The sequence below is a fragment of the Ictidomys tridecemlineatus genome, chromosome 10 (assembly GCF_052094955.1).
Source record: "Ictidomys tridecemlineatus isolate mIctTri1 chromosome 10, mIctTri1.hap1, whole genome shotgun sequence".
Classification (NCBI taxonomy): domain Eukaryota; kingdom Metazoa; phylum Chordata; class Mammalia; order Rodentia; family Sciuridae; genus Ictidomys; species Ictidomys tridecemlineatus.
Window position 1 is genome coordinate 54017472 of NC_135486.1, and position 869587 is coordinate 54887058.

The 869587-nt window shown below is 39.7% G+C and overlaps 7 protein-coding genes, 2 non-coding genes and 2 pseudogenes across 18 annotated transcripts; 4 read left to right on the forward strand and 7 right to left on the reverse strand.

The window, feature by feature from the left end:
- Nucleotides 1–3926: 3926 nt before the first annotated feature.
- Kif26b (kinesin family member 26B) lies at nt 3927–487399 on the reverse strand. Of its 2 annotated transcripts, XM_040278703.2 has the most exons (15): nt 487269–487399; nt 486012–486413; nt 313479–314012; nt 268066–268232; nt 157743–157926; nt 101252–101458; nt 96445–96538; nt 94957–95219; nt 92264–92447; nt 76374–76533; nt 34626–34788; nt 30244–33649; nt 15163–15365; nt 14506–14656; nt 3927–11229 (listed from the first exon to the last, which is right to left on the reverse strand). In XM_040278703.2, the coding sequence occupies exons 1-15, from the start codon at nt 487329–487331 to the stop codon at nt 11081–11083; spliced, it is 6330 nt and encodes a 2109-aa protein (XP_040134637.2). In that variant the 5' UTR covers nt 487332–487399; the 3' UTR covers nt 3927–11080. The 2 variants fall into 2 exon arrangements, with proteins under 2 accessions (XP_040134637.2, XP_077879076.1); XM_078022950.1 differs by lacking the exons at nt 268066–268232; nt 313479–314012; nt 486012–486413; nt 487269–487399 and adding an exon at nt 189401–189833.
- An 814-nt stretch (nt 487400–488213) lies between these two features.
- LOC120887681 (uncharacterized) lies at nt 488214–492067 on the forward strand. The gene is made up of 4 exons (XM_078022951.1): nt 488214–488563; nt 488821–488913; nt 489447–491475; nt 491881–492067. The coding sequence occupies exons 1-3, from the start codon at nt 488371–488373 to the stop codon at nt 489533–489535; spliced, it is 375 nt and encodes a 124-aa protein (XP_077879077.1). The 5' UTR covers nt 488214–488370; the 3' UTR covers nt 489536–491475; nt 491881–492067.
- A 52803-nt stretch (nt 492068–544870) lies between these two features.
- Drc8 (dynein regulatory complex subunit 8) lies at nt 544871–668641 on the reverse strand. 6 transcript variants are annotated; one of them, XR_013426590.1, is made up of 8 exons: nt 668478–668641; nt 626731–626815; nt 581948–582024; nt 554623–554698; nt 553959–554001; nt 553802–553868; nt 551756–551930; nt 544871–548630 (listed from the first exon to the last, which is right to left on the reverse strand). XR_013426590.1 is itself a non-coding variant. In XM_078022954.1 (8 exons), the coding sequence occupies exons 3-8, from the start codon at nt 626756–626758 to the stop codon at nt 548515–548517; spliced, it is 402 nt and encodes a 133-aa protein (XP_077879080.1). In that variant the 5' UTR covers nt 626759–626815; nt 646648–646744; nt 668478–668600; the 3' UTR covers nt 544871–548514. The 6 variants fall into 6 exon arrangements, 3 of the variants coding, with proteins under 3 accessions (XP_077879080.1, XP_077879078.1, XP_077879079.1); XM_078022954.1 differs by lacking the exon at nt 551756–551930 and adding an exon at nt 646648–646744 and having other exon boundaries at nt 626736–626815; nt 668478–668600; XR_013426589.1 differs by lacking the exon at nt 551756–551930 and adding an exon at nt 549642–549792 and having other exon boundaries at nt 548507–548630.
- On the forward strand, nt 569235–569341 carry LOC120887737 (small nucleolar RNA SNORA40; annotated as a pseudogene).
- LOC120887793 (U6 spliceosomal RNA) lies at nt 599139–599242 on the reverse strand. Its single transcript, XR_005731116.2, has one exon. It is a non-coding gene; the product is annotated as a U6 spliceosomal RNA (small nuclear RNA).
- LOC144367269 (transcription initiation factor TFIID subunit 13) lies at nt 657431–658769 on the reverse strand. Its single transcript, XM_078022955.1, has one exon. The coding sequence runs from the start codon at nt 658730–658732 to the stop codon at nt 658358–658360; it is 375 nt and encodes a 124-aa protein (XP_077879081.1). The 5' UTR covers nt 658733–658769; the 3' UTR covers nt 657431–658357.
- Nucleotides 668642–679582: 10941 nt separating the features above from the next.
- On the reverse strand, nt 679583–679697 carry LOC144367676 (small nucleolar RNA U13; annotated as a pseudogene).
- Nucleotides 679698–690911: 11214 nt separating this feature from the next.
- LOC144367674 (U6 spliceosomal RNA) lies at nt 690912–691021 on the reverse strand. The gene has a single exon (XR_013427211.1). It is a non-coding gene; the product is annotated as a U6 spliceosomal RNA (small nuclear RNA).
- A 72530-nt stretch (nt 691022–763551) lies between these two features.
- Nucleotides 763552–773160, forward strand: Hnrnpu (heterogeneous nuclear ribonucleoprotein U). Of its 2 annotated transcripts, none has more exons than XM_078022956.1 (14): nt 763552–764467; nt 765335–765446; nt 765534–765607; nt 767503–767642; nt 767951–768050; nt 768413–768525; nt 768934–769197; nt 769407–769526; nt 770054–770182; nt 770284–770452; nt 770736–770990; nt 771269–771453; nt 771817–771888; nt 772310–773160. In XM_078022956.1, the coding sequence occupies exons 1-14, from the start codon at nt 763786–763788 to the stop codon at nt 772361–772363; spliced, it is 2469 nt and encodes an 822-aa protein (XP_077879082.1). In that variant the 5' UTR covers nt 763552–763785; the 3' UTR covers nt 772364–773160. The 2 variants fall into 2 exon arrangements, with proteins under 2 accessions (XP_077879082.1, XP_077879083.1); XM_078022957.1 differs by having other exon boundaries at nt 763552–764410.
- Nucleotides 773161–773316: 156 nt separating this feature from the next.
- On the forward strand, nt 773317–855091 carry C10H1orf202 (chromosome 10 C1orf202 homolog). Of its 3 annotated transcripts, XM_078022958.1 has the most exons (5): nt 773317–779565; nt 780084–780179; nt 835795–835833; nt 837506–837559; nt 842705–855091. In XM_078022958.1, the coding sequence occupies exon 5, from the start codon at nt 847642–847644 to the stop codon at nt 848038–848040; it is 399 nt and encodes a 132-aa protein (XP_077879084.1). In that variant the 5' UTR covers nt 773317–779565; nt 780084–780179; nt 835795–835833; nt 837506–837559; nt 842705–847641; the 3' UTR covers nt 848041–855091. The 3 variants fall into 3 exon arrangements, with proteins under 3 accessions (XP_077879084.1, XP_077879086.1, XP_077879085.1); XM_078022960.1 differs by lacking the exons at nt 773317–779565; nt 780084–780179 and adding an exon at nt 823580–825907; XM_078022959.1 differs by lacking the exons at nt 773317–779565; nt 780084–780179; nt 835795–835833 and adding an exon at nt 823580–825907.
- Nucleotides 781337–785513, reverse strand: Cox20 (cytochrome c oxidase assembly factor COX20). Its single transcript, XM_078022961.1, has 4 exons — nt 785360–785513; nt 782197–782311; nt 782012–782075; nt 781337–781587 (listed from the first exon to the last, which is right to left on the reverse strand). Exons 1-4 carry the CDS (start codon nt 785399–785401, stop codon nt 781446–781448), a joined length of 363 nt encoding a protein of 120 aa, XP_077879087.1. The 5' UTR covers nt 785402–785513; the 3' UTR covers nt 781337–781445.
- Nucleotides 855092–869587: the final 14496 nt, after the last annotated feature.

An 869587-nucleotide genomic window follows, 5' to 3' on the forward strand; every position in this document is an offset into this window, starting at 1 on the left:
CTTTCTGCCTTCCACCATGCAATAATTCTCCCCACATATTAATGCCATGCTGTTGGACTTCCAGCCTCCAAGACCATGAGCCAAATATACTGCTACTGTTTATAAATTACCCACCTGGTGGTATTCTGTTATAGAAGCCCCAAACAGACAGAAGCACTGACCTCTTACATCTGTTGAGTATTTACCAGGTTATGACACACTTCCTCATATGGGCTTCTTTCATCCTTAGAAGCAGCCCAAGGGAAACTAAGTGAGGCAGTCTGGGCTTTGCTTTTCTTACACAAGGGAGGGATTGGAGCCCAGAGATGCTCAGAGACCCTCAAAGCTAACTGAAGTTCCAGTTCTCAAAGCAGTACCCAGGCATCAGGAGTCTTCCACCATGAGTTCTCAGAAAGAGTTGAGATGTGAGTCTGAATCCCCATAGAGTATTTCTAAGATACATACTTATTCTGTATATAACATTCCTCTTCTTTTTTAAAAAAATATTTTTAAGTTGTCAATGGACCTTTATTTATTTATTTATTTATATGTGGTTCTGAGAATCAAACCCAGTGTCTCACACGTGCTAGCCAAGTGCTCTACCAGTGAGCCACAATCCCAGCCCAATATTTCCCCTCTTTTGACAGCTTTTCATAAACATTCTATATTTTAACCCAATTGTATGCCCAGTATTGAGCTACCCATGGAGAGCCAGAGACCCTAACCCTAACCTCTGGCCTCCAGAAACCTAATATTTAGAGATAGAGATATATATACAAAGAACTTGATGCACCTTATTACAGGAGCACTGTCCGATGTGGGAGCTCCTTGATGTGCACTTGTGAACAAATATATAGTGAATCAGTGGAAACAGAAGTTGAGAGAGGAAGAGATGACTCTATCTAGGGCCATCAGGGAAGGCTTCTCATCATAGTTCGGGTTGGACGATTTACAGTGTGATCACTCAATGTGTGTGAAATGCCTTATAATGTTTTACTCCTCCTGTTACAGCTATTTCACATCTAGGAATTTATCCTTGGGGATATGTCAGAGGGAAAAAAAGAGAGAGAGAGAGAGAGATTTATGTTCCACATGTTTATTACAGGGTAATTGAGAATAGTGAAAAAGTAGAAGCAATCTTAAGGTCCAGTAGCAGGGAACAGCAGCACATAAATGGCATTCAGTCTACGTGACAGAATAGTCTGCAGGCACTGAAGTCATGTTGTCACAGCACGTGTTCTGACTGGAAAAATAATGTACATGGTGGGAATATTAAGAGAAAATTGAATCCAAAAGGGTCATATTTAAGATCATCAAAAATTTGTAAAAATATATGCACATGTGTGGGGGTGTCTACAAAGCAGTAACAGTGCTGCTCTCTGGTGTGAGATTTAAGGGAATTTTTACTCGCTATTTGCATTTTTTCTTTTCTTTCTTTTTTCTTTTTGGTACTGGGGATTGAACCCAGGGCCTTGTGCATGCAAGGCAAGCTCTCTACCAACTGAGCTATACTCCCAGCCTGTATTTGCATTTTTTCAAAGCTCAATTTATGAGGAAAAAAGATTTCTCTCACTGGGTTGTCAGGAAACTTATGGGTCTGTGGGACTCTGTTTCTGGTGTGAAGTCTTTTAAACTTGTCTTCTGAGCATGCTCAAGGTGTGTCATGTCCATATCTTGACCCTGAGACCCACTGAGAAGGGAAAGAGCATAAAGGATGGAACAAGCAAGGGCGATTTTAATATTTTTTAAATGAAGAACAAGCGACACACTGTTACCCTGCATGCAGATGGACGGGGCACACCACAGCAGCTTCCTCAGGTGGCAGCATGGTGGCTTCTAGGTCACCTCTCCTAGTCAGGTGACCAACTCTCATTCTCTCCCTCTTCCTTACCCTCCCAACCCCATGACTTAGAAGACTCTTCAGGAGGCGATGCCTAGCCAAAGGCCCAAATTGGAGGGCGAAGGGTGCGTGTTGGGATTGGCAGAAGAGGCTGTCGGCCTGCATTGTAGTGGGGGGCACGTTTGCCTGTTGGAGTTGGTTGCTGTATGCAGGCTGGGCAGAGCTCTTGAAGCCCAGGATTTGTTTATTCATCAGCCACTGGAAGTGTGTGGGGCGGAGTAAGTGGTGCTCAGTAAAGATTTGTTAAACAATTGCTTTATAAATGTGGGTAGAATTCAAGTGCACAAATACTATGCCTTTTCATCTTTTGAAGAGGAATATGCTTTAGGAGACCTGAAGGCCAAGGCTGGTCACTAACTTGGGAGGCCAAAGAGCCTGGGATTTGGCCCTGGTTGGGGTCCCTCTTCATTCCACCTGGGGATAGGCAAATGCAGACTCTGACCAGGTTTCTCTATTGCCTCCTCTTCCAAACTTGATTTCTTTATTTCATTTACTCACTCAGCTAATACCAGTTGAGCTGCTCCAGGCTCAGTTTTAGATGCTGGGATGTAGAAGAACAAGAGACATCTATGGTGCTAGGAGATACTAGCCACCATCAGGTCCATGTGCCAACACTCCAAGTGCTCTGCATAATTATAAGGTAGAAATACCCTTCAACTAGAAAAGCCATTTTATACTGCAATAGGCCCAAATTGAGACACAGAGGCATTTTGTCTGTCTGGGTGCTGGAATAGCCTGACCAGCACCTAGATGAAGGTGTTGCTTTGTTTTTTATGTCCTCCCAATCCTAGGTAGACAGAATGACCATAGAGAGACTGATTGATGTCCCCTGAGACAAAAGGATAGGATCAAAATGACTGAGAAAAATAAAAAAATACTATCAGTACAGTATGAGAATGTTAATAATTTGAGAGAAAAATACAACTAAGACTATACATTTGGAGAATTTTCTTCCCCAATAATAAGATACTTCTTTCTGATGGCCACATGTATCCTCCTTCCAGTCCCCTCAGAGGCTCTGATGGGAGTTGAGGATGGGGTGGTATTATAGGCCTTGCCAGACCGGGGTGAACTGAAGGATGCAGGCTTTAGTGGGGAGGAGCAAGGGGATTGGAAACAATTCCAAATGGGGCCCTGATGTTCTCTTCTCCGAGGAACTGATCTAGTAGGCAGCACCTCCATTAGCTCTTCCACTGGAAGGTGTGTTTTCCCCCGAGGAAATCACAGCTTTTTAACTCAAGGTTTCTTTTCCTGTGATGTCAAGAAAGCCCAGGAAGGTCTTGTCAAGGATTCAGGGAGTAGACGGCAGGAAGCCTGGGTGATGTGCATGCCAACGAGCTTCACAGAGCAGGAGACAAGGAGGGATTCAGAACAGGGCCCTTGCTAGGAAGCAAGAGGGTGTATTTGCTTTGGTGGGCACCTGGCCCTGTCTTTGGGACTGTGGTGCATTCAGCTGATTAGATGCATGTGGTACCAACATTGAGGAAGAAGCCTCAATACTGCTGAAGGAATAAGTCTACAGTGGAGGGGAAGAGGTGGTCCTTAGGGGCAGGGGGTGCCTAGGGGACATTTGTCCAGTCCCAGTCTGGTTTGGCTTTCTTGCTTGAGTGTGCTTAGTTGCATCTGAGACAAGTATCCATGTGAAAAGGGGCCCGTGTGTCCGGGACCAAACTCTCTGCAATGACTGCAAATGCCCTGATTTTGTGTGAATCCTAGAGACACTGGGTTAAGGACACAGGCCACTAAAAAAATGAATAAACACATAAAACGTACAACATCAACACTAAGCTTCTCAACATTTTCATGTGTGTTCAGCCCATGGCTGACTCTCTGGGAAGGACAATTCCAGGAGCTCTGTGACTTAGCCACATCTCCACCCACTCATGGCTGGTTTCCAAATATGTTAGAGGCCAGCCCCAAAGAACTCACCCCAGGAAGTGCTGAGGGACCTGGGAGGCAGACCCAGGCCCAGGTGTTGTTATAATGAGAACACCCCACCCTGTGTACAGAAGGATAAACTGGAGAGAGAAGAATTCGTGACTCTGGGTAGAATAAGAGTGAACATTTAATGCCACCATAGTTTGATTCTTTTAAACACCAGATTCTTTTTTGACAACATTTTACACCTCATATGCCACAAAAAGTCAGAGATCGTAGCCAGCAAACAATGTCTTCACACAGGAATGGCACACAGCTCAATGGATTCATGTCACCAGTTTGTGAGAACTATGTAACACTCTGTTCCAGACTGTTCTCCAGGTAGCCTGTTCATAGTTATCATGACCAAGCCAACAGCTAATTTTTATAGAGCTATATAAAGGCCCATACACAAAATCCAGCCTGCAAATAGGCTGCTGGGACCCGCCCAAGTACTGAAGAGTTAATTTTCTGACCTTAACAAATGAGCTTTATTTAAAAAAAAAAAAATTTAACAGCAAACACTTATGAGCTAAGAACTTAATTTTAAAAACAGCACCAATCTTCTATCCAAACAGTGAATTTCAAACAATGACATTCAATACCACCGTTGACTTCAAATAAGAATTTTTTGAATATGTTTGTGAATTCACTGTTTCTGACACAATAAATGCACTTGGGCAGGCCTTGTCTCCAATCTTCAAATGGGTCCATTTCTACAGATAAGCATATTTATATATACATACATACATTACTAATCATGGAATCATAGAACCAGGGCTTGAAGGAACCACAAAGATCATGTAGCACAATGTCCTCATTTTACAAATTAGAAAACAGTTCCAGAGATGTTGACAAGGTGTACATAGATGGGACTATTGTGGAAACTGGAATCTGAACTCAGGTTTTCTGTCCTGTGCTCTTCTGCCATGCCACATACCTTCTGCACACACGCATCTACATATGTACACACACAGCAGTACAGAGGACTGATGTGTGTTCCTGTCCACACACCTGGTGCAGCACCATCTAACAGGAAGTCCTGGACTCAAGTCCGGTTCTGCTATAAAACTGTTCTGTGTACTTGGGCCAATTGATGACCATTGACATCAGTTTCTTTATCTAGAAATGATTCTCCCCAGCTCCTAAAGAGAGCTTTAATTTCTTCAAAGCCCATCCCCCATCAGTTTTGCCACTGTTTTCCCTCTTTACACGATCCTAGAAGGACAGCTATGATGACCCCAACCTTTCACAGCAAAATGAAGCAACTCACCCAAGTTGCATAGCTAGTGATGAACCAGGCGTGGCCCCTGGTCACCTCCTCCTGGGGCTCCAGGCTTTCCTCCTAGTTTTAGTTGCCTCTCAAATGAAACTACTGGCCCCAGCCCTTCCCTGCCACTCAGGGATCCAGCAAGGGACAAGATGCCTTAAGTATTACGGGTTGTAAGACTCACTAAAGTGCTTTGGTTGCTCCAGAAAAAAACTGCTCTGATATATCCAAGGTGAGGACCTGTCGTTGCTTTCCCAACCCCTGTCAGTAGTACCTATGCAGGTGGAATGAGAGTCTTGAGGAAATGTGGGAACTTAATGCTGTCAGCACTTTTCTCAGGAATTTGATGTTGAACCAGTAAAAGAAGCTGAATCCTCTTCCACCCAGGCCCGTGGAAGCTGATTTCTAAGCTCATTATCATCCAAGTCAAAAGGAAGGATCCTTTCCCCTTTGGTTACTTACTATAGAAACAGCTGAGATTTTGAATTAAGCCCTGTACTCTGAGGACTGGACCCTAATCCCTGTTCTCCTGATTTATTTATCTCCCCCAACCTCTGCTCATGTCTCTGCTGACAGATTTTGCCAGGGAGAGAAAAGCAGAAAAACAGAAAAATGAAAACAAAAGCACACACACACAAAAACTCACATAGTCACAGACATATCCACCAGGCTTACACTTCAATGCATAGCAAGGGAGACCATTTCCAACCATGATGTATAAAGAAATTCTAAAACACAAGCAGGGTTATAAAACAACATCCTGAGTTTAAAAATAAATCATAAGTCTTCATAAATTAGGTATGACAATGTGGGATGTTAGAGATGAAGACTCTGCTAGTTTTCTTTTTTAAATAGTTTTTTAGTTGTAGGTGGTCGTTTATTTTATTTATATATGGTGTTAAGAATCAAACCCAGTGCCTCATACATGCTAGGCAAGTGCTCTACCACAGAGCTACAATCCCAGCCTGACTCTGCCAGTTTTGAAGGTAACTTCTGTGTGATACATAAAATAGATGTGTGAGTACCAGTATCTGAGTCACCAATGCACACGGGAAACAACTGTATTCAGAGAATATAAATAAGATGCAATGTTGATGTGATACTGCCTCAAGCACTAGTTTATGTCCAATGTCAAGACCATACCTCAGGTTCTGAGTAGGGCCACCCAAAAGCAGAATATGCTTGTTTAGGGATGGGTGAATTCGCTCTTGGGACTTAAAATTAAAAAAACAAAAACAAAACCCCACAAAAATCAAAATACTTTTTTGAGATGAGAAGCTTAAGTTTTAATAGCTTCTCCTGGATTGGAGTTCTGCTTTTATTACTGCAGAAATAAGAAACAGTTTGTGTTTTAGAAATATGTCATTTTGTCAGAAAGATTGCTAAGTGACACAATTTATGAGATTTAACCCACAAATTGTGACACATTTTGGAGGATAAGAAAGATATACTAAGATCCAAAGAATGCCACATGGCCAAACCAATTTTAGACTGGCAGTTCCAGTGAAGCTGAATGCCTGGCTTCGTCACCTAGAGTAAAGCAGCCTGAACTGTTCTTTTTCTCCCTGCTTGGAAGTCTCATATGTGGTGGCCCTATAGAGTGTCCTTTGCATTGTGGAAAGCAATGTCCAGGCAGAGGCAGTGAGCCCAGGAACAAGGGCACGGGTGGTTTAGAGAGCATCAACTAATAGCACACGGGACTTCCAGCCTGTTTCTGACTGGCCTGGTTGCAGGGTTTAAGATAGATGTTGCCTTGAAAAGTGAGGAGATATTTTTGCATATGCTCAAAAAGTGGGCTAATGATGTTCCAGCAGGGAAGAATGACTAAATTCATGAATCATATTCGATTTCGGAATGAATTAATCTCTAGTAATTTTTATAGCTGAAATTCTTGTTGGAGTAAAGAACCTAAAAACAGTCATCACATCATTATTTTGGAAGGCTTGAGTATAGATCAGCAGTTGCTAGTGACATCAGCAACTGTGTTTGCTTTGAACAAATTATGGGCCCTTGCCAGACCTGCCTTCTATCCCAAGAAGTCAAGGTCGGGTGGATGATTTCAAATAGACACATCTGTGATGAAGGCTTGTGGATGAACCCAAATTAATGATGAGTATTAGAATTTGAAGCCTAAAGAAGGTGGCTAGTTTATAAGGACATGAGATACATACCCAAGTGGGCACAAATTCCCTTCTCCTTCAACTCCAATCATGGAATGAAAATCTTTGGAGCAAGCACAAGACTTGGATGTGTGTATAAAAAGACTTTTTTTTTTTTTGGAACCACCACTGTGGATGGAATAAGTGTCTGTGATCAGACATCCCGCTTTAGGATACTTCACGACAAACTGGGCCAAATTCCTGCCTGCCAAACGCACCCCCCCCCCTTTTTTTTTTGGTGGGAGCTAATGGGTCTTCTGTGTCCTGTTCTGATGAGTTACAAGTCAGGTTCTCTGATGCTCATAAGACTTCAGTTCCTGTTTAGAACCTAGCTGAGCCCCTTTGGCTGTGTGTGTGTGTGTGTGTGTGTGTGTGTGTGTGTGTGTGATACTTTTTAAAAAAAATCTCAGTTGGAATCCCTTCCCTGCTTGGGATCCTTGTTTGAGTTCACAGGACTCTCTGCATTTGCATCTGAAGTTTCCCCCATGTTCAGAATAGCAATTGCAGATAAAACAACAGAGAGGTGTGCTGATTCAGATCTGGAAGAGATGAGACAGTTTCTCATGATGTCAAGAGGAATTCAAGGACAAGAAGATCAAAGCTTCCAGCTCTCAGGTCGGGATTTGAAAGCCCAGGAAGAAGCAAACTATGGCTACCTTGCAGCATAAAACACCATGGTGAAATGCAATGTGGATCTACTCCAGGGGAAATGGTCTCTAGTTCCCTTTCTTGAATCTCAGTTTTGTTCTGCTGGCAATGTTTCTACTTCACACTAAACTATTTGGAGCAGGAGTTGGTGGGATAAGTTTCAGACAAGGAATTGAGTAAGGTTTATGCCTCTAAGTGTGAATTTCAAAGAGACATTTCATTTGTGTGTAATGAAACAGAAATCAGTTCTCGGGTGTTCCCTTAGCCTTCTTGGGCTCTGTGTCACTAAAACCAAAAGGAGACCTGGAACCAACTCCCATCTGGACCCTAAATGACATCCTTTGGTTACTGGGGCTGCTTTGGTTATAGTACCTTCTTTCTTATGCTCAAAGATCATCATCTGTATCGTCAATTCATAGAGCCAGGAACAAGCTCATCATAATGTCAAATGCATGACTTCTTCACATGGTTTATCAACTCTTGGTAAATGAAAATGTTTTCAGTTAAGTAAGTAAAATATGATGAGAAATAAAGAAAAAGAAAAAAAAAAAAAGAAAGAGAATGGACAACAATTCCCAGGCAGTTGTTCTCCTATACCATGGCCTACGGGATCCTGGGGATGTTCCATGATGGGATCTCTTGGGAAGTCAATCTGACTTGGTAAGATCACTGTGGGTAATATCAACCTTTTGTTATATCATGAAGTTGTTAAAAATGTATATAAACACATTTAGGCAGGAAGCAAGCTGAAGGCCACTCCCTAGGAGATAATTCACTGTTCTGCTTGGTCTCACTCCAGCAAAGGCACCAGGCTCTGTCAGTGACCTTCTAAAGGAAGTCACCGCAGCATGAGGACCTCAGGGCTAAGGGAGAATGTGGCAGTGGCAAAAGCCAAGCTCACTGATGACTTATCAAAATGTATTTGTTCACAACAGAAAAACAAGGCATACTCACCTTTGAAAATTTCTCAAAGAAAGGCTTTTCATGAAGTGGTATATTTCAAACTAGCAATCCAAAGGTATACCAAAGGACAAACAAACCAACTCAAAGCAATGGCATCCTCTGGGGTCCATGTTTCCAAGAATGTTGTTAAGCAAGCCAATGCATGCAAGTACTGCGAGGCCAGAGGTGGGCTCAGAGTCCCAGAACTCTGCAGAATGGGTTTGGGTTGAGGAGTTAGGGGAGTCTCTACTTCTAAGGTAACACACTTGTTTAACTTGTAGGATGCACAAAGAGGAAAATGACCCCTTTCACCATATTTTAGCCCATTCAACTAGCATATTCAGGCAGATCTTGTGTGGGTACATTTGCATAGAAGCAGACTCTTACAGAGTGTGCAAAGCTGGACTCGTGACCCATGGAGTTGGTCCATGGGGCTGACTTCCAAAGCAAGAGAGCTAATGGGTCTCCTGTGCCCTGTTATGATGAGTTACAAGTCCGGTGCTCTGATGCTCCTAAGAATTCAGTTCCTGTTTAGAACCTAGCTGAGCCCCGCTGGCTGGTGAGACAGCTATATTGGGCTACCAACACAGAGGCACAACCAACAAATGCAAAGGCTAATTTTCCATGGTGGGGAGTTTGGGCTGAGAAATTGGTTAGTGGGGACAACTAGCCTGGAAAGAGGCTCACGAAGCTCAGCTGCATTTGAAGGCAAAGATGAACAGTTCTCAGGACCTCAATGCCCTTGGTGGATCTGTGCCTCAAGTTTTTGTCCCTAACACAGGTATAATAATCCTGAAGGGAACTTTTGCAATTTGAGAATGAGGTTTTGGGATCCAAGATCTGGATATTCATATTCATTCAACTCTACTCTGCCTGCCCATAGTTGTGGGATTTAGGGAGGAGGAACGTCTCTCTGCCTTTGGGTGCCAAGCTTTAGGAAACAAGCCTAGTCCCTAGGTGGTATGCAGGCTTCGGGACAGGGAAGAACTGAACTTCTTGCTCTCGGCAGGACTCTGGATAACAGAAAAGCTGTGTACTCCCTAGCCTCCTTCTCCTTCTACAGCAACGTGATTGGAGTCTATAAGCACGTACCAGCAGAAGAAGCCTCTCAACTCAAAGTCACCACCCTGCTCCCCGGCCCCCACTGCCACTTCATTAAATCCATAAAACTCACAAACAAACAAATATGGCTCTGCTGAATTGATTCAAGCTTTCGATCCAGAGTCTTTGGAATAGAAATGAGCATGAACTTGTTTTGAGGAACATTAAAAACCCTGGATGGGTGGGGCAAGGATGAGGATGGGGGGCTGGATATGGAACAAACGCCTACCTACATGGAGAAGTCTGGCCCAGGTCACAAAGGACAACTTCTCCCTTAGAGATGCAAGCCCTGTCTCCTCTCCTGATGGCTCAAGTTCACTCACGCTGCTCCACGATCAGCCGCCCTCTGGGTCTGCTGGCCGACCTGCTGCTCGTGGGAGGAGGCACTGAGCACCACCTGCCTTCCCAAAACCTTTTTTTTTTTTTTTTTGAAACACACATTTGCTTGTGTGGATGAAAGTCTCTCTGTTCTGTCCGAGTGGCCTTACCAGAATCGTCATTTAAGACAGTTAACATTTATTCGTATGCAATACTGGTTAGGAAATAGCTCTACAAACACAACTTACTTACAAACAGCAAGTCAGAAATAGGATAAAACACCAAGAGAAAAACGAGCCATGAGTACATTTCAAAAACGCGTGGGATTTTTCTCTTCTGTGGGTTTTGTTGTTTGCGTCTTGACTAGCACCATCTGTACACGAGAAGAGTATGAACACAAATGTTTGGGTAATCATAAAGATTTGCAAGGCACTTAATCCGTCATCCTGGGTCATCTTGTCGTGGGTGTTTTGTTTTCGCTTTCCACAGCAATCCTCCATCCACCCTCCCCCTCACGAAAGCACGACAAGAGAGAGGTCTCTTTGCCAGCAGTTCTTATGTACAAACAAGTTAAGTTCCTCAAAGTGCTTTTATTTCAGTCTCACGGGGCTCTGACGTCCCTTGGGCTTCCCATCATTCTCTCCTTCCACGTGTTCGGGGTTTGCACCTTCCCTACTTCAGAAAACAAAAGAAAACTCGCCTTCCGCTCAACGCTCCCTCCAGACTTGCCACCAACCTTCATCCTCATTCTATAGTCTTTGGGGTGCCGCCAGCACAGAGGGCCTGGGGGAGGGTGACGTCCCTCTGGGGAGTAAGGGGACTGGTGGACCGGGGATCTGCCGCTCCTTATCGGCGCCTGGAGGTGATGTCAAAGCAGGTGATCATCATGAGATGGGCCTTGCAGAAGTTGACGCGGCTCTCCAGGCGCTCGGTGACGCACTCCAGGGCCTCCAGGTACTCCAGGGAATCCAGCTCCAGCACCTGCTCCAAGTCGACTGCAAAAGAGGAAGGGCCTGGAGACTCCGGCAGGAAGAAGAGCCATCCCATCTGCTCAGCCCAGACCACAGGGCTGCCCGAATCTGCCCCTCTGTCCCCAGATCTGATCTCTTCACCTGTCTCCAGCGACTTGGTGTCCCTCCTACCTAATCCTTGGCCTCTCAGCCAGTGGACTGAAACACTGGTTACCAGTTTTTAGATCTTTAACATTTTGTTGAGATTGTTCTGAGAAATAAGGCAAAAATCTAGCTGCCCCCACCTCTGGCCATCTCCAACCACAGCATCTGTGAAAGATGACGCCATTATTCTCCACTAACCATGAAGAATGCAGATCTTGAAGCTGGTGTGGGGCAAATCCTTCCCTTGTGATCTAACGTGGCAAATCCCTCTGCCTCCTTGGATAGGGGCTGTTTCTCCCTCATATTCCTTCATGAGCAATTTGTAACCTCTGGGGCTGAGAAACCTGACCTGTCTCTGGTCTTCCTAGGCAGTCTCATGTACTCGATGATCATTCAGGAAATATGATAAATAGATCTAAATTGATAAGTGAGCTTCCTTAAGCTCAGAAGCCAAGCTGACACTTAGGAGCAGGATGCCGACACTCAGGCCTACAGGGGGGTGAAAAGTTTGAGTCCTTCAGTTTCTGAAGAGCAGGTGTCTGCGGTCAACCCCACCTGGACTCAGTTTTCCTACTATGTCCACGGTGGCTGGGCAGAGGGGTGGGCTGCCTGGTACTAGCTCCAGAGGTGCTGCAAGGAGTCCCCATATGGGGAGGACAGCAGGGACGACCACCAAGGCTGGTGGAGTGGCCGTGGAATCCAAAGCAGGAGACTTGCGTTTGATTCCCAGCTGCTCCACACTAGCTCTGTGACCTTAACTTCTGCAGGTGTCATGTCCTTAAAAGTAACATGAGCATATTATAATTCCTACCCTGCCGATCCTATCTACCTCGAGTTGTTGAGAAGAATAAAATCAAAAAGGAGATAACGAATGTGAACATGGTCTGAAAACATTTGAAAACCATGTCATGCTACAGAACCATCAGGGACTGTAACGGAAGCAGACTGCTTTATACAGAGGGCATCCCTGAGAGCGAGGCTGTGAGGACACTCACTCAGTTAATAAGGACCACAGCTGGAGGGAGACCCAGTCTAACAGGCTGAATGCCTGTCTAATACTGAAGAGACAACACCTCACTACACCATAACCCCCTCAGACCTCATCACTGGACCAGCTCAAAAGCGGCATCAGATGTAAAAATTAAAAATAAAAATGGACCCAGCACATGTATTTCTGTGCCAATACCCTGCCGGCCACCAACAGGAAGAGTCAGCATGCAGCCTCCATAGTTTTTAATTTTTTTCCCCCATTCTTATTTTCCACTCATCTTAGAAAAACAATCTGTGCTTCTCCTTTCATGTGGCCTTCTGTTCATTCTCTTTCTTAGCATCAAAAATACCTGATTCTTGACATATACCAAGGCAAGAAGGAATGTCTTCAGATGTTTCCTGGAAGCATCTGAAACACAAGTGTACTGCTCCCTTCCTGGGAGAAAATGTGCTTTGTAAGACGAGGATCATTTTCAAGCCTGCCTCGGGCATAAACAGCTCTTGAAAAATAAAATGTTAATGAAAATGTTAAAAATGAAGGGATTGTGGGCTGGGGTTGTGGCTCAGGGGTGGAGCGCTCATCTAGCACGTGCGAGGCCCTGGGTTCGATCCTCAGCACCACATAAAAATAAATAAAGGCATTGTGTCCAACTTCAACTAAAAAAATATTTTTTAAAAAATGAAGGAACTGGGCTGGGGATGTGGCTCAAGCGGTAGCGCGCTTGCCTGGCATGCGTGCGGCTCGGGTTGGATACTCAGCACCACATACCAACAAAGATGTTGTGTCCGCTGAGAACTAGAAAATAAATATTAAAAATTCTCTCTCTCTCTCTCCTCTCTCACTCTCTCTTAAAAAAAAAAAAAAATGAAGGAACTGTCTGAAGGGATGCCCCGGGATCTCAAAGTGTCCAGAGATTCATGGAAAAAAAAAAAGAAAAGGCAGCCACAGGTGGGAGAGAAATAAGCACTAGGCTCCATGTTTGTGCCCTGGTCAGACATTAGCTAATGTCCTGTCTTGTCTGCCCCATACTACCTTTGATAAAAATACCTTTGAAGGAAGAAAATTTCTAATAGAGGACTTCATTTCCCGTATCGTGCCTGCGGGCACAGGCTGTGTTTGTGGGACTGTGGGCCTAGCCACAGATGCTGCATCCCCGAAGCAAAGGATGCTCTCTGTATTGGATATGGTCACGAGAACACACTGAGGTACTCGGGGGACATGGTACTACTCCATTTATATGGAAAAGAAACCTGTCACAAGCGGCAGGCGCTGGGAAGAGCCGGGCATCTGACAAACCCTGGCACTTCTTTTTCACCCAGAATCATTTTACCCCATATTTAAAAAAACCAGCTTCTCTGGCACACAAATCTAAGCCTCAAACCTCACTCGTGGGCTCTCCTCACGGCCATGGAACACTGGGAGAGGGGGACATGCAGGGGAGGGGTGTGTTGAGAGGGGACAGAGGCAGCTGAGGGCTGGAGAAAAGAGCCAGATGGGAAACAGGGAGAGAATTTTAATGACAGTAGCATATTTTATCCCCCAGATTGTGGGATTGCTTCCCACATCAATGTAGTAGTTGGGACCAGATTTAAGTTTTATTTCGCACTAAATGGAATGGTTAGGAACAAATAAATAAGAGACAATTGAATCCGCCTCTCAAAGAGAACAAAATTGCTCTGAATCATTATTAGATGGTTACTGTCATCTGGGGCTTTCTATTAAATGGAAATAACACCAGGCTGCTCCTCTTGCTTTCTGGGTCCTCCGTGAGGCTTTACCACGGTCGTACATTCTACCCTATCAAGAGCTCTATAAATTCATGTCTATTTCAGGCTAGATAAGCAGTGTGATTTTGTGGCCTAGGAGATTTGTAATACAGCCTTCATGTCTGGGTGATCTGCCACATGCAGGGGGGAAAAAATCTCATTTTCAAGTGCTTTGGACTGAAACACATAAGAAATAATCTCGCAAGAGCAATATTCGCCACTCCTTTGCTGTTCCCAGCCCCTCCCACCTGCCCCAGGAGAGTAGGATTGTTCACTCAGAGCAACCGTCTCCCTCTGCCCCTAGATGAAGTGTGCCCAGGTCACCCTGGGTTAGGTGCCAGGCCTCTGTCACTGGGAAACCTGTTAGCCACAGTGATAGAAATGAACCATGGGCCTTACATTCACGGAGCCACTTGTTGGGGTCCAGCATCAGGTACTGTTTGGTCATCTCCAGCTCCTTCATCAGCCACTCGTACTTGGCTCTGACCTCTGCGATCCTCTGCTGGCGATGCTCCAGAATTTTCAGTTTTGCGTTAAAGCACATGACCTCCTGCACAGCGACGGAGAAGGAGAGTGGCAGTGTAGAGAAAAGAAAAAGAGATCCTTCTGCTCCTGTCCAGTCCACATGACCTCTTCTAGAGAGGAACACTTCTAAGGACCGTCCATGAGAAAGGAGCTGGTCCCTGGGAAGTCTGGGAGGGACTTCAGAGACCTCAGTGGGATTTCTGCCTTGGTACACCAGACAGCCCAGCCACGGGGGAGACTGTCTGTCGCAGGCTGTTCTTAAATGGAGAAAGCAGATGGTGTTCCAACTGGGCAAATGCTGGTCTGCATGAGTATGAAACCTCAAGACAAGGAGCCAGAAAAGCCCCCCAGACCACTGTGACCCCCAGCATGTGAGGCTTTAAGGCATTTCAGGAGAGGACACAGAGTTCCCTCCAAAGTGTCTATCCCACTTGATGGGCCCACGGTCACCCACCTGCCCACAACAGAAGCAGGTCCCTTCTCAGGGCAGGACCCATGGGGAACCGCCCCCACTCCAGGAAATGGACTCACCTTGCTGGCGCCACCGCGTCGCCGCTGCAGGCGCTCCACATCGTCGATTTCATAGACCTTGATCTCAAAGGGTTCCCCGAGGCCCCTCTGGGTGCTCCGCAAGGGGCCATCCACCCAGCGGACCCCTGTGCTGGTGGTGGGTTTTCTCACAGGGGAGGAGGTATCAAGGGACAATGCTGGGATGAGCCTCCGTCTCTGAGAACCTAGGGAGAGGAATAAGCCACGTTTGATCCTTTTGCACTTCAAACTTTGATATCTTTCTTTGATGCAAGGAATGGGGTCATGGCAGGGACCCTGTGGTCACCTGCAGAACTGCACTGAAATTCTCTGACCTCCCATCCCTGACCCCAGCACTCACTCCTGGGGCTTCACCTGGAGAAGCCCAGCAAAATCCCTGCTCTGCTCTTAGAACCCCCAACGTGCAGCCTAGAACTGTGAACCGCCCTGTTGTGTGCTCGGCACGGGGACATGTGCCACAAACAAATGAAAGATACATCCATGTTAGGGAAAAAAGGTTCCAGTGTTTGATAGTGTGGTTATAGGATTTCCAGAAAATACTGTGTATTTGTTTATAACAACAGCACTACAGTAAGCACAGACTGCATGCCAGACACTAGTCACCATGCTTGATGCACTATGCCAAACTACTAGCTGATCCCTAATATCTGTTCTATTTTGTGTGTGTGTGGTTCTGGGGATTGAACCCAGGGCATTGCATATGCTACGCAACTCTCCACCACTGAGCTATCTTCCTTTTCTTTCTCAGCAAGAGACACCCTGATTTCAGCAGGGCACATGGCCAAATCCAGTGGATAACATACCCTGGCATGGTTTTGACCAATAGGACATAAGTAGAAGTGGTATATATAGCTGCTAGAAAGAATCAGCAGAAAGAAGAAAAGCAAGACAGGTATCCTAGTCTCCCAGCACCCTGGAGACTACCATATGACACTAGATCTCTATATTGTTGCAGGGGGTTTTCTGTTCTAGACAAACCTAGTCCTAATCAATATATACACAGTATCTCATTTACTTCTCACAGAAGAGGAGTCTAAGATATAAAGACCATTAGTAGCTTACCTAAGATCTCGGAGTTTCTTTGTTAAAAAAAAAAATCCATTGCTTACATTTTATTTCTCTCTCTCTCTCTCTCTCTCTCTCTCTCTCTCTCTCTCTCTCTCTCACACACACACACACACACACACACACACACACACACAAACAAACAAAATCAGGTAACAAATGATTTCTCCAAATGATGTATGGTTTGGATCATAAATGCACCCCAAAGGCCATGAGTGGTAGGTTTGGTCCTCAGCAGGTTATGCTATTGGACATGGTAGAACTTTTAGGAGGTGGGACCTAGTGGGAGAAAGTTAGGTCATTGGGCATGTGCATTTAAAGGGGATGTTGGAACCTCGGTCCCTTTGCCCTCTCCCTCTCTTTGCTTCCTGGCCTACATGAGGTGATAGCTTTGATCCACCACTGGCTCCCACCAGGCTGTGGTGCCTTGCCACAGGCCCAAAGCAACAGGGTCAAACTCTGAAGCCATGAGCCAAAATACATCTTTCCTCCTTTTTTACATTATTTATTTCAGGTATTTTATCATAGCAATGTAAAGCTGATTGACAAGATGTGTTGGGACTAAATACCACAGGATTTGGTACATATGAGCCAAAATGAGCATTTGAGAGGAGATGCTCATTGACGATAAATATCCTTTTGATTGCCTGTCTTCAGATCACTCCTGTCAATTTGCGGAGATGGAAAACACACAAGAAGTGACTTGGGAATGGTGTACAGAGATGATCAGCTCCTTTGTGACCTTAGGGGCAGGTCTCTAAAGAGAAATAACAAGCACTTGGACAGCAGGGCCCAGAGTCCCCTCTGACCCAAGCATCATCTTCCTTATGACCAAAGTCATAAGTGAGTGAGCTGTGGCCTCCTGGCCTTCTGAGTACAGGGCCTGATATTTTCACCCATGTATGAAAGGGAACTTGCCTCTTGCTTTGAGAAGTAGAGGGTTTGATCTATTCCCCTGGTTTCTCTGCCTGTAGGCGGTTTTGGTGTCTCTGGACCTGACTCCCCAGAAAGGAAGCTGAATCTGTTAAAGGCTGGGCTGTGACCCTGAGTACTCCTTCAGAAGGGGACAGGCACATCAGTGGCTCTCTCCTGGGCAGGAGGGTGTTGGGAAAACTGACATAATCCCAATAGGTTCATCCTGAGACTGAAGGGGGCCTGATCCACTGAGGCTCTGAATTTCTGATTCCCCTGGCCCCAGGATGACTAAAGAAGGTGAAGTTTGCCTGAAGCCTTTGTAGCTGCTCCTAAGGATAGAATGGATACAGAGCCCCATACAAAGTCAAATCTGAGAAAAAATGAGCATGAGAGGGCGTGAAGAGCTAGCAATCTGAAGGCTGTGGGGCCTGGCGGTTTTCCTGGAGGACCTGGAGATGCCCATATGTGTCAGTGAACTGGTGTAGCTGGAGGCCGGCATGTGAGGTCACAGCAACCAGGCACTTGACCTTGGACTTGCCAGTCTCCAGAAGGGCTGGAAGTGGATTTCTATTGTTAATAAATTACCCAGTCTAAGAAGCTTTGTTATAGCTGCAGGAAGGGACCCAGCCATGGTGGGAATGCCTCCTTTTCTCCCCACTGCCCTGCTCTTCTCTGGGACAGCAGAGATGGTTCTGAATAAATTTCTATTCTCACAAATTGTATGATAAAATTGATATTCCAAAGATTAATAATAAATAAATAAAAGAGGTCATGTTTAAAACAAGATGGAGAGAAAAAAACAAAAACAACACCAAAGAGGGAGGCCTCTGGGGATGGGCAAGACCTCATTCCAAGGCCTGAGTCACTGTGCCTCCCTTTCCGGTTCAGGGTCGATACTCGTGCACCTTGAGCCAGTTTAGATGGGGACTCACTTGCCTAGAGCCAATGCAGGTGAGGACTGGCTCTCCTTGACCATGTGTAGGCAGAGATTCTCCCTTTGAGCCTCTGTAGGCTGGATTCCATTTGGGCAGATTGCTTTGGACAGAAATCTGGTCTTTAAGCCCCTCCCTGAGGTGTGTGGAAAGGGTGGGTGGCAGCTGTTGGAGAAAACACCTTTGGAAAGGCATTGGAGATTCCAGAGTGTTCTGTGGCATCATCCCCATGTTCAGGGAAGCGAGAGGGGAGCCTAGTATCCAGGGGTGGGCCTGCCTGCAGCAGTGGCTGGGTGCTTCACCATATGCCATGCAGCCTCTGCACCCAGAATCTCCTCTTGGTTCCTGCTAGAGGTCCTAGGGAGAGAGCACATGGGCTTCAGGAACTGGAAGTGTTAAACCTTCTCAGGGTTGCTACTGACATCATAGCCAAGTGCACCCATGTGGAATTGCTCTTTTCTTTGGGCTCTAGGGACACTGAAGTTTGTAAAGTGAAGTGAGCCCAAATAAAGAGTTAGAAACCCTCAGGTCAGTTGTAGGGAGAGTGGGATGGATGTTTGGGTCAGTGCGACTCCACAACTCAGAGGAGTTTATGAGTAGCATTCCAGAAAGCCAAAAGTGACAAACATCTTCACAGACTCTGAACAGATGCAGGTTTCAGTGATTGGTGAGAGCAAGATGGCAGCCCTGAGGGCCACCATGCATAGGGTGCTGGGAAGCCCATGGAAGTGAACCTCAAGATGGATCAACAGAATTTGCTCCAAGCAAACAATGGAGAGAAGAAAAGTTTGTTGCTGCTGCTGCACTTGTTATTTTTTAATGAATAGAGCTTCAGGAACTAGGAGATGGTCTAGGGTTAATGTCATCAGGGATCCAAAATGAGAGGATACAGTATGCCACAGAAAGAAATTAGGACTTGATTTTCCAAATGTGGTGAAATACGTGAATCTACAGACTTAACCAGCTTAGCAAACCTCGGTAGGAGAACCCCAAAGTCCATGCCCAGACACATGGATCACTTATAAACCAGGGATTAAGGAAAACACTTGAAGTCAACCAGAAGAAAACAATACCATTTTGGCAAACATGGAACCATTTAAACGACTGTGGAATTCTTATCAGAAATTAGGTAAGACAGAAGGCAGCGAAGCAACATTTTTTAACAAAGGAAAAAATAGGGAAACCAAAGTCTCATATATCAAAAATGTTCTTCAGAAAGGAAGGAAAAATAATTACATCTTCATATAAAACAAAGCTAAGAGCCAGCTGACTTGTTAACAAAAATAATTGGTGGTTCTTCAGACAGACAGAAAATGATGCTGGAAGGAACTTGGGCATCAGGGATAAAGAGAAAAATAAAAAACAAATAACAAATATGTGGGTAAATAGAAGATGTTATTTTTCTCCTTTTGAGCTCTTTAAGATATGTTTTGACCATTGAAAGGAAAAACTGAGAACATATCTGGAACTGAACAAAAATTAAAATACATCATATCAAAGTTTGTGCATGCAATGAAAACATTGCTTAGAGATTCATAGCATCAAATGCTTATGTTAACAAGTAGAAAGTTCTCAAATCCATAATCTAAACTTCTACTTTCAGAAACAGAAAATGATGATCAAAATAAACCCAAAACCAGCACAAGGAGAAAAAAAATAAACATGAAGACTAATATCAGTGACACTCTACAAACCTGTTCAATGTGAATGAAATGGACGATTTCTGGAGGAGCAGGAGTTACCATAAGAACATGGACATTTAGATGGCTGGGTGGCCATCAGGGAAATTAAGTTCCTCACAGGAAGAGCTCCAAAAAGATCTTCAAGTGTAGATGAGATCACTGGAGAATTCTACCACTTTGGAAGAAGCATTAATACCAACTGTATACAAAGATTTCCAGGAAGTAGAAGAACAGGGAACAATTCACAATGCATTTCATGAAGCAGGTTTTATGGGGCCATGAAACTAGAAAAGTTGGTGCCAGAATAAACCCATGAAAGAAACCCAAAACCGACAGACCCAAGTCCATTGTGAATATAGAGACAAATATTTCTACATCAGGCACTTTATGGACAGGCCAAGAAAGACAATATGATGGTATGGATTGATGTAGAATAATTATACAACCAAAGTCAACACCTATCGCTACAAACTCTCAGATAGGTAGGACCAGGGAGTGTTATGGGTTGAATCATATCCCTCAGAGACATGTGTAAGTTCAAAACTCCATACCTAAGGATCAGGTCTTTTTTGCAGAAGTGGCATTATTATGATGAAATTACCTATGATGGGGTCATAAGGGGCTAGGGTGAGCTCCTGGTTCAGCCTGGCTTGTGTCCTTATAAGGACAGCAGGGCAAGTTTTGATTCAGTGTGACTTATGCCGTTCTACGACTATCTTCTCACCTGTTTAGTTGATATTTGTGGTGAAACATCTTCACTCTTGTACCTCTGAGTGTGGATATGTCCTCAAGTTACGTCTTTGTGGTTCCCATTGGGGGGTTCCATTTAACACGAGAAAGGGATACCACCCTAGTGCGAATCTGCAGCAGGGGAACTTCAATAGTGTAGCGAATGCTGCTGCTGTGCCTCTCCATCCCCACCTCCTCAGCTGCTGATGTCACAATCTTACATGCAGACACACTGTGTGTTCAATACCATAGAATACAGTTGGGGTTTTCTGCTACATTGTTCTCTTACAACTTGTAGAAAACAAAAATGGCACTAGCTTTTACAATTGTCACGAATATGCTTTACCAGAGACCTTTCTGCCTTCATGGAGATCTGAGTTCCTAATCCAGTGTCTCTCAGGTCAAGCTGAGGGACTCCCCTCCCACAGGGCACATCTAGTGGGGGCCAACTCCCTGGGCTCTTGTTTATCGGGTGCTGTGGTTGGAATGTATGTGTCTCTCACAAATCCCTGTTGATGCTTCAGCCTCAACATAACAGCACTGAAAGGTGGGACTTCAGGGGGCAATTAGGGCATGAGGCTCCAACCCTAGGGATAGGATATACCTTAAGAGTGTTTCTCCACCATGCACAAGGACCTGGTTTACTTCCCCTACACACAAACACACACACACACACACACACACACACGTACGTTTGTCAAACTGGGTGCAGTGGTGTACGGCAGTGTTGTAGTCAGACACAATCCCTTTATTTTATTTTTACTTATTTTTATGTGGTGCTGAGGTTTGAACCCAGCGCCTTGCACATGCTAGGCGAGCGCTCTACCGCTGAGCCACCATCCCAGCCCCGATGACAGTGTTTTAATGAGCTTTTCCATTACTACAGCCAAGACACCTGAAAAGAACAATGTAGAGGAGAAAAAGTTTACCTGGGGGTTCAGGGGTTCAGAGGTCTCAGACCACAGATGGCTGACTCAATTGCTCTAGCCCAAGGTGAGGCAGCCCATGATGGGGGAGCCCAGCAGAGGAAAGCTGCTCACCAAAGGGCAGCAAAGAGGCAGAGGCAGAGACAGAGAAAGAAGGTGGGGCAAGGTCACAGGGATGAAGCACCCTCCTAGGTCATACCCCAGTGACCCACCTCCTCCAGCCGCGCCCCACCTGCCTACAGTAGTCAGTCGTCAGTCCACTCAAGGAAGGATGGACTGATAAGGTCACAGCTCTCCCAGTCCCACTGCTCCACTTCTGAATATTCCTGCTGTAGCACAGGAGCCTGGGTGGGGGACACCTCACACACGAACCAGAAAAGGCTGTATCCTCTCTTCGTGGGACACCGAAGCAGGATGATCACACATTAAAGCCCAACTTGACAGCAAGTGTCTGTCAGGTGATGAGGAATACCCAGTCCAGAGTTAATTTTCTCCACAAAACATCTTTTGCACCCTACGCTCCCTAAATTTCACATCAGATGTAGCTTTTAAAAGCCTGGGTCTTTACTCTGTGTACACCCACACACTTGCACACCATTCCCACATTCACTTTTCAACAAAATGCAGGCACTGATTTATGAGAAACATCAACCCCTTGGGCAAAGTAAATGTCTGTCTCTGTAGTGTCCAAGATTTTTACAATGGGAATGAACAAGATGATGCTTTAAAAAAAAAAAAAAAAAGTCTGATCAACGGAGAGGGTAATGCTTTCCTCCTTACCTATCCTGAGAATGTAGAAATACCCATTCCAAAACTGAAGCTGTTTGTGTGTGTGTGTGTGTGTGTGTGTGTGTGTGTGTGTGTGAGAGAGAGAGAGAGAGAGAGAGAGAGAGAGAGAGAGATGGAGCAGGGGTCACAGTGTTTGGGCAGCACTGGGTAGCTCAGGCATTTCTAGGATGACCCTGCTAAGGATCTGTTTGTATGAAGAACCAAGGAGAGTTATAGGATGGGACAGTGTATTAATTATCCACTGCAGCTTAACAAACGATTGGGGAATCCTAGTCCCGGAAACTCTTAGCTCACACACTCCTCTGGATCAGGAGTCTAGGAGCAGCTTAGCAGAGTGATTCTAGCCTAGGTTTTCTAAGCTATCAAATGAGACTACAAATCATCTGAAGGCTTGATGGGGGCTGGGACACCCACTTCTAGGTTCACTCATGTGACCTTTGGAAGAAACTTCAGTTCATTGCTGTGTGGGCATTTATGACATGGCAAATGGCTTTTTAGAGATAGTGATCCAAGAGAGTGAGTGAGGGCAGCTAAGACAGAAGCCACAGTGTCTTCTGTAACCTAATCTGCCTTATCCTATCAGTCACAGAGACCAACCTTGTTATGTTGTGGAAGGGGCCTACACAAGGGTGTGAATACCAGGAGGAAGGGACTGGTGGGGGCCATCTTGGAGTCTGGCTACCACTGATGACATGTGGTCAGATGGAGAACTATCTGAACAAGGACCACCCTGTGTGTCCCACCAACACTCACACAAGAGCATCACATGAGATGGGAGTGGAGATCACTCTGATGGACAGAGAGAAAAGTAAACAAGCCTGAATGGAGAGTGGCATTTCACTGGGTGATATCGATTAACAGAAATATCTTGAAAGCCAACTAATTCCCATTGCCTTCCTTGTGTTCAATCTTTGGAACTTCCATCACTAGCTCACTCCTTCCCATTGGGAAGTTTACCTAATACTGAGTTTATTGTGCTTTGGGACCTATGAATAGCTTCTTCTGAATGCTAATGAACAGGAAACTTAGTTGTTCACGAAGTTTTGAATTTGGTTGCCCTTCCATCAATTCCATAAATAAACTGACATCCAATTATTATACCTGCAATTGAGGATCCCTTCAAAGGTACACTATCATGGTTTAGATATGAGGTGTCCTTCAAAAACCCATATGTGAGACAAGAACATTCAGAGTTGAAATGATTAGGCGACAAGAGATTTAACCAAATCAGTGCATTAACCCAGTGATATAAATTAACTGGGTGGTTAACTGTAGGCAGATTGGATGTGGCTGATTGGATGTGGGATTTATATTTTGTTTCTGGTGAGCAGAGCCCTCTCTGCTTCCTGGCCGTCATATCCTGAGCTGCTTTCCACCACCATGCCCTCACTTTGGGCCCAGAAGTATGGAGTTGGCAGACCAGGGACTGAACCTCAGAAAACATGAGTCAAAATAAACTTTTCCTCTCTATGTTGTTCTTGTGAGGTCTTTTGGTCATAGTGATGAAAAAGCCACTAAAACACCCACAATGAGCCTGATGTTGGTGATGACAGAGAAAATCAAGGACAGGGGCAGAGGGGATGTAGTCAGGGTAGAGAAATGGAGTTTAATGATGTGGAGGATGTTTCATAGGTAGAGATGGTGTCCTTCCTTTCCTCTAAAGGACCCAGGGAGCAATGACATTGGCATGGTATGACATCATGGGGAGAAGACTGGCCCCAGGGTCTGGTCTGGTCCCCATGTAAAGTGCTTGGACTTTCTGCAAGGTCTACTATATCGACCTTGTAAGCAGATGTTTCCAAGTTTTGCTGGGCACAGTCTACCACTGTCCATTCTTACCAGATTGCTGGTGGGGTCTGGGCAGGAACCATGGCCAGTGGGGCACCCCAGCCAGACAGGAGTCTTGCAGTATCCACTACACACTGCCTGCTGGGTCTGTGATGGCACACTGGAAATCAGCCTCCTTCTAATGCTAGAGGATCAGGATGTCTCTCTTCTCAACCACTTTATGCCCTAACAGCCCAGCACTTGAGAAATTCAGAATGTAAAGAAATACTCAGGCTGAAAACTGCCGACATAACTTTGCTGCATGAAATGTCCCAGGTTTGGCCTGAGTAAGTCACCGCTGTTATTTTCACAAAACTTTCAACCAGACTATTCCCATTAAATGGAGGCCGAACCCTCTGGGTCCTCCCCTTCTGGGTTTGGCCACCAGCAATATTCATGACCCATCAAACTGAAAATGTTACTGCCTAGAAAACATGGGCATTTGGAGCACGGAGGCCTCACAACACCCTCCAGGCATGTACTTCTGTCTATTTCCAAACGCCTGTCTCTAGGATAGGAATCTTCCAGCATGAGCTTTCCCCTTCATCACCCACCGCATTCTGAGTCAAGGAGCAGGCACTAGGAGAGCAGTGAATTGGAAAGCATGAAACACTTATGTAGAAAGGAAACCACAGACATGGAGGAGAGCGAGAGAGTGAGAGAAAGGGAAAGAGGGAACATGACTCTATATATGTTCTTACTGATTTGCAAGAAGCCAGCTCCCTGGAATACTAGATGATGAGTCAAATGAGAAAGATAGATGAGAAGGAGGCAGGTACCCCAGGGCCTCCCAGGTCCCCTCTAAGCAGAACCTGAGTTTCCTTGCACACTCTCTTTGACTCTCAGCCCTGTACCTGGGACCACATCATGCCCTCTGCCCCCATCCAGGGTCTTATTCTTAAAGAGCTTCCTTGGTGCCTTAGGGAGTCGATTAATCCCCCCCTACCCCATAACATATTTAAAAAGGTTCTCTCCTCTCTCTCTAGGTTCAGCCTCTTAGAAACAGTTCTGAAATCTTAAATCTGCCAGGAAGTGGCTCTCCTTCCTCCAGTTTTCATTAAGCCCACGGCCACTGTGTTTCTGGAATCCATTAGAACAAAACCAGGACATGCACGTGAGAACCAAATGAGAAGCAGAGCAAACCGCGGTGCTCTCAGGTGCTGGCAAGAGGCGATTAGTCACAGATACGTGTGTAGCGCTCTGTGAACTGAACCTGGTATCCCTGGAGCTCAATTCACTACAGGTGGCAAATCACAACCCACAAGATGGGCCCATCAGTCAGTAATGTTTATCCGACACCAAGAGAAGGGAAGACACGTGATTGGTGCTTTTTTGACAAAGGAAATAGGAGACTAGACTCAACATTTCAAGCACTTATCACTAACAGAACAAGATAAGAAAAATACATAGAAAATAAATATGAGCTGAATTTTAGGGTTATGCTGCCAACCAACCAACTGATGCATCAGTCAGTGGTATTCAATGGTAACCTGAACCTGCTCAGTGCTGAGTTTCAGGCAGGCTGAGGCAGGGGCAAACTGGACGTGTAGAAGCTCATGTCCCATCAGGTCAAGGCCTCCGTGTGTCTCAGAATGAGCAGGCTTTCCTGGGGTTGCTTCTCTGTGGGCAGACCCTCCCTCACCCTGGAGCTTTCTGGATGCTGGATTGAAGCAGGCCTAGGCTCCCTGCAGTAGGTATGAGATTCATTCAGGCCAAGATGCTCCTCTAATTCTTGGCCTTCCCTCTCCAGTTCAGGGAAAGAAGCCAAGAGGGCAGGGTGGAATGAAGGACCATGGGAAGAAGATAAAGAGGCTCTGGGAGAGTTCACATGATGACTGAGGTGAGACTCAGAGGGAGGCGGTAGTGTTAGGATAGGGGGCTTGACGGTTGCTACCTTAGCATCTGTCACACGCCACCCACTGATAGACTGATAGACCCTCAGAAAATTACATGCCTTCTGTCTGGGACAGACATGGGATCCCCTCTTGGGCTGGCTGACATAGCTCTAATTCATAGCCCTAGGCTATATACAATTTCACGTCACTGACCACAGAGGGGCCGGCTAGGAACTGTGGAAGGATGAATGAAAAATCCATCCATTAAATAACTTAAGTTTCTCTCATGGCTTCCTTGGTCAAGAACCTGTAATGACTCCCCACTGCCAACTACAATAATATATATTCTTATTTTACTTTTAGAGACTGATACAGAGTATAAGATAGTGGGCACTTTTATTCAGTTCCTGGATGGTCAATGAGTAACTTAATCTGGGATTGCATTTTGTAGACTCTCAGTAAGGATAGGCCCCTCTTGATCCTGGTCTTGCAGTTCGGAGCTTGGGTTCCCATTACTCCCTCAGTCCCCAGTGCCTTCCACCCCTTCTGCCTGTGAAAATATCAGGATCTTTCAATACCAGGATTGAAGGATACCCTGGCCTGGTATTTCCCTGCAGCCTTCTACCATTGCTCCAACTCACAGAGTCCTGCCTTTACCTAAAATATCTGATCCGCTCATGTCTGTACTCTCCAATCACACAGGGCAGCACTCAGTCCCCGCCCCGCCGCCGTTCTCTATTTCATGCTTTTCTTCTTTTCTCTCTAATTAAATTACAGACTAGTTATAGTCACCTTGTAATTTATGTTGCTGACACTCCTCCCTCACTGGAACCTTCTTTATCACTAAGCTCTAGGAGTGCATGCCTGATGAATGCCTAACAAGTGCTGTGGTGTAATTTTGGGTATAACCCCAAAGCCTATGTTATGGGCTTGGTCCCCAGCCCGTGACATGACTGGGAGGTGGGAACCTTCAGGAGGAGGGGCCTAGTAGGAGGTCTTGGGTCACCGAGATATGCCCTTGAAGGGGATAATGAGAATCCAGTCTCTCTCTCTCTCTCTCTCTCTCTCTCTCTCTCTCTCTCTTTGCTTCTTGGCCACCATGAGGTAAGTGACTTTGCTTCACCACACACTCCTCACTATGCTGTGTTGCCCAAAGCAACAGGCCTGTTTGATTAGGGACCAGAATCTCTGAAACCACAATAAAAAGTATACCTTTGCTCTCTTTAAGTTGATTGCCTTGGGTATTTTGTTACAGTAATGGGAAACTATTAGATATAACAACCAAAAATAAAACTCACTGACAATGGGTTGCCTTATGAAAAGGATGTCATATTGCCATCAATATTCTTTGTATTAATTGACATAGTCTCTTATGATGTGGGCAGCAGGCAGACCATGGCTATTATCTACCAAATCCCTTACTTAACTTGTACATGAGAAAACTGAAGCCCAGAGTGGCTAATTATTTCTGAGAGATCACACAACTCAAGATCCCATGCCTTCTACTTTCTGGATTAATCTTCTCACTGCACTATTCCACACAAAGACCACAAGAATAAGCCTGATTATGTTCACTCTTCACTAATAACACGGGTCTCTAGGAATGAGGCTGGAATAATGAACTGTGGTGATATTTGATGGTTTCTATTGTTATATGCATCACAAGGAAATCAGAGTGCTCACCATTATTTACCCAATGATAAAATTCTAGTTCCTTTTTGTTAAGTGAATAACCAAAGCATTACAATTTTCCAAACTCAAAAGCCATCTCAAATAAAAGACAACTGCCTGTCTCATCTCTAGGAATTCTAACATTAGCCATCTACTTAGGATTTTCCTTTGAGGGGTTTTATGTTTTCTCCTAAAGAAGTGGTTTTTGATGGATGCTTATCACACCTCACAGCCAGCATTTCTCTTAATAATAATCATAAACAAGTGAGACAAGGTCACCTAACCTGAAATAAGCACTACTTCACCACCAAATGCATCATGGAGCCCCGGATCTGTGGCAGCAGATTACAAAGGTCTGATGCTCTGGGCACTCCACATGAAATCCTATCTATAGCACCTACCATCACATTTTAATTTCATATTATTTCCTCCAAAGGCCTTACCTAAAGAGAGACCCTCAAAGGACAGCACCTGTGAAAGGACTCAGCCCTGAGCAAGGTCATGTGCAGAACCTGTGGCCACTCTCCAAGGAACTATTGTACACATTTGTTTCTTTCACATCTTTTTCCTCCTCTTTGTTCCACTATAACAGGCAAACCAATAAATTAAAGTCTTGAAAGAGAATAAAAAGCAGTGAAAGAACAATTAATTCAAGGCACTTAATTAGAGAGAACTAATGAAAGCACTCTCTAACACTAAAACACAGATGACCACATAGCAAATGTCACACAATCGTCTGGATTTGAAGATCAACACTGGGTAGGTTGAAATAACAGGGTTTGTTAGTCAAGTACTGGGGAGGCCAGCAGATATTTCTTCCCCACAAAGATAATGGCGTAGGGCTGGGGTTGTGGCTCAGCGGTAGAGCGCTCGCCTAGCACGTGCGAGGCCCTGGGTTCGATCTCAGCAGCACATAAAAATAAATAAGTAAAATAAAGGTATTGTATCCAAATACAATTGAAAAATAAATATTAAAAAAAAGATAGTGGCGTAGATAAACTTTGTTATGTTTAGTGACTAATACCAACACATTGTAATGCCCTTGGCCCTGATGATAGGACACAGCAGCTGTTTTGTTTTACTGAGTAGCTTGTCACTTCCAACTTGTCTTATAAGGGGTTCTGCTCCAAAGTCTGCTGCTGAGACTGAGGTGGGTGAAGCAGAGCACAGACCAAGTGCATCAGATGCTGAAACACACACCACTGGGAAATAAAGACATCAAGGTGCTGACAGCCATGAAGTTTTCCAAACATGCTTAGAATGTAACATCCTCACAGCCATGTTCTGTGAGTTGTGATGGGGTGAGGTGGGCTAGTGGGGCATCTGGGGATGTAAAACTGCATGAATTCATGATTCCTTAAGGCCATTTCTTTGATTTGAGGAAGACAGAGGGTTATGATGTGCTCTGATCAGAGTCCTTATATCTGGATTGGAACATTCCAGAGCTGGAACTCACTGGTGGTGGAATAGGGAAAAGCAATGTCATGACTGATAGAAAAAGTCTGTGGAGCAGGTGCTGCAGATGGAGCTGGCACAGTAGAAAAAGAACCCTTTCTGAACATCACCCCATCTTTTAATCCCAAATAGGCTGTTGACACCCATATTCTGCAAAGCAGTGGCTTCTGAAGAGCCTAGAATTCCACAGAAGGGTAGCACAGGACAGGCCCCTTGCCACCTGTACTTCAACCAAGGCACAGAATTGCATTGCATTTGGGGCTTGGCATTATTCTTTTTGTATTTGAATGCTGAGGCTAAAGAATGAATGAGGACGATTTCTTTAGAAGTCATTGAAGAATAAAAATGATTCCAGGCAAAATTCTCAAGTATCTCGTTATTCCTGGTAACTTTTGCTTCTGTCTCCCTGCTTCCTTCTCTCCTTCCCGTCTTTCACCTCACCTACCCTGTGAGTACTCCAGTTCTCTTCTCCTTACCCACCAGAACTAACTGTTACATGTCACACTAAACTCTGACAAACATGTCAGTGGTTTTCCTGAGTTCTGGAGTATTGCCTTTTGACAACAGATACCTGGAGATGGCAAAGACTCCCTCCCACCACAGTGGTGGTAGTGCATGAGTGGGTCAATACGGTGTGGCACTGTGTGTGTGAACAGAAGTGCAACCCCTTCGGCTGGAGTCCATACATGACTGTCTATGACTGTCTTTGGGGTGGGAGTGGAGGAAGGCTTCTCCTACTGCACCTTCAATGAATCAAAGTATGCTCCATCCCTGAGAGAGGCTGCCAAGGTCTTGGAGACTATCAGTCCCACATACAGGTTTCTGTAGTCCTGAGGTCAGGGAACCTGATCTGATCCCTCAGAGACCTCTAAAAAGTAGTACAGTGCTTGAGCAAATAAAGCCACGGCTCAGGGACCAGGTAAGGAGATGCTATGGAGGAAGAGCCAGTGATTCATGGATGCTCCTGGGCATCCAGCACCTTGGCCTTTCCCCCTGCTGAGAGTGAGGGCCCGTGGTGTCCTCAAGGTCTAATGATGCACATAACAACAAGTTTTTACAATGAAGCCTTCTGCGGTTCTATCCCTAGCCAAGACCTACAAGTGACAGGATATCAGAAAGGAGAGATGAGACCTCAATCCCCAGGACCTGGAGGTTCCCTCATCAGAGGACAGGGGAGCAGTGGACCCCACACACACCTGCCCTTTACCTCCCTGGGACCCTGTCCCCAAGCGCCTACCTGAATTGGACCGTTTCTTTGGGGTTTTCAGGCTCCGGCACCTGCCGCCCACAGAGCTGCTGTTCTCGCTCATGGAGTCCTGGGCCGAGGACGCGCTGCCGGTGGCCTCGCTGTCCCTCATCATGCTCTCGTAGCCGCTGCTGCCACCACTATGGTAGAAGAGGGCAGTCTTCCCCATGGCCGGCGGGAGCTCCCCGCTCAGCACGCTGCTGTTGTCGCTGCCGTGCCCGCTGCTGCACCGGTGTGGCTTCCGCGGTGGGGTGATCTTGCTGTAGGGCGAGGGCAGCAGGTGCGCTGCTGCAGGCTTGTCCTCCACGGGGGCCCCACTGCGCTCCTCCGCATCGGGTCCAGCCCGGATCTGCAAACCCCGAGCGCCTCCATTCCCCTGCAGCAGCTCGGAGATGCGCCCATTGACTGCTCTCAGCGGCAGTTTGGAAGCCAATCCAGAGCTTCGGTTCCTGCTGAGAGACTGGGTGGACCAGGACATGTGCTTCCCGCTGGGGGGCACATTGGAGCTCTGGCCCACTGACTGAGGCAGCGACTTGGTGGAGAAGCTGAGGGTTTTGGTGGTGGGGGTGGACAGGCTGCGGGTTTTGGGGCTGGCCAGGAGGAGCTTGCTCACAGCTGAAATCTTGGACTGGCTGGCCTTGGGCGACGCCCCTGCTGACTGGGTGGCGCTGCAGCTGGGTGGTGAGGCCCCTGCACTGCTGCGGCCCAGGCTCCTGCCAGCACGGGGCATGGTGCTGTCTTTGCCAGCGTGCAGTCGCGAGCTCATGGAAGACAGGCTCTCGGCCCTCTCCAGCGACAAGCATTCGTAGTGGCTGACTGTTGTTCTGCCAAGAGAGTTGGTCCTGCTGGCCAGCTGCTCCAGCTTGGCGCTGAAGAGCTTGCTGCTGCTACTGGCGTCCTTCATCTTGCTGCTGGGCTCATCAGGGAAGCTGGCCAAGAAGGTGGCTGGCTGGTTCAAGGGGCTGCTGGTGCTGCTGCTGCTGGCACTGTGCTGGGGGCTGGCCCGGTTCTTCTGGTCCAAGCTGGACTTGCGGACAGGAGGCAGAGGGGGAGTCCCTTTAGGCCGGGCAAGAACACAATGCTTGGGTGAAGCCACCTTGCGCTCCAGGGTTGCCTTAGAGGCCTGGGTGCCTGATGCTGTCCCCAGACCATTGGTGTCGGCACTGCAGTGGTAGAAGAGGCTGTCCAGCTCCTCGTGTCTGCTGGCTTTCTGAAATGCTCTAGGAAGGCTGCTGGATTTCAGGCTTTTGCTGGAATGCATTGGGCTCTGGGCCACCAAACCAGGCAGAGCCATCTCACAGCCATCCACAACCCTCTTGAAGTTGTCAGTCACTGGGGAGGCAGATACCTCTCCACTGCTGCTGCTGAGCCTGTCGCCCGGGCTGGGCTTCCTATCCTGTTCTTGCTCTGGCCTGGTCTCAGGCTTAGTGGGGCCTGTGGCAGTCTCATATCTAATCCCTTCTTCACTGGGAAAAGCATTCTCTTTTTTCACTTCCTCTTCTCGTTTCAGCCAGGGGTCCTCAAATTTCATCTCTTTCTTTGCACTGGTTTCTTTACTCTCCTGGGACGGGGCTGCTCTGGCAGCTGTTTTGGAGATGGCAGTAGAAGCCTCAGGCTCTTGCACGTTCCGAGGGCTCATGGCGATGCAGGGGTAAACTGTGATGTTGGTCTTCATGGGGATGTACCCTTCGCAATTGCTCAGGTTGGCTGTATTGGAGATGGTGACCATGGCCTTGCCCAGTGTGGATATTTTGCAGCTTTTGATGGGGGTGGCTTTGTTGAAAGAGTCTTCCCCGACCTCAGACAAGATGAGCAGGTTGTCAGGGCCTGCCTTGGGCTTCTCTCTGCACACCACAGCAGTGTTCTGGATGCTGTTAACAAACTCCGAGGCTGGAGGTTCTGCCATGGCCTCCCCATGCCCAAAACATGTCTGGGCTATGAAACTGTGACATGATTGCTCGCCATCACTGCCGGTGCTCATCTCGCTTAGCCAGGAGCTGATGGAGGAACGCCTGCTGCCTGTTTCCCGGGCCTTCCCATCCAGGCTCAGCTTCGGAAGGGGCAAGAACTGTGTGATGCTCACCTCAGAGACGGGAGCCATGCTGGAGTAGCCCTCCAGGTCCTCGCTGATGCTGCTGATGATGCTGACAGGCCGGGAGCCTGAGGCTAAGGCCTGCACAGAGCAGTCACTATTGAAGCTGATGATGCTGGTGGGGCGGCCACTGTCCAGGACCCCACTGATGGTCAGCTCCTCCACCAGCGTGAACACCAGCTCGTCCTCCCCGTTCAGCTCCAATGGCTGCTGCACGGTCACCATTGTGGTGCTCAGGATCTCCTTCTTGGAGTCTGGGGGAGATGCTGCCTGATGCTCATCCTCAACAGGGGTTTCTGGGAACCCCTCACTTCCAGCAGACATAGATTTCTTCAAAACCTGGGGGCTCATTCCAACTGGAGGGGTACGTACCTCAGGCTGCAGCAAGGACTCGCTAGAGACCATGCCAGAATCCTTGCTCAGGGGTGGCAGTGGGGCAGAGGTTGGCAGGACCCCTTTCTGGGTATAGACTTTGCATCTCTGGGAAGGAGAGCTAGGGGGTTTGTACTCAGAGGTCTTGGACAGGCTGGCAATGCCCAGCCGGGGGGAGCCCATGGGCCTGGGCTTGCCCTCCATGAAGCCACAGGAGTTCAGGCTCTCCCGGCTGCTCTGGAGGCTGGGGCTCTGCACCATCTGGCTGCTGCTGCCTGGGATGCTTCGGGGTGAGGCTGGGGTGGGGCTGCTGCTGCGTGCTGTGGCAGGCACAGGGGAGTGATTCCTTTGCATCTTACAGGCCAGGTTGTCTGTGCCTTCCCGATCAGTCAGAGGGCCATCTGACCCGTTGTCTTCCTTATCCGACTCAGAAAGTGAGTTTGCCCCAGCCACTTGGCTTAATGAGGGGCATTTGCTCGCCTGCTCTGCCCCAAACTGTACAGGCAGCTCTTCGAAAGGAAACTTACTGGGCTCCTCGCTGCCATCAATGCAGTCTAGTCTCTCTTGCAGCTCAGCAAATGTGTTACACTTCAAGCAGTCCCTTTCTGATTTGCTAGCTGCAGCCTCTCCTGCCTCTGTGGGCCGGCTGTCACCTCTGGTCTTCTGCAGGGCAGGCACAATGGGAACAAAGTCTGGGGGGCCCTCATTGTCGGTGAGCTCCTTGTCGGAGAGGGCTGTGCCATTAGGCCCGATGTAGATGACAGTGTCACAAGACTGCTCGCTGCTGGAGGAGTAGTCAGGATCACTGGACAGGTGCGCAATGGGGAAGTCGGGGTCCACCGTGGCTCTGGTATGGAAGGGTCTCAGCTGGGTGGGCCTGCGCATTCTGCCTTCCTCACAGGAGCTTTCTCCACCAGAGGAGCTCGACGTGTACTATGAATGAGAGAACAGTTAACATGTGGCGCCTCTGAGACAGCCCTCCCAGGGAGCCTGACAATTATGTGGTAGATGGTATAAGCCACTGACTCAACAGGAGCTACTGAAGGTCCCCCTGGTTGACCTCCTGCATTGAAGAGCGGAACCATGACTCCAGTGGGCCAGGCCAGAGTGCCCAGTGTCCCACATCTTGGCTGTATGTGCTTAAGATAATCCCTATATGGCACACTGAGGAATCAGAGGCTGCTCAGGAGAGGAGATCCAGTCCCCTTCCTACCTCTTAAGGGCTATTCCTGAATACAACCAACAGAACCTTGGTTGTGAAACCCTGTTTTATACTCCATCCCCCCATTAAAAAATACATAAAGGAGAAGGAAAGAAAAGCCCTCCCACATGTTAATCGCTGGCCCCACCCCGGATCTGAGTGGCCACAATCACCATGGTCCTCTCAGGCATTCTTGCCAAGCTGCCAGAGGAAAGGAGCCCAGTGGCATCTAGCAGACTCGGTATCAAGCCAGAAAACATTGAATTAACACGACAATTCCAGCAGCCAGGAAATCACTCCTGAACATACGGGTGGGCCATAGGGTCACATGAACAAGAAGTTAATAACCCTCTTTAGAGAGTTGACTCATTGAAGGACAGAGTCTTCATCTACATAGAAACCAGTCGGGCAAGAGAAAAACTGAATGATTTCCATCTCTCCAACATTTTTCATCTTAAAATCTATCTAAAGCATGCCAAGCACTACCTGTCAGGGGTCAGGCTGGATGTCCAGGGCCAGCAGAAGACCTGCCTCTCTCCTGTCAATGGGAAGGTTTCCCCTGCTCTGAGGTGGAGACCACAACAGTGATGCTTTCACATGCATCCCTGTGTTTGGGGATCAGCAATATTGATTTGGCTCTCTCTGACTCAGTTCTGGGGCAAGGCTCCAAAGCTCCATTACCCACTGCACCCACTGTGAACTGCTTACCTTCGTCTTTTTCTTCTTCATCCTCAAGACCCTTGAAGCGATCTGGATGGTAGACAGGGTTTCTGCATAGTTCCCAGCTGCGGCAGAGATGTGAGCGATCATGGTGGTGCGACAGTTCATGTTCCCCAGAGACTCCCGAAGCAGCATGGTGAGCTTGCTCTCTCTGCCAAACAAAGTGAATTACGGCTGCATTAGTGGGCCATGCTTCACATGGACTGTCAGGGTAGGACTTTAGGTCTGTATATGGTTATTTTGTTGTGGTTGGTATTTTTTTCTTCCTTTTTTTTTTTTTTTTTAATGGCACACCAATTAGCATCATTTCCCAGCATGGGAGCATGGGGCTATTTGTGGTTGGCAGCTGAGCAAGTGCTTCTTACTCCAAAGATGAAATTCATGCAAACACCTCCCTGGGCACTTCTGTCCTGGCTGTGATGGGATGTTCCTGTGTGTCTGTGTGCATATGACATTGCACATAATGAGGCCTGGGAATAGAAATGGGAAGAAGGGATCAGGAGAAAATGACTTTGTGACCAGTGACTCAGCGTGCTATCTGCATACACTGCCTTTCTCTGCAAGTTTGTGCACACAGGCAATCCCTGTAACAAAAAGCAGTTCCCTGCTGAGAACTTGTATTGAAGATCTATGTGTTTATAATGCATGCAAAATGTCTTACAAGGAGTTGGAACCACTTTATCCTCACTGTCTCTTAATTCTCATATTTGCATCTAGTAGCACGGAAGGAAAAAAGTATTTGTATTCCTGATAAGTGGAGAAACAGACACAAGCCCAAATACTCACTTGCTCAGCAATTGAAAGAACTTTCTAGAAAGGCCTCCTCTGGGAACTTTTCAGTTGCTGTGTGGGGCCAGAGTGTCCAGAGTGATGATAATGAGGCCCACGGGTTTACCGATTGTGTTTCTGGACACTTTAAGAATTGTGCTAAAGGAATGTCTCAAAAAAATTTTTTTCCATTCCTATACTTGTTCTACCATTTTTTTCTGTCTTGCTTTTAAAAGCCTCTGCTTACTTCATCAGCAACATTTGCCAAGTGTCATTTCATCTCTGGAGCATCCCCTCCCCTGAAGGCTGAGGCCGCCTCTGTGTTTCCCAGGCCCTATGTTCATATCTCTGCGATGTGTTTGTAATTCCAGATGAGAGGAGTTCATCTGCACGTCTGAGCCCCCTGGGGAGAGACTGCCCAGTTCAGCAGACTGTGGGAGATGCAGGCCACTGTCAACAGACAAGGGGCCATTTCACACGTGACCTGAATCCAGCTTCAGGGAGGAGAGACTGTGGTGTGATAGTTTTTGCTTCCCATCTGAGACCAATTAAGGTGTCTGTTCAGGGATGCTGAGCTCACAACGGCTCAGTACCAGGACAGTTTATAAATATACCAGGGCTTCCCTTTTGCAAAATGACCAGTGACAGAAGTGGTGAAAGGAGCAATAAGGGAGGTGTGTGTGTGTGGGGAGGGGGCACCAGGGACCAGCTGCATACATTTAAATCCCTTCACGTCCAGGAAGGACGTGTCGTGGACATAGCCATTCAGTGGGGCGGTTGAGTCTTATCATGGCAAAGACAGTGCACCTGGGCCTTGTCTTCAATATGGGAGGCAGAAGATGGGTTCCATTTGGGATAGTTGTGATCATATAGGTTCTATAAAATACCTGTGAATGCTGAATTAGTGAATAATTGTCCATGACTTTTGAGGGAAATGCATGGTTTAGTGAGCCTCTGGTGAGGATCCCGTCACAACAGTTTCATCAACTGGTCATTACACAACCTTATTTTATTTGTATTTCTGTTGAAAGATAACTTATTTAATACCTATTCCTTATAAGTACTAAAACATATGCAGTATTGCTTTATAATAAACACTAACCAAGAAGGGTTCAATCATTTCCTGAACCAGAGCAATATGACCATAAATTTCTTTGGCTTTTGGCCTCACAACAATACTCTGGAATACAGATTTTTTTCCCTTAACTGTTCATCATCTCATGAATCTACAAATTCAGTTACTTTTTAAAATCATTTCTATAGCTTCATTATGTACCACAGATATTAGCTTAGTACTTTCTGGAGTGCCCTTACATATAGATCAGGGAATTTCCTCTTCCTTTTTCTGAATGTACTGTTGTATTGATTCATTAATATTGAACTTGAAGTCGACAGCACTGTAACTCGGGCCTGAGTGAAGCTTATTTAACATGTGTGTTTTCTCCACAAGGCACATCACAGCCTTCGTGCCCTTTGTTACATTAGACAACATGTTAGCACCAAGCACGGGATCATTTAAAACAGTGAAATCACCAACAAAAACACAAAAATGCAAAACAAAACAAAAACCACATAGCAGTACATCAACTTGAAAGCACACTTGTTTATAAATAGAAGAGCAGACACAAGAAGGCAGAGTAGCACCTTGTGCCATTTCAATGGGGAACATATGGGTTGGAGACTCAAAGTTTCCACCACTCTGTAAGTCCTGAAATGATTCTGAAGTGCATTGAGTATCGTTCAGGGATTACTGTTATGGTTTGGAGATCAGGTGTCCCCCAAAAGCTCACGTGTGAGACAATGTAAGAAGGTTCAGAGGAGAAATGGTTGGGTTATAAGGATCTTAACCAAATAAGTGAATTAATCCCCTGATAGGGATTAACTGAGTGGTAACTGAAGTGGTAGGGTGTGGCTGGAGGAGGCAGGAATTGGGACTATGGCTTTGGGGTATATATTTGTATCTGGCAAGTGGAGACCCCCTCTCTCTGCTTTCTGATCATCATGTGAGCTGCTTTCCTCTGCCACACTTTTCTGCCATGATGGTCAGCCTCACCTGGAGCTCCGAGAAATGGTGCTGGGCTTCTATGGACTGAGACCTCTGAAACTGTGAGCCCTCAAATAAATCTTTCCTCTACAATTGTTCTGGTTGGCCCTTTTAGTCACAGCAGTAAAAAAGCTAACTAAAAAAATTAGAAAGAAATTTTATCAAGTAGAAAGTTTGCAACTATGGAATCTACAAATGGTGGTGACTGACTATACTATGGCGTTCTTCATGATATGTCTGTCCATCAGTTGCACAGAACTGAAGGCCTGCTCCTCTGTCTCTCCAGGTGAGTCTCCAGGGAAAGACACCAAAGTTGGAATGAAAAGATATTATGTTGTTGTATCAACCTGCTGGCCCTGCCTGTCCCACAGGATCCCCGCTCATGATATGATGATATAGACAAATGTTTCTTGCTATTTTTTTGAACCTCACGTTGTCGGAAGAAGTCATGGCATATGTGTTGCTTGGCAACCAGCATTTTCACTCTCCTTGTTGAAAGAAAGCCAGTAAAACTGCCAGCCAGACTTTTTTGCATGGACCAATCTAGACTCAAAGACATGTCCTTAGGGGAGTAAAATATGGTGGAGAGATAACCTTGGCTTTTTCAACCTCATGATAACCCTTTAACTTGAAACGAAGATTAGCAAGTGAGTGAGAAGGGCAGGTGAAGGAAGGGGCAGGGTACCAAAGGCTGCCAGCCGTAAGCCAAACTCAGTATTTTGGAGAGGGAACTAAAGAGGTTCCAGAGAGTTTGTATGGTCAGCATGAACTCAGTTCACAGCTTTGTATCAAGGCTGAAATGATAGAAGAGAGGGGGAGAGCTGTGGCTAGTCTTGCCCCAGTGTCATGCTGGCTACAGGGAGGCAGAGTCTTGGGGTCATATGAGAGGGGCCATCGCTGTGGAGGACATGAGCGAGAAGGGACTGGTTATGAAGCTGAACTGATTGGGGTCTGGGGAAGGACATGGCATTCTGTTAAGTAGTCATGTTTAATGGATATACACTTTAGCTCCTCCTGCCCAACCTGACCGCATGTGCCTTTAAAAGTAATTTTTTAAAATCTTGCTATTCAAAATAAGTCAACCCTTTCATTGGCTACCATAAAAGCAATGAAAAAGAACAGGATAATGAACATATTTTGTTTTATTTTATTTTTGTGTGCTGGGGATCAAACCCCAGAGTCTCACACTTGCTAGGCATGTTCCCTTCCTCTGACATATCTTCACAAAATGAGCACCTTTTAATTAATAATAATTTTAAAAGAACATGAGAGATCATGTAGCACTCTACAACAGGGGCCAACAAACTAGGGCCATAGGAGCCAAACTGACCCACTGCTTATTTTTATAAATTAAGTTTTATTGGAACACAATGCACCTGTTTGTTTACATATTGTCCGAGGCTGCTTTGGTATTACAAGGGTAAATTGGTTGTAACGGAGCCCACAAAGTAAAAGATCTTTACTATCTGGTCCTTTATAGAAAAAGTTTGCTGACCTCTGCTCTAGAGTAATGGCAACTGTGATGTGGTTGCAGATACAGAATCATCCAGAGAATGAAGGTGTGTCTTACTTTCTTTAGTACTCAATAATGTATTCAATAGTTGTGCTGTCCCTCTTTTAGTTCAGATGTTTCATGGAGCAAGAGCAAAAGCCAATTCCACAGAAACAGGCAAAGAGAAACCAATGCTTGGCTTTTGAAATCACTGGAGCACCAGGCCACAGTCATTGATGGTGGCTCAAATCACTTACTACTGCCTGCAGAAGCAGTCTGTCCTTCCAAAGGGGATGTCAGGGCGCTCATGTTCACTCAATTAATTAGCTCATTACTGTATGCAACTCCTCATTCTAGAATCATTTGTTAAGCACCAACTCAGGTAAGAGAGCCTGTACTGTACTAAGGAGTACAGTGAGAGAAATGGATGTGTGAAATCTCATCACAATATCCTCTGATAAAAGCTAAAGTTAAATGGCATCAGCAAGATGACTGACTAGAAGCTCCTTCTGCTTGTGCCCCCACCCACCCAAAGGACAGCCAAACCCACAAACGAAGAAATACATTTTGATGAAAATAACGGAAGAATGCTGGAATATATCAAATGAGTAGCAGAAACCCTGTAGAGTGCAGAAAACCAGGATGGCCTCTTAGAGGAAGAAAATACCTCACCTCTGGCACCACCCCCCCTCAGTCAGGATCAATCAGGAATCAGGAAGGACTTCTCCTTGTAGGGAAAAAGTAGGCAAGAGGAAGTGTCCACATTACCACCATGACCAACTAAGTGCCTGCCACTGGGGAATCCAGTGCTCACAGGCACTAAGCCTTGCTCAGGGAGCTGCCTGGAGTCCACACAGCTGCATTCTCCCCAGATAAAGAAGCCAACACTGCACCCCATCCTCCGTAACCAGTGCAGCTAATGGACTGCACCACTGTGGAATGAGAACATTGTCCTGGTCTGGGGGCGAGTACCCACTGCACTTCTCTATCCCCTGAGACTGCTCATCTACCACCCCCCACCTGATAACCTGCCATCTTGGAGCCCGACTGCTGCTTCAGTCTATCTTGGGGGACCAACAGCATGGATCCACTCTACCATGCTGCCTAGTCACAGTTGTGCCCTGCTGCTCAGGATCTGAGCTGACTTGGAGCCCTGCCTTCCAGGGAAATGATACACTGACTACCCACAGCACTCATGGCCCCCAGAACCAAAGGTGAAGCAGTGCCCTGCCCCTCAGGGAATCCCTGCTTTGACCTCCCAGGGAAGTAATGCTCTGCCTGAAGCCTGAGCTGAAATGGCATGGCACTCTATTCCCAAGGAACCAGTGCAGTGGCTGAGCCAAGTAGCAGGCATGGGATCCCACTCCCCCTTGAAATAGAGTATTGGGTGAGCTGTGCGATCTGTCCTCCAGGACAGAGAGCTGTATCCAGGCCAAATAGCTGTAGCATTCTGCTTCCCTGGAACTGGACGAGAACCTGAAGTCTGAGCTGTGGAGCCTTGCCGGGGAGTAGTCTTCACTACATTAATCCTTGTACCCCAGGGTCCAAGCCACAGCTACGCTTTATTATTTCTGGATCTTTGCTGTCACTGGAAATCTGCCATGTCCCACAATTCCAAGGGTCCATGTTATCTTACTGGGGACCTTATCTCCTGGGATCAGAGTCTAATGTCCCTATTGGCTCTGGTTCCCAAATCATAACTAAGCCTTGTTTCCTAGTGTCTAAACCCCCAGAGTACCCCATCTTCCCTGAAGGTAGGCCAGTGTTGGACCCTGACTCCAAGATCAGAATCACAAGTAAAACCCAGTTCCCTTGATCCAAGTTGCTGTGGTGTGCTTCAGAATCAGCCGTGCAGGCAATCTGCTTCCCAAAGTGTCTTGAAAAGTGAACCTAGGACCCAAATCTCAGGTGTCCCTGTAGGTTTGTGAGACCCTGAGCCCAGAACCATGGCTCTATAGCTGTTCTGAGAACCTGTACCCTGGAGCCCAGTGCCACTGCTACTACTTGTGGGCCATGTCAGACCCAATGCCAAAACTCATCATTGTAGGGAAATGAGAACAGGAAGATCCCTCCCCCCAAACTTTTGTTTCTCAGCATTCTTTTAACAGCATTCACTGTCACAAACTCCTACAGCCTATGCCATTGAAACATCCACAGACATCACTGACATTGACCATAGTTAAGAACCTGCTATGGAAGCTATACCACTGCGTCCACACAGAACCATAGTCATGTACTCTTCCCAGCCACACCCTAAGACCTATCTGCAGGTGAAAGTCTTTCCCTACATAAGTCACTTTGTAAAGTTTGGAAGAGATGACCATTCTATTACATGTACAGACATCAGTGCAGGGACACAAGAAACATAAAAAAGCAGGAAAACATGATACTATCAAAGGAACCAAATGATTCTACAGTAACTGATGCTAAAGAAAAGGAATTTTTTTTAAAGGAATTCAAGATAATGACTTTAAGGAAACTCTGCAGGATATAAGAGAGTACAGAGAAACAACTTAGTGAAACCAGAAAAATGATTCATAATTTAAATGAAAAACTTAGCAAAGAGATATTATTAAAAGAATCTATCAGGTATCTTGGTGCCAACACCCACAACAGACTAGATCAAGCAAAAGAACAATTTAAAAACTTGAAGATAGGTCTTTTGAAGTTACTTAGGGGAAAAAAGAATGAAAAAAAGTAAAAACAGTCTACAAGACTTATGGGATACCATTAAGTGAACAAACATTCTCATTATAGGAATTTCAGAAGAATACAGAGAAATGGACAAAAGACTTATTTAACCAAATAATTGCTGAAAAATTCCTAAGTCCTGGGAGAGAAAATGCATATTCAGATTCATTAGCTCAAAGATTCAACCCAAAGAAGTCCTCTGCAAGACTAAGAGAGAATTTAAGAAGCAGCAAAAATATCAAGTCACGCATAAAGGGATCTCTTATATCAGTGGATGTAGGTTTTCAATGGATTTGTTGGCAGAAACCTTGCAGGATAGGAGAGAATGGGAATGCCTTATTTAAAATGCTGAAAAAAAAAAATCCTGCCAGCCCAAACTGACCTTCAGAAATGAAGAAGTACCTTCTCAGACATAAAAAAGCTGAGTGGGGTCTACTGTTAGACCTACCTTACAAGAAATATTTATAGAAGTTCTTCAATAAGAAAAGGTAATTACTAACGTAAAAGCATATGAAAGTATAAAATTTACTGGTAAGGTAAATATGTAATCAGATTCAGAATAATCTAACATTATAATGGTAGTCTGTAAGTCCATTCATATCTCTAGTTTGAATGCTATAGTTCAAAACAGTTAAAAACTGTAACTATAATATGTTGTTAAATATTTACTATAAGGGGCTGGGGTTGTGCTCAGTGGCAGAGCACTTGCCTCGCACATGTGAGGCACTGGGTTCAATTCTCAGCACCACATAAAAATAAATAAAAAAATGAAGCTATTAAAAAATATATATATACAGTATAAGAATGTGTAAATTACAATATCAAACATACAACGGAGGGAAAAAAAGATCTAGAATTTTTAGATCTTTTATAATAGTTTATTATAACTATAAGATATTTTATATAGACCTCATGGTGACTCAAAAGCAAAAAACTACAGCAGATACATGATAAAGAGAAAGGAACAGAGCTGGGAGTGGCTCTGTGTTAGAGTACTTGTCTAGCATGTTCAAGATGCTAGATTTGACTCCTGGCATCCCAGAAAAAAAAGGAAAGAATTAAACAACCAGAAAACAATGAACAAATGGAAGTTATCCTTTTCTATCAGTAATTACTTTGAATGAAAATGAACAAAATTATGCAATAAAAAGACAGAGTGACTGAATGGATTCAAAGGAAACATGATCCAACAGTATGCTGTCTACAAGAAACCTGCTTTAGTTTTATGGCATGGACTTTTAAAGGTGAAGACATGGAATAAGATATTCCATGCAAATAGCAACCCAAATAGAGCAGAGGTAACTATATTTATGTCAGATAAATTAGACTTCAAGTCAAAACTGTCACAGAGGTGATGAAGGTAATTATTTCATGATAAAGGGCTTAATTCTTCAAAAGGACATATCAATTGTAAATCTACACTTAATCAACATCAGAGCACCTGAATATATAAAGTAAGTATGAAAAGGACATGAAAGAAGAAATAGCAATATAAAAATAGCAATACTCCACTTCCAACAGTGGAAGAAAATTGATAAGGAGATACTGGAAATAGAATTGCACTTTAAACAAAGTGGACCTAAGAGCATCCAATAATAGCAGAATGTACATTATTCTCTAATATACCTGGGACATCTTCAGGATAGATCATATGGCAGGCCACAAACAAGTCTTAACAAACTTAAGAAATCTGAAATCATATCAAGTATCTTCTGACCAAAATGGTATGAAACTATAAAACAGAAACAGTAGAAATTTTGGAAAATTTGCAGATACATAGGCCAACAAAATTGATGACCTAAAGGAAAGAAAATGTACCAATGTTAGAGCAGGAAGAAATAGAAGGTCTGAAGAGATCAATAACAAAAGTGATTGAGGTAATTACCTCAGTCATCTTGATACTTAAAACAGACAAAGACACCATAAGAAGGAAAAGCTATAGGCCAATATACCTGATGAACATTGATGCAAAAATCTTCAATAAAGTATTAGCAAATCAAATTTGATAATATATCACAAATTGTATACTATGATCAACAGGGACTTATCTTTAAAATGCAAGATTGGTTTAATATATACAAATTAATCATTGTGATACTTTACATTAATAGAAAGATAGAACACACATTGGTATCTCAATTGACACAGAAAAAGCATTTGACAAAGTTCTACATCTTTTTTTTTTAAATAAAAACTATCAATAGTTTAGGGTAGAAAGAAAGTTTCTCAATACAATAAAGGCCATTTATGAAAAAAACACTACTAAATGTCATAATCAATAAGGAAAAACTGAAAGCTTTTCCTCTAAGACGTTGTACAAGGGAAGGATACCTACTTTTATCACTTCTATTAAACACAGTTCTGGTAGTACTAGCAAAAGCAATCAGACAAGGAAAAAATAAAAGAAAGAAAAGAAAAAAGAAAAGGGATCCAAATCTGAAAGGAAGAATAGTCTTTCTATTTGCAGATGACATAATCTCATGTAGAAAACAAGAAAGATTACACCAAAAAACAAAACAAAACAAAAAACTCTTGGAACTACTAAATGAATTCCATAAAGCTTCAGAATATAAAATCAACATACAAACTCTGTGGCATTTATGTACCCAAATAATGACCTCCCCTCAAATGAAATAAAAAATAATAACCAAGGAGGTAAAAATACTCTATACTCAAAACTATAAAACACTAATAAAAGAAACTAAAGAGAAGACTACTAAATGGAAAGATATAGCATAGAATACATTCATGGATCCAAAGAATACAGCTAAATCCATATGCAACAAAATGAAACTGAATCCCTTTCTCTCGCCATGCACAAAAGTTAACTCAAAATGGATCAAGGAGCTTGATATCAAATCAGAGACTCTGCATCTGATAGAAGAAAAAGTTGGCTCCGATCTACATATTGTGGGGTCGGGCTCCAAATTCCTTAATAGGACACCCGTAGCACAAGAGTTAATAACAAGAATCAACAAATGGGACTTACTCAAACTGAAAAGTTTTTTCTCAGCAAAAGAAACAATAAGAGAGGTAAATAGGGAGCCTACATCCTAGGAACAAATTTTCACTCTTCACACTTCAGATAGAGCCCTAATATCCAGAATATACAAAGAACTCAAAAAATTAAACAATAAGATAACAAATAACCCAATCAACAAATGGGCCAAAGACCTGAACAGACACTTCTCAGAGGAGGATATACAATCAATCAACAAGTACATGAAAAAATGCTCACCATCTCTAGCAGTCAGAGAAATGCAAATCAAAACCACCCTAAGATACCATCTCACTCCAGTAAGATTGGCAGTCACTATGAAGTCAAACAACAACAAGTGCTGGAGAGGATATGGAGAAAAGGGTACACTTGTACATTGCTGGTGGGACTGCAAATTGGTACGGCCAATTTGGAAAGCAGTATGGAGATTCCTGGGAAAGCTGGGAATGGAACCACCATTTGACCCTGCTATTGCCCTTCTCGAAATATTCCCTGAAGACCTTAAAAGAGCATGCTACAGGGATACTGCCACATCAATGTTCATAGCAGCACAATTCACAATAGCTAGGCTGTGGAACCAACCTAGATGCCCTTCAATAGATGAATGGATAAAAAAAAAAATGTGGCATTTATACACCATGGAATATTACGCAGCACTAAAAAATGACAAAATCATGGAATTTGCAGGTAAATGGATGGCACTAGAACAGATTATGCTTAGTGAAGCTAGCCAATCCCTAAAAAACAAATACCAAATGTCTTCTTTGGTATAATGAGAGCAACTATGAACAGAGCAGGGAGGAAGAGCAAGAAGAAAAGATTAACATTAAACAGAGACATGAGATGGGAGGGAAAGGGAGAGAAAAGGGAAATTGCATGGAAATGAAGGGAGACTCTCATTGCTATACAAAATTACATATAAAAGGTTGTGAGGGGAATGGGAAAATAAACAAGGAGAGAAATGAATTACAGTAGATGGGGTAGAGAGAGAAGATGTGAGGGAAGGGAGGGGGGATAGTAGGGGATAGGAAAGGTAGCAGAATACAACAGTTACTAATAGGGAATTATGTAAAATTGTGGATGTGTACTGACGTGATTCTGCAATCTGCATTTGGGGTAAAATTGGGAGTTCATAACCCACTTCAATCTAATGTATGAAATATGATATGTCAAGAGCTTTGTAATGTTGTGAACAACCAATTTAAAAAAATAAATAAAAAAACAAAGAATACAGCTAAAATGCTCATCAATATACAGATTCGATTTGATCTCTATCAATATTCCAATGTTATTCTTGACTGAAGTAGAAAAAAACCAATACTATGATTTTTATGGGATCACAAAAGACTTTGGATAGTCAAAGCAATTCTGAGAAAGAAAAACAAATTTGGAGGTATTTCACTTCCTGGTTTAAAATTCTATAGACAATAAGCCATAGTAATCAAAATGCTATGGTACTGGCATAAGAACAGACACACAGACTTCAGAACAGAATAGAGAGCCCAGAAATAAATCCAAACATATATGGTCAACTAATTAATTTTTGAAAAGACATCAAGAGAACACAATGAGGGGAAGAGAAAAATGTCTTCAATAAATAGACCTGGGGCTGGGGTTGTGGCTTAGTGGTAGAGCACTTGCCTAGCATGTGTGAGGCACCGGGTTCCATTACCAGCACCACATAACACTAAATAAACAAAATAAAGCTATAAAAAATGGTGCTGAAAAACCTGGATTTCCACATTTAAAAGTACGAAACTGGGCACTAATACCATACATAAAATCGAAAAGGATGAAGACCTAAATGTAGCACCTGAAATCATAAAATTTACAGAAAGAAATAGGGGAAAATCTCTTTGAAATTAGCCTTGGAAGTGATTTTTTAAAAAATATATCACACCAAAAGTTTAGGTTGCAAAAACAAAAATTAATTAATGGGACTACATCAAACTAAAAAGCTTCTGCACACCAAGGAAACAATCAGCAAAATGAAAAGCAACATATAGATTAGGAAAATCATTTACAAACCAAATATCTGATAAAGAGTTAATACCCCAAATTTATAAAGAACTCATACAACTCAGTAGCAAGAAAACATATATCCCAATTAAAAAATGGGTAAAGGATTGGGGTACAGTGGTATACACCTGCAATCCCAGTGTCTCAGGAGGCTGAGGCTGGAGGGTCCCAAGTTCAAAGTCAGCCTCAGCCATTTAGTGAGACCCTGTCTCAAAATAAAACATAAAAAGAACTAGGGATATGGTTGGTGGTTAAGCATCCCTGGGTTTAATCCCTGGTACCAAAAAAAAAAAAAAAAAAAAAAGGCAAAGGACCTGAATAGACATTTCTCCAAAGATGACATACAAATGGCTAACAGGCTACTGTGTTACCATCTCACACCTGTCTGATAGCTGTTAGCAAAGGGAAGAGGTAACAAGTGTTTGTAAGACTATGGAGAAAAGGGAATCCTCCCACACTGTTTGTAGGAATATAGACTATGCAAACATTATGGAAAACAGTATGGGGTTCCTGAAAAAAAAAATCAAAATAATTACCATATGACTCAGGAACTCTTTTTTTTTTTTTTGAGTATATACCAGGAAATTAAATTACTACCTGTAAAGATATCCTCATGCCCATGTCTGTTGCAACATTATTTGCAGTACTCAGGATGTGGGAACAACTTAGGTATCTTGTCAACAAAATAATAAAAAAAACTGTGGTACTTTTATACAATGTAATATTACTCAGCCTTTAAAAAAAGGAGGCAATCCTACCATTTGCTACAACATGGGTGGAACAGAGGACATCATGCTAAGGGAAATAAGCCAGACACAGAAATAAAAATATTGCTTATATATGGGAATCTAAAAAGAAAAAGTCAAAGGTATACAGAAAGAACAGTGATTACTAGCAGAGTGAGATGAGTGGGTGAGAGAAGGACATAAAGTAGCAGATATGTAGGATGAACAGGTCTAAAGATTTAGTAAACAATGTGAGGACCACAGTTAAACATGGTATGCTACATTCAGGAGTTTTGCTAAATGAGTAGATTATAGTTGCTCCTGCCATGGGGGGTTGGGGTGGGGAGAATGGGTAACTGTGAGATGATGGATGTTCATTTGTTTCACTGTAATAACCATTGATATCTTTATTTATTTACTATTAATTTCATAACACCACTGTGTATACCTAAAGTAGGCACAATAACATTTATTTTTAAAATAATAAAGAATTTTAAAGCTAATAAAGGAGGAACAAATGAAAAACAAGACATGATAAAGACAGGACACCTTGAGGCTAAGCAGAATCCCCACTCATCACAGTATCTGGCCACCCCTCATCTGCTAGAGAATGCTCAGAGCGCCATTGCTGTAGCCCAGCTTTGTCTCCTCAGCAGGGATTCTCCTACACAGAAGGCACCTGGCACGCACTCTTCCTCTCTCTTTTCTTTAGTTCCCCCAAACAGCCCCAGCACAACTGTAAAAAGTTCAGCCCCTCTCTGAAAGGGCAGTCTGGAATCAGCACACCATTTTCTGATCCTCAGGGGAGGTGCACCTGGCTGCCCAGGAGCAAGATGTTTGCATCCCATGCAAGACTGGCCAGGTAATTTCATAAGAAAATGCATCTCCTTCAGTACAAACACAACGTCACAGAAGAAAGCAAGATGTCTGTGCCTCTTCACATTTACCACTTCTTAGAATGTTGAGAAAAAGGAGCCTAATTAATCCAGAAAACCAATTATGCTCCAGAATAAATTGTAAAAGAGAGATTCCCACAGGCAGCAAGAAAGAGCTATACAAATCACATATGTGAACCTAGCATCTCTCTCTCTCTCTCTCTCTCTCTCTCTCTCTTTTTAAAAAAGGGGACAGTGGGTTTTGTTGTTAGAAAAAGATTTTAAGCAATATGCCATCAATATTCAAGAATGGAAACTACACACACAAAATTCTTTTCTAAATTTTTTATGCTTTCCATAAATTTCATTTTATTTTTTATATTTATTTTTTAAAATTCGTTCTACTTAGTTGTATGTGACAGCAGAATGCATTTCAATTCATCATACACAAATGGAGTACAACATTTCAATTCTCTGATTGTACGCGGTGTAGAGGCACACCATTCATGCAATCATATATGTACTTAGGGTAATGATGTCCATCTCATTCCTACCCTCATAACAAAAAATTCTTATGTATGCTTGGTATTTAGTCAAGATAACAACTAATGTTTAAATGCCAAGAAAATACTTGTGTCCCTCATTCTCTTTAGAACTCTGTAGGAATACTATATTCCAGTAACAATTCCAGTTGTACCTACTTCACCTGTAAACCACAGGACCTGTTTTAGAGCTTCAGACAGCGAGTGTGAGACCCTGGGACAGAGCTGGTAGGTGTCATTCAGCTCCAAGAGTTCTATCTCACAAGTCACTGGATCTACCTGCTAACAACCAGGAGGAGACCAAGAGAAGAGAGAATGAAAAGAAAAAGAAGGTAGAAAGGGGGGATAAAAATAATGACCTTGAAGTGTATTTGGCTACTCAATGGTACCCCACACACTCTTCCCCCCTGACAACTGCCTCCTTCCTGCTTACATCTTATTGGTCTGTAAAAATCCTTTTTTATTTGTCTCCTGAAAGGTCAGCAATGACCCTCTGAGGCCAACCCAAAATGCCAGGGACCAGAATCCCAAGATGTTAAGCCTCCATGGCCCAACACTCCTGGCCGAGGTGGGCAGCACTTCTGTGGTTCTTTACCACTTATAAGAGACTGTTTTCCAAGGAGAGTCACCAGCTCCACTGAGTGAGGGCAATTCTGACTACAACTTCTAGGTCCCAAGATTTCTTTGTGAGAGTGTTGAGTTGTGACAGACTGAAACACACGCAGACACAGGGAAATAATCACTCCCTTGAGTTCACCTGTAAGGGACTTGATGATCCTCATATTCATGGACATTCGTACCTTTGGAGGAAGACACATGCCTTCACTCTGGGAAGACGCGTGCTCTGCAGAAGCAGTTTTGTCTCAGCAATGTTTCCCTCAGGATGCCACTGCCAATATTTCAGGACACAAACGATCTGGTTTGGGGTACTAGAAAAGTGCCAGAAGCTTGATACAGGCTGACCTGTCCTAATGGCATTTTTGAAATATTAAAGAAGTCAAAATTCTTGATGCTCAGTTTCAGATACAAATGGCATAGCAGGTCTCTTCTTCAAGATGCTGGAAGGGAGATTGCATGACACTGACATCTTGGATAGAGAAGTACAGTCTTGAGGCGTTCCACCGACAGGGACTCTGGCTTGTATAATGAAGTACCATCAAAATAGCTCCCTGAATCCAGTATGTATGTTAGAGGTGTCTGTGAAGCACTGGCTTTCAAGTGGGAGATGCTGAGTTGCTTTATCTGAGGGAGTTTTGGAGAGGACCCGTAGAGAACCACCCACTCAGGCTGGAGGACCAACCTTTGGGTCCAATTAATACACCACCTGTTATGAGTTCTTATCTTGCTTATCCTAAGACCAACCAATTTTAACACTAAGAGAGGGGGAAGTTAATCTAACCTTTCATTGTGTTCTTTTATTAAACACCAGAATTTGGGTTTTTGGTTGTTTCTTTGGGTATTTTTTTTTGGAGGGGGGGTACTGGGGATTGAACCCAGTGACACTCTACCATGAAGCTACATTCCTAATCCCTTTAAATCTTTTGAGAGACGGTTGCATTAAATTGCTCAGGCTGGCCTCAAAACTTGTGATCCTTCTGCCTCAGCCTCCTGAGTAGTTGGGGTTAGAGGTGTGTCTCACCACACCCAGCTAACTACCATAGAAAGTGAGGTATAAGCACCATTTTGGGATGCCTGTGATATAGGATAATATATGGGAGAAATGAAGTCTTCCTCATTCCATCCTGGTTATCTAGGGCAGACACTAGGAGGGCTCTAGAGCGTTGGTGGCAGTGTCCAATGAAGAGCAGGAAAGAAGCAATGATGTCCAACAAGGCCTGCTACTCTTGGTGAAGCAGTAACTATTCCCAGCAGAACTAGGAACATATTAAGTACCATAATTTGGATATTTAAAAACAAAATTTTTTAAAATTGTTGATGGCCTTTAATTAATCAGTTAATTTATTTATTTATATGCAGTGCTGAGAATCGAACCCAATGCCTCATGCATGCTAGGCAAGCACTTTACCACTGAGCCACAACTCCAGCCCACCATAATTTGGATCTTCAATGTCTCCCAAAAGTCTATGTGTTAAAGACTCGGTGCCCAGGGTGGCACTATTAGGAGGCGGTTAGGACTTAGTGGGAAGTCCTTAGGTTATTGGAGGTGTTAAAGGGACTTTTGGACTCTTCCTTTCTTTGCTCCCTGGCTCATGAAGTTAGCAGTTTTTCTCTGTCCTGTGCTCCTGCCATGATACACTGCCTTACCATAGACCCAAAGCAACAAGCCACTCAATCATGTTCTGGAAACTACAGACCTATGAACCAAAATAAACCTTTTATTTTTATAAGTTGGCTATTCCAGGTATTTTGTTATAGCAAGGGAAAGTGAGCCTTGATGAGCATTCATGACAACTCTCTGAGGGACTTCAGAGAATATCAGGATGGACAGAGTTTATATAAGCTGGAAGTTTTATATTCCAGGTTTAAGTTGAAGCCAATGAAATTCAGAGTTAAACTTAAATAGGTTTACCACTATACTCACAGTGTGATAAAGTCTGCATAGAATTTGGTCCTTGGGAACCCATTTGATGCTAGGATCAGCATCCCATTTATCTGAATAAGATAAAATTCACAATAATTCAGCCTACTTGAGAAAGGCCAGCTGTTAACAGTAAATAGTCTCAATAAGAAAAGTATATGATGTAACTTGAATTTATAACTAACAGAAGGCTTCATGTTAAAATCCTAACCAATCTGCTTTGATCTCATTTAATAAGACTCACTTGTGATGACTAACATGGTTATGAAACATAGTTCACTTACATCAATTACATATGTTCCATGAAAACATTTAACATTATTCACTTATTTAACAACTCATTCCTTCTTATCTAGAGCCAGGAAAAACATCATCTCAGTGATGACCCTGCAGGATTAGTAGAATCTGATTTACTCCAAATATTGTAAATCTAAGTTCTGCTCAGGAAATGTACAGTCATTCCAAGGTCATGGCACTCAGGTATGACATCAGAAAATTTAAAGGTAATTCACATAATCAGAATTATGATATAAATAGCCTACTAATTCTAGGATACAATTCTGCGTCAAGATTGAAAAATATTTTTAGAACCATAGAGCATTAGAGTTGAGAAACTTTCTTGGGAGGGGGGTCACTGCATTTCCTAATAAAAACAGGTGATCTTCTTTCTGCTGGAATAGTTTAACTTGGGGGGGTACTTTTCCCAGCCCTTATTTTATTTTGAAACAGGGTTTCACTAAGTTGCTCAGAGCCTCACCATTTGCTGGAGCTGGCTTTGAACTGTGATCCTCCTGCCTCATCTGCTGGGACTACAGGCATGTTCCACTGCACCCAGCATCTTAGGGTCTTGTTAAAAATAGCTACCCAGAATCAGCCATACCTCAACAATGGAGTTCAGTATAAGGAAGAGCTTTCTAAAAATTAAGGCTATTCCAAAATATTATACAGGCTACTCTGGGAGGTGGTAAGTATTAAAAAAATCCTAAGAATTTCAATGATAGGAGATATGCTTTTATTTTGACCTTTCCTTATGGTAACTCAGTCAATATTTATGACTTATCAGCCCTAGGACAGAAGGGAAATTATTCTAGATTTATTTTTATCCAATTTAGCATAATCAGAAACTAGGAATGTCATCACTTTGAAGGAAAGCACCCCTCTAAACCACAAAAAAAGAGAGAACTAAGAAAGCAAATTAGTAGACCCTACAGAAAATAATAGGTCCATATATTTCCCTGGAACCAACAGGTTGCCAGAAATTGCATAAGCTAATGAAATTCAAGATGATATAAAGGTGTGCTTAGTGATTCAATAACAAGACCCTCTGCACTTACTGAATGTGTAAACCTGCTCTGTAATAGATGCAAGTGTGTTGTTTAATCCACCTGTAAGACCAGATTAGGAGTAAGAAAATGTTTATATCATTATTGCAATGTAGAGTGTAAATACTACTCTAACATTAGCCGAAGTTTCACTTCCTTTTTAAAGTCTATTCGACACAAGCCATTATCTTTAATGATCAATGTTTTACAACAGACATTTCTATACTCTTGTCACTCACACTGCACAGGGCTTTGGCAGTGGTTTATGACAGCCTTTCTGGGAGAGGAATAAGGAAATATCTCAATCATGTTTCATTATGACCATTACACATCTTTCAAGTAAAGACGAGATTACTGTACTATTTAGAAACTTCGCTTTCCTGCAATTTTATATCATCCTCAGGTTCAGGAGCATATGCTCATCCTACAGTGAGAGATCTCTGCAGTAATCCAAAAAGGAGTTAGGTACTGATCAGGGATAGAGATGGAGACCAGAGTCATGTTGTCACGGCAACACAGTCTCTCTCTGATTCTGCTCACCTGTCCCTCCCTGTGAATTTTTACAGAGTTCTCAAGAAGAAAGAAAATGAAGGCTGCAAATGGAATTCTTGATAGAATTCCAGATGAAATCTGCTTCTTGCCTGGTGCCATTTCTCGAATCCTTCCCACTACTTTGCCGCTACCCCATCCTCCAACCTCCTGTGTCTCCTTAGTGACAAACTTTCATTTTCAGAACATTCCTATGCTTTTCAATGACTTTCAATGTTTGTTTCAGATTAAAAAGAAAAAAAAAACATAGATGAAGTTTAGGTTTGATTTGACATTTTGATGGTGCCTCTTTCCATACCTCCATCTGTGATCTTCCTTCAGGGTAGACAGTAGAACTGTATAGAAAGTGGATTTTGAAAATCTGCAAGTGTATTTAGAGTTCTTTCAGAAAAAAATGTTTACCCAAAAAGGCAGGGGAATATCGGGAGGGTCTCATCTATTTTTTTTTTCATCAACTCTCTAAGCAAAACCTGAAGATGACAGAGCATCCTGGGTGTTGGGGTAAATTGTGGTTCTTTTTATTTTCCAGATCTGAAAACCCAGGTGAGTGGCTCTCCTGTCATATTCCCTGGAAAAGGCTAAGAAGGGTTAAATAGAATTAGGAAAAGGGTCTAGGCTTGATGATTACATTGGGTTGTAATTATGGCTTTTTCAGTCTCCAGAGTTGATTTAGCTAATTCCATGCTTTCTTTCTATCAAAATAAATAGAGACTATGCAAATATGAGCCCCGAGCTGACGTTTCATTTGCATTCACTTGGCTGGGTTCTGATCTTGTGCGTATGAAAGGCAGCGAGGTGTCTGTCATCTCTCTGCTCAATCAGGCTGCATGTCCACGGGCACTGCCAGTGCTGTAGGATGACCTTCCAAGAGACATGACATACACTGGCTCATTACACAAGCAAGGATAGTGGCACAGTAATATCACCCTGCCGGGAAGGATTCAGCGTGGTTTGGGAGGATGGATGAGATGATGGAATGTGTTCCTGCCTCTGACCTCATGCTCATATCTTTCTCCCTATGCAATGGCTATTAAGGGAGTAGCATGGAGCTTATGGCAGGATTCTGATAGTTAAGGTCAAGATGATCCCTGTCCTGCCACGTCTACCTCCTGTTTCTGACCAATAGCCTTTCCAATGCTCAGTTGGGGATACTGAAAATGGTTCCAAGAGATGACCAATGAAACACTGCTGCCACAAAGACCAGTATTCACTGAGATAGGGTCCCTGAGTGCTTGCCCAGTGGGGTTGCAGACCTGGCATGACTTTGGATGTAATGCATTTGTTACTTCATTGACTGACAATCAGCCCCCCTTGTAGTATAAAGAATGGCAGTAAAGATGATATGGCAGCTTTGGACCTGGGGCTGGAACTGGATTGCCCAATGAGGAGGAGGAAGATGCCTCCCTGTGCATCCCTCCCTTTCCTGCAAACTCTGGATGGCTCTACTCATGATTCCTTAAACAGGCTCTGAACTCTGATGTCTCTTCTGCCACCATGTTCATCCCAGCTTATAAGCCTGGAATGCTGTTTCCTTTCATTTCTATCAATGGAAATTAGTATGGTTTGGACGTAAGGTGTTCTCCAAAAGCTCACGTGTGAGGCAAAGCAAGAAGATTCAGAGAAGAAATGATCCTGCTATGAAAGCCTTAACTCAACAGTGGATGAACCTCCTGATGGGATTAACTGAGTGGAGACTGAAGGCAGGTAGGGTGTGGCTGAAGGAGGTGGGGCATTGGGGTGTGGCTTTGGGATATATATTTTGTATCTGGGGAGTGGAGTCTCTCTCTGCTTGCTGATCATCATGTGAGCTGCTTCCCTGTCACTCGCTTCGGCCACCCCTTCATGCCTCACCTTTAGCTCTGAGGAGAAGAGCCGGCCTTCTATGGACTGAAACTTCTGAAACCGTGAGCCCTCAAATAAACTTTTCCTCCTTTACAATTGTTCTGGTTGGGTCCTTTAGTCACAGCAGCAAAACAGCTGACTAAAACAGGAATTGTTCAATGTTCAGCTCAAATTTATGAAAACCTACTAATTATTCAAGGAAAAAGCAGTTGGGGGGAGTCTGACAGTACTAGTAACTCCCAAGGACTTCTGTCCTTGGAAATCACCTGCCTTTTCATTAATTTTTTTTGGTAAATAAACATTACAAAAAATTTACTTTTTTTTTTTTTTTTTTTTTTTGTGTGTGTGTGTATGTATGTGTATTACTAAAGATTGACTCCAGGGGCACTCTGCCATTGAGTTACATCCCAGCCCTTTTTTATTTTTTATTTTTATTACCTTATATTTTGATATAAGGTCTCGCTGAGTTGCCCAAGCTGGTGGGTGAGCTTGCCACCCTCCCACTTTAGGTTCTGGAATAGCTGGGATTATAGACATGTACCTCCATGCCTGGCTGTTTTAATGATTTTTTAAATGTACAATGTGTGCTATGGAATCAACCTAGGTGCCCTAAAACAGATGAATGGACAAAGAAAATGTGGTGTATGTACACACGATGCACTATTACTCAGCCATAAAGAAGAATGAAATTATGGCATTTTCTGGTAAATGGATGGAACTGAAGACTATCTTACTAAGTGAATAAGCCAGTCCCCGAAAACCAAAGGCCGAATGTTCTCTCTGGTATGTGGTTGCTAACACACAATAAGGGGGGAGGGGGCAGGGAAGAATACAAGCTCATTGGATTAGACAAATGAAGGGAAGGGAGGGAAGGGAGGGAGCATGTTCGTATATGAAAGACAATAGAATGATTCAAACATAACTTTCCTACATTTGTATATGAATACACGACCAGTGTAACTCCACATCATGTACAACACAAGAATGGGATCCTAATTAGAACCAGTTATACTCCATGTATGTATGTATTATTATTGCTCCATGTATGTATATATAATATATAATGCCAGAATACATTCTACTGTCATATATATCTAAAAAAATTTTTTTAAGTGTATAATGTGTGGCATTAAGTACATTCATTGTTGTGCAACCATCACCTCTACCCATCACCGTAACTTCTTCATCTTCCCAAACTGAAATTCTACCCATGAAACAATCACTCCACATCCCCCTCTTCCCCTCCCCATGATAACCACTATTCTATTTTCTGTCTCTATGAATTTACCTTCTCATGGGTAGCCTGTTTAAAGGGAATTATATAATATTTGTCCTTTTGCATCTGGTTTATTTCACATAACGTGTTTTCAAGGTTCATACATTTTGTGGCATAGATCAGAATTTTGCTCCTTTTTGCTGAAAAATATTCCATTGTATAGATACACCACATTAACATTTGTTTATTTCATATTTTTATTTTTTATAAAATCATTTTCATTGGTGCCTTACAATTTGCATAACAAACCAGGCTTCATTGTGGATATTCCATATATTGTTTTCTATTCATCTGTTGATGGACACTTGGGTTGTTTCCACCTCTTGACTATGATGAATAATGCTACTCTGAACATTAATGTACAGGTATCCGTTTGTGCCCTGAATTTTAGTTTTTGGGGGGTTTATATCTAGGAGTGGAGTGGAGGGATCATGTGACAATTCTGTTTAACTTTTGAGGAACTGCCAAACTTTCCCACACTGGCTACACCATTTTTACATTCCCACCAGTGGTTCCAATTTTTCCAAATCCTTGCCAAAACTTACTTTTTGTTGTTTTGAGAACAGACATCTTAATCGATGTGAAGTGTCATCTTATTGTCATTTAGTTTGCACTTCACTAATGACAACCATGTTAAGCATCTTTTCATGTGCTTATTGGTCATCTGTATAACTTCTTTAGAGAAACATCTATTCAAGTCCTTTGTCCATGTTTGAATTGGATTTGCTCTTGTTCTATCTTAGAAGTACTTTACAGATTCTGAATATTAATCCTAGAGTAGATAGGTAATTTGCAAATATGTTCATTCTGTGGATTGTTTCCAGTTTCTAGATAATGTCCTTTGATGTGTAAGTGCTTTTTCATTTTTAGATAACACTGTGCCAGTCTTAGATTTTAACTAATAATTTTTTGGCATCTGTGGTTCAAAATCTTTCCAATATTTGATTTTCTTGTGATAAGCCTGCCAAGAAGTGTGACTAAACATTGTCTATTTTGTATTAAATATACTTATCCAATATGGTCTTTATTACCTGCAGGCCACTCCCCAGTTAGCAGCTGGGAAGCCCTGAACACTGTTGTTAAGCATGTGGGCCATGGTGTTCCCAGGGAAAAATTCCTTTTGAAATCAGAACGACTTATTTTTAAGAGGGACATGGGGGCAACTCTGTTAGAATATATTCGAGTGTCATGAATGGTTTAAAGAAACATGACCCCACAGTCCTCACAAAATGTACCAACTGGATTGGTGCTTGGTACAAAGAACAGGTCTCAGTAATGGGCAGGATTAAAAAGAGAGTGAGACTAAGAATGGTTTCCATAACTGATGCAAGTCTGAGGAAAGATGTTGCACAAAGGCCACGATCATGATTTTATTTTTATGTTTCAGTAGTAATTGGACACAATATCTTTATTGCATTTATTTTCTTTTTATGTGGTGCTGAGGATCAAACCCAGGGCCTCGCACATGCTAGACAAGCGATCTACTGCTGAGCCACAATCCCAGCCCCACGATTCATATGTTTAATAACTTAAGGAAAAGTCTATGGAATATTAATGGGGAATGACATTAAGGAATGATAGGTTTCTTTTTTAAAAAAATTAAGAAATATTAGTTTTCTAGTGTTATTTGTTTTGTTTGGAAATGAGAGAGGTTGTTGTTGCATTATTTTTATGTCTTTTAATTTCAATAACAAATCCATTTCTGGGCTGAGGATGCAATTCAGTGGTAGAGTATTTGCCTAGCATCTGTGAGGTCTTGGGTTCATTCCCCCTCCCTGCCAACTAAAGTTATTCATTTCTTATAATAAATGTGGTTTGATTTCAAGGTCTAATCAATTACACCTTTAAAAATTTTATTTATTTATTTTTTGCAGTGCTAGAGATCAAATGAGGGTTTCATACCTGCTAGATAGCCAAGTATTCTACCTCTGAGTCACATCTTCAGTACCCTTGCAAGATATGGGCAGAGGTCATTTCTTTGTGTATACCCAGAACCTAGCAAAGTGTTTTTCATAGTTGCCTTCCCATATCTAATAAATAGTTGGTTAAAGCTCCCCATCAAAGAAGTCTCCCCTAGCTTCTTAACTCCACATCTTCTAAGACTTTACCTTTTCTTTGTCTTCATGGGAGCCTTTGTTAGAAAAACACCAAAGCAGATGCCACTGCTTTGGGTTCCAACAAGGATAGTACAAGCTCACAGTCTCCCCTATGTAATGACAAACAGATTATTTCAGCCTCCCAGAGCATTCTAGACGATAAGTCATGGCCTACTTGAGTATGCAGAGCTCATAGTCTTCAAGAGCAGCTCCCAAGAGAGATTTACACAAAGACTACCATCATTCCCCTCTTGAGAAGTGTGTACAACATTGTTCCTCAAAAAGGAACCACCAGCACCATTCATGTCAACAATTTGAGGCCAAGACTGGCCAAGTCAAGTCAGGCCCATCTGTCAGTTGGGTCACTATCATGATCCCTGGGCTCTCTTTATATTGATACTACACAGGTAATGTCAAAGTACTCAGAGCAATATCGTTTGGTCCTAAAAGTGTGTTTGGCTTAAAAGGACTAATAAAGCCAGTCGGTACAGCCAAATACTTTTGGCATGTAGACTAGATGTTCTAGAATGAGCACTAAGCATCATTTCTGCTTGCAGTTAAGACTAAGCAGGGAAAGCAGCCACCTGTGTGTTGGGATTTTGGAGGGTCTTGTTACAGAGCCCAACACTGCTCCATTCTCAATCCTTTACAGTAACACACAGAGAGGCTTTTGCAGACATGCTATTGGGAGCTATTTGTTCAACATACATGTATGAAGAACATAGGATACAGGTAGGCCCGTGCTTGCCCTGAAATTACAAACATAATTACAAACACACATGAAATATGACCTTCACACCAGGGCTTTAATTAGGCTGACTCTATGTCCTAATTTGCACAGAAGCCCCAGTTTATGCCTATTATCCCGTAGTCCATTTGACTTATATTGTCCTGAATTTCTCCTCACTCTCTTTTTTACTTTTTTTTTTTTTTAATTGAACCCTGGGCCTTGCGTATGCTAGGCAAGCACTCTACTATTGAGCCACATCTCAGTTATGGATTTCTCATTTAAAAAAAGAAAAAGTACCATTATTAAAACTTTTATTAAAATGAGATGGGAAGGCTGGGGTTGTGGCTCAGTGGTAGAGCACTTGCCTCCAATGTGTGAGGCCCTGGGTTCGATCCTCAGCATCACATTAAAAAAATAAATAAATAAAAATAAAGATATTTAAAAAAATTAGATGGGAAAAGTTGGCTAGAACTTCACTTTATACTTCCATGGTCTTGACTAGAAATATGTGAGGCGTATGCAGTGAACATAGTTCACATGTTAAGACATAATGTTTCTACTAAATTGAGAAACTTCTTATGCTGAAATGCACTTTATAATTGACATATACATATAATTTGTAACTGTGCTCAAATGTAGTTCTATTTCTACCCAGAGAAATACAAGCTGTGGTGGTCAATTTACATAACTTGAGTTTGAATATAACTGAACTACAAAAATCTTCTGATGAAGCTGAGGTTGAACTTTAAAATCTACCACTTCATTTGGGGAGTGTGCATTTATCTCTCTATGCTGGATTCAGTTGTATTAGAGATTTTAAAGGATGAGCTTTCATGACGAGAAATTGATAAGCTTAGATAGCATTTAACTACAAAACACATTTTGTAAATTAATCTAAACGTTGTACAAAAAAGTGTTGGGGTTTTGGAAACAAGTCATCTAAATTTTGATTGAATTCCATTCAAAATAACTTGTGATCCACAACCAAGTGTTGGACAAATGAAATAGAAAGCCATTAGGCTTTGAAGCTGGTCATGAATTGCAACTATTAAAAACAAAGCTAGCATACAGGAGGAATCAGATATAGATGACAAGAGCTCAAACACTTAAAGGACTAAAATGTGAAATTCTGTAATTTTGTTTTAGAAATTGATATGTGGGATGATCCTTCAAAACTTTAGCCTATAATATTCTTACTAACTTGAGAAACTTACCCCACTTAAATGAACTTGTAATGAGTTGGAGGGCACATTTATTAATTTATATGCCCTGTGATAATCTAACAAGAGAAATGGAAGCTGCAGTTACCAAAATGTACAGGGTTTTTTTTTACATTAATACATATACATTAATATAAAGGAAGACAGCTAGAGTGCATGCAAAAGAAAAATGCTGTGGCTTTAATACTAGAAATCAAAAAGTTTTAAGAAAAATACCACTGACAAGGTATTTAAAGATTTCTATCACTGAAACAAAATACATGAGGTAATCAACTTAAAGGGAGAAAAGGTTTATTTGGGCTTGTGATTTCAGAGGTTCCAGTTCATGATCAGTTGGTTGTGTTACTTTGGGGCCTATGGCAAGGCAGAACATCATGGCAAGAGGACATGGTAGAGGAAACCTACTTACCTCAGAAGCACAGAGAGAGAAATTGACTTGACTGCCGTCCCTCAATCCCCTTGAGGGGTATGTGCCAATGACCTAACTTCCTTCCTCTAGGCCCCACCTACTAAAGGTTCTACTGCCTCTCAACAGCAACACAGGCTGAGCACCAAGCCTTTACCACATGAGCCTTTGGGGAACATTTAAGATTCAAACTGTAAAAGTGTTAGAACCAGATATGATGAAGACAACAATTAAAATACATAAAAATGATCAGTTTATTAAAATGTTCAGATTAACAATATAAGAAAGTTTTAACTTTATTCTTTAATGTGCACAGATTTTTTGGAAGAAAGTGTTTTATGTTTGAAAGTAATTTTTAAAAATATTTATTTTCTGTAGTTGTATTGGACACAATAACTTTATTTTATTTATTTATTTTTATGTGATGCTGAGGATTGAACCCAGGGCCTTGCATGTGCCAGGCAAGCACTCTACTGCTGATCCATCATAACTCCAGCCTCTTGAAAATAATTTTTAATAGAATATTTTGTTGGTTCACCACTCTTTTTTAAAAAAATAATCTTTTTTTTAACTTATTTTTTAGCTGTTAATGGACTTTATTTTATTTATTTATATGCAGTGCTGAGAATTGAACTCAGTGCCACACACATGTGAGGCAAATGCTCTACCACTGAGTCACAACCCCAGCTCAGTTCACCACTCTTAATGGATTTGTGAGAAAATATTTCAAGATATTAGATAATATTAAATGTCCTTTTCACTCTCAAAAGAGCACTGGTTTAGATAATAAGTTACACAGTTCCTTTACTTTTCATTTAGAAGAAATGTATAGCAGAAAAAGAAAAATAGAAAACTAATAATAAAAATAGACTAGATAACTAGAAAGTACAATTAACATTGTACCTCCTTGCCAATACAATTAAACATCGTGGGTAAGATATTTGTTGAAATCCTAATAAATTCATTGTTGAGCTTGTGAAAAAGCAAAGAATTCTTAGTCCCAAAATGGCAAATAAAACTTGGAACTCAAAAAGTAAAATAGTAAAGTTTGCTATTCTCAAAGATATCTGCTAAACCAAGTAACTTACTCAGCTTGATAGCCCAAAGCCTATCCAACTTGGGGGTTTTTATAGAAAAATTCTCCTCTCCAACAATTTTGCCCCGCACATGCTGAAGATATGAAGGTATTGAAAAACAGTGCTGAGAAGGGGAAGAAAGTTCTAGAATCTGGAATCTCTGTCTAAATCACAGGCAGGTTTGCTGTGTTACTTCTCAATACCCGGGTGGTCCAACATTTTCCAAGCTGAGGGTATAATTTAGAGTCTACTCAATGGGTACCTATTAGAACTAAATATGAATGCTCTGTAAGTAAATCATCCTTATCCCAGGTCTCACAGATAAAATGCCAATGCAAATGAGCAGCCCCCAGGAAAAATATAAACACACAAAGAAACCAGACACCTGGATAAAGACATCAGAAACAACAGCTAGCAGGAAGAGACACAGAAACACAATGACAAACAACAATGGGTTAATCAACATGTTTAAGAAAATTAATAGGCTTCAAGAAATAAACAACAACAATATGACCAGGAATGGCTGATTCTGCTTCAGTATTTTAAAAACAGGAACTGGCTTTACCCTCCAACCTTAAACAACCAGAAAACCAAAGTATAAGAAAAAATGAATACTGGGTAACCAGTAACAGGCAATAGAGGAAAGTAACCTTTGAAGGAAGAGAAGCCAATGAGTAGAGCCCTGTTAAGTGGTCCAACTCACTGCTCAGAGAGTTTCCAGGCCTCCAGAAAAGGAAAAGGAACCCAAAGAGAGACAGGTGTCCTCTGAGAAGAGAGGACAATGGTCAGAATTTGGGGATGCCAAAGCAGCTAAGCTTGAAACAGCAGAAAGGAGAGAGCTGCAAAGCAAGAGTGAAAGTAAGCACTCTGGAGCTCTTTGGTGGAGCACTGATCTGCATATGTGAGACAATCACCCAGGCATCCAAAGGAAAGGAGAGTCAGACAATCCTTGGATGTAGCAAGAACTGGGGATAATTTGTGTTCAAGCAGAAAGAGTGAGAAGACTTGCTAATACATGGGGCATCTAGGAAGATATTGAGGCCTTAGAAAGATATTGCCTTAATAGTGGGGTCAATTAACCCTAGGCTGCCCTGTACCTGCCTCTGTTAGTCAGCTTTCTATTGCTATAACAGATACCTGAGATAAATCAACTTATAAAGGTTCATTTTGTTGATGCTTGGTGAATTTGTCAAAATAACCTGACAGAGTGAATATATCAGGTTCAGAAAGTAGGATTATAGTTCAATGCCTCTCCATATCCTACATAGCTGATTTAACCACAAAAATATGTAGTTTATACTAGTATAGAATGGAGCTCTGAGTGCCACCAAGCAAGTCTAGTGGCACAAAAGTGTCCTCCTGGAAGTAGGGTAGGTTCCCAAAATGTTGAAGGCAGTTTTCTGACTCATTTGTTACAAAAGATGTAGAGTTCAGAGCAAATAGGCTCAATTCAAATTCATGAAAAGGAATAAGAAACCCAAAGAAAAAGACTTTACCATTATCATGATGTTCTTATATTTATTTGTTTATATAACTGTAACCCTATCATATAAGTTCCTGTAACAAAATACTTATAGAATGTCATAGCTGTTAGAGGATAGAAACTATTTTTCTGGAGCCACAAATTGAGAGGGAGGAAGAATATCAGAGAAGGCTTTGTGGAGGAGATATATTTAAGATAAGCCTAAAGAATAAGCATAAAGGAATGCAAGGTTGTTTAGTATTAGAAAATTAATTTAATGATTAATAATAGTCTACCATATTAAACGATAAAAGGAGGAAAACCACATGATCATCTCATTAAGTGCAGAAATGGGTTGGATAAAATTCACCAACTGGTTTTAAAGAATCTCTTAGAAATTCATAAATAAAATAACAAAATATTTGTGATATCCCCTGAATGGGAAAATCATATGATCATGAGAATTAATGACCTATAACCAAGCACATCAAAATGAAATGCTGTATAAAAAGGCCAACAAGAGAGTACAATTCCATTTACACAAAGTTCAAAAGCAAACAAAACTAAATCTATTTTTAGGGACACATATTTAAGTGATAAAAGGGTAAGCACGGGGATTACAACCACAAAATTCAGCATAGTGGTAATCTTTGGGACAGGCAGGAGAGGGAGAGAATCACCGAAGAGTACCTGAGAGCCTTATAGGGCATTGAAATGTCCTATTTCTTAATCTAAGTGGTAGTCACACAGATATTTGTTATTCTGTAGACTGGTCATATGTACATAGGATATATTTCATAATTAAAACCTGAAAGAAATAAACAAAAACTCACTCATGGAGAAAGAATATACTGTGTGTGTGTGTGTGTGTGTGTGTGTGTGTGTGTGTGTGTGTTGCAGGGCCTACTCACACATCCAAGGCAAATGCTCTATCATATCCCAGCCCTTTATATGCTTTTGTATAATTATTTATTGACCTCTTGATGAATAAGTGAATGAATGAATGAGTCAATGAACAAAGTCACTGAAAGTAGAAGAAATAATATCATCAAAGCACAGGGGGATGAGCGGGTGAAGGGTGTACAGTAATCTCTCCATGGTTTCTATGACCAGAAAGGTGAGTGTGACCCAAATTAGAAAGCATATCATAGGTCAGAGAAGGTTTTAACAGGAATCGGTTCAGGTTTAAGAGAGGAGGCACACTGGATACATTCTGGGGCATTCTGGCAGCTGTGTGGAAAACAGATGAATTTAAAATCACTGCCTTTACGGAAAAGAATCCTCAGGAGCTGCAGAGCAATGCAGCCAAGGGTGCAGTGCCACTAGCATCTCACTACCAGCTCCCCATGGCCCTGTGCCCAGGGGGCTGGCGTCCGACCATAGAAAGTGCAGGTCTGCTGTGGGGGCAGTGTTGCGCCCCTGCACCTGGCAGAGAGAATCTGGAGGAGCAGGAGACCACAAGGATAGGCCCTAGAAAACCAAGAAATGGAGCACCCAGGCAGAATGGAGAAAGACCACCTTTTCGGAGGAGGTGAAGGACACCAGCCTGTTGACTTGCCCCTAATTTTCGATGGCCATACCCAATAGGCAGATCGATGATGGAATGGGTGGAGATGGAGATGATATGGAAATGTTCATGGAGGAGATGAGAGAAATCAAGAGAAAACTTAGGTAGCTGCAGTTGAGAAATTGTCCCCGAATTTTATGGGGCAACTCTCTAATCACTAAGATCATCAAGATAAATTGTGCCTTATGCCTTGACTTCTGCCATTTTCCATGTGCTTAATACTGTGATTCCCACTGTTTTCCTTTTCCTTGTAGTTTCCTGATGTGTCTTTACTGATCCATTTGCTGTGAACCTTATGTTATTTCTATGTGTCGAGTTGGGTCTTGTGTTTCCAGCTTCTGATTCAAGATTGCCTTTGCCCCATCTAAGTCTCTGTCAGCAGTAGAGTTTTACTCATTTGCATGGAAATATGTAAAATTAATAAAGCAGTTAAAAAGCAATCTAAAAAAAAATAACCAAAAACAAAAACCAGAATCCTCAAAAGGAAACTGGATGTAGCATGTGTCATTATGAAAAGGAACAGTGAATTTTGTTCAGGAAACAACATGAGAATACCCTATAGTGCAAATGACAATTGCAATTAGTCCCTAACATGGGATGTTGGTGTTGGGCTCAGGTACGGCAAGGTCTACTGGGAGAAATAAACTTGATAAATGGTTTGAATGAAAATGCTGACTTGGTTTTTAAAGGGCTGACACATTAACCCTTAGAAAAACTGGCATGTCAGGACACAAAGCTAGGAAACGTATGCTTATAAATGGGAGGCCCCAAACCTGGACACGGATTCACTTGATCTCACTGGTAAGGACTAGGAGAGGCAAGGATGTGAAAGACAAGCAAAAATGTAACTATGGTCATTGCCCTTAAAGGGTGAATATTTGCAAGTCTCTTAAAGTCTAGTATTCCTTGATCTAGTAACAAATTTACTATAACGATCTTTATTTCCCTGGATGTCTCTTTATTATATTGAAATGAAATCCAGCTCTATTTTAGTTAGAGTTCCTAGGTACATTAGACAATTTGGTACAACTTAACTGCTCCTCAAGTATAACTATCTGAAAAGTGTTCAATTACACACAGAATGAATTATCACCTCATTTGCATGGACCAAAAAAAATCTATTAATGCTCAATTGAGCCTGAACCAGTGGTAAAACAGGTGAGAATTTATGGTTGGATAATCTGATTGAAGCTCTATTAATGTTCAAGACAGTTTCTAAATGAATTAAGCCCTAACTCATTTGTATGCTCCATCCCTTCAAATGCCTAATTGTGCCTAAATCAAGCTATCCTTGAGTAATTACGCAGCACTCGGGGTGCCCAAGGGCATCTTGGGCTTTCTGTGCACTGGCCCAAACTAACTCAAAGCCCTCCTCCTTTGGCTGTTTTCTTTCTGGTAACAAAGTGACTTGTGATATGATGATTAGTTATCATTAAAGATAACAATTAGCTTTGGATTCAGAGTCTTGCATTTGGCTCAGTAGTTTATCATGATTTGTGTCAGGCAATCTCTACATCAACACAGTGAATGGCAGAGCGTTGTGAATGGCTCAGACCTTGAAAGGATGGAGTATGGGGAAAGAGGGAAAGGGATGAGTACGGGTGAGTGGGTGAGTACAGTAAACAGAGAACGGGAGTCACCCACTCTGTCCAGGAAGACTTTACTACAGTCCTTGAGGGTCCTTCCTCTCCAGGCCCCTTCTTTCCCTTCCTTCTTTGGCTGGTATGCCCATGTGACCAGGCATTGCACTTGAGTGTTTAATATCTGTATCGCTGTTATATTGTAAGTTGCCATGAGTGGAAATCATTTGCTGTGGTCCCAGTGCCTTGTATACTGTAGGGTCCTGATAAATATTTTCAAATGAACAAGTGCGTGACATGAGTAAATGGACACAATAACTTTTATTTCTGCTCTATATTTCTCAAATGGAATTTCTGTGTATGTCTTGTAGCCTTGGTTGGACTTGATGGAATCAGTTCCTTAAATTCCTCAACTAGTTCCTTTGGTCCAGAATGCTCCTTGCTAATCAGAGCAGCATTGAGCTCCGTGAATCATGGAGTTACATTTAATGAACCACGAGGGATATAAAGTGAAAGGTAAAATCTGTATCACCCGAGTTATCCCTGAAAATGTCACTGGAAGAAACTTGTCTCTTATTACATCCAACACAGGTAAGATTTTACTTTACTTTCATTACATATTAACAGATCTGGCAAGGCACCTGAGAAGTACTTGGCTTAAATTTAAAGGCCATAGTCTATGAAAAAAAAAATGTGTCATTAAAAATATTTGAATCATGCCCCAGTCAGTGGGATATACAAACACAACTGGAAGTTCAGCAGCATCTGACCCCTAATCCCTGGCACATTTTCACACCCAAAGGACTCATGCAGGGTGGAGTAACAGGCCTCTTTAAATTGTTATTTCAGTCTTATACAGGAATAAGATTGAAAATATATGAATCAGGGGGTTGGGGTTGTGGCTCAGTGGTAGAGCACTTGCCTCGCATGCGTGAGGCACTGGGATCGATCCTCAGCATCACATAAAAAAATAAATAAAATAAAGATATTTTATTCATCTATAACTAAAAAAAGATTATATAAATACATGAGGATTACATTTTTAAAAAAAATTAGATATATTTTTAGTTGTTGATGGATCTTTATTTTATTCATCTATTTATATGTGGTGCTGAGAATTGAATCCAGTGTCTCACACATACTAGGCAAGCACTCTACCATTGAGCCATAACCCCACTCATGAGTGTTCTATTTTAATAAAAGAAAATTATAATATACTTGGCTAAAAGAGATACACACTTCTTAAGTCAATGAATGCATGAAAAATATGAGACTGCCAGATTAATCTGGCTTATAACATTTCAGAACACATTGAAACAATTATCTCTTTGTCTTTGAAGTCAAAGGCAAAAAGCAAATGTTAAAACGATTATCCTTTTGCCTCTTCTTTAAAGAGGCTCACAGACATTGTCTCAGTGGGACCTATGATGTGTTTCGGAGGTGGATAAGTAAGAATGAGGACTCTGATTTTGCTGGTGGAGACATGAAAAGCTCAGGGAGAGTCTTGGAGTATACAGAGGTCAGCAATGGCGCCCTTGCTAGAATCCCCATGCCCTGGCCTCAGCTCAACGGCGGCTCCCCTGACCCAGGTCGCAATCCAGCTCTTTTAGAAACCACAGCTATTCAACTCCACCTACTTCTTTGGGAGCTCAGTCTGAAGAACGTTCACAAATTCCTATTGGGAGATTGACTATGTTAATCTGCTGACTGTGGACATTCCCAAAGCTTCTATTATTAGCCAAATGTTTGCGGAAGCTCACTATCTCACACTCTGACAGCCCTGCCGTCATTCTCACCTCTCCCTTATCCCTTCCCTACCTTGCCTGTACTCAGCAAAGCTTCAGACACAGCCTGGGTGATAACCTCTCCAACTGACAGCTGTCTGTTCACTGAGGAACACCTCGACACCCCTAATGGACACCGCCACCCGTGGAGGGGAGAGATGGAAACTGTCTTATCAGCCGGCTGTGCCCAGTGCCCACTTCTCCAGTGTGGGAAATGGTCATTTTTTCTTTTTTTTTTCCTGCTGGAGCCACTGGCCAGGTAAAGCAGGAGGGCTTTGTGGGTGGGGGTCCTGTAATTATAGAATAATTCAGTTTTTCCAATAATGGGGGATGTAAAAAGACTCCATAAGCTTTTAGGCTCTTAAATGAGAAAGATTAATTTAAAAAAAAATAGATTAGAGAAAATAGCTGAGATTTATTGAGTTCCTCTGTTGGGGTTCCCAGTATATGATACTCAGAATACTAGGTTCCATTGATGGCCACTTGATGAGGTTGACTGGAGCCCCACTTTCTAACCTTCTCTCTTGAAACCGAGCACAAGCTCTAGGTCAGAAGAGTCTCCTTGATTCCAACATGCTTATTTAATATTTCTGATTCAGTCCAGGTAAGTGATTGGGCCCTGAGTGGGAGATTTCCTTTTCCTCTTTTATCGTCTTTATTTCATGTTCCTCACTTTCATAAGTACCTGGCAGTCGGTCCCAGCTTGGCACTCACAGAAACAGGCAAGACCAGGAGACTGACCTGAATCATCTCCTCAAACCGGCCACCATTGCTTCCACCTGGTGGATCTATGCTTTCACTTACAATCAAGGTCACATTTAAATTTTGGTCATGCCTCATTTGTTATTTAGACAAGTATCGATTAAGTACCAACAACATTCTAGACACTGTATTGAGTAGCAATGATATTGGGAGGCAGGAGGTAGCTCTGTTCTAGCTGTATAAACTTGGACAAGTAACTCCATTTCTCTGTGTCTCAGTTTCCCCATCTGGAATATGAGAATGACCATCATGGTACCTGTGTCCTGGATAGTTGTCAGAATTCAATATCCATAAAACCTTTTGAATAGCTTCTGGTACACTGTAAGAGAACAATGACTATGGACTGTTATCATTTTGGTCACATCAAGAAGTAACCCTTCCGTGGAGCTCAATTTTCTAAGTTAAGAAAAAACAGAAAATAAATACTGGATACAGTTACCTCCTTCTCCTTATGATTCAGCAAGTCTTTAAGTTAGGAACCTCTATTCTGTTGGAAAGATCAAGAAAAAATTTCCCCTTTTCTTGATGCCTTTTTAGTTATCTCTTCTCACAGAAAAAAAAAAAAAATCTTACTGCTGAGGGTGGTAAATACAACCCCGAGCATGTACAGCCAAACTCAACTGTCTGTCTCTTTCCGCCTACACCTCAACCTCCCTTGAGGTTTGGGTGTGGCTATTCTGCCAACCTAATTTTTCCCTTTCCCAAGTTCCTGGATCTGTACATGGAGGGGCAGAAAGAAGTCTCTTACTCTGATAGGATTAAGAGAACATGGGGTTTTATTCCAGACACACTCTTATATCTATTGGATAGCTGGTTTAGAATCTAGAAAGAAAAGACGTTGATTAGTAACCTCATAAATGGCACTAAAGAAAAATAAACACGAAAAGCCAAAAGGGAAATGAAGATGTCTCCTGATCCAGTCCTCAGACTGTCATGTCACATTATCGAATAGGGACCAGCTGTGGTAGACAGAGAAAAAGACAAGCCATGGTGACTTGCTGCCCAGAGGTTCTGTTTGAGTTGGGGGCCTATTATTCTGCTCCCAATTCAGTGAAAGAATAGTGCTCCTGAGAACAAAAAGGATGACCTGTGTAGTTCGCCTGTCAAACCAGGGGTTCAACAACCCACGCCTGAACCCACTGGTGGTCATGTGACCCCAGTGGATTCCCAAATGGTGCCATTGCTCCAGGACTGACTTGCAGAGAATGAGCCAGGCAGTTAATTTACTGACAATTACTGCTTGGATTGTTATGAAAGTAATAACAATCTTTGGAAATTTCCATAATTAAATATGAAAATACCACTGGCCAGGGAAGCAAACAGCTATGAGGTGACAATAAAAGAAAGTGAGAATGCTAAAAATTTCATTAAAAATGGGACTTCTGTGTCCCAGTGACATTCTGAGCTCATTCTCTCTTCATCCTGTCATTAAAATATACAAAAATGAGTGTTTTTGGAGCAGCAATGCTAAGAATTATCGTTGCTGCAGTTGCCTGGCAACCTGAGGCTTTGGTTATTTTATTTCTAAACAGGGAATTCTATAAACTGATATCTAGAGTTTGTGCAAATAGTTCTAAATTGATGTTCTCTCTGTAAATCAAAAAGAGATAATCTAACATTAATGTACATTTAAAGGAGGCTAAATAGGCACGTGTGTGTGTCTGCCTCATACATGAAGATTCTTGCACAGAGTTTCTGCCCACCTCATGCTATCTTAAGTAGGTTTGGAGAACGAGTATTTGTATTTTTCTGGTAAATATCAATTTAATTTCATGGTACATGTAAATAATCAAGTCCAGAGGGACAGGTCTTTGGAGCCAAGGGAACTGAAGGTTGTAGCTAATAGTAGCCTTGAGCCACTTTTCTCCAGTCTTTAGACCTGAGTAGGTTTCCAGTTCTGAAGGTGCACAGCTGATCCCAAAAGCTAAATGGATACTAGGAGGAGGTGTTTCTCCATGGCAAGGCAGAGGACCACCTGCATGCTTCAGAGAGGAGCATCCTGAAAAGCATCCTGGGAATTTAGGCTTGCTGCTGCAGGTGTATACCATCTCGTGCTGAAGAGCTGTTAACATTTTGAAAAAGCTGCCTTTGTGATAAAATGTCATTTCCTTGGAGTAACTGACCTGAATCTACAGTTTCTAGTGCTACCTGCTGGTTTGAGTGAATTGCTGCGCTATGGAAGCTGCTGTGTTCTTACATACGACCTGGTTCCTGACCCCTCACTAAAGCCTTTGGAGGAAAAGTGTTCCCATTACAGAGCTGGGCAAGGACATCCTTATTGCTCTGGCGGGATGGAGGTTTCTGCTGCGGGTAGTGTTTGCTTACAGTCTGAAGCTCATGACAATAGACTGCCTTAGGCTCTGCGTGCTTTCTCGAAGTTACTGGACCACGGAGAGAAGGAGGTGAAGTCAGCACAGCTGCCTGGGCCCAAAGCACGTCTGTGACTGATCTAAACAAACAAAGATTAGGACTCTGGTCTGCACCACAGACCAAACCCATAAAAGAGGGGAACTGAGCATCACTTACATCACGGGATGGTTATGCAGTACCATTTTGTAAGTTGCCTGGGAAGAGCATGTCCCACAGACACAACATGAGAGGGTCACAGAGTCATTTTCCATGATGTCTTATTAAATGGGAGCCAAATATTATCAAATATCTGTTATTTAGAAACAAGAGTGTGAGCATCCTGTTGGCAAATAAGCAAACAGATTTGAAATCAGTTAAGGCTTAGACACACCCAGACATAAATTCCTTAAGTAACAAAGTCCTTATGTTGTCTTTTGGGAAAAGCTCTCAGAATTCACTCAAGGACTGTTTGAAATAGGCTTTTCAAGAACAGACATGAAAAGAAGCAGCCAGCTCATAGGGTCAATGGCCTCTAGATATCACAAGTGCAAAGACCCCTCAATAGAGCATAACTCCCCTGAGACCTGTGACAGGGCACAATGACCATCCACCCTATGCAAAACAAAATAAAACCTAAAACTGGGCTGCAGGTCTGTCTCAGTAGCTCAGTGATAGAGCACTTGCATAGCTTCTATGAGGCTCTGGGGTCATCACCAGCACTGCAGTGAAAAAAGAAAAAACACCTAAAACTTCTCCCTCTCATCATTCAACCAACAAGCAGCTTCTCCCCTCTTCCTTCCCATGAACTCCCCTGCTACCAACCATCAACAGATGAGAAAAGCTTTCTTTTTTTTAAATTTCCTGTCCACTTGACAGTTAAACTTCAATAAAAAGTTTTTTCTTTTTTTTTAAAAACCAGGTGCCAGAGAATTGGCTTCTGTGTGAGCTGGGCAGCAGCTCCCTGCTCAGTATCAGATTATGAGACCTACTAAAGCAATTGTTTTTCCAAATGGAGTAAATAGGGCCTGAAGTGTCACGATGTGAAGGATATGCTTCCTAAGGGTTTACACCCTTCATAAAACAACATCTAAAAAGGACCAGAAATTCTATTTTGAGAGAATTAAGTTGTGGTTAGCCTTCAGAAGAACTGGGACATAGTAGTATTTTTTTATATACCTTTATTTTATTTGTTTTTATTTTTATGTGGTATCAGGGATAGAACCCCGTGCCTCACGAATACTAGGCAATCGCTGCATCAATGAGCCACAACCCCAGCCCCACAGCAGCATTTTTGATAAAGCTAAGCTCACCCTGATACTTTCTTGCAGTGGCCCTTCTGGGGATCAAACCTAATGGTGTGGACCTAGGACACTGGTCTATGGCATAAGAATTCATGTCAATGCCCCTGTTTATTTTAATTTATTTTTTTAATTCGTCAAATGGGAAGACTCCTAGCACCTTGTTGCCCAAGAAGTGGTAAGGAATAGCAAACAACCGTAATGAATGAGCCTGAAGGAAATTTGCAAATGTGCTGTCAAAATGCTCAGGACAAGGACAGATTTTCCTGGTCATGAGGTTTCCCCAAAGTTAGAGAGTAATTTGTGCAGCCTGTCAGTGCAGAACTGACTAGGGGGTTGGAGTCTTTGGTGGTCTCCCTGACTTCCCTGCATGCCTTTCTGAATAGTGTCACCATTTAGGATTGATTTATGGCTTTGGGATTGGCCAGCAAGCCCGTGCTGTGTAATGACTGAGGTTGGGAGCCTGTTCCACGCCTGCATCTGTCATTTGCAAAGGCAATATCATTTGCAAAGTCAGAACCATTCAGGGCACATCCAGGGTGCCTGTGGGAGCACTGGGATGGGTAATGAATCCAAACTCACTTTCCGGCTTGCTCACATGACAAATCGTCTGGTACAGTGATGAAGAGAAATGAAGACAGGCTATATCCCCTCTGTGCACATTCCAGTTAATTTCCCAGAAGCAAGCGCTAGTAATGCAGGTTCCAAGTACAGAGTTGTCTAGGGTGACAAATGAAGAAGCAGTGGGATTTTTGTGTTTTGGTTGGGTGGGGGAGGGTAAAAGATATGAGTTTGATTTTCTGGGTTTTTTTTCCCCTCCAGAACAAGAAGAAACTATATGGGTAAGAAACTTCCCCTTTCGAAGGAACCAATGCAAAGACTAAGTTTGACACCCTGAAAGGTGTTTAGTATGCTAACAAAATGCTGCATAATGTGGCTTCAGAGCACTGATGGAATTGATAAAAGAAATCTGGGCCATCCTGCTGTGCCGGATACCCCTGCTGTGCAGAGCAAGGCAGCTAATATATTATAGAGCTTGATGAAAAGGGGGAGCAGGTCAGCCACGTGGGCTCAGAGCTGCCAAGGTCTCTGAAACTGTGAAAAGTGATGCAGTTTGATCCTGCCACCAACTGGCTAGGTGATTTGAGTAAATCTTTGTCTTATCTTTCTGTGCCCTGAAAGAGGATAGTTTCTAGTTGATTAATCACTTTGCAAATACAATGTGCAGACACCAAATATTGAATAAATGCTATGGCTGAGAATCTGAGAAAATGTTATGGCAAAGATCTTTCAAAGCTTATAAATAACAATGGACTGTAAGGACCTAGGGAGGGTATTAAGGACCAAGGGAGGGTAGTAAGGACGGAGGAATGAAAGAACAAATGTACTAGCTAATAGGTGTTTTGGGAAAGACATTGCTGGCTGGCTTGTGAGGCTGCCATGCTACCATAACTCATCAATGGGCTGCTCAACAAGCTCTTGGTGATGTAAGTTAGGTAGAGAAAGGACAGCTGATAGAAGTGTGTGCCTGGCTGCTCAACAAGCTCTTAGTGATGTAAGTTAGGTAGAGAAAGGACAGCTGATAGAAGTGTGTGCCTGGAGACCAAGGATTCCACCAGTTATCCTGATGCCAGGAGATAACTCCATCACTGTGTCTCCTGCAGACACAGCATTTATGTTAAGTCTATGCTTCACATACCCATAGAAACACTATGATCATTACTCTGGATGCAGAACAGAAGGAAGGGAACTCCTGGAATTGAGCTGACAGATGCCTGCAGGGAGTGGGGAGTGGGGTGGTTTCATACTCCTCCTTCTAAGAGGGCAGGTGGCTGGTTGTTAAGGCTAGCTGATGTTAAAAATATGTTTAATTTAACAAGAGACTTTAAACTAGTAATAAAATAAATCTTAATGTTTCCCTATTTGTTTACAGTAAAACCTAACTGTAACCATAAGGAAGTTACTTTATCTAAATTAAAAATAATTTCATTTGTGTATATTCATTCATCCTTCCCACCATCAATTCAACAAGTATTTATTGAAATCATAAAGACATGTCTCTCTTTAAAAACTATGTGAGCAATATAAAATACATAACAGTGACCTCATAAGGTGGTATCTTGAATTTCATCTCCATCATGATCTATTGTTATTATATTTGCGGACATGATTCTCATTTTATAGAAACCAACAAGGACCTCCTTAATTACCTTCTAAGTTCTCTAGACTTGACATCCCTCTCCAGATCTTCCTTCCTTCCTTCCTTTTTTTTTTTTTTGAACTCACAAATCGAGTTTGTTTAACAGCAGAAATGACAGAAATGAAACTTTATAAAACTTAACTTGAATTTTTTTTAATGACTTGGGAAAACCAAGCCTTACAATGTCTTGGGAAAACTATTTCTGGGTTCATTAAGTAGGATTCCAAATTTTAAGAATTGTGATAGACCAGAATATAATTACTATTTAAGCTTCTATAAGATCTATTTAGTAATGGTCCTCCTAGTAGAGAATAAAATCACAGTGTTTTTAGTGGGTCTTATATCCACTTAGGACAGAGGGAAGGAGAACTCAAGGACTCAGCCTGAATCTCAGTTACTACAGAACAAGCTGCTTGATTTATCTTTTTTCCTCCTATACAATAACTTGAATTTTGTAGAATTTTTATAGATTAAAAATTGATTCCATATATTTTTATTTATGGCAACTCTCTAAAGTAGGTAATATTTCCATTTAAATAGATAAGGATAGCCTTATTATTATTATTATTATTATTGGTTATTTACTATAGTGTTCTAAATTCTACCAAAAAACTTTCATATACTAATCTTATATCATTCTGAGTCTTATATTCCTGTGATATAGACAAGATATACAACTATAACCCTCATTTAATCATTACAAAAGGTTCTTATAACAAGTAAGAGGCACAAATGGGCATTGTCAGAGGCCTGGATAGCCAGTGGAGCATCTATCACCCCACCACATTGTCCAGTGGCAAAGGTGAGCTAGGTGATGGTGGTGAGGGGTGGTTGAGCTGGGTCATTTATGAGCATAGATGATATGGAAAGTCCATGGCTATGCCAGACATAGGAGTGGCTCTAATTTCATCATCTTGGAGCAATAGCAGAAAGAGAGGAAGAAAATGATATGTGGAACAAACATTCGCAAGGAATAGTGCTGGGTAAATCCCCAAACCTTACAAAGTCTGCTAAGTAGGGATGCCAGATAATACATAAAATTCCTATAGTATCCATACAATAATGGTGGGGGAGGCATACTTATACAAAAAAATTATTTGTTTATCTGGAATCCAAATGTAACTGGGTATCTGTATTTTTATTGGTTTAATCTGTTAGTCTTAACGAAAAGACAAGCCAATCTTCAGCCAGTTGCTCACATCACTATTAAATATACACATCAACACAATGGTGACAACAATCCACAAATAGTCATTGTAACTGGAGGCCTCCACTGAGATAATGTCCTATTTTCTCTGAGTAACCTAAAGTTAGTTTTAAGTATTTCTAAAACTCTCCAATTTGGAAGATGATACATTATACAATGGTTAGCTAATGCTGATCCATGGCTCTGAACTAGTAATTTAGTACAGACTGTCCCTCTGTACCACACTTCTCCCTAGATAGCAATTGGACTAAGTGTCCCACACCCAGCTCTGGTTCCATGTTTACCACACTTATTATTCAAATAGAATAATCACTTACTTGTATGGGATGTGTTTGCTGCCATTGACCAGAGCGAGGATGACATTGCCCAGTGCAGACAATGAGAGGCACAGCCCTGAACCTCCTTCTCGATTTTTGCTAAGAGCTTTCACACAGCTGCCAAGATCAATGAGATGCAGGCGACTGCGACCTCCAGACACTATGGTGGGAGAGAAGCAAAAAGAAGGGAGAATAAGTGAGTTACAGCAAACACTTCTTCATGCAGTTCTTTGGGAAATCTGAGAAGAAAAGGGGAAAGAAAAGGTTGACATTCATGATCTAGTGGAAATCCTAACAAAATTATACTGGATTACAAATAGCACTGGTCCTCTTAAATTCTGTCTATTTCAATCACTGACCTTCCAAAACCTGATATTCATACTATAAACAAATGAATAATTCTAGCAGGTTGGATTGGATGAGGTTTTAGGAAAAGAAAATGTCTAATTAAAAGAGAAAAAAGGTTTATACCTCAATGTCCTCTGGATAGCAGAATTCTGAAACCCATCACGTTAAAATCTTATTGGCCCACAAGTGATTGTCTACTTTAGTTGATCATTGAACCCAAAGTTCAGCCATGAATCACGTTGATAACCCAAGTAAAATCCAGAAGAAGTAAGAATTAGGTATAGAGAGAGTGAAGACCCAAATATTTGCTGAGCATCTGCCAATTGCCAGGTACTTCACAAACCACAGTCTCATTCAGTTTTCATGGTAAAATTATAAATAAAATACTATTATCCTTTTCTATAGATGACAACATAAAACTCAGAAAAATTGGAAAATTTGCCCATGAGTATTTCTGCTTCTGGCTTAGAAGAAATAACAAGGACCAGATTGGTTCTCTTATTTGAAACAACCAAAAAATGAACAACATGTATAAAAGAACTGTTTGTAAGACATTAGACATCAAGCAGCAAAGAACAATGGTCCCTGAGAAATGGGGAGCTGAGCAAGGCAAATACTACCTATATCTCAGCATATTGCTTTGAGAGAGTTTCCAGGTATGGCTCAGGGAGAGGGGACTCAGGTGGAACCTAGTGGACTCCCTGAGTTGAGGACAGAGGGGAGGCCAAGGCAATAGTTTACTGGACAGTTGGAAAGGAGAGAACTCTAGAGACTTAGAGAAGGTCCCTTGTGTATTCAACTGAGTACTGATCAGCAAATGCATATGAGGAAAGTACCCACAGCCAGGGAACTGACCATCTGAAGAGAATAGAGGTTATAGTGCACAAGGCTGCAAAAACTGTTTTTCTCCCACCAGCCAGCCTGGGAAACCTCAATATTCAAAGGATATTAGGTAGAGTACTTAGAAGGGTCTTGCTTCAGTAATGAGGGACATTTAGTGCTAGATTGAGCACAGACCTGATTCCATCTAACAAATATTAAAAGCAAAACCATTAAGGATCAAACCATTTCCAAGTAATCAACTACATCCTCAAACAGAGCTTAAGAATTTTACAAGGTTCAAAAATATCTAGCCGCCAACAAGGTAAATCCAAATGTCTGACACCTAATAAAAAATAAAAACTAGGCATACAAGGAAGCAGGGAAATGAGATTTATAATGAAGGGATAATTGAAACCAACCCAGAATGAGCATAGGTGTTAGAATTGACAGAGAGAGCTATTAAAACAGTCATTAAAACTTATTTCAAATGTTCAAAAAGTTAAGCAGAGACATAGGGTATGTATTTTTAAAAAGACAAAATGAACCCCTAGAGATGAACACTGTAATGTGTGAGATGAAAAACATACGGGATAGAGTAGCAGATTAGATATTGCAAAAGGAAAGATGAGTAAATTTGAAGATTTAGCAATATAAATTCTTCAAAAGGAAATACACAGAGAGAATTTAAAGGTTAAAAACAAACAAAAAACAGGTAGACAAGAAAAAGAGTATTTCAAGTATCCAAATATATGTAACTGGAATTCCTGAGGGAGACAGAGTGTGTTACAGATGAAATACTTAAAGAAATAATGGCTAAAACTTCCATAAATTTGATTAAAATCATAAACCCACAGATCTGAGAATCTCAATCAGCTCCAAGCACAAGAAACATGAAGAAAACTACAGCAAGGCACATCATAATCACATTGCTCAAAACCAATGATCAAGAGAAAAACTGTAAAAACAGCCTGAGGAACAAAAACATATTATATACAAAGGAACAATGATAAGTATGATGGCACATTTCTCACTGAAAATAATACAAGTGAGAGGATGGTGCAGCAATATTTTTAAAGTACTACAAATTGTCAAACTCAAAGTATATACCCATAAAAAGGATCACTTCAAAACAAAAGGAAAATAAAGACATTTCCAGACTTTAAAAAGCTAATAGAATTCACCAAAGGCATACCCACAAAAGACAAAAAGATTTGGGAATAAGCACATGGTTAAATACATATTTTTTATTATTATTAAATCTCTTTACAAGGTAATTATTGGGCTGGGGATATAGCTCAGTTGGTAGAGTGCTTGCCTCCCATGCTCAAGGCCCTGGGTTCAATCCCCAGCACCACAAAAAAATAAATAAATAAACAGTGTTAAAAATCATAAAGGATATTAGGTAGAGTACTCAGAAGGGTCTTGCTTCAGTAATGGGAGACACTTAGTAGTACTGGATTGAGCACAGACCTGGTTCCATTTAACAAACATTAAAAGCAAGACCATTAAGGATCAAACTATTTCCAAATAATCAATTTCTTCAAACAGAGCTTAAGGATATTTACAAGGTTCAAAAATATCTAGCAGCCACCAAGATAAATCCAAATGTTTTACAGATGAGGTGTGTCCCCCAAAAATTCATGTGTGAGACAATGCAAGATCCGGTAAATTGATTGGATTATGAGAGGCCCAACCTAATCTGTGATGAATACGTAGAGATGAGTTAACTGAGCAGTAATTATAGACTGGTAGGATAAGGTTGGAGGAAGTATGGGGGTGTTCCTTTGGGGCTTATATTTTGTCCTTAGTGAGCAGGGCTCTCTCTTCTTCCTGGCTGTCACGTCCTAAGCTGCTTTTCTCCTCCATGCCCTTCTGCCATGAAGTTCTGCCTCACTTTGGGCCCTGAGCTATGGAGTTGATTCACCATGGACTGAACCTCTGACACCATGAGCCAAAATAAACTTCTCCTCCTCTATACTGTTCTTACAAGATCTTTGGGTCACAGCAATGAAAAAACTGACTAAAACAATATATGTAAAGTTAAAAAATTTTGACAACAATAGAACAAAGATCTGGGTGGAGAAATGGAAGTATACTAATGTAAGGTTCTTATTCTATACACCAAGTGGTGTAACATCACTGGAGAAGAGATGGCAGCAACTTAACAATAACACTACAAACCCTAAATAGCACTAAAAACAAAGAGTTACAGCTAATAAACCAAAAAGAGACATACAGCAAAATCACTAAAAGTGTTTAATAAATCCAAGAGGTGACAGATGAAAAGAAAAGAACAAAGAACAAATGAGACAAATGGAAAACATAGAAAAGCAGTACTTTGCATAAAACCTTATCAATAATCACATTAAGTATAAATAGTCTGCATACTCTTATTAAAAGGGAGAAATTGTCAGACAAATAAAAATGTGTGATTTTATTATACGCTTCCTATAAAGAAATGCACTTCAAATATAAATAAGCAGTAGATTAAATGCATAAGTAAAGGAAAAGCAAACATTAACCATAAGAGAGTGGAGTGGATACACCAGTATCAGACAAAGGAGACTGAAGACAAAAAAAAAAAATGTTCTGTGAGGCAAAGAGGAACCTTTCATAATGACAAGGAGGGCAAGCAAGAGGCCAGGACACAAACTGTTTATGTACCTAAGAGCAGATGTTCAAATATATGAATGTCTTCCTGATAGAACCACAGGAAGAAATAGATAATTATAGTTGGAGAATTCAAATACCATTTCTCAATAACTGATATAACTAGTAGACTGAAAACTAGTCAAGATTAGATTTGAACAACTTGTCCTTTATGTAACACTCAACAGCAGAATACACATTCTTTTAAAGGGTACATAAAACATTTCCCAATATCTACCATATTCTGGTCCATAAAACAGATCTAAATAAATTTTAAAGGATTCACATTACTCAGTGTGTTCTGTGACACAATGGGACGACATGAGCAGTGACTGTAGAAAGGTAACTGGAAAATCCCCCAATATTTTGAAACTCAACAACTCAGCCAAATAACTGATGGCCAAAGAAGACAACAAAATGGAACTTAAAAACTGTTTTTAAGTGAATAAAATGAAGATGCAACATGTCTAAATTTGTTAGCTTTCCCTAAAGATGGACTTGGGGAAAAATTTATAGCATTTTATGCCTATATGAAATATAACAGGAGGTCTCAAAATCAATGATTTCAACTTCCACCTCAAGAAATTAGAAAAAGATGAGCAAATTAAAGAAAAAATAAATAGCAGAAAGGACATAATTAACAAAAAGCCAGAAATCAATGAAATAGAAAACCATAAATTAATGGAGAAAAATCACTGAAACCGAAAGCTGGTTCTTTGAGAACAATGAAATTGATGAATCTCTACCTAGCACAACTGATGTGGAAAGAAGACCTGAACTGTCAGCGCAGGAATGAGGGAGAGGGGCTCATCTATAGTTTCTAAGGGTTTCAGAAGGATAAGAAAGAAATAGTACTCACTCAATTAGACAACGTGGAAGAATGGGCAAATTTCTTGAAAGATACAAAATACCAAAGAATATTAGAAAATATAAATAAATAGCCCTGTATCCATTAATGAAATAGAATCTACAGTTAACACCAGTCCACAAATGGAAACTTTCAGGATCAGATGGACAAACTGGTGAATTCTACCAACATTTAAAGAAGAAATAATACCAATTCTATTCAAACTCTTCCTGAAAATGAAATAGGAGGGAATACTTCCAAAGGTATACTATGAGACGAAGATTCTCCTGACACCAAAAACCTACACATACATACACACACACACACACACACACACACACACACACACACACACACACACACAAAACTGTAGACCAAGATCTAGAGAAGTTTCTAGAGAATCATATTTTAAAAGTTGTATTTAGCAACATATAAAAAAGATTTTACACTATGAGAAACTGGGGTTTATACCACAAATGTAAGGTTGGTTACTAAGTAAAATTAACCTATCATTATAACTTACCATATTAACAAACTAGAGGGGAAAAATATGTGATTCTCTCATTACATTAAAAAAAAGCATTTACTAAAATCCAATGTCCATTCGTGAGAAAATTTCTTAGCAATATATAAATAGAAGACAACATCTTCAGTCTGATAAAAACCCTACAGCTAACATCATGCTTAATGGTAAAAGACTAAATGTTTTCCCTTTAATCAGGAGCAAGACAAGGATATCTATTTGTACCATTATTATTCAGCATTATACTGGAAGCCCTAGCTGATATAACAAGCCAAGAAAAAGATCTAGACTTGAAGAAGCCTAATGTCTGTATTGGCGGAAAAAGATACTAGATCTAATACATAAATTTAATAAGGTTGCAGGATAGAAGATGAAGAGACAGAAGTCCGTTATAAATTTATGTAATAATAATGAACAGCTAGAAATTGTAATTTAAAAATACCATTTGCAATAGCCTTAAATATGAAATAGAAACAAATCTGATAAAAAATAAGACCTGTACATTAAAACATTCTCAAGAGAAATTATCAAAGACCTAAAAAGCTAAAGAGAGATATTGTGCTCACAGGTCAGAAGACTCAATATTATTTAGAAATCAATTTCTCCAAACTGATCTAGAGAGTCAGCACAATCCTAATCAGAATCCCAGCAGGCTTTTGGGTTAGAAAATGCTTTTATAAAATCTATTTATATAAAAATTTACATGGACATTCAAGAAACCTAGAATAGCCAAAATAACTTTAGAAAATACCAAGTTGAGAAACTAGCACTACTTTCAGACTTATTATAAACCTACCTACCATAGTTAAAATTAGTGTGGTATTGATGTAAGATAGACAAATAGGTAAATGAAACATAACAGAAGTCCAGAGAGACACAAAAATGTGGAGAAATAATTCTTTTAAAAAATACTTATTTTTTAGTTATACATGGACACAATATCTTTTTTTATATTTATGTGGCGCTGAGGATAAAACCCAGTGCCTCATGCATGCAAGGCAAGTGTTCTACCTGAGCCACACCACAGCCCTGAGAAATAATTTTTGACAAAGGTAATGTAGTAAAGAAAAGATAGTTTTTAAGGCCAATGGTACTAGAGTAATTACATATTCAAATGCAAAAGTATGCACAAAAACCAAAAAAAAAGATGAAAGCAACTTAAGTCCATATGTTGTGCAATATACAAAAATTAAAAATGGATCAAAGACTTAATATAAAACCTAAAATTTATTCTAGAAGATAGCATGATAGGAAATCTTTTTGATTAGGTTAGGCAAAGATTTCTTAGCTATATCACCAAAAAACAGTTCATAAAAGAGCATACACGTACATTGGACTTCATCAAAAATGAGTATTTTGGCTCTTGGAAAGATGCTGTGAGTGAGACTGGAAGAAAATATTTGTAAAACTTATATCTGATAAAGGACATGTATTCAGAATTTATAAGAAAAACAATTAAATTTAAGGAAGGGTGAAAGATGTGAATACACTTTACCAGAAGAGATGTAGGGATACCAAACGGGCACATGGAAAGATGTTCAGCATTGTTGGTCATTAATCATATGCAACTTAAAATCACAAGGAGATACTTTCATGTAAAAAGGCAAAAATTGTAAAGACTGGCCATACCACACATTGGTAAGAATGTGGAGGAACTGGAACTCTCATGTGGGGATATAAAATAGTTCAACCACTTTGGGAACTATTCAGCAATTTCTTAAAAAGTTATGCATACATTTATTATATGATTCAGCCTTTCCAGTTCTAGATATTTACTCCTTCTCCCCCAAAGAAATGTATATACAGACTATATGTGAATGCTCACAGTTCTTTCATTTGTCCCAAGCTGAAAACAATACAAATGCCCATCAACAGGTGAATGAGCAGGCAAACTATGGTGCATCTAGACTATGGACCACTCTTCAGAAATACAAATAAGTACACTATTGGTAGGGGCAATAAAATGACTGAATCTCAAAAATAATTGCACTAAGTGAAAGAAGCCACACAAAAGAATACAGAGTTTCAATATGATTATATTTATATACAATTCAAGAAAATGAAAACTAATGTATAAAAACAAAGCAGATCAGCAGTTGCCTGGGGATGGGGAAGAGGAGGAAGAGTTGAGGGAAGGATTACAGGGTGTTGCAGAAATGTTTGGGGCGATAGGTATGTTCATTATCTTCATATGGCAATGGTTTCATGGGCATACACATACGATTATCAAATTGTACAAGTTAAATATCTGCAGTTTATTATACCTCAAGTATATCTGATTAATGCTTAATGGGCATGCTCATGCAGCCAGTGGTAGAGCTGCTTTCAAACAAGGTTCTACCTGTGCTCTTTATTCTAACCCTGCATATGACCCAGCTCCTTGGCCATTTCCTTTCCTCCCGCTTGCTCCCAGGCCCCTGGATGCCTACCTTTCCAGGTGGCCCAGCTCACATCATCTTATCTGTTGCTTCTGTACAGAAGGTACAAGTGGAAACTTCCAAAGCTGTTGTGGAGGCCAGGTAATTAGGGGCAAGAGGGAGGAAAGGAAATGGCCAAAGAGCTGGGTTATGAAAGATGCTGGAAGAGAAGCTCAGGCAGGAGTGGGACATGGGTGCGTCTGGGTCTTGGTGGCTACATCTACAGGACACGTGGGCAGCACCTCTGCAGTGTCTGGGTGCCTGCACATCTGCAAGAAGAACTCAAATGACAGCACTGATGCAGGAGAGCATGGCACTGCTCATGCTGCAGAACAAGAACACTGGGGAACCAGGTCTAACCCTAACCTCCTCCATCCCACCTCTCCCTCACCTTCCACATTAGTACTGGGATAAAAGGTGATGAATGTGTGTGGAGGGCATAGCTTTGCCACTCAGGCTCTACAGCCACTCTGGTACATCTATGGCAAAGAATTTTTTACAATAGAGAAGTTAATTTTGTTCATCTTCAACTATACCCAGGGCAACCCCTTAAAAGGAAAGATTTGTTACTTCTCTTTTATCCTATTTCATATCATGCAAGATTGGGTCATGGCATTGTGCTGGGGAAATAGTTTTCTTTTAAAAGCAAAATGCCATCTGTTTTGCAGCCTAATTATATAGACAGGAGAAGCTCAGATATTCCACACATGCCTCAGATTAAAGGGCAAAGACAGAGACCAATTTGGTCTTTCAGACTCTAATAGTCCATTTGATGTAATGGAATGAAACGCATAATGTGCATGTAGTAAAATAGAACACAGAGAACAAAAGGCACAGTTTAGAAGGTGCTGAAGAATATTATAAAATACCTATAATTATACCTGCATGACTCAAAACAAAAGTCACACTAACACAATGGAAAATCTACCCGCTGGAGTTCTGGTAGTCACAGCATTCCAAATTTCACACATGGAGCTTGACCTGGACTGGGGAAAGGTGAGTGACACAGGCCATTTGCTGTCATCAAGAATTTATATCACTGCAAGTGGCTGGGGAAAAAGTAGTTCTACACAAGTGAATGAAATAGGTGATAATTAATAGCAGGTGAGAAGCAGGTTCCTCATCCAGATTTGTGGTCAAGGTCTTAGGGTTAAAGGAACAAAACTCGGTCTGCCTTGAATAATCTGTTATTTATATTTAAGCCTAGATTTAGACCAAACCAGATGACCCACATGCTTTATTTTTTTCCACAGGAAGCAATATACTAATTTTACCCACTCCTGAGAAGTGCTTTATGGAGGGCTGGTGGGTCCCAGGAAATGCTACATTCTCCTAGTATCACTTAATCTCTACAATAACCTTGTAATGCAGGAATTAGCCCCATGATATAGATGAGAAAACTGAGGTTCACAGATGTTAAATAAATCACCCTGAGATCCCACTAAAAACTAGTGCTGAGGCTAAGATGAAAATACAAAACTAACTACATAGCATGTAGAGCTGGTTTTTTTGGTTTTTTTTTTTTTAATTCTTTTTCCTTTCCTCCCTTCTTTCCTTTCTTAATCTTTTCTTTTTCCTCCATACTGGGGATTGAACCCAGGGGCACTTTACCACTGAGCCACATCCTCAGTCCTTGGTATTTTTTATTTTGAGACATGGTCTCATTAAGTTGCTGAGGCTGGCCTCAGAACTTATGACCCTCCTGTCTTGGCCTCCCAAGTCACTGCAATTACAGGTGCCATTACTGTCATGCCTGGCTGGAAAACTCTCTTAAACTCACCTTCCCTTAACAGAGTGATTTCAAATTTTGTAGCACAGTGGAAGAAATATTAATGGCTGGCTCCCCCTCCTAGGCTTTCTAATTTAATTGGACTGGAGAGCAGCACTGGCATTGGGGTTCCTTACAAAGTTCTCCAGGTGGTCATAATGTACCAGAGTTTGAGAACCACTGCCTTACCAGGCTGTCTGAGCTCTTCAATCACCTTGTAGGACACACTGCCTGACTTCTGAGGCATGCTGAAAGCTTGGAGCTAGCAGGGATCGTTTGTCCAGCTTGTCTAAAAACTTGCTCCAAAAAAAATAAGCTGTCTACTTATCAGTAGGTCAACTACATTTCCTCCTAAACCTACTTTTGCCACTTGTATTTATTATAAATAAAAATATAATAAAATACTATGTAAATCAAAAAATGGATCTGTAAATAGTCAATGTTTCTATAGAAGCTAAATTCAGTGCTTTGGAAAGATGTGATAAAAATGATTTTTTAACAAAATAGATGGTGAATTAGGTATGAGTGAGAAATTGTAGAGAGGAAAAGTTCTAAGAATCTAGACAATGGTCTACATCCAGTTCATTGCACAAATGTCTTTAAAGTTCTTAAATCTCTTTGAAGACATTTAAAGCCCAAACTAGAGTGCTCATAGGATTATGGTTCATGAAAGTCAGAGCTTAATGTTGAACATTCATCTCAAAGAGAAAGTCATGGCCCTATGTCATTTGTGGATGGAAAAATACACATTGAAGTTCCGATGTTTCTTACATGAGTCATTTTGTGTGTTTTCCCTCCAACTTTCACAATGAACTGACCAACTCCCTATTTTGTGGCATAAGAGGCTTCTTACACCATCTGTTTACATGAAAGGTAATTAATAATCCTCTTTCCCTTTCTGAAGCAAGCTACACTAGACCACAGAGACACTCGGGTTTTAAAATTCAGCTCTCACCCCTCTGCACTCAACACCTGAGCAGGGCGCACTGAGGTGCCAACACGAGACCGGCATTGTGGGGACCAAAGATGAAGAACAGGGGCCTCTGTTCTCAGGGAGCACGGAGCCTAATGGGGCTCAGCCCAGGACACGATTGATGAAGATGTAAGGTAAGTCAGCAAAAGCATAACGCCCCCCAAACGGCTATGGAATTCAAAGGAGGAAGAGACTACACAGTGAGGAGGATCTGGAGACTTCATGAAGGAGACGGCTCAAGGAGGAAGTAGGGTAGAGACAAGTTTTATGGGTTTTTGTTGTTGTTGTTTCTTTCCTTTTCTTTCCTCGCTCCCTTCTTTGATGGTAGGAGAAATTTAAAATATGAGCATGAAAAGACAATTGCGAAGGTCCCAGTTGGGAAAGTCCCAGAAGAGGCCACAGGGATGGGAGAAAGGCCCCCAGGAGATGGGTGACACACAGTGGGAAAGGAGTAGGAGAGGAACTGAGGCACAGGGACCAGGAGATTTTGAAGCTGAAAGGAGAAGAGTTGAGAGAATATGCCAGGTTAACTCTATCCTCTCAGGGAGTAGGACATTGCTTATCTACTGAAAATGATTGGCAGGAACAGGGGGCTTAGAAGATTCAGAACTGCTGGGTGATGGGAAGGCCACGAGAGGGTACCATGATTCCAGGCCGTGTGGTTCAGAACATTGTCTCCTAGTGAAAGTTTTATAAAATTCTATTACGCAAATCTTAACATACAGAACTATCACCTCACTATTGACCAGGAGGGAGATGGCAGCCCTGCAGTGGAGGGATGGCCTTGTTGCCCAGGGCTATGCTGCTAGGGACAGCAGACGCCCAGCTCCGACCCTGTTGGAAGCCAGATTCTTTCCTAGACTCCTTTTCCCCATCTGAAGACCAAATAATGTCTTTAAAGTCATATCAAACACACAGCCCTGGAGAGGGCATGCTGATTCAAACCATTCCATGACACATAAAGAAAGAGAGGCTCGTTGTCAAAAGAAAACTGAGATGAAAGAAATGGTGTGATCAGACTTATAAATGGATAAGTGGAGATACAGACACACCCAAATTCACTTACACTCCTTTCTGTGTGCACATTCAGCCAGCCCAGCCCACATTGGCCTCCTCAGAGCAATAGAATATAAAAATACATCAGATACCTAATGTCATTCTGGATGCTGGGCAGGAGTTGCTTGCAAGCTTAGCTTACTCATTAAAGTGATGCTTTTAAAGACCATCTTTATCAGCACAATAGGCAAATTTGTGTTTCACTGACATATTACTCTGAAGCATTATAGTACTATCTTGCTTTAGATGCCTAACACCCATTACTAACAGGAGAGCTGTCTGATCATTAGGGGATCTCTTCCCCAATACTTGAATTCTGTTATGGTTTGGGTATGAGGTGTCCCCCCAAAGCTCCGGTGTCCATGCAGGAATATTCAGAGATGAAATGATCAGATTATGAGAGTTGTAACCTACTCAGTTCATCCTAGTGTGAATGGACTGACTGGGTGGTAACTAAGGTAGGTGGGACATGGCTGGAGGAGGTGGGTCACTGAGAAGGAGAGTCACCTGGAAGGGTTCATCTTCCTTGTGAATCCTCCCCCTTTCTCTTGCTCTGCTTCCTGAGCCTGCCATGAACTGACAGCTTTCCTCCTCTGGGCCCTTCCCCATGATATGCTATCTCACCCTGGGCCCAAAGCAATGGAGTTTGCCATCTATGAACTGAGACCTCTGAAACCATGAGCCTCAAACACATTTTCCCTCTTCTAAGTTGTTCTTGTCAGGTATTTTGTTCACAGCATTGAAAAGCTGACCAAAGCAAATTTCCAAGGAGGCTTTCAAACCATTACAGATTTAGAAGGGCGAGACCTCTATGATGGGTAAAGAATCAGCCTTTAGGCTGGGGATGTGGCTCAAGTGGTAGCGCGCTCACCTGGCATGTGTGCGGTCCGGGTTCGATCCTCAGCACCACATACCAACAAAGATGTTGTGTCCGCCGAAAACTAAAAAATAAATATTAAAAAATTCTCTCTCTCTCTCTCTAAAAAAAAAAGAATCAGCTTCACCAATGATCCCCAAACCTTGTAAACCAGGCAGCTGTTTTGAGTCTAGCAGAATGCTATCTGCAAAACAGTGATACATCAACAAAGAATGTTCATTTGATCTTGACTGGAAATGTGTAAAACATTTGTCTCTCTACTTATATGTGTATAAGATTCAGGTACATATAATCACAGGGTGTCTTCTCTTCTTGCAGCACAGGTCTCTGATATTCTAACGGCCTGGTTAATAGCAGAAGCGAGCGAGCTCTGCTTCCTGCTTCCCTGCAGGGTGACTAATTAATAAACTTTCTCTTAATTGAGTTTTGCCTGCCAAGTCCACAGGGATTATTGCTTATATATAAGTAAACAAAATTTCCATTTTAAACAACACTTCAAATCTTTTCATTATATTTTAAACGTGCATATTTAATAAAGTTAAGCGAGCTGTGGGCTGAGAGGCTGTGGGTTTTGTGGCCCAGATCCCTTCCCTCTGGAGGAGCTGGATGCTCTGGCAGGTAGGAGGTGAACCCCAGATTCTTCTGAGGCATAACCCCCAGCAGCCTGGACTCTTGCCCCTTCTCGATTCTCCTCTATTGCAACTTTAGAAAGTACCTAAAAGAGGTTTTTGGAAGCCATTAATGGTATTTGCCTTTTCCTTTAACCTGAATTTATTATTTAAAAGCAATTCTTCTCACAATTTAAAATTAGGAAGAAGATGAATTTCATGTTAAATATTTAATAAATGCCTAGGTTTGCTAGGTACCAATTTGGAGAGGCACTTTCGATTTAGGAAACTTCTTCCACCAAAGCTTTGTGGAAACTGAATTTCAGGACCTTACACTTGAGATATTTTAACTGTTTCATTGTTTCACAATATTTTCCCCTACTCTCAGATTCCAAATTGAAAGCAGAACAAAAAAATTAAAAAGTGAAAAACTGAAAACAGAGCCATCCCCCCACCCCCAGTTTGGTGTGTAACATAGAAGAGTGGGGGTTGTCCCTCCCTCTAGGATTTTCTGCTCGGTGCATTTGGGAGCTATTGGCTCCCAAAGAGATTCAGATATTCTTTGCTGAAAACACAAGAACCCACAGCAGGCTATTATTATTTTTATTATTTTTGACAGCTACTTTGAAGAAATAAACATTTTTCAGACTCTCACATTCACTCTGCTAAGACATTAACCAGAAATAACAGTGAAGGCAGGATGTAAAGCCAGTTCCCAGATTGTTAGGAGAAACGTGCATTCAATTTTGTGGTGGATTTCCAAGGTCTAGATCTTCTTACCCTTCTCCTAATCCCTTGTTTCCTTCCTTACAAATGTTAAGTGCTCTGAAACTGAACTCATCTTTCCTGAAAGAGTCCCCCTCGGCATATTCTGCTCTGTCCCAGTCAAATCCTTCTCATCTTTCTGAGCTGTCAAGAGAAGTCTGGTCTTCTGCTAACAGCCCACCTTCCTGGGGTGCCCAATGCACTGCAAATCAGAGCCAATATCTCTGGACCCCTTGGGCAGCAATAGCTCAAGGTTGATTTTCAGAGCTATAAAGGGTAACCTTGGTTAGTGGAACTCCAGCCCTGGGTGAGGGTAGTTTCATTTATTCCTGGGGATGGGTACAGAGGACAAATCTCTAAACCAGTTAAAGAAGCAGACAGCAAGGAAGATAAGTGATCACCTGATTCATGCAGCAACACAGATGTATCTCAGGCACAAAAGGCCACGTTATGGGTCACATGATTCCATTCATATGCTATTATTGATAAAAACCAAACTACAAACATGAAAGTCCAAGTCAGTGGTTGCCAGGAGACTGAGACAGGGGCAAGGAGCTGACTACAAAGAGAAAGCGGGAACTTGACGTGGCATTCTTTTGTATTTTGGTACTGGTTGTGGTTACATATTTGCCAAAACTCAACTCAAGACACATAAAAAGGGTAAGTTTCACTATATATAAATTATACCTCAGTAAACCTTAATTTTAAAAATAAGAGCCAAGGAGTAGGGATAGTGGCAGAACACGGACGGGTCAGTGGAGACACTGAGATGCGGGGAGAGGGGGCAATAGTGGCTCCAGGACTACTGGTTTTCATATCTTTCAGGCAACAAGAAGACCTGGGGAGAAATCAAGGACCCTCTCCACAGATCCCTGTTGGATACCTTAATTCCAAGTTTCATCTAGAATAGATGTGTTGATTGCCTCTGTTTTAGTCAATTTTATTTATAATTTCCAGGCTAGGATTATTTTCTGAATTTAAGAGGTTTCTTTTGTTTGTTTGCTTTTCTGGCATCCAGTGTCCTTGGGACAATCAATCAGGGAACACTAAGAGCCAGTTGGTAGTGTTTCCTTATCAATGGTAGACTGATAAGGAAACCGCTGTCTGGCTGGGCCAAGCCTCGTGGCCCATAATTTGTTTTTGTTTGTTTGTTTTGGGGGGGAGGGTACTGAAGATTTAACCCAGGAGTGCTTTTCCATTGAGCTACATCTCCAGTTCTTTTTATTTTTCAATTTTGAGACAGGGTCTCAATAAGTTTCTTAAGGCCCTGCTAAATGGCTGAGGCTAGCTTTGAACTTGTGATCCTCTTGCCTCAGACTCCTCAGTCACTGGGATTACAAGAGTGTACCACCATGCCCAACTCACAACTTGTTTTAGGAAACCCAGTGAGGTCAAGGGACCACTTTGCCTGTGGTCCAAGATCTCCCACCTTCTTCCACTATGACACTCATTTGAACCCTGGCACTCAAATCTGGTGAACTTCAAGTAGATGCCACTGAAGGGCAAGGACGGAGAAATACACCAAAACCAAGTGCCAGCTTTGACAAAGTAGCCATGAAGGGACTGGGAACCACAGCATTGGGGTCCTAGCAGAATAGCTGTGTTTTTACAATGAAACGTTACTGATGGGATCCTGCCTGAGGGAGGCAACCACTGTCTGGTTAGTTATTCCAAAGTCTGATTTACAGACTATTTAAATCCATGGAGTAGACTCAAGTTAACAATGAATGGCATATTGCCAGGGTGTGCTGGTGGCCAAATGTTGGCCTTTTGTGATGAGCACCTTCAGTTTTATAAACAGAAAGATACTATTCAGCAAGCAGTTGTTGTGCTTAAGTTTCTTCTTTTACATGCCCATGGCAATCACATTGGTAAATTATCTTTAGCAAAGCAAACCTTTTTGCCCCTGGACAATTCAAAAGTGAACTTCAGCCCAGACTCTACAATTATCCTGAATTACAAATCACTCCATGTTGGTGTCATTCTATTAAGAAAAGGTCATGGGGGCTGGGGTTGTGGCTCAGTGGTAGAGTGCTTGCCTAGCACAGTGAGGCATTGGGTTTGATCCTCAGTACCATATATAAAAATAAATAAATAGAATAAAGGTACTGTGTCCATCTACAACTAAAAAATTTTTTTTAATTAAAAAAAAAAGAAAAGGTCATGATGGCCCTGGAGGAAGGTGTCTGCTGGTGTGAGAGCTGATGAGGAGGGGCGGGAGGGAGACAGGCACTTACTTCCGCCTTTCCCGCTCTTCTCCATCCGGTACTGGTAGATGTGCAGGGTGAAGAGCATGTGGGAGTTGCGGTGGTCATCTTCATCGCAGTCCTGCTGATTGCTCCGACGGGAAGCAATGGCAGCATCCAGGAAGAAAGCCGCCTTCTCTGCAGTGGGGGCCCTCAGCTCACTCTGGTTCTGCAGCTAGAAGACACAAAGCCAAGAGCTGGGGCTGCAAGCTGATGGAGGGCTTGCCTGTCCCTCATGCCTGGGTGTTAACTGCTCCATTCAGTTGCTGTCCACTGTACCTAGTAAAGCCACATCCCTCTCGAAGGTCAAAAGTCATTCCGGAACTAGGCCCGGTATTCTTGTGCAATTCTCAGTTTAATTAATTTATTTCTGCAAATTAATATTGAGCACACTTAGTGGATGCAACTTGTTTTTACCTATTTTACACCCTAAGTAGTATCTGTAAGTCGCAGGTGTGAAAAGCAAAGGATGTATCTGAGTCATCAATGGGAGCAGATGACCCATCCTTATCGCTGCAGAGGACAGCAAACCAATAACCCAGGGCTATCCATTTACCTAAGAAAACAGGAGGGATGTGACTGCATGTTGATCTCAGAGATTAGATTGTTTGGAGACAGGGAGTTTGCAAAATGTGATTTTAGGTCTGACAAGCACTGGTGTCCCAAGGAAGTATAAAACTTAGTTAGCTTTCAGTTGATGCCTATTTTTTTCAGTTATTTAATGAAAGCTAATTTTAGGCCACACTTACCAGTATAGTTATGAATAAGAAGTACTTATCAAAGGCATGCTGAAACACCCAAGATACTTGAAGGTCTCATCTGTATTCAAGAGCTATCTAATTTCACCTTTAGTTACTGAACTCATGTTTGTGGCATAATCAGTAATCGATTAGAGAAAGCATAGTGTGCAACATGTCTAAATCCTATGAGAACTCATGGCAATTATAGTAAGCCTGAATCAGAACAATCCTATTATCAGATTTTGATCAGCATTCCTCTTTTTTTGTGGGAGAAAAAGAAACTCCTATTTCTGATTTGTTCAAAGAACTAATTTGCAGTATATCTTAAGGTTAGAAGAAATACTGACAATTTCCTACTCTGAGTCTATACCTATAGTTTTGAAGTGTGAAAGCCAATATTTGGAACTTAAGGTCAGCAAAATCCTTGAACTTCAAAGAGAGTTTGTATTCTATTTGTGGTTTTGTACTTGTCATAGAAAAGTAAACGGAAGTATTAAAAACATGTTTTCCACAAGGGGAATGTATTTAAAATAAGGGAGGATATTGGCCTTGTTTGCCTTCAGTTAATCAGATCTTTCACTTAAGTGGCCTTCATCAATGGACTCATAAAAGTGAACAGAGCCAGATGGGGTGGCACACACCTATTATCTCAGCTACTCAGGAAGACAAGGCAGGAGGATGGCAAGGTTGAGGCCAGCCTGAGCAACTTGGTGAGACCCTATCTCAAAGTAAAAGAGAAAAATGCTGGAGATGTAACTTTGTGATAGAGCACCCCTGGGTTTCATCCCCTGTACTGCAACAAAACAAACAAAATAAAACAAAAAAAACATGGATGGCAATCAAGACACATTTGTGTGACTTGTATGGGGACCAGCAAGTACCTGAGCATGTTTTATGCTTCAGAATAGTTGTTCTCAAAGTGTGGTGTCTGGACAGGCAGCAGCAACATCACAGATAAATTTGTTAGAGATGTGCTTTCAGGTGGTTCTACCTCAGACCCACAGAGTCAGTAACTCTGGGGTGGAGCTGAGCAACTATGTTTCAAAAAGTCCTCCAGGTGACTGATGTAGGCTTGAGAGGATTCAAAAAGGAAATGGAAGATCTAGGATATTTTAAGCAGAGATTGAGCATGGACAAGTTTGGGTATAAGGGTGTAACAGAGGCACAGGCACCTTCACCTGTGCAAACAGTCCCAGCTGGGATGAATCAGGTACTTATTAAAAGGAACACCTCAGCTAATTAAAAAAAAAAAAATAGTGAGAGAGGGGGCAGGGAGAAAGAAAGAGAGAGACATCTGGTAAACCTTGAAAACAAAGCCTACTGCAGGAGGCCAAAGTGATTGTTCTGGATATGAACCAGGGAGCTCCTGAGTCATTCCTACATCTATTGTCAAAGAGCAAGGAGAGAGATCCTTATAACAAGGCGTGACATCCTGAAAAGGCAAACTGGATCTTCTCTTGGCTTCCTTCATTCTAGCAATTATATCATGGTTCTAATTAGAAAGTGGTTATTAGTTTTTCCTACAGCACTGCTAATCCGGCTGTAAACCAGTGCCAGAAACACAGTTTATAGGGCCATAAACAGCCCCAGTAATGGCTGCAGCTATTTGTGCAGAGCAGTAAATATTTCGGTTTGTTGTTAAACAAAAGAAAGATTGTACTTTTCTTTTTTGGAAAGGAACATAAAGAAAGTGAATTCAATTTTCCCTCAAATGCTACGACAATTGTGGTTCCTGCTCATTGTCAATTAGATTCAAGGTACAAATATTTAGGTTGGGTAAGCAGATGGCCCCACAGCTGCAGGCCATAAAGTTCCAGTCCACTTTAAAGTAAACACTTGTAAGCTTCCTAGTTTACATGGTGAGTGATTCACGGCTCAACTGCCCCAGCCTCTGAGGTAGGGATGAGCCACCTCAGGGCAAGCCAAACTTCCAGAAGCAATCACCTGTGTGCCACAGATGGGGTCTTCGCAGAGGTATACGCCCGGGGACTGGCCATCCTGCAGGCTGCCAGTGGCCACCTCAGATAGAAGGTCCCGCAGGTTCTCTTCTTTCCCCCACACCTCTACGGCTGAGATCCGAACAGAGAAACGGGCTCCCGTCTTTTCTTTCCGTTCATTGATGAGCTTAAAGAGCCAAGAGATGGCACAGGGAATGATGCCAAGGTTCTGCATGGAATCGTCCTTCCCAATCATGGTATAGGATTTTCCTGTGGGAGCAAGGAAAGGGAGAAGAGCAGGCTGATTGTTGGCATCATGCTACAGAATCTCAAAAACAGATGCTAAGGATACAGAAGGCAGGCATGGGGGAGTGAGTGGAAGGGAAGGAAGGGAATTAGAAGGTAAGAAAAATAGTGTGCATTTGATGACAAATAAAAAAAAAAAAAGCAGTTCCTAGTACTAGCAATGAAATGGCTATAATACAGAATGTGAGAGCCCAAACAAATGACAAGATGAAATCACAGTGCACCTTGAAGAGGATCACACTTATCACAGACTATCCAGTTTCTGCATTGTTTTACATATAGTGGGAAGGGAGGGACATTTCATCACTATTATGGTTCACTTTACATCTACCCCACAGATCAAATCCACGTATACTTTACATCCTTTCTCAAGTTAAATGCTGTGTATATTTTTACAGCATGAGCAAATTCCATTAAAACCTGGAGTCCTGCTTTGATCCAAGATCAAATGAGAGGAAGGTCCAGGGAAGACAGAAGTGGCAGAGATGCGATAGGCTTTCTGTCCTGGCCAAGAACTGAGTTTCAAGCCTTCTGCAAGGTCTCTGATGCAATCTCTGCCTAGGGACACTTTTTTGGGACTCCCCAAATTACTAATTTATCAGGCATGTAATGCAAGGTCTAGAGAGCAGATAGAGGGCCACGGGTTAGTATTAAGAAGGGACAGTGGAAGGATTCAATAAAACCCTTGGGGGTATGTCTCACTGCATCCTTTTCCAAATGCTTCAGCACAAGAGGATTCCTGATAGTGTCTGGTTGCTGGGAAACAAGGATGGCTTTGTCTGATGTTCCCAGACAGATCCTAACATGACACTTGACTTTGCTTAGAGGTTGTTAATCTGGCTGTTCCATTGGTTCCATCTACCAACACCAATCATCTTGGCAGGGGAGCAGGGGGTCCATCTGCTTCCCAAGGAGCCTCCTCTCAGGAAATGTACATTTTTGTGCTTGCTTTCTTAGCTTGACCCTGACCTGGACCACTGCTATTCCCTTGTTTCTTTCCTGAGCTTGACAGCTGCCCTACAGGAATGGGTGTCCACTTACAAGTACCTACATTTCAAAGGCAGAAGTAATTGTTCTCTCAGCACCTTAGAGAAATTTGACCTTTCCTTTCATCTGGGACTATGGGACTAATACACAAGCATAGACTGAGGTACCCAATGAGCAGCATAAAGTAAAAGCTCTCACTAACCCAACTTGGCATGGCCGAAACAGAACACGCAGCCATCCGCCCCGTTGACCACAGACTGGATCACCTCTGCCACGGTTCCAGCACACACTTCAGCCTGTCAGACACGAGAGGAGATATGAGCCATTATTGAACCATACAGTAGAGGCACCATTAACAATGTAAAAGTGAGCCCACCTTCCTGGAGCTTACGGTCCCAGCTCTGCCTGGGGTTCCCCCAGATGGATCAGCCTCTGCCAGGGAGCTCGAGAGGGTCTCAGAACTTTGGGTACCCTCTTTGTATCTTGCAAGCCTGAACATTATGTGAGCTAATTGCAAGCCTGCCTGTTGCTCCTTGGTGGTGCCCTTCAGCAGGATCCCAGGACCAGGTAGGTGCAGGTGGCCTTGTTCCCTGCATTCGTCTACCATTCTGACCTCTGGGAAAAGGCATTTTAACTCTCCACTGGCCCTTGGATAATTAGAACCTTCCTTCACAGAGAGCACACACACTTATGAAATGGGCTAGGTTATTAGAAAGAAAAAGATGACATACTATTTCAGGACAAAGAACTTGAGAAAATTTATAGTTCGAATCCAATCAAGAGGTTTATGATCTAGGCCTGCCCTCTCTCCTGATCTCTTTCCTCTTTTTCAATCTACATTCTCCCCTTTTCAAAACCAGTCTTGTCTTTCTTTCTCTATGCGTGTATTCATTGTGTACAACATCAACTGCCACTTGTCAGTGGGTTAGACGGGTGTTCTTTAGCCTATGCCTGCCTCATCTCCAATTTGATTATTAAATCTTTAGACAGGAACTTGATACTTGATGATTTTATATTTTCCCATTAACACCCAATAATACAGCACTCGACGCATGACAGGAATTCAGTAAAGTTTCTGGACCAACTTGGGGATCTGGGAAATCTCTTTCTGGTTAGCATCTAAAGTTTCTGCAGCAGCAGGAGGACAAAATCATTCTCTGTGTCCCTTATTTCTATCTTGGGACTGGAGTCGGAGCTCATGGAAGCATTGAGAGTCAAGCAAACACTGGGGCTCTGAGGTCATCAGGGCAATGTACCTCCCAGTAGGAACCTGAAAACCAGCAATCTCAGCTATGAATGTCGTTATTCAGCTCCAGGTCTCAGCAACACAATGAACCTAAGTATTTGGAAATCAATTTTCTCTCCCAAACTGAAATTGAAAAACCACACTCCCAACAATTGTCAATTGTTCTGGGGTGGTCGCCTCAGCAATTCTGCCTGGGGTTCCCCCTGGGCTGAGGAGGCGGTGTGACAGGGCTGCCGAGGGGACCACAGGATGATTCACAACCCCCAGGACTGAAGCAATGAGAGCCTGGCGGTAGACCCTGAGAAAGAGGCAGCAGAATGTTGATGGAATTTGCCAGAGGCGCCTCTGTAGAGCAGGGGGACATTACTGCCCAGTGGCCATTGGCATTTTGGACATGAAGCGAGGTGGGGGCTGGGAGCAGTACATAAAATAAGCTATTAGATTCTTAAGTCACTGGGGAGAATGCTGATTGTGTGTGGACCAAATTGTCATATGCACAGAGGCCAGGGGACAAAAAAGATGCAAGAATAGCCTAATAAGACACAGAATGTGGTAGACAGTCTCTTACAGATTCCCTCCTGGCTGTCCATCCAGACTGGTCAGTAATTTGTTCACCTCATGATTGTCGCCCCTGGAAGCCCTTTGCTGCCTTCCTTCATGGACTCAGAGATACAGGCAGCCCTCCCAAGCATATATCTCTTGAGCAGGGCCCGGTCTGCCAGAGCCTCTAATTCATCCACTAGTGTGAAACCTCCCTACCACACTTCCCTAAGCTATACCCAGCAGAATGTGTCCCAACAGAGTGCAGCTAGTGACTGCCAAAGCCATTTAAGGGTAATAAGGATGGTTCTCAAAAGCAAAGAGGAGCAGGCAATGCTATAGTCACTGCTTAACTTCAGGAGCTGATACCCTTTGAAACTGGGAGAAAGCAATCAATAGTTTATAATGGTCTGGGGTCACCAGGGTTGTTGCTGCTTCCCAGGCAAGAAGCTGAGCAAGATCTGCACTGCATATTTGCCTGTTTTGAGTTTTGGAGTGCTCACTTTGAGGGGCTGAGCTGGCCATGACCAAGCAGCATACTAACATTAACAATGATGATATAATAGTAAAAATAGCTATCATTAATTGAACACTTGTTATGTTCCTAGCTCTGTGTATCAACTCCATGAATCACAATAGCCTGATGATCTCATCTGATGATCACATTTTATCTGTGTCCTCATTTGACAAATGAGTGCATTGAGGCCTAGAGAGACATAGTGTCTTGTCCAAGGACATGCTGCTAGAAAATGGTGGATAAAATGGGTGGACAAGGCACACCATACTGGCAGAGTATGGAAAGGTTAATGGGGAGAATCCAGGAAGGATAGCTGCTCAGGAGAGGGTCCATCAAAAAGTGACCTACTCTCTGGATCTCAGTTTCCGTGTCTATAATGTGAAAACAGTTAAAGCCTCCATTTCCTACCCCACAGAGTTCAAGGGAGAGTCAGTGACTAATGTATATGAGACTTCTTGAAAACTGCAAATTTCCATAGAAACGTAATAATATTAAACATTTGAACAAATTGAAATACTCTTACAAAATGAATGAAACTGCATTATTGAGCATATTGAGCTTGGAAAACAAGTGCAAAATGTGTTAAACTAAGACTAGTGATAAAAATGACTCCTTTTTTTCTGGAATAAATTTAAAATCAGTAATAGTCCATGCACAATTTAGGGTTTCCTTTGGAATTTTACAACTTACCAAGATCTGTTTCTGAAAAGTTTTAGCTATTGTTAATTAAATTATTTGTAGATCATTTATTAGATCCAATGTCAGGTTCAAATTACTGAGCCCACTGGATGGTACAACACAGAACTTAAACAGAGAAACCATAGAACTCATTCATAAAGTACTTTGTCTTATGGTAACATTCTTTGGGAAAACCACATGCTCAGCTTCTCTCTCTCTCTCTCTCTCTCTCTCTCTCTCTCTATATATATATATATATATATATATATATATATATTTTTTTTTTTAAATTGTATTTGGACACGATACCTTTATTTAATTTTTTTTTAATGTGGTGCTGAGGATTGAACCCAGGGCCTTGCACCTGCTAGGCTAGCACTCTACCACTGAATCACAATCCCATCCCCATGCTCAGCTTCTTAACGGATAAAGCCCATAATGTGCCCTATGTGCTTATGGTGTAATACAGGAACATGTGTGAACATCATTACTTCCTATACTCAGATTATAGAGGAAATTAACAGGCTGTAATTGTAACTACTGGTGTTGTTCTCCAGTTCAGCAGTAGGCTATTACCATACTATGCAGAGTTGTGTAAATCTTGGAAAGTACTAAATATTTATCAGAAAGATACACGGGTCTTGATGCCACAGTGTAAGCAAGTAGGCCACCATACACTTAATAACCTGGTTGATGTAGGTATGTATGTGTGTATACTTATTTTTGGCACTGGGAGTTGAACCCAGGGCCTTGTACGTGCTAGTCCCCAGCTAAGCTATATCCCAGTCCTGGGTTATTTATTGATTTCTGCAAGTGGTCAGTCCCACACTCATGTCACCTTTCCAATCCAGTCCCTCAAAGTGTCACTCTTGGGTGCAACTTAGAGGTCCACATTCACATTCCAGGAGATAATCCCAGTAAGAACAGATGTTGACTAGAAGCTTCATTTGCACCATCTGATAGGGTCTGCAATTCCTTGGTTGCCTATGGTCCAAAAATCTTAGCTTTATGACCCCCCCACCCCAACCACCAAATTTTTGTGATTGCAAAAACTGGCCCCAGTTCTCCATCTCAACCTGTGTGCAGGCTCTTTGAAATGTGACTTTGCAGCTCATCCAGTAAAGAGAAGTCTCATCCCCATCCCACTAATTTGGACCAATAGGAGGCTACAGAAATGATGTTGCATCAACTGTGGACACAGGCCTTAAAGAGGCCTGCATAGTTGAGACCTGGACACTGCCATGAGAACAAGTCCAAGCTAGCCTGCTGGACAATGAAAGACAACATGGAAGAGAGACCTGTTAACCCTGCCAGGGCTACTGTAGACCAGCCGAAATGCCAGCCAACCCCAAACATGTGATAGCATCCAGCCAAGATCCTCAGAGCTGCCTATCCAACCCACAGCTTATCACAAGTGAGTCAAGCTAGCTGCGGAATTGCCCAAATGGTCCTGAACAACATAATAAATGTTTGTTGTTTTAGCACTGAATAGTGGGTTGAAATGCAGCATCAGTGAATTGACATAGCCGCTATCGCTGAGCCTCTTTCATTACCCACTACTCCACGGATCCAGGTGGCAGGATGCATGTTAGCCTCAGTTTCCCTGTCTAGCACTCTAGTTCCTTATTAGGACTACAGACCTGCCTTCAATATCAATGGATATTTTGATATTGTAGGGTCCTAGGACACTACCTGATTTTAACCCAGCTCCCTTGAACACTTTCTCCCTTCTTACATGCCCATACCTAGAAGCCCAGGCAGAATTAGAGTCCTACTGGACCAGTTACCAGCTCCTTGGGGTGTTTGTTCCTATAACTTCTAATTCCTGCTGTTCTCTTCTTGCATCTGTATGTCAAACATTGATACCCAATAACTCAGAAGGAATGAACTCTTCAAGGGATCTCAGAATGATTTCTAGGAGTCACTAAGTGGATGGAGGAAATGGTCTATCAAGTATTCTGGATGACACCTTCTCAGCTTACAGGTTCTGGTAAATAAGTGTCCATCCCCAGAGGGGTTTATACTCACTTGTGAAGCATCTTGTGGAAAAACTGCATCAAAGGCAAACATCTTAGGAGGGACCTGGTTGCTTCTCTTTTGGAAGGCATTTTGACCTCCACAAGTCAAGGGATCATACAAGGTGACCTGCTTCTTCCGAGGGTCCACCTTTAAGAAAGAGCTGGATTCTGAGGTATCACGAGCCAACGTGGAGCAAATGCGAAGCATGACTTTCACCTATTAAGAAAGGAAGTTGGGAAGCAACATGAATTAAGATAGCTGGATCCTTATATACCCATGCGATATAAATATTCATGACAGCATTGAACTTTTTCATGATACATTATGATGAACTGCACAATGAATTAGCAACTTAATCCTCACTGGGTCATGGGAAAGCTGATTTATTTATAATTACCAGGTAGAATATTTTGATATGTCCATTACTTTAATACAGAGATGGCACATCCTGTTCTTTGTCTTCCTATTAATTTAAATTAAAAATTAACTGTGCCCTAGTGGCCCAATTACATAGATGAAAAGCTAATCTGGACTGTCAAGCTATAGGGGCTGGTGTAGTTCCCTTGAAGCTCACAGATCAATAAACCATGCACATAAAAGTTAGCTCTATAATTTACTCCCCAGCTTGGCTCATCAGGACTCTGGGAGACAAAAATCCACAGTTATTAGTGTCATCATTAAAGGCCTGGGAAATGGCCTGTTTTTAATGGCCAGCATTTGAAATGTGTTCCAAGGGGGCAACAGTGATAAAAGATTGGTTTGCAACATGTTATTTGGGAATCCCATTAAGTGAGTACAGAGAAGTTGTCATTTCAGGGAATGAAAGCGCATCTCTGTAGGAAACAGGAAGTGGTGCCCTTTAACCCATGTTCCAAGTCATTGAACATGAGCATCTCTAGTGCTCCTGACCAACCCAGCCCCATCTCATGGCTGAGTGTGGTGCTCATGGAAATGCAGAAATGAAGCTGAAGTCACAAGCAGATCTGGAGGTGACATGCCTGGGAAATGGAATTTGCTCCCTTAACAGCTGTTTGTTACTGAGTTTCTATTTCAGTCCATTTTCTTTGAGTAACTACTATGTGCCAGGCACTGTGCCACTCATGAGGGATGCAAAGACAGGTAATGCCTAGAGTAACAGATGTAGACAGATGATCTCAGTATTATAATTTGGAACATTGTGAAGGTATGAACAAGGATTGTTTCTAAACTCTTTCCTTCATATATAATCAGTTTCTAGGTGTGATGAATTCTCCATCACACAATTTTTGGGGAGGGGGTTTGTACATTTTTAAATAAAATACCTAAAACATATAGAAATGTTCAGAGAATAATATATATTGTGCACATGGAGTGAGGTCCATCTCAGCTCATCTGCTGAAGCATGGGGACTAATTTGCAGTGTACAAGGCTGAAACATAAAGAATTTCAAGAGCACTGGGCCATTACAGGTCTAGCACTATGCCCCAGCTAAATTTGTCTTTATAAATTAATTGTTGTCTTTCAGTGTGGCTCTGGAAGTCAGGCATTACAGTGGAAGAAGCCCAAATTGGGGAAGATGCTGACCTCTTAGGGTTCACATCTAGTTTCTGCAAGATTGTAGAAGAATACCTGCCATTTTCTGAGGGTCAATTGTGTGCCAGGACTGTGCTATTATCAACATTATCTCATTGAATCCTCCCAGTAATCCAGTGCATAGATCCAGACTTGTCAGGATTTTACAGAGTAGAAAACAGATGTTACATGGTTTGTCCCAGATCACTGAACATGGTGGGTGATAGGTGGGGCTCTGATCCATCTCCAAAGCCCATACTTCTTTCCATCATGTCAAGTTCTCAAAGCCTCAGTTTTCTCAACTATATGACAGGAATAACAACGTCTGTTTTGTGGGACAGGTGTGAGAATTCAATGGATTGATGGGAGGTGCTGAACATAGTCGTAGTTGTGAGCACATGGTAGTTGAACTCTTGTTCCTCCTTCCTCCACCTTCATTGCCTCTCTCTGGATCATGACATCTCATGGTTTCCCAATAATGGTATTCATGATAATATCTGAAAACAAACTCCTCGCCCTGGATGTTGGGTACCATGAGTCACACATAGGACACCATGGAGGATCACTGCAGCCAGGACTCATTATTAGGCACCGAGACTGATATGGCTATTCCTAGGAAAGCACCCTTGAATCCCACCACCATTACATATTGGATAATAACCACAGCATTTATCTGAATTCCATTCTGGTAATTTCCTTATTTTCCAGGAGTCATTATAGTCTGATTTCAGTTCCTTTCTGTAGATTTGCCGCAGTTACACAGCAGGTGTGCTATGAGCATCTTTTCTCACTGCAACTTTTGGTAGGTAACTGGGGCCTCCGTAGGCAACTCCTCTTGCCCAGCTCTGAACAGCAGAGGTCATGGATGTTGCGAAACCAGGCAGAACTGATGGAGCCACATGGCCCACTGCTTTTCTATTTCACAATTTTGCATGCCATATCTAGGTAACCAGAGGTGCTGAATGTAAAATACGAGCAAAGCCAGGCAGGAGCCCAGGAGGAGAAGCAGGAGAGAAGGGGCTGAATTAGTGAGCCATTTGTCCAAGAGGAGCGCTCCTGCATCTTAATGAAGCTCCAAGCCTGTAGTTCATTTTCTACAGATGGGCAGAAGGTTTTGGCCTCGGGTCTGGGCAGAGATACACAGTTCTTTAAAACTCCACTGAACTTGGGGCTAGGAGACATGCCCTACTCTATTATTTTCTTTGCAATTCATTTAAATAAATGGAGATTTTTTTTTCCTCTCTTAAATGAAGAAAATTGGGTTTTTCTGCTTCACCTCTTCTGTATCATTATTTCTTTAGTCCAGCACTCTACTTCCTGCTTAATCCTCTGTAATTAAAGTGCTTAGGAGATACCACTTAGGATCAAGAATGGCCCTCGGATTTCTTGCCAGGAGTCCTTGCTTTTGTTACAAACATTATTAAGTTTTTGGCAACATCAATTTCTACCCAGCCCCTCCTGCTGTTCTACATAGAAGGTTCAGGCAGCTATTCACAGGCACAGCCAGCACCCCCAGCTTTCAGGGTAAAGGGGACAGTCACTATGTCACTCCCAAGAGGCATACCTGAAGGAATGGGACACAGAAAGCTAAAGGAACAGTCCAAGTGGAAGCAAGTACGGCCTGACACCTTGATTCAAATGAGAGGAGACTGGCACTTTCTGCACCCAAGTCCCCACCCATTGAGATCCCATGTTGCCTCACTTGTCTAATTATTCAGTGGCTGGTGCGACACAGCTGTTGCTTTGGGCCACAGTTGTCTTTATGCCTTGCTCATTAATCACTTCAGCACCTCCTCCTGGACGGCATCATGAGATCCAGAGAGAAAGGAATCATGAGACGCTAGTTGAGAGAGGCAGAGCCTGGCTCCTGAGCTGCACAAACACTCCATCAACACCGAGGCGATCACCGGCTGCCACCCAGCCTTAGTGAAGGCTAATGAGAAGTGGGGCCCGTAGTTACTCACAGCACCTGCCTCACATGATCATAACAGACACATTCCTGTTTGTCCCTTGTTTCAGAGCGCAGACCCATGGTGCACACCTAGTGATGCTCTTCTGGCCTTTTTCTCTACCCAGATGCTGTCGAGCAGGAGACTTTTATTCAACTTTAACATTTGGGAGAGTTTGGGGCAACTTACTATTAGTAGGATCTCTCATCTATCAGGAAAAAAAACTATGCATGATGATGTGGGAGAAAGAGAGAACTCTTCCAATCATTCTCATGCCTGTGCTTTGTTTAAACTCCTGTGTGGATGTCTAGAATGAAGGTCCTCTCCAGAAATTCATAATATATAGTTTTTTTCTCCTCTACAAGGTTATAGGTTAGAAAGTTAAATTAACTACTAAAATCTTTCAGTACCTTTACTTTATACTGATTTTAGAGAATCATCTCAGTAGAAACCAGTCAAATTGCAGATGGATCAACCTAACTAGAAATACCATTTCATGTCATTTTTGTCTGAATCCCAGCAGTATTCAAATTTTTTTTTGGAGGGGGTGGTATTGGGGATTGAATCCAGGAATGCTTTTGCCACTGAGCCACATTGCCAGCTCACCTCTTTTTATATTTTATTTTGAAACAGGGTCTCACTAAATTGCTTAGGACCTCACTAAGTCGCTGAGGCTGACCTTGATCCTCCTGCCTCAACCTCTGAGTAACTGGGAAATAAGGCTGAGGCCATCATGTCCAGCTAGGATTTTCTTTAAGCCTTCCAGATCTATTCTGAAGTTCCAAGAACCTGTCTAGAAACTGTTCTCTAAGGTACATCAGAGGCAAATAAGAGAGGTTGGTCAAAACCCACCCACAGGAAGAATGGTGTGTAAAGGGGAACTGTTAGGGAAACTGTACACGGTTTTCAGGTGAGATTCTAAAACCAAAGATAAGACAGTCAATCTGTAGAGCCCATTAGCAACTAACTCCAGCCCAGGATTCTGGTTCTTTCCTACTGAGGCAAATGGTAGTGACAAGGACACTGGGATTCATTCCTCTTGGGAGGGTAAGCTGCAGGAATCTCATCATGCTTGCCTCACATGGGGGGAGAGCCAAGTGTGGGTGAAATGGCTGAATTAAGGGTGCCCCAACTGCCTAAGGAGAGCTGCGGGTGGAGGAGAAAAGCAGGGCCACGTCCTTGGGACAGATCAGGAAGCCTCTCCTGGTTTCCACATATTTGGGGATGGGGTTCAACTGCTGAAAGAAAAACTCAGAGGGACAACAAGAGTTCACTCTTTCTAAATGGTTGAGCTCCCTCCTTACAGGAACAGGGTGTGATGGGCACCGCAGTGAACCACTTGCTTTGATTAGGATCTAACCCAAATGTCACTACTACTGAGGTGCCGTCTTGTGTCCGCATCTCTAAGATGGGCCTGCTGTGCCACCTCCCTTGAAGGACAGATGTGAAGAACAAAGAGATAAAAATAGATTGTAAAGAATACATATTTAGGGCTGTGGCTGGGGCTCAGTGGCAGAGCGTTTACCTAGCATGTGTGAGGCACTGGGTTCCAGTCTCAGTACCACATATAAATGAATGAATAAAATAAAGGTCCATAAACATCTAAAAAATATTTTTTTAAAAAAGAATACATATGTAGGGCTGGGGTTGTGGCTTAGTGGTACAGCACTTGCCTCACATGCATGGGACACTGGGTTGGATTCCTCAGCACCACATAAATAAATAAAATAAAGGTATTATGTCCATCTACAACTAAAAAAAATATTTTTAAAGATTAAAAAAAGAATACATACGTAAAGTAGTGCAGTTGCCCTCTCTACCTGGCTCTGCTCCACAGACTCAGGCAATTATGGATAAATATATTAGGAAAAAAACTGAATCTGTACTGAACACATACACACTTCTTTCTTGTCATTACTCCCTAAACAATGCAGTCTAACAACTATTTACACAGCATTTACATGGTTTTAAGCATTAGAAATAATCTAGAGACAATTTAAAGTAAATGGGAGGATTACATAAATTGCATGAAGTACTATGCCATTTTATATAAGGACCTTAAGCATCTGTTAATTTTTTGTATATATGGGGGATCCTAGAACCAACCCCCCCTGAATACCAAGGGACAACTGTATTATCCTAGGGAAGCAAGAAAGGAAAGAAGTATTCATTTTTCTCGAATCAATTAGTATAACAAACATTCTACATCAAATAACACTGCCAGAAGTCTTCTCCTAAGTTGTATGCATGTACATGGTTTTTGTTTTGTTTTGCTTTTGTGGTACTGGGGATTGAACCAGGGGTGCTCTATCACAGAGCTGTATTCCCAAACCCTTTTATTTTTTATATTTTGAGACAGGGCCTCACTAAGTTGCTGTGGCTGGCCTCCACTTCATGATCCTCCTGCCTCAGCCTCCTGAGTTGCTGGGATTATAGTTGTTGCCACCACACCTTGCTACCATAGTTTAATTGTAAAAATTAAAGCATGCCTGGCATGGTGGTGCATGCCTGTAATCTAATAACTCTCCGGAAGCTGAAGCAGGAAGATCATAAGTTTGAGGCCAGCCTCAGCAACTTAGTGAGACTCTAGTTTCAAAATAAAAAATAAAAAGGAGATATAGTTCAATGGTAAAGCTCCCTGGGTTAAATCCTCAGTACCCCCCAAAAATAATAATAAAAAATAAAAGCAAAATTAAACATACATATACACAAAAATAAGAGACAAAAAGCAAATTATTTTCCTTGTTCCTTTCACCAAAATTAAAAGAATATATAGTTATTACATTTTCTGTAAAGGTGAGTAATTCACGCAAAATTTGATCTGAGCATCGTCGTATTTCTTATATGTTTTTTCTTTTCTTTTCTCTCTAATTCAGGCAACATGCTGGATGTGCTCACTGTCTGCTCATGGTACATGAGTCACTTCAGGAAAATTCCAGGCCATTCTAAGTAAGCCAACTGGAGAGATGGGAAACCTAAACAGAATACATTTCTCATATGCATTCTTCTTAGCACTCTCAATTTTCTGATCTGCCAAGAAATCCAAGAAGTTCAGTTTCTATACTATGGTATTCTGACAAACAGAAGAGATTTTGATGAAATGCCAGTTTTTTAAAACTCACTGCAAGGGATTAAGAGTACCATTTTCCACAGCCATTATAGTGTAAGATTGTATTGGTAACCCAGCATAACCCAGTGGGAGCACATTGGACCCCACAGATATGATTCTCTCTCCCCTTCTTATTTACCCAAAGGGCTGGCTTAACCCAACAAAAGAGGTGGGCAACAATGCTCAAGTAAATTAAAATTGGATTTTATAAAGGGAGAAAATTTAAATACCTTTCTGGTAAAACTTGTATAAATAATCTGAAATTACTTTTCCTGAAGGAAGATCTTATGATTTCATGCAACTGAAAGTTTCCAGAAGTTAGTTTTAGAAGATCTCAGGAATCATATTCCAAATAGTACTGACCTTGGAGGTCTCAAATAACTCCAATAGTCGGAAATACAGGGGAGAATCCAGAAGACTGTATAATTCCTAAATTTAGAGGGAGCTTTAGAATCTGTCTTATAAAGTCGTTCCCACAAACCATACTTCCCATTAGAATCCAGATACACATCTGCAGAAACCCCAGAGATTCAAAGCACGGTTTTGGTGTTAGTTACAGAACAAAACTAAATCAAATTGGATTTCTTTGTATAAAAACACAACAATAATCGTACATGACATACTCAAAAATCATGGAGCAATTGTTTGCCTGGAGAAAGTCCAGACATGTGAAGGGTGGGAGGCAAACTCCTGGGTGCTGAGGTGTACCCCAGGCCTGTTTGGGGGCAATATCTGTACTGACATTATCAATCAGTTAGCCATCAGCACCACTTTTGTAACTTCTTGACAACTTTTACAAATCTTAGAATTTACAAAGGACCTTCTCCTATTTAATTTCCCTTTGGTTCCACCGTTAGCAGCTCTGTTAAAGAAATATTATGATTACCATCATCCCTATTTTGAGGCAGAGGAGATGAAGGGTTGAGGTACTCAAGTGACTTGCCCAAAGCTAAGTGCCTGGTGGTGTCTTTGACCTTCTCCTCCCCTCCAGGGTCACAGGAAGAGCTGAAGCAGCCTTGGGGAGACTGGGTGGGGGGTGGGCCTGCCCCTGTGCTGTGGGGATGTTGGGCAGAAGGCCGGTTTCTCAGAGGTGCCAGTAGGTGAGCTCATGTGGCGCCAGACAGCAAATAATGAGCAGCAATGCCATCAGAGAGGGAAGATTTGCATTATTAAGAGCGGGGCTGGGAAAGGTGACAAGAGGTGGTACAATAAGGCTAAGTGCGAGGGAGCATGTGCAAGACCAGGAAATGGAGCCCAGTAATAAGATGCACTCAATAAAGAAGTGCTTCGGGGAGTAAAGGGGGTTAGGAAATTCCCTAAAGCTCTTCATCAGTGTGCATCTGTCAACAAGCCCAGCAAGGACTGCAGTGCTGGAGGGAGGGAGTATGAAACCCAGGAAAAGAGTCTTCCCCTGTGAGGCACTATTAATGGCTGGGCAGCCTTTGGGAGCCAGGTCCCTCATACCAATTAGCAGGCTTGAGGATTAGCCAAGCTGTGAGGACGCAGACAGACACATTTCTGGAGCTGGTCTGTCAGAAAGGACTGGAACTCTGACAGTGGTATATTTAGAAGACACCCTGTCTCTTAGCTTGCTCTGTTAGGGAACTTATTTAAATGGATAAGCTGGTGTAAAGATCCACCTAAGGTAAAGCACCTTCAGATCTGATATGGAATTCTGAGGTGCCCTGAAGATGCCCTCCAATGTCAATGACACTCACTTAAAGAGCTTCCTATCTATGACTTTCATGGAGTCCAGTCTAGTGCTGGGGGGCACAGGCTCTGAAGATAGTCTCCTGACTTTGAATTCTGGCTGAACCATTTACTGATGTGTGTCAATGGACAAGTGATCCTTTGTGCCACATCTATAAACTGGACACAATAAGAGTACAAGCCTAGCAGGGTGACCATGATCATTAACACAGCAAATGACTGCCACATTTCTTTCTTCAGGGCCAACTACACAGTGAGTGCCCAACAATATTATTATTATTATTATTATTATTATTATTATTATTATTATTATTATGGCACTGGGGATTGAACCCAGGTGCATTCTGACACTGAGCTACACCCACAGCCCTTTTTAAAAATTTTATTTTCAGCCAGGGTTTCCCCAAGTTGTACAGCCTGGCTTCCAATTTATAATCCTCCTGCCTTGGCCTCCAGAATTGCTGGGATTCCAGGGGTGCACCATCCCACCTGGCTACTTTATTATTTTTAGGAAGCTATTGAGTCTACTGAAAAGATCATGAACTTTGAAATCAGACAGACCCTGGCTCTTAGCAGCTGTGTGACCATGAACATATTATTTTAACATAATTTCTTCATCTGTGAAATAGAGATAATCACCCCCTTTGGAAACAGGCTAACTCTGACATAAATTCCTCAAATAACAAAGTGCTTAAGTTGTCTTTTCAGGAAAAGTCTCCAATATCCACTGTAGGACTCTCTTGGACTGGTTTTTAGATAGATATGCAAAATGTCAGCTTATTCAGTCAAGGGTCTTTTGACATCTCCAGCTCAAAATCCTCCTACATATAATAACTACTCCCCAGGGCAGGGGGAGGGAACATGCAACCTAGGAGTGGCATGATGACCACCTAAGCCTACATAAAAGATCCCTAAAACTCCTCCTTCTCACCGTCCAATCAACAAGCATTTTCTTTCCTCTCCCTTCCTACAAAGCCCCTACTACCAACTGACTTTGGAGGCAGAGTTTATGACCTTGCCTATGAACTGCATCATAAAGTTCTTTGTTTTTGTGAAAGCCAGTGCCAGAGTATTGGCTTCTCTAGGCATTGGGCAGTGAGCCTGTGCTTGGTATCACTTCCTTGAAGGCATCACATGATTATTAAGCAAATAATCATGTTAAGCACTTGGCATGAATTAGGTGCTCCATACATAATAGCTACCATCCCATTGAACCCCCATTCACAAAAGTACCCATTTCCTCAGGAATAGTTGTTCACTTCTTTCCTCTCTCCCTTTAACCACCTTGACCTGGAAGTTCAGGAGACCTCATCATTAGATTCTAAAACATCTTATGCCCATAGAGCCCAGTTTTCCTAACTGCAAAGGTTAAGCTTAGATTCCAGTTTCCATTCATTTCCTATTTTGCTGATTTTTGTTAAATAATGGGTTAGTAACAACTGGAGATTTTTCTTAGTACTTGATACAAAAAGTTAGAAATGAAAAATACCCATTCAAAAGATTAAAAAATATAGGAAGAATATTTTAGAGAAACAGCAATAGGTATCCCTTAAGTTAGAATTTTTTCAGACTACTCAGTTTGGGGTATTTATTGTTAATAAAGGGCCATTTCTCACTAAAGCTCACTCATGTGTTGCAACTGAAGAGCTAAATAACAGACCTGTTGTCAGAGAGCAAACACTGAAAAATATCACATGGCTGATGCAGACTCTGTGTCACCAAAGAGTTGCTGTTTGGCTTGGGAAAAAATAGGACCAAGGGAAAGTATTTTTTCCTATAGTTCACTTTATGATAAATGGGAAAACTTTAGCTTGCTAACATGACACTTGATTTATTGTCTTCTGTACCTTATTGCCAAGGCTTTTCTGGCCCTAGGAATTTCAATACTCTAGATTCTGGCCTTTGACCTAGATAAATAAAATGTAGAACTCTGAAAATAAGTCAAGTAACCCAGGTAGGTATCTGTCTAGAAATACCAGCTACCAGATCTACCATCAAATTTGGCAAAACACCATAATAAACAACCTCATTATCTAAAATAAAGAAAGGGCAACAAACACAATTACTTACTAATTAGGTATATGTCTTTCTGGAATACACCCCCTCAGCCCATCTTCTTTATAAACCTGTCTTAGAGGAGCGCTCTCTGTAAAGGTAAAATTTCTAAGCTGTTTCTAAGCCGTAAAGCCTGAGTTAAAGTGTAGAAGATCGGACATTGTAAAGTTTCTAAACTGCAAGGCCTGGGTTAAAAAGTAAAAGACTAGGTATTGTTAAAATTCCTCTGCTACCCCCAGAACCTGTAATCCCTGTAGCTGTTAGGACAATACTGGAACTGCCCAGTAAATATTTCCACTGTTTCCACTGGTTGTCTAATAACCTGGGATTCTGTATAGTATGTCACGTAGTCCTTTAGGCCCTAAAACCAATCAGTTTGAATGTGTACCCCGCTTAGAAGTGACCAATCACCCCTGCCCAGACTGTTCCCGCCAATGAATGTACTAATCATGTCTCAGAGTTGTTGTTCAATTTTCCCACACCTCATGATGATTTGTTCTGATGTATGCAAAGCCCCCCACCCTCCCCAAAAAGTGTACTTAAGCTCTGCTTGACCTCTGCTCTGGGCTCTGGGCTGCTCTATCTTCCTGAGTGAGCCTGGAACCTCAGCATGCTGAATCAATAAATCCCTTTTGCCAATTGCATGAAGCCAGTCTCTTGTGTGGTCTCTTCCTCCGACGCTTTGCCGGACCCTTACATCTCCATGCTGGCTCCCAGCTTCTATTAAATGTGTGCATCTCCCCTATGTCATGTATGGATGAGACCTGCATAGAACCTGAGGATGACAGCCTGGCTTTTCAGAGCTGCCTGGGGGCAGATGACAAATGAGACTGTACAGAACCCATTCAGTTTTTCATTAGGGTCTCTCCAGCCTAAGACTGCAGCCTGGGAGTGGGAGAGCATCATCTCAGGATCTGTTGAAATTGGCCTCCAAAGGGTTGAGGAGTCCTTTCCTAGAAAAGCCAGGGGCATGTACATTTCTACAGTGGGCTCCTTCTCCAGTCTGGACCTCTGCAGTCTTAGTACCAGGGAAGAGGAGAAGGAAGAACATAAGAAACCAAGGGAATCATCCTAGTAAGAAAAAGCACTGGAGAGATATTTGGGTCAAGAAGTTGAAACCTGAAATAGTATTATACAAGATTTAGAATGCTCATTTAACTTTCTAGTTTTGAAATATTGTTTTCATTGTCAATGGATCTTTAATTTATTTATTTATTTATTTATTTATTTATGGTGCTGAGTCACACATGCTTTTGGCAAGCGCTTTACCACTGAGCTACAACCCTAGCCCCTAAATTTAACTTTCATCAAAGTCTGCCATGGATCATGACACCAAACTGTACATTTTCATGTTCTCCCCGACGGGAGAAGAAGAAAGGAGTATCTTGGTCCTGAATCCCTTGTCCCTTGGCATATCTTACAGAATTTCATTCACATCCAACAATAAATAAAGAGTAGGAAAGTTTAACAATAAGTTGTAATTACCCTAATTCTTTTGCCATCAGTTCCTTCAAAAGGCTCCCATGCTCAGGAGTGCACCTGCTCAATCACTAAGCATATGTGGAACATATGCTGTGCACAGTGCCTTACATCAGGGAGGCAGGGGAGAGGGACAGGAAGGAGGCCTAGAGGACAGAGAAACAGTTGAGTCTATGCATAAAACAGAAGGGAGATGGTAGCATCTCCATTTAAGCACCCCTCTATTTTTAAGATTTAGACTTGGAACTAAAGCAACTTTAATTCTCAGCTTAGCTCCACTGAACCCTAAGCTTACTGCTGCCATCTTGTCCGAAGGATAGGAGGTCATCTGATTGGAAGGGGACAGCCTGGAGGGAGGGGGAGGACATGCTGGTAAGAGGGGCCGAGTGAGGCCCAGCTGGAGGGAAGGAGTGAATGATAATGAGAGGCTCCTGCCACCTCTCCCAGAGGCAAGCTCCTGACTGCTCCTGTAATTTCCTTCACCACCCTCTGCCCTGGCACAAAAGCCCTTGCTGGCAGCAGGAGACAAGTTCAAAGCCGAATGATAAAGTCTAATACAGGGGATTATTAGGAAGATGTATTTTCTCTTTATTTTCTTCTTAAAATGTGTATATGATGGGGGTAGGATAGTTAACTAATCACAGTCTTCCCTAGTGTGCATTTGATAAGAACTAAAAAGAACAACATCAAATTAAGGTACATACCTGTGTTCCCACAATGATAATCCTCTTTGCCTGAAAGGCTAGGACCATGGAGGTGGCCTGAGAGGGGAGTGTTCCCATTGTGGCTGAGAGACTTTGGAAACCTTTAATGAAAGGCACCTGATCAATAAGGGAGACTCTTGCATTTGAGAATTTAAAAGGCTTCCCAGCACACTGTGTCTGAAAGAAATGTCAGAAGCATTTGTCATGTGCTGGGGTGGATGGTTGGCAGCTGCAGCTTGCCAGACTTCAGAAGCTAACTTTATTTAGGCCCTGCAGATAGCCTCGGCAGATCCTCTTGCCTACAATGGGATCAGCTTTCCTCAGAGTGCAGATGAAGGCTTTATCATGGTGCTGTAGAAGGAGTTGTTGTCACCACTGGGTGTTACTACTACAAGATGCCCCAACCATGGACTTTGTGAGCTCTGGCTTACATAGGGCTGCTTTATCTTTTTTTTTTTTTTTTTCTAGGTGAATCCACAAACTGCCCTTTTGGATTTCCAATGTCTTTTATTGAAGCATTGTACAACATAGTTCATAGTCTCTGGACTTTATTTATTTAGGTATGGGGGATTGAGCCCAGAAGTACTTTATCATTTGGGCTATATCTCCAATCCTTTTATTTTTATTTTGCCACAAGGCCTTGCTAAATTGCTGAGACTGGCCTTGAATGTGCAATCCCCCCCGCCTTAGCCTCTTGAGTTGCTGGGATTCCAGGGATGTACCATTGCACCCAGCTTTGTCTGGACTTTCAAACTTCAGTCTAGGAGAGACAAAGCAATGATTCTCCCACACAACTAATGACCACCTTCGCCAAACTAGACTAGTGGATAAACAGGTCAAAAGTCTACTCCTTCCTTCATTAAGTATCTCTTAATATGGACCGAATACTATGTAAGGGTCTGGGGTTATCGAGAGCTTGAAAACCAGATGCCATTTTCAAGGGTCTTACAGTTTATTAGGTGAGACCTCCCAAAAAGTACAACAGAGAAGGACAAAAGAGTTCTGTATTGGAGTACAATGGGGACCCAAGTGTGGGTGGGCATTTCCATTTGGGGAGCAGAGGTCAAGAGAAGTTTCATGAAGATGATGATGAATGGGACTTGGAAGAGGAGTTGATGCTCAGTAGGCTCTGAGGGTAGGACCTGGGGCAAAGTGTGCAGGATGGGCAGAGGGATGGAGGAGTGGGACTGACTGGTGTCTTGGAATCTGCAAGTAGCTCTGCCACCTTGAGACAAGTTACTTACACTCTCTGTGCCTCAGTTTCCTCATCTGTACAGTGGAGGTGGTAACAGTGTCTCCATACCATGTAAGTTATTTAGGAAGATTAAATGAGCCTGGTACTTGACAAAGAGCCTGGTACTTGGTGAGGGTTCAGTGAGTATTGTTGTATGCTTTATTCTAAGGTAGGATGGGCAAGGCAGAGGAAAGGTAGGAAATTCAGCTGGAAAAATAGGGTAGTGTCAGACTGCAGAGAAACTTCTTTTCCAAACTAAAAAGATTCTATGGGGAGCCACTGGAGGGATAGAGAAGCAGAGTACCCAGGTAATTCCCATTGCTTTGTGATAAAAGACAACTCCTGGTGTCAGGGTTTCTCCATCAGTAAAACAATGTGAACAGCTCTTCCAGCTCTCTTCCAATTGGGGAAGTTGTGAAGATAAGGATGAAACTGTAGAAACTCAAATTTTTATGGCATGGCATTTTTTTAACATGTAGACAACTTTATCAGGGAGCCTTTCACAGGGACGTGGAGCTAACACACAAGTGTGGGAGTTAAGAGTCTGCTGCATGCATATGCATGGATGCTGGTAGCAGCCATGTAACTTGACGTGAAGGATAATGAATTAGTCAACCAACAGATAAATATTTATTAAATGCTGATGAGCAATGTGCTCCCCTTTACCTAGGCAAGCTAAATATGACAAAATATTTAGATTTGAGGAAAGAACCAAAGACAGATCTGCTTCAGAATGTACAAGAAGAGAGCTTGTCTTACAGTAGTATGCATAATCCACAGGATGTAGATTGCTATGTTCTAGCCACAGAACAGAATCTATTGGCAGGAACCAGAAAGCTGCCTGATAGGGAAATATCTCTTTTTCCCCAGTGGACGAGGAAGAGGAACACTGGCTCCTCCATCCTGGATCACTGCTGGGTACTGCTCCATCCTGATTCTGATTCCTATCCTAAGCAGTGACTAGGTTTCCATCATGAAAGGGCCACAGCACAGACTATTTACTCTGTAAACTAGTATAAGAAAATTAACCTCCTAATCTGGATTTTCTAGATACACTTTTGGTAAGTAACTTAGAAGAAATTATTTTCATAGATGCCCTTAAGGAAAAATTCCCATTTTCTTACTTAAATGGTCCTAAGGCTTAGACTATATGTTGAAAATTAGACTGCATGATGGCTCGGCCCTCCTTCCAGGGTTTCTGACTTAGTAGATCTGAGATGGGGCCTCAGAATGGGTGTTTCTCATAAGTTCCCAGTGATGTGCACTATGCTGTTCTAAGAATCACAGTTAGAAACTACTGTCCAGGGACAAAGTTGGCCTCCTCTTCATTGAGTTTTTCCCTAACACTCCATAAAATGATAGTCTTGTTTGTTTGTATGTGTGTGTGTGTGTGTGTATGTGTGTGCACAAGTGTGTGCATGAATGTGCATGTGCTGTGGATTGGACTGAACCCAGGGCCTCACACATGCTAAGCAAGTACTCAATGACTGAGCTACATGCCCAGTCCCAAAATGATAATCTTATCAATGGCAAAGATTCTGATCACTAAGGAAAGAAGATTTCTTGACATCAAAGTGGAAGTTACAGAACCATATATGAATTAATACAGGAGCTGTGCTTCTCTTTGAAGAAAAGTTGTCTAACCTATTGATCCTTCCTAAGGTTAATGCCCAATTTCACATTAGAACTCTATCACCTAGTTCTACTTGAGATTGATTTCTAATATGGAATAGGTCATTAACCTTAGGAAGGAAATCAACATTAAAGGAAACTAGAAATTTTTCTGAGACAATTTTTCATGCCAGAGAACACTGTCCCAGCAATGAAGTGATGTGTGCATGAGTCCATGTGCATGTGTGAGTGCACTGTTGTGTGCACATGAATGTGTGTGTACACAATACACATGCGCATAACAGTATGTGCACGTGTGTGTGTGTGTGTGTGTGTGTGTGTGTGAGAAAGTGAGTTCATTTGAGGATAATGATTAACAATTTCATTTAACAATTTCGAGAAACAAATATGTATGGTCAGGTAGAATGGTCAATATTTCATGTGGAAGGTGGCATTTTTTAAAATTATTTTTTTGTTGTAGTTGGACATAATATCTTTATTTACTTATTTTTATGTGGTGCTGAGGATTGAACCCAGCACCTCGCACATGCTAGGCGAGTGCTCTCCTGCTGAGTCCCAGCCCCAGCCCCAGCCCCAGGAAGATAGTTTTTTTAAAGCAGGAGACTTAGGATAATTTTACCAAGTCATAGTCACAGTTCATGCAGAACCTGTTTGAATTTGATTGAAGTATTCCAGGACAAACCAGTCACTAAAAACATAATATTGAGTGATGCAGAGGGGATGCAAAATTCTGCTCTATTGGGTGGGTAAACACAGGTGACTTCCAGCTTGGATTTTTTTTTTTCTTCTTCCACTTTTGACACACAAAAGGGGTCAGAAGGAGGATGTAAACCAGCTCCATCTTGAGGCCCCAATTCATATGCCAATGACTTAAAAATTTTTTTTTGGTAGTGGGGATTGAAGCCAGGAATGCTTTACCACTGAGCTACATCCTCATCCCCTTTTTATTATATATTCTTAATTTTGAGACCGGTCTCGTTAAGATGCTAAGGTTCTAACTAAGTTGTCCAGGTTGGACTTGAAGTTTTGATACTCCTGCCTCAGCCTCCTGAGTCACTGGAATTACAGGTGTGTGTCACCATACCCATAAGATATGATAGTCTCATATCTTATTAGGAGACTATCCACCTATATATAGCAGAGTCCAGATGGCAAAGAGCCCTCAGGTAGCACTGGAAAGGGCTCTAGTGACCTCCACTCAGAATGACCCAACTTAATAAACTCTGATTCATGATAAGAAACACTCATTTGTAAGTGTGGGTCAATGAGTCTATAATGAATTTCCCCCAGAAAGACAAGTTTAGAATGAGATGTCTGGGTGAGTCTCGATGGTGACAGGTAACTTGTGCTGAGAGAGAAGCTCTCTATCAAAGCTGGTATTTAGATTTTGTAGGCAGGCAGGCAGGCTGCAGGAAAAAATCTCATTTATAAATTTGTAAGCCTGTGCATACCTTGAAGGAGAACCTGTATTTTATTTATCTTTATAGTCCCAATACCACCAATGTGACTTTCACACATTTGAATGCAATTCTATAAGACCAGCAAGTTTTTTAAGCTGGGAGTTAGAAAGCAGAGATGGAAGAATTCAGAAACAGGAACTTGCCTGGGAAGATTCTGGAAGTGAAAGGAGATATAAAGGAAGAGGAACAGTGCTCTGTAAATAATAATGATAAATTAAATCAAGATTGAAATGTTTTAAAAGCAACCTGCTCAGATTCTAAATTCTTTCATCTTATATCTTTAGCAGGTGATAGACTAGAATGTGGTACTTAGGCTCACCGGGAGGGTGGGGAGGTGGTGAATTGACAAAAGAGATGGAGAGAGGTAAGATTGTCTTCTCTGAGGGAAGAGTTGGGGGGCGCTTTTCTAAGAAGGGGGCAAAGTAAGGTGCGGTGACTCTCAGGCTCAGGCTTAGCTCTCACATGTAGTTCAAGGTCAACATGCAGCTGTTGATGGCTTACTTCCACTTTGCTCTGTGTTAACCCTCACAGCTACCCCATATAGTAGACAGATTATGTAACATACAGGTCATGTAAGAGATAGGTTCAAAGAAACAGAATAGCTCCCTTAAGCTTCCATAGAATCTAGGTACATAGGAAGCAGGATTCCAACCCAATTCTGGCTCCACATCTTGTACATTTTTCTCTCTAATCACAGATGCCTACCTAGAAAGAGAAGGCAAGAGGACAAAATAAATCTTTTAGATGAAATCCAACCTATTGCATATAAATTGTGCAGAAAACAGACCTCATGATGAATATATTTATGGCCGCCTTGGCAAGTTTTAATGCAACTCTCTAAAGTCATTTTTTTCCTTGTGCTGCTATGTTTTAGCATGCCGAAACATATTTTAGCACTTAAAAAAAGCACATGCTATGATTAAGTATATTATAAGGGACTTTTAAAATTTATATTAATGGTCTGATAAGTTGTAAAACAACTCAAAATTGTGTAAATTTGTATTCAGGGACTTTCTAAAATTGTAAATTGTTGACTTGATAGATTGTAACAAGTCCTTTGAAACTATTCTGTGCTATGATTCAAATCTTTACTGTGTAGTTTATTGACAGGTTGACAAATACAATGACCCCCTTGGTGGGCACATGGTAAATTCACAGCTTGTGTAGCCCTCTGCAAACAGGACCTGCTAATCACTCAGCAAACAGGAGGAGGGCTGGTGCTGTGGTTGCATGAAATTTAGCCTTCTGTTTTCCTTGTGTGTTTGATAGATGTGACTTCCAAGGGCCATAAAGGTCCTTGTTCAAGTCTTTGTAGTTGCCTGAATATGATTATTACACCTAGTATTTTAGTACTAGTCAAATGGCTAAGTTATTCCACGTTCACCTAGAGACTAACTGCTATTTCATGCTTATTGTAGGTACAGATAAGGTACTTGAGGCCCAAAGATTAGAGTACAAGTTCAACTAGTAGATGTGGTGAAGCCAGTTTATACCACATCTGCTGTCTCACATGTTTTTCTATGGGGAGCAAGTGAATGAGGCTGTGGTTGTGGTTTCTTACAGGAAGTGAAGAGGCTTAGGACTGAGAGCCCAGCTAGCCATCTTACAGACAGAAACTATTCATGAATATTGGTCAAGGCAAGGGATAGATGCTTCCAAGCAAACAGATCCCATTATTTAAATAGGCACACAAACTTCTATATCATCTATTTTGTATCTATCAATTGTCTATGTTTGTATGTATCTATTTACCATCATCTATCTACTTTCAAAAATAAAATGCTCAAGAATATATTTGCAACAAAACCCAATGCTTTTCTGATCAAGGGCAAAAACCACCAAAAGCTCTTGATTTGAACTTGGGGGAAAAAACAGAGAGGGCTACTCGTTATGGTTTGGATCTGGAATGTCCCCCAAAGGGCTCATGTGTAAGAAGACTTGGTCCTCGATGCAGCAGGGTTCAGAAGTGGGGTTCTTGGGAAGTGATTGGATCATGAGGACTCTGACCTCATGAGTGGTATAATTCATTGATGGCTTCATAGATGATGATATTATTGTGAATTGGTAGAAATTTTAGGAGGTGGGACTGAGATAGAGGAAATAGGTCACTGGGATCATACCCTGGAAGGATGTCTCTTATCCTCAGCCTCTTCTCCCCCTCCCCCTCCCTTTCCCGACTGCCATAAGGTGGGAAGCTCTGCTCCACTATGCACTCCCCACTACAATGTTCATCCTCACTACAAATTCACAGTGAGGGGCTGAACAACACTGGACTGCGACCTCTGAAACTGTAAGCCAAAATAAATCTTTTCTCCTTTAAGTTGTTTTTCTCAGGTATTTTGTCACAGTGATGAAAAGTTGACCAATACAGGTAGGGTCGGTAGCAAGCCTGATGAATACTTTTCCAGGTAGAATCAACTCTTGTAGTCCACGTGGATGTTGGCAGAGTGTTTGAAAGAAGCAGGCATCTAAATGATACCCGAAAGTTGATATCAAAGGGTGTGTAGTTTGGTTCTTTACTCACACATGAATCTGCATTTAATGAACTAGCTGCCTGATGTGTGGGCCAAAGTTATCACTATACCATTGTGTTCACACATAGCCAGAATTGTCAGGCAGGGGCTGCTGAGAAAGATCATACAGAGGGAAATGGATGCAATGAATTTGAGGTAAAAAAAAAAAAAAATCTCATCTTGGGTCTGTGTTGCTCTAAAGGCAGAACAAACCTCAGGCTGTCCGCAGCAAGAGAGAATCTGAAATAGACATTAGCTTTTCTGTCCAATATAACAGCACTAGCAGAACAAGTAGGGCAAGTAACAGGATAGAAAATGATAGGCAATTGGGAGGGGGCAGTGTACACTGTATGCCTCCAAAGACAGAGAGAGGTGGCAGGGGCTGCAGGCAAGGATGCCCGTCAGTCCTGGGGAATGAGGAGGGCTACCTTAAGAATCTATTTTGATCTGTGCTGACCAATTTTCTTCTGTGCCCTGCAGACTCTCTCTGTGTTCTTTTCATTGGTGCCCAGGGAAGTGGGGATCCTGGTGCATTGCTCTTACTAGCCCTGGGCTCCTGTTTTAGCCCTTTCAGTTTTCTATATCCTGGCCATACTTTTGTAAATAGTCCCTTTATTAAATTCTCCCAGTTTCAGTGTGATGTCTTTTTCCTGTCAGGACCCTGACTGATGCACCAGTTTTCACAAGTAGTATCTTTTTTCTCTTGGGTTTCTCTCAGTTTGCAGGCAATGGCTACTCTTGGAGGAGAGGAAGGAGGCTCTCATGTTGCTATAGCCAAGCGTTATGGTTTAGATACTAGATGTCCCTCAAAAGATTATGTGTGAGACAACATGAGAAGGTTTAGAGGAAAAATGATTGGGTTATGAGAGCCTTAACCCAATCAGTGAATTGATCCTGTGATGGGATTAACTGAGTAGGAACTAAAGGTGGGTAGGGTATGGCTGGGGGGGGGGTGAGTCATTGGGGCGTGGCTTTGAGATTTATATTTTGCATATGGTGGGTGGACTCTCTCTCTCTCTCTCTCTCTCTCTCTCTCTCTCTGCTTCCAGATCGTCATATGAGCTGCTTCCCTCTGGCCATACTCTTCTGCCATAATGTTCTGCCTCCTCTGGAACCTCGAGTAATGGAGCCTGCTGTCTGTGGACAGAAACCACTGAAACTGTGGGTCCTCAAACTTTTCCTCCTCTATAATTGTTCTTGTTAGGTCTTTTAGTCACAGTAGCGAAAAAGCTAATTAAAACACTTAGTGATAAAGTCAAGGACCTAGTAGTGGAGCCGGGAAGAGGCCAGTGAATATTAAATACTGGGTGGCATGTTGAGGCTTTGTCCTGTTACAATAGGGCGTTGCTCTGTAAAAGTCAAAGCTCTTTCCCAACTGTGAAGTGCTCCTGCTTGGAGCATTACTGCAGTGATGGCTGACACAGCTGTTATCCTCACTGCACAGCTGGAGAAACATGGCAGAGGGGAGTGAGTGGATAAATATGAAGGGCAGGCCAGAGAGGAAACCTGTTTCTCGCCAAATGCTTGTGGTCCCTTCCCTCAGTTATACAGTTCATATTGCTAACAGGGAAAAACACATCACAACTCTCCTCAAAGCGGGAAATATTAAAAAACACAGACTGGGTATTAGCGAATATTAGATGTCCCCCCAAAGGCTCTTTTTTTCCCCCTTCCCACTTGATTTGCTGCTATGCTTTGTTTTCCAAGAAAATTTCAACTGTCAAGAAAAACATTGGTTTTTCTTTGTGCAGCTTCTAGAAAATTCTTCCTTGATCAGGTGGAAAATGGAGCACACTGTGATCTGTGTGCTGATGGAATGAAATATCACTCACAGAAGTGATCTAATTTGTTTCTCCCTTTGGACTAGGACCAAGCGGCTAGGAAAGAAATAACTTAGGAACACAGAGAGTACTCTACTGTTTGTTCAAAGAATAAAAATGAAACAAGACAGGAAAAGTTTAGAAAGAACTTTCTCTAAGGCAATGATTTATTAGAATAAAACCATAGTTTCTAGTAGCATAATCAGAGAATATTTTCCCTTCAGTTCATTAACTTTGCTCTTAGGGCTTATTGTACCTACCCAAAAGTATTATCAAAAGTAATACCATGTAAAAGTTTCAGTTTCTGGCATCATTGGGACAAAGGATTCGGAAAGGTGAATGAAATTTTGTTTTGCATGTTGGCTTAGCTTATAAATGAAATCCTGTGTTTAGAGAAAAGGGAACTCAGGCTAGCCCTATAAGGCTTATACAGAGTTCAGTAAACAAATCTCCATCAGAGCCCTAGCTGCAGAATTTTCTTACTTTTATCCAAAGGAAACACAAGTTCATACCTGACTCCAGAATCAGGCTTAACATGAAAACTTCTGAGCTCTCAGCTATGAAATCCCTGACAATTATATTTGTCTTTGTCCATCAGAAAGTGGCAATACCCTGGGGGCGTTCATGACTTGCCCAACTCCGTATATTTAGAGCTGTACAAGTTGTCTAAGTGCCTAGGAGAGAAGAGTGAGCAGAATAAAGGAAAAGAGTGAAGCTCTGCACAAATTAGATATTTGTCACAGCTCAGGAAAAAATGCCAAAGAAACTGTGAATCAGGACTTCCACGAGAGGATGGAGTTCAGAGCCAGGCTGACATCTACCTGCCTGGCTGGGGATGACTCACACTCCCTGCACGAGGCTGTCGAAGTGTTGACAGTGGGGTTTAGTCTCAGGCTCCAGAATGTGGTGAGCATGCATGGAGAAACACACCCTTTGTCTTGTATTTTTCCCCAAATCTGTTCATTTAGGACACATTTCTTAGGAATTTAAAAGCATATTATCTGGCCAAAAGTCATCCACAGAAGCTGAGGCAAGGAGTCAATAGGATAGGTTCTATTGGCTAGATGGGGAAAATGGGTATAGGGAATGCAGCTGCCCTGGTCCTCAGAGCTCTTCCTTGAGCTGGCTCCTTCTCCTCCTAAGTCGTCTTATCTCCCCAGAGCTGTGGGAATGCCCTTGACCATCACTTTGAGTTTTGCATAGTTGAGAGCTTAATTCTGTTGACCAACTTGGAAAGGGCAGATCTGGGAGTCAGGATACCTGGGTCATGATCTAGCTATGTGATCTTTACCTCTAGGTCCATGATCTTCAACCAGCGGACATTAACAAAGTCTGGGAACATTTTTGTCACCACTTGGAGAATCCTACTGTATCTAATGGCTGAAGCTAAATGAACTGCTAAATACCTTACAATGCACCAGGCACACGCCCCCACCATGGGATTATCTGACTCAAAATGTCAATAATACCTCTGTTGGGAAGCCATGCTCTATATTTCTGTTTTTTCATCTGTAAAATGAGAGGTTTAAATTACATCATTTAAAAAAATTATTTCAGAGACAAAATACTGAAAGGTAGATGAAATATTTGGAAAAGTATATAACTTCACATTAAATTTGGAAATATTACATGAAGCTGAGAAGCAAAAATGAATCCCCCAAAGTATAATAAGTGGCATTATGGTAGCTCATATCAATAATAATAAGAGAATGTGCCGGTGTGGCTCAGACAGTCCCTTATGCTATAAAGATGTGAGAAATTACACTGTGTCAACAAGGTATCCAACAAGGTATTCATTTAGAGTGCAGAAAAAAAATCTCAAGTTCCAAATCCCAGGTTTCCATTTAGGAGAGTCTGGTGGGAGGTGATACACACAAACTCCTCTTTGTCTAAACCATGTGCCAAACAGAAAGAGGCCAAAGGTGATTCATGTGGAAATAGGTTTTTGGAGGAACTGCAATAAAGGACCTCTTTTCCCAAGTACAGCACAAATGCTGGCAATATAATCCGGGTAACAAGGCAGAGCAGGCCTGGGAAGTACAAGGACAATTTCTTGGCTGGCCAGACACATAAATGCAGGTTCAGAGGCAGCCTGCAGTTGCTCTGGTCAGAACACATGACGGTCAGCTGCTGCGATGTGGCTAGGGGCACTTCCCTCACTAAGCTGTCACATGGATAAAGACTGACATTACAGGGCTTCCTGGAGGGTTCAAAAAGGTCACCAAATCTCCAAAGAGGCAACTGATGGCAAATATGATTATGGGAGAATTAAAGAAAAAGTTTTCTTATGAAAGCGGGGGACCCCAAACCTAGCAACAATATGGATAGATGGATGGTAGACTAGAAAAGCCATGGTACTAGGGATTGAACCCAGTGGCACTCAACCACTGAGCCACATCCTCAGCCCTTTTTATTTTGTATTTGGAGACAGGGTCTCACTAAGTTGCTTAGGGCCTAAGTTGCTGGGGCTGGCTTTGAACTGTGATCTTCCTGCCTCAGCCTCCCTAGCCATTGAGATTACAGGAGTGCGTCACCTCACCTGGCACCCTGCTGACTCTAGAACTGATTTTTTAGGAAGGGTCCAGAGGACTTAGAAATGCCAATCTGGCCTGACAAATGATAACCTTATGCTCATGGGACTTTGAGGCATCATTTTTATATTTCACTTGCTCATTTTTCAGGTTGACGGGAACACAGGGCACAGGAGAGCTGGCTGGACTTTTCAGACGTTGAGGTCTGAGATGATGGCCCCTCAGAAGATGCTGGTGATCCTGCCTGCAAATCTGAACAGGTGGCAGGAAGTGCAAGGATGTGCCCCTCAGGGCCATGCCTGATGTTTTGCTCCCTGGGTGCTGTCATTCATGGGGCTGGGGGGGGGGGATGTTGGGGTATAATCTCCACTGACAGAGCTCATCTCCCTGCATGAATGGCCCAGGCAAGCATAATGAAGTGGCATAAATAAGTGCTAGGAAGGGGAGGAGGCAAAGGAGAAAGTTCAGGCAGGCCATAGACTCTCCACTGACAGCTGCCTCGTTTTAGTAATTCCACCAAAGTCATTCAGGGAGAGTGCTACACACAAAAAAGAAAACTAATAGAAAAAGTGATCCCTGCAAGGTCTGGTTTCTTCCTAGGAATACTTTTTAAATTATTGTATTGGGAGTACAAATAATGTTATCAAGGTTAAATTTTACTTCCTCAACACCATCACCCATATAACCAAGCCATTTGGGAAAGCCATTTTCCAAGGAGACAGTGAGTGAGTGCAGAAATTGGTGAGGTCACCAGCAACAGGATGAATCTGGGAGTTGGAATGTAAAGCGGGAATCTAAAAACACATTAAATTCCTGTCTAGCCATGCATACACAATTATTTTTATTTTTTGACCTTTTTCTTTGAAGAAGATTAAAGAAAGTTAATCTTCCCCAAACATCCCAATTCCTGATTTCATCCGTTTTTGAAAAGGAAGGTGGCAATGTGTTCTGACCTAAGAAAGGCATGTTTGGGAGCAACAGAGAAGCCACCCTGACTCCTCATCAGACTCATGATGCTAGCAGCAGACTGTACCTCACTTGGCCTTTGCAGCCACTGGGGTAAGGCAAGAGCAGTCACAGGCCCTGCCAAGAGGGACAAAAGGTGAAGCCCAACGCAGCCTGAACTCTGGATCCTTCCTGGGGAAATACCAGCTCTGAAAGAAGATGGGTGAGCAGCTGAGCATGTCTGGCCACAGGCTCCTTCTCAGGCTGCTGTGGGATCATCTCTTCTGCCTCAGCTTCTTACTGTTTCTGTCTTTATTTGAATGAAATGTTCTCTACAAACTATGGAGGTCTACTCTAAAAGTAGCCAAACCAAGACTTGTCAATCTTTATTCTCACAAAGGACTTACATGAGCAAGTGCTCTGTTTTTGTTTTTTTTTTTTTTTCCTTTAGCCAATTTTCAATAAGCCAAAACAAACCTCTGCATGCAGAGGGCAGTGAGATATCAAATAAGTTACAAAGAAACAATAAGCAATGAGATGAGACAGAAGAAATTCATTTCAGGGGAAAAAATGAATCTCTGTTTATTAATTCAAAAAGTATTGTGAGTGACCTAGGCAAACTTTGGAGCTTTAATGTAAAAAAAATCATAATTTTAATTTAGATCCAATTTGTGCCTAGGAGTCCCACGTGTTATCACCTCAGAGACAATGGCAGGCATAACCTTTTGTCTCTCACTGGTGTTCTTGGGATTTCTTCTTTGCTTTTTATTTTGTATGTGCGCCAGTTGGTTTAGAAAGGTATTATTCCTCCTCAGGTCTGGGAGAAATACCAAGAATTCTATTGATATGTATATTTATAAAGAATTTTACATGACAGAATCAAAGTGTTCAGAGCAGGTCACAGGGGACAAGATGGGGTTGTATTTCTCCATTTCTTATTAAGACAGCTGCCCTTACTAACAGAGGAGACCCAGGTATTTTCCCTCAGCAAACACATCTGTGCCACAAAAGAGCCTTATGACTTGATTAGCTTTGGGTCCGAAGAATATTTCATAGAGTAATATTAAATAAAAACAAATATACAATATATGGTAGGTCTTACATCTTCAAATAAACATAGGCAATAAAATGGAGTGGATATGAGAGGGTAGGAATAGTATTGGGGGGATGATTCCTTCTAAGAGATGAGATTGAATATTGAGTTTTTAAATTTTTATTTTTAATTTTCTGAGGAAAAATTCACTGAACATGAAGCTTCCCACTTTAATCATTATAGCAAGCATAAAGCAGAGAGCTTGCTTTTATATTTATAATATTGTACAACCATCACCACTAATTCCAGAATACTTGTATCACCCCAAAATGAAACCCCATGCCTGTTAGGAGTGATTCACAATTCCCTCTCCCCACACCCTTGGAAACCACTAATCCACTTTCAGTCTCCACGGGTATGTCTGAGCATGAATATTTAAGGGACTTCCAAACAGCTGCCATAGCAACATTCCCATGTGTCCTGGGACTGGAGACGGGCATAGCGAGGCAGAGTGGGGGGCTGCCCTATGGAGGCTCCTCCCAGGTCAGTGATAGCTGCAGTGACAGCAGTGCTTGAGAACAGTCTGCAAGTGTGCCCAGGCTCCTTTCCAGGGCCACCCCCACAAAACAGCCATGCCAGGTGTAGCAGTAACTCCGTCCCTATGAAGAGTGGGCACTAAGTGGTGAATCCCTCAGAACCTCAACACCCTCAGTGTCTGAAACGTAAAAACAATATCTATCTCCTTCTCTTTCCAAAAGTGATTGCTGCCACCATCAGGCGTGAAAGGGTGATATGGAACATTCTAGGCCAAATGATAAGAGGTCAATAAATTCTGTGCTGGGGCAAACCACGCCCATTGGATGGAGTGAGAGGAAGCCCCGCCTCCATAGGAGCAGGTCCACAGCTCTGGGTCTTAGAATCTTTGCAGAGGCAGGCCATGAGATGCCAGCTTTGTATGCATTTGCCACACTTGTCATGCTTAGCAGATAAAAGCTATTCCCTGAGGATACTGTTGTAACAGAATTCTCCATTGCTCAGGCCAGCGGCATGCTCCTCTCGTCTCAATCAAGGCGGTGTAAAGAGGGAAGCCAGCCAGCCATGCGTGTCCGTCATTTGGCCGATCAGCCCCTCTGCTGGTAGATGCCTCTTTCCAAAGCCTGGCTCTTACAAGTGCCGGATTTCTCACCAGAAATAATTTTCCTACATCTGTCAAGGGCAGAGAAGGGTGAATGGCCTTGCAGGGCATGAACTACAGGCTCACAAAGGAATCTGTGTGAATATACTGAAGATACTCAGGCAACCTATGACCAAGCACAGGACCAAGTCTTGGAGGGACAAGAGGACGCCATATAGTCTTTTCTGCACACAGAGAGCCTGTCAGGATGACCCCTCTCCTGAGCTACTATGTAGTTTTCTAAAAATCAAGAAAATGGCGCAACTTATTCTTAAATGAAGTGTTTACAGAGGCTAACCCAAACAAAGCTCAGGACACGTGCTGCTCATGAAAAGCCAACCAGTAGGCAACTGCACAAGGGTTTACACCCACTGTCTCCAACACTTCCTCCTGAGGAAGGGAGAGCAGACCTGGAATGACAAAAGCAGCTGGCTCTGTCTAGAAATCTGACTTATCTGCTCCTCAATCCAGGGCTCGCAGTACTTCTCTCACCTGGGCAGATCTGTCTTCATCAATGCCATTTATTTGGGAATAGTGTGGGGTTGGGGTAAAATTGCAGGTGAAGCCTGGGAACAGGAAACCTCCCCCCCATTAGTCTCCACACCTGGGTACATCGCTAATGTCAAGCAACACAACTCCTACAGGATGGGGGACGTGGAGGGCTTTCCACACCATGGGCACTCACTAGATGATTTCCTGGAGAACTGAACAGGTGAACAAATGCAATTTACCAGATTCTTTGCTGTTGAGTTTCTCACAATCTAACTGGAGAAAAGGGGCCTGGCAGAAATGAGATGTGTTGTGATGTAGCTTTATCATTTCTTAGAATGAAAATGTGGCTCAACAAGCAAGCAGTGTTAGCATTCCAGTGGATGTATTTTTAACTTATTGTGACAGTATTCAAAATTTTAGATATGACTCAGAAAGGCTAAAAATTACTTGTAATGAGATTTGGTGACATCTTGAAGGCAGTGTGAGCATAGACTTGTAAACATGAATATGTGGCCTCAAGACTCAGTGTGCAACTAGACAAGTGAATTCTCATTATAGGGGGTGGGAAAAAAACTAACACAAACACAAAATGAAAAACCTCAACAGTTTCAGTTTGAGCTTCAACTAACTTTTGTGACCTGGCATTTAATGATTGAATAACAATCCTTTATTGAATTACACAATAAAGGAGATAAATAGACTCATACCATTGTCCAATCGTCTAACACAGAGGTCCACAGCTCAAAGGCAAAGCATCAACAGCTAGTGTGAGTTGGAATTGAGGTGTAGGGGCCACAGGTACTTTTCCTCAGTCTCTACAAAGTCTTTCTTGTCCCAAGCATCCCAGCACCTCCTCACCTCTGTGCTCATACACCATGGGAGTACCTAAATAGCACAGATGTGAATTCCTGTCCCCTCGATTTGGAATACACAGAAAAGACATTGAGGATGCAGCAAGACCCATGTGTGGAAGGCAATGCTGGAATCCAATAGAGTGGTCCAGGTGTGAGGTGCCAAAGTCACAACTTGTGACAGTGGATGTGGACAGAAAAAGACAGAGGCAGGTAAGACTACAGAGAAGAGGGGACAGAATTTGGGGATAAACCAAATGTTAGTCATGCAGAAGAAACACAAAAATGATTAAGCTTTAAACTTGAGTGATATCATCATTGGACATTCCTGATTTGAGTTCTCTCATCTGTAAGGCAAAAATTGAAAAAAAAAATCTATCCCTATTTAATGCATAGGTTTTGCCTCTGTAGAAAGATAAATGACATATAAAAGTGCTCAGAAAAAGACCAAAAGGACTCTATTGTATTAAGAGGAGTCAAGAAACCTCTAGGTGGATTCTTCAGTTCCGTTATCTTTAAGGGTAACAGCAGGAAGATAGTCAATATTACAATATGGTAAAACTTGCCTGATCCTCTGACTCCAAAATCCCCACCCCAAGATGGGCTCTGATTCTCCCCTAATGGCCTTTATTTATTCACTGATGACAAGGAATATTTTCTTCATATCCGACCATACTCTCTTGATGCCCCTTAAACCTATTTCTCATTTGAGCCTCTCAAGCATGGAGCTAAACCAACACCATCATCTTAAGCCAGCAATGATGGGAACTTCCTCATGTTCAGAATAGGGAAATCACAGAATTTGACCTCTAGTTTTAAAATTATTTGTGCTGTCTTCCTCTTTTTGCTGTGCTGGTTCCACTCAATTCAAAAGCACAGCTTAGTTGAAGGCTTCAAGACTCTCAGAGATTATGAAAGTCTTGGTATTGCTTATTATTCCCCACATCCTTGACTCTTGCAGTGACACTAAGCAAAGAGGCAGAACATGCAACATACAAAATAAATGGATTCTCCATGGCCTTAGTTTCTTTTAAGAATTCCCTCAAGGTGAAACAGAGTCCTGTTGAAATTAGAGACTCCTATGGCTCTCAAGGTCCTCATGCTGAGAACAGAAACTAAAAATCTACTCCCTGGCTCAGCAGGAGCCAAGGAAACTGAAACTGACAGGTTCTGTGGCTAGCACAGCCTGGCTACATCTATACATGTGCATTCCCTGGCTCCCAACCTGATCCCTGCTTTTGTTTCTATAAATTGCAATGGCTTCTGTAGGATTTGCAGAGAGGCAATCCAGCTGTTCCTCCCCAATGTGATCAAAATACATTAAATCTGATTTTCCTTTTTATACCTTTTCCTTATTTCCAAATCTAGCCAGCCAGGATCCAGGCAACTTCCCAGGCAGGTTCCCTGGCTTGGCTGCCAGTAGCAAGGTACCCTCATCCCCAGGAGATTCTGGTCCAGTTCCTGGTGGGGATCAGCGATAAAGCCCCTCTAGATCTCAGTTCCTTTTTATACATTTCAATGAAGCAAAGGAAATGCTTCCAAGGGACTCACATGCCTTTGACCTTTGAGAGCATTCTCACCACCACGCACCCCTGCCTTGGAATCCAAACCCAAGACTATTAATTTAGATTAAAACTTGTAAAGAGATAATGATGACAAAGAGGAGAAAGAGAGGAGAGAGAGACTATGAGGAGAAAGAGATTGTTAGTCCATTTTCCATCACTCTAACAAAATATCTGAGATAATTAAAAATTTAAAAGCTTTATATTTTTCTCATAGTTTGGACTGAAGTCCATGTTCAAGTGGACGCATGGCTTTCAGGATTCTAGTGGGGGCATCAGATGTCAATGGCAGGAGAACCTGGTAGAGCAAAATTGGTCCTTCATGGCCAAGAAGCAGAGGGAGGGCTGGTGTTGTGCAAGGGTAGAGCACTTGCCTAATACGTGTGAGGCACCAGGTTCAATCCTCAGCACCACATAAAAAAAATAAAATAAAATAAAGTTGGGGATGGGGGTAACAACAGAGGGAAAGAGGGAGAGGTTAGGTTCCCACAGTCCCTTTCAAGGGCACATCCCCAAAGACCTAAGACCTTCCAGTAGGCCCCACCTCTCAAAGGTTCCACCACCTCCCACCTCCCTTGGGGACCAAGCCTGTAACACACAGTCCTTTGGGAGACATTCAAGATCCAAACTATAGCAGAGACAATGATGTGTTCCCCTGCAACCCTACCCTACCTGCACTGTTAGTGTTTAAAGGAAAAAGAGTTTTGTGCTAAAGATGTTAGTGTTTCAGGGAAAAGAAGTTATGGTCTCTCCAACTAAATAGCACTCTAAAATTTTGCAGAGGTCAATTAATGAGAGTTACTCAGCAACTCAGTCAGTTTTTCAGAGTTTTTCATGATGGCACACTGAAATTAGCAGTATGATTTCGTTTGGAGTGTGGGAAAGCCCTCCCAGGCAGAACCTCTGTGTAAGGCCCATATTCTTGCCGCTGGCCATCTCTTGCAATGGTTTTGATAAGTCTCCCCCAAAGGCCCCTGTGTTAAAGGACTGGGAGGTGGTGGAACCTTTATGGGTGGGGCCTAGTTTGAAATCACTTTGGGGAATGCCCCTGAGGGGAACACTGGGAACCTCTTTGCTTTCTGATCGCCACTAGGAGAACAGTTCACTCTACCACATGCTCTCTCCATAATGTGCTTTCTTGCTACAGGCTCAAAAGCAACCAGGTCAACTAGCCATAGACTGAAATCTCTGAAACCATGAACCCAATTGACTTTTCCTATTTTTAAATTAATTATTTCAGATATTTTGTTACGGTAGCAGAAATTTAACTGGGCCATTGTAGGCACAGTACAATGTAAGTAAGTGTTGGGTTGGGGTGGGACAGGTTACTTCAAACCATCATTTCTCTCTCTCATGAAACCTACCCAGCATCTACTAAGGAAAGGGGTAAAGGGGGGTTCAGGAATCAGGGTGGCTGTAGAAGGCAAGTCTCTCACCATTTTGGAAGGTAAGACTCTAAGGCTTAGCTCTGTCCACTATGAGACACTCAATGAATATCCAAATTAGAAGCTTAGAATCAGCTCCAGAAAAACAAACAAAAGAAGTCACTTCTGTGGAAACTCCCCATGGCAGGGAAGCTCCTGCACTGTGAAATAAATCAGGAGCAGGAAGAGGGCTGCCATGTCACAGTCTACCGCAACATCTGGAATCGCTCCAGGGAAATATTAATTGCTAGCCTTTGAGGGTCTGCTTATTTCTACAGTCTGGCCTGCAGAGACAAAATCCACTGACTGTGTCCTAAGACAGGAGCCACCTGATTAATCACCAGTTGCTGCTTCTGACCTGGAGCCCTGGCTGGGGGCAGAGCTCCCCTCTTTGGGAACCCAGCATATGAGTGCTCACATCACAACCTTTGGTTCACATGTGGCTCAAGAAAGAAGTTTTAGAAATTAGTGTGTTGCACTGGCCAGCTGTGTCTTTGGAGGCAGAGAAGTAATATTATATTTACCATTAATTTCCTTTTGCCCTCTTTTTTTTTCCCTAAAATAATCTCCAGTATGAGTAACTGTACTTATTCATTTGGTATTCATTCACTGTTCTTCATGTATTTGTTCATATTTTACATTATTTTCAGAAAAATATTTTATACAGTGAGCACAATTATTCTCTAAATTGCCATTAACATGGGGAACCCTGAGGAATGGGAAATTGGGAAAGAGCCTGTGGCTTTGGGGGTGGGAGGCAGCACCTGGAAGGGATAAAGGCTGAACTGCAAAGAAAAGGGCACTAGAATCAGAATTAACTCATTTCACAAGTCTCCCGGGCCCGGCTGTGACCGTGAAAAGGGCTCACTGACATCCTGTGGGAAGTGCAAAAATATTCTGGCATGAACCAACTAGGAATATCTTCACAGTGTGGCCATACTGGAAAATCGAAATATTTCCTTTGTCCCTGTAGTTCTAAGTCAGAGTCGTGTTTGGCAGTGCCAATGCTGTGCCCTTCATTTCTGACCTGAACAAGGATGTATAAAAGCAGGACTGGCAAGAAACCGTCAGAGTCCCAGAATTCATTATGCTCTGGGAGCCCACCCACAGTTGGGGTATTCATGACAGCAATATCTGAATCACTCTCAGATTTCAGCCTGGTAAACTCAAAAAAAAAAAAAAAAAAAAAAAGAAAAGAAATGAAACCTGTGTGATTTCAAATTTTGTTCTTTCTAATGTTATGGAAAGGAGACTATCACTAGAGTCTGAGGTTTGCCACCACAGGAGGGGACGTGAATGTACATCTTGAGTTTAGGGTTTGATGGAAAAGCTTTGTTGAGGCTTTATCTGAAGATACTCAGTATAAAATCGACCCTTAACCTTTGAAGTTACTGCAGACAGCATTTAATCCCAAGGGTTCAAATAACTGATGCTGACCCCTCCCTACCAGCTGGCAACATTTAAAAGAGGGAGAGGAAGCAAGGTATGTAGCTGTTTAACATAATGTAGGTCAAATGATCACATTGGGTTTTTAGAAATATAACTCTGGCTGTTTGGTGGACACAGTGAAGGGGCAGCAGAAACAGGGAGAGGAAATAGGAATCTGTGGCAAAGACCCCGTGAAGGAACCTGTCGCTCTGACTGGAGGAAGGGAGCAAGTGAACTCAGAGGGTGTCTTCAGGAAGAGATGTTAATAGGCATTTGATGCAAAGAATCTGAATATTGTTGATTTCTGCCTTTAACAGACCGACTCATTTCAAAATCATTCACTAATGACCCCGCAACAAACATGTACTGTTTCAGTCAGCTTTTTCACTGCTGTGACTTAAAGATCTGACACAAAATATATACTCCATAGCCACGTCCCCAGTGGACCACTTTCTCCAGCCACACCCCACCTGCCTCAATTACCACTCAGTTAATCCCACCAGGGATTAAGCCACTGATTAGGTTAAGGCTGCAATCCAATCATTTCTCCTCCAAGCCTTCTTGCATTGTCTCACATGTGGGCTTTTGGGGGACACGTCACATCCAAACCATAACATGTACTAAGTGCCAGCTCTTGTGCTGAGTACGGGGCAGAGTGTGGTTAGCAGGATGCAAAGACTAGAAAGTGCTGATTTTTCAAATTCTTATGAGGAATTTGCTGTTTAAGTGGAGCTGTTGGACAAGTAACGCCAACACAATTTGATGGGTGCACATCAAGGACTATCAGAGCACAGACAAGGGTGACTCACTATATGAGAACGTTTAAGGAATTCTCCAAGATCCAGGGACTGGGCAGGCAAAGGAGAGCACAGGTAAGGGTACAGGGCATTGGCCACATGCAAACAGGTAGATTCAGAAATTGCATGTACAGATGGGAAGGTAACAGTGGGAAAACTGGCATGCATGGAAATTGCAAACAGTCCCAGTCCTAGCCCTGACCCTCTCAAGGTGAAGTTATGCCAGCGCACCAGAGCCAACCATGAGATCTTCGGTAAATTGTTCTCTGAAGACCTCGTTTCAGCAATGTGAGTGAAGTTCCTCCAATTTTAAGGGTTGCTTGGGAATTGCCATTTTTTGGTCATTAAGTTGTTATTTTTTAAAGAGTCTGCCTGTCTGTCTCTCTCTCTCTCTCTCTTTGTACCAGGGGTTAAATCCAGGAGTGCTGAACCACTGAGCCATATCTCAGCCCTTTTTTATATTTTATTTAGACAGAGTCTCACTGAGTTGCTTAGGATCTCACTAAGTTGCTAAGGCTGGCTTTGAACTCATGATCCTCCTGCCTCAGCCTCCCGAGCTGCTGGGATTATAGGCATGCACCACTTTGCCTGGCGAGTCTGCCTGTCTTTATTAAGTAGAAAAGGTTACTTAATAAGACAGGCAGAAGATTGCTTAGAAGATTCCTGACTTCCCCTATCCTTCCAAGTCTCTCTCTGCCTCTGAATATGCTGGCTACAGGTCGTTTCACAAACTTTCTGGGCTTTGTTCTTGGAGATGACCATTAGTACAGCTGAGAAGTATTTTACACCTGACCCTGGCCAAATTCTGTGAAGAGACACAGGGGCCTGGAGGATGAGTCTCCTTCTGGAGCATCCAAGCACAAAAGATAATATGCAGCAGCTCTGGGGGACAGAGCTGGAGGTGCCGTAAAGCATCTACAGCAGGAGAGTGAGCTGCAGAGGGGATGTGAAGGACTCTGGAATAAGACTGAAATGGCCTGGGAGCCAGCCCTGACGTCTACCTAGGAACACTGTGAGGACCAGGCTGACTGGTGAAATCACTATAAACCAGAGGCACACTGCACACATAATAATTGTTAAGATGTGCAGGGACATGCTGTTGACCCCAGTCAGCCCGTCAGAGGCAACATGGACAGCAATGCAGAGTGGTCGGGAGCTGACCTATCTGATCTCAGGCACACAACTCCAGTTCTGTTTCCTCATCATTAAAGGGGAGGATTTAAATGCAAACTTTGGCTGTATAAATAAGTTGATGTATGTAAATGCATTATGTACATAAATGAATTAGTGTGACTGTATTATATATGTAAATGATTTGGTGCATAATAGATGTACATAGTATGTAGATGAGTTTATGTATATAAATGTATAACACATGTAAATGAGTTAGTATATGTAAACATATGCATGTAAACGAGCTATTATATGTAAGAATAATGTGAATGATTGGGTGTAAAGGTATTATGTATGCAAATGAGTTGGTGCACATAAATATGTATGTAAATATGTTGATATATGTAAATGTACTATGTGTGCAAATGTGTACACACCATGTTGGTAAAGTATTATATAGGTAAATGATTGGTGTATGTACATGTATTATGCATGTAAATTAGTTAATGTATGCAAAGCACCTTGAACCTTACTGAGTACCTAGCACTAGGGAAGTTTTAGCTATTGTCCTCACTACTCCAGGAATAAGAATGCTATTTCCTCTTCAGCTGGGATTCAAATATCAATGCTAAATCACATTTGCAGATAATAGTTCAAGTGGTTCTCTTCACCAAGAGTGAACCTATTGGCACCTTAGTTAGGAAAACAGTTCACAGCCTGGCTTCTATGTGCCCACCCTTCTCATTTCAGGTTGCTCTTCTCCCTGGAGAGGAGCATTACACACACCAAATGGCTTCCCTCTGCACCTGCAGCTGCCCAGACTGTTTCCCAAATGTCCAACTCTCCTCTTCCGCCCACCTACTTACTGTCAATTTGTGCCTGCACTATTGCTATTTCATTATGAATAAGCCAAGATGGAGTTGGAAATGGCTTTGCGCTGTCGGGTTTCAGTGCTGCCTCCTGTCTGCCTAATGCCTCTCTTGATAAACAGCCACCCATGGGCTAAAAAGATTCCCAGCTTCCCAGGGCACCCAGGGACTAGCCTCCAGGGACAGTACTCCCCCTTTCCAAGATGCTTTGGTTTCCTCAAATGGGCTGGTGGCCACCCTATTGGTTGCAGATGCACTGATTGCTGTCAACCAGGGTCTGGTGGGACTCGAAGGGGTCTGGCCTTAGCGCAGCTCTCCTTAGGACCTGTGATTTTGAAGGTGAGAACAAAAGTTCAGAATCGATTATCTCCCAAGCACAAGGGTATCTGGGATGCTGTCTGGATGGAAGCTGTCCCTTATGCTAGTCATCACAGTCTGAGGAAAACCCTACGGGGACAGGGGACAGGGAGTGAGGGGTGGTAATGAGCGTGAGCCAGAACTAGACAGAAGGCCATCTTCAGGGGAGACAGTTCAGCTGACAGCAGGTGTAACAACTTGACATCTACATATCAGACTTCCTGGGAGGGTGGAGACTGACAGGTTGACAGGTTCACATTTCCTACTTTTCTAGAAACTTATGGGGTCCCCAAGAACCTCAAGAAGTGAAGGGAGATGTTTACATACAAAAATCCAAATTCCCTCTTTGCTCTTCTTCTAATAGCATTAGGAACAGAGTATCCTGAGAAGATTAGCATTCAGTGATCTCTGAATTTTAAAGCAAAGTCCACAAATATAAAGGCAATATTAAAATAAAGTAATAACCATAAGCTACATTCTTATTTCACAGGAAAGAAATGAAATAGCAGGTTGTCAGGAGCAGCGTTCCTGGCAGAGCTCAATAAGTCTCTCTTCTCTCAGAATGAAAACTTCTTAATGACAGGACCTACATATGTCTTGGGGATATCTGGGTTTCCTTACGAGGGGGAGAAATTCCCTGGCAAAAAGCAGGTGCTCAATAAATTGAATTAAATGAGAATGTGTGTATTCTATGAGAAAATACAAAAAGAGGTGAATGAATAGATACAGTCACTTTCCTATACAGCACATGATCTGGGTTACAGGGACACACACACACACACACACACACACACACACACACACACACACACACATGCACACACATAAGATGTGGAGGAAGCACAAGGTCGAGGGGTGGTTGCAGGGGGAGGTGACACAGGAGCTGGGCCCTGAGAGATGAGCTGCATTCTTCCAGGTCAAGAAACAGGGAGATAGTTGAGCATCGCTGGCAGAGACAAGGGCAGATGAACAGACAGGGATGCACAAAAGGGCCTGTACGTTAGCAGCATATGATGTGGCACTAAAACCTCCTGTCTGAGCCAAAACACTGAAAATACTGATTGAAGGAAAACAGACCAAGTCAAGAGCAAATAAAAAAACCTTGTTACTCACAGTAATAAAAGCAGAATTTGATAATCAGAATAGAATTCCTTAAATTTCAATGTAAGTACCATAAGCCTGCATACACAAAGAAGGAGAAAACACATAATGACTTTCAGTGTACGTCGTATTATGATGGGTTGTTTTTCTTATATAATCTGACAGGAACTCTGTCTTGACTCCTGTCATGGATTTGGGAGCCTCCTCTGTAATATGAAATTGCTTAGACAGAAAATGCATTAACTAACCCTGGCCCCTTACCACCACTTCCCAAGCCCCAGGAGGTATGTGAGACACCGGGACTGACAGTCTCTGAGTGACAATGCCATGCATTTTGCCTTGCAAATAAATGTGTCTTTCTCCAGCAGCATGTTGTTATTCAAGTCAACAGTGGCTGCATGGACTCAAACGGAATGCTCAGAGAGGACAGGCAGGATAATGACGACACCGCGGGCTCCCTGCCCCTCCACCACATGAGCTCTGATCATGAGGGAGCAAACATTGATCTGGAACCTTCCAGAAGGCAGGAGAGACCCAGGGATGCAGCATGGTCCTGTATCTAGATTCCATGCTGATCCAGCTCTGATTCCAGGACCTCAATTTTCTAAGAAGCATCCTTCTAGGATGGATTTCTGGCCCTGGTACCCAATGTTGTCAGTAACCAGCCTCCCTCCTGGGATTAACTGCTGTTAGCCCTCAGCGTCTAACCCTTGCCTGCTTGATCTTGGAGGGCCTTGACAAAATGACTCACTTCTAGTCCGAAAGACATTCTCTGAGACTGCCCTGTATCTCCCCTATGCTCCTTACCTCATGGGATTAAATCTGTGTTTGAGACCTAAACGTGAATTCACATCGCCCAATATCTTCTAAGAATCTTACTCCACACCTTCTTGCTCTGTAACATACCACCAACCCCTGAGTTCCCCAAGGCTGGCGGAAGGTGCTTCCCACAGCCCTAAGCTGGCCTCCTACCTTGCTTTCTCCATTACGTTTGCTGCTTGGAGTCTTGCAATTACCCTGTAAGGAAATATGATCTGTTTTCCCCGTTTTGCGGTAAAGAACTTGGAAGAAACTAAATATCTTCCCTAGGGTCACATAGCAACTGAAAGAGGAGACTTGCTGGAGGTGAAGATGACAGAGATGGGAAAGACAGGAGGGCTCCCTTTGGCCATTCTTCTGCAAAATGATCTGGATTCTCTCTCAAACTTCTAGTCCACTTAGTTAAAATCTATGAACCCATTCATATTTTCTGCTACTTGGAGATAGATGGATAGATAGAGTAATGTCGCCAATGTTTGATATTATCCAAGTTACTTGGAAAATTCTAGAAATCTAAATTTTAAAAAATAGCATTTGTTTTTGCTTCCATTTTATAGCAGGCATCTCATATGCTCCACTTGGCACTTCTGAGTGGGCACTTGAGATTGTGAATTGCATGAGTGTTCTTGGGGAATACAGGGAATAAGTAAATGGCCTAGACTGAGACAGATGCCTCTTTCTGCCTTGTTCCAAGTGTGTGCTTCACAATGTGACTCTCAGGTGGGGTAAATTTGGGAGATTGGACCCTTCTGGCTGCAAACTTTACACTGCTGTGCTCAGCCATGGTGGAAGTGGGGGAAAGGGGAAAACACTTTCACAAAGATTAATGTGCTAATATCTGGGCATTTTTGTACAACTCCTGTTTCACAGAGGAAGCAGGTTCAAGGCACCTTTGACAGAGAGAGGTAAGACTATCCAACTGGAGCTGGTGTCCCAGTCAGCTGGAGCTCTAACCTGGGGGGGGGGGAGGGCTGCTTCGCTGCCTCTTCAAGAGCAGACCATGCCACCCACTGCAGGGATACTGAGGAGGAGCCTTGAATTTTCTTCATAATGCATTTCTCTCCACTTCATTCCCTGGGCAAATCTCTACTCCATCCCCATTCTCTAAGCTCTGTTGAATATGCATGTCACTTCTCTCCCCAGAAACTGCTAAATGTTTATGAAATAAGTGGTCCACAAGATGAACTCCCCACCAAATCCTCATTTCAAGGACACAGAGAAAATGCTCAGTAAATACCAATTGGGCCAGTGACTCCTCTTTGCTCTGGCACTGGCTAATTCTGTCTGAATTTGAGATCTGTCACCCTCTGCCTACCTTTTATTTTAGTCATTCCTTCTAAATGCTCACTAATGCCTCCTATAAGCCCCATAACTACACAGGGGATGCAGTGTGTCTGCCCAGCTTTCTTGTAGGATGCCATCTTCTACTTAGGCCTGCAGCTTCTTCATCCAACCCCTTTCATTCAATGGGCCACAGCCATTCCCTTTCAATCTGGGCCAATATGAGTTCTCTTTCCCGGACTTTTTGAGTTTAGGCCCAGAGAAGATACCAGTCTATTTGGTCTGCTGGCGGATACAGTAAAACATGGCACTATAGACCTGTCAGCAGTTGTGAGGGGGACAGCTGGTCTGAAATGAAGAAGAATGAGGTAAAAATGTGGTTAAAAGCACAAATAAGAGAAAAAGAGTTCTGGAGCACTCCTCTAGTCCTAGTTCCATATATTCCTGACCTTCCCATGGCCTGGTTCCAGGAGAGACAAGTATCCCACCAATTATTTGCACTGACAGTTTGAGTTTTTGTTGTTTAAAATTTAAATACTTCTAATTAATACAAAACCCCTTCTTTCTCTTTTACTCCTCTTCTCCCATCCCCCTTCCAGACTATTCAACCTTCCAAGACACACACACACTATTAAACATAACTAGCACCTTGCCCAGCCTTTGGGCCACTCTCATACCTTACTTGGCATTTTCAAAGGAGAGCAGGAAACACTGGAATTTTTAAAGGTATGAAGTTTCTCCTTCGGTGGTAAAAGCAGAATGGAGAATGGTGTTACGTGAGATGGGAGACTGTGACCTAGATAATAGACAGTTTTCATTTGACCTTGAACAAAGCCCCTCACTTCACCCCATCACAGAGAGAAAAAGCACAACCTCCTTATCACATACTTCAGGGGAATTCTATCCATAAGAAAAGGACATGTGAGTTCTTTTGAAAAAGAGTCTCTAGGAACACAAATGTTTTGCACACCATGACTCATTTGTATGAGCTAATTGCAGGGCAACTGCACACAGCACATCAAAGTGTTAAAGATGAAATAAAGGTCCAGCCTTTCCTAACTGTCACACTCACTATCAGTTGTCATCAAAATATGAAATGAATACTGTAGGAATATTATAGTGTATTCAGTATAAGGAATACAGGAGAAAGCTCACCAGGAAGCCAATTATCTTGCACAAATTTCAGCCTTATCTGCCATGATAAGCCAGAGTGATGATAATAATAACAGGTAATTTTAGTTTGAGTTATCTACCTAAAGAATGATTTTAACTCTTTCAAATAGCAATTTCTATGATCCTTAAGGGCAGAGACCATTTTTAACTCATCTGAGTATCCCCCCCAAACTAACACATACAAGATACATAATACAGGTGAATGGATAGATGGCTGATGGATAAATGAATAGGCAAAAGCAGGGGCAACAACTATACATTGGTTCTGTTATACTCTATATTTTAATGTACTTCAATTCAGGGAGTTCTATCTACCTGTCTTAGTCTACTTCCTGCTGCTGTAACAAAATTTCTGAGGCTGGGTACTTTATAAAGAAATTTTATTCAGCTCACAGTTTGGAAATCCAGGAGCATAGTGCTAGCATCTGCTTAGCTCTTCTAGCTACATCACAACATAGAGCACAGCATCATGGTGGCAGCATGTGCAGGAGGAAGAGATTACACAGTGAAACAGGAAGCCAGAGAGTCAAGGTCCATGTTCAATTTTTAAAATAATAACTCACTCTTAAGGGAACTATGAGAAGTTCCAAGAGAGCTATTATTAATCTCCTCCTAAAACGGTGCTCCCAATAACCTAATCACCTCCCCCTAGGCCCCGCCTCTTAAAGGATCACCACCTCTCAATGTTACCACAACGAAGATGAATCTTCCAGCATATGAACCTCCCCACAACTAATACTAGCACCACTTAACAAATGGCTAACCACTTGGGGGGATACGAAAATAGTATGAACCAAGACCCCCATATTAAACCAGCCTAAATACTCAGCACAGGAGTTAAACTATAGCCATAGAGCAAAAATAGCAATATAAAACAGTAAATGGTTAAAGAGAAAAATCTGCTAGGGAAGTACATGTTACAAAACATGAGAAAAGAGAGAGCCAAGTTGGGAAAAGACGTGGATATTGTAGAAAGTGGGCACTTACCATATCTAGAAGAAAAGAAAGGAGTGGTCCAGGATGGGGAAAATGTAAGAGCTTAGGCCAGACAGGTGGGGACAGAAGTGATGGGTTCTGGAAACCCCATCTCTCCCAGCAGTGTCTCCATAGACCATGCTCAATCAATACACACTACATATTTCTTTAAGCAAAAGTTGAAAAACCAAACTTTTCTTTGATCACTGATGTGGTATTCTTGACACCGAATTCTTAGTGAACCTAAATCATCTAGATGTGCCAACACAGTCTAGGGTAGGATTTAATGTCCAATCAGCTCCAGGGGTCCTGCTCCCCTGAATTTTGGCTCTGAGTTTTCACTATTAAAAGGGGGTTAAAGTACGATGGCCTTTTTCTCCCATGGAATTTAGGACATTTTGTTTTGTTTTGACCATTTAAAATCATTATGGATATTAGCTTACTTTCACTGGTGTGTTTCATATACAGGAACCTAAGTCACAAGACAACTCATATTTAAAACTTGGAAGCAAATAACACAGCGACAATCACAAAGCTCCCGAGACGATTAGAAAGCCACTGGATGGAGGTGGACCTCCAGCCTCAGTCCTGTGTCCACTACCCTGCAAAGGCAGCTGCAGCACACTGGCCAGAAACATATGCTTATTATGTTCCTTCTGAAACTTCTAACAAACCAGCCTTTCATTTAACACAGTTTTGCTGATTTGCTAAGATCATCAAGTACTGTTGGAGGTATCAAGATTTAGAGTTGTCTCAGTGGCTCAGGAGGCTGAGGCAGGAGGATCACAAGTTCAAAGCCAGCCCCAGTAACTTAGCAAGGCCCTAAGCAACTTAGTGAGACCCTATTACTAAATAAAATATTAAAAAGTACTGGGATGTGGTTCAGTGGTTCCATGTCCCTGGATTCAATCCCCAGTACCAAAAACAAAAACAAAAACAAAACAAATGAAAGAAAGAAAGATTGATTGATTTAGAAGTGAAGAGATGGAGTCTCTGTCCCCATAGAGTTTATAAGTATTCTTTCTACCCAGCATAGTCTTTAAAATGTGCATAGTTTGATTTTTTTTTGGCCCATGGACTCCATTATTAAATTAACTTTATTAAAGTTGTACTGATAAATATAATAAAATGATTTGCTTTGACTAATTGTGATTTATTCCAATTCAATACTATGAGAGACAAAAATATATTATGATTATCTCTATATTAGTTTTTCTATCTCATAACTGGTGTTTGGAAAAGCCCCTCTCTCCCGCCATAGATCTAAAGGATGCTATACTTATTTTCATCATGCAAGGTTTATTTTCTTTGTAACAAAAGAGATCTGTGTGTAGCAAAATTATCATTTCTATGGGACACATTTCTGGTGTCAAAGTTTATTAAACACCATTGAATGTTATATACATTAAGACAGGGTGGGCACCAGAAAATCCAAAACGATAACCTGAGATTGTAGAAACACAGTATCATGTATCAGTAAAGAAAAACAGTTCCCAGAAGTGGAGTTCAGAGCTCAGGTTCATCGAAGACTAGGTATGTGAGCCGGCACATGCTCCTTATATCTGTTACAGTCTCCTCCAATGTATATGGGGGTGGTTATAACAGAATCTTCCCAAACCTGTAATGAGGAAGTTTAATGGGTAAATACATGTGGAACCCTCAGATCAGTGCCCAACACACAGCAAATGGCCAATACATGTTGCAAGATTAGTAAAAATTCACTGGAAACAAAGATGTAGGATCTCCCCATCCATTAAAAGCTGGGTCACCTCTGAAAATTCTCTTCCCCTCTGAAGCTCCATGTCCCTATCTATCAGCTGAACGTAATCCCCCAAACCACAAATCCACAGTGCACCTCTGGGCTATATTAAGAATTAAGGGAAATGACAAAAGTGCCTTATACAAATTGAAGAAACTTCACAGCAGAAGGGAGACTAAGGTCCTAATTTGTTCCATGCATCAGCTATCAGATGGATAATCCATCCATCCATTCATTCACTTAGTATGATGGTTAATGTGTCAACCTGGCTGGGCCATTGTGCCTAGATATATAGTCAAACATTCCTCTAGATATTTCTGTTAAGTTACTTTTTTAGATGAAATTAATAGTTAAATCAGTAGGCTTTGAGTAAAGCAGATGGACTCTCTATAATGTGGATGAGTCTCATCTAATCAGTTGAAGTCCTGACTAGAACAAAAGCTGACCTTTCCTGAACAACAGGGAATTCTGTCAGCAGATGGCATTTGGACTTGCACCACAACTCTTCCCTGGATCTTCAGCAAACCAATTTCTTAAATTCAATCAATCAACTCCTCTATACACACACACACACACACCACACACACACACACACACCACACACACACACACACACCCATGGAGTTGAGTCTGCTTTTGGGGGGAACCCTGACTAAGACACCTAGCATTTACTGAGCACTATGGTAGCAGGGCGTTGAGTGGTGCTCTGTATTTAAAGGGGGATGAGAACTACAGGCCTGCCCTCACTGAACTTACAGTCAATAAAGAGGCTTATTAAACATGTAATCATGTAAGTCATCCAAAAGGTGCTGAATGCAAAGGAGAGAAACTTAGGGTATTATGAAAGCATGTGTAAAGGGGCTCCCCATACACACCTGGACAGCAGAGAAAGCTTCTTGAGGAATGGCATTTCAGCAGTTATCCAGGACAGTCAGGACTCAGCTGAGTGAAAGTTGGGGAGACTCAGCATCTCTAAGATTCCTGAGTCCATTCTTGTCCACACCCTCACCACCTGCACTTGTGACAGGCACACACAGCCTGCTTTAGTGCCATTAACATGGGAACATCAATGGCATTTTATTAGTCCTCCAGAACCTTTGCACCCCCTGTAGAGTGCTGCTTTTTTCACTTTTTATAGAATGGGGGATGATAAACCCTGCTTTCTGTTCCTCTTTCCTGTGCTGAAATTTCCACTGACGGAGTGGAAACAACACACTTGGAGTCGCTTACTGATTGGGTTTTTAAAACTGTAAACTTCACTTGAAAACCTTCTGGGGCAAACATGATGCAATACTTTCTTAAAATATTGAATACGGAGAAGATCAAGTGTACAGTGACAGAGGATAACACTGACTGTCCCTTAGCTCATGCATGAGCTAAGGCATCCCCAAAGACCTTTTGTCCTCCTTTCCCTGAGGGAATGGTGACAAATGGCTATTCCTCACCATAGAGGAAATAGCCCTTGGAGGGAAAAATGTCTCCTTTTCCCTGTAAAACCCAGAAAAGTTCCATAGATGTTATGTCTTCTGGGCTTCCTATTTTGAAGCTCAGAGACAAATAACGTATAAGCAACTTACTGATGACAAGTTTATGTGGCAGGAGTTTACAAATTGGTTGCATTTCCTGATCCCATTCTTCCTTCATGCCCCAGAACATATATGTCTGGACCCAAGCAGCTTCTCTACCAATTACCAGGTCCTCCACCAAATATCAGCTCCTTCACCAATTATCAGCTCCTCTACCAGTACCAGCTCTTCCACCAATCACTAGCTTTTCCATCAATTGTCAGCTCTTTCACCAGGAACAGCTCCTTCACCAGTACCAGCCCAAACCAAACACGCTAATGGTCTCAGTCCGTTGCCTTTTGTCCCAAGCTGGCCTGGCTGCACTACCCTAAGAGTGGTGCCTGTGGGCTTGTGAAATACAGAAAGGATCCTAAAGGCACTAGGGGTGGTGCTGATTCGGGAATGGGACAATACCTGAGCATGTATTGCAAGACATTGGTGGCAAGTCAGGATGATCTGGGAGCTTCTGGGATGGAACAGGCAAGAGCACTGTTTTGCATGACGGACTGTGTATCTCACACTCCAGAAGAAAAGAACTGCACATGTAAACCCAAGAAGCCAGCACTGGGAAACAAGAGACCATTTTGCCCTTGCAGTTTTGGCAAGAAAAGAAAAAAAAAAAAAAAAACCTCTGATTAGTGACAGCTGGTCCAGTGCACTGCTCACAAATCCGACTCACATTCACTGCTTTTGGTAGAGATCTCAACTGAGCCACTTGGGCACATAATTTCTATCTGAATATTCAGTTGTGACATGGAACAGAGGCAAACCAAGGGAACAGGAAAGAGACTCAGAAGGAAATTTGTTCCTAGCACTCACTAAATGCTACTGCAATCATTCTGTTTATGGTTGTTTTTATCTGGAAAGTCAAACAATTAAATTTCAGTGCTGGTATTTGGAAGTCATCATTACAGACTAGAGAATAGAGCTAAGATGGACGTATCTAAAGCAATATGAAAGAAGATAGTTAATGGGCTGGCTCTGAATAGCTAAAGGATTTTTATCTCAGAAACTATTTAACAATCTTAAGAAAAATATGTTTTGCTTTTATGAATGTATCAGAATGATTTTGCCCCTCCCTAATACTACATTTCAGTTCAATGAAGCTTTAGAAAGAAATTCAAATATTTTCTATGTGATGCAAATCATTTGGTAGGCAAGTACAGTATTTTCTACTCTTGTGAGGTACAAAGAAAAAAACTTCCCAATGAACTCTGCAGTTTGGATTCACCATTTTTTAATAAAACCTTGTTATCAATCCCATTTTAATGGGATAATTATAGCAAATCACGATTACCTTTCCTTTCAGCCATTAGTAAGAGAGAGACAGAGGAAGATAAGATGCTAGAAATGTTAGCTTAAAAATATACCTACCATTCTCTTGATATCAGTAATTGTCTAATTGTGCTGAGTTTGACTAAAATGTGAGTTTGGGACAAAGGATGAGCAAAAACCCTATTCTGGCATTATAATCCATCTTATTGCCCTTTGGCTAATTGAGACACTGGCATTTATTCCAGGGAGAATTCCTTCATTTTGTCTCATATTTTCATTCCATAAGTCAAGATGCTAATTAGGAATTACAGGTTTTCCAAGAGGCCCCAAGACTATACTCCAATTATGGGAAAGGTTGCTAGTTTTTAGAAAGTCTTCTTACAAAAATCCTCTTCCTCTGCCTCTTTGTGTGTGTGCACACACAGGGATACACACACACACACACACACACACACACACACACACACCCATTTCATTTTCATTTACCTAAAAAATATAGACCTAATAGAACTGAGGCCAAATGTCACAAAATGGGGAAAACAGATTGACTCTCTTTTTAAAAATTATTTATTAATTCTAATTTGTTACATATGATGATAGAATGCAATTCATTTCATATCACACATATAGAGTACAATTTTTCAAGTCACTGGTTGTGCACAAAGTATTTTCACACCATTCGTGTCTTCATACAGTACTTAGGGTAATGATGTCCACCTCATTCCACCATCTTTCTTACCCCCATGTCCCCTCCCTTCCCCTCCCTCCCCTTTGCCCTCCATTCCTCCTCCATTCCTCCCATGTCCCCCCACCATCGCCATTATGGGTCAGCATCCTCTTATCAAAGAAAACATTTGGCCTTTGGGTTTTGGGATTGGCTTACTTCACTTAGCATTATATTCTCCAACTCCATCCATTTACCAGCAAATGCCATGATTTTATTCTCTTTTAATGCTGAGTAATATCCCATTATGTACTGATACCAAAGTTTGTCTATCCATTTATCTACTGAAGGAAATCTGGGTTGGTTCCACAGTTTAGCTATTGTGAATTGTGCTGCTGTAAACATTGATGTGGCTGTGTCCCTGTAGTATGCTGTTTTTAAGTCCTTTGGGTATAAACCAAGGAGTGGGATAGCTGGGTCAAATGGTGGTTCCATTCCAAGTTTTCCAAGAAATCTCCATACTATTTTCCATGTTGGCTGTACCAATTTACAGTCCCACCAGCAATGTATGAGTGTGCTTTTTTCCCCACACCCTAGCCAACACTTATTGATGTTTGTATTCTTGATAGCTGCCATTCTAACTGGAGTGGTTAGAGTAGTTTTGATTTGCATTTCTCTAATTGCTAGAGATGCTGAACATTTTTTCATATATTTGTTGATTGATTGTATATCCTCTTCTGAGAAGTGTCTGTACAGTTCCTTGGCCCATTCATTGATTGGATTATTTGGGTGTTTTTTTTTTTTTTTTTTGGTGTTAAGGTTTTTGGGTGCTTTATAGATTAGTGCTGTATCTGATGTGCTTGTGGTAAATATTTGCTCCCATTCTGTAGGCTCTCTATTCACCTCACTGATTGTTTCTTTTGCTGAAAAGAAGATTTTTAGTTGGAATCCATCCCATTTATTTATTCTTGGTTTTAATTCTTTTGCTATAGGAGTCTTGTTAAGGAAGTTGGTGCCTAATCTAACATGATAGAGATTTGGGCCTACTTTTTCTTCTATTAGGTGCAGGGTCTCTGGTTTAATTCTTACGTCCTTGATCCACTTGGAATTTTGTGCATGGTGAGAGACAGAGGCTTAATTTCAGTTTGTTACACATGAATTTCCAGTTTTCCCAACATCATTTGTTGAATAGGCTATCTTTCCTCCAATATATGTTTTTGGTGCCTTTGTCTAAAATGAGATAACTGTAATTTTGTAGGTTTGTCTCTGTGTCCTCTATTCTATACCATTGGTATACAGGTCTATTTTGGTGCCAACACCATGATGTTTTTGTTACTATTGCTCTGTAGTATAGTTTAAGGTCTCAGGTTCCATGACAAATCATCTTTTATGTTCAAAAGTTTAAACTTTTCTCCCACCTATATGGGTGGTCAAAGTTACTTCCTCTTGTTGAACCTCAATTGTCTCATATGCAAACTTGGACAAGGTCAGCAAATAATTCCCTAGGTGAACAATAATTATTACTTGCCAGCATGACAGAATGAGACATCATCTTCTCCCTGATACACCTCCTCCAGGGCAACTCACGTCCTGGGAAGGGGTGTGGGTGGGCAGGGAGCACTGGGGGCTCACTCTGTTCTTGGTGGATCTGCATCATTCTCACAGCTCTCTGTTTCAGGATGAACCCTACACAGTGCTCAGTGCCCAATCAGGATAATTATGTACAACTATTAAACATTTATTGCATGTCCTTTCTGCATTTAAGCTGTCACTGAAGGTGAAACGTACATGGTTTCTTCTCCTTAATTCCTTTCCTACCAAGGGAAATTGCAAAAGACATTTCACCTAGAAACATAAAGACAGGAATTCTAGCTTGCCCTCAGGGATTTCCTGGGGAGGATGCCCATAGATATGTATCTGAAGGGCTTTGCATCCTTGAATTTTTTCAGAAGATCCCAGCTTCTCATCTGAAACAAGGCAGAGTAATTTCAGAGAACTCGAAAATACAGAATATCCGTGAGAAAATAGATGTGAAAAATTATCTTCCAATTCTTGCACCCTTGAAAGGTACATAATAGACCTGGGATATAATGTAGGAAACTTCACTAAGGGACCAAACTACTCTCGGGTGCCACCAAGAGACAGTAGTTGTGCCTCTACACAGTTTGCTCAGTAGATATCACAGGCCAGAAAATGAGTACTTTATAGATAGTAATGTGCCATCTTATCAGAAATCTGATCAAATTAAATGGAAATGTGGTGTTTAGTCCTCTCTTCTAGTTCACCATCTAATAATGGAGACAACAGAAAATGATATTGATGCAACTTGGTTGGCAAAATTAAAGGCAGTTGTATTAATAATGAAGAACGAAAATGTCTCCACTTTCTTTTACACACATCTTCATGACTCTTCTCTGCAGTGACTTGAATGGAGAACATCCTCTGAATAACTTCCCTTTCGAATATAAGAATGAGCATTGTGTAGGGTCCATCTTGAAGCTAAATTCAAGAGTAGCAGTGAGAGGTATAGAAAAAAGTGTTCATGACTTAGGGCTTCTTGGGGTTCTTCTACAACTTCTGCGGTCCTTCTTGCAGTGCCACCTGCATTTCCTGAGGTCTGGATTTCAGAGATGGCACATCACCATATTACGCATGTGTTTAAGACAGAGGCTGGTGCACCCAAGAACTAGGTGGAAATCTACATCTATGGGAGGAAAATGAAACCACGAAGATTAAAGAGGAAAGGAAGAAGGAAAAAGGAATGGAAATGAAAGAAAGGAAAAGAAAGAGAAAATAAAAAAAAAAATAAAATAAAAAACAACCAAACGATCCAACAATGAGTTTAGCAGACTCAACCTAAATCAACTGAATACAGAAAAAGAATAATCGTAATTAGGGAGCAGAAAGTCACATGAGTTTATTTCCCCAAAGAGCTAAAGATTTAATTTACAAAGTTATCAGGCTAGCTATAGTGATGAATGTGTATGTATTATTTATGTAGGATTTTTTTTCCCAGCAGCACACCAAATTAGGAGAGAACTCACATTTCACTTTTCCTGTCTTTTTAGTCTTTAAGGATGGCTAGTGAAAAGTTTCCAGAATTTTCCATCACATTTAAATTCTTGAATTCATACATAACCAAATGAATTTTAAAGGCTGGCTCAAATCTTTGATCTTCTCTCTGATAAAGCTTTAGGATGGGGAAGGGCAGAAATGGTAATGAGGAACTAGGTAATTTGCATTCTGTTTAAGTAACCTGCACCTTGGTAGGCTGGAAGGCATGAGATTTTTCTCCTTGATATAACCTGGAATTATCTCCTAAACAAGAGAGTGCTGTACTCACTATTTCTCCTCATTGAAAAAATGAATAATAGCTACATTAGTGCCTTTCTAAAAATTCTTACTTTAATTTAACAAATCTTATTGCTATCCTCTTCTTGTAATCACAATATCAATTGAACAGGAATCTTTTCTTTCTCTTCCACACAGTGTCATAGGATTTAGTAACTGACTTCTACCCTAAAAATGTTAATAAATCCATAAAGGAAGGAGTCTACAAAAAAATTACATGGTTCTTTTATGAAATTTTTTTTTCTACTTATACACCAAATATGGGAAGATTTGGAGTTAAAAGTAAATCTAGATAATTCAGGACCTGGTGACATAAACTAATGCCAGAGTGTGTGAGGAGGGAGGCGGGGAGAGAGAGTTTTATTGGAGGTCAAAATGAACTGGCATTGGGTTTGAAAAATAGTGCTGAATAAGAGACAGATGATTTAAAAATGAGGACTAATGAGAACAGAGAATAATGGCTCCAGTCTTCTTTGCTTAAGAAAGATAATCCGGCTGGACAAGTGAACCTATTTCTAAATCACAATTCTGACAACTAGGCCCAATTGCCTGAGTTTGGCTCATGGAGGAGAAATCTCAGTGAAGCACTTCAGAAATGCACAGCTGAATAGTCATGGGTAGTGTTGGGCATCCTCTTCCCAGATTATCTAAGTGGGCCATCGAAGGAAGAGCGCAGGAGAGGAGGCTGAGGCTGAAGACCATTCAATTTTTTTTTTCATGGGTGCCAAGGGTTTCTGGACAGTCTCAGCATCTATCTTCCCTTTCCTTTGCAGCAATGTAGCCCAGAGCAGCCAACTGATTTTGTGTCCTGCCTCCTCCAACAGCACCTGCTACAGAGCCTGGAACGTAGTACTTCTTTATGGTTATTTGCTGAGTGAATCAAGTATGACAAACAAGCCCTTCTTGATTTGTCACTAGTTTAATTTTCTACTGCTACTCTTATGTTTGCTCTACTCTTTTTTATAATCCCCAAAATGTGATTTTGCTGCTAGAATCCACCTGTAAGAATTTTCCAATATTCTCAAAATATGTTTTGGGGGAAGAGGCTTGGTGCTGGTTATTGACTGTCATTCTTAGAGGCATTTTGGAGATTATGAAGAAAAAGAAGGCTCTTCTTCCTTTCATGCTTCTTCTTTTTATTTTATTATTTTATTAATTTTTATTTCTTACATACATGACAGTAGTGGAATGCATTGCAACCATAATCATCCATTCATAGCACAATTTTTCATAATTCTGTATATAAAGTATGTTCACGCCAAATTATGCCATTATACATGAGCTCTCTTATTTTTTTGCATTATAATTCTTAATACATCTTTATACTCCAATTTATCATATCTCTGTTTGTATACAAGGTATATTGACACCAAATCACATCTTCATACATGTATTTTGTATAATGATGAGGGTCTCCTTCCACCATTCATGCTATTCCCCTTTTCCCTCCTTCTCCCTCCCCAGATATTCTTCTTGAAAGAGAAGAATCAACCAACCTACAAGTGGATTGTTATCAACCCAGTATGATTGCAGTCAGTATCTTCTCACCTTTAAAAGCATTTGTGCATCTGTGGAATGGCTACAGAGCCATGAACTTAGTGAGTAAAACAGACAATGGGCTTTGCTCCAGAAATTTGTAATCCAAGACAAAGAGCTCTGACATTAAGCTGTGACATACTAACAAATGAACCTTAAACATGGCTGTTAATTAATTGTGCAAACAAATTTCATGAAGAGCATTTACTGACTTAGGAGAAGGAACCATTTTCAAACAGATTAGAAGTATCATTTACTTATAAGCCAAATCAAGGCAATAAAAAAGGGAACTAAGCTGCTTTGATCCACTAATCATCTTTATCTACTCTTTAAGAATGTCTCTACAAGGCCACTTAGTAGAATCATTTCTTTGTACAAATTGAAATAGTTTTAAGTCTGTCATTCTTACTTTTTCTGAAATCATATGTTTGCCATATTGGTCTAAGATGATGAGATTTCTAACTTTGATTGGAATAAAACCCTAGATTATAAGCTCAGTAAGCACAGACACTCTTCTTTATCCATCATGGTAAACACACTGCCAAGTGCTTGACACATAGTAGATGCTCAATAAATATTTGCTGCATTCCAGGAGTTGCTCTAGGAGCTGGGGATCTTGAAACCAATCCTGTGTGTGAGTGCTGTGTTCAAGTCTGAGCATACTGAAATTATCTCAAATTCTTCCATGGCCTCAAGTACTAACAGATAATAATGACTGTCATGGTGGTGGGAGATTAGGGGTTGCTTCTGGAAGCAGCAGAGAGTGGGAATGATGGAGCTGGTGTGGACAACTGCCCTTCTCCATCTTATTATCTGTTTGTTCCTGAATATGATTACATTTTATCTCCCACCTATGACTCTGAAAAGAAAAGTAAACCCTTCTCCACTGGTTGAGGGCAACTAGTTCCCAATATTATTCTGCTACTACTATGGTTCCAGAGCCTTCTTGTCTCCACCCAAGATTTTAAAAAGTCACTTATATCCATTGGCACTCCAGTGAAATGGTAGCAAATATAACACCATAAAGATCTTGACTTCCATCCCTGAGTTTAGAGTCCACCAGTCAATCTCTTACCCTCACTGGACCTAAGTTTTCTTGTTTACTAAATAAGAGGATTGCTCTTCTAGATAAATGCCTAAAGTTCTTGCCATGCCTGTGGAAACCTCCCAGGTTTCCAGAGTGAGATCCTGGGTAGTTAGGGTTTAATAGGCAATTGTTAGGCTGCCACCTCAAGTGTTGAAGCCCCCTCGTTCTCCCCACCCCCACCCCAGAAGGCCCCAGCTTAAGTTTAAAAAGTCAAATTGCTTTGGGCAATTCAATCAAGCTCGGCTACTTCAAACTTGCCGAATTATAAATAGTGCCAATTATTTATGTTCTTTATTAAACTCCACTGTGTTTCTTTGAGGTATTAAAATGTAAATTATGCAACAGAGATAAATGGATGGAATTTTTTTCCACATGGGTAAAGAAAGCTGCAGGTCCTAATTATAGTGAGATATCAGTGGAGGTGGACAAAGCCAGAGTCTGAGAAAATGGGTCAGGCAGTTGGACACCTCTATGGCATAGCAGAGTAAAAATTGCTGCTAATGTGAAAGCCAGACACTGTTTTTTTAGGGGGGTGGGTGGATACCGGGGATTGAACTCAGGGGCACTCTCCCACTGAGCCACATCCCCAGCCTTATTTTGTATTTTTTATCTAGAGACAGGGTCTCACTGAGTTGCTTAGTGTCTCCCTGTTGCTGAGGCTGGCCCTGAACTCACGATCCTCCAGTCTCAGCCTCCTGAGCTGCTGGGATTATAGGCATGCACCATTGTGCCTGGCTACAAAAACCAGACACTCTTTAAGCAGGAAGAAGCAAGATCAAATGTATGCCTGATAACTTCTTGTTTTAATGAAAGTACACATTTAATGTAACAAGTATATGGCTACTCATATCTTCCAGAGAACACATTCCCTCTGACTATCACACCCCACACCCTATCCCTGAAGGCTCAGCAGGACAAGAGGGTAGATTCAGCTGCCATGTATCTACTGGTCACCTTCTGTGATCCCCAGGCTGATGCCCTCATCCATGATACACTTCCATGGACAAACTCAAGGCTTTGATTGCATTTAGAACTGAGAATGAGTAAGGGAGATCACAGTTTTAATTTTAAACAAACAAATGTAAAATCTACAAACCTGAGTTTATTACTGAGTACAACTATTCATTGTAAGGCCCCTCACACCTGGTTGCTATAGTGGTACATCATGAAATCAAGATTAAACCAGTGCCCTTTATCCTCCAACTATTTTTATGAAAATGCTGGGTCAACACTTCTCTGTGTTTGTCCCTAGCCTTATTCCCTTGTCAGAATTCTAGGGAGGACTTTAAGGATGAGGAAGAAGAGAACAAAGGCCTTAGGCTTGGGGCCCAGGCCCGCCTGAAGGTGCATCCACATCAGACAGTGTAGGCCAGTGTGACAGATGCAGGAAGACAGTTCCAATGTAGTTCATTTTGAGGTGTCTTGAACAAGGCCATGTGGAGTTATATGAGTGCCCCACACTGGCCAGTAATCTGGTGCCTCTCATAAAAGGGATGTCATGTACTTATTTGTTCATGCTTATTCAGAAGAGGAGGAGGATGATGTTTGGAGGCGGGAGCAGGATATGGAATGGTGGCTGGCTTTCCCTTTGTCCAGGACAGTTAACTGTCAGCACTGATGTTCTGAACTCTTATCAAATAAAAGCCCATGCATACTTAAAAATGGCTAAGATGGTAAATTGCATGCTGTGTGCTTTTTACCAGATTTAAAAGGTGGGCTCTGTAGTTAAAGAGACCCACAGTCCTTAGCAGTTATCATTCCATGACTCCTGTGCTCCCTAGTGGGAGCGTCACCAGCCTTCCCCTGCTGCTCAGGTGGGTCTTTACCTCCGGGCCTGGGAAAGTCTTCAGCCAACAACTATCTGCCCTGTCCAGTTCCAGAACTGGATGCCTTCTATTAGAGTAACCATTGCTTGATACAACCTAATCTCAATATTTAAACACTTTTGGAAAGAGTATCATGAAGTTAAGACTTTCCCAAGGAGTTGGTGAGACTGGGGTGGGAGAAATGGAGAGTGAGGAAAAGAATAAAGGAAGAAGGGGCAGCAGATGCCAGGGTCAACACTGGGGGGACAGCAGCCTTCTGAAGACCGTAAACCTGGATATGAACATATTTGAGTGTAAAGGGAACAGGAAGTCTGTGATGTGAGCTAGTAAAATCTGTACAGTTTAGCTACTGTCCCCTTCAGCAAGACCATCGTTATAGTTTGGATCTGGACTGTGCCTCAAAGCTCCTGTGTTGAAGGCTTGGTCCCCAATGCAGCAATGTGAAAGAAGCAGGGCTTTGGGGAGGTGATTAGATCATGGGGGCTCTGTTCTAATCAAGGAATTAATCCACTGATGAGTTTATAATTGAATGTCTTAACGGGAGTGGGGAAACTTGTAGGAGGAAGGACCTACTTGGAGGAAGTGGGTGACTGGGAACAAGCCCTTGAAGGGTGGATCTGTCCTTATCCTTGCTTTGTGCCTATTTTGGGGAGAGCAGTTTTCCTGGGCCACACCCTTTGACCATGATGTTCTGCCTCGCTTCAGACCCAAAGCAATGGAGTTAGCCCACCACGGACCCTCTGAAACCATGAGCCAAAATAAGTCTTTTCTCCTCTAAGTTGTTGTTCCTCAGGTATTTTGTCACAGGGATAAAAAGCTAACACAAACAAGAACTTTCCAAAATGAAGCCCAAGGCCAAAGTCAGGTCACCAGGTAGTGTGCATCAATCGACTTGTGACAAAAAAAAAGAGTTTTTGCCCCTTTTTTTATCAGCTCAGTGTTTTCACAAGTCCCAACTTATTTACCTACCAAAGAAGCTGTGAGTTACTTCACTCATACATTTATCTCAAAAGAAAGAAAAGGCCTAGAGATGACATTTAAAAATAGAGTTATCCCAAAAGTAGCAAAGTGGCATCTTATAAGAGAATTCCTACATGTCTTTCTAGGTCTTTGTAACAATGCAAAATTGCATTTCTCACTAGAAAGGCATGACCGAAAATACTTCCCAGAAATCCCATTGGTGGTCTGGTTCAGATGCAGAAGTCATGATTTCTCTGAAGGGGAGAAAAAAACAAAAACAAAACTGCCACAGGGAAATTATGAAGTGCCTTTATGTCAGTTTCCTAGACCTCATCTACTCTGGGTCTCCTGACTCTGCCTCTCTTTTGTGTCTTTTTCTTCAAATGCCTATAGTTCTGTCAAGTAAGGCAAAGCCATTTTTCTCCCCACCAAAATCGAATCAGGTCTCCAACAATTTGAATGTCTTATTTAATTTATGTAACCAGAAAATTTTATAGTAGAGAGTGTTATGGTTTGAATTTGAGGTGTCTCTTGAGAGTTCACGTGTGAGACAATGCAGGAATGCTCAGAGGTGAAATGACTAGATTATGTAACCGAATCAGTGGATTAATACATTTGATGGACTAGTAATTTGAAAGGACTACTGTACCGGGGGATAACTACGGGCAGGTGGGTATGGCTGGAGGAAGGAGGTCATGGAGGGGCATGCCTTTGTGGGGTTTTTTTGAGTAGCTTTCCTCCACCATACCCTTTCACCACAATATTCTGCCTCGCCTCAGGCCCACAGTGACAGTCAGCTAATCCATGGACTGAACCTCTGAAACTGTAAGCCAAAATAAACTTTTCCTCCTCTGAAGTGTTCTTGCCAGGTATTTTAGTTACAACAATAAAAAGCTGAATGTCACATCTAGTTCTCCCTTAGTTGTGAGGGATGTGTTCCAAGACATTCTGTGGATGCCCCAAACTGCAAATAGTACCAAACCCTGTATATACGATGATAAAGCTTAATTTACAAATTGGTCACTGTAAGAAATCAACAATGATAATAAAATAGAACAACTATAACTGTAATAAAATTTATTTAAAACTATAATAACCTTTTATTTCTAGAATTTTCCACATAATAATTTTGGACTGAAGTTGATCATGGGTAACTAAAAAAGCAGAAAACGAAACCATAGATAAAGGGGGGACAACTATTACCTCCAAATCAATTTCATTCTGTCTCCTTTTGTCCATGGTACCTTGGTATTTTAACAAATTGGAACCCTTATTTTCTTCTTTCCCAAACTTGATCCAAAACCCCATACTGAGCAGATGACGGAGAGGTGCCTACCTTGCCCAGGCCTGGAGTGTCCTTCACCTTGTTGACAGCCCTCAGCAGACAGGGTGGGGCTGGGGGAGGGGAGGTCTGCAGAATCCCACTGAAGCTGGTGGCAAAGAGAGGTGTCTCAGCAACAGAAGAAGTAGAAGGTCGATGTTTCTTCTTTTTGGAAGACAGATTTAACTTCTGAGCAGCTCTGCAGGGGAAAATGCAGAAAAGGAACAATTAGGGAAAATTAATTGTACATTCCGATATGCTAGGGCTACTTTTTTTTTTCCTCTTAAAGGTCCTCTTTAATGATTCCTTCTCTCTCCATCTTCACCATCCTTTGGAGTAGGAAGGCTTTCGTTCAACATGGTAAACTTAATGAGCTACCCAATCACTTATACCGCTAGGAAAAAAAGGCCATAAAATTGCCTGGTTCTGCAATCACAATTTACAAAGAATTGTTTGTTAACCACCATCACTTAGCTTAAGTATGAATAAAGCCGGTCGTCTTTGGGGATAAACAGCATCTATTAAGTTAATCATTCCATAACTTCTCTGGCATAAACTCACATGTGAGGGACCCTATGAGCTCATTCAAAAATTCTAACACCTTGTAAAACCCCAAACCAGTCTAATGAAGAACCATGCAGTGACCAGTTGGGGCATGACCTGTATGTGGCTGTGGAAGAAAAACACAATGCAATAGGGAAGGTATAAATCAAACTGGTTTTAGAAACAACACTGAATCAGAATATTAACTCCAGCCAGCGGGGGTGGGTGCGTAGATTCAGGGCTGCTCCTGTGATCACAGGCTTTTGTACAGAGTGGTCTTTAAATACAAAATGTAACTGATGGGCAAGTACAAGAATGAGAGGGGCCAAAGCAACAAGGGGACATAGAGGGTACAGACAGATCCAAGTGTGAGGGGAGGCTGCTGGCATCATTAATAGCATTAGCTGTTCACATAACATCTACCATCCTGCAAGGGCCCTGTAACATGATGATCCTACCACAGGAAAGAGGAAACTGAAGCAAAGGGTGTTGTGAGTGACAGGCAATTCACAGATTCTCCTATACTCATTTCTGGATTAATTCTTGGTGTTTTCACATCATACACTCATTCTAAGAACTCCAATTTCCTTATCAAATGCTATTAAACATTGGAGCAGCTGCTTAAAACAAAAGGACCACCATACTTCATTCTACAGATCCAAAGCTCACAATCTACCCAGTGTTCTTACCAATTACATAACAGGGCAGAAGAGAGGCAGGACGGGAAAGACAAAATCAGCATTGTTTATACCTTCCCCCTCAAGGGGTCCATCTTAATGATTTGGAATAGTGGATTTTAATTTTGTATCAGTGACTATCCTGCTCAGGGGATTGACAAATCTCCGGAGGTATAAAATTGCCACTTGCACAAAGAGAGCACGTGGTTTTACCATTTCAAAACTTAATGTGCCTTTATTGTAAAACTGAAAATCTATTTCTAACAAGAATGAAATAGAGAGGGATGGGTCATAGAAAGAATAACACATTTTGATGGAAAGATATTTCAAAGTCCCAATACTTAGGGAACTCAGAAGTCACTCATTGTAGGATGATGTGAAGAAAGGGCACTGGAAGGACATTTCCACAATGCTTCTTTTTCCAATCAGTGAAAAAAAATACTAGGAATTTTTTTTTTTATGATTTTATTGCCACTCTTCCTGATGGTTTCCTTCTAAAATTAAAAGTGAAATGGATTCATTCAATGACTGGTCTGGAGCTTCTCTTGGCAGGTATCATTCGTCTTTGAGATTCTCTCCCTAAATGAACAGTGACTCCTCCCGAGGTGCGTGTCAGTCAGTGGCAGGAGGCATCATGTCTCTACCTTCTGACACCCTTGCCTCTGGGATACCTGCTTTCAAGTCAGGCTGCCAAGTTCTCTGGAAGTTTACGAGAAGGGGAACATCAGGCTCCGCTAGTAACTGGGGGCAGTGTTTATCCATTTACATGTAGGATCCTTTTGTACAGTGTGTAAATAAGGATGGGGCAGCCATCCTTATTTGAATGAATTAATTCTTATTCATTATGTCAATCCCCTGAGCATGATAGTCATGATACAACAGTAATTCTTAATCATACTTAAGCTAAGTGTTGGTTGTCACACTCCGCACCCTCTTCCCAAACAGCTCTGGTCTAGGTTACCAGTGACCACAAAATTGGAAAATGTCCTGGTTTGCAGCCCCCATCATGACCTGTCAGAGCACTGAGATGTCTTTCTTCTTTCTTTCTCCTCTATGCTTTCTTCTCTAGGCTTCCAGGACACTGGTCATTTCTGTCCAGTTTCCTCTGCTGGTCCCTTCTCTTCTGCTCAGTTTTTCCATGAGGGGTTATAGGGCTCAGTCCTTGGTCCCCTTCATTTCTGTACACAGTCCCTTGGTGTTTGCTTCCAGAATCACAATTTAAATCACATCCTTATGTGGATAACTTCGCAAGATTTATTTCCAGCTTAGATCTCTCTCTGGTCTAAGCTTGACTTTCTGAATCTGGTTTACTTCCCCTTAGCATGATTTTCTTTAGTTCCATCCACTTACCAGCAAACTATATAATTTCATTCTTCTTTATGGCTGAGTATATATACTACATTTATCCATTCATCTATTGAGGGACACCGAGGCTGGTTCCATGCACTGCTATAAACATTAGTATGTGGGTATCACTATAGTAGGCTGATTTTAGTTCTTTGGGATAAATACCAAATTGGTATAGCTGGTCCATTCCTGTTCTTTTTGAAGGACATTCATACTACTTTCCAAAGTGAGTGTACTAATTTGCAATCCTACCAACAATGTTTGAGAATACCTGCCCCCCCATCTTTACCAGCATTTATTGTAATTAGTATCTTTGATGATTGCCATTCTAACTGTAGTGAAATGAATTCTCAGTGTGGTTTTGATTTACATTTCCTTGACTCTAAAGATAGTCAACGTTTTTTCATATATGTATTGACTATTTGCATTTCTTCTTTAGAGAAATGTCCACTAAGTTCATTTGCCCATTTATTGATTGGGTTTTCTTTCTTTGTATCTTTCTTTTTTTTTTTTTTTTTTTGGTGTTAAATTTTTTTAGTTCTAGATATGAATCTCATCAGAAGTAGAGCAGGTAAAGATTTTCTCCAATTCTGTAGGATCTCTCTTCACACTCTTGGCTCTTTCAATGTGCAAGAGCTTTTAAATTTGATGCCATCTCACTTATTGATTCTTGGTTTTATTTTTCAAGTTTTCTCTGACTGTATTAACAATGTCAGAGTCTGTACCTATAAGTTGGAGTGTTGGCTCTCTGTTTTCTTGAGCAGTTATAGTGTTTCTGGTTTATCTTTGACCTACTTTGAGTTGATTTTTTTGTGCAGGGTGAGAGACTGGATTACAGTTTCATTTTTCTACATATGAATATCCAATGTTCCTAGCACCATTTGTTTGAAAGGTTGTTTTTTTTCACCAGCATATTTTTTTTTTTTGCATCTTCTTCAAGGATCAAATGACTGTATCTACATAGGTTTGTCTGTGTCTTCTACTATTCCACTGGTCTTCATGTCTGTTTTAATGCCAATACCATGCTCATTTTGTTACTATAGCTCTGTAGTATCATTTGAGATCCAGTGTCATGATATCTCTAGCATCATTCTTCTTGATCAGGAGTGCTCTGGCTATTCTGGGTCTTTTATTATTCTGTGTGAGTTTTAGGACATTTTTTTCCTAGTTCTGTGAAGAATGTCACTAGTATTTTGATGGTGATCCCAGTGAATCTGTAGATTGCTTTTGGTAGTATGGTCATCTTGACAATATTAATTTTGCCTATCCAACGAGATGGGAAGTCTTTTCATATTCTAAGGTCTTTTTCAATTTCATTCTTCTCTATTCTATAATTTTCATTGCAGAGTTCTTCCAACTCTTTCCACTATTTTTTGACTCTTCTTTTTCTCACATCACACATCTAACCCATCCAGAAATTCTGTTGACTCTAACTTCAAATAGATCTGTGACCGAAACCCCACTCGTTGCCATCTCCTTGGTCTGAGCTGCTAACCTCTCTTGCTGGATTTGCTGTAAGTTTCATAGCTTGTTCCCTTCTTCAATGTCCCCTATCTATTTCTCACATAATAGTAAAAGTCATTCTTTTAAAACTTGTCTGCTCAGGAAGGCACAGAGACAAACCCACATAAATACAGTTATCTCATAATAGACAAAAGTGTCATAAAGATATGTTGGAGGAAAGACAGCCTCTTCAACAAACGGTGCCGGGAAAACTAAAAATCCATATGTAGCAAAATAAAATTAGACTCCTATCTCTCACCCTGTACAAAACTCAACTCAAAGTGGATCAAGGACCTTGGCATTAGACCATAGACCCTGAGCCTATTAGAAGAAAAAGTGCTGAGAGCCATAGCCTAGTCTGAATGACCCATGGCATTTTTGCCAGAATGAGTGGTTGAGAGGTGACGCCAGCAAGCCATTGAGATGATAATGGTTATGTTAAGCTGTGTATTCAATTGTATATTAGACCCCTGCTGTCCCCCTTGGCCAGCTACTTTGGAGTTCTCATGCAGGATTCCCGGAGAGTTCCCATTGGTTGGGGAAGTGCAGGAGGAGGGATTTCCGGTTGGTGTGTGGTGTGGCCCGGGAGAAGGCCGCCACGTGTGTGGGGAGTGCAGAGAATAAAGGAGTTCCTGTTTGAACCTACAAGGCTGTGTGGCGGCTCGGTTATTTTGTGCCCAGCCAGACTGTGGCATTTGGTGGCCCGTACGGCATCATCTCACTCCAGTCAGAAGGGTAAATATCAAGACTATAAGTAACAATAAATATTGGCAAGAATGTGGGAGAAAAGGTACATTACTGGCGAGACTGCAAATTGGTGCAATCACTCTGGAAAATATTATGCAGATTCTCAGAAAACTTGGAATGGAACCACCATTTGACCCAGTTATCCCACTCCTTGGCATATACCCAAAGGACTTAAAATCAGCAGCTACATCAGTGTTTGTAGCCCCTCAACTCACAATATCTAAGCTATGAAAACAACTTGGTTCCCTTCAACAGATGAGTGGATAAAGACAATGTGGCATATATGAACAATAGAATATTACTCAGCACAAAGAAAATGAAATTATGGCATTTGCTGGTAAATGGATGGAACTGGAAACTATCAAGCTAAGTGAAATAAGCCAATCCCAAAAAACCAAAGGCCAAGTGTTCTCTCTCATTTGTGGATGCTGACGTACAATAGGCAGGGGAGCAGGAGGAGTGGAGGTTCACCAGATTGGAAGGGGTGGGGGTAGGGGTGGGGGTGGTGGGAGTAGGGGAAATTAGGGGGGATAGGAATGAGAAAGACTGTAGAATGAATCAGGTATAACTTTCCTATGTTCATATATGAATACACAACCAGTGAAAATCTATACAATGTAAAACCACAGAAAGGAAAATTATACTCCATGTCTTTTGATATGTCATAACCTAATGTTGGAAGTCATACAGCATCATTTCCAGCATATTTATCTGCATATTTTGATATGTCAAAATACATTCTATTGTCATGTATAATTAAAAAGAACAAACAAAAAATTAAGAACAAAACAAAACAAAAACTTGTCCACTCAAGGCCCTCCCCTTTTGGTTCCCCAATTCACTCAGAGTAAAATCTAAAGTACTTACAATGGCTTTTCATGAGCTGTACTCTCTCTCCCACATCTCTCAGACCACTTTTCCTTCTACTCTTTGATTAGAAGGAAAAAATATCAGCCTATAAAATACTCCTAATACATTTCCACCTTAGGGTCTTTCCACAAGCTCTTTGCTCAACCTGGAATACTCTGCCCAGATAGATAAAGGCATATGGGTCAATCTCTCCCTCCTTTAAATATTTTCTCAATGAACTACCCTGCCAATCATGGTAGATCATATTTTCCAAAGATGGCTACATGAATACATTCTCCCATTTGTTCTTCTTATAACTTGATAGTGATGCTCCATCATTAAGTCTATGTTCCTTCTCCTTGAATCTGAGTGGAAGTTTGGGGAATTGCTTTGGGCAGCACAATATGCTGGAAGTGATGCTGTATGACTTCCAACATTAGGTTATGAAGAGTGATACAACTTCTCTCTAACAGTGGCATTCCCTTCCCATCTCTTACCCTTAGGACAATCACCATTGGAGCCCAACTTCCAGGAAACCCAGGTCACACAAAGAGGGTCATGAGAAAAAAAAACTGAGGACCCAGACAATAATCTGTGTTAACTGTCAGTAAATGAACCATTAGCCGGATATCATGAAGCAGAGATAAATCACACCCATTATGTCTTGTCTGAGTTTCTGACTCCCAGAAACCATGAGAGTTAATAAATAAGCTTTGTTACTTTAAGCACCATAATAAATGAATCGTCTACTCCCTAACTCCTAATTTCCCCTACTTCAGTCATTCCCAACCATGACATTCATCTTTTACCTTAGCAGTTTATTTAGTGAATTATTGTTTACTATCTGCTTCCCCTCTAGAAAGTAAATTGCAATAGGGCAGACAGCTCAAAAATATGTATCCAATGAATGAATGAAGACTACAGCTACTGGTGGGTATTCAGAGAAGAGAGTAGAAAACTGGAAAAAGAGGAAAGAGTCATTTTTAAAAGATGTCTTTAAAGAAATGAATAAATGACTCAATGGAGGAAATATTTTTTCAAGCAAGGATGCCAAATATTTTCATAGGCTAATTTTTGAATCTCTGAAAACTGATAAGGAAGATAACATTACCCCCATTTAACAAAGAAATGAGGCTAATGAGGTTAAATCCAGAGACCAATCAGCATCTGACCTGAGTTTGAACACACAGCTTCTTCAGATTTTAAGTAGGTAAAATTAGACAAGTTACTGAAATTTTGATTACATTTATAAAGGACTTAGCACAGTGGCTGGTAATAGCATGCAATAATGCTATCATTATCATCATTGTTATTCTTTATCATCATTACAACTATTATTATTATTACCATTCGTTTGTATACAGTTAGAGACAGCAAACATAATACCTACTTTTATAGACTTGTTTCAGAAAAATAAATAAGACAGTGCTACAACGAGTTTATTATAAGGTTTGGGGATGTAGCTCAGTAGTGAAGCACTTGCTTAAGATGCATGAGGCCCTGGATTCAATTCCAGTATCACACAATAATAAAAACTAAAAATTAAAACAAGAATTGAATATACTAATAAATGATACTTTGAAGCAATATAATAATAAGTGGTGGAGCTAGAGTCAATGTAGGCATTTGTGTGCTACACCGAATCATATTGTCTTTAGAGATTAGATTTATATCACAAAACCTACAGTAGGTATAACATAAAGATGTCATGGCTTTATATACAAGGCATTTTTCTAAAAATTGGAGTAACCATTAGTGATAGCTCAGTTTCATGAAAGGGAGCATTTTGCCACTAGAATTTTCCAATTAATGGGCAGAAAACCATGTACAGGGACTATCAGAGAGAAAAATGCACCCAGTGGCAAAACTGGATAATTTCCAACATCTCTTCCAGGGTGGAGATTCTGAACGTAATGATTCCCGGAACCTCTATGCCATTTAGGGAAGCCTAAGTTGGACTCAATGCAGAAAAATGGGAATGAAGGGAATTATTTTGAGAATGCATTTAACATTATTTTCTTCTCAAAGTGTGCGTATAAAATAAATACTCTAGGAGAATTTTAAAAATTTGAAATGAATAGAAATCATGTTTCATAGTCATAGATTCCATAATAGCATGTTTAAAATTTTTGACATCCATATCACCAGTTGTTTGATCTCTGTTTTACATATTCCAATTTCTTGGAGGTCAGCTGCTTCAGTTCTTTTAATATAGCACTTCAATGACATGCAGATAGGAGAAGGTTAAAGTTTAGAAATTGCTCATATGTAATTATGTTATTCAGAGACATAAAGGAGAGTCAGTCATGAAAGAATTGAAAAAATAGACATTTTGGCTAGGAGTATATTTTGTGTAATTCACCTCTCTTATTTCAAGTTATTTTCTTCATAGGAGGAAAAACAGAACAATGTGCTGTTTTATAAGATTTCAAATAACAAAAAGAAAGAAAGAAAAAAATTACTTAAAAGCTATTATAAGCAATATTTACTTGTCTTGTTCTTATAAGAGATAGTGCCTCATATTTCCTGGAGCTATTCATCCCAGCTAAATATCCATTAGTTTCATTTAATTCTCTGTGCCTTATTTCAAGGAAAAAGATAGTCTCTATCAGGGTGAAATTAATATATACTGAATACCTATAAAGAAAGAGGCGCCATATTAAATATTATCAGGCTGTGAGGAGAAGAGTAATGGTGTATATTTGGGAAGACTTTAAGCCTAGTGAGTGCAATTCCTCCCTCTGGGTTCTAATCCTTTGTTTTCATGTCCTTTCTCATCTCACACAAATGAGTCACATAACTCTCTTACCACCTCAATATGGTGCTATCTGAATCAGGTAAGAATTGCCATGACCTTTCCACACGGAATGGTCAGTTGATCTCATTGGCCAGGTGTATCCAGATCTCAAGGAAAAAAAAACATGAGTATCAATACTTCTCTGGTGAATTTAATTGGTTTAAATAGAAGAAAAATCTTAGATCTCAGTTGTGCAGATTAGAGAGAGAATTTAGGAGAATCTTACTTTTTTTCTTTTGCATGTGTGTGACAGACTATTTGCCCAACTATGACGCTGGATTTTCAAGAATTGAGGGGTGTTTAAATGGAAAACTCCTCCTCTCTTGTGTATCTCATAAGAATTAGCATCCAGGGATTTCTAAAATATTGACCTAACAATCTTTTAAGAATTACTAACTTCAAGAAGAAAATAACTATTTTAGGAGATTGGGCAGGAAAATCAGGCATCACAGTAATTTTTAAGGACCTCCTACTTTTTAAAAATTTGACATTTAAGGGTCAGATATTTCATCTTTGAGGGGTGTTCAAGTGTGGGGTGACCAGAAAGGTGAAAGGTTTGTAAAAATTAAGAGGTCATTCAAGGTCTACTAAGCCCAGCCCAAGTGACTGATGGGTGAGAGATCAACTGAAAAACTGCAAGACCCTCACAACAGCTGCACCTGCTGCACAGAAAGGGCCTTGACTTAGGAGGGGGATGGCAGCAGCAGAACTCCACCATCAGCATGTGAAGGCTGATTCAAGTCACAATTTAATGTGAAAATGGCTGGTGCTGCCATGGCTTTAGTGCCTTTATAAAAATATTTCAATGCTCTGAGGATTAAGACTATCTGATAATGAGCAATGACATGACAGATCACAGCACCTCCTTGGAAATCCATGGGATCAATGACACAGGGGGAGTAGATAATAAAACAGATTATAAATGGAGAGAATAGACAGTAAGACCCCATGGTCTGAGGCAGACCTCCTGGGAAACAGTTAATGACATCCATCTACATGTTACAAACACCAGCATTGCTTCATTTTGCAGTAACATCTATTTAAAGTATTCTGGCACCACCATGAAATCTGTTAGTCGTTTTGGAACCATCTCAAATCAGGAGTAAGAGTGTCCCCCTTTCAATTTCTTATTTTCTAACTGACTATCAGGAAGAGTCTTTCCATGTCTCTGGAGACTAAAAAAGCATATGGGTCTTGGAGTTGTTCTGATTTTTATGTAAATGATGTAGTTCATTAGTGAAAGAAGATAATTCATGTCATGACTTCAAATAAAATATTCACTACTTGGAGGCAAAACATAGCTGACCATGACACTCAAACAAAACTGCATTAAAACACTATACAGCTAGATACTGTTCTAATTTGTAAGTGGATTGATTTTTGCAAGTGAATATACAGTGTTAACCCATGGTGATAGTCACTGATATTCTCCTCTTAAACATTTATCTATGCTTTAAGGACTTATACAAGTTGTTTTCATCTAACTACTTCAACCTTCATAGACAATCATTCTGCCCACTAAGTAGTTGATCTTGAGACAATATCTTATGTTTTGAGGGTTAATGAGATGTTGCTTTCTAGAATGGTCTTTTGCCTGCCTTGGCTCCATTACTGCACTGTTAACTGATAGAGGGTCAACCCCATGTGTTTACTTTCTTCTGCCACCACCCCCCTCCCAGACCTGGCCGACAGCTATGTGTCTTGCTGAAGGAATGCTATGTACTCACTTGACTTCTTGATTCAAACTTTGGAGTTATACCAACATACACAAAGTCCCAAGGAGAAGTAACCTGGAGTTCCAGATAATGCTTAGACCTTGCAATATTCTATTTTTTCTGAAACATTTTCTACACATCATTATGTCCATCCTTTACCTGACACTATAAGGCAAGTATAGAAGGTATTTGTACTGCAAATTACAGATTTTTTAAAAAAATTGATTTTACCCATAGTCACAGGATGAAAGGTTCTCATACTTGGGACCAGGATTTATGTTTTCTGCCTTCTGGACCCAGGATCTTTCCATTCTATCATGTTATTATGCACTTTGATTGATAAATGAAAGCAGTTATTTTATTTGAGCAAAATAAAACCAAATGATAATCATTTTTCTAATAATGAAGAGGAAAAAAGCAGTTACATATTTTTGTATGTAATTCAAATCAAATCATATATAAGCATTTACCAATTACTGATCTAGTTGCTTAGCAACATACCTTCATATTACAGGGGGAAAAATGTCTCAGCTGAGTGAGTTAGGTCAGGGCCAGAATTAGGATGAGAAAGGCAAATTATATGAAAATGGCTTCTCCACTTCTACAACCTGGAGTGTGTCCTTGCATAATAATAACAATAGCAGCTACCCCAGGACCACATACATCATGATACCATCTACCTCCACATCATGCTTCTTCCTCTACTAATGTGAAAAGAATGCTGCAAACTGCTTAGACTGCATCTTGTGGTGCTCCAGGGAACTTAATCAATCAATCAGTACTTGTTGAATGACAACCATCCACAAAAGAACTATGGCACTGTAAATATCACCAGAACTGTCTTTGAGTCACTCAGCAGCTGCTCTGTATTAGTGTCTACTCTAAATTGCACAGATGAGAAGAATCCACACCACAAAATGTTATTGATAACTTGATATTGGCTCCAGAGCAGAAGAGATAAAGAGCTGGGAGAAGCCTAAAGACACACAGCAGGTAAACCCACTCCACAGCTGAGGAGCTTTACCATCCAGTGTCAACGGAAAGCTTCCCGTGGACTGTGTTCCTGTGTAGCACATCATTCACTCATGCCTGGAGGAACACTAAGGGTAAAAGGTAGTATTTGAAAACGACACTGCTTGTGGCTCTTGCTAATCCATTTATGTCTGCACTTTTTTCCATGGTCAGAATTACAGGTAAATGAAAATGGGACCAAAGGCAAAATAGTGGGACCAAAATAAGAGTCCATTTTTAAACGAATTTTTGAAATGAAAAGAATTCAAGGCAAAACAAATAAAACGAAACCACTCTGCTCAAAGCTAGGTAGTATGGAAGTGTTTGCTGAGCCAAACTCCTTTACATGAAAATAGTGTGTTCGTATGCCCAAATAAAGCAGAAAGTGTTTTCAGAATGAGCCATTGGCATGGAAATTTCAACAGAAGCACAAAGTGAGAGTTTGTTATTTGGATTTTAGATTTGGATTTTAGAAATACCAAACAAATACTCCGTTGGTGGCAAAGTCTGTACTTTGCAAGGGTATTTGTCTCAGAAGCTCTGAGAAGCCTCTTCTGTCTTTGTTTCTGACAAGTGCATGAGGGATTTTGTCTGTCTGATGCTGTGACACTCAGGGCTCAGGCTGCTGCAAGGCATGTTGGGATTCAGAGCATTTTAAGATTGACTCTCCCCCTCCAGGGGTTAACCTCCACTCCCAGCCTATGGTACAGTCACTGCTGTGTTCAGTACTCTGCTGTCGCCCCATCTTGGCTCACCTCTGCCTGCATGGCAGCAGGATACCAGACACTGTAGCTAACCTCCACAGCTCCCTTTAATATTTCATATCATTAGGACTGTAACAGAGCTACTTTACTAATGGCCAAGATGCCATCTGCAGGGGCTGGGTTTTCAAACCAGAGAAGGTTGGGAACTTGTGCTCTAATGAAATTGATCTCATCCAGAACTTTAGTGCCACATACAATGGGCAGCCTAAGAACATGTTGACTTTCTTTTTGCAATTGTCCATTTCTATATGTCCAGCAAGCCCAGCAAGCAAGACCTGAATACCACTATGAAAGCAAGTTCAAGATTACAACTAAGAGGACAATACTCATTAAAACCAGAAAAGTTCTGCTTCTAGGACCGAAAGACCTCAGGAAGGTGTCAACTTCTTTGGGTCTCCACAATTTTTCATATTTTTAAGAGATGGCACCTGGCTTTTTCAAGGACATTGGAAGACAGAATAAACCAAAGCCGATTTACAAGTTCAAGTGGAATAGAAAAGTGTAAAGGAACCATGTGAGGTGGCACAGCCTGTAATCCCAGCCGCTCAGGACGCTGAGGAAGGAGGATCATGAGTTCAAAGCCAGGCTTGCAAAAATCGAGGTACTAAACAATTTAGTGAGACCCCTGCTCTAAATAAAATACAAAATATGGCTGGGGATGTAGCTCAGTGACTGAGAGTCCCTGAGTTTAATCCTCAGTACCCGCCATGCCAAAAAAAGTGTAAAGGAAGATATTAGCAATTTATAAATGCCTTTGATGCCATGTGACAAATATTTTGAATTGTGACTGTAGCTTTTAGCTGCTTTTTTTTTGGGGGGGTGGGGGAGGAGGTAGGTCCTGGGCATTAAGCCAGGGGTACTTAACCACTGAGCCACAGCCTGAGCCCTTTTATGTACTTTATATTGAGACAGAGTCTTGCTAAATTGCCTAGGGCCTTGCTAAATTGCTGAGGCTGGCTTTGAACTTGTGATCCTCCTGCCTCAGTCTCCAGAGTCACTGGGATTACAGGTGTGCACCACTGTGCCAGCTACCTGCTTTTTTCTTTTCTCTCTCTCTCTCTTTTTAGCTCCACATTATTATTTATTTCCATTCAGACCTACAAGGCCCCACTTCCTTTCCTCCCTGCTCTTCTAAAAGGGTAGGCTCCAAAGTTTCTATTACACACTCATAAGAACTTTATCTGGGAGGAAAAGAATGTAAAGAACATGATAGTGTAAGGACATTTTGTTTTAGGTATTCGACTATAAATGCCCTGGACAGTGACAGGTAAGAAGTGCCTAGATCAGAAAGCAAAGGGAGGCAGAATCAATCACCCAGTTCTTCATTTGTTTGCCATCTGACCTCTAGCCAGTGGCCATGCAGCTGGATTACTGATGACCCACCACACTTGTGCCCCACTTCTACCCACTTTTGTTCCTGTTACTTACCTGTACCAAGCTCTGGATCTTAGTTTACCCAGATTCCTTCCTAGCTTCCTCATATTAGGTTCCTGATCTGCATCCTGGCATCTGCTTACCTGCTTGATTTCTACTTGCTAACCTCAGCTCTAGCCTCAGTTGATCTCCCTTTCTCATCTATTTGCACAGAGATGCTTATGTGCTTTTTCCTGTGCTATCTGACCTTCTAGTTATCAGTCCTTTCTGCCTGGATATTTCCTGTTCACAGATCTTTATGTTCCTGACCTTGAGATAGATAGGAATTTGGGGATAAAGAAAAAGAAAGATATACTGAGTCTCAAAAGACAAGTGCCAAGGAGCTGTTGGAATGCAGGAGATGCCCACAAATCTTTGAAATGCAAAACAAGTAACTCCTGAGCCACCTGGCCCCATCTTTGCCTGAGAAAAGTAACAGGATACTAGATCAATATGCAGGCACTAAAAAAACTGGCTCAAAATTGTGTAACTGCCCTGACTCAAGTTCAACCCCTAGCTACTGTCACCCTATAAATATTAATGCCCCAGACCAAAAGGTTGCTGTCTCTCCCTCTGGAGATGTTATGCATTCTCATTCTCATTCTCATTCCCAAAAGGCATCTCCCCCTTAATATAGCCTGCATTCTCTCTTGGATGTGTGTCTGCTTTGCTAAATAAATCCGTTTGTGCTTCTGACTGCTATGTGCTGAAAATTCTTTTCCATCAGGTATGACAAGGACCCTGCTTGTCCTGAGTGAAGGTCCCCCTCCTTTGATTATAGCCTGATCTAACCAGCCTCAAGCCTCCTTAGTACCAGGAAAACTGGGTAACTTCTTAGCCCCACCTGAATTACACCTGTGCAAATTGGGCTCAATACATAAATGGAAAGAACTGTAAACACCAGATCCAAGTAAATGGGTAAAAAGTAAGTTTAAAAATCCCTCCCAAAGCTAGACAAAAATGATTTTTCATTAAGTGACTTTAACACTATCTTTCCTAAACATGAATAATGAAGAACTGGCTAGGTTTACTGAGCGAAATTGGTGAGACCATTTACAACACAGTTATTTCTGTTGCCTATAAATATAGATGGAGAAAAAGATAATCATAGGCTAATTAAAGTCCATTCCTTGCAAAATGCCAGTGCCTGATTTTTCTGCTGAGAAACAATTGTCCGTAAAATATGCATATATATCTTCTACAGTACAAAGAACTCTCCAAGTAAAATTAAGATTCCTTCAAGGAATAAACATATTGCAGATAATTTGATTTCAAGAATCTAATGAATCTTATGTTCTTTTCATTACATCCTGCTGCCCTTTAGATGCTAAATCCACATGGTCTCTAGTTAAATCATTTATACATGTGCTAATGTAATGTTAAAACAAGAAGATGCTCAAGATCTCCCATAAACAGATCGTCCATTTCAAAGCCAAGGGGAAACAGTAATTCCCATGGAGTTTGTCTTAATATTTGTCTTCCTTCCCTGTTGGGTAGAAAAATATCTTTGAAAAGTGTAAGTAACTGCATAAGCATTTGTGTTGCTCATTTTAAATGTCTTTATTCTAAAAGAAACAGCAGTTTATTCTCACTCTTACAAGATTTTGATCATGTGAAATTAAAAACTGACATGAAATTACACACTTCAGATATAATTTGTTGCCTGAAACAGCAAATTGCTGTCAAGGTGTGATAGCTAGGAATGGGCAGCATTTGCAGAGAAAGTAAAGCCTTTAATCCATAAATCTTTGCTCAGTACCTGTAGCTCTTTCAGAGAAAAACTAATTAATTGTCAATGCTGGGTGACATGCTCTGTGGTTTGGGGGCTTCTTGGTTAATTAAATTTGAATATAACAGTTTCATTTGCTAAAGGAAGTCATTTCTTTTTTCCCCTTTAATACCAACATTTTTATTTAACAAATTATTGTCTGAAGTTGGAATCTGAAGAAATCATTAACTTATTTCAAAGAAAAACAATTTGCATGGGATCCTTACATTGCAATATTAAGTACCAGATACAGAAATGGGTCAGGAACCGTGCCCTGGACTCTGCTGCAAGGCTGGACTGCCCCAGATTTCTGGTGATATTTAGACTGCTGGAACCCTAGCAGCCCCAGTAGAGGCTAAGAGGTAGAAATTTATACCGCCCCCCCCCCACTCTATCTAAAGTTGCCTGGGATGAAGTTTATACAGTGGCTGAAAACTATAGAAAAATCACAATGTGCATAAAGTTCAGACATCACAGTCTAGCTAGAGCAGAGGAAAGGAGGCAGCTTTTGTTTTTAATAAGGGACAAAGACCATCTCCATGGAGAAGACAGCAGAGATAAGAGATTATTTTTGACCAAAATAAGTTGTAAAAAAGAATCTCTAGTGATCATGACCTAACCAGCCTATAGAGGAAATTCCTTTAGCAACTTTGCCTCAAAACTGCTAATGAAGACTTAAAATTTGCTTCTCGTTGTACATACTTGGCTGATTATTCCTGTGGGGGCAGGACAGTTAGGTGATAAAGAGCATGGGAAGCAAACAGAAAGGAGGTGTGGAGTACACTTCTCCACTGACAGGATGCGAATTGAGAACTAAGACTACACTCCCTCCATCTCTCCCACCCACCCTGCACTTATTCTGTTGGAGGCTGTGCCGCAGCACGGTGTGCATGTGTGATGCGTGCATGGGGAGTGTTATGGTTTAGATCTGAAGTGTCCCCAAAAGGTTCCTGGTCAGACAATGTGAAACAGTTTATAGAGTTTGGGTTATGAGAGTTTAACCTAATCGGTGCATTAATCCCCGGGCAGGGATTAACTGGGTGGTAACTATAGGCAGGTAGGGTATAACTGGAGGAGGTGGGTCACTGGGGGCATGCCCTTGGGGTTTGTATTTTTGTCCCTTGTGAGCACAGTTCTCTCCACTTCCTGATTACCAGTGCTGAGCAGCCTTCCTCTTCCACACTCTTCTGCCATTATGTTCTGTCTCACCTCAGGCCCACAGATATGGAGTCAGTCATCTATGAACTGATACCTCTAAAACCATGGCACCAAATAAATATTTTCTCCTCTAATTACAGCAAGGAAAAAGCTGACTGAAACAGGGAGAGGGTAGGAAGAATAACTAAGAATTTAAAAATAAGAAGAGCCAGGCAGAGTAGTACGTATCTGTAATCCCAGTGGCTGTGGAGGCTAAGGCAGGAGGATCTCAAGTTCAAAACAAGCCTCAGCAACTTATGGAGGCCCTGTCTCAAAATAAAAAAACATAAAAGGGCCGGGGATGTGGCTCAGTGATTAAGCACCTCTCAGTTCAATCCCTGGTACCAAAAAAAAAAAAAAAGAATAAAAATAAGAAGATAAGCCAGGTACTTGTCATCTCAGACTGTGGAGACTGAGGCAGGAAGATTGAAAGCTCCAGACCAGCTTTAGCAACTTAGCTCCTCAAGAACTTAGTGAGAACTTTAATTTTGGTCTCAAAATCAGAAAAGAAGAAGGAGGAGGAGAAGGAGGAGGAGGAGGAGGAGGAGGAAGAGGAGGAGGAGGAGGAGGAGGAGGAGGAGGAGGAGGAGGAGGAGGAGGAGGAGAAGGAGGACTGGAAATTTAGCTCAATAGTAAAGCTCTCCTGGGTTCAATCCCCAGTACATAATCAATTAATTAATTAATTAATTAAAATAAAAGGTAAATCAGTGGACTCCTTTCATGGACTTCATTGTTTTTAGTTAGAATTTTTATGATGCTTTTCCTAGTTCCTTTTTTTTTTGTCTTATTAAGGGATTATTTTAAAAATATTTTTGAAAAGAATTATCAAATAATTAAATACTGCTTTTAAGAAATCACTTTGAAGAAATTTACAGGAAATAGAGAAATTTATCAAAATAAAATGAAAATTTATTTTCAATTCAATTTCCTATTTAACTCAGTAACAAAACCTAGGCCATGTTAAACTGCATATTTAATGTTTACTCTGGAAACATATTATTTGTAGGTAGGTGAAGTTTATAATATATAAGATTAATTATTTTATTTTGTGGATTCTGTTAGTTACTGGAGTCCTAAACTAAATATCCCTTTCACCCCCACTATTTTTTTTTGCAGAATTCAGAGCATAATTATACTATTTTAAGTAGTCATATGAATTTAAAGCACTATCTCAACTTTACTATCATGTTAATCATAACTATAATTGTCTAACACTGAATGCTTGGCTAAGAAGAAAAATTGCCAGATCTGATTTTTTTTTAATACTTATTTTTCAGTTTTAGGTAGACACAATATCTTTATTTTATTTTTATATGGTGCCAAGAATCAAACCCAGTGCCTCACACATGCTGGGCAAGCGCACTACCACTTGAGCCACATCCCCAGCCCCACCAGGTCTAACATTATTATGAGGAAAATCACATTGATGCTCTGATAGAAACAGATTATATAAAAGGGAAAAAAAAAAACAAAACCTGTTCTCAAAATCAGGATGCCAACAGCTGTGTCTGGTAAAAAATTGACTTGCAATTGGACAGAATGTAATTCATGTTATGTAATCAATCAATCAATCATCTTCTTGTGTGGATTCCCACATTTACACTACACATATGCTCCTACAGATTGCCTGTAATTTCAGTTTTTATAAAATTGAATCTTACTTAACTTGATTTCTATTAAAAATTCAGAGATATCTTTATGAATGACATCCAATTGATAATGGTTACACTGAACTTTCCTTGTACTCTGTAAAACAAACCACTAATAATTAACAAATGCAAGAACAAATGCAAAACCATACAATGCTGTAATAAAAAATACACTGAAATGACTCTTAATGTATGGCTGATTACCAAGAAATGGTTAAGAATTTACATAAAAGTTTTTCTCTTTTTATGCTAGCCTTTGATTGCACAGAAAGAATCCACTTATTTTCAAAATAGATCATCCTAGCACAGATTTCATATTCAGTATTTTGAAAGATGGAACAAGTCATCAACACTGTTAAATACCACTGAGAAACTTGAAAGACAAAGAATCCTAAATGTCCATTAGATTAGAATTAATGAATTCATTATTGATCTCAAATAAAATCAGAAGAGAGCTGGAGCATGTTTCAGGGCCTAAGAAGTCAATGGGGAATGAGGAAGTCAAGGGTCTAGACCATTCTTTTGAGCAATTAAAGTCTGAAAGAAAAGAAAAATGTGAAACGTTAAAATTTGATGCCTTTACCTAAATGCCTTGTACGGAATAATGATCACATGGTTTTTTAGAGGTTAATAACAGCAACCATAAAAACATTTCTATATCTTATAAAAATTAAAGACAATATCTTTCATCTTATTCACCCATTTATTCATGCTATTTCATAGAGAATGATTAAGTATCTCCTATTTATATGAGGCTCTGAACTTTATGGAAACTAAAGAAAATGGAGGTTTATAGATTGATGTCCCATTACCCAGTATTCCCTCCCTATGTAAGGAGTCATTCATTCATACATTAAATAAGTAAGTAAGTAAATAAATAAATAAATAAATAAATAAATAAATAAATAAATAAATCCTCCAAGAAAGACTAGACATATCATGACATATCATGCATCACTTTATTAGGTGAGATTAATACAAAGTAAGCCTAATGTTAAAAAAAATTCTTTTGGAATCAGATAGGCTTGGTTAAAATCCTGGCTCAGCCACTTTGTAGGAGAATAAGAGCTACCTCAAGGTGTCATTGTGTGAGGTAAAGGGCAGAAGGTGTGGCAAAGCAGCCCTCAGAATGACTTGCACCAAGTAAGAGCTCAATGAAAGATTTGTTCCCTTTCTCTTTTATTTCTTTCTGCTCCATTTATCTTAGTTTCCATAGATTCAGAGCCTACTTGATGTCTGAGTACAATAACCAACTTCACTGGATATTAGATTGCATATACTCAATATAATATATATGGCTTATGTGTTTTATATGTGTTATATATACACACATACATACACATTTTATACACACACACCCCCACACACACATTTTATAATCCTTGTATGCATATTCTTCTAACTGGTCACTAATATGTGTTTGAAGATCTAAGGTACCTTTGTAAATTGCTTAAAATCAATTGGGGAAACTGGTAAAAAATCCTCAAGCGAAAGTTACATGAAACTGTTCTTCTATTTACTGGTTTCTTAGGTGGGTTTTCTTTTTCCTTGCATTTTTATCAAGGTTGCTGAGATGAGCTCATATCCAGTGGCATACTATATGTAATGTTGTTAGTAGTCAATTCTTGAACTTCTTTCAATATTAGTCCACTTAAGTAGGTCAAAATTAGATGTTGCTCTTTCAATGTTAGTCCACTTAAGTGGGTCAAAATTAGATGTTGCTAGGGTCTGAATTTTGTATCTCCCTCAAATTCTTATGTTGAAATCCTAGTCCTCAAGATAATGGTATTTGGAAATGGGACTTTTGGGGAAGTGATTGGATCTTGGGGGCAGAGCCCTCATCAAGAGGGTTACTGCCGTCTATGAGGCCAAGGGAACCATCTGCCCCTTCTGCCAAGTGAGGATGCAGCAAGAAATGCCATCTATGAAGCAGAGAGCCCTCCCCAGACCCTGAGTCTGCTGGTGCCTTGATCTTCAATTCCTGTCTCTGGAGCTTTAAGAAATAAATTTCTGTTTTCTAAGTTACTCAGCACATGTTATTTTTGTTAGAGAAACCCAAATGGACTAAGAAAGATGTTTTCTATGATTCTAGATTGTTTACAAACACTCTGTTTAACTCAATCTAGACTGGAAAATTGCCCAAGGGCACTTTCACACTTAGGATTTCAATTGGGCTCATAAAATGAATAAAAGGTGGGTGGAGAAAAGATTTATGTAAATTAATACTTGAGATGCAATATATGCTTTAGCAAAAATTTATTTAGTATTATATTATTTTAGTATTTCAGGGTTCCCTCAAGAGAGGTACAAAATAGAAATACAGCCAGTAGAGTCAAATTGCCTAGGTTTAAATCTTTCTGCCACTCACAGCTCCGTGACCTTCTCTCTCTCTCCTCTCCTCTCCTCTCCTCTCCTTTCCCTCTCCCTCTCCTCTCCTCTCCTCTCCTCTCCTCTCCTCTCCTCTCCTCTCCTCTCCTCTCCTCTCCTCTCCTCTCCTCTCCTCTCCTTTCCCTCTCCCTCTCCTCTCCTTTCCTCTCCTCTCCTCTCCTCTCCCTCTCCCTCTCCCTCTCCTGTCCTCCCCTTCCCTCCCCTCCCCTTCTCTCTCTCTCTCTCTCTCTCTCTCTCTCTCTCTCTCTCTCTCTCTCTCTCACACACACACACACACACACACACACACACACACACACACAAAATCTTAGAGTAGTTCCTGGCTCATAGTAGGCATCCAGCAAATGCTTGCTACCATTATTGCTATAATAATTTAGAAAGCAATATTCTAAATATTTTTTAAGATTCTTTCCCATAAGCTTTTTAAAATATGAATCTTAATGAGTGAGGTGAAAGAGACCTTTGCTTTAAGCCCTGCTGCACGGAGTCAACCTTGAACACTCCCATTAGGGTCTGTCAATATTGTGATTCACTCTATGATATTGACTCTGATCTGGGTTTAGGGTCCTGAACATCTTGAATCTGAGTTTGGGTTGTACTATTGGCTTGAAAGGTCTCATATATCATTAAGAAAGGTCAAAAAGGGAACTTCTTAATTTGAAATTGGGGTCTTCTTCAGCTTTAAATCACATGTCAGGAAATCTCTGTCAGTGCAGTTGTTTTGCCCTGAAAACCACCAGGTGAAACTAGATTCTTAAGTCAACCAGGTGTTTGTCACCTTTGTGTGCTGGAGGCAATTAGTTACTTAGTAGTTGCTCCTCTGACAGTTTGTCTTATTCTAGAATGACCAGGGACTGGACAACAGATTGTCAACTTGACTGCCTCACCAAGACAGTGTAGGCAGTGTGTTGGGCACTTTTAGAGCAGGTGTGCAAAATCGATATGTAGGCAAAAACAGAATACAAAATCCTGTGTTGAGCACACTACCCTCTAGCCCACAGTTTAAATGGAGTATGGACAGTAACACCTTCCATAATGCACTAGATGGAGATACATTGCCTGTTCTGGTGACAAAGGCTGAAAGCCCCTGTATCTCTCACACCAGTCATATGGTCCCTCATCAATTAGAAGAATGGGCCAGAAGTGGAATTCACCATACTGCTTCTCACAACTGGCAATAATTACTTGCATCTTCCTCATAAAACTGAAAACTCTATAAAGTCAGGAGCCATCTGGTTTTTTTCTTTTTTTTTTTCTACAGTTGTATTGCCCAAATTGCCTGGTCCATAGTGAATACTACTCAAACATGGCTGATGGCTCGCTGGATGGATGGATTGACAGACGGATGGATGAACAGAGTTGGCTCAAAACCCATGGCACACAGATTTCTCTGTCTGAATGTCTTGCTGATAGCCCAGTCCTCACATGCTTCCCATCCATAAAAGTATTTGGAAATACTGATTTTGATGGTGACTTTTATTCAAGGATTGCTCCAGCCCAGGGGTTCTGCAAGGCTATGCTTTGGGATTTATTTGACTACCTTCCCAAACAAGCTTGTCAGATTATATTAATAACTACTTCATCATCTATGGGGAAGGTGATTATTTTTATTCTGAAGGGTGGTTAAAATAAGATTCTGTTTATTGCTTTTTAAAGAGTGCAGTCCAGGGCTGGGGTTGTGGCTCAGCGGTACAGCGCTCGCTTAGCACGTGTGAGGCACTGGGTTAGATCCTCAGCACCACATAAAAATAAAATAAAGATGTTGTATCCACCGAAAACTAAAAAATAAATATTAAAAAATTCTCTCTCTCTCAAATAAATAAATAAATAAATGGTATTGTGTCCAATCACAACTAAAAAATAAATATTAAAAAAAAGAGTGCAGTCCAACCTTTTAAGAGCTCCCCAGATTCACCATTATCTTTGCTTCCTGCCTCCCTGTCCACAACTTCACTAAGGCTACAAAGTCTCTTAAGCGAAAGGAATATGATCAGAGCTGATGCTTAATTCTGCCTGTTAAGATGAATCCTTAGGAGTAGAAAATTTTGTTAATATTTGTATTGCCAAAAATGGTAGCTGGTATACAGTAGATATTCATATTCACAGAATGAAGGAATGAACAAATAGATCTTAATTTGTTTTTAAGATTTTCTGGCTCCTTGATGATAATGCATGAAATATTTTGTAGTATGGAAGTTTTCAGGCTAACATGTTCATAAAACAAATATAATTATTACACTCATTATAATTATTTTTGTACATCGTTATTAGTCTATGTCCAACATTTGTTTTGCCAAGCCTTTGGGACAGGAATTTTTCTGAAATACGCTCACTGGGTTCTCTATGTGTCCAGTCAAAGGCTGTAGACTTTTGTTTCATAAGATTAATTCCAAAAGTCACTTTTGATTCGATGATTGTTTTTTCCATTTCTGACCCTTAGAAAACAAACCATTTGCTGCCGGACTAGCAGGGGAGGGCTCTCTTTCTTTCCTCCAGAGGGGGCTCAAAGTCCATGTTTATTCCTGGCTTATTCCTGGGGTAGTTTTCAGCATAGAGTTGTCTTTAGCAATTCTTCATATTTATAGGATTTACATTATGAGAATTTGGTGTTCTAAAAATATAAATATTTCTCAAAGAAAATAAATCAATGATATTCTTATACTCAACTAATGATGACATTTCAACAATTCGGTTGTAATCCTATTTTGCATTTCCTCAGAATAAAAACATGGGTTAAGCCAAATACTTAATTGCACATTTGTTCTCTGTTGGATGCACAAAGCTTTTAAAATAAAACAAACATAATTTTTTTTAAGTCTAAGTTAGTGAATTCTCTACCAAAGTCCATAATCATCAGTTTCACTTTGAACTCATTTTCTATATTCTAAATTTTAAAAGCTGTCTTTCGTTGTGTTATTAAGATAACTTCCTGTTCTTATTTTTTACATACATGTCTTATACTTCCTTTCGAAGTTCCTGGAGGGTACGTCCAGTATCTTTAAGTCAAATACATATACTACAGATTGCCAGGACTTTATCAAAAATTGTTGAATTGGAAGGATAAATGCAAGAATGGATCCAAGAATGGATATGAAAGACTGGAATATTTCTCACTAACTTAGCACACAAAGTTTAAACACAGTTCCCTTACCCAAAATGCCATTCTTCGAAGAGATAAAAATCAGCAGAATGCATGATCTCTAAGAATTCTCCCAGATCTAAGATGCAATTACTTCTATAACCATTGCAATACTTCAACTAATGATGAAAAGCATCCAAAATACTTTTCTACACTTCTCTTGTATTTTAAAAGATTCATTAGTTTCTTTTCAAATTACCTGAAAGGTGCTATAAAATCCTGTGATTTTTATTTAATAGTAGAGATAGTTTTGCAGTAAGGACTTCTGATTTTTCAAGTGAAATTAGGTTATTTGGACTCATTCTCCTGTTTTCCTTCCTGAATAGATCTCCCTTTGCAAGCAGAGATTTTTAGAAACAGATAAATAGGAATACAATGAGTTATAGAGTAGTCTAAGATACCCCTCCCCAACAGTCACAAGCCAAGGTCCTAATTCCAGGTATGTGTCCATTTGGACACCCTCCCCCTTGTATTGGCCCATGAACTACTGTTTTCAATCAGCTGGAAAACTGTGTCATGTTTCTGCATCTTGTATGATACATGTGATGGTTTCAATCTTAAATGCCCCCCAAAGGCCAATGTGTTAACGACGTGGTCCCCAGGCTGTGGTGGAACCTTTAGGAGCAAGGGCCTCTGAAGGAAGGAAGTTGAAATAGTGGTGCCCTTGAAGGGGGCTATTGCCACTTTGGTCTCCCCCACCTTCTTTGCTTCCTGCCTGCTGTGAGGTGAGCAGCTCTGTTCTATCACTCACTCTTGCCATGATGTTTTCCTTTACCTCAGGCCCCAAGCAACAGGGCCAAGTGACCATGGACTGAAACCTCTGAGACCCACGAGTCAAAATAAAAATTTTCCTCCTTTTAAGTTGATATTTTCCCCAGCTATTTTGTCACAATAACACAACACTAACACAATACAGTTCTTATCATTATAATATCCTATTTAATGTGATCTATTACTAAAATCATTGCTTATCTTGAAAATATGGAAGATATTCATTTCAAATCATCAATGTAATATGAATATAATTACAGGACACCCATCTAGTTTCATATTTATGTGCATAAATAGAGATTCAAGCTAATTCCTCTAAAATGCCCTTCCTTTACAGTCACCTCCCACTTCTCCTTTCAGAGTCACCACACAAAGCAGAATTCTTACCTTTCTTTCATATGTTCTGATAGTATTTTGGTAATACAATCACTCTGTGGCATATCACCATATACTATACTATACTATAACAGAATTAATTTATATCGTAACCATTCCTCTTCTTGATTCACTTCAAGTTCCCAAATCCTTACAGAGTTTCTGCACATATTTGGTGCTCAACAAATGTTTGTGTATTGTATCTCCTCCAACATTTTAACTGCAGACCTATATTTTACAATTCAATTACTGATTGGATTTTTATGTATTTATTTTTATGTGGTGCTGAGGATCAAACCCAGTGCACTGGTTGCTAGGCTAGTGCTCTACCACTGAGCCACAACTCCAGCCCCCAATTGGATTTTTATTAAGCTCCTGATAGAGTTTAAAACATAATCCAACAGGAATTAAATGCAAAGATCTATTTGCTATCTAACAGAGATTCAAATCTGCACAGATTTATTTTATTTATTTATTTATTGCCAAAAACTAAATGTAGGAAACTATGCATTCTGTCCCCATTTACATACTCATAGTGCACTCCTTTCCCATACCCAGGGCCACATTGCAAGTTTTTACCTACACTTACTAATCAGATACCAAGAGAGAAGGCCCCCTGATGGTGGGGTGGGGTGAAGGCAGCAGTGGTGGAGAGCAGCTTGAGCAATCAGCCCAGCTCTGCCTCCCCAGCCCCCCTTCACCAGCTCTTAGTCCCCAGTATACAGGGACAGTCTAGCAACTGGGACTTTTGTGTTCAGCTGAAGAGAATGTGCAAATGACAGTTTGGGCTGTCAAGGAGCTTATTACCTAAGCAAGAAGCTTACATATTTATGAGCTGACATCTCAGATTTGTGGCTTTGCAGGATTCCTCAATTTCCCTTTAGAGCAGCCAATAGTTATAGAAAGGCCTTGCAGGCTCATTACTTCACCCCACACCTCCACTCCCTGCACCCAGACACAGCAGGTGGCTCATTTGTGGAGACATCCAGGGTCAAAAGAAAGTGAAAAATGAACCTACACAAATTCCTGGGCTGGACCTGAGAAGGTGAATAATAGACCCACGGTTATACTTACTTTACTGGCAAAGGCAGCTGCAGTGGGGTTTGTGTATAGACATATGTGAAATTAATATTTACATCCCTGCAGGGCTGTCTATTAACAAAGGAAGTGCAGGTACATGATTTCACATCATCCTCTGGACCATCTTGTGGCTCTGCGTCAGGACCGGTCACTGGAATTCTCCATTCTTCTTAAACATTTTTTTTTTCCCCTGCAAAGAACAATTTTCTGCAGGGAAAACAGACCTAAGAGCATGAAAGAGTTCAAGCACTGCCACAGAAAACTCATTCTGCCTAATTAAAAGGAAAAAAAAAGAAAGAAAGAAAGAAGATAAAAGAAAAAAAGGAGGGGGTTGGTCCAGAGCTGGGAACAATCCATCATCATTCTCTTTAGCTATGGCTAGTCCCACAACAAAAATAAACTCTGGCAGGAGAAACAGAATAGAACCCAACTACTCCTCTGATGAGAGGGCTTAAGAAACACAGCAAGGACCCAAACTGAGGCCGGAATCCAGGCCCAGGTTTGCCACACTCAAAACTCTTTGCTCCTTCTTTGACTGTGCTACCTCCATGAGGAGGCTTCCAGGAAGCGAGCGAGGTGTATTTTCTGTGCTCCAGGACCCCTTTGTTTTCTCTCTTTCGCCACTCTTCTTTCTGGAACCCATTCCCTTTCTCCATCCTCCCAGGGAAGACTCTGAAATCCCTCTCCCATAGCTCAGGTAAAGGTAAGTTACAGAGTGATCCCTCCCAGGGGCACTGGCTTTTAAAGTCTTGCCTTTCATTTTGGAATGAAAAGTCATGTTGCTCACAGAGTTTCAAACATCGGAGCTTCTGGCCCACATAAAGTCTGTCCTGCTTCTGTCACAAAGAATGGGCCTGCACCGCTAGGGCAGGACAAAAGAGAATGTTGTTTTGTTTCACTAAAATGAATGAATCTTCGTATCTGAGAAACCAACTAAAATCTTGGCACTAAGCGTACATGTCCTCATACTGTTTCAGAACTGAGGGCAAGGGCACAGCACCCTGCTCCCGAAGTCTTTCATACACATTATTTCATTTCTTTTACCACTAGAGTCCTATGACTGAGGCAAGGCAGGGAGTCTTCATTCCTTCTTTCATTCATGTAACTATTCGGCAAATATTTATTGATCAGAGCCCTGGTCTTGACACAGAATACAGAGCTTCAAGACAGAGCTGGCACTCTTAGAGTGATTACAGTCAGGGAGCTGGACGACAATATCTGCATGGTGAACCTCAAGATGGAGAGATGGAGGAGCCATGGAGTTACACAGATGCCCTGGCCCAGGCTCAGGGGTCAGGGAGATTTTACAGAAGAAAAATAGAAAGAAGTTGGCCAAGAAAAGGAGAACATGCCATGAGGGCCCAGCATGAGCCAAGGTACGGAGAGTGGCAGAGTAACAGAGTTAGAAAAATGGGCTGGAACACAGAGGAGAGGTGGTAATTTTCTTAAGGTCCTATGAGTGTTTGCTAATAGCAGGGACTTAAATACCCAGGTCTTGACTTCTATTCCAGTACTCTTCCTGTGCTAGCACATTGGTCTCTAGCTTGGTACTATTGGGAGGTGGTAGAACCTCAAAAAGTTGGGTTCTAGAAGAAGGTCTTAGATCATTGAAAGTGTGTCTTTAAAGGGGCTAGTGGCATCCTGTTTTCTTTTTTTCTTTGTTTTTGCTTTCAGGCCACACAGTGAGCAGTTTTGCTCAGCTATATACTTCCACCATGATGTGCTGCCTCAACACAGGCCCAGAACATTGGAGCCAACCAATCACAGGCTAAGACATCCAAAACTGCTGAGAGCCATAGCTAAGTAGGTATGACGCATGGCAATTTCCTTGTCAGCCTACCCCATGTTGCTTAGAGGAAGGACTCTCCATTGTGGAAATGGGCTTGCCTTGGACCCAGGTCATTTACAGTGACATTGCATGAATGTTTGAGAAAGGTGACCCTGCTCAAGGACCAGGGTGAATCCGGGTTTAGGAAGGATCCTGCTGGATTAGGGTGGGTCCAGGTTTAGGGTGTATCCTGCTGGGAATAGGGAGTATCCTGCTCCTTGGGTTTAGGGCGGTTCCAGGTTTAAGGTGGACCCTGCTGGGAATAGGGCGTATCCTGCTGCCTCAGGCGCCCGCCCACTCCTTGAGTTCCCTTTGAGTTCAGAGAGTATTTTGGGATGCAGAGCCCAGTGGAAGTGTGGATTGTCCCCAGAACATGCGTGTAGAGTGCCAGTGAGAGTTTGGGAATAAAGAATTGCTGTTTGAATCTACAAGGCTGTGAGTGGCTCATGATTTTGTGCCCAGCCAGACTGTGGCACAAAACCATGACCCAATAAACCTTTTCTCTTTATAAGTTGATTGTCTCAGGTAATTGTTATAGTAATGGAAAGCTGACTAACACATGAGTTAAGCTTTGCTTACATTTTGTTGATATGAAAAACAGAAGCTTAGAGAAATTAAGCAATTTGATGGTCAGTAGTTAAAATGTAGGTAACGACTATTGGTTCTACCCAGTTTAGATGTTTCCTACTAGCAGTTTTTTTTATGGACACCTAGAGGAAGACAAGGAGAGAAAATGTCTAGGAGAGAAGGCAAGTGCTTCCAATCAGGAAAAACAGTACAAGCATTTTTCACAGGTCATCTTTCTTTTCCAAATTTATTTTGTTGTCTTAAAAATCTAATTATAAGAATTCCTAGGTTTTAATTGACAAATAAAATTATATATATATATAGTGCACAACATGTTTTGAAATATGTATACATTGTGCAATAACTAAATTGAGCTAATTAATATATGTATTTCCTCATATACTTTTTTGGTACTGGGGATTCAACTCCGAGGGGTTCAACCACTGAACCACAACCCTAGCCCCTTTTATTTTTTGAGATAGGGTCTCATTAAGTTGTTTAGGCCCTTGCTAAGTTGCTGAGGTTGGCTTTGAACTTGTGATCCTCCTGCCTCAGGAAGCCACTGGGGGTTACAGGTGTGTGCCACCACACCAGGCCCTCATATACTTTTTTATTTTCAGACTACTTAAAATCTACTCTCTTAGCCACTTTAAGGAATATGATGCATTGTTATTATTATAATTCTTCTCCAAATTTATCTAAGACAAGTTTTCTCCCCTGGGTCTCTCTGAGAGGCTGGGTAGGAAGGTGAGGGTAGAACTGCACCAAAACTCGTCAGGAACTAGGATTCTTTGCAGTATAGATCAAGTGAGAGAGGAATGGAGCTGGCAGATGTGCAATTGAGGAGGACCAGTTGAGATAAAGGGCAAAACCTAGACCACACACATGTCTAACAAGAAAACTGGGGATGCTCATAACCGAAGCCTGTTCTTCAGAGTTGAAAATCTGCATTCCACACGTTTGAAGAAGAACACTTCAGCTGCCAACTCCCCAGAACAGAACCAGCTGCTAAAGACAATGTCTATCTATCAGAGTAAGAACATACTCACATAGTAGGGATCAATGAGCAGAAGTAAGAATGGACAGTTTATCTTGTGCAAAGCTTGTCTGCAGAACCTCAGACCAAAATACAAACTTCATCCCATCTGTAGGGTATTGATCACTTTAAGACTTATCATAACCATCTGGCGTTATCAGTTTAAACCTTCTGGGCGCTTCACAGAACTTGGCTGGAAACTCCTAAGAGACATTCTGCTGCCTTCTCTTTCTCTTCTTTCTCTCACCTTGAGTCCAGGATTTTTTTTTTTTTAATTGCTCAGCAGTTTTCCTGATGCCAATCAGCTGCCTCTCTCAAAGACCGTTTGCAGGTATCAGCATATCTGGCCCTTTTGCTCATTCACCACTAAAATGCATTCTCCACTCTCCATGAAAATCCTGCCCTTGGCAGCTAATCTTTTTGCCTTAATAGGACATACAGAGATTCCAGGGGGATTTGGAGCTGTTCACCAGGGACCCTCCAGAAGCAATGAGAGGCATGGGCTGGGGTGGAGGAGGAGCAGCAGGAGGGGGTGGGGCTGCTTACTCTGTTAAAGTGAGTAGGAACTCAAAAGCTGGTTTTACTATTACCCTTTCTGTTTTATTTCTGGAGCAACTGCCTCCTTTGCTCAAAATCTCAAAACACTATGAGAACAATCTCTGTCTCCACTAACCAGGAAGATTGCAATTGATACCTACTTTAACAGGGAACTGAAAACAAGCACAGGAACTGGAATTTGGGTAAGAAAATTCTTCCCTTTCTCGTCTGACTTTGTTTTTTGGTGATTTCCCTTTTGCCTGCACGCTCTGCTCCAGGTTTTCCTCTCCCATCCAAACCTCTTCCAGATGCGTGAGTCTGACAAGAGTGCATATAAACAAGAAACCAAAACAAAACAGGGCAAGATTGCAAGCGGTTTCCCCTTGTGACACAACCACTACGAGCAGGGGTGCTCACGTGATGCTACCAACATGTGTTTTCTGTCTCAGATTCCCCTTGATAACAAAGGACATATTTTAAAAGGCGTGGCCCTAGGTATATTTGGCCAGAAGGAATCGGGAGACCAGTTTGGGGATTTAGTTTGGCTTTTAGGTTGATCCCCTCAGGTGCTCAGGGCTACAGCCCTTGCTGATGCTAAATGCCAATTAATAAAGTTAGGAACACTTTGGGGTCAGGTTTGTAAGATATGATCTCATTCTACTGCTCAAAGAACTGATTTAATATTCAGGAATCAACTGAGCTCATTCAGTTCCAAAATTGGCAGTCCTGTATGTTGCACTACAGTACCCCCTCTGTCCAAGGCTGGGCAGGGCGTGTTAAAAGAGAATCTTTAGAAGGGTCTTTCATGACGTTCCAAGACTCAAAGGGAAGAATGGGGGCTGGGCGACCGGCAGGGAGGGTGAGCAGGTGGGAGGGGCAATCATCCTTCCTAGGGCTGGGATTTGAGAGAGGAAAGCCTGAACCTAGAAAGGTATTAAACCCCATTTCTAAATCCAAGCAAGTTTTAAGAAACCAGGAATAGTTGCGTTCACACTATTATATAGACTACTTGAAAGAAAAAGTTGCATGTGGCTATGTAAAAAAAAAACAAAAACAGCAATCTACTTTGGTATTCTTACCTAAGTGATTTATTATTTTCAACGTCCTTTAAATACTGATTTTTTAATCAAGAAAGCTTGTATTATTCTTTTTATACCAAATCAATCTCACTTCAAATTTTAAAAAAAAAGGAAAATTGTATTTTAAAATTTCAGAGTCTAATTTTTTAGGTAGCTGCTCTTTTCTCCTGTGAAATAAACTGATTTTGTCCTTCAAGTTACTTGATTTTTTTTTCCCCCTTCTGAATACTTGGGAACTCAAGTACTTAAACAGCAGTACAGAAAAATGCAAGACCCTCTGACTGGTAGACACTTGCAGTCCTACCTTTCAACTCTCCTGTGTCCTGTAACCCAGACACTACTCCAGAATGGGAGGTGCCCTTCTCAAGAGAAGCTGAAATGGACAGGAAACATAGCCGACTTTAACCTTAGTTTAAAATAAAAAAAAAAATCATCTCACATTTATATCGTCAGAAAGAATCTGTTCTGAAAGCTACAGACTAACTTCAGTTTTATGAATCTGCGAAAAGAAAACATTTCAATTCTGTCTTTGAGTCTAAAATGAGCCAATGTCAAATATTTTAGTAACTCTGCATAAGCCCAATTATAGCAGTTCCTGTCAGTTTATAAACCTGGTTTGTTTATTTCCTGTTTGTTTCTCATCCTTCAGGGGATGTTTGTAGATTCTAAGTCACTAGTTTGTGTGTCTCTTCTGATGGAGTGGTATGTATTTTGCAAGTCAATTATATAAGAAACGATCTCACATCATCTGGACCCTCCTAACTTCTTTAGAACACTTTATGTATTTTAACTTTTCTTAAATTCACTAAAGAAGTTAAAGTTAAAAAGAAAAAAAAAAGCAAGTAAGACAGACTATCTGTAACTACAAAAACATACATAACTGGGTTACTTACACCGCTTTCCAATCCATCATCATTGATAAATCATGGCTAAAGAATCAAGTGCAGAATCCGTTTCTTCACGTCTGCTAATAAATAGCTTCTCTGAAATTTCTCTTGCAGATCTGGGGCCATCTCAGGAGGAAATAAGACCGTGCCAAGGTGAAGGAGAAAAGGCTGGAAAATTCTAAAATCCATGGGGGTCTGGGAACTCTGAGAGCAGACCCTGCTGACACATTCTTGTGATTCCAGCCTTGGGCTAAACCATGATCCTGGCTGCTCTGAGCTGCCAGCCACCTTCCCAGTCCAGGTCAGCCCCTGCTCCAACATTGCATTTCCCTCCAAGAACAGCGCATGGAGGAGAGGAGCTCCCGGGATTCTGCCAATCTGCACATGCAAGCTCCCTTCTCAGAGGAAGCTGCACCAGTTTCTCTCTTGTCTGCTATCTCAGAGAGAGGGAGGGAGGGGCAGAGGCAGGCAGGCAGGCAGGGAGGGGGGTGTGGAGAGAGAGAGAGAAAGAGAGAGAGAGAAAAAGCTTTACTGAAAGACCAGCAGAGAAACACTTGCTGCTGCAACTCCCATTAACCCACAGTAGCTCAGGAATTTTTTCGAGCACAGCAGCTGCAAGACAGACCGACCGTCAAAACCAAGTGTTTAAAATCTTTAATTATGCATCATATACACATTTTAGTCATGTGTGTGCAAAGCCCACAGAACCAAGATTCTATATATGCATGTAACTCTGCAAGCAAACACTTGTAGACAAACAGATGCAGGTATGTGTCCCCACGAGAATAAGATCTACAGGCACGTATTTCATTTTCTAAGTGAAAATGTCTAGTCTCACAGTTCACCTGTCTTAAAACTATTCAAATGCCCTCAGTAACAGAAGTGCAAATCAGACCAACAGCCCTTTGCCTCTGATGCCATCTCAGATCATGCCTTCCCCAGTTGGATCTGGGTTCCTATTTCTTTTTCCCAGCCTCGGGAAGAAGCCCCCAAAAGGATGAGGGGAGACGTGAGTCAGAGGCTTTCATTGTGAAGGTCAACTTTGCATGCCACTCTCCAGTGTTTGTGGCATCTCAGGCCAAAGCACTCTAGTGACCCAGGGAGAGAGTGGCCTGTAGCAGAGAAAGTAACATGACGAAGTAGTAAAGGCAAAAGAGGAGCTAGAGGCAGGAAGATAGGAAGGAGGCCAGACAGAAAGGGCAGCCTTGGCATTTGACCACACAGATCATTGATGCTCTCCCAGGGAAATCATCAACTACAATGTTCCCCACTCTTTACAAAGAATCCCTTCCTCTCTGCTTCTCCAAGTGAGGTCTCAGTCATCTGTGTCAGAAACACCCAGTGATAGCAATGTTAAAACTGCTGATCCTTGGGCCCAAAGATTCTGATTAAGCTGGGGGAGACCATAATTTGCATTTTAACAAGCTCCACAGGTGATTTCCATGTAGGCTAAAGTGTCTGAAGACTCATTTCCTCTAAGTGTTGACAGAATGAAACCATGCTTTCACAGCTCTGAGGCTGTTCCTTTTGTGCTACTGTCTGAACTGGACCATCCTCCAAAGGACCTTGTGTGGGAGACTTGATCCTCAGCGTGGTGCTCTTGAGTAATGGTGGAAACTTTGAGTGGGGCCTAGTGGAAAGTCCTTAGGCATTAGGAGCATCCTCTCAAAAGGGATGGGACCCTGGCCTCTTGCTCTTTCTTTTCTGTACCTGGCCATGAGGTAAACTGGCCTCCTCTGCCACACACTGCCACCATGATATAACAAGCCACCACAGGCCTAAAGTAATGGGGCCAGCTGGTCACGGACTGAACCTCCAAAGCTGTAAGCCAAACTAAGCTTTTCCTCTTTTTAAGGTGGTATATCTTAGGTATTTGGTATAATAATGGAAAGCTAACTCGCATACTGCCTGGAATGCTTTTCTTCTCCTGGCAACCATCCTTTGCAACACAATTTAAATCATATCCTCTTGAAACCTAACTCTCCCAGGGAGATGTTTCCAAAGACTTCTTGTCTGCATATCTCATTCAAGTATCTTTATGCAATGCAATTACTTATGAGCTGATCTCTTTCTTGCCCATTTAATGATGATGAACTGTTTCTGTAGACCAGATGATCACTCCATCACCACTGTATGTTCCAATTTCTGGATACAAGTAGGTACTCAATGAACATTAATTAAATGGCTACGTATACATTGATGTTTGCTCTGTAGTCTTTAAATTGTGTATCTATCAATATCTCATATTATTATTTTGCATGCATGCACTTCAAAATAAAGAAAAAACTTAAAATAAATCATAACATTTGAGTTATGACTCAGTGGATGTTAGTGTTTGGATATGAAATGTCCCTCAAAGGCTCATGTATTCAAAGCTTGGCCCCAGTGCAGCAATGTTCAGAGGTGGGGCTTTTGGGAAGTGATTAAACCATAAGAGCTCTAACCTCATCAATGGACTGGTCCATTGAGAGATTCGTAGCTGAATGGACTGTTTGGAGGTGGTGGAAATTACAGGAGGTGGGATCTAATTGAAAGGAGTGGGTCGTTGGGGACATTTCCTTAGGGACTATATCTTGTTCCCAGGTCCTTCCTTATGTATGTTCTCTCTCTCTCTCTCTCTCTCTCTCTCTCTCTCTCTCTCTCCTTCCTTTCTGCCATGAAGTAAGCAGATGTGCTCTACTACACCCTACTACCATGATATACTGCCTCACCATGGGCCTAGAAACAATGAAGCAAGCCAACCATGGACTGAAACCTCTGAAACCATGAGCCAAAATAAATGTTATTTATTTTATAAAATATTTTATAAAATATTTTATAAAAGTTATTTTTCTCAGGTATTTTGTCATAGCAATGGAAAGCTGACTAACACTGTGCAGAATGAAGAGGAAAAGTTACAAAAAGCTAACCTTAAAAGGAAGGTTAACATGAAAAGCAAATAAAATTCCAGAATGAGGTGAACTTAGCAGAATGTGCAGTATTACAGAGGTCGGTTTGGATCAACTGATGTGTTCAGAGCTCAGCAAGGTAACACATTTGCAATCAACAGAGGCAAAGCAATGACCTAAGCAGTGGGAAGGGCTGCCTCAAGTGGGGGAAGAGTATTGACTCTCTGGACAAGGCCCACCAAAAGAATTAGCATAAAACAAAATCTTCCACTTAGTTGACTTACTTGGAGGAATTCTACATGAAAAGTTAGGAACCCCACTAATCTGGAATGAATAAATGATGAGCAAGCAGCACGGTAAACAAAGAGAGCTCAGACCATTCCTGGGGAACATCACCACGAAGGGGGCATTTTAAACACCATTTTACAGTTCTTAAAGTTGTTCATTTGGTATCAAGTCCCCCATGTATAATTGGGGAACTTGTGGCTCAGAAAAGTTAAATGACCTGCTCTTTGGTCCCAGAGCTAATGATTTCCTAAACAAGATCTAGAGCCCAATCTTCCACACAGAATCTGCTGCATTTCCATGGCATCAAATTAAGTCCTAATATTTGGACATGGTCTTTAAACTTGGCAAAACAGAAAAGGAAAGAAAAGATACCGGTAAGATTCCATCTTAAAACACAGGGAAGCCATCTTAAGAATTAATTTACTTGTCAAAACATGAAGCAATCAGAATACTCAGCACTGTGAAGTTGGGAAACTCTGAAAAGAAATTAGAGGTGTCTGAGAAAGTTGCTACCAGCATCCTCCTCTATCTCTCATGTGCACCAGAATTCCTAGTGACCACAGGGAGTGGACATGAGTATGTGTCTTCCAGATCTTGCTCATGACCCCAGCAATGAATGGACAATCAGCCTCTAACCATCCTTTCAGGATTTGCCTCAGTTGCAGGAGGTCAAGAGCAAGAACTTCACAGGATGGCTCCTGCACAGGCCCTGCCTTTAGGTTCCACACAGGGCACTCGGCTGGGCCACTCTGTACCAGAGATTCCCTGTGACTTGGCCAAGGTTTTGATGAACTTCTTCAGTATTTTGACTTTTCCCTCTGTATGGTCCTTCATCCTCCTCATTCCTACAGGTGTTAATCTCTAATAAGCATCCTGCATGCTTGACTCTCGTGGCTTCCAGGGGATGGGTCTGCAAACTCATGGGGTGTCCTTCTGCTCTGATAGAGATTTATTATCAGCAATCTCCAAAATCATACCTCTGGTGATGTCAGAGTTTCAGGAAAATGAAAATTGGTTCTCTCTCCTTCAACACGATGTTGGGCGACTGATTTTATCTCCAGAGATCTCAATTCTCTCATTCAGTGGAAATGGGAAGCTAGGGAGCTTTTGGGCCTCTGAGAGGTATGAGGAAGTCAGAGGTCTCCTTCTACCACCACCTTAGCTTCCTTTAAGCTGGAGTAACTCTGCTCTTATCTGTTTTACTTGTTGAAGTTGTTGTAAGATTTCATTTAAAATGGGAACTCAACAATTAAAAATGTTTGTTTTTTTTTAAGTACTATTTTTGCCTAATGGCAGCGCACACCCAGCCATTCAGGAGGGTGAGGCAGGAGGAGCAGGAGTTCAAAGTCAGCCTCAGCAACAGGGAGGCGTTAAACAACACAGTGAGATTCTGTCTCTAAATAAAATACAAAATAGGGATGGGGATGTGGCTCAGTGGTCCAGTGCCTCTGAGTTCAACCCCTGGTAAACCACCACTTAAAATAGATAAATAAATAAAGTACTAGTTTGATGATCCCATCTATAACATCTTATGATTCTGGCTGTCCCCAGAAAATACACATAAAAAGGCAGAAAAACAACATGGTACCTAAGGCCATCAACTAATTTGGAAAAACAAATCAACTCACATATAAAGACAAGATCATAATATAGATTAAGGGAGAGATGCCTTTAAGGCTAACTTCTGATTTATTTGGACAGATAGGGAACTATAAATAATGATGGAATTAAGAATAGTTTCCTGGAGGAGTTAGGACAATTTATTAGTTTACAGGAGAATTTAAGATGTGTAAAGAAGAAAGAGCTTCCAGTTAAATGAACCAAATTTCTTGGCTTTGGTTGGCAGTTTTCTCTTCCCTTCTGGCCCCCAAACACACAAGAGAGTGTGACAAAGGCTGACTTGGGGAACATAAAAACAATGGGCCCATTGTCAGTAGACATGCTTAAGAAAGAGGAGGAGATACTATTCCACTTGGTGGTCAAAAGGAAAACACAAGCAGCTGAAGCCCTAATGATGCAATTTATGTAAAAATGTATGTATTCATATGCAAGGAAGAAGGAAGGTCAAATGGCTACCAAATAGTTATAAATGATGGAGAAAAAAAAGAAACCTAAAAGAATCATACCTAAACCACCTGTGGAATATTTCTGTGGAAAATACTAAAAGTATGGAAATCCTTAATCATTTAAAGACCTCAAGATTAAAATGAATCATGGGTATTCCTCAAAGACAATGTCGAGATGGTTAAAAAGAAGTTTATGCCGAGCACAGTGGTACATGCCTCTAATCCAAGTGGTTTGAGAGGCTGAGAAAGGAGGATCTCAAGTTCAAAGCCAGCCTCAGCAAAAGCACCAAGATGCTAAGCAACTCACTGAGACCCTGTCTCTAAGTAAAATACAAAATAGGGCTAGGGATGTGGCTCAGTGGTCAAGTGCCCTTGAGTTCAATCCCAAGTTCCCCACAAAAGAAAGAAAAAAGAAATTTGTATTCTTTGATATGCTGGGCTACCACATCTATATATTTTATTGGCGATTATATTTGGTAATTATTTTTAAGTCCATGTTATTCAGAAAAGGGTATATTTGACAGGTGAAATGAAGGTCTATTATAGTACATACTGACAGCTGCACATAATACCTGGTATGTAATTCTTTGCATCTTCAAAACTTCAGTTGTCATAAATGTAGATCCTAAGTCTGCTGATGAGAACACTGCGCCCCATCTCTAATTGAAAATGTCAGGCATTATGGAAGCCTATTGTAGATTTGGAAATGATTTAGATATGATTCTTTTAGGTGTTTTTTTTTCTCCATTATTTATAACTATTTGGTAGCCATTTGACCTTCCTTCTTCCTTCTTTAAACAATATTGTGTCTTATTGCTTAATTTTCCAAGTTTGAATCATCTTGTAGTTTGTTTTTCAGTAGAAAATTAAGAATTTGTTCATTTTTAATTCATTTAAATCTGATCATTTCTATTATAGCCTTTGTGCCCAATTTTCTGAGCCTTGTTATGACCACAGCTACAATTTGAATTGAAAAGAGGAGGAAGGGGAAAGGGAGGGGAAAAAAAGGAAGAGGGGGAGGCAGAGAAGGAGAAGGGGAAGTACAAAGGAAGGAAAGGAAGGGAAGGCAGGGGAAGAAGCTCCTGAATGGACCCATGTCCAAAGGAGAGGAAAGAGCAAAAAGTGAGGGTAGAGCTACCTGCACAAAACAGGGCCCAGGGCCACCTTTCTTCTATGGCCGCAGCCCTGACTGCCTGGCCCTGCCTTCACCAGACCTGCTTCAACAATCTGTAGAGGAGCTATGACAACTCTGAAAACTTGGCTGTTGGCATTTTATTAAGTATCCCTAACAGTTAAGAGAAAATGACCATAGCAGGATGAGGTTCCTTTCCTTGGGAATCCCCTGCACTGGCAGCACCAGACCACTCAGGAGGGAGCACAGCCTTCCCCAGCCGGCCTTCAGGCCATGCCTCTGACAAAGGCCTAGCAGGACAGCTGGTCCCTGGACATCAAATCCCACGGCAGAGCTGGTGTTGACCTTGGAAATTACCAGCTCCTCCCATAAGAGACTGAGATTCAAACCTTCATAAGGCAAGACAGCCACCCTGCGGAAAGCCAGGAGTAAAAATCCAAGTTCTAGCTACAAATCCACTGGCCTATCTGGAGTTTTAAACATCCCCATCACCATCGGCTTTCTTTTATGGACAAATGATCATCTCTCAGATATGTGGTGCTGGGATGCCCTTGATCTTCAGTCTGGCAGACTTAAGAGAGGGGTTTTTATCCCTCTCAAAAGAACTGAGAAATTCTCTCTCTACAGCACTTTTGAGAACAGATCTCTTTTGTTGAAAATAGTCAGAACATCAAACATTTTTCTAAAAAATAAAAGGTCAAATACCTCTAATATTTAGTTAGATCTGTATGGGGAAAAGGAAGTGCTTTCAAGAAATGTAAATGCTAAATTTGGGACATACTGATGTCTTAAAAATTCACTTAGTATGAGGTATACACAGGTGGTTGGCACCTACCCAAAGGGAGGATGCAGATCTTGGCACTCTACAAAAATGAAAGGTTTAATTCTTATTATGTAGAACTAAATATAGATGAATTCTGTACGTTAATGAGATATACACATTGGGAAAAATGAAGCATGAAAATCTAGATAAAATTTTCAAAAGACAAATTAGGAAAATGTATGTGTCATTTAAAAAGAATCCACCATAAATTTCTTTTCCAAGTAATGTAATTTTTCAGGGAGATCCCTTGAGTGATGAAAGAGTTGGTAGCCACTGATGATCTTTAATCCTCCTGCCATTCTATTTCTCTTTCCTTATCTAGAGACATTCTATCTATAATCAGTTAATATCTACAATCATACCTATAATTTTCATTCATTCACTGATCACATATATGAAGTGCTGGGAACAAGAACCAACCTAGTTTTTTTGTTTGTTTGTTTGTTTATGTCTTTATTTTATTTATTAATTTTTATGTGGTGCTGAGGATTGAACCCAATGCCTCATGTGTGCAAGGCAAGTGCTCTACCATGGACCCACACAGCTTTCAATCTAATATAAACTAGTCATGGTTTCCGAGGATAATTGTTGCTTTTCTTAAACATAGTATCCCCTTACACCAACTCATTTTGGAAAAGATGCAATAAAGTATGTTTTTTTTATCTAGTTATTTAAATTTTAAATCTCTAGTTGGAAGAAATCATGCTAAACTGACATTTCATATTAAGTAGTTATGAAACAGTAGACAATACTCCTTATCAGAATGGCAGAATCTAGTTGTCTGTCCACCTGCGTGATGGTCTCTGGTATTTGTCTCCTCTGAAATGTGTGCTGTCTTAGTTGGTTTGTATGACGACTTTAGATAGTCCATGGCCAAGTTCTCAGAGAATGATATAGATGTGCAGCTGGCATCCAATGAATGTGCAACAGCATAGTCGTTACCAAAATATCAGAGCGGCATAATGTGTGCATGATGAAGCAATTGCCTGGTTCTAAAGACAGAAGTGTAACAGAGCCAAATTTAGCAAAAGGCTCAACCATTCTCCGTCTGTGTGTTGATAAAGGACTAGAATTATTTCAGACTGCTATAGGCCTCTAAATATGTGGCCAGTCTTAGCAAAACATGCAACTGTTTATACTTCAGGTTGCAAAAACTAATTTTGATGTGAATTCTTACTACTAGCCCAGTATAGCAATTATCCTTCATTTTTAAAGTGCTCTGTGGATAAAAACTAATTTCCAGGATACCTCTTGCATGCATTATATCTCTGCTAAAGGAGGATTATGATCTTTTTTAACATGTAAGAGAAAAAAGAAAGAAATTTATTCCACTTGCCTTTAGAAACGCAACAGACAACAATAAATGATAAAGAACTCTGACCCCGGCATCAAATTAAACTAGGTTCAAATCTCTAACACAGCTAAAACATATAACCAAAACATATATGTAAATTGCACTTAACCATATGCCAGGCCCCATCCAAAAGACTCCATATACACTAATTTATTTCTCACTACAACTCTGTGATGTATATAACATTATTATCCTTATTCTACAGATAAGGAAACACAAAGATATGAAGAATTTATATATGAAGTCATATGTAAGTGGCAAAGCCAAGATTTGGTTCCAGAGCTCCTTCTCCCAAACATTATACCAGACTGCCTTGTGTAAACCATTGAAATTCTCTAAATACTGTTCTTTGAAGCAGGAAAAATAATGGTAGTGACTCCTCAGATTACCAGGATGTCTAAAATAAAGTATCTAAAAGTGGTTGGCATCTCACATACATTTAGTAACTGGTCTCGATTTTAATTCTAAGGCAGTGCCCAATCCCTCCCCAACACTGTACTTCCATGGGGTGGTCTATGCCCTCTCTAGGAATATTTGTAAACTGCCTTGCATTGCCTTCCTGACTTGCTGGTCTCTGGGGATGTGGATCAATAAATCCTAAGCTGAATATAAAGATTCCTCTAGGTTGTCATGGATGAAAGTAGAATTTTAGGCAGCTCCGGCATTTCTGCTAAGAAAGGAAAAGACCTACTGAAGGAAATGAATTTCACCTTTATCCTCACTCTGACTCTTGTGTGAGATACAAATCAATTAATTCATCACAATCTTATTCAGCATCTTGACATCTTGAGGTCCCTTCTCGGCTCTTCAGAATTCCTTCTCTAATTCAGTGGTGACTTTTCACATTGGCTGGGAGCCAGCCCCTGTCCCGGTGAAGTTTGAGGGCTATATAAACCACCTTGTCTTGGATGTTCTTCTGAGCATTTGGAAGGAACCCTAAGCTGTTTTTGACAAGTTATTGGCAAAAGTAGTAGCAGTGCTTGCCAATTTGCTCTAGGCACTGAACATGTTAACAGGTACTATACCAGGTGTTATTAATATGTTACTTACAACAAATTCAGTTTTCAACCTATTGTTTGGGTTATATAGTGTTACCAATTTTGTGCTTTACAAGGTACTGTATTTTTCTAACTGGGAAATTCAGAATGTGTGTTGAAGAACTCAGCTCTCAAATGTGAGATATATTTATTGCAAATAAATCTTATTTAGGAATCAGGATTTGGGCTATATGACAAATAGTATGGCTTCAAAACAAAGAACTTCTTTCTAAAACTACATATTGTGATGGATATTGCTCCAAGGGCTCAGCCGGTCAAGTTCACAAAAATCAGGTCCCTTCCCTGCCAAAATGCCCTACTTGTTTAGTTCCCCAAAGGAAGCTGATAACTTTCATCCAAAGGAATTTCAGATTGGAAGGAATACCTTTGAATGCTATGTACTCTGAGACTTAGAGAATGGATGTCCAAGAAATAATAGCCTTACGGTAGATGGGGTAGAGAGAGAAGATGGGAGGGGAGGGCAGGGAGGATAGTAGAGGATAGGAAAGGTAGCAGAATACAACAGTTACTAATAGGGCATTATGTAAAAATGTGGATGTATAACTGATATGATTCTGCAATCTGTATTTGGGGTAAAAATGGGAGTTCATAACCCACTTGAATCTAATGTATGAAATATGATATGTCAAGAACTATGTAATGTTTTGAACAACCAATAAAAAAAAGAAAAAAAGAAAAAAAATAAATTCCCAATCTTCCAATGTTCTTTTTTTTTTTTTTTTAAACTTCTGTTCTTCCCTCCCCATCCCTCTCCTTATTGTCTGTTAGCATTCACATACTAGAGAGAACATTCGCCCTTAGGTATTGGGGGACTGGCTTATTTCACTTAGCATGATACTCTCCAGACCCAATATTCTTAACAAGAGTTGGGGCCATCTACATTCTGACTAACAAGAAGCAACTACCCAGACTCACAGTGTGTGTTAGAAAGTCAGACAGCTGGCAGGAAAATAATGCTCATATTCAGCCACATCTTGCAAGAGGAAGTATTTCTCCCTTTGGAAAATGACCCCTTGTATATATATTCCACATCATTTACCTTGCAACCTTTACCAGGCACCAGACATAACCAGCCTAAAGACCACAAGCAAAAACCGAACCAAACAAAACAAGACCTTTGTCCGGTTTCACATCCCTTCAGGCTCAGGAGGATATCAGTTGACTCATCTGAAGAAAGTCATGTGTGCTAATGGGCTATGTCCAAAGAACATGTGATTTCTCAAGTAATGTTGCTGTCTTCACCTACCTGGTCTCCTGACATTATTCCTAAGTGGAGACAGAAAAAGGTGTAAGCAGAAGCTTTTTGGCTCCCTCAATTTATACTACACAGTTACTTATTTAACCGGGGGTTAGGCTTCCAAGCTGTGCACCCCTAAGAATTTAGTGATGTTTACCTGATCTGGGGGAAAAAAGATCAAATAATAATTCTGCCTTACTCCCCAGGTGCTGTACAAGTTGCATGTGAAGTAGGGACACTAGCTAGCTTTACCTTTAGACTGACCTGTAGCCTTGGCTAAATCACTTAGTGTATCTATGCTGATTTATTTAACCTCTCTATACTCTGATGATGTTGGATTAATCTGGATTATATTTGAAAGTGTGACGCTCTCCAGGAAAGGAAACCACACATAGGCACACACACTGCTGTTATTCTAGCACTCTTACATTTTTAATACGGGTCACTGCCAAGGACACTGAGAATTGCCCCAAGCCTGAAGCTTCCACACACCTTTCTCTTTGAGCAAAAGTAACATAAGTCACTTGCTAGCATTGAAATAAAAGAGATCTGGTATAGATAAAAACTGGTACAAAAAAATGCAACCAAAGTTCTTCTTTCAGTGGTTATACCAGTTTGTCAACCTGCTGTATCATGAATGTAACCATGTCTCCTTTGAACACCTGCTAATATTCCTCTTATTTTGTATCACACACAAACAAAACATATTTTCTCTTCACCAGTACTTCAAGGAATAAAAGAGGAAGAATGTGAACCAGTTTTTTTTTTTAAAAAATGCAGGGAGTTGAGCAAGAGGAGTGACAGGAGACTACCCTTGCTCCCTTCTTTCCCTCTCAGATTCTGCACCGTGGGAAAAGAGAACCAGGAGGCAGTGGGTTGAGACTGGTCTTTCTCACGGGCAGCTTATAAAGGCAGCTATTAAATTATTGAAAGTCCCAGGCTAAGAGAAAGTGAAATATTAATGACTATATTATTGAGAGGAAGAAAAATTGACAATCCACACAGATTTAAGCTATCTTTGCAGGAAGAAAGCTCAGTATGCAGGACTAAGTGCCATGAGATGTAGCTTCAAAGAAACTGTCTCCTTGCTCAGGCACATGCTCTGTGACCAGGCTGCCACCTTCCATGCTTTTCTCCACCTCTCACTTATTTCTGGTGGTTTCTGTGGAAAAACAGATTTCAGTTGTGGTTCACAAACTCTATTTTCAGCATGTTCTTCCTAAACCCAGTTGCCGCTCAAAAGAAGATTTTTTTTTTTTTGCTAGTAAATGATAATGTTCCACTAGCTTCTAATTAAGCACATGGATTCAAGAGTGATAACCTTCTCACCAAGGTCTGATTCATCATTTGGGTTGCCCCTGAGGTCTCTGATCCAATTCCCAGCTTCTCTGATGGTGTGAAAGCAAATTGGGTTGAAAATATTAGAATATAGAGTGTGGCAAACCAGGCTTTCATCCCATCTACCTCCCTCTGCTCCCAGGAAGACTTACAAACAGGAAAGAAACACACTAGGAAATCAAGAAGGCAGCAATTTGATGGATAATAAATACATTGTAATGTTGAAAAATCACCTGGAAATTACGCATGCGGTTCAGCATTTTTTGAGGTGGATGATAATATGACAGAACAAATATTTTCAAAATAGTTTCACCTGAGTGTTGCTTTTAATTTAAAATTTGGAACTTTCATCTAAAGCACTATATTAACATGATTATCTCCATTCTTGTTTTACTGTTGACAATTTGCTTTAAAATACAGTTTGCCAGTACACATATCTTAAAACATGCAGGGGTTGGTTATTAACTTACACTAGAAGGATAGTTAGTTAACATGTGATGCCTTAATCAGGAACACACGCTTCAGGGGTGATTGGTTAGTTAATCACTTGATGGGTCAAACTTTCATTATCATCGAATTTCAGAATATGATCTAAAATCCAATGAAATTTCTTCTTTAACTCATGCATTATTTATAAGTATATTTCTTAATTTCCAAAAATTTGGGGGATCTTCATTTTATTGCCCTTGATTTCTAGCTTACTTTATCTAGGGTCAAAAAATAGACTCTGAATGAATTTAGTCCTGTAAAATTTCTTGAGATTTGTTTTATGAGGCAAGGTATGGTCAATTTTGGCAAATATCCTGGGTATACTTGGAAAAGAATTATAGTATCATTGTTGAGTACAGTGGTGTGTGTGTGTGTGTGTGTGTGTGTGTGTGTGTGTGTGTGTGTGTGATATCAGTCAGGTCAACTAATGAGTAGTGTTTGCTATGGTTCGAATGTGTCCTTCAAAGTTCTCATGCTGGAAACTTTAATCACCAATGCAACAGTGTTGAGAGTGAGATATTTAAGGTGATTAAGTCATGAGGGTCCAGGACACTCTTTGGATTCAAAGCCTACCAAGGGGAAGGGACATTAATGAACACTGATGGGGACCCCTGGAGAGCTGTACCCTAGTATAACCTAAAGAAGAGCAAGCCATACGAAATCTGCATCTCTGGGATCATTTTCTTTCTGCCTGTACAATCTTCTTAAATATTTCTTTCAGTATTGGTCTACTAGTGATGGATTCTTTCAATTTTTGTTTGTCTTAAAGTGTTTCTATTTGAATTCAACTTTTGACAAATATTATTGTTGGTTTTATAAAATTTTAGGTTGGTAGTTGCATTCTTTCAACATATTAATATGACCTTCCATTGTCTGCGGGCATTCAATGTTTCTGATGAAATTGAGTTATTGGTCTTATTTTTGTTCCTTCGAAAACAATGTTGTTGCTTCCCTCACTGGTGTAATGAATTTTCTCTTTGGTTTTGTTTTCAGCAGTTTTACTATTCCTATCTAGGTTTTTGTTGTTGTTGTTTGGTTGTTTTTTGGGGGGTTTTTTGTTTGTTTGTTTGGTATATAACCTGGTTGGCACATGCAAGGATTCTTGGGTCCATGTTTTAATGACTTTTATCATTTTCAGAAAATATTGCTCCACTTTATCTCCTTTTCCACGATCCTGGGATTTCAATTACATGTTGCTATGTGGGAGGACATACATGCCATATGTCTTATGTCTCATTTTTTTTTCTATGTTTTCATCTTCTCTGTTCTCTGTGCAAACACCTGGATATTTTCTACTGGTCTGTCTTCCATTTCATTAATTCAGTTTTGTGCTACATTTATTATGCTATTAAATCCATGTGTTGAGTTTTTCATAGCCATTATTTCATTTTTTTTAAGTTCCAGAATTTCTAGTTTCTTTTTGTAGATTCTGGTTTTCTGGTGAAAGTCTTCATTGTGTCATTTATTATCATGAACATATGAGTCACAGCGATTTAAAGTCTATGTCTGAATGCCCATAATTGGGTAATTGATGAATATGGTATTTTTCCAGTGCCTATCTTTCTCTTTTGGGCATATTTTCATTATGCCTTGTAATTTTTATTAGAAAAAAAAAAGTATAAGAAATTTAGAGATTACTGATAATACTATCTTCCTTCAGTGATGGTTCACCCAATACTGTAGTAGGCATCCCAAATGGAAGTGGCCAATTTAACTCAAAACAAGAGTAAGCATACTGAGTTTTTTTTTTTTTAACAGCTCATTTTATCTCAGACTATGCTAGGGTACAACTCTCCAAGAACCCCAGTAGGGTATCTATTAGTACCTCTTCTCCTTGGTAGCTTTTAATGCAAATATTATTTTACTCAGTATTTTATTATAGAAAACTCCACTTTTCAGTAGGTTTCACTTGTCTCTTGCTCTGTACAGCTTAATATTTGGCAGACTCTTCAAAGGGGAAAGATCATTTGAGTATCCAGCTTCCTTTTTCTGTATTCCTTCCTCCAGGACCTTGCTTTCTCAAGTTCTACCTACCTTGGCAAATCTGAACTCACAGTTTTGCCTCTTCAGCCCCCAAGATATTGCCAGAAGACCTGCTATAGAGTCAGCAGATGAACCAAGAGAGAAAAGCAACTTCTAAACTCTGTATGGTTCCCTTCTCTCTCAGATCTTCACCATTCAAGCCTTAGTTGCCTAGGAAGTTCTCTGAGACAACTCTGGCTCAATAGAGGGCTTCTGCAGTCTAGCACCAGCTGGGGCCAAAATCTGCTCTGATTGGCCAATGCCTATGCCAGTCCAGATTATTATTGGAAAGACTCTAATCAGAAGGTTACATTCCAAAGGAAATTCCTACAATTGCTTTGGCTATTGTTTTTACCAGTCAACAGTAAAAGTATTGATAATTAGAATGATGGAAGTTAGAAAGGATTCTACTTTGTAATCGTGTTCAAGATATATGGACTGTCTAGAAATATTGAGCAGGTCTTCTTGCTCTTATCCAAATCCAGCAAGTTCAAATATCCAATGGATTAGAGGACAGATGGGTCCATTATTCTGATCCTTGCAGGAGTTTTTAAATTTATTTTTTGCTTGACTTTGGGTGATTATCTGAATTATAACCGCACCTGCCTCTAGCATATCTTTTATAGAAGGTACTACAGGAGTGCCTGAAAGGACAAGGATATAACTCTTCATCAATTTTACAAAATAGATTGTATCACGTTTTTGTGAGCTTGCTAATATATGTGTGAAAGTATGGCAGAATTTGGTTTAGGACTCATTTCCTTCATAACAACCTAGAAATAAGGATTCAAAAGAAGAAACTTAGAACTCCATGTACCTTGAACTATGGAAGGCTAAAAATATCTACCTAAAAGAACTGTAGATAATCAAATTGGCTTGGGTTAGTTTGAAAAAAAAAATGTCCTTTGCTTTTGTAAGTCATTACAGAACTTTCATGACCATGACAGCCTTATTAATTTTTCTGTCTAAAGTTTTTTTTTTAATGTCACATGAACTATTGTAATATAGCTTATTCTTGGTCCAACTTACCCAAATTCTCTTATTAATTCTAGATGGACACAAAAAAAAAGAACTGAAACTATTGAAGGGTATCCTTAAAGTTGATGACTGACAGTTAAACACTGCATTCAAGAGAAGGGAATTCTTCCCTCTCCCTGTCGCAAGAAAGTTTATAAAGCTTGTGAATATCATCTTAAGCCAAAAGAACATTAGAGAACCTGAATTCTGCTTCAATAAAACACATACAGAACACAGAGGTACCACCAAAGTGACACTTCTCACCATTGTGAGGGGTAAACTGCTTTGGGGGGAAAAGCTGACAGTGCTCAGCCCTTGTCTTGGGGGGGGGGGCGGTTCAGGAGTATGGCCTCCCAAAGACTCCCAAGATTCAGAGAGTAAAACCACCTTGTTGCTTGCCCTGAATGAAAGCAGCCACCATGAAGGGCTTGGTCACAGAGTGCCATGGAATCCCCAAGTTCCTACACTTGGCAGAAATTTAGAGATTTTTCTGGTCTACAAGTACATTTTACAGTCCAGGAAACTCAGATTGAGATTACCCAGAAGATAAGGCCTGACCCAGAATTTAGAACTTAGAATTTCACTGGGTTTATAATCCATTGTCCAGTTTAGTGTTCCCCTGTTTTCCCTCCTTCAAAGGAGCTACCAGAAGCCAGGGACTCCTTCTTAGGCTATAATTAACATTCTTTCTGGCTGTTCTCATGACCGAGGCTAAGGTAGGTCAGGATAACATTGAAAACAGCACAGGACTTTTAGGCTATTTGTGTCTATCCAGCCATTTGGATATAAACAAAGTGTCCTCAGCAAAGAAAATAAAATTTTTATATCAGAGTAACAGGAAACAACAATAGTCAATAATATGGGCTGCTTTTAATGCTAAGATGTCAATATGTAGTTATTTTCTTTCCAGAAGAGCAATATGAAAATATTGATGTTAGGAAGACAAAGGCACTTATATGTTAGCTTTGACCTAAATTTTTTAGGCCCTACATCTCTGGTTGAAATTCATTTCATTCTTTGGATAATTTTGGCAGAGGATAAATATGCTGTCTCAAAAGAAAGAATAAACAAGATTAAATCTGTTCAGTGATTTCTCACGGGACAAACTCTAATCTAAGCAACAAAATGGAAGAGGAAAATATTGTTCAGTACTGAAGAGGTAGAAATCTGTTCAAACTTTCTGTTAAAAATGAAGAATTCTAAGGCTCTGGCTTACTTGATAGCAATAGAGATATTTCAATATACCACTGACTTTAGAGTATTGTGTATTCGATGTATTTCACATGGTACTCAGGATTCTCACTGGCAAGGTTCATATATAGCACTAAATGCAATAGAAAGCCATCCTTAGATACTCTCAAATATTTTTCATCATTCACATCATCTTCCAAGGATTCAGTTTTGAGAAGGTAAACGAATCTAAAAGTGGAATTTATGGGAAATGGGCATTGTTTTGATAAGATACTAATATGAAACTGTCTACTTTTCATTAACAAGCAGCCCTCTGACAGGCTAGAAATAAAAACATAGATTCTGTAATAAAAATATGTTCTACAGAAACTTAGATGACATATGGTCCACACAGAAGTCCCTCGTGCATAGTTTGAGAATAGCCTAATATGGGAATGGTGAGTCCTGTCTCATCAATCCTTCATACTGGTTCTACCAATGCAGACATCACAAATCAATCACAGAACTATTTCCTGCCAAGTTCAATACTTCAGGTAGATGCCAAGATTTGATTATAGTAGACAAGGAAGCTAAAGCTGATTTATTATTACAGGCAGTCAAACAAATCTACATATAGCAGTACAGTTGTTAGATGTATGGGCAGAAAGTACTAAGTTCATACACAGATCAATCAGATATCAGAGAGCTGTTCTTGGGCGTGTTACTGAGAGTAGGATATTAACTATCTAATGTTTCTGTCAAAATTAAATTAGATAGTGTAAAGTTCTTAGTCAAATATCAGGTATAATATAAAGACTCCTTAATTATTAGCTATTATTATTACTAATAGAAGAATATGCATATCATTCAGACATGTTAGTTCTCTGTGTCTGAACACCATGTTATACACAACACTTTCTGCCCAAGAAGTTTGCTTCTTCCTGATAATATCCCTAGACTTTACATAGGCACATCCCCCTCTCCCCCGCACCCGCCCCGCAAAAAAAAAAAAAAAAAAAAAAAAAGCCAAAAAAAATCAATCTGGGCTGGGGTTGTAGTTCAGTGGCAAAGCACTTGCTTAGCATTTAGATAATGCCTGAAATTCAGAAGGACTACCTTATGATGGATAAAATAGTTTGGATAAGGAAGGTTCTCCAGAGATCCATGTTTTAAAGGCATGGTCCCAGCCTATGGTGCTACTAGGAAGTGGTGAAACCTTTAAGAGGTAGGGCCTAATGGAAAGTCTTTAGGTCACTGTGTGTGTGTGTATGGGGGGGTGTCCTTGAAGGGCATTGTGGGACCTTGGTCTCTCTTGTACCTGGCCATGAAGTGAATGGTTTTGTTCTATCATGCACTCCCTAATATCATGTGCTACTCCATCACAGGCCCAAAATCAAAAAGACCAGGTGATCATAAAACTAGAAACTCTAAAACTGTGAGCCAAAATGAACCTTTTCTCTTTATAAGTTGTTTATCTCAGGTATTTGTTATAGTAATGGAATGCTGACTTACATAATGGACATAGTTATGATGATCAATAAGTGGTCCTTAACTATAGCCTCAGTGTGGACATCTAGCTGCTAGAATGTGAAGCCAGACTCTCTGTTCTATAACTTGCAATGACCTAGAAGAAGGGAATTTACTTTCGTGTCCTTACAAACTCACAGGATCCATTATAAGGAATTCTAGGGTGCTGGGACCCAGAGAGTCATCTGTAATAAAGGGTAGAGGTTTCTTGGAAACAGAAGAGGCTGAGACTTGTTTAAGAGTTGCCGGAGTAGCTTTAATCTTATCAGCGTATTTTGCATCTTCAAACTGCAAACCAGGCCTAAAGCATAAGGAATCTAGTCTTGGTCCCTCTGTTATTACAGACTTACAAAATTAACCTCTTATAGATCTGCCCTCTGATTTTAATGTCTGAAATGCAAATGCAGCACCACTTCAGTGCCTTGGGATAATTATAATAATCTTCTTAAAGCTGAAATGCTTCACTCTACTCTAAGTCTCCATTACAGCCCAGACCCGGTCTTCAGTTCATCAAAAGCCAGACAGAGGAGGATGGGGCCATGGCAGAGTAGCGACAGGCTCTGTGGTCCAGATCTCATCCCTAGGACAGACACAGACCAGGAGGCGCCCCTCTGCCAGGCTGCATGGCTGATTTATCTCAGGAAGATATTCCTTAAGGAGCCAGGCTGCGTGATGCTGCTTAGACTGGGATGTGACAAATGCCATGACCAGTTTCTTCTCTGCTTACATCCTCTGATTCAATCCTCCATCGTGAGGTGTTTGGTTAGATTTTTCTGAGACTTGTTTAAGAGTCGCCGGTGATCCAACCTATGTCTATGTTGGAATATAGCAGCTAAATTCCTGTCAAATGTCAGGTGGACACAAAAGCTTTTGCTCAGTTTTTAAAAAGGTAATCAGAGAATTTTAAAGACAAAGTGAGCCTAAAGGTTGCCACCAAAGTAATAAAGACAGAAGGCACCATACCCATGGAAAGTTTTCATTGGAAATCCTTTGAGGAGAAAAACAACAACAACAAATAAGTAAACATTCAATTAAAAAATGAGGCAGGCTAGAGGTATAGCCCAGTAGTCGAGCACTACTGGGTTTAGTATTTGCAAGGCCCTAGGTTCAATCCCCAGCACCTAAGTTAGCTGGGAGTGTAGCTCAGTGACAGAGCTCTTGCCTGACATGCAAGGGGCCCTAGGCTCAAGCCCCAGTATTGCAAAAATAAAAATAAATCAAAATATGGTTCAAAGAAGAAAATTAAGGTTGCAGGATGGGTAACTACTTTTCCTTTAACTTATCACCTTTTATTATGTCAGAGAGTAAGTAAGGTAAGCAGACAGGCTTATAAACAAAACAAACAAACAAGACTTGTGTTAAGGCCAAAGCCAACGAACCCTAAAGACCCCGAGAAGGATCTGACCTGCAGAAGTGGCTTGCCTCTTTTCCATGCTAGAATGGTAGCCAGCTGCACAGAGCATGTGCTTAGTTGAATACTTTGTTCTCACCATGTTGATATTTTTAACATTTTTGAAGAAGGGGTCCTGAGTTTCACTTAGCACTGGGCCTCACCAATTAAATTATAGAGTTGGTTCTGGTGGAGACATTTATTTCTTTTTGTAGATATGCCTGAGTCACTAGTGTATTTGAACCTGTTCCTTTGAATCTCCCAAATTCAAGATATAAAAGATCATTTCAGAAAAACGTGGTTGTAATCATATTTATATGTATAGGAAGAGATGGCATGATGTAAACTACTCTGGAAAAGCACTTCAAAGAAATCTAAGTACATCTGTTCTCAATTTTCCCCAATTAGAGATCCATTCTACCTATTATAGCCACAAAGGGTAACTATGGAGAGCAGTCCCAGGCCTCAAGCCCAGGACCTTAGATTTTGGGATAACATGGGGAGGCCACATACAAGAAAGAAGGCTCTGCTAGAATTTGCTTCTTCCGTAGCATATGTGACCTTGAACAATCCAGTTGCTAAGGCTGACCCTTCATTTTGCCACTTGTGAAGTAACGATAACTACTTTGCTAGGTTGCTGTGGCCATTAAATGAGAAAAGTCCTACGTAAAAACCACTTATATGATACTACACATTGCCTTCTTCTGCACTCCTTTCTTCTTCTTCTTCTTGAATTGTCTATTTGATTTTATATGTTGGTGAAACTTCTTTCCGAGAAAAGATTCATCAAATTGACAAGACAGTTTTCATTCCTCCAAACGTGGGCCTCATTTTTTCTGAAGTTACTGATTTTATAAAAATGTTCAATAAAGCAACGTTTTAACCTGAAAGCAGGGAGGAGACAAATCAGGAAGGTGTTACACAAGAATCCATAAAATATGTTTATACTTAAATTAGAACCAACAGTTCTTTACTTTGCCCACATTAACTCTTGAGAAAAAAACTCAATTTTTTATCTTTAACCAGGGTATATGGATTTCTGTAAACTCTGTTAGGAAAGGTCATGTCTTGTTGAAAAAGAGGCCTGCTTAAGTAAATGCCAGTAGATTTAAGAATAACAGCTGCAGGAGGAGGTCACAACCCGAGGAAAGTACTCATATTTAATCAGAAGACAGACTGACTACCAATCAAGATGCAAAATAGTAAGGAATCATAGCTCCTTCCTTCCATTATGTATTCATCTCAGTTTCGGAGCACAAGTCAGCATTGCTTGTGTAACAGGACACAGTGTACCATCATACTGTCTTGCTCTGGGGGTCTGTGATCACAGGAAGTGGCTACACAGGGTCACCAACTTGTAAGAAGTGGAAGAGCTTTCTCCTAAGGCTATCTTTATGTGCAGCATTTAAAAATTAATCTTCAGGCAGGGCATGGTGGCATACACCTGTAACCCCAGCTACTTGGGAGACTGAGGCAGGAGAACTGCAAGTTTAGGGCCAGCCTGGGCAATCTAGTGAGACCCTGGGTTAAAATAAAATAAAAGAGCTGGGGATGTAGCTCAGTGGTAGAGAATCCCTGGGTTTAATCCCAGTATCACAAACACATGCAAAAACCTTTTATTGTGGTTTCATAAAATTTGTCACTTTAACCACTTCTAAGTGATTCGGTGGCATTATGTGTATTCACTGGGTTGTATGACCATCACCACTATCAAGTTCCAAAACTTTCTTATCATTCCAAAGCAAAACTCTGTATCCATTAAACATTAAGTCCCTGTTCTCCCTCCACACCCCCAGCCTCTGGTAATCACTGTTCTTTCTGTCTACATGGATTTGCCTAGTGTAGGTACCTCCTATAAGTGCACTTACATAGTATAAGTACCTATATGTACTTGTATACCTGCCTTCATTCACTTAGCATGATGTCTTCAAAGTTCATCCAGGCAGTAGCGTGTGTCAGAATTTCCCTTGTCTTGCCTCAGCCTCCCAAGCCCCTGGGATTACAAGCGTGTAAACCTGCCTGGATTCATTAGCACTTTCTTTGGTGAAATAAGACTTAGAATACTCCTCAGAATGAGTAAAAATATATCCCAGAATTATGAGCAGTTAAGAAAGGAGGAAAGGCAGAAATGTTACAGGTAAGGAGAGAAAGAGGTGGGGGGTGGGAGATAGGAAGGTAAAAATCTTTAAGGTGAAAATAGAAATAAAAGTGGAGGAAAAAAATGACTTGGTATAATGCCAGTCCTAACAAAGCATCCTTAAAACAAAGTGTTATCAATTCAGAAAGGGGAAAGAGGTTGACTACAAATAACAAAAATGTATAAAATTTCACAAAGCTAGAAGAAAGAATTTTGAAAATTTCACTATAAAAGAATAATAGGAGATAGATATGTTTAAACTGATTTAAACATTACACAATGGATACAGGCACCAAAACATCACGTGGCACTTCCTTGATATGTACAGATTTTATGTTTTCATATATCTGTTGAAAATTAAATTTAAATAAAAAAGAAAAAACATAAGGAAAACATAAAGGTGTTTTGAGGTGGAATGAGGAATCTAAGCTACAGGTTTTTATAAATACCTAAGGAAAAATATAGCAATGGAATGAGGAAACTGACGAATTTGTATAAAATCATATAACTAATGCATTACTAAGAAAGCGAGGGCTGGGGATGTGGCTCAAGCGCTAACATGCTCACCTGGCATGCGCGGGGCGTTGGGTTTGATCCTCAACACCACATAAAATAAAGCAAAAAAATATGTGATACACTAAGATAAAATGAAATATTCTTCCTGATTTAGTCCCAAATAATTGTCTTGCAAGTTTAGAATATAGGGTATCCACACTAAACCAGACCAATCAGCAAAATTAGTGGGACTGACCTTCCTCCTGACCTGCTGGGTCTTGTTACAAGCACTGCACATGCCCTTCTTTCTGTATACACTTATGTTTACATGCCTACTTGCAAAGGGTCCTGTGTCAACATGCCCTGAAGGAGACTTGCCTAACATGGCTTCCCCAAAATTCATTAGTGAAATTTCTTGTTAACAACTGAAAGTTTATTCCTGCACCTCCTTTACCCCCTCCAAGTCAGGTGTAGGTAGCTGTGGTGAAACCCATCTCAGTGAGCCTGTGACATTGACAGGTGTGTAAGACAGGAACTAGATTGTCCAGAACTGGGGCTCTGGGGAAGGCAGAGGCAGCTGCATGACTTTGGGAAGCTCTTTTGTCCTTTCTAGGTACTACAGTTGTCCTCCAAAGGCCTGGGTGTGAAAGGCATGTGTAGTTGCCAGCCTGTGGTGCTGCTGGGAAGTGGTGAAGCCTTTAGGAGGTGGTGCCTAGTGGGAGGAGGTTAGGTCATTGGGAGCATGCCCTTAAAGCGGGTATTAGGATACTGGCCCCTTCTCTCTCTTATTGCTTCCTGGCTGCCACTAGTTGAGAAGTTTCTTCCACCATGAACTCTGCCAATGATATGCTGCCTTGCCACAGGCCCATGGACTGAATGTTCAAAACTGTGAGCCAAAATAAACTTTTCCTCGTTTTAAATTGATTGTCTTAGGTATTTCATCATAGCAATGGAAAGCTGTCTAATACACTAAGCTCCATTTCTCACATTTATACATGGAGTAACTAACAGAACCTGTGAGAACAAAGAAACAGAAACAGTGTGCTTCTGGCAATTTGTCACAAAGTAAATTCTCCATAGATGTTAATTATTAGATATTATTTTATCACAATTGGTTAAGGGAAAGCTTCTCTTCTCTTAGATTCTATATTGAACATCAGATACCAGGCACTCATGAAACCCCCTGAAGTCTGGAGGGGATGCAAAAAAAGATGACCCAGAGTTTAGGCTTAGCAAGCTGTTTCCTCATCTTCCAAAAGAAATTACACTCCAAGGTGCCAGCCCTAGCAGCTGCTGCTTGTACTTCCTACTCCTGATGGGGAAGTCTTTTCCGATGACCTGAACTGAAGAGGGCCGTATTCTCAAAAACCTGTGCATGGTTGTCCATGACTTGTCTCACCATACTCATTGAACATGTCCTCCTTTGGGCATGATCGCGGGGCCCCAATGAGTGAGACCATGTGTCATTTATTATTTCTTAGAGCTGGAACTCATGTATGACACACTTTCTCTGATCTCCATGTTAGAGAGCTCACTTATTTCTGGGTGAACAAGTCACTGGTGGGAACATGAGAAGAAATCATTAGCCCAGCCCAGGTACCTGAGGACTATAGTAACAGGCTCCACAGCACATCACTGAGGTGAATGCTCAAGGGGCACCTTCCCCATCCCTCTCTCACCAACCAGGCCCTCTCTCCTTTTATTAAAAATTATTTTCTTTGTCATGATGAATTTTTTATTCTTTTATATATATGCAGTGCTGAGGCTCTAAACCAGTGCCTCACACATGCAAGGCAAATGCTCTACCACCGAGCTACAGCCCCACCCCCCATGCCCTCTCTTCCTATCCCAAAGGAAGAATTCTTTAAAAGGTCTGACTTAGGGCTGGGGATGTGGCTCAAGCGGTAGCGCGCTCGCCTGGCATGCGTGCGGCCCAGGTTCGATCCTCAGCACCACATACAAAACAAAGATGTTGTGTCCGGCGATGATTAAAGAATAAATATTAAAAAGTTCTCTCTCTCCCTCTCTCTTTAAGAAAAAATAAATAAATAAAAATAAATAAAATAAAAAAATAAAAGTTCTGACTTAAAAGCAAATGTCTTTTCCCAGTGAATAGCCTACTTGACAGTCTCCACCCTTGTTTTGCATCTACTCTTAAAATGAATATGGCTGTCCCATTTGTTATTTTTCTCTTTCCTGGCTACGAGCCTCATTATAGTGGCAATGGAAAAAAATATACACAGTGCTGAGCAGAGTACCATTTGGTTAGATGCTGCTGTGCCACTGGTAAGAGAGAAGACTACCATGTGCTGTCACATCAAACCAGAGCCTGCTCAAAGTGGCAGAGGACGTTTATTAGGGTCTGTGGGCGAGATTCCCAGTCCAGAGACTCTAGGGGAATTCTGAGGAAATAAACAAAGCTTAGCACTCAGTAATGATAACATTTGTATTCATCTCTTACAATAATAATCAACACTTGGCCACATCTGTCCTCACTTGTTGCAAAAGCAAATCTCTTCCTTGTCTTTATGGTGAGTTGATAGGAGGTCTGAAACTCCAGGGAAAGAAAGAATTCTCCAATATTAGCTTTGTGCAAAAAGATCAAAGATCTGGGAATAGGTATAAGCATTACATTTCTCTAGAGCACGTAGACCAGAGCACTAAGCCTCGCTGGAGCACACATTGGGTTTCCTGGTTTAGCGATGAGTTTCCAACTACCACACTAGTTTCCCTGGGGGAGTAGTTCAAACACAGAAGCCTGCAATTGTATATTGTCCTTTTTACACTGCATTTGAGCATCAGAATGTTTCAGGAGTTCCATTGTTCTCTAGACAGATTGACTAAAACATGGGAACAGAACCTGAAATAATTCATGTGCCAGCTGAGCTGCTGGCTGCAGGCATCTACCGAGCCCAGAGAGGGCTGCAGGGCTGTTAGGAAGGCCTTTGCCAGTTATCGTTCATGGAGAAACCCACACAGTAGTAAAGATAAGAGGAGAACCATTTGGTTTGACATTGGATATAAGCAGATGCTTCTTTCCAAGGGATAAATAGTGCAAAGATGGCATACTCAGGTGACATTTTATATTGTATTGACTTCCCACTGCCAAGCAGAAATGGTTCGGGATATGTTCTATTGTACACTGTCATGTTGATATTTGTTTATCTCGATGTTGGATGTCAATCTATGAAAGTTCTGAGAAGTATATAGATCCTGTTATAAATAATTCACCTGGGACAGGAACTTCATATGTCACCTGGCATCTTGATTAATCTCTTTATTTTAATATATGAACCTTAACAATACCATCTTCTTGGTTCTTTTATTAAAAGTACAAATATGCCAATTATCACCAAAATTAATAACTACATTCCCATTTCTTCTAACAGGGCTCCAGGGAAATCAAGAGAACAAGTCTGCACCTCATTTAAAAAAAAAGAGAAGTGGGGATCTGAAATCTGGACTAACTTCATTCAATTCAAACAAAGGGTAACAAGTAGTAGAGTTGGAAATAAAATCCAAGACTTGTGAACTGAAATATTTTAAATAAGAAAATGTGTGTACTACATAAGGTTGGCACAATGCATGGCATGCCATAAGGATTCTCATCTACAATTGTAGATGGATAGGGCGCTACACAGAGAATGAGAGGGAAAGGTTTCAATCAACTAACTGATCGTGGGTAACTGCCATCTGGATCTTGTGGCCTCTTTTTCTGTAAAACGAGGAACCAGGTCATCCTCTTTCAGTTGATCTCTTTCACTGAGAAGAGTTAATTATTCCAAAGGTTTTCATCCAAACTTTAAATATTTCTTTCTCTTTGATCACCTAAAAGTGTTAGGATTAAAGTACTTTAGCATTTGGAACACGTAAGATAAATAAAGAACTCCACATTCTTTGAATAACAATTCACATAGGGAGTGAGGGTTACTTCTAAACACACACACACACACACACACACACACACACACACGCACAACAGTGCACAGTCTGTACCTCCAATCACTCCACCAGCTCTAACTCTTGGAGTGCTTTAGTGCAATCTAACTGGGGTGAACACTTCACCCTACATGTGACAGCACGCTGGACTATGACCGTAAGTAGAACAAGAGTCTACTTATATCATACAAATGTAGAACCCCTCAGACACCATCAGAAATCCATTATGTCTTTTGAAAGATGTCTAAAAATCATGAAATCCATAAGTTGGCAGAGCACTCAGAGGTCCTAGGCCCATGCAGAAGTCCCTCTGGCTGCAGCACTGAGGAGCACCGTGTGTTGTGCCAATAGATCCAATGGTGCACTGTGCCCAAGTCTGCCTTGCGTATAGTTTTTCATCTTTAATTATCTGAAAGTTGTTGCTTATTTAAATGGAAATTTGTCCACTTGAAACCTTTATCCATAAATTCTAGTTCCTTTTTGGGGAAGGGGTTGCTGAAGAGGAAACCCAGGACTCACACATGCGAAGCAAGTGCTATTACCACTAAGCCACACCCCAGCCCTGAATCCTAGTTCTACCCACAGTAACATAAATCAAGCCTATGCCCTTTCAAATAGCTGAATAAAATTCCTACTCGTCCTGTCTTCAGTCTTCTCCAGGCTAAACCTCTCAGATCTGCAGTTATTCCTACCTGCCAGGGTTTCTGGAATAGTGAGATCCCATTTGTTATTTCTTTCTTAAGCTTATTTATTTTTACTTATTATTTCTTTATTAAAAATGGATCGATGAATGGTAAACTGTACTCCATGTATGTATAATATGTCAAAATACCTTCTACTGTCATGTGTAACTAAAAAGAACAAATAATTTTTTTTAAAAAAATGGATTGTTTACTATCATTCTCTGCCCTCAACTGTTAAATTATCATATGGACATTAGTCATTTTAGGTAAGATTACCACCCACCTTTTGCAAATTCTTCCTACTCCTTTATGAATTGATAGCAAGCTGCAATGTATGTAGGAGAACAGAAAATAACAACAAAATACCCCAAAAAGCATAATTTGAAAACACTGATAACAAAAGAGTCTTCACACAAATATTGATGTATATGTTCCTAAGATATTAATGAATAACTTCTGTAATATATCCCCTGGGGGCTTATAGTTCAGCTGTGTTGAAATATGCATTTCTAGAGAAGCTTATGATATCTCTGATATATGTTTTCAGTTATAACATGAGCTCATTGTTGGAACTCAATAAATAGAAAATATTACGACTCTCTATTCACATTTATATTGTTTTGTCCTTAAAACAAATGGGAACTTTAGTGATCCATCTCTGTCTCGTGGTTCTAAATACCATCAACTTGCCAATGGCTCCCAAATTTATATCTGTAGCCCAGACGATTTCCTGAACTCCAGACTCATTTATCTAACTACCAGCCTGACGTCTCCTCTTGGATGTAAAATGAAGATCTCAATTGCAGGATATCCATGCTGAACTTCTGGTCTTCCTTTGTGTGCCTTTCCCATCTCACTTAATCAAAAATCTCTGGAGTTATCCTTAAAGCCTCACTTTCTCTCTCACTGAGCAGAAATTCTATAGACCACCTTCAAAATGTATCCAGAATCTGACTGCTCCTCAACACCTGCACTGCTTTCACCCTGGCCTGAGCCACTGTCATCTCACCCAAATCACTGCAGTCACCTCCTAACTGGTTTCCCTACTTCTAATTATTATTCACCAGAGAGATCCTTTGAACATGCAAGTCAGATTGTGTTAGAAACCCTGCTCTGGCTCCCCATTGTATGCATGCACATACACACAAAGCCAGGTCTTTCCATTCCTAGGTATATACCAAAAAATTTAAAGCATACACCCTCACAAAAACTTGTACACCAAAGGTTCGTAGCAGTATTATTCATGATAGCCAAAGAATAGAAAAAAAAAAAGTCCATCAACAGATGAATGTATAAACAAACTGTGGTATATCTATACAAAGGAATATTATGCAGACATTGAAAGGAATGAAATTCTAGTAACATATGCTACAACATGGATGTAACTTAAAAAGATTATGTTAAATGAGAAGAAAACAGGCACAGATGATAGTACATTGTATGATTCCATCCATATGACATGTCTACAAAAGGCAAACTCATAAAACCCGATGTGGGTGTTTGCCAGGAGCTAGCAAGAGGAGAGAAAGGGTAGTGGGATTCTTTCTCGGGTGATGAAAATACTCTGGAATTAGTGGTGTTGCTTGTATAACATTGTGAATATACTAAAAGCACCGAATTGTAAACTGAACAGGTGAATATTATGATATGTAAACTATATCTTTAAAAACATTCAAGTCCTTATAATAGCCTCCTAGGCTGCATATAATCTGATCTTCCTGAGATCTCTCTGACTTGCTCTCCTCTCACTCTCCCCTTGGTCTATTTTCTAGCCACTATAGCCTCCTGACTACTTGAATATGCTAGGCCTTTTCTCCTTGGAAACTCTCTGTTTCCTCTGCTGGAAAGCATTGCCCTCAGGGAGATCCAACCTCCCCATGCCCTTTGTCTGGGCAAACCTCACCTATGCACAGCTCATCTACTTTATTTCATTCTCCATAGCATTTTTCAACTCCAATCAACTTAATCATTGTGTTTGTGGTTTGTGGTCTGCTTCTAGTCCTCATCTCCACCAACCCCAACACACACACTAGAATCAAAGCTCTTTGAGAACAGAAGTCTTTGTCTTTGGCCCTATTCTATCCCAGGTACCTGAAACAGTGGCTGATACATAGCTGGTACTTGAAAAGTTTTTGCTGGATGTCTGAATGAATGAATCAAAGAATGGATTTCAAAATGTCCCTTCTATGCTAGGATTTAAAACAAAGGACAGCAGTCCCTTGGTATCTAAAAGGGATTGGTTCCAGTACATCCCACCCACTGGACACCACAAGATTCTGAGGATGCTCAAGTCCCTTATATAAAATGGCATAGTATTTCCATATCACTTTTGCATATCCTCCCATAGACTTTAAATCATCTCTCAATTACTTACAATACCTTATCCAATGCAAATGCTATGCAAATAGTTGTTATAATTGTATTGTTTAGGGAATAATAACAAGAAAAAAATATGTAAATATTCAGTACAGATGCCATTTTTTTTTCTGAATATCTTTGATCTCCAGCAAGTTGAATCATGGGTGTAGAATCTGCAGATATGAAGAGCTGGCTCTACTTTTTATTTACAAAAAAGCAAATGGGACTGAGCTAAGAGAGAACATCAAGTACAAGATACTAGTCCTACATAATTGAAAGATAATGCTGAAAGTCAGCTCCAGTTTTGCAGTCTGATTTTCACAAACTAGTAGCCCACTAGACTTTTATTCTGCCAAAAATGGCTCACTCTTAGACACATCATCTCCCACATCCACTTGAGACTTTCCCTTTTCTGTACCTCTCCATCAAGGTGTAACCACTCTGCTAGTTTTTCCAAGTAACCATTACTTTTGTCTGTTTTTCCTAAACACATAAAACATTCCATTTTTCTCTTTTAACTATGTGAGTGTATATATTGTTTATACTCTGGCTGTTTATTTACTTTTCCATTAACTAAATTTAAGAGGGTCTTTAAAGGCATTTTTTTCTTTTTTAAAAATGTTAAGCAACACAGAGAAACATAAAAATCCTACAATTAATGAGATACTGTGTAACATTTCATTACATGTAAACACTGCATAATGTTTTTTGAAAAACATTCATTTATACCCTTTCGTGTAGTTTTGTGAAACACACATTACGTTACCAGAGCTTCTTGTTCCTATCTTACAGTAGCTTAGTACCCAAAATGAAATTGTAATTTTTTATGAGCAAAACAACAATGTAAACTTGCCCTTCACTGATTTTTAAATGAATGTCAAGATAAAATTCATGTAGCAGAAAGTTCACCATATTAAAGTGTATAAGTAAGTGGTTTTTAATATATCCTGGGGCAGCCAGACTTGTGCAAATATCATGATAGAACCTAAACTCTTCATCAGGCCACTCCTTTGAACTGTCAATTTCCATGGCACCCAGTTCTAAGGTAACTACTAATGTGCTTCATGTAGAATTTCTTACTCTGGATCTTTCATATAGGTAGAATCATATGACATGTGGCCTTTTGTGTCTGACTTATTTCACCTACCTACATGTTTTCGAGGTTTATCCATGTTAGGCATGTATTAATACTTGATTTCCTTTAATGGCAGAATAATATTCCATTGTATGGAATGGAAAGACTTGTTTATCAATTGATAGAAATTTTGGATTATCTACCTTTTGGTTATTATGAATAATGCTGCTATGAACATTTGTGTAAAAGTTTTAGTGTGGACATGTTTTAATTTCTCTTAGTATACATCCTTATAGTGGAATTTCTAGGTCATTTAGTAATTCTGTGTTTAACCTTTTGAGGAACTGCCAGACTGTTTTCCACAGCGGCTATATCATTTCACATCCCAACCGTCCATGTATAAAGGTTCCAGTTCTCTACATCCTTGCCAACACTCAAAATACTTCAAAAATATTTGTCTTTTCAAGTATAGCTATCCTAGTGGTTTGAAGTGGCATCTCATTGTGATTTTGATTTGCATTTCCTTAATGACTAATGAAAGAGACTGAGCATCTTTGCATGTACTTATTGGCCATTTGTTGGAGAAAGGTCTATTTAAAATCCTCTGTCCATTTTTAAAATTGGATTGTTTGTTTGTGTTATAGAGTTACAAGAGGGCCTTTTGTGTTAGATACTACCTCTATAGTAATTAAACGATTTGTAAATATTTCCTTTAATTCCTTTCATGGATTTTCATTCCTACCAAACCAATGATCTTCTGATCTATAACCAGGCCTGCCTCAGAATGTCTAATGATGCCACTAGCTGCCTCATTTGTAAACAATGGTGCCCACAAGTTTTTTCCTTATTTATTAACCCAGTCAACCAAGGCTTTCCTCAGTAGAGTGGCATCCAGAAAACTCTCCAATAAACATGCACAAGTGTGATCTTATTCCCATTTATCAGGAATGTGCCCAGTGATGGCTTGACTGTCTGAGCAGCTCAGTCTACAAGACAAAAATGGCCACTGTGATAGTCCATTTTGTGTTGCTATACCAGCATACTTGAGACTGTATACTTTATAAAGAAAAGAGGCTTATTTGTCTCATAATTCTGGTGGCTAGAAAGTTCAAACAACTGATAACTAGCTGCATCACAACATAGCAGATAAGCAGAAGGAGCACATGTGCAAAAAAGTAGAAGCAACAGAATAAGATGAGAGGGAGGTCACTTCATGACAACCTTCTATCACATTAACCAATCCAGTCTCAGGAGACAGCTCATTCCTGAGAGACAAGTATTAATCCCTTCTGAGGGTGGAAACTTCATGATCTAAGAGCTAGTCTACTACCTCTCAATTCCATTATTTTGGGACCAAGTTCTAGTGTGTAAATCTTTGGGCAACAAACCACGCGCAAGCCATAGAAATCATGGCTCAGCAGGGCCCAGAAGACGGCTGACCCAGTGCCAAGTAAAAGTTCACCAGTAAATAAGCAAGGATGTATGGACAGAGGTGTTTATCAGAGTTTTAAATTCTAACTGGGGATACAGTCGAACTCGGTACAGTGCAATTTTATCTATCAAAATTAATTTCCTAAGTTATTTATGTGAGCAGTGAAATCCTGTTACCAAAGCAACAACAGCAAAAAAGTTATTTTAAACAAAACAGTTTCCAAGAGTAGCACTACATGGAGAATAGCAGCTGGACGGGTCCCTTGCTCTTTGCAGGGTCCCTGCTCTCTTGGCCTGGGAAACCCATGCCACTTCTTAGAATATAGTCTGAAAACCACTTACTGAGCTGGAATCATGGTTAATAAAAAATTATAAACCAATTTGGCATAAAATTTAAGAAAGATATATTTTTTTAACCTTAGAGCTATGTGCCAAAGTATTAAAAGCTGCTACTGGGATTTGACTATTTAACTTTTTTCTTTTTGCCATAATTTCCTTCTCTCTTGCTCTTGCACCACCACCCCCATCAAGAATGGATTAACTATGTAATTGAAAATGTAAATGAGTGAGAAAGAAAGTCCATAAAGTACAGAATTAGAAATGCTCTTCCGTCTCCTCCACCAACAGAGCATACTTTGTACCAATTGCCACCAGACAAGGAATGTCACCGGCTCATTCAAATAGCATGGACAGGCATAAATTATAAATCCTAATACCTTATGTGTGCCATGTCAGGATCATGAAATAAAGCCTTCAGGCAAATCAAAAACTATGATTTAAAAATTTAAAACCATAAGAACTCTCATATAAAAGATACATCATAAAACATTGCATACTAGCCCTCCAAAACAAACTGGTTTGCCTCGGATAATAAAAATTGACATAAGGGGCTGGAGGTGCAGTTTAGTGATACAGCGCTTGCTAAGTGTGCATGAGGTCCTAGTTTCCATCCACAGCATATACATGCACGCGCACATACACACACACACACACACACAAACACAACCTCAAACCACATCCAACCAAACTAAACCAAACTGCAAGAGGTTTGTCCTTTGGTTAGATAGTCTTTATTGGGCAAGTCAAAGGAGACCATGGTGATCCATGCCTGCTTGCTCATAGACTCCCTTACTCTCACCCACTCCACATTTCTCCACAGACCCTGACCATATTGACTTGACAATGTTCTCTTATTGTTTACAGTTTGACCAGTTTCTTTAAATAAAGGGTAAGTTGCATGAAGGCAGGGAGCAGAGGCCTAAGGGAACAATACAGTCCTATATACACAGGAGGCCCGGTCTGGCGATTTTTCATCTCAATGGAAAACAGTTCTTATGTACCTACTTCTTGACTACATTAGGGAAGTAACTTTCTGTGCCCACCCTGGAGGAGCCTACAGTTTAGATAAAGAGACAGACATGTAAGAATAATTTCAGTAGAACATGGTAGGTACATACATTGTAGGGGGCCATGGAACCCCTGCTGACCCAGTCAAGGGTCTCAGGAAAGGAGCCACAGCCTTGAAAAGGTAAGAAGGAGCTGGTTTGAGTTATGTGAGAGCAACACGGTGAAGAGTGCCCAGAGAGAGAAGGCCACCTAAGGCAGCTACTTGCTTCTCTATCCCATGCCTTTGGAGGGCAAGTACCACATAAGGTGGATATTATTAGCAACAGAAGAGCCTAAGAGCCAACAAACTACCAGTGAAGACTTTACTAGCACAACATTAAATGTATCTATTCATTCATTAATTCACTTAATGAATGCATCATAAGTCCCTTCCATGGGCAAGGCCCTGTCCATTTATAGACAACTAGCACTGGTGGAGGATGCCTGGAATGCTCTCCCGCCAGATCTCTGCCTGGTTGATTTCATCAGAGCTTTCTGACTGTCAGGTCTTTTCTGGTGTATTTACTATCTGCCTCCCCCTATCAGAATGTAAGATCTGTCAGAACAGGGGGTTTGTCATGATTGTTCCATTGTACTCAAGTACCTGGAACTAAGCCAAGCACAGAGACACAGGCTCAATAAATGCTTGTCTAATTAATTAATTAATGTGACTATTATATATCCAGAGAGAAAATGCCCACACACAGCCCTAGGAGATACTGATATCTGTAGAACAGGATGTCTCTAATGAGTACGTGCTTTTATTTCTAGAGAGAACATATTTTAATGTAATAAAATAAAACTTAACTTTTAAGGAAATAGATATTAAAAACATCGTAACAATGTTTGTCAACATAACCATGACTTTTGTCTTGACTTCTCTATCTTCCTATGTGCCGTTTAGCTATCAAGAGTTTAAAAAATAACTATCAAAAGCTGAATAGGCTTAATTTAGTAAGTCTTTTCACTCTGTCTTGATTGAATGTCTAACAATATATTTAGAAGCCAATAGAAGAATGGGCTCCAGCTCTCTTAGAAACAGGAACAGAATCTGTCTTAAAATTGTTAAGTCAGATATCAAATCAAATATATATTATGTATCTTAGAGAAAGAGGGAGAGACCCTACATGAAATTGTACTTATGAATCAGAAGGAAATGAGCATCTGAAAGCTTCATAGAGATGATTTCAAATGATGTGCCAATAGGCAGGAAATGATAAAACATGTAAGATGGCTATATCATCCTTCAGGAGGTAAAGACAGAAGACTGGGGTCAAGGTCACGTTACATTTTAGATCATAGTGGTTTTTCCAAATATTAGCAGATTTTCTAATTCTTCCTTTGAGCTTGAATCTATTGCTTTCTTTTCATGTCCCCCTCATCCAGATTCTTAATATCTCCAATTTTGATCACTGCAATAGCCTAGTTCGTCTCCCTCGGGCCCAACTCATTAGCCCTACCAAGCTCTCTGAACTTGCTATCCTTTGGGGAACTGATTTTCTCTGTCCATGAGCTCTAAGTGTGATTGTCAGCATCACCTCTATCATACCACCTTCCCAACACAGTCCCCTGGGCTAAATAATCCAAACTCTGAATAATTAGAGTGTATGGCCTGGAACACCCTCTGTCTGCCCCAGTGTTTCTGGATCCTGTTGGTGTGTGGAGCCACTCCAAATGCATGCACCTTTAAGTCTTGATGCACCATGGGGATCTGAAAGATCACTGTAGTCTGGTGTGGTAGTGCTATGACTCATGATTTGGGCTTTTCCCTCACTCGAAAAATAAGGTATGGCCCTGGGAGTGGCCCTAGGAGTAGGTGGTACCAAGAGGGATTGATCTACAGTCACCTGCTCCCTTGTAATCCTACCCCTTGCCTAATTTGAATGGCTTCTTCCCAATAAAAGGGTTCAGCACATGCTTCTCGCTCTCTTTCCATGGACCCTTAAAGTCAGAGGAGTCGTTACAGGACCCAAAGCAAAAGGTATTCTTCTGTCTCTGTTGTGAGTCTTTTGTGCAGTTCACCTGGAGTGACCTTGAGTGTTTAGTCGTGGAACTCGAAACATTGGTTCTTGAAGGCCTGAATCAAATCCATTTCTTCCCTAAAGACTCTCCCCAACTCTACTGTGATGTCCAGTTCCTTTGAACTCCCACAGAATCCTTTTCCAGTACTTCTCATTTGACATGTATCCATAGATTACCTTTTGTATCTATTTAATTATGCACATTTTATTCTATCTAATGAAATCTTGAATTCCTAAAAATACAAGAACTAGATTCTGTCCCTTTTACAGAGCCCAGTAGAGTGTTATGCACATTGCAGACATGCAGTAAAAATGTTTTGGTTAACTGTTCAAGTAAACTGGGTTTGGGGTGTGTTGCAATAAGTTCCCAGATTGTCCATTTCATTAAAATAAACATACATTTGACAATTCCATTTAGTCAAGGAAAAAACCAAATATATGTTTTTTACAAGTCTGTGGGGGCAGCCTTTGAAAGTTAGGATAATACAAAAATCAAAGATGCCAGTTACTTTTGGCTGTGCTTAGCGCCACCTGGAATTCAGGTAACCACGAAAAGCATGATTTCATTCTGGCAAGAAAGGATAACTTTGTTTAATCCATGATAGCTCTCACTGCAGGTAGGGGTATTAATAATTTATACTAAATATTAATAATACATACTAAATGCCTAAAGATGATGCCAATCAATTCTGCTAATCTAAACCCCCTTTAAATGGATGCCACCAAAGAAATTGAACCACAAAAATCTCCACATTAAAGCCAATTAATGGCTTGATTTTAACTGAGATGAGAGGCAAAGCAATTTCAAGTCAAAGTGAATCATCCCTGCCTGACATTGTCCCCTGAGTAACACAAAACAGGAGCACAGCAGAAAGACTAAAGGTAACATTCCTGCATTGGAATCTAGCTTTGGTGCTCAGCTATGGGGCCAAGCTGAGAGAGAAGGGAGGTCCTAAGTTGCAACCAGTCTCTTCTTTACTGTCCCTTAGGGGAAAGACATCAAGCATAGCCATCCTTCTTGTCTAACGCAGCTAATGGGAAGAACAGAATGACAAAAATATACTCATATACAGCACAGTGTGCATATATAATATACATTTAAATACATATATGTATATAGTATATGTATTTATATTTAAATAACTACTTTAGCAAGTAGTTTTGATTGCTAATGCAGTATTTCCCCTGTAAGAACTCTTAATTTAATAGTCCAGATGCAAACTGCTAAAAGAACATAGCAAGCCAAAATAATATATAAAAAAATAAAAGGAAGGAAGAAGGAAGGAAGAAAGGAAGGAAAGAAGGAAGGAAATAAGGAAGGAAGGAAGGAAGGAAGGAAGGAAGGAAGGAAACTGAACTTTTACTGGTAGTTCTACTGCCAGACTTTATAACTTTTTAATAAAGAGAGATGTTACTCAACTCACAAGTGTCGCTCTTTCTTTCAGAGCTAAATATTTCAGGCAGTAACTTTCTAAGCCTCAATTCCCTCTTTTGACAAAAGCTCCATTATTTTCAGCAAGGACTTCCTTATTTTCCCATTCTTTTCCTTAACCTCTTTGGATTCTTATAAAAACGGCATACTACTCCTGGGACATGTTGCAATGGTTCATCTCTCAGGAGAGTGAAATACTCCTCCCTGTGGGCTGCCACCTGCTCCATAAAAAGGATGCCTGGAATAAGGCCATACCTCTTTTGTGATGAGAATGAAGGCAAGCCAATCCTCAGGAGCAATGAGGTGTTAGGGAAGGACACAGAGGGGGAGTAGATACTTCCTCCCTCTTCTTCTCAAAACCAATGACCTCCTCTGTCTGATTCACTGTCAGTAACCAAGGAAAGTGATTTACGGTAACTCCCTGGTTCTGTTTTCTATCCAAGAATCACTGGAGACACATGATCTTCATGGAAAACAAAAATACTCTCATGACGGAGGGATAGGAGGGAAAGGTGAAAGGCAGAAATGAAATTGAGTTGGAAGTTTCTGACAATTCCAAATCTTTAGAAAGAAATTTAAAGAATTCTAGATGGGTGTTCCTCACCTGTACTCCTGCCCAACTTCCTGGGAAAGTGGAAAGGCATAGGTGACTATAGGTCAAAGGGAAATTGCTTCAGGGGTGTTCAACCTGGTTCTTAACTATATTTCACAGAAGAGCTTGGATCTAACGTATCATGCAGGCCATTATTACAGGCAGGAGCCACTGGTGTGAGAGCTGTCACCCATCAATTTTAAGCCAGACTAACATATCCACCAGGTGGGGTCTTTTAGGGATTTAGATCCAGTGGGTTCCATCTTGGAGCCAGGAGACTGACAAAGAACTGGGAAATGTAGGGCTCTAGTTGTTTGTAATTACTCAAGAACCAAACACTAGTGTGCTTCAACAATAGAAAAAAACAATTTTTTTTTCTTAAGGAACGAGATTTTCATCTCAAACTCTCAGGACAACCCCAACCATCATTTTTAAGAAGGAGAACAGGCATCTCAGCCTAGCTAAACACTCCATGGACCACCACCTTAATAATGAAGCTGAAACACAGAAGAAACAGCTTACATCCTCTTCATCATCCCTTACCCCTTCCTTCTTTACTACCACCAAACAGGTGGTGTAAAGATGTAACATTTAACTGAATTTACTTTATCATGTGATGCTAAAAAATGTTAATGATGTTTGGCAAATTCTCAGATAATTCCAAACTGTCCAAGGTCCAATGGCCTCTAGCTTCTTTTTGAGCAAAGTCAGCCATTTTTACCATCTTAAGTAATATGGCACATGGTTGGATCCAAGACCCTGAATGACTTCATTATTTAGATGAATGCAAAACAAAAGTCAAGGGTTTGACAAGTCTTCTTCTTGAATCTAGTGTCAATCATTTAAGGAGCCAGAGAGCTTTAAAAGCATTTATGGGAAAAGGCAATCAAGTATTTAAGTCAAGATCCTCACAATTTTCTGCCACACATTTACCTTTCCTTCAGGAAACCAAATAGAGGGAAATGTTCATGGTTGAAAATCTTTCCTTTTATTCCCATGGCTAGCTTTATTTACTTTGTACATCCCAGACACAAAATTTCCTTCAGATAGCCATCATTTAAAACATTCCCTTAAAATAGCATAGTGTTGTATTCTACTTCCCCTGATCCTTTCTTCGTCTGGGTTTATTTATTCCTTTGTTATATAGAAACAAGAAAAGAAACATCCGTTCACTGTAGAGCAGACCTGGTTGCCCGTGTGCAGACATTTGTTCATTCAGCTGTTACAGACATAAAAGACAGCACAAACCCAAGGCTTTTTATCTAGAAAAAAAATATTCCCATCAATCTAAATCGGAGACTCTTACACTGAGGTCCAGAGATTGGCTGAAAGGAGTGTATAAACACCTTGGAAATATACACCACATGTTGCATGTTTGGGCATTTTTCTGATGAGCAGGTCTACTATTTTCTGAGATGCTTGTGCAAGGGGTCTTCTGTTTGCCCTCTAATCCGCTCCGCACTCTCTCTATCTCTGTGCCTGGGAGTGACTGATGCAAGCTGCCTCCACAGATGCCAATAGTTCGGATCTTAATTGTCCTGCAAAGGCTCACGTGTTACAGGCTCAGTTTCCAGCTTGGTGCTGTGAGCTCCTGACTGTGCTTTCATGCTGCTTTCTCTCTTCTCACATGGTCATGAACTCAGGCCAGGGAATAGGAGCTGCTCACCAGAAGTTTCCTCACCTCTCACTTGCTAGAGGAAGAAATGGAGTACTGCAGGTAATCTGCAGCTCTGGGGCCTGGCCAGCCTGTAGCAGTGGGCAAGTGGCTCATATTAGTACAATTCCTGTCCTTTTGCTTTGTGCCACAGCTACTGCCCTCTGTTAGATAGCTTTTCCTTGACATGAATTGCTATATTTGATCTTGGTGTCCCCTCTAGGACAAAACTTCAGTATTTGTCTTCTGTATATTGGTACCATAACCTCATTTCATCAAGAAACACCCTGTGTTGAACACAGGTGTGCATGCATGCACACATGCATGTGATCACTGGGTCAGGAGGATGAGACACACTTCAGTCTGTCTGTCCACTGTCTCCCAAAGCATGCACACTCTTTCCATCTCCACTGAAATAGCCCAATGCTATAGGGTCTTCCATGATTCAGTAGTAGCATCACGGAAATCAGAGACCATCATATTTTTTCCTTCACATTTTTTTATTAGATCTTTATGGTTATACACAGTTGTCCATCCTGACATGCATGAAAATCAATTTTAGTTCAAGATTGAGACCAGCAATATTTTTGAATGTACATTTTAAATTCTTAGTATTTACTTCCTAGTAGTTGACTTGTGCTTCTCTCCTCTTAAGAGATGTAGTGTTATGATTTGGATCTTAAATGTCCCCTAAAGACCTATAAGTTAACCTGTGGCACTACTGGGAAAAGGTGGAACCTTTAAGAGGTGGGGCTTAGTGGAAGGAAGTTAGGTCATTAGGAGCATGTCCTTGGGACCCCAGTCCCTTCTCTCCCTTTGCTTCCTGGTTGCCACAAGGTAAGCAGCTCTTCTACTAGTGTTCCTGTCTTGATGTAGGAGGCCCAAAGTAATAGACTGAAAGCTCTGAAACCATGAGCCAAAAATGTAATATATGCCCAGTCTATATTTTTTAGGAAGTTATCACAAAACATTATGGAGACTGGCTCTTAAATAGCATTGTCTAGGGAAAAACATGAGCAGGTTCTTGTGACACCATTCTATCTATCAGCCATTCTGTTTGCTCCAATTTCCATGTGACTCCCTCCATTCTCAATGATATTCCTCGGACCTGCAGAGTTTTACAAAATTCTTCCACCATTTCTAGTCAAAATCTCCTGCCTTTAAGATACCCAAAGTTAAATCCTGAGACACTAATGAAAATATAGAATATCTGCATTTCATCTTTAATTAAAATATCATCTGGCAACAGCTCACCACTGACATTATACATCCAACCCCTCAAAGAGCAACGATGAAACCAGAGGATGGAGCACAGAACTCTCAGCTGTCTTGAAAGCCACAGGGTAGTGTCCTTGGGGAGGCTCTGATCAGTCCTACTTGAAGCTTAAGCAACTCAAGGTAACTGGAACAAAAGATGACAATAATTTCTTTCCTCCTTGTTGTGTTTCTCTCAACAAATCACTACTGCCCACTGCTGGATGGGCACTCTGGCTCCCCAATGCATGCTTACTGACTATACCATTAGCTGGTTTGATTGTTTATAAGATTAAGAGATCAAGGCTGCCTTCATAACAAAAGCCGAACCAGAAAAATCAGTCTAGATTTTTTAGCATATCACTCCTAAGTAATCTAGGCTTCTAAACTCATCCCAAACACTGTTTAGAATTGAGGCAAGAATATTTTTTTTCTTCAAGGTCTGCTTAGCCTTGAGAGAGAAGACAGCTATTAGATACATCATGTCCTCAGTGAATGGAAAGGCTCTTAGTTTCCATTGGTTTCTCTTGTGAGAACAAAAAGACCCATATCCCCCATTACCATGTTGGATCTTCTCCAACTGTCCCAGGCAGAGTGAGCTGCTTTCTTGGGTCTCCACCAATCTGCTCTTATCTTTGTAAGAACCCTTGTGCTTTTGATAATATATCTGTCACCAACATGTCTAAGAAGCAGGGGCCTTTCCCATCTTTGTGTCTCCCGTTCTGAGCATGGCATGAATGCAGAAGTTTTCAAGAAAAGTCTGTTGAGTTAATTTCAGTTGTGATGATCAACTAACTCTAGTATAAATTTTTAATCCCACTCTTGCAGCTCTTTCTGTTTTTATTGCTTTAAAACTTTGTTCTTTTTCCATTCAGGAGACCTCAAAGCTGTGTACCTGGTCTTACCCACCATCCTCCTGTGGCTCAATGCTCTCAGTTTTTGGAAGAAAGGGTAGGTGGGCCTCTTTCCATAATGTCTGTATTTTACATGTAATTTTACCTCCTGATTCCACTTTACCAAATGCCTTTACAAGAATTTTTCCTGCAGTCTTTCTTTTTCTGTGTTCTAAGGGATGAGCAAATATGTTTAAACATATTGCCTCTTGCCGTCGTCATCATCATCATCATCATCATCATCATCATTATTGAGATGGGGTCACACTGTGTTACCTAGGCTGACCCCGAATACTTGGGCTCAAGCAATCCTCCTGCCTCAACCTCCTGAGTAGCTGGGACTATAGGTATATACTACTACCACACCTGGCTTCATATGGCCTCAAAGGATACAAAGGTTGAATTAAACAAGAAGAATAAGTTCTGGCAATCTACTGCAGTGTTGAGGGTTTTTTTGTTTTGTTTTGTTTTTGCTTTAATCATCCATTTTCTTACTTCTCATTTTATTTTTATTAAAATGTATTAATTATCACATATTAATTGGGTTCAGTGTGATACTTCAGTAGATGCATACAGCACACACTGATCAAATCCAGACTCCCATTATCTACCCTTCCTCTCTCTATTTCCCAATTTCTATTCTACATTGAAGTTGACTTTATTATTTCTTTAAACTTCCATATAAAAGATAACATGTGATACTTGTCATTCTGTGTCTGGCTTGTTCTACTCAACATAATATAATATCCCCTAGTTCTATTCATTTTGCTGTAAATGATGGGATTTTATTCTTCTTTTTGGCTAAATAATACTCCATTGTATATGTGTGCCACATTTTCTTTATTCATTCATCCTTTAATAGGCACCTAGAATCTGCAACCAACTGATTGTTAACAAAGGCACCAAAAATGTACCTCTTCAATAAATGGTGCTGGAAAATTATATATCCATATGCAGAGGATAGAAACTTGACCCATATCTCTAATTTGCTTCAGAAAGAAAGAAAAAGAAAGAAATAAAGAAAAAGAGAGAGAGAGAGAGAGAGAGAGAGAGAGAAAGACATAAATTTAAGATTCTAAACTATCAGAGGAAAACATTTGAGGGCATTGATATAGGCAATGATTTTGGGAGGGTATGAACCCCAAAGTACAGGAAACAAAAGCAAAAATAGATAAATGGGAATACATTGAATTAAAAAGGTTCTGCACAGAAGTATGGGTTTTTTATTCCACTCTTGCAACTGTTTCTGGTTTTGCTGCTTTAGAACTTTGCTCTCATTTCAACTTTAGAACTTAGTCCTTCTCGCAGTTCAGGTGACCTCAAAGCACCCATTCATTCTCTCATCAACTCAGTCAATCCTAAAATTCTTTAAACCCAGGGCCTTTTCATTTACACATTCTGCGCCATCTTCCTGGTGACTAGTACACAGATGTGTTATGTAAGCAATGGGTTCGACGTCAGTGTAGTCTTGAGGAAGGCATGGGTATTTGGCTGTGTTGACTGTTTCTCTCAGTACATTCCAGAGTAAGCAAGGAGGAACACAGGTAAGATAACATAACCACTGAACTTCAGCCACCAGTCCAAAGCAGGTGAGAAAGATTTAGAATATAATAACAAGGTGGGGAAGGAAGAGGAGTTAGAAACCCACCTGGAAAAAAAAAATGAAACCAAAACAGAGGAGATAGGTGGACAGCTGGACTTTCCAGAAACTACCGATTAGCCCACTTTGGTTTGTGTTTTTTTCCGATGCAGGATGGAAATAATTGGCTGTTTGCAAACAACATGCAGAAAGAGGAAATGTTTGAGCTAAAGCTATAATTAGTTTGTCAGTGCCGTGTGTCTATGATGTGTGTACAAAGAGAAATGCATTCCTGCTGCAATAACTTCCTTTTCCCTCTCTGCCATCTCTTTCCAAAATGGGCCTGAATAATAGAAGACCAATGGAAGTAAGACAGCAGTGAGTCATTTGGTAAGACTGACTGGAGACATGGTCCTATCAACTGAGCTGTAAAACCATGAAGAGTTTTAGCATCAACCGTTCCAAACACTGATGGAAGTAATAAGCCTAGGAAAATTATAGCGTGGAGACATTTAATTCTATGCCCTTATTTGCAGGCTAAGGACGCTAACATTTCTCCTAACCGGGCTCGCGTCATATTTGATGAATGTTCAAACATGATTGTACCAGTAGCATTTTCTCTGAAAATTGCAGCGATTACTCATTAGTAAATGAGGGCCCTTGGGCAAGAATCTGGTCAGAAGACGGAGTACTGTGTTACCAACAGATGCAACAAATTAATCCTGAAAGTTTGGCACTTAGAATGGGGATTAAAGTGTTGCAATTAAAGTGTACATGTACAAGATTATATCCATTACTGCTCCTAAAAAATTTATTTGACCTTTCTATTGCAAGTCTTCTACCCTAGACTCAAAGAAATTAAAAGTGCATGAAGACAGACCTAATATATCTTCATGAACACACAGGTGGAAAGAGACATTGACAACAAACATGGCTAGCAGGCTGCAAATGGAGCCTGGAATATAATCTTCTGTCAGTCGCTGATTGGTAGAGCTTGGACAAATGAAGCAACCATCTGGTTGTTCTTCCTAACTACAGAACAACAATAGGTTAGGAAGGCCATTTCCTTTCTTTAGAGATTTCTTGTAAGCTAAATAGCTGGTGTCTTTGTACCACTATCAACTTAGTGTGGCTGGTGTCTTTCTAGCACTTGGAACATAGCCTACGGTGAACAGATAACAGCTTGAGAACAACACTACCTGCACTTGAATGAGCTCTGTCACTTGCTGTGTAACCTTGGGAAAGATGCTCAAGTCCTTTATTTCTCAGTTTCCTTGTTTATACAACAAATAGGTAAGGATCAAATGTGTTGAATCACATAAAACCATTCGAATAGTTCTTGACCCACCAGCACTTAAAAATATCAACTAGTAAAAATTATGCAAAATGTCCTTGGGGAAAACTCAAGTATCTACATAATACCTTAAAAACATGAAAAGAAATTTGGCACTTTCTAGAAAAGGAGGGGATGCACCTTCCTATGACTAATTCCATAACAACCCTAGAGAATATGTGCCCAAGGGGACATGGTCTACAATATTCATGGTGGCAATGTTTGCAAGAGACAAATATTGGAATGATAATGAGTGGGACAGAATAAATAAGAAGTGAAATTTCCAGAGTATATAATATTATTAAAATGAATTGATTTTGAAAATATAATAGTGCGTGAGAAATGAAAGATTGCAATAGGAAATTTATAGTATGATATCATTTGTAAAAGGTTTAAAAATGTGACCTAATATTCCATGTTGCTTATAGATACATGTCTATGTTATAAGAGGATAAAACATGCAGTCAAGGAATAAACACCTTATTCAGAATAATAGCTACTTCTAGCGGGGAAGGGGAGTAAGGGAGGGCAGGTGGCTTCAACTATTCTGTCATATTTTATTTCTTTAAAAAATGATCAGAAAAAAATATAACTACACATTATTATTTGATAATTGTTTTCTTATTTTGTTCTATTTACATAATGCATGTGTAAAATATCACTTAATTTGAAAAAACAATCTAAGCTGTACTTTTTTCTTGTCCTCTGTGATGCTCTAACAACATAAGGTCACATACAAAGAAAACAGTTGTTTTTTTTTTAATCTTCCAGCCTCCTTTCCTAGGAAAATTCATTAACAAAAGTTTTCCTTATATATCTCCTAATGGACTAAAAATTTTCTTTTTAGCTTTAGTAACCAACGTTGTACATCCATGACATATTTAGATAATGGTTCATTCTCTCATTAAAAAGCATTTATGCAGCCTCTTGAGTATGTATAGCTCAGTGCCAAGGGTTGGAAAATGATAACAGGGTTACATTATAAAAGGAGACTGGCTATTGTAGCTTCATTAAAAATTAAAGTGTTTTGGTAACTCAGTTTATACTTTAAAATTACAGAATTTTAGAGTTCTTAAAGATCACTAACACCAAAAACCCTAATGGAAGGATGAGTAAAACACACAGAATAATTTTAGCAGAAGAATTTAAACAATTGAATAACACATAAAAACTATCAATCACATGGACAATTATAAAAGATAAAAAGTAAATGAGATATCATTTAAAACTATCAAAAGACAGTTTAATATTCAGTATTGGTATGGATTCTGCAAATTGGACACTCACATGGCACTAGAGTATAATATGGCTATATGTACTAAGCACCTTGAAAATATCAGTATACCTTGACTCAGTGATTCTCCTACTAGGCTTATAGACTAAGGGAATAAGTAGAGACGTGCACAAAAATTTACATGCAAGGATATTCATGGCAACATCATCTATCATAGCAAAACACTTAACTAGATAGCAATGGGGTATTCATTAAATAAATATAATACACATAATATGATCATCTAATAGCTTCACATATATTTACTTTTTAGTTTATATTAAACGACATAGGCAAATGTTCAAGATAACCTCAGTAGATATAATATTCCAAACACACACAAATCTAATTCTGCAGTTGTCTCTCAGTATCCATGAGGAATTCGTTCCAGAACCCCCTGAAAATACTCAAATCCACAGATGCTCAAGTTCCTTATCTAAAAGGGTGCGGTTTTTGCATGTAACTGTGTACATCCTCCTCAGATACTTTCAGTCATCTCTAGATTACTCATGTTGCCTAATACAATTTAAAGTTATGTAAATAGTTGTTATACCATATTGTTTAGGGAATAATTACATGGAAATAGTCTGTACCTGTTTAGTACAGATGTTATTTATTTATTTATTTGGAATATTTTCTACCTGCAGGTGGCTTAATCCACAGGCATGAAGGCTGCCAATATGGGAGGTAGACGCTACATACACGAAAAAAAGACTGAAAGAAAACACTCTAAAATGTCACTAATGGTTTTCATTGACTCCTGGAATCAGGGTACTTTTTTCCTTTAGACCCTGATACAGCTCTCATAAGTTTTTCAGTAGCCTGGCTTTGCAGTTAAAATGAAATGTAAATGATCAGAAAATTACAGAAATTTAGATCTAGGAAGAACTCCTTCCTCTTCATAGAAGGAAAGAAGTTAAGTGAAGGTCACAACATCACTGAAAGTTTGAATGTCTTTCTAGAACTGGGCAGTCAGGATCTGCGGGAAACTAGGGAAGAGCAGACAGGCCTCTGTGGGCCCCAGACCAGCCTGGCTCCAGGACTCTGCACCTCTCTAAGCAATGTTCACACTTTCCCACTTCTTCATGCTTTCAGTTTCCTTGAATATCTGTTCCTTTGTCTCCAACCAGGCTCACTTCAATGATTGGGAAAAGAAGGCAGCTAAAGAGAGATTCTATTCTCTTGGCATCACCTTCTTAAGCATTTGTTTATATTTCAGCTCTAAATAGAAATTAACTTAGTATAGTTTCTAAAAAGTGGTAGATGCTCAGGGGTTCAGAACTAATGCAGTTCCATTGAAATCAAGCACAGAGTGTTGTCAAGAGGTAGAATACTAAAGCACATGTGATCTGGAGCTTTGCTGGAGCAGGCCTACAAGCCACCATCAGCAAGTAGGGACAAAGGCCCCCTAGCAGTAAGTTGATGATGCTTTTTTAAAAGAGCTTAAAAAAAAAAAAAAACCCATACACATGACACCTAGCATTTATTTCTCCTTGAATTCAAACATTTGTCCCAAATAAGTTAGTTATAATCTAAAGTTGAGACACTAGTTTTACAAAATGGATGAGAGACATCTAGGCATTAATGCACTTTAGAAAACAAAACCCAGCTTGAGAGGTGGTTTTTTTTTTTTTTAATTTCTTTTTTCATTTAAGGAGAGTTCCCACAATTCTTACAACAGAAAGGAGGAGAAAAGGAAAAAGAAAAAAATGGGGTGGGGTGTTCTCTTCCACTGCTGGTGACTCTCCTAATAGAGAACTAGGGCAGTTTCTGGGGCAGATTGGATCCTTTCCATTGAGGCCTTCTCAATAGTTTTCTCAATGTTTGCCTGGAGCAGGAGTGTGCTGAAAAAGTACTCTCAAATGCATTGTATGAAGGCTCCCAATGGAAGGTATCAAAGGAAAAGACTAACTTCTGTTCAACCAGGGCTTTCCTACTCTGTTATTGATGCCTTTGAGTACTTCAGAGGGAGACAAAGGGAAGAAAACCTGCTGGGCCAATGTGCTTTATTTCTTCCCATTCACTAACAAGATGTACAGAAAGAAGCATGAATGCATTAGGCAGGGGTAGGTAAGGCCAAAATTGAGCCATATTTTATTTCCACCCTTCTTCAGTTTTACCTCCCTAGATGCTCAAACACAGAGATGCAAGAATTACTTAGAAGAAAAGTAAGAAGGCAGCCTTGAGTGCCACGGTACTGCTTGAATGAAGCCAGGCTGATTAAAGACTACAGTTGTCCACTTTTTTTCCACCGTTTCATTTTCCATGGTTCTAGTTGCCTGTGGTCAACGGTAGTTCTTAAATATTGAATAGAAACACCCAGAAATAAAGGATTCATAAGTATTTTACATTTTCCTTTCTTTTATTATTTTGTTTTTGGTACCAGAAATTGAACCAAGAAGAGGTTAACAATTGAGCCATGCCTATTTATTTATTTATTTATTTATCTTTGAAACAGGGTTTTACTAAGTTCCTTAGGGCCTTGCTAAATTGCTGAAGCTGGCTTTGAACTTGGGATCCTTCTTCCTCAGCCTTTTGAGTCAGTAGGATTACAGGTATGCACCACTGTACCTGGCAGTTTATTACATTTTCACCTACAAAAAGATTTTATTGCTTTATTTTTTTTGTGGTACCATTTACTACTAGCGCTGCAAAAAATATTTTTTGCTTGCTTGGTAAAGTTGTAAATAAATATAAAAATAAATATAGTTTTAAAATATGTATCTCTCTCTTACCTTTCACATTGATATTTTGGTTCCTTCCTTCAACCTGGTATTATATGGCAAATCACTGGTAGAGTGAATCCTTTTTGAGGCTACAGAATAAATTTATGGTTCTATGTAATATTTTGAACAACTAATAATAAAAATTTTAAAAAAAGAAAATGAAATAGAACCATAAATTTATTCTGTAGGATTCATAAGTCTTAAGTTGCACCCTATTCTGAGTAGTGTGATGAAATCTCATACCATCCCACTTCATCCTACCTGGGACATGAATCCTGCTGCCCAGTGTATCCATGGTATATATAATACCCACCCATTAGTCACTGAGTAGCTGTTGTGGTTATCAGATCAAATATCATGGTATCACAGTGTTTGTGCTCAACTTAACTCTTAATAGCCCAATATAGCATTACAATGCCTATGCCATTCACTTCACTTTATCTCATTACATAGGCATTGTACTATCACAAGGATGAATACAGTACCATAAGATGTTTTGACAATATTCATATAACTTTTATTACAGTATACTACAATAAATTTTATAATTTGTTATTAGCTGTTAACTTCTTACTGTATCTTATTTATAAATTAAATTTTAAAGAACAATCCTTTAAACTAAATCTTTATCATTAAAGCCACTCATGGCTATGTCAGATAGTGGGAGCTATCCAGTCTGTTTATAGAGGAACTGTTGTGGTAATAATTGACTTGAAAATGAGATCTGCACTACAGATTCAGTAGTGAGTGGTGGAAGTAAGTGAGTTTACAAAATGTATTAGATACCAAGCACAATGTCAATTGTGACTTTTTAAAAATAGCGTATCGTGTTCTTACAAGACTTTGTTGTGGTTTATGTTGTTACCTGGTTAAAGATGGTTCAAGCAAAACCAACATTGTGGAATTGTCTAAATTTCTCAAATAATAAGTAATATGCAATAAAAAAATGTTTTGTAGTTGTCAATGAACAACTTGACTTTATTTTTATGTGGTACTAAGGATCAAACCCAGCACCCTACACATGCCACACAAGTGCTCTGCCACTGAGTCACAGCCTCAGCCTGTCTAAATTAAATTTTGTCATAGGAAAAAAACATAATATCCATAGGGTTTGATAATATCCCTGATCAGGCATCCACTGGGGGTGTTGGAAGGTATCTCCCACAAATAAAAAGGGGGACTACCCTGTAACATTATGGCAAGAACCTCAATAGAGTATTATAAGGAGACTCTGTTCTATATAGTACAACAGAACAGCTCCATTCTTCACTCATAAAATTTCTAGTAGCTCAAAAAGGGACCCCAGGATCTTAAAAATTAAAAGGAAATTTCCCTGCTGGGACTAAAAGACGTAACCAGAATAATTGTAAGAGGAAAAGTTTATTTGGGGCCTCACAGTTTCAGAGGTCTCAATCCACAGACAGTATACTTCATTTCTGGGGGCTCCAGGTGAGGCTGACCATCATGGCAGAAGAGTGTGGCAAAGGGAAGCAGTTCACATGATGATCAGGAAGCAGAGAAAGAGATCTCCACTTGCCAGATACAAATATATAGGTTGAATCATTCTTCTTAAACTGATTGGCCTTCTTTCGGCTCACATCCTTCAAATTTATGTGAGTTACCTTTACTCCAAAGGTTACCTAAACCCTAACAGAGACACCATTCAGTCCAGAGGTTACCCAAACCTAACCATCCCAAACCCTTGGTAGGTTTTGTGGCCCATTCCCTGCTTGAACATGATAATGGTATTCACTGTAATTTTTATATATACAATTTCAGAATGATATCAATTCCACATTAAAGCATACTGAAGCTTTTGTTATAGTATCAATTCCTAGAATTAAAGTACGCTACATTTTCAACTTAATGACCATAATTATTTTGGCTGCTGCCAAAGTTCTTGGGCTTCAGTTTCATTATTAACAATCTGGGGAACTTGTTAGAATCTCAGCTATCATCTATAGTTTGTGATCCTGATATCAGACAAAGTAGAATCCAGGCAAAAAAATCTTAAACAAGACAATACTAAAAGCCACAATTCATAGCAAAAATATAACAATTATTAATATTTTAATGCAAATACATAATAACCATTTCAAAAAAGCAAAGCTTCATGAGCTGCAAAGAGAAATATGCAGAAATATACTAATTATAGGAACCTTTCACCTAGAGTTGGGATTTCAGGTGAAAGAAAGGATGAGGTGCTCTTTTGGGGGGCAGACAATTTAAGGGGATGATGAAAACTCAGGAAAAATATTTTAATGCAATAGTTTAAAAGAATTAATGCAAAAAAACCCCCACAATGAATGATGTGAAAATTTTGTATAAAGACAGAATCAGTATTACTGATTTTTTATTTTTTCTTTTTAGATACCCATGTCAGTAGAGTGTATTTTGACATATTATACCATTATGGTTTGGATGTGAGGTGTCCCTTAAAAGCTCACATGTGAGACAATGTGATAGGGTTCAGAGGGGAAATGATTGGGTTGTGAGAGTCTTAACCCCATCAGTGAATTAATCCCCGATAGGAATTAACTGAAGTGGTAGGTAGCTGGAGGAGGTGGGAATTGGGGGCATGGCTTTGGGGTATATATTTGTATCTGGCAAGTGGAAACCTCTCTCTCTGATCATCGTGTGAGCTGCTTCCCTTTGCCACACTCTTCTGCCATGATGACCAGCCTCACCTGGAGCCCCCAGTAATGAAGTCTGCTGTCGTGGATTGAGACCTCTGAAACTATGAGCCCCCAAATAAACTTTTCTTCTTATAATTGTTCTGGTCAGGTCTTTTAGTCCCAGCAGTGAAAAAGCTGACTAAAACATATGTATACATGGAATATAATTTATTCTAATTAGAATCCCATTTTTATGGGACATGATATGGAGTTACACTGGTCATGTCTTCATATACAAGCAGAGAAAAGTTATTTCGGATACATTCTACTGTCTTTCCCATCCCCAACATTACTGATTTTTCCTTTTGCCTCAGGTCCCCATATTGCTCATCATGGTACTGCTTAACCTGCCACTCTTAGCCTAAGACAAACCAAGAAGGCTGTAGGGAACCTAAATATAGGGTGATAAGTAAAATAGATTTTTTTAGTGTGCTAGAACAATTCAATTTCTACATGCAAAGGAATGTTGTTGGACTTTCCTTTGACCTCATCCCATAACAAAAATTTAACCTAAATATAAGCATTCAAACTATCCAACTCTTAGGGAAAAAAAAACAGGTAAAACTTCATGGCTTAGGATTGAGTAAGGGATTCTTAAATATGATACTAAAATCACGAACAATAGAAGAAAAATAGGAAAAATAGATAAAAGATTTTGTGTATAAAAGAATATTATCAAGAAAGTAAAAAGACAATTAACACTATGGGAGAAATAATTGCAAGTCATATATCTAATAAGTGTTTAATATTCAGAATATTTAAAGAACTCCTGAACTCAACAACAAAAAGACAATTTAAAAAGTGGATGATGTAAATAGACATTTATCCAAAGATATTCATATAGCCAATAAGAACACATGAAGAGATGATCAATATCATTAGTAATTAGGGAAATGCAAACCAAAATCACAGTGAGATACCACCTCATGCCTATTAGGATGGCTGTAATTGAAAAGAAAATAAATGTTGATGAGAATGTGAAAAAATGGCAGCACTCACACACTGCTGATGGAAATGTAAAATGGTGCAGTTTCTGTGAAAGATAGATGAGCAATTCTTCAAAAACCAAAGATGGAATTAGCATATGACTTAGTAGTTCTGCTCACAGGCATATACCCAAAAGATGTCAGCACAGCGACTCATAAGATCCTTGTATGATGATGTTCATATAGAAACCTTTTTCAATAATACTGCCTAAGGTGAAACCAACCCAGATGTCCTTGCACAAATAAACAGATAAACAAAATGTAGTATATAATACAACGGTACCATCTCTGGGCATAAAAAGGAGTGAAATTCTGATACATATTACAATATGAATTAACCTTGAAAACATTATGCTGACTAAAAAAAATATAGACACAAAAAGAAAAAATACTGTATGATTTCACTCATGAAATGTCCAGAACAGACAAATCTGTAGAAAAAAAAAATAGGTAAGAGTTTATCAAGTGGATGGGGAGTTATTGCTTAATGGTTAGAGAGTTTCTGTTTGGGGTGAAGAAAAAGTTTTGGAAAGCAATAGTGGTGATAGTTGTACAAGATTGTGATTGTAATTAATGCTACTGAATTGTATACTTAAAAATGGTCAGATTGCTCAGTCTGGTGGCACGTGCCTATAATCCCAAAGACTTGGGTGATTGAGGCAGGAGGATCACAAGTTTGAGTATAGCCTGGACAACTTAGGACTCTGTCTCAAGATAAAATTAAAAAGCCCAGGGGTGTAGCTCAGTGGTAAAGCAACCTGGGTTTAGTACCCAATATGGAAAAATTAAAGTTAGAATTACACGTTTTATGTTACATGTATTTCACCATCATAAATATATGTTTTAAAACAAAGCTCAATCTTCTGGATACATACTTTGCATCCAGATGACAAAGGATACACTTTCTCAAGTGTAGTTCCTAAGAATTCACACACACACAAAAAAAAGATAAATTAAAAGATTTTGTGCATAAGTGGAAGAATCCAAATTGCAGAATTTCTAAAATAAAATGTTAATAAAAGACTGCATATCAAAATCTATAAAATGCAATTAAAGCAATGTATAGTGGAAAATTCATAACCTGAATATTTATGACAATAAAAATAAATGCATTAGTCCCAAGTCTAAAAGTTAGGAAAAAGAACAAGAATATAAATCAAAAGAAAGTAGAAGGAAGGAAATAATACAATTAAAATCAGAAATCAATGAGGTAGCAAATAGAAAAGCAGGAGAAGTAATAAAAAGTAAATCAAAATGCTGATTCTCTGAAAAACAAAAATCAAACTTTCCCCTGTAGTACAAGTGATGGCAATAGGCAGAGTGAATTAGTCCCCTAGGAATGCATAACTCAAGCAATCTAAGTTTAGCAAGAAATTACTTAGAAGTTCATGTTTTATCTTAAAATTTCATTCTAATTTGACATTGTACTTCATATAATATCTCCTTGGTTTTTACTGTCAAACAAAAATGGTTCATCTCCCCAGCCCTCTAAGCTAGAAAAAACTAACACCCCAGTAATATGGACCATATTGGACAGCTTCTTGGAGCCCAGGGCACATTGCTCTTTATCCCTGGGGATATGAGTATCTCCATTTGGTAAGTCCCTTCAGTATTAGCACTTTTTTATTCTAAATTCTACCACAGAATACACCTACCCAAAAGGTATAACATCACTGATCTCCTTATTTCCCAGTAAGATTAAACCACAATGAAGTGGAACTAATTAACAAAGCCCCCACCCCCAAATCAATCAGTAGTAGAAATGTAACAATAACTTACCACCTAACATTGTTCTCAAACAGCCACTGCACCTGCTGAACGGCGCCCTAAACTTTATAGAAAAAAATTTATAGAAAAGGATAAGGATTATCCTTTTCTAACTTTTTTTGGGGGGGGGGGATTGAACCCAGGGGCACTTAATCACTGAGTCACATCCCCAGTCCTTTTTATTATTATTATTATTTTTTTTATTTTGAGACAGGTTCTTGCTAAGTTGCTTAGGGCCCGGTTAAGTTGCTAAAGCTGGCTTTGAACTTGCAATGTTCCTGCCTCAGCCTCCTAAGACTCTGGGATTATGGGCTTGTGTCTTCAAACCTGGCTTGTTTTTCCTAATAATTATGACTTCTCTCTTAGAGTGAAAATGACTCACTCCACCATTCAAAATACCTGAAACAAAAGTGAAATTCTTCTAATACCAGTCAGTTAATGTGGGAGGTAAGCAAGCTACCTCAACCTTATCAATCCTGTTATTGGGAAGAGTCACTATGTTGCTTTCAATCTAGACAGGAAAAGCAATTTACAGATGTAGCCAGAGTCATTAGCAAAAAATAAGGGAAAACACCAACTGGAGGAAGCAGTTGAGTGCTGTCAGTGATTCCATGGAATGAGTACAGGGAAAGCTGTCACATTCAGCCCAGACATACAACAATGGTATGCTGGTGCTGCCCAAGCCAAAATACATACATGTAAAAACCATCTAGATATATTTCTCTCTCATCCATAATATGCATCCCACCATGTATGGGCATATTTTGTACATGCAAGAATGAGAAATGCTCACATACAGAAAAACAGATTCCATGTATGGTAAACCCACTTCTAATGCATCTATTACCAAAAAGCATTGGTAATAATTGCATAAGAGAACAAGTAGACAGTTAAAAAAAGAAAAAGCATTTTATAGTAGGTGAATGTCCTTGGGACAAACTGTCATTTAAGATTTATGTTTTTGTCTTTTGTTAGAGATATCTTCCCCTCCAGTGAAGTTCAAGGCTATTTTACTTCCTCATTCAACCAAGGGTTTTAAAGTAATCTTGATCACAGAATTCCATAATCCAGCCTAAAATGGAAAAGTCATCATAATTTCTGTCTCCTATTTTGTCAAGTGTAAAGAGCTTCAGGCTAGCCAGGTGTTCAGTGAACGCACTTCCCAGCTCGTAGTCACTTATCTGATTAATACTGTAAAGTGGAAATGTATGTCCACCATGGAGAGGGGGATAAAAATGGAGCCCTTGCGGCACACAGAATCATGGGAATTAGGTCTGAAAAGAAAATACAGCCCCTCCTGATCTAGCTACAGTGGAAGTGATTACTAGACACTTTATAAACAAATGTGCTTCAAAGGCAAGTCATTTAAAGGATCCTCAAAAAAAAAAAGAAAAAAAAAGTTATTAGGGCAATGTGCTTCCTTTGTGGTGTGTCCAGCCTCTTTCTCAGCCCAGGCTTGTAAATTGCTCTCCCCGAGTTTTAGAAACGTCCTGTTTTTTTTCACTCCACTGCCCTCGGCCTATTCGAATCACTTCCATATGACAACGATCCACAGGGATGTAGAGCTCGATGAAAGCAAGGTCTTTGCTGTGGATGGCAGCCGCAGGCTCCAACCCCTTTCTGTTAGTGTGACAGCCTGTCTGCTGCTGTGCTCACTTTAGTTCGAAATCCACATGATGTTTCTCTGGACTTGCAGGTCAAAGAGCATTAACATAGAATCAGTTCTCAAGTACACATGTGCTAATCTGAACAGGTTCTTTTGTTTCAAGCATCCAAGGTAATCTACTCCAAGAACACAATGGCTGTGGATTTTGTTCTAAGGATTTAACTGCTACTGGGTGCTTCTGGCTTTAAAAATCACAAGGGTAGCCAAAGCCTAGCAGAGTACTATATCTGAGCTCCACAGATATTTCATATATAATTTTGGGGGGAGGGGTACCACGGGCACTTGATCACTAAGTCAGGTCCCCAGCCCTTTTTTGTATTTTATTTAGAGAGAGGGACTCACTGAGTTGCTTCGCACCTTGCTTTTTGCCAAGGCTATCCTTGAACTCGTGATCCCTGCCTCAGCATCCAGAGCCATTGGGATTACAGGCCTGTGCCATGGCACCTGGCCTCATATATAATTTTTGAGTGAACAGATAGCATGAGGTTATTATCTCTGTATATGGAAGATGGAATTCATCCCTTTGACCTTAGGTTATGACACCAATTTCAAACCTAACCGACAGCTACTGGACCATACTGAGAAGAGGTGTGGAGTGTTTTTTAAAACATTCCACATTGAGAATTCCAGGGTCTCCTCTAGTCTCATGAGCATCAGTCATAACTCACAAGATCTATATTAACTCCTTCTTCATAAAACTAGCATTGTCTTAGTTCATTCCTGCTGCTATAACAAAATGCCTTAGAATGTTTAACTTATAAACAGCAGAAATTTATTGCTTACAGTTCTGGAGACTGGGGAGTCTAAAATAAGGTGCTGGCAAATTTGGTGTCTGATAAGAAATCATGAATAAAGGATATCATCTTTTATGTGCCCTCACTGGCAAAAGGGAGAGACAAGCTCCCTCAGGCCACTTTTATAAAAGCACTAATCCTATTTGTGAGGGTGGCATCCTCATAACCTAATCGTCTATATCCTAAAGGCCATGCTTCTTACAATATAGCTCTGAGGATTATGTTTCCAACACAGGGACTTTTGGAGGACACCAACATTTAGAAAACAGAAGTCCTTATTAAGATCTATGTTTCTCCTCCCTGTACTCGGCATATTCTCACTCACTTTATAGATACTTAAAAAACAAGTTCAACTAAATTTAATTAAAACATTAAGACCAGAACATTACCCGAGAGCTCCTTAGTACTACCAGCCTCAAGTGACCTTAAGCAAAGAATAGCAACATATCTCCTGAGCTGTTTAATTGGTTAGGCCATGAACAGGGCAGTAGCACCGAATATATGAGCAAGATGTCAACTGGAAAAGAGCCAGCCACTCCCCCCACACACACACACACGCAGAGAGTGAAGAGGTAAAGCTAAACAGAACCAAGAGTTGGGTCTGCAGGGCAGATGCCCACTCAGTCCATCAATCTGATTATAGTCTGAGTCTGTAGTGTTCACCATATACATATCTTTATGGAAGAGATCCTTGGCTATAGTGAGAAATTCTATCTCCAAATAGAAAAGAAAATAAAGTTCCCAATTAATGGAACCTCCCTTTCTCTGCCAGGACTCATGGCAATGTCTACAGGAAGTCTCTAGTAATAGTAGAGACGTTTAATATAAAGAGAGGAGCTGGTGTTTGTCTTTGATATTTTGTGAGCTGTATCAGACACTGTCTCCAGGGAGACTTTTCTGCCATAAGATAAACAGTTCATACAAGAGTTACCATCTTTCTGAAAGATTTTTGGTTATTCTTTAGTTTACTCTTAAACTAGAGGTTGTATCTTAGGTTCCTCTTAATTAACTGCTTGAACCTCCATAACCAGCCAAAGCAGATGGCCTTGGCGGAAAAATCCCACTTGAGAGTCAGTAGGCTGGGCCCCCAGACACTATGCTTTCCTGATCTTTCTCTTGAGCTGGTCACTCACATGGCCACTCTTCTTCCAAGGTCATAATTTCTGGGACTAAATCATAGCTTCTTATACTTCTCTTGGATGGTGCAATAAAAATCTAGCCAGGCTCTTTCTATAGAAGCAACCAAGCCCAGTGTGTATCTTCTATCTTTATCTGAGAATAGGGAATATGATGGGGTCAGTGCAATAGTGACAGATGCTGTTGCTCAAATGAACAAATCCCTGGAACTCATGTCAAGAGTAATTTTACAAGAAATAAGGGAGGAGTCTAATGGATTTGCAATACTGGGGGCCCTGTGACTGGTGGAATAGGATTCTGGGAGGAGAGCAGAATGATGGCAGCAAGAGGGGCCCACAGACTGGAAGTCAGGTGTCCCCACCAGCTGCTGTGGTTTCATGTGTCCCCCGAGTCCATGTGTTAGAAAGTTAACCCCCAGTGCAACTTTATATAGCGAGGAAGGACCTTTAAGAAGTGATTAGGTCATAAGTGCTCTGCCCTTATGAATGGATCAATGCTGTCATCATGGCACTGTCTAGTTATTGGGGAAGTGAGTCTCTGATGAAAGGATGAGTTCAGGCTTCCTCCCCTGACTCTGAGCCCATGTGATACCTTCCTCCGTGCTTTGAGACAGCAAGGCCTTCATTAGATTGGACCCCTCAACCTGGCATTTCCCAGCCTCCAGAACTATAAGAAAAAAAAAATCTCTGTTCTTTGTAAGTTTCCCAGACTCAAGCATTCTGCTGCAGCAGCACAAAACTGACCAAGACAGCAGTCCTGCAGCAAGGGACTTATGGGCACCAGGGAGAACATGAAAGATACTCAGTGACCAGCCAGGCTGGGCTTTGGAAGATTCTTCTGAAGGGATCTTTGAATATAAACTGGGTTTATGACCAAGTTTACTTATTATTATAGGAAATTTCAAACATATACAAATATAGAGGAAAGAGTCTATGTAGATATCATCCAGCTTCAACAATCAATCCATAACCAATCTTATTACATGTATATCCACTTCTCTATCATTGTTGTGAAGAAAATCCCAAAACCACAACGTTTCATTTGTAAATATTTATATATCAATAGGATAAGGACACTTAAATTATAATTCCAACATCATCATAAAAGCCTTTTAACTTATTACCCTTTTAAAATTTCTCCCCATGCTCCTTTGATACTGTCTGAGCGGAGGATGCCTAAAAACTAGGGTTACCTAAAATAGGCATGGTGTCACCATAATTCATGATGACCACACCTTAGATTTCACTCCACAATCCCTCCAACAGCCCAAGGAAGATAAACATTGCTTCTTGTCTCTATTCAGTCACAACAGTGAAACCATACATGCTTGCCTTCCAGAGTCCCCAGTGTTGATGAATATGACTGGTACAAAGTAAGCAAAGGACAGAACCAAATCCTGCCATAAGTTACATAGGCATGTGGTATTCATGTTCAGGTGGAACACATGTGAGGGACCCCTATACCCCCAAAACAAAGAATTGAAATTTCTTTAAAATAAGAGAGATCTGTTTTTACTTAAAATATTGTCTCTATGGGATATGTACACCTATATTACATATGCACGTGCACACACATGCACACACATACACACACACATATACATGCAACTATTTGCTTTGAGAAAAATGCACATGGGTTTTGAGTCTGTGTAGTTCACATGATGACATACTTTCAGATGGGCAGGCTCCCTGTCTTAGGCAAACCCCTACTTTTCATTCTCTCAGGTTTCCCTATCCTGTAAGAGAACATGGAAGTTTACTTAGGAAAAAATTCCCTTTTATTCTGAAGAGACAGAAGTCTGTCTTGTCCTATGACACCATCCAAGATGAAATAACCCAACGTTCTAGTTCATGCTGACAGTTGGAGGGTGGCTCACTAATCAATGACATCTGACCTCAGTAATGAAAAGCACCACCCCCAGAATTCAGAACCATCTACACCCTTTCTACGGAAATGCAGCTGAAGCTGTTGCTGGAAAATATCAAGGTCTCTGGTTAATTTTCCTGCTGGTTCCCTATAGTGGCAGGTGTAGGTGATAATGCTGGTGCTCAGCCCAGTTCCCCTTATGTGCTCTTCTTCAATGAGATCTTGCCTCTAACAGTGAGCACCTGCACCTCTTTTTCAAAGGCCTGCCCTTGGGCTGCTGGAGCCTGCTCTGCCTGCGTGCTTACAGAGCTGGAATTTACCACTACCTCCTCCTCCTCACAGCAACCCTGTCTAATAGCTAGGGAGATGACAGCTCCACCTCCGTGCCTCAGGTCAGCACAACCCTCAAATATAGCACACATCTAAGGGCTCCCCAGTAAGCTCAGGCTGGAGCTACAAGCCACCAACTGCAAGACTTCACTTGAACTATCCCCATTTTTGGCTTCTATTTCTTTCTTTTCCTGCCTCCTTCACTCCATCACTAGTTTCCCTGGGACCAATTTAAATAAATCACTTGCACAGCAATCCTCATTTCAGAACCTGCTTCTGAGGAACTGGACCTAAACCAGCAGATCACCTAGGATTCCCATCATTCATTTTGAGTATTCCGGAAATTATCATTTCTTCTCAACACGCATGTGCATGAATACCCAAATAAGACAAGGAAATACATTTCACACATACCCTCTGCCTTTGCAGCAATGTGGCACAGGCTTGGGAATCTCAGCCTCCCATATACCAACAGAGTGACCTGGGAAAGTTCCTTATCCTCTCTAGGTTTGTTTTCCACAGTATCGTTTCTAAAATGGACACAATACCAGCTTCACAGTTGGGAGGATTAATGACATAACCCAGTGCCTGGCACATAACACATGCTCAGGGACTCCCTGCTAAATCTTAATCTGCATTTTTAGGATGATGTCCTTTAGATCGGAAGTGACCCAAAACCCATCAAAGGAGCCAGATGCCTCTACAGTCGGGCTCATTCCCAGCAGCCGTCTGCCTGTGCCTGAGGATTCTCTGCACTTCCAGGGACAGGAACCAGATGCTATCATAACTGCATGAAAAAATTGTTCCTCACCAAGAAAAAAGGCCCTTGACGGACTTTACTGAGGCTTTATGAGCCATCAAGTGCAACAGCTGTACAGTTCCAGGGAATGTTTCCACCCAACGATTGTTAAGCAGCAGGCGATATTTTATTATCTTTTCCCCTCTGTTTAATGTGTTGTTCACCTTCTGCCGGGATCGTTAGCCTTGATTATCAATCTCCACATTAAAAAATAAAGGAATGTCCTATTCTTGTTCCTCTCCCGGGATGTCTCTGTGTTGCTTGTTGCTGTGGGAATCACACACGCATTAGCTGAGTGGACTGGAACCTCCACTCCCAGGAGCCCACAGATGAAATGAGGGGGTTGCGGGGCCAAGGAGGCAGGAGGAAGCACCAAGGTCAGGGAGCATCAGAAAATTACGATTATGGCAAACAAGACACCAGCAACAGAGAAAGAGACTCTATTTAGTTGTGGCTGAGGTCCAGACATCTAGGAAAAGAGTCAGTCTTTTTTCTAAACTATACCCTTCCATTTTTCTTTTACAAAGCAAACCTGGTGGGCCTGGTCCTTTGGGAGCCATCAGGCTTCCCACATCTTTGCTTTCCAATGAAATTCCCACACTAGGTTCCTTCCTGGTGATTAACACTGGACAGTGTCACCTATCTGCTGCGCACCCCTATTAATTATGGTGGTAGATACCAGCTGTATTGCTCTCCAGGTTCCAAGCGTGCAGATGGCTGGAGTTCACAGTCTCAAAGCCTCGCTTTGGAATTCCACAGGAAGCCAAGGAGAGAACGCAAGGCCATCACCTGTCGTCTTTCTGAGCAACTGCACCGATTTGGATTCTTTCCTCTCTTCCTATCTTGCCTCCTTTTGGGCATGAAACAATCCAGGTGCTGTGAGGAGCTGCCTAGCATCTGCGATAGTGACATTCATATCCTGGATACCAGAGGTCATTCTCCACCAGATTGCCCACGAGTCTGTCTCCTAAAAGAGAGGACTCGTTATGAGAGCAACTTGCTCAAGGGACTTCCAAATCCTTGCCTACTTTCAACCAACTTTGAGCATGTTTATCAGCTGATTTGTGACTTGATTAAAATGCTCACAAGAATGTAGCCATTTTCTAAAACTGTATCAAAGAAACTAGCACAGACATACTACTAGACTGAAGTCCTGAGGCACTTAGCTGAGAAATCCATCTCTTCCTAGGAGAGGTCCATTGTGACCCTTTATGGACTCAGAAGTTGGAAATTTGCCAAAATAAATTCTACTGCCATGTATAACTAAAAAGAACAAATAAAAATTTAAAAATCTTAATATAAAAAGCTGTGGATTTGCTTTCAAACACTCCGTGCTTTGTCTAATAGCATCCTATCAGCCTCCCCTCTGTGAATTCATCAGGATCTGCTGACTTATGTTCTCGGTTGGTACTATGTTTTAAGATGTGGAATATAGCTCACTTTGTTTATCCCTATCACTGTTTCTCCTGATCTTAAGAGATAATCCCAAGATTTCTTGAATAATCTATGTGTCCAACTACTCAGATTTCCTCCTAGATCATGCCAGGCTAAGAGGTTATCCCAACTACCTATTCTCCAGTAGAAGTTCCTCTATCCTCTTTATGGTTTTTGCTTTCTTTTTATTTTTTATTAATTTTTTTTGGTGTGTGTGGGTGTGTGTGTGTGCGTGTGTGTGTGTGGTGCTAGAGTCTAAACCCAGGGCCCAGGCATGCTAGTCAAGTGCTCTACCACTGAATTACACACACTCTCAGCCCATTCCCCTTTATACTTTAAAGTACTCTTATTGAAACTTCATAAGAACTTCTAGAACCAAATACATTTTTATTTTTGCTTAGTTTACAATTCTTTAATAATAATAGTAATTAATAATAATAATAATAATTCTTTAATAATAATAATTCTACAATTATTATTCTTCCTGATAATATCCAACAAAGTTTTGGTTCAGAATCTTAAACTGAGTCGACTATGTCCTTGGATTCCCTTCCTTGATTATCAATGGTTTCTCAGAGTCTATCATCTCAAAAGAATAGTCTGAATTATTTTACCCCAAATGTTTCTCCTTGCTCTCATCTCGGGTATTTTATCTTGATGATTTTTTATTACCTAGAATAATTTCGGTCCAGATTTAGATTGCCTATAGTAGTTTCTTATCTTAATCCCTTGAAAAAATGTTTAAAAAAGCCAACTTCAGAATAGAATAGACATTATGATTGATGTATGTACATTCCACGTATGTATTATATGTCAAAATACATTCTGCTGTCATGTATGACTAAAAAAAATAAAAATAAATCATATGGCCAAAAAAAAAAGCCGACTTCATATGTTTTCTTACTGATTTCTGTTATTAACACTTTTTTTTCTAGAGAAAATGACCATTTATCCCAATTCTTTACTTATTCTCTAAGAAATTTTCTTACCCTCTCAAAATATTTTTTTTAATTCCAAGGAAACTCATTTATTAGTTTTAGTGTATAATTGGTATATAGAACCTGTGTTATTTGATGAGTTTTGTCATATGTAAACACCTGTGTTACCAATACAGTCAGGATAATAAACATATCCATTGTCCCAAAAGTTTCCTTATGCCTATTTGCAATGGGTAGCTCCCTCCCACCCTCATTCCCAGTCAACTCCTGATATGCTTTCTGTTACTAAATTAGTTTACATTGTCTACAATTTTATATAAATCAAATCATAACATATGTAGTCTCTAAAGAGGGGGAGTCTGGCTTCTTTCACTCACCATAATTATTCTGAGATACATCTATGTTGTGTGTAGCAATAGTCTGAGTATTCTGAAGTGTCCACTGTGTGAATATCCCACACTTCATTTATCCTTTATCCATTGGAAGACATTTGCTTAATATCTATTTTTTGGCTTTTATGAACAATACTGATATTGAACATCCCCATACTAGTCTTTGCTTGAATAGAGGCGTCATTTCTTTTCAGCAAATACCTAGGAGTGGAAGGGCTGGGTGGTATGGTGTGGTATATGTATTAGCTAGATTTGCATTGTTATGACCAAAAGACTTGACAAGAATGATGTAGAGACAGAAAAGAGTTTATTTTGACTCATAATTTCAGAGATTTCAACCATGATCTGTTGACTCCATAGCTCTGGTCCCAAAGTGAGGCAGAACATCATGGTGGAAGGGTGTGGCAGAGGGAAGCAGCTCAAGTTATGACAACCAGAAAGCAGAGAGAGCTCCCCCCACCCCCCAAAAGAACCCCAAAGCCAGGCCTCCCTCCAGTGATCTGTTTTCTTCAGCTACACCCTAACTGCCTATAGTCACCAACCAGCTAATCCATTCAAGTGGATTAACTCACTGAGCAGGTCACCTCTTATAATCTACCCATTTTGCCTCTTGCAACATTGTTGCATGGTCTCACACATGAGCTTTTGGAGGATACCACATAGCCAAACCATAATGGGAGTGAAAATTCAATTCTCTGCTTCTGGTAAAACATATTTTTAAAGGCTTTCTGGAAATCTAAGTGAAATATATCTTCTTTTTCTCCTTTACATATTTTTTTCAAAGAACATAAACATAGCTCCCAAAGAACAAATGAAAAAGTAAATATATGTGGTGTCTTGAAATTGGGTCTATTTTCTTTTTCTTTTTTTTTTTTTCTGAGGCGGGGGGATACTAGGGATTTAACCCAGAGGTGCTTCACTACTGAGCCACATCCCCAGCTCTTTTTATTTTGTATTTTGAGATAGGGTCTCACTAAGTTGTTTAGGGCCTCACTAAGTTGCAAGGCTGGCCTTGAACTTGAGATCCTCCTGCCTTAGAGCCTCTGGAGTTTCCGGGATTACAAGCATGTGCCACTACACCTGGCCATGTCTACTTTTCTTTAGAACTTTCTTGGTCCACAAGGATTCTCAATTGTAGTTCCTGTTAAGGGGCACATTCCACCTAGGTGGCGAGCAATCTCTTAGGTAGAGGAGGAAACACAACTTCTCCACTCTCCGAAGCTCTGTGATATATAGGTGCTAAAACATTTAAGAGGCTCTCAAATTCATCCCACCAGACCACTTGGGGTATATTATTTGTGGACAGAGAGGAATTTAAGGCTTATAACAGAGCGAAAAGTTAAAGAAGATATCCCTGCACTTTGTTTCTGATCTGTTAGACTTGTTTAAAGGATCCAGGTTCCATAAAATGAAAAGTCCAAATGGGAGATGAAGGGGAGAGAGAAAAGAGAGCAATGAGAGGAAAATTACTGAAAAAAAGTAATGGTATTAAATTCTTAGAGTCTATGCTTCAAGTAACTTCCTTTATCTTGAAATATTTTATTTAAAGCAAAGGTTCAAAGACAAAAGGTGAATCATTGCTTGGTTTTCAGAGCTGTGCTAGGAGCTTTTTTGAATTGTTACCCTCAGTGCCTATTTTGTGAAGGGGACCATCACAGAATGAACGGGTTATAATTTTGAAGCTCCAGGTGTATAGGAAATAGTCTTGTTATTTTTAATTTATGAGCTCTAGTAGCAATAGACTTAAGTTGGGATTTTTTTCCCCTCCTGAATGTGTAAAGAAATACTGGGGATACTTAAATTTACAGCAGCTTGAACAACACTTTACTTCCTTCTTCCCAGCCCCCAACCAAGCAGGATCCAGGCTCCATAAATCAAAGTTCCTCACATGTGCGGGTTTAAAGGAAATAAAGAACATGCAACATAGTAAATCCACTGCAGATCTTTGAGGCTGTAGTTGGCAATCAGTACCACGGGAGGCTTAAAGATTGATGGTACCTATTTCTTTAGTGTGAAAGCTAAAATGAAATGCTCAGCATCTTAAGGAATAAATGATAATAAGAGACTCTCCAACTTATCCAAAAGACACAAGGATTAAGTTAGACATGTCAACAGGTGGGGACACTTAGGAAAGAAGTCACAGGAGACTGGAGTTTAGCAGAGGGGAGAAAGGATGAGCACCCCCTAAGAGCCAGCCGGTGCGTCACCTCAGTGAACTGAACACTAATAAGCACCAGGAGCAACCTCGGCTGGTCTCAATATGGGCTTGATGGATTACTTTGGATACGGAGTCTTTTCATGTTGAACTCTGTACCAATTCTAGGTGTGGTGGTTGATTTTATGTGTCAAATGGGCTAGGCAATGGCGCCCAGTTGTTTGATCAAACTCTAGTCTGGATGTTGCTGTGAAGGTATTTTCTAGATGAGATTAACCTGAAATCAGCAGACTGAGAAAAGCAGACTACCCTGTATAAAGTGGGTGAGCCTCATTCACTCAGATGAAGGTGCTAGAAGGCAGAGGTGTCCCAAAGATGAAGGAATTCTACCTGGTTACTGTTTTTGGATTCCACCTTGCAACATCAACTCTTGCTGGATAATTTCCAGCATATGTTATTGTTGTGGTTGCTATAATGATTACAACAATGATGACGATGATGATAATGAGTGACTCTGGGGATTGAAGCCAGTACCTCTCACGTGCTAGGCAAGCACTCCAACACTGAGCTATACCCCTAGTCTCAGCCTGGCAGATTTGGACTTGACAACCCACACCATCTTGCACCATCTGAGGAGAGGATGACTGTGGACACAAACTTCTCTGAATCTGATGGCAAACGTATAGATTCCACATTCAAATTGTCCTTTCCACCGACACTGTTAATAAAACAGGTTGTGCAGCTCCTGCAGTGGCTCATCACTAGGCATCTTGTAGATGCAGATGGGAGACAGCAAATTTGTGTTTCAGCAACAGATTCTCCCAACCAAGAATTTAGTCTTCAGTGTACACTGAAAATAAAGGATCTCAGCAAGCTGTTTAGAAGAAAATGCCTTACAATTGAAAACTCTCTATGTTAAAGGGAAGAACTCACCTTAGGGACACAGGCAAAAGTGTTCAGTTCCCAAAAAGACAGTGTATCTAGAAGGAAGCCCTGTGGCCCAGCATTCAGGGACCATGATGGGAGCAGGTCACACACAGATTTCCACAGTACCTTGGTGATGCTGCTGCTTCCTGTGAAACTTAGTTATTCAACAAGGATGAACTTCCCCTAGGAGGAGGAGGCTGACAAACTGCCTCTAGAAAATGAGAAGCCTAGAAACTTATATTTTTCATTTTAGAAGAAAATAAAAATTTCACCTTCAGGGACACCTACCTGTGAGTATAGAAAGTAGAGATATCAAGCAGGTCTCCCTGTGATTCACTTCAATCTATTTCTACCAAATTATTATAACAGTATTTCCTTCCTCCAAGAGGAGCTCGCTTCTTATTCAGCCAACAGACAGTGCCATAACAATTCTAAGGTGCATTCACCAAATATTTATCCTGCACCAGGCCTCCATCTAAGATGTGAGGATGCAGACGAGTGACCCTTTCCATGGATCTCACAGTCAAAAAGGGGAGACAGGAACTAGGCCAGTAAACAAATAAATAAGAAAGATAACTTCTGACAATAATGGGTGCTGGGAACCCATGTTTAATTTCTAAACAACCTGAAGACTCACGGTATTCTTGGGAACCTCTCTGTCTTGAACTTCTCAGTAAATTCTAACTGTCCCATAATGAGAGCTCCTTGGTGGCAATAGCTGTCCTCTTGCTATTCTTGGTATCTATAATGATGCCTGGCAAATAGTATGGACTTACCAAATGATGGATGGATGATGGATGGATGGATGGATGGATGGGGCTATACTGTTGGTATCTTATACTAGGTTCCTTCAGAAGCATCCTTGAATGAGGATGAGAATGCTAATAGGTTTGATTGGGAGGTGACCCCAGATAGCAGACATAGGAAATGAGACAGAGAAGAAAGGATACCAGTGGAAGCTGTTTACAGGTTACAGATGTGGGCTCAATCCTACTTGGGAAATCTGAGAGTCACACTAGACCATGCCTCGAGTCATCCCAACAGAGGGACAGAAAAGGGAGCTGGGGTGTTTACCCACCAACTCTGGTCAATTTTCCCTGGAAGCTGCTCCTGAGAGGCATTAACTACCTGGCACTCCTGGCCTCTCATGGCAGGGGGGCTCCAGCAGCCAGAGAAAACCATCAGGTACCGTCATGGGTGCTGGACCTTGGGAGCTACAAGGTTTTGTATAGAAGAATGATGAGTGGCAAAAGGATGGGGGAAAGAGGGACCAACAGTATCTGCCACAGCCGTCTCATGAGCTCCTAAGGGATTTGGAGAGAGTGGTGTGTGATGGGGCTGCAGACGCAGGGAGGAAAATGAGGATTTGTAGCCAGGCTGGACCCCAGCCAGGCAAGACTTCACGACACATGGGGAATCCGTGGCTCTCTTTTGTGACCTCTCCCATGGAGCTCCTCATGAGCAGATACAAGGTAGTATTTTTATTTTAAACACTTGTAGCATAGAGAAGAACTTATGATGGTTGAGTACTTTTTCATTCCTTGAAAGTGCCTCTAAAATTCTTTATAGCCAGGTTAAAGAACACTGTTTTCCCTACAAATGCTACCTTGCCACTTCAGATTGAGCACCAAAGAGACGGCTATGATAATACATGGAAATTTATTTAAGAAAAATGAACCACATTTATTTTTTGAAGTGCCTAAAAGACTGGAAATAAATTTTGAGTGATGGTTTCTATTTCCTTCCCCCCCCCCAATTTTTATTCAAAAGGGCTTGCCTGGTGTTGATTACATCCTTTTTCACTACAGGTCCCCAAGAGAATTTCCTTCTTTGTCACTGCCAAGGCCCTTTCTTTCCTTTGCTAGGGTTTAAAAGGACAAAGTATGGACTCTTAAGGCTCTGATTTTGGAGAATGCCAAGAAAATGACACGGGCCATTATTTCTAGGCTTGTGAAATTCGATTTCCCAAATTTCAGTGTTCTTCATGAACAAGCATGTCAGGTGCCAGGAAGAAAAGCATCTGATTACAATGTGATGCTGAGACCACTTCTGCATACACTAAATAAAATGATAGATGATTATCAGAAACAGTGTACTGCTGAGCTTAACCATGTCGAAACCAACAATGAAAAAATTTCCATTTGTTTGTCCATCAGAATTACTTTTATCACTAATACCAGTACTTAGAATGATGAGAGTGAGCTCTGCCACACAACAAATTGTGCTATTTTCAAGCATAACCCCAGAGCTTCTTTTAAGTATTTTATTCTTTTGAACAGCAAGACAGCCCGAAGGTGTCGAGCACACTTGCCTCACTCCCTCCACATTCATTCACTGAGCTCCCAGTCTCTATCAGGCAGGATGCTAAGTGTGCTGGAGGGGTGGGGGTGGGGGGTTAGACTGAGTTCCTATTCTTATGGAATCATATAGAAGTAATAGAAACATTCATCAGAGAGAATTCAGAGGGAGGGAATAGGAACACTTCTTGGTTGTCAGATGGAAGAAATAGAAACTTAGATTTTTCATTTTAGAAGTAAGAAAATAAGAATCTCACCTCCAGGGTCACCTGTGAGTATAGAAAGTAGAGATACCAAGTAGGTCTCCCTGTGATTCAATTCTATGTATTTCTAACCAAATTATTATAATAGTATCTCCTGTATCTTCCATGAGGAGCTCACTTCTTATTCAGCCAACAAACAGTGCCATGCATAGATTTGTTTTCATCAACAACATGATTCATCAGCATACTGAACCTCTATCCAACACCACGTAATATAATACATCTTTAGTTTCTATAATGTCTTCCACATGACTTTATCCCCAAATGCTTTACATACTTCACTAAGACAGCTATAGAATTAAAATAATAAATCAAAGCAGAAGGACAGAAAGCAGAGAGGTTTATTCAAGGGAGGAAAAGACAGGTTTTCAACTAGACAGGAGAAAGATGGAGAGCCCTACTTTGTTTGTGCTAGTCTTATAACTAATAAGTCTCTTCTCTGTTTTAACTCTTTCTTTGGTTTCCTGTTCCGGGCAGCATCACTTGTCCTATCCCTTATAAATCCTTCTCCTGAAAAGACAACTGAGTACTTACACTTTAAGAGGCTCCATTTCCCAAGTGAGTCCTTTCTTCATGCTTCATTATGATGCTATCACCCCCTGCACATAACATCCTAGAGCTAAAAGAACAAGGGCATGTAGCTTGAACCAAGTGGGAAAACATGCAAGCTTCTCAAGCTTCCCGCAACCTGGAGACCTAGCCACCCATCTCCCTTTTATCTGCAATTCATTCTTTCATTGTTCATTTCACAAATAATCATAATATAGAAGGTATTATGTGGAGGGATGCAGTGGCAGGATAGCTGTAATTTTAAATAGAGAGGTCAGGGAACAAAATGGCATTTGAGCAGAGATCTGAAGGAAAGGTAGGCTGAGCCAAGCAGGCATCTGAGGAAGGGCAGCGGGAAAAGAAAGAGCAAGACACTTAAAAAGGGATGGTTCTGGCACTTTTCAAGGGGAAAGAAGGGGGGGTCAATATATCATGAACAGAGTATGCAAGAGGGAGGGGGCAGATGACACACACAGAATCTTGTAAGTCATTTAAAAACCTTAGCGGCTACTAAGTGAGGTCAGAAGAAAAATTTTAGAAACTCACAAAACTGTAAGAATAAAGAGCAATTGATCAAAATCTTTCCCCGCTATAGTTTCTTGATGAGCTTTGCAGCCATTCTTCCCTTGATCCTCACCATTCTGGCATTGGGACTATGGACTTCATGACCACGCCCACTTCTCAAACCACCTTGAGTTTGGAGGCAGGAGCACACAGTGGCTCAGAGCCTCCACTCAACCAATCTTTCCTGAGTGCTCTTTTAGGGACATGTGTTCCAGCCAAGAACAAAGAGACAAACGTCCTTTGCTTTGGAGCTCACATTAGTCAAGTGACTTCACCTCTCTGTGCTTCAATTCCTGCATATAAATGATGGGATAATGACAGGACCAACGCAGGGGAGCTTTTGGAGATTAAACAACTCAGGATGGTGTGTGCCATGGGAAAACCTCAACAAATGTAGGTTATTATGTTTTTTTCTTTTTTAAATGAGTATAAATACTGGAGAAAGGAAACAAGGCATATGTATTGCAATAGTGTGGTGGTCGAAGCAGACCAAGCAATGTTCTACAAATATCCACTTAGTAAAAGCGCATCCCCGCCACATCCACCCGTCCTCCCCTTCAGTACGAAAGTCTCTCCTCTGCTCTTGCTGAATCTACTTCGGGTCAACCCATCCTCCCTCTTCAGGCCCCAAATCAAGCCATGAGGGTGTTACAAAGGAAGAGGATATTTCCCCCCTTCACTTTGATTTTTTAATGCTTTGGTTCATTTTCACCAGAGGCATCCTGACAATTCCACTTCCCACTTAAGTCGCCACACAGCTATACGGTAATTGAGTTCTTCACGACTCCTTCCTCCCTTCCTTTTTACCTTCCTTCTCTTTCTTATTATTAGAGAGCAGTTTCTCTAGGGCTATAAAACTAAAAAATGAAACACCTTCAAAAATGTAGAGGCACACAGTCAACTAACTGGAAGTCACTAGCAAGCAGCCCCTGAGGGTGGGTTTCTCTCTGGGTGGGTCTTTGATATTTTCAGTCACCAATGGCATCTGGTTCCCACTCAGAGGTTTTAAGGGCTAACTGGTCCTCAGCCCCCTGAGTAGGTGGTTTCCTCTGGGAGGCATAATTGCCAGATCTTTCCAACTGCCTCAGAAGGCTGGGTAGTCATTACCCAGGATCACAAAGTATTATGTAAACACGCTGTGGATGTGTGCATGACAAAGTTATCTACTCAGGAGAGAATGTTAAGAACTCTCCCGATTTCCCACGAAGGAGGGCAGAACTCCATCCTTTTTTATAGCAAGTGCCATCTTAACATCATCCCTAGGATTTAGAGGAAGTTTACAAAAAGTGCTATCACATTTTCACTTAATCCTCACGATAATCCTGTAAAGTAGATATGATGATCTCCATTTAATAAAAGAAACTAAAAGCTTCAAGAGGTTAAGTGACTTGCCATAGGGGTCAGGCTACAAATTCAACCCTGGGTTATTCCATTTTTTTTTTTAATCCAATATCCTTTTCCTCTACCCCACCCCCAACATCAGTTAAAAAAAAAAAAAACATTCAAAATGTACAGTAAGAACTAGAGAGACTAATGCATGAGTACTTGACAAGAATCACTGGAATTCTTTGGGTTCCCTGAAACTACTTTGCCTTCAAACATCTCTACCAAGACCTGAATTAGGTTTTGGACCTAGGCAAACTGCAAAATGATTCCCAGATGTTGCAAGCTGATCGCCAACACCCCAACCAGCCAGCAGTCAGACAAAGAACTTGTTTAATAGGAAAATGCCTCATTTTACACATTGCCTGCAGCGGGAGACCGGAAGAGGGCTGCACACACTGGCTGTTTTCTTCAGCGACGATCACCAACTCAGAAGGGTGTGTGCCAAGCCTGGATTCCACCTCTCTTATGGTCTGCACATGGCAACATGCAGCAGTCCCTGAGGTTGCTGGGATGTTAGGGTTATCTATTTGAAGTGTTTGAGGACTTGTTTTAACACAAAGGCTAACAGTAAAGATACTGAATCATGGCCCCTTTTTCTTTGCTGTCTCTCACAAGCAATCAAGGATGTACTTCTTCATGCAGGAAACACCTGAAACTGTTTCCTGGGGCCTTTGAAATCTGATGGCACTAAATATACCCTCCGTTCCTTCTTAATGTTTTCCTTTCATACTGCAACAGGGGGAGTTAAAGTGAAACTATATTCATATGATTCCTAAAAATTCACTAGCAGAATGTTGCTGCATTGAAGCTGCCCAGCTCACCCCTGCAATCAGGTGCCTGTTCCATAAGTAAATGACACGATCATGCACATCAGCCCTGACCACTGTCCCAATAGTGGTCCCGCTTCCATAAGGAGCACTGAAGCACTAGATAGAGCTGGAGTGAAGGAGCAGAGGGTGTAATGGGGGAAGTGGGAGAAGGATGGGCAGCCAGTCATACAGGCAGGAGCAAAGAAGCAGGGTTGGTGTGATACACTTCAACTGAAAACAACAACTGGAAAAAATAATAATCCAGAGAAGTTCCACAACATGAGCTCCTAAAAACAAGACCTTAGGGGTTTGTTGTTGTTGTTGTTGTTGTTCATTTTTGGTTTTGTTTTTTGATTTTCCCGTGGATGACAATGAACATGATGCTGGAGATTAACTACCCTAGGCTGCTTGTAGAACTGGAGTTAGGGGATACACCATCTCTCCACAGTGAACTGGCAAAGAAGAGATGAATCTTGTGCACCCAGCTCCATTTTTCTCCTCCGACATCACCTGAGACCAATTGTGCCGTTAAGGTAGTTTCTCTCTGGTAATGGCTGTTGATGTATTTCTAGTGGGAAGATGCAAGTATCCCTAAAGGGAACTGTCCCTGACAGAAGAAGAGAGGAACCAACCAAGAGCAGTTCCACACTCCTTCTCATCCTTCTTTGACTTAATAAACTCCTAGCGCATAATCAAGTACCACTGTTATGTGTTATTGCCCAGGGACCAAAGAAAGCTTTTACTACCCAAGATTATATATGAAAAGCATTTGCTGTCACCGATGTAGCAAGGCACTCTTTGAGTTGGCTGTCAGCAAGAATGTGGAAATAGTAGTAATAACAACAACAATCGCTGTACATACAGTGGCACGTGTATGGGTAGCACAAAGAGCAGGCCCCATGAGGGTGTTGACAAGAAGGGCAACGGGGTCCTGAAGGCAGTGCCTAAAAGTCAGCTCTCTCTGCTCAGCCCTCCCCTGACCCCAGGATCCTGGCTGGTCTTCGTATTAATGCCCTGGCAACCTCAAGGGAATACTGATGTTGTATACAAGTCCATCATAAAACAGTCAGAGACATGCTCCAGAGACTTGGAGAAAGCTGTTAGACAGTACAAGGAGCCATTTAAAGTCCAAGACTGAAGGAATTACACGAGAGATTGAGATGGGTAGAAGCATAATAACATTCCTAAGAAAAGAATGAGTTTGGGCCAGAGGCAAAGAGTAAAAGGAGTTGGTGGGAGGAAATACAGCCTTGACCGGCAAATGAGAAAAAGAAAACAGAGGGTGATGCTATATTGGGGTGAGCACCAAAATATACCCAGAAAATTCCAGACCTCGGAAATATGAATTTTTAATCGACAGTAAAACATTGTATAAAGGTCAGAACCTCCAAGAAGAGATTCTTGGTTTCACCCCAGGTTTTTAATTGGGTTTTGTATGCTTTGTATTCATAAGGCAAAGCACATAATTAAGTAAAATCTTTACCCAAAGTGAACAGTCAACACATGGGAAAGTTTAATCATACCCTATCTCACCATTTCACATTACTGTAAGAATTATGCAAAGGAGATTCCCACATTTGAAATGTTCTCTGTGCTCAAAGCCAGAACATACTTGCTAACCAACTTAAGAATCAATGTGCCAATTTCTGCTTTAAGTCCACTGTCACTATTCTTTTTGGGGGGGAAGGAAAAAAAAAGTTTTTCCAAAAGCAGATTACTAAAGTACCAAGATACTGATCGTTTAAAAAAAAAGAAAAGAAAGAAATTCTGGCAGGAGAGGCAAAAGAGGACAGATGAGGTGTTTTGGGCTCCTTCATTCTCTAAAGCACTGCTTCTCCAAGTGTCAGTGTAAGAGCCACCTTTTGTTTCTTGTTATATACAAAATACCAGTAAAAACTTGTGTAACAGAATCTCCAAGGGAGTCATTAAATTCAAAATAATCTTGTTCAGAAGAAAGAGGAAGAGAAGCTCTGATGACAATAAATGCGTTGAAGGTAGTGAAAAATCTGTAGTCAACAGATTGCATAAATATAGATTTCAACAGATGCTACAGTTTAAATGTGTCCCTCCAAAAATTTTTTTAAAACTTGATCCCCATTGTGCTGGTATTAAAAGGTCAGGCCTTCAGAAGGTGAGTTGGCTGTAGGGGTGATACCTTCATGAATGAATTGATGCCCTTATAAAACAGGCTTCAGAGAGAGACGGTCCCTTCCACCTTCCACCACCTGAGGACCAGCATTAAGGTACCATCTTGGAAGCAGAGAGCACTCTTCACCAGACACCAGTGCTGGCACCTTGATGTTGGGCATCCCAGACTCCAGGATGGTAAGAAACAAATTTCTGTTCTTTTTAGTTTGTCTTGGGCAGTTTGTTAGAGCAGCACAAATGCATGAAGATAGTAAACTGAAAATTACTCTGTCAAATAACTACAGAGGCTTCTAAATGCTTCTTCTCAATATCTATATTTATCACTGACAGGTAACTGTGTGGACTAGCACTGGTCCCCAGCTCACGCTTGGAACAACACATTATGATAAGAACCATTGCTTATCATAATTGGAATTCTTAAATATTGAATTTGAGATACAACAAGGTCTACCTGGAGTTCCACCTGTATATCTGAAAAGTAAACATTAAAAAGAAAGGCAGGCCTGATCAAGCAGCACACACCTGTAATCCTAGTGACTTGGGAGGTTGAGGCAGGAAGGTTGCAGGTTTAAGGCCAGGCTTGACAACTTAATAAGATACTGTTTCAAATTTTAAAAAAATAAATTAAAAAATTTTAAAAAAGTTAGAGGAGCTCAGGATGTATGTAGTTAGGTAGGAAAACATCCATGGGTTCAATTCCTACAACGTGCGTGCGCGCGCGCACACACACACACACACACACACACACAGAATCATACAGAAAAGTGTAATCCTCAAAAAATCTGTTTTGTTGTTGTGTTCTACTTGTCTTTTCAAGCAAGCTGAAGGGTCCAATAATTTCAAAAGTATTTGATAAGCACGAACATCGGTTCATGACGATGGTGGGAAAAACCCCTATAATGCAATGTCTTACTGTGCCCATTGAGCACAGAGAATAGGAATCTGGGCTCTTACGTGAGAGGAAATTAGATGGATTCCTTATTCTGCCACTTCCTGGCAGTGTGGTTTGCTAACATCCCCCAAATGTCATATGTTACAGGTTTGCTTCCCAGAGTGGTGCTGTTGGGAAGTCTAAGTCATTGGGTCATGTCCTCAAAGGCTACAGAAGGACCTCAGCCTCCTCCTAACTCTTTTCTGCTCCCTAGCCATAAAGCAAATAGTTTTGCTCTTCCACATGCTCTGTCCAGGATCTGTTGCCACAGGCCCAAAGCCACGGGGGCCAATGGATCATGAATTGGAAGCTCCAAAACTGTGATCCAAAATAAACCTTTTCTCTTTATAAGTTGATTATCTCAGGTGTTTGTTATAGTGACAGATGCTAACATAGTAATGTAACCTCTGGGTCCCACTTTCTTTAGCCATAATACAGAGCACATAACAGGATCTACATCATAGGATTATTCTGAAGATGAAGGAGGATTGTGCCTATCAGGAGCTTAGTTAATGGTGAGTGATAAACACTGAGTATTTGCCACAAATTTGGTAAATGAATATCCCTCCTGTATAAAAATGACATGACCCCCAGTGTGGCCTCCTGCAAGAAAGCCACCCTTTGTGTCCTGACTTGGAGCTACTTGTTCCAGGGCCCAACAGACTCCGAGGGCTGCATCTCCATCATACAACCAAGCAGGAAGAGTTAATGCATGGTGAACACAGATTGGAGATGTAAAGGAACTTATTTCGTCTCCAAATCCCTCTGAGAACAGAGACTCCTGTTCTTCCATGTAAATCCATTACCACCAAAGCATTTCCAATATTGACACCAGAAACAAATACACATTTTACCTCTCTCAAAAGCTGCCTATGACATCACCTTACACAGCTCTGCTTTAGCTGAAACTGAAAGCCTCTTTGATGCTGGACTCAGTTCTGTTGTCAACAAAAGCTGAGCTGGTTCTGATGGCAGACCTTAATAAGGTACTCAGTCTTCTGCTGTAGGTGCCCATCAGTGACAGATACACTGCCTCCAGCATTTGGAGGAGGGAAAATCAAATTATTGCCCAGGAGAATGGCAGAGCAAAATGGGGTAACGGGTGAGGGAGGGTAAGATGTGTGTGTATGTGTGCGTGTTTCTGTGTGTTCTTTTTCACACTGGTACTCCCCCCCACTGTGCACTGTAAGCCCTTTGAACACAAACCATGTGCTGTCAGTGCTTATACCATTAAACTCCAAGGGCTATTAGTGTTTATGACAAAGAAAATAATTGGGAATTAGGCAGCCCAATGGATCTTTTCCAGTTCTTTGAAAGCTAATACCTCAAGCTCTTAAGAGTGTGCAGAGATGAGTTTCAGAGTCTTTGTTTACTGGAGGGCCTCCTCCAATTGCTATCCTTGGCCCATCCATCTGGGGTTCACGTGGGCATCTCCATTCCCACACTGCCCCCTTCCTGACTGTACAAGCAAGAGTCCCATAGAAGACCACCTTTGTCAGTGATCTGTCATTCCTTCCCTGATGTCAGTTGCCTTTTTTTTTTTTTTTTTAGATCCTCCCTGATGAACTGAAATCTGGCACCAGGCACACCATTTGTCTATACTCAGGCCTTCCCAGGCCTATCTTATTTTGGCATCTTTTCTTTGGCTTTAAAGACATTGCTGGTTTCCTGGAACAAGAAGGATCCTAAACACTTATCTCTCAAAACAATGTCCCTTGGAAGTCCTAACTTTATTTCTTCCTGCTTTGAATCTTTCTTCTGGGTTTTGTTTGTTTGTTTGTTTTGGGGTTGAGTAAGATGATTTCCTACAAATTTCTCTGAATGGATTCTCAAGACTTTTCAAGTTCAAAGAATGTCAGGGTGGAAAGGAACATTGGAAGCTACCTCTCAGTAGAGCACCAAATGTCAAGCACTGAGGTCAGGTAATCATTCCAAGCATACTTGATCTCCCTTGCTGATGGGGATTTCACTCTCCCCTGGGGCAGTCTGAAAATTGTAGCAAGTTTACCTTCATTGCTAGCTGGGCAATCTCTCCATTCCATCATTAAGGTTCATCCAGTCGTCATCTACACACCTGGGTGCTCCACAGAACCAACCAGATCCCCTTTTACACAATGATCCAAGAGAATGCTTACAGCAGCAAGAAGGTATCCCTGATCCTTCTCCAGACTGAACCCTCTCAATACTTCTTCTAACATCTTATCTGGTGCTATCTATTTAACATCCTGTTTACTCAGGAGCTTGCAAATCTTTAGTAGAGACATTTTCCTAAGGTTAAGCTCAAGTGTCAAAGATTTCTTAGGTAAAGACTTTGGTCAGCCCCCTCCAGACACTCTCATAACCTATCTGATCCTCGGATCTTCTGTGTTTGTGACATTTCCTCATAAACTATTTCACTTCTTCATTCCCTTTCTAAGTGGCATGGATAACGCTTCCCAGGGAACTTGGGGTTCCTGCCCAATGGTGTGAACAACACAGAAATGCATGTACAGACAAGAGCAAAAAATGGCCCCCACTGTTGGGTGGCCAGTATTTATACCCACGTATTTCTTGTTACATTCAAGTTGGCCCAGTATCCAGAGAACAATAAGTATGGCACCAAAACACAATGAGCCCCTCCAACTGCATGATCCAACAGGCTCCATGCACTGCTTTTATGGGGTCTTAATTCAGGACATTAGTCCTCACTTCCCACATGAACTTGCTTCTTTCCTCATCAGAGCCCCTTTCTCATATTTTTGTCTTGGATTACATCTTTCACAAGGATAAGAACAGCCACACACAAAATTCCTTCTTAGCAACACACTGGCTAAGTCCATACTGAACTAATAGAAGTACTTTATAACTTACACTGGTCTCATTTTAAACCTCATTGCAATCCTGCAGAGTAGGTGTTACCGTCATCGTATAAATGAGGAAACTGAGGCAGAACTGGGATCTTCTAACATCTTATCTGGAGCTATCTATTTAACATCCTGTTTACTCAGCAGCTTGCAAATCTTTGGTAGAGACTGTTTTCTAAGGTTAATCTCCAAGTGTCAAATAAAGAATGAGTCATAGAGAAAAGAGTAGAGGAATCTGGTTTCTATTTCTGGCTTTACTATAAATTAACTCATGGTTGAACTCTCTGGTCCTCAGTTTACTCATTCATAAAATAAGGAGATCGAATTAGACAATCACCAAAGTTCCTTCACACTCAGCTGTCCTTTGTCTCCAGTCCTGTCTCTGCCATGTTGCTAAAATTAGGCAGAAAACATTGTTAAAATACCTTTCTTTTTTGTTTCTCATTGTTTTTTATGTTTCCCAGATTAGCTGGACAGTATTTGATCCACTGTCAAGAAAGAAAGACCATCTATTTAATAGTTTTTTAGGCAGTCATTTTCTGTAATGAGCCGATCATCTGGAAATATCAGCCACAGGGTTCGACCTATACAAGTCCTCATCCCAAGAAGGACTAGCTTTAGAGCCACATGTTCTTACAGCAGTGGTTCTCAACCCAGGGCACATCTGACAATGTCTGGAAACATATTTGGTGGTCACAACAGTGGAAGAGCTCTCACTGGCATCTGCAGGGTAGAGACCAAGGATGCTCCTAAACATCTTCCAATGCACAGGACAATTCCTACCATGAACAGTCTTCTGATACAAGATGTCAATCATGTCAAGGTTGAGAAATTTCATCTTAATGAGCAAGGTCAAAGGACAGCCCCAAACTAATTCTTCAAGCTGAACGGGTCCACATGGAAGGCCAACCAGCTGGGCACATGTCAAAGAACCAAGGGTCCAAGCATCTCTTACCTTGCAAAGAAGGAAGCAGCCACCGAGGTGCCTGTGGAAGTCTCACTGGCCACACAGGAGCCCTGTGAGGCGGGGATGCTGCAGGCCGCTGGCTTGTCTGCATTGTAGCGGTTCAGAGCTGCTTCTGTCAGGCCCTCCCGACTTGTCTCTGTCATCAGCTGGGAGATCTGACAAGGAAAATGGATGTGGAGCTCAGTACCTGTGGCTTACTGCATTTTCTGACCACTGTCAGAATCTCTCTATTTGGGTGAGAGGACTAGTAGTGTCGGGGAAGGGAGAGGGAGGCAAGTGGGAATGGGTTCGCAAGCTACCTGCATTCAGTGACATGGGGGTGCTAAGGGATTCTGCAATTCTCCAGCATGTTAGTGAGGCTATCATCTAGCTTTCATTTAAAATAATGGAATAAAATAACCCCTGACATTGCAAGTTTCATTATGTCCACCATTTGGAGGGGAAGTGAAACATGAACCATTATCACATGTTCTTTGCAGCCCAAGACCAGAATGGTACCATCAACTAATGCTGATTTCCAACCCCAAGTGGCCCCAGATGCTCTGAAATGGAGGACTGGGCTAAAGGTATATAGTTTGATTCAGGGAAAGGTAAGACTGCCTATGAAGAACCCAAGGAACTAAGCAAAATAGTTTTTGGTGGCAGTGTTTGTGGTCTGCTCTGGGAAGTTGGCAAAACAGGTGAATTTGAGAAGCAAATAAAAACAAACACCATTAACAAGAATTGCCAAAGGTCTTTATGGAGGGTTTAGATTTCTGGTTCATTAAAATAAATGGCTTTCATTTTCTTTGTAAGGATTGTGTTTATAACAGAAGTCCTAGAGGATAGCCCATTCTGTCTAAATTCCTATCATATGCTAAGAAGAACCACACTTCTGGGCGAAATGAGAATCTGGTATAGAAGAATACTGTTGGAAAGTGCTAATCTCATGACAAATGTGATAATTACAGAGGCAAAGTCTAAATGTGCTATTCGAAAAACCTGTTCTTTAAAACGTCAGTCTACTTGCAAAATGAGAAAATGTTAGTTTAAAAGAAAAGGCAACTTCTGTTTTTTTAAAAAAAAAAAAAAGTCTTGAGCCCACTCCAACCCTTATATACCAAGTAGAAAATGCTTCTAATCGCTTGGAAAATACAAGTGCAATAAAGCAAAGATCAGGAACAGTTTCCACTTTGTAACGGAGCAGGCCAGTAGGGCAGTGAAAGAATCCCATTTGTTAACCTTGGAACATAAAAACATTTGTACTTTTCATTATTAGCAGAATGGCCATTTACTCTGAGTCCCATTGACTCGAAACTTGCTCTGCTTAAATTCCTGCTCTTACTTGGAAAGCCCTGGCTCTGTTTGGCTGAAGTTCTGCCAGCGCACACTTTCTTATTCCCATTCATTCAGCGCATTGGAAAGAAACTTGACTCTCCTAAGAGAAACTGGAGAGGAGGCAGCAAAGGCAGCTGGTGGCCCGGAGGACATTCCCTGCACTCAGCAAGGGCTGCTGACTCTGCAGAGGGCCCGTGTCACCTCCTCTACACTTCCTCTGCTGCCTGTGGCAGGAAAGGAAGGCTACCCTCCTGCCATTCCCCCAGAGGAAGGAGGCCGGCCAGAGGGGGGCAGCTGAGAATATGGTTATAAATACTATTATCCACATTAATTAGTGTTTGTGGAGACTCAGGTGGTACAGGATGCCAGCCTATATAATGACCGTCCAAAACAAATCCGCAAAATCATGGCACCGTTGTTTTTTTCAAAGAGCTATAATTTGGGCGTGGGATGTGGCTCAGGGGTAGAGCACTCTCTAGCACACGTGAGGTCCTGGGTTCCATTCCCAGTACAGCCAAAAAAGGCTGGTGGCACATGTTATCCTCCAGGGACTTGGGAGGCCGAGGCAGGAGGATCACAACTTCAAAGCCAGCTTCAGCAATTTAGCAAGTCCCTAAGCAACTGAGCTAAACCCTATATCAAAATAAAAAATCAAAAGGGCTGGGGATGTGGCTAAGTGGGTAAGTGCCTGGTTAAAAAAAAAAAAAATCTACAATCTAAGGCACACATCTGATCTTGACACACAATGATATATTTGAAAAAAGTCAGTAAGCCAGGAAGTGAGTGTGCTTTGCAATTAGTGACACCTTAGACACTTTAGTGGGTGTTTTCATCCGGTCTGTTGCTTGTGTCATTTTCCTTTCATCACTGTATTTCCAATCTGAAGTATGGGGAGGAAAAAATAGGATTCTTCTGTCTCAGTACGTATTATTGTCCTTAAAGGTGCCCAGCAAACCCAGAGAGAAGCCAGCATGTGTGTGAGGAATGGGAAGGTGCCTCACAGGAGCACAGGCTTCCGCATGGTTCCAGACTCCGGGAGTCTGGCCCAGGATGGATATGAACATCCTGCGGGATCATTATTTTTCAAAAATGCCACTCGGCAAATGAATTTCAAGGCATCAGTTTCCTCCAGAGAGAGCTACTGGTTATCTTGGGCCAAGCAAGATTGGCTCTTCTAAAGAATTGGGAATTTATGGGCATGGGACATTGGATTCTCAAGCCCACAAGTAGGATGATCCAGTCATTGACTGCTTTTAGAAGTTAGCATAATGGAAGGCCCAAGAGTTACGATGGGTCTACAAGATCATTGTCTTCCAGTTCTTCTCTTTAGGTATCTGAGGACTGGAGGAGTGATCTGCCAAGTCATGCCAGTGCTCCTCCCTCCTCCCTTCTAGCTGACCCCGCTCTTTCCAATTAAAAATATAAATATATTCTCCTTCCTTCTAATTTAAAAAAAAAAGCATATAGGAAAAAAGTCAAATGATAATAAAACATGTGCAAGTGTATCCGCTACCATCATTAACAAATATTAACTTTTTTTTTTTTTTATCTTGGAAGATAACCAAACACATAAAATTGAAATTGAAAAGCCCATGCCTCTGTGTGAGGCGCCTTGCCAATCCCCACACACGGCCTAGTGGTTTACAGGGCACCTTCAAGGACAGCTGATCTGCACTGAGGCCGAGGAATTCCATCCCCATCTCTCCAGACTTGGGATGAGAAATACAGTAGTGAAAAGGCAACATCACACACAGAAGACTGGGCGAGAGGCCCCTCCAGAGTCCATAAGGTGTCAAAAAACGGCACAACACACTCATTTGCTGGTTGACTCTCCTCACAGGTCATTGTGCATCAACATCAGATGTGTGACTCAGATAATAGCTTCTAATGTAAAAGTCACATGGCCCACCCTGCCCCTTTCCAGACACAGCCAGAATCACGTTCGTATCCTTTTCTGTGCACTCACACCCGCCCCCACCCACCCACCCAGGAATCAGACTGAGCTCATTTCGTAGTTTATTTTGAGTGGTCTCTACAAATTTTGTTCTGCTTGTTTCACAATGCAGAGATGGCATACCCTGAGACGCCTACTTCTATAGACTCTTATCACCTAAAATTCATGTTCTCTTTTGTACTTCCATGGACTATCTCCATCTGGGATTACAAATTTTCATAAATAATACACAACATTTTGGCTACAGCAACTGCTAATTTATCTCCCCCTCATTCTGCATTCTAGGACCCTGGCCTCCCCCAAGGTCCTCAAACACACTTCCTGCTCTTCCTGCCACAGGGCCTATGCACATGCTTTTGCTCTCTGGAATAGGTCAAATTTTCTTTCAGTGTCTGAGCTTTGGATTATACTATGCATCCAATAATAAATCATTTTTTTCTTACTTTGCAGCATCATTTAGGCCTAGGGCTGTTTTGCCTACCACTGCATCCTCAGGTTAGCACAATGCCTGGCATACAAAGATACTCAAAACATGTTTATGGTATAACTCTAAGCTATTGATATTTTCTACTGCTCACATTTATTTGATTAAGTCTTCTCTTAACTAAGAATACATTTTTTTTTTAAATTTCATTGTTTTGAACACTTGCCTAGCAAGCATGAGGCTCTGGGCTCTATCCTCAACACCACAAATTAAAAAAAAAAAACAACAAAAAAACATTTTTCTTTTTCTATTTTGTTGGACTATTAGAATATGACAATACTTTCCCCAACTCTATCGCTGCTGCCCAAGTGAAGTAGATTTGTTCTACTATGTGATAGTTCAAGGATGGAGTGCTGCCCCACCGTTTTTTGCAGTGTTGGGGATCAAACACACATGCTAGGCCAGTGCTCTACCACTGAGCTCCTCCCCCAGCCGTTTCTTTTCCGTCCACTAGTTCAGTTGTTCACTCATTCATATGAATAACTACACATTGGGTATTTGGTAGTGCCAGACACTCTGGCAGGCAAAGGTGCAAACATTTCTAGGCATCTCTGATATCTTCAATATTTACTTCTTCCTTTTTAAAAAAATTTTCTCTTGCAAGTTGTGTACAGTTTCCTGGCAGTCAATATCTATCTTGCTCAAATGTACACTACAGGACAGCTGGCCAAAAGCAACTTCTGTTACCTCTGCTTAGCTCATCTTTATAAAGAGGAGAGGAGCAGGGCTTGCTCTCAGTAGAAGCAGCTACAGATGCTTTAATTTAACAATTAACATAGTCTCTGTTCCAGATAATCAGTGACAGAGAAAGAGCTTTGTTGCCAAATAAGCTCTCATCCTTCACCCATTTACTGGGATGTAGGCTTCTGAGTGCTGGGTTCTGATGGATAACTTCTTACCAGGATATTGTCTTGCTTGTCACCAAGATACTTGTCACCAAAAAATTTATTCTCACTCAACCTTGAAAACTAACCCTATGACCACATCGCAGGCTGTAACTAAATCATCCCATGAATCAAAGTAACAAAATAATTGCCACTGGGTAAGATTCAGATAGGAAAGAACTGCACTGAACCAAATTCTCTCTGTGGCTCTCTGAAACTGTGACAGCTTGTTCCTGGATTGGATGTACATGAAGGCTAACGATCTGTATTTATGACTAATATATCACCATAAAGAGATGCCCTTACATCTGTCCACCCCTTAGTTGCTGATAACCACTTCCCCTTTCTTCCATTGGAAACAGTCAATACAAAGTTGTGTAGACAGATGGGCTGCTCTTCCCATTTTACAGATGAGAATAAAAGAGGTTCAGAAGAGACACACGATTTGTCTCAGGCTCACTCAGCCAAATGGGAATAAATACAGGCCTCTGATTCCATTCTTCTTGTTTTATTTTCTTTCCTTATACCACCTGACCTCAGTTACTGAGGTTTGTTTAAAAACTTGAGGACCAGACAGATTCGGGGGATGATAGAAAATACACTTTGCTTAGTGTCTGACTTCATGAGATTGGAAACAAGGCTAGACGGAGAAACTTGTTCTAAGCCCAAGACGTGTTCCCTCTCTCCAAAATGAAGATGTGTGTGGAGAGGCACTATCTCTCTGTAACTCAATAGCAGAGAGGCTTCCACAATGTGTTTTTAGCCAAATCTTTAGGTCAAAGAGAGACTCAGAAGAGTCAAGAAGGAACAAAGGAGTCCATGTTCGCCTGCTCGTGGGGCAAGCAGTGCGGTGTCAAACCTGGGCCTGGAGGCCCGAGGAGGGAACAGGTCACTCCCAATGTGATTCTGAAGGAAAGAGTCTGGGCCCCCTGGCCTCCACCCTGGTCCTATGGTAGGGGTGAAATCTCACCCACCAGGGGGGCCTTGATTCCTCAGCCTCCCTATGCCAGAGCTGGTTCTCAGAAGTGGAATTCTGAGTGAAATTCCCTAAGAAATCCCACAGTTTTTGTTCCATGACACAGCACTCATGAGTGTTTTGGCTTCTGAATTTTCACCAGTTAGTGGGACTCCCCACATTTCAATCTATAGAAGAAGGCCCTGCTTTTGCAGCTAGGTATAATAAAGGCACTATTCTGTCTGTAAAAATCTTCCCCAAAGCCTTGGGTAATCTATTTCCAAAGGGCCCCGACCTTTCTCCAGTCATCCCAACACCTTGCATCTGGCTCCCAGGCCAGGTGTGCGGCACACATTCGGGGCAGAAGAGTGGGCTGTGGTGGATGCCCATGGGGCCCACACAGCAGTCCTAACAGGGCCACCTGCAGAAACTGGAGTCTAAGACAATGGAGCCATTTCACCAGGGAGGAAACTGAGGGTCAGAGAGCTTGTCACCTCTACAGGGAAAATAGGTAGCAAGTGGAGGAACCAAGATCAGAACCTGGATCTGTTTGAGTGGTTTTCATTCTGCACTCTGAACCCTGCTGTTCCATTTCTCTGCTTCAAACTCCCGCCCCTCCCCCCCCAACAGCTTCCTCACTCGGGCTCTTCTCACAGGCCCCTCCCTGCAGTCCACTATTCAAAAACGTTCCCAAGACGGCTGATGTCCTCAAAACTGCAGCTTCACTGCCCCATGGGGAATCCAGAGCTTCATTTTTAAAGGACTATGGCTTACCACTGCTTTGTAGGCTGCTCCTAATTTATTTCTTCTCTGGTGAGCCTAGGAAAGATATGTAATTCTTCCTGAGAAAATTCAGGTTTCCAGACCTCAAAATATCCAACCAACATATTTGAAAAACCCCAAATCTGGTGGAAAGGATTCATTATCAGGATCATGCGTATGTGCCTTCCTCCTCGTCTAAAAGCCGCAGCTGAAAACTCACTGGGCGGTCCTGATCACAGACATGGGGGGCTAGATTTTCACCACAGGATTGTTTTGGGTTTGGTTCTGATTAAAACCTGATTTTAGCTCTCCAGCTCGTTTACATGGGGTGGGGGGAATCTCACTACTTAATGGTATCTGTTACTTTCAAAACACCATTAAATCCCGCTGGGAATTTCTGGGGGCAGTGGTAAATGAAATACAGGGTGGTAATAAAAGGAGCAAGGTTGAGGGGTGAGGTTGCACACGTGTGTTTGCACAGGTGCTGACACATGTGTATGTGTGTACCTGTGGGGTCCTCCCTGTATGTGACAATCCCACATGGCACTATGGGGACAATGACAGCTGCTTCTCACAGACTACATAGAAATCATACGTCTCCATATATTTTAACCCAATCACTCTTTAAGGTTTTTGCAATGTCTCAATATGAGAAGCTCAGTACTTGTCCCCAAAGAAACAGTCAATCTTAAGTTTGGTTATGATCTTGACCCCAGACCCAGACCAAAAGACATCCGGCTCTTGCTAAGGTTGCCTCCATGTTGCAAATTGCAAACTGTGAGCCATTGACCTTTAACTCCCCCCACTAAAGAACGACTCTGAGAGCTACAGCATGTGTCAGCCTGGGGGTTCATCTTAAATGGCATTATTGACCCAGAAAGCCACCTCCCTTTGACTCTGCCAAGACAGCAGGGAACTCCAACAGTATCCATTTCCTATGTAGAGACATCTATGAACAGCAATTGCTTCCTATTCAGTCTTTAATTAACTATATTTAATGATTCAGTACTCCCCCCAAATCTCAGAAAATAGCATCTAATAACATTTTATCTTACACAATTAATATCTCACTGTCTTGGGAGTCTCTTTTACTGTTATTTGCTCCTTAGACTGATACTTAATGTTTTATGATTGTTATAGACAGTAAGTGCTCAATAAATATGCTTGATCAATCAGCATAAATCAACTCAAAATTTTCTTGAAAAAGATCAGTTTGCAGCTCATTTTTAATCCTGGGGTTGTCTGAGGAAGCTTGTATGCTGTCAATTCTTTGCTTTTAGGGAAATAAGACACTAGAATACATTTTCAAAAAGCCCACATAAACTGTAAAGGAGGGAAGTATATCTGCAAAAGAAAAGAGTAAACAAGGCATCCTCAAACCAAAGATAAAACAAACTCCAGCTGATCATGCAGATGTCCCATGGCAGATGGACAGATTATAGAAAGCTGACCACGGTGAAGAGAAACACACCTTCCTCCCACATAAGCCTTATTCAGTTTTTACTCAGATCAGAAAAAGACAGAAAAAAATTGTTTCACGTCCTCTTCTTTATGTGAGTCTTTGCTTTCATGTTAGGAATACGTCTCCATCCCCTTGTGGAGTCACTTGTGGGGCTGACTGTGAGTGCATCTGGCAGAAGGGGGCCCCAGCATGGCTCCCCCCAAGGAGCAGCTGCCACTTTGCAACCCGCCAGACTCTTCCTCCAGAGCCAAGGAGAGCAGCTATGGAGGACTCCTGCTCTTGACAGCCACGGGTACACGTCTTTTGCTTCAGTGCTTCTCCCTCTGGGGACTGAAATGCTTCATTTCACAAGTTATGTTGATTTCATCCTCGCAGGCCGAGAAACAAAAGAAATGGCCCACTTAAGAGGGAAGCGCTGGCACACTCCACCGGCGACCATTCCCTCCTCTGCAGTACCCGTGTGTGTCAGTGTCTCCTCTGGACCCTGATGCCCTCCATCCTCGATAACTGATGTCACTCAGCTCTTTTATTCCCAAACTTTCTGCTCCTGAGGTACTGGGTCACCCTGTTTGTCCCTTCACCTCGAAACCAGAACAACTCAGAACTGCAATGCCATGTTTCAAAGGCAGGGTAGGGGGCACTGCGCCTGCTTTCAGCAGGGTCTGGGAGGGGGCAAAAGCCAACATCAGCAAGACTCATTTTTGTTCAGAAGTCTCAGCAAACATTGCAGCAAGTTCACTATCTGCCGGGTTCTTTTTGCTTGAATAACATGTACGAGGGCAATACAATGAATATTCCCCTTTCTAAACATTATCTAAAAAATAACTACAGCTACCACACAGAACACACTGCATGATTCCACTTCTAGGAGGTATGTAGAATAGTCAAGTCCATAGAGATAGAAAGTAGAACGGGGGTTGCAAGGGACATGGGGAATGGGGAGTTGGTGTCCAGTCTGGAGTTTGGGTTTGGAATGACAAAGGTGCTGGAGGTATGTGGTGGTGATGGCCGCACAAGGAGAATGGACTTAAGACCACTGAACTGTAGACTCAAAACGGGTAAGATGGTCAAGTTTAGGTCATGTATATTTTAGCGCATGCGTACTCACACATGCACACAAAACAATACTAAGGAGCTAAACTCTTTTAATTTGTTCCAGGAGGTCATGCACCTGCTCTGCCATTTAGGGAGGTTATGAGGACTATGAATGAGGGCATCAGAGTCAGAGAAGATGGCCAAGAGCCTAGGGTTTTTGTCCTCCAGTGTCTCTGATGTGTCTCTGCACATGGTGTGTCTTATCTGGGGTGGTCACGTGCAAAGAGACAAGACCCCAACTAGCCCATGCCTGAGGGCTGCAGGAGTTGAGTCAGGCTGGGCCCTCCACAGAGGGAAGGAAGGGGAGGGGAAGGAAAGGGGGAGGGGAAGGAGAGGAGGAGAGCAGGCAAGCTGGGGGGATCTGGGCTGAGGAAAGCTCCCACATGAACTTGACTCTCTCATTAAACATTATTCGATTTCTTTCCACTTGTGTAAATAAAATACCATCCTTTCTTATCTTCCCTCAAGCCTGCTAAGTCACACCTGAATAGCCAGCTAACATTCTTTTCATAACCTAGTATTCCAGATCCTTCCTTAGGCGCAGGGTTTACTCTTAGACATTTAAATAAAATTAAAAATAAATAAATAAATGCAATTCATTTTCCTAGTGCTCTTGGAATGCTATCTTTGGCGCACGGGTGGTGGCTTCCTAGACTGGAAGCTTGCCCCCGGTCTAGCCCTGTCCCCACGGCTCCTATGCACACACAAATCACCTCTAAGACTCTGAGTCTGGCCTTGGGTTACACAGATAAACTCCTCCCTGGGCTGATCACCCCCTCTGTCCCCAGCCAGCCTCAACAGGCCAAGATGGGATTCGTATGTCCCAGGACTGGACGTTTGATTACCCTTATTATCTTAGCTTGGTTTGGCTATAAATTTTATTAGTGGCCATAAAATTATCCATCCACAGCATTTGACTCAGTGACCTCTTGCAAAAGAGAATTCCACAACCAGTGACACACAGGGCCTACGAGGGCTGCCTTTTCTTCCCCCTTAATTTATAGCCTCACCTTCATCAGTGTTCCGCCCTATGTGATGAGACTGAGCAAATAGAAGAGGCTGCTCAGTTTCATGAAACCCGTTATCAGGGCTTAAATCTGGCCCTTCAGCACCTGGTAACTGTTTTCTTTTATTCTTTGTTTTGCTAGAAGGTAAAAGGGCAGGGCCACCTCTCCACTTGGAAAAATGTGAGGCAAAGGGCTATCTGCATTTCTATTTTAGATTCCTCCCTTAGATTTTGCAGTTCCAACATATGCAGCCTAAGGCAGAGTTCAAATGTGTTTTTAAAAGAACCTCTTTTTTTTTCTTCTTCTTCTTCCTGGTACTAGGGATAGAACCCAGGGGGCACTTACCACTGAGCTACATCCCTAGCTCATTTTATTTTTTATTTGAGACAGAGTGTCACTAAGTTGCCCAGGCTGGCCTCAAACTTTCCATCCTCCTGCCTCAGCCTCCTGTGCAGCTGGGATCCCAGGCATGCACTATCACACCTGGCTTAAAGAATCTCTTATAAAACAAAGGCTAACGTCTAATCATCAAGTTTGCAGTATTTCTTCTACAAGCACATTTTAATTCACCTAGTAGTCATGCTCAACTGTGATACTTTGAATACTTAACCTTCAGTTATGTTTTGCAGGGTGGCTTCAGTGATATATTCAAGGACATATAAATATTCAAGGAGTCCAGTTGATGTGAAAGAGAACTTCAGCCTGAGAGACCTTTAAGGAAGAAACATCAGGTGCCCTCATGGATCAACATTTTAATAATGATCATTTTGAGTGCTTGTCATGAGCTATGTTACAGGCATTGCCACATTTAACCCCAACAACCCTATGAAGTTGGCATCACTGTTATCAAACTGTCAGTCATGTGGAGCAGGGACCGCTTTGGGGCTTGGTTCCCTTCTCTCCTTTAGTTTACACTGTGGGGATTGGGCCCATCATCATCTAAAGAATGTACAGCTCCCTAACTATGGCTACCCCCTGCAGGAGATGGCTAACGGCCAACAATCTGATAAAGAAAAAAGGGATCATTTGAATAATTTCTCAATATGCACTAAAAGGCTCTCTCTACCCAGTGTTTTGTGACTTTTATGATCAAATGAAAATAAAGTCAAATGGTCTGAATCTTAATGTAATTTATTTCATTGCCAATTTGCAACTGAGCAAACTCAGGCTGAAGAATCAAGAGGAAATCACAAGTCTAGTCACCTCAGCCCCGACATCAGGGTCAGACAAGAGGCTGTTTCCAGGTCAGCTCCCAAAACCTGGGAGGAGAAACCCCTTTCTTAATATTCTCAATCACTTGGGTCTGCTCTTCTATGGGGGAAGGTTACCAAGGTTTTTCACCCACAAATGGTCGACTGAGCCCCAGGAAGCATGTCCTGACTATTCTTCCCAACACTGAATGATCAAAGCCTCCATACATTCCTCAAACCTGTCATTAGGATACCAGAGCATCTGTTTTAATGTGGGGGTCCATTTTGGTGTTGAGGATTGGCTTGTGCAATGCTAGGCACACCCTCTATCACTGAGCTAACCACCCCCCAGCCACTCTTTCATTTTGTAACTGTCTGTCTGTCCCCAGTCTCTCTCCCTAACAGGAGAGTAGGTCCTTATGAATCAGGGAATGTGTATGTCTATTCTCCTCACTATTAACAGCCCAGGACAGTGTCTAGATATGGGAAATATCTAATAAATTACATTAATGCCTTAATTAACAAATACATGCACATGCAAGTGAACTTAATCTAGCTGGTTTGGAATTGCTGGAATTTTATTTGTTTTAAGCGATGAATGGTTATTTTCACCTGGTTTTAAAAAATTATGGGCACAGAAATCTTTCTTTAATTAAGTACTTCAGCACATACTGAGCTCAATACAGTGTTGAGTGGCTGAAGTGGGGGAGAGAAAGGGAAAACAAGAAAGAGAGAGAGAGAGAAAAGGACAAAAATAAAAAGAAGGATTTTTTTTTCTCTGCTCTGCCCCGACCCACCTGTATTATAACCACTAAGGTAGGATGCTCCAATTGGAGTCAGATGGACCAAACTGAATAATCAGTGTCTTCCCAGTGCCTGGCAAAGGGTATGACAGGTATCAGGAAGGAGAAGAAAGAAACCCCCATGCAAGGATGAAAACAGGAGAGGGGAGGTCAGTAATTTTTCCTCTCCAAGAGCTTTAGTGTGAGCATGTGACAGCCATGGCTGGAGAGCAGGAATTCTCTGGAATATGGAGCCAGGGATCAAAGAATACAGTTTCCAGGAACATTCAAGCCCAGAGGCTGATGGCCCACCCCTCTGCCCCAGTTTTTCTTTATACTATACTTAAATTTCAGAGTCATCCTCTTTCCCTTTTCCATTAAAAAAACAAAAACAAAAACAAAAAACAGTCCTAGCCTTTGAAGAAAGGGCTTGGACTCTCTGAATATCTGAATACTTGCTTTATGTTCCTTTTGCAGAACAGCATTGTTTATTAGTTATGCTGCTAAGGGTAAACACAATAAGATTAAGAAACTGAACATTAGATTAGCTGGAACTGATGTAGCATTTAATTCTAATACAGATCCTGGCCTTTTCCATCTACGTTTAATCTGGTATTTTTTCCCCCTCTGGATGAAGGGCATCATCATGCATCTCTAAGAGGTCATCTCTTCCCAGGGTCTATGTCACTATTCTTCATTGAAATCTTGGGTAATTCTTGAAAATTTTTTCAAGGCAGTGCATTGTGATCTGGAACTTACAAGGTGCATTCCTTGTAGGCATCATCCCACTTCCTCATATTTGTTTTAAATTCTTGTGCAAAAACATAATGAGGGGTCTGTAGACAACACTGGGCTGTAAGTGCAGAATGGCCAGTGAAGTGAATGCCTAGGCAACCTTGCATTCGGGACAAAGGCAAGAAATAGTACTGGACACTTAACAATAACGTATATGCATGCAACACACATGTGCATGCACGAACACGCACACGCACATACATACACCCCAGATGATGCAAGGGATGGCAGAAAGGAGAGCCCATACAAGACACAGGGGTGAATGAGGTCTGTGTTTACTGGAGCCCAAACACCAGAAACCAGGACAGCACAGTTCTACAGGGCTCAGATCAGCCAGGGAAAGTGTTTTTCCTTGTTTGGGTTTCTTCAAAGAAACTGACAGTGCTGGGCCTGGCTCTAGATCCCATGATTTTCTCTGCTCTGCCCCCACCCACCTGCATCATAACCACTAAGGTAAGATGCTCCAATTGGAGGCAGGACGGACCAAACTGAATGATCAGTGTCTTCCCAGTGTCTGGCAAAGGGTATGACAGGTATCAGGCTCTCTGCAAATGCTGCATTGAAGAAGAACTAATTCTGGGCTTGGCTCTGTTGGAACAACATAGGAGGCTTTCGGAAAGTCATTTCCCCTCTCTTAGCCCTGATTTTCCCAGTGAAGAGAACTTGAGTGTCTGGGATAAAATGAGATAATGCAGCCAAATGTGCCCTGTGGTTCTGAAAGTCATAACCCCAAATATAAAACAGGAACATTTAGAAACATCCTTATTATATCTTTAAAATATGTCCCTAACTTAACATTCAAGTGAACTTTATGAGAACTCTTACAAACATGTCTATGACAAACAAAAACACTCCCCACCACTGCCCTAAATAACTGACGTTGAACAAGGAATTGATGTAGTTCAGCGTCAGCTCATTGTCCCAGAGTAATGTACTGGTTTATATGGCTCCAGTTTTGACTTAATCTCGTATTTTCTGTTTATTGACTACAAAAATGCCACATTCTACACAATCCAGGAAAAAAAAATGGATCTGGAAAAGCCCTTAGATGTAGTCTAGGATAGGACAGCAGAAATTCTAAAGAGGTTGAAAATTTCAGTAATACAGTGGCGTATCAGTCACTATAGTTTAGCTAGGCCATGGGCTCAGTTTTACCCAGATGACCCACTGTGGAACCCTTAATACCTCTCTGCATCTTAGCTTCCAAAATCAGAGGTACATCATAAGGAATATTAGCTACAAACACTCTCAAATATCCTCCTTGTCAAATAAAAATGGCATGAGAGTCAAAATCAATGCTTTAAAATTCTCTTTGCAAACTTGCACACAAGTAGGCAAGCATTCGTAAGCTGACCTTAAACAGTCTGTTGAAGATGTCTGGAATTGTTCTATGTAATCCCCATCTGAGTTTAGAATCCCTTCCTCTACAAAACTGGGATTTAAGCTTTCACACTATTCCCACACATCCAGAGAACAGCTCATCAGAGTTGCTTACTAGGAAGCTCTGGATCATTAATCGTAATCAGGATTGATTCTAATCTTGTCACCAAACCCATGATATTTTGCAGCTGATGGTATTCTAAATAGGGTCACTTAGTGGATTTGGATTATTAATAAAATATATTTATTTACATGTGTTTTTGCCATTTTGCATTTCATTAATAAAAATAACATTAAGAATGCTTTAGATATTTAATGATATGTGGGGATTCCCTAACTCCTTCCTTCACCCCAAGTACTCAATTTTAGGAATATTTAAAAATCTTACCCCTCACGAGTTATAAAACAAAATTCCCAAGTTAATATTTTGTCTTTGTCCAACTTCAAGTCTATACAATTTTAACAGCATTCCCCCACACTGATTTTTGCGTAATTAGCAGAGACAAAGATTTTCTGTGTGAGTTGACACCAGACAATTGTAAAGTCTCATCATGTCTTTGCTAAATAAATATTCTTCTTCTTTTTTTCCTGTTGTGGTTGTAACATTCCATCCAGTGTCCTAATTTCTTCACTTGGTGGTTCCACTCAAATTTCTTCTCTGTTCATCTAAGATGTTGCTTTTTCTCTTCTATTGTGTATGCTATGGCTTTCCCCAAAGCTCAGCTATACTTTCCACTTGTTGGAACTTTATAATATGGGTCAGGCCTCGCAAAGTCAATACCAACTAACTTATTGTGAGCATATCTAACTAGACTCCCTGAGCTAACAAATCAGAGCCAGCAAGATTGGCATTCCCCAACACCTCAGGGACCACAGCCAGCATGCTTTATTCTCAAACAGAGTTGGACCTGGGAGTTCATCTCTTCCATATCTGCCCTTTTGTTACAAACCTTGAGTCCCTGGAGTCTGCTATTTAAAACAGAGCTGATCTTTTGGGATTCTTGTCTTTCATACACACTTGAAAAGCTATTCATCTAATCCTGAGTTAAAAGACTCTCAAGCTGCATTTTAAAAAATCCATCTTGTTGCAAGTTCCCCAAACTGAATTATTCTCTTAACAATCTTTTGAGAGAAAGCAACACCTTAGCTAAGTCTGTTGTTTCCTTACCCCCCATCCCCAGACCATGATTCTATTCTTATCTCAAAGTGACTTGAAAGTCTGAGGCACTTCCATATATGTAGGGCAATCATGCAAACAGGGCCAAGTTTTCAGATCCTGAGGCTGGAATCAACCAGGCCATCTCTGAAAGAAGCTGATGACCCAAAATGGCAATTTCCAATACAGATTGGGAACTCACAACACTCATATCAACTCTTTGTTAGTGCAGACAGCAACATCTCCATTTTGGAAGGTCAGTTCCATGAGGGCAAAAAATAAATCTTGCTTTTTGGAGTAACTCTAATGACCCAGAATAGTCCTCTTGGTGTTAAGTATTAAAAACAATGCCATTAAGAATTTGTACAGGGCTCACCACCAGCAGAATCATAAAACATCACCAAGAGTGAAAAGACACGTACGTACCCATTTTGTAGGTAGCTGAGGATGTAGTTGATTTTATTCCCTGAAGCCTGAGATGAGGCCAAAATAAACACACACACACACACACACACACACACACACACACACACACACACACACACCTAAATTGTCCTTCCAACAGGGAGCAAACTCAAACAATATCTCTGAGAAAGAATGAAAACTACTCCTCTTGAGGGGAAGGAACACTAAGAAATATCATTTAAAATATTCAAAGACACATCTGAGAATCAGTTACAGGCCCACTGAGTAAATAGGTACAACAAAGAACTTCAATTTAGATTAGTCCTAAAAGGAATATAGCCAAAAAGTGGGATTGGAAGTTTTGAAGGCACCTTTCTTCTCTAGACCTGTAAGAACAATCCAAGTACACAAGCTGACCACAGTGACTCTGGCATACAACTTCTTAAAGGAGGAGATGGGCCAGATGCCTGGGAAACTCTTCTCAAAAGCATAAGTTTTTTGGCCCAATGCAAGGGTACACATCTGTAATCCCAGTGGCTCAGGAGACTGAGGCAGGAGGATCATGAATTCAAAGCCAGCCTCAGCAAATGTGAGGCACTAAGCAACTCAGTGAGACCCTGCCTCTAAATAAAATACAAAATAGGGCTGGGGATGTGGCTCAGTGGGCGAGCGCCCTTGAGTTCAATGCACAGTACCCCCACCTCCCACTCAAAAAAAAGGTCTGAGGTTTTTTTTTTTTATGTATAAAGGCTTCTAATGCTAGAACTTAAACTAGCATAACCCTATAATCAAAGGTTGTAATTTCATTAATGTCTCGGACAGAACTTAGCCCAGAATGAACCTGGCACATCATGCATGCCCATCTTCTCAGCTGATTTCTGTCTAAGGCAGCCTTCAGCGATAACATATCTATGACAATCGTGTCTTTCATTTTTCAAGTTCATTCAATTTAAAATATTTTGTGTTATTGTCCCCTGAGAACATTTACACATGTCAAATCCAATCTCCTATTTGTTGGTTCAGGAATCATGCTTGCTTGATGATCCGTTTTTATTGGGAAGGAAAAGGCAGTATTTAGGAAAGTGCTTTATCTTCAAATTCTGAGAGGGGCGACTTTTCTCTAATCCAGGTCACCGTGGGGATCCTTTGCCACATTCAAGGGTCAAACATAAAAAGGCAGTAATGGGAATGAGAGGCGTGGGTTCTCTGTCCTTGGAGCCTGCCAAACCCTGCAGACAGGAGGGACTCAGATGAAGGCACCCCGGTTTAAAGGAACTTTGTTCTGTTTGTGCTTTGTTTAAATCCCAGAGTGGGAGATGACCCACAATAAGCCACTTGAACCTTTTTTTCTCTGTAATTCTCCAGTTGAAATACAGTATGTGGGAGTTCTTTCAATAGTAGTTATGCAGGCCTTTTCAGAGACTAAATTTGAATACTCCACAGTTGGGACTTGGAGCTGCCCAACAACAGCTTGAAAAAACTAATGGCACCTCTCACCAGCCTTGCCCTCCTTCATTTTTGGCGGGCCTTCTGGGGCCTCCCAACCTTCCCAGCCCACTGCCAGAAGCCCCCGCCCTCCGAGACCCGCCCCTCTTCCCTGTGGACTGCTGCTATTTGCCATTGCTTATCTATTGGAAGCTGGAGTAATAAGAACAAACTCAGCTAAACTAAATTGGTCCTTTGTTTGCCATTATCATAAAAATTTTATGTAGGAACTAATAAAAACATGCTTTACGTGCACAGTTACATGGGTTTGCTCAGGCAATAATATCCAGCAAGTTATATCCATAAATCCAGTTATAGACACTTAGGAATAAATATTTTATCTTTACCAATGTTTCTGTTTATTGAAAGGAAGGTGTGAACACAGAGTTGTATGGCTGATCTGTGATTTTTAAGGGCCCTTAAGTCCCCTGCAGGCTTCTCTGTGAGACCAGAAAGGTCCTTTCAGAAATGTCTGGGTAATTTTCCCAATTCTTTAGCTTCTTGAAAATTCTATATTAATCAGACCTCCTACCCATGTAAATGGAAAGCATTTTAACAAAAGCATTTAAAAATTAGTCATTTTTGAAATGAGTTCAGGATTTTCTTCAAAATTGTTAAGGCAAACAAAAAGGCTCCATTCTCTTCCCAACTGGGACCTTGGGGGCAGATTTACAATAGATTTAATTAAAGAAGGCTGAATGAAACCCAAATCCAACAACAACAACAACAAACAGGATCATTGGATATTTAGCTTTCCCTTCAGTAATTCACTGTAAAATACATGGAATGAGTTGAGGTTTTTTATTCTATATTTTCTTTCCTTCTAGGGGGTGAGCTTTCCAATAGACATATAATGGGAGCCACAAACGCAAGCCTCACATGTTTCTTTGAATTTTCTAGTAGCCACATTTAAAAAGTGTAACGAGCGAGCTAAAATTAATAACATCTTATTTAATCTAGTATATCAAAAAATATCATCATTTCAACATGTAATCACTATTTTAAAACTTCCTACATTCTTTTTCACAGACCAAATCTTTGAAATCTAACATGCATTTTATGCTTACACCATAATTCATTTCAGACTAGCTGCATCTCAAGTGCTTAACACCCAGGTGTGCCTGGTAGCCACCACTACATAACACATATCTAAAGAATCTTCAACTAGTCAAGGGAAATGTGATTTCAAACTAATTTCACTATCTCTGTGACTTTTTTGGTTTTGTTTTTTGTTTTTGGTGGTATTGGGGAGTAGGATCTCATGCAAGGTAGGCAAGCACTGTATCACTAAGCCACAACCCCAAGCCTCTCTGTGACTATTTTATACTCTGTGGGCACACCTTCCTCAGGTTATACTTATGCATTCAGAATGTTATGAACTCAGAAAATATTTAAATAAAATTAAATTAAAATCATGTTATTTTAAAAGTCCATGGGGGGGCGGTCTATAATTTATTGTTAAATAAGTAAAGGTAAAATAAATGGAATGTAAAAGTTGAAAAGAAGAAATACTTAGGAGAGTCAAAAAGAAAGGCTTTATCGAGAGTTACCAGAGGTGGATTAGAAAAGGTTACAGATCTGCCTTTCTCCCAGCCTCTGCAGCTTCTCAAATGCAGCCCACAGTGAAGTCCCTTCCATATAAAATTATACTTTCAGAACATGAGAAGCCATTTTCTTTACATTTAACTTTTTTTTCCCCTAAAGAAACTATGTACCAGACTTCTGTGACCTTTTTTTAAAATGGCATCTTCTATTACTCTTGCATTATCCCCCCTCCCCCTTTTTTTTAGAGTAGACTCTAAGGAAGACCTTCATAAAGGGCATTTTGAAAGTCAGGAATTGTAGGGAGAAAGTAAGGGACAGAGTGTTGGTACTGTAAGTAACTCTGATGTTTATTTTCTTGAAGTAATCTTTGGCAAATTATTCGGCTTCTCTGTGATTGCAACAATTCTAGGTCTGTATTATGTTTTGCAAGTGTTAGGCACATTTTTACTTGATGTGTTATTATATTTAATAATGCATATTGATGCGTGTGAAGCAAGTAGTTCTGTAGGGCAGGGACCAGAATTGCTGAATATACCCTTTACTGAGCTAACCAAAGCACTGCCTGCATAGAAATGCTTAATTACCACATGTGTTGCTGTTGAATCATAAAATGCATGTGTAAGTGCTGAGATAAGGACTCTGGGTAAATGTAAGGTATTTCTGTTTCTAGATTTATAAGAATCTGTTGGTTTAATATAAAACAAAGATTTTTTAAATGATCTGTTCTCTCTTCAAGGATAAAGGAGAGTCCTTCTTTTATTTATTTATTTATTTGTTTATTCTGATTTGTTGTACATGACAGCAGAATTCATTTCAATTCATAGTACACATACACAGCACAATTTTTCATGTCTCTGGGTTGTACACAAAGTAGAATCACACCATTCGTGTCTTCATACATGTACTTAGGGTAATGATGTCTTCTTGACAGTAGATCAGACTGACAGCAGGAGTTTGAGAAAGATCCTAAAGGATCTGATCTGCTTCGATGTGTTTTAAACTACATAAAGACAATCATGTGTAAAAGGCACACCTCCAAATCCCTCACCCTCCTCCCTCCCAACCTACATATGAAAACACTTTCCACAGAAAGGAAGGGGCATGGACTCCATAGAATATAACCCTGGTTTTCAAGGGAATGAAAGGATAATTGTAAGTGAAATATGCCCTAAGATCAGAAGTATTTCTATTTAATGATTTAGAATAAGTTACTAAAATGACCAAGAACTAATATTGTGACTGCTAAAAGATCTTCAAAAAGAGATATGATGATTAAATGCAATCTGATCCTGGAATGGACCCTGTACTAGAGGGGAAGGAATGCTATAAAAAGGAAATTATTGGGTCAAATGGGGAAAAAAAATGGAGTATGGATGATAGATTATTAAAAGGTATCCATCAATGTTAATTTTACTGAAGTTGATCCCATATCCCAGGAAATATGCACTGAAGTATTTAAGGATATAAATCATGGTGTATACATCTCACTCTCATATGGTTCAGAAAAGTATTAGTGGGTAACTGGGTACAGGGAATAAGGTGTCCTTTATACTTTTTATTTTTTTAGATGACCTTTATACTTTATATATTTTTATTCTTGCAACTTTTCTGTAAGTTAAAATTTATTTCAGAAAATATGTATGTACACATGGATGTACACATATGTATGATCATGTGTATATTCTAATTCTCTTGGAAGTGGATAAAAATGGTGGGAAAAAAATTTCTTTCAAGCCAAATGTCCCCTTTAGGACTACAAAGGATAATTCCATATCTTTTCTACCTAATGTCCACTCTAGAATTTAATGTAGAAGATGTCAAGTAAGGATTGGTTCACCTCTAGCAGAAGACTTGCCTCTCATCAACCCATAGCTACACTAAGAGCCTGAGTCTCTCTGCCTGACCTCTCTCTAAAAGAAGCAGGGTTTGGGGCATATCAACCAAATGTCGGCCTCCTCCTCTTATTTCCATAGAGAGATATGCATCTTCCCTGTTCATGGTTCAAGTAATCCTTACAGTGGCCCTGAAAGCTGTTAAGACTTCCAAGAGGAGACGACCTCAGGCTCCATGATCCCTGGCTGCCCACACCATCCCCCAGCAACCAGGATTATTTTATCAAGGGTCAAGGCACCTATAGGAATCACCTGGGTCACAGGGTAAAGAAACTGGTTTGTGAAGGTATTTTTATTGCCTTTCCTCTTCTCACCCCCATTGACTTTGAAACAACTTAATCCTTCAGTTTAACATGGAAACTTCCAAACAGAAGACAATTATGGAGGCCAACAAATCCATCTCTGTTCTCTGATGCAGGCTATTTTTCAGGGTGCTTAGTCTCTTTTGGGATTTCCCACATGGGAGGCTCCCTACTTCACAAGGTAATAGATCCCATTATTGGAGAGCTCTGATTGATTGTTAGAAAGTTATTTGTGAGTCAAGCAGAAACTTGTCTCCTTTGGGACCTCTTCCATATTCCTTGATAGAGCAGGTACATAGAAAAGTTGGGGATGAATCAACCAATCAATAGACATTAGGTGTTATTCTGTTCTCAAGAATAGTAAAAAATTATGCCTATTTTCTCTTCGAACTATAGTGTCTCAAATATTTGAAGACACATTCATGTTCTATTTCCTCTTTTTTTTTTTTTAAGGAGAGAGTGAGAGAGAGAGAATTTTTAATATTTATTTTCCAGTTCTCGGTGGACACAATATCTTTGTTAGTATGTGGTGCTGAGGATCGAACCTGGGTCGCACGCATGCCAGGCGAGTGCGCTACCGCTTGAGCCACATCCCCAGCCCTCTCTTTCCTCTTATTCAGCCTAAAATCCTCCATTCCCCTAATCGTGCCTCATATTACATCATTTTAGTTTTTATTATTTATTACTTAGGATAGAACCAGTGTCTTGCATATGTTAAGTGAAGGGATCTTCTGTCACTGGGCTTCACCCCCAGCTCCTACACAGCTTTTAAAATATGGTTAATTATTGTCATCGGCCTTCCTTCACCCATTTACAAGCATTCATTCATTCAGTTATTTGATTTCTTTCTAAAAAGGATTTGTAGGTTTTTAAAGATAAAGTAAAATTAATAAAACAGATATGAACACAAGGAAAACAGGATTGAGTGGAGAAGCCTAACATGCCAAACAAGAAGTTTGTATTTCTTCTAATGATTGGTTTCAAACTTGATTCTAATATTCCTGGCACAAAGGTAAACAGGGAAACATGAACTTCATGACTCCTTATTAAAAGGATGAAAAAGATAGGTTTCTCAAGGAAGCACAAGATTAGTCCCCCCAATAATGCATAGCCAGTGTCTATTCTCACATTTCACAGCAAATACTAAAGCAAAATTCAAATAGTTGTTTCTTATCATCATTTATAATGAAGGTGTAAAGGCATAAGATTAAAATCACATTTCAGGGTAATTATAAAAAGGTTTAAGTTGATTTCATTTAACTGTATAAATATTTTCTTCAGTATTTTAACTTTACTCAAAGATGTAATTTAAGGAGAGGCAAGTGTGGTGTGCACACCTGTAATCCCACTTACTAGGGATGCTGAGTCAGAAGGATCTCAAGTTCAAAACCAGCTGGAAAGCATAGCAAAAACTGTCTCAAAAAAATCATAAGTAATTTGTTAATCATCCTTTAAAGGATTGTCTCTTAACAAAACAGCTTCCATCCTGAGATTTTGAGTACCAGAAAGAAAAATATTCCAAGATTATTGTCTGTTGTAAGAGTATGAAGTATATTGATCCCATATTTTTAATTAAAGTGGGTTCATAAATAAATTTTGGAAACTAGATACATAAAAGGTAAAGTTCTTATTTTGTTGTAAAAAGAAGGACCCTAAAGAGAGATATCACAATCCAGCTGTCAAACAGAAATAAGTCCCAGGGTACTTACTCATAAAGCCAGGATTTTCTGCAGGACATTGTTTTGGGAGGGCAAACTGTCACAGTTGTTAATTTTTACAACACCACTGCTAGGTAAAAATTGTTTCCTCTGTTCTACAGATTAAGAGGCTGAGGCCCAGAGAAGTTTGCCAAAGGTTACAGAGCTGGAAATAGCAGAGGAAGGATATAAATGTCAGGCTGTCTGGCTCCAAATTTTGTCCTTTGATCACTGTATCACCTTCCTCCATTGCACTTGCAGCGTGGTGAATAAACTCAACGTCGTATTGGTAAATAGATATGACTTTGGAGCTTTGGGGACTCCTCAAGCTGCCCCAGAGTAAAGCCAAGTTGAGGTAATGATATACTGGTAAAGATTTTAAAATGAACTTTCCTTGAAAAAATGCACCAATTTGTAACATTTACTTACTTCCAAGGTATAAACTCTCATGTGGCATATGTGAGGACTTCAGCACACCACTGCATCTAGAGGACATGTCCCAGCAATAGTGCTGTAGCTTGGCTCTTGATTGTCCCCCAAAGTCCCACATGTTAAAGGTGTGATCTCAAAAAAAAAAAAAAAAGTGTGATCTCCTCCAGCCCATGGCACTAGAGAGAGGTAGGGCCTGATGGAAGGAAGTTAGGTCATTAGGAGTGTGCCCTCAAAGAGGACGTTGGGACCTTAGCCAATTCCTATCCCTATCTTGGCTTCTCAACTACTTTGAAGAGAGTAGCTTGCTCCACCTGGTGCTCCTAGCTGTAATGTGCTGCCTCACCACAGGCACAAAATTTGGCAATGGGTCTGCCTGACTATGGGCTGAAAGCTCCAAAACTGCTAACCAAAACAAAGCTTTGCTTTTTTTTAAGTTGACTGTCTTAAGTATTCTGTTATAGTAATGCAAAGCTGACTAACACAGGTAACATCCCCAAAAATCTACTTGGCACCTGGTTGCACTTCAGTAAACAGAGAAGCTCTCTCTTTTCCTTATATTGCACCTGCTCTACCATCTCCTAATTTGTCTTTTATATATTTGTATCAGATAATATGAGCTATTATCTGGCAAAGGAAAGAGGAAGAAGAGACTGGACTACATATGAACCAAGTTAGGTTAAGTCAAGACCCAAGGACAGTTCCCAGAGCACCTTTAAAATATGTGGGTCAATTTAAACATGTACCCAGAAGATGGAATAAGGGATGAATAAATGCTTATTACTATCAAAAATGCACAAATCTCCTTAATGTTTTGCTTATGCTATTTCAGTTGTATGGCTTGTCTGATACACTATTTTGGTTGAAATATATGAAGAAAACCTTCCCTAATACAGACATGTAGTTGGAAAATAGAGGAACATTTTAGTAGCCTTTTTAGATAATTATGGGTACTCTTATTGACAAGTGGTAGTTTCTTAAAGATGCACTGAAATGAGCAATCTGAAATTATATTAATAAATTTTTAGTACTCTACTGTACTAAAATCCATTAGGCTACCTGGTATCTGGAATGGATCTTATGTTATAAGATTTGCAACAGAGTACACAGGTCATTTGGAAAATATTGGTTTATTGAGTTATACACAGATTACAGATCACTGTCATATTCTATGATATAGTATCAATAAATCATATCACCACTCATCTTATCAAAAAACGTATTTTAGGATAGGAAAGTTTTCAAGGTCATGGTGGCAGAATCAAGCTTCCAAAATCTGATCTTTCAACTGAAAGCTCAAATATTATGATTGACAAACCAATGCTGTTGGTTGTCTTTAAGTGATAAGCTCTTCCATTCCTTTTTGAGAAAAACCTCTCTTCAAAATACCCACATCTAAATAATCATAGTTTGTCCATTATTCTTTCAAGTAAAAATGTACTTAATTTAAAAAGTCTAGTAACAAGTTGCCAATTCAGGTGATCACTTTTCCTTGAGACTACTGTCACATGATCTAAATGCTTCACATTTCAACACATATTTCCTGATTTAATAAAATTAGTCATTTTTACTGTTTTATCAAGGAATTTTTAAGTGCAACTATATACTTCTTACAGAAAATTCCACATGTGTGACAATTTAGAGTATCCTGAACGGCTTAGTCTGGAGTCGCTGCCTTGATCTGTGCTGAGTCAGTGGTTTTATCTACCATTGCCTCTGCTCCATCTGAACAAGGCCAACACAGCAAAAAAGACAAATAATTCTAAGTATTATATGAAAATAGAGGGTTTTGTGTGTGTGCGTTTGTTTGTTCGGTGGTGGATCAGACCCCCGAGTCTCACACATCCTGGGCAAGCAAGTACTCTACCACAGACCTACGTGGCCAGCCCATGAAAATAGTTTTGATATCACGAACCCAATGCAAAGGTCTTGAGAGCTCAAATGGTCCATACAGCACATTTTGAGAACTGCTGTAAGAGGAAATCAAAAACTAAGCAAATCAAGAATTGGCAACCTGGGGCTGGGGATGTGGCTCAAGCGGTAGTGTGCTCGCCTGGCATGTGTGTGGCCCGGGTTCGATCCTTGGCACCACATACTAACAAAGATCTTGTGTCGGCCGAAAACTAAAAAATAAATAAATATTTAAAAAATTCTCTCTCTTTCTCTCTCTTTAAAAAAAATTGTTAAAAAAAAAGAATTGGCAACCTAAGAATGTGATGATATAGAAATAAATATTAATGATGCTTGAAAAAGCAGAAAATGCCCCACACATTCCCAATGTTGGAGGGGTACCTTTCACATCAACTTGTGTCAAATGATTTCACTCTAAGTGATGTGCATGCATGACTTTAATTTTTAAAAGTGGAAAAATATTTTTAACGAATTTAAACTTTGTTTTAGTTAGTTTATTTGCTGCTGTGGCCAAAAGACCTGACAAGAACAATTTAAGAGGAGGAACAGTTTATTTGTGTCTCATGGTTTCAGAAGTCTCAGTCCATGTATGGCTGACTCCACTGCTCTAGGCCCAAGATGGGGCACAACATCCTGGCAGAAGGGTGTGGAAGATGAAAGCAGCTTAGGACACAACAATGAGGAAGCAGAGAAAGGCTTTTCCTCTCACCAAGGATAAAATATATACCCCAACGGCATGAACCAAAGACCCACCTCCTCCAGCCACACTCTACCTGCCTGGAGTTACCACCCAGTTAATCCCTATCAGGGGATTAATGTACTGATTAAGTACTCTCAAAATCAATCATTTCACTTCTAAACTTTCTTGCATTGTCCCACACATGAGCTTTTGGGGGACACCTTATATTTAAACTATAAATAACTTAATAAATAACCTAAAAATTCTTCTAAGACAATTTATTGCCTCAGATAATCAAGGAATTAGAATACCTATACAAAAGATAAACATGAACTTTAAATATAATTTTTTTAAATATTTACTTTTTTTTAAGGTGGACACAAAATCTTTATTTTATTTTTATGTGGTGCTGAGGATCAAACCCAGTGCCTCATGCACATCCCCAACCCCTATAATTTTGTTTTTAATGTTAATGCCATATGAACTCTGGCTCTCTGGCAACAACTCTAGCAATACAGGCAGATAAATTACAACTTACTCCAGTTCTGCCAGGAGGTATGTGCTGTGTGCACATGAAAATGTGTGTGCACAAAGATGGGCTCTTCTGAGAGTGGACACAGTGAGCATCTGTAGTCTGTGAATCAAGCACTGGATCTAACATAACTGAACTTTCCTTTCCCATCCTAAAGAGAGGGAATGATGTTCTATAGAATAAAGTTTCTTACTGACTGCAAGGCTGACTTAAAGGATGACTTTTCTGACCCATGAGGACTGACTCCCTTGCCTGATTTGCACTGTCCAAGAATCAATTAGGAGAAGCAAGCATCTGAACAAAGGTGAAGACATTTCAAATCCCATACTGACTGCTATAGTTCGGATCTGGTATGTTTCCCCAAAGCCTCTATGTTCACAGATTGGTCTTCAGCTTGGTCCTATTGGGAGGTGGAACCTTAAGAGACGCAGCCTAGTGAGAGGGAGTTAGGTCACCAGGGTTTGCCCTTGATAGGGATTTGGGGACCCAGGCTCCTCCTTTCTCTCTGTTTGCTTTGCAGATGTGGTGAGGTGAGCAGCTTTTCCCCAACACACTCCCATCATGATGTACTACGAGCCCAAAGCAACAGGGCCAAATGACCAGGAACTTCTGAAACTATAAGTCAAAATAAACTTTTCCTCTTTATTTTTTTAAAATATTTATTTATTTATTAGTTATTGGCGGACACAACATCTTTGTTTGTATGTGGTGCTGGAGGATCGAACCCCGGCCGCACGCATGCCAGGCGAGAGCGCTACCGCTTGAGCCACATCCCCAGTCCAACTTTTCCTCTTTAAATTGGTTTTCTCAGGTATTCTGTCACAGTGATGGAAAGCTGACTAACACATTGACTTTTCTTGAAACATTCCTTGGGCAGGTCCAAGGATCAGAAACAATTTCTCAGTTGTATATCTTCCCTCATGCAGTATATGTAGACTTAGAGCAGCATTTCTAATGGAAGTAAAATTCTAGACAAATTGAATTTAAAGTTCATATTTATCACAGTGAAGAGAGGGATTTGAGGAGAGGACTGGTCCCCCCCCCCATGAGGTACCATCTTTCTGTGATGACTCAAATTCATTTCCCTCTGGGGAAGTCTGCAGGCAGATGTGGAAGGAATGAGGGATCTACTCAGTCACACTCCTGTGTATGTTGAAAATATATTGGGCCAGATTAATTACCACAGTCATTATCATGGCAGTTTTCAAACACAGCGATAAATGCTAACAGCATCATATGTGCAAGATGAGAAAAAAAAAAAAAGAGCAAATCTGGGCAAATTAGGACTGTGACATAGATGTGACTAAGCATTTAAAATAGCCGGCTTTTTCTTCAGCAATTAAAACTGCATGGTTCCAGTTTTCTCTGATATACAGATGCTAAGTCACAATAAGGGTGGAGGGGCTAGGGACAAATAGAGTTACTTTAGGTAGAGGGGAGTGAAAGGGGAGGGGGTATGGGGGTAGAAAGGATAGTAGAATGAATCAGACACTATTACCCTATATACATACATAACGATATGACTAGTGGGCTTCTACATCATGTACAACCAAAAGAATGAGAATTATACTTCATTATATATAGTGTATCAAAGTGCATTCTACTGTCATGTATAACTAAAACAAATTTAAAATATTTTTTAAAAAGTGCATGAACCTGCATTAGTCTCACTTTTAGCAGAAGAAAATACTTTCAACATGAGATACTAGAGTTTTCTACAAAAAGGATCAATCAACAAAAAGAATAATATGTATCTTTTCCTTAGAAAGTGGTTTTTAATTTTTTTATTAGTACAACAAAAATATTGACACTATGGGCCTTTCTCCAGTGAGATTCATTCTCACCAAACAGTAAACAGGAACTTTATGTGAAAATAGCGGTCACCATAGTTGCTGCATCACTGATGGCAACACCTATAGTCTGAGGGACATGAGCACTCAGAAGCAAAGGAAAAGGAGTAAGCACTCTGCTTCCAATTTCTTAATCAGAGGGTCTATTAACTCAAGATGCCTCTTTTGGTCTCAAACACATAAGTACATATTAGACCAAGGTTGGTAAGTGAAACTCAGGACCCATAACCAGTTCTGCAGTCCTCAAAGACGTCCAGTTACACATATTCTCTCTGCAGCAAATATCATGTACATAAGGGGAAAATATTTTAAGAATCAAGTCAGGCAATAGACTGGATACAGTAGCCTCAATGCAATATCTATGGTGTCTTTCTGGATTACTGCTCATATAAACAGTCCATCTAACTCACAGCTATGTAAATAATCAATACTCAGATGCATTTCTCCAGACACCTGGGTGGAATTTACATCTGGCTTCCGTCCATCCTCCCACAGTGTGATGTCTGTATAGTCTGCCAAGGCACTGACCCACCTCACCCACATCACAGGGGCTAGCTGTGTTTGGGGAGATCCTGAGGACAGCAACTAAGCCTTACTTATCTTTATGTCCTCAGCTCCTGGCACCTGGCATATTGTGGGCATCCCAAGACACCAAATAAATTAAAGCACTGAAGTAAGCTTTTTCACCTTCCAGGATCAGAGTGACAGAATAAGTGGTGACATTTGCCATAGTTTAAACTGATTAAGTTGTTGTTTATCTTACCAATGGACAGCTTTTAGAAAGAAGTTGTTTAAAGAAGGAAACAATGCTAATGGGGATCTTGAAGACAAGCTAGTAGGATCCATAGGACCCTTGCTGGTGACAAGGGTGGGGGAGGGGAGGTATGTATATTCTGCACTGTGGGTGGTGAGAGTCTAGTTTTCCTCCACATTGGCAACCCAGCTGGACAACAGCAGACCCCTGAGTTCTAACACCAGAAGTAACCTGTTCCTGAGAGACACTCCGGAGTCTGTGTCACAGTCCCTGCTCACAATCAGAGGCATAGGGCCACTGTGCCATTCCTCTTTAAACACCATTGCTTATTTCTCCTGAGCTGCCAACCCCGTCACACATACTTACATGCAGGTCCAGGAGAAATAACGAGAATAGCCCACTGCCCCTCACTGATTTCCTATGCCAACACAGTGTTAAAAGGCAAAGCCCACCTCCAGTGTCTGAAGCATTGTCCTTTCTATTCCCAGGAACTAGCACAGTGCCTAGTTCAACTGAATGCACCACTGAATAACTGTGATTAAAACACAGTGCTTTTTGTGTCTAGGTATTGGAAAGACAGGACATATGGTGGAGAAGACAACTAGACCTGGAAGACCTGGGTTCCAGAACGAGCTTTATAACCTTCTACCTGCTGAGGCTCACCTATGACCAGCTGCCACACACAATGAAGCTCACCTCTACTGGAAGCTCAGACACATCTGTCTCTGAACTAGAGAATCCTCCTGGAATCCCAAGGCCATGCATGAGTCCAAATTGAGACCTTTCTTGGTCTGCTCAGCCTCACTCCTTTGGTCTCTCCACCCATGCAACACCCAGCACAGAAACCAGAGTTATCCTAAGCTGCCCTCTTTTCTGTCCACCACACAATCAGTCCTCAAGGTCATTCTAAATACTTGTGAAATCTGTGACCCTCTGTTTCTCTAAAAGAGTTTTTAAATGCCCGGTGTAAAGCACAGTATGTTATGAAACTGGCAATTTAGAAACAGCAACCACTTTCTTGAGTCCATTAGGAGGTAAGAGAGGGATAAGTAGCAGAGAAATGAAAATTGTCTTGCACAAACAATGAGGAGAAGAGATGAATGGTGGTGGTTGCCGATGCTTTCTGAAGAAAATAAGGGCATATTGTAAGTCTGTTTACAATAGATGTACATTTGATATATAATGCTTATTATAAATATGAATGCACATGTGATTTACTCCAAAAGCTACATTGATTCATTTGCCACTTAATTTGTTACACGTTAGCAGCTACTTAGAAGAGGTAAAAAGGTGTACAATGTTTAGATAAGTGACTTTCTTTTGGTCCTCATTTTCTTTTGTGCTAAGTTTTTTGTATCAGTTACTGATAAATTATAGAATTAACAGATTTTCATTGTGAGTCCTTTCATTACCATTGCCCACCCTTTCTCAGAGATGCAAACAAACTGTGACAGAATCCAAAAGTTAGGTGTGAGGCGAGGGAGGGAGGCAGTATGAATAATTTACAAGATAGATCCTTAGATCTTAGAGCTATCCTGAGAGGATTGTTTAACACATCAAAAAGAAAGAACAAGACATATAGAGAAGACGAGAAGAAAATGAAGATGGAAAACTTGCTTACTAAATATAAACGATTCTAAGGACAGGGCTTCCTTAATATTTCCAGTCAGATAAAACCAGAAGATCCTCCTAACCAAGTTGTCTATTAACATGAAACTCATATGATTATTAACTTGCAGAAATACTATCTACTAATCTTCATTTTTTAAAAAAATCATTAAATAAATGCTCAATAAAACATTTGTTAAGTATATTTTTAGGAATCCAGAAATGTGTAATTCCTCTGTGCAGGTGGCAAATTATAGTAACTTATGCCTCAGTTTCCTCCTCTTTTCAACGAGAATCATGATCTACTTATTTCCTAGGCTTGTTAGGAGTCTCACGGATTTAATAGACACAAAGAACCGGGGATGGTGCTGGGCATATGGTAAGTATTCAAATGTTTGCTGGATTATTGTTTTTGTTTCTATGACACTAAATTAATGATATTCACACATAGCTTCCACAGTCAAGACACAGTGAATGTGGTAACTTTGAAGAAAAAAAAAACCTAGTTAGTAGAAGCAGGAAGAGAGGAATGAGAACTGTGAAATGCTCATAGGTGTCCACCTGCAGGCTGACAAAGCCGGAGCAGAACAGGACATCTCCAGTTTTCTTCTTGGCACCTGGAAAAATTGCCCACGGTCATCATGTCAGTGGAAGAAGAGGAAATGGAATTGAGACTTCAGTGTCTTGCACTGCCTTTATTTTCTCCACAGTCGTCTCAAAGGAAAGGCCATTTCCAGGGCTGAACACTTGGCAAGCTTTAGCAGTCCAGGAACACATTCAGGAAGGAGTCCCTGGTGCACCTCCTCATTCCTGAGTGGATCTGAAGCTCTTTTTTTTTTTCTAGAATAGAAAGGCTCTGACACTTCTTAAAGGATAGCCCTCTTGCCCTCATTTTCTTCAGAAAGCATCGGCAACCACCATTCATCTTTTCTCCTCATTGTTTGTGCCAGGGAATTTTCATTTCTCTGCTACTGATCCCTCTCTTACCTCCTAATGGACTCAACAAAGTGGTTGCTGTTTCTAAATTGCCAGTTTCATAAACTATGATGAAGCACTGGGCTTCTTGAAGAGAATACTAGAGAGAGTGGGCGACCTACTCTAATAGCAGTAGTTAATGCGCTGAAGCACCTGCATTCTATCAAAAAGGCTATTTAGATGAGAAAGTACAATCTGTCTTTAGAGGGAAAACAAAAAACCTGTTGTCTTCCTCAGAAATGCCAATACACAGTCTCAGTCGCCTTTGAAGTGGGCTATGAATGAATTTCTAAGCCTCAGAATGGGCCCTGCAGAAAGCCCATGTTCAAGACATTTAACCACAAGATTGCTACTAAAAATAGAGCTTAATTGTGTTCCAATGTGAGAGGTGCCTCAACTTCTCTCATATTCAGTTCATTGGTCCCACCATTATTTTTCAGAAGTCTGTTAATTGCTTCAAGTTTGTCTGACCCACCTCTACACCTTGTTTGTGGCAAGAAGGCAACAGCATGCTCTGAAAGTCATCTGAATGGGTTGGATTTGTAAAACTTCTCAACATAGGATTTTGAATGTGTCTCTCTATGAGATAGATATAGATATTGGTATAGATACAGCTATAGATATTAACTCCAATGTACAGAAGTAAAAAACACACAATTTAGAATAATGAATTTAATCTTTAAACAATCTTAGGAGACAGCTACTATTATCCCCATTATCTACTAGAAAAAACATGAGACTCTGAACAGTGATTTACCAAATAGGATTCAGATTACAAAAGGCCAAGTGGTACCTGAAAAGATGCTCAACATCACTGATCATCAGGAAAATGTAAATCAGAAGCATGAGGTATCACCTTGTACCCATGAGGATTGCTACTGTTAGAAGAAGGAGGAGGAGGAAAGAAGGAGAAGGAGAAAACAGAAAATAAGAAGTGTTGGGAGAGGCTTGGTGCCATAGTGCACACCTATTATTGCAGAGACTCAGGAGGCTGAGGTAGAAGGACAGCAGGATTGAGACCAGCCTTAGTAATGTAGTGAGACCCTATCTCAAAATAAAAAGGGCTGGGGATGTAGCTTAGTGGTAGAGTCCCTGTGGGTTCAATTCCCAGACCACAAAAGACATTTTTTTTAAAAGAAATATTGGAGAGGATGTGGAGAAATCGGAACCCATAAGAACTTCTGATAGAAACGTAATGGGGTGTAGCTGAGAAAGAAAATAGCATAGCCATTAGTTCCTTAACGAATTAAAAATAGAATCACCATATGATCTAATCATTTCACTTCTGGATGTAGATCCTAGGGAACTGAAAATAGGGCCTCACAGAGGTATTTGTATACCTATATTCAGAGCAGCATTATTCACAAGAACCAAGATGGGTTGCCCAAGTGTCCATCAATGGGTGAATGGATAAACAAGATATGGTCTGAACATAACATGGATTATTATTTAGCCCTAAAAAGAAAGGAAAATCTGACACATGCTAAGACCTGGATGAACCTTGAAGACATTACAGAAGTGAAATAAGCCAATCACTTACGGAAAAATACTATATGATTCCACTTATGTAATACACACAGACGAGTCAAATTCATAGAGACACAGTGGAGCGATAGTTTCCAGGGGCTGGAGGTGGGGGAATGGGGAGTTAGTGTTTTATGGCACAGAGTTTCTAGATGGGAAGATGAAGAGTTGTGGGGGCAGGTGGTGGTGACAGGTGTGCAACAATGGGAATGTCCTTAATGTCACTGGACTGCACGTTTAAAAATTTAAAACATAAATTGTATGTTTTACCACAATTTTTAAAATCACAACAAATATTACTCAGCTAATAAGTGAGCCAGAATCCACACGCAGATCTGTGTGCTCTTTCCACTCTGCCAAAACCAAGCTCCGTTTTCACAGAAGGCTCGTTCCAGCAACAGCGACTTTTCTAAAGGGTCTATGTTGGGACAACAAATTTCAACTGTTACACCACTCTGTGAAATAAGACCCACAATATTTGTGAGGAAATCACTTTGTTCCATTTTATTACTCTTAACAAACTAAAATAATTTATCATAAGATTCTGCCTATGAGGCCTAGGTGAAGTCCACCTCCGAGGAGACTTCAATTTTCCCCAAACTCCAAATTCTGTAATAACGTTAAAAATATTTACAGTTTGTAAACAAAGATAAAAATTAATAAGAAAGCAAGTCTGTCTCACTAGATGGCAGCATTGCTTACACAGCCTCTTTTCCATGTGGGGGCTCATCTTCATCTAAAGCTTTATCCCCACCAGCCTCCTGGCCTCCCAATGAGGAGAGGGAACCTAGAGCATTGACTTCGACACTTCTGTGTCAGAGCAAACCCAACTTGGAAATCCCAGTCACACAGAAGCACCAGCAAAGAAATCACGTGAGTATTGAGGCAGCGGTGGCCCTCCCCAGGAGGGCTGCACATTTGACCCACGGGAGGAGCTGCCTCTTTTCCTCAGGAGAGCGGTGGAGGCAGGAGCTTGTACACAGGACACCTGTGTCTGAATCCTACCTGTCACATCCTAGCTGCATGACCTTGGGCAGGTCACTTGACCTGTCTGAGTCTGGGTTTTGTCATTTGTCATTCACAAGGGCATGTCTTGGTTCTTAAGATCTGTTTGCTTTAACCAAAAGGGAGTATGTGAACAGGTGAATGGGTCTGATCTTCTCATTGATAAGGTTCCTCATAGCCTAAGCGACAGTGGAAACCACTAAGGTGATAGAAGCTGTCAGGTTGGCTCTGATTAGTCATGTAATTAGAAAACTCCTGGTCACCACCTTAAATATAGACCTGGCTGCTGCTCTATTTGCTTTTCCTGTGACACCTTTCCTCTCCCCAGGGACCCCCTCCTTTCCAGGCTCTCAGATAAGCTACTGCAGGGACACATTAACTCTTTGAGGCCACTGATGGAGCAGTAAGGCACTGAATAGCCTCCAGGGTCCCTGAATTGGTGACTAATCTATTTCCTAAATGCCCAAATTACTCCCTGGGAGTGACTTAGGCATATGAAATACATGACTCATTAACTCATCCTCACAAATACCTCTGTAAGATAGAGGCATGCTAATTTGTCACCCTAAAGACTGTTAGCACAGTAAAATCTCAATTCAAAATTAATTAATTGGATGTATGTCTAGGATGGGGTAGGTAAGGAAGAGACTTCGATTTTTCCAACTTAATGAAAACTCCAAATTCTGTCATAATATTAAAAATATTTATAGTTTGTAAATAAAGATAAAAATGAATAAGAAAGAAAATATATTAAAATTATATTTGATCATAAAACTATAAACAAGAAAATTATAATTTACCATAAATGTAAAAACAAGGAAAGCAAAAGACCTGAGTATTTTGTTCTTTCAAACAAGAAGCCCAGACTAGGCCTGAATTTCTTGATATTTCAAATTAATTCCAAAATAATAAAGTGTTACTCTTTTGGATTATTTTAAATGTGCCCTCTCCATGCTGTATGATTTGAAGTGATTCATGCCTATAAACTGGTTCTTCTCCCTTAAAAAAAGGTCCCCAAATATGGGCTAAAATTTGGTTAATGAGCTTTCAACATTTTATCAGTTTATTCATTAATGGTGGAAAGAGATAATTTTAAAATTTGACATTCCCTTGTAAGAAGTGATGTATATATGGAAAGTTGGTTCCTGGTAATGTGAAAAGGAGTGGCTGGTGTTCTCTGAGTTCCTGGATAATACTTATTACACGTGCTTGATATTTCATTTTATGGTTTGGATATTGTTTCTTCATCTACCATTGGTTCTTATATTGGAGAAGGGCCCCAATTCCATTCAACTTGACTCATATGAACTTGACTAAAGGAAGATGGCACCCCAGTTTCAATGGACTTAACTGAGGGGTCACCAGGTGTCAGACATAGGACTAAGTATTAAACATATATTATGTCCTATCATCTGTATAATGACTCTTATAACTTTGCAGAGGAGAAAATACAGACACTAACAGATAGGAAGGCTGCTAGAGGTCACACAGTAAGCAAGGATCCTGTTTTTCATTTCTGGTAAACAGTAGCAATTTTCCTTATTAAAACGGAAAAAAAAGCAATGGCTGGTATCTATCCCCTCTCCTTGGCCTGCTCACTATGGACAGTAGATAAACCCTAGTTCTTTTGTTTAACTCCTTAAGGAAATGAGCATTTTGACTGAGAAATCCAGAACTGGAGAAGACAGCTAAAAGGAGAGAGGATGCAGGAAGCTGTCTAAAACACAAGATAACTATGAAAATGCATCTACATCTAAACAATCTCTCCAACCAATTTCATCCCCTAGTACACCATCTTCAGCTCTGCCTTGCACTCCAGCCTGGCCTGGGAGAGTCTGCAGCAGACAGCATGAATTAACTTCTTTGCTTGGGAAATGATAGACTCATTTCCACTCCTCTCCCCACCTACCCCACTCACCCACACCAAAGTGGGTAACTAAGAAATACTATTTTAAGAAGCATGACATATTACCTACTGCTTCTAGCCTCTTTCTGGAGTCTAGAAATATTTCTAAAGAAAAAAATAATACAGACCATTCTACCAACTTAATCCAAACTATCAGCCTGGGCAAGAGAAATGGCATGAGACTCCTCCAGCACTGGTCAGATCAGACTTCAATTTAAACTCATCTCCCCACAGGCCGTGCTCTAAGAGGGCTGTTTACATTTATATCCATGTTGTGAAGGCACAAATGACTTGAAAGGTATTTTATAAGTTCAGAAGAGACTGTTGTCATTACACACACACACACACACACACACACACACACACAAATCATATCTATATGTTCATCATTCATCCTTGCACTAAATATTTTGTCTGGCTCTCCAGCTACATAAGGGTATATGTGGACACATCAATTCCCTCCCTTTTTTTGCTTTTCCTTTTTATCTCCACTTGTTCCCTTTTAGGCCTCGCCAAAGAATGTGAAAGGGTGGTCTGGGGTTGGGATTCAATGGCAGAGCATTTGCCTCATACATTTGAGGCACTGGGTTTGATCCTCAACATTATATAAAAATAAATAAACAAAATAAAGATATTGTGTCCATCTATAACTAAAAAAATAAAAATAAATAAAAAATAAAAAAGATTGTGAAAGGGGATCCAACTCTGAAACACATATGCCTGCTTCTTTCAGGAGTGGCTCAGAGGGGAAGGAGCTAGGTATACCAAACCTCCTCAACCTCCACTCCACTTTTCACCCAGCTGTTTATCTATAATGAGTTGAATAGAGTTTTCCCAAAACTCATGTCTACTTAGAACTTCAGAATGACCTTATTTGGAAATAGGGTCTTTGGGATATAATTAGTTGAGGATTAAGATGAGATCATATGTAGAGTGGGCTGTAAACCCAATGACTTGTGTCCTTATTACAAGAAGAGAAAGCAGAGAGGCATGAGACCACATGGAGACAGAGGTAGAGATTGGAGGAACAAGCCACAAGCCAAGGAATGCCTGCAACCACCAGAAGCTGGAAGAAGCAACTAGAACCATCAGAGGGAGCACGACCCTGCTGACAACTTGATTTCGGACTTCTAGCTTCCGAACGTGAGACGGAATAAAATTTTGTTGTTTTAAGTCATTTAGGTTGTGATCATTTATTTTAGCATCCCTAGAAAGAAATATACTATCTATCCATCCCCCTCCCTCTATCTCCCTCTCTCTCTCTTTCCCCTACAGTTTGGATCTAGAATACCCCTTAAAGGCTTGGTCCTCAGTTTCATGGTATTGGAGGTGGTGGAACTTTAAAGAAGTGGGGCCTCAGGGGAGAAAGTTGAAACCCTGGGAGCATGACCTTAAAGGACACTATAGGACCCTGCCCCTTCCTCTTCTCTGCTTTCCTGCCCCCCCACTCAGGTAAGCAGTTTGCTCCACCAAGCACTCCTGGCCATATGTGCTGCCTTGTTATAAGTCCAAAGGCAAAGGGCCAAGTGACCGTGAACTGAAATCTCTGAAACCATGAGCCAAAATAAACCCTTCCCCCTTATAAGTTGATTATCTCAGGTATCCTATCACAGTGACAGAAAGCTGGCTGACACACTATCTACATATATTCATCGTTCCTTTCCCTGTACTTATTAGGCCCTTATTATGCCAGTATCAGATAAACTGTTATTTAAAGCTGTGGCTCTTGGCCCTCACAGTTCAAAACAAGGCCTGGGATATTCTCATTTCATTGATCTGAGGTATACCTTGGGAACTGGGTGGTTTTTAAAAAAAATTTTTTTTTTAATCTCCCAACTGATTCTAGTATGCAGCCAAAATTGAGAACCCCTGCTTTCAAGGAGGAAATCTTCCCATCATCCTGCTCTGAAATATCCAAAGGCTGTCTTCCGCCTACTAAAAGTAAAAGATGATACCAACCAACACTTGCATTCCGCTCTACAATTTTCAAAATGCTTTCAAATACATTTGATCTTCAAGATACCAAGAGAGGTAAGGATGATTACTGGGACAGTTCTGTGAAACCCCATTCTATGGGGTCAAAAGGGCCTATGGAGAAGACGAGCTTCCTTCTACACGTAGTTCAGTTCAGTCCCCTTGGCTTGGAATGATTTCTGCAGTTTCAACACTATGAGAGACTTACATAATGGTAATTACTAGCTACCAATGGAGAGTGGCTGTGGTGTGCTTGTTATTCTGATTCTGTAACAATAGGGAAATCTGAGACAATTGAAAACCAATGGTGCAGTATGAGTAACCTCTCATTCTGTGGAGGCATCCAAATGAAATAATCTGCCTTGCTAATGTACTAGCCGATCCATGGGGCGATGGAGTTTATTGTACGGATGAAAAGCCCATGTTCTTAGCCATCCTGCAGGTTTCTGTGGCAACTCCTCCATCTGTACACCTCACCTCACTTCACCTTCCCAAGATTTTCAATTACCACATACTTTCAGGTCGTCTCCTACAACAGCTGAAGCAAATTATCACAAATGGATTCTCCTGAAGTTCTGGAGGTCAGAAGTCTACAGGGAATCTGCAGAGCTGATTCCCTCTAGAGGATTTAGGGGACAATCTGATTCCTTGTCTTTTCCAGCTTCTAGAAATGCCTTTACTCTCTAGTTTGTGGCCCCGTCCTCCATCGTGGAAGCCAACAGCACAGCAGCTCCTCTCCTCTCCCATGCCCGGCTCTGATCCTCCTGCCTCTCTCTTAGGAATACACTGGACCCACCTGGATAGTCCCAGACGTTTCCCATGTCTCAAGATCCTTCATTATATCTGAAAATTCTCTTCTATTACATAAGGTAACACACCCACAGAATGTGATTAGGACATGGATATCTTGGAAGGGGAGCCTTATTCAGCCTATCACAACAAGTAAATGACCAGATTAGAACATTTTTGAGATTTTCTGGGTGTTCCCTTCATACCACAGCCCTGCCCATTTCACAAGCAGTGACTACCTTTTTGGAATTTCACCCTGAACTCTTTTGAGAGATGCTCTGTCCATGACCAAATACACAAACCGATTCCTTTTCCTATGTTCATGGTTTATCAAAAAGAACAAACAAGCCAACACCCCTTTGGCCATCTAAAAACAGGAGTAATCAAAATCTTCAAAATATCTGGTCTTCGAAATCTTTTCAGTGCCATAATTTATCTAATTAGAATATCTTATGCTATTGCTGTGGCCAGGCAGATGCAGCAGCAGCAACTGAACCAGTACTGGTTATGTATTTCAGGGGGGAAGTGAGCCCTGGAGAGTTGCAAAGAGTATGAATGGAAATCCTCCACCCCTGACATGGTACAAATACCCATGTCTGTGCCTTCTCAAAAAGTGACCAGCCAGGAGGGGTATGTATATGCCTCATCCCTCAGACATTAGCCATACTAGATGTGCTTCTGATTTTCATGGATCCAGCATAAATAAAAAGCCTCTTAGTACAACAGCACCTGGCAGGCTTTACAGGGTCTCACCTTCCATCCTCAAGGGTTCCAAATCCTTCCAGTAGTTCTAATCTTTGAAGAGCAAGTTTTGAGCACTGCAGAGATTCTTTAGCAAACCTAGAGTCAGTTCAAGGTTGGTGTTGCTTTCTCAACCTTCTGTAAATGCTGGTAATGACAGTTGCTTAACAGACAAGCTTATCTAAAGATGGAGACAATCCCACAGTGACTTCAGCCAGAGTTCAGTCTAGCATTATGTTTAACATTGATTCCAAAGGATCCTTTTTAAGAAAGCAGGATAATGTTTATTGAAGACATTTTCCTTTAACTCAAGGAATGCACACTGAATACCTTCAATGCATTATAGATTTATTTATTATGTCAACCTAACATTATCTTGAATTTTCATTATCTGAGCTGGTGGTACAGTAGAGGGATAATGAAGAGTGAATCCAGGGCTTTGCACATGCCGAGCAAAAGATCTATTACTGAGATTATACCTCCTGTTTGAATTTTCTTGACCAATTGTATTTAATAAAAATTTTATAAACTTCTTCTATGCTTGTAAATGCCCTGTATTGAGTGTAACATCACAAGGCCACCCAGATTCTTTTCATTGCCTCCAATGACTTAATAGTATCATTAAGATACTTCGGATTGGGCTGGGGTTGTGGCTCAGCGGTAGAGTGCTCGCCTGGCACATGTGAGGCCCTGGGTTCAATCCTCAGCACCACATAAAAATAAATAAAATAAAAGGTATTGTGTCCAACTACAGCTAAAAAATAAATATTAAAAAAAAGATACTTCAGGTTAAAGATTAGCTTGGAATCAAATAACTGATTGTTTCCATCAAAAATCTTGGGATCTAGATAGGTTTTGTGGTCTGTAATTTTTCCCTTAATCTAGAGCCAGTCATAGGAAATTGGACTTTTCTCTAGTGAGCAGCCACATTTACACATGTTAGCTGCAGTGAAGGATTTGGGCATAAAGTGGTTTCCTATTCCCCATGAGTTTATCATTAGCAAAAGACATCAAACTAGATTAGGGAATTCGGAATGAAAGAAACTTCAAATCTCTCAGCCTCAGGGTTTTCCTCTGATAAATGAGGGGACTGAAATAAGTCATTTACATTGTCATTCCTGCTTTACAGTTCATAAAATATTTTCACACTTTTTTTTTTCTTGTTACTTAAAATCACCTTGTGATTTTACTTAAAATCACCTGAGATGTTAAGCTACTAACCTGCAATTCATCAGTTAGCGGAGCCAGGGATTTGAACCAGATAGGACTGTCTCCAAACCTCTCATTTTAATGGAAAATCCAGTTACCATCTTACAAAAGTGGATTCTATCACCGACAACCTAAGATTCTGAGTGTTATGTGTACAGTCTTTTCTGTAGCTATTTATTATAATGAGTGTAAATTGGACTAAAGCTACCACCATTGAAAAAGAGGTAATAAATCTATAGATGATTACGAGGAACTAATCTAGACATGTCATGAGGTAAAATGACAGTTGGAGAGCATTTTCTGATTTCTGCATGCATGATTGTGCTAAATGTCTGCAAGTTAATAGAAGAAATTCTTTTCTTGGCAGGACCCATCTTATCCTTTCCTATAAAATAAATTTGCTAGGATATTTCATGAGAAATTATCATTGTGGTTTGTTCAGTATTTTTGATGTGATCTCAGTGCCTCAATTACTCTTTTTCTGTGATCTTATAGGTTCTTGTTTTCTGGAGGCACTTTATAAACATGCAAGAAAGAGAGATGGTCTTCCTATGGAAAACTTTGGAGATTATTGCACAGGGGTGTGATAACAGGGGGCTTGAGGGATTTGTGGGACCCTTTTGTTATCCATCTGAAGATTTCACCAGGCTCCCTGTTTCATCCTCACTATACCTAAGTGGCAGAAGGACAAGCCCCTTCTCTCTCACTTCTACAGGCTCAGGTTCCTTGGGTGCAGAACAACACCCTCAGTAGTGACAAAGTCTAGAGGTTTCTCTCCCCCATGAACAGCTCTGGCACTAACCCAGCAGTAATGTGTTCTATGGGGAGGGAAGTGGGAGTATGGATGAGCAGGAAAAATGAGGTCAGCTTTCAGAGCAGTCAACCATCTCTGATGAGCTGACTAGACTGTGAACTGCAGATTATTTACTGCAGGGAGATGTCCACAACGGGAGACACTCAGTCTGGCCAGACCCTGAGTCCCTCCCCCAGGGCATCAGGATGACATGGTCACAACATAGGGGACACTAACTCATAGCCAGGTCCCAAATCTCTTTATCCCAGAGAGATTTCCTCTGGTCCCTCTGAGTATTACCCAGGGGAAATGCAAGTATTGGTCCATACTGGAATGGGAAAGAGATAGTAAAATTTATCTGGGACCATCTCAAGTTGGTAGCTTGTATGAGTCATCTTTATGTCTAGCTTTAAGCCATACTAGCAACCTTTGCCCCACGGGATGGATTCCAATTCCTTCTGCATTCTGTCAGAGGCCATGCATCTCTCTACCTTTGCATTCACCTACCTGCCCCATAATGAGCAGTACAACTGCCTTCTCCTTCACTATGAGGAACACAGGCCAGGAACCTGGGTTTCTAGGCCAGGGCAGCAGCCCCACCCAACACCCAGCACAGTGCATGGTAATTGACTAGGGTTAAATAACCTTGCTCTTATTCAAGACATTCTCTTTCCTTTGAGATAGGGGAAGAAGAGAAATAGAACCACTGCAAAAATAAAATAAATGCACCAGTAATCCTGATCTTCCTTTTAAGAAATATCTTCAGGATGTCCCCCTTCCTACAAATCTTTACCATACTTTGAATATTTTCAACAAAAGCACCAATTCCATGTTCTTCCATCCTTGTTCATTAGCATCATTAGCACCAGTGTAGCAGCTATGTCTTCTGAGGAGCTCTTGATACATGCTCAAGGGCTGTGGGGTATAGAAGGTGAAATGTGAGTTGTTGTGTAACATGAGCACAACTGAGGGACGTGCTGAAATGTGACCTGAGTGGAAGAATGTTCACCTGAGCATTTCATTTATTCTAGCAAAAACCTGCACTCTCATAATCAATACTTGGTCATGTAAATATAATACATTCAGAGAGTAGGTAATATTATGCTAACAATAAATATCATGTTTTGGTAAATATACATGATGGCAAGGGAAACTGCACCCCAACTATTAGGTGAAAAGCAGTTCATAGAATGGAGCCTAATCATAATTTTACAAATGTGACTACATAAAACATTGGGAAGAAATGTACCCAATTATAACATCTGGATGACACTGAGTTTTAAAGTCTGTCTAAACACTTCATATAGTTTAAATTTTATTTGACAAAAAATATGTTTCATGTATAATTTTAAAATATACTATTTAGAATGTTTTAAATAAAAAAAAATTCCACACCACTCCACAATAAAAAAGGAAGTCATATTCTGTTCCTGCCTACTGTAGTTGGGATCTTGAATGTCCCCCAAAAGCCCATGTGTTGAAGCTTTGGTCCCCAGGGTGGCACTCTTTGGAGATGGTTGAACCTTTAAGAGGTGTTGCCTAATGAGAGGTCTTTAGGTTTCTGGGGGTGTGTCCTTAAGGAAGGTTGCTGAACTCTGGCCCCTTCCTCACTCTCTTCTGTTTCCTAACAAATAGGTGAGCAGTTTTGCTCTACCACATGCATCCATCATGATGTGCTGCCTCACCACAGGCCCAAGAGCAACAAAGGCCAACCAATCATGCACTGAAATCCCCAAAACTGTGGACCAAAACAAATCTTTTCTCTTTGAAGTTGATCATCTCAGGAATCTGTTTTAGTGATGGAAATCTGGTTAACACATTCCCCCAGTTATTTTCAAAATTACATCCTAAAGCCTCCTCCAGATACCACTGCTTCTTTATTATATTTATATAAATTATCCAGAAAATTCCATCCAAAATCAAGTGACAGTTCCAACCCTAAAAGTCAAAAGAGGAGTTTTTTGTTTGTTTGTTTGTTTGTTTTGGTGTGAAATGATTCCTATCTGGAAAAGAGGTTGACAGGAGATATCTCAGGGGTAAGCTAGAAAAGCTGGAAGCAGATGGGGTGGAGAAACCCCCTGTGAGGCAAGGACTGGTGCTGGTTTCACAGGTCATTCAGTTTCTCTTAGCATCTTAACCCCCATCTGTGAAAAGAAGATCTAACATCTTCTCTGTCTACATCATAGGCCTGCTCTAGGGCTAAATAAAATGATACGTGTATTCTATTTTTGAAACTACAAGGTACCAAGTAAATAAAAAAAAGTTTGGCAATCCAAGAATGCGGACTTCTTAGAAAAATAATCAGTGCTTCACATTTTCTTTCAAGATATCAAAAAACACAATCTAAACCCCTCTCAAATACTCTTGAAATCACCGTGAATTTTATCAGCCACATCTGATTCATTTTGTTTCCATGTACCTTGGCCCACTATAACAAAACTGTGTGATATATACACTCAACTTGTTTATTTCTCTCTTGGGCACGTGGGCAGATTGACTTTCACAGCTTCCTCTGCAGGAAAGTGGCCAGGATACTGGATTCTTGCCATTGGAATATGGATGGAAGCAAGATATAGCCCTACCAAGGCCAGGCTGGGCCCCCAAAATCCCCGGGAGATCCTCCACATTTTCTTTCCTTGTTTCCAGATCTCACTGAAGATCTGGACTTTGAGGCTCCCAGAAGGTAGTGACATATTTGACAGAAGAAAACTGAGTCCTTGTATCAGTAGCAGGCTACTCACCCAACACCCAAGATGATGGGGCAGTGAGAAATTACCTGAGATTTGTAGGATCACCTATGATGCCAGTTGCCTCCCTGGACTATTCTACCCCATGACCATGGCCACCTCTCCATACCAGAAACTGTCACCTCTCTGCTGCTTCCCACACAATGGTTAGAGTGAACACAGAGCACATGAGTTTAACCCAACTTTCACCCCAGAGAAAACCCACCCACCCCCCCCAAAAAAATCAGCACAATATTTTAAAATTCTCTGGCAGATTTAAAATCTGTTCTCATAATCTTATAGGGAAATAAGGAAGTTTGTGAAAATATAACTAAGAGAAAAGAAGGGGGAAAACACCTTTGATAATTAAATCTCAACAAAATTTAAGATGAGTTGCAGATAGAAAAGGGTTACAGTCTGCCTTGGGTTCAATCCTCAGCATCACATACAAAAATAAACAAGTGAAATAAAGGTGTTGTGTCCAACTACAACTAAAAAATAAATATTAAAAAAAAGTAGAGAGATTAGGAAGAAACTCTACACATTTAGAAGATGTAGGTAATGGAAGTAGAGTCCTTCATATAGTTAATTCTTAATGATGTCCAGCTCTTTCCACAGGTCGCTTTAAAATCTTGATTTTAGGGACCTACCATATTCTTTGACTCAAAAATCTCACCCCTTGTCTTAATTTCTAAAATCTTTGTTAAGGATAGGAAAGGTAGCAGAATACAACAATTACTAATAGGGCATTATGTAAAATTGTGGATGTGTAACCGACGTGATTCTGCAATCTGCATTTGGGGTAAAATTGGGAGTTCATAACCCACTTCAATCTAATGTATGAAATATGATATGTCAAGAGCTTTGTAATGTTGTGAACAACCAATAAAAAAATAAAAAATTTAAAAAAAAATAAATAAAACAAAATCTTTGTTAATAGCACAATGACAATCTCTTACCATATGCTAGATATTGAAGCACATGTCTTACATATGTAACCTTATTTAATTCTTACTACTGTTCTATTCACTCATGAGAGATCTGAGCCTGAATTAGGACAAACCCTTTATGCAAGGTCATACTGCTAGTAAGTGGACACCAGGACTTGGACTCCAGTCTAAATATCTCTAGGTCCTATACTCTGAGTCACTGTTCCTTATACTAAACCTGATTACTAGGAAGCCCTTAGCACTACGTGGACCAATAAGATCTCTTAGGAAGGAGACACTGAATGAGCAGAGAGAGGGTAAGAGTAGAAGGTCTAGAGGATACACTCTCAATATAGGCAGGCCTAGTTGGATCAGAACACTGTGGGGGGTCACATGAAAGCATCAGGCTCTGAGCAGTGGAGCTCCCAAAAGCAGAAGGGTAGATAAAGGAAGAGCTGCCCAATTCTCTACCTTGACTCTATCCAACCCTGCTTGGCCTTGCTCATAGAGAAACTTACCTGGTAAGGGTACAGGGTGACTCCATTGGTTCTTGAAAGGGACCAGGTGCCATCCAGGTATTGATGAGCCTGAATGGCCACCGAGTTAAGGATGTTCCCATTGCTGGGACTTGTGGCCATCTGGAGGCTGACCTTGGCCTGATGGGTGGGGGATCCACTCTTCTTTTCTGCCCCATTGCTGACCCCAAGGCTATTGGGCTTGCTGCTGTGCTTGTTGACAAGGCCTGTATAGTTGGAGGTGGCATATGGGGCAGGCACAAAGGCCCAATCCCTGGGCTGCTGGAGCCCACCCCCATGCCGTGACCCCACCAGGGTGGAGGCATTGGAGAGTGGTGGTGGTGATCCAGGTGAGGCATCATAGTGCTCACTGCCAGCTGCCTGCTCCAAAGTCAGCACCATCTGGATGGCCTCCTGCTTCAGCTGGTTCAGGTGTGTGGCACAAATGTCACAGCGGTTGTCTCGGTCATTCCATGCCTTCCGGATGGTATTGGGGACCTGGAGCTTGTCATGAATCACAGCTGAGAAAGCAGGATCCTGGAGAACACATGAACAGAGAAAAAGGAGAGTCTGTAACTCAAAGCTGATGAGCTCAATTCAGATGTCTGGTTGATGAGTCAAAGTACCCAAAGAATTTGATTGGCATCTATCCACCAGATGGGCAGAAGAGTCTACAGTTGACAAATACATTACACAAATATAAGAATTTTTGTAGCGAAAACTTCAAAGGCATTACAAAACAAAATATGTTTTAAACATAATTTTTAAGTATTCTTACAGGCCAGTCAATAGGAACATTTCAGATTCACCTTATGTCCACCAAAGAATAATAGCCAACCTGGACCCTCCTTAGGTGTTCAACAGAAGACATTATTGTCTGTCTAGATAGGATGGTGGAGGAGGGTGAATGTAGACATTCTGGACACTTGCATTGTGGATCCATGGTTCCTATTATGCCTAGAAAGTTGGTAATGGATGAAAGTGCTACTTGGGACCACAAACAGAGATTCTGTTAGAAAATCTTGATTTCATCAGCACCATATGCTAAATGTCATTGGAAGGAAACCAGACCAAAGCAGATTCTTAACCAGAGGTCAGTTACCCCAGAAGCACAGCAAACCTCTGAAGATTAACTAGTATTTCTCATTCACCCTTTGTCTGTATCCATGTATATGATTTCCTGACCCATTACAATAGTCCAAGATTCTTTCCCCATAAAAATTCATCTAAAACCACTCTTCAAAAATCTTAGAGCTGCACAGTAGTGCACACTTTAGTCCTAGCTCCCCAGGAGGCTGAGGCAGAAGGATCACTTGAGCTCAGAAGTTTGAGACCAACCTGAATGATATAACAAGACCAATATGAAAATAAAAAATCTTTAGTTCAGAGGCCACACTTAATACATACCTAAAAGAAATCAGAAAATGGATTTAATGAGGATTATGTCTCTAGTTTACTTTGCTTTAACCGTTACAGGAAAACAGAAACACACCAAAAACAACATTAGGAATATTAATTGGGCATTGGAATAGTTCTGCTACTTGTGACCTTGGAGTTCGGTGTGACCTTGAACAAATTACTTAATCTCACTGATACTCTAATCTATTACACAAGGTTATAGCCTATCCTTGTTAGTAATGTCCTTCCAGCTCAATGACTCCAATAGGAGTCACATAGAATCCAATAGAGAATAGTACCTGCCTGTGTGGACAAAATCATTATGGTATGTTTTAGGTTGAATAGGCTGCTTGAACTTTTGAGATTCAACAGTTGTTAGAAATAATTGATGAGGCTCATCTCAAGTGTTATTTTCCTTTAGGACATTAGAAGAAAATCTGCTCCTCTGAAATTTGCTGTTAATTTTTATGGAGCAGAAAATTCATCAGGGATGAATTGGGTGTATTGAGCTATGGGTGAGAGGGGTGGTGTGGGGCATCCAAAGTGGACAGGAAGATCATTGGTGGGAGGGTCCTTCTTAATTACGATCCATCTTGATTATGGGTTCCTGCATTTTGTTTTCCTTGTTTAACTACCTTGAACAGCTCCCCAGAATGCACTGATTAATTGATTAATAAATCAAGAGGCCTCTTTACACAGCCACAGCAAGGAGTGGCTCAGGAGGTAGAAACTCAAGATAGTCATATAAAATGATGGGAAACAATGGGAGGTCAAGGTTGATCAAGTCTCAGTTGACAAAGAGATGCGAACCATATGAGGCTTGTCTGGTGACATCCTTCTCAATGACAGCTGCTTTGTCCAGACAGTCTCTAAGCCCAACTTAGTGCATGGGGGATCTAAAAGAGCTTCTAAGGAATCATTCTAGAACAAACTGTCACCTCAACTCCAAAAGAGTTAAAAGTTTGGATTATACCCATACTTTCTTCATCACTAATCCAAGATTTTTTTACTTCAAGAGCCAAAGAGACATATCCATATTTAATACACTCATAGTTTTTGCACAGATATAAGGTTTTATAGGAAATATTCATTTATTCAAAAAGAATTTATTTGGGTTTCCATATGTGCCAAGTTATATTTTCTTGCTTTTTTCACATAACATTATATGATGAGAATTTTCGTTATCAATAAATGCTGTTTGAAAATGTTATTTTTAATGACCATATGGCATTTTATCTTTTGGTTGTTGCATAGTTCACTTATGTCTTCCCACATTCTCCTGTATAATTTAAGATAATATGATGGGGCTGGGGTTGTGGTTCAGCGGCAGAGCACTCGCCTAGCACCTGAGAGGCCCTGGGTTCAATCCTCAGCACCACATTAAAATAAATAATTAAATAAAGGTATTGTGTCCAACTACAACTAAAAAATAAATATTAAAAAAAAAGATAATGAGAAACAGGAGAATGGTATTTAAATGCAAATGCAATCCATAACTGATGATATACACTTTCAAGTCACCAAACTATTTGGTTTCAAGAAGCTTCAAATTAATTTCTTATTTAGAATATTTTTGTTAACCCAATCATATGAAAGAAATGCTACAGTAAAACGAAGCTATAAGTCATGTCCACACATCACAGTTTATTTCAGATGTTAAATGCTTAGCCTTAGATTCTGGATTTCATTTTAACATGGAGACTCTACAGAAACTGCAAAAGCCATCCTTAGTTCTGAGAATTCCTTTTCTCTTCTCTTCTCGTTTTTTACTACTTTCCCTTGCAGCAGGTCTATCTTTATTGAACCTGTTACTATTTGTAGCTCAACTTGCAACATTGAAAAAATAGGTATATTGGCTTCAACTTGCCAGATACCTCACCAGACTGGGAATCTGAGAATACATAGAAGCAATTCCTGTCCTCTGTGAGTTTACCATCAGATGAACCAAGAAGGCTTCCTGGACTACCCCAATGCCACATCCCTTGCTGTCACCTCTAGTCCAGTCTATAGCAACTCCCATTACCAATCCAAAGACATATCATGGAGCTCAATGTTCCCCTTTGGTTCACAAGATGTTAACAAGAACTCCAGTTCCCCAGGGCTCTCCTCCACTCACACATGTGCTAACCAAAGCCAGCCCTGTGAAAGTCAACAAAACCATCCATGAGTACTCCAGTTGAGCCTATTATCAATATGGTGGCCACAGACAGACAAGAAGGAGTCCAGTGTGGTCTCCTTGTGGAGGAAAGCTGAGATTGATTATTTAATGAGTTTATAATTGCTGGTTGATGTCAAAAGAGGTGATCCCTAAGCTAAGCAACCCTCCATCTGAAACCCTATGTTAGTTCCTATCATCAAAAGTCTTCATTAAATCAAGAGAGACATTTTATGAAAACTAAAATGCCTTTCAAGTGCTTGTCCACACATTATAAATATTTTAGTGCAACTCAAAACTTCAAAGAGGAGTAATCAACAGACAAAGCTTTCTGTAAGTGCTGAAATAAACAGGAGACTGCTTCAAGGAAAAGCAGTAATATACAAGGAAAAATGAGAAAGAAAAAGCATTGAGAGTCATGAATGATACACATGAACAGTGCTTTCCTGATATGGACCCAAAAAGGACGACAGTGGCCCAGGAGATGAGCTAAGGAAGCATCCCTGGTTAGCTGACCCCAAAAGAAACCTGCACCAAGAGAAGTAATGGACTAAGCATCCAGTTTGGCAGGCTACCTTGCTAATGGGCCTCAAAGACATTTATACTGTCCAGTTCTGGTCCATTTTATGACGTTAGGAAATAGATGGAGCAGTGATGAACCACCCACAACCGGAACCCCTATTTTTAAGGTCCATATGAAAATTGGTTCTTGGCACTTGGAAAACATTTTCATCCTAACTTTTTAAGTTTAGGGGGTCTGCATTCAAAATACTCTCATCTTTCAGGAAAATGTACAAAATCATTTTTGCCCCATCTCTCATGAGAGGAATTTTAAAAGACATTCAGGAAACTGATAAAGTTCTTCAGAAGGAAGGTTAGGGATAAATGAAGTTAATGTTCAGACACTTAAATATGTCCAATTCATGAGAGCAAGGAAAATTCCATAAGATGTTTTTCTGATCCCACTATCTCCTGTACAGAGTATTTCAGGAAAATGGGGTCTCCTGTCACATCTCTCATAGTCTAGTGACTCATTTTTAAAATTGACTCCCATCTTCTGGCCCACTTCATTTCCCCACCAATTATATCCAAGCCCGTGGCTGTTGCCTGGTGACTTGAAATTCTCCCTCTATCCCTGCCTGATCTACAAACCATGAGCCAAAATAAACCTTTTCTCATTACAAGTTGATATTCTCAGGTATTTGTTATCAGTGACAGAAAGTTGACTGACACAGCCACTTATTATACAATTATCATGAAATGAACTCTTTTGAAATGTTAGACTACAACCGTTTTCCAACCATAACTGTTATACCTGCCTAAAAAGCCTCGTGTGGTTTCCTCCTTTCCCTGATTCTTCCTTCAACTATTAGAATAGATTCTCTAGCCTCCATTAATCTATTAATCTTTTTCCTGGATTCCCAAGAAAGTAACATTTCAATACAAAGGAATTTAAAAAAAAAATGTTTTAGCCATCAGTACGGCTCATCAGAAACAAGACAACAGAAAGGAAAATTCCAGACCAGTACGACACTCTGGGTTCTGCAAGTTTGACTCCCCAGCAAGCAGGTATGGTGCTTATTTTCCAGGATTTGGCAATCAGCTTTCAATGCATGAGGAGGGAACTGGTTAAGAGGGCTATGGCATCTGTGGAACTCAAGCAAGACAACCAGAACTACTGCCTAGGCCAACAAAGCTGTTTGCCAATTCTTGTTGCTTTCTGTTCCATTTCATCCTCTGAGGGACAGGTTGCTTAGCAATAAATGCTAATGCCATTACCGAGCCACTATTGAGGACGGGGTTGATTTTCCGAATTATTTTAGCCAAAAGAGTACTTTGAATGTGTTCCTCCAAAGCCTCTGGGTCTGTGATGAAGGCAACAGCTGGAGTCAGCATCCAGTGTGTGTTGTACAAATTCCTGTTGATGTTTGCTTCTAGTTTATTATTCTAGAGGCCTCTCGTGACAAGCTCAACAAGATTTAAGCTGTTCTTCAAAGGCCCATTTCTTTTTACTTTGTTCCTTAAACTTTTTTTCCTCCATAAATGCTGTCCCAGGAGGCTGGGAATGGAAGATAGTGCCCTGAGAATACAATGTTTTGTTTCCCACAGCTGGAGGCTTCCCAAAAGATCAATGGAATTTATCTTCACACTCCTTAAAATCCTTCCACAGCCCCGGTTTGCATCCCCGCCCCCTGCCCGCCCTTGTCACATTCCCCTTGAGTGTCCTTTCTTCCTCAAGAACCTCAATGCAATTCATAGCAGTTCTGTTCTCCAAGGCAGGTGTTGGTATTAATGACCACCTCTTTTGAAAGGAAACTGCAAAGTTGAAAGTTTGCAAATCAATAGGAAGCAAACCTTCTTTGGTGGATCTGAACCAAGAACACCATTATTCTCATTCCTAGTTAAACATTCAAATATTTGGACTTAAATGTCTCTAAAAAAGGGATATTTGCCTCCCTCAGTAATTTCAGAAGAGAGATTGAGACAAGTGGCCAGATCCTAATTAACCATTGTCAGAGAGGACATTTTAAGGATCTAAAAATCCAAGGATACTCCCCAAATGACAAAGCCAGTGGATGTTACTTCTTCTTGAGAGAGATTCTGTTTTCTAGTGCTTATTAGCTCCCTGACTTTTCCATCTCACTTTCCACTTGTGCTTAATGGGATAAGGAGATGCAAAGGGTCGCAATCACCTAGGATCTTTCTCACCCACTTATCATGCTAATTCTACCCGGTAGGAATTAACAGTGGGCTAAACATTCCTAAACATTTGTATCCTTTATTCCTGTTGTTCCTGGAATTCCTAGACCACAAACAAAACATAAGACTGCCTCAGAGAGCAGCCCAGTGAACAAATTAGACCATTTGCAAAGTAATGACACACTATTGTTCTTTGTGGGAAAGTTACCACCCTCAAGCAGTCTGCATTCTCACTAAACACAATGTGTGAGCTGAAGGTGAGGACCTGGATCAAGCTCCAAAGTTAGGCAGTTGTCATAGAAAGCTATGGTCCACACTCCTACTTCATTAACGTAAAACTTAAATAGAAACTTCCTTCCAGCCTGCCTGCAACATCTGAACCCAAAGCTTGTATTCGTTGTTACCAGCCTATTCTGAGGCACTTCACCCAGTAATGACGATCACACATTAGTGTGCACACAGACATGGATCCTAGCGTGTGCGGAGAAAATAATGTAAAGGCATAAATAAAGGTATGCTGGGTAATGAGCTCAGAAAGACAAAAGAGAAAAAAAAATACCCACACCAAAGGGAGAAATGTTAAATGTCAGACCAAAGTTGTTCTACATAAAAAACTAAATTAACCTGAGATGTAGTGACTGTGCCCAACCTAAGCGATTCTGCTCTGGATTACTGCAGAGAGACGTGGTCCTATTAAAAATGGCATGTGCAGCTTGAATTTGAATGATTGTATCCGCATGAGAGACAGCTGGGCGCACCAAAGGCAGGTGGGAGCACAATTAACAGGGCTGCTTACTGCAACATTTGAAAACGTGTTACAGATGATAAAACCTTCCTGAACCAGACAGACGGACAAGCACTCTAGCACTTCTGTCTCTGGTCATGTGATACCAGTTGCCACCTCCGGACTCTGCCATCAAGAAGACTATCGCCAAGATTAAGCCAATGCCAAGCACCATGGCCCTGAACCTCCCAAATTGCCCATAAAAACAGGTGTGAGTAATACAAATAGCGAAATAAACTAAAACAAAGCAATTCTGTCAAAACAAGAGGTGACCACACTAAGTACAGAAGATGAAAACTCATGGACTTTGGTAGAGAAACCAGCTCTGTCCTGCCCGCTGTGAACATGGGGACACTAGAACAGGTTCTCTGAGTTTCAGTTCTTTCCACCTATAAATGAAAAATATTACCTAAATCATAGAGCTGTTGTAAGAATTAGAAATAATTCACAAGTGTGGCATGTAAGAGATACTAATTCCTCACTTCAAAACAAAATTTTAAATAAAACAATATATAATTAAGTGAAGCCAGATTTAAAATTAGGCAGTCAGTGTAGTTAGGTAAATCGGGTCTAGTATCGAGTGAAAATCTAAAATGGAGGCCATGTTGAGAATGAATTCCCAGAAAAGTTGAGCAACTCTCCTGGGATGTTAATGAAGTCCAGGAAAAAGACCAAGGCCAAAGTCCATCCCAAAGAAATGTTGATGAACAGCAAACTTGAAGATGCTGACTAGGAAGTGCCCAGATTACTTCTTTGGCCCACCTGTGTCCCATCCCTTCGGTCTTCCCACCTGCATTCCATCACCAAAAACTATAAAATGGAGAGACAACCACACTTCCACGGATTCCATCCATCTCTTGGGTCCCCTTCTTCCTCCGGGAGAAGTCTTTTCTGCTGTCCTTTAATAAACTTCTAATTTTCCACTCTGACCTTGCCTCGGCGTGCTTCTCTGGTGTTATTCTTCAACACTGGGGAAGCAAGGACTCCTCATCGGTCAACAGCGGTAACATAAGGACAGTTCATGAATTAGTGAACTTATTCAAAAGAATAAGTGAGATTGTTCTCATCACAACTACATATTTAAAAAAAAAAAAAAAGAAAAGATGGTGTGGGTAGTATCTGTTGATTCTTTTGAAAACTTTTGGTTAAGAAGATAGGAGATTCAAGGGCCAGTTCAATCACTTAGTAATTGTGTGACCAGGAGATATATTTTTTTTAATGTTATGAATTTTACTAATTTTTTTCAAAGAACAACTTTTGGTTACAATGATTTTTTCTCTATTGTTTTCCTCCTTTCAATTCCATTAATTTCTACTTGATTTGGACTTAATTTCTACTTGATTTAGACTTAATTTGTTCTTTCTCTACTGTGAGAGAAAACAAGTTATTTTTAGATCTTTTTTATTTTATTTTTTAATTTGTTCTAACATACATGACAGTAGAATGCATTTTGATACATTGTACATAAATGAAGCACAATTTCTCCTTCCTCTGGCTGAACATGAAATAATTTAAGAGTCATTCATTTTCATGGAATTTGAGAATATGCTTCTCACTGGAAGGACTAACTAAAAAGTCTTCCTTAGTTCTCCTTTAAAAGTAATATTGCAAAGGGGCTTTGCTAGATGTTCAGTTAGAATCATAGAGCCACCAACTGGCCATTGTCTCCTGAGAGCTACCAATACCCACTCAGGAGATGTAGAAAGAGAAATGATTTCACATTAGCATAACTATCTCCAATCCTGAAAATCTATCCCTTGACCCTGGAGAAACAAGATCCATTCAGAAATAGAGTAAGAGCTTAGGAAGCAAGAATGGACTCCTAATACATACTTAAAAGGTTTCCCTTAACATTAAAGTTTATGTTCAACATGACACAAAAATAAAGTGATAAATCTTACAATTATAAGCACTGATCGAGATTCTAGTATGACACACTAAAATTTTACCTTTCAATTATTAAAGTCTATCTAGACTAGTTATATTTTTTTTTTATGTGCAGGCTTTAAGGTACCATCAGGTGGTAAATGGAATTATTTTCACTCTGAAAGCAGTTGGATCTTATATGGCATGGATTCTATTAAGTATCCTAATTATGAAATTGCCTAATGTTTCTTTTTCCTTTCATTGATTTTTATATGCATGAAATTTTATATGCGTGAATGAAATTGGTTTTGTTTTTATTGGAGTTTCTACAAAAAATAAAACAAAATACCTAAGATTTGGTGGTGCTGCTTTTGTTTTTAGAAGATGAACTTTTAACAGATAAACCCTATTTTGACCATGTCCTACAACAAATTTAAATACTTCCATGATTCCCCTGTGACCTAATATTTGTGACCCAATGTTTGGGTCCCACATAATTTTCCTCAAGCTATCTTGCCAAATATCTGCCACAGGTCCTCACAGGACCCTTCTGTAAAGCATCATGGGCTTGCCTCTGTCCCATAGAAGCCCCTATGTTTCCCTCTATGACTTTGGTTAGGTTCCTTCTCTGATGATAATTCGAACCTGCTCTTGTAAACAAAGAGACAATATTTAGGGGTAAGTAGAGGGATGGTTTCAAGTGTGTAAACATAACTCCAAATGTGTCAAAGTCTACACTTCAAATGTGTACCACATATTGAGTGTCAATTATATATCCATACGCCATGCTGAAAACAAAAACCTTGCTTGCTCATCCTAGGGCCCCGCACATCCATGAAGTCCAACTCCCCACTGGGATGGTTCCCTGCTTTGGACTCTCACAGCACTTCTCTGGTCTGAGTCACTCAGTGCTTAGCAAACACTTCCTTATTAGAGTTGGACGTGTTCTATCTTCACGATCGTGGTAAATTCCTAGGGGCAGAAACCATGCCATAATGTTAATAGTAATGGTAACTTTGACTCTTTCCCCCCTGGAGTTCATTCCCAACGCAGCAGCCAGGGGGATCCTCTTAAATCTGATCCTAGTATTCCAGAGTATAAAATTCTTCCTTGGCCTCCACCCCTTTTCTGGAAGTCAAAGTCAATGTCTCTGCATGGAGCTCTGCAGGATCTGGCTTCCTGGTCCCTCTCTGACCTCATGTCCCACTACTTGCTCCCTGACTCACTTTGTGCCAGCCACAAAACCCTTCTGCTATTCCTCAAACACACCAGGAATGTTCAGCCAGGAAATCTGTACTTGCTGTTCCTCCCACGTGGACAACTTACCCCACTGACATCTATCTACCTGGCCGTATCTCACCACCTTCAAGGTACTCAAATACCACCCCCAAGTTCCCTCCAGCCCTCCCTAACCCCCTTCTCTGCTTTATTTCTCTCCACAGAATTGTCACCCTCTATGGTTCTATTCATTGTCTCCCCCTCCAAAATATAAACTGAATGAGAGCAGAAACTTTTATCTATTCTGTTTACTGGTGAATCCTGAATGTCTAGAAAATTGCAACCCTTCTGAGTACCTCAGCACTGGGGACTGTAGACAATAATTCAAGCAAATGACAAACAGCTCTAGAGGCATAGCCCAAAGATTAAAGGTCTAATGCAAATATCATTTCACCAAATTCTCTTCCTATGCCAATGGTTGTCAATGGCTAGTGATTCTTAACTTCCAGGGCACATGGGAGAAACACCTAGAGACATTTTCAGATGTCACATATGGAAGGGGGGCTACTAACATCTTGTGGGTAGAGGCGAGGATAGGCTAAATATCATTTAGGTTATCATTCAAAGGGCAACACCTGGTCCCTGCACCTGACCCTTAACAAAAAATTATCCAGGCCACAATTCAACTAGGCCGTGGTTGAAACTTTGACTTAAAGCTTCTCACCTGATCCCTTCTTGCTGTTCTCATCAGAAAGGAATCTCTGCAAGACAATGAGTGCATGTTCTATATCTGGAAACAAATTCTGGCTTTTCTCTGCCTCAGTTTCCCTTAGGTGCAGTAAATTTTTAAGAGCATACTGTCTTATGTTTGGATTCTTTGGATGCAGGTGTCAGTGGGGTTGGGTCTGGCAGGTGTGTATAAACACGCTGTGGGTGGGAACACTCTCTCTATTAAAACCTCACATGCTGGTGGAGTGAAGATCCCTCACTGGGGACAGGGGGCTGCTGAATGTGCCACAGGCTGTTTATGAATGTGATGGAAAAGGCTGATGTGGGCCCCAAGCTCTTGGTCACATGAACTGTGGATCTGGTACATGGCTTCAGTATATACTGAAACTGAGCTTGTTTGCCTCTTGGCCTAGGTTTGAGAGGGGACAGCTGAGGTGGCTTTTTAAATGAAATCACTTCAAGCCTCTGGCCAGATTTTACATCATGGTAACTTTGCAGTTTCCCTTCTGGAGACAAGAAACCAATGCCATGATAAGACAAAGTCATTGTGAAGGTATAATTTGGTGCAATTATAGAAGAGACCAAGGATTTCTTTATTCCTGCAAAAAAACCACATTTACGTAGCTCAAACCATATGCCAAGCTCATGCTGGCTTTGGTTTGGTGAGAGAAATCACAAAGGCTTTGGCCCTAAGTGCCCCAGCCTGGGGCAGACCCTTAGAGGATGAGGAACTGAGCTATGTATTTTTTTTTTTAATTTTCATTCATGATGCATTAGAAATGACTTAACACATCCTGGGGGAAAGCTAGAATATTCTAGGAACATCTGATAAAGGGTGTCTATACTCGTAACTCACAACTCTAGCACCTACCTGTGATGCCCAAATTTAACCCTTCACCATCAAATATCTTGTCTGCTCATTTGGGGAGGGAAACATTAATCATTGGATGTTCTGCAATGCTTCTTGCCTTTCTTTCTTCCATAATAAGCTTTAGTAAGAAGATCTAAATTGGAAATTCACCATGATGAATGAACAAAGCATCACTTCCTGGCAGGGCCAGGAAGGAGTCAGGAGGGGCAAGAAGTCCTTCTCCAGAGACTTGACCACAACTCTCTGTCAGTGTCAGTCAATAACAATCTAACAATGGTCCCTGAGAAGCGAGTGGCCACAAGCTATTCTGCAACCATAGAATCAAAGAGCCAGCCAGCCATTCTCAATTGAGATTCCTTCCTGATTAAGGGGTTACTGAAGGGCAGGCATGGATTTCTGGACATGACCTTGGGCGTGTACCATGATTCGCCATCTTCCTTGGAGGGTGCCATTCCTGTTGCCCTCCACTCACAGAATTTAACCTCTTTAAGGGTCACATCTTTTACAGGATTCTCAGAGTGCCCTTAAGGTAGGGTGAGTGGGAAGAACAGTTTGAAGACCTGACAAAAGACCAAAGCTGCCTATTTTAAGGTTTTCCTTCTAGATGCTCCTACATAGCCTTAAGCACAATAAGCTGAAGTCACTATATAAAAGAGAAAAAGGGTGAGGAAGCCACAAACATGGGCATCTAGAATGCCAGTCTACAGCTGTACTTATCTGCTATATTATTGAATTAGCAATTTATCTTCATTTTTTTTTAAAAGGGAATTCTGGCTATCTTTAAGAGGCCCTCCAAGAGACAGACTTGAATAAATCAATTCATGTATATACTCTACCTGTGTAAATCAATTATATAAGAAACTTAAAACACAGCAACTATAACACCAAAATCTCTAATACAAACAGCCTCAATAAAATTTTTAAAAAGGTATAAAAGAAAGTCCATAATCACAGAGTAGCAAGGGTCCATAGTTCACATTTTCTACACACACAGAGGTGGGTGTATGTATCTCTTTGGGTGGAAACCAGTAGGATGGCTCTGGTGTAGGGTTCTGGGGGCAGCAGTACCAGTTAGACAGGCTCAAGAATGGAGATAACCAAAGTTGGAAAGAAAACAACTCCTCCCCCCTTCCTCTACCAGTGTTCCTCTGATTTGATTCTGAAAGGTTCACTATAGAAATGTTCGTAAAATGACCTCCGTTGTCTAATCGTCTCCCTACTCTGGAGACACTGTCCAAGGATTGGAGGCATATTCTGGGATGAGATTTTAATCAACCATGGTCGCTGGAAATGTCAAACATTTCTGGAAACCATTGCACAGTGGGTTTCAGAGGTCACAGGGTTTCAGGGTGTTCTATGAAGCCACATCAAGATCGACTTCTCAGTGAGCCCTTGTCTATCCAGAGGTAACTGAACTGACACAGATAGAGAAATCTCTAGAAATCTCCTTCAGAATGAAGGAGATTCTGACTCGGCAAGATCTTTCTCTCCATCTGGCCCCTGCCCTGATGAATGACTCCCAGCTATACCTAGAATGTCCCAGGCAAACTGCAGGCACCTCCATAGGGGGAGCTGGCATTTAACCCAGACAAATGGGTCCACCAAACAGGACAGCCTCAGGCTAGCTGTCTTCATGGCTGCTGAGTGAATCTGATCATATCCTCAGGGGATATATGTGAATGCCAATTATTTATGAAAGAAATATACTCTCAGAATTCCTCTGTCCCCCAGTGACATGGTCAAGAGGTTGCCCACAAGATTTTTTTTAAAAGTTCTATGACAAAGCCCTTGGGAGTATAACTTTATAAATAGGTTTCAGGTACAATTCTTTGTAGCATTTCCACAAAATGTTGTTCTCAGAGGACTGCATAATTGTGTTCTTCAAGTTTCAAATACAGATATGTTTGCTATTAATTCCACTGTTATTGGGAGCTGAAAATAGAGCTCAGCTGTGGACAGTGGCTTGCTTACTATCTGATCTTTCCACACTGCTATCTACAAGCAGTTTTAGTTGTTTTTTCTGCAAATAGCCTAACCTGATTTATTGTTAACTAAGGCTGGCTATTTCTCTTAGAAACCAAATCATTAAGTCAATGTTACTGAGACATTATTAAAAACCTTTACACACTGGAAAGTTAATATCAGGGTAAGTTTTTTATTGTTTTTTTAAAAAATTCTATTAAATAATTCAACATTAATAAGTACTGTGTGTTTCCAAGGTTTAAGAAAGTGGTAAAATTGGATTATTGATGATGTTTCCCTTTTAAAAATACTATAGTCCTTCAGCGAAACCATAACCTATTAATGTTTTTTTTATTTAAACTATTTCTATTACCAACAACTGAAAACATAAAACCTGCTGGAATCTTTTATGCTAATTTCAGGTACATTTATAAATGTCTGAAAACTTAAGGGGTAAGGAAAGACAGCTCACTTACATATTTGTTATTTTATTCAATGTGTAAATATAAATCAATTTACATATTTAAAAAATTTACTTCTTAAAACACCAAGCGCATGGAATTTTGAAAAGCATACATGTCTGCATTCCTGTGGTGGCTTCTTTGATTTGTGGAACAAATCAATTTACAGAGCACCTGTTAAATGCCCCGTAATGGTGACAGAACATGAATAAAACAAGGGTGTGGCTGTCATGGAGCTCTCTCCTGGAGAAAAATGAATGCACGAGCAAATATATGTCATGTGGCACATGGAAAACAATAAAGCAGGGCAGGGAAAAGGGACTTTTGGAGCTGAAGTGAGGGGTTATTTCCTTTTCCACAGGATGGTCAGAGATGGCCACTCTCTTTCGGAAAATTTACACAGAGACCTGAGGGAAGTGAGGCCATGAGCCACAGCAGGCATCCTGGGGAAGCATACCAGACAGGGAACATGTATATACAAAGGCCCTGAGGTGAGAACAAGGTTAGCAAGATTAGAAACAGCAGGAAGCCAGCATGGTTTGAAATAGGCTGAGTGAAGAAGTGAAACAGTTGAAAAGTTCAGAGAAATTGCTATAGATAGAATGTTAAAAATCTTATAAGTTGAAACCTCATTACCAGGGTGATGGTATCAGAAGATGGGGCCTTTGGAAAGTGATTAGGACCCAAGGGCAAAGCATTCATGAGTACGATTCATGCCCTAATAAGAGGGGGCCCCAGAGTGCTACCTTGTCCCTGCCACCAAGTTAGGATGCAGTGAGAAGATGGCCATCTATAAAACAGATGTGGAATCTGCCCATGCTTTGATCTTGTTTGCGTAACAATGAGAAATAAGATTGGTTGTTATATTACAGCAGCCCAAATGGACTAAGGGACTCTAAGGTCAAATTCAGGAACAAGATCCAGGAAGGAGATTATAATTTGGGAAACACCCAAAACCAAATAGGTAGCCCTGAAGTTATGGGAATGGGTGAGATCACATAGGGAGAGAATGGAGAGAGAGAAAAAGTTAATGAATGAGTGTCCCAGGACTTAATTTAGAGCAGGTGAGGAGGAAGCAGCAAAAGATACTGAGAAGGAATATTTAATGAGGTAAAGTGGGGAAACTAAGAGAGGTTCAGGAAATAAGGTGAAGAAAGCATTCCAAGAAGGAGGGAATGAATGATCACCAGGTGAGTGCTGCTCATTTGACCTGGTTCTGAGTTCCCTCACCGTAAAATGGGATAATAATGGTACCTATCTTACAGGTTTAAGTGAGTTGATCTGCAGAAAACACTTAGAACAGTGTCTGGCACCGAGTGGTGGTCAACAAATACTTGTGCCAGTGGAAGCCTGGCCTTTAAGAATGATGGGCAGTTCACCCGTAGAATCAGGAGAGGGGAAAGTATGTGGGCAAAGATGAGAGGACAGACAGGAGGAGGCTGAGGAAATTCAGCTGAGAAGTGAAGATGGAGCAAAGGTGTCAGGTTTTGAAAAGAAGGGAAGATAAAAGTAGTTGACCAAAGATAAAAATGAAGGGAAAGAGAGGACCAAAAAAAAAAAAAGCAAGTAGTTGATCAGGACTGGCAGTGAAGGCACAACTGGCAGCCAGGGACTCAGAGTCCACTTGAAATTAACAGTCACCACGCATGGTTCTGTGTTTTATTCCACTCAAGTTAAGCTAAGTGTGTACAAGTGCACAATAGATGGAGAATTGGATTTTACTAAGATTGCAGTGCTATGAAAAGAGCAAGATAAAGAGGGAAATGGGTAAAGGAGTTAATGTTACAAGATGATAAAGCAAAATCATGATTAAAATGGAGGATAAGGACTCTAACCTGGATCAGGAGAGAAGCAAAGGCCTAGGCAAGTGAGAAAGAGGGAAAAGAATGGTAGGATTGGGGAATGGATGTTAGAACTCAATGGAGTGGAAGAGTTTAGGATTCAAGATTGTAGATGGAGAGACCAAAAAAGAGGGAGAGGTCAAAGAGTTATTGATAAGATCTGCATTGTCAATCATTATTGCAATAAGGTCTAGGGCATAGTTATGGAGATGAGAGGCTGAGACTGAGCGAAGAATAAGGTCCTTGGACAGGGCCACTGGATGAAGGACTTGAGATGCCAGAAGGACAATCTACAAGAACACAGGAATCACAAATATCATCAGACAAGCAGGGTTGGTCAATGATAAGAGTTATGTCTTCAAGGAACAAGGCTGCATGAGCCAGAGATGGCACTATTGTTTGGATCTTAAGTGTCCCCCAAAGTTCCAGTGTTTAAGGTGTGGCCCACCCAGCTTAGTGCTGGGTGGAATCTTTAAGATGTATGTAGGGCCTAGTGAGGGATCTTCAGGTCATTGGGGCATGCCCTTGAAGGAGACAGTGAGACTCTGATGCCTTTTCCTCACTCTCTTTCATTTTCTGACCACATTTTTCCACCATGATGTACCACAATAGACCCAAAGCAATGGGACCAATGAACATGAACTGAACCCTCTAAAACTGTCTCTTTATAAGTTGATACTCAAGTATTTGTTATAGTACAGGAAAGCTGGCTAACACAGACGGGGAGATGACTGCAACAATGATCTGATGGCATGAGATGCAAAAGGGGGATTTCAGAGAGGAGGTAGGGACTGTAAAAGTGACCAAAATCAAAATGGAGTCACTTACGTCAAACTCTAGCAAAATCAAGGTGGAAAGCCATGAAGAAGCATCTCTCATGCATGATTTGTCCGATAATAAGAACTATCACAAGACACTCTGCCAGAACTTCAACCTTGCATAAAGAATATTTCTTCAAGGATGTTAGCCCAGAAACTGTCTATCTGACTTGCGCTTATGCCATCCTTGTTATTGATCCTTGTAGTCAGGCATAATTATTTCAAAACAACATATGTAACCTTCCTTGTTTTGGCTTTAAAAGCCCTTGCCTCCTTTTGTCTTCATGAATATGCCTGTGATCCATCAGAGCACACATATTCCAGGTCGTAATCTTTGCTCACTCCCAAATAAATAACAATTTTTTGAAGAGCCACCCCCTCTGTTGTTTTAGGTTGATAGGACAGTATGGAAAGAGCAATGGAAAGGGAGCATGAAATACTGTGGTCAGGGACCTGAGGATAAAGTAGATGAGTTCAGAGGTTCTTGGGGAGAAGTTAGGAAGGCAAAAGGACCTTTAGAAAAGAGGTCCAGGGTGGAGGCAATTTCTCTGATAATGGTCTGTGAGTTCCATTGAAAAGTCATCATGAACAGTGGTGATGTGCGGAGGGATGGGGATTTCTTTCCATTTTGGTTTTGGTTCTGAATTTTCAAATTCTCCAAGTAAAAACTGAACTGAAAGTAATCTGTGTTTCCTCCTGAATGATGAATAAAAATTTATGCTTGGGAGATCACACCAAGAGCTGTCTAGAAAACACTCTCCAACTTTGTTGCTGTTTGGCTATTGGTATTTTATTCTGAGCCCTGATGGATAGGGGTGCTAAATATGGCTCACGTGTGCTTTAGTAGCAGACTACACCCCTGCAATTTAAGATTTTCCACACAGTTTAACCAGGTAAATTACTTCTTACCTTCAGCGGGTTTTTTCTTTCAAGACCAGCACCCATTGCACCAAGATGACCAAATTCATTAAAAATATTAGAGTAGATTAAACAGTTTTCTATACCAAGGGGCTCAGGAAAGAAAAGGACAGAGTCAGCTTCATGTGTTTTTACAAAAAATTAGCTTTTACAAAAAATGTGTTGTATAAAGGATGGAGGTGTGGTTCAGTGACAGAGCCATGCTTAGAATGCCTGAGTTTGGGGTTCAATCTCCAGCACCAAAGAAACAAAAATGTCGTTGCATAATGAAGAGCACTGGGCTGTTGACTACTGCAGGAGGCAGCAGGATGGATGGGGAAAGAATAGGGCTTTCACTCAAAGACGTGTCTTTTGCTTCCTACCTATTTACTGAAAGGAGTACTGATTATTTTATTATTGTTGTTCATTTGTTCATTTTCCAATTTTTCCCAAAGACTTGGGTGCCGCAGTCTGGCTGGGCACAAAATCACGAGCCACTCAAAAAGGAACAAACTTTATTTTGAAACTCCTGCCAATGCCCTGTATGCTCCCGGGAAATATGATGACCCACACACACCAACAGGAAATCCCTCCTCCGGAATTCCCTCCTACGGCACTTTCCCAACCAATGGGAACTCTTTGGGAGTCCCGCTAGAGCTCCAAAGTAGCAGGCTGAGGTGGACAGCAGGGGTCTAATATCCATTTGAATGCAGATCTTAACATAATCATATCATCTCAATGGCTTGCTGGTGTCACCTTACAACCAAAAATGCCATGCATCATTTTTACTTGGCTATGGCTCTCAGCACTTGGGCCTTGTGTTAGCTTCTTATTGCTTTGACAAAAATATCCAGCAAGAACAACTTAGAGGAGAAAAGTTTATTTCAGCTCATGGTTGCAGAGGTTCACTCCTTGCTCTGAGCTAGAGTGAGGCAGAACACTCTGGCAAAAGGGTATGGTATAGGAAAGCTGCTTCAGGTGGCCAGGAAGCAGACAGAGGGTGGAGTGGGGAGTGTTTCAGAGAAGATACACTCTCCAGGGCAAGCCCCAGTGTGGCCCACCTCCTCCAGCCATACCTCAGCGCCTGCAATTACCACCCAGGTGGTCCATTCAAACGCCAAAGAACTGATTAGGTCACAGCTCTCATAATCTGATCATTTCATCTTTGAACATTCCTATATTAACACAGCAGCTCTCAGGGAACACCTCACATCCAAACCATAATAGGCCAGATTAAAACTCAGGACTGCAGAGCCCTGGGTGGCTAAATGCAGCTGCATGGAGCCTTTGAGGGAGAAATGGGGGAGAGATGGAGAGGGAGTGAGAAAGGAGGAATCAGTTTGAAGTAGGTTTTGGAGGAGAGGGATCAGAGATTAAGCTTTTAGATTAATGTTTATTTTGGAAAGGCTCAACCAAAAAGATTTGTCCCAGGTGGCTGCCTTCACCATAGGTTTGTTTATGGCTGAATTTGAAAAATAGCTTCCTTGGGTATCTTGAGTATATTAGTGGCTTGGTGGGATGTACTAGAAGAAGACAGTTAATACATTTTATATTGGGATATTTTGATATTTAATATTGGAGCTAGCTAATGCCTTTCATACATAAAAACTGTTTCAAAACATTTAAAAGTCTCATACAATCTATTTTTTTCATAAGAAATAATTTTCATTTTGCCTCTACTCTGCTGGGGTAATTATTATCTTGTTCACAGTAAGGTCTACGTCCAAATTAGCATAATGAAGACTGGTATAACAATGAATAGAAAATTTTCATGTTCTTGCTACATTCTTAAAAAAAATTCAGATTTTCTACTTTTAGCAGGAGGTTATAGGCAGGATAGAAGTCATCCTTGTAATTGACATTTAAACACAAATTCTTTTCTCATAATTGATAACAATTTCATTCATGCCATCTGTGAGACCCAACTTATTATTCCTGTCAGTGCTTGGCATTTTTGACAGGCCAGAAAAATCTCAAGTAAAATAGACATATTGGAGCATGAGATGTTGACTTGTAATTCATGAAACGGCAACCTCCCACCCACCCGTGAAGGAGGAAGCCTGGCAGAGGCCTGGTTGTGACTTAGGTGGTGGAAGCCTGAAAACAAACAAGAAAGCCTTTGTTTTGCTGTTACAGCTGATGAAGGTAAGAGTGATGGCAATAAAATCAAATTCAGAAGCCTTCATACCCTTCCAGTCCTCCACAGCAGCAACACAGGGAAGGCCAAGGGTTTCCTGGGTGCAATCTCTGGACTTTTTTGGGCCTTCCCTGCTTGAGCCTGCAGTACACAATATGCCATGGGTCCTCCCTCCCTCCTCTTCCTCTCCCTTCCCCCTCCCTTCTTCTTCTCCCTCTTGTATTCTGTATCTTCTTCCTTTCTTGCCCTCTCTCACTCCCTTCCTTCCTCCCTCTTTCCCTCTCCCTCTCCCTGTGTTTGTGTTTCTTTTTTTCAGTGCTTGGGATCAAACCCAGGGCCTCCCAGGTGCTAGACAAGTAGTTACACAGGGGACTCTCACCAGTGTGCAAGCAACTTTGGGATCCAGGCAGGCTGCTTTCCTACCATGGGCAGGGTGCTGAGCCCATCCTTTTCCAACTCAAATTTTTAGCTTAAACTGTATTTTCCATATCTGCCCCTTCTATTCCCACGGCCTTCCACAAACCAGGGTTCACTTTCTCCACCCCCAACCCAGGATGCCTCCAAACACACAATATAGCTAACCCTAGAGGAGACGTATTGGCCCATTTCATCTTCATATATAGAGATAGAGATAGAGATTAGAGATAGAGAGATATACAGATATCCCAGCAGCTACAGTAATCTTTTGTTCTCTTGCTCAGTCTGCCTGTCACCATTGGCATCTATTTAAATGTCATCTGTGGCTCAAGTAAAAAGAGGTTCCAGAGAATTACCTTGGTTTTGTTTAATTTTATAATACAGAGTGGGCCTAGAAGCCCATAGCTTTCACCCCTACCTTCGCCCTACCTACAGTTAAAGTCAAGGTAGAACTCTAGAACTCACTCTGGGTAGGAACCCCATTCCTCCCTCCTTCTTATCTTCACCTCCTGGTTATCTGGGAAACATCAGAACCAAGCACAGCAAGCCTTTTATACATGCCTGTGTCCAAAGTGCCAAGTTATGGAAGGTTTGGGAGCTCAGGCACTGGGCAGCCGTGGGTCTCCCTCTGAGCTCTATCCCAACTCGTGATCCTCCCTGCCGATCCACTACTTAGAAGGTGAGATATGTATCATTTAGAGGCCTTTAAAAGAAGTGGATTTGATCAGTGCACGCTATATACACATATGGAAAGAGCACATTGAATCTCATTAATATATACACTTTTTTGTGATAACAAAAAAAACAATCTTTTAAATAAAAGAATTTGTCAACATGGAAAAATGTAGTCTCCTGTGTTCAAGCAAGTTTATGAATGCGTCTTTGTGTCCCTGTGATTTTATCTAGATGTCCTGACATTTCGCCTTCTCTGAATACTGCATTTTTGATAAGTCGTCAGCTTTTTCCAGTTAAAGAACCCAGGAACAATTTCAGCAAATGATCTGAAGAAACATTCTGTGGTTGTGTTACTGGGAATTGAACCCAGAGTGTCCTACCACGGAGTTACATCCCCAGTCCTTTTTATTTTATATTTTTTAGCTTTTTAAATTTTGAGTCAGGGTTTCTCTACATTACCCAGTATCATGGTTTAGGTATTAGGCGTCCTCCAAGAGCTCATATAGGAGACAATGCAAGAAGATTTAGAGGAGAAATGATGGGGTGAGGAAAGCCTTAACCCAATCAGTTGATTCATCCTTTGCTGGGATTAACTGAGGTAGGGTGTGGCTGGAGGAGGTGGGTCACTGAGGGTGTGGCTTTGGAGTGTATATTTTGTATCTAGAAAGTGGAGTTTCCCTCCACTCTCTGATCATCATGTGATCAGCTTCCCTCTGCCATACTTGTCTCCCATTATGTCCTGCCTCACCTTGAGCCCTGAGTAATGGAGCTGGCTGTCTATGAACTGAAACCTCTAAAACTGTGAGCCCCCAAATAAACTCTTTCTCCTTTAAAATTGTTCTTGTCAAGTCTTTTAGTCCCAGCAGCAAAAAGCTGGCTAAAACACCCAAGCTGTCCTCAGACTCATGCTCCTCCCGCCTCAGTCTCCCACGTGGCTGGCATAGCAGGCATGCACTATCACACCTGGGAGAGCTCTTCCTTATATAAAGCATTATGCACACAGCACTGAAGCTCCCCTAAAATGACTCCCACTTGACTCCAGGGGTATTCGTGGTTTTTGTATATATTGAGTATATACTCAGCCAAACAGAAAAATGAGGACTTCTAGGGAAATGGGAATGGGAAAGGAAGAAGGAATCTGCTATAGTTTGGATCTTGAATGTCCCCCAAGGGTCCATATGTTAGAAGTTTAGCTTCCAAATTGCTGTTACTGGGAGGTAGTGAAAAACCTAGGAGGTAGGGCTAGTAGGAGGTCTGAAGTCACTGGGCACATGTCCTTGAAGAGGATTTGGGGAGCTCAGACCCATCCTCTCTTCCTTTTTCATTCATCCTCCATGTTCTCCTGCCATGATCTACTGCCTCACCACAGGCCCAGAAACAATGGGATCAAGTGATCATGGACTGAAAACTCTATAACTGTAAGCCAGAATAAACCTTTCCTCTCTTAAAGTTGATTATCTGAGGTATTTTGTTATAGTAATGGAAAATTGATTAACGCAGAGTTTAACTTTAAGAATGAAAAAATAAATAAATGAAATGCAGCGTGTCCTGTGCATTCCATCTACTAAATGTACCTCTACTGTCTCTACTCTAGGCCACCATCATCTCTCACTTGAATAATGGCAATAAGTCTCCACACTCTACTCAAACTTACCTTTACCTCTAACTACTTAACACATACTAATAGAGTGGTGTTTTGCAATTTTGGGAATTTCTAGTGCTTAGTCCAAAATCCTTCCTCTGCCAGCTTGGCTCTCTGTGGTGTAGCTCCAGGATACCCTCTCACCTCCTCCTGAGCCATTCTCTCTTCACTGTACGCATTCCAGCCTTTGTACACACCACTGTCCTTTCTATTTATCCTTCAGATCTTGGCTGAAATCTCACACCCTCAGAGAAGTTTCCCTGCCTTCAGACTAAGTCAGCTCCATCTTGCATCCTTCTATCAGAAAACCCGACACATTTCTTTGTATGTAAATATCTCAGATGGTGGCTATATAATTAATTGGATAATCAACTGCTTAATGTCTCCTGTCTTCCTTGGAATATAAACTATGAGAGCAGGACCTTGTTCATCTTAGTTCAGAGGGCCTAGCACATGGTGCCTCACAAGCCGTAGGACCACAATAGTTCTTCTAAGTAAATGAGTTGTCACTTGCATGGGACTGCTCAGGACAAGGAGACCGGGATGGATGAAGGCTAGAGAAACAAAGGGATGGCCCCATTGACATTTCAATGTATACTCAGCTAAAATATTTTTTAACTTTATTTTTTATTTGTTCACTATAGATATACAATTGGGGTTCATTTTGATATAATTATACAAGCATGGAATACTATTTACTCTAATTCAGTCCCCAGTACCTCCTCTCCCTTCTTCTCTTCCCCTATTCCCTTTCCTCTATGCTACTGATATTTCTCTTTTTTAAAAAATATTTTTTTAGTTGTCGATGGACATAATACCTTTATTTTATTTACGTATATGCAGTGCTCAGGATCAAACCCAGTGCCTCACACTTGCTAGGCAAGCACTTTACCACTGAGGTACAACCCCAGCCCTCTACTGATCTTCTAGTTATTTGAAGTTTTTTTAAATTAGTCCATGGTGGATCTACATACAGGTGAGATTCACTGTGGCATATTCATACATGTGCCTAGGGAAGTCTGATCAGATTCATTCCACGGTTCTTCCCTTTTCCTGTCCCTCCTCCCTTTCCCTCTACCTCCTTCCTCTACTCCACTGATCCCTCTTCTATTTTCATGGGGTTACCCCGTCCTGTGCTTTTGCTTTCTTTCATGTTATACTCTCTCTGCTTTACTACAGTGATAAGGACAGCAACCAAGCAGGGAAGACACCTCATCCCCCGAAGACAGGACCTGAGGGAAAAAGAATTCCAGAAGGTAGAGAAGCTGTTCAAACCCTTGGAATCCGAGGTTAGGGAAGAGGCCTGGGTCACTGGGCCATGAGTTCCTGACACTGCCCTGGGGAGGAGCAATTCCATATATTATATAAACGAAGGAGGCCTGGGACTGTCCAGATCCAGCTCAGTAAATCCTGTCTACCAATTGGTATATCTCAACAGAGCATAAATATATACATTTCAGTACAACTCTAACAGCCACATTCTGTGGACTACATAGAATTCCTCAAAATGAGCTAATCTTCCTTTATGAAAAAAAAAATGACTGGACAACTTTTTGAATATACTAAAAAGTACTGAATTATAGACTTTTAAAGGTCAATTTTATGGCATATAAATTATATCTCAATAAGAAAATGGCATTTCATTCCCTGCCCCAAATCCAAATCATGCTTTGATGCTTATTTTAATGATAATATATATATTTTACTACATAGAAGTCTGTAATCTCAGAAACTTATTTTCGAGAATGAGTTTTGGCTCTTGGTCCTTGGAAATTAATAGAGTACAGTGAGATATTACATAGTGGGGCAGAGCAAGGAGTATATCTAAGTCAGAATTGGTGAAATCTCACACAAATATGGTATTGGCCACATTAGAACAGAATAATAAATCAACATGGCTGCCTTCGCTGGAGAAATTTTCTCCATTAAGTCAGTGACAAAGGCCCACAAAAAATAGCCTGACAGCAAAATTCTACCTGATGAGCACATGATCTTTCCTGCCATTACAGTCAACTTCCAGTACCACTGAAATATCCAACAAGACTCTAAGTAGTCTGGGATACATAATCACTGAGTCCTTCACACTGTAAGGACATCTATTTTATCTATTTATGGATGCATTCAACATGTCTATGTGCAGGGAGCTATTGTGACAAGGGTGAATGTGTGGTAAGGTTTCCAAAGGTGCTGTAGGTCCTACAGAATGTCTTCAGTCTCTGGGTCAGAGGTCACAACACACCATTCCTGTCATCAACTGAGTGAAGCAAGAAGTGAAGAGTGAAGCTAATCTCATGCAAACTCTTTTCTAAAGCTATGTTGGAAAAGTAAAGGAAATGTGATGCTCAACATTTAAATTGTGTTTACTACCCCACAGAAATGTGTTTGTGTACATATTCTTGTATAAAGATCACTTGGTAATATATGCAAATGAATCATATGCACACATAAACAAAACTGACATCCAATAAGAACCCAACATCTAGATCAAAGAATTGGCAAAATTTGCTGTGCAAGGTCAGAAAATAAATCCTTTTGGCTTTGAGGCTGGCTCCATGGTTTCTATTATAACTACTCAACTCCACTGAGATGAAGGAGAAAGTTGCAACTTATGGAAATGAAGAAGCATGGCTATTTCCAATAAAACTTTATTTATAAAAAGAAGTGGGAGAGATTTATCCTGAAGGTCATATTTTCTGCTTCCTGGTCTATATAAGGAAGCATTTTTTTAAAAAAATAAATAGTTATTTAAACTATTTTGGAGGAATTTTCCAAAAGAAGTTAGAGGTGACCTCATCTTATAAAGTTATGAGATATAACGTAAGCTTTGAATGATTCAGTGTCTACCATGGCTGTAATTAATTTCAGACCATGCCATATGACATAATTTCCAAAGACTTAAGAGTGCAAAAGGCTACTTGCCCTAAACCAAGTAGCTCCAGACGGCTGCCGCAGGGGATCTGTGTCTGCTTTTTGTCTTTCAACCTCCTGTCAAGCTATTAGCTGTCGTTTGTTGGTTTTGTTTTTGTGACTGTCTCTATCTTTAATTTGCCATTTTTGATCTGCTCCAGGCCAAGAGCAGTATCTTTAAGTAGATGTGGCTGTGAAGGATGATAAGTCTTTCTTATGGGTAAAAGCAACATGAATGTGAGATTTGTCATCTGTACCCCATTTTTCCATGACCTTTTGGACACGTCCTAATTCCACACTTATTTTATATCCTTGAGGTGTTTAATAACTTACGGGTGAGATGTTACTTTGTGTAAATATGTGCACCTGCTCTTCTCTCTCTCTCTCTCTCTCTCTCTCACACACACACACACACACACAGAGGTAATTCTACTTGATAAACCACAATGCCCATTCACTCCAATTTTCTCTTTGCATCTCATTTCCTGTCTCTTTCCTTTACAGGGTGGGCCCCGAGGGAAGCAAAGGTAAGTCACAAACAATCTAAGACAGGAGACCTAGCTGACTACCCAGAATTCCAAGTGGTCAGTATTCTTGGATCATTTAAAACTGCTTATTCAACTGTTAATGAGGCCATAAATCCCTGTGATCTGGGAGGTGAACCAAAAATCCTAGCCTGGGTTTCAGTTTCATTTAAAATGGACTAATTAACAGAGTGCCAGTCTTTCCAGTTTACTGAAGTTGGATTTGCAGTCCCTGAACATTTGGGAAAAGAAAAGATAAGAACACATAGGCTATCAGCTGCATTCAGGCAAGTAAAGCCCCAAAGCATGTGGATCTGAATGGTGAATAGGAAAAAAAAAATAAGAAGTGATTAAATGCCAAGAACCCTTCAGAGGCTCTTCCAAAAACCAGTGCTCACAGGACTGCCACTGCATGTCCCTAGAGAAAAGTAAATCGTCATTTCAGAGAACACTTCCCTGCCGGTGCATCTGGTCAAGATTCCATCTTTGTGAAGAAAGGCAAAACCACAGGTCTCTCCAGAGCAGATCATGGGCATTTTGTGTTTCACCAAGAAGCCAGATCAACCACTGGGCAGCCAGGTTGGAGGTACACACCAATAGCTGTGACTCCCTGGCCTCCTTGTGCCCTAAATGCTATTCACTGACCTCTGTGGTGCCTTGTGCAGCCCTTCTTCTTCCAAGGGCCCACCCTTGTCTTCTTCCTCTCTCTTTTCTCTGGAAACAGTGGGTGTCACTGCATCTGAGGGGTATCCACGCAGTCTAAAGCCCAAGAGCCACAGAGGGGTACAGCAATTCCTGTGTAGGATTTTTCTTCCTCTTCAGGAAATGGTGGGCAGGGAATTCCATTTCAACTCATTTCCCAAGCTTCCTTCCTCAGGATCTGACTCCTCTGCGTTTTTCTACCTCCTCCAATCCAGAGATTCGAGTTCCTCAGGCTAAGAGAACCAACCTCCTGGTTTATCCTCTGGATAACAGGATGTGGGTGTGTAGAGGGTCCTAGTCAACAGGTAAGCCAGATACAGGAGGAGTCTGGGATATCAGGTTTGGGGAGGACACAGTAAAGCCATAAAAAGAAGTAAAAATCCAAGACTGGGATTGAACTGAGTGGAGTACCAAGGTGGTACTGGGTGGCAAGGCCAACCTTTGGACTTGGATTGTCAATAACAGCCTTACATTTAGCACAGACATGTCAGTTGGACAGCAGAATCAAGAGATGAGGTGGACAGTCTGAAGTTCCTGTAAATGAACAGGGCAAAAGCAGGGCAGGAATGCTCCACTGACTCTAGGTCCAATTGCTTTAGCTGTCCCCTAACTTCCTTAAGGACAACGGAGATGATAGGCCTAGTTGAACATGCTGAGAGTCCAGATTAAATCCAGTTTTTTTTTCCCCCAATTTAGGAACGTGAGATCTTGATTCAAATCCCAGCTCAGATACCTTAGATACCTCACACATGTGTGGGCCCGCTCCCAGTGCTTACCCTCTTTGCATTTCAGTTTCCTCAACTACCAAAATGAAATGGCAGTAGTACTTGATTGGGCTAGTACAAAGCTGGCATGAGACTGACTATGGAAAGTAATTGGCAGAAATAGACACACAGCTGCATGGGCTCTCTCTTGTCCAGCGAGGAGGTCCACGGAACAGGGTAGAGGAGAGTGTGACTGTGGAGTCACTCATCAAGACCTCTGGAGACCAAGCAGGAAGCAGGTCTGATTTTATTGCGCAGTTACCATGTATATACACTTAGGCAGTAGCTAAGCAGATTACAGGCAGCCACCAATGCAAATTCTGCTAACTGTCCTTCCAGTGACAATCAAGGAGCGGGCCATGGAGCAAGTGCAGGGACTGCAATACATGGCCTCACACCCAGGGCTGTGCCTCTAGGGTACACAGCCTGCCGCTCTTGTGCCTAGCACAAGGGGAATGCCTGCCACTCAGACGTCCTTAATGTATGCCATGTATGCAGTACTCCATGCACTTGTCCCCCACAGCAACTTTTCAAAAAAGAAAAAAAAAATGTTCCAGGCACAGTGGTGCATGCCTATAATCCCAGCAGCTCAAGAGCTTGAAGCAGAAGAATCATGAATTCAAAGTCAGCCTCAGAAACTTAGCGAGGCCCTAAGCAACTCAGTGAGACCCTGTCACTAAATAAAATCCAATAAATGGCTGGGAATGTGGCTCAGTGGTTAAGTGCCTCTGAGTTCAATCCCCAGTACCAAAAAAATAAGTAAATAAAATAAATGATACCATTAGTGAGAACAGACAGATGTTGGGGCTCGGAAGACACTCCCCCAGTGAAAGCCTCAGGAGCAAATCTTCTCTCTGAACTTCTCCTACCCTCCTGTCTCTCTCTCCTCATTCTCCCCTGAGGCAAGCCATAGAAAGCAGAATTCCTTGTTCACAAGATGGGTCACTGAAACTAGAATCCCATATCCCCCAAGCCAGTCATAAAACCTAAAGATACTAGTCTACCTTTCCCCCACCTTCCTATGTACAAGTTGGCCATAGAGAACTCTTTCTGACCAACTTGGCTTGTTAATCCTAAGACCCTCATTCCAGAGGGTTCCCATACCCAGAAGGAGGAAAGAGGCTGCATCCAAGGGACCAAGAAGAATGTGAGCAGACAGGTCTTGCTGTCTGTTGCTCTTAGTCTGTGACCATTAGCTCTGCCCTTTTTATCCAACCATATTTCTATACAGCTGTCTAGGCTTCATCCAACCTAAGTATGAGAATGGGTAGTTCATCCTGGGACTTGGAATCTTTAATATGAAGGCTCCTGTGTCAAGTAAAACTATGATCGAATAAAGGTGTTGTTTTCCTCTTGTTGTCCTGGGTAGGGGTGGCAGCCATGAGCCTTGCAATAGACGCAGAGGGCTCAGCCCCCTTTTCTGCCCCTACATAGACACACGCTACGAACTGGTGTTACAAACTCCTTCCTCATCCTTGGTTGTTTCTGTTCCTTCACCTACCTGGCATCCATCCTCCTCTCCAGAAGATGATCCTTGTTCTCTACTGATCCCCAAGGAGCCCTAGCCTAATCCCAGGCAGAGGTCATTTTCCCAAAGTTGCCTGCAGGGCTGCCTGCTTGACACCCTTCCTGTGCACCCTGGTGGCTTCTCACCTAAGTGTTGTATGAAGAGAGAATAACTGGTAGGAATTTCACTCTTTGCACAAGACATCTGCTTCCAGGGCAGTAAAGACCCAGGTGGTACTGTTCTGAAGACAAAGAAATGAAGGGCAATTACCCTGCCATTAATCAACCAGGCCACAAGGACTGAACAGCTTTAGTTACGACCAGGAAGGAACATTTTAATAACGTTCTTAGGTGTTTGGAATGTGCAAAACACAAATTAAGTTAGTAGGCAGCTATGAGATTGCTGAAATATGTCAGTGTGGATGTTAAAGCTGCCTGGTAAGAATGCAAGACGCTCAAAGGAGTTTCCAGCACTTCCTCTGCAAAATAAAAACAGAGAGAGGCCCTCACAGACTCCCACACACATTCATTGTTTCCTGTATCTTATATGGGTAACAGGAGACTGCACTTTTCTGCTTCCTTCCAAACCCCAAATAAGATCTCTGCCTCATTGTAACACACACTCCCCCAACACACTCATTAAGAAAATACTTAAAGATCTGGAGAAGTTAAATGTTAAGGATCAAACATAGGGAATTCCAATTATGTATATGATGTTAAAATATGCATGACAAAATCTACCACTTTAACCATTTTTAAATGTACAGTTCAGTGGTATTAAGTAAAATCACATTGTTCTGCGACTATCACCATCATCCATCTGCAGAACTTCTTCACCATCCCAAACTGAAAACCAGTATCCATTAAATAATTCCTCACTTCTGCCAACTCCAGATAATCATCATTCTGCTTTCTGTCTCTATGGATTTGACTGTTCTCAGCTTCTCATAAAAGTAGAATCATATAGCATTTATGCTTTTCACATCTGATTTATTACACTTAATATAATGTCTTCGAGGTTCATCTATGTCATAGTAGGTATCAGGATTTCATTCCTTCTTAGAGTGGATAATATTGTATTGAATGTATACACCACATTCTGTTTAACCATTCATCTACTGATGGACACTTGGGTTGTTTCTGCCTTGGGTTATTATGAATGCTGCTGCTGTGAACATGGGTATACAACAGTCTCTGGGGAGTTCCAGTATTGTAATAATTCAGCCATAATGTCTCTTGCTGCTTTTGTCTTGCATGCTGTTTTCTTATTTTCTACCAGTCTTATAATTATTGTTTCCCAATAAATCTTTTTACTACCACCATGGGTTCACATTGGCACCCCTACCCCATATTTTCCTCTCATTCTGCTAGATTTGAAGGGAGAGATCCACACTGAAAACACACAATGTCTCTAGGAGAGAGTCTTCTGAGAAGTCCAATCCCCCTCTGCATGTGCCTCTCACCCATGTCACGTGCCAACGAAGCCATCTCCTGTGCAGCGGTGAGGTGGGTGATGAAAGAAGTCAGAGATACCCTCCCAAAGAAGAGGAAAATGATGACTGGACCCTGAACAAAGTCACAGCACAGTGCTGGAACCAGCAAACCAGTAAGCAAAACTTCTCGGCCTGTGTACAGTATGGACACTCATAGGGGACCCTGTCACCTGTGTGACACCTGGTTGGGCTGCATCTTCTTGGAAACAACTAACTTACATTAGCAGTGGGAGTGGGGGTAGCTATGCAAGGCAAGAAGGCAGGAGAAATGTGGAGTTAAAACCAAGAACATACAGTATTTCAAATTCCAAGTCCAGATCTGGGGAGTGAATACTCATAAATTGTGAGAACCCTTGTTCCAACCTGAAATGTTATACCTACCTCTCACCTGACCCTTGAGAGACTGGTGAGGGTTATGTCATTTTTAGTCATCTGCTTGAATGCATCTACAACAGTTCAAAGAAAGTTTATGTGCACACTCTTCCAGCCACCAATATGCAAATACCTTTAGAAGAAGATTCAAGGGCAGCTTAATCTAACTCATAATCATATACTTGCTATATTCTCTAATGTGCACTCTAGTCCAAACACAAAGTCTCATTTTAAAAACCCCTGCATTTTCTACACATGTAAAAAGCATACTCTTGCCTCAGGCTGGGAGTGTAGCTCCCAGTGGGACAGCATGTGCCGAACATGTCTGAGGTCCTGGGTTCCATCCTCAGCACCACAGGCACACATAAAAAGTACACTTTATCACATTTTATGCATCATTTTATTGCTATACATTACACAGAGAAGACCACACAGTGGCTATCCATTCCTCTATCCCTCATATCCATTTATTCATATGAAATTTCCCAGCCAACCATAAATCCATGCAAAATAAAGTGCATCCTCTGCAGCCACCAATTGGAACAATCTCAGGCTCCCTGGAAATCCTGCCCCACTTTCAGATAGATTGTCACAAAGGTGTCCACCATGAACACCACTTTATTTTGGGCGGAATTCAATGTTTTATTTTTATTTGTGGTACCAGGAATTTAACTTAGGGGTGCTTTACCACTGAGCTACGTCCTCAGCCCTTTTTACTTTTTTCTTTTCAGACAGGGGCTTGCTAAGTTGCTTTCAGTCTCATTAAGCTGCTGAGGCTTGCCTTCAATATGTAATCCTCCTGCCTCAGCCTCCCAAATTACTGGGATTACAGGGATATGCCACCTCACCCGGCTTGCAATGTTTTATTTATTTATTTATTTATTCTTTTGTAGTACTGGGGATTTAACCCAAAATTATTCTAACACTGAGTTATACCCTCAGATCTTTTTAAAAATATTTTTATTTTGAGATAGGGTCTTGCTAAGTTGTCCAGGTTGGCTTCAAATTTGCAATTCTTCTGCCACAGTCTCTGAGTGACTGGGATTATAGGTGTGCACCTCTGCGTCTGGCTAGATGCAATGTTTTAGCAAATGTTGAGTCCCTCAAATATCCTTTGCCAAATTTCTAATCTGTTGTTATGGTTGGGATCTGGAAACCATAACCCAAAGGCCCAAGTATTGAAGACTTGATTCTCAACTTGGTACTACTGGGAGGTGGCAGAACCTTTAAGAGGTGGTACCTAATGGAAGGAAGTTAGGTCACTCAGGGTATGCCTTAAGGGGGATATTGAGACTCTGGCCCCTTCCTTTCTCTCTTAGGTTTCTGGCTGCCATGAGGTGTATGAAAATTCTGAAACTCTGATCCAAAATAAAACTAAGTTGTTTGTCTCCGGTGTTTTGTTACAGTGATGGAAAGCTGATCAGCATAGGAAGATAAACATCTTTTCTTCTCAGAAAAGAGGAGGACAAAAATGAAAAGAGTGAATAATGAAAACCTACTATCATTGCTTCACAAATCAATTTTTTATTCTTAATACAAAACAAATAGTCCTCATTTAGGTTGTTTACCTTAGGTATTTTTTCATAGCAATAAAATCTGACTAACATATTTGTGTTTTCAGTTAAAGTCTTAGCTGATTGCAAGCACCTTGGTCATTTGCTCTTTCAGTTTCAATATTAAGAAAGAGTGCCCTGCCTCCCCTCAAAATTAGTTTGTGAGATTCTCCTAAAATTCATCTTTTGGGAGCTCAACAACTTGGAACAGTGGTTCTCAGAAACCACCAGTGTTCACAAACATCCTTCTGGAGCAGGACACCAGGCTCTTTGTCACTCACACCAGGATGAGAAGCTTAAGCTTTGGAGCAGCAAGTGTTGCTATGTCGCCCCAAAGTGCCTGGGCCCTTTCCACAGCTATCTCACATGGCAAATTCCCGCCACCCCCAAATCACTTCTGCATTCTTGCTCTGAGCCTTCCTCCGCGGGCATATCAGGATTATGGATTCAGGGTCCCTGGATGTGCATTTTCCATCCTGCTTCTCTGGAATCTCTAATCCCATTCCTTACATAGGTTTTCTATTTCTTTGCCAGTGTCCCACATTACACCCCCCTCACTAGCGAGTATGTATTTTGTTATCACTTAGTTTTAAATCATTATAGGAACAAGTGACTAAATCAGACCTCCTCCAATGCCTTCACTGTCTTCCCACCCCCACTCCAGTGCCAGTTGTCCCTCCTGCTCATCTTTATGAATGACATGTGGCCGCTTGCCTTGGGCCTCATGCCAGCCTGCCTGTCCAAAGCCGTCTGCCTAGGATTCTTGGGGGAAACTGCATTTGAAGATATGATTGCTTATCACCCACCCTACTTAGGGGTCTCAGCCATGAAAAGGCGAAACCCCTCCTACTCCTGTCCTCCTGCCTCAGACCAATCTAGAGGGTTCCTTTCTCTAAGAGGTACAGGTTGCACATGGAACTTTGGAATTGGAGAGTGGACTCTGTCCATTCAGCAAACTATTATGTAAATTATTACATTAAAATACTTTTTGGTCTTATTGATTGATTGTATACCTGTCACTCCATGGATAATTATTTAGTTTATGTCTGCTATGATATCTATCATCTCAGGAACCTTCAAGGTGCAGATGAGAGGGAGAGAGTTGTGAGCCTGGGAAAGAGAGGTTTCAGGAGAAGGGAAAAGAAGGAAGCCAATGTGTGTGAGAGATGTTGAGGTGGCCTCCAGCCGTTCAGCCATTGGAATGAATGAGAGAACAGAACTGGACCATGTCTACCACATATGGGTGCATGGTTCTGGCTGGACTTCTGGACTTCTCCTGAGGCACAGCCCACTCCAGGTGCCTTATCTGTCTGTGGTTCAAACTGAACAGGAGGTTGGGGGTGAGTGAGGAGCTTTGCAACCACAGGCAGGAATGACAGGGTGTTTATGCAGATTAACTCTGCCTCTCCCATTCATACACTAGTGACCACTGTACCTCTCTCCACTTGTGTCAGTGACAGGTGGTGGGATGACAGCCCTGATAAGGAGAGGCTTCCCTCAGACCTGACAATAGAATGAGATCCAATCCTGATGCAAAGCCAGTGGAAAAAATTTGATCTCCACCGAGTAACACATCATTGGAAAATCTCTAGAGACTAGTGGCCCCTTCTATCCTGCTTCCCTGTCCAGAGAAGCGAGAAACCACAAAAAAGGCAAAACCTTGTCAAACATACTGCCACTTTAAGAGCCTGTGAATTTAGCTGGTGTTTTCCAGAAATATCCAGAAGCCCTTATTTTAATTTCAACATTTAGTACCTTTTACACAAAACTACAAAATGACAGAAAATCAGAGAAAACTGCCCTCCAATCAATTACAATATATTAATAAGAACACAATGCATCAGGAAATGTGCAGACATGAAGGGCTGCCATGGAGTCTCTGCTCCCACTATGAGGATGAATGAGTAATGCTCTCTCACCTACCTTCACGTTGTCAAGTTTCCAGTGACAGACAATCAAAATCATCTAAAACCTTGTGCACATCCTTGTCATGAGAAAGGCCCTCCTAGTGTGACAACCAGGTGTCATGACCAGACAAGGGGTCACAGTGTCAAAATGAGTGGCATGCCCTTTCATGCTCATGGGACCTAGACCTTTATAAACCAGCAAAGGGCATCACCAAATCCCCTGGTCTTTGCTAGAATAAGCTTCTTGTCAGGTGGAAGTCACAGAGCAGCTGGCCATTCTAGGAATTATACATATGTTAAAACACACACACACACACACACACACACAGCATGAATGAAGGCAAATAATGCTTACACAGGCATTCGATCTAGCTCACGCTTGACAGATCCAGGTAATTAACAAATAAAATTCATATTAGATACTCAAAAGAGAGAGTCTTACAAAGTAAAATCATAGCTATTAACTCTTTCATTATCTTACTCTATGTTATAGAGATACGTTTAAGAATAAGAATAAATAGAGCTGGGACTGGGTTCAGCGGTAGCACACTTGCCTGGCATGTGTGAGGCACTGGGTTTGAGTCTCAGCACCACATATGAATAAATAAAATAAAGGTCTATCAACAAAAAAAAAAAGAAAGAGAGAGAGAATAAGAATAAATAGAAACAAAGAGACTGAGAGCCATTAAAGATCCTTAGGACCTAGCAAAATCCCTTATTTTAATAATTGTTAAGCATGATCCACTGCTCCTCTCCCCCATGAATAAATGGCTTGCCCATTACAAAAAGATCCAAATGGCACAAGAGTGAACAAGCTCAGGTCTCTGCTCCCCAAGCTGGACTCCTCCTCTTTTTCCTCCTCAGCTAAACAGCTCTGTCAGCAAAGCCACTCACACAGAGACCCCCTGCCTACCCTCATCTGTCACTTTCCTGACAGACCCTGACAGGATCCAGATAGTCCCCTCACTGCCACTCTTCCCTTTAACCTGGCTAAGTGTTTATTGGCATGTCTAGAATAAAGACATTCCTTCAATCCCAGGTTAGACCACTACTGTGCTTTCTAGAAGTCCCAAATTGTTGAGGCTTGATAAACCCCATTCTATCACTGAATACATTACCCTTATAAAAATATACGTGCTCGTTTTTTTTCCTATTAGTCTAATGTCTTCAGGCATTGAAAAACAAATTTAATAGGAAACATGTTGATGTTTTACAGTTGTCTTGGAAGAAAAAAATGTAAGAGGCTAGACTCCTTCATAGCCATATAAAACAGCCATTCTCAACTCTTCCAGACCACAGAGCCCTCTCAGACTCCGGTGAGGCAGAATCCTGCAGTGATTGGCACATAGAAAGCATTTGATACATGAAAATTGTCATAATGATGATAACAACAAGACCTTTCTCTGCACCTAGTACCAAGGGAGCCAGGATTCATGGCTCCAAGGTCAAGAATCCTACTCTATGGTCTGATGAATACTGATTTCTAGAGTTGTCTCATAGCTAAAAGTGCGGGGGAAGGGAAAGGCCAAAATGCAAGAGAAGAAAATGAGTAAGGCAGGAATACAATGAAAACAACCTAAAATAACCACATGGAATGATTACATTCATTCTACACGCTCTGATCATTGACACTAACACCACCAAATAAAAGAAGAGTTTTTGATTCAAACCCTCAAATCTATTCAATATGATTAAACAGGGGATAGGTGGAGAGGAGGGATGATGAAAGAAATGCTAATGGCCTTAATCAGAAAAGGAATTACCATAACGCTAAAAGAAAGCTCAAGCAACAGGGCCCCTTACCTGCCTGGCTGGGTCCCTCCCAAGGGCCTGGGAGAAGCCTCAGAAACATATGCGCAGGGTCATCTAATTCTGTTTCTTGAAGAAGGCCCCCCAAATTGTATAAGGTTTGAGGTCTTGCAGCTTGGTTCTAACTCTGGTCCTAACATCACTATGACCATAATAATTTTTTTTTCACTTCTTCAGACTATAAGAAATGGGGAAAGAAAGGAAAGATAAGAAGGAATGAAGACTGAGAAATGATGAGTGCCCTCTAATCATTTGGCCTCTTGGGGACTCATTGTTGACCTGCAAAAGGAGGAACTGAACTGGAATTGGCCAGAGATGATTTCAAAGTCACCTTCCAGTTCAATGGTATTTCCCAATTGTGGATAGATCCATGGATTTTTCAAATCATGAGTATATTTCTCAGAGACAGAGCAAAGCCTATTAAATCTATAGAAGCCATAAAGATTGCCCTTCTGAATATGGTTTTGTGAGAAACATATCCCCTGGAAGCTGGCTGTTCCCAGACCTCACCAGCTGCAGCTCTTGGTGCCAAGCCCACAACCAAAGCCTTGGCACACATTCGGACTTTTTTTGGCCTCCTCATAAAAATCAACATTTCTGAGCACTGTGAGGCCACCAAAATTGAAAAAGAAAATGGCCCATAACCGGCATTTGACTGCTCTGGAAGAAATCAGAGAGCCGTTGGAATTTGAGTCTCTGGACTAAGGATGGGATAACTACCTGGGTGGGAAGAAATAAAGGCCACTTCAGTGAATTTGTATGATGCTGAACACATCTACCTCTGTCCAGAAATACGGTTTCTTTGCGAAGTAACCCTAAATAACCCACCTACTAAATCTCATTAATGATATTTCGGTTGGAATATTCTAAGGCTTGTTTTCTTTCTAAACAGAACCCCTTTGTGACAATAAAAATGAAGTCAGGAGACAAAATCTTGCTGCTTTGCTGGCGTTTTGTTTATATTTGGAAAACATCGGTCAGATTTACTGCAACCACACTCAAAGTGCACCAGAAAGAACACACCTTGCCCTTAGGGAAATCGCACTGGCTGGAATTTTGTTAGTTTTTTTTTTCATCTTTATTGTGACCTGACTGCTCTTCTGAGTGGGAAAGACAGTGGTCTGTGTTCCTGTCCATCTCTGCATCAAATCCCACTTACAAGGTCATTGCATTTGTTTTGAAAATCTTTCTGCTTTGTTTTGTCTCCATTGAACAATAAGCAGGCATAGCAATAAACTAGTGGTTTCCAGGTAGTCCAAAAAGCATCTAGAGGTAACAGTAAGGCTTGTAACAACTGTTCTAGGCAGAGAATCTCTATCCTAACTGTATCCCACACACAGCATACCTGACCCACAGGAAGCTCTTCAAATATTTGCTGGGTTAAATGGAAAGTCATATTCCTAGAATCAGATGGTTGGACGAAGTGGATTCTTAAGGTTGTCTTCACAAATTCCTAGGCTGAGGGCAAAGTAGTAATCAATGAAAGCAAAATGGTATACAGATGGGCCTGGTTTCAAGCTCATGTCAACAAATGAGTCTGCTCATTGATAACACCCTCCAATGAACATTACATTCCTAACCCCAAATTGGAATGGCTTCCAGTAAAACTCATGATTTTGTCATAAGACCTCTACAAAGTAAAGACATAACAGCTTCACAAAACCTCCATATATCATGGATATATCTTAAAGTGCCAAGTTCTATAAATTTGTAGATGAATGTGATAAACCTGTGATTCTGAGTATTTTTAAATGAAGTTTTCCTTAGCTGGAAAATTGGCAGAATCAAACATTTTGTAATCTTGTCAACGGAATTTAGAGGACAACCTTAAGACTCTTTTCCGCAAATATTTATTATCAAACATCTTTAATTTATCAGGTATTATACTAAGTATTGGGTTCGCACAGATAAACAAGGAAAATGTCCCATTCTTTACAGTGTGGATGTCTATTTTCTTTAGGAACATGGTGTCTTGGACTGTCTTTGTGTCAACAAGCCCATAGGATCATAGCATTCATGCACCTGGGGGATGGCCATGCTGACCTGTGGTGGATCCGGAGCTACTCTAAGGGAAGGGAGGTATGCAGATGCCCTGGCACTAAGCTAAGGAAAATCATAGAGGAAGAAGACGACTAAGTCTCAACCCAAAGCACTCAGTTTCATTTTAATCCCCACATCTCTGTAATCTTGCAAAATAGGAACTTCTCTCTCTCTAGAGACATCCCCAGCTCCAGCCTTCCCCAGCTCGCAGGGGCATCTTCTATGATCTATGTAAGTTTTGTATAAAACACTATTAATATTTATTGCTTCCACTTAAAGAATTCTCTTTCTCCACAGCCTAGTACATTTCAAAGTCCTACAAGAACAGAAATCTATGTCTTAAAGATCAAATGTCCTAAACAATATTTTTTCTGAGCTTACTTTTTTCCAGCAACTCTGTCTATCATAAGTTTATCCCTGGTCTGCAAATCTACATACTGCTTAGCCTGGACTGTGGAGAATCCATGCAACTCCACCTCAAACCCCCATGGCAGATCCTGTGGCCACTCCACATTCAGTTCCACTGTTTGCTTCTGTTCTGAATTCCAACTGGATACTCCTCAGGGCACATAGTATGAGGTTGGTAAATGCTTTTAAATGCATGAACAAATAAATAGATGCATAGTTTAATTAATAAATTAATGAATGCATGGACAGGTGGGACCTTTGAGAATGGGATCTTTTAGAGTCTTTCTTAACTAACAAATTGAAACAGTATTTTCAGGTTGATTGGAGCGTACTGTCCTGAACAGAGACTTCCTTAGAAATCCAATCCAACATGCAAATTTGTGGTTCAGCACAGATATTTTGGCATTTTTCCATCAAACAGACCTTTCGCAAAAGGCTGATCTTCCTTGTTTTGTTCAATGAATTTTTTTTGCAACTTTTCCAAACTTGTTCATATTTTGATTACAAAGGCACTTGAAATTCTGACCTTTGTCTACAATGAAGTTCATTTTCCCATATTTCAGAAACTTGGTAAACATATCAAGTTTCAGGAACCACAACTTTAATCAGCCTTATGTATGTATATGTGTGTGTGTGTGTGTGTGTGTGTGTGTGTGTGTGTGTAATAAATGCAAGAATAACGCCCTTCTGAGATATTTTGGGGAGGCTTAGATGAGGTAACTCCTGCAAAAGAGTTGTAAAATTGTAAAGCATAAAATACATATGTGGGTGTATACACACAAAATCTGTGCACATCCACACGTATATACACTCCATACACGTGATGAACATGAATATGTAAGACAGAAGAGAGAGATATTAACATATGTAAGCTATATGAAATCAAGTTTTATGGCACAACATTTTCAGTCTAAAAACATAATTAAGCTCTATATTGACAGTAAAAAATCTTTTGTCCCAAGTCAAAACCAAGTATCATATATTTGCTCACATTTTTCAGACGTGGCAAGAGATTTCAAGAGAAATCAAGTGACTTGTCCAGGGTCCCTAAATATAATATCACTAAGAGACTTGGAGGAAATTAGAGAAATTTTGACCCACAAGCTAGAGCTATTTTCTACTAGACTATGCTGCCACCTAACTGAGAAGGTTAAAAACACCCAGATTTATTGCATCAGCACTACAGGAGTGAGCAGCCTCCAAGGAATCCTTGGTTATTTTTTAACACCATACTCTGCTTTCATTCAAAAGCAACAAAGTTTTAAACATATTTATGATTCTTCATCTTTTTGTCACTTCAAGAAGCTCTAATAATGATTTAAAAAAAAAACACCCCCCCCAAACAACAGAAAACACAATAATTACATGTGCAAGCAAATGGGCAGTCCAGCTGTTTAAGAAACTTCAGTTCCTAGATGTGATCTTTGTTCCTCTGCCATAATCATGCCAATCCCAGAATGTGGTCTCTTCCATCAACCAATGCTAGCTTTCAGTTCCTTCATACACACACACACACACACACACACACACACACACACACACACACCCCCTGTGCTCTGATTTCGGTCTAGTAGGACATTGTTTGAGTTGGTCCAGTGCTGGATTTGGTGCAAGAAGGGCATGAGATCTAATCTCACCTTCTTGGCTCCCCTTACAATCCAGGGGTATCCACTTGGGCTCCCACAGCTTCCAGCATTTAGGGTGAGTTCCAAGGTGGTACTGATTTTTGTCTGAGTATCAAATCCACATCGTTGGCCACGAAAGTCAGGCCTGCTGTGCTGAATGGCTAAGCCACTTGGCATGGTGTGTCCTATCTAGTCTTTCTTTTGGAGCACTAGCCAATCATGATCAAGTAAGAAGCTAATGGAAAGGTAAGTAGTAGACAAAATAATGACATTGAGCCTACCCAAAGCATTTCCACTGGAGGGATTCACACCTGAGCAGAAAATTATTACAGACTCATAAATCTAACCCTCAAAAATGTGTCCCCCATATTCTGAAAGCCACAAGACTGTACTTTCACGTACCATCTTTCCTTCCCCAACCCAGGTTTAGAACTGGACCACTATTTTCACCCATTCACACTGAATCATAGTATTATTCATAAAAATATCCCTGTAATACTAATAAAGATTATTCTCAGTAATTTGTGGATATACTTTTCCAGGAAGGACAGCGACTGTATGAGATCCATACAGAAGGCAAAACTCATAGGTCATTAAATATTCCACCATCCAGTTATAGGAATACACTTCATCAATGTTTTATTTGGATTTTTAAAAAACACACTTAGCATAGTAATTATTTTGCCAAGCATGGAAGATGTAATAATGAAGTAACCCCAACAATAATTTTAAAATCATTTTATGACAAGTTGTTTTCACGGCTGTTTGTCAGGCCTGGCACGTGGCCATGGCAGGAGACTTCATGGGCAATGCTGAGCAAGATGTAGCCACATTGTCACCCACTCACTACATGATGACAGCTGTGAAAAGTCTCAAAGGTGGTAAGTCTGGCAGACGAATGCACAAGGACACAGGTCCTAGAAGTCTGAGTAAATAAGTGAATTGAATTTGGACATGCTATTATAAAGCTCTCGTGACATTTGCTCATGGAGTATTTTGCTTTCCGGTGTTCCTAGGAGTTGGCACTCAAGGGAAAATGATACAATGGCTTTACTGGGTTTCAAATCCATGCATCCACTGCCCTAGCTGCACAGTGATTTTTATCAATCAAAAAGATGTAGGCATCAAAAAATAGTGCCGGTGTGACCCATCCAAGCTAAGGGCCCTTGCAATCTATACAGCAGATAGATTTCAGCCCCTGCTGTTTCCCCACCCCCTCTCTCTTATTGGCCTATCTCTAGACCCCTGCACATACTGTCTCTTTCAAAAGCAAAGAATGTGGTTCTGCTGGATCTTATGAATCCAGGCCACTCCAAAGCGAACTTTCATCCTCTCCTTGGATCTTCTGGCACCTGTGAATGCATTTTCCCCTCTGAAAGAATTGTACTGACTCAGGTTGTAGCTCCGTGGTAGAGCACTTGCCTCTCACGTGTGGGGCACTGGGTTCAATCCTCAGCACCACATAAAAATAAAATAAAGGTATTATGTCCATCTAAAACTAAAAAAAAAAAAAAACAAAGAATTATACAGACTCAATTTTGTACTATGTCTCTCCCTGCTCTGTAAGCTCATTCTGCAGGGCATGATACTTTGTGGATCTTAGATTTTCCCCTAACCAGGGCAAGAAGATGTGTAACAGTTGATATAAATTCCTGAAAGAACTGTGATCAAAATATTCCCCTCTTATTTATGTTTACAAAGTTTCCTCCTTTCTAGGAGTAAAATACAATAGGTTCCCCTCCCCCAATCAGCCTTGCTTCTGGCTGGTCTCCAGTAGTAAAGTTTCTCCTGGCTATTGAGACAGCCTTTACACCTTGTTTTGTTAGATCTTATCTCACCAGCTCACCTAATCTGGCCCCGTGGAATCTCCGGGATGACAGACACAGCAGGAAAGGGAATTAAGTTATGTATAATATACAGAGTTTTCATTCTAGAATTCTAATGAGTATACCAGAGCCCCCCCCCCCACAGTCATCCTTCTTACTTTCTAAATTAGTCCTATGACCTTAAAGACTCAGAGCAACATCTCCACTGCAAAAGACCAGTGACAGGAAATGACGACATGTCACAGCTCCAGGATAATTCCAGCACTGGTCTGTCGCCTACAGATACCAGTGAGCAAGGCAGTGGTTCTGACAGGCTGTACTCTCCGTGGTGAAGCAGCCTCTTGGAAGGTCAGAGGAGGTGATTGCCCAAGCCCTTGAGGAATACTCACGTTAGTACTGGCTGCCTCCTCTCTTTCCAGAATCTTCCTGTTTGTGTCTTCTTGAGGCTAAGTGGAATTCACACCTGTATTTGCCAGTCATTCATTATATTACTGCCCCCCCAACTAGTGACATGTGTTGATGTTGATTAATTGATTTGTTTTGTATTATAGCACCCTGTCTGCTGTGTTTACTTAATAAATATTTGCTGGTTTGACTCAGAGTTAAATCCTAATATGCTTAGATTATCCCCCAGATCTTCTGTAGATTCTGAATCCTGAAAAGAGGCAGTCTGAACTAAGAGAGAATCAAGAAATTTGCCTCCTCTGTGCTTCTATGGGAGTGTCTCTGGAGAGAGGTCTGGCACTGTTCTAACCTGGAAAGCAGGTAGAGTGTGACCTGGAGTCTGAGACACATTAGGTTGCTTAAAAGTGTTAAATTCCCACGTGTGCCCATAAGTTCCAGGGTCACTGAAGATAGAAATGAAAACCAGGAGCCATATACTTGAGGAAAGTTTTCCTGCTTTAGGTCTTAACTCATCTGAAAATCTTCAAACTGCTGACCAGAAAGGCAACATCTGGGGCATCTGGGCTCCACTCTTCTGCACAGCTCATCGGCCCCTGAGAAGGTTCCCAGTGTCAGCACCAGGATCTGGGGGAGCCTGTGCTGAAGGAGGGGGCCTCTGAGATGGGGGGTGTGGTCCCACTCTTGGACAGTTAAAGAAGCCAAATCCCTCCGGCTGCCAAGCCAGGGCACCCGGGAGCTTTGTGCTTTCCCTCATCACTCAGCCCCTGAGTACAGCTTTCCAGGTTTCCCTGGTCTTCCCCAGTCCCTCTTCCTCCTCCTTCCACATCAAAGCCCAGGCTCTGTTCAGTTCAGTTTCTTTTAGAGCTCCTTCATTCCCCAAGGTGGTATTTAGGTGATTAGTCTGTTTTTCTCAGCAGTGCCCAAAACAAACGGCCTCCCTTCCAGCTCTGGCCTCAAGCTTAGAATAAACAGATCAATCAACCCTGGGGGATAAGCAACAACCCCGTGAAAACCCACAGACAATGAGCCCTCTGGGCCTGTCAGACAAGAAAAATGTAAGGGATATTGGGTCCCTTAATATTGCTATTTGTTCGCTAGAATTTTAGAATCTCAACAGAGGGCAGGGACCTTAGCTCAACTCTTTGTTATACTGATAAGGAAATTAAGGGCTAGCTTTTAAGATCTTTTAATAATATAGAATTGAATGCAGCCTGCCCATTTCTAAGCAGGTTTCTAGATTTATTTTCCTCTTGCCAAACAGTAAAACACAAAACAACACCGCAGCAAAAATTCCAGTCAGGGAGTACAGAAAATCCAAATCAACCCTGAAATGTTGGAATCGTATATCACAGCTGTGTAACAGATCCAATATGCACTCCTGACGAGGGCATCCATCACCAGGCCGCGGGGAGCCCTCCACTGCCCTGGACAGCCTGGACACCGGGTCTCTTAAAGGAAACGCACTAGGAAGCAAGTGAAATGCAGATCACCTCGTTTCCTTGAAAGTGAGAGTGGGGTCCTAGTTTGGGTCTGTCAAAAAACCCTTGGAAATCATACTTTTCTTTATACTTAATGTTATATCAAATGCAGCAATGATGTCAAATCGGTATAAAGAAACCAGCCATCCAAGCCGATCAATATGTGTCTGGATATTTTAAAGCTCGGGGGCAAAGGCAAGGGGAACCCATGAATATTTACTTTATCAGCACAAGGATAGGAAACAGTTTGAAACGATTTTTAAAGCATGTTCTATCAGAGGGAAAAATAATAAAAAAAAAAGGCTAATGAGAGCTGGAAATTGTGAAACTGAATTTTCATCTTGGGAAAATAGGTGGGAGAATTTTTCTATGAAGCCAAAATTAGTCTCGTTTGGGGGATAATCTTCCTAAATAATAAGAAGCCGGGGAGCAAAACTGTTACTCGTCTCAGCAATTTTCCTCACAGCACAACAGTACTAGCTTAATGACAGGAAGCAGGATGGGGTCCACTTAGGTGACACCATGATATTGTCTACAGTCATGTTCTGAGTACTTATTTTGATTAGTATTCTGTTTGTACTTGTGGAATCATATACATTATAATGGGGATTTATTTCTATTGTGGTAAAACAGACATGAAGCTATCCATTTTAACTAGCTTTAATTGTACAGTTCAGCACTAAGTACATTTACATTCTCCGTGACCATCACCACCACCCATTTCTAAAACATTGCCACCATCTAAGACAGAAGCTCTGTTCCCATTAACCAATACCTTTAATGGGGATTTTAGCCAAATAATTCAGGTACCTAATGGCATTTACAATTATGTATTGTCACATGCTATAGAAATAGAAAATGAAAAGAACAAGACATTGCTTCCACTTTAAAGAAAGGGTGGGGGAGTATAAAGCAATGGATAAGTCAAGGGCATTCTACAGGGGTACACTGGCACCCAAAGCAAGAGATTTAGGGACCCAAAGCTCAGAACTAGTCATCTTGACTGCAGCTTACAGCACAGGCAGCAAAGCAGAAACCCAAGAGTCTTGTCACTCAACCTGACACAGCATTAAGCCTTCTGGGCCTCATTTATCCATTCATACTTCTATAACAAACATATTCAGTTGCTTCTGGGCACTAGCTCGACTCTGTGCTAAGCCTAAGATCTTAAGGACAAGAGCTATCACTAGTCCCTCTCCCTGACCTGAAAGAAGGGGTTTAACTCAGTCAGGAAAAGGCCATGTCAAGTTGAGAACTGAATAAAGAGCCGGGGGTGTAGCTCAATGCTAGAGTGCTTACCTAGCATGCACAAGGCCCTGGATTCAATGCCTAGCATCATCATCATCATCATCATCATCATCATCATCATCATCATCATAATAATGGGAAGGAAGAAAGAGGGGGAGGAAAAGGAAGAGTAGAAGTTAACCTGGAGGAAGTAGGTGGGGAGGGAATACCTTAAGAGAGCGTCAAGACAAAAGACAGTGACAGACTCCGTGTGAGTGTGATCCTGTGTTAGAAACTCCTGGTGGGAGAAATGAAAGGTCAACCAACGTGAATTGTCCTGTGAAGAGAGGTGAAAGAACAAGCTGGGGAAGGTGACAGTGGCCAAATCAGGATCGTTCTTAGACCTGTTAGGATTCATCCCCCATTTGATCAGGAAAATGGTTTCTGTGAACCCAGGAATTACAATCTTAGTAGAGGCTGCATGGCTCATACTATTATACATCTGTTGAATTTTGAGGTGTTTTTCCAAAGTAAGTTTTCCTTAAGATCTGTGATATGCACATTTGTCTAAAGAGGAGCCTGCTCCTCAGCACAGACCTTTTGGCTGTAGAGCGGGTGGTGGTCATAGCTAACAGTCACCAGTATTTCTGGTTTCCTGCCCTTTCTGGACACACACAAAATATGGTTTCACAACTGCCTGTGCAGTTGGGCACAGCTATGGCTGTGACAGTTTATGAATCTTGTCACTTTGGATCTGAAGTGCTTAAAAGCCAACAGGTCACTCTTCAGTCCTCCATTCTTTCCTTAGTGCACCCTGAAGACTCCTGCTGATATGGGAGAAGATGGGAGACAGTAGATCCAACCAGCTTGGAGACAAGGAAGGCAACTTCCCTGGAGAGTCACAGATTCTCAGGAGACCTGGTATACAGGTGAAGCCACGGACTTTGGTGTAACTTAACCTGACTTATCTCAACAGATGCAGGAGGGGAGGGATGCAATGCAAATCCATTTTACTTGACTCTGTTCTCCTACAAATTCTATCATAGCAATGTGTGAATTATTATTGCTATGTGGCAGCTGGGAGGATGGAAAGAGCAGTGAGCCAGGTTCTGAAAGAACTGGGTTCTAGTCCTGCCTCTGCAGCCCCTCAGCCACATGAATGTGGGCAAATTGCATAATCTCTCCAAGACCCACTTTCTTCTATTAAAAGGGGGAAACAACACTTGCTACCCCTCCTGACTTTCAGAGTTGGTATAAAGTTTACACTAAAAAGGGAAAATACATGTGAAAATGTTAGGCGGGGTACTACTCATATGGTCATTTTCCAACAACCACTAATGACAGTGTCCTAGGGGAGAAAGGGAGGAAGGAATTAGAATTTTTTTAATCTCCCTTTCTTCTAAAAAAAAAAAAAGGCAAAAGATTTCTGCATTTATGTAGATTAAAAAAATCTCATTTTGTTGCTTGAATCATTTCAGGTTCTTTGAAAGCTCATGTGAAAGTTGATTAGCACATGCAGACTCAGATAATTTCCCCAGAGAGCAAAACAAATTAAAATATATTTTTTAACTCCAACAAGCTGACACGGGCCATCAGTTGCATCCTTGGTACAAGTTCCATCATGTAGCTTTAATCAGAAGCTGGGTGTCTTAAGCTGTATTTACCTGGCGGGAAGGGAGGTAGCAGAAGCAACAGGCCAGGCACAGGTTAATCAGGATCCTCCAAACCGAGGGCCCACTATTCCCAACAGCCATCTCCAAGCTGCAGGTAGAGCCTGCTGTACAGTCAGGCTCCTGATAGGCGGATTGAATCGTCAGCCCACACTTCCCTAGGTGGCCCTTGGGAATAAGGCATAACATCACCCTAATCCAGTTTGGCTGATTCTGGATTGGGGGTGATTTCCAAATATAGCAGGCAAACTAACTCCCCCAAAGAGCAGCCTGAAATATGTTTAATAGGAAGAGACAGATAACACAAGGGTGACCTAAGCTTCAGCAATGGCTTTATTAAGCACACACCCACACATGCACTACCTTGAGAACCGCCCTCCAGACCCAGTGTGGGCTGCCCTCCCACAATGCAGACATATCAGCCATTGCCCCACAGGTGACGTGTGCTCTTGCTGAGCTGAGGTCAGGACTGTGGAGACTGGATCATCCAACAGGAAAGCTAAGTTGGTGGGAACGACTCCCAACCACAGCGAAGCTTGTCTAGCTCCTCTCTCCCACTTTTGCTTTTTAAGGATGTCTGTGTGCTTTACTACCCTACTTCTTGTGTCCTTCTTCAGCTGCATGCTGGTATTTAGACAGACTCTCAATAGAAATTCCTGAGGCACAGATGGAACTGGGGAGAGAGGGAGGTGTAGTGAGGAAAGCCCAGAGCCAAGTGTCAAACAACTGAAGTTTTAATGCCTGCTCTGATACTCACAGGCTATGCATGACACCGGGAGAGTGCTTTGTAAATTGCAAGTGGCTGGGGGAAAATGAGTGGTTCATTTGCAGCTGCTCTGCAGGCCACCTTTCCACAGAGCCAGCCCAGCGTGGCTTCCCACACATCACAGCAGCTCCTGCAGACATCTTCCTTCCCGTGAGCTCTTCTACCAGCACTCTGGGTTGGGCTGCAACCTGCAGGTGCCATATGCAGACTACACTGCACATGTGCCTACCACTTCCTTTCCCCAGAAAGAGAAGCCTCCAAGTTCAAAAGAAAACAACACCTGAGCTATCTTCCACAACAGATCCCTACCCTGTTTTCACAGTTAAAGTAAATGAAAGATCAGCGTTATTCAGATTAAAGCCTGGAAAACATAACATCATTTCCTAGCTGTATGACCTTGAGCTCTATTCCTTTAAAATATTATTAGGAGGCTTAAGTGAGCAAACATATGTAAAGTGCTTAGAAGTACACCATGAATGTTATTAATCAATGTTATTAGCAATATAAGAGTACTTAATAGGTTTGATCTCTGGCACTGAAAAAAAAAAGAATACTTAAAGATTAATGGTGAAAGGCTTCAAAATCCTCCCACCTTTCACTAATATTAGTTAGAAAACCTATGAACCCAAGATATACCTTCAAGAACAAAATTTAGAATTAGTACCTGAGATCCATGCTGTCTCTCTACATACAGAGTTCTCTGGAGAAACAGAACTAATAGGATGTACATAAGCAAAGAGAAAGAGATTTATCATAAGGAATTGGCTCATGTGATCTTGGAGACTGGCTGCTCCCAAGATCTGCAGAGGGCAAGCTGGAGACCCAAGAAAGCTGATGGTGTAGTTTTAGTCCAAGTCCAAAGATCTGAGAACCAGGAGAACTGGTGCTATAGTTCCAGTCTGAAGGCATAGGAGGAGATGACCTTTCAATGTAGGTCCAAAAGCAGGGGGAAAAAAAAAAAACAAAACTAATGCTGCCAGGCAGAAGAGTTCCTTTTACTCCTGAGAGAGGTCAGCCTTTTGTTTTGCTCAGATCTTTGACTGATTGGATAATGCTACCCACATTAGGCAGAGCAGTCTGCTCACAGACACACTTAGAACTAGGTCTGACCAGATATCTAGGCATCCTCAAGCTGGTACAAAATTTAGCATCACAGTGTCATTGACAGCATTATGAGCATCAAAAACCCTCAGTGTCCCAGGCATTCCTGATGCACATTAATACTTTTGTCCCTCAACTCTGCCGAAGTCCAGCTAAAGTAAAATAACCAGGGGGTGACGAGGAACTTGTGTATATTGATATAGCAGGAGTGGGAGCCGTTTATTATAGGACAGGAGGGGTATATATACATTACACACAGCTTATCTTAATTAACATAAACTAGATACAGCAGTCAACCAACAAGGAATCTCCACACTTAATGGCTAGCTGGCATTACTTCACAAACCACTCCCTCTGCAAAATGCCAGGCGCCATCTTGACTTGTTTACAGACTCTAACATAACTCCACTCCTTGCATGCATATCAGCCACAATGTTCTAGAACACTGGAGCACATTTGCTAGCATACCCTGACTGTCCATTAAGGGTGATGACCACAATCTCAGGGAAATGGCTCTCAGACAAATGGTTTGCTTCTCTTTTAAGGGTTCTAAATTGTGTCACTTGGTCCCTTTGCCTTCTTTCACTGTCTACTGAGAAGTTCACAACAAAACTTGTGGGCCCCTTCTAGCCAGAATTACATCCCTAATGTTATGTATCCCACAGACTACTATCCAAGCCTAGTCTTCCATTAACCTTCTTTTCCTCACTTTCCTCACTTCATCATTCATTTTTTCTTTCTTTTTTTTGTATCAGTGAATGAACTCAGGGGCACTCGACCACTGAGCCACATCTCCAGGCATATTTTGTATTTTATTTAGAGACAGGGTCTCACTGAGTTGCTTAGCTCCTCACTGTTGCCAAAGCCGGCTTTGAACTTGCTATCCTCCTGCCTCAGCCTCCCGAGATGATGGGATTATAGGCATGTGTCATCATGCCTGGCTCATCATTCTTAAAAGACACCTGAAGTGCTTTTTTTTTTTTTTTTGATTGAATCCAGGGTGCTCAACCACTGAGCCACATCCCTAGTCCTTTTTAAATTTTTAAGCTGCTTAGGATCTTGTAAGTTGCTGAGAATGGCTTTGAACTTGGAATCCTCCTGCCTCAGCCTCCTGAGCTACTGGGATTACAGGTATGAGCCACCATACTCTGAAATTTACTTTTTAATGAGGCATGTTATTTATGTAAATAAGACATTTTTTTTTATTGTTGGTCGTTCAAAACATTACACAGTTCTTAATACATCATCTTTCACAGTTTGTAAATAAGACATTTGACACATATTCTCACTATGTTTGTCACCTTCCCATTACTATAGCAAAATACCTGAGATGATCAACTTAAAAAGAGGAAAGGTTTATTTTGGCTCATAGTTTTGGAAGTTTTAGTTCTTGATCACTTGGTCCCATTGCTTTGGGCCTGTGGAAAGGTAGTACATCGTGGTGGGAGCATGGTGAAAGAAGATATACAACTCATGGTAGCCAGAATACAGGCTTTCTCCTCTCCTTCCCCAGAATTCCAGTAACATGGTGATGAGTGTTTTTCTGCAGCCATCCTCAAAATCTACAGTCCTCCCTTTGCCGGGAAGGCTCATTTAAATGGACTAGGGGGAAAATTCCCACTTAATGAGCTTGAAGGTGGATTCTAAATAACAGTAACAACTGAGATGGACAGTTTGGAAGTAGAAAATGGTCTCAAGAGTTAAAAGTCAACATTCAAGTTGGACTGAAAGATTAACCAGTTGGATTCCTGGAAGACTTTAAGATAACAATTCCTTCCAAGGAATGGGGAAGGAAATAGAATTAGAAGGAGAAATAATGTTTCTCGTTTAAAAAAAAAAAGAAAAAAATCCAAAGCAGATAGGACAAAAGGATAGCTTTTGTTAAACTCTGGCAGCAGGTTTGTTGATTACATCATCCTCTCTGCATTTCTGCATATTTGAAATATTTGTAATCTGATAAATATATATATACTTAAAAAATTCTGGTCTCCAACAAGATATTAGAGAACACAACCTTTAAACTGAACTTGAGTGGTTATATAGGGGCTTATCACTCAGGACAAAGGATCTCTGGGCCCATTCATTAGCCGAGCCGAGGAACAGAGTGGAACCCTAATTTATTTACCAGATCACAATTCCTCCTTGCTGAAATGGATTTAAGTGTTTTCACAGAGCTTCTGGCATCCTATCCCCTCTTTGTCATGGTCCCGCATATGAGACAGTTTTGTTTACAACTAGGAAATGCTGCCAATCTCTTCAAAGACAACTGTACCCAGAAAAAGTGCATTACCTCATCTGACAAACTAATGGGGATGATCGGGAATCTTAAGAGTGCCGCCAAAAGTTAATTGACACTAATTTGAATAGTTACCAGGGTTACAGATAATAATACCCCGCACAGAGTTTCAAGAGTTTCAAAACTGTCTTTATACATTTGCTCTTGCATTGTTCTCAGACGACCCTTGTGAAAGAGGGAGGTGAAGACAATGTCATATCGGGGATCATCTCTAATCATTTCACAATCCATTCATCCCGTCAAGTAATAGAAACATATCGTGTACCAGTCAGACAAGATTAAGGGCCAGGTGCTGGGGGGATGCTAAGAGGATCAAGCACATTTCCTGGCCTTAACGAGCTCTCCACCCCAAGTAGTAACACAACAAATTCAGAAATAAATAAAACACAAGGCAGGCTGTGCTACAGGCATACAGAGATGAAGGACAATCTACCTGGAGGAAGGGGCTGTATCCAGTTTGTCAAAATATGACATTTGAATAATGTATAAGGTCTACAATTGTATAGATGAAATGGGGGGGGGGAGTTCAAATAAATAAAAGGCCTGGAAAGTGAAGCCATTGAGTTTACTCTTTATTTAGAAGGCGATGATACATTTCACAGACACACTATAATATCTACAACACTTCTACATTTTAAAAACAGGTGCCTTGAGGTATAATTCATACGCTGTACAATTCATCCACTTGAAGTGTACAAATCTATGATTTTTAGATTTCCGGGTTGTGCAAACACCCTTGATTTTAGAACACTTTCATTTTCCCCTACAAGAAACTCCACACCCATCTGTTGTCACTTCTCACCTCAGCCCCTGACAATACTAATCCACCTACTGTCTCTATAGATAGGTCCATTGCAGACCATTCATATTAATGAAATCATACGTGGTCCACTGTTTCTGGCTCCTTTCACTTACCATAATGCTTTATGAATAAACAATACTTCATTCCTTCTTATTGCCAAATAATGGATTTGGATGATACCACACTTTGTCCGCCCATTGGTAGACTTAGGGGTGTTTCCCCTTGGGGCTATTATGAATACTATTGCTATAAACATTCATGCACAAGTTTTTGTGTGAAAGTATTTTTCTCATTTCTCTTGGGTAAGTACCACGGTATAGGATTGCTGGGTCCTGTGATAACCCTGCTTAACTTTTTGAGAAAATGCCAGGCTCTTCCCACAGCAGCTACATGATTTTACATTCCCAACAGCAGTGTATGAGCATTCAATTTCTTCACATCCTTTCCAACACTTCATTGTTGTTGTTTTTATTCTTCCCATCCTAGAATATATGGATGGTATCTTGTTGTGGTTTTGATTTGCATTTCCTTGGTGGTAATGAGGTTGAGCACCTTTCCACGTATATATAGGTCATTTATATATCTCTTTGGAGAAATGTCTAATCAAATATTTTGCTCATTTTTTAATTGGGTTGTTTTCTTAGTATTGAATTGTAAGAATTATTTATATATCTTGGATTCAGGCTTCCTGATGGATATACATTTTGCAAAAAATTTCTTCCATTCTGTGGGGTTTTCTTTCACTTCTTGATAGTATGATTTGCAGCAAAAGAGCTTTCAATTTTGATACAATCCAATTTATATATTTTATTTAGCTAATATATAAAATTGTACATATTAATAGGGTCCCATGTGATGTTTCAATACATGTATATATTGTGTAATATTTCAATCAGGTAAAACATCTACCTCTTTAAATATTTGTCAGTTCTTTATAGTGAAAACACTCAAAATCCTTTCTTCTAGCTTTTTGAAATGTACAGGATGTAACTGTTCCCTAGAATCACCCTACTGTGCAACAGCACAGGAGAAAGTCTTGCTCTCAACAGTAACTTAGTACCCATTACTTTGCTTTTCCCCCATTTCCCTGCCATGATTTTCCCCAGCTTCCTCAGTCTGTTTTTCCTTTTGTCCCGAGTACGTTTGATTTTCCTATATACTTTGTCAGTAGACTCTTGATTTTTTCTCTTTACATGCACATAATTTTGTAATATTGGTTTTTAAGAAGAGACTGGAAATAGAATTCAGTCTTTTCTCTGACTTAGTGGTGATTTTTGAAATTGATAGTTTAAAATGTTTCATATCTAGTTTCTGGCTCTGTTCCTTTCTCCTCCCCTCTGCCCAAACTTCTGTAAGGAGACACCATAGAACATTCTTATTTTGGTGCAACCACTGGATCTGAACGGGTTGGCACAAGGGAGCTACCCCTGCACTGGAATCCTAGCAATAATGTAACTAAACATAAAACAATTGAGAACCACATAAATACAACCCACAAAAGAAAACTAAATGTATCCCTAGCAGTTCTGCTTAACAGGACATCAGAAGTACCTACAACTGCCCTGACATCATCAAGCAAGACCGGAAGCCAGGGCAGTTGAAGGGCTCACCTTGAAACCCTGGAGGAAAGCATATGGCCATGTGACCTGCACATCTAAGAAGCGGTCTAATGCAAGTGAGAGCCCTGAAGCTTAAACTTCATCAGCTCAATAGTAAATCCACACTGGGCACGTTTTAAGAGAGAAGAGAGCTAAGGGGAGAAGCACACAGATGTCTGTATTTAAGGAACTGAAAGGATAAATAAAACTAACAGAAAAGAAAGAGGCAGGTGTGAGAAATAGAAAGTCTGGTGGTCCGTTTTCAGAATATAGTAGTCAGCCTTAATTGGATCCCATTGTAGCCATTTTAAGTATAGCCCTTCCCTTGCCCACCCTAATTTTAAAATTAGCCAATGGCACAGATTGAACCCCTGAATCTTCCAATTAAGGCGAAGGGCAGCACTGTGCAATTTCTAAGGGCTTCACATATATCATTTGATTTAAGGCTGTTGTAACTCTATGAAAGAATGCCAAAGAGAAAAAAGAAAAATACTTCCAGAGTAGTAATAGAGTCAATAGTATCAGGTGTGATTGTTTAAAAAAAAAAAAATGATGAGGGCTCACAGAATAGCCTAGGAATTAGTGTTGAGTTAAGTAACCCGAAAGCTGTTGGTCCCATTGGACAGAGCAGTTTCAGGACAGTGTAAGGAATTTACAACAAATTGTAAAAGATGAAGGTATGAGCTAGTAGTGAGGCAGTGGATATGGCAAGTAATCGATTTTGTTTTCAAAAAGTTGGGTAGTGATGAAGATGTCATACAAGAAGAGGCTCAAGGGATCAGGTGATGCCTGATTCTTAAGTGGACTTCGCCTTGTCTGGGAACTAATGAAGACTCACATACGACAAATCCCCAGAGAAAGCAAGAAGAATCCAGAACCAAAGACAAGAAAGTATATTTCTTCTTTAGAATCAGAGGAGAAAAATATTTTGAAGGACTTAAGACCCATATCTAAAATGGTACCAGTCCCAATTTATGTAATTGGTGAAACATAACCTCCTGATTTCCCAGTTAAAGGAAATCCATAGAAATTTTGCCATTAAGTATTGAGCTATTCTCTGGTCTTACTTAGCAACTAGACTGCTCAGAGAAGAGAGGGGGTATAACTTGGACATCTATGGGCCACCATGCTTAGGACCATCTGCACTTTACTCTCACGAAAGAATGAGACTGAAATCCCATCAGATGTGTTTGTTCTTCCTTTCTTCAGAAGCCTGTGCAAAGTATGTACTGCTGTCTCCCCCAGTATGTGACTGGTTTATTCTGACTTAGTGTAAGGGGAGCTTCTACTCTGCTGTCTCCCCACCATCCTGCTCCCTCCACCCTCCAAACCCCCCATCCCACTCCCCGGGATCCTCATTTGAAGTAGGAAGACTGCAGAATTGGAAAACTTTCCCACAGAGTCATTAACTTGAGAAGCATCCATTTGCCCTATGGTGGAGCATCCACCTGTGTGAGTGTCTTCACAGTCTCACGCTTTCTCCCCCCTTCACAGGGCATCACACAGCTGAAAAGAATGTCATCTCATGGTACAAGAGCAAGGAATAATTCTGCATGCCTCAGGACTTGCTGAAGGAGGCAGAAGGGTCCAGCACAGCTCAAGTGCCCCTATGTCTATTTTATCAAAGCCTGATCTAAAAGAGAAGTTTCTTCCAGTTTTGATTTTTTTGGGGGGGAGATTCTGTGCTTCCTTCACAACACCTTTAGTTAATAGAAGATGCCATAACTATTCAATATGCTTTGGGTATGCAAATAAGAATTATCCAGATGCAAATAATTCAAATTAATTCTGCTAAGATTGTGTAAATAAATCACATAAATTGATGCACTGAGTTCAATGTCAGGGCTGAAAAGGACCTTCAAGAAAATGTAGTTTAATGGTTTCTTTTTACAAATAAGAAAATTCAGTAAATTTATACTAGATTTTTCTGATAACGCCACACTGACAGACATAATCCTGTTACTATGATTACACACCAACAGACAGGACTCTGTGAAGTAACAAATGTATTGATGTCATAAGCTAAGCATAAATCCAAGAACTATGCCAGAAACAGTTAACTCAAGATGTACTCATGTAAGTCATGAAAACACAGCAACCCAAATTCTTCATTTTTATAAACCTAATAAAATGGGAGAGTTTATTGACATTGTCATTCCACTTGATTAAAACATCCAAAAGCACTTGCAGAGGACAACGGAAATGGGACAGAGGAACTAAAATAAAAGTGAACACAAAGGACACAGGAAAAATCCCAACTGGGATGATTCTACTTGGTATCTTAAAGCGGTAAGAATTCAGTTTTCACACATCTCAATAACCATGGAATGAACTGAAGGTTGCAATCTTGACATTTATTGGTAAATAATCAGACCCAGGAAGGCAGAGGGCTTGACCGGGGATTGCTTTGAGATCTGATTCGGCTTTGTGGTTCACCCACAGGCTGTTAAGCTTTGAACCAAATCCATTTAAGCAGTAAACATTTGAAATGATAACAGCAATATAACATTTCCCCCATCCTGAAGGGCTCTTTCATACAGGCTTCAGAGAACAAAGCCCAGGTGACATATGAAAAAGTGCCTACAAGTAAGATACAGGGCAAGTGACACGGCACCCTAAGGCCTTCAGCCCAAGTCCGGGAACTCCGTAGGATTCAATACCCAGAACACAGCCAGGCAAGACAGCCAGCGTTGGGCCAGGCAGCCACCGTATTGCATTGCTTGGCTGTTCATTTTATATAAACACACAGCTAAAGAGAATCCAGGAATATCTCCAAAGGAGAAAGCCCTGCTTTTGTCTGACAAAGCTGCTCTGACCCCCAAAGGAACGCACAATAGGAAATGAAAGTTGGACAGAAAATCAATTCCAACAGGAAACAGGATGATCCCTGCTCAAGCTCAATTCCAAGATATATCACTGTAATAACCCAGAGCAGGACAGCCAGGAGCCCTGGCCTCGAAGCCCGCACACTGCAGGAAGCAGGAGAAGGGAGTGGTCCAGAGAAACCACAGAGAGGATCCACATTGTAACCACTGTGGTTCACTGCCACTGTAGTGAAATTTAAATTCATCTGTGCTGCTACTAACGAAAGGTTGATGGCTGTGTGTTAAGAGGAACTTGCACAGAATGGTTAGGGTTAGAAATGCTGAGTGACTTATGTCTGAAATCTTAATAAACCAAACTTGCACTGAGCAAATGAATAGATTGCAATTCTCCCCTAAAAGACTGATACCTTCAGAGGTTCCACTCAACAAATAGAGTTCCTCATGCATGAGAAATAGGAAGATATGAATAAACCCACTTGCTCTTCCAGCCATATCAGAATTTCAGTTGGGCAGCAGAACACTGTATTTTCAGCAAAACTATGAACAGTCTCCAGAAGCCTTCACAGGAGTACATTTTGGAACACCCTCCTGATTCCCTGCTGGGTCACCCAAGTTCAAGAAGCCAAAGTAGATGTTTTCAGGAGCTATTCCTCTGACTCAGACTCTTCTCACAATCTCTGCCTCACTTTTCTAGCCAATTAAAAACAGGACAAATGTAGACCATTGTCACAAGAATTATTAAAGGACAGGGAGGAAAAAGAGAATGTTGTCAAATGGTGACTATGACTTATTTAAGAAAGGACAATGGCCTGGTAAGTTACTCAAGATGGTGAATCATGCTGAAATTATTTACATTAAATTAAATTTTCTTTCCCAGTAGATATAGAGAGATGATGAAAAGAATTCTGGGTATACAATCTCCACATCCAGTCCTATCCAGTATTTGTTGGGCAACTTTGAGCACACCACTTAATTTCTCTGTGCCTCAGTTTCCTTTTATGACATGAGGATACCTGCTCAACTCCTCCTCAGGACTGTTGTCAAAACTAAAAGAGAGGATTATTTGTACAAAAAGTGTTCTGAAAATTCTAAAATGTTCATAAATATTAATTTTTATTACAACCTTTCTAATAATGATTTTCTGATATAGGGTTAATTTATTTTGCTTAAGAAAATATCATCTGACGGCAGAAAGTCAGTTGGGTAAAGAAAAGCCAGCATGGGATCAGAATTTAAACCCATCAAGGGGTGATCCAAAGTGGAAAAAAATAAACCCAAAATTAAGTATGAATGAAAAGTGAAGACCATTCATCAGATCAGGCCTGCTGGGAAAAGATTTTATTTTTTAGGTTAGACTCTGGTTAGGCCAATAGGTCTAAAGGTAACTGAGGCTGGCCCTGCTGCAATAATAATAAGGAAAACAATGTGGCCTTCAAACCGAGCTCTGGGATGGAGGGTTTAGCTAAAAGGCAGGCAGGAGGCAGGGAGCTGGGTAGGAACACAAACAGGTTTAGTAATCAGTCCAAAATCACAGTTGTGAAAACCACATAAAATGCCATCTGGCCTCCTGGATCGTGTGGAACATTAAGCAGAGGCAGCCTTCCAATACACATGTTCTCATCTCTCGGAGAACAGCTCTTCTCATTACCCAATCAACTGTGAAAGAGTTACCAGATCCTGGTCCAGTTTTTGCACCCTTGCCAGAATTGTTCTGAATGCTGGTGAAGCAGCTCATGGATCACCGGCTGCTTCTCACCCCTGGATGCTTTCTGGATTCTGAAAACTAGTCAGGGACAAGTGGGGGTCCCTTCTGCTTCCCAAGACTGTCTGCTAAGGACCATTTCAATCTCCCTTATGCTTTAAAGGTGTTTATATGATTAGTGAACAATATTCTATTCTGAGAACTAATTTGTGTATATGTGTGTGATAAATATATATATATATAAACATGAAATTTGCCAATTTAATCACTTTTGAGTATATAGTTAGTATTTGAGTATATATTCATAACATTATGCAATCGTCACCAAAACCCATATCAGAACTTTTTAACTTCCCAAACTGAAAATCTGTACCCTTTAAACAACAAACCCTCTTTCTCCCTCTTCCCAGCCCCAATAACATCTATTCTATTTTTCTCTCTCTACAAATATGCCTATCATCTGAGTAGAATCAGACAACATTTGTATTTTTTGTGACTGGCTTATTTTATTTAACAAAAGGTCTTCAAGAGTCCCCCTTGCTACAGCATTGTCAGAATTTCATTCCTTTTTAACACTGAATAATATTCCATTGTATGAATGTCGCATGTTCTTTATCCATTCATCCGTCCAGTGGATTCTAAAAATTAGCTTTCATAAAGTGTAAGCTTACTCACAGGAAATGAAAATAAATTTTGCCTATCCACTGAAACATCATGCACAGAGGAAATCTGTCACCAAGGTGTCCCACCTCCTAGTCACTAATCTGTGAGCTTGGGAAGGACAGGAACCACGTCATTGTTCACATTCCCATCCACCACCAAGGTGCCACAACAAGGAAGGCACTTGACAAATGTTTGAAAAGGAAGCAGTGAACCTTCAGGACACCTTTTTCTTCCTAAAGGAAGAGCCTAGTACTTTTCTCTATATCAAACAATTTTCTAGGAAAATCACAGATGCTCAGAGGCCATTTCCTCCTAAGGGAGACTTTTTTAAAAATTGTAAGTCTGATTTTTGAAGGCAATGTTTTATCTAATCAGCCAACCAAAACTGTGTGGCAGCCAAAAGAATAATGGACACAGAGTCAAAGACAAGGATTTAAAATGTGTCTCTCTTATGTGTGTGTGTGTGTGTGTATGTGTGTGTGTGTGTGTGTGTGTGTGTGTCCTTAGTTAAATCACTTTACCCCTCTGAATTTCAATTTCATCATCTGTAAAACTGAAAGAAAAAGACTTGCCCTCATAGAGTTATTGTGAGAATCAAATAAAACCTCCCAAACAGAAAATGTATATAGTGAGGTTCATGCAATTCAGATTGGTGTAGGTTGATTCAACTTACTTCAGCATAAAAATACAAAAAGAAGGCATGCACTGCTCCTGAGTTTGCTCTCTAAGAAGCCAAAACATAAATAAAATCACTTGCAAGTTACACACAAAATAACCATAAAATCATGTCACACTGAGATAAGGCCATAAAAATAATCTGATGAGTTTTGATTGAGCTCTTTGGGAAAGTGATGGGCAGTTAGCCGAGGGGATGGGAATTCTAGGCAAAAGACAAAATTAATAAAGAGGATAAAATGCAAACCAGTAGCTGAGCAGAGAAAAAAAGTTAGGTCGACTTTGCCAAGCAAGGGTTTGGTTCCTGACCTAACTTTCTGGGTAGCCCATCAAGACTTCTGAGAACAGATGGCCCTTCAGTCAGAAATCTGCTGGAACTGACCTTGAAGAACAGCATGCAGCCTGAGACCAGTTTCCAGATGTGGCCCAACTGCTCCTTTGTGTGAGCCCTTATCATCCCCACTCATTCCTACCCTCTGAGTGTCTCTGCCTGTCTCTGGTTTTACAAATGGCTCTGTCCTGTAATTGTTGAGATTGGAAACTTGTTAATAAAGGGTTTCAACCACCACGATGGTTCTTCAATACTGACCTTGAGAGAAGAGAAATTCAGTGAACCTGGATGTTGGTTAGACACTGGCTCCTAGATGGGAAATATCATAGATAACACCATTGTCCCCCTTGTTCTCTGACTTTGGGTTTTATCATCTATCAAATGGAAAGAATCAGAATTGCCCTCACAGGGTTATTATGAGCATCCAATGAAATCTCCCAAGCTGAAAATTAACAGTGGGTTTCACCCAATTTAGTTTACATACCCCAGTTCTATTTACTTACCTCAGCATGTAAATACAAAAAGAAGACATGCACTGCTCATGAATGAAAAAAAAAAAAATCACCACACATCAAAACTTCCAGGACCCTAAAATTTGTTCCCCAAAAGAAAGTTCCTATCAGCAAATAGAGCCCAATTCAATGAATGAACACAAGTATCTTAGGCTGGAAGACATCCAAACACTGAAGGCTCATTGGACACTTACCTTGGGATCAATATTGTGTTAGATGTGGAGGGTTTAAGTATGAATAACAGAGAGTCAGAGAAGTCTTCACTTAAGTTCAAGTCTGAATCAGAGCTGCTTTCAAGAAACCCAAATTCTGCAAACAGTTCCTCACTCATTCATGTCTCTTCACACCTCCAAAGCCATTGAGCAAACCGGCACAAGGCACTCCCAGGAGGAAGTCCAAAACAAGTTTCTCAAACAAATCTAGTTCAAATAAAACTAGATAAAAGAATTTTCCTAATTATACTTAAAAGATATGTTTCTTTCAAACAGTTCAAGTCCCTGAAAAGTAATGTTTCCAAGAACAGGACTTAAGTAAACATTAACTAGAACCATCTCTCATATCCAAACTGTCTCTAGAGTCCACTCTTACATCATCACCTCCTACATGGTCCACCGTGCAACCAAAGACAGCTACATCTTTCCAAAACCCACTGAAAACACTACTTGATGTGAAATCATATGAGGCCTCAGGGGAGGGGATTATGATCTCATTTTACCATTTCAAGAGACCTGGATTCATGCATAGAATTCTCCACGTCTTCCTTAAGTTTGATCATAGCCATTTATCACTGATCAGTTTAACCTCATGACTTTGAGGATGTGCCTACATCACAAAAATGAACCGCTGATTCAAGCAGTTGACCAGTTCAGTTTTGTTAAAAATCAATTAAGAAGCTGACTGAATTGACCACTTGTTGAACTGAAGTTTCTAATTAATTCTGTTACAATGTTAAACCAATGGTGTGTGTAACATTCCCCTAGAATGTAGGAAGTTGTATCTAATATTGGGAAAGGGATCATTTCTCTCCACCCCCAAATCAAGGTTGGTTTGTTTGTTTCACTATGTCTGTGCTTCACTATCTATGTCTTAATTGGTGTGACATTCTGCTTTGAGCTCTAACTCTCTCTGCAGTGTTTCTCCATGAGTTGAAGGAGACAAAGATACACTTATGAAAATATTCAAGCAGCGAAAGCTGCAGTCTCCACTCAAGCTGCCCTCCTTCCGAACATTTCCATCAAGAACTGGTCTCAACCCCTTCTTCACCTCCACCTCCAGCGATTCTCTTCTCCCTATTCCCAGTATTAGTAGACCCAAAAGAGAGATTCAGTCATTTAGATGAAAAAGCAAACGCCTGCTATTCAGTTTTTATGTTGATGCAGGGATGCCTTATTAACATTGATGCCTTAGGAACACAAGCCAGCTCATAAAGCAATTCAGAAAAAGGAAAAGAGTCACTGTGAAATTTTGAGGGGAAAGCTATTTGACTCCTTCAAAGATCTAAAATGGGATGATGCCGATTAATTGTTGAAAGGATTTTCATGTACAGACCCTGATGCTTTGGTTCTTTCCTTGAGAACAGAGTTAGCAGGAGGGAGGGAGGGGAGGGAAGGGGAGACTGGTAACAGATCCTCTCCCTTTATGACCTGGAGTGAAATGAGAGCTGGGGACTCTGTGGGAGGTTTCCAACACACTGTACTGCCTTCCATTTCTATGGATCCTTTCTCCAAAAACCCTCTAAGTGTTTTATGAACCTTGCCATAGACTTCCTGTCCATGGCCCCTCAGGATAGAAAACAGGGCAGCCATTATGGTCTATATTCCTGAAAGGAAGAACTCAAAAAACAGTGTAAACTGCCTTATTTCTCCAGGGGACTCTGCCCACGGGAAATCAAGAGTTTGAACTTGCAAATTCAAAGACTTATTCATCTCACAGCTTCTTCCAAGAAGACAAATCAGAATGACTGAATTCAATTTTATGCAAGTTCCTAAACAGAAAGATATAAATAAAGAAATTGTCCTTCTTTATTGCCAAGCTTTTACCCTAAAAATCTCTTCACTGACTAAAAGCCATCTGCTGTGAGGCTAACTTTGATCAGGAAAGACTCTTGAAGCTGCCAGGGTTGGGGGAATCAGACTGGGGTATTTTGTTCATTTATGTCAAGAACAAAGAATCCACGCAGGCCTCTTGTTCTCCATGGTAGGTTAAACCTGTGTCCAACCCCACAATGTCCTGTGGCTGCCACCCAACCCCTTACTCCTGAAGCACAGACCTGGCTTAGGACCCCATCAGTCTCACTGCCCGGATCAATCAGAACCCGACCAAGCAAAATCAACAACAAAATAAAAGAGACAAACCAAGTATATGACAGAGGGAAAACAAGGTTTTCTTAGCCTTGGGGACAGGATTATGAAAGATTAAAAACACAGGCTCGCATAAGGCCTGAGTCAAAAGCCTCTCTAAATTACATTGCTCAGATTTTATTATATTATCTTCGTGGTAGAGTTATTAAACATTAAAGATAATGACTCCATTCTACAAGTAACTTAATATTGAACATGACTGATAGCAGGACCTGGGCTTTCAAGAAAAGCCTGAATGTCAAAATTCAGGAGCTGAGATGGCACCGTAGCACATATAGGCCACTGGGTTAATGAACTGTTGGCCAGAGAAAGGCTGTAAATGTTTCATTAGGAAGAAGCTGGGCAGCCACCACATTGCTTCTGTGACCCACTGAGAACCAAGGAAGGCTGGGGAGGGAGATGAGTTTGCAGACACACACTTGGCTGGTTCCATCAACAATCATCTGTCAGTTAGCTCTTCCCAGAACAGTCAAGTGAAGCTTAAGATGCTCCCGGGAGCCAGCACCAGAAGGGAGACCTCTGCCTCACCCTGAAAACCCAGGTACTCCAAGATAGTGAAAGGTTTTGACAGGTTACGAAGTTTTTAAAATGATACCCAATGGGGAAAAATCATGTGTGAAGTAGAAACTGTGGCAGATAAAAACACCTGCCCCAAGACCTCAAAGGGAAGGAGCTAGGCACTGTCTTTACCAAAATGATCTACTTCTGAGGCCTGTTTGAGGATTTGTGAAGTGACATTGAGTTCTCTGGGTCCAGCCCAGGTCAAAATGTATGAGGATGACACTGAGCAGCTGGAATGACGACTCCTCTCCTTCCCTGTTTCCTGACCTCCCAGTACCCCCATGTGTGCTCACAGGCTATGGGGTCACCACACGTGTATTAGTCAGCTTTCCATTGCTGTTTAAAAAAAAACCTGAGAGAAACCAAATTAAAGGAGGAAAGATTTATTTTGGTTCATGATTTCAGTCAATGGTCACTTGGCTCCACTGTAGGCCTGTGACAAGACAGAACATCCTGGCAGCCAGGGTGTGACAAAGCAAAGCTTCTCACTTTTAGGCAGCCTGTAAGCAGAAGGAGGAGAGGGACCAGGGATAAGATATATCCTTGCAGGGTATACACCTGGTGACTTACTTCCTCCAGGTAGTTCCCACCTCCTAGTTTCTACCACTTTATAATAATCAATTCAATTATGAACCCATCATTGGATGAATCCATTGGATGAGGTCAGAGCCCGCATGATACAATCACTTCCCCAAAGCCCCACCTCTGAACAATGCTGCACTGGGGACCAAGCTTTAACACAGGAGCCTTTGGGGGACATTCTAGGTCCATACCATAACTGCATGGAAGATTATTTTGAACACATACTACTGACCAGGTTATCAGAAACTTCAGTGTGAGTTTTTAAAAAATATTTTTATTAGTTGTTGTTGGGCCTTTATTTAATTTATTTATTTATATGCAGTGCTCAGATCAAACCCAGTGCCTCACACATGCTAGGCAAGTGCTCTACCACTGAGCTACAACCCCAGCCAACTTCAATGTGAATTTAATTGGATGAATTTCTTTCTTCCTTACACTTTGCTGGAGATTTGATGGTAAACACTGGAAGGGATTTTACAATGCATCTTGTAAATATATTCTCTAAATAGCCCAAGAAGTTTTTTTTTTTTAATTAGGTTATATCTCTCCTCTGTTAAACTTTCAACAGCTTCTCATTCATGTCTTAAGAAAGAGCCTTCTCAGCCTACCCAGTCCTGGGAGTCTGATCCAGCACACCTCTCTTCTCCCTCACCTCTGAACTCCACCTTCTCTGTCCTGTCCCCTCTGTTACCTGTTCTTCCTCAATTCTGCATGTCTTTGAAACTAATAACACTTGTACTTTCTAGTCCAATTCTTACCAGTTGAGAACAAGAATCATGCTTTACTTGTTCACTGCTGTAGCCTGATACAGAAGAGCCAGGAGTATCCAAGGCTCAGCAGAACAGCAGGTGCTACAGACATATCATCCTTTGAATAGGACTTGGGCACTAACAGAGGCCTGAGTGCTTGGTTAACAGCAGTGGAGTGGTCCAGAAGTAAGAGATGGATGACAGGGATGTGGAATGGAACCCAAAAGAAATTTTATCTTCTTTGAAAAGTTTTCCAAGATTTTGGCTAAATCTGATACTTACTGGACTCAAAAAAATTCAAGCATTTTAGAGCACTTACAAAATACTTACAACATGCTCACAATTTTGGAAAAGGGAACTCAGTAATCCTCCTCCCTGTATCCCTGTTCCTTTGCAATGTGACTTTGCAGCTCCTCCCCTCAAGAAGATGAGTCTATTCCCCCTCCATTTAGGTTTGGACTAGTCTTTTGATGGCCTTAGCCAATAAAATACAATAGAAGTGACATTGTGCCTGTTCTGAGCTTGGGCCACAGAGGTACTGTGTACTTCTCACTTTCTGCCCCACTGCCACTGAAGTAAGTCCAGTTAGACTCTGGAAGATAAAGAATCATTTGGAAAAGTGAGGACACCTCCCAGCTGTGGCCAACTTAAATCATTCAGGCTCCTGCTGATCTGAAAGCTGGCCACAGACACATGAGGGTTAAAACCAGAAAAACTGCATAGCTCAACCAGCCAAAACTGCTAGTCTGCAGAACCATGGACAGATAAATACATGATGTTTTAAGATACAAGGTTTGGAGTGGGTTTTTTTTTATGTAGCAAGAGATAGCTGAGACACCAAGGAGGCAGTGGGGAGGCATAAATGAATAGATATGAAAAAGCCCACCACCTTGCTGAGATAGGCACCACTTCCATTCACCCATTCATTCTCATATTCAAGATTTCATTAAGCACCTACTGAATTGTATGTAGACTCTGTATTCTAGGGTAGAGATCTAAAGGCAATAAGACACAGTCCCTGAATCCAAGAAAAAGAGAATGTAGACAATGAGCAATTCTAAACCTGAGTGTCTCAAGTACTAAGACCAGAGTAAAGAAGCCTAACAAAGTTGGAGGTAGGACTGAGGGTGGGATGGGGCAGTTTGAGAAGGCTTTCTACAAAAGCAATGTCTCAGGAGAGAACTAAAGGATGAAACACCTAGGAAAATCAGAAAGCATGTTTCTCAGCAGAGGCTTGCTACCTATATTTTCAATCTGTGCTGCTTGTTGTTAAAAGGAGGATGGTACTTATTGTTTCCATTACACCTCTTGATGTTGTTCCTCTCTTTGTTTTTTTTTTAATGAATTAAGAAAATTCAGGGAATAAAATTCCAATTTTCCTACAGAATAATTGCTAATTTGGAAACTAACACTCTATAAAAAGTTTTAATTGTGAAGCTGCCCCCTCCCCCACTCCCCCCAAAAAGGAAAGAAATGCATGGGAAAGGAAAACACAGAAACCCTCACTATGTAGTTATCCAAGGTGGAAAAAAAGATTTCAAGATTGCAGAAACTCATTTGAGCCACAAAGCCACAATTTAAGTTAGCAATTTTCACCCTTGATGTTGCACATCACTCCTGATTATACCAATTAATTAAAGTGGGTGCATCTGGTTCCTTCTAATTTTCTGCTCTCAGGCAAAGAGCAACTACTAATAACTGTTTATTAGATGATTTTTTTCAAGCCTACATATATACTTGCTGAGTAGAAAATCATGAGAATAGAAATAATAACAATAATAATAATGGGCTAGAGTAATAGAAGTGTTCTACAATGCCTGGATTCCTATAATTTGCCAGTAGTTTCTTCAATGATAATTTGTTCAAGGGACAGAGGATGCTTTCAGATCTGACCCTATAAAACAAGAACAATAAAAAAATCCCATTTCATTATGCCTTATGAAGATGGGGCCTGACTTGATCAATGAGCTCTGGTGAGAATTCCAAAATGGTGGTTCAGAAGGAAACATTACTTCCGAACCCCATTTCTTCCATGTGTAAGGCCCGCATAAGAGGTAGTACAAATCTCCCAGTAATCAAATGTAACAAAGCCTATTATGTTAGTTGCCTGTGTTGCACATGGATATGAAAAATGGCTGTTGAACTATTTAGACTGCCTTTCCTCTTCCCAATAAAAACTCACTCCCTAAAATAGCAACATTTAACTGCAAACAGGGTCTTCAATTGGCAAGACCTTTGGGTTATTCTTGCTAACTACAGGGACATTCTAAGTGTTAATTAGCAGATCTGCATGTTAAATAGCTCCTCCCTCTTATAACACAAGGAATGTAGACATACATTATAATAGACTCATTTAGGAATCCATTCAGGATCCTGTTGTCCATTCTGTGACATTGTCTCTCTAGAGCCCACCACTGTAGAGTAAGACTTCATTGTCCATGGACCCAATCCCAATTTGAATGGTACATTTTTCTTATTTTTCTTCTGTGTGAGTGCCACTTTTTTCAGGAAAACTTGTTCAATACTTTTTGGTGTCAGCTATAATTTCTGGTTGAGAATATGTTCTGGAGGCATAGAACAGATCATTAAATAGGATGCTGTATTATCCTCAATCCACTTAGGCTGTCCATTTTCCTGCCTTATGCTAGTTGCTAAGGAGATTAGTGTGAAACGGGGCCCCTGTCCTAAGGGGTTAATCATTTTACACTGCTCATTCCCCACAGAAGTCATAATCTGCTGTGTGTGAAATCACATTTAGTTGCTGTGAAAATGATTACGATGCTTGGGGTGGAACGTTAAGGCTTCAGGTGGGGAGATAAATAGTGAGAGCAGATGGATTCCCAGAAAACAAAAAGTTCTTCCCAGGAATAATGCTCACTAACAAAACAGAGTAAGACAAAGGGATGGTATGGTGAAAGAAGGTAATTTGGGACATGAAAATTGACTCTGTTGGTAAATTTTCTATCTGTTTCCTTCTTCATTCATTCTTTAAAAAAAACAATAATAGTATAATTAGGATACTCAAAAGATAATTGCCCAAACCAGAAACTTATGGGGAAAATGAGGATAAGAAGATGAAAAAAAGTAGGCATTTGACAATGAAATCCCCAGTTACTACTGAAGTTGGGAATTCTTTCCTCTCCCTGGGGCATGTGTCAGTAAAGAGAAGAGGCACAGACATCCTTAGATCAAAGACCCTTCCTTAATAAGACCAACATCATTGTGATGTGCTGAAAGTCCAGCATAGAACAGGTTATGATAATCCCTTAATCAGCCTTGAAAACAAGGCCAAATCCCAATAATTTGGAGGAAAGAAAAAACACACTTATGTAGATTACAAAATAGTAGATATAACTAAAATGTGCAAGCACAGTCCAATTTTAAGACATTTAAATTCTGCTTGATGTGAAAATTTAACAACTGAAAGTAATGGAAATTAACAAGTGCATAAAATGAACCATATATAAATCATTAAGTATTTTTAAAATAAAAATGAAATAAAACATTTAAAAATAATACTGACTACCAGAGAAGAGAATTGTCTTAGACCTACAAAGATTTTTCCTATTACACATGATAAAGAAATTTCTGAAAAAGTTTTAAGAAAGTAAAAAAATTTAAGTGAATGGAATTCTAGATGTTTTTTAAGTTTACCATTTAAATTTACCTTGCACCAATTTCTCTTATAAAATAAGAAATAAACAAGGTCAGTAATAACCATCACTGAATTTATCTTACTCATAAATATGCCAAATGTCTAGATATCTTGAAAATGGACAAATATGTATCCCAGTAATTCTCTTCTGGATATAGCACTTAGTAGCTAAAGAATCAATAGCCAGCACTTAAGAGTTTGAACTTCTTTCTACCTTTTCTTAGCCACTCCAGCCTAAGAAGCCACAGGTAATTTTAATTCACAAGTACTTCACATACCAGGCAACACATAGGCCTCTGATGAGCAAGTTCGAAGGAATGAAGCTTTCTCATGAATTCCTTTTCTGAAAAATCCTACCCTAAGGATGCAATAGAGGAGGACACAGAGGTCCATTTGAGTTAACGTTCTTCTGATTTTCTTTTGTTGTTGTTGTTTTATCTTCAATTTTATGAAATATCTCATCTGGAACATTCCACCTGAGAAACTTCAGGTATAAAAATGAACATACTTAAGTAATAAATCAAACTCTTAGGAAATGTAAATTTTTGAGCACAGATCCACATGACGGACCATCATAGGTAAAGGAGAACAATGTCTCTGTAGCAAAGTGAATTCACGTTCCAAATTCTTAACTGTCCCTGGACCTTCTGTGGTATGATTTTGCTGTTCCTCCCACTTGAGGCAGAATAGATTTCCTACCTGACTGGGGGCCATGTGAGTTGCTCCAGCTAATGGAACATAGGCAGGAATAAAGCGTGCAAGGTCTAGACCTTGAGGGGCATTGCATCTTCCACTCTGCCCTCTTGAACTACTGCCACTACTAGGAGCTGAGTATGCTTTATTGATCCAAGGAGAATGAGAGACAAGTGGAGTAAACTGGTGGGCACTGTGCTGAGCTGAGCCCTGCCTGGACCTGTAGATGCCAGCTAACTCCCAGAGACAGATGCAAACATAAAATGATTGCTATTTTAAGTCATTAAGATTTGTAGTAACTTATCACAAAGAACTACTGTGGCAAGAGAGAGCCAATGTTTGGTTTGCTGGTGTTTGTTTGTTTGTTTGTTTGTTTGTTTGTTTGTTGTGCTAGAGATTGAACTGAAGACCTCATTCCTGCTAGGAAGCACTCTATCACTGAGCTACACCTCTAGTCCCTACCTTACTTTTCTTTTGAAGAATAGAAATCTAAATAAGATAACTAATAAGATAACTACACACACACACACACACACACACACACACACACACAAATATATATATATATGACCCCCTACTAGGCACAATGGCCGGCGCATGCCTTGGGAGACCAAGTCAGGAGAATCACAAGTTCAAGGCCAGCCTCAGCAAAGCCCTGTCTCAAAATTTTAAAAAGGGCTGGGGATGTGGCTCAGTGTCTAGGCATCCCTGGGTTCAATTCCTGGTACCAAAAACAAAAACAGGACTCCCAAAGAGCTATGTCTTCAGTAGATGAACTCAATCAAAACCTGCCCCATAGAAATAAACTATGCCTCTCAAATTTGGGTCCAGACAGAATTGATGAAATTAAGAAAATCTCACCTAAATTTGAAATTGGAGTCAGAATTTATATCACCTGTGTGTCCCACAAATGCCACAAATTTTAGGTAAGGCACCCTGGGCTGGTAAAACCCTAGGTACCTAGAAAAATAAAACCTCAGTGCTTTCTGGAGGAAGGTTCTTTAAACCCAAGACTCAAAAATTTCCTAGAGATAAAATCACAAGGAACATGAATCACAACTTTAAAAAAGAGCTATTGTAGCTAAAAGGACATAAATAAAACTAAAATAATGATAATTACATTTAGAAAATGAGCAAAAAATTACATATTATTTACCATTTAAGTTAAATTCAAAAGGAGGCAAAACTAAGCAATGTTATTTACATATTTAATATGTGGTTTAAGACTATATTACTATCAAGGGGCTGATTAGCACTAAATTCAGGTCAAAGGTCACTTCTGATGGGATAGAGAAAGAAGGTACAATAAGACAATATACGGGACTTCAAAAGTACTATAATATTCCATTGCTTTATCTTGGTGGATAGTAGGAGTAGCCCTCACTTGAAATGTTTGGCACCAGAAATGTTTCAGAATTTGGATGTTTATTGATTTTGGAATATCTGTATATACATCATGAGAAATCTTGGGGATAGGACCTAAGTCTAAACACTAAATTTACATATGTTTCATATATGCCCTATATATACAGCCTGAAGGCAATTTTATATGATGTTTCTAATAATTTCATGCATGAAAAAGTTTGATGGCACGGAATTTTCTACTTGTCGATTTTGGAGCATTTCAAATTTCAATAATTTTGGAGGAGAAATCAACCTATACATGGATATTCTTTTCACTACTATCCTTTAACTTTATATTTATGCTACATACAGCTTTTTGTATATACATTTTACAATAAAAATCTAAATAAAAATAAATAAATAGATAGATAGATAGATAGATAGATAGATAGATAGATAGATAGATAGATAGATAGATAGAAAGAACGAACAAACGAACAGGTACCAGATCACATACAGCCCAAGTCTGGACACTCAGAGAACTTTCCCTTACCAGTCAAGTATGTCAGTAGGCCCTGGGGCAGCCTTCCTCTTTTCAAAGGGATGAGAATTAAAAACAGATGATGGAAGGACTCGCCATTAATGGTTTAGAAAGCAATAGCATAAAAGGATGTTAAGAGCTGATTACCAGTAAAGGAATGAGAATGGTCAACATTGATGACACTTTATGTTGCTGTCATCACTCCATAGAGATTAAAAGCATCAGGCCCAAACCCCTAAGTGCCTTGGCCTCATAGTGTTAAAGAATGCAAATGTTCTGATGACCTGGGTGCCTACAACAACAGAGAAGATGAGCCTCCTTCCCCTCCTGGCTTGGGCAAATTATGAGTTCTTTTCAGATACACATAGCTTCAGAGACTACCTGGAGTCTCATACCTGCCAGTACCATCCCGATATTGGGATCAGCAGTAACATTCCTTGAGTCTTCCCCATTTCCTTCAGGCGGGCCACCTGTTCCATGAGCAAGGCATAGGCTTTGTTTGGAACTGGCTCTCAGGCACACTGAGAGGAAATTGAGTTCTAAACAGAATACGTCAGAGGAGAACCTGCTCCGGCGTCCCAATGTCCAACTGCTTTGAGATCCAGCCACTCTAATTACTCTGGAATAGGGTTGCTCCTCATGATGGATCTTGGTTCTTCACCAATCAAAGCACTTCCCAAAGAGATCAGCAAGTCCCCATTTTGCAAGAGAAAAAACAGAAAGACAAGTTTATTTTCTAAGAGCTGAACAAGCCTATGGCAGAGTTGGTCCTGGAACTAATTATCAGGAAGATGTTTCCCTTCTTTGGAGAGGAAAAATGGAAGGCAAGAAAGGCAGTGATAACCAGAGTATAAAAGGCCAAGATAGGAGTACACAGAGTTTCTCTCATAGGGAATTCCCATCATCAGCTTTTATATTCATCCTTCTAACGAATTTAGACTTCATAAGCATGTAAACTATTCTCCACCCTGGACTTCTGGAGAGAAAAAAGAAATTTCTGATTCAGGAAAGGAACTGCTAACGCCAAACAGAGACAGCACGGACCTGCCTTTATGTCAAGGCTATTGATTTAGGCCTGAAATTCTGAATGCAAAGTAATGAAATAAAGGAGCTGTGAAAATGATAAATGATGTAAAATAAAAAGTACACTTAATGATGTCCATAACTTGAAAAGAGGACACACTGGCAGCAAAATCAGTGCAAAGAAATGAATACTCAACAGCTCAAGATGATAATGTATGAAATGAGTCCTGCTGACTAATACACAGGAGAGAGGCCGCTGATGACACAGAGTGAACAATACAGGTAAATTGTTCTCCTAAAATTTATGCATGGCAGAGAGTCTGAATTGTGATTTCTATGGCAATAGTTGGGGAAAATTATAGCACTCTAATGTAGGTACAGTTTTTCCTTTTGTTATTACCCCCACCTCCTTTTTCCCTTAACCCTTTTAAAATAATTGTCCTGCCTGCCCACTTTTCCCTTCCCCCAGCATTTAATAATTTCACTTCATCCCTCAGTACTTGTTATGATCCATCAGTAAATGTGGAATGCCAGTCTAGGTGGGATTATTGGCAGAACATTATCAACGGAGGAGACAAGAATCTAGAGTGAAAATTTGTGGCAGGGTTGAGGACAACCAAACCTCCTTGGGGTTTTATCTGAAGTACTGGGGATTCTTCAAACTCCCATCCTCTCTGATCCAAGCCTCCTCACCATTTCCCAGTCACAGCAGCAGGGGGTCATTGTGTCTGCAGAAATGGCAGTGCCCCAAAAGCACCCCAAAAGGACACTGGCTAGAAAAAGGTAAAAAGAGAATGGTGTTAGAAGAGCAAGAAGAGCAAGAACGAATCCATAGCACACCTGGAATCTCAGCCACTGGGGAGGCTGAGAGGATCACAAGTTCAAGGCGAGTCTTAGCAACTTAGTGACCCTGTCTCAAAACAAAAAGGGCTGGGGATGTAGATCAGTGAGAGAGCACCCTGGATCCAATTCAATCCTAGCACAGAGGGGGGAAAAAAAACGAAGAAAAAGAAAAGAAATCTATAGAAATATCATATTTCTTTTTCTTTTATTCACTTTGTTAAGTGGTGGTACATTTCCATTTGCTTAGGATTTTTTTTTCCCCTTCTCCAAACAAAATCTTATACTAAACCCCCTAAATATAATTCATTTAAAACAGAGTTCTTTGGGTTAGGTGAGTCAGGGATCTGGAGCCCATGGCTCTGTCTTTATTTGATACATTGCTCACAATGTAGCTCCCAGGGCACCTCCAGGAATCCCCAGGACACTAAGGAATCCATTTAGGTGCCACTGAACAGTGGATAACAGCCAAAGATACAGGTGGGCTCGCTTTGATCAAAGAGTGGTTAGATTGACAACTACAGTAAAACTCCCCAAATCACTTCCCATCTGTATTAGTTTTCTAATGTTGCAGTAAAAAAAAAGAAAATTACCACAAACTTGCTGGCTCTTAATAGAAATGTATCCTTTGAAAGTTCTAGGAGGCCAGAAGTGTGAAATCAAGGTATTGGCAAAGTTGGCTCCTTCTGGAGAGAGAGACAAGCCACCCCATGCCTCTCTTCTAGCTTCTGGGTGTTGTCAACAATTCTTGGCAATCTTTGGCTTAGAAACATCAATTAAATTTAAATCTCTGCTTCCACTTTCACGTGGTCTTTTCTCCTGTGTCCTAGTACCTTCTCCTTTTTTTGTCTGTTATAAAAACACTCCTTACTAGATTTAGGGCCCAACCTAATGATGTTCCCTCAAGATCCTTACCTTCATTACATCTGCAAAGACCTCCTGGTGAAATGATTTTGCAAGATGACAAAATAGGAAGCCCTAGATCCTCCTTTTCCCCATGGGGACACTTAACAATACATGAACCAATTTCTTTTGTGATGAATCCAGAAAACAATTAGAGATTCCTGCTTCCCAGGCAAGTGCAAAACCAGATGCATCAATGCTGGTAGGGATATTCTCGGAGCTCCCACTTGCCACAGTCCCTCCCCCCAGTTCAATAGAGTAAAACTGAGAGGGAACTCTCAGTTCCTAGCTTCTGCCTGAGGAGAACAGTTGAAGCCCACATTCTGTGTTTTAGCTTTTGGGGGCTACCCAAGGAACTAGTCTCAGATTGCTGACAGGAACCAGCACACTTTACAAGCCTCAAGGCCACTGAAAACAAAAGAGGGCCAGACATCTTGAGGAAATTTCAGGAAACCTGCAGTACCACAGACACCAAAGAGAGCAAAATACTATGAGCTCCTGGGAGTGGGGGTGGTGGGAGGAAATTAGCAAATTCCTCTAACACATAAAAGTCCAGAAAAGACATCATTCATAGAAAAGAGAAGGTCTGAAAGACCCCCAGAATCTCTAGAAGGGTTGATTGGTGAGAATTTTTCCTGCATGAAGCCTGTCTGAAAACTCTGAGAGAGAACTGCTCTCAACTCATACACACACACAAAAAGAAACATGGTCCAATCAAAGGACCAAAATAAATTTCCAGAAACTTACTCCAAAGAAATGGCAATATATTAATTACCCAACAATAATTTCAAAATTACCACCGTGAAGTTGCCAACTAGCTCAGGAAAATGTTGCATGAACCAAATGAGAACATCAACAGAGACAGAAAATATTAAAATTAAAAAGAACCAAACAAAATTCAGAGCTGAAAAATATAATTATTGAACTGAACTATGCACCGAGGTTCAACAGAAGACTTGATAAATCAGAAGCAAAAATCAATAAGCTCAAATATTGGTCATTTAAAATATCCAATCAGAGAACCAAAAAGAATGAAAATAGTGAAGAAAATCTGAGATACTTATGGGACACTATCAATATGTACATTTAAGGAGTCCCAAAAGGAACAGAGAAAAAGGGAGGGGGGCAGTTTTTAAAGAAATAATGGTAGGAAACTTCTAAAATCTAGGGAGGGAAAAGGAAATATGGATTCAAGAAGCCTAATTGATTCCAACTATGTTGAACTCCAAGAAGTCTACACCAAGGCACATTATGATCAAACTGTCAAATGTCAAATACAAAGTGAATTTTGAAAGTGGAAAGAGAAAAATCAACTTGTCACATACAACAAAGTCCCCATAAGGCTATCAGTGGCCTTCTCAGGAGACAGCTTGCATACCAGAAGGAAGCAAAATGGTACATTTGATCAAAGTGCTAAAAGAAGAAAACTGCCAACCAAGAATACTATATCTGGCAAAACTGTCCTTCAGAAATGAAAGAGAAATACTTTTCCAAATAAACAAAAGCACTAGATCAATTTTGCCAGAACTGCTAAAGGAAGTCTTTCAAATTGAAGTGGAAGGATACTAGGCTGCAAAATGAAAGTATATGAAGGTATAAAGCTCACCAGGACAAGTAAATATCTAAACAAGTATAGATTCTATAATATTTTAACAGTGGTATGTGAATCACTTTTAATTTTGGTATAGAAGTTAAATGACAAAAGTATAAAAATAACTACATAAATATGTTAATGATACATGGTGTAAAAATATATCATTTGTGACATCAATAACATACAGTGTGGTGAGGGAGAAGTGAAAGTATAAGTTTTATGTGTGACTGAAGTTATTATCCACTTAAAACAGATGGCTAAAACTATGAGATATTTTATTTAAGTCCCATGTTAAGCGCAAAGAAAATACCCATAGAAGACACACACACACACACTCACACACACAAAAAAAAAACAGAAGAGAGAGAAAGAAATCAAAGTATATCACTTGAAAATATGAACAAAAGGAAGAAAGCAAGAGAGGAAAAGGATAAAAAAGAAATCGGAAAAGGCAGACAAAAAAATTAACAAAAGAATGATTATAAATCTGTCCCTCTCAGTAATTACTTTCAAGGTAAAAATCAATTAAACTCCTGAGCCAAAATACATAGAAGCTAACTGGAAAACAAACAAGTCCAACTATAGGTATGCTGTCATCAAGGGACTCACTTTAGATTTAAAGACACACATTGGCCAAAAGTAAAAGAATGGAAAAAGATAGTCCATGACAACCGTAACCAGAATAGCAGTGGCAGCCATACTTAGACAAAATAGACTTATCAAACAAAAAAAATTATCATGAGACACCAGAAATGACATTTATAATGATGAAAAGATCAATTTACCAGGAAGATAAAACAATTACAAGCATTATATATACCCAACATAAGAGAACCCAAATATATGAAGCAAATAGTGGCAGAACTTAAAGGAGAAATAGACAGCAACACAAGAATAAATAGCAAGAGATTTCAATATCCCACTTTCACTGTAGAATAAACTATCCATACAGAAGATCAACAAGGAGATAGAAGATTTGAACTCCACTGTTTTATAGCCATCTATAAAACATTCCACCCCACAGAAGCAGAATATGCATTTTTCTCAGGAGCACATGAAACATTCTCCAGGATAGATCACAAAACAAGGCAACAAATTTAAGAAGACTAGAATCACACCAAGTATTTTTCCTGATCACTTTAAAGTAAAAATTAATAGCAGACAAAAAAACTTGAAAATTCACAAATATGTGGAAACAAAACAGGTTGCTCTTAAACAGAGAAGAAATAAGGGAATTTATAAAGTATCTTTAGATAAAAACTAAACATGTAACTCATGAGAAGTAGCAAAAATAGTACCAGGAGGGAAGTTTATGGCAGTAAACACCTATGTTAAAGAAGAACAAAGACCTCAAATAAACAACCCAACTTTCTATCTGAAGAAATCAGAAAAAGAAAAAGAATAATACAGATTAGAGCAGAAATAAATGAAATGGGGAATAGAAAAATAACAGAAAAACAGCAATGAAAGTAAGAGTTGGTTTTCAAAAAGATAAACAAATTTTTAAAACTTTCAACCAGAATAAGAAAAAAAACAGAAAAGACACAAATAAAAATAAAAAAAATCAGAAATGAAAAAGGGGACATAACTGATAACACAGAAATAAAACAGATTATGAGACTACCATGAACAACTATACACCAATGAATTGACTAACCTAGGAGAAATGGATAAACTTCTAGAAACATAAAAACTACCAAGACTAAATTATGAAGAAATAGAGAATCTGAACAGACCTATAACTAGAAAGGAGACTGAATTGGTAATCAAAAACCTCCCAACAAAGAAAAGCCCAGGACCAGATGGCTTCACTGAAGAATTCTAGAAAACATTTAAAGAAGAAGTAATGCCAATCCTTCTCAGACTTTCCCAACATAGAGTCGGGAGAGGAGGGAACACTTCCAAACTTATTTTTTGAAGCCAGTATCACTCTGATAACAAAGCCAGACAAAGAAATTGGAAGAAAAGAGAAGAAAAACTACCGTCCAATATCTCTAATGAATATTGATGCGAAAATCCTCAATAAAATACCTGAAAACTGATTTCAGCAGCATATTAAAAGAATCTTATACCATGACCAAGTAGGATTTATCCATGATTTGCAAAGGATGATTGAACATACAAAAATCAATGTGATGTGCCACATTAAGAATGAAAGACAGAGCTGGGGTTGTGGGTCAGTGTAGAGCACTTGCCTAGCATGTGTGAGGCTCTGAGCTCAATTCTGAGCACCACATATAAATAAAAAAATAAAGGTCCGTTGACAACTAAAAATATATTTTTAAAAAAATGAAAGGTGACTAATCAAATAAGTGAGGCCCTAAGCAACTTGGTGAGACCCTGTCTCTAAATAAAATATAAAAAGGGCTGGGGATGTGACTCAGTGGTTAAGCACCCCTGGGTTCAATCCCTGGTACCAAAAACAAACAAAAAAAAACCTCATATGATCACCTCAATATGAATTCAACATATTTTCATGATAAAAAGCACTCAAAAAACTAAGAATGAAAGGAAATTAACTCAACATAATAAAGTCCATATATAAAAATTCAACATCTTGTGTCCATGGATTGAAAGATAACATTGTTAAAACGTCTATACTACCCAAAGTGATCCACAGATTCATTGCAATCCCTATCAAAATTTCAGTGAGGGCTGGGGTTGTAGCTCAGCAGTAGAGCGCTCGTCTAGCACGGGCGAGGCCCTGGATTCCCCAGGACCATATAAAAATAAATAAATAAATATATTGTGTCCAACTACAACTAAAAAATAAATATTAAAAAAAATTCTCAATGACATTTTTTACAGCAATTCACATGGAACCCTAAAGGACCCTGAGTAGCCAAAATAATGTTAAGAAAGAACAGAACTGCAATTCTCTTACTTTCTGACCTCAAAACATCTGATAAAACTACTGGAATCGAAACAGTACAAGACTGGCATAAGGTCAGATATGTAGACAAATGGAGCGGAACAGAGAGCCTAGAAACCCACATGTACTCAGTGAAATGATCCTCAACAAGGGTGTCAAGACTATGGAGTGGGGAAAGGATGGTCTAAAGAAATGGTTTGGGGAAACTAAATAACCACATGTAAAAGAATGAAATTGGGTCCTTTTCTTATAGCATACCCAAATATCAAATCAAAACGAACCGAAGTTCTTAAGGCCTGAAACTACATAACTCCTAAAAGAAAACACAGATAGAAAGCTGCAATGATTTCTTGGCTATAACACCAAAAACACATGCAACATAAGCAAAAATAGACAGGTGGAACTATACTAAACTAAAAAGCTTCTGCATGGGAAAGGAAACGATCAACAGAGTGAAACAGCAACCACGGACTAGAAGAAAATACATGTAAACCATAGGCCTGTGAAGGGGTTGATATTCAAAATCCTATTCTACTTTTGTGTATAACTAAAAGGAACCAATGAATTTAAAAGAAACTTTAACGAATGCCTACAACTCAATAGCAATAAAAATGGACAAAGGACTTCTCCAAAGAAAACATATAAACGGCCAGCAGGCATATGAAGATATTCAATATCACTAATCATCAGAGAAATGCAAATGAGAACCACACCAAGATATCACTTCATGCCTGTTAGGAGAGCCCTTATCAAAAACGAAACAAAACAGAAAACAATAGGTGAGCCACTACATGTAACATAGCTGTATGTAGCTCGCCTGTCCTGGGTATACAAAGTGTGTGTCAGCTAGGATGGCCAAGTATCCTGTTTGCTCAGGACTGCCCACTTTTAGCTCTAAAAGTCCTGTTTACCAAGAAAACCAAGATTCTTGGTCACTCTAAAGTTAGCTCGTTCAGATTTAGATTTATACTATGTTTTCTGCAAAAGAGAAATCAAAATGTTAAATCAGGAATAGCTAGAAGGTTTAAGGAGATACCTGGACAGAAGGCCCAGACTGGTTCAAGTGTCAGATATAATCCTCCTGGCTCTTAGGCCTGTGTGCTGACTTGTCTGCCTGAACTTCAACAGTGACAGAGATCCTGACAGTGTACTCTGGAAACACAGCTTTCCAGATGGCCAGAGATAGGAACAGTCCAAAGGAAGGACATCTAAAGGGTCATGTTCCTAATTTCCTTCACAATGATCTGAAATATCAACTTTTATTGTCATTCTTTAATGACCTTCAAAATAATGAGGATGAGCTTTTAAATCTTCTTGAGCGATAAAAAGCATAGCTGTAAGAAAGTCCCCAAATGCACAGACAACCAGCAGGAGGCCCCAGGCCTCCTGAATTTCTTCTGTAAGTTGTCTAAAAATCTCTGTGATATTCTCAGAAATATCTGTCACTCCAAAACACTTAAGTGGTCAAATTATTTATTCTCCTCTGAAAGCCTCCATTTAAGAATTCCTTAGAATTTGCCGAGTCTTTGGGCTGGTAATTCACTTAAAATTATTGCCTCTTTATCATTTTCTCCCATTTTGTTATATGGTCCTTCGATATCACCAATAGTGACTGTTCTTAGCTGATTCTGGCTTTTTAATAAATGGCTGAGCAGAGCAATCAAATGCCTGCATTTGCAGGTAACTCCAGTTGAGCTTTTCTACACACACCAACATAAAAAAATGTGATTTCAGGGAAGAGCAAACACATCTCAGAAAAGGCTACATCGGGAGAAGGCCATTGGGGGTGTATTTTGACTTTAACCAGCCATTTGGCCTACCATATTCTTTGCAATGCTGGGTTTATAAACTTCAAGAAGCATTGAAGACCCCCAGTAATATAGAAACAACACATCCTTTTTAGTGTAATAATCTTTTGTGTTTTGAACATGTTATACCAACAGTATAACATGATTGACATGTTGACTGACTTTATTGGCCAAGGAGATGGTCAACGTATGTCTAAACAAATGGGCCGGGAATTTCACATATGAAGAATAGGTGAAGCAGGAGAGGGGGCAGGGCATGTGGAGGTTTACAAAGAATAAAATACATACAGTAGCAGCTGGGCATTTAGTGGAGATCCTACAAATCCAAATCAAACCTTGCTAGATTGCCCACCTACTATATACAATATGGGTAGTAATAAGGAAGGCTTACCCTTTAGTCAAATTAGTAATAATGGCTATTAATAGATCTTAATACAAATGGATGTACTTATTAAAGTTTATTATGTGCCATGAGTGTTTAGTCACCATACACCACATTCTCTCATGGGGGAACTGAGAAAGTCTTATGCTCAAGGACTTACAACTGGGAAATGATAAAACTTGGATTCAAATCCAAGCTCGGTGTATCTTCCAAAGCTATTCTCTTTCCACCAGAGTCTACTCCTAGGAATAAAATGGTAAGATCATGTGCCTACAGCTTGATTATCAAGGTAAAAATCTGTCTTCCAAAGTTGTAAAAATTCTCTCCCACTGAGTATGAGAATTTCTACTTGCCAAACATGTCTTGTCAGCACTTAATAAAATCAGACTCATATTTTTGCCACCCTACCTGATATAAAGTGATATCTCATTGTGGCTTTAATTTTGAGTTCCTAAAGTCTGATAATTAATTTTTTTTCATATGTTTATTAGTTATTACATGCCCAGCCCTATATACTTATTTATTTATTTACTTATTTATTTATTGGTACTGGGGATTAAACTCAGGGGCATTCGACCGCTGAGCCACATCCTCAGCCCTATTTTGTATTTTATTTAGAGACAGGGCCTCACTGAGTTTCTTAGCACCTTGCTTTTGCTGAGGCTGGCTTTGAACTCACAATCCTCCTGTCAGCCTCCCAAGCCACTGGGATTACAGATATCGCCACCAAGCCCAGCCAGCCCTTTTTATTTTTTAACCGAGATAGTATCTCACTAAATTGCTTAGGGTCTCACTAAATTGCTTAGGGCCTCACTAAGTTACTAAGGCTCACCTCAAACTTGAGAACCTCTTGCCCCAGCCTCCTGGGATGCTGGGCTTATAGGCATGCAACACAACATCAGCTACATTTAGGTGTCTTTTGATGAACTGATGTTCTTCATTTAATATAGTCAAATTTATTAGACTTTCAGATCATGGTTTATGTTTTTTGTGTCTTCTTCATAAAGTCATTCACCACATCAAGATCATAAAAGTATCTTCCTATATTTTCTCCTAAACTGCTTAAAATTTTCTTTTCACATTTAAGTTTTTAATCTACTTCTAATTAATTTTTGGTATTTGGTGTAGGCAGGAACCCAATTTTGTTGCTGTCCCCTCTTATGATTTTTCCACTTGTCTCAGCATACTTCACTGAATAATCCTTTCTTCTCCCACTTGTCCACATGCCCATCTGTTGTAAACCAAGTTTCACTAGAAATAAATTCTAGCTCCCTATTTTGTTCCCTTGGTCTATTTGTTTTTCCCTATGAAAATTCCACAATGTTGTGACTATCTATACCTTTACTTTTCTATTTCTCAACCCTCACATAAATTTGAGAAATCAGTGTATCAACTCCCTCCTTCCCCCCCAAAATTGTAGTTCTGATCCAAATTGCATTCAATCTTTGGATCACTGGCCAGAGAACTGAAACTCTGTAATATTGAGTCATCCTATTGCCAACATGGTATAGCTCTCAGTTTAATTAGAATTCTTCAAGTCTTTTTAAAAATGCTATAATTTGGGCTGGGGTTCTGGCTCAGTGGTAGAGTGTTCATATGTCATATGTGAGGCACTGAGTTTGATCCTCAGCACCACATAAAAATAAATAAATAAAATAAAGATATTGTGTCCATCTACAATTAAAAAAAATTTAATGCTATGATTTTATCCATAGAGATTTTTGCACATCTTTTATTATATTTATTCACAGGTCCCTTTCATTTTTAAGATGTTGGTGGTGTGAATAAATACAACTTAATTTTTATATTGGTTTTCTATCCAAAAACCTAGACCAACTCTATTGTTAAATTAATAATTTCTTTGTTCATGGATGGTCTGCATTAAAAAATTATATCTGTGAATAGTGACAGGGCTTTTTTTTTAATTAAAGAACAATAATCTGGAGCCATTTGGCATGAGACCAAAACCAATAGTTTCCATTTTCTTTGAATAACAGTTAAACAGTATTAACAATGAAGAGATCACAGTGAGCTCCTACTTGCTGCCAAAAAAAACAAAGGTGGAGTGATGTGGAGCAAGGACCATCCACATTCAACCATGAACACATCTGTTGGAGCGACTAAGAAAGATAAATCAGAATCAGCAAGCATTCTCTGTATGCAGGGTTTTGTGTCCATTATCACATCTAAGGATGCTGGTGATGATGGAAGGATGGGAAAGAAAAACACTGGAGAGACTGAGTATCTTTTTAAAAATGTGGTCAAGAGCTTAGAATTCTTTGGAGATAGACACCACAATATAAATGCCAGGCAGTGCTGTTTTATAACACAAGTCTATAATGGGCTACATTTTGAAGACAGAAACAATACACTATTGTATCTAGCAAAGTTTTGGCCAAAATCTCAGTTGTGCATGTGTTTGTATTTAGAGAAATAAATCTGCCTTAACAATTCTTTAATCAGTGGCATAATAACTTAGAAGCTGCCATCTGTGAGTTTAATCATTTAAATACTGGAAAAAAAATTGATGATGATCCTGAGGGAAAAGCCTTAGCATAAGAGAGCCAGGCACACACAGAGACCATGGCTACACAAGGACAAAAGGCCGGGTCAGCTCATTCCATAGCCCCACCAGGTATTCAGCGTTTGGATATCTGTTAACTAATTGTGCTTGTCCTTTTTCCCAAATGAATTTTTGGGTATCTCCCAGATTGATTAAGTGGCCGATGCTTGACTCTAAGAGAATCTTCCCTGACAATTCTTACCTTTTTTTTTTTTAGGAAATGAATCTTAGAAGTCACATGTCTCCCCAGGGGTCTAGGAAGCCTCGAAGTCTATAAGCTCCTGGACCAATTAACCCGAGTTCCTGAGGGCAGGATGCAAGTGAAATCAGCGCAGGGGCTGCCTGCCTTTCATCTTCCCAACCCGGAGCCTAACTCCTGGCCTCCACGCATGCTAAGGAATCCAGCCATGTTCATGAAATGCATCTGTGTTTCTCTCTGGAAAGTTCGTGGTGTGTTTCTGAGGGATGTCTGTCTCGCTAAGCACATCAGCTCAGGGACCGTGCTAACATTCTGACTGCAGAGAGAGGAGGAAGTCCTGAAATGCCAAAGCCCAAACTGAAGCTCCATGAGGCACATTTGACAGAGGAGGGACTTCAGATATCCTCCCCTCTGCCTTCTCTGCAGAGTGAACCAGCCCCAGGGGTGCGACCCCTGGGTAAAGGAAATCCACAGACAAGGGGAACGAGCAGACCGGAGAGGAAGCAGCAGGTGCAGAGGTGCAGCAGTCCACTCCTCACTACTGAGGGTCCTGGCTCCCCATCAATGTGCCTCCTACCATTCTGCAGTTACAAAAGCAGTGGCCTATAAATCTGACACAGGCTTTTGAAGTCTCTTTGTCATGATGATCCTTGTCTGCTGCCTGCCATAAGTCACTGAATACAAGTAAATGATAGTAGTGGAAATAACAAATGAAAATGTGCGGAGTTTTTATTACGTGTCGATATGGTTCTAAGTCCTTTAACACATGTATACAGTCGTCCCCCTGAGTGCTGCCCCTGAGTCAGGCATGGGGATGGAAAAATGAAAGGCAGCCCCCTCCTCTGATTTCATTTGCATCCTGCCCTCAGGAACTTGGGTTAATTGGTCCAGGAGTTTACAGACTATGGGGCTTCAAGGACCCCTTGGGAGACATGTGACTTCTAAGACCCACTTCCTAAGAAAAGGTAAGAATTATTACAGAAGATTTTTTTTTTAATAGTCAAGCATCCATCATCTAACCCGTCTAAGAGACACCTAAAAATTCATTTGGGAAAAAAAGAGAAGCCAAATTGGTCCCAGGACCGCAAATTTGTGCATATTCAAGTCCTTTATGTAAAATGACAAAACATTTGCAAAGAAGTTACATACTTCCTCCCACTTTATTATTTATAATACCTAAACAATGTAAATGCTATGTATATGGTTGTTATACTGTTTTGTTTAGGAAATAATAGTCCATATAGTCCACACATGTTCACCATGGATGTAATGTTTTTCCTTTAAAAAAAAAAAAAAAAAAAAAAAAAACTAGGGATTGAACCCAAGGGTGCTTAACCACAGAACCACATCCCCAGCAACCCCCACAAACACCTTATTTATTTATTTATTTATTTATTTATTTATTCATTTATTTGAAACAGCGTCTGGCTAAGCTGCAGGGCCTCACAAAGTTGCTGAGATTGTTGTTGAACATGCAATCCTCCTGCCTCAGCCTCCTGATTTGCTGGGATGATAGACACGCATCACAGCACCTAGCCCAAATACTTTTGATCTGAATTGGTCAAACCATGGTGTGAAACATACAGATACAGAGGACTGACTGTATAGAAAGAGTGAGGATGAAGTTCTCCTAATAAATCCTCAAACACTGGTTGAAATGTCACCGTCATTGAGGTTGTACGTGAATATCCCATCCTGCTCTGTGAAACAAACATCTATCTTTCATCCTTCTAGAAATTCCATTCTACTTCCAGAGACAGACTCCTGAGAGGTCCCATTAGAAAATAACCCCCTCACTGGAGACTCTACCTGGAAAAGAAATTAAAAAGTGAAGCCCAGGCAGATGTTTAAGAGACCTTCCCTATGTCTTCCTATGTCTCTTAGGAGTCAATGAGCAAGTTAAACAAAAGGAGCTGTCACCAAGGAAATAAAACTGTATACAAAGTTAAATTACAAGTAATCAAACTTAGCAGTTCCTGGTCTTCTCTTCAGACAGTTGCTTTGATAGGTGGCTGTCCCCTGTGCTCTTTACAACAGTGATTCCTGTGCTTTCCGGTGTATATGTTACATTTGAGGAAAGGCTCTCCAAAGACAAATGCGAAGACATGCCCAATCTGTCTGTCAGCAAGGGAAGCAGTGGTAATAATGTACCCCACCTGATATATTTCATGCCCCAGTACAGACAAGATATTTGAAAAATGTTGACAACACTTATCAATGACCAAAGGAACATGAGGCAAGCTGTTGTGGAGCGAAATTATTTCCATGTTAGATTCAGAAGCCATTGGTGGCTCCCAGATTTCAGATTTTGCATGGAAAGAGTAATCAAGAAATTCAAGGGTTGACTGAGATCTCATCAACAAGCATTTATGGAGAGCTATGTTCCCAGTCCTGTGTTAAGGCAGTGGAAGATTTAAGAAAGCAGGAAACAAGATAGTTATTGAACTAATAATCTAATAACAAATACGTTGCATCTGAGGTCCATGAATTAAATGATGTGTATCTGCAGGCAGGAGCTCGGCTCTGTGTCTGTCAAGGTTGAGCACTTGCCCCACCCAGGCCCCAATACAAGTGACACAGATCACAGCAGGACTTTTACATTTGGCAGAAGGTAACTGATGTGTGAGAAGAACTTCCCTTTTCATGCCCTTCAAAGGAAGGAAGTTCCACCAGGTGGTATGGAAGATGGAAGACTGAGCCAATCAGTATACAAGGCTCAAAAGTTGGCACATCTCTAGAAAGACTGAAATTAGACACCTTATGTTTACAAAGTGTCAAAATTCATCTATCAGTTATTCCTTCCAAGGCCTAGAATGTGTGTGCAACATATTCATTTCCCAGAGAAGTTAGGTGGCCTGCCCTGAGCCACAAAGTAAGTCAACAGAAAAGCTGAGAAATCTCCATGTACCTGAGATGGGCCCTGGCCACACTCCCAATCTCAGTGCTGCACTGTCGTGAATCACATTGTGTTCTTCAGTGACAGAATGGACCAAGAGTGCTGCACATTTACAAATTAACTGGCATGATTCCTGGACTCTGAAGACCAAGCATCTACCAAATTCCATGGGAAGCACAAGAGGGGCAGGCCCTCCACCCACTAGGAGAGCCCAATTTCTCACAAGTCAACTTGACAATGCTTCATAATTTCCTGTTCTTTCCTGGTTTGTGAGGCCCTCCCCCACTCTAAACCACCCCCCAAGGTAGCAACAGGAGGTCTGTCCCTTCACCTCCCAGATATCAACAGCCACCAACCCCATGGCACAGTCCCACCAGTCTGCTACACTTCAAGAATACTCAATAGAGAAAAAACTCATCCTTTTTAAAGAGATTTTTTTTTTCAGTTATTATCAACATGGTAAAATGCTTCTCAACATACCAGGGGGATTATTATCAGGAGGTGACGTTCAGCCATGACTAGGGCCCTAGTCTTGCTCCCCTATTCTTTTATCTCAAATGTGCTCATTTCCTTAGGTCTCATTCTCTAGAGTCATGACAGGTGAGGATATTTATGTTCAAAGACATTGGCCCCAACAATCCTGCCCAGTAACAGCTGCCCAGCCTTCACTTGCCCAATGGGAAGGGGTGTAGCAGCAACCCAGAAAGAAGGGACATTTGAGGTCATGCATCACCTTTCACATCGCCGAGGCACACACTGATTGGGGCTGTGCTCCAAGTAGACTCACAATAGTAAAAGTGAGCTGGCAGGACTGGGGTTTGACTCAGTGACAGTAGCGCTTGCCTGTCATGTTCAAGAGCCTGGATTCCATATCTAGCACCACCACCAAAAAAAAAAAAAAAAAAAAAATTAGTGAGCTGGGAAAAGAGCTTAGTGAATCATTCACTCTGCCTCTTCTTTCAGTGATAAACACAGCAAGACTTAAGACAACTGTGCAATGTCCCCAAACCCAGCTGGTTAGTGGCACAACCAGAGGTCTAACATCTTTGGCTCCATTACTGTTTCTATCACTCAAAGACCATACACACAGACACCTTGGGACTGGGTAGGCGTGGCCCTGGGGGACCGTTGCAGAAATCTGGCGCTCCTCTGTTGCACAACACTAGGGGCATCTGTGATTCCCAGGTAGTCTTGCTTTTACTTTTCATGCCAGCTGGCTGATCAGCATGCCAAATATGAAAGAGGGTTCACACACAGGGAAACCAGAGCAGAGGCAGGTTAGGTCACCTCCCAGCCAACCTGGTGAGTCAGCAGCCCTCACCAGCGGCCTCTGCCTTGCAGTCTCTGGTTCTCACCACCCCCCACCCCGCAGGCCCTGCTTGTTCTGATTTCATGCTGTCCTTAATGCTTTGCTTCTGAAGCTCTGCCATTGTTATCCTTGGCACACACCGGTGTATTGTTACCCAAGGCCCTGGGTCAGACGCTGTGAGAAGACACTTGGAATGAGACACCACAGCGCCACACAGAGCAGGTGGAATTTGGAAAGAAGCCAGCTGCTAATCACGGTGAGACAAACTTTCACTGTAGCCTCTATTTTATGGCTCCCATTTGTTTACCTGCTCGTTTCTATAGGTTAGAGAGGAAAGAGCTTTGATCCTACTCCAATGCTAATACTGCCATTTTCCCGCAGCATTCAGGAAAGGAAGCCTGGTGAGCAGCGCAGGTCAAAAATGGGCCCTGGCTTCAGTTTTGGAGAGAAACCAGAGACTCCTCCCCCATGCACTTTGACACCTGCAGCTCCCATCTCGACAGGACAGGGTGGCTTAGGGTATTGTTCATCTCTCATGTGTTGGTCTTGCCTCCCGTTGAGATGGACAGCAGCTCATAGACAATCTTAAAGCTGTGGATGCTGGGGCTTCATGTTGAGTTACTCAATCAACACTATGGGTGATGATCATCAGGAGGAAATGACAATAAAACAAGGAGGATGACCTATCCAGCACACCTAGAACAGCCGCCCTGTCAAGCTCCTCAGGACCCCAAGCCTGGGAAGCTCTTAACTCACCTCCACAGAATGTGTGAAGAATGAGAAGCACTAATAAGCAACTCAATAAGGACAAAAATTTACTGGAGATGGAGGATATAATCTGTCAATCCCACATGAGTCCTATAAAAGGTTAGCCAACGTCACCAAAGATTCAAAAGTTGTAAAGACTGAAAAATACTGCCCAGGAACAAAGACAATTGACCTCATCCCTGCAACCTTGAGAACTAACACTGGCCTCAGTTTCCTCATCTGGACTATGTGGCTACTGAACTGAGGAAAGTCCTCCCAATTTAACATTCAACATGTGCTCCAAGTATCGTGAGACAATGACGTATGTCAGTTTCACTTTGGCAGTTGACATGTCATGAACCCAGGTTCATTACGTCAAATCAGGGTTTCATGTAAAATCCCATGTTGTCTGTCATACTCCTAGCCTGCAACAGCGACATCCTGGGAGCCCAAATCGTGTCATAAATTCACCGGCCATGGGGCTGGGGATGTGGCTCAAGCAGTGGCACACTCGCCTGGCATGGGTGCTGCCCGGGTTCCATCCTCAGCACCACATATAAACAAAGATATTGTGTGTGCCAAAAACTAAAATGTAAATAAAATATTAAAAATAAAATAAAATAAAAATAAATTCACTGGCCATTACGAAAAAAGGATCTTGGATTTTGTAGATGAAAAAATGGAGTGCTTAAGAGGTCAAATGGCTTGCCCTAGGTTGCACAATTAGAAACGGATATTATCCATCCTGTAGGCTTTCCAGGACAGGGGGTAGGAAGGAGGGAGAACCCACAGAACATCAAGAGCAAAAACAAACAAAATCCCCTTTGAATGGCTTTAAGAGACTTGTTTAATCTCTTTATGCATCTCCATTTCTACTTCTCAAGGAAGCATTCTCAACAATTCTCTAACTCTTAAGAACCATGAATAAATGGGCTATGTGAAACCAAAGCAGCACTGTGTCTAACAATTTAGAAACTGCTGTTCTGTGGGCAGAAAAACAGGAAGAAAATATTTGCAGTGCCATCTTGCTAAAGAGAAAAAAGAGCACCTCCATAGCTTCAGATTTTGCTGTTGTTGTTGTTGTTTGTTTTCTTTTCTAAATTCTCAGAACAAGAATGTCTCAGAAGAACATAAACTGTTCTCATAAAGAGCTGGGCAGCACTGCCTTCTGAGCCACCCTGTGCAACCAGAGCCACAGGGCCAGCTCACATGTGGGCAGTGGGTTGTCACAGGCTGTGCAATTGTACCAAGAAGAAAACATACACATAACAAACAGAGTTCCCAAAGTGCTTCTGAGGGAGAATGGGTGAGGATCAGGGAGGGCTTTTTATTTATTGGTGCTAGAGATTGAACCTAGCGTCTTGTACTTGCTACACACGTTCTACCATACAGCTGTGCCCCCACCTCTGGGAATAATTCCTTAAAAGAAGAATTCACAAGTCTGACCATGTTTCTGATTTCATCGTAAACAGGTTTCATAAAATTTCAATCAGGACTCAACAGGAGTTTCCAGAGACTTCTCTGAAAGACACTAGCTCCAGTGAAGGTGGACACATCTCTGATTTTGGCAAGTGGAGAAATGGGAGGGAGAGAATGTTTAGAACTTTTAAAAAATAGAAATAGGGGCTGGGGATGTAACACAGTAGTACAGAGCATGATTGGCAAGCACAAAGACCAGGGTTTGATCCCCAGTACCCACCCCCCCAAAAAAGGAAACATGTTTGTTTTTGTTAAGAACACATAATTGCCATATCACAAGCCAAGTTCCTAAAGGGGTCACAGTTTCTAATCTGAAGCAGAAATGGCATAAACCCACGAATGGGCAGCTGCTCCTGTGGTTCCCACTACACAGAATCTTTGAGAATGCACTGGCAGCAAAGAGTATTGAGCTGGCACAGGGCACCAAGAAAAATTACATGTTATGCCATAGGAACTGAGTGCCATAAAAGCAGAAAACATATTTCATTCCTGGGTAACTCTTTCCCCAGAACTGAGAACCTTCCATCTTTATAGCAGTTATAGAAATCTCTACAAATGTCTTTCAACAGAAATTGCTCAGGCCCCCAAATCTGAGCTCATCAGTCCAGGCAGGATGCATTTCCAAAATAAATCATCATTCAAAAAGAATGTTATTTTTCCTTTAGCAAAAGGAAAAGCCCCCCTGCTTTGTTCATTTTCATAGAATTGCCTTTACCCTTACCCCATAAAGAGTGAGGAAATTCCAACTTTTTGCTCTGGAAAGTTACAGTACCTGGGCTGTTTTGAGCACAAATCTCCAACAGAAGCTATTGTGTGTCTACTATGTGCCTCGCATAGCTAATTATGCTTTTTTTATGTATACTATATATGTATATCATATAAAATTCTAGATATATAATTAGTCGTAAATACACCCATTGTTAAAGTAAGTGTTTTAAATGTTATTTTCTCCATGAGTATTAGTGAACTAGGAAATTACATAATGATAAAGAAAAAAAGCAGGACTTAAAATTCCATGTGCAGTATAAATTAATTGAATATATATGAGTTAAGAATAAATCGAAAAACTAAACAGGCCTATAATCTTTTTAATCAGTGGTTGAAAACTGACACACAAATAACTCCTATATATAAGTGGGTTTATAGGCAAATTCTACCAAATTTTATCAATCTAATCATAGGTAAATTCTTTGATAAAGTACCAAAAGAGAAAATATTTTCCTAAGTCATTCAATGATACTAGTATTAGTCTGTAATCAGACCAGATAAGGACAGTACAAGAAAAGTAAAGTACAAGCCATAATCACTCATGAACACAGATGTGGAACCCTTAAACAAAACTTTAGTAAAGCAAACTATCAATATATTAAAAAAATATGAACAATAATTATGGCCAAAGTCTCTTTAGTGAAATAATATAATAACTTAACATTAGCAAATTGCCTTATGTAGCTCCCCTAATAATATAAAAAGGAAAAAATTATCACCTCAATAGACATATAGAAAGCATTTAATAAAATTCAATTTTTCTTATTCATAAAATTTCAAAATGTTAACAAACTGAGACCAAAAAATCCCTTAATTAGATAAAGGGTATCTACCCATAATCACAAAACAAACATCATATTTAATAGTTAAATGACAAAAGTATTCTTATGAAATTTGGAAGTGATAAGGATTGCCAACCATTGCTACTCCTGTCAACATGGTATTTAGAGAGCCTAGCTAGAAGACTATGATAAGAAAAATCAATCAGAAGAAAAAGGATTGAAAATAAAGAGACAAATGACCAAAATTATAGTTAATATGATAGTCTCCACAGAAAACTCAAGAGAATCCACAAAGTCCTAAACTTAACATAGAGTCCATTTTGTTGTATATCTCACTGATTTGTAGAACTCCATACAAATCAAAAGGAATCAATGATAAAATATAATCTAAAAAAGAACAATCTATTCACAATAACAAAATGTAGTCCTGGGGTATTCTGTGAAGAATCCTAACCAAATATGTTAATACTTTTATGAAGAAAATCAGAAACATTTACCAAAAGAGAGTAAAATAGAACTGAATAAATGAAGAACTATAAATAACTATCCATGTTTATGGTCAGAAAGACTAATATTTTTAAAGCTATGAATTCTCCTAAAAGTAATCTACAAATTCTCAGTAATTCTAATAGAAATAGTAGCGTGATTATTTTGAAATAACTTAACAAGTTTGTCATAGAAGTCAAGAATAACCAAGACAAAGGGAGGCACAAACACTATTAAATATCAAAATAATTTCCAATTGGATTATAGTCTCAAATATAAAAAGCAATGTGTTAAAACTATTAGGAAAAAATAAGAAACTACTTTATATTTTAGGTATGACATTAAAATTATAAAGCATTGAAGAAAAATAGACATCACTGCTGTGTGAATGAAAGATGATATAAACACTGATTGGAATAAGATATTTGAAATGAACCTAATCTGTGGAAAACAGTCAATATTGAAAGCTTGAAAGGCCTGCCTGCAAGGTTGGTCCTTGGTTGGCATCTGGGGACTTGGATTTCAAGAAGATTCCTACCATTCTCAGAACTTCTAAGACTGGCTCAGTGTGCCTAAACTATTTGAATAAATACTGATATTTATGCTGAATACCAGTGTTTCTTCTGGGAGTCTGGATTTTGGAGCCTACTAGGCAGAAGGTACATATGACTAGCTAGCTTCCTTGGTTTCTGAGTCCCAAATGAGCTTCCCTGGAAGACCACACCTCACACACAATGTCACAGTTTGATGCTGAGGGAGTTAAGCATGTATTGTATGATTCCACTTGGAAGCTTACACTTGGTTTCCTCTGGACTTTGCCAATGTGCCTTTTCTCTTTGCTAATTTTGTCTTGTATCTTTTTGCTACAAAAATATCCTTGCTGTGGTAAAGCCACTGGCTGAGTCTTCTGAGCCTCCCAGCAAATCACCCAACCCAGGAGTGGGCTTGGGATTCCCTACCCACTGCAATGCAATAAACAACAACATTCAGCCCCTCCCAAAATTTAATTCAATAATGGACGTGAAAAACACAATGTAATAAGGAAGAAAAAAAAATGGGCAAAAGTAATGAACAGACTGTTCTTAGAAGAGAAGAATCCCATGGCCAATAAAACGTGAAATTATGTTCAGTCTTAACAAGGAAACACCCTTTTATCTTTACCTGATTGGGAAAAATACAAAAGTCTGAAAAAAACAGAATAGTGACAAGATGGTAGAGAAACCACTCTAGAGAACAATTTGGCAACATCCAGTAAGTTGAAGATACATGAATCCTATGAACCACATATTATTACCTGAATAAGACAGGTGTGACGTAGATGCACGAGGCTTGCACGAGAATGTCAACTGCAGCATCATCTGCAATGGGGAAACACTGGGAAGATCCTCAGAGAAATGATGAGGCAGTCAGTCATTAGAAAGTTCTACAGAGCTGGGGTGTAGCTCAGTGGGAGAGCACTTGCTTAGTTAGCATGCACAGGCTCTGGGTTCAATCCTCAGCACCACAGTACGAAAAGAAAATAAGGAAGGAAGGTAGGAAGAAAAATAGGGAGGAAGGGGGAAACTTGGAAGGGGGAAACTTGGGAGGATGGGAGGACAGACAGAAAGTGAGAAAGTTACACAGCAGTTAAAATAAGCTAAATTGGTAAGTAAATCTTAAAACTAATGTCAAGTTCTCAACTGGTATGCTACCATTGTGAATAATCTGGAAACACACAACAAATATATTATTACACTTTTCTATTATTGAATACTCCTATATACAGAGATATGTAGGTACTCAGGAAAATAAAGATGAAGTTAATTTTGGTCATCTCTAAGGAAGAAGAGAGAGAATGGATTGAAAGGGAAACTGATATACAACAACTATTTTATTCCATTAAAAAATCTGAAGGAAATACGACAACATATTAAATTTGGGTCAAAGATACATGGGTCATGTTATATTATTTCCAATACACTTAACTTTTGAAATTTAGACTTAAATTCGTGAAATATGTCCTAAGTTTAAAATAATAGTAGACAGTTGGAGGATAATGTTCAACACAGATAGAGGACCTTCTATTAAGCAGGATTTCTTGTTTCACAGTATATCAATTTATAGAAACATGAGTTAAGAGTGCCTTCAGGCCAAATGTTAGGATTATTCTAACCTATCTTGTACAAACTCCAGAACAAAGTGATCACTATCAGATGAGTGCTGTGAATTCAGTATACAACTTAAATTTTCTTAACCTAGATCCACAAAGCAAGGGAGCTGCATCTGTCATTGCAGTAAGACAAGAATTCTGTTAGGCCATTGCTCCACCGTGTTATAGATGCCCCCTTTCCCCTCCTCCATTGCTGCTCTTGTCTTCCTACCTCACTAAGCTAAATAAAGCAAAATCACCTTTGTAGTTCTAGTTTCAAATATTTTTATCTCCATAGGAATTTGTAAGAGCTTCTCCAGAGAGTTAAAAAAAAAAAAAAAACCTAAACAATAACAACAAAAAACTTTCTACATTTAAAAAAGGAGAATAGAACACAGTAAAGACCTTCACCCCAACAACTGTTGAGGTACATACTGTCTTACACCTTAATTTTCTTGCCCTGTTGGTTAATGTCTATTGCCATAGGAGAATTTATGTCAGAGATATTGGCAGTGAAAAACCAAAAAGAGGAAGTAAATTCACAAATCAAGTGCAGTTTAAACTACTTGGGTGGTAACTGTGTTCACCGAGAGATTTTATGAAGAGGTTTAACCATAAAAGCCACAAAGTGTTATCTAAGCCTAGATCCCTGCCGTGAAGTACAGAAGAGCATTTCAAGCTCATTACAATTTAGTTCTTAGGATTAACAGTATGCATGAAGGGGAGCATGCACAAAACAAGAGTTTCTTCGATCATCATTAACAATTAGTGAATTTGATAAGCATTGTTCCTGAGTTCAGAAAATAGGCAGGGCACAGTCTTGGGCCAAATACAAGTATCTTCATATGTGAAAAGCGATTCTAAGATAGTTCTGGAAGCACAATGCAAATCCAAAGGAATCTGAGAAAACTAGAAGATGATTATACCCTCTCAAAGGCAGGTGAAAGAGTGTCAAATGTTTGAACTATTTGGTGCTGAACACTGGCTCTCAGACCTCTGAAGGCAAGGTCTTTCTACTGCCAAAATAGCACCCCAGTAATACTGCTCAAATTTGCTGTATCTCCACCAATGTGCCCAATTATTCGGAAGTATAAAAGTTAACTATGGCATTTTTATCATAGGGAGAATGAAAACCAACATGTCTGAGCTGTAAGCCTCAGATTCACTCAGGATATTGAGAAACATAATGAAGCCATTGAATGTGTATGGCCATGCTAGCTCATTGGTGGTGTGACAAATAAAAGATCTTATCTTTCCTTCCTTCCATGAGACTAAGGACTGGACTCCCAGGAATAAGGTGGGCTCTAATAAGCCAAGAACATCTGCCATAGAATCTCCCTCCAGATAAGTTAAAAAAAGGTACACACAGCAAAAGTAAAAAGAGCAATGATTTCTGAAGAACATGGTAGCTAGGTTCGGTGGTGCATGTCTGTAATCCCAGCTGCTCAGGAGGCTGAGGCAGGAGGATTGAGAGTTCAAAACCAGCTTCAGCAGCTTAGTGAGACCCTAAGCAACTTGGTGAAATCCTGTCTCAAAATATTTTTTGAAAAAAGACTAGGGATGTGGCTCAGTGGTTAAGGGCCCCAGGGTTTAATACCTGGTACCAAGGCGGGACGGGGGCAGTGGGGGGGGGCGGGACATAGTAACAAAATATGAGGTTGAAGCTCTCTTAAGGTCTCTTCCTCTGTACCCCTCTTTTCTCCAAAAAAGATGGGTTTAACTGTTCTAGGGCAAGGAAATCATCCTCTGTCTTAAGAGATAGTTGACATTTCTTCACTCTGTCATTCTTACTGATTTTCATATGAAGTCCAAAATCCAATGTCCAGTTTCAGGGAACTACAGATTCCCCTCTGGGTCCCTTAGGCCCACTCAACATTACTCCCATAAACACCTACCTCCTGGCCAAGCTCAGCACTGTGACAACCCACAGCTGTAGCTCCGTCCATGCTGATCTCCCCATCCAGAGTGTTTCTTCTCTCCTCTCTCCCCGTCAACCTGTCCTGCCTCAAAAATTCATTTACTTCAGGGCTGGGGGTATAGCTCAATGGTAGACAATGTGCTTAGCATTTCCATAGCCCTGGGTTCAATCCCCAGCACATCTCCCTCCAATAATCACTTATTTTATATATTCCTCCAATGGATTAAAATTTTAAGTATTTACTAAAATCCTATGCAGTCACCCTGACAGACCCTATAAGAAACACGGAAAGAAAACAGTTTCCACTCAGGAACAGTTTGACTATATTTTTACTTTCTTTTCAAGAATGACATTTGAAGAGGCAAGCCTAGCACCCAAGGTCTACATCAGTTTTAACATAGTGACACGTGGTTTTTCTAAGTAAGAGACTATGTGTGTGTGGGGGGGGTTGATCTGTGTGTCTGTGTATTCTATTTTTACAAGTGAATTTTTTATGTCTCATCTATGATTTTAGTATCTCCAAAGAACCCAGCATATAACTCTGAAAACAATGGAATTCTTTTTCCACAGAAAAGGTCCCAAATTTCTATTTTTGGATGTTTTAATATTCACAGTATTTAACGACTTTGGTGGCATGGAAATGGAATGATTAGAATGAATTCCTCAATGACTGTGGAAGTTGGGGTAGGGGTGTGTCTGTCTCCTTATCAGAATATGAACCAGCCAGCATCCTGAGCAGAATCCTAGAGACCTGTTGCTCCATCATGTGTCATCCTTCAGCTACTCATTTAGGGGAGGTCCCAGATGATTCTGAGGGCTCAGGATAGTAGATACTGACCAAGGTGTGGCCATATGTATGAAAAGCAGTTAAACATCATCCCTGGTGTTGATGCTACCAAAGATGAGGGTCAGGAGGGCAGCGGCATCACCCAGCCCTAGATAGAGTGTTGATGCTCAAGAGCAGAGCCTAAGTCAAGTGGCACCTAAGTGACTTGGGCTTACTCCTAAAAGGTGGAACTTTGCTGGAAGGGGTTTTTCAGGAATGACATTTGAAGAAGCAAGTCCAAGGTTGCATCTTTAAGTTCTTTGTTTTCTGTAAAACTTTTTTTTTCTTTCTTTCTTTTTGCAATGCTAAGGATGGATCCCTGGCCTTTCTCATGGTAGGCAAGTGCTCTACCACTGAACCACATGGCTGGCCTCTGCTATAAATCTTACATCCACCCACCTAATGCAGAAAACCACACAAGGTGAGTCAGCAAAACTTTCAATGGTCCACAGTCTGACCTTTGAAGACTGAGCCAGGTGCATAAATTAAGTTCCCCAAAGCCCTGTCCTCCGCTGGGAACCATAAATATCCTTTTTCCAAGAAACCAGACTCTGACTAGTATCACCCCATCAGGAAAGGGCAATAGCAAGATTTAGTCTTCCCTAAACTCCCCATCTTGGGATGCTATGGATGGGTGATAGCAGTATGTAGTAAAGGGCTTTGATCATCAGTAGACTATCTGCATGGAATCTGAAGAATATAGACCATGAGAGATAGATCAGGCAGTTAGGGACAAAGGCCAGATGGCTAAGACAGACACCAGATGAAGCCATGGACATGTCTAGTGTCTTCAGACTTCCAATCATACCATTCAGACCCCATCTATTAAACAACCAACTTTCTCTTTCTTAAATTTTCCTCAACTCACCACTTAGATTTATGTGCTCTCTATGTGGAACTCTAAACCTAACAGTTATAAAGAGAAACAACGAATCTTGGTACTAAATTGACTAAAAAGTCTAAGAGGTAGGAGCTGGGGAGGCAGCTCAGTGGTAGGTCACCTGCCAAGTATGCCAAGGTGGCCAAGGGTTCAATCTTGAAACCTAAGAAAAAAAAAGAAAAGAAAGAAAAGCAAAATGTCTTGGATTATCTAAGAACAATGGATCAAAATGAGCTTTTTTTTTTTTTTTTTTTTTTTTTTTTGGTACTGGGGATTGAACTCAGGGGCCCTCAACCACTGAGCCACATCCCCAGCCCTATTTTGTATTTTATTGAGAGACAGGGTCTCACTGAGTTGCATGGCACCTTGACATTGTTGAGGGTAGCTTTGAACTTATGATCCTCCTGCTTCTGCCTCCTGAGCACTGGGATTATAGGCATGCACCACCGTGCCTGGCCACAAATGAGCTTTTAGAAGAAAATATAGAACTACATTTAGGGGAGTGTTCATTAGATAAGACATGCAGAAAGCATCAACAGTACCAAAAAAATTGGGCAACTTTAACTGTATTAAAGTTTAAAATTTTTCAGGGCTGTGGATGTGGCTCAGCGATAGAGTGCTCACCTAGTAGGTGTGAGGCCCTGGGTTCAATCCTCAGCACCACATAAAAATAAAAAGAAAAATAAAGGTATTGTGTTCAACTACAACTATAAAATAAATATTTTAAAAAGCCTTTGTATGATAAAAGACTCTAAAAATCTTATGAGAAGACTAACCACAGACTGGCAGGAAAAACATGCCATACATACAACCAACAAAAAATTATTGCTTAGAATCTATAAAGAATCTCTAAATCAATAAGAATAAGACAGATATCTGACAGGAAAATGGGTAAAAGATGTAATAAGGTAGAATGATGGAAGGGGAATCCCAGGGCAGATGCAAAGATGATCAATTTCATGAGGAATCAAGACAATGCTAATTAAAACAATGAAAAATCAGTTCTCACTTATTTGAATGGCAAATATTATATGTCTGATAAGAGCAAGTGCTGGCAAGGAGAAAAAGCATGGGAAGTGTTCACTGGAACAACAACTTCAGAAAGCAATTTAGCAATAATGAGAAAAGCTGGAAACATGTACTACCTATGACCTGACAATTTCTTTCTCTCTCCCCCACCTACTCTTTCCCTCTCTCTCCTCTCTTCTCTCAAAATTTATCATAAAGAACTTCCATATCGGTGCAAAAGAAGATGTGAAGCATTCTGGGCAACAGAGAAAATAAAGTCCTAAATGTGAATCAACAGCAGAAGTAAATAAATAATATATTTACATAAGGGAATCTATGCAGCAAATACTATACCTGTATCAACTTGAAGAGATTTCCTTAAGATAATTATGAATGAAGAATCAAACTGAAGAATGCTGTGCACGATAGATCATTTACATGCAACTTTTTAATGGTTCAAAACACTCTATATGTTTATATTTGCTATACAGTTAATGAAGCTAAAATAGAAACCCCGTACATGAGAATGGTTCACACAGTTGCTTTAGAAGTTACAACTTCTAAAAGAGACTAGGAATAGATATGAGTCACAAAGAGCCTCCACGATATCTTATTATCACTTTAATTCTTTAAAATAAAATAATGGGATCTAAAGCAAATAGGAGAGTGTTAAAATCTGATAAAGATGGTGATTGTCATTCAATGCACTCTTTTCTATTCTTATCTGTATGTTTGAAATATTTAAAAATAGCTATGAGTTGGGGCTGAGGGTGTAGCTCACTGGAAGAATGTGTGCTTAGAATGTGCAAAGCCTTGGGTTCAATCTTCAGCACTGCAAAAAAAACATAAAATAATAGAAATAAAAATAACAAATCTCACAGTCAGCATTTTCCTCCTTTGTTTCTGAAGAAAAGAAAGACATGTCAGGCAGAGGGAATGATATGATAAAAAGCACAGAAGTTCTAAAATACAAAGGAAATTCAGGAAACAGCAATTTGGCCCTGATATCTTGAGTGGCTGGGGTGAGGTAGGGCGAGTTGGTGAGTCCAGAATGCTCCTCAAAGGCCAGCCAAGGAATGTAGCCCAAATTCATACCACAGGCAAAGGGGAGGCCCTAAGATTGATTCCCCAAAGCAAGTAATTGACATATTGCTTCTACTGCGGTGGCTGCTACTGCTGCACTAAGTACTGAGAACAATTCCTAGGAATTGAGGAGGAGGATGTGACTTTCACTGGAAAATCAGTGACAAGGAAAAATATACTGTAAGGAAAGATAGCTTTTGGAAGGGCAAATTCTATAACATTCAGAAGGTCATTCTATTGACTACAGTCCTAATCAATGGGTCAAAAAATGTGTTCTAGGGACTGAGGCTGTGGCTCAGTGGTTGAGTGCTCGCCTAGCATACATGAGGCACTGGGTTTGATCCTCAGCACCACATAAAAAAATAAATAAATAAAATAAAGGTATTGAGTCCATCTATAACTAAAAAAGAAATTCTTTTAAAAAATAATGTGTTCTAAGGACTAAGGATATAGCTCAGTGGTAGAACACTTGCCTGGCTTCAATCCTAGCAACATAAAAAAATTGTTTTAAAAATGTTCTAATCATCTAATGTGGCTTTTTTTCCTCATAAGGGTTTGATGAAAGTCAGTGCAAAAAACAAAGTCACTTTCTGATAAACAACTAAAATACAGTTCCTCTGGAAAATGACTCAGAAGGCCATTTTTATTAGCTCATCACCTTTTCTATTGGCCTCATATAACTATCTGCTTTTTTTTTTTTTTTTGCCATATGCAATAGCATTTATTTTCTGTGGGATATCTGTGTGGAGGGAGGAAGAACACAGAATCATTCTCAAGAGCAACAACTGACGACATCAGGAATCAGCAGCCTCTCATTGCACAGGCCATTCTAAGTAAGATTTGAGAAGTGAAATAAACAGCCTGGCAAAGGGAGAGAGAAATGAGGCAGAAAATAAAACACTTTTGGTATATGGTAGAAAACAAAAGTTGAACTAAGAAAACCTTGTCTCTATACAGGGTTCCTCAAGGCTGGGTCTGCAGTTTACCAATCCCCGGAAATAAGTATCAAAACTGAGAATAAGCATTCAGAATCTTTTGCAGCAATGTGTGAGGCTGAGTTCAATTACGCAATAATAAAACATCAGGGCTCATAGTTTTGTATGTCTTCTGAATTAGGTTTTGTTCATTTTTTTTTTCATTTTTATTTATTGTCAGTTGCCAAAGTCCACAACATATCACAGATTTTTAATACTGGTTCTTCATCACAGGTTGAGAAGCACTGCTTTCTATGCCCCTTCAAAGTTTAAAAAGACCAAAGTTTCGTGATTGTCAAATAATAATCATCTTATTTGCACAGAAGTTTGAAGATTCCCTAGAATTCTACAAACTAGAACATTCTATACAAAAGACAGCATTGCCAGCAAAGAATGGGGCTAAATGTATGTTTCCCCGAAGCTGAAAGGAGTAAAGTGGGAAGTCCCACAGAGGCTTTTTGGCCATGTTGTCTATGGGGCTCTTGGGCAAACAGCTTCAGCATCACCATTCACATGGGTACAATTTTTACTAAGACAGGGAAACAGGCTTTACCACGGCTGGGCAATCACTGGCACCGTTACCCACCTAAGGCTTCCAGGATACTGGAGAAGCACTTTCCCCTGTTAAAACAACTCCATCCAGATGGTCTCTAGGAGTCAATAGTACCTTGAAATTGGTGGCAGGAGGGCAGACTTGCTCACAAAGAAACAGAATGTGCCATATGTCCATAGGAAAGGGAGGTTAAACACTCACATTTGCCATAGGTTTTAGTATAAAGATGGGCTTTAGAGGTACACGGTGTGAAATGTGCTGTAGGTCACATCTGTCTCTTCCAAATTTGGTGCTGGCAAAGAACATGCCACCAGAAACAATGGCATGGGAGGGAAAGGGGAGGAGGGAAAGGAGGAAAGAGGAAGAAGAGACAGGGGAGGAACAAAGGAAAGAAGAAAGAAAGGAGAGAGGGAGATAAGCAGCCAGCCACTATAGGACACTACCATCTTCATAAAAGAGAAACTCTGCTGTTTTGTGAACTTTAGAGGTGTTTAGGGTCACTACTGACCATAGGCTCTGATCCCAAATCTGTCTTAGGTAATACTGGACAAGTTACTTCACTTCTCTGTATCCTGTTTTTCTATCTGCAAAGTGAGGGTACTGAGCTATGTGACCTCATTCATTTATTCAAGTAATGTATATTTATTAGACACCAACCATGAGCCAAGCATGGTCCTCTCAACTGGGGACACAGCAGTGAGCTAACAGATACCATCTCCACCCTTCAGGTTTATTGCCCAGTGGACTCAGTGTCCCCTGCCCTCATGTTTACATTCTGGGACTCAGGGTCATGACCTGAGTTCTGTCCTCTAGCATATTTGGGTTGAAGTTTTCTTACTAAAAGTAAGGGGAAAAATCAAGCATTGAGCATTATACAAAGCAAGACAGACATTCTTTAAGAAAATTAACCATGCCAAACTTCTAATTTATACAACAAATATAATTCAGAACTGACTGTTAACATTATAGGTTTATAAAGGAATTGAATTCAAGGTTCTTTCAAATGACAAAAATCTTGTAGTTCATATATTAATAATTATAATATTTATGCAGTATCAATGATGTCCCAGGCATGGTGCTAAGCTATTTCCTAGGCAATATCCATTAATGTTCATAGCAAGCTTTATGGCCTGATAACATTTCATTCTCACTTTACCACTGAAAAAGTTGGTGCTGAATGAGGCAAAGACTAACTTGCCCAAAGTTCCTCCTCCAGCAAATGACAGAATCCAGAAACGAACTTAGTGCTTATATATAAGCTCACCTTTCCTACCCATTTCTATCTTGATCATCAAAATGTAGATGGAAGTGCTGGTGGGTTTTAGGGAAGGTGATAAGCATTTTTTATTCTAACTCCTCAAAAACCTATTCAAATGACAAACCTCTATTTCACTCACCTGTCTTTAAATCATACACATGGCTCCCAATTAGCACAGTGGCCATTTGAGGATCTTTTACATTGTATAATTGAAATAAGGACAACGATCATAATACAAAGCCATTCAATACTCTGTGGACTTTTCCTTTCTATGAAAGTTCTGAACATATTCTGAACAGAAATTAAAAGGCATATCTTATTACCAACATAAAATTTCACTTTGGCAAAGGATACCTACCTTTAATTAACTGTGGCCTTTGAAGTACAATAGTTAAAAAGAGGGTAACAATCTAATTTATAAAAATCCAACATTTACACATATTTTCCTGAATGCATTAACTACCAAGAAAGGCCAGTGGTGATCCCTCCACAGACAACTAAGCCCAGGGCAGGAAGGGAGAGTGGGGGACCAAAGAGACAGTATTAGTTGACACCTCTCTGCTATTTCACCATACAAGAAGGTAGGGAAGCAGCTCTCTTGCACAGATTCTGCCTTCTGAAAGACAGGGGAGGCCAGGGCAAACTCCTGCAGAGCTGGCCTGTGTGCCACCAGGTGTCCAACAGATTGGCTAAGGGGGCCCAGGGCTGCTGGTGGAGGACACTGCGTTTTAACACAACAGGCTTTTATTCTCTTAGAAACACTTCATAGCAGGCTGGTGTTGCAACGTCTGAAAAAGGAGGTCCCCCGCTGAGCTCATGCAAGTAAAAAGCTTTTAGTCAAACCAAGGGAATTCACAGCTGAATAAATCAGTGCCCCTCTCCAACATTCCTCCTTTGCAAGTACCAGGAAGAGGACCTTCCCACCTAGACTGAAGCACCAAAGCCAGGAGGCCAATGTGCTGTCCTGTCCCCAACCCAGACCTGTCCACACATGGCCCAGGAAACACTACTGCCTCACCAGCAACCCTGGTCATGCTGGGAAATTCCTCTGCCTATCCTGGAGCAATTCCTCACAGCTTGGAGGAACAGAGGGAAACAGCCCAGGAGCACTAGGAGCTGGAGATCTATCTCCACGCAGTGCTTAGCAAGGCAAAACACCGCACCCAAGCTCCACACAAGGCTGTCACCAGGGAATGTATCTGTTCTGTGTGGTGTGAGTACAGGTTTGGGAAACACCAGGCCTGCAGGGATGATTCAGGTACATTATTGGGTACTTACTTAAATGTGTCAAGCAAAAATCTACAACTAGATAATTCAGAAGCTCCTCCACTGAGAAACAGACTTGAGTGCTGACAGGTCATTTTAAGTCCCCAATTTTCCATTAATCTAGAATCATTTATATCGTTCATAAAGTAATGGTTATTTATTGAGCCAGGCACAATATGGAACACCATAAAATCCATTCTCCCAATAAATCTTTAGTTGTCCTCCAAGTCAGGCACTAACAGTACTTGTGTTAATCAGCTTTCCATCATTTTGATAAAAACACCCGAGAGAAGCAATTTATAAGGAGGAAAGAATTACTCTGGATCACAGTTTTGGAGGTTTCAGTCTATGGTCCAATGGCGTTACTACATCTGCAGGGCCTATGGTGAGGCAGTATCATGGTGGGAGCTCAACACAGAGCTCCTGTTGGCCAGGGAGCAAAAGAGAAACAGGAAGGGTCCCAATAACCCCATCAAGGGTATGACTCTGGTGACTAACATCCTCCATCAGGCCCCACCTCCTGAAGGTTCCACCACCTCCCAATAGTGCCACAGGCTGGGAATCAAGCCTTTAACGTGTGGGCATTTGGGGGACATTCAAGATCCAAATGATAGCAGTACTGCCATTTTAAAAAACTATTTTGGGCTGGGGATGTGGCTCAAGCGGTAGCGCGCTCGCCTGGCATGCGTGCGGCCCGGGTTCAATCCTCAGCACCACATACAAACAAAGATGTTGTGTCCGCCGAAAACTAAAAAATAAATATTAAAAAATTCTCTCTCTCTCTCTTAAAAAAATAAATATTAAAATTCTCTCTCTCTCTTTAAAAAATAGTTTTTCTTTATTTTACAAATAAGAAAATGATGGCAAAAAAGAAAAAACTGATATTTGAAGTATAGTGTCTGTGCTTGGTTAAGGAACTTGTAAAAACAAGCAGAGGTGGGGAGAAAAACAAGTAGCAGGTGGCAAATAATGACTCTTTGGACTGGAGGAACATGGTGAGAGTCTGCAGTGCTCTCAAACTTTAATGTACATGCAAATTTCATGAGTATCTTCATGAAATGCAATGTTTTTCCAGTAGGTCTGGTATAGGGCTTGGGATTCCACATTTCTAACAAGTACCCAGGTGATGTCTTTTCTTGCTGCTGGTCCTTAAGTCACACTCTGAGTATCGAGGTACTAAGAATGAAGACAAGGAAAATGACTTTATTTAAGAAATTGTGCATAAATTTTTGTCATGCCAAAAACTTGAGGTCTGTGTGATTCCATGATTTTTCTTTTTCTTTTTTTTTTAAAGAGAGAGGGAGAGAGAGAGAGAGAATTTTAATATTTTATTTTTTAGTTATGGGCGGACACAACATCTTTGTTGGTATGTGGTGCTGAGCATCGAACCCGGGCCGCACGCATGCCAGGCAAGCGCGCTACCGCTGAGCCACATCTCCATCCCTCCATGATTTTTCTGCCAAGCAGACTATTTCATGATCACTGAAATGGGTGGTATAGCTTAAAAGTGACACACATACAAGGCAAAGTCTACAGAATCATTCATTTCCTTCTGAGGAAAACTTCTTGAAGATGGGAATATGCCCTCATCATTTGATAGGACAGAGACTACAAATATTTTTCAACTCACAAAAAACGCAGGTATAATAGTGATGGTTGCTTGGTGAACTATTGGGTGAATCTAAAGCTTCATCTGGGTTCAGTGAGAGTCATTGCCAAGAGCAATTATCCTGCCCAACATGACATTGGAGGAAGGAAGTGAAAGCACACATGCCATATATCTGCTACCATCTCCAGGTTATAATTTTGTCTTCATTTTATAACTGTTATGTTTTATAACTGTTAAGTTTAAGTTATGGAGTGCAAGTTTACGGGGTGAGATTTGATATTCCCTTTGTCTTCATTTCTGGGATGATTGCTATTTCTTTCTTCAATTCTATCTGTATGTCATAACCTTTCATCTTCCCATTTTTGGGTGTAAACATTCTGAGATTTTCAGATTTCTGATTTCAAACTTTTTTCCATTTTTCTCACATATTTGTTTGATGATATTCAGTTCATGTTATTGGTAGTGTTGCAGTTTTCATTTTCTTTGTGGTCATTTGAGGGAGAAATATATTTATTTACTTCCATTCACTTTGTTTTCTTTGTATAGTAAATTTTATAGATATTACCTACCAGTTTCATAACTTGTATTTTCCTAGACCAGTAAGAATAGGTGTTTCTATAATCCTTTGTGTGACTAAGAGCACCCTCTAAGTGGCACCTGTCATGGAGGGAGGCTGGGGAGTCAGCTGTGCTGGTTCTAGATGTTTATTTATCCAGATTTATATTATGTTTTATCCCCTACTTGCACTGTAGGTGTGAGTTATGGATGTTTTATAATTGACCTTGTTGATTGATCTTTAGATACACTTTGGATAAAGAAATTTGGAAAATCATAGAAATTCCGATTTAGTTGTCAGTCCTTTTGTTTTAAACCAAAGACTGCCTTCCTTCTGTATCCATGGGGGATTGGATCCAGAATCCAATGGACACCAAAATCCAAGGATGCTCAAGGCTCTTATACAAAACAGCATAGTATTCACATACAACCTGAGAATAGTGCCTTTAAATGATTTAAAGGAGACAGGCTGAATTTTGCTCTAACGTGTAGCTCTTCTCTTACCTATGAAAGTTCACAGGTTGAAAGTAAGTTGTAGGCTCCTCACCTTCAGCTGTGATGAACTATCATGCAACTCTTTTAGAAATTGTACCTGTATCACTCTAGAGAGAGCATATCCTGCTCTTAAAAGATCATTTACAAGAAAATTTTGCAACCTTCTTAAAAATATATTAGATTTGATAATATACCCTGACAGAGAAGTGCAAGTAAAATAAATCCTTACAGCTGGAACATAACCTTATTTTTTGTTAAAGACGTCAAGCTACTATTAAGAGACAGTATCATGCAGTGTTAGAAGATGAGCTCAGGGAGCCAGATGACCCTGGGCTTGACTCTGTTATACCACGACAAGATGTGTAACCTTCAGGAGCAAGCTACCTTGCTAAGTTTTAGCTATAAAATGAAGATGATATTGCCTCTCAAGATGATTGTGGGGATTTTATGAGGTAATAGATGTAAATCACTATGCACTACTTCCTGCACACAGTAAGCATGCAACAAATGTGGTTGTTTTATTGCTATCATTAATACTATTATTACTCTTTCCTCTAGTTCTAATTATAACTGGAAAAACTGCTCCTTTTGCTTTTAAATTCAGAACACATGGGAAGATATGGAACTAGTAATGTCCCTCACATACAAACACCTAGATACAAAGGAGATTTCAGTTATGGAAATGTTCAGTGTACAGAATTAACAAGGTTTGTAAAAGATAACCCTCTATAGAGCTGTTAGAAAGGAAGGAAAAAAGGAGGAAAGAGGAGTAAACAAAAGGGTCTCCCTCATGTCCCAATTTGCTACAGAATCTATGTCATACCTGGAATGTCCATGACACTATTCATGAAGTGGCTTTGGGAGGTTGGTCTATGAATTTGATGTTACTATTTGCATGGATAACACTCAATATAGAGTTGAAAATGACCTCAGAAGGATTTTTGAAAAAGAACTCAAATATAACAAAGTCTGATAGATTTAGTGGCTTGGGAGAGAGTGGCATCTCAAAAAAATGCCACCAGTCAAAGCAGTGGCATGGAACTGGATGTCTGTGGGGGTACGTGAAGGCTAGCATAAACATAGGTTTTCCTTAGGCCATGCTTATGGACAAGGGGCAAAACCTGATGAGCTTTCTTACAAAAATTTAGAAGTTTAAACCCATTAATGAGAATTCCACCACCACCATCATCACCAGCAGCCCATGACTCTGCCATGATCCTCTTTTCATTACGAAACTCAAAGAGAGGCACACTCCACATGGATGCAAGACCAAGGGCTGAAATTTCCAAGCAAGCTGGCAAGGAAAAATCTGCCCCCTGATGATCAGGATGACCTCGCTTTCAGTCTCTACTAATAAGAAAAGGTGCAGTTGGCTTTTTGCAAAATGAGAAGGCAGCTAATCTGCAGGCCCCCAGTTCATGTCCCCATTTTGGTTTCATCTCTTTCACCATCAGGAGATTTTTTAGGAGGAAAAGCTGTTGTTTTTGGACAAAGCCTGAATTCCAGATCTTCCCGCTTTGCCCAGATTCCTACAGGTAATAAAGGCCCTGAGTTGCTCAGAGCTGTTACTTCCTCTCCTTGGGGAACATGGCTGGCTGCTAGGATTGCTGTGAGGATTAACTGTGAAAAGGGATATAAATCACTAAGTATCACTTCCCGCACACAGTAAGCACTCAACGATTGTGGGACTACTAAGCAACCCTGTTCTTTTTTCTTTCTTTCTTTTTTTTTCAACAAGATGTATTCTCTGAATTTGAAAACAAATTTGCCAAGTGTCTGTTCCCTTAATCCTGAACCCCTTGTGTGTTTTAAGGGAAACTAGACCATATGGTTCAGATTTCACTCACAAATAAATCAGCATAATGTTAGTTCAATAAAAGCTGTTTCATGTTCTCATTTTTATGGCCCTTCTTATCCCACGTCCTAAAATAATAATAATAAAAATAATAAAAGTTAGTTGTGTTTTGCTAAGGGTAAATAAACTCAGGCTTACATCCTTCTAATCCCCATGGACTAGGGAAGGTGGCCTCTGATTATAGCTAAATAAGTCCTCTCTCTAGCCTCAGGCCATCTGCCCAGAGCCTGGAAGCTAGAAGAAGAATCCATAGCAAGGAAAGCCAGAAATGTAGATAAGTGAGGGCAGCCCAACAGAAAAGTAGCCGTGGATTCCCAATAGAAGCTGCAAAATAGCAGGAGCAGTAGGCTCATTCCTCTGCTCTAATACAGCCATTGTAAGCACCCAAAACATGTTTTCTCCATTAGCTGACCTACAAAGGGTCAAAGACTGCTCTTTGTAGAATTTCTGGAGCCTCAGAAGACTTCGAGACACAACAAATGGAGGGTAAAATACAGCCAGTGGCCATATTGTTAGCCATAGGTACTGATACTCTGGGACATGATCTTCTGTTGGGAAGAGCCACCCCCAGTACCTGTCTCCTTGGTCTATCAATAGTGCCTAACTGCCTTAGATCTAGCTGTGCACCCAAGGTTACTCACATCTCAAATCCTGTGCTCTTCACATCCCTTCTTTCATTTTCATATAATATCTCATCCACAGGGATTCCGAAATAATACACGGGAGAATAGGCATATGTGTGCATATTGCTATTTTTACATCATAAAAAGGCTACTAAACTCCTCATACATTGTGGTGGAAATGTAAAATTGTAAACAACTTTGGAAAATCATCCAGAAGTTTCTTACAAACTAAATCTATACACATAAGCTATGAGTAGCCCAGTTCAGCTCCTAGGAATTTACCCTAAAGAAATAAAAACATGGGACGAGGGTTGTGGCTTAGTGGTAGAGCACTTGCCTTGCACGCATAAGCTCCTGGGTTCAATCCTCAGCACCACATATAAATAAACAAATAAAATAAAGGTATTATATCCATCTACAACTGAAAAAAATTAAAAAATAAAAACATGTTCAAAAAAATTTATACAAGTCTATACATAACAAATTCATTCACAGTAGCCAAAATCTGGGAACAGCTCAAATGTCTACCAATAAGAGAACAAACAACCTGTGATATAGTTATACAGAATACAACCCACAATTTTTTTTTTAAAAAAAGGAACAAATTGGGCACAGTGGTACACACCTATAATTCCAGCAGCTCAAGAGGATGAAGCAGAAGGATCACAAGTTCAAAGCCAGCCTTGGCAATTTAGAGAGGCCCTAATTAACTTAGTGAGACCCTGTCTCTAAATAAAATATTTTAAAAAGTGTCTGGAGATGTGGCTCAGTGATTAAGCAGCCCTGGGTTCAATTCCCAGGACAAAAAAAAAACTACTGACACTTAAAATAATATAGATAGATCTTAAATAAACTACAAAAGTCAGCAGAGCTCAAATTTTGGGCTTTCAGAACAACTTCACATTCTACAGCATTGAGAAGCCCCAAGACCATTTCTTTATGTGAGTTATACTTTGTAGTAAAAGAAATTAAAATGAGAAAATATTATAATATATATTAATTCACTTTAAAATAGCCCACTACAAATTAATATATATTTGAAAAAAAAACACATTTTCTCCAAGCAAAATAATAAACAAGAATAATGGTGCTTCTTTAAAAATTTGTTTTGCATCTCTTCAATATTTAGCTATAATAGTAGATTACTATGATCTCTTACTTGCATCTGTACTCACTTGTGATAGACTTTTGTGGTTGAAGTATACAGAGAAAATGCAACATCACACAGTTATGTAATTGGAAAATGATGGACTATTTTAATAGCTTTTTCAGATAATGATGGCTATTTGTCTTTGATACAAAAAAAATTTCACACAATTTCTTAAAGGTTAGTTGCAATGTGGAACTTGAAATGATATCCATAAATTTTGTACTCTGGCACCTGAAACCCCACTGTAACTGTTACAGTTGGCATGGAATTGTTACCCATGTGTGAATACATACTATCAAGACCACAGTGACAAATTCAAATTTTCTAAAATTCTAATTTTCACTTGAAAGTTCAAGTTTTACCAATACCAGCGAATGCTGTTGCTAGCTGTTTCCTCTAAAATATCACATTTACTCTGCCACATACTCAAATCTAAATCACCATAGTTTGTCTTTCAGCTATTCTTTTTTCCATTAAAAACAAAAACTAGTTCAGCTGGCAACACACATTATCACATAGGTGCTTTTCCTGTGTGTAAATCATGATTCTAAAGTTTGTAGCAGAAGTACTTTATGTGTTACTTCCATTTTGTCACACAGAATATCTAAGAGACATGTGCTCCAAGTCCGAGATTTTACTGAGAGTATTCATTTGTACTGCTTCATTCTTAAGAGGAGCCTTCTTAAGTGAATACTAGCTTCTTTTTCTACAGGTGAGAGCTGGTGAGGAACACAATGACGAACAGACTGGGGCCACCATTTCAGCAGCAGCAACTTTACCCACCATTGCCTTTGCAGCAAGTGTGAAGAGAGAGTCTCATTATTATTAGGAATAACAGCTGTTACATCCTGGACCTCTTTAAAGGACTTTGGAGACTCCCCACAAAGACCTATGGAACACATTTTGGGGACTGCTGTGCTATGTACACAAGGGTGGTTTCATGCAAAAGACTACATACAGTTGGCTCCTGCATCTGTGGGTTCCAATCTATGGATTCTACAAGCCATGGCTAAAAACATGTAAAAGAAAAATTGCAACTGTACTGAACATGTAGGCCTTTTTGTTGTCACCATTCCCTAAGAATATAGGATAACACTTATTTATACATTTATATTGTGTTAAGTATGATAAGTCAGTCACCCAGAGATGATTTAAAGTATACAGGAGGCTGTTCATAGGTTATATGCTAATACCATGCTGTTTTATGTAAGTGATTTGAGCATCCAAGGATTTGGGTATCTGCAGAGGGTCCTAGAACTAATCCCCTGTGGGTACTGTGTAATGCCTGTATCCTATAATTCAACTTCTGTGCAATTCTAGAACAGACAAAACTAATGTGTGGTGGGAGGAAATGAATGCTCTGAAGGAGAGGAGGCTCAGGGACAAGCCTGGGGAGGGCCCATGAAGGGACTTTCTAAAGCAATCATATTGTTCTGTGTCCTGAATGAGGTTGGGTGACACCCAATCTCTGTTGCATGTCTGAGCCAAACTCGGTGAACACAGCCTTAAGATTTCTACTTTTCAATGTGTAAATTCCACACAGAAAGAAAACCACTATAAATAAACCTTAAAATCTAATAAATGATATGCATACTTAAGTACTTAGGGAGGAGTACACTGATGTCTAACTTTCTTTGAAATGCATTAAAAAGTAAAGACAGACTAAAGCAGTATTTCTTAACCTCAGCATACTGATATTTGTGCCAGCTATTCTTTGTGGTGGGGTCTGTCTTGTGAAATATAGAACATTGAGCAGAGTCTATGGCCTCCACCCACTGTATGCCAGTAGAATCCCACCCCTAGCTATGGAAACCAAAAATGGTCTCCAGACACTGCCAAATATTCCTAGGGAGCAAAACTGCCCCAAACTAAGAATTACTGAATTGAAGGGAAGGGTGGACATGCGATAAAACTAATATAGGAAAATGTTAATGGTACAATCTAGATGATGGTTATATAGGTATTCTCTATAAAATTCTTTCATCTTTACTTAATGTTTAAATTTTTTCATATTAAAGCATGGAGTTAAAAATTGCTATTGTGTTATAATCTCTTTTGCATTTCATATTATATTGCTAAAATTTAGCCATATGATTGTATGCCATTGTAGATCATTCTTTGGGGCTATTTTAGCTTTTTTCCAAAAAAATTGTATAAAAAATCCTATAATTTATCTGCTTTCTTTTGCAGTTATGCTGCTATGAATATTCTTGCACATGTAGTTTGTCATTCTGTTTCTCAGTCTTGTTCATTAATTTTTCTTCCCTTGCCATCATGTTTACATGAAGTTCCCCTATCTTGAGATCAAATAACAATTAGCCTACATTTTCTTTTAGTTCTTTCCGAGTGTTGTTTTCTAGCATGAGTTCTGTGATATCTCTGGAGTGTGTGTGTAGATGGCTGGCATTGTGCATTCCAGAACATTTGTTAAGAGGTTCTCTCTCCCCTAAGGTAAGCTTGCAGCATACCTCCTATATAGATAAAGAAACTGAGAACATACCCCAGAAATTTGCTCTCTGCAATTTGTAAGGATTATTATTTATCATCTCTGTACTCACATGGCATTCACTACATGCAGCCATGAACCAAAACCCTTCATCTACATATCTAATTATACTAATATATGATAAATTCCAATCAGTTCATAAGCAGTCACACTAAGAACCCAGGGGTTCTGACTGCCCCATACTTCAAAGGATAAAAATAAATCATCTTTTAAGCACTTACTTCAAAACCTAGAACCAAATCTCACAAATATTGAGCTGTTTGGGAAGGTTGCCTGAGCTCATCAAGTGAAAAACTGGACACAAATGCAGAGCCTAAAGCAGGACAAGAGAAAGCAGAAACCAAACAGGAAAAATTCTTTCATTTCCCTTCAATCTTCAGAGGTAAATCAGGCCCCCTCTGACCTAAGAGCGAACAGGCTTATTATAAATATGGCTGAGTGTTTCTAGCCTGTGAGAAACTGTTTCCAAAGATGCTGTTGTCAGTTTTGCTTTTTTATTCCTTTTCTTTCTTTGGTTTAATCTCACAAGTCTTCTTAGTGACATTAGCCTCCCTATTTGCTGGTATTTCAAAAAAATGTGGTTATAGACTGAGTATTTTTTTAAGATTGGAGAAAAAATTAATTTCCCATTAACAAGCTTATTTATACAAATGTCACTTTAGAACTTAATCGACACCATGTGCCTCCTCTGACACCAGCTGATGGAAGGCGGTCATTAGAGGTCACACCAAATGGGGTCCTGGGTTGATGTTTGGTTTTTATGGCCACTGTAATCCCTGGGGCCTGCTTCTTCCTGATCCCCATTTTCCCAGGCTTAAACTTGAGCATCCTACAGACAAACTGAGGACAGGGGAGCCGTGTGAAATTCGTTACCAAGGAAGGACAAAACTGTTCAGGCTGTGGTCCACCCTCCCCATGCCTGTCCACACCCACCCCAGCTCCCAAACCCACACCCCACACTCTTGGAATTTCCATTGTGTTTGGAAATTCTGTGGCTTTCTGAAACAATGCTGGTGTTGCTGGTAGTTAAAGAAAACCAGCTGCAAAAGGACTCAACCTTTTTTTGAAAGAGACAGTACTTCCTGACTCAAAGAACACAACTCAGCCTCACTCAAGACACACAGACACACACTTCACTGGGATAATGCACAGTCCCATGTCCAGTTCCTATGCAGTACCTGTCTCTCTCTCCATCTTGCCTCCGGCTGTCATCACAAATGACCAATTGCTCTGAAATCCTACACCCTATTCCTTACCACACCACTCTCCCCTTGCCCCCAGATTGGATTACCTGTCAAGCTGGAAGATGAGGCCTCCCAAACCCACAGTGAGAGGTGCAATGGAAGAAGCAGAGGGCGTGATGACAAAAGACGGATCCACTCCTTGGGTCACTTACCCTCCCTAAGTCTCGGTGAAGAATGGAGTCAGGACTAACAGGTCTCACCTTAAAAACCCACAGGGTTACTGTGAGAATTGAACATGAACATCGTGGAAGACTTCAGAAACTGGCCAGTATGACATTCATATTGGTGGTTCTCATTTACCACTTGTCTAAAGACAGAGGAAAAAAATAATTCTCAAGGAGGAAGATGCTAGCTTGGCCCTCTTATCTTCCATTCACACACCTCCCAAACTGTCCACCGTTTCTCAATGCCAATAAGCAACATGCTGCTGAAAGATGCCAGCAATCTCTGCTGGGGAAAAAAAAAATGGCCCAGCCATTGTCCCATCAGGCTCTCACTCCCTTCAAGCCTCCCCCAAACACAAAGAAAAGAACACGCTGGAATTGAGGCTGCTCAGAGTTGGTCAGAGTTTTCAATAAGGAAGAATCTGCCACTAACCCCAAAAGCCTGTTGAGACCTACATGGTACAGTCCCAGCAGCCTGGAAGGAGCTGCTCGTCTCTCCTCTGTCACAGAAGAGGGGAGCTGGCAGGAGAAGCAATGAACAGGGTAAAAACTCAGGAGGACACACTTGGTGCTCTGGTTTCTCACAGAAGTAGGGCTCCAGCACCTCCTGTACTGACGGTGCATTCAGCTCCCAGACAGACATGGAGAAGAAACCCTCGCCAGAGGAAGATGCTCGAGATTCTCAGGAGAAAACACCTTCCCCAACAGCGACAGGGAAAGATGCTTCCTCCTGGCATATGTGGGCAGTATCAGAAGGGCCAGTGTCAACCAGAACAGCAGGGCTGACAGGTCCAGCTGGGAGAAGCTTGCTGAGATATACAAAATGCAGGAGTTAAGAGCCAGGGATTGGGGATGAGATGTACAAAATACAGAAGTTAAGAGTACTGGGATTGGGGTGCTTTACCACTCACTTACTTCCACAGCCCAGCTCTGTTTTATTTTCTATTTTGAGCTAAGTTGCCGAGGCTGGCCTCAAACTTATGATCCTCCTGCATCAGTCTCCCCAGTTACTGGGATTACAGGCATGAGCATGGCAAGAGCCCATGACTTTTTAGTGGTTCATCCTTCTCCTTTTTAAAAGAAGTTCATCCTATTTATTAATTCATAGGTTTGGAATTACAAATCCTCATCTCTGGCAAGGTACAATGCATACTTGTTAATTAAAATGCTTAGCTAGAGGATTGGAGGTGTAGGTTATTGGTACAGCACTCACCTGGCGTGTGTGAAACCTTGGTTTCCATTCCCAGCACTATTAAATGAATAAATAATAAAATTCTTAGAATGTGCATGTGAAATAGATGGCAAAATTGCCCTTTCCTAAGCAGTCCGTCATCACATGATCACACTGGGTAGCTCTTGTTGTCACCTGGGTTGGCAATGGAGCAGAAGAGAATACCTAGTTCCTGTTTTTCCACAGATAGTTAATATTCAGATCTCCTGACACACTGAGTGAAAACCACTGGGCCCCACACCCAATATTTTCCAGACTCTTCCCTCTTACTCTTCTCTATTCTCCTCCTATGTCTTTGGGGGTGGGGAGGGTGGTAAACAAGAAAAAAAGAGTTCCTTTCTAGTTTTCACCTGAACTCTTCTTGCCCTCAGGGTGACAGCTGCTAATACTACACTTGTTTTGTGTTATGTAAATCAGACCAAGGGCATGGAACCCATCACCTGAGGTTACCCACACTGCACCCCACTGAGAAATCACACGTACTATCTACCCCCAGTGGCTGGATTTCACTGCTCAAATAGACAGAAAGCCAGAGGACTTGCTGGACCTGCAGACCTGCAGAGTTCTGCGAGTCCCATCCAGGGCCTCTGCCCTCTACTTATTGCAAGAATATGCACATGCTAAACTCTAGACAGACCCCTATGTAGTAGGTGCCAGTGGCTATGACCATTGTCAATATTAAGTGTGTTTCCTTGGGAAAGTCACAAAACCACTCTGAGCTTCAGTTTCCCATCTGAAGAACAGAATTAATCATCTTTACCAGGCAAGCATTCTGGATTCTTGGTAGGTAATAGATAACATACCAGATATAATATGTGTGATGCATTCAAATGAAAGATATCACCCAAAAAGAATTTGTTGTCCAAATTCTAAAGGGGATTTTTTTTTCATCTCTCCTCCATGCATGATTTTCTCCATTTTTCTGCTAAATTGGGTGCAGGTTTTTAATTGTCGTCGTTTTAATCATTAACACCTTTTTTTTTTTTCCTTTCAAGTTCCATCAGTTCAGAGCAAATGGCCCCTCAATCAGAGAAGAATTAGACATCACCTCTGTGTCCCAAGAGGAGCAGACAGCAATAAGATCTCCCTGCTGGGACAAATTCTTTTCCCAGGGTGCGATGCCTTTGGGGCTGGGTCAGGAGACAACATAGGGGGACTCTCAGAACCCAGAAGGACTGCAATTTGTTCCCTGTACATTGCAAGCCCCCTGAACAGATGCATTAATACTATAGTCTCAAATATGAAACAAGGCAAAAACTAAATGATTTTATACTAAACACTTAAAATTGTAGTCAGAGTGGAGGCAGGAACGCAGTCTTCCTTGAAGATGGATAAACCTGCTAAATCTTTCAACAACTTGATCCAGCCCCCAAAGAACCAGTCTGCAAAACAATCAAGGTCACAGAGGACAGGACACATGGCAGAGCTAAGTCATACTGAGACTTCCAGGAAAAGCAGCTCTTCTTCATTTAAAATCCAAAGATAATTCCAGAGAGCATAAAGCAGGCATTCCAAAAGGCTACCATAAATCAATTTTTCTTGCCTGTGTACCATCTAGATGTAGCCACTTAGTTCATCTTAATAAACAAGTTAGTCATTCAAAGGAAAATAAATGAAATGTTTTGCCTTGAGGGACAGTTTTGTTTTTAATAGTTTGGTGCTACGGCAAGAGAAATAATATTCTGCAATCTGAATTGCCTTTTGTCCTTCGGGACCGCTGGAAGATGGGAGGGGGTAGCATGGGATGGAGGGATGGTTAGTCTCTTTCCCAGTTTACCTCATGTGTGAACATAATTGCAAGATCTTTCTCCTGCTCCTCTTTTTGTTACAGAAGGTCTTGCAAGGAGCTTCATTTAAAGAAATGGCAGTTTTTCTTTGTAAGATATCAATATGATGTTGGGTGGTTTGGAGTTCTGCTCTTTTTTTCATTAAACAAGTCATTCCAATAAAAATGGAATGACAGGTGCTAGTAGTGTAGCTCAATGACAAAGCTCTACCTGGCGAGTGTGAGACACTGGATTCTGTCAGCCAGCACCACAAAAAAAAAAAAAAAAAAAAGGAATTCAGGAGAAGGGTTTTTTCATTTTCTCTTAAAGAAACAATGAGTAATGCAACTAAAATGTTGGGGTCTGGAGGTTCTGACTCCTTTAATGCAAATCCTTGAAAGAAAGATTAGGTCATGCCTAAATCATATCATTCTAAATAATAAAACCATAAGACATATTTTCAAATTACCTAATGAACAATAGTAGTTCCTCTTTATCTGTGAAGAAAGAGTCTGTTTCCATTTCTGAAAGTCTATGGAGGTTTTTCTTCCCCTGAAGGATTCATCCCATCTGTTAGTTCACTCACTCATCCATTCATTCATTCACTAATTCACTAGTTCACTGCTTTATGCCAGGCTGTATACTAGGCTTCGGACATCTAAAAGGGGATGGAACCTGGTCCCAAGGCACTGTCCTCAATGACAAGAAAGGAAGGGCAGGCAACATTATATAAGCAAATGAAGTTTTTTCCTGGCCCTGCAGAGGGACACCTGCCGTGTGACTAGCACCAATGCCTCCCTAGTCCCAAAATGACATTTTCAGGAAAAAGGCAGCATTGATCTCAGGAACCGAATGTGCTTCCCACAAGTTCTTCCTAATAGCCTTATAGTATCTCAGTGAAGTGAGATTATTTCGACCCTGTCACAATGGGGCCCCTGGCTCGGAGGTACCTGACTGGTCACCAAGGAGCCAGGCCCTTGAAGTACTCAGCCACTTCACTGAGTGCTGCCATCAACACAAATAAATCAAATGAGTGGTCACCTTCCACCACAGCCAGAGACAAACAAGGGTATCCACAGCAGGTGAAGAGTTTTAGTCTGGGAAAAGGCAGGGAAATGTAAGAAAAGGGTTAAAGACCAAGATTTAAACAGAAAAGAATGCATAATCCTGCCAGTTCTCAATGGCTCAACTTTAATGTCACCTCCTTCATTGAAGTCTTCCTCAATCAGCCCATTCATCAGATGTGATGCTTTTTTTTTAAACCCCAAGTACTCTCATTTTGTTGCTCAGCATTTCTTTTTTACCACCTACCACATTCCATCTTCTACTGTTGCCATTCATGTACTTGCATTACCTCCCCATGAACCTGCATTTCCAATAAACCATGTGCTTCCTTGAGACACATCTTCATCTGGCTTGCCTAAATATGTTTTAGGGTTCCTGAACCTAAAAATCATGTGAAAGAATATGATTGACATTTGGAAAATAAATTGTTGATTTTAAATTCAGTGTGAGAGTGAATGAAGGTCAGAAGCCTATTATGAACTCTTAGAGAATCTGGAAAATCCTTAAAAAAATAGGATTAAAGCTATCTGTAAAAAAAAAAAATAAGAAAAGAATAAAAGGGAAAACAAATAAAAGTAAAAAAAAAAAAGAATAAAAGGGGGCTTGGGTTGTGGCTCAGTGGTACTGCACTTGCCTGGCACATGTGAGACACTGGGTTCAATCCTCAGCACCACATAAAAATAAATAAATAAAATAAAGGTATTGTGTCTGTCTACAACTAAAAAATATTTTTTTAAAAAAATAAAAGTAAGATAGAACAACAAAACAAAACAGCCAGTCAAGACATTTACATTACCTCACCATATTCCCAATAGACCATGGTACTTCCTAAGACAGGATGACATCCGACTCATCTTCATATTTTTTTTCTTTTTCTGTGGTACTGGGGATTGAACCCAAGGGCACATTACCACTGAGCTACATCCCCATCCCAGTTTATATTTTATTTTGAGACAGGATCTCTCTAAGTTGCTGAGGCTGATCTTAAACTTGTGATCCTATTGTCTCAACCTCCTGAGATTACAGACGTGTGTCACAGTGCCTGACCATCTTCAATGTTTTAGGATTCCTGGACCCAAAAGAAAAAATAAGGAAAAAAACAAACCAGAAACTGGAGGAAATAAAAATGTTCATTTTCTTTATTCATTTTCATGACCTAATATTACAGTAAATCCTTAGACACCAATATCAAAGATATCCTTTCCACTTTAGTTTCAGAGGCTAAGTAAGAGAGATTCAGAATGACCTTTGACAACAGGAAGGAGAACAACTTTTGTTAATTCGGTAAAATGGTGCTATTTTAATAGAACCATGGAAGGAACATGCATTCATGGATAGAGAAAAGACTTCTCTCTTAAAATTCCTTTTCGGTTGCTACTCAACTCTGTTCAAATATAACTTGTTTTTGGAATTCTACCAGGCAGCAAAAACATATTATACTTGGCTTAGAATTAAAAGACAGATAAGCATTGGTGTGAATGTAAAAGGTCTTGTGACCACTTGTGCTTAATATTCTTTAAGCTTCTTGCTCTTCAAAGAAGGTTAAAGAGTGGACCCTTGATGAGGTATTCTCTTTCCTTAATACAGGACATTAGCTGCCATGTGACGCATGGACAATAGCAAGCCAATCCCCTGTTCACTGAGACTATGAAATGAAAATGTGCTCCTAAATAGAAAGTCTGGCTTCTAACTCACACCCAATTTTTGGAAGCCTATCAGCAAGGGAGGCAGAAGATGTACCAATTCCCAGCAAGAAAAATGCACAGGGGCTATGGATGTGACTCGGTGGTTGAGTGCTTGCCTAGCATGCACATAGCCCTATGTTCAGTCCCCAGTGAGGAGGGGTAGGTTAGGAGACTACAAATCACTGCAAAGAGAAGAGTGTTCTGGGTGTAAGTACATCTAGGGCACTCATGTTCCAGACACTCATAAAAGAGAACAGAGGACTTAGGAATTGGAGACACTGAAGTGTGCACCAACTGATATGAATCCAGGTATACCTGAGACTTGCAGCCACTGAAAGGTGGGTCTCAAAGAATCCTCCTTTCATCAGGTTTCCACCAAATTACAAACTTAAATGTTTAGGTCCCATCTATGTCCCTCCTTCCTATGAAACAGATTTTCCTGTCAACAAAATTTCAGTTTCCGATCCCTTTGAGACAAACACAATGTCATGGGAAGAGCCGTGGACATAACAGTGGGAGTCTACTTATACAGAAATTTTAGGAAAATGTACCTTCCAGAGATGACAACTATACTATTATTACCTTGAGGTAGCCCCAGGCTCCAGCCGCAATCAGGAAATTCTACAGTCAATTGGAACCTAAAAAGTTAAGGCTTCACATCTTTCATCATCCTAAATAAGGAGCAAGGGAGAGCTGATCAAAGGGTTCTGCTCAGGGCCACATGTACATCCACTTTTACATAAATGCTTCCTGATGAGAAAAGATTGTATGGACTGGGAGGGTCCTACATCTAGAATACAAGGGAAACTGGCTCTGTCTTCTAGCCCTGTGCCCCCCCTTTGCCTCCAATCCTCCATCCCATCTAGGCTTTAGGTCTGCCCTGGGCAGTTGCTTCCATGCCTGACCTCCACCAGGGATCCTTGGAAGGTAAGAGTGTGCTGACCCCTCTTTTCAGGAAAAGACAGAACAATCTATTCTAAAAGACAGAAAAAGCATAAGAAATGGAAGGCCCCCTGTCAGGGTTGTAGTATATAATGTTTCTTTTTTACTTATTTATTTTTATTTTGCTAGGGATGGAGCTCAAGGCCTCTCTCCCATGCTAGGCAAGCTCTCTACCACTGAGCCCACAATGTTTATTTAACCAACCAACAAGTAGGAAAACAGGACACTCCCACCAGGGTGCACATTGTGAGCCATGGCCTGAAGTGGTCATGGGGCCCCTCTTCTAACCCCAACAGCCTGAGAATCTTTGGGGATTAATTTTGGTGACTTAGCTCCCTTAGGGTCTGATTAATTTCCTTTCCCTGCAGAGGCTCATTCTTAAAAATCTGACATTAACCTAAATTGTTCCGATCCAAAAATGAATGAGGTTAATTGAGAAAAAAACAATTCTCTGGCTATGTTTTATTCCCCTCCCTCTGCTTTGGAAAACCACTCTGATTTAAAGGATATCGGACAATAAACCTAAAATGTGTTAAGGCTGTTTATTAACTTGAGCTTTAAACTAACTGGGTCAACTTATTCAGTGGTAGCTCCAGGGAGGTCACCCATAAGCGACGACTGGAATCCTTTCGTAATTATAGTCATGGAAAAAGCCAGCTGCAAAACAATTTTCTTCAATTTGTGGATATTAAGTGCTCATTAAGTGGATGATACTCCACTACAATGTGACCTGTGATGAACAGCAATGGGGTAAAGTAGGAAGGGTTAGCACACTGCAGACTCACCCCACTGCAGGGACACCTCTCAGAGCACCGTCCCGTAAAGTCACACCAGGTGTACACACTTTGGCTCCAAATCCAAGGGGACACTGGCTGAATTCATACCAGCAGGAAAACTGAAATTGGCCAACTCAGCAGCACTAAAAGAGACACATAAACTCAGGCCACCTAATAGGATTTGGGTAATGCTGAGGCCCAGGCAGAGGAAGGCAGAGAAAACTCAGTCACTTTGTGCTCTGGACTCAAGCCAGGCATCCTTAAGATCTCCATCTCTCAAGATGGAGAGAATGGGAGAGGAAACTACAATTGTTGAGAGAGACAAGAATTAAAAAGAACCTCAGGGGTTTACACCCATCACAGGTGAGAGAATGGGGCTGGGGTGGAAGCCAGGTGTCAGGAAGACAGAATGTCAAATCCCAGCCTCTGTCACTTGTGTCTTACCTTAATCTCTCTAGGCCTCCAATTCCCAAATGTTAAAATGGGATGAACCTGGTTGGGATATTGCTTAGGGACAGAGCACTTACCTAGAATGCACGAGGCCCTGAGTTCAACCCCCAGAAAGGCAAAAATGAAGATGAACTACACACTTCTCTCTCCCAAAGGGAATTATGAGAAGATGCTTCTAAGAGGGTGAACTCAACTCTAACATTACCAAGCAGGGAAACAAGCCAGTCCCATCTTATACTTGTACCTGGAGCATCCCAGACAGATTGCCTTGTCTAGAAGGGCCTGGGAGGAGAAGTGTCCCACCCCCAGGATGGCTAAGGGGCCCATTCTTCATGCTCCAGAATGCTCTACTGGATGAACACGCTTTCTCAAGAATCCCAGCCCCCACAGCTCTCTCCCAGGCCTCCCTCACTTCTGTGGGTACATGCCAAGTAGAAAACACCAGCTTTTGATATGGTGTGGTGCCAACAACAAACCAGATAGCATTTTCTCAGAAACTAACAAGGAAAAACAAATGCTCCCAAGGGAGAACTCAAAAGCTCCTGCTAGAAATTTCTCTCCTGGTTGTGGGCAAAGCAAGAGAAGATAAGGAGAAGAAGAAAAAAAGAGAGAGATGATTGAATTTTTTTCTTTATAAAAAAAGTGATCATGAACTCTTTCAAAAATACAAAGGAATATAAAGAATAAAAGAACAACTTGCATCCATAAGCCTAAGAAACAAAATATTACCATCACTTTTGATGGCTTTTTTGCAGGGAGAAAATCCCTGAACAGGCCATCTGTGTAGGTATACCAAGGAGAGTCCCAACCACAAGCCTAAAATGGGATGACATTGGACACGAAGGTTCATTGTGGGTGGGATGATCCCCCACCCATAATTACTACCACTTTCAGTTGCCTTGGGCTTTCAAAGCTGGCCTCCAAAGGCTGACTAACAAGAGGCAGAAAGCTGGACAACTGTGGTGGAGATGGGGATTCCTATGAGTCTTTGGGCTCTGAATCTTTCCTGGGTCAAGCAGGGAGAGACTTTCTATTGCTATTCCTAACTGGGAGAGCCTCAGGCCACACAGTGCCTCCTACAGATGTCTGGGGATCCTGTGGTAACTGCTCCCATCCACACCCAGCCACACCAGATCCTGGTTGGGCTGAAACTGGACCTTTTTATTCACAAGAGAATACTGCATTTAGCAACAGTTGGCAAGATTTTTTTTTTTTCTCTTTCAGGCCCAACTCTGGGAAACACAATAAGGAAACACAAAGCCTATACAAACATATCATTGCTGTGAGCTTGAAAGCTGCCATATTTCCTCGGGATATATTTCTGGTCTGGAAAAACTAACAAGGCTGTGGCATCCCAAAGAGAACAGAACATCCCTAGTGGGGAAGAATAGTGGGTGGAGCTGCAGAGAGGTAAACAGGTCTTATGAAAGGATTTTCTCCATCTGGGTGCTTTCTCTAGGAAAGAAAAAAAAATTACAGATCCGTGTCTTCATTTTCCATTGCTATAACTGAATATCTGATACTGAGTGATTTATAAAAAAGAGAAGTTTATTTGGCTCAGAGTTCTGGAGGTTGGAACAACTGAATGCATGGCACCAGCATCTGATGAGGGCCTTTTTGTTCATTGTAACACACTGGAGGGCATCACGTGGTAAGACAGAACAAGTGTGCTAGCTTGGGTCTGTCTCTCTTCCTTTTGTTATAAAGTCACTAATGCCATCATAGGGGCTCCACCCATGAGTTCATCTGACCCGAATTACCTCCCAGTGGCTCCTCCTTCAAATACTATCAACAAATGAATTTAGGGATTAAATGTCTAACCTGTGAGCCTTGGAGAGACACCTTCAAACCACAACAACCTGTGGCTTGAACATCTCTTCAGAAATATGCACTGGGGGATATCCTCAATCCCTGTGCCTGTAACAGAGAGGTTGGGGATGGACTTAAGTTCCAGGGCTCCCTAGCTCTTCAAGTCCAGCTTCTCTTCCTTTGGTGACTTCCTCCTCTAGAAATGCTATTCTCCTCCAGCTTCCATTCAGAACTGACCATTAGAAATATAGACTTTGAGCCCTCAGGACCAAATTAAGATCACACTGAACTCCATCAAGAAAGAAAATAAATTTAAAAGGGTGGGGAGTGGCTGGGTATGTAGCTCAGTGGTGAAACAGCCCTAGGTTCAATCCCTGGTACCATAAAATAAAACTAAATATTTTTTAAAAAGAAAGAAAGAAAAGAAAATTCACCCAAGAGAGAAAATTAGAACTTCCTTCAAGATGGTACTCTGAGAATCCTTTTCTTCTGCCTTGCCTAAGGATTATCCTCCTTCCTATGGCCCCTATAATATCCTGAAAGTTGTCCAAAGGTCACATGGAACAATTGCATCCCCTTCTATTCTTTTTTGAATCCCAGGATCAAAAACCTAACACTGAGCTCCCATCACTGCAAAAATCACTGTTGAGTCCATATTCCACAAAACTACTAGCTCAACATCACTTTGGGAATAATCGTAACCACCTGACATTCAAATATCTTTAATAACCCCTCACTGGCAGTGAATCAAGTCCATCCTTACCCTGATGGTCAAGACACTCATGATCTGCCTCCAACACCATTCCTTCTTTCATCTCCAACTACTTCCTCACACATACCTAATTCTTTAGTCGAAGTCAGAGGCACCTTGCAATATTTCTTCCATGAGTCCTGTATTCTCTGAATTCACTGCTGAAATGCTGAACCATTGTTCTCCACCTGTCAGAATCTCACCCATCCTCCAAGCCAACTTCTCCACAAAGGCTTTCGGGCTTACCCCAGATGAAAGGGACTTGTCTAAGTTCTACAACAGTTTCTGTAACCTGCCAGAGCTCCCATTACTTTTTCTTTGCCAGTTCTACAAATGTCTGACTATGTCTTCTATCTTTGCTATATTTTGGATAAGTGTCTCCCAATGGCTTAGTTACCATCCTGTGGCACTAATGGCAAGTGGTGGAACCTTTAAGAGGTGGGGCCCAGTGGAAGGAAGTAAGGTGGTAGGGTGTGCCCTCAAAACAGGTAGTGGGAATCATCCCCTTCCTTTTCTCTTTTTGCTTTCCAGACAAAATGAAAGGAACAGCTTCCTCTGCCATGTGCTCCTGACATGACATACTGCCTTGTCATAGGCCCAGAAATAAAAAGGCCAACTGACTATGGACCAAAACCTCCAAAACTTTCCTCCTTTTAAGTTGATTATCTCAGTTTTTTGTTATAGCAACAGAAAGCTGAATAACACGCTCCTCCACTGGTTTAATCCATTTGCTAATGTTTCTTATGTGCACTGTGTTCTAGGTTCTATAAAGGAGCAAGGACTGAATGAACAGAGAAGATAAGGACCCTTGACCTCAAGGGACTTACAATCTGGTGGGAAAACAAATAACAACATCAGCATCCAATAAATACCCAAAGGACGGTAGCTGGTTTCATCTTCATAAATCCAGCAAAGATCAGATGGCCACAAGGATACTAAATAAACACAAGAAAAGAGCCACAGAATTGGTTGTAAACATACTGTCAAGGTAGGAGCACACTATGGTGACCTATGCACACTATATTTTGAGATGACTTTGAAGGAAATGGTATCCTATAGATAGTCCAGCAAATTCTCCTCCTCCCCAGTCTTACCTCTATTCCTACCCCTAGAAATTTTGCTGTTCAAAAGTCTGTTCAAACCTACAGAGATTAGAGTCTGAGTAACAGGAAGCAAATGAAAGGAGAAGTAATCATTCTCTAACGATAGATATTCCCTGTCCACCCCAGGTCCCTACCTCAGTATCTCTAATCTGAGGACTTTCTGTGCCCATGTCACCTCTACTCAGAAAAGAAAATAAGCTCCAAGCGAAAGTCGCCAATTGGCCCACAGGGTGAGGCCAAATCAATGCAGCTCTCCAGCAAGTCTGTTTATTTTATATCCTTAGAGAAACATCCCTGAAAATGACCAACTTGTGTCAATTACAGAACACAAGAGCCTGGTGCTGTCAATGGGAGAAGATAAGTGTAAATTACAGCACACTGAACTCCAGAGAATTAGCTGTTAAGTGGGACAATGGGCTAAAAGATGTTGTTTAGAGCACCTCATTAATAAAATTCAAAATTGTTTTCTGCAATTATGTGCAATCATTGGTTATTTTACCCCCAGCCAAGAAGAGTCCCCACTGCCAATCTATCGCTTTGGTTTCAATTGCCAAGAAAATTTCCCTGGCATAGAGGTGAGAATAGAAGAGGGAGCTTGGATTCAGATTCCAGAAGCCTGTGATTAGCTAACAGAGAATTATCTGTTGAAAAAGGAAACCTGCTGAAAAGGAAACCATCGAGTGTCTCTCCAAGGTAGTGCTCGGCAGCCCACAGCCCACCTCCGAGTGGGCTTCCCAGTTGGTTTTGCAGCCAGGAAAGCAAACGGAAGAACTGCCCTCTCCTTTCATGTTCTCTCCTGCTCTGGCTCCTGCTTGCTTTACATTTTTTTCAGTGTAACAGTTTGTGCCATTCTGGGTTAGGTACTAACTAATGCCTGCAGAAATGAATGCACTTCTTGATCAAAAAGGATGATGGTGTGAAAATCGGATGTGTTTGTGTGTTTGGGAGGAGTTGTAGGAAATTGGGTGATGGAAAGAGGAACCTACCAATTTAGCACAGCAGACAGTCTTATCCATAGTGAATGCTCCAGAAATTCCATCATGTTTCCTCTGGGAAGCTCTGCCTTAATTCCACGCATCCTATTCTGTTTGCATCATTCATTCGTTCATTCATCATTCGGCAAAGCTCCACTTAACCCTCTTCTATTCTGTGCACCATACTAGGCTTCAGAGTCACAGACTTCTCCTGCTGAAGACCTAGGCTGACACCTTCAAAACACAACACCCCGTTTAAATGTGACCATGCTAATTCAGACTTGGTCATTCCAACCCATTATATCATTGGGACTTGTCAATCTGTGATATCTGTATGTTTGCATTATAGATGACATTATGCTCTCAGTTTCTTTCTGTATTTTCCACAGTTTCTACAATGGGCATATGTTACTTTAGTAAACAATAACAAAAATGGCTTGACTTCTTACTTAAAAGTATATCTTTTTATTAGCTAATTTGAGATATTTAATTTTTTAAAAAGGGCAAAGCAGATGGGAACAGAAGTGGCCTGCCATCAGAGCTTACGTGGGAATTTACAGTCCTACCTAAGGCCCAAGAAACTTGAACAGCTACTGTAAAGAGCAGTGGGAGAATCCAGCACTGAAGCAGATTTGTCTAGTATTCTCATGGTCTATGAGAATGCAGCCTATTCCTCAGAGCAGCCATGGAGGTCAATTCTTCAGATCAATAACCACATACATAGCTATGTGCTAAAGTGCCTAGGGCTACTCCACAGCCTGAAGTTGTTCTTCGAATGTCAAGAACAAATTATTGCATGAAGCAAACATTATTTGATTCAATAATTGTCTTCTAGTCACACTTCCTTGTCCCTACCCACAAGGAAAATCAACTTTGGCCATATCACATGAAATGCATTATCCTTTAGGACCGACGCAAACAATGGAAGAAGTGGGGACCACACTGGTATCAGGAGGGCTCCAGGCTTCACATCCCATTTCTGTGCCCAATGGCCCCATTTCTGCCCACCTGAGCAAAAGATTTTCACAGTTATGCTTTAGGCCTTTAAAGGGACTTGGAGAATAGGAAAGGATTTCTTCTGGTATTTCAGGGCATTGAGTTTGAATATGAAAACCCCAGAGAGGAACTCGCCATGCTTTACCTGGTTCTCTAAGCATAGCAAAGGCCAGTAATCAGGAAAGTTTCCTCAGGAAGGTTCCTCTGATGGATCAGCCCAGAACAAGATAACAGCAAGCTTGGGAAAAACTTGGTGGCTAGTCTATGGTTGGTGGCAATGTCTATGATTATTTTGCTTTCCCAAGGGAATGCAGCAGTTGTGCAATTATTGTGGAAAGGCAGTTTGCAACCACATCATTCTTAGGTAATTGGCGATGCTGGTTGAGCACATTATTGCTATTATTGTGTACCTCAAGCATTATTTCCCTTAGATTCTTACGCAAAGATCCAATAAGACAGTATTATTTCTGTGCCTTAGTTGCTTTTTTTTCTATAAAATAGGAATTTAGTGTACTTTCCGCACACCTTAATGATAATACCACTGTGAATTCTAGAAATGATTCTGGCATACAGTACTTGGAATAAACTGCATCTACAAAAACAATAAACCATATTAATGGTCCTTTTAATAGATTCTAGTACCCTGGAGTGCACAGAATTTAGTGTATTAAGGGAGAATGTGCTGGAAGCTACTCTAGTGGCCTAAATTTACAGAGGATTCTAAGTACACACGTTGACTCGCTTTTACAGACCCAATCAGGGCTGTTAATGAGCAATGTAGAAACATCACACAAAATAAAGCCTCCTACAAATAAAAGCTAAAAACATGAGATCGTAAGGGGCTTATTTGTTTTGTGTTTTAGACAGAGCCTTAGGAAGATTTACAAGATCCTTAGAATAATTAAGATGTATTTCACTACAGTTTTGAATTAGTACAGTTCCTGGGTAATGCTCCAAGTAGCATATTTACCCTTGCCATTGTATGTCAGAAGTATATTACATTTTCCTCTGATTTTTCATGGAAAATGAGTTTGCCCTGAGTCTCAGGGCAGACTTTGGACTGGCCCTTTCAGTCAGGCTGGCACAGAACTCATGGAGACTGATTAAATGCATTTTACATTATGAGATGGATATGGGCCTTTGAGGACCAGATGTGGATGCTATAATTCAGATGTGGAATGTTTCCCAAAGGCCCATGTGTAAAAGGTTGGTCACAGCCTGTGGCGTTTTGGGGAGGTGGGGCCTAGTGGAAGTAAGTTGGGTCAATGGGGCATCCCTTGAAGAGTTATTGAGACCCCAGCCCTTGCCATGCTCTGCTTTCCCAGTCACCGTGCAGAGAGCAGTTCCCTCTGCCACATGTTCCCACCATGGTACACTGCACGGCCACAGGCCCAAAGCAATAGAACCAAACAACAAAGACTGAAATTATGAGCCAAAATAAACCTTTCCTCCTTATACGTTCCCTTGTCTCTGATGTTTGTTACAGTAATGCAAAGCTGACTAACATTTATTCTTAGTGCTCAATCTAGAATATTCCATATGTGAATTATTATCATACAGGAAGTCCCAGTGTTCTTTCTATTTGTTCCTCCCTCCCGGGCCTGACATAACTTCCACATTCCCTTCCATGTTCCCACTCATTATTTTCCTGCCTCACAATTCCCTGTACCATGTGGGACAGTGATTATAGGAGAACACCCGGAATGAACCTAACACATCTCTGTACAAGGATGTGACTAATTGCTGACTCTCTGTAAGCAGCTTGCACACTGGCATGAACAATCTGGGAATTAACATTTTCCTGGGGAACTATATCCAGTTCCTAACTATGTGCAAGAATCTCAGTTGACATCAATTCCCATGTGACCTTTGTCCTAAAGCTTTTGACCACATGAACCTAAGTTCAAATGGCAGCACTGACCCTCCTCTGTTCCACCTACTGGAATACAAATGTGACCATAAAACCTTCAGAAAATGTTCAGATTCATAGGAATAAAAGGGAAGAGATGCCCAGTCAGGAGGTATGGACAGGGAGCCGGACACCTAAGAAAGGTGCTTTCCTGAGGTACCTCCAGGGAGGAGACAGGAAGGAGCACATATCATACATGATATAAGAAGTTCACTTCCTGATGTGGCACACAACTGCAATCCCAGCTGCTCAGGAGGCTGAGGTAGGATGAACATGTAAGTTTGGGGGCAGCTGGGGCAACCCAGAGAGACCCCAGGTCAAAAAACAAAAATCCAATTCCTGATCCAACATGAAAGAGAGTCAAGAAAATCTTCAGAAGTAGAAAAATGCAGCTATAATGCAACCTGCACACAACCATGAATATCTGCCCTGTGGTCTATTATAACAGCAGAAATCTGTGCCCTTTTAGGGCATCTACACAGGTGAAACTCAAATATACACATCATGTAACACTATCGATGATCATAAATGTTGAGTACAAACCTCTGGGAAAAGTCAAGGTAGGGGGGAAATCAGGTTTTAAAGGTATTAAACATCTCTGAGTCATAAATCATCCCATGGCAATGAAGCAACTATCATTCTGCCCAATTTCCCTACAGACACAATAATTTGCTTCTTTGTCACCTCAATCCATTTTCAAATGGATTGACTGAGGATCAGGATATTCAGTAACTTTTTCCAAGTTCAGAAAAGTAGACCAGGATCTGGATTTAGATCTCCCTGACTTTAAAGCCTGTGTTCTTTCCATAAAACTTTATTAATCTGCAACTCTGGTGTAAATTAACTTTGCAACCATTTTCTTGGAACAAATTCAGTTAAGGCAGAGATGATGCACAAAGCAGGAGGGTTCTACAGTGAGGACAGAGGGTGATGCTGCAAAACTTTCCCTACCAATAGCACTTTTTTCTGGATGTTGGCAATAACAGCAAGTGGAAGGACTGGGGTGGGGGTTGGGAGAGATGTGATACAAAGGGCCAAGTCGTTCAAAATGGGATAATTGAGTGCATATGGCTTGCCTAGAAATCCTAAATAAAGCTGCTCTGTAATTCTAAAGCCCCAAGGCCAACATAACATAGACCAACAGGCCTCCCGCCTTTCAATATTCAAGCTGACTTATGAAAGAGCATCACCCTTAACAAGGGCAACTTTAAAACTGCAACAGGAAATAAAAGCCTTCTCCCTGAAACATAGAGTCAAGCTGCCTCCTCAGATACAATCAAACTCCTGTGGTGCAGAATTGCTAGGGGTAAAAAATTATCCCTGTTTAAAAAAAAAAAAAAAACTCCTATAGAAGCAGGGCAAAATTAGAAATAGATCCCCTTACCCCCACAGGACGCGAGAAAGGAGGCTTGTTTCCATTCTAGAACATGCTTAAATAGTACATAATGACTTCTGGTAATGTTTAGCTTTGATTTCTTCAGGTTGTGAATCTAAGGAAGTGGAAAGCTGGGTTTATGTTAGAACACAGATCTAAGAACTAGAATTACAAGCCATTTATTGTAGTTATCCACTGCCTCTAGGTGGTTGTCTTAAAAGTTATAAAGGTGCAATTATCCAGGTGGTTAACAGCCTTTCTGAATTCAGTGGCCACAGAAGAATCCATGGCAGGGCTGGAGGTTAAAAAACAAATGGGAAAAATATGAAAATAGCAAGAATTCAGAACCCAGCAACAACTCCTCACAGGCATTTAAAAGATCTCTGCAACCTAATATATAAGTCTTCAGGGGGCTGGGGTTGTGGCTCAGCCGTAGAACACTCACCTAGCATGTGTGATGCACTGGGTTCGATCCTCGGCACCACATAACAATAAATAAATACAATAAAGGTATTGTGTCCAACTACAACTAAAAATATATATTAAAAAATAATAACAAGTCTTCAGGCAGATAACTGTACTTGCTCTATTTTCGGGATTGTTTTATATGGAGCTTAGGTCATCCATATGAGGACTATTATGCTATTTCAAAGTGGAACCGACCTGGCCTATTAGTGTGTTTAACTTGTAATAGCTTAAAGTGAGGCCATGTGGATTATGGAGACTATGCTTCACCCAAGCAGGTGATCCAGACCCAAAAACTGGACTTCAGAATCAAATCTCAATCTCAGCTGTGTGACCTTGAACATGGTTGCTGTCCTCCTCAGCTGTCTAATGTGTAAAATGAAGATAACAATGCCTCCTTCTCAGAATTGTTAGAGAGATGATATCAGCACATGGTGTGCATTAATAAACTTCAACAACAACAACTCTGTTACATTTTCCAAGAATAGAGATCACAGATAGCAGGATGGCCTTCAGTCCATCTGGAAAATGCCCCCCACTACAGCCTCACCCGTGCACCCATTGTCATACATATTCCTCTACATTATAATTTCAAAAATGTCTGGAAAATCCTACTATCCCCAAATCAGTCCTGCCTGCATCTGAAATTCAACAATGAGAGTCATTCCTTTGCATTAAAGCTTTGATCTCTATGAGAAGGCAAGTGTCCCTGGAAGAGAAAATAATAACAATTCCAACCTCTTTCACTCATTTATAATAACTATTTTTTAATCCTTTTCTGAAAACCCAGACAAAAATATATGTCAAGGAAAGCAGAGGCAAAAGGAAGAAAGTTGAGGTTTGCCTCAAAGGGGAAAGAGATACAGAATTGGGAGGCTGAAGAAACTGATGAGTATGCATGACATTTCCAAATACAAGGATATTGACAAGTTCCCTTGGGATAGAGATTGTTTCGAATAGCATCTGCTGTGTAACCCCTCCATTAATGATATTCCAAAATATTTAGGATTTCAGCCACAATATTCCTTCCTCAAAGTCCCTAGAGTAGCAGAAGATTTAAATATTTTGTCTAGGAGATTATCAGGGCTCTAGACAAGATCAACCAGACTCAAGAGACCAGAAGGGAAATAAAAAATGGTTCATGAAATCCCATTCCTCCTTGTATGCAATGTGCAGCTGCAATAGCTCCCTATCCTTCACTGAGCATCTGTGAAAATGAGATTTAGGAGAGAAATGAGATGTGGGAATATCACTGTCCCCATCTTGGAAATTAAAAATAAATAAGCCAGTAAAGAAACAGCCTGTGGGATCAACAAGAACAAGCATTCCTTTTGGGTGTTAGATCCATCTTGCATATTTTTTGAATCCCTTAACATGGTGACAGCACATATCAAGTGCAGACATGCTAATTTATCACTGATAGACCACAAACTGCATGAGGGCAGAGGTTGGGTTGGTTTGGTTGACCATCAAACAAATATACCTAGTGCAAATGCTTGACTCAATGATGCCTTTCAATAAATACTTGTGGACTGTATGAATAAGTGATGAACCAAGTGGGCAGTTGGTTGGATGGATGGACAAACACACAGATGGATGGATGAATGGATAGGTGGATGTATGGATGTATGTATATATGGATGATGGACAGAAGGCCAGATGGACGGAGAGATGGATGGACAGACACATAAATGAAGAAGCACATGGGTCAGATTATTTAAATCTAGAAACAATAGTCTAAATTCTTCCCTATTAAGCAATCAACTACCATCCATCTCTAAGCTCTATTACTCCAAAAGAAGGAAAGAGGGAAGGGAGGACAGAGGGAAGTACACACGTGCAGGCATGTGTTGATGGGCAGTATATAATATATATACTCTGCCCTCTTTTGTGTGAGACTCTGCCACCCTATTATCAGGCAGAGTCTAAGGACATGTACTGCATCTGATAGGAACTGAAATTGATGAAAGTTGAAGGATGAAGAACTTCCGAGCCAGGACATAAGGTACAAAGAAACCTGTCTTGCCTCAGCTTTGCACCTGCCTGGTGACCTGGATAAAGCAATCTTTCTGGGCCTTAGTTTCCTCCTGTCTAAAATGAAGGAAGTGGATGTAGGCCAGGCCCTGTTTAATCTGACCCCTCCTTGGGACTCCAGTTTCAGGTCAGCTCACATACTCTCTCTCCTCACCCATCCCTGGCACAGGGGTACCCTTCCAACTGCAAATCAGGATTCCTTGACCTCTCAGTCTAAATTAGAACCCCTAGTTACACTCTCATAGCATCCTTTCTTCTTTACAGAACTTATTTAATTTGTAACTTTGTATTTATTATTATTTGTTTAGTGTCTGTTTCCTTGTTATAAATATATTGAGCACTTATCAAACATTAGGCTCTGCTCTAATCGCTTTACATGCATTATTTATTTTAATCCTTTCAATATCCTTTGAGATAGGTACTTTCATCATTCCCATTTCACCAGGAAAACACAGGTCCAGAGACACAAGTAACTTCTCTGAGGTCACAGAACTTAGTGAGTGCCTGACCTGGGATTTGAACTCAGGCAGACTGGTTTCAGAGATTGCAATGACTCTGGTGTCCTGACTTGAACCTCCCAAAGACAAATATTAGGTCTCTTTTGCTCACCACTGTCTTCCTGCAGCAGTATCTGAGTGTGGTAGTATACAGTAAGCTACAGGGTATCTGATGAAGGAAGAGGGAGGAAACAGATCTCACTCCTTAGCAAATATTTTTGTGGCTGGGATTGGGGGAAGTGCTGGGATGAAATGCAGAGCCTTGTGCGGGCTAAGTACACACTCTATCACCGACCTACACCCCTAGCCTCATCCCTCAGCTTTTACTGCCTCACAGTTTAATTGAAGTCATCGACTTAAAAGAGGGCTGGCTTGGGCTTGGAAAATGCTCACACGTGAAACTGAAGCAGACTGGGGAAGGTCAGGTATATACAGGAGTGCTAAGAATTTTCAGGTCACCATAAAAAGCATACATTCATTTTTCTGAGTAATAACACTGTGGCTGATTGTTAGCTATATTGTAAATGCCATTTACTCTACTTTGGGGGTATTCAAATGTCAAAACATGCCTACATATCACTAAATTATATAAATGAACTTCCTCAGGGGTACTTGAACTTTTGACTCTATCCACTTCTGTACCGTTTGCATTATTTTCATTGAACATGTTGCTACTCTTAGAAATTTTTTGCTTCTTGTTTTTGTTTTGTTTTGTTTTTGCAGTGCTGGGGATTGAACCCCAAGTCCCTCACATGCTGGGCAAGCACTCTACCACTAGCTGTACCCCCACTCCTTATACATATGTTCAATCAAGTACCAAAAATAAATCTTGAAAAAAAAAAAAGATACCTTTTCTCCCTTGCTGGTCCCTGCTTCTGAGTCTTCCTGATGGGCAATTAATTACACAGCCACTATCACTGGCCCTAGGAGACTTCTGAAGAGTGTGTGTGTGTGCACACGTGCGAACACACTTGTCTCAATTACACTGAGATAAAATAAAAGACAGCTTTCACTGTCGGCTTCAAAATGCTCATCGCTGGAAAAGCAATAACCTGGGGATGCGCCATGCCCTGCCCCTCCTCGCATCTTGCTAGCTGACGGAGACTATTCAAGGCTAAGTGTTGAAGGATAATAAAGAGGTTTAAACTATGCCACATACAAGTTCATTAAAAATAATTCCTGTTCTACAGGCCCACAGTTTATAAGAGGATTACAGCAATACAAGCAAGAAGGCTATATGGTGCTTTCTCTTTATTTCTCAGGCCTGTAACACCTTGAGTATTTAAGCTTGTTGTTCATTCAACAAATATTTATTATGGGCCTACTGTGGGCAAGGAATCAGTCAGGTGCTGCCAAGGATTCCAATATGAACAAGATATAATCCCTGCCCTCTGAGAATCTCAAACCACTTGCCAGAACAGTGAAATGCAGAACAGAATCAAATAGAAATAGAATTCCTATCACCAAGCACTGAAGGAGTTCTATATGCTTTTGCTTTTTTTCCTTGAAGAGAAGGGGGGAATAAGATGGAATATAAACAACTCCACAACATGGAGGCTCTGATGAAATAACAGAACTCTGGCCGGTCAATGGGGAGTGTGTTGAGTCATTTGGTGGGACTGGCAATCAATCATATCCTTAAAACGATGTCAGTGGGAAAAACTCTAATGGCTGTGTGGGATTTTGATGGGTAGAATGAATCAAGGAGATTACCCAAAATAAAGGAAGAAGCACTGGGCCAGGGGTGTGGTTCAGTGCAGAGGGCTTGTCCTCTACACAAGGCCCCAGGTTCAGTCTCCAGCACACGTGCAATCTCACACACACACACACACACACACACACACACACACACTAGCAACAACACTTAAAGCACAAAGGACTCATCTGGCTACAGCAGTGCTTCTCCAGAATCCCTGGGAACCTGTTAGAAATAAAAGTTTCTAGGTCCATCCCAGACCTACTCTGAGGGTAAGCCTGGCAATCTGTGTTTCAACAAGTCTTCTAAGAGAATCCAAAGTAAGCTTAAGGCTAAACATGACTGGTCTGGAGCATAGTATGTAGGCAGGCAGTAAGAACGAAGGAAGGTGGATAGGAGGTAGAGGGGGCAGCGATTTACACTGAGGTCACCATTTTCAGCTGAAAGTAGTGAAGGTTTTTAAGCAGATTAGTGAGACTAAATGAACTATGCTTGAAAAAAAAATATGAGCATTGTTTTCAGGACCATTAGTAATGGGAAGGAAATGGACATAGGAAGACTAAAAAACACACTGGCATCCTGATCACTGCAAAGTGGGAATGTATAAGATTCAGTTCACTGAGTAGTTGCAGAAGAGGAGACAAAAAGATCATTATATTTTAAATATCAATGACCAAAAAGAGGCTCTTCCTACAGAGGCAATATCTAACCATTGCATTGAATCTATACACAAAGGCTCAAAACCAGACAAAGGAACACTAGAAACAAATAGTTCTGTAATCCTCCTTCCACAAAAAGACATCCTGAGGGACCTCATAAATGCACTCAGGTCCCAGGAAAGGGCCATAAGTAATGGGAAGTCCCCCCATTCCCACAAAGTAGCATGGTAAGACAATGACCATTCCCCAGGACACTACAGAGCCCTGCCTCCTCCCCCAGCTCAGAAGAGGACCTCAAAGGGCAAAGAAGATCCAGACCGATGTGGAAGTGTCCTATTCTGAGAAAACTAAAGGCAACGATCTAAGACGTGTGACTGCAGATGCCCTGCGCCCCGAGTCCTGAAAAGCCATAAGCTCACCTTGATGGGACCTTGTGCCCCAAGGAACTCAAGCAATCTGCAATCTGCAACCCCACAGCACATCTCTCAATGCCAGATGGAAGCAAAGTTGCTGGCACAACACTTAAGTGATGGTGAGACTAAGGCACAGCAAAGGAATGTTATTGCCTCCTTGGAAGTAGTGTCAAACATTACCTACAAGCATAATCTGAAGACACCACCAGCCCACGTTTATTCACTGGAGTAGCAGGCAACAATGCTCCTGGACACTCGACCATTTTAGTAGGCAACAGTGTATGATCCCTTGAGATTGTAGGTGGAGAAAGGAAACCTATGGGGGCGGGATATATCCCAAATGCCACTGTACAGTAATACAATAGTGGCTTTTTAAAGGAAGACTGTAAAAGAATCCTCCCAACGTCCTGTTGGCTCCTACATTGAAATCCTAGCAGAGCCCATAAAAAGTAACAATTATTAAGGCCTCCCAAGTAGTTACCTTTATAAACTAGTCCCCTTTTAATTTTTCTCCATATGCTAAATGCCTTGGAGCCTTATATATTATATTTGGACTATATAGTAACCTCGGTCAAACAATTGTTAAAAATCTACAATGCTCTTCCAACACATGCACACACCACACAGAGAAAATTACTGATATTTCTATTATAGCCATTATAGGTTCTTCAAGAAAACACCAATGCTTAATTACAAGCATCTTTATTTTTCTGTTTATTCAGGAGCTAGGGCCAATGTTTTAATTAGAGTCAATTAAACTGTGTTAACACTATAAAGCTAAATGTCAGATTCAAAAACGAAAAGCAAAGCATTCTTTTGTTTCTATGCACTAAGTTTGCAGGGTCGCTATTTTATCAAAGTCCATGAAACTTTAAACCCATGCAACCTGCTCAAAGATGGCTGCTATCCAAAACTGCCTTCTGCATCAAGCCATCTACATAAAATGAAATCAAGTCCATTCCAAACAAGGGATAAATTTTAAAAATGCATTTGCCACAACAAAGAAGAACTGGCCTTCTCCAACATTAAATTGGAGCAGCAATGAGGCAAGAAGGGAAGATTGAGACTTGATTTGGAATAAAATGCCCCATACATCTTCCTATAAATTAATTTTCCTTTGAAATTCAAATGCCCAGCATCCTACATGGACAGATTTAACAATTACCTTTGTATTATTTGAACATTCTTCTCGAAAGTCCATGGAAAATTCATGAACACTAACTGAAAAGCAAAAAGGAAACTTTGAAATGTAGATATAATTTTCTAGCTCCACCTAGTCCAGTTCCTCACAAGATAAATGAGCACCCCTGTATCTCTACTCCAAGGTCTTTCTTTGCCATTGATTTGCCAGATGCTTCATCAGATGGCAGCCTGGGCCCATCTGTGCCTGAGGTGATTCATTCATAAACCACATATAAATGGTCAATGAACTTGGCCCAGTGGTGGAGAAACTCTGCACTCAGATTACCTGGGTTCAAACATGTGCTTCTCCACTCACTTGACTTCTCCATTCCTCAGTTTCCTCATTTTTAAAACAAGGATAGTAATATCACCTCCCTCAGTGGATTGCTGTGAATAGTAAATGATATAATACACAGAGTGCTTAGGGCAGGACAGGGCTCTTCATAAGCTCTTAATATATTGCTATTACTGCATCCCTGAAATGAGAAAAGAAATATTATTTTAGAAATAAAAGGATTTAAGAGCTAAAGCAGAAGCTCTCTTATTTACAAAAATAATTGACGGTGAGCTTAGTAAACATGGTGATATTCAGAAGTCAACTGTACTAAAGGTGTGGTTCACATGCTCTACTTCTGCCTGGTGATTTATCTTTTGTCCCTTCTTCCCAAGAAGGAAGGAGGTACTGTGAGTTCTGCAGGTACCTTACTGTAGTTTGGATGGTGAATGTCCTCCAAAGGCCTCTGTGTTAAAGATTTGATCCTCTGGGTGGTACTATTGGGAGATAGTAGAACCTATAGGAGGTGAGACCTGGTCAGAGACTGTTAGATCCTTGGGAGCATGCCATCAGAAGTGATTGTAGGACCCCTGCCTCTTCTTTCTCTTTGCTCCCTGGCTTATGATATGGATAGTTTTGTTCTGCCACAAGTTCCCATCAGGATATGCTGCCTCGCCACAGGCCCAAAGCAAGCTGACCATGGAGCAGAACCTTCAGATGTGAGCCAAAATAAACCTTTCATCTTTGTAAGTTGATTGTCTTAGATAATTTATAATAGTGATGGAAAGTTGACTAATACACACCTACAATAAAAACATAATCTTTCCCTCTCTTCTAGACTATTATATTGTTTTTAAAAGTCATCAGTATTGATGACCACTTAGCAGAATACAGGGTTTTAAAACTGCAACTTCTCATAGATGATTTACAAAATAGAGAAATTCCTAAAAACAATATGTAAGAATCCAATTTTTGCAAAATGAACCAAAAGAATAAAAGTTTGCTTAAACTCATTCATGCCATTTGTGAAAACTTTGGAAACACAGCTTACTAGAGAAGCTTAGCAGCCATCTATTGTCTTCTGCTAATATTTTAGCAAACATTCATTTGCTTTTTTCCTGTGAATTTAATTGTCTAGGGCTTACTCCATATGCAATTTTACATTTGTCCCCCGACTTAGCATGAATTACATCATGAGCCTGTCCCTGATAAATAAATGTCATTTTAAATGGCCACATAGTATTTGATCAGATGGACTGATAACAATTTATTTAAACATTTCCCTAAAGCTGAACATGGAGCCCCTTGCTGATTATTTATAATTGTAAATAATGCTTCAGGAATTATTTTTATGCATTAATTCATGTAGTTATGATTATTCTCTATGACAGATTCTTAGAAGATTTACTAGGTCAAGAGTAAGAATAATTTCAAAGTTCATCATACTGCTTTCCAAAATATTTGTATTAATTCACTCACCATTATATGAAATATTATCACATTTTTTAAAATATTTGCTAAGATGGATCAAAACTGGTACCTCAATGCTTCAATTTTAATTTGATTACTTGAGAAGTTGACTTGTGAATTTGATTTTCTTGTATAGTTGCTAACCATTTCTGTTTCACCTTTTGCAAAGTGGTCTTATTGCTTACCTTAGCAATTTGCATTAAAGAATTAAAAATATCCATCTTTTATTGTAATTTTTACATTTTTTGCAGATTGTCATCTACCTTTTATCTATCAATTCCAGATGTTTTCTGACATACAATTTAATCTTTATATAACTAAATCTGTCTCTATTTTCTTTTTGTGACTACTTCCATTCATTGAAGCTTAGAAATGTCTCCAATCATTAATCACATAATCACCTACATTTTCTTGTACACTTAAATTTTTTTCTTACATTTACTTCTTGTATCTATTTAAAATTTATTTTAGTATACAACATTTTAATTATATTCTGGTGCTAGTAATAATAAGTTCACAATTTAATAAAATCGTAAGATAATTATTAAGGTGATTAAGTAAGTAGTTTATAAAAAATAACACTGTTTTTCAAAAGTATTACATTATTCCAGTTATATTAGGCACCTAGAGTAGGCAAATTTAATGAAAGTTACCAGAGGATGGGAGAAAGGACGAAGGGGAAAGAATGATAGGGAGCTATAATTGGATATGGAGTCTCTGTTTAGGACAATAAACAAGTTCTAGAAATGGACAGTGGTGATGGCTACAAAAATGTAGATGCACTTAACAATATTCACTGTATCACTGAAAAACAATTAAATTGGTTGATATGGTTTGGCTCTTAAATGTCCCCCAGAGACCCATGTGCTAGCCAGCCTGTAGTGCTACTGGAGGTAATGGAACATTTCAGACATGGGGCTTAGTGGGAGGGAATTAGCTCACTGGGGGCATGTCCTTGAAAGTGGCCATTGGGACCCCCAGGCCCTTTCTCTCTCTCTTTGCTTCCTGGTCACTATGAGGTAAACAGTCGGACTCCATTATGCACACCATGCCATGATGTACTGTGCTGCCAAAGTAATGAAGCCAAACAACCATGGACTGAAAGCTCTGGAACTGAGCCAAAATAAATCTATCCTTCTCTGAAGTTGTTTATCTCAAACATTTTGTCACAGTAATGGAAAACTGACTAATAATAATGATAAATTTTGTTATATATATTTTACTACAATGAAAAAATTAGTGTTTAATTTAATCTTGGTATAGAGTTAGATAGTTTTAAATGACTGAGGAATACCTCCAGTAGAAATGCTAGTCGAATAATTCAACACCAGGTGGTGCCTAACCCCTGACTAATTATAATTAGAAGAGATGCCAAACCATCCAAAAAAAAAAGATGCCCAAGAGATCAAAGATAATGGCCATAAACAACCAGGAAGGCCATACTGGTACATACCAGCTAAGCTTCTGTCCTTCTTCTAGAGATCCTTTTATTTATATAACCAGTTTTGAGTTTTCTTTCCCTTGCAAGTTTTTAAGGCACACTGACAAATACTATTAAATTCTCCTTTTCTTTGGTCAGCCATAGCACCATCAGTTCATGGTCAATATAACAATGTACTGAGTTGATTCTAAACTTCTCTTCATAGTAATGATATAGTGATATCTTCCAGTGAATATACACCCTGGCTGTATAAATTTCATCCTTCATCTTTGACAAATCATCTCTTAGAACAGCTTTGATCAGAGGTTTTCTACACATAAAAAGTATCATCTATTAGGCACTGACTTTTCTATTTTCCATGTCGAAAGCTAACTTCTTCTTCCCCACTCTCCTCCAAATCCTGGTGGCATGTGATCACAGGAAAAGCTAGATGACAATAAGCAAATATTAATATTTATACATGTTTGGTTCTTAACGTTTGTAGGAATTAAGACATTATAAGACTAAGGAAAAAGGACTACTTCCTTCAAATCAAAGAACACTTTATAAATGTGCTTTTTTTTTAGTAGATATCTGAAGAGATATAAGAGAATTACTCATAGACAACCACAGGAAAAGACATCCTATTTATGAAAGGAAAATAGACACACCATAAATGAAAAGATTATAAGCTAAATGATTTGGTTCAATAATACCTGGCTCAAAAGGAGAAGGGGCTCTTGACAGGTGAGTCCTAGCAATCTAGTTGTCATTTTTCTCCCTGGGGCTACCTGCCTTCAGCGTTTCAGAAACACCAGTGTGGAAAGGGTGGTACTCTTCCATGCCACAAAGAAGATGCAAAGTTCTCACTTTGGACATCACAGGCATTCTGAGGTTGACTTTTCATTGGGGGCTACTTGAGAAAGAAAACTTGGGCAGATATCAAGAAGGAGAACAGATATCAAGAACTCAGCCCTGAGTGTATCCCAAATACCCTTAGAGCAAGTCTAATTGTTAGTGCAAACCTCTTGTCAACACAGCTTCTTTGTGGCTTAACAATAACAGAGTGAGAGAAACTTTCAATGAGAGTTTACTGTTTTGTTATAGAAAAGGTGTGTTTGTCCAAGGGAACATGATTTTGGGTTGTTTTCTTAGAACAAGCAACATTGGAAAGAAAAAGACAAAGAAAAGAAAACATTAACTCTGATTAACTGTCCAGGACTGGAACAACATAAGAGGATATTTTATACCCTACTTTCCTGGATGTAAAAGGGAATAAAATCACCAAGATAAAACAATTCACAATTTCTATTGTAGTAAAATATGCATAACATTTGCCACATTAACCATGTTAAGTGTACAGTTTTACAGCATGAAGTACTTTCCCATTATGCAACCTCACCAACAGCCATCTCTAGAACTTTTTCATACCCCCCCAAACTGAAATTCTGTCCCCATTTTCCCACAACCCCAAGCACCACCACTCTACCTGCCTAGTTACTTTATGTACTTCATGTAATACGTGTCCTTTTTTTACATAGAATAATGTCTTCACATTCCATCCATGTTGCAACATGTGTTAGATTTTCATTCCTTTTCTGAATACTGTTCTACTGTAAGTATGCACTACATTTTGGTTATCCATCCATCCACTGATGGACATGTGTCTATCTTTTGACAGCTGTGAATCATGCTACCATGAATACAGGTGTACAAATATCTACTTTCAAAAATCTCTTTCAGTTCCTGCTTTTTTAGGGGTGCAGGGAGTGTCTACATCTAGAAATGGAATTGCAGGATTGGATAGTAATACAATATTTGTTTCAGGAGGAACCACCATACCATCTTCCACAGCAGCAGCACCATTTTACACATGCAGAGGCAAATGCATGCAGTTCAGTTTTAAAGTTTGGACATTTGTGTAAGTGGAACTTACCTGGGTTCTTAAAACATAATTTTTCATTATTTTCAAAGCATAAAGGAAAATTAAAATGGCTCTCCTAAATCAAGCTATTAAAACAACCCCAAAAGTGGCAATATGAAAAATAAGATCTTGGAATAAACATAAGTGATTAAAAAAAGGGGGGGGGGGTAAGATTTTGATTCTTCCTGAGCTGGCCACCATTCCCACCCACTCAACCTGCTTTGCCAGGCATGTCTCTTAAGAATCTTGAATCTTCCCTTTCATTCCTATTTCAGTATTTAGCCATCCTCACTTAGATTCTCATCTTTTAAACTTGAATTTCCCCAAGATCAGAACAACAATCTTCAACCATAATTTTTATCATGCTATTGAGTTTGAGAACATGAATTAATTCCACATCCTTTGCCTGTTAAAGAACAGGACCTTTAACCAACTTTCCCAATCACGTGACTACTAAATTTCTAATAATTCTTTGTGCTAGTCAACTGTTCATGACTAGAACAAGATACATTAGATACTCAACTTAATAAAGAAAAAGGTTTATTTTGGCTCATGGGCTCATTGGTTTTGGTCCATGGTTCCTTGGCCCTGTTGCTTTGGGCCTTTGATGTGGGAGTACTTCATGGCAGGAGTGGGGGTAGGGGGAGCCAGTTTACCTCCCAGTGACAATGAAACAAAGAGAGAGACAGGAAAGGACTGGCATGCCAATATCCCCTGCAAGTTATTATCCCCAATGACATAATTTCCTCTCACCTCTTAAAAGTTTATAAATAGCACCTTGGGCTGGCAATCAAGCCTTCAACATATGGGCCTTGAGAGTCACCTATCCAAATTAAAGCTCTCCTAATATTATTTCTTATAACCATAGAAACTGCATTGTCATCTCATCACCCCCCAACATAACTTCTCCATCCCACTCACACAACTGAAATGTCCAGAGCCTTCCAACCACATTCACCTAAAACAGACATCTTGTCTTCTACTGTCTCTCAGGCTAGTCAAAAAGAAGTGACCATAGAAAAACTGCTTTGCCTTAGCTAAGCCAGTTTATTACCTTTTATTTTAGAGAATTAAATAGTTTATAAAAGTACCGAGTCTTTGCACCAACACTCCCACAGTTTCTTTAGTGATGATGCCGATGACAAAGATGACATAATATACCCCTTACTTTTGATGTCTCTAAACTTTACCAAACACTTCCACGACCCCATTTGATTCTCCTCTGAAAGATAAGCAAGACAGGTGTTAAGATTCCTACTGTACAAGAGACCAAGTTGTAGCTAACTTGGCAAAGGAAGTGAAACTAGAGGCTCTAGGTTCTCTGCCAACCTCACAACCACTCACCCTTGACTCTGACTCCGTTCCTCAAAACAATTCCTGTTGACAGCAGTTTACTGAGATTCTTTTCTACTTGTAGACATGGGGAGCTTATTTTATCCCAGAGAATATCTTTGATATTGATAGTTGGTTTAGTTGTACCCAAATAAAATAGAAAATGAAGAAATTCAGTGAAGTGCCAATGGAATGACATTTAATCTGGGGTTAAGGAAGCAGGGTCCCCTCTTTACTAGCATGGGTTTTCCACCACTCTCGGGATGTTGCCAGATCTCCAGAACTCAACTCAGTCTGTGATTTATTCACACAGGAATTTTGCTGTTGTTATTTTTGTTGTTATTTTACAAACCAGCATACATGGGAGGGGGACAATTTTAAGACAACATAGACATTAGAAATACATGCGAATTGATCATTAAGTCACTAGATGATTCCTTGTGACACAGGCTTGCAATGCACCATTACTTTAGGCTTTGGGAAGAGAAAAGAGAGACTTTCATGCTTATGGACTGAAAATTAAGCTGACCTTCAAGGTAATCAGATAACCTCAAAAAGGGAGTTTAGATTCACTTCATCCTAATGCAACTTGCTTCTCTGGATTTTGTCCAGCCTCTACTCTTATTATAATATTCTCAAAGGTTGGAACCATGTCTTACTAAGTATTCTCACCACCTTCACACACAGTAGAATCTCAAAAGCAACCACAAAACGGGCTCTGAAAACTAACTATGGATTTAAATGTCCTGGATTCTGATCTGGTATCCCCTGCTCTCCCATAGTAGTGGACTGCAAATATCCAGTGAAATGCTACATCAATGCTCTGACTGGACTTTTTCAGTGCAAAGAAGTGATTTCTGGGAGACAGGTTTATTTACCTCCATAGATAATGAAATAATTCCTGGAAAATTCATTTCAAAAACTTAATAAGCTTTGAATCAAGAACCCATAATCTGAAAATCTAAAATCCAAAATGCTTTAAAGTCTGAAACTTTTTGAGCACCAGCAATGTGATGCCACAAATGGAAAATTCCACATCTGACTCTTGTGATGGGTTTTAGTCAAAATCCAGGTGCACTAAAAACATTGTGTAAAATTACCTTCATGTTATATGTATAAGGTATACATAAATTAAAGTTATGTTTTGATTTAGGTCCTGCTATAATTTAGAATATCCTGCCAAGGCATATGTACTAAAGGTCTGGTCCCCAGCCCATGGCACAACTGGGATGTTGTGAGAGGTGGGGCCTGATAGGAGATGTTGGGTCGCTGGACGCATCCTCTCAAAGGTGATTGTGGGACCCTGGTCTCTTCCTTTCTGTCCTGACCACATGTCCTAACCACAAAGGGAACAGTTTTTACCACATTTTTAGCACAGTTTTAGCACATCCCACCACGATGTGCTACCTTGCTACCGTCCCAAAGAGATAGGACCAATCTATCACAGCTTAAAATCTTTGAAATCATAAGCCAAAATAAACCTTTCCTGTTTTATCTCAGATATTTTGTTATAGTAAGTGTATTAGCTTTTTAACCACTGTGACTAAAGGACCTGCTCAGACAATTGTGAAGAGAAGAGGTTTATACAGAGACTCAAAGTGAGGCTGAGCATCATGGTATAAGAGTGTGTCAGAGGGAAGCAGCTCATATGATGATCAAAAAGCAAAAAGAGAGAGTCCACTCGCCAGATACAAATACACAGACCCAAAGCCATGCCCCAATTCCCACCTCCTCCAGCCATACCCTACCACTCCAGTTCATCCCTATCAGGGCATTAAATCACTGATTGGGTTAAGACTTTTACAACCCAGTCATTCCTCCTCTGAACTTTCCTGCACTTTCTCACACATGAGCTTTTGGAGGACACCTCACATCCAAACCTTAACAGAAAGAGAAAGCTGATTAACACAGAATACTGACAGCAAGAAGTGGGCTCTTGGCCACTTCTTTGGAATTAGTTTGCAGGAAGAATTTGGAAAGTTGAGAGAAGCAAGCACAAGAAAGCCTAGAATGCTCTAAGTAAAACTTAATGGGTGATTCTCGTATAGGCTCAGAAGACCAGAATGCTAAGAAATGCAGAAAGTACAAGCCATACTGATGAGGTTTAAGATGGAAAAGAGGACTGACTACAGTGGAAACTGGACAGCCTCACTTCCTAGGAGATAGAAAGTTTGGATGGACCTCTACATTATAATTAAAGAATTCCTGGAAAGTTCATTTCAAAATGTAAACAAATAAAAAAATTACTAGTTGAGCATCTGCCACTTGTGTTACACTGTGGCAAAGAATTCAAAGCTTTAAAAAGACCAGGAAACTGAGCTGGGGTTGTGGCTCAGTGGTAGAGTGCTTGTCTCACATGTATGAGGCCCTGGGTTCAATTCTCAGCACCACAAACAAATGAATGAATAAAATAAAGGCCCATCAACAACTAAAAAATATATATTAAAAAAAAAAAGACCAGGAAACTGAGATGGTTAAGGTCTTGTCATTCCTGAGATGCCCTCAAGGCATCTTTCATTGCTATAGGGGCTTCTGCAGTGCCTAAGTTCAGCCATGTTCAGGGACAGCTTGGGCAGGCAGGAGACCTTGGCATTGTCCACGTGGTGCTGGTCTTATAGACATTTAGAATGTGCGAGTAACAGGGTCAAGGAGTGTTCTACTTAGAGTTCAAAGAATAGCTGGAGAGACCAGGCAGTATGAGGCAGAATCAGAGTCCCTGAAAGCAGATCCTGATAGAGCCATGTGTATACTTTTGAGAGTCCACTGAACAGTGAAGGCCCCCCCAAAAACAGAGATTCCAAGAATGTGGGGCATCTGCAGAAGAAAGCCACAAGCAGAACCAGCTGGAGAGCACGGCCATGTGGGCTACTGTCAGCAAGGCCACAGGCATGGTGAGGCCGCCCAAGGCCTTGAGAGATCACATCCCACCACAGTGTGTCCTAGATGCTGGACATACATCATTCGGATTTAATGGTTGCCCCACTACATTTCAGTCTTGCTTTGGTCTTATCCCTTCTTTCTAAATTCCTATTCTTCCCCTTTGGAATGAGACTATTCACCCTGGGCTCTGATATTTTGGAAGTATGCAATTCGTTTTTAAAAAAATTTTACCGGGCTCAAGATGAGTTTGCCTCAAGTCTCAGAAATTTTGAATTTGGAGACTATATTGTAAGATGGACTTGAACGTGGGGGGGATGGGAGCAAAGGTGTTCTATTTTGGATCTAGAATGTCTCCCAAAGACCCACGTATTAAAGGCTTAGCCCCCAGTTCATGGCACTATGGAAAGTTGTGGAACCTTTAAGAGACAGGCCTGGGAGGAGGTTTTAAGTCACTGGAGATGTCCCTTCAAAGGGTGTTGTGGGAGCATACTTTCTTCCTTTCTCTCTTTTATATCCCAGCCATAAGGTGAAAGGTTTCTTATGTACTCCCTCCATGATGTGCTTCCTTACCACAGGTCCAAAGAGATAGGGCTTATTATGGACTCTGAAATGATGAACAAAAATAAACCTTTCCTGTCTTTAAGTTGATTATATCAATTATTTTATTACAGTAACAAAAACCTGACTATTCCCAAGATCACTCATGTTATGTATATAGGCAAATATCCTAAAAGTCAAAACATCGGAAATCCAAGTCACTTTTGGTCCCAAGCATTTCAGATAAGGGATATATAACCTGTGTTTTTTGTTTGTTTGTTTTTGTTTTTGAGACTAGATACTCATATTTAATTTGTTGCATAAACTCAGATTTTAAAATACCAACCCTTCTCTTTTTCCTTCTCCTTCTTCTTCTTTTCATACCAAGGATAAACTTAGGATAAACTCAGCATTTTTATTACCTTTTTTCATTTTCTATGTTGAGACAGTATCTCGCTAAGTTGCTAAGGCTGGCCTCAAACTTGCAATCCCCTTGCCTCAGCCTCCCAAGTTACTGGGATTTATAGGCATGCAGTACCACACCTGGTTCTTTCTTATTTCTTATGCAGAAGAGATGAGTATATTTGATTTTCACCATTTTCTCCCCAGATTTTAAAGGAAAATAGCAGATGAAAGAACATCCAATGTGAACCAGTTACCCCAGAGAAAATGCAGGCCCAGGGGTCATGTAGGCACAGTGTATGCCCGTGTACACAGTGAACGAAACACAGGGTGAGTATAAAAACACCAAGACTACAGTCTAAAGCCAACCCAAGACCCACTTTCTATTATCAACCAACTTACTACAGGGATAAGCCACTTCTGGCAATGTGTCTAAAGCAATTCAGGACCTGGCCTGGGGCTCAACTTACAAAGTATTAAAGTTCACCTTGACATGCTACCACTTGATTTGTTTTGCTGATTGGTGTCTCTAAAAGAAATATCCTATGAGGTCATTACATCTAGTGACTTTTATCCTGTGTCACTTGTCTTGGTTTTGGATAAAGAGAAGCCCAGTGTCTCATCTGCCCCCTTTTCCCCCACAAGTTATATATGTTCCTTGGAGGACTTAGAAGAAAAATCAGAAACATTCCTAAGCAAACTCCTATGCCTGTCACAGGAGTTCAGAGGATGGGGGTGAAAAAAAAAAAGAAAAAGTCTGCTGCAAGCAAGAATGAATTTAAAAACAGAGAGACAGCTTAATCAAATAATTGGATGACAGCAACCCAGCATAAACCCTGATCACTCTGTCTGCCCTCTGACAGCTCGCTTGGCAGACTGCCCCAGTGCCATCATGACTTAATTGCGCCATGCCGCTAGGCCTCTCTCTGATGGCTCATTTGCTTTGTCCCCTCTGATGCTGGTGAAAAGGCCAAGCTTTCTTCTGATCAGTGCCAAGGTCCTGGAGTCCATCTCCCACCTGCAGGTGGTTTCTGTGACAGTTCTCCCACCCCTCAGAAGATGTGTCAGGGATTCTGGCAGGATCTCCAACCCCCGCCCGCTCATGGGCCAAACTCTCACATCAATCTTTGCAATCTTGACTCAACCCAGCATGTGAACAGCCACTATGTATGTTTTGTCAAAAAATAAAGAACGGGAAAGAAAATCTACAATGTTCATTCTAAATCTATCTTGTTGAAATGTAAATGAGTTTGGGAATTTTTTTTTACTAGAAGAAAAGTTAATGATCTTAACTTGTAATGGATCATAGACTGAAAAGTCAAAATTAAAACTACAAAACTCTTAGAAGAATACATAGGAGTAAATCCTCATGACTTTGGGTTAGATAATGATTTGTTAGAGATAACATCAAAAGCATGGCTATAAAAGAAAACTGATACATTAGACCTCTTTAAAAATAAAGTTTCCATGCCTCAGATGACACTATTCAGAAAGTGAAAAGAGAACTTGCTGACCAGGAGAAATTACCCACCAATCATATGTCTGAAAAGGAATTTATATCCAGAAGATATAGAGAACTCTTCCTACTCAGTAACAATGACAACTGCAAAATAACCTAATATGGAAAAAATTAAAAAAAAGACAAAGGCTCTGAGTAGACATTTTTCAAAGAAAATATATGAATGGGCAAAAGACACACGAAAAGATGTTCAACCTCATTAATCACTAAGGAAATGAGAAATTCAAATCAAAACCTCAATGTAATGCCACTACACCTCCACTAAATCAAAAGACAGATAATAACCACTGTTGGAAAGGATGTAGAGAAAGGAATCTTTACTGCGGTGGGATTGTAAAATGGTGCAGCCACTTTAGAAAACAGTTTGGAAGTTGCTCAAATGTTAAACACACAGGAATCATACCAACTTGCAATTCCATTTCTCCATTTCTACCCCATGAGAAATTAAAACATGTTCACACAAAGATTTATACACAAAAATGTCCATAGCAGCATTATCCATGCTAGTCAAAAGCTAGAAATAACCCACATATCCATCAACTGATGAATGGATATACAACATGGGGCATATCTACACAATGGAATGTTATTTAGCAGTAAAAACAAGTACTGATAGATGCCACAACATGACGAATCTTAAACCATTGTACTATGTGAAAGAAGCCAGACACAATGTGTACTACATGATTCCATTTATATAAAATGATCAGAATAGCAAAATCTATAGCAAGTAGATTAGTGGTGAGAGTATAGGGGAGTGGAGAGTGACTAGTAATGGGCACATTTCTTTTTTAAGTGATAGAAACGTTTTAAAATTTAGATGATAGTGGTAGCTGAAAATACACTAAAACCCATCAAATTGTACATTTAAAGGGGTAAGTTTTATAGCACGAAAATTGTATCTCAATAAACCTATTTAAAAGAAAAAAGAATGACCTCAGATTATTAAACACCTAATGGTCTGCATACATACCATCTGGCCCAAAAAATTAGCATCAGCCAGCCCATGGTGGCCAACATCTCCTCCTCAGCCACCTCGGATCCCTCCCTTCTTCATTCCTCTCAAAGCTGAGACTATCAGGGCCCTGCCATAGCAATACACCCAATAGTCTGACCTTTCTCTAAAATCAAACTTTCTCCTTCAAAATCAATCCTAAAAGGGGGCTGGGGATGTGGCTCAAGCGGTAGCGCGCCATGCCTGGCATGCGTGCGGCCCGGGTTCGATCCTCAGCACCACATACCAACAAAGATGTTGTGTCCGCCGAGAACTAAAAAATAAATATTAAAAAAAAAAATTCTCTCTCTCTTTCTCTCTCTCTCTCTCTCCCCTCTCTCACTCTCTCTTTAAAAAAAAGAAAAAAAAATCAATCCTAAAAGGAATAAACCAAAGATGAAAATACTTTAAAACCTGTTGCTAGGTTTTCCCCATGCCTCATGCATGACTAACCCAGCTTCACACACACACACACACACACACACACACACACACACACACACAGAGTTTCTTTCAGAACATACTCAGGTGCAACCACGTTTATTTTTACCTAGGATATATATAATATAATGGAAGAAATACTCATTTTCTTGTGAGGTTTTTTTTTTTTTAACTTTACCACATTTTTCACTCCTGAATTCTCCTGAGCCAATGTAATACAATCTTGAAAATTTACACCATAATGTGATCAAGAGGGGCTGTCAAGGGCCAGGGCGGTAAATTGGCATCCGTGCTAATCGATAACCTACTTTCAAATGAAAAGAGTCGGGCCCAATCCATCCTCTCCACCAAGGCTGCCAAGCAACGGAGCAGCCGCCTTCTCAGGGTGAGCGCTAATTGCTACTCTCACAAAGCCAGGGGCAATCTTATCCAGGTGATCCATTAGCTGGGAACTACCATAAAAGGAACAAGAAAAGAGGCAGAAAAGAATCAGGGTAAAGAGGTTAAACAGCACAAAAGTGATTTAAAGAGGGGGAAAAGAGCGCTTAAATTTGTATGTGAAAGAGATAAAGAGAAGAAATTTTAATATAGAAAGATCTCTGAGGGCTTTGGCAGATTTCTCACTGGCACAATAATCGTTGAGGCTCTCGGGCCTCTCTGTGTCTGACAGGGTCTGTCACAAGCTGAGATGGGGGACAACAAGGAAGCAGGGCACCCCCCACCCCATCGGGCCCATGGGAATAAGAATTCTGCAGCAAAGACTCCAAGAGGAACCCAAACCTTACGTTGGTCATGAAAAAGTGCATGAATCTCTCTGAGACTTGGCTTCTTTCTGTTTTCCCTCTCTGACCACTTCCAGAGTGAGCACAGTTACCTAGACCACATGAGCAGATGCGAACATTTTTAAAAGTGGCTACAAATTCCCTCCTGAAGCACTGGGTCATGTTCCCCAGAGGTCATAGTTTGGGAAAAAAAACTTGGCAATGACAGTTACCAGACATTGCCCACATACTGATGCTAAGTATTTTAAGCAAGGTTGTCTCATTTAAATGTCTTGTCAGAAACCCTGAAAGGAAGCTGTCTTCCCAATTTTACAGAGGTGGAGGCTGAGGGAAAGATGGCTGAGTAAACTTCTCGAACCACACCACTGATGAAGAGCGGAGCCAGGGCTAGAGCCCAGATCCCCTGGACTCCAATGCCCATACTCTTAGCCACTCTCCTCTACCACCACCTCCAACATCTGAGGATGAACATTCACTCCAGGGTGAGAGAGAAACACAGGTCCCTGCCACACTTAGTGCTGTAGTTTGGATCTTGAATGGGCACTGAAGGCTCATGTGCTGAAGGCTCATGTGCTAAAGGCTCCAAAGGCCCATGTGCTAAAGACTTGGTCACTAGCCTGGGCACTACTGGGTGGTGGTGGAATCTTTAGGAGATGGGGCCTAGCGGTAGAAAATTAGGTCACTAGGGACATGCCCTTGAAGAGATTGCTGAGACCTTGACTCCTTCCTGTTTCTTTTCTTTGCTTTCCAACTACCATGAGATAGGCAGCTCTGCTCTACCACACACTTCCGCCATGATATTCTGCCTTACTACAGGCCCAGAAGAAATGGAGCCAACCAACCAAGGACTAAAACCTCTGAAACCATGAGCCAAAATACTTTTCCTCCCTGTACATGGATTCTCTCAGGTATTTTGTGACAGTAATGAAAAGCTGACTCACACACTCAGAAACACAAGGATGGGAGGATCTGCCAGTCTTAAAAATATTTCCTAGGAAAACAGAAGTTCCAGTGAAATCAATGGTTTAAAAAGAAAGAGATTTCTTTTAAAGCTTCTTGCCTGCCTCTAACTTCGGTCTTGCTTCCTTCCAATTCTCCTTGATGCTGACAGCAATTACCCTTGAGCACAAATCTGGGCCCCTACTTAAGAATTCTGTACCAGGATGCAGTCCGGGTGCTGGGCCAGGCCCACAAGGCCCCAGACTGTCTGCCAGTTCTCCACCTTTGCCCTGGCCACCTTGGCCTACACATGCTACTTCCAGGTGCTTCATGCCTCGCTGCCTCTACCCTGCAGCTGCAGGTCTCTGGATGCCCCAGGCCCTCTGTCACCCAGCAAACACCTGCTTATCCTCTTCAGCTCTGGTGAAGGGTGGATCTGGACTTTCTGACACCTCATACCCCATTACAACACCCACACATGCACTGATCCCTTTGTCCCACAGCCTGGGACTTATTTGATTGCACATTTGTCTCCCTAGTATTTTCCAGATCAAAGTCTGGGCCTTATTTGTTTTTAAATCTGTAGAGTATAACTCAGAGAGGGTGGTACATGTTAGGAGCTTAACAGATGTCTGACAAACAGAATAAGTGAATGAATGGTTCAATCAGGACATTTCTCTTTAGCACATTCTCCAGAGTGTTTCAAAACCTATTTTGTTTTAAAACACCTTTAAGGAGGATGGAAAGGTACCGTTTTATGGGTACAAAGTTTCAGTTTGAGATGATGAGAAGGTTCTGGAAATGAATAGTGGTGCTGGCTGCACAACAATGTGAATGTACTTAGCCACACAACTGAACACTTAAGAATGGTCCAGCTGGTGAATTTTATATGTTTTGTATTTTTAACACAATTATAAAAGAAAAAAATGTAATACAGACCACCAAGAGACTGCTGACTAAAGAAATAACCCAAGAATATAATCATGGAAAGGAGTAAGAAAAAGCTCTTACACAAAGTTTTGAGGATGTGATCTTGCTATTTTAAAATACAGCCCCAAACCCATGAGAAGTGCTCCAGAGCCACACTCAGTTCTTTGGTTGTACTTGAAAATTCTGAGCTCCTAGCACAGTGCTTGATACATTAGTATATGCCCTAAATATTTCCAGAATGTGTCTAGAATCACTGGCAGAAATAGCACACGGCTTAGGAATCATTTTGGTGTAATGGTCTTTTTCCTGTAACAGCAGCGATAGTGAGATTTGACCTCTGCATGATACTCTCCTAAGGAACAAAGGATCTGTGCTCAGAAATATCACAATCTCACTGCCAAAGGGAGCTCCACTTGCTGGCACAACCTGACCTGGTCCTTCCTCTACCTTTAGGTTGCTCTTTCCCAAGGAGAAGGTAATCCTCATCCAACTCTGCCACCATTTCAGGTAACCCCTTCACCGTCCCTCTCAAGAAAAAGTCATAGTCCCCCCGGAACAAGCCTTTCATTTTTCAGCTAAAAATGTGGAACCCAAGGCCATTAAACTTTTGATAGAAAAAAAAAAAAAAAACAGGGCTCCACAGGGTCAGACAAGCATTTTTCTCCTAGTCTCATTTGAAGGGTCATTTTACTAATCAGAAACAGGCCTCAACTGCCATCACCACTATCCATCACCAGAAGGCAAGGGGAGAAACACACACACACACACACACACACACCCCAAGACAAGCAAAATCAAAACCAAAAGGCAATGAATCCTACCCTTCATTCCTTATGTAGTGAGGGTAATGACGTCTCCATAGAGATTTCATTCAACCAAAGAGCCCAGGATGCCAGGAAATCACCTCATCTACAATTCACTTCCCGAGGCTTGCTCAGCTGAGCCACTTGTCAGTGTGTGCCACTTACAATGTCCCATGAAACATCCCCACCATATCCTTATGTTCTTCAAAAGTTTGACACTCTACAGTCCATCCCTACAAAGAGACCTCAAAATAGGGTTACTTGGCCATGCTCTTTTAATTATTAAGAGAGAGTATTCTCCTATAAGGAATTCAGAATCAATAAAGACAGAGTTGTATTTGTTTAAAAAAATTAAGGGAATGGCCACATTCCTGAATTTCTGTGCTTTAAGAGGTTATGGCAAATACCTGGATAAGCTACCACAGAACTCTGCAAACCTCTATTCACAAAAGTTTCAGAAGTAAACAAACTATAAAAGTCATAGAAAGAATTACCTGAAAGTCACAGGCCCCATCATCTACTCACATTCCTTCTATTGCAGTTGAAGGCACATTTATGGGAGGAGTTGACCCTCCCGGTCCCTAGAAGCCTTGATGCTGGGTGTGGCAGATGGCAGGGATGCATCTTTCCTGAATTCCTCTGGTCCCCTATGATGTTCTATCTCCTAGTAAGTTCCAGTATGACCTCCACAGACCTGATACTCCTTGTCCCTGAACAAATATGTTTTGCAAAAGAATACCAATGGGCTGGGGATGTAGCTCAGTGGCAGAGTGCTCGCCTCGCAAGATGAGTTCCTGAGTTCGGTCCCCAGCACCACATAAAAATAAACAAATAAAAATAAAGACATTTTTTTAAAAAGAATACCAATGTATTTGCTGGGAACAAATACTGAAATTTCACAGAATACGATTTCCCTACCCTTGAATAAAACAGTGTTTCCGGGCTTAGGGCTCTTGCTTTTAAACTCTTTAGAAAGAAAAAAACAATTAAAAATTGAACAAACAAAAGAGCTTTTTCAATTAACATTCATACAATAAGAGATTTTAGAACTTAGACTAAATGACCTCTTATTTTTATAACCATGGTTGGATTCAGCAACTTTCTGCATCTTACCACAAAACTACATCTCCTCATTTTTAGTACTTTCTTTTTATTTTTTTTCTTCAAATCCCGACTTCATAGAATCTCAGAGGATTTTGACCAACAGATACTCGCTTTTGGCTAGCATTTCGTGGGGAGAGATGCCTACCGTATCAAAACAAGCAGACAGCCTACTTCCAGTGTACTTCCTATTCTCTGTGTTCACATTCCACCTTACCTGAATAACCCAGCGTTCACAGCCCAGTTCCTCCCAAAGCCAAGGAGTCTAAATACTGGATCCTGACACCCAAAAAGGAAGTGAGTTTTAACTTTCTAAGAGTCTTGTCTCCAGACCCGCACTAATTTTTGGTGGAGCCAAACAACTTAATGAAGATTGCATCCTTTACAGCAGAGGAATTAAAAAAAAAAAATCTGGACCTAATACTTTGTAATATACACATATTCACAATATGTTCATATATAATATGCACATAGATGTTTGCTATATTCCAGGAATAATATGATGACATCGCTGATATTTATGTATCAACATTGACATGGATAATGCATTTTACAAAAGTATCTCTAGAAACTGATGCTCCATTCTTAAACTTTTCCAGTACCTACTTCTAAGTTCCATCTAGTGTGTATGTCACCCTATCCTCCTTCCTTTCTCTGCTAAAATACACTGGAGGCTGGAGGCTGGCTGGCTCAGGGTTGTAATGGAATATGTAGCCTTTCACCTTTGGGTCACAATACTAATGCCAGGCCACATTAGCACCATCTGAAAGCAGTTACTGTACCATCTAATGGCCTTGCTCAAGACAAAAGCCACTCACTGTTGTAGCTTTTCACTCTGGTGGAAAGTTTTAACCAAGAAAGGCAGCAAGGGATGGATAACAGGCCCCTAAAGAAACTCCCAATTAGCCTCAGTCCATGAGAATGGTTTGAGGGAGCCCTTTGCAAGAAAAGCTTGAAAGCTTGAGAGTCTGATAACTCTGGTGCTTCATCTATGGGCAGAGGCCCTCGATGTGTGACACTATGGTAAAATTCTCTTTCTTTAACCTGGGAATTGTCAGACACCAAAGACAGGGGTTTCAATAACCCATGAAACCCCACAGCTCAGAAGTGTCATTTTCTAGAAAACAGCTGGCAAGAGCCAGGCCTGAAGGACATTGGGAGTCTTAGGGTCTAACCTAAGCTCGCTGATGACATTGATCAAGGGTTAGAGCCCTGAACAGGGACTGATACAGAAGAGATATTGAATAAATAGTTGTTGAGTGGGAGAAAAATGTTTCTTGGCCTCTTGATTCTTCTCTTTCTTTTGTCTATTAAATAAAGACAGACCACCCCCATATCCAGCCCTCACATTTCCTTAAATGGGTCCTTTGAGAAGAAGAAGGAAAAGTGGCAATGGCCCAATGAAGTAACCTGAGAAAGCAGCTATATAAATATAAGGTGGTATTAACTTATCAGAGCTTTAAAAGGGTCCATTTGGTCCAACTCCAAAAAAACTCATATGTGCAAAGTGTGTTGGCAAATTTGGAAAACTTACACTGCCATTCAACATACTACTGTCAAGGACCCAAGAGCTCAATAAATCTTTTTTTTTTCTTGGAGTTTACTGTAAAATGAGCAATGTAATTATAGCAACGTATTAATAACTATTATGCAGGAAACCATTTAACGTGCTGCTCTCACAAAGATTTATTTGCTAGCTTAATGTGTTTACTCAGTGATGATGACTGCCCATGTAAACTCTTCAAACTATTAGAGGCACAGATGAGATGGCTGCTTTGCATTGAGATCTACAGAACCGAATAACATGGAGCTGGCCTAATGCATATGCTATTCCACAGCAAATGCAGAGGGAGGAGTAGACAGGGGTCTTGGCTAGTCATGGCCAGCTCTCTTCTCAGAAGGCAAGTGGAGATAAGAGAAAAGAGAGGGAGGGTGGGGGATCCTATTCCTACATCCCTCTAAAGGTGTTCAACTGGCTCCATTTCTGGATTACCTTCCCCTTTCCCTCCTGCAGGCTCATAGGGCAGAGGACAACAAGTAGAAGCCATACAGCAGATAGTGCAAGGATCACCTCCTGCCTTGCACCAAATCTCGCTGCAGGATCTTGGTCCAAGAACCTAACCTTGCCAAGTTTCCTCTGCTATAACGTGGGGCAGTAATAGTGCCTGCCTCATAGTGTGTCCATGAGGTTCGATGTGAGATTACTCATAATGAGTAACAAATACTATCACAACTACCTTTCTTGTGTCATTACTGCATGATCAGGCAGACCATGGGGCTCGATCTTCCCTCCGAACACCATTTTGGGACACGATTTGTAATGTATTATTGGGGGCAGGGAAGGTGATTTTACATTACATCAAATGTCATGTAACATAAAACTGATCATTTAACTATTTTCCAGTGTACGGTTCCACAGCATGAAGTATTCCCACCATTATACAACCACACATCCCCACTTCATCCAGAACATTTTTCTTTTTTTTTAATTTATTTTTTTTATTATTAGTTGTTCAAAACATTACAAAGCTCTTGACATATCATATTTCATACATTTGATTCAAGCAGATTATGAACTCCCATTTTTACCCCGTATACATATTGCAGATTCACATCAGTTACACATCCACTTTTTTACATACTGCCATACTAGTGTCTGTTGTATTCTGCTGCCCTTCCTATCCTCTACTATCCCCCCTCCCCTCCCCTCCTCTCCCATCTTCTCTCTCTACTCCATCTACTGTAATTCATTTCTCTCTCTTTTTTTCCCCTTTCCCCTCACTTCCTCTTATATGTAATTTTGTATAACAATGAGGGTCTCCTTCCTTTACCATGCAATTTCCTTTCTCCCTCTCTTTCCCTCCCCCCTCTGGTCCCTGTTTAATGGTGATCTTCTTCTCATGCTCTTCCTCCTTATTCTGTTCTTAGTTGCTCTCCTTATATCAAAGATGACATTTGGCATTTGTTTTTTAGGGATTGGCTAGCTTCACTTAGCATAATCTGCTCTAGTGCCATCCATTTTCCTGCAAATTCCATGATTTTGTCATTTTTTAGTGCAGAGTAATACACCATTGTGTATAAATGCCACATTTTTTTTTATTCATTCATCTATTGAAGGGCATCTAGGTTGGTTCCACAGTCTAGCTATTGTGAATTGTGCTGCTATGAACATCGTTGTAGCAAGCAGTATGGAGATTCCTTGGAAAGCTGGGAATGGAACCACCATTTGACCCAGCTATTCCCCTTCTTGGACATCCAGAACATTTTTTATCTTCTCAAACTCTTGGTAACGTCCATTCTACTGGGTTTTTTTATTTGTTTGTTTGCTTTGTTTTGTTTTGTTTGGCGGGGGGGGGGTACTGGGGATTGGACCTAGGAGTGCCTTACCACTGAGTTCCATCTCCAGTATTTTTTATTTTTTTATTTTAAAACAGGGTCTCACTAAGTTGCCCAGGCAGCCCCTGGACTTGCGATCCTTCTGCCTCAGCCTCAGCCTCAGCCTCACTGAGATTACAGGTGTGTGCCGTCACACCTGGTTCTATCTATGAATTTGAAGACTCTAGGTGCCTCATGTACATGGAATCATGTTTGTCATTCTGTGGCTGGCTTACTTCACTTAGCAAATGTCCTCACAGTTCACTCAGGTGTAGCTCGTGACAGAATGTCCTTCCTTTTTAAGGCTGAGTATTCCACTGTACAGACATAGCACATGGTATTTAGTCCTCCATCTGTCAATAGTCCCTCGGGTAGCTCCCAGCTTTTGGCTTTTATGAATAAGGCTGCTATGAACATGGATGCTCTGCTGCTAATCTCAACATGTTACACAGTATCATCCTCTGTTCAAACTCAAGCATAAACCTTACAGTGGTTATTTCACTTCTTTTGAAGCTCTCCCTCTTGGGACACTTTATGTCTGTTAAGATCTGCAGGGCTCCTGCAGATCTTCAAGGCTGTTTCTGGTCTCTGGGTGTGAGATTCCTCAACTTCCTCACTAACTCCTAAGTATCCATTCCCACTATCACCTTTCCCCTCCACACCTAGCCATGACATCCCTCCAAGGGGTATTGAAGGAAAGAAGGGAAAATGGCAATGGTACCCTACACAGAAGCTCTGGTGACTGTTCCCTGTGTGCATGACCCCATTAATATCTGTGGACAAACCATCCTGCCACCCGCCTCCTGCCTCTTTGATGTTCTGCACCAAAGGACCTGAAACCAGCCCACAGATTTCTCCTCTCACCTCCAAGCTCTGAGGGAATCTGAAGGAAGAGTCTTAAAGGAAGGGTGATTCCTATATTATTACCACTCCTCCTCCACCCAGGATGTCATTATGTGCTACCATCTCAACAAACAATGGAGAGAGTGAGGAACCTCATTACCAGATAAAGGGAAAAATCAAACCCAATATAAACACCATCAGGGAGCCAGCGTCTGGGGAACAAGCCTCATCCTTGCTGTGACAGATGAAATGTTTATGTTCCCACAAATTCATATATTGAAAGCCCCCCCCCAAGGTAATGGCATTGGGAGGTGAGGTCTTTACATCTTTCTCAATGAGGTCATGAGGTTGAAGTTTTCATAAAAGGAGTTTATGCCCTTCTACAAAAAACACTAGTGAACTAGCCAGTCTTCTCTACCAGCTGAGGATACAGGGAGAAAGTACCCCACTCATGAACCAGAAAGCAGGCGCTCACCGGAACCCAAATCTGAGTATCTTGAACTGGATCGCTAACTACACACAAGGGGTGCAGAGTCAAGGAGGAGACACACGTGGGAAAAGAGCGGGGTAAATAAATTCTATCAAAACCACCATAGAGATTCAGAAGCCCAAGTTTTTCTGGGTGACCCTGGGCATGCCTCCTAACCCTCTCCACCATTCTGTTATCTCCTTCCTGACCCCCATAAAGGACCATTATGAAGAATCCCTAAAAACTAGGAGCACCACAAAAAGCCCACAATCCAGTAACTTTCTTCCCCCAAGTGGATACCTCACACAGGAAGCAGAGAGACCAATAAGGCATATTAAAATAATGCCTTTGTATTGCATTTACCACCCTGGCTGCAAAATATGTATACATATATACATACACACACACACACAAATGTATGTACATATATGTATATACACACACGTGTGTATATGTGTGTATATACATATATATGTGTGTGTGTGTGTGTGTGTGTGTATATATATATATATATATATATATATATATATACTCATAAAGCCATCATGGGCAGACTTGCAGCTGCCACCCTCCTCCTCTGCTCAATTCTCAGCCTGCTGCTTCTCTGCTGAATGCCCTTTTAATTGCACATCCCACTTTATTAGCTGCCTTGACCTCCAATAAAAGCTTCAGCCTAACAATGTCTGAAACCTGAGACAGGATGTCTACGGTGTTACCAACTTGTATGCTGCCTTTAGGGTCCACAGAGTGCGTACACACACACCCTTCACACACACATACACACACACCCCACACTTGGCCCATTAGAAAGTCTCCTTTAGAAATTTCAGAACCTTGCAGCTGGGGTTATAGCTCAGTGGTAGTGTGCTTGCCTAGCACATGTTCCATCCTCAGCACCACATAAAAATGAATAAATAAATAAAGGTATTGTATTCATCTACAACTAAAAATTTTTTTTTAATTTTCAGAACCTAATTTTATGGTAAATTTAAGGGTAAAGAATAAGAAAAGTAATACAGGATACACTATCATAATCAGTGAGATCATAATCAGTGAAAACTTATGTGGAAGCTTGGCTGTGAACAGGCCAAACCTCGCGTTGTGTGGGTTTGGCTACAGGATGCTCTGTTAATGTTGGAATAACGTGTGTGCAGAGAACACAGAGGAACGATGAAGAGGAGCACGTGGTACTTCTGTAGCTCCTGCTGCTCTGTGCCTGTTCTCAACTATATTTGCTCCGAAGTCTTAATGTGCTCTGGGCTAGTACAAGCCAAATGCAGCTCTGCTTTTAATATCTGTACTCCCTGAATTGTGTTTAGACAAAAACATAAAGTATTAGATTTGAAATAAAAGTTGGAGAAACCTTCCCCAGGAAGCAGGTAGTTTAAAGAGGCAACCAGGGGTAAGGATAAAGAAGAAAAACCAAATCAATATTAACTGAATGTGTTCTGTTGGCTCAGCAGGCAGCTACCTGTCATATCCTTTTCCCAGCCTACAGCATTAAACCCAGGCCATGGGCCAATAATATGTAAATACTGGCCTCAACAGTTATGGTCCCCTCTAGACACTTGTAAATGCATTAAAAAGAAAAGAGAAATCAAAGGGGGCAAAAAGGATTTGAGGAAAGTTTCAACAGAGAGTCTATTTTTAAGAATGATGAATATAGTGTTTGGAGTCTTGGTATTCCTATATTGCTATTCCCCCAAACTCTCGGCAAATTGTTTCTAAATCCTAATCAACATGGCAGATATGTTTAATGTAAAACTAACTATAAGTAGGCCTTTCTAAGTCCTAAGGTCATTTTTTGCCTCAAATACCCCTCAATTCAATTGCTCTCATAAAGTCAACTGTCCTTTTTGTTCAAGTTATTTCTGTTTACAAACACAAACAACTATAAAGCAAATAGCTTTACTAAAAAACAGGAAGAGGGTCTGGGGGTGTAATTTAGTGGTAGAATGTGTGCTTTGCATGCATGATGGCCTAGGTTCAATTCCCAGAAGAAAGAGAGAAAGAGAGGGAGGGAGGGAGGGAGGGAGGGAGGGAAAGAAACAGGAATATCCTTGTCAGTCATTTATGATCCAAATCCAAAGTCAGAAGCTTCACTGATGAGAGGGCTACCGGCACCTTCAAAGCCTGCACCGGCTGACTAGTGTGATCCAAAGTCTTGCCTCATGGCAGCCCACAGAACAGCTTGAGGCTCTTGGTTCAGCCAGAAATCCATCCAGGGTTTTGTCAAGCATATTCCTCTGGAATGTGGGAGCCAGGAATGGACTCCATAAAGCCCTGAGTTCCACACCCAGCACCACAAAGAGAGAGAAAGCACAGTGAGCCGGGTAACTTTCCCAAGATCACAATGCTAAATATGCTGGAGGCTGGACTGTACCTCTGTCCCCAGCTCTAAGGACAGTCCTTCTTCACTAAAAATTTGGGATTGTAGACAACCTCTGATGCCTATACCCCCCACTTCTTTGTTTTCTATTTCTCTCACCCTCTCTCTCATCTGTCCTCCCTCTCTTCTCCTCCCCGCCCCCATCTTATTCTCCTTCCAATCCTTCTCCCCTCTGTCCCTCAGTTCCCAATGTCATGCCTCCTGGCTAGGTGGAAGACAAATGCTGCTCCAATTCCCAGCCACGGTGTCATGGGGAAGATATCCAAGGCCATCTCTTTAGCTGCTCAGGATATAGACCTCCTTCTACAGAGAAACACCAGCTGATTGCTTTTCTTAAACAAAGGTGATTGCTAGTTGTCTGCCTGAATTCGACTTTTATTTTCTGCATAACCTCTTTATTAGATAGCTCATCAGCTTTTGGTTGTTGTTATTTTTGGTGTCTAATTAGTTAATACCTAAGTCTCCCATTGCTACATGAAGCTACCAGTTAGATGGAATAGAAGTAGAGGCAGTGATTATAACTCCAAAGAAAGCAACCACTATAAATAAGGTGATAATGATTCATAGGAAAGCAAAACTGCTCATCACTGCTAATTAAAAGATGAAATTGTACCAAAATAAAATCTCAAGCTCTCTAAGCTCCTATGCTATCTTAGGCGGGGGGAAAGGTACTAGTCAGATGAGATAAAAGAATTATGAAACTAAAATTTATATTTTTGTTATCCTATGGTAGAAAAGCATGTTTTGACTTATTATTTTCAATTCATGCTTTTAAACAAAAAATCAAACAGAAATTTATCATACATGTAAAAACTATCAAAGACTGGAAAAGCATGCTATGTGGAGAACTAAAACTTCTTCCAAGAACCTTTTGTGATTGCCAACAATATTGAACTTCAATTCTAAAAAGTAGAAAAATGAATTAAAATAGCCCCTCAGCTGCCACCTAGTCTATGGCACTTAAGATACATTCAGATATACTTCTGCTTATCAAAATAACTTGCTCTAGCCTTAGAGCCTTCAGATCTGCAAACCTATATAGCATCATTCAGAATACATCCTCTTTTTATACTACAGTTTACAAGAACCCACTCCTTCCATGTCAACTCCAGCTCTCAGAGCTGAGATAAGGGCAGAAAATACTGCTTGGTGGGGGAGGGTATCTTCTCTATTTCCAGACTTCTCCACAGGGTCTGGTCGGAATTGATGCAACAGGATCAGCAAACCATAACTGCAAAGAAAACTGTCTGAGAAAGATAAAACTGGATTGGAAGGCAGATAAGCCCAAATTCCTAGTGCTGTTCAGATCTGCATATCACATGCGCAGTCACTGGAGGAAATCTGCTCTCCTTCATTCACCAGAGCCTGAAATGTCAAATGCCATGTCTGCAATACTCCCTTTTGGGGGGAGGAGGGCTCTGAGAGGGGCAGGGCTTCCAGAAGGGATTTGCATCTGTGACAAAGACTCTCAATCCACATTCATGGTAACTCAACTAAAAGGAGTGGCTATTTGCATCAGTGGACCTCTCTTTAAACTATCGATGGTGCTACCTATGAATGAATAAGTATGAGATGCTTTATTGACCTGGAGGTGAAGAAACAGCAAAAGAAGGAGCTCAATGGTTCCAGTGTTCTCTGACTCCATTTTTTTCCCCTCCATTTTGGTGTTAAGCCACTAGCAATTGGGGGGAGTAGAGAAGAAGGAAATGAGAGAGAAGAGAAAGAGTAGGAGGGAAGGAAGGAAGGGGGCTTTCACTAAATTCAATTTTCTTCTTGTGCAAAGTCATTGGAATAATAATAATAGAAAGTGGCGGTTAAATATTATCTCACAATTTCACCTAATCTTCACAACCACCCTGGTAGGGTCCTTTCATTATTCCACTGGACAGATGGATTAAGGGACTTGCCCAAGGTCACCATGAAGTGATGGAGCCTGGTTTTGCACTGAAGTCTGTGCACCCCAGGTTTTCACAGTCATAAGAACATCAAAAAATGGATCTCTCATAACTTTTAGTGTTCTGACAACTCCAGTACTGACTCACATGACCTCCTCTCCATCCACTCCTGAACTTACTGTCATTGTCTATCTTTCTCCAGGATGCTAGAAACTCTTCAAAGATCCCCAAAGACCTTTTTATTTGCCAATTCAGTGGTAGTCTCAGTCCCTTATTCTTTGATCTCGCCAAAATATCAGACCTCTCACACCGAGCCCCTGAAGCTCAAAATTGCCTCAGTTTGTATATCACCACTTCTCCTATATATTTTTCTACCTCTTTTTTGGCCTGTTCTTCTTGGTCTATCTTCTTGACTCCTTTCAATGTCAATGAGCCCCACGACTCCATGTTCCACTGGTTATTGTCCCCACACACCCACACCCACAGGGAATCACACCATCTGTGAGGTTATTCTATCACCTTGTTCATGTGGGCATCTCCAGATCCATGTCTCCATCTCTGAACTCACCCTAAGGCCCCAACTGGATCTTACTGGATCACTCAGCCTCGAGCTCTAGAAAGCCCAAACCAGTTTCATTATCTACAACCATTCTTGAAAACCAGACCTCTAATAACAAAAACTCTCTCCTGCTTCTATTTCCTGTCTGAATAGCTGGCCACATTGGCTTCACCCTTGTCCTAGCCAGAAATCTGTGAGAATGCCTCCTCTCCTTCCTACCGTGCATCTCAGGAGCCACCCAACATGGGTTTTCTACTCACTCATTCAGATCAAGCTGCCACTTCATTTTTGCAGTCAGTTGACACAATTTCACTCAAGCGACTGCAAGGAGTATCCTAATTGGTCCCTATAACCACCCTTCCAGTCCAATCTCTCACAATGAGCAGCTCATTTCAGTCCCTTCCTGTACATCCTCTAATAGTTGCCCATTGCCTACAGATAAGTCCAGATTCTTGCCCACAAGACCCTTCAACCTTTCCCTGCCACCTTCCCACCCTGTCATTCATTCAATGCACTATGTCAGTTCCCCTAGTGTACTGAGCATACATAGCCCTCTTGCTTCCACCTGCCATTTCCTCTGACAGGAATGTCTAGGCTTCTCCATATTCATACCCTACCCAGGCTTCCCTGTCTGCATTCTGTTCAGCGCTGTTGTAGCACTTGATACACTGTTCCAACTCTTACATTCCATGTCTGTCTAATACCAGACTGAGTGGCTCCAAAGCAGGGATTTTAGTCTTTTTCATATTTTGGTTATAATGTGGCACAGTTATAGTAGCAATTAGTACCTAAATGAGAATCTGAAATAATCAGTGGCATATGAATATCAAGCAAAACAATAAATAAAATATTAGCAAACTGAATCCAGCAGCATTTTTTTAATGCACTGAGACCAAGTAGGATTTATTATGGGAATTCAAGGATGGTTTGCTGTTAGGAAATAAAAGATAATAATTTGCAATATTGGGCTGGGGATATAATTCAGTCGGTGGAGTGCTTGCCTTGCATGCACAAGGCCCTGGGTTCAATCCCCAGCACCACAAATAATAATAATAATTTTCAATATTAATAGATCTTAAAGAGAAAATTCACATGATTATCTCCCTAAATACTGAAAAGATACTTGGAAAACAAAACCTATCCTAAATAAAATAGGAATTGATAGGTACTGCCGTAACTTGTAAAACTGTAGGTAGATCTCAGACCAAAAGCCAAAATCTTACATTAAGTCAGGAAAAAACTATAGACACTACTATTTAATATCATGTTAGAAATATTAACCAATGTAATAATCAAGATAAAACAGACACACATCCAGCAAAGAGAGTAACAACATCTATATTTGAACATCATTTTTTTAAACTCATGAGTATTAATTTTTTAAATAAACATGTTAGTAGAATTTAATAAAGCACTAGGATTATAACTAATATGTAAATCAATATTCCTCAGGTATATAAATATCACTTAGAAGAGATAATGGAGGTAAAGACTTCATTCATAATAGTAACAAAAGATAACACCTAAGAAATTTGAGGAGAAATGTGCAAAACCTACATGAGGAAACTCTTAGAGATTCTTGAAAAGTAAAATGGTTGAAAAGAAAGCCATTTCAGGTTCTTGGGAAAGTCTCAGCATCATAAAGATGCCAACTATCTCCCCAGATTAACATGAAAGTGTAACATGGTCCCAATGAATTTTTTTTTTTCTGGAGTTAGGCAAGTTTATTCTAAAGTTCATAAGGGAAAATAATCAGGAAGAATAACCAAAAACTCCTAGAGAAGTAGGGATTGTTTGGGTCAGAGAGAGCTAGTCCTACCAAACATTTAAAGGTGCTATAAAGTTTCTCAAATGGTATGGAATTAGTGCACAAGGAGACCAACAAATAAACAGAATAGAAAATCCAGTAAAAGATCCAAATATAACTGGAATTTTGTTTTATGATAATGGTGGAATCTTAAATCTCAACGGGGGAAAGATGGATGTATTAATAAAGGGTTTGGGGGCAATGGATACATATTTAGAAAAAGATAAAATTGATCTCTATCTTTGTGATACCTCCAAATAATCTCCCAATGGATCAGAAATCTAAATACAAAAAAGGCAACTCCATATTAGAAAGCAAGCATGGTTAATTCCTATACACCTAGAAATGATGGACAGACCCCCTTTTAACCATGATTCAAAATCCAATTTTCTCAGATGAGTTCCAGATCAGGTCCAAAGGCAAAACAGGATGATAGATACAAACTAATCTGGTATTCTGATAATTATCCCAAGAGTAATTTAGGAATCCTTTTGCACCTATACAAGTAAATTTAAAGATATTTCAGATTGGTGCATATAAGTATGAAAGGTCAATTGAGAAACCAGTCTAAACAATGTTCCTCTGTCATAGTAAGAAAATAGAGAAAGTTTTCAAAAAGGAAAGAAAAGATGCTTATGAAGCGTGTGACTTGAAAGTGGCTTAGTTTTGTATTCCTGAAAAGAGACAGGGGACCCCCACAGACACTGACCAATTTACAATCTTTTCGAGGACAGAACAGCCTAGAAGTCCAGCAGTCCTGCTGATGTGGCACTGAATGTCCAGCTGCAGGGCTCTTCCTCTCAGAAGGTCAGGACAGGGCCCTCAGGCAGGGTTTTCTGTTGGAAAGGGACTGACAACAGCATCTCAGCTGAATGCATTCAGAAACAAGGAAGTTCCCTTCCCACCCCCACCACAAGCCAAGAAAATCAGTCAATTCAGTCTTGACAGTCTTGCATATTTCCCCCAACCTCTCTGCCCCCCAAAAGTGAAGTTACCATCTGTAAGCCCAGATAATTATAACCTTCTCAGGCAGGGGGTCTTGTAGTCACTTATACTGTGTTAACAGTGACCCCCCAAAAGCTTTGGGAGACAAAGCATGCTTGGATTTCTGTTCCTTGTCTAACTTTTTCCTTCTTTTTGTGACCTAAATAACTATCTCAAGCCTCTGGAATTCCAGGGTGAAGAAAAGAAATCATGCTCATCCCTTTGCTATGTGAGATTGTGTGTCTTGGTACAGCACCCAGCACATAAGGACAATAACTGTTAGCCATTCGTAACCATCATTATTACCATCACGTTATTAGCTGATGAATAGCACAAACTGTGATATGATGCCAAACAGCAACTGATGTGGACTAAATTTTAATTGACTTAATCCTTCCAAATGCTAACAAACTACCAGCCTCAGCCACTTAAAAGTCCCATATCTAAGGCAATAATCCTATCTACAATGAGTGTGGAAGAATTGATTATAGGCCAGGGATTTTTGCAAAGTGAATTAAGTTACTACAAAAACTGACCATGTTGTTTCCACAATTAAAAGTCTAGGAGAATGAAATGTCATTATTCCATAGCTTGCTAAGCCTTAAAGAAGAAATTACAACTCTCATGGCTGTACTGGGAATGTTTTTATAAACTCCTACAATGTTTCAGAAATTCTTTCATGATAAATGCTGCAGGACGTTTTCATTACTGATATTATCAATTAACTACTCCTCTGTCTACAATACTTCCAAAATGAGAAACTCTAATGAAGCTTTTAGAAAATAACCATGTGTTCTTAGAAGGAGATTTCAACTAGAATTCCTCCATAATTAATGAATACTTAAAATGCAATCTCTACTTTTTCTATTTATAAAATGTTTATGATGGCTTTGGGGGGACATTTTACATAGGCTTATTTTCCATACCCCTCTTTTGGAGCCAGCAAAATACAGAAATATGTATTTATATCTCCCCAAGTCTAGACTTCCCTGGGCCCTGGCTATTTAGAGTCCACGTTTGGTGTTTTTAACCCCTAGGACACATTCCTTTCTTTCATCTCTGTGATTCCTGGCTTCCCTTCTCAGGGTGTCTGGCTAATCTTGCTGATATTTCTGGGGCATAAATGGGCTCAGAATATTTGACTGCAAAAGGAACATAGCTCTGGATCTTCTCTATATAAAAGAAGATTTTCTTTTATTGATATAGAAATGAACAGATGCCTGATAACCTTTTGCCAACCTGAAACATTTCTTTGTACTTCATGGAATTTCTTTGGACTGACGTTTTTCAGAACTTACACAGTCCTTTCAAAAGTTCTATCACCCAATAATAGAATGATCTGAGCTAACTCAAAAATAAGAGACTCATTCCCTGGCCTCTTCTGGCTTGTTGTCTTAACCACTGTCATCTAGAAAGCAGAAAAGACACTCTCACCACTGGACATGAAATAATTTTATATTTACACAATGGAACACTGTAGTGGGTAAAAGGACTGTCCTCACTTAGAAACCCAACACTTAACACATCCATCCACATTCTTTTGTTTTATCTGACCACTACCACTTACCAGCACTAGAAGAGAAATGATATAAACCGAGTATGCCCTTTTTACTGACTAAAGTAATAAAAGTCAGTCCAAATGTTTTACAATCTGCCAACAGGCACAAATCTCTCCTTACCCAGGTAAGTTGCTATTGGAAAGATGAATTCAGAGAATCATTAAACAGTTATGTGAGCTCACACTTGTCATTTCAACATTGCAGAATCTTGAAATAGCCAACAACAAACTGTCTTATGATCAAATCTTCCTCCATTTTCCATTTATTTCCAGAAAACTCAAATTCCATCCATAGGAACTCAAATCCATTATCATCCTCCTCTCTGTGCTCTATCCAGATCTGGGTCTCCTATCATCACCATTTCCAGTCTCAGTCAGCACCATCACCACCAACCTCGCTACCCAGTAACATCCAAGTCATGCCACCTTCTATCATGAAACCCTGTCATCCATGGGGCCACATAATTCCTAAGAGTGCTCAGAGTAGAGCAGTAACTCTCAGATCACCATAGCCAGTCAATAATTTGAGAGACCAACCAGATACCCTGCAGGGACCTTCCATAACCTCATCTTCTCTCCTTACCCAACTGTCCCAAAGATAAAACTAGGGGATCAGGGCTCGCTACCTACAAATGGATATAGTGTGAGAATTAATATGGCAGTGTGATATTTGGGAAATATACTAATGAAATTAGAACCTTAAAGTTGCTAAATTTTTTAGGAAATAAATTCTATAACATGAATCTAACAAAATCTTTTCTAATTAGAAAAGATTAATTAATAAATATCAACCCATACAATTTTCACTGAAGAATGGAAGTACTTTTTGAGCTTTACCTTGGATAATTCTTATGACATTCTAACAGTTTGAATCTTTTTTTATTAGTAATTTAATGGGAAAGTTAAAAAATAGAGAGGAAAACTGATTTATTCAATGTCACAAAATAAACCAGTGGTGGAGAAAGAACCAAAGCCAAATCCATCCTAAAATAATAGGGTTCCTGGGTATACTATTCTGCCTTTGATGCTTAACTGCTTACCTATGAGACTTGTAATGCTACCTAGTAGAATTTAATACTCTATTCAGGAATATATTCCCCAAATACAATTAAGCATCTTAAGCAAATTACAAAGATGATTTTTACTAATTATCCCTCAAAAACATATCTTTATCTTCCAGCCTCTAACTCTCCAGGGTGAATTACTTGCTGGAGTACAATGACATCTCTTTGTTCTAATGAAACTTAACTCCTTTGGTGCCTGAGGGCTTCAGAGGTCCACAGTTTGCTCATAAATCCTGCCCATGAGGATTTATGGCCCACCATTCATGGTTCCCAGAACATGGCAATTGTTTGATTAAAATTTTATGAATAGCCACAAGAGGTGGCACAAGCCTGTAATTCCAGCTGCTGGGGAGGCTGAGGCAGGAGGATCACAAGTTCAAAGCCAGCCTCAGCAAAAGCAAGGTGCTAAGCAACTCAGTGAGACCCTATCTCTAAATAAAATACAAAATAGGACTGGGGATGTGGCTCAGTGGTGGAATTGAATCCCCAGTAACCTAAAAAAAAGTTGCGAACATTAAAAGGTATAATGGAAATTGGACCTAATAAGAGAGTAGAAATACTTAAACACACACACACACATATATGCACGCGCACACACACACACACACACACCCCTAAAATTATTATTCCTAGAGACATACAAAAGATTGGTAGTTAAAACTGAGGCCCCATATCTCATTACTAATCATGAGCTTAACCCAAAGCACCCTCATTCCTGGCTACATCCCTTGTACCTAATGTCATGCTTCACTGAGCTGCTTCACATCTAAAACTCAGGCAACTATGGTTGTGTGTAATAGTCATGTGTGCACTCAGAGTGATCCTGATGACTATCCCTGTGATGGCAACTCTTCCCTAGATGCATGCCTGGATCACTGTGAGTCAGTGTAGAGCACTGAGGTTCAGCCCATCCAATGCTGCTTCCGGAGCTATCACCTTGCTCTGACAATATTATCAGTTTCCCAACATCAATAAAGTTGGCAAGAGCTACGTCTTTTAACACTGAATGACATTTCCAGGAAGATTCATCAAAAACAAAAATCCAGTGTCACATGACCTCACAAATCATAATGGATGCATTTAAGTTTCAACGTTTGTTTCTTCTACCTGTAAGTTTTCCTTCCCCACTTCCATTTTTATGAAAAGAATCTGTTTTGATTTACTTTTGCACCTGAAGAGCACTCAAACAACAAAACAAAGAATTTATTATAAGAATGGGTTCTCTAGAATATTCTAAAATAATTTGGTACACTGCAACTTATTAAGATTGCCAAATATCAGATGCTATATATCTGCAAGAACCAAGACTAAGGTTCTTTAAATCTTTATCAGATGGTCTAGTCCCATTATACAACCTCACAGAATCCCACACTCCCTCCTTCCTAGCACTCAACACAAGTGAATAAATAAATCATGAACTGCAACTTGTAGTTAATGTCTGTATCCTCCATTAGAATACAATCTCTATGTAGACAAGGACTGTATGTTTCTGTCATTTTCTCTGCTGTACCTGACACTTTGCTTTGAATGGGAAAGGAAATCAATGAATACTGGCAAATGATCATAAGAGCAAATAAATCTGTGAGTGAAGAAATGGTGTTATATTGGAGGGTCTAGCAATGCAAAGGTGAAATAAGTTTTCAGACTCCCTGGGATTTATTCATAGAGTGTCCTGGAAGATTTATTAACAACCTATAAAAATGGCAAACTTACAACAATCCATGAGTTAATTATTCTTGAGAAAGGTTATGGATTCAGAAGACCAATTCTGGTGGTGAATTTTCCATATTTTGAATTTTATAACAGTCTGTGGGGATTTGTTTAATTTAACCCTTGTATATAAAAATATCAAAGTGTGTGTTTGGGTAAACAGATGAGGCAAGCAGATGCAGTTATTCCTAAACTCCACTACTCGAAATCACAATATTTCATTTCATGGAAACATAAACCAGAAAATGTCATTGAACAGTGACAGAAACCTCCACAGCAACCCACTGTTTTCTTGATATTTCTCTCTAACCACTGATAAAAACTCTTTGAAGTGGAAGAGTAAATATTATCATTTGATAGTACTTGGACCCAACAGTGCAAATACAATTGCATTGTGTTACACTCTGGGGGCTCCCCTGCAGGTCACACAACGCAGCAGGGTTGCTATGGAAGAACCAATGCGCGTTAGCGCAATAGCAGGCCAGGATGTGGTACTGCTCTTATGAGCTATCCACCTCTTCTTAATCTTCCTCAGATACACACACACAGAGAGAAAAAGTGCTGGCCTTTGAATGTGCTTCTGTTTCTGTAATCCTGGGGAGGAAGAACCACAAATATGCGATGGGAAACGACAACACCCAAATATCAGCTTGCTGTTTCTGCTCCCATTGACATTTTTGTAAAGGATCCCATGTGGGGGTGGGGAGAAAGATTTCATAAGCAGTCTGGAGTCCCGAGTGGCGGCACAGCCAGACAAACCACCTGGGGCATCCACCTGGGGCATCCCGGGTGGACCGTGAGGCCTGAAGCTGCGGGTGCGCCAATACACTCGGGAGCTAGTTCCCCTGTCCCATGGGGCCTAGGTAAGGGTCCTCCCCAAGGCCGCCATCTGCGTCCCCTAGAGTGTGAAGCAGCCCCCAGAACCTCCAAGGCCCCTCCGGCGGCGGCGCTGCTCACGTTCGCGATGGGTCCGGCAGCTACGCCCCGCAATCGTTGCCCTGGCCGCAGCCCTCCCGGCACCTCCCCCGCCCTGGGTCGCCCTCCCGGCTGTTCTGTCGCGCCGCTCACCTTGCCCGGGAAGGGCCCCGGGAGGAGCAGCTTGAGAGCCTGCCTCTTCAGCTCCACCAGGCGGGCGTTGCAGTTCTCGCACCAGACGCCGCGGTCCGAGCCGGGGGAGGAGCCGCCGCCGCTGCCAGAGCCCGGGGAACCGGTGCCGAAGCCCGGCGAGCCGCCCAGGGAGCCCGGCGAGCTGGTGCCGATGCCCGGAGAGGCGGGACCCGGGGATCCGGTGAAGGAGCTCGGGGACGAGGTGCCCGAGCCGGGGGACGGGGTCCCCGACGAGCCCAGCGCCGAGCCTGCGCCCTCGGGGGTAGGCCGGCTCCCAGCGCGCGATTCCTCGTACGCTTTCCTGTACCAGCTCTCAGGGGAGAAGGGAGCCGCGGGCTTGGTGGGCGAGCAGACCTCATTCACCTGCAGGGGGAGACACGCGGGTGTCAGGGGCCGCGAGGCGGCGGACTCCCGCTTTCTAGAGCTGGGCCGGCCTGGGGGCGCCGTTCTGCCCGCCCGCCGGGGTATCCGCAGGCCCCCGAGCGCCTGGCCGAAAGCCCACGGGCTCCGGTTCCCGGCTGCTGCAAGCCCTGCAGCTAAGTTGCCCTCCATCTATCTCGTTAATTGTCCTAAGGTGATTCCCCGCCTCCCAAGTGACCCCTGCTCCGGCTTCTGGGTGCCGGTTTCTGGGTGCCTCAGGTCAGGAGAAGGGTTCACTTGAGGGGCTTTTCAACGGTTTCTGCAGGGGGAACCCACAGATTCAGCGCCCCATGCTTTTGGACCTGGCACCCACCCCAGCAAGAACCCAGTTACAAGATCCTAGAAGACCCTATTCTGAGGGTCCTGTGACTTATGGGTTTTTATTCATCCAGGGAACAGCCCACTGGATCCTGCCGGTAAAATGAAAGGATCTCCCGGATCCCGGGAAACGATCCGTGCAACCAAAGGCAGAGATTTCACGGGAAACATTCCTTACGGCTTAACTCTGCCTAGAAGTCCAGGAATACCGCAAAAGTTATGGGTCCGGGGAAAAGAAAGGATTAAACCGACTGAAAAAAATCCGAGAGCGAGGCGAGTGTGCGGGTGTCCTCGCAACAGACCCGCCTCCGCGCACGCACAGCGGAGGTGTCCCTGCAGCGGGAGGAGAGCTCGGATCCGCGCGCTGGCCGCCGGCTCCTGGGGGTAGCTCTGCCGGAGCTACCGGTTCCCGAGAAGGAAAGGACCCCGACCGAGATGGGTCTGGTAACGCGTCTCCGTGTCGAACCCGTCACAACTTACCCCGTATTTCTTGCCCCGGTTGGAGACCGCAAGCCTCTCTTTATTCCCAGCTACCGAATTCATGGTGGCTTTTCCCGAGGAGAGTCTAAATGTTCCAATAATGTTACATCCAAAAGATCTGCCAACCAGAAGCGTCCCCCAATTGTAAGAGGTTGTCTCTTGGCCCTCAAATCAAGATTTCTTAATTGTGGGTTAGAAAGAATAAAAAGCAAATGGACCCCAGAAGTAGTAGCACCAATTTGCAGAAAACGTTGGAGTGGCTGGCTTATTCTTCTCTTCAAATAACGCTTTTCCTCATCCTCTTCTGCCTCCTCCAGTCACACGTTCTCTTTTCATGGTCACATTCACATCATTGGCATTTTCCTCAATCAAGTAAGTCCTCCGTTCTCCACGAGGGAAAAGAGGAATAGGATCGGGACGCACGGCCGCTGCGGGGAAGGTGGGCGAGCCCTCGCGCTGCCTCGCCTGGGTCGGCGCGCGGACCCCTTCTACCGAGCCGGCTGTGGGAACTTGCCTCCTTCACCGAGCTTGCTAACTGAGTTCAAAGAAATTCTCCCAAAATATAAAGATCCAGACTCGGGGAGGAGCCTCGGCGTGTCGCCGAGCCAATATGCGCGGGCCCGTTTCGCCTGACAGTTGCGCGAGGGCAGGGAGAGGGGCGGCTCTGCTTGGCCGGGAGAGCCGTCCGCGATCAGGACGCGCGTGTGCGCTCGGGCGAAGCGCGGAACCTCGGGAACCGCGGCCCCGCCGCCCCGGAACCCGCCGCCTGGCTGCCGCCGCCGCCGCAGCGCCGGCCGGGATCCATTTTATGGTGCGGCGCTCCTGCCTGACATTGCGAGGCCGAGGGCCCTGGCGGGGGGTGGGGTCGTAAATCTCGCTCCTGGCAGGGAAGTTACTGGCGAGTGGCCCGTGTCCGGGGCTCTAATGAAACACCGTTGCGCGAGCCTGGCGCTGAGGAGAAGCGCTGAGCGAGCGTGGCTGGACGGAAATGCTGCGCCTGAGCCTCCCCCGCCCCCAAGTTCTTTCTCTTCCTGGCAAGGCTTGCAGGTCTGCCTTTGAAACGCCGTGTAAAACGGATTGAGTCACAAACAAGTCCGCAAACATGCCGGGTCCTCCCCCCGCCCTTTGTTCTCCAAGACCTGCCCAGCAAACCTTTTCTAGAATTGCCCTACCACCCCGGGGCCAGCCAGGGGGCCTCCCTCGGAGCCACAGCCAGAGGACTGGGGACCTTCGGCCCCCGCCCGCCCGCTGCACCCTAATCTGTGAAGTGCTAAACCAGCCCAGGGCTGGGACAGGTGAGCCGAGGACCTTGCGGGGCGCTGGCGAGCGGGGGAAACTGAGCGATTCGCTGTGCTGCCCACAAGCACCCGGACCGCGCGGGCCTGAAGAGGGGGCGTGTCGCGAAGTGGCCTTGGCCTCTCCTTGCCCGGGGTCGGTCCCCTCTCCCCACGTCCACGCTTTTCTCCCAGCATCCGGGATCTGTGGGGTCTCCAGAGCACCCAGTCATCGTCCCCTCCCCTATAACCTCTCTCCCCACCCGCCCCTCGCGCAGCACCCAGAGGCGCAGGAAGCCGGCAAACGCCAGGCTCCACACGTGGCTGCTCCGGGGTGTCATTTTTCATTTCTCGGGAGGACATTTCTTCTGGTGAGCCGGCAGGTCTATTTTGTTGTGACCTTTAATTAACACCCCGCGAGACACCTCCTGAGGGACCAGCCCAGCGCGGGGATCACGTGAGGTGTAATGGCATCTCCAAGCCCCCGGGAGGGACCGGGTCTGGGGGTAGGCGAGGGAGCAAAGGACCTCTAGGGCTTTCCAGTCGGGGGCTTCGTTTTGAGATATGGGTGAGGCAGGAGGGGTCAGGAAGAGAATAATTAGGGGTACTGGAACTCTGGGCAACGCCCCCCACCCCACGTTCCTGGGGGGAGGAATCTTTCTTGGCCTTTCTGGAGCTTGCCATCCCCCCTACATCCCCCGGGCTTGCAGCCTTTGCCTGGGAATATTTCACAGCTAACAAGGCGAGGTACGAAGGCCAAAATAAAGATGTTGAGAACAGTGTGGAAGTTTCCATTGCGTTCCTACTTCCAATTTAAAAGCGATCATATCAGTAGAGGACCTTAGGGGGACAGGTACGCCTCCAGGCAGCACACGCCAGCTCCAGCCGAATCTATTCCGTATAGGTGCAGCGGAAAATATCGACGCCATTAGCTACGCGCTGCTTATCAGCCGGAAAGCAGCGTGTGGCCAGGTGAAATGGACGAGCCCGTGAAGACGAGGATGGGAAGGTGGGGTGTCGAGGGGGAGCAACTGGGGAGCTGCGCGATCCACCTTGGAGACTGATGAGCCCGGAGCTTATCTGATTTGCATCCCAAAGTATCTGGGGCCCCAGATTGTGTTTGATGGGCTCGGAGCGCCCTCTGTTGATAAAAGTCTATAACTGGAGGCCCCTCAAGTGATTTGAAGCGTTTAAAAAATACACAGTGAAATGCAAAAAATTTAAACGCACAATTCTGTGCGTTTTTATAAATGTATAAATGTTTTTATAAATTTTATACTCTGTATAATCCACTACCCCAATTAAAGTATCAATTTCCATCACTCCAGAAAGTTCTTTCCTGCCTCTTTAGGCAGGCAGTCGGTCCCCACCCCTCATAAGAAACCACTGTTCTGATGTCTATCACCATAGATTAGTTTTGACTGATCTCGAATATTTTTGTACATAGAACTCTTTTGTGTTTGGCTTAGCATAGGTTTTCTTCATTCCATGTTGCCTTTTATGGGTCTGTTTTCCATTATTCTGTTTCTCATTCCTCCATCTTTCCCACTCTCTCTTATTAATTGAATAATTTTTAGTATTCCAATATCATTCCTCTATTAGGTTTTTAGTTCTAATTATTACAATATGCATCTTAACTTATTACAGGATAATTAGTGTTAATATTGTACCACTTCACCTAAAACATAAGTTTGCAACAGTTCAATTCCATTTTCTCTCTCACCTTTAGGCTAATATTTGAATATAATTTATGTGTATATACATTATAAGATCCTGTTTTAGCTAGCTTTTTTGATGCTGAGACCAAAATACCTAACAGGAACAATATAAAGAAGGGAAAATTTATTTGGTGATGGGTCACAGTTTCAGATGTCTCAGACCATAGATGGGCAACTCCATAGCTCTGGCCCAAGGTGATGCAGAACATCATGGACAAAGGGGATGGCAGAGGAAATGAGCTCAGGACATTGTAATCAGGAAGCACAGAGAGATGGCTTTGCTCACCAAGAACAAAATATAAACCCCAAAGCCATGCCCCAGTGACCTACCTCTGCCAGCCACACCCCACTTGCCTACAGTTACCTCCCAGTTAATCCATATCAGTGGATCAATCCCCTGATTAGGTTACAACTTTAATACTCTAACCATTTCACTACTAAATGTTCTTGCATTGGCTCATACATGAGCTTTTGGGGGACACCTCATATCTAAACCATAACAGGCCCATGATACAATTTTATCAATTTTACTTTAAACAATCTGTTGTCTTTCCATGAAACTAGAAAAAATTCAGTGTTTTGTATATACCCAGTTTTTTATAATTTATTTTTTTTAGTTGTAGATGGACACAATACCCTTATTTTATTTATTTATTCATTTTTATGTGATGCTGAGAATTGAATCCAGGGCCTCGCAAGTGCTAGGTGAGTGCTCTACCGCTGAGCCACAACCCCAGGCCCTATACCCAGTTTTAACATTTCTGAGACTGTTCATTTTTTTCTGTATAGTGCCAAATGTCCAACTAGATTGTTTCCTGAAGAACTGCCTAAAGAAGTTCACATAGCATTTTTTTATAGTGAGGGTTTCTTGGCAATATATCCTTTCAGATTCTGCTTATCTGAAAATGTCTTTATTTCACTTTTGGGTTTGAGGAATGGTTTAATTAGATGTAGGATTCTTGGTTGGCAGTTATTTTTCTGTCAGCCCTTTAAGAATGTCATTCATTGTCATTCCATGCTTCTAATTAAAGGTAAGCAGTAATTCTTATGGACATTCCCCTGCATGTATTGCATCCTTTTTTTCCCCCTCTGGGTGCCTTGAAGATTTTCTCTTTATCTTTGGTTTTCAGAAATTTGACTGATGTTTCTGGATATGATTTTCTACATTTATCCTGCTTAGGGTCTGCTTAATTTCTAGGACCTATAAGTTGATTGGTAAGTTTTTTATCAAATTTGAGCAATTTACAGTCATTGTTCAAATACCTTTTCTGCCCTATTTTATCTCTTTTTTTCTCTGTTTGGGACTTTCGTAAATATGTATATTATTATGCTGTTTGATATTATCCCATGGGTTACTGAAGTTCTGTTCATTATTTGCACTTTTATCCTCGTATTCTACATGTTGGATAACTTAAATTGTCCTTCATTAAATTCACCAATTCTTACTTCTATTAGGCCTATCCAGTGAATTTTTCATTTCAGATTGTGCGCGCACACACACACACACATAGGAGAAAGAGAAAGATATTTCCATTTCACTTGTTCTTTTCCTTTAACTCTTTGAACAGAGTTATAATAGCAGCTTTAAAGTTCTTTTCTTTCTTTCTTTTTTTTTTCCAGTGCTAGAGATAGAACCCAGGACCAAGTGCACTACCACTGAACTACATCCCTGGCCCTAATTCTAATGCTTGTCTGAATTCCAACATTTGACTCATTTGGGAACCACTTTCAAAATGATTTTTCTCTTTGACTCTGAATCACATTTTCCTGTTTTCTTTTTTTCATAGCCAATAAACTTTAACTGTATACTGAATATTGTGGATACTACATTGTAGAAATATTATATTCTGATGTCTTCATCGAAGACTACTGATTTTTTAGTCTAGCAGGCAGGTAAGTTACCAGTGGATCACCTTGAACTTGGAGTGGCTTGACTTTTTACCTCTAATGATCATAGTATGTATCCTTCATTTGTCACAGGCTGCTTAGAGTTAACATTTTGCCACTTCACCTAAAATGTGAACTTGCAACAATACAATTCCATTTACTCCTTGCTTTGTTAGAGGGGTTCTATTTAGTTTTTGCCCTTAGCTTCAAGGAAAATTCCTAGTCCTGGGACTTGTCCTTTACCCAAAGGTGTGGCCCTCTGGTGTTTCATGGGAAAGTCCAACAGGTTTGCCAAGTCCTGAACCTGGGACTCCACATTCTGCTCCCCTGCAGTAGGCAGCACTTAAATCTCTGCTCACTCTTTTCATCATCTGCATGCTGCTTTCCCTGGACTACTTGTAGCTCTTCCATACATTCAGAGTTTTTAAAAATATCAGTCAAAGATTGAGGGAAACAGTGCTTGTTTTAGGGCTGCCTTACTGTGTATGTCTCCTCTCCAGCATTTTCTTCCTCCTTTTTCAGCCACTCTGACAGCTCTGAACTCCATCCTGTAAAATCTCAGACCATCTAGCCACCATGCTCAGCAGCCTGGGGCTAGTGGGGGGCTACATAACCCTTCTTTCAAGAATTGAATCTTAGAGACCACTCTGGTCCCTGCTTGCTGAGGACCATTCTGCAGTGCCCTTAAATAGGTTTGTTGTTGTCATTGTCCAGCTTATAATAGTTTTCCATTAATAATTTGGAAATTCAATGTTGTACATAGAGTACTCTAATTCTAGTTTTAATGTAACTCTTTCAAGTCTACCTTTAGCTTTTAGAAGTCTTATCATTTCAAAGTTTGTTTTTTTCTGGAAGTTAGCAGCCTATAGAGGCTAGCTATAATTTTATTTTCTATTAGACTGAAGAATCCCAGTTACACAACTGAATCTTGCCCAGAGGGATAGAGAGATAGATGATAATTACTTCTCACTTCTTCACATTCAAGGATGTAACAGCATTACTTCAAAATTTAGGTTAAAAAAACATCCATTTTAGGAATGAAAAAAATTCTCTACTGACTTTTTAAAGCCCAGAGCATCTTTGAACATTACTTTATTGATTCCATTGTTGTCCCTGGGTAAAAAACAGTATCTCTCTGGTATATCATGAGTACAAAGTACAAAAACAGTTAAGGTTCATTATCTGTTTAAAAATGAAGAGTTTTTTCCCATAGTGTTTGTTGCTTAGTTATTAAATGAACATTTGGGAATGTTTCATGGGATTTTCATATATTCAGAGAATGCCTTCCCATTGTGCATTCCTAAGAAGTGAATAGCTCCTAAGTTTCATAACTAACACGGATTGTCATTGTCTTTTGGAAAGCCTCAAGGTATAAATCAGAAATAAAAAACCACAATCAGGCTGGCAACTTCTAATTGCTAAGCAGAATGCAGAATATAACAGATTCCACCCCTTTTTAATATTTGTCTTTTGAACTAATTTCCATATGAGTTTAAGCAGTGACATGCCAACAGAGCCAGTGGAGCGCATGTGCCATAGGCAGCTGTGTTTCTCCTTGAAAGATAATTAAAGCAGCTTACACTGTCCATGTGGTATCTTGATGAATATGCAGACAATATTTGCATATGATCTACTGGTGTTCTGGAACCATATGATCATGTGTGGGCTGCCAAAGAGTCCCCAGAAAGCTGATGACTTTAATCTGTATACTTGGTCACTACTGTAGTGGAAGAGGAAGGTGATTATCTTGGCAAGCTGATAATTCCTTTTCACTCTTAGAATATCAGTTCAGTCGTTAATCATTTTATTCTTATAAAAGATTCTGCTTATAAATTTATGCTGCTAAATTCCACATTGTATGTGTGTGAGTGTGTGTGTGTGTGTGAGAGAGAGAGAGAGAGAGAGAGAGAGAGAGAGAGACTCTGTGTATGTGTGTGTGTGTATGTGTGTGTCTAGGAATGGAATGCAGGGCTTCCTGCATGTTAGGCAGGATCTCTACCCCTGAGCCACATGCTCAGCTCCAATTCTAAGTCTTGATTTCAGCCCCAAATTGAAAATTAAGAAGATAAAGGCATTGGGGCTGGGGTTGTGGCTCAGTGGTAGAGTGCTTGCCTGGCATGTGTGAGGCACTGGGTTCGATTCTAAGCACCACAAACAAATAAATAAAATAAAGATCCATCAACAACTAAAAAATATTTTTTTAAAAAAGAAGAAAGACAAAGCATGTGAACCAAATTCATGTGGCCAAAGTAGTGATTTTTTTTAATTTCAGTTATTTTAAAGAGTGAAGGTTAAGCTGGGCATGGTAGAGCAGGCCTGTAATCCTAGCAACTCAGGAGGCTGAGTCAGGAAGATAACAAGTTCAAAGCCTCAGCAACTTAGTGAGGTCCTAAGCAACTTAGAAAGACCCTATCTCAAATTTTTAAATTTCTAAAAATATAAAAGGATGGGGATGTGGCTCAGTGGTTAAGTACCCTGGGCTTTGATCCCTGGTACCAAAGTAAATAAATAAAATAGGAGAGTAAAGATCAGACAACAAGTGCTCAGCCTGCTGACACTGGGCATCAGATGCTGACAACCTGGAGCCATGCTGCCACATATCCCAGAAAATAACCTGCTTTGAAAAAAATATCACAACATCTAATGGCTCACTATTTATAATAGCAAAGGAAGAAAAACAGCCTGCATGTGGTTCAGGAGAAGATGGCTTTAATAACTTAACAATCTAATCAGACAGAGGAATACCATGCAGCCCTTAAAATGTTTTCATAAAAAGAAGATGCAATGGGAAGATTTGATGAGATACTAGTGTAAGTTTTAAAAAATCAGAGGTATACATCGTACAGCCAGAAGAAAATTGTATATGCATCAAGAAAAAAAAAAGACTGGAATTTAACATCAAAATAGTAAGTGTGTAATGAAACAAGATCTCTGTCTCTTACCATGCACAAAATCAACCTAAGGTGGACCAAAAACCTAGAAATTAGACCAGAAACACTGCAACTGTTAGAAGAAAACAAAGCTTCACCCTCAGACATATTGGCACCAAGACTGCTAAACCTCAAGAAATAAAACCAAGAATCAATAAGTGGGATGGCATCAAATTAAAAAGCTTCTGCACAGCAAAAGAAACAATTAAGAATGTGAAGAAAGAGCCTGTAAAATGGGAGAAAATCTTTGCCAGCTACTCTCCTGACAGGGGATTAATATCCAGAACATATAAAGAACTCAAAAAACTTAACACCAAAAAAATCCAATCAATAAACAAGCAAATAAACCAAACATTTCTCAAAAGAAAAAACATAAATGGTCAAAAATATATGAAAAAATTCTACATCCTAAGTAGACAGGGAAATGCAAATTAAAACTACACTGAAATTTCATCTCGGTCTAGTTAGAATGGCATTCATCAAAGAATACAAATAAAAATTGCTGTTGAGGATGTGGGGATTTTAAAGGTACACTTTAACATTGTTGGTGGGACTGTAAATAAGTACAGTCACTTTGGAAAGCAATATGGAGAGCCCTCAAGAGGCTAGGAAAGGAATTATTACCATATAATCCTGCTGTCCCACTTCTTGGTATTTATCCAAAGGAACTGAAATCAGCATACTATAGTGATGAATGCATACCAATTCTCCTAGTAGTACAATTCACAAAAGTCACATTATAGAACCAGCCTAGGTGTCCATCAACAGATGAATTTTGGATTATTTTTTAATGTGGAATATACACATGATGGAGTTTTGCTCAGCCATGAAGAAGAATGAAATTATGTCATTTGCTGGTAAATGGGTGGAATTTGAGAACATGATGCCAAGTGAAATAAGCTAGACTCAGAAAGTCAAAGAATGTTTTCTCTTATTTGCAGAAGCTAGAAAGAAATAAGGGGGAAAAGTAGGGGTGGGGAAGAGAGATGAAAATAAAAAGGGGAACAATAGAGTAGAGGAAGGGGCTGAGGGAAGGGAGGATAAGGGAAGCAACTTCAAAATGAAATTGATCAATTTATGCTGTATGCATGTATGAATACACCACAATGAGCTCCACTTTTATGTATTGAATGCACCAATTACAAAAACAATAAACAGAAGTAAGACTAGTAGAATAGAGGAAGGGGATCAGGAGGAGGGAGGGAGGAAAGGAAAGGGGAAGTACAAGGGAGTAAAAAGAACAAATGATACTACATGCATTTATGATTATGTCAAAATGAGCCCTACTATTATATATAACTGCAATACACTAACAAAAACATAAAAGTATTAAAGAGTATAGCAACTGAGGGAGTATCTACCTGTATACTATAAGACATATAATATTACAGAAAAAGCTTATTAAAATAAAAAAAGGAAATTAAAGTAAGTTTTGGTTATTTGGAAAGGGAAAATAAGGAGTGTGAGTACAAAGGATGTGTGAGCCACTCGCGGGGCATCCGTGGCCAGGCACATTCAGATACTCACACTTGCATGTACATGCATACACATAACACATACATGCACAAACACACATGCCTACATGCCTAAGCCAGAGACAAAAAAGGGATCTGGTTAACAAATGATGATTAAAATAAGCATTTTATAATATAGATATTTTTAATTCATTTTCAAAGCCAATAACACTCTATAACTTCCTAAATTTGGAGTTAGGACTATAAGAGATGGAACCCAGAGTGCTCTAGAGGAACTTGCCCAGAGACCGAGATGCAGCAGGGAGAGTGCCAGGGAAAAACACAGACCCTTCCTTGGTCCCCAAACAGGGACGATGGCCTTGGGATTACAGGTGCAGCACGTGAGTGACAGGTGGGACACTAGAAAGTTGAGCAAGATGGTGCAAGCCCATTATCCCACTTGCTCAGAAGGCTGAGACAGGAGGATTGCAAGTTTGGGGCCAGCCTGGCAGCTTAGTGAGTCCCTGTTACAAAATAAAAAATCATAAGAATGTAGTTAAGTGGCAGAGTGCCCATGGGGTTCAGTTACACACACACACATACACACACACACACAAACACCCCGAACTGCAGAAGTCCAAGACACAGAATGAAACAAAACCTCTACATATCTAATTGATGACCATTCAAATGAATTTTGAACCAGAGTATCCTTCTGGGCAGGTGGAGGGGGTGCCTGGAAACATTTATATTTAAAAAGTCTAAAAACAGCACCTCATTTACAGATCAGCCAACAGGTCAGTAGGACAAAGGAAAAATACAGAGTTAGGAAAGGTCAGAGGGATAGCAAGAGATTTCCAGAGGAGGAAATCAGGGCAGCACCTCTAGGGAAAGTGGGTTTGTGCTGAGCTGTGCAGAATGGCTGGCTGGAAACTGAGGAAGGCACGGGGAAGAAACAGTCTGCCCCACAGAAAACAACAGGCAGGTCACACATTTTTCAGTGTCTGTAGGAGTATGGGGCCACCTCACATAATATTTCAAATGTGAAGATAGGAGTTTGAACTGTAGGCAATGGGGAAAACACTGAGAGGTTTAGAGTATGTGAGGGTAAACATTGTGTTCACATTGATTTGGTAGCAGTTTATAAAAGGGTTGAGGTGAGCGTACTAGTCAGAAGGTAGAAAGAGATGGAGAAAGGGCATTACAGTTCAATAATTAGAAAACAAACGACCTCATCAAAGGTTGGGCAAAAGGGAGCTGGGGTCGTAGCTCAGTGGTGGAGCGTTTACCTTGTACAAGTGAGATACTGGGTTCAATCCTCAGCACCACATAAAAGTAAATAAAGTAAAATAAAGATATTATGTCCATCTATAACTAAAAAATTGTTTTAAAAAAAGTGGGCAAAAGATGTGAATAGATTTCTCATCCAAGAACTGATCCATGGGTTGCTGCTCAGCATGTCACTAGGGAATTGAAAAGTTAAAGCCACAGTGAAATATCTATTCATACTCTCCATGACAAAAAATAAAGGCATAGCAATACTGTTGAGGATGTGGAGAAAGGAGAACATTCATACATTGCTGGTGGGAGTGTAAAATGATACAGCCACTTTGAGAAACAGCTTGGTAGTTTCTCAAAAAGTTAAATGTAAGATTACTACACCACCCATCATTTCCACTAAGTGTCTACCCTAAGAGAATAAAAAATCTGAGTTCACACAAAGACTTGCATGCAAAAAATCCTGACAGCTTTATTCATAATAGCCAAAAATTGAAAAACAATCCCAATAGCCCTCAGCCCATCTGCTGTTTGAATGACATATCCATACAATGGAATATTACTTGGTAATAAAAAGGTACAAAGAACTGTATATGCTGCAATAATGGATGCACCTTAAAAGCATTACACTAAGTGAATGAAATCAGAAATGAGAGACTACTCATTTTATTAAGGTGATGATAATGTTCTGAAACTGATTTATGATGATGGCTACATCACTCTATACATTCATCAAAAAGTATTGAACTGTGTACTTGCATGGTGTGAATTTTACCAGATGTAAAATGTAACCCAATAAAGCTGTTTTTACAAGTGATGAGGGAGGTAAAGGAGGGAATAGTAATGAAGGATCAATTTCAGAATTAGCAGCACTCAATCAGCTAGGCTGTGGAATAAATAGGTGTGAGGAGGGAACTGGAGGAGTCCAGGGTGACTTCCAGTCCTGTGAACTGTACAGGAGAGATGGAAAAAGTGTTTAACAACAATTTAAAAGAAAAATAAAGTAGGGGCAGGGAGAACAATAATGTGTTTGTTTTAGAAAAGATACAACCAGAATCACACAATTTTCCTTTCCCTTTGAAGTAAAGGTCCCAGAGTTAATCTGTGTGCCCATTTCAGGAATCCCAGCATGGCCAGTTCCAAACCCAAAGGGTCTATCTTCAAGTCAGATCAAAGCATCTTGGGAGAGTGAACCCCAACACTGGGAAGAGCATCAAAAGGCACGACTAGTTAATTACGGTTAGCAATAGAAGAGCCATTTAAAAAACAGTGATAAAAACACCCCTGAGAATGTGTGCTTAATTTAAAAGTTGTGATCTCTGTAAGGAACTGCCAGAATAAGGTCACCATGGCCAGGAGGAGGAGGTGGGCTGTCTCCACCTAAGCCACATGCCTCCGCTGGTGCTGGAGTGACCGAGATCAGGCTGCACGAGAGTCAGGAACAGGGGTGATGGGCAGAGAGGCTCACACAGCTCAGGAAAGATCTTCCAAGGCCCTGCTGAAGAGGAAGCCACCTAACTGCTCAGGGAAGTGGATGGATGGATGGATGGATGGGAGACATGACCTTGGGGGAAAACAAAAGGGAGGGATCAGGTGGTAGAACTGGAAAATAGGTGCTCGTGGAAGGGGAATGATAGCATCTCATACCGTTTCTTTTTAAAAAGACTGAGATAGAGATCAAGCTGTAATCCTTCTTGTTACTTTTCCAACATTAAAAAAAAGGGACTTAAATGTAAAGCTTCATTTGAAGCATAGACAAGTGTCAGGGAATTCAGGAGTTATGGTTTCCACAGCAACATTCACGTGGCCACCCAACTACTATTAAATAAATGAAATTAAGCATTTATATTGCCCTTGACATTCAGCCATATGCTAAGCAATCACTTTATTGGTTTATAATTCCTCACAGCCACCTGTTTCCCAGCCACAGCCTTCTCATTTCCACAATAAGAAACCAAATCTCAGGAGAATAATGAGGCACCGAGAGAACCCTGGGCCATGTGACTAGCTGGCTGATCTGAGTCTCCACATTAATAGGAGAGCAGAGTGAAACGTCACTCACAGGGTTGCTCAGAATGCATGAGAACCAATCATTATTAAATGCCTACTGTGCATGAGGACCTGCTGGTGAGTCTTTTCAAACCCCTGCCCATGAGGACTGAGTCACAGGTAACTAAAAATTAATAATAAAAACCAAAGACCTCAGTGTTCTGAATGGACAAGAACAGATGAAAAGGAGTTGAAAAGAAAGGCCTGTAACCCCCACTTAACTGCATTTTCATGTGACCAAGTTCACTGCCTTCACAGAACTGTGGACACTTACTAAGAGAAAGAAGGAAATAAATTCCCTCAATGATTTAAGAGAAGGGAGCAATACATACCCAGGTCCTACAGGAAAGAAGCCCTGCCCTAGCATCCCTCACTGCTTTTGGATAGTTTCACTTGATCTGCCAGATGAAAAGACTCCCCCAGAGGTCACAGATGTTTGTTTTAGTAAAGCTTTTACCACAGCGAATCTTAGTAAATTTCATCTTTCAGGTAAACACAGGTGCACGGATTGAAGAATGTAGCCAAAGCCTCTAAGCCACAAATTGGACCTGTGGCCCTTAGTCCAAAGCAGAGAGACCTAAGGCCAGCCTCAGCTATGGTCTAGTTGTCACCTTGGGTTTTGTTTTGTTTTGTTTTGTTTTGTTTTTAGACCAGGTCTCACTATGTTGCCCAAGCTGGCCCTGAATGCCTGGGCTCAAGTGAGCCTCCTGCCTCAGCCTCCTGAGTAGCTGGGACCATAGGCATGGACCATGGCACCTGGCTTTACTTGTAATCTTAACAAATGATCTTAAGGAGGAGTAATCAGCAACAGATGAGAAGCAGAGATGAGCTAAATTGAGAGGTGTTGCCAACACTCCTGAGAAATGTGAAATAAAGTGTGAAAACACAGTCTCCAAAGTATAAGAAAATCAAAATCACAAAAGCAAGCCAGAAACATCACATCTCCCACATCAAGGAGAGAGACTTTGAACCAGGTCTACATGGCAACCATTTAGAAAGCAATCCTCCCTAAAGACAAGCAAGAGATAAAAAGGCTCAAAATTAACATAAACGTGTGCTATATCAAGGCAGGCCCAATTCCTACAGGAAGCATTTCCCAGTTCATTCCACTTACACAAAACATTCTCCATAATCCCTCCAAAACTACAATCTTATTTACCCAGTGTCCCTAATAACTAACAATGTGCTTGAGCTGTCATAGGTTTTCATTTGCCCTCTCTTCCCTACTAAGCCCTGGGTTCTCCCTAACACCAAGAATAAAAAAAAAATAAATAAAAAACAAACAAAAAACCCTCAGACTACAAAGTGAGACAACCTGAGTTCAAATTCTGGCCCCACAGCCTTCTAAGTCTGCAACCTTGGGTAAGGTACTAAAGAGTCCTAAAGCCACTGAGCAATGCTTCTAAAGAGTCCTAAAGCCACTGAGCAATGATAAGGTACAAAATGATTGTTAATTACAAGGCTCCAACTTAAGGTTCGAGATGACCATTTGTCCATTTAATGGTTCAATGTCAAATGCATGGTGCCCATTAGTCTGTGAGCTCCCTGAGGCCAGTGGCCAGGTTCTTAATCTTTAAATCCCTAACACTCAGCATGACACTGAATATTACATGCATATGGAGGAAATCAATATGTGTCCTGATTCAAATGCTTTTCGAGGGAAACAGTTCTGAGGATAGAAACCAGGGCCTTATGCATTCTAGACAAACCCTCTATCACTGAGCTCCAGCCTCAGCTCCTCTAGTTCTTTATATGAAACTTAATCTACAATATTGCATTCTGTTCTGAACATCTTGTAGCCCAAAAAGATAAATGTAGCCTGTGATTGCAGTAATTAAAAAACTTAAGAAAAGATGGCTTCCAAGTGAAGATCCAAGCAACTTGATTACACACGAAATCTTAAAGTGCTCAGCTATGGTCTTAGTTGTCAAGACTGTTTTCAGTGAGTCCGTTCCTAAGGGTGAGAACAAAAACAGAAATACATTTAGTTCTCGAAGATTAAAATTAGGAGTGATAGCTTTAAATTAAAGTGAAGAAGGTGCATGTTTTCAAGGTAGAAATAATGACTGCAAAAGCTGGCAGACTGCAGTCAGCTTCCTTTGCTACCAGAGACAAGCCCATCACCACTGAATTTTAAATGACACCTGGAAGATCCTCTAGTGCAATGTTCAATTTTCTGCCAGCAGAGAACATCACTCTTCAGCAGCTGAGGTTTCAGAATAGCTCATACTAAGTGATTAGGATTCCCCACACCCCCATTATCCTATGAGTAAAGTTAACACAGTTATTTCACTTTTAACTACGAGAAGCCCCCAAACACAAAAAGGTTAAATAATATGCCGAACATCGTGAGAGAAGTCAACAGGGCAAGGAAAGGATTAGAATTCCAAATCACAAACCACACTTCTCTCTACTTACCTTTCTCCTCTCTCCAGGATTCCCTGACCCAGGGGGATATGCCTCTTGAGACCCATTCCTAGCTTGTTTTTCAAATTCTCAAGCATTACATTCAGGTAATCTTGCTTATTTTTTATGTTATTAACAAGTTTACATAGATTTATAAAACTCTTCCCTCATGCATATTCTTATAGCTGACATCCAAGGATCCCTAAAACTGTTATTTTTGCTCTGGGGGGGACAATGGAATCTAAGGCTTATGAGCTCCAGCTCCAGGGCTGGGGTACGACTCAGTGGCAGGGCACTTGCCTTATGTGTGTGGCCCTGGGTTCTCCCTAATACCATGAATTAAAAAAAATAAATAAAAACAAACAAACAAACAAAAAACCCTCAGGCTACAAAGTGAGACAACCTGAGTTCAAATTCTGGCCCCACAGCCTTCTAGGTCTGCAACCTTGGGTAAGTTGCTCAGTCTGCACCTCCTTTCTCCTAATCTATAAAATGAAGAGGAATAATAATGCTTATGCCATGAAGACTAAATTATATAATTTGTATAACAGTCTTATATACTTAGTGCTTGACACATATTATACCTATAAGCATTTCATCTCTAATTACCTTATTTTTTTCTTTTCTTTTCTCTTTTGTTACTGGGGATTTAACCCAGTTGTATGTTACCACTGAGCTACTTCACCACCCTTTTTATTTTTATTTTTAGACAAGGTCTTGTTAATTTGCTTAGGGCCTTGTTAAGTTGCTGAGGCTGACCTCAAACTTGCAATCCTCCTGCCTCTGTGTAATTACCTTTTGGAAATTCAAGGTAGACATTCTCATCACATGGAGATGTTGAAGTCCGACAGACCCCAATCCTTGAAATTAGTATCACTAATCTCTTTCTGGAGAAAGTCTCTCTTCCACTGTAAAGCCATAAGTGCAGAGCTGGGGTTGTAGCTCATTGGTAGAGCACTTTCTTAGCACATATGAGGCATTGGGTTCAATCCCCAGCACCACATATAAATACATAAAATAAAGATATTGTGTCTATCTATACCTAAGAAAGTTTTAAAAAAAAAGCTAAAAGTGCAGAAAAATTAAGAAGAGAAAACATGGTGGACACTGTATACTTCTAGTGGGTTGTCAGCCCCTTCTATAGTAATCTGCCCTTTATATTTGCAGGAGCTAGAAGCCGAGGCACTATGTTTTCCAGGACACCCACCAGGAGGGTTCCCAGAAGGAGCACTCAAGTGAGGTTTGAAATTGGAAGATTTGCAAACCATCTAGCCACCACCCCCCAACAGCAGTGGGGAAGCCTGGAAGATAAGAGTTTTGCTCCAGGATCAGTGAGTCCCACCTCGGTACTGGAGGCAAATGTGATTCTGGCAGTGATTCCTGCAGGTTCTAGAAGTTCCTGTTTTCCTAAAATCTAGTGGTGGGCCTGACAGCTAGTGATGGCTTTCCCTTACCTTTGTACCGCCACCCTTTTTGTCATTTAGCAAGCCCCTAATTCCTTGCACAGCAGCCCCCCTCTTCTAAGGGTGATATTCTAAGACCCTTCAGTGGCCATATAAAACTATGGGTGGAACTAAACCACCCAATCTATATTATGGGTTGTTGGTTTTTTTTTTTTTTTTGGTACCTACATACCTATGCTAGTTTAATTTATCAGTAAGAATAAGAGATTAACAATAACTAAAGATAAATTAGAGCACTGACGGCAATATGCTGACACAGCAACACTTGATCTGATAACCAAAATGGCCACCCAGTGACCAACAAGCAAGTTCCATATACAGCATGGATATGCTGAACAAGGGGCCAATTCAGGTCTCAGGCAAGAAGGAGCAGAATGGCACAAGATATCATCACACTGTTCAGAATGCTGCACAATGTAAAATTTAAAAATTGTTTGTTTCTGAAATTTTCCTCTTAATATTTTGGGCTGAGGTTGAGGAAGGGTAATAACATAGCAGAAAGTAGATAAGTGAGACTACTGTATCAATCTCTTCTTTGAAATACCTGGTGTGGTTTCTGCTTCCCTGATTCTTTGCCTGATGTGGCGAGTGGTGGCGACAATTTATTGAATGTCTAGGAGCAAGGCATTGTTCTGTGTGTTTGGAATATAGCAACAAGCCTGACAGAAAGGCTAGTGCTTCTGGAACTTGGGTTTTAGTGGGGACAACAAACTGTTAATAAATTAATAACCTAACAAATATGGTAGGGTTGGTAAGTATAAGGCAAATGGGGCAGATTGTGTGGGGTGGGGTAAGGGCAGAAACAGAGACCACGTATGATGTCATTGCTATAATTGAGATGAGAGAGAGACGGCCTGGACCAGGCTGATAGCCTGAAGGTGTTCAGTGCTAACTAGGTGTCTGTGTGTGTCAAATGCAGATCTATTTTTAGATGGTGGTAAAATACACATAATGTACAATTTTCTTTCTTAAGCATTTTGTTTTCTGTCCTTGGATTAAACCCAAGGGGGCTTTACCACTGAACTACATCCCTGGCCCTTTTTATTTTATTTTTTTTTTATTTTGAGACAGAATCTCACTAAGATGCTGAGGGCCTCACCAAGTTGCTGAGTCTTCCTAGTCACTGAGATTACAGGTGTGCACCGCCATACCCAGGGGTCTTAAGCATTTTTTAGTTCAGTGGCATTTCTAACTATACACTTCAGTGACATTAAATATATTTACACTGTTGTACAAGCATCACCACAATCCATCTCCTGAACTCATTTCATTTTGTAAAACTGAAACTGTGCCCATTCAACAATTACTCCTCCATTCTCACTTCCCTCATTCCCTGGCAAACAAGATTCTCTCTATGGATTTAACTATTACAACACCTCAGATAAGTAGAATCATATAGTATTTGCCTTCTGTGACTGGTTTATCACACTTAGCATCCATGTCAAATGGCCATAGGTTCATCCATGCCGGCTGGTCAAAGGAGGGTAGAATTTGGCAGACTGGATGAAGAGTGAGAAGGAGAAAGAGGGGAGGCAAGGATAATCCCACAATTCAGGGCCTGAGTTGGGTGAATAGCATGCTCACTGGAGAGTCGAGCTAAAACTTGGTCCATGAGATGTCTCACTTCCAGTGTGTTCTCCCATCTCTTCCAACACCCACACCACGGCCCCCGCTCTTGGTACCCTCCTCCATCTCCCAGTAGATATGAAACAGAAAATTTGAGGGAAGAAAAATATCAGAGAATAAATGAGCATCTCCTCTCAGTCACTGACCTGCCTGGCCTCAAAACCAACAGAGCATCAACATCTACCGTGAGATTAGAGGCTGAGAGAATCATGTGCACAGTATCTTATCCTATATAAGGAGTGAGCAGCCAGCAAGAAAATCTTTCCCCCTGAATCCGGTCCCACTGGTGCTGTGCTTCACAAATAAATAAGGTCTCAGGGACAGTTGCTTTCCTTTTTTTCCTCTTCTTACAGCCACTACCCTCGATCAATGCTCATTTCCTCATAACTGCAGTGATGGCAGTGGCCTCCCCATGGGACTCTGCCTCCATCTCATCCCACTCCCATCAAACCTCACAAGTAGCTGCAGGTGACTGTCCCTCAAGCCCAACTTGGCAGTGCCATTCCCTGCTCAGAGCTGTAAGGGTACTAACATGTAGGTCATTAGTGACAGAGTAGGAGACTTGTTCTGGGGAGTGCACTGAAGTTTTGGGAGGAGCTCTTTCCAACTATTCCACTCCCTGTAGATTCTCGAGCCACCCCCACTCCCCCAGGATGTGCCTTCTCTTTCAATCTAAGAATGTATCTGCAGGGTAAAATTCTTTGTGTGGCCCTCAAGGCCCTCCATGAACCAGCCTCGACCAACCTCACCATGCCTAATCCCAACTACTTTCTCCCAGACTCTAACCTCCAACCTCATGGAACCACTCACTCACTGTCTCCCTTATATGCCAGGAGCTCTGTTACAGTTTAGCTAACTATCCTCCAAAGACCCGTATGCTAAAGCTTGGTTTCCAGCCTTTAATATTATTGGGAAATGGTAGAATCATTAAGAGGTGGGGCTCAGTGGTAAGAACTTAGATCAATGGGGACATTCCCTTGAAGGGGATATTGGAACTCCAGCTAGATCCTGTCTTTTGTTTTCCAGCAGCCATGGGGTGAACTGTGTCCTCTGCCATGCATTCCTGCCATGAGGGACTGCCTTGCCTAAGCCCAAAGCAACAGGACCAGCAGATCATGGACTGAAACCTCTGAAACCATGAGCCCAATTTTTCCTAAGTTGTCCATCTCAGGTATTGGCCACAGCAATGGAAATCTAACACGAACTCCCCATGCCTCAGCTCTGCTTTTGCCTGTGCCCAGAAGGACTTTCCTCCACACCACACATTCAGACCCTCCCTCTAGGAAGCTTTCTGTAATCCCTCCTACTGAATTCTCTGTATCCCCTTTCTCAGGACTCCCTTCTCAAGGCTGTGACTCCAGACCCTGAACTCTCTGAAGGCACCATCCAGTCACATTCTTAATGATTCCCCTCACAAGGCCTGGGATGGGACTTTGGAGCTTCAGAATCTGCTAAATTGATGGAAAAATTATATATATATATTGAAAATCTGTTAGCACAGGGATCCTTGGAAATGTCAGAATCATATCTGTTGCTTTGCTAAATGCCTGCTATATACCATTTGCATTATCACAAACAAAATCCAATGACACAGTGACAGGAGAACACATCTCTTCTATCAGAGGTTTCTTTCAACTTTCAGGTTTTCAAGTGCTCTGATTTTCCTGTTATACTCCAGGGGTTTTGTTTGTTTGTTGATTGGTTAGTTGGTTGGTTGGCTGGTTTACGTTTTGTTTTATTTTGTTTGGTTTGTGCTGGGGGTGGGTCTCAGGCCCTCCTCCTGCATGCTAGGCCGGGGCTCCAACCACTGAGCAACAGTTTCAGGCCTCAAATTTTTAATAAGTTCTCATTGAGCCATTCATTTAAAAAAATTTTTTTACTTCTTCCTTTTTTTTTTTTTTAAAGGACTTAAATTTTCTCCCAATTGTCTTCAGGAATTCTCCCTCTTGAGAATGCCATTTAAGTCACAAATGAGTTGAATAATTGTCACCTCAAAACCTAGTCCCCTGCCTTAGCCAATTCAGGCTGCTAGGACAGATACTATACCCTGAGTCGCTTTCATAGCAAACATTAATTTCTCTTAGATCTAAAGGTTGGGAAGTTCAAGATCAGTACACTTGCATGGTTGGATCCTGATGAGGGCCGCAGAATGACAACTTCTTCCTGCATCCTCACGGGGCTAAGAGAGAGGCAGCAAGCTCTCAGGCCTTCTTCTTTTTTTTTTTTTTTTTGATAGGGTCTTGCTATGTTGCTCAAGCTGGTCTCAACCTATGAATGTGACCAGAAGCTGGAAGTGGCAAGGAAGGAAAAGGGAGGAAAGAAGGATCCTCCCTTAGCACCTTTGGAGAAAGTACGGTTCTGCTATCACCTTAATTTTGGACTCCTGACCTCCAGAACTGTAAGAGAATCCACATGTTCACTTTCGAGCCCTCAAGTTTAAGGTAATTGTTTGGCAGCCTTAAGAAACTAATACACTAACCCACTGCACCAATCCACAAAATAACACCCAAACTCATTTCTTCGGCCAGCTCCTTTCCCTGTTTCCAACACATTATGCCCTATCTTCCTTTTTTATCATTTCTTTTTCCCTAGTCTTATCTGGCTTTGCTCTCTCCCACCTCCTACTTTCCAGTTCCCTTTCCGTTTCCTTCTTGCTTTGCTTTCCCAGCCTCTCTCCGCCATGCTAGGGGACCTCTAGACCCTGTGCCTCCCCCTGGAAGTCCTTCATAATGAGCGCTGGATTCCTGCTTTGCACTTCGCTGTGTGAGAGCTGAAACCACTCATTTGGAGCAAAAGCCAGTGGAAATAAGCAAATAGCTGTGCATCATGTCATTACTGGATCTTAGCACTTCCACCCTCTCCTCCCCCCATGTCTTCTTCGTCATTCAGGTCACCATCCCCTCCTAATACCCAGTCATTTCAGTCATTTTCTACCTACATTTCTGTTGGTCTCCTGAGAATTCTCATTTACTGAAGCACAAAGGTCACATCATCTTTCCCAAGCCTGGGGTGGCTCGGTGCTGGGGGAGATTACAATGTGACAGGGATGGGGTGGGAAAATGTCACCCCAGTTTCTACCAACCCTCAGCAGCAGGGAGGGAGCAGAGGAGAGGGAACCTGGCCAAAAGAAAGCATTTCTAATAACTTCCTGTCTGGTCTCTCCTCTTCCCCCTGTGGCCCATTATTTCTGGCCTTCCTGGGTTTCTGAGGTCTTTCTCACCAGGTCAGAAAAAGAGTTTAGTGAAAACATAATAAAATGCCCCACAGTGCATGTAAGATGTCATTAAACAAGGAATCCTCGGTGGGGAGCTAATATGTCCACATCAGCCCTACAGCCATGAGGGGCTCTGAGCCCCCCAAAACACAATTCACAAACCACCTTCCGCGGTTTCATGTGTGTGCAAAATTTCTCTTGTTGTGTCCTTTAAAATGTCTTTATCAAAGAATACATATACAATAGTTAAAAATCCAATCATATCAGAGGTTTATTTTTTAACCCCCCTGTCTCAGCCATCCCCTCCCCTCCTCAGCTGTACCTGTCTCCTCGGAGGCAACCATTTAGAACTTTTTGAGGCATTTTGCCTCCATTTTCTAAATGTGCTTTCCCTGCTGTTTCTTGATTTATCCATTTGAGACATCAGCTTTTCCCTCTGTGTGGTGGTGCATGAAGATTTCGCTTTTATTCACCATGTTTCTTGCTCACTCCCTCCTTGCAAAGATGATCACAAAAACAAGAACAAATTCGTGTTCACTGGGCTCTCACCAGGTGCCAGGAGCTGTTGTATCTGGACATGGCTGCTCACCCTTTCCTCCCTCACACATGCTTCTCACTGGGTTTCCAGGACCCCACTGCCTCCTATGGGTCCTCCAGCCTCACTGGTCACAACCTCTTTGTTACCTTAGCAGCCCTTCTCCCTGGCCTCTGTGTGACGGGTCAGCCAGGGCTTGGTCCTCTGACTTTTCTCCAACTACTCTCTACCCATGTGGTCTTGTCAGTCTTTTGGTTTTGAGTATCTTCCAGATGCTGACACCTCCCGGGGTCCCGTCTCCAGCCCTGGACTTCCCCTGATTGCAGCCTCTCATGTTCAACTCTCTTCTTCTTCTTTTTTTTTAACGTGGTGCTGAGAATCGAACCCAGGTCGCGCCCCTTCTAGGGGAGCACTCTACTGCTGAGCCACAATCCCAGCCCTGAACTCTCTTCTTGACAGCTCCACTTAGATACCTAATAGACATCTCCAATTAACAATCACCCACTAAATTCCTGCCGATCCCAAAAGCCACTCCCCCTGCAGTCTCTGTCATCCCTGCCCGTGACAGTTCTATCCTTCCAGTGGCACATCCCCAGATTTTGTAGTTATCCTTGTTTTCCCTTTTCTCTCACCACATCCAGCCCACCAGACTATCCTACGCTTCTACTTTCAAACCATATCCAAAAATCTGACCGTCTCTCAGCTGCTGTCCGTGCTCTGACCTAACCCTGATCACCTCTGTGCCCAGATTGCTGTGATGCTTCCTGATCTTCCTTCTGATTGCCACCCTCTCCCTGTCCCGGCCAGGAGTCCATTCACCACACAGCAGCCAAGGGAAAGCATAAACCAGATCATTCTTCCTCAATTCAAAATCCCATTGTGTTGCCCAGGCTGGCCTCAAATTCCTGGGCTCAAGTGATCCTCCTGCCTCAGCCTCCTGTGTAGCTGGGACTTACAGGTACGAGCCACTGTACATGGCCTCAAAAATCTTGTAATGAATGACTCCCAACGCTTCTCTGAGTGATGCTATGCATTTTCCAGGGCTGCTATAACAGATGGGGTGGCTTAAATAACAGGCATTTATTGCTTCCTGTTTCTGGAGCCTAGAAGTTTAAGATCATCCTAGGTCAAGAACCAAGATCAACACCATTTCAAGGTGTCAGCGGTTGTCTTTCCTCCTGAGGGCTGTGAGCAGGGGATCTGCCCCAGGCTTCATTCCTTGGCTTATAGATGGCCATCTTCTTGTGTCTCTTCACATCATCTTCTATGTGCTCTGTCTAGATTTCCCCTTCTTATAAGGACACCAATCATATTCAAGGACTTTGATTTAACTCAATTATTTGTATAAAAATCCTTTCTTCAGATAAATCACCGTGTTAGTTTTCCATTACTGTTAAAAAAAAACCTAAGAAAATGAACTTATAAAGTAAAATGGTCTCTTTTGGCTCATCATTTTAGAAGTTCCAGCTCATGGTCACATGGACCCATGGCTTTTAGGCCTCTGGTGGAGGTACAGGATGGCAAAGGTGAGGAGCAAATGGCAGAACAAAACTGCTTTCCTGGGAACATAGCTCAGTAGCAGAGCACTTGTCTAGCATGTGTGAGGCTCTGGGTTCCATCCCCAGCATGGAAAAAAAAAAAAAATTCCACCCTCCTGGCCAGCTGAGAATCATAAGAGAGGAAGAAGAAGGGACTAGGGTCCCATCCCTACCAAGAGCATGCTCACCATAACCTAGGATCTCCCACTAGGCCCCACTTCTTAGAGGATACATTACCTCCCAGTGGCACTACGAGCTGGTACCATGTCCTTAATGTGTGAGCCTTTGGGGATGTTCCAGATCCAAACCATAGCAGTTACGTCTGATTTAGCAGATTTAGAACATCATAAGAATCGGGGGATTCTGTGGTCTGCTGATACTCTTCTTCCTTTTCCTCTCACTCTGAGCCAGCCACGCTAGCTTCCTTGCTCTTTCTGGAACACACCAGGATTCTCTCGTCTGTGGACCTTTGCACATTCTTCTTTCTGTAGCTGCTTGGTTGACCCTTCACTTCCTTCAAATCTTTGCCCAAAGATCACCTGCTTCTTGAGGTCTATCATGGGCACAAGATTGTAACCCACCACACTGTCCTGACAATCAGGATTCCCTTTGTCCTGCTCTGTGATTTCCCTTAGCATTTATACCTTCCAATATTATTTTACAATGCACACATTTATATTTGTTGTTATTGATTGTTTCCTGTTGGTAGAATAGACAAGAGCAGTGAATTATTATGATCACCTACTGCAAGGCCTGGTACATCATAGGTGCTCAATAAATATTGATTGATTAAATTAATCAGCTCTTTACATGAATTATCTCCTTTCATCCTCTCAACAACCTCACGGGGGGGGGGGTGCTATTATTATCCCATTCTACCAACGAGGAAATTAAGGCACAAGGAACATACCTAACATCACACAGCATGTCACAGGAGGCAGAGCTGGACCCAGGTAACAAACAGGGCTGACATGATGGCAAATACCATTCCCTTCTGGAGCATTTGTACCAGGAGCTTTTGTGCTATGATTACATTTTCCTTCTTGTACAGACTTTTCCATTTTTTTCCCCCAATAGCACAACCGTCTTTATACTCAGCTTGTATTTTCATCTAAGTGCTGAATTAGCTGTAACACATACTTAGCAGTGGTTGTTTTTAAGCTATTCTTTCATATCAGGCCATCTAACCATCCCCACTTTCCCCCAAGCCTTCCGACCTCCGGCTGCAGTTGAGTTTAGCTGCTGTCTAAATCGCTAACGGCTTCTTATGGAGAATTCCCTTCTTTGCCCTACTAATGTGTCTCTGCTGTTTCCTCCCCCCATGGCTTCTTCTTTCTCTTTTTTAGGGCATGGGGTTCTGGGGATGGAACCCAGGGCCCTGTGCCTGCTAAGCACATGCTCTACCACCCAGCTCTGCCCCAGCCCACCACAGCGTCCTCTTTCTCGATTTTCTCCTTGATTTTGCTGGAATCACTTCTCAGGAAGCTAGAGTCTGGGTGGGCACCCAATAGGAACAAACTTTTGGAAGCTCTCACATAACTGCTGCAATGTTGCCCGTTCCCCTCACACAGGTGTCAGGCTCTGAAATGGCCCTGGGCTCAAAACAGCGCTGAGAACAGTTTGACAGCTTCGAACTACAAATCGTCTCAGCCAGATTTCTCCTTGCCTCAAATATAAAACTTTAAAAGGAATGAAGGCTTGGTACATATTATAGCATGGATGAACCCTGAAAATCTCACCCTCAATGAAGAAAGCCAGACACAAAAGTCCATTTATACGTATCTATTTATGTGAAATGTCCAGAATAGACAAATTCAGAGACAAAAAAAAAAAAAAAAAAAAAAAAAGGAAGGGAGAGGAACTTAATTTGGGTATGGAGTTTCTTCATGGAAAGATGAAAAAAGTATGTAAGTCAAAAGTAATGATGATTACACAACTCATATATAGTATACTAGAAGCCATTGAATTGTACTTTTTGTTTTTGTATGGTGCTGGGGATCAATCCAGGGCCTTGCACATGCCAGACAAGTGCTCTGCCACTGAGCTACACCCCCATCCCTATACGTTCTTAAAGGATAAATTTTATGGCATGTGAACTGTATCCATAAAGTGGTTTTTTTTAATGGATTAATATTAAATTTTAAATTGTGTGCTGTGACATGCCATTAAGTAATTCCCTCTCATTATTCCAACTTCAGTTAAGGTGGGCCACATACTCTGACTCATGGTAGAGTACTTAAAACAAATTCAGCAAAAAGAAAGACATTCCTTGTTTGGGTGAATTTGGAAAGAAGAGAACAGATAGATAAGACAAGATGCAGAGAAGAGATCAAGAATTAAGGAAGCAAAAAATTGGGTGCAGAAGTAGGGCAACCCTGAGACTCATGGGGCTCCTATGGTAAGATACCAAAAGGCAGGAGTTGATGTTTTCCCTCATGTCGGAGGCAGGGGACTGCTGAAGATATTTGCTAATTTCTGCCCAGCACTTAATCTCTAGTTTTTGTTGAAATATATAGTTTTCCCCAACTCACCCATATATTTTACCTTTGGTTATATAGGTGGCCTTAGGCCTAAACTTATCAGTGATGGTTCCAAGATGGATTGTCTTTTGAATCAGAATGAAGTCCAACATTGTTGTGCCATAACTAGGGAGAAAAATACTGTGCTCTGGAGGTAGATATCCACAAGGGGAAGAAGTAAAACAATTGCCTTCAGCCATCTTGAGAATATGAGGGAAGACATTGCCTGAAAATGGATTCAACTCAAAGAAACAGAACCAAGAGATGTATACTAATTATGGCCTATGAACCCTGGATCAAACTGCACCTGAAGCTATACTTCTATTGTACTGTTCAGTTGTATATAAGCCAATTCATTCCTTTTTAACAGATTGAGCTTCCTTTCATCTGGAACAACAAAGATCCTATCTACAGTCAGGTGATAATGTTTGAAAGTACATAGACCATGTAAAATACAGCTTACTATTTCCCAATTATGTTACTTGTTTCTTTGTTAGAAATTTGTAAAAAGGAGTATAAAATTTCCTGAAAATTCTGCTATTGGAATATTTGCATATTTTATAATTAATAAAAATATATAAATTTTTCTAAACTAAAGAAATTTTGAATTGTATTTGCTCTAAATATTTTGAAACTAGAAATCTATGCTAGACAAACCCAGACTTGACCTGGTTTAACAACATTCCTATCAACACCTCCACCATCTGGTTTTGGAAAAGGCCAGGTATCATTGTTTGGGGTTTTAGTGGACTGAAAGGCACAGTAGACCAAGCTTAACACTGCTCTTAACTGGCAATTGCCCAAACTGCATTGTCTCATATGATTCATGTACTGACCATTAGGGTCCTTCCCATCTAAGAAACTAGATTGACTCTTCATTTAATGAACTAAGTGACAAGTGTCTCTGTATCTGAAATAGAAGTTATAGCAATGGCTAAAAATGCACAGTGTTTGGATATACTAGAGACATACCCAGAACAAAGAGCTTGAGAACTGCTGAATATAAAAGGATGTGCAAAAATCTACCAGCAAAAGAAAATAAAGAAAGGCTGGGATCTAGTTACATATGGACCAGAATATCTGCTGAAATTGAATGTAGAATTTTTGAAAATTGGAAACAATCTCCTCCTTAAAAGGAGACTAGTTAAGGGGCTGATAAAGCACTTGTCTAGCATGTGTGAGGCACTGGGTTTGATCCACAGCACCACATAAAAATAAAAACAAATAAATAAAGGTATTGTGTCCATCTACAACTAAAAAAAAATTTTTTTAAAAGGAGACAAGTTAAATATGGTACATTCATGCAACAGAACATTCTGCAGGGCTGGGGGTATTGCTCAGTGGTGGAACATTTGCCAACTATGCTGAGGCCCCAGGTTCAATCCCCAGTTGATTGAACAAAAACAACAAAAAATATACAGATATTGAAAAGAATGAGGTAGGTATTTATATATTTATAGACTGAACATGTAGGATCTGTAGGTTAGTGATTAGCAACAAAAGTGTGATCTATAGATAATCATAAAGGACATGACCCACATACTTACATAAGAATTCCAAAGAATTAGTGAGCTCAGGAGATAAGGAACTGAATGATTGGAGGTCAAATTTAGAAGAAGAATTAATTTTTACTCACTGAGCCACTATATCTTTTTTGAGTTTCATACCATGTACACTTTCATTCATGCAAAAAATAAATTAGGTGATTTATTATTTTTACATTTTATGTGTTATGATCATTCATCTTACTTTAACTACATGACCAACAGCCTCTTTCAGATGCCCCAGCATAGAAACTAGAATTAGTTTCTGATTTTTTTTGGGGGGAGGTGGTGGTTGTTGTTTTGTTTTTGGTATCAGCGATCGAACCCAGGATTGCATAACCACTGAGCTACATCCCCAGCCCTTTTTGCATTTTATTTAGGGACAGGTCTCACCGAGTTGCTTAGGGCCTTTGCTAAGTTGCTGAGGCTGGCTTTGAACTCCAGACTCTCTTGTCTCAGCCTCCCAAGTTGCTGGGATTACAGGCATGCACTACTGCACCCGGCTACTTTCTGATTTTTAAAAAATTTTTAATTTTTAATGGCCACTTTTATTATGAAAAAGAAATAAACTCTCTAATATCTTGTATATTATTTTCTGTTGAAGTATTTTGAGGTTAACTAACCTAATTTGTGATTGGTTATCATTATCAATGTCATTAGAAAGAAGACGTTACTTTCCTGAGAATCATGACAAAAATTTATACTTTTCCCCCCCTCTCCTTTATTAGAAGTAATTACTATAATAAACTTTAAACTTACCCATGATTTCTATTCTTTGTTATAAATGGTTCTCACAAAGTAGAATTCTCCCACCCCACATAACAGCCAGAGGCATGAGTTAGGTCTACTAACATCTCACATGTCCGATTCACCAATGTTCTCATTCATTCCTAAAATGGCTTAGAAAGTGATGCATGGGGTTCTCCCAGCTCTCCAAAGGAAGCTGCAGGGCAAACTTCAAGGGCATTCAGGAATTCATGATCTTGCCTGGCCTCCTCAGCCAACCCTGCTCATCTGGTGTTCTTGGCTCTTTGCTTCTAGTATTTATTTATTTATGCATGTGTTTATTTATTTTGGAAATGGATATTGAACTCAGGGGCACTCAACCACTGAGCCACATCCCCAGCCCTATTTTTAATTTTATTAGAGACAGGGTCTCACTGAGTTGCTAAGCACCTTGCCATTGCTGAGGCTGGCTTTGAATTCGCAATCCTCCTGACTCAGCCTCCTGAGCTTCTGGGATTACAGGCATGCACCACAGTGCCTGGCTGCTTCAGAATGTATTGATGGTGGCTGAGGATATATTTCATGGTAGAACTTGTGCTTAGCAAGACTCTGAGTTTGATCCCCAGCACTGAAAAAGTAAATAAATAGAATAAAACTACTGATAGTTCCCTGGGAGAGGTTGAGCTGCAATTTCATTCTCGAAAATGCTTCATAGTTGCCCTGGTTCATTCTAGTTCTCCCTTATCTATTTCTCCAAGCAGCTCATGGATATGTTTGACTCTAGGATCATTCTGTTGTCAGTGCAATTGTAAGTATTGGATGGACAGGGCAGGCCCATCAAACAGATTGAAAATTATTCCAACTTTGGGAATTCTTGGATATCATAATTGAGATTTTTGATGAGTAGCCATTCCCCAGCCTGGTAGTCACTATTCCCCGTTTGGGGCATATTTAAAACTAAGTAAGGAGCCAGGAATGTCACTCAGTGGTAGACCACCCGCCTAGCTTGCAGGAGGCCCTGGGTTCCATCCCCAGCAATGCAGAAAACAACAACAATAACAAGGCGATGTGCTTGAATTTCTCTATTATTTACCAGCAGACGGAGGCCAGATTTAGAAACAACAATTGCCTAACCCTGGATATCTTTGGGAGCGTCTCAATATTCATGGAAAAAATGAAGAAAATCAACAACTTTCCTCACAGGGAATAGAGGCTTTTACATTATTATTATTTTTGAATGTCAGATAAAATATTTGGTGGCTTTATGAGTATTAGCCACAAGAAAGGAGATAAAAAGTAAAACACCTGGTACCACGTGGCACATCATAAACAGCTGAAGAACCAGGATTTTATTTTACAGCCTTTCCATGTACTTAGTTGACAAAATATTTCCATAAGATCAGCTTTTATACTATTTTGACAACATTGATCTTTGTGTGTATAGTTTAAAACAAAGAAAGGTTTTAGCCAGATAATCAAGGTGGCTGAAAGCTTTAGAAAAATATAAAGATTTTTATATTTATGATACAAAATTTTAAAAAAGAAACCTAGGCACTTTCCTCTTGCCCTGGAGTATTCGTGTCTTTGATGCCTGCATCTGCTTGATGAAACACATGCTAACTGGCTCTTGAGGTTTTGTGCTCAGCAGATGTGTCTGTATGTGAAACCACTTCCCATTCCCATTTCTGGAAGTTTCCTATTGGCCCTTTATAACCCAGCTTAGACATCACCTCCTACAGGGTTACATTTTGTCTAATGTGCTTGTTGTGTTAGTCAGCTTTCCATTGCTGTGACAAAATACCTGAGAAAATCAACTTAAAGGAGAAAAGACTTAGTTTGGCTCACAGTTTCAGAGGCTTCAGTCCATGGTCACTTGGCTTCTTTACTTCTGGAACCTAACAGAGAGTGGTAAGGCAGAACATCATGGCGAGGAGAGTGGATAGAGCAAAGCTGCTTACTTTGTGGTGGCCAGGAGAAGTGGGAGGGAGAGAGAGAATGCCCAGAGACAAAATGTGCCCTTCAAAGTATCAGTAACCTATTTCTTTCAACTGGCCTTACCTCTGGAAGTTTCCACCACCTTCCAACAGCACCACCAGTTGGGGACCAACCCTTCAACACAAGAGTCTTTGGGAGACATTCCAGATTCAAATGATAGCAGTGCTCAGAAGCACTTTGCCCATCACTCACCCCTGGCATTGGCCTTGGGTACTATGATTTGCTGATTCCCACATCCATCTCCCTTACTAAACAGAAAGTCCTGGGAGGGAGGCACCATGGATTAGTCTCCAAGCCCTGATACATAGCTTAGTGTGCCTCTTCAAGAAAGGGACCTAACAAGGAATGAATAAATGATAAGAATGAAAGAATGAACAAGGCCCAGGTTAAAACTGGCAATCAGCTGATCTAGGGAAAAATGATCCCAAGCTCAGGGTTCCCCAGCACACATCTCAACCCAAGAGCACCCCCAGCATCTCTCATGAGAACTGCCTTTCAGGGTAACAGCCACTCTAATCCAGGAAGGCACATGCCTCTTCCCCTATTGCTAAAGAGTAGACAACAATTTAAAATAATAATAATAATAATTGATTTAAATTGATTGAAACAATATCTTTTATACACTTTTTAAGAACTAAAAACTCTGTTGGAATATAAAGAAGTAAAATGAGCAATAATGATAATTCAAAGGCCTGATGAAGGGACAGAGAGAAGGACATATAATGTTCTTATGATAAACAGGAAAGATTTTAAACATAAACAGTGAAAATTACAGTTGAAGGCTAGTGACAGATACTAAATTTCACCTATTTTAAGCAACTTATTGCAACATTTTAATATAAAGTTATTTGAAATTAAAGAAGGAAGGAAGGAAAGAAAGATAGATTCTAACATACTTCACCAAATAAGCAGGCAGCTATTCAAGCACCAGTGGATTTCCTCATGAACAAGTCTTCAATCCTGACATGAATAAATAGAGGAAAAAATGGGGTTTCCACAGGGAAGTCACATGGGAAGGAATCAAGGGAGGACCTAGGAAGATAGTTGTTAAAAAAGAACCCTAGCATGCATACCAGAGAGTAACTTGGTATCAAAGACCAAGCAGTGGCATTATTAAAAATCTTACAGCTTCTCTTGGATGTTTTTAAAAACATCCTTCTACGTTTCCACTTCAATGAAAAATAAAATGTACCCAGTGAAGAATCCATTTTGTTTTATTTCCAGAATGAAAATAAAATACCCTGAATGATGTCATGATGTACCAATGTTGTCCTAACAACAATGACAAACACCACACTGGGACCCTGGAGTCAGGCAGATCTGGGCTGGGATCTTCACTTCATTACTTCCTAGTACCACGCCCTTAATCTCTTTGCACGTCAGCTTTTTCAGCTGTAAGCTAGGAATAATTACAACCAATTGTAAAGGATTATAAAGATTAAATGAGATAATAAATGTGCAATGACTGTTAGGTATTCATGTTATTAATATTATTATTACTCTAATATATTTCCAAAATTCTCATATTCAAACACATCGGTGGCCATATATATTCATAAATGGAAAATTGATTTTACATTAGAAATTACCATATTGTCTGTGGCCTAAATAAAGGACTGACATGTCCTTCTATTGCATTCCGGGCAATAACCATAACTTCAATTTTTTTTCCTTTTTCTTTTTTCTCTTTTGGTACAGGGGATTGAACCCAGGGGTACTTAACCATTGAGCCACATCTCCAGCCCTTTTCTAAAAAATATTTCATTTATGGACAGGGTTTCACTGAGTTGCTTAGGGCCTTGCTAAGTTGCTGAGGTTGATCCTCCTATCAACCTCCTGAGCCACTGGAATTACAGTTGTGTTCCACTGCACCCTGCCCATGTCTTCAATTTTTATATTTCCCACAGTGCTTAGTTCAGTGCACAGCAAATAGTGGGGGTCTTATAAAATGCTGCTGAGTTAGATATTTGCTGGATTGAATAATGCAAAGGTACAGTCCACATAGTAGACATAATCTGTGGCCAACAATCTCCCTATTAATTGAGTTATTAAGATCACTGGATATGACTCTGAGATAAATTCTTAATAGCTTTTCTCAGCATCTTTATGGAGGAGAACCTGGAAACCTCATAAAATTGTCATTTTAGGCTGACTTATTACACTGGCTCGCCTGTAAGACACTGTGATGAGTTTTCGAGAGGAAAAAAAAATTCACAGGAAAAAATGTAATCTTGGAAGAACAGGAGAATGAGCATATATAATCTTTAAGGACTAAGGTAAAATATAACTTATTTTTCATAATATCAGATTTTATTGTTAAAATCAGACTAAAAAAAGTATTAAGAAGGAATGGAGAATGATTGTTGAATGTGTTCAGAATGCTTCAATGAGGAATGATAAAGTTCTGGAGATGGATGGTAGTGATGGTTGCAAAACAATCAGTTCAGTTACAAAATGGTTAAAAGAGTAAGTTTTATGTTAGGCATATTCTATGATAGTCAATAAAAAGTAAAAAGATGTTTAAAAGTCACACACTTTCACACATATTCCTAGACATTACAAACACATATACATAGTAAAAATGTCAATAACCATTCTCACTCATTTGTACATACTTCTTTAAAATTCTAATAATCTTGGGGGCTAGGGATGTAGCTCAGTGGTAGAGTGCTTGCCTCGCATGCATAAGGCCCTGTGTTGAATCTCCAGCACCACCCTGCCAAAAAATAAAGAAAGAAAAATCCAAAATTCCAATAATCTTAAAGGTGACCTTAAGTAAATTAAGTAAAGAAGTATGGATCATCCATACCAAAAACAAAAAAGGTAACAGGGCTGGAGTTGTGGCTCAGTGGCAGAGTGCTTGCCTCGTATGTGTAAGGAACTGGGTTAGATCCTCATAAAAATAAATAAACAAAGATATTATGTCCCTATAACTAAAAAATAAAAAAGATATTAAAAAAAGTAACATCTTCCATATTGGCTGACATTGACCCACAGATAACAGGACTCTTCAAAGTCCTTGGGTCTTTGAGCTGTATTCTTTCAGATGGGCTCAGGTACTTTTGTTTTTTAAATAGAAAATTTCAAAGTCAGTAGAAAAAGCCTGCCTTTTCAGAAAGTGACAAGAAGATAGACAAAGAAATACTTCCAAGAGGAAATCCTGAGCTGAAATCCATAAGTAACATGAAGTAAAAGATATCTAAGGTGCCTTCATTAGTCTATTCATCTCTGTAGTCCTAGTAAGTCCAAGGACACAGTAAACAAAGTATTCTTTGATGCCTTTTTTTTTTTTTGGTGTGTGTGTGTGTGTGTGTGTGTGTGTGTGAATAACTTGTGGAAGATTGGGGTAGGGCAAGTGGGGAGGAAGGAGCCATATTTTTCTTTTAGAATTACTTTGTCCTGTGGTCAGCAGGTAGACAGTGGCTGGGGCATACTGCTCTCTCTGCAGGACACCAAACTCATCCATGTGCACTTGGTGGTCTTAATTCAGTGCAGTAACAAACACCATAGACTTAGATAAGGAAAGAAGTATCCCTGCTGTCTTTTTTATGCCTTTGTTGTTCTTTCCCATTAACCCGATTACCAAAACCAAATTATGAAGTCAATCTTTTTTTTTTTTGAAATTTGAAAAACAGTGCACATTTTTTTCTGCTCTAATAGTGCAATAAGGGACTTTACACATCATTTTTCTTAAGGTGTGAATTCCAGTTTCTTTTTTTTATTAGCTGCTCAAAACATTACTATGATCTTGACATATCATCCATTTGATTCAAATGGGGTACGTAATCTTATTTTTCCACATTTACAGATTGCAGGATCACATTGGTCATACAGCCACGTTTATACATAGGACCATACTAATGTCTATTGTATTCTGCTACCCTTCCTATCCCCTGCTCCCCTCCCCTCCCCTCCTATCACCTCTTTCTACCCAATCTACTGTGACACGTTTCTCCCTCATTTTCTTCCCCCTCACACCATCTTATATGTAATTTTGCATAACAGTGAGGGTCTCCTACCATCTTCCGTGCAATTCCCCTTCTCTCCCCCATTCCCATGCACCTCTCTTCCCTATTTAATGGTAATCTTCTTCTCATACTCTTCCTCCCTGCTCTGTTTTGAGTTGACCCCCTTATATCAAAGAGAGGTCTTTGTTCTGCTAGCATATATTTACTTGTAAATTTAGTATTCTGATGGGGAAGCTAGATTTTTACAAGTTTGCACATGCAGTTGTGTTTTTACTAATGGAGATAAGTATTCCTTTCTCAACTCTCTGTGAATAGCACAGTACAGCATACCTGGGTAGAATTTCTTCCCAGTAAGGAATTTTTTTCCCCTCCTGTTTTATGGAGGCTAAGTTCACATTCAAACCTAGCAAACTCTCTGGTTGTTGATGTCAACTCAGTAGCCCTTTAAGTAGAAAAGATGGCAGGGACCCTGAGGGTGAATCAGCCACGGACACTTTTTCTTATTGTCCTTTTGGGGCTGCAGAAACACTGACCAGCATGACCAAGAGGTGTCCTTTAAACATGCCCCAAATTACAGAGCCTGAAGAGCTTTTAGGGAATTTTATTATTTTATTCATCTCTGCATAAAGGGGGAAGAAACAATGGTCAGACTATTCTTTAATTTAGGACCTGCCTCTGGCCCTTAGAGAAGCCCTGTGCAGATGAAAAGCCATCAAATATTAAGAGGATCCAACATGGCGGCGGGCAGAGAGATCAAGTCTCTGACCTCTTCAGCTGCTCGGGCATAGGGAGTCATAAACCGTCTAAATTCTGTTTGCTCAGGATCACTAGGCAATGCTGAGCTGACATGGATCTGGGGCGAACAGTCTGGGCCTCTCAGAACACACACCAAGCCCGGATCAGCTGAACTCAAGCTCCTGTTCATCTGCTTCTCCCAGACAAAATGCTATGACTCAGCACTAAACGATCCTGCTGAAACAACTGGTCGGCCCTTCTGAACCTACAGAGGTTAATGCCAACCAAGCCTTCATAGGCAGTGGCCACAGGATTGAAATGGGGCTTGGGAGAGCCAGTCAGGACCCACCCGTTGCATTGGTCACCAGGCAAAGGGAACGAACTGTCCCCATTTGCAAGAGATACCACCATGGTAGAGAACTGACATCACCAGAATGCAGCGGAGGAGATAACTTCATTGAAACCAGCGGCGACAGGTGTGTAACCCCTAGCTTTCCCTCTCCACACAGCGGGGAAACCTTAAGGGCCCCTCCCAGTTCTCCTGTAAGGGCCCCTCCCAGCTCTCCCGTGAGCACGGTAGCCAGACGGAAGGAATCAGGAGTGGCGCGGGACCCGTGGCGCGGAATTCCCAGCTACCGCTCCCACCAGTGCTGACAACTGAGGTCTCTTGCACCAGCTACCAGGGGCGTGGCTACCGGAGGGCAAGTAAAATTCGCTGAGGATTCTCAGCCCCAAGCTCTACACACTTAGGGTCTGAGGGAGGCAAACAGGGAGAGTGTTGCCCAGGTGTTCATGAAAACAGGGCTCCCGGGAGCAGCAGACCTGGCGTGTAGCCAGTATTGTGGTGAGCGTCACTGGTGAGTGGGGCCTGGCTTGAGGAATAGTGGGGAAGTGACTAGATACAAGAGAAGGCCCTAGGCACTCAGGATTGGAGACCCACCCAGTCTGGGAGGAAGAGCTGCTGCACAGTGATTGGTTCCCGCATATTGAGAGGAGAAGCTTGGCTCGGTGGGCACAGCTCCACCTACTGGAAGAGAAGTTAATCAAACTCTAAGACTGCATTTATTAATTTTTTTAATTTGGGTTTTTTTTCATTTTCATTTTTTTGTTGTTTTTTAAATTTTTTAAAAATTTTTTTATTATTTTTTAAATTTTAATTTTAATTTTTAAATTTTTTTTAAAATTTTTTTATCCTTTTTTTATTTTCTATTTTTTTCTTTTGCCTTTTCATTTCTTTTCAATTTCCTTATTCCCCCTTCCTTGAATTCTACCTGCTTACTCTCATTCTCTTTAGTGACTTCTTCCCTTCCCTTCTAATACCTTTCCTCCCAAGCATCAAATAAATTTATAGGAGTAAACAGTAACTCAGCAGTCAAACAGAACAAGAAGTAACATGAGCACCATGAAAAAACAAGGAAGTAAAGGAGTACAAACAATGCAGGACAGCCTAAATATTCAGGAGGACCCAGAGGCATCAGAAAAATGGTCAAATAAAGAACTCAAGGAATACCTTAAACAGATGGAATGGAACCTTAAAGAGGATATGAGACAGCAAATTTGAACAGTGAAAGAACACATTGAAAATGAATGACATAAACAGAAAAAAGAAGCAAATAAGCATCTTTATCAGGAGATAGAGATTATAAAAAAAACAAACAATAATTCTAGAAATGAAGGAAACTATAAACCAAATTAAAAACTCAAATGAGAGTATCACTAACAGAGTGGAGAAAGTAGAAACCAGAACGTCAGATAATGAAGACAAAATATATCATCTTGAAAAGAGTCTAGCCAACTCAGAAAGGCTGGTAAAAAAAATCACGAGAAAAACATCCAAGAGATATGGGATAACATAAAAAAACCAAACTTAAGAGTCATCAGGATAGAGGTAGGTATAGAGGTTCAAACCAAGGGAATGAGCAACCTGCTGAATGAAATAATTATAGAAAACTTTCCAGAAATAAAAAAGGAAACCAATATACAAATTGTAGATGCATACAGGACACGGAGCATAAAAAATCACAGTAGACCAACACCAAGACACATTGTTATGAAGATATCCAATATACAGAACAAAGAGAAAATATTAAAAGCTACAAGAGAAAGGAGGCAGATTACATTCAGGGGTAAACCAATAAGATTAACAACGAATTTTTTTATCACAGACGCTGAAAGCGAGAAGATCCTGGAACAACGTATTTTAAACGCTGAAAGACAATGGATGCCAACCAAGAATTTTGTATCCAGCAAAATTAAGCTTCAGGTACGACAATGAAATAAAAATCTTTCATGATAAACAAAAGTTAAAAGAATTTGCAGCCAGAAAACCAGCATTGCAAAGCATCTTGAGCAAAACACTACACAAGGAAGAAATGAAGAACAATAACAAAAGCCAACAGTGGGAAGTACCTCAGGAAAGACAGACAGTGGGGGGAAAGCTAATCATGGAGAAGCAAACTAAATTAAAAAAAAGAGAGAGAAATAATCAAACATGGCTGGAAGTACAAACCATATATCAATAGCAACTCTAAACATTAATGGTTTAAACACTCCAATAAAGCTACATAGGCTGGTAACATGGATTAAAAAAACAAATCCAACAATATGCTGCCTCCAGGAGACACATCTGATTGGAAAAGTCATACACAGGCTCAAGGTGAAAGGTTGGGAAAAAATATACCATGCACACGGTCCTCGTAAGCAAGCAGGGGTGGCCATCCTCATAACGAATAAAATCGACTTCAAGACTAAGTTAATCAAAAGGGATAAGGAAGGACATTATATACTGTTAAAAGGAACCATTCACCAACAAGACATAACAATTATCAATATTTATGCACAAATAATGGTGCTGCGACGTTCATAAAACAAATTCTCCTCAAGTTCAAGAATCAAATAGACCACAACACAATAATTATGGGTGACTTCAACACACCTCTCTCACCATTGGACAGATCCTCCAAACAAAAAGAGGACACGACACAGGATTCTTCTTTCAGCAGTTTATTCAGGCCTTTAATTATGTGTCTCTGGAAGCTTCTCTTACTACTACTACTACTAATACTACTACCTCTACTTGTACTTCTGCTTCTACTCTACTCCTACTCCCGAGCGCACCAGCCTTGATAAAGCACATCAAGCCCCAATGCACAACTGCCACGTGGATCTTTCTCATAGGGTGTTTTACAGCTACGTGCCAACTCTCCCAAAACAAGGAGTTGTTTATCACAGGCCACGGCGCTTATCAGCGCCATCTTGTAATGGCGACCACAGTTCACAGAAACGGCTCACCACAGTTCCCCCTTTTTGTTTTACTAAGACAATACAGGCGAGAGTAGAGGTCCTATCCCACTGTGCAGAAGTGGCTGTATAGTATGGCTCAGTCCTAGGGGGGCCCTTCCCTGGATCTGACTCCATATCAGCCGACGCCTTTTTTCGTGGGGCGGGGCGTGGACGCATCAAACCCGCATGCAATAGGACATGCTCTCCTTGAGGTCCCGGTCCACTGCGGGATCACTCAAGTGCAGTGCCTTGCCTCGCATCCTGTATCGTGACGATGGTGAACAAAAGGGGATAACTGAGGTTGAACTGTGGCTGTCTAGAAATACAGCTACAAACAAGTTGGCAGCACCCTGAAAGAAAGGCACGGACTTTAAGGCGATAGATAAGCACTAGTGTGGAAACCCATCTGCGCGCAATGGTATCAAGACCTGCAGAGTGCAAGGGCTTTCCAACACTGGAAAGAAGGTAAAAGGAGGACATGTCGATCCCAGTGCAATGTTAAAATAACTTGGGGTGCAACGACCATGTCAAAGATTTACTGTTTAAGATGCGCAAGCCAGATTTGAGGCGAGTTGCCATTTTCTAAAGCAGCAAGAGCTTGGATGAGCATTGCCTTTTCTAGAACAATGCGAGCCTTAAGGCGACAGAGAAGCCACAAACAAAGTATCACACCAAAGCAACATACTGCCCCCAAAATGCTTACTCCCACCCACTCTTTAAAAAAGGAAAAAGCAGAAGATATCCAATTAGTGAATTGACCCAAAGTCACGGGATCAACACGGGTGTTATTCAAGACAGCTATCTGAGTCAGTTGAGACTGGATCATGTCTTCCGCCGCCATGGACCAATTCCCAGCCAAATAGTCACCGATGATGCGGGAAGCATTTCTGGAATCATTAAATCTGACAGAGGTTATACATAAATGTGCACGTTGGTCAATGCAACCCAAAAGTACCAGGTCAGACAATTTTTCTACCTGAGCTTGAAGTAGGTCTATTCTTTGGTTAGCAGCTAAAATCCCTGACAAAAAATGTTGGTTAACTTTATTTTGAGATTCGAGTATGGTGGAAGTTTGTTGAATAACATTATTAATAGTGGCAGCAGTTTGCACCTGGCTGGCCATGGCTACTCCGGCCGTAACTGCTGCAGCAGCAGCAAGGCCTGCATTAGTTAATGGCCCACGTATCTCTCTACAGACTTTCATCCAAGCCTCTATGCCTTTGTTCTTATAGGGAGTAATGGCTGCCTTACATTCCTTAGTACACTGTTCAAAGACCAATTGCTTGATCAAAGGCATGGCTCTATCGGGATCGCCAAAAATTTTTCCTGCAGCATCCACCATCCTAGCAACAAAGTCTGAGATCTGTATTGACTGTTCTCCAAACTTGAGAATGAAAAGTCCTCCTGGAGCCTTGGACTCCACCCACATAAGGGGGCAGAACTACTGGAGGCGCGGGGAAGGGTGGAGCAGCATCAAGTACTGGCTCCTCCTCTAGATTCTCAACTTCCTCCCCAGAACTGGATTTATTACCCTTCTCACAGCAGGCTTTTACATCTATTGTTTCCCGTTTTTTCTTTTTTATCTTAGTCTTACGTAATTGTTGTAATAACTTGTCCAATTCCTCAGAACTGTCCGAGCTACTTGTGTCCTTGGGAGTTTTTAACTCAGTCAAGTCCGGATAGAGCCTTCTCCTCTGTTTAACTTCAGACTCCCTTGTCTGTCCACCACTCTTACTCCTAATACTTTCTGCTACCTCGCTATGTGACCCCTCCGATTTTTCTTCATGCAATTGCTCAAGAACGGCCTGACCCTCGCTCACAGCTTTCTGGCATTTACCATCCATTATACACCCCCTCACTAATTTCCAAAGCGGAATGGTACCGCCCTTTAAAGTTCCTTGTTTGTAAGCGAAATCCAGATCTTTCCCTAATTTGTCCCAACTGGGAATCGTGAGACTCCCTGAAAAAGCAAACCAAGGAGCTACAGAGTCAGTCTCTTCTAAAAACCTCTGTAATGTGTTCCGCTTCACTTTAAGTCCCCTAGAACGCAGTAACCCGTCCAAGGCCAGCAAAATTGGGCTTGAGGAAGTAGCACCCATACTGTTCCAAGCAGTATAAAGAAAGTGAAAATATAAAACCCCGCTCTCTCCTTATTTACAGAGGAGCATCTTATTTTATTATTTTTCCCCGCTCTCTCTTTATCTACAGAGGAGCTTCTTATTTATTATTTTTCCCCCGCTCTCTCTTTAATTACCAAGGAGCGCCCCGCTTTCATTTGCGGATTCCCACTTTACCTGGGAACTTACCGGTGCACCACCCTGACTGCTGAAAGTTCTGGATCCTGGGTCCGAGGAGGTGTTCCCCGTCCGGGCCACCAATTGCCGCGACCCCTCGCCAGCAAGGAGGACACGACACAGGATTCTTCTTTCAGCAGTTTATTCAGGCCTTTAATTATGTGTCTCTGGAAGCTTCTTTTATTACTACTACTACTACTACTACTACTACTTCTACCTCTACCTCTACCACTACTCCTTCACCCGAGCGCCCCAGCCTTGATAAAGCACATCAAGCCCCAATGCACAACTGCCACGTGGATCTTTCTCATAGGGTGTTTTACAGCTACGTGCCAACTCTCCCAAAACAAGGAGTTGTTTATCACAAACCACAGCGGAGCCAGTGCCATCTTGTAATGGCAACCAAGTCTGCATAAGCGGCAGAAACGGCTCACCACAGAATAAAGAAACTATAGAACTCAATATCCAATCAATACCTAGACTTAACTGACATATATAGAATATATCAACCATCATCAAGTGGATATACTTTTTTCTCAGCAGCACATGGATCCTTCTCAAAAATAGACCATATATTATGCCATAGGGCAACCCTCAGCAAATATAAAGGGGTGGAGATAATACCATGCATTTTATCTGATCATAATGGAATGAAACTGGAAATCAATGATAAAAGAAGGAAGGAAAAATCCTTCATCACATGGAAAATGAACAATATGTTACTGAATGATCAATGGGTTACAGAAGACATAAAGGAGGAAATCAAAAAATTCTTAGAAATAAATGAAAATACAGACTCAACATATCGGAATCTATGGGACACAATGAAAGCAGTTTTAAGAGGGAAATTCATCGCCTGGAGGTCATTCCTCAAAAAAAGAAAAAACCAACAAATAAATGAGCTCACACTTCATCTCAAAGCCCTAGAAAAGGAAGAGCAAAACAACAGCAAATGTAGCAGAAGGCAAGAAATAATTAAAATCAGAGCGGAAATCAACGAAATGGAAACAAAAGAAACTATTGAAAAAATTGACAAAACTAAAAATTGGTTCTTTGAAAAAATAAATAAGATTGACAGACCCTTAGCCATGCTAATGAAGAGAAGAAGAGAGAGAACTCAAATTACTAACATACGGGATGAAAAAGGCAACATCACAACAGATCGTACAGAAATACAGAAGATAATTAGGAATTATTTTAAAAATCTATATTCCAATAAAATAGAAGGTAGTGAAGACATCGATAAATTTCTTAAGTCATATGATTTGCCCAGACTGAGTCAGGAGGATACACACAATTTGAACAGACCAATATCAATATATGAAATAGAAGAAGCCATCAAAAGACTACCAACCAAGAAAAGCCCAGGACCGGATGGGTATACAGCGGAGTTTTACAAAACCTTTAAAGAAGAATTAATACCAATATTTTTCAAGTTATTTCAGGAAATAGAAAAAGAGGGAGCTCTTCCAAATTCATTCTATGAGGCCAACATCACCCTGATTCTGAAACCAGACAAAGACACCTCAAAGAAAGAAAACTATAGACCAATATCTCTAATGAACCTAGATGCAAAAATCCTCAATAAAATTCTGGCGAATCAGATACAAAAACACATCAAAAAAATTGTGCACCATGATCAAGTAGGATTCATCCCTGGGATGCAAGGATGGTTCAATATATGGAAATCAATAAATGTTATTCACCACATCAATAGACTTAAAGATAAGAACCATATGATCATCTCAATAGATGCAGAAAAAGCATTTGACAAAGTACAGCATCCCTTTATGTTCAAAACATTAGAAAAACTAGGGATAACAGGAACTTACCTCTACATTGTAAAAGCTATCTATGCTAAGCCTCAGGCTAGCATCATTCTGAATGGAGAAAAATTGAAGGCATTCCCTCTAAAATCTGGAACAAGACAGGGATGCCCTCTATCACCACTTCTATTCAATATAGTTCTCAAAACACTGGCCAGAGCAATTAGAGAGATGAAAGAAATCAAAGGCATAAAAATAGGAAAAGAAGAACTTAAATTATCACTATTTGCAGACAACATGTGTTCTATACCTAGAAGACTCAAAAGGGTCTACAAAAAAACTACTAGAACTAATAAATGAATTCAGCAAAGTGGCAGGATATAAAATCAACACACATAAATCAAAGGCTTTTCTGTATATCAGCGACAAAACTTCTGAAACGGAAATGAGGAAAAACACCCCATTCACAATATCTTCAAAAAAAAATAAAATACTTGAGAATCAACCTAACAAAAGAGGTGAAAGTTTTATACAATGAAAACTACTGAACCCTAAAAGAGAAATAGAAGAAGATCTTAGAAGATGGAAAAATATACCCTGTTCATGGATAGGCAGAACTAACATCATCAAAATGGCGATATTACCAAAAACTCTCTAGAGGTTTAATGCAATGCCAATCAAAATCCCAATGGCATTTCTTGTAGAAATAGATAAAGCAATCATGAAATTCATATGGAAAAATAAAAGACCCAGAATAGCAAAAGCAATTCTAAGCAGGAAGTGTGAATCTGGAGGTATAGTGATACCAGATTTCAGACTGTACTACAGAGCAATAGTAACAAAAACAGCATGGTACTGGTACCAAAACAGGCAGGTATAGAATAGAGGACACAGAGACCAATCCACAAACTTACAACTATCTTATATTTGATAAAGGAGCTAAAAGCATGCAATGGAGGAAGGATAGCATCTTCAACAAATGGTGCTGGGAAAACCGGAAATCCATATGCAACAAAATGAAATTGAATCCCCTTCTCTCACCATGCACAAAAGTTAACTCAAAATGGATCAAGGAGCTTAATATCAAATCAGAGACTCTGCATCTGATAGAAGAAAAAGTTGGCTCCCATCTACATATTGTGGGGTCGGGCTCCAAATTCCTTAATAGGACACCCATAGCACAAGAGTTAATAACAAGAATCAACAAATGGGACTTACTTAAACTGAAAAGTTTTTTCTCAGCAAGAGAAACAATAAGAGAGGTAAATAGGGAGCCTACATCATAGGAACAAATTTTTACTCCTCACACTTCAGATAGAGCCCTAATATCCAGAGTATACAAAGAACTCAAAAAATTAAACAATAAGATAACAAATAACCCAATCAACAAATGGGCCAAGGACTTGAACAGACACTTCTCAGAGGAGGACATACAATCAATCAACAAGTATATGAAAAAATGCTCACCATCTCTAGCAGTCAGAGAAATGCAAATCAAAACCACCCTAAGATATCATCTCACTCCAGTAAGATTGGCAGCCATTATGAAGTCAAACAACAACAAGTGCTAGAGAGGATGTGGGGAAAAGGGTACTCTTGTACATTGCTGGTGGGACTGCAAATTGGTGCAGCCAATTTGGAAAGCAGTATGGAGATTCCTGGGAAAGCTGGGAATGGAACCACCATTTGACCCAGCTATTGCCCTTCTCAGACTATTCCCTAAAGACCTTAAAAGAGCATACTACAGGAATACTGCCACATTGATGTTCATAGCAGCACAATTCACAATAGCTATACTGTGGAACCAACCCAGATGCCCTTCAATAGATGAATGGATAAAAAAAAAAATGTGGCATTTATACACAATGGAGTACTACGAAGCACTAAAAAACGACAAAATCATGGAATTTTCAAGGAAATGGATGGCACTAGAGCAGATTATGCTAAGTGAAGCTAGCCAATCCCTAAAAAACAAATGCCAAATGTCTTCTTTGATATAATGAGAGCAACTAAGAACAGAACAGGGAGGAAGAGCAGGAGGAAAAGATTAACATTAAACAGAGACATGAGGTGGGAGGGAAAGGGAGAGAAAAGGGAAATTGCATGGAAATGGAAGGAGACCCTCATTGTTATACAAAATTACATATAAGAGATGTTGTGAGGGGAATGGGAAAAAAAAGGAGAGAAATGAATTACAGTAGATGGGTAGAGAGAGAAGATGGGAGGGGAGGGGGGGGAATAGTAGAGGATAGGAAAGGTAGCAGAATACAACAGTTACTAATATGGCATTATGTAAAAATGTGGATGTGTAACCAATGTGATTCTGCAATCTGTATTTGGGATAAAAATGGGAGTTCATAACCCACTTGAATCTAATGTACGAAATATGTCAAGAGCTTTGTAATGTTTTGAACAGCCAATAAAAAAAAGTATTTTAGCTCTAAAAAAAATTACTTTCCTATTTAACTCCTTCGCAATCTTCTCGTGTCAGAATAAATATAATGTTCTTGGGGGGAAAAAGATGCAGGGAATTATTAAGGATCTTTAAAACATTAAATGTACAACTGATTAATAAATAAAGCAAAGTATTATTTTGTAAGGCCAAAAAAAAATATTAAGTGAGCTTTTGCTAGGACCCAGAACATTGTCTATCAATGCTCCTATTTCCTTCCCACCCAGCAGAATATGCCAGAAAAATCAAAATTGAGTCCTATATTTTTTATAAGTCTCATTCCTCAGTATTTGTGTATATGGTATTATAATAAAGTCAAATTTTAATATTAATCAACTTAAATCCAATTTTTAGAGGTTAATGAAGACCTCACTCCACGCTGGGCAATGGGGTCAGGAATTGAAGGTTAAAAAATGAGGGACTGGGGGGGGTGCTGAGGTTGTGGCTCAGCGGTAGAGCATTCGCCTAGCACATGTGAGGCGCTGAGTTTGATCCTCAGCACCACATAAAAATAAAGGTTAAAAAATAAAAATTAAATTAAAAAAATGAAGGACTCAAAGCTTAAAAGGGAAATTAGAAAAAAAGCATTAGTAATTATCCAAAAGATAATGTCTGCTATAAAAAGGCATATATATTTTTAAAAAGGTACAACAAGCTGTGGGAAGACAAGAAGAAATGTCTATTTGGATTAGAAGGAGGGAGAATGGACCACTGCTGGGCTGAGTCCAGAAGCATGAGGCAGTTCATCTTAGTGGTTCATGCCTACTACAGACTTTGGAGCAAAGAGTTTTGGGGAGCAAATAGTTTTGGATATCAAGCATGACCCAGCTGCTGGCTAGCTTTGTGTCTCTCTGAAACTCAGTTTTCACTGAACCACTCTGAGCCTTGATTTCCTTCCTTACTTGTAGAATGGAGATAATTTCCTTAGCTGTCAATTCATGGGTTATTGTATGAGTTACATCAAATAAAGTAACATATATGAATGGCCCTCCTGGTAGCAGTGCCTGATACATGCAACCAGTATTATCAGTTAATCTAAAAGAGAAGGGTGATGTGGAGGAAAGAGTGATATATACTTAGGCATGGAGGCATGAGAGTGTATGTCCTCCTTAGGAAAAACCTGAGAGGCCTGTGTGAGTGGAGGGAAATATTTGCAGGGAGAGGTGCAGAGGAGTCTTCCAAAACTGCAGGCTGTCATCAATGGGGGGTCTGTGGACATTAAGAGGCAGGAGGGAATGAGGAAGACACTGTTCCTGCCCCTCTCAGAGCCCCTCAGGCCTTACCTTTTGAATGGCTGACTTGCCTTCCACTGCCTGAGGGTGTGGACTCCCAGCCTCCAAGCAAGTGGAAATGAATTGCTACAGAATTGACATCTTTCCTCCTTTTTGGGTTTCTGATGAAAGTTGGAATATAAGTAACCCTGCTCCCTCCCTCCTCCGGTGGGACCACTCTGAAGCATACATTCTATAGTAACTCCAGGAGTCTCCAGCAGGGTTCAGCTCCAGTTACCAAGGTTACTGACTTGATTTCACCCCTTTACTGGCTGGCTTCCCTTCCCTACCTCACTTCCGTGCTTCCCTACTAAAGATCCAATTAATCATCCACACCAGAATCCTTGTCTCAGTGTTTGCTTTTGGAAAAATCCATCTTAAGACACGTACCAGGCCCATATCTATTTAGAAAAATGCTTCTGGAAAAGGACGAATGATGGATTTGTGTAGAGCCTGAAGGCAAACAGTTGGAGGGCTCTAGCAATTGTCTAGAAAGGAAGTGATGAGGGCTGGAACCCCCTTGCATTGTAGCAATAGAGTGGGAGGATTGGATACCAGGGACCTTGAAGCAGGTTTTCAGTGACTGATGCATGTGAGGGTCTGGGCAGAAAAGATGGCAGAGGGAGAGGAGGCTTTGCTGTCTATGAGACCAGTGGCACCTTCAGGAAAGGCCAGCTCTGAGCTTTTGATTCAGGAGCGCTTGGCTTACAAGTGGTAGCTGAGATCATGGGAATGGATGAGGACATTAGGAGAGAGGATCAAAGGAAGAAGAGATATGGCCAGAATCCTCAAGACACTGATATTTAAGGATGGGAATAGTAAGAGGTTCCTTAAGACATAAGAGGCAGGATGGAATCTAGAAAGAGTACGTCTTTGAATCCAAAGAAGAATTTCAGCAAGGAAGGGTAACCACGGAGTCCCAAATGCCGCAGTAAACTCAAATAGGTTCAGGACCAGAAAAGGCTAAGGCTGCTGGCATGTTACTAGTGACCTCATCAGTGGCCTCAGCAGAGCCAAGAGGAAGGAGATTAGAATGTAGCAGGCTGACAGGGCTGGGGCTGTAGCTCAGTGGCAGGGTGCTTGCCTTGAATATGTGAGGCGCTGGGTTTATTCCCCAGCACCACATAAAAGCAGACAAATAAAATAAAGGCATGCTGTCCATCTACAATTATAAAAAAAAAATTTAAAAAAAGAATGTAGCAGACTGAGACATGGAGGGGTGAAGGGAGGATTAGAGAGGGACCGTGGATAAAGGGGTGATAAGTCTAAGAGAAAAAACAGTGTTTTTAAAATATTTTTTAAATTGTAGATGGACACAATACCTTTATTTTATTTATTTATTTTTATGTGGTGCTGAGGATTGTACCTAGCACTTCACATATGCCAGATGAGTGCGCTACCACTGAGCCACAACCTCACCCCCAAGGACAGTGCTTTCTAAAACATGGGGTAGAACTTAATAAGACAATGGTCTGAGGAAAAATAAACACATGGATAAAGACAAAGATAGAGCACAAAGGGAAGAGCTGATGGAGGAAGAATATAGGAGGCAGCCAGAGTGGAACAACAGAGGCAGAAGGGGTAGGAACTTCTGGTAATAGAGGTGAGGAAACAGGTGAGTTTAGAGACGGAGTACTGTGCAATACACAGGTGCACCTGGAGACAGTGGGGCGGCGTGGGGTTAGCAGGGGACAGTGTCGTGAGTTAGAGGATGGCTCTGAAGGCAGGGCTACATTATGAACTTGAAGCCTAGAGTGCAACTCTGAACACCAGAAAACTAGGAGGATCTGAGAACCAGGAGAGGGCAGTGTGGAGGCAGGAGCGGGTACCAAATGCCTGCAGCAATGGACTGTCAGACTGCAAAAGCAGGAGCAGACACACAAGTGACAGTCCCTACTCTCTCAGTGCCCTGCAGCTGTGCCGCCTGCTCCCTGAGGTTGTAAGTCACTGGGCTTTCCTGAGAATGTTCAAGCCTATGTTTTCCATGGTCTCTGTCAAATAGAAAGCCCAGGGGTGGGGTTAGGACTTGAAGAAGGCTTGCAGAGTGGAGCAGCCACTAATTTTGTGTTTATTCGGAGAAGTCGGGGATGGGGGTGGGTTATGGTCTCACAGTGCCTGGGACCAGTGAGCAGCCTGGGCCCACGTGGCACTGTACAGTCTTCCACCTGAATGCACACATTTGTTTTTTTTTCACATCTGCACTGTTGGCTCCACCTCCTCTTTAACAATAAACACGTCCATAAAGCTGATTTGTTAATGCTTCATTTCTCGCTTGTGGGTCCATGTTCCCCACTCCTGTCTACTTGTGGGCTGTTGTCCCTGCTCACTCACCCTCCCTACTGCCTCCTGGCTCTCAGGACCCCAAACCCTTGATGCTGGCCAAATATTTGAATATCATCAATCAGGGAACTGGAAATGCAACCTTTCTTTGAAGTTAAACTACAACTGTTTGAAAATACACAGTTCTATTTCACATGTCATATGAATTCTTATTTCCTAAATTAGGAGTATTTTGAAATTGTCTGGTTAATCCTGGCTATTTTAGAAATTAACTCAAACTGCTACCTGACCTTCAAGTGGTAACCAGTGTATATTGCTGAAAGATCACACTAAAAATGGAAGAAACAGAAAAAAACAAGTTTTGCAAATCTGATGTGTGTGAATGGTTTTATCTGTAATTATTCTTCATTTCACAATATAAATATATTAAATACCAATACACATTAAGAGGTATTATGTATTAGTTGATTGTTTAATATGTTTAGTTAGGGAAGAATTATATTCCGAATGGTGAATTCTTGGTGCACTGTTATCTTTTATTTAAAGTTATCCTAAACCATCATTTTCTTTATAACCTTATGACACTTTAAACCTGTTTTTATTGATCTGCAACAGCCTTGTTAAATCAAGTCCAAGCCCTTTACTTCTACTCACATTAAAAACAGATATAGGATCACTGTGACAGAAATAGCATTGGATCTGCTAATGCAAACACTGTAAGTCACCAGAATATAATAAAGTAAGGAGAATGTCACTGAGTGCAGTGTTGGAGCACACAAGCCAAATGGGGGCTTGAACTTCTTATAAAACACATGGGAAATATTACAGAACACCTGTGACACACAATTATAAAAATAAAATGCATGTTTTTAAAAAGAATTTAAAACAATGTATTTTGAAAAATAAAAGTAAAGCAAACTGCTGTGCCCTTGCTGTACAAGCTGGGATTCAAATAGTCACTAGTAGAAAATTATCTTTAATAGAGGAATTCCACCATGTATTATAGAGTCCTCTTAAGCTAACCATTTTGCAGTTCCTAATAAAACAATGCAAGCATAAGATAATAGTTTGATAGGGAACTTCATATAGGCAGGGGCAGGCTGACAGCAACTGAGCCTGAGTTGTAAGAAAGAGAGAATCCAAACATTCTGTGGGAAAGCAATGGAAATTTGCCAATGAAGTTGATTTCCAAAAAGTGGGGTAAAAAGCAAAAACAAAAACAAAACTGACCTTAAATTTGATCAACCCCTGTTATGGTCTGGATGTGAAGTGTCCCCCCAAAAAGCTCATGTGTGAGACGACACAAGATTTACAGGTGAAATCTCCTAATGGAGATTAACTGAGTGTTACCTGAAGATTGCTAGGGTATGGCTGGAGGATTAGGGCATTGGGGACCTCCTTTGGGGTATATATTTTGTATCTGGCCCTCTTATTTCTCTAATCAAGAAGGAATCATTTATAGGAAAAGCAGTTTATACAGAATCAGGAGTCAAGAGTCACCATTGTGTTTGGTTAATATATTTTTTGACCTTCTTTTATTGTGTAGTTTTTATTTCCAGTCCCTCCCACCCCCACCACCAGAGATTAATTATTTAAGAAACCCAGTTGTTTGTCCTGTGGCATTCCCTACAGCTGGGTTTTGCTGGTTGTAATGTATTTGTAGTTGAATGTATTCCTTTGTCCTGTCCAATGTTGGAAATGAAAACTACACATTAAAGGAAAAATTTAAAAATTAACCCAAAATAGTGATGTGCCTTGACTCCTAATTCAAATTGTACATATTTTTAAGTTATTAATTACATTTATGGGAAAACTGATAATTTGAATACTGACTAGATATTTGTGATTAAGCAGTTATTTTTTAGGGTGATTATAGTGGATTTTTTAAAAAAAATCCTTTAAATATATATGAAAAATTGAAAAATTATGGATAGAATGAAATGATATCTTGGATTTGTTTCAAAATATGAGGGGCAGTAATATATGGAAATGGGGACAGGATTTGCCTTGGTTTGAAGCTTGTGGCAGGGGTGAGGGTGGGGTCCATTGTGCCATTGCTACTAACTCTTCATATTAAAACATTTTACAAGAGCATGTAAATTGTATCTTGAAAATGGGAGTTATTATTTTGTTTTATTCTTACTGGTATAAAAGAGAAAAGCATAAAAATTCCTCTTCACTTCCTTTTCTCATTAGCAACCCCCCACAGAGGGTAAACTGTGCTTTGAATCCTGGAGAATTGTGGCTTCCCTGGCAAACAGGACAGAATTAATAAGCTATTTTCAAAAGCCTTTGTTCAAATAAAGAGCTGATCAGGGCAGTGGGGTTTCTGAACTGGACTGTGGAGGTAGACTCCTGCCTTTGTATTAGAGCTGCTTTCCAACATCAAGGTAAAATGATGGGAGCTAGAAATTCTGCTGTTGGCAGAATTAGGGGTATCATGCCTTGAATCACTCTAGCTAGAACACACCCCCATCACTCTCTTATTACACTTTATTTTTGTCTGTGGTATTTTTCCTTACATGATATATAGTTATTAATGCCTCAATAATATGCCTCCCATCCAGACATGTACTTATTGACACCTCCTATTGTCTCACTCCCAACCAGAATTCTGGTTCCACAAGGGCAGTGACTTTGTTTACTAGAACAGTTCCTAGCAGAGGATATCACTAAATAAGTATTTATTGAATGAATGAAGTTAAAATGGCAGATGTGACCTTTCCACAAAGTTCCTGGGATCATGAGGAAAATGGCCTTCCTTGTTCCCAGAAGTCCTGTAAGTATCTAGACCAAACCTTATTATATAATTGGAAAAATACTTACTATATAAAAATGTTTATATTCATTCATTCAGCAGATATTGAGCACTTGGTAATGATATAATTACCACTTACCAAGAACTGTATGCCATGATCCTTCATGCTTAGAATGACCTTACAAGGTAGATATTATTTCCTGCCATTTTACAGCTGGGCAGGAGAGGTTCAGGCATATCAAGTGACTTTTCCCAGGGCATATATCCTATTCCTGGCATGGTTGGAATTCAAAAGCAGGCCCATCCTTTCCTAAGTCATGCTATGAAACTATTTTAGCCTTAGCCTCAAGCCATTTCATTGCATTGTTCTGCAATTTCCTCCTATCTAGATCAGCAGCATCACTGTCAATCTGAGCACAGAAATTATTTGTGGTTCCTCTGTCACTTTCTCAACGAAGTCTTCTGTGAGTCCCACAGGCAGAGCTGGCATCTATCTTCTCCAATCCCAAAGCACTTTGCTAAGGTTGCTGAACAATTATTGCTTGGTGTATTTGTCCATTGAAATCTCTCAAGGACAAGGCTCTGTCTCATCCCTACAATAGTATTTGGCACATAGTAGGAATTTAAGTGATTGCAGAATAAGCAAATGAATCACATTAGGGAACCCTTTTCCAACCTAAGAAGCTGGTGATGGAACAGTTGACCAGTTGGCCCGTTTTTCTGGCTTTGCTGAGCCTTCTTATTTCCCTTGTTCTTGAAGGTTTGGGACATTTCTTGATAACTGTTCCATGTGACAGTGGCTCATTCTCACTAATCACCTCCTCTAGGTGGTAACTATTCTCAAAGAAAATGTACCTTTTGAATTCAGATCCGGGCTTTACTGTGCTTTGTGTGACTCCATTTCATAGCAGCCACAGGAGCCTATTGTTTCTTTCTGAAGAAATAGTCTTGTGAGGCTCAAATTTGGCACCTCCTAGAGTTAATCCAATTGACTCCTTCAGTACATTGTCATGGGCCTTTAAGAAAGTTCCAGTAATCAACCAAAGGCAATTTTTTTTAAAAAAAAATTAATGAGTTACTATATTTTGCCTATCAAATTGGAAAAATTAAAAGCATGATTTTAATCATGTTGTACAAAAAGACTGAAAACACACTAATAATACTTAAAACTAAGTCTGCATCACTTGAAAGACGAACCAACTGTTCTAAGAATGTATTCTAAGCAAATTAATATTTAACTACTTGATGTTCATCACAATGTATTAAAATAGAGAAAAATTAAAAATTTTAATTATCAAAAAGAAATTAAATAAAGTTACATTCAAACAAGTATATATCATTCAATCATTAAAAGTTTTTATTGTAGTTCAGTGGTAAAGTCTGTGCTCAGCATGCATAAGGCCCTGCATTCAATTCCCAACACCATCCCCCAAATTGTTGTGTTTTAGGTGAGTATATATTAACATGGAAATATTGTTCATGATGTATTGAAATAGCAGGTAATATATTAAAATAGCAAGTTACATATTAGCATTCATGGTATGAGCCTAGAGTAAATATTTATGTATGTATTTCTTCTCCCCAGTAGCATTCTAATTTTTTGCCAGAGTATTTACTCATTCACTCAAGTGCAATTGGTGGCTGGATGACTCCTAAGATTCTTGCTCTCCATGACGGAAACCGAAAAGCAAGGTCCACTCTCAGCTTCACAGAACACACTCAGCTCTCTGGGCCATCACTCCCAGGATGTGGACCCAAGCCAGTGTGAGGCCTTCTTCTCTAGTAGCAGCATTAATAAGCAATTCTGGCTATATATGGTTGCAGTGTGCTTGTTCTCTGCTTCTTTACCTTCAGAAGCCCCCTTGGGTTCTATCTGCCCTCCACCTGTACCCCCACTACACCCTGTATAGGCCCCATGAGCTTCCATTTCTCAATCCATTGCCTTCCAGACAATCCCCTTTGCTCCAGTTAGGCTGCCTTGCTTTCTGTCTTTAATGGTCTGATAGGCTCCACAGTGATAATTCTGAAGAAGTTATATAGGAATACATATGCTTGATTAAAAGTTTCAGAAGAGAAGAAGCAGAATTTTGATAAGTGGTTAAATTTTGTGGAATTAAAGCATTTTTGCTTATTGGCTATTTTCCAATTGTTTTAGTAGTTATATATTACTATATAAGGACTATATTAACTTTGAGAGTATTTTCCTTCTCATGTTGTTTTTCCAAGACCCTTTCCTCTAGAAGGTATTTTTTAAAAATTTTTTTATTTTTTAAAAATATTTTTTTAGTTCTAGTTGGACACAATATCTTTATTTTATTTTTATGTGGTGCTGAGGATCGAACCCAGGGCCCCACACATGCTAGGCGAGTGCTGTACCGCTGAGCCACAACCCCAGCCCCTTAGAGGGTCTTTTAAATGGTCATCTTGGCAAAGAGACACATGCACTTGCAGTGCACACAAGAGAATTCATTAGGGTGTGGGAAGAAATTAGAATTTAATTTATTTATATATCATCTTACGTTAGAAATAGATCTCACATGGACCTTCAGAGATGCACATGTGGCAGGCATATGCCTTAAAAAAAGCATGGTAGAGGGGCTTAACTCATCTACACTCTTTCACCTTGCTTATTGAAGTATAATTACTAAATTCACAGGTGTCTAGTTAACTGGAGAACTTATGGGTATTATCTAGTTTTAATAAAACTAACCCTCATAAATGAGTAGGAGGCTTAAAAAGTTTCCTGGAAAGAAAGTTTGAATTGAAGATAATACTTATTCTGTAAGTGCAGTTAAGCTTCAAGAAAATGGCAGAGTGGTCTGGGGGTATAGCTCAGAGTTAGAGTACATAACTTAGCATGCACAAGAACCTGGTTTGATCCCCAAAATGGCAGAGCTAATTCTACTCCCAATATGCACTTTTAGTAATGTATCAAAGGTAAAAACAGTTATGGTCTAATCAGATTTGATAAGGAGTAACTAAAAAGTCTTGGAAATCATCAAGAAAACTAATTGGGAAATAGATTTACTTCTAGTTTGAAGTTAACAGTAACCTTTACCTAAGTGAATACTAGACCCAGAGCTGATAACCAGGGCTGGAATAGCACCATCACAGCTAGCCAGGCATTTAAAAATGAAGCATTTGAAACATAAAAAACAAACCCTGACATCATTTAAAGCTATTAGTTAAAGTCATTTGATACTTAAACAAGATAAATTTTGAAGAGCAATAAATGGTTAGAAGCCTCTTTCAAGACTTCTTATTGAATAGCTGAAGACTTAATAGGGAAACAGCAAGACATATTTAAATTTTAACCAGCCAGTCATATGACCTGATTTTCATAATATGCTATTTTATCTAATCTCCTTCACCAAAGAACTAGGGCTGGCCCCAAAATTTCAACTTGTGATGTTTTTTTTTAAGCTGAAGAGAACTTTGCATCAGGCATCAGGCTCACACCTGTAACCCCAGTTACTTGAGAGGCAGAGGCAGCAGGATCACAAGTTCAAGGACAGCCTCTGCAATCTAGTAAGACCCTGTCTCAAAATAAAAAAAATAAAAAGGGCTGGGGATGTAGCTCAGTACCCTTGGGTTCAATCTGAAGTAGAAAACCCAAAATCAACTTCCTAATTTCACATTCTATGAATAAACTTAACACCTTATAATTAATAGCACCGTGACATAAAATCTTTTGGTATCTCTCCATCAGCATCCCAAGTAGGCTCACCACCCTCATCCCACAGATTTTCTGTTACCTACTTTCCCACACTCTCTGATTGTCTATATCCAAGCAGCAGAGCTCCACCTCTGTCCCTCCCTCTTTTTCTCTCCCTAGCTGGTTTTCTATAAATAATAATTTGTGTCATAATTTATAACTTTTAGATAATTTTTACTTTTATGATTTTAGGCTTCATACCAGCCCTGGAAAGTAGGTGTTCCTTACACATTAAGGTGCAGAACCTTAGCAATATTAAATGTCAAACATGAAATCTGTAACAAACATGTTAATCTGTATGTGACAAAGCCCAACTCCAAATCCCACACTTTCACAATACTACACAGAAATAGTGTGCCAAGGCTTCTCTGAGAACATCCACTAAAAATATATAAGTTTCTGGGTCCTACTTCAAGAGATTCTATTTTAGAGGTCTGGAATGGAGCATGGGTGTCTGAATTTCTAATAAATGCCCCCCTCCCAGGTGCTTCTGAAGCAGATGACTGGAAACCACACTTTCAGAAATACTAAGAGACAGCCATCATTGCATAAGATGGGAACATATGTGAGCATGAAGCTGTGTATTTAAATTGTACTAACATTGATCTTCAAGGAATTGCTTCTAAAAACATGGTACATTCTTATATGGAAGCAGTTAGAAAAGGGATAAGAAGGAAGGATAGAAAAATCCAAATATATTGCATTCCACAGGGAAAATTCTGCCCTTAACTACTGTTTACCCTTCCCACTAGCCTGCTATCTTGGACACTCTTTTGTGGACCTTTTAGGTATCAACCTGGGGAACATTTTGCATCTGCAAAGGGAACTGCATGTTTGGGCTGTTTCTGGAGGCAAAACAAGGACTAGACTGAGCTCTTTGTTTTCCACACAGAGGTGCAACTGGCCCAGGTGAGTCACAGGTAAATCAAGATCAGAGTGCAAGATCACCAGACTCCTGGGCCCTGAGTCATGTAGCTTCCTCAGCTCAGAAGTGTGGGAACAGAGCTGGCTTTCCGCAAGGCCATGGGGCTGCTGTGTACGGCTGACCCTGTAGAAGCCAGAAGTGGCAATTTAAGCAAACTTCCTGCATAGGAGTCCCAGTGCTCTTCCGACCAAGAAAATGCCACATGGTTTAAATTGGATGTTGCGGGCAAGGTAGGTAAATTAAGAAGTAAAATACATATTGAAATGATCTGAGTATTTAGTGTTGCTTAATGGTACAGCATCTGCCTCTCATATGCCAGGCCCAGGGTTCCATCCCCAGCACCACAAAACAAAATGTTCCCTTTGCAAATATGGTATGTTCATTCTGCAACTGGGAGATAAAATGCAATTTCTAAGGGATGCCTGTATCACACTTTTTGGTGGTCTTTAAAAAACCAGACAAATCACAAGCAACCTTGCATATTCATATGCATAAATACACAAGTAGTGGTTGCATTAGTCAGTTTTCTGTCACTGTAACAAAATATCTGATAAAAAGAGGAAAACTTCATTCTGGCTCATGGTTTTTCAGTCTGTGGTCAGTTGGCCCTATTGCTTTTGAGCCAGTGGTGAGGTTGCACAACATGGTGGCAGAACATGACAGAGGAAGCTTCTCATCCTGTGGCAGCCGAGAAAAAAAGAAGGGGAAGGGGATAGATTCTATCTCCTTTGAGAGCACACCCTCAGTGACCTGAGACCTCCCACTAGGATCTACTTCCTCTAAAGGTTCAATCATCTTCCAATAGCACCACTCTGGGGCTTTAACACATGGGCCTTTGGGAAACATTCCAGATCCAAACTATAGCAGTGGTGAAGCCATCTTTAAATGGACAGTCCTGTGTATCTAATAGTTATTATTATGAAAGAACACATAGATTGTGGAGTATCGTTCATTTTCCTTTATCTTATTTTCTTTTTTACTTGTAAATCCCTGTGTATTTTTCCATTGTGACTTCTTGTGCTCAGATAACTTTATTCTGCTGTTTTAACAGCTATACCTCTTGCACATCATAAAATTTCTAAATATTCTTATTCAGTAGTATGGTTTGGATATGGTTTCATTGTGTGTGTCCCCCCCACACCCAAGGGTTCATGTGTTGGCAGTTTGGTCCCCAGGGTGATGCTATAGGGAGGTGATGGAGCCCTTAGGAAGTGAGGCCTTGCAGGAGGTTCTGCTCTTCGAAGGTAGTTCTTGTGAAAGGGTTGTTATAAAAGGAGCAAGCCTGGACCCTCTTTCTCTCTCTGCTCTTGGTTTGAGATGTACTGCTTTCTCCAATATGTACTCTTGTCCCTGCTATCTGCATCATGACAGCAATGCATCCAAGTGCTGGCCCTTTCTGAACCTGTGCAATGTTATTTGGACTTTGAACCTCTAAAACTGTGAGCTAAAATAAACCTCTTTCTTACACAGTTACTCTATCTCAGGTATTTTGTTATTGTAACAAAAAGTTGACTAATACATTCAGCATTCAGAACAATAGTCCCATGACAGATATTTTGTATAGGTGAGAATTCTAAAGACCAAGGGAGAAATTGCTTCTACCTTACATTATCACTTTGCATCTAGTCTTCTATAGATTGAATTAATTTAACTCCTTGAGCTATTCTATAAATGGTAACAATGCTGGGTGAACAAATTTAAATTTCCACACAAATTATCATAATCTCAAATGAGATTTGGAATTGGTAGTCATAAAGAATCAATTATTACAATGTTGAGATATGTTCCTAATATCCCCCAGTTTTTTAAAATATTTTTTTAGTTATAGGGGGACACAATATTTTTATATTTATGTGGTGCTGAGGATCGAACCCAGTGCCTCACACTTGCCAGGTAATTGATCTACCTCTGAGCCACAACCCCAGCCCCTATCCCTAGTTTTTCTAGTATTTTGAACATCAAGGGGTGCTGTATTTTGTCAAATGTTTACTCTGCATCTATTGAGATGAACATATAATTTTTATTTAAGTCTATTGATGCAATGAATTACACATATTGATTTCCATATGTTGAATCAACCTCACATCCCTGGAATGAACCCCAATTGATTGTGGTGTAGTATCTTTTTCATATGTTTTTGTATTTGATTTGTCAGAATTTTATTGAGAATTTTTGCATCTATGTTGTTCATTAGAGATATTGATCTGAAGTTTTCTTTCTTTGATGTGTCTTTGTCTGGTTTTGGAATCCAGGTGATAATGGCCTCATAGAACGTCTTTGAAAGTATTCCCTCTTTTTCTATTTCATGAAATAGTTTGAGGAATATTGGTGTTAGTTCTTCTTTAAAGGTCTTGTAGAACTCAGCTGTGTATCCATCCGGTCCTGGGCTTTTCTTGGTTGGTAGGCTTCTGATCGTGTCCTCTATTTCCTTGCTTGAATTGATCTGTTTAAAATCTGTATATCACCCTGATTTATTTTGGGCATATCATATGACTCTAGAAATTTGTCAATGTCTTTGATATCTCTTCTATTTTATTGGAGTACAAATTTTCAAATTAATTTCTAATTATTTTCTGTATTTCTGTAGTGTTCCATCATAATATTTCCTTTTTCATTATGGATGTTAGTAATTTGAGTTTTCTTTCTCCTTCTCTTCATCAGCATGGCTAATGGTTTCTCAATTTTATTTATTTTTTCAAATAATCAACTTTTTGTTTTGTCAATTTTTTCAACTGTTTCTTTTGTTTCAATACTATAAAAGCTATCTATGCTAAACCCCAGGCCAACATCATTCTAAATAAAGAAAAATTGAAAGTATTCCCTCTAAAAACTGGAACAAGAGAGGGATGCTCTCTTTAGCCATTTCTGTTAAACATAGTCATGGAAATTTTAGCCAAAGCAATTAGACGAAAGAAATTAAAGGGATACAAATAGGAAAAGAAGAACTCAAATTATCACAATTGGCAGACGATATGATTCTATACCTAGAAAGCCCCCAAAATTCCACCAGACATCCTCTAAAACTAATAAGTAAATTCAGAAAAGTAGAAGAATATAAAATCAACACCCATAAATCAAAGGCATTTCTGTACATCAGTAACAAATCCTCTGAAGGAGAAACTAGGAAAACTACCCCATTGAGAATAGCCTCAAAAAAAAAAATTTAAAACTTGGGAATCAATTTAATGAAAGAGGTAAAAGACCTCTAAAATGAAAACTACAGAACACCTTAAGAACACCTAAGAAGACCTTAGAAGATGAAAAGATTTTCCTTGTTCTTGGATACGCAGAATTAATATTGTCAAAATAATCATATTACCAAAAGCACTATACAGATTCAATGCAACTTCAATCAAAATCCCAATGACAGTCCTCATATAAACAGAAAAAGCAATCATGAAAATTATCTAGAAAAATAAGAGACCCAGAATAGATAAAGCAATCCTTAGCAAGAAGAGTGAAGAAGGTGGCATCACTATACTAGACCTGAAACTATACTACAGAGCAACAGTAACAAAAACAGCATAGTATTGGCATCAAAATAGACTTGTTGACCAATGGTACCAGAATAGAGGACATAGAGACAAACTCACATAATTACAGTTATCTCATATTAGACAAAGGCACCAAAAACATATATTGGAGAAAGGATAACCTCCTTCAACAAATGGTGCTGGGAAAACTGGAAACCCATACACAACAAAATGAAATTAAGCCCCTATCTCTCATCATGCACAAAATTCAACTCAAAGTGGATAAAGACCTAGGAATTAAACCAGAGACCCAATGCCTAATAGAAGAAAAAGTAAGTCCAAATCTTCATCATGTCAGATTAGGCCCCAACTTCCTTAATAAGACTCCTATAGCACAAGAAATAAAACCCAAGAATCAATAAATGGGATGGATTCAAACTAAAAAGCTTCTTCTCAGTAAAAGAAACAATCAGTGAGGTGAGTAAAGAACCTACAGAATGGGAGCAAATCTTTACCACAAACACATCAGATAGAGCACTAATCTATAGGATATATAAAGCACTCAAAAATTTTAACACCAAAAAAATAAATAACCCTATCAATAAATGGGCCAAGGAACTGAACAGACACTTCTCAGAAGGGGATACACAATCAATCAAAAAATACATGAAAAAATGTTCAACACCTCTAGCAATTAGAGAAATGCAAATCAAAACTACTCTAAGATTTCATCTCACTCCAGTGACAATGGCAGCTATTAAGAATACAAACAACAGTTAAGTGTTGGCGAGGATGTGGGGAGAAAAGCACACTCATACATTGCTGGTGGGACTGCAAATAGGTGTAGCCAATAGGAAAGCAATATGGAGAATCCTTAGAAAACTTGGAATGGAACCACCATTTGACCCAACTATCCCACTCCTCAGTTTACACCCAAAGGACTTAAAAACAGCATACGACAGAGACACACCCACATCAATGTTTAGCAGCACAATTCACAATAGCTAAACTGTGGAACCAACCCAGATGACTTCTGTAGATAAATGGATAGGGAAACTTTGGTATATATAACAATGGAATGTTACTCAGCATTAAAAGCGAATAAAATCATGGCATTTGCAGATAATGGATGGAGTTAGAGAATAAAATGCTAAGTGAAGTAAGCCAATCCCAAAAAACCAAAGGCCAAATGTTTTCTTTGATATGAGGATGCTGACCCATAATGGTGATGGTGGGGGGAGCATGGGAGGAATGGAGGAACTTTAGATAGGATAAAGGGGAGGGAGGGGAAGAAAGGGGGCATGGGGGTAGGAAAGACGGTGGAATGAGTTAGACATCATTACCCTAAGTACATGTATGAAGACATGAATGGTGTGAAAATACTTTGTGTACAACCAGTGACTTGAAAAATTGTGCTCTATATATGTAATATGAAATGAATTACATTCTGCCTTCATATATAACAAATCAGAATACATAAATAATTTGATAAAAAAAGAATCAATTATTAATAGTGATTTCAATAAGTCACCTTTCACATTCACATTACTGAAGTGTTTATTGTTCTTTAAAAAGAAGCCTTCATTACACTGATACTCATTTTCAATTTGTGGTCATTCTGCCCTCTTTCAAGACCTTTATATGCCAAACTTTGGCTCATTATAGTTATTATTAATTTTCTCAGTTTAGTTAATTAAAAGGTAACATGTTTATTGTAGAAAATAAACAATAATATATTTTAATGTTAAACTGTTTTAAGATTAGTTTTTAAGTAATTAGCAGTATGTCATTCCATAAGTTTGGACATTTTAAATACATTTATGTTTAATTTAAAATTATTATGATCATCCAGGTGAGCAGGGCACACCTATGATCCCAGCTACTCCGAAGTCTGAGGCAAGACAATTGCAAGTTTGAGGCCAGCCTGTTGGTGAGTCCCTGTCTCAAAATGAAAAATGTAAAAAGAGTTAGGGATGAAGCTCAGTGGATTCTATTCCCAGTACTAAAAAAGAGTTTTTGTTATGATCATCTTTAGAAAACAAAATATGTTGAAATAATCATGTCACAGGCATTGATATCAGATAAAAGAATTACAAAATAAAATGCAAAATTAACAAGGACAAGCCATTTTCAAACTATCTTTTCAATTAGAAATTAAGGGTTTAAAACATTTAATTTTCATCTATCACCATCATTGTTATATACTCCTTGTAATTAATTGAATTTGAATCTGGATCGATTGCAGCAGACAACATTTCTTCCATTTCTTCTTGGGAGAAAGGCTCACCTGAAAGAGACAAGAAGGGAAATTTATTATTCACAATTGTCTGATTTATTTCTTTTTCTCTCTATTAGCCAGTTTAATTGCCATGGAGTAATCCCACCCCATGTCACAGTTATTTTCCCTGGAGCCACAGAGTCAGTACATCATGACAGTCCAGAGGTTCGAAAGCTTGCTATTATACACCCTAGCAGGCTGTGGACTTACTTTACCTTGCAGGTGTCATGGACCAAGCACTCTATAGAATCCATCATTTCAGCCAAAACGGCAAGAGGACATAAAGGCATCATGAACAAAGTTGTTTATTTATTTAAATTAAAATGATTGAAACTGCAAAAGTATTAATCCGAAGCCCCACTCTTATAAGAAGTCTAATCACTATGTTTAGTAAAATATGGAGATGATTAAATGTTTATCATACAAAATTGCAGAAGGGCAAATGACAGACACTTGAAACTTAACAATTATATCGCTGAACATTTCCTAACCTGTCTGGCCAACTTAGTGATGCCAGCTGAACTCAGTGAGAGATGGCACTCATCAACTGTTTGAAAACTCCTCCTTGTTACAGTTTGGCCAAGTAATGGTATCAGATGAAATAAAAAGTTGGATAGAAAGTCTGTGGGTTTTAGTTGGATTCAGATAACAGCTGAGAATCATCTTGGAAAATGATTCACCAAGATGAGAAGCACACTTAAAAAAGAATGTTGAGAAGACCATGGTCTGTAATAAAGATGGGACTTTGTCCCAACATTAAAGAGAAATATAAGAACATCCAGATCACCATCTTAGACTATGATAAGACTCATCAGAGACTTATCAAAGTAACTAGTTTACCAAGGCCTGAGCATTACTTACCTAATGAGGTTAAGTCACCTGCCACCATAAACAATACTTTTTAAATTGGAATTCAGTTAGTAATACATAAATCATTCAAATAGGGATTTTTGTTTTGTTTTGATTTTGTTTGGGTACTGGGGATTAAATCCAGGGGCACTTTACAACTGAGCTACATACCTAACCCTTTTTATTTTTTGAGACAGGGTCTTGCCAAGGCTAGCCTTGAACTTGCAATTCTCTTGCCTCAGCCTCCCAAATTGCTAGGATTACAGGATCATGCAATCACACCCAGCTTCAAGTGGAGATTTTGTTGACAATGAAGATAGTACTAGAAAATGAGAGAAATGTGTAGAGTTCTCGTGAAATCATGCTTACATCCTAAGAAAGAAAGAATGCCTAAAATATTAAAAACAATTTCTGAATCTTTCCTAAACCTGACTGTTAATACTAAATCCAATACCAAAGGAACTCTGATGTAAGTTCTTAAAAGAATATTACCAACCAACATTTATTGAGCGCTACGTATGCCAAGCATTGATCTAAGCGGTTCACACATATTAAACTAAATTAATTTCCCAAACACCTCACACATATTAAACTAAATTAATTTCCCAAACACCACTTACCACACACACACACACACACACAGAGAGAGAGAGAGAGAGAGAGAGAGAGAGAGAGAGAGAGAGAGAGAGAGAGAGAGAAACAAGGCAGTCTGCTTCAGCAAGTGAGTGGGGAAATTGTTCAACTACCACTTTCCACTGCTTAGAACAAGGTCCTGCTCACAGTAAAATACAAAAGATAGTCATGATGCTTTCTTGGGCAAGGCAAGAGATAAACAGTATTTGATAAAGATGTGCCTGGGTTCAAATACTGCTATTTCCTACAGCTTTAAGATCTTGGGCATGTTACTCAATCTCTCTATGCCGCAATTTCCCTGTCTATAAAATGAAGATAATAATAATAATGTTATGAGAATTAAATATGTTATTTTTTAGCACTTAGAACAGTACCTAACACACAAGGAGTAACATGTAAGCATATTTTTTTCTTTTGAGATTTCTTTGCTGCTAAATATTACCTGGTAGAGTACACATTCCTGAACATATGTGGACATCTATCTTGTAGGAACTTGATTCAATGTGATTTATAATGTCTATCATATCACTTCTTGAGTATTTAGAATGCATATTCTCAAACGTGTTTGTAAATGAAATGTGTTTGATGTTCTGTGGATACTGTGAAAAGTTGTGCCAGTAATGTTAATCTATAAAGCATAGATGTACTTCAAAACAATTTAGAATTTTGAGAATCTCAAAGCACCATTTTTTTCCTTTTTAATTGTTTCAGAAGAAGATGATAATGACAACAATGACAACTTTATTTCATTTCAGGTGTTCCCTAGACCCTATTGGGGGTATTTTATAAAAATCAGTAATTATTAACCAACTATTTTATAGTTAAATGTTACTACACTTAGATGTCTGTTATATTTAATAAAAATAATTCCTGGGCTGGGATTGTGGCTCAGTGGTACAGCGCTCGCCTAGCACAGGTTTAATCCTCAGCACCACATAAAAAAAAAAAAATAAAGGCATTGTGTTGTGTCCATCTACACCTAAAAGATAAATATTTAAAAAAAATAATAATTCCTTACATTTGTGTAGTACTTTATATCTTATATATCACTATCAAACATATTAGGTCATATAATAAGAAGAATACTGACTAATATTTATTCAATGAAAAATTGAAATCATGTATATTCTTATCTAAAAATTATTATTCAATGCTTAGTATAGTTGACCTTGAAGTATTATTAATTCTCTGTAAATCCATCTTTTTGGAAATTGCCATGGAGTAACCCCACCCCATGTCACAGTTATTTTCCCTGGAGCCACAGAGTCAGTACATCATGACAGTCCAGAGGTTCAAAAGCATGCTATTATCCACCCAAGTAAACCTCCCAAGTAAACCACACAATTGCACTGTGTCTATATACATTGCTGTTACTGATTTTCCTATTTCAGTCAATAGTATTACCATAACACCCATCACCCAGGTCAAAATCTTTTTATTTTTTACTTAGTTCCCATCTTGGTCCCCTGTCTTTTGTTATTCATCATGACCCATGGATCCTGCTATAGATAGGCCTATTGCATTGCATCTATTCCTTCTTTCTATTCCCATTGTCAAGTCAGGCACTTATTAGGGGACCTTCAAAATACCAAAATAGTTCTCTAACTGATCTTCCTAGTCTAACCTCTTTCTCACTTATCTAACAAACCTACCAGCACCAGAATAACTTTCCCACAATGGCTCTTGCACTGTATGACTCATCTCCTCAAAACCCCAGAACAGGCCTGGGGATGTGGCTCAAGCGGTAGCGCGCTCGCCTGGCATGCGTGCGGCCTGGGTTCGATCCTCAGCACCACATACCAACAAAGATGTTGTGTCCGCCGAGAACTAAAAAATAAATATTAAAAATTCTAAAACAAAACAAAACAAAACAAAAAAACCAGAACACTTCTGCAATTTTCCACAGGATAAATCCCAAACTTCTGAACCCAGACCTCCATAATTTAGTCCCAGACAATCAATCTAAATTAATCTCCTATTGTTTTCCAACAAGACCCTTTGGGCCAGCTCAGCCTGTCCTTTCTCAGGCTTCCAAATGCCATATGCATTCTTGCCTCCCAGTTTTTGCTCCATATTTTGCTGACAATGTTTCCCTCTCATCAACCTTCATCCATTTTTATTCAATTACTCATTCATTCATTAATTCATAGTTAATTTTTTATAATTAATTTGAGACCTACTATATGTGAGGGTACTATAATGCATAAGATTTTATCACTGGCCTCAACAACTCATCCATGTAAATTCTACCTTCTCAAGGAACTTATTTTCTCTTTAAATCTTCTCAAGTCAAGCTTTCTAGACTGTTCTAGACTGTACTGATCCTATGATATTTTCCTACTATCTTATATTGTGACTTAATAAGTTAGCTTTGTTTCCCCAATAAGATTGTAATATCCTTGAGAAAGGAAGCAGATTTTAGTATCATTAACCCTCACTGCACTTAATAATACTGAACATATAATAGACACAGGATATTATTTAAATTGAACTGTTTTGGCCATTTTGACTAAATTCATGTTGCCTAATATAATGTAGGATTTACTTCCTTTAATCCTTAGGATTAAGAGGCTAATGCTTTGAAAGTCACAACATTCTCATCAAAGTTAATCCCTAAGACGATTTTAGCAATGTCATAGGAGTTCTTGAATGGCAGCTGTGATTTTCATGTTATTCTTACTCTCACTTCCTGTATTCTTACCTAATGGTGGATCAAGTCAAAATGGTCAAACCAGTTGTGCATGTAGACAATGTCTTAGTCCCTACTCAAAATTACTCCTACTTCTGATCTTGTCTCAAGTGATTAATGACTCTGAATCATTCAGGACTTATCTGTGAACCAGTGAACTGAACAAAGGAGACAAAACTCAGCTTTATGTGGGAGCAGGGGAGGCAAGCAATATGACAATGGTTTCCAGAGACTGTCTATCAGGCTGTTGACATTCATGGGAAACCAATTTACACACTGGCAGAGAGACAGTCTAAACAAATTATGTTTTTTGTATATGTGTGTAGTCTATGTTCAAAGCCCATATGTGTGTGTGTGTGTGTGTGTATACATATACACATACATATATATGTACATATAATAAGCTTTTATATATAAAAATAGAATTTTATATGAATTCATATTCAGTTGAGGCTATATTATCCATAACTTTACCCAGAAAAGCTCTTTTTTTCCCCTATATTTTGTTTTAGTTGTAGTTGTACACAATACCTTTATTTTATTTTTAGGTGGTGCTAAGGATCGAATCTAGCACCCTGCCGGTGTGCTAGGCGAGCTATCTACTGCTGAGCCATAACCCCAGCCCCTAGAAAAGCTCTTGAAAAAAGAATTTTTATATACTCCAATTCAAATCTTCTATCAGTAAAGGCACTGATTTACAGTGACGGACAGTTCAAGTTTTCCAGGTGACATACCTTTTATTCTCAAAATACTCAGTGAAGTGATTACAATTTATAGAGGTTATACAAAATCCTCTGAGGCAACATCCGTCTTGCCTTACCTTACCTTTGTTCTCTTAACACCCAATAAAATAAAATAAAGACCATTCCAAAAATCAAAATAATGGGAATAGTAAACTCTTTCTAACCAGAATGACTGATTTTAAAGTATCCCCTATAACTTTTGCATAACTGTTAAAAATTATTAATCCCTTACATAAATCATGTTATAAGTAATAAAACAATCTTACCTTCTTCAGTCATATATTTGATGAGTTCTTCCTTAGTAAGAAACCCACGTTTAGCAGAATCTAAAACCTAGGGGAAATGGTAGATTTTATATGTATGAATAAGTTCTACATGACAAAATTTTCATATTTATATATGAACAATCTAGAGCTTACACACCTCAAAAGCTCGAAGAAGGACATCTTCTGGAATTGGTCTATACCTATAATTATGCCATAAAATGAGTTAATGCCAGATTGTTTGTCTCATCTCTACATAATAAATTACCACATGAAACAAAATGAAAGTTGCTAACATACTGGGATAATAAAACTTCCCTCACTGAAACCTTCTTGGATTTCTGGGTATGAAAGTGTCCAGTACTTTACCCTGACAGGAAATACTTAGCTCAAAATCACTGACATATCTAGTGTTATCTATCTGTTTGTTTGTTTGTTTAATCATTATGGAATTCAATTTCCCTGGAAACAAAACTTCTACAAGTCAACCAACTTTGTAAGTTTTACATTATGTTAAATTTTGCTAAAAAATAATCAGGATTAATTCTTATTTATGATCAATTATTCAAAACAGAAGATAATTAGAATATCAATTTATGATTTTTATAGCTTCTTTGCCCTTTGGTTATACTTTGCTTCAAATAATATTATGGTGGTTGATATTTCTAAGCACAAACAAACTGTTCATTCAGAAGTATACTGAAAGGTTAGAAGGAAGCTACCCTGAGATACTCTGATTGAGAAAAATATAAAACAGTCACGTATACTGAAATTAATGTAATTCTAATCATTACCTTGCCTTAAAATTGTTTTTACTTTCTTACCTTCTTTCCAGAAGTACTTTGGTCATCACTGGAAGAAATTTTTCATATCGAATATATCCAGTGGGTTCTTCTTCTTCTACCTAGCATGCAATAACAATATAGATATTTATTTCTTCTTCTACCTAACATGCAGTAACAATGTAGACATTTATTAATTCAACAAATGTATTGAGCAACTACTTTTTTTTTCAAGTACTCTTGCCCAAGTGCTAGGGATTTGGATATGATGAGACATTTCACAATTTACTGTTTGAGCAAAAAATAAGAAATCTATATATATACATAGAGCTAGTATTCTACTAGGGGAGACATATATTAATCAAAAAACCCACACGATGAGTGCCTAATTATAAATACATTGAAGCATAATGATGTAAAGCAACTCAGGTCTATAGGAACATATAAGAAAGGAAATTTTCTAGACCAGGGAATCAGGGAAGTCATTCATGAGAATTCAGACAGTAGGAAAGAAACGCCATGCAAAAAAAAAAAAAAACAAAACAAAAAACCCAAAACTGGAGGCTCTGGGATTCTTGTGGTGATGCATCAGAGGCCATAAGGCTGAGCACAGGGAGCAGCAAGGAGGATGTATTTCAAGGTGAGGCTGGTAAGAGATACAGGGACCAGACCTTGCAGTGCCTTATCATTCAGGAATGTCCTAGGAACAATGAAAAATCACTGAAGTCCTCATAGATGTGTTCTGAAAGATCACACTGGTTATAGGTGAGGTGCCTTCTTTAGTTGATTTAAGCAGATACAATGAAGGTTGAGATTAGAGTGGTGGCCATGCAGAGGGAAGTGGATGGTTACAAGAAATGCAAGAAATAAAAGTGATAGGCCTGGTGCTGTACCCGTATGGCTAAGGATAAGAAAAAGAGAGGAGTCCAGAATGAATCCCTGGATTCTGGCCTGCACAAGTGGGATAAAGGTTAGCCTTTCCCTGAGACAAGGAATGGAATAAGGAACCAGATTAGGGGCCAATAATTACCTCAAGAACACAATCACATCTCAAATCATTATATTTACTAGATCCCTACATGATTAACAGAACTAAATTATGAGAACACTATTCTTGAGAAAGAATTTTTGGGTACCAAGCATGATTAGATGAGAAAGAAACAGATCCCTGCTCATGGATTCAACTCTGATGGAGTGGCTAAACAAAGCACTGACTGACTTTAACTTTCATGTCAGGCAATTTATGAGGAGCTATAAATTTTCCACTCCCTTTCAAAAATCCTATTAAATGGCTCTTAGACCCCACATCAGCAGATGAGACTTTTCACAATTTACTGTTTGAGGAAAAAATAAGAAATCTATATGTTGATGCTAAGTGGAACACACTGTCATTCAAATGACAACTATTTTTTAAATGTTTATACTAGATTTGCACCTAGTGTGAATAAAGCCCTCAGACTCCACTATCAGCAAAATTTAACCCATCTAATGACAATGTTTCAGAATTTCTCAGTCCATCAATACATAAATAATTATCTTCAGCTGCCTATAGGACCAAGGTGAGCATTGTGTAAATTAGTGTTCATATGGCTCTGATGTGCTTCAGTAGCACTCTGCAACTCCCAGCCACAGGAGCTTCTTAAAGACAAAATGTCAATCTCATGGGATTAACTACAGAGCAATAATCTTAAAATTATAATGTTGAGTTTCTAACCAGAATTTTGCTCCAAAAGCTAGAGCAATGACTTCCCTCCTTTCCCCACAACCCCTAAGAAACCACTACGTAGCAGGGAATCTCAACCTTCACAAAACTAAAACCCTTCTTTATCTTTGTCATTTTACAAAATATTTTTACTTTTTCTATAACTCTGTCTCAATCATGTGAGAACTCACAAAAGACACATAATATATCTTTATATTGCTTCCCTGGGTTCTCTCACAACAAGCCCTCAGTGATTTGAACACAAAAGTGAAACTTCTGCATGTCATTCTTGCCTAATAGATTTTTTTGGAGCCAAAATTAATTAAAAATATTAACATAAAAGAAGATCTGCAATTAATCTGAGTAGCACAGAAGCATACATCTCATTTAGCTTTTATAAAAAGAGGGACAATGAAGCTGGGTAGGATGGTGCACACTTGTAATTCCAGCAACTTGGGAGACTGAGACAGGAAGATCGCAAGTTCAAGGCTAGCCTGGGCAATTTAGCAAGACCCCATCTCAAAATAAAAACTAAAAAGGACTGGGGATATAGTTCAGTGGTAAAGCATTCCTGGGTTCAATCCCTAGTACCATAAAAAGAAAATAAAAAAATAAAAGGACAATGAACATAAACAGGGCTTCTAGTTAAAGAGTAGGAAGAAAATGCTAAGTCCCTGGGCAGATATTAAAAAAATCTTTCTATGACCCAACACTGTCCTCTAGAGGCCATATCTAATCTGTTCTTTCATACAAAAATGTATAAGCAATGGCATTTAAAAACAATATACTTTATATGACTATTCTAAACACAACATTCATGAAATGTTTAATATGTACCAGACACTGTTTTATATTATAAATTTCCTACTTAAATAACCTTTTTATTTTAGAAGAGTTTTAGTTTTAGGTTTACAGAAAAGTTACAAAATAATACAAAGAATTCTCATATATACCCCATGCAGTTTTCTCTGCTGTTTTTCTTTTTTTAAAAAAATTTTTTAGTTGTAGTTGGACACAATACTTTATTTTATTTATTTATTTTTATGTGGTGCTGAGGATTTAACACAACACATTGCATGTGCTAGGCAAGTGCTCTACCGCTGAGCCACAACCTGAGCCTTTTTTATTTTTCCAAGCTTTACTGAAGTAAGATTGACATATTAAAATTGTATATACAATTTTAATATTTTAACAGTGTGATGCTTTGATAGACTGTGAAATTATTACCACAATTAAGTTAACATACCTATCACTTAATTATCTTTTTGTATGAAATGAAAAAAGATATATTCTTGGTAGATTTTAAGTATATACTACTATTAACTATAGACATCATGCTATGCATTAGATCTCCAGAAATTACTCATAACTGAAAGTTTGTACATTTTGACCAATATCTCTCTGTTTCCCCATCCCTGCCCCTGATAATCTCCCTTCTACTCAGTTTCTGAGTTCACCTTTTTTTAGATTCCACATATAAAGGAGAACATGCAGTATTTACTTTTCTGTGTATAGATTATTTCACTTAGCAAAATTTCCTCTAGGTTCACCCATATTGTCCAAAAGGACAGGATTTTCTTTTTTTAAGGCTGAATAATATTTCATTACATACACACACACACACACACATCCCACATTTTCTATGAACTTTCATCTACTGACATAAGTTGTTTCCATATGTTGGCTATTGTGAATAACGGTGCATTGAGCATGGTGATGCAGATAACTTTTTTAAATTCTAATTTCATTTTCTCCAGAATATACATAACCATTACACACACACACACACACACACACACAGAGAGAGAGAGAAGTGGGTATCATGACAATTCTATTTTTAATTTTTTGAGGAAAATTAAATACAGTGTTTCATAACAGCTAGATCAATTCACATCAATAATTTAGAAGGGTTCCTTTTTCTCTGTATCCTCACCAATTCTTAGTATCATTTGACTTACTCTAACAGGTTTGAAATGATATCTCATTGTGGTTTGGATTTGCATTTCCCTGATGATAGTGATGTTGAAAACTTTTTCATATACCTGTTGGCCATATGTATATCTTCTCTAGAAAAATGTCCATTTGGGTCTTTTGCCTGTTTTTTAATTGGGTTATTTGATTTTGTTTCTTACTGAGTTGCATGAGTTTCTTATCTATCTTAGATAGATGAGATACATGTGCATATGTGTGTGTGTGTGTTGTGTGGTGTGTGTGTGTGTGTGTGTGTATGTGTATGTATGTAATGAAATATTATTCAGCCTTAAAAAGAAGAAAATCCTGTCCTTTTGGACAATATGGGTGAACCTGGAGGAAATTTTGCTAAGTGAAATAATCCAAACACAGAAAAGTAAATACTGTATGTTCTCCTTTACATGTGGAATCTAAAAAGGTCAACTCAGAAACTGAGTAGAAACATGATTTGCCTGTATTTTCCCTCACTCTGTTGATTGTCTTTTCATTTGGTGATTGTTTCCTTTTCATGTATTTTGATTTTTTCTAACACCATTTATTGAAGGTCTGACCTATCCCGATTGTGTATTCTTGTATTCTCAGCACCCTCAATCTACCCATACCCTACCCCCGAAAAAAGGAGAGAAGCCTGAAACAGATCCTTCCCTCATGGTCCTCAGAAGGAACCAACCCTGCTGATATCTTTTTCTTTTTCTTAAAGCCTGATTTAAATTATTTTTCTTTAGTTGTAGATGGACACAATATGTTTATTTTATTTATTTATGTGGTACTGAGGATCGAACCCAGTGTTCCATGCATGTGAGGCAAGTGCTTTACACTGAGCCACAACCCTATCCCCCTTCTGATATTTTGATGATCTGAGATCTTCAAGCCTTCAGAACTATGAGAATAAATTGCTAAAGTTGAAGCTACTCAGTCTGGGTTACAATGTCACTAAGGCTCTAGCAAACATATAAGCATCCTTTGTATATATTAAATGTGTATGACATGTATTTATCTAAAAACCTTGAATCCCTGTCATCAGATATAAATACCTACATCTACAAAGACAAATTAGCCTAATAGACATTAAAAATTCAGAACTGTTGTAGAGTTGTTATAGGAAAAAAAAATAGTATAGTTCAGACCTACTTTCTCCAGGAAAAAAGTCAATTAATCAACTTAACATAAAATAAATCCAAGAAAGATTCCCTAAATTATAGAAGATATGTTGAAAAAGACTACGGAGTGATTGCTACTTTTCATGAAGCCATAGTGAGAAAATCAATTTGGCTTCTTTCTGTATTAATTAGGGTCTTTAAAAAATAAAAACACAACACAAAACATGTGTTGTCCATATAGGTCGCCCAGGTGCCCGAGTAGTACCACCAGTATTAGCACCCACATAGGACTCCTGGCCACCCACCCACGCAGGAACTCTGGCCACCAGTTCCATGTAAACCCCTATCTACCAATGTGGGGCTCCTCAGGTCGCTTCCGTCTTGGGGCACTGCAACTACTGCCACAGTCCCTTATACACACCCGGTAGCCTACAACTGGGGACACTGCACTGGGTCCGGAGACAGCTGCCAGCCACAATACTGCATGCCATAGAGCTGCATCTCTGAACATGTCACACTATGCCACCGCCTACCCCACCCAACAGCACCCCCATCACTGAAGGCAGCCACCTCCATCATCATCTTTAGTTGGGGAAACTCCTAGGTTGGAACATTGGCTGGGGTTTAAAACAATATCAAGGTCCCTAAAATCCCACCTCCCTCCTTTCCCCAGCAGCCGCTAACCCAGCACAGTGCCTGTAGCTATGCGGCCCAACTGCAGCTAGAAAAGTCGGGTCACTAAACCAGGTCCTGAATTGCTCAATATAAAACAGCTCTCTAGAGCACAGCCCCTAGAGCACAGCCCACAAGACTTCTGGAGAGAAGGCTCCTGATTGGGAAAGAGAAAAGGAGGGGGTGAGTGAGATACAGTTTAGAGTCTAAATTAAAGACCAGGAATTATGAGGTCTATAGGCAATATAAGGAGATAAGATCAAGCACCCACATCACATGAGCGGGCCCCAACGGAACCATCCTGAGAGTGGAGATACCAGCCAACAATAGACAACTCCACCTATTGGATGAGAATGGAAGGAGGAAAGACACTGATCTCCAAGAAAAACAAGCATCGTATCTTCCTTCAAGATCTCTCTCTCTCTCTCTCTCTCTCTCTCTCTCCCCCCACTCCCACCCTCACATCCCCAACATTTGTGAAACCAAGTACTTTTCATGAATTAGGCTACTGAGGACTGGATTGTCTGAACAGTATTTACAATAGTGTTGTATATTCCTTCACCTCCTATTTTTACACTTTTTATTTTTCTTAATTTTTATGTTTGTTTGTTTTCTGTAGTCTACTGTCTTCCCACTTACTTGTCTCCCCCAAATCACTTTCTCTCTTTTCTCCTGCTACTAACCAACTTCTTTAGATTCCTCGTTCAACCACCTTCCTAAGATCTACTAACTCTATATCCTTACCTCCTACCCCCTCAACATCTCATCCAACACCTCACCTGGATTTTTGGTCCATCATCAGAAACTATAGACCCTATTGCAAACCTACTGTTTATACTGTAAATAATAACTGAACTTACCATTTCTATATCTTGTGACAAAAACCGTAAATGTCTTAATAGTAGCTATTTGGTTTAAGGCTGTATATTGTTTGTATTTGGATCTGTTAATATTGTTCTTCCCCTTAAAGGAGAGGTATTGGAACCCTGCAGGGAACACTATAAGCCTATAGGGTAAAAACTGTAATGCCTTGGATCAACAGTATTAGAAAGGAAGACACATGGACAACATGAAAAAACAAGGGAAGAAAGTGCCCCAAACGAAAGAAGATATTACACAATAGAAGAAATGACAGCGAAGGAGTTCAGGATGTACATAAATAAAATGTTCTGCGAATTAAAGGATGATATAAGAAAACAAACACAGGCAGCAAAACATAATTTTGATAAAGAGCTACATAAACAAAAACAGAAAGCAAAAGATTACTTCAATAAGGAGAGAGAGGTTCTGAAAAAAAACCCAGAAATCCTTGAAATGACAAAACAATAAACGAACTTAAAGGCTCGATAGAAAGCATCACCAACAGATTAGATCACTTGGAAGACAGGACCTCAGACAATGAAGACAAAATACATAATCTTTTTTTAGTTAAATATATAATCTTGAAAAAGAATGTTGACTACACAGTGAAGATGGTAAGAAACCATGAGCAGAACATTCAAGAATTATGGGATAACATAAAAAGACCAAACTTAAGAGTTATTGGGATAGAGTAAGGCATAGAGTTCCAAACCAAAGGAATAAAAAATCTATATTCAATGAAATAATAGTAGAAAATTTTCCTAATATGAAGAATTAATTGGAAAATCAAATACAAGAGGCTTACAGGACACCAAATGCAGAAAATCACAACAGATCCACACCAAGGCACATTAATGAAAATGCCTGACATATAGAACAATGAGAGATTCTTAAAAGTCTCAAGAGAAAGAAATCAGATTAATATAGGGGGAAACCACTAAGGATCTCTGCAGATTTTTCAACCCAGACCCTGAAAGCTAGAAGATCGTGGAACAGTACATACCAAGCTCTGAAAGAAAATGGATGCCAAACAAGAATCTTATGTCCAGCAAAATTAAGCTTTAGCTTTGATGATGAAATAAAAAACCTTCAAAGAATTTATAGCTAGAAAGTCTGCACTACAGAACATCCTCAGCAAAACATTCCATAAAGAGAAAATGAAAAACACAATGAAAATCAGCAAAGGGAGGTATTACACTAAAGGAAATACTAATCAATGGAGAAATCAAGTCAAGTTAAATGCCAAAAATAAAAAAATATGACTAGTAATACAAATTAGACCTCAATAATAACCCTGAATGTTAATCACCTATACTTACCATTCAAAAGACATAGAATGGCAGATTGGATTTTTTAAAAACACCCAACAATATACTGCATTTAAGAGACTCATCTCATAGGAAAAGACATCTACAGACTGAAGATGAAAGGTTAGGAAAAAGACATACCATTCGCATGGACTATGGAAACAAACAGGGGTTTCCATCCTCATATCAAATAAAGTAGACTTCAAACTAAAGTTAATCAAAAGGGATAAAGAAGGACATTTCATACTGCTTAAAGGAACCATATATCAATAAGACTTAATAATTATAAATATATATGCCCCAAACAATGGAGAATCTATGTTCATCAAACAAAGTCTTCTCAAGTTCAAGAGTCAAAAGAACCACAACACAATAATTCTGGGTGACTTTAACACACCTCTTTCACCACTGGATAGATCATCCAAACAAAAGCTAAATAAAGAAAGTACAGAACTCAATAATACAATCAATAACTTAGACTTAACAGACATATAAAGAATATTTCATCCATCAACAAGTGAATACACTTTCTTTTCAACTGTGCATGGATCCTTCTTTAAAATAGGCCATATATTAAGCCACAAAGCAACTCTTAGCAAATATAAAAAACAGATACTATTCTGCATCATAAAAGAATGAAATCAGAAATCAATGATAAAATAAAAAACAGAAGCTACTTCAACACCTGGAGACTAAATAATATGCAACTGAATGAACAATGGGTTGCAAAAGACATCAAAGAGAAGATTAAAAAATTCTTAGAGGTAAATGAGAACACTGATACAACATATCAAAATCTCTAGGACACTATGAAGGTAGTACTAAGAGGAAAGTTCATTGAATGGAGTTCATTTCTTAAAAGAAGAAAAAGTCAACACATAAATGACCTAATATTATATCTCAAAGTCCTAGAAACAGAAAAACAAATCAACACCAAAAGTAGTAGAAGACAGAAAATAATTAAAATCAGAGCTAAAATCAATGAAAATTTAAAAAAATTGAAAAAAATTGACAAAACAGAAAGTTAGTTTTTGAAAAAATAAACAAAATTGATAAACCCTTAGTCATGCTAATGAAGAGAAGGAGAGAGAAAACTACTAACATCCGTGATAAAAAAGGAAATATCATGACGAATAGAAATTATTTTGAAAATTTGTACTCCAATAAAATAGAAAATATTGAAGGCATTGACAAATTTCTAGAGGCATATGATTTGCCCAAACTGAAAGATGATATACACAAGTTAAACAGATCAATTTCAAGCAATGAAATAGAAGATGCCATCAGAAGCCTACCAACCAAGAAAAGCCCAGGACAAGATGGATACACAGCTGAGATCTACAAGACCTTTAAAGAAGAACTAATACAAACTCCTAAATTATTTCATGAAATAGAAAAAGAGGAAACACTTTCAAACACATTCTATGAGGCCAATATTATCCTGATTCCAAAACCAGACAAAGACACACAAAAAAAGAAAACTTCAGACCAATATCTATAATGAAAAAATTCTCAATAAAATTCTGGCAAATAAAATACAATAACATATCAAAAAGATAGTATACTATGATCAAGTGGAGTTCATTCCATGGATGCAAGGTAGATTCCACATATGGAAATCAATAAATGTAATTCATCACATCAATAGACTTAAAAATAAGAATCATATGATCATCTCAATAGATGCAGAAAAATCATTAAACAAAACACAGTACCCCTTCATGCTAAAACACTAGAAAAACTAGGGATAACAGGAACATATCTCAACACTGTAAAAGCTATCTATGCTAAGCCCAGGCCAACATCATTCTAAATGGAGAAAAATTGAAAACATTCCCTCTAAAAACTGGAACAAGACAGGAATACCCTCTTTCACCACTTCCATTTAACATACTCATGGAAATTCTAGCCAGAGCAATTAGACGAAAAAAATTAAAGAGATATGGATAGGAAAAGAAGAACTCAAATTATCACAATTGACAGACAATATGATTCTATACTTAGAAGGTCCAAAAAATTCCACCAAAGTCTTCTATAACTAACAAGTAAATTCAGAAAAGTAGCAGAATATAAAATCAACACCCATAAATCAAAGGCATGTCTGTACACCAGTGACAAATCCTCTGAAAGAGAAACTAGGAAAACTACCCCATTGAGAATAGCCTCAAAAAAAAAAAAATTAAATGCTTGGGAATCAATTTAATGAAAGAGGTGAAAGACCTCTACAATGAAAACTACAGAACACTAAAGTAAGAAATTAAAGAAGACCTTAGAAGATGGAAAGATCTTCCTTGTTCTTGGATACGCAGAATTAATATTGCCAAAATAACCATATTACAAAAAGCACTATACAGATTCAATGTAACTTCAATCAAAATCCCAATGACAGTCCTCATAGAAATAGAAAAAGCAATCATGAAAATTACCTAGAAAAATAAGAGACCCAGAATAGATAAAGCAATCCTTAGCAAGAAGAGTGAAGCAGGTGGCATCACTATACTAGACCTGAAACTATACTACAGAGCAATAGTAACAAAAACAGCATGGTATTGGCATCAAAATAGACTTGTTGACCAATGGTAACAGAATAGAGGACATAGAGACAAACACATAATTACAGTTATCTCATATTAGACAAAGGCACCAAAAACATATATTGGAGAAAGGATAACCTCCTTCAACAAATGGTGCTGGGAAAACTGGAAACCCATACACAACAAAATGAAATTAAGCCCCTATCTCTCTGCACAAAATTCAACTCAAAGTGGATAAAGACCTAGGAATTAAACCAGAGACTCAACGCCTAATAGAAGAAAAAGTAAGCCCAAATCTTCATCATGCAGATTAGGCCCCAACTTTCTTAATAAGACTCCTATAGCACAAGAAATAAAACCAAGAATCAATAAATGGGATGGATTCAAACTAAAAAGCTTCTTCTCAGCAAAAGAAACAATCAGTGAAGTGAGTAGAGAACCTACAGAATGGGAGCAAATCTTTACCACAAGCACATTAGATAGAGCACTAATCTCTAGAATGCATAAAGCACTCAAAAATCTTAACACACACACACACACACAAAAATAACCCAATCAATAAATGGGCCAAGGAACTGAACAGACACTTCTCAGAAGAAGATACATAATCAATTAACAAATACATGAAAAAATGTTCAACACCTCTAGCAATTAGAGAAATGCAAATCAAAACTACTCTAAGATTTCATCTCACTCTAGTCAGAATGGCAGCTATTAAGAATACAAACAATAAGTGTTGGATGTGGGGAGAAAAGCACACTCATACATTGCTGGTGGGACTGCAAATAGGTGTAGCCAATAGGAAAGCAATATGGAGAATCCTTGGGAAAACTGGAATGAACCACCATTTGATCCAGCTATCCCACTCCTCGGTTTGCACCCAAAGGACTTAAAAACAGCATACTACAGGGACCCATATCAATGTTTACAGCAGCACAATTCACAACAGCTAAACTGTGGAACCAACCTAGGGATAAAGAAAATGTGGTATATATACAATGGAATATTATTCAGCATTAAAAGAGAATAAAATCATGGCATTTGCAGGTAAATGGATGAAGTTGGAGAATATTATGCTAAATTAAGTAAGCCAATCCCAAAAAACAAAATGCTGAATGTTTTCTGATATGAGGATGCTGATCCATAATGGGGATAGTGGGGGGAGCATGGGAGGAATGGAGGAACTTTAGATAGGGCAAAGGGGAGGGAGCGGAAAGGAGGGGAAAAGGGGTATAGGAAAGATGGTGGAATGAGATGGACATCATTACCCTAAGTACCTGTATGAAGACACAAATGGTGTGACTCTATTTTGTATACAACCAGAGGCATGAAAAACTGTGCTCTATGTTTGTACTATGAATTGAAATGCACTATGCTGTCATATATAACAAATTAGAATAAATAAATAAATATTTAAAATATAGACATTGTGTTTCTCAGTTTTAAAAATGTTATAATAGGGTCTGGGATTATAGCTCAGTGGTACTACCTAGCTTGTATAATGCTCTAGGTTCCATCCCCAATATTAAAAAAATGTAATAATAATCACAATATAGTCACCATATTAGACTAAGGAGAAGGATAGTTTAAAATATTCTTACTCAAATCCAATCTCTAGCTTCAACATCCTCACTTCTGACACAAGATCAGTTATGTCTACCTATTAAGGTGGTCTTAAAAGTTACATAAGATATGACATGATGGTGCTTTGTGAACTGTGAGTCTATGATGATGAATATGACCTTCAATAGTAGTGTAAATCTTTCTGGTTCTATGACATGCAGTGACACTTATTCCTAAAAGAATCCATCTCTGATGCTGAAATTTTAGACACTCCCTCACTGATCCACCACCCTATGGACATGTTTCTTCAGAAGTTAGGCCCTTCCTCCTATCTGTAAAATGCCATGTGAAATGTGGCAACTAAATGAGATAATGCATTAAATTGCTAGGCATATTTAATACCTTGTCCCTTGCCCTGGAAGATAGGATATATGGTTAGCAGTGCTGCATCCACCTCTATTGTTTACTTACAAAGTTTGAAAGGAAAAGACTAACAGACATCCACCAAACTTCACATCCCTCCTTTTCAAAAGACAAAAACAAATAAATACATCCTGTTACTACAAATGTGAACAAAGCAAAGTAAGTTATAATCTATTTGCTTCATCTAAGAGGTGGGCCACTGTGCTGAAAAGTAACCCAGGCAGCATTTTTTTCATGTAAAGGTAATAAAATTTTCCTACAGGATGGTCCCCAGCTGTAGCCTTCTAAAAAAGGACCATTTCTAGTAAATTTTACTTAATAGTGTGGTGGCAGCTGTTTTTCCAGAAGGCCCTGATCAAGGCCCTGATCTGCCTGACTTCTTGTCCTCCAAACAGTTATGATGGACAAGGTGACCTGAAAAAGATAAACAATTTCCACAGCCACATGAAAAGGCTCCACCTTCCAAGGTACCACAGGACCTTCAGGCTCTTCTGGTCTCTGAATCCTTTTTCCTACCATAGAGACATCTCAGTACATATATAAACACTTTGGGATTTTCAAAAATATCAATATTCAAAGTCACAAAACATGCAGCCAGTACCATTTTTCATCTCACTTTGTTAGAAGTCAGTTTTCTTAGACAAGTTTCCATTTGAGGAAACACGGGCACTGACAGGTTGAGTACCTGTCTGAAAGCCACAAAGTCAGTCAGGTGTTTTGACAGGATCACAGCCTAGAGTTCTTTACTTTCATCTCCATAGTGAAATCATCAGGCCATCTCTTTTCTCATTATGGCATTATTTATTTTAGTGCCAAACTCAATGAATAGGCACAATAAAACACACAGTAAAAATTCATTTCTCCCCAGTGACCTAACAGGGAGTCAATAAATTGAACTTATTTCATGCTTCACAAAAAAAAAAAACAAGATAATATGAGTAGTTAAGGCAATTTATAAAGCACCTATATTTCAACCAGTTTCAGGTCACCAAACAATATACACATATAGACTTTTTAAAAAACTACTTGTAGTAAAAATGTTTTTTTTAAAACTAGGAGCTATTTTAAGTTAGACTCTTAGGGTTTTTTTGTCTGTTTATTTTGTGGTACTAGGGATTGAACCCAGGGGTGCTCTAACCCTGACTGACATCCTCACCCTTTTGTATCTTTTTTATTTTTTTATATTTTTAAATTGTAGATGAACGCAATATCTTTATTATTTGTTTGTTTGTTTTGGTGCTGAGGATCAAACCCAGTGTCTCACACATGTAAGGCAAGTGCTCAACCATTGAGCTACAAACCCCAGCCCCCTGTTTTTATTTTTTTGAGACAGGGTCTTGATAAGTTGACTAAGCTAGCCTTGAACATGCAATCCTCTACTTCAGCCTCTGAAGTCACTGGGATTACAGGTGCATGACACCATGATGCCCAGTTCAAGTTAAGACTCTTAGTAGTATATGCATAAATTTAGATATGTTATGTTTCAAAACCAAAACATAAATAAAACTTAGAATATATTTTTTTCTATCTTGAATAGACCAAAACAATAAAAATTGATTGGCATTAACCAAAAGTATTATCTTTATACCAAGTGAAAAATATTATTCTATCTGTTTATGTATGTGGTGTTGTTGTTCTCCCTTATGCACAGTAGACAAGTGTTCTATTACTGAGTTATATACCCAGCCTAGAAATGAAAACATTTAGAAAAATTATTTACTCTAAAGATTCTAGAGGACATTGAACAAAAATGAAGGTATGAGATTCTTTCTTTCTCCTTCCTCCTCTTCCCTCCTTCTCCTCCCTCCTCCTCCTCCTCCTCCTCCTCCCTCCTCCTCCTCCTCCTCCCTCCTCCTCCTCCCCCTCCCTCTCCTTCTCCTCCTCCTCCTCCTCCTTCTTCTTCTTCACCAGATATTGAACCTAGGGGCCTTTAACCCTTGAACCACATCCCCAGCCCTTTTTATTTTTTATTTGAGACAAGGTCTTGCTAAGTTGCTTAGAGCCTCACTAAAGTTGCTGAGACTGGCTTTGAGCTAGCCATACTCCTGCCTCAGCTTCCCAAGCTACTGGGATTACAGGCATGCACAATTGTATCCAGCAGGATATGTAATTCTTTTGGGTTATGAATTATTTTTCTATTACTGAAAGTATTAAAATACACTGAATCATCTTTTTGTTGAACCATAGGAGATTCCCTGAATTAGCTTGTGGCTGGACCAGGTAAATGGTAAGAACCATTCCAACTGTGAGTGCCTATAACTTGGAAGTGATGGAAAAGGTTGATCAGAGATTGCTGGGCCATTAATTTCCCTGTTTACCACCTGAGGATGGGGCTCAAGGGCCCCCACTATATTGTTTTATTCCCATCCCCTTCCCCTTCTCTCCACCTAGGGGTCAGTGACCCTTCCAACCCCACTAGAGTTGCCTTGTATTTGACAGAATCCACAGGTACTCAACTATTGTCCTGCTATGATACTCTTCAAAACCATTTATACAGAAAGTAGTTATTTAAAACTGTGATAGCACTTGCGTGTGTTATTGTTCAACTTATGGACAAAGACTTGTAGACAACTGCAACCCAGAACTCATTGTTCAGTATGAGTTTTGATACTTATAAGCAGGAATACTATATCTAAGATAGCTTAAAGTGATGGGATATTGATAAATGAAAAGGTTGGTTCTAAGATTAAGAAGTTAATAAAAAGCACAGGTCATAAGGAAAAAAAATTGTGTTGCAATAAAATTGAAGAAAAAGCTTTATACTGGGTTGAGATTCAGATTAAGCAAAAGAAGAGTAATAAGTACCTGATAATAGTGTTTGCTATGGTTTGAGTGTGCCCACAAGGGTGCATTCATGTGTTGGGATTGTGGTCCCCAATGTGGTGGTGTTGAGGGGTAGGCATCATCCTTTACTCTGGCTTCCTTTCATATTATGTGATCTCTCCTTCTTTACATGCTCCTGTCATTGTGGTGCATTCACTTTCAAATAATGCTACCAAGAGAAACTGACCAGGACTATGTTCTCTGAATTTTCAGCCTCTAAAACTTTGAACTAAATAAACCTCTTTCAATTATAAATACCTGACCACAAGTATTTTGTTATAGTAATGGAAAGCAAGCTAATACAGTATTGAATAAAAAGTGATCTCCCATGTCATAGTTACAACAATATTTCCTTCTTAAAATATTAGTTTTAAAAATTAGATCACAGCATAGAAGAATCACTTTGATGTAATACTGAGTGGAAAAGATAAAATATTCTGGTTGTGTTTTAAGTGATGGATTCAAGAAAGAATATTCCCCTACTTTTTTCTTTTTAATTTAATAAGCATGTATTTTTATAATGAACACTTTATAATAGCATGTAGAATGGTTATGATATAATTAGGCAAAAAAAGCAAGATATACAATTTTATGCACTGAATTGCATTAGAAAATTACAGTCATGTTAAAAACAGGTACACAAAAATTATAAGGAAGGAAGTGCACCAAAATACTAACAATGATTATATTAAAGTCATGAAATTGTTGGAACGGATATTTTTCTACTTATTTAAATTTTTGTATATAAATACTATGATAAAAATTTTTAAATGAAAAACTGTATCAATCTATTGTCATGATTTTTTGTTACATATGAAATACATTTCCTTCATTTCAAAGAGGAAAAATCGGTTTTCATATATTTCTCAGGGCCCTGTTTATCTGCTGCTGATGATTACTGCATTAGCATCATTTAATGTTTTTCTTCTAACTACAAATAAGCAATACTTACAGTATATTCTTTTATAACATGTCCCTCTCATTTCCCTAAATTTGCCTATTTCTACTCAGAAGGAATGGCTAGGAACCTTTACTAGATATCTCCAAAGTCCCTGCAATCTATAATTCTTTAATTACATCATCTAACATTAACAAAAATTAGAGCAGATCTAGTCCATTCTCCCACCTTTCCCAATGTAAAGATATATAGGAACAATAGCAAAATATTTCATATCACCAACTAGTAAGATACCCCTTCCTTTGATACCCCTTCCTTTCCTATTCCCTGAGAAAGGAAGGTAGATTGGTTAGATTGGTACAATCTAACACTGAATGACATGAAATCGTAGGGCTCACTGGGAACAAGAATGATATAATTCAGAGTCAGGCTGATGGAAATTCTTATTTCACAGAGATGTGGATTACATTGACCTCATTCTACGAACCAAAAGTTCAGTTCTGAAGTGCCAACCCAAACAAAAAACAAAAAAATCTCGGATACTTAACCAATTAAAAATGAATATAAACTGTGATTTTTAACTTCTTGGTTTTGAGGTATATCTTGTATGATAAATTATTTTTCATTCAAGATGGAAAAGTATAGGAGGTGATTCAGTAAAGTCATTACACTTTTTAACTAAGGAGTATCCATCACATTTTGACATCATAAGATTCTCAACATTATAAAGTTTACATTAAATCACTGATCAAATATGTACTTCTGAACATTTTTTGTGGGTTTTCTCATTTAACTAAATGAGTAAGGACTGAATACAACCTCAAATATTTAAATGTACATGTATTTAAATTTTTAATTGTCACTATTGTTAAAATGTTTAAAATTATCTTGAGCCAAATTAAATAGGATTTTTTTTTTCAGTTTTCTTGCTTCAGTATCCCTAATGTCTTCTACATGGTAAATGCACAATAACTATTTGCTGAATGAATGAAGACTACCTCACAATTTTAAATTAATCTCATTCATGCAAATTTGTAATTTCTGAGTCTATTAATCAGACCTATTATAAAAATTTTTCATCAAATGTCTCTGTAGTCCTTTGCAAGCCTGAATTTCCACATTTGCTGCTAGGTATAATACCAAGTCTTAAAAGCAGGCACTAATACCTGTGTTAAACATGTAAAGAAAACATGCAAGAAACAGAATTGCAACCAGAATATGATAAGGCATATAAGAAGCAGTATAGCAGGTTCATGAACCAGAATGTTAGGTTTTGTTCTAGATGCTAAGGATTTAATGGTATGCAAAACAGATAACCTTTTTGCCTTCAGGGAGTTTATATTTCAGAGGCCAGGGATGGAAAACAGATAAAAAAGATAATTTCTGATTGTGTTGAATACCAAAAAAAAAAAACAAAAACAAAAAAAAAAAACAACAACACAAAGGATTGGACTGCTAATCCAGACTTATCAGAATCTAGGCTACTACTCAGTATCAAAAGTTACTTATAATTTCAAGGATACATGTGCACAGGAGTACAGATGAAACATGGAGAAGTTCAGGATGCCAACACTGTCTCTAAGATTCTTTCTTGCCACATTAGGATGTGTTTTGACCCAAATTTAACTTATAAAGTCTCCAATTACTGTGAATACTTAGAGGAAGAACACCCAAATTATTAGTAAGAGCAACAACAAAGGGTATAAATAGGAATATGTTCATATATTCTAGAAACAGCAAGGAAGCCAATGGTAGTAATGACAGGCTGATCAATTAGGACCTGGGAAGCCATAGTAAGTAAAAGTACTTTGTATTTTTTTTTCTAAGTGAATTAGGAGCCTTAGAAGTAGAGTTCTAAGCAGTGGAGTGACATGTCTTACTTTACCTTTTTTAAAGGATCCCTCCTTAACTGCAATGTGAAGAGTGAACTGCAGGGGCCAGAGTGGGAGCACAGGACGCACTTTAAAGTCTACTTTAGTAGTTCATGAAGAAATGACAATGGCTTAAACTCAGATGATGGATATAGAAGTGGTCATATGAGGTCAGATTTATAATTTGAAGGCAGTAGATATCGGAAATTGCTGATATATCATACACTGGATTTTTAAAAAATAATCTAACTTTCTAATTTCTCTTTTTTTTTTTTTTTTTAGAATTTTTTTTTAATATTTATTTTTTCTTAGTTCTCGGCAGACACAACATCTTTGTTGGTATGTGGTGCTGCTGAGGATCGAACCCGGGCCGCCCGCATGCTAGGCGAGCGCGCTACCGCTTGAGCCACATCCCCAGCCCCCTCTAATTTCTCTTTTAACTATCAAATTTAGTCTAGTTGCATTTATTTTCTGCTATCTTTGGATTGACCAAATGTTCTCTAACTCTTTTATTTTCTATATCAACTTGTAAGGTATACATATAATTTGTACTCTATTGTAGTTAACCTTGATATTTAAAACATGTATCTTACATACTATAGTTGCCCAGTAAGTTACTTCTAATATTTAGTAATGCTCCCTCTTAAAAAGATTAAAAATTGGAGATGTAGCTGAAAGGTGCATGCACAACACGTATAAGGCCCTGGATTCAAACCCCAGCACTGCAAAACAAATAAACAAAACACACACACACACACACACACACACACACACACACACACACACACACACACAGATCATTTACTGATATCTCACGTAGATTTGTTATTTTTCTCCAGAGTATTAATATTGCTATTTTATGATTAATTAATCAAATATCAATGGAATTTCAGAGTTAAAGAGGCAAGTTGCGCATATACAGCTACTTCACTTTCTCTCAAACCTCACTAAAATTTCAGTAAATAAATTTATGTATTTATTTATTTACTTTCTCTTTGCAGAGTTGGGGATCAAAACTAGCATGCTAGGCAAGCACTCTGTCATTGAGCTGTATTCCCAGTCCAGTAAATAAATATTTTCTTAAACTTACTAAGGGAGAATAGAAAAGGATGCAATGAAAATAAGATTTTGGAAGCTGGAAAGCAGATGGATGAGTGACAGTGATCTACTAGAATCAGAAAAGGAAACCTCAAGCCAGCAGTGAGTAAAGAATTCTCACAAAGCATGGGTTGCTTCAAGAACCGGAGGTGACTAAGTAGGTTCTAAAATTAGGAGCACTAGCATAAAATCTGTTTGAAAAATGAACCCATAAATCCCCTCTCAGTTTCTCCCTGGGTAACCACCTCTCTCTCTGACCCAGCAGGAGTCTAGAGACAAATCCTCTGCAGAGTATAAAACAGAAGGTGCCTTAACTGGCAGCTAGGTGCTTTTGCTTCCCAGGCAGAAGACTAGAAGATTCTATTTTGAGAAATCAAGACTGCAAAAGAGAAAATTCACAGATTCTGATGTTGGTAAGTCCCAGAATACCCAAATGATGAAGTTTAACTTGACCATCTTCATGCTCAATTTGTTAATGAGCTGACAGCTCTGACACATGAAGAAAGCTACTAACAGAAAGAAAGATGAAAACAAATATGAATATCAACTTGAAGAGATTATACAAAGAGAAGAAAATTTTACATAAGCTATCACCAATATTTCAGAGATATGAAACCTCTGAAAAAGAAGCTATTGAAAAAAAGGGACTCTTATAATGTTTTGAACAACCAATAAAAAAAAAAGAAAAAAGGGACTCTTAAGAACAAAAACAAGCTACTAAAAATTAAAAATAGCAGAAATGAGAAACTCAATAAAAATATTGTAAGAGAAAGTTCAAGAAATCTACCAGAGACAGAAAGTTCAAGAAATCTAACAAAAAGAGACAGAAAAAAAGTAAATAATAAGAAATCTAGAAGAGTAGCCCAGAAGAACACAAATAAATAGTAGGAGTCCCAAAAGAGATAACAAAGAAAATGAATGGGTTAGTTAAAAATCATTAAAAAAAATCACAATAAAATTTTCTGGAACTAAACTATGTAAGTCTCCAAAAGTTTGAAAATGTCCACCAAGTATCTAACACAGATGGAAATGGATCAACCCAAGGTAAATCACTGTGAAATTTCAAACACTGGAGAAAAACAGATTGTCCAGCTAGAGGAATAGCTTCAAAACTCTTAATAAAGACCTTGAATGTGTAATTCTATCCCCACTAGCCAAGTCATTTTCAAACATACAAAGTCTGAAAATTTTACTTTCAATGCACTCTTTTTCCAAGAAGCTATCAAAGCATATGCACAAATGATACAGGAACTGGAAAGAGAAATCTGGGATATAAAGAAATCCAACTCTGAAGAGGAAAAATGAAAATTCCCTGGAATATCATAGGACTCCCAGAATGACAAGTACACAGGTACAGGGATTAACCATTCCATATTGAAGTTGTTTGAGTAAAGAGATAGCTAAATTAAGGACTATCACTACTAAAATCTCCTTGTCATGGCATCCTATTTTTACCCAACAGAATTCCAGGATAAACCTGGCCCAGTTCTTTTGGATCACTGACCTATTGTTATTATGTGCTGGTTGGTAGTTCTTGCTCAGTCTTCTATGCCTCACTCCTTGGCCCTGATGAGAACTTCTAATTCAGTTCTAAGTAACTTTTTACTTTAACCTAATTCTAAAAACTAGTAGATCATGGTGAACTTAGAAATAAAAAACACAGAGCAGCTAATTCCTTTGGGTTATTTTCTATGGAACATTCAACACCTCGTTCACATTACAGCTCTTTCTGATGATAGCTATGGCAGCCATGAAAATGTACCTCTTTAATCTCCACTTGAAGGAAATATAATCGAATGATGCCCCAGACATCATATTTGAGCCAAAGCCACACTTCCCATGGGCTGTTCCCAGACAATAATAGTGTGGCAGGGACACTAAAAAAGTCCTATGCCTGCAAAGGAAGACTCCTCTGCAGGGCAAGTCAGACTGAGGACTACCTGTTAAGCCTTGTTTTCTAGAACTGCTGCCAGATGTCTCTCTTCCTAACTAACCTTCCTTCCTTCCTTCATCTCTCCATCACAGGGATCAGACCACCCTGCATTCTGACACCTTACCCAGTTTCTACTGGCTCTGACATCCCCTTCATGGGTATTCTCTCCAATAAATTTCTTGCACATGTCATGTTTATTGTTTGCTTCTTACAGTACCCAAAGCATCGCAAGTGGTGCCAGAAGTAGTGTAAGAACACAAGCGTGAGATGGAGATCCAAGCCAGGTTTTTTCTCTGCTATGTAGCTAAAAAGGATGATGTCCTAAGTGGCAATTAGACCACTGACAGCCTCTGGCAATTGATTGCTAAAGATTTCAGCAAAGGTGACCTCTGAAAATTCCATGAAAAGGAATGTCCTTGTAGATGCCACAATTCAAGCATTTGAACTATAAGGGAAGAACAGTGCCTACAAAGCAACAGAGTTGGCTGTAGTTTACACTGATGCCCTGTTGAGGAATAATGAGAAATGGAGGGCCACTGTCAACAGACAAAGGATAGATTGAAAAGCATAAGGACTCTTCCGTAGTTTACAAAGAAACTCTTATCTCCTGCAGTGAAAGAACAGGCTCAGTTATGCAACATATAAAACAGGAGGGATAAATTTCTGTGAAAGATAATATAATTATTTTAGGCTTTATAGGCGATATAAGATCTTTGTTGCATATTTTTCTTGTTTGTTTTTAGAATACTTTAATAAATGTTAAAACTGGGCTGGGGTTGGTTATAGCTCAGTGATAGAGCACTTGCCTCGCAAGCATGAGGCACTGGGTTCGATCCTCAGCACCACATAAAAAATAAATAAATAAAAATGTTAAAACCATCCTTAGCTCAGCCTATACAAAACAGGCTGTGGGAAGGATTTGGCCTGGGTTTTGATTTGACATCCCTGAAATAGAAAACATAATAATTCAGTATATCCAAAGGTGTTTAAATGCTTAGCCAACAAAGGTATTTAAGGTCAAGGTCCTTATTGCAAAACCCTGGCAGGCTGACATGTGGGATGCAGCAATCCAGATGGAGGCCCCTGAGGATGGTGGTTGGGTAGATCTCTTGGACACTCTGGACATGCACCTTTACCCAAGTACATGGTGGCACTTCTGCTGTACTGCAGAAGACTCACCAGGACCCTTGTCTGGAGCTTCCCCACCTCCTCTCCCAGCAGACAGATTGATAAAATGTGAGTTAAATCCCAGCATAACCTGGCCTGATACTGGAAGAATGAGGCTATACACTGAAATAGCAAAAGAAATTAGCAAGAAGCTAGCTAAGTATCTCTGAGATAGGATGAAAGTGAATTACCCACAGCTGACCAAGAAGGCTGGAATACAACACAAGATAAGTAAGAATGCTTTAGGTCCTTTCTCAGGACATAGGACCTAACACATTGGCCAGGAACCAAGAGATAGGGCAAATCTGCTGCCAGGATGGCCCTTACGGACCTAAATCAAGTGATGGCCAAACAGTGAGTAAAATAAAAAGGTCAGCTAATAGGTGGGCAGGCTAGAATGGATATATCATGTATGAGTCAGAAAACCCACCTGAAGATTATGTTCCATGGGAAGAGAGTAGAATGGACAATGTACTGCTCATTAAGAACCCCATGAACATGCTGGTGAAAAAGGCAATAGCATTACTAAGTTCTGCCATGGTCTCCTCCGCAGGCCTGAGTTGACAAGATTAGGCAGTCATAAATCTGGATTTGTTAATACCTATGTAATGATTTGCCAGCCAACTCCCTGAAACCCTGGTAACAGAAACCAGATGAGAATTGCTAAACCACAGAAGCTAAGAGGTCTCATATCATGACCAGTAAGGTGGAAGAGGGAGCTAAGGGAAACTGCAGAGATGCTTAATAGAACAGTGAGTGAGAAGTGAAATAGATGGATAGCCAACAAGGATGCTTCTTAACATCTAAAACCAAGAAAGGTCAAGAATGGAAGAGCGCAGGAGGCTGAGGATGGTCACCCCAATAAAAGGCACAATGCTTGCTTAGTTCCTAAGCTTCAGTTAATAATTTTACCTACACAGGTCTTATTTGTCAAAATCTTTTAGTTCTCCTTTAAAATTAATTTAAATCCTCCATAATTCCACTTAGATTTGAACTTCAAAGAATATAAACCTCTAAATATCCTTTCTACTTGTATTAAAATGCTATTATGTCCTTCTGGTTACCACATGCTGTAGATCTGAGAAACTTAATATCAAAGGAAGGACTGTTAGGTAAACTGTATGTCAACAAGATTTCTACTGACTCCTCTCATAGCTGCCAGTTTTTAGAATATCACAAACAGGAAGAAAAGCAAGTAACTAAATATAGAATATTGCGTGGATGATGATACTGATTTTTTAAATGGTCTATAATAAGTGATTTTTTTTCAATGATCTATTTCAACATAAGATTTCATAAGATTTCAAGTTGATCTTTGAGAAGCAAAGAGTTGAAAGTGTAGAAATTAAAAAGAGAAGTGGGTTTCTACACAACATTCAAGTGGACAACAACTATGGAAGTGAACACAGATTTCAACTTTTTATAGAATAATTTTAAAGCATATACACAAATAGATTAAAATAGAACATTTAGCAATATGACATGTTTCCTTAGATGTTTATTAAAAGCTTCAATTTCCTATAGACATTTTATAAATATGTGTTTTCCCCTTGTTTATTTGGGAAAGTTCAAAAAGGATAGTGAAAGCTATTTTAAGTACATTACTAAAATTTAGCTAGAATAAACTATAGTGTTATACAAATACAGAAGAACACAGATAGGTTACTGATCCATAACTATTTTAAACATTTCGTAATTTTCAAAGGCCATGTTGATGTGCCTATGAAAAAGGTAAAGGCAAAATAAAACTTTGGACTAGAGCAGTGGCATATACTTGTAAACCTAGCAACTCAAGAGGCTGAGGAGATTTACAAGTTTAAGGCCAGTCTGAGCAACTTAGTGAGACACTTTCTCAAAATAAAAAATAAAAAGGGCTGGAGATGTAGTTTGGTGGGAAAGCACCCATGGTTTCAATCCCCAGTACCAAAAAATAAATAAATAAATACAAATGAAAACAAGAACTTGAGACCTAAGCATCCACTGTGGCTAAGTGTCCAAATCAGTGAGACAGTTTATGGTAGAGAGTTACCTGCAGAGCAAGCAAACCCAAATAAGCACCAAATGGCCACCAAGTAACAGGTGACTTCTTATAGCTATTAAATTTAATCCTCAGAAAAACATTTATTATTATTATACTTCTTTGTCAAAAGTGGAACTAGGTTTTGAAAAACCAAGCAGCTCTCTGCACATAGTTATAGGCAGAGACTATAGATTTAATCCAGATCTTCTGATACTAGCTGTAGTATTTGTTCTACTTTGGCAAACTTTTCTTGTAAAAAGCCAGATAATAAATATTTCAGGTTTTGCAAGCTGCAGAGTCTCTGTCCACACTACAACCTTGTGATAAGAAAACAGTTACAGATAACGTGTTAATAAATGGATCTAACCAATGTTCCATAAAAATTCATTTACAAATATAAGTGGTGGGAAGAAATCAATTTGGCCAGTGTTATGGCTTGCCAATCATAATATACATTAAAACATTAATATACATTAAAAATTACTAAAGATTCTCCTTTTCTGACCTTCAGAGTTATTTTTCATTTCTGCTCTGCTTATTCTACTGAACACTCAACAATTATTATGACATCATATATTCATCTTCCCATTTCTAACTCTGCCCTAGTGCACTGGGCTGCCTCTCTCTAACACCAATTCCTTTTATTTTTTATTTTTTGGATAAACACTTTAAGGTATCTTTCTTTTCTTTTCGTTTCTTCCTTTTAATGTGAATACCAATACTGGAAAAATGTTTTGCTTTGTTTTTCTCCTACTCTTAGTAAAAATACCTTTTTGGAATCTCAAAATGGAAAAAGAATGCATTCTTAAAATTTTCAATATCCTCACTGAATATTTTTAAATGTTAATGAAAACTTGATACTGCTTTCTATTTTCCAAGGTGCTAATATCTGTGCAACAGTGTCATCTTTGTAATCTTCCATGACTTAATTATATATATTTCTCCAGGACTCAAAACATGTCTTGTAAAGTAGAAATCAGATGCCTTCTTAAGAAAAGTACTGTATTTCAGAACTTGGGTAGGCAGATGACAAACAAAATAAAATTAGATAAAGTTGTATTAAACCAGACTGTAGCTTATGATTCAACTTAGAGCACTAAAAATCATGGAAAATTATTATCATTCACGTAAAACTATATTATCATGTGCTGTTCTTGATTCATTTTCATTTTCATTTTATATAATGTCAAATAAACCACCTGCCATGCTTCTTCCTCCTAGAGGGAGAAGCATGGAGGGTGGTTTATTTACCATTTAAATTATAGTTGCTTATACCCATTTAAATTATAGTAGCTAAATACTAATTCTTAGAATTCACAAAACATAAAAATGAACTGAAGTTTTATAAATATTTTATATGTTTTGAATTTACTTCAAATTAGTTTCAACATTGGTCCCTGAATTAACATACTTAAATAAAAATCATTTTTAAATTCTAAAAAAAAAAAAAAAACATGTCTTGTTAGATATCATTCTTTATATATATATATATATATGCATTTTTTTTTTAGGTGTAGAAGGACACAACACAATGCCTTTATTTTTATGTAGTGCTGAGGATTGAACTCGGGTCCTGCCGGTGCTATGCAAGCGGCTCTACTGCTGAGGCACAATCCCAGCCCCAAATATCATTCTTTTTTTAGGGGGTGGGGTGGGACGGGGGATTAAACCCAGCAGTGCTCTCCACTGCCCTTTTTATTTTTTATTTTGAGACAGTCTTGCTAAATCACTGAGGCTGGCCTCAAACTTGTGAATCTCCTGCCTCAGGCTCCCTGATGCTGGGATTACAGGACATATGCCACTCACCATTTAACTTACTCCATTTACTTTGAAGCAAATTTTGAAGTATTATTATAGAGAAACTGTCTTGTCCAGATCACAATTCCTTCTCTTAACAAAATAATAAATAAGCAAGGAATGTGCTAGGTATGCAGAAAAAGAAGGTAAATAAAATTTCACTTCTTTGCCTCTCTATCTTATCCTCTTTATTAATCCCTGGCCTCTGCCAAAACTCACAATTTAGATAAGCAATTCTGAAAAGCTTCTTCTCCTGCTGTGGCTCAGGTAGCTTTATCCCCCTAAGGTCTGTGCTTTGTCGAACTGAAAGCTGCACTTAAAATTAGATTAGGGCTGAAGGTTTGGCCCTAATAAAATAAATAAAGTACATGCCTAGCATGCACAGGGCCCCTGGTTTCAAAGGAAGAAAAAGGGTAGGAGGAAGGAAGGGAAAGGAAAAGAAAAGAAGAAAGAAGAAGAGGGAAGGATGAAGGGAGGGGAAGATAGTAGACAAAAAAAAAAAAAAAAAGCCAAACAGAAACAAAACAGGAAAGCCAAACAGGACATGAAGGTCTCTGGTCTTGTGTTGCTCATCTGTTGCTTAATTCTCCAGAGACTTAGCTATAGGAGGCTACGGTTTTGGATTAAGCTCCTGTATTGGGCTCCAAAAGACCAAGCTAAAAATCAAAATGGAGTCATACTAAAGTTCAAGATCATCAAACCAAAATTAAATTGTTATCTTCTTTTCCCAGCAATCAAGAGACAGAGAATAACCAAATATTTCAAATAGACCATTTTGGATTGGCATAATAATTAAGTTCTGAATGTTTTAATCCTCACCCCCCCCACCCCCACAACACACACACACACACACAAACACACAACCTGGTGATAATCAACCAGTTATTTTACTGTTGTTCTATCTTCCTTTGCCTGCCTTATAAGAAAGTAAAATAACTAATAGTCTTTGTTCTTTGCTTCTGCTTTCTTTGGCTTTTCTCTTTAAAATCAACTCCTCTGCTCAGTTTATATGCTTAGTCTACTTTATGGAATGAAGTGTTGCTCAGTTTAGGATCACAAAATAAAACCAATCAAGATCTTTAAATTTGTTGTGATTTTTTTTTAACATCAGTATTTCAAATAATGGTCAATATAAAGTCAGGATATATAAATATAAATATATATTTATATTTATATATAAAAAAGTCAATATAAAAAATATTATTCTGTTACTAATTGTTGTTCTAAAAGTTTTTTTAATTTCCTCTAATAATTATAAATTCCTTAAACTCAGCTTCTTTTTCTGCTTCTATTTATTTATTTACTATATGCCTTTCATTTGTCATTGGTCTTTCTGCATATGGTCAGTACATTGTATCTACTGGCCTTTCCTCACCTAATTTTAAAAAGATGATAATATTAAAGTGGATTTTATTAGATTAATTATGTTACTTGATAATAGTCATTTCTTCAATATATGATTTAAGTTTTTTAGGTCAGCTGGTTGATATACACAGCTGCCCTATTATTTTCAAAGAACACATTCAGTAGTTTAAAGAATTTTTAATTTCAAGTAAGGATTACAAAAAAAAAAAGTTAGGAGTCAGAGCCTAGGAGAGTTGATTGGGCAAGATTTCCTCAGCCCCACCTACCTCTGCAAGCAGATCATGTAGCTCTCCTTCACTAGGGCAGCATCCTAATGACCTGATAATTGTCCCAATTTCTCTGGGGGAAAAACAGAACAAAACAAAACAAAACAAAACCACTGTCAATAGTTTGAGAATAAACTCTTAAAAGGCAAGTATTATATAAATTACCCAGTTAAATAATTATCTCAATGATTCCAGATCATAGGTAGCATAGAAAACCAAATCACTCTCAAATGGGGCCTTCATTTATTGCCATCCATCCAAGCTGGCAACCTATGCTGGGTTCACAAAATCTGACTACTTCAATAACTTAAGAAAACCATAAAAAAAAGCACACAAGCACACAGAGGTACCTTTTCAAAATCCGGGGATGGCTCTGTGACCCTAGGGGTTCATAGAAAGAGAAAGAGTCACAGGAATTCTTTATCTTATATAGGGGACACACTAGGGGAGTTTCCATGAAACATTCTATCCAAAAAAGGGCAAAGGGTAGGATTACAAAGGGACAAGGAGGCAGCCTACTCCAGTTGGGCAACACCAACTCCCAGTGCTGCACCTTTCAATCTGAGCAGAGGCAAGTCCACTTGCATTGCAATAGGTGTGATACCAGTCCAGTACCTCTTTACTCAGGACTTAAAGGTGTGGGCACAGCTCCTATCCAGGGCGGCCCCCAACACTCATGGTTATAAAAGATATTTTCTGGGGAAAGGAAAAGGCAAACAAATGAACCAAAGAGAGATGAAAGAAATGTTTTCACTGACTGGCCAAAATTAAAAAGTCCTAGAAAAGGAATAAAAAGAGAAAGAGGGAGAGCAAGAATAAGAAATGCCCACCTCTTGCCAGCTGATTTTAATTGTTACTTAACTCTTGGTCCTGAGTTTTCACATCTGTAAAATTAGGATGCTGATATCTACATCCAGAAGTTTGTGGTGAAGTTTACATTAGTGATAGGAGTAAAATGGAGGAGTATTTTAAAGGAGGGTCTGTAGTGCCACACTGCCAGGGGCCAAATCCTAGTTCTACAACCTGCCAGAGCAGGTGGGTACCTGATTACATCTCCTAGTAAGTAGAACACTGCATCTTTTTCCAAACACTTAGAACTGAACTGAAGACACACTAAGAATCAAATATAATACTATACAACCATATATGTAATACATATTATATAATACATACAATATAGTATATATAATCTACCATATATGTACATATATCTACTATAACATGAAGCACAGCTCTTGGGAGAGTAGCCATGCAAAAAATTACTCCTTTTCCCCTCCCCTACATTGTTGTATACAATGTAATTCAGTTCAACAAATAATCTAAGAAAAGTATAAATTCTATTTAATGATCTCTGGTTATAAAGATCAGAATTTATATTCAAATTAAATAACTTCCACTAAAAATTATTAAAATTAAGGTCATAGTATTTGAATACTAACTTAACACAATTTCCCTTAAATAGAATATTTCTTTATCATTCTGGATAAATTTAGTGGAATTTTATTTACTCCCTATTTTACTGGGAAAACATTTTAAGTAAGAATTTTTGTATTCTTCAAGAGGTTGCAGAATGACTACAAACTTAACAGAAAAACCTAAAGTCAATAACTATGGAAGACAGGATTATTTTCATTAATATTTTCCTTCATAATAAATGAAAGTAAAACAAAACATAAAGGTCAACTGTATTTCATACCTCCTATGAGTAACTATAGTCATAGTTTTTGTGTTATTTTTTATGTCTATATCCCAAACCTAAGCAGAATCTGAACATGATAGTATTACTGGAAACTAAAAATATTTCTAAGATTACACTTTCTCTCAATACATCCCTAGAGGTGTTCTGTGAAAATTGACAACAGCAATGAAGTAAATATGCTATGTGAAACTTCAGACTGGCCACTGTATACATGATAAAACATAGATAATGAGGCAGGGACAAAAAAAAATGTGATTTTTGTAAAGATAGACTTTCCCCTTTACAACATTCTAGGCCTCTTAGCACATTGACTTACAGAACTGCTTAAAACTTCAGAGTCAGAGGGACAAGCTAAAGCTGTGTTAACTTACAACAAAAGGGAGGACAGGAAAGGTAGGTAGGAAAGAGACCTGATAGGCCTTGCAGGCAAGAATTTTGAAAGAGGTAAATGGAAGAAAAAAGTTCTAGGGGCTGGGGATATGGCTCAAGTAGTAGCACGCTCGCCTGGCATGCATGAGGCACTAGGTTCGATCCTCAGAACCACATAAAAAAATAAAATAAAGATATTGTGTCCACCTAAAGCTAAAAAATAAACATTTAAAAAAAAAAAGAAAGAAAAAAAGTTCTAGGCCTGTGCTTTCCAATATACTAGCCACTAAACTGTATCTGGCTATTTAGCATTTGAAATGTTACTAGTCCAAAGTGAGATGTACCAGAAGTAGAAAATGTGCACAGATTTCAAAGATAATATAATACCGGGTTTCTAAAAGGCACACGGGTCACTCCAGTTGAACTCCGCTGACTGGGCTGCACAAAATAACCACACAAGAGACACAAATATTTTTTTCTCTGGGGTCTCTGTGACAGCTCCTCTGACCTTAAGGGTCCGCAGGAAGAGAGAGAGAGAGCACATGAAGCTATTCAAATGAGGCAAGAGGTCAGATTTCAGGGGGGCTGAGTCTATCTTCTTGATGTCCACTGACAGAGGTTAACTGACATCTAGGTAGACCACACCTAAGGGCACAGTAAGAAAAGGGGACACACACAAAGCACTTTCATGAAACATTCTGTCCTAAACAGGGCAAGGGGTTATATTACAAAGGAACAGAGTAACTCCACCCATGGGGATGTAGGAAGGCACGCCCAGGCACAAAGACACAGACACTCAACCCTAGAAGAGCAGGGCAGTCTAGCAGCATGGGTGCCTGATGCCACATCACACAGGGGAGTTAACTCAGTCACGTGCAAGGTTGGTCTCCCACAGTATAAAAAGACAGTGTAAAATATTTTATTAATATTTAATAGTGATTACAATATTAAAATGACATTTTAGACATTCAAATCTTAAACCTATTAGGTTAAACTAGACATACTGTTAAATTAACTGTGCCTATTTCTTTTTTTACTTTTTTTTTAAATTGCTATTAGCAATTTTAAAATTCAATGTGTAATACTCCTTTTGAATAGTGCTTTTCTAGGGAATAGCTGCCATCCTGAACTAGACTTTGAGAAGAGCGATAAAGAGAAAATTATAATAACATCATACTGTGTAACAACATTCCCCCTTATGCCTCTCTGAGAAACTTCAAACAATATTTTAATTGTCCATGGAAGGAGTGGAATAAAATTTCTAAGTAGTGTAACTACAGTTGATAATAATTGATTATATATTTCCAAACAGCTACTAGAGAGGGTTCTAAATGTTCCCAACACAAAAAAGTGATATTTGAAGTTGTATATATACGAATTACCTCCATCTGATCACTACACATTGTACACGTGTGTTGAAATATCACACTGTATCCTATAAATATGTTTAATTATTATTTGTCAATTAAAATTTGTTTTTTGTGGGGCTGGGGATATAGCTCAGTCAGTAGAGTGTTTGCCTTGCATGCACAAGGCCCTAGGTTCAATCCCCAGCACAACAACAACAACAAATTTTTTTTTTTTAATTTAAGATAAAGCCTAGCTTTGTTGCATAGGCTGGTCTTGAACTCCTCAAGTGATCCTCCTGCTTCAGTCTCCTGAGTAGCTGGAAATACAAGTACATACTACTGTATCTGGCTCTATGTCAACTAAAAATTTTGATAATTTTTTTTAATTTAAATTGTTTTTAATGCTTTTTGTACACTGGACTGTGATTTCTTTATAATATATTTATTTCTAATATATTCATATAGTGAACTCAACATGGCCGTTCTATATGCAAGTTAAGTACTATATATGAGATTATAACACAAATTTCTGTATTTTAACAACTAATATTTTCTCTTTTTCTAAACATTCTTTTAGTTGTTGATGGACCTTTATTTTATTTATTTATTTATATGTGGTGCTGAGAATCAAACCCAGTGCCTCACACATGCTAGGCAAGCACTCTACCACTAAGCTACAATATTTTCTTAATATCTGATTTGTATAATATTTGGAAAGTACTTTCACATATACCATCTTACCTGATCTTCATTCACTTCTTCTCCATCCTAGGTATCTAGGAATATTATCTCAATTTACAGATAAAGAGATTAAAATTAAGTATAAATGATTTAACCATGGTTACATAGCTAGCAAGTAGCAACATTAAAGTTAAAATGCATTTTTAGTAATTCCAGATCATACTCATTCAACATAATGAATAAGAGTACCTACTATGTGCCAGAGACTAGGTTAGGTACTAGGGATACAGAAATGAATAAGATAAAAATTATCCTTTCTCTCATGGAATTTATGTTCTAATGGAGAAAACTGACAAACAGGCAATTATTATAATAATAATAAAAAAAAACTGGGCAAAGGGCAGTGGTTGGTAAAAGGTATCATGGGGATACAGAGAAGGCCCCTAACCTAGACTGGAATTGTAGATCCCAGGAGTAGCTTCCATCAGAATTGACTTTTGAACTACTTAAAAGCATACATAGGAAAAGAAATGTTTCAAGCAAAGGAGACAGCATACTTCAGGCCCTAAGTTCACGGAGATCACTTGCCATTCAAGGATCAAAAGAAGTTCAGCGTAACTGGAATATAAGGTTTAAGACAGGAAAGAACAAGAAAGTAAACCAGGGCTGGGGTTGTGGCTCACTAGTCAAGTGCTCGCCTAGCATGCATGAAGCACTGTGTTTGATCCTTAGCACCAAATAAAATTATAAATATTGTGTCCACCTAGAACCAAAAAAAAAAAAAGTAAATTAGAGTCCTGACGAGTGGCCAGATTACATGGGACCTTGAAAACCATGCTAAAGAGTTTAATTTCTAATGCTACAGAGTAACACTGAAGGATTTTTAAGTAGCATGGTGACATGATTAGACTGAAGTAATGACATAGTCATACATGTGAGAAATGATGTATGTTCAAAGTTTTTCACTACAGCATTATTTGTAATTATTTTTATAGGCTAAAACAAACCAAATGTCCAATAATAGGCTGATTAAATAAATTATGTTTTATCTATACAATGGGATAACATTCTTAAAACAAAAGATATTCTTTATATTCAGACTTGAAATGATGCCCCAGATACATTATTATGTAAACAGGGTGAAGTGCAAAAAAAATTTGTTACCATTTGTAGGGTTTTTCTCTAGGTTAGAGATGGAGCTCAGGGGCTCACACATGCTAGGCAAGTGCTTTCCCATAGAGCTACATGCCCAATCCCATTACTATTTAAAAGAAAAACAAAGGAAAGAAGAAATGTATCTCCAGTCTGGCAGTCTGCACAAGGAGTAAGTAACATTACCTGGAAAATAGGTAATGCCTTGGGGAGAGTTAGTGGCAAAACAAAGGCTGGAGGAAGCTTTACAGTATATTTACCTTTTGAACCTTCTGAATTTCAAGCAAATGAATAAATAAATCTTAAATAACTTAATAAAATAAGATGAATATCCTAGTTGCAAGACATAAAACTGCTGCCATAACCAAGAAAGACAAGTACAGTTGGTCTGACCAAAGGGCAGTAATGAAGGACAAGAAGAGTAAATTAAAAGCCCAGATAGTAGAAATCCATCAAACCTCATGAACTACTGAATATAAGAAGGGAAGAAGATCATAAAAGAGGTAAGGGTGAATTGGTAATGAGTTAGAAAAAAGGTGAGAAACAAATTTAGGAAAGAGGGAGGTGAAAAGTTCCATTCTGGATATGTTGAATTTCTAAACATGCATATATATTTTTGCTTCTATTAGTGCATTATAGTTGAACATAATAGTTGAGTTCATTTGGACATAACCATACATGCATGGGATTTAATTTACTCTATTTCAGTCCCTGGTTTCCCCACTTTCCTTCCCCTCCTTCTTCTCCCTACTCCTCTTCCTCTGTACTATTGGTCTACCTTCCATTTATTGATCTATTTATTCTTAATTAGTGCTTTACAAATATGCATAAAGGTGGAATTCACTGTCATAGAGTTATACATGCACACAGTATAATTTTGTCAAATTCATTCCTCATACCCTCCCTTTTCTTTTCCCAATCTCCTTTTTTTATCCCACTGACCTTACATCTATCTTCATGATATCCAACACCCTCCCTGCTTATTCCCCTTCCTTTGCTATAGCTCCAATATGCACATTCTTGCTGGCTTCCAAGCTCTGACCATGTTTCAGAGTTTTATTTGCTATGAGCAACCGTGAGGGATAAGATGACATCTTCCTGCCAGTATAAACAGCAGGCCTGTTTACTGCTTGCTATAAAAGCAGATGATTCCCTAAGCTCAATATTGCTTTCTGCAACGCTACCATTTTTTGTGCAAGCATCCATCTGGGTCTATCACTGCAGAACTCTGAGGGCAAGGGTAACTGACACCCATAAGATTAAGCTCATGTCCCCTGCTATGCCCACCATGATGAGGTCCTTTGTCACTGACCTGGGAGTGTCATGCCAAGGAAGATATTTTAAAACTTTAGGACCTGAGAGATGTGAGCATGTCTTAATACTAGTGAGAATAAGCCAGTGCACAGGAGGCAATTCACAGAGTGAGTGGTCTCACTGAGGAAGGGCAAGGTCTGGGCCAGGTGCTTAGTGTTGGGTGTCCACAAGGCCACCCCCATCCTAAGACCTGCAACCTGCAAGTTGCTACAGGAGAGAGATGGCAGGGTCTTCCTTATAATCTTACGAAAATTCAGTCTCCCTTCTTCTGCCTCTCTTTAAAGAACCCATCACCCAAAGGTACCAAAAACATACAGAGAAAAAAAAAAAAAAAACAACACCCTTTCCAACAAATGGTCCTGGCAAAACTGGATATCCATATATAAAAGAATGAAAGTAGATCCCTATCTCTTACTCTACATAAAAGCCAACTCAGAGTGGATCAAACACCTAGGAATTAAATAAAAAACTTTGCCACTGTTAGGGGGAAAAAAAAAAGGCCAATACTCCAACATACAAATGCAGGCAATGACTTTCTCAATAGAACCCCTCAAGTTCAGGAACTAATACCAATAATTGAGATGGGATGGCCTCAAATTAAAGATTTTGCACAGAAAAAGAAATAAGAGTATAAAGAAAGAGCCTAGAGAATGGGAGAAAATCTTTGCCAGTTACTCTTCTGACAAAGGATTAATATCTGGAATATATAAAGAATTCAAATCAACATAAAAAAATCCAAGTAATAAATGGGTAAATGAATTAAACATATTTCTCAAAAGAAGTCCAAATGGCCAGAAAATATATGAAAAAAAAAATATTTAACATGTTTAGCAATCTGGGAAATACAAATCAAAACTAGACTGAGATTCCATCTCACTCCAATTCGAATGAGAGTCATCAAGAATACAAATGGTGGTGCAAACCTGTAATCCCAGCGGCTCAGCAGGCTGAAGCAGGAGGATCACAAGTTCAAAGCCAGCCTCAGCAAAAGCAAAGCACTAAGCAACTCAGTGAGACCCTGTCTCTAAATAAAATATAACATAGAGCTGGGGATGTGGCTCAGTGGTCGTGTGCCCTTGACTTCAATCCCCAGTACCAAAAAAGAAGAATACAAATAACAATAAATGCTTGTGAGTATGTGAGGGAAAAGACATTTTTACACACTTTTGGTGGGATAGTGGTTGTAACTAGTACAACCACTATGGAAATCAGTATGGGGTTCCTTAAAAAACTAGGAATGAAACTACCATGTGACCCAGCTATACCACTTTCAATGTTTATCCAAGAGAATTAAAGTCAACATACTATGGCCAAGTTATGGAATCAGTCTAGGTGTCCATCAACTGATGAATGAATAAAGAAAATGTGATATATATAATGGAGTTTCACTCAGCCATAAAGAAAAATGCAATTATGTCATTTGCAGGAAAACGGACAGAACTGGAGAGCATTACATTAAGCCATATAAGCCAGACTGGAAAGTCAAGGGTCATATTTTTTCTCTCATATGAAAAACTAGAGGGAGGAAAGAAAAGAAGGACAGAAGGAATGAAGAGAAAAGAAATTAAAAGAAAAGGATCTTGTGAAAACAGAAGGGAAGACAACAGGGTAGAGGAAAGGAATCAGGGAGGGAGGAGGGGAAGTCAACAGGAGGTACTGTAGAATGAAATTGATCCAATTATGTATATGAACAAATATGTCACAATTAATCCAACTATTATATTGGATTATGCATCAATTTTTAAAAAACACTTTTTTAAAAAAGAATTTGTTGCTATCTTCTTCTCTTATGAGCTAATCTAGCAAGAGTGGCTATCTTTGCCTAGGTGGACCACAGAAAACACTATCTTCTTTCTCTCTAGTCTGAAAACAAAAAGGCCTGACTGATATAAGGGGGAAAAGGCAAAATCCTTTTGCTGATGAGCCCACAATAAGCTGAAGAACAATACAATTCTCTCAAGACCTTTTTCTGTCCACCAAGACACTGACCCACTAGGGTCTGCCATCTTTTTTTTTTTTTTTCCTTTCTCTATTGACCAAGGTTCCCCTTCTCCTGCAAGAAGGAAATATCTTCACGTATGCTCTAGAAGCTTCAGTGAGGTCCCCTGTGCTGTCTCTGTTTCTGGCCTAAGATCTCATCAGTACAATAGTTTTCCTTTCTCCCATTTCTCCTCAAGACATGCTGCACTGGCCTTGGCATCCCAGTGCAATACAGGAAAAGAAGAGAAGGAGGCACAAAATCTATTAATTAATATTGAACTTTTTACTGGTCTTGGCAAGTGGGGGAATAAGTTTTGATTGGGCTTATAAAAATGAAGAGACATGACTTATCTGTTGCCTTCAAATTGTTATCATACAATTCCTATCTGTATTCATTTGTGGTTTAGAAATGGAATGATTAGGAAATTCCCACAGAGACTCTTTCTTCTAAGTAGTACAAGGCAAGATCTTTGCTGAGAGTGAATGGGAAAGAAAAAAGAAGCCAAGATTTGTCATTCACTCAACACTACTTGCCTCCACAGGGCCCCACATCTCAGGACACCAAGCCCTGGCCTTTCTCTCACATTCTACAGCCTGAACTTAATTGGATGAACTGTATTTTTGCATTTTTTCTGTGTGCCCCTCTAGAATCCCTCTCCATTATTCTCTACCCCTCCAAGTTTCCCTAGGACCTACCTCTTTCTCTTTTTGTATCCAGCTGTCTTGCCTCAGGTTTCCTGCCATGCTTAGTCAACAGAGGCAGAGCACTGCAGTCTTCTATTACTGAATAACAAGCTGCCCAAAATATAATTAGCTTCATAAACAACGCTTTATTATTTTTCACAGTTGTGAGTTGGCTAGGTGGTTTCTCAACTGGTTTTGCCTGGGCTCACTCATGAACCTGTGTTTAGCAGTTAATTAATCTATACATGGTTCTCAATGTTCCACAGTCAGCCCTTCAAATTTTCCATTATCACCATCCTGAACTCTGGGCCCCTTCACTTTCCATCCTGCCTGCTCTGTTAACATATAACCCTGAACAACTCTAATTTTCACTTTCTTTGTTCCTACAAAGCACTGCTAGAAGAAAACATTTAACAGAAAAAACCATGGCCCACCACAAATTCATTCCATCCAACACCAAATGTATCCTAGATGGTGCCTAACAATTCTTCTATTCATCTCTGTTGATTCCTAGTAAACTCCCCCACAATACCTATTCTCCATCATCTCTGCCTCAAGCTCCAAAGCACTACTCTGTTCCCCTCAGCAGAAGGTCTATCATTTTCATTACTGAATAGATGTAAACTGCACCATCCCTGGTATCACTATTAACTCCATACCCTCTTTACAGTCACTGTCTTTGGACCAGGAATTGTGAGGTCCACAGGGGATATAAGGAGATAAGACCAGGTGCCCACATCACACAAGTAGGCCCCAAAGGAGAACCTTGGGGTGCAGTGTCCCATCAGGGAAGACAAGTGCTATACCCCACCTCCAGGAGCTCCATCCACAAGACCAACCTTCCCACCCAAATAACCTTCACCATCCTGAGGATGGAGATACAAGCAAACAACAGAAAACACCACCCATTGGATGAGAATGGAAGCAGGAAAGACACTAATCTCCAACAAAAACAAGACTTGAATCTTCCTTGAGATTTCCCCTCCCTCCCCCCACCCTCTCCTGCCCTCACATCCCCAACGTTTGTGAAACCAAGTATTTTTCATGAATTAGGCTACTGAGGACTGGGATGTTTGAACAGTATTTACAGTGGTGTTGTATATTCTTTCACCTCCTATTTTTACACTTTTTATTTTTCTTAATTTTTATGTTTGTTTTCTGTAGTCTACTGTCTTCCCACTTACTTGTCTCCCCCAAATCACTTTGTCTCTCTTCTCCTGCTACTAACCAACTTCTTTAAATTCCTCTTTCAACATTCCTAAGATCTACTAACTCTATATCCTCACCTCCTACCCCCTCAGTTTCTCATCCGACACCTCATCTGGGTTTTTGGTCCACCATCAGAAACTGTAGACCCTATTGCAAACCTACTGTTTATGTTGTAGATATCTTGTGACAAAAACCGTAAACATCTTAATAGCGGCTATTTGGTTTAAGACTGTATATTGTTTCTTTTTGGATCTATTAATATTGTTCTTCCCCCTAAAGGAGAGGTATTGGAACCCTGCAGGGACACTATAAGCTTATAGGGTAAAAACTAACACCTTGGATCTGCAGTGCTAGAAGGGAAAACACATGAACAACATGAAAAAATAAGGGAAGAAAGTGCCCCAAGCAAACCAAGAATCCATGGCTAGCATAACAGAAGAAATGACAGAGAAGGAGTTCAGAATGTATATAATTAAAATGTTCTGTGAATTAAAGGATGATATAAGAGAGCAAATACAGCAGCAAAAGATCATTTCGATAAAGAGCTACATAAGCAAGTACAGTAAGCAAAAGGAGATTGAATTTCAAAAAAAAAGAAACCAAACAAACAGAAATCCTTGAAATGAATGAAACAATAAACCCTCTTGGTGGGTGTTAACTTCACTGTTGGCTCAAGTGTGTTCCTGACAAACCTGCCTCTACCTCTCAGTATCTTCATTCTTTCCTAAAGGAATAAATCAGTTGTTTCCTCTTTTGCATTAAATACTGATGTCTTCCTTACCTTAAAAAAATATTTTGATGCATGCTTTACCACTCCTAATCATTCTACTTCCTTGATTCCTTTCAACAATATCAATACTAATACTTTTTCTAAATTATTTCCCTCTCTCTCTCCTTTTAAATGTGATTGAACCCAGGGCCTTGCAAATGCTAAGTCAGCCTCTATCACTCTATCCCCAGCCAGAAATGACTTCTCTTTTAACTGCCAACTCCATGTCCCACACATTTAATCCACACCTAACCTTTGCAGAATCCTGCCATCACTACTCCAAAGTTAGACCATTCTCTCTTACCTACTTCTCTCCTTCTTTATCTTTTCTCCCTCCTTCTCACCATTCCTTTCTTCCACATTTCTGTCTCCCATTCTTCCTCCCAAAGCCACTTGCAGCCCCCTGCCCCTGAACCCCTGGTTGCAAGATTACCTTGATTATTTAAAGTATTACAGAACAAGCAGTATAATAGATTTGGAAAAAAAAAGATCACTGGTGGGGCTGGGGTTGTGGCTCAATGGTAGAGCGCTCGCCTAGCACATGTGAGGCCCTGGGTTCAATTCTCAGCACCACATAAAATAAAATAAAGATATTGTATCCATCTACAACTAAAAAATAAATATTTTTTTTAAAAAAAGATCACTGGTGGCCTTAATAAAAACACTTGCAGTGAGTAAGGGAAGAAAAAACTCCAAAGAGTACTGTTGGCAAGAAAATTAGATCCCAGTGACATGACAGAATACGCAATTGAAGAACATGGCTATTTAAACAGAACGCATGCTGGGCATATTGGCACATACCTGTAATCCCAGTAACCCGGGAGGCTAAGGAAGGAGGATTATAAATTCAAGTCTCAGCAACTTAGCAAAACCCTGTCTCAAAATAAAAAATAAAAAGGGCTAGGGATGTAGCTCGTAACAGACCACCCCTATTCAATCCCCAGTATGGGGGAGGGGACTGCACACCACAACCAACTACTGTTGCACCATGTGGTAGGTGCAGTTCTAACGCAGTGCATGTACTAATTCACTGAACCACACAACAACCCTGTAAAGGAAGTCCTACAATTATCTTCATTTTACAAAGGTGGAAACTTAAGCTCAAAGACACTAAATAACTTGAATAGGATCATATATAGTCAACATATTCAACTCCTAAGAACTACGGAAATCTTGATGAAAGCTGTGAAATCTGACAGAGGAATGGGGATGAGAACAAACAAAAACTTTCATCATGTGAGAAAGGCAGATTAATTAGCTTTCTGGGTTAGGAATGGACATTTCCTCCAAGTCTAGAAAAAAAAAAAAAAATTCTCACACCTCTCTCATATCTCTTTTGCCAGGATCATGATCTGTGTGGATGTGAGAAAAAAATACCTTCTGGCTATCCGGTTAGTATTAGTGGAATACAATCATACGGCGTTTAACCATGTATATCAGCCTCTGTTTTAAAGTGCTTTAAATATTCTTATTCACTAACTCCTCACAGCAGCTCCCTGAGCAGGTAGTATTGTTTTACAGAGGAGGAAAACTGAACCACAGAGAGGTCAAGCAATTCTTCCAAGATCACTAGTAAATAGTGGAAATGGAATTCAAACACACACAGCCTACAGTCTATGAGATTCACCATGCAACTGCTATCTCTCAAACGTTCAATTTTAAAAAGCTCAATTAAGTATTTAATTAGACTTAAAAGAACCTTGCAGGGGGGAGGGGTACTAGGGATTGAACTCTCGGGTGCTCTACCAGGGAGCTACATTGCAGTCCCGACTTTTTTGTTTCGGGGACGAGGACCAGGGATTGAAGTCAGGGGCTCTTGACCACTGAGTCACATCTCCAGCACTACTTTTATTTAGAGAGAGGGTTTCACTGAGTTGCTTTAGTGCCTCATTGTTCCTAAGGCTGGCTTTGAAGTCACAATCGTCCCTCAGCCTCCAAAAATCAATAGGATTACAGGCGTGTGCCACCACACCTAGCTATCCAGCCCTTTTTATTTTGAGATAGGGTCACACTAAGTTACTGAGACTGGCCTCAAACTTGTGATCCTACTGCCTCAGCCTCCCGAGTAGCTGGGATTACACACATTAGGTATACACATCCAACTAAAGCAGAACTTCTTGATGATAATGACTATAACAAGGAAGTTCCAAAGAGACATCTGGAGATACCACACCATAGAAGCTTTGAAGATAGATCCAAGGGCCACAAGCTGATGATCTGAAGGACAAATTTGACCCTCAGATGATATTTTCTTAACATAGGGTTCGTTTATGATTTTGTTTTTGTTTCTTAGTATTGGGGATTGAACCCAGGGCCTTATGAATGGTAATCACGTGCTCTACTACTGAGCTCAATCCCAGCCTGTTTGTTTGGAGCATATACACATGTTGTAAATACTATCCTGTATTCTTTCTGATTCATACATTTCTAGACTGGCCCCCATAAGAATCTAGGTTTATTAATCCTGAAAAATACTAGTTTTGTACTATTTAAGAATTTACCTACAAGAAGCCAGGGAATGAACCAAATGACCTCTTAAGACTCTCTCCAAGTGCTCTGATTCCCACATTATTTTAAAGAACATTGCTATAATTTGGATAAGTATTCCCCAAAGATCCATGTGTTGAAATCCTGGTCAACATATTAGGTAGTGGAACCTTAAGAGATGGGGCCTAGTAGGAGGAAGTTAGGTCACTGGGGGCATGTCTTAGAAGGGATATTGGGGCCCTGGTTCATTATTTTTATTTTTTTGCTTCTTAGCCACCATGATGTGAACAGGCCTCCTCCACGGTTTACTCCTGGTTGGCCTTTTGGTTTTGGGCTGTAGACTGAAACCTCTGAAACTCTTGAGTCAAAATAAACCTTTCCTATTTTTAAATTGATTAACTTGGATATTTTATTACAGTTACAGAAAGCTGAGACAAACACACATAAACATAAACCTGGCTTATAAGAAAATGGTCTTGATCTTGGAAAAACTACACTAAAACATTCCAGTGTTGCCAAGTTTTTGATTTTCAATTCTGCAGTACAGAGTAAAAATGTTGCAATTAATGGTTTTTTGTTTGTTTTTGTTTTTTAGTTATGGTTGGACATTTATTTATTTAGTTTTATGTGGTGCTGAGGTTTGAATCCAGTGACTTCCCATGTGCTAGACAAGCACTCTACTGCTGAGCCACAACACCAGCCTCACAATTAATGTTTTAATTACATATTAAATATTGAAATTAATAATTGAAACAGGATTAAAAGATATCTTTAATAAGCCAAAGTGATACGTTTGTATAACACAAAAGAACAAATTATTTTATAGTTTACATTAAGATGTTTGTTATCATTTATCACTTTGGTTTGGATTGCTGAGAATAAAATGTGAATATTTTTGGTTTTTTAGAAAAAAGATTTCTATTTCAAAAATTTCAATCTAATAAATTGTAAGAATGGCATATTGAACTGCATGCTTTCACCTAGATTCACCACTTAAACATTTTATTATCATTATTACCATCATTTTGCTGGACTGTTAGAGAATAAATTGTAGACATTGTAACAGTTTCCTGAAATATTCTAGTGTAGATCTTCCAAGACCAAGAACATTTTCTTATAAGCCATAAGGTTTATGTTTGTGGTGTTTGTCTCAGCTTTCTGTAACTGTAATAAAATATCCAAGTTAATCAATTTAAAAATAGGAAAGGTTTATTTTGACTCAGAGTTTCAGAGGTTTCAGTCTACAGCCCAAAACCAAAAGGCCAACCAGGAGCAAACTGTGGAAGAAGCCTGTTCACATCATGGTGGCTAAGAAGCAAAAAAATAAAAATAATGAGCCAGGGCCCCAATATCCCTTCTAAGACATGCCCCCAGTGATCTAAGTTCCTCCTACTAGGCCCCATCTCTAAAGTATCTAAAATACTTATAATGAAGTAAAAGTTGAGATCAAGCTGGATACTAGTCTACCATGCCTTAGAGATAAAAGTGCATAGAAAAGAAGGAGCCAGTGATAGAGGCAGTAGTGCGAACTGTTACCTGATGCTATATGATAAGAGCTGGTTTTATGTTTGACTTTTATGGAACATGGGGTTCAAGTCATTAGAAACAGAAATGCCAAGCTCTCTGAGGATGAGCAGCAGTTCCTAGCTGAACCGGTCAGACTGACCTCTAGCCTAGAAGGAAGCTCACCAGGCAAGTACCTTTAGGGGCAACCAGTTGATTACACCACTCAGTAAAAGCAGGGTAGAGGGAGACTGAGAAGAAAAAAATATAAGGGCAAATGAAGTAGGGGCAGGGAGGTAATGTTTAAACACTAACAAGTCCCTTATTCTTGAATGTCTGTTTCTTCAAATACAATAAAGTGAAATGAATTTATTTCAAGAAGCCTCCAAAGAGCTAGGGTGAAGTTCATTGGTAGAGTATCTGCTTGGTGTTTTCAAGGCTCTGGGTTCCAGCCCCATCAATGGAACTCCCAAGTTCCTGAGTCCTTGAGATGAAAGTAAAGGGCAATTATAGCAGAAGCAAAGATGACTCAGAGCTTCCCTTGTTTGTTCTCCCATGAACTGAAATATGAGGACAGAGGAAGAACGAATGATCCTCTGAGCCACTCTTACATCATAATTCTGGTGCCAAGAACATGGAAAAGCAGCCTAAGGGACCAGGTAGGCCCTGAAAAATTCCAGATGGTACTCCAAATGGTATCTGGATGATCTGGGATGCTGGCCACTGTAGAGGGAATTAGGGTTCACAGCTCAGCCTTAGGAGTAGTAAGGCTCCCAGGGGTGAGCTAAGGAAAAAAGAGAAAGGCAATAAAGAACAGCAGCCAGAAGAAGTTCAGGCCACTAGTTATGAAAAAGAGTTAGAGGTTTGCAAAGGGAGAAAACTGGAAGGGAAAATGTTGAAAGAGATAAAAATATAGTTTCAGGAGACAGGGACTAGAAATGTCAATGCTTAATAATGAAAGTAAAGAAAGAAGTTCAGGGGCTAAGGGTATGTATAGCCAGTGGCAGAAAGCCTGCCTAGTATGCACAAGACCCTGGATTCAATCTCCAGCAAAAGAAAGAAAGAGAAAAAGAAAAACGTTTATAAGAAGGGAAAAAAAAGATAGTTGACAATAACTAGAAAGCAAAGCAAAAGCCAGGTTCAGTGGCGCATGCCTGAAATCCCAGCAGCTGGGAAGGCTGAGCCAGCTTCAGTGACTTAGCAAGGCCCCTAAGCAAGTCAGTGAGACCCTGTCTCTAAAAATGAAAATACATAAAAAGGCTGGGGATGTGGCTCACTGGTTAAGGGCCACTGAGTTCAGTTCCTGGTATCAAAAAAAAAAAAGTGAAGCAAAAATAAAAAAGCAATTCATAGTCATATATAATATTGCAGTTGATTTATCTATTTTATTAAATGAGATTTTGAATCAAGTGAATTTATTGCAAATTATTTTAAAATAAGCTTTTTAAATGATTTTATTATTATTAAAGTATTTAAAAATTCCTAATGTAACTTTTAAAACAACTTCTTTAAAAAGTGAAGCCAGTGTAATAAAATAAAATTAAACTTTTTTTCAGGTTTAATAATTCCTTCTTTTTTGTCAGGCTTTTGGAAGAAAGTAGAGAGAAATGGTTTAAATAAACTCATCTGCAGACAGTAGCCTGCTGATCGACTGGCTCCTCACGAGAAAAAACAGTCCTGACTTGTGGCATTGATTTGAACAGTGTTGATTTGAACCATGTAAATATGCCCACCATACCCAGTTCCAAGCTATTGACCATCAACTTGAAAGTCACTCAAGGTGGCATCTGGGAGAAATGTGTAAGTAGCATTCCACTGTAAAGTATGTTCACCAAGCATACACTAGACATACATGACCTCAACTGCATAAATAAGAGTAAACTGTAGTAAGGTCATTGGGAAATGGTAAATTTTGAGTTTTTATAAACTTTGGGTTTTTTCATTCTTAACAAAAAACATTTATTTTACATTTTATCCAGAATAACTTGAAAAAAAATACGGGGCACTTCATGAGTTAGTGTGTAATCACTGTATAGGGGATATGCTAATCTCCATATTATTCCAATTTTAGTATAAGTGCTACCAAAGTGAGCACCCTTGTTTTTAATACATTTAATTAAGTTTTTATAACTTGAAAAATATAAACTAATTTTTAACAATGGCTTGGAGAATTCCTGAAAATTTAGCACTCGGCTCTTATGAGCTGGTCCAAGTCAGCATGATTTGCCTCCAGCACACTCCGAATACTCTCCCCCACACCCCCGCTTTTATACAAGTTAATATTCTACCATAAGACACAAAACAGAAATTAAATACAACTCTTTTTTGGGGGGAGCTTTAAAATATTATCTTCCTCCTTTTAAATCAATTTTATAGGATTTTTAATAAATTACCAACCTGTCAATTTTGATAGGGTTTATGGAGAAAATTACTGTCTCCTACAAAGATTTTTATTTTTTTCAAAGGTTTTTAAATATGCAGATGAGTACTATTTGTCTTTGGCAAAGTATGGAGATGTCATAAACTGATAAGAGGTACAAATTAACACCAAAAGCCTTTATAGTTAAGTATATGTTTATGCACTTGCACCACACAGAGAGTAGTAAACATAAAAGTTAAATTATTTCAAAACAAATGAGTCACATTAATGGCCCAGAAGTGGCATCATCACTTAATTTGGATCACCTAAAACACAGCATTTTGATCACTTAAAATGTTTGACCTAGTGAAAGCCGTTTTCTTACAGGCATTCAAGGGTGTAGTAGTATCACGTTCCTGACACAAGGTGGAGCCAGTGTCACGAAGCTAGGCTGTGAGTGTTCAGTTAAGGGCAGTCTAAGGTCAAAAACATCCGGAAGCAAAGACCTGATTCAGGATATCTGATGCAATCCTAAGAGGCAAAAGAATAGGCAAAACATTTTACTTCTATGAACTAGCTGATATATCATGCTAAGTATGAAAGAATATTTAAACAATTCAATTTCCAGGAAAAAGAAGAATTTGAAAATGAATTTCATTCATTTAACAAATATTTACTGAGCTCTACACTATGTGATGAGTAGTATTTACAGTAGAGAACAAAAAAAAAAGACCTTGCACTTATTTTCTTTGAAGCATTTTTCATAGATCAACCTTATTTTGAAACTAAATAATGAAATGAAGCTAAAATAATGGCAAAATCTATTCAGCAGAACTATTCTATTCATAAAAGGTCTTTTTTTCCAAGGAACCTCAAATCAAATGAAGATAATTAAAATATATATGTGTGTGTGTGTGTGTGTGTGTGTGTATTTCCCCAAAGTCTTTTGTTTCTAACTTACTGCAATGCTATTTCTTACATACGCCTATGTGCTCTAGTCCACAGTCCTCAAACACAAAACTCAGGAACTCCCATGCATCATTAAAAAAAAAAAAAAAAAAAAAATACTAGGCATTGCAGAGTAAAACAATAAATAATTTAATGGCATAACTACTTTTACACCTACTATGGCTCAGGCACTTCCTTCAAATTATGATTACCATGATATATTAGAAAGACAAGGTCCCAAACTGGGCTGGGATTGTGGTAGACTGCTTGCCTAGCATGTGTGAAACTCTGAGTTCAATCTCAGAACCACATATAAATAAATAAAATAAAGATATTCTGTCCATCTGTAACTAAAAATATTTAAAAAAAAAAAAAGAAAAGAAAAGAAAGAAAGAAAGACAAGGTCCCTGCTCTAACCATGGAACTTACAATCAGGTGGGAAAAAGCATGAACATAAATAAATATGAGCTAACTTTAGGCAGTAACAAATGCTATGAAGAAATCACCACCATCTCCATTATTTTCATAACTGTATTAGTTTGCTTGGACTGCCATAACAAAATCATACACATTGAATGGTTTAAAAAAAAGCAATTTGTTTTCTCACAACTCTGATGACTGGAAGTCTGAAATCAAGGTATCAGTAGCTTTGCTTTTTTTGGAAGGCCTCTGCTTAACTTGAGAGGGCACTGCTTTCTCTGTGTCCTCACATGATCATTCCTCTGCACATCACCATCCCTAGTGTCTATATATCCAAACTCCCTCTTCTTATATATAAAGAACCAGTCAGATTGGATTGGGATCTACCTTAACAGCATCATTTTAAACTTAATTGCCTCTTAAAGACTTTATCTCCAATTAAAGTTACATTCTGAGGTCCTGGGAATCAAGACTTCAAAACACTCCAGGGGCTGGGGCTGTAGTTCAGTGGCAGAGCATTTGCCTAGCATGTGTGAGGCACTGGGTTCAATCCATTTGCACCACACAAAAAACAAGCAAATAAAATAAAGGCATAGTGTCTATCTACGACTGCAAATATATATATATATTTTTTTTTATTTTAATAACCCAAGGGCAAACACTTCAAGACAGCAATATAGGCAATGAATTTTTTTAAAAAACAAGACCCCAGATGCACAGCCAACAAAAGCAGTAACAGCAAACAAATTCAAACTAAAAAGTTTCTGCACAGTGAAAGAAAAAAACCAACAGAGTGACGTGAAAACCAGCAGACTAGGAGAAAACATCTGCCAACTTTATATATCTGATTAGGGATTAACAGCTAGAAAATATGATGAACTCAACAATAAGGAAAAAATGGTTTTTAAAATGGTTAAATGATCTGACAGACATTTCTCAAAACAAGATAAACAAATGTCCTACAAGTATATGAAAAAAAATGTTCACTATCACACTACTCATTAGGAAATGCAAATCAAAACAACAATGAGATACACCAATTCACTCCAGACAGAATGACTTCTATCAAAAAAGCAAAAATAACAAATGCTGAAGACTGGGGGACAGGGGTCTTTTATATGCTAGTGATGGGAATGTAAATTAGTACAACCATTACAGAGAACAGTAGTTCCTTTAAAAACTAAAAATAGAACTACTATGTGATCCAACTATCCCACTTGTGGGAATATATTCAAAGGAAGTGAAATCAGCATATAAAAGAGATATCTGCACACCCATGATTATTGCAGCACTATTTACAATAGCCAACATGTGGAATCAACTGAGTTGTCTTCAACAGCAGATGAATGGATAAAAGTAAATGTGCACAATGAAGTGTTATTTAGTGATACAAAAGGATAAAATCCTGTCATTTGCAGCAAAACAGATGAAACTGTAGGACATTATGTTAAGTGAAATAAGCCAGGCCAGAAAGAAAGAAAGAAATGGAGACGCTTATACGGAGATTATATATATATATATATATATATATATATATATCTTAGAATAAGAGAGTTATAATAGTAATTGCTAAAGGATGGGAAGAGAAGGGAAGGGAAGGGCGATAGAAGAAAATTGGTTTTCAGGTACCAAATAAGAGAAATAAGTTCTAGTGTTTTACAACACAGTAGGGTGACTATTGTTTGTAACAACCTATTATATATTTTATGAAGATCTAGAAGAAAAGAGTTTGAAGCCTCCAAGCACAAAGAAAAGATAAATGGTTAATAAGATGGAAATGTTAATCATTCTGATTTGATCAATAATACATCTACCAAGTTATCACACTGTACCCCATAAATATGTACAATCATTAGTATTCTACAATACTGGAGATTGAACTCAGGTGCACTCTACTACTAGGCTACATCCCCAGCCTTTATTTTTATTTTTTATTTTGAGGCAGGTCTATTGCCTAGACCACTGCCAATAACACTCACAATGTTATTCTGTTTCTGCAGTAACCTCAATTCATTCTCCTCACAGCAACCAAAACAATTTTCTAAAATAAGGATCACAGCATGTAACTCCCCTACTTAAAACCCTCCAATGGCTGATCATCTCACTGATCTAAACTCCTTTCCATGATCTATAAGGCTCTACATATGGCCCTGTCAACATTTTTAATTTGGTATTATACCACTAACTACATGGCGACTACACTCCTTTCTTTGCTTTTCTCTAACATTCTAAACTGCTTCCCCTTCACGGGATCTTTATATTAACTCTCCCTCAATTCTTCACATAACTGAGCTACACCCCCAGTCATTCAAATCAATCTGCTTTTGGGTGGGAGTAGGGTTACTGGGGATCAAGCCCAAGGCCACTGAGCTACATCCCCTGGTTCCTTCTAATATTAAAGATCTTAACTCAAAAGTTACCTCCAGAGAAGCTTCCCTGATGAGAACACCTAACCTATTCCATCTGCCTAACCATCCCTTATTCTCTGATGTACCCTCCTATTTTATCTTTATAATATAAAATATTTTTATTACCTCATCCTGTTTTATTTTATAACATTTATTACTATCTGAAATTATATTTACTTAGTACTTGTTTACTTGAATAGTACCCATCTCTTTTCTCTAAAACATTAAGTTCCATGAACATAGAGGCCTTTTCTGTATCTATCACTGCAGTATTCCTACACTTAAGAAGGAGCTCACACATAATAGGAACTCAAAAAACATTTATAGGAGAGAATAGAATAGTGCTTACCACATTGGAAGGGTGTGAAAGAGTAGGGGGTGGAGAGAGGAACTGGTACAGGGATGCAGCCAGATAGAAGGAATACTTCTAATGTTCTATAGCACAGTAGGATAACTATGGTTGACAACGACAGAATAATTCAAAAAACTAGCAGAGAGGATTTTGAATGTTTATCATTTTAAATAAATGATAAATTTCAGAGGGGTTGGGTGCACCAATTAGTCAGATCTTATCATGACATGCTGTATACATGTACCGAAATGTTACACTGTACCCTATAAATATGTACAATTACTCTGTCATTTAAAAATAAAAACAGGATTCAGGAACAGTGGAGCATGCCTATAATCCCAGTGACTCAGGAGGCTGAGGCAGGAGGATCACAAGTTCAAATTCAGCCTCAGCAAAAGCAAGGTACTAAGCAACTCAGTGAGACCCTGTCTCCAAATAAAATACAAACTAGGGCTGGGGATGTGACTCAATGGTCAAGTGCCCCTAAGTTCAAGCCCTGACACAAAAATAAATAAATAAATAAAATATTTTCAATGTAAAAATAATATTTATTGGATAACAAATGACATTGTTAAATACTTTACAGATGGAATAATACCTTTCAACTGAAAAGCACTTTCATATAACTTCATTCAATTCTCACATCAATCTATATTATACTCCCTATTTTAAAACAATAAGGAAACTAGTTGTTTCCTTAGAGAAGTTGTTTGACTTACCCCACTAGTAACATAGCAAGTGTAAAGAAAATCAGTATTGGTCTCTGTCCTCTCACTCTTAAGATTCTGCCCCTCAGCGTTTTTTTTGCAATATCATCTTCTTAGATCAAATCATGGTGGTTAGTGTGAGGTTAAAGTAGCAGCACAGAAAGAGATTCAAACAGTCTAGACTACTATGCTTTTTGCATGTTTCAGAGATGCTTTGGTCAAAACAAGGGTTTAATCAATGCTTACTGAATTAATTGGCTAAACCACATATGCGGCAAAAGGCCTCAATAATCCCAACTTCAACACTGTCCAAACAAAACAAAACAATTCCACTGTTTTAAAGTTTCCTTTGAAAATAATACTTGAAACACCATTTGGCAACACAACAGTAGCAGCTGTCACAGACAAGATGGACCAATAGAAAATGAACTTGTGGGCAAACAGGATAGTTATTTGTATCTAGTCTCAAAGTTATCTCCCCCAAGAAATTTCATAAATTAAAAACTTATAGTGGAGGCCAGGCACGGTGGTACACACCTGTAATCCCAGCGACTTGAGAGGCTGAGAAGCAGGAGGATGGCTAGTTCAAAGTCAACCTCAGCAACTTAGTGAGGCCCTGAGCAACTCAATGAGACCCTGTCTTTAATAAAATATAAAAAAGGGTTGGGGATGTGGCTTGGTGGTTAAGCACCCTGGGTTCATTCAATCTCTGGTACCAAAAATTACTTAGTGGAGGAACTTCACAGACACTACCTCACCAAATGATCAAAGTTAAAATCAATATCATATATGCTCTTCACAGTACTCTTCTCTGAGAAGGGTACAAACACTCTCTTGTGGTATTCTTCCCAAAAATACATTATCTCAATCTAATAATGAGATATCAAGGGACATACTAAAAAATAACTGAGGAAGACTTTTCAAAAATATCAAGTCATGAAGGACAAAAAGAATGAGCAACTTTCAGTTTGGAGAATAAAAGAAACAACTAAATGTAACACAGAAATTTGCATTGGATCCCAGAAGAGAAGATATATTAGTTTAAAAGAGTGAAAGTCCAACAAGACCTATAGTCCAGTTCATGATATCAACCCAATGCTAACTTCTTGGTTTTGATATTGTACTCAGGGAAGGTTGGGTAAAGTATATACAAGAACTTGGGGGCTGGGGATGTGGCTCAAGCGGTAGCGCGCTCGCCTGGCATGCGTGCGGCCCGGGTTCGATCCTCAGCACCACATACCAACAAAGATGTTGTGTCCACCGAGAACTAAAAAATAAATATTAAAAATTAAAAAAAAAAGAACTCTAAGTACCATATTTTGAATTTCTGTAACTCTAAAATTATTTCAAAATAAAATGTGTTTAAAAGCACTGAAAAAAAATGAATTTTACAACAATGGCATTGGGCTGAGGTTGTGGCTCAGTGGTAGAGCACATGCCTAGCTAGCATGTGTGTGGGTTCAATCCTCAGCACCACATAAAAGCAGGTGAAGGAAACAAAGATATTGTGTCCAACTACAACTAAAGGAAAAAATATTTTAAAAAATAAATAAATGAATGAATGAATAAAATAATGGCATTTTAGGGCTGGGGATGTAGTTGAGTGGGAGTGCATTTGCTAGCATGTGTGAGGCTGAGTTCAATCCTTAGTACCAAACAAATGAACCAACACAAAGGTATACTAACTTTTTTCTCTGTGATCTAGTAATGGAGATGTCTGGATAACCTGATATTTTTAAAAGAGTTGCTACTTTTATATATTTAGGAATACAGACCACTGGCAATTTAAGATTTTTCTCAAGTTGACATTTATCTCTTGATTTTTTTTTTTTTAATGCAGTTTGGGGGACAGGGTTTGAAATTTTTTTACATGGATGATTTTAACAATGTTTTTCTTTTTGGATTTTGAAACTAATACACATGTTCCCCACTCAAATTTTATAAAAGAATTCACTCATATATTTTTTAACACTTTTAAGATGTTGTTTTACATCTAGATATCTAATGCACATAAGACTTTATCTTGGCATGCAACTTGAAGTTCAGATCCAATTTTGTATTTTTCCAAATAACTATCCAGTTAAATCTATCCTTTCCCCACTTCCTGGTGATGCCACCTATATCCTACCATAACTTTCCATTTAAATTTGAGGCTATTTCTGATTTTTTATTCTATTTCACTGATCTGTTAACGCCACACTCTTTTAACCATAGAGGATTTATATGTTTTACTATCAAATGAAGCTAAACTCATCCCCTTGCTCCTCTTTATCAGTTTTCTTGGCTATTCTTGCTTATATGCTTTTTCATATGAACATTAAAATTCAAGTTCCAGAAAAGATACATTGGTATTTTAATTGAATTTAATAGAATTCTCCTATGAAACAGTCTGGATTTAAGATTTTTGGTGAGAGAGTTCTTTGAAAATTTGCCTATTGATTTTATGGAAATTTAATGTGTCTAGATTTTCTATTTTTACTGAGATTAGTATTTTTTGCTTTTTTGTCAACTTAATTTTAAGTGCTTAATTTAGTGGGGTTTTTGCATATCCATAAGGTTACATAACAATCACCACTATCTAATTCTAGAACACATTTATCATCCCATAAAGAAGTCTCATACCTGTTAGTAAACTTCCCATTTCTCTCTCCCTTTACCACCAATCTATTTTCTGTCTCCATGGATATGCCTATTCTGGATATTTAATATAAATGTCCTCATAAAGCATGTGGTATTTTGTGATTGGCTTCTTTCACTTTACATAATGTTTTTAAGATCATCCATATTGTAGCATTTATCAGAACTTCCTTCTGTAGCTGAATAATATTCCATTATATGAATATGACATTTTATTTACCAATTAGCTGACATTTGAGTTGCTTCACTTTTTTGACTATTACAACTAATGCTACTATGAGCATTCATGTACAAGGTGTTTTTAAAATTTTTAAATTGTAGATGGAAACAATACCTTTATTTTATTTGCTTATTTTTATGCAGCGCTGAGGATCAAACCCAGTACCTCACCCATGCCAGGCAAGTGCTCTTCCACTGAACCACAACTCCAGCCCTGTACAAGAGGTTTTTAAATATATTTTTTAAATTTCTCTTGGGTATACACTTAAGAATGAAAATGCTAGATCATAATGATAACTCTTCGTTCAATTATATGAAGAACTACCAAACTTTTTTCTAAAGTGGTTGCATTATTTTATATTCTTACCAAAAGTATGAGAGGTCGAATTTCTCCACATCCTCAACAACATTTGTTTTTCACTTTTTAAATTATAATCATCATTGGAACTGGAGGGTATTACCAGTTAATATCTTCAAATAGCAGAGCATTACCTAGTATGTGTAATGGCCTGGTTTCAATCACATTGATTGAAAAAGAAAAGAAAGGAAAGAAAGGAAAGAAAGGAAGAAAGAGGGAGGAAGGAAGGAAGGAAGGAAGGAAGGAAGGAAGGAAGGAAGGAAGGAAGGAAGGAAGGAAGGAAGGAAGGAAGGAAGGAAGGAAGGAAGGAAGGAAGGAAGGAAGGAAGAGCTGGGCGCAGTGGCGCATGCCTGTAATCCTAGCAGCTCAGGAGGCTGAGGGAGAAGGATCGCGAGTTCAGAGCCAGCCTCAGTAACCTGCGAGGCACTAAGCAACTTAGTGAGACCCCGTCTCTAAATAAAATACAAAGTAGGCAGGGCTGGGGCTGTAGCTCAGTGGTAAAGTGCTTGCCTCGCATGTATGAGGCACCTGGTTAGATCCTTAGCATCACATAAAAATAAATATATACTGTGAGTTCATCTACAACTAAATAAATACTAAAAAATACGAAGTAGGGCTAAGGATGTGGCTCAGTGGTCAAGTGCCCCTGAGTTCAATCCCTAGTATCAAAAATAAAAAAAGAAAAGTAAAGAAAGAAATAATAAGGGCTGAGGTTGTGGCTCAGTGGTAGAGTCTTTGATTAGCATGTGTGAGGCACTGGGTTCAATTCTCAGCACCACATTTAAATAAATCAATAAAATAAAAGTCAATCAACAACTAAAAAATGTATTTAAAAGAAATAATAAAAATAAAAATAAATAAATAATAAGCTAGTGAATCTGTAGTAGTATCTATTGTGGTTTTGATTTGCATTTCCCTAATGACTAACGATTTTAAGTGTGTTTTCATGTGCTTTTCAGCCATTAAATATCTTCTTTAGAGGCATGTCTATTCTTTTTACCCACTTTTTAACTGGGTTATTTTTTTCATTTGTTGAGTTGGAAAAATTCTTACATACTTTGAATTCTGAAGCCTTATCAGGCACATGATTTGCAGATATTTTCTTCAACTCTGTGGCTAGTCTTTTTACTTTCTTGATAATGTCCTTTGAAACACAAAAGCTTTTAATTTTGTTGAAATCCAATTTATCTCCCCACCACCCTTGGTTTGCTTGTGTTTTCAGGTTTATATATAAGGAACCACTGCCTAATCCAAAGTTACAAAGATTTTCACATGTTTTCTTCTAAGAATCCTATAGTTTTAGCTCCCTATGTTGTTCTTTTATCTATTTTGAATTAATTTTGATACATGGAATGTGATAGGTCTCCAACTTGACTCACTTGCATGTGGATAACCAGCATTGCAGCACAATTTGTTGAAAAAAACTATTCTTTTCAATTTTATTGAATTGTCTGACCACCTTAGTGGAACATCAATTGAACATAAACATGTAGAGTCTATTTCTAGACTCCCAATTCTTTTCCATTGATCTACAAGTCTAGCTTTATACCATTATGCATTTTTACACAGCCTTGATTAATGTAACTCCGAAGTAAATTTTGAAATTGGGAATGAGTCCAACATTGCTCACTTTTTTTCAAGTTTGTTTTGGCTATTCCAAGACTCTTGCAATTCAATATGAATTTTAGAGTCAGTTTATCAGTTTCTGGATTGAAAAAAAAAAAAAAGAAGAAGGGATCCAAGGGTATAGTTCAAGAGTGGAAAATATGTCTAGCATCAACAAATTCCTGGATTCTATCTCCAGCACTAAAATAATAATAATAACAATAATCTGGGGCTGGGGATGTGGCTCAAGCGGTAGCGCGCTCGCCTGGCATGCGTGCGGCCCGGGTTCGATCCTCAGCACCACATACAAAGATGTTGTGTCCGCCGAGAACTAAAAAATAAATATTAAAAAAAAAAAATTCACTCTCTCCTCTCACTCTCTCTTTAAAAAAAAAAAAAAAAAACAATAATCTGGGTTGCTTTTGTTATTGTTTGTTTGTTTGTTTGTTTGTTTGTTTTTGATACTAGGAATTGAACCCCAGAAACACTTAACCACTAAACCACAACCCCAGCCCTTTTTATATTTATTTTGATGGAGTCTCACTAAGGCTGACTTTGAACTTGCAATCCTCCTGTCTTAGCCTCTCCAATCACTGGGATTATAGACATGTGCCACAGCACCCAGCTGGCATCTGGGATTTTCACAGGTTCTTCACTGAATCGGTTCATCTCTTTGAGGAAGTACTGCCATCTTAACAATATTAAATCTTCCATTCCATGTACACTGACTAGGAATCAGTTTTGACAAATTATATTTTACTAGAAAGTTGCCTATTTCAACTAGATTTTCCAATTTGCCTACATAGAGTTGTACAAACAACTTGCCTTACATTTTAAATTTTCCTGTTTTGATGGTTATTTCTGCAAGTCACTTGTGCTTTCTCCAAAAAACAAAACTATATAAATACATATTTGTACACACACACACACACACACACACACACACACACACATCCATATAGGGTTGGGGTATAGCTCAGGAGTAGAACATATGCTTGGCATGGGGCAAGGCCCTGAGTTCAATCTCCAGCAACAAAACAAAACCAACTTTTCATTTTATTTAGGAGTGTCTACCATTTCCCTGTTTTCCAGCCCCATTAATCCCATACTTATCTTCACTAATTTCTCTCTTCTGCTTTCTTTCAATTTATCCTTTTCCCCTAGCATTTTGAGTTGGAATAGTCTATTCATTTTTGTTTGTTTCTTTATGCTTTCATAGGTATTAAATGAATCTTGATTTGGTTGTATCTCATAGATTCTGATATCATTTCCATTTTCAAACCTTGTTTCCAATATTGTTATTTTCAAGAAGGTTTCAATTTAATTATCCCAAGATTTCAACTTTGACCTAGGAGTTGTTTGTTTAATAGACTTTTAAAAACATTTTCTGCATTGAGGCCCAGATTTGGGTATAGAAAAGAGAGATATCCCAGAAAAGGGTATAAAATTAAAAGAGAGAAAGAGGGCTGGGGATGTGGCTCAAGCGGTAGCACGCTCGCCTGGCATGCGGGCGGCGCTGGGTTCCATCCTCAGCACCACATAAAAATTGATGTTGTGTCTGCCAAAAACTAAAAAATAAATATTAAAAAATTCTCTCTCTCTCTCTCTCTCTCTCTCTCTCTCTCAAAGAGAGAGAGAGAGAAAGAGGTTTGACTTAGCAAACTTAACAGGCCAAACAGAGAAATAATTGTCCCCAAAAAGGAGGCTGAAAAGGAGGAATCAGAGGTGTTGGATGAAAACAAAAAGAAATATCACAGAAAATAAGATAAGAAACAACCTCAAAAAAAATAGCTTGGACAGGAAAATAGAGGTCAAGTCACAAGTTGCATGTTCAAAAAGGAACAGGCTGAAGGTTGTCAGTAAGAGCAAACTCCTTTTTGAGATGCTTAGTCATGATGAGAAAGATAATGAAAGGGCATTAACTGAGTTTTAGTGGGTGGGTAGAAGTTTTTTGTTATCTTGTTGTTTTATTAATATGGAAGACATTTGTGGATGGGATATTTTGAAATAATAATGGAGTCATTTCTATCCACAACTCTTTATACTCATCCCTCAACCTAAGTGGCTAGAGTAAATGTGTTCACTGTTTCAGGGAGAGGATAACTCAGAAGACTACACATACCAGGATGTGTGTCAAGGAATACTTAGTGATTAAAAGGGAAGTGTGAAGGTGTGGCTCAGGCACTTGTGCTATCCATGCCTACACCTGTGCAGACATCCATTGTCTGGTTTTAGGTTGTGGATTTGGGAAAGTCATTAGATCCCATCAGGTTGCAGAGCTATGTGTACCAGTTCTGTGCCTCCCTCACCCACTCATCCAGTACTCGAAATGAAACCCAGGACCTTTCGCATGCTACGCAAGTACTATATCACTGAGCTACAACCCTAGTCCTCTAGATTGCTCTTTTGCAAGCAGTTCTGGACTTATCTGGGCTATGGAGCAACTCTGTAAGGCCATCTTACAGACAACAGTTACCTAACTTTTCCTCCAACCTCTAAAATTAAATTCCTTTGAGTAGATTATACCTGCTATTGGCAGCCCTCATATTACTTTAGTTTGTCCCTCAAGTTCATATTCAAATCCTTTGCTCATCTTGTTATGTTGGCAACAGTAGGGCAGGGATGGGTAGTTTGTGTTAAGAGCTGCCCAGGTGAGTCTAATGTGCACCCAGAATTAGGAATCACTGCCCTCGATCACATGCCAACAAGTCTCTCATCCTACAGCCAGGTTTGTTTTTGGTTTTTTCCCCATAAAAATCCAAATCATCTTATCACTTGTCTTCATTTATGGATTTGTACTGTTTATATACTAAAATCCAGGAACATTAGCACAGCAAACAATATTATTCACCAAGTGGCCTCTGGTTCACCTTTACACATCCATTTCCTAATAACTTCACAAAACTAGTTATCTATCCTAAGTTAATATTATGGGCACTGTATATAGACAAAGAACCCAAATATTAAATACAATTTATCTTCAGTAAGTTTGTAAGTCTGGAGAGACAAAAATATAAGCTTAAAAATATAAGAACTCTTGGAATGGGGTGAGCAAAGGACAGACAGCCTAAAATGAGCTCTCAGTGGAAGACTGGAAACTACTACAAAATGCACTCAGTAGTTTTTAGAAAGAACAGATTTCTCAGAAAATCAGTGCTGGGGATGTAGCTCTGTGGTAGAACACTTGACTAGCATGTACAATGCCCGGAGGTTCAATATCCAGCACCACCAAAAAAAAAAAAAACGAAACAGAAGACAGCTATGGGCTAGGAGCTGACCAGTATTGCTTCCATGCCTTTATATTAACCAAAAGCTTACTTGAATTATAGCACTTGAAGCCTGGCTTCTGGACTGGTTTCATTACTGCATTATACAGTGGCACCTCTGTACCATGTTTCTAATTCTTTCAAGGACAAAAATAAGGATTTCCCATGCTACTTGAGATACTACTACAGTACCCAATCTTCTCCCTTCACAGCCACTTGAATAGCATCCACACAAGTCCTATCTTTCTCACCTTCCCCCAGGCAAAGAACAGATTTAGAATTTCTTGCCTTGCTAAATATAGATGAAATAGATTAAGTTTCTGTCACCCTCTCTACTTAGAGCATATAGAACACTGAATTCTATTGCTACAATTGACTATAGTGAAGATGGATGCTTAGTGTACAAGGTGGTATAGATACTAATCTCTAAATTCCTTCTCGTTTCCTCTTACATAAATATGGGGGAAATTTTTTTAAACTCCTGGACTTTCTTATGCCACTTTGTACAAATGTATCTAATAGCCATAGCTTGTGATTTCTGTATAAAGCCTACAGTAAGACATTTTTCATCCAGCCATGCTTGACAGGAATAGCAAAACAGTGATGGCAACTCTCTGAAAGGGCTTTCCATTGACTAACTTCAGCCAGAGTTCACCAACATGTTCCTTGGGTGCCTGTAGAGCAAATTCAAGAATGCAACTATGTGAGGATTATGATCACTGCTATAACAAACTTCAGCCTCCAGTGGCTTAACACAAGAGTCATAGAAGTGGCTTATATTAAATCCAAAATGGGTTTTCTTGATCAGTGGGTGGCTTTCCTCCAAATAAATCATCAGAGGATGAGCTCCTTTCATCTTGTGGTTCCACTGTTTTCAGCATAAGGTTTCTAGAGTCACTCTGCTGTATGTATCAAGCTCTAAGGAGAAAAGCCTGAAGGATTGCATATGGGAGGTTTCCATGTAATAGGCCTAGAAGTGGCACACATCACACCTCTACCCACATTCCACTGGCAAAAACTCAAGTTACATGGTCTAGCTCAACCATGATCTCCAATCCCCCTCTATCTGGAAGGAAGTCTGGGAATTACAGTGTACCTATAGACCTACAGACCACCCAGTCTCTACAGCAACAAGCACCATGACATAAGTCATTAGCACTGCCAGGGAGTGGGTTATAAGAAACCAATAAGTTTTCCAAAGTTCCAACTGCTGGCTTAGAAACTGTGTTGAAATGGCATAGTATTAGGTATAGGCTACCCTAGCAGGATTTGAAAGTATGTGTAAAATAGGCACTATGGTCCCTGCCAAATCCACAGTACCTTTCTAATAGTTTTTTGATGTATAGATTGTTATGTTCTATACTGTTAGATCTGGCTCCCTAGGGTTAGGGTTAGGTGTTACTTAACCAAAATATGTCATCTCTCAACAAGAAGGACCTATGAAGCTGTCTATCACAAGAGTTCTGCTCAACAGAGGTACTCTCTACTGAAGATTAACAAATAATTACAACAGACTTTTCTTACTTCCTTCTTGGGAATTTTAAAGCAAGACACACAGAGAGGGATACAGATGGAAGGGAGATGAAGGAGGAATAACACATAGAGAAAGAAGTCAGTAAGCAGAATCATAAGGCATCAGAAGCCCTGAGGAAGCAGAAACAAAGGGCTAAGAGACACAGTGGAGTGTAAATCAGTCAGTAAGCAAAGTAGAAGAATTTGGGAGAGAGGGAAAAGAGGCAGAGTAGAGTCATCAGCATGTTAGCCAACTACAGTTGATGTGGAGTCACCAGTGACTTGAAACACTAGAACACCTATATTCCCTTCATGGCAAGTGTCATTTCAGTGTATAAGAACCTGAATATCACTACATTGAGTTTTTCACTTTTTATCATCCATATAAGAAATAATTACTCTTTGTATTGCTTATTTTCCAAGTAGATCCTTAGAATAAATATGCACTAATATAAGGATTATTTGGTCCCATGCAACCTGAAAGAGCAAGACCGATAGAATGATGAAAGAGAGCCAGGTTTCCAAACATGCCTTAGGCCATGTGAGTATGCAATGAATTTTTGCTTTATGTCCCCTCTACCTTTAAAAGCTAATGAAGATCCTACCATAATCTGTTCTCTGTTCTTCATTTGCTTTAAATCTTCCACACTTATAGTTACAAGTGAATCTAATATTATATTTCCTATGTTAAGGAGAATAGCTTGAGGCTATCGGAAGTAGGGACGTGGAAGCCACAGAGGGTACACACCCAGAGGCCACAGGAATTATATACCCAGAGGCCCAGGAAGTACACTCCCTGAGACCACCAATCCTCAGCCTCTGGCTCCCATTTTTTAGCCATACAACAAATTGTGCTTGATCTAGACAATGAGTACAACAGACAGTTACCTATAACCCAGAATTAACAAAGGCTGGCCTACAAAGATATCAAATACAGAAACGGTTTTCTTATCAAAAAATGTCAAGTAAGTATACTGAACAGGACCAACTGAGTCCAAGTGTTATTTTTCTGCCACAACACCAATCTGTTAATCAACTCCAGTCTAAAAAGCTGGGAACATAGCTTACTGGGGTGTCTAAGACTCCATGCCCTTTGTCTGTTTGTTTTGGTACCACAGGTTAAACCCAGGAGCACTCAACCACTAAGCCACATCCCCAGCCCTTTTTATATTTATTTTTTATTTTGAGACATGGTCTTACTAAGTTGCTTAGGCCCTCACTAAGTTGCTGAGGCTGGCTTTGAACTTGCAATTCTCCTGCTTCAGCCTCCCGAGCTACTGGGATTACAGGTGTGCATTACCATGCCTGGCTCCCATACCCTTTGTAATGCCCTTTAATACACTAAAACTTAGGCCACTTATGTACTTACCCTAAGTTTGAACTGTACAGCAACAACCATCCCAGACCTCTAAATGTTACCAAGAGGCTGTAAAAATAAGCTTCACCAGAGGTTATCTCCACTCTAAGTAAACAGTTGCATAAGAAAGTATGCTACCATCTGAATAACAAAAAAAGTGTGTATATATATATATATATATATATATATATACACACACACACACACACACACACACACACACACACACACACACACACACATATATATGCATTTCCTTATAAATGCATAAAACATTTTTAAAGTGATCCTTGGAAATTATTACTTTAGTTTCTGGTTCTTTGAAGAGAAACTGAGTAGCTGGTGAAGAGAGGTTAGAAGAACTTTTCTTTGTACTTAGTTCTCCTTGGATTTTTAACCATGTGAATATGTATTAAAAATATTTTTAAAAATATAATCCCCTTTCCTGATTACTCCCTTCATAGCATGTGACTGTTTTAAGTGTCATTATGCTCTTAAATCTTATTCATCTTTAATAAACCCTTCTTCCTATCTCAGTCAGAATGAGATTATTATTAAGCCCAACCATCATCTTATTTTCAGAACTTAACTGTGTGTGTGGCTGGGGCTGGGGTTCAGCAGTGGTGCACTTGCTTGGCATGTGTGAGGCACTAGTTTCAATTCTCAGCACCACATATAAACAAATAAAATAAAGGTCTACCAAGAACTAAAAAAAATTACAAAAAAAAAAAAGAACTTAACTGTGAAGATATAACCTATCTCTCAACAAGAAAAACAAATCTTCCTTTTCAAGGAAAGAAATTGGGCTTATAGAGGCTTGGGAGGCTAAGGCAGGAGGATCACAAGATTAAAGCCAGCCTCGAAAGTTAGTGAGGACCTACACAAGACCCTGTCTCAAAATAAAAAATAAAAAAGAGCTGGGTTTTGGCTCAGTGGTTAAGTACCCCTGAGTTCCATCCCCAGAACAACAACAAAAAAAAGCACCCACAAAAAAAAACATGAAATTGATTGGTTTTACAGAATATATATATTTTTAGCAGTCAGTAAAGGGATAAGAGTTTGACCACTTTTACATTAATAATTCCACATTAATAATTTTAGCTCTACCACAACTATAGCAGTGAATAGGTGGGCTGATCAGAAAGTAAGATATAGCCAGAGAGGGCAATACCCCAAGCCCCCCAAAAAGGCATCTCTAAGTTAATGGAAAGTGCAGATTGCTCCATAGAAAGGACTGTTTTGTAGACACATTCCAAACAGTACAACAATGGGGCGGGCACAGACTTAAGTGGAAGCTGCAGATAATTTCAAACTCAAAGGCTAAAAGTAAAAGGCAAGTCTCAGGTGACCAATGAACAAGTCATCTTCCAGACACCTAATTATCATAAAAGTTAGGTACCACTCCAAGAGTGTCCAACCAATAGGCTTAGCATTTTTGATACTAGTTAGCATAAACATTGGTGAATGCCTCTACCCAACAGCCATATAAGCCCCTAGATTAGTAGACTTAGGTGGCAATCCTCTCACTGGTAAGAGCTATGTTTCTTTTCTTCCCGTCTGAATAAATCTTACTTCTTTGCACTCACCCTCCCTTGTCTGTGAGCTCACTCTTGGATCTCAAGAGACAAGAAGACAAGGGGAATCACTGGTGATCTTTAGCTGCCACCAAACACTAGCAGGCACTGCCAGCAGTGGAGCTAAAAGAGCTGTAACAAACCAAAAGAGCTGTAACAAACCGGTCCGGTATACTGCAAAGTAACAGCAGAAGATCCAGTTTTAGCAGCATGACATTACAAACAACCCAAGTTTCCAAAATCAGGAGGTATGTTAATGTATGTTAAGTATAGTTGAGTCACACATTGGAAACCTCACAACCATTAAAAATGGTATCAATGTATAAAATGTCACTCCCATACAAAATATTCAGGCACAAAGCAAACATTTTAAACATGAAAGAAGTCAAGGGAAAACATCCATGAGCTCTTTCTGGGGGTAAAAATTGACAAGAGACAACAGGAATAAATCAAAGAATTTAAGAACAAAACAAAATAAACAAAAAGAACAAGAAGGGCTGGGGCTGTAGCTCAGTGGTAAAGCACTTGCCTTGCATACATGAGGCTCCACATAAAAATAAGTAAAATAAAGGTCTATCAACAACTAAAATATATACATTTAAAAAAAAAGAACAGGAAAATGGTAGATACCTGTAATTCCATTAAAATATGCAAAAATACACTAAAAGATTATGTGAAACTAAACAAAGCATGAATATTCTACCTTGTAAGTGTAAAAATAACAACATATCTAAGATAAGGGTGGGTGGAAGAAATTGTGAAAGTGCTAATTTCCTTATCCTTCAGAGCAAAGTACTGACACTTTTTTCTTTTTTTTTTTTTTTTTTGGTATGGGGGATTGAACTCAGGGGCACTTGACCACTAAGTCATGTCCCCAACCCTATTTTTGTATTTTATTTAGAGACAGGGTCTCACTGAGTTGATTAGTACCTCACTTTTGCTGAGGCTGGCTTTGAACTTGTGATCCTCCTACCTCAGCCTCCCGAGCTGCTGGGATTATAGGTATGTGCCACTGAGCCCAGCTTAACTGACACATTTTATATCTGAAATATAATTTTAAAAACACAAAGACTACAGCTTCTTAATGTTTTTCACAATATTTTTGACCTTTAACAAATAATGTCTATTACTATAAACATTGAGATTATACAATTTCTTCAATATAAATTAATTTTTTTAAATTCAAGTAAATATTTTTTACTTTTAGAAAGCATGACTATTGTGATCTTATTTTTATATGAATACTATCTTCATTCATTTAATAAATACTTACTGGGCATCTACTACATGCCAAAAACAGTTCTAGGTACTGAGATACAGCACTGAACAAAAGAGAAAATCCTGCCTTCATGGAAATTATATTCTAGACTTTTTTCTTCCATAATTTCTTTCTTTCCCCCTTCTTTCCTTCTTCTTCTTTCCTTAATTATTAATTCCCTACCCTTCCATCCATTTATTCTATTACACAGATCTGTAACAACAGCTATCTAATGACAATTATTATTTCAAGAAGTAAGATTTGTGATGATTTTTAAACCTTCTTTAGGAGGCTCTTTTCTTTAATTACAGTTCATCAAAAGGGCTTTATAATAAGCTATCCAAATTTTTACAAAACAAATGCAAAGTGAAATAGTGAAGAGACAAGAGTAATTGTGAAATATTTCCGAGAAATTACAGGAAAAAATTTGACAGGCATATATCCAATACCAAGATTTAACAGATATTAACATTTTACCACATACTTGTTCAAATATTTTCCCCTGATAAAAAAACACTACAGAAACAGTTGGAATCCCATTCCACATCCCTTTTCCTTCCATCTTCAAAGGCAACCACCATTTTGAGAAGACAATGTTTATAATTTCCACGGATGTCTTTATTTCATAAACAATATATACAATTATTTTGTGTGTTTAATTTACAGATATGGTACCGTAGTATTTGATTTCTTTTGTAACTTTTTAAAAAATATACTGTTTCTTATGTTGATTTTTTAAAACATTTTTTAGTTGTTATGGACCTTTATTTTATTTATTTGTATGTGGTGCTGAGAATCAAACCTAGGGCCTCATGTATACTAGGCAAACACTCTACTACTGAGCCACAACCCCAGCCCCTTTTGTAACTTTTTTAACTAGAGTTGTTATGAGATTTATCCAAGTTACACAATATAGTCTAATTCAGTATTCAATTCATTCATATTCATTCATATGTGTGTACTGTCACTGTATGAATAAACCTTAATCTATTGACAACTAAATTTTTTTTTAAAAAAAAGGAGGCTTACTGTATTAGCAAGAGGATACTTGGGGTTGCAAGAATGCAAAACTTTGGTCAAAAGAGTAAGAAAATATTAGGGGAAAAACCTCCTATACATAGCACAGGTATAAAGTAAACAGAAAATATTTTGGAATACTAAAAGAACAGCCACTCTGCAAAGGCACTGAAGCATAGGTATGGGACAGATGGGTATGGCTGGGAATAGGAAAAAGATGAACACTTCTTTTCCAAAATTGGACCCTGTATCATTTTAGTGCACCAAATCCTTTAGTATCAATTTGTTCTGAAATTGACTAGAATGGAATGTTAAAAACAAAATGCAAGTTTATAATAACCTTATAACACTTTCCAAAATTCATCTGTATTTTTTGATACTCTTAATACTCTTGAGGCTTAAGCAATATTGATATTATTATTTTACGGATAAAGAAAATGAAATAAAAAGAAGATACAATATAGAAAATCAATAATAGAGCTAGCTACTGACGCTGACTTCTAGTATACTTTTTAATTGTCACAAATGAAAAAGAAAGAACATAGATTGTTAGTATATAAGATTAGAGTAGCTTTCAAATTCAATTTGAAAAACTAGCTACATGGGAAAATTAGCTTCTTGACTTTAGAGGCATTATTTGTGGGGTATATATTTTTTTAACAAGCTAGTTTTATTCAGGGTAACCTAAGTTTATTCTATTAAAATTGATCTCAAAATGAACCCACCACTATCTATAGCTATAAAGCACTATTTGGGGTTTCCAGTGATTGAACTCAGGGGCACTCCACTGAGCCACATCCCAAACCCTATTTTGTATTTTATTTAGAGACAGGGTCTCACTGAGTTGCTTAGTGCCTCACAGTTGCTGAGGCTGGCTGTGAATTTGTGATCCTCCTGCCTCAGCCTCCCGAGCTGCTGGGATTACAGGCATGTGCCACCACACCCAACTATAAAGCACTAATTTTTAAAAAACTACCACTCTCAGGGCTAGGGATATAGAACTAGCATGTGGGAGCCCTAGGTTCAATCCCCAGAGAAAGAAAATAATCAAAATAAATCCCAGAATCTCAGAAGACTCAGTTTTTAAAAAACTACTCTAAAACACTTTTTAGTTTGTTTTTAAAAATTAAATTCATACTCAAAAGGTGTGTGTTCTATTTTTTAAATTTCTGCATGCCAGAAAACAAAAATAGAGTGAAAGGATAGATAATATATATCACAAATAACTTAAATACATAAAAAGGTAAATAATTTAACGGGAAAATGAGGAAAGATCATAAACTACTTGTTAAGACAAAAAAAAATTAGAGATATAAAAGAGGTTCATGCTGGGCACCATGACACATGCCTGTAATCAAGAGGCTCAGTAGACCCTGAGGCAAGAGATCATGAGTTCAAGGCCAGCCTCAGCAACTTCAAAGTGCTAAGCAACTCAGTAAGACCCTGTCTCCAAATAAAATACAAAAAATAGGGCTGGGGATGTAACTCAGTAGTCAAGTGCCCCTGAGTTCAATCCCCTATATCACCCCCCCCAAAAAAAGAGGTTCATAGTTCAAAAAATGAAAATTAACACTGTTTCTATTTTTTTAATAGTAAAATTGGCAAAAATTCCAAAGTTTAGTAATTAAACTTTGCTTAAGAGGGAGAGGAGAAAACAGGCAACCTCATATGAGAGACTATATTATCAAGATAGCAACATGTACCAAATACATATGCACTTTGACATACTTCTAAAAATTTATCCTAGAGAAAAATTCTCACTATTGTAAAATGACATGCATACCAAGTTAGTATCCAAAAAATCAAACAGAACTATCACATTAACCCACAGTTCCACTTCTGTGTATACTTTCAAAAGAACTAAAAGCAGAGGCTCAAATAGTCTCTGCAACATGTATTATTATAGAGGGCCTAAAAACAACTTAAATATCTATCCATTAATGGAAGATTACTTCAATATATTATAATTCATCATATAATGACATGAAAAAGATCCTTATATACTAAAAGAATAATCACCAAGATAAACTGATAAGAGAAAAAAGCAGGGTGCAGAATGACTTACTTTGTGCTAAAAATACATACCCATCCTACAAATCAACAATAAAAAAACCAAACAGCCTGATTTAAAAACGGGCAAAAAAAAAAGGACTGGAATGGACATTCCTCCAAAGAATATACAAATGAGCATGAAAGGATGTTCAACATTACTAATAATTAGGGAAATGCAGATCAAAGCCCCACGGAGATATAACTTTGCACCCCAAATAAGACCACCACAAAAAATAAAAAATAAAACCACAAAACAAGTATTGGCAAGGATGTAGGGAAATTAGAATCTTTGTGCATTGCTGAGGGATGTAAAATAGTGCAGCCGCTGTGGAAAAACTGTGTGGAATTACTCCAAAAAATCAAACAGAACTATCACATAACCCCACAGTTCCACTTCTGTGTATACTTTCAAAAGAATCAAAAGCAGGGGCCCAAACAGATATTTGTACACCAATATTTATAGCAGCATTATTCATTCACAATAGTCAAAAAGTAAAAATAACACAAATGCCAATCAACAGATGGACAGATAAACAAAATGTGGCAGGGGTAAGTGAAAAGAGCCACATACAGAAAGACACAAAAGACTGCTATTTCACTTACATTAGGCACCTAGAGTAGTCAAACTCATGGAGACAAAAAAGAATGATGGTTGCTAGGAGTAGGAGAGGGGAGATGAGCAGAAATGAGTAACAGTTTCAGTTTGGGAAGATGCGAAAGTACTAGAGATGGACAGCAGTGATAGGTGTACAAATAATGTAATATTAATGCCACTGACCTGTATACTTACAATGGCTAAAATAGTAATTTTATATTATAAATATTTTATTACAATAACACACACACACACGAACTATCTCTAGAAGAATTAGAGTAACTTATAACAAAGTTTGCCATTAGAAAGGAGAACTGGATAGTCAGGAACTAGAGGTGAAGAAATTCACTTGTCACGATAGATTCTTTGTACCTTTAGAATTTTCTTTCATGTAACACCTATCATCTAAGAAAACTTCAATTTTCCATTAATTTTACCAACTGATTTCTAAACACAGAGAAGAAAAATATACATAAGTAAAAGTGTATTGTGGTCTACATTTTGTATAAGGCAAAAATCAAAACAACACTTATTAGTGATAGTAAAAATCTACCCAATGTTTTTCAAGCAGCTAGGTTTAAAAAATTCTTTAATGAAGAAAATGGAAAGGAAAATGAAATGCTTTAGAACTTAATAGATCAGCACAAAATACATAAAATAAGTAAAAAATTTTATGAGGGTTAATGAAGTACAAAAGACACTGCTCACCAAGATTAAATAGGGGGAAAAAACTTTTTAATTATTTACTTAAAGATTAAAAGAGTGCAGGAGGCACAGTGGCACAGGCCCGTAATTCCAGCAACCAAAGAGGCTAAGGCAAGAGGATCAAGTTCAAGGCAACTCAGCAACACCCTGTCTCTAAAATAAAAGATAAAAAGGTCTGGGGATGAAGCTCAGTGGCAGACTGCCCTGGATCCAGTCGCCAGTATTGAAAAGAGAGAGAGAGAGAGAGAGAGAGAGAGAGAGAGAGAGAGAGAGAGAGAGAGAATATAATGTGGAATTATTATTATAATAGCTTGTAATAGCTAATATTGTTCTAAGCTTTAAATCCCATGCAAATTTGTTTCAAGCTAACATTGTTCTAAGAGCTTTAAAAAATTTCTGACAATTGCAGTCCTCACAGACTATTTGGTCTATTTGATCTCAGAACTTCTTTTATACCTTTAAAAACTATTAAGGTTTTCAAAGAGCTTTGATTTATGGGAGTTATATGGATCTCTCTTTACTATGCTAGAAATTAAACCTAAAATTTAAAAAATATGTTTTCCTTAATTGTTTAGAAATAATAAATAAGCCCATCATATGCTTATGTAAGTAACATAATTTTTATGAAAAGAAATTACTGTCCATAGGAAAAAAATTTAATTAGAAGACTGGTATTGTTTTACATGTTTGCAAATCTATTAATGCTTAGTATAAAAGAAGACAGTTGGAAACTCATATCTAGTTCTGTTCAATCTATTGTAGAATCATACCTCATGTAGACTTTGAAAAACTCCAATATACACTTGTGGAAAAAAAACAAGAATGAAAATAGCTAAGACCGTCCAAGCTTTATTATGAAAATAGTTTTGACTTCACAGTTTCCTAAAAGGGCCTTAAGGACATACGAGGGTTTCCAAATCACACTTTGAGAACCACTTACACTGCCAATCTTATGAGGCAAATGTAAAAGCAGAGGCATAAAAAATAAATAAATAAATTACTACTAGTCACAGAGCTCTGCCTGGAACCCTGGGAGTCTGATTCCAGACCTCAGGGCCACCTTTCCCAGGTCTGAGGAAAGCACACAGACCAATCTGTATGGCTTTTAGATAGTGGTGAACAACCCACTTTGTTCTATTTAATGTGATAAAATTTCAAATTAAATCTTTCAATTTTTGCACAGCAGAGATAAGGAGAAAGGAGAGAAGCTGTCCTATAGGGAAAACAGCACTATAGCTTCTCCTGAGGAATAAAGCACAAGGGAGGGACAGCCGACACATGTGAACAACTCTCAATCATCTCTCTTTTCCTAACCAACCCAAGCCATTTGTATCTTCCCAACACTCTCACTCCATTCCAAAATACTTCTTTATACAACCCGATCTTTACACAGAAATTGCCTTCAATCCTTAACTAAAAGATTTAAAAAGAATAAGAGTCTAGTTTTATCAGCTATTAAAACATTTTATAAATTGACAGCAATTAATATAGTACTAAACTAGTATTAAGATTGAAAGTAAAGCAATATATCAGAATACAGATCTAATTCAATTCAATTACACAAAATGTAACATGTTATAAAGTAGGTCTAACAATCCAAAAAGGAAATAAACTGTTTAGTAAGTGAAAAAAAGAAGTTGACTTAGACCTTAACTTTTTTTTTAATTTTTAATATTTATTATTTAGTTAGTTATCGGTGGGTACAGCATCTTTGTTTGTATGTGGTGCTGAGGATCGAACCCAGGCCGCACGCATGCCAGGCGAGCGCGCTACCGCTTGAGCCACATCCCCAGCCCTAGACCTTAACTTTTAATCATATGCTAAAATAAATTCCAGACAGATTAACTGCTTTTACAAATGCAGTCTCAATTGAGTCTGGGAAAGGCAGGAGCCAACTCAGCTCATAATCGAATTCCCAGAGCCTCCCTGGGGCTGGTGTACAGTCAACTTGGAAAATGCTACCCTGAACAAAAGAAATTAATTTGACTTCCAGCCTTGCTGCTAACCTATTGTGAGATCTTGGGCAAGTCATTTTGTTTCTGTCCTTAATTTTCAATTTAGAAAGAGAGGATGATAATGATACCAGCAGCATAAGAACATTTGTTATAAACTTTGAAGTGCCTTACAGATTATCATAAGGAAAGAAGATTAGAGAGCTACATTCATTCATGTTGCTACTCCTCAAATGTTCTTAGCATTGATACTTTAATGCTAAAAACAATGCCAATTTTTTTCCTAACCATCTTTAATAAAGTGGATCACTTAAGTTGTATGAACATACACTTTCCCTCAGGGCCTCAGTAAAGTTATTTTAATTTGGAATGGGAAAAAGATGTAGCTCATAAACATGTTTATTTTTCCTGAACCGGCTTTTTTACCAAAAAAGGCCTGGCTGGCATTACTGCTGCAAGGAAGGTTGTCTTGCTTCGTTCAGAAAGCCCAAGGGTAGGAGAGAAGCCCACAAAGTACTTGAAGGAGAGGGTTGGGACAGTGGGCATAAGCACAGCAAAAGACTTGGAAGGAAGAAAGCTCTGATTGACACCAAGGAAACTATGTACTTTCTCTCTGTCTCCAAAGACTGGAGATGACACTATTTACCACACAAATAACATTAAAATGAAGTAATGTACAGGAAGCCCCATCCTCCCAACTAGCAAGCCATTTAGTTAATGCTTTTCTTCTCTCTTTCCCCTTGCTCATAAAGCTATACTCTCCCGGACTTCTCTAACAATACCTGTGTCCCCTCAGGAGAGCCCTTCGGCTTCAACCAGAGGTCTGCAGTCAAGGCACTTTCCATTTATATAATTTAGTGGTGTGAATTGCTGGCAGGATTAATAAGCTCTGTACCCCATCCAAAACTACCACCATCACCATCCCCTCACCCACTCATTTTCCTGCTAAAACATTCAGAGTGTCATTCCCATAGAATGCAATGTGACCAGAGCCACTTGGAGCTATGCTGCAGTCCATTTACCACGTTTCCATGGCAATGACTAAGCCAAAGCTTGCGCAAGGCCTAATATAGTTAAGGTGTAGACAAGACAAATTGAACCCCATTCTCCACTCTATCCATAAACAGAGCTATGGCATAAAACAATACTTTATAAAGTGTTACTATAGGGCTGAGGATGAAGCAAGAGCACTTCATTAGCATGTGTAAAGCCCTAGATTTAATTCCTAGCACCACCAACCATCATCAACATAAAGTAAAATAATGCACTTGTTAGTCCTATTCCTTCAGGTATAAGAAACTAAGGAATACATATAGTTACAACTTATCATAAAAATATAGTTACAACTATATTACCAAATACATATAGTTACAACTTACCAAATAAAGCCTTATATTGTTCATTCAGTTTAACTCAGGTTTAAAACACTTAGTCTCCTGACTAGTATTAGAAGTGATGGCACTGGTTTATAACTATCAAAACTGTTCCTTCCAGTACCATTTTTAAATCACTTCCAACTGCTTTGCTGACCTCTATACCAGGCACTAAGTCTTGAGGTTGTGATTCCCACCAAACAATCCCCATTTTGCCTGGCTTCCTAGAACAATGGTTTCATTGCCTTTCTTTGTTATATGTGGCACAAATTCTACAATGTCTATTAAGACTTATGTAGAGTGTCCTTTACCTTTTGTCTTTCTTTGTCTCCTGTACTCTACTCCAGGTCTACCAATATTCATGTCTTTCATTTTGTATGTGTATATATGTTCTGTTTTGGTTCTTTTGGCAGTTTTACTTTGAAGTGTACCATTATTTAGGTATTCTTTTGTGTGTGTGTGTGTGTGTGTGTGTGTGTGTGTGTTTAGATATATATATTTCTTTGTGATACTGAGGATTGTGTTCAAGCATTATTATTCATTCTTTGTGATAATTCCTTTCATGGATTGATAATACATATCTATTTTTTAAAGCAAATTCTATTCAATTACTTAACTATTTATTGAATATCAACTAAGTATTAAAGCTACAGAATTCATCTCAGAGTTTATATAATCTATAGGTTGGAATAGACAATTAGAAACATATTCTATCCACTAGACTAAGGAATAAGAAACAGAATTTACCTGAAGCAATAGCTAGCAAAAACATTTTATGGGGCACAGGAAAATAAATACTTTAAACAGCATAATAAATCCAAGGTACAGTGTTAAAAGAAAAGATTCCTCTTCTGTTTTATGAATTGTATCAGTAATTTATAATTTGAACAACAATAAATTTTTCCAAACCTCACATCCACTGTATTATTCGACTCATGGTCAAACACTTCAAATGCTTCTTTGATTTTTTTGTGAAATTCTGCTAGTGCTAACTCTGCAAAAGAATAAGTAAATAAAATTATTTTACTTTAATTTTGAATTCAAAACAAAAATCTCAATAACCAGACTAGAAATCTTAATAAGGAAGAACATGAAAGATTCTTTCTTGATCTTCTTTATGTATCATTTAGCATGTTTAACTTCCTCTGGAGTTGTCAAAGAATAGAATATTTTTTCAAAATTCTGAAGAGTGATATAAAGGCTTTTTAATCTCAATCTTAAATTCACAGTCAATTAGTTTTCACATATGCATATACTCGTGGGACTACCACCCATATGAAATTAGTAGACTATATTTAGGTATCTTCCATCCCAAGTAGTTTATTCAGCCTGACAGGCTGAGTAAATCCAATGCAACAAATACCACTGTCTTATCAATAGTGTGTCTTGCCTACCCTGCTTTATTCTACACTTGAGGAGAGCTGAAGTTGTGGGATATAAGGAATTAAAAACCAACATATGATACTGCCTCATCATACAGTTTTCAAACAAGTTTGGGACTAAGGCTAACTTATATGAAATAGTGATGTACCTACTATGTCCTAGACACTACTCTAGTTGATAGAGTTACAGCCAGGAACAAAATAGGCCAAACAAACTTGCCTGTATAGAAAGATATTTTTATTAGGAAAGATATATAACCTTGCACATACTTAGTAAAATATATAGTAAGTCAAATGGGCTTAAAAATAGGGCAAAAATGGGGGCTGGGGTTATGGCTCAGCTCAGTAGTAGAGCACTCACCTCACACATGTGAGGGCCTGGGTTCAATCCTTAGCACCACAAAAAACAAATAAGTAAAAAGAAAGGCATTGTGTCCAACTACAACTAAAAAATAAATTTTTTTTAAATAGAGCAAAAATAACCAGAGGAGGGATGGGGGGGGTGAGACTGGGGTGATCTAGTGATTTGGAAAGGCCTGTCTCCATGATAAGGTGATATTTGGGCAGACACTGACAGAGGGAAGAGAGCCAGTCTTGTGAATATCTCTAGGAAGAGATTTTTGGGAAGAGAGAAAGAAAGTGCAGAATAGTAGAAAATAAAATCAGAAAGCATGGGTTTGAGGTTGGGGAATAAATTCCTTAAGAATTCTGTAGCTACTTTAAGGATTTTGGCTTTTGCTCTGAATGTAGTGATAAACTACTGAAGCAGCAAAATGACTTCATAGGCTTATATTCACTTTAGTCATTAAGTTGAGAAGACATTGAACAAAGATGGAAGCAGAACTGTTAGGAGGCTATTCCAGTATTCTAGGTAAGATACTATGGTGGTTTGGACCAGTGTGGTAGCAGTGGAGACAGTAAGGATTCTGGATATATTCTAAAGAAGAAAGTCAGTAGCATTTGCTGATAGATTTGAAATTCGGTACACAGAGAAAGAAAGAGGTGATGGCTGAACTCCAAAGTGTTCAGCTAAGTGAACCAATAACAAAAAACATGCAATCAAACCTCAAAATTTATTAAACAATAAGTACAACAGAACACCCAGGAAAGGAGAGAGGGATTAAAGATGAGTTTAAATAATTATTTTAATTGTAAACATAATACCACCAAATAGAAAATCAGTCATCCCTGCCTCCCATTTCAGATGTAGGCAACAGGACAAAATAGTTATTTAAAATTTAAAAAGGGGGGCTAGGATTGTGGCTCAGTGGTACAGTGCTCACCTAGCATGCAAGAGGCACTGGGTTCAATCCTCAGCACCACATAAATGTAAAATAAAGATATTGTGACCACCTAAAACTTAAGAATAAAAATTTAAAAAGAGATTCAAAAAATGGACAATTTTTTAAATCACTCCATTCTCTTCATTCTAACATAACCACTAATCATTTTGCTGTATTCTCCTCCAATTTTTTTTCATAAACATACTTTTATATACAGCACTTAATAACTACCATTTATTCATTCAACAAGTATTAACAAGTATTAATAAGCACTATATACCATGGTGTGTATCATCTGGTTTATATATATTTACAACCAGAGAAGTAAGTATACCATTCTTAGGGAAGAAAAGAAACTAAAGCTCAGAAAGGTTAAGCAACTTACCCAGTTATTAAGTGCCAGAGCTAAAATGAACCCAAATGAATAACCCTGCTCTTCCCCCAACCCACTCCAACACCTGTTAATATTCATAGTTTTTTATTACCCTCGTTACTTCATTCAAACGCTGTATTTTTTCAGGTTGCAATATTTTTTAAGACTGTACCACAATTTGATATAATTAATATGTCTTTATTATGAATAACCTAATGGTGGAAAACTTGCTAATTTGAAAAACTTAAAGTAAATGTTACCTCAATCTTTAAATTTACATTTCTTTGATAATAAACAAGTCTGAATAATGACCCATGTTGTTTGTTTACCACCTCTATTTTCTCTGTTATGTGTCTGCTCATGTTCTCTGCTCAACCCTACTGGTATCTTCAATTATTTCTTAACAATTTGAGCTCTTAGAAAAGTAAAGAAATTGAGTATTCATCAAACCTCAAGAAAAAGGCTGATTCTGTTCTCTCCCTCATCATCTTTGAAAAAATAACTAGCTAAATTTTAAAGGATAAGAAAAAGTCTCAACATATGCTGACTGCCCCCCCCAAAAAAGATAATGTATTTTAAATATGATTTTAGGGGTTGGAGTGTGGCTTAGTGGTAGAATCTTTGCCTAGCATGTTTGAGGGCCTGGTTGGATCCCTAGTACTGCAAAAAAGTTTAAAAATTATAAAACAGTCTTCATGCTGGGGGTATAGCTCAGTAATAGAATGCTTGCCAGCATGCATGAGGTAAAAATTACTGCAAACAATTTCCAATGTCAATTGTTTGCATTTGTTTTTCTAAAATGAAAACAGTTTCATTTCCTTTCTGATCATCAAAATCATAGATGATTACTGCAGGGGGAGAAAAAGAATATGAAAGAATTTAGATTAAGCAAAAATCTTTAAACCTCTTCCATGCAGAATTAACCACTCTTAAGGTTGATCTCTAATCTTTCATTCAAAAATAAGTTGTGAGCATCCTTCATTCTCAAAAAAAATCAATTACACTATAATTTCTATTACACTATCATTTCTTGGTATTTAAGATAACTTTATCAAAATTTATTTAAATAACACCCTAACTATAGAAGTTTAGGTTGTTTCCAGTTTTTCATTATAATCAATTATTTAGTGAACAAGCTTGCCCAATTCATCTTTGTACATTTGTCTTATGTCACCAAAATTTTGAGTGGAATATGGTAGATATTTTTGAAGGGTGTTGGGAAGATCCTTATTAATCATAGTACCTTGGAGGAAATCTCACTAGTTATAACACTGCAAAAAGCTGATGTTTGCTTTTTAAATTATTTTTTCTTTTTGGTCCTAGGGATTGAACCTAGGACCTCATGCATACTTGCAAGCATTCTATTACTAAGCTACACCCCCAGCACAAAGATTGTTTTATAATTTTTAAACTTTTTTGCAGTACTGGGGATCCAACCCAGGCCCTCAAACATGCTAGGCAAAGACTCTACCACTAAGCCACATCCCAACCTCTAAGATTACCTTTTATCACATTATCTTTTATTTTGGGGCAGTCATATATGTTGAGACTTTTTCTCATCCTTTAAAATTTAGCTAGTCTTTTTTTTAATATTTACTTTTTAGGTGTAGATGGACACAACACAATGCCTTTTTTAAATTTTTATGTAGTGCTGAGGATCGAACCCAGGTCCCGGCTGTGCTAGTCAAGCACGCTACCGCTGAGCCACAATCCCAGCCCCTAGTTATTCTTTCAAAAGACGAAGAAAGTGAGAACAGAATCAGTCTTTTTCTTGAGCTCCAGTGAATACTCAATTCCATATTCTTCTACAATTAAAAAATATATTTACTCTTGAATCCATCTGAAATTTATTTTGACATGATTCAAAAGGGAAAGATTAACTTTTCAGAATTTATTAAGCACTTATTTTCCTTCTATTTAATTATGTATTATAGTCTTTTATAATTGATTGAGATTACTTATTATTGATTGCTTATTCTATTGATTCAATTCTGATTTGCATTTTTATCACTACTGTACTATTATAATTATTACCACTATATTAGTCCCTTTTTTGGGAATGTTCACTAACATTCTCACCAGTTTATTCTTCCAAATGAAATTTAGAAATCCAAATAAAATTTTAAAATTCAAAGTAAAATACCATTGGGAGTTTTTGTTTTTGTAATCAATCTATACACTGAAAAATAAATAACATTTTAAAATAATAGTTTTCATGTCTAAGAGCAATGCTTAGTTATATGTCCCTTTTTACATATTTAAATTAAATGATACACATTATAGGTTTCCCCATACAATTACATACAATTATCCAAGATTATGCCTGAGTATTTTATGGGATTTATATATACTATGATATTTATCTTTTTTTTAATAAGAATGTCCATAGAGGCTTAATATAATGAAAAATTCAAAAACAGAATAAATACATTGTTATGATGTCATATGAAAAAATATTTACAACATAATGAGTAAATAACAAACACCACCAAGAACATGCAAACAATATTTAAAAAAGAAGACAGACTAAAATTCATACTGTATAATTCCACTAATATTAAGCGCAAAAAAGAAAATTAATCTCCATCCAGAAAGATCAGAATAGAGGTTGGATGAAGGAAAATACATGATAGAGACTTCTGAGAGGATAGGTAAACTCTATAGAGTGATCTGAGTGGTGGTTACATAGGTGTATACATATATAAAAATTAACCTCAATTTTTTTGTTTTTAAAAATTCAAATAGTTCAAAATTTTCTAGGCTTTGTTTTATTTTAATGAGTTTTACTGAGGCTAAACTTACAAATAATGGATTGACAAATGTTAACTGTATAATTTTATAAGTTTTGATAAATATGTACATGTTTATAATCATCACTATGTCATAGATCATTTCTATTACCCCCAAATTGTCCATCGTGCCCTTCTGCAGTCTAGTCCATCTCCTTCATTCATCCTGCTCCTAAATAAATGGCATCATACAAGGTAGTTTTTGGTGTCTGATATCTCTCAGCTATAGCAACACTTGACATTTATTCATCTTATTTTGTTTATCAGGAATGTATTCCTTTTTATTACTGAATAGCACTCTATGAACATTTTTATCCATTCAGTAATTGATGGCTATTTGAGGTACTTTCAGTTTGGAGTCGTTATGACTATGGCAAAGATGAACATCTGGGTACATGTAGACATGTTTTCTCATGACTTAGGAGTGGAAAGAGTGGATTATAACATAACCATCAAATATTATAAGACATTGAAATGACTTCCAAGGTGATTATATCATTTTATATTTCTGTCACTAATTATATGGGAATTCCATTTGTCCCACATTCTCACCAGTCCTTGAAAGTCAGTATTTTTAATTTCATCATTCTAGTGGGATTTTTAATTTTCATTTTCTTAATGAGCAGTGATGCTGAGCATGTTCTCATATGCTTATTTGCAATTTGTATATCTTTTTTAATGAATTGACTGCCAAATGTTTTTACCCATTTCTAATCAGTTTCATTTTTAAAAAATTTTTTTAGTTGTTGGTGGTCCTTTATTTTATTCATTTATTTATATGTGGCGCTGGGCATTGAACCTAATGCCTCATACATGTGAGGTAAGCACTCTAACACTGAGCCACAACTCCAACCCAATTTGTTTCATTATTGATTTGTAAGAATTCTTTATATATTTTAGGTATAAGTCTATTATTAGATATGCATTTTGAAAAATATATTTGTCTATGTCTTGGATATTTATCTTTTTAACCCCTGTAATTTCTGGTATTTGAAGTAAATGTTGATTGTTTTATTGTTGTTGTTGTTGTTGTTGTTGTTTTGGGGGGAGGGGTACTGGGAACTGAACTCAGGGGAACTCTACCACTGAGCCACATCCCCAGCCCTATCTTTATATTTTATTTAGAGACAGGATCTCACTGAGTTGCCTAGCACATTGCTTTTTGCTGAGGCTGGCTTTGAACTGGAGATCCTCCTGCCTCAGCCCCCACCCTGCCACCCCCCCCAAGCCCATGGCTGGGATTACAGGCATGCACCACCACACCCGTCTTATTTTTATTTTTGCTATTGATCAACTTCCTGAAACCTTTTATTAATTAGAATCCTTCTTTGGTTGATTATACTGTATTTTCTGAAAATATACTTTGTATTATCTTCTTATCCTCTTTTTCTCCTTCATGATTTATGGCATAAAGCACATGCCAAGCATATGCTCTACCTACCACTGAACTATAGAGGAAATTCTGAGGCATCAGTTGAGAATAAAAGCTTGGTACTTTGTAGAACTCTAATCTGGATTAAGGTACATATTTTATATTTTCTAAATTTTTTTTTGTATGTGTGTGGTGCTAGAGATCAAACTCAGGGCCCTCTCTACCAACTGAGCTATATCCCTAGCCCTATTTTCTGAATATTTTGTGTCATCTTATCAAGAACTATAAAAACAACATTGATCCATACAGTGATAACAATTATTTAACAGACTATAACACTAGTCTTTCACCAATAAATGGAATGCTAACCTTCACTCTGAAATAGCTAAAACTTTGAATTTAAGGCAGTATCCTTCCATTTCTATTATATTAAGAACAGACACTAACTTTTAACAACCTCTTACCAATATTTTATAAAATATGTTCTGTTTAACATTTGTTCCTTAAGGCGCTTCTCAATAAAAGGTTTCAGTGATCAAAAAATGCCTAGGAAACTTTGAAAATAATGTTTATATATAACATTTATATATATGGTTTTATAGAGAGATTCATAATGAATATTAGTTAAGTCTTTCAGATATTCTACAGTGTAAAAAAAAATCTTGTTAATTTTAACACATTATCCAAAGCTAGTTAACAACAGATTCCCTTCTTTTCAATTATCATCGATCAGAAATAATCAATGCCTTAAAATATAGGACTCACAAATCCTCACCCATGGGACACTGGTATAATGAATGGCTGCACTCCTAGCCTCAAGACTCAAGAAAGAAAATCAACATACAAAAATCAGTCACAAGGCTGGGGTTGTGGCTCAGCGGTAGAGTACTCGCCTGGTATGTGCAAGGCCTTGGGTTCGATCCTCAGCACTGCGTATAAATAAATAAATAAAGGCATTGTGTCTATTTTTAAAAAAATCAGTCACATATCTAGATATAACAACAAATAATCAGAAAAAGAAATTAAGTAAACAATTCTATTTACAATAGTATAAAAAAGGAAAATAGTAATAAATCTAATCAAAGAGGCAAAAGACTTGTAAACTAAAAACTAAAACCATTGTTGAAAGAAACTAAAGACATAAAAAATGGAAAGACATGCCATGTTCATAGATTGGCAGACTTAATATTGTTAAGATGGTTAACCTATATGTCATAGGTTAAACAGTGATGTCCCCCCAGCCCCGAATTCATATGTTGATGTCCTAATCCTCAGCACCTCAGAATGTGACCTTATTTGGAAATAGGATCATAAAAGATATAATAATTAATTAAATTAAGATGAGGTCATACTGCAGTGGGCCACTAATCCAATATTACTAGTGTCCTCATAAACATGGAAAATTTGAACAGAAAGACAGATATGCACACAAAAACACCACATAGAGATGAAGGCAGAGATCAGAGTAATGATGCAAAAGCCAAGGAAACCACTAGAAGCTAGAACGGGAAGGAACATGGAACAAATTTTCTTGATATCAGACTTCTAGTCTTCAGAACCATATAACAATAATTTCTGATGATCAAGTCACTCATTTTGTGATACTTGTTATAGAAACCCTAGCAAATGAATATATTAACAAAAGAGATCTATAGATTTAATGTAATTCTTATGAAGATCTTGATGGCATCGTTTGTAGAATAGGTAAAATCATTCTGAAATGCACATGGAATCCCCCCACAAAAAGAGAACATAGTTGAAGGATTCATACTTCCTGATTCAAAACTAACTACAAGCTACAGTAATCAAACTGATATTAGAACAGACATATAGCCTGTGGAATGAAAAAGAAATAAACCATGTATGAATGGTCAACTGACTGGGGGTGAGAGGTGCTGTGGTCTGAACCCATGGCCTCACGCATACTTCACACACACTCCACCATGGAGCTACATACCCAGCAAGGTCAACTGACTTTTGACAAGAATGCCAAGAATATTCACTAGGGAAAAACAGTCTTTTCAACAAATAGTACATGTGAGATTGGATATTCATATGCAAAAAATAAAGTTGCATCCTCCTGATACAATACATACAGAAATTAACTCCAAATGTTTGGTCTCCATTTCTCTTCCTTCCTTCTATTCATATTCTGCTGGAGTCTGGCTGGGCACAATTCATGGGCCACTTGTCAAGCAGAAACGAACTTTATTTTTAGCGCGCGCACACACACACACACACACACACACACACGCCACACCACATGAGCTCTTCAGGAATTCCCTCAGAGCCCAACTGCCACCACCGGCTTCCCACAAGCCTCTCAACCTCCCCACTCCTCCTGCTCTTGAGGTCGATTGGCTGGGTCGTGTGGGCGGAGCCAAAAAAAAGTCCCCCAATGAGCAGCTCCATGGTCTGAAAGGGCAGGGAAACAGCCCAATCAGCATCACCACAGAGGAGCCAATCAGTTGGCAGCTAGAAGTTTGCTGGGGCTGCTGTGAGCCAATCATCAGCTGGCAGCTGGAAGTTTGCTGTGGCCCCTTTGGCTGTGGCTCTCAACAATATTCATTCATTTTTTTCTCTTCTTCTCTTCTCTTCTCTTCTCTTCTCTTCTCTTCTCTTCTCTGACTTCCCAGCCTCCAGAATATTGAGGAAATAAATTCCTGTTCTTTATAAATTATTCCATCTCAGATATTTTGTTATAAGAGCACTTAAACACAGAGCTGAAACTATAAAATTTTCAAAGAAATCATGGAGAAAATCTTCATGAAATTAGATTCGGTTATGATTTCTGGGATATGACATGAAAAGCACAAATTGAAAAAAAAAAAAGGTAAGTTGGACTTTATTAAAATTAAAAGTAGTTGTGCATCAAAGAACACCATCAAGAGAGTGAAAAGATAGCCCACAGGATTGAGAAAATATATGCAAAGCATATATCTGATGAGATTAATATTCAGAATATATTTTTTAAAATTCTTATAACTCAACAAGAAAACATTCTGATTTTAAAATGAACAAAAGATTGAATAGACAATACTCGAGGGAAAGTATACAGATGACTAGTAGGTAGGTACATAAAAAGATACGCAACTTGCTAGTCATTAGAGAAATAAAAATCAAAACCACAATGAGACAGCAATTAACACCCATTAGAATGTCTATTATTATGGAAATGGAAAATAATAAGTTATTATGGGTTGAGTATTTGTCCCCTCCAAAGCTCCTGTTGAAATTTAATTGCCACTGTAACAGTATGAAGCAGTGGGACCAATAAGAAGTGATTAGGTCATATAGGCTCTCTGCTCTCATGAATGGATTAGTGCTGTTACTGTGAGAATGGATCTATTACATTAGGAGGAGTTTGATCTCCATATCTCTTCTCCTTCTCCTTCTCCTTCTCCTTCTCCTTCTCCTTCTCTTCTCCCTCTCCCTCTCCCTCTCCCTCTCCCTCTCCCTCTCCCTCTCCCCCTCCCCCTCCCCCTCCCCCTCCCCCCCTCTCTCTCTCTCTCTCTCTCTCTCTCTCTCTCTCTCTCTCTCTCTCTCTCTCCTTCTTACCTTCCACAATTGGATGACACAGCAAGAAAGCGCTCCTCAGATGCTGGTGCCTTGATCTTGAATTTCCAGCCTCCAGAATGTTGAGGAAATTATATATTACCCAATCTTTATATATTACCCAATCTCAAATATTTTGTTATAAGAGCACAAATAAACTAAGACATAAGTGTTGATGTGAATGTAGAAAAACAGAAATCCTTGTGAACTGCTGTTGGCAATGTAAAATGATACAGATGTTATAGAAAACAGTAAGAATGATGGTCCCTCAAAAAGTAAACTTCAAATTACTACTGAACCAGCAATTCTACTACTGAGTATACACCTAAAAGACTCCAATTAGGCACTGAAATTCCCAATGGTCAAAAGACAAAGACCAAATGTTTTCTCTGATATGCAGATACTAATCTCACAATTGGGGTGGGGGTGGGTATTAGGGAAGAACAGAAGTACTCTGGATTAGAAAAGAGGGAATGAAGAAAAGAAATGGGGAATGGAAATAAAATAGTAGAATGAATCAGACATTATTATTCTATGTGCATATATGATTATATGACCAATGTAATTCTACATCATGTACAACCGAAAGAATGAGAAGTTACACTCCATTATGTGTATAATATATAAAAATACATTCTACTATCATGTATGACTAATTAGAACAAATAAAATAAAATAAAAAAGATGGAAGCAACTTATATATATTCATAGATATATAAGTGGATACAATTTGATGTATATATAGCCAATAGAATATTATTCAGCCTTTAAAAGGAAGGAAGCTCTGACACACATACTACAACATGAGTGAACCTTAATGACTTTATGCTAAGTGAAATAAATCAAAAACAGGACAGATACTGTATGATTTCACTTACATAAGGTATCTACAATGCTCAAACTCATTGAGACAGAAAGTAGAATAGTGGTTGCCAAGAGTCAAGAGGAGTAGGAAGTTACTATATATTGGAGAGAGTTTTGGTTTGGGATTTTTTTAAAAAGTCTGGAAATAGTGATTTTGTACAGCATTGTGAATGTACTTAATATCATCAAACTATACACTTAAAAATAGTTAAAATGATCTTAAAATAAGGTCTAAGAATTAAATGAAAGTTTAGAAAAAGAATTTATTATGATAAAAAAATTTCTAAAATTTATAGTTAATAATAATTCTACATATCTATGAATATACTGAAAACAACTGTATTATACACAAATGGGTGAATTACATGGTATGTGAAATAGATCTCTTTTTATTTAAAGCCCTCCCATTCGTAGGGATTGAACCCAGAGCCTCAAGTGCTTGGCAAGCATTCTACGGCCAAGTTTCATCCCTAGACCTTTTAATTTTATTTTGATATAACAGGATATAACTAAGTTTATAGCCCAGGCCATTCGAAAACTCCTGTTTCAGCCTCCCAAGTAACTGGGAATTCAAGTGTGCCCCACAGAGTCTGGCTTCTGAAATATCTTAATAAAGCTGTTATTATAAAAAAAAATTGTATACGATGAATTGAAATGCATTTTGCTGTCATGTACAACTAAGCAGAACAAATTAAAAAAAGAGAGGGGGGAAGGTACATTATAATTCTTAGACTCACAGAAAGGAGTTGAGTTAAATATATATGTTGAGTCAAATATATATGTTGAGTATATATTTCTAATAAAAAGAGTGCATGTTGGGCTGAGGATATAGCTCAGTTGGTAGAGTGCTTGCCTTGCATGCACAAAACCCTGGGTTTAATCCCCAGCACCACAAAGAAAAAAAAATAAAGTTTGAAAAGAGTGCCTGTTTTAAAAATAAGTTGAAAATTTTATATTAAAAATCATAAAAAATATGCCAATTGCTTAACACAAATTTTCTTCCAGAAGAATCCCAATAATACATTAACATTTTTATGAAGGCAATCCATTTTATTAAGGCAATATATATACAGGCAAGCATTAAATCAAATGTATCCTTGAAATATAAATGTTTTATTTGGCAGCATTTTAACAGCTCAAGGGTAAACTTCCAGAAATTTATTTCCCTGTCATATGATTCCAATGTGAAAATGTTTGCTTAAATTTTTGTAATGAAATCATGTTTGTTTTAAAGTATTAATAATATCCCAAAGTTTTTCAACTGTATGATAATTTCCTTTCTCAGTGGTTATTTAACTGATTAGAAACCCATATGAATGAAGTAATCTAGGGGTAAAAATATTTTAAGCCTCCAGAGAGCTGAGACTATAGGCATGAGCTACTGTGCTCACCTCCATCTGCATCTTAAACGTATGATTTGGGGGATATGGCACAAAAATATATTCTACATGATGCACAATGTAGACATGGTCTACAATATGGTATGTAGCTATTCCTGTCAATGTTAAAAAGGGAGAATAGAATGCATGTACAGAATTTTGATGAGAACACTTCTTTCAATTTACTAATTAATTACAGGTTAGATAAGTATCTCTTGTTTAGCTGTTTTATAGCAATTTTACCTGTGATTAATATACTTTAGCTAGATGGAAAATATTAACAAATCCATCATTTGTTAGGACATGAAATAATGACAACATATTTATTGAGTGGCATTTAGAAAAAAAATTTTACTCTATCTTTCCCATCTCAAAAAATAAAACTTGTAAACTTATATATGGTAGCACATCAAAAATGCCCTTCTAAAAAATGTGAACAAGGAGTTGGGATTGCGGTTCAGTGGTAGAGTGCTGACCTAGCACAGGCAAGGCCCTAGGTTCGATCCTCAGTACCACATAAAAAATAAATAGATAAGTAAAATACAAGGTATGTGTCCAACTACAACTAAATATATAAATTTTGAACAAAAGGGAATTCTTGGACCGAGGTTGTAGCACAGTGGTAGAGCATTTGCCTAATATATGTGAGGCACTGAGTTCCATCCTCAGCACCACATAAAAATAAATAAAATAAAGGCATGCTGTCCATCTACAACTATAAAAAAAAATAGCCTATGTATAGAATATCCCGTTAAACTATATAATTCTAAGTTTTGTAGTGAAAGTACTTTGAATCAGACTTCTTAGTTTGGTTTCATTTAGTTTTATAAGATGAGTTCTCACAATGTTACCCAGGCTGGCCATGAACTCCTGGCTCAAAAGACCCTACCACTTGACCATCCTAAGTAGCTGGAACTACAAGTACATACCACCCACCACAAAGGATAGGATTCTTGCCAGGCTTCTTGTTATTGGTACCAGGTATCAATATCCTTTTGTTGCTGATGTTCTTTTTGTTTTACAAATTACTAGAGTTTCCTGTATACTTATTTATTACTATCCTGAAAAAGCTTAATGCATGAATGCTGCCAGTGAGCTACATCTCTAACCCCCTGAAAAAGAGTAAAAACTATAACAACTTAGTCATGGGGGAAAAAAAAAAAAGAAGGGAAACATTCTTAAGATTAGAATATTGGTGTGATATAGTCCAATTCTCAAACTCCATATGCTATCAGTCTGATATAATAGAGGCAGTTGGTATAGCGTATTTGTTCAGAGCACTGATTTCATGGTGCCAGAAGTCATATTTGACTAAATGGCATAGCAATATGTCAGAAAGCTACATTAAACTATTAACATTTTTATGTTAACAACCTCATAAAAGTTTTAGAAAGTGTTATTGTTGTCAGAAAAAATATTTAAACTCTTCAAATAAAATGAAAATATAATAAAGTGTCTTTGTAATAATAGATGTGAATGTTTATAAAAAACTATTTAGCTCAAATTATATTGTTATATTGTATACAAATATGTAACAATAAATTCCATCATTATGTAGAACTACAATTCACCAATAAAAATGTGCAAATCAACATTTCAAAATGATTTGAAAATATGTCTCTGATGTTAAAATAGTCCATGAAAAATAATTTATTTTGAAAAAAAAAAGTTGATTTACAACATAACAAATGAGGCGCTTAAGGAAATAATCATATTTTTAGAAATACATTTTTACAAATATAGTGGGTTTTTTGAGGGGAGGGGTACTGGGGATTGAACTTAGGGGGCAACTGACCACTGAGCAACATCCCAGCCCTATTTGATATTTTATTTAGAGACAGGGTCTCACTGAGTTGCTTAACACCTTGCTTTTTGCTGAGGTTGGCTTTTGAACTCACAATCCTCCTGTCTCAGCTACTGGAATTACAGGCATGAGCCACCGTGCCCGGCTACAAATAAAGTTTATTAGAATGAAATATAATGTGATTCAATGTGATATCACCAATTTGTAAAAATATTTGGGTAATAAACTTGCTTCCCTTGGGCTAGGAGTGTACTCAGTAGTACAGCATTTGCCTACTATACATGAGTGAGGCTCTGGGTTCCATCCTTAGCATCACAGAAAAAGAAAATAATTTGGGGTTGGGGCTGTAGCTCAGTGGTAGAATGCTTACCTCACACATGTGAGGCACTGGGTTAGGTCCTCAGCCCCACATAAAAATAAATAAATAAAGATATGTGTCCATCTACACTAAAATATATATAAATATATTAAAAATTAAAAAGAAAATTATTTTTTAAAAAAGGTGCTTCTTTCTACATATTTATGTAATGTAACATTATAAATTGGCACTGTTCATTATGCTTTTATTAGTTAACAAACTAATTTTACAGAAATTTTGAGAAATTTCCAAAAAATATTGAGCTGATGACATATTTAGGTCAGGAGGGGAAAAATTAATTAAGAGACAGAGAATCTTAAGACTTGAAAGAGGATTTAGAAGTCATTGAGCCCTATCTCTAACCTAATGGAAGAAGCCTCTCACCTAGATGGTCAGGGTTTGGTTTGCTCTTCTCTGCTACTAAGACTAATCTTGTTTCTAAGAAGCTTTGAATTGATTATGACTACTGCTAAGTAAAAATGCATTGACAAATGTCTTCTAAAAAAAATTATTTTACAGTCTGGGCAACTTTGCAAGACCCTATCTCAAAATAATTTTTTTTATTAGTTGCTCACGACAATATAATGATCTTGACATATCATACATTTGATTCAAATGGGGTATGAATTCTCATTTTTCCACATGTACAGATTGCAGGATCACATTGGTTATACAGCCACGTTTATACATGCAGCAATACTAGTGTCTGTTGTATTCTGCTGCCCTTCCTATTCCCCCTTCCCCTCCCCTCCCCTCCCATCAAAATAATTTTTCTTTTAAATTCTGGGGATGTAGTTCAGTGGTAGAGCACTTGCCTGCTTGTCTAATATGTACAAGGCTCTGGGTTCAATCCCCAGCACCACAAAAATCAATCAATTAATTAATTAACATAAAATTTAAATTAAAAAAAGATTTAGTTGTAGATGGACACAATATCTTTATTTTACTTATTTTTTTTAATGTGGTGCTGAGGATCAAACCTAGTACCTCACATGTGCTAGGCAAGTGCTCTACCACTGAGCTACAACTCCAGCCCATAAAACAAAATTTCAAAAATTTAAAAACCTATTCAAAGTTCCCCTTCTCACACTAAGTTCCCCTTCCCAAGTCACAAAGTCTTATTCAAATTTAACTCTACATTAGTCATGTCAATACAAATATAAGTAAAGCCATAATTTGTATGTTTGACCAGATATAATCAATTTTCTTGCTAATAAGTACTTTTACAAGATGGTCAGATGGTAAAAAAAATACCAAAACTACTAGCTAACTGGAACATTTTTATAACAAAACCACTGCAATATATGTTTGATTTCCGATTGCCTTGTATATTTTTAGGTATACTGCGTACTGACTGAGAGCTTATCTATTCTAATAAAATAACAATCTTAGTAGCATTTTTAAAGAGTACTAACAAGTAGGAAGTTTTCAATTATTGCATAAAAATTAGATTCTTAATTCTTGGGTAAGCTTTTTAGAACAATTAGCCTTTATATTAACTTAGACAATTTTTTTCTCTTCCCCCAAAATAATTCAAAATATTAAAAAGCAAAACTGTACTACAATACAATGTGGTTTCAGAAAAAAAAAAAACTAAAATCATGAGGAAAAGTTCAAGTTTTTGCTCCTTTACTTCCCTATAATGACATGTAGCTGGAAGAGAGAATTCAAGCAACATTCAGGAACAGTCTTTAAGTTTTTTAATAAAACACTTTAAAGGAGTTTGAATTTTTATCTCAGGGCAATAGAGATCAGCTCAAGATCAAAATTATTCTTCCTATGAAGGTTAACTCAAACGGAGGGAAGGGGGCAAGGAAGGAGGCAGAGATAGTTAGGAGATTCATACATGAATATATCCGCACTGCACTTGTGTTTCCCATAACATTGTAATTGACCATAAGATCAGTAAAGTCATATGCTTCATGTGTTCTCAGAACTGCTGAATCTACAGACCCTAGCCCTGAGCAGATACATGAAAACTACTTTTTGCTTAAATCTGTTATATGAAGATTAAATGATGAAAAAATAAATGACCAAGGTATTTTCATTTCAAACCTAAATCTAAGAAAGAACTTTGCTCACAACTTTCAATAAATATTTATTGCATGAAGATGACATTAGGGAAAACAATATAATGTAGTGGAAAGCTAAATTGTAAGGGAGAAGCAGTGAAGAAAATCAGAAATAATCTTTATTAAACTGATTAAAACCTGGCATTGACTTTTAACTGTTTCTCTCAAGATATTAGGTAAGAAAAAAGAAACCCACACAGTTGAGAGATCGATAGGACCAAGAAAAAAGATTTGAGAATGTTTGTGAGAAAAAAGAAAAAAAAATTAGTGAAAACAGCAATCTGAAGATGTAAGTAAGTTCCTAGGGCTGGGGCTGGGACTCAGCAGTAGCGCACTAGCTTGGCGTGAGTGAGTCACTGGGTTTGATTCCCAGCACCCCATATAAATAAATAAAATAAAGGTCTATCAACAACTAAAAAAAATAAAAATAAAAAGATGTAAGTTCCTTTGCCCACCATCTTGTACCCTGACTTCCTTCACATTGCTGCCAAAGTGGTGTGCCTAAAATGAGTATTTGATTACATTCCTTATCATCCACAGGATAAAAAGTCAAAGAACCTTAACAACACAGAAGAAAACCTCCCTGGCTAGTCAGCTATTCTGCCTTGCTCTCAACACCACACATAGCAATTCTCAAGGGTGAGGTAACCCAAACCAGATCAGTTATATGAGAAACACTCAAGGACTTGTTTAAAATAGGTATCTAGATGATCTGCCTTTGGAAATTCTGATTTGGAAGGTCTGGGATAGGACCAGGAATCTTTATTTTTACAAAGTTCCTCATAGGATTCTAATTAGGGGCCAACTTAGAAAACACTACATTAATATAAAATGGTATTTATAAAGAGCACCAGGATTTGTATCCAGAAAGACTCCAAAACAATCTCTGGTATACCCTTTATGAGTTAAGTGGTCGTAGGCAAATTATTTATTCATTATTATTTATTATGTAGAGATTTTCCTTTTATGTTTGTATGTGTGTTATGGGGATCAAGCCCAGAGGCCTCACAAATGCTAGGCAATACTCTGCCACTGAGCTACACCCCAGCCTAAGGTTTTTCTTTTCTAAAATGGCACTGTAGTTCAGTGGTAGAGTGCTTGTCTAGTATGCACGCAGCCCTGAGTTCAATCCCCAGCACCACAAAAAAATAATAATTTAAAAAATGAGAAAATACAGATAAAGTACTTAACATAAGTACATAAGTGCATAAATACTCAATAAAAATGTTAACTGTTAATAACTGACACCTAATACTTTAAAGCATCTCCATCTCCTCCCCATTCCCAAACTTAATTCATGCTCTTCTCTGCCTGGTACTCTCCCCTCTTACTCCCCACCCCCTTGCTGCCTTTCAAACCCTTACGTTTCTACTCCTACAGTCTCTTCCAGATTTCCACCATCACATACCCCAATCTTCCTTCTCTAGACAGAATCAAGTACCCATTCTCTAGGATTCATTAATTCAATAATATTTATTAAGTAACAATTATGGGCTAGACAATGAAGTCACAGTGGAGAATAAAACAGACATGTGCTGACATTCTAATGGAAAATCAGATATTAAACAAATTACACAAATAATTATGCATGTGATTAAATATTGCACTGCTATCAGTTATTTGTATATCTTTCCCCTACTAATATGTTCTTGTGTAGGACTTCCAATATTTTGTCTACAGTAAATATTGTTTTAAAGGAAGGATTTTTTTTTAAGAGAGAGAGAGAGAGAGAAAGAGAGAGAATTTAATATTTTTTAGTTTTCGGCAAACACAACATCTTTATTTGTATGTGGTGCAATATGATCGAACCCAGCGCAGCACGCATGCCAGGCGAGCGTGCTACCGCTTGAGCCACATCCCCAGCCCAGGACTTCCAATCTTAAGAAGGTAATCAAAATATATGGACATTTGTAATTTATATATGGGTATGGCAGAGACAATAACAACCAGCATTTAGCTGCAGTGGTCCAGGGGCAGTGGTTCCAGCAGTGGCACATGAACCAGGTTGTCCCTGTAGCATGCCATCAGATGTGGTACATGCTGTCAGGTCTCCTTTGGTCTTGTCCAAGGTGGTTCTACTTCCTGTTGATTTTATGAGCACCCCTTTATCTTTTAATAAATTATTTTTTCTTCTACATTAGTCAGAATCAATTTTGTTTGGTAAACTGAGATCAAGGAAACTAGGATTAGTCTTTATAAGATCTAATACAAGTATTAAATATGTAGAAGAGCAAAACATCCCTTGGAATCTAAGAGATTAGCACCCTCCTAGAACAAAGGAGTAAAGATTTCAAAATGTCTCACAGAGATTAATTGTAAAAGTAGGATGCTGTAAAGGAGTGAAAATGAAAGGCAGTGGAGTTAAAAAAAATTAAGGATCATGAAACTAGTGCATTAGATAGTGGTCTACATGATTACCGAAGTCACCCAGAAGGATGACTGAATTTGGGAAGAACAGAAAATTTATACAGAAGTGACAAAGTCTGACCAACAAGGAGTAAACTAGAGGGAGACTAAAAGACAACAAAGTGACAAAGGATAGGTGATTGAGATGGTAAAATTTCAAAGGAAGAATTTTTATGTGAAGGTAAAGAGCAATAATTTAGAATTGGAAATAGGCAGATTAAACTTACTGACTTGAAAACAAAAAGACATGGGAGAATGAAAAGCTTTTATTCAAGATCCCCCAACACACACCAAAAGTGATATTCTGTAAAGAAAAACAGGATTAAGTAAAAATAAGGAAATTAGAGGGGTATTCTATAAAAAGAATATTTGTAAAGAAGTTTATTTACATTAGAAAAAAGTCTCAGACTCCTTAAGAACTCCACAAAAAAGTGCTGAGAGGAAAGTCATCAATTAGAAGGAGGATGCAAAAACAGAGGTTAAAAAAAAATAGTCAGAGGTATATAGAGAAGGGAATATAAAAAAGGAATTGACAAGAGGTAGAGGTCAAGCAGCTGCTAACTAGAGGAAGTCAAGGAGGCTGAGGCAAGAAAATCCCAAGTTCCAGGCCAGTTCAGCAACTTAGCAAGACTCTCAACACCAAATAAAAATGTAGTTAAAAAGCAAACAAAAACCCTAAGGAAAAAAAATTTTTTTTAAACCCAGGGCCTCATGCAAGTATTGACTGATTGATTGATTGATTGATTGCAGTGCTGGGTATCAAGCTCAGGGACCCACATGTTGTGCAAGCACTATATCACTGAACTATATTCCCAACCCAATATTTGTTGTAAAAGTCGCTAAATTTTTATGGTAATTTTGTTATCACAAAACAAAAAAACTAAAAAATAACAGTAAACTAATACAGAATTTTGGTATCTGAAAGTGGGATGCTGCTATATCAAATGCCTAAAAATATGGGAGAGGTTTTTTTTTTAGATATTTTTTAATTGTTGATGGATCTTTATTTTTTAATATTTGTATATGGTGCTGAGAATCAAACCCAGTGCCTCATGTATGCTAGGCAAACGCTTTACCACTGAGCCACAACTCCAGCCCCATGGGAGAGGTTTTGATGTCAGGAAGTACAAGCCTTTGAATAAGGCAGAGCCTAAAGAAGGTGAGTAAAGCCAGGTGTGGTGGCACATACCTGTAATCCCGGCATCTGGGGAGGCTGAGGCAGGAGGATCCCGAGTTCAAAGCTAGCCTCAGCAATTTAGCAAGGCCCTAAGCAACTCAATGAGACCCTGTCATAAATAAAATATTAAAAAGGACTGGGGGTGTGGTTCATGGGTTAAGCGCCCCAGTACCCGCCCCCCCCAAAAAAGTGAGTAAAGTCACATTAGAAACATACCTTTGCTTCTGAAATCCTGATTGCTTAACAAATTTGCTCAATTCCTTTCTCTTCCCTCTCTCATCTGTCACTTTCACAATTTTATAAAGAATTTAAGGTTTGAAAATTATTTTGAAATTAAAATAAAAACTTTTACTCAGCCAGTCATGGTGGTACACACCTGTAATCTCAGTGACTCATGAGGCTGAGGCAGGAGGATCCCAAATTCAAGGCCATTCCCATCAATTTAGCAAGACCTTCAACAACTTAGTGAGACCCTGTCTCAAAAAACAAACAAGGACTGGGGATGTACTCATTGATAAAGTGCCCCTGGGTTCAATCCCCACTACCAAAAAAACAAACAAAAGCAAAACAAAGCAAAAAATTTCTTACTCACTAAACATATACTTAATTGTATTCTGGTGATATTGTCCACACACTAAAGGAAATGTGATCTAACTTAGTTTTAAAATGAGCAGGGTGGGTTCCTGTCTTATCATACTTTTCTCTTTTACTGTAAACAGTTTTTATAAATTTGAAGATTTTTCTTTCTGAAAAAAAAATCATCAAGTCTAAAAACAGTATGCAATCACAGATATGTCTATAAAAAGATGTCTGTCAACTGTGTTTTATAGTTTAAAAGAAAGCTTATTACCATTTTCAGCTCCCTGTCAGCTATTCCTATCTATGCTTTTTTAGTGTGGTTTAAAACACAGTCATAAAATGTTAAAGGCCTTCTACAAACCAACTGATTTTTCCTTGATTTAATCAATCCAGCAAGTCAATTTTAACAACTTCCTTTACATTATGCACTATGAAAACTTTTTTTTTCTAAAAGATTTAAAGTACATGAAACTAACTTGATTTATATTGAATGTCAAGAAAACAAATATAGTTCATGGATATTTTGTTTACTGATTTTAAATAAATATCAAGATCTTTACATGACTTTCCAAAAACTGATTTATTAACATAAAAGTTTAAAATAGCACATAATAGTAAAATGGTAAACAAACAAACCCTGTCTATTACTAACTATGTATTTAATCACACAGGCCCTGCCTCCTACTAGCCTATTCATCTGTAAAATAATATCTCATATGGTTATAATAAAGATTGAATGAAATAATGTATATAAAGGGATTAGCACAAAGTTGGTTCATGGTAAACAAAGTAATCAGAATAATAATCAGGAAGACTAATGCTAAAAAAGAAATTGTCTACTAAAAATTCAGACTCAACCTCTAATTTCCAAGGAGAGAAGAGGAGCTGGGAATTGAGTTAATCACAATGGCAAGTGATTTAATCTATCATGCTTAAATAGTGGAAACACCACAAAAACCCTAAAGATGAGGTTCAGAGAGATTCTGGGTTGGTAAACATCCACACACCCAGAGGGTGGTATACTCCAACTGCATGGTCACAGAAGCTCCAGTCTTTCCAGACTTCAACCTATAGATCTCTTCATTTGTTTGTTCATTTATATCCTTAATGTCTGTTATAATAAACTGGTAAATAGTGGTTTTAAGTTCTGTGACCGATTATACCAGATCATCAAAATAAAAAAGGGGTTGTGGAAAAGCCCAATTTGTAGCCAAGTCAAACAGAAGTGTCTATGTTTTTAGCATTTGGCATACTTTGGGCAGAAGGGAGTCTTATGACATTGAGCCCTTAACCTCTAGGGACTGTACTAACTCTTCAGCACTTAGTGTCAGAATTGAGTTAAAAATATAGATACTCAGGGGCTGGGGTTGTGGCTCAGCGGTAGAGTGCTTGCCTAGCAAGTATGAGGCACTGGGTTCAAGCCTCACTCAGTACCACATAAAAATAAATAAACAAAGGTATTGTGTCCATTTACAACTAAAAAAAAAATAGATTAGACAGATAAATACTCAGTGATGTCCACAGAGACATAGAGAATTGCAGAACCCACACATTTGGTGTCAGAAGGGCTGTAAGGAGAAACTCCCTAGTACTAGTAGTAACAGCAGATAGTAAAAGTGCTTTAAAACACACACACATCTGCAGAGCTATGTCAAAGAGACACAGAAGCCAAGTGAAAGAGATTCCAGTGACAAAAGTTGAATAATTCACACTACAAAATAAATAAAGAGAAGCATAACTCCTCACTCCTTAAATGTACATAGTGATGGCTTCCAAAGACTTTAGTATGGAAAATGGAAACAAAGAGCAACTTTATGGTAGAGAAATCTGACAAACACCACCTCAGTCAAGTAATCAAGTTAAGATAAACTGTGAAAAATTATATTGATAGTATATATTATGGTTTGGATATGACATATCCCCCAAAGTTTGTGTTAATATAGGAATATTCAGATGTGAAATGATTAGATTATGATAGCTATGATCTAATCAGTCCATTCTAATGTGAATAGACTGACTGGGTGGTAACTGTAGTCAGATGGGACATGAAGAAGATGGGTCCCTGAGAGTGTGCCCTGGATGGGTTCATATTCCCTGCAACCTCTTCCCCTTTCTCTGCTTCCTAGTAGACATGAGGTGAGTAGTTTTGCTTCACTATACCCTTCCTCCATGATGTTCTGCCTCAGCTTGGGCCCAGAGCAATGGAATCAGCCAACCATGGACTGAACCTCTGAAACCATGAGCCAAAATAAATTTTTCCTCCTCTAAATTTTTTTTGTGAGGTATTTTGGTCACAGTGACAGAAAACTAACACAGTATTTAGCTTTCATGTGACATGATAAAAATGACACTAATAATATATTTGGACTAATAATAACTATAATTTTCACATTAGATTAGATATATAAATCATCTTTCTTAAAAATTTTTTTTTAATTTTGTATTCCACATATTTCTCTAAAAACTATTCTTGGGATAGGGATATAGCTAAGTGGCTAAGCATACACAAGAACCCTGAGTTTGATTCTTAGCACTACAAAAAAAAAAAATCAAAAATAATTTTAGTTGTCCTTACTCTACTAGGCCATAAAATACAGCAGACTTGTTTAATAAAAAATAAATATAACTAAATTAATATAAAATCAAATGCTTTTAAATTGATGAAATACCAGGTAGGGGTAAGTTATATCATTATATAGTAATACTTTTTTTCTCTATAAATCCATACTAAAACTATTAATGCCAGCAATTTCACATTCTGTTTGTTTTCTGGCAATGGATATGCTAAGAAAGCTATGGACTTGATCCAAAGTCAAACCATAGGAAAAAAAATGTTAAATTTAATTTCAAAAGAAGAAATTAATGATAACACAGAGGGACTAGTCATAACCAAAAATAAAAGGTCATAAAGAATTTTTAAACAGTGCAGCTGGGATTTTTCTAAAGCTGAGATATCTGTATACATATTTAAACACTTAACTGCATTCAAAACCCTGCTTACTGAAATCAAGATAAAATAATAAGCCCCAGGAGAAATAATTACCATGATAACTGTTTAAAGTATTCCACAAAGAAGGTAAAGAATGCCCTCAAGGTTAATTAACTGGAAGTGTAAATAATGTCATTGTTCTGTTTGACTCCAGTAATGCCAATACCTTTTTCAGACATATGCTGTTTAAAAAGAAAAAAAAATTGTTGCCTTTTTTGATGGGAGGAGATAGTTATTATGAAGTCTTATAAACAGCTTGATCCAAAGACAATATGCAACCAAAACACCAGACTTAAAAATGAAATATTATATTCCAATCATCAACTAGATTTATGATTTGATAGCTTTTCTTTATCAAATGTGTATTGATCATTTACTTTTAGTAAATGCATTCTAATTTAAAAGTAAAACAAAGCAGGGGCTTTCTATTGCTCAGTGAGAGACTGCTTGCCTAGCAAGCACAAGGCACTAGGTACCATCCCCAGTACTGCAAACTGTGTTAACAGACCAGCTACAGTAAATTATAACATATTAGAGCTAAAACTCAGCAAGGTATTTAGATGGTACTATAGAAGCACAAGAGCAACATCCACTTTAGACTTGAAGATGGTACTTAGAGACCAGAGGAATCAGAAGTTGCACTACAGAGGTATTAATTCATCTCTTCCCATCTCCTCCAAGAAAAGACAATCACCAAGAAATCTAGAAGCTCTTGACTAAAACTTTCTCAACTATTGCCTGTTGTCACCTAATCTAAGAAACCACTGTCAACATCTGCTCTTGTCCTGCTGCAATGTTAAGTACAGACAAATGACCCCCTTTTTTTTAATTAAGAGACTAGATTTTTTTAAAATCTACACAATCAGAAATTCAAGAGTCAAGGTCATTTGCATGGATAGACCCGACTAATGACATGTTAACTCCAAATACACAAAGTAAAATTTCTTCCACACTTGGTGATTCCCGTCAAACCCCACATTTAAAGTATTGTGTGTGAAATAAATACCTTTTCTAGGAGAGAGGAGGAAAGGGGAGATGGAGAAAGGCTGAGTAATGGGCACAAGGCTACAGTTAAGGAGGCTGAGCCAGGTGGATGGCAAGAAGCTCTGCATGGTATGGTAACTATAGGTAACAATAATGTACTATACTTTGCAAAAAAGCTAGAAAGTGAAATATTTTTTTTAAAAAAAAGAAATGATAAATGAAGAACTAGATATGTGACCTTTTAGGAGATATAAACTGAGAGACTAGGGGTATAGCCTTGAGTAAAACATGTGTTTTGTATGCAGGAGGCTTGCCTTTTGCCAGCCACACTGGCCCTTACTCCAATAAGCCTTTCTCCTTTCTTGCTTTAGGCTTTTGTGATTTTGTTTGGTTGGTTGATTTTTTTTTTTTTTTTTTGGTTTTAGTAGTTTTGGTTTTTGCTTCATTATTTTGAATTTACAGTTCCCTCTGCTAAAAACTAGTTGGTTTTCAGCAGAACACAAGCCACACTCAAAGCCCCTAAAGTAAGAAAAAATTAAATCAGATGTCCCTCTTCTGGAACCCTGAACTTTTTTGAACTATTTATCCCAAATGTAATTAAATAATTATATAGGGGCTATGGATGTAGCTCAGTCCTAGAGAGCTTGCCTAACATACAAGAAGAGGACCTGAGCTCCATCCCCAGAACAGGGGAAAATAAATTATATAATTATTTGTTTTCTTCTCTATAGTAAAAAATCTCTGAGATGAAGGCCCAAACCTATTTTATTCCCCACCTAGCACATTTCTTGAAACAATAGCAATGGTTAAATGATTGTCATTTACAGAGTTTGTACTGCCAGTGAAGTTTTTGCCACATGCTTTGCCACTGAATGAGAAAGGTTTCTGCTATGCTACACTCACTTGACAGTTGAAGAAATTCCAACAATTAGGTTCTTATACTAAAGTTATCCAACTCTTTTTAAGTGGCAGAGGTAGAACATGAACCCATGAGATTTACTACAGATTTCATGTTCTTTACCACTAAACAATACTATTTACTAAATGAAACCCAGAATGAGGAAGCAATATGTGCACAGGATACTACATTCCTTATGAGACCAACAAAAAATTTGTTCCCTGTGATTAAGTATAGAATGCATGCATGTTGCTACCAAACACATGAATAGACGGGAAAACCTGGAAAGAAAGAGAAACCACACAGACAGAATAAGAAGACTTTAGAGGGGTTTAGGTAGAGAATTCATAACTAGATAGCCAGATTTTCAACATGATAAATGAAAACAACTAAACCAGTTAAAAGACTTTTGGCAATAATCATCCAGTAGAAGCAGACAAATGTGTACATGTCAAGAAATTGAAGGAGTCTATATTTTATGGCTTATATTTTCTCTGCCATATAATAAAAGAAGTTGGCAATTCATGGAGAAGTGAGAGGATTAGAGGTTTGAGGAGATCATAAACTTGTACAGATGATAACTCTTTCTGAATCAATGTTGATCAATGCCGTGACAAAGAAAGACAAAGATACTGCTCTAGATTAAATGAGAGAAAAGAGACATGACAACTAAATGCAATATGCAATTCTGGACTGAAACCTGTACTATGGGGATATGCTATAAAAGGCATTATTAACAACTGGGATAATTGACAAAATTAAAATGTAAACAGTAGAATTCAATTAAAATATATTATCTGTGCTAAAATTCATAGGGATTACATAAGAGACTAACTATATTTGTTCTTAGGAAATATACACCCAAACTTTTTTTTTGAGGGGGGGTGGGGTTTTTGTTTTATTTTTTCATTTTTTGTTTTATTTTGTTTTGGTACTGGGAATTGAACTCAGTGGCACTTTACCATTGTGCCACATCCCCAGGCCTTTCTTTACATTTTTTAAGTCAGGGTCTTGCTAAATTGCCAAGGCTAGTCTTGAACTTGCCATCCACCTGGCTCAGCCTCCCAAGCAGCTGGGATTATAGCCACATGCCACCATGCCCAGAAGTATATATAAATGTTAAGAGACAAAGTGGAATGACTATATGTAACAAACTCTCAAATAGTTCAAGGAAAAAAAATTATAGATATGTAGGTAGGAAGGTACATAGAATATAAAAGCAAATATGACAAAAATGTTAAAATTAATGAACGTGGATAATGGGAATATGGGAATTCTCTGAACAATACTCACAATTTTTCTATAAACTATAAACTATTTCACAAAGTTTATATTATTAAATGATTAATGTTGAATAAGGCTATAGTCTGAGAAAAGCATATCTGAATTTAATATTTCAGAGGTGGTACAATTCTAGATGATGGCAGTATCCAAGGTTTGACCATGGAAGTGAAAAGCCTCAAGTATAATGGATGAATGTCATTGAAATTGTAGTCAAATCCTAGACCATTTTTTTTTTTACTCATTTCATTATAAGGCACAGTTTCATATGAAATTTCATTTTACTTAATGATTTCACCTGAAGTTCTTAATATCTGAATTCCTTTTTACTTTTCTTGAGAGTTTTAATGTTTAAAATTATTTTATATTTTATTTGCCATTTCAAATCAACTAGCCAAGAGGTACATAACTCCTCTTCCTCATTACTAATGAAGATCTGAAGAGAATTTCAAAACCTCCGTTTTTCGGATATCAGTTAGATACATGGCCATTTTTCATCTTTATTACTTTGGGACCTACTCAGAATACTTCCTCTATGTGATAATACTGAATTTCAAGCAAATTTTAATAATATGCCAGCTACCACTTCAAAGATAGTAATAATCAATAATAGCACTTCCAGTCTTCTGCAAAAATGAAAAGGGAGTGGTCACCTAGTTATCCAGGGGATAACTTCTTGCCTTAGTTAACATCTTTTTAACTATGATGTTACCTATTTGGACTTTCATCCAAACCTCCTATATTTAGCCTGACCACATGCATGCGTTTAGAGCTGGCTGCTGCCTCTAAGGTGGGGCCTTGAAGAGTTTTTACAGTTCAAACTGGTTTGGTTTTTTGGCTCCTTCCACTACAGACTTTTATATATTCTCTTTAGTTCTGCTAGGTTAGTTGCCTTTCATCTATCCATTTAGCAATGTATTACCTTCTCTCTTAATGTCTATTTAGAAACTACAATTATCTTCTCTTATTCTCTTTGTCCTATGCCTTTTATACTCCTTTACTGTAATTTTAGTGGAGTTTCAGGAAAGGTAAACATAAATGTGTGCCCAACCACTATGTTGAAGTGTAAGTGCCATTCTAGTTTTTTAAATAATAAGGTTGAATTAAGTATGTGATTTCCAATCTAGTGCATGTGCAAATTTAATGGGAGTAACACGGAGCTAGTTTCAATATTTTTAGAAGATTAACAGAAAAATACATCACTCACAATAAGACAGTGCAGAGTGACATTAATTTTCTTTACTCAATGTTTTACTCCTGACTTTTTCATTGATTTAACATTTATACCGATTATCCTATACGTTTCCTAAATTTCATGGATTTGGGCAATAAATGAAACAATGGCTGTGGCCTCATGGACTTTCCACTGTAAGAGGATAGATGGACAATAAGCAAATATGTATTTTACTCTGATCATAAGTTCTGATTGGTAATCTGATTGGTAATCTTTAATAAAAAAATTAGAAAGGCATTAATATAATCAGTATAAAAGGATCATAACAAGATACTCAGAGAACTTAGATTATTCTTCATAACCAAAAGAAATAATGTTAAATGCAATCATTTTTCCAAAGTGAGCAGATAATATGGATCAAAGCTGAGTCAAAAGATATTTGTATAACATTAATTGCAGAATTATTTATAACAAAATGGGGAAACAATCTAAATATTCAACAATAAGAGAAACCTTAAATAAATTACAGTTCATAAATATAATGAATTCAGCTATCATACAAGTTCTTAAAACTTAGGACACAAAAAGATATCTATAACAGTAAATTTAAAAAGCTGGAAATAAAATTATTTTTAATATAATCTCAAGTCTATAAAATAAAAATCTGCCTAGGAAAAGCCTGAAAGGAATAGCCAAATTTACTCTAGATTCCAAATCAATGTTTTTAAACATTATCTTCATCTTGTAGTAACTTGTTAGAAATGCAAATTCTCAGATTCCTATCTGAGAATTTACCTATTCTTCAATACCTTAAATATTTCATTCCTGTCTCTCCTGGTTTGCCAAAAGTAGATTCCAGAACTACTTTTGTTCAATAACTGGTGGGGGTGCTGGGGTTGTGGCTCATTGGTAGAGTGCTTGCCTCATATGTGTGAGGCACTGGATTAAATTCTCAGCACTGCATATTAAAAAAAAAATAAAGTCCACTGACAACTGAAAAAATACGTAAAAAAAAAAAAAAACTGGTGGGGGAGCCCAGAAATCTGAACAAGCTCTCCAGGTAATTCTGATGCATACAAAAGTTTGAGAAGTACTAGATAATGAGATTGTGGGTCAATTTTCTTTTCTTCCTCTTACAAATTTTCATTTGACTTTGCAGTATGGTGTCACAGAGGATTAAGAGCATTAATTTAAATGAGAACCCATGCTTCACAAACATTTAGTAGTATGGGATCTTTGAAAAACTGCTTTACCTATTCTTCAATACCTTAAATATTTCATTCCTCTCTCTCCTGGTTTGCCAAGAAATCATCTGTAATTGTTACACTTGTTCTACAATTTATGATCTCCTCAAACCTCTAATCCTCTCGCTTCTCTATGAAGATGTTTTATACACTGGTCTCTTACAAGATTTTTTGTCTTTAGTTTGAATATAAACTTATATAGATTTTTTTTTTTTTTTTTTTTTTTTTTGGTGGGGGACAGACAGGTCTGGGGATTGAACCCAGGGGCACTTAACCACTGAGCCACATCTCCAGCCCTTTTTTTTTTTTTTTTATTTTGAGACAAGTTCTCACCAAGTTGCTAAGGCTGGCCTAGAACTTGCCATTCTCACGTCTCGGCCTTCTGAGTTGCTGGGATTACAGGCATGCCCCACTGCACCCAGCTAGATGTTTTGGTATTAATCCTGCCTGGTGTCCTGTCAGTTTTTTGGATCTTTGGTTTGATGTCTGTCATTTACTGTGGGAAAACTCTTCTTTTTTCTATTTTTTTAATTTTTTTATTTGTTTTAGTTAGTTATACATGATAATAGGATGCATTAATGCACCTTGATATACATAGATGGGATATAATTTCTCATTTTTCTGAGTGTACATGTTGTAGAATCACATTGGTCATGCAGTCATATATATACATAAAGTAATGATGTCTATTCCATTCTACTATCTTTCCTATACCCACATCTCCTCCCCTCCCCTCCCTTCACTTCCCTCTACCTAATCTAAGTTAACTCTGTTCTTCTCTAGTGCCCCACCCAATTTATTGTGAATTAGCATCTGCATAGTAGAGAAAACATTCAGCCTTTGGTTTGGGGGATTGGCTTATTTTGCTTAGCATGATAGTCTCCAACTCCATCCATTTACTGGCAAGTGCCATAATTTCATTCTTCTTTAAAACTGAGTAATATTCCATTGAATATATATATCATATTTTCTTTAAACATTCATCCACTGAAGGACATCTAGGTTGGTTCCATAGTTTATCTACGTGAATTGAGCTGCAATAAACATTGATATGGCTGCATTACTGTAGTATGCTGATTTTAAGTCCTTTGGGTATAAACCTAGAAGTGGGATAGCTGGGTCAAATGGTGGCTCCATTACAAGTTTTCTGAGGAATCTCCATACTGCTTTCCATAGTGGTTGTGCCAATTTGCAGCACTGTGGGAAAATTCTTAGACATCATTTCTTTCAAACATTTCTTCTGCTAACTTCTTCCTTTTCTTTCTGGTATTCAAAGTACATGTATTTCACATCTTTGGAAATTGCCCCCATGGTTCTTAGATACTCAGATTTTGTTTTGGTTTTAGGTTTGTTTTGTTTTGTTCTCTTTGCATTTCAGTCTGTCAATTTTTCTACTAGTACATGTTTAAGTAATTCAGTAATTCTTTCCTCAGTAACGTTGAGTTTACTGACAGGTCAACAAAACCATTCTCCATTACATTACATTTACCATTATGCTTTTTTTTTTTTTTTCTGTTTAATTTTTTTATACTTTATTCCTTGTATCAATAGGTTAAGAAAGTAAAATTTTCCCAGGTACTGATTTATAGATACTATTTATAAGTAGAATCAAAAAGCTCAGTTTCACAAACAGTAACATTCAGTGATCTCTTTAAATGCAATTTTAATCCTTATTTTAAGCTAAGGGCAATAATTTAATGCAGTAAGTTAAATTCACACAAAACCTGTATACTGTGAACTACAAAAGTGGTTCTTGTAGCTACATACAGTTTTAGTCAACTACACATTTCCACAAGTACTTACAAATATGTTAAAAAAACACTACCCCAAATGCTTATCCTACCATTAGCTCATTAAACATTGCCATTCCTGCTCCTGAAAGTAGATGATTGGGAAAATGAGTTCTAAAACTTAAAAAGTAACCTAAGTCCAAAAGATTTTAAATCAAAAAAGTCTTTCAACATGGAAGCATCAACATGAAACTTTTAAGTTTCTAAAAAAATAAAAATAAAAAAATCACTCTTTAGAAAATATTAAAACAAATTATCATTTAAGACACATAAACATTCTTACAAAAACTTGTAGTTTCAAATATCATCTCCTTAAAAGAAAACCAGTTCACTATCTTTAATAACATCTCAGACCACTGTTGTCTAAAAACTTCAGAATATGTAAGGCATATGTCTCAGCTGTCATAGTCAAAATGACACTTAGATTTCACATATTAAACAGCTATAGTATAGCTTATAATGGCACAAATATACCTAAAACATAAATACTACTTCATCCTTTAGATAGTCAAAAGTCAGAAGGAACTGCATAATTTGTAAGGTACTTTAACTTACGTGTAGTCATTAAACTCAGTAAGTAATTCAAGTATAATCATGTAAAGGCAGGCAATTAAAGGCTCAAGGATCACTCTAAAATCAAAGACATGAAAATAAAGGCTGAAAACTTTGTTTCTCCATCTTTCATTTACATGCCTAGATATTAGGACATTACTGAACAAAATACACAATTATTATATGTGATTTCCACAGAAGATAATGAAATTTCACAAAGTACAAAATTTATCAAGATCCGTAGTTTGCTTCATCAAATGCTTTTCTAGCTCGTTTCAGTTCTTCATTCATGGTGAGCAAGTCTTTAACCCTAGCAAACTTCCTTGGGTCCTTTCGAATCAAGAAGACGATATCTTCAACTTGTACTCGACCTTGTCTTCCAATTGACATTGCCTTGTGAGTCATTTCAGTGATGAACTCTATGACAAGATCTTCAAGAATATCCACTGACTCAGTGTAAGGATTCTGGTCATCCCCAAACCCATACATCATACAACGTAATTCTTTAGAAAAAAGTCTCTTTCTTTTACCCTGTCCACCTTCTGCACCTCCTCCAATTTCTTCATTTTCCTCCTCAAAGGTCGGGTCTTCTTCCTCATCTGCCATCCCACTAGCCCACCATTATGCTTTTAATTGCTAACATTTATTTTTCTTTATTAGAATCTATGTACACAGCCCCTGTATTCTTCCATGTTGTCTACGTTTTCTATTACACTCCTTAACATACCAACAATAGTTCTGTAAATTCCCTAATGATTACAAAATATGTATCACATATGAGAGTCTTCAGGTTGTTTTTCTTGCCTGTTAACATGCCTTGTAATTTTTTTATTTTAGTTGTAAAAGGATACAATACCTTTATTTATTTATTTATTTTTATGTGCTGCTGAGGATAGAACCCAGTGCCTCATACATGCTAGGCAATTGCTCTACCACTGAGCCACAACCCCAGCCCCATGCCTTGTAATTTTTTGTTGGAAGTCAGACATGATATGATGCATCAAGTAAGAAGAACTGAGATAAATAGCCATTAGTGTGAGGCTTTACATCAGTCTAAGCAGTAAGACTGTGTTTAAAGTTTTCTGTAGCTGTCAGAGCTAGATTCCTCTAGTGCCCTTTTTTTTTGTCTCTCTGTTATCTTTGAGTTTCCCTGAAACCCCTCCTTAAATAGAGTCTACACCTTGCAAGTCTCTCAGCTGTAATCCACTATTGTTGTATTATATTATTGTTGATGCGGTGGTAATCTTATGATTAAATCTCACCTCCTAGTGGAGCCATGTCCCGCACTGTTACCCTCACAAGTGTTTTTTCAGCTTCTTCCCAACCTCTTAGCTGTGACAGGAAGGATAGTGGGCACTGGAGCTGGCTAAATGTTGTTAGATAGGATAAAACTCTGGTAAAGTATTTTGAGTAGACCGTTGCTATAGAGAATTTTCTTAAGCATTTTTCAAAATTTGTGCTTTCCTTCTCCCTCTAAACAACAAGGTGTTCTTTCTTGCCTCTTCATGATGATACCCTGAAAGAATGAGGGAGATTGCCTAAGATTGAGGTGAAAGTATGAGGGAGACTGCCTAAGATACTGGAGGCCTCCAGGAGTTTCTCATTCCCAAAGAAGCCTATACTTGTGCTCTAACAGTTTGTCAAAATTACTAAATGCTGGGCTGGAGATACAGCAAAATGGTAGAGCACTTGCCTAGCATGTATAAAGCCCTGGGTTTGATTTCCAGCACCACAAAATAAATAAATAAATAAGTTTCTTCCAGTTTATGGCTCCAGCAGTAACAGGAGTGATAACTCCCAAGCTCTTACCTGTTGAAGCTGAAACTAGAAGTCTGCTTTATCTTTCTGATTCCTCTACTAACTTACACTTTATTTTCTTTGGTTATAGGATACTTGCACCTAGTCTATCCATTCTTTCTCTGTTCCCAAGTAAGAAATTCAAGAGTCATTCTTGTCTTTGACTTGACTCAATATTTATACCCAACTTATTACCCTCATTTGTAAAAAGATGATAGTAGAGGTACCTTTCAAAATGGATCTGTTAGATTAAATGACATAATAAATGGAAAACATGTAGCACCCCAGTATCTATTTTACAGTAAACACTCTATAAATGTTAACTATTGAGGGGTTTTTTGTTTGTTTTGTATGTTTGTTTGTTAGTTGTAGATGGACACAATACCTTTATTTTATTCATTTATTTTTATGTAGTGCTGATGATAGAACCCAGTGCCTCACATGTGCTAGGTGAGTGCTCTACCACTGAGCTACAACCCTAGCCCCTACTGGAGTTTCTTTTCCCCCCACCAAATTTTTTTGAGTATGAAATTCTCTTTTACCTTTGGTTTTCATTATTTCATTTTCTCATTTTCCCATGACTCTTTTCCTCAAAGCAGTTATTAATTTTACCCATATTTTTAATCTTAGTCCCTTCTCATTTCAATCAATATCTTCTCATTCTACCCATTTTCTCAGGGAATTTTCAACCACTCCCATGGTTACTGCCACTATCGTACACATTCAAACAATTCAGCACAGACCTTTTTTCTCATATTTCATACAATAGATACTTAGGTATCAAGCACACATTGCTACCTACTTTATATCTCAACCTGGATGTCCCACAGGCACCTAAACTCAACATGTGCAAGACTACAAGCATTATTTATATCACTCTACTATTCCTCTTTATTCTCTTGCGTTTGTGTTATCCAAACATTTTTGCTTCTGACTTGATTCAACATTCATATCCAACTTATTACAAAAACTATTAAGTCTCTCTAGCCTCTTTCTCCTTTTTTAATCCCTGACCTCCATTATCTGGGTTCAAAATCTTATCTTTCTGGACTAATACTGGAACTTTAATTTTGTTCCACTCTGAATCATTCTAAACACATTCTAAAAAGTCACTCAAGTGACTTTTTCCAAACAACAAATATGATTGTCTCATGAAAAATTAATGCCCCATCAATGCTGTAAGAATAAAAAATTAAGGGCTGGGGCTGTAGCTCAGTGGTAGAGCACTTGCCTCTTATGTGTGAGGCACTGGGTTCAATCTTCAGCACCACATAAAAATAAAACTAAGATGTTGTGTCCACCGAAAACTAAAAAATAAATATCAAAAAAAGAATAAATTTTAAAACACTACCACATCTCCATTATGATTGGATCAGAAATGAGCCCCAAAAGTTCATGTGTTGTAAGACTTGGTCCCCAATGCAGCAGTGGTGAGGTGGGGTCATTGGAATATGATTGGATCATGTGGGCTCAAATTTTATCAATAGATGAAGCCATTGATGGATTCATAATTTGATGGGCTACTGGGAGGTGGTAGAAACTCAGGAGGTGGTAGAAACTCAGGAGGTGGAAAAAGTAGGTTCTTGGGGATGTGCCCTTCAAGGCTATTACTTGTCCTTGGCCCCTTCTTTCTCCTTCTGTTTCCTGGCTACAGTGAAATGAACCACTCTGCCCCTCTTCGCCATGATGCTCTGCCTCACAACAGGTCTAGAAATAACAGTGCCATGGACAGAAACCTCTGAAACTCTTGAGCCAAAATAAATCTTTCCTCTTTTAAGTTGTTTTTCTCAAGTACTTTATCATAGCAAGAGAAAGCTAACACACCTCCTCCTAACTGAACTAAAATTCTAGCCATATTAAATACCCGTATAATTACTGAGACTAATCTTCATGACTTCAAGCTCATTATTTCTTCTCTTCCTGAAATTTTCTTCTCTTCTTGTTCTCTGAGCTATTAACCCTTCAAGATAAACTTAGAGTTGCCTTTTTCAGGAAGCCAACTTTTATTTAACATTCAGTAAATACTTACTGAGCTACTATGTGCCACATCCTGGGTATATTAAATATTAAGAACAAATAAAGCATGACCCCTATCCTTCTGGAACATAAAGAGTCTAGAAGGAATAGCAAACACACATACACAATTATAAGTTAAAATGAAGATAGAAGAAAATTAACTACAAAAGGGAATAAAAGAGGGCTTTAATGTAAAGGATATATGTGTGAATCAGGTGACTCTTCCAGAATGCCTAATCACTATATAAATATAGATATCATAGCATTTATTAGATCATTATATCAGTATTATCTTAACTGCACATCATCCTCATTAGACTGGAAATGCTTTGAACTGAAATTCAGAGAAATTGACACATTCAACTAAAATCTAAAAAGAAGCAGTGTCCAAATTCCACCCCAAGTCTTTAGACTCCCAAATATATGACTGCATTTAAAAAATAAATTACAGGACTGAGGATGTGGCTCCATAGTAAAGCACTTGTCTAGAATGCTCAAGGTCCTGGGTTTGATCCCCAACACCACCAAAAAATAAAAAGAAAATTACTTATTATACTCTTAGTAGCTATAAAACCCAAACTACATGTTTATAATATCAAATATAGGATTTGATAGACATTTTAATAGATGCCATCCTAATGGGTATGAGGTAGTATCTCATTCATTTTATTTTTTAAATCTTGAATATTCTTCAAAAATATTTATAAACTAATATAAATTTCAGTACATTTTTCTCTTTTTAAAATTCTGAATGAGAAGAAGTAAATTAGGTTTCAGTAAGTCAGTTTTCTTTTTTGTTTAGACTTACCTGGATGTTGCTTTTTTTTTTTAAATAATTGTAGATGGACAGAACACCTTTATTTTATTTGTTTATTATTTTTTTTATGCAGTGCTAAGGATCAAACCCAGTGCCTCACACATGCTAGACAAGCACTATGCCACTGAGCTACAGCCCCAGCCTTCACCTGGATGTTTATGTCGGTCTAAAATAGGGAGAAAATTTATTAAATGGCTCCAAAAATATGACAAATGCATCATGTATTATCAAAAACTAGTTAAACTTTAAATTTTTTCTCAACCCTATGATTTCATGACAAACATACACAAATAACCACTAACTCCCTAGAATGTACCAAGCACTTTTTTTTCCTATTTCACTCAGCATTCCTTTAATGCCAAGAATTGTAGTGGATCCTGGGTACATAAGTATGAGTAAGAAGACACTGTTTCCATAATAATAAAATAGGTATAATTAGCCCCACTTTACACTGAGGAGCCTGAGGCTTCTTAGATTTAGCACTTTCACTAAGATCAGATAGTTAAGGCTTAGGGAAGATGAAATTCAAATTCAAGTCTTAGCTCAAAGCTCATCCTTTGGACTATACCACAAACTTCAATCTGTACTATCTATGGCAACTGGTAATTTGTGCATTTCTATTTAGATTTCCAAATACTATGTTTTCAGAGGAGTGGCACAATGCAAGGAATCAAAGAACAAGTAAAACTTCCCTCATAACTGAACTGGAGGTATTTTACCATGTGATGTTATCAAAGCATGCAAAGTAATAAAGAATATTTTAGTACAAACAAAAATAGTACATCCTAGAGTAAGCTTTGAGGATCTGAAGCTTATTAAAAAAAAAAAAACTGATACACCTTCTAAAGCTCACTGGCCTACCAAAAGTTACAATTTCATACCTAAATAGTTTATTTCCTAGACATGTTTCTAATTACAAAACATGATACTAGTTACAAACAGAAGATCCTTCTAGTCCTACATAAAATTCTCTAAGAGACAGAAATAAGGTTTAAAGATCCAAAGACTCAACAATTGCATTGGTTTTTCATTTAAACAAAAGAAAGAAAAAACAAAAATGTTCTGGCTAGGGAAACTTCAGAAAAACTTCACAGAAACTTTAAAAAGAATTTGTCCTATCTCATTTCAAATATTCTTCATTTAATTTTTTTTTAATATCTCCATTTTATTTTTATGTGGTGCTGAGAATCGAACCCAGTGCCTCACACATGCTAGATGAGCACGCTACAGCTTGAGCCACATCCCTAGCCCATCAAATATTCTTTCAGTAAAGAAAAAAGAAATTAAGTGATTTAAAATTAACCTTTTTTCAACTTTAATTTTTAGCTTATTATGTAACATCTTTAATCTAGGAAAAAGTAAATTATACAGGGTTAAAGTACAAAAATGCTACACATAAGCATAACAATTTCAATGCATATACTCTTACAAAAAAACTTTTCTAAATTGAGCACAATAGCGCCCTCTAATAGATAATCCTAAGAAATTTTTTTTTTTTTTTGGTACCAGAGGTTGAACTCAGGGGCACTCTACCACTGAGCCACATCTCCAGCCCTATTTTGTATTTTATTCAGAGACAGGATCTCACTGAGTTGCTTAGTACCCCACCATTGCTGAGGATACCTTTGAACTTGCAATCCTTCTGTCTCAGTCTGCCAAACCGCTGGGATTACAGGCATGAACCACGGAGTTGGGTTTAGGATATTCTTAAAACTTGTATCAAAGCTAATCCCCAAGTGTTCAAAGGAACCAAAAATTATGTTATCCAGAAAATTTTTCCACCTTTACAACTTTAAAAAATCTCAAGATTAAAGATGGATTATTTACAACATATATATATTTCTACAAAGGGGGTTTTTTTGTAGATGTTTTTGTTTGTTTTGCGTACTGGAGATTAACCTTGGAGTGGAGATTAACCTTGGAGTGTTCTACTACTCACTAACATTTCCAGCCCTTTTTATTTTTTGAGACAGGATCTCACTAAATTGCAGAGGCTGGCCTCGAATTTGTGATCCTCCTGCCTCAGTGTTCAGAGTAGGTGGGTTACAAGTATGTACTACCATTCCTGGCATGTAGTTTTTAAAGAAGTGTGAGTGAACACCTTGGCACTGTGAAAAAGCATTTGTTGAGCCTGGTGAAATAGAAGGATACCTGTAAGGAGGAGAGGAACTAAAGCCTAAAATTGGTTTTATATATTTTTAAGTATAAAATGTTTTGGGGAAATTAATAGTAAGGCTTTGATTAAACCATAACCTGTCCTCAACAAGTATTTATTGTGCTTATTAGCAAGAGACAGATCAGAAATGGCCTTTGACTGACAGGGTAATGCAAATGTCCTTCAAAACTATTATTTTTGTGTGTGATTCCCTGTCCCTCAAGCAGTTTTGAACTATAAACAACTGATGAACCGAGCCTAATTCCATTTTAAGACTGGGAGCCATCTCATCACAAAATCATGAAAAGTTAATTTCTGTTTTACTATAAATTACTGAGATTTCTAAATTAGTTTGGAATTCCTGCCCATGCCTTGAACTCACCCATGCCTAGCTCCCCCTGATCAGATAACAACCCGCTCTGAAACCTCAGAGGCGCTTCATAAATTCTGATGTTGGGATCTGAATTTACTCCCTACCTTGAAATATCATGTCATGTAGATTATTAACCTACTATCTGCCTTTGTATTATGCTTGTCAAAATCCTGTTATTTGTAAGTTCTCAAGACACCCCCTTTGCAACTTTTTGTGCTATAAAATCTCATTCTTGCAGAGCTGGAGGGCTGGTCTCTAGCTCAAGTTAGGGGAGATAGTCACTGATCAGCTCTCTTTAAAGCTTGCTTTAATTTGATCTAAAATTGGAGTTGGTACCTTTTCTTTGCATTGGGGTTCAACCCAATCTCTCACAAAGCTTAACTCTCATAAAACAATATATTCACTGCTGTAACCAGCTTTTTGGTCAATATATCAATACATCAACTACCTCTAAAACAACCCTAATAAATCATTCTATTCTGCACATCAGTTTTTCATGAATTTAGTTAGCTTGAGTAAATCCCCAAAAATCTGATCAATTCTGATTAATTAGCTAGGTACTAGGGATTGAACCCAGGGGCACTTCACCCCTGAGCTACACATACCTCCTACATCCTCAGCTCTTTTTAGTTTTTTTGAAACAGGGTGTAAATTGCTTAGGACCTTGCTAAATCACTGAGGCTAGCCTTCAACTTGAGATCCTCCTGCCTCAGCCTCCCAAATCACTAGGATTACAGGTGTGCACCACCCACACCCAGGTAGGTGTAATTTCTGACACTTCTGAAGTAAGAATCAAATACAATAATTATATTCATATGAAGAGCTGATCACCAAAGTGAGTCTCCAGTTTATCCTCCAACAAAATACCTTTATTTCCTCATGCCCTTCATGCAATTTTAGTTAACTCATTAAACTGTTAAGAATTAATGAAATAAACCAAGTAAAGTGGCACAGGCATGTAGTCCCAGCAACTCAGGAGGCTGAATATCACAAGTTTAAGGTCTGCCTCACCATCTTAAGGAGACAATCAGAAACTTAGGGAGACCCTGTCTCAAAATTTTTAAGATTTTAAAAGGACTGAGGATGTAGCTCAGTGGTAAAAAGCCCCTGGATTCAATCCCCAGGCCCCAAAATAAATAAATAAATAAGATATACCACATAATACTGCTTCTCAAACTTTCATGAGATATACAAAAATTAAGAATGATCAAATAATCAGGGCAGGGCCTGAGATTCTTCATTTCCAGTAAGTTCCCAGAGATGTCCAGGACTGGCCCACAGACTTCAAGGGTATATAACTTGCCTGGCACAATAGCAACTGAGTACAATTAACTAGCTTCCATTTGTATGTCTTCCTTAGTGATGGCACACTTCTTGAGAGCTAATGCAATTTTTTTCCCATTTTGTATCCTCCAAAATGCTAACCAGAATGCTTTCCAATCAAAGGGCATTAAACATAGGCCAGAGGGCTGGAGCTATAGCCCAGTGGCTGGAGCATTTGCCTAGCATGCAGGAGGCACTGGGTTCTAGCCTTAACACCACATAAAAATTAAAATAATAATAATAATAAATTAATAAACATAGGCCAACTTACTAAATGGCATTAGACTTAACTTCTATGGTGATAGAATTTTTTTCCTCTGCATTACCTTATCCTAAACACAAAAATATTTTTTGAAAATTGAAAAATTTGGAATGCTTTTAATGGTTTTTTAAAGTAAAAATAAAAACTGGAAAAATCTGAAAAACAAAAAAAAAACCCAGTGCACATTTCTCATGCTAGCCTAATCAAATCTTTAAAAAAAAAAAAAAAAAAAAAAAAGACTCTCCTTTTTGTTCTTAATAAACAAGAACTTAAATAAAAAATATGTCACTCAGCTCTCTGGAGACATTTTTTAATCGAAAAAAATTAAGATTTTTTGCCATTTTTAAAACAGCACCATTAAATTATAAGGACATCTTAATAAAGGTAACACCTATAAAATAATCTTGACTTCTCAGATTAATCATATCATTTAAAAAAAAATCAGCATTTGTTATCCCTAGGTAGATCTTTGGCACAATTTCATGTTTCTCTGCTTATTTTGTAATTACTATGAGTGACTAAATCTCTCCTGTAAATATTGGTGTTAACCTGACTACTACACTTCGATGTTCCATGCTAAGAAAAAAAAGGGCCCGGGGGGGTCAGCGCTCTGGAAGGAAACAAAAGGTGGAATATTATTTTCACTTCCAGAATTATTTTACCTCTACTGTTCCATGGCTGGCGGTTGTCTTTTTTTTTTTTTGGAGTTAAGTAAGGACAGTAACTAAGGGTCGGATTTTAAACCATACCGCTGAATCAGGAACAATTTAAAGGCCTTGCAATTACACGTGGATAATCGATTTTTCGCACAAGAAACGCATCAACCCCTCTGATGCGGCCACCTCAAGCCTCACGGGCCAGTCCCGCCTCTGCCCAGGGCGACCGGGAGGTCGGGGTGGCGCACAGCGGCTCCAACGCGTCATTGCGGGGTTTTGCTTTTTCGTCTTTACTAAAATTGTCGTTTGCTTTGTTTTGTTTTCTTAAGACCCGACCCAGGTGGGTAGAGCGGGGGGGGGGGGGCAGGCATTTCGCAGGCCGGAGACACCCGGCGAGCGGCTGTGACCCGGAGGCCGCATTCTCACTACGGAGGCAAAATGGTGGCGGCGAGCGCCACCAGGCTGAGCCCGGGCGGGGTCTCAGAGCGGCGGGAGAGGATCCCTCCAGATTCCGGCGGCCAGAACCCGTCCTCGCCCAGACGACCTCCGGGTGTCCACCGCCTAGACAACTGCCGGCCTGGCGCCTGCGGCCCCGAGACCCAGGACGAGGGTGTGGACGCGGCGGTGGCGACCGCGCAACCGAGAACAAGGACGCCATTATCAGGCTCCCGGGCTGGCGCCTGGGCCGCAGCCCGCGCAGAAGCCGAAGCCCGGCCTCTGAGGGGGAGGGGAGGACGCGGAGGGCGGGGAAGAAGAGGGCGGAGGATGGGGAGGCGGGGCCGAGGCGCCAGTGTTTGTGGCTGCGAGGACACGGGGAAGGCGGCCCCTCCTCAGGCCACCCTCTCCCAGCTCGTGGGGGCTAAAGATGGGGGATGACCTGTCCCCACCCGGCACTTCCCGGGGTCGCGGCGGGCGGCGAGGGCAGCCGCTGTCTCCGCGCTACCGTCCATACCTTCCTTGTCTTTATCTTCCGCCATCTTGATGCGGAGCCGGTCGCCTGGGAGATGCCAGTCGTTAGCCTGGGTCGCCCCCCTTGGGCCCCCGCGACGCCGGGAGCCCGGGATGGGGGAGGGGCCTTCCAAACGGGGCGGGGCTGGGGGCTTAGAGACGCCTCCTCGGCTTCCCGCCGCGACCACCCTACCCCCGCCCCTCTCTCCCGGGCCGGCGCGCGCGCAGCGGAAAACCCAGCCTGTCTCCCAGGACCCGCGCCACCGGGTCTCCGGCCTTCTCTCTCCGGGGTCTGGGTTTCTCCGTGTCTAGGGGAATCATTCCATAACAAGGTTGTGAACCCCTCCTTGCCTTTGTTTGTGATTGACTTGGGGACAACATACTGTGCTCTACCTCTCACTCCCTCGTTTGTACGACGTGGCGTGCTCGATTTTTTTTTTTTTTTAACTGCGGATTTAAAACGCTGCCAGAGAGCTGGGTGAAGAGCTCGGCTCCCCAGGGCGTAATAGAATTAAACTGCAATCCACCCTCCTCCCCCTTCCCATTCACAGCTCCCTGGCGCTGGGAAGCCGCCGGGCTGCTGCAGAACCGCCTTGCTGGCTCCATCCCTGTTTTCTCCTGTCCAGTCCTCCCAGAGAAAGTGACGGTACTGCCTGTGAGAACTGGAGCTAAAACGGACATGGGCAGAGTGCAAGAGGAAACCAGAGCCATTCAACTAGTACTAGAGAGGAATCGCTGTAGAAAAACATGTGCAAAATAGGCGCAAACACTGCGTCGTCAAGGCTGCGATTTCTGATACAAAATAGAAGGTTCTCATAGCAACAAAAACGTGCCCATGTTGTGCTCAGTAGTACATACATTCATATGTTCCTAGTTGTAAAATTTTGACATAACCTCCGGTTAAAGTTATAATGGAAGTTTTAAATTCTGCTTTCCTGAAACTTTGCAGCTATAGCATGGTGTTAAATTGTAATTTATCAATAAGCTTACCTATTACGACACTTTTTTTAAAAAGCTTTGAATAAAATGCCTAATGCTGTGGCTATTTTTAAGCTAATGTTTAATGATATGTCGGTATATGTGTACTAGTTTAACGACTTAATGCACATAAGAACAATTTATAAACTAAATTTTAAGAGGCCTTCAAAAATACATGGTATTGCTATTTAATGATTTTATTAAAACAGTTTTTAATGCTCCTTTTATTAATTCTGGTTCTATAATCCCTGGAACCCTAATGCAAACTATTCCTTATTAAAATATGTATTTTCTTCTAGAGAGAGATCTATTTAGTGCTCTGATCATTCTGTTTGAAAATTATGAATGTTAAATGCTTGAATCATCACCAAATGGCTTATATTAGAAGATAGATATTTTTATAAAATTAATGCAAGTGTGAACAGTAAATTCTTAACTCCCCAAAATATAGAAATGTAATCATTACCATTCGTTTATATTTATCTTTCATAGTCACTGTGTTGTAGTTTTTAGAGGTTCCCTCTCCCCATATAGAAATGAAGGTTTGAAATAAGTGTAGGAACTCTCACTCTGGTCTCAGGCCTACTCTTCACTTACTGTGCCCTTTTCTGTGCCTTTTACATTCAACTTTTTTTGGAATGCTCCTTCCAACTGTCTCCCCCCCCCCCCCCAGAATTCACCCTCCCACAGACACACACATTTGTCCCTTCCTGGTTGTCCTGTAGGATGACCTTGAAGGTCACCTGTTCTAACCTTTACCTCTCAACCTCTGCCTCTTTTGCTCTGTATTCATAGAGGTTCTCACACTGATTTGCAATCATTTTATTTACTTGTTTTCTACCAAACTGAAAGTCCTGAAGACAAGAAACTTCATCCACATATATTCCCAGTGCTCAGAACAATTTTTCAATGTTTCTGTCTGAAATAGTGTGTTTTTATTTTATTTTTAAATTTTAATTTACTTAAGTATTTATTTTTGCAGTGATAAGGACTGAGCCTAGAACCTTCTACATTCTAGGCAAGTACTTTACTACTAAGCTACATCCCTAGTCTTTCTTTCTCTTCTTTCTTTCTTTTTTTTAAGAGGTGGGTCTCTTCGTATTGTCCAGTACAGCCTCTAACTTTTTGTCTCAAGCCATCCTCTTACCTCAGCCTCTGGATTAACCAGAACTACAGAATACAGGTATACTCTACAACATCTAATTTGAGCTAATATATGTCTTAAAAATTAAGACAGGAGTTAGTCTTCTCAGGATTTTTTTTTTTTTAAGACCCAGATTTGGGCTGGGGTTGTGGCTCAGTGGTAGAGCGCTTGCCTGGCATGTGTGGGCCCCTGGGTTCGATACTCAGCACCAAATCTAAATCAATAAAGTAAGGGTATAAAAAATAAAAGGGTCCAGGTTCATCGAACTTCTTGCAAATAAGATAGGTTTGCCTTTTTCATAATATTTTTATATCAGTAAAAGTATTGGTGGTACATGTTAATAAAATGGAATCCTTACATGAACAGTTATTTATAATAAAACACTATTTTAAGAGTTGAACAGATTTCTCTGCAACCTCCCTCCCAATATTTCTTATATATTTTACTAAATTTAACTATTTAATAAAGCTTTTTTACTTATGTTATTCCAAATCACAGTAATCTCTACTTCTCTGAACTCCTACAGACCTTTAAAACAATTCAGTTTCTGCAGGGCTCAGTGGCACCCACCTGTAATCCCAGCGGTTTAGGAGACTGAGGTAGGAAGATACCGAGCTCAAAGTCAGCCTCAGCCAAAAAGTGAGGTGCTAAGTAACTCAGTGAGATCCTGTCTCTAAATAAAATACAAAATAGGCCTGGGGATGTGGCTCAGTGGTTGAGTGCTCCTGAGTTCAATCCCCAGTATCAAAAAAAAAAAAAAAAATACTCTTTCTTATAGGTTTGGGTCAGTTAAAAAAAATGTTAAATGTATGTTAATTTGCCCCCTCTCCTTAATGTTTGAAGACAGGAGCCTCATCTTACACATCTTTTACATATCCACAGTACCACTTCTAATTGGAGCTCATATCAGGTGCTTAATTCATACTTTTCAACTGCCTAATTAGCTCATTAGCCATAAAGTGTAGATCTAGAAAACTTTCCACGAGTGAAAATGATTTTCTAAGTAGCAACAACAAAATAGACCCACATTACCAAAGAGTGATCATCTGCTTTGTGCTCCTTGGCTGTGAAGACCTGACTGCTGATTATATTATACTTTTAAAACTTTTTCTGTCTTATTAGTTTGCTCTCAATAATCGCAAACTAACTACAACCTTTTTTTTTTTTTTTTTTTTTTTTTGCCTTTTAGAATATGTTTTGTTTCTAAACTAAGCTTGGGTAACTTTGTAATATTGTATACTGTTAAAACATCTTATTTAAAAATCTCATAGTGATTTTCAGAAATTCAAAATTATAAAGTTATTTTTTTCCTACCCATGGATATTATGGAAAATTATTAGGGTTGAATCATAAGAGAAAGAGCATAGTTTTAGACAGTGCATTTATTTGACTAATTGTACTCTGCAGGGCCACTTGGGTATGTGCAGTTATGTCCTTTTGCATGCTTTAATTTATACTGAGTTAAATCTGTTCAGACAGACATCAGTAGTACCATGCCCACGAGGAATACAAAAAATGTTTCTTCTGAATACAATTGATGCAGTTATCTAAGATGTGAGTGAAGTGGAAAGGGCATGTGTTGTAAATAATGCAAAATGGTAAGTCAAAAAAATCTTGACATTATGTCTGCTTCCCTAGTATGAAGATAATTGAAATCTCCTTGGGTTAAGAATATAGTAATCCCCCTTTTTCCAAAAGGATTACGTTTCCAGACCCTCAGCAAATGCCTGAAACTGCTATGGTTTTATTTTTCCTATACATCCATAGCTGTGATCAACTTTAATTTGTAATTAGGCACAGTAAGAGATGAACAACAATATATCATAGATCTTAACAACTTTGGCATATGATTTTTCTCTTTTCTTTATTAAATTGTGAACTTTTATCTTTCCACTTAAAGAAAGCACTTTACAGCCTCTCTTTGGCATGTCTGAATTGCCAGCATCACTGGCCTTATATTTTGGGGCCATTATTAGGTAAAGGAAGGGTTACTTAGACTTAAGTACTGAAATTCCATGACAGTTGATATGGTGACTAAGATACCCACTGGATAATGGGTAAGTAGCATATACAACATGGATATACCAGAAAAGGAAGATTCCCATCCTTTACTGTGAGGTTGACATAGGACTGAATGAGATTTCATCATATTACTCAGAATGGCTCCCAACTGAAGACTTATGAATTGTTTACTTCTGGAATTCTCCACTTAATATTTGCTGACTATGCTTGACCATGGGTAACTGAAACTATGTGGAGTAAAACTGTGGATAAAGAGAGAATGCTGTAATTTAAAAAACAAAAACTGGATTTTTCCTTCAACATTGTCATTTACCTCAGGAGCCTAGGCAAGTCATGTTTATTTATTCACTTATTGCATTGCTGGGGGTTGAACCCAGGGCTTTGTACATGCTAGGCAAGCTTGCTACCACTGAGCTAGATCCCTAGCCCAAGACATGTAATCTCATTAAAATTTAGTTAACTCAAAAAAAAAATAGAAATAGTATTATCCTAACTCCCAAAGAGTCTTCATGAGACTTAATAGTTTTGAAAATTTTTAAAGAACTTGCAAGGAGGTTCACTGTCTTTAAGAGAAATGAACCTTGAGTTTTCTGTAGAAAGAAACACATAGAGATCAAACCCCATCTTCTCCTGTGAGATTCAACTTCCACTTGGAGTGTTTACAAAAGAGGATGGTTTGCCTCCAGTAATAACACTCTCCATTACTATAGTCTGCTGACAGTGTGACATATGATCTAGTTTATATTTTATAGCTGATCAACTTCAGTTTGTGTTCCCTTCCTGGTTTCTACATTGCCATTTTTAAACCTTTCCAAGCAGAAGTGGCTTCAACATAACTAGAGTCCTTGAGCTGTTGGCACAGGACAATGAGAAGGAGGTAGTCATTACTATGGTCTAAGTCCCATAATTCCCTAATTCCCCAACTAAGGGTTCATCCCTTCCCTGATTGATCAACATCAAGAATGTCCAGTATTTGCTGAGTATGGTAGTTCATACCTTTAATCCCAACAGGAAGCTGAGACAGGAGGATCACAAGTTTGAAGCCAGTGTTGGCAACTTTGTGAGACCCTATCTCAAAAAGAACTGGAGATCTAACTTAGTGGTAGAGCACTCCTCTCCTGGGTTCAATCCGCAAAAGAAGAAGAGGAGGAGGAGGAGGGGGAAAGGGGGAAGGAGGGGAAGGAGGGGAGGGAGCAGGGGAGGGAGATCCAGCTCTTCAAGGAAGAAACCACCCCAATCCATAGATGAGTTGTCCAACCCTGTGATCACAAAAGGAAAAATCAGAATACAACAGGATGAGTCTGGAGGTGTAGTTCTGTGGTAGAGTGTATGTCTAGTATGCTCCAAATCCTGGATTTGAGCCCCAGCACCATAAAAAAGTTAAATGCAGCAGAGTAAGGATATGGTTTCATGACAGAATTATAATAATAAAACAGCTTTTTTTTTTTTTTGCCTTACTAGCTTCATCTGCAGTTCTTTTCTTTTTAATTTTATTTTGAGACAGAGTCTCACTAAGGTGCCCCTAGGCTGGTCTTGAATTTGAAATCTTCCTTCTCTAGCTTCCCCAAGTAGCTGGGATTACAGTACCATTAAAGCCTGGCAAAATAGCTCTTTTTGTGAAGCTACATAAAATACTTTGTGTACATTACCACTTTTAATCCTCAAAAGGTTGATATTATATAGATTGATATTGGTATTCCTGAAAAGTTAAAAAGAAAAAAAACCTACACTTTACATAAATGATTTGCTGAAGTGCTGATATCTAGTTTGGCATCTAATTCTGATTCCAGAGCTACTGTGATATATTGCTTCTTTATAAATATATCATTGTTGGTTCCTATTTATTTATTTATTTATTTAGGATCCTATTTAGTAACCTGAGTATAGAGAAGAATGTTGAGGGCAAACATTTTCCACAGAATTAGTCACCTCCCTCCTGGCTGGTTTTTTTGTTGTTGTTGTTGTTTTTTTTTTTTACTGCTTCAAAACATCATTTGGAAGAGACTCTAAAGGAAGCAGATAACACTGTGCACTTTTTCTTTGTCTGAATGAAGGTTTAAACTAAACTCCTGGGCAGATGCTGGCTCCTGGATGGCAGGAGAGGAAGCCAAACTTATTCTTTTTTTATGACCTAGAGGTCTGCTCACCTTTTACTTCTCTTTCCTTCCTGTCTTGCTACTGATTGAGGTTTCAGACCACTCTATCATGAGGAAGGATTCTGTGAAATTCTTGGCCCTGGACAAGAGCATTTGCAGTGCCAGGCAGGGCTCCTTCTAGTCTTTTCAGAGAGAGCCAGCTCAGGAAGCCGTGATGGCAGCCCTTGTGGGCAGCTTGAAAGTAGATCTTACATGAAACCACAGACCTTAGAGCATTCGGAAAAATCCCAGCCTGGCCCGCTTCTTTCAAAAGCACATGTTTCTTTCCATTTCTCTTTAAAACACACATTGACACAGCAAGTGACTGTTGAATTCATTACTTAAACACTTCCTGTCCCCAAAGCAGCACTGTTCAGGGACACTCATTGCTAAGCCTCCACTCTTTATTCATTGAAAATATAACTAGTGGATTTAAGACAGCCCCATCTCCTCTGCTCTCAGGTGGGTGAAGCCTAGAGAGGAGTGGAATTGGAGACTCCCTAATAGTACTATGTCCCATGAATTAGGAGCATATTCCACCCAGAAACACCCAGCCACCTCTCTCAGCTCTCTTGAATAAAGACACTGTGGGTCCAAGTTATTTGTTTAATAGGCTTTACTACTAATTGCCACTATTAACTGCTTCTATTATTTTTGTTTAAGTAATCATTTATTATTATTATTTCTATATAAACAATAAATTACACAAATAAATTATATTTATTAAAAAAGAGACGTGGATTTTCAAAATAATAGTAACAGGGATTATAGCTCAGTGGCAGATTGTTTGCCTATCTATCATGTGTAAGGTCAAGTATTGAAAACTTTTTTTCTTTTTAGGTGTAGATGGACACAACACAATGCTTTTATTTTTATGTGGTGCTGAGGATCGAACTCAGGTCCCACCCGTGCTAGGTGAGCGCTCTACAGCTGAGCCACAATCCCAGCCATGAAAAAAAAAATTTATTTAAAATAAGAAGAAGGTGAAGGATGGTAGCTGACCCAAAGATTCCATAATTGCTTATAATTGCTCACACAACCTTTTTCCCATTAAGTATGAAAATAGATGAAAACTGTAAAGTTACCCTGGCAATTGAGTTTGGAATGTTTTGTTCATTCTGGCTCCAAAACCAAATCTTTGAAATCAAAGTTTCATTTGTGTTAACATGTACATTAGAAGATGATGCTGTATGGAGAAGAAAATAAATAGTTCGGGTGAATCTCATTTTACTATAACTCATTAGTTATATCACGTGTGTGAGTGTGTGTGTGTGTGTGTGTGTGTGTGTGTGTGTGTGTGTGTATTTTGCTGGAGATTGAATCCAGAGGCTTCCACAAGGCAAGGCAAATGTTCTACCTCTGAGCTACACACCCAGCCCAGCTATATGTATGACTTTGCACATGAAACTTCTTTGGGGGTGTTTGTTTGGTTTGGTTTTAGTTTTTGGTTTGTTTGCTTTTGTTTTTGTTTATTGGGGGGGTGCTGGGGATTGAACCCAGATACACTTTACCACTGTGCTACATCCCCAATTCTTTCCATTTTAATTTGATGTAGGCTCTTGCTAAATTGCTGAGGTTGGCCTCATACTTTCGATCCTTCTGCCTCAGTCTCCTGAGTAGCTGGGATCACAGGCATATACTTCTGCGCTCAGAGAAACTTCTTTGTAACTTCAGTTTTCCTATCAATAAAATGATTAAAAAAAAAAGATTAAGAGATGATTTGCCATTTTGGACATGAAAGCAATATGTAGTTCTTCCGAGACTTGTGACCTGATTTAGTTTCTTTGGACTATGTCCACATGACCCTCTAATGACTCTAAGACCAATAATGCTAACATTTGCAGCACTTACTATGTTCCAAGAAATATGTTAAGCATTTTACAAGGGCTATCTTTCTTGATCATCACAGTAGTGCTATAAGAAATACATAATATTATTTCCATGTTAAAGATGAGGAAAACAAGAGTTAACATCCCCAAATTACTTCTTTGAGAGGAGAAACTTCTCTACTGGTCAGTCCCCAGAACTTCTCCTGAAGTTCTGCCTCAGCATCTTACACCAATTTTTTCCCTGTCTCAAGCCCCAGGGACTAAGCTTGCTCTCCTCCCTTTGCAGGGAGGCATTGTCCATCCAACAGGCTGGAACAAAGCAATCTTTCTAGCTTTTACCTTTCTTACTACCCTTGATTAGCCATGTAGGCATTTTTAAATTTTGAAGGATTGCTGATTTCCGGGAAAGAGCTAGAAAAATAAAATTTGCAGAGATGTTATACAAGTTCTGAAATCTTAGAAAAGATTTAACAGATGTGGTCCCCAATTCATAAAGTTTACGATTGGAAGGGTAACAGAGTATGCCTGGAACATGGCAAATGTGGCTCTAATGTCACCCTACCATTTCAATGCTGCTAATATTAGAATTAATTTTGGGGGGCTGGGGATGTGGCTCAAGCGCTAGCGTGCTCGCCTGGCATGCGTGCGGCCCGGGTTCGATCCTCAGCACCACATACCAACAAAGATGTTGTGTCCGTCGAGAACTAAAAAATAAATATTAAAAATTCTCTCTCTCTCTCTCTCTCTCTCTCTCTCTCTCTCTCTCTCTCTCTCTCTCTCTCTCTCCTTTCTCACTCTCTCTTTAAAAAAAAAAAAAAAAAGAATTAATTTTTCTTTCCAGAGTTTGCACAGACAAGTGGTAGTACATGAAGCTCCTATAGGACATAGGAAAACATCTTAGACAATGAATAAATGAATATATGTATATACCATATGTTATGTTTTAGATGTAAGGTGTCCCCCAAAAGCTCACGTGTGAGACAGTGCAAGAAGGCTCCGAGGAGAAATGATTGGGTTATAAGAGTCTTAATCCAATCAGTGAGTTAATCCCCTGATTAGGGATTAACTGAGTGGTAACTGAAATGGTAGGATATGGCTGGAGGAAGTGGAAATTAGGGTGTGGCTTTGGTGTATACATTTGTATCTGGAAAGTGGAGGTCTCTCTTTGCTTCCTGATATGAGTTGCTTCCCTCTGCCACACTCTCTCTCCATGATGTTCAGTCTCACCTTGAGCCCAGAGGAATGGAGCCGGCCTTCTAAGGATTTAGATCTCTGAAATTGTAAGCCCTCAAATAAACTTTTTCTCCTTACAGTGTTCTGGTCAGATCCTTTAGTCACAGCAGCAAAAAATTGACTAAAACATCATATAATGATGGATCACTATATGATGATGGACTCATAAGATTACAACACAACAAAGCTGAAAAATCCTTACCATCTAGGGACATCATGGCCATCTTAACATCATAGCCAGTTCATCCCTCACGATTGTGTTGATGCTGGTATAAATAAACCTACAGTGCTGCCAGTTATATAAAAATGTAGCACATACAATGGAACATGCCTGTAATTCCAGTGACTTGGGAGCTGAGACAGGAAGATTCAAATTTGAGACCAGGCTCAGCAATTTAGTAAGAGCCTGTCTCAAAAATAAATAAAATAAAAAGGACTGTGGATGTAGCTCAGTGGTAAAGTGCCCCTGGGTTCAATCTTCAGTACCAAAAAGAACAAAAACAAAACAAAACAAACAAAAAAGCATAGCACACAGATGCGGTGGCTCATGCCTGTAATCCCAGAGGCTTGGGAGGACCACTTCAAAGCCAGCCTCAGCAATTTAGTGAAGCAGTTGTGAGACCCTGTCTCTAAATAAAATATGGAAAGGGCTGGGGATGTGGCTCAGTGGTTAAGTTCCTCAGGGTTCAATTCCTGGTGCAGGAAAAAAAAAAAAAGCAAACCACATATAATTAATTATGTATAGTGCATAAGAGTTCGTAATAATTATGTATTATATATAGTAGTTAATAAATGTAATGCATAGATCTTGATAATGATAATAAACATTACTGTACTTTTACATATAAAAAGTTTATAATAAACAATCTGTCATGTTACATTGTAATGCCAGATTCGTGGGACCCCAGTAGACCTCCAGGAGCTGAATCCGATGCAATCACACAAGAGTCTTTATTGCAAGCTCCAGCCTGGACTCACAACCGTTCCCGATGCAGCGGTCCCAGGGAGTGAGTCCTGGTCCTTTGAGATTTTATAGGTTTTGGGGGATACTCTATGTGTCACAACATCACACAGCAAATCACTTCACACCGCGGGAAAGTCAAACAACAACTCTTAACATTGATTAGCACATTCACTGGCGGGAACAAGTTGGGTAGGGGTGATTGGTTAGTACAAGAGGGGGATTCCTTTGAACTGATTGGTTTAGGCCACGAGGGGTGTACGTGCTGAACTACATGGTTTCCCAACATGTTATCAACCACCATAAACTACTGGGGGGTCATCTGGCATCCCAGGTATTTTCCCTGTCTCATGCTGATTGGTGGTTGCTAGGGGGTTGCTATGGGTCCTCACCTAGCCTAACTGAGTCAGGGACATCTGGCACCACAGATCTCTCCTGTTATTTGCAGACAAACAACTCAGCAGGGTGGGTATGTGCCTAGGAGCTCTCTGTGAGTTTTTCCAAGGACAAGGGTCATGCCTGTTTCCTTGGACGGGCTTTGAGGTAGAAGCTGTTTTCAAAAATGGAGTCACATCAGTTTCTCAACATCAATAGAAGAAATATATATCTTATGTTTACCATGTCTCTCTCTTTTGTTTATAGTATTATTATTTTTTTTAGTTGTAGGAGGATACAATACCTTTATTTTATTTTTATGTGGTGCTAAGTATTGAATCCAGTGTCTCACACGTGCCAGGCAAGCGCTTTAACACTGAGCCCCAGCGCCAGCCCATCTCTCTTTTTTAATTTTTTTATTTTTCTTTCTCATATCACAAAGATCATATGTTAACATCATAAATAGGTTTGAGGGAGGCACATCTCATACAATGGCATGAAAACCAGACATTATGCTTCACCAGTCTCTTGGTCACATCACATTGGTCACATCACATCTCTTGAATCACATTCAGTGATTACCTTACACATCTAGGTTTGTGTAAATACACTCTTTGATGTTCACACAATGATGAAATCAACCAGTGTCACTTTTCTCAGAATATGACCCTATTATTAAGCAACATGTCTTCAATAGACAGGTTTTTTTTTGGGGGGGTGGGGGTTGTTTTTCTTTTGTAGTGCTAGGGATTGAACCCAGGGCCTCACACATATCAGGCAAGCACTCTACTACTGAGCTATACCACCAGGGATATATGAATTTTCAAATGCTGTATATAATTAACAAACATACTAAAAGGCAGATTTATTCAATATTTTGTATTATAGACAATCTCAATACTATTTTCATCTTTAAATTTTAGCAGAAAATGAGCCAGTGATGTGCCTTACCTTAACTGTGTAGGCCTAGTTTATGGCTTTAGACACTTAGAATTAATAATAAATTGAGGGTAAATATTCTTTTGAATTGGAAACTAACTCCTTGATAAAGCTCCAGATTACCCAGTAACTACCTTAGAATAAAAATCTGCAGCCCACTCCTCACCAGTGAACATCACTAGCAATTCAATACAAATATATAAAGAAAATTCAAAATTTTGCTGAGTTTTTTCTTTGTATTCCTCTCCCCACTTCCCTTTTCAGGTCAGCTATATTTTTCAGGAGGTTAGAGGAGGTGTGAGATTGGAAATGAATCCTGGTGACAGGAGAGAGAGGTTACAAAAGGAATTTATTTTTAGGAAGGCTTGAATGGGAAGGAAAAACCATTTACACTTGGGGAATGGGGGTAGAAAAGGTCAAGTCAAGGGGAAACTGGTTAACTGGTAAAGGGTTTACCAAATTCTCTAGTCTCTCTCTTTTCTTCTTATACCTTCAAAGTTGTTCTTTGCCAAGTAATCAAAAGAAGGCAACTTCAGAGTCCTGGACAGTGCTTACTCATTTAAGCCTTTCTCTGTATTCTTGGAGGAGGCTAATCCACTCAGCATTCACAAGTTTTTTAACTAGTTTTTTTGTTTGTTTGTTTTGGGTACCGGGGATTGAACTCAGGGACTTGAGTATGCTAAGCATACCCCAGAGCTACATCCCCAGCCCCCAGCATTCAGAAATTTTTTTGGGGGGTGGGAGGTACTGGGAATTGAATCTAGGGGCACTTAATCACTGAGCCACATCTCCAGTCCTTTTTTATATTTTATTTAGAGACAGGGTCTTGCTGAGTTGCCTAGGGCCTTGCTAAATTGCCAAGGCTTGTTTTAGACTCATGATCCTCCTGCCTCCAGCTAGAATACCAGACTTGTTCCACTGAGCCCAAGGACATTCAAAAACTTTTACAAAGCACCTACTTGGTACCAGGTGGTCTGTTAGGTACCCAGGGAGGACACCAATATGATAGCTCTTCTGTATTTGCTGAGATTTTTTAGAGTTCATAGGTTTAAGCCAGCAGTTTGTGTTTTGTTTCGGTTTTTGTTACCCCACCCCTTTTGACCCAAAGTTTACTAAATAAACGACCCTCAAAACTGAAATACTCTCCCACCAAAGTTACTTCCCCTTTGAAGGATATACAGTGCATGTCACACCCTTTCTGTGGCCACATCACACCCAACAATGGTTTCTATCTACAATATGTCAACTGGCAATTCAAATTGTCATAGAAGTAGGTCATTAGATCAGACTAAAGGGGTCTTTCCCAGGAGACAAGTGGCAAGCTACACTTATTGGTAAAGAGTAAGGAATTGTGATATTAAGCAATTTGATTAAGTTGTTTTATTTCATAGTCTTAAATGGGACTAAAGACATTTGAATTCTTATATCTTTAAGTACAATATTAAGTTTAATACTTGTTATAGCTCATGTCAGACTAAATAACTAAATGTTGTACTAGTTATTACATTCACTCTGATCATACAAGAATGTTTTACATGTTGTATGATCAGGAAAATGCAACTTTTTAAAAAAGATGCAACCAATAATTTAATCAATGCTTTTTAAAGTAATGACCACAAACACAAAAACTTTCCTGAATCTTCTTAAATAACCCTACTTATACAGAATCAAGACTCATAAATATCTTTTTCTTAATACCTTTCTCTTTAAAATGTCAGTTCTTGAGAGACTGTGACCCTGACCTTCTTTGTATTAGTTATTTTTAAAAGAATGGTCACTTTAACAATGAACATCATGATGAGACAGAGTCCCAGAATCCTGAATATTATTGCTATTTCTGCTCTGTGGCCATTTAGGAAGGGAAGACCTCTTTGTCTCCATATCTTTAAATAGCTATAGCAAACCAAGGTGGTTGACTATATGTGCTTGTTGCACCTCCCTCCACATCAAAAGACCAAAACAAGGGGGAAAAAAAACCCAGTAGCTATATCACTGGAGTATTTGAGGCAGAGCACCACAGTGCAGTGGGGATACAGCAGAGACGTTGCAGAGCACAGGGATACACAATAGCCTTATAAAGAAAGGAACTAAACACACAACATCTATGGTTCTGTCTCTTGAGATCAACCCTGAACCCAGAGGGACTTTGCTTGGCAGAGAGACAGTAAGCAGAAGGCCTACTGCACTCCCTATTTAAAACACAGATACCTGAAGCATTTGCTGCTGAAGAAGCCTGCATCCCTCACAGGCACTGAACCCAGTTTGGAGAAATGGCAGGTTACAATGCGCAGGAGACAAAAGCCCATGCCACATTGTGGCCTCCCACACCCAGCCTCCTGCTGCACAATGACACCTTGAGACCCACTCAATGAAGGTCTTGTGAAGCTTTGCACAGTTGCCCCCTGCAGTTGCATCCTTAGCCCCAGGAAGCAGCCAGGTGGCCCCTCCCAGTCTCCTGATGCCTCAGGAAGTAGTCAGACAGCCCAGTCACTCACTGTGAGCCCCCAAAGCAGTCCAGCAGCCTTTCCTGAGTGACTTGATCTACATGGTCCCTTGGAAAGCAGCTGGGCCTTGCCCATCCTCCTGTAGCCCCAAGAAGCAGTTGAGCAGCCATTCTCAGAAGCTTGGCTCACTGAGACCTCTAGAAGCATATGTTTGGCTTCACCCACTCATTATTGGCCTGGCGAATATCTGTTGCAAAGATCCCTATTCAGTTCCATCCCTGGTGTCCCCGTGAAGTCACCCATTCAGCCCTTGAACATGGACAGGTGCTTTGTCTGCCCCCACTTGGTATAGCCTGGCCCCCTACTTGGCCCTCAGAAAATGTAAGGTACCCCATCCTGCCACCAGGCATACTCCACTATACCCACCCCCGGGCATATTGGGGTGGCTCTACCCTCATATGACCTGCTCAGAACTACCAGTGAACCCACTCCACAAAAGATCTCTGTATCCCAGCTGATGGTACAATCCTGCCTGACTCCCAACCCCCAACCTAGGCCACTGAGACATGCACAGATATCACCAACATTGATGACAGCTGAAGAAGCTATGCAGACATGACATTAAAGTGCTTGCCTAGAACCAAAGACAATGCAGCATACCTAGCAAATACCCTAGGACACATCACTGGAGGAAGACTTTTACAATGAAAGGCACCCTATAAAATTAGAAGAGTCAATTGATCCACCAGATGCACAAATACCAAGGTGGAGATGCAAGGAACATGAAAAAAAAAAAAGGTACATAATGCATTACCTGTAGCACAGACCCCCCCAAAGAAAATGAAACCATCCAATTGCCTGATAAAGAACTCAAAAGAATAATTTTAAGGGAACTCATTGAGATACAAGAGAGAATTCCATGTAGCAACATGAAGAAGACAATTCATGATATGAATGAAAAATTTAACAATGAGAGATCATTTGAGAAGAACCACATATAGCATATATATATATAGAGAGAGTATATATATATATATATAGAGAGAGAGAGAGAGAGAGAGAGTATATATATATATATATATATATATATATATATATATATAGAGAGAGAGAGAGAGAGAGAGAGAGAGAGAGAGAGAGAGAGGGAGAGAGAAACTTAACGGTAGAATTATTTAGTAAGAAGAAAATTCCTGAGCTTGAAGACAGTTGTTTTGAAATAACCTACTTAGAAAAAAAACAGAAAAGGAATAAAGAAAGCCTTTGAGACTTTAAGTAAGCAAACAATTGCATTATGGGTGTTCCAGAAGGAGAAGAGAAGGAGAAAAGACATATAAAATCTATTCAACAAAATACTTGCTGAAAACTTTCTCAATCTTGGGAGAGATATAGACATCCTGGTCTAGGAAGCTCAAAGGATACTGAATAGAATTGATCAAAAATATCCTCTCCATGCTATATTACAGTCAAACAGTCAAAAACACAAAGCTAGGACAGAATTATAGAAACAGCAAAAGAAAAATATCAAGTCACTCCCCCCCCCAATACTGGGGATTAAACCCAGGGTCTCACACATGCTAGGCAAGCATTCCACCATGGAGCAGCATCACCAGCCCTTTTTATTTTATCTTGAAACAGGATCTTGCTAAATTGCCCAGGCTGCTCAAACTTTTAATCCTCTTGCTTTGGCCTCTCAAGTAACTTGGATTACAGTTGTAATCATGTGCCACCATGCCTGGGTCTTCACTTACAAGGAAATTTATATTAGACTAATAGCAGACTTCTTGAAACCTTACAGGTCAGGAGAGAATGAGGTGATATAATCAAAGTCCTGAAAGATCACACGCACACACACACACACACACACACACACACACACACACACACAGAGAGCCAAATGAGAATACTATACCTAGCAAAGCTATTCTTCAGAAATGAAAGAGAAATAAAAAGATGTTCCAAGATAAGCAACAACTGAGGGAATTTATCACCCCCAAAATGGCCCTACAAGAAATGCTTAAGAGAGTCCTACTATCCAAAAAATCAACTTCCATCATGAAAACACATGAAAGTACAAAACTCAACTGTAGAGAAGATATATTAAAGAAAACAGAAATATGTTTTTAGGCTCTTTTCAGAAACCTCCATTCCACAAATTCACAGTCTGACAAACAAATAGGAATCCCTCCATATTCTCTGCTAGGCTCCCTTAGTTAAATCACTTGAATCCTTGTTTAGAGAACTTCCAGACTAATGTCCCCTAAAAGCTTAAAAGTTGAAGGCTTTGGCCCCAGTGCAGCAGTGTCCAGAGGTGGTTCCATTCTTCGAAAGTGATTGAATCATGAGGACTCTGACCTCAACAGTGGATTAGTCCATTGATGAGTTCATAGCTAATAAAGTAATTGGGAGGTGTTGGAAATTTTAGGAGGTAGAACCTAGTTGGAGGAAGTAGGTCATTGAGGGCATGCCCGGAGAGGTTACAGTTTATTCTCTCTGTCACTTTTCCTCCATGTCTCTTTGCTTCCTGGCTGCTGTGAGGTTAACAACTCTGTCCTACCATATCTTTTTACTTTGATGCTCTATCTCACCACAGATCCACAACAATAGAGTCAGATGACAATGGATTGAAAACTCTGAAACCAGGAGCCAAAATAAATCATTCTTCCTTTAAAAACAAAAACAAACTTCTAGCCCATTCTCAGGGATGGTGAGTCAGAAGGTGATATGAAGGTGTTAGGCCAGCATTAGTACAGCAGGAATGCAACTGAGTCAACCTTGGGCACCAGGGACTGGAGGAAGCATGGAAAAATCCCAGTGCAAGCAATGGAGGTGGGAGGTGGGGTTGGTGGAGAGATCAGGGCAGCTGGGGCCATTTCCAGGAAGAGGATAAAGGGGTATGACCTTAGGGGAGAGTCGGCCATGGGAGAGGAAGCTTAGCTAGGTGGATTTTTTAAAATCACATTTAATAATTTTTACTTCTTTTAAAAGCAAAGATATAATTGACATACAGTTACTTGTATCTTTTAAATTTTTACTTATTTATTTATTCATTTATTTTGTGGTTCTGGGGTTTGAACCTATGACCTGGTATGTAGGTAAGCAATCTAATACTGAACTACATTCCCAGGCCTAACAGTAGCATTTTATTTTATTTTATTTTATTAATATTTTTTTTATATGTAGATGGACACAACACAATACCTTTATTTTTATGTGGTGCTGAGGATCGAACCCAGGTCCTGCCCATGCTAGGCGAGCACTCCACCGCTGAGCCACAATCCCAGCTCCTAACAGTAGCATTTTAAACTATACAGTTTAATCAGGCTTTTTTTTATATATAAAAAACTTTACTATTTCTTTTTTAAATATTTTTTAAAATTTTAATCCACATATTATAATTTTAAGTATGTGATGTTTCAGTATATGTTTACAATGTGTAATGATAAAATCAGAGTAATGGATAACCTCAAATATTTAACAGTTCTTTGGGCTGGTAGTATTCAAAATTCTCTCTACTGGCTATTTTGAAATATATAATTAAAGATTGTCAACCTCACCAAAAACTGGGTATATTTTTACTACTTGATAATATTTAAGCTTTGAAATCTTAGGATGATAATTATGATCTTTGAGTATCTTGAGAATCAAACAGGTTAAACGGGATCACTGTCTTAATTCACTTTTTATTGCTAAAACAGAATGCCTGAGACTGAATATTCTTTAAAGAACAGAGATAGCTGGGCACAGTGGCACATGCCTGTAATCCCAGTGGCTCCGGAGGATGAGGCAAGAAGATCTCAAGTTGAAAGCCAGCCTCAGCCATTGGAGAAGATAATGCTAAGTGAAGTTAGCCAATCCCAAAAAAACAAATGCCAAACGTTTTTTCTGATATGAGGAGGCTGACTCATAGTGGGGTAGGGAGGGGGAGCATGGGAGAAATAGATGAATTCCAGATAGGGCAGATGGGTGGGAGGGAAAGTGAGAGGGCAGGAGATTAGCAAAAATGGTGGAATGTGATAGACATCATCATCCAAAGTACATGTATGAAGACACGAATTGGTGTCCACATACTTTATATACAACCAGAGATATGAAAAATTGTGTTTTATACATGTAATAAGAATTATAATGCATTCTGCTGTCATTTATTTTTAAAAAATAAATTAAAAAAAAAAAGAAAACCAGCCTCAACAATTTAGCAAGGCCCTATATAAAAACACAAAAAAGGGCTGAGGATGTGGCTCTGTGATTAAGTACCCCTGGGTACAATCCCAAGTACCCCCCTTCCCCCCAAAATATTTATTGAGATATATTCAGCTCATTGTTCTGGAGATTGAGAAGTCCAGGACCATGGTACTGGTATCTGGTAAGGGCCTCTATGCTGCATCACAACATGGCAGAAGGGAAATCAAACATATGCAAGGTGAAGGAGAGAAAACTGGGCCAAACATCATGCTTTTAACAGAAATTTACTCCTGAGATAACAAACCCACTCATCTCATAATAGCTTAATCCATTCCCAAGGAGAGAATCCTCACTACTTTATCACTTCTTAAAGATTCCATCTTTTTTGTTTATTTGTTTGTTTTTGTTTTTAAGGTGCTGAGGAATCAGTCCAAGGTTTTTTGCATTCTAGGCAAACTCTACCACTGAGCTCAATACCCAGCCCAAGCCCCATCCCTTAACACTATAATGATGGCAATTAAATTTCAACATGAGTTTTGGAGGGATATTCAGACCATAACAATCACTATTTTCAGAATGTTAAAGTCAAATTTTATTTCTTTTCCAGGGCCAGATGCCTATATGCCATCTAAGTTTCTAGTACATGTGTCTCTGTAGAAAACCATAAATGGCCAAACTGTCTAACCTTGAGTTTTCCTAGGACTTAATGCTTAATGGTCCATTACAAAACACTACTGCTAAAATAACATGGATGGAAAATCAACTAGATATAATCCCATTTTAAATAGGATTATGCTTTAATATAATTCTTTGTTTTATTATAAAACCTTATTTAGAGTCATTCTAGCTTCATAGAAAAAATAAGCAAAAGTTAGCCAGGCATGGTGGTGCATGCCTATAATCCCAGCTACTCTGGAGGCTGAGGCAGGAGGATGGCAAGTTTAAAGCCAGCCTCAGCAAATTAGTGAGGTCCTAGGTAATTTTGTGAGACCCTGTCTCAAAATAAAAAATAATGAAAAAACTGGAAGTGTTTTTTTTTGAGACCTTATCTCAAAATAAAAATAAATAAATAAAAACTCAGTGATAAAGCACCTCTGGGTTAAATCTCCAGTATCAAAAGAAAAAGGAAAAGAAAAATTAAGCTAAAGTAAAGTTCCCTATACTCTTTCAGCCTTCTTATAATCTCCCCTATCATCAACATCTTTCATTAGAATAATCCCATTCTTTTTTTTTTAAATAATATTTAAATAATTGTAGACTGCCATTGTTTTGGCAAGTAAGTAAATAAGTATTCTAGTGATTTTAAGCAGTTGGACCTATTAGTTACTGACAGAATTACTTTGGCATCATTTTTATATCCAGACTAAAATTATTTTATTTGGAAGAAGTTCCTCTATTTAAATAGCTGTTTAGCTAGTTGGAGGCATAATATGCAACCAAATACAGTAAAGAAAGCACTAAAATTGTAACACTAAACTGTAGATTAATGTTCTACTCCCAGTTGTCCTCTGGGTTGGTGACTTACTGAAACTCTGAAAGTCTGGGTTGATTAGAAAATATAAAAGAGGGCTTTTCTGTTTAAGATTTTATTAACTGACCAACCCATTGTTTCCCAAACTGGGTGCAAGACTATTTTAGATGGCTTGTAATTTTTATTTATTTACACAGTTCTGTGTTTGTTTTGAAGTACATTTTAAAGTGTATTTAAAATCTTATACCTTATGTTGATTGCACAAATGTTATTGCTAAAAATGAGGCTAAATTTTAAAAATTTGATTATTGGTGTCAAATTAAAGGAAATACTAAGTATCTAATAGTACCAGTAACCTAGATATAAATGGATAAAGGCAACCAAAAAAAGCTCAGGAAATACTAGATTAATTTAATTTTTTTTGTAATGGGAATTGAACCCAGCAACACTTAATCACTGAGCCATATCTCCAGCCCTTTTTTGTATTATATTTAGAAACAGGGTCTCACTGAGTTGTTTAGGGTCTCACCAGATTATTGAGGCTGACTTTGAACTCACAATACTCCTGCTTTCGTCTCCCGAACTGCTGAAATTATAGGCATGTGCCACATGGCTGGCATGGATTGATCAATGTATTAATCTATTCAAGAAATAATGTCAAAGCAAGAATTGTGGTTCACTGATAGAGTGCTTGCCTAGAATGTGAGAGGCCCTGAACTTGATCCCCAGCACTAGGGGAAAGATTGTGTCAAATAGGGCTGTGCCCCAGACTTATTTTTAACCTATATTCTACACATAATTTGATTCAAATAATGAACAAGTACACTAGAATTTACAAATGAAGATAATATCACGAGGAAAGTATTTTATCAGAGAAATGCCTAGAAGTTAGGGAATACAGAATAAGAGCAATTAAATCTGATTCTAAACATCTTCAACATTTCCATATATTTATCAAAGACCACAAAGCCAATTAGTGAATTGAGAGAAGGACTGATTAAACTTGCCTTAATATTTCTTAGGTTGTAATAATTTTCTCATATTATATGGTATATTAACTCAAGATATTAACCATGAACTTACCCTAATGTTTGGGTTCATTTGTGGCTCATTCTTAAATAAAATGCTGCATGATTCTACCTGCAGGCAACTCCATTCTCCACAACCCCAGTCAACCATCCATCTGTGAGGACAGTAAAAAATTGCTTCTATTTTTATAGGAAGTTTCTTTCCTTCACCTCAAGTATCTAAGGCATGTGGCTCTTTCTTTAATCCATACTTGGAACGTATAAGGACAAAAGGAGCAATGTCTTATTCCTCTTAATAACCCTTACATCTTTGTCCAAAGCCTAAAACAAACACTGAGCCAAAATTTTAAATCATTTAATAATGACCAAGCCAATGAGCCATTTTGCTAAGGACATTCTTAAGATATCCATCATTTATAAGTTTTTTATCAGTCCATTTTTTTTTCTGGATTTTTCCATGCCCCCCCCCCATATATCTAAGAAAGCAAAGAATTTGGAGCCTATGTCTCAGTTTTTTGACATGCATTACATCTTTTATCCTTTTAAGGAGAAAAATATTGCTCTTCTAGAGAGTGGAACAAAGGCATCTCACTTAATAGTTTCTGTGTTGTGCAAACTTGCCCTTGAAGATACCTGCTATTCTGGGTAGTGTTCTGTATTCAAAGATTCATTTTCTAACCTCCTATTTAAATTTAGATAGTCTTCATTGATGAATGTTTATTGTTTCATTGCCACAAAGTTTTGTTGTTTTTTTTTAATTTTTTCTGGGCTGGGGATGTGGTTCAAGTGGTAGCGCGCTCGCCTTTGATGCGTGCCGCCTGGGTTCGATCCTCAGCATCACATACAAACAAAGATGTTGTGTGTCTGCCGATAACTAAAAAATAAATATTAAAAATTCTCTCTCTCTCTCTCTCTCTCTCTCTCTCTCTCTCTCTCTCTCTTTAAAAAAAAGTTTTTTCTTAGCTCTTGGGAAACTGAGTCTTCAATTAATAGTAATCCACTTATCTCAAGTATTCAGTAATATCTGTTACCTCTGTTAGTTTTAGAAGTGATAATAGTTAATAATTAGAATCCTATGTACAAAGTCCATAACTAATACACAGGACCTTAACACACAACCACTGTATAGAATATGTACTATGGTTGTTCCCACTCATTATTTTAGGAAATCATGGCCAACACAGGTGATATTTCTTGGCCAAAGACCCACGGTATGTATTGACCAAATGCAGATCGCTTAACTCCAAACTCTACACTATTAATTTCTCTCTTGTGTTCTCATCCCTCATTTTTCTTTTTTTTATTAGATGCTCATGACAATACAATGATCTTGAAATATCATACATTTGAATCAAATGGGGTATAATTTCTCATTTTTCCAAGTGTACAGATTTTTGCAGAATCACATTGGTTATACAGCCACTATATACATACAGCAATACTAGTGTCTGTTTTATTCTGCTGCCCTTCCTATCCCCCCCTTCCCCCCTCCTCCCCTCCTATCACCTCTCTCTACCCAATCTAATGTGACACATTTCTCTCTCTCTCTTTTTTTTCCCCTCATTTTTCTTTTTATAGTGTTTTGCAAGTATAAAACTCTTTCAAATTCTTTTTTAAGCAGAAAAGTATTGCTCCTAAACTCATGAATGAATTTTGTGGCAAGTCCCTCTTCTATAATTTTCTTTCTTTTTTATTTTTTTAACACGTAACACTTCATCAATTTGTGTGCCATCTAATCTTCTGTATTGCCATGCTAATCTTCTCTGTATTGTTCTAATTTTAGTATATGTGTTGCCTAAGAGAGCATTGGTTTTTTTAATCCTTTATATGGTACCTAAAAAATTAATGTATGCTTTTATATTTGCATTTTTATGGAAAGCTTTGTTTGAAGTAATGTGCCACTACTTTGGGTTACAATCTATAACCTAGCTGTCATTATCATCTTGATGTTCATGGAATAAGATTAAATGATTTACGGATGAGCATTTTCATGGCTTTCTCCCTAAATAATCCTGCCCAGAGCTGAAGCACCCTAGCAACTGAGAGAAAAATAATTGTGTGCTCCAAACAACATTTTTTTAAAAAGTTTTCTTTTGTAGTTGTAGATGGACAGAACCTTTATTTTATTTGTTTATTTTCATATGGTGCTGAAGATCAAACCCAGTGCCTCATGCATGCTAGGCAAGCGCTCTACCACTGAGCTACAGCCCCAGCCCCTCTAAACAGCATTTTAGAAGGAAGAAACTGAAGGGAATCCTGAGCTTCATCCCTTTCTTGAAAGCCAGTTGAGGTCCTGGGGAATGAGTCCTTGGCACAGTGATCAGAGTTCTTATCTGGCATATCAGCTCTCAGGGTTTCAAATGACAAAATGACAGCGTTAACCCAACTTTCTATGTCTGTCACTGTAAATTTACTGAACACAGAGATAATAGTTATGAATGTGGTGTCTGCCTCCCACCCCATTTCTAGTTATCTACCAATCTAGCCATTTGTTTATGTGCACTCCAAATATTTGAAACATTAAAGATCCCCTCTCCTCCCCCTAAAGATTTTAAAGAACTGCATACTATTATAGTATGTTTTATATGTGTTAGTATCAAAGCCTCAAAATTAATTGATTTGTAAATGATATTATTGAAGATAAATAGGAATATATTATCTTAGTTTTATTTATTTGCATATATATGTATGTATATGTATATATATGCTCTCTGCTGTAGAGAAGAAAAGTGAGACAGAAATGGACATGGATAATTTTATCCAAACGCATAATCAGTTTATGCATGTTCTTCTTTTTCTGTTGCAACCACTGTCATTGCTTTCCATGACTTGATATCTTAGATTGAATTTCTGCTCTTGCTATGTTTAGAATCTAATTTTAACTTGGCCAACTGACTTACTATGAAACCATGTGAGTGTTGCTATTTTTAAATAAATAATAGTTGTCCCTAGCTCCCAGTAAAAACCCTCCAGAAAATTACTGTGTGCCTGTCCCACTCCACATCATGTTTCAGGATGTAAGATAATGATTTTTTAAAAATAAATATTTATTGAACTTCTGCTGTAAGTCAGGCAATAGGCTGTGTGCTTACATAACTTTCTCAGTTAATCCTCAAAAATAATCTTGTGTTCGTAGGAACTTCTTGCTTTGCCAAGCACACTGAAACTTTATGTAAAAATTAGATAGCTGTGTGCTGAGTGCAGAGATCATGGATATTTACGTCAGTTCTGAGTTCAAATTCCATCTTTGCCACTTTTTGGCTATTACTTTGCCACTTTTGGGCAAATTACTTCTTTCTCTGAGTCTCAGCTTTTTTGTTTATAACATGAGGACAATACTTCCTTGCAAACTGTTCTGAAGAAATATTAAGTTGAGGTAGCATATTAGGTGCTTCTGCAGTGTCTAGTGCAAGAGCAGCACAGTAAAATGTAGTTAGTTATTTGTTATTATTCTGAGATTTTTTCAATGTCCTCAGGAAGAAGAAATTCAGAGTTTGAAAGATATATGTTAGTTAAAGCATCACTCACTATACAGCTCCTAGAACTCTGACCTGAACACTTTCAATTTGAGCAGCTAGAAATTGATGCAATAACCCAATGTGGCATTTGAACAACTGCCAAGTCTTTCGGTTGGAGCCATTTGCTCCCAAGAGTCTTCAAACATCTGCTGGAAACTCCGAGTGATTGTTCCTGGTGATTGTTTAACAGAATATTAGCTTTAAACAGGTGTGTCTTTGCCTGTTTGGTCTGAAAACATCTTATGAAGAAGCTGTTCTGCCTGCATTTACAGGGGGAATTCTCACACCTACATTCAACTGGGTCTGAGTTAAAACTACATGCAATGGGGCTGGGGTTGTGGCTTAGTAGTTACAGCACTTGCCTAGCATGTGTGGGCACTGGGTTTGATCCTCAACACCACACATAAATAAATAAAATAAAGGTCCATTGGCAACTAAAAAAATTTGAGAAAAAAGAAAAAACTAGGGCTTGGGTTGTGGTTCAGTGGTAGAGCACTTGCCTAGCATATGTGAGGCACTGGGTTCGATTCTCAGCAGATTTATATATAAATAAATAAAGTCCATTGACAACTAAAAAAAATATTAAGAAAAGAAAAATCTACATGCAATGATTTCAGTCTTTGCAATGTTCTTTGGGAGACCATCTGGATGCTTTGTGGACCAAACAACTCAAGGACCTTTTTAGGGTAGTCTGAGGGTTATGCCTTGTGACTTGAGTTTTCCCTCAATGCCAACAGAGATAACAGATTGGGTACACCTACTCCTGCTCAAGTGGTGCCTGTCAGTAGGGTCTTCTCTGCTGTCTGCTATAGGAGATATTGATATAGTTTCTTCCATTTGGGGCCAGGAGTTAAGAGATCTTGGTTACTGAGGTTGGTGTGGAAGAAGGCAAGAGGTCTCACATTTACTGAGCTTCTACTCTTGTGTCAGGAATTTCACAAGGGAGATAATTTGGGCTTTCATTTTTTCTTTTCCTTCCTCCCTTCTCCCTCCCTCCTCTCCTTCCTTCTTTCCTTTCTTCTTTCATGTGGTACTAGACATAGAACCCAGGAACTCACACATGGTAGGTAAGTGTTCTACCATTGAGCTACACCCCTACTCTCAGCTTTTATTTTTATGACATTTTCCAAATTACCTAATACAATTTCTGTCATAGTGTTTATTTCATAGCAGTTGCTGGAGCATTGAAAATTGCAATGATGTTTTCTAATACATCAAGACTTAAAACACTTTCTTAATAAATATTTTCATAAAATTTTACCAACTGGAGTACTCTCATTTTGTATCATAAACTAAGGGACCTAAGAAATCTTCAGGATGGTTGATATTTTTAATCTCTCTCTCTCTCTCTCTCCCCTGCATAATCCTGTTTAGAAAATTCATGTTTTATTTGCCTTAAATAGGCAGTCCAGTTTTATGTAAATTGTCTATTGTTCATATGATACAATTTTGTCAGCAAAACTCAAATATGCCATCACAGAAGTTATAAGTTGCCCAGAATATTTTGAAAAATAGATTTTGATATTTTAATATCTAAATCAAGCTTACCATCCTGTTCATTGTATTTTATAAGTTTCTGTGTTTAAAACTGAAGTTTTTGCAAAGGATTAGATATCTTTGTAGAAACGATTTAGTTTTCATTTGAATGCCCAGCAGGCAGAGTTTAGGGGTTGTTATGAAGCAGATCTATTTTAATGTGGTTCATTTAACTGGTTTTACTCGTATATATTATCAGACTTGAATGGAACTTTTTGGGGAATTTAGTTTGGTTTCTATGTATTCAGGCTTTGAGATTTCATAAAAAAGAAGCTTTCAGTGAAAAGGATAGTGCTATTTAAAGTTCTTTTTCTACAACTTAAAAAGGATTAACTTTTGTTTGAATCACTAATATATGCAAGCGGTGCAAAATTCAAAAGTTACAAAGGCTACACTAAGGAAAATGTCCTCTCCCTCCCTTCCTTGACCCCCAACCATTTAATGTCACTCTCAGATACATTTGTCAGTTTTTTGACTCTCCCTATGTTTTAAGAACCAAATGCAAATATTTAATTCTTTGGTTAGTGTCTTATTACCTTCCTTATAGAATAACCAGAAAAATGACATAGCGTATAATTCTTCCAGAACCGGATACAAAGTCCTTATTTTACATATGAAGCACAGAGAAAGTAAAATTTGCATATTTTCCGTAAGTCTTGGGAAAGTCTTCTACTGCAGAGCAATATAGTGATAATTGTAAATTCTGCTACAGATTATGTGGGAAATAACTTTACAATGACCATATAATATATTTTAACTAAGTAAAAGCTAGTTTCATTAAAGTTAAAGAATATGATAAAATATTTTAATTATTTGATAATTATTTTTGTGCATACTGTTTCTCTGAATTACAAATACCTGAATTAAAACTTTTCATGAATTTATGTAGGATTTGGGGAGGGGGATCTAATTTCCTCCAATTGGAAATCTTTCTCCCTAATGTTTTTTGGTTTTTTGTTTGTTTTTTTGTTTGTTTGTTTTTTGTACTGAATATTGAACTAAGGGGCACTTGACAACTGAGCCACATCCCCAGCCCTATTTTTTTGTATATTATTTAGAGACAAGGTCTCACTGAGTTGCCTAGCAACTCACCGTTGCCAGGCTGGCTTTGAACTTATGATCCTCTTGTCTTGGCCTCCAGAGCCATTGAGATTACAGTCGTGCACCACCACCCCAGCTCCTGATGTTTTTTCATATGCAAGTTTAAAAAGTAGTACTGGGGGCTGGGGACTGTTTAGTGAGGCTTTGCATTACTGTGACCAAAATACCCAACAAGAACAGCTTAGAGGAAGTTTATTTGGGGGCTCACAGATTCAGAAGTCTCAGTCCCTAGATGGCTGACTCCATCACTCAGGGCCCAAGGTGAGGCAGTATATCCTATATCCTAGAAGAAGGATCCAGTGGAGGAAAGCTGCTCAGCTCATCACAAGGCCAGGAAACAAGAGAGAGAGAGGGAAGGAGGAAAAATGGACCCTTCCAGGACACACACTCAGTAACCTTCCTCCTCCAGCCACATCCCACTTGCCTCCAGTTACACCTAATCAGTCCATTCAAACTAAGATGGACACTCTAAGTTACATATCTCATATCTAATCATTTCACCTCTGGATGTTTCTGCATTAACAGAAGCTTTTGGGGGACACCTTATATTACTATAAGGGTGTAGCTTGCTGTGTACAAGGCCATGGGTTCATCCCCAGTATCACTTTAAAAAAAAGTAGTATGTGCTAAATAAATATATTGTGTCTAATCTTCATAACTACGATACAAGATTGAGTTTGTTGTCCTCATTGGAGATCAGGAAACTGATACCCTACGAAATGAAGTGACTCCCAGCTATTTGAGGCTGGAGGATTGTAAATTTGAGGCCAGCCTGGACAACAAGCATAGCAAGACCCGTCTTAAAAAAGAGAATCAAAGTGACTTGCTGCAGGTTCACGGCAGTAAATGCAAAGCTGAAATGCACACCCAACTCAAATGGCTCACATCATGGCCAACAATGTTGTTTGAAACACAGAATCTTCTAGTCTGGAAAAAGGTGGGATGCTTGATTCATCAAGGTATGTGCCAGAAGCCTGAAGACATTTGTCAACAAAATGGAGTCAGGAAAACTAGGTGAAAATAGATGGTGAAGTGATAATGGATAAAACAACCATATTCTCAAAAGTGTTGATTAGCTGCCAGTGTATTTATGGTCATGTTCTAATCAACATTTTATTAATGCTTGGTATCAGAGCAGTGACTATAATACTATATACCTGTATATAACTATTGAACAAATAAATGAATGAAAGAAGACATTGTACTGGGATGATCATATTTTTGGCTGTCACAAAGTTTGAAGTCACAATAATTACACCAAACAACAAATTTGAAATTAAAAAATCATAACATGAGGGGCTGGGGTTGTGGCTCAGTGGTAGCGCACTTGCTTAGCATATGTGAGGCACTGGGTTCGATACTCAGCACCGCATGTAAGTAAATAAAAAATAAAGGACCACTGACAACTAAAAAATTGATAAAAAAAAAAATATAACATGAACTAGGGATGTAGCTCAGAGGTAAGGCATGTGCTTAGCGTGCCCAAGGCCCTGGGTTCAATTCCCAACACCAAAACCGAACAAAACAAAAATCACAACAACATACAAATGTCAAGGCTAAAACAAGAATAAATGTTAAATCAAACAATTGTACAGTGACACACTGTAGTAAACATTAAGGCTTCAAGTGTGGAAGGAAAGGAGGTAAGAAGGAAGAAGAGGGAGAGGAGAAAATAAGCCATCTTTGTACTTAAGCACATAAACACTGCAAAATGAGGCTAATAGTACAGTTACTGAATGAAATTAATAGACAATTGGGAGAAAATATAAAGGGAAGGTATTCTTTGTATTTGCTCTCCACTAGTCAGATTCCATCTGCAATATGTTTCAAATTCTGGATTCCATGTATTAACAGGAACAGTAACAATCTGTAGAGAATCCATAAGAAAGTGACTAGAGTGATGAGTGAGATTAAACATGCAATTTTAATCTAGAAAACTCATCTGGGGATGTGTGATAGCTATTTTTGGGAACTAAGATGACATATGGAAAAGAAATTTTGTTTACAGAATAGTACTGGATTCATAGCCTTTGGAGAATCCTCAGAAGTTATCTTGCTCTTGAACTTTCACATAAGAGTTGTTGGTCAAAGCCGGGCGCAGTGGCAGACACCTGTAATCCCAACAGCTCAGGAGGCTGAGACAGGAGGATTGTGGGTTCAAAGCCAGCCTCAGCAAATTAGTGAGGCCCTAAGCAACTCAGTGAGACCTTGTCTTTAAAAAAGGGTTGTGGTTCAGTGGTTGAGTGCCCCCAAATTCAATCCCCGATACCAAAAAAAAAAAAAAAAAAGGAGTTGGTCTGAAAACTAGATTAGTGATTCTCAGAGTGTGGACCTCAGACATATCAGCATTATCTGGGATCTTGTTAAAAATACACAACTCTTAGACTCCACCCCAGTGTATTCTGAAGATGGAGCCCAGCATTTTATATTATAAAAATCCTTTCAGGTGATTCTAACATGTTAAAATTTGAAAATCATTTTGACCATCAGGTATAAACGTTTAGACTAAAATATATTTTTTTCTTTTGTGATGCTGGGGATTGAACCCAGGGCCTTGTACAGGTGAGGCAAGCCCTCTACCACCTGAGCTATCTCCCAAGCCCTAGAATAAAATCTTGATGCAGTAGTATTTGAAAATTACTTTTCCTCCTTAATTCTTATTCATTTATCTTTGGACCTTGTCCAACCAATAACCCATTTCAACCTGCCCAGTGAATATAATGTGTCCAGGTTCTGGGCTACACAACATTTAAATATGTTTTCTATTAGAATTTTACCACCTATCTTTTAATCTTAAGGGGAAGCCAGTGTCCCACTATGGATGCCATAAAGATATTCCCTCTTCTAACCCACGGGGTTAGAATGTCCGGCAGAGTATGGGCATGTGCTATAGTTTGGATGTTGAATGTTCTGTAAAGGCCCATGTGTTAAGCTCCCCAGTGTCTAAACAACTAATTTTGGGGTGTGATAGCTATTTTGAGAACTAATATAGCATATTGGAAGGTGGCTGAATCTTTGAGAGGTGGGGCCTTGTGAGGCCTTTGGGGTTGTGCCCTCAAAGGGCATTTTGGGATCCCATCCCTTTCCTCTTCTTTTTTCCTGACCATCAAGTGAGCAGTCTGGCATCCAACATGGCGCAATTGGGAAGTGGTGAAACATTTAGGGAGTGAGGCTTTGGGTCATTGGGGGGCATCCTTGAGGGGGTTTGTTGAACCCCAGATTTTCTCTCTCTCCGCTCCAGTTCAAGATGTGACTATTATGCTCCTACACATGCTTCTGCTATGATGTTCCATCACCTGCCATCCTCACTAGAGGCCAAACCAATCCTCTCCATCCACCCTGATCATGGACTTCGAACTTCCAAAACTAGGAGCTAAACAAACTATTTCTTTTTTTTTTTTTTTTATAAGTTAGCTGCCTTAGATATTGCACTGGTAATGCCAAGCTGACTCCCCTTGGAGTCCTTGTCCTCCCCAGCTCCTACCTGCCCAACTGGTACATTCGAGCTGATGCTGCATGACACGTTATGGAAGGAGTCATCCCTAGAAACTCCCTCACGATCTATGAGGCAATCCCAGGACATGAACAGGTTCAGAGTGATACAGAATGGCACCATCTCACTGCCCTCTGGGGTCAGATGATGGAGGAGGGGCTCTTTGGTGTTCATGGGGGATCAGCTATTTCTCTGGGATGGTGGAATGGAATGTAAGGAAGAGTGTCATAGGGCTGTAAACTCTACACTCCCAACTTCAGATACTCTTTTTGTTTGCTTCTTTTTGGCCACAGGGCTTTTGGATATGGGGATTGAACCAGATCTTGAGGCAGCTATCAAGAATCTGCATTTCCCCAACCTACTCCTGTGCCTAGAAGCTTAGATAAGGGCATCTACCTGGGCATCCACCAAGGCTGCTCAGCTTCCATCCAACTTACTCCAACTAAAATACACACTAGTGTTCCCACCCTTGCTTTGCACTGCATTGTTCACTTTTTATTTAATTGTTACTCTATTAGAGTACTTTTCCAAGTGTCCACATTCTGACCTCCCATCCGACTGAGGAAAGAAATGCCATCGTAGCTCTTCCCCTTCTTCTGAGCACAGTGGACACTAAATTACTGTTGCCTATCAGTGGAAGCTATTCTTATCAGACTTCTGGAAATTAAGGTCTTTGCCACCATCCTTAGCTATCCCATTCCATAACTTCCAGGTCATCTAATATCCACAACATCCCTATGACCATTCCAACTAGCTTCTCAAAGGCACAAGACAACATGGTCATGATTAGAGCATGGCTCTACATAGCTGATGAAAACAACCACAACAATCTCCATAGAATGCATAGTGAGCGAGGTGGGTTTACCTGGCTGTCCACAGATTGTAAATCCCTGCCCTGTACTCCACGTCTGTGTCAGTTGGTTGACTGGCCCTCTGATGATGTCCTCCATCATGAGCTTTTTGAGAGGTACATTGTCTACATCTGCAATGACTTGGATCTTCATTTAAAATGTCTTATATTTTTTTTAAATTTTTTTTTTGAGAGAGAGAGAGAGAGAGAAAGAATTTTAATATTTATTTTTTAGTTTTTTCGGTGGACACAACATCTTTGTTGTATGTGGTGCTGAGGATCGAACCCGGGCCTCATGCATGCCAGGCGAGCGTGCCACCGCTTGAACCACATCCCCAGCACTAAAGTGTCTTTTAGACATGAACCCCCTACTCTTCATCCCCACTACTTCAGCCCAATTTCAGGCCTCTATTGTCTGGCCTGCACAAATGCCAGTCTCCTGAGGGCTAGAAGCATAGATCAGTAATACAGACCCTGTTTGGCATGCATGAGGCCCTTGTTTGATCCTCAGTATCATAAAAAAGAAGAAACAAGAGGAGGAGGAGGAAGAGGAGGAGGAGAAAGTAAAAGAAGAGTCAGCCTCCCAACTGGCCTCTCTGCTTTTAGTCTTGCTCCTCTTGAATCCACCTTCCCTACTGCTGCTATCTTTTCTAAATCACAGATGTGGCTGAGTCATTCCTCAGCTCAAAAATATTTAACATTCTCCATAAGCTGTAGATGAAGTCCAAAATCCCAAATGCTCTATATTACATTTCATAATCTGATATCAATAAAACTTCCTAGCTTCCATAGAGTGATACTCTTGCCCTGTCACAACCTTTCTTCCCCTAAAAACCTTTAGTATAAAGGAATTTCTGAATAGTTTGAAATTATGTGACTTTTCTCATAACTGACCCCTTAACATGAGAAGCCCTCTTCCTTGCCTAAAATAATAATTAAGACTTGTGCAAGGCATTGCAATTCACAAAGAGAGATTTTCTGGTGAATGCTCATTGGAGATGTTTATGTCAATGTTTAAAAGTTGTAGCCAGACTCCTGAGTTTTAATTCACCACTTATTTGCTGTGTAACCAGGGGCAATTAATTCAACCTCAACAGGTTCCTTATCTTTAAAAGGGGGATAATAATAGTATCTTATCTCCCAGGGTTGTTTTGAGGTTTAAAGCTTTTAGATCATTGCCAGACACACAATTCACATGTTATTTCATGTGACATTTATTTGTGTCAGCTATTATTTGTTCCCATGACACTTCCACTGGTAAGCAACAAACAAACCAGAGTTTCTAAAGTAGGATTTCAGTCTTCTGACTATCAGCTTATAAGTAACGGATTCTACCAAAACACATTGTTTTTCCACCTGGAAAAAAATCCTACTCATTTTTAGCTAAGCACAGTGATGTACCCCTGTAATCCCAGCTAGTATGGAGGCTGAGGCAGGAAGATGGCAAGTTCAAAACCAGCCTGGGCAATTTAGAGAGTAACTTCCTCAAATTTTAAAATAAAAATAAAAAGGACTGCGAATGTAGTTCAAGGATAAAGGGCTCCTACCAGTACCCAGTACTTCATTTTTATAAAGAGGAGGAGGAGAGAGAGCTGTCAATAATAATTGTGAGATAACATCTATTGTAAGACGTGTCCTGATTTCAGATACATTAATCTGCATTTTAGAATAGATAAAATAAGGTAATCCTTCCTTTAGCAGGGTTAAGGTGGCAGACAACATCTATTTCTAAAAAGCACACATTGATTCTATTGTAGTTGGTCGTTACCAAGCTTGCTTTCCCTACTAAATATGAGTAACTTTAGGGTAGGTAATATATCTTACTTCAGTATTCTGGTGCCTGACACCCCGGGCATAAGACACGTATTCAATATCTATTTGCTTAATGTAAAGTGAAATCCTGGTACTTAGTATCAGACACTTAGAGGGGTACACTGAGAATATGATAGACTTTGCACAATAATAACATTTCAGTGATCCAACAGCTCAACCAGACATACCTTGGCAAATTGGTCTTCCTACTTTAAGGCAAAGAGAAATGAATGATGTCATAGGTTGCTGTCCATCTTGGTACTACTTTTCCACAGGAAAGGTTGCAAATAAACATACTTCTTATATAAGATTTCAAAGGTAGGTGAACTTTTTGCCAGCAAGAATAAACTAACAATATTCCTAGTGACCTGAAGATATCTGCTTTTAAACTCAATATAATGAAGAATGTACTCATTCCTACAGTACTTTTCATTCACCTATTCTTTGCTTTCTTTCCTCCATTCCAAAAGGCTTGAATGACCTGTCTTTTAATGCTTAAAAATAGTCTCAGACAAGACTTTGAAATAGTTCAAGAAGACAGCATCACAGGAATCTCAGATTCCATAAAAATTTCAGCTGCATTTTTTATCCCTACAAATACTGTGACTTTTGTCATCATTTAGAAAGCAATCACACTGTTCTTTTAAGCTGTCTTGTTTTGTGTATTTTTCACCAATCTTTCAGTGAAAAGAAAACTTAAAATATTGCAGAAAAATTGCTCCTAGAATTCACTTTGTTGATCTTGAGCATTCATGGTGCAAACTTGGGTCTGGGAAAGACAAACCAACTCACTTGGAAAACATAAATGATGGAGTCTCCTCTCCACTGTCCAAGATATCTTTAAAAGATGTTCTTGGCTGCATTTTTTAATGGCATAGCAACAACTGTTAGGTGAATTTTAGTTCTGCTTTCCCTCTTTCTCATTAGATATATAAAACCAAAGATAGGATAGTAAATGATCCAGCTAATGCTACATGTGTGTCTTTCTCATATTCTCCCTTCTGAGATGCAGGTACTCTTTGTGTGTGTCACCTTGATTTGTATCATGTAACTCAGTAACCTTGGCCACACCTGTGAAACAACTCTACCAAAGTGAGCTACAAAGGAAGATGTTGTCTCATAAGGTGGCCGAGGATAATAACCCTACCCAGCAGGAGAAATCCTGAGTGATTGATGATGAACTGTGTTAGTCAGCTTCTAGCTATTATTTTTTTTAAAAAAATGGAGATAATCAACTTACAAAGAGAAAAGTTTAATTTTGGCTCACAGTTGGAAGCTTCAGTTCATGACCAGTTGGCCCCATTGCCTGTGGCAATGCCTCATATTATAGCAGAAGTGGTTGGTAGAGAAAAATTGCTTACTTTATAGCCAGGGAGCAAAACAGAGTCAGAAGGGAACTGGGGTCCCCAAGCTGTATGTTGTGCCTATAGTCTTAGAAACTCAGGAGGCTGATGCAGGAGCATTGCTGAAGCCCAGGAGTTAGCGACTAGTCTGGGAACCACAGTGAGAGCACATATTATAAATAGGAACATACTACCCAGTGACCTCACGACCTCTCACTAGGTTCCACTACCTCCTAATAATGTCATACTGGGGACTAAGACTCTAAAACATGGGCTTTGGGGCCCATTGAAGATCCAAACTATAGCATGAACCAACCTAACCTCAATCTTGATCTTGGGAAATTTTGAATGTGAATCAGAGAGAAGACATTGAACCTGAGAGCTAGTAGTGGGCACAACACTAAAATAGGGTACAAAAGACTCCTGCTTCAGAGGAGAGAATAAGATGACCAGGCCATTGAGTTGCCACTGCTTCCAATTAGTATTTTATAAGAAACCTGGAGGCTAGGGTTGTAGCTCAGTGGTAGAACACTTGCCTCGCATATGTGAGGCACTGGGTTCAGTCCTCAGCACCACATTAAATAAATAAATAATAAATAAATATAATAAAGGTATTGTGTCCATCTTAAAAAAGAAAGAAAGAAACCTGGGTTTTTGCTGAGATATTTTCCTTTTTTAAAAAACTTTTTTGATATTCTTATATTTTTAAAAATATCTTTCAAAATAATAGGTGCAAGCCATGCTGGTGGCCCAAGCCTTTAATCCCAGCTACTCTGAAACTGAAGAAGGATTGCAAGTTTGAGGTCAGCCTTGACTACTTAATGAGACCTTGTCTCAAAAGAAAAAGTAAACAGAGTTGAGGATGTAGCTAAGTGGTAGAGTGTCCCTTGGTTCAATCCCCAGTAACAAAATAAATAAATAAATTTGTAGATATGATACATGTGTGTTGAACCAACCAACCACAAACAATGAAGAAATTTAGGTTAATGTAAGTGAAAGTCCATTCTTTCTTTAAATACTTCAGAGATAATCATGATTAAGCTTTGATATAATGTTCTTTCATGTTTATTTTAATATAATGTTAGTCAGCTTTGTGTTGCTATGACCAAAATACACAAGAAGAACAAAATTAGAGGAGAAAAAGTTTATTTTTGCTCATGCTTTCAGAGTTTCAGCCTTGGTCAGCCAAATTCACTGCTCTGGACCTGAGATAAGGCAGAACATCATGGCAGAAGGGTGTGGAGAAGGGAAGTTGGAAGCCAGGAAGCACAGAAAAGCTCGAGGAACCAAGGACAAAATATATAATCCCAAGATTCAGGAGGCACTCACAGCTTTGTAGGTTCAAACAGCAATTCTTTATTCCCGCTCTCACACCGCCTCCACACAGGTCCAGGGGCAAACACGTTCTGCTGTCTCCCGCACAAACCACCTACTCCACGAGGCTATCTCCAAATCCCATTTTAATCTCACGAGAACTCAACGGGAACAAGCAGCAGGAACACCCTAATCCCAGCAATAATCTTCAACTTCCAACTTCCCTAAAACCCATTATCTTAAACTGGCAACGCCTTAAACTCAAGGAGCCGGTTACTTCCTCAAACCTGATTAAACCCGGATTCGCCTTGGTCCTTGAGCAAGGTCACCTCATTAAAGCATGCATGCAATGTCCCATCAAATGTCCTCTAAGCAGCATGGGGTACGCTTGGCAAGGAAATTTCGATGCATCATTCCTACTTGGTAATGGCCCTCAGCACACAGTGACCCACTTTCTCTAGCCATGCTCCACCTGCCAACAGTTACCACCCAGTAAACCATTCAAATTATTAATCCATCTAATAGATCAATCTACCGATTAGATTATAGCTCTCATGGTTTAATCATATCACCCTTGAACATTCCGGTATTAACCAGGAGCTTTTGGGGAATACCTCATATCCACATCAAAACATATAGTGTGCTCTCTAACTTGTTTTATTCATTCAGCAATAAATAATGGAGACATAAATAGTTAGAAAGATAGATAATATAGGTGGATAATTCTTTGCAGTATCTGTATAGTATTACATTGTACAGATACACCACATTGTACTTAACCAATCTGATACAGATGGATGTAGGAACTATTTCAAGTTTTCAAAACAACAACAACCAAAAATACAAAGGCCACTCTTTACATTTACGTACTTATGCAATAAATTTCTGAAAGTGGAATTTTAAGATCAAAGGGAATTCATACTTAAAATTTTCATAGATGTTGTCAAACTGCCTCCCTACTTCTTGAGAAAACCTAAGCCTCACTTTGTTTCCTGCCATCTACAGCATGTAACCAGTGTGGATTTGGTTGCACTGAAGACCAGTTAGTCCATCACCATGAACATGATTGTGCCCAAGTAAATCATACCTAATGAGATCTATTCCACATCACCTGGAGAGTGAAGGTGCTTGTGACACTGGCATTCTGTTTTATAGCACCTTGTTCAACAGATATAGATAACCCATGTATTTTGAGAAGTCTCTGTGATTGTCATTCAAGAACTGCTATATGATAGTGTCAGTCCTCATAAATGGTAACAGTCAAGAAGACCCACACACAATTTCAAATGTTTAATCTAGAGCAGCAGTATGCTCTGATATTGAGCCTAAAGAAGATGAATATTTTACACAAACCTGCACCAGGTAGATTTTATGTATGGAGGCTTAGAATTAGAACACTGCAGTTGAGAAGGTCTTGTCTGATGGAATTTGTCTATTTAAGTAAACAAAGCAAAAATTAATTTAAGGGGCTCTAGCACACTTGCCTGGCATGTGGTGAGGCACTGGGTTCGATTCTCAGCACTGCATATAATTAAATACGATAAAGGTCTATCAAATATATATATATATTTAAGAAGGCTGAGCAGGTACTTTTTAAATGTAGCTGATAAAATGTCAACAGAGAAGCAAAGTCCAGGCTAAACTGAAGGTCTTCTTCATTCAGTACCTTTCACTGAGAACCTATAAGGTAGCATGCCATGTGTGGGGATCCAGAGACAATTAAGACATAGTCCTCAACCTCAAGGAAATTATAGATCTATGAAAATGTGAAATAACTGGATACTGTTATGCACGCATGTGATCCAGTGACTCCGGAGGCTGGGGTAGAAGGATCATATGTTAGAGATCAGCCTCAGCAACTTAGAGGGATCCTCAGCAACTTAGAGAGAACCTGTCTGAATAAAATAAATGGATCTGGGGATGTGTATCAATGGTAAAGCACCAGGGGGCTCAATCCCCAGCACCAAATAAAAACAAAAACATGAAAGAAGAGAGAAGAGTTGGGGGCAATTAACCAGGCCTGAAGGGTTGAGGGACCTGGGCAGATTTATCTTGAGTGGACACTCAAAAAGTAGGTTGATATTTTCCAGGTGCAAAAAGAAGTAAGAGTGCAATCCAGGCAAAGGGACAGGAGATGCAAAAGGATCTGGCAAGTCTAGGGAATGTGAGAAATGAGATAATTCCACGTTTTTGTAAGACAGTGATAATATCAGTTTTGTCCAAAATGTCCCATCTGAGGATCACCTTTTATGAGCCATATGTCTCAAACTAGAACCTTTCTTTCTGTCTTCGTTCCCTATCTGGAATGTGTTGTCTAATATGGAAACCACTGGCCACCTGTGACTATTGTGCACTCAAAATGTGGTGAGTATAACTGAGGAACTAACTGCATGTTTAATTTGATTTTTAACTTAAATTTAAAAACAGATACTTCTATTCAGCTGTTGAGAAAATTTTTAGTATGTGTAGAATAACTTGTTGTGTGAATCTACTTTTTTTAATATTTATTTTTTAGTTGTAGTTGGATACAATACCTTTATTTATTTATTTTTATGTGGTGCTGAGGATCGAACCCAGGGCCTCACATGTGCTAGGCAAGCGCTCTACCACTGAGCCACACTGCAGCCCCATGAATCTACTTTTTTGATTATAAATTTTATGCAAGTTAAATACAGCTCCCCTATTTCTGATGAAAATTTAACATCTGAATCGAAATGTGCTATAAGTGTAAAATATGCACTAGATTTCAAAGACAGTACAAAAACAAGAATGCAAAATATCTCACTGATTACTTTTTATATTGATTACATAATGAAACGATAATATTTTAGATAGACTGGGTAAATAAAATCTATTATTAAAATTCAAGGGCTGGGGACATAGCTCAGTGGCAGAGTGCTTCCTTAGAATGCACAAAACCCTGGGTTCAGCCCCTAGCATGGCAAAAATAAAATAAAATTTGTTTCTCCTGTTTTGTTTCTTTTCTTATTTGGTGCTGGGGATGGAACCCAGGACCTCAAGCATGCTAGGCAAGGGCTCTACCACTGAGCTACACCCCCAGCTCATTTTTCCTTTTTTAAATGTGATTCCTGGAAAATTTGAAAGAACATATGTGGCTCATATTATACTTCTACTGATATAGTAGTCTGGACCTCATCATTGTATGCCTGAATCTCTGAAATAGCTCTTTACTTGTTCTTTTTGCCTTCCCTTATTTAATCTGTCCTCCTCTCAAAGCACTGATTTTATCAAACTAAAATGCAAACTTTCAAGTTATTCCTCAAATCCCAGGACATGAAGTCTCTGTTCCCTCCTGAGCCCTACTTTCATGGGGCTCTTCCATTTCAATCTACTCTCCCTTCCAATCCAGTTGAATCTTACCTTCTCCCAGTCCCAAACTGCAACTCCATCTTCTGGGTTTTACCTGAAAAGCCAAAAAAATCAGATTTCTAACTGAAATTTTTGAATTCACAAAATGTAGGAAATTCCTACAGAGACTGCCTACCCAATACTCATTCCCCACTTTTCCCCTTATACCTCTGTTTTTGATCTGCGCAGCAAGGATCCCAGATAAAAGAACATCTTTTCAAGTCATACTTGCACCTTGAGTGGAAAATTAGATATAAAGGGAAATTGTACTGGATTTCCAGGTAATCTTCAGCGGGCTAACTCAACTGGAAAAATTTCCCCCTTTGCTCTCTCCATCTTTGTTCTTCTTGAGAGACTGCAGACGGTGAGTCCTAGCAGCCACTTTATACAATAACATAGTATTGAAGTTGGAAGCCATATGTTAACAGTGGTAGAGCAGAAAGATAGGTGCCTATGTTTCTAATGACTCTGGATCCATCACCTTAAATTGCCCATCTTTGTTTTTTCTTTTATACAAGACAGAAATCCTCTATCTTATTTAAGCCACTAAGTTGGGTTTTCTATTCATATTTGGATAAACTTAATTTGGCTGCTATTTCAAAAGCACTGTATAGACACAAAGGAACAAAACAAAACAAATAGAAAACATGCCACTGCTTACCTAAAAGTATCTGGGTCTCAGTTTCCCCATTTGTTTTACTAAATGATCTCTGGGGCCATTTCCAGGTTTAAAACTTTGTGTATACCTGCATTTTTTTTTAAAGAGAGAGTGAGAGAGGAGAGAGAGAGAGAGAGAGAGAGAGAGAGAGAGAGAGAGAGAGAATTTTTAATATTTATTTTCTAGTTCTCAGTGGACACAACATCTTTGTTGGTATGTGGTGCGGAGGATCAAACCCGGGCCGAACGCATGCCAGGCGAGCGCGCTACCGCTTGAGCCACATCCCCAGCCCATATACCTGCATTTTATTCATCACGTATGTGAATATCTATCATTCGCCAGTCACTGATTCAGGTAGTAGGATGCAGCAGTGAACAAGGTATAGATCATTTCTGATGAACTGCAACGTGAATGGTTAGTACAAATTTTTGTGCCACAGTCTGCCACCCACACACTGTACTCATGAGGCAATTCACTTGACTTCTAAGTCTGTTTAGTCTAATCATCATCCTGGGTTCATAATGCTGCAGATCAGTAACAACAGCTAACATATACATTGAGTGCTGGACTTAGACTGTTATATCTAATCCTTACAACTATCCCCTGAAGTAATCCTCAATTTCTTTGAGAAGCATGACAAAAGAAATTAGATAAGTAAGCCACTAAAAGGTAGACTTCAAAATGAACTTGATATTTTGGGTATCTTAAGAATCAAATGATAATGATGAATGTGATGATACTTGGGGAAATTAGCAACTGCATACAATTCTTTCCATAACAAAGGTCATTGGACAGCTAGAATGAAACCAAAGCTTCTAAGTAGATGATGTATATTATACATAGGCAAAGCTAATATTCATTAGTTACTTCATGTCAGGAACATTGCCAGAGGCTTTGTGTCCTTTGCCAGGAGAAATCAAATAATGGCCCATATGCCAGAGACACAGAGATAAATAAGAACAGGTATACTGTAGAAATGAGCCCAGTGTCTTTGGGGAACACAATTTAATGTTAGTGTTAAGCCTCAGCAGCAAACATCTTGCTTTCCTCATTCTTGTTTACCAACTTAATTAGCTGGCACAGTGCCCTAATCAATATCCCTTAGTGATGATTCACGAAATCATTTCACCTTTTGGTTATTTTTTTCAGTCTTGGAAGAAGATAGCTTCCACAAAAATACTATGAGAAAAAATACAATATATTGAACTCTGTGATCCTTGTTTTATATGGCAGTTTGGACATAGGTTTATCCCATCTCTCCCCAAATCCTACCGAAATGAGAAAAACTAACAGCAAACACATATAAATTTCATATGTATCAGAAGCTATTCTTAAGACTTTTGATATGTTAATTGATTTAATCCTTAAAGTACTAATCCAATTATTAGTACTTCATTTATCATTTATTTTTAAATTATTTCCTCCCCCCATTTTTGGGGGAGATGCTGGGGATTGAACCCAGGGCCTTGTGAAGGCTAAGCACACACTCTACCCCTGAGCTACACCCCTGGTCCCAATTGTCCCCATTTTTAGAGATGACTCCAAAACTTTCCAGAGATAAAACAGGTCACACAAAAAGGGTCAAGAATTGGAATGACATACTATTGCTCTATGACAACATAAAACCAGCATTAGTTTTTTTTTTCAACAGAGGAAACGGAGAGATGCCTTTAATATTCAGAGGAAATGGGATTTTCAAACTTAAATCACATCTTAAGCCTATATAAAGAAGAAAAATAAAAAACATTTTTGCTCTTGCACAGCAAAAACTTCATTTTTCACCCTTTTTTCAGCAAGTTCCTAGAAGAGATATGCCACCAAAAAGATGGAATATTCTAAGACAGGAAAACCTGACATCCAGGAAACAGGAAATCCCGCACAGAGAGAGGTCGAGAAAATTTCCAAGTTGCTGGTGATGTGAAACTTCAAGATACATGTGTGTAGTCACCTCAGAAAACAACAAGTCTTGGTTCGAATTAGAGGATGAGGACTCCAGTAGGAATGTATCTGTGTTAGTCAGTTTTCCATCACTATAATAAATACCTGAGATAATCAACTTATAATGAGAAAAAGGTTATTTTGGCTCATAGTTTTAGAGGTTCCAGTCCATGACTGGGCAGCACCATGGTTTTCTGGCCTCTGCTGGGTGTGCAGGATAATAATGGTGGAGAGCGTGTAGCAGAGCAAAAGTGCTCATCTTATGACCAGCTACCAGAGACAGAGAGAAAGAGTGAGAGAGAGAGGAGAGACTGGTGTCCCACAAGTCTCTCCAAGATCCAAACTATAGCACAGTCCAAGAAAAAAATCAATAGGATATTTAATGTCTTCAATTGGTTTATACATTTATTGGAGTCCTTTGGTTGATTAAGTACATCATTTTACAACAAATGATGTAAAAAAGTGAGACCACTATTAACCAGGAAAAAAAGCAATAAAATACATAAACTTAAAACATTAAATATCAAGAGCTAAAGAAAATTAGTAAAACCAAAACCTACACAGGAAATAAAATTTAATTAGCTATGAACTTTATTTATATTTTCACAATGACATAAATGCTGAATATCAATTCGACAAAAATTATGTTATGACTACTTTGGGAAGATGAGGGAAAGGTGTTGGGAATCACCCTCCTGAAAGTAAAAATGTTAGTTTCAAATAACCAAGAGGTTATTTAAGTTGATCACTATTTCCTTTGGGCAGTAATAATGGGGGTAGGGCAGGAGATTGCTATTTTTAATTATTTCTCAAATGACTCTAAACTAATATACAAACCTTAACTCTTTAATGTGCAAGAATTAAATTTAAAAGCTTTTATAACATATGTAAACAATCCCCTGACTTTCCAATTGCCCAATGTGTCAAGTCAAATTCTTACTTAGCTATACAGTTTCTCCACAATCCATTTTCACTCTTCCTCTATAATCTTATCTACATTCCGCCCCCCATCTTTTTTTAAAGAGGAGAGAGAGAGAGAGAGAGAGAGAGAGAGAGAGAGAGAGAGAGAATATGAATCTTCTTTGTAGATGGACACAACACAATGCCTTTATTTTTTTTTATGTGGTGCTGAGAATCGAACCCGGGACCCACCTGTGCTAGGCGAGCGCTCTACCTCTGAGCCACAATACCAGCCCCCCCCCCCCGCCAATCTTCTTATACTCTTGTTCCAGTTAACAATTTACTTGGTCTTCCTCAACTTCTAAAAAAAATATCATTCACCTGATCTGGGATGTTCTTTCTTCTATATGATCCCAAAGCCTATTAGTGGATGGAACAAAAGGAACTGAAGTTAAGGTTATCCTTTGAGAACAATATTAAAAAGCACCACAGTGGTGGGGCTAGGAGGAAGCACCATGGTATAATGGATGAGATCAGTCATCAGCAGACGGAGGGTTTGATAAACTGTATGGCATTTGTAGGTAAATGGATGGAGTTGGAGAATATCATGCTAAGCAAAGTAAGTCAATCCCCAAAACCAAAGGCCGAATGTTCTCTCTGATAAGTGGATGCTGACCCATAATGATGAGGGGGATGGAAGAACATTGAGTGGGCAAAGGTGGGGGGGAGGAGGGAAAGAAGAGGGCATGGGGGTAGGAAAGATGGTAGAATGAGATGGACATCATTACCCAAGGTACATGTATGACTGCACATATGGTGCGACTCTACATTGGGTACAACCAGAGAAATGAAAAGTTGTGCTCCATTTGGGTACAATGAATCAAAATGCATTCTGCTAACATGTATAAATAATTAGAACAAATAAAAAAATTTAAAAAGTTAATAGAAGGTGGATGGTCTATATGCTTCTATGAAAAGTAAGTTACTGAATTATTGAACATAAATTAATTAAGTGCCTACCATGTGCCAGGGGTATATTACTTTGGGAGCATATAACAAAAAGTGATAATAGTTAAACACCAAGAATCCAGAGGGTGAAGATATTACAATGAGTCTAGAGGAATATAGCTTTCTAGAAAACAGGGGTCCTTGAGCACCTACAAATGTCACATTTACTAAGCAGATATGGTCTCTGTAGAGAGGGACACTCAGTCTTAGTGCTTGAAGAGAATGGATTGTGACTTAATTTGATTTCATACATTGGAAAAATGCCCTGCTTACTCAATATAGCCTTACTTTACTAGGCAGTTATTAGTAGTAATAAAAATATATTTTATAACATACAATAATATTTGCTGTGTGCCAGGCTCCTGCTAACGACTCTTCATTACCTGAATTAGAAACTATTAACCCCATTTTTCAGATAAGAAAAACTAAGGTATAAAGATTATAAATAATTTGCCTTTGGTGAGCTCTTAAATTGTTCTATGTACTACCATATAAACATAATGTATACTGGAAATATAATTTATTCATTTAATAAATATTTAGTGAGCACCCACACCATAGTTTGGGGTTACTGGGAGATTATCAGTAAAGTAGAAAACCTAGTCTCTGTCTTGCAAATATTTACAATTTAAATGAAGAAGCAAGATATATACAATAAAATTTTAGATCATAATTGAGCTGTATATATAATTAAGTGTTAAATTGATTAATGTGACTAATAAAGGCCCTGAGATTTCAGAGAAGGGGAGCTTACTGAGAGTTGAAGCAGAGGTAAGGTAAGTGTTCAACAGAATCCAGTAGAAGAGAAAGAAAATCCTAGGGCAGGAGCAAGCCTGGTGTCTTGGGAGATGGACCCACGGGCCCCAGTGGTGGAAGTTTGTGTTGTGAAGCAGAAGGATCCATGGGCAACTTCCTTCAGAGCTTTTCCTCTGAAAATTTTAGGTCCAAAGAGCCCGTCTTGGGCTGCTGGTCCAGGGTTCTTTCCAGTTCAACAAGGACATTCCCCCTGAGGTGGCAGGAACTTCTGAGTTTAAACCCTTCATCTCCTATTCAGTTTCTTAGATTTTCAGGCTAGAAGATCATAAGTTACGGAAAGGCAAAGAAAAAGAGAGTATATTCCAACATCTCTACAGAGACTGTCTTTTACAGATGCCCGATTCGTTTTTGTAAGGGTTGGGAGTGTAGTTCAGTGGTAGAGTACTTGCCTAGATTGCACAAGGCTCTTCATATTGATATCACAATGTTCTCATCTGTAAAATGGATCTCACAAGAGTATCTTTGTGTGAGGTTATTGTTCCTAGCATTAAATGAATGAATCAACTTACAGTATTTAGAACAGGGTTGGCATCTATTAAAAGATATTTATATGGCTCTTACTAATAGTAGAGACTTTAGCTGGGGATATAACTGAATGGTTATATCCCCACGGATATAAGGGCTTTTGAGGTTGGCTTTTGAGCACTTGCCTAATATGTGCAAGATTCTGGGTTCAATCTCCAGCCCTATATACACACACCGGGTCTCCAAAGCCAGACCACATGGTTTAGAGCCTAGTTCTACCACTTATCATTGAGTCGTCTCTCTGAATCTCAGTTCTTCCATTTGTTAAATGGGTACTATAATAAGAGCACCAATCTCCCAAAGTTATTGTAAATTAAATGAGTTAACAGTGTGCAAAGCACACAGCACATGCCTGCATATACAGTAGTATTTTCCTTCTTTCTTGGTCACAGGGCCTTTCCTTTAACTCTCCTCTGCAGCTGGCAGGTGGCTAGCACACTTCTGAATTAGGCAAGACTTTATTTATGGACTCAGTGTAGTTCTACCACAATCAGTTCCTCTTCAGCTTCCTTCTAGGGCAATCTGTATTTTGAAATAAATTTTAAATAGCTTCTTTTGCAATTTTCAAACATATATAAACTCAGAGAGAAATCTAGAGAACCCCCATGGGCAGATAAGGTCACTCAACTTCAAATTATTACAACTATTTTATCTCATCATGCCGTATCTACTTTCTCTTCCTACCCTAACTAGATTATTTTGAAATACATTTCAGATATAATTTGATCTGTAAATAACATTTTGGTATAGGTATGTAAAATATGTTATAAAATATATTGTAGTGCTGGTTATTAAACCCAGGGCCTCACAAACACTAGGCAAGTGCTCTACCATTGAGCTACAACTCAACCTCATTGATAATCTTTTTTTTTTTTTTTTAATACCAGGGATTGAACCTAGGGGCATCCAACAACTAAGCCACATCCCCAGCCATTTTTTATATTTTATTTAGAGACAGGGTCTTGCTGAGTTGCTTAGGGCTTCACTAAGCTTCCGAGACTGGCTTTGAATCCTTTTGCCTCAGCCTCCCAAGCCACTAGGATTACAGGTATATGTCACAGTGTCCTGATCATTAAAAATCTTTTTTATTAACATAGCCACAATCATACCACCACATCTAAAAAGAACTTATGGTGGTTCTTTATATCATTAAAAAGCCTTATATCATCAATGTTCAAATTTCCTTGATTTTTCTAATTATTTTTAAATAAACTGGGTTTTGTTGTAGTAAAATATACAAAACATAAAATTTATCATCATAAGCATTTTTAAGTACAGCTCACTAGTATTAAATATGTTTTTAAGTTGTGAAACCATCACCATCATCCTTCTCCATTTTTTTGTTTAAGTATCAGGATCAAAGGTAGGCACAGTGGCACATGCCTATACTCCCAGCTACCTGAGAGGCTGAGGGGTAAGGATTACTTGAGTTTATGAATTTGAGATCAGCCTAGGCAAAGTAGAGACTGTGTCCAAAAAACAATTTTAAAAAATCAGGATCCAAACAAAGACCAGACAATGCAATTTTCTGTCTTTCTTGATATAAGTTTCACACTCCATTTACCACCCCCCACCACCTTGTAAATCATCACTGAAGAAAGTGAATGATTTGTACTGTAGAGTTTCTCACCTTCTTTATTTTGCTGATTGCTTCCCCATGACACCACTAATTATGTTCCTCTGAGCCCTGGATTTTGTATCAGGAACAAGGAGGTGGTCAATGATTTGGGGGGGGGGGTTATGGCAGAAGACAGGAACAGTGGCTGAGGATGTATGTAATATTTTGAGCATCAAATAAAATAAGTATATAAATAACTGCAGCATAATGTTCATGCTTCATAGTAAAGCCCCCAAAATAGATTCATTGATCACCTCTGGAGGATACTAGGGAAACAACTTTTAATTTCAAAAATAAAGAATCGAGCATCTATTCTGTGTTACATCTATTCCTGTATGTACTCTATCTTGGGTTAACCAAAAAATTGATGAGAAAAAATCCTGCTCATAAATGAAGAAGAAATGGAAAGATTAAAACATTGTCAGTGGTCTGGGGCTGTGGCTCGGTGGTAGAGCGCTTGCCTAGCTTGTGTGAGGCACTGGGTTTGATTCTCAGCACTGCATATACATAAAGAAAACAAAGGTCCATTGACAACTAAAAAATATTTAAAAAACAAACATTGCCACTTTGCAACCTGTAATGAAATCAGTATATAAGCCATGATTATCAATGATTGCCAAAAACCACAGCTGAAAAACTGATGAGGAAGTTTATAATGGACATACCAAGTTGACAGTATCTGAACCTGCTAATCCATCTCAACTTCACCGAAAAAGAGGCCACCAGTTATTATGTGCAGTTGGTGTGACACTAGGAAGTCCGAAGCCCATGAAGCAGTCAGGCCAAAAATCAATTCTGAACCTGACCAAGCCTCTACTTGTAACTACCAGCTTAAAGATACTTTGCACTATTTTCCCCCCCACAATGAGCAAATGCTAAATAAAAAGGCCATCAGAAATCTTTACATGTCTAGGTATCTCTTAATGGTGGGTGTGGCAAAACAGTCCCAGTAAGTAAATGCTCCCCCCCCTCCCAGTTATAAACCGTCAGTCTGAGGTAGGAATAGCTCTGAGTACAAGTCAAAATTGCAGAACAGATGGGGCTTTGGACTTTGGGATAGCATGGTTTATTTGTTTGTTTATTTGGTCATGATGTTACTTTAGGCATCCCCGCACCCCAGGTATGGAACCCAGAGCTTCCAGAGGACTGGGCAAGCACTCTACCACTGAGCTACTCCTCCAGCCCAAGAGGCTATCTGTTTAATCCTCACCTATAAAGTGAACCTGTTTTCACATATGAACTGGCTTTCAAATATGAGGTCCATGTGTTCAAGAAAATGATGATTCATAGCATGGAAATGGCATAAAGACCAACAGAATAGAATAGAAGACAGAGAAAAATACAGATACAGACATCCATCGGATCCTTAACAAAGTTGCCAAAAACGAGTTGGAAAAAAAGATAGTAAAAAACATATCAATGGTGCTGGGAAAACTGGATATCTATATGTAGAAGAATCAAACTAGACCCTGTCTCCCACCCTGCACAAAAATCAACTCAAAGTGGATTAAATACCCAGAAATTAGACCAGAAACACTACAACTGCTAGAAGAAAACTGAGTCAACACTCCACTGTGTTGGCCCAGATACCAGCTTCACTAATAATACTCTTAAAGTTCAAGAAATAAAGCCAAGAATCAATAAATGAGATGGCATCAAATTAAAAAGCTTCTGCACAGCAAAGGAAACAATTAAGAAGTTGAAGAGAGAGTCCACAGAATGGGAGAAAATCTTTGCCAGCTACTCTTCTAATAGGGGATTAAAGGATTAATATCCAGAATATACAAACTCAAAAAACTTAACACCCCCTCAAAAAAACCCAATCAATAAATGAACAAATAAACTAAGCAGACATTTCTCATAAAGAAAAAATATGAATGATCAACAAATATATGAAAAAATTCAACATCCTTAGCAATCAGGGAAATGCAATTTAAAACCAAACTTTCACTGAAGTTAGAATGCAATCATTAAGAACACACAAATGCCTCGTTTGGTGGTACACACCCATACTCCCAGTAGCTCAGGAGGCTGAGGCAGGAGGATTGTAAATTCAAAGCCAGCCTCAGTAAAAGCAAAGCATTAAGCAACTCAGTGAGACCCTGTCTCTAAATACAATACTAAATAAGGCTGGGGATGTGGTTCAGTGATCAAGTACCCCTGAGTTCAATACCCAGTTCCCACCTCCACAGAAAAAGAATACACATAACAATAAATGAATGCAAAGTAGTACAACTACTTTGGAAAGTGGTATGAAGATTCCTCAAAAGACTAGGAATGGAAACACTGTATGATCCCCTATACCACTATATCATTCCTTGGTAATCATCCAAAAGAACTGAAATCAGCACACTATAGTGATACATACATACCCATGTTTGTTATAGCAGTGCAATTCACAACAGCTAAGTAATGGAATCAGCCTAGGTGTCCATCAACAGACAAACAGATAAAGAAAATGTGATATATCGCCTGGCATGGTGACACATACCTGCAATCTAATGACTTGAGAGGCTGAGGCAGAATTGCAAGTTCAAGGCGAGCCTCAAAAACTTAGGATCACGTCTCAAAATAAAAATAAAAAAGGGTAAAGCATGCATTATTATTTTTATTGTTATTTTAATTAAGTAATGCATTTTCCTTACACATATAAGCAGAGGTTAAATCTCTAGTAATCCCTATCTCCCTCCCAAACACACAAATGTGGCTTATATACAAAATAAAATTTCACTCAGCAATCAAGAAGAATGATACTGTGGCCAGGTGCAGTGGCCCACGTTTGTAATCCCAGCAGATTAGGATTGCAAATTCAAAAACCAGCCTCAGAAATTTAGGGAGGCCCTAAGCAACTTGGTGAAACCCCATCTCAAGATTAAAAATAAAATAAAAAAGGGCCAGGGATGTGGCTCAGTGTTTAAGGGCCCATGGGTTCAATGCTCAGTATAAGTAAATAAATAAATAGATTAAATGTTCTCCGTCATATGCAGACGATAGATAAATAGATAAATTTAAAAGGGAGGGGAATCTCACAAAAATAGAAGACCAATAGGGTACAGGAAAGGGAGATGGAGAGAGAGGGAGGTGGAGAGGACATGGGGAAGTACTGAGGAACAAAATCTACCAAATTATATGTCTAGGTATGAATGCACCACAGTGAGTCCTGTTTACATGTATAAAGAAAATGCATTACTTAATTAAAATAACAATAAAAATAATAATAGAAGGGAGATCAGTAGAGCAGAGCAAGTAAACGAGGGGAAAGGAGGAGGGAAGGGCAAGGGAAGGAGACTTAGCAAGTGTTATGTGTATATATGAATATGGCATAATGAATCCCACTATTATGTACAATCATAATGCATCAATAAAAAAAAGCTGAACGTAAAACATATAAAAAATCTAAATTAAAATGTCAAAAAGAAAGAAAGGGAAAACAAAATGATGTTTCAGAGGCAAACAGGCGTCTGACACCAGAATCATCAGCCAAGAGCCCCTTTTGGTGGGAAAAGAGCGGAGGCGGCTCTACGGCCCCCACGCACACGTGACCCGGCGGTGGGCGCGCGCCCGCCCCAGCTGCAGGCGGGGCGTCTGCGCAGTTGTCGGGTGGGGCGGTGCCTGTCCTTGACTGCCGCCCTGGGTCCTGCTCGGCGGTCCCCGGGACACGCAGGGCGAGTCCAACACGCTGTTTTCCTCATTATTTCCTTAAGCTTGCGTATTTTTAATCGTACCTCTCAAAATCCAGGCCCATAGGCTTCCTCCTCTCCACCAGCGTCCAATTCTGCATTCCTGAATAAGGCCACACAGATTCGAATATCATTCTGACAGATAACTACATATATTTCAGAAACCACAACTCAAAGATGGCCTAACAGATGATACATTTTGGAGTCATTTATTGCACTTTCTACTTAAGAACACGAATACTTTCTCTCTTTTTTTTTTTTTTTCATTTCAGAGATCATATGAAAAGAACCATGAATTACACGGAATGAAATTACAATACATAAATGAGACCTAGATTCTTACTTTATAGTGACTATAGTAACTGTGAACCTATAGGAAGATTTCAAGGTCCACTGGATTCTTTCATTTCCTTTTCATTTTTCAATACAAAAAAAAAAAAGAATAACCAAATAGTTCTTTTTAAGTAATTTTGAAAAATTATTATTTGATCCCAAAGAATAGAATTCACACCTTTTGTTTTCTGCTCTTTTAAGTTCTTCCATAACCTGACAAATTGGTAAGAAAAGATCCAAAACATATTTCTGGCCTTTACTCTTGGTTCTCTGTGCTATTTTCATGGAAATGAGGTGAATTCCTTCTTAATAGTGGTGTTTAACCTGGGTTCTGTGAATTCAATGTTTTTACTTTTGGGGGGGGCGGGGAGGGTGTTTGAGATCTTTGATAGAATGGGATACACATGGGAACTGAGTCTGAGCCTCTTTGACTTGTGTGTTAAATTTGAAGGGATTCTTTCTTGTGTTGGGCAGAATAATTATTTGAGGCCTGACATTTAATACAACAGTGATCACAGATATTGCCACTGAAAGCTTTACCGACAAAGCAGGAACCAAAGAACCTTACACCAGTTTCTAACTTTAATTCACAAAAGTGAGGGACAGAGCTGGGAGATGAGGGTAAACTATCAAGTGTTTCTTCAACACAAGGGAAAGAACAGTAGAGCAAAGAGAACCATCCATATGTAGTAAGTATGAGCTTACAGGGCACATGGAGTGTCCAAATGCAATGGAAGAGTCTGGCTGTGAAGAATGAGATATGTTATTTTACCCAACCCTGTGGGACCTCATCTCATGGGAATAAAGTCTGTGCTGAAACCTCTGAGCAAGGAATAGACTGGGATGAAAGGAAAGGTAAAGACAAAATTCCTTTTGTATATTACCTGTGCATTTGGTTCTCCCTCTCAGTTGCCTTACCCCAACAGATCTTTTTTATAATATACTCTAATAGAATTGGGGGATATGATTTATCATGTATAGCAGTTGTCATTTCCATACACTTGTCTTTACTGCTTTTATTAGTGATGCTTATACAAAAATCTTATTAATTACTTCAGTGAATTCATTATCTTGTTTTTGAATTTGTTTTGACAACCACAAAGGGATGTTGCTAGGGCTCTGTTTCAAATCAACACAATTGTTGAAGTTTCAAATACCTATTTCCACAAGCAACTAGGGAATTTTCATTTAAAAATTCTAAATTATCATTCATTAAAGAGCATTCTTATCATGACATCAATATGCTGGATATGGTTTCCACTTTCTCCAGTACACTGAGAAGGCTGTGAGCTTCTCAAGGTCAGAGCCACCCCCTCTCCTTTTTTGTTTCCCATGTCCTAGTACACTGGTAGGCCTACAGGATGTGCTCTGAGGCTGTTTGCTAAATAGATGAAAGGCTTCTGATTCAGCTTAATTCATTTTTGTTATAAGCAGTGGGCACTGGTGATAAATCGTGGAGCACAACTAAAAAGAAAGCATTTAAAATTTCAGCTCTACTATAGAGATTGTGGGAGGAAAGGGAAGTCCTATCTGGAAAAAGAAAACTTGTCTTGAAAAAAAAAAACCATATATAAGAGAACTAAAGCCTACAGTGAAAAAATGAGATACTGGGTTTGATTTAATGTGTCATCCTTGTCCACAGTAATATTTTCTTTTATTTTTCTTTTCTGTCCTAGGGATCGAATTAGGGCCTTATGCATGCTAAGCTCTTGCTTTACCACTGAGCTACACTTCCAACCCAGGAAGTTAATTTATCATGCTGATTTTCAAAAACAAGCAAATATAATTGTTTGTTTAGGTTACCTTAAAATAATTTGCTATCAATTCTACATAAGTAGATAATTTTATGTTGAATTAATTTTATAATACATTAATTCAGGGCATTATTCTATGTGTGATAATTAGCAAATTTTTACCTTGGTTATGACAGATAGCCTGAGGTACCACATTGGGTACTAATGTAAATCTGTTGGAGTCTTTGACAAACAAAGAAGTTGTCAACTTGTAGATCTAGAAGGAATCTTGGAAATTATGCTACAACACCTTTAATTCATCAAAGAAGGAACCGAGACAGAGTGCTGAGAGGTAATGCACTAAAACGAACAGATGATTAGAGAGTTCTGCCCAAAACTCTAGCTTTTGCCAGTGTTCTGGCCCCAGTTTCTTGGGATTCCCTTCAGTGGGGCAGAGACTACATTAACCACCCCTTCATTATCTCATTTGGCTTTCTTTCTCTTCCAAAGCTTTTTAAATACAAGTTTTAGGGGCTGCGGCTGGGACTCAATGGTAGAGCGCTTGCCTAGAATGTGTGAGGCACTGGGTTTGATCCCCAGCACCACATAAAAATTAAACTAAATAAACACAAGTTTTAGGACTGGGAATGTAGCTCAGTGGTAGAATGCTTATTTAGCATGCCTAAGACCTTGGGTTCCATCCCCAGCACACTTTAGAGAATTTCTAATTAATAATAATGACAGTAAAGAACTATAGAATGCCATTCAGTTTGTAAAATAATTACATAGTATAAGCAAAATGATGGTCTTTATTGTAAAAGAAATTTCATTTTTTTCCCAGGTTCATAATTTATTGTACAAATTGACTATTACTTGATCAGTTGACATTTGCTTCTCCAGGGATGGGAACTTAACAGATGAGGTCACATAGATTAGAATCCATTTATATTGCTTTCACAGCTGGAGATTTTTAGACCTTAGCTTGAAGCACAAGACAACCAAAGCAATGCCTCCATATGTTGCCAGTATATAATTCATTCTACCAGTGAGCATGTATGAATTGAGAATTTTGATGCATTCTGCTGTCATTTATTTATTTTAAAAAATTAATTTAAAAATGAATAAATATTTTTTGTAGTTATAGGTGGACACAATACCTTTATTTCATTTATTTATTTTTATGTGGTGCTGAAGATCAAACCCAGTGCCCCATATGTGTGAGGCAAGTACTTTGCCACTGAGCCACAATCCCAGCCCCAGTTAAAAAAAAAAAAAATACCAGTGAACTAGAATTGGACATCAGTTTCTGGATCTGCCATGATTTCAGTGTTGCCAAAGCCACAATTTGACAGTTGATATCCTTCAATGTACACAGCTACCTCCTGGGTCACAAAGAAGAAGCTACCAGAAATTTCATATTTTGAGGCATATATATTAAGAAAAATGTAAAAGAGGTTTTGTCAAAAAATTTCAAATCAGTTATTTTTGAGTTTGAGTCACATGCACCAATATAAATGATCAAACTCTAAGGTAAGAGTAGGATATTCCTAAAGGTTGTAAATAAATAATTTCAAACTTGGCTTCAGGGTATAGCTCAGTGGTAAAGTGCTTGCCTAACATATGCAAGACCCAGAGTCCCATCCCCCAAATAGAAAAAAAAAAAAAAAAAACTTCAAACGTTTCTCCTTAAAAATATTCTTGAGCCCTTCAAATATATAACAGATAAATGTGGAGCTACTCTCTCCATGAAGTTGAAGAAAGTCCAGGAAGCTCAGCCTCTTTTCTTTTTCCTAGAGGTTGGATGGCAAAGTTGAGAAAAACCAGTGACTTAAAGGGATTCCTAGAAATGGCCAGAACCACATCTAGATGAAGATAGTGAGTTCTGGCCCATCTATTGCATCAACCAATTTAATCACAATAGCATGATGAATTTAGCTGTCACTCTGTGATGATAAATTCAAATATACTCATCTCTCTCTCTTTTTTTTTTTTTTTTGAAAGCTCCATGTATTTTACTTGTTTTTTTATTCTCTGTGCCAGGGTTTTACTTTAATTTTGCTTTTCATTTATTTTTTATTATTTATTTATTTTGAGACAGAGTCTCTCCATGTTGTTCAGGCTGGCCTCAAACTTTTGGGCTCAAGCAATCCTCCTTCATTAGCCTCAACCTCCATACTTGCTGGGACCCACAGGTGCACAACACCAGCAAAACATGTATCCCAGAGTAAGAACTATTCTATTGAACTTTTTTTTTTTTTTTTTTTGGTGCCTTGTGCATCCTAAACACATACTCTCCTGCTGAACTACACCCCAAACCCAACGTGGAAAAGTTTTAAACTGCAACTGAAAGGTGCTTAAGAATCATCTAGGGAATTCAGTGAAAGTACAGCTTCCCAGTCTCTATTCTGTCGCTTATTTTTCAGAAGCCAATCCATCTGTACTTCTAACAAGTGCCTTGAATGAATTGTGGACCTTTGTTTAAGAAACACTACTCTGGAGCATCTCACAAAATGCCTTACATGTGTTACTTGTGGATAAAAAATATTTTTTGGTTTTAATTTTTACCATATTATTTAAAAAGGACTTCACATTTTCAGATCCTAATGATTGTGCAAATTATGACAGTACTAATTGACAATCCAATTAATATATATTAAATTGATTTGGGTCTATAGGCTTTTGACTAAAATGAGATATGTGGGATCTTATGGAAACACCTTGATTTCAGCAGGAATTCTAACAAGTAATAAGTTGGAAAACCATTAGAAGAAAAATAGAACAAACATTTCTTGTCATAGATTTTTCTACTTGAAATCAACAACTAACATGGCACTTTGTGGTAAACCCTGTAGACCTTCATTTGAAAATCTAAAACAGAAATGTCAAGTGTTCCCCAATCACTACCATTATTCAGTGTCATTCCTATAGTTTTAGTCAATGTAAAGAGATGATGATAGGGCTAGAGTTGTGACTCAGTGGTGGAGCACTTGCTAGGCAAGCATGAGACACTGGGTTCAATCCCCAGCACCACAACAAACAAACAAAGAAACAAACAAACAAAACCCAACAAAACATAGCCCAAGAAAAAAATTGGTGCACGTCTATAATTCCAGAGGCTTGGGGGAGGCTGAAGCAGGAGGATGGAGAGTTCAAAGTCAGCCTCAGCGAAAGTGAGGTGCTAAGCAACTCAAGGAGACCCTGTCTCTAAATAAAAAACAAAATAGGGCTGAGGATGTGGTTCAGTGGTCGAGTGCCCCTGAATTCAATCCAGGGTATCCCCCTCCTGCAAAAAAGATTAAGATAATTCATAAAGCACCTGGTTATAAAAATCAATATTAAAATATAGGGTTGGAAATGTAGCTCAGTGGTAGAGCACTTGCAGAGCATGTGCAACAAACACCCTGGGTTCAATCACTAGCATGGCAAAACAAATAAATAAATTTAAAATAAATAACTAATACGAGGATGTAGGGGGAAAGGAATACTCATACATTGCTAGTGGGACTGCAAATTGGTGCAGCCAATGTGGAAAGCGGTATAAAGATTCCTTGGAGAACTGGGAATGGAATCGCCTTGGTTTATACCCAAAGGACTTAAAAACATCCTACTACAGTGATCCAGCCACATCAATGTTTATTGCAGCACAATCACATTAGCTAAATTTGGAACCAACCTAGATAACCTTCATTAGATGAATGGGTAAAGAAAGTGTGGTATATACGCAATGGAATATTACTCAGCATTAAAAGAGAATAAAATCATGGCATTTGCAGGTAAATAGATGGAGTTGGAGAATATAATGCTAAGTGAAGTAAGTCAATCCCAAAAAACCAAATGCCAAATGTTTTCTTTTATAAAAGGATGTTGATTCATAATGGGGATGGGGGGGGCAGCATGGGAGGAATGAAGGAACTTTAGATAGGGCAAAGGGGAGGGAGGGGGAAGTAGGAAGCATGGGGGAAGGAAATATGGTGGAATGAGATGGACATCATTACCCTAAGTGAATGTATAAAACCATGCATGGTGTGACTCTACTTTGTGTACATCCAAAGATATGAAAAATTGTGTTCTATTTATGTAATATGGATTGAATTGCATTCTGCTGACATAGATAACAAATTAGAATAAATAAAATTTAAAAATTTTTTAAAATAAACAATAGATTTCCTATAAACCAGTTCCAAAATGTGATTTAAAAATGTTCAAACAGTACAAAGTGAGAAATGTAAAGAAACTTTAGGAAGAAAAGTAAAAATTTCTCCCAAAGTACACTAAAGATTTGAATAAATGGAGAGGCATGCCCTGTTCCCAGGAGGAAAGATTTAATACTAAATCACTGTCAATCTCTCTCCAAATTAATTAACTCACTTAAGTCAATTTCAAAAGAAATCCAAAAGTTTTTCTTTCTTTTTCTTTATCTTTCTTTTTTTTTTTTTGTTACCAGGGATTGAACTCAGGGGGACTCAACCACTGAGTCACACCCCCAGCACTATTTTATATTTTATTTAGAGACAGGGTCTGACTGAGTTGCTAAGTTCCTCACCATTGCCAAGGATGGCTTTGAACTCCTGATCTTCCTATCTCAGACTCCCTAGCCGCTGGGATTACAGGCATGCGCCACCACACCAAGCTCCAAAAATATCTCGTTAGAAATTAGCAAAGCAACTCCCAAATTATTCTGGGAGAGTAAATACATGACAACATCCATACGGAATATCCAGAAGTGTAAAAAAAATAAATGTAAGCAAAAGGGCTGGGGATGTGGCTCAGTGGTTAACTTTTGAGTCAAGGTCTCACTAAATTGCTTAGGGCCTCACTAAGTTGCTGAGGTTGGCTTTGCATTCTAGATCCTCCTGTGTCAGCCTCTCAAGCTATTAGGACTCAGGCATGTGCCCCCACACTATGCCTCATCTCTATTTCTTTCATGATAGTGTTGCCAAAAGCTCGGTCCTTCTCCCCAGTGCCAATCCAATAATGAGAACTCAGTATTGAGTAAAAGGAAAAAGAAGGTGTATTGCTTTGCTAAAAAAGGAGAAACTTGGGGGATTCCTATTCCAAAGGCTGTGATTCTGCCCATCTGCAAGAACAGGTGGGGCTTTTATAGAGGTGATTCTGAGAAAATGAGATTAGAAGAGGAGAGATCATGAAGGAGAAGATCAGGGAAAAGATCAGGTAGAAGTTTAGGGAAAAGAATATTGGGGAAAAGACAGAAAGAAACATGTAAGGTTCAAAGCCACTAGGAATATAGTCAAAGCATCAAGCAAAGCCCTGTTCCAGTAGTTGCATATATCCTACTCGCTGTGATTTCTACATGGCTCTACTTGCAAGGTATTTTTCTGGATCTCTGCAGATCCACCACACTTCCTTCACATTCTCCATGATCCAGAATAACATAGCTTTCCCATCAGAAGTTATTCTTGTAAGAATTAAATTTAGTCACTTCAAACCTTTCACTGGTTTCAATGTTTATCATGAAATCAAACTCATTGAAAAATCCAAATTTCTCTTTCTTTGAAGAATTTGGTATTCGTCCAAAAAATGATATATTATCCTATGATAATTTTGAAAATAACATGGTATTACTAAAAGCACTAAATAGTCATGGCAAACTTGAATTAAGTGTCAGTTTGTATGAATTTTAATAATGATAATAAAAGGTAACGTTTGTTAAGTGTTCACTGTACACCAGCCAGTGTTCTTCAGGCACTGTATATGCATTTTCTCAGATAATCTCAGCAACTCTATTCCTCAGTTACATTTGTCATCCTCATATTACAGGTCCAGAAATTGAGGGACAGTGAAGCAAAAATAACTTGCCTACCATAAAAAAGCAAACAAATAAACAAGAACAACAGCAAAAATAAATCTTAAATGACTGAGCTGGCATACACTTTTCTCCTATGCAGATTATAACTGGAATAGTTGATAGCAACTATAGTGCACATTTGAGGCAGCAAATTACAGATTGCATAGTTTCTTCAGACCTGTTATTCACCCAAAGTACTTACTAACCTTGCAGTTTAAAAACCTGTTATTGAAAATTAAGATCCTATTCAATCTGAAAAATATATTTACAGATTATGTGACACAGAGGTCACCACCCAGAAGTATGCTAATTTCCCCAAATTGCCTTTCAAGTATTAGAAGAGCTTCACATGAATATAAAAGTTTGTCAGAGCCAGGTGCGGTGAAGCACACCTGTAATCCCAGTGGCTCGGGAGGCTAAGACAGGAGGATTGAGAATTCAAAGTCATCCTCAGCAAAAGTGAGGTGCTAAGTAATTTGGTGAGACCCTGTCTCTAAATAAAACATAAAATAAAGCTGGGGGTGTGGCTCAGTGGTTGAGTGTCCCTGAGTTCAAGAGCCCGAGACAGAAGGGTAGAGAGAGAAGATGTGAGGGAAGGGGAGGAGGGATAGTAGGGAATAGGAAAGGTAGCAGAATACAACAGTTACTAATAGGGCATTATGTAAAATTGTGGATGTGTAACCGACGTGATTCTGCAATCTGCATTTGGGGTAAAGTTGGGAGTTCATAACCCACTTCAATCTAATGTATGAAATATGATATGTCAAGAGCTTTGTAATGTTGTGAACAACCAATAAAAAAAAAGAAAAAAAAAAAGAAGGATCTCAAGTTCAAGGCCAGCCTAGACAACTTAGTGAGACCCTTTCTCAAAATGAAAAAAATAATAATAAAATTAATTTAAAGGGGTGGGGATGTTGCTCTGATAGAGCACCCCTAGGTTCAATTCTCTATACTGGAGGTGGGGTGGGGTAAAGCTTGTCAGACTCCTTTTCTCTCCTAGAGAATGACCTATCTTTTATATTTTTCCAAAAATTCACAGTGGATGCCTCTGTTCCCACCTCATGCAAGAGATTGCTTTTTTGTCTTCCTGCCTGGCCGTCATATTGGATTTCTGTGCAGATGCTACTGTTGTGATTCTTCAACCAAGCAATCAAACAAGGTATGTATGTATGTATGTAAGTATGTATGTATGCATGCATTTATTTATTTATTTTTCCCGGGATTGAATCCAGGGTGTTTAACCACTGTTTAACCATCCCTAGTCCCTTTTTATTTTTTGAGAGTCTCATTAGTTACCTAGAACTTCTTTAAATTGCTGAGGCTGGCCTCAAACTTGTGATCCTCCTGTCTTAGCCTCCTGAGTCGCTGGGATTACAGGCATTTACTATCAAGCCTGGCAGCATTTTCCTATTTATTAAATGTGTCTCCTATATAGTTGCAGCTCAGTATTACTTTCCTGCATGGAGGGTTGGCTAAAGGAATGAAAGGATGAATAAACAACCTCATTTTTCATTGTGTACATGTTATTTATCATCTTATTTCAAGCAGAGGGTGAATTATTAGAATGCACAAGAAAAATGGTCTCTGATTACAAAGAAACTGTCTTACTTAGGAGACCATAATAGAAAATGGAGTATTAGGTAGTGTTGGAAGTGTGAGCATATTAAGAAAAGAGAAAGCGTAAAGTTGTATAAATATCAATGTATGTGCACCTGTGAATTCTGGTATTTGATAACACCTGTTCCTTGCGTTGGTCTTGCTCTTCATCCACTCTCACCTCAGCTTGGTTATAAGAATCTTGTCCCTCTAGACTTATTATACTGATTCTGATTGATGGTGACTGCTGTAGTTTGGGTGGTGAATTTACTTCAAAGATCCATATGTCCTTATGTGAATTGGAAAGTTGTGGAACCTTTAAGAGGTGGAGCCTGGCGGGAGGTCTTTAGGGCATTGGACACATGACCTCAAAGTGAACTGTGAAACCCTGGCCCCTTCCTCTTTCTCTTTTTGCTCTCCAGTGCATATTGTGAATGATTTTGTTCTTCCACCGGCTCTCACCATGAAGTGCTGCCCCACCATAGGCCAAAAACTACAGAGCCAATCAGTCATGGACTGGAACTCCAAAACTGTGAGCTGAAATACAATTTTCCTTTTTATAAATTCCTTACCTCAGATATTTCATTACAGTGATGGAAGCTGACTAATACAACCACCTCCCCCTACTTTAGATATCCAGAAGATCATTTAGTTCATAACAGCATAAAATAATTCCAAATGGATAATCACAGTTTTTGCCCATCTGAGCAAAATGAAGATCCTGGCAGTAATTTTTCTTAATACACTTCCTGGAAAGGTTCTTTGAGTAAATGAGAAAAATGGCAACTGGAAGGCTGACCTCCTGCCCATACATTGTATATGAATGTAGTCTTCCTTAATATTTCTTGTGAATGTACTAAATGCCACTGAATGCTACTGAACTGTACCGTTAAAACTGGTTAATTTTACATCAAGTGAATTTTTTTTAATATATCAGTACATTATTTTTATTTGTCTATTTTTTTATGTGGTGCTGAGGATCTAATCCAGGGCCTCACATGTGCAAGGCAAGCACTCTGCCACTGAGCCACAATTCCAGCCTTTACATCAAGTGAATTTCACCTCAATAAAAAATAATTCACATAATTAGGCATGATGGTACATGTCTGTAATCCCAGTGACTCAAGAGGCTGAGGCAGGAGGATTGAAGTTTGAGGCCAGCTTTGGCAACTCAGTGAGACCCTATCTCAAGATTAAAATTACAAAGGGTTATGACTGTAGCTTAGTAGTAGAGTGCCACTGGGCTCAATCCTCAGTATTCCCCCCAAAGATATTCACATAACAAAATTCACAATTTTAAGTGCTTTTAAAATGCATATTCACAATGTTGGGCAAGCATCACTATTAATTCCAGAACATTCTCATCACCCATCTCTAAACTCCATATCTATTAAAAGCAGCCACTTCTCTTTCTCCCCTTCTCCTACTCTGTGTCAACTACTACTTCATTTCTGTCTTTGCAGATTTGCGTCTTTTGGATATTTCATATAAAGGAAATCACAATTTGTGGACTTTTATATCTGGCTTCTTTCACTGAGCACAATGATTCCAGGGTCTACTCCTGTTATAGCATATACTAATCCCTTATTCCTATTTATGGTTAAATAATATTCCATTTTTAGAAATACCACCCTTTTTATCTGTCCATTAGTCAGTGAACATTAGAGTTGTTTCTGCTTTTTGACTTTTATGTAAAATGCTGGTATAAATATTTGTGTACAAATTTTTGTGTATGCTTTCAATTCTCTTCAATAGACACTTAAAAACGAAGTGCTGCATTGTATGGTAAACCTAGACTCAACTTTTTTATTTTATTTTAGTTTAGTTTTAGGTGGACACAATATCTTTATTTTATTTTTATTTTTTAGTTATAGGTGAACACAATATCTTTATCTTATTTTTATGTGGTGCTGAGGATCGCACCCAGTGCCTCACGCATGCTAGGTGAGCGTGCTACCACTTGAGCCACATCCCCGGCCCCGAGGCTCAACTTTTTGAGGCTCTGCCTAGTTGTCCCCACAGCAGTTGCATCATTTTGCATTCCCATAAGCATTTCACATCTTTGCCAACACTTATTTTGCTCCCCACCTCCTTTTATTTAATTATAGTCATCCTGGTAAATGTGAAGTGGTATCTCATTGAGCTTCTGATTTATGTTTCCCTAATGACTAATAATGTTGAAATTTTTTCATGTACTTATTGGCTGGTCGGTTTCTTTCTTTTCTTTTTCTTTTTTTCTTTCTTTTGCAGTGCTGGGGTGATGGAACCCAGGGCCTCATGCATGCTATGCAAGTGCTCACTAAGCAACATCACTGACCACAGTTGGTTCTTCTTAGTCTTCAGGTTTCATCTTTTCAGAAAGAACTTTCCTAATAATTATCAAAATTATCAACATACCCCAATTTCTTATGTTTTGTATTCCCTTTGTATCTTTCAGAGCACTGGCCACATTCTGCTATGATTTGGTTGTTTGTGTACTTCACTTTGCCAAGCACAGTTTCTGGCACATAGTGGGGGCTCAATAAATATTTATTCAATGTACAAATCCATCAGTGAGAACAGAGACATGGAAATCAAGCAATGTGGTTGCCAAATGGCAAGCAGTAAGAAACAGGAAGTTAATAGATGAAGCCAGAAAAGGAGCAAACACAGAAAAAATAAAGGGTGGGCCTAGAGTCGGGTAGGATAATTCTCATGAACGCTGAGTTGAGTGTGGGAAGCAAGCTGAAATATAATGGGACAAATCTGGATGAAATATGCTCTTAGTCTTAAAACATGTGCATACCTTTTCACTTAGCAGCTCTATTCCTTGGAATGTATCCTGAGAGAAGAATGAGATGTGGAAAAATGTATGTCATGAAGATCCTTATTGTGGTATTCCCCCCTCGGAAAGTTGGAAACAACATAAATGCCCTCAATAGAGAATGCTTACATAATCCACCATGGTACCTCCATGTGGTGAAATACTGTGCTGCCACTGTCAACGAGAATATTGAGTAAAATGAATCAGATTTAGCTCAAATAGCCTTGGGAAGAAAGAAAACAGAAATCGGGATGGGAAATAGAAGTATGATTGAAAAACAATTTTAAAGGGTGGGTGTTCAGAGACCGATATGAAGGAAGATCCTTGGGAAAAGTTGAAAATGAGAACAAAGAGAAAAATTAGGAATCTGGACTCAGAAACTAGATAAACACAAGCTGAGTTAATGAAGAAAGTATCTATTTTTGCCCCATGTTTAGCCAAAATCAAAACCGGAAACCCAAATAAGAATGCCCTACCACCACCAGACAGCCAGATGATTTATGAGCACCTAGTCTGTGCCAGGTACTCTTGGGTGCTGGAAACATTCTATAACAAGTACATGGAGGTGAAGGAGACAAAAATTAGGTTGTCACTAATGATTAGTTGGTAACAAGTCTACAGAGTGTTGAGGACTTGTAATTAAATATAGGAATGAGGAACTATAGTGTAACGGGAATATAACAGAATATAACAGATACACCTGAACACTGGGGGTAAGGAGGCAACACTAAAGCCGAGACCTAAAGTGGCCACAGGAATGCTATGTTCTGAATGTTTGTATCCCCTGCCCAAATTCATATGTTGAAATTCTAACCCAGAAAGGTGATAGTTTTAGGAAGTGGGTCATTTAGGAGGTGACTAAACCAAGAGGGTAGAGCCCTCATGAATAGGATTAGTGCCCTTATAAAAGAGATTCCTGAGTTCTCCAAGTCTCTTCCACAACATGAGGACATAGTGAGAAAGTACCTCTGTGAAAGAAGAATTGGACCCTCATTGACATGGATTCTGCCAGGGCCTTCACCTTGGATTCCCAGCCTTCATTCAGTACTATGAGAAAAGAAGTTTTTGTTGCTTGTAAGTTACCTAGTCAATGGCATTTTATTATAGCTGTCTGAAGAGACTAAGCTAAAAGGGATAATTATGCCAGGAAGTGTTATGGGTGGTGGGAATTATGTTTGCAAAAGCCCTGAGGAGGCAGAAGGCCAATTTGACTGAGAAATGGAGTGGAGTTGGGGAAGAGTGTTATGCAAAGAGACTGGCAAGATGGACAGGAATCAGATCATGCAGGGTTTTGGAGGCCATGATAAGGACTGAGGATTTGGGACTTTATCTTAAGAGAAAGAAGATATCACTGAAAAACAATTTTTGAGGGCTGTTCATAGCTCATGGTAGAGAGCATGCTCCACATACTCAAGGCCATGAGTTCTATCACCAGCACCATAAGAAAAACATCTGTTTTTCTTTTATTGATGAATAACATGACAAGAGTCCCTTTTTCCCAGATAACCTTTTTGGGTATTCATCTAGCTTTTAATATTTGCTTTCAAGGTTGACCACAGTTTATGGGACTAGAAGTATCGGATTCTAAATTTCTAATAGGATCTTTTTTAAAAAGTAGACTTTAAATAAAAAAATAAAAGTAGAGTTTTATTAGAATAATATTAGAGTTTAAGATGGTTATGTCAAATGTTAATTTTTTTAAGTTGATAGATGATAATTATACAAATTTGTGATTGTCTTAGTTTGGATATGAGGTGTCCCCCCAAAAGTCCTGTGTTAATAATGCAGGAATGTTTGGAAGTAAAATGACTGGATTGTGAGTACTCTAACCTGTACAAAACATTCTAGTTTGAATGGACTGACTGGATCGTAACTATAGTAGGTGGGGAGTAGCTGGAGGATGTGGGTCACTGGGGACATGCTCTGTGGCCCCTCCCCCTTTCTCCTGGCTTTCTGGCCATGAACAACAGAGCAGTGTTCCATCATGTTCTTCCACCATGATGTTCTGGCTTATCTTGGGCCCAGAACAATGGAATTGGTCTGCCATGGACCAAACCTCCAAAGCAGTGAGCCAAAATAAACTTTTCCTCCTCTAAGTTGTTCTTGTCAGGTATTTTGGTCACAGCACAAAAAGCTAACTAACAGTGGGGTATGGTGTGATGTTTTGATACATTTGTACCCTGTGTATTGATCATCTCAAACATCTATCATTTCTCGTGATGAGAACTTTCAAAATCCTCTTTTAGCTAATTTAAGTTATATAATATAATTTTGTTGACAATTATCACAATAATACCCCTCTTTTTTTTTTTTTTTTTCTTTTCTGTGGCTATGGGAATCAAACCCAGGGCTCCAGCTTTCTAGGCGAGCACTCTACCACTGAGCCACACACAGCCCCTAGTAATCACCCTTATGTAAGATAAAACATCAGAACTTATTTCTCCTATCTGGCTATAAGTAGTAGCTTTTAATTCTTAAAGAGAGCAGACATTTCCCCCTTGATGAACATTTATAGAACATCTAAATAGCACCAATCTGTTTTCAGCTCTAGAGAGGACCCGTAAAGAAACCTCAGAACATGGGTCCCGGAACTCTCCTTTCAGGCCTTGAGGGAAAACAACCTCTTCCTTTTTCTTCAGCTTTATAATCTGACTTACTAAGGTACTGTCCAGCCAAAGGGTGACACAAGTTGTTGTGCGAGATTAACAATCCACATTATTGCCAGGTACAGTGGCACATACCTGTAATCCCAGTGCCTCAGCAGGCTAAAGCAGGAAGATGGCAAGTTTGAGGCCAGCCTCAGCAACTTAGCAAGACCTTGTCTCCAAAACAAAAAATAAAAAAGGGCTGGAATGTGACTTAGTGATGGAGCACCCCTAGGTTCAATCCCCAGTACTACAAACAAAAAAAAAAAAAAAAAAAGAGAAAAGTCTATGTTCTTGGTCATCCTCTAGAGTCTTTGCAGTAACTCCTCAGCCTTTAGTATTTAGCCTTGCTTCTCCTTACCACACATTTTAGGTGATCAAATGTTTCAGAAATAAATGATGACATACAAACATTTTTGAGATTTTTCTGACAAAGTTTGGGTGTCCCGTGTGGACCAGGGGTTCTCAATGAGAATGATCTGCACCAGGGGACATTTGGTAATGTCTGAGGCATTTTTCGATTTTCACTACTTGGGAAGGATAGTCTCCCCCAGGTGGAGGCCAAGGATGGTACTAAAACATCTTATGAGACACAGGACAGCCCCCTCACAGCAAAAAAAATATTTGATCTAAAAGGTCAACAGTGCTGAGGCTGAGAAATCCTCTTGTAAAGAATGAGTCAATAATTTTTTTAAATAATTTTTTAAATTTTTTGAGTTGTAGTTGGACACAATACCTTTATTTCACTTATTTATTTTTAATGTGGTGCTGAGGATCGAACCCAGGGTTTCCCACGTGAGAAGCAAGCACTCTACCGCTGAGCCACAACCCCAGGCCCTGAGCCAGTGATTTAACAGCCATGGGAGTGGAAGAGTGAAACTCCCTTTCTCCTCTCTCTCTGTCTCTCTCTCTCTCCCTTTTACTCATAAATACAGTAAAATTTAACAATAAGAACAACAACAAGGACTTTGGGGGAGGGAGGGATGAATAGGTGAAGCACAAAGAATTTTTACAGCAGCGAAATTATTCTCCCTGATATCAAAATGGTGGATATATGCTGCTATCCACTGGTTCAAAGCCATAGAATGTAAACATCAAGTGTGAGTCCTAATGCAACCATAAACTTGGGTCATAACGACATGCCGATGCAGGTTGAGCCACTACAACACTTGTAACATTGTGGTTGGGGGATGCTGGTGAAGGGTCATGGGAACTTTCTAATATTTTCTACTTAATCCTGTTCAAACTACCCATAAAAACAAAGCTCTTTTTAAAAATAAAGCTAATTGGAAAAACAAATTAGGATTTAAGAATCGTGATGGGTTTTCCACTGGTGTGTTATTTAAGAAAAGGGGATTTAAAAATTCACAACTAACATTTATCACCGGACATGTATAATTATAACTAAATCTCTCACTATAAAATTCTGAAAGCCATGTCATTACTAAAGGCAAAGGTCAAGTGTCAATGCCTGGGGTAGAACAGGGGTCACCATTTTATGGTCCAGGAAACACTAGCTCAGCAGATGCTAATAGGCCTGACTTGAAGGAAAGTGTTTGGGAAACCTTGAGACTGTTTTTGTTTTTGTTTTCTCCTTCCATGAAGAGCTCCTCAGGGTCTCTCAGAGGCCAATGTTCATTTGAATCCCTAAGGAGGCTTATAATAGGCAGCATTTCCCAGACTTCTGTGACCATAGGTCATTTTCCTTAAGGAACTTCTCAAGGGACTATTTTTTTTTTTTTATACACTAATGTTGAAGACACAGGAGAATCATTCATGTTGGTTAATAAAGTGGTCTTCATGGCTCAGGTCTCACCTCTGTCCCCTTATTTCCTTATTTATAGGCATCCTTGCTTGCTTGCTTGCTTGCTTTGATTGCTGCTATCTTTGCTCTCAATACTGTCATCTCCAAAAGCTTGCCCCATTCACCTGGAGCTGAGTGCCATGCTTGCTGTGGAGCCTCCCAAGCCCAGGTGATGGCCTATTCCTCAACAGTTCCATCACAGTGTGGCCAAGGGAACCTTCCTCGGTGCTCATGGGTGGCTAGTCCCGAGTCTCTTGCATGCATATATGCTTCCTGTGAGTTTGCATTCTTACCTCCTGAGCCCAGAGCTGGCCTCTGAGACAAGGTGTTGAATTTCATTCTCTTCCCATTACAGAGGAAATTCAAGTCCTTTTTGATGGGCTTGGGTAAATTTTCCAAGTGAGCTTCTCCAGGCCTGTCTCCTGACATTCCCTCCTTTGCCTACAGTACAGGGGAGCTCCTGTGTTTTTGTGAGTGGGTGAGCCTGTGCTATTCTGGGTCTCTCCTTCCTGGCTGCCAACAGAGCAGGTGTTTTTCATGGAACACTAGAGCTGCCAGGATCCATGCTGCTGCCTCCCCCTTTGTGCTTAACACTTGTGTCTGGGCTGCCTGGTGCTGCCAGGACTGTAGCTTTATTTCTCTATCTATCTTTCGTCTCCCATTGCATGAAAAGAAGAAGCAATCTGTCAGACAGATCCTCAGTTTTCTCCTTTGTCTTTAAAGGGGAGGGAAAAAAATTTTGATTTTTATTTTCTTAATATTTAAAGTGGAGAGCTGGACTTAGTGGTGCATGCTTATCGTCCTTGCTTCTTGGGAGGCTAAGGCAGGAGGATTGCAAGTTAGAGGCCAGCCTGGGCAACTAGTGAGACCCTATTAATAAGTAAATAAACAAACAAACAAACAAATAAATGGAATATCTGGCCAAACCCCTTAGAACTATTTCTCCCAGAAGACTAAAATGTGAGTGTGATTGTCTGCAGCTTTGCACTTTATCAAACATTTAGGAACTACTGAATACCCGGCACCCTGCTGGTTCTGGCAATAGAAAGATAAATAAGACAGTCTACGCTCAGAGGAGCAAGAAACAAGCAGTTTCCATGGAGTGGGCAATACTGTGAGTGCTCTGTGCACAGGGGCCCCAGGATCCCAACCTACCCCCCTGGGGCTTTTGGGTAGGTCCCTCCCAGGAAGAAGATGCCCTGAGTCAAGTCTGTGGTCAGAACTCCTATTGAGACATAGTTCATTTAGCTTCCTAACTAATATTCTATTTTCAACTTCTATTGTATAACACATATAATTGGGAACATTTTATTTATTTTCACTTATTTTCCTTTTTTTTTTTTTTTTTTTTGCACTAGTGGGGATTGAACCTAGGTGTTTTTTTACCCATGGAACTATATCCCCAGCCCTTTTTATTTTTAGACAGGGTCTCACTGAGTTGCCCAGATTGGCCTTGAACTTACTTTCTTCTTTCTTTCTCTCTCTCTCTCTCTTTTTTTTTTTTTTTGGTATCAGGGATTGAACCCAAGGTTAAGTGCAAGGGCACTTAACCACCAAGCCACATCCCCAGCCGTTTCTTATTTTTTATTTTGAGACAGGATCTCACTAGGTTGTTTACAGCCTCACTAAATTTCCAAGGCTGACTTTCAATTTGCAATCCTCCTGCCTCAACTTCCAGAGCTGCTGAGGTTAGAGGCAAGAGACACCACACCTGGCTTTATTTTCACCTTGATTAAAATCTTAAGGATTACTGCTAGATGAATGGCTGCCATTGCTGAAGTTCTCATTTTGTCAAAAGCCCCAAGAGGGTGCCAGATGTGATCTCAGCTAACAATCAGGGAAGGAGCTGAGGCAGGAGGATTGCTTGGGCCCAGGACCTCAAGCCTAGCTCGCCCCCCCCAAAAGAAAAGTAGCAAGAGGAAACTCTAACCAAATATCTTAGGGATCAAAAACTACATTTATGACTTTAAAATTTATATTTTACAGGGGTTCCAGCACCACACAAAAAATAAATAAATAAATAAAAGAGACATAGTCAGCACACATGTTCATTTTTACACTCAGGCCTGTGGATGGCCTCTTGAAACTCTACTAAAATGACAGGAAAGAAAAGAGAAATTGGTCAAAGAGAACAGAAAAGGATGTAATAATAGATGAGAGGTAAGGCATACACTTTGTGACTATGAAAATCAGATGAAGCATGTGACTCATACAGAGAGGGGATTAGCCCCACCAGATCAGAGGAGGGTACAGATGTATTTTCAGAATCCCGGAAAGGCTTAGAGCTGGGAGAGACCAGGTTCTGCTGAGTGGAGATGGAAATCGAAACTGGTTTGAAGGGTTTTTAAGTTCCCCTTCCTCTTGTCTCCACAAAGCCAGGTGAAAACTACTCTCTACAGTACCCCAGCCCTTGCTTGGCCACGAGGTCCACAAGTTGATTCTGGAGCAATTAACTGTAGCAGTGCAGACCTCAGGGAGAGATGGCATTCTGGGAGACGGACAGCGAGTTATGTGAAAGTGCATGTGGATCCATCCCCACCTGCTCCCAGGGGGCCACCATCCAGGTGTGCAATAACCCCATCCTGCCTTCAGGGAGAAGAATGAGTCTTTCTGGGAGAAATCGTTCTGCTAAAATACTGACTGGTGGCCTGGGGAGGGGTCTCCCTGTCACTCTGGAGTGAAGCTCAACATGGCTACATCTCACTTGTGTTTCCTTCCAGCTTTGTAATGAGACTGTTTACTGTGAACAATCCTGCAGAGATTGCTGGACATTTGAGTGAGGCCTCCCATAGGAAAGATAGAAATTAGAGTAAGCAAGTAGCGGGAAAGAGTGAAGAAAAGAAAGACAATGCAGAAAATGGACAAAAAAATTAGCAGAAGTAAGTGAAATTGGTATCTTCAGAGAGAGGAAATAAAATGACAGACATTTTTTAATAAGTAAATCTTCTATAACAGAAAAATGGGAAGTAAGAGAGAAAAGAATTTAAAAACTAAAGGATTAATCCAGGTAGTCTATAGCCAATGCTAAGTAGGAATTTTAGAAATAGAATGGGGAGGAGAAAATTACCAAAGAAATATAAATTTCCCAGTGACCAGGCCTCTAGGTTCAAAGGGCCTGTCCAGATAAATGAATAAAAAGGAGATCTAGCTAAGTCATATCCATATAATATTTCAGGACACCAGAGACAAAGAAGAAAAATACTAAAAGTCTGGATAGAAGTGGGAAAAATATCATATGTACCGTTATCCCTTGGTATTTGTGGAGGATTGATTACAGGATCACTGAGGGTGCTAAAATTTACAGACTCAAATCTCTTATATAAAATGGTATGGTATTTGCATAGAACCTACAAACAACCTTCTGTATACTTTATTTTTTATTTTTTTAAATTTGTTCTTTTTAGATATACATGACAACAGAGTGTATTTTTGCATATTATACATACATGGAGTATAATTTCTCATTCTTGTGGTTGTACATGATGTGGAGTTACACTGGTCATGTATTCATATATGACATAGGAAAGTTATGTCTGATTCATTCTACTGTCTTTTCTATTCCCATATCCACTTTCACTTCCTTTTGTCTAATCCAGTGAAATTATATTCTTCTTCCACCCCTTATTATGTGCATCCCCATATCAGAGACAACATTCAGCATTTGGATTTTGGGGATTGGCTTATTTCACTTAGCATAATAGTCTCCAGTTCTATCCATTTACTGGCAAATGCTGTAATTTCATTCTTCTTTATGGCTGAGTAATATTCCAATGTGCTTCTGTATATTTTGAATCATCTCTAGATTACTTACAATACCTAATATAATGTACATGCAAAAAAAAGTTATTATACTATAGTTAGGGATTAATTACAAGAAAAAAATCAGCATGCATTCAGTACAATTTTTAAAAAATGTTTTCAATCTGTGGTTGGTTGAATCTGTACATGCAGAACTTATGGATATGGAGGGCCAAAGTGCAGGTTCTGGAATCAGAATGGCAATGGAATTCTCAAGGATAGCATTAGAAACTATCAGATAATGAAACAAGGTACTCAATATTGGAGGGAAAAAAATAACTTTTCAACCTAGAATTCTTTTTTGAAAAAAAATGACTTTATTTTGTTTGTTTATTTTTTTAATGTGGTGCTGAGGATCGAACCCAGTGTCTCACATGTGCTAGGCAAGTGCTCTACCACTGCACCACAACCCCAGTCCTCATCAAACTAGTAACTAAATGATAGAGTAGAATATGGACATTTTCATTTCCAGGCTATGCTTCCTCTGGAGCCACTGAGACAATGGTCCCCCAAAATGAAGGAGAAACCTAAGGAATAGAAAGATGATTGCAGAGTGAGGAAAAAGGAGATGGATCATAGGAGGGAGGGGAAAGGAGTCTCAGGACAGCAGCTGCACCTAGAGAGCAACCAGTCCTGAAAAGAAACCAGACCAGATAGCCCCAGTAGGAGGTCTGAGGAAAAAAGGAAACTGGTAGGTAGGCTTCTTGTTGTGTTTGACCAGGTAGAAAATCTTATGCAAGGGCTGGGGGATTGTGGCTCAGTGGTAGAGTGCTCACCTAGCATGCATGAGGCACTGGGTTCGATCCTCAGCACCACATAAATGTAAAATAAAGATATTGTGTCCACCTATAACTAAAAAAAATAAATATTAAAAAAAAAGAAAATCTTATGCAAGGGATTTTGCAATTCAGTTGTAGAATGTAGAAGGAAACAGTAACAATGACATGGGAAATTGAACAAATGGGAAATTAAACAGTAAAATAAGGTGAACGAGTATTGTGGTTACTATTGTTATGGGACCACTCAATCCCAAACTTGGTGGCTTTAAACAAGAACAATCGTTTGATTTATAACCTCTCAATTTCAGTGGGTCAGGATTTCAGGAAGGGTTCTGCTGGGCAGTTCTGGATAGAGGTCTCTCAGGTCGTTGCTTTTGGTTTCAGGAAATGGATCTGGAGCTTGGACAGCAAGAGGGGCTGGAGCAACTGGGTCCTGGCCAGTCACCTTTTCTTCTTTGTGTAGTCTCGGGGTTTCTTTATGTGGTTCCCCCCCCACCCCGTAGGCTAATTGGTGCTTTTACATAGCTTAGTGACCTCAAGGCAGTTGGACTGTTAGCATGGCAGCTGAGGTCCCAGGAACAAGACCATCACATGTGTCTCTGAGGGTTAATTTTATGTATCAGCAGGACTGGAGCACAGTATGCCTACATATTTGTTTCACATTATTTCTGGGTGTTTCTGGAAGAGATTAGCATTGGAATCAGTACATGGAGTAAAGCAGACTGCCCTCCTCAATGTGTTGTTGGTAGTAGTAGTACTTGTCCAGTCCACTTAGGACCCAAATACAAAAGAAAGGTGGAGGAAGGGGAGGCATTGAGCAAAGCTGCCTTCCAAAAAGGTAGAGGAAGAAGGGAGGATTTACTCTCTCTGCCTGTCTGCTTGAGGTGGGATCTTCTCTTGCCCTCAGTGCACCCGATTCTTAGGCCTTCTAATCCAGACTGGAATCTACACCAGTAACTAGCTCTTTGCCCTCAGGCCTTTAATCTATACCAGCTGCCTTCCTGGGTCTCTAGCTTGCAGATGGCAGATTGTGGGACTTCTCAGCTCCCATGATCATGTGAGCTAATACTTAAAATGCATCTCTTTAGATATATAGATAGATAATCTTTTATTGATTCTGTTTCTCTGAAGAACTCCTGAATAGCACAGCATCACGTGTGCTATACTTTAAATAACCTAAGCATTTACAAAAATACATCCAGGTTGAAGAAGAGGAAATATAGACACCACCAATTCTATGAAGTGTCACCATCTCACTCAAAGAAGAGCTTTGAGACAGGAGCTATCACTGCAGCCACCTATAGAAAGTGCAACAATCCATCACAGGCAGGGAATTGCTTTTTTTTTTTTTGCAATAAGCCTTATAGTACTGTTTGACTATTTTAACAATGTGTGTGTACTCTTCTTATGAAAATAAAAATGAAGTGGGTATAGAGAATCTTACTACCTTTTGGCAAATGAGAAAAATGCTGGCAGATATGTCAAGAGAATACCTGAGGTAGGGTTTAGGATTAAACCAGATCCATTTACCTTAACCCACAGCTCCGTTTCTTCACTGCTAATCCAATAATTAAGGGAGTCACTATCATGTATATGACAGCCTATCTACAAATGGGCTGGCTCCCCAACTTCAGCATTTTTAGCTTTACCTGCTAGCTTGAATATTAATATTATTAGTATTAACTTTGTAAATCATCAAATCTCAACTAAGCAAAGATAAAACAAAGATGCTGTTGCTGTCTAATGTGGGGCTCAGGGTACCTGAGAAGTGAATTTGGCTTTTCCTGTGGTAGACTGGAACTAGACTTGAGCTTAGGAGCATTCAGTCTTAGGATGGGACTTTTGAATAACTACTTGAAATATATACACAGTAGCCAAATTAAAACACAAAGCAAATCCAAACTCTTTCGAACAAACTCTTTCGAATGCTCCCTTTGCCCATTCTTTACACATCCTCCTGCACAAACCACCAGGAGAGGACATTGAACTTATACCTGTGATAGCCCAAGACATGAACCACCAGTCTCTAAATCTTTTCCTCTAGTCTATTGCCATTGCCTGCAAGTTGCATCACTCTGCCACTCACATCTATGGAGCAGCTACCACTACTCCCAGACCACAGCCAAGGACCAGGACATAACTCCTGGGTGGGCCAAGTATATTGTTCAAATTTGTACATGGTCAGTGGAGCATAGAATGCACCAGGCAAAAAAAACATGAGATGTAAATTGAAGCAGGAGGAAGAAGAAAAAGAGTCCCCAAACTGAATAGCTAAAATTTTGAACAGAAGTTGATCCTGCTTATTTCACTGAAAATGATTAAGGGGCTGGAGAAGTAGCTCTATGCCTAGCAAGTGCAAAGCCCTGGATATAATCCCCAGCAACTCTCCACCCTACCCCACTCTACCTCCCCCCAAAAAAAAAGAGAAAAGAAAAGATGATCTTTATGACTTTCTGATTAGAAAGATAAGGTATCTGGCAATTTTATGTTGTTCAGAGGCAGTTTCCCTCCTTTTTGTGTGTATGTGATTCTGGGGATTGAACCCAGGGCCTTATGCACATAAGACAAGCGCTCTACCAACTGAGCTATATCCCCATAGTGGGATAGGAAGAGGGAGCATGGGAGGAACAGACAAACTCTAGATAGGGCAGAGGGGTTGGAGGAGAAGGGAGGGAACTTGGGGTAATTAATTATAGTTGAATGTGATGATCATTATTATCCAAAGTACATGTATGAAAACACGAATTGGTATGAGTATACTATGTAGACAACCAGAGATATGAAAAATTGAGCTCTATATATGTAATAAGAGTTGAAATGCATTCTGCTGTTATATATTAATATAAATAAATAAATAAATAAGAAAAAAATATAAGGTATCTGGAAACCTGGATTGAAGCTCTGAGGTAAGTGAGATTTTAGTGCCATATAGCAAAGAGTCAGTTATTTCTATAATCTGCTTTTAATTTATTCCTTTATTTTTGCTGCTCTGGGAATTGAATCCCAGGTGTTCTACCACGGATCCAAATCCTTTTTATTTTATTTTGAGACGGATCTCACTAAGTTGTGCAGGCTGGCCATGAACTTGTTATCCTTCTGCCTCAGCCTCCTGAGTTGCTGGGAGTTGCTCCCAGTGTGCACCTGGCTAAGAGCTGCTTTTAAAGAAAACAAGGGCATAAGTCAGGCAAAAAGGCATGTGCCTGTAACCTCAGGTTTCATGCCAGCCTGGTGACATAGTGAGACCCTATTAAAAGAAAGAGAAAGGAAGGAAAGAAACAAAATGAAATAAGGTTTGTGAGATGGGGAGTAGGGAGGCAAGCAAGAGTGGAACCTAATAACTCAGAAATTCTGTTGTAAATATAATGGCTCAGAATGATCTTCAAAAGAGTCCAAGTCAGAAATATCACAAATAAGGGAAAGGAAAGAGAACTCCTTTGGCAGTGCTAGGGAAGCTGTGTTGGTTGTAGGATAGCGGCAACAGGTGGAGCAGTTCTAACCTCAGAACAAAGGATGAGTGTTCCCATTCGTGGCTGAAAAGATGTAATTCCTCTAGCCACTGAATTAGGGCTGCAATATAGAGCCCAGCCTTGAGATGAGAAAATGGACATATAATACCCGGAGAGAAGGATAACAGGGGCTTTGAGGTGTTTCTAGGAGGAATTTGTTGGAACTCAGAATCTCTGCAAAGCTGAGTATTGAAAGTGATATAACTTTGTTAGGGATGTATTATGTTCCTCCAAAACTCATGTTGACATCCTAAAATCAAGGTTCAGAGAATGTGACTGCTATATTTTGTGTTCCCCCATGTATTAAATCTTGTCCCCCCAACCTATGTATTAAAGACTTGTTTTCCAGCTTGATACTCTTGGGAGGTGGTGGAATCTTTAAGAGATGGGGCCTAATGGGGGTTCTTCAAGTCATTGTGGGTATGCCTTTGACAGGAATAGTGGGACCCCAGCCACTTCCTCTTTCTCTTTTTCATTTTCCAGCCATGAGTTGAGCATTTCTGCTCTGCCATGCACTTCTGCCATATGCTTCCACCATGATGTGGTACCATAGCCCCAGAACTACAGGTCAACCAATCATGACTTGAATCCTCTAAAACTATGAGCCAAAATAAACCTTTTCTCTTTAGAAGTTGATTATCTCAGGTATTTGTTATAGTAACAAAAATCTTACTAACATGGAAACATTATTTGGAGATAGGACCTTTAAAGATTAAGGCCAGGCATGGTGGTATACACCTATAATCCCTGTGATTTGGGAGGCTGTCGCAGATTAGCAAATGCCAGGCCAACCTCAGCAATTTAGTGAGGTCCTAAACCACTGAGTGAGAACTTGTCTCAGAATAAAAAAGAGCTAGAAATGTGGCTTAGTGGTAAAGCACTTCTTGGTTCAATCTCCAGTATCAAATAAATAAATAAGAGCTAATTAAGGTCAAATGCAGTCATATGGGTGGGACCTAATCCAATCTGATTGGCATTCTCCTAGGAAGAGGAAATTTGGACACACAAAGAGAGACATGAAGGTACAGAGAAGAAGACCATCTAAGGATGCAGTGAGATGACAGCCATCTACAAGCCAAGGAGAAAGACCTTGGGAAAACCTAACTCTGCCACCATATTGCTCTTAGACTTTCAGACTCTAGAACAATGAAGAAATAAAATTCTGTTGTGTAAGCGGCCCCATATGTGGTGTTGTGTTACTGTGCTCCTAGCAGACTAATAACACACTGTTTTACAGCATTACCTAGTTTGTAATCTGAAATTTCCTCGGCTACAATGAAATTTAATTGTGTGCCTGATCTGACTTTGCGGACCAAACCACAGGGGCCAGAATAGGGAAAATGGCAGCAAGGAAATATGTCCTCATACATTTGAACTGGTCATTGGAAGAGTTTGACTGTCACTCTAAAAACTTCAGAGTTTATTCAGTAAGTATGATGAAGCATCAAAAGCACAAGAGGTGGGGCTGGGGATGTAGCTCAAGCGGTAGTGCGCTTGCCTGGCATGTGTAAGGCCCAGGTTCGATCCTCAGCACCACATACCAACAAAGATGTTGTGTCCGCCGAGAACTAAAAAAAAAAATAAATATTAAAAAATTTCTCTCTCTCTCTCTCTCTCTCTCTCTCTCTCTCTTTAAAAAAAAAAAAAGCACAAGAGGTAATGATATTGGCAGTTTAGAAAGTAAACTGAAAATCACAGAGAAGAAGAGGAGGGACAGAAGGAAGTCCAGAAGTTAGAAGTAGTTGGAAACTTTTGCAATTCAAGACAGATAAATAGGACCTGAATGAGGGCAAGCACCATGAAAATTGGGAAAACATATGGATTTTTCCTGAGATACGCAAAGGTAAAAGAACTAGGTAACTTATTGAGTGTGTGGGGTAGGGAACATCAATGATAAAGTCAAGGTTTCTGGCTCAGGTAATGTGTTAGCTTTCTATTGCTGCTATAATGAATTACCATAAATCTAGAGCCTTAAATAATACAATTTGTTCTCTTACAGTTCTGGGGGTCAGAAATCTGATATGTGTCTGACTGGGCTAAAATCAGACTGCTGCAGAGCTATGTTTTTTCTCTGAAGGCTCAAATGAAGAATCTGTATTCTTAGATTTCCAGTTTTTAAAGGATGAGCATATCCTGGGACCCTGGCTTTCTTCTTCCATGTTCAAAGCCAGTAATGGCATATGAAATTTTTCTTATTTTTATTCCTTGACCTTTTTTGGGCAGGGGGTGGGGAGTGGGCAGGGATTATACATCTTTATGGTTCTCCACTTTTTTTTTTTGGCACTGAGGATTGAATCTAGGGGTGCATAACTGCTGAGTAACAGCCTCAGCCCTTTTTAAAAATATATTTTATATACAGACAGGGTCTCACTGAGTTGCTAAGTGCCTCGCTAAATTGCTGAGTCTGGCTTTGAACTTGGGATTCTCCTACCTCAGCCTCCAAGCCACTGAGATTACTTGTGTGCACTGCACCTGGCTGGTTCTCCATTTTGAAGAATTCATTTGGGCTGAGGATGTGGCTCAGTGGTGGAGTGCTTGGCTAGCGTGTGTGAGGCCCTGGCATGTGTGGGTCCTAGCACTGCAAAAACAAAACAAAGCTACAACAAGAAAACAACTTTAAGGATTTATGTGATTAGACTAGACCCACCTGGATAGTCTAGGAGAATCTTTACATCTCATAATCAGTAATGAACGATGAATCACATCTGCAAAGCCCCTTTTGCCATGTAAGGTAGCATATTCATAGGTTCTATGAAATTAGAGTATAAATATCTTAGGGGTACATTATTCTGTTTCTCATGGGTATCATAGAGTAGAGTTTTTCAAACTGGTCCATTTAGTGGGTTGTGAAATCAATTCAATAGGGCACCCCACCATTTTTTTAAAAGGGACATAGAAATTAAGAGGATACAATGCACGAAGTAAGAGTATGAATGTTTTGTGAAACCTCAATTTATTTTTATGTGTGTATGTACTGGACTTTGATATAGAAAATATTTTGTACTGAAGGTCACCGGCAAACATATCTGAAAGCTATTGACTTGAGAAGAGAATGATGAGAGTTACACAAATAGAACATGATGCTATTAACTAATGTTTACTGAATGCTTGCCATGAGCTATGCCTGTTCTAGGTGCTTCCCATGCATTAACTCATGTAATCTTCTCACCAACCCAACAAAGTCATCATTTCCATGTTGTAAATAAGGGCACAGAGAGAGACTTATCTTCTTGAATAACATCACACATCTAGAAAATTGACAGCTGGGATTCATCCCAGACAGTCCAGCTCCTAGCTCCTAAGTCTATATAGATACTTCTGCAGTTTCTAGAACCCCAGGACCCAAGGAGGAAGTTAAGTCTGTCTCTCTGGTTCATCCAGCTATCCTGAAAATTACTGCTTATGCATACTATCATATTTAAAATAGGAAATACCAATAACTGCAAAGCAGAAACCAAACTTCTTACATAACTCCAGATGCAGGTATTTTCTGGAATGATGGAGAAGACTCAATCCAGAATCTACAGTGAGCTTCCGTCTGAACTTTGTCTAAGAAACTGGAGTGTATGTGTAACAGCCACCATTAAAACTGATCTGTATGAACATAATATTGTTCCCTAAATGTCTTTAGCAATAAAAGATTTATCAATACATAAACATTCTTAAGACAAAAACATGCAATATGCCACATATCATAAAAACACATGTACAAACTATATTGTACTTCAGTGGAAGATGTTCTACTTATTATCAGTGATCAAATAACAATTACAGATTAACCACTTTGCTTTTTACCATGGAAACAGGAAAAAAAAGTGTTGACCTCTTTCCCTTGAAGAAGGTATAGAAATAAAAGATGAAATATTCATTTTTCTTTATGATCCACTTTGTCCCAAAGTCATAAAATTAACAAAGTTAGGAAATTTTCTTTTCTCTCCCTCCCTTCATCCCTCCCTCCTTCCTTTTCTTCCGGTCTTTTCCTCTCTTCTCTTCCTCACTTCTCTCTTTTTCTCTGTCTCCCTCTTTTTTCCTCCCTCCCTTCCTTTCCTTTTTGGTGCTGAGGATTGAGCTACACCCCTGGCACCAGTAAACTTTATTTCATGAAATGTAAAATGGAGGTAATGATTCCTACCTCAGAATTGTGAGAATTTTTTGAGGTAATGTACACCAAAGTTGATTTGTAAACTATAGGGTGCTAAGATATGAGCTAACTACATTTGCAGGTTTATTTGTTTGCCAAACACTGATACAATACTTAATAGGAGCTTGGCATTGTTTTGCAAGTATTGCAATATTAGCTTTGCAAGTATTAATCTATTTAATATTCAACATGTCTTATTTTTATAGGCAAGGAAACTGAGACATAGAGAGGTTAGGAAACCTGTCTGAGTTCAAAAAGCTAGTAAAGAAATCAGGATTCTTCCTTCGGCAGCCTAGTTGTAGAGCCTGCTCTTAACCTCTATGCTATGTTGCATTATTATTCTAATGAGACATCCTTCTGGATGTCTAAGGCATCAGACATATGGAGACCAAAAATATCTCCAACTTTTTACCCAACTATTGTCACTCTCCATCTCTTTTCATGTTCCCTATCCATTGAAAACCAGGGTTCAAGGTCTTTCCTCCATTGGACCAATCTCAGCTGGGCACTGTGGCACATGTCTGTAATCCCAGCAATCTGGGAGGCTGAGGTAGGAGGATTGCATGTTTGAGGTCAGCTTCAGTAACTTAGCTGAGACCTGTCTCTAATTAAAAGGTCAGCTTCAGTAACTTAGTGAGACCTGTCTCTAAATAAAATATTAAAAAGGGATGGGGATGTGGCTCAATGGTTAAGCACCCCTGGGTTCAATTTCTGATAACAACAACAACAAAAGGAATATTCTTTATTACTCTGATTAACTTTTTTAAAAATATTTTTTGGTTGTTGATGTACATTTATTTATTTGTTTATTTGTGTATTTATTTATTTATATGTGGTGCTGAGGATTGAACCCAGTGTCTCATACATGCTAGGCTCTGCCACTGAGCCACTTTTTTTTAACAATTTCTTCTTCTTTTTTTTTTTTCTTAGTGCTGGGGATAGAACTCAGGGCCTGTGCAAGCTAGGCAAGTACACTACCACTGAGCTATTTCCAGCCCAATCTCTTATTTTTTATTTAACAAATATTGAACACATATTAAATGCTAGCTGCTTGGAATATAGATAAATAAGACCTATCTATCTAGTTACAGTATATTTTACATACAAAGGGTGACTGGTTTGAATGCTGAGTATATTTTTATACTATTTTTTAAATGTATTATTTTTAATGACAAAGAATTTTTTTCAATATTTATTTTTTAATTCTCGGCAGACACAATATCTTTGTTTTTATGTGGTGCTGAGGATCGAACCTGGGCAGCACACATGCCAGGCCAGCACCCTATCGCTTGAGCCACATCCCCAGCCCTATTTTTATACTATTAGGTAAGTTCAAGAGTGCACCTTTTTGTTTTACCCATACCAGGTACTCTACAAATAGTTATTGAGTTGAAATATTAGATTTGAGTAGGTTCTGATTCAAAAGTATATCTATGTTTAATCATCACTTTCCCCGCGTTTTTTATGGTGCTGGGGATCAAACTCAGAGCCTTGAGCATGCTCACCTCTCAAATTAGCACTTTTAAAAAATTTTGTGTAAAATATGCATAATAAAATTTATCATTTAAAAAATTTAAGTGCACATTTTAGTGGCATCAAGTACATTCCTGTATTGTGCAACTGGCCACCACCATCCCTCTGCAGAACTTTATCATCCTCCCAAATGGAAACTTTGTACCCATTAAACCATAACTCCCCATTCAACAAAAATTTTTATATTCTTTCATGCAGCATGTATTTATTGGGCTGGGAGTGTGAGTCAGTGATAGAATGCTTGCCTGGCATGCGTGAGGCCCTGGGTTGAAAACCCAGCAACACACACACACACACACACACACACACACACACACACACACACACACGGTGCACGCGGGCGCACGCACACAATCAAAACAAAACAAAAAAACACTATAAGCCTTTATTGAGCACCTATGATTCAACCTGGTGTCATTGTGGGAGGTCTGGAAAGAACAAGAATGTCTGCCTGAGGGTACCGATCTAGGGAGAGAGACAAACGTGAAGTGCTAACTTCACCTCTAACTGTTCCCACGTAGCAATCATTTTGCACTGATAAGACTCCTATGAGCAGGTAGACTTTCCCAACAATTCCAGTGTAATAAGCACTAGGGAAAGGCAGGTGGGGGCTGCTGAGGAAGAGGAATACTCGGTTTGGAGGACACAACTTGGTCAGGGCAGTAAGAGTTACACTGAGATGTGAGGGATGAGTCGAGTCCGTGGATGGAGTATTTCCTGGGCTGGAGGTGCACGGTGCAGCTCAGTGGTAGACAGCTTGCCAAGCTCCAGGGAGGCGCTGGGTTTCATCCCCAGCACTGTGGGGGAGGGAGGGACAAAAGGTGGAGGAGGGAGAGAAGGGAGTCCGGGAGGGAAGAGATTTCCAGCAATAAGGACAGCTCGGCAGGAACTGGGAACAGATGGGTTCCTCAGGGCCGAGGAAGCACAGAGAAGTTAGAGATAAGACTGGAAACCTAGCAGACCCCCAACCCCCACCCAGTCAGTGCCCTGTGCCGAACACAGTGGAAAGCCACTTAGATCTGGAAGCAGGGACACCAAAAAGATCAATCACCCTGGCGCCTTCTTAATGACTGATTCATTTTTTTTCTGGGGCTCTCTATTATCATGCTGATGGCAAGTGCGGCCATCCACAATAGAAAGATCACAACTATTTATGTCGCAAAATCCTTCTGTATTTATATTTGCAGTTCCCCATTTTGGGAATTCACATGTCTCGGGCGTAAATGGTATCACCCGACTCCGAAGACCTGACAAAGAGAAAACCACTGCAAATGAGTCCCATCAAACCTTTCTCACGTCAGGAAAAAAAAAAATCATACCACGTCTCTGTTAGATCAAAAGTGCAAGCCTAAAACTGTAAGCCTCACTGGCCTCTCTCTCTCTCTCTCTCTCAACTTGTTGATTCATATCCTCCCTAGGGGCAGGGCGGCAAATTCCCTCAGTTCCTTCTGGACTGGCATAAATTACGATTCTATTTACAGAGTGCTTAATTAGCTTGCCTAGGCGATATTATCCATCATAATTTGGGAGAGAATTTGTTGTAAACTCTTCTGTTGTAGGGATAACTGGGCTGCCCCAGTGTTTATGTGATAAAGGCCAAGTTTGGAAGTTCAGTTTCTGGAGGGGAAGAGGAGGATCAGTTAAATACACCCTTGACACTCTGCAGCTCACAGCCCAGCGCCAGGGATCAGGGAGTAGTCCCAAGCAAGAGTGGGTGGCCACGCAAATTCATCCCCTTTACCATAAAGAAAATGGTCCCTGCTTGATGGGTAATCGGTGACATTATCTTCATATTTTAAAGCACTATACTCATTAAAAATTTTTTTGTTTTAATTGTAGTTGGACACAATACCTTTATTTTATTTTTATGTGGTGCTGAGGATCGAACCCAGCGCTCTGAACGTGCTAGGCGAGCGCTCCACTGCCCCCCCCAACACACTATTCTCCTTTTTTTGAGCCTTATCGCTTTTCTTTCTTTCTTTCTTTCTTTCTTTCTTTCTTTCTTTCTTTCTTTCTTTCTTTCTTTCTCTCTCTCTCTCTCTCTCTCTCTCTCTCTCTCTCTCTCTCTCTCTCAAGATTATCTATAGTAATTACAGTGCTTCTGCAAAATACTATGAATAAGGAACCCAGCTATCTTTTTTCTTTTGCAGGAATGGTGGCTTTGAACCCTGTGCACAAGATAAGCATTCCAGAGTCAAGAACTTCTCAAGATCATTTGTTTAGATACGACTGTAAAATTCCAAGAAAAAGATGAGCTGAGTGTGGTCTTACCTTCTGATGGAAATAAGGTGTAGTTTATGAAACAACAACTATGGTCAACTTATTCCTAGAGTTACCAAACTTAAGTTGTAAAGCCTTTTAATAAGTACTATGTTATCACTCAATTTCAAATTGAGATGGGTAGAAAAGAACTTTCAGCCCTTTTCCCAAATGCCCGTTTGATGAGCAGGTAATAATTAGATGAATTGCTAGGCATTTTTATAGTTTAGAATGTTCACATATCTGATTTTTACCCCTCAGGAACAGCTGTAATTCTCATTTTATAGATTAAAAAGCTGAGGTTGAAAAAGTAAAGCAAGTTTGCCTCAGATTACCTGGCAGGTAATGGGTGCAGACAGCCATTTGCTGAGACCTGTTGGATACACAGGGGCTCACCTAGGACACCAAACAAACTAGTCATCCAGCATTCCCCCTTTGAGAAAGTCAGTCAGTGAGAGAGACATAGAAATGGATAATTATTAAACCAAAAGGCAAGGATATCAGCGGAGATTTTGAAAGCTCAGAAGAGGCCCACCTAATCCAGACAGGGATCAGAGAGGGGAGTAGAGGGGGGGATAAGGAAAATCTTCCTGGAGGAAGTGGCACCTCGACTGAATCTTAAGACAGAAGAAGCCTGGCCTCACACAATCTCAGAACCATTTGAGAATGAGATTATGAGATATTATTTATATTTGCAATATATGTTATTAACAGGTGATACAGCTAGGCAGGAAACCAGGGAGATAGCTGTTAGAAAATGCAGAATCATTACTTCTTGCTAAAAACCAAAAAAGTTCTAAAATTCTCATGCGTTCTCTCCTTGTCCCCTTGCTTCTGGTCCTGGAACTGTCCTACCCCTGGACAGGTGAAACTACCCAAAGGGGAATCTGCCTTCCTTCTTTCAGGTAACACACTTCCCTTTGTGATTCCATTTCACTTCAGAACTCTCCCTGGTGTTCAGTTTGACCCTGTTTCAACAGTATAAAGATGTAGGGGAAATGGAAGCAAGTATCCAGGCAGGCATTACACACCTTGCTAAGGTTGACTTTGCTTCTGTTTTTTATTTATGTACTTTATAATCTGAATGGATTATTTTTATGGGTGAAGGGATGAAAGGAACTGGTTCAAGGTTGAATGACTTCATGTTCACTTATCCAAAGAGATAAAAAGATGGGCATTGTGTGGCCCTTTCGCTTAGTAATGACTATGCCCACTCTGACAGCATATTCTATCTTCATTCTACTGTGGAGAATTAACCCAACTGGTTTTTGGCTATATTTTCTAAGATCAGATGGTCTTGTCAAAATCCAAACAAATATCACTGAGGTGTAAGGAAATCCTAGGAATTATTATTTTTTCTTTTTTCTTTCTTTCTTTTTTTTCTTTTCTTTTCTTTTCTTTTCTTTCTTTCTTTCTTTTTTTTTTTTTTTTTGATACAGGGGATTGAACCCAGGGGTGCTTAATCATTGAGCCACATCTCTATCTCTCTTTTATATTTTATTTAGAAACCAGATCTTGCTAAGTTGCTTAAGGCCTGGATAAATTGCTGAGGCTGGCTTTGAACTCCATCCTCCTGCCTCAGCCTCCCAAGCTTCTGGGATTATAGGTGTGCTCCATTGTGCACAGAACCATTTGAGGATGAGATTATGAAATATTATTTATATTTACAATATATGTTATTAATAGGTGATACAGCTAGGCAGGAACCCAGGGAGATAGCTGGTAGAAAATACAGAATCATTACTTCTTGCTAAAACCCAAAAAAGTTTTAAGTAATCTTTCTTCACAGCCTCTTTGTCCTTCTTAAGATATAATCGATCCATTTGACCTGAGTTGCTGTGGCCTTCATCACTTCTTAACTATTTAAATATTAATTTCCTAACTGGTCTTTCAGTCTGTGTCCCCTTCAAACCCTTTACCCAGGGCTTCCAAATACATTGCCAAAGGTATGATTTTTTTGTTTGTTTGGTTTTAAGATCTAATACTGTTGGTCCTATCGAAATTTAAAGAGATGAACATAAAAATGAAATTTTTCTATTTTCCTTAAAAAAATGGGAAAAAAACCCATGAAGGGTCCTGTATTCTAATGGCCATAAGTGATTACCTCCTTTAAATAGGAGCCCATGCTCCAGTTCTCCAAAATTTCTATCACTTTCTCTGGTGTTCATGACCTGAGGCCAAGTGTCAATTGCCATGCATCATCGCGACTACAGTTTTTATTACCCTGTTCCTCTTCATTTATGTTTTCTGCCTACAATGTATAGGTGTATGAGTTTTCAACACTGTGATGCCTACACGATTTTCTAAAATTCAGACCTGATCATGCCACTTCTCAGCTTAAAATGTTTTAATGCCCCCACTCCCCACCTCTTTATCAGTAGATGAAACTCCAACTACTTAGCTTGCCCAGATTCTTCTTAATTTGCCTATTTATTTGTCCCACTATACCCATTTCTACCCCTGCTCAGGCCCCTGCAAATTTATATCATTTCACACTTCAACCACATGAATGATTCTCAGCTCTGTGTGTTTTCAGAGACTGTTCCTACTGCCTAGAATGTCCTTCTCTCTCTCAGTCCTGCCCACTCTTTGAAGCCTCAGCTCAAGTGCCTTTGCCCCCAACAAACCCTTTGTTCCATTTTCTGTTCCAAATACATACCTCTCTCATATCACATATTATTCTTGTAGTGTAATTATTGGTTTCCCTGTCTCTTACTCCTATACATAAGATCTTACTGGAACAGAGCACACCATATTTAACTTTAATGATTTAATCTTTTTGGTGCAGAAAGAAGAGTTTGTGCATGAGAGGTAGGTAGACCTGATTTGATATCTCAGCTTCACAATTTATCAATCTTGGTTAAGTTCCTTTTTTTTAATTTTTTAATATTTATTTTTTAGTTCTCGGCGGACACAACATCTTTGTTTATATGTGGTGCTGAGGATCGAACCTGGGCCACATGCATGCCAGGCAAGCGTGCTACCACTTGAGACACATCCCCAGCCCCTTGGTCAAGTTCCTTAACCCCTCTGATTCTCAATTCCCATATCTATAAATTGGCACTAATAATTCCTACCTTGCAAGATTGCTATAAGAATTAGAAGTATTTTGTATAAAATGCCTGGCATAGTGAATGGTACACACCAGGCACTTATTTACTAGCAGTTAATATCACAAATAAATAGATTGGAGCAAAACTATGCCACACTTAAAAGAATACATAAAGTATACCTGGATGAAGCAGAATGAAAGCAGGAAAAAGTTACATAGGCCCAGAATATACGAGGTATCTTGGCATTTAGGACAGTGTGGAAGAACTTCCTGCTTAATTCCTTTCCCCTATAACCTGCCAGCTTTTCAAATTAAAAAATAAAATTTAATGTGTTGAAATTTGAACTTTAGGGCCTGCAAACATGCTACCACTGAACTACATCCCCAGCCTAACTCCACTACCACTGACAGCTTTTTTTTTTAAGTATTTATTTTTTAGTTGGACACAATATCTTTATTTATTTATTTTTATATGGTGTTGAGGATCGAACCCAGGGCCTCACACTTGCTAGGCAAACGCTCTACCACTGAGCCACATCCCCAGCTCCCACTGACAGCTTTTGATGAAGGACTTATTTAATTACTAGCTGGCAGAAGGCTGCAAATGATAGGCAGCTCTGTATATAGAATAATGAATATAAGACAATCTTTGCTAATTATTGTTTACTTAGAAGTGTCATGCAACTGGCTGCTTAAGTGTGTGTGGGGGGGTTGTTTTTTTTTTTTGCATGCATGAATAGTTGTGTGTGGGCAAGCATGTGTACAAACCTATAGCATGAGAAACCTGTAGATAATGGTTCAGCAATTGATGGAGATGTCTGGCTCTGCATGTAGTTGTACTAGTGTCTCATAGCACCCTAGTTATATAGCATGTCTTTCTCTCTGAACTGCAAGCTTCTAGAGGCCAGTGACTGTGTTGTTCATATCTTTTTTCTCTATACATAGTATTGTACTTGGTACATAGCAGATAATCAATAAATGCTTGTTATATGGGTAAATGAATGAATTGGGGGTTGACTATGTAAACACACACACACACACACACACACACACACACACACACAGAGTTCCCCAGATATTTGTCTATCAATCTGTCTTTTCCCAGTCAACTTGGGAGTCAACTTTCCATTTTGTCTGTTTACTGAGTTACAGCTAGACCTCCTTTGTGTAAGTTGTACTTTCAAAACAGTCTAAAACAGTGCTGTCCCAAATAACTTTTTGTGTGATGGAAATATTCTATTCTGCAATATCCATTATGAGACCAGTGGCCATGGAAGCACTTAAAATGTGGTTAGTGTGGCTGAAGAATTGGGTTATATTTTAGTCAACTTAAATTTAAATAGCTACACATTGTTAGTGCCTACTGTATTGGTCAGCAGTGGTCCATAGTCTCTTATGTTTGCCATCTCTGTGTACTTTTCCAGATCACAGTCATCTGTCTGCTAGATCCTGCAGTTGGAAGACTTTCTTTGTAGTTTAATACCACCTCCTAAATAAAGGAAAATAATATTTATTTAGCATCTGGCACATTGCAATTGTAGGGATTGTGGAAGATTATTAAATCTCTAATTTTGTGTTGCTACTTTCTAACAAGGAAATGGATTAGGAAACATGAAACATTAAAATATATATAGAGAGATTATGTCCTTAATTATTGCTATTCTCAACATGAGTATGAAATCACTTTTTGACACAGTCCTGCTTCACTAGATGTAAGCAATTGCACAATATATTGTCAATGTAGGGAGGAGAGTACTTGAACTATAAAAAATTGGTTTAATAGCTCTATCAGGACTCCTGATAAAATTTCATGGTCTTCATTAATGGTGCCCACAATTATGATAACCATATGCAGAGCAGAGCTTTGTAAGGCAACTGTAATTTATTTATTTCTTTGCCTGGTATTATGTCAACAAGGTTCTAGCTGGGTAAGGTGGCACATGCTTGTAGTCCCAACTACTCCGAGGTTGAGGCAGGAAGATTGCATGATTCCAGAAGTTTGAGACCAGACCAGTTTGGGCAACATATGAAAAGGTTTGGTAACTAAAGCTTACTGTCAGGGATTTTATTTGATTTTGAGATTTTTTTTGTCCCCCTTTAGTTCTAGGGATTGAACCCATGCTTCACATGTACTAAAGTACACGCTCTACCACTGATCTACACTTTGGGCTCCAAGACTTCTTTCTTAAAATTAAGTATTGTTCAGCAGGCATCTTGGTTTGTGGTGCAGTTCACAGGGGTTTAAAAGCTACTTTTCATTACTGAATATCCATCTTGTTCCCCAGCACAGTGCTGAGCTCTGGGTGAAGACATTGCCCAGGTGCTGCACAAATTAAGTCTGTCTTGCTCTTGCTCCAAGGAACTCAGACCAGCTCTAAGAGAGATGATTGTGTGGGGGGACAAATGCATGGAGTACTGCATACATGGCATCTGAGTAGCAGGCCACTCCCCTTGTGCTGGGCGTGAGTGACAGGATGCTTACCCCATAAGCACAGCCCTGGGAATGAGGCCATGTGTTGCAGTCCCTGCACTTGCTCTGGCCCACTCCTCGATTGGTCGCTGCAAGGACAGTTAGCAGAAATTGCATTGGTGGCTGCCTGTAATCTGCTTAGCTACTGCCTGAGTGTATATACATGGTAACTGCGCAATAAAATCAGATCTGCTTCCTGCTTGGTCTCCGGAGGTCTTGATTAGCGACTCCACAGCCACACTCCCCTCTACCCTGTTCTGTGGATCTCCTCACTAGATGAGAGAGAGAGCCACACAATTGTGGCATAGTTAGAACGTGAAAGCTTATGAAGTCATAATCAGTTCAGTCTTGCATATTTTTCTTGACCATGTATCTCAGGATGGTCTATAGATTTTCTTTCACTATGAGATGCTGTGATACTGGCCAGGCCGGTATACCTATACTAGAGTATAGTTTATAAACTCCCTATCACTCAGTTTGCTACTTCTTCATATTGGGGATTTTTAAAAGAGATGCTATTAAATTTGGTAAATGGCACTATTCTTTTTTCCCAGTGCGGGAAAAAAGAATAGTGCCATTTACCAATGGAATCCAGGGCCTTGTGTATGCTAGGCAAGTGCTCTACCACTGAGCTACACCACTAGCTCAAATGCACTATTTTATTATTTTTTTCCCCAATACTGAGGATTGAGCTCATGGGTGTTCTACGAGTATGTTACTTCCTCAGCCCTTTTTTATTATTTATTTTGAGACAGGGTCTCACTAAAGTGCCTAGGCTGAACTTTCAATTCTCCTGCCTCAGCCTCCTGTGTAGCTGGGATTACACACATGAACTACTGTGTCTGACTCCAAAGTCACTCTTCTTACAATAAAATTGTTTTGAGGAAAAAGCCTTCCTGTGACTGTGCTGTTTTTTTTTTTTACTTTAGTTCAGCCTGGCTTATTGAGATGCACAAGTGCTGGTTCATTCATGAGCTTACATGCTTCCCCACAGCATTCTGAACATAGTAGTCATTTTTCCCTCCATGGCTGGTGGTTTATGAAACTTTTTTGCTTATTCACTTTGGGTCAAGCATCACAGCATATTTGCTAAAACAAGAGTTGGGAGGTTAGTAAGATCAAAGAAAAGGAAAAATGGTTCATTTGGCCTCAAAAAACATAAACTGAGTAGCTATGAGGAAATGGAGGCCAGGGAAGTATAAGCCTATTTTCAAGAAGTTTATCTTCTAATGGGAGAGATAGTAGCATAAACTAGACAATTTGAAAATAATGCATAAGGCTGGGGGTGTAGCTCAATAGTAGAGTGGCTGCTGAGTATGAACAAGGCCCTGGGTTTCATCTTCAGTACTGCAAAATGATGATGATGATGATGCAGCAATAGGTGCAAGGGCAGTAGTATCACCCAGTGCTTGCCACAAGGAGATCAACAGCTTGTCAGGTGTGGATAATGGTGAATGTACTAGATGTTGTACATAGAATGGTTGCTTCCTTTGCATGAGGTTCTTTTTTTTTTTTTTTTGGTGTGGGGGGGGAGGTACCAGGGATTGAACTCAGGGGCACTTAATCACTGAGCCACATCCCCAGCCCCGTTTTGTATTTTATTTAGAAATAGGGTCTTAATGAGTTGCTTAGCGCCTTCCTTTTTGCTGAGCCTGGCTTTGAACTTGGGATCCTCCTGTCTCAGCCTCCCGAGCCGCTGGGATTTCAAGCATATGTATGAGTTTTAGTGAATGTTATGTCTTCATTTGGCAATTTTTTTAAAAGACATAATCTCACTAAGTTGCTAAGGTTGGCCATGGACTTAAAATCCTCTTGCCTCAGTCTCCAAATAGCAAGGAATACTGGTGTACATCGCCATGCCTGGTTTAAAGATTATGCCTTTAATCAAATCTTATTGCATCCTCCCTTTCAAGTGGGCTTTCCCGTTTGTGTAAAAGTGTCTACTTTTAATACCTAATAATTTGAAGGTCCTTTAACTTCTTTTATTTTTTTTGCAAAATACATTGGAAAATGTATCTCAGCATATTTCATGTTTCTTTCATTAGTTTAGATTGGGCTTGATTATACTATCAAAAAAATAGTCAAATGGAATATCATCATTGAGTCCATCTAATTTACCATTCCTGTCAGTTCATATCATTCCTCTGCTAATAACCCTTTAAATGTCTTCCTTCTACGGGAGATATTTTAGTCCATTTGCACTGCTATAACAAAATATGGTGAGTCATGTAGCTTAGTAGTAGAGCACTTGCCCAGCATACACAAGGCCCTGTGTTCAATCTCCAGTGCTACCAAAAAATACACACACACACACACACACAATACATATATAAGTAATGAATTCATTAACTTGTAAACAGGGACATGTCTTTCTCACTTCTAGAATTTGAGAAGTCTAACATTAATGCATTAGCAGATTTGGTATCTCCTCAGGGCCCATATCTTATAGAAGTTAACTTTTTGCCGTGTCCTCACTTGGTAGAAGTAAACTGGTCTTTTGGACCCTTTACAAGTGTACTAATCCTAGTCACGAAAGCCCTGTTTTCACAACCCAGTTAACTCCAAAGGAAGGCCCCACCTTCTAATACTATCACATAGAGGATTAGGTTTCAGCATACAAATTTTGTGGGGACACAAACATTCAGTCCACAGCAGGAGGCAAAAGCCAAAGTCTTTGGGAAACTACCAGAAGTATGGCAACCACTCTCTCTCTCTTCCCCTTTCTCCCTATCTCTTCTATCCTCCCTCTCAGGGCCCTGCATCTGCTGATCCTCTGCCATCCCTGTTCTAGGTATTTGCTCAAATGTTTCCTACTTTCTTTTTGTCTATACCTCTGTTTTATTGACGTATAATTGGTATATAAAAAAGGGCACCTAATTAATGTATGCAATTTGGTGAGTTTGGGCATTTTCAAATGCTTATATTAATTACCACCACCATAATAGGCACAATGAAGAGCTCCAGGACTTCTAATGGTTTTCTCATGTTTATCTGTTTGTTTTTCTTTTTTGGGGGGTAAAACATTTAACTAAGGTCTACACTCTTAATAAATTTATGGTTCTGTGTGTGTGTGTGTGTGTGTGTGTGTGTGTGTGTGTGTGTGTCTAGTGCCAGAATGCAGGGCCTCTTGCATGCTAGGCAAGCACTCTACCACTGAGCTGCATCCCCAGCCCTCATGGAAAAAATTTAAGTGTATAGTATCTTATTTTTAACTGTAGACACTATGTGGTATAGCAGATCTCTCGCGTTTATATATCCTGTATAACAGTAAAATGTTACCTTATTTCTTAGGTTCACCTGGATACCCCATGTATAACTGAAAAACTTATCACCACCACCATCACCACCTGTCCCCTTGGCATGCTCTACCTCTCCTCTGCTTATTTTTTCTGGTAGTGTGTGTGTCATCATCTCTATTTTGTTTATTAAGTCTAAGAGAGTAAAGGCATAATGTCATAGTTTACTGTTACATTCCTAATAGACTACTTGTGCTGTCATGAAGAAGGTGCTCAAAAAATATTTGCTGAGTGAATTGAGTGAATTATGTGACAAAGTATACTTTGCTTCAACATCAAAATATATGTATTACATTCAGAACTTGCTTTGTAATTATCTCACAAAGCTCTATTATTCATGGACAATTTGTTAATCACTTCTTGTTATTGAGAATTAATTTGTCATGTCTCCCACTCTGTATTCACTGCAGTCTCTAGGATTTCAAAAAAAGGGGAGTTTAAAGTTCCTTGTAGGATCTCATAGATTTAGGGGAAGTAACCTGAACTTTTAGTGGTCTCTGTAGAGCAAAGCTATGATGGCAGCATTAAAAATATAAGAAACAGGAGGCTGGGGGTGTGTAGCTCAATGGTGATGTGCTTGCTTAGCACACAGGAGGCCCTGGGTTTGATCCCCAGTATTGCAATAAAACAAACAAACCAACAAACAAATAAATAAAAAGCAGGGCTGCGGGTATAGCTCAGTGGGAGAGCACATGCTTATCATTTTAGAGCCCCTGGATTTCATCCTTAGCAGCACACACACACACAAAATCAATCTTTAAAAAGTATGTGTGTGTGTATATATATATATTATATATATTGGGGGGCTGGGGTTGAGGCTCAGAGGTAGAGCGCTTGCCTAGCATGTGCAAGGCCCTGGGTTTGATTCTCAGCACCACATAAAAATAAATAAAATAAAAGTATTGTGTCCAACTACAACTATAAATAAATAAATATTTAAAAAGTATACACACACACACACACACACACACACACACATATATATGAAGCAAAAATAATTACTAAATTAGATCACTATTTGAACTTTTAGGTGGCAAGATAAAACATGGAATGGCACTTTTTTTTTTTTTTTTTTTAAGGAGGACAGACAGTGAGATGATGGTTCTTGGAGCATTTAGAAAAAACTTTTCTTTAAATATTGTTTAGAGCAACCCAATGGAACAGAAGGAGCATAGGTTGGGAGTGTGGGTCTCAGCTTCCTGGGTTGTACCATGAGAAGGCAGTAGATTATCTGATCCCATTAAGCTCTAAAAGTCTGCAAAGCTCTTGGAGATAAAGCCATGGAAACTTTCATGTGCATCAAAAACTATATTTCACGTCTCTTATTACAACTGATTTAATATTCTAAGGATGGCTGTTATAAATCTATTACACTTGGATACATAAACCTCTTTCATAGTTTAGTTTTCTTCCCAGCTACATGAAAGTTGTTTCCATATCCCTAATATTTAAAAATGTAAATAATGACTAAGGACATTTGCACATTTAAAGAACCATCACAATAATAATATTTAATAATATTTAAATCTGATTCATTAGGGGATTATCCAGTTTGTGAACATGTAAGCCCCCCATAGCTCTCTTCCTGTTTTTGAACAAAGAGCAAATAATAGATGTTCATGAGTATCAAAGATATTATAACCAAAGGGTAAAATAGGTTTTGGCACCATTTTGGGGGCAACCCTCATTAACTTAAGAATTATCAGTACTGTACACAGTTTGTTAATTTCAATTTGAATCATTTTACAAGTATTAATAGTTCATCATCTTTATACATGACTGCATGTTAAGATATGATGCTTCTTAAAAACTATCAAACAGAAACTATAAAATAAAAACTGCTGGGCACCATGGCACATGCTTGTAATCCCAGCAATTCAGGAGGCAGAGGCAGGAGGATCACAAGTTTGAGGCTAATCTGGGTAACTTCGTGAGACCCTGTCTCAAAATAAAAATAAAAAGAACTGGCAAAAGTAGCTCAATGGTAAAGTGCCCCTTTAATCCCAGTACAAAAATGATTTTGTAAGTAAAATAAAATTTATTAATCAGCTAAATCGTATTAGCCAATAGGAGAAATTTAACATTTTTACACTTCGAAATTTCAAGTAAGCAGTGGGGCACAGTATTATGGTGCCAGCTAAATCACTAAACCCTTGGTGTAACTGAACTCCTGAGACACTAGCTAGTCACTAAGTAGATTCTTTGAGGTTTAAGACATTAACTTCAATCACAAATCTAAATTCTGGCCCCCTTCCTAAAACTTCAAGAACATACCACAGCTTTTATATATTAAAGATCAAATTTAACTTCTAAAATTCAGCAAAGTCATAGATTTCTTTTTGAGAATGACACTTTCTGTTCTTTAGACTAAATCGCTTTTTTTTTTTTTTAACAAACTCTGAGTTTTAGCATGATTTGGTTAAGAGTATTTCTAAGAATAGGAAAAGAATATAAAAAGTATATAGCGTAGCTGGGTCAGACCTTTATTGTTGGCTGCTGGGACCTCCTAACCAGACTACCAGGTAAAAAGCTGGAGAGAATGTCTTATAGTAGGCGTGCGTCATTTGGTAGAGAAAACTCAAGAGATGCTATCTAAAGCTTATTTAAAGGCTATTAATAACTGAGAATAGCTGCCATGAAAAGGCTCATAATGTATGCCACGCAGTATGGAGTTAAGTGGTACAACAAATCTCTATTTCTCAGGCCTTGCACCAGGGGTTGTGGAAGAAACAAAAGAAAGGCTTTGCCCTCGCCCTTCCTGAACTTAAAATACAATTCGCAAGGCAGGACTTGAAAAATTAAGCCGAATATTAAATAAGCAAACAAAAAAAAAAACTCCCTGAGTAAAATAATTGCCAATTTGTGTTATGCACGTCAGAAGTGGACTTTTTAAGGAGATCAAACGAATAGCTGGAAAAACAGACAAAAAAGCAAATCTAAGATGGAAGGTGAAGGATTCGAGTTGAAAATGCCAAGTTGAGGACTGAAAGCTTTTGGAGAAAGCGGCCTCCTGGCAGGAAAAGCAAGGAGCAAAAGGTGTATTGCCACTAAAGAACAAGAAAGGCCAATAGTTTTTGCAGTGGATCGGTTTAACCAAAAGGCGGTTTCCTTTTCCTCCATTTGCTGGGTCCCAATTGGAAGCGCACTGAACGGCCCGCGCCGCGCTCTCGGACGGGCTCGGCCTGAGGGCGGGGAAATAGGGCTGGGAAGGGGCGGGGCCGGGCGCGGGCGCGCTCCGGCTCTCCTCCGGCGCAGAGTCTCGTCACGTAGGGGGCGGGGCGGCTATATTACGTGCGCGGCGCCGCCCCTGCGAGAGAACGTTGCGTGCTCGCTCGCGCCAGGCGAGTCTCCGCGTCTCCCTCGCGAACTCGGTGAAAGGATTTGGCGCCGTTCGACAACCAGGCGGGTCCGCTCTGCAGCACGAACCCATCTCCAGCCGCAGCTGCCGCCCGGGCCGAGGAGCAGCCGCCGCCACCAGTGGCCGAGGGAGCGGAGCCGAGGTTGAACCAGCACCTATCGGTGAATCGGGGCCCTCACCATGAGTTCCTCGCCTGTTAATGTTAAAAAGCTGAAGGTGTCGGAGCTGAAAGAGGAGCTCAAGAAGCGGCGCCTTTCCGACAAGGGCCTCAAGGCCGAGCTCATGGATCGACTCCAGGCCGCGCTGGACGACGAGGAGGCCGGCGGCCGCCCCGCCATGGAGCCCGGGAACGGCAGCCTAGACCTGGGTGGGGATTCCGCCGGGCGCTCGGGAGCAGGCCTCGAGCAGGAGGCCGCGGCCGGCGGCGACGAGGAGGAGGAAGAGGAGGAAGAAGGGATTGCCGCGCTGGACGGCGACCAGATGGAGCTAGGGGAGGAGAACGGGGCCGCGGGGGCGGCCGACTCGGGCCCGATGGAGGAGGAGGAGGCCGCCTCGGAAGACGAGAACGGCGACGATCAAGGTTTCCAGGAAGGGGAGGACGAGCTCGGAGACGAGGAGGAGGGCGCGGGCGACGAGAACGGGCACGGGGAGCAGCAGCCTCAACCGCCGGCGACGCCGCAGCAACAGCCCCCACAGCAGCGCGGGGCCACCAAGGAGGCCGCGGGGAAGAGCAGCGGCCCCACCTCGCTGTTCGCGGTGACGGTGGCGCCGCCCGGGGCGAGGCAGGGCCAGCAGCAGGCGGGAGGTAAGAAGAAGGCGGAAGGCGGCGGAGGCGGCGGTCGCCCCGGGGCTCCGGCGGCGGGTGAGTGCTGCGTTGTACGTTGCGCGCGGCGGGAGGCCCGCGTGGGGTGGGGACCGTGCCCCAGGCCAGCCGGAGCCCCGCAGGGGGGGAGGGAGCCCCGGGCGGGGGCTGCTGCGCGGTGGGGGAAGGGTATGGGGAATCCCGGATTAAGCGAGGGGCCTCGGGCTCGGTGTGACGGTGGTGGCAGTGCCTCCATTATGTGTCTCGGGAGCCCGGGGGGGGGGAGCTGCAGCTGCCGCTGGAGGGGGGGGAAGCCCCGTCGGCCCGCGGTGGCGCCGCCGCGCTGCGTGCGCTAGGTGCGGGCACATGTCTCGGGGGGAGGGGAGAGGCCCGAGGTCCCGGGGCGGGCGCGCTTTGGCGGCTCTTCGCCGCGGTATTGTGCAAGGAGCGCAGGGGCTCGGCGTGACGTCACTTCCGGCAGGAGGAGCCGGGCGCGGAGAGTGGGGCGGAAGATCAGTACAATGCGGCGGCGGGGCGCGCGGGCCCGGGTAGAGTGGGGGAGGGGAGGGCGGGCCGCGCGAGCCCCGCTTGGCCCCTCCCCCCTTCCTGAACTCTCGTCGGGATGCACGTGGGCTCCGGGCTTGGGCCGCGCTTTTTCTTTGGCTTTCTCGAATTGTCTATTAGACTGGTAAAATTAGTAACGTCTTTAGACTGCGTCACTAATCTCCAGTCCATTTCCAAGCTGATTGTTCTTTGAATTCACATTTGGTTCGTCGATTAAAAGGTCCTAAAAAAAATAACAGGGTGAAGTCGAGGACTTTTGCGCCTTGAAACAGAAAAGGTGGTGGGTTATTTTGTATTGTTTTGATTCTATTTCTAAGAAATATTTTGGCCACTTGGCATCTCAAAGAGTGTTGTGTGTTATAGGAGACGGAAAAACAGAACAGAAAGGCGGAGATAAAAAGAGAGGTGTTAAAAGACCTCGAGAAGATCATGGCCGAGGATATTTTGAGTACATTGAAGAAAACAAGTACAGCAGGTACAGGATACGAACCTAGTTTTGCTTGTACCCATTCTTCATGCTTTGCTAGGAAAAGCTGTATCAGGAGACAATTCTGTCTTTCAGAGCCAAGTCTCCTCAGCCACCTGTTGAAGAAGAAGATGAGCACTTCGATGACACAGTGGTTTGTCTTGATACTTGTAAGTGAAGCTGATACTCTTATCCCTCCTGCCCCCAGTTATTGAATACAGTGGTTTTTTTGGTTCCAAAATGTTAGAAAACTTAATGTTGAACTTAAGAAGCTTAGGTTAGTGTTTTCTAAAGGCAGGAAGATAATGGTTTTTATTTTGGATTCTGGTAGTATTTAATGTTTAGTATGACTACACTTTCATTGATAATTTAATAGGTTGTAGCAATTTGATAACTTTTTATGACTTAAACTCATTCTTAATGTCAATTCTTGACTAACAAAATTGTAAAAACTACTTTTCACTGTCCTTATAAGGCTTCTACGATAATTTCTTTTGTGTGTGGAATTATATTAAGTGAGCTATTTGGGTTTGTTAAATATTTACTAATGACTTTTCCCATTAGCACACAAGTATATTCCCTATTCTAAAAGATTGTAATATTACTTTTTCAATAACTGCTCTTTTGTTCTCAATTCCAGTTCAGTAGCTGCTGCTTTAACATAAGTTGATTTCTTCCAAAGACCTGGGGCAGCAGCAGTGGGCTATCACTGGGCCACTAGCTTTCTTCAGCAGCGAATGGTATCAATGGCAGCGCTGTAAATACTGCTACTTTACCCAGTTGGGCTGCAATTGAGTATGAGGAAGTATTGCAAACCTCTTAAGTGGGCCTTGGCTGTCAGACTTGCATTTTTTAATTATAAAAAAGAATTATATTGACTTAGTGTTTGGTCAGAATGCACAACTCTTTGAGATTAATAGAATGAAGGGTAGAAATAAATTCTTGAGGAGGAGGAGGTAAGGTAATAACCTGTTCTGGTAGCTAAGAGGAGTTGAAGCTTAGATTTTTCATGTTTCCTTGATTGTGGATTGTGTTAAGTGTGAAACTTGATTTCTTTTTGAATACCCCTTACAGGTAGTTGAGTCTTAAAACTGCAAAGTAGTTGAATTGAAAGTTTTATGTCAAATTCAGTTGCTTAAATACAAAATTGGTAGGAATTGGTAAGGTGCTGAAGCAGTGATTCAGAAGGGGTAATGTCATTGCATAGGAATAGGGTTTTTATTGCCTATTACCAGGAGTATCAGTTTATTAAGGGTGATACTGGGTGTAGACACAATTTGTTTAATTATATATCAATGATAAGAAATTTTAGGAACAAAGCTTATTTAAGGAGAATTCTAAACAGATTAAACTCTGATCAATTAAAACTAAATAAAACTGCTTTCTAAATTGAGGTTAGTTGTCTTGTCAAGGGAGAACTCTTGAGAAAATACATGTTAATGAGCTAGTGACCCAAAGATAGCTAGGTAAAAGACGATTTGGATAATCCAGGAAGTGGTTAATCTCTAATTGTTATAACTGGAAAGCTCCTGCAAGGGGGCCTAAAATGCTGTAGTAAACCTTTAGATGACCAGGTTAGTGGGTTCAGGCTGTCTGATGCACAAGTTGTAGAAAAGAATTAAGGACCTGGAACCCGGGTGTTAAGTTACAAAGTGCAGGATCAACAGCTCATACTCTTTATTTTAAAACATTGGCCGTGGCCTCCCTTCAGTTTTATTGTGGCACTGGTAAATTCTACCTGGTTCTGGCATGCTTCACTTTCTGCTATCCTCTACTGCTTGCCTCTAAATCAAGGTAAAGAGCAGAGCAGGTATGTATTGTCACATTGTCTCAATTTTGCTTAAAACACATTAAGCCTTGGTTAATTTAATAGGAAGTTTATTCTAGTACATAATTGACAAGTGACTGGTGGGAGTGGGGTTTAAATTGAAAGTTGGAACAGCATGATATATAAAATCTTATGCAGCATTAAAATACTTGTAAAAACTTAACCAAATTTTGTCTACATAGCAGAAATACATATATTAGATGTCAAAGGAATAATTGGTATTTTATATAATTACAGATAATTGTGATCTACATTTTAAAATATCAAGAGATCGCCTCAGTGCTTCTTCTCTTACTATGGAGAGTTTTGCTTTTCTTTGGGCTGGAGGAAGGGCATCTTATGGTGTGTCAAAAGGCAAAGTCTGCTTTGAGATGAAGGTAAATGCAATTTTGTGGTGTGCCCCCCACCATCTTGGCTTTTTAAATCATACATGAAAAAGCTACCAAGGATTTTTTTTAAAAAACTAGCTAAATTTTAAAGTACAAATTTTTAGAAAAACTCTTAGCTAATTGAAACCTTTTTTGCTCTGAGTTACAAAGTGCTCACTTTTAAAGTTCTTATAAATAAAGGATAGGGAGTAGGGAAAGAAGGAGATTTGGGTGTCTTCTCCCCAAGTGAGAGAAGTCAGGATTCAGGAGTTTATCTTTCTTGATTTACAGTTTGGTTTAATGATTTCACTTTTCAGGTTACAGAGAAGATTCCTGTAAGGCATTTATATACAAAAGATATTGACATTCATGAAGTTCGAATTGGCTGGTCACTGACTACAAGTGGAATGTTACTTGGTAAAGTTTCCATTTGAGTACTGAGGGCTCTGATTAGAGTCTGATTTCAGAAAAAGATTTAGAAGGCTTTCTAACTATAGTTATCCATTCTGTTAGTATTTTACAAATGGGTAATGCTAGCATGTAGCAGACAAGCTGAATTTTAGCTTTTATCAGTGATTTTTAAAAAATGTAGGACATGGTTAAATTTTATCCATTACTCAGTTTCATTTATATATTTATATTCAATTTGTATTCAATTCTACATCTGGTAGATAAGTTGAAGATTGTTAGGTTATTTGTGCTCTACCTGTTAAGTAATAAAAACAGTGGGGCTTTGGACTGTTTAAAAAACATCAGTTTCATGCAAGTTATTTTCTTAGGTGAAGAAGAATTTTCGTATGGGTATTCTCTAAAAGGAATTAAAACATGCAACTGTGAGACAGAAGATTATGGAGAGAAGTTTGATGAAAATGATGTTATTACATGTTTTGCTGTAAGTTATTGCTAAAATTCGCTATATAAGTGAAATTATCGTTTAGAAATTCTAAAAGAAATTAAGGTCTGGATCAGCTGTTAGTATGATAGATAAAAATGCATGCACTGGTTTTGGGTTAAAGACTAGAAAAAGTTGAAAACTGGAAAGGTAAGGGAAATTTTTAAGGAAGCGTTCTGACAAATTATTAAACATAAAATAGGCCTGTAAAATCTAATCCGTTATCTGAGGCAATGTTTTTGATTCTGTGTTTCATTCTAATGTTCAAAAAGCTCTTAGCATTTAACCTATAAAAATTTTCTAAGGGTAAGCTTACTCCTTATTTGAATTTTGATTTTTTTTTTTTTTTTTTGAAAGATTATAGGAAGCAGATTCAAACTGGTAAATTTTTTTTCTTCTATTTAACAGAACTTTGAAAACGATGAAGTAGAGCTCTCCTATGCCAAGAATGGACAAGATCTTGGCGTTGCCTTCAAAATTAGTAAGGAAGTTCTTGCTGGACGACCACTCTTTCCACATGTTCTCTGCCATAACTGTGCAGTTGAATTTAATTTTGGTCAGAAGGAAAAGCCATATTTTCCAATACCTGAAGACTATACTTTTATCCAGAATGTCCCCCTAGAGGATCGAGTTAGAGGACCAAAGGGGCCTGAAGAGAAGAAAGATTGTGAAGTGAGTCATTTTATTTTTTGTAAATGTGGCATTTGAAGATTGCTTTTGTTTGACAAAAGTGTTTTATTTGCTTTCATGTTATACCTATTGCTCTCAGCCAATGATTTTTCTTTTGCCTTTATAGATAATAGTAAACCTTCCATGAACAAATCTTGATGTGTTTAAAAAATTTGGATGTACTTAAAAATGAAATTTTTTTCCATTTGCAGGTTGTTATGATGATTGGCTTGCCGGGAGCTGGAAAAACTACCTGGGTTACTAAACATGCAGCTGAAAATCCTGGTAAATACAACATTCTTGGAACAAATACCATTATGGATAAAATGATGGTAAGTAAAAATGTTGGTTCTGATTTCAGCATTTAAAGGAGGCCCAAAAAGGGTAGTGGACCACAGTTAGTTCAGTGAGAGTCCTTGCCAAGAATGCGCAAGGCTTTGGTTATTGTCAATCCCTAGCACTTAAAAAAAACCAAAACCTTAATACTTATTTAAGAAGACATTGAAGGTATTCCCCCTTTTTTAAAATGTATTTTGTTAATTTCTTAGGGAGTTGGACAAAACAAAATTATTGGGTTACTTCCATTAGCTCTCAATCTGTAAGGGAAATTGCATTCTACTTGATAGGCTTAGTCATCTTTTTCATAGATTTTTTTTTTATTTTTTAGCAGTGAAAAGAATTCAGTGGTCTTACAATATGATAAAAAAAGTTCTACTTATTGATAGCAATAAGGGAAGTACAGTGTTCAAACATTTAAATTATAAAGTGTTACTTGTTGCTTCCCATATAGATCTAAGCTGGTATTAAACACATGTGGCTTATTCACAAATTCAAATAAAATTTTAAATTTTAAAAATAGGTGGCAGGTTTTAAAAAACAAATGGCAGATACTGGAAAACTGAACACACTGTTGCAGAGAGCCCCACAGTGTCTTGGAAAGTTTATTGAGATTGCTGCCCGCAAGAAACGAAATTTCATTCTGGATCAGGTGAGTTGTAGCTTAGAAGTTGAAAAAATGTTTACTGATACTTGGTTTGGTATGGAATTAATTTTTAAGGTTATAAACTTATTATTTTTTTTCTTTACAAGACAAATGTATCTGCTGCTGCCCAGAGGAGAAAAATGTGCCTGTTTGCAGGTTTCCAACGAAAAGCTGTTGTAGTTTGTCCAAAAGATGAAGACTACAAGCAGAGAACACAGAAGAAAGCAGAAGTAGAGGGAAAAGATCTACCAGAACATGCAGTCCTTAAAATGAAAGGTGTGGAATTCAATTTTATTGTTGCTGTCTTGTTTCGTTTTGTGATCTGTATCTGAAAAATTAATATTTTGCAAGTACTTTTGTTTGAGGAACAGCCATTAACTCTTGGGAATATAAATGTGTTTGGCTCATTGTAATAATTTTTAGAAAATTCATTAAACCACTAAACCATGAGTAGATATAGTAATCTGATAAAAATTTTAAGCTATTCAAGAATAGAAAGTTCTAGGATTATGGATACTTGCCATGAGTTTCTGACTTAATTTGATTTTATTTTTGGCAGGTAACTTTACTCTGCCAGAGGTGGCCGAGTGCTTTGATGAAATAACCTATGTTGAACTTCAGAAGGAAGAAGCTCAAAAACTTCTGGAACAGTATAAGGAAGAAAGCAAAAAGGCACTTCCACCAGAAAAGAAACAAAACACTGGCTCAAAGAAGAGCAATAAAAACAAGAGTGGCAAGAACCAGTTTAACAGAGGTGGTGGCCATAGAGGACGTGGAGGATTCAATATGCGTGGTGGAAACTTCAGAGGGGGAGGTAAGTTAAATTTGAATATTGTGTTTAATTCAAGATTGAAATGGGAGAATCTTGTAACTTGGGTCTGTAACTTAAACAGAAGTTTGTTTCTCATTGATCTATTCTGACATCAAAGCAACTAATTTAAAATTTTAGTGTGATTTGATTCTAAACAAAACTAGGTTGTGTAAATGCTTAAAATTATCTTTTAATGCTTTTATCTTAAAATATTTATTTATAACTAAAATAAGAAATGGGCCAGAAGAGGCCTAACTGGGTACCTACTTCCTTGCTTTTAGCTCCTGGGAATCGTGGTGGATATAATAGGCGGGGCAATATGCCACAGAGAGGTGGTGGTGGCGGTGGAAGTGGTGGAATTGGCTATCCATACCCTCGTGGCCCTGTTTTTCCTGGCCGAGGTGGCTACTCAAACAGAGGGAACTACAACAGAGGTGGAATGCCCAACAGAGGGAACTATAACCAGGTAATGATAAAGCGGCACTGATGTCTATAATTTAGTCTACAAAATTATAGGCTAATGTTGAGGAACCTCAATAAGCAACTATGGAAAATGGTGTGTTTGCATTGATGTGAGAAAAAATTTAATATAGTAATGGTAAAACAAATTCATTTATTGGCTTTTCAGGTACACTAAGTAGCAAAAACAGGTGAATTTTTACAAAGATTTAAAAATCTATGAGAAACTTGCAGAAGGGTACCTAGGGCTATTTCCCAAAATTAATGTCTAGCAAGTTGTCCATTTCTGCCCACTTCCCAATCAGGATCCCTGCAGGCATGATAAATTCTTGGGTTAAGACTTCTTAAAAGATTTTTTTCCTTTTTGTAGAACTTCAGAGGACGAGGAAACAATCGTGGCTATAAAAATCAATCTCAGGGCTACAACCAGTGGCAGCAGGGTGTAAGTAATTTCTTACATGATTATGTACATTAATTGTATTTTGAGTAAAAATCAGTCTCAAAAAGATCTTGTCCAGGGATTGAAGTGTTTGTAAACCTTAATAAGGCAAGGTATGAATTGTTGTAGTCCATAAATAGATTTTGAGTTTGCCATAAGTTACTATTTTTAATGAAGTAATATTTTAATATACAGTTCTTAATTAATTGTGTAAACTAACCAAGTCATGATGTGTTTCTTTTTGTAATGTGTATTGATAAATAATGGGATAATAAAACTAAATCTGGTTTGATAGAAATCAGAGGTATGACAAGTATAATTTATTTCCAGCATTTACTCTGAATTAGATTCATTGTCATTTCCTAAAAGCAATTTGAGTGGCTTATTGATGTTTTTTCTTTAAAAAAAAAATTTTCTCTTACAGCAATTCTGGGGTCAGAAGCCATGGAGTCAGCATTATCACCAAGGATATTATTGAATACCCAAATAAAACGAACTGATACATATTTCTCCAAAACCTTCACAAGAAGTCGACTGTTTTCTTTAGTAGGCTAACTTTTTAAACATTCCACAAGAGGAAGTGCCTGCGGGTTCCTTTTTTAGAAGCTTTGTGGGTTGATTTTTTTTTTCTTTTCTTTTTTGTACATTTTTAATTGCAGTTTTAAAGTGAATCGTAAGAGAACCTCAGCATTGTGCACGATAAGAGAATGTGTCAGTATTTCAGGGTTCTACATTTTATCTGTAAAATGTGACTTTTTTTTTATCACAACAAAAGTAAAATGTTGCTTTGTACCTGGTGTCTTTTATTAAGAATTTACTCCCCTATTTCTCACAGAGAATAACAGTCGGGAGTCATTGTCACAATATAATAGAAATGTTAGCAACCAGATTCATGTAAGGACTAAGTGGTCCTCATGAATTGCATTAAGACTCTGTACTGCTCAATATTACACTCCATCCTCTCTCTAGTTTGCTGGGTAGTAGTGGAGGGGATAAGCTAAATAGTAATTTCCAACAAAGACTGGGAACGCTTTTTCAGTTTAAATGACAATGGAATTGGCATAATTGGGAATGAAGCTAAAACTTGGAACCAACATGGAGAAGATGGAGTGTATGTAGAAGGGCTGTTAAAAATGTAAAACTTGGTTGCATTATTTGTGGAGGCTCAAACTTGTGAAGGTTAAATACCATAATTTTTCCATTTGTTCTGCATTTTGATTCTGAAAAGAAAGCTGGCTTTGCCCATTTCTTATTAAAAAACTTGTTGTAAATCCAGTTGTCTAATGGGATCTATATGAAGTTAGCTATGTCTGTATGCCCTTCTCCCACAAAATACTGTATAACTAGTGTGCTTGTAGTAGTTAACTCCACCATCTTTGTAAGCTAATGAAATTGTGAGTCACCCATTTATATCTTAATTTTTAATCATGTCAGTTCTTGAATGGGTATCTCCTTAGCCTGCTGATTTCTTTTTCTTTCTAAAGAAAGTGGGTGGAGAAATTAATTTAGACGTTTGTTTGCAATAAAAAGAATTCATTTTACTCTTGTTTTGGGATTCTCGCCATCAAGGTTCAAAATCCCTTTATACAACTCCCAAGAGGAGAAATTTTAAGTGTGTGCTTTCTGGACAGCTTATTCTTTACTCTGTACTTGGAACATTTAGGTTTTAAAAACTTAAATGTGTACTGATGATTGATAATATGAAGTAAAGTTTGAATTCTTCCCTTCCCCTCCCCCCCAGACGGCTTTTAACATTTAATGAGGGGAAAAGGTACTGGCTGGGAGAAGTTAACGCTCACTGTATCATCTTTATGAAATGCTAACGGCTGTCCTCAACTGATAATTTTATATACATATTTATGATACATGAAACTGCAGGAACAGATGCTTTTAGAAGCCATCATGTAAGCCAGTTGTTGATTTCACTACTACACAACACTGCTAACTTACTGTAGCTATGTGATAACATTAGATCCCCTAATTGTAATTTTATTGGGTTTGCACAGAACACTTAATCTTCTAAAGGACCCTCACTGTGAAGTGAGGAATCAGGAGTCAAACTGTAGAACTAAAATTTGACTTCAGTGTAGTTTTATTTTTTATTTTTGTGTTTTAGGCTGTTTCTGGTAAGTTCAGGTTTGCTATATTTGAGTGTTTAGGATTTTGTTTTAGCTACTGTAAAATCAGATTTTTAAACTTCATTTCATACTCCTAGGGATTTTTTTGGTACAAGTTAGTTTTTAGATGGTGATGTAGGTTCACTTGAAATTTTTGGGATAAAGGTTTGATCACAATAGAGATATTTTAACAATATGAAGTAGGTTTTTGTATGTTTAGCAATTACTGCTAGCAATCACTGGCACGAGTTAACTTTTCAATATACATTGTGAAGGAAGATTGCATATACTTAATCAATGAGGAAGATTCCAACTTTAGTGCTCAACAGTTTAGGTGTCCTACAGTTTATCTGTGCCTTTCAAAAAGTCTTGAGTATACCTTGTAGTTAAATTGCCTAAATTAATAACCGCAGCAGGAAAAAATGGTCAGATGATACTAGGCAGGCCACCATAGCTCCCAGATTAGCAAGGAGTGGGGACAGATGGGAGAAAAAAATGCTGTCTGGATATGTGTTAAACTTCTAAGAAGCAGTTTCATGATTAGGGTTGTTTATATTTTTATGAAAAATAATCTTAGTGACTAAATTTAGAAAAGGGGATGTACCAACTAGGCAAGCAAAGGGGAGGAAAATAGGTAAGTTAATTTCAAGAAATGTCAAGTTTTGGCAGATATTAGACTTTGTCCTTCACCCCTCCTAGTTCCTGCCCCCAACCCATGGCAATACAAAAAATAAAAAACCTCAAACAACACTTAGTTCTGAACAAATCCTGACTTGGGGGAAAGCTTGACCTTGCTTTTGGTTCAAGGAGTGCTTTTATGTAGCAAGTTTTGCAGCTCTTAGAATGAGCCAAAAATGCGGGGGGTGGGGAAACAGCTCAGTGGAATAGAGCACTTGTCTTACATGTGCAGGGTCCTAGGTTCCATCCCAGAACCCTTAAAAAAATGTTCATATAAATATAGACATTTATAGGGAAAGAGAAAAACCAATAATGCAAGATAGAAAATAACTGTCAGCATAGATTTCCTTGGTAGGTTATATAATTGTGTCTAGCCTTTGAAGGGCTCTGGCTCTGACCTTTACAAGGGCAGTGACCAACTTACAGCCTTAGTGGCCTTGTGTCCAGACAGCAAAATAAAATCCTATAGTGGAAGATTTCAACGGCAAATGACAAGGGAGCAGTCTTAAAAAATTTGAAAGCAATTTTTTTTTTTTTTAAAGAAACATAGCTAGTAGTATTTTGAGAATTTTTTTCTGGGTATTTTATATTCATGGACACACTTTAAAAATTTGTTCAGTTAGGTGAATTGGATAACATTGTCTATAAAGTTCTGTAAACTTAACACCTTTTTATCTCAGGACCTTGTTTAATTGGCTCCATTGCACAAAAACAAAGTATAGCACCTTTTAAGCTTATTGGCATACACTTGGATAAAGGCTTAATTGTAGAACTGAGAATTTTTTTTTTTTGTCAAAACTAGAATGAGCTTTAAACAACTTTTCTATAATTTCCTTCCCATGTATAACTAAAATCTTGTTTTCTAAAAAGAGAATGAAACTTGTACCCAAGAATAATTCAATTAGTCACTCCCTAGTCTCCTATCAGATGTTTCCTCTGGGAAGATAATGCAATATTGTTTCTGGAGTTTTTTTTTTTCCTCCAAAGTTTTTGAGATGGTTTGAGTCTAAAAAGTCCAACTGCAACTGAGATTGAGGTAGATCTTGAAAAACTTAAACCAAGTTTTAATGTTTTTAGTAATAAAAGCAAGGATATATATGTTAAGGGTTGGCAATACATTATACCTATGCACTGGAACTCACCTAAGCATAAATTATAAAGGAACCGTTAGTAATTTCTATTGGCAATAAAAACTAATTAAATAAATTATGAATTGCCTAAGTTTACCTAAAATGTTCAGTAGAACTACAGTACTCTTCATATGTGGATGACTTAGCTTGGATTGGGGAGAGGCATAGTTGTCATTCCTCCCAAGTTTTTATATTAAAAAAAATAGATTTAGCCAGGCTACTGCTTTTTTTTTTTTTAACTTTTTAATACTCAGGTTTTTTTTGCTTAATACTAACACTATTAACAGGTACCTTTGTAAGAGAAGCATAAAAACACTATGCATCAAACTAGTGCTAGAGTCACCTTTGTTTTAACCTTGGTATTAAAAATAAGCCCTTTGAGAACTTAGAAGTGAACTGTAGTACTTTCTGAAGTAATATTCATCCCTTAATATTGGGTAGACAAACATTAAAGCTAGAGGTCACCAGCTATCCTTTTGCTAAGTATATACTAGTTTATTTGGTGTTAACACATCAGTCTGAGATTGTGCAAAACAGGACCATGGGAAATAAGAACTTAGGTGGGAAATAACAGAAGTTTGGCACTTAACATTAAGAACATTTTCACATCTTTGCTCCTTGGCTAAAAATATAGGTGATTTAAGTTTGACTCATTTCTCTAGGAACTTATTTATTTAGATCTATATAGGTTGGAGATTGAAAGGATTATATTAATAAAGCTGTTAATCATAAAACCCCTTTGTATCTTATGGGGTTCCCATTGTTGATAAACTAGCACTGAAGATAAGTGATAGGTTAGGGCATCAGTAATCCTTGCTTGGTTAGGTAAGCTTTTAGCATAACTTAGTTGTTAGAGCAAGGAACTTAAGGCATTACTTTATAATAGCCCAATTTCCTTTAGAATATAAACCTAAGGTTTCTTTTTCATGCCAAGATTCAGCATACATTTGAGGTATGGGGTTTTGGCTTTTTAACATCTTAACTGTGGGTACAAGAAAATATACTGTAGTTGAAAGAGATGAGGTAATGACAGATGAGGCTAGCCTCTGGAAAGATGTCTTATAAAGGCTTGGTTCCTATGTTGCACTGTTAAAATCACCATGCTTGGTGATGGCATAATCACGAGCATGTTCTGCTTGATAATATGCAGTACTGAAAGTTACTCAGGGATTGCAGGCTAAAAAGCTAAAAGCATCTGATATGTACCGAGTTACTTTTTTTTTTTTTTGACAGTCCCATTTCATTGTACTATGGGAAATAGCATCAGTTTTGCCTAATAAAATGTATGTGGCAAGCACTTGAAGCATTGCTACAAATGGATATTAGCCAAAAAATTTAAATGAAACCACCACTAACAAAGATGGCTAGAATATACAAAAGTGTGATGTAAATAGTGTTAAAGCCTACAGAGAAGACGAAATTAATACTTAATGATCAGAAATTATTTGGCAGTTTCTAAAGGTACCTAGTTAAGAGACAGTCATGGACAAGTACAATAATAAAAGGTTCCAACGTACTTTATTTTTTATTTTGGAAAAGTATAATAAAGAAAAAAATGCTGATTTAAATTTCATCTCCTTTTCCTTAGTCTGTCCATGTGAATGTGCTGTGTGGAAGAGTAAAAGGGCCCAACTAAATGTGTTCCAGTGATTCTAATAGGTATTCCAAATTAATTGATGCTTGTATATTTAACAGTTGTTATGTTAGGATTCTGGGATCAATCTTAAATAAAACTTATTAAAAGATGGGGAAGAGTAATTGGTAACCTTGATGTACAGGTTATATAACATTTCCTAGTTTCTCCCTTGAATACCTGAAGTGAAATACTTGGTATTCTCTTTGCAGTTGATGGTCTTCTTGCATAGGTTTACAGGAATACATGCAAAGACCCAAGTCCTTTCCTTCTGTTAAACTTTTTATATGACATTCTCCCTAGTTGCAGCAGTTTATTTCCAGAGTTCAAATGTGAAATAAGTTTAGGATACTTTTTCTGTCTTTAGATTCCCCAAATCTTTGTTCTTTTTATACTAAATACACAAATATACTAGTTTTAGGAAAACAGATTTGAGGTTCTTTTTGGATAATGAAGTGATATAAATTCATATTTCAAAATGTAAAATCAGCTTAGAAAACTAAATTTAGAACTTAAGATGAAGAAATGGGGAAGACTTGGTATGAGTTTTCATTATGCCAGTCCAGAGCATATAATATACTGTTGTAAGTCTGAAGTTATTAAACTCTTGATAAGCTTAGAGGAAATTATTTTTCTCCACTATGTTCTCCAGAAAAATGTCTTTAGGTGAAATGAGAGGACTTGGATACAGGTCTGATAACAATGTCACTATCAGGATTTGCTCAATGCAAAACAGCTCTACTCTAAAAAGTTGACCTAATGGCTTCTAAAGAGCAGGCACCTCAAGGTTTCATGACCGTTTCTGTTTACATGAGGGAAAAACAAAACTATTAAAAAAAATAAACTTTTTTCAAAAATGAGCTTTGAATTTATGTGGTAAGGCACGTTTTATTTCACATGACTTCATGGTATAGTGCAAGAAACATTACTATGGAAATTCATCCTTTAAGAAATCAGTATTTGCAGAGAATGATTACTTTGAGATCCCCTAAGGGGGTGCCATATGATAGCTGGTTTATTAGAATTTAATTTCTAAAAACATGGTGGAAGAGATGCCACTTTTTAGGTTGACCTACACTTAAAGTGAACAAAAGAAATCTTTCGTCTATTAATATAATCTGATAATCTTGAGATATGACTACTCATTGTCATCCTTATTCTAGAAAAATAGAAGAATAAAGTGAATGCAATGGTTGAAAAGCACTCAATATTTGAAACACATTGTAGTGCTCACATTATAAGCTTCAAAATGGAATTCTGAAAAAATGTCCTCATAATGTAATTTTTCTTGTTCCAGCAGCTTTCCCTTACTAAAAAAGTTTTAAAGCATTTAAAAAATGGAACTTAATGTACATAATAAGCTGTGTAAAAATACCAGTATTTGGGTGGTAGTGGATATATTGACACATTGAACTGCTAATTACTGGACTAATTTTTAAGTTGCTTCCAAAAGTTATTTCCTTCTAGAGGACCATTATAAAACAGAATTGTAGCAATTGTTTTTAATTTTTCTACTTTCCTCATTAAGGTCTGCTTTACCCAAAGAATAGTGTATATTTTAACATGACTTAAAGGGGTGAGTTTACCCCTGTCACAGATTTTTATCTGGGAATAGAAGGATTCAAACCCTATTTGATCCCTAGCTCTTTGCTGAAAAGTGCATAAACAGGAATCCTGAATTTATTATATAGACCTCCTCGCATTATGTAATCGAAGCAAAGGGAAACCAGCGATGGAGTTAGAGGTACGTAGACTAAAGAGATGCTTGCAAATAACAACAATGGTTCTAGAGTAGTCAAGATTTCTTGTTGCCGAACTCAATATAAATCACAAGTTCAGAGAAAAAATAAATTTAAAAGCCCTGAGGTCCTTTTACTGAGATGGAAAAGCAAGCAGTCCAGCCAAAAGGAGGGGTGAGGGAAGGGGGAAACACATAAATCACATCTTAGAAAGTATCAAAGCAAGTATAATAGATAAGCTATGAAAAATTTTCAAAACTAATAACTGTAATTCTATTTTAATCAGCTATTTAGCTGGTACCCACTGCTATATCACCTAGTATGAAATTTTGGAATTTCGGAGCAATGGAGGTGCGCTGGACGCTCCCAAGTGGGCGTGGAAGGTAGGTTGTTTTGAGTTTAATAAAATTTGCAGTGTGTGAAAGTGGATCCACTATAAATCTTGAATCCTACCTATTAGTGAACACTTATTAGTTCATTTACTTTTTTGTGCCATATATGTTAGGAATGTAATAGGAAACACTGTAGCACATACCAGTGACACAGTGAAAGTGCCTACTGCAAGAATGAAAGCACAAAATATGTGAAAAGCTAACGGAAAAAATGACTATGATTCCCAGATGGTGTAAGCAAATGAAAGAAAATCAGAAAGTTAAGGAGGTAGATCAGAAAGGCATTGAAAGTGAAAAATTTCTGATTAGAGGCATGGATTAATTTGTAATGGTCAGTGTGACAGATTTGGCAAAACTTCAGTTAGGATTTGAAGATCATTGAAGTAGAAGTGTCAGGACCATTTTGTAACATTTTAGTAGTTCAAGAAGAACAATGATCATGTAAATGTACGTAATAGCATTTTGAAAGTAATTCAACTAAATTAAATATAACTTTGTTTTTAATCCAGGTCTCCAGTTTGTGCAGGCATTCTGCTGTGAATGAACTGACCTTATTTAATGGTGAAGTCATTGGAAATTTTACCAATGGAGGTTTCTCTTTCAGGGTAAGATGTAATTGAAGTATGATAGAACTAGGACTTGACTTAATCCAGCTGCCCAATTATACAGGTTATATATGTTAGTAAACTGAAGCTGTGAGCATAAATAGCTGCCCACCCAGTTTGTTAAATATCAGATTATTGATTAGTGTTCATCTTAAAAACATGGGGAACTCATCACTGAATTTTTAACAATTTGGTCATAGCCAGTTCAAATAATGTAGAATGTTGGTTTGTGCCAGATTTATGGAGGTAGATCAGAAAGGCATTGAAGTGGTCCGATTTTACAAGCTCCTTTCCAGTAACTTTCCTTTATTAATTATCCAAGTCCTCCTTAGAATGTGTTTGACATCACATAGCCTCTGCACCCTAACCACTGTAACCGTGATAGCCACAAGGTGGGGAGGGAGGGGGGAAATCTTTCTGAACAGAACTAGAGTAATTACACCTTTCCTTTGAAAAAGAATGTAGAACAAGATAACTAATACTTTAAAGACATCTGAGTTCACTGGTGTCTCCCCCTCCAAGCCACCCCCATGTTTCTTTTGTATTTAAAGAAACTGTCATTTAAATAGGTATTTTTCCTCCCGACAGGGTCTTGCCATGTTGAGCAGGCTGGTCTTAAATTCCTGGGCTTGTTTTTTCTGCATAAGTCTTCTGAATAGCTATGACTACAGATGTACTGTATCCATCTTAACAGATTTTTTTAAGTAATGTTGACACCAAAAATAAATAGCTTCATTCCATAAGAAAGGGAGTTTTCTCCTGGATAAGTAAATATTGGGGGGGTAGATTTTTAATGGTCACTGATTTTAACCGGATTGTCTATAAATGTATGATTCCGCTATTCTTTTTCCACACCAGCTTTTTTAACTGAAATATTTTCATATATAACATGTGCTTAAATTAAAAAATTTCACTTAGAAATTGTGATGAGCAGTTGAGAGATCAGATCGGGAGTTTCGTTTTTTTTTTTTAGGCAAGTCTGTAATCCAAGATTCTATTACTTAAATTTGTTACTTACACACTGCCAATAAATTCTGTTTTAGAGGTGATATACCCACTACACCTACTATATAAGACACATTACCTAGGAATACCATGTTGGCAGTAGGTAAGGGCCAGATTATATTGGAAGTTTTCATACAAGTAAAGAAAAAGACTGCAATTTACACATAATTTATTTGAGTTTTATTGTACATAATATGTGGCTGGTCCCAATGCTCACACTGACTTGAGGGAGATGTTTTGAATTTTTATGCTCAGAGTTGTTCAGTTGCTGCTGCTGCTGCTGCTGATTTGTTTTCTTTGAGGATCAAGGTGGGTGCTTTCATATAAAATCTGGTTTTTAATTCCTTCTCTGGCAATTCTTTCCTGGATTCTTTGCTTTGCATGATTATACCTACAGGGAAACCTTGTAAGAAAAGATAAATTTCTTTAGGAATTTAACTATATATAACACATAACACAATTTCAAAATGCTTACAGGTGACTACCCAAGACAAAATTACAAATAGTCTAATTTGGAGTGTTTGGGGGTAGTTTGGAGTCAGAATACTAGTTGTACACATACTCATACCTATGAAGAATAAGGGACAAGAAACCACTGGGAATAGTTGAGGCCTTATTAAATCTGTTCAGGCATTCAACAAACGATGATAGTTAACAGATTGCTTTTTGCAAAGGCAAAAGCAGTATTGTTTTGTAAGGCAGATTTCCCTTAAAAATAAAGAGTCTTTAATGACTTCTGGAATCTTTGATATTTCTCTGAAGAGTGTGCATTTGAATTTTAGGTAACCTGTTAAAATCATGGCATTTCAGGAATACTTAGTACATACCAGCATCCTAAAGTCACCAAGATAAATCCTCCCACTGCAACATCACATGATCTTCTAATTCTACCTGTAAAAAATAAGCATCACCACTAGAATATAATCATACATGCATGCCTTATAGACTAGTTAATCCATCTTGAAAAACTGCTCAAAGAAATGTTTTTATACAGAGAAATAAATATACTCACTAGTTAACAAAAAATGTCCAAGTCCAGCCACAACAGATCCAAATGAACCATATAATATCGAATCCCGTGCACAGGGAATGTTTTCAACATCTAAAATTCCTAGGAGCTTAAAGGGCTAGGATAAAATAGAAAAGAACCTAGATTGAACAAGAAAATGTATTAGTCCAGGGTGACCTGGCAAGATTATAATGTGAATAGTATTCTGTTATAAAGGGATTAAACTAGAATATGTGCTATTCAGCAACTTGAATCAGTTTACATTGCCTTTGATTATGTCTTTTAATTTGAAAACCTTGAAAATTTGGCCAGAAGGCCCTCAGCAATTGGCTGTTTAGGAAAATGAGTGTACATTGTATATGAGCTCTTAAAATGAGATTATTAAACTTGACTATCACTGAGTATAAAAGCAATGTAACTTGTGAAACAGCAAGACTTGCTAACTAAAAGAATATCATTTGTTAACTTTTCATGTTAATAGGAACATAGGAGTACACTGGGCCTGTACTATCACATCATCTTGGTGTGATGGGACAAATTGGGAATCTGGAGAGCTGAATTTTTGTCTGGATAATGCTTTCCTCCATTCATTGGTTTTATATTTAACTGGGATGTCTGTCACTCTTAATTTAATTCTGTCTCTTAGGGCTTTTGGGAGAGACAAGACATTTAAATTTTACTGACATTTCTTATAAACAAATCTAGAGTTTCAGAACCCAGTGCCACCCCCCCAAAAAGTCTTACAAAATGAGAAATGATAGTTTTCAGTAACATTGCTTTTTAAAGGAAGCCAGCCACTGTCCATTTCACATGGACCTTTTAAAAAACAGGTTCATATGGTTTGGGGCCATTGTGGGAAGATTCTGTAGGATGAAATAATAAAGGACAGGAGTCTCAAAGTCATGATACATGATAACTCAATTGTATTTCCATCCATGTTTGCTGCTTTGGCTCAAATCTACTGGAAAAGACAAAATGCCTTGGTTCATATTAAAGTAAAAATTGCACACTCTTGATGATTGTCCTTTTTTACCCCCCTTTGCCTCCTGTTTCCCTCTACTCTCACATGAATACATGATCTGCAGTGAATTTTCACATAAAAAGAGACTTGTTTATATTGATAAAGAACGCATGTTACCCTCAAACAAGCCTACTCCTCTAGGAATTAGATTAAGATGGGGGGGGCATTGCTGATAATGTGTGGTAACAATTATAAAGCAGCAGTTTCTAATACCCAAATACTTAAAGCACAGGTTCCTTCAAGACCCCCCCCCCCCAATTGCCACTTGTTTGGATTCCTTTTTGTGGCAAATACTTCTAGAATTTGTTCAGTTTTTTACTAAATGTGCTAAATTTTACCTGCCAAATAAGTTAGGTACCTTGAACTTTTAAGCCCTCATACTTGGATTCAGATTTGGGGTTGGACCATGGAGCATAAGGGGTGCCCCTCTTTGGTATCAGGGATTGAACTCTTAAGCCATATCCCCAACCCTTTGATCTTCTGAGACAGCGTCTCACCAAGTTGCCCAGGCTGAGCTTGAAGTTGGGATACTCCTGTCTCAGCTTCCTGAGCTGCTGGAATTACAGCCAGGTCCATAATGGAATAATCTTGGCTTGAAAACAAGTTGGAGTTAAAATGGTATTTTAAAATTAAGTGAGCCAAAGCTGATTCTGAGAAACATGATAGTTCTTGAGCTCCACCCTCAACAAAACTGGTCTAAAGTGTCAACACTGAACTTGAGCTCAAATCTAACTAATTGGTAATTTAGGGACAGGGGTCATTACTGGCAGGCCCATAATATCACAACGTGGAAACGTGGCTTCAGGTAAATGTGATGGAAGTCTGACCCCAAGGCCCGTGTCATTTCTGCTGCACAAAACTATCTTTTTAACCCTTTGATAAATGAAAGCAAAAGACTAAGAAAAGCACTTTCCAAGTCTGAAAATCTTATGCATTCTGTGGCTGGGTGTCAGGCAAGATGGCAAGTTCAAAGCCAGCTTCAGCAATTTACAGACTGTTCCAAGATACAGAGGGGTTGGGATGTGTTTCAATGGTTAAGCAACCCTGAGTTCAGTTTCCAGATATTGAGGTTAAGGTCTATAGCCAGCCACCTTCTACAACTTGTTTTGCTATTCGTGAGTCAAATAAATAGGTCCATACTTATAACTTTCTCCCTTCATTCTTCTTACCTATGTACATCAGTCAGCAAGGCATGGTGGTGCATACCTTTTAACACAAGCTACTAGGGAGATCAAAAAGTCGGAGACCCGTCTGGGTAACTTTTTGAGACTCTCAAAAATCTGCATTTGGGGTAAAATTGGGAGTTCATAACCCTCTTCAATCTAATGTATGAAATACAATATGTCAAGAGCTTTGTAATGTTGTGAACAACCAATAAAAATAAAAATGCCAGATAGGGAAACACCTCAGTCTGCTTTTGGGGAGTCTCATGAGACCGGTCGAAGGCTACAGAAAACCTAATTCAGCTTTACTACACCAAGAAGTTGGATTTTACCCTGAAAGAAATGGGCGATTAGGACTGGATTTTAAATAGGCTGAAACTGTAGTTTATACTACGGGAAGCTCTTGCAAACAACCGTGGAAATGGACTAAATAGGGGAGAGCGCCAAGATGTCGGTTAGGCAGGCTATTAGTTACACCACTACGTTGCACTCTGCCATTTGGTCCAGAGAAAGCTAATAGGAATCCCCCCGCCGCCCCCTTCATCTGACCTTTCTGCTCTGGACATAGCCGGAATATAGCCAAGTTTTCATTCCTTAACATCTACTGAATCTGTTTAATGTGTAGAATGCCTCATTTAAGGCAAGGTACCTGTCCTCGGAGCATTTTCATCTCGCAACAAGCAAAATTCAATGTAATGTCCTCGTCAGCAAAATTTTGTCAAAGGATTCAGTGTTGGCTGTTTAATAACAAACTGCAAATCATTAATATTGCTGATCGCTTTCCCCTCGTGTAGGACAGGGTTGTCCATGCCACTAAGCGCGGGAGAGGACTAGTAATAGTTACGATGGTTTCTTGCATTTGCCTGATGGAGAAACCGGGGACCCATACTCCAAGCCTAGGAAACTCAGGACACCGGGTCCTTACGCGCTTCCCGCCCCACTCTCCCGTTTGAGATCGTGCACCCCGCCATCCCCGCGTTACCTTCCCCTTCCCGGACTCGCCCTGCTCCGGCACGGCCGCCATGGGGACCAGTTGGCTCCTCCAGCCCCACCTTGCGTCCGCCCAAGGCCTCAGGAGCGGAAGCCAGGCCAGCCGCGCCCCGCCCGCTGGCTCCCGCCCGCCCCCGCGCGCCGGCCGCCATTTTAGGGAATGTTCTTAATGCTACGCAGAGGCCGTGCTGGCGCCTCGGCTGCCACCTTTTTTGTTCAATCGGACGGATTACGCTATCTTCCATGTCCAGCAACCAGCTCGAAGGGCCGGGAGCGTGGGAGGCGGCGGGCTAGCGAACCACCTCCGGCTCCCGGCTTCCAGGCAGGGTGGGGGAGGCTTGGAATCCTGGGTGAGCGACGCTGCCCTCTTCCCGCCCCCCGCCTAACCGCCATTTTTAACCGTCCCCGGGCGCGCGCGTTTTCTCAGGCACCCGGGCGCCGGGCACGCGTCGAGGGCTGTTCGCGGCGGAGGGAGCGCGCGCGCGCCGCCGCGGCTTTGTCCTACGGGGCGGACCCCTGGCAGGGGTTGGCTGAGCCTCACGCGCTCCCAGTCCGGGTCCCTGGCCCGGAAGTCGCCTTTCGCTAGTTCGTCGGCCTTCGTCCCCTACGTGTCCTTTGTTCTTCCGGGCCCAGAACAAGCCCTCAGTACCACCGGCCGCTGCTCTCTGCGCTAGCAGCCATTTAGTCCCTCGTGCCTCCCTCCAGCAATTGTGCTCCGACGCCCCCACCCCCACACCACCTCTTCTTGGTTTTATTACTTATTGTCTTTAAAAATAGCACTGCTCTGTTTGCTTAAAGGAGACTGGGGACAAAATGGAGGGAACAGCTCGCTTTCATCCTAGTCAGGACGTTGGTGTCCACCAGCCGTGGGTGGGTGGAAGCAAGGCCGGGGAGGATGAAGCACTTTCACGTCCAAGGAGAAAAATGCCTGCCGTGTGAATTTTTGATGTTCCAAGTTACCCTTCCTACGACTGCGACCTGACGTGAGACCTGGCTGCGACCTGTGTAAGGCACGGTCCGGCCAGTTGTTCGGCAGTCAGTCCGGTTCCTTTTTTGTGTTAAATTTTTCTACTTGATCTTGTGCCTCCATTATCTAAGTACCTTTGTATTTCTCGACTTGGCGTTTGAAATGGCTCGAGTTTTTCTTTTGAAAGTGTACTATTCCGGGGAATATATTCAGATTTGTCATTGTGCAGAGACACGCTGCTTCCAATTATGCTGCAGCCTGGCACATAGCGCCCAATTGTGTTAGAGATGGTGATTTAACCATCATGAACTGAGCGCTTTCGGTTTTTTTTTTTTTAAATCTCATTGAATACCTTTCGCCAATCACGTGAAACGCACAATCTCAGAAAAAGAGAAAAAACCCACACACAATATGACTTATATTTATGTGTTTATGTGTGACAGGTTTATTTTTAAAAGGATTAGGAACCTGGACAGTTAGAAATTACATACTGCTGTAATAATTATTAGGGCATGGAAAAAAGTAAACCCGTCGGTGATATTCTTGCCAGCTTTGGATTCTCTGCTAAAATTTTTTATACACTATTCTTTGAACTCTTAGTCCGGAAGGTAATATTTAAGGTAGTAATATTCCATAAATGAATGAGGAATTCTTTTGAGGTGATTTCTAATTATGTTGTAAAGGAAGGAGAACTGGAAAAGTACCAGGTAAAATACCATTAAGTCATCCTGCTTTATTTTTCATTGTGACTGAAAAAAATGCCAGTATATTTAGTGGAGATCCATTTCATTAGTCTTTGAAAATATTTTCATATGTGTTATTTTATGTTAAGATAATTTCACGGTAATTTGCATGTTTAACGTTTTATATATGTACATATATAAAGTGAAAAGTAAAAATCTCTTTTGCTATCCTTCTCAAACATAATCAACTAAGTTTGATGTATTTTTCCCAGCTCTCTTCCTTTTTTTCAATTAAAAATTATTACATGAGCCTGACATGGTGGCACAAGGCGGTAATCACAGTGGCTCAGGAGGCTGAGGCAGGAAGATTGCAAGTTGAAAGCCTGCCTTAGCAATTTAGTGAGACCCTGTCTCAAAATAAAAAAGTTAAAAAGGGTTGGGGATGTGGCTCAGTGATAAAGTGCCCTGGGTTCAATCCTCAGTACCCCTCCCCCTCAAAATTATTACATGAATGCATATATTTTGCAGTTAACTCAATACTGTAGGAGTCAAGGGTATAATTAATTCAGTGGTAGAGCACTTACCTAGCATACATGAGGCCCTGAGTTCCATCTCCAGCACTGCAAACAAAACAAAAGAAACACTGGAATATATGGGGTAAAAAGTCTGCTATGTCCCATACATCTACATATGATATGTACTGAGGTGGCACTGCACTGTCATTTGCATTCTATAATTTACCTCTTGTCATTCAATCTTGTAATGTGTTTTCGTGTAAGGGACCTACATAGATTTATTAATTTTACTGGCTGCTTAGTAATCCTTTAACCAGTTTTCTTCTGATTGATATTTTTTTTTTTTTTAAAGAGAGAGCAAGAGAGAGAGAGAATATCTTTAATATTTATTTTTTAGTTTTCGGCGGACACAACATCTTGGTTTGTATGTGGTGCTGAGGATCGAACCCGGTCAGCTCACATGCCAGGCAAACGCGCTACCAGTTGAGCCACATCGATATTTTTAATAGAAAGTTTCAATTTTTTTCACTAATCTGAAAGGCATCCTGCTTACATAAACCTTTTTGAGTCCCATAATAAAAAAATACTCTCATAGTTCTGAAAATAATTATTATATACTCTCTTTCTCATTCATAATTTTCTTTTTCTTTTTTTCCCCCTTTTCTTAAAAGACCAATTTTTGGTCTTTATTAAGCAGTCTTTTTAAAAATTTCTTATTTTTTCTACTTATCTTGTGTCTCTTTGTTTTTTAAATAGCTTTTTGAATTGGCTACAAGTTTTTGATCAGTTACAAATTTTCAGAAAACTGCCTCTGCCATGGGTGATTGACAACATTCCCTGGTGTCCATTTCCTCTGCACACTGCTACCTCCTTCTGCACCATCTAAATCCTCCCCTACCCTCAACACATGCTCTCTCTTCCATGAGTCCTCCCAAACAATTTTAGTTTAAGATTATCCCTTCTCTTCATCTCTTATGCTTCCAGCTATAAAATGAGGATAGTAATAATTCCCTTTATATAGTTATTGTGAGGATCAAATGTTATAAATTGTTCAGAAGAGGGCTGGGGTTGTAGCTCAGTGGTAGAACACTTGCCTGGTGTTCATGAGGCCCTAGATCAATAACCAGTACTGCAAGTAAATTTTAAAAATAAATGTGTTCGGTTGAGTGCTAAGCATTAGCTAAATGTTCAGATAATTATTGTCTCAACTCCTATCCTACTTACTTGAAATGCTCACTTGGAGGTTATTTTTGGTTTGAATTTATGTTACCTTGCCAAGTATTTGTTATCTCCCAGCTGTTTTGAGAGCTGGAACCATATTTTTGCCTTTTATTTTCAACACACATCTGATACAAAGTTGATTTTTTTTTTTTCCAGCACTGGGATCAGTGATGTATATTAGGGTCCTGCCTCTTTTGCATGTCAAAGGAAGGCATGAAGTCATATCCCAGTTCCATCTTTCTGGCCTCAGCTTTAGATTGACCTATTTTCCTTCTTGATTGTCCCCAGATATTGCATTAGATGTTTTCTTCTTTTTTTTTTTTGCATAGAAATATGAACCTTACCTAATGATTTTTATTTGTATATAATTTAGAGGTGAAATTCTTTTTTTTTTTTTTTTACTTTTTTTGTTTATACATGACAGTGGAATGCATTACAGTTCTTATTACACATATAGAGCACAATATTTCATATCTCTGGTTGTATACAAAGTGTATTCACACCAATTTGTGCCTTCATACATGTGCTTTGGATAATAATGATCATCACATTCCACCATCATTAATAACCCCATGCCCCCTCCCTTCCTCTCCAACCCCTCTGCCCTATCTAGAGTTCATCTATTCCTCCCATGCTCCTGTTCCCTATCCCACTATAAAGCAGCCTCCTTATATCAAAGAAAACATTTGGCATTTGTTTTTTTGAGATTAGCTAACTTCATTTAGCATTGTCTTCTCTAACTCCATTTACCTGCAAATGTCATGACTTTATTCTCTTTTGCTGATTAATTTTCCATGTGTTTATATGCCACATTTTCTTAATCCATTCATCTATTGAAGGGCATCTAGGTTGGTTCCACAGTTTAGCTATTGTGAATTGTGCTGCTATAACGTTGATGTGTCTGTGTCCCTGTAGTATGTGGTTTTTTAAGTCTTTTGGGTAGAGACCGAGCAGAGGAATAGCTGGGTCAAATGGTGGTTCCATTCCCAATTTTCCAAGAAAACTCTGTACTGCTTTCCATATTGGCTACACCAGTTTGCAGTCCCACCGGCAGTATATGAGTGTACCTTTTTCTCTATATCCTCGCCAACACCAGGTCAACACCAGGCCAACAGCATTCTAAATGGAGAAAAATTGAAGGCATTCCCTCTAAAAACTGGAACAAGATAGGGATGCCCTCCTCCACCACTTCTATTTAACATAATTCTTGAAACACTGGCCAGAGCAATTAGACGAAAGAAAAGGATACACATAGGAAAAGAAGAACTCAAATTGGCACTATTTGCTGATGATATGATTCTATACCTAGAAGACCCTAAAGATTTCACCAGAAAACTTCTAGAACTAGTAAATAAGTTCAGCAAAGTAGCAGGATATAAAATTAACACCCATAGATATTGGTTTATTGTTTCCCTTCCACAGATGCTTGGTCATAAGCTCTTTTACTGCAGGGAGTTGATTATTTTCATGCTTTGCTTTTTTTCCAGGACCTAGAATAGTGTCTGACACATATTAGGTTCTCCATAAGTATTGGTGGGATAAATGGATGAATGAATCAGTGAATGAACAAGCCTGGAAACTTTAACTACCTGCTCTGGTGAGCTGGCCACAGTTAATTTACTAATTGGCAGATCACTCTGGAACAGATCACTCTGGAACAAACTTGACATATTTTATTACCAGTTTAGAAACCAATAGGGACTGATAAGCATACTGGTCATTTAGCATTCTTAGACTTTATAAAATTACAAAGTTATTAAATAGTCAATTTTTCCATTATACAGTAGAACAAATTTTGTATTAATAATCAGGGTTTATACATTTACAGGAAAAGATTAATATTTTAGTGTTCACTATGTTTTAGGCACTGTGCATAATGATGACTTCATTTCATTCCACACCTCCCCCCCACCCACCCCCCTGCAGTTCTACCGGTTAGATGTTTTCATTTGGTAAAGAAAAAAATTGAAGCCAGGCATGGTGGTCCATGTCTGTAATCTGAGTGACTTGGGCGGCTGAGACAGGAGGATCCCAATTTAGAGACTAGCCTCAGCAATTTAGCAATATGCTGTGTCAAAATAAAAATAAAAGGGCTGGTGGCTGGTGACTTACTTCAGTGGTTAAGCACTCCTGGATTCAATCCCTGATCAAATAAATAAATAAAAGAAAATAAAAATTAAGGTGCAGAAAGATAAGAATTTGCCTGTAGTCACTAAGTCGGCCCTATAATCAACACAGTCTCACATGAAGTCAAGGTGAAGTAGTACATTCCACATTTATAGGAGGATGATTGAATGTGTCATTGAATGCTACATCTGGGAGGGAATGTATACCTCACATAATCTCATCTTCTCCCTTCTCAAGCAGGAAAACTAGAGTGACTAGGTTCTTGTCTACTGGCTTATGTAGGAGAGTTAATATGAACGTTCCTGGGGCCCCCTCCACATTGTTTTTCTTCTTATTTCAAGTATGTACAGTCTATTCTGATCATTTTCAGATTCTGTCTTGTGAATTTGCCTACTCACTAAAATGTGTTTAATACTTCCAAATCAATACTCAGCACACTTTTATGATCCTTTGCAGATATGCACAGAGTAGCAACAATTTGAGCTACCCAATTTGTACCTTCTCAGCTGAAGCTGAAAAGGCAATGCTTGGCCTTCTCATACTTAGTTCTAATACTACAAACAAGTATCCTTTTTCTGGTCCTTTTGATCTTTTTACTACTATTCCCCCCCCCCATTTTTGTGCTTTTGGTGGTGATTTTGCTGTTTAAAATGGCCCCAAGCTGAAATGGCACCTAGTGTTCCTATATGTTAGAAAGGCTATGCTGTGCCTTACAGAGAAATATGTTAAAGCATGAATTATAGCACTGTTGACTGTGAGTTTAATGTTAATGAACCAACAATGAATGTTAAATAAGGTGTTTTTATGTATTGACTGGTTGACCAGTGTTGTGACCAGAAGCTCACAAGAACTTCTGTGAGCAGTGGTTCAGTATTTTTTAAATCTGTTTGTAACAACTTTATAGAACATAACTGTGAATAATGAAACCCTATTGTATTTTTTTTTAAATTTTTTATATATGAAGTTGTAGATGGACACATACCTTTATTTATTTATTTTTATGTGGTGTTGAGGATAGAACCCAGTGCCTCCTCTGTGCCAGGCAAGCACTCTACCACTAAGCTACAACCCTAGCCCTGTCAGGATCTGTTCATGAGTTGCATGTGGGTCACCACACATGGAAGCCTAGTGGATGGAGACATGTGGTATCTGGGAATGACCAGTGGAAATTTCCTATGGTTAATTGCCCAGGGACAATGTGAATTTCTATCCCACTCTGCTGTGGCCCACACAGCACTTGAGATGGGTGTGACCTGCCAAGATATCAATCAATCTGCTGACTGCAAGACATCACAAAGTAATACTCCACCCTTGAAATCTTATTCCTTTCCTTTGATGTACCCCCTTAAATAAACCACTGGAGCCATCTTTTCTTCGTCTAGTTTCAGAATCCATGTGGACCAGATCTATCAGGGGCTTCGCCTTTTGAAAATATATTTCTGAGTATTTGTATTTTGTTATTCACTAATTATTTGACACTTTTAGGGTGGCTTAGATTCTCCTGGGCAGGAAGAACCTCCCAATGAAAATCTGGCTGTCAACCCCCATTAAAGCCCTGTTTTTTTTTTGTTTTTTTTTTTGTTTTTTTTTTTTTTTTGGTACTGGAGGTTTAACCCAAGGGCTATTTACCATTGATCTACATCCCCAGTCCTTTATATTTTTTATTTTGAGACAGGGTCACACCAAGTTGCTTAGGGCCTTGCTCAATTTCTGAGGCTGGCTTTGACCTTGTAATCCTCTTGTCTCAGTCTCCTGAGTTGTTGGGATTATTGATGTGTACTACCATGCCTGGTCCAATTGTATATTTGTAACACTGTAGTTTTTTGTTCTTCTTGTGATGCTGGGGATGGAACCCAGGCCCTCACACGTGCTAGGCAAGTGCTTTACCACTGAGCCACATCCCCAGCCCCACAGATAAATTTCTTGAACAAGTTTTTTTATTGTCTATATTCATTGGTTCTTGCCTAATCTCTATTTACTCCTTACTCCATTCAGTATGACTTCTGTATTCATAGTCTACCCAAACTGGCAAAGGTGATCTCTGTGGGGATAAATCCACAGACCACTTTGTATTATGGGAGAATAATAAAAATTTTCCATTCCGGGACATTTTGAACAAATGCATAGGAGAAAGAAGAGCAGTGAACTCTCAAGTAATCTCTGCTCACAGGTTCTCACAATCACCAGGATGGCCAATCTTGTTAGCTCCAACTGCTTCCTCTCACCACATTCCAGGATTATTTGAAAGAAATTCCAGATATCCTACCCAAATATTTCACTATATTTTTCAAAAATATAAGAACTCAAAAGTCATGTTTCAGTCTTTTAAAAAATTTAACCTTTAATTAATTAACTAATTAATTAAGTGGTGCTGAGGATTGAACCCAGGACCTCACCTGTGCTAGGAAGTGCTCTACCACTGAGCCCCAACCCTAGCCCCCCCCCCCAGATTATTTTTGAATGATCAACATTGAACAGTATGAGTCATTCCTCCCTTGAAACACTTTTCTCCTCAAACTTTGGTGGCACCATTTTTTTTTTCTTACTCTTCTTGGTTGTTCTCCAATTCTGAAATTTTCTTTGTTACCCTTTTCTCATGGATTAGCCCTCCATTTTCTTTGGGACTTTGCAGGGCTCTGGTCTCACTTCATACACTGCCCAGCTGGCCTCTCTCTTTCCAAGGCTGTGCTTCCAGCAGAAGCCTGGCACTCTATCCTTTTTTCTGGACTCTAAACGACTCTCCCTACGTCTCTTACAGGTACTTCAGCTTGAAAAAGTTGAAACTGAGTTTGTCATCTTCCCCACTGCACCTCCTCTTCTGCCGTTTTATTTCTTATTAAAAGGCACAATGCCCACACAGGTTCTCAGTCCAGAAACCTAAGAATCATTTCTATTTTTTCTCCTTATCTCTCCCCATCATTTCTTCCTACTGCTAATCACCAACAAGCTTCTACAAATTTCATTATTGAATCCATCTATTTAGATTTTTAGGTTTATTTAAGCCTAACTTATTTTCATCTTCATTAATGCCAACAGCATTACCTTTTGTTGGATTACAGCAGTTTCCTAAGTGGTCTCCTGCTTCTACCCTCAGTTCATCCCACTGTAAACCTTTGCCTTACTGCAGCCACAACATTAAAATCCTATCACAGGGGGCTGGGGTTGTGGCTCAGCAGTAGAGCGCTCACCTATCACGTGCGAGGCCCTGGGTTCAATACTCGGCACAACGTAAAATACATACATACATACATACATATATATATAAATGAATGAATGAATGAATGTATTGTGTCCAACTACAACTTAAAAAATCCTATCACAGGGGCTGGGGTTATAGCTCTATGGTAGAGCACTGTTTAGCATGCATGAGGCCCTGGGGTTCAATCCCCAGTATATCCCCACAAATTCTATCATGCAATCCACCACTGAAAACCTTTTGGTGGCTTTTCATTTTTGTGGGCCCTGGGTACCTGGTCTTACCTAATTCTTTTATCCAGGCCATTTATCCCTGACTCTCTAAGCTTTCAAAAATAAGCGATCTATTGAAAAAGTTGGTAGTTAAGTATAAAAGAAATCTTAATTGTTAAATCTCATTCTGTGGACCCATTCTTTTTCTCCTGGATAAAATGAACATGTCCCGTAGCTTTTTTAGTTTCTGTCATTTAAATAGCCTCATCTCAGAAAATGTTTAGTTTCATAGAGAATTACCTCAAAACTCCAGCTTTATTTAAATTCTATATTTGCTACCTTTCCAAGCTTGGGCCTATGTCACATTTGGAAACTAGCAGCTTCTTCTGAGCTTTTGGGGTTAGGCCCAACAAAACACAGTTATCCTTTGGCATCTGGGGTAATTGTTTCCAGAACTACCCTTTACCTGAAAGACCAAAACCTTCTGATGCTTAAGTCCTTTATATAAAAGGTGTAGTATTTACATGTAATGCATACACATTCTCATATATATTTTAAATAATTTCTAGACTATGTATAATACCTAGTACAATGTGAATACTATGCTCATTAGTCAGCTTTCTGTGCTGGACAAAATACCTGAAATAAACAAATTAAAGGGAGGAAATGTTTATTTTGATTCACAGTTTCAGTTGATTGGAACATAATGGTGGAAATGCATGGTAGAGAAAAGTGTTTACATGCTCACATAAGGGCTGCCAGAAAGGAGGGGAGGAGGGAGAGAGAGAAAAAAAAATAAAGGGAGAGAGGGAGAACTGCTAATTAGGGAGCAAACTGTCAACACATGAACTTTTGGGGGGGATATTTAAGACTCAAACCATAACACTATGTAAATGATTTTTATTTAGGGAATAGTGACAAGAAAGAAAAAGTCTGTACATGTACAGCACAAATGCAATTTTTTTTTTTTTTTTTGCGTTGGGGATTGAACCCAGGAACTTTACCACCAAGCTACATTCCCAGCCCTTTTTTAATTTTTATTTTTATTTTGAGATAGGCTCCCTTTTTAATCTTCTATTAAATTGCCAAGCCCTAGCTTTGAACTTGATCCTCCTGCCTCAGTTGATCCTTCTGCCTCCTCCTCACTAAGTTGCTTAGGGCCTTGCTGAGTTGCTGAGGCTGCCCTTGAACTTGCAATTGTCCTGTCTCAGCCTCCCAAGTTGCTTGGATTATGGGTGTATTCTACTTCACCTGGCTCCACAAATGCAATTTTAATTTTTTTTAAATTTATTTTTATTTTTATTATTTATTTTTTATTTTTTGGTACTGGGGATTGAACCTAGGGGTGCATAACCACTGAGCCACATCCAAGCCCTTTTTAGATTTTATTTTGAGACAGGCTCTCCCTACATTGCTTAGAGCCTTGTTAAATTGACAAGGCCTGGTTTTGAACTTGATCCTCCTGCCTCAGCCTCCTGAGTTTCACAGGCATGTGCCACCATGCCCAGCTCACAAATGATTTTTAAAAATCTTTTTGATATTTGAATGATTTGAATCCCTTGGATACAGAGGCATAGTAGTTAAGAGAAAAAACACTATTTCACATGGCCATCCTGATTGGAATCTGAAAATGGTGGTCTGGGATGGTGATCAACATACCATCTGATCCCCCAGCTCTCATGGGGTCCCTTTGCTAGTCTAGACAGTGCTCTTAGATGGAGTCTTAAGTGGCTCCAGGCAGTGACCTATTGTGGGGTCCACAAATGGCACCAGAGATGGTATAGTCAGTAGTGTCTTGTTAGAGTCTGTAAACAAGTCAGGATGGCGCCTGGTATTTTGCCAGGGGGAATGGTTTGTGAGGTGGCGCCATCAAGCCATTAAGTGTGGAGATTTCTTATTGGTTGACTGCTGTATCTAGTTTATGTTAATTAAGATAAGCTGTGTGGAATATATAAATACCTCTGTTGTCCTACAATAAACAGCTTCTACTCCTACTGTATCAACGTACACAAGTTGTTCGTCACCCCCAGGTTATTCAATGCCGCAGTCTAGCTGGGCACAAAATAACTGAGCCACCACACAAACCTTGTAGATTCCAACAGCAACTCTTTATTCCCGAACTCTCACCGGCACTCTACACTCACGTTCTGGGAAAATACACTACCTCCACCGGGCTCTGCGTACCAAATACTCTCAGAACCCCGAGAGAACTCAAGGAGTGGGCGCCTAAGGCAGCAGGATGCACCCTATTCCCAGCAGGATCCACCCTAAACCTGGAGCCACCCTAATCCCTGAGCAGGGTCACCTTTCAAAGCAAAAGGCCATGCGTCATTCCTACTTGGCTATGGCCCTCAGCAGTGTCTCAGTGGACAGAATGAAGTAGCTTGGCACCTGTTGTTTACTATTTAATGTTTACACCCTAGCTGAAACTTTGACAATGAAAAGGCTTACATCTAATATCTGGATACAGTAATTGATAATTTACTTGCAAGTTATATAAAATTTCCAAATCCAAGTACCTTTATGAACTTATAATAATAAAATATTATCTGTTAAAACAAAATGTAACTATTCTAAATTTAGAAAAATAGTAGTTGTGGGTGTGTAGTTCAGTGGTAGAGTAAGTGCTTAGCACTCATGAGGCCCTTGGCTTAATCTCAGCACCCAAAAATAAATAAATAAAAAGAAATGAAAGTAGAAATGTAATTTAAAAAGATAGTTTGGCCTTCATTTCCATTAGCCAAAATCAATGAGATTTTCATGTGTTTTATACCAGTGCCAGACATTTAAATTCTGGATAATTTTTTTTTTGAAATTTTCAAATATTCCTCTAAATTCAGGGAACAACATAATGAACTTTCATGTCTCCTTCAGGTAGCTTCAACAATCAATACAAAATGCTTATTTTATTAACTATCTTCCTCCATTTTTATTTAGAGTATTTCAAAGCAAATCACAGACATTGTATCATTTTTGGGGAAAATACTTTGGTAGCTATCTTTGAGAGAGAGGGCATTTCAAGAAAATAACTTCAATGGCATTGTCACACCTAATAAAATTATTGATAATATCAACTAGAACCAATCCATGTTCACATTTCCCTGAAATCTCAAAAGTATATCTTTTATAATTCTTTTGTTCAAATCATGATGCAAATAATGAACTATCTTTGGTTTCAATTTCTTATATTTTTTAATTTTTATTTTTTGTTGCGCTGATTGAATCCAGGGCCTCTCAAGTGTTAGGAAAGCTCTCTACCACTTATAAGTCTATCTTAATCACTCTCCTTAACTGTCATTTTCCCCATGTTATTTATTTGTTGAAGAACTCAGGTCATTTGCATATAGAATTTCCCCTACATTGGATTTGGCTGATTGATTTCTGTTGTGTCATTTAACTTGCTCCTCCACTCTTTTTATTTCTCGGTAAGAAGCTCTAGAGGCCTGATTAGATTCAGATTTAATTTTCTTGGGGAGAATACTTCAGAGTGTGCCGCGTACTTTCTGTTTTTTCGAGGGTGATGGGTAGGTATAAGGACCTTTGCAGACTCCTGGTGTCAGCCTGATCCTCCATCACAAAGTTCCTCATTGACATTTTACCTTGATGATTCTGCTGTTGATGACTGTTGCTTAAATCCATTATTTCATTAGTTACTACCATTCCTTCTGGTTTTGCTAACTAGAATTCTGTAAAGAAGAGCTCCCCTTCCTCAAACCTGAAGTTTAGGAAGAGAGGATAAATGCTTGATTCTCTTCCTTCATTTGTCAATTTTCAGCATAATGTGTTGTCACTGTAGCAGCTTCCAGAGAAAAGCAATGAGGGTTTTTCTGGGGGTGGGGTTATATTACTATGAATTCTTGGATTTTTAATAATTTTTATAATTTTGTTGTTTCCATTGTACTCACCCCTCACTCCGGATACTGGCATGGAACTTAGGGCCACTGAGTTATATCACCTGGCCCTGTAGTAATTCTTTTTTGACACTCAAATAGTTCTAATTTTGGCCTCACCTTGGTTCCTGTATGTTTGATAAGATTCCAGAGGTCTTTGATAGTTTCCTTACTTTCTGACGCATACAATGTCCCTAACATCATAACATTCGTTTTCTGCTGTGAACTTGGACTCTACCATTTCTCCATAGTCCTAGATTTTTACTAGTGTATACAGTATTTAGAAACCAAGAACTGATCGCTAGGAAAGTTCTCCAATACCAGGGTGCTATTGATTTTAGTCTCTTTCAGGTGGGCAGAGGCAAAAAGAAAAAGTACTTTAAAATCATGAATTCATATTAATATTCAAATTAGGATATATGCAGTGCTAGTACTAGGAATATTTATTGTGCAATATCTTCTTGGTCTTTCTTTCTCTCTTTCTTTCTTTTTTATAATACTTTATTTATTTATTTATACCAGGGATTGAACCCAGGGGTGCTGAACCACTGAGCCACATCCCCAACCACCCTCGGCCTTTTAAATTTTTTTTGAAGTTGTTAAAAAATGGACAGAATGTCTTTGTTGATTTTTATATGGTGCTAAGGATTGAATCCTCACACATGCTAAGCAAGTGTACAACCCCAGCCGCTCCCCAGCCCTTTAAAAACAATTATGTTTTTTTTTTTTAGTTATACATGACAGTAGAATGTTCTTTGAGATATCATGTATACATGGAGTATAAATTACTATTCTTGTGGTTGTACATTATATGCAGTTACACTGGTCGTGTATTCATATATGAACATAGGAAAGTTATGTCTGATTCATTCTATTGTCTTTCCCATTCCCATTCTTCCTCTTTTCCCCCATTGCTCCCTGTCCAATCTGATGAACCTCTACCCCGAACCACCATTGTGAGTTGGCATGTGCATATCAGACAGAACATCCAGCTTTTGGTTTTTCAGGGGTTGGCTTATTTGACTTAGCACGATAGTGTCCAGTTCCATCATTTACTGACAAATGCCATAATTCATTCATTCTTTCTTTCTTTCTTTCTTTCTTTCTCTCTCTTTCTCTCTCTTTCTCTCTCTCTCTCTCTTTCTTTCTTTCATTTCTGTGATTGAACTCAGGAGGTGCACTCTACTAACGGAGTTTCATTCTTTATGGCTGAATAATATTCCATTGTGTATATATAGCACATTTTCTTTTCTTTTTTTTTTTAAATATTTTTTATTTTTTAATTTTCGGCGGACACAACATCTTTGTTGGTATGTGGTGCTGAGGATCGAACCCGGGCCGCACGCATGCCAAGCGAGCTCGCTACCGCTTGAGCCACATCCCCAGCCCCAGCACATTTTCTTTATCCATTCATCTGTTGAATGGAATCTAGGTTGGTTCCACATCTTAGCTATTGTGAATTGAGCTGCTGTGAACATTGATGTGGCTGTATTGCTATAGTATTCTGATTTTAAGTCCTTTGGGTATATGCTGAGGAGTGGGATAACTGGATCAAATGGTAGTTCCATTCTAAGTTTTCTGAGGAATCTCTATACTGCTTTCCAGAGTGGTTGCACCAATTTGTAGTCCCACCAGCAATGTATGAGAGTACCTTTCTCCCCCATCCTGCCAACATTTATTCTTTCTTATATTCTTTTTTTTTTTTTTTTTGGTTTCTCCTTCTTGGTCTTTTCAACAGTCTACTAAATAAAGTACAATGCATATTAGTGGGTTTCAGGATTTTTACTTTTCTGGATTTTATACTTCTGTCTCTTTTATTCTGAAAACCTTGGTTCAATTATTTGCTTTATTCATATCTATGTATCTATTTATCTCTGTGTCTATATCTGTTTATCTATCTACCTAGCTATCTATCTATCTACCTACTGTCTGCTTTTTTCCCCATAGAGTATACCTTGCTTACTAGGGGTGTGTAATCCATACTGTGTTTTAGTTTTTCTCTGACTATGCTACCAACTGAATATGCAGTTAGATTCATTTGTTTCAGCTGATCAAACATTTTGAAATTAATTTTTCTCTACCCTTTGCTATTTTAATAATAAAAACATTTCTAGGAGATGTGTTTGAATAAATACGTTGAGTAAATCATCCAGGAGAGAAGAGACTTCTTCTTTTTCACCTGTTCTCTTCTTCTGCCCCTAAAATGCAATGAGGGCATGTGTAAACTCACCTTTCCCGAGTGCTCACTTGTCCAGGCACTGTGCTGAGGCCTTTGCAGACACGCGCCCACCCCCCCAATGTGAAACCACCTCTACTGCCCTGAGAGGTGGATAACTTTATTACTATCTTGAAGACAAAACAGATTCTCAAAGAGGTTAAGTGACTCCCCAAGTCACACAATTGTCAGTTGAAAATTCAGAATCTGATCACAATTATGTCTGTCTAAAACCCATATTCTTTTTCATTCTGCCATGTTGTCAATGATAACCGTATACACATGTACGACAGTTAACTCTAGAACTTAATGTGACAATGTGGGTGAATCTTAGACATAAAAATGTAAGCGAAATAAATAAATAAATAAATAAACATAAAAGTGCATACTGGGTTGGGGGCGTGGCTCTGTGTTAAGAGTGCTTGCCTACTATGTGTGTGGCCTAGGTTTGATCCCAGGCACAAAAAGAAAAACCATCTCTACTCTGTAGGTTACCATTTTTATTAAGTTCAAAACCAGGCAGATATATGACCGAGGAGTTGAATGGGAAAGGGCAAAACAGCGCTGGGCATCAGTATGTTATTACACGGTGTTGGTGACATAGGCATATTCACTTTGTAAAAAAAAAAAAAAAAAAAAAAATGACCTATTTGCACAGTTGTGATTTGTATACTTTTCTGTATGTATACTTCATTAAAGATTTACTTTTTACTTGGGAGGCTAAGGTAGGGGGATCATAAATATGAGGCAATTAATAGTAATTGTTATTAATAAATAACTAAATTATTACATTACCATGATCTATATTTGAGACATCAGTTAGACATGGAGGGCTCTGTAAAAGGGTTAAAAAAATGGTTTCTCTCTTCTAGGAGCTTGTATTTAATTATTTCTATAATCACCATCATGGAGACATGACCATCACATTCTCTCCTTCACCCATTTGTTTATCAGCATTTATTAAGAATCTAATTTCTCTGTGATTTCCTTAACATGTGTACAGTCCTGTCTCCCATGATGCCACTTAACACATCGAAAGAAATAGTGTTACTAAAATCTAGAGAAAAGGTCAGAGCTACCTTTTAGCATTACTGGCCAGGAATGACACTGAACTTTACACACCTTTTCTCAACTAACTCTCAACAATATAAGGAAGTCAGCATTGTTATGTTCATCATCTATGTTTAATAGAAAAGAAAACAGATGCTTAGGTTAGAAAATTTGTCTGAAGTTACATGAAAGAGGCTGAATTGGGACTTTAACTCAATTCTCTAGAAGACCAGAGCCCATTTGCCTAACTACTGCATGTGCATTGGAGGTGGAGGTATCCTGACACAGGAGTGAGACTCTGGAAGTGAGTCTGTCAGAGGCAGGAAGAGGTTTAGAAGTTGAGGAAACCGTGAGGAACTTGAATCAGTGGCAGGCCCAGAACAAAATGCATTCCCAAAACACCTGGGAATATCTTTGAATGCAACAGCCTGGATTTTGGCTCTGGAGGTGTGGTATGGTGGGTACAGCAAAGGAGATTCTTTAGCTGAGACCCTCCAAAAGTGGTTCCGATTACTCCTCCTTGCTTCCTTCACAATCAGTCAGCATTCCACCTCTGCACAGCTGGAGGGAATTCCAGGGAGTCTCTCATGAATGAATATGTGAAATTCCAAAAAATAACCAGGGTGAGTAATGTTAATTTATTTTAACTAATGTACACACATGTATTCACATGAACATGGTATCACACTTAGGGCTTGCAAAATAAAATAATAAGGAAGGCTAAAGTTTAAGATTGCAGACTTGTGGAAAAATTTTAAAACTCATCTGCTATAGTTTGAATATTAAATGTCCCCCAAAGGCTTGTCCAGCCTGTGGTATTAATGGGAGGCAGGGCCTACTGGGAGGTCTTCAGGTCATGGGGGCCAGTCTCTTCCTCATCTCTTTGCTTCACAGTTGCCATGAGTTAAGTACTTTGCTCTATCACACATCCTCTATGAGGTGCTACCTCGACATAGGCCCCAAAGCAACAGGACCAACCCAACCATGGATTGGAAGCTCCGAAACTTGAGCCAAAATAAATCTTTCTTCTTTTTGATTATCCCAGGTATTTTGTCACACTGACAGAAAGCTGACTTAACACATTAAGATATATTTTTCTCAGCCTGTGAACAATTCACAATCTTCTTATTTGTTTCTAGCAAAACAAAGCATTTGAGACCCATGATTTATTAGCAGGAAGATTTGTATTGCCTATTCTTCCCATTTGAGAAAAGGTAACCTATAGGAGAGGCACCTCCCCCTCCCCCATACTGGAGATTGAACCCAGGGACTTTAACCACTGAGCTACATCCCCAGCCCCCTTTTTTATTTTGAGACATGGTCTTGCTAAATTGCAGAGGCTGGCCTTGAACTTGCAACCCTCCTGCCTCAGACTTCTGAGTTGCTGGAATTACAGGTTTGCACCACCATGCCTGTGGAAAGCCTCTTTCTCACCTAGGATACATATCTATCAAACTTAGTCTAAGTGATATAAGTACAATTCTGGGAACATCCACCCACCCCCACACCACCTGTAAGGAATGATGGTACTTACATTAACAGTCACAACTGGTCTCATTATTTAAAAAAAAAATATTTATTTTTGCTGCTATAAACATTGATGTGGCTGTGTCCCTGTAGTATGCTGTTTTGAGGTCCGTTGAGTATAGTCCAAGAAGAGGAATAGCTGGTGCCAACATATCTTATATATAAAATCAGAGATATGATAAATTATGGTATAATGGTGTATTAAGAATTGTAATGTAAAAATAAATAAAAAAATTTAAAAAACTGTTAAAACAAAAAATATTTTTTAGGTGTAGTTGGACACAATGCCTTTATTTTATTTATTTTTATGTGGTACTGAGGATTGAACGCAGGGCCTCGAATGTGCTAGGTGAGCACTCTACTGCTGAGCCATAACCCCAACCCTGTGATCTCACTATTGCTCCAAACCTGGGCTCTTCAAAGAACATCTGGTAGTCTTCCTCAAAGTCTGGCCATCCACTGTGCAGAGTGACATGTTTGAGGAGAGAATCTGAATAGCTCCACAGTAGTGGGCTATCCTGTCTTCTTATAAGACCACTTTTTACACTTTCTACTTTCCATTTTCCACACTTTAAGTCCAGAGGGTTTTTTAAAATGATGGTTTATGAAATTTTATTATCACTTATTAAATAAGTTAGAACTTATTTTTATGTATTTATTTATTTTGGTATCAGGGATGGAATCCAGGGACTCATGTATGCTCAGCACTTGCTCTACCAGTAAGCTACATTCCCAGGACCAAAACTTATTTTAAAGAAGGAGAAAGCTATAGTATTTTCAGTTACTACATTGTATTTACATGTTCCATCCAACTTTCCATACAAAATTTGCCAGTTTGCTTTGGAAGCATATATAACAAATAAAATTTGCCAGCATTGGCACTCACTTATGAAGATCTTGACAAAGGGCAATGAATAATCTTGCTTTATGTTGCTAGTAGATGGCATCACATAAGGATTGAAAATCCCCTTTTGATCAGCAGGAGCACACATGCAGTGGGCAGCAAATTGCGCTCCCTGGTGGCCAATACAAGTACTTCTTATTAGAATATTAATTGAAAAGGTAGGTGTAAAACCAGTTTTAAAAAACCCACTGTTCGTGTAGCTGTGAGAAGATTTCATAGATTTTTGCCAACTGTTTTTCTTATACTATTATTATTTCAGAGCAAAATGCACGAGTGTATTGGAAGGGATGGAAAGAGGGTAAGGGAATGCTCTAAAGAGAGAAAGTGAGTCCTCTCAGAGAGGAGAGGGACAGCATGCCTTTTCTGTCCTTCAGTATTATTGGGGGTCCCAGGGAAGTTTCCAGAGACTCCCACTCAGGTCCACCACTTGACTTTTGACTGACAGAAGAATGACATCAGACTTTCAAGTCCTTGCTACCATGACCACACTAGGTCACTTTGGCCCATGCTGATCAGTTTAATTGTAATCTTTTCTTACAGATTTTATGGTTGGGGGAATTATCCTCATCTTCCTGAGTTCCAGATTCTGGTCTGTGAAAGGGTCAGAAAAGTCCCGCCTTCAGGCTAACTTGTGTTATTCTTATGGGAATTATTTTAGGCCTGCATTTCTCCTAAAGATAATAGGTAGTTCTCTTATATGATTTTTAAACTTTTGTTTAAAACTAGCTCAAATACAGATACAGAGAATTGCACTAAACAAAATGCATAGCTTAATGAATCATAGGAAAATGCCTTTTTAATTACCATCCAGCTCATGAAAGGCAATGTTGCCAGCCACTAAGAAGACCCTCCATATGTCCCACCCAAACATATCCTCCTCCCACCCCTCAAGGAACCACTAAGATAATCACTTATTTGTATTTTTTTCATCCAAATGAACACTTGGATCTATATAGTTGTCCACTTAAAAACTCGAGGGCTGGGGTGGAATTCAATAGCAAGACATTTGCTAGAACCTGGGTTCCATCCCCAGCACCAAAAAAACTGATATGATTTTAAATCTGTGAATCAATAACATTCCCCTCAATCCTCTTTTGTCCTTATCTGTTGAAAAATCAAATCCTTTGATGTGTGAGATTTCCCATAGTCTGGATGTTGCTGACCAAATACTCTTGGTGCAGGTCAGTATGTTTCCAGATTCCTACAGTTCAGTAATTGGACCCCAAGGTTTGATAAGGCTTATGTTCAATTCCTTTGGCAAGATTATAGGTCAAAATCTGATCTTGAATCAGGAAGCACAAAACATCTGATTAACTTTTTTTTAATATTAGCAACTATGGATGCCCAATACCTAAATTTATTTATTCACTTGGTATTATGAAATGGTAATAGTCTAGTGTTATTTTTTATTTATTAGTTGCATCACTTTTTTATAAAGTGATGTCTCCTCTCATCTGCCATTTGGTTATTGAGTGGTGCAATACCCATAGGAAAGGCTGGAAAAGTGCTTTTTAAAAATGTTTTATTAGCAATCTCTCTTTTATTTGAAAACCACAAAAATTTGAAATATATAACATTTATTTAATGAGCACTTACTATACCCTAACTACTCGAAGTGCTTTTATACATTCTCTGATTTGGGATGCTTGGTTCTTTTCTATTATTTACCATTTTTCAAGATAAAGAATTGCTTCCCTGGGGCCAGGGTTGTGGCTCAGTGGTAGAGCACTTGCCTAGCATGCACAAGGCACTGGGTTCGATTCCCAGGCACCATATAAAAATAAATTAAAAAAAAAAGAATTGCTTCCCTACCATTCTCCAAATATGCTGATTTAAATTGCAAGATACATATAATTAGAATTTACACATTTAAAGATACTTACATATTTTTAATCCCTTGGAATGACAGCCCCATCTTGGGCAAATGGATGCCCCTTTCTGTGGGCTCCTGAATCCTTTTTACATAACTGCAGGGATCTTCCACCAGGAAGACAGGCTATGACAAGATGACATGACAAGGGTTAACCAGTATATTTTTCTGCCCTAAACCAGGTATGAGTGATTTCTTCAGGAAGTCTTGGTTTCTTTGAAGGTAATGGCATTTCAGGACAATAATGTGGATTCTAAAGACTTCCACGGCTCCTTGTTTTGTTTTCTGGGCCTTTTGAGGAAAATAATTTTTTTTTTTCAAACAGAAGGTTGTTCCTGGACCTATTTTGGGGAGATTATGTGTATAGTCCTCCACCCCCATTCATGAATTCTGCATCCTTGGATTCAACTTACACCAGATCAAACTATATCTGTGGAGGCTGGTGGTGTGCCTGCTGTTCTGGCTCACAGGGAGGCTGAGATGGCAGAATGGCTTGAGCCCAGGAGTTGGAGACCAGTCTCGGCACCAGAGACCCCATCTCTAAGGAAAAATGAGATGTACTTAATTAAAAGAAGTACTTAATTAAAAATGAGATCTACTTTATTAAATTCAAACTGCAGACTCTGTGAATTTGCCTGCCTGTGTTTATTGGACAATGTCACACTTATGATCCATGATCCTATGTTGGCTGTGGTGGTGAGAAATGTAGGAAGGAACAAGAAGGTTGACTTCTTTCTTTCAAATATTTATTTACTTATTTTTTAGGTGTAGATGGACACGACACAATGCCTTTATTTTTATGTGGTGCTGAGGATCGAACCTGGGTCCCGCTCATGCTAGGGGAGCGCACTACCGCTGAGCCACAATCCCAGCCCTGACTTCTTCCTTCTATTACTCTAGACTTGGGTTTCTTGACCTCAGCACTGATATTTGGGGCTGCACAGTTCTTTTTTGTGGGGGTAATGTCTATGCCTAATAGAATTTAGCCACATCCCTGGCCTCTAACCACTAAATGTTGGTTGGTGACAACCAAAAATGATTTTAGATAATGCCAAATATTCCCTGGGGACAAAATTACCCCTGGTTGAGAGCTACTGGATTGGGTACCTTGTAATTTAAAGCAGTTAATCCCTGAGTAAAAGAGACTTGTAAGGTACAAAGTACAGACTAATGCTGTCTCATCTTTGGCCAATATTAAAATTCATTGAAAAGAAATTTGTGGCTGAGAGCTAACATTTTTTATTATTATGTTTTAAAATACTTTTTTAAAGTTGTCAATGGACCTTTATTTTATTTATTTATATGCAGTGCTGAGGATCAAATCCAGTGCCTCATGCATAGTAGGTAAGCGCTCTACCACTGAGCTAAACTTTTACCGATTATCTCTGTTATAATAACAGTGAATTTTTGTAAAACATAACACTCATGCATACCTTTAACAAAACACTTTTAACTTATATTATTTAATGAACTAAATATTCTTATTTTATAGATGAGAAAGCTGAGGTCCAGAGTGGTTAAATACTTTTATAAGCTCAGAAGGGGGGTGATTAGCAGAACTACATTCTCATCTTCGTTGATTGTGTCTTGGATCATTTCCATCCTTAATGCATAAGGCCAAACAGAAACACCATGCACACAAATGTCAATGCATATGTCCTCTAGTTGTTGATTCTAACTTTGGAATGTTTTTTAAAAATTTTATGTTATTTAATTTTTTTCTGGGGATAAACCGGCAATCAGCCATAGCAGAAGGCTCATGTTATTGCATATTTTACCACCAGGTGTCGCCATAGCACACTTACGGATTTCTTCCATTGGTGAATTTCCTAATTTACTAAATGCTACAAGAATTGGTATTTTGACTAATTTTAAGAAAGTGTATTATGGAACTTGAAACAGCCCAAGAGCATGATGAGAATCTGAAAGGTGAAGAGGTCATGTTATGAGAAGACAACTGAAATAGCTACTGTAGAAAGGGGAATGTCTCCCCACCTCACCAGGAAGGCGGATGCTTGACTTTTTTTGCCATGATATTTTTTGCCAAGCAGAGTCCCCATTGTGATTTCAAATGCTAGTTATATAAAAAATTTTAAAGCCCTTGAAACGTTTCTTTTGGATTCCTGAACTATTTGAGTTTAATTAGGAAGAGTCCTGAGATAGAGTGTGGGCGTCTAGATACAGAGAGGTAGGAGACAGTTTGGACCAGTCTACTTGTGGAGATAAGAACACCCTGAGTAATTAAGGTCTGCAAGGCAGTTTAGGGTTGAGGACCAAGTGACTTCTGATTATAAGGTCTGTTGCAGCCTCTGAGATGGAATTTGACATGCAGGATGTTTAAATAGTGCCCTTGGGGTCACCAACCATGGAGGAAGGGGACAGAAGCTAGGGTGGGCAGAGGAAGAAGCCAAGCTGTGACACAGGTCCATGATGGCCTTGGCCAACCTAACAGGGAGCTCTGGAACTAGAATGACCCTTCAGAGCTGGGTCGAGATGGCGGGACCTTTATACTGCCACATAAATCAGTCAGGATCGTGGGCTGCCCCAGAAAATGGGTGAATATTGAAATAGTAATATTCAATTGAAATGCCTTGAGTATTATTGCTAGATGAAGGGTCATGGGATCATTGATCAGTCCCCAGTTTATGGATACCATAGACACAAATGACAAGGAAGTTCTATTTGTTTTTCAAAGATGAAGATCAAACCAAAACCAATTAGCAGATTTGCGCCAAATGTTAAAACAGAAGCCCAACTTGCCTGATCTCTAAACTTTTGACCTGGAAACCCCTTTTCTAGAAGTCTAGGGTGCATGTTAACTGTGTCAAGCACCATCCTTGTAAGGACAGAGCTACCTTTCCTTGGGAATTTTTCACCTTGGTTTAGGAGACTCTCAGCTGCTAAGTCCCAGAGCAGGGAGACTGGGTTGGGGCATCACAGTGTCCCCAGCTGGCTGTAAGAAATTATCACAGAAAGGAGGGAGCCATGTGGGAAGGATGAAGGGGAAGCTCACAGGTGTAGAGGTATTATAGGAGGGGAAGCATTCCAAGGGGGAGGGTCAGGTGCAGGGAGACCCTAGCAGGCATAGGCAGGAAGTGTTTGAGGAGGCTGACTGAAGAGGAGCACATGTTCTCAGTGGACCCCTCCTGTTTTGCTCATTCTGTAGACATTGAAAAAATGGATTGAGTTGGGAAGAAGAGAAGAAACTCACACAGTTTGTGTCTCTGGCTGGCTGTCCTATCCTCAATGGCTTATTTTATTACTACCTCGGATAAATCTGACTCTGTAACAAACCAGTCCCCAGAAACAAGCTGTCCAGCTGGATCTCTGGTTTCTTACTAGTTTCCTGAGGTCCCATGCCCACTGCTGACACATAACAGGTAAATGGTATTGCCTTTGCTGTGTCTTCCCCACTCAAATTGTGTTGACTCAGTACCCTCTTAGAGGTCACAGTGGTCTTAGAAGTAGCCATGGTTCCTGCTTAGTGGGTTTAGATTGCAGTCACAGATACCCCTCTTGTTGAGCATGCACTCCCTGGAGAAGGCAAAGATGAACCGTAAACAATTATAGCTTCTTTTTTATTTTTAAATTTGTTATGAAAATAATATATTCTAATGTTTAATGATAAGGATGGGGGTGTAGCTCAGTAGTACAGCAATGCCCACCAGTGTGCCCGGGGCTCTGGGTTCCACCCTAGCATCACAAAAACAAAGCAGCAAGCAACCAGACATGGTTTAACAGACCCGTGTTCTTTAGCCATTGGTCCATGCAAGACTCTTCCTCATACACACATTAGTTTATTTATGACTTAACATCTATGAAAACACCTCCCAACACCAAAGCTGGGTTTCTGACATTGCCTTGCTGCTCCCCAGCTTCCCTCTCCCTTCCCCTCAATTTAGGAAACTACTCTTCTAAATCTTATACTCACTGTTCCCTTAGTTTCTTTTCTATGTTCATGTAATCCTAAAAGTCTCCCCACCTCCCGTACTGAGGATTGAACTCAGGGCCTTGTGTGTGCTAGACAAATGCTCTACCACTGAACTACATTCCCAGCCCTGGTAATTCTTTGTTCTCATTTATTTTTATTTTTTATTTTTGAGAAGGGGTCCTCAAACTCCTGGGCTCAAGTGATCCCCCTTCCTCAGTCTCCTGAGTTAGCTGGGCAGACAGGTATGTGGCACTCCAACTTGTGCTGTATAATTTCATAAAAGGGAACCCCATGGAGACAATCTGTTAGTACTTTTTTTTTTCAAAGTTAGAGATTTATCTATATTTGGAGAAGATTGAAGAGTCACTAATTCTTTAATAATTCTCCCACTGAGAAGGGAAGGCCATATCCCCTCTCCTTGAATTTGTGGAGGCTTTGCCTGTTTTGACCAATAAAATACAGTGGAAGCTGGATGCAGTGGCGCATGCCTGTATTCCCATCGACTTCGGAGTTTGAGGCAGGAGAACTGCAAATTCAAAGTCAGTCTCAGCAACTTAGCGAGGTCCTATGTAACTTAGTGAGACTCTGTTTCAAAATAAAAATTAAAAAGGGCTGGGGATGTGTCTCAGTTGTTAAGTACCCCTGGGTTCAATCCTAGGTACGGAAAAAAAAAATATGTTGAATGTGCCGTGTCAGTTTCTGGGTCCAGGACTTAAGAAACACAACTCTCACTTCCTGTCTGTCTTTTGGAACACTCTGGGAGCCCTAGACGACCACAACAGACTCTGAGGTGACAGTGCTGAAGAAGCCACGTGTAGGCTCATTGTGGACAGCTGAGTCCAGCCTTCCCACTGTCCTTGTCACAATGCCAGGCATGTGAGAGAAGCTGCCTTGGCCTCTCAGATCAGTCCGTGTACCAGCTGAATGCCACTGAGGGAGCTCAGTCAGAACCACATGCAGCAGCATTGCCAGATGGCCCTGCCTGAATTCCAGACTCACAAAATGATGAGGTAGTATAAAATGGCTGTTAGAGGCAAAAAATATTTTGCTTTAAATGGTCATTTTGTTATATTGATTTATTAGTATATTTATTTATATATGAAGCATACTAATAAGTATATAAATAATAGATTAAATGTATTTTATTAAATATATTCATTAGTCTTATTAAATATACTCATTAATATACATATATTATTCATATATTATATATATATATATATATATATATATATATATATATATTTGCTTGTTTGTTTGTGTTTTTACAGGGCTGGGAATGGATTCCAGGGCCATTCAGATTCTCTACCACTGACCTATACCCCCAGCCCAGCAATTATGTTTTAGTACCAGTCCTTTTTATAGCTTCTTATTGATTTGTTGGAATTCTTTTTTGTTTTTGTTTTGTTTCACAGTACTGTGGGTTGAACCAGAATGCAGTTGGTAGTACATTTTTCATTATTTACCTACTTATTTTTTACTTTATTTTTTTTTCTTGGTACGGGGGATTGAACCCAGAGATACTTTACCACTGAGCCACATTCCCAGCCCTTTTTATTTATTTATTTTTATTTTGAGACAGGGTCTTGCTAAGTTGCTGAGGGTCTTGTTAAATTGCACAGGCTGGCCTCCCACTTTTGATCCTTTTGCCTCAGCCTCCTGGGTTGCTTGGGATTATCATCATTCCCTGCTTATTTTTACTTTCAGTTGTGTTAAAAGACACACAGTGTAACATTTATCATTATAGTCCTGGGTGTGTGTCTTTGTGTGTGTGTTTGTGGTATTGGGGATCGAACCCAGAGCCTTGAGTTTACTAGGCAGCATTCTACTGCTAAGTTACATCTCCAGCCCTATAACCATTTTCAAGTGTGTGGGGGGACATGGCTCAGTGATAAAGCACCCCTGGATTCAATCCCTGGTACCAAAAATAAAAAAAGAAAGAAAGAAAGAAAGACATTTCAGTATTTCTGGGAAGAGAATTTTGATTTTTAGTTACAAATTCAGAGAAAAGTGTTCTACTGCAGGTGTTCTGTATTTTCCACAAAATGAATTGATGAAGACCTGTGTCAGCACAAAAGACAAATTACTGAGTGATGCTCCAGTAAAAATCATAGTTAACAGAAGGGCGACTTTAAGTGGTAGGCTCTTTTCACACACTGGCATATAATTCAGCTAATCAAAATTCTACTCACTCATTGGTTGTGAGTAGAAGGTAGATTGTGAGGCAGAAAGGTCTGGGCTAGTTAGAAACGCTCATCAACCTCGGGTGTGGAATTGTTTTCTTAATTTCATGTTTATACTGTTCTTTGTTAGTGTATAGAAATACAATTGATTTTTGTCTAACAGTTATTTTAGTAGATTCCTGAAGACTTTCTATCTGCAAGATGATGTCATCCTCCAGTAGAGATAATTTTGCTTTTTCCTACTAATCAGATGCCATTTATTTCTTTCTTCTTGCTTGATTGTGCTTATGGCCAATTTTTAGAGCTGTTTTTATCACCTTGATTGGTCCGTGTTTTCAATTACGGACAGAGGTTTGGGCTTCTGGCTGAGCAGAACTTCTCTTTTAATAATCTATTGGCTTTTATTAAAGTGGCAGTATCAGTTTTTCTTCCAAGTTCTTCTAATTAATACTTCTGTGGAGGAGAAATTTGAATTGTCTTTCATCAAGTAGAAGGTCTCACGCTTGTAAACCCCAAAGCCTCCTGCCCCACATAGTTCCTTTTTGAGGGTCTCTCCATCTGTGATGGCCTTCAGCCATCTCTCAGTCTTCTTTTTCAACAGTCTTTGCTAATCCCTGCCATCCAACAGTTTGCACAGGACCAAGCTCCTTTTCTCTGAATACTCAAAAGACATTTGGACAGTTTTGAAACTTTTTATAGTAAGGGAATTCTTAACTTGCAGGAAAGATGTAGGATCAGAGCAATGGTGCTAGTCAGCTTTCTATCACCACAACAAGTACTTGAGATTATCAGCTTCATAAGAGAAAAGGTGGATTTGGGTCACAGTTTGGAGGGTTCAGTTCACAATCACTGGCTCCATTTCTTTGGAATCTGTAGTGGGGCAGCACATTGGGTGGTAGCCTGTGGTAAAACTGCCTTCTTTATAGCAGGGAGAGAAAAACGGAGGAAGAGGAGGAACCTGGGAGTCTTACTACCTCCTTCAAGGGCCCCCAGAGACCTCTGACTGGGCCCTACCTCTTAAAGGTTCCCCACCACTACCACCAATCAATCCAAGCTAGGGACCAAATCTTTAATACCTGAACCTTTGAAAGACTATTAAATCAAAATGCAGCACGTGAACACACGCAGGTACATAGGTACACAAAGTTGGCTGGGTTTTCTGCTGACAGGAAGCAGAAACCCTCTGTGATTGTAACGGGAAGGGCTAGGGAATGTCTCCTCTCTCATTTTGAAGCCTTCTGCACAGGACTTGCTGCTGTGATGTGTGGGCAAAGGGCCCAAGCCTGGAGGGTGGATTTCCTGGTCAATGGTCTGACAGCCTGTGTGCCTGCTTTCCTGGGCTACCCAGGAGCAGAGCAAGCAGTGGGGCTCAGAGTTGTGTTGCCCTCGGGAGGAAGACAGGGCAGAGCAGATCAGGTGGCACCTACCCCTTCACTATTTGGGAATCTTGCTCTTCAGCAGAGCAGCAAGGAATATACCAAAGGTGGTAATTTTCTGGCACTGACAATTGTTTTGGTGAGCAGTGGACTTCTCTGCATTCAGCTTGATGGACAAACAGAATTCAGATCAGTGTCACTGAATTTAACACATGGCACAAAGCAGTTAAGTTAAATATCCATCAACTGCACCACATTCTTTTTTTTTTTTTTTTACTCTGTTAGAGATTGAACCTAGGGATACACCCCAGCCCTTTCGTTTTGTTTATTTACTTGTTTACTTGAGACAGTCACAGTCTCACTAAGTTGCCCAGGCTGGCCTCAAATTTGTGATCCTCCTGCCTCAGCCTCTTGAGTAGCTGGGATTACAGGTGTGTGCCACCATGCCTGGTCCGTGCTGGGTCATCAAGCGCAGTAGTATTTAGTTATGAGGAGAGATTAGAGGGTCAGCTATGCTTTTTTTCTTATTGTCCATTGTAGGAGTTTGTTTTCCTGGCCAATCTCTGCAGCTCTACTAATCATATTGAAATCTGCACATTGACAGAGAGGTGGACTTTTTATCTGACAGATTCATAGAATAACATTACTAGCACTTGGGGAAAAAGAAAGGTCCTTCACATCCATCATCACCTCATTTATTCCTCAGGTCCTAAGAGTTTGCACAGCTAGTAACTAGGGGAGTCACCCTCTAAAACAGTTGTTTCTACCTTAAGTACCACGCTCTGTACAGCACTCTGCTCCCCTGCAATAGGGCCTTCTACAGACAGGTGGTATGTTGGCCCTCTGTTTTCCATGGACGTCCAGGATTAAAGCAATGTGTAGTTGTGCAAATTAGGCCATGCTCTTCCATCTAGTGCCATTACTTTCTGCAGTAATGGCAATGTTTTATATATGCACCATCTAATACAGTTGCCACTGACCACATGTGGCTGCTGAGAGCTTGAAATGTGGCTAGTCATACTGAGAGACTTAATTTTTAATTTAATTTGAATTAATTTAAAGAGTCATGTGTGGCCAATGGCTAAAGTGTTGGACAGCATAGCTCTATATAGAAAATAGAAACAGACTCTGAAGGCCACCCACGTCACAGATACCTCTGCTCTTGGGGAAAGTGCTGCAATAAAAGACAGTATTATCTTTAAAAGTTTAATAGATTAAATAAATTAAAGTAAGCTGAGGATGGGGGAGTAAGCTGAGGATCAGGGTGGAGTGTTGCCCAGCATGCATAACCCCTGAGTTCTATCCTCAGCATCATGGGGAGAAAAAAAAAAGCCTTTTTTGCATTTGCTTTTATAAAGAAAGAATGTCAATTACTTTAACCAATTTTAAATACCAAACAAAAGTCTCATTGCAAAGGAAGTTCAGAGTGTTTAAATGAAAAATCTGAAGTTTTAAATTGTTTTCTAAAAATAGGATTTGATTAAACAAAAATTTAACACCAAAAAAAGGGAATATAGAAATAATATTAAGAAGAATTATAGTTTCAACTGGCTTGAAATAATGTAATTATTTCTTACAATAATGTAAGAGTTTGAATTAATCTAATAGTCTCTTTCTTGCCAATGGAGCCTTTTGTCTTTGCCCTGATAAAGGAAATGGTGATACTCAGTTCCAGTTGCTTGGAAATGTCAGATTGGGCACACAAGTGGTTCTCAGCCCTGGCAGCAAATTAGAATCATCTGAGTATCTTTTTTGAGGGGGTGTTCAGTATTGAACCCAGGGCCTTGTCCATACTAAACAAATGTTTTGTCACTGAGTCACACCCCCTGCCATACCTGTGTTTTTGTTTTTTTTCTTTCAGAAACAGACTTATTTAGGAAAGGAGATACACACTGGAGAGAGAATGTGGGACATCTCTGGAGGGAGAAACAGCCCTGGGTGTCTTCTAATAAAACACTGGTACCTGGGTCCCATCCTTAAAAATTCTGATTTAATTTTAATTGGTTCAGACTGGGGCCAGTTCAAATTTCCTGGGTGATTCTAATCACAAATCTACCTAATCACCACCAGGAGATTCTAATATGTAGCCAGGGTTGAGAATCACTGACCTGTGAGGCAAAGCCAAGAATCTGGTTATCCCAATCTTCTCCTGGTATTGATTCAAGTGAGATACAGACTCTCGAACTCTTAACTAAAAATCCAGGATAGTCCAGAGTTTTATTTTACCTCCTTGTGTGTGGGGGATGGGGATGGGGGGTGGGGAAAGTAATCTTGCGAACACAAGACTCACAAGTGTTTAGAAAGTGAGATGGAAATTTTAATGGTATTATAACCAAGGAACAAATGAGTTAATCAGTATTCCAGACATTTTAAAGACTTTTTAAAACAATTGCCGAAATCCCAGGATTTTATCAGCTCCTTTGCTGGAAATAATATTTGCAAGGGTGGTTTATGATGCAGAAGAGCATTTACTTTCTCTGCTTTCACCTTGTCTTTTGCGATTTCTTTCACTAGGCATTAGAAGTGTTGAGAGCCACAGCTAAAGGGGCCCCAGCAAACTTCCAGCTGCCAGCTGATGATTGGCTCACAGAGGCCCCAGCAAACTTCTAGTTGTCAGCTGATTGGCTCCTCTGTGGTGATGCTCATTGGGCTGTTTCCCTGCCCTTTCAGACCATGGAGCTGCTCATTGGGGGACTTTTTTGGCTCCGCCCATGCGACCCAGCCAATCAGTCTCAAGAGCAGGAGGAGGGGGGGGGTTGAGAGGCTTATGGGAAGCTGGTGGTGGCAGTTGGGCTCTGAGGGAATTCCTGAAGAGCTCCTGTGGTGTGGCATGTGTGTTCTAAAAATAAAGTTCGTTTCTGTTTGATAAGTGGCTCGTGAATTGTGCCCAGCCAGACTGTGGCAAGAAGAGCCTGTAGTTTTTGAGGCTAAAGACTTGAATTCCATCAGTGAGCATTGGGGGTGGGGAGGTGAGAATAAGCCAAGAAACTGAAAACTCAAAATATGGATGTAAAAAAGTGGGGGGGGGGCAGAGACGAGTATTAAAAAATGGAATATGGAGCTTGCAATATTTTGCAGTTGCAGTGTTAGCCCTGATAGTTCACAGAGATTTGGTCAGCTGCCCTATTTCATTATGGAGTTTGCAGTACCTTTGTGGAGGTGCCATTGTAGTGGCTGTATGTCTGTCCTGGATTTACAATCCAGAAAATTCTAGGGAGTCTGTAATAAACCATGATACACCATTCTTTAAAGATCTGTATCATTGAGATGTGACAGTGTCTTTGGATAAGGCTACCTCCATGGTTACTCCTCCTAATTGGAATAATGCTCCCTAAGTTGGACTTGACCCTTCCCTATTGTTAATCAGTATTCCAGACATTTTAAAGACTTTTAAAAATAATTGCTGAAATCCCAGGATTTTATCAGCTCATTTGCTAGAAATAATGTTTGCAAGGGTGGTTTATGATGCAGAAGAGCATTTACTTTCTCCACTTTTAGCTTTTCTCATCTTGTGAGGTTTCTTTCACCAGGCATTAGGAGTCTGTGATAAATCAGGATATACCTTTCTTTAAAGAAAGATCTGAATCAGTGAGATGTGACTGTGTCTTTGGATAAGCCTGCATCCATGGTTACTCTTCCTAATTGGACAAATGCTCTATAGGTTAGACTTGACCCTTCCCTGTTGTAGTTAAATCATATTTCTCCCTGTTGTAGCATCTATGGAGATTGTGAGCAATGAGTCTGCATCCTTTCAGTTACAAACAAGCTGCTTTTTGACCATAAATAATAATATTTCCTAGCCAACACCTGTAATTCCTGTAACTTTCCTAATCCCCCAAAGACTGCTATGGGTCAGGCACTGTACAAAGTCACAGACTGCTTCATTTAATCCATCAGTAGTCTCATGAAATACACAGTATTAATAAAATGGTATTGTCATCAGTAAAATCTTGATTTAGGCACTGTGGTACATACCTGTGATCCCAGTGACTCAGGAAACTGAGGCAGGAGGATCTCAAGTTCAGAGCCAGACTCAGCAACTTAAAGAGGCACTGTCTCAAAATTAAAAATAAAAAGGGCTGGGATGGGGCTCAGTGGTGTCCCTAGGTAGAATCATCTGTGCTGGGGGAAAAATGGGTTGTGTCGGGAACCCAGGCCAAGGGGGTAAGAAGTATCAGTCCAGAAGCAAATGCCTGTGAGTGGTCAGGGGGGCCAGCATGGCTGCAGCAGAAGGGGAGAGAGCAGTGGACCAGGGAAGAGAGCTAAGGGGCAAGGTCAGGTGGAGACTGCTGGCCTGTGTCGATGTCCATGGATTTTCTCTAAATGAAATGGAAATGCACAGGAAAGGTTTTGAGCAGTGGAGTGACAAGAGTTTAACCAGATCATTCTGAGACCTGTGGTGAGAGTAGATTGAAAAGGGACAAAGACACAGCCGCAAGACCTGTTAGGCGATTGCAACGACCCAGGTGAGTGATGACAGTGGTGGCAGTGTGGGAGATAAAAAGTAATTGAGTTTCAATACGAGACAAAAACATAGGGAAACACTTTAAGACATTACTATTGCCAATAATATTTTTTTGGATAAGATCCCCAACGCACAGACAAATGGAATACATCAAACAGAGAAGCTTCTGCACAGCCAAGGAAACATTGAACAGAGTGAAGAGACAACCAGTGGAATGGGAGAAAATATTTGCAAATTATTCATCAGACAAAGAATTAATATTCAAATGTATGGGGCCAGGGCTGTGGCTCAGCGGTAGAGCGCTCGCCTAGCAGGTGTGAGGCCCTGGGTTCAATCCTCAGCACCACATAAAAATAAATAAAGATATTGTGTCCAACTATAACTAAAAAATAAATATTTAAAAAATATTCAAATGTATAAGAAAGTAAAAAAAAATTAAACTACCATGAAGAAGAAGGAGGAAGAATAAACAATCCAGCTAGCCATTGTGGCACACACTTGTAATCTCAGCGGCTTGGGAGGATGAGGCAGCAGGAAGATCACAAGTTGGAGGGTTGACAAGTTAGCAAGACCTTGTCTCAAGAAAAATAAATAAATAAACAAACAAATAAATAAAGGACTGTGAATGTAGCTCAGTTCAGTGGTACAATGCCTAATGCCCCTGGTTTAATCCCCAGTACTGGAAAAAAAAAATCCAGTTTAAAAAATGGGCAAGTGATCTGAATAGATATTTCTCAAAAGAAGAAATACAAATGGCTGACAAATATATGAAAATATGATCAACAGAGAAATGTAAATAATCAACAGAGAAATACAAATAAAAGCCACAAATGAGATTTTTGTCTCTCCCCATTTAGAATGGCTGTTATCAAAATGACAAAAATAACAAATGCTGGTGAGATTGTGGAGAAAGGGGCCTTCAGATGCACTTTTGATGAAAGGTAAATTAATACAGCCATTACAGGAAATAGTATAAGGTTTCTTAAAACAAACAAACAAACCTAAAAATAGGGACTGGGGGTGTAGCTTAGTAGTAGAGCACTCCTTAGACTCCTTAGTATGCAGGAAATCCTAGGCTTTATCTCCAGCACCACAAAAAACAAGAACCCAAACACCTCTTTGGCCAAAAAAAAAAAAAAAGCAACTAAAAATAAGTGTACCATGTAATTCAGAGTGCACCCTCTCCTGGTTGTATATCCAAATGAAATGAAACCAGCAACAGCATAAAGATACAAACACTATTCCTCTATAAAATTGTGAGTTTTTAATATACATTTTTTTAGTTGTCAATAGACCTTTCTTTAAAAAAAATTATTTATATGCGGTGTTGAGACTCAAACCCAGGGCCTCACATATGCTAGGCAAGCACTCTACCACTGAGACACAATACCAGCCCCGTGATTTTTTTTTTTTCATTTACAGCAAAATGGATGGAACTGGAGGACATTGTGTTAGGTGAAATAAGCCAGACACAGCAGGTTCTCTCTCATATATGAGAGTGAAAAAAAAGTTGATCTAAATGTACAACAGTGATTGCTAGAGGCTGGGAAGGGAGGGGAGAAGAGGGAATAGAAGGAGGTTGGGTAATGTGTACCAAAACACAGAAGGAATAAGTTCTGGTGTTCCACAGCACTGTGAGCTGACTAGTTCACAATAACCTAGTATTATTCATTTATTTTTTGCAGTTCTGGAATTAAACCCAGGGCCTTTTGCCTACATATTATATATTTTATCAAGAACTAGGAGAGAGGATCTCAATAGCTCCAACCATGAAGAAATGATAAGGAGATGGAAATGTTCACCACCCTGATTTTATATGCTATACACACGTTGAAAGATCACACTGTATCCCATAAGAATGTACAAGTACTACATGTTGTTTTAGTTAGCTTTTTCATTGCCAGGACCCAAAGACCTGACAATTATAGAGTAGTAAAAGTTTATTTGGGGTTCACAGTTTCAGAGGTCTTAGTCTCTAGGCAGCAGGCTTCATTGTTCTGTGCCTGAGGTGTGGCAGCACATCATGACAGAAGAGAGTGGTAGGGGAGAAAAGCTGAGGCCATGGCCACCAAGAGCAGAAAGAAGGGCTTCCCTCACCACAGACAAAATATAGACCCCAGAGGCACACTCCTAATGACCCACCTCCTCCAGCCACCCCCTACCTGCCTACCGGTACCGCCCAGTTACTTTCTATCAGAGGATTAATGCAGTAAGGTTAAGGCTCTCATAACCCAATCCTTTCACTTCTAAGACTTTCTTGCATTGTCTCATACATAAGCTTTGGGGGAACACCTCATACCTAAACCATAACACATGTTAATCAAAAACATTTAAAATCACAGAAAAAAGCAAGTGGGTTTTGAACACATTTTGATGGAATAGGCAACAAGATTTACTAATGAACTGTATGTGTTGGGATGAGTGGAAAAGAATCAAGGCCAGTATCAATGTCTTTGATCTGAGAAACTAGAAGAACAGAGTTTTCTTGAACTAAAAAGAGGAAGACGACCAAAGGGCTGGTGACTAGAGAAATGAAAACTCAGGCTGGGGTTGTGGCTCAGAGGTAGAGCGCTCACCTGACATGCGTGAAGCACTGGGTTCCATCCTCAGCACCACATAAAAAATAAGGATATTGTGTCCACCTATAACTAAAAAAGAAATATTAAAAAAAAAAAGAATTGGAAGTTCAGCCAAGCCCGAGATGCCCAGGAATCAGTCAAGTAAAGGTGGGGTAGCAGTTGGGTATATGAGTGTGGAGCTCAGTGGAAAAGTTCTTGCTGAAAATAAATATTTGGGAATCATCATCAAACATGTCATCTACATATACACCTGCCATACACATAGTATTCAAAAGATGAGAATTTCCTTAGAATTGAATATAGATATGAAAGAGAAAACATCCAAATATTGAGACCTGGAGCACACTGCTGTTTAGAGATCAAGGATATTAAAAAGAACCAACAAAAGAGCTTGAGAAAGGGTGGCTAGGAAGGTAGGATGGGAGCCAGGAGAAGGGTGTCCTGGAAGTCACAAGAAGAAAGCAGTTCAAGAAGGAAAGGACACAGTTGTGTCAAGACACGTGTCGAGCAAGAAGAGGTAACCATGGCATTCTCTGGTGACCTTGAGAAGAACTCTTTAGTAGAGTGTTGCAGGCAAAATCCTGGTTGTGGTAAATTCAAGCAAGAATAAGGGAGAGAAACTGGAGGTGGCAGAGGGAGAGCATTCTTTAAAGGTGTTTGTTCTTTGGGTGGTGGGGATGCACCAGGGCTCGGTAGGCAGATGTTTTACACTGAACTCCAGCCCCAATCCCTCTGTCGGTGGAGGGGCCTCAGGAGAGAAGCTGAGCCCCGGCCAGGATGGCACTAGAAAGCATGGCCACATCATGAAGATATAACTACCTGCTTACTTTAAGTGGCTCCCAGGTCTGGACAGTATTCTCTGTTTGCTGGCTCAGCAAAAAGTTTCAGAATGGCTTCAAGTCTTGCTTGGTGTTATTGGCTCTAGTTGGCTATCTTGCACTTTGTTCATTTGTCTCCAGGAAAAACCACAGAAGGACAGATTGATTAATCTCAAAATACAAAAGGAAGACCCCAAAATGGCAAATGAAATAAACATTAGGGATTTGTGCTGTGCTACAGCAGCTTATTATAGTGTTGGCGCTGGGAGAGTTTTCTGCCTTCGATGGTTCACAGAATGGACAGGTAAATTGACAAATCATTTCATGGGTATGCTCCTAATGAAGAGGAAGGCAGCATAATAGTAACAAACTAGTATTGATTCTCTGTGTTGTAAAATCCTACAATATTTTCTAATTCTTTATGTATAGAAAATCTTTGAAATGATGGTCCTATTACTTGTTGAGTAATTATTTCTACCACTTAATCTTCTTGCTATACTGCTGTGTGTATTTGATACTTTGTAAATTCAAATCATCATTTATATAGAGGTCAAATTGCCAAGACTCATTCTGAACTCAAAGAATGAATGTACCTTCTTCCAACAATGAAATTACTGCTTCTGATAATACTTATTTTTTGCAGTGCTAGGCAAGTGCTCTACCACTGAGCTATACCTCCAGCCTAATCTTTTTTTTAAAAATTTTTAATTTGTTTTAATTAGTTACACATGACAGTACAATGACCTTGACATATCATACAGTTGAATCAGATGGGATATAATTTCTCATTTTTCTGAGTGTACAGGTTGCAGAACCACATTGGTCATGCAGTCACATATATACCCACAGCAATAATAATGTCTATTTCATTCTGCTATCCTTCCTTTCCCCCCATCCTCTCCTCTCCCCTCCCATCACTTCTCTCTACCCAATCTATGGTGACGCTATTCTCTCTTTTTTTTCCCTCACATATTCATACATGTATTTTGTATAACGATGAGGGTCTCCTTCCATCTTCCATGCAATTCCCCTTCTCCCTCCTTTTCCCTCCCACCTCTCTTCCCTATCTAGAGGTAATCTTCTTCCCATGCTCTTCCTCCCTACCCCATTTTGAGTCACCCCCCTTATATCAGAGAAGACATTCGGTATTTGCTTTTTTGGGATTGGCTAACTTCACTTAGCATAATCTGCTCTAATGACATCCATTTCCCTGCAAATGCCATGATCTTGTTATTTTTTAGTACTGAGTAATATTCCATTGTGTGTAAATGCCACATTTAAAAAAAATCTATTCATCCATTGGAGGGCATCTAGGTTGGCTCCATAGTCTAGCTATTTTGAATTGTGCTGCTATAAACATTGATGTGGCTGTGTCCCTGTAGTATGCTGTTTTTAGGTCCTTTGGGTATAGACCGAGAAGAGGGACAGATGGGTCAAATGGTGATTCCATTCCCAGCTTTCCAAGGAATCTCCATACTGCTTTCCAAATTGGCTGCACCAATTTGCAGTCCCACCAGCAATGTATGAGTGTACCTTTTTCCCCACATCCTCGCCAGTGCTTGTTGTTGTTTGACTTCATAATGGCTGCCATTCTTATTGGAATGAGATGGTATCTTAGAGTAGTTTTAATTTGCATTTCTCTGATTGCTAGAGATGGTGAGCATTTTTTTGTGTACTTGTTGATTGATTTTACATCCTCTTGTGAGAAGTGTCTGTTCAGGTCCTTGGCCCATTTGTTGATTGGGTTATTTGTTTTTTTGGTGTTTAATTTTTTTTGAGTTCTTTGTATACCCTAGCAATTAGAGCTCTATCTGATGTGTGAGGGGTAAAAATTTGTTCCCAGGATGTAGGCTCCCTATTCACCTCACTTTTTATTTCTCTTGCTGAGAAAAAAACTTTTTAGTTTGAATTCATCCCATTTGTTGATTCTTGTTTTTAATTCTTGTGCTATAGGTGTCTTATTAAGGAAATTGGGGTCTAACTCCACGTGATGGAAATTAGGGCCAACTTTTTCTTCTATTAGGCGCAGAGTCTCTGGTTTGATTCCTAGATCCTTGATCCATTTTGAGTTAACTTTTGTGCATGGTGAGAGATAAGGATTCAATTTCATTTTGTTGCATATGGATTTCCAGTTTTCCCAGCACCATTTGTTGAAGATGCTATCCTTTCTCCATTGCATGCTTTTGGCACCTTTGTCTAATATAAGGTAGTTGTAATTTTGTGGATTGGTCTCTGTGTCCTCTATTCTATACCATTGGTCCACCTGCCCGTTTTGGTGCCAGGACCATGCTGTTTTTTTGTTACTATTGCTCTGTAGTATAGTTTAAGATCTGGTATATTGATACCACCAATTTCACTCTTCCTGCTTAGAATTGCTTTAGCTATTCTGAGTCTCTTATTTTTCCAGATGAATTTCATAATTGCTTTTTCTATTTCTGTAAGGAATGTCAATGGGATTTTGATCAGAATCCCATTGAATCTGTAAAGTGCTTTTGGTAATATGGCCATTTTAATAATATTAATTCTGCCTATCCATGAGCAAGGTATATCTTTCCATCTTCTAAGGTCTTCTTCTAATTCTCTCTTTAAGGTTCTATAGTTTTCATTGTATAGTTCTTTCACCTCTTTTGTTAAGTTGATTCCCAAGAATTTTTTTTTTTTTGAGGATATTGTGAATGGGGTAGTTTTCCTCATTTCCATTTCAGAGGATTTGTCACTGATATACAGAGTCCAATACTTTTGATTTAATTTTTTTTTCAAAAAAAGAGGAAAAGAGTAGTAGTTGGAGAGGGAAGTGAAGTGGAGACTTTTTCTTTCTAAGATGGGAGCATAGTATGCTCATAAGTTGATATGACTAATTCAATAGAAAGAGTGAATGTGAAGGTGCAAGAGTCAGAAGACAGAGCTGCTGGAATCATGGGGTTTGGGGGCTGCTATCCCATAACAGGGTTGGCTTTGGCAGGGCAGGGCACTTGCCCAGCAGAGTTGGCCAGGGCCAGGGACACAGATGCTTAGAGATGCATGGAAGTGGTGGTGGGAGCATGTAGTCCCTTTATGATCATCTCTTTGTTGTTCTTGGTGAGGTAAGAGATGTGACCACTGGGAGGGAAGGTTGGGGGCTGTTTTCCAGTTTTGGGGAGAGAACAGAAACACTAGAGAGAGTGGAATTGGGTGTTTTTTGTTTTTCTCTAACTATCATGAGATACAGGACAGAACAGATGGAGAGACAGATTTAACCAGGATTGTAGTGTCACTGGGAGAGAACCTCAAAGTGAGAAAGGGACAAGGGAGTCAAGGGTATCCACCAACGAGTGCTCGTGGAGATTGGCTGTGGAGTAAAGTATACAAGAAGGGAGGAGAGGACATGAAGATGCTGGGGGACACGAGATGGTGAGGGATCTACTCTATAGGACTGTGGGTCTCAGGGGGTCATAGAGTTGTTGGAATTGGGGTCCTAGGGGAGTGAGCTAGACAGAGGATATGGTCTGAGAGTGGCTCTAGAGTGGGCATGGGGCCAGCAGCGGAGGGCTTTCCTAGCATACGCCAGGCCCAGGGTTTATTTCCCGGAACCAAAAAATAAAACACAACAAAAAACCCAAAGTGGGGTATGGAGGAGCTGCAGGTGTTGGTAATGATTTGAATTTAAGGTTAAAGGCATGACTCCAAAGGCGGCTGAGGAAGGAGGAGAGGAGGTCCCGGCTGCCCAGGCCAAGCTGGCCAGTGCTCCTGTAGATTAGACTGGACCCTTGGTCCTCACAGAGCATCTAGTAAGCATTATGTTGTCCAGGTACAGGTGCTGCAGCTTTGCTCGGGGAAGGGGCTCCATGGGGACAAAAAGAATGAGAAGGGAGAAGAACAAAGAATCTTGTTTCACATTGAACTTTGAATTTTGACTGTTTAATTCTATCTCCCACTGTACAGTCATCAGCAATATGGAATGATTGCTCTACTCAATCAGATATTTTGTGTGAGTGTGCAACCTTGAAGCCATAGCCAGTCTTGAGGCCTGCTGAAGGACACTGTGCCTGGCAAATGAATTTTCCCTTTATTTGACTTCATGGGACTTTGTTTAGCACTGGTAACTTGCAGGTGGAAGCACAGAGGTATTTATTATGTTCCCTATAGACAGACAAGGCTGGGGAAGGAAGCATGCCTGTGTGCCCTTTGAGGACAGGAATAGACAGGGATAGCCCCACCCTACTCTGTAAGAATGGCTGAGGTGAGCTTCACTTTGCAAGAGTGTTATGGTTTAGATATGAGGTGTCCCCCAGCCCAAAAGCTCATGTGTAAGAGAATACAAGAAGGTTTTAAGGTAAGTTGGGCCCCATGGTGCATGCCTGTAATTCTACTGGCTTGGGAGGCTGAGATAGGAGGATCTCAAGTTCAAAGCCAGTCTCAGTAATTTAGCGAGGGCCTAAACAACTTACTGAGACCCTGTCTCAAAATAAAAAATAAAAAATAAAAAAGGGCTGGGAACATGGATCAGGATTAAGTGCCCCTGGTTACCCAAAAACCAAAACCAAAACAGTTTAGAGGTGAAATAATCGGGTCATGAAAGCTTTCATCTAATCGGTGCATTAATCCATTGACAGGATTAACTGGACAGTAACCGGAGGCAAGTGGGGAGTGACTAGAGGAAGTAGGCCACTTTGAGGTTTATATTTGTCCCTGATGAGCAGAACTCTCTGTGCTTCCTGATTACCATGTCCTGAACCACTTTCCTCTGCCACACTTTTCTGCCATGATGTTCTGCTTCATCCCAAGCCCAAAGCAATGGAGTCGGCTGTCTATGGACTGATACCTCTGAAACTGTGAGCGCCAAATAAACCTTCCCTTCTCTAATTGTTCTTATCAGGTCTTTTGGTCACAGTGATGAAAAACTTACTAAAATAACGAGTGTCCTCCATGGCTGTCCCTCCCGGGGAACTGCAGACCTACGCAGCTCCTAGCTCTTCTTGGGAGTTGGGTGTGTTGTTTTTTGCAGTATGTGATCATCTCTTAAGTTTCTTTGCCAGGAAAAAAAAAAAAAACCTGTGCCCTCACTGTGTGTGTGTGTGTGTGTGTGTGTGTGTTTTTTCCCATCCCTTTCTCCCTCTGTCTGCCAAGCCGACTGGTGAGCATCAAGCTGTCCAGGGATTTGATTTACTTGATGGGGTACAATGGGGTGTTAGAGCTTAGATGAATGGGTCATAGTTTAACCTCTCTTGAGCCTGAGTTTCCTGGTGTGTAGAAATGAAAATTATTTATATATTTTTTGAAGTGGCTAAAATGCTTAAATGAGATATTTATGAAAGTGCTTTGTAAACTGTAAAGCTCTAAAGTATGGTACTTATTACTTTTTGTTATCCTGGTAGGTACAAATGAGTTCAAGAAAGATGAGAGAGAGTGGGGTGGGAAGGGACTGTATTTAATAGTGTAATTCTTAGAGGAGCCAGCCATTCTAGACCAGATTCCCATAAAAATCAAAATGGGAAGAAATAAAGAAAAGAAGTTAAAGTTCATTGCTGAAAAACCATGTTTTTTGTTTAACCTCTGTGGGAGGGTGGGTATTTTTTTTTAGTGCAGGAAAAGGAATATAATTCTGTTTTTCCTATCAGAGTCTTTTGATGTGTTGCCATGATTCACAGACTATGACTCACATGTTACAATTCTCTTTAATATATTACTAATAGTTTATATTCCTTAAAAAGGAAATAAGATGAAGGAGAGAGATTGCATAATTATTTTTTATTTCAGCTGATACTTTGGGTTTATTTGACACAATAATTTCAGGAAGAGAAAGTTTCTCACCTCTTGCAAAGAAAAAAAATCTCCTTGCTTTCTTCAGATGCTTGATAACCTTAGTACCTTTTTTCCCTCCTGGTGTTAGAGATGGAGCCCAGGGCCACGTGCATGCTATGTAAGTGGTAAGTTCTCTACCAGTTGAGCTATACCCACAGCACCAACTTCAGTACTTTTGTGCTTATGCTTTATAAACTCCTATGTAAGAAATTAATTTTTCTAAGGCTAGGAAAAAATCAAAATTGATATGAGCCCTCATCTCCAAAGATTTCATTATTGTCAATAGTAATTCTAAAATATATTTCTTATATATTTTAAAATTATATTTGTTATTTTGAATTATATCTATCAGGTTTTTTTCCTAGTATTGAAAAAACAAGATTTTTTTTTCCTGGCATTGATCCTAGGACCCTGCACTTGCTAGGCAAGTACTCTACCACCAAGCTGTACTCCTAACTCTATCAATTTAAAAAATCAGCCAATTCATTGAAACACAATACACTATTTTCCTCCCACTCTTTTCATGTTACCAAAAGGATCAAACAAATATAATACATTAAGCCAATCATATTAAATTACTTTAAAGTACATTTCATCTATTCCATTTTGTTGAAGACTTAAGCTTATGTACTCATACATATTCTAATCTGGTAGATTCAAAACCTGTTAGTGAACCTTGTAAGATTCTCTGTATGTCTCCTGTTGAATGTAAACTGTGAACTTCCTGAAGAATGAAGGAATTCATGCACATTTTTAGTTCAACTGTCTTGACTTCATTAGGCCAGATTTAAATTGACTTCAAACAAATGAGGAGGAGGAAGAGAATGAATGTATACTTATCCAAGGAAATACAGTCCGTTATTCACTTTGCATATAAGCATTTGAAATCCATTCTAAGATATGGCAAGTTTGAGGAAACAGCCTCAAAAAGGTTAAATGACATGCCACAGGTCACTCAGTAGATGACTGACCAGTCTGACCTCTTTCCAACTTATGACAGCTAAATAAATATTCCACCAAACAAATGGATAAGCTTAATTGGAAGGGTTTTAAGAAGACATTAAATGCAGGCCAAAATTTTAATTTGGAGCCTCAGTCATTTATATTGGCATTCTGTCTTGATTAACCTAACCAGTCGATTTCTATTTCACTGGGTACCTATGGATTTGGGTCTTGAAGAACATGCACTTGGAAGGGAAAAAAATTTTTCTTTGAACAACACAATTTCAAAAAAATATTCAAAGAGCCCTTTTGGGTTGTGGCTCTCCCCCATTGTCAGATATGAATCAGGCCCTGAATCAATTTCTCTCTACCTGGAAATTTCCAAGAACAACATTTGGAAGGAGACTGCAAATGGGCAGCAACAAAAATGGGAGAGCTCGATTGCAAGGTCCTCACATGATGTCACCTCCACTGGGTCAGCTCTTCCTAGATTTCCCAGTTGCAGCTTCTGTTGTGGTTGGCCTGGACTCCTGTCTTTTGACAGTGATGCGAGTGTCCACAGCCTGGACACTTGATATTGTCCTTCCTGTAAGGGACTCCTGGAAGCAAAAGAGGTGCCCTGAAACCAAACTGGGTTTTAATTTAATGGAACCAGTGCAGAAGCCATTTGATTTGATTCCCTATGCAGGAATTCTGAGAAGCTGAAGGGCACTTGCCAAGAAAACTTTAGTTTCTTGGAAGGAATTTATGGTAGCACTGTCTTCTAAGAGATTTCAACAGAAGTTTTTAATAAACCAAGTACTCACTCCTCTCTAAAACATATTAAATACTCCATGTAAAACATAAAATATGGTGGGTTTTCAATAAACCCAGAAAAGGGTATAATCCCAATTGTGCAGCTCAGTAAGTTTTCACAATGCAGACACACCTGTGTAACCAATGCGAAAGCAGGAACAAGACAATACCACTAACTAGAAGCCCCTTCCAGACCCTCTACTTTCCCTTCAGGGTAGTCACTTTCCTGACTTTGATACAAAAAAGATTCATGTTGCTTCCTTTTTTTAAAAAAATTTTGTTCTTATTAATTACACATGACAATAGAATTTATTTTGACATATAAGGAGTATAACTTCCTATTCTCCTGGTTGTACATGATGTGGAATTACATTGGTTGTGTATTCAACTATGCACATAGGAAAGTAATGTCTGATTAATTCTACTGTCTTTCCTATTCCCATTCCCCCTCCCTTCCCTATATTCCTCTTTGTCTAATCCAAAGTACTTCTAATCTCCCCCCACCCCCACATTTATTGTGATATAGCATCTATACATCAGAGAAAACATTTGGCCTTGGATTCTTTGGGATGGGCTTATTTCACTTAGCATGCATGATAGTCTCCATTTCCATCCATTTACTCTCAAACTCCATAATTTCATTTCTCTTTATGGTTGAGTAGTATTCCATTGTGTAAATATACCATATTTTCTTTATCTATTCATTTGTTGAAGGGCACCTAGACTGATTCTCTGTTTAGCTATTGTGAATTGAGCTGCTCTAAACATTGATGAGGTTGCATTACTGTAGTGTGCTGGTTTTAAATCTTTTGGGTATAAACTAAGGAGTGGGATAACTGGGTCAAATGGTGGTTCCATTCCAAGTTTTCTGAGTAATCTCTATATTGCTTTCCAGAGTAGTTGCACCAATTTGCAGTCCCACCAGCAATGTGTGAGTGTACCTTTCCCCCCACATCCTCAACAAGATTTATTGTTACTTGAATTCTTGATAATTGCCATTCTGACTGGAGTGAGATGGAATCTCAGTGCACTTTTAATTTGCATATCTCTAACTGCTAGAGAAGTTAAACATTTTTTCATATATTTGTTGACCAATCATATTTCTTCTTCTTTGAAGTGTCTGTTTATTTCCTTTGATTGGGTTATTTGGGGATTTTTTTTGGGGGGTGTTAAATTTTTTGAGTTCTTTATATGTCCTTGAGATTAATGCTCTGAGGTGCAGGTGGAGAAGGTTTTTCTCCCATTCTGCAGGCTCTTTTCATGTAATTGGAATACTGTGTTGCCCTTGCAATTGTTAATATTATGTGTCCACTTGATTTGGATACAGGATGCCCAGATATTTGATGAAACATTATTCTGGTGGGTCTGTAATGGTGTTTCTGGATGAGAATATTTGAATCTGTAGACTGAGTAAAGCAGATTGCCTCCCCAATGTGGGTGGGTCACTTCTAGCCGTTGAAGGCCTGTGTAGAGCAGACAGCAGACCCTCCTGGGGGCAAAAGAGAATCCTCCTGGCTAACTGTCTGAGCACTGGGATGTAGGTCCCCTGTCGCCCCACCCCCACCCCCCACTGCCTTTGGGTTTGGGCTAAAATATCAGCTCTTTCTGGGTCTTGAGCTTACTGCCTTTTGGACTAGAAAACACCATCAGCTCTTCTAGTCCCCAACTTTCCAACCACAGATCTTGGTACTTTTTAGCCTCCTTAATTGCATGAATGAATTGCTTATAATAAATCTCTTTCTATAGCTATATCTACATCTATATCCATGCCTTGTTGGTTCTGTCCCTTTGGAGAACTTTCATATATACCTCCTTGCTTTTGCAATACAGCCAGGAGTCACTTAATGATGAACATGCTAGAAGGTACTCACACAAACCTGGATGGTACAGGTCAATTGATGTGGCCTCTTTTCTTTTGGTTCTGGGGATTACACCCAGGGGTACTTTACCACTGAGCTACATACGTCCCCAGGCTTTTAAAAAAATTTCAGACAAGTTCTCACTAAGTTGCTAAGGGTTTCATTAAGTTGCTGAGTTTGGTCTTAAACCTGCGATTCTCCTGTCTCAGCTTCCCAAGTCAATGGGATTACGAGCATGTGACATCATGCATGGCTTAATGTAGCCTCTTGATATATCCAAAAGATGAGTTGATCACAAGGTTGCTGCTGGTGTAACACGGCAGGCTGTTTTATGTAAACATTTTTTAAAATAAGTAAAAGCAGTACATTCCAAAATAACAATAAAAGGTATAGTATAGGGAATACAAAAACCAATAATGTAGTTGCCTATTATCAAGTGTTATTTACTGCACACAATTTTATGTACTCTGGCAGCCCTGTGGGCTTGTTTACACATCCATCATAACACAAATGTGTGAGTAATGTTTTGTGCTATCATGAGAAAACAGCTACAATATCACTGCAAATTTTCATAATTCTATTGTAATCTCATGGAACCACCATCATATCTGGGGTCCTTTGTTGAATGACAAGTATGTGGCACATGACTGTATTTTTATTTAATGTAATGAACAAAGTCTGTGCAAATTAACAGACATTGAACAGAGCATCTTCTGCCATGCGACCAGCGCTGGCTTCGTGAAAGAAGGTTCGGTTCATAATTAATTGCTAGGGAGTTTTAAATTAAAGAGACAAGACTCTAATTACTTTTAATACCAGCTCCAGGATGGCTTCTCCTAGCTCCCACCTCCAGCCACCTAATGCAGTGGTGAGGTTTACAGAAGAGACTAGAGAGAGAGAGGGAGAGCACGCCAGAGAGTGGACTTTTATAGGGGAACAAAAAAATTCCAGGGAAAATCCCATCCATGAAGGATGAGGGGGGGCAGCATCTCAAGGTAAGGGGTGATGATTGGGTCTTCAGGTCAGTGGCCAGGCACTCCTCTGCACGAACAAGCCCTCGGACCTGGAAAAGGGTGGGGAAGGCTCTAACACAGCTGTGTCTAAGCACCTCTCACCCAGCCAGGGAGGTCACTCAAATCATGTGCGAGGATGGCCTCCCACTGCATCTATGGTATCTGGTGTACTTAGCTGGTATCTGGCATGTCTTATAAATGAAATATTTATTTTCCTAGAATTATAATATTGCTGAAAATCAAAGTCTCTATAGGACTATGCATTCCATTTTTCAATCAAGCTGAGTTGAGATGACAGAATCTACACCTTCACAAATGAGGATGATTACAAATGACTGAACCAGGGAATGCCAGATTCTACAAGCACCCTGAATATACCTGGAGCGGCACCCTGAATCCAAGCTAATAGCCAGAGGTACACCTAGGGAGTGGATGACTAACCTACTTATAATAACAAATTTGAAATGAGTTTTATCAAATAAAGACTTTGTGACTCCCTGTCATCCTGCAAGGCCCAGCTTCAGTTTAATCCTTCCTCAAATAGGAGTCGGGTGGAGGAGGCAGGAAGGAAATACATCTGGGGCTGCTAGGCTACCCCAGGCATTTCCATGATAATTCCCCACACTAATCAACCAATCAATCATTTACTGAATTACAATCCAAATGCCAGCCAAGACCTCCCTGTCCATCTGTCCCTGCATACATATAATGTCTCAAAACTTCACACTATCCTTGACACAGAATTTGGCCTCTTCACTGGTTCCCACCAGAAAACCACCTATGCCAGGTGTTTGTGAGTGTTAATAGAATTTCACTGAAGGTTTGGGTTAAGGGTGGCTCATTGTAATATGGTGCACAGTAATCTTGTCTCATCCTCATTCCCTTTTTGCTTTCTCTTTTTCTTAGAAGCCCTATAAATTATTTTCCTGGTTAGAAACAAGAATACCCTGAAAGGTCTCACTCTTATCCTTCCTCTTTTTTTTTTTTTTTTTGGTACCAGGGATTGAACCTAGGGGTGCTTCACCACTGAGCTACATCCCCAGTGCTTTTTGTATTTTATTTAGAGAAGGGTCTCTCTGAGTTGCTTAAGGCCTCCCTCACTAAATTGCTGAAGCTGGCTTTGAACTCACAATCCTCCTGCCTCAGCTTCCTGAGCCACTGGGATTATAGGCATACACCACGGTGCCTGCTTATCTTCACGCTTATAAGCTCATCCAAGTCTATCTTTTTTTCTTCCTTCCACCCTCCCTCCCCCTCTCTCTCCCTCTCTTTCTTTCTTTCCTTTCCTACTGGGGATTGAACCTCAGGGTGCTTTACCACTAAGCTATATCCCCAGCCCTTTTTATTTTTTATTTTAAGACAGGGTCTCATTAAGTTGCTTAGTGTCTCACTAAATTGCTGAAGTTGACCTTTGAATTGCAATCCTCTTGCCTCAGCCTCCCTAAGTCACTGGGATTATAGGTGTATGCCACCACAGCAGGCTTCACCCAAGTGTTTCTGCTAACACATACAACACTTGCCCAGAGAGACCTATGAGATAAAAATTCATTCATCTTGTTATATCATAACTGATGACATGATTTCTATATACTCAACATTAGACATAGGGAAAATATAAGATATGATTCCTGGGCTGGGGGTACTGGTCAGTGCTTAGTGAGGCCTTGGGTTCAATCTCCAGCACCACAAAAGAAAAACAACAACAAAAAAGTCCATGATCCATAAGGACAAGACTGCCTGTCACAATACTACATCCTTGGGGCTTAGCATGGTGTGGAAACAATCAATGTGTACAGAGCATACCCTGGGTTCAAGCCTTAGCACCTGGGGAAGGTGGTGGTGGTGGTGGGGAGAAGATTTCCTATTCTCAAGGCATTTAGAGTCTGAAGGGAGAGACAATTAATCTGCATGAAGTCCTTGGGAAATGCTTTGATGCCAAGCTGTATGTGATAATGTCCATGCCAGGGGTTGAGAGATGCGCATCTGGAGTCAGCAGCAAAGGGTGGGAGTGGAGGTTTGAGGTGAGGGAGGATTTCTTTTAGGAGGGGCTGGGTTTGATATGGCTGAGCGGTGGGAGGGGAGCAGTTTAGGGTCAGGACACGGAGTCAGCATGTACGAGTGTCTACCGGGAGGACACTTGCTGAGGTCTGTGAGGATACACTTAGCCGGAATGATGGGCTGAAATTAGGAAGGACACCAAAAGCCAGAGAGATGTGGACCTTGGGGCCAGCGATAATGGAGGTTTCCCGAGGAGGTTCTCTGAGCAGAAAAGTACAGGCAGGAAACTACATCTGGAGGCCTTGGGACAGCTGTGCATGATGCCCTGGAGGGACAGGGAGGCTGCCACAGCCCATCACCCAAGCAGATGGATTAGGAGGAACCTCTGCAGATGACAAGCCCAGTTTGGGGAAAAAGAGAAGCATTGTCACACTCGACCTTCAGTTGACTGCAGGAATGAAGAAAAGGGACGTGTTCCAAGAATGACAGTCATTACTTAACAAATATCTGAGGCAAATCAGCTAATTAGAGAGAAAAGTTCTATTTTGGCTCACAGTTTTGGAAGTTTGTTTGAAGTTTTGGAGGGGACCTGATCAATTGCTTCTTTTGCCTGGGGCATGTGGCAGCTTGTCATGGCAGGAATAGGTGACAGAACAAAGCCATTCACCTCACACCTCACATCTGGGAAGTGGAAGAAGGGGAGGGAGACGGAGCATGGGTGCCTCTACCTCAGTCACAGTCACTGTGACGGAAGATCTCCCACTAGGCCCCATTTCTGAAAGGTTCCACTACCTCCCAATAGTGCCCTGTTGGGGACAAAGCTTCTCGTTACATGGGCATTTGGGAGACACTGCAGATCCAAACTATAGCAAGCAGGGAGATTAAAAGGCAAACCTGAGAGAAAAGGAGGCATTGTCAAACTTAATGTCCAGTAGGTCGCAGGAACGAAGAAAAGGGGCACGACCTTAGTGAGGTGGGCCCTGGGTGTGTTTAATTGTTTAATGTGCTTCTTCACTGAGGTATTCACCTTTTCCTCTGAGTTCCTCTCTTGCCCTCCTATTGTTATCTTCTGGGTTCATTCTTACCATGACCTCTACACACCACCAGCCGTATGGCCCCCTGAAGCTCTGCCTAGACAAGGGCTGAAGGGCTCCTGGTAACACTGAGAATAAATAAGTGACTTGAGCCCGTGTCATACTGGGAAGGAAATCCTCTCTGTGTTATGGAGAACCTACAGTTGTTTGCTCTAAAGAAAGGATTCACCTCCCTCCCTTCTTCCTTCCCTCTTTCTTCCTTTCTGGTTTGATCTTGAACTCCTGGGCTCAAGGGATCGCCCTGACTCAGCCTTCCACGGAGCTGAGACTACAGGTGTGTGCTGCTTGTGCTGGGATTTTAAAATTTTACTGTGCTGGGGATTGAAACCCGGGCCCATGCATGCTAGGCAAGCACTCCATCCACTACTGAGCCACGTCTCCAGCCTAAGAAAGGGATTTTTAAAATAATTAATTAATTTATTTGAGTTAGGTATATATGACAGCAGAATGCATTTTGATTCATTGTACACACCTGCAGCACAACTTTTCATTTCTCTGGTTGTACACGATGTAGCATTGCACCCTGAGTGCAGTCATCCACGTACCTAGGGTAAGAAAGGGATTTTTAACCAGGAAGCAGGGATGGATTTCAGGAGGTCCACAGACTTAGGAAATATACTAACTTCTAGCATTATCAGTCTCTGTGACTTTGTCACTGGTAGACATCACAGATGTTTCTGTCGCATTATTATTTTTAATACCCTGAATTATCCTTTGCACTCATTGCTCCTTTATAATACCCATAGTTATATTAGACCTGATGACAATCTTGTTATTTAATGTGTTAATTAAATACAAAAATTTAAAACATATGTTTTTTTCCCCCTTCTAATTCTATGTATTTTACTTTTAATTCATATAGAAGCATCCTTAAAAGAGGCATATAGGCAGATGTAGTGACATGTGCTTATAGCCCCAGCTACTCAGGAAGCTGAGGCAGGAGGTTCCCTTGAGCCCAGGAGTTCAATGCCAGCCTGGGCAACATAATAGTGGTGAGAAGGTCTGTAGACTTCACCAGACTACCAAAGAAGGTTAAGAAACCCACTAAGTTCTCATCAATTTGATCTAAACTGTGTTCCTTTGCATGGAGTTTCTGCAATACACTGTAAATATGACTCACTCATCAAAGAACTGTCAAAACATGGGACTCAATGGAGTATGGTTGCCTGGAGACTGAAACCCAATGAGATTATTACTTTTTTTTTTTTTTTTTAAGGAAAAGAAAGCATCTGTGCAATGCCGATACAAGGCTAAGGTAGGCTTCTTGCTGTCACATACCTCAAAAGACCACCCTTCGGAATCTCCAGCCTAGAGAGTAGTCAGAAGGCACTCTTCTTGCCCCACATCAGGGGGATCAGCACACTTTGGAAGAGTTGTAACAACCCTCCTTGGCTTAAAGTATTTATTTATTTCCTATTTAAAGGGCATGTGCTTGGTGCAAAAAATTTCATGATGAGCCTTAGTTTCCTCATGAATTCGTACAATCTACAGCTAACAAAGTACTTTCATACTTGTAATTTAATCCTCACACCTCTGAAGTTGATAAAATAACCCCTGTTTTACAAATGAAGAAGCTGAGGCTCAGAAAAGGGAAGAAACGTGTTCATGGCTCATGGCAGAACCTGGCCTTGAAAGTGAACCCCATGTGCTGCTTCTGTGGGTTTGGGGACTTGTGTCATGCCTTGGTGTGGGGACAACCCCTCTGACCTGCTGCTGGGACCAGTTTCTCTGGTGCCCATGTTATTGCCTTACCCCGAGGTAGTGGTTGGGTACAGGTGTGGTTTGTGGCTTTGTCAGGGCCCCAACTTTCTTAGTTAAGCCACATCAGAGTAGCCCAGAGGTCACATGTGATGGAGACAACCACCTGGGAATTTGGAGAAACTCAGGAAGAACTCTGCAGAATGAATCCTCAATATGTAGTGTGAAGTTACTAATTCTGTTTGCACTTTAGGATCTGGGGAGGTAGCACGGCCTCCAGAGAGGTATGTCATAGTGGAAGAGATACATTTCTCTGAGCCTACTTCAGTCTGGGGAAAATATTTCATTTGACTCTCTGCTATAGTTTAGATCTTAAATGTCCCCAAAGGCTCATATGTTAAAAGCTTGACCCCTAGGGTGACGCTATTGAGAAGAAGAGGAACCCTTAGGAAGTTCAGCCTTGTAGAGGATCTTTAGATGATTGAGGGAATGCCCTTGAAGGGAATTGGGGAATCTCAGTCTCTTCTCTCCTTACTTTCTGGCCACGAGGAGAGTGGTTTTGCTCTGCTACCCGCTTTGCTATGATATGCTTACTATCTTGCCACAAAGCTACAGGGCCATTTGATCATGGGCTGGAACTCCAAAATTGTGAGCCAACAAAAACCTTTCCTCTTTATATGTTGATTATGTTATCTCAGTTATTTTGTTGTAGTGACAGGACACTGACTAATAATATCACCCAATTCATTTTGCCTCTCAATTAACCTTCTAATTGCTATTTTAATTTCCCTGAAACAGTGGTTGACTTCTATAGACTGATTATCTGTGTTGATGTGGCTGAAATAGAAGAGGATTAATTCAGATGTCCGAAGCTGAATTAATTCAGCTTGGGACATCTGAATTTATGGAAATTCTCAAGTGACTTGCCCAGTAGTAAGACAAATTCAATCACATTACATAGAGATACTAAGACAAATGTAGTACTTAAAGAAATCTAAGTTGCCGACTTGAACCTTGTTACAAACATGATTCTGTGGTGTTTTTAAAGTTTGGATGTTCAGGAAAACTAAATTCTATTTTTTTTTGGTTGTCTCAACAAGATCAGACCTATAAAAAGACTAAGTGTTAATGATTTAATTGCAGACCTTGAGGAATGTTCCAGTTACAAAGAGTGCTACGTATTCTACTATGAAGTAAAAAATTTAAAAATCATTTTTGTTGCCTTCCAGAAAAAAGAAAGTGCAATCCTAGAAACTGTACCAACCCTGTCACTGAAATACCAGGTGAGCAGTTCACACTTAATAGATTCTATCACGGAGGTTTTCTCTGTTCTTGCAAATGCTTTTGCAGGATTGGAAAGCTAAAAATAGAGATGAAAATAACATCCATCACTTAAAATATACAAAATTGTGAAGGTCTGCTGGGCACAGTGATTTCAAGGGCTGGAGATTTTCTGCTGAATGCAAGCTATTTTAATGATCCTCTAGATCTTTCAGGTTACAGTGCTGCTTAGCACATGACACTGTCAAGCATTTTAACTCATATCTTATCTTAGTGGTTGAGACCAAATACCGTAGTCCATCAGTATCCTCAGGGGATTGGTTCCAGGACCCCTACATGAATGCTCAAAACCCTTATGTAAAATGGCACAGTATTTGCATATAGCTTCTGTCAGTTATTTGTTTATTTCTATCAGTTATTTATATCCTTCCATATACTCTAAGTTATTTCTAGATTACTTATGATGCTTTATACAATGTACATGTGAATAGTTGTTACACTGGATTATTTAGGGAGGAATGCCAAGAAAAGAAGTCTGTACGTGTTCAGTTCAGATGTAATCAGGAAAAAATTTAAATCCACAGGAGATGGAATCCATGGATCTAAGCCATGGATATAGAGGGCCAGTTGTATATGTGGCATTCCAAGGGAGGAAGAAAAATCTCAGTCACAGAGTATAAGCTGCTTTTGATTTGACAAAGCTAAATTCCAGTTAAATTTCTAGTATATCATTATATGACCTTGAAAATTGTTTTACACACACACACACACACACACACACACACACACACACACACCCCTCCGTCTGTTCTACCCAACATGATGAATATTTTTTGCTTGAAAAGGTTTTGAGTACATTTAAGGGATGAAATTCTCTGTTATTCTATTCTAGTTACCCCCACATGTGTGAAGGTTGGCTATAATGGGGGGTCTATTGGTGAGTGCGAAAGTGTCCTCACCTTTGAATCGACATGACCCCCAGCTTCTGCATCTCCACTTGTCTATATCCTAATTCCTGGTTTCTGAGACAGAAAATTTCTCTGTTGTAGTTTGGGTTCTGTCCTCTAGTCTGGGAGAAGCAGGTTATTTAGATGAAGGCTGAGGACATGGAACAAATCTTTGAGGAGGGAGAATGGGTTGCATAAGAACCAAACTGACTCCCTCCTGCTGGGGGACTGTTGGTCTACGGAGGCCTGCAGTAATTTCAAGTCACTCACCTCCTCAGCTGAGAGAACAGGGCTTTTAGAGGCAAAAGAAGTGGTAAGAAGGTGTCCTCCAGAGTCTCTTGCCTCTCTACACCTCCACAGGTGGGAGACTCCTGAAAATCCAGCTGGCCCTAGCATTTTAGGGGCCACCATCTAAAACACAGAGACAGAAGCCTTTGTTTCTTTACAGAAACAATACGAAGTATCCACCCAAATATTTTCTTTTGAAGTTGTGTTGACTGTTGCTTATTCAATATGGAATTTGTTGACTGAAACAAATGTTTCAGGTTCTCTCAAATAAAACATTTGCCAAAATAAATGCATCCTTTGGCCAAATTTCTTTCAACAAAGCAGTTGGAATGGAGTCTCTTATCTTATTGGGATCACCTAGACATTCTGTGCAGACAGCTCAGGGGTTGCTGACAGACCCATGCAGCAAATGGCCCACTTGACTTTGGCAGCAAAGGCTTTGACCTAACTGTCCCAAAAGGCACCAATGGCCACAGGGGGGGGGGGCAGCTGGGCTGTCATGTGACTGGGCATCATTTTCCAGTTTGCTGCTTTGGAATCATGGCTATGACTGGGAGATTTGCTGCTGTCCTTGGAAGAGAGCAAATTTGTTTATTCCCATTTCGGTTGTTATGTCACTCCCCCCAATCCCCCCACAAGAGGTGGAAAATGAGACACCAAGAGAAAGTAATGTGACTTTATAATAATAATTTTTATTTTGTCATTTGCTGGGTTTCTGGAAGTAGGCTGGCTCAGCCCTCATGACCTGTGGCCCTCCTGTGGTAAAATGTGGAGGATACTATTCCTCTTCTGAAATTTTGCCTCTTGGAATTTTTTCTGGGCTGCAGATTCTGCCAAATTAGGTGGCAAATTGACTTAGGTTAATAGCCTAGGCAAATGTCTTTCTCCTGAAATGGCTCAAAGTTAAGGTAGGTAGTTTCAACCTTATGTCAAATCACTGGGATAAATGTGTCTATTTCCCCTTCACTCTGCACTAGGTGGACATAAGGATAAACTCTTTTTGCTCTCCAAACTCTCTTGTTTTTGGAAAGCCTCCAAATATGCTTAACATCACCTCAGCTTCAACCATCATTAGCATACTGTCAGGCTTGGTTCCTCTATCCATCCCTTTTCCTTTTTGCCCTGAATAGTTATAATTCTAGATATTGTGATGTTTCATGTTTAAATTCTTCAGTATGCTTCTAAAAAAAACCCCTTTCTTGGGGAAAGTTATAATGACATTATTCCCAAATTAACAATAATACTAGCCATGCTACTAGCATCCCAGCCTGTAGATGACCTCTCATGGAACTTCTCAGCTGCCATAATTCCGAAGAAACACAAGAAAGATGGTTTCCTGACCCCCCCACGTGCTCTGCCATGTGAAGTTACAATGAGAAGGCAACCATCTGGGAACCAGGAGGAGGGTCCTCACCAAGGATTCAAGCATGTTGGCACATTGATCCCAGGTTTCCCCGCCATAAGAACCATCTGGAACATGAGGACTAGAGGGCTGGAGCCCTAGGTTCACAAAGCTACTCGGGAGAGGCAGAGACATTGGAATTTCGATCACTAGCCAACAACTACTGCTTTGCTGCATCTCTGAAAAATACATCTCAGTGTTGACCACTCCAAACCAACAAACAAGAATAGTTCCTTGGTGCAATCTATACCAACTCCCTGTTCAAAAATTTCCCCTTTACAGTCCATTTATTTAAATTGGTGATCCCAACAAGACCTATTCATTATATGGGTTGTATAACCTTGAAGTCTTGAATAGGAGAACAGAGGCCATAGGGCAGAGGAGTGTGGCTACCTCTTTCTCAATGAGTTTTTCCTTTTAAAAGAAATTCTCGGGCTGGAGTTGTGGCTCAAAGGTAGTGTGTGCCTAGCATGCGCGAGGCCCTGGGTTCTATCCTCAGCACCAGATAAAAATAAGTAAATAAACAAAGGTATTATGTACAACTAAAAAATGAATATTAAAAAAGAAAGAAATTCTCTGTAGATTCTCTCTGCCATTACTTTATCTGGATACAAGTTACCTACAGTTCCCATTTAAATATTTGTGTCCATAGCTATAGAAAAGTCCTCCCTTTTTATGTCTTCCTTACTATAAATGAAGTAGCTGGCATCATTTAAAGAACATTATGGACATCAAAAGAAAAATAAAAAATAATAAGCTACAGAAAAGAACCCAGAGTGTATAACATCATGTTCACAAACCATTTATTAACCCTACAATAGCTAATATGATTAGTAAGCTAACAGAGGAGTATTCTTTGCACATCCTTGTTTAAGAGCTATTTTCTATTTCCTGGAACCTGATACAGCTAGCTACCTATCTCCATGTGGCCAGAGCCTTCCTTTTCCCAACACAAGACAACATCTAACTGTGCCTCTTGCCCTTCCCTAAGAACAATACAAGAACTTTCCTCATAAAAATCCCATATTTTTGCCTGATTCAAATCATCCTGACATCCCTCTTCCCCTCCCTGGGAATTTCTGGCTGTTCATCTGGGAGGACAAGTCAAACCCTCAACTGATTCATAAGGGAGGACTTATCTTGGCCTAGTCTGTCATCTTTGCTTAGTTGTAAAACGTTCAGTGGCAATTCATAGCTTAGTGTCCTCATCTATGAAATGGGCATCTGTTGCAGTTTATGCCATTGTTATAGTTTGGATTTCAAATGTCCCCCAAAGGCTCATGTATTTCAAATGTCCCCCAGTGCAGTGGTGTTCAGAGGTAGGGCTTTTGGGAAGTGATTGAATGATGAGGGGGCTAACCTCATCTATAGGTTAGGTTTTTTTCTTTTTCCCTCCCTCCCTCCCTCCTTCCTTCCTTCCTTCCTTCCTTTCTTTCTTTGCTGGGGATGAAATCCAGAGCTCCCATTCATTTGTTAGGCAAGTGCTCTATCACTGAATTATGCCTCTAGCCCTCATTCATGGATTAGTCTATCAATGAGTTCATAACTGAATGGATTATTAGGAGATGGCGCCTAGTCAGAGGAGGTGGACCTGTCCTTGAAGGGTATATTGTTCCTCTCTCTCTCTCTCTCTCCTTCCCAGCTGCCATGAGGTGAACAGCTTTGCTCTTCCATATCCTTCTGTCATGATGTATGTACTGCCTCATCACAGACTCATAGCAATAGGACCAAAGATCATGAACTGAAACCTCTAAAACCATGAGCCCAAACAAACTATTCTTTAAGTTGCTCTTATCATTTTGTCACAGTGATGGAAGCTAACTCAGTCACAGACTTGCTGTAAGGCTGAAATGAGATTCTCCATTTAATGCTGTCAATGAATGGTAGCAACGCTGATGGTGGTGGTGGTGGTAATGCTGATGATACTGATGATGCCCACTCAAGAATTTCTCCCCACTTATCCACCTACCATCTGACCTTACAGAGAAATAATCCTGCAAAGGTCTACTGCTATAGTTTGTGTTCTAAATTTGTGTTCCCCCAAATTTCTTGTGTTGGAAACTTAATTCCCAAAATCATATATATATATATATATATATATATATATATATATATTTAGCTATAGATGGATACATATTTTTACTTCATTTATTTATTTTTATGTGGTGCCTCAGACATGCCAGACAAGTGCAATACCACTGAGCCACACTCTCTACCCCCTCCAAAGTCATATATTAATGGTATTTGGAAAGTTAAACCTTTGGGAGGTGATTGAGTCAATTAAACAGGTTAATCCATTCAAGGATTAATAGACTATCACAGGAGCCACGTTTTTATAAAAGTGAGCTTTCTCTGCTTCACTTATTCTGCTGATCCATGCAATGCCCTCTACCATGTTATGATGCAGTACAAGGCCTTCACCAGATGCTAATCTGATGCTGGCACCATGTTCTTGAACTTCTCAGCTTCCAGAATCCTGAAATTCTTCTATTCTTTCTTTCTTGTTGTAGATGGACCCAATACCTTTATTTTATTTATTTTTGTATGGAGCTGAAGATCAAACCCAGAGCCTCATACATGCCAGGCAAGTGCTCTACCATTGAGCCACAATCCCAGCACCAATTCTTCTATTCTTTAAATCAAAGTCTCAGGAATTTTGTAATTGCAACAGAAAACATATATATTACAACAATAAAACATAAAGAATTAAAAGAGAATTTCTCTTAGGTAGAAATATTTATTGCAAAGAAAACATGAAGCATGCTTGAGATGGGCAAACTTCTGGAGTCAGTTGTCTACGAGTGTCAAGATAATCAGTGAAATGGGAAAACTCCTTTGCCATGAAGAAGGGGAGGGAATATATATTTTCCTTCTTAAAAGAAGGAGTGTGACCAGGTTCAATGGCACACTCCTGTAATCCCAGCTACTTGAGAAATGAGGCAGAGGATCATCGTTCAACATTATCCTTGGCAACTTAATGAGATCTTGTCTCAAAATAAAAATAAAAAGTTCTCAGGGCTATAGTCACTGGTAGAGTGTTTGCCTAGTGGGCACATGGTTCTGGGTTCCACCCCCAGCACTGCAAAAAAAGGAAAAAAGAAAAAAAAAAAGAGAATGTCAGCTTCCTGATACTGCAACAAAATACTGTTGATAACCAGTTTATAAGGAGGAAAGGCTATTTTGGGTCACAGTGTCAGAGGTTCCAGTCCATGGTCATTTGTTCCCATTGCTTTGGACCTATAGTAGCACAGAACTTTTTACCAGGAGTATGTGATGGAAGAGACTGCTCACCTTATGGCAGCTAGGAAGTGAAGAGAAAAAAGGGGAAGGGGCTAGGGTTCCAATACCCCTTTCAAGGGCATATCCCCAGTGACCTGACTTCTTCCCACTAGGCTCCATCTCTTAAAGGATCCACCACCTCCAAAGCCCTTTACACATGGGCCTTTATGAGATGTTTATCCAAACCATAACAAGAAGAGAATAGGAGGCAGAGGAGAGTGCCAAAGTTGAAAGGAGCCAGGGAGAGTGAGAAAGTCTGGGGTTTGATCAGGGAAGTTCGCCAAGGCTTGAGAGAGAAAGAGAGAGAGGGGGTGGGGGAGGGAGGGAGAGGACACCTCTCAAGAACTGTGATTTTTAGCTTTCTTCTGGAAGTTGTTGGTATTTTTGTATTGTGAGGGCTCTCATCCATTCTTTTCCCTCCCTTCTAGCCTCCATTAAAGTCTACTAATTTCAAAATGTTTTGTGCTTTATATAGGAGGGATTTTGAGAATGTTAGAGTGGAGTGGGGCAAAGAGAGAAGTACATATAAAAAAAGGGATTAGGAGAACAGGATTTGCATAAATCTTTAGATTTCTTTCTTTGGAAATGTGTTGGATTTCCACAGGCCATACTAGCGTATTCCAGAGGAAGTCTCTGCTGACTGAAGGTTAAACTACTGACATTTCAGTAACCTTGAAATACTGATGAAAAGTATCTACCTATGCAGTAAAAGGGAGGGATCAGGTTCCCTCAAGATCACTACAATAACAAACATTTAAGAATATAGTTACCAATGCCCTTGGAAAGAGAATTCACTTTCCTAATATAGTAACTAATAAGCCTTTTCTAGGACACATTAATTTCCTCAACATTTTATCTGAGAATTTCTGAAGAAGACAGATTCTTATAACAAAGAGCAATTATAAAATGTTCCCCTTGCAAAGTCTGTATACTAGAATGAAGGCATTATCTGTAAAGAGCAGAGGCAAAAATCTGTTCTCTTTTGTTCCAGTTCCATGCCCCTCTTCTGGCCCAGTTGTCTGAGTAATGGCAGGTATCACTGTAGGTGCTCTCCTCTCTCACCTCATGTCTCTGCTTACAAATGTGTCCCTGTTCATATAGGAATGATGTCACTGACCCCATCTTGCTGGGACCCAGCACTGACTGAATCTCCTAATCCAATGGCATGATTGTTGCTGCTGTACCTGATAGAAGGGTCAGCAGGTGCCTGAGACAGGGGCAGGGATTGCCTGCAGAGGTGGGGAAGGCCGTCTCCTGAATCAGATCCCATTGGCACTGGGCTTTCTCCCACGGAGCTCACTGATCTTTCACCATTCAGACCACAAAAAGCCGGAAGCCATCTGTTTTCTTCTGTCACTTATCTCTGCATTCCAAGTTTCCTGGGAGAGTTTCCAGGAGTTTCAGATCACAGAGCTTGTCATTAGCTCCAGGCACTGCTGGGACTCATGAGACCCTAAATGGGCTGGGGACTGTTTGGGACAGGAGATTCGAGCAGGCAAAAATGGAGAGTGTTCCATAGCCACAGTGACCACCATCTGTCCAGCATTTGCCTTGTGCCAGGCACTGTTTTAAACCCGTGTGTGCCTGGTCTTTTTTGCTCCTCACTATAATACTGTAAGTGGGAATAGCAATCCCATTCTCTGATGAAACAACTGAAGTTTACAGAGGGTCCATGACTCACTCCATCACTGGTTAATTTAGAACAGGTAGGTATGATCCCGAAACTTATGCTCTTGATTATACTATCCTGCTTCTTTTTCTGGATTTGGGGGTGCCATGTTCAAATCTGCTTAAAATTCTGAGAAGGGAGAATGGGGTTCCCATCACCATTATTTTATAGGGCAAGTTCTTTTCAACTTTCAAGACTCTAGGTCTTTGGTGCTATTTTGGGTTCTTTGGTTGGGACAAGGTGGGCTGGGAAATCTGCTTCTGCTAAGAATTAGGGGATGTGGAGAGTTCTCCGACTTCTGGACAGCTTTTAGCCCAGGTGATCTTCCAAGGAACCTGGAGGAAAACTCCCCCAAGTGCTTTCACACATTGAAGCTCCCCATAATGTTGGTAGGATCACAAATAAAAATACTTGATGTCCAGTTAAATTTGAATTTCAGGTGAGTGTGTGTGTGTATATAAATAAAATATTGCATTACATATGTAATTTGCCTCCTAGTTTATTTTGTCTCATAACCCTCTCTCAGTCCTAGATCACTCCATTCTCAAGACACCAGAAGGCACTTCCTTGGCACAGTGTTCAGGTTTCTCTAAGCCAAAACTACTCCTTCTGTGGGTACTCTCTGCGTACCTCCTGTCAGGCTTGTACATCTGCTGATGCTTGCAGCCCACTGTGTCCCCAGTCTAACAGTGAAAGTCTGGGCAATCTCAGATAGAGCTGGAGATCTGGCTTTGAGATTTGCCATTGTGGTGGTGTTGGGAGGTAGGGCCTTAAGAGGTGATTAGGTCATCAAGAGGGATTAATTCCTTTCTCCTGTGTCTAACACGAGGTTTCCTCTTGCATTATCTGTCATTTGCAAGTGCCACTTGCCCTTCTGATTTCTTCCATCACCAGAAGCTGAGTAGATGCTTATGTGATGCTCTTGGACTTCCTGGTCCTCAGAACCTTAAGCAAAAATGAACCTCTATCCTTATCAATTTCTCATTCTATTTGAGCAACAGAAAATTGACCAAGATAAATGCCTATGCAATATTTGAGATCTAGCTATACTAAAACAGTATGTATTGTTTGACATTCAGATTCAACTGTGCATCTTGTATTTTATCTGGAAATCTTGGACACAGGGTCCTCTAGGACTAGTCTGAGCAGCTGTGGACATGCTGACAGGTGTCTGAGAACTCAGGGGCATATTTTGGGACGACATTCTGAACCTCATCATTAACTGACAAGTTATACTCTCTCAGGTGAATAATTTACTCTCTTTAGGCTTCAGTTTTCCCAATTGGCCAATTGGGACTATTACTTTACTTCAGAACCACTTCACTTGTGTTGTGAGGATTGCATAATAATATATTACTATGTGCTAATAATATGCTATTACTTTGCACATATTATCTCATTTAATCATCACAACAACCCTCTGAAGTAGAGTATTTCAGTTTTATAGCTGAATAAACTGAGGCACTGACAGTTTAAGTAACTTGTCTAACATTAAATCTAGTAACTGTTGGAGCCAGAATTCAAGCTCAGGAAGACTTGTGCCAGGGCCTGCTCACTTGTCAGTGGGCTACAAAATTAGGGAGAAACATTAGGCAAAATGGTAAGTAGAATATTTAACACATAATAAGCATGACACATAGTAGCTATCATTATTTTAACTTTGAACCTGAGAAAATTGTCAAGTGCAAAGATGGTACATTGGCTGGGTGTACCTCAATTGGTAGAACTGGTGATTAGCATGCAGGAGGCCCTGTGTTGAAAAAAAAAAGTATATAAAGAAGAAAAAAGGTGTTTTTATTCTTCTTTGTGTGAGTGTTTTTCAAAATTTCCACAAAATCTTACACTTGTAATCAGGAAAAAATAATTTGAAAAATCACAATCCTACAAGGAAGAGATCTTAGGTGGGTGAGGCCAGATGAAGAAAATCAGGTTTGGGGATTTAGCCTGAAATTCGACTTCCTTGTTAGCGAACAAACGAAGTACAGAGTATCTGAATATATATATAAATCTCTGGGGCAGTGCAAGCCTGGGCCTGAAGTTCAAGTCTTGATGAAGATGCTATTTATTTCGCCACCTCTGCAGTCGATGCTTAGTACATTAGCAAAGGGGAGGTTAGCCCCTAGGAAGTCCAAGACCCTTCTGCCTACCTAGGCCAAGTCTGAAAGTCACTTGACAGTGTACACGGCCCACTTACGTGTGGCCTGGGGCATTATTTGGGTATCTGGATTCTGGCGACTCCTTCGGTGGCTGAGGGTGGGTCCCAGGCCTGGGCCGGGGTTGGCCTTTGCTGGGCATTGTGGGGTCACCGTTCCAGTCTCCTTGGTAACCTAAACCTGAGGGAGCGGCCACGGGGCACAACCCGTCGGGAGGCCTTGGAAGAGGACGCAAAGGGCCCTTTCGTGCCCCGAGGCCGCCGCAGAGTTGCCCAGCTCGTCAGCTCCCGAGACTTGGGCCCTGGCCGCCCGTCCAGCGCGTTCCGCGGAGAGGTCGAGGCCCAGCATGGCGGACGAGGGTCCCAGCGGCCCTCTGCGCGGCGGCCTGCAACACGAGCTGCTGCAGAAGATAGTGCGCCCCAAGCGGAGCGGCCCGCAGCGCGGGGAGGCCGAGGCGACGGGGCGGCGTGCATCCTCCAGCGACGGCGGCGCCTGCTCCGGATGCTGGTGCTGGCGGCGGCTCTTCCGGATCTCAGCGGCGCGCGGCCCGCGCAGGAAGAAGAGCAAGTACGCGCGGCCGGGCAAGGCGACCTCAGAGCGCGGCCTGTGGGGCCACCCGAGCCTGCAGAGGCTGCTCCAGAGGCTGGCGTCGTGGAGGCGGCGCTACCTGCGGCGCAGGGAGCGGCCCGAGAGGCTGGAGGAGATCCCGCTGCTGGTGCTGGATCGCGCGCAGAACCGTGACTAGGCCACGGCCGGGCCGCAGACCTAAGGGTTGGTTTTGTTTTGTAAAACAAAAGCAAGAAATGAAAATAAACCCCACACGGTATGAACGAAAGAACGTGGATCCTTGGGGACCGTGCACGAGGAACACAGGGTGTCGCGTTGTCTGGATGAGGTGAACTGGCCTCCGCCCCATTCCGCCCTTCTTCCCCTCTGAGCGCCTCCATGCAGTGGAGGCCCCGGAGGCAGTGGGCGCTACCAGGACCCTCCTGTGGCGTGTTGTAGGTCAGTTATTGCCAGAAGGGACAGAGCTCAGTGAATAGGCCCAGATTTTTTTCTAAACACTCCAGGGAAGAGGGTGGGAGCAGTAGTTTTCAGTCCCTGCAGTGCCCTCTGGTCTTTTTTTCTTTTTAATGCAGAACTAGGAGCTCCTCAACCCTTATCTCTGTGAGCTAATTCTTTTATCTTTGTTTACAGGCATATAGGAAGCCGTAAACCACTAAAAGAACATCAGAACCGAGGCTTTGGGTGGAATGGCGGTGTATATGGGAGTGGGGTGGGGGTGGGCTAAAAATAGAGATAAAAGCAAAAGGAGAGGACTCCAGGAGACATGGGTGCGTCTTTTAACGTCTTCCTTTTCCTCATCAATAAAAACCTGCTAATGATACTCCGGCTCTCCAAACACCTGTCAGGATGAAAGTAAAATCTTAGAAGTGAAAGTGTGCTAAGTACCCTGAAAGGGCTGTATGCCTTAGAAGTATTTATTAAGCTGTTAAATGATCGTTGCTGGGGCTGCTCCCAATCCACACCTACCTTCTTTCTTACTGCCCTACCTGACCTGGACTGCCCCTTGTGCTAGCAGGCTAATCAGGCTGATCAACGGGCTGAGAAATTTTCTACCTCATGTTGCTGCTACCAGTGTCCAGTGGCCTTGGAGTTCCTGAAGCCTTCCCAGCAGGGGTCGACCCCCTTGACCTAGGGAGTCAGTCTTTGGGGAATGGGAGGATCATGATGCTGGATCCTACACTGTGGAGGGGTGAGTGCAGTTGTAGGGATGTGTCAACGACAAAATTACAACATGTTTAGTTTAAAGAACTTAATTGGCTTTATTTTCTATACTGGAATCAGACAACACTTCATTCCATAAAACAGAGTAAGTGTTCCCATGAACTCAGCAAAGAAATTTGGTTTTATATATAGAAAAGAACTGAAGAAAGAAAGAGCAGAAAGAAGATTGGTCATTTCAAGGTTACTCTGGTTGTTAGAGAAGAGAGATAAAACTTTTAAAAAAATTGGTTAACATCAGGTTATTTTTTTAAATAAGAATTAAAGCAGGGGGAACTTCATTATCATGCTTGATTGAAATAGGCCTTTTTCGGAAATTTGGGCTATTATTCCTCCTGTTTTTTTCAAAAGGTCAAGTGATAGTTTTGGTTTGGTGGCACTGAATTTTAGAATAAGTGACTCTGTTTTTATTTTTGGACTGGCCTTTGGAGCCTAGTGCATGAGCTTAGTCTCAAATAATTTTTTTTGTTGTTGTTGTTGTTTAACAGGAGCTTTCTGGACAAGAAACCTAGAAAACTGAGAAATACAGAAAATAAAAAGAAAATAGAAGAGAGAGAGAAAAAAAAAGGCATAGGCTGGAAATCTGGGTCCATGAACCAAAGCCCTAAAGGGAAGAATTCTTTGTAATTCTGTGACTTGGGGTTGAGTAGTGTCTTTTGCATTTCTGTTATTTTTTGCTATTGTCCAGGTAGCCTAAATTATTCTATAAGGCAGTGATAGGGAAAGACATTTTTATCAGAAAAGCCATTAAATCCCATTCTTATAAAGAAACCAATCCTATTATCTTACCTATAGCTGATTAGGCCAGGAATATTGTGATGCCTGAATTAAAAACTGTTCTGGGGGCTGAAGATGTAGCTCAGAGTTAGCATGCTTACCTCGAATGTAGGAGGTCCTGGGTTCAATCCCCAGTACCAAAAAAACAAACAAGAAAGAAAACAAACAAAAATATTCTATAGGCAATAGCTTGATTAATTGAATCCTCTGTTAGAGATGTTGAATCTAAGAGGCCCAAAAAGAAGAGACCACTAGAAAAATACCAAATTCTAAATCCTCAAGTAACAGAAAGGAAGTGTTATTGAATAATATGTAATAAATTCCAACTATTTAATATTTTCTGGATTTATTTCTTTCTGAAAGGAAAAAGCCAAACTAAATCACAGCTAATTCTCTGACACTTGATTTGAATACACCTGTGCCTTTTAATTTTGACTATTTCAGGGACTTCATAGTACTTCCTCTTCCCTGAGTAAAGAAATTGGCCAAGACCGAGTCTCAGTCTGTGTGGATTCATCTAACACACACACACCCCATAGCATAATGCTTAACTTATTGAGAGGACCTATTATCCTATTATGGTAACTTTTTTGTTGTTGTTCTAGGGATTGAACCCAGGGATGCTACCACTGTGCTATGTCTCCAGCCCTTTTTGTTTTGAGACAGGGTCTTGATAAGTTGTCCAAGTGAGTCTCGAACTTTCTATCTTCCTGTGTCAGCCTAGTCACTGGGATTTCAGGTGTGCAGAACCATGCCTGGCCTACGATGGTAACTTGATGTATGTCCTCTGACTTCCTGGTTCCCTATTAGCTATCCACATAAAGCTTTACATTTTTGGTACTGCTGCCAGCCTTCCATCAGTTCCTCCTATTGATTATAATGGATCCCTCTCAGAAATGGTGGCTTCTACTAGCTCTGGTTTGTTACACTGTTAATTGTCTCCCACTGAAGCCCCAGTTCAGCAGAAACATGGATTTTGGGTTTAGAGGCTGCATCAGGCTGTTGGGACTGAGTACCTGCTGCTGTTCCCTTTTCCTCTCCCTACTCCCTCAATTCTAGGAATTATCAGTATTTCCATCTTCCAGGGATAGTATCAGCATGCAACTTGTTCTTTCTCCTATACCCATCTTCTTTTTAGCAGAAAGTCAATTAAAAATATTTTTTCAATGCAGTGCCTCATTATTTAGCCATTTTTGGCTGAGTGTAGATATTCCAGAAACATACCTCATGGCCAGAGGAGGTAAGTCAGGTTGAATTTTTCAGAAACTTTTGTATCTAGACTTAGATTCCCACTAAGCTTCAAGCCACTTTAAAGGCAGAAGTGCTGGTTGTAAGGAAATCCTGTACTGGAAATAGAACCAGAAGACAGGCCCTGAGGCAGCTCTGGAATGGGCTCTTCCCACTGACTATTGAGTCTTCTGGTAACCCACGTTCAGGTCTGCCCTCTTCCTTTCTCATTGTGTGTAGCCAGTTGTCACGAGCCATGTGTGGGCTGTGTGTGGACTATGTTGTGCATAGCCAGTCACTCTGTATTCTCCTGGCTAGATCTGAAGTACTTGGTCTGAGGGCCTTAGATAATTATCACCATTCCTGCTGGTGAAGCCAGGTTACTTCATGGGTAGACAGCTAGCTTGGAATTTAGATGCCTTTAGATCAGGACCATATTTTTGGTCTGAGCCACTGGTTAAAAGATGCCTAGATGCTGGTTCCATTCTTAGTTTTTTGAGGAATCTCCGTAGTGCTTTCCAAAGTGGTTGTACCAATTTGCAGTCCCACCAGCATCCATAAGAATGGAGTCCTAATTAGAATAAGATATACTCCATGCTTGTATAATGATATCTGAATGAATTCTAGTATCATGTATCACTAAAAAGAACCAATAAAAATAAAGAAAAAAAGAATAAACATGGAATCCAAAATTTAAAAAATAAATAAAAGATGCATAAAATTGCTTCTTTGAAAAAGTTGGGGAGAGATTGATCAAAGGGTGCCAAGTGACAGTGAGATAGGAGTAAGAAATTTTGGTGTACACAGTGCAATAGTGTGACTACAGGCAATGATCATGTACTATGTATTTAAAAAAAAACTAGAGAAATGATTTTACCCTAAAGAAATGATACAAGCTTGAGGATATAGTTTTAAAATTTTTTGAGGATATATATTTAAAGATTAAACAATGCATTCATGTATGGAAACATCACATGATATACTTTTTTTTAAAAGAGAGAGAGAGAGAGAGAGAGAAAATTTTTTAATATTTATTTTTTAGTTCTCTGTGGACACAACATCTTTGTTTTGTATGTGGTGCTGGAGATCGAACCCGGGCTGCACGCATGCCAGGCCAGTGCGCTCCCGCTTGAGCCACATCCCCAGCCCTGATATACCTTATAACAGGTACAATTTTTATATATCACTTAAAAATTAAAAAAAAATTAAAAGGCAGTGAGGGTGGGTTGGGGGCTGCATAGTTTTTGTTAGAATAGACTGTTGGGTCAGGCAGGGATCCTGATAGACATGTCCAGTTTGTATTAATAAAATTCATAGTTGTCATTGTGTTTAAGCCCTGAGGTGGGCACCTAGAGTGGAGGGAGGATAGCCTTATCAATTCTGCATCCTGTGCCTTTCTGTCCTGCTTTGTCACTTCTCACTTCCTATTTAACAGTATGTATATATATTGCTGGGTGGAGCCCAGGACTCAGGCATGCTAGGTAAGTGCTCTGCATCCCAAGTCCCAACAATAAATCTTTAACAGTGACAACATTACATCCATGTTCTTTTCTAACTCTCAGGTGAACATAATATTGTGAATTTAGCAGGAGAGAGAGAGTTACTGTATTTTAAAACAAGAACTACACTGCTGAGAGAGGTTGCAGGGATTTAGATGTATTTTTTATTTTAAGTCCAGTGCAATTTATAGATCAAGAATGCTGCAATGCTGGAAAGCCTTGTAACTAGAAAATGTTATGTCTGAGTTACCTGTGCATGGTAGGTGTGCCTATTGCATGAATCAAGAAATGACTGAATCCTGGGGAAAATGATAGGCCTTCTTCCCTGTGGAAAGTTCCCTTTCCTGAAGGGAGAATGTCATCAACATCAGAGCTTTTTCTCAAGTAACAGAGCTGCCACTTGCCAATTGAGAAGGAAGCTCTCTCTATTACACTTAGAGCAGGAAAGACATTGTGTCAGGGTCTACAGTTTTGGAAGCACATTGACTCCAGAGACAAAGTGAGGCAAGTTGGTATGTGAAGAATTACTTCCCTTTTCAATATGGCTTAGATTTTTCATCTTAAAGGAAAAAAATGAAAGTGCTATCTGTGCTTTACTAAATAGATGCCATGAGCCTCTGTGTATACATAAAAGAGCCCTGACTTAGCAGGATTCTAGCTCCTACCTGACCATGGGACCCACATAGTCTGGTGTGGTGGTCTTGGGGGCCCAAAGAAGGGGTTGATGAGGGAGGCCTGTCCCACTTCACCCCCTTATTGTCTCCAGAGAGAAGGACATCAGCATTTTGGGTACCCTGAAATGAGGGTGGTGACTGCCAGCAGTTGGGGCAACTCATGTGGGAGTGGGAATAATAGGGGAAGCTCCATGATGCTGAGGGTTCTTCTTGGAGAAGAGAATTCAAGAGATAACCTTTGTGAGTTCGGGCACTGTCCTCTGAAGAGAAAGGAAGGGAGGTGATCCATCCTGTGTCACCACTGATGAGGGGGAGCCTTGGCTCTTCCCTTAGGTCAACCTGGTGGCTCTGCCATGTGCGCCTGGGTATGGACATGGGACCAGGTCCCAGCAGTGAGGCAGCCTTCTGCCACCAGGGAAGAGAGGCAAAATTTAAGATATCCTCCAAATTTGATTTTACAGGTATAAGTAGACTTGACTTTATATAACACTATACTCCTGGTAACTACTCTGTAACTTGGATCATTTTTAAAAAATATATTTTTATAGAAGGAAGACCAACAGAAGATGGGAATGAAGTTGAGGGGAGGAAACAGGGGAAGGAAAGGTACTGGGCAATGAATTACCAAATTATGTGTATGTAGGAAAATATCACAATGAATTCCACTGTTTTGTACAATTATAATGCATCAATAAATATTTTTAGTTGTGGTAAAATACATGTAACATAAAATTCACCATCTTAGTCAATTTTAAGCATGCAGGGCAATGGCATTGTGTTCCTTCACACTGTTTTGGCTTTGTTTTGTGAACCCAGGGCCTTGTGTGTGCTAGGCAAGCATTCTACCACTGAGCCACTCTCCCAGCCCTTGGCACTGTCCCCACCACCCACCTCCAGAACTCTTCGACTTCCCAAACTCAAGCTTCACACCTGTAAATAGCTCTACTCCCCCTTCAGCCCCTGCACCCAACATTCTACTTCCTGTCTTCTGTGAATTTGACTCCTATAGGTGACTTGTGAGTGAGATTGTACAATATTTGACTTTTTCTGATTGGCTTATTTAATTCAGCATAATGTGCCCAATGTTCATCCATCTTATAACATGTTAGAATTTCCTTTTCAAGGTTGATACTTTTCCATTTTAAATATATTGATGGACACATGGATTGCTTCCACCTTTTGGCTCTTGTGAACAATGTTGCTATAAATATGATGAGTGTACAAAGGTCTCCTTGATTGTGCTTTTCTTTCTTGCATTGGAAATTGAATCCAGATGCTTTACAACTGAGCCACATCCCCAGATATTTATTTGATTTTATTTAATATATTTTAAATTTTTGAGATAGGGTCTGGTTGCTGGGGGGGTCTCATTAAGTTGCTAAGTCAAACTGGTTGTATTGAACCACGATTCAAAGAAAAGAACATTGACTCTAATTTTAAATCAAATTAAAGCAAGTTTGTATTGTGTACACAAGAGCTGGCCACCAGCAACTGTCTCTCCCAAAACTGGGCTAGAGATCAGCTCAGCTCTCAGGGAAGAGAAGGTTTTTATAGCACAAAAAGTTACAGTGGGGGCGTCTTAGGAACTTACAGCTAACAGGGTTATGGCAAACATAATACAAGGGCAGATAGCAGACTAATGATCTGTGTGGCATGATGTTTCAAGGTAAGGAGTAAATTTAGATCCCAACATCAGAATTTATGAGGTGCCGCTGAGGTTTCAGAGAGGGTTGTTATCTGCTCAGAGGGAGCCAGGATTTATGAGGTGCCACTGAGGTTTTTAGAGAGGGTTGTTATCTGGTCAAGGAGAGCCAGGCATGGATAAGTTCAGAGCATGGGCAGGAATTCCAAACAAGTTTAGAAATCTCAGTAATTTATAGTAAAACAGAAATTAACTTTTCATGACTTTGTGACGAGATGGCTCCCAATCAGTTGACCTGGTTCTTTCTTTCCTTAAGGTAAATCCTTCTTGTCAATAGACTTTGACTGTTTTTTCCTATAAGATGGGCCAGAGCTTGTCATAAGGACATCCATTTATGAGGAGAAAGCACAAGTCTGAGGATGGGAAATCTCTCAAATTGCAGTAAAATAAGTAGAAATGAATCCTTTGGGGCCAGTGAGCATTGTGATCTGGAGGTGGCCAGGTGGATTCAGAACTTTGGACAAGAACTGTGCTCTGCAAGGTCACATGTGAAATGGAGTAATAGAATCCCTCACTAAGTTGTCAGGAGGATTGGAGTCCTGGTGTGTGGTAGACTTTCTACCCATGGTTGTGACAGGGACAGATCCACTCCTGATTCTCAATGGAACTATCACTAAGAGTTACTTTAAATATTTTCTCCTGTGGACCTTACTTCAAAGCCTTTAATCTGCCTGGCTGTTTTTATTTATTTGCTCTTTCATATTTAAAAATATTCTACTAAGGTTTATTTTCTCCATTTTACTATCAAGGGCTTTGATGATCAATGAATACAAAGTAAACTGTGAATGAATACAAAGTAACACTTAGTTACTGCAATTTGAATGAACAAAAATAACAAATAATTATACGAAATAATTATATGAAAAAAACAAACCTGAATTGTTTTTCTTTTTTTTTCTTTTTTTTTATTGGTTGTTCAAAACATTACAAAGCTCTTGACATATCATATTTCATACATTAGATTCAAGTGGGTTATGAACTCCCATTTTTACCCCAAATATAGATTGCAGAATCACATCGGTTACACATCCACATTTTTACATAATGCCCTATTAGTAACTGTTGTATTCTGCTACCTTTCCTATCCTCTACTATCCTCCCTCCCCTCCCCTCCCATCTTCTCTCTCTACCCCATCTACTGTAATTCATTTCTCTCCTTGTTTATTTTCCCATTCCCCTCACAACCTCTTATATGTAATTTTGTATAACAATGAGGGTCTCCCTCCATTTCCATGCAATTTCCCTTTTCTCTCCCTTTCCCTCCCACCTCATGTCTCTGTTTAATGTTAATCTTTTCTTCCTGTTCTTCCTCCCTGCTCTGTTCATAGTTGCTCTCATTATATCAAAGAAGACATTTGGTATTTGTTTTTTAGGGATTGGCTAGCTTCACTAAGCATAATCTGCTCTAGTGCCATCCATTTCCCTGCAAATTCCATGATTTTGTCATTTTTTATTGCTGCGTAATACTCCATGGTGTATAAATGCCACATTTTTTTTTTATCCATTTATCTATTGAAGGGCATCTGGGTTGGTTCCACAGTCTAGCAATTGTGAATTGTGCTGCTATGAACATCGATGTGGCAGTATCCCTGTAGTACGCTCTTTTAAGGTCTTCAGGGAATAGTCCGAGAAGGGCAATAGCTGGGTCAAATGGTGGTTCCATTCCCAGCTTTCCCAGGAATCTCCATACTGCTTTCCAAATTGGCCGTACCAGTTTGCAGTCCCACCAGCAATGTACAAGAGTACCCTTTTCTCCACATCCTCACCAGTACTTGTTGTTGTTTGACTTCATAGTGGCTGCCAATTTTACTGGAGTGAGATGGTATCTTAGGGTGGTTTTGATTTGCATTTCCCTAACTGCTAGAGATGGTGAGCATTTTTTCATGTACTTGTTGATTGATTGTATGTCCTCCTCTGAGAAGTGTCTGTTCAGGTCCTTGGCCCATTTCTTGATTGGGTTATTTGTTATCTTATTGTCTAATTTTTTGAGTTCTTTGTATTCTCTGGATATTAGGGCTCTATCTGAAGTGTGAGGAGTAAAAATTTGTTCCCATGATGTAGGCTCCCTGTTTACCTCTCTTATTGTTTCTTTTGCTGAGAAAAAACTTTTTAGTTTAAGTAAGTCCCATTTGTTGATTCTTGTTATTAACTCTTGTGCTATGGGTGTCCTATTAAGGAATTTGGAGCCTGACCCCACAATATGTAGATCAGAGCCAACTTTTTCTTCTATCAGACGCAGAGTCTCTGATTTGATATCTAGCTCCTTGATCCACTTTGAGTTAACTTTTGTGCATGGTGAGAGGAGGGGATTCAGTTTTATTTTGTTGCATATGGATTTCCAGTTTTCCCAGCACCATTTGTTGAAGATGCTATCCTTCCTCCATTGCATGCTTTTAGCTCCTTTATCAAATATAAGATAGTTGTAGCTTTGTGGATTAGTCTCTGTGTCCTCTATTCTGTACCATTGGTCCACCCGCCTGTTTTGGTACTAGTACCATGCTGTTTTTGTTACTATTGCTCTGTAATATAGTTTGAAATCTGGTATACCACCTGATTCACACTTCCTGCTTAGAATTGCTTTTGCTATTCTGGGTCTTTTATTTTTCCATATGAATTTCATGATTGCTTTATCTATTTCTACAAGAAATGCCATTGGGATTTTGATTGGCATTGCATTAAACCTATAGAGAGCTTTTGATAATATCGCCATTTTGATGATGTTAGTTCTGCCTATCCATGGGTATATTTTTCCATCTTCTAAGATCTTCTTCTACTTCTCTTTTTAGGGTTCTGTAGTTTACATTGTATAAATCTTTCACCTCTTTTGTTAGGTTGATTCCCAAGTATTTTATTTTTTTTTGAGGATATTGTGAATGGAGTGTTTTTCCTCATTTTTATTTCAGAAGTTTTATCGCTGATATACAGAAATGCCTTTGATTTATGCGTGTTGATTTTATATCCTGCCACTTTGCTGAATTCATTTATTAGTTCTAGTAGTTTTTTTGTAGACCCTTTTGGGTCTTCTAGGTATAGAATCATGTTGTCCGCAAATAGTGATAATTTAAGTTCTTTTCCTATTTTTATGCCTTTAATTTCTTTCGTCTGTCTAATTGCTCTGGCCAGTGTTTCGAGAACTATATTGAATAGAAGTGGTGATAGAGGGCATCCCTGTCTTGTTCCAGATTTTAGAGGGAATGCCTTCAATTTTTCTCCATTCAGAATGATGCTGGCCTGAGGCTTAGCATAGATAGCTTTTACAATGTCAAGGTAAGTTCCTGTTATCTCTAGTTTTTCTAATGTTTTGAACATAAAGGGATGCTGTACTTTATCGAATGCTTTCTCTGCATCTATCGAGATGATCATATGGTTCTGATCTTTAAGTCTATTGATGTGGTGAGTAACATTTATTGATTTCCGTATATTGAACCAGCCTTGCATCCCAGGGATGAATCCTACTTGATCATTGAATTGTTTTTCCTACTCTCTCCTCTCCACTCCACACTCTGAGACTGCTAAGTGATTCTCTGGCAAATACAAGCTGCGAATCCTCTAATTCAACTCAATTCTGATATTGTCTACCTGGGGATAGTAGGGGTTCAGGGCTCAGTCCCACAAGACTGTCTCTCAATTCAGATGACAATTGCAAGCCCTAGGCTGCGGCTTGTGCTTGGGGCCATATATTCAGTTTCTATGACTTCCTACCTGGACTCAAGGAAACACTTATGTTCTCTGGTTTATTTTGAAATATATTACAAAGGATACACATGAACAGCTGGACGGAAGAGATGCAGAGGCAAGATATGGGAGAAGAGGTGCAGAGTTCCATGCCCTCTCTGGGGATACCACCTTCCAGGAACCAACTTGTGTTCAGCAATCCGAGACCTGTCCTTTAGGATATTCATGGAGGATTCATTACATAGGCACCAAAGACTCTATCCATGGCCATTGGTGACCAACTCAATCTTCAGCTCTCTCTTTTCCCCAGAAATTGGGGATGGGATTGAAAGTTCTAATTCTCTGATCTTGTAGGGAGTTTCTCTGGGAACCAGCCCCGTCCTGAGACATGAGGAGTCCACCAAGATTTGCTTCAGTAGAATGAAAGATGCTCCTATCCTGCTAGGAAACTCCTAGGGCTCTGGGTCAGATATTCCTATCACTCCAAAAAATCACAACAGTCTTAGGAGTACTGTGTCAGGGACCAGGAAGCAGAAGCCAAATGTACATTTTTTGTTGTCATGATATCACATAACACAATTTTCTGGATTATGATCACACAAAAGCAGCAGTGCTTCTTTAAAGAACATGGGGACCCCAGTTTGAGAAGCTTTATTCCAGACTGTACAACATTCACAACACTGGTTGGCACTAGTACCTGACACTTACTAGGCATCAGGAGGTCCTAGCACTTTTGTAACTAAGTCAATTGGATGTTCACCATGGCCCTTTGAGTGAGTTGTCATTATCATGCCCGTGTTACAGATGAAAAGCTGAGAGATGGGAAATGGCAACATGTGCGGGTTAGCCACAGTGGCTGGCGGAGTAGGTGTCCCTTCCTCCTCCCTCTTTGAGTCTTCAGGAGGGAAATGGATCTTTCTTTATACCAGAGGATGACATTGCTACTTCCTCCCAAATGATCTGCACCTGTAGATAATTTTACACAAAAATTTTGTTACTGTAGGTTCAGAATTAACTTTGAGGAAGTAGTGGCTGGGTCATGATCTATGAACCCCTCAGATACTTTATTAACTATATTTGAAGATCTAATTTTTTTCTTTTTATAATCGTAATAAAATGCCTTAAGAAAAACTACTCCTTAAATTTTTCTATTCCTCCCTTCTTACCTTTACCTCAGCTCCCTGAGCCTTCATATTTCTAAATAGTTTTGTGATGGAAGCCATCTGTGAAATGTGCGTGAACCCAATCGACATGGAAGCCACTGGGTAGGAAAGTCTGTTATCTGGGAACTCACAGCATCACTCATGCTGGTTTGAGATCACCCAGTACATATGATGTCCTACCTAACTCTGCCAAGGGTTTTGCCCAGCACCAGAGATGGGGTGACCTTCTGGAGCCACATAGCCACACAGCCTCTCAGAGATTGGTGTGGCTTGCCAAGATGCCAATCAAAACACCACGAAGCAAGACTCCACCCTCTGAAAACTTATCCCTGCCTTTGATGCACTCTCCCTTAAATAAAGGATTGGAGTCATTTTCTAGTTGGTTCTGTTCCAACTCCTCCAGGGACTGGAGAATCTATCAGGAGCTCTTCTTTCTCTTTTAAATCTAAATTCTGGCTCTGTCTAAATATTTCCTAAATATTTCAGACTTTCATTTTTTTTCAGGTGGCTTATTACTTCCTGATCAAGAAACTGCCCTGGCAGGTGCTGGCCACGCTGTGATACTTTTGTATCTAATGCAGCAGTGTGAATTAAAAAAAAAAAAACAGGTGGAGAACTTAATTAAAGTGATCCTGAATGGGTTGTTCCCACAGGCAACTGACAGAACTGCATACAAATGCTCAAGGGGAGCAGCACAGTTTCTTCTGGGCCTGAAAGAATCTCTACAGGTAAAAGGAAACATAACCTTAGCTAAGCATGGTGGTGCATGCCTGTAATCCCAGTGACTTGGGAGGTTGTGGCAGGAGGATCTCAAGTTCAAAGCCAGTCTCCACAACTCAGTGAGACCCTGTCTCAAAAAATATCAAGGATTGGGAATTTAGCTCAGTGGTAGAGTGCTCCTGAGTTCAATCCCTGACACAAATAAACAAGCATAAACTTACCTTAAAAATTAAAAAAATACAGGGTTGGGGGTGTGTGGCTTTTTGGTAGTGTATGTGTAGTGTATGGCTTTTTGGTAGAGTATGTGCTTAGTATGCGCAAGTTCCTGGGTTTGAAAAGGAAAAAAAAAAGATTATAAACTACACAAACAAATCAGGAGCTATGAAAGAGAATGAAGGAAGGGCTGACAGCAACAAGCACAGAGAGATTTTAAACACTTAAATGGTTAGATAGAGAATTAAAAAATGTTTACTATAATTAAAGAAAAAAAGTTAAAGAGGTTGAAAATATAAGCAGGATGATAAAGAATGATCAAAGCATTTCTATTTGTGGAAGGACCAAATAGAAATCCCTGAATGAAAACCTAATAACTGAAATTAAAAACTCAATGGATTAAGTGGCAGATTGGAACCAACTAAAAATAGAGATAGTAAACCCAAAGATAGACTCAAGTAAAATAACCTGAGTGAAGAACAGAGAGCTAAAGAAGTAGGAAAATATTTAAAAAGTTAAGAGATACAGAGAAGGGCTGGGGATGTGGCTCAAGTGGTAGCGCGCTCGCCTGGCATGCGTGCGGCCCAGATTCCATCCTCATCACCACATTCAAACAAAGATGTTGTGTCCACCCAAAACTAAAAAATAAATATTAAAAAATTCTCTCTCTCTCTCTCTCTCTCTCTCTTATTCTCTCTAAAAAAGTTAAGTGATACAGAGAATAGGGTTCAAACAGAAGTCTAGATAGAATTCCAAGAAGAGATAAGAAGAAATATTCAAAGGAATTATAGCTGAGGATTTTCCAGAAATGTTGAAAAACATTGCTCTTCAGATTTGGAAAGAGAATTCTCTACCTAGACACACTGTAGTGATGCTGCAGGACACCAAAGATCTGTCAGCCAGAAAGTGGCCACCGCCAATAGAATGTCAGCTCCATGCAGACAGGGGTTTTGCTTTTTCTGTTTGTGATCTTCAGCTGGAAGAGTGGCTGGCATGGAGTATATGCTCATGGATACAAAGAATGAATGAGTAAATCAATTGCCTACAGAGGAAAAGCAATTAATTACACTGATAGTTGATTTTTTCAACAGAAACCTGGCAAAGCAGAGGAGAACAAAGAAAGGGGGAAACTTTAAAAACTGGGGGAAATAAAAAAGCACAAAATAAAAGGATGAAATATAATAAATTATATGTCATCAAAAAAAATGTATTAAACTTTGCTAAAAGACAAAGATTCAGGATTAAAAACAAAACCGGACAATCGAACTTCATGAGACACTTCTATAAAGAGGAACATGGGAGAGATGAAAGTCAAAGTATTGAAAAGGATGTGCCAGGTTATCGCCAACTATCTGAGCTGGCAATCCGTGCTCGTTTCACAAAATCTGACTACTCCAATAACTTTAGAAAACGTCGAAGACTGCACGCAAGCACACAGAAGTACCTTTTCAAAATCTAGGATGGCTCTGTGACCTTAGGGATCCGTTGTAAAGAAAGAGAGCACACCTCAAACCCTGGTTTTATTGGGGGTAGCTGTTTGAAAGAACATTCCATCCATATAAGGCAGAGGGGTAATGTTATAAGGGCCAGCCCACTCCAACTGGGTAATGCCCACTCCCAAAGCTTTGCTCCCCTGCTGAGCAGAGATGTGGATTTACATGCTTCTTAGTCAGAGAAGCCACTCTCACATTTCCATTGCTCAACGCTAGGGGCGCCCAGCTCCTATGTGGCAACTCCCAACACCAGGCAAATACTACCCCAAAAGAAGCCTGGTGTGTGTGTGTGTGTGTGTGTGTGTGTGTGTGCGCGCGCGCGTATGTGTGTGTTTTGGGAGAAGAGGTTGGAGACTGAACCCAGGGTCTTGTGCATGCTAAGAAAGTGTTCTCCTACTGAGCTACATCCCCAGGCTTTTTAATTGTATTTTGAGACAGGGTCTCACTAAATTGTCCAGGGTGGTCTCAAACTCATGGTCATCCTGCCTCAGTCTCCTGAGTAGCTGGGATTACAGGTGTGTGCTACTGCATCTGCCAGTGTAGACGGTCAAGCAAAGAAACTTCATAAGAAATAAACAGAGTATTATGTAGAAACAATCCGCATATTGATAAAGGGTGTATTTCACCAGAAAGTTATAAAAATTTTAAGTATGCATGGTGCTTAATAACATTTCCAAATATATAAAGCAAAATCTGGCAGAAAAAGGTGGAGAAATTTTAAAAAACCATCAAAATAATGGGGGATCTTAAAGACATCTCTTCTAGTAATTAACTGAGTAGGTGAAAAAATTCAGTAAATTTACAGATTTGACCAGCACAATTAACAAACCCAATCTAATTGACATCCTAGAGGAAAATGTACCCAACAATTGGGAGTAAACATATGTGGAACACTTAAGAATATGTGTGTTTGTGTGTGTGTGTGTGTGTGTAGATTGTATATACACATATTTGGTGTAAGGATTGAATAGGGCACTTAACCACTAAGCCCCAGACCCTTTTCATTTTTAATTTTGTGACAGGGTCTGGCTAAATTGCTTAGGGCCTCTCTAAGTTGCTGAAGCTGGCTTCGAACTTGTAATCCTCCTATCTTGGTTTTCTGAGTCACTGGGATTACAGGAATGTCTCACTGTACCTGGCTCATAAATCTTAACAATTTTCAAGAATTGGTATGTAGTCAACATTATTAGGCTATGTTATGACTAAATGAAAAGTCAGTTAAACATTAATGACAAAGAAAATAATCTATGAGGCTGGGGTTGTGGCTTAGCGGTAGAGTGCTCACCTAGCATGTGCGAGTTGCTGGGTTTGAGCCTCAGCACCATAGATAAATAATTAAAGGTATTGTGTCTAACTAAAATATTTTAAAAAAAAGAAAGAAAGAAAATAATCTAACAATAGAGTGCAAATAAAACCAAATGCTAATTATTTGGGGAAAAAAAAAACCCTAGTAAAACCAACCAAACTCTGTCAGGAGAAAGCAACAGAGAGCATGTGTGCACACAAACACAAATACATTGTGAATATAAATAATATAAATAAATTGTGAAAATAGGATATAACTATATATCTAGCAGAAATTAAAGTGGTAACAAAAGAATATTGTTAGTTTTATTCAATATGCAGGTTGAGTATCTCTTATCTCTGAGACCAGAAGCGTTTCATATTTTGGAGGGTTTTGAATTTGGACTATTTGCATAAACTTTACTGGTTGAGCAGCCCTATGCCCCAAATTCCAAATCCACAATGCTTCCAATGCTGACATATTTTGAGCAATGTGTCAAATTTTGGGTTTCAGATTTTCAGAATAGATTCTCAGTCTGTATTTGAAAAATAAGGTAAAATGGATGTATTCCTACACAATGTAACTTATAAAAATATACTTGAGAGGGGCTGAGGTGTAGCTCAGTGGCAAAGGGCCTAGCACGTGTGAGGCACTGGGTTCTATCCTCAGCAGCACATACAAAGAAATAAAATAAAAGGTACTGAGTCCATCTACAACTAAAAAAATAAAAAATAAAAAAATGCTTAAGAAACAAATTGAATGTCTGAATAATCTCATAATTATTAATGAAATTGAGTCAGTTGGTAGAGTTCTTGCCTTGCATGCATAAGGCTCTGGGTTCAATGCCCAGCACACTACCAAAAAAAAAAACAAAAAACAAACAAAAAAAACATCAGGTTTAGTCAACTGGACAGTCTGGTTCTACAAAACTAAATTTAAGGAACACATTCCAGTGATACACATGCTTTTCTAGAAAATGCTTCTCCCCTAATTAATTTTATAAGGCTCGCACAATCTTAAATCCAAAATTAGACAAAGAAAATTACAGGCCAGTTTCACTCAGACTATAGAATATCTGTAGACACCTCCATGTGTCTTAAAGTGGTGCTATGTGAATAAAGAGATTGTGACCAAGTTGGAAATTGGATTTATGGCAGGTACGCAAGAAATGTGAGTTGAAAATAAATTATTTAGAAAATCAAATAATATGATTCACTATATAAGACATTAAAAGACACTTCTGATTCAGGACATTATGGAAAAGTTGGAAATTGGATTTATGCCAGGTACGCAAGAAATGTGAGTTGAAAATAAATTATTTAGAAAATCAAATAATATGATTCACCATATAAGACATTAAAAGAGACTTCTGATTCAGGACATTATGGAATAGTGAGTCCTAACTTCTCTCCTGTTGTAAACAACTAACACACGGGTCATAGTCTGTGAAAACCTGTTTTCAGACGTTGGAAAATTACTCAGTGCAGGACTGTGATCCCTGAGAGAGGGGAGGAAATGTGAGGTGAACCCTATATTTGTCTTGGACTCCTGCCAAGTGCATTCTGGCCCATGTGCAAGGAGAAGGGACCCAAGCAGAGATTGGTGGTATTATTGAAGTGACAGTAGAGAACCAACCTCTGGAAGGCAGAGAATTCTACAAATTGTGAGGCAGATCCCAGACAACTTGAGAAAGCCACATGAAAATAAAGGAGCAACAGTCTCATAAGGAGTCCCCCTGAGACTGCCAATACTACGGGACAAAGGAGTAGGGTGAAGCTTGGTGACTCCAGGCAGAGAATGAGCTGACAGTTTTAAGATGAATAATCCGCAGAGCTCCTTATTTATTCAAGTTCTGAACAGCCAGACTAGAAAGGCCTTGCTAATCGTCCTCCGGTGCTTTCAACAGTAACCTCTGAAGGGTCATATCTGAACAGCAGGCTAAACCAGCCCTTAGGGCAAAGGCTACTGTGAACCTGCTTCAACAAAGCTTTGAAAAGCTGCAGAAGGACTGGGGCACAATGCAGGCTTGTAATCCCAGTTATTCAGGATCCAGGTTTGAGGCCACCTCTGCAAATGAACAAAACCCTATCTCAGGTGGAAGGAAGGAAGGAAGGAAGGAAGGAAGGAAGGAAGGAGGGAGGGAGGGAGGGAGGGAGGGAGGGAGGAAGGAAGGAAGGAAGGAAGGAAGAAGGGAGGGAGGGAGGAAGGAAGGAAGGAAGGAAGGAAGGAGGGAGGGAGGGAGGGAGGAAGGAAGGAAGGAAGGAAGGAAGGAAGGAAGGAAGAAAGGAGGGAGGGAGGGAGGAAGGAAGGAAGGAAGGAAGGAAGGAAGGAAGGAAGGAAGGAAGGAAGAAAGGAGGGAGGGAGGAAGGAAGGAAGGGCGGGCTGGGGATGTAGCTCAATGGCAGAGCACCTCTGGGTTCAATTTCTAGTACCCCCCTCAAAAAAAAAAAAAAAAAGGTCTTAGGATAAAGCTGGTCTACAAAAATTTAACTGACAACCAGAAAACATCCCAACAGATCCTCTGTAATATATAGCCTTCAGCTGGGTGCTCTAGCACATACTTGTAATCCCATGGCTCAGGAGGCTGAGGCAGGAGGATTAGAAGTTCAAAGCCAGCCTCAAAATGAGGCCCTAAACAAATTAGTGAGACCCTGTCTCAATATAAAATATTTTAAAAAAGGGCTGGGAATGTGGCTCAGCGGTTAAGCACCCCTGGGTTCAATCCCTGGTACCAACACACACATATACACACACACATACCCCATCCAATCAAATATCAGTATATATGTCAATAAGCAGGAAAACATGGCCCATAATCAGAAAAGGAATCAGTTGTAAAAATAGATCCAGAAATGAAAAGTGTGATAGAATTAGCAAATAAGAATTTCAAGGGCTGGGGATGTGGCTCAAGCAGTAACGCGCTCGCCTGGCATGCATGTGCAGGGTGCTGGGTTCGATCCTCAGCACCACATAAAAATAAAATAAAGATGTTGTGTCCACCGAAAACTTGAAAAATAAATATTAAAAAAATAATTTCAAGATGATTATTGTAAATATGCTCAAAGATTCAAAACAAATCAGGAACAGAATGGGAAGAAAATGGAAGAATTTCAGAGACAAAAATCTATACTGTCTTAAATAAAAAATTCATTTATGGGATTTAAAAAAATTTTATTTGTTCTTTTTGGTTTCATTGGATGGAATTTATACAAGATGAAACATGCAGAAGAATTTATCAGTCATCATTGTGACAAGTAATAGAAAGTATCCATACTCAAAGAAAAAGAGAGATTGAGAAAAAGAAAAGAGAGCATCAGTGAGCCATGAATCTTGAGGTGGTATCAAACACTGTGATTTATTTGAAATTGGAGTTTCAGGAGAGGGAGGGGGGCGGAGTGGAACTGGGCAGAAAAAGAACTGGAATGGAGAACATTGGACACGGTAAATATGTGGGAAGGTAGGAAGGACATATTTTTTTGTTTTTTAAACAAAATTTGCTTGAAAATTTGAAAATGTCTTTAAAAGATGGTTGACTAGAGCCCAAACAAGGAAAAGCACTGTGTGGCTTCTAACCTACATAGAAGTCAAATGTATAAAAATGGCATAAAGACTGGGGGAGAGGACCTGAAGTATCCATGAAGTGTATGAGAGTGTTTGAAAGCACAGTGATAAGCTAAAGATGTACACTGAAAAACACAGGCAGCCCCTAAGACAAAGAAACTTTTAGCTAATAAAGTAGATGCAATGGAAGACTAAAATGCATTGAAGAAGTTCAGTGGAGCAGACAAAAGGGGAATGAAAGGAGGAGAGGAAGGATAGACAAAGGAAAGACCGTGGAATGAATCTGACCTAACTTTCCTATGTATATAGATGGATATATCACAGTGAATCTCACCATTGTGAAAATTAATTAAAAAAATAACTGAGTAAAAGGCAGAAAGATCAGTAGAGAGCAAGGAGAAGGGGTGGGGGAGGGAGAGGGAAGGACAGGTAGTGAGGACTGAATTAGAATAAGATACATTTTATGCTTTTGGGGGTGGGTATTGAGGATTGAACTCAGGGGCACTTGACCACTGAGCCACATCCCCAGTCCTATATTGTATTTTATTTAGAGACAGGGTCTCACTGAGTTGCTTAGTGCCTTGCTGTTGCTCAGGCTGGGTTTGAACTTGAGATCCTCCTGCTGGGATTACGGTGGTGTGCCACTGTACCCAGGTATTTTATGCTTTTATAATTATGTCAAAATGGATTCTACTGTTAAGGAACCAATAAAAAATATTGAATTAACCAAAAATAAGGCATAAAAAGAACAAAGGAAATATAGGACCATAAATATCAAGTATGATATATTTAGATTCAACTATATTGGTAACTACATTCAATGTAAATGTCTAAAGACTGCAACTAAAGGGCAGAGATGGTCAGACTGGAATAAAAATACAATATTCAAATGTGTTGTACACAAAAATATCCCGTTAACATACAGTGGCTCTCATAAAGAATGAAAAAAAAAAGCTGGTGTGGCTATATATATATATATCATATATATAATATATATGATATATATATATTATATATAATAGAATTAAGATCAAGGAATATAATCAGAGATAAACATGTAGATTTTCATAATAATGAAAGGGTCACTTTATCAAGAAGATAAAATTCTAAATGTGTAAGTACCCAACAACAGAGCTTCAAAATGTCAAAAAAAATTGACAAAAAGTTGAATGTTGACAATGTTCCCCTTTTAAGATGAAGCCAGTATTGTTTTAGAGGTCTTAACTCAAGGCATAGATTAAAATAATAATGAATATAAAAATACATAAATTTCTTAAAAAGGTATAGGGATTGAAATAGCACTGCCCTTATTTGCAGATGATAAATTTTTTTTTTTTTAAAGAGAGAGTGAGAGAGGAGAGAGAGAGAGAGAATTTTTTTAATGTTTTATTGTTTAGTTCTCGGCGGACACAACATCTTTGTTGGTATGTGGTGCTGAGGATCGAACCCGGGGCGCACGCATGTCAGGCGAGCGCGCTACCGCTTGAGCCACATCCCCAGCCCCAACAGATGATAAAATTAAATAGAAAACTCCAGAGAATCTCAGATTACTAAACTAACAGAGTTTAGCAAGATTGTTGGATGAAAACTATTTATAAAAGTCAACTGCAGCCACAGACTGAGAGAAATATTTGCAAAACACGTATCTGGTAAAGGACTTGTATCAAATGTATAAAGAACTCAAGCAGTCCAAATTAAAAAGTTGTCAAAACATCTGAACAGACAACTAATTAAAGAAGATTTACAAAAGACAAGCATATGAAAAGATGCTCAATATCATGTGTACTTAGGGAATTGTAAAATAAAACACTACACATCTAGGAATATGTCTAAAATACAAAACAACCACTAAATGCTGGTGAGGATGTGGGGTAGCAAGAACTTTCATTGATTGCTAGTAGGAATTCAAAATAGTACAGCCTTACTGGAAGTCAGTTTGGCAATTTCTAACAGAACTAAACATACCACTGTCCTTTTGTATCCATGATGGATTGCTTCCAGGACACTGAAATCCCAGGATACCAAAATCTGTGGATGCTTAGTCCCTCATAGAAAATGTTAGAGTACTTGCAATTAAGCTGTGTACATCTTCCTCTATATGTTGTTATCTCTACCTAATCCAAGCTCATGTATGAGACAATGCAAGAAGGTTTACAGGTGAAATGATTGGGTTATGAGAGTCGTAACCCAATCAATACATTAATCCTCTGACAGGGATTAACTGAGGGTGACTGTAGGCTGCTAGGGTGTGGCGGAGGAGGTGGGTCCCTGGAGTGAGCTGAGCTTAGCCTCTTTCTGCCTCCTGGTGTGATGTCCTGGGCCACTTTCTTCCACATTCTTCTGCCATGATTTTCTGCCTCACTTGAGATCCAGTGAATGGAGCCAGCCATCTATGGCCTGGGACCTCTGAAACCCTGAGCCCCAAATAAACTTTTCCTCCTCTAAATGTTCTTGTCAAGTCTTTTGGTTGCTTAAGTGAAAAATATGACTAAAACAGTTGTTATGCTCTATTGTTTAG

Excerpts from the sequence above, each read along its gene's own strand:
- Kif26b (XM_040278703.2), bottom strand. The coding sequence starts at position 487,331 with ATGAATTCGGTAGCTGGGAATAAAGAGAGGCTTGCGGTCTCCAACCGG. Across the intron at positions 157,927-268,065 it reads GCTGCTTCCTTCTTTGCAAG|AGCTGCTCAGAAGTTAAATC; the intron begins GTAAGAGATGCT and ends TTTCCCCTGCAG. Across the intron at positions 11,230-14,505 it reads CAACAAGTGGCTCCGTGAAT|TCGACTTGGAGCAGGTGCTG; the intron begins GTAAGGCCCATG and ends CCTCTTTTGCAG.
- LOC120887681 (XM_078022951.1), top strand. The coding sequence starts at position 488,371 with ATGCCGGGTCCTCCCCCCGCCCTTTGTTCTCCAAGACCTGCCCAGCAA. Across the intron at positions 488,564-488,820 it reads CCAGCCCAGGGCTGGGACAG|CACCCAGAGGCGCAGGAAGC; the intron begins GTGAGCCGAGGA and ends CCCCTCGCGCAG. Across the intron at positions 488,914-489,446 it reads TCGGGAGGACATTTCTTCTG|GTGCAGCGGAAAATATCGAC; the intron begins GTGAGCCGGCAG and ends TATTCCGTATAG.
- LOC144367269 (XM_078022955.1), bottom strand. The coding sequence starts at position 658,732 with ATGGCAGATGAGGAAGAAGACCCGACCTTTGAGGAGGAAAATGAAGAA.
- Drc8 (XM_078022952.1), bottom strand. The coding sequence starts at position 668,502 with ATGGCGGAAGATAAAGACAAGGAAG. Across the intron at positions 554,002-554,622 it reads AAAGTACTTCTGGAAAGAAG|GTATAGACCAATTCCAGAAG; the intron begins GTAAGAAAGTAA and ends GCATAATTATAG. Across the intron at positions 548,631-553,801 it reads CAAATATATGACTGAAGAAG|GTGAGCCTTTCTCCCAAGAA; the intron begins GTAAGATTGTTT and ends TGTCTCTTTCAG.
- Hnrnpu (XM_078022956.1), top strand. The coding sequence starts at position 763,786 with ATGAGTTCCTCGCCTGTTAATGTTAAAAAGCTGAAGGTGTCGGAGCTG. Across the intron at positions 767,643-767,950 it reads AAGTCTGCTTTGAGATGAAG|GTTACAGAGAAGATTCCTGT; the intron begins GTAAATGCAATT and ends TTCACTTTTCAG. Across the intron at positions 769,527-770,053 it reads CCATTATGGATAAAATGATG|GTGGCAGGTTTTAAAAAACA; the intron begins GTAAGTAAAAAT and ends TTTTAAAAATAG.
- Cox20 (XM_078022961.1), bottom strand. The coding sequence starts at position 785,401 with ATGGCGGCCGTGCCGGAGCAGGGCGAGTCCGGGAAGGGGAAG. Across the intron at positions 782,076-782,196 it reads TGGACATTTTTTGTTAACTA|GTAGAATTAGAAGATCATGT; the intron begins GTGAGTATATTT and ends TATTTTTTACAG. Across the intron at positions 781,588-782,011 it reads TTGGTGACTTTAGGATGCTG|GTTTCCCTGTAGGTATAATC; the intron begins GTATGTACTAAG and ends TTTTCTTACAAG.
- C10H1orf202 (XM_078022958.1), top strand. The coding sequence starts at position 847,642 with ATGGCGGACGAGGGTCCCAGCGGCCCTCTGCGCGGCGGCCTGCAACAC.